This window comes from Schistocerca serialis, chromosome 5 (genome assembly GCF_023864345.2).
Source record: "Schistocerca serialis cubense isolate TAMUIC-IGC-003099 chromosome 5, iqSchSeri2.2, whole genome shotgun sequence".
NCBI classification, from domain to species: Eukaryota; Metazoa; Arthropoda; class Insecta; order Orthoptera; family Acrididae; genus Schistocerca; species Schistocerca serialis.
This window is the reverse complement of record NC_064642.1, coordinates 264,208,414-265,361,846: the sequence shown is the minus strand read 5'-3', so window position 1 is coordinate 265,361,846 and position 1,153,433 is coordinate 264,208,414. Positions and strand designations below refer to the sequence as shown.

General features: G+C 42.0%; 1 protein-coding gene, 1 non-coding gene and 1 pseudogene across 5 annotated transcripts; 1 reads left to right on the top strand and 2 right to left on the bottom strand.

Moving 5' to 3' along the window:
- Nucleotides 1-87,260: 87,260 nt before the first annotated feature.
- Nucleotides 87,261-87,378, bottom strand: LOC126482787 (5S ribosomal RNA; annotated as a pseudogene).
- Nucleotides 87,379-331,821: 244,443 nt separating this feature from the next.
- LOC126480907 (band 3 anion transport protein) lies at nt 331,822-935,728 on the bottom strand. 4 transcript variants are annotated; one of them, XM_050104308.1, is made up of 25 exons: nt 935,609-935,728; nt 882,727-882,956; nt 548,070-548,238; nt 526,767-526,894; nt 522,662-522,759; nt 522,264-522,424; nt 506,565-506,685; nt 506,165-506,331; nt 505,889-506,049; nt 496,168-496,345; nt 481,664-481,869; nt 440,669-440,800; nt 440,263-440,460; nt 438,081-438,185; nt 437,799-438,003; nt 434,082-434,300; nt 427,532-427,680; nt 417,953-418,147; nt 401,444-401,604; nt 400,312-400,477; nt 399,781-400,028; nt 382,439-382,653; nt 355,237-355,445; nt 354,954-355,124; nt 331,822-335,061 (listed from the first exon to the last, which is right to left on the bottom strand). In XM_050104308.1, the coding sequence occupies exons 2-25, from the start codon at nt 882,781-882,783 to the stop codon at nt 334,987-334,989; spliced, it is 3,894 nt and encodes a 1,297-aa protein (XP_049960265.1). In that variant the 5' UTR covers nt 882,784-882,956; nt 935,609-935,728; the 3' UTR covers nt 331,822-334,986. The 4 variants fall into 4 exon arrangements, with proteins under 4 accessions (XP_049960265.1, XP_049960267.1, XP_049960266.1 ...); XM_050104310.1 differs by having other exon boundaries at nt 522,264-522,406; XM_050104309.1 differs by lacking the exon at nt 935,609-935,728 and adding an exon at nt 926,777-926,822.
- Nucleotides 425,177-425,251, top strand: Trnal-caa (transfer RNA leucine (anticodon CAA)). The gene has a single exon. It is a non-coding gene; the product is annotated as a tRNA-Leu (tRNA).
- Nucleotides 935,729-1,153,433: the final 217,705 nt, after the last annotated feature.

Sequence of the window (1,153,433 nt, the reverse complement as noted above, 5' to 3'; positions counted from 1 at the left end):
GTTGATCAAGATATTTTTTAAAGTGAGACTCGTTTACCGGCTCAAATATTGGAATCAAGACTTAGTTTCTAACAACAAGGAAGCAAATAAGAAACTGAAGAAGTTGGCTCATTTGGGCTGCTGATTTCTTTGGTATGTATTTCATTCACTTCTGTTGTTAGTCACTTAATTTTCCTTGTGATGACATTATTCTGTCAGCACCTTGTTCACTGACAGATTGTTTGAAAATTATTCAAATATTTGGTTTTTCGTGAAATGTTGTGTAATCAGCTCATCATAATGTTTTCAGCATATTTCTCCCACTATTTGGCAGTTGCTTGTCCCACTTAAAATAATATAAAGATGAAGGTCGTACTTGTGGCAACAGGCGACAATGACAAACGCAGTAAGTCTACAGAACGATAAACGAAATGTCGATCGTTTTTGCATGTAGAGGTACATGTCTGTGGTTTTTACATGTGAATCTGTGTGTTTATATTCTTTTGATATCAACGTGGTAAGCTGCAATTCTGTCCAGTGTCACAAGTGTTTCTTCACGAATGTGTTGTAGCTTGCCACTCTATTCATGGTTTTTGTCCATATTTGCACTTATTTTAGAATCATTTTTAGAAACATATATGCCTTCTGATACTACACAAACCCTTGGAGGTACGAAAATAACTCAAATAATTCGGAAAATACGTAGGAAATGGATGCAAACAAACGTTGCGCTTACGACGCGTCTGACGTTCACCTCACCTGCCGCTTGGAGCGCTGGTGTCGCTCCATCTATCAAACGGCAACAACTTTTACTGCAGTGAGTGTCGCGACTGTTATGTTAGACTGTGCTAATACTAGGCTCGTCTTTCCTTTCTCTTCATCTTTTTGTGTCTGTACTTCCAATTTGTAACTGTAAGAACACATCTTGTTCGTTCTTAGTTTCAAAATCTTTCGTGTAATTAACTGATTCTAACAATGCACTTTTGGAAATCAATTTGAAACTTTTTTTTCTGTGTCTGAAATATATGACAATGTTTTATAAACAAGCGTCTGCATTACTATTATCATTACCAGGCTCGGTAAGCTACAATGATGTACACAAGAATATTGTGTACAACAATATGGTGAAACAAAATTAAATCCAAATTGCTCACCCGCAAGCAGGTCCTTTTTGTGTAGGTGAAACTAACTTCCCCACATGGTTTACTTGTTCCAAACCTTTAACCTTAGCACGTTTTATTGTAGCTCTCTTGTATTCTGCATCCCTTTTAATTCCTTTCCCTCTTGCTTGGTCATTATTTTCTTCATTTTCAACAACACCAATACATAAAGCACTGCTATTAGATGCCATTTTCGTTTTCAACTTACGCATCACATGTCTGCCACAAAAGTAATATAGAGATTTCACCAACTTACAGCTATACACGAATCTGTTAATAATTATCGTTACCTGACAAGCAAACCAACGTTAAGACCTGGACTAAAGCTATTTTGCAGGTAAACACGAATGTTCTGTTACAGAAAAACAATGTACAGAAGTTACAGATTGAAGTCATTTTGGTATTAGGCGCTGCGAGTTGCGTGTTGGAACATTGCTGTACCCATAACTCAAAACCATGCAAATGTGGACATAACATGTTTTGCAAATTCACGATTTCATTAAAGACTGATTTACTTGATCCAACGGTTCACGGTATAGGCTTGCATTCACAGCTTGTCCAGGTTTCGGCGCTTCAAAATGAACAACCCCGCCAATACTTCTCCGAACAAAGAAAAACGCCTTTTTGGGATGGAAATCTGGTTTAGCTGTACTTCGTGGCGATTCATTCAGAGCAAGCCACTGCCTTTTGCGTTCTGAATTATCATAGGGATCCAACCTTCATCTGCAGCGACCAAGCGATCAAAAAACGCTTCTCTAAATGTGCCACGGGGGCAATAAGTAGCATTTGGTGCAGCGATTAGTTTCGTTTCTCATTACCAATCTGCTACGACTGTTCTTGGATGGTCGATCAACATCAGCTGCATAATGGACTTGGATACATCTAAAAAGGAACATCGCATTGTACTTCAGAACAGCACAGGCACGGCAATATCGTATTTATCCGCCGACACCGGGCAAGCGATTTTAATTAAAATGTCTTCCTTGTACGGGAATATACAAAATGGATGTACGAGTACAGGGTGTAGACACGTGATTGACGACGTATGAAGGTTTGAGTATGGCGGCGAGTAGTTATCTGATAACTTAATGGTAAGGCGACTGCCCATGACAAGCGCGTCAAATCCTGGTTCGAGACCCACTCCGGCACAAATTTTCGTTGTCGTCTTTCCCTTATGCAGCTGTTGGTTGTCCATATTGGCAACTACGAATACATTCCATGAAAATGACATTATTTTCCGGTGCCCCTAATAACACCACTCAACGCAGCTTTCTTCACAATTTGTCTTGCCTGCGTCAGTACCGTTTTGCACTTGTAATGGTTCCTTATGCATCTATTACGTAAATATTGTTTTTGCATATTACATGACACGTAACATTGCTCACAGTGGAGTTAAATCAAGGACCGCCATTTGCAAAACGCACTTCAAAATCAATTTGAAAATGACGCGAGTTTCCAGTTGCCATTAGTTTGAATAATCTAATTTACAAACATAGTCCTTAATTCGTGAACTGCTAATGGTACAAAAATGACAACATGGTTCGCTATTGTCGTAGTTACATTAATTCCTCAGATAATGTTTGATAAAAATTAGTGTCTGCTACGCAACTAGAATGACAGTCACATTTTCTGAATGTTACACTTAGTTAACTAACCAGGTTTAATCTTCCAGGAAGTTTCATATCAGTGCATATTCTACAGCAGAGCGAAAATTCATTCTGGAAACAATCCTGCAGGTTGGGCTACGGAATGTCCCCACGATATCCTTTCTTGCAAGAGTGTTAGCCTCGCAAGTTACGCAGGAGAACTTCTTTGAGGTCTGGATGGTAGGAGATGAGCTACTTGCGGAAGTGAACCAGTGAGGACGTGTTGTGGGTCGTGCTTGGTTAACTCAGTTGTTATATCAGTTGATGGAGCACATGTTTGAGAAAGGCAAAGCTGCTGTGTTCGAGTCCCTGTTCGGCACCCAGTTTTGATCTGCCAGGAAGATTCACAGGTGAGATTTATTGTTACGCGAGAATACATTTTGAGCACACAGTCGAGTAAATAGCGGTAACAGATCGAGTGTTTCCTCTGCCATCCGCACCAAAGAACAAAAGTATCACCGTTACAGGTTACCCGGAAAATACCGGGTGATCAAAAAGTCAGTATAAATTTGAAAACTTAATAAACCACGGAATAATATAGATAGAGAGGTAAAAATTGACACACATGTTTGGAATGACATGGGGTTTTATTAGAACAAGAGAAATCACCCCATATTGCTAGACGCGTGAAAGATCTCTTGCGCGCGTCGTTTGGTGATGATCGTGTGCTCAGCCGCCACTTTCGTCATGCTTGGCCTCCCAGATCCCCAGACATCAGTCCGTACGATTATTGGCTTTGGGGTTACCTCAAGTCACACATGTATCGTGATCGACCGACATTTCTAGGGATGCTGAAAGACAACATCCGACGCCAATACCTCACCATAACTCCGCTTTACAGTGCTGTTCACAACATTATTCCTCGACTACAGCTATTGTTGAGAATGATGGTGGACAGATTTGAGCATTTCCTGTAAAGAACATCATCTTTGCTTTGTCTTACTTTGTTATGCTAATTATTGCTATTCTGATCAGATGAAGCGCCATCTGTCTGACAGTTTTTCAACGTTTGTATTTTTTGGTTCTAATAAAACCCCATGTCATTCCAAGAATGTGTGTCAATTTGTACCTCTCTATCTACATTATTCCGTGATTTATTCAGTTTTCAAGTTTATACTGACTTTTTGATCACCCAGTATGTCAGCCTAACATTAAATAGATGCATGACGTGGGGGAAGTGATACACAGGGCACTGGGCATATTCCCGAATGCTTTACCCCCTCTTTCACTCGATATCGACATTAGCCACGTTTGGTGGTATCACTCTGTACCTGGACTTGATAAGGCTTCCGACTCAATACACTGCTGTGGTATGGAGCAATGCTGCCTTCAGTAACATTGCATTACTCCTAAAAGTGCAGAACAGGCCACTCAGACATGCTCCACACCTCCCACGGCGCTTTCTCACAAGAGAGCTGCCGGACTCCTACAGCTTAGGGATCGTTTTAGATACACTTCACGCCAGTTTTACATAATGGGCAACAGTCGGAGAACATAAATGAAATATATTTGGAGTTGCGAATACGAACAACCATCAGCTATATAAGGGAATGACATCAATGAAAATTTCTGCTGGACTGGGATTCGAAACCGGATTTCGCGGTTTACACGAGAGGTCGCTTTAACAATTTTGGCTATCCGTGCATGACTCACGGCTGACCCAAACTTCCATATGTCGTCGTCTCTGTTTCACATCCTGTACTTAGACATACATTATGTAAATGCTGTATGAGGGAGAACGTTTTAATTGAAAGTCACTGCCTGGTATCGTCGGATATATAGGATATTGCAGTGACTGTATTGCTAAGAAGAATAATCCAATGTTCCTTTGGACATGCATGCATGTCCAAAGGAACAGGTATTGCCGTCATGAGTCATACAGGTAGTAACCAATCTGACATTGCTTGCTATATGTAGCCAACATTCAAAACCACTTCACATGTCTTCCAGATGCTGGCAGGAAACTGTTATTCATTTAGACAGGTAGGGACCATTTATAGCAGTTATGGTTGTCAGGTTAGTTGCTCTAACTACAGAATTCAGGATAGCCACTAGGTTTTCCCCACTGACATACGTCCTAAATAGCCCATTAAGGCTTTGTTTAAAATATTCCCCTCCCCCACCCCACCCCACCTCTCTGATGGCAGTTCAGTTGTGTTCACTTGAAATTCAATCCAGTTAAAATATCAGAGCTCATTTTCGTAAGTTCAAAAATTCTGCTAGCTCAGATGCTTCATGACAGATTTACCACCCCAGACAGAAAAAAATGTCTCTGCACAATTAGTTGAAAGTACTAATTCATTCCTCTCTTTCAATGTTTATTATTATTATTATTCATTATGTATGTTTTCATGGTTTTCTATTATGTCCCCGCAGTTCAACAGGCTCCTGATGCTGACATGATGATTCAGTGGCTGATACATTTTAACACCAGCAGCAACTGCAGAAATCAAGTCAGCGTGCAGACATGCTCCCCGGTGCACCTCGTGATATGTTGCAGTGAAAAGCAAATCAGCATGCAGAAATGTTTCCATGCTTTGAGTTTCCACTATATCCATCACTGGCACTATGAAGTCAGCAATGTGGACAAGCTCTCTGATGGAGCATCCAATACATCAAAGCAGAACATGGAATTGTTTAGAGACTTTGAATCCTACTGTATTATATCATATACAGGAGATTTTTTGTTTATTTATTTGCAATCTGCTCCATTACAATATTTGTAATACTACATGTATGTCTTGTGTGTGTGTGTGTGTGTGTGTGTGTGTGTGTGTGTGTGTGTGTGTGTGTGTATGTGTATGTTTGTGGAGTGGAGTGTAGTGTTTGTGATGATGATTGAATAGTGGCAGAATATAGAGGGCAGGCAAAATAAAATAATGGAAACTAATCAGTAATTGCTGCTTGAATAATTAAAAAATCTTAATTGGAAATAATAATTGAAAGAAATTGGAAGGTACACACAACTGGCGTGAACTTTAACTGGCACAAATATCAAAAGACCTTCGAAGTCAACACATTTTTTGATCAACATTCGTCATTTAAATTTACGTACTTATTTTAAAATAGTTCCAATGTGCATAGAGCTGGTTATGAAAATGCTTTTTCCGGATCGCCCCTCCGCAGCTCACGCAAATTCCTCTTGTCTGCTTCGATCCTCTTGCAGGATTCCCGGCGTGGGAGAAATGATGAACAGATGGGATTATTAATATAACGATCCATATATAAACTTCCTCTCCCTAATAACTTTTATAGCACTTCTTTAACGTACGGTTAGAACACACATTTTTGAACATTACTTACTCGGCGGAACTCGTCATATGTACACCCGCTATCGCTCATAAACAGGTGAAGATACGGAAATTAATCAACTGAAGAGCGTATCTCTACTCTTTGAAAATATTATCTTTGCCACAAAATATATGTATAAAAAAGGAAAAGAACGAGAGAAAAATAATATTCATTACATGATAAGGCAAGCAAGAGAGTGAAACCTGGTGCCAGCACATAGCCTGCTCCTCACGAGTAGCACCAATGGGACCGCCACGCTTAACATCCCCATCTGACAGATGGATTAGCATCAATGGTGTCACATGCCCTCACTTGACGAGACGCTGCAGAGAGGTTTGGTGTTTAACCCAGGACATTGGTGCAAAGTCTTGTGATCAGAAACTTATGCCAACAACTCTCCTCCCTTTGCTCGCCAAATACGGGCAATGAAAATATTTTCCACCATCAAGATTCGAACTCACTTACCCCCATGTCAAGCACCACAGCACAAGCATGCATTACTAATCTCGGCCGCAGATGGAGGAATACAGGGCGAATTACCTAAAACTTGCGCTGCAACTATTGCAGAAAAGGAAAGTGCTACTGATGGGCTGTTCTCACAGATTCGATTGGTAGTCACTGGCTCGTATTGTTAGGCAATTATCAGATTGTAATAATATTAGAAAGTGTATTTTATGCACAAACATACACTTTATTAGTGAGAGTCGTTTATGAGATATCATATTGTGAAAAGTTCCCACACTGAAACTTGTACAATACCTGTGGTCGCACACACTAAAGAACGGCACAAGTGCATACACTTGTTATGTAAATTATGAGCAGTACCGAGACAATTGACCATCAAAGGTTGTCTTCAAAATGAACAGCAGCAGCGGCAATACAGTCTGCTATGGAACCACTGCTGTAGATGTGCTAGCTTTTCAGCAGAGATGTTCCAGCAGGCTGAAGTAATGTTGTTGTTGTTGTGTTCTTCAGTCCTGAGACTGGTTTGATGCAGCTCTCCATGCTACTCTATCCTGTGCAAGCTTCTTCATCTCCCAGTACCTACTGCAACCTACATCCTTCTGAATCTGCTTAGTGTATTCATCTCTTGGTCTCCCTCTACGATTTTTACCCTCCACGGTGCCCTCCAATGCTAAATTTGTGATCCCTTGATGCCTCAAAACATATCCTACCAACCGATCCCTTCTTCTAGTCAAGTTGTGCCACAAACTTCTCTTCTCCCCAATCCTATTCAATACCTCCTCATTAGTTACGTGATCTACCCACCTTATCTTCAGCATTCTTCTGTAGCACCACATTTCGAAAGCTTCTATTCTCTTCTTGTCCAAACTACTTATCGTCCATGTTTCACTTCCATACATGGCTACACTCCATACAAATACTTTCAGAAACGACTTCCTGACACTTAAATCTATACTCGATGTTAACAAATTTCTCTTCTTGAGAAACGCTTTCCTTGCCATTGCCAGTCTACATTTTATATCCTCTCTACTTCGACCATCATTGGTTATTTTACTCCCTAAATAGCAAAACTCCTTTACTACTTTAAGTGTCTCATTTCCTAATCTAATTCCCTCAGCATCACCTGACTTAATTCGACTACATTCCATTATCCTCGTTTTGCTTTTGTTGATGTTCATCTTATATCCTCCTTTCAAGACACCATCCATTCCGTTCAACAGCTCTTCCAAGTCCTTTGCTGTATCTGACAGAATTACAATGTCATCGGCGAACCTCAAAGTTTTTATTTCTTCTCCATGAATTTTAATACCTACTCCGAATTTTTCTTTTGTTTCCTTTACTGCTTGCTCAATATACAGATTGAATAACATCGGGGAGAGGCTACAACCCTGTCTCACTCCTTTCCCAACCACTGCTTCCCTTTCATGCCCCTCGACTCTTATAACTGCCATCTGGTTTCTGTACAAATTGTAAATAGCCTTTCGCTCCCTGTATTTTACCCCTGCCACCTTCAGAATTTGAAAGAGATATTCCAGTTAACATTGTCAAAAGCTTTCTCTAAGTCTACAAATGCTAGAAACGTAGGTTTGCCTTTTCTTAATCTTTCTTCTAAGATAAGTCGTAAGGTCAGTATTGCCTCACGTGTTCCAACATTTCTACAGAATCCAAACTGATCTTCCCCGAGGTCGGCTTCTACCAGTTTTTCCATTCGTCTGTAAAGAATTCGCGTTAGTGTTTTGCAGCTGTGACTTATTAAACTCTCTACATAATTTTCACATCTGTCAACACCTGCTTTCTTTGGGATTGGAATTATTATATTCTTCTTGAAGTCTGAGGGTATTTCGCCTGTCTCATACATCGTGCTCACCAGATGGTAGAGTTTTGTCATGATTTTCTCTCCCGAGGCCATCAGTAGTTCTAATGGAATGTTGTCTACTCCCGGGGCCCTGATTCGACTCAGGTCTTTCAGTGCTCTGTCAAACTCTTCACGCAGTATCTTATCTCCCATTTCGTCTTCATCTACATCCTCTTCCATTTCCACAATATTGTCCTCAAGTACATCGCCCTTGTATAAACCCTAAATATACTCCTTCCACCTTTCTGCCTTCCCTTCTTTGCTTAAAACTGGGTTGCCATCTGAGCTCTTGATATTCATACAAGTCGTTCTCTCCTCTCCAAAGGTCTCCTTAATTTTCCTGTAGGCAGTATCTATCTTACCCCTACTGAGACAAGCCTCTACATCCTTACATTTGTCCTCTAGCCATCCCTGCTTAGCCATTTTGCACTTCCTGTCGATATCATTTTTGAGACGTTTGTATTCCTTTTTGCCTGCTTCATTTACTGCATTTTTATATTTTCTCCTTTCATCAATTAAATTCAATATTTCTTCTATTACCCAAGGATTTCTATTAGCCCTCGTCTTTTACCTACTTGATCGTCTGCTGCCTTCACTACTTCATCCCTCAGAGCTTCCCATTCTTCTTCTACTGTATTTCTTTCCCCCATTCCTGTCAATTGTTCTCTTATGCTCTCCCTGAAACTCTGTACAACCTCTGGTTCTTTCAGTTTATCCAGGTCCCATCTCCTTAAATTCCCACCTTTTTGCAGTTTCTTCAGTTTCAATCTGCAGTTCATAACCAATAGATTGTGGTCAGAATCCACATCTGCCCCTGGAAATGTCTTACAATTTAAAACCTGGTTCCTAAATCTCTGTCTTACCATTATATAATCTATCTGATACCTTTTAGTATCTCCAGGATTCTTCCAGGTATACAACCTTCTTTTATGAGTCTTGAACCTAGTGTTAGCTATGATTAAGTTATCCTCTGTGAAAATTCTACAAGGCGGCTTCCTCTTTCATTCCTTCCCCCCAATCCATATTCACCTACTATGTTTCCTTCTCTCCCTTTTCCTACTGACGAATTCCAGTCACCCATGACTATTAAATTTTCGTCTCCCTTCACTACCTGAATAATTTCTTTTATCGCGTCATACATTTCATCTATTTCTTCATCATCTGCAGAGCTAGTTGGCATATAAACTTGTACTACTGTAGTAGGCATGGGCTTGTGTCTATCTTGGCCACAATAATGCGTTCACTATGCTGTTTGTAGTAGCTAACCCGCACTCCTATTTTTTTATTCATTATTAAACCTACTCCTGCATTACCCCTATTTGATTTTGTATTTATAACCCTGTAATCACCTGACCAAAAGTCTTGTTCCTCCTGCCACAGAACTTCACTAATTCCCACTATATCTAACTTTAACCTATCCATTTCCCTTTTTAAATTTTCTAACCTACCTGCCCGATTAAGAGATCTGGCATTCCATGCTCCGATCCGGAGAACGCCAGTTTTCTTTCTCCTGATAACGACGTCCTCCTGAGTAGTCCCCGCCCGGAGATCCGAATGGAGGGACTATTTTACCTCCGGAATATTTTACCCAAGAGGACACCATCATCATTTAATTATACAGTAAAGCTGCATGTCCTCGGGAAAAATTACGGCCGTAGTTTCCCCTTGCTTTCAGCCGTTCGCAGTACCAGCACAGCAAGGCCGTTTTGGTTAATGTTACAAGGCCAGATCAGTCAATCATCCAGACTGTTGCCCCTGCAACTACTGAAAAGGCTGCTGCCCCTCTTCAGGAACCACATGTTTGTCTGGCCTCTCAACAGATACCCCTCCGTTGTGGTTGCACCTACGGTACGGCCATCTGTATCGCTGAGGCACGCAAGCCTCCCCACCAACGGCAAGGTCCATGGTTCATGGGGGGGGGGGGCTGAAGTAATAAGTCATCATATATCATCAGGTATAGTTGGTGTGACCTTGTAGACAGTGTCTTCAAGATTTCCCCACAGAAAGAAAGTCTACAGGTGTCAAGTCCAGGCAATGGGCTGGCCAAAGTGCAGGTCCTCTGCGTCCAAACCAACGATTTGGAACCAATTATTAAAGATGCACTGTAGGCTGTACAGCCATCACATTAGTACCACATGTTCCTTCTGGTCTGCAGAGCAATGTCTCTAGCATCTGTGGAAGATGGTCTGTTGAGAGGTTGCTATGCTTGTGCACATTCAGTATTCCATCAATGAGAAATGGACCTATGAGCTGGTGGCTCACTATCCGACACCACACTTTTTATGTTTCACAGACGCTGATGTTACACATGATGAAGTCAACATGGATTGTCAAAAGACGAATAATGTATGTTTCAGCGGTTTACCTGGCTGTGATTGGTAAATGTGGCTTCATCACTAACCAGGACACATGACACACCTGGAGTATCCTGTCTTAATGCCCAAGTCCACAAGTTAGCACGATTCTTATAATCATTTCTGTGATGAGAGAGATGTAATAGGGATTGAACCTATAGGGTTACAATTATTGAACTACATGAAAAAAATCGTAAATTAGTTAAAAATAACGGCGTGCACACACTTTATTCAGCATGTAAACGTCAGTACAGATATTCGGATTTAGGTTACGACAAGTTCGATATGCCTGCCATCATGGGTGGTGATGTGGCGCAGACGAATAGCGAAATTCTGCATGACCCGCTGAAGTGTCGGAACATCGATGCTGTCGATGACCTCTTGAATGGCCGCTTTCAGCTCAGTAATGGTTTTTCGGTTATTTCTGTACACCTTGTCTTTAATATAGCCCCACAAAAAGGAGTCGCATGGGTTGAGATCCGGAGAATATGGCGGCCAATCGGTCTCCAAAGTGCTCCTCCAGGACATCAAAGACTCTCCTGCTTCGATGGGGTCGAGGTCCAAGCTGCATGAACCACATCTTGTCGAAATCAGGAGATGAAATCTTCCAAAACACTCACGTACCTTATGGTAGTCACCATGTCATCAAGGAATATCGCACCGATTATTCCGTGGCTGGACACTGAACACCACACAGTCACAGTCACCGTTGAGGGTGAAGAGATTTCTCGATCGACAAATGCAGATTCTCAGTCCCCAAATGCGCAATTGTTGCTTATTGCCGAACCCATCCAAATGAAAGTGAGCTTCACCGCTAAACCAAAAGTACATGCGCATAATAATTCCCATCATGCCTCGCTGCCAACTGTGCAGTTTGAACGTCCCAGCGCAAACCGTTCAGAAGTTATGACGAATTTACTTTATATAGTTCAGTAACTTTCACCCTGTATGTTGATGGAGAATGTGCACGACACGTGCCTGACTCATGCCACTTTCTCATGTGATTGAGCAGGAACTAACGTCGGATCAGCTGCAACAGCAGCAAGAACATTAATTTTCCCCTCTTCTGCAGTCACTTGTTTTCTTCTGTTACGTTGTCTAGGTGTTATACTGCACTGTCATGCAACTGTTTGAAGAGGTTGATAAACAATTACTTACATGATTCATGCCTATTGTGATACCTTGCCACATACACCTCACAAGAGCGAACTGCATTCTTCCTGTACTCTCTGTATACCATGAGCATCTCGGCTTTTTCTGCGTAGGTAGATCTCATTGTCCGTTAACGACCAACTGCTTGGACTGTCACACACCAGCAGATTAGCAAGTCTCAATGCACTCAAGGAGCGCACCAGCCCTCTGGTAGCAAGCATAACAACTTCGTACTTAGCAGCTACACTGTTCGAATGGCACAAACAATTGTCGGTGTGGTAACTTCACAAAATATGATACGTCGTGAACGACTTGCACCACTGACATTCTAATTCACCCTACTTTTAGTTTGTGAATGTCAATAGGCACCGTTCTATTTAAAAAAGTTTATGTTTGCACTAAAAATACACTTTCTGAGTATTATTATAATCTCTTTATTGACTAACAATACGAGCCGCTGACTGCCAATCCATTCTGTGATAACTGCACATCAATACCACTTCCAGCTTCCGCAATATTTGTGCTGCAAGTTTTTGGTGATTCGTTCAGTACATGGAGGGTGTTACAAAAATACTTTCACAAACTTTGGGGTCTGGTTACTTACACCAAAACAAGTTAAATAAACGTACGACCAAAACTCGTTTGTTTTCGAGTTTAGCATTCAACTGCTTTCCAAGTACAACACAACACTTATCTTTGCACCCATTTGACTCTTTGTATCATAGAGGGCGTTGTGTTGCCAGGTAGACTTGTTTACATTCGTCATTCGATTGTTTTTGAGGTTTCATGGTGTATATGTACTGCAGGTAGTGAGTTAACCTGAACTTTGTCCGTTCAAAAACACAGACACATACAAGGTGGTCAGAAATAGTGTTGCAAGGTACGTTGATTGGCACCGAAGTTAGCCATTCACGCCACTGCACTCGAAAATTCAAGCGGCCCACCAGATACTGTTTGTTTCAGTTGTTGTCATTGCATACGAGACTGCTCAGCCTTTGGCTTGAGTTCGATTGTTACTACCATCCCATGTCAAATTTCTGTATCGATCTCTTGTTCGATTTTAGGAAACCAAACAAAGAACACATTTGGCAACACCACCTCTGTCGAAACACTTGAATTTGTGTATGTAATGCCTGATTGGTGGTATTTGATGCTAATTAACTCGGTAATGGCGCAACGTATGAGTTTTTTTCTGAACAGTCATTTCTCAGCACAACTCACCGTGGAGCACCCTTACAAGCATTTCAGACTGTTTCTGACCATCCTGTGTATACAGAGCGAATCATGTGAGACGTAACACCCCTTTAGTTTCCTGAACGGTTTCAGATATCGAAACGACGTTTTGTGCAGTTTGATAGAGTGCTGAGGGGCACGTAATGTTTTGTGTGGACGATGTTCTGAATGCTGGTATCTGCCGAGATACTTTTTTTTTCTTTTTTTTTTTTTTTAATGCTACTGTTTACTTTTCATAACTGCATCCATAGCTCTTGGAAGGATATTTACAGTGATATTGTGTTTTTAGTATTGACGTTGAAACCTTTCACAAAAGAATCGGGGAAATGTTCTAACATTGGAAAGCAGTGCAACCGCAGTCGGTTATTGCGGTGTAAAGAACGCCAAGCAGAGCTCTCATACCAGACGCTGTCGTTATAGTCCGATGCAGTAAGACAGACCTACGCTTCTAAGAAAAAACCTCATTTCCTACACGATGTAGATACAGGGTCAGCTATGATTTTTGTAAATGAAACTGCGGCATGTGCTGGCTTCTGGCGCATCGTATGCGGCTTAGAAAACGTATGTTTCCAGGTTTTTGTGGAAGCAACTAGAGTTTCGTCAGTCAGTTTTCCATTACCATTACGGAAGCATCTGTTCGACATTCGCAGTATGAAAGTAGTATTTTTAACTTCTCTTCATTGGTGTACATGTCTGCATGCTGGAAACGTCGAAGCATTAAGGACCTGACGATAAGCAACACATTTCCTGTTAGTTCCGCAGTGCGGACAAACATTCGAAAGCGTTTATACAACGACGTAGTTTGGCTGAGCGTGTTTAGCCGATTTCGGCTGACTTGCTTTTAAATTTTAGTATGTTTCTCAGATTCTTTTGCGAAGAGTTTCAGCCTCGGAGCTAACAAGCTTTAGATCACTGTGCTCGTCTTTTCAATCGCTTCCACATGCCGTTAAAAATATATATAATTGCACTAAAAAAATCGTACTTCCTGCAATATCTCTACCGATACAAGCGTTAAGATCCTTTATTACATACCAAAGTGCGTGCCCCTGCGATAAGCTCGTTTCGATATCTAAGACCATTCACGAAATGAAAGGGATGTTATGTCTTACGTGACTCACCCTGTACGTATATACCGACACAAATTTAATACGCTGTTGATATACATTTTGTACTTTGTGAACTATGGAAAATAAATCATTATCCTTGAAACACTGTCATACTTTTTTTCTTCATCACACTTCTTCATTACTCTAATATTTTCCAAATGGTTCAAATGGCTCTGAGCACTATGGGACTTAACTTCTGAGGTCATCAGTCCCCTAGAACTTAGAACTACTTAAACCTAACTAACCTACGGACAGCACACGCACCCATACCCGAGGCAGGGTTCGAACCTGCGGCCGTAGCGGTCGCGCGGTTCCAGACTGTAGCACCTAGAACCGCTCGGCTACTCCGGCCGGCAATATTTTCCAAATAAATGTTTTATATGCTTTAAATTCATTGCAAATTTCACATACGGTAAACCAATTGGAACGGTAATAGACTTAGGAATTCCACCTGTAAACTTTGCTTTTATGGAATTTCTGTTTATAGGCGCCTTACTAACATAGCTGTAGCACACATACACACACTCATGCACACATCTGACTCCACCTCATTTTGAACTTAATGTTCCAATACACGTTTGACAATATCATCGAAGAGTAGTTTAACATATATTTGCCACAGGCTGAGTTTCTCACACAGGTTGGTGACACTTGGATGCATTTAAGATACAGGCTGTGTCAACTTCCTCATATCACCTCCAAACATATCGATGGCAGATACTCTGTTGCTGCCAAAGATGGATTGTACTAAGGTGCCATGGAATCCTTCATACATTTCAGCTTGTTGCACAATTGACCCCTTTCCATATCACTGAACTGTATCTTTGTATTCCACCATATATTTTCCATTTCCACTACAACATCGAAGTTTAATCAGATGCTATACTAACAATAACATATTTTTGACCCTCTGGTGGTCAACTGATAATTAGTGTTGAACAACAACAGTCTGCAACGACTTATCTGAGGCTTGATCAGTGGTGTAGGCATTGGATATAAATGGAGTTCAAAGTCTGGAAACAATTCTGTGTCCTGCTCTGATCTATGGGGCACTCCATCTGAGAGTGCTTCTGACTTAGTGGGGTCAGTGGTGGATATAGTGTAAACTCAAAGTCTAGAAACAGTTCTGCATGCTAACTCCATTCCTACTCCAGTGTGTTGGGAGCTGCATTAGGAAGAGTGTCTGCATGCTGAGCTGATTTTTGCTGCTGCTGCTCGAGTGTATCAGGCACTGCATTGTCTTCATCAAGGAGTTGTTGAACTGAGGGAGATATATAAGAAAACCATGAAAACACATACAGTGAATAATAATAACAATAACAATAATAAACAATGGGAGGTAGGAATGAGTAAGTACTTACATCTAAGAATTTGACTCAATTTTTTCTGCCCAGAGGTAGTAGATCTCTGATGATGTCTCATACTGATGATCGAGCTTTCACTATGCTGTACAGAGCACGAGTGGAGGGTCCACTTTATGGCTAGTAAGCCTGGACACAGAGGATGAGTGATAGGGTAGATGACTGCAGCACCATGGAAAATGGAACATTTATTTTGGGTTTTCACTCTGTTCCCAGGTCCACCATCATATATCATTATCATGGGTTCTGATGTCATCCATGACATCAGGTATTGCTATATCGGATCATCGGATCACCATTTTGAACTGTAAACTTAGAGACATGCAGACTGCACCATTACCATCAGGACTGCTATCTTGTGTTAGGACTACACACATGATAATTTCGTATCTCGTCTCTTGGCACCCACTGTTGTGACCAGCAGAAAGACCTTCACATGTGCCCTTATTGGAGAGATCATTCAGCCATTCGCTAAATAATTGTTTAGAAATGCTATGACAGTGTGTAAGCTCATTAATGTCAGTCGATTGCAAAGATGTTTCACATATCGATCACATCTTCAGATTCCTCAACTGACACTACTTAAAAATTCGCTGGAAATGTTAGGTGTATTATTTGCAACGTAAACTATTTACAGTTTATCTAAGGAATCACCTAAAAGTGCATTCAATCACTTTCTGTTAATAGGAAAGATAACTGGAATTTAACGTTTCATTTGCACTGATATCAAATTTCTATCGCATCAAGGTGTACCTACACTGAAAATCAGTGTTATTTATAGAATAATACTGCCAGCCATCAAGAGAGTATGTGGTTGTTGTTGTGCAGCTAGTTGAGAATGAACTGAATTTTAGTTGAATTGAATTTAAATTCAACTGAATTGGAAAATTAATGTTAGTTAAAGAATAAAACGTCGGCCTACCCAAAAATGTGTGATCGTTGTGGTACAGCTAGTCGAGAATGAACGTACTATTGCAGCTACTACTGCCTACTATTACTACCACTCTACAGATAGTTGCAATTCATAGGATGAATCTGCTGCTACTACATTACTAAATTCGCCAGAAGGCCGAATATTTGATTTTATAGAATGAATATAGTACAGTAACAACAACCACAACTGAGCCACATCAACCACACATTGTTAAGGATTACTATAGAGCATTTTCCCATACAAGCATCTTTATAATCGAGTGTGATATAAGACTCAACCATGCTGTTGTGGTTTGATGAGCGCTCACATTAATGTCAGATTTATCTTATTTGAATGCATCTAGAATGCTATTGGATATCATCTTTACATAATGTCTTTGCCACCAAATTTATCTGATTTGGATGCATCTAGAATGCTATTGGATGTCATCATTACATCCATAATTTCTGGGTGTTGTGTGTAACCAAATGATACAATTTTGTCTGTGTTGTGAGGGTAAATGGCCTGTGTCTATACTCTGTTTACAAGTGTGCTGGCAGTGGACTAGTGGAGTACTGCTCTGCTGAATTTTACTTGGAAGTATGGATGTAAAGTCTGCCAGATGACGTTAAATTATCATCTCATGTGTGTTTTGGGTGCTGAATTCTCCTCTCGTGTATTCAGGGTGAACCACTTAAAGTTTACACCGAAAGATTTTCTCAGAGTGGATTGGTAGTCAGGGACTCGTATTGTTAGCCAATCAACAAACTGTAATAATACTGTTAAAGTGTATTTTTCGCGCAAACATACAGTTCTTAAATGGAACAAAACCTACTGACATTAACAAACAAAAAGTAACGGAAATAGGAATGTCAGTGGTTTTTGTTGCAGGATTCTAGTGTGAGTCGTTTACGAGATATCCTAGCTTGAAAAGTTCCCACACTGACAATTGTACATTACCTGTGTTAGCACACACTAAAGAACAACACAAGTGCATATACTAGTTATATGGATCCTGGCCAGTAACAGGACAATTGGCCTTTACATGTCGAGTTCAAAACGGCCACCACCAGTGGCAATACACGCTTCCAGTCTGGTATGGAATGACTGATGCAAATGTACTAGCATTTCAGCCAAGATGCCCAAGCAGGTTTCAATAATATGTCATTACATATCATCGGGTGTAGCTGGTATGTCCTTGTAGACAACATCTTCAAGTTATCCCCACAGAAAAAAGTCCACATGTACCAAACCTGGATAATGGGCCAGCCAAAGTATGGGTCCCCCATGTCCAATCTGATGATTTGGAAACAATTCGTGAAGACATGTGGCCGTACTTCATGCACTATGGGCTGGACAGCTATCATATTAGTATACAAGTTCCTTCTGGTCTGCTGAGGAACTTCTGTAGTATCCATGGTAGATGGTCTGTTAGGAAGCCATGATACTTGTGCACATTCAGTGTTCCATCTACGAAAAATGGGCCTATGAGCTGATGGTTCACTATCCCACACCATACATTTGCATTTCATGGACACTGAAATTCCGCGTGACGAAGTCAACAGTGATTGCCAGCAGCCCAATAGCGCAAGTTTTGGTGGTTTACCTGGCCATGATTGGTAAATGTGGCTTGTTCACAAAACAAGATACATGACACATCTGGAGTATCCTGCCTTAATGCCCAAGTACAGAAGTTAACATGATTCTCACAATAGTTTCCATGCAGAGAGAGATGTGAGAGAGATAGAACCTATGTTGATGGAGAATGTACAAGTCACTTGCCTGACTCATTCCATTTCCTCTTGCGACTGTGCACGAATTAACGTGCAGATCAACTGCAGCAGCAGCAAGAACATTAACGTCCCCCTCCTCTGTCATCATTTGTTTCCATCTATTACATTGTCTATGTGTTACACTATGTCTTTCAAGTAGCTTCTTGAATAGTTTGGTAAATAATTACCGAGATGGTTGACGTCTGTTGTAATATATTACTGCATGCACTGCACAAGAGCGAACTGCATTCTTCCTACACTCTCTATACACCATGAGCCATGAGCATGTCGGCTTTTTCTGCATTGGTAAATCCCAACGTCCACTAATGATGTACTGCTTGGACTTTCACACCCTAACTGACTAGCAAGTCTCAGTGCACTCAAGGAACACACAAGCACTGTGCAAGAAAATGTAATAACGTAATAATTAGAAGCTGCACTGGTTGAATGGCACAAACAAGTATCAGTGTGGACACTTTCCAAAATATAATACCTTGTAAGCGACTCACACCGCTGACATTCTAATTTACTGTACTTTTAGCTTGTTAATGCCAATAGGCGTTGTTCTATTGAAAAAAGTGTGTGTTTTCACGTAAAATATACTTTTTAAGTATTATTACTGTCTGTTTATTGGTTAACAATAGGAGCCCCAGACTACCAATCCATTCTGTGAACTTCGATAGCACTTTCCATTTTCCCAATATTTGTGGTGCAAGTTTCAGCTGATTCACCCTGTATATGTTGCATTTAACATGGAAATTTTTCATCTGAATATATTTCGGTGAAGAATCGCCTGCTAGTTTAAAAATCATACGTTTCAGTACCTTTCAATGTTTCAAAAACATTTTCTAATCCACATAACACTGAACTAACGAGGAATTGTGCATAAAAAAGGTGCTCGACACATTGTTAAATAGTCATTCTTTTTCATGAACTGCTAGTGAGCTGATACATGCAACTAAAGGCCTAGCTGTGTAATTTTTGAGTACATTTTATGCTCATGTACTATGTACTGTCTGGGAGGGGGTGCGGGGTAGAATATCAACGTGCATTCCATAAATAATGATCATATGGAAATCAGCTCACTCTATTCATCTGTCAGACTCAGAAGATGTACTGTGTTCCTCAACTGCTGGCTAGTGTTCGTTACAGTTCCGAGATGTCACTACATGCGCAAAATATGGGATATCGCACCAGATTTGTGATTCTATTGAAGAGACTTTAACAATCGACTGTTCTAAAATTAAGGCATGGTTAAGGCCTTAGCACTGCGTCTGTGTGAGTGCCTGCTAAATGAGTTCCTATGTTGAAACGCTTTACATATCACATATCCCAGCATGACCAAGGCAGACATTATGATGGTATTGTACTGAGTGAACAGTGGTGGAGATGGGAGTGCAAAGGACTGGCTGCAGTTATAATGCTAAGGAGGTCTCGTGTGCAGATTTTGCAGTAAAATAGAACATCGTATAGTTCTAAAATTAACCTCTCTTTTAGTGGGAAGCCATGTAGGTGGTATGGGCTGATACCCAGATTCCAGCAAACAGTGGGTGTTTACCCCACATTTCAAACTGCATAGACAACTGCCTACGTTTCTAATTGCATGACATGGCAATGCTAGTTTATGCATGCTGGTAAAGCAGCTTCCTTTAGCATCATGTGTGAACTATGGCAGTCAGGCACCAAGCAACATCATAAGGGGAACAGCAGTGATTCCAGGTGACACTGGCTCTAGGAACACAGAAAGTCAGCCTGGCATGAATAATATCAGCGACCCCAGCACTTCGACAAGAGATGCAGCATTATGTGGCTGATGGAACCTGGTGATGAACTTTGGGAGCATGAAAAGAGGCTATTCCCCATGTTGTGTTTGTTTAAATCCATACATAAGCCTTCGTATCCTACTACTACCACACATGAGAGTGACAAGTGTTTGAGAACCACAGATGTTGCATTATTGAGTTACAGAGTTTTGAAGAGTGGAGAAGTATCTTAGGGCTTTCCATCATTTTAAAGGGCTTTAAAGTTGTGGTAACTGGTATGGGAGAATTTGTTTAAATTGTGATGTCAGAGGGATGGGAGGAATTTGGTTAAAGTGTGTTGTAAGAGAGGTGAGGCAAATTCTTTAATCTGTAACAACAGAGTGGCAACTGTTGAAACTATGGATAGCTGATCTCACAACATTTTTAAACTTATTAAAGTGCCCTCTGATTTTTAATTGGATAGAATTGAATTTGAACTGAACTGATTTGGAAATTAATTGAACTGAATTGCTATCAGATGGGAGTTGTTTAAACACAGTGCTAATGGACTTAAGCTTAGGACAAGAGGTATATATGATGTCAAGGCAGGCTACACAATGGAAATGTTGAATTCTATACTTAGAAGGAGCGACCTGACAGTCATGACTGCTATAAATAGCCCTCGAAATCTTTACATGTGTGAGTGAGTAATAGGTTTCACCTGGTTTTTCGTGTCAGTGAAAGTAGCTGAGCTACATATAGCAAGTTCAAACTGGTTGCTATCTGTAGAATGAGAAACATTTTATACATCATAAGTAGGTTCTTTGAAATAGCCAACAGGCTCTGACTGGAAAGAGAAAAACATATTTTATCTAACAGGCAGGCTTAAACCTTTAGGAAAAACAAACACCTTTTGTCCTGACTATGAATAACATCCCACACAGGCTCGGACTGGTATGAGGGATGGGGAAACACCAGGAGTGTCCTTTATTCCAGAAATGGTAACGTCAGGAGGGGAGGGTTAGCCGCAGGGGGGAAATGGCTGTCTCCTTTGCTCCAGAACAACAGATAGGAGGCGTGACCTTGAGAACAATACCCTTTATTCCAGAATAATAGAGGACAGAACAGTGTTCTTTGTTCAAGAACAGTAGAGAGGAAGAAGGATACCCTTTATTAAAAAACAATACAGGGGGAAGGGGTTGGTGGCATCCTTTGTTGCAGAACAATAGAAGGGACTGCGAGGTGACCTTGACCTTGAGAACTATAGGTGGGAAAGGAGGATGATGGTGACTCCATCCTTTGTTCCAGAAGTCTCCTGACCTATCTACTTGCAATGTCCCAGCTAACCCTGTGTGCTTCTTTGCCCACATCAGCTGCTGAATTCTGAACTTTTCAGTGGTGCAACTGGCTGCACAGCTTGTTAGGAGGGCACTTTCATGGAGAATGGTACGACTGTTCCTCGTTGCTCATTTGTACTATGAGCATTTTATGTTTCGTGGTTATTTATTAATTGATATTTTGTGAAACTGTTCCTATCTTATCCGGAACATGGAAATGGCGAGTCTTTCCGCAACGATTCTCTGCTTTTGGTCAGAGCCATGAAGACCAAAGTATGGGAGATTACATCATAACTTGCGTTCATACATCTTTTTGGCTGTTTAGTATACTTTACAGTAAACTGAGTTCAGTACGGTTGGTTAGGTGGTTCAGTTTGATCATGTCCATATACCTTCACACAACTAATGTTCAACACTGTCAGCAGCTATATTGGATGTCAGTTCTAGGCAGACTGGTGTTTTGGTCTGAATATTTCCTCTTGTAAGTAGATTATCTCATTTCTAAGCTGAGAACTCCTAGTGCATTTTCTATAGGAATAATATTCCTTATTGGAAAACTTTCATAAATGAAACACATTACTGCTGTTGGTATCTATAATAGAATCGGTGAAAGAAGATACTTGGCAGGTTGTAGTGCTGTTGCCAGCTTTAAACTATGAATTGCAAACTGCTGCAGGAGAAAATAATAGTCGTCAATAAAGGTACGACAACACTAACGGATTGTCATAGAGATGCATACAAAATCGCTGACACAGAGATGTGAAACAGCTGCACCAAGCCCACTGTGACTTTCAGGACCTTCTTTCGGTGATTTTTCTGCAGATGTTGCTCTCGCTACTCAACCCTGAGACCGTGGAATACTCATTGATTTACGCGCATATGTAGACTCAGCAAATATTTCAACAGCAACATCCACCCACACAATGCTATTATAAAAGACTGCTTTCACTGTAGGTAGACTGTTTATTAGAAGATTGTGGTTAATTTTCCCGAATTTGAGCCATCACATTACCAAGACGAGCTATTGGTTTATATATGCCCAAATACTGAAAATGTTTTACTCACATAGACTGTTCAGTGGTAAGGCGCACTCTGCACACAGAAAGAGAACTTTAGGACAAAGGGAAGAGAACTATACACTGAACAGAGATGTGCGACATTGTCCATCCACACTCGCTCTGAGGCCTTTATATTGACTGGACAATAAAATCTTGATATCATGAAAGCTAACAGTAACTTTATAGGCCTAGTATAGCGACAAGTATAATGATGTAATATATTGCTCAGATAACATGAAGATAATCATTAGTATTAACGCCACTCTGTGAGAGCGTTTGCCTTAAGGGTAAACAGGAGCCAATAAAAATAATAAGAAAAAAATCTACCACTCTGGGCTCTGTACTCTCTACAAGTTACTCCATCTTGCAAATTTTTGGGAGATACTTTGTTGTGGTATGTGGTACAAGCTAGAGCGTGTAAGTTCAAGGTTCTCCACATAGGTGCCCTCTTGTTAATCAGTATACAGTAGATACTTTCTTCCAGTTCCGATAACCCAGAATAACTAGATGCAATATAATCTGGTATGTTACTTTATTTGACATACTAGCAACAACCAAACAACCAAGGAATAAACAACAAAAACTGTTAATCAAATATACAAGTTCCTTGACACTATAACACACTACTCTCACTTCCTTGGCTACTACTTTGCGACGTCCGCACTCCCCCCTCCCTTTTTAAGCCCAGTGCCCCAGGAATGGTGGGTTGCTTTTGCTTAACTTGACATCTGACCCTTGTAACTATGACCTGTGGAGGTTCTGGCGTGGTAGCAGTGAGTGGTACAGCAACGTCTTCTGGAGTCCCCATGGAACCCTCCCATTCACTCAGTGCTGTCAGATTGTATTGCATCTGTGCACAGTTCACAGATTGGTGTTGTGCCTGTTCTTCCATGTTTAGATGTGCTGGCTTTAATCAGTCTATGTGGATTGTTTAGTGTCTACCGTTCGGTTCAGGTTTCAAGGTGTTTGTGTGCCTCAAAAGTATCTTCTACAGCCCAGCGTGTGGTTGGAATAATGGTGGATGCACAGTATCATCTTGGAGCCAGACTTGTGATGCAGTATGTATGTCCCTCTGAACAAAAATCCGTCTTTCCAATGTCTGACTGATAGGTTTGCGCCGGTCGGTGTGGCCGTGCGGTTCTAGGCACTTCAGTCTGGAACCGCGTGACCGCTACATTTGCAGGTTCGAATCCTGCCTCGGGCATGGATGTGTGTGTTGTCCTTAGGTTAGTTAGGTTTAAGTAGTTCTAAGTTCTAGGGGACTGATGACCTCAGATGTTAAGTCCCATAGTGCTCAGAGCCATTTGAACCATTTGGTAGGTTTGCCCACAAACATCTTATGTATATCCTGAGCAGCCATTTAAACTCCGTTACTTCTCGTGTTGGGATCTGAAATGTTGTTTTGGTTGTGAACTCCCCCAGCACCCTGGAATGTTCTCTGGAGACCGCTGGAGCCGTCGAACATTGTAAATCCTCCGTGATCGCCGTGCCCAGGCCAGCAGTGCTGACAGTAGCGCCTCTATCCACGTAGATGAAGAACACATCAGTGAGGCCAATAGTGTACAATGCAGCCTTTCCACTGTCCCATGATGTTCACATGTATGTAAGAAAATCTGACTGTGGTTTTTGGAAACTGTGTAACTGCTGTAAAACTATGTTGGCGAACTTTGCTGTATTGGCACTAGAGGCACAAGCATGGTCAATTTCTGCGCTCCTTCTGTACTCAAGGCCTCACTACTTGCCCCTAATTTTGCCATAGCACGTACACCTCGGTGAGCCAAATTACGTAGTGCTTGGAAAACCCTATGTCTAAATTTCGCTGTATTACCCACAGTGTGCCGTTGCCAATCTTGTATCACCAAAGCGGGCAGGAATCCGTCCTATTTGTTGGGCTGTAGGTTCACTTGCGAGCAAGTCATTTAGTACTGTATCATCTCACTGCTTTATGACCATCTCCCCTCATAGTACTGCTCGTAGATTAGCCCAATTCCTTGATAGACAATCCAAAACGATGTTGTCCTTGCCGGAAATGGGGCACACAGTCAAAAATGGCTCTGAGCACTATGGGACTTAACTCCTGTGTTTTCATCAGTCCACTAGAACTTAGAACTACTTAAACCTAACTAACCTAAGGACATCACACACATCCATGCCCGCGGCAGGATTCGAACCTGCGACCGTAGCGGTCACGCGGTTCCAGACTGAAGCGCCTATAACCGCACGGCCACTCCGGCCGGCGCACACAGTCAGGTGTAACTATATTGTGCTATATACTCCGCCTGTCTGCACTGTGGCGGTGAGCCGAGATTTGCGGCGCGTTGCATGAACAATGATAGTGGTTTGTGATCTGTGAAAATCATGAAGTATCTGCCCTCTACTGATGACTGGGAATGTTTAACAACCACATAAATTGATAGCAATTCCAAGTCAATAGCACTCCATTTCCCTTGTTGCGGTGTGAGGCCACATGAATAAAAAGTGAGCGTTGCTGTCTGCCCTCCATCTTTTATTGCAGTTCTGCTCCTATGGCATTTTGACTTGCGTCTACCACGATATCCAATGGAGCGTTAATTCAGTGACGAGCCAGTTGTGCCACTCGTGCCAAACACTGCTTGATAGAGAGATATGCGGCTTCGCTAGGGGATATACAAGGTACTATCTGATTGTTGGCTGTGTGTTTCCTGTGAGCAATGCGGTGAATGGTTCCTGCTGCCTAGCGACCCCCAGAAGGCGTTGTTGATAGAAGTTCACCATACCGAAAAATATATATAATTCCTTGTACGTTGTAGGTATGGGCATATTCTGTACTGCCTCAATCCATTCCGGCAGCAGCACTAGCCCGGCAGAAGAGATGACATATCTAAATAAGTGCACTTCTTGTTTGCCAAATATACCCTTATCCTGATTAATTACTATGCCGAATTCTTGCAGACACTGGGAAAGCTGATGCAAATGGGATATGCGTTCTTCATCTGTTGGTGAAAATACTGTCCATGTAACAGCAGAAAAATGGCAGACCCTGTAATATATCGTGCATAAAACTCTTCCATGTCTGCAACATTCGTCAACCCGCAGGGCATGGACTTGTACTGAAAAAGCCTGGAAGGTGCTGTTACTGCGGTTTTTGGTATGTCGCTGCCATTATGGGAATTTGCAAATAGGGCGATAACACTGTTGCAGCCTGTTATGTTTCGCAGTGGGTAACGGTTGGGTATTATCCGAATATTGAGTACTCTATAGTCTCTGAATAATCGCCACGATCTGTCTTTCTTTTTCACTATGTGTGAAGGAGATATCCGCAGGCTATCCAGGCTGTCTACTACCTGCTTTCAAGAGCTCTCCAGACCCATCCTGCACCACAAATAATTTGTCCGGTGGTAGTGCTACAGTGAACAGGCCAGGTGTCACACAGATGTGTTGCCTCACAGAGTGTCTGCATCTTCTCTTGGTAGTGAATTTGTGGGTGAGTCATAGGAAGGTTTGTATTATCCGGCTGAACTGCTTATGCTCATGTGCTGTAGTATCCATTCCCAACAACCGAAACACATTCAATGGCTCTGAGCATTATGGGACTTAACGTCTGAGGTCATCAGTCACCTAGAACTTAGAACTACTTAAACCTAACTAACTTAAGGACATCACACACATCCATGCCCGAGGCAGGATTCGAACCTGCGACCGTAGCAGCAGCGAGGTTCCACACTGAAGCGCCTAGAGCCGCTCGGCCACCCCGGCTGGCAACAACCGAAAAACCTCCAATCTGTCGGACATCCTACTGTGTAGTGCAGTCAATTCATTTTTAACCTGTTGAGGAGGCGTTTCTTCATATGCCAGGATGGTTAACAGGTTCATTGGATCATAGCTGTGATTCAGTGTAATGAACTTTCTACTGGCTAGACTGGCAATAGGCGAAAATCTCACAACAAATTGGCTCAAAGTATGAGGTTAGTGACATTTGTGACTACGAACGTCCATGCAGACTCGAATGAACAATCCAAGGCCAATGTCTGCGTCCATTCTCCATAGGTTTCCATGGCCAACTCTTTTGCTGCCATGAATCTCTATTGCGTCGGTGTAATAGGTCTGACATTTAGCCATTCCAGATAGATGCTCACCTCAGAGCTATAATCCACCAAAATATTCTTACCGGAGACGCGGTTGTATACAGATAATCTGTGTGACTTCTGCCCTGCTGTTCTCGCATCCTCTTGTGGAGACGCACAGGCTGTTGGTGGCGGACGTCAGCGACACATAACGTCCGCTCATGGCATTCGGGTAACCGCGGGTAGTAGTATAGTGACATGCGACTTCCCCAAAACGTCTGTGATAGGAGCACCACTCATCCATCGGTCTGCTTCTCCAGAGTACGTTTATAATGGCGTAGTACCTTGCGCTGCTATTTCGATAATTTTAGATTCATGTGTGCCCAACTGTTCCACCCTTTATTCTTGCGTCGTCTCCTCCGTTAGGTGTCCGCATAACTCGTTGACAGTTTGTGGAACTTCCGTGCCTCTACCTGTGCAACTTCCGCGCCTCTTCCTATAAATTATTACTCTTGTTTCCGATGGCGGTGCTTCGGGAGACTTCCACCAAGCTATTCCCTATACCGCCTGCTTTTTCCGCAGCTTCTCAGAAAACAAACTTTGATGTGTTGCTATTGCTGCGCGAATGTTTACAGGCAACTTCCTCAGCTGAAGCATGCGTATTGACTGTTCAGGCAACAAATCTGACCGCATGCCCTCCATCTCCGGTCCGCACCCAGTGACGCCTGTCGGTGAGGATAACACGGCGGCCGGTCGGTTCCGTTGGGCCTTCATGACCTGTTTGGGTGGAGTTTAGTTTAGTTCATCGTTAAATGCCCTCCGAGTTCCGGTGATAAGGTGTACCGTTATGTAAGTGCCTCCTTCAATGCAGAATAACAAGACATGGTATAACCTAGTACGCTACTTTATTTGCAGCACTGGCAACAACTAAACAACGAAATAAACAACGAAAACTCTTCATCAAATAAGTTTCTTGACGCTATAACGCACTATTCTCACTTCTTTGGCTGCTACGTTGCGACGAAATACTGATGTTGCAACACACTCATCCGTGTCCACCCTCTGCCCCCTCAGTCACGATTCCTTGACTGACAAAGTAACTTAAAAGTTGACTTTCTGCCTGGCAGCATACGTATTCGCGGGCAACGTGTGGTTCAGAAACAAGGAGGACTTCGAGCCGCCGACGCAGACCCGACGACTGAAGTTGTGCCGAAGTTACAATGCACTGGCCGTCCGCGAGTTTGACATCATGATCTGCCGCCACGAGCAACCGTGGAACTTTGACAAGTACTTCGTGTCACCTGTGCAGATCTTCATGTTCACTGAGAGGTACGAAGTCCAAGGCGTTTCAATGAAAGTACAGCTTTTATTTTTTGTTTTTAGGTCTCTTTCCTGAAGTGGAAGTTTTACAAGTAACTTAGATTATATACCGTCTTTTGCGAATGTAATAAAAGCCGCATTTAGATCTTACCCGTTCCGCATTATTTTAAATCGTCTTAAATAGTCACTGTAACAATGTGGGTTTTCTTCCAAATCTCTGAATACATTAAACAGTTCTCTTGTTTTGATTTACTATTATTAAACAGTATTAAATTGTTAGTATTCGATTTTAGTAGCACACTGTGCTTCGCTGAGATAGCGTATATTTTCGTTTCCATGTTGCGTAGCTCCACATACAACTCTTGTAAATTGTTTTGATGTTGGATGTGATCACCTTTTGTTTTGTTTTTGTCGTTGTGGAAGTGTCTGCTGTTCCTCTGTCTGTGTGTGTATAATTTTCGTATTGTGTGTGTGTGTGTGTGTGTGTGTGTATGTAGGGGGGGATGATGTGTTCTAAATGCAAGTTAAAAACTTCTTCTAAACAACTGACGTTTCGGCTCCTCTGCCGAGATCTACTTCAGGATCTTGTGGTGTCCGCTGTAGACTGAACACTGTCAGAGACCAGTGTCGCGTTCTATTACAAAGGGAGCCTTCCCCGCCCTTGTGCTGGGGAAGTGGGCTTTTGGGTAAAATTCTCACTGGTGGGCCATCGTCACTGCGTAGTAAGAGAAGTATTCTCACGCTGAAGTCGAAAAATGCAATTATGCAGGAGAGGAGTTCCTCCTACTGCTATTTGTGGGCCAGTGGTGAATCATGGGCCTAAATTCTGGGGAATCCAGGAAACATAGTGGAAATTCCCCTTTCCTTTCCTGTTAATGTACGCATACCTAGCGACATACCTAGCTGGTCCTAACGACCAGCACCACTATTATTATTACTACTAAGACGACAACTACAACTACTAATGCTACTGCTAATACGAATTGTACATACCATGCGTCTCGGTTTTCAGGTATTCGCGTACTCGTTTTTCAATTGAGTTGCAAGCAAGAGCAAAGAGCTAATATGCGATCCTGGGCCATACTGCCCCTCAAATATGTTTTCACGTGTTTCAGACAACAAAAACTGCTTTGAGCTGAAGAACATATTGCAAACATGATAAAAAAAGTCAAAATATTTTGAAAGCTTCTGGAAGGATTTGGTCCGCTTTATTCTGAGTCATTTGTGTTTTATTACGTCTCCTAAACAGCCAGAGTGAAATGTTTATTTGAACTGGGAAGAAAATACGGTCTCCAGTTCGACACGCAAATGCGAGCGCCTGAAGACGTACTATACGTTTGCAGTAATGAATCCACACCGTCTACAGGGAAATACTGAGCATAATTAAAGAAAAGAGTAGCATTACCTAATTTAAGTAAGAACAGTTTATCACAAAGTAAATTTTCTTCCAGTTGTGTTACAATATTATCCAATACCTCGAAGTACACCTGTTAGTATTTTGACAGAAAAGGATTGCCAATATGTTCATCCATCATTTCAGCTCTATTTCGGTTGTGAATTAGTCAAACATTACATGGACTTAAAAAGTCGATCAATTTATCTTCATTTCCTAAATTTTTTCGTGTGAGCTGCATTCTGAGACAGCATTGTTGCAAAACTGTGCATCACTGGTTTTTTCTGAAGTGTATTCAAAAGCAGTCCAGTTTTTGAAAATATTCTTTTGAAAACAGAGAGAATAAAAACAAATTAAAAGTCTAGGAGGGTATTATTGAAACCACAGACGTCTCTTGTAGTTGTTGCACTGACACTGGACTGTCAATTATTTAATTTAAAAACATTAGTTAGCTCCGTAGAATGACAGTGTTGCACTGGTGTTACTGTTCCATCTCGTTTTAGTGTTGGAAGGAGTGCATTAACCAAAAGTACTGTCCAGAACTGCTGTCTGGTTGGAAGACCAGTGGAAGAAAGCAGGAATACCCTGAAGCGAGAAGAAAGAAAACCTTACTGGTTTTGTACAAGAACAGCTCTGCAAGACTAAATTGAAACGATGTGCTAAACAGTGAGTAGAAACAGCTTTGGAGGCAATTCCACAGACCTTAGATTTCAGGTCATTTAATTCTTCTGCCAGAACAGAAGCACCATCATAGTTTTGGACCACTAATTGGTTCTTCGTATTATTATTATTCACGTATGGTCCCAATAGGACCACGCGAGGGACAATCCATCAATGTCACTTTTGCTGGTTGGCCTTCGTTTCTGTCGAAATTTGTTTTATCCTTCCAGACAGAAGTATCTTTTTTTTCATCAGACCACGGTATTCCAGTCCATTTTCTAATTTTCTTCTGACAAACTTTCCAAGGAAATATCTTTTGCCTGAATTTTTTTCTACCTGTAACTTCTGCCTGAATTATATCGGCTACTTTAAGATCCTCCTTAATCGCAGCGATCCATTTAACTGGCCCAGTTTTGGCCTTACTTCTGTTTTCGTAGAATTCTACTATTTGTGGGTGCCATTGTTTTAATGTACCCATAAAATTTAAGTATTTGTTTTCTCTTGTCACCGTGTACGTCTGTGTATTCTTCTAGTTTCTTATTACTTCTCAGCCTATAAGTTTCTCCGTCAGTAATTTTGGGACCTAATATTTTCCTAATAATCTCTCTCTTTTTCTTTTAAATTTCTTCAATAGCCCTCTTTCTATTTAAAATTAAAGTTTCTGCTCCATAAATATAATCAGGTTTGATTACAGTGCTGTAATGCCTAAGTTTACTGAATTTAGAAAGTAGTTTTTTATTATAAATATTTTGTGTTAATCTGAATGCAATTGCTATTTTTTGACAGCGATCTTCTTTTGCAGCTTTTTCCATACAGTTTTATTGTATGATTTCCCCTCTAGTATTTAAACTGAGAAACACTTTCTATTTTTCCATATTTTGTGTGTAAAAACTTTGGTGCTTGTTTGTTGTCTGTCATATATTCCCCGTTTCCGAATGATATTTGTAGTCCTACTTTTTCCGCAATTTCTTTAAGAATTTCAATTTGTTTTTGAGCTGTGGTAATATTCCGAGTTAAAACTGCCTGATCATCTGCAAGGAAGAGCCAGTCTACTCTAATATTACTTCTGCCTAACTTGAGTGATTGATCTATGTTTTGATTCGTCTTTTGCTTTCGCTATTCTGTAATCACCTTTTCCAAAATACAGTTAACCGCTGATGTGGAGAGTCCATCTCCCTGTCTAACACTAGGCCTTATATCAAATGGTTCAGAAATTTCTCCCACGAATTTAACTTTAGAGCTAGTGTCATTTAACGTTTCTTAAACCAGTGTTAGAGTTTTATTATCTAGCCCTTGCTCCCTTAAAATTTGGAAAAGAGATTCACGTTCAACTGAGTCATAGGCCTTTTCAAAATCTACAAATGTTCACACAGTATCGTTACCACAAATCCTTTGGTGCCTAAGGATTAGTTCTAAATTAAGAATTTGATCCAAAGCCTCCTTGGTATTCGCCAATTTTCGGTTCTAACTGTTCTTGGGCTCGATCTAGTGAACAATGAGAAAGAATTTTGTATGTGACTGCGACAAGAGAGATTCTCGGTAATTACGTATTAACATCGGTACTGTCCCCTTTTGTATGCAATGGATTAATTAGGGCAGTTTTCTAGTTCTCAGACAGTTTGCCAGATGTGTCGTATCTTTCATAGTGTTTGGGTCACCTTATTTTAGTAGTTCTGGCTGGAATTATACCATTTTCTCCGGATGCTTTATTGTTTTTCAGTCTCTTAATTTGTTTAATTATTTCGATTTCGTCAGGTTCTTTAGAGTTAAGGTTCGTGTTATTAGTTTGCTGTGGTTGGAATTTATTCGTTGTTTCTGGACAGTCTTATAGTTTTTCAAAATAAGTGGAAAGTGCCTTACAATTTTCCTGGTTGTTAAGAGCCATTTTCATTTTTAAGCAACGGCTTTGAGGTTGGTAACCAGTTAGTTTTGTTTTGAATGTTTTATAAAAGTTTCTTGTATTGTTCTTTTGAAAGCCTTTTCGATTTCTAAAAAGTTGGGCATTTTCGTTGTCTGTCAGATTAATTTGGATGTCTCTTTTCTTACAATTAGAAAGGTGTACGTATTTTCAGCTTTGCCACTATTCCAATTTTTGAATGCCACATGCCTAGACTTAAGTGCTGTTTCACAATCCGCTTTCCACCAGGGGTGTTTCTGTTTCTTTCGAAGCGGAATTTAATTTTGTGCTGTTGTGATGAACTTTTCTCTTAGGCTTCGCCAACTGTTGATTTGTATTTTGTCTAGTTCGTTTGTTAGAGTTGGGGTTATTTTAGCAGTGTAAAATTTTAGTATGAAAACTTTTTGTTTTGAAAAGTTTTTGAGGTTGAAGTTTTACTTTTATTCGCATTAAATAATGATCGGAATCTATATTAGCTCCTTTCCTAACTTGGACATTTAAAATTTCTTTGTAGTTAACGGTACGAAGTATCTACATGATCTGTTTTACTGTTTTAAATTTCCCAATAAAAGTATTGGGTGACCAACAAGGTTTTGTTTTTGTTTAGAAGGGTTCTTTTGAATATGTATTAACATGATTTTAAGGTTAAAATTTTTGCACGTTTCAACAAGTCTATGGCCATTTTGGTTTGTCCATTTACGCGCAGTAAATCCACCCACCGTTTTCTTATGTTTTTTCTCTTTACCTAATTGAGCATTAAAATCACCCATTGACATTTTAACGTGGTTTGAGGGAATTTCCGAGATGATGCTTCTAATATTTCCCAAGTTTCATTAACTTATTCAGGTTTTTTACATTTATCCTCATTAACTGGCATAAAGGCATTAATTAAAGTGTGTGCCTTATTTGCGCATTTTAGAGAAATTGTCATTAGTCTAGTGTTAATGGATTTTACCTCCGTTATTGGACTTAAAATACTTTTGGAGACTGCAAAAGAAACTCCTAAATGTGGTGTATTATTAAGTATTCTTTTATCAGTTTTACTTTTTAAAAGACGATAATTACGAAATCCATAGTGTTATTGGCCGTCATTTGCGTTTCTTGAAGTGCAAAAATTTGAATCTCCTGTTCTTTTATGTATCTCCCGATTTATGAAATTTACCTGGTTGCAGAAGTGTTTGTATGTTAAGTGTTGCAAAAAATGTATTTGTTTTGGTTTTAAGCTGGCTAGAGAACTCTGACTTCCTCTGTTGAATCACACTGTATTTTAACTTGGCCGAAAGACCAGTAGCGCCATTAGTACTGGCGGTGGATTGACCACCTGGTGTAATATCGTGATTATCAAATTGATCCATGATGATTGTACCTGGAATCAGGTGAGGTTGAGTAGACTCATTGAGTGAATTCAGAGTGTTAAGATTGAAAGGATTAGTTCCAGAATATAAATTTCTGCCGCACCATTGACTGCCCACTTTTCCGCTTGCTACAATACAGACGCAAAGTGGATTTGGTTTTATTTTGCCTAGGACGGCACTGCTTATTCTTTATTCGCACTGTCCACAGTATCTGGTGGAACGTTCACTATCCACCACCTGTGACCCATCCAATACCCTAGGCAAGGTCGGCTTCTTAGACTTTTAGTTACAAAGTTTTGAAGCCTTCTAAAACACTTCACTCAGCACAGCGAATAAAACAACAGCAGTTACAGCTTGGCTAACATCACGAAAACCAAGAAAATGTTCTTGAATTTCACCGTTGCATTCCGTCAGCCTCACAACAACAGAAGATAGTGACTTGTCCAAAACAATTGTTGCTTCGTCTACAGTGCAGGCATAAAATGAGGCCAGCCGGAGTGGCCGTGCGGTTCTAGGCGCTACAGTCTGCAGCCGAGCGACCGCTACGGTCGCAGGTTCGAATCCTGCCTCGGGCATGGATGTGTGTGATGTCCTTAGGTTAGTTAGGTTTAATTAGTTCTATGTTCTAGGCGACTGATGACCTCAGAAGTTAAATCGCATAGCGCTCAGAGCCATTTGAACCATAAAATGAGGTTCTACTGAAACTTGAATATATGCATTCACAAATGGACTCATTTATACGTTCAATCAGTTTATTTGCTTATTTTTTGAAAATCCCAGATATCGCCCATTTTCTTCAAGTATACTTTTAAATATTCGTTACTGCTTGTCACAAGTTTAACAATGGCTCTGGAATTTCTGGGATTCGGGAAATTTTCTGTCTCATATGACCTCTGAAAGCTAGCTCCTTCTTACACAAAAGACTTGTACGTCAATCAGAATTTTCATGAACTCGCTGTTAGCTTTCTCTTCATTGTTGCGTCTGATTGTCATTGTTTTCTGATGTTCACTAAGCAGGTATAAAATATTAAACATCTGTTTGGATAATTCTTTAACTGGAATAAAATTACTTAGATAATCTTTAGAAGAAGCATGCCAACCTAAGCCTCTACACAGATTCTTCAGATCGTTGAAACCCTCAGCAGACCACAAGGTTTATCTCGTGTTTAAGAGCCAACATCGTGAGCAGAATAAGTTGTCTTAGGGCTAGCACATAACCTCTTGTGCTGTTTGTGCCATGAAGTTCGGAATGCACATTTTTTCAACTTATCTTTCTAAGGAAGCTGTAATGCCGGTGTTGGGACGTCCTTTCTTCAAAATTTCATGTCTTTAAGCGAAAGCTGTTCAAGGAAGTAGTGATGTCTGAAGTGTCGGCAGAAGTGCCAACACCGTGTTGTTTGAGGAAGCCGAAATGCACGCTATAAGCTCACGCAGGATGGCGTGAGGTCTGAAACAGGATACGTAATGAATGCTATAAAGAAAAGTACGTAGCTTCTGGAATATTTAACTTTAATCCACAATTGGTGAACATTGGTCTTGTTACTGTACATGCTTCATCAGATACATAGCAAAGGATAAATGGCGCCTTGCTAGGTCGTAGCAATTGACTTAGTTGAAGGCTATGCTAACTATCGTCTCGGCAAATGAGAGCGTAATTCTCAGTGAACCTTTCCTAGCAACGTCGGCTGTACAACTGGGCGAGTGCTAGTAAGTCTCTCTAGACCTGCCGTGTGGCGGCGCTCGGTCTGCAATCACTGATAGTGGTGACACGCGGGTCCGACGTATACTAATGGACCGCGGCCGATTTAAAGGCTACCACCTAGCAAGTGTGGTGTCTGGCGGTGACACCACAATGTCCTCACTCAAAATCGTTACATCAGTACTTTTAGAAGGTTGGGCTTCATCCATATTCACTGCACGTGGGACAGCTAATGTAAGGGAAATCAAGAGAGGCGGCTCCTTGGCAACTGTCCTTCCATAGCACAGAGGCGCGTGGCAGCACCGTTAAGGCAGCCTGTACCCCCTCTCTTGTTTCCAGCAGTGATATAATGGTTACTATGGCAATCAGACTTACACCCACTCTGTAATAATAATGATACGTCAAATAAGTCCGAAATACAACTACACGTCAGGACGGACAAAAAGCAACACAGCAGATGCTACCAATTGTTAATAATACGGTCGCCAGCCTAATTAGGCATTAACTGAGTTTCTTCCCTGTACTAGTTGGCAGATATTCGTGCAAAGCAACAAGTAGTAACACTGCATAATATAGTAGAATTTTAGAACCAGAAAATCTACTGAACTGATAGTTTCACGTTCTGTACTAATATGGAAAAACCATAAATACATAACACTACACTATAATGTATACTACCAAACTTCGTACTGTCTATTGATTTGATTAAAATCGGGCATAGGTTACCCTAGAAATAGTAACTTCGAGCCACAAACAAAATGTCAATTTTAATAAAGATAAAACACTGATAAATTTTGGCTTTTATATTGACTTTAACTTTTGATGGTCAAATCAGTTTAAAACACTTCAGAATTCAAATGAATAAAAAGGGGGGAGTGGACCCTGAAACTGTTATGATCACTGTATTAAAAAACATTTGATTACTGAATTCATTATGCGCTCAAGATTTCCAGTATATGAGTTACTACTCTTTTTATCTTATTTCCTGCTTATTTAAATACCTCTTTATCTGTCTCGAAATAATTAAACTTCATTACTAAATCAATATTAAAGTTATCTTCCAACTTTGTCAGACCTTCGTTATTCATTTACTGGTTTATTAACAAAACAGTTCTTTAAACACCATTCTTACATAGTTAGGTCTGCAAGTAATTATTATCAACACAAAATTTAATTTTTCATTTCGGGACACTGGATTGCACAACATTTGGAAAGGGCCCTATCTAGGTTAGTTGTGAGGATAATTAACTGATAGGAAAGCTCTGGTAAAATTTAAGTTGTTATTGAACAGTATGGAACAAAATTAACACTGGTTCATACGAATACAGTACTAAAAGTTTCAACCTGTTTGTATCGATGCCGCGGTCAGCAGGCGGCGAGATGGCGAGGCACAGAGCACACATACAACCACAGATATGGCTCTTGACGTATCGACACTTTAATTCTTCTTGGCGTCGCAATACTTTTCCATTTAGTGCCTATGGAATTTTGCCATGCTGTGTGGGTGTTGGAACGGCATTCCCGAGGCTCAATGAAACTACGTCTTCCAGGAGAGCCTCCTCGCTCCAGAAGGTGTTGCTCAGACCAATGCCAAACTCCAACTACTACTGCTGAGCCCGTTGTGCCGTGCAGCGCCCGTGCGCATTTTCCCACGCTCGCCTGCCATCCACCTTTTGCATTCTACATATCCTAACACAATGCCTACGTATGGACCAGACGCACATTTACAATTTTAAACATCTTACAACAGTCTCAACATTTGTTACATTTCAATTCTATTACAATATTACTTGACATTTGACATACACATTAATATTCACATTGGAACCTGTTTACAGTCTTCTTAACACAATGATATAAAACAAAAAAGAAATGAAATCAGAACATCGATTACACTAATTTATCGAAAAATCAGAAGGAAAAAAATATTATTTATGTGTACAATAGTACAACGTCTTTGTTGTTACACGGCGATTTCGCACTTTGTATTGCTTCTAGTGCTGGTGGTTTAGAGGAAATAACACAAGTTAATTCCTTCACACTCACTGACATTATTGCATAGAGGTTTATTGTAAAAATTATTATTGCAAATACTGCTACTAGTAGTACCTGTGGTGTCACCGCCAGACACAACACTTGCTAGGTGGTAGCCTTTAAATCAGCCGCGGTCCATTAGTATACGTCGGACCCGCGTGCCGCCACTGTCAATGATAGCAGACCGAGCGCCACCACACGGCAGGTCTAGAGAGACGTACTAGCACTCGCCCCCGTTGTACAGCCGACGTTCATAGCAATGGTTCACTGAAAAATACGCTCTCATTTGCCGAGACGATAGTTAGCATAGCCTTCAGCTACATTTGCTACGACCTAGCAAGGCGCCGTATTCAATTGATAATTAATATTATGAAGCATGTACCGTAACGAGAGATGTTCTACAATTGTGGATTAAAGTTAAGTACTCTACCAGTTACCTCCTGTTTTGCTAGTCTTATTTCTCTGACCTGTTCCAGGCCTAACGCCAGTCAGCGTGTAATTAAACGCGTGCATTTCGGCCTCCTCTAGAAAAACAGTGTTGGCTCTTCTGCCAACACTACAGTACCACTACTGATACAATAGAAAAGCGAGAGACCCAGCCTCCCATGCCTCCTTCGTTCATCCATCATAATACTGGGGCATCATCAGTGACTAGAAGCGAAATGGGCGGAGAAAGAGAGGAGCAATGTTTATCCAAAATATTATAGTCCATAGAGGTGGCTCCCAGTGAGATATTTGCGCTGTTCACACGCCGCAGCCACGTATTCACGTCCTTGATTGCGGGGAGCCATGATGCCAGAAGCCTATAAGCTGTCCTCTCTATTCATGTTAAATGCGTTCTTAGAAATTTCAGTCGGTTCTTGGACTTTTGTTCTATAAATTTTGGTTCCCTTATCCAGTACATATGTTTTTGCAGTAGACATCAAAGCCACAGTTATCATACTGTTCCTCTGCCGCTGATTTCATACTTCGTTTACACGTTCTTTAACATTCCTTCTCCTTTCGCCCACATTCACTTTGCTACAGCCACACATCTTTTCATAAAAGCTCATAGTGTGGAGATAATCAGTTGCATCCTTTTATGCCACCCTCAGAAGACAGGAGGACCTGCGCAGAGGAAGAGGTGAATTACTTAGTTATCTGGCTTTTCTCTCTCAGTGTCATGATACTGATGTTATCCCCAAATTCGCCAGAATCAGTCACCATATGCGGACAATGAAAGCGAGGAATATCTACCAAAGGGCGAGCAAAGCCCTTCTTCGAGAAAGAATCCAGCAAAGATATAGAGACTTGAATTATGTTAGCTCCATTTTAATTTCTTTTTATTTTTCACTCCGGATGTTATCCCATTTCCAATATTGGTATTGATGGAGATATTTATAGATAAGTTCTTGTACAAAACATTTTATGGCATGTTGGATTCGAAAATCGATTTGGTAGCGGAAAGGAAAGCTGCCTCATGGTGTGAGAGGTTTGGTAATATGATAAAAAAAAAGCACTCCGTCTTCAGGCCACGAGTGGCTACCGGGACCATCCGACCGTCGTGTCATCCTCTGTGGAGGATGCGGATAGGAGGGGCGTGGGGTCAGCACACCGCTCTCCCGATCGTTAGGATGGTATTCTTGACCGAAGCCGCTACTATTCGGTCGAGTAGCTCCTCAATTGGCATCACGAAGACGAGTGCTCCCCTTGGTAATATGATGAGACATTTTATTCATAACTTTGATAATCAGATTTGAATTTTTAAGGCACAATGATAAGCATTAACCTCCAAACAGATATGAGATAAAATGAGGAAGATACATGCAATAACAAATTTTAAGGGAATTTATTATGTAGATACATTAAAGTACAGAAAATCATTATGACTTTTTCTCAGGGATTATGGAACCATATATGGACAAATTATAAAAGCCATTGGTAGTGCGTAATGAAAAGTGGTATTTACTGCAGGTAGGAACTAAACATTGTCTTCAGTTTCTTAACTGTGGCAGTTTATACATTTCTTATTGTTAATTTTGAGAACACGTTACTCATTGCTAATTTTGAGAACACAATATTATTTCTACATTTGTTGAATTCCTGAGCACCATTACTCTGTATGATACGACTTTTCATTCTTATTAGATAAATTTCACATTATCCGTGACATATTTCATGAATAACATTTGTCATCATGAATTTCAGTTTCAATAGTTAAAATTGGTGCACAGAAAAAAATAAAAAAATAAAAGTCTTATGAAGTCAGATGTCTCGTATGTTTCAAAATCAGTTTATCTTAAATGTTCTTGTGAACATCTCATTATAAAATGGGGGGCACATGCGAAGATATTGTTAATTATGAGAGATAATTTTTTTCCTTTTCCTATTTCTTTTCTTCTGCTTCATTTACTCTGTACACGTACCTTTGATGGTCTACAATACTTTTTTGTTTTGTTCTGTAATATGAAACGTTACTATGTTTTGCTTTATTTGTACTGATACATGAATCTACTTTTCAATGAGTATGCAAAAATTTCAGTGCATATTACATTTTCTCTGTAATGCTAATGTGCAATGCCCTGTGTAAAACTCACCACGTTTACATGCGGCACATCATCCGAAAGGCGAATACCGGATTTCGGAAACCGTTTTTCGCTATCTTGTTTGCATGTTAAAGTCTGAAGCTGATTTGCTAGCTCAGTTACATATGGCGCCTGGGAAACAGCTGTTACAGTTTATGATGCAGTCAGCACAACTACTATTTCTCTTCAATTAGGCGATATGTAAATATCTTCAGTCTAATATTTCTACTTATCCTTCACTACATAAAAAGTCACTCCGTCCACATTAGCTAAAATTTTTTGACAACATGCCGAAACCTGACAGTCCAAACACGTTTCAAAACAGGTAAATCGATTTCGAAGTTTGAAAACGGGAAACTAGAAATGGATTTCCAGAATCGATTTTGAAGTGTTTACACGACCATCCAGAAGCGGTATTGGGAAATAGGTTTACGAAATCCGGTTTTTGGAGCCCCATGTAAACGTGGTGAGTGTGCTTGGTAATGTAGGGTACGAGAGGTTTGCGCTTTGTATTCGCGACAGACAAAAGCATACGAAAATTAAAGGCCGCGTTCTTATAATTTCGTCACGATATAAACTAAATTTCGTCGTGTACGTTATAAAACAAAATCTTAGACTGTGAATACCGTTAGTATACAGATAAGCTGCAACGCCAAACTCTATTTCTTTAAAGACTCAAGGCATTTCGTGAAGTTTTAAATAAATTTCTTTTTTTCCTGTGACAAACTCTTCTTTATATTTGCTTTCTTTAAAAAGTAATGTAATTTCAGGGAAATGTATTAAAGTCTGAGTTGACACTGTTGATCTATCAAAACTGTAGTTATTGCTATTTGCTATCTCTACCTTTCTTCTTTATTATATTGTAGCAGTTATTGCCTATGTTTTTATGTATTCTTTTGGAGGAATATGTTTTCATGCATATGTGCAGTGTTTTTATTGGCTGCATTTACGTGTTTCTTGTGCTAGGTGTTATCCCTTGTTAAGTTGCGGCATCAGCCGTTAGAATCCGATCGCCGACCAATCCTAGCCAAGCTGCTCGTTTACTATTGGTGCAAAGCACATTATAGTTGGGGACTTTGAATCTGACAGATGTCAACTAGGTGAACTGTGTTTACAGTCAATAAGAAGTCATAGTACGGCATTCTCATTACCAGCTGAGAGTTTATTTGCCTCTTACAATTATAATTTAAAAAATTACTGTCATTTATTTAATTATTTACGAGAGTTTTCGTGTTATATGTTCTTTTTGTCTTTGTTGCTAAACTCTGATATGGTTACTTCCGTTAATTTTGGAAGTAAAACTGGTTTCTTTTGAGTTTAAGTAATCGAATTTCACCTTCAAAATTACGCAATGTAGATCTCTGAGAAACTTTTTTTCATATGTGGTTCAGTTCGTGACAGGACTAGGTAACCGCATATTATGGGATAGTTTCGCTTCACTAAGGAGTCATTTTCTTCACTAGACAGTAATTTCTCTCAATCGTGCCCTGTCCGAACTCTCTCATTTCCCTCTGAGGGCTCTTTCTGGCACGACTACACTGAACGTACTATCAGGTGCTTGGTTAGACACAGCCACAGCGTGTTACGGACGGCGTCCAGAGACTTTTGATCACATAACGTTTGAGATATTTATGGCATTCAGCGGTTAAGTAGTGTGCAGTGATAAAAGCAGAACAATTCCTCTGTTTTATTTTCCAATATCGTTTATCGAACGCATAGCTTGCGCATAACACACAAGTCATCATTCATGTTCTACCACGAACTTAGGATCGCATGTGTAAGTTGATGTACCCCTTTCCTCTCATATAGTTAGCTGTAGTCCCTCTTCCTTAATACCCTGTGATAAAATACCATTTTCACATTTGCAGTTAAGTATTTTTAAACTGAAAATCTCATACACAGGCCCAAATTGTATTATTTTGTATCTTTTTTATCGATTAGAGAAAACAAGATTGAACAAACATCTGACACTGTTTGAGCATGCACTTCTACGTTCTGAAACTATGGACTGTGCTCTTCCATACTTTTTGATTGATATTGATATTAGCAATGCTGCTGGATATTACTTTATCTTTTCCTATTGGATTTTCAATTTGTGTGTGTAGTAGTCGGTAATATTTAACACCAGAAGACTGAAATGTGTGGAAAAAATTTAGAGAAGGTCCATGGCAATCTGACTTGAATTTGTCAAATTCAGATAAGGAAAAAATTCTGAAAATTGGGAATAAGATAGTGAAAATGTTGGTCAACACTATCTTCTAAGTAATTTGTAGACGGTTCATGTTATTGTGGTCTTAAATCAAAGATTGGTTTGATGCAGGTCTCTGCGCTAGTCCATCCCGTGCAAGCCTCTTCATCTCTGAGTAACTGCAACATTTTATATCATTGCTATATTGTTGCTTAGGTCCTTCTCTACAATTTTTACCCACTCTTCCCACACACTTCCCTCCATTACCATATTGACTATTCCTTCTGTAGGGTCTCTCTCTCTCTCTCTCTCTCTCTCTCTCTCTCTCTGTGTGTGTGTGTGTGTGTGTGTGTGTGTGTGTCTGTGTATCTGTAGTTTGTGCCAAGGAAAAACAGTTCCATAGGGAGAGAGAGATTGAGAAATGAACAAGTGACAAAGGCACGGCAACTACTTATCAGCTTGCTGTCCTAAGTATTTATGGGGCGCAAGCAAAAGATATATGAGGGGCATTTAATAAATAATGCAACACATGTTTTTTTCTGAAAGCAGGTTGGTTTTATTCCAGTATGATGTATTCCAATACATCATGTTGTTCCACACATTTTTGGCTATATAATCCTATTTTTCAACACAATCTCCTTTCAGTGCGATGACTTTACGTCACCTTGCTGGGACGGTCCATATGCATGCATGGTACAACTCTACTAGCAGACGGCGGAGCCAACGCCTTACTGCATCGGTAACCCCCTCCCCCATCATCCAAGTAGTGCATTCTGCACAGTGCATCCTTCACTGAGCCAAACATATGGAAGTAGGCAGGTGTGAGATATGAGCTGTAGGTTGGATCCCAGCGGGGTCACACCCTAGAGCACCCCAACTGGTGGACGAATGTACCAGCACTACCAACAGAGACATCTAATTGTGCAGCGAGTTGTTTGATTGTGATCTGTCGATCACCTCAAATGAGAGTGTCCGCACATTCCAACATTGCAGTTGGTACAGCTGTGTGCAGCTGGTCAGCACCTGGGAGATGAGACAGGTTTGCACGACCTTTCTGCGATGACGACAGACGCTTCGCCCAACGACTCACGGTGCTTTTATTTTACTGGTAAGTGTTCGTAGACATTCTGAAAACGCCCATGAATATTTACGATGCTGTGGTTTTCCTCCAAAAGAAACTCAATGACAGCTGTCTGCTTGGAATGCACCTTCGTTACAGACGTCACTTTGAAGACTACATATAGTGCCGCCAGCTATCGTAACTTCCTGAAACTATAGGCGCTGAAGCGGAAATATTCCACGATATCGCACAACAAATTTCGCGTTTCTACAACCTAAACTGGCCGAGAAAGAAAGTGTTGCATTACTTATTGAACGCCCCTCGTAATATTACAATGGCGGTATTAAAAGTTTCTTGGTACGCGTTTTTCATCATATTCAAGAAGTGAACTATCATGGTGGCGATGGCGCAAACAGAGCTATAATATTGCAGTGGAGGTATTAATGTTTTATTTTTGTTACATATTTTTTGTCGCACTCAAGAAGTGAAATATCATAACAGAGGTGGTCAGATAACAAACACAGCCATAGTATAGCAATAGAGATATTAACCACCGTTTCTTGTTACGGGTTTTTCTGCGTATTCGAGAAGTTAAATATGGGATGCTAGACAGCAAACACAGCCGTAATGTTACGATGGAAGTATCGTTTCTTGTTACATGTTTTACATCCTGTTCCAGAACTAAAATATCACAGTCTAGGTGGTCGGAAGGCAAACACAGCTGTGAATATGGATGTCGCTGTTGCAGGTTGAACCCTGCTTTCAAGCTGAGGTGCCAGGTGGCCGGCTTTGGGAGGAAGGAGACCGGCCTCGCGGTGGGCTACCTGCATGCTTACCGGCAGGTCATGGAGACCTGGAGGGCCTGCCGGGACTTTGCCAGCGAGCAGTTCATGTGTACCACAGACACTAGGAACAAGGTAGCGCTGCCAGACTCACTTCAGTCCATACATGTTTTCAGGCGTACGAGAAGAATTTTTAGGACACTAGACACTCAGAATTGGCTAGTGAGCAGGCACAGTCGCAATTGTCTAGTCTAGAGTGAAATTTTCACTTGCAAGGTTCGCAGGAGAGCTTCTGTAAAGTGTGGAAGGTAGGAGACGAGATACTGGCAGAAGTAAAGCTATGAGGACGGGGTGTGAGTCGTGCTTGGGTAGCTCAGTCGGTAGAGCACTTGCCCGCGAAAGGCAAAGGTCCCGAGTTCGAGTCTCGGTCCGGCACACAGTTTTAATCTGCCAGGAAGTTTCATATCAGCGCACACTCCGCTGTAGAGTGAAAATTTCATTCTAGAAACATCCCCCATCCTGTGGCTAAGCCATGTCTTCGCAATATCCTTTCTTTCAGGAGTGCTAGTTCTGCAAGGTTCGCAGGAGTGCTTCTGTAAAGTTTGGAAGGTAGGAGACGAGGTATTGGCAGAAGTAAAGCTGTGAGGACGAGTCGTGAGTCGTGCTTGTGTAGCTCAGTCGGTAGAGCACTTGCCCGCGAAAGGCAAAGGTCCCGAGTTTGAGTCTCGGTCCGGCACACTGTTTTAATCTGCCAGGAAGTTTCATATCAGCGCACACTCCGTTGTAGAGTGAAAATTTCATTCAAGTATATGAACGATAGGAAAGATCTGCTGGCATTCAATAACCGTGACAGAAATCTGCGATGAAAGAAAAAGCAGCTGCATCACATATGTAAGTAAAGTAAAAGCCTTGCTGGCAAACAAATGCTTGAAGAAGCCAACCTGAACGTAAGGAGACCAATGTGAGAAGCATTCACTGGATTAGGTAGTAAAATTTTGCTTTCCCATGTGACAGAAATCGTAACAAGTTTGTGACTAATGTAAAATCAATACGCAGGTCAAAATCTATATACAAAGTGTTTCAATGTCTTTACGACAAACGTCTAGGGATGACAGATCATGTCATGGGTAACGCTTTTCATAGATAAAATATTCGCTGACGTTTCCCGGCGATGCCAGTCGTCCTTTAGTATCGGTTGGCGCTGGGATGACCAGATTTCACTGAACTAGCAGGTCCCATTAAATTGATAGAGTGCTTTTCAATAAGAAAACCTTGAGACTGAGTGTCTCGAAGCCAAGACAGATATCTTAGACGTCTTTTACACTGAGCAGGTGACTGGATGACAGGCAACCACATTGCATACAATGCTACAGCGTCTGTAACCTCCAGCAAACATTTTATCTCTAATAAAAGACGCTCCTCCACATGACGTAATCTATCACCGGTAGACGTTTGTCGCCAAGACTTTAAAACACCATATATATATATATATATATATATATATATATATATATATATATATATATATATATATATATATATACTCCTAAATCACTTGAACGATTTCAGCCAAACTTGGTAAACATATCATTTACTTTCTGCAAAGATGAACTGTTGGGGTAAGAACCATTGACTTCCCATGCGGGTAGGGGTGAGAGTGAAACCTGGGTGACAAAGAAGCATAATGCAGTCGAATTGGAGTTCATACACGACAGCTGTGCTTGGCAGATTGCGTGACATCCCCTACAGCTCCAGTGTGCGCAAATTACCTGCTGCAGAATGAGACTGCGACAACTCATTTGGCTGAGAGGTTCACCTTTGTAAAGCCTGAAGCAATTTCTATCAAACTAGGCACACGTATCACTTGTAAGGTACAAAAAAATTACTGTGACGGCAAAACTCACTCCAGCTGTGGGGAGGAGGTGGGAGGTACAGAGGTGTTGACATAAAAACAGGAGCATTTTCAAGCAAACTGGGTACAAATATGATTCATTATTTGTATAAAATTATTGTGGCAGTAAGATATCCTTACTATTCCAAAGGATGATGGAGAATGGGGTGATATTTAAAAATTTTCTAAAACTATCTGTTGGTATTTGTTTCCTGTATGTAGTTCTCTTGCAATACTTTTAAAGTGTGAAATTCAATTTGTGCCTTATTCTTGCTATTCCCTGTGTTATTCAGTTTGCGAGAATGAGCACTGCAGTGAACCAATAATGATGATGATGGGTTGTAGGAGCTAAGATCATGCCGCATGCCTGAACATCACGGTGAATTTAACATTCTATCTGGAGTCATACGTTGTAAAACAGCAGAGAATCACGCAAATATGAGTGCAATATATACTAAAGTACCAAAGAAATTGGCATAGGCATTTGTATTAAAATACAGAGATATGTAAACAGGCACGGTTCTGCTGTCGGCAACGGCTGTATAAGACATGGTCTGGCGCAGTTGATAGATCGGTTACTGCTGCAATGACAGGTTATCAAGATTTACGTGTGTTTGAAAGTGGTGTTATAGTCGGCGCACGAGCGAAGGGGCACAGCATCTCCGAGGCAGCGATGAAGTGGCGATTTTTCCGTACATCATTTCACGAGTGTACTGTGAATATCAGGAATCCGGTAAAACATCAAATCTCTGGCATCGCTGTGGCCGGAAAAAGATCCCACAAGAACGTGACCAACGATGACTGAAGAGAATCGTTCAGTGTGACTGAAGTGCAAACCTTCCGCAAATTGCTGCAGATTTCAATACTGGGCCATCAACAAGTGTCAGCATGCGAACCATACAACGAAACATCGTAGATATGGGCTTTTGGAGCCGAATGCCCACTCTTGTACCCTTGATGACTTCACGACACAAAAGCTTTACACCACGGCTGAGCCCATCAACACCGACATTGAACTGTTAATGACTGGGAAAATGTTGCCTGTTCGTATTGAGTGGATTTATGTGTACAGGTATGGAGACAATCTCATGAATCCATGGTCCCTGCATATCAGCGAGGGACTGTTCAAGCTGTGGAGACTCTGTAATGGTGTGGGGCATGTGCAGTTGGAGTGATATGGGACCCCTGATACGTCCAGATACGACTCTGACAAGTGACACGTACTAAGCATCATTCCTGATCACCTGTATCCATTCGTGTCCATTGCTTATTCCGACAGACTTGGACAATGCGCCACCCCACACGTTCAGAATTGCTACAGAGTGGCTCCAGGAAAACTCTTCTGAGTTTAAACACTTCCGCTGGCCTTGCAACGTGCTGTTCAGAAGAGATCTCCACCCCCTCGTATTCTTACGGATTTAAGGGCAGCCCTGCAGGATTCATAGTGCCGATTCCCTCCAGCACTACTTCAGACATTAGTTGAGTCCATGCCGCATCGTGTTGCAGCACTTCTGCGTGTTCACAGGGTCCCTACACGATATTAGGCAGGTTTACCAGTTTCTTTGGCTCTTCAGTGTATGTTGCATGCACATACGAGGGGAAGCCTCAGATAAAGCTAGTTATCTACACAGCTGCTCAGTCTTTTGGTCTTCCAAAATGTTTTCACTGAGGACGATCAAAATATGATTTCTCCTCTCAATCACAACACGAACATTGGGATGTCAGGTGTTGAGCTAAGTGATCATGGAATAGCAAACTAATAAAAATCGTTCAACAGTAGAAAGACATGTGACTGGATGAGGCATCCTTGAGACTTTGCACTGGTTATGTGAAAGAGCTTACTCCCCTTCCATCATAAGTTGCTGGAGCACCGATGGATACCAGGCGATTGGAAAAAAAAGCGCTGATCATTCCCTACTCAAGAAGGATCAGTTGGTAGATACACAAACACTGCTCTGTCAGAACATTTTGACCACTGACCTACTATCAGTATAAACCCATCCAGGAGATAACAGCGTCACTTGGCATGGAATGAGTGTGGCCACCCCTCACTGCAGACGTCGGTTATCGTAGGGTGGGCAGACTGGTAAAACTGGACAGACTGCAAACAGTGGCGGAACTAACATCAGAATTTAATACTGAACAGAGTACAAGTGTGTCTGAACACACAGTGCATCCAACACTTCTTACGATGGACCTCTGTCGCCGATGACCCATGCATGTGCCAATGTTAATACCATGACATCGGCCACTATGAATGACATGGGCACTTGACCACTGGCACAGGATGTTGCCACAGTGGCAGAGCGTTACATGGTCTGATGAATCCCGATACCTTGCAAGCTGTGCTTTAGTCACAGATATATGTCCGAGTGATGCTAAATGTTATTATCTTTTCATAAACAAAAGTATTATCTTCTCAAGAACCTTCAAATTGTGACCTGCACCCTTAATTTTTATATACGAAATTAGTGAATTTACTCATGACACTTTTGTTGCCTATGTCTGCGATCACTTTCAGAACTCAAATTAATAATAAAGTTAAATAATTTAATAAGAGTGAACCTTGAATTGCTGATGCTCCCATGCATCACCACAATAAAATAAAAACAGTGAATAGTTGAGGGAGCATGAATGACCAATGACGTATTTAAATTTAGAAAAGTAATGACAAGCTTTTATTAATCCTTTTATAACTACAACAAGATGATAAATTGTTCAGTAAAAAAGTCAAGCACAAATCAGAAAAGGGGCTGTGCTTGACTGGAAGAGCATTCATTGGGGTGGAAGCTATACAAATTCTCTCCTGAATTAATCACTTTTACAACGCAGTCTGACTTTACTTACTTGAATCCACTTTGAGGCCCAATTATATTCACTAACTATGGTTCACGGAGAACATAGAGCTGTAAATATCATTTAACAACCCTACACAGGTGCAGTAATACTTCATCATCCCACCTTGATTCAATCGACAGCAGGAAACAGTGCGCTGCAGGCGAGGAGTGGCATGCAGCGCAGCTGTAATTCTGACGCATTCGCGAAAATTTGCGAAGTACACGGGCTGGCGTTGTGATTAGTAGAACGTGGGAAAGTTTCCTATCAGAGTCCCGAAATCTCAGCAGATTTCAGTGTGAGGTGCACCCATTAGGTGGTCTGGCCAAACCGGTTTGACTCAGAGTCACGACGGTGCTTGCTGGAAGGGCCGACTCAGGACAAATAAATTCACCCTCGTGACATGCAACATGTTCAAGATGATATGCAGTTCCACTGTTGGTACAGTTGGTAATTGCCACTTGCTCTTAGTCCACCACAAGTTACAGACCATGTGTCTCACCCACTAGGGAAACACCTAATGTTCTCCACCAGGGGAGGAACAGACGATGAAGAACACAAAGGAACACAACCACCTTCCACCAAGCCTCGGTACCATAGCTGAATCAGCAAAAACGAAACACCCTCCCCATTGTACAAACCAGTCAAACTGTCCTCTACTTACTGAATCTCCCGTCCTGACAGTTCTGTTAGGCTGGTAGGCAATCCAGACACAGCACCAGCGTTCCCACAGTGGAGGAGCAAGCCTCTGCTTTGCATATACTGAGAGGAACCATTCAGCGACCACAGTCCCTCATTTATGGAGAGATCCTAATCTTTCAAAGCCAACCGGTTCCAGCTTCCGAGAGAAGGCTGTTAAGCTTCCCAGACAGCTGTGTTCATGACGTATATGTTTTTGCCGCTCTCTAAAAGAACCTGGCTACTTCCTGGCGTCAGGGGAGCTACAGTCTTGCCTCCACTAAACATGTTCCCCAGCCCCACTGTCCGTATCACCCCCGCTTCTAACATAAGAATGCTTGGAGTTGTATGACCTGTCCACCGTTTGCACAGAATCTCGGATTACAGCAGTCTCTCTTAAATGGCTTCCTCCACCAACTTTCTGCCAACTGGCCACCTCTGTGACAGACTGTCACCTAGCGTAGATAAAATGTTAGCGAACCGGCGCCCGCCTGCTTTGACCTTAAGTGGAAACAGAGTAGTGCTTCAGCCCGATGTCCCTCTGCAGGTTACAATCCATAGAACATTGCTTCCCAGAATGACTCGTACAGCCAAGTCGCTGGACTCAGTATTTATGTCCTGCAATCAATCACTCTCCATGTTCTCTGTCGCCTTCACTATGGACCCTTGGGAACAAGTTTCTACAGGCTACACCTGCAGTTTTATGAACATTCTACCCACAATTTTCTCATGTAAAAAGTCGTATACCATACATACCAAATGTAGTACGGGGAGGACACCGAGATGATGACCTTAAATATGAATATTAATTTGACTGACAGTATTGTAGGATGCCACCTCTCAACTTTCTTCATCATACCTATGGGAGGGTGCAAATCAGTCGTCTTGCACAGGAATGGCTCCTTGATACCTATACTGTGGGACAGAGACAAGCTGGTGGCGGCTCTATAACGCTCTGGAGAACATTCACATGAGGGTCCATGGGTCCAGTGGAGCATATGCAAGGCATCGTGACGCCCAAGGAGTACCATACACTGGTTGCAGACCACGTACACCGTAACGATTATGTTTCCTGACAGCTGTGGCCTTTTATACAAGATAATGCGCTATGCCACCATGCCAACAGGATTGCGATGGAGTGGTTCAAGGAACGCAGTGGCGAGTTCCAATTGATATGCTGCTCCCCTCCCCCAATTCACCAGATCTGAACCTGGTCGAACACATCTGGGATATGATTGGGCTAGTGTCACGCTCCCATCCCCGGAATTTTCGGGAATTAGGTGACTTGTGTGTGCAGATCTGGTTCCAACTATCTCCAGCGACCTATCAAGGCCACGACGTGTCACCTCTGTTATCCATGCCAAAGTGGATATACCAGCTATTAGGCAGGCGGTCATAATGTTCTCACTGATCAGTATAATTGTGGACCTATATCACTGCTGTCAGACTGTTGTAGAATTACAGAACATATTCTACTTTCATGTCTTCCGACCTTTTGGGAGAACGAAAATCTCCACAAAAATCAACATGGACTCTTAGAAACTCTGCTCCATCTGTTTGTACATGAGATCCAATGCATTATGAACAAAGGTGTCGAAACTGATGTGTTACTCGACGCTTGGATAGTTCAGCCCTGTCTTTACGTGAACAAAATACGAGCTTACCAAGTATTGCACCATATTTCTGACTGAATTCAGGACTTATTATCAGAAACAACTCACCATGTTTCTTTCTTTCTTTCTTTTCTTTTTTACGGGTCCAAATCGACAGACTGAAATTAATGCCCAAAAGAACAACTTCGTAATGCGATCTGTCTCGAAAGCAAGTAGAAAACAGTCACGCAACACACTTTTATAAATTCAGCGCAACGAAAGAAAATTAGCCTGTATACGTAGGCTAATGGGTGTAAGTAGCAGAGCACGTTCACAAATACAATAGATTACTTTGCACATAGCGTCAAGCCGTCTCACCTTTTGTGTATACGTGACCTCAGAACGCAGAAAATACTTAATTATCAAAATAATCAATTGCTATCCTGTTTTCCTTCATACATAGTATTTTATTATAGATAAATGAGGCGACACGACACGATGTGTCGTAGCAGCAGTCAGCAGTCAAGCAAACGGTGACCTACCTTTCACCACCATGTGGAGCCTAACTACAAGAGCCAGAAATTCTACTTGTTATTATTTATAATTCTCTTTAGTTGAGTGACTGTTTATCAGAGTATCTGTGACGAACCTATTCAGCTTCCGTAAGGCAAGAATACAGCCGCCAGCAGGCGTGGGACCTTCAAATAGATTAAATACAAAAAATCATATGGTTCTCAGTAAAATGAACTCATAAGACGTGAGTTTAAAAAGCAATATGTTTGGTTTAAAGACAAGAGAAAAACTTAGGATGTTCCGACGTACAGTTCGAAGATTCCACTTTACAGCACACCAAAGCAACATGGTCCGGAATACGTCATTCACAGGTAGTGAAGGTTGCTGCAATGAATCACAAATAATGTTTGTTACAAATTTAGATTTCGGTCATCAGTGCTAAAAAGTATATAAAGAATCAGTTAGCAACAAGGTGGCACGCATGCTTTATAATGTGTAGTTGTATAAGCTATAAATGTGAGACAGTCATAAAATATATACCAGTAAGCTTAAGTTACAAGATTAAAACCACTTATATAGATAGTCTCAACTGGACTAACCATGTCAAAAGCTCAACACTGAGGCCGCTGTTTACAGCTACAAGACAGTGTACATCATACCAGTCTACAGATGTTCCACAATACCACCTAAGCCACTGGAGCGATTTCAACCAAACTTCGCACACATATCAGTTACTGTCAGGAAAGAACCACAGCACGATAACGACCACCTCCCTCTGAAAGGGGTGAGGATGAAACGTATAACAGCACACGACGCGCAAATAGCCAGAATAAATTCATCCAATATTTGAGAAGAGAGCTCTTAGTGACTTACAACAAACTTTAGACACAATTTCAAACCTTTACAAGACTTCTTCTCGCTGAATCACACAACAAAATGTTGGAAGCCGTATGAAACGTGACGTTTTAATTTATTATTTCTTCACTATTGAGTACATTCGCGCCACATTTTGCAGACAGTATTCACATATACCTCTAAATTTACCAGCAAAATTATATCATTGCACGATACATAGCTCAGGAGATACGAAGTCATAAACACTGAGATGCGTGAAAACAAACGCGCAAGGCGGAATTCGCCAGAGATACATGTGGAGTATGTGTAGAAATGTGAGTGAAATATGTGAAATATATGTGACAAGTGTGCACACCGGCAAAGCCGCCAGTAAAAAACCTCCTAAACCCTTGGATTAATTTCAACCAAACTTGGTACACATATTACTTACTATCTGGAAAGAAATACCGTGGAGGTAAGAATGAGCAACTTCCTATTGGGATGGGGATGATAATGTAGTGAAAGAAGGAGCAGGAGGAAATGAACAGAGGGAGGGAAGACGATGAACAATAGGGGGATGAAGGCGGAGATGTACAGGGAGAGGGGGAAGGCGAAGACCGACAGAGAGAGGGGGAGGGGGTCGGACTAATAGAAGGTTGGAACAAATACACAACGTGATCAAAAGTATGCGGACACCCCCAAAACATACTTTTTCATATTAGGTGAATTATGCTGCCACCTACTGCCAGGTGCTCCATATCAGCGACCTCAGTAGTCATTAGACATCGTGAGAAAGCAGAATCGAGCGCTCCGCGGAACTCACGGACTTCGAGCGTGGTCAGGTGATTGGGTGTCACTTGTGTCATACGTCTGTACGCAACATTTCCACACTCCTAAACATCCCTAGGTCCACTGTTTCCGATGTGACAGTGAACTGGTAACGTGAAGGGCCACGTACAGCACAAAAGCGTACAGACCGACCTCGTCTGTTCACTGACAGAGACCGCCGATAGTTGAAGAGGGTGGTAATGTGTAATGGGCAAACATCTATCCAGACCATCACACAGGAATTCCAAACTTCATCAGGATCCACTGCAAGTACTATGACAGGCGGGAGATGAGAAAACTTGGATTTCATGGTGGAGCGGCTGCTCATAAGCAACACATCACGTCGGCAAATGCCAACCGACGCCTCGCTTGGTGTAAGGAGCGTAAACATTGGACGATTGAACAGTGGAAAACGTTGTGTGGAGTGACGAATCAGGTATATAATGTGGCGATCCGATGGCAGGGTGGGGTATGGCTAATGTCCGGTGTATGTCATCTGCCAACGTGTGTGGTGCCAACAGTAAAATCGGAGTCAGTGGTGTTATGGTGTGGTCATGTTTTTCATGGAGGGGGCTTGCACCCCTTGTTGTTTTGCGTGGCACTATCACAGCACAGGCCTACATTGATGTTTTAAGCACCTTCTTGCTTCCCAATGTTGAAGAGCAATTCGGGATGGCGATTGCATCTTTCGACCGATCGAGCACCAGTTCATAGAGCATGGCCTGTGGCGGAGTAGTTACACGACAATAACATCCCTGTAATGGGCTGGCCTGCACAGAGTCCTGACTTGAATCCTATAGAACACCTTTGGAATGTTTTTGAACGCCGACTTCGTGCCAGGCCTCACCGACCGACATCGATACCTCTCCTCAATGCAGCAATCCGTGAAGAATGGGCTGCCATTCCCCAAGAAACCTTCCAGCACCTGATTGAACGTATGCCTGCGAGAGTAGAAGCTGGTATCAAGGCTAAGAGTGGGCCAGCACCATATTGAATACCAGCATTACCGATGGAGGGCGCCACGAACTTGTATGTCATTTTCAGCCAGGTGCCCGGATACTTTTGATCACACAGTGTACATACCAGGTCAGGAGTGGGTACTCAGATAATAGAGTATCCGTATAAACGTTGGATTTGGAACACTGTTGCGGACATGGTTGGTGGCAGTCTGTAGACTAGAATACTCTTTTTGCGTATATTTAAGTAATATAGGATGTCCAGATTAACTATTCACATTTTAACATATTTTTGTTAATTTACACATAAAACAGACAACACTATCAATCGCAGCATTCACTGTAATGGAACTCGAAATGCTAGGAATTCCAGTAACAGAGAAAATCAGAGATTTGTGTTCAGATTGTTTTATGTGTTTGTCGGCAGACGATGTGCAGCGGCGACGCGGGAGGGCCTGTGGTGTGCCTTGTCAACCGGCGTCTCCAGCTATTCGGCCTGCTGTCGGCTAGCTCTGCGCCAGAAGAGGAGTGTTGTGAGACGCCGGTAGCGTGGAACTTAGTCACCTTCCTCGGATTCTTCCGGTCAGTATGTTGTATCATTCCTGCTGTTCGGCGTGTGATAGTTTTTTATTTTGTTTCTCATTACTTACAAGTGCTTCGTTTTCGCTAATATAAAGGGCTATCAAAAAGTTTCCGTTCGAAGGCCATATATTCCAGAATCGGTAGGTCAATCTGGCTAAGTCACTGTGAGCATTTAGGTAATTATCTTACCACCAGGTTTAAGATACGCGTTTGATAAAACACGGCGTCCTGCTTCGTGGAAAAGTCTGTGACTGCCTGCTGCAATTCTTGTTCAAAGGGAATCGTCAATCCTACAAGGCCGTTTTTAAGGGACCAAAGGCGTGATAATCACATGAGGAGAAATCAGGACCATAGGGCAGGTCCTGAAATGTCTCCCACTTGAGTTGGCGTAACGTATGTGTTACAACATGTGCAATTTGGGGACGTGCATTATCATGAACTTGGCGCATCGCTCCACAGCAGTGGTTTTTAACAGACCTCCTGCACCATACACATTCATTATTCTCTGACAGATGTCTACCGGTATTTGTCCTCGGTAGTCAAGAAAGGAATAACAGCACGTAGGTCCTGTTTGGACGCATGAGATAATGACGTCGCCATAGCTGGCGTTTCCACATTTGCCACACGCACGTCGGACAGACACGAATTTCGCACTAATCCCTTGCCTACATGTCGATGCTTATATACCCGCATTGGAATCGTGCTTCGTTGCACAAATGCTGCAGTAACGCCCTCAGACGGAAACTTTCTGATCGGCCCTTGTATTATTTTTATATTATCTTAGATTATCTTTAGATTTTGGCATTACTTTTTGTTATTCTTGCACGCATGATTGATATTAAAATTAAATTCTTTCTTCTTTTTCGTTTTCTTTTTATTCTTTCTTTTTCATAATGTCTTAGGCTACGTGATAAAACTCCAGTTACGCAGTAATAATAACTCCAGGAAGTTTAAACGTTGTCTAAAGGAATGCTTATGCTATTTAATGTTACGTGACGAAACATAGGTCATGTAAACTCTCTGAACTGCAATAATGAAACTAATTCAATGAATGTCAGTTATGTACTGCTCTGAACTGTACTAAGAGTTATGAAGATGCAGTGAGCTCATCCCTAGAAAAGTTCTGAACTGCTATCGGAAATTAGTCAAATCTAAGAATGTTAGCCACTGAAAATCCTGAACGCTAGCAAAGAATTTATACATACCTAAGTCGTATCAACAGTTTAATCACTTTAAATTATGTCCTGAAAGCGGGATGACTTGCACGCTTGACACGTGACACTACCGCAACGGAATTTCTCTTTGCTCCTGCTCTGCATCGCGTGGACTCGTATAATGGGAAACCTACTTTATTATCTGTAAGAAAATACATTGATGTACCTCGTTATACGCAAATAAGCGGCTTCACATATGTGGAAGGACATGATTACGATGTTGGGAAGAACGCTGATACAACTATGGAAAGTTATGCTCGACGTGTGCAAAACATTTCTAGCAACTTTGAATGTATTGAGTGTTTCAAAAGGATGCATACAATTGAAGGAGGTGATGGAGGAGTCGAAATACAACAAATTTGGAACTGTAACTTATGGTCTTGGAAGTCATCCTGAGTAAATAAGAGCTCTGGAATTTCAGGAACAACAAGAACAGTCAATGCACAAGCAGTTTAGTTTCAACAAAAATAACAGACATTTTACTCAGCAATGTTGCACGTTGCACAAGATGTTATAAATGGCATCCACGATATTCAGTATGGGCCTAACATCTTCACAGAAAATTCTGCTGCACTCTGCCAAGGACACCAAGTATTGCACGAACCTCATCAGACGCTGTAAGTATCCTAGCATGTTGCCTAGTCAGAAAATGGGTGTCATATACACAAGACTTTTGATATGTTCCACAAACAAATAAAAAGATTCAAGAGCTGTCAGATGAGGAGAGCGAGGTGGCCATGCATTTGGAACTCCCCTTCCAATTCAGTGCTTGGGATATGTGGCACTGAGTACATAATTTTCTTCTACAGTATAGCCGGCACGGCAGCTCAGCGTGTTCGGTCAGAGAGCCGGTTGGCCTCTATAATAAAAAACTGAGTGGAAGGATCAACCCCCGAACTTGAACAGGATGTCTTGCGACGTCCGCAACGGCCAAACACAACGATCCACAACGAACAAAAAAAAAAAAAAAAAAAAAAAAAGCCGTTGTAGGCGCTTCTGTCCGGAACCGCATGGCTGCTACAATCGCAGTTTCGAATCATGCCTCGGGCATGGATGTTTTTTATGTCCTTAGGTTAGTTAGATTTAAGTAGTTCTAAGTTCTAGGGGATGATGACCTCAGATGTTAAGTCCCATAGTGCTCACAAGGGAACCTCCCCATCGCACCCCCCTCAGATTTAGTTGTAAGTTGGCGCAGTGGATAGGCCTTGAAAAACTGAACACAGATCAATCGAGAAAACAGGAAGAAGTTGTGCGGAACTATGAAAAAAATAAGAAAATATACAAACTGAGTAGTCCATGTGCATGATCAGCAACATCAAGAGGAGTGTGGGGTCAGGAGCGCCGTGGTCCCGTGGTTAGCGTGAGCAGCTGCGGAATGAGAAGTCCTTGGTTCAAGTCTTCCCTCGTGTGAAAAGTTTACTTTTTTTAATTTCGCAAAGTTATGACCTGTCCCCCCCCCCCCCCCCCCCCCCCCCCCATGAACCATGGACCTTGCCGTTGGTGGGGAGGCTTGCGTGCCTCAGCGATACAGATAGCCGTACCGTAGGTGCAACCACAACGGAGGGGTATCTGTTGAGAGGCCAGACAAACGTGTGGTTCCTGAAGAGGGGCAGCAGCCTTTTCAGTAGTTGCAGGGGCAACAGTCTGGATGATTGACTGATCTGGCCTTGTAACAATAACCAAAACGGCCTTGCTGTGCTGGTACTGCGAACGGCTGAAAGCAAGGGGAAACTACAGCCGTAATTTTTCCCGAGGGCATGCAGCTTTACTGTATGATTACATGATGATGGCGTCCTCTTGGGCAAAATATTCCGGAGGTAAAATAGTCCCCCATTCGGATCTCCGGGCGGGGACTACTCAAGAGGATGTCGTTATCAGGAGAAAGAAAACTGGCGTTCTACGGATCGGAGCGTGGAATGTCAGATCCCTTAATCGGGCAGGTAGGTTAGAAAATTTAAAAAGGGAAATGGATAGGTTGAAGTTAGATATAGTGGGAATTAGTGAAGTTCGGTGGCAGGAGGAACAAGACTTTTGGTCAGGTGACTACAGGGTTATAAACACAAAATCAAATAGGGGTAATGCAGGAGTAGGTTTAATAATGAATAGGAAAATAGGAATGCGAGTAAGCTACTACAAACAGCATAGTGAACGCATTATTGTGGCCAAGATAGATACGAAGCCCACACCTACTACAGTAGTACAAGTTTATATGCCAACTAGCTCTGCAGATGACGAAGAAATTGAAGAAATGTATGATGAAATAAAAGAAATTATTCAGATTGTGAAGGGAGACGAAAATTTAATAGTCATGGGTGACTGGAATTCGAGTGTAGGAAAAGGGAGAGAAGGAAACATAGTAAGTGAATACGGATTGGGGGACAGAAATGAAAGAGGAAGCCGCCTAGTAGAATTTTGCACAGAGCACAACATAATCATAACTAACACTTGGTTTAAGAATCATGAAAGAAGGTTGTATACATGGAAGAACCCTGGAGATACTAAAAGATATCAGATAGATTATATAATGGTAAGACAGAGATTTAGGAACCAGGTTTTAAATTGTAAGACATTTCCAGGGGCAGATGTGGACTCTGACCACAATCTATTGGTTATGACCTGTAGATTAAAACTGAAGAAACTGCAAAAAGGTGGGAATTTAAGGAGATGGGACCTGGATAAACTAAAAGAACCAGAGGTTGTACAGAGATTCAGGGAGAGCATAAGGGAGCAATTGACAGGAATGGGGGAAATAAATACAGTAGAAGAAGAATGGGTAGCTTTGAGGGATGAAGTAGTGAAGGCAGCAGAGGACCAAGTAGGTAAAAAGACGAGGGCTAGTAGAAATCCTTGGGTAACAGAAGAAATATTGAATTTAATTGATGAAAGGAGAAAATATAAAAATGCAGTAAGTGAAACAGGCAAAAAGGAATACAAACGTCTCAAAAACGAGATCGACAGGAAGTGCAAAATGGCTAAGCAGGGATGGCTAGAGGACAAATGTAAGGATGTAGAGGCCTATCTCACTAGAGGTAAGATAGATACCGCCTACAGGAAAATTAAAGAGACCTTTGGAGATAAGAGAACGACTTGTATGAATATCAAGAGCTCAGATGGAAACCCAGTTCTAAGCAAAGAAGGGAAAGCAGGAAGGTGGAAGGAGTATATAGAGGGTCTATACAAGGGCGATGAACTTGAGGACAATATTATGGAAATGGAAGAGGATGTAGATGAAGATGAAATGGGAGATATGATACTGCGTGAAGAGTTTGACAGAGCACTGAAAGACCTGAGTCGAAACAAGGCCCCCGGAGTAGACAATATTCCATTGGAACTACTGACGGCCGTGGGAGAGCCAGTCCTGACAAAACTCTACCATCTGGTGAGCAAGATGTATGAGACAGGTGAAATACCCTCAGACTTCAAGAAGAATATAATAATTCCAATCCCAAAGAAAGCAGGTGTTGACAGATGTGAAAATTACCGAACTATCAGTTTAATAAGTCACAGCTGCAAAATACTAACACGAATTCTTTACAGACGAATGGAAAAACTAGTAGAAGCCAACCTCGGGGAAGATCAGTTTGGATTCCGTAGAAACACTGGAACACGTGAGGCAATACTGACCTTACGACTTATCTTAGAAGAAAGATTAAGGAAAGGCAAACCTACGTTTCTAGCATTTGTAGACTTAGAGAAAGCTTTTGACAATGTTGACTGGAATACTCTCTTTCAAATTCTAAAGGTGGCAGGGGTAAAATACAGGGAGCGAAAGGCTATTTACAATTTGTACAGAAACCAGATGGCAGTTATAAGAGTCGAGGGACATGAAAGGGAACCAGTGGTTGGGAAGGGAGTAAGACAGGGTTGTAGCCTCTCCCCGATGTTGTTCAATCTGTATATTGAGCAAGCAGTAAAGGAAACAAAAGAAAAATTCGGACTAGGTATTAAAATTCATGGAGAAGAAATAAAAACTTTGAGGTTCGCCGATGACATTGTAATTCTGTCAGAGACAGCAAAGGACTTGGAAGAGCAGTTGAATGGAATGGACAGTGTCTTGAAAGGAGGATATAAGATGAACATCAACAAAAGCAAAACAAGGATAATGGAATGTAGTCTAATTAAGTCGGGTGATGCTGAGGGAATTAGATTAGGAAATGAGGCACTTAAAGTAGTAAAGGAGTTTTGCTATTTGGGGAGCAAAATAACTGATGATGGTCGAAGTAGAGAGGATATAAAATGTAGGCTGGCAATGGCAAGGAAAGCGTTTCTGAAGAAGAGAAATTTGTTAACATCCAGTATTCATTTAAGTGTCAGGAAGTCGTTTCTGAAAGTATTTGTATGGAGTGTAGCCATGTATGGAAGTGAAACATGGACGATAAATAGTTTGGACAAGAAGAGAATAGAAGCTTTCGAAATGTGGTGCTACAGAAGAATGCTGAAGATTAGATGGGTAGATCACATAACTAATGAGGAAGTATTGAATAGGATTGGGGAGAAGAGAAGTTTGTGGCACAATTTGACCAGAAGAAGGGATCGGTTGGTAGGACATGTTCTGAGGCATCAAGGGATCACCAATTTAGTATTGGAGTGCAGCGTGGAGGGTAAAAATCGTCGAGGGAGACCAAGAGATGAATACACTAAGCAGATTCAGAAGGATGTAGGTTGCAGTAGGTACTGGGAGATGAAGAAGCTTGCACAGGATAGAGTAGCATGGAGAGCTGCATCAAACCATTCTCAGGACTGAAGACCACAACAACAACATGACCTGTCCGTTCGTTCATTGACGTTTCTGTTCACTTTAATAAGTTTACTGTCTCTGTTTTGCGACTGCACCGCAAAACCGTGCGATTAGTAGACGAAAGGACGTGCCTTTCCAATGGGAACCGAAAACATTTGATCACAAGGTCATAGGTCAACCGATCCCTTCACAGGAAAACACGTCGGATATATTCTATACGACACTGGTGGCGGCATGTCCGTCACATGACAGGAATATGTTGTCGACCCACCGAACTTGTACACTTGGCGAATGGGTAAAAAGATTCTTCTACCTTGCCCGATTTAGGTTTTCTTGTGGATGTGATAATGACTCCCAAAAAGGCGATGAAAACATAAGAGTTTGTCAGATAATAATCGTCTGAAAATAAAAAATTAAAATTTTCACTCGAGGAAAGACTTGAATCAAGGAGCTGCTCACGCAAACCACGAGACCACGGCGCTCCTGAGCTCACATTCTCATTGATGTTGCCTATCTTACGCATGGACTACTCAGTTTGTATATTTTCTTATTTTTTTCATAGTTCCACACAACTTCTACCTGTTTCCTCGATTGATCTGTGTTCAGTTTTTCAAGGTCTATCCACTGTGCCAACGTATAACTAAATCTGAGGGGGGTGCGATGGGGAGGTTCCCTTGTCAGAGGCATTTGAACCATTTGCTATTGCGGGGGGTGCTGTGCCCCGATGTGGCTGTTACGACAATTAGAGAACCCATCTCCGGTGAGCCGTGCCTCATCTGTGAACAACACGTTGCTTATAAAGTTGGGCTCATTCTTATAGCGCCAAAGACTTAATTCATAAAACTGAACGCATTGTCGGAAATCACCCATATCTGAACCCTGAAGCACCTGTATCCCCGAGATGGTGGTGGACGGTTAGATGTTCGAGGCTGTAATTTAGGACTGCTTGGATATTGAGCACGGTACTGGTGTTAAGCTTTGTGTGCATTGCCAGTAGCTCAACCATACCCGTAATGTACGTCTCCCAGTTCTGCAGACGTGTGCTGTTCCATTTCGCAGAGTAGCCCTAGTGTACATACATCACAAACACTGCACTTACCTCGCAGTGTACACTACCAATCCACAGCAGTACTGCAATGTAAACAGCCCTATTTCAGAGCGCAAGAATCAGAAACTGATGTACGTACACAGCAAATGATACACAAGACCTTAACATCATGACGACAGACAGAATGCGCTTAAATGTCGAGCAGTTGTACGGACCGAGAAAAAGTACTTTATCTCTGCTGAACTTACGGTGCGTGTGCATTAATTTTTCCTGTTGTTCTTGACATTCCAAAGCTTTCACAGGCTCAGGGTTACTTCCAAGATCATAAGTTCCAGTGCCAAAGTTATTGTATTTCGACTCCTCTATCAACTTCTTCAATGTTGTATGCAACTTTTCTAATCTCTCTGTATTGATACTTTAAATAAAAATAGCAAAGATATAAAGTTCCAATTACAGGCATTAATAACGTAGCTAATAGCTGAAAGCTCAAAATGCATGACCCTGTGTTGCAGAGGTACAATATACACAATATTTTGCATCTGTTGGAACTACTAAAAGCACCAAGAAAACATAAGGTGGGAGGAGTATAAGACATAATGTAGACAAAGAACACGAAAAACAGGATGTTCATATTGGCCTGTTCATGTCTTGAATTATTAGTCGGCCGTTAAACACGTTACGAAGCGAATGCCTATTAATTGCAAACCCTCAATTATGATCTGCCAAGCTGTAGCTTTGGTTTCTTTCTGTAATCAGCATGAGGAATAAGGATAAATGTGGAAGATACTGATTACACGTATCATATGCTAGCTCCTCAGTATAAGCCTATGTACGTACTAGGAAGCGGCTCGAATAAATCTCGAATGGCTGGAAGATTATAACGTGAGCAGACACAATATTTGCACTCTCTTGTTAAAAGAAAAGGTTGGGTAAAGGCGTAGTAATGAATGTCCGCAGCGGCACAACGCGGCTCATCTAACGAGCTTTCCTTCCACCACAGCGATCAGTAGAGTAGTCGTTCTCACAAAGCACGTACGTGACTTTTCGACGACGGAAGATGACGTCTCCTTCCAGGTTACAACGTGAAGCGGGCCACGTGTCTAAGCTCAGGTCGAAAGACCTTTACGGTTCTAGAGAAATCGATTGTGAGAAAAGTAAAGATCGATAAATTAAAAAAAATGGCTCTGAGCAGTATGGGACTTAACTGCTGTGGTCATCAGTCCCCTAGAACTTAGAACTACTTAAACCTAACTAACCTAAGGACATCACACACATCCATGCCCGAGGCAGGATTCGAACCTGCGACCGTAGCGGTCACGCGGTTCCAGACTGAAGCGCCTTTAACCGCACGGCCACACCGGCCGGCTCGATAAATTAACTTGAGCTCTTATTAGTCTCGGATGGGGAAGTAAAAGGTTTGAAACACGACAAGCGTCGATGTCGACATGTTACTATGTCACCGTCTTGAATTCTATTTTAAACTGACATGTGGCTGGAATCATGTGGTTCATCAAGAGACGCGTGCAGTGTGTTTGAGTAAGAGGATCGCAATCCATAAATCTGTTATCACGAAACTGAATGCCACTTTCGACTGCAGTAGTACAACGCACTTAGCACGACAATGGAAGAGCATGATGTCAAATGACGAATTAGCATCAAAAGATCACGACAGTTTAAAACCGTTTCTCAAGGAATTATGAGGGCTACGAACTCTGTGAGACTGGAAGTCGGAATTGAAAGAGAATTCAGTATGACATGATGGGTCGAGGTGTGAATGATGATGGAACCTTGGGGAGAAATATCGGTGTTTTTATGAGCTTTCCACTAATAGAAGCATCGCTCCACCACCTGGTCATTTTTTTTCTTGCTCGTTCTTTTGATAAAATCGCATTCGAGTTGCTTTCACTTTAAGTTCACTTTTTAACATACTTATTCTGAAATGGCCTCTAGAATATTTTGCGGTTTTGTAGCGAATTGAAAAATTCTGTTGTATATTCAGAACATATTTCCTGCTCCCCTCGAATTTTACCTTCTCTTTCTACTGCAATGAGTTACCTTTTTCCGTATTGTGGAAAAGGCAAAAACTCTATGCCCATACGTACAAGTGCTAGTGCCAGTATGCTTTTCATTTCTCTTAACAAGCGACCAGTACGGTTTCTATCATCGTCACAACGAGTTTTCATTTGGTTCGGCCGTTAACGGTACGATCGAATTATACGTACAGGTACAAGCAGCAGTCTGAGGTGATCGTCAAGTTACAATTTTCGAAACTCATATCGGATGGGACGTTCCTCTCATGCCATTCTTCTTCCAAAGTAATGTGGAAGGGTCGCAATGGAACAATGTAAGAGCTGCAAGGAATTTAGGATTAGGTGAACGGAAATTGCACGTCAACGTCTGTAACGACAAACGTTTGTCGTGGGCGGGAACGTATCTAAAGATCCTGGCGCTCACCTGTTCCTACAACAAGGGAGATAAGATAATGTCGAAGAAAAATATACGATGGGGCAAGTCTGTATTTCGAAACCTGGCTACGAATAGGTTAAAGAAGAGCCCGGGCCGTCACAGTTTCAACCGATTCCGCTGAGTGAATGATACAGCATAAGCTGACCTTTCTTCCCGTCGTAGCAAGTTACGGCTGCGGCAGAAAAATGTCTTGGATGTCGATTTCAGACCATACATTAAAGTAGTCCTTCCATTGGCACAGCCGCTCACAAAAACTGTTTTGAAAATGAATGTGCGTAAGAAAAATAAGGGATGAACTCTAAAAGCATCAAGTCTTGGAGTTTAGTTATCCTAGCAGTTCAAATCGCAAAAGAGACAAACCATAGATTAACGAGCAATGGTTTCTGCTTCCACTGGCCAGTCTGCATACATAGCGCTCGCAGGACTTCATGGCGATCACCAACGTAAATGGGCTTCCAGAAAGCAAGCACCGATCTGTTGCGTTTTTAAGGGCACTAAATTTGAAATCAAAGAAAACACTGGATATACCATTCTTATCATCCCCTCACGAGATCCCGATGGTTTCAGTTGTGTGTCAACTGAGTGTTGTAATACATCAATGTAAAGAAAATCGCATTGATGTGACACAGGTGTTTCTCTATTGTTTCAGCCGAACAGTGACGAACTACCCGACTTTATAAAGGTGAGAATTGAACCTGCGTTCAGGTTACACACGGGAGCCAAATCCATGCAGTTGGTGCCTACTGGGCCTCTAATGGAAAAAAAAATCTGTGAAAAATTGATTAGCAAACTTCACTATCACTCCCAAAAGAGCCTAATATCCTCTTTTAATCTAGAGGGAATTTTATCCGTCATCGTTTTTTACTCAGCTCGCTGTATAAATGCCAGTAGGCACTCTTGTGGCATCAAGAAGCTTCATCGAGCCATTAAAACAAGAGAAGAGAGCGGTTGTCGATGAGGACATATTTATTGCACTATTATATACAGAGGTGACAAAAGTCACAAATATTGTGTCGGGTCTCCTCTTACGCTGCGTAGTGCAGCAACCCGACGTGGCATGGACGTAACAAATCGTTGGAAGTCCCCTGAAGAAATATTGAGCCATGCTGTCTCCATAACCGTCTATTACTGCGAAAATGTTCCCGGTGCAGTATTTTGTGCACAAACTGACGTCTTGATTATGTCCCATAAATGTTCGGTGGGATTCAAGTCGGGCGCCCGAATTGTCCAGAATGTTCTTCAAACCAGTTGTGAACAGTTGTGGCCTGGTGACATGGAGCATTGTCTTCCATAAAAATTCCATCGTTGTTTGGGAAGATGAAGTACATGAATAGCTGCTCGAAGAAGCCGAACGTAACCACTTCCAGTCAATAATCGGTTCAGTTGAACCAAAGGGCGCAACCCATTCCAAGTAAATACAGTTATGGGTCTACAACCAGCTTGTACATTGCCTTGCTGATAACTTGGGTCCATGGCTTCGTGGCGTCGACGCCACACTCGAACACTACCATCGGCGCTTACCATCTGAAATCGGTACTCAACTGACCAGGCCACGTTTTCCAGTGCCGAGGGTCCAACCTGTATGGTCACGAGCCCAACAAAGACGCTGCAGGAGACGTCGTGCTTTAAACAAAGGGACGTGATCGTGCTCTAAACAAAGGCACTCGCGTCGGTCGTCTGCTTCCACAGCCCAATTACGCCAAATTTCGCCGCGTTGTCCTAACGGATACGTTCGTCGTACGTTTCACATTGATTCCTGCGGTTATTTCACGCAGTGTTGCTTGTCTGTTAGCACTGTCAACTCTATGCAAACGCCGCCGTTCTCGGTCGTTAAGTGAAGGCCGTCGACCACTGTATTGTCCATGGTGAGAGGTAATGTTTGAAATTTGCTTTTCTCGGCACACTCTTGGCGCTATGGATCTGTGAACACTGAATTCCCTAACGATTTCCGAAATGGAATGTCCCTTGCGTCTAGCTCCAACAATTCTGCGTTCAGAGTCTGCTAATTCCCGTCATGACGCCATAATCACGTCAGAAACTTTTTCACATGCATTACCCGTGTGCAAATGGCAGCTCCACCAATGCGCTGCTCTTTTATACCTCCTGTACGCCATCTGTATCTGTGCATATCGGTATCTCATGATTTTTATCACCTCAGTGTAGTCTACTCGGCCTGACGAGGCATGCAAACGGCCGTTTCTTAAGTTCTCGTTGGTACATTCTGAAAAATACCTGCCTATATTCATGATCTCACAACAGGTTGTTTTCTTTTAATTTCACTGTTTTCAAGGATCAAGTGAGCGAAAACGTTTGTAACAAACAAGAGGTGAAGACAGTTGGCTGTGAGGGTGTGTGCCACAGAAACACAAGAATAGACGATATACAGCAGTGAGGTAGTCTTCAGTTTGGCGCAGTCACAAGTATCGTTTAGGTTTATTAATTCAAGGCGGCTGCCATGACATACTTCTCACCTACAGTCATATATATGCCCTATACATGGGCACCGTGACAATGGCCCTAGTGAAACATGCTGAAAACATCTAAGACTCCAGAAGTAGCCAAGTTTTCTGCATGAAAATTCAAGATGGTAGAAACAGATCAAATACTTTAAACAGTAACAAGGTGAGTACTTAAAAAATACACTGTCTGGCAAAAACGTGAAGCGCCCAGAGGCGGAGGAGGAAACGAAATGAAGCTTCACTGGTTGAGAGGGTGTATTGCGCCATTTCAATGATTACAAAATTGAATCAAATGTATAAAGAAGTCGACAATATGAACCCACTTATTCGTATGACACTACAGTCCCTCTGGCCTGGATGTATGAACTGCTTCGGTTAGGAGCGATGTCAAAAAGCTGTCGTATACTCTACTGAATCAAACCGACCCACATCTGTTGTAACTGGTCCTTGACATCCTGGATACTGACAGTGGGACGAAATTAACGACCGAGATGTTCCGTGGGGGGCAGATCGGGGATAGTGCTCGCCACGGGAGTGCCTTTTCATAAAGCAGATATTTCATAGAGATACGTCCCATGTGTGGACGAGCATTGTCGTGTTGGAAAATAACGCCATGGTACTGCCAAATGAGAGGTATCAGAAGAGGATGCACGATGTCTTTAACGCTCCACTGTGTCGTCAGAGATCCCTGAGTCACTACCAGTCTTGACTTAACAAAGTCACACACCACGGCTTTCCATACCATGACGCTGGGAATAACACTACTATGCTCTCCAAAACATTGTAAGTATGCGAACTCTCCCTAAGTCGCCGCCATACAATAGTCATCTGGATTAGTGAAAAGCCACAATTAATCACTGAACACAATGCGACGCCATTCATTAGCGGTCCATGCTTCCAGTCACGGCACAGGTCCAAACGCAGCCGTTTGTGTTGTGGTTCTGGCTGCAGCTAGTCTCTATCCAATGGTATGACATGACACAGAGTGTTGCAGGGAGCCCGTTACTTGTTCTTGGATGACAGGTGCAGATGCGAAGGAGTTACAGTGTGCTTGATGCACAGAACAGCGATGCTCCCTCAATGGTGGTCAAACGTCGACTGGAGCCTTGACGCCGAGTATGCCTGCCCTAAAGGTCCCTTGCAGTCCCACATCGGTCCACTTTCACATCTGAGTGTCCTAAAAATCTAGATATTGCACAGCCAGTCAAATGCAGACCCACAACGAGGCCCCCTTCGAAACTATGTCAGGTGCTGAAACGCTGCCTCACATGAGTAAGCAGTATTTCCGCGTCCTTCACAGTGATACTCAACATCTGAGACTGTTCACACTCTTTATGTACCCTACCAGCTCTGGTAACAACACTAAACCCGAAAATCACTAAGGCACACTGGTGACAGTTTTACCTGTGACAGAAAACTGCAACCTCAATCATTTATGTACCCACTGAAGATGTGTACATGAACGAAGTTACATTGACAATGGACAATGTCTTCTAGGCACTTCACTTTCTTTCTCAGGCAGTGTACATCTACGGTGGTGAGCTAAAACGGTGCGTTAGGCACAGCAAGAATTTGCTGTACTCTTTTCCCACCAGACTCCAATAAGTTTCAAGATGTTTTAGCCAATCTTCATATGCTGTAAGTTTGATCAAATGATGGCTGTAGTTGCACTGGTGAGATCCTCTTCAACCCCTCCCTATCCTTTCTAACTTCCATACTTTCGCGAGTAAGGATTCTGCCCGACAGGTTATAGAACTGGACATGGCAGTGTCATTTCTTCACAGTACTTACTAAGTATGTACTTTGTTGCGATTTTTACGCTTTTCAAGTACCTACTTACATTATGTATATCACGTCATATTTACGTATCACATCGCTGCGATCTCGCACGTCCAAGCACCAGAGATGAAACTTTTTACTAAACTTTGTTAATTTCTGAATTATCATACCTTTAAATATTGCAAAAGTATATCATTACCTCAGAAATTTCCTGTTAGAGCCTTATATTTTTTACTTGTTTATGATTTTTTCAACCCGCATGTGTGTTTTTTGGCCTACATGATCTCTGTTCAGCTCTCTGCAGTGTAACAAACCCACCCCACCGTGATCATCCCATGTTGAAAGGAACTACATTGCTTTCGACGTCTACTGCGAACATAGAAATCCTTCCGCCGATAATCAGCTTAACATGAAGCGCTGAGGTCACTCACACAGTTCCTAACCAGCAATTAGTTCACTTCAGCGCCCGCAGCCAGCTCAGTACAATACTCTGACGACTAGCTTCCGAGTTAGCAGTGGCTAAGAATTATTTGGATTTCATTGTATTACAGTTAGGTTTAGGACATCACATGCTGCATATCAAATTGTACCAAAGTTAGGTACCATTTTCTAACATCTCTAAATAAATGTTGCTTGTTTTCTCTTATCGCTTTGCCACATTTCTGCTATAGTGCCACTCTGTCAAACAAGTGTTTGACTAGCAAGGATGTAAGCAGTTAGCTTTAAGGAACTCTAGCAAGGAAACACTTTCCTACTACCTTGGATGTTTGGGTTGAATTAATAATAGCGTTCAGTTACTAAATTCACAACATTTTGGTGACAAGGAAAAACTTTAAAAATTGCTTACAATTTTTTCCAGTCAACACTTGGCAACAACGGAAAACTTTAACGACTGTTCCTTCTTTTCGCCAAGTCTCAACATTTTGGCGACGAGAAAAACTGGATTACGAATTTCGTCAATGCAAACTCACAGTATTCTCAACACTAGGAAACGAGTAAAAAAATGGTTCAAATGACTCTGAGCACTATGGGACTTAACATCTGTGGTCATCAGTCCCCTAGAACTTAGAACTACTTAAACCTAACTAACCTAAGGACATCACACACATCCATGCCCGAGGCAGGATTCGAACCTGCGACCGTAGCGGTCACGCGGTTCCAGGCTGCAGCGCCTAGAACCGCACGGCCACACCGGCCGGTGAAACGAGTAAAAAAAACAGTACTCGACAAAAAGAGAAAAATTACTAAGCAGGACAAATTTTATTTTTACTCTACTTGGAGCGCATGATTATTTTCACTGATTTTTGTGGCACCACTGCGTGGCTTAAAATATTTGTGTTCATAGTACATTCTATGGTAGCTGCCCAGTTTGATTTCCAGGAAGATTTTTTGTTTTTTTTGTTTTATAAACTGTTCTGAGCAGATTTTTCAGACATGGCCGAGCTGAAACTCGTTCTTCAGCCAACGCTAAACTTATTGGGACGACCTTAAGCGATCCAGGAGCTCACAGTAGCGGGCTTGGCCCGACTTGAAAGAAACAAATCCGAAGGCCAAACACAAGCTCCGCAGCTCAAAATACCGCTGCCACCCGTTCCAGCATTTGATCGGAAGCTGAGTGCTGGAACTATATCCAGCGTCTGGAGCAGGATAGTTCACACGTCAGACGGACAAAAGTCACATTAATGCCAATTTGCTGGCCATAACAGATCATCAGCTGTAATTCATAGAGTTCACAAAATGCCAATCAGTTTTCAAATTGACACTGGGTCAATTTCAATCGTTAATCTGCAAACTGTCCCAAAACTAAGGTATGCCAAAGTTAACAGACTTTCAAATCTCGTTGTTCGGTTCCAACAGTCTGGAGATTCCAGTGAAAGGACAATTTCGGATGTCACGTATAAACAATTTACGAAACAGGCTACATTCGTGGTTGTAAATGCCAATAAAGCAACGAATTTATTAGAACTGGATCTCTTCAACGCTTTGGGTTTCACTGTTCACGAGGGACCAAATCAGATTCAAAGTGACAATGCGAATGGAAAGTTAAATCAGCTGCTGAAAAATGTGATAAGATTTTTTCCAAAGCAAAAAGCAGTCTCAAAGGTTACAGAGTACACATTACGCTGAAGTAGAACGCGGGATCAAAACTTTACAAGGCAAGCAACATTCCTTTTGGATTAAAAGATAAAGTGAAGCAGGAACTCAACCGTCTTGAACAGATTGAGGTTGTTGAAGACATAACTAGTGGCCAGTGGGCAGGGCTGATCACAGTTGTCCGGAAACCGAACGGCTCACTTCGCATTTGCAGAGATTACAAAGCGACGGTTAATTCTAATTCCATTATTGATTCTTATCCTATTCCCAAGCCAGAAGAACGGATGTCAAGCTGGTGATGTGTACTTTTTCAAGCTGGATCTCAAAGAAGCATATTTGCAAATGTCTGTGGAGGAAGATACACTGAGATTTATGGAGATAAATACTCCATTTGGTCTCTATCATTAACAAATGATTATCCTTCGGAACAACCAGGCTGCCAAGTTGGTTCCAACGGTATTTAGAACCATTATTTCAGAAAACTCTGAACTCTGCAAATTACCTTGACGACATAATTGTCTCAAGCTCAACGTCACATGTTCTTTTACAGAATTTGGAATCTATTTTCAGAATTCTACAATCGAAAATTTGAAATGGAGCAAAGACAAGTGTATGTTGTTTCAGCGTGAAGTGCAATACCTCTGCACACGGCAGGAAGACGACGCTGCAACACTCTGAGGCCGTTGAATCCTTCCGCTCCCGAGGACGTCTAGCAATTACGTTCGATGTTAGGCCAAATAGATTATTATCGAAAGTTACTCCATCAAGTAGCTTCCATCAGTGAGCCCCGTACAAGATGTTACGTAAGAGCGCCAAATGGAACTGTAACAGTGAATGCCAACATATTAAAACTGTGTTTGCTTGACGCAATTTGTCTTACGACGTGTGATCCAAGTAAAATGCTCACATTTGCTGAAGATGCTTCAGACTGTGGTATAGGCGCCGTACTATCACATCGCCATCACGGCTTTGGGTTCAAAGCGTTCGTGTCAAATACTTTGACAGTGGCACAAAGAAATTACAATCCTGTCAAGAAGAAGACTCTCGCAGTTGTATTTCCACTCAAGAAATCCCATGATTATATTTATGGACGTAAATTCGCACTCCTCACCGACACAAACCTTTAGTGGCTATATTTGTACGGAACAATACTGTTCTTACACGGACAGCTCAAAGTTTGCAGCACTGGGCTCTTCTGTCGAACTACGACTATGAAATTGCATCCAAGTCCACAGCACATCACTCGAACCTAAATTTGCTGTCACCTCTGCCAGTAGGTCAAATCAAAAAGTTTGACACATCAGCTGATGTCTGTTTTGCAGTAGATATCAGAAGTCAAGACACTGCGGAAAATTTCCCAGTAAACACGAATTTATCTGCCAAACTTGTGCCTACAGATTCTGTTTTGTTAAGATCAAACTATATTCGCCGGTCGTTGTGACCGAGTGGTTCTAGGCGCTTCAGCCCGGAACCGCGCTGCTGCTACGGTCGCAGATTCGAATCCTGCCTCGGGCATGGATGTGTGCTGGTTAGGTTTAAGTAGTTCTAAGTCTAGGTGACTGATAACCTCAGATGTTAAGTTTCATAGTACTTAGAGCCATCTGAACCACTTGAAACTGTATATTCACACGGAGTGGCCTGTTGATAAGAAGTTACTTACTCAACAAGATATTAAATCTTAATGGCATTTGAGGGATGCACTTAGAATGTAAAAAGGTGTCGTTGTACTATATACGAAATCAGGTGCTTAAATCTGAGGGACTACAGATGCTGCATGAATGCCATTGGGGCGTAGTTCGTACCAAACGCATTGATAGAGAGAAAAGTTACTTGGAAAATATTGACAAATTCATTCAGACGCTTTGTCTAAATGCCGCTAATGTCAAAAAATACCACTCACCTACGCCTCAACAATATCTTCCGTGGCCACAGGCATTAGAACCGTGGCCACGTCTGCATATTCATTTTGCATAATCGTTTCTCGGAAGCCAATGGCTCATCCTCATCGATGTTCTCTTCAAATTTCTATTTGTGATACATATGTCAGAAATATCCTCAACAAAAGACCATTCAGGCTTTGTCTAAGGCCTTGTCTATTGAAGGACTGCCGAAATCTCATGTCACTGAAAATGATACACAATTTTCTTTTCAGATTTTAAACTATTTTGTGTACCCAATCAGCACTGCGTCGTTTCATCCTGAGGCCAATGTACTCGCTGAAAGATTCGTTCGAACTTTGAAGTCGCACACGACTGGATTGGTCCAACTATAAGAGCCACTCCTCACGATGTACAAACTGCGCTAGAGAAGCTCCATGGAAGACCGTATCCAACATTAATGTCAATTTAAAACCCACTCATGCATCCAGAAGTCGATCTTCAACAACAGTCGAAACAAATTTTTTTTCATATGAATGGTCCACTCCACATTTAAATGTACAAGACGCGTGGGGAAAAAACCATTGGTACCAGACATAGTCATAGAGCACCTTGCCAATGTTAAGTTTAGGATTAGATGTTCACATGGATTCGCAACACAGCATAAAAAGCAAATCATCCCACATCACGGTCATATGCATACAGGCAGAACTTCTAGGCTGTTTTCTTTTACAAACTCAGAAGACCTATATGCAGCCAGCCATTTGAGGGATCTTACGATGCAGTCGAAAGATGCCCCGCCAATGCCTAGAGCAAATGGCCCCGGTTGCATTCAGCCTGCGATGCGCCATTGAAAGAGGACGTCATGCCTCCCACTTCAGACCAGCTTACGGAAGTCGAAATGGCAAAAGTTTTATCGGCCACTCCTTCACCATGGTATTGTGTGGGTTTCCCACAGTACTATGGGCGAATACTGTGATGATCAGCGTTTGTGAACCTACCAAATAGGCACAACGGCGAGGAAGCATGACACTAATGAAACCAACCGGCTTCATCATCTCCCTTCCACCCACAGGGGAGGGAATGTTTTGTACCAAATAAGCGCTACACAACAAATACCACGAGAAGCCGCCACCGCACAGGCATAATCGATCGCCTGGCACCTCTCAGTTCTGTACAACACCCTCCAGACGGCACTAATAAACCTGGATTTCTTCCCGTTTCCGCAGCGCATCATATACATCTGCCGATAGTGTAGACAGCCTCAACAGTAAGAGCTGTCAAGCGTGGACTAAATTGCTTCCGACTTGCACCGACAGACACGGAAATTCTTTCGACGACAGGTACCAAATCATGACGCGCCGTGGACACTCACATAGTACTGAACCAGCAGTTAGACACTTCATTTCAGTGCCTGCAGCCAGCTCAGCACAGTACTGTGATGACTACTTTCCGACGTAAGAGTCGCTGTTTACGGAGTAACTGGACTACTAAGAGAGTCTGTGATCACTACTATCAGTTACAGTGACTGTATCACTGACTGCCAAGTGAGAGAAATATTTATTTAAATTTCATTGTATTAGGCTTAGAGCATCAAGTGCCTTGCATAAAACTGTACCAAAGTTAAGTACCATTCTTCAACATACTCATATATTATTTGTTATTTCTGATTTATTACCCCACTTCCTTTAAAGTACCGCCAGGTCAAACAAGTGTTTAAATAGCAAATGTACAATCGGTTACCCTTAAGGAATTTTAGCACTGGAACACTTTTCTGCTATTCTGAATGTTTGGGCGGAGAGACCTGAGTCGAAACAAGGCCCCGGGAGTAGACAACATTCCATTAGAACTAATGACGGCCTTGGGAGAGCCAGTCCTGACAAAACTCTACCATCTGGTGAGCAAGATGTATGAGACAGGCGAAATACCCTCAGACTTCAAAAAGAATATAATAATCCCAATCCCCAAGAAAGCAGGTGTTGACAGATGTGAAAATTACCGAACAATCAGTTTAATAAGTTACGGCTGCAAAATACTAACGCGAATTCTTTACAGACGAATGGAAAAACTAGCAGAAGCCGACCTAGGGGAAGATCAGTTTGGATTCCGTAGAAATATTGGAACACGTGAAGCAATACTAACCCTACGGTTTACCTTAGAAGCTAGACTAAGGAAAGGCAAACCTACGTTTCTAGCATTTGTAGACTTAGAGAAAGCTTTTGACAATGTTGACCGGAATACTCTCTTTCAAATTCTGAAGGTGGCAGGGGTAAAATATAGGGAGCGAAAGGCTACTTACAATTTGTATTGAAACCAAATGGCAGTTATAAGAGTCGAGGGGCATGAGAGGGAAGAAGTGGTTGGGAAGGGAGTGAGACAGGGCTGTAGCCTCTCCCCGATGTTATTCAATCTGTATATTGAGCAAGCAGTGAAGGAAACAAAAGAAAAATTCGGAGTAGGTATTAAAATCCATGGAGAAGAAATAAAAACTTTGAGGTTCGCCGATGACATTGTAATTCTGTCAGAGACAGCAAAGGACTTGGAAGAGCAGTTGAACGGAATGGATGGTGTCTTGAAAGGAGGATATAAGATGAACATCAACAAAAGCAAAACGAGGATAATGGAATGTAGTCGAATTAAGTCGGGTGATGCTGAGGGAATTAGATTAGGAAATGAGACACTTAAAGTAGTAAAGGAGTTTTGCTATTTGGGGAGCAAAATAACTGATGATGGTCGAAGTAGAGAGGATATAAAATGTAGACTGGCAATTGCAAGGAAATCGTTTCTGAAGAAGAGGAATTTGTTAACATCGAGTATAGATTTAAGTGTCAGGAAGACGTTTCTGAAAGTATTTGTATTGAGTGTAGCCATGTGTGGAAGTGAAACGTGGACGATAAATAGTGTGGACAAGAAGAGAATAGAAGCTTTCGAAATGTGGTGCTACAGAAGAATGCTGAAGATTAGATGGGTAGATCACATAACTAATGAGGAGGTGTTGAATAGGATTGGGGAGAAGAGAAGTTTGTGGCACAACTTGACTAGAAGAAGGGATCGGTTGGTAGGACATGTTTTGAGGCATCAAGGGATCACCAATTTAGTATTGGAAGGCAGCGTGGAGGGTAAAAATCGTAGAGGGAGACCAAGAGATGAATACACCAAGCAGATTCAGAAGGATGTAGTTTGCAGTAGGTACTGGGAGATGAAGAAGCTTGCACAGGATAGAAGAGTGGGATGGAGAGCTGCATCAAACCAGTCTCAGGACTGAAGACCACAATACAACATGGGCGGAGTTCATATTAGCAATCATTTACTACATTCACAGGATATTGCATTTATAAAGACGCCAAATATCATTTTTTGAACAGAGAGAGACAGTGAGGTAAAGGATTTCAGAAGAAGGAAAAATTACGTTAAAATTTATGTCTGAATAAGAATACTGCAATAAAAGGGTTTTAAATATTTTATTACTGTTTTTTTCAGGCCCAAGAAGTGAATAATTTTCCTTTTGATTTAATTTTCAATCTGAATAAATAAAAACATAGAAACAATGAAGTTCCGCACAAAAGGGAACTGTTATGCCACTTACTTTCTTTCATTTTTCTGGAAAATTATTATGTTTTTAAAACAAGATTAGCTAAAGAAAAAAAAGGGAAAAATAGTGGTCTAGGAATAGCGTCTTTGGTTATCAATCAAATGTCCAGGGTCCCAAGTTTGATCCCAGCTACTGCTTAAATTATGGATAAAAATCATCAGTGAAGACGTTCGAAGAATTCCAGTGTAAGGAGTCATTCTCTTTCACCAGCAGCTTCGATAGAAAGGGTTGAGGAGAGGGCAGAGTTTCAAAACAACCTCTTGCCCTTGAACTGGGAAACTGAAACGAAAGGAGGAAGAACCTGCAGTGATCGACGGCGTGTGGATGCAAAAGGCAGAGGAACGAAAAACACTCCATTAAAGACGCATGAGGTATATCCACAGAACATGTGGCCTCTAATTGAAAAAATAAGCATTATGATCTCTCCATTGGCAAAAGACTTCGGATTAGTCCGCCCTCCCACACACCCATCCGAAAGAGGACTGCCAAGAGGGGACAGGGCGTCACCACAAGAAAAAGATTCATAAACCAACAAAACGTTAACATTCTATGCGTCGGAGCGTTAAATATCAAAAGTTTGAACATGGTGGGGAAGCTACAAAACCTGAAAAGAGAAATGCAAAGGCTCAATATACGAGGGCTATCCACAAAGTACATTACGTATTCGTTTGTGTCCGTTAGGGGCGGAGCTAGCGCGGCCATCTCGGTGTCATGGCATTCCGCCGCTCAGTCGGCATCCTGCCGTGCAAGTGAGAGGTTCGTGCTGTACTCCGTTGAGTTACTGTGACAGTTTGAAATGTCAACGTTAATTGAAAATGCTGCGAAGTGTGAAGTGCGTGCTGTAATAAGGTTTCTGACTGCAAAAAACTGTACATCGATAGAAATCTATTGGCAGCTTTGTGAAGTGTATGGGGACAACATAATCACTGAAGGTGGAGTGCGTCAATGGGTCATAAAATTTAAAAATGGCCGAACTAACGTTCACGACGAAGAGCGAAGTGGAAGACCCAGCATAGTGACTGCCGAACTTGTCGAAAAAGTCGATGCCACGGTCCGTGAAAGCCGTAATTTCACAATAACGGAACTCTCTATGAGTTTTCCACAAATTTCACGAAGTTTGTTGCACGAAATCATTACCGAAAAGCTTGGTTACCACAAGTTTTGTGCAAGATGGATACCAAAAATCTTGACAGAGATTCACAAAAATCAGCGAATGGCTGCAGCGTTAACGTTTTTGGATGCTTACGAGAAAGATGGCGACTCATTACTCGATCGCATCGTTACTGGTGACGAAACATGGGTTAAGCATGTGAACTGCGAGACAAAATTGCAGTCAATGCAGTGGGAGCACACAAATTTCCCCCAAAAACCCAAGAAATGCATGCAGACAATGTCGGCAAGGAAGGTGATGGCGACTGTCTTTTGGGACAGAAAAGGTGTGATTTTTGTGGATTTCCTGGAAAGAGGCACTACAATAAACTCTCAAAGGTATTGCCAAACTCTGCAAAACCTCATAGAAGAGCAATACAAAACAAGAGCAGGGGAAAGTTGGGCTCAAAGATCTTGCTGATTCACGACAACACCCGGGCCCACACGGCAAATGCCACTCGTGAAGTTCTCAAATCTTTTAACTGGGAGTTGTTTCCTCATCCGCCGTACAGTCCCGACCTGGCACCGAGCGACTTCCACTTATTCCCAGCAATGAAGAAGTGGTTGGCTATGCAGCGTTTTGATGACGACGCACAGCTTCAAGAAGAGGTAACCACGTGGTTGAAGGCGCAGGTGGCCGAATTTTACGACGAAGGAATTTCCAAGCTCATCCATCGCTGCGATAAGTGCCTTAATTTAAATGGAAACTATGTAGAAAAGTAGTATTTATGTGTGGCTTTCATCTATATCTAATAAAAAAAATTTCAATACTTTATTTATTTTTAATTCCAAAACGTAATGTACTTTGTGGGTAGCCCTCGTAGATACATAGGGGGTGCAGTGAAGTGAAAGAGAAGCAGATCGTGATTTCTGGTCAGACAAATACAGGGTAATATTGACAGCAGCAATATCTCGTACTACAAGGAGAGGACTCGCTATGAATAGAAAGGTAAGGCAGAGAGAGAGGTACTGTAAACAATTCCGTGACCGAGTTGTTTTCATCAGAATCAACAACAAACCACCGCCAACAACAACAGCAAAGGTATACATACTGACGAAACAAGGGGTAGATCAAGAGTTAGAGACACTAGAATAGGATATTAGCCGTGTAATTTGCTATGTAAAGGGACATAATAATCGGACAAACACGGGAGGGAGGGAGGGGGGGTTGTAACGTGGTAGCAGGGAAAGAAACAGAAAAACGGTTGAGGGAGAATGTGGGCTTGGTAATAGGAATGAAAGAGGAGAAAGACTAAAAGAGTTCTGCAATGAATTTCAGCTAGTATTACTGAATACATTGTTCAAACATTGCAAGAGGAACAGGCATTGTTGCTAAAGGCCCTCAGATACAGAAAGATTCCAGCTGGATTACATTATGGTTAGACAGAAATTTCGAAAGCAGACATTCGATTGCAAGAGGTACTCGGGAGCAGATACAGAGGATCACCACTTAGCAATGATGAAAATGTTGACTGAAGTTGAAGAGAAGCATCCGGAAAAATCACTCTTGAAAGAAGTGGAATGCTGAAGTATTGAGCAATAACGAGGTCACTATGAAGTTGTCTAAGGCTGTAGATACAGCGACAATGAATACCACAGTAGATATTTCAGATGAAAAGAAATGGAAATCTCCAGGAACGGGAATCCTAGAAGTTGGACGGACAAACATAGTGTAGAAGGTATGTTGGATGAGGATGGAAACTGTCATGATGCGCCGTATTAAAACTCGTCCGAGTTTCCCATGTGATTTATTACTTCTAGCTACAGTGCCACTGCTCCTCTCAGTCTGCATCACCGGGTGCCACAATGCTGAGGACACCACTTCATTATCAGCGAAACGGCTTGGCATGGAATGGCTGCACCAGCGAGCAGTGCAGCACACTGCTGTGTATCGGCCTTGTACAGCCACCAAGTTGTGATGACATCAGGATGCGCCGGCAGTCGACTCAGCGGTCTTCGCCCCTGCCACCTCGGCGCCCCCACTAGGAGCTGCACGGCGACCCGTGGCGTGCTTCCTCATCAGCATGGCTAATATCGCAGAGACAACAGGCGCCCACGGATCTGGCATCCGAATCTGCGGCCTTTACCTCAGGATGCCTCCGGCGTGTGTTGGGAGCCAACAGGACTGCCCGAAGCAGCGCACCATGGTGTGGCCCGCCACTGGCTGGCTGCAGACCCAACATTGGCCTCAGAGGGTCGAACCAGTGACCTGACGTGGACTGAAATGCTGGAGCCCCATCTGCTGCTGTGTGTAGCCGGTGCTGTGACATGCCCTGCCATCCAGGAGAGCTGTCACACTTGAATGCCTTGTTAGTAAACTGGCGCCTATTTATATGCAGTTGTGTGCCTAGTTTTGCTAACGCGCTGCTCCAATTCATGTACTCATAACACATGGGTTGGTCCAGTGGGCCCCTTCTGCCTGTAACTTGCGCCATGCACACCGCTGCATTTACTCTTTTCATCGGGTCTACAGCCCCCTGGCCTCCATTCTACTTTGCAACTGCTAGTAGCGTAACTTACTGTCAATAGGCCTGTGCCTGGCTATAACTTGTGCGCTCAGAAATATTGCACAGAAGCTAACCTTTTCCCATTTTAAACAGTGGTGCCACTACATTATTCCCCCTTTGGAAGGACTCAGTCCCCGGGTTGACCTCTAACTACTCTTAAAGCTGTTTGGCACAGCACATAGTAATGACATATTTATTACAACTATTAGAAAACTTAGATGTGAGCTAGTCCTCTTAAATACATGACATGAGACAAAACGTAAAAACTTCTTACTGGATGATCACTCCACTTAATGCTCGATCAACTCCTTACCTACCCACCTTACAACCCTCAGTATCCAATCCACTGGGATTTGGACTACCGTTGGTGCCCTCTTGCAACTGACTCTCCGCCTGATCAGAATGAAAACAATACACAATAAAGTTAAGGCTCCAATGACACTTGGCACAGATGTGCTCAAAATGATCGTTAGTTGGTCGTTGCCTTTCCCTATATTGAGCAACATGCTGCATAAGCTGTTTGGCTGATATGCGCCCCTCTTGCTCTGAAATGAACTTGTTTACAGATCTCAACAGATCTGACGCCAGGGTTTGATTTAACAGGGTTAGATTCTGTCTTGGCAAAAACTCTGAAGTTGCTTCTGGCCAGTACAGCTGTGGCTGTGTTGGGAGCCAACAAGACTGTCTGCAGTAGTGCACTGTGGCGTGGCCCGCCACTGGCTGGCTGCAGACCCAACATTGGCCTCAGAGGGTCGAACCAGCAACCTGCCATGGACTGGAACGCTGGCACCCAATCTGCTGCTGCGTATAGCTTGTGGTGTGACACACCCCGCTGTCCAAGAGAGCTGTCGCACTTGAATGCCTTGTTAGTGAACTGGCGCCTATTTATACGCAGCTGTGTGCCTCTGTTTTGCTAACACGACACTCAGAGTCATGTACTCGTAACATCTGGGTTGGGCCAGAGGGCCCCTTCTACCTGTAACTTGAGCCATGCACATCACTGCGTTTACTCTTTTCAGCAGGTCTACGACCCTGTGGCCTCCATTCTATTTCGCAACCGCTGGTAGCAAAACTTGCTGTCAACAGGACCGTGCCTGGCTTTAACTTGTGCACTTGTGCATTCAGAAACGTTGCACCAAAACTAACCTTTCCTCATCTTAAACGGTGGTGCCGCTACAATAGGTACAATGATGATAACAGGAAAGAAACCTTGGGTAACAGAAGGAATACTTCAGCTGTTCAATGAAAGATGGAGGTATAAAAATGATGAAGGGAAGGTAGCAATACAGAAATATAGGTCACTTAGAAATGATATAATTAGGAAGTGCAGGTAAGCCAAGGCAAAATGGCTACAGGAAAAAATTGAAGAAACAGAAAAATAAATAGTCGTCAGAAGGTCTGATTCAGCATACAGAAAAGTTAAAACAACCTCCGGTAAAAAATGAAAAGTAAAGGCGACAACATGAAGAGTGGGATGAGAATTCCACAGTTAAACGCAGTGAAGAGAACAGATAAGTGGGAAGACTGCACTGAAGGCTTCTGCAAGGGAAAGTACTTGTTTAATAACGCGACAGAAGAAGTAATGGGAATCGGTATGGAAGATGTAGGGAATCCAATATTAGACTTTAACAGAGTTTTGGGAGACTTGCATTCAAATAATGCACAATGGATTGATAACATTGCTCCGCAGTTTCTAAAATCATGCAGGAAACGGCAGCGAAACAACTATTCAGATTGGTTTGTAAAATCTCGAGACTGGAGACATACCACCAGAGTTTCTGATAATATCGTTCACACAAATCCAAAGATAACAAGGGGAGATAAGTGTGAGAACAGTCAGCTTAACAGCTCATGCATCTGAGTTGATGAAAAGAATAACATACGGAGGAATGGAGAATCAAACTGATTATCTGTAAGATGACAATCAGTTTGGCTTCAGGAAAGATAAAGACACAAGGTAGACAATTCTGACGTTGTATTTGATAATGGAAGCAAACCTTAAGAAAAATCAACAAGATTATAGGATTTTTGGACCTGGAAACTGTCAGACAATGTAAGATGATATAAGATGCTCGAAATTCTAAGAAAAATAGGTGTCAGGTTTAGGAAAAGAGAGTTTATATCCAATACTCGTATATATAAGAATCACGAGGGAGCAATAAGAATGCAGGACAGAGAAAGTTCTCGGAGTATAGTGGGTGGAAGACAGAGGTCTTTCGCTCCTATTGTTCAATGTATACCGGAGAAGCAGAGACGAAAACAAAAGACAGACTGAATAGTGGTTTAAAAATTCACGATGATAGATTACCGGTGGTAAAATTCGCAGAGGACATTATCCTTTGTGGGGGGGGGGGAGAGTGGCAGGACGTCCAGAATGGAATGAATCGTCTAACGAACACACACTATGGCCTGAGAGAAAACCGAAGAAAGATGATAGTAGCGGAAGCGACATTAGCCATAAACTTAAGATCAAAATAGGTGACCACGAAGTGGAAGAAGTTAAGGAATTCTGCTGTCTTCTGAGTAAAATAATACATGATGGAAGAAGCAAGAAAACGATAAAAAGCAGACTAGCTCCGGCAAAGAAGGCTTTCCTGGACAAGAAAAGGCCATTGGCATCAAACACGTCTGAGAATATACATCTGGAGCACGATATTGTTGTTAGTGAATCATGGACTGTGGGAAAACATGAAAAAGAAGAGAATCTAAGTGTTTGAGACGTTGAGCAGTAGAAGGGTGTTGAAAATTAAGTGGATTGATAATATAAGGATTGAAAATATGGAAAATAATAACAAGAAAAAGGGACAATATGATAAGACGCGTGTTAAGATATCAGGTAATAACTTTCATGATTCTCGAGGAAGCCATAGAGAGTATAAACCATAAGGGAAGACAGAGACTGAAATACACGCAACAAATAATTCAGGACGTAACGTGCAAGTGCTACTTTGAGATGAAAAGAATTGCTCAAGAGAGGAATTCATGGCGGGCCACATCAAACCAGTCATAAGACTAACAATAAAAAAAAGTTTCAGATTTAAAGATTGATTCAATCAAGACATAAAAACAGTGATAAAAGCTTTGTGAAGTCTATCGAGAAAGAACTAGAATCATAGGTACAGGAAAACAGTTTTTGTCTTTCACTAAAGATACTAGAGAGTGGTAGATTGTTATAACCAGAATGTTAATCGGACGACACATCATTAAGTACTACATTTAGTGAGATATTGTTGTCCAGTGTGAACCAGTCATAAGACTAATAATAAAAAAGTTTCAGATTTAAAGATTGATCCAATCGAGACATAAAAACAGTGATAAAAGCTGTGTGAGGTCTATCGAGAAAGAACTAGAATCATAGGTACAGGAAAACCGTTTTTGTCTTTCACTAAAGATACTAGAGAGTGATAGATTTTTATAACCAGAATGTTAATCGGACGGCACATCAAATTAGAACAGAAGGTTAATTGTGATATCAATGCTCAGAATATGGATATAATCAACATTGTGTTTCACATTCGATCCTGCATTCTAACGGTAAAATACTTCAATAAAAGGAATATTTTAGAGTGTTATTTAAAAATAAAAAATAAAATAAGCATATAACACTTATTAAACTGACAGAATGAAAGTTCTACTCTGCAGCGGAGTGTGCACTGACATGGATCTCCGTGGCCGATTAAAGCTGTATGCCAGACCAAGAGACGAAGTGGGGACTTTTGGCTACGGAAAGCAAAGGTCCCGAGTTCGAGTCTCACTCTGGCACAAAATTTTAAATTTGTCAACAAGTTTTATTAATTTGTAGTTACTAGAACACGATTTAAAATAGGTCTAGGAATCAAGCAAAAGTAACAGTTGACTTTAAAGCCCAAGAGGCCACTGTCCATGTCACAGCTTTCCAGGAGGCACTGCTCTCGTTATAAGTGAGTTTTTGCATGTGTGTACATAGAAATGCGTATGTGGGTGATTATAAGTGTGTGGGATACCATCACTACATTTAGTACATTAAGTACTACATTTAGTGAGATATTGTCGTGCAGTGTGAACAGTTATTCGATGTACCTAAAAATTGTGTTTGTTCCAGGAACTGGCTTAAGTGGAATATACCAGATCTACCCTCCACAGAGCACTTCACTGACGTTCCTGTGATCATTCATCCAACAAAAAGTAGTACAGCTCACAGTCCCATCTACATTGCAGCTGCCACTCACGCTACGGCTCCCAGTCACGCTACGGCTCCCAGTCACAGTGAGACTGAGCAGCATTTCTATCCTGATACGGGGAAGGTTAGTACCAAAGTTCCATTGCCTCATACGCTTCTCCTAGTAGGAGGTATGGCATGAAAAACACCTCTATCAAACTTATTTACCTCTTGATGACATGGAGGAGATGGACGAAGCTGTGGAAGGAATAGGTTTCAAGGATGTATTGCTCCGCTAATGAAACTAATTTGTCAGCCATAGAAGTTGACATTATTTTTATTCTTTTTATTAAATGAAACAATCAGTGATGAATATGAAGTTGTTTATTGTGAACCCACAAAATATACAATTGTGTTTTACTTTTTATTATTCACCCTTCACATAACATAAATTGTATTAATGGCCATTTACATACATAATTAAAGTGTACCTAATAGCTGTAGGTATTTATTACCTGAGATAATTAGGTGAAGGCCTAGGTAACTCGTACTGCCTCCATACTATGTGTAGCTTGTGGATGTTTTATGGCTATAGCACATTTGCATATAAAACTTCTATAAAATCGTCTTTAAGTTTTACTATACAGGGTGTTACAAAAGGGTATGGCCAAACTTTCAGGAAATATTCCTCACACCCAAATAAAGAAAAGATGTTATGTGGACATGTGTCCGGAAACGCTTAATTTCCATGTTAGAGCTCATTTTAGTTTCGTCCATCTACGCTCAATGGAGCACGTTATCCTGATTTCATACAGGATACTCTACCTGTGCTGCTAGAACATGTGCCTTTACAAGTACGACACAACATGTGGTTCATACGCGATGGAGCTCCTGCACATTTCAGTCAAAGTGTTCGTACGCTTCTCAACAACACATTCGGTGAGCGTTGGATTGGTAGAGGCGGACCAATTCCATGGCCTCCACGCTCTCCTGACCTCAACCCTCTTGACTTTCATTTATGGGGGCATTTGAAAGCTCTTGTCTACGCAACCCCGGTACCAAATGTAGAGACTCTTCGTGCTCGTATTGTGGACGGCTGTGATACAATACGCTATTCTCCAGGGCTGCATCAGCACATCAGGGATTCCATGCGACAGAGGGTTGATGCGTGTATCCTCGCTAACGGAGGACATTTTGAACATTTCCTGTAACAAAGTGTTTGAAGTCACGCCGGTACGTTCTGTTGCTGTGTGTTTCCATTCCACGATTAATGTGATTTGAAGAGAAGTAATAAAATGAGCTCTAACATCGAAAGTAAGCGTTTCCGGACGCATGTCCACATAACATATTTTCTTTCTTTGTGTGTGAGGAATGTTTCCTGAAAGTTTGGCCGTACCTTTCTGTAACACCCTGTATACGCTGAATTTGAAATGTAGCTTCTTGCGGTATTTGGTGACTTTGTCAGCTTTCATTTGATACTTTCTGTGATGTAATGGCTCAAAGTGTTTAATTGTTACTAATTTCTGTCGTCCGGTGTGCCATTAACGATTAAAAAGAGTTGTAACTTTCTTAATACTTTATGTAAAGTCATACTTAAAGTTGCAAGAAGCTCGTTTCATCGCCGCAATTTTTATGGTGTAACTGGTTTTTTCGTGTCATTTTTGCAAGGGCTACAACGTAGGTTCACTGAGAACACAATATCCATCTCATATTTCGTTTACTATAGTCGCTATTGTTTCTTATTCAACCGTCTCACCCATGCCCGTGTGAACCCGCTGGGGAAAATCCCACACTCACTGCTCATTGTGGTTTGGTGGCCAGCACCGCACGGCTGCTGCATTCGCAATTAATTTTCTCCTCTGGTAATTCATGATCCACAAACCGACTACTAGTAATGTCACATGCTGCTGGCTCTATAGCTGCGCCATTCTCACGTCTGCGCCAAGCGGCTCTCCCTCTACTCAAGTGGAGGTGACCTGAAGGAAGCACCCCTTACTCTTACACTTCTCAAGCCAAGGGCAGTCACCTATTACAGTTAGCGGGATTCGGCCGTGTAGTGCTGAATGCAGCAGATGCACCTCGTGTGCAGCACCCTTGGTGTAGGGGTGCGCCAAACCCGATATTCCTCTGCCTAATGGCAAGAATTAGCTGTCGTTTTTCCGCATCAAGTGTTTCCAAGGATCTTTCCTACATATACTCCCAACATTATGTGTTGAACTGTGACACTGATGTCGCACAGGACGAAAATAGAAGTGAGGGTAATTTAATGAGGTGATTATCTGTTATGGCAATTTATTTGACTTATTAAAGCTTGATATTCACACGATAAGCTCGTGGGACAGAAGTGTGTTATTCTCCACACACAACTACCTCAAATGGTTTGCTAGTTGCGCGTGACGTAAAACGCAATTATAAACTATAGTTGATTTTTAGAAAGATACAGGTCTAATGAAACTTCCTGGCAGATTAAAACTGTGTGCCCGACCGAGACTCGAACTCGGGACCTTTGCATGGTTCTGCATGGTTCGCAGGAGAGCTTCTGTAAAGTTTGGAAGGTAGGAGACGAGGTACTGGCAGAAGTAAAGCTGTGGGTACCGGGCGTGAGTCGTGCTTCGGTAGCTCAGTTGGTAGAGCACTTGCCCGCGAAAGGCAAAGGTCCCGAGTTCGAGTCTCGGTCGGGCACACAGTTTTAATCTGCCAGGAAGTTTCATATCAGCGCACACTCCGCTGCAGAGTGAAAATCTCATTCTGGATACAGGTCTAATAATTAATAATCTACAATTTATGACAATAATTACAATAACATAAGTAAAATATGTAAATGACATGACATTTACAAGTAATTCAAAATATACGGTGATGCTCAGATAGTGTGTTTATGAACTGAGTGAAATTCTCTGAATCCGCATGTTAAGATCATAAAGATTGCCAGATCACGAATTATGGCCACCATCTACAGGTCGCATCTAATACAGATGTCACTTGATGTGTTCCAGTAGACCAGACATGTAATCGAACAGCGGACTCCACATACACGAGAAAAACAATATGCTTGAGTAGAAAACAGGCAAGATTATTACCCTTTGGTCCAGAAACAGAAGATTATAAGTTTTCCACGGTAGAGTCTTTGGCTTCTCAACGTTCCTCTAGAGGGAAAGTGCATCCTCAGTTGGCTAACATTAACATTACAAATAAACGTACGAGGAGGAATCATAAAGTTTTAATTATCACTTGGAAAAAAATAAATCTGTGACCGTAAAACTTGGTGATGATGTTGGTCCTTCAGGTATTCACCTTCACTGCGACGCATTTTCCACATCGATAGATGTCATACCAGAGACTTAGGTTCTAGGAATCTACACTATGGTTGTTTAGGAAACGCTTCGTTGTGAAAGTCACCCCGTCGTCATTCTGTAACTGCCTGACATACAGCCTCACGGGGTTTCAGTTCAGTTAGATTCAGTTTATTGCCACGAATTTTAGACCTGTTGTCTGGAGACTCTAAACAAGTCGTACGTATTCCATAATCATGATGACATACAATGTTTTATATAATGTACAGAGTGTTTCACGGTTCATGTTACTTACAGGTACTTCTAGAAGTTCTTGAGGGACTTAATAAAACAAGTTTTACATAGGAACCCCTGTCCGGAAACGTCATCCAATGATAATACAGAGCGTCAAATTTACAGGCGCCGGCGCCTGTAAATCTATGTATGTATATAAGGTGACTCCACGACGATGTTACAAACGTTCTAGGATCGTGGAGAAGGATAAGTATATCTATTTGAGGTAAAGTTTCTTGTACCGGGAATGAACAACTAAACAGTTATAAGCGAAAACCGTTCTCATATATATGACTGTGGAATGCGCTCCGTCTTCAGGCCACAAGTGCCCCATCGGGACCATCCGACCGCCGTGTCATCCTCGGCTGAGGATGCGGATAGGAGGGGCGTGTGGTCAGCACACCGCTCTCCCGGTCGTTATGATGGTTTTCTTTGACCGGAGCCGCTACTATTCGGTCGAGTAGCTCCTCAATTGGCATCGCGAGGCTGAGTGCGCCCCGAAAAATGGCAACAGTGCATGGCGGCCCGGATGGTCACCCATCCAAGTGCCGGCCATGCCCGACGCTGCTTAACTTCGGTGATCTGACGGGAACCGGTGTATCCACTGCGGCAAGGCCGTTGCCTGACTGTGGAATGGATGTACTAGTAGGCCTACTGTTGTTAAGGAGATTGTATCGTAGGTAAATTTCAGAGGTCGTAGTATGGACCAAAACAAGAAAAAATGCATACCTTAAGAGCTATGAGCACTTGTTCAATAGAGATTATGTGTTTCACGGCAGCGAAGTTAAACAAGTGCTCATCGTTTCTCAGGTATGCATTTTAGAGCCCATGTTTCCCGGACATTTTTTCCCTTGTTTTGACCTATACTACCACCTCTGAAAGTTGCCTACCCTACAGTCTTAGCAAAAACAGTGTCAGTACATATATTCCACTGTCAGAGGTATCAGAATGCTTTTCTCTTATAACTTTCGACTCGTTCGTTTCTGGTACAGGAACCCTGATCTCAAACCCATACAATTATCTTTCTCCATTACCCTAGAAAATTCGTGACACTGTCGCGGAATCATCTTGTACCTATACACACATCAAAAACAAGTTTTGCATCACCCAAGATTCCTGAAGTCCTGAAGATAGACGTTGACTGTGGATATTGTATCACAGATATAGTCCCTTTGACTGTTCAGAGGTGTCACTAAACCCGCCAAAGATGTAAACAACCATGCGTGAGCAGAGCCTATTAGACTGAGGAGGTCCACCAGCCGATCACTTCCAGTCATTCCACCAGGAAGGAGGTACACGGCTCGTGTGGTCTGCTATTCAATCATGCCTAGCTTTGTCAATCCCGCAATTCGATCGCGTCCGCATTGTTACTTTGTGCCAGGAAAGGCTCTCAACAAGGGAAGTGTCCAGGCGTCTCTGAGTGAACCAAAGCGATGTTGTTGGGACACGGAGGAGATACAGACAGACATGTCGATGACATGCCTCGCTCAGGCAGCCCATAGGCTACTACTGCAGTGCATGACCGCTACCTACGGATTATGGCTCGGCGGAACGCTGACAGCAACGCCACCATGTTGAATAATGCTTTTCCTGCAGACACAGGACGTCGTGTTACGACTCTTAGCTGTGCGCAATAGGCTGCATGATGCGCAACATCACTCCCGACGTCCATGGCGAGGTCTATTTTTGCAGGCACAACACCATGCAGCGCGGTACAGATGGGCCCAACAACATGCCGAATTTACCACTGAGGATTGGCATCACGTTCTCTTCACCGATGAGTGTCGCATATGCCTTCAGCCAGAAAATCGTGGCAGACGTGTTTGGTTGCAACTCGGTCAGGCTGAACGCCTTACACACTGTCCAGCGAGTGCAGCAGGGTGGAGGTTCCCTGCTGTTTTGGGGTGGCATTATGCCTCAGAATAACTCCAGGTTTGCTGAGTAGCTACAACTGTACGAGACGTGAATGCCATCCTCCGACCGATAGTGCAACCATATCGGCTGCGTACTGGCGCGGCATTCGTCTTCGTGAACGACAATTCGCGCCCCCATCGTGCACATCTTGTTAATGACTTTCTTCAGTATAACGACATCGCTCGACTAGTCGAAAATGCCTGGCATATATTGAAAAGTGCTGTTTACGGACGACGTGACCCGCCAACTACTATGTGGGACCTACGCCGAATCGCCGTTGAGGAGTGGGACAATCTAGACCAATAGTGCCATGATGAACTTGTGGATAGTATGATACGACGAATACAGACCTCTCGGAAACGAGGTGATGCAAAACTTTTTTTCATGTATGTACCTACATATATGGGCGCCAGTGCCTATAACTTTGACGCTCTGTAGCACCCTGTTTATAATACTAAGTTATGTTAACAGCAGCCATTGACATTGTTAATGTAGAAATAAAACAGAATATTGAAAACAAGGAATATAAAGTAAAAGGAATTACCTTAAGTCCACAGTGAATAACTTCCAGCTTATGTTACTAGGTATGTTACAGGCAGCCTCAGAATAACTCCAGGTTTGCTGAGTAGCTACAACTATTATCTATTTAAAACTACACTATTGTACTCGTACATCACTCTCATAGATACGAGCATGCTTTAGCAATCGTCGAGTCTGCACATACTCGTGTGGATGACCACAGCATTTTTGTTTCTTTTTATTTTTAATAAGTGCGCCTATCATTATTCACAATGGAGGGAACGCTTCTTGTGATCTGTTGACGGCATTTTGATATTCAGAGCGTCCACTTGATCTTATAGACCGAAAGTTAAGCAGTTGCCTTTTAGATATTCGATGTGCAATCATATTAACTGTGGTCCACAAGTTTTGGTCACTTCATAGTCTTACTGTCTGCAGTCCCTCTCTACCTGATAAGGAGGCATCTGAAAACGATATGGTCAGCGGAATCTTCCTATCCACTTTGGCAGATTGGTGTGTTACTGCATTCCATTTGACGCAAATGTTTTGGATATGAACCGTGACCTGTTAATAGGTGCATCATATCTCAAGTAAGGACAATGTCGTGCAGTTTGAGCTTGTTCCAGATGCTTCGGAATATGTTGTAAACCCACCTTGCAGTGCTCCTCGTGTCTGAGTCAGAACGCCATTCTTCTAACTTCCATGCTTGTGAATGTGTTTTATCAGTAATATGAGTTCCTGTGATCTCGTACACGCGATGACATTGTTGACGTCTTAACCAGTACAGCGTTGCCCTCTAACATGCCACGATAAACATCCGACATATCCCGAGAATCACCAGCCATCCGACGACAGGTGTAGTGCGAAAGGCACCAGTAAGCCACAGATGTACGATCTGCTGAATTCGTCACCGTATTGTTTTTTAGCTTCGTATAGTTGAGTCGATGTAAGTTAATTCCTAACAGTTGCAGTGGGCTGGGCGCGGCAACTTTGCAGGCCTACGTCAACCAATAAAGTAATGCGATTTTGTAAACGTCTCTCTAACAACGCCTCGGCGTTGTCACAACTCTGTAGATGGCTACTGCTATCGTCTGCAGCCGTCAGCACTTTGTAGTTGAAAGCTGATAACAGTGCTATGAGCTGTCAGGAATCAGCTTATGCCGTCTTAAGTGTAAACGGAGGCGATGCATCCAGATGCTATCAGCGAAGCGCACAATGGCGTTGAAGACAGCTTCGTGATACGACTGCACCACATCCAATGGTAATTTGTAGCCAGCAGTGCCAGCTTCGACAATCTTACGCGTAATTTTAACCACTTTCTGAGTGAAAAAAATTTCATGTTCTAGAAATAGCTGTGTGTCTTAAAGTGCCCAATTCTGGGAGGGGCAAACGTGTCGGCCCCAGTTCGAATCCATGAAGAGGGCCGGTGTGCAAGCCAGCATGGATGTGGTTTTTAGGCGATTTTCCACATCCCACTAGGTGAATACTGGGTTGATATCCACTTCCTGTGCCCGATACACTCTGTGGCAACATTTATAAAACTTTCTCACACTTTTCACATAGAATTTAGTCTAGGTGCCGACAGATGGATTACACTGATTCCGCTCTAGGGGGTGGGTAGGAAACTGATGTCTTCACGTGTTTGGTCTTCCTAAACCCATTAACCCATTACCAGCACCAGTAGCAGCAACAGCAGTCTCACATTCAATGATTTCTTTACCCGGGGAAAAGAGAAAAAAAGCCATTGGGTGTCATACCAGAAAAATATGGAGTATACGGAGGATGTTGTAAAGCTAGAGATTCCAAATAATCAGTGTGTGTGACTGAGCCCTGTGCAGAACCAGATAGGGAGTTGTCATGGAGCAAAAAGTATCTTCCATGACAGCTTCCTGCGGTGCTTGGGCTTGACAACCCCCGGTAATCTCGTCAGCAAATTTTGGCAGTATAATTGTGTGACGGTTGCCCCTTATGAACATAATCCGTTAGTACCATATTATGGTAGTCTCAAAAACGTCAGCGTCAACTTACTTGACAGCTGAGTCTACGCCTTTGTCAGCAGTGATAAATCAACAAGTTTCTGCTGTTTACTTTGCTCATTTGTCTCGGGCCATAGTTTAAGACTTCATCAGAACTGACCTAACACACTATTTTGTCGAAAGTCGACATGTTGAGAAACGTGGCTGTTGTACTTAAGGTTTATAATTTATATAAAAAACAGCTACCAGCCACATGTATGGTTTAAAAAGGTTTATTCTCTTCAGACCATGACCGGTTTCGGATTTTTCTTTACAAATCCATCTTCAGATGGCAGATTACAAGCATTCTTGGTTGGACCTAGTTTTGTTTGTGTTATTCGTTTGCTGCAGATCTGTGTAGTTCTGTCTGACGAAATATTCAAGCTGGCGATCGAAAACATAAACGCATGAATATTTCGTCAGACAGAACTACACAGATCTGCAGCAAACGAATAACACAAACAAAACTAGGTCCAACCAAGAATGCTTGTAATCTGCCATCTGAAGATGGATTTGTAAAGAAAAATCTGAAACCGGTCATGGTCTGAAGAGAATAAACCTTTTTAAACCACACATGTGGCTGGTAGCTGTTTTTTATATAAATTATAAACCTGACCTAACACAGTTGCAGCATTTCGCCTGCCGCCTAGGTTCGGCAGACTATTTGAATAGATGCGAGCAGTAGAGGAATTCAGTGGGCGGCGACCGTTATCATGTTCAAAATATTCTCCAAGAGGTTGAAAACTGATCCATAACTAATTTTAACTTTTTACATTGTTGTCTCCATTGTGGTACTCCAGTCTTCGAGCTCTGTGGCCCCTACTTCTCTTGCGATTCCCGGTTATTGACAGAGAAAGGTCGTACTGTAGGCGTTCGCTAACTCAGTGTGGACTGTTGCAGCGTTGTCGCCTGCAAAAAAAAAAAAAAAAAAAAAAAAAAAAAAAAAAAAAAAAAGCTTCTCAAGTGGCGGTATGCAAACAGATGCAATATTCCACCTCCCCACAGATGTCTGAGATAAACATCGACTACATTGTTGGAGAAATCCAACCTGAATTCTGAAATACATCCGCTCATATTTAATATAATCAGACGTGTGTCCATCGAAACAGTTCGTCGAAACTTACTATGAATGGAGCTTCAAAGAACTGGATCGACTTATCATTCTTGAATTTGCTCGACTACAACGTAATTGGAGCGCTGCCAGTTAGTGAGGGATGACCTTTAACAATTTGTCACTCTCCTTTTGATTAAGTACATTCATCGGTGTGTCTGACAAGAAACTTCATACAATGAACACTGTGTATCACTTACAGGAGGAAACATGGCCATGAGGGCACTGTTTTGTTATGCGGAATCCTTTAATACGAATGTCTACTGCGATTAATCTGCACTAATATTTTGTGTAGATAAGGTACTGTACATTTACATCTACTGCCCAAAGTTCTCCCTACTGTGTGTGCTGATGCATTCCTCAAATACCATTATCAACTCCAATCCTTTCCGTTCTATTCAGGAACCGTACATTTAATCTGCTATACCTAGGCTTAATACCTTTGGTGTCAGCAACTAACATCTCATCAGTGCTTTGAAGATGCCTAACACACACAGCGGTCAACTTTCTGGAAGACACATGACCATGCTCCAACCATTTATCAGGAGCTGACTTACGCACCGCTAGAAGCCGTGGGCACTATGGACCTATTCTCTTCCGCATGACATGTGATCGAAAATACCCGTAGTCCCAGCTGTAGCCTAGCACCAAGTGGCATTTAAAGCCGTGCTCAGCGAATACCAGAGCAGTTTACTCCAAGTAAGATATTCTGGGCCTAGCACCGATTGTGCAGGGATTGCATCACTCCTGATTCTCACTCAAAACCCGGCTTCACGACGTTGCTGTCGTTCACGTCTGACTTTGGCAGTTGGCACCTGTGAACTTAAGAGTGTTCTTGGCCTCTTTGCTGAAGAAGAAAGGAACTCTGTCGTTGGTTAGACTTGTGGACTTGTAAATTTATTCCCGTTTACCTTTCAAACGGCTACCTGACGGACTTAGAAAATTTTGCCCCTTATAGGACTTAAACTTTGTTAATTCAGTCCATACTGCAACATTGAGCTTCATATAGGGCTTGGAATTTTTATAAAGTGTGTGTTTAATGAACGTAGACACAGTGACAATGTAACTAGCGTTCAGCTACCAGAAGTATTATTGTTCTGTTTCAAGAAGGGACGTATTTTATGTTTTGTTTCGGTCCCCATTAAAGCAGACGTGCTATTAATCTTTGACAGTTAAATTTGTTCAATATTTGGTACCAGGATATTTTTTGTGCCACCATCAATGGACATATCAGTTGGCAGTGAGATTTTTCGTTCACATTAGGCTCACTCATGTACTCAAACAAGGTAGTCAGTACATGCATGTGTTTTTCCACTTGACAGTACACTCATTATACCATTGGTGACAGCGTGATGGAACTCATGAATCCGTCTGCCCAGGTGTAAATACTACTTCAGCAGATGCAGTGCACCCATGAATTACTGATGAATAATGTGGCGGCCATCTCTACCTGGCATCCGGAAATCTCCTCCCTACTCTCCAACATAGGTTCCACGATCAAGCGTTTCCAGTCAGCACCACTACATTTCCAACCATTCAACCGGAAGGCTGAGCCATTGGCAAACTATGTCGCATGTAGGGAGCAGCAGTTCGTCGCTCGTGGAGTTTCAGGTGACGACCATCGGCGAACTTTCTTTTTGGCATATGTAGGCCTGAACATATATCACCTATTAAGCAATTAAATCCTGAAGTGGACCCCAGTGCCCTTCCATGTGACGAGTTGAAGACCAGTTTACCTGAATACTTTAACTCTCAAGTGCATGTACAGCAACTCACCATAAGTTTTTTAGTCGTCATAAACTCCAAGGACAGTCATACTGAGAATAGATTGACACTCAGGGGTTTACTTTGTAACTTCCGTTTTCGGTGCAGTAATCCTGAGTACAAGCAATCAAATGTTGCTTCCTTGGTTATAGATATGATTTTAGTGCACGCCTTGGATAGCGGTCTTACAACTAACCTCTAGAAATTCAAGGACCCAACTCTAGAAACTTGTCTTCATATTATCAGGGCATTTGAACAGTCTCTTCAGTTTCTGACCACTCTACAGGAACCTTCCAAGTGTTTACAGCTCAGACAACATGTCATCCTCAAACTCAATTATGGATACTTGCTTAGTTGGACTTCCAAAGTTCATCAAAGTCTCCAACAGCGTCCTTGTTGCAGTCAGTGTTTTATCAGTCATCAATGACACCAGTTCCATTAGCAGTGAGCGAAGTGCAACTCCTGTGGAAAATCCCGACAGAGGCTGAAATGTGTCAGTCAGCTCTGAAGATGTCAGTAGATTACACTTCCATGGACACAACACACACAGGGATCAGACAACCTGACGTTACACCAATGGTGTTATACAAATTAATGAACAGTTCATGACCCAAGCACAATATCGGTCACACAACATCATGGCCAGGATTTTGGTAGTGGATGCCCTTTGAGCTCCGGATTAATGCATTTGGATTAGAAATTCACGACTCCACCTCCACGATCAACTCCTTGGATACAACCCCATACAACAAAGACTTTTTTTTCAAAATTCAGTTCTGTGTTTTCACAAGCCTCTTCCGATGTTGGAGAGTTTGAAGCCCATGTGGCCTTCCTCCTGTCAGCATCCCCAAAGTTTTTTAAGGCGAGGAATGTTCCTTTTGCGCTCAGGAATAAGCTTCAGGGGGAATTACAGCGCCTACAAGATAAGGGCATCCTCACTCCAGTCCCAAACAGGCTATGGGGCCACATCCATTCTCAATGGTGAGAAACCAAACGGAACCTTACATGTTTGGGGAGATTCTAAGACGACCATCAACGCCCATTCAGTCATCGATGCATACCTGATACCTAAGGTAGAGATCATCATGGCTCATTCACTGGGCAGGAAAGTGTTTGCAAAAATTGACCTAGGGCGCACATCTCTCCAACTACCATTGGACGAAGAATTGTGATGTATCCTAGTCATCAATACTCCCTTCAAGTTGTTCCAGTACAACAGACCTCCTTTTGGTACAAGCGGCGCCCTGGTGATATTTCAGTGAAATCCAGAGTGTTTCATTAGTGATGTACAGAGAACAGCAAATTATTTAGATTACATTATCATCAGAGGCAAAGATGCCCAGGACCTGGCCAACAACTAGGGCACTATGTTCGCCGTTCTCCAAGAGGTCATCTAAAAGTAATGAGGACAAGAGGACAATTGTTGTTTCTGCGTGTGTCAATTTGACCATACTGGCACCCACACAACACCTCAGTACATTGAGGCAGTACAAAGAAATGCGAGCTAGTTGAAATCAATGCTGTTGCCATAGCAAAACCTCCACATTACCTACTTCAGAAAAACGTTTTTCGGTAATGGGCCCCATGTGTGAAAAAGCTTTCAGAGACTTAAGATAGGCCCTTCTCCAGCCCTCATATCTCGCAAACTCAACCCCATCAAACCTCTTATCCTGGTAGCAGATGCATCAGACTACAGGGTGGGGGCAGTCCTATCCCAAGTGACTGATGGAACGGAATGCCTAATAGCCTTTGTGTCTATAACCCTCACCGCTGCTCAGTGAAATCATAGCCAGATTGAGAAAGAAGCATTAGTCATCAAATTTGACTTTAAAAAATCCCATGGTTATGTGTTTGGTAGGCATTTCATATTATTCATTTACCATAAACCTTTGTCTCCTCTTTTTAAGGCTTCAGCAAACATTTCCAGCCAAAACCGCATACTGTCTTCAGCAATGAGCCTGTTGCTGTCAAGTAATAATTACGATGCTCAGAATCATTCTGTCACACAGCATGCAAATGCTGAGCTCCTTTGGGTCAAGAAACGATATTCGACAAGATCCCAGAGTGTGTTTGCAGATGGACGTCGCTACGGAAGAGGCCATGAGCAACCTCCCACTGGATGTCAAGTTCATCGCACACCACACTGTGGAGAATCCATCCCTCAGTGATATACTCCACCTGGTATGTCATGGTTGGCCGCTAGACTGAAAACAGTCAGCAGCCAGAAGTCCAGGCCTGCTGGTATCATTGGAACGACCTTTCAGCACTGAACAATGTGCTGCTTCTACAAGGAGGAAACAGCCACATCTGGCTGCTGATCCCTGCATCTCTCCAGCACCATAATTTGTCGCTTCTCCACACTGAGCACCGAGGTGTGGTGTTAAACATCTGGCCCACCATCAGGTGTACTGGCATGGACAGTGCTATTACTCAAATGGTATCCTCTTGCACTACCAGCCAGAGCAAGCATGCAGCCTCTCCACGCTGTTTCTTCACTTCGGCAGAGTCTTACACTCTTTGATCAAGTTTCATTTTGATATCACAGGGTCCTTACTAGGCCGCACATGCTTCATCGCAATAGAGATGTTTAGTGGGTTCCCATATGTTTCCTGCTTGTTCACAACATCAGCTAGTCAAACTATTCCAACCTTATCTCGCAGTTTTTCCACTGAAGGACTTCCTAAAACCATCAAATAGATTAGCAATTGCGAATTAGGACTACCATCAGCTGTAGAAGGAATGGCGGCAATGAAAATTTGTACTGGACTAGGACTCAGACTCGGTTTTCCTTCTTATAGTGAGTAGTCGCCTTACCATTTGGTTATCCGTGCACAATTCATGGCCAGACCCAAACTACCATATGTCGTCAACCATGCATGCCCAAAGGAACTCTGCATCACAATTTGGATAACACAGACGCTGTAATATCGTCCTAAAACCATTGTCACAGACAATTATCACCTTTTTCATCTGCGGATTTCTGTGCTTTCTATAACAAAAATGGCATCACCTCTGTCGCCCAGCTACCTTCCACCCTGCCTCAGAAGGACTAGTGGAACGTGCTGTCCAACACTTTTAAAACCCAAATTGCTAAACTTCACTGTTGCCATTCTCTGGCCAAGGCTCTCCCCCTTTTTTTGGAATCTACAGATTTGCCCTGCAGTATGACTCGTCCCCTTCTGAGAAACTTCAAAGCTGATGTCATCTCTCTCAACTTTCTGTCCTTCACCCCAAAATTCACAGCCTCTCCTACTCAGCAGTCTAGCAGCCACCATTTTTCACTTAAATATCCAGTGTGGGTCCTTGTTTTTACTAAAGGACGCTAAAACTGATTTCCAGCAGTAATTTTCAAATTAATTGGCAGGGTCATGTCAGAGGTGACACTTCAGGATGGCACACTGTGCCTCAAACGTGTCAACCAATTATGACCTCTCCATGGTCCTTCTCCTGACACAGAGAAACTGCTACTTTCTGTTGTTCCAGACATAGAGCTACCTGTCATCTCCATCCCAGATGCTTCCAGGCCACCTCAATCACTGCCAGCAGCCAGCTCACTGGAGAAGCTTTCGACAGCTCCTCACACCACATCATGACTGACACCAATGGATGTTGGCATCATCCCCTCAATCAACAACACACCAGTGCTTTGAAGATGCCTGATACACAGGGGATAATTTTATGGAAGGCAGATGGCCATGCTCCATCTGTCAACCATGAGGCCATGGGCCACATGAACCTATTCTCTTTTGCAAAATATGTGATCAAAAATAGGCCCAACTTTATCCTCGTTCTGAGTGCTATTTAGTGTGGTACTTGGATCACACCAGACAAATTCACTCCGAGTGGGTTTCCCTGGGCCTGGCTGCACGACCTCACTGCCGTTCATGTCTGTGTCCATGACCCTGGGAGCTGCCAGCTTTGGTATTAGTGTTCATGGCCTCCTCGCTAAAGAAGACAAGGACTTCATTGTCACGGCAGAGTTGTGAGCTTGTAAATTTATTCCTGTTTAACTTTCAAGCGGTTACACGCTGGGCTTATACATTTTTGCTCCCTACAGGACTTAAAGTTTGTTCATTCAGTTTGTACTTTAGCACTGAGCATCCTACGGGACTTTGACTGTTACAAAGTGCATGTTTAATGAACTTAATTCAGTGACAATCTAATTGGGCTTCACTGCCAGAAATATTATTGTTCTATTTCAACCCATACTCCAGAAGAGGATGGACAAGTGTAGTGCAAGTAGTCTCTTTAGTAGATTTGACACAAGTTCTAAGTGTTCTGCCAATAAAACGCAGTCTTTACTTCTGCACAATATTTTGTATGTGTTGATTCTACTTTAATTTTTTTTTTTTTGTATTTGTAGTCCTTAGATGTTTCGTTCCATCTTTATTCTCTGAATTTGTTTTATTTACCATGCAACCGAAATTTTATGGATTCCTTTTAGCACTCATTTGGAGCGCCTCCCACTTTTAGTGTTTAGGGACAATTGCCATTTTATGTGCCGTACAGAAATATTGTTCAAACCATTTTGCATTTCGTTCTCATGTTCTGAAGATTTTACTAGACGATGAACCACAGCATCACCTGCAATGTAACAGAGATGCTCAGGTTCTTTCCTTAATCTTTTGTATAGGAGTGTGAGGAACAGCAGACGACCTTTAACATTTCGTTGGTGAACCTGTGCTATCACTTCGTTTAACTCGATGGCTTTCCTCAGTTACTATTAACTGTCACATTTCTGAGAGCAAATCATGAATTCAATCACACAACTATGTTACTTGTGGTGTCACCGCCAGACACCACACTTGCTAGGTGGTAGCCTTTAAATCGGCCGTGGTCCGTTAGTATACGTCGGACCCGCGTGTCGCCACTGTCGGTGATTGCAGACCGAGCGCCACCACACGGCAGGTCTAGAGAGACTTCCTAGCACTCGCCCCAGTTGTACAGCCGACGTTCATAGCAATGGTTCACTGACAAATACGCTCTCATTTGCCGAGACGATAGTTAGCATAGCCTTCAGCTACGTCATTTGCTACGACCTAGCAAGGCGCCATTACCAGTGTATATTGAAATGGAAATTATGTATCATCAAGAGCGATGTTCTACAATTGTGGATTAATGTTAAGTATTCCAAGAACTACGTTCTTTTCTTTATAGGATAATTACTTTACCTTGTTCCAGACCTCACGCCAATCTGCGTGAGCTTAAAAGCGTGCATTTCGGCCTCCTCTAGCAACACGGTTTTCGCTCTTCTGCCAAAACTTCATTACTCCATAGGCACGTAATTCTATTAGCACCCATATAAGAGGCCTGAATAGGTTTCAGAAAATATAGAAATGTGGAATCAACTAGACATCCTCTGTCGATATCAGTCGTTAATTTTTGTGATTAAGGGGTACTAGTGTTTCACAAGAACGATACTTGCTGAATCTGTGATATATGTGTGTCAACAGATCAACCTCCTCGATGTATTTCATAATATTCGGACACAGTATAATATGTTCCTAAATCTTACTATAAATCGACGTCAGTGATATAGGTATGTAACTCAGTGGATTAATTCTATTTACATTCTTGTGTATTGGGGTGACCTGTGCAACTTTCCAGTCTTTAGTGATGGATCTTCTGTCGAGCGAGTCGTTGTATATGACTACTAAAGTATGAGCTATTGCATCAGCATTCGCCGAAAGATAATTGGTATATGGAACGTCAAATTAAACACCTGTCAGCCGTCTAGTTTCCAACCTTATTTCATTCAGCAACCAGTTTCAGCGTTTTACTACGCCATCTTCAGGCCCCTGACCTCGGTTGTGATCAAAATACAAAACTAATACCTGTATTGCTGGCCCCTGGTTTGGAGCCTAAAGATGGCGTAGCAAAACGCTGAAACTGGTTGCCGAATAAAATAAGGTTGGAAAACAGCCGGCTGAAAGTTGTTTCTAAATCGAACAGCCGAGTCCTGCAAACGTCTCCAAAAGTATGGACATATAGAAACTAATTGGTAATGGTCTAAACCTGAAAACTTGCCTTTATTGGATGATTTAAGATGTTTCGCTATATCGAGGATCCTTACATCGAAATTACTCATGTTGTAGCTGTTCTTGATTCGAATTCTGGAATATTTACTGCATCTTCTTTTGTAAAGAAATTTCGGAAACAGCGTTTAGTGACTTCCCTTTAGTGAGGCTGTCATAAGTAACGATACCACTGCAGCCACACAGTGAGTCTACTGATTGTCTTGTACCTGCTATCATACAGCCAGAATCTCTTCGGACTTTCAGACAAAACAGAGTTTCACTGCGGAATTTACAGTGCCCTGCAAACCTTAATGGCTAAATGTATAAAGTAACGTAAGATATTAACAACTCTGTGGAAATGAATGACAGTGCGGGAGTATGTTCCCAGACGTCTCCCAGTCGCTCACAGAAGCTGCTCGACACATGACGTGAGGTCAGGGTGACTATAGCGCCAAAAAGGGGCAGTTGAAGGAAAATGAAACGTCACTGTGTCAGGAATGGCCCATAGGCTGATTGGTGTGTCGCCTCCTGGGAGTAGTTGGCCCCAGGTAGTAGCTGGCCCTTGTGGCACTAAGCGCAGTGAAAGTATCCCAGTGGAGTGGTGCGACTGACGTCCACAACGGCTACGAGCAGTAGGTCGCACATTCCCTACTTCTTTGTGCGCTCGTACACAGATGGGGTTTCTCGGTGGAAACCGCTAATACTGCTTTCCCAGAGATCAGCCTCAGTCCTCCAGTGTGACGTGAACTGCTTTTCAACATACAAATACAATTCTTAGTCTACATGCAAGAAAGTTATTCAAACAAGTCTTCCTTACACCCTAACTAAATTGCAAAGTTTATTTTCATAAATCTGAGTGCCCTCTCATCGGTATCTGATGCACACTTCTGCGTTTTTTACCGTTGTTATATTTCAATGATATTTCTATAAACTATTTTTCTTTTTCTTACATAGACAAAACACTTCAGACTTCTGTGTGGTGAGGCTGCAGTTACGACAAAGGAGGCTTCGCTGGAAGTTACCAGCACCAACACCATCAGCCCACTAACATGTATCTCATCACAATAGAAAATATAAAAAAATAGGACTAGCTATCGACTTTACCATCCATTATGTCTGATTTCCACTGATACATGAGTGGATCATTTTTCCCTTGTATCCTACACTCAGTGACTTCATTACCAACTGCATCATGCCTACATGGTCGTCACTACTGTTCTTCCTTCTTTACCCTCTGCCATCAGATATTCCTAAGCATACACGTTGTAGGGAAGCAGCCTACTCACGCCGTATAAAATTCACATCAGTCTTCCCATTGTGTGCCAGCCTAGTCCGCTGTAACTAGCTCTAACGACATAAATGTTGCGCAATACTTTAGAAATCAAGTAAATAACCTGAAACGTTTCTAGCATATAAGGAGTAATACTAAATCAATATGTGTTGGATATCAGTTCAATAACTTTAACCATTTTCGAAATTTGGATGTTTTTCTGTAAAAATAATTGGCACAACAGAAAAGAGCTAGAAACTTAAAAATTTATATTTAGATTCCTTTTTCATAATAATTTAGTAGAAACAGTATTCTGGATCTCACAAATTAAAATTTTAGTTGAAATTCATGATTATCTGGTTTTTGTCTTAGAAATTAAGGAAGCAAGATAGATTAAGTAGGCGAATAAATAAAGCTAGGATGTTTAAATTTAAGTAGAAGGGAGATCCGCTATAATCATAAATATGTGAGAAGTTTCAACTGAATAACCATAAAACTATAGCTATAGCGTATCTCCAAAGAGCAAGTTCAGAGCTCGTCTACTGCGTGTAGTGTAATTAAATTAATTCTCTCGCCCAAAACATTTGACTTAGCCGCGTCAGACTTTTATTATGATTACTTACCTGTGTGCTGATTGCACATTTAAATTGAGAGCTTCAAAGGCCATCAGCAAAGGAGGCAATGATTTATTCGATAACTTAAAGTGGTGCATTACTAGCCCAGCGGCTAGTTGGGAGAGCGGATTTGATCAGGCGTTAGAAGAACGCTGCGCGAGAAAGAAAGGGCCCCAGTTCTCTCCAGACGCTGATTAGCGCACCACCAGTGCCGGGAGTCGCATCGCGTCGGTATCATTGCTATAAACAGCCTCGGATGCCGTAATAAGTTACTCAGAATACGCGTAACCATGAATTCGTTTTCGAGTGAAGTGTTAATTCTGGGATGACTTTAATGATCTATCTTCAGTTTGCGTATGTCATATTTTCACGTGCCGCCGCGGAACAGACATTCTACAATTATTTAGTGTGGCGTTTGATGAACATTATCATCAAATTATGGCGAGCATTCACTTAAACATTTAATTTGAACAGTTATAGTTGCATCAGCGCATTAGACTCTGAACTGCTCTGGTAGTTGGATTGTGTGGATTCTTTTTGGTCTGTGACTTTCAGAATATAGTGAACATTTTAGAGATAATGGTTTTTGATTATGAATCCCAGACAATCTCCTAATTCCTCAGAGCTATAAGCTGTAGCTATAAATGTATTTCTCAGATGAAGTGGGCACTAGGAATTCTAATTACAGGCTTCACGTTTTGCTAATCACTTTCCGGTTGCCAATATTGTAGTTAGAGAGCCAGTGTTGAGAACGGCAAACAACAGCAAATAATTAAATAATAGGAACATTTAAATAACAATTATTCCACGCGCCGCCCCACAACGTGGCGACTCATAATCTACAAATCAACCATAAATAATGGACAACAATAAACTTTACAAGGAAAAATGTAAGAGAAAGTAAAATAATTGTATTTACCTGTCTTGTTCGATCATTCTCAAGAATCTGTGAACTCTCAGAACAAATTGCTTATATGGTTAAACATAACATAAAATGATAAATTCAATGAATAAAAAAGTCCATGCTGACCTAAAGGCAGTAACAGGTGTCCAGCTGCAGATTGCTGAAATGCCTTTCTTTCCTTAGAATCTGCCCTTTTGCATGCTGTATCTTCCTTCCTTTCCACATTCCTTCTCAGTAAATTTGTGTAGGTTTCCATTCATTAATTCTTTCATCAGCACTCCATGAAAAATTCTACTTCTTGTTTACTACATGGGTATTGCAGTTGCAGTGATCTTCCCTTGGTACCATCACACGTGGTTACTCTATCTAAAGTGCAGCAAAAGGAAAACATGAAAATTAGTCACAAACTTTCAACCTATTTTGATTTTATGATTCACCTGTGGTCCAGCAGGAAATACATCACTGCATATACACAACTCTGCTCACCTATTCATCCATTCACAGGAATTCGACCTAAAAATCAGCATGACATTCTTTTAACTACTGGCACTTAGAATCGTTTCTTCACAAACATAAATCATATCGTTGCTTCTTGGAAATCCTCCAAGAAGATATTTCAGTATATGCGTTATGCATGACAGTGTAAGTGAATCGTCTTCCCAAGCTCCTTCATTACCATTGCTACAGGAATTGATGCAGGATGATAATTAGAAAATATACTGCGGTAATTTTCCTTTGTTACAAAGGGTTTCGACCCTTTGTAGTCTGAACATAAGTCCATTGATGATATAACCTTGACTATTTTCTCCACATCTTTCAGGTAACCCTCTGCAAACGTCTCATTCGTAGTCTTAATGGTAGCACTCTGCAAAGGTCACATATTTTGATGTCAATTCAGCTGTCGCTAATACAAACTGATAAACCTGTCTCGTCTTTGAGAGAGGGCCAAGCAAATGCATGGTGGCCATTTCCTTCAGTTTCATTAGAGTAATCGGAACGAATGGACTCCCACGCATTACCATGGATGGTTTTGCAAGTTGAGAGAGCCTTCAAGTCGCGAGGAGTCCTCGGATTCTTCTTTGTATGTTATCGAAATAGCTTGAAGAAGCCTTTCTTTTCACCACACTATAAGATGGACAAACTATACCAACTTATTTATTGAATCTTATGATGTTTACAGCCGCCAGTTGTCGTCTATCAGGTTCCTCCTTCTACATAGTACACCATTTCTTAGGAGATAGCATTTTCGTATCATAACTTACTCCCTCTCTCTCCATTTCACCTTTAAATCTTTCAGTGTGTGTTCCTTATCTTGCTCCTGTGTGATATCCAACAAGGTCACCCCTACAAAATTCTCAAAGAGTACTTGCTTTATGTATCTTATTTAGAACACATTCTCACGTCGGTATCTATTGTCTTCAACTTCCTGCCTTGTGGGCACACATGACACTACATCTGCAACCACATTTTACTTTCGTGGTTTGTACGTGATTCTAAATGGAAACCTTTGGAGGCATAGCCAAGCACCAAGCGTCCATGCATCTGTTCGGTAGTCATCAAAATCTTAAGCACTGTATAATCACGGTACACTTTCATATCTGTATAGAACAGGAAGAATTGAAACCTTGTAAATCCCCATTCAATCGTGCGAGCTTTGAGCACTGTAATGGAATGGTTCTGTTTGGACTTGGACAAGAATCTACTCATGAATGTGACTGACTGTGTCACCATTACACCATCATGCTCTTCGTCCTAGAACAGATGAACACTTATCCCAGCACAGGAAGAAACCAAGACAAGGACGTCCCAATATGGGAACATTGTTTAACACTTCATTCAGCACCATGAATTCTTACTGCGCTCTTCATCCTAATTCCAAACAGTATTCTTTCTCATTACGTGACAGAGCGAATCTTTTGTAAAAAAAAAATTACAACCCCTAAAAAGACATACACTTGTCACCTAGCTTTTGGTACTGCATGATATCTAATTCTCTGGGTTGGGATGTGTCCCCTATGTTGAAATCATATGCCTGAGGAAATTGTTTTCCTTCTGTCCAAACTCAGATTAAACAAGGTCGACAGTTGCCTTGTGGTCCTCTAACGCTTGCATGAAAATTTTAGGCTCTTCCCATGATATTTCCGCGATTAGAACATCATCCACATACATTGTTACCTTCTTCACTAGTTCTTTCGAAGTCATTGTGTATAAAATTCGATTTAAGATGGCCGACGACACATTCAGTCCTAAATATAGCTTTTTTAATTGCTAGCAAAGACCGAAACAGAGGAATTCAGCATATTGGCGGCAAACCTGGTGAATTTCCACCTATCAGCAACTCACACGCAAATCCACTGAGTTGAGCACCTTCACACCATGGAAACATTGTAACAGATCTGCTAATGGTTCTGAATGACCTGTTTCTGGCTCTGTAGTCATATGATAACATGAGTCAAGTACCAAGTATACTGACCTGTCTTTTCGCGGTATGCATAATAATGGATTGTTGTAGGAACTGGCCATACTTTTAGTAATTCCCTGTGCAAGCATAGTCTGAACACCTTTTCTAACTGATTCTTATATTTTAAGGGGATCGAATCTCGATATAGTACCAAAACATCACGAAGCTTACTCAGGGTTCCTAATTTATCATCTGATAACTTATTTAAATGTTTCCTCATTGTCCATATTGTACTATATATATCCTGTTTGTGACAGATCAACGAAACCCACTGAAGAGTCGTATTCGAAAGCACAATCCTGTGAATGACTCATTCTCTGTACTTGCCATTACCAATCTCATGTCCAAATTTGTTATAATTTTACAGTGATTTATAAAGTCCACCACTACGGTAGCATATGCTGTATAACGGATGGAACGATCAGGAAGTTCTCCCAGATTGCTCATGACTGGCATAAAGAGTCGATCCTAGCTTGTCTCTTGACTTCCACTGCTTTTCCCACTACCGCTCTTCTAACCTTCGTCTTCTGCAATGGCAATTAAGACCGTGCCATCTCTCGGAGACAGTCCTTATAAACACTGTTACTCATAGTGGACATCTGATTGCAACTGTCAAAGATACAGTGAATTTCCTTACTATTAATTCTTACTGTAAGTATGAGATAACCTAGAATCACCACATCATCTTCCTCTCGTAATAGTTGTTCTCTTAACTCTTCAAAGCTAATATACAATAAGTTGTTCATTGTTTACACTCTTACATATCTACATTCGTCATGAGAGTTCCTTGTATTACTTGTTACATTCGTGCTCGGTCCATTATTTCTCGGATAGGTCGTCCACAATTCTCTGACTTCTGGTCACACATCACGCCTCTCCCCTCTCTAATACCTAGCAAAGTCACACCTATCATTGTAATGATCTCTCAGAGACCAGCAGCGGCCTGTCTTAGACCCACAGTTCCAACTATTATAGTTCCTATTCGACTGACAGCGAGAATTCCAGCTTCTCTGTACTCAGAATGATGGTTCGAAATCGAATTATTGCTAGCTTTCTGTAGCGGTACTCATACGTCATTGAATTGCTCACAGCACAGCTCCTTTAAGATCCGCTGAAACGCCTTATACCGTTCATGCATCTGCCCACTATGACTATTTCGAGTCATAGATGACGATGCAGCGTGGTTAAGCGTATCCGCACTAGCTCTGCCGAATCATATGGTGACTCAAGGTATTAGTTACACTTAACCATTTCCTTGAGATACTGCATTGAATTACTATAATTTTTTGGAAATTTGTGGTAAGGTCTTATGGGACCAAACTGCTGAGGTCATCGGTCCCTAAGCTTATTCACTACTTAATCTAACTTAAACTAACTTACGCTAAGCACAACACACACCCATGCCCGAGGGAAGACTCGAACCTCCGACGGGGCGAGCCGCCTGTACCGTAACAAGACGCCTAAGACCGCGCGGCCACCCAGCGCTGCTACTATAATTTGACTCATTATACACTTCCATCATTAGTATGCTCATTTTTGCTTGGTCTTAGGTAGTCTTAGATCAGAATTCGATAAAAATGAGCACCTGAATTCTTGGTGTGCCTTACACTCTCGTATGTCTAAATACATTTGTGCAGCTGCCGCTTCTTACAAATGCCCACAGACGAATTCTCCTTCAACAGAAGGGACGAAAACCCGCTACAGTGGGTCCATGGATTGGTTCCATTCAAAAGTAATCAGCAAATGTGTTAAGACATTTATCCCGTTAGGAGACGATATGATCAGTTCTTGTTTCGTAGAACGCGGTCGGCGGTTGACGGATCCACAACCACGCCAACTCTTGTACTTCCTCGTCTGACTGAAACCGACGTCCGCACATGTCTTTCTTCAGGTCGCCAAAGGTGTGAAAATCACACAGTGAAAGATCCAGGCTGTATGGAGAATGTTGCAGTGTTTCCCAACCAAATCACTGAAGCGTAGCCCTCGCCTGATTGGCAGCGTGGGAATGGGCGTTATCTTCCAAGAGGATGATTCCATCCGACAGTATTCTGAAAGCCCAAGTGCAAACGGCAAAGCCAACAGTGGAAACATCCAACATCTCCCCTACCAAAGAAAAACAAAGGTGTTCATAAAATTTCCAGTAAGGTTATGATGGCCCACATCTTCGACTGCAGGGGCCCTCCGCTCTTCGAGTTCCTTGAACTTGGAACCACAATCAATGCGCAACACCATGCAGATATTTGCAGATAATACGACGCAGAGTAAAGTCAAAACACCCAGGAATGCTATCCCCACAGTGCCAATCAGACAAAGGTTTCGCGTCAGCGATTTGATTGGGAAACACTGCAGCATCCTACGTGTAGCTCGGAGTTTTCACCGTGCGATTTTCACATCTTTCGCGACCTGAAGAAAGACATGCGTGGCGTTGGTTTCAATCGGACGACATAGTGCGGTTGTCGATCCGTGAATGGCCGACTGCGTTCTACGAAGCAGGAATTGATCGTCTCGTATCCCAACGGTGTAAATGTCTTAAAGCTTACGGTGATTACTTTTGAATGGCATCATCCCATGGTCCCGTTGTGGTGGATGTTCAGTTTTCATTTGACTGCCCCTCATACGTGGATTTCGTTCCGTGGTGAGGTCAGGAAATAAAGCATACTTCTGGACCGAGAGTAAATGATTTCGAGTCTTACCCCCGTAAAAACCAGTCATCTCGTCCGATTCGTGGAGCTCAATCTTCGCGAGTGACCCACCAAGCTGACATAGTCTTTCCTGTAATTTATTCGGCGCTTCCTATTTACTTCGTCTTCATTTGCTTCCTGTACTAAACCTAGAATTTGTACCATCACTTCCAACATTTTGGTTGCGGTCCAGATTTCGTTGGAGCTCATACAACGCTTCCCTGTGCTTTCCATTTATTCCCGTTTGATTCTCTCTGAATTGTAGCAGTGACTGAACTTCCGCGCTGTCACCTTTGGGACAGGACAAGTTTGATCAGGGTACTCATCTGTATAGAGAGAAAGTCACTCAATGACAGTGGCTTGAAACTCAAGCAAATCCGAAACTTTTGCTACTTCTTCTCCTCGTTCCTTTAGTACTCCATTGTGCTGCAAAACTTACTGAACACGTTCTGTAGCAATTCTGTTCTCTGGCAGTTTCGTTTACTACCTCAAATATTTGTGTTTTAGCAACCAGGGCACCAAAATTTCACGAGGCAGGTTTTTCTTCCACAATTATTGTACAGTTCTCTATACCTTCAAGTGTTTTGGCCTGATTTTCTGCTACGTCGTATACTTCGTTGCTCACTATTTCACGCCACTGATTAACTGTTTCTAACTGTATTCTGAGTTCGCATATTTCCCTACCTAATTTCTTACATGTTCCCCTTTGCTTTCACCGATATACGTATCTAGTCTGGCGTTTTGCGCCTCAGTCTTTACCCCTAAATCAGTATTATGCGCCTTTATTTTCATTTTTAGGTCTTCTAACCCAGTGTTCCGTGTTTCAAATTTCTTGTTTTTACTCTGTGCGTGGAAGCGCTGCGTAGTCAGATTCTGAAGAGCGCTGAAGTCAAATGCAGCAGTGGCGGGAGAGTTCGCTCTTTCTTTCGGGTTGGAGGAACTCGCGCTGTGACTCCCCTACAATGCCCACTGGCGTCTCTATTGAGTGCTGACCCCTGAAGCGGTCCGCAAGGGCATCGCGCCTGGTGTACCGCTTAGCTCCGTATCCGAAGCTTCCCCTCTAATTTCACTTAACTCCGCTGTGTACCCCGAGAAACTATATCTTCCTGTGAACAGGACTTGACGTCCTTTTCCTTGTCGTCCCTTTCAGCGCTTTTGGCCTGGTCAAATTCATCAGCAATCGAGTGCACCTACACATACCCGAAAATAAAACAAGACGATGACGCAACTCATATGGAATGTTTCAGTAGATTTGTTTCCCCTTAATTAACCATTGTGATACTCATAAATTGTATACCTATTTCTTTTCTCCGTGTTCACTCATTGAGTATCAAACTACACAAAAATTCACACACATACAAAACAAACCTCAAAAGTGGATAAGAAAACTGTAACAACCAACGCTGTAGTATAATGCCATATCTCCACACTTTTTTAAGGGAGACGCAACTTGTGTGGATTTTATTAAAATACTAAGTCTTCCTTTTTCCATATGCCATGGAGTTAGTGAAGCCACATTGTTTCTTATCTTGAGGAGGCAATGCCTGTCTATTTGCAAATTTCACTGCGCGCAATGTGGTCTAAAGTCATTAAGAAAATTTAAATGAATGTAGCCCAACGATTAATATGAATTGTGCATTGCAATCTGATAACATACAGCTGACCAAGGAATGAATTTCATTAATCATTTAAAAACATTTCTCAAGCAGGACAGCAATTGTGAGTAATCACAGGAGCTCGAAAGGAGTTGGGGAATGTACGCGTAACAAACTATTCGCTATGGAAAAGGACATTTATTAAAAGCGGAGTGCCCGCATCTCGTGGTCGTGCGGTAGCGTTCTCGCTTCCCACGCCCGGGTTCCCGGGTTCGATTCCCGGCGGGGTCAGGGATTTTCTCTGACTCGTGATGGCTGGGTGTTGTGTGCTGTCCTTAGGTTAGTTAGGTTTAAGTAGTTCTAAGTTCTAGGGGACTGATGACCACAGATGTTAAGTCCCATAGTGCTCAGAACCATTTGAAGCCTTTTTTTTAATTAGTTCTACTGACGAAATTTTGCTTTAAAAGTCATTGAACGCTTCTCTCATTGCTGTCCTTGCTCTAACTTCGCTCCTTTCGGCTTTTGTTTGCCACCTAGGTTTTGACTTCTCTTGAATATGTGACAAATCTCTCTTTGCTCATGTAACAGTTTTCTAACACGGCTATTAAACCACGGTGGATCTTTCCTTCTTCAGAACATACTTCTCTAAGACTTTTTCCCATTTGTGCTCCACATCTTCGTTCCCAGAACTGAATATTTGTTGTTGACTACTCAGATACTTGGCAATTTGTATCCTGTCACTCTTATTAACGAAAAATTGTTTCCTAATTTTTGCTATATTCCTTGTAATACTAATACTCATTGATGCTATCACAGCCTCATGATCACTGACACCCGCCTTTACGTTAAGTGATTCAAGAAATTCAGGTATGTTTGTTTCTAAGAGGTCTAAAACGTTACCTTCACATGTTGGATCTCTGATTGTCTGCTCGAAGTAATTTGCAAAAAAGACATTGAGAATAATGTCACACGAATCCCTGTCCCTGGCACCAGTTTTGATAGCATGGCTCTCCTCATTTATACCTGGCAAGCTGAAGACACCCCCTATTACAATAGCAAGATCAGGGAACCAATTCATGAAATTCTGCAAGTTGTCTCTGAAGCGCTCTATCACTACAGCTCCTGACACAGGTAGTCAATAAAATCATCCGATTACCGTATTTCACACACCTTTGATATTAACTTCACCTTGCTTAAATCAATTCAGAATCCGTGATGACCTAGCTACATATTATCGAATTCTTTACTATAATAATTATGCCATCACCATTTGCGACTCATCTATCCTTATGATACATATTACAATCTGAATTTAGGAGTTCATTGCCATTCACTTCCAGTTTGCACCAACTTTCTGCTCCTTATACAATCCGGACATTATAACTTCAATAAGCAATATGTACTCTGAGACATTACCAAGGATGCTCCTGCAGTTAACTACACTAAAGAGCCAAAGAAACTGGTACACCTGCCTGATATCGTGTAGGGCCCCGCGAGCATCCAGAAGTGCCGCAACATGACGTGGCGTAGACGCGACTAGTGTCTGAAGTAGTGCTGGAGGGAACTGACAACATGAATCCTGCAGGGCTGCCCATAAATCCGTAAGAGTACCAGGGGTGGAGATATCTTCTGAACAGAAAGTTGCAAAACGTCTCAGATATGCTCAATAATGTTCATGGCTGGGGAGATTGGTGGCCAGCGGAAGTGTTTAAATCCAGGAGAGTGTTCCTGGAGCCACTCTGTATCAGTTCTGGACGTGTGTGGTGTCGCACTGTTCTGCTGGAATTGCCCAAGTACGTCGGAATGCACAATGGACATGAATGGATGCAGATGATCAGACAGGATGCTTACGTACGTGTCACCTGTCAGAGTCGTGTCTAGGCGTGTCAGGGGTCCCATATAACTCCTGCACACATTCGACACTGTTACAGATTCTCCACCAGCTTCAACAGTCCCCTACTGACATGCAGGCTCCATGGATTCATGAGGTTGTCTCCATATCCGTACAAGTCCATCCACTCGATACAATATGAAACGAGACTCATCCGACCAGACAACATGTTTCCAGTCATCAGCAGTCAAATGTCGCTGTTGATGAGCTCAGTCGAGGCGTAAAGCCTTGTGTCGGGTAGTCGTCAAGGGTACACGAATGGGCCTTCGGCTCCGAAAGCACATATCGATGATGCTTCGTAGAATGGTTCGCACGCTGCCACTTGTTGATGGCCCAGCATTGAAATCTGCAGCAATTTGCGGAAGGGTTACACGTCTGTCACGCTGAACGATTCTCCTCAGTTGTCGTTGGTCCCGTTCTTGCACGATCGTTTTCCGGCCGCAGTGATGTCGGAGAGTTCATATTTTGCCGCATTCTTGATATTCACGGTACACTCGTCAAATGGTCGTACGGGAAAATCCCCACTTCATCGCCACCTCCGAGATGCTGTGTCCCATCGCTCGTGTTCCGACTATAATACAACATTCAAACTCACTTAGCCGACGGGGTAGCCGTGCGGTCTCAGGCGCCTTGCCACGTTTCGCGTGGTTCCCCCCGGCGGCGGTTCGAGTCCTCCCTCAGGCATGGGTGTGTTTCTTGTCCTTAGTGTAAGTTACTTTAAGTTAGATTAAATAGTGTGTAAGCCTAGGGACCGATGACATCGGCAGTTTGATCCCATAGAAACTTACCACAAATTTCCAAAACTCACTTAAATCTTGATAACCTGCCATTGTAGCAGCAGTAATCGATCTAACAACTGCGCCAGACTCTTGTTGACTTTTATAGGCTTTGCCGACCGCAGCGCCGTATTCTTCCTGTTTACGTATCTCTATATTTGAATACGCATGCCTATACCAGTTTCTTTGGCGCTTTAGTGTAATATCATATTAACCTTTTCTGTTTCCGATCTGTGGGAACGAGCATTGTCTGAGAACAGTGTGGCAGTTGTATCTTCGTTTTCGGCAGGAAAATCGTCTCTGATCCCAGGGGAGGATTTCTCTAACCTAAAACGAACCCAAGCGCACACCACACGTACTCTGCTTTCCTAGTAGCCGCTTCCTGTGGGTAGTATACTCCTGACTTATTCAGAGGAACCCTACAACTCTTCAGCCGATAGCGGAAGTCGATAAATTCGCATCCGACACCGTCGCATAATCGTCCGAGCTTTTGGTCTAAACCTCCCACCCTGCTCCAAACCAGAGGATCACAATCGGTACGACACTACAGATAGTGAGCATTGCCTGCACCCTACGTTCGATGTTCACCAAATCAGCTATCGGCCTATAGGAACTGAGAAGGACCTCAGAACCTAACTGGCAGGCATCATTCGTGGCGACATGAGCCACGATTTGTAGCTGGTTGCATCTAGTCCGTTTGATAGCCGCCGGCAGTATCTCCTCCACATCTTGAAAGCGAGGCCCCTGGCAAATACACCAAGTGCAAAGTGGTATCCTTTCCTGACAAGCCTGCTATTTACCTGAGGGGCTTCATTACGCATTTAATGTTGGAGCTCCCTATGACCAGCACACAAACTGTTTGCAGATGTTCGGACTGGGTAGGAAAATCGGCCACTGGCACAATAGGAGAGGCGACCCATGCTGGCTTCGAAGTACTATCAACACTGGTTAACACTTCGTATGTGTTGCTAAGACATAAGGAGCCAGCCATGCGGCCAGTTCCCACTTCCGCCCAGAGACACGAAACCTCCACTGCCCGCCACTCACTCTAGGGTGAAGACAGACCTGTTTGAAGATGCGTACCGAAAGTTGCAACGACAAACGGGTCACAAAGGGATTCCAGCAGCACCAAAAGTGTCGCACGATCTCTATTCCGGTGCTCCTATGTCGCCACAGCTTTGAACAGTAACAATAATCCGGTTGACTGCGGCTACGCAGCTTCCAACTGGTTACAGGCAGCGGCCAGTCGCCCTTGCATCCGCACACAACAAGCTCAGTCCGTATCCATAATGCATTGTGTAAAAAACTGCGTGAATTTTCAAAAAAAGAAATAAAGCCGTCTGGAATAACTGAGAAAGAACAAGCAGTCCTAAGCAAAGAGAAAATAACCAGACTGTGGCGCAACTGAAACTGGGATACACGCAAAATATAAATGAGAAGAGCAAACAAACACTAATCTCTTCTCTGTAGAGTACTCACTATAGTCTAAGAACGCAAGATCTGCAAGCCTTTAAAACTGAATTAAGTAAGACTCTGTTGACAACAATAGTATCAGTAGTTACTTGTCATTAGCCACTCGGCATTCGCGAAAGTTGCTGCAGTAAATAAATATGCAAACCTTCAATATAAAAAAACGGTAGTCAAATAGACAAAAACACAAATTATGAACACTTCTTGTCAGAAGTTCATTTAGAAAAAAGAGACATTGAATTAAAGATCTTCGAAATGGTAGATACTGAGATAATAGAAACATCTCAAATGGTTCAAATGGCACTGAGCACTATGGGACTTAACTTCTGAGGTCATCAGTCCCCTAGAACTTAGAACTACTTAAACCTAACTAACCTAAGGACATCACACACATCCATGCCCGAGGCAGGATTCGAACCTGTGACCGTAGCGGTCTCGCGGTTCCATACTGTGTCGCCTAGACCCGCACGGCCACTCCGGCCGGCTAGAAACATCTCCTAATATACTGGAGCCATAGTGGCATCGTCAAGTGCTAAACATATAATCAGCGCCGGCATCGTCAAATGTGTATAAATAATCGTATGCACAAGAGTCATCTTGTCAGCAGCACTACTGTTCAGAGAAAACTGCCGTACAATAGCCACAAAAAGTTTGTGTTGCAAGTTCACCAGATGTCGCTACTGTAATCGTACACATATTCTTCACTGACTAATTATACGAAGTGAAATGAAAAGGGGATATTAGGATAACTTTTTGTAAAACAGGTATGCCTCTTCATATTTAAAGCGCACAAATGCACATGTACATCAGTAATACTTTTCATTATGGTCTATTTTATTGTCTTGAGCTGTAGACAATCTGCTAGTGTATTTGTGTTTTCCCCATATTTTGCTGCAGTTCTGAAGATGGTCATTATAGACCGAAACTGGTAGTCTGATGACAAAAACATTTGTGAGCATAGATGTAAAGTAAAGGAAATAAATTCTATATTCTGGTCACTGTTTAATTCGCGGTTATGTCGCAGCTTGTGAAAATAAAAACGTTAGTGGTCGTTGCTCAATCCTTCCACCAGACCACCACACAAAATCTGAACGATACGTCTCTGAATTTTCCATTGCTCGCGCGTTGGTCTCCCTGGTCAATCGCAACACGTACTTTTCGAAAAGAGTAGGATTACTGTTGTCTCCAGCCCGGGCACACTATGATCCAACATTGAAAACTAAGAATTCAACGGATGATCCCATGCTTCTACAACGGAAACCATGAAAGCTATAGTGATGCTACAATCGCACATGCACTCCCAATGATCTTCAGTCCAAAACGGTATTAACCACAACCATCGCACACATCGATGAGTGGCTCTCTATCAATGGGCTGGAGATCTCGGCTCAGAAATCAGCAGTCGTTCCCTTCTCCAAGTCGACGACAGCTCGCACGGAAGATCACATTACCTGTGGCAAGTACACCTTCCAAATAAAATCTCACGTTCGATTTCTGGGGATGATTTGTGACTCTCGGTTAAGCTGGGCACCCCACATCCGATCCACCGTTACCAAGTGTGAAGAAGATTTAAATGTAATCAGATCACTCACTCGTGTCTGGTGGGGAGCGCACCAGAGTGTTTTACTCACCATGTACCGAGGGATAATTCGGTCTCGATTAGACTACGGATGTCAATTCTACCACACTGCGTCAAAGATTCATCTCTCCAAATTAGATACTCTTCAATATAGAGCCATTCGTACCTGTCTTGGAGCCAGGCGATCGACGCCCACCATCGCCCTTTTAATAGAAGCAGGGGAGATGCCCTTGAGCATTAGGCGCCAAATGTTATCGGACAAATTCTACATTCAAGGCATGGCCATTATGGACAGTTCCGTCTATCAAAGCAGAGACTGCATTTATCGACTGTGGATTGCATCCCACAGAAGGAATAAAGTGCCAGCCGTTTGTGCCAGCTTTGACACTTGGTCACCTGTCGTACATTCTATACGGTGTTCAGCGCATCTACCTGTTTTTGAATATGATCTTCAAACGCTCTGCTCCCAGATCCCAGTCCATTATTTAAGTACGACCTGGCTGGACTTTACTAATGTCAACGTTGGCTTCAATCGTCTCGTTCAAGCACAATATCCGGGTTTTCTCTGTGTGTATACCGATGGCTCCAAAATTCCGCAAGAAGAGTGTACAGGATGCGCTTTTTTCTGCCCTCAGATCCAGATCCGCAAAACCTTCAAACTGCCTACGAGCACTTCTATTTTTACGGCGGAGACAGTGGCCGTTTTGGAAGCACTTAAGTTTGTCTCTAGCACTTCCTTCCCCAAGATATTGATAGTATCTGACTCGCAAAGCGTTCTTAAAAACATTCAGTACAGTCGATGGAACAAAACAACCAACAGTTATATCTTGGACGTGATATCTGAATATATTCGCAGCACACGCACGGGCCGGACGATCCATTTGTTGTGGGTACCTTCCCACTCTGGTATCCTCTATAATGATGAAGTTGATGCATTAGCCAAACAAGCGGCAACCTTGGGCACCATCCTGGATCTGCACCTTCCTTATACAGACTACTTACGTGAAGTCAAGGATCACGCAAGACAACAATGGCAGGAAATGTGGAACGTTTCTCAACAGACAAAAGGCGGTTATTACGCAGTGCTCCAACCTCGGATTCCTTCACAGCCGTGGTTCATGAGGACACGTCTGGACCGATCCACGATTTCTACCATCATAAGACTCCGCTTCAATCATGCCTCTTTCCCACAACATCTACATCGAATCAACGTTTACAGTTCACCAGCATGTGAGTGTGATCCTGAGTCGGAAGCTGATGTCAACCACGTCTTATTTATGTACCCCAAATTTGACCGTGAACGGTTGGTCTTTCTGAAGACATTGCTGAGTATGGGCTACCATCTTCCTCAATCAGCTTCTTCTCTTTTGTGTACTAAAGACGTTCGTCTATATAAAGTGATAGTTAACTTCATCAAGAGTACTGGTTACAATCTGTAGGTTTTAATGGTGTACGTAAATTATAAATATGTCTTGCTGATGAAGATATTTCAGAATTGGTGTGAATTGTAAGCCAAGATACTTTTAATTATTTTCCAATTCAATTCAATTTTTAAAACATTATGTACAAAACTGTAACAGTTAAGCTTTTTATTCTTGTAAATATGCATTTCTGTATTTGTTTATTCAATTATGTGTACATTGTCACTATGTGTTGCCGATGGATAAATTGAGTACACACTCAAAGGCCAAATAAACAAAAAACAAAACAAAAAAAACAAAAAAAACCTTACATTCATACATCACGGAGCTCACCTTGATTATGGTAACATAGGATGCCGATATGGCAATGAAAGGAAATAAAATCAATAAAGTTGGTTCCACAAGCAGCCCTTCTCTCAGGTATGCCCACATGATACGCTAAAGGCAGATAAGCAATCTCGTGAAGCCACATTAATCATTACAAATAATAATCCCATAGAAGTGGCTGACACAGACGCACTTTCAAGTTGCGCCACAAATTTCTTTTCTCCCTAAGTCGATTCAATACGTCTTCGTTAGTTATGCAACCTATCCATATAATCCTCAGCATCCTTCTGTCCTACTATGTTTCAGAAGCTTATATTCTCTTGTAGGCACACGTGTTTCACTTATGTTCAAGGCTCTACTCCAGACAATTATTTTCAGAAAAGACTTCGTAAAACTTAAATGTATATTTAACTAGCGATCCACCATGGCTTCTGCGAATTTTCTGGCGTAGCGGTAATAATTTTTTACACAAACTTTCCCTGTGAATCAGTCTGACTGTTAGTTAAAACCGTATAAAAATCTCTATAGTAGTGTCTGAAATTAGCCTTCACATCGGGCAGAAAAATGCGTCAGGCGACTTTATATATATATATATATATATATATATATATATATATATATATATATATTAAAAATTTAGCCGTTTCCCCTTTTTCATAATTGCTGTTGACAATCAGCACTTCATATTTTTGCATTTCGATCATCGACAGTTATTTTTCTGCAGAAATAGCAAAATTCCTCCACCACTTTTAGTTCCTCATTTCCCAATCTAATTCCCACAGCAACAGTTGATTTTGTATGACTGCATTACATCACCCTAGTTTTACTTTTGTTAATATGTATCTCATAACCTCTTTTCAAGAGACTATCTATTCCGTTCAACTGATATTTCAAGTCCTTTGCGTGTCTGATAGAATTACAATGTCATTGGCAAACCTCAAAGTTTTTATTTGTTCTCCCAAAACTCTAATGCCCTTTCCAAATTGCTCCTTCCTTTCTCCGACTGCTTGCTCAACATACATGTTGAGTAATGTATCTGACAGGCTACAACCCTGTCTCACTCTTTTCTCAAACTTTACATTTGTGTTCCTGATTTCCGTACAATTTGTTGGTTACCATTCATTTACTGTATTTTATCCCTGCTACCTTCGCAATTTCAAAAAGTGTATTCCAGACAACACGTTTAAAGGCTTTCTCTACATTTTGCGAACACTATAAATAGTTTATCTTCTAAGATAAGTCAGTATCACGTCACGTGTTCCCACATTTCTCCGAAATTTCCCTGAGGTAGTCTTATACTATTTTTTTCTATTCTTCTGTAGATAATTTATGTGAATACTTTTGCAACCTAATTGATACCTGGCAACAATTGTGCCCAAATGCAGTTTCATGCTCCTACACATCAACCCCGTCAGCAAGTCATCTCGACAGCATCTGCCTCCACAAGGATCTCATGTGCACTGTGATCACACTGAAATTTTTCAAACCAAATGCTTACCGTGTCAACATTTTTGACAAATCAGTAGCGATTTATCACAGGTAGAGGTTTTGGCAACATAATTGTGAGCATCTGAGGAACATATACCAAGAACAGCGTTTGGTAGAAATTTGGAGAAAAGCTTTAAACTATCTGACAGGACTCCCACATTAGAGATCTGGTGGTCGGAACATGTCAGACCCCTTTACAATCAAATGCGTGGTCCATTGTACTACGAATGCAGTTTATTTGCAGTGTGATATATTGGAATTTTATTTTAAAACAGTGAAAGAATTGTGATCTTGTGCAGCTTCCCGATGACATCATCAGAGCACTGCCGGCCCATGGGCTTGCCCGGTCCAGCTCACTTCCTGAGCTGACGCTGCCGTACTGCCGGCCAGCAGCAAAAAAATGGTTGAAATGGCTCAAGCGCTATGGGACTTAACATCTGAGGTCATCAGTCCACTATACTTAGAACTACTTAAACCTAACTAACCTAAGGACATCACACACTCTGGTCCCTTTAACCCCCACAAACCAACCAACCAACATCACACACATCCATGCCCGAGGCAGGATTCGAACCTGCGACCGTAGCAGCAGCGTGGTTCCGGACTGAAGCGCCTAGAACCGCTCGGCCATAGCGGCCGGCGGGCAAGCAGCACTGGGCTGCTCACCCCGCCGCAGCCCACCGCTCTTGATCGGCTGCGCCGCCTATTAGATATACACTGAAGAGCCAAAGACACTGGTACACCTGCCTAACATCGTGTAGGGTCCCCGCCAGGTTCCCGCCACCACGCGGAAGAGTTGCAACACGACGTGGCATGGACTCGAATGATGTCTAAAGTAGTACTGGAGGGAATTGACACCATGAATCCTGCAGGGCTGTCCCTAAATCCGTAAGAGTGTGAGGAGGTGAAGATGTCTTCTGAACAGCACGTTGCAATACACCCCAGATATAATGTTCTTATCTGGGGAGTAGCCAGCGGAAGTGTTTAAACTGAGAAGAGTGATCCTAGAGCCACTCTGCAGCAGCTCTGAACGTGTGGGGTGTCGCACTGTCCTGCTGGAATTGCCCAAAGCCATCGGAGTGCACAATGGACGTGAATGGATGCAGGTGATCAGACAGTACGCATACGTACGTGTCACCTGTCAGAGTCGTATCTAGACGTATCAGGGGTCCCACATCACTCCAACTGCACACGCCCTTCACCGTTGGTTCCGTTCTTGGACGATCTTTTTCCGGCCGCAGCGATGTCGGAGATTTCATGTTTTACCGGATTCCTGATATTCACGGTACACTCGTGAAATGGTCGTAAGAGAAAAACCCCACTTCATCGCTACCTAGGAGATGCTGCGTCCCATCGCTCGTGTGCCGACTATAGCACCACTTTCACATTCACTTAAATCTTGATAACCGATCGAACAACTGCGTCAGACACTTGTTGTCATATACAGGCGTTGCCGACCGCAGTGCTTTATTCGGTTTGTTTACATATCTCTGTATTTGAATACGCATGCCTATACCAGTTCTTTTGGCGCTTCAGTGTACATCCCGCACTGTGTACTAAGTTCTACCACTCTAGACCTGCTGTTACCTCCTCTCAGTGAGGGATTTCCCAATTTGTCGTCAAAAGGGTTTAAAGCGAAACTGATGGGGCCGAAATATTTTTCTTTGTTTAAAGAATTTGCTTTTACACGAAGCATCCGAAATAAATGCTCAACAATATATCCAAAGCAATTTTTAGAAATTCTGTTTGCTGCTAATATGTATACGTGCAGTTGATAATAGATCTGATTAGATACGTTTGTTTAAATTTCGGATATCTTCCATTTTAAGCAAGCAAAATGATGACCACATTCAAACCGAATTCTAAAACTAACTGACTAGTAGAATAAATGAGCAGACACTGGCAATACCTGAATCTCCCCAAGAGCAGAACTGTTTATTCTGTACGGTCGAACAAATTAAACAAAAATATGATGAAAACATCTGAGTGTTAATGGACTGCTTAAAGTAAGTACTGAAAATCTGATATTCCTGACAAGCGGATTATTGACATGTCAAACCATTTTCTTTCGGGCTACAAAAAAAAAAAAAAAAAAAAAAAAAAAAAAAAAAAAAAAAAAAAAAAATTATTACGGCCGTACACCGAGTCCTTAGTACTATTTCATGTCAACGGATTATCCAAATTAAGTGTTTTCATGCTAAACGTTTGTCGCTGTACTGACTTCAAAACATGATGACTGGGTGCGATAAAACTGCAAACATAATGTCTACAATGCAGTAATAATTCACAAAGTAATAGGTTCGTTTATTTGACTGCAATAAATCAACACTAATTTGAGAATAGTTTGCATAAAGGAAAGCTACAAGACAGACATCTAAAATAATTGGCAATCGATTTAGAGAGAACATAAAACGTGGAGTGACAAAAATATTTACAACGTATTCCTTCATTCATTTTCTCTGATATTGGAGCTGCCATGAAGAAAAAGAAGAACATCAACATTGTCCGGTCCAAAAGTGATCGCTGTGCACTTAGAATGAAACCTGCAGAGATAAAATTTCTCTCTGATGGAAAGCTGGATGATTGTACACATAAAATTTTTCTAGCAATCTTCTGGAGAGTCGGAAACATTTATAGGCTTTTATTCCAATAAGAAACCACATGTTCGACCAATTTACAATTCTGGTTTAAGTATCCGTCTAACTCATCTGTTAGAGTCGAAATATTCGACCACAAAGTAAACTTCTATATTTTTGTTCATAGCGATAAAACAAATTAATATACCGTTTGGCAAAACGACAGACTGTAAAAGTATTACTGAAAACAAAATCAAATGTTCCGTTCTTGTATATATCTGAATTATTTTCCAGCATTTCAGGACGTCGCCAAAGTTGCTCTCAGATTCTACTTGGACAGTCTGAAAGACAGTTCAAGCATATTTGGTTATTCTTCAGGTGAAAACATATCTCAGATGACCGTCTTTCCTGCGGCAGAATTCAGTTTTGTTTGGCAGACGGCGCTTCTTGTGGGAGCGTCGTTTTGTGGCTGGTCAGTCGAAATTATTGATGCAGTAGTTAGTGAACCGTATGCTTCAACTCTCCCATGACTTCACGCCTCTGAGATTCAGATATCATTTTCAGAGAGCGAACTGGTATCCACAGAAAAGTAGCTAGATCATGGTGTCTTTTCCTCTACGTAATTTTTCAGACAGATTCGGAAGATTTATTTCAGAGGCTTCTCATTGAAGTGTTTCTTGAGCATCATCTTTCATGACAACATTGAGGTGCAGTGTAAGCGATTTTTCCGCTTCCAGTTCTTTTACGCTCTCCTTCAAGGGATGTAAGAAAAATCCCTGATTTACAGTTCCTGAAATAATTTACGTGCTAACTAATACAAGTTTAATATAAAAACACAACAGCGTACATACTGTCAGAACATAAATCAGTTCGTACGTCAACGTGATAACGTGATGTCAATTCCTTCTATTCCCTCTGTTTCTCATTTCTCAGAGAGCTTTTTATACGGTACCGAGGACTGCCTTTTGACCGATTTAAGTATTGTCAGTCCTGTGTTCGAGCTAGTATCGTTCGATTGCTCCAGTGTTCTCACTATGCTATGAACAAGGTTACTTTATTTTGCAAATTTCAAAAGTTCCTTCACCACAGTTAGAATAAAATGATGCTGCGGGCAATTGATGATGTATACTGCACATTAAACGCATTTCTTAGCACTGCGTTCAGCATGTGACTGGAACAAGTCAGTGTAGAATATCTAATGTTGGCATCTTGGTCAATCGTAAAAGGTACATATTTGAGACGATTCTCATGAATACCAAGAGAAGACAGATCGTCTCAACAATTCCTCCCTAATATTTTCATCTGTTTAGGCTCATCTGGGATCTGGGTCGTGAACAGGAAGCTTGACCTGAGGTGCCAGTTAAAATTGGAAGCTGTACGTGTCAGGTACAGATCTCTCCTTGCGCTATATGTCCATATATTTGTCGTCACCGAGCATTCACCTCCGTTCACGTAATAAATTGCTTCAGGCACAGTTTCCTTTCCAAGGTTTTTCGCTTTTCCTGTGATGTGTCGTGAGAGAGATTTGGAGTGAAGCGTAATAGGTTTTGCTGATACTTTTCCGAATTCGCCGAGATGTCGACTAATCTATCAGCGTGATTCAAAAATCCTTCACCTCCAATGGCTTCATAAGATTTCAAATCTCGTGCAAACATAGCCACGCATTTGTCGGTAATTTTGCCCTGAGCACATTTGGGAGACATTTTTGGTCAACACATGCCACATATTTGTTAGTGACGTACGAATTGCGTGACATATGTGAAGATGATCCTTTCGCATGCAAATAAAGTTCATTACACTCCACGCAACAAATATAGATGACAGTGTTGCCATCAACGTCTGATATAGGCTTAAACACTGACCAAATTGAACTTTCGAGATTTGGAGCAGGCTGTATGGGTCTGTGCTCACCAGCCATTAGTTTTCTTGATGTACTTTCATTTCGAACCACTTCCAATTTCCGCACTGATCTTCTATATATGACGAAAAACATGAATGTCTGATACCACTTTTATTTGAAAAGGAATAAAACAAAATGCCGTTTGCAAAAGATTACGTATTAACTTCTGTAAACTATTTCCTAGAATTTATTAACAATTCGCGTCTCATTCACTTGCCTCCATTGCAGTACTATTGATACTAATTGTGCTGCAGTAGCAGTGTTACAAACCATCTATTTTAAAAGTATAAAGACGTCACAATGTAGTAGAAGTGCTATCATCCTGGTTATAAAAATTAAAAAAGGTTAATCCGAGTGCATGAAAACATCCAAGACGATTAGTGTCATTAGGGAAGACAATAAAATAGCCGATGTGAGGAAGGATGGCAACGAACTAAGAAGCAATATGTTGCAAAATACAGAATGATAGTTCTATGACAGTTCTACAACGAGTGCTTCTGCAAAGATTAATAAAAAGAAAATGTCGTATGCTCCTTTGGATTTAATTCTAAATTGAGACTCCGATATTCCAGACATAATACATATGTTTGTGGATAAGAACACAAAGATCGCAATACGGTGAGAAAGGAAGATAGTCTGTGTCTGATAACGATCTATATTGCACGAACAATGATATGAATATACACACATCAAAAAAGTTTAGCATCACCTCGATTCCGAGAGTTCCGGAACCTGTACAGAAAATTGGAATACCGATCAACATAAACATCATTTCAGTCCTTTTTACTGCTCATGCAAAGCACATAATGCATGTTGTACCGTCATACAACGAGACCTTCGAGATTGTCGCACAGATTGCTGTACACACCGGCACCTCTAATACCCAGTAGCACGTCCCATTGCACTGATGCATGCCTGTGTTCGTCGTGGCACACTATCCACAAGTTCATCAAGGCACTGTCGGTCCAGATTGTCCCACACCTCAACGGCGATTCGGCGTAGATCACTCGGAGTGGTTGGCGGGTCACGTCGTCTATAAACAGCCCTTTTCAATTTATGCCAGGCATGTTCGATAGGCCGGCCGCGGTGGTCTAGCGGTTCAGGCGCTCAGTCCGGAACCGCGCGACTGCTACGGTCGCAGGTTCGAATCCTGCCTCGGGCTTGGATGTGTGTGATGTCCTTAGGTTAGTTAGGTTTAAGTAGTTCTAAGTTCTAGGGGACTGATGACCAGAGATGTTAAGTCCCATAGTGCTCAGAGCCAACCATATTCGATAGGTGTCATGTCTGGAGAACGTGCTGGCCACTCTAGTCGAGCGATGTCGTTATCCTGAAGGAAGTCATTCACAAGGGGCGCGAGCTGTCGTCCATGAAAACGAATGCCTCGTCAATATGCTGCCGATATGGTTGCACTATCGGTCGGAGAATGGCATTCACGTATCGTACAGCCGTTACGGCGCCTTTCATGACCACTAGAGGCGTACGTCGGCGCCACATAATGCTACCCCAAAACAGCAGGGAACCTCCACCATGCTGCATTCACTGGACAGTGTGTCTAAGGCGTTCAGCCTGACCGGTTCCAATTCAAATGGCTCTGAGCACTATGGGACTTAATATCTGAGGTCCTCAGTCGCCTAGAACTTAGAACTACTTAAACCTAACTAACCTAAGGACATCACACACATCCATGCCCAAGGCAGGATTCGAACCTGCGACCGTAGCGGTCGCACGGTTCCAGACTGAGGCGCCTAGAACCGCTCGGTCATACGACGGGCCAGCCTCACCGGGTTGCATCCAAACATGTCTCCGACGATTGTCAAGTCGGACCCCCTCTGTCCAATAGGCTCTGCTCATGCTTGGTTGTTTACATTTTTGGGCGGGTTTAGCGATATCTCTGAACAGTCAAAGGGGCTGTGTCTGTGGTATAATATCCACAGTCAACGTCTGTGTTCAGGTGTACTGGGAACCGGATGATGCAAAACTTTTTTTGATGTGTGTGTATGGAAGGGAAATAGCCCATAAAAAGTTAATGAAAATCGAGACAAAAATAGGAAATGTTTTGCTGTATGACCGTGGACGTCGAAGCAACAAGAGCAGGTAATTTATAATTGAATGACAGCTGCAGATGCATCTAATGAAATTAATAATAGTTCTAAGCTGCAGCAGGAAAATAAGTGGACACGCATCCAAATATGTTTGTCGGTGTTTTGACGCAGAGTCGTTAATAAAAATAATTTTCTTTGATAATTAACGACTCTCTATCTCCAATAATGAATTCCGTGAGGTATTTTCCTGACGGAAAGTATTTGCCTCTATTTTTTTTAAACAAAGAATTTTCAGCGTACATCGATTCGACTTCATTTAACAATACCCATGTCCTACTTTTACTATCGAAGTGACCATATTATATTTGTTTCACATTCCATGCGATATTTCGTATCTCACAGATTTGATTACACATTAACACTTCTTATGTGCTGGGTTCTACCATCTTTTCTTTTTAATTAGCCATAGTGCATACAGCATCGAGGAAATGATCTTTATTTAAAGTCTTATGTGCACGTGAAGCCAAACCAAAAACTTTCGCAAACATAAGATAATATTTTCGAGAGCACAACGTCAAAAACCAGCAATGAGAAAGTAAACTATTGTTCTGTTTTTCACCCCAAAACCAAGTAAGACGCCATATTAGGATTTCTTACAATAGACTTCGACATAGTCCAGTTTCAGATACTACAAAAACCATACATAGTTTCAGAAACATTAGTAAGCTGAATTTAATAATAAATCTAGTAGATAACCATAATACAAATTAAACTTGCATTACGACGTGGCAGCGGCGTGTAGATGCTGTAGTTACACACCGAGCTGCATGTGTTGACTGAAATGTTCATCCCAACATGTTTGTAATTATACTGCCTGAGGCCACGCCCACGGCGTTTTCATTAAAACTTCATTTATGAAATAGAAGTACATACAATAACGAGAAAATGAAGTACCTGTTCACAGTTACAGGAATGTAAGGTAAAATTATTGCACATAGCTTCAAAATAATGTGCAGAGCAGCGTAGTCCGCGCAGTGACGTCACCGTCTCGCTTTGTCCGACAATATTGCCCAGTGCGGAGCAGCGCGGCGTCAGCTCGTGAGCCGGGTCGTTTTGCAGGACTCTGGCGTAAATCCCTTAGCGGAAATCAGGTTCGTGCCTGTAACTTCATAGAGCTAGTACAAGGGACAGCTTTCTTACGTCATATTACTAAGAAACTATGGCGGGCACGCCAAAAGTAGCAGACTACATTCAGGATGAAACCGTAAATTTGTAAAGCTGTATCGATGATCTCCCAGTGGAGTAGTGGAATATTACCTACGATGTTGACACCAGTTAGAATAGGAACTTAAATTCATTTATAATAATTTGCAAACATACGACATTTCCTTGGTTTCTTTCACGAAAGATATCATCGTACTCCTCGCTGCTAGGAATAACGCCACGAAGACACAGAATTTAAGACTAATAGTGCTTTTAAATTCAGAGTTGAAAATTTTAGCGTCATATTTATACACAAGACAACTGTTACGGAGAATTTAGCGACCTTATCAGAACAGTGTCTTTACAAGCAGACTGATGATGAACATCCTTCTCAAATTCAAACTCACTTAAGCATAAAAGAAGCTATTAGCCGTCGCCTCTCTCGAACAAAACAAGCCACTGTATAGAATCGAAAGTCGATATACAACTGGCCACAATGAGCACAACAGGCTTTTGAAAACTTAATAAACCACGGAATAATGTAGATGGAGAGGTAAAAATTGACACACATGCTTGGAATGACATGGGGTTTTACTAGAACAAAAAAAAAAAAAAACACTCCATATTGCTAGACGCGTGAAAGATCTCTTGCGCGCGTCGTTTGGTGATGATCGTGTGCTCAGCTGCCACTTTCGTCATGCTTGGCCTCCTAGGTCCCCAGACCTCAGTCCGTGCGATTATTGGATGTGGAGTTACCTGAAGTCGCAAGTGTATCGTGATCGACCGACATCTCTAGGGATGCTGAAAGACAACACCCGACGTCAATGCTTTACCATAACTCCGGACATGCTTTACCGTGCTGTTCACAACATTATACCTCGACTAAAGCTATTGTTGAGGAATGATGGTGGACATATTGAGCATTTCCTGTAAGGAACATCATCTTTGCTTTGTCTTACTTTGTTATGCTAATTATTTCTATTCTGATCAGATGAAGCGCCATCTGTCGGACATTTTTTGAACGTTTGTATTTTTTTGGTTCTAATAAAACCCCGTGTGAATCCAAGCATGTGTGTCAGTTTGTACCTCTCTATCTACATTATTCCGTGATTTATTCAGTTTTCAAATTTATACTGACTTTTTGATCACCCGGTACTTGATAACGAAATGCTGAACTCAAATTCACTGCACATTTGAAGTCAACGGTTAATTAAGAGAGCTGGTTTCCTTTAGGCGATCCATACGATAGAATTAGATGCTTTCCACAACTTTTTATGCCTTTATGATTGAGCATTTGTTCAGGGATTTACATGGAACCCAGTGAGGATTTGGCGTTTTTTAGCTCAAGGACTGTCATCACAATATCATTGGCGCCATTCTGAAGATCGACGAGGACATAAAACGAGCAAGGGAAATTTCAAGAGATTATGAAAATTCAAAGAGTGCACTGGTAAACTTAGTCGAATCGGAGATTCTTCTGTTAGATTCCAAAAAGATTTATCCACCATCCTTATCTATATGAAGTAAGGATTTATAAACAGGTTGGAATGTAGCTACATCACTGAAAATCCTTAGGAATTGACACAAATTAACTGGGAACCAAAACTGCATGCTGCTCGTCCAACGTATTCTGCTTCGTCTGTAGAAGGTAATATATATCAATAATTATATTTTAATTAAGTTGGACGACGTGGAAGCAATATTGACTTTATCTAAAGAAACTGCACACACTATTTGCCCGCGACGTAATGCCGGGAGACTGGCACTCAACACTGGATTTACCACTGTTGTGTTATATACCGTGTGGGTGAGAAGTCGGTCCCTAGTTTTAAATGTCAATAAAGTTTTTATTAATGAATAGTTCATGGAACAAGTTGTAGTGGGTTCACGGGATCATGAGAATATGTGTGCTACACTAAAATTAAAGTTCCTCATATGCTCCTGTGCTGTCTATCAAATGACGTAAACGTATAGGAATGTCATCAACTGATTTCTGCAGGAAAGTCACGTGTACATTTCCGAGGACAACTGGGATCTTCTCCTCTGATTCGTCCAGAGTGCGTGAGTTTCTTCGGTGCACCTCTCGTTTGACACAACCTCACAAAAAGAAATCACAAAGGGTGACGTCTGGACTTCCCGGAGGCCGTTCATGGGGTCCTCGCCTTCCCAGCCAACGTCCTGAAAAGTCTTTGATCAGCCAGTCACTAACGATGCAGGAAAAATGACGTGGTGCTCCATCTTGCTGAAAAAGGATATCCATAACACTGTCGCACTGTGATATCAGTGGCCACACATATTCATTCAGCATCTGGCGATACCGGTCGCTGTCATGGTGTATGCAATATAAATGAACCAGTGAGAATATCCGTAGTCATAACGCACCAGACAGTCGACTCTGCGATTTTCAATTGCCATTCCTGGATTTATTTCTTCCCAATAATGGCTGTTGTGTCGACTGACGAATCTCTCAGCGTGAAACACCGCCTCATCGCTCCAAATAATGTTCTTGAACAAATCCGGCCAATCGTTATGCCTTAATAGCGTAATTTCCCCGAATTCCATCCGCCTGTCACAGTCCTCCAACGATAACTCCTGAAAATAATGGGGTTCCAGGGTTTCCAGATCAGATCTTTCTTTAGCACAACACTTATCGTGTGCCTGCTGATTCCACTCTCATGAGCTGCCTCACATGTGGATTACCAGAACTGCGCGTGATGATGTCTCTCACTACCGCTACATTTTCTAGAGATCCACAGAAGGTCGTCCTCCCCATGTTTTATCCACAACTGACCCAACTGTCATTAGCTTGATAATTCCCAATGGTTTTAGCATTAAGTGTGGCATGATGGCCATGAACAGCCTGCCAGCATCGCTGAACAAGGGCTACAGATCGCCACACTTCAAATCGCGGAGCGACCTGGTCCCGCTCTTGTAAAGACAGCTTTCCTGCTCACTCGCTGTTCACCGCAAGAAGATGCTACATACGGCCAAGGTATTCTGAGGGATCCTGTAACAAAACAGAACGATATTCGTTAATAAATATCAACAATCACAGAACTTATGGACATCTAAAACTAGAGAGCGACATCTCACACAGCCCACACTGTACATTAAGACGCACAGTGGCTAACATGAAAGTATTGCTATAAAGCGCTATGAAGCCCTCAAACTTTCAAACATAAAATCTTTAATCTACCATGTTCTAATTTGTCCCCACCTAGAAGAGGTACAGTATGATGTTCAAGGTCTTTCCCTGCGACCACACCTACGCGCATTACAGGCATGGTCTGCACGTTGCAAATGCTCCAGCTCCGCGGGAGACACTCTAATGGCAGACCCAGATGGCAACAGTACGGCTGGCACGGCATACCAACCATAGAAAGCTAGATTGTTTCCGAAACCCGCTGTTCTGTTTTGAAGTGGAACTCCAGCCGGCACCAGAGAAACGTGTGCTTCACGAGGAAACCCGCCAGCCTTGCGACCAGCAGTTCATGCACCCCGGTCAACAGCGCTTGCAAATCATTTTCCATCCAAGCATCGAGCAGATATCACTTCTCTGAACATGTATTTAGGACGGCATCCGGTCGCTCTCCACCAGTTCAGACCGCTGAGCGACTGCAAGCAATTCCAAAACAGAGTGACAACCCGGATCTATAGCATGTGGTTCCAGTAACAGCCTGATCTGAAGGATACCACACTGCAGCCAGTACGAGCAGCTAGCCGTCATCCAGGGACCTTCGCCTCCTCCAGCCTGACCTCCCTTGGACATAGTCATGCAGGAGGCAGGCGACTATTATTGTAATAATCAGTACTTCTGCACCCAGGATAAGGTAAAAGTCAGGCGCTCAGATTAATAAGCATTTTAACGCTAACCGAAGTGGGATCTTGAATGAACGGATCCGTTTCCACAAGAAACTTTTTTTGTGTGTCCATCCTTTTGACTGTAGTTCTTGGAGTCCACGGCCATTCACTATCATAGGAAAATGAAACTCCTGCGCCGTCTTTATGATCTTATTTATTGTGTTGCTACCACTTGGTTTTTCGATATTTTCGTAGATTTGCTGTAAGCGCTACTGCACACTTCAGGAAATGTGTGTTATCATTGTCTATCTAATTCTGACAAACGCTCACTCCATGTATTCTCTTAACGTAGCACTTAGTGACTTCTTTCTCTTTCCCCAGATGACTGTATCATTGTGTGGAAGGGAGATCCATAATGACACTGTTATTTTCAGGTGGAACGTTTCATGAACAGAAAAACGCAGTTTTACAAGAGAGATGTGTCTGCCGGGTCACCTGTTATTCGGAAGAATGTGTCGCATTGAAGGGTGAATATGTAGACATGAATTGAGATAATCGCGAAGCCTCATAGCCACAGATTGTCCTTTTTCTCCGAGGTGATAACTGAAACTTTATGGCAACCCTCGTGTATTTGGATAACTGGAAATTTTACTTACTATATACTCACCACCAAACATCCTGCCGGCCGCTGTAGCCGAGCGGTTCTAGGCGCTTCAGTCCGGAACTGCGCTGCTGCTATGGTCGCAGGTTCGAATCCTGCCTCGGGCATGGATGTGTGTGATGTCCTTAGGTTAGTTAGGTTTAAGTAGTTCTAAGTCTAGGGGACTGATGACCTCAGATATTAAGTCCCATATTGCTTAGAGCCATTTGATTTGAACCAAAGATCCTGCTATAAAATATCATGCATTGTACTTCGAAGAGGCACGCCTGCAGCTCAGGAAGTGGTTCAAGTTCAGATGAAGGAAGCACTTTCATAAAATTTTAAATGTCATGTCATCCACTGCATAATTTGACATATTATCTCGACTTAGGTTTCTTGCCAATGATTTGCGGAAATTTGTAATGTTTTAGAAGGTTTTTTCTTTTAAGATGAAGACATTTTAATCCCAGGTTACTATTTATGTTGAAACAACTTTACTTTTTTTACTTTACCTAACCAACAGAAACCTGTGTAATGGGAAGAAACAATTTTAGTTGTCGACATATACTGGAGGAGCAGAGTCAAAAAAGATTTAATTTTAAGCTAGAAGGACTTTAGCCGCACCAGTTTCTTGGCCATTTTAGTTATCTCAGGAAGAAAATTTGCGGTTCAGTTTTTTGAAAAGGACCAACTTCGGTCCGTCATGGATTTCAACATGTGGAAGAATACCCATTTATTTTCTTTTTAATATACTGGTGATTGTCTGCGTCCCTCTGTGTCGTCATCACAAGTCATACTAGGTGCTCCAAACTATGGGTACAAAGACACACAAATGAAGGAAACTGTAGATACCAACGTGATGTCTTTCCTCCAATGGACTACTGAAGCTGTGTTCCAACAGGACAGCGTTCCGTATCACGTTGGAAGGAACAGACTTAACTCTCAGGAAGTCATACGCTCCTTATTTCGCGGCCCCCTCATTCACCTGAGATGGTGCCCACTGATTGTCTCTAGGATTTCGTTGTTCAGGGCTCAGCCAAATGATCGCCCAATAGTCACGACGATTGAATTTTGGACACGGGTAGAATCTGTAGCAATTCCACCCATCAGGAACTCAACCATAGTCCGTTCGATTGTCACAAGGTGTAGAGGTTGAGGTCACAGAGACTCCATGCAGCATATTATTTTAGGCGTTTGTATTGTTGTATTTGCTCTGAGCATTTAACTGTTTGTTCGCATCATTATATTTAATATTTGGACTCATTCCTTTATTCTCATCCACAAATGTTTAATGTGGTATTACAAACAGCAGCGCACGTCTGTCTTACTTTGTTGTACGATGAAGAGTAAGCAAATTTTATGATACAAGAATATAAAGCCACATTTTATTCGACACATGCTATGAAGACGCTGTTCATGTTTCATAATGCGTATCTGTTCTTTGCAGGTGCAAGAGCAACTACAAATGTCAGATTCGTAACGCTCCCAGAGCATGCTCCAATGATATATTACTAACTGTATAAAGTGTGTGACAATGTTTGTGACATGTGTTTTTAAGTGCTTTGTATAATTAATGTGTTTCTCCAGTCATGTTTTTGTTGTTATTTACCTTTGTAATTATTCATTTGCTAATTAACACAGTTATTGTTGAGGAACCAATGATTAGCTTATTGACTCAAATCAGTTACACTGTCACTACTAGAGTGATCTGTACAGCCTGTAACAAGTAAATGTATGAACTGGAAATATATTGACATTATTCAGCTGTTAGTTGTAGAAATGCTATAGGGCTTCTGGAGCACTTAGACCTGAAGATCATCTTGTGTCCGTATCAGATGCATGCATGGTGTTATCAACAACTTCGAATGTGTGGCACCATCAAGATGGCAAATCAAAATGTTGGATGGTGAGAAATCTAAAAATAAATAACGCACATGGTGGTAAAGTTAAAAATGTAAGATGATGATGATGCTAAATTTAAAAATGCAAGATGGCACTGACGGGGAATTTTTTTAGCCAGTCAGATAGTAGTGGTGGGAAAATGTTTGCAGCTAATTACAGTGCAGTATAAATATACTTTGCCGAAGTCCACCATATTCAAAAGTATCCAACTATACTGTATTATTGCCACAAGTTTTTTTTGGCCCTATGTTGGAAAGTATTCCCTGCAACAGTATATTCCACATCAAAAATAAGTCAGTACCTACAGTTCTGCTTCATCAGTAAATTTCGTCTCTCCCTCTCTGTTATATAATCCACTTATGTTTCTCTCTCTCTGTGTGTGTGTGTGTGTGTGTGTGTGTGTGTGTGTATTGGTTACTTGAATGAGGCATCAACATTCTAATACCCACATCAAAAAAAGTTTTGCATCATCACAGTTCCAAGAGTTCCGGAACCTGTACAGACAACTGGAATAGAGAGCAACATAAGCATTATTTCCGCCCTTTTTATTGCTCAAGAAAACCGCACATTGCATGTTGTACCATCTTATAGCGAGACCTTCAGAGGTGGTGGTCCCACCACCTCAACGGGGATTCAGCGTAGACCCCTCATAGTAGTTGGCGGGTCACGTCGTCCATAAATAGCCCTCTTCAATCCATCCCCGGCATTTTCGGTAGGTTTCATGTCTGGAGAACGTGCTGGCCACTCTAGTCGAGCGATGTCGTTATCCTGAAGAAAGCCATTCAAAATATGTGCACGATGGGGACGCGAATTGTCTTCCATGAAGACGAATGCCTCGCCAATTTGCTGCCGATATGGTTGCACTATCGGTCGGAAGATGGCATTCATGTATTCAGCGTAGACCCCTCGTAGTAGTTGGCGGGTCACGTCGTCCATAATTAGCCCTCTTCAATCTATCCCCGGCATTTTCCGTAGGTTTCATGTCTGGAGAACGTGCTGGCCACTCTAGTCGAGCGATGATGTACACACCGGTACCTCTAATACACAGTAGCACGTCCTCTTGCATTGATGCATGCCCATATTCGTTGTGGTATACTATCCACAAGTTCATCAAGGCACTGTTGGTCCAGATTGTCCTACACCTCAACGGGGATTCAGCGCAGACCCCTCATAGTAGTTGGCGGGCCACGTCGTCCATAAATAGCCCTCTTCAATCTATCCCCGGCATTTTCGGTAGGTTTCATGTCTGGAGAACGTGCTGGCCACTCTAGTCGAGCGATGTCGTTATCCTGAAGAAAGCCATTCAAAAGATGTGCACGATGGGGACGCGAATTGTCGTCCATGAAAACGAATGCCTCGCCAATTTGCTGCCGATATGGTTGCACTATCGGTCGGAAGATGGCATTCATGTATCGTACAGTCTTTACGCCGCCTTCCATGACCACCAGAGGCGTACGTCGGCCCCTCATAATGCCACCCCAAAACAGCAGGGAACCTCCACCATGCTACACTCGCTGGACAGTGTGTCTAAGGCATTCAGCCTGGTCGGGTTGCATCCAAACACGTCTCTGACGATTGTCTTGTTGAATGCATATGCAACACTCATCGTTGAAGAGAACTTGATGCCAATCCTGAGCGGTTCGTTCGGTATGTTGCTGAGCACATCTGTACGTGTTGCATGGTGTCGTGGTTGCAAAGATGGGCCTCGCCATGAACGTCGGGAGTGAAGTTGCGCCTCATGCAGCCTACTGCGTACAGTTTGAGTCCTAAAACGACGTCCTGTGGCTCCAGAAAAAGCATTATTCAACATGGTGGCGTTGCTTTCAGGGTTCCTCCGAGCCATAATCCGTAGGAAGCGGTCATCCACTGCAGTAGCAGCCCTTGGGAGGCCTGAGCGAAGCATGTCATCGACAGTTCCGGTCTCTCTGTATCTCGTCCATGTCCGAACAACATCGCTTTGGTTCACTCCGAGACGCCTGGACACTTCCCTCGTTGGATACCCTTCCTGGCACAAAGTAACAATGCGGACGCGATCGAATCGCGGGATTGACAATCTAGGCAAGACTGAACTGCAGACAACACGAGTCGTGTACCTCTTTCCTGATGGAATGATTGGAACTGATCGGTTGTCGGACTCCCTCCGTCTAATAGACGATGCTCATGCTTGGTTGTTTACGTTTTTTGGCGGGTTTAGTGACATCTCTGAACAGTCAAAGGGACTGTGTCTGTGATACAATGTCCACAGTCAACATCTATGTTCAGGAGTTCTGGGAACCGGGGTGATGCAAACCTTTTGTTGATGTGTATATATGACAAAAGTAATGGAAAGAAAGAAAGCAAGCAAAAATATTCTAGATATAAATTTGACACAATGAATCACATTCAATATGTTTTACGTTTTCACACATACTATAAAATAATAGTTGACATTGTTTTGCAGGACAATTCATTTTATGTCTTATGGTGTCACATCACAACACATTTTATAATATCATCTGTTATAAACAATAGGTTGTTACATGACCACACGTTTATCTCCTAAGTTCTGACTTTTGTGACAACCATCTTCAAATGTAGGCACTATAATTTGGTCTTTATTTTCAATCCTCGTCCGAAATCGAATGTGATCCTATATCCCATCAGTTCCCAGATCCAACGTGTGCTGTTCAGTATGTTAAATCCCATGAAGTTAATATGCATACTGTTTCCAAATCTTCAGAATTTACGAAATACGCCTTGTGTGGATGTCTTTGAACTGATGGAATGTCCTCATATGCAATATCCCATTCTGCAATGGAATCTTTTACATTATCATAAACTTCAAGCAGTAATTGTTGCTTCTCAAAGTTCCTCTTCAGTAGGCTGCATTTTATTTATCATGTGAATTATTGCCTCCCACTTTCAAAGCTAGGAAGAAAACTAATCCCTTTACCAATACTTTCAGGTTATTCCACTGGTTATAACAGATACATGCTGGAAGTTTCTTGAACAGCATCTTTCTATCATGAATGTCACCTTCCTCATCGTAATGATCTTTATCATCATCATCCTCATCATCATCATCATTATCACCATCATAATCGTCCTTTATTCATCAGCATCTTCCTCACTGCATCCTCTTCTTCTTCTCATCCTCCATATCTCCACCTTATCCTTTCATAACTACATTGTTTTCTTTAGCTTTAGGTCGACCTGTCTTCTTCTTCTTTTAGAATAGCTGTCTTCCTTGACTCAATCTCTGAGAAACAGATACGATGAAAGTTGAATCGCATCTTCTCCTCTGACAAATTCTGGTGAGAATTTTTGTATTCAGCATTAGACTCAGATGTATTAGACTCTGAAATTGCGTTCTCTCTCATGCCAGTATGTATGACATCTTCTCTCAATAATTATCCATCAATTTTATTTAGTTCAGTCTTAATGATATACATATATTTACAGATTCTCTTGGAATATACTTTAATGTAGGAGAGATATCTTTGTTTAAGAGCATTGTTAGCCTTGAGAATTTTATCACAATTTTGAAGAACTCGTGTTGTGTTACCCTTTTACCTGTCATTCCCAGGTATTTTACACCATGAGTCATTAAATCATCTCCATTGACATCTACCAGTGAATCACTGATTATCCACACTTTTGGTATTGGTTCAAATCTGATGCTGTATACAGTATCACATGGTTAATTCTGTTACGTGGCTGTCCTTCATCTCCGCCTCCAAAATTCGGTGGGAAATTAAAAATAGCTAACAATTCTACAGGGTCCCTCCCCCACTCCTTTGATGTCACTGTGGAAGTAATGCTGTTGCCGTAAGTTTAAATTGGCAGGAAATTAAAAAAATCCAAGATGAGTCACGTCTTGCTGGCAGAAGTAGGTCACTTGTGGTGAGTATAGAATCCAAAATGGCTAACCTGGAATACGAGGACAGACTGCATTGTTGCCAGATTTCCGGGTTTTCCCCAGCTTTCATGTCAGTCTAAGCCAGGATAAAAGGTGTTCGTTTTCCCTATGGGTCAAAATCGGTATATTAAATAAAAGATGTCTTTCTCCTGAGTTTGTTGGCTACATAAATATGGTTTTCACCCTACAAAAAGTAAGGAGTCTGAACTTGGCTACTGACTTACTTTCTGTTACATGTTATCCCCAAGCTATTATTCACTGAGATGTGTACAGCTGTTTATAGCCGTTAGATCACTATAGAATTCAAGATGGCCACAGGGTTTTCCCACTGATGTCACAATACTGCTTCTCCTATGTGAAAGTCCAATTCACCACTGACATTTTCATTTAAACAATTTTCACCCTAAGTTTGGATCTGGCTTGTCCTAAGTCCTCTTATGCTATCCATAAACAACTGCTGACAAAGGATAAACAATTCCCATACTCCTCTGACATTACAGCTTAATAATTTCCCCCATCCCTATAAAGTTGCAATTTAAACAATTTAACCCACAACAGTCACCTTAAGTTCGAAGCTCAAGAGCTCACTTCTCCTATATTTTAAATGGTGGAAAAATTCAAAATTCATTTGTTCTACATTTAGAATGGTGAGAGACTAGTTACACCAAGTTTAAAATAGGGAGAAGCCCTCTTGTTGTTAAATCTAGAACACATATCCTAAGTTTTCAAAAAAGTTCAAATGTGTGTGAAATCTTATAGGACTTAACTGCTAAGGTCATCGATCCCTAAGCTTACACATTACTTAACCTAAATTATCCTAAGGACAAACACACACACCCATGCCCAAGGGAGGACTCGAACCTCCTAAGTTTTAAAACAGCTCAATGGTATAACACATACAGCAGTCAAACACTTGCCTCTTCTGTGTGTTCGTAGTAGGATAGAGTGGGGATGAGGGCAATTAAGTCTTTATCTGAACACATTCTGTACTGGACTGGAGAGAGCCACTGTTTGACAATGCCTCGCTGCCAATTAGAAAGCACATGCCAATTAACAACCACTCTGCAACATGCAGGAACACCTCCGGCCCAGAGGTCAGACGCATGATCAGTGTGTACCAATGTGATTCCAGTATGTAGCAGTGCGTCCTTCAACAGCAGCACCATATTCAGAACTTGAGGAAAACTAGTGCAGCAAGGTCCCGATGATTATAAACCCACCACAGGCACTTGTGTGCTTTAGAAGTTCATATCACTGCTTGTACCTGAATGTCAGAGCCCATAGAATGTTTGTGTTGCTCTACTGCATCATCAGTTATGAATGCAGGTAAACATCTTCTGTTTGCTATGGACAATATGTCCCATCAAAGTCAGCCACATAGTTTCGCACTTAACCCAACTGTAATATCAGAACAGGACAACAACTATGTCATACGGTTCGTGCTCACCAAAACTTCCGAAAGCCTCGCTGCCATATACCAACCTTAGTGATATGAAGCTGTTCTCGGACGACAGGGATGTGGTAACATAAAAATGCGCTAAAGCTACACCGCTGTAACATTTGTAGGAACTATTTCAGGTCTCTAGTCATCAGAAATGCGACGCTATTGATTCAAACAGAACCGACACGCCGTTATTCTTTAATTAAATTTTAAGAATAAATGATAAAGATATGTCTCCTTGATGACCTCTTTAATAAAGTGCTCCCCTCCCCTTTTGACAAAGTCGTGGCTACGTCTTGGGGTCATGAAAGACAAACACCAGTAGACATCCGTTGGACAGTGAAGAAAGTTTATGGAGCAGCACATCAGTCGATAGCCACCGTTGTGGAATGGTGTGCCAAGTTCCATGCAGCTCGTGAGTGGACACAAGATGCCAGTCGACCTGGGGGGGGGGGGGGGCAGCCTCATCCATTTCAACGAACCTGCTGTCTCCATCAGTAGGGAATTGTACTGCGCAACGCTGGAGAAATTACGGTATGCAGCTAAGGCGAAATGTGTGGGAAAACTGCAATAAGGGGCGCTGCTGCTTCGTGATAACGCACATGCCCATATTGCAAATGCCTTAATGCATAAATTACACCTACTCAAGAGGGAGACACTCGAGCAGCCGTCCTATAGTCCTGATCTCTCCCCATGCAATTATCATGCTTTTGCCCCCTTAAAAAAGGGCTTTGAAGGGTCGACGATTTCTGTTGGACGAGGATGAGCAGCAAGCAGTTGTGGACTTTTTCATGAAGCAGACACAGTGTTTTACCAAATAGGTATATTCAATCTGGTGCGTCGATGGGATGATTGCCTCAATGCTTACAACGATTTTGCCTGATTGACATACCGATTCTAAATTGTACAGCCATTGAATGGATACTTTTTGATCGTTCCCTTTAGTATCCAGGCTAGCATCGCATTTTAAGTGATTCTCAGTTGATTCCTCACGTAAACTGCTTCTTAAGTTGTACATAAGACATGCTGGAAGTAGACGAATCTGAAGATGTGAGAAATATGGTCGTAATCGATTGGTTGAGAGAAGGGCACTCACACCCCGCTAGTTTGTAGGGGGTAAGAATGGATAAACCCCGCAAACAATATCCAAGGGCAAAGACGCCTACCATTCGCGTGAAAACAGGCGGTGGACAGTTTCTATATCAACTGTCATGTAAATATAATGTGGTGGAATTTCTGACGAGAAAATCTGACGGACGGCAGACATCTGCTCAATTGAGAGGTGTATGGACGTTCTTTTCGCGCGAAATTAATGTAGTATGTCTTTGGTGGATGAAATGAAGTGTAGTTACATGACGTGTTGCTCCCTCGAGTCCGCAGCTCGTGGTCGTGCGGTAGCGTTCTCGCTTCCCGCGCCTGGGTTCCCGGGTTCGATTCCCGGCGGGGTCAGGGATTTTCTCTGCCTCGTGATGACTGGGTGTTGTGTGCTGTCCTTAGGTTAGTTAGGTTTAACTAGTTCTAAGTTCTAGGGGACTGATGACCATAGATGTTAAGTCCCATAGTGCTCAGAGCCATTTGAACCATTTTTTTGCTCCCTCGAAAGACGTAGTCAACAAATGTAGTTAGGTTTCTGTATCTGTCAGTAAAATATTTTTATGAATAGCTGGTAAAAAATATGACTTTTTACGACAATTAGACGACTCTGAGGGCATTTCAGGGATCTGTAGATCCTGCTGATTAACATGCAGTAAAGTGTAAAATGCTCACTTCAAGAGTATCGATACAGATTAATCACGTGTTGATATAGCTTTTACACCCAATACAGCAACAATTCAGCATCACACAAGCCCATGTCACGTTTCTGGAAGTATCAAACATTCAAGAAATCTCTCTCAGAGTCTGGTTTGGCAAATATAAATTTGCATTCATTCAGACAGAATGCATAGTGTCCTCGAAAAGTTGAAGAACGGGCGTCAGTGAAATGTTTTTTTCTTGGAGAGCGACATAGATATTGCACTAAACATCACGAACAGAACAGTACAAAATATTAGATCACCCCAATATCTCTGTAACAATGACCGTCAAGCACAATGTTACTGAAATGTGTCCAATACACCCTCAAACCGATGCAGCATGATTCAATCATTTTACCACCAACATCCATCTCGCTGGAAGACAGAAGACAGTCTGTTGTAGAGGACTGCAAGCGTGCCGCATCTCAGTATACATAAACGGCTGACTAAAAAAATGTTCAAGTGTGTGTGAAATCTTATGGGACTTAACTGCTAAGGTCATCAGTCCCTAAGCTTACACACTACTTGACCTAAATTATCCTAAGGACAAACACACACATCCATGCCCGAGGGAGGACTCTAACCTCCGCCGGGACCAGCCGCACAGTCCATGACTGCAGCGCCTGAGACCGCTCGGCTAATCCCGCGCGGCAAACGGCTGACTAATACCGATTTTCCAGTTCAGCACAATTCAATTCAAATTCAATTCATTCAAATTCAATGCATTTTCAGCTATCAGTATTGCAACGATCGCACACTCTTTTGATGGTAGGTATGCACTGATGTGATGAAACTTTGATGTTGATGTAGATGAAACATTAAACGCCAATCATCCGTCCTATAAACAGAAAATGTTAGTGATTGACTGGTGGGATAGTGGGACTTCTATTAGCAAACTAGTCCTCCTCCTTAGCTAAGTGGTCACCGCGTCTGACTGCTATGCACCAGGTCTGGGTTCGATTCCTGGCCAGGTATTATGTTGTCCTCATCATCGTCTCCTCATCATCGACGCACAAGTCACCCAGTATGGCGTCACCTGAAACGTCTTGCAACTGGGTGGCCGAACTGCCCCAGGTGAGGTCTCCCTGCCGGAGATGCCATACGACCATTTCTTTTTATTAATACAGTTACTCAGGCTTCCATAAGTTTTCTAAATCATCTTCCGACTAAAGCCCGTATGATTCCCCCAACAACAGCACTTCTGCCGGATGTCTGTATCTGGCTCCTACAACATGTCAGGAGCGTTGTAGTACGTTGAACTATGTTCGATTATAGTGAAATAGTTCCATCAAAGTTAGAGTTATTCAAGGTCGTACCGAGTCTTATTTTATGATGGCCACTATGAATTATTTTGAACGAAGTTTTGACTTCTAGTGCTCCATATGAAGTGGGAAAGTAAAGCCCCTCTACACCGTAACAAATTACGTTAAAACAGTAACAAAACACCACAAAACTGTAAACAAGGTTACTGACCTTTGTGCAGCTGCACGATGAGAAAGCCAAGATAGCGATTCTGACGGTACTGGCACAGTCTGCGTGGTTTTAAGTCCAGAATTCAAGATAGCGATCTGAGATGGTGATCCATGATCCAGGTTGTCAGTCCAAAATAGTTGTGCCAATTTCCAGGGCGTTGCAGTTGTCTACCCTACACCACTCATCCTCAGGGTCAACTCATCACGCGAACCTATCAGATGTCTTCAGTGCACCCTAGGGAAAGGTTAATAATCAAGAATCATCATCAGAGTTCCGCTACCCCCAGACGAAATTAACTCTTACAGTTGATTGTAAGTATTAAACCATGCCTCTCCCTCAATGTTTATTATTATTATTCGTTGCGTATATGTTTTCACGGTTTTCAGCAGCTCCCTGATAGAGCTGATGCAGTGCCTGGTACATCCGAACACCAGCATAAATCCAGTCGGCACACAGACAGACTCCACGAAGTAGGAGCTGATACTTCAGAGCAGGACACAGAATCGTTTCCAGACTTCGATTTTCCATTACATTCGACGTAAACACCGACAGTCACCGCACCAGAATTGCATAGAGGATCGATCTCAGACTTTGAGTTTCCGAAATTACCAGCCTCTGCACCGCTACCATGGTCTAGTGCAGCTATCAAATTGGTGTTATTCTCTGCAATGTACAACATGAATGCAAGTGACGGTAAAGATGTCGCTGTAAGCATGACCTCAGAACTTGAGTTCAACGTAGTGGTAATTTTTGAAAATCCATGACTTAGTGACATAAAAGTAGGGTTTGAGGTTATTAATGGTATCAATTATGTCAGAATTCAACACAGATAACAAAACTTGTGCTGAACCGGGACTCGAACCCGCATTTCCAGCGCTACACAAGTGGTTGCCTTAACCGCGTCAGCTATCAGAGCACACTTCCCGGCCGAGCCAAATTCCCATCTTATCGCACTCTACCTGTAGAGCACCAGCTGTCCACCGTACTCGTTGCTCGCCCCATCATGCAGTATTCTCGCAAGAGTTCAGGAGGAAGAGTTCTTCGCCACTGAAGTGATCTTATGGACATCAAGCCGTATGTCTTTATATGTCTGTTCTTTCGGACATGTCTGAAAAAAATGTCGACTTATTTCATGTCACCATGTATACGTATGGCTGCAGGATCTGTTCTTTCGGATATGTGTGAAAGAACAGACACCACACATATAAATATCTACGACTCGATGCACATAATTTCACTGCAGATGCATTCACTCTCTTCAACTCTTGTTTGAATCCAGCATGATGCGGCAAGCAGTGAATACGGCAGGACACGCTACATAAATAGTAGGCTACAAGATGGGAATTTGGCTAAGACAGAGAGCATGCTCAGTTAGCTGAAGTGGTTAAGACGACTGCTCATCTAAAGTGGGAAATCTGAGTTTGAGTCCTGGTCTGGAAAACTTTTTCAGTTGTCGCCATTGAATTCGTTTCTTTGACACTACGTATAAACAAATAACTGCAATTTTCAAGGCCCAAACATCTGCAGTGTTACTGTATTTTCTTTTAATATGTGTTTGGAACTACCCAAGAAAAGTAGAAAATAGCATGACGACGATATCACGCAGTACCCTCATTTTCAGGAGTCTACATTTACAGACTTGAAGTGTGCTAGCCTAGCTATTCTGTGGGTGGTGTATGAATGTCTCTGGTGGAGGGAGTAGGTGCAGGGATTTTTGAAATATATGGCATTCACTTACAAAGCTTACCACTCAGAATACTTGAGAGGAAATCTTTGTTACTAATTTCGATGCATGTAATGCTTCAGTAAGCAGTAAGTATGTAGCATCAGCATCATCACTGCCTGACATTGCTAGAGAATTACGAGAATATTTGTACTTACGAGTGGAGGAGAAACCATGTAGCACAATTGGACTATTTTGAATTTCCCAGCAATTTTGAATTTCCACCATTTTTTTAATTTACTGCTAATTTTCGTATTTCCTGCCATTTTATACATACAGCAACTGCCTTATGTCAGAGTGGTTGAGATAAAGAGGAGGGAATGTAAACCTGAGAACACTGTCTGACATAATTGGGAAAGGGAGGGGGGGGGGGAGCTGGTAACAATGCACTCTGCACTCGTTCTCCTCTCAGTCTACCTCCTCTTAGGGAGCAGGCAGGACATGTCCGCTCCAGTTTTATGGAACTTTTGTGAAATCATGACTAGACCATGGATGCACAATGTATGGATCGGCGAGGCCTTTTTTTCTTAAGATTATTGATGCTATCCACCATGAGGAGATCACTCACTGTGCTAATGCTGGTGAACCACCACTCACCATCAGGCCGCAATCATACTGTTGCTCGTCCAACTGTGGAACACCATTTTTCCAATCATACATGAGCTACAAAGCTTGGGATTCATGTGAAAAAAAGGGAATGAAGGCGTTAACCATCTCATTGACAATTATGTCATTGGATATGGAGCCTAAGCTCTGATTAGGAAATGACATCAAAGGAAATCGACCATGCCCACTCAGAGGAACCAACCCAGCATTTTCTTTAAGCCATTTAGGGAGACCTAAATCGAGCTGGCTGCATGGGGATTTGAATCATTGTCCTCCAGAACGTGAGTCCATTGTGCTAACCAATGTGTCAACTCAGTCGGTGGGATCAGCATGAAGTATATGCTTGAGTCAGTTGATGTGGGGCAAGTACAAACCTAAATCGGGGGTTTAAGCCGACTATCACCATGGTTACTGCAGAGGCCGAGTAATTTTAGATTTAGTGCAGTACAGGAGAGCCTAAACCACTAATCTGTCTTTAATACAATATTTTATGACACTCTAATGAGAACCACAACTGTATAGCTCTATTCACGCATCGATTTAAACAAGGGGATCCCATGAGTTGCTCTTTTGCTTTTCCTGTTTGTATCCGCAAGACCTGAGTGCCTCAGCACTTAGGGTCTACGATGCAGGATGATATGCGATTTTGTGGGCACTGGAGCAAATGAGATGTGTTGTAACTGCTAAATTCCTCACCTGTTTCGACTCCCTGAGTGTCCTTAACTTTCTATAAAAATTGTACCCGGTAGATAAAGTAGTCCAGAATATCCAGGATGCCCTTCTCCACCTATAAAAGCTGGGGAAGATGTTATATATCTGATGTGTCCCAGGGCACACAGGTATTAAGGGAAACAAAATGGCAGATGCAGCAGCCAGGAAGTGTGTTACAGTAATCAGATAGTTCACCGTGTCCTCTCCCTAGACGCCATTACGACACTGTCGAGGTACAGAGTCAAGTGTAAATGGGACGAAGAGTGGCTGGAAGTGACAGATAGTAAGCTGTATGTAGTAAAGTGAACAACTCTGTCAAGGCATATCCTGTTCAATCCACGCAGACGGGATGATGTCCATCTCACTTGTCTTCCCATAATACACTGCTCTATGACACATAGCTTCTTGCTGCAGCGAGAGGCCCTTTCAGAGTGTGGCATGTGTTGTGTATGGATCACAGTGTGCCACATTTCAGTAATGGTGTTTTGTATTCAGACAAGAGGGCTGCAGCTAAATTGCCTTTATTTTAACTGTGAATCAAATGAATGTGGTATGGCTTTTAAAGTTTTGTGAAATGTCTGACTTGTCCCCTAGTACTTCAGGAAGAAGTTTTTATTGAGTTATCAGGGTGATTGGCTCATCCATGTTGTTTTGTAAATGAACAGAGAGACGCTTTCCTCTGTGTTATTATTTTAGTTTTCCTCTAGCATGACACATGCTTTACTTGCCAGCTTTAGAACTTCTGATCAGTTTTTTGCTTCTTAAAGTACGTGAGATAGTGTGAATGTGTGGATAACCATGAGTGAGTTTGGGAGCGAGTCTGTGTAATTCTGTCATACTTATTCTATGAAGTTTTAGATATTTTAACCACATTCTTGCCTACTCAATTTCATAGGTGCACTGATAACCTCACTGTTGAATGCACGTAAGAAAAACACACAAGCACATACATGTGCACACACAAACACACACACACACACACACACACACACACACACACACACACACACATACACTCTTGATGAGGGCTGCTTCAGACTGTTCAGTAGTCTACATTATAGATAATGGTTGAGTCATCTACAAAGTGTGTTAAAACTGAATATGAAAGTCTACAATGAGTTTTCGTTGATTCATCTTTTAAAAATCGAATATGTGGTATTATAAAAGCCAGTCATGATGGGTTTGAAAAACACAATGTTCATTTGTTTTAACATTAGAATTGAACTCGCATTGCTGGTAATCATCAGTCTGTAACTTTTTAACAGAAGAGTGTTTCACGCCCTTTGCCCTGAGCGCTAGACATTCTAATTGAGTTTCGAGTGCGTACATTGTAATTCATAGATCGATCAGCTTTGTAATAGGCTCACCATTCAACTCATCTTTCAATAACCCACCTCCTTTTATATACGAGGGGACCATTAAATCTATTACTCATGGGGGACCTGAAGAATCACACCACCTGTCCTCATAACACAGCTTTACATGTGATACCTGAGTTGCTCCTGGTGTATATAATTTTCAAATAACATAGGAATGCAGTCAGGTGACTTCTTCGACAACTGCCGATATTTCGACTGGAGGACACTTTGCCATTTTCAAAGTATAGCTGCAGTAAGTAAGTGCTGTACAAGGGAATTTAAAGCATTGCTTTACAGAGAAACTCTGCAAAGGTAACACACACACACTCTCTAAACACTAGCGCCATCGCAAATCACAGATGATCGACGTCAGAAGTTATCGATAGTGAAATTAGTAATCAACAGGTGGGGTAGCATTAACTCTGTCGCTCTGTTTTTTGACAAGGAAAAGAGCAGGGTCCCACACAAGATCAAAAAAAGAGAAAGTATGTGTATTTAGAGATGATGATTATTGTTTAATTCTGCATGGAATCATGCTCTCTCCCTTTTCAAAAAACAGAGGAACGGAGTTAATGCTACCTCACTATCGATGACTGCTGATGTCGGTCATCTCCAGTTTGTAATGGCGCTGGTGTTTACAGCATATGTGTTTTGTTTGTGTTTGTGTTTGTGTGTGTGTGTGTGTTTTATATCTCTGGAGTTTCTCTCTAAACTGAAGTTTTAAATTCCCTTACACAACAATTACTTGCTGCAGTTATGTCTTGAAAATGGCAGGATGTGCTCCTGTGGAAGTATTGATAGTTGTTGACGAAGTCACCTATCGACATTCCTGTAGGTTATTTGAACAGATATACATGCTTTACTGGAAACATCTTAAGTATTTGTCCATACTTAAAGTCTATAATATGCACCTATGGAAATATCTAACTGGCTATTACGTTTCGTATTAGTATATCAAGCACTACATCAAGTCTATTTAATACAACACTAACTTAACTTCGTTAAAAATAATGCTCATCTGAAAATTAGGTTTTTCAGTCACTCATCTGTTCTATACCTACTTTTTCAGGATATTGCCAGTTTTATATATCTTATCCAATTTAGCAAAAGCACTTGAAATACACAACAACTACAGCGGGACGCGATTATCACAAGTTTTGTACACGCCAATTTTTGTCATGCTACAATTTAAAATATGCTCATTTATTGTACAGGGGTACCCAACAATTCGAAAACAAGTTTAAAAGCAAAACTCCTTCAGATGAACGCAAAATTAAGAGAGGTGAACTGTTCAATTACAAAAGGTAATTACTTAACTCAATAACAAATCTGCAGCTTTAGAATTCATCCTCTGATACCTCAATGGGTTTACAGAGCCGTAATCTTGCAGTCTTATTTTATTTCACACGTCATTCTTGAACACTTCCTTACAATAAATTACAAAACAAACATCATTAAATTGGCATGATAAGACCCCAAACATAAATCAGTTACCACTGGTCACACACATCCGTACAAATAATGGCCCCCACCACGGCAAACTCAATGACAATCTTGTAACATGAACAGTTAAAACAAACAAACGACCAGTCACGAAGTAGTGGAAGTAATGGCACCCCACAAGGGCAGATTCAACTACAGTGTTGCTAGACAAATAACGAAACTATACAGAAGGGCAAGCACTTAATAATAAAATTACTCAGCTTGACTTAGAGTTATCCAGCAATCGTGTGTAAATGCAACCAGGGCGCAGCGACAGTATTGTGACGGCTGTACAGACCTCCAACCGTTGCTTTAATCGCTGATCTCTTTAGGGCAACTCCAGTATTGAGCAACCCAAGCGCTCTTGCATGCAAAAGGGGAGCTCCTTTCCAAACTACAGCCTTTCAAACAACGGCTCTCAACTACAACTAGGCCGCGCTATCACTCCAGGTACGGCCAAGTGGTCTTCCGGCACATACACGGGCTGCTCCCAGCACAGCCTACCTTCCCCGTGCCACTGCTAGCTCAATGCTCTCGTCGCTGTCCGCCACACGCCACCCCGCAGACCGCATTCATGAGATTCTACACAATTAGCGATTCCACCAGAGAGGCACAAAGTCGAAAAATAGCAAGACTTCCCGGAAGTTTCGACGCACAGCACATGCCCTTAGGTTTCTATTGCTAAACAGCACTAACTACATTTATCAGCGCAAACTTTTACCACCAGATAAAGTGAAACCCTTGGCTTGAGATCTTTATCACCTGAGAAATGATGACAGAGTGTGTATGAAAATGTAAAATGTGATTTGTACTGCAAGAGAAAGTCCAATATGATTTTTGTGTCTCTATAAAAGTGTAGAAATAGTAAATGTAACTGATTTAATGTGAAAAATAAACAGACTTATAATACATCAGTTTTATTTATTTAATCTGAAAGTTCCTTCAGTTTAATTAGGGGCTGAACGTTGATCTGAAGTGTAATGGTGTTTATCATTTTAAAATATTGCGTTAACCTGTGTAAAATGATACTTCATGCACTTAAAGATTCCTACTGAAAGAGTAAAGCATAAAAGCAAGGTCGTGCAGTAGCGTTCTCGCTTCCCGCGCCCGGGTTCCCGGGTTCGATTCCCGGCGGGGTCAGGGATTTTCTCTGCCTCGTGATGGCTGGGTGTTGTGTGATGTCCTTAGGTTAGTTAGGTTTAAGTAGTTCTAAGTTCTGGGGGACTGATGACCATAGATGTTAAGTCCCATAGTGCTCAGAGCCATTTGAACCATAAAAGCAACAAAACTCACTGACGAGTATTTGGTATAAGTATTTGTGTGTGTGTGTGTGTGTGTGTTCATAAACAATCGAATAATTTTGCACATGGCATCCAAAGAAACTTATGGAAATAGTAAAGTATAAATGAATATTTTTGAGTTTGATAACCTTTGGAAAAAAAGTATACTGTACCATCATTAGCTCTGAAAATTTTCCTTCAATCCCCTCTGACATTTTTAAGTGCTATAAGTGGCTAAAAAATTTTCTTGCATATGCCATTACACATTTTTAAAGTTTATTACCATCGGAATCTTGCAGTTTATAAATTCGTTGCTATCTGTCACATAGCAACTTTTAAATTTCCTGCCAAAATCATCTAGCATATTTTCTAAAAAACGGTCAAATGGCTGTAAGCACTATGGGACTGAGGTCATCAGTCTCCTAGATTTAGAACTACTTCAACCCAACTAACCTAAGGACGTCAGACATATCCATGCCCGAGGCAGGATTCGAACTTGCGATCGTAGCAGCAGCGCTGTTCCAGACTGAAGCGCCTAGAACCGCTCGGCCACAGAGGCTGGCCATATTTTCTAATTCTACCATCCACCACCATGTTGCAATTTTTAAATTTCCTGCTGATCATCATCTTCATTTTGAAATTTCTCTCCATCCACCTTTTTTTAAATTTCCCGCATCTACATCTTCATGGATACTCTGCAAATCACATTTAAGTGGCTGGCAATGTGTTCATAGAACCACTAGAACCACCTTCGCAATTCTTTAATATTCCAATCTCGTATAGAGCGTGGAAAAAACTAACACCAACATCTTTTCGTGTGAGCTCTGATTTCCCTTATTTTATTATGGTGATCATTTCTCCCCATGTATGTCGGTGTCAACAAAATATTTTCGCATTCGGAGGAGAAAGTTGGTGATTGCAATTTAGTGAAAAGATTCCGCCGCAACGAACAACGCCTTTGTTTCAATGATGTCCAGCCCAAATCCTGTAGCTGAAACTCTCTCCCATATTTCGCGATAGTAAAAAACGTGCTGCCCTTCCTTGAACTTTTTCAATATACTCCGTCAATCCCACACTGTACAGCAGTATTCTAAAAGAGGACGGACAAGCGTAGTGTAGGCAGTCTCTTTAGTGGATCTGTTACATTTCCTTAGTGTTCTGAAATAAAACAGTCTTTTATTAGCCTTCCACGCAACATTTTCAATGTGTTACTTCCAATTTAAGTTGTTCGTAATTGTAATTCCTAGGAGTTTAGTTGAATTTACGGCCTTTAGATTTGACTGATTTATCGTGTAAGTGGCGTTTAGCGGATTCCTTTTAGCACTCAAGTGGGTGACCTTACACTTTTCGGTATTTCGGGTCAATTTCCAATCTTCTCACGGTACAGGCATCTTTTCTAAATCGTTTTCCAATTTGTTTGGTCTTCTGATGGCTTTACTAGTCGGTAAACGACAGCGTCATCTGCAAACAACCTTGGCTAACGGCAGAAATCACTTCTGTTTTATTCGATATCTTTACATCAATTACTACGAACTGTGACCTGACACGAAATCACGAATAATGTCTCATAACTGAGATGGTATTCCATAAGCACGCAATTTCACTACAAAGTGCTTGTGTGGTACAGTGACAAAAGCCTTCTGGAAATCCAGAAATACGGAATCAATTTGAAATCCCTTGTCAGTAGCATTCGACAATTCGTGCGAGTAAAGAGCTAGTTGTGTTTCACATAACGATGTTTTCTAAATCCGTGTTGACTGTGTGTAAATAGACAGTTTTCTTCGAGGAAATTCGTAATGCTGGAACACCATAACTTTTCCAAAATCCTTCTCCTTATCGACTTTCATGATGTGGGCCTTTAATTTAGTGGATTACTCCTATAACCTTTCTTGAATATTGCTGTGACCTGTGCAACTTTCCAGTCTTTGGGTACGGATCTTTCATCGAGCGAACGGTTGTACACTGAAGCGACGAAGAAACAGGTTTACGCATGCGTGTTCAAATACAGAGATACGCAAACAGGCAGAATACGGCGATGTGGTCGGCAACGCCTATGTAAGACAAGTGCCTGGCGCAGTCATTAGATCGCTTACTGCTGTTACAATGGCAGGTTATCAAGATTTGAGTTTGAACGTGGTGTTACAGTCGGCGCACGAGCGATGGGACACGGCATCTCGGAGGTGGCGATGAAGTGGGGATTTTCCCCGTACAACCATTTGACGAGTATGCCGCAAATATCAAAAGTCCGGTAAAACATGAAATCTCCGACATCACTGCGGCCGGAAAAAGATCTGCAAGAACGGGACCAACGACAACTGAAGAAAATCGTTGAACGTGACAGAAATGCAACTCTTCCGCAAACTGCTGCAGATTTCGGCTGGGCCATCAACTGTCTGCGTACGAACCATTCAACGAAACACCATCGATATGGGCTGTCGGAGCCGAAGGCCCACTCATATACACTTGATGACTGCGCGACACAAACCCTTACGCCTCGCCTGGGTCCAAAAACACCGACATTGGACTGCTGACAACTGGAAACATGTTGGCTGGTCGGATGAGTCTCGTTTCAGATTGTATTGAGTAAATTTATTTGTGTAGGTATGGAGACAATCTCATGAATCCATGGTCCCTGCATGTCAGCGAGGGGCTGTTCAAACGGTGTAGACTCTATAATGGTGTGGGGCATCTGCAGTTGGAGTGATATGGGATCCCTGATACGTCCAGATACGACTCTGGCAGGTGACACGTACGTAAGCATCCTTCCTGATCACCTGTATCCATTCGTGTCCATTGTGTATTCCGACTGACTTGGACAATTGCAATAGGACAATGTGACACCCCACACGTTCAGAATTGCTACAGAGTGGCTACAGGAACACTCTTCTGAGTTTAAACACTCCCGCTGGTCACCAAAATCCCCAGACATGAAATTCATTGAGCATATCTGAGATGCCTTGCAACGTGCTGTTCAGAAGAAATCTCCACCCCCTCGTACTCTTACGGATTTATGGACAGCCCTGTAGGATTCATGGTGTCACTTCCCTCCAGGAGTACTTCAGACATTATTCGAGTCCATGCTACGTCGTGTTGCGGTACTTCTGCGTGCTCGCGGCAGCCCTGTTCAGTATTAGGCAGGTGTACCAGTTTCTTTTGCTCTTTAGTGTTTACGATTGTTAAGTATGTAGCTATTGCATCAGCATACTCTGAAAGGAACCTAACCGGTATAGTATCTGGACCGGAAGACTTGCTTTTGTTACATGATTTAAGTTGCTTCATTAATGGTTCAGATGGCTCTGAGCACTATGGGACTGAACTTCTGAGGTCATCAGCCCCCCAGAACGTAGAACTACTTTAACCTAACTAACCTAAGGACACCAAACACAACCATGCCCGAGGCACGATTCGAATCTGCGAACGTAGCGGTCGCGCGGTTCCAGACTGAAGCGCCTAGAACCGCTTGGCCACAACGGCCAGCAGTTGCTTCATTACTCCGAGGATATCTAATTCTACGATACTCATGTGTTTTTGTTCCGGTTATGGAATATTTACTTCGTCTTCTTTGGCGAAGGAATTTCGGAAGGCTGTGTTTAGTAACTCTGCTTTGGCAGCACTGTGTTCGGTAGTAACTCCATTGCTATCGCGTAGAGAAGGCATTGATTGTTTGCTGCCGCTAACATACTTCACATACGACCAGCATCTCTTTGGATTTTCTGCCAGGTTTGGATACAAAGTTTCGTTGTGGATACTATTATAAGCATCTCGCATTGAAGTCCACGCCAAATTTCGAGCTTCTATAAAAGACCGCAAATCTTGGAGATTTTGTGTCTGTTTAAATTTAGCATATTTTTCTCGTTGTTTCTACAACAGTGTTCTGACCCGTTCTGTGTACAAAGGAGGATCAGCTCAGTCGTTTGTTAATTTATTTGGTATAAATCTCCCAATTGCTGCCGATACTATTTCTTTGAATTTAAGCAACATCTCGTCTACACTTACATTGTAAATTTGGAAGGAGTGGAGATTGTCTCTCAGGAAGGCGCCAAGTGAATTTTTATCTGCTGCCATCTTAATAACGTCACGTATTCACAGACACTGACACACTGACAACGTTATGTATGTGTGCGTGACAGACAGGTGATGATCTTCTGCAGAGGCTTGAGGGTCAAAGTGCACCAGTAGCCCTATTGCATTCCTCCAGCGGGTCTCCTTGTCATTCATATAAATGCTTGTCTGCTGAAGAATTTGAGGCAGAGATCCTGGTTTTTGTTGAAAGTCGTTTATAAGCGAAGCTAGTGCCCAAATAATCCATCAGACAGGTTGTGAATGAGTAATGAGTTTCAAAAGACATCTCTTTGTTACCAAACGAGAGTCACTGTGAACAGGCTCTGGACTCTCAGTTTGAGTCATTAGATTTTGCACCTCAGTAAAATCGCTCTGGGAGCAAACAAAGAAGAAAACCTCATCATGCCATGTGACTTTGTATCAGTAAATCCCAAAATGAAATAGTAAGAATAAATACGCATCTTTAGCAGTTAATAATGTTTTACTGTAGGAATGAGTGTCGATCATGTTACAACTAAAAGCACTATAGGTACAGAATGATGTACTGTCTTGGTATGTCCTGTGTTATTGGTGCAATGGTCTGTCGAATGTGAGACGTGAAAATGAGCATTTACTTACCGTTTGACGTAACATTTGTGCATCTTCTGAAACACAATAAGCTTCCAATATGGATTTCTACTAATGTGATAATTTTCAACACACTATAACTAATATATTGACTAAAATGACTTAAGTGTAACCCTCGATTATACTTTACAATTAAGATTAAAAACAATATGTAGATCTGAAGCATCAGGGATTCTTACACTGTAAGAACAATTGGCATTTTTGCTAAAAACTGACTTCTAGTAATGGAAACCGGTCATGATTATTAATTAATCACTATTATGTTACTACACTGCTTTTCATCTCAGCCCATTTGTTGGTGGATTTTTGAGAGGCTGTACTTCAGCGTAGTATTAATCATTTTAGTAATTACGAATCACGTAATTTTTGCTCGTTGATGTGTGCTGGGTGCTTCAAAGTTTTTTCGCTAAACATCAAGGGCTAATAGATCATGTCACAGGGAACAACTTGTGCTAGGCATCCTTTAGTATTTACCGGCCCTGGGACGATGAGATTCCAATAGAGTACCAAGGTCTACTAATCAGATGTTCCGCATACAACCAATCCAACAAACTAATAAAATGATTTTCAATTAGAACACCTTAGGAATGAATGGATATCTGTAAGCGAAGAAAGGTATTTTAGAAGCAAGTCAGAAACCTTAATTTTGCTCAGCTTACCCCCTTCATAGAGAGCAGGTAACTGGATTATAGGCAACACGCAAGACATGCGTACACCACAGGGTGCTTATTCCCTGCTGCCTCTCAGGGGCATAACCAGCACAAAAGAATACCCACTATTGCCGTGAAGTGTCAGCGAACTTTTGTCTCCAAAAATGTTGTTCTCCATGATGCTATCTGTCACCCCTAAGCGTTTGATGCAAGGGCTTTGAAATGACTTGTTCGTATACAGGATGTTTGTTTTAACTCGAGACAAGTTATCATCTCGAAAACGACGTATCGCACCAAAAAAATGTTCTAGGTGAAAAGTTAATATTAGTACAAGGGACATCTGTCTGTGGTGCAACTGGCCACCTCTTAACCACGTCTCTTGCTTGGGTGTGGTCAACTTCGTGTTTTCAAATGGGAACCCTGAATTTTTATTGCATATTCGGAATTTATGCCAAAAAAAACCTACTCAAACCATTGTTTACCTTTTGTGGTAGATGGCGCTGTACTCGACAAATATCAAGTGTCCCTGTTTTTGCAATTGACAACTGACGCATTTGATTCTACATTTCATCTACGACGTAAATGCAAACGTTTGTGTTCTCACGGTTATTTTCGATTTTTACTCTAGTGTTGGAAAGTTGACTGTACAGTACATTATGGTTATCTGTTTCAATATCTTGTTATAAACTGCGTTTAGCGGTGATCCAGCAACAATGACGTGGATGTAATAGTTTTCCGTTCCCATCAGTGAGTGCCCTCGCCTCTCAACATTGAGGTGCTTGATTTCGGTGAGTCCCCATGCCCCTCACCACTGGGGTGCTCCATTTCGGTGAGTATCCATGGTAGGTGCGCATGTCATTATTACTTCATAGACATTTTACCTTATTACAACAGTTGTGGTTTGTGTTCCACCGGTAGCTGCATAGCGGCCAGCGCAAGTTATTTCACCGGTAGCCGCGTAGCAGCCAGACCAAGAGTTACGGCGGCTTGGTGGAAACACACACTGAAATCAGTCACCCTGATGGAGGGATTCGAGAGCGGCCACCGAAATCAAGCTTCCCGATGGTTTTCGGACTCATCACTGTCAACACTGCAGGGAACAGAAAACTAAATCGCCACACAAGTAACTTATTTGCCGGAACTGTCAACCTCTAGCCGTATTATTTGTAGTGTATGTTCGCATTTGCAACTCTCAAGTAAAATTTGGACATCAGTATCAACCGTTAGAGCACAACGGTTTATATTTACGTCGTAAATGTAATGTAGGATGAAATGCGTCTGTTCTTAGGTGCAAAAACAAGCACACTTGATATTTGTCGATTACAGCGCCATCTACTACGAATGGAAAACAATGGTTTGAAATACGTTTTCCATTCCTTTTCCGGCCTGGTTCAGCAGCAGCAATTCGGTTTTCACTGGTTTGAATAAACCGTACGTGTTTTTGGCGTAGAATCCCAATAAGCAATTAAAATGGGGGAGGGCTGACAGCGTCTACACAGGAGGGATGGTTAGGAGGTGACCTGTTATAGCACAGACAGGTGCTCCGTTTACTAATAACTTATAAATTTTTCATAACTTTTTAATATTTTTTGTACGACGTGTTGTCTTGGAAATATTTGGTGGCCAAAAAAAAGTGGTCAAATGTCTGTGAAATCTTATGGGACTTAACTGCTAAGGTCATCAGTCCCTAAGCTTAAACACTACTTAACGTAAATTATCCTAAGGACAAACACACACACACACACACCCATGCCTGAGGAAGGACTCGAACCTCCGCCAGGACCAGCCGAGTTGTCTCAAGTTAAAACAAACACCCTGTATAAAGAGGAGAGTGTTGTACCTTGCAATACTTTTCAGACTTTCAACTCTAGCCAGGCATGTAATAGAAAGCTAATACATGTTCTTATTCTATTTTTCAATGATAGCATTTACTTCATGTCTGCTGCAGTCTTTTTCTGAAGTCCCAAAAATTGTTCTGGAAAAGTAAGTTTTTTACAAACAAAGGCCCTCAGAAAAAACGGGGTAAGTCCATTTAATTAGGAAATGAGTTTATGGCACATTCTGACGGACAGTCGACGGTAATACAATACAGTCACAATGACTTTAAATAATACGGCAAGTCAGCGAGATACGAAGGGTTTCATTTTTATTGATAATGGAAAGAATGTTCTAAGACGTCTCGTCTTCTCACTGAAAGAATGAGTAAGTGCAGCGTTTGCTTCCACTATTTTCATTACACTTGTTAGGTCTATTGGGTTGCGACTGCAGACATGATTGACTGACTTTATTACCCCGTGTTGTTTCCCTATGAAGTTTATTTTGAAGTGCGGTGTTAGTGTGGTGGTCTTAGGTCTGTAAATTGTGCGTAGCATCACAAGATGAAACTGAGAAGCCATCTCTTAATCAATCAGCTAGAGACAGAAAAAGTTATGGCAGAATGATTAATGTTTGTGGGGATCTTAAGGCAACGTCACATGAGTTATGCAGTGACTGCAAATGCTCATTGTTTGAATGTTTCAAACAAATCAAAGCCCACTAGAGAGAACTGCTTATCAAGAATTTTAATTCGTTAAGTAACTGGAATGATCCATTTCCTTTTTAACACCTTAATTTCTGTGACATTAATTGCTCTTGGAGGGCCTATGCATGATGATTGCAATGCCACTGATTGCTCTCTCCGATACATTATAAGAAAAAAGCGAAATTATACCATGCTTGCCAAAAGTCTTTTATTGCTTCGCATAGAATAAGAAAACGCAAATTATAGACTACATAATCGAATGTGAAGGATATTAGAATATCAGCCAAAGACGAACTCGGAAACTAACCACAGAAAAGGAGGCAGTCACTGTAAACCACATAAAAGGAGGCAACCGCTATAAACCACATAGGCACATTTAATGGAAGAAAGAGCCACAATGGCAAGCAAAAGAACTTACCTTCCAGAAGAACTATCAATTAAAAAAATACTGAGAGTTGCAAAAAGAAAAATACTTTGAACTTCCTGTTACATTAGAGACATACTGGAAAATAGGAAATTCAACTTATCATTTGGTACCTGTATTCCTCCTAAACATGTGACAAATTTCAAACAGAATTAAAAGGTTTCAGTGCAAAGCTTTCACAAAATATCTCTTAAAAAGAAAGGCTATAAATCACAAATGAAATTAAAATACTTAGTATGGAAGACCGGGGTCACGAGCTAAGGGCATTTACATTTTATTCAAGAAAGCGAAAGCAGGCAGTAAGCTACAAATATAGTAGAAAATGAAGCATATGCATGGATTATCAAGAAAACCTACCCCTGCCAAATACGAGCACTAAAGATCTTTATTGCAAGTGTCAGTTATCATTTTGCCAGTTTCAACACTTGTCAAATGTCCAACACTCATGCAATATTTTATATTTACACCGAAGACGTATGGAATAAAGGAGAGAATGAAGTTATTAGTCCTTTGAACGAATATGTAAAATCCTTCATCCCAAGGTAGTCTTATACAAAATATGCAGACCTTCAAGAAACAGTTTTACAGTCTTGACGCAAGAAGTTTCTATTCCAAGCTACCACATAACAACCAAAATCCAAGACCAGCAAAAAAACATTTCCAAAGTTAAAAAACACAAAGAACGGACGAAATCTTAACGAAAAGTGATGGACTTAACACTTTCTTTCCGTTGCAAAGGTGCACTTTCTTTGCATTTTTGTCTTTTTTATCATATAAGTTTAATTGCAATTTTTTCTAATGTACTTCCTGTACTTTCATTAAATTTGGTATCATAATTATTTCGATAACATTCGATTGAAGTGTTTTCGCTTTCTCTGTAATCCTGAAACTTTTAATTTCCTCTCCTGAAAAATATACAAAATGTGACTTAACCTGCTTTTCCTTGGGCTCTTCAAAAGCGAAAAACTGTTCCAGTATGGCTATGTACCTAAGAACAAATAATCTATACAAATTTAAAAGTGTTCAGTCGATAAAATGTTGCCAGTACTGTATATTACTCTACTACACACCAAATGTCAGTAAGTGAAATCAAACAAAGAAGAAGTATTATCACAAACCAAGTTACAAGTTAAAACATTTTCAAATAATATAAAATAATAGTCAGCTTAGTTATTTGGTTAGTTAGTTACATGCTCCATTAATCAATAGCACGGAAATACCGTTATGATGTGGAACGTGTCAAATGCACAAGAAATGTGCACAGGAAACAAGGTTTCTTTTCATTATAGTGTTATACCTAAATATTTCTGTTACCTATCCCATTCCCTTAAATGGTCCAAATGCATATATTATATCTCCAGATTTATTTACTCATATTCAAGAATTCATCTATGGTATAGAAGGAGTTGTCAAGGAGACTGATTTCAATTTGTTTTTGAAACTATTACTGCTGTCTGTCAGACATTTTATTTCATCTGGTAATTTATCAAAAAGTTTTATAGCAGTATATTTTACCCCTTTCTGTGCCAAAGATAGGTTAAGTAAAGTATAGTGTACGTCTTTCTTTTTTCTGGTATTGTAATAATGAATGTCGCTGTTGATTTTAAACTGGTTGTTGAGAAAAAATTTCATTACGAGTAAATGTACTGTGAAGCAGTTGTAAGAATTCCTAACCTTTTAAAAAGATGCCTACAAGATGTGCGACTATGAACCCCACAATTTATCTAAGTACTCTCCTTTGAGCAGTGAATATCTTTTGCCTAAGTGTTGAGTTACCCCAGAATATTATTCCGTATGACATCAGAGAGTGGAAGTATGCAAAGTATGTTAGCTTACTAATTTCTACATCCTCAAAGTTGGCAATTATTCCGATTGCAAAAGTTGCTGAACCTAGTCGCTTTAGGAGATCCAAAATATGACTTTTCCAATTAAGATTCTCATCTATATGTACACACAAAACTTTGTACGCTCTACCCTGGCTACTGACTTCTTTTCATGTGTTATGTTTATTGAAGGAATTATACTTTTTGCGGCAGAAAATTGGATGTACTGTATTTTTTCAAAGTTCAGAGCAAGCCCATTTGCAGAAAACCAATTAATAACTTTTCCAAAGACTTTATATGTATCCTTTTCTGTGGGACTTCCTTTTACTGAATTAATAATTATGCTTTTATCATCAGCAAACGGTGTCAGTTCAGCATCTAGTTTCACATAAGAAGGGAGGTCATTCACATATATCAAGAATAGGAGGGGACCTATGACCGAACCTTGTGGAACACCTAATGTAATTTCACCCCTGTTAGATGAAGTGGCGAACTCCTTTGAATCACCTGAAGCATATAAAGAGACTTCTTGCTTCCTGTTCTGTAGATATGACTTAAATCACTCATATGCTGCTCCATTTATACCATAGAATTGTAATTTCTCTGACATAATGTCATGATTCACACAATCAAATGCTTTGGATAAGTCACAGAATATTCCTACTGGTGATATTTCACTATTTAAAGACTCTATTATGCGGAGAGTGAAATTGTATATTGCTGTCTGAGTGGAACAGCATTTCTGATATCCGAACTGTGATTTACTAAGTATCCCATTACTGTTGAGATGGCTAACCACTCTTGAGTACACTACTTCCTCAAAGAGTTTTGAAAATGCTGTAAGCAAGGATACTGGCCAGTAATTATTGGCATCTGTGGTTTTCCCCTCTTTGTAGAGAGGCCTGACAATGGCATATTTAAACCTGTCTGGAAAAATACCCTGAATCAGTGATGCATTACATATATGACTCAAAACATCAGCTGTAATTGCCCCATATTGTTTTAATAACTTGTTAGAGATGTCATCTACTCCAACAGAACATTTATTTTTCAAAGATTTAATAATTTTCCTTATTTCACAAGAGGTTGTTAGATGAAACTTAATCTGACTAAAATTTTTCAAAGGTGACTCTTCCATGTACTGCCTGGCTTTTTCTTTTGAACTATTCTCACCAATTTTTTCTCCTTCACTTAAGAAGTGATTGTTAAATACATTGGCTACCTGTGTAATGTTGGTTAAGATGGTCTCATTCTCTTTAACAGTTATACTACCTACCCTGGTGGTTACTTTTCCTGTCTCCCTTCTAACAACATTCCATACTGGTTTGATTTATTGCTGGAGTTGTTACTTTCTTCTCTAACATACATATTTCTTGATTTCCTTACAACTTTCGCAGTATGTTACAATAATTTTTATAGTTAAAACTATTTCTCGATCTTTAGTAGTTTTTCCTGTCTCATACAGTTCTCTTTTTCTTTCTGAAGATAGTTTAATACCTGTAGTAATCCAAGGTTTCTTTGAGAAGTTTGTGGTTTTACATTTAGTAATTTTGTTTGGAAAACAATGTTATTGGCAACCAACACAAATTTTCATTTTCAAGACAGGAAAAACTGTTAAGACATTAAAGAAACACAATTCACTTTCAAATATCGCATACTGTGTGATATAAGACCTCCTTCCGTTTTGAGATAAAAGATTATGCATGATCAATGAAGTATGGCTTAATTATTCACATATTCTGTAACTAGTTTTCAGATACGCAGAATTTCACTCACCATAAAACTCTGTAACTGAAAAATTAAACAATATCCTCCAGATAGCTTTAATATATTATTCAGCATTTAAATATGGAGAATTTGTAACATTTACAGACGCTGCACGTAACACAGCGCCATGTCTCACGGCTACAAAAACGATAGAACATGCCAGAAAATACTTATGGTGGTTTCTAGTGCACATTCCTTCATGTAAATCTAAAATCAGTCACTATATCGGAACATTGACCAGAAAATATGTTTCCCTAGGTACACTGCCCTCTAAGTGCAACATTCCTTCTACATATAAATCACTTCTGCAGAGTGATTATAGTTATCATCTTTTTCCTTCCTGAAGTAATATTTTCAGATTTTTATATAACACACAACTGCAGATTCTTGAGTTTCATATGTTTTTGTTAAACATTCATGGAGCTATCCTTGTGTTAGTATATCAGATCTCATTCTTATAATTTTGATACTTTCAAAACTAAAATTATGATTAGCTCCGATGAAAAACCATCAAACTGTTTAAAATCTGATGGCGTCTTACACTATTTCATGCATCAATTCAATTCTTTATGTCTATAGTAGGTTTTACTTTCTCATCCATTGGAATGTCTTTTTTATGTATTTGATTCTTTTCTTTCTTCTGTAATTAGTAGCTAATATTTTTATTCTTTTATGCTCTAGATGGGATACTAGACTATTAACAGCCAGTTAATTCTGTTTTTATAGTGTTACAAGAAAATTACGTTCTTTCCCCCTTTCTGGTACAGCACAGGTGAACCATCAGCTATTATCCCCTTCCCTGTAATGTCGACTTGGTCATGAGTTTTGTTTTACCATCACAAACCACGATTTTATGTTACTAAAATTATTTCACCAATTAGCTTCCTCTTTAACCAGTTTACAACCTACATTATACAATTTATTGATGGTACCACAAACCAACAATTAAGGACGACGAAAGTGCTGTTCAAACCTTTTATCCCCTCGGCTATAACTTGTGATCTGTCTTCCATCAACCAATAATTGCGCCCCATTTTGAGCTAAAAATCAGAATGAAGGTTATTAATAGTCTCAGTATTAACGAATGTTATTACACCATTTCAATACTCTGAATCCAACTGCGCCAATACGACTTTCGTACATTTCTGAATAACACTGAAACTGTACCAGCGTTTAAGATGAGTCGTCGGATAGTTATCTCTTCAGCGGCACGTTTCACAAACGTCTTCACCGAAAGCTGTTGCTTCGTCTCACTAAATTGCAGACTGGTCCGATGAGGTCTCATCACCTAATAACCAAAACCCCATTACTTGCAAAATGAACAGCGCTTTCGTAATCATGTAACTTATTGAGAAAATTATAATAACATTAATAATAATAATAATGCGGACTCTAGGCAACTAGTTTTCCCTCTTTATTCCGAGGGCGGCAACAGCTTCTTTGTGGACCCGAGTACTGAAAATACTTTTTTTGCTTCATGGGAAGAAATCCACACAACAAAGAGGGCGACGTCCTTCCTCCCATACATTGACGTAGTAGAACAATACAGTTACCAAGTGATATTGCAGCACAGTAAATCAAGTACCCATAGCATTCTTCATTATGCACCTAAGGTAGTGCGACTCATAAACTTGCGACGTGCTCTAGAATGTTTTGGAGAATCACACTATTTATCTAATCTGAATTACGATATGAGTCATAAATATCCCTTCATTGAAAGATACCCACGATTTAGGATGTAATTCAAACAGTTGTGACCAAATATACTGCTGAAATGTGTATATGAGATGCAGATGTAGGAGTCACATGAAAGCGACACGTAACTGGTGATTAGAATATTGTTATGATATACAAATCACTTTCCCTCATGCTTGTGTCAGCACAAGACAATACAGATGAATATAACAAAATACAACAATTATGTCTGAAATAAAATTGTTTTGTGAAACTACCGTCTGAAGAGACAATCTCCTTAGATGAGCAATCAGTACACCTCATTGCCCCACAGAGAAATTGGATTCGATTTTTGAAACGGATAAGGATTTATCTTTGGATGGAGGGATGGAACGGAATTCACTAAACCTCCTTGAGGACAACTGAAGAGATACTTGGAAAAGAAGTACTGGCTCCTATTTCGAAATCCGAGAGTAACGATCAAGATACCGGTTTGCTAATAATTTTCCTTTCAATACTGCCACTGGATGAAGAGGTAGGCAAAAGAGCTGCCAATGAAACTCACATCTTGTGATTCCCTGGACCTGGCCAAGGATTTGATCATAAGCGCTGAAGAAATTGGCAAAACAAATGAAGACATCTCTTTGAATGTAACATAGTTCTCACAACGTCATAGTGTTTTAAATAACTAGATTATAATATCATGGCAATGTTGCCTTTGGGCAGTAATTTGATATAGGAGGAACAAAAGCACCCATGTTTTGTCTGAGAACTTATTACATCAGATGGAAAGCTGACCGTCTCATTCTCGAATATTGTGCTATTCCAAGTAATGATCAACTTCATGAGCTCTCTGCGGAAACACCGTTACGTTGTACACTGATCAGCCAGAACATTATGACCACCTACCTAATAGCCAGTATGTTCACCTTTGGCACGGATAACAGCGGCGGTGCATCATGGCATGGCCTTGATAGGGCGTTGGAGGAAGATGTCACCACATCTGCACACACAAGTCACCTAATTCCCGTAAATTCCAGATGTGTCCGATCGGTTTCAGATCTGACGAGTTGCGGGGCCAGCACAACAATTGGAACTCGCCACTGTGTTCCTCGAACCACTCCATTACATTCCTGGCCTTGTGACAAGGCGCATTATCTTGTTGAAAAATTCCACTGCCGTCGGGAAACATGATCGTCACGAAGGAGTGTAAATGGTCTGCAACCAATGTGTGATACTCCTTGGTCTTCATGGTGCCTTGCACGAGCTCCACAGGACCAGTGGAAGTATACATGAATGATCCCCAGAGCATAACGGAGCCACTGCCAGGTTGTCTCCGTCCCAGAGTACAGGTGTCAAGGAGCTGTTCACCTGGAAGACGACAGATTCGTTCCCTCCCATCGGCATGACGAAGGAGATATCGAGATTCATCGGACCATATAATTTTCTGTCTGGTCAGTGTATATTATCTAGTATGATCATCTAAGATGTCACTCTTCAGCCTAGGTGAAGGGGCCTAGTAGTTACGATAGTAGTTGAGAAGCATGAGGTTTAAATACTTGTCTGGAAACCCCAGTGTTAGGTTTTCCTTTTTTTTTAACCATTTCAGCCAAATACTAGGATATGTTCAAATTGAGCTCATACTCATCTCCACTGACAACATAGTCGATATGACGATATACCCGAGAGTTACTGTGTATCTCTGCTATTTCTTGATTCCACAAACAAACACACAAGTCATGGTGCGTCTTCTAAAAGACATGCAGTTCCAAACAAATATTGACGCACTTTTTGGGCCTTCATATTGCATCAGTGGTAACATACCCATCGTTCCACTTGTGTAAGCTTATGGTTTGGTTCGTTTGGTTGTCTAGTTCAAAAGTATTGTATTGTACAGTGCTAGGCGTAGGCTCCTTGTCACTCTAGTAACTGATACTGAAATGAAGATGTTGTGTTCTAAAACATTGACAGCCATTATAAGATAACATGAGTTTTTTAGCATCGAACTAATGTCACTAGAAACAGGTGGACCGGTTCTTGGCCGCTCCCAGCCGCGTTGCCAAAGTCAACACTCGCCGGAATCGTTGAATGTTGTGGGCGTACTCCGTGAAGTAGCGTTTTACTTTCGCTAACTCAGAGCAGTGGTCCTCCGCCAGCTTGCCGTCTTCACCTACTCTTGGCATCAGTTAAAGTACCAACTCTGTTGAATTCATAATATTTATACAATTTTTATCTCCTGGATCTCCATTACATTAAGGGACACTATACTTTCAGTAATGGGTTGTTCTTGATGTACAACTCAGTGCCACGGAAGACTCTAATCCCAGAGGCTGATACAAATAGAGAACATGTAACTCATAGTTGACTACGTTTTGTAACTACATTAGGAGTCTCGATGTTTCCCTACATTTACCATTTTAATTTCCACTATTGTGGCTATTCGCAACGAACTTTAATTAACGAACAAAAGTATATTATGTGTAAACAGGAACAATATTTACTGAATAAAAATCTTCTTTTAAAATCTTTGTGATTTTAGTTGTATGGTCGTTAGTACGTGGTCTAATCATGTTTCTGTTTCTTAAGTTTGGTCTCCTAATAATAGAGACTCCCTGAGAGACTGTAAAGTCTTCGTTAGCTGTTTTTCGAAATCAAACACGCTCAGCATGCCGAACTACGACGCGCAAAAATATCAGTTTTCAAAATCCCATAACTGTCTCCCATTGAGTTTGAAATTTGCCTTAAAGGTGTTTACACCCTTCGTCTGTAATGATGTGAAAGCGTGGCGCTCTGCGACGTCACCCTCGAGCTCAGCGACGATTCAAACAGCCAGGTGTCGACATAGACGAGAAAAAGGCCACAGCTCAGATGTTCGTGTGAGCTGTAAGGTGAGTTAATGATGTAACATTGGCATCAGTTCTGCCCAGCACCGTAGTGGACGTGTCACACGATGGGAAGATCGCCACACCCCTTCTTACCTACATTTCACCCCTTCTTTTGACATTTCTGCGATGGAGGTAAGAACTGCAACACCCAGCGTTGTGATCAGCCTTTGTTTTTATGGGTGGCTGAGGAAAAACATTCAGACATAGCGCTCAGAATAGACACGAAAAGCCCTAAGGAGGCGGCATAAAGGACATCGATGAAACCACACCTTCAAATGGCTCTGAGCACTATGGGACTCAACATCTTAGGTCATAAGTCCCCTAGAACTTAGAACTACTTAAACCTAACTAACCTAAGGACATCACACACACCCATGCCCGAGGCAGGATTCGAACCTGCGACCGTAGCAGTCCCGCGGTTCCGGACTGCAGCGCCAGAACCGCACGGCCACCGCGGCCAAACCACACCTTCCCGTGGGGTGTCGATTCCCACACATTTGGCGGTCGAAAACGACAGTTCATACTGCAGTGAGCAACGGGACATCGTTCTTGACAACGTTCGACACTGCTGACACTCCCTCCCCGGACAGTTTAACGCTACTCTAAGCACAGCTTTGAGTTGCAAACCCAATGGACCTAATCTGACACCTTTGGAGTGTAATACGACCGCAGGTTTTCCTCTGACATACAAAGTAGAACCACTAGGGACCGTTCAAACTAGTCGACAAAAATTGAACGTAATCCGAAGCAGCAAAGGGCTTTTATGCTTTTTCAGCCCTTCTGTTTCACGCCCTCCTGTGGCGTAATCAGAGAGGGGTGCAACACTGGCATGAGTGCGAATAAAACGACAGAGGGTCCCTCTAAGACCCCCCTCCCAGGTCGTCAACACCCTCGGTGCACACACGCAAGCAACATTGATGAACACATTGAAAATGTACGTGACAGAGACTTCGACACCCATTCAGCTGAGTGGTGGCCTGGGGGGCTGGACACCTCTCACCTTACACGAATGTCTGAGCTGCTGCTTCATTTCCACATGTATTGACATCTTGTTGTTTGAAGCGTCGCCGTGCCCGAGGTTAGCGTCGCAGGGCACCAAGCTTTTGCAACCATCACAGAGGTAGGGTATAGGTACCTTTGAGCCGAATTTCAAACTTATGCACAGCAATGGGAGACTATTACGGGGTTTCGAAAAAGTGATACTTTTTTTTTGCAGTGTATTTAAACATAATGTGGAACAGTCGGATACCACAGGCTGAGGAGTCTCTTCGTCGTGTGTTACGGAGATTGTGCTTCAGAAGAGTTGATGCAGTATGCCTTGCTGCGATTAAGGCCCACAGTCGTTTTTCTTTCTGTTTGAGTGATCAGAAAAGAAGACAACAGTAGTAAAATCCAGGGCGTATTAGAACCAGGAAGATAAAGAGAACTTCAGGGAGATCGGATAACTACTTTGCTTAGCGTAACCAAGAAGCAAATAAAGGCCTCTTAGCGTCCTCCTGTTGAAGTATCTCATTAAATCAGAAGCGTTGCCAACAAGATTCTATGGTTTGTAAAACCTGAAATTCCGTTAAGACCTAGTGTAAACGCTGTTAATTTGCCAACATATGGAATCGTCAAACACCTGACATTTCTCTTCAGACATTTGCAGATAAAACTGATGAATGTGCTGATGTCGCAGGTGGTACACATGGTATGGAAACTATTTTTAAACACTCGTATCAACTTGTTTTCAGTGGGACAATAAATTGCATAAGCAAAGTGGTGACCACGGGGAATCCATTCAACGCAATTTTAACGAATGTCTGTATGGAAAAATGTGAAGAAGCAGCCCTTCCGAAGGACAAGAAGAACCCCACTTGATGAGTTTGGTACTCTGATGACGCTTTTGTCATACGGCCTCACGTAGAAAACGAACTCTCAGATCATCTAAATTTTGTGAATGATAATAATTCTAGTATAAAGTTGACAGGTACTTAAAAAACTGATGGAACATAAGGGCACAAATGTGCTCACTCTCAAGAACAGATATCTTCACAAAAATTCAGATCACCATTCTAAACAGAAAAAGGAGTAATTAAGATATTAGATGACCAGATTAAAAGAATCTATGAGCCTCTGTACTTGAAGGAAGAACTTGGTCGTTTAAGAACTACTTTCAGAATAAATGGATACTTTGACAAAGAGATGAATAGGGCGCTGTATCCTAAAGAATCTGGAGCTTTCAGAGAAAAAGAATCACTTAAAGGGAAAGTTTTCTTCGCATTTGGAAAAACCGTCACAGATCACATAAGTACACTGCTAAGAAGAAACGATAACACTGTTGAAAGCTACGTGGAATTTTGAATAGTGTAAAGGATATACGTTCACTTCTTGCCACGGCAGCAGTATATAAAGTTCTTCCCTCGTGCGGGCAAATCCACAGATAGGCGGTGGTGAGAAACACTGCAACACTAAAAACACGACACATTACTATACCTAATTATGTGCAAGAAAACATTTGGCATTCAAAACAGCTTCCAGTCGTCTCGGAACGGAGGAATACAGGTCCTGTATGGTTTTCAAAGGAATCCTGTACTATTCTTGCTGCAAAACAGTGGCAAGATCAGGTAACGATAATGGAGGCGGATAGCGACTATGCAGCCTTCTCTTCGCCGTAGACCAGAAAGGCTCAATAATACCGAGATCTTGTAACAGTGGCCAGAGGATATGCAACAGTTCATCCTCAAACTCACAAAACTATCCCCGGGCGATGTGAGATGTGTGGAACAGAGCATCACCTTTGGAGAACAAGCACTGTACCACGGGATGGAGCTGATAAGCCGGAATGGACACATTAGCCTCGTCAGTAATGTGAACTTCCAGAACAATCAGGGGGCCCACGGAATACCACGATATGGCTCCCCAAATCATCACCGAAACTTGCCATGTTTCACTCCTGGGATGTAAACTCGGCCAGAAGTTGGCAAGAGTGTAAACAAGACACATCCGACGAAATGACCTTCTTCCATTGCTTCATTGTCCAGGTGTTATGGCTTCGGCACCACGTTTTCTTCTTACAGACATCTGCATCGCTGATGAATGATTCTGGAATTCCAGTTCGCCCTACAGCTCCCAACTTAAGGAGCTCCCTTCATATTGTTTTGATGCTGACAGAATTCGCGAGTGCGACATTTAGTTCTGCAGTGACTTTCCAGCTGTTGTCCTCTTATTTTTCGTCACAATGATCTTCAGTGATCATCTATCACAAGCACTCAACAGACGTTTTTGTCCGCGATGTGATTACGACGTTTTTCTAGTTTCCCTGTATGCGATATAAATTTTCGATACTGTGCCTGTTGAAACACCAAACATTTCGGCTGTTTTTGTTACGAAGCAGCCACCATACGAGCAAAAAACATGATTCAAATGGCTCTGAGCACTATGGGACTTAACATCTGAGGTCATCAGTCCCCTAGAACTTAGAACTACTTAAACCTAACTAACCTAAGGACAACACACACATCCATGCCCGAGGCAGGATTCGAACCTGCGACCGTAGCGGTTGCGCGGTTCCAGACTGAAGTGCCTAGAACCGCTCGGCCACATCGACCGGCCGGCCCAGACGAGCACCAACCATTTACCCACATTCGAATTAACTTAGCTCCGACATAATGCACTCACAACTACACCGAACAGTGTTCTGACCACGACTGACGAAACGTATTGACGACATCGCACAGGTGCCGTTGGTGGTCAAATACAACAGCACAACCTGAAGGCTTGGCTAGCATCTGTATTTACGTTCAAATATTTATTTCTCGCCATGTTTCCATATTTTTGTCTAACCCGTGCAAGAACGACTAAAAGAAGCATTCACGAAACGCTCAAAGAATACAAGAGCAATTGTCGTCTGGACAGCATGGATAAATCGGTGGCAACAGGTCATGTACTAGAAGTAGGGAACAATTTAATTCGATTCTCTGATACGCTGATTTTATCAAGATCCAATGTATAGAGAAGTCATAGAAATTCCAAAAGTGAAAAAAATTAAACAGAAAAAGAGAACTACCGAAATAAGACAAACTGTTTTCCTTAGTGCTAAACAAAGCAAACAGCACCAACTCTTATGCAGTAAAAGTTCTTCCAACAGACAACGACGAGACTCCGCGATGTGTGACAGATGTCGGGTGACGTTACTACCCGACAGTTGCCCGGTTACGTATAAACATTACCGTTTATTGAGTTTGTTTGGTTTCGAAAAGCAGCAACCAGAGTCTCCATAGTGCATGAGGATGTCTCCATGACTACGAGACGAAACTTCAGGCACAGGAACGTGCCTTAGATCACTACCTAACGCTTGCACAATTAAAATCACAGACGCCACTCATTTATTTGAGTAAAAAAACAATATTTTGTGAAGCCTTATGTTGACCTACCTACGGTTAGTGGCAAACTAATTTGATATATTTTATAACTTTTTTTCTTTTCAATAATATATACCGTTTTATTGCTAGGTTCAATGTTTGCTTTGACTTTTCCAGTTATAAATTTTTCGCTCCAGGACTGTAGCCATTAAGAAACCGCTCCTTCCTTAGCAGTTCAGCCTCTCGCTTTACGTGGACAACACACATACTTCACCCTATATGGCTAGTCTTGCGTCTGTATTTTTCCATCGCTTGAATGTTATAGACGGAGAAATATTCACTATACCACAGGAATTTTCCCGATGTGTGACTAGCATACAATGCAGACCTTATAGTTGGCTCCAAATCATCTTCCCCATGACGTTACGTTTCTTCGAAACCGAAGCCGACGACGTGTTCTAATGTGTGGTGATAGCCGGTTTGGACCTGCTTGATGGGTGTCTCATTCATCACCGCACTGGAATTTTGACAGCAATGCTGGTGATATGGTAGCTAACACTTCCTGATCACCAGACTGTGCGTCAGTATTCTGGTTTAAGATCAGGCCACTTCACAATACCACGTCTTACCATTCCGTTATGAAATGATGGCTTGTGACACTGCTGTTACTGACTTGCCGTCAAAAAAGTCATATAATGCAGCTGTGTTATGCGATCGGACGTGCTAATTCATAGTACTGGATTTTATTCAAATGGTTCAAATGGCTCTGAGCACTATGGGACTTAACATCTATGGTCATCAGTCCCCTAGAACTTAGAAATACTTAAAACTAACTAACCTAAGGACATCACACAACACCCAGTCATCACGAGGCAGAGAAAATTCCTGACCCCGCCGGGAATCGAACCCGGGAACCCGGGCGCGGGAAGCGAGAACGCTACTGCACGACCACGAGGTGCGGACTGGATTTTATTTTCTCCCTTCTCTCAACAACATCAAACACACTCTAAACGTAGTCATTCCAGTCGTCTACACTAAGTGATTATACTTAGATAAGCACCGAGCGAGGTGGCGCAGTGGTTAGCACACTGGACTCGCAGTCGGGAGGACGACGGTTCAATCCCGTCTCCAGCCATCCTGATTTAGGTTTTCCGTGATTTCCCTAAATCGTTTCAGGCAAATGCCGGGATGGTTCCTTTGAAAGGGCACGGCCGATTTCCTTCCCAATCCTTCCCTAACCCGAGCTTGCGCTCCGTCTCTAATGACCCCGTTGTCGACGGGACGCTAAACACTACCCACCACCACCACCACCACTTAGATAAGCTGGCCGGAGCTGCCGAGCGGTTCTAGGCGGTACAGCCTGTAACCGCGCCACCGCTACGGTCGCAGGTTCGAATCCTGCCTCTGGCATGGATGTGTGTGACGTCCTTAGGTTAGTTAGGTTTAAGTAGTTCTAAGTTCTAGGGGTCTGATGATCTCATAAGTTAAGACCCATAGTGCTCAGAGCCATTTGAGCCATTTTTACTTAGATAAAACACTTATACGTCTTAGAAAGACGTCAACGCACACAGTCAGCAGGAAAAATCCCCAATAAAGTTGCTGGTACGACTCCTATGAGTCTTCAAGAGAATAACGCTAGGGGAGCTGACTTTTTTTTTAAGTGATCTATTTTGCACGAAGTTTTTGATACTAGTTATGATTAGAGACTGTGTTCAAACTGCTGTCTGATGAACATTGTTTGAGAGCTTTTGACGAGAATGTCGTCCGCTCGCGTAAGTGCACAACTTGCGTCTGTTTCCTTACTGATTGTCTAACACATTCAACACAACCAGGTATTTCACGAATAATGGCTGTATCTTCAGCCAAAAGGGCAACCAGCTGTTCTGGATTGTCTGTCTGTGTCTGGTACACCAAGACCTCTCTGCCTTCACAAAAAGAGGTGAATGGGCGTGAGGTCCACCCGTTCCAATCCAGCACTTGGGATAGACTTTGTTCTCTTACATAAAAGGCAAAGCGTAGTGGACCCCTGTCATGCTAGAACCATAATAATTCTTCATCGCTAACGAGACATCCTCCAACATGATCCTCAGTTTATTATAATACAGCTTCTTCAAACGTAAGATTTCGCACGCTGCGAGGTCTACCAGTTTTCCGTCGGTCTGGTCTAATCGATGCTGTTACATGAAGACGTTCGTTAAGTCTTTGAAATGTGACATGATTTGGTAATCCCCTCCCTAGAAATCGTTCTGCACGCAGGTACCTTGCTACTCGACTGTTGTATCGTGCCTCCCCAAAACTTAGGTGCATGTCAGCCAGTTGAGTTAGAGTGTAATCAGCCATCAAGTACCTATGAACATCAACTGAAAATTTTACGTAAACATAACACCATAAAAAATTATGTAATTGTTTATCCAGGAACGTGGACTCTGAAACCTGTAATGAAAACTCCCCTTCCTAGCAATTAGGTGTAATTGAGAGGCAAGTGAGATTCCAGTGTCAGTCTGTTGTTTACGAAGCAGTGAAATGATCCGTGAACGTTGGTCTAAAGGAGGTCCAGCGTCAGATCCTTCAAGGAGCCCTAGCGAGGAAACGGTGCAACAATGACATGTGCGTCATAATAAAAGTATTTCGTGTTCTTTAATAACTCTAAAAATTTCTGTACAGTTGTTAAGCCCTGTATAAATAATTTTTCATTATGTGCATCTTGGTTTTAAAGATGCAAACAATCGATAGCCTTAGACAACTGGTAATATCGATTTTTTTAATTCGACATTTAGTCTCGCAACTGCACGCCACAACGTTTCGTAGGACAAATGTTTGCTTTAGGGCGCAAAAAACAACTGGGGTCATACGCGCCCAAGTCAAAGCTATAGAACACAAACACAGAGAGGAGTTAAACGACTATATGTCAGTCCCATTGGACACAATAGGAGACAGCTAAAAGCAGGCATGTGGAAAAAGGCTGAAAAAACACTATACAGAAATGGAGGTCCCAAAATAAAAATTAAATGGCCTTCGACATATTGCTTTCTGCGGATAAAAAGTAAAACGCGGTCGACAGCTCGCGCGTCATTGGCTAAAATGGCTGATAAATCAGACGGCAAACCCAAGCTGGAACTTGTTAAAAAAGGAGTATTCCAGCGGGAAGTAGTGGACAGTTAAAATTTGGGCGCAATATGTACAAAGTGGTGGGGTAGCGCCACTTAGCAAATGACGATGGCTAAAGAGGCAGTGCCCAATACGCAGCCGAGTTAAAATAACCTCCTCCCGGCGGGAGGCCCGAGAGGAGGTCGTCCAAGGCACTGGGAGAGGCTTAATAAGCCGAAGCTTATTCCCGTGAAGGGAAGACCATTGGCGATACCAAAGGGACACCACCTCCTGACAGACGGCAACGCAGAGATCATCGGAGGGAATATAGGTACTCGCGGGCTGAGGCAGGAGGGCTGCAGTGTTGGCAGCAGCGTCAACAGCCTCGTTTCGTGGCAGACCGACATGACCAGGGACCCACAGAAACATAACACTGGCGCCACGAAGAGTGAGCAAGTGACAGTTTTCCTGGACCCGCTGCACTAAGGGATGAGCAGTGTACAGCGCACATAGACTTTGGAGGGCACTGAGGGAGACTGAGCAGAAGACACAGTTGGAAAGGCTGTGTCGCCGGATGTACTCCGTGACCTGATACAAGGCTAAGAGCTCGGCTGTTAATACTGATGAGTGTGCTGGAAGCCGATATCGAAAGACACGGGTGCCAATGACGAAGGCACACCCGACCCAACGGTCAGTCCGAAAGTTATAAGTGTAGACAAAGGTACTATCGCGAAGTTCCATGCGCAGGTCGTGAAACTGGAGGCGATAGACCGAGGCTGGTACAATGTCCTTAGGAAGCTAATGAAGGCCAAGGTTAACATGGGCCGCGTCACGAAGCCAAGGTGGTGAAGGTTCACACCCACTGGGAGTGTTGCAGGTAGTATGAAGTTAAGCCACCGTAACAAGTGGAGAAAGCGGACACCAGGAGGCAACAGAGAAGAGGGACGAACCCCATGTTCATAATCATGGAATCATCAAAGAAGGAGGCATAAGAGGGTGGCCAAGCATGACAGACAAACAGCATGCATACCTGCTGAGGAGAAAGTCATGGTGGTGGGGCAGTGATAGTTCAGCATGTAACACAAAACAAACGGAGATTTCTGCACAATAGGTGTAGCACAAAGCATATGTGTGTAGATAGAAAGATCATAAAGGAAACATGTTTCTGTGTCAAAGACCAGTATATGAATTTTTCAATGAGTACAGTAGCAGAATCTTGCCGAAAGACCACTCAGAAAATCCTAGAGAAATTCTGATCGCACATAAAACCTGTGAATGGCGTCAAAGCTAATTTTCCAACGTACATGGATGACACAAGAACTGAATTTGAAAAGAACAAAAAAAAGTATAAGTCTTTATATCCGTTTTGAAATGTTCCTTAACAGAGAAAACCACCCCAATTTAAGTCTAGTACAAGTGCAAAGACGAGAGGAACACATACTCTTGTCAGTGGGATAGAGAAACTGTTGAAATCGCTAAAATTGAGCCAGGCACCGAGGCCCTAAGGAATCCCTATCATGTTTTATGAAGGATTTGCAGTTGACTTAGCCCTTCTTTTCACTATAAAAACTCGCCACGCGAACAGTCCTGAGAAGGCCCAACGATACCTCAATTAGCCTCACAAGGGCTGAATGCGTTCCATTTTTCAACAGCACTCGGCAGAACCGGATGAGCCACTAAAGTGCTGTCCAAGCCCGACAGCGCTTAACATCTGTGATCTGACCGGAACCGGTGTTAGACTTTCCACCATAATGCACCGTAAGTCACATTAACTAAATAAAACACTTTTCTGCCTTCTTTCACAAAACCTAATTATTTCAGAATAAACTAGGTTTCGGGTTGTAAGCCCATTTTCCAGCAGGTCGGTAGAGCAAAACACTTTGCCCAGCACTTGGAAGAAAGCAAACGTCATACATGTCTGTAAGAAGAGTAGGAGAAGTGATCTACAAAACTATGGTCCAGTGTGACTGACATTAATCTGTTGCCGAATTTTATAACATATTCTAAGGTCAGAAGTAATGAGGTTTCTCACACGACGTCCTGAAACCACACATCAAGGCAAATCAGGTGAATGCAGTATGTCTTTACTTCCGAAAAGCATTTAACATTTACATCGTAGGTGAGGCGGGTGGCAGATTTGATTTCACGGGTGGGATAGCAGGAAAATGCAGTTCAAAAAAAATGTGTGTGAAATCTTATGAGACTTAACTGCTAAGGTCATCAGTCCCTAAGCTTACACACTACTTAACCTAAATTATCCTAAGGACAAACACACACACCCATGCCTGAGGGAGGACTCGAACCTCCACCGGGACCAGCCGCAGGAAAATGCAGCGATTCCACCAAGGAGATTGTTTACAAAATTCTCTTATGACCCATCCTAGAATGTTGTTCAGATTTGTGGGATCTGTTCCAAGCAGGACTAATAGGAGTTACTGAACGGATACGAAGAAGAGCAGGACGAATGGTCTCAGTTTTATTTGAATCACGGGAGAACAACACGGAGACGTCGAAGAGTCTGAACTGCTAGACCTCTGGAGATAAACTTCCACTACCACACAAAAGCCTGATTAGTAATTTTCTAGTGACTGTATTAACTGAGGAAGCTGTGAATATACTACAGCCGCTCTCATACATTTTTTCCCGTGGTGACCGCGAAGACGAGATTAAACTACTACGCTCACGTAGGAATTTAAGCACTCATTCTTCCCGCACTTCACATCCGAATGGAGTGTGGAGAAAACCTAATTCATGGTAAAAGGCAAAGAGAATGTGCTGCGTCCTCCGTAGTGGTTACTCGAGTATAGATGTAGCTGCAGAAACAGCATCCATATATGGAAATGGAAATATTAACACGTAAGATGCAACGTAAAAATACCACGTTTGCATGGGATAGTGATAAAGGGCAGGAGAATTAATGACAGCAAGGGCCACGATGAGGACAGAGTCACGTAGTGCACAAATGTATTCTCCGAGCCCGCGTCAGTGATATTTGGCTTACTGGAAGATTTATCTGTGTAACAGTTTTGGTGTCAGTGGTTCGAAAAAGAGACACATGTTCGTCGTCCCAGTTCCTGTCGATGGCGACAAGCAGATTCGCTTCTGTCATCAGACCGCAACACAAATTAGAAGCAATGTTGTCCTCACAGTATCATCTACTACTGTTTTCTAGAAATTGACCTGCAAGAAAGGGTGCCAGTCTCCAAACTTCGTGCGGCTCACCTCCAGTCATGTAAGGATGTTGCGTCTATTCAGAAGAACGATTCTGCCTTGACATCACCGAGGTTCGTCTAGTAAAGTGCACCGACCAGGAAGGCAGCATCTACAAGAATGTATTAGGAAACAACACAAAAAAACCAAGTATGAACGTTATGATGCAGCCAGCCTTAGTAACAGTGAGCACACTCCACTGGTGTGTGTTGAAAGAACACTGAACGATGCAGGTCACATCCAGAACATCACGTAGCCCTTTGTATTTTTGTTACTAGAAGATTATGAGAGATAAGCTCTTCTCACGAGACAATTCCCATACACTTACACTTCTCGCATCACCTAAAGCGCCCTCCAACATGTTTTTATTGTCCTGAGGAGTCTATTCACTAGCCGAAATAAGATTATCCAATGACATTATTAATAGAGATGAAGGTTTTTTGTGTGGTTTCCTAATAAATTCTAGTAGATACTGCCTTCCTGGTCGCTGACACTTTACTAGACGAACCTCAGTGATGTCAAGGCAGAATCGATCATCTGAATAAACTCAGAATCGCACCATCTGTCCTGCCAGTTGCGTAATTTCTTACATGACTGGAGGTCAGCCGCACGAAACATGGAAATTGACACCCTTACTCGCAGGTCATTTCCTAGAAAATGGTACTAGAGAATACTCTGAGGACAACATTGGTTCTAATTTCTGCAGCAGTCTGATTGTCGCCATCGATTGGAACTGGGATGATCACTAGTTTTTCCGCAATGACAAGGAATTTTATATAATCCAGGATTCCTCAAAAACGCAACTGATTTACAAGTGTCGCTTATTGGTTCACTTGGTGGTCCAAACAGCAAAACATGAACAATTTGATGATCATCATATCCATTTTGCCTCAAAACAACCTTAAGACAATCAAATTCCCCCGTCAGATTATCAAAATGCGAGATGGCATAAGCTCTCATGTGTTGATGTTGTGCCTCACAACTAGCAGCACGTTGGTAGATCCATATGCGTAGGTTTGCAGTGTACACTGTGTCCTAAGGTCCCATTTTCTTTTTTGTATACTAAAACATCCAAAAAAGATAATTCGCTATCTTTTTCAATGCCCTTCACTGATACAATATTCAGCGACACCAGATTTTTCAGGCTGGAGCAAATATGTGTGACGTCGATGTTCCACACGTCGATCATGGACTGTAAAATAGCCTGTCCAATATAAGCGTTCCCACAATGACAGGAAATTTCATATATTACGGCTTTCTAAATTCCACATCATCTTTAACATATGCAAGAAGGGCTCTAGTTTTGGCCAAAGGCAAAAGAAAAATCTACACAATCACATGTTATCCATATTAGTGGCTACTCAAATGAGAGATGATTGTGTTGTGTTCACAATGGCACCCGATAGCGTCGAGCGAGGGGCTGGGCCCATAGCTTATGTGATGACGATGAATGCAGTCTGGCAGTGTTTGGTCTCCTCTGAGCCTACACACGCAGGTACGTCCATTGTGATAATGCACACAAAGCTGGGACTCGTTTGGAAAGATGACGGGATGCCCCTTCTGTGCCCAGTGTTGTCGTTGGTCGTACTAACGTCGGTGCGCCTTTCTCTGATCAAGTAGCGGCCATGCTGAGAATCCGTGGCGATCCAGGCGTCGTCGCATTGCCCATGTCGACACATGTTTTGCTGAATACAAGCCGATTTCCTGACCTACGGTATGTGCGGCGGCTTTATGATTTTGTGTGACCATGTGAACATTACGTCTGTCCTGTCTATTAGTAACAGGGCCTTCTAAGACCCTGCAATGCGTTGAGTGTGGCCTCCTGAACACATGGGTTCCATATTCGCACGACAGTTATGCGGTCGCGACCAACGCAAGAAGCAATAATGTGGAATGATAAACCACAGCCTCGATCGGCCACGATACTGTCACTGTCGAATTCGATATGTGCTGGCAGATGTTTCTGCTTCTTACATGAGGCGTAACACAATCTCTTTATATTCTACGAGGGTGATTCAAATGAAAACCTTAAAAGTACTATAATATTTTTAGTTGTAACAACGAACAAAAAACTTACATGCCAGTTATCGATGGAGTCTCCCTGACGTCGGATGCACATATTCCACCTTTTCGGAAGTGCATAGATGCCACGAGGAAGGAATTCTTTTGGTCGTGCGCGTAGCGAATCGTGCACCACAACTTTCACCTCTTCGTCACTTCTGAAATGTCTGCCTCTCATTGCTTCTTTAATTGCACTGAACAGATGAAAGTCACTAGGGGTGACAACTGGTAAACAAGTAGGATGTACCAGACATTCAGATTTATTTTCCTGAGTAGTCTCAACTGTCTTACAGGCTGTGTACAGTCGGGCGTTGTCATGGTGTAGCAATACTCATGAAGTCAGAAGTCCTCGTCATTTACTCCTGACTGCAGAGTGAAGTTGATTTTTCGCATGTCTGAATAAGAAATACTGGTTACTGTCACTCCTCTATCCATGTAATGCCCCAAAATTACTCTATTTTCATCCCAGGAGAGAATGAGCACGACATTTCCAGAAGATCGTTGAGTGCGGAAATTTTATTGTTTCGGTGGTGAGCTGCGGCGCCATTCCATGCCTGAACGTTTCGTTTCCGGTTGGTAATAGTGCACCCAAGTCTCATCGCCTGTAACAATTTTTCCCAATAATCTCTCAAATTCGACGTGGAAACGATGGAAAAGTTCTTCATAGACACTGATGCAGTGGTCTCTCAATTCGGCAATCATCTGACGTGACATGCATCTTGCAGACACCTTATTGAAGTGCAGTACATTGTGAACAATATTCTGCGCTGCACCAATACTAATCTTTAAACCTACGGCTATTTCGTGCAGAGTTGTCCTTTACAAGCTCCTCCATTAACGCAGTGTTCTCGTCTGTCACTCATTGGCGAACCCGTCCTCGTCTTGCGACATCCTCTACAGAAGTTATATCGCTTTTAAACTTCCTACATCACCCTTACACTTGAAACGACAAACACGAATCACCTTACTGCACTGTCATTCTGCGATGAATTTCGATTGGTTTGATACCTTCATTACACAAAAAACGCATCACAGATCGCTGCTCAATTGCAGTGCATGTTGACAGCAGGGCGGCCGCCTTGTTGTGAACGAGCTGCCTTCTCCTGAATTCTGAACCTCAAGAAACACTACTGTCACCTACTAACTCCATTACACAACTTTTCGAATCTTTGTGGAACTTAAAGGTTTTCATTTGAATCATCCTCATACGTGCAAGTGTGATACCTGCCCACTTCCATAGCTGAGGTTGCTGCTGATGCATGCTTGTGTGGTGGCTTTACACTTGGATATAAGTTGGTACGAATCCTGGTGGTATCTGAGGTTTTTGCAAGGAGAGGAGAGGCGGTGGCGTTAAGTTCCTAGCTCTCCGCAGCATCTTATGAAGAGAGAGCACGTGACACTGCTGATAGCGATCTGGCTGTTCAATCGAAGGTTAAGCTTGGCCAGGTGTTATTTGAGAGGAATAGGCTATGTGTCGGCATCAGTTTACACCCACCCCTTTCTTTCAAAATCACAACACAAACATATATACAATATACATGTAATCATTAGATTCACCTAGACATTGCTGATACACATATGACCGAACTCTCACATATCCACAAGGAAAGATACCGATGTGCTTGGAGGAATAACATCCTATGTAACAAGTGGCGGGAAGTACCATGCGGAATATCCGAGCCAACAGTGTCACCCTGTATTTATACTTTTTTAGTGCGGCATTTGAATAAGAAGCTCACTTTATAAATCTCCCTTATGCACAGATTGTTGATTGTGTTACTCCCAGGCAATTTGTGCGTTGTGTTGAAATACTAAATTTTTGCATCTGCAAGCATTTAGTACACTTCATACCAATGTGACGTTTGTTGCATTCTACCTTCATAGTGTTGCAGTTTTAAAGGCCAGCAACGTGCATGTATTACTTCTCACAATAACCCACAAAATGACCACGACAGAGAACTAAGACAAATCTGAACTCATATTGCAGGCTTACTAATAGTCGTTATTACTGCACACCATTCGTGAATGGAACAAGACATGGGAGAAATGCTAGCGGTAGATGAAATGTTCTCTGCCACAGGAAACAAACGGCATGTCCCAGGTAAACGTAAATTCAGTATGATTCAAAAGTGACTGTACACATACTACTCGAATAAAAATTTATTCATGCGAAATTATTGATTTAGGACAAAATAATCCATTTTCCTCTATCGTTCTACTAATGTACTGTAGTTGTGGGTATTAGAAAGTGCAAAGCTAAGCCAAAAGCAAATGGAATGCATTTTTAACCGAGGATCTGCATTATAACTCCAACTGAGGATGTATAGTAAATGATGGGATGATATCTGGTTCAGTCTACATGACTGGCAATATCCCTTAAGGAAGAGCCAGTGACGAATTGCACTGCTGACCATTAATGTGTGACTTAAGGAAGGGCAGTAAACAACAAAAGCCTTTTTCCAATGGTAAACAGCAAGTGAAGCCGATTGAACACTCTGTAACTCCATGTGTGCATTATAAAATACAACAAGAGGTTGAAGTCGGGTTCACAAGACATAGGGTAAAATATCTGTAAGTCCATCTTCAAACAGGATGGCTGAGGGACTTCGGCTGTTTAGCGTAAAATGTCAAATCAAGAGTACTCTCAGCCGTCTATATTTCCAATTTTATTTTATTTTTGCACCAGGTTTGGCAGTATACGGTAAAATTATCCATTTCCACTCACAAATTTTGATGACGTCAGTAATCAGGATGATAAGAGTCTGTGTATCAAGAATAATCTAGGCTCATACTTTTATCTGAACGACACGTGAGGTATTTCGGGTCTGATTTTGATACCCCACAAAATTATTTCCACTGGTCCATGGCCCTGAGACATCTCCCCATATACGGCACAAGGACGACCCAGCATTTGTTTCTGTGATTTGAGGCTTCGTGATCATACTATCTAAGTTCTCTTTCCTGGATTCAGTCAGTCTTGGACATACGAGTAGAAACTGATATTCAGCGCAATTTCGTGAAGAGAGGAACTATGGATAATCATCAGATACTCAGAACCGTTCTTTTCGACTCACAGCAATTTCAATTTGGTTTTTATGCGTCTTCTCTTGAGTCAATATGTCTTCTACAATGAGGTATGTTCAGAAATCCTAGATTTCAGTCACTGACTTGATAAACCTGTGATACGCTACCTGACCAAAAGCATCTGGACCCTATTGGTGGACATTAATATGGGGTGGGTCAACCCTTCGCCTTTATGAAGGCTTGAACTCTGCTGACGATGCGTTCAAAGAGGTGTCTGGATGTCTGTGAAGGAATGGCAGCCCATTCTTCCTCAAGAGCCGAAACCAGAGAAGGTAGTAACATTGGACACTGGAATCTGGAGTGAAGTCGATGTTTTAACTCATCCAAAATGTGTTCCATTGGGTTCAGGTTGGGAATGTGGGCAGGCCGATCCATTTCAGGAATGTTATTGCCACAAACCATTGCTTCACAGATGCAGCTTTATGACAGGTTGCATTGTAACGCTGATAAAAATAATTCGTGTTTCCGAACTGTTCCTCTATTGTACGCAGTACACAGAGCTGTAAACCGTGTTCATATCCAGCTGCATGAAGCGTTTCTTAAGTGCAATAAGGAGACCACCCTCGAACTACGAAAAACACCGACACATCGTAACACCACCTCTTCCATAGCTCATTGTTGGCGTTATACATGGTGGCAGGTGACGTTTTCTAGGCGTTCGCCAAACTCAGTCCGTTCCGTGGGATTGCCACACTGTATAGTGTGAGTCATCACTTCAGGTCACTTGTTTCCAGTGATCCACGATCCAGTAGCATTGCTGTTTACACCACCTAAAGCGTTGCTTAGCATTGGCTACAGAAATGTGTGGGGGATATGAGGAGCTGCTCGATCATCGACACCATTCTTTTTACACTACTGGCCATTAAAATTGCTACACCAAGAAGAAATGCAGATGATAAAAGGGTATTCATTGGACAAATATATTATACTAGAACTGACATGTGATTACATTTTCACGCCATTTGGGTGCATAGATCCTGAGAAATCAGTACCCAGAACAACCACCTCTGGCAGTAATAACGACCTTGATACGCCTAGGCATTGAGTCAAACAGAGCTTGGATGGCGTGTACAGGTACAAGTGCCCATGCAACTTCAACACGATACCACAGTTCATCACGAGTAATGACTGTCGTATTGTGTCGAGCCAGTTGCTCGGCCACCATTGACCAGACGTTTTCAGTTGGTGAGAGATTTGGAGAATGTGCTGGCCAGGGCAGCAGTCGAACATTTTCTGTATTCAGAAAGGCCTGTACAGGACCTGCAACATGCGGTCGTGCAATATCCTGCTGAAATGTAGGGTTTCGCAGGGATCGAATGAAGAGTAGAGCCACGGGTCGTAACACATCTGAAATGTAATGTCCACTGTTCAAAGTGCCGTCAATGCGACAAGAGGTGACCGAGACGTGTAACCAGTGGCACCCCATACCATCACACCGGGAGATACGCCAGTATGGCGATGACGAAAACAGGCTTCCAATGTGCGTTCACCGCGATGTCGCCAAACACGGATGTGACCATCGTGATGCTGCAAACAGAACCTGGATTCATCCGAAAAAATGAAGTTTTGCCATTCGTGCACCCAGGTTCGTCGTTGAGTATACCATCGCAGGCGCTCCTATCTGTGATGCAGCCATGGTCTCCGAGCTGCTAGTCCATGCTGCTGCGATCGTCGTCGAACTGTTCGTGGAGATGGTTGTTGTCTTGCAAACGTCCCCATCTGTTGACTCAGAGATCGAGACGTGGCTGCACGATCCGTTACAGCCACGCGGATAAGATGCCTGTCGTCTCGACTGCTAGTGATAGGAGGCCGTTGGATCCAGCACGGCGCTCCGTATTACCCTCCTGAACCCACCGATTCCATATTCTGCTAACAGTAATTGGATCTCGACCAACGTGACCAGCAATCTCGCGATACGATAAACCGCAATCGCGATAGGCTACGATCAGATCTCTATCAAATTCGGAAACGTAATGTTACGCATTTCTCCTCCTTACACGAGGCATCACAACAACGTTTCACCAGGCAACGCCGGTCAACTGCTGTTTGTGTATGAGAAATAGGTTGGAAACTTTCCTCATGTCAGCACGTTGTAGGTGTCGGCACCGGCACCAACCTTGTGTGAATGCTCTGAAAAAGCTAATCATTTGCATATCACAGCATCTTCTTCCTGTCGGTTAAATTTCGCGTCTGTAGCACGTCATCTTCATGATGTAGCAATTTTAATGGCCAGTAGTGTAATTCTGTAAATACGGTTATCGTGCTGCTTGGACCGCGGCTAAACTCATGCAGTTTTTAGAACCATTCTCCGCAATACTCGGCGGTCGCTTTCTGTCAGTACATGGGGTCCGCCTGGTCTTGGTGCAGCTGTTGTTGATCCTTCGAGTTTCCACTTCACACTCACATCACCGACAGCCGACTTACACGGCTTTAGGAGGGTTTAAATATCGCTGATGGAACTGTCACTTCGGTAAGATTCTGACCGATCCGTTTTGCTGTTATTTTACTGTTACCGCTTCTGTGCTGACAACACAATGATCTCCTTTTGTACTGCTTCTCGTGACATCTAGTATCCAACTCCACATTATATAGGGATGTCAGATACTATTGATCAGCCTGTGTAGCTCATTTCTTCTCTTTTCCTTTAACTTTTTTCTTGACTCTGTTGACTTTGCTTTGGGCACTAGCGTAGCCTCTCGAGTAATGTGTATTTGGTTTCCATTAAATATTGTATTTTTGTTAATGTTAACCTTGCTTTTAATAAGAAATTTGATTTTTGGAACAAATCTCGGAACATGTTTACTCAGTGCTCACATTGTCTCACAGCCGTGTCCATGCCTCTCGGGGACACCGCAGGCAGACTATGTGCGGCCCATATGTACGATGTGCCCTGCAATGCCTATACCCGTAAGAACGACGGAACCTGGCAGCGAGGTAAGCGAGAAATCTCCAGCATCTCCCATCGAAGCTTCCGTTGCCTGGGCACTGCTAGCCTCCTGCATCCAGCTGCTCCTGTAAAGCGATCAAGAAGTCCCTCCGCATCTCTACTGACAGCACGGAAATGAGAAGCAGTAAAAGCAATAAAAATTCTAGCTGAGAATGGTAAGAATTCTTTTGACAGTAGTAGGCAGCAGAAAGAGGTACACAGATATTCCATTGTTGTACGGGAGTGCATCAGAGATATTAACTCTTGCATCAATATTTCAGCCATTTCAAAGATGAGTCACTTGCAACATTTTTAAACCTCTTTAAACTGTGGAGTAAACACGCATGTGTCAAAGGCATAAGTGCTGGTAACAAGAGCGTCAGTCACAGGTAAAATTTTACACCTCTAAAAGTAAAATACAAGCAAGCGCAGAGTCAGGAAATCTACGGTGTCACTAAGTATTCCGCGATTGTCACGGATGACAAATGTTGGAATTCCAGGGCATAAAAACCTAAAACAATATTTCCTTTGAGAGCGCAGACGTGAAATAGGAGTTTCCACGATTTGCCGAGCTGGAAACCCTCTTCTCGGTTGATCAGATTATCTACTAATGGTATTTCCTCATCCCTTATTTCATGTTTGCGCTCCCAAAGGAAATATTGTTCCAGGCCTTCACGGTCTGGCATTCGAGCATATGCCATCCGTGATAATTATCCAAATATTTCTTAAGCACAATAGATTCGCTGACTGCACTTGCTTTGTTTTACTCTTAGGGGTGTAAAGTTTCAGCTGTGACTGAAGCTCTTGTTACCAACAATGCTATCATTGACGCATGCGCATTTACTCCAGAGTGTGAAGTGCTTTGAAAATCTTGCAAGTGACTTACCTTGAAAACAGCTGAAAGTATGTCAGCATAAATATCAGAACAAGAGTTAATAATATTCCGGATGCACTTCCGAAAAATGGTGGAATATTCGATCTACCAGGAAAACTTCAAGCAACACAAGTGTACAGATGTCTGGAAAGTCGTTGATGGCAGCTAACGGGTTGCAAATAGTCTTTCCAGTGCATCCCAGACATGCTCTACAAAATTTAAGTCCAAAGTCATTTCTGGTCAGCTTACGAATATCTCCACATCAGAGAAATTCACACGTTACATTCGATGAATGCGGACGTTGTTCATAAAGAACCAGAGCGAGCCAACTGTACCTTTGAAAAACTATACAAGCGACTCGAAAAATAACGTATGTACCTCTGGAGGTTAACAGTATAAGTGGTAATAAACGTTTAAAATATCACCTCGAAGAAGTCAAACCGTGACCATGAAACATGGTGATGGGTTTAGTTCTTCTCTTCATATTCACCATGAAATGCAACACATTTTCCCAAAGATGGATGATGTGGTGCAGGTCTCGGTTGTAGAAGTCTCCATTTTGGTTTTTCGGAAATGTTCCATTTCGAAAACTGCCTTGTTGTCATTTCGAACATGCATGCCATGCAGTGGTTTCTGCATCCGAGGGAAGACGAAGAAGTCACTGGTTGTTGTATCAGAGAGGGGGAGGGAGAGGGGGAGGAAGAAGAGTATGAGACGAAATTTTACAGTCCGAAGAAGCAGTGTGTGTGACTGTGCCGTGCAAAATGAGGTGGGATGTCGTTGTGTTAACCCTTTGGACAACTTCCCGCAGCGCTTTGTCTTAACAACCTCCTATGACCTTTTCACAGGATTTTGGTTGTACGTTCCTGTGACGATGCGTTATGATCGGAATCTGTTAGCACCACACCATGTGAATCCGAAAAAAATTCAGTGTCAGTGAGGATTGGATCTTCGCTTTCTTCAGCAGTGGTCAATGCAACTGCTTCCATTGCTTGCTGTGCTCCTTTCTCTCGGAGTCACAGCGGCACACCTAGCACTCGCCCATGGTGATTAGGAGACCAGAGACGTCATCTGGATTAGCCTGACACAGCTGCAACTCTCCCATTGCATCTTCGGTTCAGTAGGCTTTTTGAATGGGTGCGAGCAATCGTGAAACCCAGCGAGCAGGATGCCGAAAACGGAACCCTGACTGATTTTCAATTTTTCCGCTGAAAAGAAGTGATCGCATGGAATTATTAGCCAGGAGACCCCTCTAGTGCAAGTTTTCTTTTTCTTTTTTTTTAATTTGACACCACTTTGGCATCTTGCACACCGACAGTGATAATCAGAATACAATATCCAGTCCATGAGCAGATAAAATCACCGACCTTGTTGGAAATCGAACCTGAGACCCCCTTGATTTATAGACAGCGATGCTAACCACCAGACCATGCGCTGCAGACACTTTTTCCACTCTGACTTCTATAGTGATACTCCCGTCTTCGAGCAGCAGGGAATCCACTTGTGATTCATAGCTGCTGACAGGTAACTGTTCAGTCACTTCGATCTCGTCATTTAGACCTGTTTTCCGACAGTGGGAGCATCTTCCCTACCTAACAATTGTGCAATATGATGATGCATGTTTTCTGCACACTTCCACCAGCCCAGCATGGATTGTTGCAGCGTTATTTCTTCAAATGCAAAACACGAATTACTGCAAGATACTTCACTTTATCAATGGGCTGCACTATTTTGTTTCGGCTCTTCTAGTGGCTCGCGTCGGTACTGTGTCGTTGGCGATTTCAGTGTCTGTCAGGACTGCAGACTTGTACCTGCATTAATATAAATTAATGCCCACTGGCAGCTTGATTTCTTTAGTTCCATTGTTCCTTGATTCATAGTGGCTGCAGGATCAAAATGGTGTCTGTTCTTTTGGACATGTCCAAAATTTTCAATTTTCCTATTGATGTTAATCAATGCCCACTGACGGTTAATGTCTTTAATTGCTTTGTGTCTTGAAACAAAATCTTTGCTGCATTTTTTTTTATTTTTTTTTTGAGGTGACTATCCATAATGTTCCTTCGTCCGTCAAGCAATATGAGCAGATCTGTAGGCTCATCTAATACGTCGCTTCAGGACATGAACAACCTGCGACTACAAAATTAGCCTCTTTCTGCAATGTATCACTGAATGAACCAATTAACACTTCCTCTCAGCAGGAATGAGTAACGAGAATCATTCTGCACAATGAAGCGGAATTCACTTGAGAAGACCACGTTCCTGCATTCATTTTCGGCTCACTATCGTCGTACACAAAATAGCTCATATCTTCTCTGCCGTCTTGCGGGGCATAACTGCTGAACGACTGGAAGAGCCTCCGACATAAAGCTTTTTGGTAAACTGCATCTCTTGAGACAACTGTTAGCTGTGCGCTCAGTTGTCCTGAAGGTATCGCTAGTTTCTGCTGTTAAGAATAGAAATCGGTTCTCTCTTGGAATGATTGGTCTTGGTCTACCTTGCATAGTCCATCGACGAGCATGTTCTGTGCCTCACAATCAGAAACGCCAGCAAATCCTTAAAATAACAATGGTACAGTAGTGGCTTGAATCTATGTCTGCCCTGTTTCACGGCGCCCGAGAGTAATGCTCTTACAATAGGCAGTTCCAGCTCTGCCCCTGGGAAAGAGGCGCTCGCTAACGCCCGCAGCTAACCGACCGTGCAGGAGATGGCGATAGGCTGCTCGCCGAGTTCCTATTTCACCACGTTCACACCTTTTTCCATCGTGTACGCGAAGCCTTCTCGATGTTTCGGGCTTTTAAGTAACTTTAACATGTCACTTCAAGGGAAAGATGTAAGGAATATTAACATGTGGGCTCAAAGTAATGCATTCGTGGATAAAATCCGTCTATTGAAAAGGCCACTTGGTACAGGAAACGTAACTTTCACTGCACGTCTTTCATCGCTAATGTTGCCTCCGAAGTTTATGACAAAATATTGTGCAACTTTGTCAGAACTTTGGAACAGGATTTAAGGATCTGTGTAACCCAAAAGGAATCGAAAGCAAGTTCACTGGACGAAATACTCCCTTAAACGAGCACACTGGTCGCTTTAGAGCGTGCAGGTGAAGTAGAACTTGTACCACTTGGTCGTGTGGCCCTCCACTGCTGGCGTGAGTAATGGTAGTGATGTGGAGCTTTGTCTATGTGCCACTCGGTTGTAACGAATCAACGCTATAACGTGGGTAGACTCTGAGACGTGACAAAAATCACAGAAAAGACAAATCGTGTTTGGACGTATCCATGAGCACTCAGAAAATGAAGTTGCTCGATTTGTTACAGTGTCAACGCGAACTCCCAAGCTGTCTAGAACGAATGTTCTACCATTCTCAGCCTTGTAACAGGGCGGCCGAAATGAAGTTGTAGAAAGATCCTAACCGACGTGGACTGAAGACGAGTATCACTCCCTATCAACGACAGTCAGTTCGAGACCTGTCAGGAATTGCCACTGGCAGTGGATGCAGATCCATATCAAACAATTTCCAAGCGAACAATGTTGAGGGTACTGCACGGAATGGACGTTTGTAGTCACATACCAACAAAAAGGCCGATGCTTACAGCGACACTTGAACCTGCGAGTCTACAGTGGGCCAAGCGACGCAGAAACTGGACAGTAGCTGATTGGGGGCGTGTACTGCTGACCGGCAAGTCGCGACTTTGCCTCTTTTAGTGTTAAACAATATGAACAGGGAAATTTATTTCAACGTTCTCGCTGCGCTGACCAACTCTTGCTTTTCTTCTGCATATTCACGATGTATATGATGTTGACTTCCTCAACTTTCATGATAACAACAGCTGTGTTCACGGAGCTGCAAGCATACGTTTCACGACCACTTAGACACTTGTGGGACTGTAATTAGAATGAATACAAAATATTTAAGATTAAACAACAAATGCACTGTTTACGTTCTATTACAGTAAAACAGAAACAGTGTACTTGTTATTTAACCTTAAATATGGAAGTGTTCTACCAAGAGGTGTTCGAAGAATCCACAAATAAAAGAAAATACATAATATATTAACAGGATAGTTTATAGGATATTAATTGAAAGTAATACTTTGAAAAACATCTTTTTTAGTCTTGCAGGACAACCGACAATCAGAAAATTCAGAATGAAATTTTCAGTCTGCAGCAGAGTATGCACTGATATGAAACTTCCCAGAAGATTAAAACTGTGTGCCGGACCGAATCTCGCACTCGGGTCCTTCGCCTTTGATGGAGAAGTGCTCTATTAGCACTTGCCCGCAAAATGCAAAGGTCCAAGGTTCAAGTCTCGATCCGGCACACAGTTTTAATCTGCCAGAAAGTTTCAAATCATAGTATTATCTTAACTTCATTTCCACAGGTCTGTGTGATTTAATTCTGCTGATATGCAAGGCTAACTACACAATATCTCTCTCTCAGCACCAGCTGTCGTCCTTTGATTATTGTCTCGACACCACAATAGAAACTTTAACAAATATAGATCAGTTCGACAATGGCTCAAGGTAGTAAGCTATAAATAATAACTAATTCCTTGTTTGCCTTTTTTTATAATGATTTAGAGCTGTGTTGCCCTGACTCGACAATCCAATCGTTCCTTCATACAATAAGAGCAATTTTAGCAGCAGCCAGAATTCGTAGTGCTCTCTAGCTCTTCTCATCCAAGAACAGTAATGACAAAAGATAAAGTAACTCCTAAAAAAAGCTCTGGGACATGGACTTGCACCAGCGGCATAATCTCTTGATCGATATGGCCAAAATTTGTATACAGAGACATAAAAATTGGTCAGTAAAGAAAAACATAATTTCTGAATGTTATTTCCATAAATTTAAGCAAAATTGAATGAATACTATACACTCAATCGCACCCACTCCATCACTCTATTTTAATCCCATAGATGAAGTACGTGACTATTTGGAACGGTGGGTGAAGTATCGCAATCACTATCCACATAATCCGGTAAGTAGGGGGACAAGGCAATTTGTGGCGCATTTTGTTAGTGTGGTTTGCCTACATTAGGATCAGGTATTCACTCAGGTACTTAACCTAATGTTCTCATTTGATTGACAGGTACTTAACCTATTGTTCTGTTAAGTGATTTTCTATGTCACCCCCATTTCCTTTTGATTGACAGTCACTTATCCTATCCTCCCCCCACCCCTTCCCCCTCTCCCCTCCCCCCCTCACTGCTACAGGTACACTTTCAGGTCTGAGTTATTGGAATAGCTCCTCTCACTCTTATAAATTTGATTGACTACTTAATTGAATTGATCAATTAATTAACCTCTCATCCACTGGTAACCCCCTTCCCCCCCCCAGAAAATGGTGGTAAGTTAAAATTCCATCAGGACAATGCAACACACCATGGCTACCTCCACTAACCTAAGAAAATGGCGGGAAAAAAGGGCACTTTGGCTAACTACATTAACCTATGTCATCTGACTGCCACCTCTTCCTAGGGATTGGTGGGAAAAGGATTCTGCCTGTGCTGGAGATAAGTCTTTATTTTCAGTGCTTATTTAAACAATTAGAGGCAGTACTGCCATCAAGTGTGTTCACCCCAAGGTCCAGAGTGTAACTGACGTACACAGTACTGACTTGGGAGGTCGCTGTTGTCTCTTCCGTGACATAATCCAAGATGGCGGTATGGTGGTGGTGGAGAGGAAGGATCTCATAACAGGAAATGCAAGGGTATATTGTTTATTTATAAAAAATTCAGTCTGTGGGGTTTGATTTCTCATGTTTATCATTCTCTGCTGTTTGGAAACATGTAGGTCTTGTAAGAAGCAGTTACATGGGGCAAACGTGTTCCATAACCTAATGTACCGCACTGTACTCTGGGTGTTATAACCTAATGCTTGGGCCTTTGTTGGCACTTAACCTATTGTTCTGTTAAGTGGATTGCCATGTCACCCCTATGTCCTTAAACTATTGTACTGCCTTTGATACCAAATTAAGTAATTAGTTATGTCCTCCCACCATTTTCTGGTACACTTTTCGAATTTAACATCCTTTTGGACGCCATTTCTGGCGTATTCTTCTTTGTCACCTATTCCCTTAAACTATTGTTCTCCACTTAACCTGCTGTTCGGCTCCTTGTCAACTGCACACACACACCCTCCCCTTAACTATTGTACCGCTAACACCACATTGACATAAAAAAAATTGTGCAAATTAATTAAATCGGTATTCTTAACATGTATGGGGTAGTTTTATTATTTTTCAGCGTCCTATTGGCCAGTGAAATCGATGGAATATAGTTTAAACAAAAGATCGCTAATAGAAAACACATCTGCCCACCTGACGCCTGACGCCGATGCTGGAGCCCGGGTGCATTGGTGGAACCCCCTAAGTGGTGACACGACTGTCAGCTGCCCAGCAATGCATAGGTGTCCTTTTGGGTCCCACAAGCTTGTGGCGGAGCATCCCTTTCATACTTGACACCCGAGAAATTCCTGTCGAAATACTTGTTCACCTAGGCACTGTTGCTGGTGCGATGACACATAGCTGAGGTGTGGGTCCAGTGCCGAGAGATGTTGCAATGCTTCCCAGAATAGCACAGGATGCATTGTTCCTAGTAATCCTAAGAGGACAAACCATCTGTCACTGAATTTACCTGTCAAACTGCTGCTGCTGCCGACGTGGGAGCACCGTCCATCCTTTTTTTTTCTGCAGACGAGACTTTCAGTGGCAAAAAACTATTTTCTACACATGGCCACATTGCACTGGCTGTTAAACCCTCAAAAGTTGTCTACAGATCATCAAATACATACAAGACTCACAAGAATATTGGTAGTCAGGAACATATTTACCAGTGTTACTACAATTAAATATTACGATTGCTGCTACAGTCTGACACCGACTGATGTACAGGTAATGTCTCCTCTTGACAGATATGGTTCTGGAACGAATCTCAGTATCTATAGTGCACATAATCTTCAACATAAAAATCTCTCTCATATCCTCATGGTTATCAATGTGCTGAATCTATACATCGCTCACAATAGGCCACACACTCATTTTCTCTGATCATGCTATGACATAAGCCACCGATAGTTTGCACAGCAACACATACGCATTTCAGACAAACAGTGCAATTATCTTTTATATCTGTACAGTGCTCGAAAAACTTATGGTATGCCTACACTCACACCAGCTATGTGTCTTGATTCTCCTCAGTCCTAGGAAATTATCTGACAGAGTCTTCGAATCAGAACTTCTAGAAGGTGCTGGATCCTGCCAAGATTCTCTCAAACAAGTGTTATGAAGGACAGGCATTCGGCACTATGTGTGGCAATGAATACCGCACCCGCAGACACAATGCTTGGAAAGACATCACTGGCACGGATTGGTGAACTGTAATCAAGATCACGATCGATAGAACAACAAGGAAAATGCGAGGGTATGCTTAGGGGTGTCGATAATGTTCTCACCGCTGTGTAAAGACTCCTATATACCAGCACGAAGGATGTCTTGTGAATGTATGATTATGATTGGCTCTTATCGAATTTACCCACTGATGCCACCAATGTGGAAGCATAGTCCACACTTTTGTTTACTGCAGATGAGACTTTCAATGGCAAAACCTAACTTACACAGATCGCAATATTGGACCAACAATTAAACCTTGCAAAGTTCCCTACATATCATCAAACACGGAAAGACTCTTACTCAGTTACACTGCTCTCCCACTGAAGACTGGAAATTGAATATTAGAGCGTGAAACCGATCTCCAACCAAGCAATATATCACCGCGTACTGTGTCGATGTAGTAAACATACAATTCATATCCTGCACCACACAAAATCACCCCTGTTACATCATTCGTAGATATACCGCTCAGACAGACGACATAAGCACACTAGATATTTCCCGCGAGGTCAGGTAGTCATCCACTCCCAATGTGTGACCTGCGTGCCCTCAGTGGATCGAAGTCACTCTCAGAACTGCTGTGCAAAGATGGGCTCATTTCCCCCCTTGGCACAATGGTGTTACTGTTTCTGGTCCGGACCTGCTTGCTTGCTTTTCTACACACATCTCCAGACTCTGGGATTATAGGAACATATGTAACTTCGCCTGGTTTGCTAGAATATTATACAATTTTCACGGTACTTCTCGATATCAAGCACATAGCAATATCGCTTGCGTAGCAGTATCGCTTGCACGACATAATTCCGAAGATACTGACTGTATATTATTCCTCTAGAAACCCTAAACTTCACCTAGGTGGAGAATGCTGTAAACCATAGAATAACTAGAAACTTATCCCATCTGCGAATACCTTTACGTGAGAACTCGAAAAAAATAGAGGAAAATGATATTTCCACTCACGAATACCGATGTCAGTAATGTAACAAATTCCGGATCATCCCTATAATTTACAAAGTCAACTAAGGTGTTTCTCATGTCTAGAGAACCAGAAAACGTGTCTTCCACCTGTCTTTCACCTGCTAGATTCACGCACTACAATCGATGTCCTCTCAACTAAATAAAGTCGTGAAATGTGAAGAAGCAGTCAACCAAACAATTTACATGGTAGGGAATAATTGTCCAGCACAAACACATGTGTGTGCTGAATTTTCTCAGATTTCCACGCGATCATAAAAGCTACCCAACACATACTAAGTATTAGTTCGCTATTCGGCCGTCTAGAGGACGATACGGTTAAGTCAGCTACATTCCTACACTCCCAACAGATCTTTCCATTCGGACAGCTTCTGCCGTTAATGGGAAATGTGAATCATTACTGCTACAGGACACCGGCGCTGCACGCCAAGAGTCCCTAGATAGAATTATCCTAGGAAATCGGTCACATACATATTTGATCACTATACTTACAAATAAATGTTACGATCACGGTCTCAATTGAACGACATTCTACAATGAGCAGAAATACACCCAGCTGATGGTTGCGGCTCTGGAAGCAGAAATATCTGTACCATTGTTATGACTTGACATACTCTCCCCTTTGCTATCACAGAATTCCACCTCAAATCCATACCTTCCTTACGACTGGACATAGTCGTTAACTTTGCACATGTCGGAACACAAACACATACTTCATAAGCCTTATGCTCAAGGCGAACCTATCACACACCGTCTACTTCAAAGAGTAATACTTCGCCAATAAATGATTGCCAGCGATACGAAATAATACTGACTGAGAATCAACGATGGGTGGACATGTCTAATAAGTTTTCTTGTGAGTGGTACCACAGTGTCTTAGAAAGAGAGGCGTAATCGTCTTACCAACCGCCAGATGTTAAAAAACACAGCCATATTACCGTCACAGGCGGTCTTTGTTCTACAGGTGCATACAAGTATCCACGTTAAAAGCTACGCTTACTTTATAAATCTGCATATGGCATTACCTCTGAATGAAGTGTTTTTTCCCAGAAAATATCATGACACCCAATATAGACGGTGATCGACGGAGTGTATAGTATCAGACTAACATTTCGCTGATGGTGCAACATCGTAATAATATTACTACATTTTGAAAGCGATTCGGCTAAGGAGCATGGTATGAAACCGGTATTTGCAACTCCCTCACGCCGCTGCCGCTAGATATTTCTCCAGTATTTGTAACGCATTCTGTCTCAATACCATGTCAGAGGTTCCGTGATATATCCACTCAGTTATAGGCGATGACTGATTGAGAAGGATCACAAACAGTAGTAGATGAGGTCGTAAGAAATGTACACTAGCTTTTCAAATGTCTAGTGCTACGCCACTAGTGAATCATATTTCTGACACACTGATGTTTCGAAACGAGCCACCTTTCTCGAGCCTATCTGCTACAGTAAAATTCCAGCGTAGTTTTAGGTAGCCCCTATGCATTTTGCAACTACCCCTCAGACTCTGCACTACCGTCCCTGCAGCTTTGCACGTGTGATTATTCCAATGTAAGTCGGAACTAAGTAGAAGTCGGAGAAAGCTATATCTACCACCTTCTCCAACCCATGTACAAACAGGTGAAGGTGAGTTACTGTGACAGAACTATGTTTTGACCATTCGACGGAAATGAAGCCTGCATCTTGCAACACGAGGTAGTATAAAAGACAATACGGGAACTGGGGGAAGGCCGTCGATTTTGCTACTGCATTGTGGTGCTTCTCCAAACTACAAGCAGGTACTACAGATCCATATCCCTCTGCGCCCATTCACGTCTATCACCCCAACATTCTATCATCGTTATTCTGTACCATCCACCAGAGAAAAATTACAAACTATATAAGCTCCACTAACTTCATTAGATAGAGAACTGATAAGATTTTTACCGCATCTCTATCCTCCAATACATCGAAAACAAACCACTTTAAAGTTTCATCAGCTATACAGTAGGAGAATGACCGTATCCCACAGACTACACTGTAAGTCGCAAGATTTGGTCCCTGTGACCCCGTGTCGTTGTTTGAATATTTGCTTTGTACACTGTCATACATTTTGTACTTTCGCCACGGCTTCGAAGTCTGTGTCAAGTTCTAAACTGACATTAACACATTCTGATCCATTGCCCCTCACAGAAAACTAGACATCACACGGTGTAAATCATGTTGTTATTGCGCCTACCATAATATGCCACACACACTGGATGATTTCAAATAAAAGAAAGTTACAACATAAGGAAACTGGAAGAGTTTGGCGGCGTTGTGGAGAGTTTCCAAACTGCTGTCCGAAAGTGATTGATGATCTCTACACTTAAACTCATCTGTTACAGTGACGGAATAGCTTATCGCCCCACGTCCCATTTCGACTGATTCCTCATATCACAGTCGTACGCGATCACTGTTTCGGTGCTATCCGTCCCCAGATGGCGTTGTCCCTCCACCAGAACTATTTCTCCAACTCAAATAAGCGATGTCAGTCAATCGTTATGTGGTAACCAACAGCGCACCAGTGGACGGATGGGATGGAAAAGACACCTCCCGATGTACTGAAATAATAAGCATTACAGTAGATTGTGTGCTCAATTTTACCAATTTTACAGTACTTTCAACACCGACCAGTGATGTGACAGTACGTTTCCCAATTTCAGTATCATAGCTAAACCACCCCCCGCCCCCCATACTTTGAAAGTATCTTTGCGAATGTGGATAGATGACTGTGCAGTATGTCCACGCATTGTTAATTCTCAAACACATCCATCATCAAAGTACATCAGACAGCACTCTACATATTTCTAACACTTCGATCATAGTGCTTAATTTACGATCTATCTCTATGCTGATGGGAGTCACAGAGCATTCTCACAGCCTTAGGGTAAAATTAGAACTGAAAGACCCCCCTCGCACTGTCATTGACCAATCCGCCACGTAGCACCATTACCAATTTAATCTGCAATCGACTAGAAGTAGACTGCTACATTCCACGTCTCGTGAATGAATGGATCTTGCAGAGTCCTCGTCAATCCAAGTGCACAAGATTTCTCGAGATTCGCCAATGTCGAGGAGGTTAGCACTCCTTATCGATGTATAGTAACAGATTTGAAAGTGTTGCGATGTAATAGCAGATGGTGAAGGAGAACAAGAAATGGGTGATTCTTATGTGTGATGGAGCTCCAGATGGATGGAGTTTGAAACATTTTTACGTAAATCAACCCAGCTATCAATTTTAAAGTATTATTCCAGAGTCTAGGATCAGTACCTGGAAGTTATTGGGAAGAGAATACATAGACACACGCACTCCTAAAGCTACAATGTTCCACACTTAAAACGGGCTATAATGTTAGATCGTTTGCGTTTCCAACCTATCAGTCGTTCGGAATGTAGCGATGTTAATATTCCAATGTAAGAAATAAATTTCAGGAACATGACATACATCCTTCTTCCCGGTTTCTCTACGATAAACTATGCTATCAAATTGTAAAACGAAAAAACTACTTCCGTAAAACATTTGTTCTGTGTGATACGAGCACAATATAGCTTTCTGGAGACATATAGCGTCCACTGTTCACATCTGATCATGGATCAGAAATTATACGATGCATGCATTAGACCTATATAAAATTATGGTTAGTTATGGGGAATACGTCTTACAAGCAAAACAGATAAACGGATAGCAGCATTCTCTGACCTGTGAAAATTACAAATCATTCCGCCACTAACTCTGTAAACAGCACATCTATCACGCAAATGTATACATGGGATTGCAGTGCCTCACAAGCACCTATCGCTAATTTAGTTACGAAGCTGAAGTCTTGATTTTACACACAAGAATACATCATCAGTCAACCATTAAATGGTACCTCATTACAGTTCCATCTCAATCGATCACCCCGTCCACTCTCTGTCGTCCGTCAATCAGGACATTTTTTTATATGTAGAGAGGTTAATTTGCCAAGTTACAATCAACTCAAGGCTAGGTATTATTCAGGCACGAATATTTTGTGGTAGTAATATGACGCACACGTAGAAGAGTTTTCTAAATCCCACAGAAATGCGGTCGACATCATATCTGTCTTTTCTGCAATAAAAAGGATAAAAACTGTACAAAGATCTCAGCTTCACGATTCAACACTGAGTAACATTCTTTGGTTTGGAGCATCTCGTGGTCTTACACCAAACATTTCGTCTTGTAAATAAAATGAATTGTCGTGTTCCAGCAACACACTGTCTGGCAAAAGAAGTGAAGCACCCAGGAGGAGAGGGGGAAACGTAATGAAGGTTAATGAGCTGAAATCTACGTACTGTTATTTCAGTACCTACAAAACTGAGTCATATTTACAAAGAACTTGGAAGTATGAGTCCACTTATGCATGTGATATTGCACACCTCTAGCTTATATGCATGCTTTGGTTCGGTTGAGAAGAATGTCATAAGAACATTGTATCCTCTTCCGACGCAATCTGACCCACAACTGTTGTAACTGGCCCTTCATATCTTGGATACTGCTTCTGGGGCAAAGGTAATGTCTAGGCTGGCCTCACATATGTTCTGTCAGAGAGAGAGTTGGGAATATTTTTGACCCTAGGATTACGTTAACACGCAGACAGTTCGTAGACAGACGTGACATGTGTGGACGAGCACTGTCCTGTTGAAAAATGGCACTACAGTGATGTTGCGTGATAGGTGACAGGAGGATGCAGGATGTCCGTGGCATACTGTTGTGCAGTCAGAGTCCCCTCGATCACTACCAACGATGATATGATGTCATACCAGATGGCGCCTCACGCCATGACTCCAGGAATAGCATCGCTGTGCCTCTCCAAAACATTGAGAGAACGAGACCTGTTCCCAGGTCGCCAACATATTCGCCAAAGATGATTATCTGGGATGATACAGAACCCTGATTCGTCACTGAACACAATGCAAAGCGAAACATCAGCAATCCATGATTCCTGGCCATAGCATCACTCCAAATGCAGCCGTTTCTATTGTGCTGTTTACAGCATCCTGTGCATGGGACAGTAATTCGCTAGTCCGGCTCGTGGAGTCTCAGACCAACGGTGTGGGATAACTGAGAATGTTGCAGGGAGTCCATTACTTGCTCTCAGTTGGCAGCCACTGATGTGAAGGGGTTATTACGATGTGCATGGTGCACAATACGGCGATCCTCTCTATGGTGCTCAGACATGGTCATCGGAACCTTGATGACGAGTGTTCATGCCCTCACGTTTTGATGCAGTGCAACACCTGACCACTGTCGCATCCGAATGCCACACAGACCTGGATATAGCACGATTCGACCAGCTTGCCAAATGGAGAGCCACAATTAGTCCACTTTCAAACTCTGTTATGGGCTGATAATGCTGCCTCACACTTATACACGACATCTCCGTGTCATGCACAGTGATCACACAACATATGGCGCTGCCCTCGCCCCATGTATATCCCACCAGGCCTGGTAACAACAGTAAACGCGAAATACAATGATGCACACTTGTGACCGTTCTGCCTGTCACTAAGAAATGCAGGTCTAAATCCGCTGATGGTGCGTATGTGAGCGAAGTTGCACCAACATCCGACTATGTCGTCTGGTTGCTTCACTTTTATTGTCAGGCACTGAATAAATAATTCCTTGGTCGGAGGACTGGTACGGATGCACCCAGCCTCGTGATGCCAATTGAGGAGCTACTATACTGAGTACCAGCGGCACCACGGTCTAGGAAGTCTGCAAAACGGGCGAGAGAGCGGTCTGCTGGTCACATGTCGCTCGACGCCACAAGGCAGAAGGTGAAACAGCGATTGGAAGACATCTCTTGGTCCTTCAAACCCTGGACGAGGAGCTCGGTTTGTAGTATACAATCTTACGTTAGTATTTTTTCCTTAGGTTGGATTTTTATGTTTAAAACGTCCTATTACAGTTGTAGCATCGTCTCTAGAATATCCGGTGTTGCGAGCAAAGTGCTGACTGCCTGGGTGTGGGCTGTTTGCCAACCCCTCCCCTACGTTAACCGACTGTCTATGAGCGAACTCTTTCGTCACTCCTGTCCCCGTGCCCTAAAAAAGGGGATCCAAACACCGTCTTCATAGCATTAAATAGTGAACTTCACTACCAGATTTTAAAAAATTGAGGCTGCTCAGTAAGGAACTTCAAACACGACTGAGACATCACGAGTCAAATGAACACTTTCCGTTTCACTGTACTCTTCAGAGAAGGAACGATGGAGATATCTTGACTTCATTCACATTAATACTCGTCTCATCTCTTTCCTTTTCCCGTTTCCTCGTTTATGTCTACCTTCTGGACTCTAGTGTATAATACTCCTCTTAATTGGAGTCCACTTGCTTTACTTCAAACAAGCCTGTTATATTTTTTTGAGAAAGCCTACGTTCGGAACAAATGTTGAGCACCATTACCGAGGGCTCGTATTATCTCGCCGACGTTCACAAGCTGGTTATCAAGGCGCTGCCCGTAGGCACTTCATGTGAAGTCTCCACTGGATGAACTGGTCTTCAAGGCTTGTCCTACACTCCACACTGAGTCAAACAGGAACTGAACGAGCTGTACCGAATGCAGCGTATTCCAGCCAAGCATTCACTGCGAGAGCACTGTTAATGTCCTGCGCCTTGCTGCTTCCGTACAGTTCACAAGAAGACCTTACATCTCTACATGACAGGACATCCGAAATAGTAAAAGTAATAAAAATTCTAGCTGAGAATGGTATGAAAGTGGATCGACTGAACCCTTCATTTTTTCTTGACAATTCCGATCCTATTACGATAACCGAATATTACTTTCTATTATTTGATTTAAAGTGATAGATGTAAGCAAGAATTACAATACATACTAAAATTACGAATGAACAGATCCACAGGTCTTCATACATTTCGTAAAATTATGAAAATTATAATAACTCTGGAAACTGGAAATCAATAGGCACGGAAATCGAATCCATTGTTGTCATAGTTGTGATGCAGTTCAATTGGTTCACTTGTGCGTAGCATATGAGTACGCTGCTGACCATTAATATTGCAACATCATCAAGGCACAAAGCAAGAAACGTCAAACTGGAACGAAGTCTTATACACGGATATACAAATGATTAGCATTTTAGGGCAACCACTCAAAGCAGGTAGGAGTGTTATTTTCTACAGTTTGCTTATTTGTGTAAGTTGTGTTACGCTTCGTGTATAAAGGAGAAATGTCTACCAGCATTTGTCGGCATTCAACAACAGCAGGATCGCGCCCTATCAAGATTATGGTTTATCGTTCTGCGATACTGCTGCTCGCATTGCTGGGATCCGACAACTGTCATGACGATACTGAATCTATGGGTACAGGAGAGTCAAACTCAACGTCATGGAGGATCTCAAGTCCCCATACGACTAGCGCCCAAGAAGACAGGAAAAATTTACCCTTGACTATGCAGGATCGTACAGTCTCGTTACGTATCTTAAGTGAGAAAATGGGCTAGTTTGCAGTAAGACTAGTACAGACAGTACGACGATGTCTGAGCGTAATGGACTCTTAAGTACGTAGGCCATTGTTGTGGCTCCCCTTGACGCAAGAGCGGATAGAGACGTGCCGACAATGGTGTGCCCATCGACAACACTGGACACAAGAGTGGCACTACGCTACATTTTCAGAATAGTTCTGGTGCACAGCATCACAACGGGAATAGCTGTGTGTGGAGGCACCAAGGAGAATGAATACCGCCAGATTGCATGCGTCATCCCAATACTGATCCAAAATCTCGTATGATGGTTTGTGGTGCCATTGCATACACAACACAGTCACCTCTTGTTTAGCCAATAATTTGAACATCAGGCGTTACATTTATCACGTGCCCTATCGTCAAGGTGCCTATGATGTTATCTTTCAACAAGTAATGGAAGACTGAAGTTACCTGTGCAGTCCTGACTTAATTTGAAAGACAAAGTTTTCGATAATTGTCCTGAACAGCACATTGTCTAGGTCTCACGCCTATTAAAATATATGGTCGTAGGTTACCGAGAGACTAGCACACCACAACTAGCCAGGAGCAACATAGAATAATGTACACTATGTGATCAAAAGTGTTAGGACACCCCCAGAAACATACGTTTTTCATATTAGGTGCATTGTGCTGCCACCTACTGCCAGGTACTCTACATCAGCGATATCAGTAGTCATTATAAATCATGAGAGAACAGAATGGGGCGCTCTGGGGAACTCACGGACTTCGAATATGGTCAGGTGACTGGGAGTCACTTGTGTCATACGTCTGTACGCGAGATTTCCACACTCCTAAACATTCCTAGGTCCACCAATTCCGATGTGATAGTGAAGTGGAAACGTGAAGGGACACATACAGCACAAAAGCGTACAGGCCGACCTCGTCTGTTGACTGACAGAGACCGCCGACAGTTGAAGAGGGTCATAATGTGTAATAGGCAGAGATCCATCCAGACCACCACACTGGAATTCCAAACTGCATCAGGATCCACTGCAAGTAGTATGACAGTTAGGCGGGAGGTGAGAAAACTTGGGTTTCATGGTCGAGCGGCTGCTCATAAGCCACACATAACGCTGGTAAATGTCAAATGATGCCTTGCTTGGTGTAAGGAGCGTAAACATTGGTCGATTGAACGGTGGTAAAACATTGTGTGGAGTGACGAATCACGGTACACAATGTGGCGATCCGATGGCAGGGTGTGGGTATGGCGAATGCCCGGTGAACGTCACCTGTAAGCGTGTGTAGTGCCAACAGTAAGATTCGGAGGCGGTGGTGTTATGTTTTTCATGGATGGGGCTTGCACCCCTTGTTGTTTTGCGTGGCACTATCACAGCACAAGCCTACATTGATGTTTTAAGCACCTTCTTGCTACCCACTGTTGAAGAGCAATTCGGGGATGGTGATTGCATCTTTCAACACGATCCAGCACCTGTTCATAATGCACGGCCTGTGGCGGAGTGGTTACACGACAACGGCCTGCACAGAGTTCTGAACTACACTCCTGGAAATTGAAATAAGAACACCGTGAATTCATTGTCCCAGGAAGGGGAAACTTTATTGACACATTCCTGGGGTCAGATACATCACATGATCACACTGACAGAACCACAGGCACATAGACACAGGCAACAGAGCATGCACAATGTCGGCACTAGTACAGTGTATATCCACCTTTCGAGGCAATGCAGGCTGCTATTCTCCCATGGAGACGATCGTAGAGATGCTGGATGTAGTCCTGTGGAACGGCTTGCCATGCCATTTCCACCTGGCGCCTCAGTTGGACCAGCGTTCGTGCTGGACGTGCAGACCGCGTGAGACGACGCTTCATCCAGTCCCAAACATGCTCAATGGGGGACAGATCCGGAGATCTTGCTGGCCAGGGTAGTTGACTTACACCTTCTAGAGCACGTTGGGTGGCACGGGATACATGCGGACGTGCATTGTCCTGTTGGAACAGCAAGTTCCCTTGCCGGTCTAGGAATGGTAGAACGATGGGTTCGATGACGGTTTGGATGTACCGTGCACTATTCAGTGTCCCCTCGACGATCACCAGTGGTGTACGGCCAGTGTAGGAGATCGCTCCCCACACCATGATGCCGGGTGTTGGCCCTGTGTGTCTCGGTCGTATGCAGTCCTGATTGTGGCGCTCACCTGCACGGCGCCAAACACGCATACGACCATCATTGGCACCAAGGCAGAAGCGACTCTCATCGCTGAAGACGACACGTCTCCATTCGTCCCTCCATTCACGCCTGTCGCGACACCACTGGAGGCGGGCTGCACGATGTTGGGGCGTGAGCGGAAGACGGCCTAACGGTGTGCGGGACCGTAGCCCAGCTTCATGGAGACGGTTGCGAATGGTCCTCGCCGATACCCCAGGAGCAACAGTGTCCCTAATTTGCTGGGAAGTGGCGGTGCGGTCCCCTACGGCACTGCGTAGGATCCTACGGTCTTGGCGTGCATCCGTGCGTCGCTGCGGTCCGGTCCCAGGTCAACGGGCACGTGCACCTTCCGCCAACCACTGGCGACAACATCGATGTACTGTGGAGACCTCACGCCCCACGTGTTGAGCAATTCGGCGGTACGTCCACCCGGCCTCCCGCATGCCCACTATACGCCCTCGCTCAAAGTCCGTCAACTGCACATACGGTTCACGTCCACGCTGTCGCGGCATGCTACCAGTGTTAAAGACTGCGATGTAGCTCCGTATGCCACGGCAAACTGGCTGACACTGACGGCGGCGGTGCACAAATGCTGCGCAGCTAGCGCCATTCGACGGCCAACACCGCGGTTCCTGGTGTGTCCGCTGTGCCGTGCGTGTGATCATTGCTTGTACAGCCCTCTCGCAGTGTCCGGAGCAAGTATGGTGGGTCTGACACACCGGTGTCAATGTGTTCTTTTTTCCATTTCCAGGAGTGTAAATCCTAAAGAAAACCTTTGGGATGTTTTGCAACGCTGACTTCGTGCTAGGCCTCACTGACGCATCGATACCTCTCCTCAGTGCAGCACTCCGTGAAGAATGGGCTGTGATTTCCCAACAAACCTTGCAGCACCTGATTGAAGGTATGCCTGCGAGAGTGGAAACTGTCGTCAAGGCGCCACGGACTTGTAAGTCATTTTCAGTCAAGTGTCCGGATACTTATGATCACATAGTGTATCTGTCATCCAATATCAGTTTAGCTCAGTGCTCAGTCGCGTTATAACGTTTTTGCTGCCGGAGGTGGCAGCCCTATAAACTAAGTTTCGCATTATGTATACCCCAAATCATCTACAAATTTAAACATGTATTATTCACACTTTATTGTATATGCTCAATAAGAAAAATTTCGTTATTTATTACCCTCCTTGGAGTTGCAATTTTATTGGTCAGTAATATACTGGGTGATTCACGAAGATGTGCAAATATTTTAATATGTTATTCTACAAGTAAAACTAAAGAAAAAATCATGTAAACATAGGTCCACAAATGTTTAGTTACAGAGTTACGGCTAATAAAAGATTTTGCCTGAAATTTAGCAACTTCGCTAATATGAAGCCATCACAAAACTACATGAGGTTAAATTAGAGCACGATTTCCATTCATTTTGTTATCATTGGTCTGATGAATCTAATAAAACATGTACCAGACGTGTAGCTGCAGTATTTTTCCAGAACAGCCAGAGAAGCAAACAAGTAATTTCGTAAAATTTTTAATTTATTAACTACTTGACCCAATTTGTTTCTTAAATTCAAAACGATTTCAGAAAGTTTTCAACAGAAGTTGTAGAGACCTATGTTTATGTATACTTTTTCCTTTAGTTTTACTTGTAGAATAGCATATTAAAATCACCCTGTATAGCTTGTTCCAAAGAAACGCTGACAGCACTTTGTATGTTATGCAGGAAGGCGCACTGACTGGTTTTCGCGAAGGAACCTATAGTCGGAAGTGCATGGCTTTTTGTGCTGGAGGGTATCGAAGTCTGAATTGGGTATGCATTCCACATTACATCAATAAACACAATATGAGTAGCACATACCACTGTCTATACTAAAACAGGCTTCGAACTATGTATATCCTATGTCAACACAGAGTGTTCATCGCCGGTGCTGAGCCTCATGCGCTGCCTATGGTTGTCTTTAAAGTATTTCAGTCGCTCCATGGACTCGAGCAATAAGGTCCTCCGCTGACATTATAGATGTGTCATACACCATACCCTTCTTATTCTCAAACAACAAATAGTCGCAGGGTATCAAATCTGGCGACCTTGCTGGCCATGGAGCTAATCCACCTCTATCAGTCCATCAACTGTGATATTGGACACTGAGGTGGTTCTCCACATCAACATCAGATTGTGCTGGAGCTCCATTGTGTTGCAGCCACATGTATATCCGAACATTTAGTGGCACTACATCCAGTAGGGTAGACAAAACAATCTAATAAATATGAGGTAGATTGGTCCTGGTAGTCTGTTTGAGATTAGATATAGACCAGTGATATAGTCTCGAATTATCCCAGCCCAGATGCTAATACCACACGTGTATTGTTGATTTTCAATCATCTACGCACAAGGATTTTCGTCAGCCCAAACATGCATGTTTTGCAAGTTTAATATTCTGTCCCTACTAAACAGGCGTTCATCCGTGAATAGCATCAAGCTCGGAAATTGTAGCTGGAGTATGCATTGTTGTAAATACCATTGTGGTAACTGTACCCTTCATGGGTAATCCTCTTCCCATAATGCCTCGACTTCCTGCAGAAGCTGGATGGAGCTGGTGTTCATGGACATCACGCCACACGGCAGTTTTACCCTTGTCTAGCGCCTGTGCCACCTGCCAAGTGCTGGAGGCTGGGTTCTATCTGCATATTGTCAGCACGTCCACTTCCAACACAGTGTTCGAACCGAGGGTGGACGACACCCATAGCGTTTCACGCCCTATTTGAGGACAAAAATTACAGTTTACTGTACTACTCTACTTTACTACTTTACTGTACACTAAACACACCTCACATAGAAAATACCTACGTGCACCTTTCTGGTTTCGCTGAGGCATCGTTCAATGGCTGTGAACGTGGAATGATGTGGGGTACGTCTGTTTGGAAAACATTTTGGATACAATTATACAGCTCTCCCATTGCAATCCGCTTTGCTGTATGCAAGCACCACGTGGGGCATTTCCACAACTATGTACTGGTACATGTCGCACTGCTGTCAACCACGACACTGCACTGGCTGACTACACAAGGTCCGCAGTATGACACGCACAAGGGCTGTGTGGAGGAATGTAGTGCATGCACAAGAATGTTATTAGACTCAGGTAGTCCATCCACAGTACACAGATGGTTAAAGGACTGCATATCGTCCCTATTCAGACACCAAAACGATTCGGAACAAATCGTCACAACCGTTAGTTCTCAGATTTCAACACTATCCAGCATCCAAGCCACTTGTTTCCGGACATGGATGCCTTCTTGAAAACCAATCAGTTTACCTTCCTGCACAATATACTAAACGTTGTACGCGTTTCTTTGGGTCACGCTGTATATTTTCTGTAGCAGAATGGCAGTTGGTGCTTTGATAGACAGTGATGAAAGCTGGAACATCAGGGAAGCGTTTATTTCAAAACTAAGTGTGATGTAAAGTCATTGGCAGACTGGAGACGATGATATTAATGTGGAGGTGACGGTATAGTTAAATAGTCGTCCTTCTGATGTTTACCAACTACGGCAATAACACATTTTGTCGGGTCAGACTTGCAAAAGGTTTCAGCTGCGGATGACTAAACATAACACAAGCGCGGATTAACGGCATTTTCGGTGGAGCATTCGAAGGAATAGAAAATCGATTGTGTTTCAACTACAGTGTGATTCAATGCAATTGCTGGAACGCAGAAACATCAAATAGTGAGCGCTGAAGGCCTTATGTACGCAGCGCAACCGGCCTGATATGTAACACTTATTGTCTGCGCAGGAGAGGGTATCTGCATTAACCATAACAATATGTGGACTGGATTATGGATCAATGAATTGCTAAGTGAGTGCATTTCATCCCTGATCTGTCAAGAATAAAAACTCCATTTGAACTGAGTATACATGTCAAGGATGCCATAAGGAGAGAGTTTCTGTGTGTGTGATGAGGTGGGAGAGGAATGGTGGCGCGTATTCTGACGTGCATATATGGGTATGCAGACACTTGTGTCTTTCCACGTGTGCTGGCCGCGGTGGCCGAGCGGTTCTAGGCGCTTGTCCGGAAACGCGCGACTGCTACGGTCGGAGGTTCGAATCCTGCCTCGGATATGGATGTGTGTGATGACCTTAAGTTAGTTAGGTTTAAGTAGTTCTAAATTCTAGGGGACTGATGACCTCCGATGTTAAGTCCCATAGTGCTCAGAGCCATTTGAACCATTTTCCACGTGGTATACATAAAAAAAGAAACGGTTAAGGTTCTGCCCATGGATGGCTATCTAAAAACTGAATAACGATTGCAAACGCTAGCGATCAAACACTATTGTCACTCAGACATCTAAATAAATGAGTCGAGGCATTATTGGCTCAAAGGTCAACTAATGATCACTCAAGTGATAATTATTTTATCTCGATTATTTCGTAGTATGAGACTAACATCCGATCAAGGTCTTCTAGAAAAGAACTTAGAAATGTGATTCTAAAAATCGTTTTAGTTGGAAATGATCAGCAGACAGAGCAGACTGTACTCAACTGACCCCAATAACCTTATTTCCCCGTAACCATTCAGATGGGTTTGCACAGCCGGCTCACGCAGCCAGTCGACTCCCGATCAAAACCTCAGCTGAACTCCAAAAACCATTCTTAATTAGAGCCATAACTATAATAAACAGAGGAACAATGTTGTTAAGACTTTTATCAATAGTAAGTTTCTCAGTAGTCTCCGTCTGTGTATTATCTAGAGGCCAGCTTAGATGGCAAGGACATCCATTACCATCCAAAGTGCGTATTCCCAACTTGCTTTCTTTTCGTCTGCTTTTTCGCTACAAGATTAGCACAAAAATTTCCTTGTTAAATTAATTATATACATCAATTGATAAAAAGGATAACGATTTCACACAGCAAATAACAACAAAATTACATATTATTCCACTTAGAGACTACCTGTGTCAAAGGTGGTGCTGCTATCACTTTCTTCAAGCCATGAACACAACTTTCAGCCCGTCACTAACGTCAATCAATAAAACATTATTGATACTTGTGTGTATTCGTGAAATCATTGTACATCTAGATACACTGACAAGCCAAAACATTATGACCACTGCCCACCACGACATTGGATGCCGCCTGGTGACGTTGAGGTCACGTGACGCGTTAACAAAAGTATGTGAGCGGAGCAGATGCGGACGGGGCATCACACCATGGTACGGCTGCAGATGGTGAAATCTACTGAGATAAGCGACTCTGACAAAGAGCAGTTTATTATTATGCCCCGCCCTTGAACGAGTATCTCGAAAACAGTGAAGCTGATCGAATGCTCATGTGCTACTTTCGTTAACATCTACGGAAAGAGGAGAACGACAGTGAAACTACCACCAGGTCTTAAATGGTTGGACGTCCAAGAATTTTCACAGAGTGTGAGGTTCGGAGGCTTGTCTGCTCTGTGAAGTAGGATAGATGATAATATGTGGCATTTCTGCTGAAAGAGCACAATGCTGGTATTCGCACAAATGTTTCGGAGCACACCGTTCGTCGTACATTGTTGAACATTGAGTTCCTTAGTAGACCAGCCTTATGTGTTCACATGTTGACTCAACGGCATTATCAATTACTGTAGCAGTGGGCACGCGAGCATTGGGATTCGACAGTCAAGCTCCTCGGGTGAATCGCATTTTTGCTACACTAGGTCGCTGGTCGTCCGCACATTGAGGTGAACGGTGGCTCGAAATGTGCAGAGCGCCGTGGTCGCAGGTTGGTGGGAGCAGTATCATGCTATGGGAGACATTCTCCTGCGCTTCCTTAGAACCTGTGGTAGTAATCGAAGACACGCTGACAGCCGTAAACCATCTACACCCCTCCATGCTTGATATCTTCCCAGACGGGGATGTCATCTTTCAGCAGCATAATCTTCCGTGTCTCGGAGCCAGAACCGTGCTACAGTGGTTTGAGGAGCAATATAGTGAACTCACGTTGGTATCTCGGCTATCAAATTCGCCTTATGTAAATTTTACTGAACGCATCTGGGTTGCTGTCGGGCGGCATCATCTCGTACTCAAATCAGGGGTCCGTTATTTACGCACATTTTGCGTAGGCATCTAATGCCACATATATCCACAAACCTAACAACAAATTTTCGGATCCCTGATATGCAGGATCAATTACATATTTCGTTTCAAAGACGGACAAACGAGATATTAAGCGACTGGTTATAATGTTTTGGCCGTTCAGTGTACATACTCTGAATACCTTTGTAATTTACGTGGAAGATGGTAATTAGCAGAGATTAATTTTTTTCCCGTTCCAATCGCGTATGGAGCACGGAAAAAATGACTGTCTAAATACCTCTGTGCACATTGTAATTAGGCTAATTTTGTCTTCACGGCCTCTATGGGAGCGGTAAGTAAGGGGCAGACTAACGTATATTTCTAGAGACTACACTTAATAGTGGTTCTAGAAACTTTGTGACTAGACTTTCGTGTCACCGGATCAAATATGACGAACTCTCTGTCATGGCTCGCACAAATAGCTTCTGGGACACTGTAAATAAAGAAACCACCAAAATAAAAATTTACTGGTAGTAACCTTAACGGAAACTGCGGCCCGCATTTCAGCACGGGGTGGGATTTAAGAGTCATGAGGTTGAAGTGGATTCATGGAATGGAGAGTCAACTTACTCCCATATATGGTGATACCACGAGCACTAATGACATCACAACTGTAGCTAAGGTATGTAATGGCGTAACAGCAACTTCTCACCAGTCATTCCACTTGTCAGTGGCTAAGGAGTCCTTTATCGGCAGCTCGCGGCATTTTAAGTATGTAGTTGATGCAGTTGGTAGCACAAGAACATTTTGTTCATTTGTATTAATTACTTTAGGGTTAAGTGTGGTACTGACTGCGGTGGACTATAGAAAAATCCAGTTATAATTTTATACCCACCTTGAAACACAGCAGGCAAATTTGCATGCCAGTTTCATTGAAAGTAAGATATTATCTGTTATTGGAGGATGATATCAAACTGGGTTTCAATGGAAATGTCCTTATTCAAATATGTAGCATCATAGTGACTGTAAATTCTGAGCTCTGTTTAGCCTCTTTTCCTTTCATTTAACATAGCGCTAAACTCACGTGGTTCTGGATAATTTTGCGTGCGTGAGAAGGCACAGAGCGTTGAATTTGAGACGGGACGGACAGAGAATGCTACAAAAAAATGAATCTTAGGGATGAGAGCAGGCGCAGTGCCTCAGGTGTTAACTTCGCGGAGGCGAGGATAGACCAGAGGTCGCGGATATTTGTGTATCATTATTGCGTTACATTGCCCAGCAGCCGAAATGGGGCCGGGATTGCGACGCGAGCAGCAAGAGTGCGCAGCTTTTTCATACTTCTCTAAGGGCCTTTGCAGATGGACATCTGACGCTTTTAGGAAGGAAATACGGCCTACAGAAAGTAATGGCCTAGCCTCATGAGCATCTATAGAAATTTCAGGGGACCTCTGATCCAAGGCTAATAGCTGGTCACAAAAACGTGCCATTGGTATACGGTAATTGTCAGCGACGTCACGGAGACGCCGCTAAAGAGGCCTATTTCTAGTAACAGGAGGGCGTTTTGGGGTGTGATTGGTGTCAGATCGTGACACGTTGCCTTTGGCGGGATTCTGTGTGTAGAAGGAGCCCCGCTGTTGGATCTCTGTTGTTTTACATTGCCCTATATTGGAGAGCAGGCACAGTTCAACGGCAAAAGATAGCAGGACGACAGAATACACCAAAACAATCATAGACCTCCAATTATAGACGTGGAGCTGTGTGCATCTTGTGCATGTCAATCACCTATGTGGGAGATAGAGATAGCGCAATTTAGCAGACGAGCAGAGTTGCAGCAGTAGCAACGCGCCGCCACCTTCAATCGATAGCCATTCGCATGACGGTAGCGTTCAACAGGCGGTCACATATAATTACGATGAGCATAAGTGGCAGCACCAGCGTCATAGGTCATTCTTCCACCGCAGTTGCGGAATTTTGTATGAGTACCTGTCTCAGTTTCAACCTAGGCGTGTTGAATGTGTGCCGGCCGTCCGAGCGGTTCTAGGCGCTTCAGTCCGTCTACTACTACGGTCGCAGATTCGAATCCTGCCTCGGGCATGGATATGTGTGATGTCCTTAGGTTAGTTAGGCTTAAGTAGTTCTAAGTCTAGGGGAGTGATGACCTCAGATGTTAAGTCCCATAGTGCTCAAAGCCATTTGAACCAGTTTTGTTGAATGTGTGAGCTTTGCGATTAGTCACCAGGTTTACAGTCACTGTTTTTAATGTGGGGTTAAAAAGCTTTGCGACTGACTTACACTTTGGGATTGAAAATCATTCCACATTTTCCCATGACTCATGAATATGATTGATATTTTGGTAAATTAATTACCTTCAGATTAAATTATTCTATGAATAAGTCCACACCTTAGGATCTGTAGCTAACACCATTAAAACTAGCGCTAGCCATTTAAGTTGTACACATTAGTCTCATAGCGTAGATCTTAAAGGCGTGACTGCCCACAATTAATTTTCAGGGTTAAGGTAACTTTCTACGTGCAGAGGTTTCGTAGCCTTTGCCACTGAGATTTCCCCAAAGAAAGAGACTTCAGTTTCTATACCGGTGGATTTAAGTTTCTTTTCCACTGTGTCAAATACAACACCCCCATTTCTCATTACCCTAGCCTTCTGAAATACGCTTAAATTTGTCCCAAAAATTACACTCTCCTATTTTCAGTTTCTGTGTCTAGTATTAAATTAGCTCCACTGCCTTGTAGGATTATTTCAAAGTCCGGGACTTGGGAGTGAATGCGTCGACTAGGATTGCAGTTGTTTCACCTGTGGGCCATAGTTTTGTGTATTACACTAATACCTCAGTATCTCCTACAGCTATCAAAATCTCCTTAGCTTAGGCGACTAAGCTAAAAAAACTTTGTGTGCATTCCAGACCGTCAGCCACCTAGCTAGTAGCGTCTGATATCGAGTGAACCTCTGACCCATTTAGGGGGACCCTACAATTTCCAATTTGTCCAGGAAGTCACAGCCTAGCTTGTCAGAAAACTTTTAAGAACTCTCTTTGAAGCCTTCTGCTTGGCTTAGAATCGCCAATCACTTCTGGGAACAATGCTTCACAGTGTCAACTTCGTTGAAACTCTGTACCAGCCGCATGATTGATTTAATTACGACTTTGGATCGCAGACGACAGGCATCTTTCGTTCCAACGTGCGCCGCAATCTAAGATTGGTACCTTGCTCCCTGAGTGACTGCTTAATCGCTTCTTCAGCAAGTTAAAAGAGGTCTTCGGGCACACACAAAGTTCACAAGGTTATCTTCCCATCCCTTGCTGCCATATTGCTAAGGGGTGCCATTATTCGCCACACGTTTGAACAGCCGTCGATCAACAGACCACTACGCTTCTACACTTGCTTTCCCTGGACACGGGACACAGCAGGCTTCCCAACAGGCGATGTGTGAAGTATAACAGAGAGATACGACGAAGATAGTTGCAACATGGACATTTTTAAAGGTGGAGTCCGTGAGGGGACACAGATGAAACGATGGTTGTACTGTAATAGCGATCACAACATTATCTGTTTGCTAACAGACTTACGAGCACATTCAGGAAAGGAGGCCTAGTTGAATCACAACCTTTTGGAATATCCGTTTGATGAATAAGTAAGGAATCATAAGCAAAAAAGCTAAATAGAGTAATTTTTATTGTATCTCATGGTACACATTGTCTGTTACAATGTGTGGTGTGCGTACTGTAAGACCTTCGATACACACGTCATCATATTAGTTGACCTGTCGCTCTAGCGAAGTAGGCGAGTGTCAGCAATATTGTTTCGTGGTCTTATCGTGGCGTGTTTATCTTCTGCCGTTAGGTCAGACGATACAAATGCCACTTGCACGCTTAGAGTAGCAGATTGACGGTGACCAACTTTAAACAGAACTGGATTAATTTTCACACACATTTATTAAAATAATAAAAATCATAGATATCACGTAACTTGATTCTGCATGCTGTTTACAACTGACAATCTGAAGTTCCTTTTGTCTTGCTACGTTAATCTTATTCTCACATATCTCTGATACTTGACAAAGTGTCTATACATTTCTCTTCGTGGCTATGCACAGGAATATGATAATCTTATTAGGCACAGACTGAAACTTGACTAATGCAGACTGGCTAATCGGAGGCCTGTGCACTCGTTATAATACCTCGAGCTTTCAGGTATCACTGCGCGAGTGCGATCCGCGAGGAGAAAAGGTTCTACGTTAGCAGCAATCTCATTGGCTGCGTTACATATTAATACGCGGATCGGCGGAAGCAGAATTTGGTCCGTCTCTAAGACAGAGCCATCTCGCAGTGCGGAGACGGACGAGCGCTGCGCCTGCGCTGTTGTGCTTAGCGGGGCGCGCTCTAGTGGGAAAGTTGTGTACGCGCTGACTACGCGGAACTATGTACACAACACAATGAATAATTCCTATTTCTGAATTAGGAATCCATGAACAAAAGTTTGAGGCTCGTAGATACATATATTACTGTTGCGTATGAGTGGGACATTTGATCCTGTAGCCCTGGAATGCGGCACACAAAAAATAATTATTGATTCACTCAGGACTGCAGGGTCGCGCGGAGTGGCTGCGCTTTTAGATGCGCCATGTCACTGACTGTACGGCCCCTCCCGAGTAGATTCGAGTTCTCCCTCGGGCATGGGTGTGTATGTTGTTCTTAGTATAAGTTAGTTTATGTCAGTTTAAATAGTGCGTAAGTCTAGGGACAGATGACCTCAGCAGTTTGGTTCCTTAGAAATTCACACATATTTGAACATTTGAAGAGGAATGTAGGAGTATCCAAGCAAAAAATCATTTTCCGTTCATAACTTATTTATTTACACTTTCAATAACATAATTACATTTATGAAACATTTCTTTCAGGAGTTACAAGAAACATTATTCCGTTTTTTATAATTTACAATACTTTTGTTTGATATTCGGGACATATCACCTTTTTCCATATTTTGCACTCAGTTCAGCTTTTCCAATCACTATTACTGATACAGAATAAACATAATCCCAGAGAAGATACACTATTAGGTAGTCTTCCTGATGGTACATCAGTTTTCAGGATAGCCTTTATTAGTACACAGAGCGCAGACTTCAAATTAAGACTATCTAAATGTGACAACTTGTGTTGAATTACAAGTCCTTACGCCAGAGTGTTCTTTATGTATGATCTTCAGTCCTTTACTTTCTACTTCATGATTTCCTTGGTGAATTCAATAAAATAGAAGAACCTCTTCGAACAATGGGCAAAATGTTATAAAAGTCTGAAATGGATATGTTTTGTTTTCATAGCTCAAGATATAACGACAACATTGATTCCAAGTGTCCACATTGTCATGAGTGGTTACAGACAAGTAAGGATGATGGTTGACTGAGAACAATTACATACAGTAGATGGTGTGCTACGTGAGGAGTCACTTAAAAAATGCAACGAAAGACAGAAGTCGTAACAAATATACAAAATCCTATGACCAATACACTGGCTTTTCAGAGTTGTAGCGTTATGCTGTCTGCAATTCAGAATCAAGTCCCTCCATTCAACCACATACTAGCCTTGGATCCTATGGAGATGTCTTAATTATTACAGCCACTGTTGAATCATATTCAGGGCACTCTCATATCTCAAAACGAGTCAGTTTTTTCGAACCTACATGCTAAAGACCCAAACAGAAAAACTCCAGCACGGTTTTAGATAGTCCCTCTGCATCTTGTAACTATTCCTCAGTCTCGGCCCTGCCCTCCCTGCAGCTTTTCGATGTGATCGGTCCAGTTTAAGTCGGAAGTGAGCGGAAGTCAGAGAGTGCTATATCAAAGACCTCCTGGATCCTGTGGAGAAACAGGGAGAGCTTAGTTAATGCAGGACGAACGTGTTACGACCACTCAGTGGAAATGAGAACATGTTATAGCTCCGACAACCGTATACAGTTGTAAGGCCAGCGCCAAAAAAATATTTCTCCTGCAACGAGAGGTAGTAGAAACGATAGTATGAGCAGTTACGGTAATATTTCTTATTGGGAAAATTAGGAAGACTCCACGTCATACGGGAGATGGAATAAGGACACAGATTTTGCTAATGCATTGTGATGCATCTCCAAACTACACACACGTACTGCAGTCCAAAGGAGATCTGTGTCACTCAGGATACATTCATGTCCATCACCCAAACATTCTCTCTATCTTCATTATTTTGTACCATCCAACAGAGAAAAACTATGAACTATAAAATTCCACTAACATCACCCGGTAGAGAACTTGATAAGATATTACTATGTCTCTCTCTCTTCTGATATATCGAAAACAAATACCGTCTGTGTGCTGACATCTTGCATATGTGGCCACCCTATTAAATATACAGGTATTGGTCCATTGGAGCAGGTGACCAGTGATCGAAGTCGCTTACACGGACCAGTCTAAAGTTTTTTCGTTTGTACTGCAGAAGGACCATATCCCACACGCTATCATTCGCAAGAGAGAGTCACTGTGTTGTTCTTTCATAAGCAGTTTGACACATTGTTCTTTCTGCTGTAACATATCCAGGCAGTGTGAGATTACAGCTTTGTACACCACCATACATTTAGTTTTTCCACCATGACCTCGAGGTCTGTGTCAGATGCTAAACCGACATTAACATGTTTCGATCCATTGGCCGTGGTGCTCCCACAACACACAGGATGCTGAAATAAAAAGACAGAGGCAGTGTTTCTTATCGACAAAAATGTGGAAGAAGTCACAACCTACAGAAGCTGTAAGATTTTGCGGCATTGTGGAGCGTTTCCAAGAAGCTGGCCAAAGGTGATACCTCTACATTTAATCTCATCTTTCACCGTGACAGGGTAGCAGAGGTCTAGGTGCCCTGTTTTGAAGAGACCAAGAGCACTGATTCCGTATATTGCAGCCACATATGCGATCACTGTTTCGGTGCTGGCCATCCACAGAAGGTGTTGCTCTTGCCAAGACTCTCTCAGTCTCAAACAAGTGGTGTCAGTCAATCTTTATGTGGTAATCAGCAGTGTACCAGTGGATAGATGGGCCAGAAAAGACGCTGTCGATATGGGACAAAGCTGTAATAAGCACCACAGTTGACAATGTGATCAATTTTAGCAGTGTTGCCAGTTTTTCTGTAATTTCGCCACCGACCAATGACACAGGAGTATGCTTCCAAGTTTCTGTACGCTTGCTAAACCACCTCTCCACTACTTTGTGTGCACTATATGAGACTTCTCCTTTGAATGTAAAGAATGACTGTGCTGGTAAAACTCTTACGTTATTTGGTTTTCAAACAGCTGAGCAAAACTCGACGTACGAAAACAACAGTTTTCTCGTAACTTATTCTGATCATCACTAAACTGACACACAATATTTTAGCGCAACGCCATCTGACTTTCAATAATCCCTACAAAAGAATGGCCCTGACTAACAATAACTTATACCTTTCATGAATCACTTACCTCACAGAAATCTTCATGACTCGAACTACTGTAATACAGCGAGCGCCAATACTGCCAGCTAAATAAAAGATTCTAACTACTGAAGGCACTAACTACTGATAGGCATAGTTACCAAATGAAAGATTTTCATAGAGAACAAACAATGTATTTACCTTAATAGCGTTGAAAAATCATAATGTATATATAATTTTGTGACATCCAATTAAACAAATTTCCTTTTTCTGACGGACGCACGTCCAGATCGTCCGCTCATAGTAACCTCTCAAAACTCTGGCATCTCTCTCCCCACATCCACCACTGCTGGCGGCTCACCTCCAACTGCAGAACGCTACACGCTGTTCACATCCAACTGCCCAACGCTACACTAGCGAATATTCCGTTGAGTCCAACCACCCACAGACTGCACACAGTGCTATCAGCGTTTTTCATACAGAGCACTACGTGGCGTTACCAACATAAAAACCTGAACAGCCTACTTACATAGCCCCCATGCTCTCCACAAAACATTTTACAAATTGTTTTGGGCAGTGACCAATACTTACCTGCAAAATTTTTTTTATATTGACGATAACAAATATGTCAGATGCACACACTTACTGATACACTGTTCGTCAGAAGCAAAAATTGCCCTGTGATCATACATCACAGTGATAATGATAGTTTTATGTACAAATTCTGAGCAGTAAAAGAATACACATGGAAGTAGTGGATTTCCATGCAGTCTTGAAGAAGTAGTGTTGTCCTTCCAACGGAAAAAAACAGTGCTGACTCTTGACATGCAGACAGGTAGTGGGCCACAACAGAGCAAATCCACATCAAAGTCAGCCAAAGTTTTGAAGAACATTGGTAGGTAGGTCATCACTGAGCAGACCCCAAAATATTTCTTGTAGAGGTAATGGTATTGGTGGGCCACCAAAGGTACAGACCCACTGTAGTCCTAGTAGAGATGGCCAGCAGCCACCCATTATGACTGTGTGGGTGCACAATCACCATTGAAGAGTCTTGTGGATAACATAGCAAGTCCATCAACCACTACATGTGCACTCACAAACTTTTTGGAATGTCCCTAGAACCAGCAACGCTGTTAACCAGTCCCTTGCTGAATTATCAACACACGTCCAAACACTAGGACAGTCATTTAGCATCTGAGATTTTACACATACAGTTTGACCAACAGAAATGTGTGCAGTAAAATGAATTCCTACTATTCACTTAATTTGAAGAATGGTGTCTATACAATTACAAATTTACATCATAAGAATACAATTATAAAGGTATAGAAAACATCATTAAAGAACATAATAATACAGATAACATTTTCAGTAATGCAGGCTTTACAAAAGAATAGAAATAAGCATATCCATGAGTGTTACAGGAATTGTGACATAAGTAAATAAATAAAAAAAATGAGAATATTGAAAGATTAAATTGATATATGATCATTATAGAAAACATAACAGAATAAATAATACCTAAACATTTTTCCAAAGTATTTGAGGATAACAGTACTCCTCATCATAGTGACTGTAGCTTAGTATTAGAAGATTCTACGATATAACTCCTACCAGATAAACACATAAAGACAGGAAGAACATAAATATACAAGGGTACACATGAACACATAGAGGAATAACACAAAAGGAAAGGACAGGGTTTGTTTTCTCATTTGGTACAACAGTATTTATTCTATTTGACTTGGAAACAAGACTTTCTTTACTACTCGGAAATCTCCCTTAGTTCCTCATTATTCCCAAAACGTCCTATCTATGCCTGCTTTCTGTATTCTATTCATATCCTCTTTCAAAATAATTATTTCTCATTGTACAACGCTCATTTTTGCCCAAATCTTTTTTCATATAACTTCTCAATGTATTCTTTCCCTATTCTCCATAGTTAGTTTCTTATATAGTATCCCCCCTCTTAAGCAAACTTAAATCTATTGAGGTCAGATGGATAAACTAAGGGACGAGGCTATGCAGCAGCACGAACATTAACACAAACAAGAATGAGAAAAAAATGCAAATTGGCAAATCAAGCAGCAATTAATATAAATTAGCAATGCAAATGCAACATTACAACTAATGTCAGCCAATGTCCAGCAACAGAAAAAATAAATCAGTAGTAAAACTGGCTTAAGAGAGTAATACAAAGTGAAATTCAGTATGACAATGCCTGACAAACAGCAGCAGCCAAAAGCAATAAACTATACCTAAACATGACAAAGCTCAAGCAGAAAAAATATTACAGTTAAGATAGGAATGTCTAATACCTATGTCACATCTTAACACTAGAGTGATGCATCACAATAACTTACTCTAACAAACAAGTTACCAAGTCGTTAAAAAAATTATGCATGCAAGTCTAGTGAAGGAAAATGTCTATTTGTGCTTCCTTTTTTCTAAAAAAAAGAAAGTAGATCATAAAATTGTTATTTAATGGATCTGTAGACAGTAAATATTTACATTAGTATATCTATTAAATTTTATTTTAACCAATGGTGCAGTGCAGCTAGAAACTAGATATTAAACAAAATAGGCAAACGTATATATAAACCAAAGTATGAAACATTGTTCACTAGCCATATGGCATTTCATATGGCAGTAGAAAAATCTCTGAACTAGAAAGACAGTAGTCACAATCAGTTGCGTAGAAGTAAAATACTTCTCACGATTTCATAGGCATTTTAGTAAATATCAAAAATTACTAGCTCCAAAGTGTAATCACACGTTTTCATGTATGAGCGTGTCATATTTGTGATGCTGTCTACAAAAAATTTTAATAGCGAGGTTAATGGCCTCTTTTTTTCAACACTTGTGCCTCTGAAAGGCACACACTAATGGCTTTTTTTCCAGGTGACTGCCGCGCAGCTGGGTACCCACGACGCATTATGTCAAGATCACATACCTTCCTTACCTTAATATTTATGATAGCAGTTTCCTCTACAGTGGCAGTCTCATATATATATAAACAAAATTTCACATGTTGAAAATTTACATTACAGATGTGTAGAAACAAAATCCCATAGTTATAACAATGACCAAAAAATTTCTGTCAGCATAGTGGTGCTCACATTCATGCATGCACTCACCCTTCATAATGATCACAACCTCATCTCGACATCACAGTACACATCATTGTCGCAATAATAACATCATAATACCACAGTCAAATCTCAAAAACGTCATAGCTTTCTTCAATAATTTCAAAAACTCTAAAAAATGCTGTCATAGTATCACAGTGGTTTCTAAAGTAAATATGAACAGTTCACAAAATGCAGGCAAAATACAATCTCATAAATCTGAAGTTATCCAACTGTGTAATTACATAAGCATTTGTCACTGACGTAGTAAAAAGGATGTTTCTCTCTCTCAGTTAAATGATCAGATAGCTGTGTAATTCTGTGTTAGAGAAATATGGTACTGATGTGTAAAACTGAATAAGCAAATACCATATTAGCTAGGGCTCCTTGAATTTGTCACATGCATGGTACACAAAGTAGGCGTGTACCCCATGAGGATTAATGTAATTATACCCTCAGGTGTTACAGATTACAGCAGCAGAATGAAATGCCTCACCTACAACCTTCTTTGTCTCTTTGTAATTCAAGAATCTTTCTAAAAACAACCTTATTTGTATCTTTGTAATTCAAGAATCTTTCTAAAAATGTTTCAAGTACAGAAATTAATCACTCAAATGTGATTCCTGTAGCGCTAAACTGTGTGCCCTGCTGTAAGACAATTTCTGTCATCACTTAACGGTAAAAATGTGCCAAGTGTCGTAATTATCGTCGTCTGTAAGCAAAGTTCTGTAGAAGTCATTGTACTTACCTCATCATAAACAAAAGTGAAATGCTATGCATAATTATATCGTAGTTATTATGCTCTTTGCCGTGATCAAGAAAGTACTATATTGTAACAAATTGTTGTGCTACGGAAAAGGCTGTCTCATTGTAGCTATACCACAAAAGTTACTACTAAAACATGTTTTACTTTTCATAAGAATGTAGAAAAATTGTGCAGATATAAAACAGATACAACAAAAGCAATAATGTAAATTGTGTCACTCATTAGTAGCGTCGTGATATAATCGTGTAGCTGTCAAACAAACCAAATACTAAGTCATCTGTAATCTCTCAGAAAGTACTTTAAATAAAGAATGTCTTTTCAAGTAAACCAAACTGTTGCATTAAAGTCTCATTAGCAGTATATGTTCTAAGTATGTAAGCCTTATAGTCGTTACATAATAATGCAACTAACAAGCAAGAATGTACACACAATAACACTGTGTCGTCTGTTCACTATAACAATGCATTCGTAATTACTGTCTAAATAAGTTCCCTATGTTCTTGCCTGGATGGTTAACTTCAAAACATTGGTGCATATTAACAGTTTCTAAGTGTGACAAAGTGTATGAGTAACGTGAAGTAGAAATATTATAGCTACGACTAATTCAGAAAGCAAATTATCTCTCAATACATGGTTTTGCATGTGAAACCTGGTGTAATCCTTTACTCTTCCAAGTACATAGAGTTTCAACTTCAGCGCAGTTGTCATGTGGTATACGTAGGATTCTGTAAGGTCCATTGTAAATCAGAAAGAATTTGTGACTCAAGTGTTTCTTCTTATGCGACAATGAATGAGCTTTAATGAGAACTTTCTGACCATTATATAGTTTCTTTTCTCCTTTTGTGTGCAGCAGAATTTATATTTTAATAGCCAAATCAATTATGTCCTTGTGTCGAAGTTTACGTGTATTCGGAAAAGGTACAAGCTCCCTGATTCCGTTTGGTGTTTCTTCATTCTTCAGTACAAGAACGGATGGTAAAGCAGTGGAGTCATGAGGCATATTATTGAGCACGTTTTGAAATAAGTGTAAATATCTGTCCCAATATTGACGCTTTCTGTGACAATAAAGTCTGCAAAGCTTGTTGATTTCTTTCATAATCTGTTTAGATGGATTACAATGTGGTGAGTACAATGAAATAAAAACAGGTTTGATTTTGTGATTCTGAAGCATGTGTGACCAGACAGCAGATCTGAATTGCGGTCCGTTATCTGAAATGACTTTAGCAACGTGTCCAACGTGTAAGAAGTTTTTAAGAAAGGCATTGGATACAGACCGTCCAGTGGCTTTACGTAATGGAGTGAAAGAAACAAATTTTGAGGTAAGTTCAACAGCATCTAGAACGTACGAAAATCCATTCCATGTTCTGACAAAGGGTCCCAAGAGATCAACAGCAGCAAATTCTTTTGATTTAGAAGGAATGATAGGAAACAACGGAGCACGATGTAGATGGTAGATGGTTTAGCCTTTTGACAAAGCTTACAAATAGGCCAGACTCTCCGAATTCCCTGAAATGAATGTACCAAATGAGCTTATTAACAAAATCGTCAAGAATGCAAAGTACCCATAGATTGATATCAACAGTGCAACATTTGAAGAGACTATTATTTCTAACCAGATAATAATGCCGAATCTGCGTGTTTGTCCTTTCATGCCATTTACTTTTGATGTCTTTCCAAATCGAATACTTATCTTGTTCATAAGCAATGTCTTTTAAAGATTTAGTGATGATGTTTTCAAAGGCTACTTTCTGAATGTAAAGAATACTGAAATTTTTTCGATGTTAGCTTCTGTGTTGCTTTTCTCAAGCCCAGCCGGTGCACGTGGCAGTGCGTCCACAACAATGTTCTCCTTGCCGGTAATGTAGACTATCGTGAAGTGGAATTCTTGAAGAAACAATGCCCAACGTTTTAACTTGTCATGATTTAATTTTGACGACGTAAGAAATTGTAATGCACGATGATCACTGTATACATTTACGTGTTTACCAGAAAGAAAAAAACGGAATTTGTTAAATGCCCAAACGATAGCTAAAGCTTCTAATTCAGTTACGGAATTTTTTTTTTCAGATTTTGTTATCATGTCGCTAGCAAAAGTAATGGTTTTCTGAACAGTAGTGTCATTTTCTGTGGCTTCTTGAAATAAATGGGGACCAAGACCGACTTTAGAAGAATTCGTACTAAGGCAGAAATCTTGTGACAGATTTGGGTGAGCTAGGATTGGCCCATTAAGTAGCGCTTCTTTCAAAGAATTGAATTCCACCTGTGCCTGTTCGTTCCATTTCCAAATAGTTTTTTTCCAGTGAGAGAACAAAGTTTTGGTTTAACTAGAATTTGCATATTCAGAAAACGCCAGCAAAAATTTACGAGACCTAGAAAACTGAAGACTTGTTTTTTGTAGATGGAACTGGAATGGCTCTGATTGCTTCTAACTTTTCAGGATCTGGCTGAATGCCTTCAGAAGAAATAATGTGTCCCAAAAACTTTATCTTTGTCCTACTGAATTCAGACTTTTCCAAGTTAACTGTAATTCCAGATCCTGCAAAAATACATAACACACTGTTGAGGATGCGATAATGTTGTTTCCATGAGGCTTCTGCTATTAGAATATCGTCCACATATAAGGTGATATGACGTTTAAGAACTCAGGTAATATGGAATTTAGCCCACGAATAAATGCTGCCGAAGAAATGTCCGAACCAAAAGGAAGTTTCCGAAATTGATAACAAACGCCGAAACAAAGAAAAGCTGTGTATTTTCTACATTCTGGATGAAGTTTTATCTGATAAAAGCTGGATCTGAGATCAATAGAGAACAACACTTTTACACCATTAAAATTTTGAAGAAGTTCTTCCAACGTTTGCGGCCTGTCTGTTTCAGGAATGATGATAGTATTGATTTGTCTCGAATCTAAGACAAGCCTGATCGATCCATTTTTCTTCTCAACAACTATATGAGCTTACTGCAGGCTCAATAATGCCCACGTCAAGTATAGATTGTATTTCTGTTCTAACACGGTCCCTACAATGTGCCAGAATCACGTATGGTCTAACACAAAATTTAGTATGCTCGCGAACACGAAAATGGTATTGAAATCCCTTGATTGTTCCTGTTTTGCGAGTAAAAACTGTAGAATGTGCTTGTAAAATGTCATAAAGGTCCTGCCTATCAATGTCAATACAGTTATCAATTGTTTGAATTTTATTCTGAATTAAGTCATTAGTATCAAATACGTTGACGATATCATCCCTGTCAATACTTGCAGAGTGTTTGTTAGTGTCAAGTTCCGTCGGAAGTTCCGAACTGTTGTCTAACAAGAGAGAAAACCGATTATTTCCTCGTCATGGTTTGACAGCCTATCTTCAAATTTCAAAGCTATTGACTTACCTTCTTTTTCTAAACTTATTTCAGCATCGTGAAAGTTTAAGATTGCTTTGTGTTCATTCAAAAAGTCTACTCCCAATATAATTTCCGTCGACAGTAATGGAACAATAAGAAAGTTCATAAAGAACCTGTGGCTTTGACAAAAGAATTCTTAGTTTATTGGTGTACATCTACACTTTTTCCACAAATTGCACCTTGTAATTTAATCTTACATAAATGAAGTGTAGGGCAATCGTTAGATTTCTTGCATTTGCTAAAAGCTGTTTAACTAATTACTGAAATGGGACTGCCAGAGTCGAGTACTGCCATAAATTTTACGTCATTTACTGTAATGTGAATTAAGGGATGTGCAATGTTGTTCTGTTTTACATCGTGTTCCTGGAGTAAGATGTTCCTAATGTCTTCCATTTTTACGTAATTAATAGCCATGGTAGCTACATCGTCAGCGTCATAAGTACGTTTTGTGGCTGCCAGCGGTGTGAGTCATTGTCTGTTGTCTCTTTGTTATTGCGCATCGTTATTGGGATTTGGAGATCTAACTTCTACAATTTCAAATTGTCGAGAGGGCCCTGTTTGGATCCCGCCAGTTCTGATTAAATTCTGGCCTATTGTTAAGATTATATCGTCTGTCATCTTGTAGGTAGTTTCCACAGTTTCTTTCTTGTCGGTCACATGGTGGAGAATTTCTCCTTGAATCGTAATTGCGAGGTGGACCGTTGCATCCAAAGTCATTCTGTCTCCCTTGATAATAATTATTTTGGTTCCCATATTGTCTGCTTCTCTGATTGTCTCTGTCATAGTCATTACTGGGGAGAGGTGATCTTTCCCTGTAATTACCCTATTACTCTGCCAACGGTTGTCATACAGGTGGTGTCTGTTTTGGTCACGATTTGCGTTGTAAGAATAGCCTTGTTGTGTCCAGTTATTATTTCTGTCATCACAGAATTGTGATAGATGTGACCTGTAATTGTTGTTTTCCTGGTTTCGCGTCCCGCAATTGTCAGTGTCAATTTCCAATTCTTGCAGCAGCCTTGAAAAGTTTCGATGTCTTCTTTGCAACGTCCTGCCAAAATAATATGTCTTAAATGTTCAGGCAATTTAATTAAGCAAATGCGAATAAGTTCTGAGGGGCTGTACAGATTTGTCAAATACTGATTTTTGTGTAACATATCTTCAAAATATTTTACCAGGCTGGAAAATTCAGATTGTTCGAAATGTTTCATCATTATGATGCTATGTTTTACTCGATCTTGAGTAGCTTGAGACCAATACGCTGAGAGGAAGGAATGATAAAATTCTCCTTCACTGTGACAATCGCAAATGATCGAACGCATTCTTACAGCAGGTTCATTTTCCAAATAGCCACACATAAATTCCAATATGTGCTCTAATGAGCAGTTGGGAGGAAAACAATGAGAGAATTGATGAAGCTATGCTTGTGGATGAATGTCGTTGCTGAAATTCTCAAATGTTTTGAATTTACGTGTAGTAATGAACAGCTTACAGTCAAAATCATCATGTCGGCGAGTCACATATCGGTCATTGTTACGTCGTGTCGGTGGTTCCATCTCAAAATTCGGTGCACTTTGCCAATTTCTTACATAATTTCCAAAATACTCTGTGTTCATACTTTGTGACTTTTCCTTATTTCTGAATCCCTCTTCCCATGTCGGAGTGCGAGCCTCCTCTGAAATATGTAATTCTTGCATTACGTGTGTCAGCTGATCTTGTACTTCCCGCATTTCTCTTTTGTACTGCGTATTAATTTGATTCTGACTTTGTTTAAATTTCTTAATTTGATCTTACCCTTCTGTGTCAGTGAAGGCTAACAGTCTTGTGTCATTCAGAACATCATCTACCGTTGTAGACAAGTTAGTGAACTGATCCAAAAGTTTGGCTACTTTCTCCGATAATGATTTCCTCCGTGTGTTTTTTTGAACCAAGTTTTACAGTATCTACTGTGTCCTTTAAGTTTTCCTGAGTTTTTGCAAGTTGCGCAACCGAATCGGTAGATGCAACTGAGTCAATTTTAGCCCGCATTCGTGAGCAGCGCGGTTCCAGACTGAAGCGCGTAGAACCGCTCGGCCACGGCGGTTATGTCGTGATTTTCATGAACAGTAGTTTGCAATTCTTTTATAGCTGCTTCGTGATTCTGTAATGCATTTTTATGACGCAAAAAAATAGGTTGAAAATACTCACAAATTTGTGTGTTTACGTCATTACAAACTTTTCGACATTTTCAAATGGTCCAAATGGCTCTGAGCCCTATGGGTTGGCTCTGAGCACTATGGGACTTAACTTCTGAGGTCATCAGTCCCCTAGAACTTAGAACTACATAAACCTAACTAACCTAAGGACACCACACACATCCATGCCCGAGGCAGGATTCGAACCTGCCACCGTAGCGGCCGCGCGGTTCCACCAGACTGTAGCGCCTAGAACCGCTCGGCCACCACGGCCGGCTGAGCACTATGGGACTTAACATCTGAGGTCATCAGTCCCCTAGACTTAAAACTTTTTAAACCTAACTAACCTAAGGACATCATACACATCCGTGCCCGAGGCTGGATTCGAACCTGCGACTGTAGCAGCAGCGCGGTTCCAGACTGAAGCGCGTAGAACCGCTCGGCCACGGCGGTTATGTCGTGATTTTCATGAACAGTAGTTTGCAATTCTTTTATAGCTGCTTCGTGATTCTGTAATGCATTTTTATGACGCAAAAAAATAGGTTGAAAATACTCACAAATTTGTGTGTTTACGTCATTACAAACTTTTCGACATTTTGATTCGCTTTTATGTAACTCAGCAGTTAAACCTTCGCGTGTTTATTCAAGCGTGGTGTCTAACTTTTGAAGATTTTGTTCCATTGTGTCTAACTTTTGATGATTTTGTTTCATTGTGCCTAACTTTTGAAGCCTTTGTCCCATGTGTTGCATTAATTGTAATAATGCACTGGTGTCTGAAACATGTTCCTCTGTGCTTTCGGCAGTGCATTTCCACCGGCAACATTCGCATTTTGAAAAGCAGAAAATGTGTCTTAACTTGTTTGAGAAAAGGGTAATGACGCAAAACCTGAATCTACAGTATTTGCAAGATTTTGTCCTGTCGTTTCGGATTTCTGAGGCGAGCTATTGCCGACCGATCGATCGACAATACTACCCTGTTCACTAGCTGTTTCACTCTCTACACCATTATTTACCGCCTGGTCCATTTCCCTATGTACAGTTACCAAATTACTACTTTGAATGTCTGTTAATTCATTACACGGTGGTGCTGATAAGCTACGCTCGTCGTCACTATCATTTTTCAATTTACTTTGGAGGCTAGTGTTCTGTTTTTCACACGCCATAATTATCACGTATTTCACACGATAGCACAGAAAAGCACAATTTGAAGAGCAAAAATAAGAAAACACATTAACATATCACTGAAAATAATATCTAATTAATTGCATGCACGGTTGCGAAATATTTGGTGCAAATCTACATGCATGCCACAACTGTTTTACTGTACAACAATGAAAAACTACAACGACAGAGGAAATTCTCTTTACAATAACGCGCTAGCAATAAACAATAACTACACTAATTACTCAAACGACAAGACAAAAATCAGAAGATTCCAGTGAGGTATCCTCGGCTAAGGGTCGACATATGGAACTTCTCCTTTGAATGTAAAGAATGACTGTGCTGTTAAAACTCTTCCGTTATTTGATTTTCAAATAGCTGAGTAAAACTCAACGTCCTCAGACAGTTCTCTCTTTAATTTTTCTGATCATCACGAATCTGACTTTCAATAATCCCTACAAAAGACTGGCCCTGACTAACAATAGCTAATGCCTTTCATGAATCACTTACCTCACAAAAACTCTTCGTGACTCGAGCTACTGAAATACAGCGAGCTCCACTACTGCCAGCTAAATAAAAGATTCTAACTACTGAGGGTAGTAACCACTGATAGGCATACTTACAAAATGAAAGATTTTTATAGAGAACAAACAATGTATTTGTCTTAATAGCGTTCAAAAATCATAAAATATATATATGTATATAATTTTGTGACATCCAATTAAACAAATCTCCTTTTTCTGACGGACACATGTCCAGATCGTCCCTCATAGTAACCTCTCAAAACTCTGGCATTTCTCTCCCCACATCGACCACTGCTGGCGGCTCGCCTTCAACTGCCCAACGCTACACTAGCGAATATTCCAACAATGAGTCCAACGAGCCACAGACTGCACACAGCACTTTAAGCGATTTTCATACAGAGCACTACGTGGCGTTACCAGCATAAAAACCTAACATCCTACTTACACATACACTAGACAGATGACTATGCAGTACGTCCATTCATGATTAATTCTCGAGCATATACATCAAAGTTCACCAGAAAGTTGTTATATACACATTTTTAGCATTTTGATCATAGAGTACAATTTACATTTATGATTGCCCATTTATCCCTATGTGTATGGGAGGCACAAAGTATTCTCGCATTATTAGGCTAAAGTTGGAGATTGAAAGATCACCGCGCATTGTCCTTGACCGACCCTCCACACAACAAGGTCACCAGTTTAATTTGCAGCTGATCAGAAGTAGGAGGGTACTATAACCACTACATTCCATGTCTCATGAAGGAGCCGAGCGAGTTGAGTTCATAACTGCTACTCAGCGAAGATTGTTCCGTACCGACCTTACTCACAGCACCCATCCAGGTGCACAAGATCTCTCCCGATGTACCTTAGTTTCGGAGGTTGTTACTCCTTATCAGTGTATAGTACATATGAGAGTGCTGTGGTGATATAACAGACAGTTAAGAAGAAACGTGTGGTTTATGCATGATGGAGGTCTAGGCTGATGGAGTTTGAAGCATTTTAGGTAAATCAACTGTGCTACCTATTCTAAAGTATTGTTCTAGTATCTGGGGTCAGCAAAGAGATGGTATTGGGAAGAGGAAAATGATTGTAGAACATAAACAAATGCACTCCTAAGGTTACAAAGTTTTGCACTTAAACATGTTTTAATGTTAAAGCTATGTGGTTTCTGAAATATTAGTCAAGTGGAGTGCAATGCTCTTAATACACTAATGCAGGGCAAATATGCCAACATCTGACAAACACCCACTCTACAAGTTTTCTCTCCCATTCACTATGGTGACAAACTTTAAGATGATAAAACTACTTACTTCTACACCAAAGGAAAACATAGGTCCTTTGTGATACAGGCACAGTACAGCTTTATGGAACTGTATAGCGCCTACTGTGTACATCCAGTTACGGTTCATAAATTATACTATGCTCGTATCAGTCCTATAAAATGATCACCAGCAGCATAAAATGTCTCTTACAAGGAAACAGACTAATGCAAAGCAGCGGTGTTTGGCATGTGAAATTACATGTTATACTGCACTAACTCCATAAACGCGAAAACTGTCAAGCAAATGCATACATAGGATTTGCAGTACCTCACAAACGCCTGTCACTAACTTAAAACCACTAACAGTTACGAAACTGGAGACTTGGTTTATGTCCAAGATATTGCAGAAAAAACAGAGTACTTCGCATACATCTTTGTTCGTCTAGAGGAGGATGTTGAAATAGGTTTTCGATTGATTGACGTGAATCGTCACAAATGTGTTGGAGGCCCTCTGTTGACTATGGTATGGAGACGTTAATGACTGCAGGTAGATAGCGCTCTTAGTGACACACAGAACACACAATTGTATACAAGTCGATTGCAAGTTACACCACATAACGGATGTACCCTGTGAGAACAACAGGGAAAAAATGGTTAAATGTGTATTAAATGACCTGGAGCAACATCTCCCTCTCTCCGGAATGCATCATCAGCCTGCCATTAAATCATAACTCGTTACAACCCTTCTCAATCGATCACTCCATCTTCTTATAATTCGTTAACGCAGATCCATGTCACTTTAGAGGCAGGTGGGTCGCTTTTCCACGTAAGCATCAAAGACAGCAATCAACATGCATGTATCACTATTAACTCAGTAAACATACAATAGAATGGTGCTAAAACAAAACCATACAGCAACTGTCCTGTGAGGTATTTGTTAGCTGACACCGAAAGGTTGTGATCGATGAAGAGTACAGAGAAGCACTTTGTAAATACTGTTTATTACGGTTTAAAACACCTAAACAGTCTTGCACAGAGTCAAACATGTATCTATTCTGTAGTTTTATATTGAAGTCCTCCAGCAGGTAATACAACGCTTTTTAGCTAAGGACACTTTATAAAAATCTAGAACGTGGTTGCCAATAACTTTGAGGTCACACCTGGGCTTGTGGTGCGACATATATAAATTTATTGCTCTACATTTGGTGATCATCCACGTTAAACATTCTGTTCCAGGCGTCTTATCGCTGTATGAGATATGACTGTTTCCCTGGTTCTCGGTGCTCCCATGTCAACTTTCTCCCATTTTGCACTTGCTGTCACATACTCGTTCCCATGTGCAAGAATTTTCCTGCACCAAGCATAAGACATGCCAGTACTCCCTCATTCCCATCAATTTCCCCGCATTTTGGCGTATTTTTCCTCAGTTTAAACGATTTTCCATCAATTTTCATAATTCTATCGATTTTATGTCACTTTTGCCCACGTGATCATGATATCACTTCTCGCCACGAATTCAAAAATTGCTTGTAATTGTAGTACAGTTGTCAACACCTAACTCAAATACACCACTTTTCTGGTCAGACGGTATAGTATAACTGCAATCGAATGCATCTTGTCGCCTCCAACCATGTGCACTACAGTTGCAGTGCATTTGCCCTGTTTTCTGTATGTCTGTGTCTGTCCTCCGGACTGCAGTGCCTGTATGCAGTTCAGAGAGGCACCACAATGCACTAGCAAAATCCTCGTCCTCCTTCCAGTTCCCATATGATGTGGGGTCTTTCTAATTTTCCCATTAAGAAACACCACCGTAATCATTCGTACTGTCTTTCCTACTACCTCAGGAGAAAGCTTAGTTTAGGACTGGCCTTGCATATTGTATACGATTGGTGGAGCTATAACAACATGTTCTCATTTCTACCGAGAGGTCAAAACATGGTCCTGCCGCATTAACTCAGCTCGCCCCGTTTCTCCACAGGATGCAGGAGGTGTTAGACATAGCACTGACTTCCGCTAAGTTCCGACTTAAACAGGATCAGGCACACGGAGAAAGCTTCAGGGAGGGCAGGGCAGAGACTGAGGAACAGTTACAAGTTGCAGAGGGAGTTTTTCTGTTTGGGTCTTTAGCACGTAGGTTCGAAAAGCTGACTAACTTTGAGATGTGAAAGTGTCCCAAACATGATTCACCGGTGACTGTAATCATTAAAAGACATCTCCATAGGATCCAAGGCTAGTATGTGGGTCAACGGAGAGAATTGATTCCAAATCACAGAAAGTATTTCTACCAGAAAGCGTTAACACTACAGCTTTGAAACTCAGGTGTACTGGTCATAGGATTTTGTACATTTCTTACGACTTCTGGCTAGCGTTGCACTTTTTAAGTGCTTCCTCACATAGCACACCATCTACTCTATGTAATCATTCTCAGTCAACCATCATCCTCCCTCATCTATAATCCCGTGGATATATCGCAGAACCTCTGTTACGCTGTCTACATGGTATTGAGAAAGAATGCGTTACAAATACTGTTTATTAGCGTGGGAAATATCTATCAGCGGCAAGAGAGAATCGCAAATACTGGCTTAACACCACGTTTATCAGCCGAATCACTTTCTAAATTAGTTGATAAAGATGCTTTTATTACGAGCTTACTCCGCTGGTGACGTGCACCCACACTTTTGGTCTGTTATTACACACCCCGCAATCGCTGTCTGTATTCAATGTCGCGGTATTTGTGTGGAAGACCACTTGATTTGGAAACAATTGCATTTACAAATAATGTATAGTTTTTATCACGGATATCCTGAGCGACTCTTGTGTGTGCCTGTAGAACCAAGATCGCTCTTTATACAGGGTGACAGTTACATAGTGTCTGTGATCATTTTATTAATAGTAGTAACTCGTCAGCCTATTGTAAAGGGGAGAAACAATTTATTCAATCACAAATACGCGACTGCGGAAGCACAGGCGGCGATGAATATCAGGTCACATTCGTGTTGCCAGCTGAAATTAGTTTGACAGGAGCACGTGGAGGGACAGTTTCACGGTATGCCCCACAGATGGGATTGTCTATGGTCTATGGACTCCCACCGCCCGCTAAGGTGACTGTGTGACCGGGAAAACCCGTCCGTTTGGCAGCACAATGGCTGGTTGTTTCTCATTGCCGCCTTCCACATCCAGTACAAAATTTAAGCTTAGCCCAAAATTAATAAATATTGAACCGTATGTGTCACTCTTGAGTCAGTATGCTCATTTGAAGCGGAAAAGAAGAGCTGTTACACGTGTGAAGACGCGTCTTCGGTATCTGCATTACTTTATAAGTTATTGTAAGTGTAACGTTATTAAAAATTCCTGAACTGTAAAAGTGAGTGAATCCTGCCTCGGTCATGGATGTGTGTGATGTCCTTAGGTTAGTTGGGTTTAATTAGTTCTAAGTTCTAGGGGACTGATGACCTCAGAGGTTAAGGTGCATAGTGCTCAGAGCCATTTGAACCATTTGTAAAAGTGAGTATCTTGGGAATTCGTTATGCGATTGCAACAAACGACGTGTCTACGCATACATCTCGTAAAACTGATTGGACTATGACAGGACGATTCACGGAAATTATTCACATATTTAAATGAGAGGCCGAAAAGGTGACTTCGTGCAATTAAAAACAGCTTTTGTTACTAAATAAATGGGGAAACTGTAAACTTTAGATATATAGAGAATTATTTAATGCGTAATTTAAATTTTTGTCAATATTTACACTTATAAATCTGAAAATGGAGGAAAAAGTTAGAAAGCATTGTTTATAAATAAACTACTGTAGGTAAAAGAAAACTGATATCAGCACAATATTTCTCGGAAAATTTCCATGTGATTTGATGCCTCATGAATGTACAAAAGGTTAAAATTAAAAATTTCAGCTAATTTCACATTCACCAGTATTTGACCAATGTTCCTGGGTGAACAGCGGCAATTTGGATGAGAGTCTAGGTTCGGACACCGTTGGAGCCTGTCATACTGTGTTAGTCTCTGATAGGAGAAGTTTTACATGTGGAGCGGTGGAACAGCCGCTATTTTACCTGTGTGAATTATTCAGTTCCTACATACGGACACAGGTATTTTTCGGCATCTGATGAACTTGTTACTTTTCGAGCTGCTTGAGATGCAAGCCGCACTTATAAGGTTTCATTGTGTAGCCATTGTGGAATTTGTAATTTGATATACTGTGGAACTTCAACGGTTTCTCTAAAGACAGCTCACGCAATTAATAGTGGTTTATTCAACCACCTCCAGTATCTTTGGGAAGTCGGTCCGGCTCTGAAATTAATTGTCAACTGTGACTTTCGGTTTTTCTGTGTTCCTCTTACATATAAACTGGAATTTGCGAAACTTTAAAAAGTACGTGAGTGCTTACGTGATTTTGTATAGCAAATACTTCCTGCATTTATGTTAAGTACTTTTACAGAACATTGGGTACATTGCGACGAATGTGAGTTGACGCCCCATAGACGAAACGTAGCCAAACTTGTAAGTCCAGCCACATTTACAGGTGTCCAGTACGTTGTTTGTGCTGTGTAATGTCTGGTTAAGTACTTTCGTGCAATAATACGTGGGGGCTCCGAGCTGAAATAGACTCGTGAACACCTTAGAACTTTGATTTTCGGCGAGTTGATGATAGAGACGGTGTTTTATTTCGTCGCCCACGCCACACGCACATTCCCAAGCAAGAAATACAGTCGCAAAGAGCGGTGCTGACGCGAAACATACGTTGCCAGTGGTAGAATCCTTCTGCAGTGAGCTTAAAATGTCGGTTCTCAAAAGTGTTCCTCGAAAAGAACATCGTCTTCCCTCCAGGTATTCCCATTTGAGCTACCTGTCGAATGTAATCCGACTGCTGAAAAATAAAAATTATTCGCATGTAAAGTGACTCTCATGGTAATTAGCTTATCAATTTGATATCAATGACGTGCCGCCTGGCCGGGGGAAACGATGGCTAGGGTCCCATGGATATGATTCGTGGGTTGGAGCAGTAATCAGACGTTTCTTCGTTGCGGCGATATCTTTTAACGAAATTTCAATCTCCCACCTACACAGAGCGAGATGATCATCGTAATAAAATTAGTTATACTGTCGAATTTATGAAGTGGTTCATAGGGTAAACGTGATATTTACAACTTCTCTGTGCTGTTACCTTAAGGGACTTTGTATGTGGCGAAGCACTTGGCTACTTTAAGAGGGAGTTCGAAAGTGGGGAGGCATCCTGCGACAGCACTCTGTCATGAGCCAAAAATGAGTTAAACATTTTAGTCCTGTGCTGTAGGACGTAACAGATATTAAGCAGATTAGAACAGATTTCTTTTACCTAATGAGAGAATAGTTATAGGAAATATAGCCTATGCCATACTACTGCAGGATTTTCACAACAGGTAACAATACTTTAGCGAAGTGAAAACCCGTGTATGCCTAGATTTTTTCTTTCGTCGAAAACAACTTGTGTAAAGAGGAAAAATCTAAATTTCGTGTAAGCAGTCAGACGTATATGGTCATCAACATCATTGTCTCGAATTGAGTAAGGAATTTTTTAAACTGTAGGGTCTATTCGGGAAGGAATTGGTTGGAACTACTGTATGCATCGGAGCTGCTGGTGGCAGAAGTGGTCAAGAGGAGTTGGCGACTGGAAGGAATGGATTAGCTCAGCCTGAGACGGGCAGTTAGGTACAAGGAATATGCTAACCTTTCTGTTCTTGTCCACGGCAGCAGCGGCTAGCGAAGTGACCAGCGTGCTGGGTTAGCAGTAACAAAATGGACATATGTGTTGTGTGAGAATATTCTAAATGGTGGGTGTTTGCACTAGGTGATCGTTCTACCCATGTGAATTGATCGGTTGACTGCTTGGTGACAGTCTCTCTCTAACCTCTGAGCGTTTGGTAAAGTGTGTGTGTGGATGCCAGGTGATGGTTGTGCATCTGCCAGCATAGCTGACACATGTGCGGGTCTCTCTTCACCAGCGCTCGTGAGACGACGTGATGGCCCTGCCGATGGTGGATGGTGTGACCGTGGTTCCTGTCAGTCAGCAGATGGTGTGCTCTCGGCAGTCGTGGGTAATTGTGATTGGTAGGATTTTTTTCACCAGATATGTTTTGTGGGAACGTTGAGATGGAGGACTGTTTTTGTGTTGTCAAACGTTGGAATATATTTAATATTCTGATCTATTTGTGGCAGAAATTTCATTACTTGATCTGCAAAACGTTTGAGTGTGATATTTAAATGTTGAAAAATATGTTTTCTTGCAAAGAAGGATCATTGTAAGGTGGAAGGGAGTGTTTTTGCGATCTATTTGACTACTATAAACTCTTGAACAAAAAATTTAATAGGGTAGTACAAATGGGATATTAATATCTAAATTGTGTCAGCTTTCCCTTTCTCTCCAGCATTAGCGAATAAGAACACTGAATTCTGAGGAGAGGTGAAAACCTCCATCTGTATGTTTGGAGTCGTTGCTTCACACACACACACACACACACACACACACACACACACACACACACACACACGAACAGGAAGTAGGCTCTTGAGAGAGAGACAGAGACAGGAAGCGAGTCTAGAATTTCTCGATTAACAGAATGCCGCCACATGATTCTTTCTTTGAGGTACTAAGATCAAAGGAGACTGATATTCAGTCCGTGGCCTGTATTATTTGGTATCATGCTGTGTAATCAGGGCATTGGGTGGTTTTGACCTCTGTGGCGGCGCCCTGACGACTGAGACACGCGTGGGAGACCTCAAATGGCGGCTACTATACCACGCTTTATTCCATTGCTTGATGCTTACAGTTATTATGTCAAGAAAAGCTTGGATCGCGGATGCAGACGTGAGCTCTACTACGTTGAGTGATATTATTTTTTTCTCAAAAAACATGGTTCAAATGGCTCTGAGCACTATGGAACTTAACTTCTAAGGTCATCAGTCCGCTAGAACTTAGAACTACTTAAACCTAACTAACCTAAGGACGTCACACACATCCATGCCCGAGGCAGGATTCGAACCTGCGATCGTACAGAAGTGAAGCTGTGAGGACGGGGCGTGAGTCGTGCTTGGCTAGCTCAGAAGGTAGAGCACTTGCCCGCGAAAGGCAAAGGTTCTGAGTTCGAGTCTCGGTCCGGCACACAGTTTAAATCAGCCAGGAAGTTTCATCTAAAACAAGAAATCCGGCCGGAGTGGCCGTGCGGTTCTAGGGGCTACAGTCTGGAACCGAGCGACTTCTACGTTCGCAGGTTCGAATCCTGCCTCGGACATGGATGTGTGTGATGTCCTTAGGTTAGCTAGGTTTAATTAGTTCTAAGTTCTAGGCGACTGATGACCTCAGAAGTTAAAGTCGCATAGTGCTCAGAGCCATTTGAACCATTTTTAAAACAAGAAGCCGGCCGAAGTGGCCGTGCGGTTAAAGGCGCTGCAGTCTGGAACCGCAAGACCGCTACGGTCGCAGGTTCGAATCCTGCCTCGGACATGGATGTGTGTGATGTCCTTAGGTTAGTTAGGTTTAGTTAGTTCTAAGTTCTAGGCGACTGATGACCTCAGAAGTTAAGTCGCATAGTGATCAGAGCCATTTGAACCATTTTTAAAACAAGAAATAATTACCGACATATCCCGCAATATAAATACGTTAACGGAAAAAGTATCATCCATTGGCGATAAATATGACCAACTTTTATGTGAGTTAAAAACCTTAGTGAAGCATATTCCCAAATTCAGGAGACCCAATCCCAAGTGGATGCGCCGGTAAAAATTGTGACGGACGCAGTCAGCGAGCTGCAAGACGTAAACAAAAATTTACCTACAGAAGTACAAAAGTTAAGTCTAAGAGTAGACCAGTTACGTTTAGAGACAAAATTTGCCAGAAAACAGCGAGATAAGATATGTGCAGATGTAAAGGAAATAACTGGAAAAGCTGAAGCCGGAGTGCTGGATAATGGATGTACCCTTGCTGAAAAGGTACTGTCAGAGTGCTAAATTTATGTACATTGTGTACAAGAAGCTCTAAAGGAGAAAGAAAGTCAATTTCTAGCTATAATAGATTCAGGTGTAAAGGAAGCAGAGGAAAGGTTACGAGGCAGAATTCTAAAACTACTGACATTCTAAAACAATATTTGACAGAAAATAAACCCATGCGTTGAGAGAAGTTAGATACTTTCATGGTTACCCACAATACGTGGGTTGCCCGTTGAAGGAAAATAGCTAAGGTACCCACAATACGTGGGTTGCCCGTTGAAGGAAAATAGCTAAGGTTGCAGAATGCAGCAACACTTACCGGCATCTGACCCTGTCGAGCAAGCGCAATTGCCATGCACTACGCAACAAGCGAACATAGACACGCCTGTCACTGAAAGCGCGGCATGTTTGTCAACACTACTTGCAGGTGAAGGATTACTTAGGCATTGACAATTTCCGGTATTTACCTCCGAAGGGAAAAGAACAGACCCCGTAGTCTTTATCAGAGCATTTCGAAATGTTTTACCGCGTACCTGGACCGAAGTCCAGAAAATTACATTTGTTGTTGGATACACGCAGGGTGACGTTATGTTATGGAGTACGGACATGGCGGAACGTTACCACTACTATGAACAGTTTGAGAGAGACTTTCTGGATAAATATCTGTCTGAGGCCGTACAAGAGAGGCTCAGACGTCACGTATTCAACCCAGCTCCATTCAATAGCAAACATGGAAGCTTATGGGGATATGTTGAAATATATTTGAAGAAAACCAGATACAGGACGAACCCGGTATCTCAAGTAGACGTGTTGAAAATTTTAAAGAGCCGTCTTCCTGCCCACATTAGGGAAAAACTCATTACCATTCCGGAACACGACACCAAATACTTTCTATCTGTACTGGACTCAATAGGTTTGAAATACGAAGAGAGACTAGTGCAACCCAAGCCTGTTAATGCGCAGAGAGTGCCACAGAGATTTACGGCCCAACAAGTGAACAGCGGCTTCCTAGTACAACACAGATGGCAACCTTATCCCACACAGACCTATGGTAACGGTAATCACAACGGCAATGGAGAAAGCCGTAAATATGGGCAAAATTTTAATAGAAACAACTACAAGAGCAAGTAGCATATGGTCAGTCAGCACAATATGTACAGACGCAAGCTACCGGCAATAATCAGCCGATCGCTTGGAAAACACAAAACAATATCAGACAGCCGAATAATCCACAGACAGTGGAATTCGGCCAGCAAGGTAACGCACATATGACGAGGCGCGCAAAGGCAAAGAGAATTTCAGTCGAGAGCCTCACAGGATACTAATTGGCGTAATCAAACATCAACAGTCCATATAGTGGAAGTTACGCCTCACCCAGAGACCTATGCCACCGCGACGCCAGAAAACTTGAACCGGTCGCGGTAGGTCCCCGTTCTGTGACCTGGGAGGAGATTGGGGACACGAGCTTGATCGACACTTGCTTCATCAGATATGATCAAGGTAGTGATGTGAAAGATGATCTAAATCAAAGAAATCAGGATACACAGAAAAATTTGACAGAGAGCAAGGTACAAGCTACTATTAATGCTAAAATATTTGACCTTGATGTGCCCCTTGTGCCTGACACAGGCGCTACGACTGATTTGCTCTCACAGGGATTCATTCAAGAACTGAAGAAACGTGGGCATATACCCACACTGCCAGAGCATAATTGCAAGGTACCAACTGCCACTGGTCAGAAATCGAAAGAAAGAATACTAGCCTTAATTCCTGTCCGATTAGGACAGTTTTCTATATGATGCAATTTTTTGATAGTAGAGAAATCAATAGTAGATTGTTTAATCGGTAGGGATGCATTTAGAACATACCAAGTACAAATTGATATAGGAAAGGGCCAATGCCATTTCACAGTAAATAACCAATTATTTGCAGTAGACTAATCAGGGGAAGTATTACGTAAAATTGAAGTTACTCACGACTTTGAGGTTCGATTTTTCCATACACAACAACGAACAGTTGGCAGCAGAAGAGTAAATGTCAACGCAATAAACATAAAGGTAAGTGAATCAAAGTGCTTGTCTCAAGAATAGCAAGCGGAATGTGGGGAACTGACACTTGCTTATATACATGTATTTGAAGAAAGACCAGGTATTTTCCAGGATTTTGTGTACAAAATGAAAGTATATTCTCATTAAACTTTTTTCCACTTCATACACTATACCCTGGACAAAGAGGGAAGCAGTAAGAAAAGATATTAACATGATGCTTGAATGGGGCATAATACAACCATCATTTTCCGCTTATTGTAGTTCTGTTTTGGCCATGAGTAGGCCAGGTGACAAGGTGCGCTTGGTCCTCGACGCACGTAACATTAATAAGATTGTTGTACCGGTCCAAACACATCCAGAGAATTCTGAGGAGCAGCTTATGAAATTCCATGATGCTAAATTTCTTACTATAATCGGTCTACGGTCCTCATATTGGCAAATAAAACTACATGAAGAAAGATGGAAGTATACTGCCATCATATATGTGAGCAGGAGCTTCGAATTTCAGGTATTACCATTTGGATTGAATGTAAGTATGGGTGTATTTATCTCTGCACTTGACAAAGTGCTAGGGCCCGAACTTTTGAGTAAGGTAAGAGTATATGTGGACAACCTTTTAGTCGCTACACCCACTTGGCTAGAACACTAAAGATTAATTGAACAAGTATGGGGCCGCTTTTCCGAATTGGGAGTTAAAGCAAATCTCACGAAATCTAATTTGGGACAAGGAAAGGTAAAATTTTTAAGACATATAATCTCCTCAGAAGGCATACTGCAAGATTCAAAAAAACTTGATGCCATCTGGAACTGCCCTGTTCCTCAAAACAAGAGGCTATTGAAGGCATAATAAGACCTAGTTTCATTTTTCGCGAGATTCATCCCTAACTAACTTATGAACAGTGATACTTTACTCGATCTTGTCCAGAAAAACATACCTTGGTTACAGGACAAGCAATGTCAAACCGAATTCGAGAACATCAAGCAAACCTCATTAAATGTTAATATTTTATCTCAAACAGACGTGAAGAAGGTTTTTGTTTATGTTTTAAGGTCTGTGTGATGCCTTCTTCAAATGGTAGAAGAAGAGGGAATTCTCATCCCTAAAGTAATAAACTTCGCCAGCCGCTCCTTATCTGAGGGAATTCTCATCCCTAAAGTAATAAGCTTCACCAGCCGCTCCTTATCTGAAGCTGAACATTCACATTTAGTTATGGAGTTGGATGGTTTGGCTGTAGTTTGGTCCTTTAAAAAGTTTGAATATTTCCTTGGGGGTAAACACACAAAAGTATACTGTGACCATCAGTTCCTATGATAGGGACCCTATCATTTTTGTTAACTTGTAAATTGCTACACTGATGGATAGCCAGGTGGTGTATGTATCTTCAAGAATTTGATTTTGAAATAGTGTACATAAAAGAAAACCAAATCATAATAGCTGATGCTCTTTCTAGATTACCACAAGGCTTAGAGGGTTTCAATGATATTTTAGAGTAGGAAGGTGAAATAAGAGCTCTAGTGATGGAAGACAAAACACTCCAACCATACTATGTCCACTTGTGTCAACACATGGAGCAATTACAGCAGGAAGACAAACCCTAGAGTAAGGTAAGAGCGAAAGTTACACGAAACGGTGATGAAAAGTTGAAAAGATTTTTCGCTATTGACAAAGGTGTTCCGTTTTGAAGGAACCATCCCGAACAAGAACAATGGTGAATGTGTTTGCCAGAGCAATAGGTGAATGATTTTATCTTATACATACACAATACTTGTGGCCATTGTGGCAGTGAAAAATGCAGTGACAAAATAGGTAAATATTGTTATTTCCACAACCTTAGATGAAGAGTTCTACAGGTGGTAAGAAAATGTATTGTCTGCCTGGAAGCAAAACATTCTGATATATCCAGACAGATAGAACTACATCCCACTGTGGCTAAAAAAACATCTAGAAAAAGTATCGCTGGATGTGGCTGGACTCTATCTCAGAGTTAAGGGAGAAGTAAAGTATATAGTAGGTCTGTATGATATTTTCACCAAAGATATAGAACTGTATGCTGTACAGGACAGTACAGCCAATTCAATTATAAGATGAATCAAAGAGGATTATTTTGCAAGAGTAGGAAAAGCAGAGGTCACGTTAACAGATAATGATCATATGTTGTTGGATGTAAATGGAAAGAGTTTGTAGATTCCAAGTAAATCAAACACATTTAACATCCAAATTTCATCCCAAAGCATCCCCCATAGAAAGGGTGTTTAAGGAGTTCAACGGGTTTGTGAGGACCTATATACCTTGCAAACATACCAAGTGGATTGAATATGTCACTGCTTTCTCACAAGTAGTTAACAAACTTCCCCATACATCAACTGGATTTACACCAAATGAGCTGATGTTCAATTGCAAACAAGTAAACAAGTGGGAAAAACCTTTTCCCAAGATACTGATTCCAGAATTATCACTGGAGGATAAAATATGAGCAGCAGTAATCAATCTTAAAACCTGGGCTAAATATGGGAAAGGAATTTACGACAGTAAGCTGAAACATGCCATACAACACAAGTTTATACAGGACAGAAGGTGTTACTTAAAACACATCACAAACCCACAAAAATTGCAAAACTGAACTGTAAGTGGCGACTTCTATACACCAGACCATACATAATTACTAAAATCGCCCACCTGGGAGCATACAGATTGATACACATGAACACTGGTAAAGACAAGGGGCTTTACCCATACAAAGACTTGAGAATGTTTATATATTGAAGAATGGCTATATAACCACTAAGGTTTTTATATGTATAATAATATTAGTTTTAGGATGCAGGAAAGTCACATTCGAGAACTTATGTTGTTAGTTGATAAGGAAAATTTTTGTTTGTGTTCTTTATTATATGTCAAATGTGTAAACGATAGGATGAGAGCTTGCAGCAAGGAAGAATTTACTTATATGTATCTAGAGATGACGATACTCTAAATACAATGTTCCACCATGTGTGTAGCCCAGTTGTAAATAAGTAAATGAACTTGTGAAACACACAGTAGCGAGCTACACAATACACATCTTGCCATAACACGAGGGGTACCAGAACGAAACAATGCATGCGTGTTGGGAAGCAAGCTGGTCAACAAACCACAAGCCCATGCACGCCAGGCAGGCACAGGTGCAGGTGTTGGAAAGCCCAAAACAAACAAACATAATGAGCTACAACATACACTAGCATTTGTAAAGCCTACTGAATAAACAGGGACACAGAAAATTAAGGGAGAGTCTATGCTAAAACTACGACTATTTACACAACACACACACACACACACACACACACACACACACACACACACACACATACATACAAAGATAGGCTAAGGGGACTATATACACTGAAAAGGGACGCTTAACTACAAGATATTTACTTAAGCTATGCTACTATATACGTTATACCTATATATGTACAATATTTACAAATTTAAGTATTGAAAGTGCATGCACTAATTATACTTGCTGCAGGTAAACAAGCGAGTACAGTATAAGTGGCAAACTGAATAAGAGGTCACACCACACCTATAATATACTTTATCTTTCAGATTTATAAGGTAAGTAGAGACGCACACATGACATTAAATAAATTTTGTGACAGCATGACTGCATACTGAAATGCATGGTTGAATATATGTAAATGGTATTAGTAGCCATTGAGCCACTATACATTTATCTATGAAGAATTAGTTTCAAGTTAGTACTAAGTTTTTTTTTCCATGGAATGATACATCGATACATCCTAAAGTGAAGAAAGATAAATGCTTGTCGAGTACTAGGTACCATATAAACATAAGAAATGACCGCACCACAAGATAACTGTAGTTATGAGTTTATGATACTTATGAATGTGATAGTGTGAAAGTACATGAGGAAGAAAACAGGTGCAGTATGTCATATATTACGATGCTGAACTAAGGTTGAGCAGTACCAAATAATCAAGGGATCATAACCTAACTACTTTGAGTGTTGACTACCCATGAAAGCGTCAAACACCTGATTTACATTGAAATTTCTATTCATGTTTGTTACTTATGTAAACACTGTTTTACACTCATTGTATATAATATATTGTATTGATGATACAACTCTGTATACCCCAGCATATGAAATTGTTATCCTTAAACGACAAGCTTTGAAAATAAAGATAAAATATGGAGCGAATATGTTACAGACTGTAATGTAAATAAGCGACGATAATGGGATGGCAGCAGATGAATAGGATAAGTACATCTAGCAATTTGTAATGTGAGAACGTGCCATCTAGTGAATGCCAGGCATAGTCAAGGCGCAATGGTAGAGAAAATGGACGCTTATGCCATCTGTGAGCCAGAATCGAAGGCAAAGCGGAAGTGCTTCCACCTGGTGGCAGCTAAATTAAAGAACGCTATGCAGGAGACAGTGTCAGGCTTGTGCTGCACTCTGACAGCGAAATAACAAAAGAATTAAACTAAATAATATTGTTACGTGTAATAAAAATATAAATGTAATATTACTTTAATATATGAAAATGACTGTAATTGAATATTGTAATGCTATGGTATGTTTAATTGTAAATAGAGAACTTGGCGTAATGTAAAATAATGTTTAGGTGTTGCTGTAGCTCTGAGGCAGAAAATGTGTTAAGTGGCGTAAAAGTGACTGCCGGTGTGTGCTACGGTAACGTTGCTAACAGACCATTTAGAAGTGACCTGAAAACAGATATAGACTTCGTTTATCGTATAGCTACAAGCTGAATGGACACTAAGGCTTGTAAGACGCGGTATTTCGACGGAGATGGGCTGTGAGCGGCAAAATAGTACGGTTTCCCGCTCTGAGGTACATGGCACTGCATGGTGCAATGCTGTGTTAATTGCGACGAGTTGCTTGTGTCAACGGCGAGGTCTGAAGGGACCAGCAGCCGCATCCAACGGCGTATTGTGATCTCAATAACTGATGAGGTCCATTGGTGAGCTCACTTCAGTACCAACGAACTAGAAGTTATCTTACAAGAGTATTATTATGAACAGTCGTTACCGGGCGACTGCTACGGTCGTAGGTTCGAATCCTGCCTCGGGCATGGATGTGTGTGATGTCCTTAGGTTAATTAGGTTTAAGTAGTTCTAAGTTCTAGGGGACTGATGACCACAGCTGTTAAGTCCCATAGTGCTCAGAGCCATTTGAACCATTTGAACAGTCATTGTTATACCGGCGCCATTACCAGTACATTTATGTTTTGTGAATCAGTTTGAGTAATAGTCAAACCAAGTTCACTACAGTGTGTAAAATTTGGAGACAATAATAATTTTGTGGTTTAAATTGCATTCCCGGAGTGTAATCAATTATTTAAAGGAAATTGCTCATTATTGCTTCATATCCAGTGATTTCTATGTGCTGCAACATCAGTGAAAAGTTATGTTGCGTGAGTATCGGCGTAGCTATATTACAAGAGAAAATAGTCGGAATTAACGCCGAAATTGCCAGCAGACGCCGCTTCATGCAATGGATGGAAGATGCCAGGTACTGTGCCACCTTAATTACTATCCATCTCGATGTGGTGGTTTTTCAGTACATTGCCATAGTCAAAAATTACTCGGTTCCGTCCGAGCAACGTGATTCTCAGTGTTTTCAGTAACTATATTGACTAGCAGATCTATATTGTTCTTTAATTAAGCGTTCAAGGAAGTTGCTGCCACCACAGTACACATTGTGCCTTCAGCACAATGCAAGCTCAATAACATTAAACTCAGTAATTACAATTTGTGTAGTTTACATTAACTTAAAACAAGTTCAAGTGTTTATCATGTGTGTTTATGTATTGTGAAACGATTTCAGGCTGTGGTATTGTTTTAAATGAATAATGTCCTCCTGCTAGGCAACATCAAACATATAGAATTAAGTGCTCCCCGTTCAGCCACTTCAAAGAGATTATCAGTGCTACTAATAATCAAATATAGATGTAAAAATAAGTTTGTTACGCGCCATTATAATTATTTATTCCAAAAATTCCGCTTAGTAGTTGGATCACCACAGGGCGTCTATTCAAACCTATTACATGCGAGAGCCGCTTTTCGAAAGTCCGATGCCGCATGGTCTAATAATAATACAGTAAATTCGGGTAGTGGCATCGCAAATTGTATTTGTATACAGGGTGTTACAAAAAGGTACGGCCAAACTTTCAGGAAACATTCCTCACACACAAATAAAGAAAAGGTGTTATGTGGACAATGTGTCCGGAAACGCTTAATTTCCATGTTAGACCTCATTTTAGTTTCGTCAGTATGTACTGTACTTCCTCGATTTACCGCCAGTTGACCCAATTGAAGGAAGGTAGTGTTGACTTCGGTGCTTGTGTTGACATGCGACTCATTGCCCTGCAGTACTAGCATCACGAACGTGGTTTTGCAGTCAGTGCAATGTTTACAAATGCGCAGTTGGCAGGTGCCCATTTGATGTATGGATTAGCACGGGGCAATAGCCGTGGAGCAGTACGTTTGTATCGAGACAGATTTCCAGAACGAAGGTGTCCCTACAGGAAGACGTTCGAAGCAATTGATCGGCGTCTTAGGGAGCACGGAACATTCCAGCCTATGACTCGCGACTGGGGAAGACCTAGAACGACGAGGACACCTGCAATGGATGAGGCAATTCTGCGTGCAGTTGACGATAACCCTAATGTCAGCGTCAGAGAAGTTGCTGCTGTACAACGTAACGTTGGCCACGTCACTGTATGGAGAGTGCCACGGGAGAACCAGTTGTTTTCGTACCATGTACAACGTGTGCAGGCACTATCAGCAGCTGATTGGCCTCCACGGGTACACTTCTGCGAATGGTTCATCCAAGAATGTGTCAATCCTCATTTCAGTGCAAATGTTCTCTTTACGGATAAGGCTTCATTCCAACGTGATCAAATTGTAAATTTTCACAATCAACATGTGTGGGCTGAAGAGAATCCGCATGCAATTGTGCAATCACGTCATCAACACAGATTTTCTGTGAACGTTTGGGCAGGCATTGTTGGTGCTGTCTTGATTGGGCCCCATGTTCTTCCACCTACGCTCAATGGAGCACGTTAACATGATTTCATACGGGATACTCTACCTGTGCTGCTAGAACACGTGCCTTTACAAGTATGACACAACATGTGGTTCATGCACGATGGAGCTCCTGCACATTTCAGTCGAAGTGTTCGTACGCTTCTCAACAATAGATTCAGTGACCGATGGATTGGTAGAGGCGGACCAATTCCATGGCCTCCACGCTCTCTTGACCTCAACCCTCTTGACTTTCATTTATGGGGGCATTTGAAAGCTCTTGTCTACGCAACCCCGGTACCAAATGTAAAGACTCTTCATGCTCGTATTGTGGACGGCAGTGATACAATACGCCATTCTCCAGGGCTGCATCAGCGCATCAGGTATTCCATGTGACGGAGGGTGGATGCATGTATCCTCACTAACGGAGGACATTTTGAACATTTCCTGTAACAAAGTGTTTGAAGTCACGCTGGTACGTTCTGTTGCTGTGTGTTTCCATTCCATGATTAATGTAATTTGAAGAGAAGTAATAAAATGAGTTCTAACATGGAAAGTAAGCGTTTCCAGACACATGTCCACATAACATATTTTCTTTCTTTGTGTGTGAGGAATGTTTCCTGAAAGTTTGGCCGTACCTTTTTGTAACACCCTGTATTTTATATTATGTGCACAGTATGTGAAAAGGACACAACAGACACTTTATGAAATGCAACTGTATGAAAGACGCTCAAAAACAAAATGCAAAAATATACTAAAGATGGCTACAAAGTGTTACGTGTGCGCGTGATAAACTAAAGATGGCACTACTTCGCGTAATATGAATTTTCTGTGCTCAATAATGTCGTAAAAGCGGCCAGGAACTTACTTTGTCGACAGATGTCAGATGTAAGGCTGGTGTCCCCACTGAATAACTGAGAGCAACGAGGTGGATTAAATTCCGTGGGCCACTGATATGGAAACCAGTTACCGCCACATCGAAGATTTCACAAAGGATCACGCCGTTGAACACGAGCTTCACGAATCTGTGTAGTGAGAGCTACTTTAAATGCATGACATGGACACTCTGGCCTTGTATAAAACATCTGAGCGTGAACTAGGACGATAACGGGTGTTAAGCTCTGTGTGCATGCTTCGCAAGCTAAACACTGTGCACATGCTAACTGACAACAATGGGAATATTCAGTTCAGCAACCACTTTGTTAAAGAGACAAAAGTTATATATCTATGTGTTAAAAGAAGCTGACATGCCCATCCAAATTGATAACCATTCAGGATAACTCCAATGGCCAAAACTAAAGGCTATGCCCATACTGGCCTGTATTATTAACCCTTAAAAAGGGAAATAAGCTGAGACACTGTGCACCTCCATATGACATCAGTGCAGTGGGGGGCGGGGGACAGTTATATTGAATCATTTTGTTTTTTTCTCATTCTTTCTTTTTGTACATGTAAGCTACATGAAAACTGAATGACTTATAGACAGCGACAAAGATAAATTAATGAGTTGTTTTGTGGCAAGGATAATGTTTTGATACATCTGCACGAAAAAAGGAAGAAGAAAAACACCCTTTAATTTATTAATTCCTGTATCTTCACCTGTTCATTTCTATAACTGGTAATGGGCAGACATATGACTAGGTCTGTCATATCAGTATTGTTTAAAAATGTTTATTTCAACTGTACATTAAAAGTGTTATAAAAAGTTATTAGGAAAGCAAAGTTTATACGTACATTCATAACGACCACACCTGTCTGTTCATCATTTCACCTGTCTCTGCGATCCTGCATCAGGAGGTTCAGAGTAGACAAGAGGAATTTGCTCAAGCAAGAAGGAGTGATTCTGCATCGTCATTGTTATAATCAGGACTATGCACAATGTAGTTAATGTGAAGCAGTATGCAACTCAAATTATGGATATTGATCTTAAATGTATTTATGTTGAAGGTCTGTTGATACTGGTACCAGTTAAAGTTCACCCAGGATATGTGTTCAGATTTAGAAATTACCTTCCAATTTTTTAACTAATCTTTCCAATCAATTATTTTTTCAATTATTCAAGCAGCAATTATTAATTATTTTCTATTATTTTCCCGCCAATATATGCCACTATTCACTATCCAAGTGGAACAGCCCACAAATTGGTTAAACAACATACATCAATATATTATTGATCTTTATTTGAATTTCGTGTCATGAGTTCCTTCTTCTCCAGACAAGAGTGAGTCTTTTTCCTGTCGATTTTTTCGGAGAGGGGTGGTGGGATTATGGAGAGTGGTGGGTATGGGATGTTGTCTGGTGATGGCACTGTACACTAGCTCATTCGATCCCAACATGTCAAGGTGAGCACTCACATGAAAATTTCCCAAGAAGACAGCACCTCCTATCTACAATTGCGTAATTATGTAATTAGGACATGCAGTTGCTGGATGTGAGCTTTTCCCACCAAATAAAGAGCTTCAGCCTCTGGAAAAGGAAATTTTATAAATGAGCAGTAATTCTGTGCTATGTAATTGAATTTCCCATCGTGAGATCTTTCCTCTCCAACACAGACTGAGTACTTTCCCCACCAATTTCCAGAGTGGGTGGTGATGTTAGAGAGCTGGAGGGATTTCCCAGAAGGGGGATGGGATACTTAATTCATAGATTTATTAATTAGTCAATTTATTTCATACCAAAAGTGTGCTTGTTTCAGCGAGGGGAATGGGGCAGGGTTGGAGGTTTCCAGAGGGATGAGTGACAAAGAAAAGTGGCCCAGAAACCAAATTCAAAAGCACATGAAATTCAAAAAGTTACACAGAAAACGGAGAGGGAGGGAAGGAGGGGTGGGGGAAAACCCAGAATGTCATCAGGGGGATGGGGGTGCTGTCAATTTCCTGACAAATTCTTTGACTAAGTAAATGAACTATATTCCATACACTGCCTTGTATCCCATAAACTGTTTAAATAAACAGTATTCCGCACCTGCCTTGTCTGCCATGAATTCTGTAAACAATATACCATTACTGTAATCGATTTTGAACAAAATTATTTTTATGAATAAACTATATTCCATACACTGCCTTGTACCCCATAAATTATTTAAATAAACAATATTCCACACATTGCCTTGTCTACCATAAATTGCTTAAACAATATTCCACACATTGCATCGATTTCACACCAAAATACTATCAACTGAATCTTTTTCCCGCCAATTTCCAGTTTGGGAAGGGGAGGGGGAGGGCTGGTGGTTACTCATAGGGGGAGGGGATAATCAACTGATCGATTTAATTAATTATTCAGTCATATTGATAGAGTGGGAGGGGGATGTTCGAATAACTCAGGTTTGGATGTGTACTCTTACTGGGAAGGTTAGTTCCCAGAGGGTTGGGGGAAGAGGGGGATAGAGGGAGGGGTCGGGGTTTCTCAAAAGGTTGGACTGTCTTCAGGGGGTCATAATGCACTTAGCATAACAATAGATTTGGGACCTGTCAATCAAAAGAGAACGACAGGTTTGGCCCTGAATGTATGCTTGCTCCTGATGTAGGCAAACTGCTCTAACAAAAAGAGCCAGAACGAACTTTACCCTACTACTTCTGTACCTGAGTCTGTAAAAATGGAACCCTTATAGGATAGCTTTGGTGTCTGTCTGTCTGTCTTTGTCTGTCTGTCCGACTGTTAAGAACCCTTTTTCTCAGGAACAAGTAGACATATCAAAGTCAAATTTATGTCACATATTGAGGTAAATGTTCACATGGCTGTGTACAAATTTTAAGCTTGCAAGTCAGTTCAATGAAAAGATATGGCCAGTTATGATGCATATTCCGATATTCGAAAACTCACTCATCAGAACCTATGGGGTAATTCCCATTGACCTATAATCACGAAATTTGACCAAAAGCATCGTCTCACACAACAATTAAAGGAAAAATGTCACATACTAAGGTCTACTGTCCCTATAAGTGAGAACTGATGTATTTTTTTTTTCCTGTTCACTTCCCTTCTACATTATAGCTGGTATTTTTTTATGTGTACAAGCAAGAGACGTGTAATAAGCCGCAAAATAGTAATAAGCAAAACGGACAAAAAGTGAGTCACATCCAGCAGACATCAAGCTAATACGATGTCATACTGCCTGTTGCCTTGATAATGACCTCAGTTCGGCGAGGAAGAGAGGCTACATCTTTAGGCATGCCATATTGTGAAACGGCTCACTAATGGTTAGTTCTCATAATGCCATCAGTTTTCAGGTATGTTAATTGGTACATTTCATACAATGTTCAAAAGTCTCAGATATTCTCTGTGGGCTGAAAATCAGGTGCCTTGGTGGGCCTTTATACGCACGACAGGATGCCTAAGTTTTCGTCAAACCAGGAACGTATGCTAGTGGCCCTGAGAACGTGGCTATTGTTATCCATCAAGACGGGAATGTACACACTACATTTATGATGTAGATGTGGAAGAAAGAGCAGCATTTTGCAACTGAGGTTGTTGAATAAACATCATGACTCATTTTCACGGTAATCTGAGCGAATGGCACCACGCCTTATCTCAAAAGACACCCAAAAATAACATAGCGTTACTTCCAGTCCAAAGTACCTCCTTCGCACACTGTCGCGGTTGTTAGCTGCTGTAGACGATGGCGTGTGTAATAATGAAGGTTAATTTGCAAAAAAATGGTTCAAATGGCTCTGAGCACTATGGGACTTAACATCTATGGTCATCAGTCCCCTAGAACTTAGAACTACTTAAACCTAACTAACCTAAGGACAGCACACAACACCCAGCCATCACGAGTCAGAAAAAATCCCTGACCCCGCCGGGAATCGTACCCGGGAACCCGGGCGTGGGAAGCGAGAACGCTACCGCACGGCCACGAGATGTGGGCGTTAATTTGCAGATATGTGGCAAAATAATTACGTGTGCAGACGATTTCTCTCTATTCCCGCAAGTGGTGAGGTTTGTCATTCACCTAAATGTTGTTCCGACCATAGCTGGCTCTGAACTAATTCTCTTCTAGCAGAGGTCCAGTTGATGGTTAATTGGTATAATCAGTAGAGCAACAGAGGGAAGCTGCAGGCAAGAGAAAATGTCTGATCTGGTAAAATCTGTTATACTGTTCCTCTAACAACACATTATAAATTGGAGAGGTAGCCTGGTACACGAATACGACGGTAAATTTATGACTGAAGATCCTATTGATTCTTGCTGCTTTACCAGAATATAAAACATTCAGTCATATGAGCAGCACTGGATTAAAACGGTCCAGCTCTTGAACTACGGCAGAGTTTGAGTACAGGAAACATGGAAAACTTTGTTCACCAGTGTGAAAGGTAACGAAAGCTCAGACAAGGTACTTAAAACAACTAGTACGGTATCATCTTGAATAGCTACCGGTCTATAGTGTACTGAAAGATTTGCGGCATAACTATGAACACCACTGAATTCGAACTTGAGGACGAATTCAACTATCAGAAACCTCGCGAGCGGAACGGTCAATGGCGGCAAACTGTGCACAAAGCATGCGCACTGACGCTAAGGTGGTGGCTACTCGCGAACTCACGACCGTTGTAACCGCACACCTTCGTTCAGTTCGATCATCTAGTCACGACTGCCGCTATCACAGCGTCTCTCGACACTTTTGTTGCCGAGGAGCCCTCGACACAAGAAGCCTCAGCCGATAGCCAACATAACCAGCGCTGCAGTTGCCATTAGCTCCCCTGTACAGCTATCAGAAACCACGGCACAGGGGCTGGCTGAAGAGGTGGCAACTTCTACGAAAACGGCGGGCACTCTCGTGTTCTTCTGCAGCAAGTGTCGTGACCTGAATTTGAAACTAAAGGCTGGCTAGCCCCTGCCACTCTGCTGGTATTCTCTATCTTGCGATACTGCAAACTTAATCACATTAAGACCCAGAAAATTCGTCCGCCCCTACGAGCCCGTAATTCACTGGTTAGGCAAGCTGACGGTGCTCTCAGATCGTTAGGGAAAATTAGTGCGTTAACGAATAATTAATAATTATGACGACTTTTGAAATAACCATGTAATCAACTCAACCGTAAAACGAGAAAAGCTACTGCCTTAAAACATGCCCTACAGAAGATATCGCCGTCGTGCAAGACAGACAATATATAAAACAATTGAAGACGTTGAAATGACAACATCTGCTGCTGACAAGAAGAAGAATACTATAAAATCTGTCGCTGCACATTCACTACTAGATGGACCCGCTGTCTTCTATGGATGTAGGCTAAACTTCAGTATTGATCTGAATGATACATTTTCGCATGGTAATGGCTGGCTAACTGTCGCAATAGTACGAGGTGGTACAGGCGTACCCAATGTATCAGGATTGAAAAGCTTCGTCGACCGTGACGTCATAGCCTATCGCACATACCATGCACAATATAGCTTTCCAGAGATGTACGAGGTGCATTCAAGTTATAAGGCCTCCGATATTTTTTTCTAATTAACTACTCACCCGAAATCGATGAAACTGGCGTTACTTCTCGACGTAATCGCCCTGCAGACGTACACATTTTTCACAACGCCTACGCCATGATTCCATGGCAGCGGCGAAGGCTTCTTTAGGAGTCTGTTTTGACCACTGAAATATCGTTGAGGCAATAGCAGCACGGCTGGTGAATGTGCGGCCACGGAGAGTGTCTTTCATTGTTGGAAAAAGCCAAAAGTCACTAGGAGCCAGGTCAGGTGAGTAGGGAGCATGAGGAATCACTTCAAAGTTGTTATCACGAAGAAACTATTGCGTAACGTTAGCTCGATGTGCGGATGGGTTGTCTTGGTGAAACAGCACACACGCAGCCTTTCCCAGACGTGTTTGTTGCAGTGCAGGAAGGAATTTGTTCTTCAAAACATTTTCGTAGGATGCACCTGTTACCGTAGTGCCCTTTGGAACGCAATGGGTAAGGATTACGCCCTCGCTGTCCCATCATTTTTTCAGCACTGGCGGTTACCCGAAATTTTTTTGGTGGCGGTGAATCTGTGTGCTTCCATTGAGCTGACTGGCGCTTTGTTTCTGGGTTGAAAAATGACATCCACGTCTCATCCATTGTCACAACCGACGAAAAGAAAGTCCCATTCATGCTGTCATTGCGCGTCAACATTGCTTGGCAACATGCCACACGGGCCGCCATGTGGTCGTCCGTCAAAATTCGTGGCACCCACCTGGATGACACTTTTCGCATTTTCAGGTCGTCATGCAGGATTGTGTGCACAGAACCCACAGAAATGCTAACTCTGGAGGCGATCTGTTAAACAGTCATTCGGCAATCCCCCAAAACAATTCTCTCCACTTTCTCGATCGTGTTGTCAGACCGGCTTGTGCGAGCCCGAGGTTGTTTCGGTTTGTTGTCACACGATGTTCTGCCTTCATTAAACTGTCGCACCCACGAACGCACTTTCGACACATCCATAACTCCATCACCACATGTCTCCTTCAACTGTCGATGAATTTCAATTGGTTTCACACCACGCAAATTCAGAAAACGAATGATTGCACGCTGTTCAAGTAAGGAAAACGTCGCCATTTTAAGTATTTAAAACAGTTCTCATTCTCGCCGCTGGCGGTAAAATTCCATCTGCCGTACGGTGCTGTCATCTGTGGGACGTATTGACAATGAACGCGGCCTCATTTTACAACAATGCGCATGTTTCTATCTCTTTCCAGTCCAGAGAAAAAAAATCAGAGGCCTTAGAACTTGAATGCACCTCGTATAGCGTCCACTGTTTGCATCCAATCACGGTTCAGAAATTATACTATGCCTGCCTCAGGCCTATATAAAATGATCGTTAGTAATGGGGAATACCTCTTACAAGGAAACAGATAAACGTATAGCAGCAGTGTCCGACATGTGAAAATTAGAAAGTCATTCCGCCACTAACTCCGTAAACAGCACATCCATCAGGTAAATGTACACTTGGGGATTGCAGTGCCTCACAAGCACCTATTACTAACTTAGTTATGAAGCTGAAGTCTCGATTTTACACCCAAGGTGCAACACATGGATTGAGTACATTGCATAACTCATAGATCGTTTAGAGGAATGTGTCATGTTTCATCACACATGAGATGGAAGTCCTCTGATGAGTGACAGGTTCACCGATAGCGATCGCAGGTAGACAGTGCTTTAAATCATATAGAGAACACAGGGCTGTATACGAGTTGAAAGCAGCCTATGTCACACGACTGATACATCCTGATAGAACAGTGGAAAAATTGACCTACAGCAACTTCTCCCTCTCTAGAATGCATCATCAGTCTACCATTAAATCGTACTTTGTTACAGCTTCATCGCAATCGATTGCCCTGTCCACTCTCTGTTATCTTTTAACGCAGATGCAAGTAAGTTTAGAGGTGGATGGTTCTCTGTCTTCCTAAAAAGCATCAAATACAGTAGTCAACTCGCGTGTATCACTGGTACCTCAATAGACATACACTATAATGCTGTCTTGAGGAAGAAAAATTGACTGCTTCCCTGATTCCCTTCGCTTCCATGTCGACATTTTCTCGGATTCCTCTTGCTGTTGCATACTTGTTCCCATGTACAAATTGCTCTGTGTGAAACAGAGGATGCGCACGTATGTCCTTAACTTTGGTGTATAGTCGGTCAATTTATACCAATCCCCCCCCCCCCCAAAATCATTTTTCGCAGTTCTATCGATTTTATGTCAGATCTATCCATGCGATTCTGACATTACCTCTCGTTATGCATTCTAAAATTGCTTGTAAATGTAGCACAGCTGCCAACACCTAGCCCAAATCCACTGATTGGGAGGTGTAGTGAAGCACTGTACTTGATTGTGTCCAGTCACCTCCATATTGGAGAGCATTTGCTCTGTTTTCTGTATGTCTGTGTATATACATGTTTCCCATTAATGGTAGGAGCTGTCCGAATGGAGAGGCCTGTTGGACTGTAGGAATGTAGATGAATTAACCATTTTGTCCTCTAGACGACTGAATAGCGAACTAATACTTAGTATGTGTTGGATAGCTTCCATGATTGCATGGAAATTTGAGAAGATTGAATATGGAGGTGTGTTTTCGTTGGAAAGATTGAATATGGAGGTGTGTTTGCGCTGGACCGTTATTTCCTCCCATGTAAATTGTTCGGTTGAATGCTTCTGCACATTTCACACCTTTATTTAGTTGAGAGAAGATTGACTGTGGTGTGTGCATCTAGCATGTGGGAGACACGTTTGCCAGTTCTCTAGACATGAGAAACACCTTAGTTGAGCTTGTAAATTATAGGGATGATTTGGAATCTGCTACATCACCCACATCGGTATTTGCGAGTGGAAATATCAGTTTTCTCAGGGTTTTTTTCGAGTTTCCTCGTAAATGTCTTCGCAGACGACACAAGTTTCTGGTTAGACAGTGGTTTACAGCATGCCCCACCTAGCTAAAGTTTTGGGTTTGTAGAGAAATAATTTCCAGTCTATATCTTCAGAATTATATTGTGCAAGCGATCGTTTGGATACTACTGTGTGCTTGATATAGTGAAATACCGCGAAAATGGTATGATATTCTAGGAAACCATGCGAAATTAGATATGTTCTTGTAATCCCAGAGTCTGGAGATGGGTGTAGAAAAGCGAGCAAGCAAACAAGCAGGTCTGGACCAGAAACAGTAGTACGTTTGTGCCAAGGGGGAAACATGGCTGAATTTGTAGAACAGTTCTGAGAGTGACTTTGATCCACTGAGGGCGCTCTGGTCACACGATGGGGTTGGATGCCTGCCTGACCTCGTGGTAAATATCTAGTGAAGCGAGCATACTTGTGGTGCTGTCTGTCATCACGTTATATGTACGAATGATGTAAAAGGGCTGACTTTGTATGGTGCAGGACACGAATTGTGTGTTTACTACATCGATATGGTACACGGTGATATATTGCTGGGTTGGAGATCGGTTTCATGCTCTAATATTCAGGCTCCTTTTCTCAATGGGAGAGCAGTGTAATTGAGTAAGAGTTTTTCAGTATTTGACGATATTTAGGGGCACTTTGCAAGGTTTAATTGTCAGTACAATATGGCGATCTGTGTAAAATAGTTTTTTTTGCCATTGAAAGCCATATCTGCAGAAAGAAAAGAAAAGGTGGACAGTGCTTCCACACTGGCAGCATCAGTAATTCGATTGGTAAATTCGATAAGAGCCAATCATAAAGCACAATTCATTCACTAGTTATCGTTTGTGGTGGGATTTAGGAGTCTCTACATAGCAGTGAAAACGTTGGCGTATGTTGAAAGTAGAAAGGGTAACACTTGATGGATGGGGTGCCATGCTAGGATAGTGAGAAAGATTGCATTCGACGTTATTCAGCACTATTTTTGGGAACAGTATCTGTTAGGGCAAGAATTTCTGTGCATACAAGCCGAGACATCAAGAAAGCTCCTACAAAAGCGCACCTTAAGTATTTCTGGGACATTATACAATTTCTGAGAGTTTGATTTGGTTCTTATTTTAGATAGCCATGTGGCATCAGTATAACATTGAGAACATTGCTAGATGTGCTTACAATGGTATGTAGCTATGCACAGCGATGTGTCAGCCACACCTCATGCATGTCCTGTTAGAATTGCTAGGGAGAAAGCAGCCTGTGATATTCTGTGTGTGTGGCGCAGAGGATGACTTGGTACTTATTTAGATAGACATGTGATGTCAGTATAACACTCGAAGAACTTTAACTGTAGAGGTAACTTTGACATGATGTCAGCAGGGGCATGAGAGTGGTAGCTCTCGCTGGCTTGCATCCGGCGGTGGCTCGCAGTAGTGTCGATGCGCGCACACCCTTGAAGCATCTGTGCTCTGCAAATAGGTCTTCAGTTCCATCTGGTCACGTCAACAATGGTGCCTAGGATAACACATATTTCGAGACAAATTTCTCAGGTGTCAAGTGTGGAAGGGATGCCGCTGCCTCGTACTTGAGGGACCCGAATGGGCACCTGTGTGTGGCTTGGCAGCTGATGGCCGCAGGGGCCGTTGGTGCATCCCGACTTCTAGTAGCATTTGCGGTAGCCTCCTGTGCGGTCCAGTGGACAGGGGGTGGTAGGCAGTGCCTGTGCACGTTGTTTGCATCTCTTTTGCATTATTTTGCGAGCAGGTCTGTAGGATGTGCTATGTGTTATTTGGACAGTTTACGAGTTGATTTCGTGTCTGCACATCAGTGTTCTGAATTATTTAGGAGGAGTTTACATGTCTGAGTGTTGTGTACTGATATTATTTAGGTAATTTAGGAGTTATTTGCATGTCTCCAGAGCTTTATTTCGGTAATTTAGCAGTAGTTTACAGGTCTGTAGGCTGTGTGGTGTGACCCCTAGCATGTCAGAGTGTGTGTTTTGTATCAGTGTGATAGATACACTATCTCAAATCCATCCCTACATAAATTGTTCCAAAATAAATAAAGTGTCCTCTTTCCTCTCTCCAGCAACCCAGCACAGACTGAGTCATTTCTTCCCCTCCAGGTAGCCACCTTGTGTTACATCATGGAACAGACAACAGTGCCCTCTGGTGATAATACTATGTACTAGGTCCAGATCTTGTGGCGACCATACTGTTTCCCTCCATTTTCCCCGCCGTCTTTGGTTACATCACGGAATGCATGACAGCACCCTCTGTTGGCAGTACTGTGCAAGAGTTCAGTTGGACTCGGGACCACACGGCGAGTACAGTTGATGGTGGTACTGCCTCTAATTGTTTAAATAAGTAGCACTGGTCGAGGTGGCGGTCAGATGACTTAGGTTCGTGGAGGTAGTCCAAGTGACCTATCTTCCTGCCATTTTTTTAGGTTAGTAGAGACTGCATTGTCCTGAAGGAATTTGAACTTCCCGCCAGTGGAGCATGCCAGGGTGGGATGGCACTTTCCCGCCAAAAGCCGCCATCTTGGATAACGGTGCTTATGTCATCAGCTGACATCATGGGCACCATTTTGGATGATGTAATGTGCTGTTGCCAAGTATACAGACCACAATCTTAGATGACATCATCGCCGCCATCTTGGATACATCTGGCAACAATGGAGAGTGGGGTGGTGCCCACCTTGCTCTACTACTCACATGTAGTTACATCTGAAATTTTCATGGAATATTTTGATTGAGTGACAAAAATTTAAAAATATTGTAAAGGGTGATACTTGTAATACAGTACTGCAGTAGAACAATTTACAGTATGCTACAGAGGGTCTAGCACCAGGTTTTATGTTATTTTTATTTAGTTATTTATTATTTTTTAACCCACATATACCTTACTTCTCATTTCCTACTGTATTTACCACTGAATCAAAGTTTTCCACTTGCATAATGATATCACTTGATGCATAAAACAGAAATTCCACCATGTTTCGAAAATGCTACATGTTAGTTTCTCAAATCAACACATCAGACATGTGAATGAACTACTGTAGCCTTCAATTCAGCACACTTCGGAAGTGGGGGATGAAAAGCTGCAACTATCAATTTGGCACTACAAACAATATACCTAGGGCAGTGGAGGATACATGTGGAAGCCACGTAGGGTAATGCCCCTCCCCCCTTGCGGGGCTATCCGAATTGCCACCCGCGTCGCCCCCAGCAGTCAGCCCACACGCTATTCGTTCGTTTCTTTCGTCAGTCGACTCGACTGAATCGAGTTATCGAGTAGTTGTACTTTCCTATGTAGTACTTGTGTCTGCGTCATCGTATTTTATACGTTACTGTCTGGCACATAGATAGCTAACACATACCTACGAGAATAGTCGCGGCCATTCTAGTGATCTCGATACGTTATTCTGTCTGATATTTGTTCTTAAAAGTCTTGAATATTCTACTGTTTTCTTGTACAGAGAACCTTCGATACGTAGCGTTATAAATAAGGACAATTCGCCGAATAGGAAGCTAGTTTACATTCAGAAGCAGAAATATTAAGACTGAAGAATGAATAAGCAAAACGTCATAGTTGTAGCAAGTGCAAGTGTGAAGATTAGTCAAGAGTGAGAGAGATCAGTCGATTGTGAAGTATTAATAATAGTAATTCATAGTAATTTCTCAGTAAAATTATTGTTACAAGACTCATAACTAGCATATTAACTGCCAGGTAGTCAGTTTGAAAGCAACAATCGTCGCGATAACTTGTAAATGATAAAAAGTGAACAACTGCGGTTATTGGCTATTACCACGGGTTTCAGTCAGTGTTGTGCTTAGTGATGTTAGAAATACACGGAGTGTGACGGTGTTTGTTTTAGTGCTAAGTGTACTAGTGTTGCATTTTTCAGTGCGAATAAAGTGTTTATTCGAGAATAATAGACGTCTAATTTACCTACGTCGTAACAGTATAATAAAATGGATCGTTATGTAATAAGAAAAAGGTAAGTAGAAACATCTGAAGATTCTGGTCACCATTCAGCTGCAAAAACCACCCGATGTACAGGCACTTCGTCGAAACTTCCACAACAAAGTTCATCGACTGATTCTTTTAATCCTACATCTACATCTACATCCATACTCCGCAAGCCACCTGACGGTGTGTAGGGGAGGGTACCTTGAGTACCTCTATCGGTTCTCCCTTCTATTCCAGTCTCGTATTGTTCGTGGAAAGAAGGATTGTTGGTATGCCTCTATGTGGGCTCTAATCTCTCTGATTTTATTCTCATGGTCTCTTTGCGAGATATGCGTAGGAGGGAGCAAAATACTGCTTGACTCCTCGGCGAAGGTATGTTCTCGAAACTTCAAAAAAAGCCCGTACCGAGCTACTGAGCGTCTCTCCTGCAGAGTCATCCACTGGAGTTTGTCTACCACCTCCATAACGCTTTCGCGATTACTAAATGATCCTGTTACGAAGTGCACTGCTCTCCATTGGATCTTCTCTATCTCTTCTATCAACCCTATCTGGTACAGATCCCACACTGCTGAGCAGTATTCAAGCAGTGGGCGAACAACCGTACTGTAACCTACTTCCTTTGTTTTCGGATTGCATTTCCTTATGATTCTTCCAATGAATCTCAGTCTGGCATCTGCTTTACCGACAATCAACTTTATATGATCATTCCATTTTAAATCACTCCTAATGCGTACTCCTAGATAATTTATGGAATTAACTGTTTGCATTTGCTGACCTGCTATATTGTAGCTAAATGATATGGGATCTTTCTTTCTATGTATTCGCAGCACATTACACTTGTCTACATTGAGATTACACTTGTCTACATTGAGATTCAATTGCCATTCCCTGCACCATGCGTCAATTCGCTGCAGATCCTCCTGCATTTCAGTACAATTTTCCATTGTTACAACCTCTCGGTATACCACAGCATCATCCGCAAAAAGCCTCAGTGAACTTCCAATGTCATCCACAAGGTCATTTATGTATACTGTGAATAGCAACGGTCCTTTGACACTCCCCTGCGGCACACCTGAAATCACTCTTACTTCGGAAGACTTCTCTCCATTGAGAATGACATGCTGCGTTCTGTTATCTAGGAACTCTTCAATCCAATCACACAATTGGTCTTATAGTCCATATGCTCTCACTTTGTTCATTAAACGACTGTGGGGAACTGTATCGAACGCCTTGCGGAAGTCAAGAAACACGGCATCTACCTGTGGACCCGTATCTATGGCCCTCTGAGTCTCGTGGACGAATAGCGCGAGCTGGGTTTCACAGGATCGTCTTTTTCGAAACCCATGCTGATTCCTACAGAGTAGATTTCTAGTTTCCAGAAAAGTCATTATACTCAAACACAATACGTGTTCCAGAATTCTACAACTGATCGACGTTAGAGATATAGGTCTATAGTTCTGCACATCTGTTCAACGTCTCTTCTTGAAAACAGGGATGACCTGTGCCCTTTCCCAATCCTTTGAAACGCTACGCTCTTCTAGAGACCTACGGTACACCGCTGCAAGAAGGGGGACAAGTTCCTTCGCGTACTATGTGCAAAATCGAACTGGTATCCCGTCAGGTCCAGCGGCCTTTCCTCTTTTGAGCGACTTTAATTGTTTCTCTATCCCTCTGTCGTCTATTTCGATATCTACCATTTTGTCATCTGTGCCACAATCTAGAGAAGGAACTACAGTGCAGTCGTCCTCTGTGAAACAGCTTTGGAAAAAGGCATTTAGTATTTCGGCCTTTAGTCTGTCATCCTCTGTTTCAGTACCATTTTGATCACAGAGTGTCTGGACATTTTGTTTTGATCCACCTACCGCTTTGACATAAGACCAAAATTTCTTAGGATTTTCTGACAAGTCGGTACACAGAACTTTACTTTCGAATTCATTGAACGCCTCTCGCATGGCCCTCCTCACATTACATTTCGCTTCGCGTAATTTTTGTTTGTCTGCAAGACGTTGGCTATGTTTATGTTTGCTGTGAAGTTCTCTTTGCTTCCGCAGCAGTTTTCTAACTCGGTTGTTGTACCACGGTGGCTCTTTCCCATCTCTTACGATCTTGCTTGGCACATACTCATCTAAAGCATATTGTTCGATGGTTTTGAACTTTGTTCACTGATCCTCAACACTATCTGTACTTACAACAAAACTTTTATGTTGAGCCGTCAGGTACTCTGAAATCTGCTTTTTGACACTTTTACTAAACAGAAAAACCTTCCTACCCTTTTTAACATTACTATTTACTGTTGAAATCACCGATGCAGTAACCGCTTTATGATCGCTGATTCCCTGTCCTGCGTTAACTGTTTCAAACAGTTCGGGTCTGTTTGCACCAGAAGGTCTAATATGTTATCGCCACGAGTCGGTTCTCTGTTTCACTGCTCAAAGTAGCTTTCAGACAAAGCACTTAAAAAAATTCACTGGCTTCTTTGTCCCTGCCACCCCTTATGAACGTTTGAGTCTCCTCCAGCAAATTAAAATCTCCACCCAGAACTATAACATGGTGGGGAAATCTACTCGAAATATTTTCCAAATTATCCTTCAGGTGCTCAGCCAGGGGGCCTATAGAGACATCCAATTACCATGTCTGAGCCAGCTTTAACCGTGACCTTCACCCAAATTATTTCACATTTCGGATCTCCGTCAATTTCCTTCGATACTATTGCACTTCTTATCGCTATAAACACTCCTTCCCCTTCACTGTCCAGCCTGTCTCTGCGGTATACATTCCAATCTGAGTTTAGAATTTCATCACTGTTTACATCTGGTTCCAGCCAACTTTCTGTCCCTAGTACTATATGGGCATTGTGACCGTTTATTAATGAGAGCAGTTCTGGGACCTTTCTATAGACGCTCCTGCAGTTTACTATTAGCACATTAATATTGTTATTCCCTGTTGCATTTACCCTACTCCTACCTTGCCGCGTCTTAGGAGGCGTCTTGTCGCGCCTAGGGAGGGAATTCTCTAACCTAAAAAACCCACATGTGCACTCCACACGTTCTCCGCTACCCTTGTAGCCGCTTCCTGCGTGCAGTACACGCCTGACCTATTCAGGGGGACTCTACATTTCTCCAGCCGATAGCGGAGGTCGAGAAATTTGCATCCCAGATCTCCGGAGAATCGTCTGAGCCTCTGGTTTAAGCCTTCTACTCGGCTCCAAACCAGAGGACCGCGATCGGTTCTGGGTACGATACTACAAATAGTTAGCTCAGATTCCACCCTGCGAGCGAGGCTTTCCGCCTTCACCAACTCCGCCAACCGCCTGTACGAACCCAGACGGCAGGAGTCATTGGTGCCGACATGAACAACAATTTGCAGTCGGGTGCACCCAGTGCTCTCTATCGCCGCCAGCAGGGCCTCCTCCACATCTCGGATGAGACCCCCCGGCAAGCAGACAGACTGAACACTGGCCTTCTTCCCCAACCTTTCCGCTATTTCCCTAAGGGGCTCCATCACCCGCCTAACGTTGGAGCTCCCAGTAACTAACTAATCCCATGGTTACTGGCAATTATTAGGATACATTAGCGTCAGAAAATATTAGAGATGATATAAAACACAAGGTTTTCACAGCTCCAAGGAAACCTGAAAAAGGTTATATCTTTCCTACTTCCCAGCACAACAAGAGGGGTCGGGTTGAACACAGACAAGTGCACGATAATCACTATGAACAGTATCCATGGCCGGTGTTCTCACAATTTAAAAAGGGACTTCTTTGCATTAGCTGTTCAATTTTTGTGAATAATAAAATGGTTTTGAGGAAAGAAATCCATTATCGTCTAGAAACTTGTGACTGAACCACTAACAAAGTTTTCCAAACTTACTGGTAAAGATGGTGACCTTGAGACCCACTCTCAGCTTAGTACCACGTTGAAGCGTCAACAGACGTAAAATTATGAGACAACCGCGAACTTGAGGTCATAAATCAATTGTCAAGACAGAGAATGGAACGCATTAGGGAAAACAGAGACCTATAATGAAAACAATCATATTTCATGGAAAGCAAGATATTCCTCTTCGGGGGCGTAGATATGATGTGAGTTTATTAGAAAACGAAAATGATAGTGAAAGTATAGTGAGTAACGAGGGAAACTTCAGAGCTCTCTAAGATTTAGAATTGACGCTGGACACTTGCAACTAAAACGTCACCTTGAGACCACTATAGCGAACGCCACTTATATAAGTAAAACAACATGTAACGAACTTATTTCATGCTGTGAAACAGTGATGTTATTTAGAACACTGGACGAAATCAAAGATTCTCGTTATTACAGCATAATCTTCGATGAGACTACGGACATAGCGCACGTCACCCAATTGAGTTTAGATGTAAGATATGTTGATGGTGACAGCAAATTACACGAATGATTTTTGGGTTTCTTTGACATCCATAAAGACAATAATTGTAGTGGAAACAATGACGACGAATTTCAAGAGAGTCAAGATGAAGAGCGTGGCGTTACTGGTGAAGTATTAGTTACTACGATTCTAGGGAGATTGGAAAGCCTTTTTCTGTCACTGGAGAACTGTGTGGGTATAGGCTGTGATGGTTGCTTAGTCAATATGTTAGAATTGAAAGGAGCTGTGGCAGCAATAAAAAAGGAAGCTATCAACGCGCAAGTAGCACCGTGTCGAAGTCATCAGCTCAACCTCGCTGTGTCTCGCAGTTGCAAAGCTACAAATGTGAGAAACTCACTTGGTACTGTTGAAGAAGTAGTGTCGTCGTTTACAGCGTCTAGCAAGCGGTTCTCAACATTGAAGAGTCACCTAAAACACTCGCTACAGTCACATTGTCAAACGAGATGGGCTGAGTGACATGATGCTGTTACTCAATTCGCAGCTGATCTCGGAACAGTATGCAAAGTTCTTAAAGAAATACAGTATTGGAGGGATAGAACAAAGGCTGCCAAATCCATTATTCTCCTTCGAGCTCTCTCTAATAGCGAGTTTATTATCACTCTATTTACAGTGAGTGACATTATGAGCATAACATATCCAGTCAGCAAAATGTTACAAGACCCTCGCTTGGACAACGCCATTGCAAAATCAAAATTACATTTGACGCTCAAGGTGTACGGCTGCATGAGAGATATAGACGTGGAGATGAGTATTCCTAGTCTTACAGGCAGACAAAGACAAATAGAAAACTGCGAGTATAATGATGATGCTTTGACATATTGGAAAAGAACTGTTTTTATTCCAACACTGGGCCACGTTAAGACTGAGATGAGAGAACGTTTTGCTGAAGAAAATATTTATTATTTAAGATTCAACATACTTTTGCCCTCACAACTACTGAAACATGACGGTAATGAACTGGCACATTAATTGAATCAGTTCTTAACTGAGCTACTGTTCTTTGAAGAAGAATCACTCTTTGTGATTAAAAAGAGACTAATGGGAGAGATTCTTCAATACAAGCAAACGACCACAAACGCCCTTAATGATTGTGATTCTGTTACGCAAGCGTTGTCTGTTTGTCCTAGATCTGACTATCCTACTTTGCACACGCTCTACAAAATATTTGCTTGTCTACCTGCATCTATTGCTACAGCAGAAGGAAATTTTTCAACATTGCGGCGTACAAAGACATGGCTGAGGTCGACGATGAAGGAGGATCGACTTAGTGGCTTAGCTCTGTTGAACACTCACCCTGACATTGATTGTCCTATTGAAGATGTAATTAACCAATTTGCCAGGAAGAATAGGAGCATAGAATTCATCACTTAAAGAAGAGAACCACCATTGTAACTTTTTTATATCATACGATGGCATTGTCTTGTATATGTGTATAATCAGTTTAAATAAAACTTTGCATGTGACTTGATTGTTTTCTTATTACGGTAAATATAAAGGTAGCTCAAGATATCTTTAGCGCACACTCCTTGCGGTTTTGCTGTATCCGCCACTGACCTGCGGTAACTATTAGTTGGGCGCCACATATTACCCACACTGTTGAAGATGTACTGTTGACAGCGTAAGTATTACAAACAGAAAATCGTTTAAAGTACACCTCTTAGACATTAGGGTTATATTATTGTTTTGGTGAAAACGGAAGGTAAAGCTGTCATCAACTCAGAGTTTGGTTTGAACCCTGCAGTGCTTTACTAGGCATGGTCCTATTGGAGGTGGCATGTAGTTGCCTTCCTCATGACTTAGAACTGACTTAACCAGAATGTTTCAGGTGGCGGGGTAGGGGGGACCTACAACTTAACGTGGACTCTGAACCAAGAAGCAACTCAGCATCTCTTTATCACAAAACATTGCCGGAAGTGAGAGAAATAATTAGTGATGGATAAAAATTCCAGCTGATAGGGGTCAAACCAGCCACTTTTGGATTCGTAGTCTGTAACTTTACCGCTGAACCACAGAGCCTTAAAAACACAAAAAAGCGAGGAAAACTCAAAAGATGAAATCGAAATTCTGAGGCAACAAATATAAAACAAATCTCTGAATTTTTGTTTGAAAAAATGCAGGCTAGTAACCCTGCTTTAACCTAGTGCCAGAAGCATAGCCCACTGCATACAGCAAAAGTGAGTCATCTCATCCATGTCAAAGAAGTTAAAACGCAGCATTTTGCTAGAAAAGTTATACTGGATGCTGTCCTCAACATGCAGGAACAAATCTAATTAAGGCTAAGAGCCCAGCATAGCGACAAGTGTCCACCAGTAAAAGCCAAGTTTAATAATCTGAGTAAACCCTCAAATTCCAAATCTTGTTGTTGAACAAGGAAAAAATTGGTAGATGCTAAGAATTCCGCAATACAGTCCAAACTTGTCACTATGTGTCTTTTATCTTTTATGACCGCTGGAAAAACGCTTAACCTGCAACGTAATACAGGTATAATGGTGTTCAGCGTTAATTTGTTTACCTCTGTGAATTCCTGCATTAAAGTTTCATGTATTTTATAATACTTAACAACAGTGTACGAGAGATAGCCACATGACTTGAAACTTTTTGTGTACAGAACTGCAACTGTGAAAAGTAAATTTCTTCTGTAGCGTCTATTTATTGACATTCTGAACAGTCGATCTTCACCAAATAAGCTCATAGGGTAAAATGTTAAGGCATCCTGTTAAAAGAACCAGTTATGCGCTTTGGAGTACGGTAGTTGGTATAGTACTTTTACCATGAGTTGGCGTAAATAATAGCAGTGATGTGCTGTACATGTCCCAGTCAGTTGTATGGGTTCAGGGCATAATGATGGGTCGAAATGTAGACGTACCAGAATGGTAGAAAAGATCTATCGTGTCTGGACGCGCAAATGTTTATACCATAAAAAACCTTGCCTGGTACGGTGGTGTATAAACGTAGTTGTACAACGTGTACACTGCGAATGGTGTAGCACTCGTCGCTATGCAACGCGAAGAAAGAACAGTGAAAGCCGAAAGACCTTTACCAACAGGAACCATAGGCGACTGTCACATCTTGCCAATGTCACTTGGTTTCAGACCTGTCAGGAATTGCTGCTACCGATGAATGCAGGTCCATTTCAAAGAGTTTCCGAGCAAACATTGAGAAGGGACCTTTGTACATCGTGTATATGGAGTCGGGTACTTTGCTAAGGGCCGTTGCTTCCAGTGGCACATAAATCCGACAGCTTTTAGTGGGCTTGCCAACACACAAACCCATCAGTAGCTGACTGAAGGCTCAGTTGCCGTCCGACGCATCGCAATTTGCCTCTTTTCAAATCATACGACTTGTTGAATACATTGACATTCCAATGAAGTCGCTCTAAAGACGTATTTAATCCTTAGTGTTGTAGAGAGGAGACTTCTCTTGGACTGATGACAAGGCCCACCACCAGTCTCTTCTGCTGCATGGTCCAGCTCAGTGGCAAAGAGAGACTGCAATAAGTAAAGTAAATCAACACCTTCCACCTTTCGTTTGATATACTCGAGTTTATCGTAGAGAAACCGGAAAGACGGATGTATCTCATGCGGTTGAAATATACACCGACGGTCATAAAATAAGGATAATGTTGATACATGGTGAAACAACGCTCTGGTGGGCGGTTTGCGGGTTTCAGTCACCTTGGGGTATCACCATGTGGTGCATTTGACCTGCAGTCGTCGCACGGTGGCGCTGGCAGCAGTCCACACACACAGAGGTGTGTTGGTGCATGTCAAAAAGCACGATGCAGCGAGTAAGTGTGCAGACGTTTTCAGACGTGCTAATGGTGACTGCGTGTTGAAAAGGGCTCAAGAACACATATTGATGACGTTATGAGGGGTAGAATACTAGGGCGACTGGAGGCTGGTCAAACACAGCAGGTCGTAGCACAGGCCCTCTGTGTGCCACAAAGTGTGATCTCAAGATTATGGCAACGATTCTAGTAGACAGAAACGTGTCCAGGCGCAACGGTATGGGACGTCCACAGTGCACAACACCACAAGAAGACCGATATCTCACCATCAGTGCCAGCAGATGTCCACGGAGTACTGCAGGTAGCCTTGCTCGGGACCTTACCGCAGCCACTGGAACAGTTGTCTCCAGACACACAGTCTACAGACGACTGAACAGACATGGTTTATTCGCCCAGAGACCGGCAAGGTGCGTTCCACTGACCCTTGGTCACAGGAGAGCCCGTAAGGCCTGGTGTCAAGAACACAGTACATGGTCATTTGAACAGTGGTCCCAGGTTATATTCACAGACGAGTCCACGTATAGTCTGAACAGTAACTCTCGCTGGGTTTTCATCTGGTGTGAACCAGAAACCAATACCAATCCCTTAATGTCCTTGAAAGAGACCTGTATGGAAGTTGTGGTTTGATGGTGTGGGGTAGGATTATGATTGGTGCACGTACACCCCTGCATGTCTTTGACAGAGGAACTGTAGCAGGTCAGGTGTATTGGGAAATCATTTTGCACCAGTATGTCCGCCTCTTCAGGGGTGCAGTGGTTCGCACCTTCCTCCTGATGGATGATAACACATGGCTCCACCGAGCTGCCATCGTGGAGGAGTACCTTGAAACAGATGATATCAGGCGAATGGAGTGGCGAATGACCTAAACCCCATCGAGAACGTCTGGGATGCTCTAGGTCGACGTATTGCTGCACGTCTTCAAACCCCTAGGACACATCAGGAGCTCTGACAGGCACTGATGCAAGAATGGGAGGATATACCCCGGCAGCTGCTCGACCACCTGATCCAGAGTATGCCAACGCGTTGTGCAGCCTGTGTATGTGTGCATGGTGATCTTATCCCATATTGATGTCGGGGTACATGGGCAGGAAACAGTGGCGTTTTGTAGCACAAGTGTATCGGGATGGTTTTCTCAACTGATCACCAATACTGTGAACTTATAGATCTGTGTCATGTGTGTTCCCTATGTGCCTATGCTATTAGCGCCAGTTTTGTGTAGCGCCACATTGTGTGGCACCACATTCTGCAATTATCCTTAATTTTTGAGCATGAGTGTATTTCTTACATTGGAATATTAACAGCGCTACATTCCATATGACTGATAGGTCGGAAATGCAAGCGAATAGTATAACCTGTTTTAAGCACAGAACGTTGTAGCCTGAGGAGTGCGTGTATTTATGTTCTCTCTTGCCAATACCTTCCATGTACTGATCCTAGACTCTGGAATAATACCGTAAACTGGGGTTACTTTGGCCCAATGTTTGCTTGTCTTTTCATATGTGGTAAGAAAACAAAGGATAGTAACATTGAGAAAATTTCAAATACTTTTTTCTAGCATTGTCAAAGACTGGAGCTATCATTTAACACAAATATTAAATGAAATGCATTACATCTGTAGCTGCGGTACCATAAAAAATAGTAGGCCAGTGTTACCAGCACTTGGGGTTACTTTGACCCACTCAATCATTTCTTTAAAAAAAAGGAGTAAAACATTATTGGATCAAAGTAACCTTAATAAATATCTCTAGAGTAGACAAAGAGGAGCATGATAGACAAATAAAACAGTTAATTTTGAAGAGAAGAACAGGAAATATTGAAGTTAATTCATAATGAAATATAATAAATTTACAGTAAATGTGATGGCATACAATATTTTAGCATTTTACATTCCCTTCCAACGTTAGAAAATGTTTTCCAGTGTTTACAAAGAGATTATCATATGTTTAAGCTAACTGCAGTATGCAGTTGAGACTCATTAAATAAATAACTGAAGCTCTGGCACCTGAAAGTAACCACGTTGATTGGTCATCGTGGATTAATAATTCTCACCAAATCCTCCCAAGGATAAAATAGTTCATTTTTTGTTCTGGCCACTTGCAATATGATTTTGTCTCTTCCATGCAATTTGCATTAGCTCCTTCCTCACTCACTTCTGACACAATTCCAGGATATTCTTCATGATTGCACAAAACTATAACATATTCCCCAACTGATAATTTTCCCTTCAAAATGGTTTGTTGCTGGACGTCAGCTTCCAAATCTGATAAGGTTTCAGAATCTGCATCAGTTTCTAACGCGACTGCATCCTCATCTTCTGAAGAACCTGAGTCGAAAAGAGTCCTCCACGCTCTTCCCCTTTTTCTTTTGATGCTATCAGCTAAATCTCTGCTATGACAGGGCTGTACAATGTCTTCTGGTGTTATACTTTTCCCTGCAGTAACATCCATTTTCCTTCTGCATTTTCTTAGTGATGTGCCACCTAATACACTTTCTCGTTTGTCATCCAATGTCTTGAAAACTGCGTCTCCCACAAGAGAGTTGTCAACAGTATGAAATCCTGGTAGTCGGGACAAAAGTTGAGATTTATCTATAGGATAAAAGCCACACTTCTTAAAACCAGCTTTCAGATTTTCGCCCTGATTTTCTTCAAATGCACCCAGGAGTTTTGAAAACATAGCAGGAAACATATCTTTCAGAAGGACTGAGTAGGGATTGCTGTTGCAGGAGTCTTTCCACGACCTGAGAATCTGTCTCCATGCCCAGGCCAAAGTAACCCCAAAATCTGGAAAAACGTGCACCATTTTACGTAACATTTAATTATGTTATCTAAATTGTTTCTCATCATATTATTTAATAAAAACAGAATTTAAAATTGCACTTACCTTGTATTTAGTTTAACTGGCGTGATCTCTCCACGCAGAAGTTTTGGACATATAAAAGCCGCTAAAATTTTTACAATCGATATAAATTCCAGTGGTGTCAACACAATATCACTTTGTGAAACTCACAGCCTCCTAGATCGTTCGTTTCACATTGTGAATGCTTAATTCCATGTTAGCGATGTTACTTTTGCAGGAAAAATAAACTTTTTCTGACGAGTGGGCCAAAGTTACCTTCAAAGGGCCAAAGTAACCCCAGCTTAAGGTACTTTAAAATTGATAGCTTGGTTGATTTACATAAAAATACATCCTACTCCATCCTTCTAGAGCTCCATCATGCATGAAAATCACCCGTTTCTTGTTCTTCTTAACTGTCTGCTATTACATCACGACACTTTCAAATCTGTTAACCTCCTCGACATGGGTGCATCTCAGGAAATCTTGTGCACTTGGTTGTGTGAAGACTCGGCAAGCTCCATTCATTCACGAGATGTGGAATGTAGCGGTTTACTTCTGGCCGGTTGCAGAATAAATCGGTAATGGTGCTGCAGAGCAGGCTGGTCAATGACAGTGTGAGGGGGGGGGGGGGCTCTTTCAGTCTCTAATTTTAGCCTAAGGCTGCGAGAAAGCTCTGTGACTCGCATCAGCATAGAGATTGATCCTGAATTAAGCACTATGCTTGAGGTGTTAGAAATATATAGATCATGTATGTGTTCGAGAATTAGCAATGAATGGACGTACTGCATAGTCATCTATCCACATTCACAATGATACTCGCAACGTGGAGAAGGGGTGGTTTAGCTATGATACTGAAATTGGGAAACATGCTGTCACATCATTGGTTGGTGTTGAAATTAGTGTAAAATTGCTAAAATTGTTCAGAGTATCAGTTGTGATGCTTATTATTTCATTACATCGGTAGTGTCTTTTCCATCCCCTCCATCCACTGGCACGCTGTTGGTTATGACTTAATAATTGATTTACAATGCTTGTTTGAGTTGGAGAAAGAGTTTTGTGGAGGGGTGACACCTTCTTGGGATGGCTAGCACCGAAACAGTAATCACGTGCATGACTGCAGTATGAGGAATCAGTCGAAATGGAATGCAGAGCCATCAACTATTCCGTCAATGTGACTGATGAGTTTAAATGTAGTTTGGAAATCCACATCAACGCCGTAAAACTTTTACCAATTTCCTTATGTTGTAAATGACTTTTCCATCCAGTGTGTATGGTGTGTTATGGCAATAGCAGTAACAATTTGATTTACACTGTGCGACGTCTAGAGGTAGCCCAATTGATCTATCTTCCCTCCAAAACTCAAGCTTCCCGCCAGGGGGGCTTGGCAGAGGGGGTGTGACACTTTCCAGCCACCTTGGGTAATGGTACTCTCGTCATCGGCTATTTGATGCCAGCCATCTTGAATGATGTCAATCGCGTCATCAGCTGACGTCACAGCAGCCATCTTGAATGACAGCAATTGTATGGAGGATGCTAAGTTCACCCAACCTGGATATGATGTGACGTCATTATGACGTATCACGCTTTAGTCGATTAACGCACCTATCGACTTTTACGAACGTTCGAGATTCTAAACTGTCGTCAGCTAGTGGTTTGTTTTGACACGTGCGATTCTGAAAACAGCTCAGTGTGGCCTTGAAAACACCACGTAAAAAAGTGAAGTCTTCTTATGTCCCGACCAGATTAGATTGTGTGATTGTTGTATTGAATGCTTACGCCGAAAATAATATTTGTTTATTATCAACATTTTAGTATGGTTTCATACAATTGGTCTTGTCAGTACATATTAGATTGTAGCAGCATACTCTTGCTGACTTTTTTTCTGAATTTATATAGCTGAAAGAGAACTCGTGCAAGTTTGTTAGCTAAGTAATTTATATGTCCATTCCAAGATAGTCTTTTATCAACCATAATTCCACGTAATTTTACACTCGGACTGCAGAGACAGGTACCTTAGTGTCCAGTAATGACTGATTGAATTTCGAACTTAAAAAGAAAAATATGAGGCATTGTTGAAGAAAAATCGACGACCGGGGATGAAATACGAGGAGAAGTGGATTTCTCAATGTAATCTTAGCCAAAGGTTAGTATCTAGTACTGATTGACGTATGAAATGATTGAATGCAGTGTAAAAGCATTCCATGGTGGTAAGCTTTTCTCTCATTAGTCTCTCGAATGCTGAACACATAATTAGAGACAAGCAAACGAAAAACAACGCACAGGACACAAACACAGTACAATACACGATTTAAACGCAAGGAACGCAAAACACATTTAAACGAATGGCGCAGAGCACAGCGCTACCCTGTCACAATCTCTCGAAAGTTCACAAAAGTCGAATAGTCGATATACGGTTTCTATCGTTTTCGATGTAGCGTGTATACGTCATAATGACGTCATATCGTATCCAAGTCCGGTGAACTTAGCATCCTCCCAATTGTATCACAGTGCGACACCTTGGATAACTGTACTTTGAGTGATGTCCTTGTTGTCTGCAAGAGGCAGTGGATGAGAATGTCTTAATGTCAGTTTAGAACCTGACACAGACCTCGAAGTTGTGGCAGAAAAACAAAATGTTTGGCAGTGTACAAAGCATGTTAGAGCAGAAAGAAATAATGTTTCAAACAGTGAGACAGGGCCACAGGTGGCGTCTCTTGCGACTTATGGTATAGTCTGCGTGGTATAGTCATCCTCCTAGATTACAGATGATGGAACTTTAAACTCGTCTGTGCAGTTGATCAATACCTGTATATTTAATAGGATCATCACATGAGCTCGATGCCTGCATGCATGCGGTATTTGTTTTCGATGCATGGGAGAAGGGAGATGTGCTAAAAATCTTATCTATTTCTATATGGGATGAAGTTAGTTGAGCTTTTATAGTTCGTAATTTTTCTCTGATGGATGGTACAGAATAGCGAAGATAGCATGTTGGGTATATAGACGTGTATGGACATGGATCTGTAGTACTTGCATGTAGTTTGTGGGTGCACCACAGTGCAGTAGCAAATATCCTTGTCCTTCTCTTAGTTCCTATTTCCATCGAATGGTCAAAACATAGTCCTATTGCAGCCTTAGCCTGTTTCTACATGGTATGCAGAAGGTGGTAGATATAGTTTCCTCTGACTCTACTCAGTCCCGACTTACATTGGAATGATCACATGCGCAAATCTGCAGAGATGGTAGCGCAGAGTCTGAGAGGGCTGATGCAGAATCCATAGGGACTACCTAAAATGAGGCTGGAATTTTACTGTATCAGATAGGTTCGAGAGAGGTGGCTCGTTTCAAGATATGAGAGTGCCAGAAATATGATTCACTAGTGGTTGTAATCATTAAATGACTTCTCCATAGGATCCAATGCAGGTATGTGCTTGAATGGAGAGACTTGATTCCAAATCCCTGACAGCATTTCTAGTGGATAGCGTAGCATTAGAGATCTGAAAAGTTACTCTACCTTTCTTATGACCTCAATCAGCACACCATCTACTGTTTGTGATCCTTCTCAATCAACCATCGCCCATAGCCCCATGGATATATCACTGAACCTCTGACATGGCATCGAGGCAGAATGCATTACAGATACTGTAGAAATATCTACCTGTGGTGGCGTGATTGAGTCGCAAATACTGGTTTCATAACACATTCCTTAGCCGAATCAATTTCTAAATTGGGCCACGTGTAAGCGCATTGTTGCTCTGCTCTGCTTTAGAGCCTCTAACAGAAGTGGTAAAGGCGGTCAGTCTTGCTTGCTAAATGAAAGCAGAGCTGGCCATTAGCAGTTTAGTCGACAGGACTAATTGCGGACCTCTGATACAGAGCCGAGTGGGGGTTCTGAATCAGAAACTCAGACGGTTCTGCGACCATGTGGGCAGCAGATTACTCGACTTGCACCAAAGGGTGGTTGGGTTTCGGGTTCCATTGAATAGATCAGGAGTCCTCTATATGCAGGAGGTGGCTACATGGGTAGCAGGGGCTGTGTGGAGTGGACTGGACGGTTTTTTAAGTTAGAGGGTCTTGGGCTACAGTTGCAAAGGGTGCAGGCCAAACACAGTAGTTGTAAATTGTCGTAGCTGTGTTGGAAAAGTACTAGACCTCCAAGCGCTAAAGAAAGCACTAATGATCAAATCTTTATAGGCACTGAAAGCTGGCTAAAGATGGAGATAACCTCAGCCCAAATTTTTATGAAGAACGTGAAGGTGTTCCGAATGGATAGGCTGAACACAGTTGGTGGTGTCGTGTTTGTTGCTGTTAGAAGTAGTTTATCTTGATGCAAAATTGAAGCAGATAGTTCCTGCGAGTTATTATGGGCAGAGGTCATTGTTTGCAACCGCAATAAAATAATAATTGTATCCTTTTACCAACCTCCCAGAACACATGATACAATTGCTGAAATGTTCAAAGAAAACTTGAGTTTGATTTCAAACACGTACCAACTCATACGATTGTAGTTGCTGGTGACTTTAATTTACCCTCAGTATGTTGGCGACAATACATGTTTTATTCCGGAAGTACACATAAAACATCATCCTCAATTGTGCTAAGCGCATTCTCTGAAAATTATTTCGAGCAGTTAGTTCATGAGTCCACGCGAATAGTAAATGGATGTGAAAACACACTTGATTTCTTCGCAACAAACAATCCTGAGTAAATAAAGAGCAGCATAATACACTCCTGGAAATGGAAAAAAGAACACATTGACACCGGTGTGTCAGACCCACCATACTTGCTCCGGACACTGCGAGAGGGCTGTACAAGCAATGATCACACGCACGGCACAGCGGACACACCAGGAACCGCGGTGTTGGCCGTCGAATGGCGCTGGCTGTGCAGCATTTGTGCACCGCCGCCGTCAGTGTCAGCCAGTTTGCCGTGGCATACGGAGCTCCATCGCAGTCTTTAACACTGGTAGCATGCCGCGACAGCGTGGACATGAACCGTATGTGCAGTTGACGGACTTTGAGCGAGGGCGTATAGTGGGCATGCGGGAGGCCGGGTGGACGTACCGCCGAATTGCTCAACACGTGGGGCGTGAGGTCTCCACAGTACATCGATGTTGTCGCCAGTGGTCGGCGGAAGGTGCACGTGCCCGTCGACCTGGGACCGGACCGCAGCAACGCACGGATGCACGCCAAGACCGTAGGATCCTACGCAGTGCCGTAGGGGACCGCACCGCCGCTTCCCAGCAAATTAGGGACACTGTTGCTCCTGGGGTATCGGGGAGGACCATTCGCAACCGTCTCCATGAAGCTGGGCTACGGTCCCGCACACCGTTAGGCCGTCTTCCGCTCACGCCCCAACATCGTGCAGCCCGCCTCCAGTGGTGTCGCGACAGGCGTGAATGGAGGGACGAATGGAGACGTGTCGTCTTCAGCGATGAGAGTCGCTTCTGCCTTGGTGCCAATGATGGTTGTATGCGTGTTTGGCGCCATGCAGGTGAGCGCCACAATCAGGACTGCATACGACCGAGGCACACAGGGCCAACACCCGGCATCATGGTGTGGGGAGCGATCTCCTACACTGGCCGTACACCACTGGTGATCGTCGAGGGGACACTGAATAGTGCACGGTACATCCAAACCGTCATCGAACCCATCGTTCTGCCATTCCTAGACCGGCAAGGGAACTTGCTGTTCCAACAGGACAATGCACGTCCACATGTATCCCGTGCCACCCAACGTGCTCTAGAAGGTGTAAGTCAACTACCCTGGCCAGCAAGATCTCCGGATCTGTCCCCCATTGAGCGTGTTTGGGACTGGATGAAGCGTCGTCTCACGCGGTCTGCACGTCCAGCACGAACGCTGGTCCAACTGAGGCGCCAGGTGGAAATGGCATGGCAAGCCGTTCCACAGGACAACATCCAGCATCTCTACGATCGTCTCCATGGGAGAATAGCAGCCTGCATTGCTGCGAAAGGTGGATATACACTGTACTAGTGCCGACATTGTGCATGCTCTGTTGCCTGTGTCTATGTGCCTGTGGTTCTGTCAGTGTGATCATGTGATGTATCTGACCCCAGGAATGTGTCAATAAAGTTTCCCCTTCCTGGGACAATGAATTCACGGTGTTCTTATTTCAATTTCCAGGAGTGTAGATACAGGGATTAGTGAACACAGGGTTGTCGTAGCGAGATTGAATCTTGTAACACCAAAATCCTCCAAAAATTAACGAAAAATATACCTAATCAAAAAATCAGATAAAAATTCACTTGACGCCTTCCTAAGAGGCAATATCCACTCCTTCCAAATTAACAATATAATTGTATACCAGATGTGGCTTGAATTCAAAGAAATACTATCGGCAGCGATTGAGAGATTTATACCAAATAAATTAACAAACGACGGAGATGATCCTCCTTGGTACACAAAACGGGTCAGAAGACTGTTGCAGAAACAACGAAACAAATATGCCAAATTTAAACAGCCGCAAGATCCCCAAGATTGGCGATCTTTTATAGAAGCTCGAAATTTAGAGCGGACTTCAATGCTAGTGCTTACAATAGTTTCCTCAACGAAACTGTGTCTCGAAACCTGTCAGAAAATCCAAAGAGATTCTGATCACATGTGAAGTATGCTAGCGGCAAGACACAATCAATGCCTTCTCTGTGCGATAGCAATGGAGATACTATCGAAGACAGTGCTGTCAAAGCAGTGTTACTAAACACAACCTTCCGAAATGCCTTTACAAAAGAAGACGAAGTAAATAATCCAGAATTCGAATGAATAACAACTGCCAACATGACTAACATAGAAGTAAATATTCTCGGCGTAGTGAAGCAACTTAACTCACTTAATAAATGCAAGTCTTCTGAACCAGACTGTATACCAATTAGGATCCTTTCAGAGTATGCCGATGCAATATCTGTACTTAACAATGATATACAACCGTTGGCTCGACGAAAGATCTGTAGCCAGAGGCTGGAAAGTTGCACAGGTCATACCAATATCCAGGAAAGGGAGTAGGAGTAGTCCACCAACTTACGGACCCGTATCATTAACGTCAATATGCAGCGGGATTTTGGAACACACGAGGTTAAATCAATTATTAGTCGCAAAGCAGTTACAAAATTTTAATGTAATTAAATAGGAAACTTACAAGAACATCATTTTTCGACATAGTCTCCTTTGCGTTTCAACGCATTTGGTCCATCGTTGTACAAGCTTCCTGGTGCCCTCATAAAAGAAGGTTTTCGGTTGAGCTGCGAACCAGGAATGCACCGCTTCTTTCACTGCTTCGTACGCGGCAAATCGATGGACCTTGAATGCCTGTTTGAGTGGATCAAACAAGTGATAGTCAGAAGGGGTAAGATCGAGACTATATGGAGGATGATCCAGAACTTCAAATTCGAGTTTCTGGAGCGTTTCAGCAGTGTGGGCAGCAGTATGCGGACAGGCATTGTCGTGCAACAACACAACACCTTTTGACAGCAATCCTCGGTGTTTGCTTCGAAATGTAGGCTATAGTCTGGCAGTAAGCATATCACTGTAACGTACACTATTTATTGTTGTGCCCCTTTCCCCATAATGTTCCAGTACTGGACCTTGTGCGTCCCAAAAAACCGTAAGCATCAGTTTTCCTGAGGAGAGTTGGCTCTTGAACTTTTTCTTGCGCGGCGAATTTGGATGTTTCCATTCCATGCTCTGCTGTCTACTCTCCGGCTCGTAATGATGGATCCATGTTTCGTCACCAGTAATAATCCTGTCTAAGAAGTTGTCCCCTTCGTTACCATAGCGATCCAAATGTTTTTTGCAGATGTCCAAGCTCGTTTGTTTATTCAACTGTGTGAGTTGTTTTGGGACCCATCTTTGCACAAACCTTATGAAACCCAAGTCTGTTGTGGGTGATTTCGTAGGCAGAACCGTGACTAATTTGCAGACGATTTGCCACTTCATCAATAATTAATCGTCTGTCTAAGAATATCATTTCACGTGAATGCTCAATGGTTTCTTCATTTGTGATGGTAAACGGTCGTCCGGCTCCCTCATCATGCGACACTTGTGCGACCATTCCAGAATTTTTCAATCCACTAGTACACACTCCGTTGTGGCAAAGCACTGTTCCTGTACTGTACCGAAAGTCGTCGATGAATTTCGGCTCCTGATACGCCTTCAGACCACAGAAAACGGATCACTGAACGTTGCTCTTATTTGGTGCAAATAGACAGAGGAGCAGCCATGATGAACAGCACGGCAGAGGCAACGAAACTAACCTAGCAGCTTGAATATTGCAAAGATATAACGACAAATAAAAAAAAGGAAGTGAGCGGTTGGTGTCATTGGCTAGGAGGCCCCTTACAGGGCAGGTCCGGCCGCCTTGGTGCAGGTTTTATTACATTCGACGCCACATTTGGCGACCTGCGCTCCGGAAGGGGATGAAATAATGATAAAGACAACACAACACCCAGTCCCTGAGCGGAGAAAATCCCCGACCCAGCCAGGAATCGAACCTGGGCCCATAGAACGGCAATTCATCACGCTGATCACTCAGCTATCGGGGCGGACTTAGCAAATAAACAAAGCATGCGTCATTAACGTAAAACGACAGTACTACCTAAATAAACAAAAATATAACTAAATTGGGGATAATAATTGTGTTACCCTCGCATATTGTGTTCAAATATTATGAATTACCTCGAAGAAAACGATCTACTGACACACAGTCAACAAGGATTTAGAAAACATCATTCTTGTGGAAAACAACTAGCTCTTTACTCGCATGAAGGGCTGAGTGCTATTGACAAGTGATTTCAAATTGATTTCGTATTTCTGGGTTCCGGAAGGTTTTGGGCACTGTACCACACAAGCGCCTTGTAGTGAAATTGCGTGCTTATCGAATACCATCTCAGTTATGTGACTGTATTCGTGATTTCCTGTCAGGTCACAGTTCGTGGTAATCGACGTAAAAATATCGAATAAAACAGACGTGATTTCTGCCGCTACCCAACGTTGTTTGCAGATGGTGCTGTCGTTTATCGACTAGTAAAGTCATCAGAATACCAAACAAACTGGAAAACGATTTAGAAAAGATACATGTATAGTGAGAAAATTGGCAATTGACCAGTATCGAAAAGGGTGAGGTCACCCACATCCGCTAAACGTCATTTACACGATAAATCAGTCAAATCTAAAGGCCATAAATTCAACTAAATACCTAGGAATTACAATTAGGAACAACTTAAATTGGAAGGAACACAATGAAAATGTTGTGGGGAAGGCTAATCAAAGACTGTGTTTTATTGGCAGGACACTTAGGAAACGTAACACGTCTACTAAAGAGACTGCCTACGCTACTTTTGTCCGTCTTCTTTTAGAATACTGTTGCGCTATGTAGGATCCTTACCAGATAGGATTGACAGAGTACATCGAAAAAGTTCAAAGAGGGGCAGCACGTTTTGTATCATCGCGAAATAGGGAAGAGAGTGTCACCGAATTTTGGATAGACATCATTAAAACAAAGGCGTTTTCCGTTGCGGAGTAATGTTCTAACGAAATGTCAATCACCAACTTCCTCCTCCGACTGCAAAAATATTTTGTTGACGCCGACCTACGTAGGAAGAACCGATCACCATGATAAAATAATGGACATCAGAGATCGTACGGAAAGACATAGGTGTTCGTTCTTTCCACTTGCTATAAGAGGCTCAGATAATAGAGAATTGTGAATGTGGTTCGATGAATCCTCTACCAGGCACTTAAATGTGATTTGCAGAGTATCCATGTAAATGTAGATGTAGATGTAGATAGCCCTCAGTATGTGACCTAAATTTTAACTTGATACTTGTCTGTCCTAGAAAGAAGGAGTGTTCACAAATGGAGTGATAGAGAGATAGTCGGATAATAAATGACATTTTTTCTTGTGGTACAATTACAAAAGAGTGCAACTGGAATTCCATTGTTAAATGCAGAGGACAGGTGGGAAGAGTACATTTAAGGCCTGTAAGAGGGGGCAGATATGTCTTCTGTGATAAAAGAAGGAACAGGAGTCGATTTAGAAGAGATAGGTGATCCAATATTAGAATCAGAATTTAAGAGAGCTTTGGGGGACTGAAGATCAGATAGGGCAGAAGGGATCGATAACATTCCATCAGAATCATAAGGGGGTGTGGCAACAAAATGAATATTCGTGTTGGTGTGCAGAATGCATGAGTCTGGCAACATATCGTCTGACTTTCGGAATAGAATCATCCACACAATTCTCAAGACAGAAAGAGCTGACAAGTACATGAATTATCGTACAATCAGCTTAACAGCTCATGCATCCGAGTTACTGACAAGAATAATATACCGAAGAGTGGAAAAGAAAACTTAGGATGTGTTAGATGACGATCAGTTCGGCCTTAAGAAAGGTAAAGGCACCAGAGAGGCAATTCTGAGGTTGCAGTTGATAATGGAAGCAAGACTAAAGAAAAATCAAGACACATTCATAGGATCTGTCGACCTAGAAAAAGCGTTCGACAATGTAAAATGGTGCAAAACGTTTGAGATTCTGAGAAAAGCAGGGGTAAGCTATAGGAAGAGATGGGTAATATACAATACCTACAAGAACCAAGAGGGAATAATAAAGAGTGGACGACCAAGAAGGAAGTACTGGGATTAAAAAGGGTGTAAGACAGGGATGTAGTCTTTCGCCCCTATTGTTCAATCTGTACATCGAAGAAACAATGACGGAAATAAAAGAAAGGTTCAGGAGTGGAATTAAAATTCAAAGTGAAAGGGTGTAAATGATACAAGTCGCTGATTCTTCCTATTCTTAGTGAATGTGAATGGAATGGACAATGTAAAGTGTACAGAATTTGGATTGAGAGTAAATCGAAGAAAGAGGAAAGTAATAAGATGCAGCAGAAATGAGAACAGCGAGAAACTTAACATCAGGATTGATGGTTACGAAGTAGATGAAGTTAAGGAATTCTGCTACCTAGGTAGCAAAATAATTGATGATGGATGGAGCAAGGAGGACACCAAAAGCAGACTAGCACTGGCACAAAGGGCATTCCTGGCCAAGAGAAATCTACTAGTATCAAACATAGACCCTAATTTGAGGAAGAAATTGCTGATAATAAACGTTTGGAGCAAAGCACTGTATGGTAGTGAAACACGGGCTGCGGGAAAACCGAAACAGAAGAGAATCGAAGCATTTGGAATGTGCTACAGACGAATGGTGAAAATTAGATGGACTGATAAGGTAAGGGATGAGGAGGTACTGTGCAATATCAGGGAGGAAAGGAATATGTGAAAAACACTGATTAGGAGAAGGGACAAGATGATAGAACGTCTGTTAAGACATCAGGGACCGATTTCTATGGTACTAGAGGAAGCTGTAGAAGGAAAATGCTATACAGGAAGACAGAGACTGAATGACATACAGCAGATAATTGAGGATGTAGGTTGCAATGCTACTCTGAGATGAGGAGGTTGGCACAAGAGAGAAATTTGTGGCAGACCGCATAAAAAAATTACAAATTCACAATTTCAGATTTTTCCCTTTATGTGCCATGAAATCTTTCGTCTTCCCAAATTTCATTATTCTTGAGCACCTGTAAGTATGGTACATGTTTTGATGAGTGACTTTGTGAGTATTAAAATACGTAACATAAATGGCACATCATTTTATTGTATCAACTCAGAAGCTAACGTTTATTATGCCAACAAAGGACCATAGACGTTAGTATGTGACATAAATTTCAACTTGACACATCCACCCTTTCCTGAAATGAGGTTTCTTAATAGATGAGTGTACAGACAGAGAGTCTGATAACAAATAACAAACTTTATTTTTCATGTTACATAATTAAAAATTTACAATTTTTTTGATTTTTTTTCCTTTTGTTGGAGTGTGAAACCTGTACCCTGTAACCTTCACTAACTGAGCGTATGAGTATCAAAATATGTGGCACAAATGGCTGCTTGTATTGATTGCACTGCCTTAGAAGCTTCACTTTATTACATCATTAAGAGGGTGTAGACCTTAATGTGTGGCATCTGTTTCACTTCGACAGTGTACTCACTCATCAGAAAAAGGGTTTCAAGCAATTGGACATGTAAACAGATGGACAAAAAAGTGATCGTATAGGAGTTCCATTTTTACCGACTGAAGTACAGAACCCTTAAAATGCAATTCCACCTGCAAGAAAAAGTTATTCAATTGAACCTTCAGAACAAGAAACAGGCTCCGTTTTTGGATGTATCTAGCGACATTTCTATACATAAACACTTGCATGCTTTTATCAGCTTTTAAGTGATGGGTCAAAGGACATTTTGAGTGTATTTTCAAGTGTGTTTTGGATGAGAGGGGCCGTGAGAGAAATTACTTTCTCCTTGATTAACAAGGCAATAAACTGTAATCAGAGTCTCACCAACTACATTTGTTTTTTGTTGGACATTTCACAACATCAATTGATGCAACAACTCTGTCTGGTCGAGACTGAAACTAGTGGCTCTCTCTCTCTCTCTCACTCTCTCTTTATCTCTCTCTCTCTCTCTCTCTCTTGTGTGCAATTCACATGTGACCATCATTCACTGCCCATATAAATTCATCATGCAATGTTCAAGGTAACATCAGGTACTGTTTTTCTTTTGCTATCAGAAATATGCAGTTGGTTTTGGCATAGTGAGATGAGACAACAAGAACACCAAGAATTAATTAGTACTTATAAAGAAGTCACAGTATGTGTAAATCAGCACTGATATTCACCATTGGCTAATGACCAAGTTTTATCCACTAAACAGGTACAAAGTGTGGTACATAATGCACACAGCCACACACATATTGCAAGAAAAAAAGTGTACACAAGATCACACTTGCAACCACACATTCTGCCTCCACTGAAGAAAGATCAACACTATGCTGTGATTTACTTTTCCACACAACTGGCCCTCCATGGAACTTGAGTAGGATGGCACATGTTAATCGTCTTGTGCTTCTGTCCCCAACATGATCAGTATCACTATAAGCTTCAATACTACAGCTTTAATTCTTTTCAAACTTAATGACATCTGTAATTGTTGATTTAAGATACCTGAATATTCGCTCGAGCAATGCAAAATGTGCCTGTGTTGGTCGGTATTGAACTCTCGATTCAACATTAACAGTGTATGATAAACATAGTCTTGTACTTTGTGTTAAACACACCAAACTTACAAACATTTCTCTATCAGTTTAGTATTATTAAAAGGAGGTGACTCACCTAGTATCCTTCCTGGTTTAATGGATAAAGTTAACAGTTTGCGTACATAATACCATATTTCTCTTGTACTTTGTGTTAAACACACCAAACTTACAAACATTTATCTATCAGTTTAGTATTATTAAAAGGAAGTGACTCACCTAGTATCCTTCCTGGTTCAATGGATAACGTTAATAGTTTGCATACATAATACCATATTTCTCTAAAATTCTCTTCACTTATGCAGACCGATTTATTTGAACAAAGTTGTCAAATATCTTGATTTATAACCCCAATAAGCAATCATCCTTTTATACAGTGATCAGAAAATGTTTACCCAACTGTTTAATATACTTAATTGTTGTATTATTTGAGCCTATGGCCAATCCATCATCAACATAAAACATCAGTTCCAGAGTGTCACCATAGAACATGCATAGATCTGAACAACTGTCCCATACATTATGTTCATTATGAAATTTAAAGAAAGAGCCATACCATCATCAAGACAGAGGCTTGCTTTAAACGGTACAGAATCTTCAGCAATTAATATACACATACTGCACCATTGTCAAAGCCATCTGGTTGACACAAGTGTCATTTCATCCTTCAGAATACCATTGAGAAATGCTATCCTTACATCAAATTGACTTATACACCAATCATGTTGAATTGCAACACTCGGCACAGCTCTCATCATCTCATATCTTACAACAATGCTAAATGTTTCAACATAATCTATTCTAAAAAGTCGAGTATATCCTTTTACCACAAGTCTGGCATTATATCGAACTACTTCATTATTTACATTTAATTCTGTATCAAGGACCCAATGACCTTCAACCATCTCGTTTATTTTAGTTTTGTGAACTAGTTACCATGCTTCATTTCTTTGTAGAGCTCTCATTTCTTTCCCCACTGATTTCTTCATTCTTCAGAGTTTTCTGACTGTACTGCTTCTTTATAGTCCTTGGTTTCTCACAAAGAAGCATCACTCTTGATTACTGGGCTGAATCTTGACAGTAACATGAGGGTTTCTTTAAATTTCGTCGTTCATGTAAATTGTAGCTTCCTCTGTCTTCACCTCTTGTTCCCAAGTTGCTTCTGATTTCACTTTCAGCGTCATACAGATGATTAGAAACCTTTTCGTCACTTATTACTACGTCTTGGTTCATACGATACCATTGCTTATCCTCTTCGAAATCAACATTTTCATGTTCGTTTTGTGTAGCACATTCATTTTCATCTCCATATGATGTATCAACAACTCGTTCAGTCTCTTGAGTAGCTGGTTACTGTAAATTGCCAGCAGTTGAATTTGGCACCCTCTACATACATACACACAGACTTTTTAAGGAAAATAAGCATGGTATCCACAATCATCATAAACAAACACAGATATTTTGAAAGATTTAGGATCAAAGTAGTATATATATATAAGTTCTGGTTCAAAGAGCATATTGCATTAAAAGTTCCAAGATATAAACCAAGTTTTCACTTTCGCAGTATCCCCACTCAAAAATTAGCTATACCCACAAAACGAAATTTTCATTTAACTAAAAAATTACTTATTCACTTAAAAATTAATATTCTAAACACTAAATTTAAAACATAAATAAAAATTCAAAAATTTATTCACATACAATAACATTCATTGGATGATCTTTATTTTGTTTTTTACCTCGATAGATAAAATGTAATCTAGTAATTTTACCCACTTTATCATCGACTGGTGCAAAGATTTTACTATAACAATCTGGAAAAATTATCATCTAAAATTAAGAAAACTGTTTCACCATATTTGGTTGGTAAGATTTATGTTTTTCAGTTCTGATAATTATAATTGTTAAGTTCAGTTAATAGATTTTCAATGCTACCATTCAAGTTCACTTTGTTTTGATTTTATTTATATCAAAAAAATTTAACCTTTCAAAAATCACATTTAAACGTTTTAATTTTTTTAAATCTAAATTTTTCAGTTTTTATCCTCTATAGTTTTCTGAAAATATTTCAAAACGAAATGAAATAATGAAGTTAAAACTTCTTTAATTTTTTTCAAATTTTTTATTCATTTATATAATTAACATTTTCAGTAAGCATTCTATGTTGTGAATCATAAGTTAAATTCTTTTTACCATACATAATTACATATGCAACCGTATCAATAGGAATCTTTTCAGTAAAAAATGCACATAATTTCATTGGTGTTTTTTGAGTAATTACAACATACATTATTCTAGACATATTAATGACATAGATAAGATAATTATGAATAAAATTAAATGGACTTACATTTACATCTACATCTATGTGATTACTCTGCTGTTCACAATAAAGCTTCTGGTGGAGGCTTCAATGAACCACCTTCAAGCTGTCTCTCTACCGTTTCACTCTCAAGTGGCACACTGGAAAAACGACCTCGTAAATTTTCTGTGTGAGCCCAGATTTCTCTTATTTTCTCGTGATGATCATTTCTCCCTGTGTAGGTGGCTGCCAACAGAATGTTTCGCAATTGGAGGAGAAAACCGGTGATTGAAATTTCATGAGAAGATACCGTTGCAACGAAAAACGCCTTTGTTTTAATGACTGCCACTCCAATTCCCATATCATGTGTATTGCACTATCTCCTCTATTTTGCGACAATACAAAACGAGCTGCCCTTTTTAATACTTTTTCGATGTCAGCCATCAATCCCATCTGACGTAAATCACACACTGCATAGCAATACTCCAGAATAGTGCAGACAACTGTGGTGTAAGCAGTCTCTTTAGCAGACCTGTTGCACCTTCTAAGTGTTCTGCCAATGAATCGCAGTCTTTGGTTTGCTCTACCCACAACATTATCTATGTGATCGTTCCAATTTAAGTTACTTGTAATTGTAATACCTAAGTATTTAGTTGAATCTACAGCCTTCAGATTTGTATGACTTATCGTGTAATCGAAATTTAGTAGATTTATTTTAGCACTCATTCAAATAACTTCATACTTTTCTTTATTCAGGGTCAACTGCCACTTTCTGCACCACACAGATATCTTATCTAAATCATTTTGCAATTCGTTTTGGTCATCTGTTTACATTACAAGATGGTAAATGCCAGTATCATCTGCAAACAATCTAAGACGGTTCCTCAGATTGTCTCCTATGTCATTAATACAGATCAGGAACAATAGAGAACCTAGAACACTTCCTTGGGGAACGCCAGATATTACTTTTGTTTTACTTAATGACTTTCCATCTATTATTACGAATGGTGACCTTTCTGACAGGAAATCACGAATCCAGTCTTATAACTAATGCGATATTCCATAGGCATAGATTGGTTAGAAGACACTTGTGAGAAATGATGTCGAAAGTCTTCTGGAAATCTAAAAATATGGTATCAATTTGACATCCCCTGTCAATAGCGCTCATTACTTCATGAGTATAAAGAGCTAGTTGTGTTTCACAAGACCAATATTTTCTGAATCCTTGCTGACTATGTGTCAATAAATCGTTTTCTTCGAGGCACTTTATAATGTTCAAACACAGTATATGTCCCAAAACCCTACTGCAAATCGACGTTTGTGATATGGGCCTGTAATTCAGCGGATTACTCTTACTTCCCTTTTTCGTTATTGGGGTGACTTGAGCAATTTTCCAGTCTTTAGATACGGATCTTTCTATGAGCGAGTGGTTGTATATAATTGCTAAATATGGAGCTTTTGTATAGTCGTACTCTGAGAGGAACGTGACTAGTATACAATCTGGACTGGAGGCCTTGCCTTTATTAAGTGATTTAAGCAGCTTTGCTACAATAAGGATATCTACTTCTATGTTTCTCATTTTGGCAATTGTTCTTGATTGGAATTCAGGAATATTTACTTCCTGTTGCAGGCATTTTGGAAAACCGTCTTTAATAACTCTGCTTTAGTGGCAGGGTCATCAGAGACTTCACCGTCGTTATTGCGCAGTGAAGGTACTGATTACTTGTTGCCACTGGTGTGCTTCATGTGTGACCAGAAGCTCTTTGGGTTTTCTGCCAGATTCCGAGTCAGAGTTACATTGTGGAAATTATTAAAAGCTCCTCACATAGAAGTACACACTGTATTTCGAACTTTTGCAAAACTTTATGAATCTTGAAGATTTTACGTTCTTTTAAATTTGGCATGGTTTTTTCGTTGCTTCTGCAACAGCGATCTGACCCCTTTTGTGACCTTGGGGGATCAGTACCATCACTTATTAATTTATGTGGTATATATCTCTCAATTGCCATCGATACTATTTGAAATCATTCCACGTATTTTCTATGCTTACATTATCAGACAAAAGGAGTGAAGCATTTTTATCAGTTTTTTAAATAAATGGACTTTGCATTTCTTTTTGATGGTTGTAGGTGTTACAGTATTCAGCCTAGCAGCAACTACTTTGTGGTAGCTAGTCCCTGTATTTGTCACAATACGCCCTGTTTGACTAGGATTATTTGTTGCTAAGACATCAAGTATGCTTTCACAATCATTTACGCTACGAGTGGGCTCATGAACTAATTGCTCAAAATAATTTTCTGAGAAAACATTCACTACAATTTCGGATGACGTTTTATTCGTGCCACAGGCTTTAAATGTATAATTTTTCCAGCTTATCGAGGGTAGATTGATGTCACCACTGACTATAATTGTATAAGTGGGGTACTTACTTGAAATGAGACTCAGGTTTTCTGTGAACTGTTCGGCAACTATATCTTCTGAGTTAGGGGTTTGGTAATGTGATCCAATTAATAGTTTAGTCTGATTGTCAAGTATAACCTCTACCCATAATATTTCACAGGAACTATCTACTTCAATTTCACTACAAGGTAAACTACATCTGAAAGCAATAAGTAATCCATCACCAACTGTATTTAATCTATCCTTTCTGAACACTTTCATACCGCTTGAAAACATTTTGGCTGAACTTATTTCTGGCTTTGGCCAGCTTTCTATACCTATAACTATTTGAGCTTCAGTACTTTCTATTAGGGCTTGGAGCTCTGGTTCTTTCCCAACACAGCTACAACAATTTACAACTACAATACCGATCATTTCACAACTACCTTACTGTGTCTTACCTGCCCCCTTTTAGGTGGACGCAATTTCTATGGTTTCCTGAGACCCTCTAAACGGAAAAACCGTCCAGTCCCTTCCACACAGCCCCCGCTACCAATGTAGCCACTTCCTGTGTGTAGTGAACTCCTGATCTATTAAGCGGAATCCAGAAACCTACCACCCGATGGCGCAAGTCAAGGTGTAATACATACATTTATTCCCTCCACAAGTTTGAACCATGTATTACGCACATTCATGCGATTGGGAATGCTCAGTAGCAACCAGGCTACACGTACATTTGACAATTAATCGTCAGCAAGGAGCATTTGTGATGAAATCATAGGACGCAATGTTGTACAACCTTAGTAGGGACAAGATACGACTATTCGGGACTAGGATCTTACAATCTGAGACAGTGTTCTGAGACAAACTTCCGTCACAATGTCCGCAAACATAACGTCAGATCTGCCAAGCAGCAGCGATCTGAACGCTCATTGGCTGAAAGTTTGGATATATATATATATATATATATATATATATATATATATATATATATATATATATGTGTGTGTGTGTGTGTGTGTGTGTGTGTGTGTGTAGGAAACGAGACAAGTGTCCTTATTGGCTGAGAGAGAAAAGGGGGGCCTCTCTTGTCCTTCGGGAAGACAGGGCGAGTTAGTAGCGAGGCGCCACTCAAAAAGCATGGTCGAGTAACTGGAGGCGGCTCTGAAAGAACCGTCGCGAGTAAATATTCTAGCTGTGAAACATGAGAGAAAGTGAAGGTTAGTTATCAGTAAACGCCACGCGTCGTGGGCAGTGTGTATCACAATTATGGAAAGTCAGAAAGGTGTTAACGTGTTGTAAAGGGTTGAATAAGGGCGTAGCCAAGAGCCGCCATATTGGAAATTCTGTGAAGTGTGTATTAAAGTATTTTCTTTATTAAAACGAGCATAGTACAAAACGTTGTTGACATTTAACAACTGGCATCCCAAAACACTTCACTTTAGCAGGATCATGCACACTGAACCTGGCGCCTGAACGCTACTACTGTGTGATGAGGGATGGACTACCGAAGCAGCAAGACACCAGGTTAGTGATACAGAGACCAGAGAAGTAAGAGAGAGTCGCTTCCTTCTCGCTACAATGCCGCTGAGGGCGTTGTAAAGGAATCTGCAGTCTACACAGTCACAGAACCGCCTGAGCCTCTGATTCATGTCCTCCACTCGACTCTGCTCCAAAGGACCACAATCGGTTCTATCGACGATGCTGCAGATGGTGAGCTTCACCTTAATCTCACAAGCAGAGCTGGCAGTCTTTACCATTTCTGCTGGCCACCGAAAACCAGAGAGAATTTCCTCTGACCCAAAAGATACACATCATTGATACCAACATGAACCACCACCTGCAGTTGGGTGCACCCTGTACTATTCATGGCATCCAGAAACCCCCTTTCCACATTTGGAATGAATCCTCCAGATATGCACAAGGAGTGCACACTGTCTTCCTTCCCCTCCTTGGCAGCCATTTTCGTAAGGGGCCCACTATTCCCCTAATGGTGGTGCTTCCAACTACAAGCAAACCCACCCTCTGAAAATGCCCAGATCTTGCAGACTAAGAAGCTTCCTCTGGAACAGGTGGGCGACTGCATCAGCCACAGACAATGCCCAAAATCAGTTCGTCAAACGCGGTGGGGAGGTCCTACAATTGGCCCCTCAGAAAGTCTTTCACTGGCTGCCACACTTTGGAATGTTGTCCCACTTGACCATGGGTGTGGGGTCAACCTCAGTGCAGGCAGTAACTGGGGTGACCAGCAGTGGACCAATCAGGAGACACATGCGATGTGCTCAACATCCCTCGCATCTGTGCGTCCAACCACCCACATGATGCTCCTTGGCAGCAGCCTTAAGGTGTGTGACAGAAGCCAATGCAGCCTGGAGCTGTGAGAAAAGAGTCACCAACTCAGCTCGCATCTGTACAAACCATTCACAGTTCCTATCTATTACTGAAGGCGCTCCTGATTGAAGCCCGTAAAAATAAGTCACCAAAGAACTGCAGGAATTCAAAGTGCTCTCTCACTGTTGGTCTAACCGACACTGCGCTACACCAATCAAAACAAACAAAAGCAAATACGACGTGAAGGTCAATAACAATGGCAGTACTCTACGCTACACTGCAATTAAAATAAAAGGCTGTGCCTAGTAAGCACCTGAACAAGCAAGAAATTACAAAAATAAACTAGTAACTATACAGATAACTGAAAATAACTCTCTCCTATTTGAAGGTCGTAAAAAAATATAACAAACTCGCCTTATTAGCAACAGGAACACGATATGCCCTGTCACTGATGGTCTGACCATCGTTTTTTAACTGTGTTATTCTTTTAAATTCACTGAAGCACTGTAAGCCTTTAAAAAGTTATTTGGTGGATAAAAATTCCATAATTCTTCAGGAAAAATTAAGTAAGTCATATCAAATTCTGCAGAATTGTAATAATTAGTAATATCTGGTTCATAATTTCTTCTTCCATGTAATCCAGAAACTTCAGTTGTTTGTAGTTCAAAGAAAGACATTGGAATTTTATGATTTTTCTTTATTCTTCTAGTTCAAGCGAATACTCTGGTTTATATTTAACAATAGGAACACAAATTTCCATACTTTTTACAACAATTTTACCTTCTTTTCGAAGCATTACCAGTAGTCCAATGAAAAATAAAATCTTCTTGATCTTCTCTCGACCTCCAAGTAAAAATTACAATTAAAAAACACTCCCACATAATTTCTTTATAATGTTTAAAAAATTCACCAAATAACTCTAATGGATAAAGATTGGTTTTAATTTTACCATTCTTAAGATTATGTTCTTCCATATTTAATGCCTTTGAGAGGGATACACTTAACAGAATAAGAATTGGTGAAGAAATAAGTGGATGTTCTATTCTAAATAAAATATTTTTCGTTTTTCGTTGTAATAACATCAATTTTAATACATAGTTGTCAATTAGATTAATATTCGATTTACCATCCTATGCTGAAAAATCTGTTCCATCTGTGTGAATAACATCAAAGGTCATATATGGTTGTGTGAAATTATGATGCATTTCTGTTCCTTTTTAGAAACATTTAAATTGTTTTTTATTTTCTTATAAATGGGAAATGAGCAAAATTGATATTGTTTGTGATTTTTAAGAGAAAAAATGTATTAATTCAATTCTAAAGCAACTCTTGCATAAGCACCACTGAAGTCAATCAAATTATAATTTTCATCAGTTATAGTTATTTCCAAATTCTGAATAGTATCAAAAATTGTAATATTTATTGTATGATGTACTTCATAAATTATTGCACCAAAAAATTCAGTATTAAGATTGAATGAAGCAATATTATTAGATTCTCAGTGAAAATGATCATTATGTTTAACAAACATTAAAACAGTTACATTAAAATTTATACATATTAATTCAAATGGAACAATTTTATGAACATTTTTGCACCATATTTTTCGTTAGCTTCAATTATTTGATTATTAAATCCTACAAATTGCCCAAAACTATCTTCTTTATCCACAAATAATTTAACATCAATTTCAATAACTCTATTTAAAATTTTATGTTCTATAATGCTTTTATTAGGTTTTTTCTATTGAATAAATTTTTATAAATTTTTCAAATTATATCCATCTTTTTGATTTGCAGCTCCTCGTATTGCCCGTGTTCCCATCCAACAATTTTCAAATTATATTAATCAACAGGATTTCCTATCCATTTTGTCAGTATACAATTTATTATTTATCAATAAATTTGTTATGTGTGTTTCACAGAAAACTGTTATTTTTCGTTGTAATAGTTGGAGTTAAAAAAGTTAAAAAAGTGAAAAGCTTTTATAAGTTTCTCTTATTGGAACAGATAATCACTTTTTCAGAACACATGATTTATCACTGAATTGAAATAATCTACTCAATTATATTAATAAAAATTATGTAAATAAATGGCTGAGGTGGAACCAAAAATAAGAATTCCAGAAAACAAATCAAAAATACATGGGAAACTTTTGCCAAATTATATTTGATGTGTCATCTTAGGACCAAGTGGTTGTGGAAAAACTACATTAATGATTGGTAAATATATTCTACCTCCAGGATAGCTAAACTGGAAAAAATTTGCAATTTCATTATAAAAGCTAAGATCAACCAAACCATCAAATTTATAAAAAGAAGAGAAAAAATTTAACATAATAATTAATGAAAAATCAATATTTTTATTGAAAAGAAGGACAAAATTATTCCTTTATGTGAATGTGAAGATAATTCAGTAGTAAATTTGCTAACTTTATCTGTAGTAAAGAACACAGAACAAGGTGCAGCACTTTCAGTGCAGCTTACGTATGGCTTTGGTGATATCCCCAAAGAACCAATTATGTTATGAAAAGTCTAATTTCTATGCACCATACAGAGGAGACATTGAGTTGCAGAGTGGCATTATGAAAAGAGAGAGGGAGAGCCACCTGTGAAACAACATATCATACACCAGCTGTTACGTAAACACTGTTTGGGCTTTTATAACTGAATGTCCACCACTAAGATGTCAGTTAGAATAAATGGGTGTATGCAAAGGGTGTATACTGGCAATTAGAGAATATTTTACTAGAGGTAGATGTAAAGGAACAGATTGTTTTCATTAAAGTCAAATTTATTTAAAAAATACCAAAGCAATTAGTTAGAGACAATTTTTTAATATTTTTAAAAAGATAATACAAATTTTATTTATATTTATCTTGATATTGTTGGTGCAGATTTAAAGTTTCGCGAATTTAGAGAAATATGTAGCACATGTTGGAATAAAGATAACTTTTTATGATAGATATGACCAGTAACATTAATGATGGTAAACATAGAGAAAAGATATAGAACTATTTAATCATTGAACATAAATGTTCAATGTAAAATAAAAATTATTAATGTATTTTTATCATAAATAAAGGTTTGTAAAATATGATCCAGAAGTTGTTAAAAAAGCCAAACGTAATAGAAGAGTAAAGGAACAATTAAAAGAAGTGTTTACAAATGGAAGAATCAGCCAAGAAAAAAGAAGATCAACCAGTTATCGATGCAACTGACCAAGTTAACCAATCAAAGGATTGAGTGATAAATTTTTAAAGTGGTTGAAGAAAATAGGAAAGTTGAAAAAAACTGGAACTTTATAATCAACATTATAAAGAACAATTTATGATATTCCAACAATTAAAAAATATGATAGTGATTAAAGAGCTTATAAAATAAGTTAGTCAGAAATAATTAATTTGTTAGAGAATTATGAAAAGAAAATACAAAATTAAAAGAGAAAAATATAAAAAAAATATAAGTGAAAGGATATTAGAATTTATCAATAATACTGAAGATATCGCTTGTCGATTAACGTGTTTTCTGGCATTTAAATGTGTTTGTAAATTACTAGTAGAATTCAGTGGCTATAAAATTTAAAATTGGTGGAAAATAATATTAAAACACAGACTGATTAATTAATCTTTTAACTGAAAAACAAATAACTATGGATGATTTAGGTACAGAATTAAATTCTATTGATATACAAAATCATGCTATAGTTTTATTCGACTCAAATGCTGTAAGTAATGAAAATAATTCAAATAATTTGATAAAAACAATTGTTGAAAACTAATTTTCGAGTTTTTCAGAAAGGAATCTTAACGATTCACGTGAAAAAGTTGTTGAACGTTTACAAAAAAAATATTCAGAAAAACCAGTTGAATATATTTGGATGAATGATGTTTATCAATTAATTGACAGATTAGCAGTAATCCATGGAGAAGAATTAGCTGCAAATAAAAATCATCATAATGAAAAAGTAGGAATAATACAAATGTTAACAAACACATTTAGTGATTTTATTATTAATAATCCCAAAAGAATTCCATATTTGATTAGATTTTTTAAAGACCTTTCTCGCTGTTTTGGAAAAATGAAAAACATTGTAAAGGATTAGTAAATTGGGCTTTCAATAATTTACCAGTGCCAGAGATGCATCTATCAGTATATAATTACAGCAGGCCATTTATCAAGCTAGAAGAAAGACTACCATGAGGCGATCCAGGAATAAGTAAGTTAGATGAAGAATGTAAAAAACGCTATACTGTGAATGGAAATAATCAAGATTTAGAAAAAGGACACAAAACAGATAAAGAGTGTCAACTAGAAATGCAGGAGGAACTGCAGCGAATTGAAGCATGGTGCAGGGAATGGCAATTGAATCTCAATGTAGACAAGTGTATTGTGCTGCGAATACATAGAAAGATAGATCCCTTATCATTTAGCTACAAAATAGCAGGTCAGCAAGTGGAAGCAGTTAATTCCGTAAATTATCTGGGAGTACGCATTAGGAGTGATTTAAAATGGAATGATCATATAAAATTGATCGTCGGTAAAGCAGATGCCAGACTGAGATTCATTGGAGGAATCCTAAGGAAATGCAATCCGAAAACAAAGGAAGTATGTTACAGTACGGTTGTTCGCCCACTGCTTGAATACTGCTCAGCAGTGTGGGATCCGTACCAGATAGGGTTGATAGAAGAGATGGAGAAGATCCAACAGAGAGCAGTGCGCTTTGTTACAGGATCATTTAGTAATCGCGAAAGTGTTACGGAGATGATAGATAAACTCCAGTCGAAGACTCTGCTGGAGAGACGCTCAGTAGCTCAGTACAGGCTTATGTTAAAGTTTCGAGAACATACCTTCACCGAGGAGTCAAGCAGTATGTTGCTCCCTCCTATGTATATCTCGCGAAGAGACCATGAGGATAAAATCATAGAGATCAGAGCCCACACAGAAGCATAAAGACAATCCTTCTTTCCACGAACAATACGAGACTGGAATAGAAGGGAGAACCAATAGAGGTACTCAGGGTACTCTCCGCCACACACAGTCAGGTGGCTTACGGAGTATGGATGTAGATGTAGATGTAGATGTTGATGCAAAGTAAAGACACATGCTTCTGATGCTGTTAGGAGAAAAATTAGCTGTAACTGCAGTTAGAGGAAAACGTATGGACAACAAAATTAGGATTGGGAATTGAAATCGGGTTGACAAAAAAATTGTTTGTTAAGTTTTAATCTATATAAATGAATAATTTTAGAACTGACTGTACTTTGCTACTAATGGCAAAAATAAAGCACAACAAATTTAAATGAAGGAAAATAATGATCACCTACAAAGCATTGATCAATTTTTAATTGATGCTCAAAAAAGAAAGAGAGATAAGAAAACTGACGGAAATTTACCCATAACATTACCCATCCTGTTGTGAAAAAAAAAGTTGAGCATCTTACGAAAAAGAAAGAAATGAAAGAGGAACATGGATTTTTTCCATTACTATTGGCGGCTTTACCACATTAAAATACTATTGGATGACTAGCGAGAGGATCTACAGAAGAACAAAAAAGACATAATGTAGTAATGGAAAAGAAAGGAAGTGTATGCAAAAACAAATTTCAGTGAAATAATCAAGAAATTTAATAATCCTTTATAATTTTTATATAGAAGCAATAGTTAAACATTTAATAATTAAATACTTTAGTGATGTTTTTATGATTGATGAATTACCTAAAGAGCCAAAAAACGTGGAATAGTAAATTTAGATACTTTTGATCCTGTTGGTACTCATTGAATTTCTTGTTGTAAATCAAAAAGTTTTAAGTATGTTTTTGATTCACATGGAGGTAATATATCAAAACAACTAGTACATTAAACAGGAAGAAATTATTTTTATTATAACACTGAATGAGTACAAAATTTTGATGAAGTATTGTGCGGAAACTAGCGTTTATTTGCTTTAAAACAATTATTTATGAGTTATAAGTTTAACGAAATTTTAAATTTAATAAATGGACATATTTGGAAACATGTTATATGCTAAACTGAATAACAATTTAGAAAAAAAAGTTTTTCAATCATTACATCGAACAATTAAAGAATGAGAGCAGTTTTTCATTACCCTTTCAAAATTTGTACAATTTAATCGAAAATCAAAAATATGCAGTCATCAGTAGACTAAAAAATATTTAATGTAAATAAACAACTCCAACTACAGTTAAATGGCATTTTTAAAGTTCCTAAAGTTGTTTTAGAGGTAGAAGAATTGTGAATGTAAATGATCCAATCAATGTAAAAGATGTAGTGAACAAACAACATGTACAGAATGAGTTATCAAATCATGCAACAAATTCTGAATACAGCAAAATTCTCACACACTTAAAGCAAAGAAATGTTATTTATGGTGGTACTATGGAACACCTTACTAAAGAAATAAATAACATGAAAACAAGTCTGCATCATGTACTAGACAAAACAGTTTTACTAGAATGTGAACTTCAGTCATTAGCTTCAAAAATTAATGATTTATACAAGAAAGATTTAGAAGTACAGAAGTCTTTCGTATCAAACAACGAAAAGGAAACTATTTATTTTTTATTCTATTTAAATGAAGAATGGTAATCACATTTACTGCTTGAAGAGCAAAACGTTTACTGAAAGACATAATCCTCATAGGTTAACGACAACTGGAGCACAAAGAATCAAAGGTTGTTGTCCAGTTCGTAAAAGTGAAAAGAGTAAATTTGTTTAATGAGTTTTGTAGGTGAAGGTATAAACATTCATGTGCAAATTATTAATGAATTACATAAACCAATGAGAGAAATTTTTAAAGAAAAAACGTAATTCCTTTTGGAATAAATAATTCATGGCAAGCCAATTTCGTTGAAATGGATTCTATGTTCTAGACTCAAATTTGACGAAAATGTTCCTCCAAAACTCAAGAGATATGCAACTGCTAAATCAAAATTCACACAGAAAACAGTCAAAGTAAAGAGCTGGTATACCTCTAGATAACCAAAATAAAATGCATTGCACAACTACTACATGATAAAAGTCAAAGCCACTGACTATATTGACATTAAAGACAGACTATACTGTTTTACTTACAGGCTAAAAAGGATGTACAGAATAGAAGTAGAGAAAGCAAAGATGGAAAACAATGCCAGATTTGTTGAAGAAGCTCACAATCCTTGCTAGATGGTGTGGTATCTGTTTAATGAACGTAGGCAAAAAGCACCCTTTGCTCGAATTCTTGCAGTCCAGGTGAATTTAATGAATACATTATAAACGTAGTGCAAAGCACAGTAGGTGAAATTCCAGACTTCAGAACAGATGCTGCAGTTGTCGTGAAATGTAGAAATAAATGCTGCATGGTAATGTGGAAGAGAGTCTGTTCAAAAGACATAATAAACATAGTAAAAGACTACAAACACTCAGGAACCCCTGATATCTGTGGCATGTCTTGTACCTCATTGAAAGATATAATCTGTGAAATTGGTCAACCACTGTCAGTTATAATAAATAAACGCCTCCTGTTGGGAATTTACAGACTTTCTGAAAGTAGAAAACACAGTAACAGTTTACAAAAAAGGTAATCCACATGATGTGTCAAGCTACAGCCCTGTCTGCAACTACAATACCAGTGTTAGCGAAGGTGGTGGAGTTCATAATGATAGATTAGCTATTAAGTTATTTTGAAGGAAATAACCTCTTTTATGATACACAGCACAGGTTTCAGAAGGACAAGTCAACTACAACAGCAGTACCTGATTTAGTTAAAAAATATAAGGATTTTGAAGACAAGGAGTCTATAGCACTGGTACACTAGTAGCAGTAGTAGTAGTTTATTCATCCAGTGACAATGTACATTGTATGGATTTCGTCAAAGAACATAGTATAACAAAAATAAGATAATGGTATATATTTTCCAACATAATACAATGGTTCATTGTACCCATCACAATATTTTTGGGCAATACAACTTTGATTACTGTAATAATATAAAAGTATGAGAAGGATCTTTTACATGAAATACATTACAAATAAATTAATGATTTAAGACTTTTGTTCAGGGCCTTTTACATGAAATATGTTACAAGTAAATAATTTATTTAACACTTTTTTCAGAAAAATTAACATTGAGTCTGTGGCAAGCATTTGATTTATGGTACTATTAACATGTAACAAATGAATGTAGTTACTTGCTACAAGGTTACTGCAGATATTCATTTATACTATAACAGCAGTTGGTCATTAAGAATCTAAATATTGCTTCCTTGACTGGAGTTAATGTTTTTATTTCTTTTAGCTGAGTTGGAAGTTTATTGTACAAAATAGTACCCTGAATGTTGGTTTGTTTTTGTGTTTATGCCTTGTTTACTCTTTTTATGTGGATGTCATTGCACATTCTTGTATTCTATGAGTGAAGATCTGAGTTGGTTTTATAATTACCAATGTGCATTTTTATATTAACAACACTTTTTTATATATAGAGATATGGTAAGGGTAGAATATTTAGTTGTTGAAATAACTGTTTGGAAGGTCTTAGCCTTTTACTGTTTGAAATTATTCTAACAGCTCGTTTCTGTAAGGTGAAGATGGTTTTCGTGTTTGCCTTATTATGACCCCAGAGGGTTATGCCGTAGGTGATAGCAGAATGGATGTAAGCAAAGTAGACAGTTCTGCTACACTCTCTACTACACTCAGTACTAGTTATGCATAATGCAAAGCAAGCAGAGATTAACTTGTTAGTGAAGTAGAAAATGTGGGATTTCCAGTCTAAATTTCCATCAATTTGCACAACTAAGAATTACGTGGCAGTTACCCTTTCAGTTTGTTTATTTTGAATTTTGGGGTTCACATCATGGTGAGACTTTGTTTTCCTGTAATATGAATAATTAGTTTTTGAAATATTTGAGGTTAGCCTGTTCTGTTCAAACCAGTTTTGTATGTATTCCAAAACTCTAGTTGCAGATGTTGTCAATAACCTATTTATGTCTGTTACAGCAATATTTGTGACAGCAGAAAACAAAGTTATGTGCGTACCACTGATTTGGACCTTGATATCATAAAAATAATAATAAGAAAAATTTTATTATCATTCAGCTAATTACAGCAATAGACAAAGTCAAGAAAAAATATATTTCTATATGAACTATTATATCGATGTAAACTGGTTTACACAAAATAGGTACACGTTAGAATACAGTATTTTCATCTTCAAAAAATTCGTCAATGGTTTAAAACGGATTGTTCACTAGTAGCTTGTATAATTTTGCTTTAAAAATATTTCCAGGCAGTTCTTTAAAGTCAGCACTTAGTCTATTAAACATCCTTAGTCCAAGAACTAGGAAGGAGATCTGCGATTTTGATAATGTATGATATGGCACATCTACAGATGTTCTGTTTCTAGTGTTATGGCTATGAATATCACTTCTCAACACAAAATTAGAGACATTGTTTCTAATGTACTATAAAACATTGTAGATGAGTACGTTTACTACTGTAAGACATTGAAATTTAATAAACAGAGGTTTACAATGTTCTGTTTTATCATAATCCGTTATTATTCTTATTACTTCCTTCTGTAAAAGTAAAATGTCATTTACATGACAGCTACTACCCCATAGTAAGATTCCATAAGAGATGATGCTTTGGAAAAATACAAAATACGCTTATCTCACATAGTCATTGGGAAAATGTCTTTTGAAATTTCTAATTAGATAAATAACTCTTGAAAACCTAGCCAATATATTTTTAATGTGTGGTTCCCATGTCAATTTATTGTCAATAGTAACACCTAAAAATTTTACATTTCTAATTTGTGGTAGTTAGGAATCTCTTTGAAGCTAAAGTAAAGTGTCTGGGTTTCGTTTTCATTTAGTAAGAAGCCATTACCTTTGAACCATAATAAGGACTGAGCAAAGGTATTTTCGGTCAGTGTTTTCAGTGTACCTAGATCAGAGCTTTCATGCTGAAAAGTTGTCATCAGCATACAATATTTTGTGAGAATTTATGAATGAGGGCAGGTAATGAATCATTAGTATAGACAGTAAAGCTCCAAGCACCGACCCTTGAGGCACTCTGTACCTAACATTAACCAAATTTGATTTCTCCCTACCACCGCACACAACTTGTTGACGGTTCTCTAGAAAAGTCCTGAACATATTTAGACTGTTGTCATCAAAACCATAGTAAACTAGCTTATTCAGCACAGCGTCATGCTCTACACAGTCAAAGGCTCTGCTCAGGTCACAAAATGAAGCCTGGGCATAGTCCCTCGCCTCAAACACATCTAGGACTAATTTTATGAGGGAGTCCATTGCATCCATTGTGGATTTACCTTTCCTAAATCCAAACTGTTTATCACTAATTATATTTAGTTTACCCAAGTAAAGTAACTGGGGTTATGGATATAGGGCTGTAACTAGTGGGACAGTTCTTTTCCCCTTTTTTTATATATGGGCACAACTCTGGAAATTTTTAGTATTTTGGGGAACTTACTCTCAACTAGGCATTTATTAACACAAAAAGTTAAAGGATAACACACATAATCAATAACATCTTTCAACAAATTACATGACATATCTTAGTATACTAAGAAGGTTTGTTTATTGTACTACTAATTTCTTCAATGGACTGAATGCAATATTTATTAAATTCCTCTGGGGTAATGGCGATTTCCTCTTTGTGTTTAGTGTGTGCAATGGAGTTTATTACACTCCAGGCCTTTTTGCGTTTATTGTTAGATTTATCAATGTTTACTATGTTATGCAGTTTCTTTGGTTTATTTATTGGCTTCCTATAATTGTGTTTAGCTTTATCATGCATTTCTTTATACAGTTCTGATTTACTGGTTTTGTATAGACTAGAATATAGCATAACAGTATTTCTCAGTTGCACTAACTGTGGAGTATACCATTCCTTTGTTTTCCTTTTCTTGTAATTACTACTAATATTCACTGTACATTTTTTCAGAGAGATGTTATTTTCAAATATATTTAAAAATATGGAGAAAAACTTGGTGAAAATAATGTCAGCTGAACAGTGTTGAAGCCTAATAAAAGCGTGTGTCCCAACTGAAATAGGTGAGGACATGTCTAAACCTAACATCCTCTCTCTGCTCACTGGTCTAGTAATCACAATTTTAGATTCTTGCTTGGTGCAGTCTGAAGTTACATTATCAAGACTAAGATATCCTGCATCATGGTCTGAGTAAGGGAAACTAATTACATCAGTGGACATACAAGTTCTTTTAATATTTGTAAATATATTGTCTAGACAGGATGAGCCTCTGGTAGGTTTGCAGTTAACATAGTACAGGTTAAATTGTCGAAGCACATTCCTGAGCTCTGTCACAGTTTTTCTGTCCTGCAGGACATCAAAACTTCAATTGATATCCCCTCCAATGACAATGCTGTATTTTTTCTATTTCAGTATACATATGTACATTAAGAGTTCCTCAAGTTTCTCCAGAAAGATATGGGGGTCACCACTAGGTGGCCTGTACACTACTACTGCCATTAGCTTAAGGCTCTCTAAGACTAGACTTGATATTTCAAAATGCATTTCATCACAAAGGGCATTGAGATCTATCCAGCCACAATTTGGTGCAAGAGGTGTTTTTGCATATATTGCTACCCCACCACGTAAGTGCTGCTTCCTGCAATAGCAACTAAGTAGTGTGTAATCATCCAATACTTTGTACCCAAGCTCATCCTCTTTACACCAATGTTCACTTAAACGTAGAATATCTACCACAGTTTCATTTGAAAATACGTTGACTATTAAGCTTTTTTCTGCCATACCTTGAATACTGAGGTAGCATATTTTAAACTCCCTTCCCCATGAACCATGGACCTTGCCGTTGGTGGGGAGGCTTGCGTGCCTCAGCGATACAGATGGCCGTACCGTAGGTGCAACCACAATGGAGGGGTATCTGTCGAGAGGCCAGACAAATGTTGGGTCTTCAAGAGGGGCAGCAGCCTTTTCAGTAGTTGCAGGGGCAACAGTCTGGATGATTGACTGACCTGGCCTTGCAACATTAACCAAAACGGCTTTGCTGTGCTGGTACTGCGAATGGCTGAAAGCAAGGGGAAACTACGATCGTAATTTTTCCCTAGGGCATGTAGCTTTACTGTATGGATAAATGATGATGGCGTCCTCTTGGGTAAAATATTCCGGAGGTAAAATAGTCCCCCATTCAGATCTCCGGGTGGGGACTACTCAAGAGGACGTCGTTATCAGGAAAAAGAAAACTGGCGTTCTACAGATCGGAGCGTGGAATGTCAGATCCCTTAACCAGGCAGGTAGATTAGAAAATTTCAAAAGGGAAATGGATAGGTTAAAGTTAGATATAGTGGGAATTAGTGAAGTTCGGTGGCAGGAGGAACAAGACTTTTGGTCAGGTGAATACAGGGTTATAAACACAAAATCAAATAGGGGTAATGCAGGAGTAGGTTTAATAATGAATAAAAAATAGGAGTGCAGGTAAGCTACTACAAACAGCATAGTGAACGCATTATTGTGGCCAAGATAGACATGAAGCCCACGCCTACTACAGTAGTAGAAGTTTATATGCCAACTAGCTCTGCAGATGACGAAGAAACTGAAGAAATGTATGATGAGATAAAAGAAATTATTCAGGTGGTGAAGGGAGACGAAAATTTAATAGTCATGGGTGACTGGAATTCGTCAGTAGGAAAAGGGAGAGAAGGAAACATAGTAGGTGAATATGGATTGGGGCTAAGAAATGAAAGAGGCAGCCACCTGGTAGAGTTTTGCACAGAGCATAACTTAATCATAGCTAACACTTGGTTCAAGAATCATGAAAGAAGGTTGTATACATGGAAGAACCATGGAGATCTGGAAGGCATCAGATAGATTATATAATAGTAAGACAGAGATACAGGAACCAGATTTTAAATTGTAAGACATTTCCAGGGGCAGATGTGGACTCTGACCACAAGTTGGGAATTTAAGGAGATGGGACCTGGATAAACTGACTAAACCAGAGGCTGTACAGAGTTTCAGGGAGAGCATAAAGGAACAATTGACAGGAATGGGGGAAAGAAGTACAGTAGAAGAAGAATGGGGAGCCCTGAGGGATGAAGTAGTGAAGGCAGCGGAGGATCAAGTAGCTAAAAAGACGAGGGCTAGTAGATCTCCTTGGGTAACAGAAGAAATATTGAACTTAATTGACGAAATGAGAAAATATAAAAATGCAGTAAATGAAGCAGGCAGAAAGGAATAGAGACGTCTCAAAAATGAGATCGACAGGAAGTGCAAAATGGCTAAGCAGGGATGGTTAGATGACAAATGTAAGGATGTAGAGGCTTATCTCACTAGGGGTAAGATAGATATTGCCTACAGGAAAATTAGAAAGACCTTTGGAGAAAAGAAAACCATTTGTATGAATATCAAGAGCTCAGATGGAAACCCAGTTCTAAGCAAAGAAGGGAAAGCAGAAAGGTGGAAGGAGTATATCAGGGTCTATACAAGGGCGATGTACTTGAGGACAGTATTATGGAAATGGAAGAGGATGTAGATGAAGATGAAATGGGAGATATGATACTGCATGAAGAGTTTGACAGAGCACTGAAAGACCTGAGTCGAAACAAGGCCCCGGGAGTAGACAACATTCCATTAGAACTACTGATGGCCTTGGGAGAGCCAGTCCTGACAAAACTCTACCGTCTGGTGAGCAAGATGTATGAGACAGGCGAAATACCCTCAGACTTCAAGAAGAATATAATAATTCCAATCCCAAAGAAAACAGGTGTTGACAGATGTGAAAATTACCGAACTATCAGTTTAATAAGTCACAGCTGCAAAATGAATGGAAAATCTAGTAGAAGCCGACCTCAGGGAAGATCAGTTTGGATTCCATAGAAATATTGGAACACGTGAGGCAATACTGACCTTACGACTTATCTTAGAAGAAAGATTAAGGAAAGGCAAACCTACGTTTCTAGCATTTGTAGACTTAGAGAAAGCTTTTGACAATGTTGACTGGAATACTATCTTTCAAATTCTAAAGGTGACAGGGGTAAAATACAGGGAGCAAAAGGCTATTTACAATTTGTACAGAAACCAGATGGCAGTTACAAGAGTCGAGGGACATGAAAGGGAGGCAGTGGTTGGGTAGGGAGTGAGACAGGGTTGTAGCCTCTCCCCGATGTTATTCAATCTGTATATTGAGCAAGCAGTAAAGGAAACAAAAGAAAAATTCGGAGTAGGTATTAAAATCCATGGAGAAGAAATAAAAACTTTGAGGTTCGCTGATGACATTGTAATTCTGTCAGAGACAGCAAAGGACTTGGAAGAGCAGTTGAATGGAATAGATAGTGTCTTGAAAGGAGGATATAAGATGAACATCAACAAAAGCAAAACGAGGATAATGGAATTTAGTCAAACTAAGTCGGGTGATGCTGAGGGAATTAGATTAGGGAATGGGGCACTTAAAGTAATAAAGGAGTTTTGCTATTTGGGGAGCAAAATAACTGATGATGGTCGAAGTAGAGAAGATATAAAATGTAGACTGGCAATGGCAAGGAAAGTGTTTCTGAAGAAGAGAAATTTGTTAACATCGAGTATAGATTTAAGTGTCAGGAAGTCGTTCCTGAAAGTATTTGTATGGACTGTAGCCATGTATGGAAGAGAAACATGGACGATAAATAGTTTGGACAAGAAGAGAATAGAAGCTTTCGAAATGTGGTGCTACTGAAGAATGCTGAAGATTAGAGGGGATGGATCACATAACTAATGATGAAGTATTGAATAGAATTGGGGAGAAGAGGAGTTTGTGGCACAACTTGACAAAAAGAAGGGACCGGTTAGTAGGACATGTTCTGAGGCATCAAGGGATCACAAATTTAGCATTGGAGGGCAGCGTGGAGGATAAAAATCGTAGAGGGAGACCGAGAGATGAATACACTAAGCAGATTCAGAAGGATGTGGGTTGCAGTAAGTACTGGGAGATGAAGAGGCTTGCACAGGATAGGGTAGCATGGAGAGCTGCATCAAACAAGTCTCAGGACTGAAGACCACAACAACAACAACAACACATTTTAAACTCTACTTTGGGCATTTCTTTTTTTACATATTCTCTTAGTTGACATGACTTAATGTTACCGCATGAAAGTTGACCAGGTTGTGTCCTTATGTTATTAGGTCAATCAACCTGGTCTATGCATACAATTTTTTTGTCACCTCAGTTGAAACGTAATCTAAACACAGTACTGGTCTTTTCTTCTTCTCTTGCTTATTCAGTACTATTCCGAGAATTGTTTCTCTTAAAACACGTTTACCTAGAATATTGAAATGCAACCTTGCTTGTATGCCATTCTCTGCTGCAACTACTGGTGTTAATTAAGGAAACATTCTTAAAGTGCTTACGGATATCTTTGTACTCCTCGTTGGTCTGCTCCACTTCCTTATTCAGACATGACCACTGGGGCAAATCATGTCGATGAGGCACACTAACGACAATCACGTTGGTGTGGGTTAGGACTCCGAAAATCTTCTTCAGTGTCGAATTAGCTATCTTCTTTTCGTTTCCGCTGACGTCGTTTGCTCCAGCCATCACGAGGGCAGTGCTTTCTTTCTCGATTGATGTTGAAACGTCTCGTAAACCAGCTCCTGATTTAACGGAACCTTCTATTTCAAACTCTTTAATCACACAAGGTCCACTTTCCGTTAACACAGCTGCTAATCCTCTGGCGTAACTGTCTGAATAAATCTTGATTTTACGTCTTTTCTTATATCTTACTCGGCTGTTCGCTAAGTTTTGAGTGACCTACACCACCTTTTCAGATGAGTATGGTGATACAGTTTCTATATCATCCGTGTTTTGAAGCGAATTGTATTTTTTGTTTAATGATAACACAAAGTCCTGCCTATGTTTAATGTTAATATGTTTGTAAGACCTCCTCTTCGATTTTACAGTTACCTATCTACTGCTAGGCCTGTTGTTTGCCGTTTTAGTCGTAGCTTCACTTTCTGGCAATCCTTCCAAAGGTTTGGAGATATTAAGACATACCTGATGATCACTCTCTTCCAATTTAAGCTTGAATTTTCTGTTTTCATCACTCAGAATTTTTGTGTCCTATCGTAGCTCAGCAATAATTAACAACATATCATTTTTGCAGGATGAAGCACCGATTTTCACATCTTTGATCGTTGTTTTACCACGCCATTGCTCCGACTTGCGTGGATTTAATTCATATTTCTCGTACAGTTTTTTTTAATTCGTCCAATAATTGTGATATACGATAGGTTTTCCTTTTTGGTACTGTCGGTGTTCCTTGCTGCATCACAAGTACACATTTCTTGATCATTAAGGGATGCAGCCTTTTGTTTATAATCCGCACAGTTCCACATAGTTGCACAGTTATCGTCGCTTCTCAGGGAAAGGTCAACCTGTACACAACGAAAATGAAATTTATGGTTAGACTGGACACAGACGAGGTCACTTTTAACAGGTTTCGCGCAATTTTTGCAACATTGACACTGTATAACATTATTTTCGCGAACTTCTATATTCGAAACTTCCGCACTGACGCCATCTTGAATCACAGTCGAGAAATAAGAGAGGTCCTAGAATGCTGCCCTGAGGCAGTCTGATTGGTACAGTCTGCATGTCCGATCTGTACACAATGCTTTGGTTTTTATTGCTTGCTGTGGTAAATTCTACTACCTCTTTTCTAGTGGAAATATGACTGAAACCATTTTAATGCAACTCCTCGTATACCTGTAACTTCTAGTTTGTCTAGCAAGATATCATGATCAACAGTATCGAATGCCTTTGATAAGTCCAAGTTTATTCCTACTGTACTGTTATTTCTGTCAAGCCTTTTACAATTTTTTCGATGAATTGTGTAATTGCCGTTTCTGTACTCATGCCTTTATGAAAACCATTTTGGTTTACAGACAAGAGATTGAATTTTTCGAGATAATTTGTAATTATATTTCTCATGACAGTCTTTATTATTTTTGAAAATATATATTACAAAACTATTGGTCTATAGTTTCTCACTTCATATGTATTTTTGAAATTTTTAATCTTTGTTTTAATCTATGTTTATCATATGTGAGTGATTTTGCTATGACACTAGCACATTTAATTATGACTGAACCTGGTACCTTGTCAGTTCCAGGGGACATTTCATTCTTCATTGTTTTTGTTATCTTAAGAACTTCTAATTTATTTGTGGGACATAGTAATGTTGAATTACCACTTTGCTCTCTTTGAACTGTGGTACTACTAGTACTTGCAAAATTTTTACCTAGATTGACTGAAGTGTTTGTGAAATAGTCATTTATGTAATTTGCTAGAGTACCATTCCTGAGTAACACACCACAATCATCTTTTAATACAATATCATCTTGCTTTTTAACACTACCATATTGCTTTCGACTTGTTTGCTGTCCCTATGATTACTTTGTCATTGTGCAGCGTCTTGACTGTGTTAATTACTTCCTTATAGATTTTCTTATATGTGTGGGTTTTATGGCTATAGTGACGGACCACGCACCGAAAACTCCAACTTATTACGATAAGACACTTTCATTAAGGTTCGTATATTTACAGAAATGCAAGAAAAACAATGCACAATTTCACGACACGTGTATCACTAGTCAGGTCGCAGACGGGACTGCCAAAGAAGCTCAAGTCTCCAAAGGCCCCCTTGGGAGTGCGGAGCTCTGGGGGAAGGACGTGGGTGTCTTCCTGTGTAGTGGCGTTGTGGGATGCTCGCTGGTTGATAGCAGCATGTGCTAAGTGTCCATACTGTCTGTGCAGGGTGGACTAGCGCTCGTATAGTCCCCGATCCAGTGGGGGGGGGGGGCCGACTGGTCGACCTGCGCACGTGAACTGGACGGGCACAGGAGATGTTGTCGTTGCAGTACTGGTGGAGAGGGGGATGCGAATCTTGAGCATCCTATTGGTGCTGAACGTTGCAGCTATGGCAGCTGTACCCACCCCATTTGGGATAGGGACTGCGCGCAGGATGGTGATGTGTTACGTGGGTGTGGACCCACGTGAAGTGTCCCGTATGCGTAGGACAAAGATGGATCCCTCGTGGAGCTGCAAGGAAAGCTCGTCGCGTTGGCACTCAGAGGCGTTGATTGCGATGAAAATTTCGTCGACAGTGGATGTAGGATGCACTAGGCGGGGTGGGGGAGAAAAGTAACGTAGTTCAGGAGAAACATTGGAACACTCTGTGGAGGTATTGGGTACCTACACTTGGGACGGTGTAATGTCACATGCAACATGAGGTTGAGCCTGAGGTTGTGGATTGTCACACGCAGTGACTGTTTGAAACGAGGGTAGAGTATCATCGTACGCAACCGCCACAGGTGTAGGCTCGGTGCACATACGATCATCGTGGGGTGCAGGCAGGGGAGTGGGTGGCCTGTGTGGGAACGGGGCGTCACCATCTGATGAAAGAACACTCAACTCGCGGGGGGGGGGGGGGGTGAGGGGGGGGGGGGGGTGTTACAGATTCTTCGATCGTCCAGGCTGGTTTCACGCATAGGAGGGAAACTGTCTGCCGGCGACCACTGACGAGAATGTCCATAGTATTGTCCATGCGAGCCACTACTTGATGTGGGCCAGAGCAAGGTGGCTGTAATGCCGGTTTGACTGTGTCATCCCATAACATAACGAACTCACAAGAGTCCAGTGGCGCATGCATGAACTCCCGAGGACAGGTATGTGGTCGTGGAGGAGGCGTGCGGATCGTGGCTATGTTTGTCTGGACCCATTCAACTAGTATGGGGAGGTGGGATAGGTCGGCGATTGCTTCGTCGTTGACAAACTCTGCGGGGAGGACTAGGGTCTCGCCATACAGGAGCTCTGCGAGTGAAGCCTGGAGGTCTGTCTTGTAAGCCGTGTGTATTCCTAGCATAACCCAGGGAAGGGCATCGCACCACTCACCACCGTGGCACATGAGTGCCGCTTTCAGCGTCCTGTGCCACCGCTCGACCAGTCCATTGCTCTGGGGGTGGTAAGCCGTAGTGCAGAATCTATCCACCCCACAGAGGACGCAGAGTTTGTTAAACAGCAGGGATTCAAACTGTCTTTCCTGGTCAGTGGTGATGGATGTGGGACAGCCAAATCGAGCTATCCAGGAGGATACACATGTGCGTGCTACAGAATCTGCTGTGATGTCCTGCAGGGGGATTGCCTCCACCCATCGTGTAACGCGATCAATGACGAACAGGATGTACCTGAAACCATCAGACATGGGTAATGGTCCTACGAGATCCACATGTACATGACGGAAGCGGCCTTTCAGGATGCTGAATTTACCTAGACTGGGTTGTGTGTTCCTGCTGACTTTGCTGCGCTGGCACTGTACACAAGCACGAGCCCAAGTACGACAATCCCTCTTCACACCTGGCCACACAGAGCATTCTATAACCAGGCGCGTAGTAGCCTTAGCGCCAGGATGTGCCAGGTTATGTAAAGTAGTGAACACATGGCGACGCAGTGCAGGGGGAACAATAGGCCGAGCGGTGCCCATGGATGTATCACACCACAGTGGCTTGGCCGAGCCCGGTAGGTTGCACGAAACGATCTGAAGGGGAGTATCTGGGTCCTGTCGGAGGTTGTGCAATTCGGTCTCACTGTCCTGTAAGTGGGCCAATTCATCAAAATTAATGGGGGATGAAATTGCAGTGATACGTGATAGGTAGTCAGCCACCACACATTTTCTGACCCTCGAATGTAACCGATGTCTGTTGCGTATTGGTAAATTAAGTCCATTTGCCAGAACCTACACGGGGGAAGGTCAGTAGCGGGGTTACGGATAGCCTCTGCGAGGGGGCGGTGGTCCATGAAAATTGTTATATTCCTTCCTTCAATGTCTGTGCAGAAATATTTTACAGCTTCATAAACTGCAAGCAATTCTCTGTCGAATGCTGACCATTTACATTGAGCTGTAGATAATTTTTTGGAAAAAAACTGGAGTGGTTGAGTTGTGTCATTGACATGCAGTTGAAGGACTGCACCGATTGTGAAATCACTTGCATCTGCTGTAATCGAGATGCAGGCATCTGGCAAAGGGTGGGCGAGAGTGACACCACGTGCTAACGCTGATTTAAGGTCTTCAAAAGCTCTCACCATGTTGTCAGACCACAGTACTCGGCGACTGCCTGAGGTTTGTTTCCCGGCGAATGCATCAGTCAAAGGGGCTTGAATTGCTGCCACCATCGGCAGGTTATGACGGTAGAAATTGACAGTTCCCAAAAACCGGCGTAATTCGTGGAACGACACTGGGAGGGGTAGCTCGCAAATGCAGTCAACCCGCTCCTGCGGGGGGCATATACCATCCGAGGAGATGGTGTACTCCAGAAAAGTGACAGCGGTGCAGCGGAGTTGTGACTTGTCATTATTGGTCTCAACTCAGTTATGTGACAATAAGTCCTGTATCATGGCCATGTGGAGTTCATGTTCCCTGTCAGAGGTGGAGAGAATTAGTATGTCATCGAGGTATGCGTAGCAATATGTGCAGTTAAAAAGAAGTGAGTCTATAAAACGCTGCCAAGTTTGAGCCCCCGTTTTTGAGACCGTAAGGCATGTAACAAAATTTGTGCAGGCCAAAAGGTGTGATCACTGCTGTCTTTGGTATGTCACTCTGTTCCATTGGTATCTGTAAATATGCCTTGCGGCAGTCCAACACACTGAAGATGCGTGCTCCGCTAAGTACTTGCGCCAAGTCTTGTATGTGAGGTATCGGGTAATTGTCTAATACCATCCACGCGTTGAGGCGACGATAGTCGCCGCAGAGAAGCACAGTGTTGTCCTTTTTGGGGGCTAAATGTATGGGGGAGGACCAGTTACTGTCCGATGGGCAAACAATACCTGCCTGTAGAAGTTCCTCCACTGCGGCTTTAGCAAGGCGTAGTTTATGTGGTGACAGTCGGCGCGCTTTATGGCGCACTGGAGGCCCATCTGTCATGACAATTTTGTGTGTCGTGCCATTTGTGATAGCGTTCAGCTTGGCTGGCGAACTCATTCGGGGGCCGTCGTGAATGGGAATCGGTAGCACACAAGAGTCACTAACCTGATGTGCCGGGGAAGCTGTCTATTTCGGTGGTGACAAAGTTCCACGAGGTGCATCTATGGTGTCAGATGGTGGCGGCGTTGACAGGCATTGTACGAAGCATCGTGCCTCAGTGAGGACTTGCGTAGCCGATGATCTGGCATGGTTCCGTTCGGCGTTGTGAGCACGGAGATCGTCGACTGCAGGGTGTTCGGGCTGTAGATGGGCAGTGGAAGTTGTGAGGCTGACTGCCAATGACGAGCACATGATCGGAGCTGTGTCCAGGTCGTCGGGCAGCTGAGGGGGAGGTGGGGCCAAAGAGGCAACCGAACATGCAATGTGCGTGGATGAGGGGTGGTGCAATAATGTGGCTGACTGAAGGTCTGGAGACAGTTCGAAGTGGAAGAGGAAGTCAATGCCTAATACTGGATCTTCGACCTCAGCCATGTACAAGGACCAAGTGAACTGTTTACCAAGTGTGTGAGTTCAATAGGTAACTAGGCAAAACCCTCGACACGAAGTGTCGACTTATTTGCTGCTCAAAGGGACAGTTCGGTTGGTGTCGTGTCCTTTACAGAAAATGTGGGAGGTATGACACTAACGTCTTCTCCGGTATCGCCGAGAAAATACCGGCGTGAACCTACATCCAAGGTGTACAGACGCCCTCGTGAGGTGGGGGATCTGACAGAATGCAATGTCTGTGGACACCCCTGCATGTATCTGCAGGCCATGGCGCCTACTGCAGCACGCGTGCGGCATTTGGGAATGTGCAGGGCGGACAGCAGTTGCGAGCGATGCATGAGTCAGCTGTACTTGTCCCGGCAGCTGAAGCGTCATGTGGGGGGAAGGCAGGGCGGGCAGGCGCTAGCCCGGTTGGGGTGGGGAGGGACTGTTGCCGACCCGCTGGCAGTTCCCAGTCTTGGCCGCGAGATGGCTGCTGTTCCAAGTGCTGTCCGCGATACGCACGTGCCTGGCCTCTACCGCCCGATGGTGGAAGTATACCCACAGGATTACCAACCTCGGCGGTGTTAGGCACTGTGCTGCACGGGGGAAGGTGGCTGTGTCGAATAATGGCGTATGCCTGGTCCGCCAGCCATAGTTTATACTCGAGTGACGCTGCGATATGTGGAAGCAAATGTAACTGCATCACAGCTGTGATGGTGTTCTGTCGCATAAAGTCTTGTCATAAATTATGTTGTGAATAGTATCAGCTGGTGACGAGAGAGGCGTTCGATAAGTAATGCGCGAACAGAGGCATATTTGTTGCTCTTAGGTGGGTTCAGCAATAAGTCACTGATGAGATTGGGGTGGTCATGCAGGTGGTTCACTAAACACACGAAACGAGTGCTGTCGTCCGCAATACCGTGTATATCCAACATGTTGTCTACCAAGGTAAACCATGTCACTGGGTTGTCCGGTTGTAACGGCGGCAGCTTCGGAAAATAGCCGGGGGCCAGTGCTTGCGGGGCTGTAGGAGAGGCACGAACCGCACGGGGATTCTGCACGGTGTTCACTGGTGCGAAATGTGCCTCAGTGGCAGGCGATGTGTTGCGTTGAACGTCCGTTAGCTGTGTAGGTGAGATATGGTATCCAGTCCTTGTAGGCACGGAATCTGTATGGCCACACGACGAGCACGGCGTGGCAGGCGCGGGCGGATCAACTGCCGGTGCAGCCGAAATCTCGAGCAGAGGCGTGAGAACGCGATTGAGCGCCGAGTGACGGGGCGGAACCACGGCAGGTGCGTCGCCCGAGATGTGCGCAGGGTGGCAGGACAGGTAGTGTATAAATGGTCCGGTGCGATTGGCGGGAGTGTCCCTTTGACCGGCGCGAAGGGGGACTCGTTAAACGGCGGCCGTGCCTGTGGACCTAGAAACTGGACAGCTGCGTGGTCCATGTTGTGCGGTAGAAACTCAGGGTTTCCGATGTCCTGTGCTGGAAGAGTATTCTGTCAAGCATAGAATGCCGTAGAAGGTGTCCGCGATGATGTGTACAGCGCCCGGTGTGGTATGCCGGCAGAGGTTAGAGTCGTCCAGCCAGGTGAAGCAAACATGGGAGATATGAACATTCCCGGTGTATTAGTGGCACATGGGGTGAAGCGTTGCGCTTCACAGTCGAATGTCCATTCTGCGGTCACGGCATCGTGCACTGCCGGAAAAACTGGAGGCTGCAACATTGTCTATTGGTGCGAAACCGGTGATACACAGTGAGCAACTGCAACATATTTTCGCGACTCGGGGTCACCGATGTGGGTTTTATGGCTATAGTGATGGACCACGCACCAAAAACTCCAACTTATTACAATAAGACACTTTTATTAAGGTTCGTATATTTACAGAAACGCAAGAAAAACAATGCACATTTTCACGACACGTGTATCACTAGTCAAGTCCCAGACAGGACAGCCAAAGAAGCTTGAGTCTCCAAAGACTGTTTACTCTGCGCTTCACAGGTGAAGTTACTGGCGGTTGACTGTCGCCACATATGTCTTAACACATTCTGCAAAGTGTTCATCTTGGTTGTCTTTTCTCAGTTGATTGAGAAGTTTTAGCTTTTGAATGGATACTCTGATAGCAGGTGTTATCCACTGCCTGCTGTTTCTTGGCATGACAATTCTTGTCAGTTTTTTTGGAAAACACATCTCAAATATGGACATGAAAGCATTATAAAATGCATTGAATTATTCATCAGTTGATGATTTTGAGTACACATCTTCCCAGGTTTCATTCGCTAACGACTGGATAAAAATATTAGCCTTTTCTGGGTGGAAGCATCTTTTATATTCCCACTTGTATTTAACCATCTCAGGTACAGAAGAATTTATACATATTACTAGTGTGTTGTGGTCTGAAATACCTAAGTTTACGTTTTGTGCCTCAGTAACATCATTTTCGATATTTGTAAAGATATCCCCCCTAATAGGGACAAAGATGACTCTGTTATTCTAGTGGGGTCTGTGAAGAGTGGTTTCATGTGAAAGATGTTTAGGATACTCAAAAGCTGTCTTTTTTCTTCATTTTCAATTAATAGAGGTTGATTTTAAAATCCCCACGTAGTAATAAGGCCACTTCATTGCTATACAAAATGTTTAGCACTCGTTCCAAATTTTTAAAATATATGTTTTTGTCACCTAGTGGTTACCTGCTTCTCCTCAGATTTTAGCTCTATGATGATTGTTTTGCAGGTATTTGCTATTTTGTCAATACCTGGTGAAGTGCTGCTTTGTTGCTGATTTTTGACACTTATCTGCAATTTTTCAGGCTGATTTGTCACATCTCTTGCTTTTCTTCATTTGGTGCCATAAAAATTCATCACTAAGTGAAGCAGCTGTACCTAGCCTTTGGCTCCTCCTCAGGCAGTGTTGATCGGCTGCTATTGTTGTTGGAAGTTCAGTGGCCGCTGCTGTTGCTGCTGTTGGTGACATGCTTTCTCGTAGAGTGGCTGTGTTTCCTGTTTTTTACTGACACTGGTTCTGTTGGAGGTGGGGCTGCTGCTGTGAATGATGTTGGTTTTTCCTCAGCTACTGATGGTTCTTCTGCTGTTGATGTAGGTTTAGTTGTTATTGCTGTTTCTGGTGGAGGTGGGGCTGCTGCTGTAACTGATGTTGGTTTTCCCTCAGCTACTGATGGTTCTTCTGCTGCTGATGTAGGTTTAGTTGCTATTGCTGTTTCTTCTGTTGTTGTCATTGTTTTTGTTGATGTTGTCAGTGGTGGTGGAAGTGGTACTGTTGCTGCTGTCATTCGTGTTGTACTTGCTGCAACTGGCTTTGGTGATTTTACTGATACTGCTGTTTGTGTTGCAGATATTTGCAGGTGGCTCTTGATTTTTCCCAGTAATTTCTGGGTAACAGTTTCCTTCCATAGACTGTTCAAGTGAAGGCCATGTGATGTGTGAATCCTGCACCCAATGTCACTAACATCAACATCAATGCTTTGGAATTGCTTGCATATATCAGAAAGGAGGTCATTGGCAGCTCTGATCTCCTTGTTTACACAAGACCAATATGGCAAATTGTAGCGGTGGGGAATGGTCACAAAGAGAACATATGTGTGCAACATATGAACCAGTCGTTTCCTTAATTCTGAGGAAGCTGTGGATGTTTCGTTTCTGTATGTATCGTTTGAGCCACCAGAGCTATAAAGTCAACTGTGACTGACCTTAGTAAGGTGTTTGGTTGTATCCCACATAAGGCTCCACTCAGCAAGCTAAAGTCATATGGTTTGGGAGAGCTGATCTACAAACTCTTGAATTCTGCCTAAATAACAGGTGACAGATTGTATTTTTGCAAATAGCAGAATCAGATGAAATGAAGTTAAAACATAGTGTGAATACAGGGATCCATAATAGGGCCACTGTTGTTCATAATTTTCCTTAATGGTACAGGCTCCAATGGACACACCTTGCAGTTCTCACATGACACAGCTTTGTTCTCAAAAGAGAAGAATGTATTTCAAGCTGTTGAATGAGCAGAAGTCCTATTCAATGACACCAAGGCTTGGTTTATCATGAACAAGGTGAAAATTAATAAAGACAAAACGCAGCAGCTGTTAAGCTTCTGAGCTTTTCAATTGATGCAATGCTAACCTGGCAGCAGCACACTAAACATGTATGTTCCAAACTCTCATGGGTTCTATACTTCTTCAGGAAACCAAAAAGTGTTATATCAAAACAGTGTCTGCTAACCAAATACGATCCAATGTTCCACAGCCACATCGCCTATGGGCTGTTACTGTGGGGCCATTCTGCAGACTGCAAGAATGTGCTTTTATTGCAAAGGAAAGCAATGAGGCTCATTAACTCATGCAAGAAAACTGACCATGCAAACCAATTTTTCTAGATTAGGAGTTCAGACTATTTTCAATCGATATGTTTTTTCATGAGACCTACAGAAAGAGAAATAAATTTTATCAACACAGCACTCACTATGAAGACAGTATAGACAGGCCAAGATGTTGATCAACGAAGACCCCGAACATCTTCCAAATGGTGGACCTAAAATTATTTAATGCTCTACCCAAGGATATTCTGTCATTACCAGCAGAACAATTTAGAGCTAAAATTTTGTGTATACTAAAAGCGCAACCTTTGTTCAATATAGGACAATATTTCTCTGGTGACAGAGCAGTGGCTATCTGATTTGCAACTAAGTGCTAATGAAAACAACAGCAACTCTGCTATTTTACTACATGATTGTCTTATTATTGTAATGTATATTGTAATCTAGTTCCTAAATTTATGCTTTATCATGCCCACTTTAGTACTGCAATTTAAATTGCAATATTTTACTAATTTTATTGTGGTGACATTATTGTAAACTTGATACTGTCTGTCCATCCATGGCTGATGAATGACATGGAACTGGTAATAGAGGTAATAAAATAATACTTCAAAATTTCCATGCTGGCAGGCAACATAAGTAATGATGATATTCTGTGAAATATTTGGCTTTTGTGCTTACCTGCAGCAGCATGAAAATTGCTCACAGTTTGCACTTGTCACCTCGACACTCTTGCACAAACTGCTGACAGAATAGTCAAAATGTATCCATTGATGGTCATCACAACTGTCTCCATCAAGACAGAGACTTCTCTGAAAACACTGCAAGCACAAGTTGCTGAACTGTGTAAACAAGTTGTGGCTCTACAAATATGGCGATTCACACATGCGTCATGACAGCTACGCTCTTCCAGCAGAAACAAGCATTTTCCCAACCAGGAAGGATATCTGCTGGTATCACAAAAAATTTGGAGCTGAAGCACCACCCTATAATAAAGGAAAAACCACTACTGGGAATCATTAGTGATGGTGATTGAGTTCAAACTGGATAGCTGTGGACTGTTTATAACAAAGCTCTCTATTAAGCTGTGGATAGCTATGGACTGTTTATAACAAAGCACTGTACTAAGCTGCAGTTTCTCACTGACATAGGTGCTGGTCTCTTGGTTTACCCTCCTTCTCTCTTCCACGGAGGAATACCAATGACAGTCATCTGTATATTGTGAATGGATCTTTCACTGAGACTTAGGTTACAATAATTTACACTTAAACTTCGATCATCAGCAAGAATTCATATGGAGAGACATTGTTACTGATGTGATTGTTGGAGGACTTCTTATCTTTTCACAGTCTGTTCCCAGATCTTCAGAGTCGATGCCTCCTTTATTCTAAAACACTGTTCTCTAGTCATGAGCACCTACACCATGCCAACCATGCTGGCATCAAAGTAATTACAGTTGGTTCAGAATACAATGACCTGCTTTGTCAGTTCCCTGAAATTACCTGTCCATCACCTACTCCTGCACTGATAAGACACTCAGCAGTACATTACATTTTTAATGCACAGAAACACTAAAGACTGCAAAGCAAGAGTTCTCTTTTATGTTAGCAAGAGGTATCTGTTACCCTTTAAATAGTAGCTGAGCCTCTCCACTCCATATAGTTCCTAAGAAGAATAATGGGTGGTGCTCATGTGGTGAAATTGTCAGCTGAAGACCAGAATAAAATGTAGACTTCATCCTGTGCCACATATCAAATACTTTGCTAAGCACATTCAGGGTAAGACTGTTTTCTCCATGAGTGACCTCATCCGTAACTTTTACCACACACCAAATGTACTGGAAGATATACCCAAAACTGCTGGTTTCCATTCATTCTGACTTTGCAAATTTGTGTGAATGCCATTCGGAGTGTGCAACACTGTCCAGACTTTCCAGCCCTGCATGGATGACGTAACTATAAATTTAGATTTTTATTACATATACATTGAAGACCTGCATGTAATATTCTCTATTGAGCAGAGCATGTAACATATGTACAGCAACTGCTGACTAGACTATAAGAACAAGACTTACTGACTTACCTGCAAAAATATGTCTTCAGAGCACTGGATGTCAAATTCTTGAGGTACCTTACCAATGGACAAGTAATACTGCCACCTCAAGATAGAGTGCAACTTAGTTCCCAGTTTCCCCACCCCACAATAATATGAGAATCATGTCATTTTTGAGTTAACAAACTTTTTAATATGTTTTGTGTGCAGTCATGCAGCGTCAACAGCACCTCTCAATGAAATGGTAAAATGTTCACTTAAAACTGTGGATTAAGAAAAAGAAAGCATCCTTACTCAAAGTAAAAATTGCTATTGCAAGGCGGCATTTTTAGCTCATCCTCTATTTGATGCACTTCTCATAGTTATGGAAGACACAGCAACAACAGCAACTGCTGCCATATTACAGCAACATGTGTAAAACTGCCAACCTCTAGTTTGTTCAGCAAGAAATTTTCATCTTCTGAAGCAAATTGGTCAACATATGACTGTGAACTCTATGTAACTTATACCGCTATCAAAAAATTTAGGCACATGCTTGAAGTAAACGCTTTACACCTCAAACTGTAAGCCATTTGTATTCATTTTGTGTCAGAAGCCATACAAGCCATCACCATACCAGTTATGATATCTGGTCTCCATTGTGCAATTTACTATGGACATCCAGCAGCATGGTGGTGGTAATCAGGACGGGCCAGCAAATGCACAATCTTGCATTGATGCCACCACAAAAGAACTTGACTTCTTAGTGCTTACCAGTGCCCGGGAAGGAGACAAGTGAGCTGAAGGTATGCTTTGAAGCATTGTCAGGCTTACTGCTTTGATGCATCGTATTTCAATGTCTCTTGTACATTAAAAAGAATTTGTCTAGCTTTGATCTGAATTCTGATGTACATAGTTATAACACACAACACTGTAATGATGTAAGAAAAGACTACTGCTCATATACCAAAACTCGAAACAGCTTCAAACACACATCTGTAAAGCTATTTAATAAAACTACCAGAGTCAGTTAAGAGTCTGGAGCTGAAAAAATTTAAGATATTTGTAAGAATTTTATTAATTCAAAATTGTTTTTATACAATGGAAGATTTCTGTGAGCATAATTTCTAACATAGATTAATTATTTGTGTATTTATTGTTATTGTTGTTTGTACATTTATTGAAGTTGCTTATACAAGCTTTACATCCCTGTAAATGTTTTGTTTTTGGGCAATAAAAATCAGTCAATCAATCAATCAATACCAAGTTTCAAGTAGCTCTTTACTGCTACGTATCAATGCCACAAGTGTGACCATTTGTTATGGCTGGTTTTTGCAACCAAACAATTTCATTTTTGCAACCAAGCAATTTCATCTCTCCACAGCCTCTCTCATCCGGAAATAAGGGATACTGTATGACTGATGAAGAAGACACTTTTTTCTCTTGTAAGGCATTTGTTCACCAGTGCAGTGTTTGTCAGTGCAACAAAGTAACACAGCATGCAACAACTGCACTCAGCTACTTTGCCCCATCGAGTCAATGGTTTGAACATGTCCACGTTGACATCATTGGACCTTTTCCACTGTCAGAAGGCTACCAATATTGCCTGACAGCAATTGACCATTTCTTTCATTGGCCTGAAGTCTATCCTATGAAAGACACATTGGCAGCAAAGCTAGCCTGACCATCTTCCGTGAGTGTATCCCATGCTTTGGCATTCCTCCCCGTGTTGCTACTGATCAGGGCAAGCAATTTGAGTCATATCTCTTTAAAGCATTCTCTCAGACTTGCACCCACCACACCATTGCTAAGGTTATTGTGGAATGGCTTCAACATCAATGAAAAGCCTCCCTCAGATGCCATGCCATAGAGCATTGATATGACAGCCTACCTATTGTTCTACTAGGCATCTGGGCAGCCTTCAAAGAAGATCTCAATGGCTGATTTAGTGAATGGGCAGACACAGACTACCAGGGCAGTTCTTTACCAGTGGATCAAACAGTGTTATTGAAGCCTCAAATTTTTGCAACATCTTCACCCACAGATCTGTAAGGTCTGTCCTCAGATTTCCAAAGAACATTATACCCACAAGCATTCCTTTTCTGTGTAAACTGGTTTTCATTTGATGCTATTCGAAAAACTCTCCAACCACCATATGATGGTGCATACACAGTATTAGAATGCCATGACAAAGCCTTTGATGTCGATATCAATGGCTCTTCTGTCACAATATCCACTGACAGACTCATGCTAACCTTCATCCGAGCTAATACTGAGATGCTACCTATGCGTAGTTATGTGAAGACACTGGACACACCTAGTCTTCCAGCACCAGTTCCCATGCTTCCAAGTGTGTATTTCAACCCAAAGTACCACTGAAACTTGGGGAGGGGAGTGGGGTGAGTAATGTGAACAGTGAAACATCTGCTATGTAGTTCATGTATGCAAGTTTAAACTCTTCATTGCTCCGCTTGCCTCTGAGCTATAAACAAAGTGTTGATATAGAAATTCTTAGCAGCGTTATCATTAAAATTACTCATTTTAATTGACTGTTATGTTGTGTGCTTAAGTAAATTATATTTTCACATGACAGTTCATAGTGTCACTTGTGTGGAAAAATGAAGGGGAGAGGTAGGGACACCAAATGACACATTGCTTGTCAGGAAAAATGTTCTCAAACTGACCCTGGCTATGGAGGAGAGTTTCTGGCCTGAAAAGTTTACATTACAGTATGTGAGCATAGAATGTGTTTCCTGTTCTACAAAATATCAATGTCAGTAATATAGGCCTACAGTTAAGAGCATCGGCCTGAGATCCTTTTTGAAAATGGGAATAATCTGTGATTTTTGTTGCTGATATAGAAACCTAAGATAAACTATATATAAGAAGGGAGTATGTCCTCGCATAATAGTATTGGATCAAGTCCAGTCATAATTTTCTTGTGTGATTTTAGTTGATTTTATGTTCCATGACAATTTATCTTAATATCTATCAGTTTAGCTACCATGTGATGATTGAAAGGAGGAACTGTACTATGAGCTGCAGCAAAAAATTTTGAAAGATGGAATCTTTTTATCAAATCTGTAGAAATATTGTTATTTTAGAATGAAATGAATATTTCTCAAACTGTGTTTCACTCTTCCTTCGTTTTGATAGACAGTGGATGGAACATTCCATGAAATACGTCTATGAGGAGTTCAGTAGAGCTTTGTGGCAACTAGATCAGTCACACACTGAAGTGCTTGATGAAATGCCAATAAGTCAGCATCACTGCAAACACCATGGCATGTATTTAAGTAAAACAAGGGAGAACCTTATTACTGATATTATCACAAATAGCATTGGATACAAGCAAGACAACATCCACCTAATCCCAATGCTTTCGAACATCCACTGTAGACCACTTTTAGGATACGATAAAAAAGAAGACACCCTGTAAAAATAGTTATAGTTGATAATAATCTGACAGATATCAGAATTAGAAGTAAGGTCTCAGATAATCATCATAGCTTAAAAATATTCCATCAGAATACAAGAAGTCTGCTACTTAAAAAGGGGGGCTGCTGCTTTCAATTCAAGGTGCAGCAGGTTTAGATGAACCAGATGTTGCAGTACTTTGCTCAGAGCTACAGAAAAAGAGCAGATAAACTTAGAAAATTACAAAATTAGATCTAAGGATTCTAGAACCAACTCAAGAAAAGAAGTGTTGCAATTTTCTATTCACAATACCCTTAGGTCACAGGCTGCAGATGTAAGTCAATATTGCCTTGCACATGATTTTCTGTGTAGTCAAACTAGAAAGCAGTTCATCATAATTATAACTATCTACAGGGCTCCTGTAGGAATATGCCAAAGTTTCTTGCTCGGCTAGAAACTGTCCTTTACAAGAGCAACAGTAAAATTATTCTATCTGAGGATTTTAACACTGACTTTCTATCAACCAATAACAACCACAGACAACTCAAGGTCCCATTCCCAACACAGGTAGATGACTGCAGCAAGGCTGCCATTAACAATGCTTTTGTGGACCCAACACAGTATTATGATGTAAAATTACAGGCTGTAGTAAATGCACTATCTGAATGTGATGGTCAAACAGCATTCCCAAAACTTAGCAACAGAAAAACAGTTAGTCATGTTAGAATACTAAACACTGAATCCACTAATATGTTTAGAAATAGCCTACAGCAGGAACTTACGGAAAGAAGTCCACCATGAAAAATAAATATAACTCGTTTTTAAATCTATTTCTCAAACACTTCCCCCAAAGACAAACCAAAACTAAATCAAAAGACTGAATAACAGCTGGGATTATAACATCCTGTCCCAGAAAAAAGCTAGCCTCAGCGGCCACACAGGGTCATGTGTGTGTGTGTGTGTGTGTGTGTGTGTGTGTGTGTGTGTGTGTGTGTGCGTGTGTGTGTGTGTGTGTGGTGTGTGTGTGTGTGTGTGTGTGTGTGCTTTTACTTTAGGCTTTTGGCTGATAGCTTAAACATATAGCAGACTTGTTTTGTGACTGTCTGTCACCTCTATATGGTGAGTAGCAGTCTATCTTTTTCATAATATTGTAGTTAGTGATATTTATACTCAACAACAAAAAACTTTTCCACCCTAACTATGATATTCAAAATCGTGACACAAGACAGAAACAAAACCTTCACAAAGAGTCAGTAATCCTCAATATAGTGCAAAAAGGAAGTTATACAGGCTGGAATAAGAATTTACAATAAGCTCCCACTGAATATAAAAAAGGACATTAACAATCATCATGTATTCAAGAGGAAACAGGAATAATTCCTCCATACTGCCAGACAGTGGTCATATGTGCATGACGTGTGCTTGTTTGTGTGAGTAAATGTGTGTGTGTGTTTCCTTTTCTAATGAAGGCTGTGGCTGAAATCTACAGTGTGTCATTTAGTTGACCTGTCTGCAACTTAATGTGTCATCTTTACAGTAAGTAGTAACCTATCTTTTTCTTACAGTGTTGTACCTTTTTAGTTATATTGATGTATATGTTCGTTTTCACAATATCATAAATCTCCTAAAGTTCTTTCTCAATTTCTTTGAATTTTTGACACAATATTGCATTTGAATACACATATTTTTATACACCTACTGGCACATAAAAACACATGCATATTTAAATGCAACATTGTGTCAAAATTTCAAAGCAATCAGGGAAGAACTTTTGTAGATGTACAATTTTGTACAAATGAACATATACATTTTTACTGATTTACTCTGGAATTATTACATATATTACCTGTGGAACTGTATTAGGTATATAAAAATGCACATATTCAAATGCAATATTGTGTCAAAATTTGGAAGCAATCGGTGAAGAACTTTCGGAGATTTACGATTTTCGACAAATGAACATTAACATTTTTATTTATATGGATGACAATTTTTAGTGCAGTGAATGTAATATTGTATACCTTTTATGTATTTTCTCCACAGTACTGTTAGTTTTTTGAGACCTTGAATGTAATATATATCTTGTATTTATTTTTTTAGCATTACTGTTTGTTTTGCTGCTCTTTTTGCTCATGTTATATTGTATTTTGATTTGTCCTACATTACAGTGCAATCTTTGTACAAAATGTAATTTAAGAGGACCAAATAAAAATCAAATCAAATTATGCTTTGCAAACTCTCACCGCTTCACTTGATACATATATGTCCAAAGTGCGTGGTACAATACTCTTAAATTTTCGTCACTGGTACTCCACATTTTCATCCCAAAGATGATAATGACTGCTCAGATCTGTCTCCTTTTACACTTGTGCTCAGATCTGTCTCCTTTTACACTTGCTACAGTCAAATATTTTACTGTCTTTCTTAACATTCCCTTTAAGATTTGTTGTTATTCATAACAGCATATCTATTTTCTAAGTAATTGCTCCAGGCCATCTTCAGAAAGCTGTTCAGTGAAGTCTCACACAAACTGTGTTTTTAAGTGTTTATATGTATATATAGAAATGGCTGGTATGTTGACTCAGATGCTAATGTGCATCTCACAGCAAATACATATTGGATGAAGAATACGTGAACAATGTTAGCATGTTGTGACAATGAATCAGACTAACATTCCAGTGTTGTGGTCTGGAAAAGTTGATTTAACAACAAAAGTTGGAAAGACTTTCTATGATATCATAGTAAAAAATGTTGTATGTCCTCCACAACACTAGTACTTTCTGGAAGATTTACCACTTCCCAAGAATCATGGTCTGCATCTCTTCATCCATTGCAGTGGAAAAGGGTGTTCAAGAAAAAGTGCAATATCATGTTGGGATATTAACAAGAAGATTCATTCAGACTCTGGGATTGATTAGGATGAAACCTTTTATCCTGTGATAATGCATTCTACTTGTAAGGGCTTTATTTATTGAACTAGATTAAACGCACTTCTTGATGTGAAGACACCCTTTTTAAACGGTATTCCCAAACAGGAAATTTTTCTAATGCAACCTGAAAGTTTTAATTTTTGTAATGAAAAAAGAAAATTTTTGAAGTAAAAAAGGGTTATGTAAGGGGTGAAACTGTTATCCAGAGTGTAGAATCTAAGAATAAAGATGTTTTACATTGCTTAGATTGCAAAAGATGTAGAGTAGAACATTGCTTGTTTTCAAAACGTAAGGATAAAGTCATGTTTACTATGATTGCTTTATATGTTGATGATTTCTATATTTTTTTCAAATGGCACAAGTGAGACTGAATTCTTGAAACATGAGCTAAGTTTGGACTTCAAAGTAGAGGGCTTAGGAAGGGCTAAAAATTGTTTGGTGCTGGAAAATCAAATATGACAACTTTAATGGAGTGTTAACTTTACATCAAGAGAAGTATATTGATCAGCTGTTGGAAAGGTTCACTTTGACCATTTGTAAAACTGTAAAATCTCCTATTGAAAATTAACTTGATTTTCTGTGTGGAAAAGAAAACAAGGTAGATGATGTTCCTTATCAAGCCATAACAGGTACCTTAAAGTGTTTGTCAAGTACTTACAAGGTCAGATACTTGTTTCAGTGTGAGTCACTTCAACCAGTTTAATAATTCATGTTCTGACAAATAATGGAAATGTGTTAATAGAATTTTGAGATATGCGAAGGAAATTAAGACTTAATGTCTAAATTTTACAAAAGGAGATATAGAATAAATTGGTTGTTCCTTAGACAGAAAATTATACACAAGTTTTATTTTTAAATCGTGTGGCTATCTAGTTTCATGGCAAAGTGCTTAGCAGAAAGCTGTTGCTCTTTCTAGCACAGAGACTGAATACATGGCTTCTTCTAAGCCTTATCGAGAAGCCATTTATTTGAGTTACTGCATGAACTGATAAGTTATAATAAGTGTGTAACTTTATTTAATGATAATCAGAGTGCATTAAATTTATCTGTTGAGCCTTAAAATTACATAACGTCAATGAATATTGATGTTTGACATGATTATACAGTGTGTTTGTAAATTACCATTACAAACTTCTAGGACTTTTAGAGGGCAGTGAGTTTTGAGATGGAACCCAAGTCCAGAAACATACCATTTCTAAGCTAAAACCATTTGAAAACATGTTGGTAAAGCAACGGCTTTTACAAGCATCTCATTAGGCATGACCTACTACAACATTTGGTTTGCAATCCCACTCATTAATAACCAAAGAATGTGCTCATGTACTCGGTGATAGGTTCTCTTCTATGTGATGCAATATGACCTCTTCCAATTCAGGTGTACAGTGTCTCCTTGTAGCACAACAGTCACACCTGTTGATGGTGAAGGTATCCTTTCTTGAAGTCACTGCACAATTGTGGAGAAATGCGCATGACATTGTGGAGAATGATCTTGACAAGTAGCTCTTCCATTACCTTGAGCTTCACCATTCAAAAAGATTATGCTGGTGTATTCTGCAAACATGTACTCAACCATGTTAATCTAATACTCATATACACATGAATGAGGGTTGAGCCACGTCAGAGAGGTAGGACAGACGTCAAATGGTATCAGCCAACTCAATGCAACCACTCGCCATGATCGCTGCCCTATTAAAACATTTTACTTACAGACAAATGATAAACAAAGTAGACATAATGACAAAAGGATTACGAAATGAAAAACATAATGAGTTTGAGGACTGTAAGGGCCGAGGTGTACGTAAGAAGATAATTTGAGTGTTTTGGAATGGGGGCATTGAGCTTAATCAAAGCATTCGGATGAATATCTGTGGTCTCTATGAGCCATCATCTTTTGTATGTCTTTCTTTTATATATAACAATGAAAATAATAGATTTTTGACAATATAACTGGACAGATGAAAAATCTATTCACGAAGTGGCAGCAGAACACACATATACAAGATGGTTTTACGTATGCAAACTTTAGGACCCAGTGGCCTCTGGTAAAAGGGTTGAAGACGAAGGAAGAGGGTGAAGGGAAAGAACTGGAGAGGTTTAGGAAAAGAGGTAGAGTTCAGAAAAGTCGCCAGAACCCTAGACCGGATGGGATGTCTTTCCTTCTCATCCCGTCTGATAAGTCTCCCCTGACCTGGGGTTCTGGGTGACTTTTCTGAAATCTGCCCCTTTTCCTATGTGGGTAACACATTAGTTGAAAGACAGGCAAATGGAAAAGTGCAAAAACACGTGAGATTTTGCTTCCACAAAAGGAAATCTTTTTGCATTGTATAGTTACAGGGGATGAAAAGTGGATATATTTTGAGAATGCCAAGAGCAAAAATTGTGGGTATATCCAGCACACCACCCACATTGACCATCAGATCGAATCACTTTGGCAGAAAGATGATGCTCTGTGTTTGGTGGGGCCAGAGGGGTGTGGTCTATTATGAGCTGTTAAAACCTGGGCATCTTAATACTAAAATGCTACAAACAACAATTTGAACCATTCGCTGGTTGGACCACAATACTAAAAGAGGCAACCCAACGTTACTTTTCTTCATGACAATATGCCTCCACAGGTGGCAAAACAAGTTTGCAGCATATTGGAAGCATTTGGCTGGGTAGTTCTACCCCATGCAGCTTTTTCACCAGAGTTGGCTCCTGATTGCCACCTGTTTGCATCAATGGGTCACACACCTGCCCAGCAGAATTGAAAAGATGTCTCGATGAATGGTTTGCAGCCAAAGGAGAAATTTTTTACTGGCATGATATTCACAAATTGTCCAAAACATGGGAAAAATGTATAACAAACAATGGAGCACATACTATTTATCATTCTTCTGAATTTAACATGTTATTTTAGACAAAAAATCTGCATTTCATACGTGAACACCTGGTATCAACTTAACACTAAGTGCAGTAGAATGTGTGAGTTTCTTTAACATGAAGTGATCTAATAAAGTGTTCTGTAATATGTCCACTAATGTCCTCAATACAAGTAGAAAATCAGTGGAATCCACACGTGACAGAATTGTCAATAGAAGTTAATGTGATGTCGTTTTTTACTGTGACATTTTACCATTTCCAAGTAAATGAGATGTGAAGAAAAGAAATCAAAAGAAAAACATGCAGCAACATGTATCTTTTCATACTGCCTAGGACATAACGATAAGTAATCTGTTACCTCAATAGTTGGTACTGAAATCCGTTTCTCTTTCCCAAAAGCAGTAAAAGTACTAAATTAGCAATACATGTGCTAGAAGAGTGCATAGTAAATATGAACATTTGCCAACTGGCATATTCCAGCAGAAGTTTATCATTGTTCTGGTAAAAGTGAAGATGGTGGTATCAGGTGGGGCACTAGCAATCTACACAGAAGTGAAAACATTCACAGGATTACAAATAATAAAAAGTTTGCAGAGTGTAGTCAACAGACAATGGGCACAATTTTTTACAATGGACTAACAACTAATTTTAAAGTAAGTACCTTAAAGAATCTGCAGACTAGGTTTAGGAGGATGATGCCTGCCTCTGAAGGCCTTGATGAACCAGCACACTGGGCAAGAGAGTTTTCACCCACAGGTGGCAAGGCTGTATTGGAAGTAGTGTTGATGGATAGTAAGTTTAATGTGGACAAATGTGTGGATGGAGTCATCAGCTTGAGGAGCAGATGGGAGAGAAGGTGTTGAGATTGTGAAGGAACAGTATAAGGTGACTTGGCCCTGAGGGCAGGTCATGAAAATATCATCAATGAACCTAGATCAGACTATTGGGATACTAGGACAGTTTCCACTGTGTGGCCCATAAACAGATTGGCAAAGGAGCCACAGCCTGGCCACCCATGGATGACTTATCTGCAATGACAAGAACAATTGGGTAACAATATGCTGAAGGTCTAATTACGGCCTTTAAAGGTACACAATACTCCCCAAATCTTGTCCGTAAATAGATTTCCTGTGCCATATCATCCCCCCCCCCCAAAAAAAAAAAACTACAAAGGAGTGTCCCCTCTTCACGTAACATCACCCTCGACTGGAACAACTGAACCATATCCTTTATCAGGGTCTTTTGATGATATATCACCATACTCTGAAATGAGGGATAGCCTACACAAGATCCTTCCCATCCTTCCTAAAGTGGTGTTGTGCTGTCCACCCAACTTACACAACATCCTAGTCCATCTCTACACTGCTCCCACTCTCATCCTTTGCCACTGGGATCATAGCCCTATGGAAGACCCAGGTGCAAGACCTGCCAAATTCAGCCATCGAGTTCATCCTATTTCACTTCTGTCACACGCTTATCCTGCCCCATAAAAGGCCAGGCCACCTGTGAAAGCAGCCATGTCTTATACCAGCTCTGCTCAAACACTGCACAGCTTTTTATGTTGGTATGACTACCAAGAGTCGAGGGACATGAAAGGGAAGCAGTGGTAGGGAAGGGAGTGGGACAGGGTTGTAGCCTCTCCCCGATGTTATTCAATCTCTATATTGAGCAAGCAGTGAAGGAAACAAAAGAAAAATTCGGAGTAGGTATTAAAATCCATGGAGAAGTAATAAAAACTTTGAGGTTCGCTGATGACATTGTAATTCTGTCAGAAACAGCAAAGGACTTGGAAGATCAGTTGAACGGAATGGATAGTGTCTTGAAAGGAGGATATAAGATGAACATCAACAAAAGCAAAACAAGGATAATGGAATGTAGTCTAATTAAATTGGGTGATGCTGAGGGAATTAGATTAGGAAATGAGACACTTAAAGTAGTAAAGGAGTTTTGCTATTTGGGGAGCAAAATAACTGATGATGGTCGAAGTAGAGAGGATATAAAATGTAGACTGGCAATGGCAAGGAAAGCATTTCTGAAGAAGAGAAATTTGTTAACATCGAGTATAGATTTAAGTGTCAGGAAGTCGTTTCTGAAAGTATTTGTATGGAAGTGAAACATGGACGATAAATAGTTTGGACAAGAAGAGAATAGAAGCTTTTGAAATGTGGTGCTACAGAAGAATGGTGAAGATTAGATGGGTAGATCACATAACTACTGAGTAAGTATTGAATAGGATTGGGGAGAAGAGAAGTTTGTGGCACAACTTGACTAGAAGAAGGGATCGGTTGGTAGGACATGTTCTGAGGCATCAAGGGATCACCAGTTTAGTATTGGAGGGCAGCGTGGAGGGTAAAAATCGTAGAGGGAGACCAAGAGATGAATACACTAAGCAGATTCAGAAGGATGTAGGTTGCAGTAGGTACTGGGAGATGAAGAAGCTTGCACAGGGTAGAGTAGCACGGAGAGCTGCATCAAACCAGTCTCAGGACTGAAGACCACAACAACAACAACATGACTATCAACCAGCTGTCCACCAGGATGAATGGCCATTGCCAAACTGCTGTCAAGAAGAAAATTAATGACCCAGTGACACATCATGCAGCTAAGCACAACAAGCTTGATTTCAATGGCTGCTTCACAACCTGAGCCATGTGGATCCTTCCCTCTACAACCACCTTCTCTGAACTGCAGAGACTGGACTTATCATTGCAACGCATTCTCTGCTGGCCTCAATCTCCGGTAAACCATTGCCCCACATATTCCACCCAACAATTCCTCCCTCTGAATTCACATCTCTACATCACCTACAATGTGTGCCCCTGCCCTCAGGCTCCAACACCATGGATCCTAAGTCACCTGCTTCCTGGCCAGCAAACCGGCTGCCTGCCACTGAGCTGCTTGCTATCCACCAGCAACTCCTCCCTCTGCCTCTCTCTACCTCTCCCCATCCCATATAACACAGACAGCAGTGTTACTCTTGGCATCATGGTGGGGAGAGCTATCAGGTATGACATCAAGTCATGGCTGTTAGTGATTGAGAGAACTCTGATGGCACAAAAGTACATCATGGACATACTGCATCCTCTAGTGTGATCTCTCATGCAACAGTATTTTGGTACCTCTTTTCAACAGGAAAATGGGTTGGGTCTCTACGAACTACCTGCATGATGGGTACTCCCATGGCCAGCAAAAGCCTCACAGCTCTCCCTGATAGAACATGTGTGGGATCAGCTTGGACATCATCTCTATCCCAGCACCAGTATATCAGGGATGAGATACAACTTATGTGGGCCACTTCGCTGCAGGAGGGGATACAATGGCATTATGACATACTTCCCAACTGAATCAGTGATATATATTCAGGCCAGAGAGGCTGTAATGAAATACTGATAAGTGGGCTCACACTGTTAAATTACTTGTAAATTTGACTCTCTTTTGTAATCACATACTCTCTCAACCTGTGAAGTCATGTTTTGTTTCCTCCTCCCTTTCTCGGTGTTTCAGTAGTTTTGTCAGGGTGTGAATGTGTCTCATGTAGATACAACAAAATTTCCCTACAGAAGGAGGCAGGATGACGATTCAGGGGGTGAAAGTTCAAACCTTACCAACAGAAACCCTTAAAAAGTAGAAAAAAAACGATACCTATCTTCCAGAACTGGTAGTTCCTTCCTCTGCAAGTAAAGAGGGATATATTCATAAAGGCTGATAGGATGGATAGTTTACTCATACTCCACGGCGAGAAGGATTCATCTGTTGTGAGGAAGCTATCTAATAAAAAGTGAGTCACTGTAAACTTAGTGTGTGAGTGGGTGGCCCCTCCTTTCCAACTATCCCTCAGTACAGTACTTTTAACAAAACATTATCAAGTTTACTTTTTTTAAAGAAGAATCTGTTCCTTTCCCTTTCTTTTCAGTATATCAATATTCAACCTAGGTTATTCATATTTAAAGGTGCAGTATTGTTGCATAAAATGCTTAAATTTTGAGCAACTCTTTACAGGACAAAGGCAGGAAGTAAGTTGTATTGTATTCTAATGAAACAAAATTAATATTGTACCAATGTTTATTATTAAAATTAAGGAGCCAGGCTGAGTAGAAGTGGCAATTAACAGAGTACTACTGAGAGGCTAGAGTATTGAGGCGATGCTCAGGAGGTGTTGCAGAGAAATAAAAGCAGTTTTTATTGCACAACAATAAATAGTTGATGGTTGTATGGAGCACATTTTGCAATAAAACATCAAATATAAAAAAGTAATGCATGTTTGAAACAATGTTTGAAGTTTTTTGAAATTATTATTTTTTATACAAATAAAAAAGGAATATTATTTAATGAATTTTGATTTTATTCAGAGAATGAATGGGTTTGCACATATTTCTGCTATAGTTTACATTCTGTGATAAATTTCTAGGAGAGTTTCCAAGACCAATTTTTATTTTAGACTACTGGAATTTAAGACAAGAGGCGAAATGTATAATGGATCTGTTTTACTTGTGACTTTGGCATTTTTTATTTAATATTAGAGTTATTTCAATTAACATAACTGAAATTTGGAAATAACTGGGTGATTACCCATTTTAGTCCTTACAGTGTGTGAATATGCATAACACACGTTAGGAATTGGAAGACAGCACGGCAGTTAATGCATTTTCTTTTGAGTATCTATGGCAAAATTAATTATTTGTGATTAAATGCATGAGTTCCTACTTCATTTATGATTAACACATTTATGTACGCACACTCCAGTATCCAAGTGTGGATAGAGTTCTCTTGAATTACGGACACGTTTAACATCATAACAATAAAATAACAAGAAGACTTCCAGGTATTTATTTTGAATATGTTCCAAATAATGTATGTTGTATACATTTTATCTCATGGGATACATGAGTAGTTTTAAGTGTTACAATTAATTTAGGAAAAAGATACATGATAAGACTTTCACCATTCTGAGATAACAGAAAATATCAGATCTGCTGCTACAATAACTCTTTCAGTGTAAAGTAATCATAAAGAAGCATTTTTCTTAATGATTACTTTCCATGATTCATATTTGTGTGTGAATAAGTACAATGTTTAATACTGTATGTTAGCACTACGTACATTTTCTATCACAGAATGTTTTGTGACATGGTTATTTAGGCTAATGTCACCCAAAACCATGATTCACATGAAAGAAATACAAAAAATATATCCAGGATAATATCCCATGTTTAAGATGAATGTTTTAAAAATATATTACTCTTCCATATAAAATATGGCTATAAGAAAGTCATCTGCTTAAGGGTAACCACAAATCAGACATTTTGAAAGCTTGGCAGTCCACAAATCTAAAATTCATAAATTTCAGTAGACAGAAGATAGTAGTTCTTTAATCACAGACGAGCAGCTGATTACATCTCAAGACAGGCTGGAACTACTTAATCTGCCAAAATTGCTCCACTGTATAATGGCAAATTTTCATAAAGTCCATATTCTACACATCTGCTCTTTTAAGCACAGTAACAATCTGTTAATGAAACCAGTTATTTAAATAAATTTAATGGAATAATGTAACATTATCTTAGACAAAGTCATGAAGCTCAGGTAGATTCCTAAGAGTATCACTTGAGATAGTGAGGAGAAAATTAATAGTTGCAATTATATTCTAATGTCCTACATAAAAATTTAAAATTACAGCTTGAGATAAAGCAAAAAACACTGTAGAGAAACAGTCTTTGTCAATTACTGAGTTATTTATGGAGCTAAGTATTACCACTATATCACATTCTTTGCCAGTGAGTGTACAAGTATAATAAATAGTCCTAAATTCCAGATAGACAGTGTGTTGAAGATCGACAAGAATTATACAGTTTATTATTTTGAAAGAAATGACTGTTACAGTGCAAAACATTTCAGTCTATATGACTTTCTATTGAAATGAACTACTTAACTCAACATATATATACTTCATGTGGTCCCTACAGATATTTAGTGCTTAACAAATTCCTTACTCTTTGCTGAATGCTTTACCTATTACAGACATTTACTGTAGTGGCAGCATGATGTGAGTACTACCTACTCAAATTGATATAGTAAGTCACACATTCCATTTTTTCCAGCTGAAGTAATGGATTTCAACAACAGCTTATGAAACATATCGTGTTATATTTTCTTCATTTTTTTTATTCACTTAAGTAGCTTATATTTATCAATGTTTATTAGTTTTCCCCACTCAAATTTTGTTTTGCTTCTCAGCATTTTTCTGTTCACTCAAGTTAATTACCGTAAGTCCCTAGCAGAGCACCAGTTTTATATTGCAGGTACTTTACAATGATTCTTTTAACTCTCGTATAAATCTGTACATAACTGTACATTGTTTACAATGGAAGAAGGTTAACATCATAAATAAGAAATGATGGGAGATTACTTCATACACATCGCACCTTCAGTTGTAGTGAAGTGAAATTGTGGAAATCAATATCATACTGAAAATAAAACCAGATTATACAAGGTTATTCACATTTGTCTGATACTGCAAATGTAGTTTACTGGATACTGCAAATGTAGCTTACTGGTTACTTAGACTCAGAGTGCTTTTAAACAAGAGTCATGATAAGGTTTATTTGTATACAGCATGTATAATTTCCTCAGAGATACTAAGACTAAAGTTTTGCTGGATAGTATCATATGTGAACCAGTCAATGAAACTAAACACATCATAAAAGAAATATCATCATGTTAGTGCCACAGGCCATTAAGTCAGTATCAGTAACCACAAAACTAATTAGAGGCCGGAAGAACTTGAAAGAAGTAGCACCATGTCCATTACAATTGGTGTTTAAGCAATACATCTGTGTAAATTTCTAAAAATATATTTATTACGTTATTTCACAACTTTCACACAATATCCAAGACAATAAGATAAGTTAATAATCTATATCTCTCCTCCATACCTCCTTAATTTCTCACTTTCATTTCACGTCATTTGCATTATTGTGCGCTAACTCATGCCTCTCTCTCTCTCTCTCTCTACACACACACACACACACACACACACACACACACACACACACAACACAAAAGTACATGTGATCACGTATATACATATAAGGATGCTTCACAGTGAATGACATAGTACTCATCTTCCAACATTATTACCTACAATATAATCAATGTGGGAAGAGTCATTGTACCATCTTAACACCAACTACATTGATTTCCACAAACATAAACCTTAAATACACTATCTTGAAAAAGGACAGGTACTGATAGTAATGGACACCTGATGTAAATAAAATTGTTGCCTTGTAGAGAAAACATAATTGAATCATTTTAGATGACAAAATGAAATGTTTAATTATTCCATAAATAATGTCAGACTGCTTGGAAGTCATCAGAAAATGATTCTCAAGCAATAAAATTTTTATACTATATGAAAGCCAGATAGAGGCAAACAGCTTCTATAACACTTTTCTTGCAAAATAGCTGTATGCACATTCTCATATTGTAGACAATATATATTACTTTCCTTTTATGTCTCTTGCAGTATTCTACTGAGGACAATGAATGTACACATAAGGTAAAGTAATAATAGCTCATTTGTTTTACCAATAAGAAAGAGAGCTAGTAGATGTAGATGAAAGACTCATTTTAAAGAAATTATCATATCTGCTTAACTGTTACATTATCAATTAATTACATACATACAGGAAAATTTTTTTAGAAATCTTTTTTTTTTTTACAAGGCACTTGGAAAGAGAAGATCACACACACTTTTCAAAGTTTTGGTTTTCAGAGAGCCAACTTTATGGAACTGTTTAAATGCTGTTTGTTCAGAAGAACACATCACCACTCATAAATGAGTCAAATGATTATTGCTTTTAATTTTATGTCCATCTAGATTCTGCATGACACATTACAGTTACGGATGTAGCTCTCCCCTGCAGCTACAAAATAATGGGAAATGTACATGCAGTGCAGAAGATGAGATTTTTTTTCTATCCTGGTAATGGTGCCTCAGTGTAGAAATCTAACTCATCTTCTTTGTCACCATCTGCTTCTTTACTGTCAAGCTGAAATAATAATGTACAATGGTTTAGAAACAACATACATGTCACCAATTTTCTGATTTTTTTTTTTTTTTTTTTTTGGTTCTCTTAGTTGAATGTTTATATTCAATATTTGTTTGTAATGTATAATATCTTTCTTCTAATAATGTACACTTGTGAATTTGGTCTGTTATCTTTGTTCATAAGCAGAGCTCTCTCCTCAGAGATTAAAGACGCACCCAAAACACATTTACAGGATAAGAGTCACTAATTTGTCATATTTTTCATTTTGCTATATGGACTGCAAATGTTTTTCATGAAACATCTGTGATAAGATGTGGAAGAGTGAGATTACAAGTGGAAGAGTGACTATCCATACCTCTAGAGACTACATCCTCAATGCTTATTGTGATGCAATAGATAATGATTTTGTCCTATCATATAAAAACTTCATATCGCAAAAGGCCAGATTTTCAGTAGCAAACAGTTCAAAATATGAAGTGGGCTATAGCATCTTCAGGGTTATTACATTTCTCTAACCAACACCTTTAATGTGCCAGGAGCAATCTTTCAACAATGCCTTTGTTTCTAGAATAATAATGAAGTGGGTCACACATTAAAAGATTTGATGTATTATTGTACACAGGTGACTATTTTAACAGTGAGAGTTTTAGATTGCTTTATTTCCTGCACATTTATTTGACATGATAAGCAATTTTCAGTTCTTTTTTATTCAAAATAAATTGTCTTGATTTCATAGGATGGAGTTATAACTGTTTTACCAGATATGACTCTTATAACTCATTGTCAGAAGAACTAACAAATACAGACAAAACAAAATGCAAGGCACTACTAAATATAAAAAATTAAACACTTGCAAGATAAAGAGAAAAATAAATGTATACCCAGTATCTTGTCACAAAAGATATACGTCAAACAGTCAGCTAAAACACACTTTAAGCACTTGATAACAATGCTGTGCCTGCTCACCTACCAATCTTATAAAGTGGAATGCTTAGCTTACAAGTGCAGGAAGTACAATTTAAAAAAAAAATACATGTTTAACAACTATAATGTAATCATTATTTATTGCAAGAATATGTGAGGCAGTTGATGTCAAGTGACCCAAATGGGTATTAGCTGACTGTTTGACATTTTAAACTTTTGTAACAAGATACTATGTATATTTTTAGTTTTCTCTTTATCTTTACCTTCTTAATTCTTAATATTCATTAGTAGTTTTGCATTTCATCATACCAGTATCTTTACATGTGATGCCAACTCATAAGATGCAAAGCAGGTAAACTATTTTAAGTCTATCCAGTGCAACCACGACAATTGTGAATAAATACACTACTGGCCATTAAAATTGCTACACCAAGAAGAAATGCAGATGATAAATGGGTATTCATTGAACAACTATATTATACTAGAACTGACATGTGATTACATTTTCACACAATTTGGGTGCATAGATCCTGAGAAATCAGTACCCAGAACAACCACCTCTGGCCATAATAACGGCCTTGATATGCCTAGGCATTGAGTCAAACAGAGATTGGATGGCGTGTACAGGTACAGCTGCCCATGCAGCTTCAACATGATACCACAGTTCATAAAGAGTAGTGACTGGTGTATTGTGATGAGCCAGTTGCTCGGCCACCATTGACCAGACGTTTTCAATTGGTGAGAGATCTGGAGAATGTGCTGGCCAGGGCAGCAATCGAACATTTTCTGTATCCAGAAAAGCCCGTACAGGACCTGCAACATGCGGTCGTGCATTATCCTGCTGAAATGTAGAGTTTCGCAGGAATCAAATGAAGGGTAGAGCCACGGGTCGTAATACATCTGAAATGTAATGTCCACTGTTCAAAGTGCCGTCAATGCGATCAAGAGGTGACCGAGACGTGTAACCAATTGCACCCCATACCATCACGCCGGGTGATACGCCAGTATGGCGATGACGAATACACGCTTCCAATGTGTGTTCACCACGATGTCGCCAAACACGGATGTGACCATCATGATGTTGTTGAGTACACCATTGCAGGCGCTCCTGTCTGTGATGCAGCGGCAAGGGTAACCACAGCCGTGGTCTCCGAGCTTATAGTCCATGCTGCTGCAAACATTGCCAAACTGTTCATGCAGATGGTTGTTGTCTTGCAAACATCTCCATCTGTTGACTCAGGGATCAAGACGTGGCTGCATGATCCGTTACAGCCATGCGAATTAGATGCCTGTCATCTCAACCGCTAGTGATACGAGGCTGTTGGGATCCAGCACGGCATTCCGTATTACCCTCCTGAACCCACCGATTCCATATTCTGCTAACAGTTATTGGATCTCGACCAACACGAGCAGCAATGTCGCGATACGATAAACCGCAATTGCGATAGGTCCGGCCTTTATCAAAGTTGGAAATGTGATGGTACACATTTATCCTCTTTACATGAGGCATCACAACAATGTTTCACCAGGCAACGCTGGTCAACTGCTGTTTGTGTATGAGAAATCGGTTGGAAACTTTCCTCATGTCAGCACGTTGTAGGTGTTGCCACCGGTGCCAACGTTGTGTGAATGCTCTGAAAAGCTAATCATTTGCATATCACAGCACCTTCTTCCTGTTGGTTAAATTTCGCGTCTGTAGCATGTCATCTTCATGGTTAGCAATTTTAAAGTCCAGTAGTGTATTTTCCACAATAGATTGCATGCTCCAATGCAAAATTTCAATGAATTTTCAGTTATCAGCATTGTTGTTGTCTTCAGTCCTGAGACTGGTTTGATGCAGCTCTCCATGCTACTCTATCCTGTGCAAGCTGCTTCATCTCCCAGTACCTACTGCAACCTACATCCTTCTGAATCTGCTTAGTGTATTCATCTCTTGGTCTCCCTCTACGACTTCACCCTCCACACTGCCCTCCAACGCTAAATTTGTGATCCCTTGATGCCTCAGAACATGTCCTACCAACCGGTCCCTTCTTCTTGTCAAGGTGTGCCACAAACTCCTCTTCTCCCCAATTCTATTCAATACCTCCTCATTAGTTATGTGATCTACCCATCTAATCTTCAGCATTCTTCTGTAGCACCACATTTCAAAAGCTTCTATTCTCTTCTTGTCCAAACTATTTATCATCCATGTTTCACTTCCACACATGGCTACACTCCATACAAATACTTTCAGAAACGACTTCCTGACACTTAAATCTATACTTGATGTTAACAAATTTCTCTTCTTCAGAAATGCTTTCCTTGCCATTGTCAGTCTACATTTTATATCCTCTCTACTTCGACAATCATCAGCTATTTTGCTCCCCAAATAGCAAAACTCCTTTACTACTTTAAGTGTCTCATTTCCTAATCTAATTCCCTCAGCATCACCCGACTTAATTCGACTACATTCCATTATCCTAGTTTTGCTTTTGGTGATGTTCGTCTTATATCCTCCTTTCAAGACACTGTCCATTCCGTTCAACTGCTCTTCCAAGTCCTTTGCTGTCTCTGACAGAATTACAATGTCATCGGCGAACCTCAAAGTTTTTATTTCTTCTCCATGGACTTTAATACCTACTCCACATTTTCCTTTTGTTTCCTTATCAGCATTAGTGAAGCTCAATTTGGAAAGAGAATGCCAGTAATAATGCATTTGAAGAATGAAGAGCACACCTGTGCATTAACGAGTCACTGTACACTTGCATTCATATGCTATGCTCTGGTGGTACATAAAGTGCTGAGCAGCTGAAAAATCTTTACAACACCATCTAGAATTGTGGAACAATAAAACACAGTTTCAATTTATGTATGGTTTTGTCTAGTATTGTTCACATAGCTGTGAACACACATGAAAGGGCTTAACAATATGCTAGTCAAAGTTGACAGATACAGATTTGAAAATAATGTTGTGCAGATTGTCTAATTGTTGAATTTGGTGGGAACAGATTTGTTGAATTTGAGAAGAAATGGCAGACTATACACTATGTGGTCAAAAGTATCCAGACACCTGGCTGAAAATGACTTACAAGTTTGTGACATCTCCATCAGTAATGCTGGAATTTAATATGGTGTTGGCCTACCCTTAGCCTTGATGACAGCTTGCACTCTTGCAGGCATACATTCAATCAGGTGCTGCAAGGTTTCTTGGGGAATGGCAGTCTATTCTTCACGGAGTGCTGCACTGAGGAGAGGTATCGATGTCGTTTGGTGAGGCCTGGCATGAAGTTGGCATTCCAAAACATCCCAAAGATGTTCTTTAGGATTCAGGTCAGGACTCTGTGCAGGCCAGTCCATTACATGGATGTTATTTTCGTGTAACCACTCTGCCTCAGGCCGTGCATTATGAACTGGTGCTTGATCATGTTCAAAGATGCAATTGCAATCCCAAAATTGCTCTTCAACAGTAGGAAGCACGAAGATGCTTAAAACATCAATGTAGGCCTGTGCTGTGGTAGTGCCATGCAAAACAACAAGGGGTGCAAGCCCCCTCCTTGAAAAACACAACTACACCTTAACACCACTGCCTCCAAATTTTACTGTTGACGCTACACACGCTGGCAGATGATGTTCACCAGGCACTCACCATATCCACACCCTGCCATTGGATTGTCACATTGTGTACCATGATTCGTCACTCCCACAACACTTTTCCACTGTTCAATCGTCCAATGTTTACGCTCCTTACACGAAGCGAGGTGTCATTTGGTATTTACCAGTGTGGTGTGTCGCTTATGAGCAGCTGCTCAACCATGAAATCCAAGTTTTCTCACCTCCTGCCTAACTGCAATAGTACTTGCAGTGGATCTTGATGCAGTTTGGAATTCCTGTGTGATGGTCTGAATAGATATCTGCCTATTACACATTACGACCCTCTTCAACTGTCGGTGGTCTCTGTCAGTCAACAGAAGAGGTCTCCCTGTACGCTTTTGTTCTGTACATGTCCCTTCACATTTACACTTCACTACCACATCAGAAACAGTGGACCTAGGGATGTTTAGGAGTGTGGAAATCTCGTGTACAGACGTATGACACAAGTGACACACAATCACCTGACCACGTTTGAAGTCCATGAGTTCCACAGAGCACCCCATTCCGCTCTCTCACGATGTCTAATGACTACTAAGGTCACTGATATGGAGTACGTGGCAGTAGGTGGCAGCACAATGCACCTAATATGAAAAATGTATGTTTTCGGGTGTGTGTGGATACTTTTGATCGGATAGTGTATTAAGAAACACCTTAAATTAGAAAAGCACTCTGTTCATCGGCAGAAAAAAATTCTGCTGGTTCTTAACAGAAACATTTATCAGCGGCAGAAAGATGCAAGAATGCCAAAACAAGAAATCAAAACAAAGATCATCTCAGAAAAAGAACTGTTGAAAGTTTCGCTAAGGCAAAAATTCCACTTCGAAAGCTGCAAAATTGTGCTGAGGGTGTGGACTGATGAAATCCTAAATAAAGGTCAATCTTACATTTGGACCTAGATACAGATATATTCAACAGGTTAGTAATTATTTTTTGAGACTGATGATTAAGACATGTGTTAGAAAAAACAGGGAGAACAGCCTTCAGGTCTTGTATATACACTATCTCTTACCTATAGAGTCAGTTTTTCTTCCACACCATAACAACATCACAGAGGGCTCATCAAACTTCCTTCAGACTATTTCTCTGCCATTCCCCTCTCGAAGAGTGTGTGGGAAAAATGACCACTTAACTCTTTCAGTGTGAGCTCTGATTTCACTTATTTTATTTTGATGATCATTTCTCTCCCATGTAGATGGGTGTCAACAAAACATTTTCAAATTTGGAAGAGAAAATTTGTGATCAAAATTTTGTGAAAAGGTCTCACCTCAAGAAAAATCACCTTTGTTTAAATAATTGCCACCCCAACTCACAAATCATATCCATGACACTCTCTCCCCTACTTCATGATAATAAAAAAATGGACTGATCTTCTCTGAAACTTTTTGATGTCTTTCTGTCAATACTATCTGGTAAGGAACCCACATTTGTGGAGTATTACTCCAGAAGAGAATGGACAAGTGTTGTGCAAGTAGTCCCTTTGGTAGATCTGCTGCATGTTCTAAGTATCCTGCCAATAAACTACAGTCTTTGGTTTGCTTTCCCAATAACATTACCTACGTGATCATTACAATTTAAGTTATTCATAACCATAATCCCTAAGTATTTTGAATTGGCAGCCTTCAGATTTGTGTGAATTATAGTGTAACCAATATTTATCAGATTCCTTTTAGTACTCATGTGGCTGACTTCAAACTTTTTATTATTTAGAGCCAATTGCTGCTTTTTACACCATACGTGTATCTTGCCTAAATCATTTTGTAAATGGTTTTGATTTTATGATGACTTTACGAGATGGTAAATGACATCATCTTCTGCACGGGATCTAAGAGAACTGCTTAGATTATTTTGTAAATCCTCTATATAGATTAGGAACAGCAGCGGATCTATGACATTTCCTTGGGGAACACTAGATATCACTTCTGGTTTACTTGATGACTTTCCATCAATTACTATGAACTGTGACCTTTCTGACAGAAAAACACGAAATCGAGTCACGCAATCTGATTAGAAGTTGCTGTCACAAGCTGTGTCAAAAGCCTTCTGGAAACATAGAAATGTGGAGTCAATTTGAGATCCCCTGCGAATAGCACTCATTATTTAGTGTGAATAAAGAGCTGGTTGTATTTCACAATAATGCTGTTTTCGGAATCCATGTTGACTGTGTGTCAATAGATGGTTTTCTTTAGGACAATTCATTATGTTTGAACATAGCAAAAGCTCCAAAATTTTCCAGCAAATCGATGTCAGTGATATGGGTCTGTAATTCAGTGGATTATTCTCATTTCATTCCGAGAGTAGTGAAGTGACCAGTGCAGCTTATCAGTCTTTAACGACAGACCTTTGTCGAAAAAGCAGTTTATATGATTGCTAAGTAAGGAACTAGTATACTCTAAAAGGAATCTAATTGGTATACAATATGGACCAAAAGAGTTGTGTTTCCAATTCTTGCAATATGAGGGTACTTACAGTGCATTACCTATCAGGTCACATCCACCCTTGTGGTATAGGAAGAACTGACATGATCAAACAACTGATTGTTACACACTAGCTTGAGTCATCTGAATTTTCACTGTTCATTCCATCCAAACAACCTCACAGCATAGATTTAGCTGGATTAAGGACTGGATTAATTTTCATTTTACTTTAGATGGAAACACTTTTCTGAGCTTTTGGATCACATTTAAGTAAAAGAGAGATTTCCTGTGTGCTATAATAGTTTGTTCTGCCCAATATAATTCCTCTTCCAAGATTATGCCAAGGTATTCCACTGTTCTTGACAGGGTAGTTGGTACCATCATGGAATATATGAAAAAAAATTTCATGAAAATATTTGGCGATCAACTTGTGATATATGGGGGTGAAATGTTTTGTGCCCATTATGATGCTGAGCTGCATCAAACCAGTCTCTAGACTGGAGACCACCACAACAACAACATGATGCTGAGCAAAGATCATCATTCACACCTGGTATGACAGCGGAAATATTCTCAGGGCTCATGCTTTGATACAACAGGCTGCTGTCAGCACGTAAGGAGTAGTTACAAGTATTCAGAACAGATGAATATTACAAACACACAATGAAAAAAAAAAACAGCAAACTTAAGAACTGGACATTCAGGACTCTTGAGAGGACATGTCTCTATGATGACTTCTCTGAACCACGGGCCACCTGTCAATATCTATTTTTGAGGTAGCTGTCAAACCACAATGTCATTCTGTCTGAGAAAGCCAGTTTTTCAATTTCATAAATAATAGAGCTAAATTAACGCTACCAAAAACTTTGCTGAATTAAAGCGCTGTTAAAATGGTTCCCTTACCCCTGCCTATAGTATGTTTGGTGCCATCAGTCATTTGATTAATGCAGCTGCTGGGCTATGATGTTTTCAAAGCCTGATTGATATCTATTGTAAGTTTTAAAGCAGCCTATCAGTTGTTTATGTCCATATACTCTAAAGCTTTCAATGCTGCATATAATATTCTGAGCAGCCTGTAATTGCCTGATGGCAAATTACAATGCTCTGATTCTGTGGGATCAGTGGAATGTGTGCCACTAGTTAGAGAGAAATTGAAGATGTATGTAAGGACTAGAAAATAGTATTAACCATGTTTTTAAGCAAACGTATGCTCACCCAGTCATTATCTACGGCTACAAAAAAGATTGTCATGATTGTTTTCTGTACTGCACACTTAGAAACATGTTTTATGGAAAATGCAGCTGTCATGAAAGTGCTACTTTATGGTCGATAATTTAGTGCAGCTTGAAAGCTGGCTGCTGTTGAGAAAAAGACATGAAAGTGCTACTTTATGGTCGATAATTTAGTGCAGCTTGAAAGCTGGCTGCTGTTGAGAAAAAGACATTTAATTCATCTGGAAAGAGGCTTGAAAATACAGCAACAGATTTTGCCTTTCTGATGCAATCCCCATGTTGCAGGATTTGACTTGCTGTATACAACAAAACAGGCTCTCTGATATTGGTGTTGCACATTTTTTGCTTCACTCCATTTTACAACTTCCTATATACTTCATAATAATCAGTAGTTTGATTTTGCTTGACTCTTCTAAGTGCAGTGCCTTGTTTATTCATTACGTGAGACAGTTCTATGGTTGTACAAGTATCAGGAGCTCTCTATACTTTTGAATGAATATTGTTATAAAGTGTATTAGGCTTCAGTTGAATTTCCAGAATTTACAATCTAACTTTGGATCATTATTTACATCTTATCATGGGATTTCTAAACAGTCCTTTTGAAGGGTATCATGCATTCTTGACAGGTTTTAATTTCTGAATGTTGTAAGGTGCGATTTTTCTCCAGTGGGCTGTATAGGGATGATTAAGAATATTAAAATATTGGCAGAAAAGCCAACAGAGAAAATATGACAAGCACAAATTGCTTTATCTGTACTCTCCACTGCCATTGTATCTATTAGGTTATGGTGGTGTGGGGTGTGATGAGATGGATTCAGAGGTATAATACTTAAATTGTTAGTTTGAAAATCTTCTTCAATTCCTCACAGATAGAGATTTCAGATGCAGTTACATATTTGTGTCTCCTATTACAATTACATGATTGGACTGTGACACCACAATGGTTAAGGGCCTCACATACAGCAGACATCACATTTAAGAAGTCACAACACAGAAAGAAAAAAATACTTGATCATGTGAATTATTTTCCCAAACAACTCATGAATAGTATAAATTAAATAAAATGCATGGCTGCCAAAATGAACCAAATGCTCTTTCTAGGCTACAGATCAAGTATGCCAGCTGTGTGTCTAGAACATGTTTTTTTTTTGTACCGTGTACAACTACAACATTATTTCACAGATTTTACATTGTGAATTGCAGTGCTGACTGTGACAAGTATTGGATGAAAATTCTGTAAAATTAAGGTACTGTACAGTAATTACAGTTTGTAAGTTTTTCATGTACTAATGATTCTGAACCTTTATAGTGCAAATATTTCCAATTTGCAGGGCCTAAAGTGCCTGCTAATTGTACCTTCATACAGTGATGACCGAAAATATTGTGGCAAGCTGCTTAATAGCATGTTGGTACACATTTAGAGTGCAATACAGCAGAAATTCTGCATCGCATGGATTCAACAAGTCCTTGATAGGTTTCAAGATATATGTACCACCATATGTCTACAAACATGACACAAGTCACACAATACCCATTAATAAATTGTGGACTGGTCGTTTGTAAGTGGGCAGCTAGCCCCAATAGCATAATAGCATAATTCAACTGTATCCCAATCACCAATTTTGGTGGCCATGACTTCAATGTGAATTCTCTATAATGCTCCTTATACCACTGTAGAATAATTCAGGTTCTGTGAAGTTTTCCTACTGCAAGATGCCATAACTGTTGCGGAAGTCATCAAGCATGAAGGTATGGAGGTAGTCTGCAATAATGTTCTCACAGCCTACAGCCATCATGGTGTTTTTGATTACTAACAAAGATTGAGTGCAAGTCCTGCTGAAAGTTGACCACAACATAGTATTATCCCCATCAGTCTCTGTCTGTGGCACAGTACAAGTTTCAAGCAGTCACTTGTCTCAATGATGGCATATCTGACCGTCGACCTGGTGCAACAAGAAATGTGATTCATCCGACACGGTGACATGTTTCCAGTGATCCACATTTCAATCTTGATGATCCCATGCAATTGCTACTGTAGTTGAAAATGTTGTTGGGTCAACAAGGGAACATGTGGGGGTTATCTGCTATGAAGCAACATGTTCAATAACTTGCACTTAACTGTGTGCTCTGAAACACTTGTGCCTGCACCAGCATTGTACAAAGTGATCAGATCTGCCACTGATTGCTATCTGACCTACATTACAGAAAGAGCAAGCCCTTGACCTCCACATTCTGTGATTAGGCATGGGAGTCCAGCACCTTAATGCCTGCTCGTGGTTTCACGATACTCATGACAGTAATACATGGATAGCCAACCAGCACTGCCATTTAAGAGGTACATGTTCCCAGATGCTGGGCCATAACAATTTTTCCTTTATCAAAGTCACATGCGCCTGTATTTCCCAATTTGTGGTCCATATTGTCATTAGAATGATTGCCCATTCAGTTCTGTTCCACTTATGTACTTTCTTTACCACTCATCACGTGCCCACAATGCTACCTGGTGGCATTCAATACTGTGATAGGCTGTGGTCATAATGTTTTCACTCATCAGTGTATATTTGTATTTGGGGAGAACATATTTTGAATGACAATTTGATTTCACGTAAGAATGGCAGTGTTCATTTCTTTATGGAAACTGAAATTTTCTTAGTAGTTTTCCCACAGACTTATGCCCATTAAAATGCCCTGTATTTTTTTTTTTAAGTAAAGACTTTACAGAACATGCATAATTTTTAGATAGCTCAGCTTGTGTTCTAAGTAAAATTGGGGTAGTATTGTGAAGTGTATGCTTCTGCTTAATAAAAGTCAGAGAGCTAGGCAATATCGCATGACTCACGTTTCACTGATATGAACAAAGCTTTTAATGTAGTCTATGAAATAGAATAAAATGAAGACAAACCTGTTACGCAGCCTGATAAAGAAAGTGAAGCACCCAGGTGAGATGGTTGGATGGCAATGTAACTTTGTACATTCACACACCATCAACAAGTATGTAAATGATTAGTACTGCTATCCTCTGTGGCAGGCTGAACAGCCACAAGAATGCGTTATTTCTGCCCATGTTACAAGCAAGCCTGGCTAGGTATCAGCATATAATGGCTGTGAACAGCATCAGACATTGAGTGATCATTTTGGAGGACATGGAGATCTGTGTACTCATGTGAGACAATGATATCAGCACCAGACAGTATTTGAAAGGGACCTCATTCTGGATATCCATTTGGCCGGCTGGTCAGATCGTGCAATGTCCAGATTTGTGGGACATTCAGAAGTGACACTGGTTTGATGTTGGGCTGCACAGGAACATGAGGGCAGGCGTACTCATCATCAAGATTCCAGTCAACCATGTCTGACCACCACAATGGAGGGTCACCATATTGTGCACCAAGCACATCTAGCCTGCCATCTGAGAAAAAGTAATGGGCTCCCTGCAACATATTGCATCATCCCGCACCGAAGATTAGCAGCAGCTGGACTAGGGAATTACAATCCCATGTTTAAGCTGCTGTTACCACTTCACCACAAATGGTTTGCATTTGGAATGGTGCCACGACCGGGAAGCACAGACTGCTGATGAACAGTATCAAAATTGTTTCCAGACACGGATTGTGATGCTGCATTACCACAGATGACCATAATCGGTGAGTATTGCGGGGACCTTGGGAGAAGCTCCACCCTTCCAATGTTTTGGAGAGGCACTGTAGTGTTATTGCTGCTGTCATTATGTGAGGAGCAAGTGAACATGACTTCAGGTCACAGCTGCTAGTGACTGAGGGAAATATGATGGCACAACAGTGCGTCACAGATATCCTGTGTCCTCAACTGTTACCTCTCATGTGACAGTATCATGGAGTCATTTTTCAACAGAGAATCCTCGTCCACACATGGCACGTGTCTCTATAAACTACCTGCATTATTTTGAGGTGCTCTCATGACTAGCAAGATGCCCGGATCTGTGCTCGATAGAATATATGTAGAACACACTCAGACATAAACTCTGTCCCACAGCCAGTATCCAGGACATCAATGACTAGTTACAACAGTCATGTGCCAACTTTCCTCAGGAGAGAATACAACTTTATAACACCTTTCTCAACTGAATCAGAGGAGGTGCAACATCATACTGACAAGTGGGCTCATGGTGCCAAGTTCATTGTAAATTTGTCTTGATTTTTGTAATCACTGAAATAAAGACACATATCCTCCCAACCTGTGAAGTGCCATTTTGTTTCCTCCTCCCCATCTGGGTGCTTCACTTTTTTGTCACACAGTGTACATCGTACTATTTTATAATTACATCAACAAACTATTAGGATATGAAGGGCACAGGATAATGATGTATGGCCACTGGGATTGATAATGGTGAATTTTCAACTGGAGGTAACCAAGTTTAGGCACTGTATGGAAGTGGTGTCTCACACAAACAAAGTCTACAACATGAGCCTAGAGTTAGACTTCCTGCATGAGTGTCATGCTATAAATGACTTTTGAAGATGTATTTTGGAACTTGGTGAGGAGATATTCCAACTACAGGAAGTTGTCACAAATGTTGATCTGATGCGAGGAGCAGCTATTGCACAACGCAATCCAGTTAAGGCTTAATTCGCATGACTGTGTGTCGAGTGGCACTGGGAAGTCATTGAGTGTGAATGTGGAACTGGCCTCACCAGACGGTATGTTGCGTATAGCGGAACCGCTGGAGGACAGTGACATATTGCATGCAGCATATTGTTTGGTAAGACGAAGTACTGTACGCATACAGAAAAGGGATGGAGGCCAGGTAATACCTGTCAGTGCAGATAATTTTGGTGCTGAGAAGATTAAGTTTTTAAAGGGAATGTTAGTGGTAATGTTAGAAATTCTGGAAGATGAAGATTTGATGCTCTTCAGGGGAATGTGGCCAGATTTAATTGTCCTGATGACACAATAATTCAACAGTTCAACTAGCTGCCATCTTCATGACATTGCAGTTGCACAATCATGCCAGAACTGAGGTAACATCAGAGACAGCAGCCATATCTCATGTTACCTCAGTTCTGGCGTGATTGTGCACCTGCAATCTCACCTGAAGATGGTGGCCAGCTGGACTGTTGAAATATCGTGTTGTTAGTACGATGAAATTCAGCTGCATACCCATGAAGAGCATCAACATTTATCATGCCAGAAAAATCAACATAATCACATGAGGAGAAAAGGAAATTGCTCCACAGGAGGTGTAAGCTGTGAAAAGGCACAGGATGCAACTAAGAATGCATTGCATGAGAAAGTTAAGCATTTGAGGGGAACAGAGAGGGCACCAATGGAAGAACTGTTGTTACGAGTTTCAAGACTTGTTTCTTTCCGTGGGGGCCACTGCCTGCAATGATCGTGATGCAAGACAGGATTCCTACAGCTAATGAAGCTTCAGCGTGCCGGAGGCCATAAAGAACACCACAGTCTCTGCAGCCAATTTTTAAAGAATTTATCAATCAGCAGTCAGCTAGCAGTGTAATATAAGAGAGTAGTAGTCTCTGAGAGCAGGAACTGTAATCATACTGAAAAACTCTATAGTTGGTTCAATGAATTATCAGTTCTGTTGCAACTATTTCTATTTGAATAGTAAGACAACAATAGATGCCCAACTCATTCCAAACATCACAGAAGTCATGATAATCTTGTGTGGTGCCTGTATTTCTCGACAATGGACCTGAGGAGTGAGTTCCATCAGCTAAACGTGACTCCAGAACATACATGAAAAACTGCATTTTCAGTACCTAGGGGAAATTATCATTATAGGAGAATGCTATATCATTTAAGAGTCCACCAGCAACAATTCAGCGATTGTTAGATGGGGTGTTAAAAGGACTAAACATCATCAATGTTTAGTGTATTTGGGAGACATAATTCTTTTTCCAAGGGATATGCAGGAACTTAGCCAGACACTGAGAGAAATGTTCAAGAGCTTACAGGCAGCACATTTGACACTGAGTACTTAGAAGTGCCATTTTGCATTGGAAGAAGTAAGTTACTTGGGTCATGTAATTAGTTAAGTACGGTGTGAGGAATTATCGATGGTTAATACAGATGGTGTGAAAATTTTCAGTACCAGGGACAAGTAAAAAGATACAATCATTCCTGGGCCTTGAAAATTATTGTAGACAATTGGTGAGAGGATTCATGGATGCAGCATGACCACTTACACAATTACTGAAAAAGGGTATCAAATTTGTGTGGTCTAAGAAGTGTCAAGTAGCAACTGAGGAATTAAAGGAAGTACTTATTTTGAGCCCAATGCTGGCATTTCTGGATTTTCAGTAAGAATTTATATTACCAAGTGATGGGTTGAACCATGCTCTCAGATGGATTTTGAGCCAGGAGGTCAATGGAGAGGAACACCTTATTGCTTTTGCATCAAAACAATTGAGTGGAGCTGAGAGGAATTATTCTACAATTCAGAGGAAGATGCTTAGCCAGGTCTATGGAGTACCATACTTCTGATATTGCCTGTACAGGAGGAAGTTTAAAGTAGTGACAATGCTGCTTTGAATGCCAACAAACTAAGTAGGAAGGTAGTGGCAATACAAGCACTAGGTCAAGAAGTTGCTGAGTGGCAAGCAGCACAGTGTAAGCAGGACAGCAAGCAGTAACAGTTCACTGTGTGTGTGGTGGGTTGTTATGTAAGGAGACTAGATTAGGAATGCAAGTGGCTTTACCATCCAAGCTAAGGGAACTTACTGTCAGACTTTATGAAAGAACTGTGTCAGTTGTTGAGAGGGAAAAAAATTTAAAAATAGTCCACTTCATCCTCAGTCAAGTGGAAGGATGTTAACTCCCACCATGTCGATTAGGACATGAACACATCAGCACAGATTGTGACCATTTGTAGTGGTGTATGGTAAAAAGATGCCACCATCATACGTTATGATGAAACAGAAAGGAAACAGGAGCAGAAAGTCAGTCCGAGTGTGTATGAGAATTGTGACGGAGGTTTGCTAACGGGTTCAACAAATGAACACTATGGCACTGCCTCCAAGAGGAGGCAGTAAATTTTACAGGAACATTATCTCAATACAAGGTGGGCCTGTGGGTGATGTTGTCAAGTCTATATACTCATAAATGGAAGACAAAAACGTTTGTGACATGGTACAAGGGCCCATACCAAATGATTGAATCCACATCACGTGTGTTTTGAAGATGCAGTTGCCAACAAGGTTGATGACTGTACACGCTGAATGCTTACAATCATTCAAGGATGTGCTGGGTCAATCCCAGGGGGAATACAATTAGAACCAAAGAGAAGAGCAAAACATAAGGAGTAGAAGGAAAAGCAACAGGAGAAGGAGAACCTTGGACCTCACATACCTTATTTGTTTAGGCTGAGGAGGCAGCCAAAATATTTTGTTTCTTAAAGATTCTTGCAATCCCATTTTTCCTGTGTTGTATAGATTATACAGTAATTATGGGTAGTATTGTACGTTTATGTCAGGGTAAGGATTATCTCTAATATTTGTGTGAGATATGCTGATTGGAGAGAGTGGGTTTCTGGAGGCAGGGGAGATGATAGTAGTCCCCACCTTAGGTTGCTGTTCGGCGAGGGCAAGAAAGGAAGAATGCTAGTCTCGATGGTGCTGTACCTTCTTTCCTGAGGCAGAGTAGGGATGCTGCAAGATCATAATCTGGACAGAGGAGTTTTGTTTCCCAGGCAGTAGGTTGTGATGCTGTTTGGTTAGGAGTGGACATTAAGTTTGGTGTTTAATGTTTGGGAACTACATAATTATATAAGGAGGTTGGAAGAGGTATTTTTGGGTTGTCAAGAATTAGCAACTAGAAATGGAGTACTCTGGGGAGCACAAGACACTGCTCATGGTGTATGCATGGTTGAAGGAGCAGAAGCAGGAAGTATAGGAGTAGTAGTACAGCATGAATTGCAGAGGAGAAAAAAAGAGGATAGCCAGATGCAGGAAAAAGGATGCTAAACACAGTGTTTGGGACACTGGATGCAAACAAAATGACAAAACACCAGAAGCCACAAGAGAACTGATAGAAGGAAATCTGGCATTTCCCATGGATTGTAAGTTTGGAGAGCAGCATGCTGAACAACACGTGCATGCTTCCATAACTAAGTAAAGAGGTAACAGATTATGCTAGAGTGTCAGCTAGCACTCTAAACCAGGATTTAAAGGTCATTCAAGGACATATGAAGGTATTAGATCAAGAATAATGCTAATAAGACTGTTGCAGTCACTTGGAGATAGTGCCTGAGATGAAAGAGTAGAGCTAGCAAGCTTGCAGGAAGCCTTTCATCAGGCACTACACGAGTAACTGAGTCTCATCCTAGTGTCACCTGAGCAATATCTGAAGAGGCTGAAGAAAGTGCAGAAAGAATTACTGCCAGAACTACAATTAGTAGCAGAGCCTAACAGTCAGAACCTGCCTTCTTACTACCATGGTGCAATGATGGAAGTAAAAACATATAGTGCACACTTGTATTTGTCAGTGCAGTTGTTAGTGGTGGACAAGCATGCATTATTTAGATATTACACAGTGCACACCTATACAGTACGGCTTGTGCAGATAAAAGAGGATGGTGTGTTGCTGATAGCAGAAGATGGGGATCGGTGTATGGTAATGATCAAGAGTGAGGTACAGCAATGCTAAAACAGGGTGGTCACCATATCTCCTACTCGTGAGATCCAGTTGGGAGGAAATGCATGTGCCATACAATTGTTCAGCTGCAAGATGGACAGTCAATGATGTGAAAGGACATGATGTAATCCAAGCCCTACTTCCAGATAGTGGATCTACATTTGGTATAGCAATGTACAACAATATAATAGTGGTGGCAAGTTGCTGTGGACAAGGAAAACTCATGGGTACAAGGCAGTTAGATTTTAGAGGCAATGGATTGTCGATTAATGGAAGTATGTGTCCTATTATGGGACCCACGTTTCATTTACCAGCAGCAATGGAAGGAGTTAATCTTTTAAATATAACCCAACCAGAGCTCTATTGGCCAGATGAACTCTTAGAGATGTTGCCTACGCAAAACCTTACTCTCTTCAATAATTCCAGAGAACCAAGTCCAGTTCATCCTCTTAGTCGGATGGTAGGGGCACAGGAGGGGTGGATTACTGCAGAGCAACTAATGCAGCACATTGAACATATCGAGATGGTACATGACAGATAACTGTAACCTCGAGTGTTGTAATTCCTAGCATGAGAGTGACTCTGATTTTGCTTTGTAAAGCTTTTATTTATCCAAGATGATGAGCAGCTCAGAAATGCAGTGCATGGGTAATCCAGGTTCCAGCAAACTGGATCCCCTAAGCAAGATGGAGAATGAATTTGCATAGCTTAAGGAAGATGGGAAGCAGCTGTAAAATGTAATGTAGTAAATGTATAGTGTTTAAAGGGACAGTCTAGTATAATCTGAGTGAGTGTCACTTACATTAAAATCAATGGTGCAAGTAGCCGCAGAGGGGAACTAATCCTGGGCAATACCCCAAGGGATGGGCCAGCTGTACTCAGAAAAACCTGCACCACACAGCAGTAATAGTCAAAGTAGGCAGAGCAGTGTCACCGTACCACAGAAAGAACCATGTTATGACCTAAATGACCAAGGATTGGGTAATAGTACAAAAAATTCACCCCAGAGCCATACAAATAGCTGTGAATTTTGAGGCAGGTTCATTCAGAGTCCAGCAGCATCCCAACACTAGGGCCGTGCTAGATGACAAGATGACTGGGCACAATCAGCTGTAGCCATGGGTTTGAGACTGGGCTGGGCTAGCTGCCTCCTGCACTGTCTCCCCAGTGGGTCTCAGTGCCACAGCACTGCTGACCTGCAGTACATGCATGCCACCACTAGACTCCTTCGAGGGGGCAGCAGGTCATGTACAAGGCACAGTAGTCGTCCCTTGTCTCCACAGTGAACGCAAGCTGGGTGAGAGCTGCCTGGGTTCAGGTGCTCAACGGTAGAATGCATTCACAGAAAGAAGAAGGAATGTGGTGTTGATGTCGGGGCCTTGGCTCACTGACAGACCATTGACCACTACTTGGCATGATGTCACAAATGTTGGGCACTGATGTGTTACCTCTTTCTGGGGTAGAAGCCAAGCTGCCAGCTGCCCATCACCAGTCTACTGCAGCAGAGTGGGGCATGATTGCCTCCCATTGTCAATGATGAGATGTGTAACTGAAGTCTATAAAATATTTCTCTTGATCACCAGTTTGTCACTGGGCCTCACCAGCCTATCACTGCACCGCTCACCCTACAGAGTGGTACCACAAATTGGTCTTGCCCCTTTGGTAGTCATAAAGTTTTAATTATCATCTTGAACAAATAAAGTACTGCAGTCAATTTTTTGTTTGTTGCAGGTTCTGGAACACCCAGAAACACATAAAAACCAGCACAAGTGACAAAATTGCAACATTTTTGCTGCTGCTGAAAATTAATTACCACATGATACTCTACTTTATCAAGACAGTGGCACCATTTTGTTTTGGCATCTCTAGCAGTTTGCTATGGTACTGCCAAATGGGGATTTCAATGTTTATTGGAAATGAATACATGTACCTACAAACAATCAAAAAATTAATTAAGGTGAGGTGATATTAAAACTTTGTGACTTGCCTTCCCTGAACATCTAGGAACCAACTGCTTCTGTTCCAGTACTTTGTCAGTAACAGATTATTAATGCAATTATGGCACTGCCTGTTTCTATGACCTGCTGGCATTTATTATATGCTGAAATGTAGATAAAGTTACCGCACATACTGTATAAATGTTTGCCATGATACAGAATGATTTGATACAGAATGTAAGAGTGAAGACAAAGTGATGGTAATGTGACAGTGTGAATCATATGTTATCTGGAATTCCAGAAATTGCTGTGTATGCATTATGTGGAAATATCATATGTGCCACACTACGGCACACAATTAGAAGCATTGAATTGCATACTGGAAGAACAAAAGTTGTAATGGTTTGGATTACCACTGGGCATTGTTGGCAAGCTTGGACCCTGGAAGTTCCAGGTATTTTTGATATTCATAGGAGCTGCAAAAGATGAAATCATACCATATCTACAGCAGATACTTCTACTGAATTTCATTACAACAATACTCAAAACAACAGGTGATAAAATGCTGACAATTATAGGAGATATTTCTTACACTAAACTAAACTCTGCATGAAATGGCGGGCCATGAAGGCCCAACGGTACCACCCAGCCACTGTGTCGTCCTCAACCCAGAGGCATCACTGGATGTGGATACAGAGGAGCATGTGGTCAGCACACTGCTCTCCCGGTCATATGTCAGTTTACAAGACCAGAGCCAGTGCTTCTCAATCAAGTAGCTCCTCAGTTTGCCTCACAAGGACTGAGTTAACCCCGCTTGCCAACAGTGTTCGGCAGACTGGACGGTCACCCATCCAAGTGCTAGCCCAGCCCGACAGTGCTTAAGTTCTGTAATCTGACGGGAACCAGTGTTACCACTGCGACAAGACCATTGGCAAGATACTTCTTATGCATTGGTGAATGCTTCTCGGCTACAACATCAATGTCTGTATGTGTCTGTTATGCATGAGTAGCAGTTATAGTGTCACATATTAAGATTTCTTTAAACAAATTCTAACTGTACCTGACATATTCATGCCTCATTTATATAATTACACACTGTAAGTAGAAATATCCACAAAATTACTTACAGCTCTCAGCTCAGCTGGTGAAAACAGAAACCTAAGCTGTGCCCTCAGAGGAACCATAAGTATGAGGAAAAATGGAAACGCCAATGAGGCTTCAGTTGACTTGACAATCCACAGTACTGCTAAGCACAATAGCTGGATGATTGTGAATAAGTGCATTTTCATGGTGCGAACCTGAAACAAATTACAAGCTGACATCAATGTGTTAATAATGCAAAACATACTCTTCTTAAAAAGAAGATACAGTCAATAAATGAATCTAGACATTTAAAATTTCATATCTCACCCTTCGCACGTATGCCACTTGTGGGTGGTGTTTGACTGGCATGAAGAACAGTTTAAGTCGCTCAAAAAACTGAATACCACTTGTAGATGAGATTCCCATGTACAGAAATACTCCAAAAAGAACTGACATAGGCACCAACCTAAGAAGTGGCGCCATTAAAACTGACATACCCACCATTACAGCAACAAGAAGTGCACTCAGTCGTTGCTCTGGAAAAAATAAAGAAAGATTTCAGAATATTTTTTTATTATTATTAAAATGTTTGTGATCTCTACATCTCATAACCAAAACTCTTTTTTGGTTCACTGAAACTGAATAGTAAAAATTGCACTAAAAAAAAAAAAAACGCATGCTAAATAGGTAGCCTAACTATGTCATGTTAAAATACATAAAATTTTCAAAGACATTTTTCATTACTGAGTTGCCCAAAAGGTTTTTCTAATACAATGTTAACGCAATGAAGAAAAGAAAATTTGCTGTGAACAGTTATTTAAATTATAAGTTGTTAATGTTTCTTAATGTTAGTTTTTGTTTTCTGTATCTAAATTGACATGTCTGCAATTGTGTTTTTCTTCCTTGAGGATTTTCATTATCATTATCTAGAACAACACCTTAACAGGGTGGTCAATTCGTAAGTTAAAAGATCATATCATGCTGCAACAGCTACCCATGAAGTATGTGAAATTATTTTGTTATTCACCATCTTCTTGACACTGAATAAATCTATAGCCATTTTGTGGTAGCCATGTGAAATGTTTACACTCCATTAAATGTCATTGAATAAATCATTCCTTTAGAGTAATCCAAATTTGCAAGCAGCCTCATTCATTCATTTTATTCTGAAGAAGAAACTTCATGGATGCGGAAAAAGTCAAAGTATACATCGCCATAGTAAAATTTTCTGGATGTTTGATCTTTGAAAGAAGCTGGTGCTTCCTCAAGTATCTTAAAATCTGTTCTTCTCTACTGTTAACACCTGCCTTGATACCAACTGTAATTTATGATACATAATAATAGAGCCCAGCCTGCAATTAATACAGCTACTAGTCATGTAGCTTTTAATTATTGAGTCTAGATAATAAAAAAAAATTGTTCGGGAGTGGAATGCTAGAGAGATAGTATGATTGTGGTTCGATGAACCCTCTGCCAAGCACTTAAATGTGAATTGCAGAGTAATCATGTAGATGTAGATGTAGATGTAGATGTGATAGACTGTGTAGAAGTTGCAGCACAGCTGGAAAATGATCCCACTACATTCACAGTTAGGCTTGCCTTCAATGAAGTAGCAACACCTGTCTATTAGCTTAGACCAAAAGATTCAGTCATTCCTCCAATGGGTGGATAATTTCTTTATTTTACTTATTTAGATGCCAAGAAGGTAACCAGAGGGTGAGTTACTGTGAACAGTTTAGTGATATGATTGTTCTCATCAGAAGCAACAGCAAACCAACACCAACATCAATAGTTCAGGTATGCTGATGTCACAAGTACAGGATGAAGAGATAGACAAAGTATATGAAGATACTCAACAGCTAATTTAGTGTGGAAAGAGAGATGAAAATCTAATAGTCATGGGGGAATGGAATGTGTTTGTATGGGAGGGAGTAGAAAAGCGTTACAAGAGTATATGGGCTTGGTAGTAGGAATGAGAGTGGAGTTCTGCAATAAATATCAGTTAGATGTAACATATACTCTGTCCAAGAATCACGAGAGGAGGGGGTATACTTGGAAAAGGCTAGGAGATATAGGAAGATTTTAGTTGGATTACATCATGGCCAGCCAGAGATTTCGAAATCAGATACTGTATTGTAAGACTTACCCAGATCAAAATTTAGTAGTCATGAAGAGTGGGCTAAAACCTAAGAGACTAGTCAGGAAGATTCAATATGCAAGGAAGTAGGATACAAAAGTTTCAAGGAAAGAAGACACATTTGGAATTCTCTGATGCTGTAAATACTGAGAAATTAACAGCTCAGCAGACAATTCAGTTAAAGAGGAATGGACATTTCTTAAAGGGGCAATCACAGAAAATGGAAAGAACTGTAACTGTAAAGAAACCATGGATAATAAAAGAAATACTTCAGTTGATCAACGAAAGAAGTAAATAGAAAAAGATTCAAGGAAGTTCAGGAATACCGAAATACATACCACTTAGGAACAAAATAAATAGAAACTGCAGAGAAGCTACAATGAAATGGCCGCAAACAACCTTCGGTGAAATTAAAAGCAAGGGCAGTAACATTAGGAGTGCAATGAGAATTCCACTGTCAAAGGCAGAGGAGAGAGTAGATACATGAAAAGAGCATACTGAAGGCATCTACGTGGGAGAATACTTATCTAATGACATGACAGAAGAATAAAAAGGAATCAATGGAGAAGAGAGAGTGGATTCAGTACTAGAATCAGAATTTAAAAGAGCTTTGGACAACTTAAGATCAAATAATGTTCCATTTCAATTTCTAAAATCATTGGGGGAAGTGACATTGCTGTATGGAATGTATGAGACTGGCGACATATTATCAAGAGTTTCAAGATAGCAAGAGCCAACAAGTGTGAGAATTATCATGTGATCAGCTTAACAGCTCAAGCTTCCAAATTGCTGAAAAGAACGATATACAGAAGAATGGGGGAAAAACTGAGGATTAAAAGACGATGATCAGTTTGGCTTTCAGAAAGATAAAGGCTACAGAGATGTACTTCTGATGTTGCAGTTGATAATGGCAGCAAGACTGGAAAAGAAAAAAGAAAATAAAATTAAAAAAAAAAACTAGACATGTTCATTGGATTTGTCGAACTGGTAAAAGTGTTTGATAATGTAAAATGGTGCAAGATGTTTGAAATTCTGAGAAAATCAGTTACAGACAAAGATGGATAATACACAATATGTACAAGAACCAAGAGGGAACAATAAGACCGGAAGACCAAGAACGAAGTGCTCAGATTAAAAAGGGTGCAAGGTAGGGGTATAGTCGTTCATCCTTATGTTCAATCTATACACTGAAGAAGCAATTACAGAAATAAAAGAAACCTTCGAGAGTGGGATTAAAATTCAGGGTTAGTCTATCAATGAAATGAAATGTTCATATGGCACTGTTGGCCAGGAGGCCCCATCCGAGGAAGTTCGGTCACCAAGAGCAAGTCTTATTACAGAAGAACGCCACACTGGGCAACTTGCGTGTCGGTGATGAGGATGAAATGATGAGGAGGACAACACAACACCCAGTCCATGAGTGGAGAAAATCTCAGACCCAGCTGGGAATCCAACCCAGGCCCGCTGCATGAGAGGCAAGCACATTACCACTCAGCTAAGCAGGTGGACAGATTCTATCAATGATAAGATTCACTGATGACCTTATTATCCTCAGTGAAACTGAAGAAGTATTACAGGAGAAACTTAACATCCGAAATAGATGAAATTAAGGGGTTCTGCAATGTAGGCAGCAAAATAACCCACGATGGAGAGAGCAAGGAGGGCATAAAAAGCAGACTAACACTGGCAAATGGGATATTCCTGGTCAAGAGAAGTTTGCTGGCATCAAACATATGTCTCAATTTGAAGAGCAAATTTCTGAGAATGTACATTTGGAGCACAGCATTTTACAGTAGTGAGACATGAAATGGGAAAATTGCAACAGAAGTGATGTGGGATGTAGTGCTATAAAAGAATGTTGAAAGGTAGGTGGACTGATAAGGTAAGGAATAAGGATGTTCTCCACAGAATTGCCAAGGAAAGGAACATATGGAAAACACTGACATTGCCACCTTTAATCTATCTCATATTTCAGTAAGTCTAAGTAAGACATTAATATCAAATTTAATCCATAGGTAACAAATCAACACAAGCTGTTAGCACTCCACACAATAAAGCTTGTTGTTGTTGTTGTTGTGGTCTTCAGTCCTGAGACTGGTTTGATGCAGCTCTCCATGCTACTCTATCCTGTGCAAGCTTTTTCATCTCCCAGTACCTACTGCAACCTACATCCTTCTGAATCTGCTTAGTGTATTCATCTCTTGGTCTCCCTCTACGATTTTTACCCTCCATGCTGCCCTCCAATACTAAATTGGTGATCCCTTGATGCCTCAGAACATGTCCTACCAACCGATCCCTTCTTCTGGTCAAGTTGTGCCACAAACTTCTCTTCTCCCCAATCCTATTCAATACTTCCTCATTAGTTATGTGATCTACCCATCTAATCTTCAGCATTCTTCTGTAGCACCACATTTTGAAAGCTTCTATTCTCTTCTTGTCCAAACTATTTATCGTCCATGTTTCACTTCCATACATGGCTACACTCCATACGAATACTTTCAGAAATGACTTCCTGACACTTGAATCAACTCTGGATGTTAACAGATTTCTCTTCTTTAGAAACGCTTTCCTTGCCATTGCCAGCCTACATTTTATATCCTCTCTACTTCGACCATCATCAGTTATTTTGCTCCCCAAATAGCAAAACTCCTTTACTACTTTAAGTGCCTCATTTCCTAATCTAATTCCCTCAGCATCACCCGACTTAATTAGACTACATTCCATTATCCTTGTTTTGCTTTTGTTGATGTTCATCTTATATCCTCCTTTCAAGACACTGTCCATTCCATTCAACTGCTCTTCCAAGTCCTTTGCTGTCTCTGACAGAATTACAATGTCATCGGCGAACCTCAAAGTTTTTATTTCTTCTCCATGAATTTTAATACCTACTCCTAATTTTTCTTTTGTTTCCTTTACTGCTTGCTCAATATACAGATTGAACAACATCGGGGAGAGGCTACAACCCTGTCTCACTCCTTTCCCAGCCACTGCTTCCCTTTCATGTCCCTCGACTCTTATAACTGCCATCTGGTTTCTGTACAAATTGTAAATAGCCTTTCGCTCCCTGTATTTTACCCCTGCCACCTTCAGAATTTGAAAGAGAGTATTCCAATCAACATTGTCAAAAGCTTTCTCTAAGTCTACAAATGCTAGAAACGTAGGTTTGCCTTTCCTTAATCTTTCTTCTAAGATAAGTCGTAAGGTCAGTATTGTGTGTGTTAGACTTAAGATTGTTTTTTGTCATATTTTGCTTCGCAGTAACAGCAATTAAGATAACAGTGCAAGGACACCTTACAATGAACTGAGAGAAGTGCCAAAGTGCACGAAAGACACTGAAAGACTATTTGTTTTCATAACTGTACTGGAAGCATAAAATAACTAGATGACAAACTTATTCCAATGGCTAAGCAGGGATGGCTAGAGGACAAATGTAAGGATGTAGAGGCCTATCTCACTAGGGGTAAGATAGATACCGCCTACAGGAAAATTAAAGAGACCTTTGGAGATAAGAGAATGACTTGTATGAATATCAAGAGCTCAGATGGAAACCCAGTTCTAAGCAAAGAAGGGAAAGCAGAAAGGTGGAAGGAGCAAAACACAATAAAGCTTAATACACCAAAAGGATGCTGTTGTTTAGCAACTGAATAATTTTTGTGATTACTTTACTTACTGAGACTTCCTCGCAGGTTAAAATGGTTTGTCAGACCAGGACTTTAACCTAGGACTTCTGCCTTTCACAGGCCATTAGTCTACAGACTGAGTTGCCCAAGCATGACTCACAACCCACCCACCTAGCTCTACACCTGTCAGTAGCTCATCGCCTACCTTCTTACCCTCACAGAAGTTCTCATGCATACCTGGTGGGAGAAGCACTCCTGCAGAGATATGGCTTAGTCAGAGGCTGTAGGTGTTTCCAGAATGAATTCATTCCACTTTACTTGTTGGTTACTTGAAGAGACACCAGCATACATTGCTGGCAGACCTTTTTGAAGGTTATGGGGACTCTGGTATGATGTTGTCAGCTGCAGATGTTTTGAATTTAGTGTTTTGTGAAAATAACGTTATGAAAATAATGTTACAAAAAGTGCACAAAAACTGTTAAATGCAGCTTAGTCTGTGTTCAGTGTAATCAAAAATGTCAGTGCAGAAAGATGGATCTTTCAGTGAGAAGTGACAATAACTATGCGACAGTATGGAACTGTGTAGATTGTAAACAAAAAGCAGCAACCATAGTCAAGAAATGTGTACTTGTGAGGCAGCTAAGATGATCGATAGTACAATAAAGGAAAACCTAGACATTATTTCCATTATAAGAATCTTGCAGGATGAACTAAAAAAACTACATGAGAAATAAGAAATAAATCCACGTCAATCAGCCACTCGTGAGTCTCATATTGTACGAGCAGAAAATCTAATAATCTCTGTCAGTAATTCTGAATGATCTATGCAGCAATGATGAGGTAAAACAATGCGCAAACATGTGAAAAGAAACATAAGTAAAGTGAGCAGAAAGAAAAGAGGAATCACTGGTGATAGTCACAGTAAGTGACTAACTCTAGAATTACTGAAAATAAATTTGACACACTATGTAATGGGCATCGTAAAACCTGGTGTGCATGTCATGTATGTATGTAACTGGACGTTTCGTGAGTAAGAAACATGATAAACATGATACAATTGTATTTGTGGTGAGTCTACAACATGTATTGCAATAATGCAATTACATTGTTACAGAATGTTCTACGACAATTTGTTCTTCTAATCAGCACAAATATTATTGTAATTAATCATAGCAAGAGACATGATTTACCAGAGTGATCATGTGTGAACAAGGAAATTGATAGAAAAATAATAATCTTAAAAGGTTTTGTATAAGCATATTTGACAGGTCATGTTTTACTACCTTAGGTAATTTTTTTACTACCCATGACCTTCACATGCCCAAAAAGGGAAGATCCAAGCTAGTACACATAATAAATAAACAAATTAGCCCTCAGTCTTTCACACCAACCGAAGAACTAGGGTAGAACAAAAGTATTAATATGTTTATTAGTGTAAACAAGGTTTTCTGCAAGAGCCAAGTTCATCTGAACAGTTCTGTAATATATCAGATAGGAAACAAGTCCTGAAACAAATGTACATAAATATTCAGTACCTCAGAAATAAACTAGATCTCTTGTCACCTTTTGTGACTGAACATGGCTCCTATGTCATTGTGATTACTCAACATCATCTTAAACCTGAGGAATTAACATTTTATAAATTAAAAGGTTATATTCTTGCTAATAGGTACTGTAGATAGTGGGTGGTTATATTTGTTCAAGAAGCACTGATCACTTTGAAAACGTCATTACTGGACAAACACTGTGGCGAAATAAATCTAGAAATTACTGCCGTTACTCTTTAACTAAAGGAAAAGGGTAGAAGTTACACAAAGCTCAAGGTAATAGGAATTTTAATAATCTCTGCTCAGCAGCTAGCCTGAGTGGCCCAGTAATCTCAGTATACTTGGGGCCCTGAAGATTAATGCAAACTCAAACAACATGACTAACTTGAGGCTGTCAGAAATATTGATTTTATACAACCTTGTAAACATAGTGCACACTGATACAAGAGTGACCGACTACACATTCAGCAGCATAGATTATTTCATAATCAGTAAACATGCCGCTAAGCACAGCAATGACCACTATTGTGACTGTTTAGTACATAGGTATAAACACTGCAGAAGCAACAAATGTTACTGAACAGAAACAAGTCCTGAATGATCATAATGCAAACTGCCTCAAATGTAAACTAACCCAGGAGGAATGGAATAGTGTTTATAAGGCAGAAGGCTCAAACAATAGATGGGATGAATGCTATGAAACAATTCTGAGACATTATAATCATTGTTGCCCAGTGAAAGATGTCAAAAGGAACTCTAATACACAGAATGAATCCAAGGCTGAAATTACCCAGTAGTCTGATTAAACTCAAGCAGAATGTTCATGGCCTCTTCTTACTTTATAAATATAAAAAGGTTATCAATCTCAAGGAAAAGTAATGCAAAGTCATTGAAAATGTTTAAGGTAGACATTTAGAATTTCAGGGAAAAGGTTCACAGTGATTCAGTCATTAAATCTGACAATGTGAGCTCATTAATCAATACCAGAAAGCATCATCAAATGTGAATACGAAACAAATAAGCATATTGCACGAGGGAAAATTTATAGAACAGCCAAGAACAATCTGGCACATTTTTAATAAATATTTCATCACTACATGTGTTATTCCAATTCAACCTGTTGACCAAAATAGTCAGATAAACATTTGCTCATCCCAAAGTGACGATGATGATGATGAAGTCGCATACTCTTTGACAGAGGGTAGGGGAACAATGCAGGAGACCTGCACTGCCGTACTATACAAGGTCCTAGTAGAAGTGGTTTGCCATTGCCTTCCTCTGATTGTAATGTGGATGAATGATGATGAAGACGACACAACACCCAGTCATCTCGAAGCAGGTGAAAATCCCTGACCCCGCCGGGAATCGAACCCAGGACCCCGTGCTCAGGAAGGGAGAATGCTACCGTGAGACCATGAGCTGCAGACAATCTCAAAGTATTTCTTTGATTTAATTCACTTTTACTTACAGTTTTGAATTTAAAGTTCATCCCTAAGTATAAACTTTAAATTCAGAAATGTGAGTAAACTTGAATTAAATCAAAGAATCAACACATTAAAGACCAGACTCTCAGCCTCCTGGAATGAGATATCAGACGCACAAGTTATGAAGTGTCACAAAGAATTACTTAACTTACCTCATTAACTGCTGTATTAGGGAAAACACCTACCTACACTCATTCAAAATGAGCTTAGTTAAATTAGTATATAAGAACGAATCCAAAAAACAGGTTGAAAACTAAGGCCAATTTCATTAATCCTGTATTTAGGGAAATTTTTGAATACTTTTTGCTGTGACAAGTCAGTGATTATTTCGAAAAAAATAATCTATTCATTGAAACACAACATGGTTTCAGAAAAACCATAGCACAATCATAGCAATAGATGAAGGAAATTTGGCAACAGGCATATTCCTTGATCTTACTAAAGAATTTGATTCAGTTAAACATGACCTACTAGTAAAGAAACTTCAGACATATAGCTTAAAATATTCAGCAGCACTACTGCTAACCTGGTACCTGTTGAACCAGAAGCAGTGCACGAAGCTAACCTATCACATTAATGACTGAATTATAATCCCCCAAACTTCTAGTGAAACAATAAAACAAGAAGTACTCCAGGGCTCAATTCTTGGCCCCTTTCTCCTCTTAGTCTATGTGAATATGTCACCCAGTCACAAAACTACAAAATAATGAGTTATGAAGATGACACATCTCTGCTGTTTTTTGGTAAAAATACCTATGAACTTACATCTTCTGCAATGGATGCAGTGATAAATATAGTTAAGTATTTTCAAGAACAAGATCTAAAGATGTAAATATTAATGAATCACAATTATTATCATTCAAGACTGTTAACTCTAACCATACCTCTATAAAAAATATATGTGGGACTGAAGAAAGAGACACTGAGAGCTGCAAATTCTTACACCTACACTTAGATGGAAACTTGTGATGGTCAAATAATATTAATTTTGTATGTGAGATGATTAATAGTGGATTATATATCCTCAGACACCTAGCAAAAATAGTTACAAACCCTACTATCAAAACTGTTTGCTATGGAACAATACATCAATTAACAAATTATGGTACTGAATTATAAGACTCTGCTGCAGATACGCACCTCAATAGATTAATGTTGTTGCAGAAGAAGGCAATTAGAATAATCCATGGTTTAGATCCTCATGATTCTTGCACAGATGTTTTTGTGCAACATAAGTAATCCTTGTAACCGCCCCCGGTGTAAAACCTGTCCCATGCACGCTCCCACCACCACCTACTCCAGTCCTGTAACCCGGAAGGTGTACACGATCAAAGGCAGAGCCACATGTGAAAGCACCCACGTGATTTACCAACTGACCTGCCTACACTGTGATGCATTCTATGTGGGAATGACCAGCAACAAACTCTCCATTCGCATGAATGGACACAGGCAGACAGTGTTTGTTGGTAATGAGCATCACCCTGTGGCTAAACATGCCTTGATGGACGGCCAGCACATCTTGGCACAGTGTTACACCGTCCGGGTTATCTGGATACTTCCTACCAACACCAACCTATCCAAACTCCGGAGATGGGAACTTGCTCTTCAATATATCCTCTCTTCCCGTTAGCCACCAGGCCTCAATCTCCGCTAATTTCAAGTTGCCGCCACTCATACCTTACCTGTCATTCAACATCATCTTTGCCTCTGCACTTCCGCCTCGACTGACATCTCTGCCCAAACTCTTTGTCTTTAAATATGTCTGCTTGTGTCTGTATATGTGTGTGGATGGATATGTGTGTGTGCACGAGTGTATACCCGTCCTTTTTTCCCCCTAAGGTAAGTCTTTCCGCTCCCGGGATTGGAATGACTCCTTACCCTCTCCCTTAAAACCCACTTCCTTTCGTCTTTCCCTCTCCTTCCCTCTTTCCTGATGAGGCAACAGTTTGTTGCGAAAGCTTGAATTTTGTGTGTATGTATGTGTCTGTTTGTGTTTCTATCGACCTGCCAGCGCTTTCGTATGGTAAGTCACATCATCTTTGTTTTTAAATATATTTTTCCCGCGTGGAATGTTTCCCTCTATTATATTGATATCATTAATTTGAACCCAACAATTACGTTTGTTATTGTCACTGTTGCATTTTGAAATCTTTTCTGTCGTCTTATTTTCTTTTTCTGTTTTTGCCAGTAGTTTCACTTTGTATTCACCTTCTCCTTTTTACCGTAATCTGCTATACAATTTTATCCCGTCTATATATACTCAATAATATGTAACCCACTTCCAAACCACAACCCAAAAAATTTTTTTGCCGCTTTCAACAGTACCGCCGCTATAAAATCCACCATTTCTAGTTCACAAACAGTTCCTTTCACCTTTTAAACAACCATTTCGGCTAGTTCTAATAACTTTCGCTTTATTTCCATTTCCGTTTTTCCCACATCACTGATAATTTTTAGCCGCTTCCCACAGGTTTTAACGTCATTATTTCTTCGTCAGACAATTGTTAGCCTCATTTTCATAATCTGCCACCACAAACCCATTCCTTTTAATATATTACACGCAGTTTTTTCGAAATTTTCCCGAATTTCTCAATCCTCTTAACGTGTTTTGGCGGCAACACAACCACCTAACCTTTGTGCACATCGTTGTCTACCAACCCAAGTCCAACATAGCCCAGCTGTAACCAACACCTTTTCGCCTTTTTTCACACCAGATCTCCAGTTACTTTCCAGTCCACCTTTATCCCTCCCCATATATTTTTATTTTCATTTTCATTTCCTCATGTTACACTTTCCACCTTCTAATACCATGTCACCCTCACAACACCCCCACAACGACCCCATTAAGTTTTATTTACATTCCCTCCGCAAACATGCCTTCGCCCTAGCCAGATTACGCTCCCATATTCTATTTTCTCAGGCTTGTCTGACATTTGGCATTACCCCCAAAGGGCTCACACTTAAAGTTCCCATCTCTGGCTGCAACCCTTCTTTCCATCAGTCCCTATACCAGTTCCAAACTGAACAATCCATTGCCCTCACCCACCTAATCCTTCACCTACACATCAACTCAGTCAATGAACACACCCATCAACTCCTATCCTTAATAAAAGTCCTTAATATTTCCGCTCCCACATCCACACCGGCTGTTCAGAGCATCCTCCTGCAGGCCAACCGTAAATTAGAACAGCATGCCACCCTCCACCTAAAAAAACTATCCAATCCCCTGGTTTCCCACCTCCGGAAAGGCAACTCACTCACCCTTCACAAGCTTTCCAGCTAACCTCAACCCCCTCTCATTGCACACAAACCCAGTCTCTCCCATCTACTCAATCTCCCACTTCCAGCTCCACTCCCTCCAAAACCTCAAAATTCCAATCAACACAATCTGGAACCACAACACCCTAATTCAGTAGTTAACCTTTCCTCCAAACCTCTCTCCCAATCCGAAACCTCTGTCCTATCCAAAGGCCTCACCTTCAGCCCCACTCCCAGATTCAACCAAACAGCCCTCGTCAAAGATTTACTGTCCTACACTCGTACTCTCTGCTGGAAATATCACTTTGCCACGAAGAAAAATGATCCTAATCCTACTCCTAATGATCCAACTCCCCAAGACACCATCAAAATTGAACCCTGCCGGGAACAGTTCCGTCCTCCGTCGCAGCGGGACCCACCTCCTCTTCCTCAAAATCACCCTCTCCAAACCTTCCAGGAATTTCTGACTTCCAGCCTTGCATCTCAATCCTCCTTAAAAAACCTTAATCCTACTCCCAACATCACCACTGCTGAAGCCCAGGCTATCCGTGATCTGAAGGCTGACCGATCCATCGTCATTCTTCCAGCGGACAAGGGTTCCACAACCGTGGTACTTGATCGTCGGGAGTATGTGGCTGAGGGACTGCGTCAGCTTTCAGACAACACCACATACAAAGTTTGTCAAGGTAACCCCATTCTCGATGTCCAGGCAGAGCTTCAAGGAATCGTCAGAACCTTAGGCCCCCTGCAAAACCTTTCACCTGAGTCCATCAACCTCCTGACCCCACCGACACCCCGCACCCCTACCTTCTACCTTCTTCCTAAAATCCACAAACCCAATCATCCCGGCCGCCCCATTGTAGTTGGTTACCAAGCCCCCACAGAACATATCACTGCCTACGTAGATCAACACCTAATACCTATTACATGCAGTCTCCCATCCTTCATCAAAGACACCAAACACTTTCTCGAACGCCTGGAATCCTTACCCAATGTGTTACCCCCGGAAACCATCCTTGTAACCATTGATGCCACTTCCTTATACACAAATATTCCGCACGTCCAGGGCCTCGCTGTGATGGAGCATTTCCTTTCACGCCGATCACCTGCCACCCTACCTAAAACCTCTTTCCTCATCACCTTAGCCAGCTTCATCCTGACCCACAACTTCTTCACTTTTGAAGGCCAGACATACCAACAACTAAAGGGAACAGCCATGGGTACCAGGATGGCCCCCTCGTACGCCAACCTATTCATGGGTCGCTTAGAGGAAGCCTTCTTGGTTACCCAGGCCTGCCAACCCAAAGTTTGGTAAGGATTTATTGATGACATCTTCATGATCTGGACTCACAGTGAAGAAGAACTCCAGAATTTCCTCTCCAACCTCAACTCCTTTGGTTCCATCAGATTCACCTGGTCCTACTCCAAATCCCATGCCACTTTCCTTGACGTTGACCTCCACCTGTCCAATGGCCAGCTTCACACGTCCGTCCACATCAAACCCACCAACAAGCAACAGTACCTCCATTATGACAGCTGCCACCCATTCCACATCAAACGGTCCCTTCCCTACAGCCTAGGTCTTCGTGGCAAACGAATCTGCTCCAGTCCGGAATCCCTGAACCATTACACCAACAACTTGACAACAGCTTTCGCATCCCGCAACTACCCTCCCGACCTGGTACAGAAGCAAATAACCAGAGCCACTTCCTCATCCCCTCAAACCCAGAATCCCCCACAGAAGAACCACAAAAGTGCCCCACTTGTGACAGGATACTTTCCGGGACTGGACCAGACTCTGAATGTGGCTCTCCAGCAGGGATACGACTTCCTCAAATCCTGCCCTGAAATGAGATCCATCCTTCATGAAATCCTCCCCACTCCACCAAGAGGGTCTTTCCGCCGTCCACCTAACCTTCGTAACCTGTTAGTTTATCCCTATGAAATCCCCAAACCACCTTCCCTACCCTCTGGCTCCTATCCTTGTAACCGCCCCCGGTGTAAAACCTGTCCCATGCACGCTCCCACCACCACCTACTCCAGTCCTGTAACCCGGAAGGTGTACACGATCAAAGGCAGAGCCACATGTGAAAGCACCCACGTGATTTACCAACTGACCTGCCTACACTGTGATGCATTCTATGTGGGAATGACCAGCAACAAACTGTCCATTCGCATGAATGGACACAGGCAGACAGTGTTTGTTGGTAATGAGCATCACCCTGTGGCTAAACATGCCTTGGTGCACGGCCAGCACATATTGGCACAGTGTTACACCGTCCGGGTTACCTGGATACTTCCCACCAACACCAACCTATCCGAACTCCGGAGATGGGAACTTGCTCTTCAATATATCCTCTCTTCCCGTTAGCCACCAGGCCTCAATCTCCACTAATTTCAAGTTGCCGCCACTCATACCTCACCTGTCATTCAACATCATCTTTGCCTCTGCACTTCCGCCTCGACTGACATCTCTGCCCAAACTCTTTGTCTTTAAATATGTCTGATTGTGTCTGTATATGTGTGGATGGATATGAGTGTGTGTGCGCGAGTGTATACCCGTCCTTTTTTCCCCCTAAGGTAAGTCTTTCCGCTCCCAGGATTGGAATGACTCCATACCCTCTCCCTTAAAACCCACATCCTTTCGTCTTTCCCTCTCCTTCCCTCTTTCCTGATGAGGCAACAGTTTGTTGCGAAAGCTTGAATTTTGTTTGTATGTTTGTGTTTGTTTGTGTGTCTATCGACGTGCCAGCACTTTCGTTTGCCAAGTCACATCATCTTTGTTTTTAGGTATATTTTTCCCATGTGGAATGTTTCCCTCTATATATATATATATATATATATATATATATATATATATATATATATATATATATATATATATATATATATATATTATTCACGTTTGGGCCCTACTGGACCACGCGAAGTACAATCACGGGGCATTCAGTTATTTTCTTTTAGACTTTCTCTCTGCCCAAATTGTTTTCATTCTCTCGGAATGAGCTCTTTTCCTTTCATCAGACCATGTGGTTCCAGTTTTCTTTGGTTTTTCAGCTTGACCAACTACCCAGTCATGAATTTCTTGCCTAAATAATTTTCTGTCTTGAATTTCATCTTGTTTTATATCTGCCTCTTTCATGTCCTCTTTTATAGCAGCAATCCATTTTATTGTCTCAAATTTAGCTTTACTTCGATTTTCGTAGAATTCTACTACTTGTTTAGTTAGTCTGGTAGCATCCATTCTTTTAATATGCCCATAAAATTTTAATCTGCGTTTTTTCATATCCGAATATATGCTGGTGTATTGTTGAATTTCACTATTTGCTCTTAGCCTGTATGTTCCTTCTTCAGTATATTTTGGACCTAGAATTTTTCTGATTACTTTTCTTTCTCTTTTTTGGATTTCTTGAATGTCCTTTTTTCTGTTTAAAATTAGCGTTTCAGCCCCATAAAGGCACTCTGGTTTTATGACCGTGTTGTAATGTCTCAATTTAGAGTACCTCGAGAGAGATTTTTTGTTGTAGATGTCTTTTGTAAGTCTAAAAGCTGTCTCCATCTTTTGACAACGAATTTCATTTCCAATTTTTTCTAGACCAGTCTCTGAGATTGTCTCACCTAAATATTTGAATTGCGAAACTCTTTTGATTTTTCCATACTTAGTTTCCAAAAGTTTGGGTGCCAGTTTGTTGCCAGTCATATACTGTGTTTTTTCAAATGAGATTTGGAGACCTACTCTTCCTGCTGTTTCTTTAAGAATTTCTATTTGTTTCTGAGCAATTTGGATGTCCTGCGTTAGAATAACCAAGTCGTCTGCAAAGGCCAAACAGTCTATTCGAATATTTGTTCGTCCTAATTTCACTGGTTGGTCAATTTTGAACTCCAATTTTCGTTCGCGCCACTCTTGTATTACTTTTTCTAGAACGCAGTTAAATAGCAACGGAGAGAGTCCATCACCTTGCCTCACGCCTGTTTTTATTTCAAAGGATTCTGAAATTTCTCCTCTGAACTTTACTTTTGATTTTGTACCAGTTAGCGTGTCTCTGATAATTGCCGTGGTTTTAGGATCCAGGCCTTGTTCTTTCACAATTTGGAAAAGAGATTCACGATCCACTGAGTCATAAGCCTTTCTAAAATCTACAAAGGTACAAACTAGTTTTTTATTGTAAATTTTTTTGATGTCTGAGAATTAGTTTGAGGACTAAAATCTGTTCTGGGCAAGATCTATTTGGCCTGAAACCTGCTTGATATTCGCCAATTTTCCATTCAAGTTGTTGTTGTGCTCGGTTCAGAAGACATTGAGAGAGGATTTTGTATGTGACTGGAAGAAGAGAAATTCCTCTGTAATTATTAACATCAGTTTTGTCTCCCTTCTTATGAAGTGGGTGAATCAAGGCGGTTTTCCATTCATCAGGAATTTTTTCAGTTTGCCAAATGTTTTGCATGATTGAAGTAATTTCTTTAACGGTTTTTGGACCAGCTGCCTTTAAAAGTTCTGCAACAATTCCATCTTCACCAGATGCTTTGTTGTTTTTCAACCTATGAATTTCTTTAATGATTTCCTCTTCATTTGGTGCAAGTGAAACTGGATTGCATTGTTGGGGAGTTTTTGGTGGAAATCTTTCTGTGGGCTCGGGGCAATTTAGAAGATTCTTAAAATATTTAGAAAGTTCTTTGCAATTTTCTTGGTTGTTAAGAGCCAAATGTCCATTTTCCTTCTTGAAGCAAAGATTCTGGGGTTGGTACCCCTTTATTTTGGTTTTAAAAGTTTTATAAAAATTTCTGGTATTGTATTTCTGAAAATCTTCTTCAATTTCTAAGAGTTGACTATTCTCATATTGTCTTTTTGTTTGTCTAATTAGTTTTGAAGTGTCTTTTCCAGTTGTCAGGAATGTATCATATGTGTCTTCTGTCTTGTTGCTATTCCATGCTTTAAATGTCTCTTGTCTGGCTTTGATTGCATGATCACAGTTTTCATTCCACCAAGCATGTTTCTTGTGTTTTCGTAAAGGAATTTGATCTTGAGCTGTTTTGATAATCTTGTGTTTGAGTTGTTCCCAATTTTGTGCACTGCTTGTGTCTGTATGTGTGGATGTATATGTGCGTGTGTGCGAGTGTATACCTGTCCTTTTTTCCCCCTAAGGTAAGTCTTTCCGCTCCCGGGATTGGAATGACTCCTTACCCTCTCCTTTAAAACCCACTTCCTTTCGTCTTCCCCTCTCCTTCCCTCTTTCCTGATGAGGCAACAGTTTGTTGCGAAAGCTTGAATTTTGTGTGTATGTTTGTGTTTGTTTGTGTGTCTATCGACCTGCCAGCGCTTTTGTTCGGTAAGTCACCTCATCTTTGTTTTTATATATAATTTTTCCCACGTGGAATGTTTCCTTCCATTATATATATATATATATATATATATATATATATATATATATATATATATATATATATATATATATATATATATATATCTAAAAAGAAAGATGATGAAACTTACCAAACAAAAGCGCTGGCAGGTCGATAGACACACAAACAAACACAAACATACACACAAAATTCTAGCTTTCGCAACCAATGGTTGCCTCGTCAGGAAAGAGGGAAGGAGAAGGAAAGACAAAAGGATATGGGTTTTAAGGGAGAGGGTAAGGAGTCATTCCAATCCCGGGAGCGGAAAGACTTACCTTAGGGGGAAAAAAGGACAGGTATACACTCGCACACACACACATATCCATCCACACATACACAGACACAAGCAGACATTTGTAAAGGCAAAGAGTTTGGGCAGAGATGTCAGTCGGGGCGGATGTACAGAGGCAAAGATGAAGTTGAAAGACAGGTGAGGTATGAGCGGCGGCAAATTGAAATTAGAAATTAGCGGAGATTGAGGCCTGGCGGATAGCGAGAAGAAAGGATATGCTGAAGGGCAAGTTCCCATCTCCGGAGTTCTGACAGGTTGGTGTTAGTGGGAAGTATCCAGATAACCCGGACGGTGTAACACTGTGCCAAGATGTGCTGGCCGTGCACCAAGGCATGTTTAGCCACAGGGTGATCCTCATTACCAACAAACACTGTCTGCCTGTGTCCATTCATGCGAATGGACAGTTTGTTGCTGGTCATTCCCACATAGAACGCTTCACAGTGTAGGCAGGTCAGTTGGTAAATCACGTGAGTGCTTTCACACGTGGCTCTGCCTTTGATCGTGTACACCTTCCGGGTTACAGGACTGGAATAGGTGGTGGTGGGAGGGTGCATGGGACAGGTTTTACACCGGGGGCGGTTACAGGGGTAGGAGCCAGAGGGTAGGGAAGGTGGTTTGGGGATTTCATAGGGATGAACTAAGAGGTTGCGAAGGTTAGGTGGACGGCGGAAAGACACTCTTGGTGGAGTGGGGAGGATTTCATGAAGGATGGATCTCATTTCAGGGCAGGATTTGAGGAAGTCGTATCCCTGCTGGAGAGCCACATTCAGAATCTGATCCAGTCCCGGAAAGTATCCTGTCACAAGTGGGGCACTTTTGGGGTTCTTCTGTGGAAGGTTCCGGGTTTGAGGAGATGAGGATGTGGCTCTGGTTATTTGCTTCTGTACCAGGTCGGGAGGGTAGTTACGGGATGCAAAAGCTGTTTTCAGGTTGTTGGTGTAATGGTTCAAGGATTCCGGACTGGAGCAGATTCGTTTGCCACGAAGACCTAGGCTGTAGGGAAGGGACCGTTTGATGTGGAATGGGTGGCAGCTGTCATAATGGAGGTACTGTTGCTTGTTGGTGGGTTTAATGTGGACGGACGTGTGAAGCTGGCCATTGGACAGGTGGAGGTCAACGTCAAGGAAAGTGGCATGGGATTTGGAGTAGGACCAGGTGAATCTGATGGAACCAAAGGAGTTGAGGTTGGTGAGGAAATTCTGGAGTTCTTCTTCACTGTGAGTCCAGATCACGAAAATGTCATCAATAAATCTGTACCAAACTTCGGGTTGGCAGGCCTGGGTAACCAGGAAGGCTTCCTCTAAGCGACCCATGAATAGGTTGGCATACGAGGGGGCCATCCTGGTACCCATGGCTGTTCCCTTTAATTGTTGGTATGTCTGGCCTTCAAATGTGAAGAAGTTGTGGGTCAGGATGAAGCTGGCTAAGGTAATGAGGAAAGAGGTTTTAGGTAGGGCGGCAGGTGATCGGCGTGAAAGGAGGTGCTCCATCGCAGCGAGGCCCTGGACATGCGGAATATTTGTGTATAAGGAAGTGGCATCAATGGTTACAAGGATGGTTTCCGGGGGTAACAGACTGGGTAGGGATTCCAGGCGTTTGAGAAAGTGGTTGGTGTCTTTGATGAAGGATGGGAGACTGCATGTAATGGGTTGAAGGTGTTGATCTACGTAGGCAGAGATGCGTTCGGTGGGGGCTTGGTAACCAGCTACAATGGGACGGCCGGGATGATTGGGTTTGTGAATTTTGGGAAGAAGGTAGAAGGTAGGGGTGCGGGGTGTTGGTGGGGTCAGGAGGTTGATGGAGTCGGGTGAAAGGTTTTGTAGGGGGCCTAAGGTTCTGAGGATTCCTTGAAGTTCCGCCTGGACATCAGGAATGGGATTGCCTTGGCAAACTTTGTAAGTAGTGTTGTCTGAAAGCTGACGCAGTCCCTCAGCCACATACTCCCGACGATCAAGTACCACAGTTGTGGAACCCTTGTCCGCCGGAAGAATGACGATGGATCGGTCAGCCTTCAGATCACGGATAGCCTGGGCTTCAGCAGTGGTGATGTTGGGAGTAGGATTAAGGTTTTTTAAGAAGGATTGAGAGGCAAGGCTGGAAGTCAGAAATTCCTGGAAGGTTAGGAGAGGGTGATTTTGAGGAAGAGGAGGTGGGTCCCGCTGTGACGGAGGACGGAACTGTTCCAGGCATGGTTCAATTTGGATAGTGTCTTGGGGAGTTGGATCATTAGGAGTAGGATTAGGATCATTTTTCTTCGTGGCAAAGTGATATTTCCAGCAGAGAGTACGGGTGTAGGACAGTAAATCTTTGACGAGGGCTGTTTGGTTAAATCTGGGAGTGGGGCTGAAGGTGAGGCCTTTGGATAGGACAGAGGTTTCGGATTGGGAGAGAGGTTTGGAGGAAAGGTTAACTACTGAATTGGGGTGTTGTGGTTCCAGATTGCGTTGATTGGAATTTTGAGGTTTTGGAGGGAGTGGAGCTGGAAGTGGGAGATTGAGTAGATGGGAGAGACTGGGTTTGTGTGCAATGAGAGGAGGTTGAGGTTTGCTGGAAAGGTTGTGAAGGGTGAGTGAGTTGCCTTTCCGGAGGTGGGAAACCAGGAGATTGGATAGTTTTTTAAGGTGGAGGGTGGCATGCTGCTCTAATTTGCGGTTGGCCTGTAGGAGGATGCTCTGAACAACAGGTGTAGATGTGGGAGAGGAAAGATTGAGGATTTTTATAAAGGATAGGAGTTGATGGGCGTGTTGATTGGCTGAGTGGATGTGTAGGTGAAGGATTAGGTGGGTGAGGGCAATGGATTGTTTGGTTTGGAACTGGTATAGGGACTGATGGAAAGAAGGGTTGCAGCCAGAGATGGGAACTTTAAGTGTGAGGCCTTTGGGGGTGATGCCAAATGTCAGACAAGCCTGAGAAAATAAAATATGGGAGATGAGATGAGATCCATCCTTCATGAAATCCTCCCCACTCCACCAAGAGTGTCTTTCCGCCGTCCACCTAACCTTCGCAACCTCTTAGTTCATCCCTATGAAATCCCCAAACCACCTTCCCTACCCTCTGGCTCCTACCCCTGTAACCGCCCCCGGTGTAAAACCTGTCCCATGCACCCTCCCACCACCACCTATTCCAGTCCTGTAACCCGGAAGGTGTACACGATCAAAGGCAGAGCCACGTGTGAAAGCACTCACGTGATTTACCAACTGACCTGCCTACACTGTGAAGCGTTCTATGTGGGAATGACCAGCAACAAACTGTCCATTCGCATGAATGGACACAGGCAGACAGTGTTTGTTGGTAATGAGGATCACCCTGTGGCTAAACATGCCTTGGTGCACGGCCAGCACATCTTGGCACAGTGTTACACCGTCCGGGTTATCTGGATACTTCCCACTAACACCAACCTGTCAGAACTCCGGAGATGGGAACTTGCCCTTCAGCATATCCTTTCTTCTCGCTATCCGCCAGGCCTCAATCTCCGCTAATTTCTAATTTCAATTTGCCGCCGCTCATACCTCACCTGTCTTTCAACTTCATCTTTGCCTCTGTACATCCGCCCCGACTGACATCTCTGCCCAAACTCTTTGCCTTTACAAATGTCTGCTTGTGTCTGTGTATGTGTGGATGGATATGTGTGTGTGTGCGAGTGTATACCTGTCCTTTTTTCCCCCTAAGGTAAGTCTTTCCGCTCCCGGGATTGGAATGACTCCTTACCCTCTCCCTTAAAACCCATATCCTTTTGTCTTTCCTTCTCCTTCCCTCTTTCCTGACGAGGCAACCATTGGTTGCGAAAGCTAGAATTTTGTGTGTATGTTTGTGTTTGTTTGTGTGTCTATCGACCTGCCAGCGCTTTTGTTTGGTAAGTTTCATCATCTTTCTTTTTAGATATATTTTTCCCACGTGGAATGTTTCCCTCTATTATATTCATATATATATATATATATATATATATATATATATATATATATATAAAAAAATCAAAAAATTCTAGAAAATGCAATGAATACATGACTGCAATACTATAAATAAAAACAACTACTTTAGGCAAAGAACTAATCTGAAAATAACAGACCACAGTCCATACGCCAGTGGTCAAATCTGGTTTAACAAACTGCCAAAAGACTTATGTGTACATGATGGAAATATCTTCAAAAGGCGACCAAAATTTTCATACTCACTATCTGAATTTTCAGTTGAAACATGTGATCTTACAATTTTTATCACTAAATAGACATATTTTAACTGTATACCTACTTTTGTGGCCTTACATTCTCATTTGTGTGCTTGCATTGTAGCTTTGTTACCTTATATCAACAACTCAAAATAATATAGAACAACAATGACATTTGAATCATAATCTTTGATGCCTATGCAAATAAATAAACATGAGTATTTTAGAGGTACTTGCACATCTGACTAACAGGCTCTAACCCCTCTTTATTTAACTCTTTCTTTACAGTTACTTTACTACAGTTTGGAATAATTTATTGAGTTTGTTGATCATTTCTTTGGCATCAGCTGTCTCACTGCAAGTATCAGGAAGCTGTAATTTATTGTGCATTGAGAGTTTCACCTCTTCAATCTCTTGTGACTATATTGGTTTATGATCTTTAGTTTCTGTAATGTACCATGCTCAGAAGTAAATTGTTTGGTGCAAATAAAATTTTGTACTGGCATCTGAAAGACATGATCAGATCTCTACATCTCACGGGTACACAACATTGGTGAGTATGTTAATGAATAGAGCTGCAATACTCTGCGACAGGTAGAATGACCACAGGTGTGCATAACTGTTTCTCATATTTAACATTGCTACCACACCTGATAAGGTGTATAAAGGGAAACTACATTAGCTGTTGAATTATCACTGTGTGTTTGTGTGTGTGTGTGTGTGTGTGTGTGTGTGTGTGTGTGTGTGTGTGTGTGTGTGTGTTGCTATGTGAGAAATCATTACCAGTGACACAGTTTGAAAGGAGCTTTACTGTGGGTTTCCATTTGGGTGGCAGATCAAATTGTGCATCAGAGAAGGCATTCAGATGTAAGTGTGACCTGATGTTTGATTGCTTGGGAATGTAAGGGCAGGCATACTCAATCTCAATGTTCCAGTCAACCCCATCTGACCACCACAAGGGAGGATCACCATATTGTGCACCAAGCACACTGTAACTGCTTCACATCTGTGTCTGCCATACAAGGGCAAGCAGTGGACTCTGTGCAACATTCTGTGTGATCTCACCATTGGTCGCAGACTAGCAGCAGCCACACTTGGGACTTAAGTGTCCCGTGCATAGGCTGCTGCTAACACCACAACACAAATAGCTGAATTTACAGTGGTGTCATGGCTAGGAAGCACTGACTGCTCAAGAATTGTGCTGCATTATGTTCAGTGATGAGCTGTGGTTCCATAGTATAACAGATGACCACTGTCAGTGAGTATGATGGTGAACTGGGGAGGTCCCATTCTTCTAATGTTTCGGAGAGGTGCAACAGTGTTACTCCTGGTGTCATGGTGAGGCAAGCCATCTAGTAGACTTCAGGTCATGGCTGGTAGAGATTGAGGGAATGCTGACTCTGCAATAGTACATCATGTACATCTTGCGTCCCCAATTGGTACCCCTACTGCAGCAATATCATGATGTCATTTTTCAACAGTACAATACCCATCCTCACATAGCATGCATCTCTGAAGTGTCTGCATGATACTGAGGTATTCCAGTGACCAACAGGACCCCCAGAGCTGTCTCCGATAGAGTGTGCACGGAACCAGCTCGGACATCAGTTCCATCCAAGAGCTAGCACCCAGGATTTCAACAACCATTTATAACAGTTGTGGTCAGAATGCCTCAGAAGAGGACACAAAGGTTCTGTGACACCCTTACTCATGGTATACATCTCAGGCATAAAGGGTCAAAGTCATACTGATTAAGTGGGCCCATATTGCAAAGTTCTTTGTAAATTTTACTCAATTTTGTAATAATTGTAACAGCATCAACATATACTCTCAATCCTCACTTTCTAAATGCTTCTCTTTTTTTGGTCAGGCATTATATGTGTATTTTAGCTCAAAAAAGGATTCATTCCAAAAACCAGCTACTTTGTAGTTTAAACTCTAAGACTCATTCAATATGTAATGCCCCATATTTTTTTCTCGGGACATACTTATTGTTAACATGTCTTGTCCATGTCATATTTTTCTACATAGTCTCAGCCGTGTTCTATGGCCGTATGCCAACATTATGGAAGAGCATATATTCCCTGCTGGTAAAAGCCCTTGTCCTGTAGGCACAGACATGTTTTCACTGCATGATTGACCGTCTAATCATCTTCAAAGTGTGTTCCCCATTGAGAATCTTTAATCGGCCCAAAGAGATGGAAGTCCGAAGGTGCACGATTCAGCATGTCTGGAGCAGTGGCTGTGACAGGATGCCCTGAGCGTGGCTGATAGTGGAGCTCTATTTCTGCATTTCCTGAGGTTGTAACTTCCTTTATCCATCACCCAACTGTATCTCTATCAACTGTAGCATCGCCATACACTACACACAAACATTTGAGGATGTTCACCATGGTTTCTTTTTCTGTTCACAAGAATTCAATAACAGCACATTCCTTGTAACGTGAGTTGTATGTAGACGCCACTCTAACACTGTATTATGACTGTGCGTCTGCCAGAATGGTTCAAAACTTTACCGGCGCACAGAACAAACATCAAATGTGAAGCACCAACAAGGACGTCTGTCTATGTATAGTAATGGCTTTTTTTAAACAAATGTGGGGCACTACTTATTGAATGACCCTTGTATATTTTTAGATAATCAATTGAATAAATTTCTATTTGTGCCCTTATAAATGCAGGCATTATTTTGACTAAATTTTGTTTTCTGTGTGACAATGTGGAATAATTTGTTAATATGCCCTAAGTATTGTTTTTTTATGAGTGCTAGTGTAGTTGTTATTTCCCCAAAGATTTTTTAAAATCTGTTTTAAAGTAAATATTTTTCTCTTTCCAATGATACTGGCCAGAATATTGAGACACTGTAACAACAGTCAGCACACAGCAGTACGTAATCTAAATTGTGGACATTTAAAAGAAAGTAATAGTTATATTTTGAAGGCTCAAATGACCCTTTATTATGTGATTACAACAAATCTGATCCTGAAGACAATTTTACATAAGAGTAGTAATTTCAAATCTTGCCTACTTCAATTTTAGGAGAAATTAAATGAATTTAAAATTATTTATTGAATATTTGACAGCAGCAGATGAATTTTTTTTAGTATTTTAGGCTGGTAATCTGGCTGCTATCATTCTGGATCACTTTAAAATAGAGGTATGAAATTTTAAACCAGCCACAGTGTATCTAAATAAACCATTTGTACCAAATTTCATGGAAATTGACATTGATGAGATGCATTTTGCCATTTTTCTAGTTCATTTTACGTGGATGAACCATATTTATTCCAAATGGCTACCACTTCCTCGATCCTTATTTCTGTCATTTCGGTATTCACCATTAAGTTTTCTCTGAGAGTTAGCTTAAAGTCTAAAACAAAAATTTCCATGTAAGATATTTTGTGATCTGATTCTGTCCTGCATGTAACAGTATTCCTAGCCCAAGAGCTTAGGCAACCCATTTCACAATAACGTATTTCTTTAAATATAGAAGGAAGCTACCTTGATAATAAATATTTGTATTTTTTGGCTGTTTGTCTGTGATATTCTGACTGTAACAATGAAAAAGTTTGCATAATTGTCAAAAATCATTCTGCAATAAACGACTGACAAATTGTTAAATACAAACTTACACTTATTATTCAATAACTGTTGCGAAGTGATATTGAAGTGTTACAAATAAAATGTGCTGCTTTCGAACACAGATGCAAAATTCTAGGGAACAGTAATACTATTAAAAGTCAATGAAAATAGCTGTTTCAATACTTTAAGATCAGATGCAATTAAGAAATGCGCTACATCTAAAAGGGTAGGAAAGGACAATTTAGAAAAAAAGAACTGTGTAATGATAGTACACAAGGAACAACAGTCAATACATATTAAAAATGTAACCAGTAAAAAGTCTGCATCCAGAAGAGTAGAAAACAGCACTGCTGTGTTAAAAATCACGTGCAAAAGTGGATCCTCAAAAACAGATAGGCCCATGAAATCTGCAAAGAATAGTTCTGCAGCAATACAAAAACAAATGCATCATGGAGTAAACATCCAAATATTCAGGGACAGCCATGCATGCAATGTTTCAAACTTTGAATCAAACTCTGTTAAAGACATGATGAGTGTATTAGCTGTTCTCAAGCCTAGAGTGAAAATCAAAAACATGATTAGCAAAGTTAAAAAAGAATCTGCCAATTCTAAAAAAAGTGATTGCCTTGTTCTCACAGCGGAATCAATGTTAACAGCAATGTGGTTAGTGTGTTTCTAAAAAAAAATTGGTCATTATTTTGCAACTGCTGTTGATTACAAATGTGATATTGGTGAACCACATACGAGATTTGATATGGCAGACTGGTCTTGTGTAAATAGTGAAATTCGATGAACTAATGAATAACTTCAATATTTTTGTTCAAAGTTCAAAAACATAAGACGTCTCAATGACATCAGTTATGACAAATGCATGGCCAACACCTGCATCAATCTGGGAAGAAGAAACTCAGATATAAATAAGGCTGATGGCAAAATAATACAAGTAAGCAGCTGCAAAACAAACTGAGTGCGCACATGTAAGAAAACTAATGAAAAGGGGCAAATTCGAAGCAGATTTGGCCCAACATTAACAATACTGAACAAGTATTCATTGCACAGGTGGACTACATTCACCTAGCATTTGAGACTGACAGTAGCTAATGATTTCCAACAAACCCAACAAACTTTGCATATAATTTAAACCCTTACAAAACTTCTTTCTCGCTGCCCCCCCCCCCCCCCCCCCCTGAAATTATGAGAAAAAAAAGTTTATCACTTACTATATTTCCGTTGTCAATGCAGTAAAACTTTAGCATTGGGCATGACATTTTAATTTATTACTTATTTACTATTAACACTGCAACACATTTTGCAGACAGTATCTGCATATAGCACTGAATGTACCTGCAAAATTGTATCATTTTTTGACACACAGTTCAGGCGATATGACGTCATAAACACTGAGATGTGTGAACAACTAGCTTTGCATAAAATAGAGAGAAAGTTACTCACCCAATACTCATCAAGTGTTTGAAACAAGAGTACTTGGTGATTTCCAACAGACTTCAAACATAATTTCAGATCTTTTCTCACTTACATGTTTAAAAAATTAACTCCTTTTAAAGTAGGTGTTTGAAGCTGTTTTATGCATAGGAGTTTGACTCTTGCCTCAAACAATCATATCATATCAAAAATAAAAATAAAGGTTGATGGCCATGAACAATTAAAAATGTCACAGTAACAGCAGCAGACTGAGGCAGAACTGGTAACTAATATTGAGACATCAGAGCTTCTGTGAATCTTACAAAGTAAGAGATACCAGTAAAGGTGAAGCTGAGTGAGAAAGTCACGAGCCATGCCTGGATAACTCAGTAAGTAAGAGTATTGCCCTTGAAAGGCTAAGCCCTGGGTTTGAATCCATGACCAGCATACATTTTTAATCTACCAGGAAGTGGCAAAGTAAAAAGTTCATACCAAAAACCAAATTTGTGGTTTTGAAAGCTAACATCTGTTCACAGATTGTTGCTGCCAGTTCACTTGCCAGCAGTCAGTGAATAAGTTTCTTATCTCACTGCCATGATGTAATGCAGTGATGATCACTTACCTTTGACTTCAATTATGTGTGGTTTTTCTCCAGGTGCGTGTGTTCGAGACATTATAGTCACTGCCGAAACATGGGTAAGTGAACGTACAGTTGCAGCACACATCCAAGGTGCACCAATTAATCCACAAAAGGTGTTTGATAAACAAACAAGAAGAATATCTAAGTGAAAACCAGAACCTTTCTTCAATTTACGGTCCTTCTTATCTATTATGAGCCTGGAATAAAATGACAATCAATAATTCTTTTCTTGTATAACTGAAGTTTGTACTTTTTGTTTATGATAACATTTTTGCTCTTTATTTCAAAAAGCTTTATAGGTTACATGAAATACATTTATAAAATTATAAGACAATATTGCTTGCCAGTACTTACCTTTGGGAGGTGAATTATTCAGTACTGTCGACGGACACATGAAACAACACTGCTGTGCAAAACGTACAGATGAAAGTAACTTTTTCATGATTTGTCACTGCCAAGTAAGATAGCTTGATGGAACTTGGACCATATATAGAAAGAACTACTACTGTATAGTAGAAAAGGTAAGTGAAAGAATATGTAATGAAGCAAGCAAAAACTTATGCTTTTATTCAGTCACCTGGACATTACAAAAGGTACAAGATGGGTCTCACTAGAGTGTGTTATCACCAAAGCATGCTCTGCAACATGCTCCCATGCAGCCACAAGGTTAATATGAAATTTTTCTGGTATGGCATTCCATTCCTCCACTAGCACAATTGACAGCTGCTGGATGATTGTAGGTGCATTTGGATGTGCTACGATATATCTCCCCAACATATCCTCAAAGAGATTTAAGTTTTGGGGGGGTGGGGGGGGGGGGGGGGGGGGGGGGGGGAGGAGAGGCAGACCAGTCCATTCACCAGATATCCTCTTGTTCCAAGAGCTCTCCCACCTGCTCTGTTCAATACAGTCATGCACTGTCATCCATAAAGGTGAAGTCAGAGGTGAATGCATTCATGAAAAATGGGATTATAGCATCGCAATAACACCGACTGGTGAGTGTAATGTGCTACTGTGTTCAAAGATGCAGTAAAAATTACATATTACCACCACTCACCAAATGAGGATACATCCAGCATTGTCAAATGTGACTGCATTGGTGGTACAGGGTTATGGTGTAGCAAGGCATAGTATCACATGGGTATACTGACCTTTCAGCCTTTGATCACAGCAGCACGCCACACTCACCAATCAACATTATTGTCATTTTGCAATTCTTCCTCACATTTTTCTTAACAAGAGTGCGTTCAGCTCTGACTTCAATTTTATGGACAATGTCGTCAAACAGCACGGATGAAGGAACTCTTGTAATGTGAGGATATCCAGTCAATGGCCTGCCCTGCCTGTTCACCTGACTTACATCTTATCAAGCACGTGTGCAATGCATTGGCAAGACATACTGCACCATGTCCAAATACATCACAGTGGAGGAATGGAATGAAGAACTCCTTAACAACATTGTGGCCTGCATGGGAGCACATTACACAGCCCACATGTGGTGATCACATACCCTAGTCAGACAAAATGTCCAAGCGGTAATCCTGAATCATGCGACTTCAGTGTAGTTATTGTCTTTGAAAAGCCACACCTGTTTATCTCGTTGTGTATTTCTTTCAGTTACCTTCTGTACTATGCTGTAGCAGTTCACTTGAGCAATGTCCCTTGACCGTGACATCATGCAAAAGTTACAAGTTTCGCACAGCGAAATTCATGACACTATCCTAGTTTTTGGAATATTAGTTACTTCCTGAGGAATGAGGCAGGGATATCTTGGGGAGGACTGAAAAGGATGAGAGGAATCTGCCTATTGCTTACTGGGGTCATTCTCATCCTGGGGTCTGAGGACCTGTACCATCTTTTGAACCTTCCACATCCTATTCCTCTCCTCCCTTTTTGGCAGTCATAGATATTACACTTCCTGAAGGTAAAAACTGACCAGCAATATTGTCACAAATGTTATGGTTTTCATAGGCAAATTTTCATCCTTTTGATACTAAAAACGTATCTGAAATGTAAATTCTGTGATCTTTATACTATCTGTGTGAAACTTTTCATTAGCTCTTATTAAATTATTAATCTGTATAATGATGACCACACAGGTAAAAAATATCCAAAAGCAGTGTATCCATACTGTCAGCTACATATATGTTAACCTCCAATTAACACAGTGGAAAGCCCAGGATGGAATAACAACAATATGGGAAGAATAGATTGCTACTCACTACATAGTAGAGATTTCTGCTAGCATATCTATTTCAGAAGGACATTATCAAACAACACAAATATTTTAGCACTCTTTTTTCATTGTGTCTGTCTGCAACTCAATGCCCTCTCTACATGGGGGAGAGAGAGAGAGAGAGAGAGAGAGAGAGAGAGAGAGAGAGAGTACACAAATCTGGCATAGTGTTACATAATGAGTTCTCTCTATTGTGACATATTTAATTCAGTTTTGTGGAAAAATATCCTAGACAATTACAGTTTTTAATTAGTTAACAGTGAGTGACTACATTAAGCAGGATGATCTCCATCTGCCAAACATCTGTGAAGTGCACTGTGGCCTCAACCCCAAAGACTTCCGCGGTGCCACAGAAATCATCTTTACCACTGCCATCCAGGTCAGCATTTGCCAATTTCTGCTGGACACTTTGGACGCAGGTTAACTCCTGCAACTTCCTCTGAGCCTTGTCCTGCCCCAGCCTTCCACAGTACTTAGTAATTCAAGCAACATAGTCCAGGGACAAAATTATGACTGGGGAGAACTCATGTATGGGATTCTCCAAGGATCAATCTTAGGTCCACTACTGTTCCTCATACACTATGTGATCAAAAGTAGCTGGACGCCTGGCTGAAAATGAATTACAAGTTCGTGGCACCCTCCATTGGTAATATTGGAATTCAGTATGGTGTTGGGCCACTGTTAGCCTTGATGACAGCTTCCACTCTTGCAGGCATACGTTCAATTAGGTGCTGGAAGGTTTCTTGGAGAATGGCAGCCCAACTTCCATGGACTGCTCCACTGAGGAGAGGTATCGATGTCAATCGGTGAGGCCTGGCACAAAGTTGGTGTTCCAAAACATCCCAAAGGTGTTCTATAGGATTCAGGTCAGGACTTTGTGCAGCCCAGTCCATTACAGGGATAGTATCGTGGTGGAACTACTCCGCCTCAGGCCATGCATTATGAACAGGTGCCCAATCATACTGAATGAAGCAACTGCCATTCCCGAACTGCTCTTCAACAGTGGGAAGCAAGAAGGTGCTTAAACATCAGTGTAGGCCTGTGCTGTGATAGTGCCACGTAAAACAATAAGGGGTGCAAGCCCCCTCCACGAAATACACAACTACATCACAACACCACCGCCTCCAAATTTTACTGTTGGCACTACACGCGCTGGCAAATGACAGACACCAGGCATTCGCCATACCCACACCCTGCCATCGGATCACCACATTGTGTACTGTGATTAGTCCTTCCACACAACGTTTTTGCACTGTTCAAAAAATGGCTCTAAGCACTATGGGACTTAATTTCTGAGGTCATCAGTCCCCTAGACTTAGAACTACTTAAACCTAACTAACCTAAGGACATCACACACATCCATGCCCGAGGCAGGATTCGAACTTGCGACCGTAGCAGCAGCGCGGTTCCGGACTGAAGCGTCTAGAAACGCTCGGCCACAGCGGCCGGCTGCACTGTTCAATAGTCCAATGTTTACACTCCTTACGCCAAGTGAGGCATCGTTTGGCATTTACCGGCATGATGTGTCACTTATGAGCAGCCGCTCGACCATGAAACCCAAGTTTTCTCACCTCCCGCCTAACTGTCACGGTACTTGAAGTGGATCCTGATGCAGTTTGGAATCCCTGTATGATGGTCTGGATAGATGTCTGCCTATTACACATTACGACCCTCTTCAATTGTCGGCTGTCTCTGTCAGCCAGCAGATGAGGTCGGCCTGTACGCTTTTATGCTGTACATGTCCCTTCACGTTTCCACTTCACTATCACATCGGAAACAGTGGACAGAGGGATGTTTAGGAATGTGGAAATCTCATGTACAGATGTATGACACAAGTGACACCCAATCACCTGACCATGTTCGAAGTCCATGAGTTCCATGGAGCACCCCATTCTGCTCTCTCATGATGTCTGGCAGAAATTTCAAAATTTTTGGGGTTCATATTGATGAGAATTTAAATAGAAAAAAATACATTTTGGAACTCCTAAAACAACTTAGCTCAGCCACATTTGTGCTTAGACTCATTGCAAATCTTGGGGAGAGATAAATCAGTAAATTGACAGGTTTTGCATATTTTCATTCATGATGTCATATGGACAATGTTCTGGGGTAACTCATCTTTAAGAAAACTCTTCATTGTGCAAACAAATGTTGTAAGAATAATATGTGGTGCTCGCCTCTGATCATATTGCAGACATTTGTTTAGGAGTTGGGTTTTCTGACTACTGCTTCACAACATATTTTTCCCAAATGAAGTATGTTTTAAGTAATCCACTGCAGTTCAAAAGTAACAATGAGGTACATAATTACAATATCAGAAAGAAAAATGGCATGCATTACTCCATATCATGGCTATCTTTAGCATAAAAAGGGGTGCACAATGCTGGAACAAAAATTTTTAATCACTTAACCACTGATATAAAATGTACACAACAACAACAGCAACAACAGCAACAACAACAATAACAACAACTGTGGTGTACGAGAATTTTGGGGTAAATTCTAGAGACACTCGTATTTCCACTGTCTTGAACATGTGTTATTTTAAAGATGAGTGTGTGAAAGTGGAACTTTGTCTACTGCACCACAATCATGTGTGTGCACAACTGGTGTGAATCGGACGGTTGACTGGTTTGGGCAGGGAGTTTCAGCGCTCACCTCAGAAGTCAGAAGTTACACGCCCAGCACAAAGAGCAAATGCGACGTACGCCATGATGGTGCTACATCAGTCATCATTGAGAACAGTTGAATGTTGTTAAAGAAAAGAAAAGATACTTACTTATTCACCTACTTTCGTGAGGTCCAGATGGTGGACTTGCTAGAGCTTGGTTTAAAAGTAACTGAGTGTGCGGACTTATTTTAAGAGTATAAAAAATTTCTCCAAAACAGCATCTTATCTTCAGAGAAGATGTTCAGAATGTAGCCATATGTACAGCTTAATTTACAATGTGAATGTAAAATGACCCACTCCACATTATTATGACCGACTATGCAAAATGATCCAGGGAACATGTAAATAACTAACAGCAGCACCTATGGGCTTTGATCCACTGTCCCTTGAGCCTCCCAATGGTGGTTACATCAGAATATGTTCCATCCCCATTTCTCTCCGCTGGTGGCTGCTACTGGGGGAAGAGGCAGGATGTAGTGGCACTAGCCAACATTGCTAAGGAAACTGAGTGGCTGGTCCAACATTGCAGTTAACTGCTGTAGCACTGCTACCCATATGGGAGTTCCCTCTGACAAGACCACACCAAAACTCCTACATATAAGCCAGCCCAGGAACCGTATGAGTTTGTTGTAAGGCAATTTGTGAGGTGTGCACCGATTTGCATCTATGTTTTATTGGCAGAACACAGATACTGCTTGAAATGGACCTAGACTGGATTGCTTACTTCAATACAGTTTCGAGTACTGCTCTAATAGTTTTCTTCAACAGATCACAAACTGTCTAATAAATCTAGGAGAGTCCCCAACAGTTCAGTGTATAACTCACATTTACAAAACATATAGTTCAGGGATGCAGTGTTTTCATCTGCCCATGACAGGAACTGGTAACTAGCAGGGACATGGTGGGGACAGAACAGTGTTGCTAAATGCAGCATTGGTAGTCAGAGCTGGTTGGGGGGAGTGGATAGCAGAGGAATGAGAAGAGGAAAGGACTATGCATGTTTGTCAGTGGAACAGAAGGCATGTGAATGTTTGGAATAGGAGTAGGGAAAGTGACAGACAGATGGATGACAGGGACTAGCAAAGATTGATGCCAGAGGTGCTTACGGGAACAAAGGGAATGTTGTAGGGACAGTTCTTCATGTTGGATACAGCAAGTGATATAATTTGTATATATCTGTCACATGACGGAAAGATCAAATGGCTCATTGGATGTATCATGTGATCCTTGGTTTTTCCACCCAAATTCATCTTCAGTTGAGCTATCATGATGGTGATTATAATTGATGTCGAGGTCATGCCATTAACATATACATTAAGCATGCACAGTTGAACCATGTACCACCTGAGAATGGGCAGGACTTACAACAACTGTGAAATAAGTAAAGAAGCTGCACAATTCTGATGACATTATGATATTAACATTTTCAGTTTTTGGGGAAAACACTGAAAGCCTGGCCCTCTTATGTTGCCAGGGATGCAGTTACTGTTGCTTAAGATGTTGTTACTCCTTACAACATCATCTGCAGAGTGACTGGAAAGACTGCAATGTCATTATTGTTAAAAACCAAGCTTCTAGGAACTCACTTCAACTGCAACTGTGAAGCTAGAAGACACCACCTCAGCTTTAGCCACAGTCAACTTTCTCAATACAGACAGCAATATCTCTTATTTGCCTTGACGCTGTGACAGTTAAATTGCTGATGATGAGCAAGTACTAATATCGTTGAACAAAGGTCTTGGAAAGGATGGACTGTGATTTCTGCTGTCACTTCTGTTTAAACAGTAATCTCTGACTGCATATTACCCTGTCTTCCATCTTTAAGCTCTGAGGTTTTCAAATCTCATCTGATGCAGTCCCCAACAATCACTCTTTCCTTCTCATCCTGTGCAGTGTCTCCCCTGACCCATGGTTCTGGGTGACTTTCCCAAAATCCCTTTTTCTAGACCTCTCCAGTCCTTTTCCTTCACCCCTCTTCCTTCCCTTTCAACGTTTCTGCGTGAAGAAGGAGCCACTGGCTCCATAAGCTTGCCATTTACAATCATTTCCTTCACCCCTCTTCCTTCCCTTTCAACCTTTCTGCATGAAGAAGGAGCCACTGGCTCCAAAAGCTTGCCATTTACAACCGTCTTTTATGTGTGTGTTCTGCTGCCGCTTGGTGAGTAGATTTTTATCTATCCAGTTAAATTATTTAGTCAAAAATAGATTTTTTTGTTGTTATATTACTTTTACTGTCTAATTTCCTAATCTAAGCATCACCTGATTTAATCTGACTACATTCCATTACACCTACTTCACTTTTGCTAATATTCATCTTATATCACCCTTTCAGGATGCTGTCCATTCCATTCAAAATCCTTTACTATCTCTACTATCTCTGACAGAATTATATTGTCATCAGAAAATCTCAAAGTTTTCTTCTCCCTGTTTCTCCTAATTTTTTTCTGGCTTCATTTACTGCTTGCTCGGTGTACCAACTGGAAAACTTTGGGGATAGGCTACAACACTGTCTCAAACCTGTATCCACCCTTTCATGACCTTGAATTCTGTATAAATGCCATCTGGTTTCTACACAATACTAAATAACCTTTCACTCTCTGTATTTTAGCCCTAACTTTCAAAATTTCAAAGAGTTATTCCAGTGAACATCACTGAAAACTATCTCCAAGTGTACAAGTGCTATAACTGTAAGTTTGCCTTTCCTTAACTACCTTCTTCTAAGATAAGTCATAGGGCTAGTACTGCCTTGTATGTTCCAACATTTCTCTGGAACCCAACTGATCCCCCAGAGAAGAGCTTCTACCTGTTTTTCTTGTGTAAATAATTTGTGCCACTATTTTTCAACCATGACTAATCAAACTTAGTTCAATAATATTCACACATGTCAGCACCTTTTTCTTTGGAAGTGGAGTTTCTACATTCTCTTGGAGTCTGAGGGTATTTCCCTTCTCTCATGCATCTTGCAGACCACAAGGAATAGTTTAATCATGGTTGGCTCTTCCAACGATATCAGCAGTTCTGAGGGAATGTCTTCTATTGCATGGGGCTTGTTTTGACCACGGTCTTTCAGTGCTATGTCAAATTCCTCTTGCAGTCTCACATCCCCCATCTCATCTTCATCTACTTCCTCATCTCTCTGTACAATACTGCCTTCAAGTTAATTTCCCTTGTATAACTGCTCTACACACTCCTTCCACCTTTCAGTTTTCCCTTGTTTGCTTAGTACTGGTTTTCCACCTGAGCCCTTGATATTCATACAGCTGTGTCTTTTCCTGTAGGTGACATCTATGTTTCCTTTATTCCTACATGTTCCTATAGACATACATTTGTGTTCTAGCAGTTCCTGCTTAGCCGTTTTGCACTTTCTGTCAATCACATTTTTAGAAGTTTTTATACACTTCGTTCCAGCGGAGGTTCGAGTCCTCCCTCGGGCATGGAGCCGGCCGAAGTGGCCGTGCGGTTAAAGGCGCTGCAGTCTGGAACCGCAAGACTGCTACGGTCGCAGGTTCGAATCCTGCCTCAGGCATGGATGTTTGTGATGTCCTTAGGTTAGTTAGGTTTAACTCGTTCTAAGTTCTAGGGGACTAATGACCTCAGCAGTTGAGTCCCATAGTGCTCAGAGCCATTTTTTCGGGCATGGATGTGTGTGTTTGTCCTTAGGATAATTTAGGTTAAGTAGTGTGTAAGCTTAGGGACTGATGACCTTAACGGTTAAGTCCCATAAGATTTCACACAAATTTGAACATTTCTTTTTTTTTTTTTTTTTTTTTTTGTATACCCTTTTTCCTGCTTCATACACTGTATTTTTATTTTTTCTCCTTTCAGAAATAAAATTCAATATCCCCTGCGATATTGAAGGATTTCTACTACATCTAATCTTTTTACATTTTTCATCCCCACTCAAAGCTACCCAATTGTCTTCTACTGTATCCTTTCCCCTGTTTCAGTCAATTATTGTCTAATGTTCACTTTGAAATTTTGACAACCTCTGGTTGTTCCAACTCATTCAGATCCCATCTCCTTGATTTCCTACCTTTTCGCAAATTTTTCATTTTAATGAACCGTTCTTAACCAACAAATGTGGTCGGCTCCACTTCTGCTCCTGGAAATGTCTTACAGTTTAAAACCTAGTTCTAAGATCTCTGATTTATCAGTGTACAATCAATCTGAAATCTCCCAATGTCTCCATGCCTCTCTAATGTGAACAGGCTTCTTTTGTGAATGTTAAACTAAGTGTTAGCAATGATTAAATTGTGCTCTGTGCAAAACTCTACCTGGTAGAGTTTCCCCCAGTTCACATTCTCTTACTATTTTTCCTTCCCTTTCTCTTCATACTAAAGAAATCCAGTCACCCACCACAATATAATTTTCATCTCCTTTTTATGAATAATTTATTTTTATTAATTTCATCATATATTCTTTCAATCTCTTTATCAACTGCAAAGTTAGTTAGTACATAAACTTGTACTATTGTGGTGGGTGTTGGCTTTGTGTCTATCTTGGCTACAATAATGCATTTGCTATGCTGCTCCCACATTCCTATTTTTACAATTATTATTAGACTTTTATTTGATTTTGTATTTATAACCCTGCACTTACCTGACCAGAAGCCTGTAATATTGCAGCCAAACTTCACTGATCCCCATATATCTAACTTCAAACTATCCATTTTCCTTTTTAAATTTTTGAACTTACCCACCCCATTAAGGGATCTAACATTCCATGCTCCTGTCTATAGGATGCCCATTTTGTTTTTCCGAATAACAGCATCCTCCTGAGAAGTCCTCACCTGGAAATCTGAATGGAGGATTACTTTGCCTCAGGAATATTTTAACCAAGAGGATACATACACACATATCCAGTGATCACAGGCCTTACAGACCATGCACTGCTTCCATAAACAATCTTCATTCCTTCCTGTTTTGTACTCGGTTCCTCCAGGTGTCTCCAGTCCCCAGGGCTACCAGGTATTTTGTCAGATCATTCAACGAGCATTACCTTGGTTGTCCTATGGGCCCTCTGATGTTTGGTTCCTCTCAATGAATATCATGGAAAGAATAGCAAGGGGAATGAAATGCATTTATTCCCTCAGGGAGACGCTCAGCTCAAAATTAGCAAACACTAAGATGAGAATATGTAGCTGCGATACACCCAGCAGTCATGTATGGTGTGGAAACCTAGAGCGTAACTACATGAGAAAAGGAAAAATCATTAATAGTTGAAAGAAGAGTAATGAGAAAGTTATGGGGACCAATCTTACATAAAGGAAAATGGAGGAGGAGGAGGAAGAACGAAGAAATCTACCTCTTGATACAACGACCAACAATCTTACAGAAGACGAAGAGTAAAAGAATCCTGGGGGCAGTTCATGTAGCCAGTATTCCAGAAGAAAGATAGTTGAACAAAACATTTGAGGGGAAACCCAAGAGGATGCAGTCATTATTTAACCATACTGCAAAGCTGCATGTCCATGAGAAAAGTGAGAGCTGTAGTTCTCCCTTTCTTTCAATCATCCAGACTGTTGCCCCTGCGACTACTGAAAAGAATACTGCTGACCCTTAGGAATCATGTCTATCTGGCCTCTGCACAGGTACCCCTCCTGTGTGGTGCACCAACAGCACAGCTATCTGTATCACTGAGGTACACAAGCCAATGTCTGTGGTTTATGGAGCATTTTCTTATAGTCACATAATTGTTTAAGAATCCATTTTGCCCACAATTGCAACTTGTGTACCATCAGGTGTCAAGCTCAGCCTTTCATTAATGGTATGTTTTACTTGGAAAAACTGATCACAAACCACATCCTGCTCATATTATCTGTTCCATGGTGAACTCTTCCAGCATCTAATATTATCTACACTGCAGTGTATCTTACAGCACCCCTTCTCCCCTCTGGCCTTTCCTATGGGGTTAGCAAGCAACAGAATGTTCTTGTTTGGTTTATTATAAATTTTCATTTCATATATTGCAAGCTGAAAATACAATTTCAATCAAGGAGCATGAAGCATATCTTGTGTTACATGAATGATCAAGCTTTTGACAATGTTGACTGGAATACTCTCTTTCAAATTCAAACTGTGGTAGGGATAAAATACATACAAAAACAGTGAATTAGATTAGGAAATGAGACACTTAAAGTAGTAGATGAGTTTTGCTATTTGGGAGGCAAAATATTTGATGATAGTCAAAGTAGGGAGGATATAAAATGTACACTGGCAATGGTAACAAAAGCATTTGTCAAGAAGAGAAATCTATTAACATCGAGTATAGACTCAAGCGTCAGGAAGTCCTTCCTGAAAGTATTTGTATCGAGTGCAGCCATGTATGGAAGTGAAACATTGATGATAAACAATTTGGACAAAAAGAGAATACTAGCTTTTGAGATGTGGTGCTGCAGAAGAATGCTGAAGATTAAATGGGTTGATCACATAACTAATAATGAGGAGGTACTGAATATAATTGCGTAGAAGAGAAATTTGTGGTACAACCTGACTGAAAGAAGGGATCGGTTGGTAGGACACATTCTGAGGCATCAGGGGATCACCAATTTAGTACTGGAGGGAAGTGGGGGAGGGGGGTAAAAATCATAGAGGGCGAACAAGAGATGAATACAGTAAGCAAATTCAGAAGGTATGTAGGTTGCAGTAGTTACTCAGAAATGAAGAAGCTTGCACAGGATAGGGTAGCAAGGAGAGCTACATCAAACCAGTCTTTGCACTGAATACCAACACAACAACAACATGAATGATGAAAATTATTTTTCTTCAACAGTTGTGGTCTCCTGTATAAAAAGTTTATAATTTTATAGGTTATAAGGAGATTACAGCAAAAGACTATAAATTTTTACACAATACTCAACGTGATTTCCTTGGAAATTAGGTACTCATGTTTCTAATTATACTTTTCTGAAACTTTATTACATTACTTAGGGTTTCTAAAAACAACATTATTGCATCAAACAATTGAATTTAAATACAGTACATGATTTTTCACGTTTACTTGTTAATAGTGCTACATAATACTTGCACTGCTTATGTGAAGCTCTTTTCTATGTATTCAAAATGTGCACTTCAGTTAAAATTCTTACTCAGAATAAGTACTACACATTTTACAAAGTTTACTTCCAGTACTTCTTGATTTCTTTTTATTATACCTTTCAGTTTAATGGAATTATCTTTCTTATGAATGGGCTGATTTCTGTTCTCCTTCAATCAACTAGTGTCTCTCCCTCCACAAGAAATATATGATAATGGATAACAGATAATACAACAGACAATGCTAATGTATCCTCAGTCCAAAACCTAACATGAACCTACTGACCCTAAAGGCCCATCGATCTGTTCACAAATTTAAGTCACTTTTTAGCACCTGATGGGTACATTTCAGTTTCCTTCCTCACTTCTCTGCATTCATATGATGTTTCAAGTAAGGACAAGGATTTCTTGTGTAACTATTACAAAAATGTAACAATATATTGGAGGTGCTGAGGCACAACAAAAAGACTGTCACAAATAAAGCTTTCAGCCATTAACGCCTTCATCAACAATAGATGTCAGACAAATATAAACACACACACAACTGCAGTCTCAGACAACTGAACCCACACTGTGAGCTGCAGCACCAGTGCATGATGGTGGTGGTGACTGGGTGGGTATAAGGAAAAGGTTGGGGTGGGGAGAGGGAGGGATAGTTTGTTGGGGTGGTGGACAGTGAAGTGCTGCAGGTTAGATGGAGGGTAGGGGAGAGATGGTGGTGGTGGGGGGGGGGGGGGGGGGGAGGGGAGTAGTGGAAAACGAGAGAAGTAAAAAGACTGCGTGTGATGGTAAATGATGGCTGTGTAGCGCTGGAATGGAAACAGGGATGGGGCTGGATGGGTGAGGACAGTGACTAACGAAGGTTGAGGCCAGGAGGGTTACGGGAACATAGGATGTATTGCAGGGAAAGTTACCACCTGCGCAATTTAGAAAAGCTGGTGTTGGTGGGAAGGATCCATATGGCACAGGCTGTGAATGAATCACTGAAATGAGGATGTCATGTTTGGCAGTGTGTTCAGCAACTGGGTAGTCCACATGTTTCTTAGCCACAGTTTGGTTGTTATGTTCCATCCTGGATTTTCCATCGTTTGATTATTACAAAAATATAGTTTTTTTTTTAATCACCACCACAGGAAATTCTTTCAAGGTGCAATAATCTCCTCTATTAATTGTACTTGATCCATGTCTAATTAACAATGCTCAATCAGTCAAACAAGAGTAGAGCAAGCTACCTCCTGTTTTGACAAATTGTATGAAACTCATAAAACTGCAATGAACCACTTTAAAATCAATAGAGATAGTTTATCTTTCTGTTATAATATTTGGCACAATATACGAGAGTTGGAACTTAAATAGTGGCAACTATTTATTCACAACCGATACAAAAGAGTTATATGTTTGCACCTGTTATTGTTCTTCAAAGTAGTCACCAGCATTGCGTAGAACCTGTTGCTAGTGATGTGGAAGGCATAGTATACCGTTAGCAGAGCCTGTTCTGTTGATGGTGCGAATGGAGTGGTCTACTGCCTGTTGAATCTCTGGAACAGTTCTGAAGCGAATGCCACGAAGTAGTTCCTTCATCTTCGGAATCAAATCAAAGCCACAAGTACTTAAGTCGGGAAGTATGGTGAATGGTACAGTATGTCCCAGTCCCATTGACCGAACAGAGCAGCCACAGCTTGCGCTGTATGCGGCCGCGCATTGTCGTGAAAAATGATGGGTGGGTTGCGCAGTAAGTGTTGCCGCTTCTTTCGCAAAGCTGGTCGCAGGTGATGCTCCAAAAATGAACAGTAATACTGTGCATTGACGGTCTGCCGTGGAGGAATGTAATGCATTAGGATAACACCATCACAGCCGTACACGAGAATCACCATAACTTTAGACCGCTCCATTCGAACCATAACAGAACAGGCTCTGCTAATGGTATACTACGCCTCCCACATCGCTGGCAATGGGGTCTACACAATGCTGGTGACTACTCTGAAGCACAGTAACAGGTGCAAACATGCAACTCTTTTGTATCGGTTGTGAATGAATAGTTGCCACTATTTAAGTTCCTACCCTCGTATATCATAAAATTAAACATATGCTTGGAAGCTCTGAGAGGAAGTTTCATTACTCTCCAGTCTCAATAGTATCACAAACTAGCAAACCTTTGGACTAGTGAAGGAAAAAAAAATCTGTGGGTGCGGTGTCAGAGAGCTTGTGCACAATGGATGTGAGGGGATGTAAACTCCTATCTGCACAGTTCAGGAAAGTTGGTGGTGGAGGGGAGGATCTAGATGGCTCAGGATGTAGAGCAGCCATTGAAATCAAGCATGCTATGTTCAGCTGCATTTTATGCCACCAGGTGGTCTACTCTGATCTTGGCCCCAGTTTGATGGTGACCATTCATCCTGGTGGACAGCTGGTTGGTAGTCATACCAATATAAAAAGTTGTGAAATGATTGCAGCACAGCTGGTACATGATGCAATGGCTGTCACAAATGCTTTGGCCTCTATTGGGGTTGGATAACCATAAGCCTCTGATAGGACTGGATTAGGAAGTTCTGGGTAGGTAGATTTGGCAGGTCTTGTACCTGGATCTTCCACAAAGATATGATCCCTGTGGCTTGTAGATGGGATTGGAAGTGGCATGAGGATGGACTAGGATGTTTTGGAGGTTGTGTGGGTGATGGAGCACCACTTCAGGAGGTGTGGAAACGATCATGGGTAGTATGTCCCCTTTAGCAATCAAAGCCCAGACAAAGGATGTAGTTCAGTTGTTCTAGTCTGGGATGTAAAGGTCTCTGTGAGATTCCCAGCATATTGGGCAAGGAAGTTCTTGCCACTGCAGATATGCCGTCCATGGGTGGCCAGGCTGTGACTCGCACACCAATCTGTTTATGAGCCATATACAGGAAATTTCAAAGTTTTAAACATGGCTCCAGCAGCAACTGTTGAAAATCTTTATGGTAAATGGTACAGCCAAACAGTTGCAGGATAAACATTTATTGAAATCCTTGACCACAGTTTTGGTATATCTAAATATACCTTCATCAGAAGCAAAAATACACCTGAACTATTGAAATCCTTGACCACACTTTCGCTATACCTAAATGTACCTTCATCAGAAGCAAAAATACACCTGAACAGGAAGACGCCTTCATAGCACAACAACACTTGCAGCTTTCAGTAACCAAAAAAATTAACAATGTAATTACAAGCATAAAAAACATTACAGTCACTTACAAAAATCACATCCTGCAGTGGAGATGCATAAAACAACCATGCCAAAGCACATCGTCGGTAGTTAAAAATAAAATATCACCTCCATCTGTACAGCATAATTATGAAGAGATGGTCGATGTGGACACGGCATGTTATCAATACTCTGAACTAGCATGAAGAGGGTGTGGAAACACTAGGGCAGGCAGTTTCACCGAGAGGAGGCACTTGTGGTATGTGCGAGACACTCCTGCACATTAAAACCCAGCGATACATACTCATTCACGTCAAGATTTTAAAGGTTGTACTAATTCAAACCTTCTGTCTTAATAAATAAAACATATAAGAACCATTTAAAACATCTACATACAATAGAAAATATGAACACCTATTGTTCAGGTGTATTTTTGCTTCTGATGAAGGTATATTCAGATATACCGAAACTGTGGTCAAGGATTTCAATAAATCTTTATCCTGAAACTGATGGCTGTTATCATTTACTGTGAATATACAGGAAACCTTCCTAGCCTCCCAAAAGTCCTGACCCCTTGTCTGGTTTAGGTTCATTTATGATATCTTCATTACCTGCACTCTGGACCACGTCACCCTGTCCTCATTCATTCACAACCTCAACACCATCTCCCCCATTTGCTTCATGTGGTCATCCTCAAGCCCAAAGTAAGTAACTTTAAATCTCTATGTAGATTATTCTTATTTCCAGTTCTGATTCCATGAACTGATTTTTTGGTCTGAAGATGGCACATATTACTTGTGACAAAAATATTAAGGAATAAATATATTTGGGGGGAAAGGTCAGTATTCTAAATTCCTTGAATAGGCATCTATAGGACGTTCTTAAGTTCACACCACAAATAATTTGTAGTACATGGTTTTGGATTTGGAAAACTTTGGCTTACTTGACATTATGAAATAACAGTAAGTCAAGGTTTCTAGAATGTGAGGACACAATGCCACAGTTTGGCAGAAAATGCAGCATGATTTCATCAATAAAATTCACTGTCTGATAACACTGCATTCCAGTGGCAAGATTTGTTTAATAATTCTACAGTATGCTCTTCCCAACTGAATATATTATCAACTTGTAATCCTAAGAATTTAACACTGTGAACCTCTTTACCAGCTTCTCATAATATTTTATATTTGTACTGAGATGGAACTGCAATACGTGGTGCTGATTACATTAAAATAAACATTTATTTTACACAATGTATGACTGGTAACTTTGTCTCATACAATGGGTCTAAACTTTTATTAGGTTTAAAAAACAAAGATGATGTGACTTACCAAATGAAAGTGCTGGCAGGTCGACAGACACACAAACAAACACAAACATACACACAAAATTCAAGCTTTCGCAACAAACTGTTGCCTCATCAGGAAAGAGGGAAGGAGAGGGAAAGACGAAAGGATGTGGGTTTTAAGGGAGAGGGTAAGGAGTCATTCCAATCCCGGGAGCGGAAAGACTTACCTTAGGGGGAAAAAAGGACGGGTATACACTCACACACACACTCATATCCATCCACACATATACAGACACAAGCAGACATATTTAAATATGGTCTTTAAATATGTCTGCTTGTGTCTGTATATGTGTGGATGGATATGTGTGTGTGTGTGTGCGCAAGTGTATACCCGTCCTTTTTTCCCCCTAAGGTAAGTCTTTCCGCTCCCGGGATTGGAATGACTCCTTACCCTCTCCCTTAAAACCCACATCCTTTCGTCTTTCCCTCTCCTTCCCTCTTTCCTGATGAGGCAACAGTTTGTTGCGAAAGCTTGAATTTTGTGTGTATGTTTGTGTTTGTTTGTGTGTCTGTCGACCTGCCAGCACTTTCATTTGGTAAGTCACATCATCTTTGTTTTTAGATATATTTTTTCTAGGTGGAATGTTTCCCTCTATTATAACCGTATCTTTTATTAGGTTTACTAGACACAGATAAGTCAACATTAGTTAAAAAGCCTCATCTCTGCAGTTAAGAGTACATCCCCACACTAACAATAATACTAATAATAATAGCAGTTATAATGAATGTTAGCATATTACGAGCCTTAGATGCTGATGAACTGAAAATAATAATAATAATAATAATAATAATAATAATGCAAGCAGGTGTAAGGATCTAATCAGAGAAGTTAAGAAGTTTAATAATGAACTTACTCAGTTATGTGTGTCTCCATGAAGAGTAGTATGTACACGAGCAATGCAGGAGCACATGCTGCAAATCCAACCCACACATAGACTAAGTTAGCAGGGGAAATTATCCACCCTCTAACATCAGGGTTACTTGGTGATAGTCCTTCGGGGACTTTTAACTTTTCAGTGTATGTTGCTGGTACAAAATAATCTAGTATTACCATACTTATAATCGCTATTGGCACACCAAAGTCTCCCAATGCACGCCTTGCCTGAAATAATGACAATAATGATGAGGATGATGATGATGATAACAATAATAATAATAATAATGACAGAGTAATAACATCAATGTCTTTTGTTTGCAGACAAAGAGTTTTATACAAAGTACTTCAAAGGCACTGAAAAGTCCAGAACTCTTATGAGAGAACAAACAGCTATGAGAAAGTCAAAATTGCCCGATAAAATTAAACACATTCTTGAATTTTTGGAACCACATGAAGCTACACTGGCAAGGAGAGAAATAGAGCAATAGAATAAAACTGAGAAACTTACACTTCTTCCAAGAAACTTGCTGTTTCTGAACTGTCTCAGATAATAAGCTATAAAGAATGTTCCCAAGGACAAAATCAAACATAAGAGTGCTGTATTTGGTTGATCAACTTTGTCTTCTGTTCCAACAAATGCAAGTACACTGCTGTTGCCATTTGCTGCAAGTGACCTGAAAGCATAATGAATAAAGCTGTCAATGCATAAATTTATATCATGCAATCATGTTAATTCCTTTTTGGGTACTGTTTAGCAAAGTACAGTGAGACAGACACCTAAGCAGGAGATGGAGTGAGATTGGGTGAGCTATATGAAACCCCTGCCCTTTATCAACATAAAAACTCTTGACCACAAACTGACAAAAGAGTCCAGCATTTGAATTTACTTTCGGTATTCTTCAATGCATATCCAACAAAGTGATTATAGCAGGAAGTGCCCCTTATATCTTATTACTAATGATCTTCCCTTAAATGTGGCAGTTTACTCAGAGTGAACAGGTTTCAACAGTCATCCATGGCCATTTAGATGACTGGACACCTAACCCATCATTAAAAAGAACATGTCAAAACAAAATAAATACCATCTGAACAGGCCTTGAAGGCTTAATGGTACCGCCACTGTGTCATCCTGAGCCCTTAGGCGTCACTGGATGCGACTATGGAGGGGCATGTGACCGACACTGCTCTCTGGTCCATTTTCAGTTTTCGTGACCAGTGCTGTTACCTCTCAATCAAGTAGCTCCTCAACTGGCCTAACAAGGGATAATGAATGTAATTACAATAGTAGTAAATATATGGACAATAGTATTTAGAATAAAAAATCATCTGGTGAACCCCACTCAAAGTAAGAATGTCGTGCCACGATACTGTTATTATTAGGTTAACTGAAAACAAGGAACTTCTTAAAGAAAGATTAATATAATGTTAACATTTATGAGGTAAGAGTAATCACAGTTCTCAGTGGCAGAATTGTTGTTTTGCAATGGTCATACATGTATTATCATCCTTGTACAGCTCTGCATGAAGAACATATTTAGCATAAAGTGCCCAAGAATACAGTCTTTTAGTAAATTCGTCTCACTTGTATTCTAAACATACATGATCAATCAATTACACATGACCAGAAAATTGGTACTCACCCAAGATTTGTTGTATTTTCAACATAGCTTGGTTCGCTTACAGTGGTTGTATTTGTACTATTATTAGAACTCGATGAATTCTCATACCAAGAAGCAGCAAACAGGGAGAATTCATCCTGTTCTGCACAATAATCAGCTGTTAAGGGATGTTTCTGGAAAACCTGTGACAAATTAAGGGTTTGATACAGCAATGCTAATGGAAATGCTTTCATGTTATGCTTTCTACATTTTCAATTCTTTCCCTGATGTAGTATCTTAAATCACTAACAACGGTACCTGACAAATGCAATTTAACTATAACTTCAAGCAGCAAATAACTCAACAATAATAATATTGTTAGTAGACCTGCAATATAGCGGGGTGCAGACATCTCAGAAGAAAGTAGTAACATGCAGCCAGAAAAGTAAAAAATTTTATATTCTTACTACAGTTAGCAACTGCATTTTCTGTAGAGTTGGCAGCATCAGCTTTGTCTCACACATCAGCAAATTACTGTTGACACAATGCATCCTTCAGTCTGTGCTCTTCATTCTTAACTCAATGTTACCTGTTGTGCTATGTAGGGGTAGTAAATAGTAGTTTTATTGGTTTTGTTGAATGAGTGAAAATGACTGCTAAAAGATTTTATGTTGAAGAATATATTGAGTATGGATTCATGTTGCCACTGTGTTGTGTGTTGTAACAGACAACCATAAAAGTAAAAGTAATGATGTGTATCCTAACTAAGCTAAACTTCACCAAAACAGGTCTTGGGAGCCCAATGGTACCGACTGACCGACTCCTGTGTTGTCCTCAGGTGAGAGGCATCACTGGATGCAGATATGGAGGGACATGAAATCCGTTCACTGGTCCCCCAGCTGTTGTCGGTTTTTGTGGCCAGAGCCACTACTTTTCAATTAAGAGCTCCTTGCCATCACAAGGGCTGCGTACACCTTGTTTTCCAACAGAGCTCGGTAGACCTGGGCAGTATCACAGGTTTCAGATAATTTAGTGCCTTCAGGCAGAGAAATATCGAGGGGGAAGGTTAAAAAGCAAAGGCAGTTCACTCAGCCTTAAGGTGAGAGGGGCCCACTTGTTGTGAGGTCAGTCCCATCTGTTGCCATCGGATCTCATATATTTCAGTCATGAGCAGCCTTCCAAATTACCTGTTATAAGTAGTTTTCTGGAAAATCATTTAGTATTGTTTCACATGATATTTTTTCACATCTACCACTTAAAAAACACTAATTATTGCACTTGATTGTGGAATGATCAAACTCTCAACCAATGATGACAGTATGATTGAGGAACGTAAATCTTAGCAAGCTGAGATTTTCTCTACACCTTTTACTGCATATGGGGTGAATTCAATGGTCAATAGAAAGACCCAATTATGAGCTTATGTCCACCCTTGGTACTGATCCTTGCCCAAACTATTTTACATGCAGCTTCAATTTCTGTTTCAGTAGATTTAAGTTTCAAAAAATACGGATGTTTGGGTACCACATACTCTAAGTCATAAATCACAAAAATCAGTGGGTGACCATATGTGCATCTCTGCTTGCACATTGTCAATTGGTTCATGAGCAACACCAACCATTCCTATCCTGCGTCATTACTGGTAACGAGAAATGTTGTCTTTATGCTAACAAGGAGAGGAAAGGAATGGTTGAGCCCAGACAAAGCAGCGACTCCTCATAAAAAGACCTGTATGCATCCATGAAAGGTAATACTATGCATCTTGTGGAAGAGAAATAGTGTGGTATACTATGAATTGCTTCCCCAAGGTGTAACTATCACTGTTGACATTTATTGTCAACAACTGTTGCAATCCAAGAACAATGACCAGCAAGACTGCATGAAGTGATGCTGCTGCGCAACAACACATGCCTACTTCCCGCTATACTGGCGAAAAACACTACACAGGACTTTAGTTGGAAAATCTTTCTGCACCCATCCCATTCACCTAAACCTGCACCCACTGCTTTTCACTTTTCCCACCCTCTAGGAAACAACCTTCAAGGAACTTCCTTCCCAGATCAAAATGCGCTGTGAACATAGCTTGATCAATTCCTCTCTGCAACTCCAAGTGATTTTTACAGATGCAGAATTGAAAAGTTACCTCAGCATTGGCAGACTATTGTGAAGGAGAATACATTACTGGTGAATAATGTTATGAAAAGGAAAGCTGCTACTTACCACATTGTGGAAATGCTGAGTTGCAGATAGGCACAACAAAAAGACTGTCACAATATAAGCTTTCAGCCAACAAGGCCTTCATCAAAACTAGACGACAGATACATACAAACACTCATGCAAACGCAACTCACATACACACGGCTGCAGCTTCTGGCAGCTGAAGCCAGAGGCTGCAGTCATGTGTGTGGCTTCAGCTGCCAGAGGCTGCAGTCAAGTGTATGACTTGTGTTTGCACACGTGCATGCAGATCTCTGCTATATGGTGAGTAGAAACTTTCCTTTTCATGACATGTTGTAGTCCATCCTGGATTTTCCATTGTTTGATTATTGAGGAATAAACTTTCTCATATGTGTATCTGTTGTGTTTATTAAACTTATGGAAGAATGCTATGAAAGTATGTACCATCCCAATAACTTAAGGAATGCAGTCACATCACATTGTGGACAACTGCTGGTATTTTGACTGGTTCACACACTGTCATTTTCGAGGCAAAACTGAAAATGACAGGGTGTGCACCAGTTGAAATACCAGCAGTTCTTGATTATGACACCCAGCTGTATTCCCGTAAGTTATTTGAGCATTGTATCTGCTAAGAGAAACTCAGCTCTTTGACAGTTGATCATAAGGAATCCAACAGTCTCATCTGTATGTGTGTTTAGGGAGGGGGATTTCTTTGGGTGCTTGGGGTCTCTTGCAACTACCAATATCTGGGCTAGATTGAGATCCAGATAATTTAAAAAATCACTGTATGCACTGTGTCACCTACCTTAGCAGCGACCTCTGAAATGTAGTGCAATCCAGAGCCATTTGTGTTGAACCCACACTGCTCAGCTTTATAGTTCAAGTCTAAGAAGCTACAGACCAGCTTGTCAAATAATATTTGAAATCTTGGGTTCAAGCCATCCACTTACTTCTGAACTAAGAGGTGTGATCAGTACTGAGGATAATGATGCAGGTTCTGAGCTTTATTGAATTTTCCTGAGAAAGGCTGATCTTCTCAACTTCCTCTGCCAGTTTGTCAGAGATCCAAGTCTGAATTCAGCAAGCATTGTCTATTCCAATGTGTACCACTATCTGCACCTTGTACCTCCACAGGCTGCCAGAGTGTCTTCCCCACAATGTTAAATGAGGCCTCCTGGCATGTGCATAGAGTGCAAGAGGTAATCATTCTTATTCCTTGCTGCCATTTCATGAAGGCGTACAACTATGGAAGACCCATTCTAGTTGACAATCATTAACAAAATGCCTATCCTTTTGCACTTGCTTCCCCCTGACATGGAACACCTGAGGTGACAATAAGCATAAACTTGTTGTTTGGGGGGTGTATTACCCTGAGTTCTTCCTGGTCCTTGTCTCCTCTGTTCTGGGCTTTTAGACCTATCAGTGACACATGATTCACAGTTGACAACTGGTGATAGCTAACATTTTAATGAGGAGACTCAATACAGCTGTCATGAATTTGAAGAATTACATATTTGCCATCAGCTGTACAAATTTGTTTTCTAACAGTTTTGGTTACAGTGATCATCTTCACAGGAAGAAAAAAATCTGTACATTAGATGGATACCCACAATGGATAAACTGTAAACCACATGAGTCATAAATGTTTAAAGAACCATGAATCAAACAATGGAAAAATCCAGGAAGGAATGTAACAACAATATTATGAGAAGGAAAGTTGCCTGAGACTGCAGTCGTGTGTGTGTGTGTGTGTGTGTGTGTGTGTGTGTGTGTGTGTGTGTGTGTTGTTGTTGTTGACGAAGGCCAATGGCTGAAAGCTTTAATTGTGAAAATCTTTTTTGTTGTGTCTATCTGTGACTCAGCATCTCTGCTATATGGTGGGTGGCAACTTTCCTTCTCATAATGTTGTTAAAGAACCATGATTTTGATACAAGCCCAAAATGACTTCACTATGATTAAACAAAATGATCATTAAGATGGTAAAATGAGGACCATCATCTGTACAGTGCAGATAGTTGAATTTTTGAGAGTAAGATAGCAATTGGTGGAGTAAAAGTGCAAGAATACATCTGGTACAACCAAATGGGAATGTAGGGCTTTTGACAGGCAAAAAGCAAATAGAACTCAGAAGGAGGTGGCCAAGAAATGAAATGTATGTCCTTCTGTTTCCAATAGATAGTGGAAACCATTTCCAATACAAAAATCTTCTCGGCTGTCCAGCTACATTAAGTGGTCATCCATCCGCAAGCTTTCAACTGAGTGCTCCTCAGCCACTGTCAAGTGGCGACTACTCTGTGATTACTAACTTTGACTTATATAGCCATTGTATTGGCTGCGATATCACTGTTGTTCAGTCCATCACTATATGTGAGCTGTTCAAAAAGTATACGACCTAATTTTTTTTTTATTGTTAAAACCAACAATGTCGGGGCACGTACACACTGGGCATATGTTGTGCACGTGCTTGATTTTTTCATCATTCTGGAAACCACTGGTGACTGGATAGCTGTTGATAAATAAACATGTGTACCACATTTTATGGACTATAAAACAGACTTTTTTCCTTGAAAAATTGCCTTCAAAATTCAGATGGAGTCTTAAACTCAAAATTAATACAAAAATTTGCAGTGTTTGATTTAAACTTCCTGCCAATCTTAAAAATGGTCATATATTTCATGCCACGAGAAACCTATCTCTATCTGGTAACATTGGATTCAAATGACAGCAGCAGTGCATCGATGTGATGAGCATGAGTTGCAGGGATTCATAAGCCTGCTAACACTCTCTCCCTCCCACTCCGCCATCACAAACCCAGGACACTGTCTAGCCTATGATGCGTCATTGCAGCCTACAGTGCCAGTTAACTTGAATTGAAAATGATCTGTGGTATCAGTAAAGTACAATATTTTTTTAGTGACTAGTTTCATAATGGAGAAAATAAAAGGTTTTCTTATGACGTGGGCTATAAATTGAAAGTAATAAGGTACGCAGAAGAACATGGAAACAGAGTAGCTAAGTGGCATTTTGAACCTAGAAAAAAAAAGTAATAATAATAATTATTATTATTATTTTATTGGCGAGCTAGGAAAGAAGAACTGAAAGAAATGAGGAAGACTAAAAGTGCAAATAGAGGACGGAATTCAAAATGGCATATCTAGAAGATAATGTAACGAAATTGATTCAAGGACACCATCAAAGTGGTATTGAAAATAATTCAAACACATACTCGTAAGCTAGCACTACAGTGGAACTTAACAGACTTCAATGGTGGAGTTGGCTGGTGCCACAGGTTTATGAAGTGTCATGGTGCCATGGACTAAGCATGCAAATCAAAACCAAAATATCTGAGAAAATGCCATTAGAATATGAGGAGATAATGTTTTTCCATCGCTTTATTATTTAGCATTGAAAGAGAACCAGTGTGGAACTATGCCAAATAGTGAATATGGATGAAACTGCTCTGCCATTTGATGTAATATAACGGTTGGCTTCAAATGTGCCAAAACTGTAACTATAAAAATACTTGGACAGGCAAAAATATACTATATTGTTGTCCTTTCATGGCGTGCTGACAGTACTAAACACAATCCAATCATCATTTTTAAGAGCAAAACGATGGCAAAACCTTCTGAAATACCACCAAGAGTTGTTGCTCATGTACATGATAAGTGTTAGATGGACAAGGCTGGTATGAAATTATGGATTAACAAATTGTCGGAGAGTAGGAAAGATGTGTTACTGAAGAAGAGTTCTCTTCTTGCGTTGGATCAGTTTAGTAGTCATTTGAAAAATTCTGTGAAAGAGAAATTGAGACAGGGAAATACAAAGTTTGCTCTTATTCTGAGAAGACTTACTCGACAACTGCAACCTCTTGATGTCTCAATACACAAACCATTTAAAGTGTATATGAGAGAGAAATGGAACAAACAGATGATGGATGAAACCCAACATGAATTCGTGCTAAGGGGTGCTTAAAAATGACCTAGAATCAAACAAGGGTGTCAGTGGATAAAACAGTTGTGGTCTACAGTGAGAGACAACATAATCATTAAATCTTTCAAGAAGTGCAGCATAAGTAATGCACTCAATGGCAGTGAAAATTGTCTTATATATGAAGAGAACAATAATGACAACAAAGAAAAAGAAGAAGAAGAAGAGAAAAGTTCTGATCAAGATTTTCAGGAATTTTAAAGGTCATTTTGGTTTTATAAACTGAAATTTTTTTTTAGTCTGACATTGCAATCTAATAATAAAAATGGTAAAAATGTAATTAAAAAAACCGCTCAAAAATTAAGTACATAGCATCTTATAGTCCATAAAATATGGTAAGTGTTAGTCATCGGACTTCGTGTTGTGGTCAAATTGCGGAAAAAGTGGGCCAAATCATTGCATCAAATTTTGTTTTAGGTTGAACGATTCTCAAGTTGAAACAATCTGCAAGAATCGACAACTGTTTTGGGATGAAGCAATGGGTACAACTGCTTTGGAGATGGCTGCTCATCAGTAAGTTCAGGTAGGCCATCAACATTTGCAAATGAAGTTGTTAACTGATCTCACAAGGACACTGGTGATGCAGGCTAGATGAATCATGACTAGAGAACTTGCAGCTGACATTAAAATTAAAGTGAGGTCAATTCATTCCATTTTAATGGAACAATTGGACCTAAAGAGGATCTCACTAAAATTTGTGCCAAAGCTGTCAACAAGGGAACAGAAGCAATTTCATTCGGAAATCGCATAGGACATGATGGATACTGTGAGCAGTAATCCCGACTGACTTAACACAGTGATAACAGCTGACAAGTGCTGGGTTCATGGGTATGACCCAGAAATGAAGTATGAGTCATTGCAATGGAAGTGTTCATCCTCCCTGAGACCAAAACAAGTAAGGCATGTCCACAGCAATGTGAAAGCCATGCTGAAAATCTTTTTTTACTCCAATGGCATGGTCCAACACAACTATGCCCCACATGATACTAACGTCAATTCGAAGTGCTAACAACAGGTTCTACATCACCTTTGTGAAGCAGTGAGACATAAATGGCCAGAATTGTGTTCAGCAGGCAGTTGGCACTTTCACCATGATAATGCACCCACTCACCATTCTCAATTAATTCAGAGTTTTTTGGGCAAACACAACATAGCTGTGATTTGTCATTCTCCTTATTCTCCTGACCTGGCACTGAGTGGCTTCTGGCTTTCACTAAACTGAAAAAGACTATGGAAGAAAACAGATTTCAGAACACGGAAGACATTATGCCGTATTTGACGGAGCAGCTGTGCACCATATGAAAAGAGGCTTTCCAGAGATGCTTCCAGCAGTGGCAGCAGCATTGGGAGAGGTGATAGAAACTGAAGGGGATTTCTTTGAATGTGGCTAGTGTCAAACAACTGTATATGAATAAAGAGTAGTTTCATAAATAAAAGTCAGATGCTTTTTGCACAGCCCTTGAATAAGACAATGTCTCCGACCTGAGTCTGCCACATTGTCTGCTTTACCCTCATGATCACCAGCTCAGCTGCAATTGCTGTCTTTATTGATGTGTTGTCAGAGTTGTGATCTCTATAAATCCTGTAATTATGCCCTTTAGAAAACATTAGGTTACCTGTTGAGAGAGGTGTCACTAATGCAATGTTATGTCCATTTTCCAATGCCTGTTCAGCTACTGCTGATTTCTCTACATAGTCATAAAAGGATGAGCACAGAGACCACACAGCAGTCAGTTTATAATGGCCAGAGAGCATCTCAGTGAAAAGCTCCTGGATGTATAACCACTTGAGATGGCTACAAGACCACATATTCGGACATTTCTAGCACATGTTCGAGTTTCAGCCTCTTCAACTGAGGACTACAGTCCACATCATGGAGCAATGACTGACATTTACTGTTACACACACAAAACAACATGACTGTTATCCCAGCACAATTATGGTCTGCTTTGCTGCAGCCACCTTAGTGTAATATTGTCAAATACCATTTTTGAAGGCAACCAGCCAAACTGTACTGTTCACTGCAAAAGGAAGCATCTGCAATGGGATTTTCAGAATGTATCTATATTTGTAGAAATATAAAAGCAGTGCACCAGAAAGTTTCAAGTCTTATGCTACACAAAAAAACTACAGCAAAAAACCATCTGGTACAAAATGTAAGCGTGTAATGTGTGATGCGCCATGAAAAATCCAAACTTGTTGAAACTATTAACACACTGCAAGAAACTGTGTGCAGATCAATGGAGGAAAACAAAGTAGTAGCTGAGAGGATCAAAAAGACTGGAAGTGAATGTAATAGACTAAAGACCACCAAGCAGGCTGAAAGTGAAAGTAACGAAGGAGAAGCGCATATAGTGGCCGAAGATAACATTACTAATACTAGTACTCCAATGCATGCTGCTCACTACTCAAATACAGCATATACAGGGTGAGTCACTAACTATTTCCACCAAGAATAACTCCAAAAGTATGATAGGAGCTGAAAAGTTTGTGGGACAAAAGTTGCATGGGATGACAGAGGCCACAATATGACATTGGTTTTTTGTTCTATGTGGGGTTGCTTCAGATATATGAAGGTCAACTTTGTTTTTTTAAATGGGATGCTACAGTTTGGTACTTATTTTCTGATAGCTGCTATTGAGGCAAATCCAATGATGTGTTACAGTAAGGTCTTAGAAGGTCAACGAAAGTCACAAAGGTGGCATGAACGTCCATTTACAGAAGGTGTTTGAAGTGATGACCATTGGTATCAATGCAGTGATGCAATCTTCTTATCATGGATTGAGTGGTATTCCTTATCACTTTGGCACTTATCAAAGCACATGCTCTGACAATTCTCTCTTGCATATCTTCAGGTGTAGTTGGAACGTTTTTAATTCCTACAAGAAAAAATCTAGAGGCGTTTCAAGTCCGGCAAACAATCCGGCCATGACACATCTCCTCTACATCCAATCCAGTGATATGAGAATTGTTTCTACACCTCATTTTAAGCCATCAGCAAAAAATGTGTCAGACACCCATTGTATTAATAACACATTCTGTTCCTTGTTCCTAAAGGTATTTTTTCCAATAACATATCTAATATTTCTTGCAGAAATGTGGTGTACTTCCTACCATTAAGTTTTCTTTCAATCAAGTAGGGGCCCATAATTCTGTCCTCCAGAATCACACACCAAACATTCACTGACCACGGCTTTTGGTGTGCAACTTGCCAAAGCCAACATGGATTTTCAGTTGCCCAATAAGGCTTGTCATACAAATTAACATTTACATGGTTTGTGAATGTAGCCTCATCAGTAAATAAAATCAAATTAATAAATGTGTCATCCCTCTGAATCTGAAGTTGAGCCCATCAGCAGAATTCAGTGTGACACATGCAATCCATACCAGTTAATTCTTGGTGGAGACTGATAATGCCAGATTCCCTTGCAATTTGACATGAACTAATACAAGGATCTCGAAGCACAGTGACAAGAGTACCAAATTCCGTTTGCTGGTTAGTAATCGGATGCGTTAAAGATCCAGTTGTTCTCAATTTATCATACACATATTTAAATGTACAACGAGTAAGGTGAATACATTGAAGATATCTTTCAGTTTGTAAGTAGCTAGCTCTCACTGAATTTCATTGGCATTCTCCATAAATGAGAAGCATATCGACTTGTTCTTCAAAGGAATACACCATTCACATTCACTTGATTCGATGATTCTAGTCTTACTGTTCCTGTTAGTGTTGTATTGTGAAACCATCGAATGGTGTTTGCATGTCCATGGCATGTTAGGTGGATACGCCATATTCAGCGAATATTTACTATTAGCACAATATACGAGAGAGAACTGTCAGAGCATGTGCTTCTATAAGTGCCAAAGTGATAAGGAATACCACTCAATCCATGATAAGAAGATTGCAGCACCGCATTGATAATACCAATGGTCATCACTTCAAACACCTAAATGGACATTCATACAACCTTTTTGACCTCTTTGACCTTCAAAGACCTTACTGTTACACATCAATGGATTCATCTCGATAGCTGCTGTCAGAAAATAAGTACCAAACTAAAGCATCCCATTTAAAAAACAAAGTTGACCTTCATATCTCTGATGCGACCTCACCCAGCAACAAAAAACCAACATCATATTATGGCCTCCATTGTCCCATGCAACATTTGTTCCACAAACTTTTCAGCTACCATCACACTTTTGGAGTTATTCTAGGTGGCAATAGTTAGAAACTCACCCGGTATATTATGTCCTCTACAGTAAAAAATTTTTGTGCGCTGCATCAAAAAACTTCATCAAAAATGATCAAATTATATTCCAGGAGGAAAAGGATGCAAAAATTACACAAACCGTATATCCACATCTGCCAAAATCATCACTTGAAAATGAAATATGGTCACCCTAGAGGTGATGCGCATGAAATAAAAAGAGCTATCAATAAGATGGGCATCTTAGCTCATATTACACTGACCAAGGACTATCAACAGTAACCAATATTTCTCAAATCTGCAACAGTTTGGAGAATATTCATAGGATCAAAGTATACAGATCTGGTAGAGAACTTTACACAATTAAGGCCTTCACCTCAACTAGCATGGAAAAATCATCTACTAACTATAATTTGTGACTTCATCGCATATGCAATGAACAATGTGACCTCGGTACACTCGGAGTTGAACAAAGGGTGTACCACAACAGAAGAAAATTGTAGGAATCGGTGTAGACAGAATACACTGGGCAATTGGGTGGTGGAATAACATGAAAAAAATGCATCTTCCCAGGCTTTCAGTGTGTGGAAACAGACCAACTTGAAGAATTGGGTAGTGAAAAGTACTTTGTTCAGATCTTCAACTGAAATGTATTTTTTACAGAAGACTGTGTAACTGCAAAACAAAAACTGCCAATTTATTAACAAAACATTAGAGCCCTCTGCAGCAAGATATAAGAACTCATAACCAAAGTCTATGAGCCACAAGGTATAGATTATGCCTATGTTCTGTCCTTTAGTGAACACTATATTAATTCTGGTATTGAAAAACTTGTGATAAATAATTACTACTTAGCTAGATCAATCTGTAGAAAATATAAAGGAAAAGGTGGTGCTGGCATCTGAGTAAAAAACAATGTGAAATGCAGAGCATATGATGTGCAGAATTATTGTTTGGAACAACATTTGGAAGTGTGCCGTAGAAATGTCTTAAATTAATTCTCTTGTACAGTAGCAACAGATGGAACCTAAAAAATCTGATGTCCACATTTAACATTGTTTCTATAGTTACACTAATTACTAGAATAACCTCATCTACAAGCACACTAATTCATAGACCAGACCAAAATTGGTGATACAATTACCAGACAAGTTCTGAATGGTCTCCCTGATGGGCAAATACTCACTATTAACAGTTAAGTATGTATGAGAATGAAAGTGACCCCGACTAGAAATTAGCTAGGATAATTCATGATGAAACTATCCAGACTTTTAAATCATATCTCCAAGGCATAGAGTGGAGATCTGTTTATAATTTAAATAATGCTAAGTTCAAGCACAATCTTTTCAGTAATGAGGTGACACTGATATTTGAAAGCATCTTCCCAAAAAGGATATGTAAGACCGAAACCAAAAAACTCACCAGAAAGCCCTAGACAACCACTGCTATTAAGATTTCATGCAAAAGAAAACAAAAGCTGTATGTCACCTCAAAAAATTCAGACAACCTTAGTTGGTGTGATGAATGGCAGTTAGCCCTAAATGTGGAAAAATGTAAGTTGACACAGATGAGTAACAATATCAAACCTGTAAAGCTCGGATACAGTATGTTCAACTTGATACAGTCAAGTGGTTTAAATATCTGGGTGTAATGCTGCAAAGCAATATGAGATGGAATGAGCATGTGAAAACTGTTGTAGGGAAGGCAAATGGTTGACTTTGCTTCATTGGGAGAACTTTAGGAAAGTGGTTTACCTGCAAAGAAAACCTCATATAGGTTGCTAGTGTGACCTACTCTTGAGTACTGCTTAAGTGTTTGGGATCCATAACAGGTCAGATTGAAGGAAGACATCAAATCAACTCAGAGGCAGGCTGCTAGACTTGCTACCGGTAGGTTCAAACAACACGTAAGTGCTATGGAGATGCTTTGGAAACTCAAATGGGAATTACTGGAGGGAAGACGATGCACTTTTTGAGAAACACTATTCAGAAACTTTAGAGAACCAGCATTTGAAGCTGACTACCAAACTATTCTGCTGCCACCAACATACAATGCGCATAAGGACCCTGAAGATAATACGAGAAATCAGGGCTCTTATAGAGGCATATAGACAGTCATTTTTCCCTCACTCTGTTTGCGAGTGGAACAGGACAGGAAATGACAATTGGTGGTACAGGGTACCCTCTGCCACACACCATATGGTGGCTTGCGGCCCTCCACCACACACCATTTGGTGGCTTGCAGAGTTACCTATGTAGATGAAGTTAAATCACTATAAGAAATATTCTAAAATAATAAGTAAGGTTATTCAGAAGTAAAAAAAATTGTAAATAGGTTCCAAAATTAATAAATATAGTAACAAAATCAAAACTGTAGGGGTGTGGTAAGGAGTGAGACTGGTGAAAATTTCCCCAGTAGGACTCAAAACACTGTTCTCTGAAGGTAGACTAGTTCGTAATCAAGAGAGTGTGGCAAATTTTTTTATGGGCTCTTTTTAAATATTGTTGGGGAAACAGAACATAGTAACTCCTTACAAAAGGCCATAAAAATAGTGAAAGACCATTTCCCTAATTATTTAGAGCAGATAGGTATAGCCTCTATAACCATACAGGAAGTAAGGAACTTCAATTTCTTTAAGAAGTGAAAATTCTGCTGGTGGCAACAATATTTCCAGCAAACTGCTAAATACTACAGCAATACATTCAGTAAAGTCCCAGTTCACCTATCCAATGTCTTTATACAAGGATAGTCAATCATCTAAAAACTTTCCAGTAATCAGCAAAAACCATTTTGGATTCAGAGAAGGTATCTCCACAACCAAAGCCATATTTTCATTTACCAATAACATTCTGGAATGCCCTGACTAGAAGACATTGTCTGTTGGCATATTTTGTGACCTGTCTGGGGCCTTTGACTGTGTCAATCACAGAATACTTATAGAAAAAGCATGCCACTATGGAATCTGAGGACAAATGGGCAACTGGCTCAAATCCTATCCATGGTACAGACAACAGAAAATAGTGTTAGATGGTAGCAATATGCAGATAGAAGAGGTAGAGTTCCACTGGGGGACAGAACATAAAGAGTTCCACAAGGTTTTGTCCTGGGTTCCCTGCTATTTCTCATGTACAGTAAAACCCTATACTTACATTCCTCTATTTTATGTTTTCCCACTTTTAATGATCATTTTCGTCAGTCCCAACAGAAGTCCTATTCTCTAAATACACTACTTTCCCATGTTACAAATTTCCCACATATTAAGTTTTCTTTGATATTATCATGACCTTTAACATTGAATTTCACACAGAGCTCTGCAAGAAATGCATCATATTCCTGCTCAAAATCAGCCTTGGAGCAAAGCAGTAAACACACTGTATATGCAAAGTTACTAATCACATAATGTAGCATTAGCATGGTAAGCAAGATTTTCATTGTCAGTGTGTTTGGTCATGGCCACCTGTATTAAAGGTTTGCAATGTATGGAATGGTGGGAAGGTATATTGAGTCACTGCCTCAATGATAAGCACAGATCTGATGAGAGTGACTCTAATAGCAACCTTCCTTCCACTCACTATGGTGTATTACAACAGCTTTAATTTAACTTCATAGTCATTTGTATGAATAAACACTGCTTTTGAAAATGGCTTTCATGAATCATTGTTACTGCTGTGTGAAATACACTATTCCATACTAGGTGTATAGTATTTGGCTGGTACAACCTAATGGCAGACATGAGCATTCCTCCTCAAGATGCTAAGTAATATGAAGACAGTTTCCACCCTCTGTATCACCCAGTACGTCCCAGAACTGAGTGACCTCCTAGTAAGCAACAAGATGTAGATTTCGTGGCTATTGTTCTCTGCCTGTAAAGATTGCCAGTTTTGTCGTTTAAATCACAATTGTGTTGCAACTTTCATTTACTACAATTTTATAATGATTATCAGTAAGAAGTCTGACATTGGAACATGAATATCTTTTTAACGTGGTTTCATGGAAGACTTTTGCTTTCGTGTTTTGTTTACACTACCAAGCATGATTGATATGTGCGTGTTTGTGTGTGCCAGTACACAGACACTGCCTTTCTGATTATCACGAAGGCACTGGCCGAGTGCTCACACCCACACAAATATGCGTTTCCATCATTTACATTGTTTTAATTTCATAATTTGAACAATATAAAGAGACTGAAAATAAGAGGAATTTATTCATTTTCACTCCATTTTCACTCACTGTGTTTCCTGTGCCCTCCTTTATCTTACACTTTCCTGCACTTTACACTTTTTTGGGTCAGTCCACTGAAAAGTGTAAAAAGGAGAGTTTTACTGTATATTAATGACCCACTTCTGTTCCCAAACAAAGCAAGTATTGCGACAGACAGTTAAAACATCCACCAACCTAAATGCCAATCAAATACTCGCAGATGTTCTGAATTGGTTCACAGCAAATTCTCAGTCAAAAAACCTCTGAAAAACTAATTACATTTATTTCCATTCTGATCACGAAAGCCCACAGGAAATAAACTTTGCACATGAGAGCGAGCATATACAGAGGGTACACTGTTCAAAATTCTTAGGCATCCATATAGACAACAAGCTCAAGTGGAAACACCACATGCACCAAACCATGAAAAGGCTAAGCTCAGCAACATTTGCTATCCAGATAATTGCCAAAACTGGGGACATCAATGACTCAAAATCTACCAAATTTGGCTACTTTCATTCAAACACTTATGTGTCATGGAATAATCTTTGGGCCAATTCACCACTGTAGAAAAAAGTTTTTGCACCTCAGAAAACGGTCATCCAAATTTTGTGTGGAGTGTTTCCAAGAACATCATGTCATAATGTTTTCAAGCAAATAGGGATACAAACCACTACCCCACAATATCTCTTTCAATCACGAGATGAGATGCTTCCAGTCCTTCTCAGTATGAAATGAACAAGTCATACCATCATCGTAACACAAGAGGGAAATGTTACATACACTGTGACTTGATAAATTTGTCTAGGGTGCAAAAAGGTGTAAAGTACACAAGCACAAAAAGCATAAATGCACTGCCAAGTAATATTAAATGTCTATGAGGTAACAATATATTATTTAAAAGTAAGGTAAAGGAGTTCTTGCTTCAAAAAAAGTTTATATTCTCTAGATGCATTCTTTAGCAAAGATATTTAACATTATTTTCCCTGTAATTCTGTGTATACCTTCTGTAATGTATCTTGCTGCTTTAATTACATTAATTTGTGTTCTGCAAGTTAGGAGATGGCCTTTTTTCACTTAATAAAGAACTGTTTAGATAATATCTGGAAATTGTATCTTAATCTCTGTTTGTGAGTATAATTAGAACTTAATGATTGTGCTTTTCTATTACTATTATTTTCTAATTTTTATTCTAAATCTTTGTTTGTGTTCCTTAATGATACAAACATAATAATGAATTACATTTTTTAATTCTTGAGATGGTTTGTCTAAGATGAATTAATTGTTTAATTTTTTCTTTATTTTTTTTCTCAACTGGCTGAACAGTTGGTTATTATTTTCATTTGTTTTATTATTCAAAATCCTGTAAAAATTATTTTTATTCATGATTTTCTTTTGATGATAAGTACTTTCTCAACATCTATGTGTTACTACGCAGAAATAGATCCATGGAAACATACCGCAATAAATAAAAGACAGCTTATGTGTTTTGATTTTGGTAGAAAGAGGAACCCATAATTTTCTGCCAAAAATATGAAAGGAATGCCTTTGGATAAGGCACAACAGTTACTTAGTTATAGCTTTTAAGTGGATTATCAAGCCCTCATGTCTTTCCATGCAATTTATAGAGATTACAACCTTAAATAAACGAATATAATTTTAATGGTTGCTGGGATAGATACAGCATATTTCAAATTTCCACATACCTGTTAACATAAAATGAAAAAGCAAACTGATGCTGCACAGTGTAACTACTCTGTCTAACTACCAGTTACACAAAAAAATTATATATGAAAATTAGCGAATGGGATTTAAAATCTTGAAATCATTTGAATAAGAATATCATAACAGTGGTTTTGGGTACATCATTTTCTGTCCTCCGATCTAGTTTTCTGAATAATGAGTTACCAATATCTTAGTTTGCTGAATAATGAGTTACCAATATCTTATACTGTGACTGCATACTAACCTTAATCAGTTTCATTACACTTTCAACTATATACAGTGCTGATATTAGAGCTGCAAATATTTCCTCGGTGAATCTTGTGAAGAGCTTTACCATAACACTTCCTTCAAAGGCAACAACGACCAATGCAATGACTGTTAGCCAGAATCCAATATATACCCTCACTGTGAGGAATTCAAGGCCATTTGTCTCACAGAACTGTTGAAAAATTAATAATGTATTATTCAAAAATGAATTATTTGAATGTGAAGAAAACAATTTTGATAATAAATACCATTTTTGTGGAAAAGATGAAAGATTATTACATTTCAATGCACAGATGACAGTTACATCAAAATGACTTGCACAGTGGAAGAAATTGTACTTTTAGGGTAAATTGTTTTAGAATATTGCGTCTTTCAGAACACTATTGTAAACTTCAACTTATTTCCATATATTAATATTTACTGTATAAAAAGGAAAATAGTATGTAGAAAATTATTAATTTCACAAAGAGACAAACCACTTGTGTAGGACTTGGCTTCAGCAGGTGCAACTCATGGTACAGTTCATACAAAAAACATAAAAATAAATAACAGCACTCCTGGCTTACAGAATAATAGTCTCCCTCCTCATGGAAAAAAAGAGTAAATGCGTCGAGTAGTTTGGGCAGAGAAGAGAAGAGGAGGAAATATCACAAAGGATAAGCAAATGAAGCAGAGGCATCGGATGTCACTCAGTAAGACAGCAGGCAAGAGGATACTCCTACAAAATCCCTCTTAAACAAGGATCTAAATGACTTTCCACACTCTCCCCTCTTTCCAAATAAATTCCTCTTTTCTCTCCATGAAGACAGACTTAACAGTTCTGCAAACTATGACAGCCAAATTTAACTCAATTGTAATGGGAATTGCATCTCTCAAAGATGAGTACTAGCCAGCCTGTCTGTCTCTTTGAGAATTTAATTACTGATGTTTACTGTATGGTTTCCCGAAGTTCTTCCCAAAACATATGACTGCTCTGGTACTTCCGCCTTGGTGTCTCCCACCACTCTCAAATCATCAACAAACAACACTGCTGTCATCCTCTCTCCTATTTCACTTACCACTTGTAGCCACCCTGTATTATCTTCTCTCATTCTTAGTGCCATATGCTTTCTCTCATTCCAGTACATTTCTCCCATGCTCATGGTGATGTTCCAGAAAGCTGTTTTGCTGCAAGTATGAAATCTACTGTGCATCTGACTGGCCTGAAACCATGCTATTCTTCTCTCAGCTGCTTTTCCACCATTCTCCAGCACATTTTCAAACGTTTTCACTCAGTGTCACATAAGAGTAATGACCCTAAAGTTTTTTAAAAAATTCTTTGAGCTTTCCATTTCCCAGCCATGCAGAGTCCTCATTACCATACAATCAATACATCCTTGCCTCTTCTGCTGCTCTGGCGATTTCTACATTTAGTTCATCCAACTACAGTGCCGCTCCTCCTTTCATGTTCTTTAATGCCTCCATCCACTTCTATCTATATTAGATCATTTGCCATTTTTGGTTCACCTTTTCTCTCTTTCATATTTTTGCCTTCTTCCAATACTCAGCAAATCATCAAAATATGCACTCCACAGTTCTCTGAGGTCATACTCCTCCTCTACTTCTTTCCTGTAAACTATTCTTACATTCTCTGAAATTCTTTATTTATTTCTGATTGTTCCATGGAATATTTTCTTATTTCCTTTGGTATTCTGTTCCACCATTAACGGCCATTTTTCCACCCACTCTCTCTTTTACTCACTTACCACTTTTAGTGACTTCTTCTTTCCCACTTTATGTTGCTCCTTTGCCTCTATTGTCCTATGTTGAATCCATACTCAAAATGACATACTTTTACTTAAATATACTTCTTTAGCTTCAGAATTCCAGAAATAAGGTGTTTCCTTGTACCTCATCCTTTACCACTTCTTCCACACACTCCTTTACCATGAGCTCTTAGAACTCCACAATTCTTCCGTAGTTTGTAGCTCACCCAGCAGGAATTTGTTTCTTATCTTCCGCTCATATTGTTCTCCTAACTATGCTTCTTTTACTTTCCAGGCTCTTAGTCACCTCTATTGATCCTCTGTTTCTTTTCTCTCCTTCATGTCTCTGATATACATAGGGTAACATCCAATATGCATTACCAAGTCGTTGGTGGTATTACATTCATATATGCTATGTTTCTCATCATTACCTCTCTTGCTAACATAAAAGCGACTATCAACTTCTCAAGCTGTGCAAGAGTATAGCCTAAAATGTAATGGAAAGAAGTGTGAACAGGTGGACACAACATGGAAAAAGGACGGACATGTAGTAAACATGAGACTGGGCGGGGAGCTGCTGGAAATGAGGAAGGTTCCAGATGCCTGTGTAGCATAATGCATGAAAATAGGAGAAATGACAAATAGATAAGTAAAAGTGCAAGGCAAGTTAACAGCTTTAAGAAGAATTTGGGAGGAATGATATGGAATACAGAAGTTACCCAGAAAAGTAAAAGGTGGTATACAAGACATATCACCAAGAATTGCGACTCTAAGCTTTAAAGCAAAGAATAAAACCTATGCAATAATAAATTCTCATGCCCCAACAAATGAAAAAAATTGTCTAACAAAAACAAAGGAAGAGGTAGATAAATTTTGGGACCTTCTAGAACAAACTGTGAACAGAGTAAATAAAAAGAATGTAAAAATCTTATTGGGAGATTTCAATGCTCAGTTGGGAAAAGAAAGGAAATATAAAGATATAATCGGAAAATGGAGTCCACATAAATTTACAAACAAAAACAGTCAAAGACTTGTAGAACTCTGCAGAGAACACAACCTTATATCTAAATCAACATACTTTAAGAGGAAGCAAAGTAAACTTAAAACATGGAAACATCCAGACTGGAGGAAGGGCGAGTGGCAGCTAGACCATGTCTGTATGGACAAAAATTTTCATAAGGAGATCCACAATGTTAAAGTACTGAGAGGAGTAGACACAGGCTCAGACCATTATATGGTTAAAATTAAAATCAAATTCACACCGTTAAAGAAGAGGACCGGAAAATCTAATAAAATAAAAAGGAGGTTTGACCCACATCAGCTAATTAAAAATAATAAGTACCAACAAATAACACAAACCATCAAATTAACAGATTATCTAGAACAACTAGTGCCTAATCTTAAAAAAGAAGCAGAGAATCTAGCTCCCTTGAACCCACGAAGGAAACATGCATGGTGGACATCAGAATGTGACAAATTCCATGAAGATAGACACCAAGCATGGCTAAAATTTCAAACACATAAAACTGAAGAAAATGCCATCAACCTAAAAAATGAAAGAAAAAAATTCACTCAAAATATTAGAAGAATCAAGAGAGGATTTCATAAAGATATTATAAAGTCTATAGAAGGTAATTATCATAAAACCAACTCCAGAAACTACTACAAAATCTTTGGGAAACAACTACAACAATATGAGGCCCCTACACTAGTACTGAAAGATGAAGATGGAAGAATGACACACAGTAACAAGGAAAATGCAGAAATCATGGCAAAAGCATTTTACAAACTTCTGAATTGCGAGGAACCCAAAGAAACCTTACAAATCAACATAAATACCCCAATAAAAACCAAACCTAACAAACTAGACCCTCCAACTTTCCAAGAAGTAGAAGAAATTCTTAAAGAACAAAAAAATTATAAGGCATGTGGAGAAGATCAGGTTTTTGTTGAAATGTGGAAATATGCAAGTGACACAGTCTAGACCTCCTTACACATGGCTCTAACAAAAATTTGGGTAACAGAACAATTTCCCGAACATTGGACCACAGCTATCATCCACCCACTATACAAAAAGGGAGATAAGAGCAACCCAGACAACTACAGAGGAATCTCTCTCCTAGATTGCACATATAAAATTCTATCCAAGATCTTATATGAAAGAATCAAGGAGCAATTAGAACAGGAGCTAGGGGAATATCAGGGAGGTTTCAGACCATGGAGAAGCTGTGCAGAGCAGATAATTAGTTTAAAATTGATTATGGCATACTACAAAAAACGGAACAAACCTCTGGCAATAACATTTGTAGATTTTAAGAAGGCATATGAGTGTCTCCACAGACCTTCAGTATTAAAATTTTTAAGAAATCTAGGACTCCATCCAAAACTAATTAAAATAATACAACTCACTCTAACCAACACCAAATCAAAAGTGAACTTTAGAGGAGAAATTTCGGAACCATTCCTCATAAAAACAGGCTTAAGACAAGGTGACTGCCTATCACCATTACTTTTCAACTGTGCACTGGAATACATAATGAGAGAATGGTACAAGGACAATCCAAAGAGGATAAGAATTGGAAGTGCAAAAGATGATATTAGCTTAAACTGCTTGGGATTCGCTGATGATCTTGCTCTCCTAGCCAACACCTTTCAAGAAGCCAGGCAACAAGTGAAATCACTACAAGAAATAGCAGAGAAAGTAGGCCTTAGAATATCATTTGAAAAAACGGAGATTATGCTAGCTGATCCACCACTTGCAAACAAAATTACAATAGGAGAACAGGAAATCAAAATTGTTGATAAATTTAAATATTTAGGCAAAATAATAACATACAATCTAAATGAGAAGCCATCATGGCAAAATAGAATAAAAAAACTGAACTATGCAAATTACATTACCAAAACTACATACAACAAAAAAAGCCTATCTAAAGATGCAAAATTAAAACACTATAAAACAGTTACACAACCAGAAATAACGTATGCAGCTGAAACTATCTTCAAAACAACTAATACAGCAGAAATTGACAGAATACTAAAAATAGAAAGAAGAATAATTAGGACATGTATAAATAAACAGTATAAAATAAATGGACATTGGAGAATAGCATCAAATGAAACAGTATATAAGAAAATAGAACCAGTCATGAGCACAATCAGGAAGAAACGCATCTCATTCTTTGGACATCTGATGAGAACTCCAGAAAACAGAGTTAGTAAAAAAATAATACAAAAATTGTGGAATAGCAAGAGCGACATTAAATGGATCACAGAAATTAAGGAAGATATAAAAGAACTTCAAATTACAGTAGATGACCTAAAAAACAAGACAGAGAAAACCAGAATACTGCAAGACCCGCAAACCAGACTACAAATGAAAATCAATAAAAGGAGTACAGGAAGAGTTGTCTCCGATGAAGAAAGAAAGAAAATATCTGAAAGAATGAAGAAATATTGGGCAGACAGAAGAGCAAAACACCTTTCATATAAGAATAGCCTCTAATAATTATATTACCTAAATATATTAAGTTATTGTCGAACCAAATTGTATCCATGTGTAACAACTTGTTTAGAAATTTGTATTTTTGACTACAGTGGTCCAATGAAGGCCATAAAATAAATAATAAATAATAATAATAATAATAATAATACAAGACATATTATGTGGCAACTGTCTTATTTGCAGCAGAAACCTGGATCATGAAAACAAGAGGAAAAAGTAAGATAGAAGCAAACGAAATAAAGCTCTTGACAAGTTTAACAGATGTAACAAAAACAGAAAAGATGAGAAATAAAAGTGTTAGGGAGATAAAACATATGACACCCATGCAAGATAAGATCGGGATATGGGCATGTGAAGAGAATGGACGAAAGGAGGGTACCCAACTATGAAGTCACAAGAGATGGTGGTAGAAGGCATGATACCAATGGGAAGGTCAAGAGACAAGCTGCTAAAAGGAGCTGAAGAAAGCATTCGGTAGAGAGGAGAAGATTTGGCATGAATAATGACAGAAAAGTGGTGAGAAAGCTAAAGAAGATGGTGAGATTTGTACTCCATGCAGACCTTACTAGTGACAGGAAACTGTACAACAGGACAATGACTGTATCAACAGAAGACACTAGGAGAACTTGTATGTCAATTAGAACTTGTTACTGGCGGGAAACTGTAAACGATGAAAGTGACTGTATGCCTTCATAATCAAGGGATGATCAAAAAGTTTCCATTCAAAGGCCGTACAGTCCATAATCAGTATGCCAATCAGGCAAAATGACCTTGAGCATTGAAGCAATCATCTCACCGACACACCAGGTTGAGATACCTGTTTGGTAAAACACCGTGTCCTACTGCGTGAAGAACTCCATAGCTGTCTGTTGCACATCCTCACCTAACAGGAATTGTTAGCTCTTCAAGGCCCCTTTAAGGGACTGAAGGTGTGATAATTACATGGGGAGTGCATGGTACTACAGGGTGGTGCTTCAGCGTCTCCCAGTTGAGTTGGCATAACTTCTGTGTTATAATGTTTGCAATATGGGGATGTGCATTACCAGGAAGCAGCAGCACCCCTTTTGGGGTCGAAGGAGGGGGAGGGGGGGGGTTTCAACAGACATGCTGCCCCCTAGACATTCTTCATTCTCCAATGGATGCCTACCAGTGAAACTTCCTGGCAGATTAAAACTGTGTGCCGGACCGAGACTCGAACTCGGGACCTTTGCCTTTCGCGGGCAAGTGCTCTACCAACTGAGCTACCCAAGCACAACTCACGCCCCGTCCTCACAGCTTTACTTCTGCCAGTACCTCTTCTCCTACCTTCCAAACTTTACAGAAGCTCTCCTGTGAACCTTGCAGAACTAGCACTCCTAAAAGAAAGAATATCCTTTCTTCCAGGAGTGCTAGTTCTGCAAGGTTCATAGGAGAGCTTCTGTAAAGTTTGGAAGGTGGGAGAAGAGGTACTGGCAGAAGTAAAGCTGTGAGGACAGGGCGTGAGTTGTGCTTGGGTATCTCAGTTGGTAGAGCACTTGCCTGCGAAAGGCAAAGATCCTTTCTTTCAGGAGTGCTAGTTCTGCAAGGTTCACAGGAGAGCTTCTGTAAAGTTTGGAAGGTAGGAGACAAGGTACTGACAGAAGTAAAGCTGTGAGGACGGGGCGTGAGTCGTGCTTGGGTAGCTCAGTTGGTAGAGCACTTGCCCGCGAAAGGCAAAGGTCCCGAGTTCGAGTCTCGGTACGGCACACAGTTTTAATCCACCAGGAAGTTTCATATCAGCGTACACTCCGCTGCAGAGTGAAAATCTCATTCTGGCAACATCCCCCAGGCTGTAGCTAAGCCATGTCTCCGCAATATCCTTTCTTTCAGGAGTGTTAGTTCTGCAAGGTTCACAGGAGAGCTTTTGTACAGTTTGGAAGGTAGGAGACGAGGTACTGGCAGAAGTAAAGCTGTGAGGACGGGGCGTGAGTTGTGCTTGGGTAGCTCAGTTGGTAGAGCACTTGCCCGCAAAAGGCAAAGGTCCCGAGTTCGAGTCTCGGTCCGGCACACAGTTTTAATCTGCCAGGAAGTTTCATATCAGCGCACACTCCGCTGCAGGGTGAAAATCTCATTCTGGATGCCTACCAGTGTTTGCCCTTCAGCAGCCAAGAAGAGAAGAATAGCACATTGGTCATATTTGGACGCATATGGCAATAACATCAACATACACTCCTGGAAATGGAAAAAAGAACACACTGACACCGGTGTGTCAGACCCACCATACTTGCTCCGGACACTGCGAGAGGGCTGTACAAGCAACGATCACACGCACGGCACAGCGGACACACCAGGAACCGCGGTGTTGGCCGTCGAATGGCGCTAGCTGCGCACCATTTGTGCACTGCCGCCGTCAGTGTCAGCCAGTTTGCCGTGGCATACGGAGCTCCATCGCAGTCTTTAACACTGGTAGCATGCCGCGGCAGCGTGGACGTGAACCGTATGTGCAGTTGACGGACTTTGAGTGAGGGCGTATAGTGGGCATGCGGGAGGCCGGGTGGACGTACCGCCGAATTGCTCAACACGTGGGGCGTGAGGTCTCCACAGTACATCGATGTTGTCGCCAGTGGTCGGCGGAAGGTGCACGTGCCCGTCGACCTGGGACCGGACCGCAGCGACGCACGGATGCACGCCAAGACCGTAGGATCCTACGCAGTGCCGTAGGGGACCGCACCGCCACTTCCCAGCAAATTAGGGACACTGTTGCTCCTGGGGTATCGGCGAGGACCATTTGCAACCGTCTCCATGAAGCTGGGCTACGGTCCCGCACACCGTTAGGCCGTCTTCCGCTCACGCCCCAACATCGTGCAGCCCTCCTCCAGTGGTGTCGCGACAGGCGTGAATGGAGGGACGAATGGAGACGTGTCGTCTTCAGCGATGAGAGTCACTTCTGCTTTGGTGCCAATGATGGTCGTATGCGTGTTTGGCGCCGTGCACGTGAGCGCCACAATCAGGACTGCATACGACCGAGGCACACAGGGCCAACACCCGGCATCATGGTGTGGGGAGCGATCTCCTACACTGGCCGTACACCACTGGTGATCGTCGAGGGGACACTGAATAGTGCACGGTACATCCAAACCGTCATCGAACCCATCGTTCTACCATTCCTAGACCGGCAAGGGAACTTGCTGTTCCAACAGGACAATGCACGTCCGCATGTATCCCGTGCCACCCAACGTGCTCTAGAAGGTGTAAGTCAACTACCCTGGCCAGCAAGATCTCCGGATCTGTCCCCCATTGAGCATGTTTGGGACTGGATGAAGCGTCGTCTCACGCGGTCTGCACGTCCAGCACGAACGCTGGTCCAACTGAGGTGCCAGGTGGAAATGGCATGGCAAGCCGTTCCACAGGACTACATCCAGCATCTCTACGATCGTCTCCATGGGAGAATAGCAGCCTGCATTGCTGCGAAAGGTGGATATACACTGTACTAGTGCCGACATTGTGCATGCTCTGTTGCCTGTGTCTATGTGCCTGTGGTTCTGTCAGTGTGATCATGTGATGTATCTGACCCCAGGAATGTGTCAATAAAGTTTCCCCTTCCTGGGACAATGAATTCACGGTGTTCTTATTTCAATTTCCAGGAGTGTAGTTTACATTTCCACATTGTAAAGACATGAATGCCACACTAATCCCTTACCTACATGTTGGTGGGTGGTTATATAGCCACATCAGAGTCACACTAAGTTAGTCCCATGCATGCATACAGGAATAAATCAAAAGTGTAATAAGTGAATATTCTCTCTCCACAGAATGACCACAGCACATGTACTTTCGTTAAATGTTTTTTTATTGCCACTATAACTTGCAATGAGGTTTATATCTCGAAATATGTTGCATCATTAAGTAATTCACATAGTTAACAAATTTTGTGATTCATAGTGGTGTCTGAAAAATCTTTTAATGTTTTTGAAACAGTCACAGTCAATTAACAGTCAATGTGGCTTTAAATGGTAACTCCAGGTTGTAATATAAAAAATATCAGGAAAACGATAGATTTCTACTCACCGTAGAGATGACATGTTGAGTTGTAAACAGGCACAACAAAAAGACTGTTACACATTTAGCAAATGAAAACACTCAAGAAAACACACCTCATGCACACACAACTGCCACCTCTTACAGTTTGAACTGGTCTGAGCTGCCAGAGATGGCAGTAGCGTGTGTGAGATGTGACTGCTGTGTGAATTATTCAAGTACAATTTCAAGTATCACTAGTTAATTTTTTATGTAAAAAATATGTATGTAATATTCTGGTACATAAAACTATTTGGATACAGTAACTTACACTGTATAAACTCTCATCAAACAACAGCAGAGGTCCAGTTGTTCCTACAATTATAAGTGGCTGGCCTGATAGCAAGGCAAAAAATATTCCTGCAGCTGATGTTGCTATTAAAGTTTCAGAAATCCCAATCAAATTATTTGTTTTATCAGCTGCAACAGAAGATAAAGATCGAGTAGTATAGTTTACACACCAATATAGTGGCACATTAATTATATAAATTATTTGATTACCACTAGTGTCCATTTTCTAAATAAAAAAGTCCACAAAATAATATAATACGCTGACCACTACAAGACCAATGTTATGACTTTGAATTGAAAGTAAAATCTTAACATATTCATCCAAATAAAAAATTTTTTGCTGGATTATGTAATCTTGTAGTAAATTACTTAGAATTTGCTATGGATATGCATGAGAATGTGTGATTAGGAACATGTAGTGACATCACATAAGGATAACGAACTGTAGTGACAGACACACTTGGTGAAGTTGTAATGTTAGCGACATAATGTGAACTAAAAAGAAATATATTAAAGTTACGACGTTTTTTTACAAGCAGAGACTATAAATTCTAATCGGATGAGGATGTAATAATAATAATAATAATAATAATAATAATAACAAATCATATTTGTAGAATAAAATTTTTTTGGGAGCTAGATGGAAGAGGAGTGATATGTATCAGCCATGATACATAGCTATCGAAAACAGCAGGGCAATGAACAGTGTTTAAATTAAGGAACACAGCCCTCTGCATTCATATGCCACCCACAGAGTAGTGAGACATTACTATCATAATGTTTTATTTTGCGAATAGACTTCAGATAAACAAAGGTCTTGGCAGGGTCACAGAAAATACTAATAGCAGTACTCAACTACTTTAATAGTACTTCACAGAAGTCAACTAAGAGTTGTAAGAGACAGGAAGAATTTTCTCAGTCATATACAAAGACGCTTGCATATCAGGAACTATGAAAACTCAGCAACAGCCAATCATCTGCATGAAACAGGTCACCTGTTAAATGTTATAGACGATGAGTTGGAAATCCTGCACATGGAAAAGACAGAAAAAAAACTAGACTTGTTGAGAGAGTTAGAATCCTTCATTCACGAGAAAAAATTCAATAATATTTTTAATACACCAGAACGATACTTTTAACACCTCTTGGATTAATATTAATGCAAATAAACAGTTATAAGTATTTTGTATTATGTGGAAATATAGCTAGAGGTTGGCCAAATAACAGCTTTGTCAACATAAACACAAGTTGTGCATACACATTGGTACCTTGTGCATAACAACTTACAGCAACCTCCAGACACCAGGAGAATTGTCAAGTGGATATTTTTGGTACCTACACTTGTAGAAGAGAACATGGCCTTATGGCCTACTGCATTGTTGTGGTGTCTGAAGTAGACAATTGTATGTGAGACATGGAGCTATATTTTGTTTGGTGAATGCCGCAAACTGAGTGTCAACAACTTGATGATGAAAGTATTTTTTTCTTGAAACACTTACAATACTTGAAATGTATCAAGTACTATTAAAGTGGTTGCATGCAAATAATTATTACTGATAAAGTCTAATAAGTGCTGCTTGACATAACAGAAATTGATAAATTTAATCTACTAACAGGTTATTGTTCTAACCTTGAACACAATAAAGATCCACTCATGAGAGACTAACTATTTATAAAGTCATAGTGTGACAATGAAAGTACAATACAGTTTAGAGTACGTACACAAGACTGCAGTCTGCAGCTGGTATATGACTGTATGAGAAGCATTTGACTACCAGGAGCTGCCTACTATTGGCTGTAGGAAATAGAGGTGCCAGGTCAAGATTGGTGGGCCAGAGAAGCCGAACTCTGCACACTACTCAAATGTGCGTGCGTATCAACAAGTGTCATGGCAGTGGTGGCAAAGGGACAGTAATGTGTAGGTTACTACCCACATCATCCATCTTCACCAACATCACAGCCTTCTCTAGGTGCTGTGACCTAGGGATCTGCAGTGCAAAGGCAGGTGGCACCTGAGTCACAGTAAGGGGTGCCTGCATTGGCATAAGAGTTACCTGCAGGTGCACTGATGCAGCCCCTGGGTCCCCTCCCACAAGAGCGAGCACCATATGGGCATCAAGAGGCCAGGCTGTATCGTCTTTGTGGGGCTGGTCAACTGGCAGAGCAACCGAAGACCACATCGGGTGGGTGTGTGGGCATGGCCCTGGCAGAATGGCCAGGATAGAAATGAATCTTGGAATTGTATCTCAACAAAAATAAGCCCCAATGTGAAAGGGAGTGACTGGCTTTGTCAGATAAAGTAGCTGAAGATTAAACAGAGAAACTAAAGGTTTATGATCTATAACCAAGCAGAATTTGTATGGTATAAAAATACATCAATTTATTTTAAGGCATAAACGATCACAATGGCTTATTTTTTCACTTGTGAGTAGTGCTGCTGTGCTGTGTTGACCATTCTGGACACAAAAGCAATAGGACACTCACAGTCATCTGCATTACTATGGGTCAGAACTGGCCCCACCCCATACTGGGACACATCTGTGGCCTAGGCTAAATTTTACCTGTTTGGCAGGCTGTATGGCAAGGTACAGAACATAATTTTATAATATGAGGTGCCACAAACATGCTCACAGGACGATGACCACTCGAAAGGATCAGTTTTATGAAGCAACTTGTGCAGACTGTGAGCCAGAGAGGACGCACATAGAGTGAACCTGTGATAGTACGCTATTTTAGCAAGAACAGCTGTAGTTCCTGCAAACTGGCTGGACAAGGGAAAGCCGTAATAGCCATGACATGTTGTTTCAGGGGTCAAAAACCTCCCTGTAAATGACTGGGATACACAACAGAGGGTTAAAAAATTGTGAATTAGTAAGATTGAACTTAATGTCAGCAGTTTGCAAAGCAGTTAAGAGAGAACGGAGGCTACTTAAGTGTTCTTTCATCATAGTGCTGCTAGTACAACATGATCAAGATAATTGATCCAGCTAGGAAAATCTGCTGTAAGTTGCTCCACAAAGTGTTGGAAGATAGCCAGAGCACTAGCCACTCCAAACATTAAATGTAGATGCTGATAAAGACTGAAAGGGGCGTTCACTACAAGCAAATGTTTCACTGCATTGCCTAATAGAACCTGCAGGCAGGCATCAACGAAGTCAGTTTTGGAAAAGAATTGTCCCTCGGCCAATACTGCAAGTAATTCATCAGCACGAGGCAGAGGGTATGTGTAAATAACAGAAGTGTATTTAAAGTAACTTTAAAGTCTCCAAAAAGTTGCGGCTGACCTGTTAGTTTTTTTTACAAGCACTAATGGCATAATGTAGCCCACTTACTTGTTGAGATCAATTGAATGATGCCTAGTGATGTCAATCGATCCTCTTCAGGCTTAACTTGCTCATGCATGAGCTGTGGCATGCCCAAGAAAAACATGGTCAAGCCAAAGGTTTAAGTGTGATACAGGTATGCACTGTGATCTCATTCTCACACCCTAATCCCTCAGAAAACACAATGAATCTATTATTTTATAAGTTGGACTACTGTAGCCAGAATTCCACTAGGTGAATAAAATCTTGCACACTGGCAGTAAAAATACTTTTATTAAGAAGTCACTACAAATTTGGCATAAACAGAGATGCATCTTTAGGTGGTCTGTACAAAAATTAAAACATTACAGATTTACAATTGTTTTAAAATAGATGTGTACTACCACAAAGCACCATACATCAATGAGAGCTGAGTACTCACAGGTTTCTTGAACAGTAGTAACATGGGAAAGTGATTGCTTAGAGCATAAGTATAATAAACCCTTGAATGTCTTACCATGCCATAGACAGCATAAAAGTGTGCATGGTGCCAGCATAAACTGTACTGATGGGTCAGTATTAAGAGCCACATGTACGGGGTGGTACTAGCACTTTTTAATAAAAGTATTTCAACAGCTAATGTGGAAGATTTTAATACAAGTATTGTTACAGCCAGTGTAGGAGATTTTATTCTCAATGTATCTAGGATATGATAAAGAACCTCGTCTGATACAAGATGCACAGTGTCACTAATAGAAAATTCGAAAGCAACAAAAGTGTCTAACCCAAACAAATTTTCAGTCTGTGGATCATTAACAACCGAATGTGTAACAGGGCGGACTACAAATTTGAAAGCCGTAGTGACAGTAAATTGACAAAAAAAAAAGGGATATGCCATTTATTGTTCAGGGGATAGGCCAAATAATATGAACATCTGTACTTACTTGGGAATGGTTTATTAATAAGGGGTTGGATCCCCATTTGCCCGTGATACAGCTCTGATTCTTCTTGGAATACTGGCACCAATTGTTTAGTCTCCAGTGGAATGTTATATCACTCTTCAATCAGAACCTCTTCTAACTCCTGTAGTGATGAGAGAGGCAGAACTCTGCACCAGAGTCAGTGCTCCAATAATGCCGACAAGGGTTTGATAATGTTCAAGTGCGGGAACTGTGCTGACCAGGGAAGATGCTGTAATTCAGTTGCTTGCTCCTCATACTGTGATTGTACTGTCCTGGCTGTGTGAATGAGTGCATTATCGTCCTGAACAATATTTGAATCATGGTGTGCACCTGATCACCTAAAATGTTCACATAATTGTTGGCCGTAGCACGGCCTTTGAGAGTAATGATGGGAACAGCAGAATACCATGATATGACTGCCCACACCATTGCATTTCCACCTCCATGCTCAAATGCTGGAATCAAGCAATCAGGATTGTAGGTTTCTTTTGGTGTTCTCCAGATGTAAACCTGGCCCAATGTTGGAAAAACGAAAATGACTCGTCAGAGCATATGACGCTTTTTCACTGATCAGCCATCCAAGATTTATGCTCCTGACACCATGTTTTACAATTCTTTGTGTCGATTGTAATCCCTAAAGGTTTCTGCGTAGCAGCTCGTCCATGAATATTCATTTTATGGAGTTCTTGGCAGACAGTGTTGATAGGAACAGGATCTCAAAGATGGCTGCTGAGCTCTGCAGTCACTTTAGACACTGTAGTTTTGTGTTGTTCTGACACAATTCATGTGAGCATATGACAATCTCTTCATTTAGTTTCAATTTGCACCCACTATTACGTTTACATGATAATGTCCTTCCTTGTTTTGTGTAGGCTGTCATGACTGTTGAAACACTTGATCTTGAAACATTCAGTAAGTGGGCTGTCTTGGTTACTGAAGCTCCAGCTAATTCGGTCCCCACAATCTGCCCTCTTTGGAACTCTGATACTTCTTTCATTGGGCTTTGACCTTGGCCTCTGAAGGCAAATACAAAGTGTGTACTACTCATAAACAACCTGCACTGATGCCTAGTCTGTACAGAACATGCACAGTCGAACACGACACGTGCCTTACCTGCATTGTTGACCATCAAACATAACTATCCCATTACTACCACTGTTCAGATTATTTTGCATATCCCCTGTACCTTACCAGATGACATTTGAAGGGATTCAATGGCGGGATGCCTAGCCACGCGTATGTTTGAGAGCTTAGGAGTGAAACAGACACTTTGGTGTCCACTTGTATCGATAACAGTTTTTTCAGCACAGACACTAAAATAAAGAGCTTATTCAGACCTGCAGAAATGATGAAATAGAGTGAATATCAATGTCCACTTGCTCTGAAGAAGGCTAGAACAACAAACTGATGCAATGTGGCCTTTCTTGTGACACTTGTAGCACGTCACTGCCTAGGGCATACACCTCTCTCATGTTGCACGATAACTTGTGTGACCACATTCTCTTTGGTATGAAACCACACTGGTGCTATGCAACATCAAATGGTGTGCACACATCGGTCTCTCTACTAATAGGTGGCGCCACCATACCTGCAGTTACATAGTGCCACATTACGTGTAAGGCGAACATAGGTTTCAGGTTTCATTTGAGTTAACCTCATATGTTTAAAAATGAGTTAAATCTTGCATCTGCATAGTCTGCTGCTCTCAAAGATTCCACAATGAGGGAATAGATGTAGATGATTAATTTCACTAAGAATGATGTGCAGGCATATAAGATAAATGCAGTTATTGATAGGAAATTGTAAATAGAGCTCCTTCCCATAAACACTGTCCAGCAAAATACCAAACAGCATTCATAAGAATGGTGACAATGTGTTTAAAAAATTATGCAGTAGGGTACCTTATGAGGAGATAAAACAATTCAATAAGTTGTTAAATATGTAAGAAATATTTATGTTCAACAGCAGTGCCATACAGAAAGTATGGAAAACTTTGCTCATCGCCATACAGATTAGTCTTTGACAACAGAATTTAATATATTCAGCTATCAGGTTGTTGGTTGATAAAACTGAGTACCTGTAGCATAGAAATGGCTGTAGTTTCAAGATAAAGAATAAATAATAAATTGTTGTGAAGCATGGAAGTAGTGAGCAGAAAACTGTAACTGTTAGACACTTTTGCCACATTATTAAACTTAATAAACTTAATATTTTCTACAATCATATGAAAACAGGCTATTAAAGGGATTTAACCAGCAAAACTTACCAATAAGTCCTCCAAATGTTATAGCTGCTGACAGAGCAGCAAAATATATGAAGATGGCTGCAGCCAAACAAGTCAAGTTCAATCCATCTATGATATCTGACACATAATGTGGAAATCTTCTCTTGCAGTCATTGATCATACCCCCAAATGGTTTTCTGGTTCTTTGCAAAGGATCATCATATGGTGGTTTCCCTCCATCTCCCTCTACTTCCAACAATACTGCAGCAGAAGAAAGTATATACATAAATGTATATATAAACTGATATTAATTTTAGTGTAATGAATAGAACATTAAAATGTACTTGAAAACATTGTGTTGAAGCTTATGATATGCTTGATAAAACAGTCAAGTGTCAGGGCACTTCCTCGGTTTTTGTTCTGTGTATTAGTCAAATATGGGAGAAGGATAAAGAGTGGGTGACTGTTCGAGAGAGAGAGAGAGAGAGAGAGAGAGAGAGAGAGAGAGAGAGAGAGAGCAGTGATATGTGCAGTGAACTCTGTAGGAACAGGGAAAAATCTGAGATTTGGACAATACACTATAAAACTCTGTTGAATGGTTACATTGTCATTAAATGTGGACAGCACTCAAATTTTGTTCTTGCAGAACATTATATACATGGCTGATACTAAAGAAAAGCTGATGATAAAATTTCTGCAACCTCTCATATAGTTATGAATATCATGAAAGGATAAATATGCACACTTTTTAGTCTGGATATTAGATACAAGACTTGAGCAATTTAATTTTTATGTACTAAGCAAAATGAAGAAACATTTATGTAGTCATGAAGTTTAATTATTACCTCAAAAAGTAGAGTTACATGATTAAATTTTTATTTATTTGCAGATACATATCAGCAGTCCTGGTAAACATTGAAATCCCCATGCCATCGTACTGCAACACATCCTTAAGAGGAACCAAAACAAAATGACACAGCCTACCAACAACGTGGAGTATTGTGTAGTAATTCGTTTTCTGTATTTGAAAGGGAACAATGTTGCAAAAATCCATGCTGAGTTGGTGGAAATGTTCAGCAACAATCCAGCATCATATGGCACAGTGATTAGTTGGTGCAGACCCCTGCAGTGTGGTTAAACAAGTATGAATGATTAAGAATGAAGTGGGTGACCATCTCTCTGTGAAGAGCCAGGAATTGCAAGAAAAGTAGAAACCCTATTGGTCAAAGAGCAGCACACCAAAATCAAGGGGACTTTTCCTCGATCACAACAATCATTCTGCTCAAGGCACGATCACACATGCTCTTCATCAGATGAAGAACCCATTGCATGTCAAGCTGCCAAATGTTGAGACTGCAAACTCCCAGACATGAACCAAGAATGGGGAGTTAGACTGTGAATGTATGGGACGAAGGACTAGGTTAATATTAATGGTGAAAGCCTATGTGACATTGTGAAGTGTACCACACAGGAATATTCTCAGAGATGTTGAGAAGCATGTTAATGCAATGGCAATGACAAGTGAGTAAGTTAAGAAATGCAGAGTCAACTAAGCAGGGAACAATTATTATGGTGTATGTATTTCAGTAATGTGCTAGTTATCAGTATCTGCTATCATAAAGGTTACATGTGTTATAGGCATAAAACATATGTTATAGGCATAAACTGCCCACAAATTGACAATACACTTTTAATTAAGATGCTTACAGCTACAAATTGCAATGCACTTTCACTATTAAGATTTCAAATTTGCTGTGTGTAATGACACATAGAAGACAGAGAAGCCAACGTGGTAAGGAATGTAAAATGAAAACACTTCAAGGGTAGATCTGACTTGTTAGCACAAGATTTTTGTACTCTGCAAGAAACACATTCACAGCTATCAGAGAGACCTGAGGAGTAATCTCCTCAGGGTTTGTAATTTTGAAACTAATGTCTGTCAGTAGTTCATGCAGCATTTGTCTAAGAAAATCTGATGCAACTGTATTTAGGTGTTCACTGCTAGGTGTCATGTCACAATTAAATTTAGTGACCAACAATTCCAGTTTGTTCCCACTGCTGCCCTACATATTTTCTGGGGACTCACATTTGTACCACTTTTTAAAATGTTCCAATGGAAACATTACAAACTGCAAATAGTTTTCACTTTTTCTAGGAGAGTGCAGAAATTAAAATCACACACAAGTGATCAAAGTCCTATTGTGATGGGCTGAAAAAATTGGCAGGTGCTATTTTTAGTAATAAACAAGATTTTGCAATAATGGTGGTGACAGGGTTTTCACTCTTGAATTATGTAGAACTCTCTCTCTCTCTCTCTCTCTCTCTCTCTCTCTCTCTCTCTCTCTCTTCCTAGTGCAAAATATCCTTATTTCTATACAATTTTAACCTTGTTTGCTTTAAGAGAAAAAAGACTCAAATTTCTTTAGGAATATGTTTAAAAAAGAATTAAATATTCCATTTACTTTGTCTGCAATATAAATGTCTTTCCAGTGTTTTATCCATGTTTTCTCTCTCAACACTGTGTTTGAGTCATTTTTTATGATTCTTTGATACATTATCTTTTTTCTATGATCTGAGTGAAAGTGGTACCCATCTTATACTGTTAACATTTGCATAATGCCTGCATACCTTTATTAAAACTGTCAACAGCTGCTTTATGAATCTGAAGATATTTTTCCACAGATTGCCAGCAAATTGTCAGTATTCATAGTCTGTGTGTTTCCTAATCAACAGCTCTTGCACAACATTCAAAGACACTTATGTTCCATTTTTAAGATATATACAGCAATTCATCACTTCCTCTTACTGGTTCTACAGTAATGTAATAGTAGAAATTGCACAAGCAAAGATATACCCTGATAAAGTTCACAGTTCTACAGTTCTGCAGGCTATAAATGAAAATAACGTAATTAACGGTAAAAAGACTACATCAAAAAGACCTTTCTTTCCTTGAGTTACACCACATTCCTGTATTTATCCACTATTTGTTGCTTAAATTTACACAACTACACTGATAATTGTGGGAGAGTAACAATTACCTATATCACACAGTGTAAGTTTTCATGGACAGTATTTACATTCATAGTGGCTTTAGTTGTATGGGGATTAGGCTGCTGTTTCTGTGTCTGGCATTTTGTCTCCTATTGCTAACGATATCCTCAGAAACCATAAGAAAGTGCTCTATATATTCCAATAACAGAGACCTACTTACAATGAATATTTTTACTTGTCTTACTGGTAACAGGAATTTTCAATATTCGAATCCTTGTACTAGGAAATATCTAGAAGGAATATTTAATAAGCTTTTATTTTCAGCTTACAGAGGTTGCCAGTTACTTTCTTTATGTTTGATGTTTATGTTTGTTATGTTTATCAGACAACATTCAGAATTTACATACAGAGACTAAATATATACAGATATTATTTTTATTTCTTGTCTGCGGTTGTATACACCACAATTCATCTTAAGTTGTATTGTTACGTTTGCTGAACAAATATTAGTTGCTTTACCCAACAAAATTAGCGCATGGGATAGCAGGAAATAAAAATATGCCAAGTGAGTGAGTGCCACAGTGTTCAAAGCTAACTAGAGGGGAAATACATATAAATGAAAACAATATGAACTGAGCTTCATGACTAGTTTATCAATGTGTTCGCCCCATTTTAGCTTGTTATCAAGCTGCATGCCATGTCACAGAAAGTTATTGTGTTTCACATCAAGTATGGTCACTAATGTTCATTTCTGTAAAACAGGTATACCTTTCTTTGCTTCATCTTGACCAAGTAATCGTGTTGTTTTCCTTCGTCGAATTTTCTCGCTTTTTGCTCTGAGTTCTGCCACTTCAAGTAATGCATTTCTCTCCCAGTCACCAGGTGGTAGAACAATACTATCATCAAGAAATTCATTAATTGCTGACAATAACTCTTTCCGTTCTGTAGCTTTGTAGGCTATTTTATGAAATTGCTGTAAATAAGAACAAAAGTATGGTCAGTTTGTTTCATAACTTGACACTCATCATATATATGATGAAATGTACTCACCGCATTTGACATTAGTGTTGATATGGATCGTCCTATCTCATGATAATCCAAATCTGCTGTTGATGGACCCAAAAGTATAAACAAGAAACGAACAGGGATGTTCACCTAAAATTTACATACAATAAAAAAGTAAGAAAATAAATAAATAGAAAAAATAAACTTGTTATTTATACAGAGAATCACTGCCTCTATCTCCTTACTTACGTGCTAACTGTCATGACAAAGACCAAACAATTATGAACAAGGAATCTTACTGACAGATTAAAACTGTATGTTGGACTTGTCAAGGAAAGACCTTTGCATTTCACAAAAAATATTGTGTGGATAGAGAGATCTATCCATGCTTTGTGAACTGACAATAATATTTGAAAGAACAGCAGTTCAACTTCCAGTCTGACCGCGCTCATTTAGGTTTTTCATGGTTTTCCTAAATCTCTTCAGGCAACTTCAACTTTTATAGTCCTATCTTCCTCAGTTGCGTATCATAAGAAGAAGAACAACACCAAAAATGCAACAGGAGCGTAATATGTAAGAAATTGTCCACGCAACCTGCCACTGATGATGCCTTGCAGAAAATAAAGGCAAAACGCGTATGGCACTAAAATTGTGTTTTATTCAGTTGCTGTCAGACGGTCCATAAGTAAAAATTTATCAATATACCGTAACTCTTCAGGCAAATTTCAGAATGATTTCTTTGAAAATGACATGGCTGTTTCCTTCCTAACTCTGCTTGCATCTGAGATTATGCTCCACTTCTACTAGTGTTGTCATACAAGATGCTGAAATCCTAATCATCCTTCTTTCTCTTGACACAGAGTTTCAGTCTGCCAGTATATTTATTCTACTTTTATGTTTCAGAGTTATTTCACATACTGAAAGACCAAAAAAATATTTTGTTCACATTACTTGTTAATAAACATCAAACATAGCAAAGTAAATGTTTTGTTTCTCTATTAAAAAATATAGTGTTAATAATGATGATAAACTTGATTAATATAATCAAAAAGTTACAAAATATTTTAAAGAAAATGTCAGTTTTTTTCCAGTCTGCATAACATATTAGCACCTTAACAGCTCTTACTGATTTCTTCAGCAAGGCAGCTTTAGATCTATTAATGTGTATCAAATGAAAATGTGTCTTCACGTACCTAGTTTTTGAGCAAGCACATGTTCATTCTTACCTTAAAAATATTTTATTTGCTCAGTTTTGCTGTCTCTCAGCAGATGGTTGCATTTAAATGTTCCAAAAGCAAGTTTCTCCATAGAGTATTTGGCCAAATCTTACATTATTTCTGTTGTTTCTTTATAATTTGAAAGAATGGTTTTCTGTGTTATCATCGTAAATATGCAACTGCCAATTTTTTCAATCCATCATCACAGAACCTCAATCACTTGTGTCTGATCTGAAATTCCTGCCCTCTGAGTTTCTTTCAGACAGTAAAAATATTCTACGATTTTGTACTTTATATTACTCAGATTTTCACATAATAATAGAGAAACACCATTTTTTTCTAAACTTAAAAATGTCTGAAACATCCTGACAGATTAAAAATGTGTGCCACACTAGGACAAGCCCCTAACCTTATCTTTCATGGACCTTTCAGTATCACCTGTTGAGCTATCTAGACACAACTCATGAACTTCCGTGACAGGTCCAATTTTGCTGGTATTTCTCTTCTATTTTCCAAGCTTTTCTACAGAAAGGCTTCCAATCGACAAACGGGAAGAAAACTGACAGTTCTGTACCTGTTAGAAATAACTCAGCTCTTTGGACATAAAAAGCTAACAACCCCACCTACTAAAGCATAGGACTCCATACTGCTATAAACTGACACATGACTGCTACAAGACTGGTAAAATATTCCACTGGAAGCTCATAAGGGCTTGTCAGAGGTAAACTGTTGGTAATGAGGCTTATGATTCAGTCGGTGGAGTAGTTAGTATCAGTGAGAATTCCCTATGCTTACAAAGAGTGCCATCATCCTCTGTGGTAGCGTCATGCTGACTTCGTAACCGCCATCATGTGTAAGTGATCAATGACAAGGAAGCTAGCACTCTACACCTGCGAACTTCTGCTGAGAAAGGGGCCTGCAAGTGAGTAGCTGCAGATTTAGATTCTTTTTTGTATAAAACCTGTGCTGCAAATATAATTTTCTCTGAGAAAATATTGTGTATAGCTTACCTCAGTAATTGATGGCATTAAAATACCCTCTGCTAACCTAACAAATGCTATAGTTGGTTGATCCAAAAAATCAACAGCACCAACTAACACAGTGGTTGCCTCAGCTCCTATAGGTATTCTTCTCAGTATGCTCTCCTTCTGAGCTTTCTTAAGATCCTCTGCTGATGAAGTAAAAGTTAATTCTTCTTTGAAATCAATCTGAAAGAACCAGAGGAATGAATGAGGGACCATTAATTTTTTTTTAAAAAAAAAGGAGGTCAGACTACTATGTCACTACAAAATTTTTGCTTTCACACTGGCATGTACTAAGAACAAATGTTGAAACATATATAATTGCAGATCTTATCTAACAAACAAACTTATTAGATAGTAAAAAAGTAAGTTATTAAAAGTAAGATGCACTTACTGTATGGTTATCTTGTTTTCTGTTCTCTTCTCCAGGAACACTGAGATTGTTGCCCAACTTATTTAATGACATTGTGTCCATGCTGACTATAGAAGGGACAATTTTAGGTTTCCCTTTTTCTTCATTTAAGTTCTGAAACAATCACAAAATTGAAAATCATGAGACTATTGCTGCAAGTTCTGCTAATAGAACATTTATAAATTTTAGTAACCCTTTTTTGGATTAATAACAAATTATCAAGACTTGACTACTGCATAACATGTTATTTTCAGCTGCAACAGACACATTACACATACAGAGAAAGTATAAAATGAGGATGAAAAACTAGTTACCCAGTTCAATATGAGGAAAAAAATTAAAGTCTGATGAAAAATGAAACAATGTTAAGTGTAACAAAGGAAAGTCCTTGGTGGAATATAAATAATAGGAATGTTTAATGTAGCAACATCAAATTTTTCACAAAAAAATTCAAGATCTATAGTTTACTTGGGTCAGTTTTAATTACATAAACTGTGTTTTTTACAGCGCCACTAGCATAAGTTAGAGTTACCATTGCATAAATAGCCCCTTGTGTAAGTTATTAATTTCACACTCTATATAATTGCAAGATTACAAATAGGTACACATTACAACATGATACAAATACAGTTGACATTACCGTAACCCTAACCGTATATTTCATCAAAAGGCCAACAGCAACATATAAAAACAGACCCAGCTATCCTAGGTTTCAAAACTGTTAGATCCTTCCTCAGGCGGTGGTATTTAGCGGAAGGTTAGAAAGGAGGGGCTGGTCAGTCAGGCACTGTCTCAGACAGATTCATGTGGTGGACGTCACCATTACTTGGAATTGAGCCTCCTTAAATTGAGTGCTCACCAGTCATCATGTCTCCTTGCAATTTCACAATTTTCTCATGTGAATTTTCCTTTTGACACAGGATTCATTAAAATTAGAACTGTACCATCAGAAAATGGAATTTGTGCATTATAGTTTCCAAAAATAATACACAGGGAATCATCACAAACATATTTTATTTTTACTTTCATTTTTCAAAGTTTCTTGTTAATTTTTACACTTTTAGGAACACCAAAAACATTGAGCACAAAATTACATGCTTTCCAAAAATATTCACCTAAATCTGAAAATTAATGTGACCCTGTTTCTGAAGATCAGTATCACCCATTCAACAATGAGACATTTTTCTGATATTTTCAGTGTTCCACTGTACTGTGAATAAAATAATTTTTTCGTCATGATTCAACTGAACTTCAGAAGAAAATGATCACCTGGAGACTTTTCAAATGGTAGGGCATTCATAAACGTCCGTACTGCAAAGAACTAATGAAACGTCTTTATTCATGTGAAAGTTAATTTTCTTGTAATATTGCTTAACTATAGAAAAAAGTATTAAATTACAAATTTATACATCATAAAATAGTTGTAATTCAATACCATTCATGTATAATTATGATCCTTAAAGACAATGAACAAATATAAGGGCAATTTGTCCCTTTGTAAGTAGAATTTATCTTTTGGAAGGTAGTATTATGAAATGAGGATCTGATTAATGTGTATAAAATTATGCATTGAGTTACTGTAATGCACTATGGAAAACAGGATATAAAACTATTTATAAAATACAAAGGAAATGGAAGAAACCCATATAGAGAATTGATAAATCATTTTGTAGAGTCTGATGAAATGCTATGGTACTAATGCTGATCTGTAATCACCCAAACATTTATGTTTACAATGTAGGAAAAGACAAATTGCTATTTACTGTAAAGGAGACACATCAAGTTACATACAAGCACAATTAAAAGACACTTACATGTAGCTTTCAGCCACATCCTTCATCAGTGAAAGAGAGACACACACAACATTCATACACACAAGCAAGCACACCCTATGCACACATGACTGCCAACTCCAGCATCTTGGGGAAGGGGAAGAGATAGTGTACGGGTGGGGAGAGAGATGAATGCTGTCTGGTGGAGTGTGCAGGGACGAGAATGTCCACAAGCAGTGTCAGGAGGTTGGGGAGGGGGGTGGGGGGGTGGGGGTGGGGGGGGGGGGGGAATGAGGAGCAAAAAAGGAGAGGAACAGGGTAAGATACACAGATGCAGTGGCAAAGTACTGTAAATAAATGGGGTGAGAGATGAGGACGAGGATGGACAGGGTGGAAACTATTGGGTGGAGGGTGTGGGAACAGTATGTTACCATACGTTGAGGCCGGGATAGTTATGGGAGCGGAGAATGTGTCGTAAGGATAACTTTCATCTGCATTGTTCAGTCAGCTGGTGGTGGAGGGAAAGATCCAGACGGCTCGGGCAGTGAAGCAGCCATAGAAATCAAGTGTGTTGCACTCAGCTGCATGTTGTGCCAGAGGATGGTCTACTTTGCTCTTGGCCACAGTCTGGCAGTGGCCATTCATCCTGGTGGACAGCTGGTTGGTAGTCATACCAATGCAAAAAGCTGTGCAATGATTGCAACAGAGCGGGTAAATAACGTGGCTGCTGTCACAGATGGCCTGGCCCCTGATGGGGTAGGATAAACCTGTGGCAGGACTGGAATAGGAAGTACTGGGTGGGTGGATTGGGCAGGTTTTGCACCTGGGTCTTCCACAAGGATTTGATCCTTGTGGCAAAGGGTTGGGATTGGGAGTAGCATAGGTATGGACTAGGATGTTGTGGTTGGTTGGGCGATAGAACACTGTCTTTAGCAGGGGTGGGAAGTATTTCGGGTAGTATGTGCCTCATTTTAGGGCATGATGGATAGGTAATCAAAGCCCTGGTGAAGGATGCTGCGCAGTTCTTCCAATCCGTGGTGGTACTGACTGATGGCGGGGACACTCCTTTGTAGCTGGTTCTTGGGGGCAGTGGGAAGCTTGGGGGTGTGAGGGGAAATGGCATGGGAGACCTGTTTACGGACTAAGTCTGTGGGACAGTGCCTGTCTGTGAAGACCTTGATACTGAGCAAGGGAGTTTCTGTCACTACAGATACGCTGTACCCGGGTGGCCAGGCTGTATGGCACAGATTTTTTTATGTGAAAGGGATGACAGCTGTCAAAATGCAAGTACTGTTAGTGATTGGTGAGTTTAAAGTGGACAGTGGTGCAGATGGACCCATCACAGAGGAGGTGGTCAACATTTACAAAAGTTGAAGAGGACCACGTGAAGTGGATTGGAGAGAAGGTGTTGAAGTTGTGAATGAACGAAGAGAGGATGTCTTGGCCCTGAATCCAGATCGTGTAGATATTGTCAATCACTATGAACCAGACTAGGGATTTGTTGCTTTGGGACGCTAGAAAGGTCTCCTCTAGATGGCCCACAAAAGGATGACATAGGAGGGTGCCATGCGGGTGCCCATGACTGTGCCACCAATTTGTTTATGTACCTTCCCTTCACATGAAAAGCAGTTATGCATTAGGATAAAGTTAGTAAGGTGTATGAAGAATGAGGTAGTGGGTTTGGAGTTTGAAGGACGTTGGGAAAGATAGTGTTCAATATCAATATGACCATGGGCATGTGGGATGTTGGTATATAAGAGGTGGTGTCAACAGTGAAAAGTAGGGATCCAGGATGTAAAGGGGCAGGGATGGTGGAGTGTCGGTGAAGGAAGAGGTTGTGTCTTTGACGAGGGAGGCTAGATTATAGACAACTGGTTGGAGATATTCGTCAACGAGGGCCGAATGTCTTTCATTGAGGGGTACAATAACATGCCACGATGGGGTGTCCAGGATTGTTGGGTTTGTGGATTTTGGGGAGCATGTAGAAGGTGAGTTGCGGGGTGTCATAGGGGTGATGAGGGAAATGTATTCAGGGGCGATGTTCTGGGAAAGGCCAAAGGCTTTAAGCAGGGATTGGAGTTTGTGTTGGACTTCTGGGATGGGATCACTCTGGCAAAGTGGTGGAGGAATCTGATAACTGACAGAGGCCTTCTGTCAGGTAGTCACTGTGATTCATAACAACAGTGATGAAACTTTTGTCTGCATGTAGGATGATTATATTAGGATTCGTTTTGAGGTTGTGTATGGCTTACGGCTGTTCTTTCTTCTGCTGAAAGGTTGGTGTTCTGAGAAGGGAACCTGGGGTAGGATAGTGAAGCTACGTTGGAGGTACAGAATTCCTGGAAGGTGACCAGCGGGTAGTTAGGTGGGGGGTTGGCAATCACAGTTGAATGGTGGTAAGCACTGGAAGAGGCAGGGTTCAATGTTGGAATTATGGTGGCTTTGGCTGGAGGAATTGGCACCAAAGATGTGCTTCATTGCACTTATCAGGAGAAGCACGACGGCCCTTGACAAGTCCAGTGTGGTTAAATTTGGGTATAGGGCTAAAGGTGAGGGCTTTGGATAGGACTGAAACTTCTGTGGAATTGAGTGTTTTGGTGGAATAACAACAGTGTTTCGAGAACGTTTTAGCTCTAGATCTAGTGGAGAGTTGGTAGAGAGTTTGGGTGATGTGGCAAGTTGAACAGGTCAGCTATGAGAGGTAGATAAGGAGGGACACTGTGGGTATGATAGGGGATGGATAGTGGTGCCCTGAGGTGGCATTAGGACGTCAGCAAATTGGATAAATTATGGAGGTGGTGTCTAGAATGCTCCTCCAGATTCTGGAGAGCAATGGATTCAATTTTAGAGATGTGATGTACGGAGCAGGGATTACAGAGTAGTAGTATCATGTGGAGGAAGCAGAGGTGGTTCTGCGATGCCTGTGCCATGGAGACGCGTTTTTGTAATACCAAGTTTGTGAGGGTCAGGGATTGGCAGACTCTGAAAAAGTGTGGGTCACTGTGAAGGGAGGGGTGGGATCCAGACAAAGGAATCTTTGCAGTTAGACAATTTGAGGGATTCCATGGTTTATGCAAGATTTGGGACTGGGTTTTAGCCATGATAATGGATACTTTTCTGAACTGGTGCAGAAAGATGGAGCAAGGGTCCATTGTGGCAGGTATGGTGTAAACGAAATGGGAATGATGCAGAATTGGGAAAAATGGGTTTGATGGTTATGAGAGGAGCTGGGTGCATGAAAAGAGCTAAAAGATGCATAAAAAAATGTAAAGACATGCAGAAACACACACAGATACGCAAAGATAGATAAAAATATGCACAAATATGTGAAACTTCTTGAAATCACAAAAATGCACAAGTACATTAAAAACATACAGAAACATGGATGAAAAGGAATGGTGTGGTATGGGAGTGTGTGTGTGTGTTATGATAAGCGACGAGAGATGGAGGGGTATGGGTTATGTCGAGAATCAAAAGTTCGTGTGGCACAGGTAGGTGTGGAAACAAATGCTAAAGTACGTCAGGATGAGTGTTGAAGAGTGATCAATGGAATAAATATGATTATAACTATCACAGGAAAGAATCTGGGGCATTAGATGCTGCCTCAACAATCTGCATGATCACAGAGTCTGTGTTGTGTGTGGATGATCATTGATACACTGTGGTTTGGAAGTAGATGTGGTTTGGAAGGCCCAGGTGCAAAACCTGACCAAGCCACCCATCCAGTAGTTCATATTCCAGTACTTTCACAGGTTTATCCTACCCCATCAGGAGCTGGGCCACCTGTGAAAGCAGTCATGTTATTTACCAGCTCTGCTGCAGTCATTGCACAGCTTTTTATATTGGTATGATTACCAACCAGCTGTCCATCAGGATAAACGGCCACTGCCACACTGTGGCCAAGAACAAAGTAGACCACCCTGTAGCACAACATGCAGCTGAACACAACATACTTGATTTCAATGACTGTTTTGCTATCCGAGCCACTTAGATCCTTCCCTTCATCACCATCTTTTCTGAATTGTTCAGATGGGAGTTATCCTTATAACACATTCTCCAGTCCCATCACAGCCTCAACCTACAGTAACATACTGACCCCACAGCCTCCAGCCAACAGCTTGCATCCCCTCTGTCCCCATTCTCATCGCCCAGCCCATTTATCTGCAGCTCTCTGTCAATGCATCCATCTGTCTTTTCCGGCTTCTCTCCTTTTCCCCACCTCCCTGTCCCACAAGCTCCTCACACTGCACATGTTAACTTTCTAGCCACTGCACACTCCACCAGACAGCATTCATCTCTCTCCCCACCCGTACACCATCCATTCCCTTTCCCCTTTCCCTCCAGATTGCTGCTTGCATCTCACGTCATGTTGCATTCTGGCCCGAGATGCTGGAGCTGATGGTCATGTGTGTGTGAGGTGTGCTTACTTGTGTGTGTGAATGACATGTGTGTGTGGCTCTTTTTACCAATGATGGACGTGGCTGAAAGCTACATGTAAATGTCTTTTAATTGTGCCTGTATGCAACTTGACTTTTTTATGGTAAGTAGCAATCTGTCTTTCCTGGCATTACTGGCATTCCTGTCTGGAGCTTCCATTATTCAAAACATTTATATCTTGCTCAAATCTGTAGTTGAGATTTATACTTCTCAACTGAAGGCTAACAAAGGGATCTTCTTGTTTTAACAGTTTAACATATACTACTGGTTAAGTCTTTTACAAATGTTGTTGCTGCTGTGGTCTTCAGTCCAAAGACTGGTTTGATGTAGCTCTCCATGCTAGTCTATCCTGTGAGAGCTGCTTCATCTCCAAATAACTACAGCAAACTACATCCTTCTGAATCTGTTTAATGTATTCATTTCTTAGTCTCCCTCTATGATTTTTATCCCCCACACTTCCATCCAATACTAAACTGTCGATCCCTTGATGTCTCAGAATGTGTCCTACCAACCAATCCCTTCTTTTGATCAAGTTGCGAAACAAATTAATTTTCTCCCCAATTTTATTCAGTACCTCGTCATTAGTTACAGGATCGACCCATCTAATACTCAGCCTTCTTCTACAGCATCACATTCTGAAAGCTTCTATTCTCTTCTTGTCTAAACTGTTTAGCGTCCATGTTTCACTTCCACGCATGGCTACACTCCATACAAATTCTTTTATTAAAAACTTTCTAACAGTTACATCTATGAGGGTAATCCCAAAAGTAAGGTCTCCTATTTTTTTATAAGTGGTATGCCCAGGTTTCGTCAGCCATGAAATTGAGTCCAGAAAGTTGTCCTGCTCGACTGCAAGGTGGTGAAGAAATGTGCGGGAAGCATCAACTCGTTGCCGCATGTGGTCCTCAGTCAGCATGCGTCGCACCCATCTTGCACACACCTTCTGGTAGTTCAATGTTTCCATTAAAGTTGTGTGAGCGGTGCTTCAGAAAACCTCAGGAACCAACGTGCGCAGAGATCATCCAGGGTGATCCGTCGATTTTGACACATGCTTTGCTAAAACTTCAACACTGTCTCCTCAGAAATTGATGGTCTCCCACTCCTTTGTTTGTCATGAATTTCAGTATGACCAGCTGCAAACTCTCTACACCACTTACGAACAGTTTTGACATCCATGCACGGCTCACCATACACCTCTGTCAATTGGCAATGGATTTCAATCAGCACAGTGCCCTTTGCATTCAAAAACCAAATAACTGCGCGCAACCCGCACTTGGCCGTAACATCCAACGGGAGCTCCATTCTCAATGGCTGCCAAGCCAAGACTGAGCGCCTCAGTGCTCAGTGTGGCGTGCGCATGTTTACACACAGATCGTGAAGCACTCTTCATAACAGTGTGACCAACTGCCACACAGACAGAGTTCAGTACTTATAAAAAAATAGGAGACCTTACTTTTGGGATTACCCTCGTATATTTGATGTTAACAAATTTCTCTTATTCACAAATGCTTTTCTTGCCATTGTGAGTCTACATTTTATATCTTCTCTACTTCAGCCATCATCAGTTATTTTGCTGTTCAAATAGCAAAACTCATCTACTACATTGTCTCATATGCTAATTGAAATCCCTTAGCATCACCTGGTTTAATTGGTTTACATTCTATTATCCTTATCTTGCTTATCTTGCTTTTGTTGATGTTCATCTTATATCCTCCTTTCATGACACTGCCCATTCTGTTCAAGTGCTCTTCCAAATCCTTTGTTGTCTCTGACAGAATTACAATGTCATCAGCAAACCTCAAAAATTTTTATTTCTTCTCCCTGAACTTTAAAGTCTACTCCAAATTTTTCTTTGGTTTCCTTTAATGCTTTTTCAATGCACATATCAAGTAAAATCAGGGATAAACATCAGGGATAGGCTACAACCCTGTCTCGCTCCCTTTTCAACCACAGCCTACCTTTCATGTCTTTTGACTCTTTATAACTGCTGACTGGCTTCTGTACAAGTTGTAAATAGCTTTTCGCTCCCTGCATTTTACTCCTGCTACCTCCAGAATTTCAAAGAGAGTACTCCAGTCAACAATATTTAAAAAGCTTTCTCTAAGTCTACAAATTTTATAAATGTAGGTTTGTCTTTCCTTAACCTATCCCTTAATATAAGTCATAGGATCTTTACTACCTCACATGTTCTTATATTTCTCTGGAATCCAAAATTACCTTCCCAAAGGGCAGCTTCTACCATTTTTTCCATTCTTCTAAAAAGAAATCATTTTGGTATTTTGCAACCATGACTGATAGTTCTGTAATTTTCACACCTGTCAGCTACTGTTTTCTTTGGGATTGGAATTACTACAGTTTTCTTGAAGTCTTAGAGTATCTCATCTGTCTCATACATCTTGCACACAAAATCAAAGAGTTTTGTCATGGTTGGCCCTCCCAAGACTATCAATAGTTCTGATGGAATATCGTCTACTCCAGGAGTCTTGTTTTGACTTAGACATTTCAGAGCTCTGTCAAATTCTTCTTCCAGTATCATACCTCCCATCTTGTCTTCATCTACACCCACTTTTCTTTCTATAATATTTTCTTCAAGTTCATCTCCCTTGTATAGACCCTGTATATACTCCTTCCATCTTTCAGCTTTTTCTTCTTTGCTTTTTACAAATATGGTTATATGCAATGTTGTGGTGATTGAAATAGTGAATAGTTTCCAAGTGATATCGATAATAGTGAGTCTTGGAAGAGACAAATTGAAAGTGATGGCTCTTTATTTCTGTTACGGGGAAATTGAATGTTCCTTCACATCTGAGATTTTTAAGTCTTGTTTGCTCCTAAATTTCACTGTTGTTTTCCATGTTACCCTGTCCCATTGTGTCTTCCTTGAATATACGGTGGAGAAACTTGGACAACTAGTTTACATAGTTTACACTGCAGCTGACTGACTGTAACTTTATGTTCACATACTGCACTTCTGGCAACCAATCATGTTTCTTTCAGCATATCTCTATATGTAATTCAATGCTTTGTTTTACACCTATTTCATAGTAGTTGCAGTTCCTCTTTACAGAAACTATATGTCATGTATAACATGGATGGACTCTTCCATCACGTACTGTTCTACTATACCCATATTTACCCAGTGCTTGTTCGCTTATTCTTCTAAATGTGAGCCACAGTTCTCCAAAATGCCTCTGCCTAGAGATAAATGCTTCAAGTTATGTCTCGATACATGATACTACTGCCTCTTTATATAGTTTACTGAACATGTAAATCGTTCTAATTGTTTTAGTTGCACTCTGCAGTTTGGTGATCATCTCCCTCATGATCACAGATACTATTTCTCAAGGAGTTCTTTGTGCAGTGGGGGAGTGGTCATGTACGTAAGAAACAGTATGCCATTTTGAGTCCACAGAACATATCATAGTGTTGCACTGAACAGGTATTTGAATGTTCAGCATGGGCAGTTGAATTAAGTGAAACTAAACTTCTAATTGTTGTTGTTTGTAGGTCCCCTAACTCTGACTTCAGAGCATTTCTGCTCAAGCTGGAAACGGTTCTTTTTTCATGTATAGAAAGTGCCAAAAATTAGTTATATATGGTGACTTCAATATTAGTTTTGTTTGTGATTGTGCAAGAAAAAGCAAGTTGGAAGATATCCTAAATTTGTATGACCTGATGCAGACTGTGTTTTCCAACCAGGTTGCAGGGGAACAGTAGCACAGCCACAGACAATATTTCTATTCATTCTTCATTACTAGAAGGGTATTGTGCTTGTAAAAGGGTGAACAGTCTTCTCAGACCATGGTGAAGGTTTTTGTACTCAAACAAATGTTATGTATAATTACAAAATATGTAGAAAAGCTAATCCAATGGCAATAGAGAGTTTTTAAATGTAATTAAGGAACAAGAGTGGCAGGATGTTTATGGTGCCAATAACATAGATGACAAATATAATGTTTTCCTTAACACATTTCTCATGCTCTTTCTTAAAATGTTCTAAATAAGGTACTACCAGTAAAAGGAAGCTGACTAGTGGGAGAAGGATATCATGTAGAACATAGTGGGAATTATATCAAAATGTTAGAATTGATCACAATCAAGCTATAGTAGTCCATTACAAACGGTATTGTTAAGTTGCTTAAAAGTGTTATTAGGAGGCAAAGAGTATGTGCTACACAAATAGATCAGCTAATTTACTGGATAAAATTAAAACCGTATGTGCAGTCAGCAGGAGGAGGTTGACAATATAAAGTCAGTTCGTAGTAAAAATATTTCTGTTACTGATAAATAAGATATATGTACAGTATTTAACAATCACTTTCTGAGCATTACTGGTGAATAAAAAAAATCTTAGGTTCTGCAGAGAATCATATAACTCTCTTGGAAAACGCCTTTTCGAGATTGGTGTCTGAAGTACTCCTCTGTGATACCGACAAGGGGGAGCAACACTAAGAACTCTCATGGATATTATGCCTTACCTACCAGAATATTTAAGTACCGTGCTGCACACAATAGCCCCATATTTAGCCATATTTATAATTCTTCCTTTAGGAATGGTCAGTTTTCTGAACAATTGAAGTACTCAGTAGTAAAGCTGCTTTATAAAAAGGGAGAAAGAGATAATGTAGACCATTTTAGACCTATTTCTTTGCCATCAGTATTTGCTAACATTACTGAAAAAGCTGTGTATATAAGGATAACTGACCATTTTATATCATATAATTTGCTGTCAAATGTACAATTCAGTTTTAGAACTGGTTTAACAATTGAAAATGCGCATTCTCTTTTCTCTGTGAGGTACTGAATGGATTAAACAAAAGATTTCAAAAGCTAGTTATCTTTTTCAATCTAACTAAGCTATTTGATTGCTTTGATTACAAAATATTGGTCCAAAAGTTGGACCATTATGGAATGCAGGGAGTATATCGCAGTTGCTTCACCTCTTACTTTAACAACCGACAGCAGAAGATCATTGTCCACAGTGTGCAGGATGGCTATGATGTGGGGTCTGAGTGGGGCACGATCAAATGGGGGGTGCCCCAGGGGTCAGTGCTACGGCCACTCCTATTCCTTATTTATACAAATGATATTCCCTCTAGTATTATAGGTGATTCTAAAATATTTAAGTTTACTGATGACACTAGCTTCGTAGTTAAGGACGTTGTGTGCAACACTGCTACTGTTTCAAACAGTGCAGTTCATGACATAAAAAAGTTCAAGGCTTGTAGAAAATAAACAAACGCTAAATCATAGTAAGACTCAGTTTATCACACAATTCAACAAAACCCAATGTTTTAATTTCACAGAAGGGGGATATGATTAGTGAAACTGAACAGCTAAAATTTGTAGATGTTCAGATAGATAGTAAACTGTCGTGGAAAGCCCACATTCAGGATCTTGTTCAAATACTTAATGCTGTCAATTTTATTATCCGAATGGTATCTGAAGTAAGTGATAGTCTGACAGCAGAAGTAGTCTACTTTGCTTATTTTCATTCACTTATGATGTATGGTATATATTTTTATATGGTATATATTTTTGGCTAACTCTTCCCATTCTCAAAGGATATTTTTGGCTCAGAAACAGGCGGTTCAGGAAATAAATGGTGTAAGTTCACAAATCCCTTGTCGACCCCTGTTCAGTGGTCTGGGTATTCTGACATTGGCCTCTCAATATATATATTCTTTACTGTTGTTTCTTGTTAAAAATATCAGCTTATTCCCATGAACTGGCAGCTTTCACTCAGTTAGTACTAGGTAGAAATCCAGTCTGCATTTGGATCGCACTTCCTTGACTCTTGTGCAGAAAGGTCTGCAGTATACTGCTGCATCCATTTTCAATGAGCTGCCACAAGAATTTGAAGATCTTAGCAGTAATCCACATGCTTTCAAATTGAAACTGAAAAGTTTCCTCATAGATGATTAATGTTAGTATAAGTTTCCTCATAGGTCACTCCTATTAATCTGTTGAGTTTCTTGAAAAATTAAGCTGATTCCTGTGTTATATTCTTGATTTGTGTTTATATAACTTATGACCTGTCTTTTCCTGGGTTCATAAACATATTATTTTATCTGTTATTACCTTTATGTTCTAATTTCATGTATTGACACATTTCATGACCCTGGAAATTTGCTTCTCAGTTTGGTCCTATGGAACTAGACATGTAAAATAAAAATATAAATAAAACTAGTTTCTATGTGGACATCCTCAGAGCTGTAAGGTCTATCTGTTGCTGTTGGATATTTAGTACTAACATAAAAGTTTTCTAGGTATATTATCATAGCATATTATATATAAGAAAAAAACTTACTGGTAAAACAGTTTCAACCACAGTAACATGTCTTCTTCTAATTCTACTCCTGTATTTTTGGTGTCCAGAGTTACACATATTTTGTAATGACTGCTCACTTAGCGTTACATTACATCATAATTTTAAAAAAATTATGTTGATATAATTGGTGAAATGAGGCAGAAAGCATGGGAACTTTATTGTAATAGATTATTGCGGTTGAGCGAGTGGGGATATTCTGTTGCTTCTTACAGTGTGTGCTACAAATGGTTCTCATCAATGGATGAAGTGTACAATCCTGTTTTCCTCTTGCTGGACTCTTTGTAGCAGTTGATAGCTTTAGTGTCAGTAGCAAGCACCATTCTACAGTGTGTGTAAAGACGAGTGTACTCTAGTTCAGTAATGACTGGCAAAGAGCTGTTTGTATCAGATAACCACTCACACATTCATGCATATTTGAAACTGAATAATAGTTTTAGTGTTGAAAACTTTAGCAATAAACTACTATGGATGTTTGTACGTATAAGTGGCACATTTGATGTGCAAGTTTGAAAGTCTAGAAGAAACAGCCTATTTTGCTGTACTAAAAATGACCAGTAACCAATAACAAATTGGCCAATGGCAAATATTTGCCAGTAACAATCGTGTTTCATGTTATTAGTGTGGCCTGTTGGGCTCTGATGGCCAGAAGCCAGGAAAGGTCAGGCTGAGTCCATCCTCTTTATTCATGTTGTTAGGGTTTTTTAGTATTTCGATCGCTTCTCTGATCTTACATTTCATCATCCACTGCTGCTTGCCAAGTACACAGGTTTTGTTAAATTTTATCTCCTTGACACAGATTTACTGTGCTGCCCAAGGCACATGTTGTGCTCATGCCTTGTACTTGCGTTGCTATTGTCCACAGACGTGACGAACAGGACTTTGATGTGAGTATGGTTTGGTTTAGCGATGGAGCCCATTTTCATTTGGAGGGTTTGTCAATAAGGAAAACTGGTGCATTTGGGGGACTGAGAATCTGCATTGTACAATTGAGAAGTCTCTTCATCCTTGAAGAGTAATTCTATGGTGTGCAGAGGCCATTCATGGAATAATCGGTGCAATATTCCTTGATGGCATAGTGATTGGCGAATGATATGTGAAGGTTTTGGAAGAAGATTTCATTACCACTATCCACAGTGGCCCTGATTTCGACAAGGTCCAGTTTATGCAAGATAGAGCTCGATTCCATCAAAGCAGGAAAGTGTTTGATGACCTGGAGGAGCACTTTGGGGACCGCATTCTGGCTCTGGGGTACCCTGAGGTCGCTGGCATGGGCCTCAATTGGCCGTTCTCCAGGTCTGAACACGTGTGAATCCTTTTTGTGGGGCTATATTAAGAACAAGGTGTACAGCAATAACCCCAAAACCATTGCTTGGTTAAAACAGCCATTCAGGACATCATCGACAGCATCAATATTCCATTTCGGCAGGTCAGCAAAATTTCACTATTCTTCTCCGCTACATCATTGCCAATGGTAGCAGGCATACTGAATTTGTCATAACCTAAAACTGAATATCTGTAGTGATGTTTACATGTTGAATAAAGTGTGTGCTTTACAGAGAGATTAAAATTATGATGGACGATCAAAATAACTTTTCTAAACAGCCAACAACAACACATTTTTTCAGCATCTACACTGTGTGATCAAAAGCATCCAGACACAGGGCTGAAAATGGCTTACAAGTTCGTGGTACCCTCCATCGGTAATGCTGAAATTCAATATGGTGTCGACCCACCCTTAGCCTTGATGACAGCTTTCACTCTCGCATACGCTCAATTAGGTGCTGGAAGGTTTCTTGGGGAATGGGAGCCCATTCTTCATGGAGTGCGGCACTGAGGAGAGGTATCGATTTTGGTCAGTGAGGCCTGGCATGAAGTCGGCGCTCCAAAACATCCCAAAAATGTTCTATAGGATTCAGGTCAGGACTCTGTGCAAGCCAGTACATTACAAGGATATTATTGTTGTGTAACCACTCCGCCACAGGCCATGCATTATGAACAGGTGCTCGATCATTTAAAAGATGCAATAGCCATCCCTGAATTGCTCTTCAACAGTGGGAAGCAAGAAGATGCTTAAAACATTAATGTAGGCCTGTGCTGTCATTGTGTCATGCAAAACACCAAGAGGTGCAAGCCCCCTCCATCGACCACACCATAACACCACCACCTCCAAATTTTACTGTTGGCACTTGACACGCTGGCAGATGATGTTCACCGGGCATTCGCCATACCCACACCCTGCCATTGGACTGACACATTGTGTACCATGATTCGTCATTCCAAACAACATTTTTGCAGCATTTTTTCAATCGTCTAATGTTTAAGCTCCTTACACCAAGTGAGGTGTCGTTTGGCGTTTACCGGCATGATGTGTGGCTTATGAGCAGCTGCTTGATCATGAAATCCAAGTTTTCTCACCTCCTGCCTGTCATAGTACTTGCAGTGCATTCTGATGCAGTCTGGAATTCCTATGTGATGGTCTGGATAGATGTATGCCTACTAGACATTACAACCCTCTTCATCTATTAGCGATCTCTGTCAGTCAACAGATGAGGTCAGCCTGTACACTTTTGTGCTGTGCATGTCCCTTCACATTTCCACTTCACTGTCACATCGGAAAGAGTGGACCTAGGGATGTTTGGCACAAGTGAGACCCAATCACCTGACCACATTCGAAGTCCATGAGTTCCATGGAGCACCCCATTCTGCTCTCTCACAATGTCTAATGACTACTGAGGTCGCCGATATGGAGTACCTGGCAGTAGGTGGCAGCACAACGCACCTAATATGAAAAACATATGTGTCTGGGGGTGTCTAGAAACTTTTGCTCACACAGTGTACATAAAAGACCCCGTCAGAGCTTGGAAACAAAGTATCACGTAATGCACAAAGATCAACAGGGAGAAATGTTTTAATACCCTGTTATAAGCAGATGACCAAATAATAATCCAAGGAAATGAAGATAATCTTCATAGAGCTGTCTACAATTTTAATTTGTTTGGCTTCCAAATGAAACATGAAAACACCACTAATAAAACACAAGTTATTGCATTCAAGGGAAAAATCACATGTCACATCTAGAATTGTAATAAATAATTAGTACTGGAACAGGCAACCCATTTTCAGTATTTTGGCTATGTCATAGAGTGAAATTTCGACAATGAAATTTATAAAAAGATCCTAAAGTTCAACTGTCTTAGAAGAGATGGTTAGTGCTTGTTAACCAGAACAGGTGCAATTAACTAACCCATGAAGGGAGAACAAGAAGAAGAAGAAGAAGAAGAAGAAGGAGGAGGAGGAGGAGGAAGAGAAGAACTGATTTATGTAGCCTCAAAATCACTTACACATTAAACAAATAATAAATCATGCTTGCAGCCAGAGGCTATTTTATTTATAACTGCTAGTACAAAATGTGTTTTTCACTGTTCCCAAAGTTTGATAATATACAATACATCCTAATAAATACTTGATTTTTTATTCAATAAAACCAAAAATACATGTTTAAATTTTACACAAAATATTAGATGCTCTCACTAACACACAAAGAATATGCCGTCAGAATTTGGCTTTTAAATATACAAATTTTTCACTTGTCTAGTTGTGTGACAGATTCTTATAACAGCATGTCAAAGATAAACATTGTAGCATCAATTTAACCCACTAAAATAGTGAAAATTGTAGACCATAACAAAGTATTTCTTCCAAATGAGGCAACAAACATGGTTGATTCCCACTGAATTATTCACATTAATTCTGTCTTCTTTATCGCCATGAGTCCAGCTACTTTTGCAGGTTTGCATTAGAGTAACAATTCAGTCTTTGAATGGATGGAAGCAGTTTCCTAGATTTTCTCTTTCAAGTTGATAGGCACAAGTGGTCATTAAATGCTAGCTTTACAAATCATGGAAATATAAATGTGGTAGAAGACAGGAAACAATTTAGTGGAACAAGACTGCTGTTATTGTTTTTTTCCAGTCCAATGACTGTGACTGGTTTGATGCAGGTCTCCATACTAGTCTATTCTATGTGAGCCTCATCTCTGTATAGCTACACATGAATTAAATTGGAATATTCACCAAGTCCCTTAGGACAAGGAAAACAATAAGACAGGTTGAGAGGGAAACAAATGCTACGTGAAACCCTGAGTATATAGATCGGAGGGGGGGTATGGGGGTAAGGGGGGTAGGGGATTGGGGGAGGGAGGGGGGGAATGGGTGTCTGGTCTATCATGATTCAAAACTAATCACTATTTCACATAGTTTTCACAGCCTTGCCAGCAGAGATGTTGCTCATTGAATACTGTTACTGGTGTTCTGAAAGACAGATTCTTCTTTAGTGGACAATTGTAGTTTGGTGTAAAAGATGTATGTTAAAGAGTTCCAAAACTCTTTAATGGAACTTTTCACATCCACAATTCACTGACTAGCAGCTTACCATTCAACCAAAATTATTATTATGAACATTAACTTTCTGAAAAACAGTGTAAAAGTAGTGTTTGCAATATATTTTGATTATTATTCTGTTTAATTCAATAAATGTAGTCAGCCAGGAATTCAGCTTAATTATACTGAACACACATACATGTACATATTCTGACAGATATTCTCATAACTGTAGTATATGCTTCACAACAGATAAAATTTCGACTGGTAATTTCAATAACAGCTTCATAAAAGGAAACTTTACTTCTTGTACACTTACTCTGTAAGTGGATTGACTGATTAGAATATGATATTCTGACAAAAGCTTAGAGTGGCAGCAGTTAAATACACCTAGAACCATAGTAATTACCTGATCTTGAATTGCACCACCTGACAAAGTTATTTTGCAACTGTCATTTCTTAATTTACACCAAATAAAAAACTGCTGTTAAACTTCCTTCTCCTTCTTGTCAGTATGGATAGTGGTTTGTCTGTTGAGACTGTTCCATATGGATTCTTATGATACAACCCTTTTGTCTCTGGTAATCTAAATGTCTTCCATGATATAATATCTCTCTCTGCAAATGCTTCTACACTTTCAAAATCTGTGTGACGCCCTGTCATTATTTCCACAGTTATTCAAGTACTTCCCCTAAAAACTGATCTTACAAGAACAGAAAAATCAGAATGATAGTCTCTAAGTACACTGGGACTTCCAATACTTTGTTACTCATTTGGGTACCAGCAGCTTCAATAATAACAGCCTTCAAGCTCCTGTAAAGAAGAAAGTAAACTCAGTGAAGTGTTTGTCTTCTTGGCTTTCTAGAGGTCTGCTAATCTCTGTAATGCCAAGGTGACGAACATATAACCAACCCTATTTTCCTGTTAAATATGTTATTTATTAATTATAATTTATCATAATTAATATAGTTTTTCATTTAATATAAAAAGTGTAATGACCTGTTTGTCACCTTGGCAGTGTAGAGGTTAGCCGACCTCTACAATGCTATGGTGATGAACATACTTTCATGTTTACACACATTTGTTCATCTCCTTGACATTGCAAAGATGTTAACCTCTAGAATACCAAAGAGGCAACCTCATCATTGACTTTATTTTTATGCTTGCAGGCTACTGCTACTGTAGTTGCTGGTGTACCAAATAAACAATAAATTATTGAAGGTCCCAAAGTATTTAGAGGATTCCTTTTTGATTTTTCTGTTCTTGTAAGTGTAGTTTTTGAGGAAGTACTTGGAAAATTGTAGTGATGGTGATTGGGAATCACACATATTTTGGAGGTTATTATGATCACAAAGTTAAATAAATAACATACATGACTAATTCTCACCATGCATCTGGTCCTATCTAGTGCTAATAGTTCCTGACACTGTCAATATTATGTTTACCTTCCACTTGTAATATAATCAAGCCTATCAAACTGTTCATTACAAGACATTGGATATAAGCTAATAAAGGTGCTGATGTTCTGAAAAACTATACAGGCAGTTAAAATTAGAGGAAGCATAAAATTTTTTAGTCAACTCTTATTCAATACAAATAAACTAGTTTGTTTCCTGATATCAATCATTTAATAAGAACCTTTGCAGCTGTTATACTGGAATTCAAATAGTAGATAAGACCTTCCTGTAATAGGTACAGCCAAATTATGTTACGTGAAAAACACAACCATAAACATTTGTTATAAAGCAGTAAACTAAAAATTAATCATTTAAATCAATATTAAATATCTGTTAAAAGTTTGCAGTGTAAAATTTTTTTGGCACTTTTTAATCGGTAAAAATGAACTAGTTTGATTCTTAATACCAATCATTTAATTATAACCTTTGCAACTGTTATACTGGAATTCAAAATAACAAATAAGACCTTGCTGTAATAGGTACAACCCAATTATACTAGGGGAACACAACCATAAATATTTGTTGTAAAGCGGTAAACTAAAAATTAATTGTATGAAGCAGAATTACATGTTTGTTAAAAGTTTGTGATCTGCAGTATTATATTGAACCACTCATCTGAATCCATTTAATTTGTTGTGGTACTAATATCACTAGTCACTTGTTTGAAAGTAATATGAGTTCAGTGAGACTGCATGGAGAGTTGTTAACTGATATGGGATATTAAGAGATAGTAGGCATGAGTTATTTGAATTGAAAATGTATCAGCCTTCTTCAAGTAAAATACATTGTAATAAATTATTTATATGTAACAGACAGTGTGGTGATAAATGTAATAAATGGAACAAATGTATACAACTTGAACTCTGGTTTTTAGTGTGAGAGAATGAAACTGATTATGTGCATTTTCCTGTTTCCTTTTTTGTTTCCGAGACTGAGGAGAAGAGATTTTGATGTAGACTACAAAACTGCAGCTAAAGTACATAAATACACATTTTCAAGTTCATCTGATAAACAGTGTTTATCAATGAAGCGACTGTTGATGAAAAGTAAAGGCAAGTTACACATTCCCCCCATTATTGAAATAATTTTCCATTTATTCCTTATTATCTTTCTTACGTGTATTTTATCTGCTTGGCAGTTTTGCCTCCAATATCTGTTACCTTTCATTCGTTTTCTTGACACTTACACTTTTCTCCTATTTATGCTTATATTCTCAACCTGTATTTTCTTTATCTCTTAAGTCTGTACTACCCTTTATGATATATCTTATTTCTCAGGCTTTTAAATCTTGTTTTACTATCAAAATTTCACTGCTGACTTCACTTTTCACACTACTTTAACATGTCTTCCCTGACAAAGATCTTCAACAACTATTCATATTTAATTCCTGCTTTGTCCTGTTTCCTCTGCCCATTTCCTCATTTTTTCTATATGAACTAATGCCTGGTTCCAAAATTTAGTTTTTGTTACCATCTGTATGTTCAGGTTTTTGTTGTCCCTCGTCAATTAGAGTACCCCTCTCCCCAACTCTTTGGGGAACAGCAACAATACTGAAGCTGCTAATAAATGCAGTTACTAAGTTTCTGTTCAAATATATTCAACCTGTCAGTAGAGTGCATGCAGAATACTGTGGCCGTGAGACGCGCAGACAGCAGGGCACGCGTGGGTAGAGTGGTAGTTGTGGGGAGTTGCAGGAAGGTGCTGTAGGGGAAATGCCAAGCACTGGAGAGAAGTGCCATTCTAAACTGAAACTTGCATTTACATTTTTTGTAGGTATTTAGTGTAGCCCCTTCATGCCCACACTTGCATGGTGACCATTCAAAAGGATCTTTCACCTCTACTTTGGTTAGTATCTACAAACAATTCCACTGAAAAAGCAGCAATTCATTTTCACCTGGCTTGTTAACAATTTGTGCCTTTCACAGAAGTGTCATGAGTGGTGAATTTTGAGTAAAACCTACACTTTTCTCTTGTTGCCATGTTAAAATTAAGGAACTAAGGAAAGGTAAGTTCAGTATCTTATGAAAAAGCACATCCTCAGTACAAAATAAGTGTTTAATGTATTCACTTACGTTGTTCCAAAACCCATAGCATTTCTCACTTCATCAGCTATTGACGGCGCTTAAAAATTACATTCTTCCATCAAAAAAGTCTCTAGTTAGAAGGGTAACATAGTAGATAATGAAGTTTTGCATAATAACCATATGGTAAAGTACTCTCCTGTTTGTCTGCTATCATTTGCCAAAATCTCATTTTGATATCTCAAACCATTCGTGAAATATGAGGAATGTTGTGGATATTTCACTCTGGCTTTATCACTGGCACAGCATGTTTACAAATGAGTGTGCTACATGAGATCAATTTTCTCGAGATTGGTGACAGATAGAGGCCCCCACCAAAGTGAACAGAAAATTCAGTATGTTAGCTCAATGTTATATGCAGCAACATATTATGTAACATGAACCAAACACAAAACCACAGCAACCCCTATTGTTCACTGACAACTTTTTCGAATTTAGTGCAGTGTCTTACTTCCATGTAAATATCACAATAATTACGAGCATTAACAAAATGATGGGCACATCTTTGCAGTGTGTGTACCTTGACTCTGTCACGCTGACCATCTGAAAGGTGGCAGACATTGTTGGCCTCCCCTTCCAAACAAATGAATGAACGTGCCCAGCACTTTGGATGATAACTCGTCACTGTGCATTGCCCACCTTATCCTGCTTGGCCTCTACTAGTAACCCCATTCCCAATTCTTTATAAAAGAACTGAGCTCTCATGTGCAATGCACACATGTGTGGATGGATATGTGTGTGTGTGTGTGCGCGAGTGTATACCTGTGCCTTTTTCCCCCTAAGGTAAGTCTTTCCGCTCCCGGGATTGGAATGACTCCTTACCCTCTCCCTTAAAACCCACATCTTTACGTCTTTCCCTCAGAGAAGCAGTAGGAAGGATAGAATAGGGAGGGGGCACAAAACACCCAGCAGCTGCTTGGCTGTGTCCAGCTTGTGACAACGTGTGGGTTCTTCATAAACAAACCATTTCATCTGTTGAGCCAAAAATGAGATTTCCAAGCGTTTTTTTGTTTTTCCCCAAATTTTCTGACATATCCCTGATTTTCCTGACAAGTTTGAAATTCCCTGATATTCTCTGATTTCCAGAACATGGGGCAATTCTGGGTAAACACTAGGGACACAAAATTTTCTGGGTAAAACATTGGATCTTAATATCACAATCTATAATAACTTTTTGTTTCCTTTTTTCAACTAAGCCACCAACAATGATTAATATGACACCCCACTACAACAATGTACAGTGACTGAATTCGTCTAAAGATACATGTGCAGAGATAACTTTGAAACATCAGTTCCCAAAGAACTTTTTAGAGCATATGGTCAAAGGAATGTTGCTTTAAAAACAATATGAAAAGCATAGAATGATACTCATCACATAGAGGAGGTGTTGAGCTGCAGACGGGTACAATTAAAAAAACTGCTAAATGTTTGAGTACTGGGCAAAAAGACACCTCTTTTGAAATAGAGAACACACACACACACACACACACACATACACACACACACACACACACACACACACACACACACACACACATATATAGCATCTCTCTCTCTCTCTCTATTACACTTTTTCCATTTTGCCTGTTTGTGACTCAACATCTCCATTAAGTGGTGAGTAGCAATCTAGCAGTCTTTGCTTTTCATATTTTTGTTATTTCATCTTGGACTTTACCTTTTGGAAAGTAATATGTTTTGATGGCTATACAGGTTTTGTCATCATGATTGCAGCAAGACCATTCACAGTTAGAAAACTTGGCTATGCAGGTTTTGTCATCATGATTGCAGCAAGACCAGTCACAGTTAGATAACTATTAACTGGTATAATCAATCAATACACAACATTCATCTAGAAAATCATCAAAACCAGCAAGGATATTTTAATTAATGCTAAATAATAATGTTATGTGGATCCCAGTCATGTTAAATCTTTAAAACTGATGCTACTTTGACAGCTTGCATGTCTCTCCAAACAGCTTACCATTTAGTCTAAGAATGGAAACTGCAAGTAGGAATATCAACAATGTATGTAAAGATAGCTTGCTAATTACCACAGAGACAACACATTAAATTGCAGACAGGCACAACTAAAAGACACTTGTGTAAAGATTTCAGCCACAGCCTTGATCAGCAAAAGAAAAACACACACCATTCATACACACAAGCAAGCTCACCTCATGCACACATGACCGTGGACTCCAGCATCTTGGGCCACAATACCTAAATGCCAGCATTCTGGCACAAAATGCTGCAGTTGGCAGTCATGAATGAATGAGGTATGCTTTTTGTGTGTATGAATGGATGTCTCTCTCTTTTGCTGATGAAGCCTGTGGCCGAAAGCTTTACATGTCTTTTAATTGTGCCTGCCTGCAACTTAATGTGTCTTATTTGTGGTAAGTAGCAATTTATCTTTCCCTGCATTGTTATTATTTAGTCTCACATGGTTGGGTGGAACCCATTCCAGATATTTTAACCACATAAAAATCTGAGATGGTCCTGGAAAACAAACTCAAGACCCTTGCATCAGTACGTAGCACTACTAAGTACTGAAGTACTGTGCCATGGGAGGTAGACGTGTTAAACTTATGTAACTCAATGGCATATAGAAAATACATTTCTGGATTCCCTGGGTCTTTTCAAGACTGATGATGCATGTCGGTCTTGACACAGTACTTTTAGATTTCTACTTCTCTGGGTGATTAAAGATTCATATGCATATTACAGATGTTGAGGTTCAGGATGCCAACCAGCTCATTGCATATTCCAAAACATTGGCACAATATGCACCCTCATGAATTACATCATGTACATTTGAGTCAGGGAAAGAAATATGACTGCAATGCAGAGAATCAAATAGATTATCTGGAATAACATTTCTAGAGGACCAACACTTCCCTCATGCTTATCATTAGCCAGCAGCTCAAGCAGATACATCTACACTGTCACAACACAGCAGTGCAGTGCAACTGGTGTGAGTAGGTTTTAGATGTAGTAGGTAAATTGAATTAAGTGGCCTGAGAGGAAAGAAAGAGAAAAGGCTAGGGAGATGAGTGTACAGCATGAAGACAGGATAGGAGCATGAGATCAGAGAAAGCTCTGTCTTGTTTAGGCAGAACTAGTTATATATTGTAGGTACAGATACAATGGAAGCTTTTTTGCTTGGGGTGTAAAGCTACAGGAAATGGCGTCAGAAACACAAGGAGTTAAGTGTACAACGTGAACTAATAAAGACTGAATCCAAGGTAGCTGACAGTCCAGATCTGCTGGACAGACATTTATCAGCAATGCAATTTAGAGAATCCAGTGTCTGAAGGAGCAATATGTCACAGGTTCTGTAGCTATTCCCTAGCCTCTCTAGACCTGTATTCACAAGTACCAAATACAACAAATGACCCCTCTTTGCTGACTGTGTAAGGGAGGGTTTATTCTTGCCTTGTATTCTTGTATTGTACTCCTGACAACGGTTTCCTTCTTTTTACGCAGCTCTGCATCTAGTTAACAATTCTTCTATATTCATGCCCTTGAGACTAACTATTTACTTCTCTTAGACTGTCGTCAGGGGACAATACTGGTATGTGTGAACATATGTAAGCAAAGATTGCTAAATAACTATACTAAGATGTGGTCCTTGTGACATGTGTATGCTGGTGAACTAATTGTACTGATGAGTGGTTCAGGATTGATCTGTTATAAGAGAGTAGTTCAATAAGTAATGCCTCACTTTTTTTTTCTCTCAGAATGTATTTATTGTTAAAAGACAGAATTTGGTGACAATATATACAACATGTCTTGTCCATATCCTATTTTTCTACATAGTCTCCTTCACGTTCTACGGCCATACACCAATGTTCTGAAAGAGCATGTACTCCCTGCTCATAAAAGCTCTTGTCCTGTCACTGCATGACTGACTCTCTCGTCATCTCTTCAAAGTGTGTTCCCTGTAGAGAATCTTTAAGTAGATGAAAGAGATAGAAGTCTGAGAGTGCCAGGTCTGGACTGTAGGGTGGATGAAAAAGATGTCCTACCCAATTTGGCAACGTGTTCCCGAGTTCTCAGACTTGTGTGTGGCCGTGCATTATATCATGTTGGGGCAAGATTTCTGCTGGATTCTTGTCTGATCAAATACATCAGAAACAGATCTTGATTTTATTCAGTCTTCATGTATGCCTCTGAATTGATGGTTAACCCTCTTGGCATCACATCCATGAGAATGATGCCATCACAACCCCAGATGACTGTCACCATTACTTTTCCACCAAAGGGGGTTGTCTTGAATTTCTTCTTTTGTGGTGAATGAGGATGCTGCCACTCCATGGACTGCCTTTTTGTTTCCAGCACAAAGTGGTGCACCCAGCTTTCATCCCCCGTAATGATCCATGACAGAATGGTCTGTCTGTTGGTCTCAAAATGCTCCAGCAATTCAGATGAAATGGCATTTCTTTGAATCTTGTGGTCTGCTGTGAGCATTTTTGGAACCCATCATGAGCACCTATTTGAATATCCAAGAGTTTCGATTATTGCAAACACCCTTCTAATGCTGACTGATGACTGTAGAGCCAACTGTCACATTGTGATGTGCTGGTCAGTACGAATAATGGCATCCGCACAATTCAGCATGTCTGGAGCAGTGGCTGTGACAGGACATCCTGAGCGTGACTGATCACGGAGCTCTGTTTCTGCATTTCCTGAGGCTGTAACTTTCTTTATCCATTAACCAACTGTACTCCTATCAACTGCAGCATTGCCATACACTGCACCCAAACATTTATGGATGTTCACCATTGTTCCTTTTTATGAACACAAGAATTCAATAACAGCATGCAGCTTGTAATAGTCATATGTAGACACCATTTTGACACTGTACTATGGCTCTGTCATCTGCCAGAACAGTTCAAAACTTCTCCAGCATACAGAACCGAACATCAAATGTGAAGCACCAACAAGGAGGTTTTCTATGTATATTAATGGCTTTTTTAAAAAAACACTGATTCAGTCTGTGTTAGTATATTGAAGACTGTATCCGTTAATTATACACTTCCATTGCACATCAGAAAAGTGAGGAATTCCTGAATGAAGGAGAAGTCAGGTAAGAAGATTCCAGACAACCAAAAATATTCTCAGCAATCTTAGAGGAAGTTTTTAAATCCTTAAACTGGAAACGTCAAGAAGCAATGCATGTTAATGGAAGACATCTGAACCACTTTTGTTTTCCTGATGACATTGTACTATTTTCCTCTATTGCTCACAAACTTCAACAATCAATTTAAAAACGAAACACAACAAATTTGAAAAAAGCTTGAAAATTAATTATAATAAGAATAAAAGATGCAGAATCAACGCATTAAAAAGAATACAAGTTAACAAGGAAGGCATAGAACCAACTGAGAAGGTTTTGTATTTAGGGCAGTAAAAGCCAACGATTTTATGGGCAGAAAACAAGAAAAAAGAGGCCAACAGTACTGTTGATAAACTAATAAGTGTTTTCAAAACTAACTTTCCAATTTGGAAAATTTTACTACCAGTTTTGACTTATGACAGTACGACATATATTTTTAAAGCAAAAATAGTTTAAAAACTGAGGATTGCTCAGTAATCAATACAGGAATGCTGATGGGGAATACTAGGAGAGACAGGAAAATAAATAAATGGGTTAGGAAACTGACTTGGGTGGAGGACATAGTTGGCACTGTTACAAAGACTATTATGGAAATGGGTAGGGCATGTATCCTTGTGAAAGGGTGGCAAATGCATTATTTGAGTTCTTTGTTGGACTTCAAGGGCAAACTAAATACTAAGACAACAAGTTAATGGATGACAGGTATATGAAAACTGAAAATACAGAATGAGATTTTCACTCTGCAGCGGAGTGTGCGCTGATATGAAACTTCCTGGCAGATTAAAACTGTGTGCCTGACCGAGACTCGAACTCGGGACCTTTGCCTTTCGCGGGCAAGTGCTCTACCATCTGAGCTACTGAAGCACAACTCACGCCCGGTATTCACAGCTTTACTTCTGCCAGTATCTCGTCTCCTACCTTCCAAACTTTACACAAGCTCTCCTGCGAACCTTGCAGAACTAGCACGCCTGAAAGAAAGGATATTGCGGATACATGGCTTAGCCACAGCCTGGGGGATGTTTCCAGAATGAGATTTTCACTCTGCAGCGGAGTGTGCGCTGATATGAAACTTCCTGGCAGATTAAAACTGTGTGCCCGACCGAGACTCGAACTCGGGACCTTTGCCTTTCGCGGACAAGTGCTCTACCATCTGAGCTACCGAAGCACGGCTCACGCCCGGTACTCACAGCTTTACTTCTGCCAGTATCTTGTCTCCTACCTTCCAAACTTTACAGAAGCTCTCCTGTGAACCTTGCAGAACTAGCACTCCTGAAAGAAAGGATATAGCGGAGACATGGCTTAGCCACAGCCTGGGGGATGTTTCCAGAATGAGATTTTCACTCTGCAGCAGAGTGTGTGCTGATATGAAACTTCCTGGCAGATTAAAACTGTGTGCCTGACCGAGACTCGAACTCGGGACCTTTGCCTTTCGCGGGCAAGTGCTCTACCATCTGAGCTACCGAAGCACGACTCACACTCGGTACTCACAGCTTTACTTCTGCCAGTATCTCGTCTCCTACCTTCCAAACTTTACAGAAGCTCTCCTGCGAGAGAAATTCTAAGGGTATGTTATCTATGCTTCTGTCTTATTTGATCGTAAGTCTGCCAAAGTTCTGTCAAGCTCTTATTCTAATACTGGAATCACCATGGACATAAGATATTAGTACTTAATCTCTAAGCCAAATCATTTCTTAATCAATGAGAAGTTTTTGGCATTTTATTATTATTATATCATTATCTACACCAAGAGTCAATTTCAAACTCTAGCATATTGTATGTGGAAGTCACCTTCATGAACCTTTTTTTTTTTTTTTTTTTTTTTTTTTTTTTGCAATGCTGTTTCACTCTCATCTTCCTGCACTATGTGCTAATTTTTCAGTTATAAATAAGGATTCAACATTTTCTAGGATGTTTTACATGAAACTCACACAAATTCTTCAATAGTAACAACAAAATAATGACAAGGTAATCACAACAGTTTTAAAACCATATTAAATCTTACAGTATTTGCATTTTTATGAAACAGTTTGTAGCAATGCACAATTGCAGAGGACAAAAATTATTACATGCAGATGCCCTAATAGCAGATGTGCTAGGACTCCATAACTAGTCTCGATAGTAGGTGTTCCACACTTATATACGAGGGTAATCCCAAAAGTAAGGTAAGTAAAGTAAGTGCAGTACTCTGTTTGTGTGGCAGTTGGTCACACTGTTATGAAGAGTGCTTCACGCGCTGTGTGTTATCATGTGCACACCGCACTGAGGCGCTCAGTCTTGGCTTGGCAGCTGTTGAGAATGGAGCTCCCGTTGGATGTTACCGTTAAGTGCAAATTCCACACAGTTATTCAGTTTTTGACCGCAAAGGGCACTGTGCCAATTGAAATACATCTCTAATTGATGGAAGTGTATGGCGAGTCATGCTTGGATGTCAAAAATGTTCGTAAGTGGAGTAGAGAGTTTGCAACTGGTCGGACCGAAATTCACGACGAACAAAGGAGCAGGAGACCATCAATTTCTGAGGAGACGGTGTTGAAGGTTGAGCAAAGCATGCATGAAAATCAGTGGATCACCCTGGATGATCTCTGCATGTTGGTTCCTGAGGTTTCTCGAAACACCGCTCAGAATTTTAACGAAAGGTGTGCGCAAGATGGGTGCCATGCATGCTGACTGAAGACCACAAGTGGCAATGAGTTGATACTTCCCGCGCATTTCTTCACCACCTTGCAGCCGAGCAGGATAACTTTCTGGACTCAGTTGTCACGGGTGATAAAACCTGGGCATAGCACTTTACACTTGAGACCAAGCAACAATCACACCAGAGGCGGCATCCTTCTTCGCCAAAGCCGCGCAGCTGACAGCGAGCTGGTATGACATGGGCATACAAAAACTGCCACAGCATCTACAAAAATGCATCGACAGAAATGGTGATGATGTCAAAAAATAGCTAAATGTTCAAGCTGTAAACTGATGTAAACCATTGTAGAAATAAGTAGATCTATGTACTCAAAAAAAAGTAGGATACCTTACTTTTGGGATAACCCTCGTAAGTCCCATTTGTTCAGTGTTTTGCCAAATCCTACACAAAAAAGTCAATTGGTGGATAGGTAAATCGAGCACATAAATTACATAATTATATTTATTCTCCAAAGAATAACTGTATTTCTGTTAATGCATACTTTATGACTTCATTTACCAGGTGAGTGGCGCCCTATTCCACTAAAATATGACTTAGCATACATCCGTTAAAGTATCATTCCACAGGAGATTTAATTTATGAGTTATTTTGATAACTACACCGTGTATTTAGAACATTATGACAACCTCTACTTTGTAAGTACTTTAATGTATAAACAACTGAATCCTAGTTCATAAATAATATTTATAAAGTGTATAGTTAAGATGAAAAGTACATTAAAAATACAGAAACAGCCAAGAGGAAAAGCTTCACGCTACTTCATTGACTTTATTACTGTGGATTTTTGTGTTTTAAATGAGATGCTTGTAATTTTATTGCATTTTATAACACTGAATGCAGATAGCATAACATCCCAACTTTCTATGATAGGTACGATACAACTACAGAGCTTCAAACTTTGCTTAAGCTGTTTGTGTCTGCCAAAGTTAACTATCATAAAGTGATACAAATTCAACAGAAACTACGTAATATCATAAATCTTGCTGCTTTGTTACTGTATAACATAGAAGCTAATCAGTAAGATATTATTCAACATTTGCTATAAATTGTATGAGTACTAAAATCCTGTAGCATTCTCATCATGCTTGTAACAATATAGCATAAGAATTTAACAATTTGTTTTGCATATTATTCAAAGACTACTAGGATCTGCAGAAGCTATTGGGCATACAATGACTAAGGCAAAGAATAATCCAATTACATGGTTCAATTGTTTAAAGTCCCCTTCAGCGTCAACTCGGACACACATGCTCCCATCTTCATCCTCCATCAACGAAAATGACTGCCATCATGATAATTCACAAAAAAAGAAATGAGACAATGTACTGAGGCAGAATACAAGAGATCAGAATACTTTCTATTAAAATAGGTAACAAGTGATTCAAGTAACATACTTGAGTTGCAGATACCCAAATTTTTCAATTACAACAAGTATTATTGTGAATGGCCATTCCGCTGGTTTTGTCTACTTCAAGAATTTTGTGGCTTTTGTTCCATGTAGCATTCAAAAGACTGTATGTGTAGTTTGTCTTAATGTGGTTTTCTGTAGTTCTGTGGATGATTAAAAGTCATTTCAAAATGTACACTGCTGACCCTTAAAACTGCAACACCATGTAGACAGCATGCATCAAGCATCAAATTAGCATGAAGTGTTCTACATGCTTTGATACGTAAGTTATAAGCATTACAGTGGACTGACACAGAGTAAGTGGAGTAACACGATTTATAAATGGAACTTTGATTTTACATTCGCCAGTTTTATGTTTCTCGTGATCAATACTAAAAATTACCCAATTTTACATTTCTTCCTTGTAATGTTTGCCACTATTCTGCATTCTTACTCAGTGTCTTGCTTGACTTCATCCTGTTTTCTTCCTATTGACCTTTGATGTGACTGAACGAGATAAATGACTCAAAAGACTGGAATTAAATATTCTATGCCATTGCGGAGAGCAGAGACTTGAGAGAGGAAACACTGACATAATCCATGATTGGCTTTGCCAACACAGCTTGCAACATTTAGCTTAAATGCACAATTATGATAGAACTACTGCTAGCTTGGGGCTGCAATGGTAAAACATGACAGTAAAGCAAAATGTTCCAGACCAAGCCAATACGTGACGAAGGGGCTCAGCTGCCACCTTTTCTTGTGCCATTTATAAGTCAGTCTCATCTTTTTGCATTTACTTCCAATGTACTATATTCAGCAACAATATAGATAATCAACATTTGAAATTCAAACACTGAGTCTCAAAAAATATGCTTGATCAGAATCAAGGAAACATCAGCCAGGCTAGTGAGCTCTTATCGTCTGATGACTTGTTACATCGCCCAACAGCCAGCACAGCCACTACACCATACTAACACATTTCGTTTACTCATAAATAATAAGGTTACAGACCTTAGCCTATAAAACATTCGAAATTTCTGAAGTACTGGATTATGAAGTATAAAACAGGCAAAGAAGCTGTAAATCAAAGTTGGTGAATAAAAATTTTAGTCTCCTCCTAGGTAAGAATTTTATCAACTCTCATCATGCCAACTGACATAACCTAATTGCAAATCCATCAACAAACAAGAAAGAAATGCCAAAATTTTATATCATATAATATACCCATTAGATAAAAGTGGGTTTTGCCACTAGTAATACTGTAGGGTACGTAATTGAAAAACCTATCACTTTTGCTAATGATGTACGAAGTAATTGAGCCATTTTCCAACACACTACTGCCGTACATTATACCTCAAAACATGCCATTTTGAGGGATCTTTCGTTTTATGTTCACCTCAAAAATAGCAAAAATTTATAGCCTACATGGTGAAATAAGCTGAAAACTGTGAAACATAGTGAAAACTGCCAGATTGCAACATCTCAGATATTTGTGACATCTAGGATGTTTGTTTTCCATGTGCAGCCAAAACCTGTAGAGCATGGGGATGACACATTAACACATTGGCTTCTAGCATACAGTGAGATGAACAGCAAGCTACTCGGTGGGTTGTTCCAAAGTATGGCTGATGTGATCACTGTATAGCAAATGGAGTGACTGCAGCTTCCACTTAGGTTTTATTTAAACCGTTATATCTCATACACCCTTCACTACTATGCATTAATTTTACTTATAGTAGTACTGGTCAGAGCCTGTCAACAGAAACCAACACATGTCATGCCTCTATCAAATGCAGCCAATGAAGGCTACTACTCCATTTGCTATGTGTGACACCACAATTAACAGGACGTGTTCAGTCAACATTTGTGCAATGGCTTCATCATCTTTGTTGCAGTCCTCAATGGTGTTTAATACATTGTGATGGCAGACAGAGTGTTATAAATGTAACAGATTTCTGGGATAGAGAAACACCTTAATCACAGCAGACATAACTTTATTTCATATTTATTGGTATAAATAAGTACCATATGTGAAGGGAAACTTGTGTGTGTATATGTGCTTTTGCAAAACTGTTTTTACACTACAGCAAGAAATAAGCTCGAAGTGCAAACAGCACACATATGCAATACTGCAGAACGCTCCACTTTGACCACCAAGCACAATGAACAAGGAAAAGTTTACAAGCAGTATACTAGAGAGCACTGCACTCATGTCACCAGAGTACTATGCACTGCCATTGGCTAGGAAGGAAAACACACACCCTCACATGTTAGATTCTGACTTTCAACGGCTTCACAGTTTTTGTTTCAATTCACCATGATCACCAATTTCTGCTTTTTTCTGGGTGAGTACAAAGGAAAAATGTCTAAAAAATGTGTGTTTTGACGATGCTGAGGTGCTTTTCCATAACATGGCGAGCCTTGGCAATTCTGTTTTTGTGAAAGGGGAGTTTAAAGAGGACTGGGGCAGCACTGATAATTTGGATTGAGGAGGGAGGAATGCCAGAGTAATAGGTGCAGTTGTGTGAACCACTGTGCCAGTGTAGCTCAGTGGCTAACACACCTGCCTAGTAAGCGAGAGACCTGGTTTCAATTTGCGGCGTTGGTATACAAATTTTCACTTGTCGCTTCAGTCTATACACATAAAAAAATGTAGTTATGTGGTCATACCATGTCAGAAAAGAGCTTGATTACCTTTCACCCAGATATCAATTTAAATTTTTTGACAAGTTTTTACTTGCTGTTACACATCTATGATTTTTTAAGAACTGATGAAATTCATTACCACAAATTATTATATAAACATTGTACTGTACATTTCATTTCCTTCACTTATACAGATTTTATTGGAGAGGATTATGATTGTTATTTGTTTATGTCAATTAAATATGTTTTTGCTTGTATTTTAGGGGTTTTAACTTTTTCTTGATTCTGAATTTTCATCAATTTGAGTCTGGACCACACAATAATGTGAAATAGGGGTTTCACTGTAGTCGGAAAATAAGGAATGATTACACATTGGATTTCTCCTTCAGAAATCACCATGAAATGTTGGTTGTTTGAAGGTCATGTAATGTCTTGTGTAAGAAAAAGAAACATCTATCAACACTTTTATGAATTCTACAGTGGGATGATCTAGAAATATCAAGACTGGTTTATCAATCTACATATTGCTGCTTGCAATGCTATGGATCCCATGACTGTCAAGCAAATATGGAACCAATGGCCTCATGAAAGCAATACTCAGCACCATGCCTGATCTCAGTGACACATATTGTTCACTTGACTGTGCAGAATCATTTGGTCATCTCACGTACCACGAGTCAAGAAATGAGTTTGTTTGTAGCAAGATAAGTATCCACATGGTTAGTGTGGTGACATTTGGAGTATCATCAGCTGTCAGCGTAGCGACCATTTTTTCAGCTTCCCTTGACACAGCAGAAAAGGTAGGTATGTTGCTAGTCCTGTGTCCAACAGCAACAATGGACAGAGAAGTGGCACCATGTTGTCTTTTCAGATGAGTCCCAGTTATGTGAACTTGCCAGATTGCATCCGTCACCATCAGCACCTGTCACAGGCCCAGCAGCTAGCTTGATAGTCTGGAGGGCAACAACATAATCACCTTAGGCTCCAATCTGGACAGCTGTCATTACATTTTGTTAAGGCCAGTGGCTGTTCCCTGTCTTTTAGGTCTCTGTGATGTAATTTTTAAACTAGATAACACAAGGTCACACATTTCCCATGGTATCCAGATTTACCTTGATACAGAGGATGTCAGACTGTTACCTTGACCAGCATGATCTCCAGATATTTTACACATTGAAAACTTCTGGTCACAAGATCAATTCAACTTGATGCCCAGCTGGGTTAGAACCACAGCTGATGCCAGAGACGGCAGGTCTTTGTACAAAATTTTGCATCCTGGTCATTCCAAAATCACTCCTGTATTCTTCCCGTCATACTATATATTCATAATAAGAAAAGTTTCATTAATTTCTCTCTTTTCTGGTGTTACTATTTTAATGGCCAGCAGAGTATATATTGTGCACATTTATGGATAGATTTTGAAAAGGAACCAGTTGTTATTTAGGCTGTCAGGGTAGTAACATATGAATCACTAGTGATTTGTAGGTGTTTCGTGGAGAGAGAAATGATGTTCTTGCAATTTTTTATTTACTTGGATTCTAATCATCAGATACTTTCTCTTTTTTTATAAGTTCCACGCCAAAAGCTTTATGACTGTCAAAACTGAAATTACTACAGTAAGAGAATTGTTGTAATATACAAGAACATTCAAGGTAATACCAGAAATCACACTGACAATAAGTAAGGTATTCCAAGAGCAACAATGGGAAACATGTAAAAGCATCAGCTGCTAAGAAACCATATAAGATGAAGGAGCATCTTGGAGTGTTTTGGTGGAGGGCACTAAACATACAGAGAGAAATACACATTCTGGTTATCTGATAGACTTACTTGAAACTGAGTCAAGCATTATCAGTAGCACTAGAAGTTATAAACTACATTTATCATGTGAAAAGATCTTACAAAATTACCTGAACATTGCTTTCATGAACCCGTTTTTAAATATGTATCTTTGTTGATGATTATGACAACTCTTCTACATATTCAGAAGTTGGACAAAAATATGGAAAAACTGTGAGAGAAATACATGTTTTAACATAAATGCAGCCTACAGGTTGCATTGTTGTATTTGACCAAGAACAACACAATGCCCCCACCGCATTGTAAGTGCCAGTCGCAGTCAGAAGTGCTACGTTGGGGAAATTTGTCTTCTCCGATAGCAACCAGTCAAACTTCAGAGTCAAGCGGTGAACTATACAGCAGAGCACCAGGGGTCACTCTGGTAGATGACAGCCAGAAGGTAAACATGTCCACCGAGCCAGCACGTGGCAACAATATCATCACAAGAGATCACTGGCCCCACAAACCTACTGCCTCTGCAGGGTCATGTGGCCTCAAATAGACTCAGCTGTACCTTGCTGCTTTACTGGTATTTAGGCTGGTGCCCAGGCTAGGCTGAAGAGCTTATTTCTAAATGAGCTTTCTGGGCCAGGCACCAACCACAGTGGCAGTTCTTCAATCACTCTTGCGAAGCAACCAGGAGGATCTTCGGTGCTCTCCATGGAGCACTCAATGCTGTGACCAGGCTTTGCCAAGACATGGTGTCTGCACTGTGGACATTTGGATTAGTTTATCCACATCCCTCTGCCGGCTTCACAGGATTTGAGGCACAAGTCATGCTCCTCCCCTTGGCTATGCCCTGCTTTTTCAAAGCACTCCATGTTCCTTTTGCACTCCAGGATAAGTTTCAGAGTGAGCTCCAAAGCCTGCAGGATGAGGGCAACTTGACCCCAGTCCTCAACAGTTAGTGGGCCACTCCCATCATCATTATGGCAAAACGGAAGGTTCGCTAAAGATTTGTAGAGACTTCAAAATCCCTGATTAATGGTTAGTCCTTAATTGATGTCTACTGTGTACCTAGAATAGAAGACATTATGGTGCCCCTCATGGGCAGTGAGATCTTTGCAAAAATTTATTTGCACGACACATATTTCCAACTCCCACTGCGTCAAAAAAGTCTTGTTCGTCAATGCTCCATTTTGATTTCTCGGGTGTAATTGGTTCCCCTTTAGCATTGCTATTGCACTGGCTACCTATCAACACTATTTAGAACACACATTAGAGCTGCTGAGGATTGCCAATCACTTAGATGAAGTTACAGTGTCTGGTAAAAATGCTCAATATTTAGCCGCCAACCTTGACTCATTATCTGATGTGCTCAAGTGGCAATCTCAAGTGTAATGTGGACAAATGCTACAAATACTGTTTCTTGTACCACAAGTAGAATATTTCAGACATATGTTCAATGCATCAGGGTGCGGCCCCCATCACACTACATCCAGGCCGTCCGGGCCCTCCCAGTCCCCAATGACACTAAACAACTAAAATCTGTTCTTGGACAATTCAACTACTATAAAAATTCATTTCTTACACGGCAGCCGTCACAGAACTTTTCCATCAGCTACTGCAAAAAAAGTACAATTAGACTTCTTCATGTAACGAAGTTGTCCAGGACCTCAAACAAGCTCTTCCTCATTCAGTATGTTGCACTGCCTATGGCTCTTCCAGTCCCTTAACTGTGGTGGCAGATGCATTGTACTATGGTTTGGGAGTGGTGCTGTTCCAAGAGGTTGATATGGTGGAATGCTCTACTGAGGATTCTCCAAGGCACTGACACAAGCACAACATAATTACAGCTAAATAGAGAAGGAAGTCTTGGCTATTGCAATATTCGAAACCAGAACAGCACGTCATATCTAGCAGTCAGCATTGTCCTAGTAAGGGTATATCTACAACATTCAGTATAGGTTCATGGTGCAGCACATCAATGCTGATCTCCTCTCAAGACTGCTCCTTGGACAAGACCTGGAGTTCATCTTGGTGCCAGAGGTGTGCTCCCAACAAAGATACTAAAGCATAAATAGTGGTGATGAACTTATGTCTGGATTTGGTAGTCATTGTCCACCAATATTTAGATGGCCCAGTCATTCAGAAAGTAATTTGATTAGTGGACCATGGTTGGTCAGTGAATCACAAATGAGTGGACCACCCGCAAGAGCAAGCATACTGGTATTATAAAAACTATCAGCTCTCAATGGCATTCTATTGCTTCAGGGGGACAATGGTTGCACCTGAGTAGTGATGCCAAAAACCCTCAGACAACACATCTTGACACTCTTCCAAGAAGGTCACTGACTCACCAAATGTATATGGGAAAGGTATTGACAATTACACTGCTAAAATGGCTGCAGCATGCACCACATGTCGGAACAAACAGGCAGCCAGTGCAGTGATATTCTCCCTGGCTGGACACATTATCACCACGGTCTCTCCTCCACTTAGACTTTGCTGGCACTTTTTAGCATTATCCTCGTTAAGTGTCACTGATGCAAGCAGTGATTTCCGTAAGTGTTTTGAATGTCCTCAACATTCTTGGCGAAAACAATGCAAGTACTGGCTCACATTTTTTCCATCACAATATTTCCAGAAACTATGGTGACAGATAATGCTTCCCTGTTTATACACTCACTTAATTTGGCACTTTTTGTTTGGACATGGCACTGCCTGGATGCATACAATACCCTTCCATCCAGCATTCAGTGGCCTTGTGGAGACATTCATCCTCATATTCCAGACACAAATAGCAAAGCTGCATGAGCATCTTGCGTTGGATGAGGCAGTCACATTGTTCTTACTCTCCTACTGCTCATCTCCACAAGATGGGACTAGTCCACATGAAGACTGCATGGTAGGCCCAATCAATCACAGCTCTTGATTATTCACCCAACTGCCCTTCAATTACCTTCCTGGTAATGGAACTGCCACTGATACTCCTTACAGGATGAGGGCTGGGTACTCGTCTTCTCCAAGGGCCACCAGCAATGGGTGCTGGCAGTTGTAACACATATCAACTAGATGCGTTCTTGCAGTGTATCGATCCCCCGACTGGAAATATTTCACAAAGTTTTTTGTTGCAGTGTCAAGACACCTCAGCACCAAGGACCATTGACAGCAACCTCAAGCCACCACTACAACAGGCTATGCAGCCTCCAGGTGCCAATGACATCAGCCCTCCCACAATCTAGGTGTCCACATTAATTGACACTGACTCCTGGGACATTGAGATATGCCACACCCTTTCATTCACCAGGGGGGAGGGATGGGGTGTATGCTTTGTCAGGACCATTCGCACTCTTGCAAAGTAACCAGTGTCAAGCAGGTGGCCACACAGCAAAGCTGAAAGGAACACTACAGCAGGCAAATGTGTCCACTGGGCCAGCAGGTGGCATCGTGATCACCACAAAAGATCACTGGCCCCATGGACCTACTTGTCTCTGCGGCAGGGTCACATGGCCTCAAACAGATCTGGCTGTATTCTGGCACCTTCATGGTATTTAGGCTGGCATCCAGACTGTACCATTGTACCATGCAGTTCATTCCTAATGAGCTCTCTGGTCCATAGGCTGACCACAGTAGTGGTTCATCAATCACAGTCTTGCTAAGGAACCAGCAGGTTCTTCAGTTCCTTATTTCAGCCAGGAATCTCCTCTACATGAGGCAACCAGTGCTGTCACCAGGCTTGGCAAGATGTGATCTCTGTGCCAGGGACATGTGTGGACTATGGTACTGGTGGTCATAATATCTTCACCAGGGACATGTGTGGACTATGGTACTGGCCGTCATAATGCTTGGTGTCATTAACTTTTTCATTCCAAAGTGAATTCAGGAATAAACTTTGACACTTCTTGGATCATCAGTAACAAACAGTTACTGTGCCATTCAAGTCCAACTCTCTGACTTAACCACATACTGTCAATGTAAAACCTTATTCCAAGGAGGAGATCTGAATTCAGGGAAAGCGGAAAGCCATCATCCACTAAGTCAAAATACAGACGAAATTGTGTGTTGACTGATCATGACATATGGTCATTGATAAGAGCTGTGATGAAAAAGAAGAGGACAACGGCTGCAAAAGTCGTTGTAGAACTGAATGTCACACTCACAAAACCTATCAGCACCAAAACAACATGAAGAGAGCTCCATAAGCATGGAATTGCAGGGTGAGCTAGACTTTCAAAACCACACAACAGTGATGCAAATCTCCATAACAGGAATACATGGTACTGAAGCGACAAAACCTGGGCTATGGAAAGTGTCATTTGGGTGAATGTGCCAAGGATTATGTGACCATTTTTTGCTGATCAAGTCGATCCTGTGGTACAATGTTTGTTCCCCAATGATGACCCTGTGTTCCAAGATGACAGGGCACCTGATCACACAACGTGTGTTACCCAGGCATTGTTTTGTGAGCGTGAGGATGAGCTGCCACATCTCCCCTGGTCACCAAAGTCACCATATCTCAATGTTAGTCAGCCTTCGTGGTCTACTTGGAAGTGATGGGTGCATAATCACTATCCATCTGCATCATTGTTACTTGAATTTGCCACTATTTTTCAGGAAGAATGGTGTAAGATACCATACAAAACCTGTATTTATCTGTTACAACATGACTAGAATGCCAACAGGTTTCCGACACCATATTTGGCATGGTAAAGTCTTGTGTTTTTGGTGTTCCCATATTTTTGTCCAACCCCTGTATTTGCTGTTTGTTAGAGAAGATAAAGTTAAAGAATATGAACAATAATCCAGTGAAATCATTATAGACCTGTAAGTAGAAAGGACAGTCTTCTACAGAACAAATTGTTGTAGGGAAGAATCTTTTCAATTGCATTGAATTAAGGAATATTAAAAACATTCATTGTGAGGTGAAATAATGTATCTTTGAGAAGGAAATGACAAATATCTCCCAATATAAGAAAAGAAATCTCAGTGTTTTAGTTGGCAGGAAATGCACACAATAAACACATAAATTACTTAAGTTTTTCTGATAACAAGTTGTAAAATTCTAGCAAAAGTTCTCCAAAGCTAAAAATCAATCTTATGATTTAGTCACTGAAGTAGAAGACTTTAGTTACTGAAGTAGAAGAGTATGGGAGCTATAGAAATCAATACACATGTTAATGATTTATTTCATCGTGTCCTATAACTTGTATTTAACAAAGTAGCCTGGAATTTAAAAAAAAAAATTGAAGTTAATCCTGTAGTCAGTTTAATAATGAATAAACATATTGTTGCTATACAATTTAACAATTAACTCGAATAACATGAATATAACACAACTGTCCAGAAAAATGTATGTTTTATTTCTCTCTGATCTGCTGTGTAAATAAAACAGTGTGAAATACTTAGGGTTGTTTGACATGGTTTTGGAATGTCACTGCCAATGAAGGACTGGTATACAGGTTCAGGTCTTAAGCAAACACACAATTTCTGCTTTTTACAAACGTTCATCGTGGCATATATACTACTAAAGAGCAAAAATGTGTCAACTTAGTAAAATTCCTAAGGCTACGATTAAGTTGATCTCTCTGTTACAGCCTTTCAGCCAAGAACTTGGAAGAATATCCAAGGTTTGTAAGATATAGAGAGGAAGCTTTGAGATGGTCCATGAGATGTGCTCACACACTAAAATCGGCAGTACACTGCCTGTGACAGAGAAAATAACATCACTGAATCTCAGTGTTGTGCACCGTGTTAACTTAAAACAAATTTTCATTCTGCTGAGTGTGTAACTTTCTTAGGCCACAATGCTAGAATACTTTGGCTCCCTTAACTGTAGTCATTATTGGGGGTTAGTATCAACTCTATGCAACTGAATAATGTAGCCTATTTTTATTTAATTTGGATATCTGCCTTTAGAGACAAATTTATGAGGCTGCAGGTGGTGTACAATTCAGCTGCTGTTTTAGGTAAATATAAAAAGCTATTTAGCGGTTGTGGTGTAGTACATAATCTTATATAACTAGTCACACTTGAACCACATACAAGTATGGCTTTGTCAGGTATCAAGGAACACTTTGATGTATGTTTTGATTATGCTAACTAATTATAGCTTCATCCAGATAACAAATCTTTGTCAACCTCACTCTCAAAACTTATATTTTATCTCTACTATTATTTCACTTTGCTCAAATGAAGTTTATATTTACAGTCTTCAGTTACATCATCATACAACTTTCTGACATCACCACACTAAATAAGAAAGTAGCTCTTTTAATCTCTGCAATAACAAAAGTTTTTGATTCTGTGATAAATATTATTATTACAATATACTTTATCAATTGTCTTCAATTGATCATTGGTATTAACAACATTATATTTACTACAAAACAGTTTCACTCTGTACAAGACACTTCTCTCCTGATTATATGGAGACAATCAACAAAAATTGTATTATAGAACACATTCCCACTTTCCTTTCACAGATCTGTCTTGCCGGCTGCATAAACACAACTCTCTTACTTCTTTATACTCTGCTGGACAGAAGTGATGGAATTGCCACTACAAAGTAAGTCACTACAAAGATATTTTGCCCTTTGGAACAATCTGTCCATCTAATTAACTACTTACAACTCTTCAGTGATTTGAAAGTAGGTGTTTGTGAAACTCAACAGAATTATCTCATTTATGACACAGGATGAAAATGAGATGTGAGCATTTTTATACACTAATAATATGGTATCTCGGTTTCTCAGTTAAACTGACTGATGATGTCAAAGATTTGAGAGACACGCATTAAAAGTGTGGCTACAAAATGATTCATGGAGCAAATAGATACATTGTACAGCAAGAAGAGACATTTACAAAGGAAATTAAGGAAACAAGGAAACTCACCTGTAAACTTGTGTAACTGGAGAAAGTCCTCTTCATCCCAAAACGAAACTTGTCATGATCATTCACATGGCGATGCCTTAGCAGCAGCGCACGCATCACAGTTGGCTTATCCTCTGCTTCTATCAGTTCATCAATCACCATTTGTTCAACAACTCTGTAAGCTACTCCAGGGAGATCTCTCTCCTCAAGATCAAGTAGCACAACACCTGTGGAATGATAAATAGATGTGGCAGTCTTGTCCATCACCGTTCTTAATGCAAGCATGGCTTATCCTCTGCTTCTCTCAGTTCATCAAGCACTTCACATGTTCAACATTTGCCATCCACTTTTGGAGTATTTCCTGACATTTGTGACATCACGTGTCTTATATTAAATTACTTGTCTCAGCTTCATCTACTTCACTTCAGAGGTGTTTAAATGTTAAAAATTACTTGTCTTGGCTTCATCTACTTCACTTCAGAGGTGTTTAAACATTAATAAGAATCACCCTGTATATTTTTAACATTCAGTATAATACTGAGATACATCACACATTTTTGTACACCAAACAATGGAAAGTCCAGGATGAAATAACAACAGTATTATGAAAAGGATAGATTTCCACCCAGCAAACAGAGGAGATGCTGAGTCGCAGACAGGCACAAAGAAAAGACTGCAATATCATTAAGCTTTCACTCAAAACACCTTCTTTGGAAATACAGACATACATTCACACAAGCACAACTCACATATACGTGACCACAGACTTTGGTTGCTGTGGCCAGACTGTGGACAGCAACAGTCTTTTTTCAAAAAGGATGGAATGGATGAAGTATGATGGAGTAGGGCCAATAGTGTCAGGTAAAACCAACTAAAATTCATGTGAAAACACAGTGACATAAAAGAGGAAAATAAATAAATAGATGATAATAGTGGGATGCAGGTCAGTGGGTGGATATATATGAAAAGGGGAGCAGGGGCAGCAGATGTAAATGGATTGGATAAGGTTAGTGTGTGGTGCTACAATAAGGGAAGAGAGAGAGAGAGAGAGAGAGAGAGAGAGAGAGAGAGAGAGAGAGAGAGAGAGAGAGGAGAGAGGTTGATAAGGTCGAGATTCAACAAGTTTTCATGGCCATGGATGGTACAGAAAATAACGAGTGAAGGTGGGGGCAGCAGATGTAAATGGACTGGATAAGGTTAGTGTGTGGTGCTACAATAAGGGAAGAGAGAGAGAGAGAGAGAGAGAGAGAGAGAGAGAGAGGAGAGGTTGATAAGGTCGAGATTCAACAAGTTTTCATGGTCATGGAAGGTACAGAAAATAACGAGTGAAGGTATGTGACAGTGAGGGAGGAAGTGTGATCAATCTGAAAGTCTAGATTCAACAATTCTGTGTGGCACTGGAAGGTATGGAAAATAACAAGCAAAAATACATGACAGTAAGGGACAAAGTGTGATGAATATGAAGGCCAAGAACAATTATATCAGTGGAAATAATGTAGGATATGAGATGCTGCACCAGTTTGGAAGGTGACAGATAAAACACAGAAAAGAAGAGAAAGAAAAGGACAGACACAGAAGCGAGTAATGCTTTAGAGAATAGCAACAAAGGAAAGCAGCACTGATTTGGAGGATGGAAGAAAATCTGTGGAGCAAAATCAAACAATGGAAAGTCCAGGACAGAACAACAAAAATATTATGACAATACAATAACAAATCCTGTGTTCAAACTGTCAAACATTTGTAACTTTTAATTATAAATTAAAAATGCATCATTTAAACAATACTGTGAAATGCGCTAATTTTTGTATGTTATTTATACTGCTGTGGCAGCACCCACCATGGGAGTATAGGTTTAGCCATGGTTAGGCAGGTAGTCTGTATAGGTTGTTGCCAGAAATATGTAAAATAATATTTTTCTTTGTCTGATGAAATTCGGAGCAATACATGAAAAGTGACTTAAAATGGCGTTTGAATTCATTACCATTACTAATATTCAGGCAGAGCTACCCTTTTCATTTTTTTAAGATAATTTTTTGCAATCATTACAATGTTTATTATTTCATGAATTTTGAATGGAAAATCTTACAAGTGATCATGTGTATGTGAGCTGTGCTTGTGTGAATGTGTTTGTGTTTCCCATTCTCAAAGAAGGTCTTTTGGCTGAGTGCTTAAATTTTGTTGTGCCTGTCTGCAACTCTGTGTCTCCTCTATATGATGAGTAGTGACCTGTCCTTTCTGTATTTTTTTTATGTAATCAATTTTTGTATAAAAGTATAAGTCAGCTTTTGACACCATTTACAACAAGAATTTGAGTTGTACAAAACTCATGTTTTCATTGCAGCTGTATTTGTAGAAATGTAATAAAATGCATCATTTGGCTCAATAATGAATTGCTCAAGATAATAAAATTACCTTGTAGAAAAAGAAGGGAAACTATCTGTCTTTGAAGAACAGCCCTAATGTTGAAACTGTACCTTATTAAAAGGAATATTGTAGATTTTTGTAGAAAGTAATCCAAAAAGCAGATTACACACTTTATGAGAAGAGCACAGCCACAAAGGTAATAAAATAAAGATAATGTGGAATACAACACAGAAGCTGGGTGGCAGAATTAGAGATGAATAGGAGCAGTGATCATTTGGTAGCAGATGTCCATAAGTTTGTAGTGTTTCACAGCTCTTTAATAGGCACTTTATATTGGTAACCCATAAGACAACATTGACAGGCTCAGTAAATGTTGTCCTGGAATACCTGAGACCAAACTTCACAAAAAACTTTAGTGACATTAATATGGTCTTCACTACACCACAAGAACTAATGACTACCACAAAATCTTAGCTATAAATTTTAAAAAATGTTGCGGTTACAATAAAATATCATTAACATTATTCAAGAGAGTTGTTCTGAGTTTACTAGCTTCTTAGGTTATTTTTGTAAACTTTCATTTATCAATCAAATTTTCAGAATGGGTGCAGTATATGAATAAGGAAATCCCCTCAAACCTACAGCCAGTTTCACTTCTGCCAGCATTCTTAAAACTTTAGAAAAGTTAATACATATACATCTTCTTAGCCATCTGGCTACAGATAACAAATTGTTGAAATCACAATTTGGATTTCTAAACAGTTCTGGTACTCATGAAACTATTTACATATACACTGAAAGAGTACTTAATTGGCTACACAATACAATACCAGATGCTAGTATATTCTTTGATGTAGAAAATGCACTGAACTGAGTATACTGCAACATACTTTTAAGTAAACTAGAATGTTACAGTATCTCATGAAATTCTGTGAAATTATTGAAGTCATACTCATGTAAAAGAAGACAAAGGGTGTCAATATATAAAAGTCCTATACTACAGTCTCCATCTGAATGGTATCAAATTACAAGTAACATTCCACAAGGTTCAAGCTTGCAGCCCTTTTCTTCCTTGTATGTATTAGTGACCATTCAACAGGAATATCACCAGGTACTAAGTTTGTTTTATTTGCATATGGTACTAACATTGTGATAAATAGCAAATCAAATGTAGTTTTAAAAATAGCTCTCCATACTAGTCTAGCTTGTGTAAGCCTCTTCATCTTTTTATCTTTTTTTCTGGTGCCATGTACTCCTGAGTATTTCCCAATGGAGATTGGAGTGGGTGACTGTATTACCTCTGGAATATTTCACTGAAGTGTACACCATCATCATTAAATTGTACAGCAGAGTTGCAATCGGGAAACAGTTAAGAACCTACATATAAGGTATGTTCAAAAAATTCTGGACCTTTGCCCACGAAATTTTTCTACATTTACCTTTTACTTATTCTGCATGGTATCCTTCAACCTCCACAATTGATACACTGCTCCCAATGCTATTTCCATTTCCAGAAGCAGTCTTGGTATGCCTCTTGCTGGATCGCGTGAAGCACTGTCTGTCTTTTATCTCCCAACCCATTGTGAAGACAGAACCATGGTCTCAACATCATAACCATAGACCCATGCGTCATCACCAGGCATGATTCTCTTAAGGAACATCCCAATCTCATTTATGTGATCCAGAAGCTCACAGATTGTGTGGCCAAGGTCTTTCTGGTCTTGACTCATGAGCCGTGGGGCAAACTTGGCAACAACACAATGCATTATAAATGTTGTGTCAGGATTTCATGACATGAAACAACTGAAATGTCGGTTAGTCTTCAACTGCATGCACAATTTCGTTGACATTACAGACATGAGCATTGTCGGTAGGTGTCGAAGGGCATCCTGAATGAGGGTAATCTTTATCTTCTGTCCTGCCATTTTTAAACTGTGTGAACTATTCATAATAGCAAGTACAGCTTAAGCACTCATCTCCATAGGCTTCTTGGATCATTCGGTGTGTCTCTATAAAGATTTTCTTGAGTTTCATGCAAAATGTAATGCAAGTGCTTAGCTCCTGTCACAAAATTCGCAAACTATGTGACACTATGTTCTACTCAATACAGCACTGAACATTAACTAACAGACATACAACAACGAAACTTCCAGCAGTTACACATAAAACACAGATGTGAGCAGGATGCCAACTGCAATTCGCTCCGACACACCACTGGTGCAAAATTATGAATATTCTGGAATTTTTTGAGCAGACCTCATACAAATGATTTGAAGTAAATTATTCTCTTCTTTTGTACCTAACATGATTTCCATTTATCTAAGTTCCTTCTATACCAATCATATTTACAGAAGGAGATGATCTGATTCTTAAGTAAAGCACTGTATATATTTTTTGTACTTATAAATTCATTAATTCATTTACACACCATGCCTCACAAATTGCAACAAAGAAAAGAGGATTCAGTAACATGCAACAAGTCAAGTTATGTATTTTTGTAAGCTCCTGTCACCAGTGTAAGTTTAAATAAATCATTCTGGGGATTAGCTACATCATTATGAGATGCTAAAACAAGTTATACATTAACAGGCAGAAGCAACCACTGCTGGCTACTTCTGAAAAGTATACTAACAACAAATTATTATAAGCGGTAATCTGCTAAAACTGATAATTATGGTAACTACTTCTAGATTACCTTACATATGTTTGAAGAAAAACAGCTTCTTTGGGGGTGGGGGTGGGGGTGGGGGGGGAGGGGGAACAACACTTCCTCTTTCTATATCATTTAGCTGTTGTTGTTCTCAGAACTTCAAGCAGAGTGTTTACGTAACTTCTCTGAAAACTACCAAGCGAGGTGGCGCAGTGGTAGCACACTGGACTCGTATTCAGGAGGACGACGGTTCAATCCCACGTCCGGCCATCCTGATTTAGGTTTTCCGTGATTTCCCTAAATCGCTCCAGGCAAATGCTGGGATGGTTCCTTTGAAAGGGCATGGCCGACTTCCTTCCCCATCCTTCCCTAATCCGATGAGACCGATGACCTTGCTGTTTGGTCTCTTCCCCCAAACAATTCAATCCTTCCTCGTAATCTCCACTTCACTCCACTCCACTCTCTGAAAACTACCTACAACAGGTAGTTCAGAACCCCACTGATGATAGAAATATATTAAATCCAATAGCAACAAATAGACCTGAACTATTTGAGGATGTCTATGTCAAAACTAGTGTCAGTGATCATGACACAGTTGTGGCAAATCTGATTACAAAAGTACAAAGCACAACTAAAACAAGCAGAAAGATAAATATGTTTAGTTAACTAGATAAAAATGCAGTGGAGTCATATCCCAATGAGGAACTTGAAATTTTCAGCGCGGGACAGGAACATATAGAAGACCTATGGCTCAAGTTTAAAAGAATAGTTGACCCTGCACTGTATAAAATGTACCCAGTACAACAATTCGTAATAGAAGGGACCATCCATGGTATAGAGTCACTGTAAAGAAACTTCTAAAGAAACAGGGACTATTGTATAACAGGTATAAAACAAAGCATAGGTCTAAAGATAGAGAGATAATGAATGAAATGCATCCAGCTGTCAAGGGAGCAATGCATTAAGCCTTCAATAAGCACCAGAGCAAAATGTTGTCAAAAACTCTTTCACAAAACCCAGTGTATGAGTACAGGTTGTAGACAAAGGGTTGACAATATATGGAAGTTTGGGTCTGTTTGTGAGTAGTGCTCAGATAGCCTAATGGTAAGGCGACCACACACAATAAGCAAGAAATTCTGGTTTGAGTATCGGTCCAGCACAAATTTTCGTTGCTGTCCTTTCATTATGCAGCTGCTGGTGGTCCATATTAGCAATTGCGAATACATTTCAAAGAAATTCAGGTCATATGTAAAGGCTGGCAGCAAAATTAGTGTCCAGTCACTCGAGAACAAGACAGTAACTGAAATTGAGGGTAGTAAACCAAAAGCTGGAATTCTGAACCCTACTTTCAAATGTTCTTTAACAAAGGGACCCAAGAGAATTGTCTCAATTCAATCCTTTTACCACTGAAAATATGAGTGAAATGTGTGTTAGTGTTGTCAAAAAACAGCTGAAATCTTCAAAATTGAACAAAGCATCATGGCCTGATGGGATTCTATACTGAATTTGCAGCTGAGTTAGGTCCTCTTTTAATTACAATCTATCTGAGATCCCTTAAACAAAAACCCTTACCCATTACTTGGAGGAAAGCACAGGTTACACCCATTTATGAGAAGAGTAGTAGAAGTGATCCACAAAACTGCCCTCTAGTATGCTTGACACCGAAAGCTCTGGATCAAGGCAGTCATTCCAAACAGCATTTGACTCAGTACCAAACCTACGCATGTTATCGAAAGTACAATCATGTAGGATATCAAGTGAAATTTGTCACTGGATTGAGGATTTTTTGGTAGGGATTATGCAGAATATTATTTTGTACAGAAAGTCATTGACAGCTGTAGAAATAACTTGAGGTGTGCCCCAGGGAAGTGTGTTGAAGATACTGTTGTTCATGATGTATAATGCAGACATTATTAATAGTAACCTCACACTTCTTGCAAATGATGCAGTTATCTATAATGACATACTGTCTGAAAGAAGCTGCATAAATATTCAATCAGATCTTGATAAGATTTCAAAGTAGTGCAAAGATTGGCAACTTACTTAAAATGTTCAGAAATGTAAAACTGTCCATTGTCGACAATTAAAATGCAGAGTATCCTGTGACTCTAATATCAGTGTAGGTAAAGCAGGCGGCAAACTTTAGTTTACTGGTAGAATACTGGAGAAGTCCAATCAGTCTACAAAGGAGATTACTTAAAAAATCACTCTTGCAAGCCACTCTAGAATATTGTTCAAGTGTGTGAAACCCATACCAAACACAACTAACAGGAGATATTGAATGTGTACAGAGAAGGGCAGTATGAAATCACGTTTGTTTGTCCGTCCCTGGTAGCTGAGTGATCAGCATGACAGGCTGTCAATCCTGAGGGCCCGGGTTCGATTCCTGGCTGGGTCGGAGATTTTCTCCACTCAGGGACTGGATGTTGTGTTGTCCTAATCATCATCATTTCATCCCCATCATCATGCAAGTCACTGAAGCGGCGTCAAATCGAAAGACTTGCACCAGTCGGGCGGTCTACCCGACGGGAGGCCCTCGTCACACGCCATTTTTTTACTGGTAGAATACTGGAGAAGTCCAATCAGTCTACAAAGGAGATTGCTTAAAGAATCACTCTTGCAAGCCATTCTAGAATATTGCTCAAGTGTGTGGAACCCATACCAAACACGGTTAACAGGAGATATTGAATGTGTACAGAGAAGGGCAGTATGGAATCACATGTTTGTTTGTCCGCCCCCGGTAGCTGAGTGGTCAATTTGCTGCTCGGCCACCGAGCTGGACGGACATGTGGCAGCAGCACTAGGAGGGCTGGCGTAAACAGCGGCTGTGTGGCTGTTACGAAGGTCAGTAGAGCGCTTTGTTTACTTTGCATCTTTCAGTGATTTAAAATGACAAAATGAACAAACTTCCTGGCAGATTAAAACTGTGTGCCCAACTGGCAGAAGTAAAGCTGTGAGTACCGGGCATGAGTCGTGCTTCGGTAGCTCAGATGGTAGAGCACTTGCCCACGAAAGGCAAAGGTCCCGAGTTCGAGTCTCGGTCGGGCACATAGTTTTAATCTGCCAGACGTTTCATATCAGCGCACACTCCGCTGCAGAGTGAAAATCTCATTCTGGAAAATGAACAAAATTAACTGTGAAAGAAGAGATACAGTTAGATTCACTTCTGATTGGACCTGTAAAAGACCAAAGGCTTTTAAGATCAAAGAGTGGCTTTCAGTAACAGTTAAGATCACAGGAGACGAAATTATTGGCGTTCATCTTTCTTTTGTTTCCAATTCTGTCTTTTTGAAATTGATTTCCTCTAATTTGTGCTCCTCGATAGTTGACAAGTGTGGTAACAAAATTAAATTTAATCATGCAGGCAGAACCGTTAGTGACATTCTTGTTTCCCATGCTGGGCTAGGCATTCGAACAGTGAGAGTTTTCGAACTGCCGTTCGAGGTCACTGCCGGAACAATCAATGCTGCTCTTCAGCCCTATGGTAGGGTTATATCTAATATTGCAGAAAAATGGTCGGAGCAATATATGTTTCCGGTTTTGAATGGAGTTAGACAGATTAAGATTGAGCTCTTACGACATATCCCTTCTTACTTGAATATCTGTGGCCATCGCGCTCTCATAATTTATGATGGGCAGCCACGGACTTGTGCGTTATGTAACACCACAGGGCACGTCAGTAGTGAGTACAGTAGAAGGCATGTTCCTCAGTTACCAACTAACGAGGCGGCTGCCCCGAGACAAGTTGTTAGCATGCAAGAGACGTATGCTGCCGCGGCAGCTAGCCGGACCCCCTATCAACAGAATATGGCCAAGCAGGTGGGACCTTCCGATGTACACACGGAAATGGGAAGCATCGCAGAGTTGACTAACAATGACAATCAGAATCTGGCCAGTAATGACATCACTGAGGGCGCACCACGCTTGCCCTCTGAGTCGGACAACTCTTCCAACAAGCGACAAGCTTCATCGATAATACCTGATGTAGACATGGTAGAGTACGAAACGGTAGTTAGACATGAAAGGGCCAACATTCCAGAGGGAACTATAGTGGATGGACATAAAGAGGAAGTGATGCAACAAATAACTGACAACCACACAGATGACAGGCCACCACAGACAGGTTTAGGAAATGTCAAAGGAAAAGGGGGGGGGCGCAAGAAGACGAACCAATGACGCCACCCATCTCACGTGTCGTAGAAACAGCAGCAATTGCCGGCACCGAAATTAACGGAGCTCAAAAATCTTCCGCTACGAAGGCGGGACAGGTGACTTCTCCTTGACCTTCCATGGAGTCGCCAGGACGCTCACCAAAGGTTTCACTGATGATTTCACCAAAATCATCAAAAAATAAAAAGAGACGAAGAGCACATCAAGCTGCAGAGAGCTTGGTCCCTCCTTTAAGAGAGGGGCTGAGGAAGGTACAGGAGACCGAAAAGAAGGATGAAGATACACAAAAGGAAGTGGTCGTCGAGTGTTCAGATCGGAACTAGAGACAAGAATGGGCTGAAACGCCACACACAACATTTGAACCCTTGCATGACAATACGACATCAGATATGCACAATGAAACCCGACTTGGACAAGGACAGGGATACATCACCACGTCATGATTTAACTGGGAGGACGAAAAGGAGGATCAGACCGATGCAATGGGGGCGGAAGGGGCTTTTGAGGAATAATTTTCTTATTAAAAATTGTCACACTGAACTCTAAGAAGAAAGAAAAAAAGAAAAAAGAAGGAAAACCGTCAATGGAATAAAAGTAAAATAAAATAACACTATATACATCCAAACAGAAGTTATTGTACGCGGCTCCAATAACGTGTCCTCTATTTACTGTCTTGTAGCGTCTCACAGTGGAACATACATATAACGTGACCGCCCTAAAGATAAACATAATTCAGAGTCAAGCAAAGGTAGCTGCACTGAAGGACTTTCTGTATCAGTCAGATACAGATATAGTTTTCCTGCAGGAAGTTAATGTCAAAGAATTGTATGTTTCAGGGTACAAAGAGGTGTTGAATGTGGCTCCAGAAAACGCATGTGGAACAGCCACCCTTGCTAAAGAAGGGATCGAGAGGCAGAAAACACCTCCATCTACCACTTGATACAAAACACAAAAAACAGAAGAAGAAATTTTGTTGCCAGCCTCAGAACGGAAGATAACAGAGTCCTGACAGAACAAAGGGATATCTTAAATGAAGCACACAGATTTTTTCAGCAATTATATTCTGGAAATGCTACTGACGACAACTCGGTACAAGAGTTTTTACAGAACTTTGGAATAGAGGCAGTTGTTACAGAGGAGTAGAACAGAGGTTTAACGTTAAAAATTACGAATGATGAGGTTTTTGATATACTCAAGTCTTCACCTTCACGGAAGTCTCCTGGCCCAGACGGCCTGCCTGTGGAGTTTTATAGGACCTTTTGGCACCTAATAGGTTCCCAATTCACGGAAGTAGTTAATGACGTCTTGAGGGGAGAGGAAATTCCTGCTGCTTTCAAGGAAAGTGTAACGGTACTACCTCCAAAGGGAAGGAGTATGGACACGAAAGATATTACTAAAATGAGGCTGAGCAGTCTAATGAACTCAGATTACAAGGTAGTTGCATGTGTAATTAAAGAACGAATGGGACCGATTTTAGAAAAAGTCATTGGATGCCACCAGATGTGTCTCCCTCAACGTACCATTTTTAAGACTGTATGTGAATATCGAGACATTATTTCTGTTTTCTCATCATCGTCAGCGAATGGAGGCATTACCTTCATTGATTTTACTAAAGCGTTTGACAGAGTCAACTATGGATATCTGTTCAGTAGGTTTCAATGATGGCAACTTAGCGGTTTTAATGAACATCGTCAGAGGCATACGAACGAAAATCTCGATCAATGGACAATATACTAATGAGTATTGATATCTAGTGGAGTTCCTCAGGGAAGTCCCCTGTCCACGTTGTTTTATGTGGTTTCTCTGGAACCCCTTTTACGGCTTTTGAACACAACCTTAGAAGGCATAACAATAGCTGGGCTGAAGACAGTTACAAATGCATATGCTGGCGATGTGGGAGTTCTAGTAAGGAGCGATGATGACTGTGCCCAGCTAACGGACAAGTTATTGCTTTATAGCAGGGTAACTGGTGCGAGGATAAATGAAATGAAAAGTTCCTTTTTAAATTTACAGGGTATTGACAATGTGCAGCTACCATGGGCAAACAGGGTGGACCGTCACATTGCTTTGGGCATAACTTTTTACAGTTGCCCATTAAGAACAACGGCTGCTAATTGGAAACAGGTGTTAGGGAAAATCAGAGGCAGCTTAATACTGCATGAATCGAGAGACTGAAATATCAAGCAAAGAATTAAACTAATAAACTGTGCAGTTCTTTTGAAAGCTGCATATGTCACTCAGATTTTACCAACACCTCCAGACATAGCGATCTGTCGATACGTATGAAAAGGCAATATTTTTAGACTAGCAGTAGGAACGACTACATTGAGACCCAAAAACGGAGGCCTAGGGCTGACAGACCTTCAGAGGAAAAACACTGCCCTCTTCATTAAAAGAACACTAAAACTTATAGAGACGCAGCCAAACAGCATAACTGCTGCTCTATTTGACCTTTTTAAACCAGGAAGCATGCAGCCGCCAGTAGATGTTCACAACATAAATTACAACCTAAAGCATATTAAGGATTTTTATGTAGAATTAAGCTACTTGGCATGCATTTTAACAGACAAAAATAAGAGGACAAGTAAATGTATAGTAGAGAAGTTACAATCAGGCGAAAACCAAAATAAAATGGAGCTGAAGTATCCCAACAAAAACTGGGAAAAATATGGGCTAATGTAAATAACAAAACACTGACTACGGAAGTGCAAGCGTCATGGTACAGAGTTGTCAACAACATAATTAGCACCAATGAAAAACTGTATTCAATAAGACTACATGCAACCAATGTGTGCCAAAAATGTCACAATTTGGACTCCTTAAAGCATCGCTTCATCCGTAATGGATACAAGAATATTTGGAATGACATTGTATTGCAAGTCGCTATTCTCAAATGGACCGATGGAAGAGAAATCACAGTACACGATATACTCTTCTCAGAAGAAGTTTCCTTTCCACCACAAAAAAAAACAATGTCATCTTGTGGCTATTTGGAAATTTTGTCAATGATGTTGTCAACAACAAAGGCAATGACAATCTACAAGAATATTGAGAATATATGAAAGACGAATACTTCAAAATATACCGGAACAAAGACCATAAAAAGAAGTTCGGGAATATGATGCAAATATTGTTTCAGAAACAAGGTATCGGTTAGTACCTAAATAATATGAAATCAACGAAACAAGACAGACTGCCAAAGTAGGGGATTGCTGTTGAGGGTGCAGTATGGTGGGGTCTTCATGTACCCCGGGGCGGATACAGTAGCCGTGAAGGCCTCAACAGAACCCCGAAAAAGCATGTTTTCCCAAAAAGTAACAGGAATCATGCCACAGCACAAGAATAGTAGGGAAAAACTATTCTAATGCATAAGACGTGTATCACTGAAGAAGTTTAATTTCCTGTCTTAATTTTTACTTTTGCTTCTCTCTCATTTTTGTTTAAATTCTAATGAAAGAATATTTTGCATTCCATTAATGCAGTCAACAGTAATATAGAGAGACTTATTTTCACGGTAATATATTTGGATTACAATTTTCTACCATTGTCTTCAAGATGCAATTCAGTTTCATAACCCATTAAAAAAAAAAGTGTGGCATTGAAGCTCGCCGAAGAAGGCGCATGAAGGAGAGCGAATGGAAGGGCTAGAAGGGGAGATGGGAGGCCCTAAAACAAAAAAAAAAAAAATGGTCAGCGCGACACACTGTCAATCCTAAGGGCCCTGGTTCGATTCCCGGCTGGGTCGAAGATTTTCTCAGCTCAGGGACTGGGTGTTGTGTTGTCCTAATCATCATTTCATCCCCTTCAATGCGCAAGTCACCAAAGTGGCGTCAAATCAAAAGACTTTCACCAGGCGAGCGGTCTACCCGACGGGAGGCCCTCGTCACACGCCATTATTATTATTACATGTTCGTTTGCCCTGTGGGAGAGTGTGACACAGATGCTGAAGAAACTGAGCTGGCAGATTCTTGAAGACAGATATAAACTAACCACAGCAAGGCTGCTTGCTAAGTTTCATGCACCAGCCGTAAATGATGGCTCTAGAATATTTTACAACCCCTTACATATTGATCCCATAGGGATCATGAGGACAATATCAGATTAACTATTGCACACAAAGAGGAATTTAAACAATCATTCTTTCCATGTTCAGTATGTGAATTGAACAGGAAGAAACCTTAACAACTGATACAATGGGACATACCCTCTTCCATGCACTTCACAGTGGTTTGCACAGTATAGATGTAGATATTTTTAAATATTTGATGATGTTCAGTTTTCTGCCTTCTGTAGCAACCAGTTATAGAGTTTTGCACCAGAATAAAAACTTCATTCTTAATCCTACATAGGGAAGTAATTATTTCTCCTTCTGGTGCTGTAGTTGTGAATTGCTGAATTCATCTTAAATTCACTCTTGTTATTAACCAAAAATACCATTAGTGAGTACATGTTCTGGCACATAAATGTAAGAATCCTTGGTCCATCAAGAAGCTTCAGCATGATGTTTGGTTATCAGTTTTATATAATATACTTATTGTACACTTCTGTAGAATAAACACTTGTTTCACTTTAGCTACAATGCTCCAGAAGATTACACCACAGGACAGAACTGAGTGAAAGTGGGCACAGTGTACGAGGAATCTAGTCTGCATGTCAACACAGTGACGGAGATTTTTGAGCACAAAACAGACAGAAGTGAGCTTTCTGGTTAACTTATCCACAAGCTGGTGCTCTCTGAGTTTTTTATTCATCTGTATGCTCAGGAACTTCTCACAAGGAGCCTCATACAACAATAGGCTTTATACCTGCATCAACCACATGTGAAACAGGGAAGGATATGAGTTTCACGAAATGATTACCTTGGTACTCACTGTTCCTCTCCCATCAGACAAACATTAAAAATGTCATAGGAAAGTTTTTACAGAACACTGGTAACATGTAGGGGCATATGCAGATGTATGCAAGTTAGTGAGTGTGTGGGTGTGTTTATGCACTGTATCTTGACAAAGGAGGAGTCCAAATGCTAACATGTTTTCCTTCTGTTTTGTGTGCCTATTGATGACTAAACACTTCTGCTTTTCAGTGAGTGGTGACAAAGGAGGAGTCCAAATGCTAACATGTTTTCCTTCTGTTTTGTGTGCCTATTGATGACTAAACACTTCTGCTTTTCAGTGAGTGGTCTCCTTTTATCCTAAAGTATACAGAAACAATAAAAAATTATTTAATATCACTTGCTATTACGTAAATGAAAATTACCTTAACAGGAGAACTGATTGTAACATATTGTTTTTCTTTGAAATCATGAATAATTCACAAATTAAGTCAGGCACAGTCCTCTCACCTGTTTCCAGGCATCTCCTGAGATTCAGAAGAGAATGAAAACTTAATGAAGCAACATGAGGTCTACCCCAACGATCCGCCCCTTCTTCTACATCTTCTTCATATTTGATCCAGCGGGCAGTTTCTTTCCATTCCCTGTCTTCTCCTTCTCCATACAATTCATCCAGTTGAACAAAAACCTAGAAGTATCAAATAGAGAACTTTACCAACAAAATGTTTTATTAATTTGGTGTTGCAGTCACAGTGACAATTTATAACCAAAAGCTTCCATATTCAGGCTTATATTAAATATGTTTTAACTATCCATAAATATCCTGGATAAAATGAAAAATATATATGAGAGCAGGGCGTTACCCATCAAAAAGAAGAGCTGTTTACCATCAGACATGCAGATGTGTGAGTGAGTGAGTGTGTGTGTGTGTGTGTGTGTGTGTGTGTGTGTGTTTTCTACACACATGTCCATTGGTCAGCATCTCTTTTAGTTTGTGTAGTGGTCTATTCTCATTGGTAATATACTACCCATTAAAGACACTATTTAAATGCTATACATATATTAAGCAGACTATAAAAAAACAATTGCACTATTTTTTGTCTCTTAAAGGATTATAACTCCTTTTAGTAAAGAAAGGCATTTCAGTCATACTGGAGACAGCCATTATTGTTGAAATTATTGGTTGGAAAGTTATTTATTCTCCAGCACAGTCACAACAATTCTGAAAGGAAATAAATGATTTTCAAAATGATTGTAATTCCCTCATGCATGAGCTTTAACACATAACTTCAATGTTCACATTAAATGATGGTTACATGTTAACAGTGTATAGTACATCAATTGTTTGTTTGGGACTTCCACTTGCACTTCATCATACATCAAGACAGCTATTGTTCCACATTTGTTACTTGCATCTACCCGCCACAAGTCAAAGGTTTGTGTGTAGAAGGACTTTTTTATAATCATATATTAAGATTGAATGGCTTGCCAGTCACTGATAAAGTGTGGGATGAAAGCACGTCTTAATGTTGCTGCCTGAGCTGTTGTTTGTGTGATCTTATCTTCATAATGCCAAAAGAACTTTACTTTACTGAGAAGATTGAAGAAAGTTTTTTAAACTGCATCATGAAAACATTTTATTGAAACCTTCCAAGAAGCATGTTGAGAGATTGTAGACACCTTTCTTCAATGTCTGTCAGTTCAGATGTTTGATCATTTCTGTGGCACTGTTTTATGACTCAAATTAGCCTGCACTAATTCTGTTTGTGTATGGTCACTGCCCCCTTTCACACACTTAAGCAATATTAAATCAGAATTCCAAATGTCCCAGCAATGAGACATATCTACCACAGCTTAATTCCTCACTGATACTGTGATTTTTCTATTTTATGTGCAATCACATTGTTACTTCTAGACATCTGTGTTATATGAGTGACCTCAGTCATAAAACTTTAAATTTGTAGACAAGGGCTTCATCATTTTTTATGTTTTGTCAAATATACATTTTTCAGTTTCTTTGCAAACAAAGCTTCATGCACCAGGGTGACATCTTGGCAAAATTAGGTAACATTTGAAAAATAAATTGGCAAGATTCCTTCATAGATAATTGCATTGTCTAATAAATGTCTGAATTTACAACTCTTGCAGTCTGCTGATTAACTGAAATATAGTGTGAACATTAATGATCTTATTGTACTTCTATAGACATACTAAAATTACTTCCATTTTTGTGAAAACATCTCCCAGTCTCAGGTTTTCACAGCACCACTGATTAATAGTATGCTTCCAGGAGCTCTGTTGAGTTTCTGTTTTCATTTTATGCACAATATTTCAATGAGAGATACAGCCACCGTCTTGAGAAGCTGTAAGTTTTGCTGTCACTTGTACATTCTAGTTGGAGTACAGGCAGTGAGTATATATAACAGCAAAACTGAGGAACATGGCTGGCTCGGTCATCAAAATATTGTGTATAAAATGAAAACAGCAACTTGGCGCAACAACTGGAAGAACATTATTAATCACTCATTCTATCTGTTAAAATGTCTGCAAAGTAGTTACAAATCTGGCTGCAGCAGTTGTTAAGTAGTTGAATCCAAGACCCTAGATGAATAAAACTAGGATTTATTCACTAAACACAGCCAACAACAATAACAACAACAGCAACCCTACTATCTCTGGTTCTAACACAAGTGTTCATTCCTCAGAACAATGCCAATGAGCACAGGAAACATAAATGTGAGGATATATCAAATAAGCACTTAACCATAATATGGATTCGTCATGACACTAACTGTATAATCTACTGTGATACACTTAGCCAGATGAGTATGAGCTCCAGCATTGCTACCAATCCACACTAGAAGGAGGTTTAAGATCTTGATGACCATCATTATCATATCATCTATGTCATATCATTGGCCATTTGCTAGTGACAGCCACTAACGACATACGAGTTGGAATCCAAAATTTTCAGGACTGGTGCTGCCATCTGGAAAGTAGGAGTAGTAGATCTTTGCACCGCTAGGTGGTGAGAGCTGCACATCTGATAAGTCAGTGTGTGGAGTGGCATTCAGCTGGGAGGACATGTTGCATGTCCACAGTGATTTCTGTAATACTCTGTGTATGGTGTGTGGTGATTTTACGATGGATTCGCAAACAGAACAGCCCGGGTGTATCAAATTCTGTGCAAATCTCGGGAAAAGTGCTACGGAGACCCTTGCAATGATTCAACAAGTGTTTGGGGGACAGAGCATGAGCCGTACACATGTGCTTGAGTGGCATGCTCAGTTCAGGGCCAGCTGTACAGAGGTCGAAGATAATGCTCACACTGGAAGGCCCATTAGCCGCACAACGCCAGACACTGTTCACAAATTGACGTCGAACCATTCAAGATCTTGTGGATGAAGTGGGTATTGGTTATGGAACATGTCAACGAATGCTGACTGGTGAATTGGGCATGCATCGTGTCGCTGCAAAATTTGTGCCAAGGATCTTGACTGCTGATCAGAAGGCACAGCATGTTGAAGTGTGCACGGACCTTCGTCAAACCACATCTGATGATCCAACCTTCTTGTCAGAGGTTATCATTGGCAACGAGAGCTGGATTTATGGTTATGACCCAGAGACAAAGTAACAAATTTCCCAGTGGAAGAGCCCAGGCTCTCCAAGACCAAAAAAAGGGAGACAGGTGAAGAGCAAAGTGAAGAGCATGATCATCGTTTTCTTTGATACCAAGGGAATTGTGCACAAAGAATTTGTCCCACCCAACCAAACAGTGAATTCTGCGTACTGCTGTGACGTTTTGTGACGGCTCTGTGAAAATGAGCAGTGACAACGGCCCGAACCTTGGTGTCAAGGGAACTGGCTCCTGCATCATGACATCACACCCTGTCACACGTCCTTGCTCACCAGGACCTTTTCGACAAAAAACAACATGGCTGTTGTACCCCACCCACCATACTTGCCAGATTTGGCACCTTGCAACTTCGCGCTATTCCCAAAACTGAAACTCAAGTTGAAAGGCCATCAGTTCAACACACTAGAGAGGATTCAAGAAGCATCGCTCAAAGGACAGGACTTGCAGAAAATGTTTGACCAATGGCAGAAGCGCTGGGACTGGCATGTACATGTGGATGGGAAATACTTCGAGGGTGATGATGAACATTAGTCCAAAGGTAAGATTTTCAACAGGTGGAAGCACCAGTTCTGAAAATTTTGGATAGCACCTCGTAAAGTATATGTATCCATGTTGTCTCAGCCTGTTTTCTAACGTCATCTTCCAGTATACCTTCTTAGTCTCTTATTATCTCTTGGAATTCAATAAAAACCGCCCTTTAAGTTTTTACCATCCATTTTAATGTGATACTCTTCAGTATAGTAACTTACAGTGTATCAGTGACTTGTTTCTCAAAGACTGTTAATGCATATTTTGCTGAAATTGGGTCAAAAGTTATCTCAAAATCTATGAATCTCAGGTAAAATAGTAGCTTATATTACTTTTTATGTTCTAAAATTTCATTCAAACCTTGCAAATGGTCCAGTGTACTACATCCAGTTCTCAAGCCTGTTTCTTCCTTTGCTTTACCTAAATCCATTGTTTTTTTTGTTTTTTTTTTTCTGTGCTGTTCATCATATTTCAGTCAATATTTTGTGTGTTGTGAAGAGGGGCTAACAGGTCTACAATTATTTTTATGCCTTCCCTTGTCTCTAATCTTATAAAACATGCTTTTATTAGTGGTACGGAATTGTCATTCCACAAAATATCTTATCGATTTCTTTGATTTCCTCCAGAATTTGTGACTCTGTCCCCATTTATTTAATTCTCCAATGGATGAAAATAAATAGCTTTCTTTTAACTAGAGTGTACTGTTTGTCTGACCACATGTTAAATTACAACACAGAGCATGCAAAGCATTTTTATTTTTTTTATTTTTGCATGATAAGACAAATCACCAGTCTTCACTGAAGCCAGTAACGTGTTGCATAATGGATGTTGTGAAACTTGTAGAGTTAACAAATGGAAAACAATTAGAGATTAAATTACCAAAAAATAATAATACAGGATTAATAGCATTTATTTACAACACAAAAATCAACATTTGTTAAGATGTATAGAGAAGACTTAGATTTCCCAGACATTAGTTTGCAGCTCTAAAACCAAAGAAATTATATTGATCTAGGAATTTGTATGGTACTAATTGGTATAATGAAAGTGTCCACTTCAGCTGGTGTCAGTAGTGGAATCCTTCATACCTGGTCATCGACTTCAGTTGGTGACAGAAGAGGGATCGACACTACCTACAACTGACATGGATGAAAAAGATGATCTGACTACTGCAGGGTTGCAGTTTCTTCAATACATGTTGGGGTGAGTACAGTCTCTTTCTTTATGTTTTTGTTTGACTGCACATATCATAAAGTGCTGATGGGTGTTTGGCGATCCGTTTTTGCCAGAGGTTACAATATACTCACAATTTTAGTATGTGATGGGTTACCACAGACAGTGTTCTGCAAGTATACAAATAAGAATGGTAGTTTTGTAATAAGTGTTGTCATGAGCAAGAGGTATTGCTCATTGTCTATGAGTATACCAAATCTTACACACATGTAGCGATTCAGGAGGCGGAGCAATTCAGGAGGGGAAGCTGAGTGCTATCAAGAAGAATTCACTGTTTTCAATGCATAAAGTAATAGGTATGAGCAGCTCTCAGGCAGAGTAATTAAGTTACAGTAAGAAATCTTATGATAGTGTTACAGTTAAGTATGCTTTTCATAATCTGATTTTGCTTTGCTGTGTTGCTGTATTTATTAAGCATAGCTTCTATGAAGCCAGAGCTTGAGAATTGTACAAAATTTTCATTGGTCTGTGCCACTTGGAATGGTAATGGTGCCGAGCAAGGAATATGGCTAGTATGTCAGTATGTAAAATAGTGAGAAGTGTTGGGATAATGGTATGCATAAGTGTATTTGTCATCTGTGTGTTTATGATTGATAGGGAGTAATCATGTCATGGTTAGTACCACAGGGAGCAGGCTTTCCAATACTGCAAGGGGCTACCATAGGAGGTTTTAAAAACTGTAGCAGCCAAAATAAAAGAGATGCAAGTGTACAATTCAAAGTTGTATATGAGACTGGAAGCGTTTTGGGTTACAAAAAAGGAAGTAGCTTTTCTCCAGAGTATGCAGAGGAGGTGCAGAGAGGACCTGATGACTGGTGGATTAAAAACAGACCTCAGAGTGTGAGAACAGGGAGATTTTGGAGAGGATAGAGAGGAAGCAGACAGAAGGGAGGAGAAGAAAAATGAAAGGGAGAGGAACATCCTCGTGACTAGTTTATCTGTTCCTGTCAAACATCCAACTACCATTAATTTAGTTAAGGCTGTCAATCCTGTGAATATTAGGATGAAATTTGACAACTGGGAGGACGATCTAATTATTGGGAAAATGAAAACATTTAGTGAAGAGGATGATGATGATGTTGTGCGGAGTTGGTTCAATGTGCAGAGCAGTAACAGTGTGGACATTAAGGAGAATAATGTAGAAGTATCAGCTGTGATATCACATGGAACTGTGGAGTCTGAAGTAGCTGCAGTGCTAGACAAGAGTGAGAGTGGGCTATACGAAAGTGAGTAAGTCTGTGTGTTGTAACATGGGCAATTTTGGGTGTTGTTCAGACCACTGAGCCTGTTCCAAATACATAGGGAGTACACATGCCACTGACATTTGGGTCATGCAAGTGGAACTGACAATGATGATGTTATTGTAGATACTACAGGAAATGCACAAGAAGCTGTTGATATTGATAAGTGTGTTGCAGATGTCATGGAAGAAGCTGTACTGGTGCACACATTTCCTCAGAAGCAGGATGAGTGTAGGAAAAGTAAGATGCAGCTTGTTTATAACATCAGCGATCATGTCAACAATGCAAAATCTGTTGCATATATGCTAGAAGTTTGCAATGTAACAGTAGTACGAGTATTAGGTCGCAGCCTTGCAGAGCCAGCTGCTGATTGACACAGTGATCTGTATATAAGAGAAATCAGAGCTCGAACAGAAAAGGTTTAGGTGTTCGTTTTTCCTGCGCGCTGTTCGGGATTAGAATGGTAGAGAGATGGTATGATTGTGGTTCGATGAACCCTCTGCCAGGCACTTAAATGTGAATTGTAGAGTAGTCATGTAGATGTAGATGTAGATATAGCGCAGCTGCAGTTTGAGCTTTGCAACAGGCATAAAGTTAAGTGAAGGATATAAGGTGAACCTGAGAATAAACTTTCTGTCCTAACATTATGACAAAATTAATCTTCAGCTATGCATGGTGGAACTTATTCCAGCCAGAGGAAATGTCATCAGTTGACTGCTGTCAGAATGTTCGCCCATCTTAAGGGGTAAGCTGGTTAAATTGCAAACAAACTCTATATGGCTTAATTTGTATGATAAAGTGTTGCTAGGAACCAGGAAGTTGCTTTGGAACAGCAGGAGTATCAGAAAGCTGAGCATTTGGGGGAGAATATTGTTGCCGTATTGTGAGTGGCCGAACAAAATGCGATTCGTGTGTGAGGATAGGTTGGGAATACGTTTTCCAGGAAAGCATAAGGGGAACTGTTGTCACATATATTAAGTTCTGAATGAAGTTCCCAAACAATGGGTTAAAAAAAAAAACACCAGACAGACAAGAAAAATGTCAACTACATGAGTTTAATGGAGCCAGATCATGTGATATTAAAGAAGGTTTCTTAAAAATAATTTATTAAGGGAGTTTTGCACATTATTTTAGTTGTAAGTGGAGATTGAGAAGTAAAAGATAAATGTTGTATGTACAATAATGTGATGTGCGTGGTAGTAAGAAATGTATTTCCTAGCATTTAAGAAGTATATGGCAGTTGAGCAGGTCATGAGGGCCTTGAAAGTGAGATGAGACATTCAGTCATACACAAAGAATTGTCACAATGACACGGCTAGTGGGAGGTTAGTTGCTGTACATTGCATTGTACATTCACATGAGAACTAATGGGCTGTTAATTATAGTAACACAGATCAAATCTTGCAGTGATAAGTAAGGAAGTAGTGAGCTACCCGCTGTAGGGTGAATTTGCAGCCACTGAACATTGTGACTCAAACTGCCCAGCTCTTTCAGAACATAATTTGAGTAAATATTATACAGTGTTGTCCATGCAGGTTGAGTTCTGTTGCAGAACAGTCCAGGGTAGAAACCCAGAGAGGAGAGTTGTAGTGTACTGCTGCCACTATTTTCTGGCAATTTTGTGTGCAGCACTGCAGAAGCTACATGCAGCCAGTGGGCACAAGATGTCAGCATAACAATTACAGCAACAGAGCTGTTTTTACTCTGTGACACAGATCAGACCTGGCAATGCGAACCAACCAGTTCAGTGGCAAGGCAAGGGTATTACAGAAAGAGGCAAGTAGTTTCCTCATTGACAGACTGCAGGAATGTTGTTAGGAAAATGACTAGAAGTGGTGCCTCGACACAGCAGATGAGACACATCCTGTATAAGTAGCTGTGACATTTTAGCAGAGATATTCATAGCTTGGCAAATTGACTATGATGAGGGGGCTATACTGGGCACCAGTACACCATGGCAGTCACCCAAAAGCATATACTGGTGCCAAGTCTGCCTTCTGGGACTTGGTGCCCCTTCACTGGTGGGCTACTACAGACTTACTCAGCAGCAGCTTGACTCTTGCCTGCGGGGCAGTGAGTTGTGATCAGGATGGCACAGCTGCCTCCATCCTATGTGGATGCAGACACCATGGCACCTCATGCCACTACTCATGGGGACGTGACTGGAAGCTGGCATCCTCTGCAAGTGATCCAGCCATCTCCTGCACTGCTGACAGTGCATGAAAAGTATGGCATGTGTATCTGGGTTGCATGCTCCTAGCCAGCCACTCGTCAGCATTCCAAGGCACATACGTCAGTGCCTGCCAGCTGGATGCCAGCCAACATTGCATCCACCTCACCACATGGTACAAGGGGTATGACAGCATCTCAGTGCAGCTTCATGGTTTGGGATAAAGTGACTGACTTGTTCATACTGTTTCAATGAGCTGCCAATGGCCCACTTCCTAGGCACAAGCCTACATTGCCACCCAGTCCTGCATAGAACTGGCTCACCAACTCCATGTCAGCTTCAAGTATAATATGTCATTTTTTTGGTAAAGTTTTCTATGATAATGTTAAGTAACACCATACAACATTATTGGCTGGAAAACAACAATCACTAGGTTTAACTTCTCATATGGAATTTCCAGTTGTCTTCTAGTAATTACACCATGCCTTTGTGAATTGTATAGATGTTCTTTTTTTAAGTGCAACTGTTTAGTCTAGCTAGTAAACTTATGTTTGTATTATTGATAAAAATAAGGGAGAAGGTTTTTTGTGTAGTTCGATGCTGGTACATAGGCTATCCCCCTTGAGTAACAAAGACAGTGAGTTTAATACCCCCATCCAATGGACATATCAAGACCAAAGCCATCTCATGCTCTCACTCAATAAGCCTTGGAATTTAAGCAATGAGACTGCTTCGCAATTTTAGTGATCATTCAGTGTGTATTTACATCACTTTTCTCCAGTGCCAACTAGAATCCCACATCAAGGTGGAGCATCAGCAATTGAAGCTGCAGAGGCAGTAGTTTAAGTGTAATTGATTAATATAGACACTGATGTCAACTGTGGAGGAAAGCAATTTCTAGACTGGGATGGCTATTTTTTAATTCTTTGTCAATTATATACTGTGTTGTTAAGAGCATGATGATTGCAGCAAAAAGTTGTAACTTGTCACACATAATTAATTAACAACTTTCTCAATATAGAGCTCATAGGCTTTTTAAATTTTATTTTTATATTAACTGTGACAGAGAGACTGTTGCTCTCTTGATATGATTGTGTGCTACTAAAGAGGAAAGTACATTAGTGTATTTTTGAGAGGTACTAAGAGCACCATATTTAGGCTCATTAATACAATACACCAACCTACAAATAGAAAATTTAAGTTTCTTGTAGGGAAAAATATGTCATCACTACTAATGTTAATGTTGATGACATTGTAAATGAAACTCATAACAGGAAAATTATCTTCAATCAGTTACTGTGTAGATCACTATTCCTCAAGACTATAAGCAGCTGCGTCATTCAAATGGAGAAGGAAACTACAATGCTTCAAAAAAACAGTAACTTTTAAACTATGTCAAGCATAATTAGAGATAACAATCACCTCATGAGGGCTGTGGTCAAACATTTTCTTGTATGCTTGCAGAGGAAGTACACTCTGTAATTGTTCTGAACCATCTTTCCTGCCAATATGAACAAGACCTGATGAAGGAGTCTTCTGAAGCTTGTACCGCCGCAACCCTCTTGCATCGTCAAAACGATGACCTAAACATAGCATGAATCATTCTGTAATGAGCAATGCACTTAATATTAATCTATCTCTGTCTCTTTCCTTAAACAAACTACATGGCAGAGTATAATATTACCAATTAATACTTACTGGCTAAATCATCTATGTCTTGCTCCTGCAAATTAATAGCTTCCTCTGGTTGTATACTGACTCTCCTTCCCTCTACTCCACTAAATTCTGCACCAGATCGTAAACGAGATTGTGGGTCTTCTTGCAAGCTATGCTTTCGAGACCGATGATGATGGTAATGATGCCGACTAAAATAGGGAAAGAGTGCAAAAAGGTGAATTAGGAAATACTAGGCACGTAAGTTTCCAACAATGCATTGCTACATAATGAAAAATTAGAACTATATAATACAAAGTATGTTACATCATTCTTCTTATTGTGTAATTTAAAACATTCATATAGATTTGTAAGGAATAAAATAAAAAATGAACAAAATACAGTTCATGGGAAACAAATAATAGGTCTAACGAGTAAACTTCACCTGTGTCGCCGTTTTGGTTTCTTATCCACTTCCTTTGAAGGCTCCTCTGGCTGCAATAATTCTTTTGTTTGCTGGTCAGCATCTTCTAAGGAACCTTCTTCTGGTTTCTCAGCTATTTCTCCTATGAAATTTTGCATAAGTGAATAACATTATTTGGAAGTGGCATCAGTTTCTCAAATTTATTACTTTAGTATGCAGTCTGACAAACACACGACACTAAAAAAAGCAATGGATATTCCTGGATGGAATAACAAGTAAAATATAAGAAAGGCACAACTAACCTATAGCTCACTGATGTGCAGTACATGAGCACATGCAACAGAAAATAGTAATCACACTAGCTATCAAGCTTCTCTAGCATAAGGACACACATTCACACATAAACACACAGACACACAAATGAAACGCACACACCAACAGTTGCAGCAAAACTGGCTGTTGATTATCAATTACTGAGAGCAGTTGCCTGGTTAGATGAAGGTGGGGATTGGGGAAGAGATGGATGCACAAGGTGGTGAGGGTGTAGGGGAGCATGCACAAGATGAGGAGGGTGTTGTGGGATAATGTGAAACAATTTTTTGACAGATGCCTAGGTGGTTGCACAACAAGACAAAAGGAGTTCACAGAGTAGAGCATATACGGGGTAGAGAAAGGGAGAGGAGAGGGGAAAAGGAGGGGAGGGAAGGAGAAAGGGTGTAAATGAAGAGGGTAGAGAGAAAGGGAGAGTGGTGGGAAACAGATCAGGTGAGACATTGTGAAACATTCATTCATTGTGAAACGGCTTAGCACAGGTTTAGGCCAGGAGAATTGCAAGATCACAAGATATGCTGGGGAACCAATTCTCACTTGGGTAATTTAGAGAAACTAGTACTGGAAGGGAGTATGTGAAAGGTTTGCGTAGTGAAGCAGCTGTCGAAACATGTTCAGCAACTGGATGGTAAAGTCTGTGGTTTGTCACAGCTGGCAATGGCCATTCATATATAAACAACATATCTGCTTTCACACATAGGCCTTTTTTGGAGCAGGAGAATGTCTGTGACTGGACTGCATTAGGAGGTGGTGTGTGAGTGTATGGGTCAGGTCTTCCATCTGGGTCAATCACCAAGGAAAGATCTATGGTGTGTAGGAGACATTGGAGTAGGGATGAACAATAAATAATATTCTGTAGATTGGGTGGATGGTGGAATACTGTTTTCATTGATGTGGGTAGGAGTTTTGAGTTGGATATCCCTCATTTCAGAGCATGGCAAGAGACAGTCACACACCTAGTGAAGGATTGTGGTTGAGCATTTCAAGGCCAGCATGACACTGGGTGATCAGAGGAGAGCTGATCTGTGGCTGGTTAACATGTTTATTGGTGTCAGAGAAGGAGAGGCTCAGGAGATCTGTTTATGGATGAGCTGAATAAGATACTGTCTGTCAATAAAGACTCTGGTAAGGTTATAGGTACATTTCAGCAACTCTGCTTTCCACTGTAGATATGGTGTCCACAGCTGGTGAAGCTGTATGGAAGAGAATTTTTGACATGGATGGGTGACAGCAATCAAAATGGATATATCATTGGTGGTTGGTGCACTTGATATTAACACATGTGTTTATGGATCCATCTGAGAGGTGAAGATTGACTTCTAGGAAGGTGGCTCATTGAGTTGAGAAGGACCAGATGAAATGGATTTGGGAGTAGGTGGTGAGGTTATGGAGGAAAGAGCAGATATTTTCCCTGCAATGAGTCCATGTTATGAAAATGTTATCAATGAATCTGAAGGGTTTTTAAATATTGAATAGATAGGAAGCATTCCTCCAGAAGGCCCATCAATAAGTTGACATGGGATGTTGCCATGTGAGTACCCATGGAAGTACCACAGATTTGTTTACAGATTTGCCTTTGAAAGTGAAATAATTGTGCGTCAGGGTGCAGTTGGCTAGGACGATTAGGAAAGAGGTGGTGTGTTTGATATCAGGAGGGCATTTGGAAAGATAATGATCCATAGCCACAAGGAATGTTGATGTACCAGATGTCACATCCACAATGACCAACGAGGGGTCTGGATGTAACAGGACAGGAACTGTGAATGATGGTAAGGATGTGAGTAGTGTTTTGAATTTACAGTGGTTTGGAGGTGCTCATCAAGAAAGGCAGAGGTTCGATATTACAGTGAAATCCTGACCTTTTGTAGCTGCTTGCAGGGGTTGACAAATATCAACAGAGACAGTTGGAAATGTGTGGCCCAACCGGGATTTGAACCCGGGATCTCCTGTCTACCATGGGGGATCAGTACCATTTCTTATTAATTTATTTGGTATATATAATTAAAATTAGTTGAAGAGTTTTTGTATTTGGGGCAGATGAAAACAATAACTAAGTTGACAGGAAAAGAAATAAGCAGAAGAGTAAAAATTGTATGTAATGCCTTTGATAAACTTAACTTATGATGTGACTGAAACAGAAAATCTGCACCCGATGCAAGTTACTACTTTTGGGGGCATGGACTATCAAAATGTAGAAACTTTTCAAAAACTGGTAGATATTCAGTGGGAAACAAAAAACCATCTACTATGCATTAATAGGAACAGCAGGGAAACAGTTTCTATTGGAGGATACAATTATAAATGTAACAAAAATAAAATGAAGAGGGGCAGGATATATAATGTTGTGAACTGATGGTAGAGGGATCAAGAAAATTCTTTACTGAATTCTAAGAGATAAGAAAATACCACCAAGTTAACATACCAGAATGCATGTATATGTGATTAGAAATCACACATGAGCAACATGGGTACATATAGCTCTGCGCTGTAATTTATAAATAAGTCTATAGGAGACCTATAACCAACAGTGGGATATATCCTCTTAGAATTGTCATTATCTAATTTCTTTTACATTAACAACAATGTTACAAAAAGGACAGATAGCTACACACTATACAGAAGAGACATGAGTCACGGACAGGCACAATCAAAAGACTGCTACACATTTTAGTTTTTGGTCAAAAGGCCTTCTTTTAAAGTAGAAAACAGACACATTCACACAAGCACAACTCACATACACATGACCAGTGTCTCTGGTCCCTGTGGCCAGAATGAGTTGTAACTGTGACTGATGGGAGTAGCTATCTTGTGGTGGAGGTAAGGAGGCGGCTTGTGCTGAGGAGGGGGGAAATAGGGTGGGGTGGGGGATGGCGTAGTGGTGTGTATGGGAGCGTGCAAGGCCATTCTGGGGATGGGACAGGGCTGCTATGTGCAGTCAAAACGTTTTGGTGGGCTGCTAGGTTTAGTCGGGAGGCTCCTCGATAAAAAATTATTTTATTAACATTTTCTGACTAATCAAAATTACAAACTTTCCCTGCCTAAACATTTAACACACACCTATTCTAAACTTATGCCATTTATTGAGTGTCTACATTTTGATAAGGCAAGGAGAAATAAAATAAACAAAAATAAACTGTTTACATTCATTTTCATCTTCATTGCCTTTTTTGTTTACTTAGACTGTCATCTGTGGTATCATTTTTTCATCATCATCATCATCATCATCCTGACAGAACAGCTATGAGACTTATATTTTCATTGTCACACATATTTGGCTGTTTCATATGAATATGTTGCAAATTCTGAGGTTGTGATTCCGATTGGATCTGAGAACACAGCTGTCCCTTTTCCTGAAGATATAGCAAATTTCACTTCTATACTCATATGATAATGTTACAATGTCTCTTGCTTCAAAACATATCTGGCCACTGCTGCTCATGGGTTGTGTAGAACCAGCAGCTAACGTACCCCCAACTGTTCCCGTTATACCTCACAGCGATCAACAACAACACTGCTGCACGAAACACATAAATACGCCACTGGTCCCGACTACGTTTTTCACATACATTGCAGAAATGTATGCTATTGTAGAATATTTGTCCAATTTCAAGGTTAATACAATTCCAAATGCAAATGGATTCAGGCAAACTGCAATTTAAACATGGCATATTTTCATAAAAAGCCAAAGTATGCAGTATATATTCCCATGGTTGACAACACAATGTAATTTCTGCTCACTCACAGCCAAGCTTGTTTCATTGTGCCCCACCCAATGTTCCATAGTGCTATTCTTGAGCACCAGTGAAACGTGGATGGCAATATCTTACAGGGTGCAGGTCATATGTAACAACAGCAACTAATACCTAAATAAAAGGTTGCAATCATGATTCAGTCCAATTCTCGAGCCCGTGATGTAGTTACATCTATTAATACTATATCCAAAATGGGTCTTTCTGTTGTAATTTATTCTTGCAATAACAACTGCGATCAGTTTAATGTGATTTATTTCATTCTTTAGACATTTAATTCTGGATTAATTTTCTTTCTCGTTTCATCTGAATGTCATTAGTTTTCACCAAAGCTGATTAAAAGCCAGTAAAGTTTTTCTGCAGTGTTCTAATACATGAACAGTGACCAAATTTCTCATTTGCAACCAAAGTGGCAAATCATTAAGTTTCTCATAAAAAAATAAAATATTGACTTGGGAACAGAATCAAGTAATGGTTTTTGAAGAAGAAGATTTCTGCCTTTGAATGTCATCTTTACCTAAAATGTAGCATAAATGTATGTAAACAGAACACATATGTATGAGAACTTTTATTAAAAACCTATTCAAATACAACAACAATTTGTAAGTTGATAGAATTTAATGTTATTTCCTCTGAAGTTTCATAAAATTGTCAATTTTAAAGTATATAGTTTCTCACATATCCCTTGTCCTAGTGCGGTGAGTCAAATGTCATGTGATTGGTGGTGCAAGATCAATACTGAATCAAGTGCTTGGGTGTACTAGGAAATTTTGAGCTTATTTGACATATGCATTGACTGTCTTGGGCCTATTTGAACACATGCATTGATTGCTTTACCGTACCACTTGGGATAGCTAAAAAAAAAAAAAAAAATGTGAAACATCAAAAGCCAAAGATCATCTGTAAGTGAAAGACGATTCCTATATTAATCTATTTAACAATAAAACCACATTGACTTAACCAGCAATTGCATAATCTGCAAATATAAAATGACCCCTTACGTTTCAAATGATGAATCTGGGAAACAAATCTCATCTTATAATCGGGTAAATATGGCATTGCAGGGAGAGTTCCCACCTGTGCAGTTCAAAAAAGGTAGACAGGATACAGATGACTCAGGCTGTGAAGCAGTCATTTAAGTGAAGCACACTGTGTTGTACAGTATGTACGGCAACTGGATGGTCCAGCTGTCTTTTTGTCGCAGTTTGTTGGTGAACATTCATGTGGACAGAAAACTTGTAACTTACAAAGCCCACGTAGTAGTAGTAGTAGCTGTGTCACTTCAGTGGTTAAAGTATAGTTTGTAGATCACATGATTGCTTTCACAGGCAACCCTGCCTTGAATGGGACGGGAGATGCCTGCGGCTGGACTGCAGTAGATGGTGGTGAGATGATGTGTGGGAAGCATCTTGCATCTAGTTCTATTGCAGGGATGTGAGCCATGAGTCAAGGGGTTGGGAGGAGGAGTGGAGTAAGGATGAATATTCATAGTGTGTGTGTGTTTGATGGGTAGTGGAATACCACTGTTGGAGTGTGGGAAAGATAGTGGGTAGGGCATTTCTCATTTCAGGGCATAATGAGAAGTAGTCAAAACCCTCTCGGATAATGTGATTCAGTTACTCCAGTCCTGGGTGGTACTGAGTCATGAGTGGTGTGCTTCTTTGTGTCCATATGCTGGGCATTTGGGAGGTGCTATGTGACTTGAGCAAAAAAACACAGGATATCTGTTTCTGTACAAGGTCAGATAGGCATCTGTGGTCTGTGAAGGCCTCAGTGAGACACTTGGTACATTTGGAGAGGCACTGCTTGTCACTACAGATGCGTTGATCACAGGTGGCTAGGCTGCATGGAAGAGACTTCTTGGAATGGAATGGTTGGCAGCTGGTGAAGTGGAGGTAGTACTGGTGGTTGATAGGTTTATTACGGACAGAGGTACTGAATTAGTCATCCTTGATGTGGAGGTCTACATAAAGGAAGGTGGTTTTTTTTGGCTGAGGAGGACCAGGCAAAGTGAAAGGGGGAGAACGTGTCAAGGTTCTGGAGGAATGTGGGTAGGATGTGCTCATCATCCAGATCACGAAGACCATCATCAGTAAGCCTAAACCAGATGAGGCATTTGGGATTCTGGATGGTTAGGAAGGATTTCTCCAAATGGCCGATGAATTGGTTAGCAGACCCAAATCAAAGTATGAGCCTTTCCTTCAAAACCACTAACCCCACATAAGTATTAGTCATTTCCAAAGGCCTTACCTTTTGCACCATTCCCACATTCAGTCATGCTGGACTCATTAAAATCTCTCTCTCCTTCTCCTAGTCCCTACAGTGGAAACACTTTTTCACCACCAATCCTATCAATCACACTCAACCTAAAACCAATACTGAATCCTGCCTGAATCAGTTCACTCCTTCATCCAACAGTAAAGAACCCCCACTGGCCACTAATTACCCAGTTAACATTATAAAACTTCCTAACCTCAAACTTTGCCTCATTACCATTCCCCAAATACCACAATGTGGAAAATAACCTTACCGCAGTCCACCTTCTAAAAATTGATCCCAACCTTACAATCCTACTTGCTGACAAAGGCTCGATCACCACCACTGCGGTTTTGAAATGCAAGGATTATCTGGCTAAGGAACTCCACCAGCTGACAGATATATGCATCTACAAACCCTGCCACAGTGACCCCATTCCAGGAATTGAACAGGACTTCCAGTCCCTCCTCAAATCCTTAGGGCCATCCCAGAACCTCTCCCTTGTGTCTATCTCTCTTCTCACACCTACCCTTTCCGGCATTCCTGTTTTCTACATGCTTCCTAAGTCCGTAGCTCCAACCATCCAGGATGCCCCATTGTATCCAGTTATATGCCCCCACTGAGAACTTATCTTCTCCTGGACCAACACCTCCAGCCTATTTCCCATACGCTACCCTCCTACAAAAAAGATAGCAACCATTTCCTCCACTGACTCACCACAGCTCCTGTTTCTTTACCAAACAGCACCCTGCTCATCACTGTTGATGTCACTTCCCTCTACACTAATACCCCCCATGTCCATAACCTTGTTGCTATTGAACACTAACTTTCACAATGCCTGACTGCCTCCAAATCTAAAATCTCCTTTCTGGTCACCAAGCCACGCTTTATCTTCACTCACAATTATTTCTCCTTTGAAGGCATCACCTACAAACAAATCCATGGTACAGCAATGAACACCTGTGTGGCACTATTATATGCTAACCTATTCTAGGGCCATCTAGAGGACTCCTTCCTAACCTTACAGAATCCCAAACTTCTCAACTGGCTCAGCTTCACTGATGACATGTTTGTGATCTGGAGTGAGGATGAGCACACCCAATCCAAATTCCACCAGAACTTCAAAACCTTTTCCCCCATTCACTTTACCTGGTCCTCCTCAACTCAACGAGTCACCTTCACCAATGTTGACGTTGACTTCAATGATGGCTATGTCAGTACCTCTGTCCATGTTAAACCTACCAACCACCAGTACTACCTCCACCTCAACCACTGCCACCCATTCCATACCAAGAAGTCACTTCCACACAGCCTAGCCATCTGTAAGTGTCACATCTGCAGTGACAAGCAATCCCTCTCCAAATATACCTAGAGTGCCACTAAGGACTTCACAGACCATAATTACACACATGACCTCGTACAGAAGCAGATCTCCTGTGCCTTGTCTATCCAGTCACCTAGCACCTTCCATAGACTCACCACCCAGCCACAAAAGAACACTTGCCTCATGACTCAGTACCTCCCAGGTCTGGCATAAGTGAATCACATTCTCCTACAGGGTTTTGACTATCTCTCACCATGCCCTGAAATGAGGAGTATTCTACCCACTATCCCTTCCACAGTTTTACTCTGCTACCCAGCAAACCTACGTAATACCCTTGTCCCATCCCCACTTGACCCCTTCCCCTCAACTCCTTGCCTCATGCCTCATATCCGTGCAATAGACTTAGATGCAAGACCAGTCCCATATCTCCTCCGACCACCACCTACTCCAGTCCAGTCACAGGCGCCTCCTATCCCATCAAAGGCAAAGGCAGTGATAATTGTGAAAGCAGTCATGTGATCTGCAAACTAATCTGCAACCACTGTGCTGCCTTCAATGTGGGCATGACACTAACAAACTGTCTGTCCACATGAATGGTCCACAACAAACTGTGGCCAAGAGACAGCTTGACTACCCAGTTGCTGAACACACTGCCCAACACAATGCACTTCATTTCAATGACTGCTTCATAGCCTGTGTCATCTACATCCTTCCAAAAAAACACCAGCTTTTCTGAACTGCACAGGTGGGAACTCCCCCTACAACATATCCTACATTTCCATAACCACCCTGGGCTCAACCTTCTCTAGTCCCTGTCCTCCATTTACCTATCTCCCTCCCTGCTCCAATTTCAGCACAAAACACTTACATCACAACTAGTCCTATTCCCCTTCTTCACTGCTCTCCTTTTACACTCCTTTTCCCCAATCTCCCACAAACCACCCAATTGCACTTAGCAGCACTACCCTGTCCCCATCAAGCCCCTGTACACACCTACATGCAGCACTACATCCTCCACCTCACCCTGCTATCCCCCCCCCCTCCCCCCCTGTTGCCCCATGCCTCATCCTTACCCCCAATACCAGGTTGATGCTCTCAACAAGTGCAGATCCAACTCAGTCCAGCAGCAGCAGCCAATGTGTGTGTGAGTTGTGCTTGTGTGAATGAGTGTGTGGTTTCTACTTCAGAAGGTCTTCCGGCTGAAAGCTAAAATTTATAGCAGTCTTTTTCTTCTACCTGTCTGCAACTCAACATCTCTGTATTGTCAGTAGCAATCTGTCCTTTTCATATTACTGTTGTTATTCCATCTTGGACTTTCTTTTATTTTAATGACTGGAATATTATGTGACATAATTCACACAGATCCAAATACCTCCAATATTTTATTCATGTCCACTTACCTTTTCACTTTTCCTCAACTGCTTATGAGCTTAACATTATGTTCCTTCAAGGTGGCTACTCAAATTTGGAAAAAAAAAAATCCCTTGAGAATTCCAGGTGTAAAGAGGAAGATGGTGTCCATGAGCTCCTGATAAATTAATGGTGGCAGGGGACAGAGGGGCACCATTCCAAATAATGACTTTTCTTTCCTCTCATCTGAGGTACATACCAGCCATAACGAGTAGTTTAACTGTTGTTTTTAAACATCAATAACACTAGTATGCATAACAAAAGAAAAATTCGGTGTAGGTATTAAAATCCATGGAGAAGAAATAAAAACTTTGAGGTTTGCCGATGACATTGTAATTCTGTCAGAGACAGCAAAGGACTTGGAAGAGCAGTTGAACGAAATGGACGAGGATAATGGAATGTAGTTGAATTAAGTCGGATGATGCTGAGGGAATTAGATTAGGAAATGAGACCCTTAAAGTAGTAAAGGAGTTTTGCTATTTGGGGTGCAAAATAACTGATGATGGTCGAAGTAGAGAGGATATAAAATGTAGACTGGCAATGGCAAGGAAAGCGTTTCTGAAGAAGAGACATTTGTTAACATCGATTATAGATTTAAGTGTCAGGAAGTCGTTTCTGAAAGTATTTGTATGGAGTGTAGCCACGTATGGAAGTGAAACGTGGACGATAAATAGTTTAGACAAAAAGAGAATAGAAGCTTTCGAAATGTGGTGCTACAGAAGAATGCTGAAGATTGGATGGGTAGATCACATAACTAATGAGGAGGTACTGAATAGGATTGGGGAGAAGAGAAGTTTGTGGCACAACTTGACTAGAAGAAGGGATCGGTTGGTAGGACATGCTCTGAGGCATCAAGGGATCACAAATTTAGCGTTGGAGGGCAGTGTGGAGGGTGAAAATCGTAGAGGGAGACCAAGAGATGAATACACTAAGCAGATTCAGAAGGATGTAGGTTGCAGTAGGTACTGGGAGATGAAGAAGCTTGCACAGGATACAGTAGCATGGAGAGCTGCATCAAACCAGTCTCAGGACTGAAGACCACAACAACAAGAACATGCATGGTATCAGATGACTGAAAACTAATATATGATACTACTTCAATTTTTTACTCTGATTCCAAACCTGTTTTCAATTTTTTTGCTATCATGTACAGTTTCACTGCAATTTGACTTCAAAGATATATTGCTGTCTCAGTAGGTTATGTGTATTGTTTTAGGGAAATTTCTCCGTTCGGCCCTGTATACTTTTAGGTTGTTACACCTGCTGATGGTAGTTGTTGTTGTGTGACCCTGAAAGTGTTGCTTGTCTCACAGGCATGGCTTACCAAGTGCTATATTGTGATTATTCTGTATATTTAAGACAGCAATTCACCTACTGTTGATAGTTACTACAATGTCAACATGCAAATGTGTGAAGAACCTAAATATTTTCTGTTACATTTTGGGACTTATGCAGAGGCTAACCAAACTTCGTGTAAAAAGCTTACCATGCTTATTTTAAAATGAAACTTGGTGATCAGCACAAGGAATGGGTGACAGAGACAGTTTGCCACTATTGTGTGGAAAGGTTAAGATTGTGGACAAAAGGAAAGAAAACATGCATCCCATTTGTGATTCCAACGGAGTAGAGGGAGCCTAAAAATCACCTTAATGACTGTTATCTCTGCTTAGTTCATGTTCAGGGGTACAGTTCGAAAAATAAGAGGCAAAGTGTGTATCCAAGCATTGATTCAGCCATTAGGTCAGTTTGCACATGAAGATACGGTTGCTCCTCTTCCTCCAACTATTGAACAGAATATGGCATAAAATGATGAAGAATATGAAGTTGATGCAATTATCAAAGACAATAATGATGTTCAGCAGCCTGCATGTGACTACTCCATAACTGTTCTCTCAAGAGTGAATTTACTGCTCTTGTATTAGTTTTGAATTTGCCTAAGGAATCTGTGGAACTACTTGACTCCCGTCTTCTGGAACCAACAACACATTACTCATGATACAGACATAGAGAGAAAGAATTAGTTCATTTATTCTCACAGAAAGAGTCCTTGGTTTACTGCAATAACATAAATGAGATAATGTACTTCTGTGGCATTAAACATGATTCTACACAGTTGAGATTTTTCTAGATTCATCAATGACGAGCCTGAAAGGTATGTTACTGCATAATGAAAAAGTGTATGGGTCCATTCTTGTGGCCCATTCAGTTCAAATGAAAGGAACATATGAGAACATGGAGATTCTCTTAACTAGTATCCAGTATGAGGAACACACTTAGCTTATCTGTGGTGGCTTCAAAGTTATCAAAATACTATTAGGACAACAAATTGCGAACACAAAAATGCTGTGCTTGCTGTGTGAAGGGACAGTCGGACAAGGCAAAGAAATTGGGGTGCAAGAGTTTGGCCAGAGCGGAGAAATTTTTTGCCTGTAATTAAAAATATCCTGCATGAACCATTTGTAGAAAGAAAAAAAAAGTCTTGCTTCCACCTCTTCAAATAAAATTGGGCTTGATAAAGTAATTTGTAAAGGCTCTACCACAGAATGGACTCAGTATCAAGTACCTTTCCAAGAAATTTCCCTTCACCACAAGAGACAAATTGAAAGCTGGAATTCTTTTTCAGTCCTCAAAATAAAGAAACTAATGAAGGATGAAAATTCTGAGAAGATAATGAAGAAAAGAGAAATATGTCCATGACTGCCTTCCAATCAGTTACTGAGAACTTTCTATGGAATAAAAAAGATCCTAATTACAAGGCCATTGCTGAAAAAAAAGTTGCTAAGTTTAAAGAAGATGGGCTGTTAAATGAGTGTGAAAGTCAACTTTCTACACTCACATATTGACTACTTCCCTGAAATTTGGGACATTATATTGAAGACCAGAGTGAACATTTTCACCAAGATATTAAGAGGAGGTACCAGTGTCACTGGACAGCAGCTATGGTGGCCGACTACTGTTGGATGCTGAATAGGGACAGTCATCATATACAAGGATCTACAAAGAAGTCAAAGAAGAGAAATTTTAAAAATCTGTGGAGTACTACTGACTTCTTATTTTTCTACAAGGAAGTCACTAAACAAATTAGAGGAGTTCTGAGGAGTATTTTTTAAATGTATTTCATTTTTTAAATGTGTGAAATGGTATTAGAATATATCTGTGAGCTCAGAAGTGAAAATCATCAAAATATTACTTCTTCTTTTGTGTAAAAACCTGCTGTGATAGACAAAAATGGTACTTATTTCTAGATTCAGCACACAAAATTGACTCAAGGACACTTACTTTCAACAAATCATCTGACAAGACATTTTAAAATGCAGACTAGTGTAATTTATATGGAAAAATGAAAAATGTCCTGCCCACTATCCCCCCCCCCCCCCCCCTCCAACAGAGGTATTCCACTGTCCACCGAACCTACACAATATACTTGTCCATCCTTACATAACCCCTGCTCCCAATCCCTTACCTCATGGCTCATGTAAGACATGTCCCATACATCCTCCCAATACCACCTACTCCCGTACAGTCACTAACATCACCTATCGCATCACAGTCACAGCCACTTGTGAAACCAGTCATGTGGTCTACAAGCTAAGCTGCAACCACTGTGCTGCATTCTAGGTAGGCATGACAACCAACAAGCTGTCTGTCTGCATGAATGGCCACTGACAAGCCATGGTCAAGAAACAAGTGGACCACCCTGTTGCTGAACACGCTGCCAAACATGATATCCTTCATTTCAGAGACTGCTTCATAGCCTGTGCCACATGGATCCTTCCCACCAACACCAGTTTTTCTGAACTGTGCAGATGGGAACTTTCCCTGCAATACATCCCACGTTCCCGTAACCCTCCTGATCTCAATCTTCGTTTGTCACTGTCCACACCCATCTTCCAGCCCCTTCCCTGTTCCCATTCCAGCACTACACAGCCGTCATTCCACCACCACACCCAATCCTTTTACTTCTCTCCTTTTTCTGCTACCCCCTCCCCCCTCCCCTGCCCTCCATCTAACCTGTAGCACTTCGCTGTCCGCCACCCCCACCGTACAATCCCTCCCCATCCCCACCCCAGCCTCCTCCTTACCTTCACCCAGTCGCCACTCGCATCATGCTTTGGTGCTGCTGGTCACAGTGTGGTTTCAGTTGCCTGAGACTGCAGTCATGTGTGCAAGTTGCATTTTCGTGAGTATGTATGAGTGTGCATATGTGTGCCTATTGTTGATGAAGGCCTTAATGGCCAAAAGCTATAATTGTGAGTCTTTTTGTTGTGCCTATCTGCGACTCAGTATCTCCACCATATGGTGAGTAGCAATTTTCCTTCTTGTAACATTGTTACATTCCATCGCGGATTTTTCATTGTTTGAATTTTATAAGGAAAAATCTTCATGTAATTAACACACTTTGAAATATTAAGTATTTTAAAATTTGTGATTTATAACACTCAATAAAATTCAAATTCAATGCTAGCTTAACCTGTCAGTTTTTAACATTTGCTACTTAGTGCTTGATCATCACGTCAACTGTAGAATATTTAAATCAACACTCAACATTCATTGGAGATAAGTGAAAAAAGTCCCTGTACTCCACAGCATATGCATTTAAAAATACACTCCTGGAAATGGAAAAAAGAACACATTGACACCGGTGTGTCAGACCCACCATACTTGCTCCGGACACTGCGAGAGGGCTGTACAACCAATGATCACACGCACGGCACAGCGGACACACCAGGAACCGCGGTGTTGGCCGTCAAATGGCGCTAGCTGCACAGCATTTGTGCACCGCCGCCGTCAGTGTCAGCCAGTTTGCCGTGGCATACGGAGCTCCATTGCAGTCTTTAACACTGGTAGCATGCCGCGACAGCGTGGACGTGAACCGTATGTGCAGTTGACGGACTTTGAGCGAGGGCGTATAGTGGGCATGCGGGAGGCCGGGTGACGTACCGCCGAATTGCTCAACACGTGGGGCGTGAGGTCTCCACAGTACATCGATGTTGTCGCCAGTGGTCGGTGGAAGGTGCACGTGCCCGTCGACCTGGGACCAGACCGCAGCGATGCACGGATGCTCGCCAAGACCGTAGGATCCTACGCAGTGCCGTAGGGGACCGCACCGCCACTTCCCAGCAAATTAGGGACACTGTTGCTCCTGGGGTATCGGCGAGGACCATTCGCAACCGTCTCCATGAAGCTGGGCTACGGTCCCGCACACCGTTAGGCCGTCTTCCGCTCACGCCCCAACATCGTGCAGCCCTCCTCCAGTGGTGTCGCGACAGGCATGAATGGAGGGACGAATGGAGACGTGTCGTCTTCAGCGATGAGAGTTGCTTCTGCCTTGGTGCCAATGATGGTCGTATGCGTGTTTGGCGCCGTGCAGGTGAGCGCCACAATCAGGACTGCATACGACCGAGGCACACAGGGCCAACACCCAGCATCATGGTGTGGGGAGCGATCTCCTACACTGGCCGTACCCCCCTGGTGATCCTCGAAGGGACACTGAATAGTGCACGGTACATCCAAACCGTCATCGAACCCATCGTTCTACCATTCCTAGACCGGCAAGGGAACTTGCTGTTCCAATAGGACAATGCACGTCCGCATGTATCCCGTGCCACCCAACGTGCTCTAGAAGGTGTAAGTCAACTACCCTGGCCAGCAAGATCTCCGGATCTGTCCCCATTGAGCATGTTTGGGAGTGGATGAAGCGTCGTCTCACGCGGTCTGCACGTCCAGCACGAACGCTGGTCCAACTGAGGCGCCAGGTGGAAATGGCATGGCAAGCCGTTCCACAGGACTACATCCAGCATCTCTACGATCGTCTCCATGGGAGAATAGCAGCCTGCATTGCTGCGAAAGGTGGATATACACTGTACTAGTGCCGACATTGTGCATGCTCTGTTGCCTGTGTCTATGTGCCTGTGGTTCTGTCAGTGTGATCATGTGATGTATCTGACCCCAGGAATGTGTCAATAAAGTATCCCCTTCCTGGGACAATGAATTCACGGTGTTCTTATTTCAATTTCCAGGAGTGTAGTTCCCACCTCAGCTTGTGTTATAACCAGATATATGTCACAGTCTAATTTATTACTGTCACGATTTCTATAGCTTAATAAATATTTCCATAATTACTGTGATTTAACAATATTTAACTAGCACCCAGTTTAGGGGAATACAATCAATTACTTTTGAGGAAATGAAACAGTAATGCTCCCATCTCTTAAACATTCATAAACACTAAGTACAAAAATACTCAGCAAATTTCATTCATTCATACTCAAGTCGTAAGCAGAACTGAACCACATATGTTTATATATAACTTGTATGATGATGATAATGATGATGATGACGACGATGATGTTTGGTTTGTGGGGCACTCAACTGCACAGTCATCAGCGCCCGTACAAAGTACCAATGTTTACACAGTCCATTTCCTTTTCACAATCCAATCTAGACACTCTCACAAATGATGATGATGATGAAATGATGAGGACAACACAAACACCCATTCCCCAGGCAGAGAAAATCAGCAACCTGGTCAGGAATCAAACCCGGGACCTCGCGATCCAGAGGCATCAATGCTAGTCCCTAGACCACACTTTGTATGAAATAAAACTGTAGTTTCATATGTGCTTTCATGTATATACTATTTGTATTTACCTATCTGAAACTGAACTCTTCTCAGTGCATCCGTGGGAGAGCCAAATATGGGGCTGTCTCCAAATGATGCTGCCCTCTCTGACACTTGAGGTTCAGATTCACTGCTAAGAATTGTTTCATCTCGTTCTTCTTCTGGACTTGCACTGCCGGACAGAATTAACCTTAAATAAAAGGATTCCTGTGGTTAATCAATATTTATACATAGATTTATTTGTTGTTGAAATGTGTGCACTACTTTAAATCTTTTTTACTGATTCTATCCTTCATTATAAAGTTTTCATTAGGAGCAGCTTTAAACAGTGTGTCAGTAAACTACTTAGTATGTCATATATTGACAGTTTGATAAGAAAAAGACCATGCTTAAACTAAGGTGATAAATTTGCTACCAAAACGTATACCTGGGAAGTTCTTCTGCAGCTGTTGGTGATCTGGTTGAGGGACTCTGGGCAGTGTCAGAATCTGTTCCTGCACGAGATGCTTTCCGCATCTCACGACCCTACACAGTAGTAATGAAATAATTATTTGTTTGTAATTGGTATCAACTAAATTGAGCTATGTTATAAATAAACCAACTTTAGCAGAAAGTTAGCCATTATTTTCTATTATGTTATAAGAACAGAGCAACTGGAGATAGCGGTGAAGTGAGGCTGAGGTGTGCTTGTTTGAGTGGATGTGTGTGTTTTCTTTTCTGAAGAAGGGTTTGGCCATATGCTAAATGGGTGACAGTCTTTTTATTGTGTGTGTCAGCAACTCAATATGTCATCTTTACAGTAAAAAGCAATCTATACTTTTCATAAAATGAGTAACTACATATTACTTGTTAAACATACACATAGACATTGCATACAGATATGTAAACTCAATATCTTTGATAATCATAGCATAGTGTTCAAGATAAAATATGTGTTTATCAAAACCTTAACTTAAAAGGTATTGTTTCCTTTAGTCATTATTAATTTCTTCTTTACATGTGTGATTTATATCAGAGCAAATGAAACAAAAAAAAAAGTTGTTTTATTCAACAAATTGCAAACAAACAACTGTATTTAAAATTAGGAATACCGGTACTTAAAAACTGAAAGTTTGGCTCTTTAAAATATTTTAAAATTAGATTTCCTTGAAAGTTCGTGCTTGTACAGTAAAAAAAGTCTGTTTCTTTATTTTGCAACACTTTGTTTGTTCTCTACAGTGATTACTTTGCATTTTGATCCTCATGCTAGCTTCTGCAGAGTAATTCTGTGCTTTATGCACAACATTCTGTGATCAGCTTTTCAGACAGAAAAAACTTACACATTTGGACATCAGTAAGGCAAATTTATTCTGATAAGGTCTTTCTGCAAGATCACCCTGTAGTTTCTGTGCTGGAATAGCTATGAATACATACATGAACAGTGACTTATTACAGCCTCTACATCCACATTTATACTCTGCCTAACACTTTGAAATGCATAGTAGAGGGTACATTACATTATAACAATTATTAGGGTTTCTTCCTGTTCCATTCACATTTGGTGTGTGGGAAGAATGACTATTTGAATACCTCTGTGCATGCTGTAATTTATTCTAATCTTGTCCTCACAATTTCTGTGTAAGCAATATGTTAGGGAGTTGTAGGAATACAACAATGTAGAAAAAGACAGACTGCTACTTAACATAAAGAAAACACACTAAGTTGTGGACAGGCACAATTAAAAGACACTTACATAAAGCTTTCAGCCACAGCCTTCACATATGATCCATACACACAAGCAAGCAAACCTTATGCACCCATGACAGCTAGCTACAGTATCTTGGGTAAGAATGCTGGAGTTGGCAGTAATGTGTGCATTAATTGTGCTTGCTTGTGTGTGTGAATGGTGTGTGTTTCTGCTTTACATATGAAGCCTGAGGCCGAAAGCTGTATGTAAGTGTCTTTTAATTCTGCCTGTCTGCAACATAACGTTTTTTCTTTATCGTAAATAGCAATCTGTGTTTTCTTATATTGTTGTAGGGGGTCGTAGTGTACTGAGTCATCATTTAAGGCCGGTTCTTGAAACTTTGTTAGTAGACTTTCTCAGGATGGTTTACATCTATCTTCAACAGTCTTCAGTTCAGTTCTTTCAACATCTTAGTGTCACTCCCCATGGGTCAAACAAACCTGTGACAATTTGTACTGCTTTTCATTATACATATTTAATATCCCCTGTTAGTCCTATCTGATAAAGGTCCCACACACTTGAGCAATATTCTAGAACTGGTCACACAAACGATTTTTAAGCAATCTCCTTTGTAGACTGGTTGCACTTCCCCCATATTCTACTAATAAACCAAAGTCTACCACCTGCTTTACCCATGACTGAGTTTATATATCTAAATGTCTTTTATGTATGTCTAATGTTTGTAAGTGTCTTTTAATTGTGTCTGTCTGCAGCTTAATGTGTCTTCTTTTTTTCCTACATTGTTGCTCATCTGATCATTTCATTTCATACCCCTACAAAGTGTTACACCCACATATTTGTATAAATTGGCCAATTCTAAAAGTGACTCATCGATATTATAGTCATGGGATACTATTTTTTTTTTCTTTTTGTGAAGTGCGCAGTTTTACATTTTTGAACATTCAAATCAAGCTGCCAATCTTTGCACCGTGTTGGAATCTTACCAAGATCTGACTGAATATTTATGCAGCTTTTTAGATAGGACGTCATTATAGATAACTGTATCATCTGCAAAAAGGATGATTTTACTGTTAATATTGTCTACAAGGTCATTAATAAATAACATGGACAGCAAGGCTCCCAACACACTTCCCTGGGGCACACCCAAAGTTATTTCTAAATCTGATGATGACTCTCAATCCAAGATAACGTGCTGTGTCCTTCCTACCAAAAAGCACTCAATCCAGTCACACTTCGGGAGGACGACGGTTCAATCCCAGGTCCGGCCATCCTGATTTAGGTTTTCCGTGATTTCCCTAAATCACTCCAGGCAAATGCCGGGATGGTTCCTCTGAAAGGGCACGGCCGACTTCCTTCCCCGTCCTTCCCTAATCCGATGAGACCGATGACCACGCTGTCTGGTCTCCTTCCCCAAACAACCAACCAATCCAGTCACAAATTTCACTTCATATCCCATAGGGCTGTACTTTTGACAATAAGAGTAGGTGCAGTACTGAGTCAAATGCTTTTCGGAAATCAAGAAATATTGCATCTATTTGCCTACCTAGACACAAAGGTTTCGTTATGTTATGTGCGAAAAGTGCAAGTTCGGGTTCACATGATTGGTGTTTTCAGAATTTATGTTGATTTGCGTAGAGTAGGTTGTTCTGTTCAAGATACCTCATTATGTTTGAGGTCAAAATATGTTTTAAGATTGTGCAACAAATCAATGTCAAGGATACTGGGTGGTAGCTTTGTGGATCACTTCTACTACCCTTCTTGTAGATGGTTCTGACCTCTGCTTTTTCTTCAAGAACTGGGCATGGTTTTTTTTTGTTCAAGTGTTCTACAACAGATGATACTTAGAAGAGGGGCAAACTCATCTACAAATTCAGCATAGAATCAATCAGAGATTGCATCAGGCCCAGGGACTGTGTTCAATTTTAACGATTTCAGCTGTTTCTCAACACCGCTGACATTAATACAAGACTTCACTCATCTTTCCAGTGTAACAAGCTTAAATTGAGCAGTTCTTCTGGGTTTCCTTTGAATAAGAGATTTGAAAATGGATTTAAGCATTTCAGCTTTTGCTTGCTACCATCAATTTCAGTTCCTGTCTCATTTGCTAGGTTTTTGCACCTATTCTGCATTAATACAGTGACTATGTATCAAAGGAGTGTGTAGGTGTGTGTATGTGTGTGTGGGGGGGGGGGGGGGGGGCATCACTCCCATTATGAACTTTTATACTGTGAACATACCTATCCAGTGTAAGGTCAATAACTGTTTTAAACTTTGAGCGCTAGTTCCTCTATGTGCTTCTCCCCTGTGCTGAAAGTTTCAAATTCCTCACTGAGATATGACACTACTGACTTTTTATCTGATTTACTGAACATGTATATCATTTTTGCTTATTTTAGCTGTCCTTTGAACTTTGGTAATCATTGGTGCCACAACCACATCATAGTCATTGATACCAATCTCAATACATCCTCAAAGAGGTCAGGTCTATTTGTTGTCATTAGATCCATAATTTCCATCATGACTGCATTTCCACACTATCTGTTCTTGATAGTTTTCTGAGACGGTATTAAGTGGCATCTTTTGTTCTTAATAGGGTATTCTCTTCCATAATAATTAAAACACAAAAAGTAATGCTATTTTAATTATCTATTGCAAGTGAAAGATTGAAAGTAACACTTTTGCTTAAAAACACACCACTGTTTATTTACATTTAATAAACAGGTTTATGTGAGTATATATGTCTGTTGATAATAAGAGGATTGGTATCATTCTCAACATTACTATGCCACTCAATTAATAAACAGTATTACAATTTTAAGTTTCTTAAAATACATTTTTATGTTACCTCTCCTCCAGCACCTGGTATGTTGATTCCTTCTGCACCTTCTGGGGAAGACATCTTTCTCCTCAGTGAGTGAGAATGCAGGTGTTTCAGGGGTGGATGCATATGCTGATAGCTCTTCTTCCTGTGCACTGAAGCAGAATAATTTTTTATAGGTACTTCATATTATTTCACGATAATTTAATTTCAGTTTTGCATTCTTAGTTTCCTGTAATGTGTTTCTAGCCAACTTAAGTATAACAATATGCCCAGTTTAATTCGATAATATCACCACATTAGGATAATTAAATTAATTGCTGCTCCAGTACAGTACTCATACTAATATAACTAGCAGCAAGAGTCACCTGAAAGGAACTTTGTATTGTCATATGTAATTCATTGATTGAAAAGGCAAATTTTGACACTGAAAGTTAACAATCTTGTGAATTTTAACATATATTGCAACAGTTATATGTCATGTGTTGCTTTTGAGTCCACATGATAGTAACAATTCAGCAGGAAGAGTGAGTTACTATAATATTGCAGAAAGTGGTGAATCTCATCAGAATTAAAAGTGGTGTAGACTTTGCTTGACACAACCCATAAAAAGAAAAGATGATGAAATATTATATAAGTATTTTAAAGAACACCATATGCTGCAGTTGTATGGAATACATGAACACAAACTGCAAAGAAGGAAGAGTAAAATGAAATAAAAATGCATAAAAAAGTAGGAGGGAATCTGTTACCAGTTTAAGAGATGTTTCACAGAAAGTGGCATCATACAAAATTATGCTGAAAATATTAAATCAAAATCTGGCATGTCAAGTATTACATTACAAAGAGCTCCACGAAAGTATGGGCACTGCATGGTAGTTCAAAACGTTTACAAAGAAGTCTGGTGGTACACATGCAAATTATGATTGAGTGTCAGAATGTGACTGGGGTGACAATTCACTCTTTCATAGGACTCTTGTGACTATAACCTATTTGGAGACTCTTTCCCTCATCACTCACAATTTGTATCTCCTCCACACCTATTTCCACTTACTTACCAAATTGCTACATTCACTTACACTGAAGAGCCAAAGAAACTAGTATACCTGCCTAATATCATGTAGGGCCCCTGTCAACATGCAGAAGTGCCACAACACGATGTGGCATAGACGTGACTAATGTCCAAAGCAGTGCTGGAGGGAACCGACACCATAAATCCTGCAGGGTTGTCCACAAATCCATAAGAGTACGAGGGGGTGGAGGTCTCTTCTGAACAGCATGTTGCAAAACATCCCAGATATGCTCAATAATGTTCATGTCTGACGTGATTGGTGACCAACGGAAGTGTTTAAACTAAGAAGAGTGTCCCTGGAGCCACTCTGTAGAAATTCTGGACATGTGGGGTGTCACAATGTCCTGCTGGAATTGCAGAAGTCTATTGGAATGCACATTAGACAGAGCAGGTTATCAGACAGGATGCTTTCTTATATGTCACCTTCAAAGTTGTATCTAGATGTATCAGTGGTCCCATATCACTAGAACTGCACACACCCCACACCATTACAGAGCCTCCACCACCTTGAACAGTCCCCTGCTGATGTGCAGGGTCCATGAATTCACGAGTTTGTCTCCATACCTGTACACATCCATCCACTAAATACAATTTGAAATGAGACTCGGATGGCCAGGCAACATGTTTCCAGTCATCAACAGTCCAATGTCGACATTGATGGGCCCAGGCAAGGCGTAAAGCTTTGTGTCACTAAAGGAAAAAAAAGTGGTAATACCTTCATGGACTTCACAAAAGTTTACGACTGTATCAACAGACACTTGGAAGAATCCTGATGAACACTAGGGTAAATGTCACTACACGAGAACTGATGGAATACCATTGAAAGAGCTTAATTTCAAGATTGAGTTAAAAAGGAGAATGAACTGTCACCAGTTTTATTCAACATAACTTGGAGAGGAGTAAACAACAAAATATGAATACCAAAGAAACACATGGAGGGCAAAAAGGACGACAGGGCCTAAGTGGACTGCCTAGCCTTTATGGATGACATATGATAGTCAGATGAAAGATGGCACAAAGAAACAACCTGACAACCTAAGCAAAATATCCCCAAGGATAGGACTTGGTGTCATCTACAACAAGACAAAGACAATGAATATCACTGGTGACAAAAACATCAGATGATATCATACAAAAGGTGAGAAAAATTATATACTTGCAAGAAAATACAACAGAAAGAGACAGGTGCAGAAGCGGAGTGCTAAAGAAGGTGCAGAAGATGAGGGCAGGTTTCTTTATAACAAGAGAAGTATTCATGATTAGATTAGATGTTCTTTTTGTTCCAGAGACCCATGGTGAGCAGATCTTCGAGGATGTGGAACACGTCATAAAACAAGAATATATAATACATACTCACAAAAAAAAGGTATATGCTTATGTCCCCTCCACAACCCTAACTGAAATGGTCCTCATATGTATGGCTTAAGTAAAAAAAAAAAAAAAAAAAAAAAAAAAAAAAAAAAAAAAAAAAAAAAACATACTGGGAGGGGAGTGGAAGGCTTCTTACAAATTCTGAACTGAATTTAATTTGTTTTTTCAAACTCTAGTGTCAAAGGACCAGCTAGAAATCTCATTAAGTAACAACACTGTACTCAGTTTGCTGTTCATTGCAACATTTATGTCATCAGCAGACAAAACAAACTTGGTATGTGGCAATGTTACTGACAATAGAGATTAATATACACAAGAAAAAGTTAAGGTCCTAAGGTGGAAACTTCATTAACTATCTTTCAAAAACTGTACTTAATTTGCTATTTATTGCATCATTTGTACCATTGGCAAATAAAACAAACTTGACATCTGGTAATGCTATTGATGAGAGGTCATTGACATATACACAAGAAAAAGTAAAGGTTAGGTGGAATCTTGTGGGACACCACACATAATTACTTCCCAGTTGGATGATGACTGACAGCTTAATTCATTACTCTTTCCTTCTGATACGCTTTGTTTCCTCTCAAAGAGATAGAAAATGAACTATTTTGCAGTATTTTGTTACACTAATACTTTATGAGAATCCTTTAGAAGTCCACATTGCAACTCTGACAATATATTTTTTGTAGTCAGATAGTTAAGAATCCATATAGGTCATTCCATGTGGAATCAACCAATAAAATAAATTTGCACCTTGATGATTTAGAATTTTGTAATTTTTTGTCATTTTAGTCTACCTAACAAAATGAGATAAAATTCAGAATTAAAGATTTTTTTTTGGGCATTTCATTTTCAGTTATTAATTTTTAAAGTTTCTCAAATTGTATGATTTTCACAATATTTTGCAAGCTTAAAATGGCCATAACTCAAAAATGATTGACAAACAGACCAGAAATTTATACAATTTTATTCAGTTTGTTATAGGCTTTAAAAATATATGCTACTTGACCAAGTTCATTAAAATGCTATATTTTTCCAAATCAAAACTTTTCAAAATTTTGGAAATTTCAAAATCAGAAATTTTTGGTTTGAAATAAAAAAAAAGTATGTTAGTTGTGCCGTACACTATTTGTTGACGTCTGTCCCAAATTTCATGATGTGTGTGTGTGTGAGTGTGTGTGTGTGTGTGTGTGTGTGTGTGTGTGTGTGTATACTGCTGTTCTTCCTACAAATATGAACTAGGACCAGGTTGTTGCACTCACCTGTAATTTATTAAGCACATGGGCTAAGGGGATAAAGTGACAGAAACGTGCAGGTGCCATGACTTAAAATGCATAATCACCTGATAGAACGTTGACAGACACATGTTGGAATACAGAGCCAACAAAGTGGAATATTGTATTTGTTGTATTCCAAAATATGCAGTACTATTTTTTTATTGGGAAATTAAGCATTTTAAATCATGAAACTGGCACATTTGTGCCACTTTGTCAGTAACTTTTTCTATGTGACAAATGATGAGCATGCAACACAAAAAAGGAGCTCGGTTAAAATATCTGAATTGTGACTGACAATACACACTGATGGAAAAAACTGCTACGCCAAGGAGGAGTTGTGTAACATAAATGAAATTTGGTAGACATGTTACTAAAAGATGATGTCCATCCAAATTTCACACCAGTTGATTAAGAGTGCCGCAGGTAGCTCCACTCTGAGGATGTAAATCAGGTTTGCTTTTATTACATGATGTAACGGTCATAAGCATTAGTTACCTTTGAGACGGCATGATGAGTTGATGTTAGTCAAGAATGCCTTTAAGTTGACAAAGCCACCATTTGCTGGCAGTGTTGGGCATGAGAATGTATGGCTGCAAGAAGACCGCGCTCCAGACAACCACATGGCACTACCAAGAGGGAAGACCACTGTGGTCAGCATATGGCTCTGGCACACCGTACTGCATCTGTAGCAGCAATTTGGGTAGCATCTCGCACCAAAGTGACACAATGAACTGTTACAAATTGGTTGCTTCAAGGACAGTTTTGAGCTAGCTGCTCTGTAGCATGCAATCCACTGACCCCAAACCACCATCATTTACGACCTCAGAGGTGTCAAGCGAGAGCTGTTTGGAGGGCAGGGTGCAAGTCCATTGTGTTTTCTGTTGAAAGCTGGTTCTACCTCAGTGATGGCTACGTGTTTGTTAGAAGGAGGTTAGGTGAGCACCTGCAAACAATCTGTCTGTGGCCTAGACACACAGGACCTACATATGGAATTGTGGTCTGGGACGCAATTTCCTATAATGCGGGAGTGCTCTCATAGTTATCCCACACACTCTTAACTGCAAATTTTGCATGTCAGTCTGGTAATTTGACCTGTTGTGCTGCCATTCATGAATGCATTCAATGGTGTGTTTTCCAACAGGATAATGCTTGCCCACATACCACTGTTCTAACCCTACACACTATGTTGCCTTCGGCCACTCAATTCTCCAGTTGAGCACATATGGGACATCATTGGGTGACAAATACAATAGCATCTACAAATAGCATTAACTTTCCTTGTATTAATTGATCAAGTGCAACGGATACAGAACTCCATCCCACAAACTGAAGTCCAGCATCTGTACAACATAATGCATGCACTTCTGCACGTCTGCATTCAGCACTAGTGGTTACACAGGTTATTAGTGTCCCAGCATTTCAAACTTGCAGTGGCTTACCTTATGCTTCCTGTGATTGTGCAATGTTAATCACTTAAGTATGTTACCTAGACAAACATATTCCGAAATTTCATTACTCTGCATTAATTATTTTTTGTGTTGTGATTTTTTATCTGTCAGTGCATTGTTCATAGTCAGATAGTTCAGAAGCCATGTTTGTACATTAATTTTTCTAAAAGTCTGATGGTATTTTCTTGTCTTCCTTTTTATACAGAAACGCAACTTCAACACCTTTCAGCTGAATGAGAGATGTTTCAGTAATAAATGACTAGCTACACAAATAACATATCATGTCACTATACTCAGAAGAACAGTTCTTGATTAACTATGCTGCTATTTTCTCATAACTTTTTTTTTTTGTTACTTTAAAGTTTTAAGGTGGACATATCCATATTACCATATTACTGAAGCTATTTGTAATGGCTGATGTGGGATATTCCATAGCAGCATCTACTGAACCCAACAACCCCATCATTTTGATAACTGAGCTATTTTGATTCACGTCATTCTCCTATATTCAAATTTCAGCAGCTTTGGAAAGTTGCAGCTATGGCCTTGTTAGTAAAAATTTGATCCCATTGTTAACAATATTCTCATATAAGATCCAAATAATACATGTAGTTTTTAATAAGCAATTGTTATAAAACAATTACGTGTTGCGTCATAGGCATTTATGCCATTATATTTGGATAAATATGAACCATGGACCTTGCCGTTGGTGGGGAGGCTTGCGTGCCTTAGCGATACAGATAGCCGTACCGTAGGTGCAACCACAACGGAAGGGTATCTTTTGAGAGGCCAGACAAATGTGTGGTTCCTGAAGAGGGGCAGCAGCCTTTTCAGTAGTTGCAGGGGCAAAAGTCTGGATGATTGACTGATCTGGCCTTGTAACACTAACCAAAACGGCCTTGCTGTGCTGGTACTGCGAACGGTTGAAAGCAAGGGGAAACTACAGCCGTAATTTTTCCCGAGGGCATGCAGTTTTACTGTATGGTTAATGACGATGGCGTCCTCTTGGGTAAAATATTCCAGAGGTAGAATAGTCCCCCATTCAGATCTCCGGGCGGGGACTACTCAAGAGGACGTCGTTATCAGGAGAAAGAAAACTGGCGTTCTACGGATCGGAGCATGGAATGTCAGATTCCTTAATCGGGCAGGTAGGTTAGAAAATCTAAAAAGGGAATTTGATAGGTTAAAGTTAAATATAGTGGGAATTAGTGAAGTTCGGTTGCAGGAGGAACAAGACTTTTGGTCAGGCGAATACAGGGTTATAAATACAAAGTCAAATAGGGGTAATGCAGGAGTAGGTTTAATAATGAATAAAAAAATAGGAATGTGGGTAAGCTACTACAAACAGCATAGTGAACACATTACTGTGGCCAAGATAGACATGAAGCCCACGCCTACTACAGTAGTACAAGTTTATATGCCAACCAGCTCTGCTGACGACGAAGAAATTGAAGAAATGTATGATGAAATAAAAGAAATTATTCAGATAGTGAAGGGAGACGAAAATTTAACAGTCATGGGTGACTGGAATTCGGTAGTAGGAAAAGGGAAAGAAGGAAACGTAGTAGGTGAATATGGATTGAGGGTAAGAAATGAAAGAGGAAGCTGCCTGGTAGAATTTTGCACAGAGCACAACTTAATCATAGCTAACACTTGGTCCAAGAATCATAAAAGAAGGCTGTATACATGGAAGAAGCCTGGAGATACTAACAGGTTTCAGATAGATTATATAATGGTAAGACAGAGATTTAGGAACCAGGTTTTAAATTGTAAGACATTTCCAGGGGCAGATGTGGACTCTGGCCACAATCTACTGGTTATGAACTGTAGATTAAGACTGAAGAAACTCCAAAAAGGTGGGAATTTGAGGAGATGGGACCTGAATAAATTGAAAGAAACAGAGGTTGTACAGAGTTTCAGGGAGAGCATAAGGGAACAATTGACAGGAATGGGGGAAAGAAATACAGTAGAAGAAGAATGGGTAGCTTTGACGGATGAAATAGTGAAGGCAGCAGAGGACCAAATAGGTAAAAAGACGAGGGCTAGTAGAAACCCTTGGGTAACAGAAGAAATATTGAATTTAATTGATGAAAGGAGAAAGTATAAAAATGCAGTAAATGAAGCAGGCAAAAAGGAATGCAAAAATCTCAAAAATGAGATCAACAGGAAGCGCAAAATGGCTAAGCAGGGATGGCTAGAGGACAAATGTAAGGATGTAGAGGCTTATCTCACTAGGGGTAAGATAGATACTGCCTACGGGAAAATTAAAGAGTCCTTTGGAGAAAAGAGAACCACTTGTATGAATATCAAGAGCTCAGATGGAAACCCAGTTCTAAGCAAAGAAGGAAAAGCAGAAAGGTGGAAGGAGTATATAGAGGGCCTATACAAGGGCGATGTACTTGAGGACAATATTATGGAAATGGAAGAGGATGTGGACGAAGATGAAATGGGAGATACGATACTGTATGAAGAATTTGACAGAGCACTGAAAGACCTGAGTCGAAACAAGACCCCGGGAGTAGACAACATTCCATTAGAACTACTGATAGCCTTAGGAGAGCTAGTCCTGACAAAACTCTACCATATGGTGAGCAAGATGTATGAGACAGACTTCAAGAAGAATATAATAATTCCAATCCCAAAGAAAGCAGGTGTTGACAGATGTGAAAATTACTGAACTATCAGTTTAATAAGTCACGGATGCAAAATACTAATGCGGATCCTTTACAGACGAATGGAAAAACTAGTAGAAGCCAACCTCGAGGAAGAACAGTTTGGATTTCATAGAAATATTGGAACACGTGAGGCAATACTGACCCTACAACTTATCTTAGAAGCTAGATTAAGGAAAGGCAAACCTATGTTTCTAGCATTTGTAGACTTAGAGAAAGTTTTTGACAATGTTGACTGGAATACTCTCTTTCAAATTCTGAAGGTGGCAGGGGCAAAATACAGGGAGCGAAAGCCTATTTACAATTTGTATAGAAACCAAATAGCAGTTATAAGAGTTGAGGGACATGAAAGGGAAGCAGTGGTTGGGAAGGGAGTGAGACAGGGTTGTAGCCTCTCCCCGATGTTATTCAATCTGTATATTGAGCCAGCAGTGAAGAAAACAAAAGAAAAATTCGGAGTAGGTATTAAAATCCATGGAAAAGAAATAAAAACTTTGAGGTTCGCCGATGGCATTTTAATTCTGTCAGAGACAGCAAAGGACTTGGAAGAGCAGTTGAACGGAATGGATAGTGTCTTGAAAGGAGGATATAACATGAACATCAACAAAAGCAAAACGAGGATAATGGAATGTAGTCGAATTAAGTCGGGAGATGCTGAGGGTATTAGATTAGGAAATGAGACACTTAAAGTAGTAAAGGAGTTTTGCTATTTGGGGAGCAAAATAACTGATGATGGTCGAAGTAGAGAGGATATAAAATGTAGACTGGCAATGGCAAGGAAAGCGTTTCTGAAGAAGAGAAATTTGTTAACTTCGAGTATAGATTTAAATGTCAGGAAGTCGTTTCGGGAAGCATTTGTATGGAGTGTAGCCATGTATGGAAGTGAAACATGGACAATAAATAGTTTAGACAAGAAGAGAATAGAAGCTTTTGAAATGTGGTGCTACAGAAGAATGCTGAAGATTGGTTGGGTAGATCACATAACTAATGAGGAGGTATTGAATAGGATTGGGGAGAAGAGAAGTTTGTGGCACAACTTGACTAGAAGAAGGGATCGATTGGTAGGACATGGTCTGAGGCATCAAGGGATCACCAATTTAGTATTGGAGGGCAGCGTTGGGGGTAAAAATCGTAGAGGGAGACCAAGAGATGAATACACCAAGCAGATTCAGAAGGATGTAGGTTGCAGTAGGTACTGGGAGATGAAGAAGCTTGCACAGGATAGAGTAGCATGGAGAGCTGCATCAAACCAGTCTCAGGACTGAAGACCACAACAACAACATTTGGATAAATGGCAGAATTGTTCATAAATATTGAATCCTTTATTTTACATATTGATTTTGGTCACAGTGTGACCATCTCCAGTGCAAACCATATGGACCTTGTAGGTCCATATCATAATAACACAACAATTTCCATGGGGTTTAACATGTACTGTGGTGATTACTTCCAACAGATAACTTCACTTTTACTGCATATAATAATTTCAAATTACAGGTGACCCCAGCAGTTAACAATGAAACATGTTGTTGGGCTGAGAAAAAGACTCTTGTTTTGTGCCTTTGGAAAACATTGTTGGTATACCTGAATCAATCACACTAGGAAGAATGCATTAATTTAATGAAAACAATATGAGGAATCTAATTTGTCACAGTGGAATCAAAACAGAGAAGCTATTAAAACTTGCACTCCAGAACTCCAAGGATCTTAACTGTTAAACATGTATTTTTTACATTTAAGCATTTGTCCACATAGAATAACTGTCATTTAAATTTGCTCACTTGAATATGCCCAAATCAACTTCAATTAGTAATCAAAATATTTCAATTAAAATTATAACTTTTGGTTCTGTATTTTTATTGTTGTGTTGTTGTTGTCTTCAGTCCTGAGACTGGTTTGATGCAGCTCTCCATGCTACTCTATCCTGTGCAAGCTTTTTCATCTCCCAGTACCTACTGCAACCTACATCCTTCTGAATCTGCTTAGTGTATTCATCTCTTGGTCTCCCTCTACGATTTTTACCCTCCACGCTGCCCTCCAATACTAAATTGGTGATCCCTTGATGCCTCAGAACATGTCCTACCAACCGATCCCTTCTTCTGGTCAAGTTGTGCCACAAACTTCTCTTCTCCCCAATCCTATTCAATACCTCCTCATTAGTTACGTGATCTACCCACCTTATCTTCAGCATTCTTCTGTAGCACCACATTTCGAAAGCTTCTATTCTCTTCTTGTCCAAACTATTTATCGTCCATGTTTCACTTCCATACATGGCTACACTCCATACGAATACTTTCAGAAATGACTTCCTGACACTTAAATCAATACTGGATGTTAACAAATTTCTCTTCTTCAGAAACGCTTTCCTTGCCATTGCCAGCCTACATTTTATATCCTCTCTACTTCGACCATCATCAGTTATTTTGCTCCCCAAATAGCAAAACTCCTTTACTACTTTAAGTGCCTCATTTCCTAATCTAATTCCCTCAGCATCACCCGACTTAATTAGACTACATTCCATTATCCTTGTTTTGCTTTTGTTGATGTTCATCTTATATCCTCCTTTCAAGACACTGTCCATTCCATTCAACTGCTCTTCCAAGTCCTTTGCTGTCTCTGACAGAATTACAATGTCATCGGCAAACCTCAAAGTTTTTACTTCTTCTCCATGAATTTTAATACCTACTCCGAATTTTTCTTTTGTTTCCTTTACTGCTTGCTCAATATACAGATTGAATAACATCGGGGAGAGGCCACAACCCTGTCTCACTCCTTTCCCAACCACTGCTTCCCTTTCATGCCCCTCGACTCTTATAACTGCCATCTGGTTTCTGTACAAATTGTAAATAGCCTTTCGCTCCCTGTATTTTACCCCTGCCACCTTTAGAATTTGAAAGAGAGTATTCCAGTCAACATTGTCAAAAGCTTTCTCTAAGTCTACAAATGCTAGAAACGTAGGTTTGCCTTTCCTTAATCTTTCTTCTAAGATAAGTCGTAAGGTCAGTATTGCCTCACGTGTTCCAGTGTTTCTACGGAATCCAAACTGATCTTCCCCGAGGTTGGCTTCTACTAGTTTTTCCATTCGTCTGTAAAGAATTCGTGTTAGTATTTTGCAGCTGTGACTTATTAAGCTGATAGTTCGGTAATTTTCACATCTGTCAACACCTGCTTTCTTTGGGATTGGAATTATTATATTCTTCTTGAAGTCTGATATGTCTTCTTGAAGTATTTTTATTATTTTAACAAAACATGAGACGTGTACTAAAGCTTAGCAGTCTACATAATGTGCTTTAAAAGAGTTTCGGAACAATGTTACAAATACTTTAATATATAAATGAAAATCCTATGTCTGTCAAAACTCATGCTGTTTTTAGTTTTTAATCCCATCAGGTGGCACAGTGACTTACTTTTGGTGGGTGTGGTGTCAGACTTACCTGTCAATGTGTTGTGTGTAATAGAACTGCTGGAGAGGAATGACATGTTGGTACCAGTTAATATGGACAATTTTGGTGCCAAAGAGGTGAAGTTGACAAGGACATTAGTAACAAATTTGGACAGTCCACATGAGGATGATTGTTGCACAGAGGTTGTGAACCACGGGCAACCACAGGCTGCTGCTAAAACTAAATTATGAAAGAAGGCAGAGCATTTAAATTAAGTACGAAGAGTGTGAATGGAGAAGTTGTTGCTGGAGTTTGAAGACTTGTTTTTCCTCTGGCTCCATTGCCAGTGACCCACTTTACACAGCATTGAGTTCAGATGATAACTGAAGTACCAATGTATTAGAAACCTTATCAGGTACATCAATAATTACACTGATTATGGAGCAATTCATCAACCAACAATTAGATAATGGGATAATAGAAGAGAGCACTTATCCATTGTGGTTTTGATTAAGAAGTTTATGGTCTGTTCTAAGAAGTAAAAGTTCTGTTGTGACTGCCATTATGTTAATAGTAAGTCAGTGATGGATGCCTACCCTATACCCAACATCACAGAAACTACTGGTAACTTGGGTCAGAGCCAGTATTTCTCTACCATAGATTTAAGGAATGGGTGCCCCAGTGGGAGGTGGTTCGAAAGGACCAACTGAAAACAGCATTCTGGTTACCATGCAGTCAGTAGCGAAGGATGCCTTTTGGCTGAAGTATGCTCAGACTGAAACATTTCACCAATTGCCGGATGGAGTACTCAGGGGATTGAGGCCTGACAGTTATCTAGTCTACCTGGATGATACAACTGTGTTCTTGAAAAACGTGGAGGAACATGGGCAACGACTGAGGGAAGTACATAAGAGGTTGTGAGCTAGGCATCTGACATGAAGCAAGGAACACTACCATTTTGGTTCAGAACAAGTAGGTTACTTACAGCATGTAATTAGCAAAGATGAGATGAAAACAGATACAAGACTTGTATGAGTGGTACGAGATTACCCAGTTCCTCAGTCAGGTAAGGAGGTACAATCGTTTTTGGGATTCTCAAATTACTTAGAAAACTTCTAAGGGGATTTATTAAACAATGGAAAAAAATCCAAGGGGATTTACTGACATAGCATGACACTTACACATCTGTTGAAGAAAGGGGTAAAATTTGTTTGGACAGATGATTGTCAGGCTGTGTTTGAAGGTTGAAGAAATTTTAACGTCAAGTAAAGGTTTAGTTTTTTCCAAATTTTCAAAAGGAATTTATATTATCATGTCATGCATCTAACCACACTTTGAGTTGTTTCCTGAACCAAGAGGTCAATGTTGGGGAGCATCTTGCAGCTTAACCTGTCGGCACATAAACCAAGCATTCAAATGTTGAGCATGCCAAGTTTCTGAACATGCAGAGCAGTGTTTAGCATATCAGATATCCTGAATGTGCATTTGAAATAGACCAATGAGATGGAAGAACGTCACCTGCATCACATAACACCATCTCTATTCAGAAGTCGTGAGACGCTGTATTGGCTTTCAGTTGAAGCCGATATGTATATGTGCTGTTTGTAAGCACAAAAAATTGAGGATCTCTTGGAAACACATCGCTAATTATACAATTATCTGTAAGAAAATGATGGGAATTATTGGAGGTTTCATACTATGAAATTATGCCACATTATGGTACATTGAGGATCCATCTAAAACACATTGTTCTTGGTACAGTTCGTTCTAATTAAATGTCAGTTAATAACATATCTATTAGTAAAGCTTTCAGGAGACAGTAAGGTGCAAAGTAACGTCGTAACTCACTCATGGCCAGTGTAGCGTAATGAGTAGGGAAGCAGATTTGTAAGGTTACAGTTGATGTTGTCAGTTCACATCTCACTGGATTGAAACATTTTTTTTATTAACCTTCATATTTGCTAATAAACTCTAATACTTCTTCATTAGTTTAATGGAAGTATATTCTATAATATTCACTCTTATTTGAATATGAGTGAGCTCTTTCTGAGGAGGGAATTTGTTTGATTGGCTTTATCTACAAGACTGCTTGCTTTACTCGCAGTAAGATATTTTGCACTTTCTTGTTTCAAGTTTTTTATTTCACATCTTGTGAAGACTCTGTCACTGAATAGGAACTGTGAAGAATGAACAAAGAGTTTTACTAAAAAGGGAGAATGATGAAATAATTTTTATCTTACTTGGAGAACTGTAAATTTGTATTGGACTGTTTGATATGGAACATTTATAAGCTGATGTCCTTAGTGATTGGACACGTTGCTTTCCTTTCAGGTTTACAACATGTTCAGGGATACTGAAATTTTTATTTGCATATATTACAGACAGAACAACATGATTGTCATATGGACAAGGGAGAAAATGTGTGTTTTACTACAGCTAATATAGGAATTTTACACCTGTTCATTTCATAAATAGTGTGAACTGCAAGCCAGATATAGGCAACAACCACTACTGAAGCACACTGTGATATTGTATACCACGTTGAGGCGGACATACAGTATGCATGAGGTGCATTGTTTCAGAGCATATAGCAGTACATTGAACTTGGCATGCTGAACGTTGATGTTCAAAGGCATGTCCATACGCCAACTGCTTTATGCACCACTTTATGCATTGAGACAACATTAAAGACCAGAGAAAAACTATTCTATTTTGGAAAAAGAGATGTTTAGCCTTATGTATGAAGTCACATATTGTCCGTGTTACTTGCATGGAAAGAAATTTAAATTAGTGATTGATTGTGCTGCTCTGAAATGGTTACTGGGGTTAAAGGACCCATGCAGCAGATTAACAAAATGAGTGTTAAGATTCTGTGAGTTCGATTATGAAGTAGTGCATACGACTGGGAAGAAACACGGAAATGCAGAGGCTTTGAGCAGGAAGGTAATGGTAGTACAAATAGTGGTCATGGCCTTGCTAAATGGCAAGCAGCACTGAATTCTGACAATGACTGCAAGCTATACAAGATGCTACCTCAGTTCAGAATGTGTGACAGTTTGTTACATAAGGTAATTAGGTTAGAGCCATGGATTGTGGTGTCAGGTAAGTTGAAGGAGGCAGTACTGAGAGAGATGCATGATCACATACTGTGTGGTCATGGAGGGTGCATAGCAACAAATTAAAGGGTGGCTGAAAGGTATTGGTGGAATGGAAGAAAAGGAAACATGGAACAGTATGTGAGAAATTCTGTGCAATGTGCACACCACATGGACTTTAATCATAAATGAATACTATTACAGAGACTACCAGAAACGTCAACAAGTTGTTTGAATTGACTGCGGGTGAATGTGTTAGAATCACTTAATCCGGGAGGGAATCATCTTTTGTTAACAATAATAGGTCACTTTTCGCAGTGTGTGGAGACAACTGCTATGTTGAACCAGCAAGCAGCTAAGGTTGAACAAGTAATGGTTGCCAGTTACATCCTTCAGTATGGTGTGCTGGAGATGATGATTACAGATCAAGGGACAAATTTTATGATGAACTTAGTACAAGTTTTATATCACTTGTTATGTGTAAAGGAGCTGAGAACTAGTCCACTTCACTCACACACAAATGGCAGAATGGAATCAGTGTACTGATTAGTCAGAAGGATGTTAAATTACTATGTACATGCTCATCATAATGAATGGGAACCAAATCTCTCATTTGTCATGGCAGCATACAATCTGAAGGTCGACACTAATATGGGATCATCACATGATGTGGTGTATGACAGGAAAACGCCACCACCATTTGGCTTGATTAAGGAAGAAGAGACAAGGGCCATTAGTCGGTCCATAATTTTGCTAGAATAGTGAGAGAAGTATGGAAACAGGTGGAGAAAGCATTGGGAGGCAGAAGGTAGAAGTGAAACACATGTGGAGTTTACTACATTATAGGGCAGGGCAGTAGGTAATGTTATCTCACATATATAAGTCAAAGGGTAAGACTAAGAAATTTATCATAAGGCACCTGGGACCTCACCAAGTGACTGAGACAACAAAACCAGTCAACATTAGGCTGCAGCTGCCATTGAGGTTGATAACAGTGCATGCTGGACGCCTGTGGGTTCTGAGGCACTCCAGTTTCAGTCTCAGAAATGTTAGGACCAAAGCCAGAGAAGGACATGAAGAGGAGGAAACAGAGGAGTGGACATGAAAAATGGATGGATTGATGGATCCATGTACGAGGTGCCCTACACACTTAGGCGGAGGAAGGGAAAGAGGCTTTTGTTGTGTTTATTGATAACTATTTAGGATATTACGTGCAGGTTGCCAGATTGCAATACATTATCGGTAAGCAGTAAGTTTTGTGTTAGAGTAAGAATTCTTTTAATTTTCTTCATATGGAAGTGCTGGCTGGTGCCAGCAGTTCTTTTTGAGAGGGGAGGGAGGATGATAGTATGATAGTCATCTGTGTCCTCAGGTTGTTGTACACCGAGGGCAAGGATGGAAAGGAGCAGAGCAAAGTGAAAGGGAGGGGGGGGGGGGGCTGCAGCAGCTCAAGGGAGAACTTCTTACAACCAAACAAGATAATGTGATGGTCGCTAGCCATCAACGGAAGTTAATTTTAGTTTTTAATGCGTAGGAGGTTAGGAATGAAGGGAGGAGGCTAGAGGACATGTTTTCTGGGTTTCAACTAAGAACCAAGACCAATAGTGTGCTTGGAAAAGTTTCCAGGAAATGTGAGAAGTCTATTAAGTCTTACGAATGACAAAGGGAGCAGATATAGCAAGCAGCACAAGTTGTGCCGCATTCACTACGTTGACAGAGGAGGGATTGGATAAATGCTAGAAGGAGAGTTTTGAAGACAGCATTCAGAACACAGATGCCCCTGACATCAGGGAGTTGAATGGGACTGTAGAGGTGGTGAAGAATTTGCAGAGGATACCAAGTTGGTGGTGGAGTGGAGTACCATGCAGATAGTAAGCTTGGAGAGCAAAGTGTTCATCAATACACATATGCCATGGAAACTAATGAGTGAGATGATGAAACATGAGAAGGCAGCAAAGAATACTGTAAATCAAGATCTGGGAATCATGCAAGCATGGGTGGATTGTGTCAGATGCAAGAGTCACCACGAGAAGGCTGTTACAAATGCTATATACAACAATGTGGTTGTAGTGGCATGCTGCTACAAGCAGTAAAGGCTCATAGAGGCAAGGGAGTGGAGCTAAGAGGTAGTGGATTGTGGTTCAGGTGTTAATAATAATAATTAATGTTAACCTTTTGCTCCGTCGATCAGCCTAAATTTGCTGCTGCATACCGAAGACAAGATATTTAATAACATCTTTGGATGTTAGTAATTACTAATACACCTGTAATTATGGACATCACTTTAGTTTTTTATTAACATCAATAATAATTAATGATTAAATGATTCTGCTTTGTATAGAGGGAAAAGGAGGGTTGATCCTACAATTACTCTCCACATTTACGGCGACTAAAATGTCCGTGATTTTTATAGTTCATCACTCAAAGATATTATAGCACGGATTATGGACCATTACTATACATCGATACGGTCATTCAAACTTCATTCACTTTTACTTTCACAAACCTGAGTGTGCAGTTCTGCTCTTATATTCAATTTAACGTCCCTTTGTACAGTCCACAGATCCGATTACCAGTTATTCGGCATGTAACAGAATTTAATACTGATCGCTACTTTTTCTCATGCACACAAATTTTCAGATATTCTTAGTCCATGGCCTTACAGAAAAGGTCTGTCCTGTAAAAATTAACTATAGCCAATTTTCTTCCAGTTTAACAAAAGTGTCCTGATCCCTTCCATAGCATATCACATGGAAATGCCCGCTGTATCGCATGCCACAGCTACATAGACTTATTCAGAGTGCAGAAAACAAGACACGAGAGCTAACAATACTCACACTTGGTTTATACAGTAGGATTTAGACACAAAAGTAGCCACATTAAACCCACTTTGATTTCCCTGAAGCACTACTTTGTTACAAGTATCATTCTGTTGAGAGATTATATATAAATAATTTTAATTACAACTTTTTCAATGCTATTAATTATTACCAATATTATCAATCACCTCTCCTCTATATGAAAATAAGCCTGATAATATTGTTCTTAAGTAAAAGAGTAGTTATAAGAGGGTAAGTCAATTATAATCCGCAATTTAGTTATATTTTTGTTTATTTTGGTGGTACTGTCGTTTTACATTGATGACACATGCTTTGTTTATTTGTTGTTATATCTTTTCAATTTTCAACCTGCTAGGTTAGTTTCATTATCGCTGCTGTGTTGTTAGTCATGGCTGCTCCGCTGTCTATTTGCACCAAAAAACAGCAACATTCAGTGATCCATTTCTTGCAGTCGGAAAGTGTATCGAAGACTTTTGGTACAGTATGGGAACAGTGTTTTGTCACAATGGAGTGTCTGCGAATGGACAGAAACATTCCAAAATGATCACACAAGTGTTACGCACGATGAAGGAGCCAGACGACCGTTTACCGCCACAAATGAAGAAACCATTGAGCATTCATGTGAAATGATTCTCTTAGAAAGACGATTAACAACTGACAAAGTGGCTCATTGTCTGCAAATTAGCCATGGTTCTGCCTGCGAAATCATCCACAACAGACCTGGGTTTCATAAAGTTTGTGCAAGATGAATCCCAAAACAACTCAGACAGTTGCATAAACAAATGCACTTGGACATCTGCAAAAAACATTTGGATTGCTATGGCAACAAAGGGGACAACTTCTTAGACAGGATCATTGCTGGTGACGAAACATGGATCCACCATTACGAGATGGAGAATAAAAGGCAGAGTATGGAATGGAAACATCCAAATTCGCTGTGCAAGAAAAAGTTCAAGACCCATCGTCCGCAGGAAAACTGATGCTTACAGTTTTTTGGGACCCACAAGGTCCAGTACTGGAACATTATGGGGAAAGGAGCACAACAATAAACAGTCGACATTACAGTGAGATGCTTACTGTCAGGCTACAGCCTGCACTTCGAAGCAAACGACGAGGATTGCTGTCAAAAGGTGTTGTGTTGTTGCATGACAATGCCCATCTGCATACTGGTGCCCACACTGCTGAAATGCTCCAGAAACTCAAATTTGAAGTATTGGATCATCCTCCATCCAATATTGCCCCTTGTGACTATCAGTTGTTTGGTGCACTCAAACAGGCATTAAGGGGCCATCGATTTGCCTCAGTCGAAGCAGTGAAAGAAGCGGTCCATTCCTGGCCCGTACCTCAACTGAGAACCTTCTTTTATGAGGGCATCAGGAAGCTTTTACAATGATGAACCAAGTGCGTTTCAACGACTATATCGAAAAATGATGTTCTTGTAAGTTTCCTATTTGATTACAATAAAATTTTATAACTACGTAGCAGATAATAATTGACTTACCCTTGTACATAACAGGTTCAACCTTCCATCTACCAGCCACAGTCGCAGTAACTACAAAATTGCGTGCAACACATTCACAGTTGTACTAGCTAGATGAACCACTAGAGGCACTCCCAAAGCAGAATCTAACCTTCCTAAATAATACACTGAAACCATACCTAATCAATTCCTTGAACCAAGTAACAGCTACACAAGTTGGATGGATTTCAGTGGAGCAATTGATGCAGCAGTATAGAGAAGGGCAACAGAGTGTGACCATGACTTTGAGTTCACAATACCTAGCACTGCTGTGCACAGCTTTCATCTATCTTAAGAGGAGAGCTAACCTTCAACTGAATCCACTGGTCATGCAAATTCCAGTATACTGGATCTGTACAGCATGAAAATGAGTATATGCAGAATTCTGTAGCACTTATGAATATTGGTGATAGATGTACTCTTTCTAGTTGAAGAGGATATAAGGGCAAGGAACAAGCCCTGAGAGTATGCAGAGACAATTACCAAGAGTATATGATTAGTGTAACGAAAAAGTATAAGGCATGATGTGATGTGTGTTCCAAGGGAGTTAATGAACTATTAAGTGGCATAGTAATAAGTAATTTAGTTGCGTAAGAGAAAGTCTTGTTAATAAACTTAGTATATTAGATGCTGTCTCTAAACTTTGTGGGTTAAGCTGCCAGATATTTTTGTGGTGAAAACTTGTTCTGAAAACTTGGTGTGATATTCACTGGACTTAGTAATCTATGTTGCAGATTAGTCTCAAGTGGTGACCTGGGTGGCCGAGTCTTCTGAGGGAGAAGGCTAGTGTAGGACCACTACTATTTTATGGGCAAGTTTGTGGATATATGGTGATGAAGTATTGAAGCAACTGCTGGCATATGGTGAGCGTGGGGTGTTGGTATTCTGATAAAAATAAGGGAGCCCAGCTTGGCTTTGTGAAACTTGCCATGGTCCTTGCAGTATAGGGAAAAAGATTTCTCAAATGGTTCAAATGGCTCTGAGCACTATGCGACTTAACTTCTCAGGTCATCAGTCACCTATAACTTAGAACTAATTAAACCTAACTAACCTAAGTACATCGCACACATCCATGCCTGAGGCAGGATTCGAACCTGCGACCGTAGCGGTCGCTCGGTTCCAGACTGTAGCGCCTAGAACCGCACGGCCACTCCGACCGGCCAAAGATTTCTCAAAGGGCAGATTTCAGTAGTGTTGTTAAAAATGTGACTAGAAGTGCAGGAATTGCATAACAGGTGTGGTGCTACGCCACGTAAATAATTGTCATTTTGGTGCCAGATTCATTCACAGCCCAGCAGTGCTATCAGAATATGGGGACAATGTGGTGCCACCAGCAGCAATCATGAGTTCATGTCTCTGATGCAGTACTTGCCTCCTGCAATAAGCCCACCTTATAGATAGTGCCATGGTGTAACAGGGCCATGCCAGGCCCATTCCATCATCAAGTGGTACTCCTGTCCAGGGGGTAGGGGTTGGTATACTGGGTATGACAGCTGCCTTCTGCCATTATGGAGTGGACTCTTCCACACCACATGCCACTGGTAGAGGTGGTGCAATCATTCTCCACTGTCCTGGCTAATGGTGCAGGAATACTGTGAATAGTCACTAGGCATAGAACTTTCCACGGGAGAAAACTATGCTGAACCACAGATGTGAGAATAAAATCTCACTGTTTCCTAAATGCAGACACAGTATTTATGCACAAATTAAATAAGGTATTGATGACAAATGATTAAGTTGAAAGTGAACATTTAAGACACTGACCTGTCAGTGCCTGAATTCCATGACAAACCTCAGCTGACACTTTTAATAATTATTTCAACTGATGCCCTTTTGATGGGACCTAGTTAGTGTTTGCTCGGCCAGTATATATTCGGCAATGCCCACTCTGGTGATTCATTATTTTCATGGCACTGTTACACTATACGATCGATTGCATCAATATTGTACTTAAAAAGGGGTTTAGTGTATTCATGCCAACTGCTGTCCCCATTTCGGTGTTGTGAATAATTGCAGCATCTATAAACTGAGACAGTTACATTAACAATTCTGGTTTCATAGGGCTAATGCAATTACACATGTGGCAGTGCGGTCTCCAAATAATTACAGTTAAGCCAGTCACAAGAACTTGCATGTCTGAACAGAGTACATGAACAGAGCTTGAAGACCAGACCAGTAATAACATACACTCACACATTAATTATGTGGGAAACTGCCCGAAAACACAGTCTCAAACCTATCTACCAAACATACTGAGTTAAATTATTTTTAATGTACAACATGTATTATCTGGAAATATAAATGCATCAATTTGCCTCTAAAAAATCGTATACACATGAAGAATTTCATTAACACATGCAAATTAATTATGTTTCATCATGAGTGAGTTATGTCAGAGTCATGATTGGGCCCTGCATACCAGCCTGAGAAACTGTGTTTAATTCTTTATCCACAATAAGAAAATAAAGAACCCTATGTGTTGCTTGAAAATGAAGTATTCCCAGTTCCATAAATGTTGGTTGTACACAATACATCATTGTATGTTATTACAAAGGAATCTGTTTTTGCAGGGGACAAAGTACTAAGAATGTCGTGGCTCCTTGGGCGTCAACAACTCAGTGAGCATCTAGAAAGAAGTTAGAGAACTCACAGGCATAGTCCTTCTCGCCATAGCTGCGTTTGCTGGCGGCGGTGCTGCTGGAGTCTGGAGAGGCAGCAAGGCGTGCCACATCAAAGCGATCTTCATCAGCCATCGCGAAGACCTTCTCCATCTCCTCATCCAGGTCGGCAACTGCTGCGTCCGCACCACGGCCATCGTGCTGCAACAAACGGACAACAGATCAGTCAGCTTACAAATGAATGCAATGTATCTCCCCACTGATCACCTCCAATTCTGTTCCAACTGCAGTATGTGTGCAAAATCATGTCTATTACCTGAAGAAAAAAGTGACCTTCACATTCTTTGTCAACATAGAGAATTTTTTCTAGTATCCCATAAATCTTACTCCAAATTTCTCGTTAACTATGAGCATGCATCACACTGATCAGACAATCAAAATACACAAACACTTAATCTGTCAAGTCGTATTGCTGTGACCAGTTGCTTGTATCAGAGTAACAGCCATTTACAGAGCATACAACAGCTAGAGACATCTGGATTAACATGTAGGAAATTTTAATGTGAGAGAAGTTGGCTTTTAAGTATTTACCAAGCTCTACCGATTCAGAAGGATGTAGGTTGCAGCAGGTACTGGGAGATGAAGAAGCTTGCACAGGATAGAGTAGCATGGAGAGCTGCATCAAACCAGTCTCAGGACTGAAGACCACAACAACAACAACAACCAACAACTTCTAGCTGTGTGCCGAAGTCTATATTACCTGGTGGAAAATACTTTCCTTCTCTGGGAACATGGTCACCACATACAGATGAACATGATCTCTTTGCAAGAAATAGGCTACTTGTCACACTGTCAGTCAATAACATCATTTTTATAGATTAATGATACCCCTACTCCACAGTGCCACAAAAACAATTAATTTGACCAAACTGTTGTCAGTGTCATCCTGTGTCCATACAAGGACGGTTGAGATGTGTTTCTACTCCATTGTTTTTGTCGCCAGCCACGCCAACGTGCATTCGTATCATGAAGCAGAGAATATGATTCATTAAAGAAGACTACAGATTTTCAGTCAGCAACGCTTTAGTTTTGTTGCTGCCAAATAATTTATTTTCCATTAACACACAGTCTTTAACATGAGTGCAGACATTGTCAATCTGCTTATGAGACTCATACGTAGCAGAGTTTACGACTATTGCGGTGGACAGAAGTCAAGTGACACTCTGGGTTATTTCGAAGTCAAGCTGTTCCACTGAGATACATGAGCTGCCCTTGATGAACCAGTGTAATCGACATTCACTTCCGATGTCCGTTACATTTGAGGTTTCCCCTGTTCTTAGACGGTTTATTGATAATGGTACGCACAAACTTTGCCATTCATGTTGCAAGAAAGCCAGAGATCATTCCCAGTGGCACTTAATAAATTTCTCCCTTTTATCAAAGTGTCAATGTGCAAAACTGATTGACAGCTAGACAGTTCCCTTGGATATGTGTATTGTTGTGCAGTTTCTTTGATGTACGTCATGAGTTATACGCCGTAAGCCGTGCCTCTAGGATGCTATCCTAATAATGTAAGCCGGTAGTTCCTTTTAACAAGAAAACATTTACACGAGTTTATGGTATTGGTCAGTCTTGTATTGCGTCTGTTGTTCATTATTGCAACGAAGAATTTTTTATATAGCAATTTTGTAGTAGCCGATGTTAGATATTCATGACTGTACACCACCAAAAAACGGTAAATAAAACTATTGGTCCTTCTGGTGTCGTCAGCTGGACCAAATGCGGCGAAGACAGCAGCGACTCTAAGCGGCCAACACGTAAAAAAAAATTACATCAATTTAGAAGAGGTATTTAGTCATTTCCTCATCTTCCTTTTACTCATGCCACACCTACCCTTCCTCGCACTCTTCTTCTGTTGAAGAAGGGGAACCACGCACATACTCTAAAGTTATTATGACCCAAAACTGCTGTACTCTCTAGATGTTTACGATCAGATTTAAGTTGTGGTAGCGACCGTGGCTTGTTCATTATAATAGTACCTAACAAAGACACGTGAGTTTTCGTTAACGTTTCACATGACACCGACGTCAACCAATTGCCGACAATAATATTTACACTGAAGCCTACAATGGAAACAAGAAGCTTTAGGGCACCACTGATAGGAACAGACTGTGAATAACATGTACACCAAAATCATTCGGGGCACTCGTAAAGAAAGTATGTGACTTAAACAAGCACATTTTTTATGTTGCATTTCGGCGTTTATGACTTTTTTTCCTGACGTGTAATAAAAATTTTAGTTTAAATCTCATAATTAAATGAACAAAAATCGTGAGATGCTGACAGAACGCTCCTATCATCACCGTCTGACGTAACTAATACTGTAATACGTAGTTTCATGTAGGTCTTTCGTTTTATTAAACCCTTTCGTTTAATAAGATAGGCGTGGTTCCTTGAATGGTGCTCTTATCATTCTATGGAACAATATAGCATCGACATGTAACCTCATCAAAAACAAACGATTCACATACTTCCAGTTTCAATGATGATAGCAACACTTTTAAGTCCAGGAAGATGAACAATACTACATCCAGCTAGAGTACATGGCACACACATTTCATATGGTATCGAAATAACTCTTTCCCAGAGAAAATTTGTTTGGCTATTAATTTCTATCTTCTTTGCTTTTGATAAATCAGTCTGTGCACTCGTCAGACTCGCATTCATGTGAACTGGTTCATTTAAATTAGCATCACTTTCATCGTCCGAATCGAAAAATCCTTTTGATTTATGTACCTCTGAAGCCTTACATGCGGTTCACGCTGTTGCGTTATTGCTGTAATGTACACAGGTATCCTTATTCTATGATATACCGTAAGAACAATAACCAATCGCGGCTTTTAGAAAAAATATAGGAATACACTTACACGGTGAGGTGAGAGTGCTAAATCTTGTTCTGTTACAGTTTTGAGTATCAATAATGTATTCCACTTCACTCAACAGTACTACAACAATTCTACCATTACAGAGTCTCAATGTATTCTTTGGTATAGTTTATGAAGTATGAATGGAAAGTGCATGGGATCACAGACTCTACTATAGCACGGTTCATAATTGGAAATCACCGTTTATGAATACTTAAAGCTTACGGATGATAAACTATGAATAAAAGAAATATTGGATCAAATTGTTGTCACAGAATTAAACTCAAAATTGACTATAACAGTAATTCGTTATCTTGAGATGGTTAATGATATCACCTAAACAACAGATGTACACTGACGTGACAAAGGTCGGGGGATAATAATATACACATATATAGATGGCGGGAGTATCGCGTACACAAGGTGTAAAACGGCAGTACACTGCCCGAGCTATCATCTGTTATCAGGTGATTCCTGTGAAAAGGATTCCGACGCAAAATATGGTCGCACGACGGGAATTAACATACTTTAAATACGGAATGGTAGTTGGAGCTAGATGCGCTCTCTTTCTTTCGGGACACAGCTCTGTCGCTACCGGCGAGAGTCATAAACTGGGTTGTGACTTGTTCCTCCTCTTTTTAAAAAGAAGAAGAAGAAGAGCAAGCGAGTCCTACAACTTTGTAACGTAGCAAACTTATGTTCAGGAAGTCTCCTCGGCTTTGCGTGAGTACCAGGCGGTGGCATGGCTTCTTCCTTAGTTATTATTCAAAGCTGATGTTCGATAACTCGCTTAATAGTGCTTGGGAGTATATGCAAGAGGACAAAAGAAACAGCGCGAGTTTATTTTGCACTCCTGTTAATCTTTAAATGAAATATCAGCGAGGGTAATATATTTACCTGTGTTCGAGGTCGTGCGAAACTTGAAAAAAACCCTGGTCGGATCTACCAAGTTAACACAAGAGTCTCTTCCGTTAAACCTGTGCGCGGCAGGATTTTCCCGACGTTCTGACGTAAAATTTAATAGTGCCTCTTTTTGTGGCGATAAGGGAAATTAACACATATCAAAAATATTCGGTTGTAAGAAGAACTGCAAGCTCATTGCGAAGACAAACGTGTTCACATCAGCTTCAGAAATTTCCGTTTATTGATATCGTCTATGAGTTTTAAACAGTGCTGCTGGTTTGCAGAAGTGACTTATTCCCTGCACTAGCTATGATTACTGTGTTATTTGAGAATAAATAGTTTACTTTCGAAATGTGTGTTTTACTCTTCAAGTTACAGCCTTGCTGAGAAGTGGTATCTAACAATATCGTGGCTGCTGTATGTACACGTTGTTAACTGATTAACAGGGGAAATGAGTACTAACTAGTTCTTGAGTTGATAAGAGAAACCGTGACAAAAGGTCTGTTTACTGGTTTGATGGACAAGAATCTTCAAGTAGCGAGATTATAAGATAAGATGAACGCGAAGGTATAATCAAGAAAACATTTTTCAAAAGGACAGCCGAGTGGCAAGCAGATCCGAACCCTATACAGTTTTACAAATGACAAAACAATCCGATGTACTAGCACAGTAAGGAAAGCGGTAATTCTCCTACTTAAATGGGCTGTGTTACTAGCTTAGTACACTTCGTAATACTGGATAAAATGAAATTGTTCCTCTTGTGTTTATAGTGAATTCGAATTTGTTTGACAACCTCAAGCTTTTATAATAAATAACATTGTTGACCAGCTATACTTATAAAGGTGACCATATGTAGCTTCTCGTCCGATGTAGAAGAAGCCCACAAGATTTTAAAAAGCGTTGGTATAAGAATAAAAAAAATGAACGATTAAATGTTGCTTCATCAGGATTTAGAAGCTATTCTGGAGCCGTCAGCTGAATAAATATTGTTAACTGGCTCTAGACCTTAGGGGGCATATATATCGATCAACAAAAACAGCAGGGCTGAAATCTATTCTAGAGTCGATTTCGCGAAACAAAGGAGAAACGCAGGTCCAATCATCGGCCTTTAATGGAACCCATTCTGTGTAAACGCGAATTCATTAACTTTCTCGACAGCAAATCAAACGAATGGATTGTCTTTGCCTCTCTGTACCAGGCAGCTAACGAATATCATGCACGCGTAACCGCGTTTCGTTGAAACGTCCATAGACGAGCGGAAAAAAAATCTGTACAACAAAAACATCGCACATATACAGCTTCGGTTAGTTAAAATAAAAACACCATCAAGCGGGTAAGATGTTTTTACGCAAATATGGGCATTAGAGGCAGATCTATAGGAATCTACCACTTAACTTGGAATCCAAACAATTGTGCAACTTGAAAATTCTCATGAACATAAAGCATGACAGGTTAACTTCGGTTATGCATCACGAAACATCGTAGAACAAACTGGATACCGAGTCTGAAAGACTGAATTTATAGTCCGTCACTTCCGCGCGGAGGGAATGACGGGTCAGGAACTCCCAACCGACGCACTGGACTGAAGAGAACTGTTTGTTAAAACAGTGTCCTGCTGCGTGAAGAAGTCCGTTAAGTGTCTGCTACACATCCGCGTCCGATAGGAATCACCGACCCATCGAGGTCTTTTATAAGCGACCTAAGGCGTGATAATCTCATCGGGGAGAGATTACAACTATAGGACGAGTGCTCGAGTCTCTCATTTGAGCTGGCATAACTTCTGCCTTACATTTGCGATAGGACGCGTATATTATCATGAACATTCTTCATTTTTCAATGGATGTCTACCGGTATTTGTCCTTCAGCAACCAAGAAAAGAATAACAGCACGTTGGTCCTGTTTGGACGCATTTGGTAATAGTTCACGTTTCCGCATTGCCGGCCGAAGTGGCCGTGCGGTTAAAGGCGCTGCAGTCTGGAACCGCAAGACCGCTACGGTCGCAGGTTCGAATCCTGCCTCGGGCATGGATGTTTGTGATGTCCTTAGGTTAGTTAGGTTTAACTAGTTCTAAGTTCTAGCGGACTAATGACTTCAGCAGTTGAGTCCCATAGTGCTCCGAGCCATTTGAACCATTTTTTGTTTCCGCATTTACCGCACGTATGCAGGAAAGACAAGAATGCCGCAAAAATTCCTTTCTTACGTGTCGGTGCTTGTGTACTCGAATCGTAATCGCGCTACGTTGCATATACGCTATAGTCACGCCCTCAACCGGAAGCTTTTTGATCGCCCCTTACATTTACTGGAAGTAGCGAAAACATATTTTCTCATTTAGCGGACGTTCATTACCCTACACCAGCTCCAGGATGTCCATTAAACAGAAGAATATCATCGAATGATGTTAAAAGAAAAGTGGAAGATTTGGCTGACATGTCTCAAAAAGCTTGTTTGTAAAGAAGTAGGTAACAATCAGAAACGAAGAACACATTGACTATGAAGGATGTAAAGAGTACACAGAACAATACTACTCACGTTCATTTAAACAGTATCATTATGCTCGTTCAGTCGCCCCTGTAGTGCAGGGATAGTCAACGTATTTCTCTCACCGCCTACTTTTGTATCTGTGTTAGTAGCAAAAGTCTTCTAACAGCCCACCGGTTCCTCAATAATGGTGATTTGTAAAACAGATACGTCATTTTACTTTACAAAATTTAAAAATCATATAATAATAAGTTAAAACATATAATACTAATTACTTACCAAATACTTTATGTCAAAATTTTATGAAAATCTAACGAAAATGTTTTTAAAACCCCTACTGTCTACTGCCCACCATAAAAGTTGGAACGCTCAACTGTGGGCGGTAGGAACCAGGTTAACTCTGGTGTAACAGCTAGTTACGAACTATAACAGAGAACTCTAGAACTATAGCATTTCTATCAAGAACTCTGAAACAAATGTATATTTTGGGGTAGTTGGGTACCAACCTCACCCGAATGCTTAGCCCCAGCCTAAGGCGCCACCAGCAAAAGTGAAGCTATGAATTGTTCCTTGAGGTCAGTCGGTAGCAGCATTTCTCGGAGAAACCAAGGTTCCATTTTCGAGTCCCCCTCCGGCACACAGTATTATCTGTCAGTATGTTTCAGTTTAGTGTATCGTTCAACGTGATGGCTGGGCGTCAATCAAACAGCTTGGATGACAGATACGGTTACGTCACTTGGACCAAATGCCACTGCGCAAACTTTCATTTGCGTATTGTGTCTTGCCATCAGTGCAACATGCTAGTAATGCCTCAGATGCAAGTCTCTGGTAGACAGATACTGTCCTGACCACTTTGGCAGCAGTCAAGTGCGCTACGTCCCCTTGCGCAGTGCCCGTTCGAAATACTTCTTAGTCGTACTTGTAATTCGAATACAGACAAATCGTTCTGCGATCTAAGAGGAAACATTTCAAAGATATGAAATAGCCATTTACATTTTTTTTAGAAAAATGAAGTTTTAGGGTTGAGTCTCTCCTTAACGCGTCAGAAATGCAACTCCTCTTGTCGGTATTATCAGAATGGTAGCAAATAAAAAATAAATAAAATATCGGAATGCGCGCCAGAGGTGATCGTACTCAGTGGCAACCCATACCACGCTTTTAGGCATTCGCGAACTGAAGTGTTCCGCATTCGTTCTGACTTAGTAAATCTACCTATTCATACTACTAAAACACTGTACAGTGAATGGTGGGGAGTATATTAGCAATATTATCGATATTCTGTCCTACTCCGCTCTCATAATGACTGTCGGTAGGCACCCTAATTTCTCTTATTACCATGATTCTACGCGAGACTGGCTATGGTGGGAACGTCATGGACAACCGCCTCCGTAGCTGAGTGGTCAGTGCGGTTGACTGGCATGCGGAGGAGACGGGTTCGATTTCCCGGTACTGCCAGGGATTTTTTCCGTAATGGGAGCGCTGGACCGCGATGTACTCGGCCTCATAATGTCAACTGAGGGGCTATTTGACCTAGTAGTAGCAGCAGCTCCAGGTCACGAAAACTGACAACGGCCGGGAGGGCGGTGGGCCTGTGGACGGAGTTCGTATTACCAGCGTAATGGGTGTCCAGTGTCATTCGAATACGGTTTCTCTAAAGTTACGTAACAGGGGTTCGCTATGACTACGTGGTTTTCCTTGCAAGTATTCTCGTGTAAGTTCTGCGAGTATTTATGTTAAATTTTCGTACTTGCTATATCAACGCGTAACAGTCATAGCAAAGCGTCTCTGAATTCGATCGACATTTGTTGTCACGCCTGTCTGATAAGGCACTGCGACGATATAGTTGAATTTGCCGCACTAGCGTCTTGTATGCCTTTTATTTTACAGATACGTTGCATTTTCTCGCAACCCTTCCAACAAATTTGTCTTCCATTCGCCTTACCTCACACTGATTTTACACGACCACCCATTTCATATCACTTCTTACTGCTACTCCAAAATATTTATACGACGTGACGTGTTCAAGAAGTTCTTGTAATCAGATACTATCCGCTTCTTTCCCTTTGTTATGGAAATTACGTTACATTTATCCATATTTAAAGAGAGCTGTCATTCATTACACCAAGTGAACATTCTGCCCAAGTCTTTCTACAATTCGTTACGATCCTACTTTCCTACGTAAGCCGGCCGGTGTGGCCGAGCGGTTCTAGGCACTTCAGTCTTGAACCGCGCGACCGCTCCGGTCGCAGGTTCGAATCCTGCCTTGGGCATGGATGTGTGTGATGTCCTTAGGTTAGTTAGGTTTAAGTAGTCCTAAGTTCTAGGGGACTGATGACCCCAGATGTTAGAAAAGGGGAAAGGCAACGATGGGATGGAAGGAAGCTAATTCAGCACTCATGTAACCAAGGCGGGTTGCATAACGGCGCTCCGACAGGCGCTGACCCACTGGGCAGGTGCTGTGGAAGTTGAGATTTGTCCTCGTTGCATGGAGTCCTGTCAGATGCCGAATAGTGAGCATTCTTCAGTACCACGTGCTCACTGCAGACAGTACGCTTCCTGGACTTTAAATAATATCACGTCTGTCTGTTTTTCCTATTTTGTCGGAAGGAGTTCTGTAGGTGCACAAGACTACGAGGAATCAGCCTAGCACCTTTCTGCCTCCATAGTATCATCTTCAGTCTGTAATCAGTTGGCTTATTTCGTTTCATATGTCAACAAAGGAATAACGCACTTAAAAGCAGTCGAAAAATCAGGAAACGCATCAATTCTAAACTGATTATCAAATCTGAGCCACTTGCAGAGAGAAATTACACATAAAGCCATTCAGAACATTAAACATTAAGGTCAAATACAGGCGAATTCTTCCAAAAATATTGCATGGGGTACCGTAATTCCAGGCTAGGCAATTGCTTATTTTTTTCTACTGTAACATCGTAGTCAGTCTTTGCCTACAAAACGGTACTAACAGCTTTACTACACTCATACAAGCACCATCATTATAGAAGAAACAGTCGCAATTAATATCAAGGAAGAAAACCTTTGTGGCTTATTCCATCAAATTAATTTTTATGTTGTGTTTATATACAGGATGTTTCAAAATAAATACACCGGTTTTAAGGCTTGGTAGCATTTATTGCATTAAACTTATAATTATAAATAACACATCAAATGAAAGAGCAACTCAAACAGATTTGTTTGTATACCCTTGCGCAAACGGAAGAATATGGAACGACCAAGAATGAATAAAAAACATCTCGAACGAGTGAGAGTCTATCACGTGTAATCCCAACAAATCAGTTCGTCCTTGTCGTTCGCAGTTGTTACAAGCTCTAAAGCATACATACTACGGTTTACGTGGCAGCTTCGCAAATGAAATTTTGCTGCATGAGATGAAGATTTCCTGGATCATGTCGTCTTCAGGAGTGAACTGAAATTTCACCTAAATGGAAATGTGAACACACGTAATGTGTGTATCTGGGGGTAATCAAATGCCCACGAGATGGTACAGTTACAACGAGACTCCTCTCGACTTTTTCGGTGAAGCAACTGTAACTGGTGTTTCTGAGCAGCAAAATGGTGCGCCATCTCACTGGCATTACTCAGCGCGCGACTGGTTAGACGACGTTGTACCCGACAGCTGGATTGGCCGCAAGACGCTGGATGACAGAGCTCGTTTTATATGATCTTCATGTTCACACACGATCTGCCCCTACGCGATTTTTGTCTTTGGGGGTTCATAAATGATGATGCGTATATGCCTCCGCTACCAGGTGATCTATCCGACTTCAGAAGCAGCACTGTTGCAACAATTACTGTGGACATAGTGATCAAGGTTTTGGAAAAACTCGCCTATCGACTCTATGTGTGACGATGGTGCTCACACTGAACACTTTTAAGAAAAACTGTTACAGTTTCTCTTTCATTTGATGTTTGATTTACAATTGTAAGTTAAGTGTAATAAATGCTACAAAGCCTTAAAACTCGTACATTGATTTTGAAACACCCTGTATATTTGTATTAGTGCTTGCTACTATGTCACACAATGTGAAAATCGCTAGTAGCTTTTACGATCACTTTTTCGTTATCTTCTGCCCTCAGTGAAACCACTTACAGACATCATACACCATTTAAACATTAAGATATATATTTACAAAACAGACATACTGTTACTGAAGACAGCCCGTGTGACGGTTGTGAAACATAGTTACAGAAACACAAACATGTATTCTACCTGTGCGGATAAGGACAATTTATCTGCCACAACCGCAGGGGATTAGCCGAACGGTCTAGGCCGCTGCAGTCGTGGACTATGCGGCTGGTCCCGGCGAAGGTTCGAGTCCTCTCTCGGGCATGGGTGTGTGTGTTTGTCCTTAGGATAATTTAGGTTAAGTAGTGTGTAACCTTAGGGACTGATGATCTTAGCAGTTAAGTCCCATAAGATTTCACACACATTTGAACATGTTTTTATTGCCACAATCCTCTCCCCACTGGAGGTTTTAGGAGCGCTCGAGAGGTCTATAGTTAGCGCACTGATTACACATTCCGTTATCCTACTTCGATGGACTATGACCTACAAATGGTCACCACAACAGGAGCCACGACAGTCCGTTATTTCTCACTAAGATTATGGAGCATGTCGTCAAAATCTCGAGATATCACCTAGATTTGATGCGACAAGTACAACGAAAATGTTTTTTACAGGGATATCGCGAGAAACTCCGAAGTCATACCTGGATTTTGAGTCTCCGGCTATTTCCGGAGATCTTTTAACTCCAGCTGCTTGTTTGATAACGTAAAGATTACGAGTGGCCATTTAGCACATGTTAAAAGCCAACTAGTCGTTTGAGACTGACGGTTACCTTGCATCTGACCTTTCACGGTCTCGCAGAAGTAAACGCCAACGAAGTCTTTTCTACATGTGGGACCTATTACTTCAAAAACATTTTCCAGCTCATCGCGGGTATGGCTCAGCAACCAGTAATATTCGATGAAGAAACAGTTTCGGTTGCAGGGTTGTAATTATTATTTATTTACGAATAACGCGTTTCGTCTAATTCAGGCATCTTGAGATTGGTTAATATTAGGTGTGTTAGACACATGGGATACCGAGCATGCAAAACGTCGAGGGCAGTTATTTACTGGGACGTTTTGCATTCATGGCATCTCACGTGCCTGACACCATCTAATATTGGCCAGTCTGAAGAAACGAAATGCGTCATTTGCAAATGAATAATAATTACAAACCGGCAATTAAAATTATTTGTTTTTTCGTCTGTTACTTCAAGTCCAACTAACTACAATAAATACAGTGTTTGTTACTGATTTAATTTTTTTGGTCTCGAACATTAGCCGGTTAATAATACTGATTGCAGTAACGTTTCACATGAACTTCGGTTCTTCGCATGCTTTCTTCGCGGCGTCGAGACACTTTATCTCTTTTTCAGCGACGGGATGGCGATGTGGTGTTAAGAAAAGGTGTCAGGGGCCGGTGGGCGCCGTCAGGCTGCGTCTGCGAGACGGCGCGCGGACGGGCGGAAAATTACTCGTTGGCACCGGCCGTGAGGGGGTGCGAGCTAAGTGGAGGGGTCTTTTCTTCTGGCCGCACCCCAAATCCAGCTCTCTCCAGCGGTTTACGTCCATATGTCCCACAGACTATTAGCAAACCGTGTTTCAAATAAGTTCAAAATTCGGTGCAAGTTCAGCAGAGTCCGCAAATTGAAATTAATTCTGATCCTTCGGGATTCGTCGACGAAACTGATGGTTTACACGTTTTTGAGTTCTTAGAGGAGTCGTTATTTTTCTCTTCACAGTATAATTCGACAAATTTCGACAATTGTAGCATTTAGAAAGAAAATGAGGATACTCTAGCATAAAAATACCGGAATAGTGCGAGTATGACTCACGCTCTGAAGGTTGCTTACAAATTTAATTACGTATATAGACATTTAATCTATAGCTTTGATGAGTGAGTTTCCGAGTACCAAAATATGTGATATAAATGGCCATTTCTTTTAATTCCAGTGACTAAGAAGTTTAAATTTTTTACACGTCCAAGGGACCGCAGACCTTAGTATTTGACATTAATTTCAATTTGATAACGCTACCCATTCCCCAGAAAAAGGGATTTTGTCAGACGAACAGATCTACAGACGAATGGATAAAAAGAGACCTCACAAAGGTCCCGTTTCCACCGACTAAGGTATGAAACTTAGAACATTCAACAGGTCTGCTAAAGAGGCTGCCTACATTACGCTCTTTCGTCCTCTGCTAGACTGTATGGGACGCTTACCAGATATGACTGACAGGGGACACCGAAAAAGTTCAAAGACGGCAGCGCGTTTTGTATTATCGCGAAATATGAGAAAGAGCGTCACGGATATGATGGTATGGCAATCATTGAAACAAGGGTACTTTTCGTTGCGGCGATATCTTGTCACGAAATTTCAATCACCAACTTTCTTCTCGGAATGTGGAAATATTCTATTGTCCCCAACCTAGGGAGAAATGATCGTCATAATAAAATAACAGAAGTTAGAGATTGTACAGAAAGATTTAAGTGTTTATTTTTACCACCCGCTGTTAAAGAATGGCGTAATTTGAAGGTGGCTCAAAGAACCCTCTGCCGGCAATGGCGTTCAGAAATATCTTCCCACATTAAGCTGCTGAGGAGCTGTAGTTTTTCGCAAGAAGTGGAGTGTTAACTAAACTTGGGAGACGGGTGCTACGATTCGAAACACGCCTCTGATTTTCAGAAGAAAGATCTGCATGATATGGTCGCTCCGAGTAGCTTCGTCTAGAGTTCGCCAGAATAATGTATAAACTTTCTCTCAAGCTATATCGATATTGTCGTTCGATTTCAGTTACGAGTGTGTTGTAGTATTCGGTATTGAGAAAACAAGATAGCTGGAGCACGCTTGACAGCCGAGCAACGAAAATGTATTGTGAAGTGGTTTTTCAAGTTTGATAACGCCGTTGAAGTGCAACGTCAATGGAAGCGGGAGCTTGAAACAGAACCGCCAACCTGCCTAACAATTAAACGCATCATTGACAAGTTTCAATTGCAAAGAACGATTTGTGATATTCACAAAGGAAGATCAGGAAGACAGCATACTGCTACAAGTCCTGCTTCGTCGGCACTACTGTTGGGAAAGTTGGTTAATTCTCCACAGAAGTCTGGTACGCAATGTGTCCGTGACGTGGGGGTTAGCAGTACAAGTGTACGAAGAATTCTAAAAGCTGAGAAGTGGAAAGTTTACAGTCCACGGTTACTGCACTCGATTAATGGTGACGATTCTGATCGCCGAATGCAATTTTGCGAGTGGTATCAGCAAATGGTAACTGATAACGAACAATTTCCGACAAAGGTAGTGTGGAGTGACGAGGCACAATTTAAACTTAATGGAACCGTGAATCGGCATAACAGTGTGTACTGGGCACCGGAAAATCCGCATGTTGATGTGGATAAAGCGATGGATCTCCCAGGGGTCCATGTGTGGTGTGAACTGTCATCTAGGGGCTTAGTATGACACTTTTTCTTTAATGCTAGTGTCACTGAAGAAGTGTTCCTGGAAATGTTACGCACATCAATTTTGCCAGGCATACGTGCGCTTTATGGAGCCGATGAGGAGGTCTTCTACCAACAGGATGGTGCGCCACCACACTACCACCTAGCCGTGTACGAGCTTTCCTGGATGACAATTTTCCGGGGCATAGGATTGGCCGAAGAGGGCCCATTGAGTTCCCTCCAAGGTCGCCAGATCTTGCACCTATGGACTTTTACTTGTGGGGAACTGCGGAAGATAACGTCTATCGACGTAAGCCGCGCACGCTGGAGGAACTTCACCAGGAGATTACAGTGACATACGCAGCGATCTACACTGTAACATTGACCGACATAGTTCTGTTATGTGTATAGCCGCCAACGGTGAACATTTTGAACATTTAAAGTAACCACGTGCTAAACTGAATGTTGTACAACATGTGTGATCAATTATTAAATGTAAAATAAACACATAAGTAATACTTTCCGTTCTTTAAAGTGTGTATACTGTTTTCTGGCGGACTCTGTAAATGGCGTATTAGAGTAAACACACTACCCCAATCGAAGACATTTCAACAGTGACCTGATACACTGCACAACACAACTAAAGCACTTTCTCGAAATCCTGTGTCTTCCATTGCGACGCAGAAGTTTGAAATTTGGCTCATATGTGTATACAACCTCCCTCTGTAATTGTGAAAAAGTGTGCCGCCCTGCGACGTCACCCTCGGGATCGACGACGCCTCAAACAGCAAGATGTCACCACGTACAAAAAAGGCCAAAGACCAAAGCGCAGAAGTTCATGCGACGTGTAAGATGGGTTAACAGTGTCCAGTCGGCACCAAGTTTCACCACAGTTCCACTCAGCCTCACCATGGGTGTGTCACACGATGGGTGGGTCGCCACACCCCTCTTACCCAATTTCACCCCTTCTTTCCACATCTGTGCGATGGAGGGCAGAACCGCGACACCCAGAGTTGAAAACAGGCGATTTTCTTATGGGTGGCCGAGAAAAAATTTCACCCACACCGCCGTTCAGAATCGACGCGAAAAGGCGTGAGGAGGTGGTGTAAATGGGTCAATGAAACGACACCTTTAGTTGGGGCGCTGATTCCCAAATATTTCGGGGGTGAAAGGACAGTAAGCAGTGTGATGAGTAACAGGATGACGTTCTTCTCGATCTTGACTCTCTTGACACCCCAGACCTTTCAACCCTGCTCTAAGGACGTTGCGGTACTGCATCCCCACTGAACGCGATCACACTCCTTTGGAGTGCAATCCAACTACAATTTTTGCTCTCGTGTGCTGTCGGAGCCACTAGGGACCGATCAAAGCCATTTTCCGAAATTTGACTGTGATCCAAAGCAGCAAAGGTTGCTGACGCGTTCTCGGCCCTCCTGTATCGCGCTCTGCCGTGATGTGACCACAGAGTGGTGCAACATTGACACATGCACGAATAAAACTACAAAGAGTGTTCTAAGACAGCCCAGATGGGCAACATGCTCAGTGGCACCCACTTTCTTTACTGGGAATTTAAAAAATGTACTTGTGCAGTCACAACCTATGGAGTAGTTCTAGGCACCTGTAGTCAGGCAACCCCTTGACACCCCTCTGATTTCAAATGTCCGCCTGCAGGCGTTTAGGTCTGCCTCACAGTTTGTCTTTGTAGAGGTACATTTTTTAAAATTCTCAATAAAGAGGGGCAGGTGGTACCGAGGGTGTTGCCGATCTGGGGTTTTAGAGGAATCGTTTGTCGTTTTATCCATGCATGTGTCAATGTCGCACCACCCCGTAATCACGTCACCAGAAGGCGCGAAACAGGAGAGCTGAAAATGCATAAACATCGTTTGTTGCTTCAGATCACGCTCAAATTTCGTCGAATGGTTTTGAACAGTCCCTAGTGATTCCGACCTATACACAAGATCAAAAATTGCGGTCAGGCTGCACTCCAAAGGAGTGCGATGGTGTTCAGTGGGGATGCAGCACCTCAAAGTTCTTACAGAAAGTTTGGAACGTCTACGGGTGTCAAGAGTGTCTTTGTCGTGGAGAACGTCATCGCACTGCAAATTGTCATTTTCGTCCTCGAAATGTTTGGGAATCAACGTTCCAAGGTAAGGTGTGGTTTCGTTGACGCCCTTGATGCCGCCCCTTAGCGCTCTTTCCCGTCTATTCTGAGCGGTGGTGTGTCTGCCATGTTTTCCTCGGCCACCCGTAAGAAAACTGCATGATTTCAACACTGGAGGTCGCGGTTCAGAACTTCATCGCACAGGCGTGAAAAGAAGGGCTGAAATGTTGGTAAGATGGAGTGTTACGACCTTCTCATCGTGTAACACATCCGCAATGACGCAGGGCAGAACTGTAGTGAAATTTGGTGCGAATATGACGTCATTAATTCACTTACGTCGTCACATGAATCTCTGAGCTTCTTTCTCCGCACGTGTCGACACCTTGCTGTCTGAACGTCGTCGAGCCGAAAGTGACACTGCAGAGCGTCACACTTTTGCACCATTACAGAGGTATGTTGTAGGCACCTCTAAACTAAATTTCTGCATCGCAGTGGAAGACAATTAAGGAGCCTCGAAAAAGTGATTCTTCAATTGTGCTGCGCACTGTAATTGCTCATTATCAGAATATGACTACGTGATCGTGCACCCCAAGATTTACATTCAAACTGATAATGGCCATGGAAGTATAAGCTCATATAGTAAACTATCACGATTTTTCATTACGAATGTCCTCCCCTGGTAGCTGAGTGGTCAGCGCGACGGAATGTCATACCTAACGGTCCGGATTCGATTCCCCGCTGGGTCGGAGAGTTTTCCGCTTAGGGACTTGGTGTTGTGTTGTCCTTCATTTCATCCCCATCGACACACAAGTCGCCAAAGTGGCGTCAGCTCGAAAGACTTGCACCAGATGAACGGTCTACCCGACGGGAGGCCCTAGCCACACGGCATTTCCATTATTACAAATGTGTAAAATAACGATTGAGCATTAATTCGTTTTGTTACAAAATTAGGCATCATCATACGTACTGTGCCTCAAACAATGATTTCCGTTTTGTGACTAGGTGGACTATCGTAGACGAGATCGTTTAGTCGGGATGGTATTGATTTGGAGATTAACCACGTTGGAAGACTTTTATCGCCAGTATTTATGTGATGCGGAACAGTGCGACATAGTTCCTCAGCAAGCAACTCATCGCACAATACAGCGTCTTGGATCCCAAACTTCTCTGTGACAGTTAAGGAGAGGAAAGAGCAGCCTATCACCTCCCAGTAGGGTCGTTTCATATTCTATAAACTTAACTATTACTCACCTCAGTGCAATGTGTCCACAGAGTAATCTGAAATGGCGTTTAATTTTTGTTACATACATTGTTTGTCTCTCTAGTGACTTTGACAAATAGTTTTTGATAGTCTATGAGTAGGCAGTCGATGGAATATCGAATAAGTTATGTATTAATTGCTTTCTCTAAAGGAAATGAATATCATACGCACACTTGTAAATTTAAAAACGTCTTTCAAGACACTGTTCTTTGTAATTATAGATTGGCCCTCTCCTCCCCCATACGTCGCTGCTTAGTTCAAAATGACTGCTCTTTCCATTGCTCATTTCAGTCACGCTTGTTGCAAGTTTACTCCGAAGTAGTTAACTGAAGATACTGAAAAAGAATGGGAGAGAAGAACATGGTGCTCTATGATAGCGGCTGACCCTACTTCTAATGTAATGGTGCCTTTTAATCTTATGTTATCAGAATCAGTTTCAGAATCACTTAAATAAACTGGACGGTCCTCTTCCGTCTGGAAATCAGACAGGTTCTGAATGATGTGTGGAAGACAACGAATCTTTAATAACATTTTATCTAAAGAACGAGCATTATTTAAATAGCGAGGGTATCAGATTCGCCTTGTGTTTGCGTGCGCAGTTAAGTGGCCAAGTCACGAAGCAACTTAGCTACATTTGAGCTCTAAATTACGAAGAGGAACCGATACCAAAATATTACAGCATGGCAGTGCCTGTTACATCAGGCGATTAGCCGAGATATTCTGTGACTGTAATAGACTCGTGCTGGTACGACTTTGCGCCGCACCAAGTTCTCTCCAATAAATCGTGCGCTAGCAGCGCGAGGCAATGGCTTTAGCGGTATAGACAGCAAAACTTCTGGGGTATATTTTCTGTGACAATTCCATAACGAGATAGCATGTAACGATAACAGACTACCTATAATTAAATGCCAACTCCCGCTGAAGGGAAGTCAAAATGAAATTATACGATAACGTGGACGTAGGAAATTTCATCAGTCAAAAAACTGACAACGTAATCGTTGAGGAAAGTACATTGCATCCACTTTTGTGCCCCATTCCGCAGCGCTGTGCTCCACGTAGAGAGCATTTGTATTGTCACAGTCTCCACCCCGCAGCATTTCCGAGGCTGCTAAGTAATATGGCAGCAGTTGAATAACGAATGCGTATAATAACAGGTGCGGTAGCGAAATGGGCGATTTTGAAACCTCCACCAGCGATATGAATTTATTAAGAGCGATCTAAAAGAAATACAAAAAGAATTTATAATACTTGCAATTTAAAAGGCCTATCACTTGAAAATGACATCGCATGTGTGGCCGCCATTTTCCCTCACACTAATTTCAAGTCTTTTACGGAAGTTAGACATCACATCTTGCAGCAGTGGCACTGAATTCGATTAACTTCCTCCCAAATTTGATCCATCAGCTCCTGAATGGTGTGTGGTGGGTCGCACCTCAAGATCTGAGATTCTAGATGACAAAAAAAACACTGGAATCTCAGTGGATGTTGCAACGAGGAAGTGTCTCCGTTCTTGGAGATGAGACGACCAGCGTGTTAAGGGAATGTCGCGAGATACTACATGTGGCCCTATCTCGTTGGATATGGATTTTCAGTTACCGGAAGATCAGGAGGCTGTCGCACTAAGAAATTTTTCAACATATGAACATAACGTTCTGTATTCACATTAAGAGCATTGCCACAAACGTTTTAAAAAAAAGAAAGAAACAAGGCCCTATGGTTGCAAACTACGATATGGCGCAGCGCTCTACCACTTTCTGACTATGAAGTACGTTTCATGATTTCAGGATTTTCACGTGACCAATTTCTGAAGTCTTGCTAATTAGCAAAGCTTGACACACAAAAATAGTCCTTATCGCTCATGATCAGATTGTCGCAGAGGCCTGGCCTGTCATTTGTAAGTTCCAACAGTTCTTGGTAAAAGCGTGATCTCTTTGAGAGGTCATCTGCGTTCAGTTTTTGCACTATCTGAATTTGGTTCGGGCGGTATTTCAGTTCCTTGCGCAATATTCGCCGTACACTGCGATCCGATGTGTCAAGTTGCAGTGCAGGCTTTCGTTCAGAACGCCCATGACATCGGCTGAAGTCTTCTCCCACTCCTGCAGCAGTCTCTGGTGTGCATACATATTTTGCACTTCCACCCCTCTTCCGCACCATATCAACCGTTTACTCAAAGTTCTGTACCTACACTTTAACAGCGTATGCGGACGGGACTGGGACATGATGTGCCACGTTCTAATGAGCACGAAATACACACTGCGCGGTCACTTTGCTGTTACTGATTTTGTGAAATGCCTTCACGTCAACAGCGCGTTGTTCATCGGCCCTCGACGGCATCTCGACTGAACATCGGTATCAAATCAATGGAGAAGGTTTGTTGTCCAGATGGCACCACTTCTGCTTTCTGATTTCTAATGTAATGTGCTATTTCTAGGGCTGCCAAATAGCCCGTTTCACTGCCAGAGCTATTAGTTTTATCGTTCCTGCAACTGCGCAGTTGCTTTATGTCTCAGGAATCACGTTTTTTTCTTTAAGATAAATGACCACTGCAACGAATTATTTACCCCTGCGCTGTCAGTTAAAATTTTTCACCGGTGTTGTGAAGTCTCCAATAAATTAATTGAAAAGTTTTTGGAATGGTAAATAGACTATTTTCGTATTAGTTTTCCACTCGGATGTGTTTATTGTTTATCTTATTTGCATCACATTTCGAAGCTTCTTATGGCTTCGTCTTCAGGCACGGATGGACCCCATGGCTTGATGAGGCAAAACAACAAGATTATCAGTGCCTCACCAGGACATGGGGACCATGACCGTAAAAGACTTCGAAATATGGCCCAAATAAAATAAACAACAAAGACAGCCGAGCGAAAAAATGGTATACAAATAATCTGTGTGCTCTGAAACAAAATAATTTACAGCTGGATTCCCCATTATCCAGCGTCGTGGAATTAACAAGTTTGGAAATGATCTCTTTTGATTAGAATAAACTGAAGAGCCAAAACATTATGATCACCTCCTCAATAGCGTGTGTTCCACCTTCGGAACGCAATACAACTGAGATTCTGCGCGGCACGGACTGGACAAGTCCTTGATAGGTTCATGGAGGTATGTGACACCAAATCTCCACTGAGGGGTCACGCAGTTCCCATAAATTACGGGCCGGTAATACGAGTCCACCACCATCCTCCTCAAGCTATTATAGTTGTGACAAGGACAGCCATATTGCTGGAAGATGCCATCGCCATCGGGGAAGATATCAAGCATGAAGGGATACAAGTTTTCCGCAGTAATGTTCACGCAGTCCACGGCTATCACGGTAGCTTAGGTTCCTGCCAAAGATCCTATGGACGACCAGCTGAGAGCCCCGCGTAGCTTAATACTCCCTGCGCCTTGTGTCCGTCATACAGTGCAGGTTTCGAGCAACTGTTCGTCTGCGTGATTGGATATCTGGCCACGATCACCGACTTAGTGCGATATGTAATTCATCCGAACAAGTAAAACGTTTCCATTGACCCATGGACCAATGGTGATGAATCCGTGCCTACTACAATTCTAACTGACGATGTCGTTGGGTCAACATGGGAACATGTCTGCTGCGAAGTCCGATTTTGAATTATGTGCGCCGAACAGCATCCCTGCACCAGCATTGTTTTTTGTCGTCAGCTCTGCCGCGGATCGCCGCATATTCTACCCTGCTTTACAGAACGGTCAACCCTCCAATCTCCTCGTTTTATAATGAGGTGTGGTCTTGCAAAATCTTGCTGGCTCCCCATGGTGTCACCGTCATTCATTTACTTTCCATGTATGCTCACGACATTATCACGCGAACAGCCAACCAGCTCTGCAGTTTCCGAGATTTTCTTTCACAGGTGCCAGATGTAAAAACCTGCTCTTTGTCAAAGTAGTATATGTCAGTGGAGTTCCCCAGTTTCCCCATTTACGGCCCTTATAGTCGCTAGAATGATTCCCCATTCGTCTTTGCTCTGATCATAAACTTCCTTAACCGCGTCACATGCCCGCAACGCCGCCAGGTGGCATTTACTTTCGCGAAAGGTAACTATCACAACGTTTCGACTCATCAGTGTACGCACAAAAAATAACCATAATGAACCAGACAGTGCCTCGTTTGACATCTCTCTCTCTCTCTCTCTCTCTCTCTCTCTCTCTCTGTGTGTGTATGTGTGTGTGTGTGTGTGTGTGTCTTTCATCTGTTGAAACATTTGTGCAGCACTGAAGGCTGCTCTTAAAAAAGAAGAGCTTGATGTGAATTTTACGAAGGTCCCTCTCCCAGATTCCTTGGCACTAATCGACACAAAGTTTCACGTGGACGTTACTACTTTGTTTCCACAGGCTCTACCCTCAACGTTTTTTCATGTTCAAGAAAGAATATTTTGAGCATACTGACGGCATCGTCAAGCATTCGAATCAACCATCCTTAGACTAACTGTATTTTGGAGGTATGATAACGATATTTTTATAGTGTAGCTTCATGGAAACGATAAATTGATGGAAATAGAGACGGATGGTGGTCTGCCTTTCTTGGATGTCATGGTTAGACGAAAGAATGACGGCTACCTGGGTTATTCAGTTTATCGTAAGCCCACTCATACTGATTTGTATTTGGAAACGTCAAGTTGTCATCACCCATCGCAAACTATGAGCGTGCTTAAAGCATTTTTACAGAGAGCCCACACTGTCTCAGACCTAGATAGTTTGCCTAAGAGCTCATTCACTTCAAGGCAGTGTTCAGAAATAATGGATAATCCACACAACATATTAACATGCCACTATCATTTAAAACCAAGAATCATAAAGTAGATACAGAGGAGAAAACGCCGGCAAAATCTTTAGCTTTTCTTCCTTTTGTGGGTACCATTTCGTTAAATAGCTTGATTCCTCTGTAAATTTCAGATGAAAACTATTTTCCGTCCACCGCCTAAGACTGTGGACCTTTAGGGATCAATGAAGGATGAGTTGTTATTGTGGAAGACTGGTGTCAAAGTGATGTGACTTGCATATAACAGATCCCAGGCACTGTGAAAGAACGCTGCACTGAACATCAACGTTGTACTCGCCTTTTGCAATCAAGAAAGTCCGATATTGCCGAAATCTATATTTACAATGGACATTCAATGGAGTATGATAAAACTATGATTCTGACCACAGCAACACTTTTCTGTGACTCCATTATTAAAGAATCCGTGGACATACGCCTAGCGGAAAAGCTGATGAACCATAACAGCGGCTACCAGCTGGACGATGGACGGAACGTCATCTCCACGATTCGTTCTAATCGGAGACGACGGAGTGCGCTAACGACTGTGGTGAGCGGTAGTGCAGAGCCCAAGTCGTCATAAAGACGAAGGATGGACGGATCCCATACTTACGTCAACTAATAGCGGTACAGATACTTTTGATCACATATTGTAAGTAAAATTCGCTTCTTTGCTACATACCTTTTGTAATTCTGGATTTGCCTAGTAAACGTTTCCGCTTATAGTTACAGTACGTTGTTTTTAAAACATAGTCACTATTTTTTGCATGGACATGAATAGAGACCGGATTAAATATTATGCATGTTGCATGTGCATTTGCATATTTGGCTCCTTTTTACCGGTTATTGCACATTTTAACTAGAAACTAGTGACGATGCATATTTTCGCTCCATGTTTATAAATTTAGACAGGTGGTCTCTAGCTCGATCTAGTTTTGATGTCTCACAGTTTGACAGCGACCTAGAACTGCGTGCAATCGCTAACCGAGATGCCACTGCCTAGCGACACCATTACAGAAGAGGACAGGAACGGGCAGACAGTCAATGCTGCTGCGCCCGCGTCCTCGGCTTATCCCCATCGCTGTCATACAGTACGCGTCGGCAACAATTAAATTAAACCACGCAAGCGTTTAGTCGCACGTCCATTGTTTGCGTTTACCTTTCTATTTACTTGTACACAATTGAACGAGTTTACGATGTGTAGTGTGTAACGTGATGGGCGCCATGCCGCCCGAAAAAAGAAACATCGCTCTCTGGATAGCTGAGCATTTTTTTTTTTTTATGGGACTTAACATCTTAGGTCATCAGTCCCCTAGAACTTAGAACTACTTAAACCTAACTAACCTAAGGACATCACACACATCCATGCCCGAGGCAGGATTCGAACCTGCGACCGTAGCAGTCCCGCGGTTCCGGACTGCAGCGCCTAGAACCGCACGGCCACCGCGGCCGGCATAGCTGAGCATCCTGGAACATTTACATACGACGGAATTGTTTTATATTATCGAGTTTGCGAGAAAAATGTTTCGTGCAGAAAAAAAGTTTCAAATATACCAGCTCGTCAAGACGAGTCTTCATATCGCAGGAATGCAGAAGAAAGGACCGCAACAACAACTTCTGACAACAGCAAGTTGCAATAGCAGAGATTTGTCCAAAGGTAACCAAGAAAGTCGGTTTAACACGGATATATGTGAAGCATTCATTCCAAGTAATAATCCTCTTCACAAACTTACAAATCCTCTCCTCAAACGCTTCCCGCGCAATTATTGCTTAAATCAAAATATACCAGATGAATAAACATTGCGTAATAATTACATACCGCAAATTTACGTAAATGTTCTGGAAGAAATACGCAATGAACTCAAGGAAAGTATTATCTGGATTTCAGCTGACGAAACTACAGACACTTCTGGTCGTTACATTGCAAATTTAATTGTTGGTGCTTTAAAAGAAGAGCCTTCTTTTTCCTATTTAGCGACCTACAAAGAACTTGAAAACGTAAATCATTCTACAATCGCCAGATTTGTGAATGAGGGTATTAGAAAAATATTTCCAGGATCTTCTGCAGATGAAAGGCTGTTTGTGTTTATTTCAGATGCTGCTCCCTATATGATAAAAGCACGAAAAGCCCTTCGAGTATTTTATCCTAATTTGATTCATGTGACGTGCTTTCCTCATGGAGTACATCGCCTTGCTGACGAAGTACGTTCCACGTTTGTGAATGTAAATAAACTGATTTCATCCACAAAGAGTTTCTAAAGGTTCCTGCTCGCAAGTCCTACAAAGAAAAACTAGCAAATGTGCCTTTACCTCCAGAATCAGTGGTAACTCGTTGGGTACGTAGGTCGAAGCTGTGCTGTTGTACAATGAACATTACGAGGCCACTAGAGGGGTGGTAAACGACTTCGATAGTGCAGAGGCTTTGGCAGTTTGCCAGTGCAAGGACGGTATTAAAAATGACGTTGCTATGATTGGCACTCATTCTTCCCTTATACCTGCAAGTATTAAAAAGCTTGAAATTCAAGGTTTGGCGTTGTATGAATCTATTCAGCTAATGAATAAAATTATTCTAGTGAACTCCTCATTTCCGGAGGTATTCCCAAGAAAACATAAAGAAAAGCTTGAAAACATTTTAAACAATAACCCAAGCTTTGAACCTTTTTGCCAAATTGATAGTTTTATTAATGGGACAGGTGAACTTTTACCAGAAACAATAAGTGCCAACATAGCACCCAAATTCAAATACTGCCCAGTTACCTCGGTTGATGTAGAACGGTCCTTTTCTGCTTATAAAAATGTTTTGAGTGGTCGAAGACACAATCTTACTACCGAACATTTGGAACAGTACTTGGTCGTTTATGTTTACAATAGTAGAAAAAATGTAAAATAAATTGTAAATGATGCTTTGGTCCAATAGTATTAATTAAAAGTTAGTACTATTCAAAAAATTCATGGTTGTATGTTGTTTTTTAAATAAAATATCAACGAGTTTTTGAGCATGCCCCTCTGCACGCGATGTATCCCGTTGTTAGTCCTGTACATATCAATTGTTTCGCTGCGACTTACTCGCATCGTATCCGCTTGCTAGTGACAACAATAGCAAAGAAGGGACAATTCTTGTAACACGGTTTGCGTCCTCATTTTGCAAATTTTTAGAAAATAATCCCAGGAAGGTCCCCTTCCTAACCTCTACCAGAAAGTATTCAGAAAATGATATCAGCGTTTTGAATGCGATTTTTCGCGTGGCCGGCGCTCTTCTTCGTAACTGATATGCACAGGTTTGACTTCGAGATATAACGCACTCAGTAACTATTACGTTTTTTAATATTTGATCTTGCATATTTCAACACTTTTCATGCATTTTTAAGCATATTTCATGCACATTTCATGCATATTTTAAGGTTTTTATGATGCGTATAATCCGGTCTCTAGACTTGTGTCTCAGCATCATTTTTAGGGTCCGTACCTTAATCGACAAAAAACGGGACACTTTTAAGATCGCTTTGTTATCTGTCTGTCCGCCTATTAAAAAACCTGTTTTCTCAGTAACTTTTAGGCGTATCATGTTGAAATCTATGTCACATAATAATGTCTACGGTGCCATGGTGGTAAAAAAGTTGAAGCTTCTAAGTCAATGCAATCAAAAGATACGGCCATTTATGTCACATACTTTGATACTCGCAAACTCACTCACTCACCTATAGGGTACTTCGTATAGACCTAGAATCATGAAATTTGGCAACAAGCAACGTTTTACAGTGCACTCACAGGAAAAATACGAAAATTGGTTATTAATAATTATATCACACACATTTACACTCATGCTCATAAATTAAGGATAACTGCAGCATGTGGTGCCACACAACGTGGCACTACAGAGAACTGGCGCTGATAACATAGGCACATAGGGAACATACATGACACAGATCCGTAAGTCCACGGTACTGGTGATGAGTTGAGAAAACCGTCCCGAAACACATGTGCTACAAAACGCCATTGTTTCCTGCGCACTTACCCCGACATCAATATGGGATATGATCACCATGCACACGTACACAAGCCACACAATGGGTTGGCATACTCTGGATCAGGTGGTCGAGCAGCTGCTGGGGTATAGCCTCCCATTCTTGCACCAGTGCCTGTCGGAGCTCCTGAAGTGTCGTAGGGGTTTGAAGACGTGCAGCGATACGTCGACCGAGAGCATCCCAGACGTGCTCGATGGTGTTTACGTCTGGAGAACAGGCAGGCCACTCCATTCGCCTGATATGTTTCAAGGTACTCCTCCACGATGGCAGCTCGGCGGGGCCGTGCGTTATCATCCATCAGGAGGAACGTGGGACCCACTGCACCCTTGAAAAGGCGGACATACTGGTGCAAAATGACGTCCCGATACACCTGACCTGTTACAGTTCGTCTGTCAAAGACATGCAAGGGTGTAATCCCACCCCACACCATCAAACCACGACCTCCATACATGTCCCTTTCATGGACATTAAGGGGTTGGTATCTGGTTCCTGGTTCACGCCAGATGAAAACCCGGCGAGAATCACTGTTCAGACTATACCTGGATTCGTCCGTGAACATAAGCTGGGACCACTGTTTCAATGACCACTGTGTTCCTGACACCAGGCTTTACGGGCTCTCCTGTGACCAGGCGTCAGTGGAATGCACCTTACAGGTCTCCGGACGAATAAACCATGTCTATTCAGTCGTCTGTAGACTGCGTGTCTGGAGACAACTGTTCCAGTGGCTGTGGTAAGGCCCCGAGCAAGGCTACCTGCAGTGCTCCGTGGCCGTCTGCGGCCACTGATGGTGCGATATCGGTCTTGTTGTGGTGTCGTACACTGTGGACGTGCCGTACTGCAGCTCCTGCACACGTTCCCTGTCTGCTGGAATCGTTGGCATAATCTTGAGATCACACTTTGTGGCACACGGAAGGCCCGTGCTATGACCTGCTGTGTTTGACCAGCCTCCAGTCACCCTAGTATTCTATCCCTCATAACGTCATCAATATGAGATCTTTGAGCCATTTTCAACACACAGTCACCATTAACATGTCTGAAAACGACTGCACACTTACTCGCTGCACCGTACTTTGACATGCACCAACACACCTCTGCGTATGTGGACTGCTGCCAGCGCCACCGTGCGACGACCGCAGGTCAAATGCACCGCATGGCCATACCCTGAGGTGATTTAAACCCGTAAACCGCCCACCAGAGCGTTTTTTCACGAGGTATCAGCAGTATCCTTAATTTATTAGCATGAGAGTATTATCTGGTTGTCCGCCGGTCTGTTAAGCTCCCTTTTTCTCAAGAACGGTATAATGCATATGGATTTGAAATTAATGTCACATACTAACGTCTATAGTCTCTTAGACGTGTAATGAATGTAAGCTTCTAAGTCAATCCAACCAAAAGATACGGCGATTTATGCCACGTATTTTGAAACTCGCAAACTTACTCATTAAAACCTATAGCGTACTTACCGTTGGCCTAGAAACATGAAACTGCGCAAGAAGCAAGATTTGACAGTATACGTAAAGGAAAGAATTCGGAAAGTGTTAATTTGTAATTATATCATACGAAAAAATACTTCTTTTGTTCTTTGTTATCCGACTGCAAAGTTGAAATTAAGACATTCTCGAAAGTCTTTGGTTCCTGAGCTCAATATAATCCCAGTATCAAACGCAGAAAAGGAGATTCTCGATTCCCAGAGCGGATGTACTGTTTGCATATATAATTAAGTTTGTATGGAACCCTCAGAACGCAAGTTGGCATGGCACACGGCGAATTTAATTTTTCAGTATTGTTGTTCATAGAAGATGTTAATAAATCGCATTGAATACAGTAAAGAGTTCAGTCCTTTTCGTTTTTTAATGTCGTCAAATCAGTAAAAAAAAAGTGCGGTAACATTTTATAAAATAAAATAAGGTTTCAGATACATTATATAATGATAAGACAGAGATTTAGGAGCCAGGTTTTAAATTGTAAGACATTTCCAGAGGCAGATGTTGACTCTGACCACAATACATTGGTTATGAACTGTAGATTAAAACTAAAGAAACTGCAAAAAGGTGGGAATTAAAGGAGATGGGACCTGGATAAACTGACAGAATCAGAGGTTGTATAGAGTTTCAAGGAGAGCATAAGGGAGCAATTGACAGGAATGGGGGAAAGAAATACAGTAGTAGAAGAATGGGTAGCTTTGAGGGATGAAATAGTAAAGCCAGCAGAGGATAAAGTAGGTAAAAAGACGAGGGCTAGTAGAAATCCTTGGGTAACAGAAGAAATACTGAATTTAACTGATGAAAGGAGAAAATATAAAAATGCAGTAAATGAAGCAGGCAAAAAGGAATACAAACTTGGCATAAATGAGATTGACAGGAAGTGCAAAATGGCTAAGCAGGTATGGCTAGAGCACAAATGTAAGGATTAGAGGCTTATCTCACTAGGGGTAAGATAGATACTGCCTACAGGAAAATAAAAGAGGCCTTTGGAGAAAAGAGATCCACTTGTATGAATATCAAGAGCTCAGATGGAAACCCAGTTCTAAGCAAAGAAGGGAAAGCAGAAAGGTGGAAGGAGTATATAAAGGGTCTACACAAGGGCGATGTTCTTGAGGATAATATTATGGAAACGGAAGCGAATGTAGATGAATATGAAATGTGAGACATGATACTGCGTGAAGAGTTTGGTTCAAAAGGGCTCTGAGCACTATGGGACTCAACTGCTGAGGTCATTAGTCCCCTAGAACTTAGAACTAGTTAAACCTAACTAACCTAAGGACATCACAAACATCCATGCCCGAGGCAGGATTCGAACCTGCGACCGTAGCGGTCTTGCGGTTCCAGACTGGAGCGCCTTTAACCGCACGGCGTGAAGAGTTTGACAGAGCACTAAAAGACCTAAGTCGAAACAAGGCCCCGGGAGTAGACAACATTCCATTAGAACTACTGATAGCCTTGGGAGAGCCAGTCCTGACAAAACTCTACCATCTGGTGAGCAAGATGTATGAGACAGGCGAAATTTCCTCAGACTTCAAAAAGAATATAATAATTCAAATCCCAAAAAAAGCAGGTGTTGATAGATGTGAAAATTACCGAACTATCAGTTTAATAAGCCACTGCTGCAAAATACTAATACGAATTCTTTACAGACGAATGGAAGAACTAGTAGAAGCCGACTTTGGGGAAGATCAGTTTGAATTCCGTAGAAATATTGGAACACGCGATACAATACTGACCCTTCGACTTATCCTAGAAAATAGATTAAGGAAAGGCAAACCTATGTTTCTAGCATTTGTAGACTTAGAGAAAGCTTTTGACAATGTTGACTGGAATACTCTCTTTCAAATTCTGAAGGTGGCAAGGGTAAAATACAGGGAGCGAAAGGCCATTTACAATATGTACAGAAACCAAATGGCAGTTATAAGAGTCGAGGGGCAGGAAAGGGAAGCAGTGGTTGGGAAGGGATTGAGACAGGGTTGTAGCCTATCCCCGATGTTATTCAATCTGTATATTGAGCAAGCAGTAAAGGAAACAAAAGAAAAATTCGGAGTAGGAATTAAAATCCATAGAGAGAAATAAAAACTTTGAGGTTCGCCGATGACATTGTAATTCTGTCAGAGACAGCAAAGGACCTAGAAGAGCAGCTGAACGGAATGGACAGTGTCTTGAAAGGAGGATATAAGATGAACATCAAAGAAAGCAAAACGAGGATAATGGAATGTAGTCGAATTAAATCGGGTGATTCTGAGGGTATTAGATTAGGAAATGGGACGCTTAAAGTAGTAAATGAGTTTTGCTATTTGGGGAGCAAAATAACTAATGGTGGTCGAAGTAGAGAGGACATAAAATGTAGAGTGGCAATGGCAAGGAAAGCGTTTCTGAAGAAGAGAAATTTGTTGACATCGAGTATAGATTTAAGTGCCAGGAAGTCTTTTCTGAAAGTATTTGTATGGAATGTAGCCATGTATGGAAGTGAAACGTGAACGATAAATAGTTTAGACAAAAAGAGAATAGAAACTTTCGAAATGTGGTGCTACAGAAGAATGCTGAAGATTAGATGGGTAGATCACATAACTAATGAAGAGGTACTAAATAGGACTAGGGTGGAGTTTGTGGCACAACTTGAGAAGGAGAAGGGATCGGTTGGTAGGACATATTCTGAGGCTTCAAGGGATTATAAGTTTAGCATTGGAGGGCAGCGTGGAGGGTAAAAATCGTAGAGGGAGACCGAGAGATGAATACACTAAGCAGATTCAGAAGGATGTAGGATGCAGTAAGTACTGGGAGTTGAAGAAGCTTGCATAGGATAGAGCATGGAGAGCTGCATCAAACCAGTCTCTGGTTTGAAGACCACAACAACGGCAATAATCCTCAGATGCTACAGTACAGGTTGCTCTATCGGAAACGAGGCAGCCGGGGCAGCCTGTGGCACGGCGCGGCTATCCTGTCCTGTCCTGTCCTATAGGCTCGCTGGCTGCCGCCTGGGCGCGCCGCCCCGACAGCGGGCCAGCCCGAGGATCGATGCGGTGTCCCCAGCCCGCCGGCACACCGACAGATGCTCAGGGACAGGAGGCTCCCCGAGACGGACCACCAGCGGTGGGCACACACCTGCCCTACCTCTCAACCGACAGGGCGGAATTCTGGCGGCTCCTTTGCCTTCGACAAAATACAGAGTAGTAACCGACGTTGGTTGTAAACTGGTACGATATATAGCTCAAAAGTCAGCATACGTCACTATATAAAAGCTTCCTTTGCATGGAGACTTATTTAAACCCAGTGAAAATAACCACATCGCTGTTTGAATACAGGCATCACGTTCCCCATGTTGGTCGCAAAAGTCTGTGACTGCCCAGGCCTTGCAACCGTTCCGTTTTCCGATGTGTGAGCGTGCTCTTGAGCCAAAGACATTTTCTTTGGGTACAGAAAATGACGAAATAGATTAGACGTTACATGATACATAAAACCTTACGTTTTTTTACAATCTTCACCCCCTTTCCCTCCACCTTCCACTCTATTCGTTCACCTTTCCAATAAGCTCATCGGATCAAATACGAGGGGGTGCTGAAAAAGTAATGCTTCCGAATTTTTAAAGTGAAAACTCTTCAAGATTTTTGAATAAAACAAACTTCATTGACATTCTGCTTATTTATCCCTCGTGTCTGCGCATTTATTTCTCAACATAGTCACCCTGGGGACGAACAAATTTCTCCCAACGAGTGATCAGTTTGTTGATATCGTTACTGTAGAATACTCATTTTATTAAGATTTGAAGCTCCTCTTGATGTTCTTCCGTGTTTGCGATTTAAAAGTTGGGTTGTTTTGAAAGTCCACCTTATGCAAACACAATTAGTTTATTTTTTATATTTACCCAGACATATTTCGACACATACGTGTCACCTTCTGTGGGTCAAATTTTTATTTCTTAAAATTACGTCGCTAAATGTATTGGATTATTGTACACCGGTTTTTGTGCTCTTTTTCGTCGTTTTTTTTTGACAGCATGTTATTTGCAAAATTTTCCATCCTGTTTCGTGCCTCTGGTTGGTGTCTCGATCAACTGCTGTTCAGTGCACTGTTTCCATTCAGTGCACTGTTTCCAAGAATTTTTTCACAAAATTTGCGCTCTCTTGTTCACCTTCCATGCACTTTCACAAAATGTGGCGAAACGGGATCTGAGCATCCACTGTAGAATGTTTGATTTTGTTGACGGAGTCGCAGCATCACCTCTGCTCACAACGCTTCATCACTATCAAAATGGATTCCTCGAAGTTTTGGAAACATATGGAAATCGAATGGGGCTGAGTCGGGAGGATGATCGACGACATTGCACCCAAGACGTCGGGTTGCTGCAGATGTCGCAGCACTCGCGAGTGGTCGGGCATTGGCATGGTCCTCTACGTCTATGATCTCAGCATAAATGATTGTGGGTAGGAAGGAAGGAAGCTAAGCGTTCAACGTCCAGTCGACGGGAAGGTTATTAGACTGCGAGCACAAGTTCGGGATGGGATACGAAATCGGCCGAGCTCTCTCACAGGAACAATCTAGGTATTTTCCTAAGTGAGTTAGGGTAATTCTGGGCGGCCGAACGAGGATTTGAACTGCCGTTCCCCTGAATATGAGCCTATGTGTTAGCACTACCTCACTCTGCTCGGTAGCTTCCTGAAATGAGAGAGATACTCAACAACTGAAGCCGAACAACTATGTCTGCATCAGCATCTACGTCCAGCAAACCACCTTAAGGTGTCTGACGGAGGGTACTTCGTGTACCTCTGTCAATTTTACCCTTTCCTGCAGAGGGAAGAATGGCTGATGGTGTCCCTCAGTATGAGCTGGAATCTCTCTACTTATACCGTCATGATTACGTATGGCGTAAGATGTTTACTACACGTCAGCAAAAATATATCCTAAACGAGGATATACAAGTATATCGAGGAGCAGTTGTCGCTAAAGTTATAGAAGACAATGTGGCGATTTTTTGACGTTCCCATGTAATTTTCATGATCAATAGTTGCCGAATCATGACACCGACATTTTTTAATGGAAGTACACACTTTTCTACGCTATTGGAATCAGTCTTAAAGGGAAGTTTCAACGATACAACATAATACGTAGAACTTGATCAAATAGTGGCACAAAATCAGCACAGTAAACCATTGTCCCGTCACCAGTAAAATAGGTCTCACAACCGTCCGTCATACTGTATCAAATTACTAATTACTAAACGAATCCATGATCAAACGTACTGTCGTTCTTCGGGTCTTCTCTACTCCCTCTATCAATCCTATCTGCTTACCATTCTAGACCGAGGAGTAATACTCCACAATGGGTCGAACGACGGTTTTGAGGTACCTTCTTCCAGGGTGGACTACTCAAGGATTATTCAAATTAATGTTTGGCATATTCACTGTCTGGACAACTATTAGTGAACAGTAATATGTGGTACCTCCACCCTTCGCCTTTATTACGTCTTGGCCGAACGCTGCTGGTGTAGATTATCTCTCTAATTTTATTTGAAACGCCCTGATATTATAATTTAAAGTATTTGCATAAAAGGTATTATCCGGAGTATATTTTTGGTAGGAGAGTAACTTTTCATATCTGTTATTAGCATAGGTATTACGAAACTCGAGCTTTGTTCCGGCGAAGTATCTGAAATGACTAAGATTCGTTACATTACAACGTTACTACGCTGAATTAGAAAAGTTATGCAATAAATGGTTCCCACGTTTATAGGCAGCGGGGAGTTCACATGCGTGCTAGTGTAGCGCTTTAATTGGAGGATGGATGGTAACTGTAGTACTGTACAGATACTGAAATTCAGCGAAATGATAAATTTCCCAAGCAGGGCAACGACCGTGATGCAGGTTCGCGCTGGACACCCATCCTACACCTATCCCTACGGTCCATAAGATGCCGATAACAACGCATAATAATAATTACTAAAAGATGACCACTAAAGTACCTTGATAAAATAATTATAATCTCCAAGAATTATTACATCTTTCCCTATCTTTCTATGTCAATCGCAATTTAATTCTCGTCCACATATGGACGTAACTTTTACTTATAAATCAATTTCTTTAATTTCGACTACAACAGTTAGCGTTATACACAAAAGTACACGCAACCGTTCTCATCGAAGACTACAACAACGGAGAGCTCAACCATTCCGTCTTGATGAAATCATCAGTTAATGAAATAACGCCATGGCAATCCAGACAGCGCCTAGCCCCCTCCCTGCCGTAGTCGATGCATACTCACTGACGGGAAAAGAATCGCAACACGAAGGTGTTGTCAAAAATAAACGAAAGTTGATAGGCTTGTTTATACATCCGAAAGAAGAGATATATTGAAATATGGCGACAATCGAATAAGAGTGGTGCTAGTGGCGCCACTATGAGAACGCAAATCGGGTTGGCTTTAGATTCGTGCTGTAACTGTTATGAGCATATATTACGTTCGAGATTGGGCTAGTGAGTTGATGTTAGTGAAGAATGTCTTTGAGACAACAACTATGCCATTATCAGCAGTTCACTGTGTTTGAACGATGTCGTGTAACAGCGCTACAAAAAGCTGGACGTGCGTTCCACGATATCGCAGAAAGACATGGCAGGAATGTAGCCATTGTACATGATTGCTGGCATCGGCGGTCACGGGAAGGTACGGTGGCAAGAAGCCCAGGCTACGCACGGCGAAGTGGCACTACCGGCAGGGAATAACGTCGTGTTCATCGTACGGCTCTGGTGCATCGTACTGCATCTGCCGCAGCAATTTGAGCAGCAGCTGGCACCGCAGTGACACAATGAACTGTTACAAACCGGTTACTTCAAGGACAGCTCCGAGCCAGACGCTCTGTAGCGTGCATTACACTGACCCGACACCACCACAGTTTGCATCTTCAGTGGTGTCACGCAAGAGCTCACTGGAGAAAGGAGTGGAGGCCTGTTGTGTTTTCCGATGGCAGTTGGTTCTGCTTCGGTGCCATTAATGGCCTGTGTTGGTTAGGAGAAAGCCAGCTGAGCACCTGCGAGCACCAAGTCCGTGGCCTGGAAACACTAGACTTTAACCTGGAGTTATGGTCTGGATTGTGATTTCGTATGTCAGTAGGAGCACTCTCGTGATTATCCCACGCACCCTGACTACAAATTTGTACGTCAGTGTGTGATTCGACATGTTTTGCTGCCGTTCATGAACAGCATTCGAGGGGTGTTTTCCAGCAGGATATCTCTCACGCACATACCGCTGTTGTAACGCAACATGCTCTACAGGAGGGCTTCCCAACCTTTTCAGCTGGCGGACCTCTCCTTCAGTCGAAAATCCATGGCGGAACCCTAGTCAGTCAAGAGTACAGTTACTTTAAATTTCAGAGCGAAAGCCATGGGAACTGAAAGCTTCTTAATGCAAGTGCCATGTTCGCAGTTCGCAATGACCCCCCTCCCCCCCCCCCCCCACCCGAAGTATCAATAGTCTTTGGTTTAGAGATGAATGAAAACAACTTGAAGGTCAAAAATCGACTTATGAAATAGGTAGTGCACTGGCAAAGCAAGTTTAACATTTAATGATGCTTGGGGCTGCATACGTGCCAGCGAGTGCTGTGATTGGTCGACAAAGCTCGCTCCGCTCACGTGTAAAAGGTTACAGCGCATCTAGCGCCGTGAGTCGGCTCACAAATGACCCCATATTGTTGCGAAACAATCAGAGAAGCCGCATTCTCCGGCACTAAACTGTGCATGCGTTCTCACTTAGGAACCGCAAAGGCTGCTTGGGAATACAACCTGAAGTAAAAGTACACGTTTTTCACACGAAAAAAGGTGATGAATTTGATTTTCACATTTTTATTCAATAATTTTACTCATTATTTTACACGATTTGATGAAACGTGGCCGCGGACCACCTAGAAAGAGCCGGCGCGGACCACGCGTTGGGAAACCCTGCTCTACTGAGTGCCGTCGTGATGCCCGGCCTGCTCGATTACCAGACCTGTCTCCAGTCGAGCACGTGTGCAGCATCGTCGGACAACAACTCCGGCGTCATCCACAACCAGCATTAACTGTCCCTGTATTGACCTACCAAGTGCAACAGGCATGGGGCTCCATGTCACAAACTGATATCCCACACCTGTACAACACAATGCACGCTCGTTTGCACGTTTGCATTCAACGTTTTGGCAGTTACGTCGGTTGTTAACGTACCGGCATTACACATTTGTAATGCCATAACTCGCGCTTACGTTAACCTGTGATCTTGCAAGGTTAAGCACTTAAATATGTTACCTTGACATAGTTATTCCTGAAATTTCACTACTATGCATTACTTTTTCCTTAGGGTTTCGACTTTTCTCCATCGGTGTACGTAATATCTTTTGTGCGAATTTCACGCTTGGAACAACATTAACAAACAATAATCATATTTGCAATACAACAATGGATGGTACAGAAAGGGACAGTACAAAAAGGAATAATACACTGGGGACATTTCCAGTGAGATGTCTGAAAGTTTGTTGAGGACTGACAGCCCCTTCATCCTCAAGAGCCGACACAAGGAAAGATAGCTGTGTTGGAGCGAAATCGACGTTCTAACTCGTCCCAGAGGTGTTGCACTGGGCACAGGTCGTGGCTCTGGGCAGGCCAGTCTATTCCAGCAAAGTTATTATTAACAAACCATTGCCTCACAGAGGCTGTCTTATACAGTCATCGTCTCCAATCTATTTCTCTACTGTACTCAGTACACAATTTTGCGGAATGCGTTCAGATCCTTCCGAATTTAGCGTTTTCTTAAGCTTAATAAGAGAACCACACCCAAACAACTAAAAACTCCCTCTCATCATGATTTTAACCATGCTGGTAATTGGCCCTAGAGTGTGTAAATTCTTCTCTGAGAGAAAGAGTGCACCATGGAAGGGCAGCTTGCGTGATGCTGACAGCCCTTCACGATCCAGTTAAGTGCATGTGTTAGTTGCTGTTAGGCGTGCTAATTATGCAAATGCAATTAACCGATAACGAATCTCCAACACAAACTGGCAATTTTATTGTACTGTATTAACTTCCCTTAGTAAAAAGCTTCATCTGCAGAAACTTATTCGGATTGCGTAGGTCTGCTATACTTTCGCACGGAAATCTGGAAGCAACTTAATGGCGTGCAGGTTGATACCGTGTACCCAGTTTTTCTAATGTGCTTGCTTTCTGTTGGGTAGAAAAACAAATCAGGTGCTATTCTCAAAAATACGTGGCCAGAATTAAAAAGAGTTTTTCATATACAGAACACAAGTGCTGTGTGCCTGCGCACAACACAGAAGTAAGCAGCTTCACTTTTGGTATTGCCTGCAGAGAATGCTATCTGTTTTTAATGTCTAGTCCACCGACAGTAACTCTGTTGGGGATGTAACATAGATACCACTGGACAAAGAACAAAAATTTGGCTTGAATGACATATAAACAGCATAAAAGTGTAATTTAGTATACTTTCCCACTGAACCACCTCGCTCTACGTTAAAAGAAGAATCATCCAGATTGACTCATTAATAATTTTAAGTTGTGCGGTGAAGGACACTGTGCTTAAACACAGAGTAGGTCTCCCTAATGACCATTAACATTTCGATTCTCTGCAACAGCATCGTTAATTTCGTACTGCAAGCTGACATACCCTTGATATGTGTAGACGTTACTATGCAAACCGGTACAAAGTGGACCAACACCTTGTGACAGTTCGAAAATTGATTTATAGATGCAGTTCGAGAAACCAGCTTGATAATTCAACCACAATTGCAAAGGGAATAACTATAAACGTCTCGTGCGATGGATCCTTCAATACCGTTGTAATACACCAGCTGTTACCGGTTCACACTGGATAGTGAAACCGAGTGGAGCAAGCATACCGTGCTGGAAGCCTGCCTCCAGTGTTTCCACAGCCCGCAATGCTGGCTGGCTGGCGTGGCGCTGCTCTTTCAGGCTCCTCAAAACGTTGTCACGCCTACGTAGTCGTCCTATAAGAGAAAATGTGGGAAGTAATGCGCCATTCACACCTCCCATTCTCCTCTAATCAGTCGGGGGAAAGTCGCTGTGATTATTGGCAAATGTCCTCTTCATGAAAAAAAGGCCCCTCAAAATGTGAATTCCGTTACATGTACTTGAAGTTTAAATACATTATGTTCATTTGTTACTGAAAAGGGGTGGCAGAAACTGACGAAAAACCATACATCTGTAAAAAGTTCCTAAAAGGAAGAAAGGTTTTCTAAGTAATATGCTAACATTGCAACGGAATATACTGCACCAAACAAACTTTATTAAGTGTATTTATTACTTAATTAATTTTTTTAAACAGTATACCGCATTTTCCAGCGATCAGCAGAGTTCACTGATTGATTACTAGAAATAGGAGTACAGACTGGTATCATGGAATCATCAAGAGCTGTTGTAAAGGATATTTATTGATAGATAACTAGTTCCGATCAAACGCCAATCTTCAAGTCACGAATCAATAGATGGGCCGTTCGCGACAAATACGTAACTACTTTTAAGTGCAGCATCTATAGCATACTCCTTTTTCATTATCTTACGCATTGCCGATCGGTCCTCAAGTGCAAAAATCGACAGTCCATTGTTGTGCCAAATCAAGGACATCACACACATCCATGCCCGAGGCAGGATACGAACCTGCGACCGTACCAGCAGCGCGGTTCCGTACTGAAGCGCCTAGAACCGCTCGGTCACAACAGCCGGCTAGAAATAAGAAGAAACTTCGTTAAGACTTATGAAGGCTCTTACTTTGGTCAAAAATGTGTCCTTTGGTCAGAAATACAATTTTTAATATTTTTCTAGCAACTATCAAAAGATCAGGTAAGAGTAAAATTGAGTTTAAGAGGGGCGTGAAAGAGTTAATTATAGCCATCACGCACATTAAAATGTATACGTTTACATGTTTCTCAAAATTATTATCTTAATTTTTATATGAAAGAGTGATCCATTTCTTCGCCTTGTTCCACAACCTTGGTGACCACTTTATTAGGATCTGTAGAATGAAATTAACCATAGCAGTTGTTGTGTAAAATGTGTGTTCGGTATTTTGTTTTCATGAAGTGTTCCACGTCCACAACCACCTCACTATGGACCTGCGAACGAAAAATGAGTCTAATGTAATCTAATCCAAGTATACTGAATCACCGGAATGCAATGCTGATAAAGAACTTTCTCGTTAATGGTATGTGTTCTCCGTAACTAGTGCAGGAACTTATCAGTGAGGAAGAGAGATTATAGGTTGATGTTTCATCGATAGCTCAGTTGGACGAGCACAGTTAACGGAATAGTAAGTGTTGTTATGTAAGGAGCTACGTCATCATTCGCCACATGTAGTAGAAACCACAGGAAACCCTGTCCTATCAAACGTGAGTGAATTATCAGAACGACTGTGTCGTCTCACTTTATCTGCATACATTTCCGTTTCCGCGGCGAATTCGAACGCAGGATCAGTTTATCGTTCTCAGAATTACATGAACAAAAGGTGCACCGTTAAACACAGTTATAAACGGCACAAAGAAATTACACAGGAGAAATTCAGTCTTCGAAGAGAGTTCTATAAATAGAAACTTGTCCATAGCTTTACGTGTAGGTCTGTGATAAGACCTGCATGTATATTCATTTTTGTACTTGCAGTCCGAGATGACTAATGTGGCCGATAAGACGGGTAACTCGTACCTTCCGCTGACAAGCGAGTCGCCTGCAGTCAGTGATATCTGGATCAACACTTCCGCCTTATCGCTTGCATTCTGCAGCACTTGAGATTAGTGCCCGCCAGTGCCTTGGCTATTCATACAACTTACTCTGCACTATGATGAAGATAAGGGGCGTAAAGCTGAACGAAGCCTTTTCTTTCCCGGGCTATGAACGCCGACTACTGCTCTCTTTGTGAGGTTTCTAACCACATTGTTCATTTTAGTCTTCATTTAATTCCGTGGTGAAGGAAGCGCTTGACGAGTTCAGAGAAGTTGGTTTTCACTGCTGGTTGCCCATCAGTTGCTCCCCTGAGACTCACTCCACCCAAAGCTCGGAGTTAGAAGAAGTTATAAAATCAAGCCTCAGATTCCTCGAAACCCACTAAAAGCCGATCAGCAGATGTCCATAACCCTATGTTGGGTCCGTGAGTACACAGACGATGTGCAGTTTTCAAATTTTCTTTGTTTTAATCGTCTTCTTGTGTTTATTTGGTACAAATTAAGTAATTTAACTGTGACCTTTTCTTAAACACGAAATCATCTCACGCTATGAGCAGTGTGTCTATCGAATAACTCAATACGTCTTGAAGAAATCGCTAGAAGCACTGGACAGCGCTTATTTTCAGTCTGTTAACGGGGCTGTACGTTTTCTACGCACACGCTGTACATGCTATGTGGTTCACTCCAGCGTCACCTTAAGTACGTATCACTGACAAGCCACGCAAGTATTTCATTTGTTTGGGTTTGCATTAGCCTGAATATCAATAGGACAGAATTCTATTAACGAAGTAAAACAGGCCGGCCCGAGTGGCCGAGCGGTTCTAGGCGCTATAGTCTGGAACCATGCCCCCGCTACGGTCGCAGGTTCGAAACCTGCCTCGGTCATGGATGTGTGTGATGTCCTTAGGTTAGTTAGGTTTAAGTAGTTCTAAGTTCTAGGGAACTGATGACCTCAGAAGTTAAGTCCCATAGTGCTCAGAGCCTTTTTGAAGTAAAACATACAGAAATGACATTTTTTAATGTGTTATCTTCTATTACATACCATCCGTCAAGTTCCAAGAGTTGCCCAGAACTACTCAATATTTTGTACCGAATACTACTAATATTTGCTCTCCGTAAAAATTTAACCTTCTGTTATTCTCCCTGTTAAGATGTTATCTAATTTTGGAAATCAGAACAGATATCCAATTAACCAATCTCTCGCTGTGCTTTTAGTATTCCATAGAACTCTCTCCACTTCCGATCCTTCAAATGCCTGTTGAAGTGTCTTTCATTGAGTCTGCTATCAAACGTTTTCCACAATGCTAACCGATTTTCATCAGTTACAGGACAGTTACGGAGCAATTACTGTTTCAGGTGCTGACGCAACATTCGAGCATCCTTAAGTTAATAACGTGCCTTGTATGACTAATGTGGCTTATGGACACTATGTCAAGACTCTGAAACTTACTGGTTGCTCAGTAACTAGTATTGAACTGAAAATGTTCTACATCTGAAAGGAACAGGATGTTGTCGTGGAAAAATTGGGGTAGCAGACTACAATTAAAAAGTTTATAAGCCTTCAATTATTGTGCGATTTTCTCTCCTTGAGCCGGCCGAAGTGGCCGTGCGGTTAAAGGCGCTGCAGTCTGGAACCGCAAGACCGCTACGGTCGCAGGTTCGAATCCTGCCTCGGGCATGGATATTTGTGATGTCCTTAGGTTAGTTAGGTTTAACTAGTTCTAAGTTCTAGGGGACTGATGACCACAGCAGTTAAGTCCCATAGCGCTCAGAGCCATTTGAACCATTTTGAATCTCTCCTTGATAGAGTTTTCATAAATGCTTGCTGATTTGGTTTTTGTTTTGTCTGTTCTTTTCTCATAATCGTACTACCGTAACACATTTCAAGAGCTTTAATTTTTGTTGGCCTGCCAGTGTGACCGAGCGTTTCTAGGCACTTCAGTCTGGAGCCACGCGACCACTACGGTCGCAGGTTCGAATCCTGTCTCGGGCATGGATGTGTGTGATGTCCTTAGGTTAGTTAGGTTTAAGTAGTTCTAAGTTCTAGTGGACTGATGACCTCAGATGTTAAGTCCCATAGTGCTCAGAGCCATTTGAACCATTTTTTAATTTTTGTTATTTATTTTTTGTCTACTTTTCACTTTTGTACAGTAAAGAGCTTCGATATGCAGCTCCACAACTTTTCCTTCATTCTAGGCCAACCGCTGATCCGCCAACAAAAACTTTGACGTAACGTGCAGTGTCACTACAGCCCTCTACGCGTACAGTGACGAACTCCATAAGCTCGCATTGCAGAAAGTTGAAAATTTCGGAATTGCTCAGTCGTGTTATTGTCTTCACGTAAGAGTTGAAGCGTGATAAATAAAACAGACAGGGAAGAAGGTCAAAATGGCTCTGAGCACTACGGGACTTAACAGCTATGGTCATCAGTCCCCTAGAACTACTTAAACCTAACTAACCTAAGGACATCACACAACACCCAGTCATCACGAGGCAGAGAAAATCCCTGACCCCGCCGGGAATCGAACCCGGGAACCCGGGCGCGGGAAGCGAGAACGCTACCGCACGACCACGAGCTGCGGACGAAGAATGTCAATAGTCGGCTAAAAAAGTTAATTGTCCTAGCCAACAGTGAGTGTCGTACGCAGCCAGGAATTTTTACGTAAAAAGTAATTCTATCGGTGCGCTTACGAGAAGTGGGGCAGGCGGTTATGGAGAATTAGGGTTCCCACGTCCATTCTTAGACACGTAAGCAGCCCAGCAAACACGAAGACAGAAGGCAGAGACAGCGGAACGCAAACATCCGACAAGAGTAAGTGCTGTCAGCGGCTGACACAGGGAACAAAGACGTTGACAGTCTTCGGAGCCGCAGTGGCAGCCAGCACCTGCGTGCAGGTGCATTACGTGGGCGCCCGCCTCACAAGCGGACACAAAGAGCCAGCCGGGCCTTCTGGAACTAAACAGACCGTGTCCGTAGGCACGCGATCCGCGTGACGCGAGAGCACTTCTAACTCAGCGACGATCCCGCTTCTTCCATCTACGTTGCTAGCTAAATCATAGCAAATAACGGAATTTTACTTTTTGCCCGCATACAAAACAGTAGGATGAATACATTACTAAATATTTAGACGATTTTGGCGCCAGAGGTTGCTAAATAGAGTACACAGAGCTGCCACAACTGGCGGCAACAGTAGCTTTAAACAGGCTGGATACCGAGTCGCACCGATTTCCGCACTGTCGCCTGATAAAATAAGTAAGAGCCTACGGGATATCAGACCAGCTGTGTGGCTGGATTGAAGAGTTTTTAGAAAACAGAACACAGCATGTTGTTCTCAATGGAGCGACGTCTACAGACGTTAAAGTAACCTATGGCGTGCCACAGGGGAGTGTTATGGGACCATTACTTTTCACAATATATATAAATGACCTAGTAGATAGTGTCGGAAGTTCCATGCGGCTTTTCCCGGATGATGCTGTAGTATACAGAGAAGTTGCAGCATCAGAAAATTGCACCGAAATGCAGGAAGATCTGCAGCGGATAGGCACTTGGTGCAGGGAGTGGCAACTGACCCTTAACATAGACAAATGTAATGTATTACGAATAAGTAGAAAGAAGAATCCTTTATTGTATGATTATATGATAGCGGAACGAACACTGGTAGCAGTTACTTCTGTAAAATATCTGGGAGTATGCGTACGAAACGATTTGAAGTGGAATGATCATATAAAATTAATTGTTGGTAAGGCGGATACCAGGTTGAGATTCATTGGGAGAGTCCTTAGAAAACGTTGTCCATCAACAAAGGAGGTGGCTTACAAAACACTCGTTCGACCTATACTTGAGTATTGCTCATCAGTGTGGGATCCGTACCAGGCCGGGTTGACAGAGGAGATAGAGAAGATCCAAAGAAGAGCGGCGCGTTTCGTCACAGGGTTATTTGGTAAGCGTGATAGCGTTACCGAGATATTTAGCAAACTCAAGTGGCAGACTCTGCATGACAGGTTTCGAGAGGGTGCGTTTCTGGATGAGGCTTCCCCCTACTTTTACCTCCCGAGGAGATCACGAATGTAAAATTAGAGAGATTCGAGCACGCACGGAGGATTTCCGGCAGTCGTTCTTCCCGCGAACCATACGCGGCTGGAACAGGAAAGGGAGGTAATGAAAGTGGCACGTAAAGTGCCCTCTGCCACACACCGTTGGGTGGCTTGCGGAGTGTAAATGTAGATGTAGATGTAGAATGACAAGTACAGCCATGTCAGTTCATGCAGCCATCAACTCTGTACCAAAGCTACGACTGCTGTGGCTGGTGAGGTATGGTGTCCGTCTCCTGGCAAGCTATGACCAGAAAATCGAACATCCTCTGTGTTGAGAAAGGTCAGGACGGCACAGGCAACAAGCCGCCTTGCAATCTCTCACTGGAAAATAACGTGACGGAGACCTTGAAGAGAGGTCGAAGTCTCCGGCGTTAGCACAACAGGCATGTAAAACCTGCTGTTCGGATTATGGGATATACAAGCCAGCGGTAATCGTTTTGTGTATCTAACGGCTCCCCTTATCATCAGGCCAGGTGCTGGGCCCATACGATGATAAAGAATGGAGTGTGGCGCCCTTTTTCTCATCGGAGCCACCGCAAAAGAATATGCCCTTCGTGATGCCATACGCAGAGCCAGGACGTGTGAAAAGAAGACGTGCCGCCATTCCTATGTCCATGTCGTAATTGGGCCCACCACTATCTGGGCACTTCTGCTGCCGCGTCAGTGGTCGCCATGCGATCGATGGTGCTTCAGATGCTATCCCTCTGTCCGCGTAGATACCTGCCTTGCTGCAAACAGACCAATTTTCTGACTCATGTACGTGACGTACGTACGTGATGTATGGTCCTGCACGGCCGAACGAAAAAAGTAGTTCTGCCCTCTCGAGGCTAGTCGCGTGGGGCCGTCGAGGTCCTAATTGGAGTTATGGCCCTTCTGAACCTACTTATTCTGTATTCGCCTGACCATCGTGGTGTTTTGACCAGCAGTCGTCCAGGACAACGTAGTGTGTTACATTACTTTAGAAGTCATCGAGCGACTCACATACCTCGCGACGTATTCCGTATGCTCGGACCTTCGTTAGCAATCTGCAGTGGGGCACCAACCGCTTTCCGAAAATCTCGGAATATGAAATTTGCCTGTTGTCCTTCATCTATAGTATGCAGGATACCCTGTGAAAAAGGGCAAGCTGAGTTTCCCACGAACGATTTTTTTCTAAATCTATGCTGATTTGCAGACAGAAGCTTCTCTGTTTCAGGGAAATTTATTATGTTTGAACTTAGAGTATGATGAAGAGTTCTGCAGGAAACAAACACGAAATCAGCTTTCCTTTTGCTGCCTTCTATTGTCAGGTCAGATTGATCATCGAGTGGATAGAAGTCATCGAGCCATTTAGTGATTTTAAGTAGGACCGGAATTTTATCGGATTCTCAGCAAGAACTTTTGCTAAGTATGACGGTGGAAGTTGTTGTATGCTTCACGTATCGATCTTTATACAGACGCATGAATTTCTGCTAACTTTTATCTGTCGTCGTTTGCGCCTTTTCTTTTTTGCACCTAGAGCGCAACAGTCTCTGCTTCATTGGCATTTTCCGACTTTTATTGTTAAATCAGGGTAGGTCTTTTCCGTCCTTAATACACCTACCCGACACATACTTCCGAGACGCAGACTTTGAGATTTGCGCCCGTCATTCTTACTGCGCCCAGTGCGGCACTTTTGCTGTACTAAGCAGGCAGCTGTAGCGAGCGCTAGGGCTCCCATTGCGCCCGTGACAGCTGCGGTCGCGCCTGCTGCCCAGTTCCTGGGCTGTGTTTGCGCAACGGCAGAGCTTTCCGCGGCGCCGAACGACAGGCAGCTGGCACGTTTTGCGCAACGCCGCTACCCGAACTTAACGGCATACAAGCCGGGAACGCCCTTAATTAGGCGGCGCGATGCCTGCCCAAAGGCAGTGACGTAGGCACCGCTGATGTCACTGCATTAACAAACGGTTTGCTGCAATCGGTGTGCTGCTGAAGAAAACGTTCAAGCAACCAGCACTTTTCATTGATTACCGAGGCTAGACTCGCAAGCCTGTTTGTTACCTCACCGAACTCCCATTCGTACATTAACATCAACGTCCGCCGCGCGTCACAAGCTTTTGTATGGTGTGTGAATTGTTGGCTAAGTATGTAGCTGTGTGCGACTGTTGTTTTTTCCCCCCAAGTCATCGGTCTTCTAACTTGTTTGGGCCGCCACGAATGTCTCTCCTGCGCTAATCTTTTCATCTCAGAGTAGCACTTGCACCCTGCGTCCTCAATTTTTTTTGAGTGAATCAAATTTCTGTCTTCAAATGGTTCAAATGGCTCTGAGCACTGTGAGACTTAACATCCGAGGTCATCAGTCCCCTAGACTCAGAACTGCTTAAACCTAACTAACCTAAGGACACCACACACATCCATGCCCGAGGCAGGATTCGAACCTGCGACCGTAGCAGTAACGCGGTTTCGGACTGAAGCGCCTAGAACCGCTCGGCCACAACGGCCGGCTTTCTGTCTTCCCCTACAGATTTCAACCTCTACAGCTCCCTCTAGTGCCATGTAAGTTAACCTCTGATGTCTGTAGTAGGGAATGTGCGTATGTCTGGGAATTTCTTCTCTCGAACTTGTTCACCTTGTGGCCACCAACCTTCACAAACATTCCTGTCCTTTGGCTGATGCATGACATAGCCGGCCGGAGTGGCCGTGTGGTTCTGGGCGCTACAGTCTGGAGCCGAGTGACCGCTACGGTCGCAGGTTCGAATCCTGCCTCGGGCATGGATGTGTTTGATGTCCTTAGGTTAGTTAGGTTTAATTAGTTCTAAGTTCTAGGCGACTGATGACCTCAGAAGTTAAGTCGTATAGTGCTCAGAGACATTTTTGATGCATGACATAATGTTCAATGTTCACTCGCTAGGAACGTGCGATAGTCTTTGTTATACAACTACCTCCATATTCTTCTTGTGGCGTAGAAAGATCGCAGACAAACAGTTGTCTACGTGAATATTTTCTTTTGGAGGATTACGTAAGCGCGGATGTTCCGGTGAAGTGTGCTTGCTGCTCACAAATGGTTCAAATGGCTCTGAGCACTATGGGACTTAACATCTGTGGTCATCAGTCCCCTAGAACTTAGAACTACTTAAACCTAACTAACCTAAGGACATCACACACATCCATGCCGAGGCAGGATTCGAACCTGCGACCGTGGCGGTCACGCGGTTCCAAACTGAAGCGCTTAGAACCGCACGGCCACACCGGCCGGCTGCTGCTCACACACATCAGGAAATATAAATAATAACTCAACTGTCATTGGTTATTATTGATTACTGCTGAATTTGCAGTTCTCACGGATTAAGTTCCTGAGCGAATGCACGCAGTCTCCCAGCTGAAAATAGTCTCAGGGAGATCCGTTGATTTTGATGGAGTCATGTCGTTGTCGTCACGTACGCAGTCATTTAGTTAGGCACGAGTTAATGGCATGGAAATATAGCGTTTTGCCAAGTGGAACGAGTAGCGTCTGTGATAGACTGCTCATATGAGAAAACTCAGGAAGAGTTTAAAGTATCCAGAATGTATTTAAATTAGATTAACTATAAGGCAAATATAAGAACAGACAAACCTATAAATGGAACCTTGACAATTCCAGGACTTAGTCGTCCATGACATTTCAGCACTTAATTACAAGCATGTCACGAAAATCAATTCAGAAGCTGGATCAGACGGCTGGAGAACGACAAACGATGTCTCGGCATGTGATGAACTCTCTGTAGCTAAAGCCATATCGAATAACATGTGTTCATTGACTGAAACTCGCGTTGCAGGTTCTAAATATTAGATCCATTCTGTACTTTATGAAGGACGATACTTGATTTCATGTAACTCTACCAGTCAGTTTTTAGAGACCCGCAAGTGATTCATGAAAATTGATTGCACGATAAAAAAACTGATATTTAGTGCCTAATATCACGAACATAGCACTTTTCTTTGTATCAGAAATGACTACAGAGATTTGTGTGTACAACCATGAGATAGTTTGACGAACACCATGGGTGTCAGAGGAAACAGTTTGTGGTTTCTTCCACCAGGACGTGTATCTTGTATTGTGTCCCGCGCCTCTTTTCCATCAGTTGAAGAGCAGTTCAGTGGAAAAGAAACAGCAAAAAGCTTTAGCTGCCAATTTTTCCGAACATGAATTTCTACGCTATTTATCTTCAGGAAGAGCAAGTGTACTTAACTATTTGACATAATTCAGATGAGGTAAGGCTAATATTACCAAAACTATCTGCAGTATAGCTGCGGATAGTTACCTGCATTTTGAAATTTTCTCTGGTGTTCAGTCGGTCATCCACGGCGGTTGCGCGTTTCGAAGAACAGAAAATTAGTCTTCAGCGTTTTTTCGACATTTAAATATCTAGACAGTCCACAAGCTCCATTGTGTAAGGATAGGACAGGAATCGGCGAAACTCCTTCAAGAAACAATTAAATAATACATGGAAGCCAATAAAAAGATAGACTACTGTCACCGCTGCCTCCTGACCGCTGTTGCCAAAGTTGTAATAGGACAGCAGTATTGGGATGTTCTGTGGTTAACTCACAGCTCTCCAGATAACCCTTTCTAAACCTGAGCCGCTACATATTCAAATAGTTCAGTCATCCATAGAAGGCTAAGTGGACACTCTCTCACTACTCACTTTCGTGATAATTTTTAACAGTCCTGCAGATCGGATGTAGGTGACATTGAGACTCGCCAGCTGAACTGTGAACTATAGAAACCACAGAAAGACTGTCCTTGTGCCCGGTCGGGTATTCAAAAAACCAACTCTTCACGAATTTGAGACGAGTGTCTTATTTATTTAATCAGAGACAACTATTGTCAGATTTCTCTTAGTATCGAAATGGCATAAGTTTAAGATTTCTCAGCAGCCCATCGATGCGTAAAAAAAAAAAAAATAATGCAGTGAGCTATTTATTAATGAAGATGACACTACTGAAAACAAATTACTTGAATTATCGCAGTTGGCCAGTGGTAATATTACCTACAACGGACAGCTGGTGGGATGGAGTTCTACATGCTAGTCCATCCTGAGCATGTCTAACGTCTTTGAAAAACTTTATCTACAATTTTACTCCCCCCCCGTCACATGCACACTTCACTACATTACCACCAAACTAACTATTAACTGTTCCTTAATGCTTCACTATTTGTCGTGTCTACTAATTGCACTTTTTGTCAGACTGTGCCCCAAAGCCGGCCGTAGTGGTCGAGCGGTTCTAGGCGCTACAGTGTGGAACTGCGCGACCGCTACGGTTGCAGGTTCGAATCCTGCCTCGGGTATGGATGTGTCCTTAGGTTAGTTAGGTTTAAGTAGTTCTAAGTTCTAGGGAACTGATGACCTTAGAAGTTAAGTCCCATAGTGCTCAGAGCCATTTGAACGATTTGTGCCCCAAAATTATTGTCTTAGCAATTCAGTTCAAGAGCTCTTCACAGGTTACTCGATCTACCCATCTGCGGCGTTCTCCTGTAGCAGCACATTTCAAAAAGTTCTGTTCTCTTCTTGTGCTGTTTAGGGAACGCCCTTTAATTACGTGAGGAGTTTTCTTTAAAATCTGGACCCCCCCCCTCTTCCAGTTAGTGATATCTGGTGAGGTGAGATGTGGTTAGTGCCCCCCCCCCCCCCCTCTTGAAATTAATCCCGTAGCCAGGTAAAAACACATAGAAATGGAAGTTTCAAAATTTGTTTTAAACATTGATTAAAACACTTCTCAAACCATGTTTTACCGGTAAAGTTCACTGAACAGTGTTTTCAACAAATGATTAAAAATACTTCATTTTAAACATGCCAACACTGAGTAGTGGTCAGACAGAACAGAGGCATGTGGACAAAATGGCTCCACTGTAATAGTACTAACTGTTTTGATGAATTACTAAAGACTGACCTTTTCGTGCATGAAATGTTACTGAACCTTTTCTTACTTTGCAGATGAAAGACAACATTATTTGTAGCTTCCTTTGAACCGTATGGTTATGTAGCTGTTTCACTTCTTGCTCGAATGTGTGTTTCAACTTGTTGGCATGCCGCTTAACACACGCATTGTAAAAGTTTTGATGCAAATTCATGTAAAACACAATAACATCAGCTTTAATAAGCGTTGCAGATTATCAAAACTGACTCGGGAACACACAGTTCAAATGGTTCAATGGCTCTGAGCACTATGGGACTTAACATCTATGGTCATCAGTCCCCTAGAACGTAGAACTACTTAAACCTAAGTAACCTAAGGACATCACACAACACCCAGTCATCACGAGGCAGAGAAAATCCCTGACCCCGCCGGGAATCGAACCCGGGAACCCGGGCGCGGGAAGCGAGAACGCTACCGCACGACCACGAGCTGCGGACGGGGGAACACACAGTGTTGTAGGTCATCGTGACAGACAATTCCCCAAATGAAATCAAACATCAGTGCGGCGCTTGTTTGAAATCGCAGAATTCTGGGGTTGCGCACTTGTAAAGCTTTCAGTTCTGTTCAAAGAGGCCATAAAGATTAGTGAATACTGTAGTATTGTCTATGTTCAGATTAATCACATCAAACAAGATGTTATCTGTTACGATAATGTAGATTCTCTGAATTACAATGTTGAAGTGAGACTTTCATTGACCCCGCCCCCCCCCCCCCCCCCCCAAATACCTTGAATGAGATTTGGTGAGATTTTGCCGGACCCCTCGTCTTCCTCCCCCTATTTCGAGCTTAGGTAATTAATGAATGTTCCCTTATCGTCCACGTTTCACTCCCGCATACCGCTACACTCCAAAAAAGCCATTTTTTTTAACACTGCTACCGTTGGAGGATACGTGGTTTTGAAGCACAGTACGAGTAAACAGGTCTATGTACAAATTACCATTCTACAACACATTTTGTAAACTCAGGTCAAAATAAGTCAAAGAATTAGAAATGTGATTAAATATTGTTTTCTTTAGAAAACATAAACTTTTAAAATTTCAGAAAATTTAAAAGTTTAATATGTTCTCCGTGGAGAACCTGGAGGAGCGTTGTTTAGCAGACACTTCTTCTTAGGGTCGTTTTAAAACAACATACATAGAGACCTATGCGGGTCATCGAGACCACTTCTTCTCGAGACTTCTACACGGGTCACCGTGTCTTCAGGGGGCGTCTTCGCTAGGCTTCTACATAGACTCTTGCGCTGGAGCTCTTGCATGAAACTTCAACTTCGGCTTTGCGGCTGCTTACGTTGCCGTCCACCCCCTGGTAACGCAGTATTACGGTAAATTCACGCTGTCTAGGGGAATGCGGGATGGGAGTGACGAGACGCTGGCAGGCGCTTTTGTTTCTAAGGTTAAGGGGACCTAGTAAGGGGGACGTTGTGCTCTATGGCGCATTCATGATTCAGGTGCTTGCGGTTCCTACATGTGTTTTCCCTCACACTACAAAGATCGATGCATTCATCATGCCCGATACGGAACCGAGAGATTGGGTTATTTCGTTGGAGCGCAGGTTAGTCATCAGATCCTTTTCCTTACCCCATTCCCGTAGACTTTACCACTCAGTAGTTGTTTTTAATTGTATTCATTACAAGGCTTTAATGCTTCAATTTTCTCCTATCTTTGTTGGTTTGGAGCAGTTATTATTTCATTTATAAATCATGTTTTTGTTTCCCTTTACATTTTTGTAACGATAAATTATAGTTAAAGTAGACCTATCTTAGATTTCAGTACATAGATGCACGTCATTACTCCATTCATTAGCGCTGTTTTCCACAAGACCATACCCACGAGTCATTTGTCAGGCATCAGTTTCCAAACCCTTTCTGTTGCGCATAGTTTGTCACATCACATCTGAGCCGGGGGTGGGGGGTTGGGTGGGGGGCGACATGCATGGCAGAGGCACTGTTTGTATTTATCCATAGCCCAGTGGCGTCTTGCAACAACAATCGTAGCTGCCCTTGTAGCCAAGAGAAAATACGTTTTATCTTAGCAGCAATGGGCTATCATCTCGCTGCATGTAACGAGGAAATCCGGCATGAGAACCCCAATTGGTGGAGTTGAAACCGAAATAGCCGATACAACCGCACTTCCTTTTGACAGTAGCACATTTCTCCCATACTTCCGGTAAAAGTTTCAACGTCAAAATTCACGAGCATTGTATAATGGTACTCAGCTTTTAGAGAGCTTTCGAATGTCGTTTAAAATATATTGTTCGGTTAAAAAAGAATTATACTTGCTTCAACATTTATAATAGAGTTAAGAGTCTTATCCACGCAATAAAATTTCGCGCTCTCTGCTCAGTATCATTTGGCGGGAATCTCGTTTGATATCTTATTCACGAAATTAAAGCGAGTGATTGGGTGAGTGATTGACCCTGTAAGGAAACCAAGCATAAATTTGAAAAAGATATAATATTCTGTAATAAGGAATAACAACTATGTTTGCAGATGCCGTAATTTTGGCAGAGATTGCAAAAGGACTTGAAATATTATTTGAATGAAATGGATAGTGTTTTGAAAAGAGGTTATAAGATGAACAACAAAATAATTACAGATAATGAAGCGCAATCGGATTAAATTAGCTGATGGATGTAACGAGATATCCTCCCCTAGCATTACCTTTCCTCAACAGTAGTTGTCGATACCAGTATTATTTTGGGCAGGTCAATATTATCTCAGTTTCTTTTATGAACATTTTCATATAATCTTATACACAGTATGTTATATTTCACGCTAAAATTTATGAAAAGGAATTAATTTTTAAAAATTTTTAGTTTCCATGTTATAATTGATAAGTACTAGTGATGAATGTACAGTAAATTTTTTTAGAAACATTTTAAATTAAGAATTATTTGCACAATTAAAATTTTTATTATTGATTACGAAATCCTGTACTGTTTACTATGTTTATTTCTGGATTCATTTATGAAATAATAATCGAAATTAATAATGTAGCTAAAACTAATGAGAATTCATTTGCTAAGAAAAATTGTAAACCCTTTAGAATATTGATACTTCCGCAGAATGTGGGAGTCATAAGCTTGCCTCTGATGTGATCGGACGTATTTTTGTATAATAGTTGCGAACAATATAATTTCGTCTTTGTTGCTGAGAAAAATCAAAATACTGTGTGATATACTAAAATGTGGGAAAACCAGTGGAAAATATACTTACGTAAAAAATTGTGCAACATCAATCTTCCAATCTATTTAGTTCAAACCAAACGTGAGGAACTGATCTTAGATTTTCACCTTCAGGGATCAGATCCATAGGCAAGAAGAACTGGAGCCGTCTCAGCATAACAAGCTAAGTAAACTTGAAAGCTCATTGCAATCTTCGCTCCTCTCAAATCTTCATAAAAGACTTTGCTTATTAATTACTTGGACTGAGCTTTGTTTAATATGGACAATAGATGGGAGAAGGAAGGAGGGGGAAGGCTACATGAAGAGAGAATTAGATTAGGAATGATACACTAAGCGTAGTAGATGAATTTCGCGACTTGGGAAGAAAATTAATTGACAAAATATAAAATGCAAACTAGCAGTAGCAAGAAGGGCATTAATGAAAATGAAGAAAATATTATAGTACGTATTATGAACATGAGTGGAGGGAAGCCTTTTCTGAATGTATTTTTTTGCGACTTAACTTCTGAGGGCATCAGCCGCCTAGAACTTAGAACTAATTAAACCTAACTAACCTAAGGACATCACAAACATCCATTCCCGAGGCAGGATTCGAACCTGCGACCGTAGCGGTCGCTCGGCTCCAGATTGTAGCGCCTAGAACCTCACGGCCACCCCGGCTGGCGGAAGCAGTGTTATTTTTCGATTTATGTTAGTTTTGTAAACTTATATTCACGAAGTGGCGCGTTGTAATATGCCATTGTAGTCTTACCAGGCGTAGAATTAACCCAAATCTGTAAGGAAACCTTGTCACTGTCAAAGCCCCGAGAGTTCGAAATGTGCCGTGCACTGAAATAAGATCACGATTATGACTGAAGGTGGTTGTTCTTTATTTTACAAAAGTAATACTGACAGCAAAGCGTAAAATTACCTCATACGGTCCACTCCCGTTAATTGAGTGGTCAGCGCGGCGGAATGCCACGCCAAGGGGCCCGGGTTCGATTCTCGGCTGGGGCAGGCGATTTTCTCCACTCAGGGACATTTATCCCCATCTCCGACGGGCAAATCTCCCAATGTGGCGTCGAGTGGAGTAAGTACTTGCCCTCGGGGCCCGAACTTCCACGAATGGGGGACTCCCAGCCCACAATGTCGTACGCTCATTTGCATTACGTGATACGAAGTTTTTTTGCTTCAAATGAGCGATCGTGTCGTTATTCCCTCATTATTGGCCTCCTGGGACACCTTGTATATAACTGTGTGGACTCTCTGTGGTGGTTACACAGCAATATGCTGGTTTCATGTGACGACCAATTTCACTTCACAATTTTGTTACTATAAACCATCTGGTACATTGCAACGTGCAACAAGAGCGGTTTCGGAATGAAAAGGCGGACGGCTCGAGAGAAGCAGCGCTGCACGCTTTTGCGCTGCACCGGGCGTGCGGAAGGCCGGGCTGACGCCGACAGCAGCAGCAGGTAATTAATCCGGCAGAGCACGTAACGCACCGACACCGCAGGACGGGCTGCGCTGCGCTGCGGAACTGCCGCACTGCAGGAGGCGCAGAGCCGGCCGCGGCGGAGTGCCGGGCGGCCGCGCTCACCCTCGCTCTCCCCATCCCACTACACACAGCGTGATCTTTAAAATCGCAACACTGGAATGAGAGTGAGTACGAAACATTACTTACTATGCGTGGACAGTGTAGGGGGGACAATACGTGACTAAACTTGTACGTGATTGGGAGGTCGAAATTTACGAGGCGCAACGATTTTTTTTACTCAGGAATGGAGATAGAAATACGAGTGCACAATACGTGACAGAGATGACACCGTTGTATGTTCCACAGAACTTAAGCGGTGGTGGCGAGAGTGAGGACTGTTTTTGATACTTAAGATGGCGACGTTTTCATTACAAGGACAGCGCGTAAACGTTCGTTTGAGTGAAGACACACCGTCCAAAATTCTTCGCCATTTGAGTGAGACATGTGGTGATGGTGTATTGGACGTTCAAAGAAGGTGTAATGTTGTTTGACAACAAGCCAAGACACTCTCGGCCTCGCACCAACTGGTCTGACGACATGACTGAGAGAATGGAAAGAGCTGTTTTGGACAATCGCCGAATGAGTGCGGAACACATCGCTTCCAAAATTGGCATTTCCGAGGGATCTGTGCACACGATCTCGCATGAAGACCTGAAAATGCGAAAAATGTCTTTCAGGTGGTTGGCAAGAATGCTGGCGGACGACCACCAGGCTGCGCGTATGGCATGTTCAAAAAAATGTTCAAATGTGTATGATTTTTATGGGACGTAACCGCTAAGGTCATCAGTCCCTAAGCTTATACACTACTTAACCCAAATCACCCTAAGGACAAACACACACACCCATGCCCGAGGGAGGACTCGAACCTCCGCCGGGACCAGCCGCACAGTGCATGACTGCAGTGCTTAAGACCGCTCGGCTAATCCCGCGCGGCTATGTTGCCAGGCAATATTGGCGGGTGATGACGGCATGAATGGAACTTTCTTTTCGTTGCCCGTAACAGTAGGTCAGACGTGGATGCCTTTTTTTTTCAATCCTGAAACGAAGCGCCAGTCAGCTCAATGGAAGCGCACACACACGCCACTACCTATAAAAAATTATGGTGGCCATGTTCTCCGACAATCTGTAATCCTTATTAATTACTTTCCAAGGGCATCACGGTGACAGGTGAATTCTACAAGATGTTCCGGAGAATAAACTGCTTCCAGCATTGCGTGGGAACGACGAGAAAAGGCTACACGTTTCACCAAGACGACGCCCCAGAGCAACGGGCGAATGTGACACTGCAGTTCCTTCATGACAACAACTTCTAGGTTCCTTCTCCCGATCCTTACTCACATGATCAGGCTCCTAGCGATTTTGCGCTGTTTTCATCCATGAAAGACACTCTCCGTGGTTGCAGTCACAAACAGTGCCGCTATCGCATCAGCGACTTCCCAATGGTCAAACCAGATTTCTAAAGGAGTTTTCGCAGCGGCCGTGAATGATGGCGTCGACATTGTGAATAATGTGTACGGCTGCAGGGAGTGTGCGTCGAGAAGTGACACAAAAATGGTTCAAATAGCTCTAAGCATTATGGGACGTAACATCGGAGGTCATCAGTCCCCTAGAATTAGTACTACTTAAACCTAACTAACCTAAGGACATCACATACATCCATGCCCGAGGCAGGATTCGAAACTGCGACCGTAGCAGCAGCGCGGTTCCGGACTGAAGCGCCTAGAACCGCTAGGTCACAGCGGCCGGCAAGTGACACAAGTTTGGCAATTTTCGTGTCATTAGTTTGTGATATAAAAATTCGGAGATCTTATAATTTGAAAGCATCTCACAGTACACAGAGCTGCCATCTCGGATAGTTAGTGTGGCTCTAATCCAACTGGGCATCCAGTCGAACTGAGCATTACTGGCAGATACGGATACGCTATTAGTGCTGCTTCAGCTCTGTGCCTAATGGTCAGTTCTAGTCGTTGGCGAGTGGTGGCGTGTAGTCTCTCAGCACCCCATCACCGGATGTTTCTAACGGGTGGGAGATCTGGTGTTCGTTCTGGCCAGGACAACTGCCGAACACTCGCTGTATCACAGCGCAGCCAACAAAAGTTCCTGCGTTGTCTTCTTGAAAGATGCCACGGACATCTCACAGACAGGGCACGGCTAACGGCCTTAACACGTCAGACACATAACACTTGCAGTCCAAATTACTGAGTAAGCGACCCGCAGGTGATCATCTTGTGCAAGGAGAACGTTGTACTATGCGACACTTCTTCAGACTTTCACCCTGTAACACAGGTTTAATATATTTTCTTAATCCATTTTGAAGTGATAGCATTCATACTTTTGTTTGCTGCCGGCCTTTTTCAAATTACAAACGTCACTCGAGAAAAGTAGGGTTTTTTTCCAAGTGTGAAAAACTGTTTCAAAGCCACGTACCATGAAAGAACTACTCGACTGAAATTTAAAAGTTTTGCAATCGAGAAAATCTTGTCAATATTGTATCTGAAATATTTATACCATTACGTGTGGAAAGAAAAAGTGGCTTTCCTCAGTGGGAAGACTAACTTTATAAGGAAATAAAATAAATTTTTAAAATTGTCTTTAAAGCTGGATTTAACACTCTTTACTGTATTTTCACACGTCGCATAGCCGGAATTATAACTGGCGTCAATAAATATCACCTTTCGAATCTTCCTTTTTTTTTCCGCTGGAGGTGGTAGATTTTGCCGTTTTTCCGATAATGATTTTCTGCCCTGTGTAATTCTAATGGAAGGCGATTGGAACTTTTAGCTGTGCTTTCGTCTCTTCCGTTGTTAATATTTTCGTACTGGTTCTTAAGTAACTGAAAGAGACAATATTTCAAACTTTCTTTAAGTTTATTCCAATCAAAAGTAAAAATTTTGTCATGAGTTGTTCATACAGGCACATTTTAACGTGCAGCTCATGCGAAAACACGGAACAGCTAACAGCAGGTAAAAGAAGATCGTAAACGTTCATTTTAATTAAGATCCCTTTGACCTCTTCAGCGATATTACATCTTAACTTTCCTGTTCATTTTTATACGACTCAATTACAGATTGTCAATAAAAACTTGTTTTCATCATCAGTCGTTGTACCGTTTGTGATTAAAAATTATCAACTCATTTTTCCCGTACATAGTTACATCACATATTTAATAGTACATCTGATGTATTATTGCTCTACTATATACCAATAGTCAGTAAGTAAAATCTAACAACACAGAGGTATTATCAGAAACCAGTTACAACTCAGATACATTTTGAAATACAAGTTATTGGCAAGTATCACAAATTTCCCTTTTGAAGACAAAAGAAAGTGGTTAATACATTAAATAAACTCAGTTCGTTTGCAAGTATCACTAACGGCATGGTACGTCTTCAGATTCAAGGTACCAGATAACGCACGGCTGACTAAGTACGGCTTAACCATCCACATGTTGTGTAACTAGCATTAAAAGTAGACATAGTTTTACATCACCATTAGACTCCGTAACTGATGAATTAACAGTAACTTGCGAACAACTTAATACATTGGCTCAAATGGTTCAAATGGCTCTGAGCACTTTGCGACTTAACTTCTGAGGTCATTAGTCGCCTAGATCTAAGAACTAATTAAACCTAACTAACCTAAGGACATCACACACATCCATGCCCGAGGCAGGATTCGAACCTGCGACCGTAGCGGTCGCCCGGTTCCAGGCTGTAGCGCCTAGAACCGCACGGCCACTCCGGCCGGCCTTAATACATTATACAGCGCTTAAATCTATGGAAATCGCAACATATGCACAGGCTGCGGAAAACACACCCCCATGTCTCACGACAACAAAAAAAGTTTAAAATGCCAGAAACTATCTATGGCGATCTCTACTGTGCGTTTCTTCATTTAATTCTAAAATCGGTCACTATTTTGACACACCAGACTGGCAACTTCATGTATTGCTAGGTACACGATCATCCAAGTACAACACTCTCCCCTACTCACTGGGTCCGCATAACACCTATTCGTAATGACAGTCGTGGCGTCCTGACCAACGCAAGCAGCAATTAGAAGGAACGATATACCGCAGTCTCGATAGGTCACGAAAATGTCGAATACCAACTCATCCTTGTAGACGTTTGTCTTTCTTACACGAGGCTTAATACTATTTTCTCATAAACTGACGTATCCACACAGAAACAGGGCCAAGTCTTGTGAAGAAAAAGTAAATCACAGCGCAGTAGCGGGAATCGGCAGGGTGCCAGGCGGGTACACAGCCGGCGCCGGGATGGTGGCTACCACCGGATGGGATGTGAACACAGCAGTATTACACTGTATCCTTGGCAAGAATGCTCAATACACATCTAGATCAAAACGAAGGAACGGAAAGTTTTCCGAAGTAATAGCGAGCACAGGGCTAGAAGAGGACAGCGAAACGAGTTCTGGAAAGGGAACCTATATGTCAAGCGAACCTAGTATCAGGCTAGAAACGTAGTTATGGACAGACACCTCTCCTTTTCTACCCACTCTATAGAAAGTTTCTAGGGACGAGTGAAAATTAGACTCCATGGGAAGACAACACGCCTTCGACATCAAGTCTTGTCAGAGACTGACAGAGATGAAGGAGAAATACTGAACAAAACTAGGGAGCACAGCGCTCCTTGAGAGTGTCTGAGAGAAATAGAGAATTAAGGTCAGAGAGTCAGAGTTGCCGGAAGTTCTAAAAGGGCTACTATTAAGGGACTCTGTTACCACAGAATGAGTATTGTAGCAGTTAACAGTGATATTCAGTATAGACGGAACGGTGCCATTAGATCACCGTCTCTGTGTAAAGACTTAGTCTCTTTGTGGATACGAAACCCAACCCGTAAGAGGAGCAAAAAAGAACCCAGCTTAGGGAATAAACTAGGAATTGTAACGCACTTCTTATTGAAATCATTTCAAGCTAACTTCCAGTCCTTAGCCTATTTTTCAAGGAGGCATGGCTAGGTCAAGAGTCCCTCCCACACAGGTCAACCGGCTAATTTCCTCCCAGCGATCCCCTGTCGCTCAATCCCCGATAGTATTCACGTTTCGGATGCAACAAAACGACCCACATTTAGACGCGATTTCCAAGTGAAAAATCTGCTCACTTCTACTATTTCGTGCGTTTGCACTGAAAAAAAAATCATTCGCATTTTCATGAATTTAGTACACTTTTTTTCCGATTTGACTGCTGCGTGCTGCATTCATGGCCAGCAGTTAGATTTTAAGATAAGAAATAAGGCCTAATTTCAGCGTTAAGTTACTTCACTTTTGTGCATCTTGAAGACCTTAGTAAATCAGCAATCGTATAATGAGTATGTCGAATGGTACCTTCGTAAATGCGTAGAATGGCACTGAGTACGCAGCACGATCACTTCTGGTTCGCACACCCGGTAATTTGGACAGCGGTCGTGATATTTATATGTGTTAATACTGCTGGCTGTGCTCTTGCTGCGAGGTCTCCGGGATGCTATCTTTCAACAAAATAACCCAAGTCCACATGTTCTCCTGTGTCCTGACCTACCTCAATACAGAGTGTGTGTGATTGTTGCCCTAGGTAGCAAGTTCTGCAGATCTCACACCCATTAAATGTATCTGTTCACAGGTTGCAGGAAGACTGCAACTCCACCACCCGCCAGCTACTGTGATTTATGAACTCCAACAAAGAGTTGAAGCAGCGTGACGTACTCTTTATCTGCCATCCAACATCAGATCGTCTTTTTGCACAACTGGTTTACAGTCACTGGTGCTGCTGGATGTTGTAGCTTAGTGCAATAAATATTGCACACTGTATAGCCCCAAATCACGTACAGGTTTCCTCACTATGCTTCTGGACTGGTGTCTACAGAGTTAGAGACAGGGCTGCATAAGAGGAGAGACCTGGCGAAGGAGGGGTGGAAGTGATTCTTTGCAAAGAGTCCAGACGCACGATACATGGTAACCAACTGCTAAACGTAAGAATATTACATGTACAACTGGACACAAAACCGAACAAGAGAGGCCGGCCGAAGTGGCCGTGCGGTTAAAGGCGCTACAGTCTGGAACCGCAAGACCGCTACGGTCGCAGGTTCGAATCCTGCCTCGCGCACGGATGTTTGTGATGTCCTTAGGTTAGTTAGGTTTAACTAGTTCTAAGTTCTAGGGGACTAATTACCTCAGCAGTTGAGTCCCATAGTGCTCAGAGCCATTTGAACCATTTTTTGAACCGAACAAGAGATAATGGTTCAAGCGTACATCCCGACATCTGCCTATGATGAAGAAGAAGTGGAAAGATTGTACAGTGAGTTAAAAGTCATCATTATCGGAGACCGGAACGTGCCAGTTCGAGAAGGAAGAGATGGCGCTATAGCGAGACGTTTTGGGTTGGGAGGTAGATATGAACGGGGAGATAGGTTAGTAAAATTTTGTGCAGAACATCAACAGGTAATAACAGTTTCAATACCATCCACGGAGAAGGTATTAAAGTACCTTGTGATAGGAGGAGATACCAAATCGACTTCATTCTAGCTAGACGTATTGTCCGGAATAAAATTGCAGCCCCAGACATCAATAGTGACCATAATATAGTGCGGGGATAATGTGATCTGAAATTTTAAAAAACTAAAGAAAAGAATTTGTGAGAAATGGAATCTAAATGGATTAAGGAATGATAGGGTTAGGGCGGTGTACAAGGAAAAATAAACATGGCAACAGTCACAAAAAACTAAAGAAAAGAATTTGTGAGAAATGGAATCTAAATGGATTAAGGAATGATAGGGTTAGGGCGGTGTACAAGGAAAAATAAACATGGCAACAGTCACAAACGAAACCAGAAATGTTCAGGAAAGATGGACGTCCTTGAAGAATAATATCTTACTAGCAGCAAATGAAGTAGTTGGGAGACAGAAGGCAAAGCATTAAAATGAATGCATTAGGGAAGGCATAATAACAAAAATAAATTTAATGCCTAAGCAGCAACAAGGCAACTCTAAAGAAAGACAAAAGCAACACAGAGTATTGACGAATGAAGTCAACCGAGAGTCAAAAAAGTAATCATCGTGTATTAATCATTTACTAGCTATGGAGGCCAATTTTCTTTGGTGTGCAGGTTTATGAAAGTATGAAAGTTCATGTGCGTGCGTGCGTGTGTGTGTGTGTGTGTGTGTGTGTGTGTGTGTGTGTGTGTGTGTGTGTGTGTGTGTGTGACTAGTTCTATTAAACTTCACGAGTCTGAGAGCATTTCTTAATTATTTAATGGACCATAAGAATTACGCTTTTTGCATAGCTTGGAGATTTCAGGGCTTAACTACCTGTACTTGAGGGAGTAGTCATTGCTTCTTCTATCACCACACACGTCATTCAAAATCCTGAACTGCAGCCTCCTGTTTTCAGGGCTACATACTTCATCAGTTTTATCGCATGCACCTCTGTACCTCGCCTCATGTATCATACATATCATATACCAAGGTATTGTATCCCATCTCACATTTCTGTATGTTTATCTTTTTTCCCGTCACGTCTATTGCTGCCGCAGTCCACAGCATGAACCTGTCTACGTGTATGATTCCTCTTCACAAACAAATCTCAACTGTGATTACTTCCATTGCAACTTTCACTAGACACGCCTTCGGAAGGACGGGCTAGAAATACAATTCCGGCCATCCAGATCCAGGATTCCCGGACTTTTCCAAAATCAATTATCTATACGTGAGACGGCCGGAGTGGCCGAGTGGTTCTAGGGGCTACAGTCTGGAACCGCGCGAGGTGCCGCTACGGTCACAGGTTCGAATCCTGCACCGGGCATGGATGTGTGTGATGTCCCTAGGTTAGTTAGGTTAAAGTAGTTCTAAGTTCTAGGGGACTGATGACCTCAGATGTTAAGTCCCATAGTGCTCAGAGCCATTTGAAACATTTCTATACGTGAAATTATGTTCCGTCTCTACAGACATCGTCGCCAATGGGACTTTAAAACATAAATGACCTTACCTTGTGTACCGTTCACTACTATTATACTCCCTCATTATCACATTTCTTACAAAACATGAGATGATGTAACACAGGTTTGAGGTGTTACGTAATTAAAGCCCTGGTGAAATATGAAGACCGTAAGAAATATGAGATTTATGACTCAAATCTCAAACAAACAATATTCATCCCCTACGGAGTTTTGAATATGAAGTCCTTGGAGCAGGATCTGTTTTCATGGAACAATCAGGACTGACCTAGAGAACGCTCCGTGACGAAACAGAGCTAACGCTCTGGGCAGCAAAGAGTATCAGAAACATAGAACATTACACGTGCCTCATCTGTCTCTCAATAACGGATAGTATGGTTACTGTGGACCCCGTATGGAGACAAGGAATGGCCATAGAGTACCTCCAGTAACGAGGTTGTGTGAACGAAACTCAGTGCTCACTATCTCCTGCCAGGAGACCGTCCATAGGTCTTACGTCGAATTCTGAACAACATCCGTAATACAGTTTTATGTCGTAACTGTGTTCTGTTCTAATAACGGATACAGAATGTGAGCAAAAACCTAGAATCTACCTACAGCCCATTAGAACATAACGCAGCAAATGTGTATTACTGTTTCACTTCAACTATTCTCTTCTGTTTCAGCCATTTCAAATACGATTTTAAAAAGCGCACCTCGTATTTTAATAACAGCAGCGGTTTCGGATATATTTAAATAAGTAGTAATGCTGCAGGAGATCACCGTATGGTAAAGCTTCTAAGTCGCCCTTCGGTTTCAGGTCTATGTTCAGAGAAAACACTAGCAAACAGCGAGGTTGCTTAGAGTACATGAGTCGCTACAGCGGAATATAAACGGAATCTTCCAGTACAAGAAAGCCGGATGACGTTGGGCAACACATCGTGATGACACGATCCGCGCGAGCAGCTATTCTTCATCACCGGCACTAAACGCTGTGAGTCATGGCTCCTCTAGCAGACCTTATACTAGCTATAAAGAAGTCAATGGCGTCGTGGCCACATTTTCTAAATGAGCTTACTTCTTTGTGAAGCAAGACTCTTTGCTAGGAGTCAGAACGTCGCATTTTAACCCTTTCGCTACAAACACAGGCCGTCTCATTTGATTGCTCACAGCCTTCTACCTGCCGAAAAAAAACGACGTCGAGTTTAAACCGATGACGGTTTAGTAGATGCATTGATAATGGTTCCAACGTCATCCGCCCACATATAGCGAAGTGGCATAGCTACCAAAGCGCCATCTTTGTCTACCTTTTAACAGGGAATGCTCAAGGCAAAAGGAATGGAGAAGCACTCGTGCTTCCTCGAGCCAACTGAACGAGCTTGAAAGGGATCAGATTGTGACCTTCCGAATGCCGGGATGGTCCTTTCGTATTATCACCTCGCAAGCTGTATGCGCTGCGTCAATTGTGCAACGATGCTGCTATCATTGGTGACGTGAACATTATGACCAGTTTCTGGACGTCCACGCAGCACAGACACCCGCCAGGATCGTCTTATTGTAAGGGCACCAGTGGCAGGGCGGTACAGTTACCACAGCACAGAAGAGAGGGCTTGTGAGCCCAGACGTGTCAACACGAACTGTTGCGAGCTGGTTATTAGCAGTGGGACTACAGACATGCACGCCTGTAGCCCATCCTCCACTCACGCTACAGCATCGGCGTGTACGGCTCGAATGGTGCCGTCAGAGGACCATGTGGAAGATGGAATGGCGCACCGTGGTCTTCAGTGACGAAAGCAGATCCTGCCTGCATGCCAGTGATGGTCCTCTGCATGTACGATATAGACTTGGTGAGCAGTGTCTCCTAGACTGCATTCATCCAAGACGCTCTCGCCCCATCCCACGCCTTATGGTCTGGGATGCGATAAGTTACAACTCCTGTTCATCTTAGCTGTTTCTGAAGTGGAAGCTAACCAGCACTCGGCTCGTGCAGAACGTTGTAAGACTCATTCTTTTGCCATTCTTGCAACAGGATAATGGTCGCCCACACAATTCCCATGAAACTCAACGTGCTGAGCAATACGTACAGCAGCCTCCCTGGCCAGCACGATCTACGTACTTGTCTCAAATCGAGCACATGTGGGATATGATGGGACGGGAGTGAGTCGTGCGATTCGTTTGAGAACAACTCTCACAGAACTACATGAATAGGTTGAGCATGCATGGCACAACGTATCCCAGCACAATATGCGCCATCTGTACGATCGACTGGATGTCAGAGTCAGGTCCTGCCTTGTTTCCCACTGAGGCTACACCACGACTGATACAGGTGTTCCACCATTAGTCGGTACCTGATACCTCAGAACCGCTTGTGCTAAGACCTGTCAGTAAATGTAGTCATTTCTTGTACTTCATATGCACTGTAGCAACAAAAAATCTTGAGTGAATTGGAAATCTCTAAAAGGGTATACCATTTTTTTTCCGGCAGTTTATATATGCACCCCATTGTCCATAGTATTTTTCTGCAAATTCCGGAAGCATCTCGCTACATGCTAGCATTAGACAGAGGTACGATACAGACGTCTCAATGCTCTAAACTACGTATTGCTTTAGTGAGTGATATGTACCCCATCCAACACGAAATAGTTAAAGCGGTAAAGTTGTCGAAACAAAACTGAGCATTAAAAGGTAGCATAGTCCTACTGTATCCCACTAAAATAAGAACAAGAAGAGAGGCAATTATGTAATAAACAACAGAAAGTAAGGGGCAATTATAAAGAATCTAAAGATGTTTCTCCATGGTCTGTAGCGAAACAGCAGTTAATTCTAGCTCCAACGCCAGATGTCATCACAAAAATTTTCAGTCTAGGATTCGCAGTGGGAAATTTCTCATTAGAGTCAGGGCCTGCTTTGTCTTCCATTGAGGCTACACCACGACTGATAAAGGTGTTCCAGCATTAGTATCGTACGTTTTTCTTGCGTATTTAAAGACTTAAGTAACTAGGAGGAAATTTTAATGGGTCGCACAGTCTTAGGTGCATTCTAAAAGCTGTGCTGCTTTTACGACATTTTGAAATGGTCTGTTTTGTGACTCACTTTGAGCATCGAGTACGTAGTGCGTATATATATATATATATATATATATATATATATATATATATATATATATATATATATATATATACTAATAATGCCGACAGCAAGATGACATTACTCACACTAAATTGTTTGTCGGATGCGGAAGTATCTTTCGGCGCGGACACATTCGAGTTCGCAAGAGTTATCTCTAACTTTGCAGCGGAGTGTGAGCAGTATTGAAATTTCATCAGGTTAAAACTGTATACACTTTCCGGCTGGGCTATCCAGGGAATCACAGTTCCAGTTCTGTCAGCACTCTTTCTTACGCTCCAAAATTGTCAGAAGCTGTTCTACATATCTCGCTGGCCTAGCCTTCCCCATAGAGGTACTGGAAGATTTGAAGGTGTGAGCGTGGGTCCTGGGTCGTATCTGGACACTTTACTGGGGATGAGCAATGGCGGGTTTGTGACTTCCTGTCAGAGAGGTCACAGTTTGTAGTAATCGACGGAAAGTCATCGAGTAAAAACAGAAGTGATTTCTGGCGTTCCCCAACGTTGTGCTATAGGCCCTTTGTTGTTCTTATGTTGTTTTTATCTGTGTCTATTTCTTGGTATGGCATGTTCTGAGGCATCAAGGGATCACCAATTTAGTATTGGAGGGCAGCGTGGAGTGTAAAAATCGTAGAGGGAGACCAAGAGATGAATACACTAAGCATATTCAGAAGGCTGTAGGCTGCAGTAGGTACTGGGAGATGAAGAAGCTTGCACAGGACAGAGTAGCATGGAGAGCTGCATCAAACCAGTCTCAGGACTGAAGACCAACACAACAACAACAAAAACAACACCTATATAAACGATTTAGGAGACAACCTGAGCAGCCGTCTTATGTTGTTTGCTGATGACGCTGTCGTTTATCGACTAATAAAGTCGTCAGAAGATCAAAACAAACTGCAAAACGATTTAGAAAAGATATTTGAATGGTTCAAAAATTGGCAGTTGACCCTAAATAACGAATAGTGTGACGTCATCCACATGAGTGCTAAAAGGATACACGATAAATCAGTCAAATATAAAGGCCGTAAATTCAACTAAATACCTAGGAATTACAATTACGAACAACTTAAATTGGAAGGAACACATAGAAAATGTTGTGGGGAAGGCTAACCAAAGACTGCGTTTTATTGACAGGACACTTAGAAAATGTAACAGATCTACTGATTGTCTACACTACACTTGTCCGTCCTCTTTTAGAATACTGCTGTGCGGTGTGGGATCCTTACCAGATAGGACTGACGGAGTACATCGATAAAGTTCAAAGAAGGGCAGCACGTTTTGTATTATCGCGAAACATGGGAGAGAGTGTCACTGAAATGATACAGGATTTGGGCTGGACATCATCAAAAGAAAGGCGTTTTCATTGCGACGGAATCTTCTCACGAAATTCCACTCACCAACTTGATCCTACGAATGCGAAAATATTTAGTTGACACCGACCTACATAGTGAGAAACGACCACCACGATAAATTAGGGGGAATCAGAGCTCGTACGGAAAGATATGGGTGTTCGTTCTTTCCGCGCGCTATACGCAATTGGAATAATAGAGAATTGTGAAGGTGGTTCGATGAACCCAGTGCAAAGCACTTAAATGTGATTTGCAGAGTATCCATGTAGATGTAGATGGTACATTAATGATTGATGCAACCGCCAGAATGTTGAATGCAAGCATGCAAACATGCGTTGTATTATATAGGTGCCGTATGTCAATATGTGGACTGGAGTTCCATGCCTGCTGCACTTGGTCGGTCAGTACAGGGACTGTTAATGCTGTTTGTGGATGGTGGATGAGGCTGGAATTATAGTCCGATAGTGTCCCATGTGTGCTCGATTGGAGACAGATCTGGTGATCGAGCAGGCCAAGGTAACATGTCGACTCTGTGTAGAGCATGTTGGGGTACAATAGTTGTGTATGGGCGCGAGTGTTATCCAGTTGGAAAACATCAACTGGAATGCTGTTCATGAGAGGCAGCACAACGGGTCTAATTACCAGACTGACGTACTGATTCGCAGTCAGGGTGCGTGGGGTAACTATAACAGTGCTCTTGCTGTCACACGAAAATCGCATCCCAGACCATAGCTCAAGATGCAGGCCCAGTGAGTCTAGCACGCAGAATGATTGGTTATAGGTCCTTAACTGGCCTCCTTCTAATCAACATAAGGCTATCACTGACACTGAGACAGAACAAGCTTTCATCAGAAAACACAAGAAGCCTCCAGCCTGCCCTCCAGTGAACTCTCGCTTGACAGCACCGAAGTCGCAAACTGTGATGGCTTGCTGTCAGTGGAATGCTTCTAACAGTCACTATGATGCCAACTGCTGCTGACGCAGTACGATGCACCACAGCCGTACGCCAAACATGACAGTCTTCCCTTTCGGTAGTGCTAAGTGGCCGCCCGGAGCCCGGCCAACAGTGATGAACAGTGGCTACATTCCTGCTGTCTTTCTGCAATATCGGAGAAGGAACGTCCAGCTTCTCATAACCCTATTCCACAACCTCTTTTAAACTCAGAGGGGTGTTTATAATGGCGTCTTTGTCGCCTTAAAGGCATTCTTGACTAACATCAACTCACCAAGTTCAGTCTCAAAAGTAATTAACACTCATGACCGTTACAGCGAGTACTTAACGGAAACCTGATTTGCACCCTCATAGTGGGGCTATTAGCGCCACTCCTTTGCGACTGGCACGACATTTGAACAGACATCTTTCAGATGTAGAAACACGCCTAAACACTTTCGTTTATGTCGCCCAACTCGTTCCTGATGTGATGTTTTTCCGTCGGTGTGTTTACGAAAAAACTGTTGACAGTATTAACTGGAATACATTATATGGAATCCTCCAGTATTAACTAGAATACATTATTTGGACTCCTAAAGTTACCAGACATAAAATATAAGACGCGAAAGGTTCTCCGACATTTGCAAAGAAACCAGATTACAGTTGAGAGTTGAACAACATGAAAAGAAGAAAATAGTTGAGAAGGGAGTGAGAGAGGGTTGTAGTCTTCTGATTTTATTCATTCTGAACGCAGAGCAAGCAGTTAAGGAAACCAAGGAGAAATTTGGGAATGGTATCAATATTCAGAGGGAAGAAGTAAAAGTTTTAAAAACTGGTGACACTCGTACACACATCGATGGTACGACGAAAACTAACATGCCTTTGGGGAGACACCTTTTCGAGAACTCTTCTCTATAAATGTGTTGCGTGGCACTGTTAGACAATCAGTTGATTGGGCTTGTTGAGTTTCTGCGCCCTCTTACAGCGCCCCACGAGCTAGAATTGTTTGAGAACGAGCTTCCATCATTATTGGAAGAGGTTAATTTAGCTACGCGGACGGAGATGTTCTTCCAGTATGAAGGCGGTCTTGCACATTTTAGCCATTGGCGACACATCATCTATACCTAACAATGCATAAAAGCTTAATCAGAAGTGGCGGCCATTCTGCACTTATAATAAATCTGTCATCTTGACCACAAATATTTATTTTATTTTTTTCATTATTGCGCGTTTCAGCATTGCTCCATTTTCAAAAAGACATAGTGCCGGCCGGTGTGGCCGAGCGGTTCTAGGCGCTTCAGTCTGGAACCGCACGACCGCTACGGTCGCAGGTTCAAATCCTGCCTCGGGCATGGATGTGTGTGATGTCCTTAGGTTAGTTAGGTTTAAGTAGTTCTAAGTTCTAGGGGACTGATGACCTCAGATGTTAAGACCCATAGTGCTCAGAGCCATTTGAACCATCAAAGAAACAAAATCCAGTTGTGAAGAAGACAGTTTTATTATAAACACAAGAGACGAATTGATCATTAGGATTATGAACAGTGAAACAAAATCCAGTTGTGAAGAAGACAGTTTTATTATAAACATAAGAGCCGAATTGATCATTACGATTATGAACAGTCCTATTTTATTATAAACATAAGAGACGAATTGATCATTACGATTATGAACAGTACTGTTCCCCCCCAAAAGAACATCAAGACGACCTCAGAAGAGTTACGCATAGTCCTGTCAAGAGGATTCGAAAGTACACTAAAGTGGGGAGTGAGATTTATGAAAATCAAGTTTGAACTTAATCGTTTGCTTTTGCTTAACACCTGTGAGTATTTGTTTGGACCACATACTAAAATCTGTATTTTCTGGAACCGATAAACATTGGACAAATATTAGAGGCAATGCTTTATTCGAATTAATCTATGTTATTTCCTAAAATATTTACTATTCCTCCTAAAATACCATGTATTCAGTTTCGTGTGCATATATCTATTTTTAAATCTAATAGGTCAGAAGAATATCTCTTAGCCTATCAGTTAGTAAATAAACTTTTTTCGCGACTGCTGCTTTCAGTTTTTTTAACAGACCATCTTAAGATCTTCTACTACGATAGTGGCGAATCCATTCAATGAATATGTTTTTGAAAGTCTAAAGTTATCAAGGATAAAATATAGGGAGCAAGATGATATATAGAACTGTTGCAGGAACCAAATAGCTGTTCCACAAATCGAAAGACATGAAAGAAAGGATGTAGTTGACAAGGGAGTGAGGCACAGCTATCCTTATCCCAATGTTCTTCATATTGTATACAGAGAAAGCTGTGTTTTCTGGAGTGTAATCTTGTACGAATATGAAACATGGACAATAAACCGTTCGGACAAGAAGAAAATAGAACATACAAACTGTTGTGTACAGGAGAAAGCTGAAGGTTAGATGGGTAGATCGAATAACTAATGAGTAGGCACTGAATTGAATTGGCAAGGAAAGAGCTTAACGACAGAACTGGACGAGAGGCAGAAATGGGTTAACAGGAAACATTCGGAGGCACCAAGGAATAATTAAACTAGTAAAGGAGACAAGTGTGGGTACCAAAAGCTGTAAAGGGAGACCAACGCCTGGTTACAGTAAAAAGGTCAGATGGATGCAGGTTGCAGTACTTAAGCCGAGATGAAGTGCCCGGCACAGGATGGACTAACGTGAAAAGCTGCAAGGAACGAAGGAAGGTTAGAGTGAGGTTATTAGAGACGGAACAGAAGCTGGGAGTAGGAAACGGTGGCGCGGGAAATCGACTACCGTATCCTATTCAAAGAACCATCCGGGCATTCGCCTTGAGCGATTTTTAGAAATTATGGAAAACTTGAATCTGGATGGCCGGACGGGAATCTGAACCACCACTTTCCCCAATGTGAGTCCAGTGTTGTACCTCTGTGCTCTCTGGACTGAAGACTGCGCAGTTACATTATTATTATGGGGAGACCAGACGGCAACCCGATTTTTTATTTTTCATATTTAAAAAATGTACCAAATCACATCAATGCAACTCCCAATATTCTCGAGAAAATCGACTTTGAAGTTTTCCGAGAGTCTTTAACAATTTACAACAAAATCAATTTTTCGACTGGCCATGTGGATCTGTGACAGAATGCACACTTACCAAGTGGTGCAATGGGTTCGATTTCTGGCCCTTGTTAATTTTTAAACAAAGTTGCATGTTCTGCGATCATTTTCGGGAAGAGTAAAATATCAGTTTGATGCATAAGATTGTAGCGTTTTATTTTGTATGTTGGTATGACTGTTGCTATGGGTTTATTTATCGATTGCCATTTTTTATTTGGAGTTCACAGTTGCGAATTATTGTCATTTTGTAATGTGGAGATAGTGAGTGAGCTGTGGACGCTAGAAAATAGAGTCCAAGTGTAGAAATCTGAACTTTTCCGACATATGTTTAAGTTCAATAGAAGGATGGCAGCAGCGGAGGCAGCCAGAAACATTTGGGCCGTGGATGGAGATAATGGAGATGGACAGAGCGAGGCAGGAAAATGGTTTTCACACTTTAAGGAGAGTAGTTTTGACATTAGCAACTCTTCACGTTCAGGAAGACCTGTGGGGTTTGACAAATAGCTCTGGGACGCATTAATCCATAATGATCCATATCAGTGCACTCGAGAATTGGCAACTGTGATGAATTGTGATCATTCGACCATCGTGCGACATTTTCATGCACTGCAGAAGGTTCAAAAATCAGGAGTATGATTACCACCTGCTCTAAGTGAAAATCACAAAAACCAGCGGGTGACCGTATAAGTGTCTCTGCTTGCTCATCGTCAGTTGCGTCATGAACAACACCGACGATTCCCATCCTGTATAGTTACTGATGACGAGAAATGGTGTCTTTATGCTAACATAAGAAAAATAAAGGAATGGTTGAACCCAGAAAAAGTTGCAACTTCCAGTACAAAGACCTGCACGTATCCACAAAAGACAATGTTATGCATCTGGTGGAACAGCAACAGCGTGTTGTACTACGAATTGCTTCCTTGAGGTATAACCATCATTGGTGACATTATTTGTGAACAATTGAGAGTCTTGCAGACGCAACCCAAGAACAATGACCAGGAAGACTGCGTGAAGTGATGCTACTCCACGATAAGACCCACCCCCATTTGTTATACTGACGAAAAACAATATACTGGAGCTGGTTTTGGGGAAGTCATTCCGTATCCACCGTATTCACTTGATCTTGGGCCCTTAGATTTTCTGCTTTTCCGCTCTCTATCGAACAACGTTCAAGAAACTTCCCTTCCGGATGAAAATGTGCTCCGAACATAGCATGACCAATTCCTTGCCTCAAAACCACGTGATTTCTACCGTCAAGCAATCGAAAACTTACCCCAGCGTTGGCAGGCTGTTATAAATGGTGAAAGAGACTGTATTACTGATGACTAAAGTCTCTGTTATATGTATCTATTGCGTTTCTTACACTTATGGAAGAACGCTACGAACTTATGCACCAACTCAATACATAAAGATGAAAAAATATTTTTTTTAATTTAAAGAATCATCATTAAGAACTTCTTTTATAAAAGATCGGTAATTGATAATTTATATTCGCAATAAAACTTTATTTTTGTATGCAAAAAAGACTGGTATGAGACTCGAATAAGCGATTAGCAGTCTTGAGTGATACTGATTTTACGCTTCGTGGAAATGCTCGTAGAACATTTTCCTTTGTTTAAAAATTTGGGTCAGTCGAGAATCGAATACAGGACGCCTACATAGCTGGTGAGCACTCTACCGGAAATCCACAATGCCTGGCGAAAAACTGACCTTACGCTAGGATATTAAAGACATTCGGAAAACTTCAAAGTCGATGATTTTCACATGAATTTTTTGGGACTTGCATCGATGTGCTTTGGGAGTCTTGACACGTACCATGGATACACTGCCAGAAAAAATTATTACATCCTTTTACGGGTTTCCAATTCACTCAATATTTATTATTGTAACAGTGCTTGTGGAGCACATGAAATGATTACATTTACAGATTAATAGGACAAGCGGTTCTGAGGTATCAGGAATCGACTCATGCTGATCACCCTGACTCTGACATCCAGTCGATCGTACGCATGTTGCATATTGTCCTGGGATCCGTTATGCCATGCAAGCTCGACCCGTTCACGTAGTTCTGTAAGAGTTGGCTGACGAGTCGCACGGGTCATTCTTGTCCCATCATAACCCGCATGTGCTCGACTGGAGACAAGTGCGAAGATCGTGCTGGCCAGGGAAGTTGCTGCACGTATTGCTCAGCACGTTGATTTTCATGGAAATTGTATGGGCGGCCATTATCCTGTTGCAAGGATGGCAAAAGAACGAGTCTTACAACATTCTGCACGAGTCGAGCGCTGGTTAGCGTCCACTTCAGGAACAGCTAAGATGAACAGGAGTTGTAGCCTATCGCATCCCAGACCATAAGGCGTGGGATGGGACGGGAGCGTCATGGATGAATGCACTCTAGGAGACAGTGCTCACCAAGTTTATATCGTACATGCAAACAACCATCACTGGCAAGCAGGCAGAATCTGCTTTCGTCACTGAAGACTACGGCGCGCCATTCCATCTTGCATGTGATCCTCTGACGGCACCAGTCGCGCCGTACACGCCAATGCTGTAGCGTGAGTGGAGGATGGGCTACAGGCGTGCATGCCCGTAGTCCCACTGCTAATAACCAGTTCGCAACAGTTCGTGTTGACACGTCTGGGTTCACAAGCCCTCTCATTTGTGTTGTGGTAACTGTACCGCCCTGCCACTGGTGCCCTTACAATAAGACGATCTGTGCCGCGTGGGCGTCCAGAACCGCGTCAGAATGTTCGCGTGACCAATGATAGCAGCATCGTTGCACAACTGACGCGGCACGTACAACTTGCGTGGTAATTACCCAAACGGATCATCCATCCATTCGGAAGACCACAACCTGACCTCTTTCAAGCTCGCTCAATTGGCTCTTGGAAGCGCGGGTGCGTCTCAGTGTCATGGTTTCCTGCTTCCTTCACACGTTTGCATCACAATGAGCCTTCCGGGGTTGTGAATTCCCTATAAAGCGAAGATACAGATGGCGCTCTGGTAGTTATGCCACTACGCTATCAGCTGGTGGACGACGTCGAAACCATTATAAGCACATCTACTATCCTCCAGGTGGCATATGCCGTCATCGGTGAAAATCCTACAGGCGTACTAATCTTTTTCCGGCATTGTATAAAAAAATTACAAAAATCGTATTACTATGTGGTCTCCTTGTTAGCGTATTTGAAGTTAGTCATCATTGTAAAGGTGAGTTGCATGATCTCGAGGCACTGTTCCAGTGGTACTTGGGAGCATTAATACCATTGCTTCGCCGAGTGCAGAGCGGAGGGCTTGTTGGCTCTCGAGTTACGGCCAGGGCCGGTCATCTGCTTTGGGTCGGTACTTGGCCGCGAGTGCGCGCGTGGGATGAATGGGCGGCAGCCGCCTTATCGATTCCCGGCGACGGACACGGCGGGACACGGCCAGCGACCGAGAGCCGAACGGGCGCCTGGATGGTCCTCTCCTCCTGCTGTTGTGCCGGCGGCGACACTCCACTCACCGCCCGCGACAACGGGCCGGCGTGGGCGGCGCCGGTCGATCCGCCCACAACGGGCCCTCTCATCAGCCTAAGTCTATTACGGCCTACTAATGCCCTACTGGCTGCCCTGCAGTGGCTCTCATTCTCCGATGCAGAAGTACTGCCCAACTCTCCCAGTAGCAAGGAAACTGTCGCCGCCAGTTCTGAAAACTAAAGGAGCGTCAAATGTATTCGCCGTCGGGAGTTGAACACAGCTATAAATAGTCGCGCGAGACTAACAACAGTTCACAGACCTGTTGCGAGTTCAAGTAACGAGTACACGTAACAGCCTGACTGGCAGCCCCTGAAGAAGTATGCATAAAATGGGAAATACTTGACTTAACACCCGGAAGCACACCATTAATCAACCACGGCGAGTGGACGTCACAGGCCAAAAGTCCCACATATGAAATACTGAAACCAGGACCTCCAGTTGTAAGTTTCTTATAAAGGATGAGGCAACTATGAGAGATCACCCTAAATGTATCCAGAAGAACGTAATATGTTTGATTATCGCCAAGCTGGAGTTGGCACTGTGCCGAATTTTCTGACATACTAAAGTAATCTTTAACTTTTGTATATGCCAAATTATCGAATTTGTGTTCTGTAATGTAACCACCGCCTATGTTCAACGTCAATTTGCAGTAACCACCCACATACGGCAGGTGGCAGCATTTGCGGTGGAGGGTATATAAACCATGCCGAGGAGACGTGAGAAATAGCTTAGTAGTTGTCGTATTGTGGAAACGAGGCAATTTATTTGGCGTACAAAAGGGAATGGTTCAGAATGGTTCAAATGGCTCTGAGCACTATGGAACTTAACATCTGAGGTCATCAGTCGCCTAGAACTTAGAACTACTTAAACATAACTAACCTAAGGACATCACACACATCCATGCCCGAGGCAGAATTCGAACCTGCGATCGTAGCGATCGCGCGGTTCCGGACTGAAGCGCCTAGAACCGCTCGGCCACACCGGCCGGCAAAAGGGAATGATCATCGGCTTTCGGGCCTAGGATGGAAGCATTCCCGAAACGGGTAAATTTCGAAACTGTTCGCGTGCCACAATGGTAAAAGTATACCGTGCATGGAAAAACGCCGAGGGGAAGTCACAGGTCAAAAGTCCCACATTTGAAATACTGAAACCAGAACCTACAGCTGTAAGTTTCTTATAAAGGATGAAGCAACTACGAGAGGCCACCCTAAATGTACCCAGAAGAACGTAATATGTTCGATTATCGCCCAAACCGGTGCCGAGACTATGGTGCACCACAAGCCATAGACGACAAGGGTGAAAGACGGCTGTGGAGATGTGTGCGGGCGAGTAGACGTGCAGCTGTTGAGAAACTGACAGCCCACATACAAAACGTGGCTACCGACAGCGTCTCCTCAACGGCGGGCGGTCGCAGCAGGCGACTGGTTCACACACCCAAGCTGACTGCCGATCAACCGCGACGCAGGCTGGAATGTGCAAACCATTACCGAAATTGGACGTCCATTGAGTCGCGACAAGGGGCCTTTTAAGATGAACAATGGTTTAGACTCAATCCGGCAAATGGCCGTTGGTGCGTATAGCGTGAAACGTCTGAAACAAAACACAGTGCAACAATCTTCGGAAGTGTCCAGGCCAAACGGTATTATTCCCGGGGTGATCTCGTCATTCTGGAAGTAACAATGAATCAAGACAAGTATACATCATGTATCCTTGGGGACCATGTCCACTCCTATATGCAGTTTGTTTTTCTTCGGCACGATGTGCATCACCCAGCAGGACAATGCAACGTGTCACACAGCTCACAGTGTACGTACGTGATTCGAAGAGCACCCAGATGGGTTTACCGTAGTCCCCTGGCCCCCTGGCCACCAGACTCCCAAGGCTTAAGCTCGATGGAGAACCTGTGGGACAACCTCTATCGAGCTGTTCGCGCCATAGCTCCTCAACCGAGAAAAATAGCGCAGGCTTCTCATCGTCGTCGGTACCTTCCACAACTCGTTGATTTTCTTCCTGCACGTCTCGCAGCAGTCCACCCTGTAAAAGGTGGTTATTCAGGTTTTTGACACGTGATCACATTAATGTGATTGGACAGTGTATACGCCTTTTTCTGTGTCACTGGAGAGAGCCTTCGAAAAGGACTTCAACGCTTAACGTATGTGTAATTTGATCAGATAGTACAACAACGCCGTCAACCGATGTTAGGTCGTCGGGGGGGGGGGGGGGGGGGACAGATCCCAAAAAGCGTCCTCCCTAGTATATTAAGTGTAAACAAATACTTAGCTCAGTTACGGTATGTGTGCTTGCGTGTGGGTTTGAAGACATCCAATTCCTCCTCCTACCCGCTTCCGTAGCCGAGGTCGCTGACGCACGCCTAGTTGGTGGTGCTCGACTCGGGCTTAAGCCAGTTCGAATCCTGTTGGTGGACGTAATTTTCAGTGCCGGCAGGGGGAGGAGAGGTCACCGGTCTTGACCACCAGTCTTTGCACCAGTGTCCTGGATTAAATCCCAAACTTCTACGCAGTGTCATGAAGTGAAGTGACACTGTTGACGGTGATCTGTCCGTCGGATAAGACGTTACGCTTTGCCCCCCCTCCTCCCCCTCTTTTATGCTATTCGAAAGGAGTAGGCCACGGGCACCGACTTTCACCCTCTCCCTTTTCTCTCTTCATCATCATGGTGCAATACAAGTGTAATGCTACACTAAACACGCATTCATTACATTCAGCCGTATACTACACATACGCGCACGACACAGTTCCCACATATCCGAAAGGAAAGCAACCAGTGTGCACGGAGGTTAATAAATCAGATAATTAGAGAACCGTTCATTAGCGGCGTTTGTTAGTGGACTGGAAATCCCAGTGGACCTGACTGCATCAACGGTGACGCTAGAAATGGAGTGCTCGCGGTTTCGATTCATCGTGGAGCTTCAAATAAAAGGATCATAAAAAGGAACATGTCACTTCGACTAGGATATTACGTAGAATAAAAGTGCAGTTTTGCGGAGTGGATAATGATTTGGACATTTTCCACAAGAATTTGCTCCCTAAAATGTCCTAGTGATTTCTCTCTGCATAAAGAGTATTCCACATTTTGAACGGTAGTAGTATGGAAAAAATAAGACAAAACTGTCCACTAAACATGAACTCGAAAATGCGCGCCTTAAGAGCTATGAGCGCTTGATCATCTTCGTTAAGGCATGGGCAGGAATTATTGGCAGTAGATAAATAGGACGTTGCATATTACCAAAGAGGTTGACTGATGAGAGGTACGTTCAGTTCCTACCAAACGACTTGCTTGTCTGCTAGAGGAGGTACCACACCAACGTCTGGAGATGTAGTTTATGCATGATGGAGCACCAGCCCATTTTCTTCGAAATGTCCGAGAACGCAGATATGTAATGGGCAATGGATTGGTCGGAGACGTCCAGTACGATGGCCAGCTCGTTCCCCCATTAATGATGAACAAACACTACAGGAATGCTTCAGCAATGCCTGTCAACCTGGAGTTTTCCAGGGTGTTGTGACTCCCTAACACGTTAGACAGAAAGATGCCTCACTATGAACGGACACTTTATTGAGTACCTCCTTTAGCGATAGCTCACAAGTGCGGGTTGTATGTAATAGTAAGCAGATTACATTAGAAACTCTGCTGTTTCAGAGCAACACAATTATGTATTCCCATTTGTCTACTGTATTGACAGTAGTAAAGAGCTTGTAGCAGAAGAGATACATTTTACAGAGGCGAAGATAAACAAGTGTTCATACGTCGTAACGTATGCTTTTTGGAGACCATGTTTACTTTTTCTTGTTTTAGTCCATACTACCGCCTCTCAAAATATGGTATACGTTTTTCAACATCCTGCATATCATACGAACCGACGTTAAACTAATATTTTTCACTGTTTACAGCTTCTGGTGAGATTGGGAAATGATAATGTGTACGGGAGGCAGCCACAACAAATTGCAATTGACAAGCAAGTATCTTCTCTGTTTGTTCCTATCTGGGACATGGAACTCTACAATTTACCGTGGGTAACAGACTTCCGACAGTTATTAGAATGTCATTTGTAGTTCAGTTGTAAATTTAATGGATATGTTTGCTAAATTTATGAAAAACCAAGATATATTACGATTCCGCCAACTGAGTTTCTATCATGTTCTTTGCTTAACCGTAACAAAAACTTGCGTAACAATTGAAGAGTAGAGCAAGAGTAACATGCAGTAATTCATCGATAAGAGTGTTTGTGAATTCTTCGTCGTGCAGAAATCAATAGGGCGTTGTTACCGGAAAGTGCTTCGTTATTTGTGTATAGCTGTTCCAATTAATTCTACAAAATGCGTTAGTGAACTCTAAAGGAGGAACACACGTAGTACTTGGGTGTAACTTCCTACAATTCAACAAAAAAATAAGTGGTCATTCCTGAATCTTCGGAGATTTTCCCGCTTCTCCTCATCGTGTTTTCCTGTCGTTTGCTGCAACTCACTGCAGGATAAACGCTGTAAGGGAACCGGTTCCGCAGATGCCCAGCTGTGGTGCGTGGAACAACCTTCACGCTTTTTGAACACAACTGCCCGCAGAAAAAGCTGAGTTAACGCTTCATGAATCATAAGTAAGTTGACATCGATTTAGGTGTTTCGATCACATCAAAGTAAATCAGAGGGGTTTGTGTACAAAAGATTAATCTGTGTAAGATTATGAAACTTTCTGGCAGATTAAAACTGTGTGCCGGACCGAGACTCGAACTCGGGACCTTTGCCTTTCGCGGACAAGTGTTCTACCATCTGAGCTATCCAAGCACGACTCACGCCCCGTCCTCACAGTTTTACTTCAGCCAGTACCTCGTCTCCTACTTTCTGCCAGAAAGTTTCATGTCAGCGCACACTCCGCTGCAGAGTGAAAAATCTCATTCTGTGTAAGATTATGTTCTTTAAAATGCATAAAATGTTAATAAGTCGTTGCGTTTACGTTTTCGTATGATGTGCAAATCAAATTCTCACAATATTTATTAAACACCTGACAAAGCGTAATATGAGTTCAGAAAACATAAAAATTACGTGAAAGTAATCAGAAGAAACAGCCACAACTAGAACCCACTAATAAAGAAAGGGAAACAGCGAGTGCAGAAGGAATTCGACACGCAAGTAAAATGTAATAAATGATCTGACAAATGTCTGTGAACATTGTGTTGCTACACTTCAAAAGTAGAATTAGGTTTTTTGCTAATAGAATGTATATGATTCCGTAACACTGAAAATGTACTTTCACAGAAGATCGTAAGTTACAACGAAAGCTGTCGGGCAAATTAGCCAGGCAAAAGATTTAGTACCTCAGCGAGATTACAACTCCAGACAGTAGACAATGTAAAAACAGTACATAGCAAATTTACTGCTGTAGTGCTTTTCAGACTACTTCTGACTACTTCTGACAGAAACCAAAAAGAGAAACACATACAATCATCTAAATTTCGACGTACACGTAAAAGTCGTATATGTAGTGGCTACTAAACAGGACCACAAATATTAAAAACGCATAACACTTGAATTCTTATCTGAAACGCATTTGAAACTAAGAAAATTACAGTCCTCTCTCTCTCTCTCTCTGTCTCTCTCTCTCTCTCTCTCTCTCCCTCCCTCTCTATACCCCCCTCCCCCTCTTGTTGCTGTTTTTCCTCTTTGAAAAACTGGAAATGATTGACGATGGAGGCATTAAAATTAGAGAGCGTTCGTGACAGACCAATATTTCGGACGCGGAGAGCAGACGCAATCCTTATTGAAAAATACCTTTCTCCATCGTAGCGCTTACCGGTATACTGTGAATTTTCGTCCTAAGGAAAATAGTTTCCACGGAAATGAAAGCTACATGCACATTCCCCAGTTTGACTACAGCTCGACCGTTCATTGTCTCTAGTTTTTCAGCTGAACTTTTTTTCTGAGCTCTAATGCAAACCTTCTATACGAAACTAGGCTTTAAGAGTGTTCAGTAAGGAACCCAGATTAAAATATAGACTGAGAATGTTCCCACTAGAGCAACCTCACCAAGGAATACTCAGCGATTGTAAGTCCAAGGCTGGTATGAAATAGAGAATGGGGAAAGAAATGGAGGGCATGGGTAGGAATTCGTCACTTCCAGTCGTACAGGGCATTGTGGTAGTGCAGTCGTGAAAGTTGAAAATTTGTACCGGACAGGGACTCAAACCCGGATTTACCGCTTCTCAAGAGCGGTTGCCTTAACAGCTTCGGCCATCAGAACACGGTCACTGACCAACACAAATTTTCAACTGCAGTGCAGCGTCCCTCGTACTTTAACCGCCTGCTAGCAAATTATTGATTCCCGTGGGAGTTCGGACGATATTAGTGCATCCGCATTAAAACAAACGCCAAGCAGCCGTAGGACTCTTACAGAAATGTATATATTTGAATGGTGCCTGTTCTGTCGGACATGTCGGATGCGCTAATATCGTCCGATCTCCTGTGGGAATCAATAAATTGTGAGTATGGGATTAATGGATGAGGGACACTGCACTGCAGGATACGCTAAGTTGGAAATTTGAATATGTCAGGGGCCATACCCGGGTGGCCAAAGCGGTTGAGGCAACTGCTCACGAGAAGCGGTAAATCCGGGTTCGGGTCCAGGTCCGGCACAAATTTTCAACTTTCGTCTTTCCATTGCCACAATGCCCTGTGTGGATGGTAGTCACGAATTCCCACCCAACCCTTTCCTTTCTTTCCTCGTCCTCTACTTCATATAAATGTATTCACGAACCGCATCATCACGAGTGGTGTCTACTGTGTGGGACAGGCCTGACAGAACAAACAAAAGACACCACTCAAATATATACAAGTCCAGAGTTATCAAGTAATTGACTCAGCAAAGCATGGGTCAGATGAATGTCGTTGGATTGACTACAAGCGTTTAGGTATGCTCGCCACAGTACACTCTTGAAAAGAGAAGCGAGGGTACGTAAGACCGCCGTTCACCAAGAATTAGTATGACCAGTACGTTGAGACTTGACAGACTAGCGAGATAGAGCGAAAGGCTAGCCGGCGGCTACGGCAGGCAGGCAGCTGATAAAAGAGGCCGCACAACTTCCTAATTAAAGGCATAACGATTTCCGATTTAATGGAGTCGTCTGTGAGCAGCTCGCCCGTCCTTTTAAAAAAATAGCAGGCTGAAGTTCCTCTCCCCCCGATCACCTTACCACTCATGCAAACACCCATTACCACCTACCCACCTAAACATACACACACACACACACACACACACACACACACACACACAGACACACACACACAGAGAGAGAGAGAGAGAGAGAGAGAGAGAGAGAGAGTGAGAGAGGGGGGCAGAGGATGGGGGGAGGGAGAGTAACTTACTTAAAGAGCTTCTTCTTCAATGCTCTTTTGCAATGCTCACGTCTTTCGTGATGTGCGAATTATCCTTTTGTCCAACCGAGCAGGTGGCACAGTGATAAGACACTGGAACGAAGGACATGGTCCAAATACCTGCTCGCCACCCAGATTTCGGTTTTAACTTATTTTCCTAAGTCGTTTAAGGCGAATGCCGGGGTAGTTTCTCTGAGAAGTCACGACCTATTTCCTTCCTCACCTTTTCCCAATCTCAGCATGTGCTCCACCTCTAATGACCTCGTCGTTGACACACTAATCTTGCATTCTTCCTTATTCCCCTAATTATTTTGTGACTGGTTACATGGGACTGAAGATGGGAGAAAAAAGTGTGACATATGGTTTTATCCTAACCCTCTGCTGAAGAATGAAAAGTTCTTATTGCTTCTTACACGATGTGCGATGGGGACGCTAAAGTAACGAGAACTGTTTTACAAAAAAATCGTGTATTGACGGAACGCTTTCAGAACTTAAACATTTTCAAAATACTGTTAATCAGACACAATACACTTGTCCCAACGTTTTTTTTTCCATTGGTACAAACAGTTTTTAATCTCGTCTCAAGTTATGCTGTTTAGTGCCTCCAATGACTTTTTCTTTCACCTCTTTCACATCTTGAAAATGCTTCCCTTTCTGGCTTCTTTTCGTTCTTGGGCATAAGAAAAAGTCACAGGAGGCCAGGTCGGGTGAGTATGGTGGATGAGAAAGCGATGTCTTTTAGTTTTTGGCCAAAAACTTCCTGACACTCAATGGTGCTGAATGGGGGGGGGGGGGGGGGCCAATTTCCTGATTGACACAATGCGGATCGTTTTTTCTCACTACTTCACGTAATCGCTTTGGGGCTTGAAGGTAGTAATGTTAGTTAACTGGGGTACCCTGCGGAACAAATTCATCGTGGACGATTCCCTTGATGTCGAAAAAATAAACCACCTGCTTTCCTTTCTTTGGCCTTGGCGATGAAGGAGTCTTCCACTGGCTGGATTATTGCTTCGTTTCTGGGTCGTATCCATAACAGTACGATTCATCGCCCGTGCTGACTTTTGCGTTGAAATCTCGATCAGTTTCTGACCGTACTTTCAATTCCCGACACATGGGCAAACGATTGGTTCTTTTGTCATCAGAAGACACTTGAGGAGCTATTTTTGCTTTCATATTCAGTCAAAATTCGTTGTTGTGAACTCCAGGATATTCCTTCATGACAAGGATTTTTCCAATGTTTCAGATGGACGTTCCCGTCGTGATTCGTCTCCAACTGACAATTGACTTCTTTTAAAACATGAAAACTACATGTAAAACTTGTCTGACTCAGAACTTCCTCCCCATAAGCCGTCCGAAGCATTGCGACAGTTTCTGCTGCTTATTTCCCTAAAAGGAAGTAGAATCTGATGTTATCGCGTTGGCATTTAATGTCTGCCATCGGAAAATCGCAGAGTACGTGTAACGGTGCTTAAAAGAGCATCTGATAAAAATGGTGTCAAGTAAAGGCACCTTGCGGGGGAATTCGGTAACTAGTGTTATGCCAACTGCCAGAGGAAAATTCTCGTAACTTTTGGATCTCCCCTCTATATCAGAAACTAAATCTGAACCCATTACTGAAAAACACGTTGCTGTTAGTAGCGGAGACGAGCACAGTAATGGCATCAGAAAAGCATTTCGCCTGAAATCCCCTATAATATGGATTAATCCTTAAAGTGAAATTTTGAAACACATACCTCGAGGAAGAAAAATTTTTCTCATAACTATATTGGGATTTTTTTGTTACTACTAATAAGCACTCCAGGCAAAAAATTTTCACCACGCAGAGAGACCATGATAATATCGTGTAAGCCGTGCTAGCTTTCATAATGGCTTCATTAAGACGAGCAGGAGTGTCCACAGTTTCTGCAGGTATGCTGAATCCGACTGAAGCCACTCGTTGATTATTAGGTACTATAGAGCTACCACATTGTGGGAATGTTGATTGATACGTTTCATATGCTGTTACAAACAATCTCAGACTTTTTGTGTAGGTCTGAGATGGGATGGTTTAACGGGCCAGTAACGAGCCATAGGATGCCTGAGTGCTCCTCTATCAGGAAAGAACGCGTCCAGCCTTTTGAACGTGGTTGCTATTACCTTGAAAGACGGCAGTTTCGACATAATAATCACAAAGATGTGTAAGAAAGGACAATATTTCGTCACCAAATATGTTGGAATAAACGGCTCTGAGGATATAACAGTCCAAATAAAATGGACAAATTGTTATTGGCTCTGAGGATGATGCCGTTTTCTTTGACGTCGGGAAGACATTTGACACGATCCCGCTCTGCAGTTTAGTAAATAAAAAAAAAAAAAATTCTGTCTCACCGAGTATTGGGCCAGATTTGCGACTGAATTCGAGACTTCTTTGCAGACAGGACTCAACACCTCGCTCTTAACGATACAAAGTCGACAGATAAAAAGCAAATTTCCGGAGAACCTCAAGGAAATGTGATAGAACCGTTACTGTTTACAGTGTATATAAATGATATAGCGGAAAGCGTCGGAATCTCTGTAAGGTCGTTCGCAGATGATACGATTCTCTATGAGAAAGGAGCAACGCCAGAAGACAGTATCGATTTGCAGAATGACCTGCAGAGTACCGATGAGTGGTACAGTATCTGGCAGTTGACCTTCAACGAAAATAAATGTAAGCTATTGTGCATACACAGGAAAAGAAATCCGCAACTGTACAGCTAAACTATTGGTGACAAATTGCTGGAAACAGTATCTTCCGTAAAATATCTAGGAGTAACTATCAAGGACGGCCTTAAGTGGAATGACCACATAAAGCGAATGCAAGGAAAAGCAGATGCAAGACTGAGATTCATAGGAAGACTCTAGAGGATATGTAATTCATTTACGAAGAAAGTGGCTTGCAAGGTCGTCCGACTTTTGAGTGTTGTTCATCATCCTGGGAGCCTTACCAGGTGTGACTGATAAATGAGACAGAGAAGATCCAACGAAGAGTGGTGTGTTTCGTCACAGGATCATCTATTTAGCGCGAGAGCGTTAAAGATATGCTCGACGAACTCCAGTGTGGACGTTACAAGAAAGGTGTTGTGCACCACGCGGTGGTTTACTATTGAAATTTCCAGAGAGTACTCTCCGCGAAGAGTCGGACAACTTATTAGTTCCTCGCACATACATCTCGCGAAATGACTACGAAAATTCGAGAAATTAGAGCTAATCTTCCTACGCGCCATTAGCGAGTAGAACAGGGAGGGGGCAGGGGGAGGGGGGGGGGAATCAGATAGTGGCTCCAGAGATACCATGCGCCACACACCGTTAGGTAGCTTTTGGAGTACGCTGTAGGTTTAGATCCAGAGATCCAGATAATGTTTACCGTACCTGAATTAGTGGCATCAACACACGATACGAAAAACACGCCGAAAACATTACAGGACCACCTCCAGCCAGATTTACGCCCTCTCTTCATCGAGGGTTAAACAGCTCACTAGGACATGGGTGCGCTCGACGGCGCGTATCAACTGAAAAGAAGCTAAATCGCGATTCGTCGGACCATAATAATAATAATGGCATGCCTTGTGCAAGTCTTTCGATTTGACGCCACTTCAGCGACTTGCGCGTCGATGGGGATGAAATGATGATGATAAACACACAACACCCAGTCATCACGAGGTAGAGAAAATCCCTGACCCCGCCGGGAATCGAACCCGGGACCCCGTGCGCAGGAAGCGAGAACGCTACCGCAAGACCACGAGCTACGGACCATAGGCGCCCAGGTAGCAAGTGTGCACTTACTATGATGTTTGGCCCATCAGTTTCTACAAATTTTAGAGACGACGTGAGAAATAGTCTTTTGCGAGGTTTTGCATTTCAGTTGTGCACTGCATGCAGTTCCCTTCGCAGTGTTCAGTCGGAAATTGAGATGGATCTGCATTTATTGACAGCAGCAATTCCTATCGGGCTTTCAAGTGACTTTCACTGAAAAGGTGTGACACTTGTCTCCAGTCTCTGTTGGTTACAATCATTTTACGACCACTGTGTTACGTGGCTGCAAGTGGGCACCAAGCCTTGTGTAAATATTAGGTAGTCCGCGTTGATCTACCAACAAATAGGGCAACTTCATTGACAGTGTGGTCACATGCTAGCACAGTAGCTCCTCTGCCATTCTTTCACGCCCTGACTCTGACCCATCTCATTGTACTGATTACATAAAACCGACTGGGACACATACACTACTTCACCGTCATGACTTATGACAGTGGTAGAGGGTCACATGCCCATCCGATACCAGTTCCGCGCTCCAAAACGATCAACGTACTGTTTCAGGGGTGCGACTAACATATTCTACGCTGTTCAGCCAGAACATAATGACACCGACCTACTATCTATAGCAGCGCCACCTGGCGAGAGCTGTGTCACCTGGCGAGGAATGACTGCTTGTCAGACACACGCACGGTGCATATAGTATCAGCGAGCGTGTTGTTGGTGTCGGACGTTGTAGGCTGGGTAGACTGGTAAAACGGGAGAGGCATCGAACTGTGGTGGAACTAATATCAGACTTTAATTCTGGGCAGAGTACAAGTGTGTCTGAACACACAGTGCACCGAACACTCCTAACGATGGGCCTCTGTAACCGAAGACCCACGCATGTGCCAATGTTAACACCGTGACATCCGCAACTACTACTGAAATGGGCAATGGACGTTGGTGCTGATGAAATCCGATAACTTCTTCATCACACCGATGGGAAGTCGCGAATCCGTCGTCTTCCAAGGGAACATCTGCTTGACATCGACACTGCGGGACTGAGAAGAGCTAGTGGTGGCTCCGTTATGCTTTAGGGAACATTCACATGGACATCCATGGGTCCAGTGGAGATCGTGCAAGCTACCATGACGGCTAAGGAGTAGGGTACACTGGTTGCAGGCTATGTGCTTACCTTCAAGATGATCATGTTGCCCGACAGCAATAGCATTTTTCAACAAGATAATGCACCATGCCACGAGTTTTGAGACCACGGTTTGAGGTATACAGAGGTGAGTTCCAACTAATGTGCTGCCCCCCCCCCCCCTCCCCTTCCCTTCTCCCCGACCAACCGCCAGATCTGAACCCGATCGAGCACATCTGGGATGTGATTGAGCGTGGCAACGGAGCTCATCTCCCTCCTCTCCGTAATTTACGGGAATTAAGTGGCTTGTGTGAGCAGATGTGGTGCCAACTCCCTCCAACGATCTACGAGGTCTCATTGCTTCCCAGCCATGACACGTCACCGCTGTTATCCGTACCAAAGGTGGACATACCGGGTGTTAGGTAAGTGGTGACAATGTTCTGGCTGATCAGTGTAGATGATTTATGTATACAGACTGAAGCGACAAATGAAAATTTGTGTCAAGGCCGGGACTCGAACCCGGGTATACAGCTACCCTTTCGCAGTGGCTTTGCATTACCCCAGCATGCCTCCCTCCACAATCCAAATTCTCATTGATGTCTCAGCCCATTTGGTATTTCCCCTAAATTCGGAACAGCACTGCAGAGGCTCTCCAACTGTATGGGAATAGCTCTTCAGCTTCTAACGAAATAGGGGACCGTTCTTGAAACTCAGGCCTAGGTGCTTTAATCAAATGAAACTACATGGTTCCAAAGACCTTTACAAGTCTCAACATCTGTTATGTATACATGCAAAGGGAGGCGAACTAGAGTGGTCCGTGCAGTTGGGCAAAGCCATTGAGCCAGGGAGTCTGCCTAGTGAGCAGCCTGGCCTTGATAACAATTTTCATTCATCACTTCAGTCTGCAAACATACATCATAAATGTTTGAGACTAGAAAACGTCCCTGGAAGAGTCGTTTCATTTGATTATAACATATAATTGAAGCGATTTCACAGATTTGTTGTAGCTATATTATTTGACATATTGTCACACGGCTTTGCACATACACATAGAAAAAAATACAGAAATTAAGAAACATCTTTGACATATTACAAGCGCTCCTTGTGTTCCCACTACTGGTTCTTCAGATATAAAGACAATAATCAAGTCATTCTATTGTTCAGCGGAGCGTGTCCCTATCAGTCTGTTCAAAAACACTGTTGATGCGAGCTCTTAGTTCTTGTAGGTTTGTCTGTGTAGGAAGCGTAAACACTGAACCTTCCACATAACCCCACACAAAAAAATTCTCACAGGCTTTGCATGGGTACCACGCTGAGTATCAACCCCACCACGATCGATTCATCGGTTTCTTAATTTCGTAATTAAGAACTCACGAACAGCACGGTGGAAGCGGGAAGCAGCACGATTCTATTGGTAGATGAAGTCCACACTGTCGATCTCCAGTTGTGGCAGGAGCCAATATTTCTTCATGTCCAAACACACATGTTATGTAATTCTCTTTCTGCAGCAGAAAAAGGGATCGTAAACTTTAAACCGCGAGATTGATCATGACATAATTATCTTTTGGTGAATCTCGAATGCGCTGCACGCGATAGCGTGAGGATTGTCTGCCTCCAGATTCGCACACTGTGCCTCTTCACTGTGCCATTCGGAAAAAATGTTGCTTCATCACTGAAGATGAGTTTCTCAAAAAACTTAGCCTCTTCTATAAGCTATTGCAACTGGGGCGAAAATTTAAAGCGTCTATCTTTGTCATCAGGAGTCAGAGCCTGAAGTAATTCCAGGCGGTAAGGTTTCAGTTTCAGTCGTTTCCTTCAGATCTTCCTAAAGGTCGGTTGTGGTGTGTTCAGCTCTCTGCTTGCTCTATTCCTAGACTTCTGTGGGCTACGTGCGAAACTCGCGCATCGCTGTCAACCTATCTTCACTCACAGCAGGCACTGACATCTCCTGTGCTGCCCAAATGACGTTACTTCGAAAAAGAGTTTCATACGTGCTGTACTTTTTCGATAAACATGCTCATTACCCTAAATCTACAGAATTTTACCTATCAACTATTATTAATACAGAAAGTCATCTTATCACTGATTCACTAGCGTCAATTACTACAAATTTGCTTTTGAAACTTGAAATAGTATTTATGGACTCAATATTTTTAATGACTGAAAATTTATTCCAACACCCAATTCTTACATTACTGTATTCACAAAAGACTCAATATTTTCAAATCAACAATCACTTTCTAATAAGTTCTCGCTAGAAATGAATATGAGAAGCAGCGTGTTAATGTATAACATTATCCAACACATTTAAATAATGCTGGCACGTGATATTTCTCTCGGGATTTTTCTCCTGCTGCTTAGGTATATGTGATTCGTGGAATAAACATTACTGCAAGTATTATTTGTTAGTTTAATGAACTACCCGATTGAAACTTGCAGAATAAATATAATAATGAAGAAGACATTCAGGTAGCATCCCTTTTAACAGACACACTGTTTGTTTAACCCCCAAATTCTTTAGAGTCAGTTAATATATCTGTTTATTTCGTTATGAAGCCCCTTTGTAGCTGCTACCATCAGTTACTTCTTTTATATAAGTTTTGGTGAGCGAGTCATGACAAGATATTCATTCGTCGCTCAAGATGAATTTTGGCGTAGCCGGCCGGTGTGGCCGAGCGGTTCAGGCGCTTCAGTCTGGAACCGCGCGACCGCTACGGTCGCAAGGTTCGACTCCTGCGTCGGGCATGGATGTGTGTCATGTCCTTAGGTTAGTTAGGTTTAAGTACTTCTAAGTTCTAGGAGACTGATGACCTCAGATGTTAAGTCCCATAGTGGTCAGAGCCATTTGAACCATTTTGAATTTGAATTTTGGCGTAAACAATTTGGAATTGATCATTTTTGGCAAACAGATAAAATAATGGTCATTTTTGACAAACAGAGAAAATAATGGCCATTTAGTGACGTTTTTGCTGTATGGAATTCATGTCGATTGCATATGTTTCTTACATAGACAGCCAGATTTGGTGTACTACATACGTTAATGTTGCGATTTCGAAATGATGAAACTGTAAAAAGAGGGAGAAAATCTAAGGGAGGGAGGGGAGAACAAACGGGTGGAGGGGGGAGAAGAATATTTTAGCGAGAAATATTAAGTACGTCCCGGAGAGGTGACTCGGTGGGAACAGATGAATCTCACTGACTGGAATGAACTCCATGAAAGTTAAGTGAGCGCTTCGCCACGCAAGAATCTAATTACGCCTTAAACGTCCCTCTGGAACATTCCTGGCTACCGGCGCCGGGTGTACTCTGCAGAAACTCTGGCATCTTAACTTCTGCAGGAGGAGAGAACTTTGAAGACCGAATCGGAGCGGATCCCCTCTGCAAAATACTTCCAACAGTAAACGGAACTCACTCGTCAGCCACTGCCTCAAAGGCTGCTTAACTGAAACACGGTGCCTAAGTCGAAAACAGTTTTACGACGTAACATACTCATGGTAGAGACGACTCAGCGACTCTGGTTACAAAACTGAAAATTATGTACCTATACGCCAATAGTGTCGTCCGGTGATATCAAAGGTAAAGAGAACAAAGTTGTCGCGTTTGAATCCCAGTTAATCTCAGGATTTTTGAGTGTCTCTCATCAGTTATTTCCCCTCTGGCAATGTCTGCTAATGTGAACAATATCGAGCTGCAATATGGTGCGGAGTTCACTTTCAACTGTAGGTTCTCCTACAACTAATAAGGTAAGTCAGTTCAAAGGTCACAGGAAGGCAATGAATAGCCCCATCAATAGAACCATGCTTAGTAAAGCTCTGGGGTGTTCAAAACAATGAGAGCTTTATTTTACCTTTCTTTTTTAAGTGACTCACATGTGATAGTCACAATGGAAGAGATAGAAAATACCCTTATCGTTACCGCCACTAGCCTGACTTAAGTCCGAGATTTCTCATCAATGTCACCGATGCACAGTAGTATGCAGCCCTACTGCGACAACCGTCCCATCGTTGAAGACACATTTTAAAATTCTGTGCGTTTCGACAAAAATATACTACGTACTTTGCCGGCCGGTGTGGCCGAGCGGTTCTAGGTGCTTCTGTCTGGAACCGCGCGACCGCTACGGTCACAGGTTCGAATCCTGCCTCGGACATGGATGTGTGTGATGTCCTTAGGTTAAGTAGTTCTAAGTTCTAGGGGACTGATGACCTGAGATGTTAAGTCCCGTAGTGCTCAGAGCCATTTGAACCATTTTTGAACTACGATTTCGCTTCTGGCTGTTGGATATTCTTCGTTGATTTGCCATAAAACATAACATGCATCAAGATTTCTCTGTATTTCTGGTGTATATACGTACACATATACGAGGGACATTTAATAATTGGTTCAAATGGCTCTGAGCACTATGGGGCTTAACATCTGAGGTCATCGGTCCCCTAGAACTTAGAACTACTTGAACTTAACTAACCTAGGGACATCACACACATCCATGCCCGAGGCAGGATTCGAACCTGCGACTGTAACAGTCGCGCGGTTCCGGACTGAAGCGCCTAGAACCGCTAGGCCACCGCGGCCGGCTGACATTCAATAATTAAAAGAGACAAACTGATATAAGGGAAATTTGTATTTTTACGAAATAAGACTTTCACTCCTTCTCTGCACAATCCCTGCCAATATTAACCCTGCGGTGCAGTTGCTCACTGCGGTGGACAGCCGTTAATGTCGCCTCTTTGGGTTTTTAATCAGTACCGAGTCCACTACAATGGATAATTCCTACTGGTGCTGTGGCCCGCGTGAATTTGTAATCTCAGAACTGATTAAAAATGCCAAAGAAGCGGTGGACAACTGCACCACAGGGTTAATATACTTGTCCTAACGACGAAACAGCTTCGCCACAAATTCTTAGAGCTGCTCATTGTTACTAAACTCTTTCCATGTAATGCCTGCTTGAGTTGACCGAACGAATGAATATACGGGGGAGCCAAATCTGGACTGTAGTGAGGATGAGGCAGTATCTCTCAACCCATTTTTTCAATGGTTTCTTGGGTCAAGTAGGCGTTTTGAGGGTAGACATTGTAGTGTAACAATATTACGCCTTTTCTTTGAGAACCGTGATGTTTTTCTGTCATTGCTGGCTTTGCTTTGTTCATCAGCATGTCTTGGTAGTAAGCACTGATCATTGTACGCCGATCCTCCAAAATCGACATCTTGGTCATTCCAAAAGACAGTCAACATTACTTTTCTTCCCGCTGATGCTTGCGTTCTGAATTTCTTTCGGACAGGTTAGTAGGTGTGCTTACATTCCATGGTTCGTCTTTTGGGGTCTGGTTCAAAATGGTGAGCCCAGCTTTCAACACATGTTAAAATCTACTTTATAAAGGGGTCATCTTCTCTTTCGTAGCGTTCTTTCAAGTCTGTACACAGTCTGAATCTTGTTTCCTTGTGTTATCTCTTTCTAGATCCACCTTGCAGTTGCTTTGCTGTACTTGAGCTTGTTACCCATAACTTTATGAACCGTGCCAACGCCTACGTCTACAGTTTATGCTAGATGTGCAACTGTAACATGTCTCGGTCTTCACGGATAATGACGTCAACGCAGATTTCAAGCTGGACAGCCAGGACGTTGGTCGTCATTCACTGAGGTTCGACCATTTATATCCATTTATAAACTTTTGCGGTTCATACTGCTTTAACCACACTGTTAAATAATTAGAGAAAAGATTTTAGCCGGTACTTCACCTTCAGAAAGCAAAAAACAGGTCATCAAACGTTGTGGAACTAATGTGGAAACTTCAAGTGCGTACGCCATCGTTATAATAAAAACAGTTTTTATTCGTCAGCTGTTCTCAGCACATCCCTGTGATGCCAACCAAAAGTCATGAAAGTGCAAAACTCCTCGTATAAACTGTTTCGTTTCTAAATCAGTTCGACTCTTTAATTACTGAAAGTCGTCCCCTTACACATGTTTAACAGCTTTCTACCTGATGTAATTGCAGTATGCACCACAAAGGATTTAGATTTGGCCTAGCGTCAATACTGTGAGCGTGTCTGAAATTCTATTTTTTTGTTCGGTTTTTTCCTATTAAAAGCGCCTTTGTGCGTCTCGTATTTGAGACGACGTTCTAACCGTCCCTTTTTCCTCTAGGAACTTGGAAAACACAGTCGCATGTAGTTTGCTACAAAGGATAGTGCCTCAGGAATCGAAGAAGTTGGAGAACAATTGCGTCACGAGAGCTATTTGTTCATCATTTATTTCTACAGAGAATATCAAAAAATGGAAGAACCACAGTGAATACGACATTACGCACGAAAACACACGCTACGGTTTGAAGAACAGAAGCTATTTGAGGTTATTAGATACGACGCCCTGCTCTTCTGACAGCGAAGAAATTTACTGACAGCCAAATCTGAGCCACGGTAAGCGCTTCCGATAAGTGCTGATATTGCCTAAATGTCAACACTGACTTTTCTGTTTTGCGCCAGATCCTACACCTAATTGGAAGAGAACCCTTGAGCAATAACACGTCTACAATGCTAGCATATTGCAGAACATGCATTACCGTCCGTCTATTAAGAATCGAGTACCGCCTTTTGTAATGTCCATGGGATCATCGTATATAGCGAGAATAGTAGGTTACAGTACACTTGTTCGTCCACTGCTTGAATACTGCTCAGTAGTGTGGGATCCGTGCCAGATAGGGTTGATAGAATAGATAGAGAAGATCCAACGGAGAGCAGCACGCTTCGTTACAGGATCATTTAGTAATCGCGAAAGCGTTGCGGAGATGATAGATAAACTCCAGTGGAAGACTCTGCAGGAGAGACGCCCAGTAGCTCGGTACAGGCTTTTGTTAAAGTTTCGAGAACATACCTTCACTGAAGATCAAGCAGTATATTGCTTCCTCCTATGTATATCTCGCGAAGAGACCATGAGGATAAAATCAGAGAGATTAGAGCCCACACAGAGGCATACCGACAATCTTTCTTCCCAGGAACAATACGAGACTGGATTAGAAGAGAGAACCGATAGAGGTACTCAAGGTACCCTCTGCCGCACACCGTCAGGTGGCTTGCGGAGTATGGATGTAGATGTAGAATAAATGTGTCATTCTGTTCGACTCATTGCGTATTTCTTTCATAGTTTTTATCACTTTACTGTGCACGTCTACAACGCTAGAAACAAATAACATTCACATTCAAAATTCTTCATCGTGTCTAGTTCTTAATAATTAGTCACAAGCCACTGCTAAATACATAATTCCATGTCACTACAGAATAAACTTATCTTCTGCGACTTTCTTATAATTAACTGCAGATGTGTATATTTTTCACTGAAAGTCGACTGGAGTCTGTTAAAAGGACTATTTTCTCATCTTTGTGTTGTGCAAAATGCTGATTATACACTTGCGTGCAAAACTTAAGCAATAAAATTACTTTCACTTGATTTTTCACCGCCAAATAACACAGCTCGATGAAATTTGGACCATACGTAGAAATAACTGGTAGAGAATAGTACAAAAGGCTATGAAACAAATGCAGAAATACGCAATGAGACGAACAGAAATGACACCTTTGTTCAAAGACAGTACTTACAGTGAAGTCACCGCGATCTACGATGGTCCCCTGTACATTACAAAAGACGCGACTAGATTCTTAATAGAATGTGTGATCACCTTGGACGGCAATGCATTTCCTCCAATGTGCCCCGACGCAGGCCACAAGACTAGCAAGAGTTCTTGAGGTAGGATGTTTTATTCCTCCACCTGCGCAGTTGAAAACTGCTGGATGGCCGCAGTCATGCAGGTGCTCGAAGGGATTTAAATCGAGAGAATGGGCAGACCAGTCCTCTCTTTCCAAGAGATCCTCCGCACCTGCGTAGCTCGATGCGATCGCACATTGTCGGGGCCGAATGCACCAGTGAAAAGACGCCCTTGAGGAAGGAACACAGGGTCACAATAACGCTGAACCGTGAGTGCACCGTGTTCAAAGGTTTGGAAGTCAGTCCACCTATAAACATTATACCTCACCACACCATACCTCCTGGACCACCAAAACGATCATGTCCTACAATGTTCCTGGGTGCATTAAGCATTTCCTCTTCTCACCATATGAGAGCGCGTGAAGTACTATCGAACTTAATTGTTTTAGTTATCCAGTTGCTATGGTGTGGGTAGGCATGACAGTTGCTATGGTGTGGGTAGGCATGACGCTACATGGGCGTACTGACCCCAAACATTTGAGCACGGTACAGTCACTGCTCAAAGTTATTGACACGGTACTCCTTCCCCGTGTATATCTTTTCAAGGGTTCATTCAGTCTTGACCATATTTGCGGATGACAATACGCTACCTCACCAAGTAGCGCACGTGGAGGGGCTTTTGGATCGAGAGAATATTCGGCGAATTCACTGGCCAGCCCCACCCCCACTCCCCGAACATGTGTGGGATGTGATGGGGGCGGGTATTGGAGGACGTGTACTGGGGTGTCCTGCCACAAGGGCACTTCACCAACCTTGTGATCAGCATGGGAGCATATTGCATAACATGCATTGCCGTCCGTCTATTAAGAATCGAGTCCCACCTTTTGTAATGTCCATGTGACCATAGCGAGAATTAATGTGTCATTTCTGTTCATCTCATTGCGTATTTCATTCATAACCTTTTGCACTTTAGTGTAGCACTTGGCCGGCCGCGGTGGCCGAGCGGTTCTTGGCGCTTCAGTCCGGAAGCGCGTGACTGGTACGGTCGCAGGTTCGAATCCTGCCTCGGGTATGGGTGTGTCTGATGCCCTTAGGTTAGTTAGGTTTAAATAGTTCTAAGTTCTAGGGGACTGATGACGTCAGACGTTAAGTCCCATAGTGCTCAGAGCCATTTGAACCATTTTTTTCAGACAGATGTTGCCCTTTTCCTCTGTATCTGCACGGTGATAATGCTGCCAAAACACTCCGACTGACCCGCTACGTCACCCAAAAGCAAAGGTCTTGATTTAGAACAGCGGGTGAAAATTAGCAATCAACATCCTCGCTGATAAACTTCCTGGCAGATTAAAACTGTGTGCCGGACCGAGACTCGAACTCGGGCACACTTCGCTGCAGAGTGAAAATCTCATTCTGGAAACATCCTCGCTATTTGGCATCTACTAGAAATCTGATCATAAATTTGCGACTTCAGCGAGATACTTCAGATTGACGAAACCCCTGGTCTTTCTTCCTCGCAGAGCTAACGCGATTATGAAAACCGCAGACTGTGTTACACCGTTAGCGTGGTGTAGCAGTTCTTTTTATGTGTGGTCCAAGTTTCATCGAGCTATGTTATATGGCAGTCACACATCAGGCGAAAGTTAGTTTCGGCATTAAGTTTCGCACTACAGATTAAGTAAGTGACTCCCGCAAAAAAAAAAAAAAAAAAAAAAAAGTTCAACCGGTATATCAGTACGCAAGTTGAGCGGGAAATCTGCACGCCACCTTTGGAAAAGAACGATTGAAAAGCTGTTCGCCACGTAAACATTTGATTAAAACCCTGTCGAGATGTCTCTCACCACCAGGAAAGGACTGCAGCCTCTCACGTAGTATCGACCGCACGAGAGCGACTCCGTCTTCTTTCAGGCCAATGAAATTTCGTTTCGCAAAATAGAATTAGTGCGTGCTGGAAGGCGACGGTTACGAATTTACCGCCTAATTTCCTGCGTAACTTTCTCCAAGAAGAAACCGACGAAGTGTGATGAAGTATTGTAGTGGGTTCCCAAGTTGCCGTATAGAAACCTTTAAACGTGAGTTAGGTCATTCTGCGTTTCCGCTTGTTCAATAAACTACGGAGGAAGATAAAGACGGGCGAGAGTCAGAAGTGTATGAACAGAATACAGAAACTTTATTGCTAAAATCCTAGTATTCAGTAATTACATTTGGAGCTATAATAAGATCTTTAACATCGGATCAGGTATAACCTGCTACATTGGGTTAGAGTTCGTGGTTAATTCCTATTGTTTCCTGAAGGCCATTTGTAGGCCTGGTGGAAAATGCTCTTCATAATAAAAAGCAATAACTTCGCAGGTACGTACCAAGTAGACAACACGTATTATCAGCGTCTCCTTTCCGTAAATTACCGCTTTGAAGGACATGTTGCAGATGTCTCTCTCCACGTCTGGTTCAGCAAAATTATCTTCAAAATTAACCAGTAATAAAACAACTATTATTGTAGATGTGGATCAAAGCAACATGATAAGCAGAACCTTTTATTTTAGTTAATGACAGCTTAAGAAGATACTGATTATGTGGCAAATAGTTTGTGTGGTGCGAAACTTCACCTGCTTAAATGCGCTGTGGGTCATTTGTACTGTCATTCTCACATCGCACAAGCTTTACTTAAAGAAAGTGGTACACAATATATTACAACATTTTAATTCCAAAGAAGATGTACTATTAATCACGTTTGTGACCTCGTTGCGCTACTATTAAAAATTATATTCTCCGGAGAATGTTTCTCCTCGACGTACCGATACATTATATGAGGAATTTTATTTATTATCTTCCTGAAATATATAGAGTGCGATGCCATATCGTAGTTCCGCCGGAGGTCGCGATTGGCGGACATGAAAGCCATAGACATCGAGTAAACAGTCAGAACCTCAAAATGGCCGAGATGTTACGGAAAAGTGCTGAATACAACCGAAGAGCCGCGATTATCGAAAGTCTGCACGCTCGGCGTTAGCCCACTGAAATAGTTCAATTCTTCGGGTACCCGAGATCAACTGTTCACGATATTGTGGCCAAGTATAACGCTTCGGAGAAGTCTGTTGAAAGCTCCGCTAACCCGGCGAGGAAACCTCATTCGAGGAAACGTGTGTCACGACCTGCGGCAGTTATCGAAAAGGTTCAGGTGCTGATTTCGGAGGACTCGGGACAATCGCTGAAGAAACTGGCGTCAATACTGAATCTCAGAGAGATAAAAATGTGTCGGATGGCAGAGGAGGACATGATACGACTCATTTCGACCAAAACTGGCTCTCGGATATCGTTGGCACATGTTCTGGTCAAAGGAGTTCTGCCCCTCACTCTCCCACCCCCCTCTCCCCCCAAGTAGCCCCCACGACTACTATGTTTGGAGGGTAGTCGAAAGAGTTACCAATAAGAAGAGGTACCCAAATGTCGCATCTCTAAGCATCGCTACCGAAGCAGTATTCGCGAATATGGACAGCGCCGTTTTAAAGAGTGCGTGCGATCGCTTCATGACGAGACTGGAGGCCGTCATTGTGGCTCCCTGTAGTAAACAGTTGTTTCCCAGCTTTCAGCTGAATGACGTACCAAACATTATCTACGACCTGATACAGAGAAGGGCCAATTTCAAATTGTTGCCATAGCAAAGGAAGATTTCACTACAAAACAGTTTTGTCACGCTCCCTGTAAGTATATGACACAGACTGCATAATCAGATCTATTTTAAGATATAGAAAGATAGCCATTTGCTTCTGATTTCGATTCAACACAATTCTGACATCGATGAAAATAACTGAGTAGAAAAAGAAATGTCACGGATTGCGCGGTTCCTCCCGCCGGACCGGCTGGAGTGGCATAGCGGTTCTAGGCGCTACGGTCTGGAACTACGCGACCGTTACGGTCGCAGGTTCGAATCCTGCCTCGGACATGGATGTGTGTGACGTCCTTAGATTAGTTAGGTTTAAGTAGTTCTAAGTTCTAGGGGACTGATGACCTCAGAAGTTAAGTCCCATAGTGCACTGAGCCATTTGAACCTCCCGCCGGAGGTTCGAGTCCTCTCTCGGGGTTGGGTGTGTGTGTGTTGTTCTTAGCATAAGTTAGTTTAAGTAGTGTGTAAGTCTCGGGACCGATGACCTCAGCAGCTTGGTCCCTTAGAAATTCACACACATTTGAATATACAATATTGTGCATTGTTGTTGTTAATTAAATGATTAATTGTATCCAATGGAAAGTCGACATCAGGTTCAACAGTATAATGAAAAGAGCTACAAGAAATGAAAGAGAAGTAGTATCACTTCTGTTAGAAAAAGCGTTGTTTGTACACCTGCATCATTCACAACACCGTCATTGATTAGACGTCATCAGTATTTACGGCGACAGGCGGAGACATACTATCTTCCATATTGCAAAAGTCTGACAGGGTGCAGCCGATTTCCGGAAGGAGGTCTCAGCAAGAAGTACCGAGACGTCGGATTGGAAGATTCTTGTAAGAATGGCGCGGGTGTCTGACGAAGATCATCATTAAGGGCAATATGCGTCTCTTGTCTGAAAGTTATACTCTGTATATAATGCGTTGATGCAGAACATGATACGATAGCCTCATGTATCTAATCTGCACTATCATGTCAATTACGTTTACATGAAAGTGCTACTGACGTTTACAAGTTTTTGATGGTTGATTACCCCACAACTAAAATAGGGGATAGGCAGTTCATTTATGAGGAGTTTGGTGCAACCGTGTACCGAACGACTCGCAGGGAGGAGGTTGCCAAATCATGTCACGCTTCAAGGACTTGACGGCCTTCTTCATGAGACAGGGTCCCTTTGATGAGACCGATGGGACACTGGCAAACCTCGCAGTATGCGAAATGTTCAGTTTGTTCAGTTTGAGGAAGCTGTGTTACAGCAAACTGAGCATCAGCTCACGGTCCATAGCCAACAAACTAAATACCTCCAGCGCCAGTGTGTGAAACATCCTGAACGAGACAGGCATGTATCCATTCAAGTATCAGATGAAGACTTGCTTCAGCGAGCGGAATTCTGCCAATGGTATTTACACCAAATGGTAAACATCCTTGACTTCCAAACGTGTATTTTGTTTATTTACGACTCTGCTTTAACAAGGGAAGGAATACTCATATCATGGATACTAGGAACTGCTATTCATACATTCATTCAACTACTCAACTACTCAACTACTACCTTTACAGTCCAGTAAGTGGATAATCAAAACTTTTCACAAACAACGTTGTCCATCCGTCCTGCTCTCTTCTCAGGACACGTATCCATTGCCATTCGCGGACACTTAGTCTCATGACAAACTGCCTATTGGCTTCTGTCTCGGGTTCTTCGGCCGTCGTTCATCTAATGATTTTTCTGACGTTTCGCCAGCACGAGTGGCTGGCATTGTCAAAGCTTCACCCTCCATTGCCGGTGGTGAACTGGAGGGTGAAGCTTTGACAATGCCAGCCACTCGTGCTGGCGAAACGTCAGAAAAATCATTAGATGAACGTCGGCCGAAGAACCCGAGACAGAAGCCAACAGGCAGTTTGTCAACAAGTGGCCACGAAAGCATTAACAATTTTGTACTTAGTCTCATAATTAGCGACAAGGTTCTCTAAGTTTCCAATATGGTCCAAGATATTTAACTGTTAAGAGCCCTGCCCGCGTATATCCAACGTAAAATATGCAGTTATTCACTGCTTTCAACGAATTAAAATCAGTATAACGACCACACATAGTCCAATGGTAATAATTCTTCATTGGAGCTCTTAGTCTGAAGAAATGTTAGCTGTGCTCTGAATGTGTTCAAACAACTCATTTCCTTTATCACTACTGCAATGCTCCGATTAGACACGGTACGGGCTGCGGATCCCGATTCTGTCACTGTGGAAAAGTTCAGGTTTACGATTTCATTTCTACTCTCCTCCATTCTGTCAGTGTGACTGCCTATAACTTTGGAAGCGGGATGTAATTAAGGAACATCTTTCTGAAAATTTAGTTTCTTCATCCATACTCTCAAGTCATCCTGCTACTCAGTGACCAAAAAGGACAATGTAGGAGGCACAGCTTTGGCAGAAATGTTTGTGAAATTAGTTAACAGAATTTTACGAGTACCAAAACGTTTCTCTTCATGAATCGGCTACGTGAAGGACGGAAATTGTCTAACAGTTGATATCACTTCTGACATTAGTCCTGAAGGTTCTCGTTTACCGACACTATATCCTGATGACGTGGCCAGGAATTTTAATGGACATAGAACGTAATCGGAACAGCTACAATTTTAGCTGACACATTTTCGCTGACGGCTACGCACACTGTAAAGCGAACTGTGTGTTATCTGCGTTGCGTGGTCGTATGGTTCTGAAGTTACGCTGATACACAGGGCGCACTGTGCTGGCTGGGTTTTATGGCAGCAAGGCTTTTGTAGAGCAGCAAAAGAGTTGCTGAAACGGCCTCTTGATAGTATTCATGACGCGAAGAAAGAATGTGTTTACTCTGAACAGTTTTCTGTTTGCTAGAAACAAAAAAAAGCTCGTTACAAAGTAATAGGAAAAGATATTGCCGGAAACAGCAACACTTCGTCGCTGATGGCTAATCATTGACTACATTTTCTCCAAATATATTTATACAGCGATTACAAACCACTATTAATCTCTTAGAAGCTCGCAGAACACTGTAATGTTTTCTTATTTGATCTGTCAATTTATCGAATTTTGTACGTCCGTGTATAGTGTCCGTGTAAATGAAAGCCCCGAAAGAGCAAAGATTCTATCGAAATAGTTATAGATAACCGTTTGATACAGTACGAACACTGCCTAGCGCTCGAAGTCTCTGGTGATTCTAACAGAATCGCTTCGCGAAGCAAACACGTGAGATATTAACTCGTTGCAACCGTGGGCATACACATTGAAATGTTACCGGTATAATATTCAGCAAAAGCGGAAAGGAGATGACGCACATTTCTGAAGTAAAGCAGTCCATTTTTATACAAGAATTCGTTGTTTGCGTTGTTCAAACACACACAAAATAGAAGTGCGACTGCTTGGAGCACCCTGTGAACGTTGTGTACATTATAGACCTACTTTTTATTTATTGCCCGAAATGTCTGAATAAAATATTTACTTACATCTGACCACAGTTAATGGAAACTACACAAAGTAAATGCATTTCATTAATTTCGATCTAATAAAACTGAAAAGTAAAACAAAATGGGGAAACAGCGACGCAAGACGTACTATGACTGGGAATTGAATCATCGGTTTTGTTCTTTAAGTCTGACTGTTTTAACCTCTGCTCCATAACTTTTCTGTTGTGGAGCTTCGACAGCATAGAAGATCTAAGAATGGATAAACAGGCGTAAAACCAAAGAAATAACTACCACTTTCGATTCTTTCAACTATTTGGGCTTCAAGATCCATATGAAACTGAAATCTCAAAATTTCGAGAGACTGCTAAATGTTTAACTATATACCTGTTTGTGCGAACGCTCTTGTAAACGATTCCAAAATTTAAATTTAATTTTAGAAGTTAACAAGCAGATTAGTTTAATTACACAGGCGTTCAGGAGAGCGGTTGTTAACGTAGCTTCAAGTCAGGTATAATTGACTAACTGGTCATCTGGGAGCAACTAATCATGTGCATGAATGACTTGGGTTGATAATTATAATTTTGCTGTCTTCAAGAAGATGTGGTGTATGAGTAAGTCTTCTTTTTGATAGTTAACACTTTTTTAAGTATATTAAACTGGATTGATGCGGAAATTTTTCGTGGTTGTTTTCCCTTTTCCGTTCTTATTAACGAGCATGCGCTACTTCAGACAACGGAAGTCAATGGTAACTGACCCCGGAACACGAGAGGTCGTCTTTCTCCGTGAGTCGTCATGCTTAGGTAACCGCTTTTGTTGAATACATGCAACGGTAACCATTAGAACAATTCTGGAAGAGTTTCTAGTAGCGTAATTGCAGCTTTTAGACACTTTCCTTTAAGTAACTAAGGACACACGTCAGGAAGCACTTCCATTGTGTCTTGAAGAAAGGAAAGGTCTTCACAAACATGGGAACAATTATGTGAACGTCCTGGAAAATCTTCCTGTTTGCTTATGCAATATCTTTGGGAACAAATTCATTTTGCCGGCAAAACTTCCGTAGCATTGCTTCTATGCTGTCTTGAAAACAATTTCTACCTTTTGTTTTGTCTTTATTATTCTCTAACGCAACCTCATCTTACATGCTTCCTTAATAAAAACAACTTAGTTTTCAGTTTACGTTTTCTTTCATTTAAATGGGAAACGAACACATCTTAAAACACTGCCTGTTTATCAAGTACTTTAATCAATACATGGCCGGGTTACAGACGCTATTCAAACGCTACATGTGGAACATCACACGAAACTACATAGATGGGTTTCTACTGGGAAAGCTATTGTGTTCGAATTTCCGATCGGTCGGCATGTCTTTTGTCTTTCTGCTTCACTTTCACGGCTGGGTGCGTGCTTAACGAAACGTCATGGCAATTTCCGGTTCAGTCCGACCGGACGAAAAGCATGCCCTCTAATTAGCTGCGACGTGCACTAGATTTCAAATTAGCACGCAGCTGTTACCTACAGCTGACAACCAATCATGCTGTGACATGCGTAGCTACGAGACCTGTCAGCTATTACAACAACAAAACTGGTAACAGCCACACCCGTGTCAGCAAGTATACTTTAATTGTTCCGTGTATGATATGGCTTCACAATTTAACTGTCGAATATCTCCCATTAAGCAGAGAAGTACTGTATATTACTTGAAATATATTACTTCGGTGTACTAGCTATTATGGTACGGATTCAGCCACACTTTTAGTCCATATTAGCTTATTGCCCGCGGGTACGCCCGCGCACGCATATGTAAATACGTTTCGCACTGGTAACTATCTGATTCTCAGTAGTTTTATACCATGTTACTCTAGAGGGAACGTACGTGTACCTGTGGTATGTAGGCTACTGGGATGATCTTTGGCCCGAAACACGCTGACAAAATTACTGCTCTGCTGCAGAGCACATAAGAGACAGATTGCGCTTCATACTTTTAGAGTATTCCAAATCAACCAAGTACAGTAAAGATATACCAACAGGTCGTTTTAGAACACTCCATCACTTCTCACCCCCTCCCGCCAAACCTAGGGGTAGTAGGGGTTTCTTACTCCCACAGCACTTTTGTACAAATAATGACTCATGTATGCACCACATGGGGTTGAAACTGCTCAAGGCGTTCCTGAGTTGTGCTTTATGTCAGCCTTTCCCACCCCTTTCCTTACTGGTAGGGCTGTCTTACAGTCACAGTAATTTTTTTCCAGACAACGAGTGATGTGTGTGTCAAGTTTGGTAGAAACTGCTTCAGGCATTACTGAAATATGGCTGTATGTCACTGTTTTTTTTCCCTCTCCCACCCTATCCCCCTCCCACCCTTAGGGGTGCAACGTCATCAAGGCTGTGACGAATGAGCTTAGCGACCCCAAAGACTATAGATTCCGTACTAATACGGATCGGTACTAATACGAGTCATTATCGAATTTTTTTCATGTCACGGCTTCTCTCCCTCACCCCTAGGGGTGACGGGGGCACTTTTATACAAATATTGAACCATGTATATAAAAAATTTGGCTGAAATTGTTCCAGAAATTTCTGAGTTATGCTTCTATTTCACCACGTTTTACTCCCACTCCACCCCTATGGCTGGTAGGTGATACCTACACAGTGCTTCTTTCTGTATAGCAAATGATATGTGCACCAAGTTTGGTTGAAACTGATCCAGTGATCTGGGAGATGTTTAATATACACACGTCCATTTTTGTAATATATAATTCAAGAAATATGTGATGGCTGTGGACGCTACCGCAACTGAAATATTTTCCATAATTCAGTGTATCACTAGTCTTCATCGCCGCACAAAATATAAATCGTCTGCTTTCTTTTGTTGATACTGTTCGATAGAGTTTCTATTGGCTATATAGCAATTAATACTGAGTTTTGTTAGGAAACAAGGTACACGACAGCAATGAGGATAGTAAGCAATCGTCACATATGTCAACTGACTGCATTTGGAGGATCACGGAACACTTGTTTTAGTGTGGCTACAGCCGAATAATAACCCGTTTAAAACATTTCCCGAATCCGACTGGCTAACAGTAGTCAGAGAGCAATTAAATATAGTTAACCAATTAATTACGAGTTTTTTACGAAATATTCTCAGCATTCAGACTTTTAGCAGAAATATTCTCGGAACGGTCTTCATTCTTCTCATACTTTCTCAATAATTTAAAGAGAATTTTCTCCGCACACGCACCTTGTATTTCGCAACAAATATAAATTTTTTCTGTGAACTCTGCCTGTGGCTTTAAATTTAATGCTACATAAGACGTCGGGGTCTGCGGATGTAAAATATGTGAGGCAGGTTTCCACAGCCGTAGTCCATGAAAATTCTTCTGGGCATAAGACAGGTTTGCAGCTGACCTTCGTCGCAGTAGTAACACAAACATCGTCGTTCTGACGAGTGAGAACTGTTGAATTGTTCGAAACAACTTAGTACAAGGCAACACACACCAGAGTTAACACTCAGTGCAAAAATTTAGTTGCTGAGCCAGGACTGAAGTAAGTGTAGCTTAATGGGACTGAACAAGAGAAACGTCACAATGTATATTTTACGTAGGTGGTGCATATCTTCGATGAATACTGTTTGGATGGTTGTGAATCCGACTGACTGGAAATCTGTACTGGAACCAAAGTGTGCGTGTCGAGTGTCATCTGTCAGCACATGTATCGATTATGAAACGAGTTCGCCAAGGCTGCATTCTGTCCCCATTATTTCTCAACATCTGTTCTGAAACGATTTTCCGAGATTCTCTTCATGAAATGTATCAATGAGTGGTGCTTGATGGAACTAACATCAGTGACGTCAGATATGCTGACGACAGTCTTACTTGCAACCTGTCCAGGAGATCTGCAAGAACTATTAAACACTGTCACTGAAGAGAGCAGTACCGTGGGATTACGTTTAAACGTCAAGAAGACAGAATGGATGGTTGTCAGCAGAAACAGAGATGAAATTCAAGGCACTCTTGCACTCTATAATGATAAGATGGAAAGGGTTTCGTCATATAAATATCTGTGGTTTCATATCAACGATAACTGGGACTTTTCTCAAGAAATTCGTTGGGGAATCGAAAATGTCAGAAGTTTTTACAGAAAATGAAGAAAGCTCTGACTAGCCTTGACCTAAGTATCACACTTTGCATTCGACTACGTGTCCAGTATCCTTCTCTATGGAGTTGACTCATGGACACTCATGGACACTTACCACAGTATTAGACATTTGAAATGTGGGCGTATTGAAGGGTATTAAGGACACATGGTCACGAAAAATTACAAACGTGTCAGTAGTGCAGCATATGAAATGAGATTTAGATATTCTCAATACCATTAGAGGAAGAAAATTCGGAAACTATGACCATATAACGCGCAACAACAAATAAGACACACTCTGTTGCAACTAATACTTCAAGAAAAGATTTATGACAGACATGGTCCAGGACGCAGAAGATTGTCCTAGCTACAGAACTTGAGTCAGTGGTCTCGACCGAGAACAAATGACTATTCAGAAAAGTCATGGTCAAACAACAGATCATGCTACTGATGCTAATGTACCTGGTGGACTAAACACGGGAAGTGTGAAGAAGATGATGAACAGCTGTAATAAGGCAACATACAATAGTCAACTGTACTTATTTTTATTTTGACAATTTACTGCAGCAGACAAAGCACTAGGGTTGTTCCAAGCGTGCTGATAGTTTACTTTGGAAGACTTAAGTACATGATTAATTATAGCGCGACTTATACCAAAATGAAGCATTCCAAGATATTGATTTATTATTGCAACTGCGAACGCACAGTTAAATACGTCTCATATGGCTCGAAGATGGTCAGATTATGACCGAAATAGATTGTCAAAATAAAAATAACCACAGCTGTGTACTGCACGATGAAGTGCCTAACTGTTACAATTTATTGTTATTGCGTCAAGAAGGACAGTTATATCATCAATCGGCCACAATGAGCAATTATTTTGTGATGTCATTCTGAAATGATTTACGATGTAACGATGACGTAAATCTAGCAACAGAGAACTCTCATCTCATACTAACTTTATGGAGAGGAAGAACTGGAAAAGAAAGAAAGGAGAATACTCAGAAAAATTTTAGTATCACAAAATAACAAAGATAACAAATGGACGAAGAGGAGAAATGAAGATTTAATAGAAACACAGGAATAATCGCAGACACAATAATGAAGACGCGATTAAAGTTTTGCTGTCATATACGTAGAATAAATGAAAATAGGCTAACCAAGAAGATTTTCACTTTCATATCCAAATCACAGGATTGCTGGAAGGGGCAAGAAGGATTTTGTGCAGACTTAACATCACAGAAGACGTCTTACAGAATACGGATAGTTTTAGGCTACTGTTCAATACTGAAAAATTTTCTGTCCTACAACAAAAACTACAACCTAGGAGAGTGCTGTCAAATGAACAGCAACAGGCATCAGCTAACACAAGAAGGAGTTCTGAGAAGATAAAAAGAAAAAGATTGTACCATTGTCTCGGGTTCTAAACGGTTCAGATTCGGCTAAACTCTATAAGAGAATTCTGTCTCCCTAATCAGATGTCATAACCAAATTTGCTAGCCTGAACCCTCTTCTTTCTCGGGCAATACAACTACCGGCCGAGCTATCCAAGCGCTAGTAAGAGCCGCCCTCACAGATTCACTTCCGCCAGTAGCGTTCTCTATGTTGGCGGAAGATTAGTTTCCGAGTTCGAGGCCGGATGAGGCGACACTGGACTCGCATTCGGGAGGACGACGGTTCAACCCCGCGTCCGGCCATCCTCATTTAGGTTTTCCGTGATTTCCCTAAATCGTTCCAGGCAAATGCCGGGATGGTTCCTTTGAAAGGGCACGGCCGACTTCCTTCCCCGTCCTTCCCCAATCCAATGAGACCGATGACCTCGCTGTTTGGTCTCCTTCCTCAAACAACCCAACCCAACAAAATTCCAAAAAATTCCGGATGAGGCGCACCGCTTTAGGCTGCCAGGAAGTTTCGAAACAGCGCGCACTCCACAGCAGAAAGGAAGATTCATTGTGGAACCCAACACACAATTTCCGGTAAGAGATAAGGGAAGCGTTATGTATCGCTAAAGGGCTACCTCTTAAACATTAAAGAACCTGCGTTCCAAACATCTCTAAACGAACGTACACACTTTTTACGAAAATCGCAGTACCGCGAAAGAAGCATGCTACGACATGAAACGTGTAAGGCAATCAATATTTTACAAGATTCTTTCACAGTTGGTTTTATGAAGGGCAGATAATTTTCTGAAGAAATATTTAAAGTAAAGTTAGTCATTCGCCACATATTACTGATTCCAAAAGATGTTGTAGTAATAGTTATTTCTCTGGGAGAAAATCAGCGGTCTAGCTAAAACGCCTTAAAAACGGATTAAAACAGTCTGAACCGCAATAAAATATTTATTTTTAACCGAAAACCGTTTCCGTCAGAATGTGACCTTCAGACTATTTATACCATGATGGTAGGTAGCGGCCGTGAATGGAGCAGGTGGTGTGGTTTCACGAACGTCAACTGCGCTGAAGTCAAAGTTTTAAGTATTTGACTTTCGTGAAACCACCACACCTGGTCCGTTCACCGACACAATCTACTTTCGAGGTATAAGTGGTCTGGAGATGATCACATTCTGATCGAAACTGGTTACCATTACAAATAAATATTTTACTGCGCTCAAGACAGTTTTTAATCCATTTTGCTGTAGTAATGTTTGTTAATTTCAGAGAGGCTTCAATTCCGTTGACAAAGAAACTATAGGTAAAGTAATCCGAGAATTTGGTGTAAAGTCTAAGTTAGCATATATCTAACTGGTGAAACTCTCCCAGACACAGTATCTAAAATGATATTTGTGGGAGAAACACCTCAGTCCTTCGAAATAAACACTAGTGTACAGAAAGGTGGTGGCCTATCACTAATTATTTTTTAACTGTGTTCTAGAAACAACAGGAAGAATTTTGAATGAAAAACTCAATGAATATAAGTTTTTGGCAATATTATTGCGAAGAGGGAACAAAAATATCAGAATAAACAAAAATACTGGGATAAACTGTCTCAAATAGGCAGATGACTTTGCTCTACTTCTTGAAAATGTGATATTTTCAGTAATCTTTTAGAAGCAACAGCCAGTAGGACCGGCTTCAAAATTTCTATAGAAAACACAAAATTTTTAACAAACATTAAAAATGGACCAAGATTTATGAAAATAGATACTGGCCAAACAGAGAAAGTTAAAAAATTATCTTTGGAGGGTAACCCAAGTAAATTATTTGGAAAAAGCTGCTTTAGAACAAAGGATACACAAAATGGGAAGGGCGTATGATACCACTGAAGACCTTTACAAACAAAATTGTCTGACAAAAGGGCAAAAACCAGGCACTGCAATAAAGTAGTGAGGTTAGAATGCCTGTATAAAATCGCGTGTGTAGCATTAAACTATAATTTAGATACATTGGAAATACTAGAAACCCAAATAATTACGAAAATATTAGGACTATTAAAGACTAATGAAAGGTTGGAAATTACAAGGTAACTATGAAATTTATCGAAACATAGGAAACATATCAGAAGTAATGAGTATAAGAATACTGGTGTTTTTAGGAAATTTATATCGCATATAAGACAATGGATTAAACGAAACGACATTCAAATGTGTGTGGGATAAGAAGTCGAGATTTACCTGTGAAGTAAAAAATAATTTAGAGAAAAATAATATAAAAGTTTAAGAAATAACTGTCAAAAGTATTTAGAGAAAAAGTATGACATATTGAAGGATTCCAAGACACGACAGTGAAAGAAACAGCTCGGAAAATAGACTAGAAGGAAAGAAAAGAAGAATTATTAAGAAACTGAAATTCGCACGTGGTCCTTCGTTAACACGTCCGAGAAAAAGGTCTTAATAGTGTTATACACCGTTGTCCGCCGACGGCAGAAACCGAATGAGAAATCATTCACAGCATCGATTAATAAGTGTACAATACAAACAAAATGCTGTATTGAAGGGGAACCGATGACTTGTCTTTCGAGAACTTCGTACCTCGTACTTCGTACTTTGGAGTTGCTGTCCCGTACGGGTCGTGGTGGTACTGGTGTGAAACGCGCGTGGGAGAAGACAGCTGAATAGAAACGGGCTAGTCGTTAGATGGGCAGTAAACCAACCCGAATGTGGCGTCAGATAGTGTTCACAACGAATTCCTCTCGTTGGTAGTAACTGGCTTTGGGAGTTCTGTCTCTCGAATACGACAGTTTGGGCGATGATTCAAGTATGCCATCATCAGTTGCCACAGTTCGCCAGTATCTGCTGCGCCACGGACTGCACATGGATATTCTCATCGATGATCGAGTATGCGGGAGACGCTACAGATGTGAACACCATCTCTCGGAATGCGCTCTATCAGGCAGAAACTTACCGTGACTATCTTAGGCACTGTAGGGTACCAGCTACTCGAAACTCAAGGTACTCTCAACAGCGACCGCTGTTTTCAGAAGAGTTGCAGAACCCACTGCGTTTTAATTCCTTCATTGCATTCGTTCTGTGCAGTCCTGGAGGTTTTCCCTTCCTCTACTGTCTTCGTAGAGCTGTATTCTAACAAAGCAGTCAATCTACTTTCACGTCATTAATGTGAAAATTTTTTTAAAAGTTTGGGTCCAGCAAAAATGCAGGAACGCATGAGGCAATGCTGACCATACGCCTTATCTCAGAAGACAGGCTGAAGAAATGCAACTTGTGTTTACAGCATTTGTAGATTTAGAAAAACCTCTGGACAATGTTTCCTGGGAAATAACGCTTTGAAATTCAGAAAGCAGCAAGGATAAAATACAGGGAACGAAAGTTTATTTACAACTTGCACAGAAACCAGACTGCATTTATAAGAGTCGAAGGATGTGACAGAGAAGCAGTTCTTGAAATTGAAGGGATACAGAATTACTCAATCGATAGATTAAGCAACCCGCGGAGAAAACCAAGGTAAAATTTAGAAATGGAATTAAAATTCAGAGAGAATAAATAAAAACTTTGACGTTTGCAGATGACGCCGTAATTCTGTAAGAGAGTCAGCCTACGTGGCGCAGCGGTAGCGTAACCGTAGGAGACTGGGTGTTGTGTGCCCTTTATCATCATTTTCATCCTCATTGACACACAAGTCGCCGAAGTGGCGTCAACTAAAAATACTTGCAATACGGCGGCCGAACCCCGAAGGGGATATCCTGGCCAATAAATGTCATAGGATCATTTCATTTTCTGTCAGAGAGGGAAAAGTATTTGGAAGAGCAATTGAATGGAAAAGATATTGCCTTGAATATAAGTTGTAAGATGAACGTCAACAAAAAGAAAGCGGTTAAATGCGAGCGATGTTGGGAAAACTGCAACACTACAAAGAAAACAATAAAAATGCACCAGTGACCAACAGTGGTAGAAAAATTCAATCTTCACAGTGATACTACTACATCACAAGCTCAAATTCAAAATTTGGTGAGGTCATCAAGCGATGCTGTAAGAGCTTCAACGCGTTGGGTCGCCAAATGAAACAACGATGAAAACTTTCTGGGTTTTGAGACAATCTGAAAGCAAAATTTGCTTGTGTAGTCCAGAGGAAGAGCGGCTTAGTGTGATACTGACCGATGATATTCGACATTAAACAAGACCGGTGAGCAGGTATAAATAAAAAACAGCTGCGTAGACTGTATCAAGATTTGTTTTTCGATGATATTCTAATACCACTAAATTAAGTGCGCGGTATTTCACGTAAATGTTCTAGCCAGAAATACAGAGATATCTGTCATGTTAATAATAACGCTTACGTTTTTAACGTCTCAGTTCGCTGCTTCAAACCAATATAAACCCTTTTACCATTTCTTAGTAGTGACAGGAAGTTAAAAGGTCTGTAGAAAACAATGGCAACTGCAAATCCTCAGATACAGATAATTGTTTAGTAAAATCCCATTGGAACGGCCGCGCCAGCTTCATAACTTACCAAAATCATTTTTTTCTCGCAAAATCATTTTTGCATATATGCACTTACATGGAACAGAATTGAGTGGTTTCTTTTTTTAATTTTTAAGGATAGAACATATTTTATGATCTCTGGCAAGAGTAAGATACAAAGGAAAAAGCAATAGAACTTCCTAGCCGACTGAAACTGCAAAAAGAGTGCAATGTTGTTGTTGTAATCGTTGTTGTTGTAATCGTTGTTGTTGTTGTGTTATCTTCAGTTTGAAGACTACTTATATGTAGCTCCCTATTCCAATCTAAGCACTGCAAGCCTTCACATCTCTCTCCCTCTAAAATCTTCAGTGTTTTTCGTTATACAGGATAAAAATAAAATGGAGTTGGAAACCCATGTCCGAAACTGACGTCCACTGATGCAACAAGGCATTGCATTCATAGGAAACAAGGCCTTTCTGCACAGCAGTTAACACCATCCTCTCCACAGTTGATTGCGGCAATCAATCGCGATCATTGAATAACAAAAAATATTGCAAGACGTTCCGCCTATGATCCGTCAGCGTAAAAAGTCACGTTTGCTGCTGAAGGGGTGGCCTAGTGAAGGGCGGCAGCGCCTGTAACTTGGACGCCTTGTTGCGTTGTTGGATGATGTTTCCCGAGATTGGTTCCTATCCGCGGTTTGTTCCTCAAGACACCCTCTACAACCTTTCAAAGTTGATTGCAACATTTCTGGGACACAAATCGTATGGTCAGTGTTCCTACATTTCTCTGGAACCTAAACTGATCTTCTATGAGGTCAGTTTCTATCAATTCTTGCATTAAAGGCGTGAAACTAGACCGATTGCCATGCGTCCTCATCAGGATGATAATATTGCGGTGTTCCTTGTGATGTTTACAGATCAACATTTTCATAAATTTTCTTCCTGTGAGAGGGTTGAAGCGAAATTACTTGAGAAAATCACACTATCAGGTAGTGCCGTAGTTCATTCTAAGTAGGTGCATTCCCGTAGCGGCAATGTGCACTGCACTATGTATGGATGAAGAGGACGTGAGCCACGATCCAGGCAAGAAATCTCCTGGTGGTTGACAGATCTGATTTAAAGAGAGCAGTGACGGCCAAAAGCACTGTGTCTTAACAAAGGTCTGAAGCTCTGTCTTTATGAATACAGGTCCGATGTCATAACCGCTCTTCCACATTGCTATGGCGATTCTTGAGTGTTGCTCATCTGTCTGGGACCCTTACCAAATGGAGAAGAGTGACACGTTTCGTCACAGGTTCGTTAACTCAGGGTGAGGGCATCACGGAGATGCTCGTCAAAGTCCAATGGCAGGCATTGCTGTTCATCGCGGGAAGACTTACTGTTAACATATTGTGAACGTGGGGTCCTAGAAGAGATTAACTTCCTCCAACATACGTCTCGAGTAACAACGACAAGATAAACAAAGAAAATCAAGCTCATCTGGAGGCTCACCGACAGCAGTTCTCGTTGCACACCATTTGCGACTGGAACAGAAAAAAGGGTAAATCGTGGAGATTCCAGAAGTAACCTCCAACCTGCCAAGTGTATATGCGGTCTTTCAACAGTTGCCTCCAGTGATTCCCTGAACATGATAAGCCGGACTCGTATTCTGAACTGAACAGACGCCAACACTTAGCTGAAGCATCCTAATACCTGTTTCTCCCCGTGTCACTGATGACAAAAGGATTCACGGGCGAACGTACAAATCTCAGCGTAGAATACGCACAGTATCTCGGCAAACGACCACTATGTCATCATCAGGTGCGCGTTGCACACCGAAATCCGGCCGTTTCCTCGTCAATCATTTTGTCAGCCTTACTAATTTCTCTTTATGTTAGTCTGTAGGCTCTCCTCGACGCCGTCATTGCAAGTAAAATCTTACAGGTCGTCAGGCTGTGTCACGTTTCTTCTACACGATCGACGTTTCGATCCCACCGCTGCGAGTCTCTTCAGGATCTTGTGTCGTTCACAGTTAGAAAAACCTGAATACCCCAACAGAAAGGTCGAAACGTCGGTAGTGTAGAAGAGAAATGATGTGGCCTAATTACCTATAAGATTTTATCTTTAATTTCTCCGTTTTTTTTTTTTCGAGTAACATCAGATGAGCGTTGGAATGCTTTGTTCAATAACATCAAGAGCTATAACTTCCCAGCCTTGTCGATCTCAGGTGCTGCCATCCCTTTTACAGCCTCATTATTGAAGAGATGAAAAAAAATAGATGAAGCACGATAATGCACCATATCACTGATAGCAGCGTCAGAGCACAGCAATAATCTTATGTCATACAATATTCTTGACCATGTTACCCTATAAGTGAGTTAGTTACTCCATGCTTGAGTAGGCAGTGTCAATGGCAACTGACAGGAAAGTCCCATGGAACAACTAGGAATTTTCTTGAGTGGGAAGATCTGGAACTCTGGCCATTCAGCCTCGTCGTGGCAAAAGAGAAGCTACTCTACCACACAAACAGAGGCATTGGCACGCAAGTCCTCGAGGTGACGCCATAATGGAAGACTTGCACCAGGCTGGCAGGTAGGCACATTTATTTTGGTATGAATGAATGCAGTGAAGAAAATGTCGATTATGCTCTCCTTGCTTACTATAAGCAGAATATCACTACACGCTTCAAGTGCACTATTGGAGACAGATCACTGGCAACATAAATTACGGTATAATACCTAGGAGTAATCACACGGAGCGACCTAAAGTGGAATGACCACATAAAACGAACTCGGAATAGCAGGTGTCAGGCTGAGAATCATTTGGGGTTATCTTGAGGAAATGTTATTCATCCAGGAAGACAAGGTTTGCAAAAGACTTGTATGGCCGATTCATGAGCATTGCTCGTAAGGTAAACCCATTTACCGTAGTCTTGCATTACAACCACCTCGAGCGCTACCGTATCACAGTAGACAATGCAAGAACGAAAACAGAGTAGCCTAACGGAACACAGTCCCATACCGGTGAGGGTGGGATCGACAAGCCCAACCGCTACACGTTCGGCGAGGTACATCTTCTGGTGACGTCACATGTTCAGCATTTATCAGCCACTTTTGGTGTATTTCCCGACATTTGAGGCCCCATGTGTCTTATATTGAATTATTTGTCTCAGCGTCTTTTACATCGCTTTGGGAGTTTTTAAACGTTAATAATCGTCGTTTAATCGGTGCGGGAACTTTATGGAGATGCTCAAGAAACTCCAATGGCAGGCGCTGTGGTGTTATGCATCACGGGCATGTTTAATATTTAAACTCAGAGAGCGTGCGTTCCAGAATGCTTTCCAGAAAGAGTCAGACAACATATTATCTCCCTCTCCACAAACGTCTTTCGAAACGATGAGATCTCTCGGACCTTAGAGGTTAATGGTGTGCTTCCAGGTATGCAGCCGAACTGTTGTTTCCGCTTTACGTACGACCGACGCGGTCGTGTTCTTCAGGTGCTGCGAATTGTGCTGCTTAGACACCAACCAGACAACTATTATTTGGTATCGACGATAACTCGCCTTTTTTTGTTTTTCAGAGTCCGTACTAATAAGCCCTGAAACGCACTCTTTCTTAGCTCTGGTGGATGTCTGTGAAGTGTTGGCAGAAGACCCAACACCGTGTTGCTAGAGGAGGCCGAAATACACGCGTTAAGCTCACGCTGACTGGCGTGAGGTCTGGAATATTATAAGGAAATGAGAACTTAGAAAAACGGACGCAGTTGCTGTAATACTTAACTTTAATCCATAATTGTGAAACATCGCTCTTGATTGTACATGCTTCTTAAGATAAATATCAAATGCTATGGCGCCTTGCTAGGTCGTAGCAAATGACGTAGCTGAAGGCTATGCTAACTATCGTCTCGGGAAATGAGAGCGTATTGGTCAGTGTAGCATCGCTAGCAAAGTCGGCTGTACAACTGGGGCGAGTGCTAGTACGTCTCTCTAGACCTGTCGTGCGGCGGCGCTCGGTCTGCAATCACTGACAGTGGTGACACGCGGGTCCGACGTATACTAACGGACCGCGGCAGATTTAAAGGCTACCACCTAGCAAGTGTGGTGTCTGGCGGTGACACCACAGTCTGGATGGCTAGAGTTTAATAAATTGATTGCATGAACCCTACCTTTATTTAAATTTAAACATCAGTTGCTGTCAACTGAATTTACCATAGTCTTTAGTGATGGGTAGTCCGTTATCGCCTGTCATGTCGAACCTGTACATGGAACACTTTGCGCCAAAGTCACTAGAATCCGCCAACGTCAAACCGACGTGTTTCTGTAGACAAGTGAACGACACGTTTTGGTTGTAGCCACATGGAACGAAGCAGCTTGAGGAGTTCCTGAAACGTTAAAATTCCATCCACCCTGATACAAATCACCGTGGAACATGAAAAGTGTACGTGTCTTCCATGAAAAAAGGTAAAGAGGTTTCTTTGCTATGTTGCAGACGATCTAAGTCTCCGAAAGCCGCATTCGATGCGGTGCATGTCTTACGTGGGACAGATTTTAACACAGTCGACAGGTGATGTAAGGAATATCAGCGATACACCCGACTAAAACAACCAAGAATATCAGCTGTCGCCAAACATTGTATCGAATGTAATCATTAAATGAGATAGTAGGGACCGGTATCTTGCTGTAAACGCCAAGTTCCTGGGACAGTGAAATTACCAAAAAAAAAAAAAAAAAAAAAAAAGGTTCAGATTGCTCTGAGGACTATGGGGCTCAACAGCTGAGGTCATCAGTCCTCTAGAACTTAGAACTACTTCAACCTAACTAACCTAAGGACATCACACACATCCATGCCCGAGGCAGGATTCGAACCTGCGACCGTAGCAGTCGCGTGGTTCCCGACTGAAGCGCCTAGAACAGCTCGGCCACCGGGGCCAGCAATGAAATTAACTTTATCGAAATAAATATGTTGGAAAAGCTAATAAATAGAGATGAAGGTTTTAGTTTAAACAATACTTGTGCTCTGACATCCAGTTTATTAAGATCTAGCAGGTCGATGATGACATTACTATCCTCAGTGAAAGTGAAGAAGAATTACTGGATCTGCTGAATGGAATGAGCAGTTTAATAAGTGCAGAATACTGACTGGGAGTAAATCGAAGAAAAACGAAAGTAATGAGATGTAGCAGAAATGATAACAGCGAGAAACTTAACATCAAAATTGGGAATCACCAAGCAGACAAAGCTAAGGAATTTTACTACCTGGGCAGCAAAATAATCCATTACGGACGGAGCAAGGAGGACATACCCAGCAGTTTTGCGCTGGCAAAAAGGGCATTCCTGACCAACAGAAATCTACTAGTGTCAAACATAGCCTTTAATTCACGGAAGAAATTTTTGAGAATGTATGTTTGGAGCACAGCATTGTACGGTAGTGGAACACGGGCTGGACTGCGGCAAAACCGCAACAGAAGAGATTCGAAGCATTTGACATGTGATGCTACATAAGAATGCGGAGGTTTTCCGAAGAATTGGCGAGGAAAGAAATAAACAGAAAACACTGAGCAGAAGAAGCTACAGGATGATAGGACATCTGTTAAGACATCAGGTGATAACTTCCATGGTAGAAGAGGGAGCTGTAGAGAGAAGAAATTGTAGAGGAAGACAGAGATGGAATACATGCAGCAACGAATTGAGGACGTAGGTTGCAGGTGCTACTCTAAGATGAATAGGTTGGCACAGGAGAGGAATTCGTGGCGGGCCACATTAAACCAATTGGAAAACTGATAACGCCCCCCTCCCTCCAAAGAGAAGCCGGCCATCACATCCGTCAGAGCCGAGAATGCCAGTATAGGCTCTGAAAAACAAAGGAGCATCAAAGAATATAGTGAGGGTCGGGAGTAGAGCTCCGCTATAAATAACGGCACGAGAGCAGCACCACAGTCTAGTTGGAGTGCAGGCAGCGAGGAGACGTAGCAGCACAACTCGCAGCACCTAAGGAATACGACTAGGTCGGCGTCGAAGGATCGTGCGTAAAATGGGAACAACTCGGCTGCGTGCTGGGAAGTATAATCACGCGAGAAGACCACAACGAGAAAAACAAGGAAGTTAGAGCTCATGTGTAAGTTTACCGACATTCATTATTCCAAATGTCATTCGGGATGGGGGGGGGAGGGGGGCAGGGAAGCGGGGAAATAATTGTTGTAACAGAAGTACCCTCCGGCACACACCGTAAGGTGGCTTTTGAAGTGGACGTGGATGTGCTAGGCTAGTGGTACGAGCGATAGCCTCTCACTCGCAGAGTAAGGCGGATTGCAGACCACAGATGAAGTAAACAAAGCCGGTAGGTGGACAAGGGCAGTGACCGAGGCCTCCAGAACGCCTGGGGAGTACCTGCGAAGGAGGGAGCTGGTGTCCCAGAGAGCGGCGCAGCCAGCGGATGACCTTGCCCCTGGCGCGGTGCAGCAGCGACGAGGACGGGACGGCTCCGGAGGCGGCGGCGGCGGTGGCTGCGGAGGCGGCGGCGGCCGCAGCGAGGGCGGCGATGGCCGGCGGGGGCGGACCCGGCGTGGGCGGCGCGTGCAGCGACGACGGTGGAAGCGAACGCGCCCGCATCGCGCCCCCCAGACCCAAACCCAGACCCACCTCACGGCGCGTCGCCTCGCCCTGCCCTGCCCTGCCGTGGCTCGCCGCTGCGCACAGCGTCTCGCGCCCGTCTGCCGGTAGCGCCGCCGCCGCCGCCACCGCCGCGGGCGGTCGATATGTGCGCCGGCGACGGTGCGCCGCGCCTCCAGCTGGACCAGCTCAGCTGTGGACAGCTGCGCCGCCAAGCCACGACCTCCCGCACGCGGCGCCCCACAGCCCGCGGCCCTGTGCGCGCTATTAGGTCATTCAGAGAGACGAGCTGGGGTCTGTGAAATGGACGCCAACGACGGGATCGCACTGCCGTTGCCTGCGAAAGGAGTGGTCCCTTTAAGAGCGCTGCGGCCCCAAATTCGCCGTTGGGGGCACACGTACGTGACGACAGACCGAAAACGTGCAAGGGTCGACCGTCCACTGCAATTAGTCGCGATGAAAACAGAGAAATGGCGGTTTTATAACAAGAGCGAAGGGGAGTAGTGCTTTTCCTGGCTGTGAAAGGTGTACGGGGAAGTATGGCGCAAGTGTACGAGGAGCAGCGCAAGGGTGAAGGTAATCTGGGAAGGGCGGATGTCGTTGGCCGATTACCCACGATCTGGAACGCCACACCGCATTACTAGTACCATTCACCAGCAGGTGGACGCCCTCATTATTTAAGAGTGGTGAGTTACTGTGGCAGCCAGTGCCCCAGAGATCGGATTGAGCGTCAGATTTGCAACAGACATTCAGTGCTCTCCTTACACAATTCTTCGACGAATTTCCGTTCCTCACACGTCTTCCGCTACTAGGAAACGTACTACAGCCTTTTACTATTCTTTTGAAGGTTCCATTTCCCATTTTCAGCACTACTGCGTGCAGTGGGCGCCGACGCATACATGTACTCGCACTGTCGTCGCCTATGTGTACGTTGATGAGCCTCTAACGAGTTTGGGGCCTCAGCGCTCCTCCTATAGGGACGACTCCTTGTTCCATAGGCAATGGCGTTAAGATCCCTTCGGCGATTTTCATTTTACAGCCACTAGCTCGTTTCCTTTTCAATTAGAGTAATACATTATCCTTGTTAGCAGCATCCAAAACGACCGACTAGCGGCCCGCTTTATCACGAATCTCGCTACGCCGGCGGACAATCCCAAACGTTGCCCGTTTGCGTACAGTTTACCATGCGCAGTCGATCAATCTCGATGCCTCAGTAGCACCCAGCATGAAACAAAGGACCAGCTTTTATAGGGGAAAGAGCCGGTTGCAGTTACATGATCTGGCGGTAATTCATTAAAGTTTCTCCACCTACTTGGAGAAACAAGAGCTGCATTTTTCCATTTTAAGGGCTTATGCTCCACTTCCAAATACGAGAAAATCGAGGGCGTGAAAGAAAGGTCATTTCGTTTACACCAGTGGAAATCTTTTCTAGTCGCGCGACGTCTTAAATTACATTGTAAATGAAATCTACTGGAACGTTTCTTTCGTTCGTCCTCGGAGCTTCCATGCATCGCGCGAAATGCAAAAACGGCAGCGACCAGAACCTACACACACACACACACACACACACACACACACACACACACATACATGTGCGACGTACGGAACAAATTACGTGTCTTATTCATCTGCAATGAATTTGCAGTCCTTAGTGAGAAAGCCAGGACCGTGGTTTCTGAAATGACTAACGTGTACAAGAGCCATCATCTCTCAGTCGAAACAGAATTGAGTTTTTCACGTTGCCACGGATTTGGTTCAAATGGCTCTGAGCACTATGGGACTTAACATCTGTGGTCATCAGTCCCCTAGAACTTAGAACTACTTAAACCTAACTAACCTAAGGAGATCACACACATCCATGCCCGAGGCAGGATTCGAATCTGCGATCGTAGCGGTCACGCGGTTCCAGACTGAAGCGCCTAGAACCGCACGGCAACAACGGCCGGCCTGCCACGTATTTCCTATTCTCTTCCACGGAGATAAGACGTGGACTTTATTCGAGGTGAGAGGCAAACGACTTCAGGCATTTGAGTTGCGGCTGTACAGGAGAATGTTTAGAGTGTCATGGCCACATAAAATTACTAAAAATGAAGAACGTAAAATTTAGTAAATAACAATATATTGGCCGTATAATGAGGAAAAGTAACAGGCATTAAGTGCTGTAGAACATCCTTCAACGAAAGATACCAGGTAAAAGTATAGCATGGCAATCTAGTAGCAAAGCCCTGGAAACCGAGAGGTCGTGGGATCGAATCCCGGCCAGACCTCAGATGCCAGTCTGCGTTTTAACCTAGCTTTCACCTCTAAACGATGTGGGGAGTCGCATTAATGAAACCTGGTTCGGATTCCTCGGTAAACCGTAGGTCACCTTTCCCCCGTTTGATAGCAAATGGGATAGGTAGGGACACACAAGGCACCGAAGTGATGTCCAATTGAAAGACTGCACCAGATTGCTTAGCCACGCAAAACTGTTGTTATTACCTGGGAAAAGAGGACGAGGAATAACAAAAACATCATGTCTCAGTAATTTAAGGACATGGGCTTAATGCTAGTGGGAAACGCTTTTTAAACAGGGAAAACTGATCTGGCTGTGACTGTCACCAAAATGTGAAAGGGATAGGTACTAGAAGAAGTGATTCGATAAGCAGCCATCTACAGATCATACTTTCACTGTAATTTGTACCTGAGACAACAGAGAGTGTGAACCACCACAAAATCGTTACTATGAGAAATTCGGCAAAATATCTAAAATATGAACAGGTTCAACATGGGCGTATAAGTATCCTTCTGATTTTATACACCGACAGACGTGCATCAAAAAGGCCACAGCTTACCCTGTACAGTCGTTGTTGTCCAAGCCGCGGTAGAGTGTGCTCAAAAAGGCCTGACCCTGTAGCTGCACGGCAGACTCGGTAGGAGGGGACAGTGGTAGTAGTGGGGGAGGGGGCTGTGAACGGTCACTGAGCTGTAGCCCGTATACAAACAACTAGCGAGTCTGCTGACGATCGCATTCGGTACGATCAGTACTCAACAGAGTACTGAAAAAGAAATAGTTGCGTATACAAAGAATCAAACAAAGCAAAACAAGATGGACCACATACTGAGAAAAACTTACAACAAAAAAAGGGCTAAAAACGTAGCACAGGATACAATGTTGCTAGCTACAACACTGACAACGTATCACGTGCCAATGGGTCACACTGAACGTTATGTGTCAGTTGCCTGACAATCTGCTCGGCTATATTATCTAAACATAAAAATATCTTCTTGTTCTGCCACATCTTTCTAAATTAGTGAAGCCTTCGAAAGTACTTATAATTATCTTTTCCCCTTCTTGTTTATTCTCTTTATTGAGCAACTGGAATAGCTAGTAACGCTGGAGCCCTCTCAAGCACAGGTTTTAATGAGATTTCCTCATTTGCCTATCCTGATAACAAGTTGCACATAATCGCTCAACTCTCATTTTGAAGAACGTTCCGTACGACTATGGCACGTGAAGACTGTGACATCATACTCTGTAGTAAAGGGACAGCAACGACAATGCTCAAAATGTACGTGTCAGCAGGTGACAGTCCACAGAGGAGGCCCTTCCTTCGGAATAACTTTTTTTTCACTTGCTACTTGCATTAGACTAGTCGCCTTATGGGATATGCAGGCTCTGCTTCCAACCTGGCTTCTTAGCCAGGGCCAGGGCCCAGATCTGAGTTGTCCTCATTGATTTGCATGAGGCTCTCTTGATTCGGGGGGGGGGGGGGGGTGCCCTGTCACGTGAAGCAGGGCCATATATTATCTTTCGGGTATTATACTATTTTCTTTTCCTCTACAGTTTGGTCTACTTCACTCTGAAACAAAATGCAAATTATAGTTATTAAGCTGTTTACCTACTTCTATTTTACAGATTTCACATGAATCTAACTGTAGTAACCTGTGACAGTTTACAGACTAGATGATTTTAATCAATGTCGTCACCAACATCTGTATTGTTGCTTCGGTCAGTTTCGTCGTCTTCCTCTGAGGTGACTGTCACGTAGTTTGTTCGTTGTGTTCTGTGTCTCATATCAGAATATTTTGTTGTTCATTTGTGTACTGAGGGTGCAGGGTCTTGGAGATCGAATCCACAATACTGTTGATGTCTTTCGTCTTTGGTCGCATTGTCCAGGTCCTCGCATGGTGTTCCAGCCGTCTCGCCCGTGTGAGAAGAGTGCACTGTCTTTCAACGTGCTCTGTGGAACCTCTCTGCCCGCAAGTACTTTTTTCCCCTTTGGCTGAGGCGCGCGAGATGTAAATTCATTGGATACGGGCCGGTCCAGTCAGAAGACCGACCGTATCTCGACCGGGAAGGAGATGTCGTATTCCTAACCACTCACTTACGTTCCGGAATAAAGTGTAATCTCGCCGGCCCTTATCATTGCTGTCTCATTACCGTTGCCAGTCACCTAACCTGCACCTCTTCAAGTGGCACTCGTCTGCTATTTCTTATACAGTTACGGTAGCCATCTTGTCTAATCTTCCCCTCTTGAGCCAGTACGCTCCAGCCTTATATCTGTGGGGTAGTCCATTAGTCCATCGGGCAGATTCCCAAGATGACAAAGAACGCTTCACGTGATGTGTTCTCTGGTCTGGAAAGCCCCACACAACCTGAACACCACACATCTTTCCTGTGTTTAACAGTTGTCTGTTACTAACTAAGGTCAGACAGTGTGCCCTGTACTGGCCCCGCGAAGCATGCAGTCGACGCAAAGATCGCGGAACAGTGGGACTTAATCGCCCAGTGCTCACGACGAGAATGTGTTTATGCCCTAGCGCCACGTTATCTTGCGGGAGCTCAGACGTCGTCGCCGATGAGACGGTAAACTCAAAATTCCATCGTTACCTTTTCCCTTACCGTTCGAAATTTTGAGAATCATCGAGATCTGCACCTGAGTAAGACCGTGTGATAAATATCTTGTTAAATCTCGGGACTGGACGGCACGTGGTAGGGCAGGGGGGGCAGCGGCCGAGGTCAAGGGCAAAGCCGTGGCAGGGGCGCCTGCGCGCACTGCGGCTCCGCAGAACGCGCGTGCCAAGTGTTGCTTGGCACCACCACTCTCACCCCCCACCCCCACCCCCGTCCCCCCATACATCACGCCCGCTACACCGAAACCTCAGTCCCTCTCCAGAGCACAGCTTCAGAGCCTACGAGGATCTGCCGATGCTAACAACAAATGATGTTAGTTTCATTTCCTTTCTCTAGCCAGCGGCAGACTCCACATACGACAGATAGGTCCGGGCCTAAGAGCGCCGACAGGATGGGGGCGCCAAGAGACCTCGGTCAGCGCTTGTACTTGCGATGGTTTTTCTAAAAAAATGTTATTTGAAAACAGTTTAAATCCCTAATGACTGAAACAGGACAGATTGTTGCAACAGACACCTGTCTTATAGTACCGGTACCGCATTCTTTAGATGTATGGATGGATGGAGAGGGTTTTAAGGGCGCACGACGGCAAGGTCTTCAGCGCCCGCTCAGTAACAGATTGATGCGGGTGTCAAGAAAAGACTCAGAACAATAAGATAAAACAGAACGTAAGGCACAGGAAACAAGCTTGGAAAAATATGTGCCTACCCACACCGAAGCATGGGACGAAGCATGCCGTCACAGTAAAACATAGACAACCCAGAAAGAAAGTGGTAGAGGGAGCTAAAAAAATGTTGCAGATGGAGGTGGCTGGCTGACCGCAAGGAAAAAAGGGAGGAGCCAGCCACTCTGCAATACACTAAAACCTCCAGCCTAAAAGTTTTGGCCAGAGTCCAGACACATCACAAAACTTTAAAACCCTAGACGCACACGTCTCATCATTAATTAAAACACAGGACAGATCCCCATCAACTTGTGCTTCTGCCCTTGCATCACGGTATAAAATGCAGTCTGTTAAAATGTGCCGGAAAGAGATGTGCACACCACAAGCATCACAAAACGTGGGATCCTCCCACCGTAATAGAAAGCTATGTGTGAGAGGACAGTGCTCATTCCGAAGACACGTGAGGGTCACTTCTTCCCGCCTGAGTACCTGGCAGGAGGTACGCCACGGCCGAGTTGTTGACTTCACCAACCGCATTTTATTGGCCGTCACCGCCAGCCATTCTTCCTCCCACAACTCCATGCACTTCTTGTGGAGTGCAGAAATGACATATTGCAAGGGAATAGGACATTGGACCACATCCTGCTCTCTGCCGGCCTCCTTGGCAACCCGATCGGCCTGTTCATTGCCCCATATGACCAGGCACCCAGGCATCCAGCAGAAAGACACCTCCTTACCCCGCCGTTGGAGCAAGTACAGTTGGTCATATATCAGCTGGACCATCTCATCAGTTGGGTACGGATTCTGAAATGATTGTAAGGCACTAAGAAATTCGGAGCAGAGGAGAAATCGATTGCCCCGAACACGATTCATCCGCTCCAGTGCCTTCGGGATCGCGTGGAGCTCCGCTGCGAAAACGGTATATTCATCAGGGAGGCGAATCCGGGTAACATGATCAGGGAACACTACAGAACAGCCAAGGAAATTCGAAGAGCTGAAAAATGGACTGCTTGGAGGAAATGGAAATATTAATCCACCGCCAAAAGTGAAAAAACAGATCCTAAACGAAATCACATTTCTTCAGCATCTTCAATATAATACTATTAAAACAGAAAATATGTAACGCTTAAGAATATTTATATGAAGTAGCTTTGTAATTCTTCAAAATAATTTTTATACCGTCGGTATTAACATTTATGTCTCTCTTATAGTAATATACACTCTAAGGAATGGAAAAAAGGCGCACCACGAAAGAATCATCCAAATGGGATGAAAATCAGTACATGTGATGTACACATAAAGAAAAATAAAGGATTACAATTTCAGAAAAAATTGATGATTTGTTCAAGAGAAACAGCTTCACAAATCTATCATATCAATAGCGCAATGGTCCACCACTGGCCTTTATGCAAACAGTTATTCGGCGTGGCACTGCTTGAAAGAGCTGTTCCATGTCTTCCTGAGGGATATCGTGGCAAATTATGTCCAACTAGCGCGTTAGATAGTCAAAACCCCGAGTTCGTTGGAAGGCGCTGCCCCTAATACTCCAAACGTTCTCAGTTGGGAAGAAATCCAGAGACCATGATGGCCAAGGTAGGGTTAGCCAAGCACAAAGAAAAATATTAGAAACTCTCTCCGAGTGCGGATTGGAATTATCTTACTGATAATGAAGGGCAATAAAACGTCGACGTACCACTGTGCTGTAAGGGTGTCGCGGTTGACAAACAAAATGGTCCCTATAGAAAGAAATGGCAACCCATACTGTTAACCTTGGTTGTCGGGCCGTATGGCGGGCGACCGCTGTCTGGGGGTCTCCAGACACATCTGCGCTTGTAATCGGGGCTCAGTTTGAAGCGGGACTCATTAGTGGAGACAGTTCTACTCCAATAAATGAGATTCCAGGCTGAAGATGTGTCTGGAGGCGTCCCATATAGTGGTGGGATAGCAACCTAAGCCGAATAAATGCTTGCGTAAGGGCCGAAGGTGGATCAACGCGTTATTGATTTTCTCAATTTCTGAAGCTCTTTGTCTTGAATTAATTATCCAGTTTTTCTAACATTGTAATCAGTTCTTTGTCTGTAGATGCTTATCACATCTACTGATTCCCGTCCCTTTCGAATAATTTCTTCCTGGTGTGTCGTTTTTTCTTTATCTTAGAGATGCGATATCAAGATTTGCAGAAGACACCAGCATCGACACATCAATAGTAGAAACGAAACAAGCTTTGTTCTACCGCTATGTTGTTACTAGTGCGCAGTAGTGTTTGTTACGATGATATATTTTAGGTGTCAGCGAGTTCATGAACAGTGGGCCCATAGCATTGGAGGTAACAGCACACACAGCAAGAAAACAGCCAATTCATACGAACAATGTGAGAAATTATTGAAAATATTTTCATATGAACATCAGACCAATAAATGAAGCGACCACAGCACATGAGAAGACTGTAAAGGACAACTTTAATACGTTTGTGAGCTTTTGCTAAATGTATTTTGTATTGCCACTGTAGCCTGAAGATAAGGCTTGCATCCCCAAACATTTTGCTTCATTAAATAATTTAAGTAAATCAACAAAATTTTGTGAATAAAACGTTCTCGGTTTTCAAGCCGCGTCAATTCGAATAAAATCCTCGAGCTTTCGATGACCATCTCCGCCATTGTCATCAGGAGTTCACCGACCGCCGGGGCTGCTACGGTTTCTCGTTTATATAGGCATGATGACATCATCAGCAGCCAATCAGATAGACCCAATGTGACGCGCGCGCGTTAAGTCGACCCGGCCAGCTAGCGGAGCTATTGCCCGTGGCAGTACCTGTGGTGTCAGGTGGCGCCAGGGGCAGGCGCCACGTTTGAAACTGCCGCTCCCGCGTCGCGCATCTGTCTTTGTTTCCTTTCGATGTCCAACGCCCGCCCCCATGCCCCACTGAATGTGTATCCCTGGTCTCTGTTGAAACTGTTGTTGCTCAAACGAATCTCTGCCGCTTCCTTTATAAAGGAGTCCCAATACGTAGATGCATGAGCCAACATTTTTGTATTTTCGAACTGTATTTTATGTCCATTTTCTAGGCAATGCTCCGCTATGGCCGACTTGTAAAGCTCCCTTTGTTCTATATGGCGTTTGTGCTCAGTACAACTCTCCGCAACCGTGCGAATTGTTTGTCCGATATACATGCTGCCATATTCACAGGGTACACCACACACGCCGGACACTTGAAGAACTATGTCGTCGTTTTAAAGAAAACTTTACCAATAGATGGCGCTGTAAGTGTCTTAACGCAATTGGGGTCGGATACAAATGACAGATGAATTGCTATACAATGGCTATGGTTTGAGTGCCTCTGATGGGGCAGCCACAACTGTACAAATCCATTCTTAAAAATGAAGAAAACCGCAGGACAGTTGCTTAGTTCACAATCTCTTATTGATACACTACCAGTTTCGGAACAGTTACAGTTCCAGCATCCAGTGTAAACTGCAATAGTAAAAATATTCTGTTACACGCGAAAGGGAGGGGATTTTCAAGCCTGAAATACCAGATAACGAACTATGTGTCTAAAAATTTCTAAAATAAAACAAATTAAAAAAGAACAGGACGTTACTTACAAATAAAATCATTTAATCATCTGAGGTCATTCTCACCCCGATGTTGTCATGGAACTGAATGTTTCATATCATGGATATATATATGAGAGGTTTGGAAAGAAACTGATGTCACCCAGCATAGTTCTGGCATTTTTCATACAAAAAAAAAAAAGAAAAAAAAAGAAGGGCATTAGATAAAGGAATCGTGAAGTCTTCAAACAGGTTCCTTCCTCCTTTGTCGGAGTGCATCGTACTGAGTGCTATAAAAGCCAGTTGAAAAAGAGCAAATAGATTGGCCAGCCACGCAGGAATTTTTATGCGAAATTTAAAGATCACAAAGACCTGGCCAATTCCATGCCAGCTCTGACTCTGCATTTGATTGACAACAAGCATCAGCTGCAACAGATTAGCAATAACTTAATTGCCTTACACACTGGAGAGAAAGGTCGGATATTGTACGTTCTAGAAGAAATTGAAGTTTTAAGAAGTCTTCATTCCCATCCTCTCGATACGATTAACGAACGAAAAGACTTCCATCAAAACAGTATTTTTAGTTAACTACGACATTATACAGGCAGATTAAGATGTCTATACAACGTAAAATTGTTTTCCTTTTTTTTTTTTGTTTTTAAATGTACAGGTCTTCTTCTCTCTTAATGTTGTGAAGTTTTCGTCTCCCTTCTGTTGTTACTTCCCGCTTTTTCACTTTAAACAGTTCACCAATATCGTGTCTGTTTCGTATCGCACCTGCGTTTGGGTCGTGTGTGGCTTTGGAACTCACGGCTAGTATGTACTGTTACATAGTTTTCCTGTTTGTGTTCCCGGTCGCGCACAACGGGGGAACGGTTGATAGGAACTTTTATAAGTAATTCCACGCAACATGTCTCCCCCCTCGCATTTTTAATGCATTTTACACGTTTCATTGGTTTGATAACTTTTGGTGTCTGGTCGTGATGTCTTTTTTTCGGTTTGATTTAGACCTCTTTTACCCTTTTAACGGGGAATTTTTGGTTCCATGACAACACTGGGACGCGGATAACCTCAGATGATTAAATGATTTTATTTGTCCTGTTCTATCTTTTAATTTGCTTTAATTTAGAAATTTCAGTCGCATAACTTGTTATCAGATATTTCAGACTTGAGGATCCCCTTCCTTACGTAATAGAATATTTTTACTATTGCTGGTTACATCAAATGATGGATTTGCAAACTGCTCCGAAACCGGTCGTGTGCTCAATAGAAGATTGTCGACTGAGCAGTTTTTCTGCGGTTTTCCTCATTTTTTTAAAATGGCTGTGGTTTGAGTTGCAGATTACACCAGCCCGTACTTTCAATGTACTTGAGAGCACAAGCTTAGAAGTCAACAGTTGTCTACCTCGGCAAGATCGTACCACACTGGACGAGAAAAACGGTTTTTAATTTTCCTGAGGCCAAAACCCGTATAAAAAGCAAAATGAGTTTCTAACTGTCCTGGGGCTAAAAATGACATATAAAGCCAAGTGACATAGGTTTCTAACTGTCGTGAGGCTGGTGCAAGACATGAAACAGTACGTTTCACAACAGATCGGAGTGTCTCGGGGTCACGTTCAGAATGCGTTGCGCGAGGCATGCCTTCAATTCAACTACATTCGTTGTTGCAACACTGAACACAACATCCTTCAGATAATACCACAGTCAGAAGTCACACGGATGATCAGGTGAAATGGACGATCAGCCTGCAGGAAAATGGCTGATAAATCTAGCATTTCCGAAATGCCTCTGCTGCAGCCGCTTCAATGGCTGTGGAATGTGCGAAGGAGCGCCATCTTGCACAAAAATGATCCCACCTGCATATCCACACTGTTGAAGAGTTGGAATGACGTTGGTGCGCAAAAGACTCTCATAGCGTTTGCCAGTGACGTTACAGGTACCAGTACCCGCAGGACTGATCTCCTAAAAAAAAATACGGCCCTACGAAAAACGATGCCGTCAACCCGCATCACACACGCACCTTTGCAGAATGAAGTGGTACCGGTTGATGTGCGTGTGGATTTTCCATTAGGCATATTCTGCAATTCTGCGTATCGACATGCTCTTGGAGATGCGAATGAGCTTTGTCTGTTCACAGAATGTTCCATGGCCGTTCATTGTCCACTTCAATGTGAGTAAGAAATTGCAGAGCGAACGTTTGTCTTGCTGACGGGTCACCAGGAAGCAACTCTTGAACGTGGTTGATTTTGTATGAGTAACAATGGAGAGTGTTTCATAGGATTTTATGGACCGTGCGCCCAGGCGTGTCCAATATTTGGGCAATTCTCCCTGCACTACATGTTTGCTCATCACCGTTCGACCCCTCCTACAATACTGTGGCCATATATTTGACAATCGTTTGACTGCTTTCTTCCCTCTGCCACACTGCACTTCAAAAGAACTCGTCTTTTCGAGTTTTGAATCATTTCCTCCAGGATCTCAGTAGATATCGGACCATTTTCTTTTTTCATACCCTTGAGTGTCCGGACTTCTGTAAAGAGCTTTATCAGCAGCATGTGATCCTTCATGGAAATAATGATGTTGGGCATCTCGGACGGAAAGAGAGGAACAGCCGTGTCTGTTGGTGTGCATATTCTGACGCTTACAGTCCCATCTATTGGCCAAATTTCCGTTTTTTTTTCTGCATGGCGTTTCCGCTGAGCCAGTAATATGCTGTTCAAATTTGACGTCATTCTCAGCAGTGGTTCTCTTTCTACAGCCTGCTGAAATTCGAATTTTAATTATGGACACCCCGCGGCTAGTTTAAGCGCTGGCACTCACTGGTACTGATTCATATTTATTTAAGGTAGAGATTAATTTATTCCGACTTTTTCTTTTTAAAATTCAGTCTTGATCACACCACGTATGTTAGGAGAACATAGGTGACCGGTTTCGGTCATATCACATGACCATCATCAGACCCATGGCATCCTTCGAAGATGGTAGGTGGAGCACTTGACATGACAGCAGCTGAGAAGAGTGCTCCACCTACCATCTTCGAAGGATGCCATGGGTCTGATGATGGTCATGTGATATGACCGAAACCGGTCACCTATGTTCTTGTAACATACGTGGTGTGATCAATACTGAATTTAAAAAAAATTTTTTTTTTAATTTTTTTATCACTGTTCCAAAAATCTTTATTAAAATTATTCCAACTTTATTCGATTTTTTCATGCGGGTTTTACGTTAGTTATGAGACTGTTCGGTTGCGTGACCCAAGCTTGCTGCATCAGAGTGATCTCTATGGACAACAAGGTAAACTAATAGCTTCAATCCGTAAGTTAAAATTTACCTCAAGTTTCTATCTTCAGATATGTTGTGAAATCAGATGAAGTTTTTAGAAGCACCATGTATTTTTTGACCGGCAACAGCTTTAACACATTACAGTTTCTAAAATCGGGCATAGTGGTGATGGATTTCGTTTCATTTAGTAACAGACGTACGAGTATATAGCGGACAATCGCAGCAGCGTTGGAGGTGGGCGCTGAGAGTGGGAGGAGCCGCGCGGGGGCGGGCGGTGACCGCAGGTGTGCCCGCGGGGGCGGCAGACGGCGCGGCTGGCAGTGGGTCAGGGCAGGGCGGCTCAGGAAGCGAGGCAGCGCTGGCGGTGGTGGAGGAGGCGGAGGCGGACGCGGCAGCACCACAGCCCGGCGTGCCACCGGCTCCGGGATCAATAGGACCGGCCTAGCCCCACCGCTGGCTCCCGGGGGCGCACAACGCACGCCACGCCACTAGTATCCCCCTACTCTAGCTGCCCGAAAAACAGGGACACCTTCCCAGGCATTTTCCTACCGGAGACCTGCACCGCATCGCCGACGTCCTGCCACTCCGACGGCACATCGAGAAATGTGCAACGAAATGTTACGAGAAGACCGAGACGTCGGGAAAGCCGCTGATCGGCGGTCTCGCAACCTGTTCGCAGTGGCACGCACCACTGCAGTGGCCAGACCATTCCAATAGAACAACACTAAAGTTTTAATCGATATAAAATCCTACAAATAGGAAGAGCCACACAGACGAATGACTACCTAAGAAACACAAACGATATGGAAGGAAGGAACAACAGCAAGCTTTGTTAGCACTTCCAGGAAAGCGGAAACGTACAGGAAGGTTCCAAACTTCGCAGAACGAGAGACACCTTCACTACCTCCTAACCCACTGGCTCCCTGTTCAAATGGTTCAAATGGCTCTGAGCACTATGGGACTCAACTGCTGAGGTTATTAGTCCCCTAGAACTTAGAACTAGTTAAACCTAACTAACCTAAGGATATCACAAACATCCATGCCCGAGGCAGGATTGGAACCTGCGACCGTAGCGGTCTTGCGGTTCCAGACTGCAGCGCCTTTAACCGCACGGCCACTTCGGCCGGCGGCTCCCTGTCTGGGGTTAAGTTTCAAGTAGTGAAATTCCAGCGCTGTGCCTTTAATCATTCAAAAATCGCATTGAATGGTAGATTTCTGTGAGAAGATCGTGTGACGCCTCGCGTAAGAAAGACAAATGTATGCCAGCAGCTGTCGGAGTTCGACAGCCGCAGTCTCGTGGTCTGTCGAGACTGCGGTAATTGTTTCTCGAAACTCCTGGTTCAAATGGCTCTGAGGTCATCAGTCCCCTACAACTAAGAGCTACTTAAACCTAACTAACCTAAGGACATCACACACCCATGCCCGAGGCAGGATTCGAACCTGCGACCGTAGCGGTCACGTGGGTCCAGACTGTAGCGCCTAGAACCAAAAAAATGGTTCTGAGCACTATGGGACTTAACATCTGTGGTCATCAGTGCCCTAGAACTTAGAACTACTTAAACCTAACTAACCTAAGGACATCACACACATCCATGCGCAGTCGCGCGGTTCTAGGCGCTCAGTCCGGAACCGCGCGACTGCTACGGTCGCAGGTTCGAATCCTGCCTCGGGCATGGATGTGTGTGATGTCCTTAGGTTAGTTAGGTTTAAGTAGTTCTAAGTTATAGGGGACTGATGACCTCAGATGTTAAGTCCCATAGTGCTCAGAGCCACATCACACACACCCATGCCCGAGGCAGGATTCCAACCTGCGACCGCAGCGGTCGCGCAGTTCCAGACTGTAGCGCCTAGAACCGCTCGGCCACCCCGGCCGGCTCGAAACTCCTGTTAACGTTGGATGGGATCCTACGATTTTCATGCTGATATGGAATCTGTTGTTTCAGGAAGACAGTTCACCAACGTCAAGCAAGGTAACAGCGACCCCACTAGTCTAGTGCCCGACAGAACAAACATATTATTCGCTTGGCCAGCAGGGGTGTCGTTGAGTACACAACGCCTTGATGTGCCTTCCTGACCTGCCACAGTTCAGAGGACATCGACTGTTGCCTTGCCCAACACCTCCTCCATATCTCTCAACCACTGGAAACATCTGGCCATGAGATGCCGAAAGAATGGAAGGGCACGATTCACCAGCGACTACGTTTGACGAACTCTGACAAAGAGTTGAAGCAACGTGGAAGGACGTTCCTGTGTCTGTCAAACAAATTTAAGTCGCCTCGATGACCAACTGAGCTAAAGCCATTGTTATGCCAGAGATGGCAGTTATTTGTACTAAATTTCGCATCGTTAACACCTACAAATCACCTACAAGTTTAACAACTTTTACTACTGTCCTATACTCTACACGCACAACAAATGAAATCTCTGATTTATTATCCTTCTTGGTCTTGCAGTTTTAAAGTCCAGCAGAAGACATACATTTTTAAACTGTTTTATGTTCTCAATATTTCGTCAGCCTCAGTTTGATCATTATCAGTTCATTTGACATCTACTTCTAGTTAAAAGCGTTACGCCATTACACCTAATCATGTTGTTCCTACACGTTTTGTAATTTTATCTACCGAGCTCCCGTGCTGTCTTCTCTTACAAATAGTATAAGAATCCAGAAGGGAACTGACTTGGATAAGCAAGCATCAGTTCAAAAATGGTTCAAATGGTTCTGAGCACTAAGCGACTTGACTTCTGAGGTCATCAGTCGCCTAGAACTTAGAACTAATTAAACCTAACTGACCTAAGGACATCACACACATCCATGCCCGAGGCAGGATTCGAACCTGCGACCGTAGCGGTCGCTCAGTTCCAGACTGTAGCGCCTAGAACCGCACGGCCATTCCGGCCAGCAGCATCAGTTCGCCTGGTTACTTGGGCCTGTCCAACTCAGTTTCATTTTCATTACAGCCATAATCAAATCGTTCATTCAAATCAGTTCCCTGAGCCGTCTGCGTGTTTCCCTGTCTCTCGTAGTAATTCCCACCGTGAATCTCTCCACTGCCCGGAGCAAAGGTCCTTGTCCGTTGCTATAAGTCAAATTGACTGAAAATTGTCATTTTAATGTATACAGAGGCGTAATTCTGAAAACATAATTTAGTTTACTAAAAGCACTGTATACTTTTTCAGTCGTAGTTAACCTGTCATAGTAATGAACTAGCAGCTAGTTGCATGACTGGAAAATCAACAAATGCCAGACTGGATTCTGAGATGATTTCAGTGAATGGAGAAATATTTTGAGATAGTGAAACTCCAGCTAAACTACCATTTATTTGAGGCCGTGAAGACGACAGAAAACAGATTTTCGTAAAACAAAGCTGGCAAAATTTTATCGAAAGATTCGTAACGATCCTCCATTACTAACGGAAGATTCCTTGTGAATAAGAATTCCATTCACCACAACGTCCTGGCGTGTGATGGAGCACAGCAATCGGTTGTCCTCTTCTTTCAGGTTTTATTAAAACAAATCTAGATTTCGGCTAGTGCCTAGCCATTATCAAAGCACTATTTCATAGTTTCAGTACATGTCCTAGTTAGTCAGTCCCCTGTTGTTTGGGCTTCTGTCTCAGTCCATTCAAGACTACTGGGTGATCTAGATTTGCTTTAATAAAACCTGAAAGAAAAGGATGACTGATTGTTGTGCTCTGTCACTTTGAACGAGGTAACGTATGTTTAGGTAAACCGGACTGCAACGAGAATTAATTTGGGGTGGGGGGGGGGGAGGGGGAAGGGGGGGGACGATATTTGCTAGGCACATTTGTACTACTGTACGTCAGGTTTAGAAAGTCTGTGGATCGGAGTGTGATTTTTGAGATTACCTCGACGTTCTTGACTGATGATATACACTCCTGGAAATGGAAAAAAGAACACATTGACACCGGTGTGTCAGACCCACCATACTTGCTCCGGACACTGCGAGAGGGCTGTACAAGCAATGATCAGACGCACGGCACAGCGGACACACCAGGAACCGCGGTGTTGGCCGTCGAATGGCGCTAGCTGCGCAGCATTTGTGCACCGCCGCCGTCAGTGTCAGCCAGTTTGCCGTGGCATACGGAGCTCCATCGCAGTCTTTAACACTGGTAGCATGCCGCGACAGCGTGGACGTGAACCGTATGTGCAGTTGACGGACTTTGAGCGAGGGCGTATAGTGGGCATGCGGGAGGCCGGGTGGACGTACCGCCGAATTGCTCAACACGTGGGGCGTGAGGTCTCCACAGTACATCGATGTTGTCGCCAGTGGTCGGCGGAAGGTGCACGTGCCCGTCGACCTGGGACCGGACCGCAGCGACGCACGGATGCACGCCAAGACCGTAGGATCCTACGCAGTGCCGTAGGGGACCGCACCGCCACTTCCCAGCAAATTAGGGACACTGTTGCTCCTGGGGTATCGGCGAGGACCATTCGCAACCGTCTCCATGAAGCTGGGCTACGGTCCCGCACACCGTTAGGCCGTCTTCCGCTCACGCCCCAACATCGTGCAGCCCGCCTCCAGTGGTGTCGCGACAGGCGTGAATGGAGGGACGAATGGAGACGTGTCGTCTTCGGCGATGAGAGTCGCCTCTGCCTTGGTGCCAATGATGGTCGTATGCGTGTTTGTCGCCGTGCAGGTGAGCGCCACAATCAGGACTGCATACGACCGAGGCACACAGGGCCAACACCCGGCATCATGGTGTGGAGAGCGATCTCCTACACTGGCCGTACACCACTGGTGATCGTCGAGGGGACACTGAATAGTGCACGGTACATCCAAACCGTCATCGAACCCATCGTTCTACCATTCCTAGACCGGCAAGGGAACTTGCTGTTCCAACAGGACAATGCACGTCCGCATGTATCCCGTGCCACCCAACGTGCTCTAGAAGGTGTAAGTCAACTACCCTGGCCAGCAAGATCTCCGGATCTGTCCCCCATTGAGCATGTTTGGGACTAGATGAAGCGTCGTCTCACGCGGTCTGCACGTCCAGCACGAACGCTTGTCCAACTGAGGCGCCAGGTGGAAAGGGCATGGCAAGCCGTTCCACAGGACTACATCCAGCATCTCTACGATCGTCTCCATGGGAGAATAGCAGCCTGCATTGCTGCGAAAGGTGGATATACACTGTACTAGTGCCGACATTGTGCATGCTCTGTTGCCTGTGTCTATGTGCCTGTGATTCTGTCAGTTTGATCATGTGATGTATCTGACCCCAGGAATGTGTCAATAAAGTTTCCCCTTCCTGGGACAATGAATTCACGGTGGTCTTATTTCAATTTCCAGGAGTGTATTTACAAAATTTCAGCCTGAATGACGTTATCGTTCAGGGATCGATATTTCCACGGCTGACCTGATCTAGTTGTTTTCTTCATATGCTGCGATCCATGCTCCTGTGTGCTCTTGTATGCCCCAATGTGCTCATTGGCTTAAGTGAGACACAGTGTTTCGAAAGTGTAACTGACCACTAACGTGCTTTTGAACGCTAATGGAATGCGCGTAATCTGTATCAGATTGATCTGTCTTTCCGCAGACAGTATTCCACAGCTCTCAATTAAGGAATGGCATCTTCTACCCGCTAATATCTGCTATATCATTTCCTTTTATTGACTACGAGTTTCTATTTCAAAGTATCAGGCTGACATAAATACATCATTGAGGGGCAATTCAGTGACATCACACATACAAGCAAGATATAAGAACACACTGTACTGATCATCACGGGTCTACAGATACAGTTTATGTTCGAAATGGTAATGATGCTCAATAAAACAGGCTTTTATATCTCGTGTGTTTGATGTCAACGAACTGTCCCTTCACACTGTATTTATAATAATATATCGACCTGTAATGATTCCTGAAACTAGTCATCACTTTTAAAAAAATCTGATGTGGTAGCTTTCGGCGTTTGAAGAGAGACGGAAGCATTTTAAGAGTATAAATAATCTGCGCTATATTATTTCCAAACAGTTTGGTATGTTGTGTTCGAATCATTTTTTCCCGTCAGAGCTGCATTTGAATCATACTGGACAAACCTGACTGGACAGTTGGTGGCAGAAACATACGTTGACTGTGATCCTTGGCGTTCCATTGAATGGTGAAATCTCCTACGTAGCCTACATGGCCCACGTTACGGTGCCTTCCGCCGGACTTCGTTACTTCAAATAAAACATATTTAGGACTTTTTAGCACCTCTCCCAAGTTCTGTTTGTTGAACTAGTGACGTGGCGGGGAATAACAAGCGGTGAAGAAACGCGAGGAACTGTTCTTCCTGAGCGTCGGCTCATACGTGCTAATGGAAAGGATGGCACACGCTATTCTCTGAAGAACCCTACCGTATTTGTATAGTGACAATGACAGAAACTTTTCGCAGGGCAATTTTTCTCAGAAAGGGAAGTCGAAATGTTTATCCTCCTCTAATTAGCCTTCATGGCCTGCGGAGAGCATTGTCTCAGTGCCTCGCTCTACTACTTTGTTCGTCATTGGAACAAAGATGTGTGTTATATATATATATATATATATATATATATATATATATATATATATATATATATATATAACCCCCCCCCCATTTCCCCAATACCACCATTGATACTACGAACTACTTAGGAAATCAACTGTGTGTCCTTGTCTTCAAATGACTTTATTCCAAACCTCCCGCTCCCCTCCCCGATACATTTGCACCACATAAATCAGTATTTTTCTGTCGTACAATAGACTTTGAAAGCACTGCATGTTATCAATACGTAATTGCATAGTACTGCATACCACAATGGTACTGTGTACAGATGCAATACCGATGCTATACAAGAAAACTAGCTTGTTCGTTCCTATTTATGCACATTAACTTCCGTTCAGCAGGCTCGAGAATAAGTAGATTTACGCTCCAGTTTGCACACCACAAATATTACACATCGTTGTTTCACACTATGCATCTCTTCAAATTTAGTGTTAGAAGCAACTTTTAATGAGCAACATGGAAAACATTGGCATTCATGTCTAAATTTGTCCATCTATCACATTAAAGAAGAAAGAACTATGATAAGAAGACCAGTGTTAAGGAAATTCCTACTGCACTGTGAACTAATTCTTGTGTGACCAGTTTTTTTCTAAACATACGTTTTTCTTCTCTCTTTCTATTTTTTGTCGTTAGCGCGAAACAACTAGACATTAGAACAACGCAACAAATAATAGTTTTTTTAACTAGATTCCAGATAATATCATGGAGTTATTCATTTTCTAGAGCGAGTGCAGCTGAGGAATACTCAGTTCATAATACGCAGTATTATATCCTTGAGGAGTGTCGCATACGTGCATGCATAGAAATGACCTCAGGTGTGCGTCAGCGAAGTACGATCGCTGCTCTTCACGATCCATTATTTACGATCTGCGTGGTTGGCGACTGTGCTCAGAATTTTACTTGCAGGCGCTTAAGAAACTACGCCGGAGTAGATTTCTGTGGGATCGCCAGTTTCAAGAAAAAGTGTATGCATTCTCTTTTGACAGCTTTCACGGAAAGGTTTTGAAGGCACGTGGATTCTGAGGTCATGACGACGGTGGAAGCAGTGAATGAGATGCAGCAGTCGCGAAACACTGTAAAAAAATTTTATTTTGTGCTCCAGCGTGGATTTTAACAAAACTTACATGTATCAATGGCAAAACAATCGCACATACTTTCTATGGTGTATGTTATAGTGACACTGTATTACAGGCTTTAAGACGTAGAAATGATATGTAAACCAATTGGCCTATGTAAACCAACTGAACGAACGTACTACTTCGAGGTCGATATCACAATACAAAAATTCTTAGATGCTGTACGTAATATGCGAGTTTGTCTTACCATTAATTCTGTTCAAAGGAAAGAATATTACGATTCAGCGTCACGTCTACGAGGAGTTAATTGGAGACAATTTTTCTTCGGCTAATTCAAACAAAATAATTTTAGTGACAAAAATTAGTCATCCCAATTCTCAGACATAAATCAGGTAAGAAGATACTTCGTCACTAGGTAGAAGAAGTTTGCTCCTTCAAACCGGGCAATATCAGTTGTTCAAAATGGGTTGAGAAATTTTGACGAGTGTGATGTGTTGCAAAGGCGTTAAAGTGAAATGCGATAACAGTAACTACTCACTGCAAGAGTACTACAAATTTTTCATATATATGATGAAAGTTATCTGAATGCCGAAGCAGACACCGAAATATTGAACAATTCTTCTATCTTCCGACATTGTTTCACCGAAGAAGATCGCCCTATTGCCAAACAGACAGATACTGAGAAAAGTTTATGGAGAATAGGAAATCAATTGATTGGAAGATAGGCGATTGGACCTTTTAAAAAAGCAAGTGGATTTTCACCGCTTTCCAAGAGTTTATTTTTAGTTCGATTTTTTCCGAGTGTCTTAGCTACGATTATTTATATAGAATGTGCACAATACATACAAATCTTGAATAGGTAACGTAGGGATTATCCAACTTACTTAAATTATCTGTTACAATCCCTTGGGTTATCAGGAGATAATGAGCCAGTTACTTTGCTTAAAAACTATGCTAACTACTATTTCCATTAATTTTAAAACTTCTTTATCAGTGTTCTTACGTAAACATATACCCAATTCCTCACGTAGAGGTAAAAAATATATGTAAGAAAGTGAAGCATTTATACTGTTGATGTCGGAGACACGTTCGCAACTTTTGCACTCATTTAATTCTGGAGTAATTAGTCTTCTTAAGTAAAACATTGTTACTGAAATAAGATACCATATTTTGGCAAATTAGACATCGTAATTCGACAAAAATTGTTTCGGTATCCAGAAAGTTCGTTTTAAGACGAGTCTCCCTGTACTATTGAGATACTTAGGAATATAAATCTTTAATTGTAACTCACGGCAAACAACAACAGCTAACTTCAGTTTTAATTATTGGGACTCATAGAAGAGACGCTGCTAAAGGCCATTTTAAGTCGATCTGTGGAAAGTTATTAATCGAATAAGATCTCTGTCCAAAAATGTACCACAAGTTACAAGTCGTGAACTGTGTCGTCGTTTATCTAAATTCTGTGTCCGAAAGTACATTCAGTGACTGATGTTAATGACTGACTGTGAACTGGTAATTAATCTAATGAACTCTGTTAATGTTTAATGACGTCTTCTGCTAACTGTGATAAACGGGTTAAACTGTGAATTGTGTTGTGATCTCCGATAGTTATTCACTGTCCACAAAATGTTTCGTATCGATATGACTGTTAGACTTCGGGGATGGTGATTCTTTGACTGTGTTAAATATCTGTTTGCCACAAATGAACTTTTGTGTCGCTTTAGTATTAGGTTATCGCACTGGAATAATCTTATCATAGGAAATCTATCCAAGTGTGTATGTGGCTAGCCGTTTTATTTGTACTACAGTTAAAGCAAAGAAGACTCGATCTGGTCATAAACCGTAGGTTACTCAACTTCTAAGTGCAAGTAAACAACAAACCTGGGGTAGCCTACATCATTGACAATAGCCTACTTCTGACAATCACTTTACAGCGGATTCGACGGAGACACGTCTACCGATGGCAGATTGTACAAGTAAACACGGTTACATTACAACCTGATACATAGACTATGCGAGAAACGTTCTCCCCTCCTAGCAATAATTTATCTCTGGAGAAACGAAGCGTTCCAATTGATTGGAGGAAAGCGAGAAACTTTATTGCTCTTGAAGAATGATGAACAAATTATTACATCCTAAACTAAATTATATTTTCATTTGCTGCAAACATGAATTTCGTCAGTGGTCTCTGACACGAGATAAGTTGAGTTAGATGCGACGTATACTGCTCCACTTTCACTTCAGCATCGAATACGTCGCCCGTTGGGGTCATTATGAGAAACAGGTCGCTGGGTTTATAATTAATCTGTGATTGTCGCGTAACAAATTACAACTCCCGCAATCATAAGTAATGAAAATAAACGAAATTACAGTGAAAGATCACACAGGCTAGAAAGCTGCCTGAAACTGAAGCGTAGTGTCAATGGTGGTGGTTGTTTGATTGGGGGTATGGGTTTGGCGACCGCGTGTGGTTGTTGTGGCTACGGGTCTCGCGGAATTGACTGTATATGTGTTGGGCGTCCTGAGTGACTTCACTCCCCTGCTTCCTTTGTAGCTGCCAAAGTGATTTTGAATGGAGTGTGAGAAGGGTCCCAGAGGGCTAAAACCCAAGCCTAGGTCGCATGGACGTTTTATAAGCGACTGTCTTTAAGTACAAATTGCTGTTGTGGTCTTCAGTCCTAGGACTAGATTAATGCATTTGTCCATGCTACTCTGTTCTGTGCGAGCCTCTGCATCTCTGAATAACTATTGCAACAGACATTCTTCTGAATCTGCTTGCTATATTCGTCTCTTGGTCTTCCTCTACAATTTTTAACCCACATTCCCTCCGAATACTAAACTGGTAATCTCTTGATGTCTCAGAATGTGTCCTATCAATCTATCCCTTCTTTTGTTCAAGTTGTGCCACAAATTTCTTGTCTTCTCAATTCTATTCAGTACCTCCTCACTACTTAGTGATCTACTCATCTAATTTTCAACATTTTTCTGTGGCACTACATTTCGAAACCTTCTACTCTTTTTTCGTCTAAACTGTTTATCGTTCGTATTTCACTTCCATACATGGCTACAGCCCGGACAAATACTATCAGAAAGGACTTCCTAACATTTAAATTCAAATGGTAGGAATGGCTCTAAGCACTATGGGACTTAACATCTGAGGTCATCAGTCTCCTAGACTTAGAACTAATTAAACCTAACTAACCTAAGGACATCACACACATCCACGCCCGAGGCAGGATTCGAACCTGCGACCGTAGCAGCAGCGCGGTTCCGGACTTAAGCGCCTAGAATCTCTCGGCCACAGTGGCCGGCTTTTACTTACAACTGAGCCTATGTGGTCGTTCCATTTTATGGCTCTACAAAACGTTGCACCCAAGATATTCGTATGAGTTGACTAATTTCGCTGTTAATCGTTGATTGAAATCGTAGCATTCTATATTTTCTCATTTTTTGAAGTGCACAGTTTTTCATTTTTGAACATTCAAAGCAATTTGCCAGTTTTTCGTCACTTAGAATTGATATTTAAGAACCGACTGATATTATGCGGGTATTTTATACAGGATTTCATCATAGATAATTGGATCATCTGAGAAAAGTCTGAGATTCCCAGTTATACTATCTATACGGTCGTCAAATACAACATGAACAGCAAGGACACCAAAACACTTTCTTGTGACAGACCTGAAGTTACCTCTACACGTGTCGATGGCTCTCATTAACACGATACCCTCAACCCAGTCACAAATTTCAGTTGATACGTCTTGCGATCGAATTTTTGATAATAAGCATAGATGTGCTTTTCGGAAATCGAAAACCCTGGCTCTGCCTGACTGCCTTCATCCATGGTTTTCAGGACGTCATGTGAGGAAAGGTTGAGTTGGTTTCGCTTTAATTCGTACAGGCTGGCATAGAAGAGACGCCCTGTTCGAGATATCTCATGATGTTTGAGCTCAGAATATGCTCTAAGATTCTACAGCAAATGGAATGGGTATCAAGGATACTGGACGGTAGTTTTTTTTGGATCACTTCCGCTACCATCTTTGTAGACGGGTGTGAACAGTGTTTTTTCCAAATATTGGACACGGTTTCTTTGTTCGAGGGATCTACGGTACATTGCAGCTGGAGGAGGGCCTGACGCAGTATAGAGTCTGACAGAGATTTCATCATGCCCTGGAGATTTGCTCAGTTTTACCGATTTCAGATGTTTCTCAACACCGTTGGCATTAATATCTATGACGATCGTCTTTGCAATGTTACGAGAATTAAATTGGGGCAGTACCCTTGGATTTTAATTTGTAAAGGAAACTTTGAAAACGGAGTTCAGCGTTTCTGCTTTTGCTTTGCTATCCTCAATTTAAGTCCCTGTCTCGTCCATGAGCATCTGTACACTAGCTTTGGTACCACTAACAGCCTTTACATATGACTTTATTTGGGTTTTCAGGAAGATCTTTCGATAATATTCTGTGACGGTAATCGTTGAAGGCTTCACGAATTGCTCTCTGGGCAGCCAGACGCGCTTCGGTCGTTCCTCGTTAAATAGCTCCTGATGGATGCATTCAGACTGGAGACGGTTGTAGATGATTCCACTGATTATTCGGCGATGGTACAGCCAATACCGAGTATTACCGTCTACCAGTGCAGAAACGCTCCTATCGGCGCACCAAAAAGGTAAATATGCTCCTGTTTAAAAGACTCTGGCTGAAAAGTGTGGTACCAACTGCTTCATTCTACCTTCTTCAACAAATTTAAAAATTTCCCAAAAATTCTGGCAAGCGAACGTATTCGCGATTTGCTTAATATGCAACTCACCTCTCACTTCCACAGGCTCCCCTAACTGTAACACGCTCTCACACACTGGTCATCGATGCAAGTCGTTCATACCCATCCACACCCACTTCCACAGTCTCACTCACTCATTAAGCCCAACTCATTGTCATTATCTCTGTGTCTCTGTCACTGCCTCACGTCTTACGGTCACGGTCTCCTTCATAGTGTCCTACTATTGCTGTCTCCTCTCACTTTCGCTGTCCCCCACTTGCTCTCTCTTACTGCCACTATCACATTCTTTTCTTCCCACTACTGCTGTCTTTGCTCACTATCGCTATCTCCATCTTCCTCGTTGTCATTGCCGTAGACTGTCTCTCATTATCACTGGCTCTCACCCGCTTCCACTTTCTCCTTCTTTCTCTCCCGCTGCCACTGTCTTCTTGTCTGTATGCATAAAAAAGCGCGAGTATGTTCGTATGCCAAAATTTTTGGGATAATTTTTAAAGGTGCTAAGGAATGTACAGTGAGGTAGTTGGAACCCCGCTTTTCATCCAGAATCCTTTAAACAGGAGCGTATTCGCCTTTTTTTTCTTTTGCTCCGATGGGATCATTTTTCCGTTGATTCCCGTCTTTTCTCTGCTACAACAGGATATGTCACTCATATAAAAAGAACGTTATGGTTTAATAAAATTATGATAGTTTATTTATGTGAAACCGATATAACGCAAAACTAATTTTACACCTCAGACCGGATTTTACGTGCACAAAATTTTGCAATTGCTTCAGCACTACAACATACGATTCCCATAGCCCTAATGATGATAAAGGAGACACTTTACAGCTTATGTCTTCGTACTATGTCACTTTATCAACTGCGTTTTCATCTCTTACTGGATTTTAAGTGCGTGTTTTACGTGTACAAATAGGGTAAATCTGAACCTCTGTATCTCAGACGCGGCGAAAGATGTCAAGAAGGTTATCAAGGTTGTTCGGTATCGGGGTCTTAGTAATATATCGTAAGAATGCCAGCCATTTGCTGTATATAACCGTTTTGCAATCCGTGGCTCGGATCTCGTACCAAAAAACCATGTTTTTTAGGGTGTCCACCAACTAAACGGTGCATCCATATGGCGCGCCATAGACCATATCTAATACAAAAAGAACTAAGTGACTTGTTCCATTTGCTTAAGATGGAAGAATTGCATAATATTCAAACTATGACAGTGTACTTCAGGATAGTTGCAGTAATAATAATAATAATGACGTGTGACGACTGCCTTCCGTCGGGTAAACCGTTCGTCTGGTGCAAGTCTTTCGATTTGACGCCACTTCGGCGACTTGCGCGTCGATGGGTATGAAATGATGATGATTAGGACAACACAACACCCAGTCCCTGAGCGGAGAAAATCTCCGACCCAGCCCGGAATCGAACCTGGGCCCTTAGGATTGACATTCTGTCGCGCTGATCACTTTTTTTTTAAAATCTCATTTTGTTCGTTTTCGATCGTTGTATCTGCTCGGGGCGGACGTCGCAAGACATTCGTTTCAGTTCGTCGTTGATACATTAACTCAGTTTTTTTTATTACAGAGGGCAGCTACCACTCTGACCGGACACGCTGTGTTACCGTGCCGGCTCCACTCAGCTACCGGGGGCGGACAGTTGCAGTAAGCAACTGTTGAGTTTACAAATGGTCCCTAGCTCAAGGGCTATCCAAAAACGCTTGAGCTACCTTTCTGTCATCAATAGACCCGACGTATGTGCTCCTGCCGGCCGGGGTGGCCGAGCGGTTCTAGGCGTTACAGTTTGGAACCGCGCGACCGCTACAGTCGCAGGTTCGAATCCTGCCTCGGGCATGGATGTGTGTGATGTCCTTAGGTTAGTTAGGTTTAAGTAGTTCTAAGTTCTAGGGGACTGATGACCTTAGAAGTTAAGTCCCATAGTGCTCAGAGCCATTTTTATGTGCTCCGGAAATGTCCCGGTTTTATGCACGCCTTTTGGAATATTTCGGTAGCGCATGCCGTCGCATGAGTATCGATTTGCGGTCATAATGTCACATTTGCACGCGCGCTCCGGCACCAGCGGTGGACGGTGGGTGGTGGCAGTTCTTGGCGGAAGGCAGGGAGGCCTGCGTGCCGACCGCAACAAGTTGCCCACTAGCAATCGATGCGCGGCGCGGTCGGCGCGACCTTGACCTCGCGCTCCAACCCGCAGGAAGCCCGCCTGGCCGCCGGCAGCCGGCAGCCGGCACGCCCGTCCATTGTCTGCTGCGCCGTGACGTCACGCAGCGAGCTGGTGGAGCGCCGCCGCTGGGCGCGCTCGCCAATCACGGTGGTGGCACGGAAGGTATCGCCCCCTTTCTCGACAGCTCCTAGTCCACATTACGAAGTCTCAGACAGACGCTCGAATGGAATGGGCATAACAAAACAAAGTCAATATGTGTGCCCCAAGGAAGTGTAAGAGAACCACTCTTGATCTCTATACATATGAACGTTCTGACGGATAGGGTACACAGCAGTGTTCGACTGTTCGTTGACGACGCTGCTTTCTATTGAAAATTGTCGTTTTTGACCGGTCGTAGGAGGATACAGAATGACTCGGATAGAATTTCTGTTTGGTGTGACAACTGGCAGCTTGCTCTAAATCTGGGAAAATGTCATTTAACGAGTAATGAGTACGAAAAAGATCCCTAATCGAATACGATATTAATGATGTGCTCCTTGACACAGTCGCGTTGATTAGATATCTAGGTGTAACGTTGCAAAACGGGAACGACTACGTTAAGATCAGTTGCAGCAAAGGCATATGGTGGACTTCGATTTATTGGTAGAGGGGGCGAGGGGGGAGAATTCTAGCATAGAGTAGCCCATCAATAAAGGACACCTTCCCGCCCAGATAGCCGAGCGCTTAGCACACCGTTTTCAGGATTCTGGGAGGTGCACCAGCCCCAGATCGATTGGTTGGTTGGTTGGCTTAAAAGAGGGGGGTAGGGACCAAACTGCTAGGTCATCAGTCCCTCATTCCGATTAAAATAATCCCACAAGGGTGGGAGTAAAATAAATGAGACATACAAAACGCAGCTGGAAGAAAGGAGAAAACCACAAGAATGACAGAAGAACAACAAACACTAAAATGGAAAAAATCGGACAAGAAAACCACAGAGAGACACAAAAAAACATGAAGAAGAGATGAAAACAAGAGAGCAGATTACCATGGCTGGCTGACCATGAGAATAAAAAGGAGAAGCCAACCAATCTGCAGTACATTAAAACCTACACCCTAAAAGCACTAGGATGGAGGACACAGAGGGACAAAGGATATGCGCTAAATGTTAGATCAAATGATACAACCCAACCTCACGAATAAAACTTAAAACTAAAGCTGCTGTCAGACATTGTCGCCCAACACCGAAGGTAGTGTGCTGGAAAAATTAATAGTCCGCTGCAGAGCAGCTAAAAGTGGGCAGTCCAGCAAGAGGTGGACGACCGTCATTTTTGAGCCACAGCGACACCGAGGTAGTTCCTCGCGACGGAAGAGGTAATCATACGTTAGCCATGTATGGCCAATGCAGAGCCGGCACAGGACAACTGATTCGCTGCGAGAGGACTGCATTGAAGACTTCCACACTCGTAGTCTCTTTAATGACATGCAGCTTGTTGTGTGTACTGTTATGCCATACCGTCACCCAAAGCCGAAAAACCCAGCAGCGTAAGACAAAACGCAGGTCAGTTTTGGAGATGCCCGTCTCCAGAAGCGGTTTCCGCACAGCCTGAATGACCAGCCTGTTGGCAAGTTTGTTGCCTGGGATTCTGATGTGTCCTGGGGTCCACAAACACCTCTGAATGATGGGACAATTCCAGGGCACAGATGGACTCCTGAATAGACGCTATCAAAGGATGGCGAGGGTACCACTGGTCGATAGCTTGTAGGCTGCTCAAGGAGTCAGTACACAGGAGAAATGACTCGCCAGAGCTTGAGCGGACGTGATCAAGAGCATGAGATATGGCCGCCAGCGCTGCAGTGAAAACACTGCAGCCATTTGGCAAGGAGTGCTGTTCAATATGTGCTCCATGAACAAACGAAAAGCCTACGTGACCATCAGCCTTCGAGCCGTCAGTGTAAATCACTTCATGGTTCTGGTACATGTCGAGAATCGAGAGGATGTGATAGCGGAGAGCCGCAGGGTTAACGGAGTCCTTATGGCCATGTGAAAGGTCCAGAAGAATCTGCGGCCTACGTGTACACCATGGAGGTGTACCTGAATGGACCTCCAGGGGAGGTGGTAACGGGAAGGACTCCAGTTAAGACAGAAGAGACCAGACGCAGACCGCAATTGTAGGTCCTGACCAGGGCCGCCGATGCGAGAGATGGACTGCCATGGTTGGGAAAGGAGACAGTAATTCAGATGCGCAGGAGAACTACGAATGTGTGCAACTTAACTGGTGAGCAGTTGTGCACGCCTAACCTTCAATGGAGGGACTCCGGCCTCCACCAGGACACTGGTCACCAGACTCATTCTAAAAGCTCCCGTCACTAGGCGAACGCCACAGTGGTGCACTGGGTCGAGTAAACGCAACGCTGAGGGCGCCGCCGAACTGTAAACCAGACTCCCATAGTCAAGCCGTGATTGAACAAAGGCTCTGTACTGCTGCAGCAGCGTAGAGCGATCTGCACCCCAGTTGGTGTTGCTCAGGCATCGGAGGGCATTGAGGTGCTGCCGGCTCTTCCGCTTAAGCTGATGAAGGTGAGGAAACCAAGTCAATTGGGCGTCGAAAACCAGTCCTAAGAATCGATAAGTTTCTACTACCGTGAGTGGATCGTCATTAAGATAAAGTTCTAGTTCTGGACGAATGATGTGATGCCGACAGAAATGCGTGACACACGACTTCGCAGCTGAAAACTGGAAGCCATGGGCCACATCCCATGACTGCACCTTGTGAGTGGCTCCCCGTAAGCGTCGTTCAGCAACACCAGTACTGGAGGAACAGTACGAAATGCAGAAGTCATCCACATACAGAGAAGGTGTGAAAGACGGCCCTACAGCTGTTGCTAGACGGTTAATAGCCACCACAAGTAGAGAGACACTCAATATGGAGCCCTGCAGAATACCATTCTCCTGAATACGAGGGGAACTATGGGAGGCACTGACTTGGACACAGAAAGTACAGAGCGACAGGAAGTTTTGGATAAAAATCGGGAGCGGGCCCTGGAGACTCCACTCATACAATGTGGGTGGTAAGGATATGATGCCGCCAGGTCGTGTTGTTGCTTTATGTAAGTCATAACCCAACCACTGACACACCATACGCTCCAGAAACTTACAAAGAAAGTTGGTGAGGCTGATGGGTCAGTAGCTATCCACATCAAGCGGGTTTTGACCGGGTTTGAGCACTGGAATGATGGTGCTCTCCCGCCATTGCGATGGAAAGACGCCATCACGCCAGATCCGGTTGAAGATGATGAGAAGCTGTCGCTTGTAGTCAGACGGGAGATGTTTAATGATCTGACTGTGGATCCGATCTGACCCAGGAGCTGTGTTGGGGCAATGTGCAATGGCGCTGAGGAGCTCCCACTCTGTAAAAGGGGCGTTATAGGGTTCACTGTGGCGTGTAGTGAACGAGAGGACTTTTCTTTTCATCCTCTGTTTGAGGATGCGAAAGGCTGGGGTGTAGTTCTCCGACGCAAAGGCCCAAGCAAAGTGCTTGGCAAACGCGTTTGCGTCGGTACATAACATGCCATTGATGTTAATGCCAGGGACATCTGTTGGGGTCTAGTACCCAAAAAGACTTCTTCTTCCAGACTTGGGAAGATGACATATGGCACCCAATGGTCGACACATACCTCTGTCACTGAGCGCTTTGGGATTTAGGAGAAAAGAAGCAGCACAGTATACGCAATAAATATGCCATCAATGATATGGAGGGAACTACTATTAGACACTTAATAATACATCGAAATACCAACTTCGTGACTACATCGACATGGATAGTTAGCAAATCAAGCTTAAGTGCCTGGCACATGGTGCATGGGACCACCTTCACAATAGTTCTCTACTATTCCACTCTCGAATAGCACGCAGAAAAAACAAACACCTATATCTTTCCGTGTGAACTATGATTTTTCTTATTTTATTATATGCCGGCCGAAGTGGCCGTGCGGTTAAAGGCGCTGCAGTCTGGAACCGCAAGACCGCTACGGTCGCAGGCTCGAATCCTGCCTCGGGCATGGATGTTTGTGATGTCCTTAGGTTAGTTAGGTTTAATTAGTTCTACGTTCTAGGGGACTAATGACCTCAGCAGTTGAGTCCCATAGTGCTCAGACCATTTGAACGATTTTTTTATTTTATTATGATGATCGTTTCTCCATATGTATGTCGGGGTCAACAAAATATTTTCACAGGTCCTATCTCTCAGAATAGTATGTCAAAGTTAGCAAGATAAACTCTGAAAATAATTGTTCTGTCGATGGGTTGCAGTTTGAAAAGATGCCAACTAATCATAATGTGCGAGCAGGGCTACATAGTTTCAAAGAAGTTATAGTACATTCTCTTTCAACGAGCTAATGAAGCAACAGTATTAAAGAGGTGGTGGACGCGTGCATATTATAACGTGAACAAATGTTGTCGCAATGATAGAGTAAGAGAAATATTGTCAATCAAGAGGGCTGGTAAATGTCTGACTGTTGTTAAGTTCACTGGCACACAGGCTGCGCTCCATTGTAAGGATAGTGGAGTGTACACTGTTGCTGTCTCGCCTTCCTGTTTCTCAGGCTTAAAAGCGAGGGTGCTGCTGCTGCGCTTTGTCCGGTTGTAACTACAGATGCCCGACGAGTAAAAACGTAGTGTCAGCGTCCGCAGACAGAAATGTTACCAGAAGACCGTCAATGCAGGCAGGCTGTGTAACAGTTCGGATCCATTCGGTCTGTAAAGAATAACGACAGCTGTTAGAGAATCACTACGATTCACATTAAGCAAATATTCAAAAATCAATATTGCCGTTTCGCGTACATGGCACTCGTCCACGAACTTAGGACCCCCGACTGACCAAGACTCCATTCACGACTGATGTCAGCTGCAGCGACACGAGTACTGTTATGTGCCCTTGGAGGGGTGGTCTGTTGTCCATTGTCCTTTAGGTACAAATAATTCCAGACTGAGAGGGCAGCACTCGATCGAATGTAGCGTCCGAACAGATATGGTGCAGACGAACATATTAAATGTTAGTAACACACAGCTTATAGAAAAGAAATATGTTTGTGATTGCACTTGAGAAGAAGCAGAAAATGTGATTAGCGCTGGCGGGAAACCTTAATTCAACAAAATAAAGTTGTGACCTGGAATCAAAACGGTTGTGTCTTTCGAACACAACACCATACGGAAAACATCCTATGAAACTCGAAAAAGGTAATAAAAGTATTCGTGTCTGAAAAGTTATATCACAGAAAGATTATTTTCTTACGTGGGTGATAAATTGGAACTAATGAAATGTTAAAATCGGACACGAGTCAATTCTTCTTGATGCGATAGTTTACCAACAGCCGTATGTATTGTAGAAATTTATTTTATTTTATGAACTTCTATGTGCTACCAGTTTCGGCATTATATTGAAGATTCAAGTCTGGTGGAAAACTACGAAGCAGCAAGGAAACAAGGGTCGGCTTTAACGTCCTGTCGAAGTCGGCAGAGGCTGAAAAATACTGAATTGGCAGACGCTTGAAGACAGTCCAGAACCATTCTGTGTAGTCCTAGTTATAAAGTTCCAACAAACAACATTAAGTGATGAATGTAGGAGTAAACCACAACCCACTGTCTACCGCTCCCGTAGGTATCACGAAGACAAAATTAATTACGGCTAGCACACAGGCGTTTATGTGCTCACCAGTAAACCCCTGATTCTTTAAAGAACCGAATCCCCAAGTATAAAACAGCTCCAAATGTCTGATTACTTTAAAAATGAGTTACAGTGTTAAATATTTGACGTAAAGCACGTAGACGTAAAGTTTGTTGAAAGTCGCTAAGTGCTCTAATTATGATGCACTAGATGAATATAAAAAGGGTAATTTCCGCTCCATTTTAAGCAAAAGCTACTTTTTCGCGAATATAAATGTCTGTGACGTCGTATCTCCTGTCCTATGTGTCATACAATGATATAACTGTGCATGAATAATCATTGGTATATGTGGATTCTGTCTGTAAACCGTGTTGCGAATAGAGTGGTAGTAACGAAATAATGAATTATAACGGCATGTCTCATGCTGAAGTTTTACTGGGTGAACAGAAAATATAGTAAGCAATAAACTTTTTCCTTTCATCATTTTGCGGGGGATGTCAGCGAGCAGAAATTCCGTAAAGGTTGGAAATTATGTGCAAAGTTTGATGGGAGTCGCAAAGTGCGAACTGGATGAAGAAAGTCCTTGTATCTGCGCCGAAGTTCCACTGCCTTAGGACAAACACACTGTTTCTAACTGTAGTATTTTTCTTGTTATGTTACATCTGTGACATAAGATTGTACCTCTCAGTGAGTAGATTATGGTAGCATCTCAAAATTTTTCACTCCGTCAACATCTACGCAAAGTATTGAATATCACTTTTTTTTTGTTCATGAAAGCTGTGTCATAGGCAACCTGCAACTTGTTCTGGGTCCAGGGATAGTCCTTTACCAAAATAAATTCTTGTTGTACTCCGTACGTGAATAGAACGGGAAGCAGCCCTAATAACAGGTACAATAGGAAGTACTGTCTGCCAATTCTTCGGCCTAGAATCTCATTGATTGGAGTAGAATTATCTTCTCTGATCAGACCCGCTTCGAACTGATCAGCGAAGACGTGTCTGGGGACGCCTCGGAGAAGAGGTGGGATGCCACACTGACTGTCGCGCGGCGTACGGTCCGACAGCCGGAAGTTATTATCTGGGCTGCCATTGCTTTTCATAGAATGATCCCTTTGGTTGTCGTCTGCAGCACTCTTACAGCACAACGCTACGCTGACGATATTCTACGCTCCGTTTTGATGCCCTTAATGGCAAGCCATCCTGGTCTTACACTGCAGCAAGATAGTGCCACCCGCCACGGCGAGAGTTCTTATTGCTTGTTTTCGTATTTGCTAAACCGCACCTTGACTAGTGAGGTCACCGGATCTCTTCCCAATTGAGAAGATTTCGAACAGTATGGGCAGGGCCCTCCAACCAGCTTCAGATTTTGACGATCCAATGTGCCAATTGGACAGAATTTGACACGAGATTCCTCAGGAGGACATCCAACAACTCTATCAGTCAATGCCAAGCAAAATAACTGCTTTCACAAGGGTCAGAGGTGGACCGACGCGTTATTGACTTGCTCAGTTTATGAAGCCCTTTCTGTTGTATAAATCGTCCAGTCATTAGTTGCTCATTCCTACAGTCTGAGAGAAAACAGGTTTGTTAGGCTGCAAAGAACAGTTAACGATATTGTTTCATGCCATGAAGACGTGCGTCATGTCAGGCACCTATCGCAGAATCATACACTGCTGGCCACCGTAAATGCAACACCAAGAAAGACAAGAGGTAGCACAACAAAATTTTTTTTGTAGATAACATGTTGACCAAGTATCAAATGATTACGTTTACAGACGTCTGTGACATGTGGTTCCTGCCAGAATCAGTAGCCAGAGTAGCCGCCATTGTTGGAGATCACCGCTGCCACACGTCTCGGCATTGAGTCAAAGAGACGTTGGATGTGTTCCTGGGGTACAGCAGCCCAAGGAGCTTCCACACGTTGCCAAAGATCATGTGGTGTGGCAGCTGGGGATGTAATCTGGGTCACTCGTTGAGCAACCATGGACCACATGTTTTCTATCGGCGAAAGATCCGGAGAGCGAGCCGGCCAGGGAAGCACTTCAATCTTGTTATTGACGAAGAACCTTTGGACAATGCGTGCCACGTGTGGTCGCGCATTATCCTGTTGAAATATGGCTGTGGCCGAGCCCTGAAGGTAAGGAAGGACAACTGGCTCCAGCACCTCGGATATGTAGCGCCGGCTATTTAAAGTACCGGCAATGCGTACTAGAGGCGTGCGAGAGTAATATCCAATACCGCCCCATACCATAATACCCGGTGCAAGACCAGTGTGGCTGTGCATAATGCAGCTGTCCTGCATCCTCTCTCCACGGTGTCTCCACACTCGAATCCGACCATCGTGGTGCTGCAGACAGAAGCGTGCCTCGTCAGTAAAGACAACGTCATTCCATTCTGCCGTCCAGATCCGTCTGTCATCACACCATTGGCGACGGAGACGTCTGTGGTTCTGCGTCAATGGTAGACGAAGCAATGGACGTCTTGCGGACAGACCACTCTGCTGTAAACGGCGTCGAATGGTACGCGCAGACACTGGATGATGCGTTACAGACGCAATGTGCTGTGCTATGGTTCGGGATGTCACTGAGCGATCCGTCACTGCCATGCGCACAATTTGCCTATCAGCACGTGCAGTGGTGCACCGAGGTGAATGCGATCGACCACGTCGGTCCGTCGTACCCTCCTGCATCCAACAGTCACATATCCGCATTACAGTTGTTTGGTTTCGTCCAACACGACTAGCGATTTCTCTGTATGATAATCCACAATCTCGGTAAGCCACTATCCTTCCTCTGTCGAACTCGGATACTTGATCAAACGATGTTCGCTGTTGTCTACGAGGCATAACTGATCGTCTTGTGAAACAACCACAAGGTAAACACACGTGCCGAACGTACACTCGTCGAAATCGCCAAGCCTTAAATGGCGCTATGAGGTGGCGCCACGGGCGCGCGTGATGTGCGTCTGCGCTGAAATTCTAATCAGTTGCATATCTCATCGCTGCAAACCCATGGTGTAAATTTCACTTGATTCGGATGCTTCCTTCAGGGTGTTGCATTTACGGTGGCCAGCAGTGTAAATAATTTATGAAGTATCGCTAATAACGTTCCTAGTGTTCTCATAGTTGCGATAATTAGTGCAAAAGCTAAATATTTGTCGCTTGTAATAGCACATATGAGGATATATTGTAGATACACGACATCCAGGAGTTTCCTCGCCTGAAATGTGGTTTCATTGCGACGTGGATGTTTCCAATGATCACAGATTCAAAGCTACTGAAGGCTTGTATACATTATTGCTTTTAAATTACGTAAATAGTGTGCATGCTTAAAGTCAGGGTCGTCGGTTGTGGGGAACGTCACGTGCATTGGAAATACCAAGACAAGGCGCGTTTCAGGTTTTGGTAACACTACAGAGCGTCGATGTCAGTTGATAAACGCTGAGAAATGTACGGAAGGGATCATAGTGCAGCCTCAGAGGCAAAGGAGTCAGTTTTATTTGGGAGGAAAGCAATAGTTTGCTGAAATATGAAAGACACATTAGTACAAGGAAAAGTCACATTACGGCAAGGGTATAAATTAAAATTAATTTATGAGTACTCTCTTTTAAATTTTGTTTAGTGCATCGTTACATCTCTTAGCGGAATTTAACGTGTCATTCAAAGTAGGTAGCATATAGGCCGAATATTTCCGTGTCATTTGTTTGTGTTTCCATCATACTAGTTTTTTTAGCTAAAATTGGATAATCTTGGGATACCGTTGCCGCAAGTAAGATAATTTGCAGATGGGATGTATCAGTCTGTTGCAATTCACTGCCCGCTTAATTATACTGACGACCACATGTCTTCTAAATAGTTTCTTTACAAATTCAATTGCTCATTATAATTGTTCGTTTTCAAGATTTGCTGCTGACTTTCATGCGTTACATGGGTTTTATCGTATAAATTCTGTGTGCGAATTAAAAGACGTGATCCAATGGCCGTATAAAAAATTCCTACAGAACATGCTTTCTTTTGTATCGTTCATTCAAGCCGTTCCAAAGAATCTGAAATATAGTTAATGACGAAGAAAATTTAGTATTTTATCCATCTTCAGCACTGGTACTAGTTTTATGCAGATACTGTGTGCCGTATGCACTTTATTATTGACACTAGCGAATAATCCGATAGGTATAACCTTCTGAAGAAGGGCACTAAGTGCCCGGAAAAGGTAAAGAAGCGAAGTAAATGTTAACAGTTACGGCAGCTAACTTCACTGCATTAAGAAACTGCTGTAGTGGCGTGATTATCTTTGGAGGTAAGCGGTATCTTTAAGAGCGGTGGATCGATGAAATTCGCAATAATCTCCTATAGATTTTACTGAAGCGACTGCTAGTCAACATACAAATTATTCAGTCGTTCGTTAGAGCCTAATGGGATTAATTATTGATTTATCGATTGCGCTAGCACAGTCAGTAGACGCTTTCCGTTATAGGTACACTTTAGGAATGCTTCAAATGTTTGTGTCAAGCAACGAAATATCTCAATGACAAGGCTTTTTAATTTTGTTCCAGCCTTCTTTCCCTTGTCAGTGCAATGTTCTTAAGAAATTTCTAGTTTGCACGGTGACAAGAAAACTTAGTCTTCTATCTTATTATCCTTTAAATGATCGTGCCTTCTGTCAAATTTTCCTTTCTTAACCGGTTAAATAGGCCGTCAGTAATGAAATGATTGTATATTTAACGCGAACAGGGAGGGAAGGGCAGGTGGAAGGTTCTGTCAATCAGTTATCAACACTCTCGTTTGTATAAGGAACAATTTCCAAAATTGTTCGAAGGTGCTTTACTATGTTAAAGTAACAGAAATCATAGACAAGTTTCTATTTCGAAGATGTAAGGACTTCCACTGTAATGGCTAGATGCGAACAGCAGAGCAAAAGCTAATTTATAAATTTTGATTATCATGGAACATGGAACACGTCGTCGTGTGTCGGTCAAAGCTATTGCTTTGCACAGTTAATGGGCAAACCAAACCAAAGTCACTCAAATATCGTTTTGGACTTCCTGTTCCGTTTTCAACAACAAGTAAGGAATGGACGGCTGAATTCAGATATTTACGACTGCACATTTTACGAAAATGAACGTCCCGAAATTGCAAACACAAAAATAATGAAACTATTGAAAACGTTCACAATACTTTGTCGGGCGATACTAATTTTTAATAGGCCGTTTTAAATAGTTGACACCATTTTAAATCACGTGGAGATATTTGCTTCTATATTTGAGTCTTTCTGTCAGTACACAGCTACAACATCGATAGCAAATTAGATGCTGCAGCTGCCCTGTGAAAAATTACAATTTTGTTCAGCTATCACACTTCGAGAGTCGCATATTTACGATATAATGCTCTTTAACTATGCTTACTTTCCATTTTGGTTGTTGTTATTCCGATTTGCAAGTTCATAGACGTGGCACTTTTTTTTAGTTCTGTTTTGATGAAAAACAACCCAGTTTCCGCCATGTTGCCGACTGACATCTCCGTATGCGCCCGAAAAATACATCTATGGCCAAAGATTATATTTTACTTACAGTTTCTGCTATGGTAAAGGTTATATTTTTCTTATAGGTTCTAAATGGCACTGAGTGCATTAGCGACAGCAGCACCCAGTTTGCTGCCAACGTTGTAATTAAGTACTGACTGAAGACTCAAATATGTATTACGCTAACTGAATATGTATGAAAGCCCGAAGCACACAGCTGCTTAATTAAAAAATACTTAAAACGCAGCTGGCGCTGTGTTCATTAAAATAGTAAGCCTAATTTTTACCTAAAAGCCAGGATATTTCACTAGCAGGCACATTTGATAAGCAAAGCGTCGTAAACATTGGTCACCGCGAGGAGACACAGTGCTAATAACATATGAGACCTCTTACAGCACTGATACTGCCGCGGCTCGGTGCGGAAGAGAATCTGCAAGTTTTAACCAACAGACAAATACACTCAACTTCACTGACCTGACTTACGTCAGCTGTATAGCGTCAAATGGCCGCCTGATACCAGTTCTACACCGCCTGCAGCGCCCGAATGGGAGGGAATTCGGTAGATATGATGTACATGTACAGACAAACAAATGATTACAGTTTCAGAAAAGTTGCCCGATTTATGGCCATATCTGACCCTTATGTAAGCAGTTATTCGGCTTGGCTTTGATGTGCTGCTGAGAGATGTCATGCTAAATTATGTCCAATTGGTGCGTTAGATCGTCAAAATTCCGAACTGGTTGAGGGGCCCTACCGATAATGCTCCAAAAATTCTCAATTGCTGTGGAGCCGTATGGTGGGCGATACTCATGTTGGTATTCCGCTGCTGTCCAGGGCGTCTTCAGACTCGTCTTCGGCCAGGAATCTCACTGACTGGAGTAGAATTGTCTTCAGTAACGAGTACAGCTTCGAACAGAGCCCCGATGACCAGTGAAGACGTATCTGGGGACTCTATGGACAGCTGTGGAATCAGGAGTGATGGTCTGGTGTATCATTTCTTTTCACAGCAGGGCCCCCTGGATGTCATCTGCAGCATCCTCACAGCACAGCGGTACGTTGGCGTTATTTTACGCCCCAGTTTCTTGCCCTTCATGTCCACCCACACACGGAGAAAGTTTCTACTGCTTGTCTTCGCGTTTGTTAAACCCTACCTTGGTCAGTAGGATCGCCGGATATCTTCCCTTGGGCTTTTGACGATATAACGATACAATATCCCTCAGGAGGACATCTAACACATCTGTCCATCAATGCCAAGCCGAATAACTGCTTGCACAAGGGCCACAGGAGGAACAACGCTTTATTGAATTACTCAAGTTGTGAAGCTGTTTCTCTTGAAGAAATTCTCTATTTTTTTCTGAAATTATAATGATCTGTTTGTCTGTACATGTACATCACATCTACCAATCTCCATCTAATTGGGATAATTCTTCGTAGTGCTTAAACTGAAAAATACGTGTTTTTTAACCTATTTGCTTGCATCGGACCCATCGTCTTGTTATTTAAGGTGAATCGTATCTTTACCGCGGCTTTAGGAATTCGAAGTACGCGGTCACTGGATTAAAAAGGGGGGAGGGACACGCGTTACGTAACACACTGCCAGATGAACTCCCACTTATTCTTCCTGCAAATCTGTCGGTGGCTGCCTAATGGACACGCAGCTTCGCGAGAAATCACCAACACGCCTGCTTTCCAGATACACAAGTGGCTCAGCACGTGACGCGGAAATTCGCATTCCGCAGACAGGTGCACACTTGTGGAATGGCGCTAATCCAGCAGTTGGTCGTGCGTCGTCAGCATCTGCGCTCACCCCGGCTGACGAGACGCGTCGTCTTTCCCACGGTTAGCGCTACTAGAGAAGCCCGCCGTCCATTGGTGACAGTTAACCTCGCGCCTCCTTGACACGGCGCGCCGCTCTGTAATAGAGACCAGATCTGCGATCGCAGATCTTCGCCCAGTCCGGCGGCGCCGTGACGCGAGGAGCGCCCTTGCCTTTCTATTTTTGGTGCGCGCCGGCCACGCCTGCTGCAGTTGGTCGCCGGACGCCAGTGCAGCCAGCAGCACGCCGCTGCATCTCGGCAATCAGGGAGGTGCCCGGCTGGTTAGTAACTGCAGCAGACGGCACCCCTACCTCTCAATGTACGCGGACAGAGAAAGGGGAAGGGGCGATTATGTGATCCGTTATAACTGCAGAGATCGTATTGCAGACGAAAGCCAACATTTCTTGAACAGGCAATCGGGTGTACAAGGATCGTGAAACATGTACAGTAAAAGAGGAAATCATTTGGATTAACCCAACTTGAAGACTTTGATGTACGAAGGCATGCTGAAACGTAACGCCTCCCAGTTTTCTTCGAACATTGTTAAAGATGTTTACATAAAAAACGCGTTATTAACATTCTAAATCTTTATTCTTAATGTCTGCAGATTTATTTCTCTACATAGTCATCCTGGCTACGAACAAATTTCTCCCATCGAGAGACCATTTTGTTGGTTACGTCACTTTAGAAGGTTTGAGTTTGCTGACGGAGCCACAACCTCACCTCTCCTTGCGCAGCTTCATCGTTAACCAAGTGAATTCCTAGAATGTGTTTAAGTTTTGGGAACTGATGACAACCGGATGGGACAAAGACGGGACTGTATGGAGGATGATCGATGGCAGCGAATCCAAGGTCTCAGATTGCTGCAGATATCGGAGCACTCCTATGTTGTCTGATAGTGTCATGCCGTAGGAGAGGGTGCTCCACGTGTGAACGAACTCTTCGAATTCGATTACAGCCCTCTGTTTTTCACGCACCGACACAGTTACGTTACACACTGCCAATTTACATGCTATAGTCCGGAGCCGTCTAGCGGCAGAGGGCTGCAAATACGTGGTCGTGAAGAATAAAGCTGTAGAATGTTAATAACGTCTATTTTACTTAAAAAGCTAGTTTTCATATAAAAAAATTCGGAGGCAATACTTTTCAGTACGCATTCGTACAATAGAAATTAAATTTTGAATTCAAGCCTCGTCCATGTCTTCTAGATATTTATAGATACAGCTCTAGCTCAAGTGTCGAATGGCTTAACCACGACACCACCTCATTCGAACACACATGCAGGACGATATCCTGTGTTTTCACAAAACAAGGTCCACGTCAGCTTTCTTCTGGTAAAACAAAAAAGATGAGGGTGTGTAAAGGAGTGAAAAAACTAGTAAAATAGAATTGAGCCTAAGAAATATCCGGAGACAGCAAAACCGTGGCTTAGTGACTGAGATAGCTTATCTGAAGGTAAATAGCACCCTTACTGGTAACACATGTGCTGTACGTTCCAACTGAATCTGTTTATATGAAGACAGTTGATTATAAGAAAGCCCAGTAGCCCGGACGCATTAATAGAAACACGTTAGATACAATACGACGCAACATGGTTTCTGTTAACGATATTAACCACCTGTTTGTAGAAGAGATTACTATGTTAAGTGTAGTATTTTTTCGTATTAGCTTATATTTGCAATTACTGTTAGACAACTATGTAGACAGTATGTGGTGCGTAGAAGTTTATTCTTTTCCAAAAGTGGAAGCTCCATATACGTATGTTGGACACACAAGATCTACAAGAAGTTGTGGTTTAATAGCAGAAAGTTGTGTTCCTTGAATACTTTCTTTCACTGGGTTCGAATGAAGTTCCATCGACGTACAATTATTAAACCTGCAGTTAGCTCAATGTTCGTCAAGGAATATTGTTGTATTGAGTCCAGGCACTAGCATCTGTAATAGATTAATATTACTCTCGACTGAACTGCGCGTTCGTCGACGAAAATTATGCAAAATTGAAGTATTTCAAATGGTTCAAATGGCTCTGAGCACTATGGGACTTAACATCTATGGTCATCAGTCCCCTAGAATTTAGAACCACCTAAACCTAACTAACCTAAGGACATCACACAACACCCAGTCAGCACGAAGCAGAGAAAATTCCTGACCCCGCCGGGAGTTGAAGAATTTGTTAAGCTCTAAATGACTCATGAATGTGTAATGTAGTGCTATCAATAGAGAGAAAATGTGCTTCGACTTTTTTTTTCATCTCACTTTTCTCCAACTGGGAAAACGTTTACAACCACGTTAACGTCCTTACCGCGTTTAGAAAATGATTCAGATAATCGTTATGGAAATAAAACAGGAATGAATAGGAGACAAATCGATACAAGAAAAGAAATACCCACAATATAGTAAAATGGCCAGGAACTAAATTCATTCTTGATAAACGAAACGTGTCTGTCAATCAAATAACTATCGTTATTCCATATAATCGAATATCGCCGTACTAAATGTCGATACAGAAGCGAATCGAGGGGAGGAGCTATGGGGCCAGTGACCCGCGCCCGTCCACCCGCCCCCCAGAACTACACTTGTTTCTTATAAGTCTCTCCTCTTCTCTCTCTCTCTGTAAAAAAAATTAAAATATTATTTGCAGCATAGTTTTTAGCCTTAAAAGTCTAGAAAAATTTCTCACTATTGAAGCTGGTATTATACGTAACAGATTGAGAAAATAGCTTTGTTTACTCTAGAGAATTTGGAAACAAAATTAAATTTCTCTGAGCTCAGACCGCCTCCTCGCTGGACCAAAATGCTTGATTCACACTGTGTCGATATAATCAATTAATAGAATGGAAAATGTCGGTATTTCGATATATGGGAATCAAAAATTTAAAGTTCAAGTGGATATTTTATGTAAAACTATGAGGAGTGAGTTTAGCAATCAATAAAAAAACAGCAAAACCAAATTTAATTATACATTATTTTACATATAAATAAAGGAATCTGCGATTGCAAAATTCAAGCTCGGAGTACCTTCCCACAATAACTCCACTCCACACCCTTAGTATCGTTTGATTTAAAATGCTTCTGCACATCACTATTGAGAAGCATTTTTTTTTTTTTTTGTCTTCGCATTGCCGAAGTGGCCGTGCGGTTCTAGGCGCTACAGTCTGGAGCCGAGCGACCGCTACGGTCGCAGGTTCGAATCCTGCCTCGGGCATTGATGTGTGTGATGTCCTTAGGTTAGTTAGGTTTAATTAGTTCTAATTTCTAGGTGACTGATGACCTCAGAAGTTAAGTCGCATAGTGCTCAGGGCCATTTTTGCAATATCGTAATATAAACAAAGTCAGTAAACTACACTAACAGATGAGGTTTCGGGAATTATATTTCAAACATTTCTACCAATCTTACTTTCAAGTGGGAGGAGGTTACGAAAACACACATCTGACCACATTCAAAATTTCTCTAAATACATGAAATTAAAAAAAAAGAAGAAAAATCGTGTAGATACTGTTCTTACGTTGTAAATATTTCCAGTATTAAGAAATAGTAAAGTTTTCTCTGTTATGAGTTAGATGATGATGATGATGATGATGATGGTGATGATGACAGTAATATTGTCGGGTTATGTCGCATAAAATATCGATATTATCGATTCGGAATGTCTCCTGACTGATACATCAATATCGATATTTCGATATATTGTCGTCCCATGTCCCAACCCTAGTCTGAATCAACTGTCTGTGGGCGTATTTGGTGAAGTATTAGATGCAAGACAAGACAGGGTTTGTTTACACCAGGCCAGAGAATCGACAAAAACGGTAACCTTTACTTCTAGTCACCTTTAAAGTGCGCTCTGCCTTTCGATTCTAAGGAAGAGACAGAACGAAGGCGAGCCTTCAAATGTTTCTCTTATGTCGAAAAAAATTTTTGGCGTGGTTCAGGCTACGTTAAAGCATCGTAGGACTCTGTGGCGTGAGATTAGTCGACACGTTGTTGATTAGGGTATCATGTAACCCGCAGGCAGTCGCTAGACGCCGGGCACTGTGCGCCGGATAGGTACTCACGTGGGCGGCGGTCCTGGGCTCGGTGTGAACAGACATGCCGGCCACGGCGTCGGCTCTATCCGGTGTCGGCGAGGCAGCTCCCAGACCACGGGCAGCAGAAGGCGCACGGACCCATCCCGGGAGCGAGTGCAGGCAGTACGGAAGGACGGACGGACGAAGCGGAATGCGAGCGCGACGGCCGTGCAGCGGGCAGCGGGAAGCGGGCGCACTGGCGACTACCGGACTACTGGCCTAGCGCCGGCCGCAGGAACGCGCCGCGCTGGCCCGGCTTGCCTAGCGCAGCAGTGATAAGGAGGCGCAGCGGCAGCGGAGGCCAGCCTTCCTTCCTGGAAGGCTGTGGGTTCCGCCGGCCCGCGCAGCGCCGCAGCCCGGAATGTGTCGTGCAGCCGCGCGGTTCGCGCGACGCGTGGACTTCGCGCGCACGATCGTTAAACCGTCCTCACACGGGACGTGTTTCTCATTGCGAAGCACGCCAGAGGTGGTGTCCGCCGCTGTATCTGCCGCTCTGAAACGACCTACCACATCTCACGGAACGCGATCCTCGACGTGATTTGCGATCTCAGCGCGCTCCAGCGGCGGTCTGCGGAGAATGGCGCAGCCGCATTTTCTTTACGAAAATGGACGCGCGTAAAATGGCTGCATTAACTCTGCTAACGACTGTCGAAGAAAAGCGGAGGAAATCGCGATGACATAAACAACGAATAATGCTGTAAATCGATCTGACATACGTACTACCACAAATTAGTCCTTAACTCAGTTGAATCTTCATCCCATCATCATTTTAAATTGAATACAAAGTGTCTAATATCGGTTTGAGCATATGTAGTTTCCATATTCTCAATTTTGCATTGACAACCATCACTCTGAACAACGTATTTAATCACATACATTTCCAGATTCGTTTCGTAATTTTATTTCAATAGAATAATAATTGTTTTCGAAGCCGCTCGCGATAACTGAAAATGATATTTTCCAACAAGATAAAAACATGAGGCAGTCCATAAAACCAAGAGACAGGTATACATATTTTGCACAAAGTTTTTCATAAGGGTAGAAACTTCCACTATGTAACTTGTGTTTACTTTCTGACACAGACTTGCAGTTCTCAAAATGGTTCAAATGGCTCTAAGCACTATGGGACTTAACATCTGAGTTCATCAGTCCCCTAGACTTACAACTAATTAAACTTAACTATCCGAAGGACATCACACACATCCAAGCCCGAGGCAGCATTCGATCCTGCGACCGTAGCAGCAGCGCAGTTCCGGACTGAAGCGCCTAGAACCACTCGGCCACAGTGGCCGGCCTTGCAGTTCTGTTTAGATTTCGGGCTACTGGGGAAACATTCCAGTCGTTATTCTTTGCAACAAGAAGTACAGCAGATACATTATTTACAATAAATAAAATCGACTACTGTAGGTAATAATTTTATTAAATTATTGAGAAGGACCCAGAATCCTTTAGACAACAAGCTGCTACATTGCGCTTCACAGCATAGGATGCTATCAACCGAGCCAAGACTTCAGCACTGCAGGGTGGCCTCACTATACACTGTCTACATACAGTATCTGCAGATATTTGATATTTGACCATGACAAAATATATCAAAACGGTGCGCTTTTGATAGATTATCATTGTCCCGTATCTCTGAAACAATATATTTTCATAGCATACAAGTTGTAACAATAAAAACGTTAAGTACAGAAAGCCTATATCAACGGATCTCTAGTTACTTGCCATTTTATTATAACAAATCGTAGCTAAAATAATGTGTATTCTAGAGACCCTCAATTTGCTGATGCTTTGAAACACTTTATATTCATACCATGCACTCTGTGATAAAGGGGACCCACCAAATACGTCGTTTATCTCTTTTTCAGTACACTATGACGGCTCGTAAGTTCTGCTCTTGCGGTAAAACGATGTCGCATCTCATTGGCCACGTTCTTCTCCTCGAGGCAAAATCTGAGATGTCAGAATCGTCATTTCACGGTCCGCAGTGTAATGGAACGCGGAATCCCACGCTGTGACGTCACCAGTTCCTCGACCACGTGCGTTTACACTCCCGTGAGAGGACAGCTTTACTCCGTGAATTTTGGGTGGGCTGTCATGGATGTCATGACCTCCCCCCCGAAAGAATCTTTCATCGAAAGTGTTTATGTTTCTACATACACTCCCTGATAGAAAAACTGAAGCACCGTAGACGTGATTGGATATCAATGTAACTTCGCACATGTTGCTACACACCATCGTTGGGAGTGTAAATGATTGGAGCTGCAGCTCTCTGTGACAGATAGAATGGCTGCCAGAGTGTACTAGTGTTGCCCGTCTTTAGTGTTGTTATTGCCTAGGGCATGAAAGAGGCTTGAACAGCGGTAGAAGTTGAGTGATAACTATTAAGGACACAGAGGGGCACCTGACAGAGTTTGAGAGGGACTTCACTATGGTCTTCATTTGACCAGATGGTCGAGTCGCGCAACAGCCAGATTAATGGGGCGTTCGGATGTGACAATGACTCTATGTAGTACTGCATGGGAAAGTGATGTGATATTCCTGGTTCCTGGCTGTGGCCGCCAGTATTTTATCTTGCTAGAAGCTCGCCTTGATGCAGCTTGATACCCGTGAAGTAGCATATGGTACAGAAGTGGAGTGAGGTACAAGTAGCAGATGGTACAGAATGTACTATTCCCGTGGGAGAGTCCGCCAGTTGTTCTGAACTTGCTTCTGCTTGGTCGGCACATTCGGGTGCTAGGCTCCAAAACGCCCAACACCTTCGTGTCTCTTTGGCGCGCTTGGGAGGCGAAGTACTTCGGCTGCGGTAGTCAGACTGTTTCGGGCGTTCTGAAGGTCCGGTCACGCAACTCTGCTTCGGGTGTTCTTCAGAGCCGGGCGTGTATCTCTGTTTCGGACGGACATGTCGTACCCTATATGGGAAGTTGTCAGAAAAGTTACCGTCCTATTAAGAAAGCTATGCCGAGTGTTGTAGAAGGCAGTGTAAAAAGAGATACTTCAAAATATAAACAAATGTGATACATTAATGAGAGGGGTCATGTCACTTACCATCATTGTCAGTACTACAGATCGTGCCCTCTGTAGATACAGAGGCTAACCTGGGCAAGTGGCGTGCCCCAAAAAGAAGCACAGGTTCAAGGTCGAGATGACAGCATAGCAGCCTCCACCAAAGAAGATCCCACGACTGACGAGCTCTCTTCTGCACTGGGAATATAACTTTAGAAGACGACTGGTTGGTGGAAAGAACGGTTAGGGACTCTTACTCAATCTCTACAGATCTCTCCAGCTTCCAGATCTGACTTCCAACTTGACAACGCGTAATTTTATAGTCAGGGCAGGTTTACCCATCGTCAAGTTTCCGGTCGACCACGTCTGACCACCACAAGGGAGAATCACCGCATCCCGCAACAGGGACATCGTAACCCCTCCACAGCTGCACCTGCCATCCGAGAACAAGGAATGGCCTACCTGAAACACTGTGTGACATCTCGCACCATTGGTCGGAGACTAGCAGCAGTCGGACTAGGGGATCATCGTCCCACGCTTAGGCTGCCGTTAAAGCCACAACACAAACTGATGTGTCTGGAGTAGTTCAGTGGTCAGGACGGATCGACTGCTGGAGAATTGCGTTGCATTCTGTTCAGCGATAAATCGCGGCAAGTATTGCGACGACGTGCGCAGATGTTCCATTCTTTTAATGTTTTGGGGAGACACAGCGGTGCAACTCCTTGCATATAAAGCATGACTTCGGGTCACCGTTGGAAGTGACCGAGAGAGAGAAAGAGAGAGAGAGAGAGAGAGAAAACTCTGATGTCACAACGATACGTCACAGACATCCTGCGTCCTCGTGTGTCATTTCGTGTGTTACCGCGCACGCGACTGTATCGTGGTGCTATTTTTCAACAGTACAATTCTCGTCCAAACATGACACGTGTCTCTATGAACTGTGTGCGTGATGTTGAGGTACTCCTGCGGCCAGCAAGATGCCCAAACGTATCGCCTAAAATACATCTTTGAGCCAGCTCGGACGTCAATTATGTCCCAGTGCCAGAGTTCACGATATCAAGGACGTCAGAACAGTTGTGAGCCAGCTTGCCTCATGAGACGATACAATGACTTTATAATATTTTTCCCAACGGAATCAGTGCGTGCATTCAGGAAAGAGAGGGTGCAACGCCTTCCTGGTAGGCACTCTAATACTGTCACGTTCTTTGCCAATTTGACTCGATTTTGTAATCACTGAAATAACATCGGATGCCCTCTCAAAACGTGAAGTTTGATTTCATTACCTCCTCCCTTTCTGGTTGTGTCACTTTATTTGTCAGGCAGTGTACTTTTCACCATACTTTCGAGGAATAAAGTAACATGCAAATTTAGAGTCTCGAAGACGCTAAGGCATTTTTAATATTACAAGCTATGTTTAACACTGAATACTGTTCTGTTGTTAGCCTGTCTCCAGAGCTGAGTGGTCAGCGCGGCAGAATGCCATTCGAAAGGACTGGGTTCAGTTCTCGGCCGGGTCGGAGATTTTCTCCGCTCGGGGACTGGATGTTCTGTTGTATTCATAATTATTTCATCCTCATCAACAAGCAAATTGTTCAAGTGGCGTCAACTAAAGAGACTTGTACCAGGCGAGTGATCTGTCCGACGGGAGGCCCTAGCCGCACGCACCTTTCATTTTCTGTTTTCCTGAGCGTTTGCCCGCGTGGATGGGCTTGACAGGCAGCGTAGAATATTCCAGCCAGGCAAAGGAAACAATTCACAGGATGTCCGTACCTGCTCCCAACAGCAAATCAGACAAATTTCTTGCGTCCACAAGTAATCGAGAAGGAATGAAAGAAACACTATTCCTCCTATTTATACACCATAGCTCCGAGACTAGTCTTTACAGTTTTAGCGCCTACTGAAATACTGCTAATGATGACTGCAGACTTCCATTTAATTTCGTGTAAATTATGACACTGTCAAAGTTGTGAGAGCTTGTTGCTACTACTGTTCGTAAATTAATTCCACGACAAGATACTTCTAAAGTTTTCAGACCAATGCTTTAAAAATGATGTATTTCACAGAACTGCAATTTATTGCTTGTTTTGCTAAAGCGTTGCACTAAGTACTGTTATAAGTTATAAACAAATTATTATATGACTATGACTCCCCTCAATCCCTCCCTGCAGATCAGCATCCTGGATCCGCACCTGCGGCTACCAGCGTAAATACTGAAAGGTATGGAATTAAAATTCAAGGTGAAAGGATATCAACGATAAGATTCGCTGATGACGTTGCTATCCTCAGTGAAAGCGAAGGAGAAATACACGATTTTCTGAATTCAATGAACAGTCTAATGGGTACAGAATATGGTTTGAAAGTAAAGACGAAAGTAATGAAAAGTAGCAGAAATGAGAACAGCGAGAAACTTGGTGATCACGAAGTAGGTGAAGTTAAGGAATTCTGCTACCTAGGCAGAAAAATCTCATAACGGACGGAACAAGCATGACATAAAAGTCAGACTACTACTGGCAAGGAGGGTATTCCTGGAAAAGAGAAGTCTATTAGTATCAAACGTAGGCCTTAATTTAAGGAAGAAATTTCTGAGAATGTGGGTTTAAAGCACAGCATTGTATGCTAGTGAAACATGGACTGTGGGGAAACAGGCTAAGAAAAGAATCGAAGCATTTGTGGTGCTACAGAAGGATGTTGAAACTTACGTGGACTGGTAAGGTAAGGACTGAAGAAGTTGTCCGGAGAGTTGGCGAGAAAAGGAACATATCGAAAACACTGACAAGAAGAAGAGACAGGATGGGAGGACATCTGCTACGAAATTACTTCCATGCTACTAGACCGTAAAAACTGTAGAAGAAGACAGAGATTGGAATACACCCAGCAAATAATTTAGGGCGTACGTTGCAAGTGCTACTCTGAGATGAAGAGGGTGGCAAAGGAAAGGAATTCGTTGCGGACCGCATCAAACCGGCGAAAAGATTGACGACTCAAGAAAAAAATAGAAAGGAAAAAAGAAAGGAGGATGGTTATCAGCGCTTGGTGAAGGTTGTTGATACACATTTCAGCTATAAGTGTGCTGCATATATAACGTCTTTCTTAAGGTATGCATAACTACTCTAGAAGCTAAAACTTTTCCGATATTGAGTGAAATAGTTCACCTCGTTTCCTTCGCGCAGCACATACACAGGCCGGATTCCGACCAAACTGTAGCAGTGTGCATCAACTTACATAGAAGCTGGCTTCCAAAATCAACTAAATACTTCTTCTGTATTTATTGACCTGGCTGCAGCTTATGATACCGTGTGTAGGCAGGGCGTTGTCTTGAACCTTTATCCACTTCTGAATAGGTCGCTGAAGTAATTATTCACTTTGCTGCTTACAAGTGATTTACTGACGCGTTTCGGGCTCCGTCCACCATCAGAAAAATTATGGTAACAACAGTCTTCATACAAAGTATGGAGTCATATGCATCACTTAACAGTACCAAACACTTAAGTACTGGTAGTGACGGGTGATGCATATGAGTCCATACTCTTTAGGCAGACTTTGTTCTTATTTTGATTCTTCTGATGATGGATAGAACCAGAAACACGTCAATAATTCACTTACGAACAGCAAAGTGAATAATTAGCGATCTGTTCAGCAGTGGATAAAGATTCAGGTTTACGTAATTGTCGCATGGCTTCTACGCTGCTGCATGTCTCATCTTAAGGGTGTTGTCTTTCAGTCGCTCCGTGTAATATCCTGCAGAAGAATGGCACAACTTCTTAACAATACACTGGTTAACGGACCACTTCAGGTAATTATAGGCAACACCGCTAGTGATCAGAAGACCCTCAGCAATGGTCTTCCTCAAAGCTCAGTCCAAGCTCTGCTACTATTCAGCTTGTATATTGCAAATTGCCAACCATTCTGTCCAGAACTTTGTTTATGCTGCTGACTGGGTGATAGCAACACAGCACAAACAAAACGGAGTTACCGAAGATATGTTAACAAAACACCTGAATAAAATGGGATAATACTTTCGTAAACAGGGACTTCAACAGAACCCTAACAAAACTGAATCCACTAGCCAACTGAGAACTGGACATATTTTTCAACGGTAATCGCCTAGCCCATAGCAAATATCGACGGCACCTTGTAGTTATACTTGGCTGAACGGTGTCAATTAAACAGCTTCTGACAAAGGCTGAGGTCAAGAAACAATATTCTGAAAACATTATGTGGTGCAATATGGGGTTCAGCAGCTTTGACTTTACAATTATACGCCCTCAGCCTTGTCTACTCAGTGCCAGAATATTGCATCCCTGTCTCGATAAACAGCAGCCACATGAAACTGGTAGATATACAGTTAAATCAAACAGTGCAGACTGTTACAGACAGAGTCAAGTCAAATACAGTATTCTGAGTACCTGCTCTGAACCGCATTCCACCACCTAACAATCTTCTCAGGGAATGTAAGAAAATCTGCACTAGCCAGCAGCTTCCAATCCTTGATGACGTACCTGCTATCCATATCAACAGACTCCGTTTCAGGCATCCCCCACTCAGAACAGCTACCAACATGACGGACCATAACTTCTATCTCCACGAAGCTTGGAGACAAGAGTGGTATAATAACATTCCATCAGAGCTCGAGAGCTTTCTCCACGTCAACAACAAATCATGGGAGCCTGACCCATCCCAGAGGGGTAGAGTACACTTAACAGGATCCAGACCAACCATGAGAGATGCGGTGATCTACTATACAGGTGGGAAAAGACTACCACTGCAGAGTGCACTGTGGCTATCCAATACAGACTGTCAGGCATATTGTGGAAGAGCGCCCTCAAAATTCGTATACTGGAAATCTCTCGGACTTCTTCGACACTACAACAGATGTGGTAAATTATATAAATTATGTGCATATTGTTTTATATTGTATTTGTATTTCAAAAGTGATGTGTAATTGCCATACGACTAATAATAACAACAATATCTACAGCAAAGGTCGCACTGGACATAACGCGGATGATAATATCGCAAAACCAATATATCAGAACAGCAAAGGATATATGTGTTTACCACAACCAGTCACAATAATTAAGGTTTATTATCTTGTTGTACAAGGGCGATGTACTTGAGGACAATATTATGGAAATGGAAGAGGATGTAGATGAAGATGAAATGGGAGATATCATACTGCGTGAAGAGTTTGACAGAGCACTGAAAGACCTGAGTCGAAACAAGGCACCGGGAGTAGATAACATTCCATTAGAACTACTGCCAGCCTTGGGAGAGCCAGTCCTGACAAACCTCTACCATCTGGTGAGCAAGATGCATGCGACAGGCGAAATACCCTCAGACTTCAAGAAGAATATAATAATTCCAATCCCATAGAAAGCAGGTGTTGACAGATGTGAAAATTTCCGAACTATCAGTTTAATAAGTCACGGCTGCAAAATACTAACGCGAATTTTTGACAGACGAATGGAAAAACTAGCAGAAGCCGACCTCGGGGAAGATCACTTTGGATTCCGTAGAAATATTGGAACACGTGAGGCAATACTGACCCTACGACTTGTCTTAGAAAATAGATTAAGAAAAGGCAAACCTACGTTCCTAGCATTTGTAGACATAGAGAAAGCTTTTGACAATGTTGACTGGAATACTCTCTTTCAAATTCTGAAGGTGGCAGGGGTAAAATACAGGGAGCGAAATGCTATTTACAATTTGTATAGAAACCAAATGGCAGTTATAAGAGTTGAGGGGCATGAAAGGGAAGCAGTGGTTAGGAAGAGAGTGAGACAGGGTTGTAGCCTCTCCCAGATGTTATTCAATCTGTATTTTGAGCAAGAAGTGAAGAAAACAAAATAAAATTTTGGAGTGGGTATTAAAATCCATGGAGAAGAAATAAAAACTTTGAGGTTCGCCGATGACATTGTAATTCTGTCAGAGACAGCGAAGGACTTGGAAGAGCAGTTGTGCGGAATTGATAGTGTCTTGAAAGGAGGATATATGATGAACATCAACAAAAGTAAAACGAAGATAATAGAATGTAGTCGAATTAAGTCGGGTGATACTGAGGGTATTAGATTAGGAAATGAGACACTTAAAGTAGTAAAGGAGTTTTGCTATTTGGGGAGCAAAATAACTGATGATAGTCGAAGTAGAGAGGATATAAAATGTAGACTGTCAATGGCAAGGAAAGGGTTTCTGAAGAAGGGAAATTTGTTAACATCAAGTATAGATTTAAGTGTCAAGAAGTCGTTTCTGAAAGTATTTGTATGAAGTGTAGCCATGTACGGAAGTGAAACATGGACGATAACCAGTTTGGACAAGAAGAGAATAGAAGCTTTCGAAATGTGGTGCTACAGAAGAATGCTGAAGATTACATGGATAGATCACATAACTAATGAGGAGGTATTGAATAGAATTGGGGAGAAGAGGAGTTTGTGGCACAACTTGACTAGAAGAAGGGATCGGTTGGTAGGACATGTTCTGAGGCATCAAGGGATCACCAATTTAGTACTGGAGGGCAGCGTGGAGGGTAAAAATCGTAGAGGGAGACCAAGAGATGAATACACTAAGCAGATTCAGAAGGATGTAGGGTGCAGTAGGTACTGGGAGATGAAGAAGGTTGCACAGGATAGAGTAGCATGGAGAGCTGCATCAAACCAGTCTCAGGACTGAAGACCACAACAACAACAACAACAACAACAACATCTTGTTGTTGTGGTCCTCAGTTCGAAGACTCGTTTTGGTGGGGTACTCTGCGCTAGTCTATAGTGTGGAAGCCTCTTTATCTCTGCGTGACTACTGCAACCTACATCCATCTGAACCTGCTGCAGACAAGCTTTGGTCTCCCTCTATAAGTTCTGTGCCCAACACTTCCCTCCATTACCAAATTAAGTATTCCTTGATGTTTCAGAGTGTATTCTAGCAACTTAATCTTCCTGTTAGTCAACGTTTTACTTTCTCTCCCTGAAATTTAATCGCCTTTCTAAATTTCTCCATGTCTTTAGTTACAACTTGTCCGAAGTACAGATTCGATAACAATGAGGAGAAGCTACAAACTTACTTCCTACCCAGCTGCTGATCCCCTTTTCACTATCTTGACTCTCATAACTGCAGTCTGACTTCTGAATAAGTTGTAGATAATCTCTCATTCCCTCTATTTTATCCATGCTACGTTCAGAATGCCGAAGAAAATGTTGCAGTCAGCACTATTAAAAGCTTTGTCTAAATCTACAAATACTGTAGAACTTGGTTTGCCTTTCTTCAGCTTATCTTCTAAGATAAGTTGTAAGGTCAGTATTGTTTCGTGTGTTCCCAGATTTCTTTAAAGTCCATATTAATCTTCTCCGAGGTCGGCTCTACCAGTCGTTCCATTCAACTCTAAATAATTTGTGTAGTATTTTGCAACAATGACTTATTAAACTGACGTAATACATTGTCAGTGACAGCCATTTTGTCAAACAGAATTTTGTGACATTGGTAGCGATACATTTCTAGCCACTAGTGTTCATTGTCAGGCATCAACGCATACAAATCACTGCAATATTACGAGTATTTACACTACTAGATCTACTAACCAGATTATCGTTACTGTACTGAGTTTCTAGGACTCTCATTAGGTTGAAACATGTGCCTCCCTGCACGAAACTGGGAAAAATAAATCGTAAATTTTTCCAGAGCTGTGTAGGATGGCCTATGTTCTGGACATAATTCAACAAATTAGCGACCGAGCGAGATAGCGCAGTGGTTAGCAGACTGGACTCGCATTCGGGAGGACGACTGTTCAATCCCGCGTCCGGCCATCCTGATTTAGGTTTTCCGTGATTTCCCTAAATCGCTCCAGGCAAATGCCGGGATGGTTCCTTTGAAAGGGCATGGCCGATTTCCCTCCCCGTCCTTCCCTAATCCGATGAGACTGATGACCTCGCTGTTTGGTCTCTCCCCCCAACCAAACCCAACAAATTAGCAATAATCTTATTAACAGTAATAATGTTTAACTTACTTGTATGCCTTGTTCATTGATCATAACCGCTATTGTCGAAACCGGTCGCCCAGTAAAATGCTTATTAGCAATTTTGGCTTGTGTAGTTTTCTTCAATTATTATACATTGCAGAACATCCAATACTGACCATGTCAGGAATATGTTCTATTTTTCCGTTGCAATGGGGCCAGACGTGTAAAGAATTTTTATGTCTACTACCATCTTACTTGTGATTATATTTGGCTTTTCACTGGCTGTCTTATCATTTCAGCCACAGATATATAATTAATGCAGGATGTCATCTCCAACACAGGTATGCTCGGGTAATGCCTCTGTCTAAAATAAGACCTAAATTGAGGCATCAGAAAAACACTGAGCAAGAAATGTTAGCATATGTCAACGTTGGCACTTTCTGCTGTCGTGAGGTGAGGTGGATTTTACTAGCTCTTTGACTGTGTTATTGCGCCTTTTTTTCTTTTTTTTTTTTTGTAACGAACTGAAAATACGCAGTTGGGTAACGCCGAAAGAAAAGGTTAGCCGAATCACGAAGCCTTAAAAAATTCACCCCACGAGACTCATTATAGGCCCAACACAACAACAGTAACAGATGAAATTTGTTCATGAAATTCAACTTAATTGCAATAGGTATAGATGTACTATCTAAATCGACATATGAAAATATGTGCCAGGCGGGACTCGAACCCGGCTTTCCCTTTAACTCGAGCGGTTACCACTTAGGCTATCCGAGCATATTCCCGGGATCGACCCAAACTTCTGTATGTTACACAGCTATCTATTTCTTCTCGTAGATCATTAATTCATTTAGCCACACTCGCACATCTCGTGATTCCCGTGCAGGTTTTTAGAATCAAGACAACGAGAAGTCACAGATTATTGTTGTAATTTTCGTGCCAGCGTCGACATATAGTACCGATTCTTGGCCCAATATATGTCTTTCTTTTCATCCGAGATATTATCTGAGCATACCTGTCGTGCAGACAGCATGTTGCATTAATTATAAATCTTTGGACGAAATAGGTTGACCATCACAGCAAACCGAAATGTAATACACAGGCAAGGTAGAATTGGATGTAAACGTTTTGTTACACTACAATAATCCAATGTTCACGTATCCCAAATACACAGATTTTTATCAGTGATATTTCTAGGGGATATAATGCTCGCTGAGAGTGCTACAACTGTAATAAAACATGTTTTGGTAAACACAAACACGCAACTGTATTTTGGTGGGAGGGGAACACTGTTAATCATATTTTATGCAAGCAAAAGAACAAAATTTAAAAAGGCCAAATGTAGGCCTACTTATTACAGGATAACAAATTCAATGTCACACGTTCGCAAGGAAGGTAGGTTAGGATTCATCAATGGCGAGGGCAGTAAGGACGGAGCACTCGTTGAGGCTGGGGAAGAGTAATAAGAATGGAATCGGACGTGTCCTCTTCGAAGGATGAATCTCTGATTTGCCTAAAGCGATTTACGGAAAAGTCTAAAGTTGAATTTCCTGGCGGGGATTTGAATTGCCGTCCTCCGGAATGTGAGCCTAATAAATTAACGCTGCCCGAGTAGAGGACTTGAGTGCGGTGGAATCCGTGAGAATGTTCCTCTAAAACAATTTCGTAGGCAGCGTACTCACGTATGCCGACATTCTTTGCCTTCTCTCCATTACCACTAGCATAAGTCGCTCTCTGGCATACTAGCAGTAGTAGCGACTTCAAAGGGGACGCCTGAGCGGCCGCCAGGTGTTCCCACGCGGAGCACCGGAAGTGCTGTCTGGCAGCCTGTCTACAGGCGCATCAAGTGGCGCCTGCTCCGCGCGTGCTCACTCAGCCGAGTCTTATATTCCCAAGAGGCGTGGCCCACAGCCTGATTTGACGTTACCGTAGCTAAATCATTCGCGCTCAAGCATTGTCACTACCAGTTGCTCTCTTTCTCTTGACCACCCGAACTGTTCAACAGTCTATGTCGACGGCACATTAAACCCAAAATTTATATATTTAGGGGACACTTGTTGTCCAGAGAGATCAGTAACATTTGGAATTTAATACACCACTGGCCATTAAAATTGCTACACCACGAAGATGACATGCTAGAGACGCGAAATTTAACCGACAGGAAGAAGATGTTGTGATATGCAAATGATTAGCTTTTCGGAGCATTCACACAAGGTTGGCGCCAGTGGCGACATCTACAACGCGCTAACATGAGGAAAGTTTCCACCCGATTTCTCATACGCAAACAGCAGTTGACCGGCGTTGCCTGGTGAAACGTTGTTGTGATGCCTCGTGTAAGGAGGAGAAATGCGTACCATCACGTTTCCGACTTTCATAAAGGTTGGATTGTAGCCTATCGCGATTGCGGTTTATCGTATCGCGACTTTGCTGTTCGCGTTGGTCGAGATCCAATGGCTGTTAGCAGAATATGGAATCGGTGGGTTCAAGAGGGTAATACGGAACGCCGTGCTGGATCCCAACGGCCTCGTATCACTAACTGCCAAGATGATAGGCATCTTATCCGCATGGCTGTAACGGATCGTGCAGCCACGTCTCGATCCCTGAGTCAACAGATGGGGACCTTTGCAAGACAACAACCATCTGCATGAACAGTTCGACGACGTTTGCACCAGCTCGGAAACCATGGCTGCGGTTACCCTTGACGCTGCATCACAGGCAGGAGCGCCTGCGATGGTGTACTCAACGACGAACCTGGGTGCACGAATGGCAAAACGTCATTTTTTCGGATGAATCCTGGTTGTGTTTGCAGCATCATGACGGTCGCGTCCGTGTTTGGTGACACCGCGGTAAACACACATTGGAAGCGTGTATTCGTCATCACCATACTGGTGTATCACCCGGCGCGATGGTATGGGGTGCCACTGGTTACACGCCTCAGACACCTCTTGTTCGCATTGACGGCACTTTGAACAGTGGACGTTACATTTCAGACGTGTTACGACCCGTGGCTCTGCCCTTCATTCGATCCCTGCGAAACCCTACATTTCAGCAGGATAATGCACGACCGCATGTTGCAGGTCCTGTACGGGTCTTTTTGGATACAGAAAATGTTCGACTGCTGCCCTGGCCAGCACATTCTCCAGATCTCTGACCAATTGAAAACGTCTGGTCAATGGTGGCCGAGCAACTGACCCATCACAATACGCCAGTCACTACTCTTGATGAACAGTGGTATCGTGTAGAAGCTGCATGGGCAGCTGTACCTGCACATGCCATCCAAGCTCTGTTTGACTCAATACCTAGGCGTATCAAGGCCGTTGTTACGGCCAGAGGTGGTTGTTCTGGATACTGATTTTTCAGCATCTTTGCACCCAAATTGCGTGAAAATGTAATCACATGTCATTTCTAGTATAATACATTTGTCCAATGAATACCCGTTTATCATCTGCATTTCTTGTTGGTGTAGCAATTTTAATTGCCAGTAGTGTAGTAGTTTATTTGTAGTTTACAAAGTGATACAGCCCGGAGAAATATGGTGTAAAATGTCTCTGCTATCATCAGAATATTTCTGGGAAACTCATGTTGTTGTAGTATTGAAGCACATGCTAAATATTTTTGCCCATAATATCCGGTCTGAGGTGTAAAATTATATAGTTTTACATTATTTCAATTTCACATAAGAAAATTATCACAACTATACTGACCAATGAAGTTCTATATGAGTGACAAGCCCTGCTATACCAGAGAAAAGAAGGGAACCAGCATAAAAATTTAGCTATCGGAGCACAAAAAAGATGAATATGCTCCAGTTTAAAAGACTGACTAAAAGTGGGTGCCAGCTGCCTCTTTGTCCTTTCATCAGCACCTTCAAAAACTTTCCAAAAAATTTTAGGATATGGGCATATTGAAGCTTTTTTTTGTTGAAAGAGAAAGAGACAGTGGCAGTGGGAAAGAGATTGAAAAGTGATAAATACTGGAAGACAGTGGTTGTGGTATAGGAAGACTACAAAAGACAATCACAGCGTGAGAGAAAAATAGGGACATAGTGTCAGTGGAACATAGTTGGCAGTGACAGACCAGTGCCAGGAAAAGTGTAAAGCAGACAGTGCCAATGGGAGAGGAATAAAGAGAAGGAGAAAGTGGAAGTGTGTGAGAGCCAGTGATAATGAGAGACAGTCTATGGCAATAACAATAAGGAAGAGAGACGTAGTGACAGTGGGAAGAGACAGCAGCAGTGGGAATGATGAATAAATTGTTGGCAGTAAGACAGAGCAAGGGAGACAGTGACAGCGAGAAGGGACGGTAGTAGTAGGACAGAACGAAGGAGACCGGCTGGGCAGAAGGCAATGACAGAGACACAAAGAGACAATGACAAGGAGTTGGGCTGAATGAGTTAGTGAAATGGGCAAGTAGGAGCGGATGGGTATGAGCGACTTACAGCGATGGACTGGAGGGTGTGAGCTAATCACAGTTAGTGGAGCTTGTGAGAGTGAGAGCTGAGTTGAGTGGTGAAAAGGTTGTGAGGAAAGTAAATTAAGGCAATTGGTACTCCACTTTTCCGTCATAATCTTTTAATACGCGAATAGGAGCATATCTGCCTTTTTATGCTCCGATAGGAGCATTTTTCGCTGTCCTGTTACTAGCAATGTCGGGATGATTCCTTTGAGAAGAACACGGCCGATTTCCTTCCCCAAACGGAGCTTATGCTTGTTCACTGACTTCGAGCCTTTGAATCCAAGATAACTGCTTCATTTCTGAAAAACGCCATTTATTTTTATGAAACTTTTTCGCAAATTGCAAACTCATTTGGCATGAGATGTACTAGGTTTTATACAGGCGACAAGCGAAACTTTTTGCCGGACCGAAACTCGAACCCGGATTCCCAGATATGTCTCAAAGGAGTAAGTCAGATTCAATAAAATGTGTTAAAGTGTATTTGACTGATATATATGGATTAATAGTCAGTACTTTCGTATATACCTTCTTCATGCCAGCTTGATTGTGTCTTGTAATGTCAAACACAGCATGGAGGAGATTAGTGTTTAACGTTCCATCGATAACGAGGTCATTGCAGACCTAACAGAAGCTCGGATTTGGGAAGGTTGGGGAAGGAAATCGGTTGTTCCATTTCAAAGGAACCTGAAGTGATTTAAGGAAATCGCAGAATGCCTAAATCAGGATGGCCGGACGCGGGTGTGAACCATCGTCCTCCCGAACGCGAGTCTGGTGTGCTAATCACTGCACCACCCCGCTCGGTGACATAGCATGCCGTATGATGTTGCAATCTACAATCCAAAGAATGGTTTTGATGCAGCTCTTTAGGCTAGTTTGTCGCGAGTAGATATCTTCAGCTCTGAATAAATTTTAAATCTATGAGGGCATGCTCAAAAGTAATGCCTCTTACAGATTTTTAAATAAAACAATTGTTATTAACAATCCACATGTTTATTCTTCATGTTTACATTATTGCAGCCCTCTGCCACTAGAGGGCTCCTAGCTGTAGCCTGTAACACGGCGGTTTGTAACGTAAGGATGTTGGTGGGTGATAGACAGCGTGCTGTAATCAAGTTTCAAATTCGAAGAATTCGTCCACGCATTGAACACACTCTCCTTCAGCATGATAAATGCCAGTCCACACACGAGCACTGCGCATCTGCAACAATCCGGAGCCTTCGTTTCATTGTTATCGATCCATACAGTCCCGACTTGGCCCCATCCGATTTTCATCGGTTTTCAAAACTTAAAGAACGCCTGCGAAGACTTCACTTTGATAGGGATTAAGCGGTGCAAGCAAAAACTTTTTCTTTTGACCCGTTCTGATAATAAATATCAGGGGACCCGAGCGTAACGTTCGCATTATTATAATTTTAAATAATGGCAGTATTTCGAATAAATATAATCGCTAGGGTTAAGGGTAGCTGTGGAATTGAAGAGAACACATCTTTAAAATGCACTGAACGACGTGAAATAATAATAAGAATATATGAACATCCTTGTACATATATTTTCAAGCACATAATTTTGAACAAAATTCTGATACATTGAGCACGTTACGCCATAGTAGCAATAGGTAGATCAAAATTCAAGGCGACAATGACAAATATGTTTGTCGTTCTGGAAAATATATTCGTTTGGAAATGTCAGCTTGCACGACGGACAGGAATAATGAACTACCGCAGTGGTCACGGTTGTTATCTATGACAATTCTTTTTACAAATTATCGAGTTAGTAAGTTCTTCAAAACAAATAAAATGATATTTTGTAACATGGTAATACGAAAAGGAAGTCTCTTATTTGTGATTGATAATTTAGCTTCGTAAAATATGGGTATGACGCCTTTTGCCTATGATGATTAAAGGTCTCTTATGTTAAAACTTTCCACAAATAGTAAGTTTTTGCACAAAATCCATATGCAATGTCAGCAGGTGGTCACAAAAATTTTCTAACGATACCTCATTCAGCCCTATACGATTAGCATGTGTTGAGAAAAAGGGATATTGACTTGAGAAATAACAGCCAATATATGATTATTGTGACTGATTACATTTAAAAATAAGTGTACATAAATGAGCTTGAATATAGCCCCACCGAAGAAAGCACAGTTCTGTCACTACATTGCACCTGCATCTGGCACAACAGCGCTACTGCGACTGTATTTCCATTTAGCTGTCTGTGTGATGGTTTGCACATTTGTTACTACAGATGTGTGCAGGTATATTTTCTGCACTCCTTTGGCATTTACTTACATCGAATAACTTGTTCATCAGAAATCTTAAGCAAATTAAGCGACCTCTACGTCTTTTGGTGTCGTGTCAATGTAGTAATAACACATGATTTTTATGCAAGAAAGTAACAGGCAGCTTTTTTTTTCAGCCAGGAGGAGGCGTCTGTGGAAACCCTGCGGCAGCAGCTCACCTGCCGTTGCCTGCCTTTCACGACAGCCGTAAATCTGGAAGAGGTCAGCCGGTCACTGGTAGCAGCTGGTCGGCGGCACTGAGATAGCTCCTGCGGCTACGCCGAGCATACTCATTTCTGTATGCCTTCTTTCCTGCTTTTTTTTATATACAAAGTGACTACCCAATTTTTCAAAATATTGATTCCTATAATGGAACACTGCACCAGCTACGTGATTTTCATGCTTAGCAGCACTGACAAGTGCAAATATTTGCTTAAGTACTTTTTGCGATCTTCGCATGTGTATTGTTCTGCCGTTCTTCTACGGTGGTCATCTTTTTGAGGCTGTACTGCAATTCGAAAATCGGACAAAATAAATTTAGAGATGCTTTTTACATGCTGATGTTAGAAATAGTGTTTTTGTCTGTCTGATTACACCACAGATGAGTGTGAGTAGCAGTGTAATGATTGTTTTTTACTGCTTCGCTTACTCATGAAGTAGTCCAATCGATATCTTGTCGTTACTCCCAGTCTTTCTCAATTACCCTCTTTTGACGACTGATTTTAAAAGAAGATGATTACAACAACCAAATGTAGCTTACCGAACAAATCTATAAGCGTTCCCCTTCTCATCCTTTCCTTTCGCTATCCCGCAGTTATTTCCTATTGCAGCGCTCCAGTCCTAGACGATAGTAAAATTTACATTGCTCTTCACTTTTTAGATCAATTACTGCCTTCTTCATTTACTGTGTCTGTTCTGTCTTAATAAGCTTGTATCTTGGTTATTGTGTTTGGATGATTTCTTTGGATTCTCAAAAGTCTAATCCGCTCACTGCGTTGCTCACAGTAGTCTATACTGTTAACGGCTTTCCTGTTCTTAATGTTGCCTGAATATTTTACAGTTTTTGCCCATTGTAATCTTGTTATTACCGTACGGCCAAAAATCCTCTTTCCATTTCGGCTCATTAATCGACACAAAATCTAATTTTAACTCAAAGAAGGTACGGTAATGTTAATCTGAAATGCGTATTAATATCGGTCCACGTGTCGGCAATGTAATCATAAAGACAATACGGCTCATAATACAGTGCAATGTACTCGCGTCCATGAAAAATACCTATTAATTAGAGAGGGCAGTACCAATCGCAGGTTGGTGGGTGTTCTTGAGTATTATGTAAGTCTGCAGGCTTTCGTGGCCGTTGTCACTGAAGTTAAAATCTTCTGGGTTATTAGGCCGCATCATGTTTCTTCTAAAATGTTCTAGCAGTAGTGGACACCAAAAGATCCTGAGGAAGATCCCAGCAGAGGGGTCGAAACGTCGAACATTTTAGAAGAGACATGACGCAACCTAATAACCCAGACGATTTTAGCTTCTTGAGTATTGTTCATCAGTACTCGACCCATAACAAGCAGGTTTAACAGAAGATGGTTCAAATGGCTCTGAGCACTATGGGACTTAACATCTGTGGTCATCAGTCCCCTAGAACTTAGAACTACTTAAACCTAACTAACCTAAGGACATCACACACATCCATGCCCGAGGCAGGATTCGAACCTGTGACCGTAGCCCCAGACCATCACGCCTGGTTCTCGGGCCCTATAGCGGAAGACTGCCAGGTTCGTATCCCATCGCTGTTTCGGGAGTCTCTGGACACATGCTCGCTGGTCGTCGGGACTCAGTTCCACGCGGGACTCGTCACTGTTGACGATTCTACTCTATTCAATGAGATTCCAGGCCGAAGACGTGTCTGGAGACACCCTGGACAGCGGTGGGACACCAACCTGACAGTCTTCCGCTATAGGGCCCGAGAACCAGGCGTGATGGTCTGGGGCATTTCTTTTCAAAGCAGCACTCCTTTAGTTGCTATCAGCGGCATCCTTACAGCACAGCGGTACGTCGCCGATATTCTAAGCCCCATTTTGTTGCCATTAATGGAAAGGAATCCAGGACTTATATTTCAGCTAGATGATGACCGCCCGCGCACGGTGAGAATTTCTGTTGGTTGTCCTCGTGATTGCCAAACCTTACCGTGAGGAGAAAAGTCGCCGGATCTCTCGCCATTTGAGAATGTTTGGAGCATTACGTACAGGGCCCTCCGACCAGCTCGAGAGTTTAACGATCTAACAAACCACTTGGACGGAATTTGGCCCGTTATCGCTTAGGAGGACAGCCAACAACTCTATCAATCAATGCCAAACCGAATAAATATTTCCGTATGGGCCAGAGGTGGGCTAACGCGTTATGTACTTGCTCAATTTGTAAAGCTCTTTCTCTTGAACAAATGATACAATTTTTCTGAAATTGTAACCACCTGTTTGTACGTACATGTACATCACAGCTACCAGATTTCCATTCGATTTGGATAATTCTCCGTGGTGCATTTTTTTTTAGCTTGTCTATTGCTCCTCACATGTATGTTCCGGGAGATGAAGAAGACTACAAATTAATCAGAGAAATCGGAGCTTATACAGAAGTGTACCGGCAGTCGTTCTTTCCACGCAACATTCCGGAATGGAATAGAGAGTGGGGTAAATAATAGTGGTACAAAAGCTAACCTCCGTCAGGTTTACGAATTATACACTCCTGGAAATGGAAAAAAGAACACATTGACACCGGTGTGTCAGACCCACCATACTTGCTCCGGACACTGCGAGAGGGCTGTACAAGCAATGATCACACGCACGGCACAGCGGACACACCAGGAACCGCGGTGTTGGCCCTCGAATGGCGCTAGCTGCGCAGCATTTGTGCACCGCCGCCGTCAGTGTCAGCCAGTTTGCCGTGGCATACGGAGCTCCATCGCAGTCTTTAACACTGGTAGCATGCCGCGACAGCGTGGACGTGAACCGTATGTGCAGTTGACGGACTTTGAGCGAGGGCGTATAGTGGCCATGCGGGAGGCCGGGTGGACGTACCGCCGAATTGCTCAACACGTGGGGCGTGAGGTCTCCACAGTACATCGATGTTGTCGCCAGTAGTCGGCGGAAGGTGCACGTGCCCGTCGACCTGGGACCGGACCGCAGCGACGCACGGATGCACGCCAAGACCGTAGGATCCTACGCAGTGCCGTAGGGGACCGCACCGCCACTTCCCAGCAAATTAGGGACACTGTTGCTCCTGGGGTATCGGCGAGGACCATTCGCAACCATCTCCATGAAGCTGGGCTACGGTCCCGCACACCGTTAGGCCGTCTTCCGCTCACGTCCCAACATCGTGCAGCCCGCCTCCAGTGGTGTCGCGACAGGCGTGAATGGAGGGACGAATGGAGACGTGTCGTCTTCAGCGATGAGAGTCGCTTCTGCCTTGGTGCCAATGATGGTCGTATGCGTGTTTGGCGCCGTGCAGGTGAGCGCCACAATCAGGACTGCATACGACCGAGGCACACAGGGCCAACACCCGGCATCATGGTGTGGGGAGCGATCTCCTACACTGGCCGTACACCACTGGTGATCGTCGAGGGGACACTGAATAGTGCACGGTACATCCAAACCGTCATCGAACCCATCGTTCTACCATTCCTAGACCGGCAAGGGAACTTGCTGTTCCAACAGGACAATGCACGTCCGCATGTATCCCGTGCCATCCAACGTGCTCTAGAAGGTGTAAGTCAACTACCCTGGCCAGCAAGATCTCCGGATCTGTCCCCCATTGAGCATGTTTGGGACTGGATGAAGCGTCGTCTCACGCGGTCTGCACGTCCAGCACGAACGCTGGTCCAACTGAGGCGCCAGGTGGAAATGGCATGGCAAGCCGTTCCACAGGACTACATCCAGCATCTCTACGATCGTCTCCATGGGAGAATAGCAGCCTGCATTGCTGCGAAATGTGGATATACACTGTACTAGTGCCGACATTGTGCATGCTCTGTTGCCTGTGTCTATGTGCCTGTGGTTCTGTCAGTGTGATCATGTGATGTATATGACCCCAGGAATGTGTCAATAAAGTTTCCCCTTCCTGGGACAATGAATTCACGGTGTTCTTATTTCAATTTCCAGGAGTGTAGATGTAGCTGAAACAAAAATTTTCATCCCAAGTCCTTACCCAGCACGGTGGAAGATGTCTTGGGTTATATTTGGATAATCCTTCGTGGTGCGTTTTTTTAGCTTGTATATTGTTCCTTCCATTTATCTACCGGAGAATGAAGACAACTACAAATTAATCAGAGAAATCGGAACAGATACAGAAGTTTACCGGCAGTCGTTCTTCCCACGCAACATTCAGGAATGGAATAGAGAGTGGGGTAAATAATATTTGTACAAGAGCTAACCTTCGTCAGGCTTACGGAGTATAGATGTAGCTGTAACAAAAATTTTCATCCCAAGTCTTAGCGTGGTGGCAGATGTCTTGGGTTATATTTGGAATCTCTCCAAAGAGGCTTACGAAGTAAGAATAACGAGTGTCCGAGGAAGATTTATCAGTATTCAGGGATATGACAGGAATTATCATTTGAAGTAAAACCCGTTGTGGCCGAGCGGTTCTAGGCGCTTCAATCCGGAACCGCGCTGCTGCTACGGTCGCAGGTTCGAATCCTACCTCGGGCATCGATGTGTGTGATGTCCTTAGGTTAGTTAGGTTTAAGTAGTTCTAAGTCTAGGAGACTGATGACCTCAGATGTTAAGTCCCATAGAGCTTAGAGCCATTTGAACCATTTTTTAAGTAAAAAAACTTCATTAACATTTGCCTTTTCCGAATGTTTTCTGAGATAGAACACATTTATTGTACATTACTATTTATTTTCTGTATTTTTCAATAGATTGTCAGGCTACACATGTGCACGTGTACAACAGTCAGCAAACATTACAACATGCGTTTTGCAATGCGTCAGTTGAAAACTACATACTTTTAACACATTCACGTCTAAGCATTATCGTATACATCACATTACAGCTGTTGTACTGTTCAGAATAAAAGTTCGATTATCCCACCGTCAACTTCAATGCATTTGTGGACTGGTGTGCACTAGTGGGAGATCATTTTCTGTCGCTTGTCTGAGTACCTCTGCACGTTCCCTTATGAGGGCAGCAGCCTTCACGATACGACCAAACAGTTCATCTGTGCCCGCCGGAGTGGCCGAGCGGTTCTAGGCGCTTCAGTCTGCAACTGAGCGACCGCTACGGTCGCAGGTTCGAATCCTGCCTAAGGGCATGGATGTGTGCGATGTCCTTAGGTTAGTTAGGTTTAAGTAGTTCTAAGTTCTAGGGGACTGATGACCTCAGATGTTAAGTCCCATAGTGCTCAGAGCCATTTGAGTCATTTTGACAGTTCATCTGTTCCAAGTTTCGCAGGAGAGCTTCATGAAGTTTGGGAGGTATGAGACGAGGCATTGGTGGAAGTAAAGCTGTGGAGTCGGGTCGTGAGTCGTGCTTGGATAGCTCAGTTCGCAGAGCACTTGCCCGCGAAAGGCAAAGGTCCCGATCTCGAGTCTCACTCCGGCTCACAGTTGTAATCTGCCTCGAATTTTCATATCAGTGCACACTCCGCTGCGGAGTGTAAATTTCAAAAAATGGTTCAAATGGCTCTGAGCACTCTGCGACTTAACTTCTGAGGTCATCAGTCGTCTAGAACTTAGAACTAATTAAACCTAACTAACCTAAGGACATCACACACATCCCTTCCCGAGGCAGGATTCGAATCTGCGACCGTAGCTGTCGCTCGGCTCCAGACTGCAGCGCCTACAACCGCACGGCCACTCCGGCCGGCTTGAAAATTTCATCTCTGGTATTCACCGACCGGTCCAAGTGAGACATAATCATTAGCGACTCCCAGAACCGATGGATACATATTTTGTGGATACGCGGCTTTCAAGTCTGCAATGACGAGAACTTCTGTTACAGGTGTAATTCTGGAGGAGAGGGAAGTCTCTGAGCACCATGGGACTTAACTTCTCTACGGTCGCAGGTTCGAATCTTGCCTCGGGCATGGATGTGTGTGATGTCCTTAGTTTAGTTAGGTTTAAGTAGTTCCAAGTTCTTGGGGACTGATGACCTCAGATGTTAAGTCCCATAGTGCTCAGAGCCATTTGAATCATTTTGAACTTAACTTCTGAGGTCTTCAGTCCCCTAGACCTTAGAACTACTTAAACCTAAGTAACCGAAGGGCATAACACACATCCATGCCCGAGGCAGGATTCGAACCTGCGGTCTCGCGGTTCCAGACTATAGCGCCTAGAACTGCTCGGCCACCCTGCCGGCTGGAGGAGAGGGATACAACTGTGTTAAACACTGAAGCACTACGCCGGAACAAAGGCATGCTTTCACAACAACAAGGTGTTCCTTGTCTGTGTGTGTCCACTAACACACAAACACCGTTGCTGCAGAGAAAGAAGGTGTCAGACTAGCCGCTGCCCGTCGCGTCGCCTGCGAGACAAGACTCGCAGTATGAGCAGAGGCGGACACCGCGCGAGTTTTTGAAGAGCTCACGTGCGGCCGCAAATAGCAGCTCGTAACGGCCGAGTGCCGTGCAACATAAACAGGGCAGTGCGGCGCAGCGCTGGCCTTTAAAACGAGCCGCAGACAGCCGCCGGCTGGCAGCAGTGTTTGTATTTGGTCTGCGGCGTGGGGCGGGGCGGGCCGCCCGGCGCACGCCGGAGCACCGCCGCTGCCTGCTCGATTACGCGCAGCTCTCTGCGCTCAAAGTACGGACTGCTGCTTCGACTGGATCTGCAATACTTATAGTTATTACACACGCCGATGAGACAAAGCATGTTAACCAATTGCGTAACAGTGTGTTGGTCCACCTCTGGAACCCAATACAGCAACGATTCTGCATGGCAGGAATTCGACAAGTCCTTCGTAGGTTTCTAGAAATATGTGGCAATAGATGCCTACTCAGTTCCCGAAAACTGAAGGCCAGTGGCTTGTGGGCACAGAACTGGCACGATAGTCCCAGATGTGTTCCACTGAGTTCGGGAAAATTTAGTAGCCAACGTTCACTAGAATGCTCCTCAATCCGCTGTAGCACGATTTTGGCCTTGTGAAGCGGACAGTTATGCTTCTGGAAATTGCCATCGCCATCGAGCGATTTATCGAACGTAAAGAGATGCAGATGGGCCGCAATAATGTTCACATAGTCCACAACTGCCATGGTGCCTTCGATTACTACCACAGGTACCTTGTAAGCCCGGGTCAAAGTCGCCAATAACGTAACACTTCCTCCAACTATCCAACGTTCGTGGCTATTTATACGTTTCAAACAGATGGATGACGGCATAACTGGATACGACCTGGTATAACAAGAACCATGATTGATCCAACCACGCGACAGGTTTCCATTGACCTATTGTCCTATCTCGACGGCCACGTGCCCATTATAATCGCAATTACTGATATCATTGGGTAGACATGGCAACACGTATCGGTCGTGTGCCGCGAAGCCCCATGTTTAACAACGTGCCCGACGGTGTGCTCCGAAGCACTTCTGTCTGTACCAGCATTGTACCCCGTCGTCGGATATGCCACAGATCGCCGCCTATCATGCCTTACAGAGTGGGAAAGCCTATCTCCATATTCTGTCAAGAATCGTGCATTTCCAATACCATGTCACCTACACGTGGGTTCACCGTCCTTCATCTGCATTCTGTATGTGCTCACAACAGTAGCACGTCAACAGCCACCAACTTCGCCAAAGCCGGGCCGTAACAATGTGCCGTTTGTCACAGTCTCTTATGTCACTGTATTTCACCCATATCCAATCCGTATTTTCATTAGAACGAGTCACCATTCGTCTTTGGACCGATTGTATACGAGATGCATTCAATAAGTAATGCAACAGATGTTTTTTCTGAAAGCAGGCTGGTTTTATTCGGGTCCCAATACACTTAGCTCTACTCTTTTGCCTACAAACTCTTATTTTTCAATACAATCTCCGTTCAATGTGAGGGCGTTACGCCACCTTACTAGGAGTGCCTGTAGGCCCCTATGGTATCACTCTAATGGTTAACGTTGAAACCGACGTCTTACTGCATAAACAACCTCCCCTTCATTCACTTACTGCTTCCCGCTTAGCGCTTCCTTCATTGGGCCAAACACGTGGAAGTCGGAAGGTGCTAGATACGGGCATGGATGGATGACGAAGAACAGTCCGAGATTCATGAGCTCCTCTCGGTGCGCAGATTTGTGTGAAGCCTTGTATTGTCATGGAGGGCGAGAAGTTCGTTTGCTTTTTTGTGACAATGAACACCTCGAAGTCGTTTCTTCAATTTCTTGAGGGTATCACAATAAACTTCCGAGTTTATCGTGGCACCATGTGGGAGGACATCAAAAAGAAATAGCCCTTTTAGGCTCCCAGAAGACTGTCGTCTTTTTACCGGCCGAGGGTGCGGCTTTGAACGTTTTCTTCGGAGGACAGGTGGTGCGGCGTCACTCCATGGATTGCCGTTTTGTTTCCAGTTCGAAGTGATGAACACATGTTTCATCACCCGTGGCTATCTTCGACAAAGAAATTGTCACGATCAGCTTCGTAATGTGTAGATGGGCCTTCGTTCCTCTCTGTGGTCTTCTATGGACGAGGAGCCCAGCGGAACACAACTTTGAGTAACTCAACTGTTGGACGAGAGTGTCACCTCTACCAACACAGACGTCCAGCTGTGCAGTGATGTGCTTGTGATCCGTCGATCACCTCGAGTAAGAGTGTCCGCACGTTCCTGCATTTCAGGAGTCACAGCAATGTGCATCCGGCCGGCATGCGGGAGGTCGGACAGGTTTGAGCGACCTTGTTGCGACGATGACATACACCTCGCCAAACGATTCATCGTGCTTTTGTTCACTGATAGGTCTCCGTAGACATTCAACAACCGTCTACGAATCTCCTAATTCCTATTGTTCTGCGCCAAAAGAAATTCAATGTCAGCTCTGCTTAAAACACACCTCCGTTACAGACACCATTTTCAAGGTTACTTACAGCGCCGCCATCTATTGGAACTTCATAAGACTACAGTGGCTGAAGCGGAACATTCCACGACGTCGCAGAAAAGTACCGCATTTTTTCCAACCGAAACTGGACGAGAGAAAAAAATGTGTTGCATTACTTATTGAATGCCTTCGTACTTTCCTCACGGCGTCACATGCTCATCGTGATGCCAGGCGGCATTCTGTCTCGCGATGGGCAGTGGTCACATTGTTTTGTCACATCAGTGTATTTCCGACAAAAAATTTTTTATTTTCAAATGACGACCGGTTTCGGCACAAAGTACCATCATCAGGCCATCCTACACGCAAAAAAATTACAGTGCACAGTTAAAATACTCTATTAAAAACATTCATAAAATATTATTCTATACGGTATCTAACGTATGGGACATAGGGCAGCCTTAAAATACGAGGCCTATTCGGAAAGCAAGGCCCGATCGGTAGCAAAATGGAAACCAGTGTCAAAATCAAAAATATTTTATTGGCAACAGTTAGCTACACATTCCAGCTACTCCTCTACACAACCGCCGCTCCGATTTAGACATTTGTCGTAACGTTGTACTAACTTTCAAATACCCTCGTCATAGAAGGCAGCCGCCCACACTTCCTGCCAATTGTCTGCACTGGTCTTCATCTCGTTGTCTGTGCCAGAACATTATCTTCATAGCCAGCGGTACATGTGAGCAGAGATGAAACTCAGAGAGAGTCAATTACGGGCTCTATTGTGGGTGATCAAACACTTCCCATCGAAAACGTTGCAGGAGCATCTTCATTGCCCCTGCAGAGTGCGGCCGAGAATTGTCATGCAGAATGAAACGCATGACAGCTATGCTATGTGGGCTGCATGACATCAGGCGAAATCTCACACCAGGCTCTCATACTTGGCGGGAGACACTATTGTTCTAAGCATCCTTAAGTGCTCACTGTGTGCTCAGAACGGAAAACAGCGACGTGACGCGATCGACAGGCATACCAGAGGTACTGCCCAACGCATCTATGCAAAGCTTCATCGTATTTTAACTGTGGTTTCCATTTCGCTCCCCATCGATCCTTACTTTCCTAACAGCCCTCTTATATGCAGCCTATTATACCTGACCCCCCCATGAACCATAGACCTTGCCGTTGGTGGGGAGGCTTGTGTGCCTCAGCGATACAGATAGCCGTACCGTAGGTGCAACCACAACGGAGGGGTATCTGTTGAGAGGCGAGACAAACGTATGGTTCCTGAAGAGGGGCAGCAGCCTTTTCAGTAGTTGCAGGGGCAACAGTCTGGATGATTGACTGATCTGGCCTTGTAACACTAACCAAAACGGCCTTGCTGTGCTGGTACTGCGAACGGCTGAAAGCAAGGGGAAACTACGGCCGTAATTTTTTCCCGAGGGCATGCAGCTTTACTGTATGGATAAATGATGATGGCGTCCTCTTGGGTAAAATATTCCGGAGGTAAAATAGGCCCCCATTCGGATCTCCGGGTGGGGACTACTCAAGAGGACGTCGTTATCAGGAGAAAGAAAACTGGCGTTCTACAGATCGGAGTGTGGAATGTCAGATCCCTTAATTGGGCATGTAGGTTAGAAAATTTAAAAAGGGAAAAGGATAGGTTAAAGTTAGATGTAGTGGGAATTAGTGAAGTTCGCTGGCAGGAGGAACAAGACTTTTGGTCAGGTGAATACAAGGTTATAAATACAAAATCAAATAGGGGTAATGCAGGAGTAGGTTTAATAATGAATAAAAAAATAGGAATGCGGGTAAGCTACTACAAACAGCATAGTGAACCCATTGTTGTGGCCAAGATACACACGAAGCCCACGCCTACGACAGTAGTACAAGTCTATATGCCTACTAGCTCTGCACATGACGAAGAAATTGAAGAAATCTATGATGACATAAAAGAAATTATTCAGATAGTAAAGGGAGACGAAAATTTAATAGTCATGGGTGACTGGAATTCGACAGTAGGAAAAGGAAGAGAAGGAAACGTAGTAGGTGAATATGGATTGGGGCTAAGAAATGAAAGAGGAAGCCGCCTGAAAGAATTTTGCACAGAGAACAACTTAATCATAGCTAACACTTGGTTCAAGAATCATGAAAGAAGGTTTTATACATGGAAGAACCCTGGAGATACTAAAAGGTTTGAGATAGATTATATAATGGTAAGACAGAGATTTAGGAACCAGGTTTTAAATTGTAAGACATTTCCAGGGGCAGATGTGGACTCTGACCACAATCTATTGGTTATGAACTGCAGATTAAAACTGAAGAAACTGCAAAAAGGTGGGAATTTAAGGAGATGGGACCTGGATAAACTGAAAGAACCAGAGGTTGTACAGAGTTTCAGGGAGAGCATAAGGGAACAATTGACAAGAATGGGGGAAAGAAATACAGTAGAAGAAGAATGGGTAGCTTTGAGGGATGAAGTAGTGAAGGGAACAGAGGATCAAGTAGGTAAAAAGACGAGGGCTAGTAGAAATCCTTGGGTGAAAGAAGAAATATTCAGTTTAATTGACGAAAGGAGAAAATATAAAAATACAGTAAATGAAGCAGGCAAAAAGGAATACAAACGTCTCAAAAATGAGATCGACAGGAAGTGCAAAATGGCTAAACAGGCATGTCTAGAGGACAAATGTAAGGATGTAGAGGCTTATCTCACTAGGGGTAAGATAGATACTGCCTACAGGAAAATTAAAGAGACCTTTGGAGAAAGGAGAACCACTTGTATGAATATCAAGAGCTCAGATGGAAACCCAGTTCTAGGCAATGAAGGGAAAACAGAAAGGTGGAAGGAGTATATAGAGGGTCTATACAAGGGCGATGTACTTGAGGGCAATGTTATAGAAATGGAAGAGGATTTAGATGAAGATGAAATGGGAGATATCATACTGCGTGATGAGTTTGATAGAGCACTGAAAGACCTAAGTCGAAACAAGACCCCTGGAGTAGACAACATTCCATTAGAACAACTGACAGCCTTAGGACAGCCAGTCCTGACAAAACTCCATCTGGTGAGCAAAATGTATGAGACAGGCGAAATACCCTCAGACTTCAAGAAGAATGTAATAATTCCAATTCCAAAGAAAGCAGGCGTTGACAGATGGGAAAATTACCGAACTATCAGTTTAATAAGTCACGGCTACAAAATACTAACGCGAATTCTTTACAGACGAATGGAAAATCTGGTAGAAGCCGACCTCGGGGAAGATCAGTTTGGATTGCGTAGAAATATGGGAACACGTGAGGCAATACTGACCCTACGACTTATTTTAGAAGCTAGATTAAGAAAAGGCAAACCTACGTTTCTAGCATTTGTAGACTTGGAGAAAGCTTTTGACAATGTTGACTGGAATACTCTCTTTCAAATTCTGAAAGTGGCAGGTGTAAAATACAGGGAGCGAAAGGCTATTTACAATTTGTACAGAAACCAGATGGCAGTTATAAGAGTCGAGGGACATGAAAGGGAAGCAGTGGTTGGGAAGTGAGTGAGACAGGGTTGTAGCCTCTCCCCGATGTTGTTCAATCTGTATATTGAACAAGCAGTAAAAGAAACAAAAGAGAAATTCCGAGTAGGTATTAAAATACATGGAGAAGAAATAAAAACTTTGAGATTCGCCGATGACATTGTAATTCTGTCAGAGACAGCAAAGGACTTAGAAGAGCAGCTGAACGGAAAGGACAGTGTCTTGAAAGGAGGATATAAGATGAACCTCAACAAAAGCAAAACGAGGATCATGGAATGTAGTCGAATTAAGTCGGGTGATGCTGAGGGAATTAGATTAGGAAATGAGACACTTAAAGTAGTAAAGGAGTTTTGCTATTTGGGGAGCAAACTAACTGATGATGGTCGAAGTAGAGAGGATATAAAATGTAGACTGGCAATGGCAAGGAAAGCGTTTCTGAAGAAGAGAAATTTGTTAACATCAAGTATAGATTTAAGTGTCAAGAAGTCGTTTCTGAAAGTATTTGTATGGAGTGTAGCCATGTACGGAAGTGAAACATGGACGATAAATAGTTTGGACAAGAAGAGAATAGAAGCTTTCGAAATGTGGTGCTACAGAAGAATGCTGAAGATTAGATGGATAGATCACATAACTAATGAGGAGGTATTGAATAGAATTGGGGAGAAGAGGAGTTTGTGGCACAACTCACAACTTGACTAGAAGAAGGGATCGGTTGGTAGGACATGTTCTGAGGCATCAAGGGATCACCAATTTAGTACTGGAGGGCAGAGTGGAGGGTAAAAATCGTAGAGGGAGACCTAGAGATGAATACACTAAGCAGATTCAGAAGGATGTAGGCTGCAGTAGGTACTGGGAGATGAAGAAGCTTGCACAGGATAGAGTAGCATGGAGAGCTGCATCAAACCAGTCTCAGGACTGAAGACCACAACAACAATTATACCTGAAGCGCAGCTGCCAGAATCCCTTACCCAAGGAAGGGTGTCATTGTAAATGACAGTGCTATCGACACGTTATGGTAGTAGCGCGATATGGCGACGCTGAGAGGTTCGTCAGGACACTTCTGAGATGAGCAGGAAACTGGAAATGAGGCGATCGGCAAATGACAACTGCAGAGTAGTGTACAGCCACATTGCTCCACGTCCTGGTTCGACCGATCAATATAAACGTTCGATGAAATATTAAGCCTTTTGTTCTACCGTTAATACTTTATTACAGTGGGGATTGCTTAGATCATCGTGTTTTATCTTATATTTTGTTACATTCCGTGTTTTATGTGATGTTTTATTTTACATTGACTCCTTTGAAAACGTTTGACATACGGGCTCCTTTGCCACTTCTGGCGGCATTTTTCGTGTATTTAAAGCATAGCATTGACCTGTACTTATTTGGATGATAATTTACTTGGGTAGAGGGCTGCCTATATTTTAATGCTGCATTTATACCACACTTTAGATATAACACAGAAATATATTTAGTAAAGTTTTTCTATAAGTTATTTCTATTGAAGACTTGCGTGTTTTTGAACTTGCTTGATGATGGTACTTGATAGCAAAACTGGTGGTCATTTGACAAAATAAAACTGCTACTGTACACTAAATAAGATAATTATTTTCTGTAATCTTGTCAGATAAAGAGATGACTGGAGACCGTGGCTCTTACATGACACGAAAGTGGTTGACAATGCCGTGCAAAGTTTGTGACTGAAAATACAAACATCCTTCAGAATGCATTTCGTTGTAAGAAGACTGCAAAAACAAATGCGCCAAATGGACATTTCATGTAAGCTGCACTCCAACACAAATATGTTGCGCATCTATTTGGTTACACATTCGTAATTTGAGTTATGGTTTATCCTAGCTCACAGGAATACAATGTATAATTTGTTTTGATGAAAGCATGAAAAAAACCGTCTGATGATGAATTGCGAAAAATTCGAAACCGATAACGGTGCTTTTTACATAAAATAACCTAAAACCAGTTTGTGACTGGTTGCTGTACAACATCAACAGTTTATTTTACTGTTTTCTGATTATAGATACGGTTATCAAATGAAGTATTTCTGTTGTGTGTGCCATATATACGATATAAGAAACTCCCATATTCATCAGCTGAACATGGAATTCAGAGAGGGATTATATGGGAACAAACGGTTTTGTTTTCTTTTTTTCTTTTGTTGTTGCAGTAATACTTTTACATTATTTACGGAGATGTTGAATATTTTAACATATTTGCACCAAATTAATGTTCTGTACAAGTCTCTGTGCAACGTGTGGTGGATGATGCTTCGTGTCAATGTTGGCGATTTTCTGTCCTATCGATTTTCATACTGAACGACGGAAAGATAACTGTTTGCATGTTTCTGCACGAGCCTCGCGATTTTTACGGTTTATGTACAGTGGCACATAGTCTTTGTTGAATACTGATTCTATAAATTTAAGTCGAGTATAGTGTCTTCCTTCTTCCAAAGATTCCCATTTAAGTTCTATTGCCTCTCTTAACATTTTCGTACGACATTTTTGGAAGATTACTGTCAACAGACGTTAACTAATGTATAAAATGCTTATTCGAACCATCAACCATTTTTTTAATTTTACAGCCAAACATCTAGCGGATTCGGTCTTGGAACATCTTCAGAATGAAGGGGTAAAATGGTTTCCACCACCACACTGATTTTAAAACGTGTAGTGCATGCCATAAATGTAAATATAAGGCACAGGACTTTAAAAGCAAACATACGAATACTAAATGTGTGCAACTGCTGTTTGCTTTTAAAGTCCTTTGTCGTATATTTGCATTATGGCTTGCACTACACGTTTCAAATGGAATATGATGACTTATACCATTTTAACCCTTCATCCGTGAAGAAGGTTCAATACCAAACCGGGTAGATGTTTGGGTGTAAAATGAAAGCAGCTGGTGGTTCAAATATACATTTTGTGCATTTTCATATGGATTGTATTTAGCGATTATTGCAGCGGGTCTGTGAATTATTTCGATGCCTGTCGTCATTGCTATTCGACAAATACTTAAAAGCCTGTAGCAGCAATCTAGAATGGTCGCACTAGCGTCTTGTTCGTAATTTCGTCTACGGATGGACTGCGCTTTATCAGAACCCCTCCAACAAATCTAAGTCTTCCATTCGCATTCTACACTACTCAAATTAATTTTTGGTACCATTTCATTTTGCTTCTTAGTATTACCCTTAAACAATTAAAGGATGTATCGTGCTCCAGATTTTCACAACTAAACCTTCAGTCTGAAACTATCGAGTGCTGTGTCTTTATTATGGGCATTACTTTGCATTTATCCACATTTGCAAAAGCTGACATGCTTTGTAACAGGTGAAAAATTGTTGTTCATGGCTTTCTGTATTTATTTGCGTTTGCCCTATAGGTAGCAGCACTGTCGGCGAACAATTTCGTAGTGCCACTGACCTTGTCAAATCATTTACGTGTTTAGATCATTAGACGATCTGTCACGCTTCTTCGAGGCACAATCGAGTCTGCTTTCGTTTCTGTTGAACATTTCCATTCAGTATAACAATATACTTCCCCGGATTTAATTGTAAAACTCTTGCAGTAATGTGTACTCTGATATAACTTTTGCAAACGCGTGCAGTGAAGATTTATGCAATGTAACTTCGTACACGTACACACAGCAGGAAGGTATGTAAAAGAGCAACTTTGCGCTTCTCTGCGACAGGCAGAAGAGCCACCAGAGTTCATTAGTGTTATTGGCGTTTAGTGTTGTTACCAGGTCTGGTTAAGAGCATAAAGTGCGTGAACAGCATCAGATGTTGAGCGATCACTGTGAAGGACACACACTGGTGTGAGACAGCGTTATCAGCATCTGAAAGAATTTGAAAGGAGCTTAATCGTGGATCTGGTCGAATAGTGCAATATCCAGCTTTGTGGGGCGTTCGGATGTGACAGTGACCCATTATTAGACTGCATGATAACGTGAGGGCAGGAATACTCGCCGTCAAGATTCCTGTCGACCGCGTCTGACCACTATAAAGGAGGATCGCCGTGTCGTGCACCATTACATCTGCACCTCCCTGAAACACTCTGAGTCATACCGTAGCGTTGGTCGGGGACTACGGGCAGTATAGCTGGTAGTCCCGTGCGTAGGGTGCTGTCAACACCACAACACAAACTACTGAGTTTGGAGTGTTCCGCGAGTGGAGAGCATGGTGGCTGATATATGTCGTCACATTGTATCCAGAAACGAATCGCGATTCAACATTACGCCCGAATGATCATCGTCGGCGAGTATGGCGGCAACCTGGAGAGATTTTTTGTGCTGCCGTAAGCTGGCGCCAGCACACCATGCGTCACAGAAGTTGCGCGAGGATCGACAGAGACCAAAAACGGACTCGCAGGAAATGCGCCGCCAACACCCTCTCGGCCGCCAGTACTTAGACAGCCGCCAGCCGGTGTGGCCGAGCGGTTCTAGGCGCTTCAGTTTGGAACCGCATGACCGCTACGATCGCAGGTTCGAATCCTGCCTCGGGCATGGATGTGTGTGATGTCCTTAGGTTAGTTAGATTTAAGTAGTTCTAAGTTCTAGGGGACTGATGACCACAGATGTTAAGTCCCATAGTGCTCAGAGCCACCTAGACAGCCGCCGCAGACCGGAGGGCTAGTTAGTTCGAGTCTTTCGAAGTCTGTTCGAGTCTGTTACACCGAGGAGGTTCCAGTCATCAGTCGCAGCCCAGCTCCGCCGATAATTCAGAGGCAGGCAGCACATAGCAATCGTAAATGTGGACATAGCGGACTTTTTACTTCACCAGCACTGAGGCTAACGTGGACTATACAGAAGAGCTTGTACCAACGCGACCATCTTGAGATAAGTAATTTTTCCATGCTTGTGAGTAAAGAACCCAGTTAATATACGCGTGCAGTTTGCGTTATAGAAAGAGGATACAACATCATCCTCTCCTTGTTTCCCATGGTACAGCTCTACAGAGACAACGAGACGACATGAAGCGTTCCCTTGTTCCATTGTTGTGGAGAGACACAACAGTCTTACGCTTCTGTCGTGACGTTGGGAGCATGTCACGACTGGTAATGACAGAGAACTCTGACGGTACAATGGTAGGACACGGACATCCTTTGTACTCATGTTACCTCTGATGCGACAATATGGTGGTGCTATTTTTCAACAGCACAGTGCTCGTCCACAAGGGACACACGTCTCTATGTGCTGCCTGTATGGTGTGGAGATACTCCTGTCTCCAGAAAAATTCCCAGATCTCTTCCCAATAGGACACGTGTGTAACCAGCTCGGACGTCAACTCAATCCCAACGCCAGTGCCATCACTATATAATAATTTCTTTCTCTCTAAAAACATAAGTAGCTGTATTTTTTGATAAGTATATGATTCATACCCCAGAAAATCAAGGATCAATTACAACAGCTGTGGGCCAGATTTCCGCAGGAGATAATGCAATCGATGTGTTACATCTATCCCAATCGAATCAGTGCATGGATTCAGGCTAGATGAGATGCAACACGGTAGTGGTAAGTGAGTTCATACACCCAAGTTCTTGGTAAACTTAATTCGAGTTTGTAATCATTGAAATAACATCACATACTCTCTCAACCCGTGAAGTTTCGTTTCCTCCACCCTTCTTGGTCGGTTAGTGTATTTATAAGACCGGCGTCTATGTCTCACACTTCCCTTATTATTGTGTGAAAAATTTCACTGTAACCATTTATCAGAATGATATCGTTGCAGCTTTTCTTTCACCAAGAGGTCTCGAATGCTATTCAGGAAAGTGAACCCTTTAATTAAAACACAACCATATATTCAACATATCGGTAGATGAATATCGAGTTTGTATAGCAAACGACTTGCTTCCTTCCGTACTGTCACTTTCCTAAACGTTGTTTCAGTACCGGGAATAGTTCATGAAACATTTGAAGTGTGTCCACATTACGATGTCAGTTTGAGTATTGCATGCCTCGTTAACATCTATAAGAAAAATCGACTTTTATAGAGCTGCAGGCAGTTCAGAAAAGTGTTCATAAACAGAAACCAACTGGCAAGCTGGAATGAATGTCGAATCATGTCAAAGCATCAAGATAGCCATCTGATCGACAGAAATGGACAAAGGGCATGGTCGATCTTTATGTTAGTGCCGATATGCCAACGGTACATTTTCCTGAATTTATAAAGACGGCTGTCGCAATGAATCTCACCAGTGTAATTGTGAGCTTAATAAGGCTAATCTCAACCCTAACTCAGACAGACACCTGACAGCTTTTACTCACTGGAACTAACTTGTACTACGTGAGGTACTCGAAGAGCCGAGAATTTTGTTATACGAATGACACTCGCCACTTTTTCAGCTGCCGAAATACGGAGTCGAGTTTTTTGATTTTTTAAAAATTTATTTTTAATGGCATGCTGTAGTGTTGTATTTGCGCTCGACAGCTCACAAAAATAGGAGTACAATAACATCTGCAGTGAAACATATCCTACATGTAACCGGAAGATGTTCCAAATTAGGACTGAGATCGTTTGTCACAGCGCAGTTTCTGCTTTGTTTATTCGACGTTTTCGTCTCAATGGCTGGGAAACAGTACTGTGCAGGCGGCACTGCAAACAATGGCGTGGTTCATCTAGTGATAATTTTCAAGAGCTCACGAACGCAGATAAAGAGCACCATATGCAGTTCAAAAAAATAGTTGATCCCTTATCTCGGTGCACGAAAAAGATTCGAGAGTTAAGTATAAAAGAAAACTCCATTACTGCTTGTCGAAAACCTTGTTTCGACATTTTGAATTTTCTATGGAATATAAATTGTCCAACTATCGTGGGCCACCTCCATGTGAACTTGACGGTAAATGTTTTTTAAGGGGCTCCGGAACGCCCTATACTTGCAATGTTAAAATAACGGTTATAAATTACATCTTTCCTCACAAAGTATTTGAGGTAGGAAGTTGAACTTTTTACAGATTATTTATTGGAATATGGGCTACAACTTAACACAGGGATTTTACAAAATTTTAGTTCAGTTATTAAAGATGATTTTTTTTTCAATTGTAGTGAAAATTCACAACATTTTTTTGCAATTTTTTACTTATATATTCAAAAATATACAGTTTTTTGGAAAAAGGCTGTGTTAAATTATGCAGAAGGTAATGTGTAACATTTACTGAAAGTTTGAAACAAATTTGTTTGGAAGATCCTTAGAAAACATGTAATTAGTATGAGAAAATAAAAGTTTTGGGAATCGAGCGACAAAGATTGGATTAACTTTTTAGTGCATTCCAGGTCCATAGGATGGATTATCTTCATCCTCTGCAAACTCCTCCTCCAGCTTCCTCTTGTTCCTCCTCCTGTTTACTCTTGCTTGTATTTCTAGACTCTTTACAGCCCTGTCTGCTGCCCGAAGGCGTTCCTTGTCTAAAGCAAGCATCGCTCGTTGTTGTGTTCGTAGATTTTGCTACCATTTTCTTCAGTTGCAGTTACTGCAACACTATTCCAAAAGGTGGTCATGTATGAACACTTATCCCATTTCAGTTGTATTTCACTAGCAAGTCCTACGTGCTTTATTATGGAGAGTTCCAGACCAACTTCACTACAATGAATACATCTTACACAGTTTGAAAAAATTCCTTTGAGAACCGACATATCAAATATTTCATTCACATCCGATTCGCCCATAAAACATTCATAGTTTTCACTCATTGAACCAAGCTTCCTCTGTGAAGTATTTTCTTTCCCACTTTGACTGCTATGGGCAGGTGTACTTGAGAGGTTAGGTTCACTCACTTGGTTATCGTCTTTATTGTTTACAGTAATGACACATACCTTTGGCTTTCCAACATTTCTCCTTTTCTTAAAAGCCTTCAGAGGATTTCTAATAACTTTACTTTTACTCATTATTATACTTCATCAAAACAGAGACTCAAGAAACAGAATTAATTACAAATATTTTCGAGATAACGACAGAGTAAATAAACATGAAACAATCGACAATCACACCAGCGATATATATTGAACCATCACAGGTTAGCCACAACACATACTTTATCTCACATCACTAAAATGTACCTGATGAACACGGACGTTAATAATGACACCATTTGACAGCAGTTTAACAGCGCCACAGTGGGTCACGCCCATGTAGTACACATTTCAAAAAAAAATTTAAAAATAGTTGTAGTCTTAGGAATTGAATAAATTATATATCTATTAAAAGGTGATAGTCTGCAGATTCAGAAAACGCAAAAAAATAAAAATTGAACTTTTCATGATTTTGAGCCTTTCCGGAGCCCCTTAAGCAACTGAGGATATCAAATTTTAGTATTGTGAAAAAAGAGAACCCTGCCAAGGTTTCACGAGTCGTTGTTACACCTTTTGGAGTTGTTAAACACAGAGGACACAGTAAAGAGCTCGTCTCATTTCCTCTACTGAGGCCGTTTCTGTTGACTGTATTTTATATTTATTACCTGGATCGTTGGACAGATATTAAGATAGAGAAGGCATAACTTATTTTATGATATTCTCTTAATTAGTCCGGTATGTTGCTCCATTTATACAACATTTCTTCATCAGTCTCTTCCTTGACAGTCCACTTTCAGCTTTATGTACGAGCGCTAGATCACTGAAGACGAGTTCTCCAGGCCTGACCTCATTATGTTACTTGAAAAATTATTGTGAAAAGTTGTGTGTGGGTGTAAGTTATCGAGCGGGTTTGTGAGAAGGGTTAAGACATTAGCGGCGGGGCTATGAACGTCTGATTTACGACGGTGCTTTCTCCCTCAGGCAACATGGAGTGCAAGTTGTTTTTCACGTTGCAATAATACCAGGTTGCACATACGGATTCTCATTCCGACAGAACGAACGTGTTGTGAACTCCATTACAGGATCGACTTCATAGTGGGCGCCAGAGGCCCAATAAATTTGCAGTAGGATGTCTTTTGCTTTATTAAGCACTACTGGTTTCGAGCTGCTCATTCTCAGGTCGATCTACAAAAAAAAAAAAAAAAAAAAAAAAAAATAACACACCATATTTAAATGACAGTAGAAATATAAATTCCTATAGAGCTACATTGGATGCAGTGTTTTTCAAAGACAGTTATTACCTACAACAGATTTGGGTGTATCATCATCGTCGTCTAATAAAACTCGCATGCCACGCGTAGTTGTGCACGGAAAGGTTGTAAAAGATCACAGTACAAAATACAAAATACACGGTTTGAACTGGTAGCGTCAACTAGAGCAGCGGCACATGATTAAAAGGCCATTTACAACCAGTAGCAGCGGGAAGACAAACTGGTTAAAAGTGGTTTTTTATTGTGTGTCATTGCCATACTTATGGCATCTAATATCACCCCATGCATTTTCTATTTTAGGCAGTGCACTTTGACGACCGTGCTATGCACAATTGCTCTTGGCTCACAATTTTTGTTTGATGAAGGTGATGCACCAGCTCTGTTGTAGGTAATCACTCTTTCAGAAAACATTACATTCGACGCCGTATAATGGGCTTTTATATTTTGAATTCCATTTAATTGTGTTGCGCTGTTGTGGTTTTAGATGCACTTCAGAATGAGCAACGCCCGAAACAATTATATTTTAAGGCTTGGTGGAACGACGTCTTTCTGCACAGTTACAGGAACTGTATTCCTACACGCTATTGAAAAGGTAAAATAATTAAATTGCGCTCACTTCCAGCTATACTGAATTTATAGAACGGCTATCAGTTTTATTAATTATGTTCGCCATTAGTCCGTGCCTTCCTGCTGTTTATAATCGCGTGCCTGTCGCTTACCAGACTTGTCCGTCTGTTGCTTTGCCTCTCTGAGAAACCAATTTAGGCATTCGCGTAAGTGCCTGTAACTAATAAGACGTCGCACATCAGGCTACATGATTACTCTCGTTGATCGATGATATGCTACCTCTCAGTGTAGCGTTGAGTTCTTAAGAACATATGAAAATGAAAATGTATGCGATCAATATCGTCAGTTGCGTATTTCGGGTCCAACATTTATCGTAAGCTGGTAAAATGACAATGTCATGCACGAAGATAACCCTCAGTGACCGCTAAGGTCTTTTTTAATATATTTCCATGAACAATGGAGTGAATTATTCCTTATTCGATGTACTATACTGTATGAAGTGTAATTTTCTAATGAGAGTACATTCAGTATGCACAATCACAGTTTCACTTTAAGCCTCACTCCATCATAAAATGTGACCAAGACAGCTTGAAGGATAGACTTAATACTTCTCATTCTTCGGTTAGCGGTGACTCAGCGTAGAAAAGGAATCAGTAATCAGTAGGCTATTATTGAAAATATTGAGCACAAATGGGAAAAGTTCAAGAATATTGTACAACAAGCGTTATGCATGTGCCGACCATTGTGCTCCGAAAGCAAAGAGTGATTCTCTGAAAAATTAAATGTAACCAAAAACTCACAGAAGACAAAAATATTAATCGTAGCGAAAGAATGACAGACAAACAAAAACCGAAAGAAGTCAATATAGTGTAAGGAAAGCCATGCATGAAGGGTCCAACAAATTCGAAAGTAAAATTATATCTAGCGATCTGACAGAAAATCCATAGAGTAAATATCTCTGGAGTGAGCATTGCGTTCTGCGCATGTTGTCTACATTAAACCAGGATTGTTTGGGACTTCACTGTGCGTGTGTGCTTTCCGCAGCGTTTGAAGTTTATAATATCAAGAGTTTTTGTTGTGTTTCACCGTTTGTTGATAGTGTAATAGCGATGGTGAATTACTGTTGTTGCAACGGATGCAAAGCAAAATATGTGAAAGGAGGGATAATAACTTTTCATGGGTACATACCATGTAGCTCTAATTATACTTATCATATTAGTAAGAGACACTGTATGTGTTTAAAAATTTCGAGACGCATTATAATTAAGGCCTGATTCTGTAGACCTATGTTTCTACGATTTTATGACTATATAATAGATATTACGGCTGGTTCAAAAGCTTACAAACAATCGCTTCCTCTCGTAAATTTGCTAGTGGAACAGGAAAGGGAACGGTTAGTTGTTTCAGCAAATTCTATCCCCCATGCATATATCACTGACTTGTCGATTATGTATAAAGATTACTCAGTCTATTATTTATTTAATAATCTGGGAGCAAGTACGTAAAATGCGTTAAATAAATACTTCAAAGTGTCACCAGTAAGAAAAATTGTGCTTTAGGTCGCAAAGACGAGAAAATAAATACGCAGAAATAGCAGAAAAAAAGGACGAATTAGCAGGGATATAATCGCTAATGTGTGGCAAATTCGGTGCTTTTCGGACACTTCCAAAAGTACTAGCGTACTGTCAAGTCGTTATGCAAGACTATCACTGCAAAAATGTACATCAGGCTCTGTAATACTATAAGTGCCGTATCATACCGAAAACTATCAAAAATCGAGTGCATCTGAACTGTGACACCTTTCGCAAAGAAGCAGAATGCAATATCACTTGCCCTTAAAAGTTACGTAGCTGGTTTTTTCCCGGTATCAAATGGATACTGTTAAAATGTCAGCGCAACATATATAAATAATCTACGATCTACGACACGTACGAAGTAGTGACATTCGAAATATACAGGGCGCTATGCGGACAAACACACGACGTCCCGAGAACACGTGACCAGGCCGGTAATGTATGTTGACAACACAAAATCTGTTCTGCACATGTGAATGCTCACTCCAGAGATATTTACTCTATGAGAAAATCCTAAAAAGTTTTCTCCTCATGTTAATTCAATCAACGGATCGAAGCTATCTGTCGAGACACTCTGACCATTGTAGCATTTAAACCGGAAGACTGAAATATTAAACTCGTTTTTTTTATAAAACTCTTCCACTGAGGAAGATCGTACTACGGTTCCTTCTGCACATCGTCGTACGAACTTCAAATTAATGAGTATCGAAACAAGTGAATCTGGAATAGAAAAACAACTGAAATCGCTCAAAAGGGGAAAAGTCACTGGACCAGACGGAATACCAATACCATTCTACACAGAATATGCGGAAGACCTTGCTCCTCTTGTTAGCCGTGTTTTCTGGTTCGTTGGAGGAGTGAAGTGTTCCTAATAATTGGAAATAAAGCACATGCCTTTCCCGTGTTCGAGAAGGGTTGTCTGACAGACGCACAAGCTATAGGCCTACCTGTATATCTCTGATATCGGTCTGTTGTAGAACTTTGGAACATGTTTACTGCTCCTGGACTATGAAATTCCTGGAGATCGAAACTACCCTCTGGAGGAATCAACATGAGTTCCAAAAACAGTGATCATACGACACCCAGCTCGCTCTGTTCGTCCACGAGAGACAGAAAACAGTAGATGATACACGTGCACAGATAGATGCCGCGATCCTTGGCGTTCCGATACAGTTATGGACTGCCATCAAATGAAAAAAAAATAACATGTAAGGAATATCAGACCTCCTTTGCGATTACAGTGAAGAGTTTCTAACAAACAGAACACAGCACGTCATTCTTTACGAAGAGACACCTTCATATGTGCAAGCAACTTCGGGCGCACGAGGAGGGAGTGCTATAGGACTATTAATTTTAACATTGATATACCTTATGAATGATCTAGTGGATAGCGTCAAAAGTTTCTTGCGGCTTTTCGCGGCTGATGCTGTTGTATACAGAGAAGTCACAACGCTAGACAACTGTAGTGAAATGGAAGAAGACTTGCAGAAGATAAACGCTTTGTTCAGGGATTGGCAGTTCTATAAACAGGCAGAAAGACCCATTTTTGTCTGGTTACCCTATTGCAGGACAATCGCTGGAAGTAGCTACATCCATTAATTACTCTACAGTAGATGCTGACGTTCCTAATGAACGTAATCGGTGGTTGTGGTGACAGGAGTTAGTGAAAAGGTCAAGAGTATCGTTCCTGGTTTCATCAGTCAACAGAGTGCGTCACGCAAATGTCGGACTATACGAAAGGTCAAGATCTGAGAGAGGCTTGTTAAGCTTTGAAAATGTAACATCACGCTTCAATGAGAATTCTGTGAGCATCCTGCGTATTCCACTTGATATATATCAGTGTGTCACTACATGAAAAAAATCACAAATGATAGGTAGATATAATGTGCAAGTAGCATGCTTTGAAAGACCACTGTGCTCTGAGGGAGAAATGTTTATCTTTTTACCTTTCGCTTATCGGTTGTGTATAGAGTGCCCCATTGGAGAAAAATGTACCACGTTTTATCAAAATCTGACAAGTTATTATTTATTACAAATTTGAATAGTACAATCCAATATTAACCAGACAACCGATTTCTGCCAATAGCACGTATTTTCTCGCAGTCGCCTACATCGTGACACTTAAAAACTCACGTGACTTATACGTAATTTTTTGCATCATCCGCCCACCTTTCCCTCTCCATCCCGTCTCCGTCCCCCTTCGGCCGCGCGGGATTAGCCGAGCGGTCACAGGCGCTGCAGTTACAAACATTGTGCCTTGCAGTGCATTCATAATTTAGTCTGGGCGCTAATGACCACTGTAGTTGTCCGCCCTAAAACCACAAAAAAAACCAGACTGTGCGGCTGGTCCCGGCGGAGGTTAGAGTCCTCCCTCGGGCATGGATGTGTGTGTTTGTCCTTAGGATAATTTAGGTTAAGTAGTGTGTAAGCTTAGGGACTGATGACCTTAGCAGTTAAATCGCATAAGATTTCACACACATTTATCCGTCCCCCCTCCCCTCTCTTAGATACACACGTGCCCAAGCAAACGTTAAGCCTTTGCATATTCGTCACTACTTCCATTATATTCCTGAAACGACTCACGTTTTACATTTAAATGAGGCAACCGAAGAGAGTGTTTTAGGATACAGGCCTGTGTCAACAACGATGAGACAAAAATGTCCGAATTCACTATTGCTGCAGTATGTGTTAATAAGTCGAATTCCGTTTTCCAGGTAACGTTATCGTCTGCTCTTTCTATATATCTCCGCCTACTGTCCGATTATTATCCTCCGGCATGCGACTCGCTACCTGCAAATTCAGATGTAATTTTACCGGTGCTAATCGAGAGAATTATATTGTCTTTCAACGCGTGGTGACATTTACTTCGAAACCAGCATCCCGAAGACAGCGAGTCGTTGTTACCTCATTCAGACACATCTGACGCACAACACCCATTAAAGAAGTGAATTATTACTTTAGAATTTCAGCGCCCTTGAAAATAGGTCACAAAGTTCCGATACGAGCGGCTAACTGACAGAGGTGTAGCTATGACGATGGTGATTTTGTTCTGCCATTCGGAAGGATGGCGCTTCACAGCCTCATCCGGCCATCAAGATTTAGATTATCGTTGTTTTCCTGACTCATTAAAGACAAATGCCACGATGGTTTTTGGAAAGTACACGACCGTTCCCAATACGACTTTGTAATCCGTCTCTGATAGGGGTGGGCAAGAAATCACGTTTGTTACGAATCACAAGTTATAGAAAAGTCACAACATGTTTTTAGTATCTCTCTGTGATTTTAGTCACAAGCAGAAGTCAAAAGTACCAACTAAAATTAGCGTTTAAGGTCTTGTGTCATCTGCTGGCCAAAGTTCGTACGTATTTCTAAGAATCTTGTGTCACGCTATCGAGTGCCGACTGTTATGTATTTCGACCTCAAGAACGGCATAAGTTGGAAGTAACAGCTAAAAGTAGCATTTAATGCCGTGTGCCAGCTGTTGGCCTAAGTTCGTACTTCTCTCTAAGAACCTTGTGTCTCAACTCTTTCGATGCATACCCTCTCTATGGTCGAAGAAATGAACCAAGAATCTAATTTCCTTTTACATTTGATACTTCACGTATCAGCAGCACTGAAATGTTCGACTAGAGCGTGGTGTTGGACCCTGTCCTGATATCTTGGTTGTAGTTTTTCACCGTAAAAACTAAGACCGAAACATAAATTCATAAAAATATTAGATAATGGACAAGGATTCGATGAGTATTTTGATGTGCATTATGCACATACATCCTACATAAACTACGAAAATGCAAAGCGGTAGGGGGTGCTTGTAATATTCCACGATCATTAAAAATTTCTCTCGATTAAGGAACATTACGATACCACTTAGTTTTTATCTATGTTCAGATCTAGTATCGATTGTCAAATACCTTATTTATGTTACTGGATATTTACAAAGTTCATTTGAATTCCAGTGAAGCTTTGGTTTTTATATGTTTTGCCAATTACATATCGATAGTTTTATTTGCTCACACGTTACACGATGGAAATTAGTGTTTCTATTAATGTCAGTAAGAACACGTAAAACGCAACCTGAATTTTATTCGTTTTGTAAAATCATTTTAAAATCATTCATGAGAAATGTCAACTTTTTTTGATAATTTATCAATCGATATTATAAATACCATGTCAAATTAATGACGTGGCATAACCATAATTTTGAAATTTGTGTTATTGATCTTGTTTTTGTCAAAAATACCCTATAGTTTGATAGTAACTGCAGAGATTTTCTATTTTCAATATACACTACTGGCCATTAAAATTGCTACACCAAGAAGAAATGTAGATGATAAACGGGTATTAACTGGACAAATGTATTATACTAGAACTGACAAGTGATTACATTTTCACGCAATTTGGGTGCATAGATCCTGCGAAATCACTACCCAGAACAACCACCTCTGACGTAATAACGGCCTTGATACGATTAGGCATTCAGACACATCAAACAGAGCTTGGATGGCGTGAACAGGTACAGCTGCCCAAGCAGCTTCAACACGATACCACAGCTCATGACGAGTAGTGACTGGTGTATTGTGACGAGCCACTTGCTCGGCCACCATTGACCAGACGTTTTCAATTGGTGAGAGATCTGGAAAATGTGCTGGCCAGGGCAGCAGTCAAACATTTTCTGTATCCCGAAAGTCCCGTACAGGACCTGCAACATGCGGTCGTGCGTTATCCTGCTGAAATGTAGGGTTTCACAGGGATCGAATGAAGGGCAAGGCCACGGGTCGTAATACATCTGAAATGTAACGTCCACTGTTCAAAGTGCCGTCAATGCGAACAAGAGGTGACCGAGACGTGTAACCAATGGCACCCCATACCATCACTCCGGGTGATACGCCAGTATGGCGATGACGAATACACGCTTCCAAAGTGCGTTCACCGCGATGTCGCCAAACACGGATCGACCATCATGATGCTGTAAACAGAACCTGGATTCATCTGAAAATATGACGTTTTGCTATTCGTGCACCCAGGTTCGACGTTGAGTACACAATCGTAGGCGCTCCTGCCTGTGATGCAGCGTCAAGGATAACCGCAGCCATGGTCTCCGAGCCGATAGTCCATGCTGTTGCAAACGTCGTCGAATTGTTCGTGCATATGGTTGTTGTCTTGCAAACGTCCCCATCTGTTGACTCAGCCATGCGCATAAGATGGCTGTCATCTCGACTGCTAGTGATATGAGGTGGTTGGGATCCAGCACGGCGTTCCGTATTACCCTCCTGAACCCACCGATTCCATATTCTGCTAACACTCACTGGATCTCGACCAACGCGAGCAGCAATGTCGAGATACGGTAAACCGCAATCGCGATAGGCTACAATCCGAACTTTATCAAAGTCGGAAACGTGATGGTACGCATATCTCCTCCTTACACGAGGCATCACAACAACGTTTCACCAGGCAACGTCGGTCAACTGCTGTTTGTGTATGACAAATCGGTTGGAAACTTTCCTCATGTCAGCACGTTGTAGGTGTCGCCACCGGCGCCAACCTGTCTGAATGCTCTGAAAAGCTAATAATTTACATATCACGGCATCTTCTTCCTGTCGGTTAAATTTCGCGTCTGTAGGACGTCATCTTCGTGGTGTAGCAATTTTAATGGCCAGTGGTGTACATATAATATTTTGGAAGTATATGAAATGTAAAAAAACTGGAGTTGATAAATTATTAATTTGAGGCATTGATTGCTCTAGAAGCTTTCAGAACACAGCATTACTAATGTACGTTGTAGTTTTGGTGGCATTAGTATTCCAACCTTGCTCGGTAACTGTTCGTGACTCTTTGCTATCATGACTGTTAACAAACAGATATTAAGCGTGAAGTTTAGTTTGCAGTCTTTAACATTATTTTTGGTGAAAAAATCTGTGATTTTTGGCATGTTAACTAAACTTGAAGAACTGCTAATAGAAGCAAATATCTGAAAAGTAACCACCGACACGTCAGCCATTCCTTTTTAGAGACCTGGGACCTATTTCTTTTATTATCGCAGACATTGCAACTGCTGGATGCTGACGCCAGCTTCAAGAAAAAAGTTTCAATTCGTCATAAAGTTTCCCCTTTAACTATTTACTATATATATTGCTTTAAGAATGGTAGACACTTAAAAGCAATATACATTTCGTATAATATACACCGTCACAGTGTTAACGCGACCTTTATATGCTCCACTACGTAACTTTTACCAACTTTTTAACGGTAGTATATTCAAAAGACGGACGTCTTTTTCAACAATAAAATATATAGGTAAACTTTGGTGTGTATCTTTACGTATTGCATTTAAACTATTCCAGATATAAACATTTAACTGGTAGGTCGGTACTTCCCATTCTTTTCACTCCATATCATCAACCGTAAAAGTACATACCAAATGTTTTTTAATAGCTACATGGCAAAACCTTTTGGCTTGTAGGACGCCTTTGACAAGGGGAGAATGGAATTTTCGTTAATCACTCACAGTGTATTTCACATTTATTTATAGTCCCTTTCAAATCGTATAACGACTTCAGTGGCATACTGTTGAAATACTCAGTTCGCACACTTCACATACGAGAATATTTCACTTCCGTTACACTTCACCTGGCCAGATATAACATAGCATAGGCTTACCATGTTCTGAAATCCAAAGCGCAGATACCCTCAACAGGATTCATCAGCACTTTTTTAGAACCATTCTAGCCCGTATCTCGATAAGGTGATAGAATTACGTAAACACTGCTGACGTCATGTCATACACACCGGTGCTGGAATCTTTTTGTTTTAAATAAAAAGTATGATTCCCATGCCACACGAAATTTTTGATAATGTGGATGAGTCAGGGAAAATTTCTCTCAATGGTCCAGGGGTACAATTCATACGTTTATAAATGCTATGGTGTGACACAGCATGATAAGCAGGAGTGCCTTCAACAGTACTTACTTAAGTTTCCAGTTAAGTTTTGGGTTTTTTGAACAAATTAGTCACTTTATTTGATGAAGATGCGCCCCTAACACACTTAATGTGATTCTTCGTTTTCAAGTGGAGTACTAAGTCGGTGGCGCCAATACCGAAGCATACGCCCCTGGGCTACAAACCACACATTTTGCTTCTCACTACACTCTTCTGGGACGGAAGCTTGGATATTTTTGTCGGAGCTTATCCGTAAAAGTGCATTTCCTCTTCGGCATGATGAGAAATTATCAAATTATCTTAAACAGAAGTGAAACAAAGAATGTTCAAAACCCACTGTTTAGCTACAGAAAAAAAACTTATAAAACAACGTTTTTGTGTCGTAGGCTTATTTTGAAAATATTGAAGATGTTGTTTCAGTTTACCTATGAAGATGAGTTACTGGGAGAGGAATATGTAATTTAAAGAAGATGCAGCTGGCTGAATACACTAGTTCGCTAAAAATACGTGCATCGAACAGAAACAAACTCTGAAGCGAAAACCAGAGGGAAAAGGGACTATCAAAGCCAAGGAACGTAGGCATCACAACTACCCCTATGCTAAAACGATCGAAACACCGGTTTTAAGCAATATGAATCGATGTTTTCGTTTTTACTAGCGTAAGAGATCAATTGTAAGCAAATAACAAATGATGTAATTCAAAAACCAAAGTTAAAGGTATACACATTGTTGACGATACGAGATGAGAATAAAAATCAAAAGATAATAATTCCCAAAACTAAAAAATTGCGGACATTATTAAAAATAGTAAAACTATATATGGACGCTGCATTAAACGTCGAAAATTTTGACATGTCCACATAAATGCGGACGTATGGCAACTCTTAAGTTAGCAGATGTTAGTTGTTACTTGCGAATAACCACAATGCAACAGTTAAATTGATAAATAACAGAAGTATCATTTTAAAATTGATGGAGTGGAGGGATACAAGTTGTGAATTCGTAAAATGTTATTTTAAGCCGTGACAATTTGCTACCAAAAACAGTTACCGAAAAGTAGCAATCACAAAAATCACTGATTTAGGGAAGTCATAGTTTAGTCTGTTCCTATACGAGTGACTAAAAATTGAAGAACATCTGGCACTCGGCTGAAATCGGAAAGGGATCGCGTGACATCCCTCGCTCGCTACTTTTGAGCCGCCATATTGGATTCATCGTATTTCGGTTGTTTCCGTATTATAGCTTGCGTGTTATGACAGTATGCTGTTTCAAGGCAAAGGCACAATTAATATGTATCACTCTAATAGCGACTTATTTTAGTTAAATACCAGTTAATAAAAAATGGCGTGTAAAAGTATAAGGAATTCACTATGATCAGTTTTAAAGCGCTATCTTCAATGTGTATTCCGTGCTCACCTGATAAAGCCTTGCAGTTGGTTCGAACCTAGGAGCATGCCTTGAAAAAAACAAAAAATAATAATAATAAATAAAATTAGTGTAACAGAAGCATGTTCTGCAAAATTCAATGTCATTTATGTATAAGAGTTTGCTCTCTGAGTAATGAGTTCCTTCCATTTTGTGATTTCATTCTGATTAAAAAACGAAAGCTGAAATTGCTGCTAATGAATCACCAATGACATGTTATCCCTTCTTGTCGCAAACGTTTGACCGTTTTTATCGAATATGTCGCAATTCCTGCGAGTGTGGTTAGACGGGAATCTAGGAGCACAGGTTGAATTGTTGCAAGTAAAACGGGCAGCAATGATACTTGTATTTTTGCCTTATGCAAATATTTGGGTGTTTATTATTGATATGTCACAATTACCGATGGTATGGTTAGGCAGGAACCTAAGAGAACAGCTAAAACTGCTGCGGGTACAACGAGGGTCAGTCGCGTTAAGTCTTGCTTGTTACCAATACGTTACCCAAATTCAAATGGCTCTGAGCACTATGGGACTTAACATATGAGGTCATCAGTCCCCTAGAACTTAGAACTACTTAAACCTAAATAACCCAAGGACATCACACACATCCATGCCCGAGGCAGGATTCGAACCTGCGACCGTAGCGGTCGCGCGGTTCCAGACTGAAGCGCCTAGAACCGCTCGGCCACACCGGCCGGCCAATACTTTCCTATTTATTCGTAATATGTCAGGATTTTCGAAGGTGTGATAAAGTAGGAACCTAAGAGCAGAACTTATACGGCTGCGGATGAAACGAGCAGCAATCATATTTATTTATATTCTTGCTTGTCACAAATATTTCGCTGCATTCGAATCCTTTACAACGTTTTGGCAAATTTGTCGTCAAGACAAATATTGCGCTACACGAGAGAGGAACGCCACGTGACTGCTTTCCGATTTCGGGCGAGTGCCATACGTACTTCCGATTTTTAGTCACTCGTGTCTCCGGACTCCGACGGCTTGTGAGTTCACGAGTCTGGCTGGTTCCTAGCGGGGGCTGAAAGTCCAACACCGAGGTGAGGTGGATTTTGGTATGCCTGGCCAGAGCAACGCGCTTAGTACAAAGGCGAAGGGATGCATGTAACAGCCGTAAATCCCTGAGAGGGTTCCGGAGCTCCCGCCCTCTCGAGCTAGAGCCGGCTCTGGATGCATGACCGACTGGCGAGATGTCACTTTCCTGCTACAAAAGATTACAAATGTTACGTAGGAAAGTATTAAAACTGAATCCATCCAAACTAACGTAACAAATGAAGATATTACGAGTCAAATGCACCATTGCATGGTCTTTTGTAGACAGAAGCTGCTATTACTAAGGCAAATGCACAGCAGTATATATCCCACCTCTATTACTGCAGAGCCATACTTTGTTGTCCGGGTTGTTCACTTGGTTGAATCCCAATAAAAGTTACAACACTCTGAGAACATCGGCGCTACCACATCATGAATAGTTTCCTCAACTATAGGGATCAGTTTGGAGGTCTTTTCTTTTCGAGCTATTGACTGCCTAGCGGTATAGTGCTCGAACGGATGATTAAGATTAATTTGAAGAAGTTTTAGCAGGAACTAAGTTCCCATGGTTAGCCCACTATTGTGCTGACCCTTTGGGAAGTCAGTCGCCTTAACTCGATTCGCATTTGTGATTGTCGTCTACGTGGAAAGGCTATAATGACTGTTACTATGAGAAATGAGTATCCAGCAAATGATACTGGCAGTATTATCTGACAGCTCTAGTAGCGACGGAAGCTAAGATGTCACACTCCACCCCCAACATACACACAGTCACGCGTTGCCTCGTGCTGTCACCCCCTCGCACCCTACAGACTCCAGAGGGGTCGTCTGTCGTGGCTTCTGACGCCACCATCACTGCCAGACATGCCTCTTCTCTCTCAAAACTCTCTGCATGTAAACAAACGCTTGTCGTGGTGCGGCGAAAGCCTGTGCTGGACCAGCAGGAAAGATCAGGACATATAATGAGATTTCAGCGTTCTGTGTCGAAGCTTTTAGTCATCTGCGTAAGATACTGAGGGTCTTGTGCCTTTAAGTCGGTTGTCTACCAGTCTCTACATCATAGTGTCTGTAACGTTACCGATACTTATTGAGATCAGCCTACGCCTATTTACTGGCATTTAATCGATACCCAAACCCACAGCCGGCCGGGGTGGCCGAGCGGTTCTAGGCGCTACAGTCTGGAACCGCGCGGCCGCTACGGTAGCAGGTTCGAATCCTGCCTCGGGCATGGATGTGTGTGATGTCCTTAGGTTAGTTAGGTTTAAGTAGTTCTAATTTCTAGGGGACTGATGACCTCAGAAGTTAAGTCCCATAGTGCTCAGAGCCATTTGAACCAAATCCACAGCTCACATTCATATACTAAGTTCCGTGGTTTCATTTGATGTCTGAGGTGATACAGAGGTTTGTATAATAAACAAAAGCTTCTACACTATGTTTGTTTGTCCTTAATTTCCAGTGCAAACAAAAACACATGAAAGTATCTGTCTAATATGACTGCTGCCATGGTTGCAACCATACCAGTATTCAAAACGGCAAGACAGAGTCATCTGAAGTGACAAACAGCATGCATTAACCTTCCGTGCTGATATCAGGCCAGTCACTACCTGTCATCACCTGTCGCTGCCGATACTTTTCCTACCTTCAGCTCGGGCAATATCTTTTGTAATGGTGGCTAGTCACGTCATTATTATGGCGTCGACCAAGCCATACGTCGTAATCATGTTACTTTTAACTCTTAATTTTTTACGTAATTCCAAATTACGCTGATGTGCACTTTTATGCAAGGTTTAGCGCATCGTGATACGAATCTGGTCTCCTCACAGACTGACGGTTCTGATCGCAAGCAAATCGATATTGACGGAACCAGGCTGACATGGGGATTCACAGAAAAACAACAATCACTACAAATGTGCCAAAAAAATGAACAGAATTTTGTTACCTGTATCTGAAGATTTCATTTGGTTACGACAGTAGAAATATGAAATCAGATTTTCTCAAGTAAAATACATTGAAAGTAATCGAGATATTTTTTTAGATGCCTTAGTTTGTTAAGAATGATTAAAGCATTCTCTCTTCAGTTACATTAGCTATTTAGTCCTCGTATTTCGACTGAGATACTTAAGCATTAGCCGGCCGCGGTGGCCGAGCGGTTCTAGGCGCTACAGTCTGGAACCGCGCGACCGCTACCGTCGCAGGTTCGAACCCTGCCTCGGGAATGGATGTGCGTGATGTCCTTAGGTTAGTTAGGTTGAAGTAGTTCTAAGTTCTAGGGGACTGATGACCCCAGAAGTTAAGTCCCATAGTGCTCAGAGCCGTTTGATCCATTTGAACTTAAGCATATTTAAACAAATTGTCAATAAATGTCTAGCGCGGTGTTCTTGTATCAGATTTGGTGGAATTAGTTATCAAAATCTGTGGATACAGTCAGCACGAAATCTGCGGGTAAAATAAAAAAGCTTGCAAAATAAGATATGGTTTTAACTTTCAATAAACGTTAGCAATGTTACACATCATTTCAAAGAAGCAAACCAAAAGCAAAAGCTTGAATCGTACAATGAGCGCTAATAGACTAAATATAAGTAAAATCTAATATAAAATTTATTTCCGCCTCGATCGAAATTTTTTATTTATCACCAGACTGCTGTTTTTGATACTGTAGTCAGGCAACAGACACGCCATCGTGGAGGAGGTACGACGGGACCTGATTTCAGATCCAGATATTCAAGTGCTTAAAGCATCTCTCGGCCCCTCTACAGTGATTTCGGTCCCATCTTTATAATACGTGAATATTTAGAATCAAGCTTCACTATAGATAATCCCATCTATCGTACGCAGATGGGCGGGCAAACATGTCCAGTACATTATCACAATCGTCCTATGCATCCATCTCTTTGAACAAATCTACTCACTCCATCAAATCATATTAATTCCACATTCCATACTTAAGTTAAACGTCTAGACCTCATATAAAGAAAATCAAATCTAACTCATATTCAAGCACTTAGAAACTTTTCTTAAACCTTTCAGCAATTTCTCCGTTCTTAGCTACCAGACAAAGGCGCCAGAGCAACCTACATCAGTTTCCAACGACAGACTCATCGACACCACCCTTTCCTTAGATTACGGCATTCCTACCTCACACGACTAATCTCTAACTTTCTTGATAACCACCTCTAGGCCCCCCACCTCTTATCCAACAATCACAACAGAAAATTCCTTCTCCCACTCACATATCATCTCCTGTATTCGTTTCACGCACCAAAATCTACCAGCAGCTGGTATTCATCCGTTCGAGACATCGCTGGCACACACAGCACCAGGTGAACCGCCTTCAGTTGTGTTACCCCCTCTACTACGTCATCCTCAACTACATACACATCAAGAACAGCTCGTCGTCAGCAGCCATTCCCACACTGGCCTCGCCACGTTATCAGTAAGTCAGTCGTAAAGAATTGTGACACGTTGTAAAATATGTTATTGCCTCTTATCAAACAATTTATCTTCACAGCTGCATCTGTCCTGTGACGTGTTCATGGCAGTTATTAAATACAGTAAACTCAAATCCACCCGTGCTCCAACGTGCCTCATTAATACTGCGCCGAGCGTGCAGCACGACGCTGCTAAATCTAACATGTTGTATCGGCTTCGCAAATCTAGAACTCTACATGCCATCAGTGTATGAGCTCAGGAAGCCAAGCTAAGCTAATTAAAATGGGAGGCTCGTAGCTTATATTTATTGACGTCCATCTTATCCTATCCTTTGACACGTGGATGTTACTGTACATTGTATGCCTGACGATGGATTCATCCTCCGAAACTAACAACAGTATCTACAAATGACACTATGGTAGGGATGGAATTTTATTGACAGAAAATTTGAATTTTATGCAATGTGTGCTGTACATGAAACGTTGTAACTCTGAAGAGCAGCTATCTACCCAGCTACAAGATGGTGCATGAATTACTGAATAATAAAATCAAGATCAGTTTTGTTAATGTAATACGTCAAATATCACAGATTTCCCCACGCTGCATTTCACTGGTATTTACTCAAACAGCATACATGATCGATCTCCTGATGCACATTCCATCACCAGATCTATGTGGGAAACCAATAATACCTACGTCGGTGCAGTGGAATACGTCGATCCATGGTTACTTTGTGCTAGCTAACTCCAAACTTAGAAAAATGTAAGTTAATGCAGACGAGTAGGAAAAACAATCTATAGCCGGCCGCGGTGGCCGAGCGGTTCTAGGCGCTTCAGTCCGGAACCGCGCGGCTGCTACGGTCGCAGGTTCGAATCCTGCCTCGGGCATGGATGTGTGTGATGTCCTTAGGTTAGTTAGGTTTAAGTAGTTCTAAGTTATAGAGGACTGATGACCTCAGATTTTAAGTCCCATAGTACTCAGAGTCCGCCCCCAGTAGCTGAGTGGTCAGCGCGACAGAATGTCAATCTCCGGCTCAGGGACTGGGTGTTGTGTTGTACTAATCATCATCATTTCATCCCCATCGACGCGCAAGTCGCCGAAGTGGCGTCAAATCGAAAGACTTGCAACCGGCGAACGGTCTACCCGGCGGGAGGCCCTAGTCACACGACATTTATTATTTACAGTGCTCAGAGCCATTTGAACCATTTTTGAAAAACAATCCTGTAATATTCGAATACAGCGTTAGTAGTGTGCTACGTGACACTGTGAGGTCGATTACATATTTAGGTGTAACGTTATAAAGCGATATGAAGTGGTACGCCGGCCGAAGTGGCCGCGCGGTTAAAGGCGCTGCAGTCTGGAACCGCAAGCCCGCTACGGTCGCAGGTTCGAATCCTGCCTCGGGCATGGATGTTTGTGATGTCCTTAGGTTAGTTAGGTTTAACTAGTTCTAAGTTATAGGGGACTAATAACCTCAGCAGTTGAGTCCCATAGTGCTCAGAGCCATTTGAACCATTTGAAGTGGTACGAACGTGTAAGAATTGTAGCGAGGAAATGGAATGATCGACTTTGGTTAATTGGGAGAGTTTTACAAAAGAGTGGTTCATCTGTAAAGGAGACCGCATGTAGAACACTACTGCGATCCATTCTTGAGTACTGCTCGAATCTTTTGGATCCTCACCGGGTCTATTTAAAGGAAGACATCGAAGCAGTTCAGAGGCGCATTGCTAGATTTGTTGCGAGTAGAATCAACACCAAAGTATTACGGAGATCTTCGGGAACTCAGATGGGAATCCCTAGAGGGAGGACGATATTCTTTTCGAGGAACGGAGAAAACTTAGAGAACTGGCATTTGAAGCTGACTGTAGAACGATCTATTGATGCTAGCATACATTTCGCATAATGGCGAGATAAGCTAAGAGAAATTGGGGCTCTTACAGAGGCATGTAGATAGACGCTTTTCTCTCGCTGTATTTGCGAAAAGAACAGGAAAGGAAATTAATAGGTGTGGTACAGGGTACTCTCCGCCATGTACCGTACAGTGACTCACATAGTATGTATGTAAATGTAGATGTATATAGCCGATAATCATTGGTATCCTGTAATATCACTTTATCGAAAACTTGTTTTGTTTTTGGCTTAAAACACACACGAAACCCAAGCTGACCGTGAAGCGTACTGAGACAGTTTTGGTCGGTACAATCCACGGCCAGATTTCTTGAAAATGTACGTTGAAATCGCTGTAACCTAAAATCTTACCAGGCACTGATATGTGCTTAAAAAACGGAATTTCCGTTCGGAAGACATCCTGATTAGCGGACCATACTCATGAGAAAACGAAATTTCTTAATTTTTGTCGGTTCAGTTGCTCATAGTTGTCGAGTCGCTTTCCGCTATATCTGTAAATTGTGACTTATATAATGAATTGGTGCCACAGCAATTCGATGGCAGCTGTTTTAGTTTTATGGCTTGCTAAACTTCAGATGAGCTGGCAGTAATCTGTGCCATACGGCATCTCATAAAGAGGTGTGGGCGTGGCGTTTGTGTGTATGTATGTATGTCGTAAAGGGTCGTTCACAGGGAGCGGTTGTCTTTTGCGCAACACAACTTGCAGAACGGAGGTGGCCCACTTTCTACGGCGTGACAGCAGTGTGACTGGATAGGCGTAGGCCTGCCGAGGCCTCAAGGAGCGGGCGAGAGAGAGGAAGGGATGCGATGCGACGGGACGGGTCGGCGCGTCCGGCGCACAGGCACGGACGGCGGGCAGCAGGCGGCCCACAGGCGTTCCCAGCTCCCGCGCCGCCTCGGGGGGATGCCTCTCTGGAGTCTTTGCAGTTTATTGCCATAAAATCCAATATGGTCTTGCTTCCACGTTGCTCCACTCTCTAACCCTTAACCCCGTTCACACGGTCGAATTCGTCTCAGTCGACCTTTCTTGCCCTACTGCAGCACCCCTCGCTGATGACCACGCTGTTTAGCGCCCGAAAACCTCAACCCCCCCCCCCCCCCCCCCCTCTGCAGCACCCCTTGCGTATCCTACAGTCTCGCCAGCTATGAGTAGTTGTTTTCGTTTACAATTCGGTGCGAAAATTATGTGTAGTGTGACAGTTATCTGCTATGCAGTTTGGCACCCGAGCGATGAGAGAAAGGTTACAAAAGTCTAAAAATAATCACAGAAATAACGAACTACCAATGACAATAGATTTGTCCAAAAGGGCTTCATTCAAAATGGCAAGAATTCATTAATGATCTCTACATCTTAATCGTACTCCGCAAAACACCTAATGCTTTGTGGGGCGGAGGGTACTCCTGCTACCAGTAACTGATGGTCCATTCGTGAAAGGCTCGCGGGAAGAATGATTGTTGGTAAGCCTATGTATTGGCGTTTTCTTTTCGTGGTCATTACGCGAGATGTACGTGAAAGGAAGTAATATGTTGTCCGACCCTTCCTCGAAAGTGCTCTCTCGAACTTTGTTTAGGAGACTTCTCCGTGACGCACAATGCCTGAAAATTGGAAATTTGCGGTAAGGTCTTATGGAACCAAACTGCTGAGGTCATTGGTCCCTAAGCTTACCAATGCCCGAGGGAGGATTCGAACCTCCAACGCGGGGAGCCGCGCGGACCGTGACAACACGTCATTTTTTAGACCGCGCGGCTAAGCCGCACGGGTGCACAATGCCTCTCTTGTAACGACTGCCAATGAAGTTTTTGAGCGTCTCTGTAGCGCTCTCGCGGCGACTAAACGATCCCGTAACGAAAGGTGCTTCTCTTTGTTGGATCTTTTCTATCTCGTCTATCAGTCCTACTGGTAAGGATCCCATATGATTACCAACACTCAAGAATCCATCGAACAAGCACCTTTGTGAATTTTGTGAAGATTTGCTGACAGCCTTGTAGGTAGTCTCGGTCCGGCACACAGTTTGAATCTGCCAGGAAGTTTCATATCAGCGCACACTCCGCTGCAGAGTGCAAATCTCATTCTGGAAACATCCCCCAGGCTGTGGCTAAGCCATGACTCTGCAATATCCTTTCTTTTAGGAGTGCTAGTTCTGCAAGATTCGCTGGAGAGCTTCTGTGAAGTTTGGAAGGTAGGAGACGAGGTACTGGCAGAAGTACAGCTGTGAGGACGGCGTGTGAGTCGTGCTTGGGTAGCTCAGTTTGTAGAACACTTGCCCGCGAAAGGCAAAGGTTCCGAGTTCGAGTCTCGGTCCGCACCATATTTTTAATCTGCCACGAAGTTTCATATCAGCGCACACTCCGCTGCAGAGTGAAAATCTCATTCTGGATATAACTAAAACTTAAGAGCTGAAGACGTGGCTTTTAGCGCCACGAAACCGGCAGTGAGCTAAAGTACTGAATTCAGCTAAGCGGTTTATTAATACCCAAGATTTGTATAGATAACTGTTTCACCATCCCGTTAGTAAATTGGAAATTTGTGGTAAAGTCTTGTGGGACCAAACTCCTGAGGTCATCGGTCCCTAAGCTTACGCACTACTTAAACTAACTTACACTAAGGACAACACACACACCTACGCCCGAGGGAGGATTCGAACCTCCGACGGGGGTAGCCGCCCGGGCCGTGACAAGACACCTAGACCTTCGCGGCTACACCGCGCGGCGCCCCGTTAGTAAAGATTTATTTTGTAATCGTGTCTTTCCGCAGTGCACTTAGCGGAACACAGTTGCTCAAAGCTTAAGGTATGATGTGTTAAGCGTAGCTGCTTTTCTTCGAATGCACTTGGGCAAGGTTTCATTTAGCTGATTTGCTGATGTGTTGCATTTTAACCTTCACCACTTATGAGCAGTGCCGCAATTGAACTAATGGTAACTATTACGACGTTTCTGTAAGTGCGCTTCCAGTAACCAAACGAATCTATCTCACTAATGTAAAACATAAATGTACACTCCTGGAAATTGAAATAAGAACACAGTGAATTCATTGTCCCAGGAAGGGGAAACTTTATTGACACATTCCTGGGGTCAGATACATCACATGATCGCACTGACAGAACCACAGGCACATAGACACAGGAAACAGCATGCACAATGTCGGCACTAGTACAGTGTATATCCACCTTTCGCAGCAATGCAGGCTGCTATTCTCCCATGGAGACGATCGTAGAGATGCTGGATGTAGTCCTGTGGAACGGCTTGCCATGCCATTTCCACCTGGCGCCTCAGTTGGACCAGCGTTCGTGCTGGACGTGCAGACCGCGTGACACGACGCTTCATCCAGTCCCAAACATGCTCAATGGGGGACAGATCCGGAGATCTTGCTGGCCAGGGTAGTTGACTTACACCTTCTAGAGCACGTTGGGTGGCACGGGATACATGCGGACGTGCATTGTCCTGTTAGAACAGCAAGTTCCCTTGCCGGTCTAGGAATGGTAGAACGATGGGTTCGATGACGGTTTGGATGTACCGTGCACTATTCAGTGTCCCCTCGACGATCACCAGTGGTGTACGGCCAGTGTAGGAGATCGCTCCCCACACCATGATGCCGGGTGTTGGCCCTGTGTGCCTCGGTCGTACGCAGTCCTGATTGTGGCGCTCACCTGCACGGCGCCAAACACGCATACGACCATCATTGGCACCAAGGCAGAAGCGACTCTCATCGCTGAAGACGACACGTCTCCATTCGTCCCTCCATTCACGCCTGTCGCGACACCACTGGAGGCGGGCTGCACGATGTTGGGGCGTGAGCGGAAGACGGCCTAACGGTGTGCGGGACCGTAGCCCAGCTTCATGGAGACGGTTGCGAATGGTCCTCGCCGATACCCCAGGAGCAACAGTGTCCCTAATTTGCTGGGAAGTGGCGGTGCGGTCCCCTACGGCACTGCGTAGGATCCTACGGTCTTGGCGTGCATCCGTGCGTCGCTGCGGTCCGGTCCCAGTTCGACGGGCACGTGCACCTTCCGCCGACCACTGGCGACAACATTGATGTACTGTGGAGACCTCACGCCCCACGTGTTGAGCAATTCGGCGGTACGTCCACCCGGCCTCCCGCATGCCCACTATACGCCCTCGCTCAAAGTCCGTCAACTGCACATACGGTTCACGTCCACGCTGTCGCGGCATGCTACCAGTGTTAAAGACTGCGATGGAGCTCCGTATGCCACGGCAAACTGGTTGACACTGACGGCGGCGGTGCACAAATGCTGCGCAGCTAGCGCCATTCGACGGCCAACACCGCGGTTCCTGGTGTGTCCGCTGTGCCGTGCGTGTGATCATTGCTTGTACAGCCCTCTCGCAGTGTCCGGAGCAAGTATGGTGGGTCTGACACACCGGTGTCAATGTGTTCTTTTTTCCATTTCCAGGAGTGTATTTTAAAAGATTCAGCTGCAATTTAATATAGTACATATTCTGATTAGCTCAAAGAACTGAAGTTTTTTTTAGAAGTTCCAAGCACAAAACTCTTTCTACGTACTCTAATAAAGGAATCGCACAATAGTAGTTCAAAAAATAAAACTATGATTAACTCTAGAGAAAAAATAAGGAGTGGAATTCGTGTTATACGGCTTTGACAATACATGGTAATTGATTTTGAGAAAAAAATTGATGAGTAACATTCCAATCTTAGGTCGTATAGAAATGCTGTGTTCTAGTGTCCTCAAGATTATACTTTCATACAACATTTTTGTCTAACAAGATAACAGAAAGTGGTCTGTGAGTTTAAAATTTTGAGCCACACAAACATGTTTGCAAACAGCGTGCTTAACAAAAGCTTGCAGAAAGCAGTGACTATAGCTGTGGGGACAAGTCCGATGGCTGTGAGGAGCTCTGGGTTGTGTAGCCAGCAGCCGCGGTGGCTGTTTTCGACGAGTGCGATGGCAGGTCGGTACTGCCGCAGGACTTGCATCACGTGCGGATGTTGCATAGGTACACCGCTGGTGTTTCTTCATGCTGGGCCATCGTCTCCCTCGTTGTTCCGGCGACTGAGCGATACGCTCGTCATCAAATGCCCTATGGAAATCAGTCGCATTGTTCTTGGGAGGCTAAATCACTCGGGCTGTTGCGCTATGTTGCTGAATCTAATGGAGAAAAAAGTACATGCGATGACTGACGTTCCGTGTGTCTGATATGAACGCAGAATTCGACGACGGTAAATATTATAACCGAATAATATAACTGCATCAGCTCCGCAGCTTCTAGAATGTAACGTTGACGCTCTAAGAACAGCTCTTTTCAGCCTTGATATGACGTGCAAAACAGGAAACTCATTCCATTCATTGCGTACTACAACATGGCTTTTCAGTACTCTAATCAACAAGTTAAGAAAGACGACTGTTTACATGAAGCGACAGAAGTCACTTTTTACGTGGTAGAAATGGGGGACCAATGTGTTTGTCAGATGCCAAACTTATTTTCAAAAAGGCATATCCTACATGTTTTAACGCAAAGTGGCTGCAAGAAAGCAATTTCTTTATGCAGTGTCTCACTAATTTTGAAGGATCCACATTTTCCAACATATAAACAAAGTAATTGTTAATTTAGGTTTATATTAGAGCGGACGAGACCTGGAAATATTCTGCTTATAAAGACAGAAACTGCGTTCTTATTGATGAACTGGCCGCTGTACGAGGTCGTCACACACTAATGATTGCCGCAGATGGAAACTGTCTTACAACAATTATAATGTGGGAGTCGCAATTTACCGTAGATCCACCGCTTCTGCACTTCGGGCTGTTGTCGACGTAATGCGGGCAATTGCAGAGGCAATAGATGTATGAAATTCACAACTTGTGCTAGTTCTTGCATAAGGTAGATGCACGAGTTTCGGAAAGCCAGCAACGACAAACGCAAAGGGAATATACCTGTTTTCATTTTCGCAGTTATTTTTCTTCAAGTATATTCATATTAAAATTAAGAGATGTGGTGAATTGCATAATATTTTACTCGCAATGAGAAAATATTGTTCGAAACAGGGACCGAAACGAAAGCAGGAATATCACATGTTGCTTAAATAAAAGAGGAAATAATTATAGTAGTACATATTACAGTAGTACAATGTAACACGTGTTCCATGAGAACAGATGCTGATTCTGCCACTTGAATGGCAACTCGCGCAGTAAATTGAGTGAAACTACAATATTGATAACGGATTTTGGTATTATAGGTTAGACCATTCTGATCTTGAAAGCACATATCTTCTAGAAGATTTATGTAAATACCGAATAAATTAATGCATAACACTTGATGAAGAATGTAATACTATTTACTTAAACTACGCTACTAGCCATTAAAATTGCTACACGACGAAGATGACATGCTACAGAGGCGAAATTAAACCCACAGGAAAAACATGATGTGATATGCAAATGATTAGCTTTTCAGAACATTCACGCAAGGTTGAACCACTTGAAATAGTAATTTTGCTTTTGGAAATGAATTTAACGATGTAACAAATGGTTCAAATGGCTCTGAGCACTATGGGACTCAACATCTGAGGTCATCAGTCCTCTTGAACTTAGAACTACTTAAACCTAACTAACCTAAGGACATCACACACATCCATGCCCGAGGCAGGATTCGAACCTGCGACCTTAGCGGTCGCGCGGTTCCTGACCGAAGCGCCTAGATCCGCTCGTCCACCGAGGCCGGCTAACGATGTAACAACTTGCACATTCTTGTCATCGGAAAATGAAATAATATTTTCGTGTTGCGTCACGTTGTTTTCCTCGCACCTTCCCATTTGCTCCAAGAGAACAGCAGTTGGTTTAGACCTGATAACCGTCTTAACAGTGGCATATCGATAGTTTATGTCCCTCCGGACCACAGACAGGAGAGGTAACCACTTTGCATTCCTCTGTACACAAAATCAGCGTGATTTGAATTTTGCTATGAAAATATTTGTCTTAAATTATTAATGATGCTGCAAACAACAAGGGGTTAGTTGATCTCAATAAAATAGTTTCCACTTGGGAGGTGGCGACGTGTTGATACGTACGCTGTCACGGGACGGGAGAACCCAGCAGGGTCCCCTGGCCTGAACGCCAGTGCGTCCACCTGGGACGGCCCGCTCTGCCGCTTTGCTCAATACTCGGCCGGCCAGTCCGGCGTTCCATTTCCGTACGCGAATGGCCGCGGCTGCGCCCCTATTACGCCAACTCGTTAGGTTAGGCGGCGGGGCCAGTTGATTGCGTCCACCGACAGCAGCACTCGCGTCGGCTCCAGGCACCAAGTGTCTTGAGGATCACAGATAGGCGCGGACGTAAGTGGGGGGAGGCGATTTAATGGAGGGATCTGAGTCTGCTATCCCTTCCCCCCCTCCCCCAGAGAACATTTCACTAAAAGCATTCGTATTTTACGTGTATCGATTTCCAAATTTTCTGAAAATCAAGAGAATGAAAACAGTCTACAGTTGTGAACCAATTCTAGTAAGTTACAAGCTACGTTTAACATAGTACACTGTTAGTTGCTCGTTTGAGGGCCCGCTCCTTAGCTGTGGGTTTGCATACTGATCGATTGAAGAGACCATTTCAGGCAGGTAGGGGTACCCATGCCTTGTATGAACAACAACAAAATGGCTCTGAGCACTATGGGACTTAATTTCTGAGGTCATCAGTCCCCGACAACTTAGAACTACTTAAACCTAACTGACCTAAGGACATCACACACATCCATGCCGAGGCAGGATTCGAACCTGCGACCGTAGCGGTCGCGCGGTTCCAGGCTGTAGCACCTAGAACCGCTCGGCCACTCCGGCCGGCTGTATCAACAACAGATCGGACAGATAGAAACAGAAACGACGAAGCACAGGAAGCTGAGTAATTCAAGGGAGATGTCCTCTGCTACGGTAAAAAGTGACAGAAACACTGACTTTCGCCTCAGAAGGGTGGAAACGACTGAAAGCAACAGTATTTCTCACATCGACACGTTCTCGCAACCATAGTCCCCAGACCTGTTTTCATAATCGCAATGCTAAGTGAGATGCTGGTTATAGTGAGCGCAAGTTTTGATCTTACAGCGTGTAAATTATTATTCTTGAAAGGGATGTTGAACTGATGTACTAATCATTTATGTAAGCAAAATATTATTATTGTTTGAAACATTATACTATTATTAACATTAAATTTTAGATAACTGTGACAGATTAAATGGGGGGAGTAATAAACTGTGACACCCTAGCTCTTCCAATCCTACATTGGATCAGTGCCTGATGATAGAGGGCGAACCATCCTACTCCACGTGACGATGTGCGGCCAAATGTCAGCTGTGAGTGGCGTATAAAACTAAACAGTTTTTATTCCATCTGTGCAAATAATAATTTTCCATATTTTTTTCTATAATATCAGATGATGAAAATAGATCTTATGTAATTTCTACTGTAATGTTTGTAATACAATGTTTAGACTGAAGAGAAAAACCAGTTTGTGACCTTTCTTTCATTTGATGATTGCTTTCAGATGATGTTTACGACAAAAATTATATTTGTTGTTGTGCTCTGGAGACGACAGACAGACGGACAGTGACTGTGAATGACACTGACCACGGTGCACTGATTTCTGGATGGTGGTAGGGATGCCGCATAGTAATATCGTCCTACTTTGATGGAGGAAGCTACTTTTTTGTTCGATGTACTTTTTAATCTCTAGGCAGAGTGGGCTGTTTCAGCAACAACCCGTGCAGAGTAGGCGAACTGATAGTGCGACACACGATGTCCCAAGTTGCGAAAATTTCGGAAGTGATTTCGTTTCAACATTCTTTCTTTCTTTGTATGAACCTTGTCCCGCAATTACGCAGGGTCGGCCAAGGTTAATTGGACGTGTCATGGTAAGTTTAAGGGGTGGCCGGATGCCCTTCCTGCCGCCACCCCGTACCCGCCGGGAAGCAATTAGTGCACCCCAGCTGTCTGTGTCTAAATGGTTCAAATGGCTCTGAGCACTATGCGACTTAACTTCTGAGGTCACCAGTCGCCTAGAACTTAGAACTAATTAAACCTAACTAACCTAAGGACATCACACATATCCATGCCCGAGGCAGGATTCGAACCTGCGACCGTAGCAGTCACGCGGTTCCAGACTGAAGCGCCTTTAACCGCACGGCCACACCGGCCGGCTGTCTGTGTCTAATGTAAGCCATGGAATAGTGCGAATGTGTTGCAAATGTCTGCAAGTCGTGTAACTGAGGCGGTACGTGGGGACCAGCCCGGTATTCACCTAGGGGGATGTGGAAAACCGCCTAAAACCACATCCAGGCTGGCCGGCACACCGGTCCTTCGTCGTTAATATGCCGGTCGGATTCGATCCGGGGCCGGCGCGCCTACCCGAGTCCAGGAAGCAGCGCATTAGCGCTCTCGGCTACCCTGGCGGGTCATTTCGTTTCAACATTTGCACTGAAACAACAAAAATTACTGTCAATCATAAAATAATAAGGCAACTGAAACCTTTTCAGGCTTTGACACAACTATCTTAAGACTTAGAAGGAAAGTACTTTCTATCAGCAACATTTTCAAATTTTTTCAGTAATCGGCGTAATTACATAATCAGAGAGATGACACTGTGTTAAATCACGACGTGACCAAGTCCATCACATGAAACAATACGTAGTTGTCTGCGATACAGCTTCTTTTCCAGTACCAGTAAACCACAATTCGGCAGTTTTTCTCTCTGGATTGACCTCTGCCATGAGGTTACCACGCACACTACATTCAACTGTCTCTTTGCGGCCAAGTCCAAGGGTCAGATGAGTGGCCAAACATAATCCTGTACTTACTGAACACTAAAATTTTTGTCCATTATGGATGAGGAACAATGCGACTGTGATGAATACAGGTTTCTTGAAATTGCTGCAACCAATCGCCCTTTTTTTCTCTTCAATTTTTTTAATTATTCTATTACCGGTTTCAAACCACCTAGCGATTCATTATCAGATGGTACATATATTATTGTCTGCAGCAGTCTGGGAGTCATGTAGGTGTGTCAAGACGTATAAACTAAACATGTAAGCACTGAGTGCGGCGAGATTCATTCACGTATGACATAGATTTTGTTGCTTTACTTACAGTGATTAGCAACCAAAGAATACAGCTGCATGACTCCGAGCGAGGTGGCGCAGTGGTTAGCACACTGGACTCGCATTCGGGAGGACGACGGTTCAATCCCGTCTCCAGCCATCCTGATTTAGGTTTTCCGTGATTTCCCTAAATCGTTTCAGGCAAATGCCGGGATGGTTCCTTTGAAAGGGCACGGCCGACTTCCTTCCCAATCCTTCCCTAACCCGAGCTTGCGCTCCGTCTCTAATGACCTCGTTGTCGACGGGACGTTAAACACTAACCACCACCACCACCACCTGCATGACTCCAACACTGCTGCAGACAATTAATATATGCATCATCTGATGATGAATCGCTAGGCGCTTCGAAATCAGCGATGGAATAATAACAAAATTGAAGAACAAAACAAAAGGCAACTGGTTGCGGTAATTTGAAGAAATCTTTACTGAATTCTATTGTGCCTTTCTAAATGAGGTCGATATCGTCCTGTAGAGCAGTGGTCTACGATTTGGAAGTAGTTTGTTAGTTTTTTTATAATGTCGGCGGTAGAACAAATTTTCATCGCCAGCATTTGGGCAACAAAGGACGGATAGATGGTGGCGTGAAGTTCCTGATCACCAGACCTTGCGCAGTACCCTTGTTTACACTCCAATCCTCTCCTCAAAGTCTCATGGAGAGAGAGTATGTGGCATTGTTAATGTTGATCCACTCGTCATATGCAACGTTAAGCTCAACGACCTCTTTGGATATCAGAGTGGATCAGGCTACTTGACTGCACTGAGTCCCATCTGCCATCTCTGTCGTCCTCATCAACGAAACGAACGGAATACCCTCTTAATGACAGTCACATATACTCAATAGATAGGCTCAAGACAACGCCAACTATCAGGGAAAAGAAATACCATTGAGCCCGAAGAACGAAAAATCCTTTTAATTAGGCTACTGAACCTATCAATAAGGTTGTAGCTGTTCTCTTCAGTTTTTCTGTTTTATACCAAATTCTATCTTTCGTTGCCGTTTATGTTTTGAACAGTCTTTTGGTACTTTAGGAATTATCAGTCCAACATAATTATTGCTACCTATAGAACCAAAACAGATAAGGGTAGATACTTTAAATCCAAGACAATGCTTTATAAGACGCAAAGTGTTTCTCAATTTCTTGGCCGATTGAACAATGTTTCTGATCCCCTGTATGCCCATAACGCGATCTAATTTACTTGATATTGCCTATCAGGTGACAACAGTGTTGCAAGATTGTTATACGGAGTAGATTGGATGGCCTTACGTTTTCATTTTTTGGGAAATGCAGAACTAATTTCGTGCGCTCGATAGTCAATTATTCTGAACACGGTCGCCAGTTGGCTCATTTCAGAGCCAATGTGATCATTATCCGCTATCGGTTTGGTATTGCAACCTATCCTTCATTCAAAGAGGACGAAAGCAACATTTTTCTTCGGTGATATATTAACAAAAATTATCGTTTGACCGCTATGACATTTGGACAGGTGTAAAAGAAAAAGTGTGGAATTCTCACTGAGACACTGGAAAACGTTCTTAGTTTTTTTTAGGTTTAGCTCCATCCTCTTTGGCAGGAGAAGAATACCACTGCCGCTGCTGAGCATACCTCTCTTAAAACGGAATGAAAATAAAAAAAAGCAAGCTAGCTTGAAAGAACTTTGTACTGGTTGACTTTAATCTTCTGAAAAGTCTTAAATGGCGTATAGAGAATCTTACTTAAAGTTCTTTTCATAAAAAGTTCAACTGTATTCAAAGACGTAATAAATCTTGGAAAAATCTGTGTGCTTGAGCAAGCGTAATAACGTTTCCTTGTTGAGAGCAGTATATAGAAGGGCGTAAAATTCTCTACGATACTTTGAATAATGCAGCGGCTGCAGAACTTGATGGAAAATGTAGTTGGCTGCTCGTCGTTAAGCTGCCACTCCTCGGCGAAAGCTGAAACCTCGTGTAAAGTCATTACTATCTCGATATAGATCGATCGGAATCCATCGACGTGCTATGACGATGTATTTAACGAAAAATAGATGGTAAGGTCAGTAAGTAGATTTCGTTAATTACGTTAGAAAAGAACAATACTCTTCTTCCAAATAAAATTTACCGTGAAACTTCCTGGCAGATTAAAACTGTGTGCCGGACCGGTCCGGCACACTGTTTTAATGTGCCAGGAAGTTTCGTATCAGCGCACACTCCGCTGCAGAGTGAAAATCTCATATTGGAAAATTTACCGTGTCTGCAGGTTCATACCAACAATCCAGTTTGCATTAATCCGAACGATCTATGAGACACCTTAGTACGTCCTAATAAGGAATCCGGGTTTCTATGAAAATGCAAGTAATAACCAACACGTATGGTTTCTACTTGTAAATCAGCTTGTGTTCTTCACGCAACACTTTCGCTATGTAAATCTGAGCATATTCTAGTAACGATCCTTTAGTATTAATGACTCAAACTTTTTTTAATGCGAGGGCGAGTCACGCCGGCCGGTTTGGCCGAGCGGTTCTAGGCGCTACAGTCTGGAACCGCGCGACCGCTAAGGTTGCAGGTTCGAATCCTGCCTCGGGCATGGGTGTGTGTGCTGTTCTTAGGTTAGTTATGTTTAAGTAGTTGTAATTTCTAGGGGACTGATGACCTCAGAAGTTAAGTCCCATCGTGCTCAGAGCCATTTGAACCATTTTTGAGGGCGAGTCAAATGAAAACCTTAAATTTGTAATAACAAATCGAAATTTCGCGCCGTTATCCTGTAATTTGGAAAGCGTGCTACAAACAGCGTGCAGAATGGCCTGTAGGTGGCAGCGTAGTGCAGATGCGCACATACCGTCGCAGTATCAGTACAAAGATGGCCGCCCCACTTGCGACTTGCACCAGGGAAGCACAGCGTTCTGTTATTCGGTTTTTGCCTAGTGAAGGAGTGAAACCTATTGAAATTGATCGACGAATGAAGGTTCAGTACGGTGATGCATGTTTGTCACAGCAGCAAGTCTACGAATGGAGTAGGAAGTTCGCAAATGGTGTGACTACAGTGGAAGACGCTCCTCGTCCAGGTCGGGCACATCAAGTTGTGACTCCACAGAACATTGCAGCAGTTGAACCCATAGTGAAGGAAAACCGCCGAGTGACACTGAATGACATTGCAGCATGTTTACAAATTAGTCTTGGGTCAGCACACCACATTGTGCATGATGTGCTCCAGTTTCACAAAGTGTCTGCAAGAAGTGTGCCACGGCAGCTGACTCCTGAAATGAGAGAACGACGTGTTGATGCTTGTGAAGAACTTCTTCGGCGCATTGAACGAGAAGGTGATGGCTTCCTTGCATGAATCGTTATTGGGGACGAAACCTGGGTTCACTTCCACCAACCGGAAACGATGAGAGCGAGCAACCGAGACCTTGCCCCAAGTGATTTCCACATGTTTGGAGCACTCAAAGATTCAATGGGAGGAAAGAAGTTCCGTTCTGATGAAGAGGTACGCCACGCGGTGCATGAGTGGTTGCGCGGACTACCAAAAGAATTTTTTTCTAAGGGAATTTATGCACTTTGTAAGCGCTGGAGGACTTGCATTGAGCGTTTAAAAAAAATGGTTCAAATGGCTCTGAGCACTATGGGACTAAACATCTGTGGTCATCAGTCCCCTAGAACTTAGAACTACTTAAACCTAACTAACCTAAGGACATCACACACATCCATGCCCAAGGCAGGATTCGAACCTGCGACCGCAGCAGTCGCGCGGTTCCGGACTGAGCGCCTAGAACCGCTAGACCACCGCGGCCGGCTGCATTGAGCGTGGGGGAGATTATGTTGAAAAGTGATACAGCTTTGTACCACTTCTGCACAATAAATAATATTAAAAAATATTTAAGGTTTTTATTTGACTCACCCTCGTATTAAACCTTCCGCAATAGCTGCTTACAAAAATGCTTCGATTTTACAAATCGACACAGTTCTCCGCCTTCTCAAACTGAAGTCACCGCTGTACTCGAGTGTGCTATTAACGTTGATAATTAACAGAATAATACTGCGAATCAAAGAGCGCTGAGGGTACTCGCAGGCGTTTTTCTTGGATTATAGAAAAAATAATTTTAATTTCTCGATTACCTAGACAGACATCTATTCGAAAGAAATATGTTAAAGTTTTCATTACAATTAAAGGTCTTTGACATTTCTCGGCTTAATAAAAATGGCTAACGGGCACACGAGCTACTATACTCCTTAATTATACAGACAACATATTAACTGGCGCTAAGCGATGACGCCTGAATGTCACATGAAGAGTATAAGGTTACCAGAAACTTCCCGGTGCAAAGAACCATAAAGGTAATACAGTATTTTTATGTCTCTGGGATAACTCAAGCACACAGATTTTTCCAAGATTTTTTACGTCTTTGAATATAGTTGAATTCTAAGCTTTAGATCTGCGTATTGGTAGTAGGCCTCCGGAAGTACCTCCATCTTCTGGAAATAAAGCGAAAAGGGTCACCTTTGTGTTGTGTCCTTTGCAGATTGTTGCGCACGTAGGCAAGGCCGCAACCGTTAACCCAGCTGCATCTATCTGGAATAAGTTCCGAATTAGGTTTGAAAACACGTTGTTCTCCCTGCTCTTTGAGACTATTAACGTCAACTTAGTCACTGTCGCAGCTGGTCCAAAGTACGCTCGACCATAAAAACACGCCGCCTTACGTGTTGCGCGATCCGCTCTGCTGCCAGCACCGGGACAGGCGGTCACCAAGGTCGCTCCCCACTTGACTCCACTTTAGCTTGTGACACACAAACATTCCGAAAGCCATTGGCGTGTCGAGTGATTGGAACAACGTACAGTCGTAAATATTGTAAGGATTGTATGAGTGAACTCAACTGTCATTCACCAGACAGTTGAATCTGGTGTGGGCGCTATATCATCAGAAATTTAGATTTCCCCTAGATGGATACTCTCGTCACAGGAATAGTCGATTGTTTAACGAAGGTTAGAGTAGGGAAGCTTCGTTTCAACCACACATCGCGAGATGTAAATGTATAGATGTAGCAGACCAACATTGCTGGTCGCTAAATTTCAACACCAGGAAGGATGGCAAACAACGAACTGTTGTTTATTATGCGAATACAGTATAGCAGGATTCAATTTGGAGATGATTTGGGTATACAGGATGGGAAACTTTTTACATAGTTCTGTCGACAAAAGTAGGCTTTATCCCGGCTGGCTGTCGAAACTAACTGAGCTTCATTGCCAAATACGATAACGTACGCTGCTTGCACTGTGTGACACAGTTCATAATTTATTGTCCCTGGCGACTTGCGATATATCAGTTTAAACACAAGGTGTCCACAAATTACCTTTACTTAAGATTTTAATAACCTTAAAATTTTACTAGATATTAACAAACGGTTTTCAACATGTGGTAAGATTACTCATAAAGTTTTCTTTATCTCCCAGGTGACGCAATTTTGACCCAAAATTGAACTTGAAAACCTGATAAAATGTGGACGTCACAGGAGAAATCTCAGTGTGTTCATACAGACAATGTCCGATACCCAAGTGCAACAAAACTTTTAAACACGGTATGGAAGGCAACAACCGTCCCGACCAACTATTCGGGCTCGGCATAAGTCAGTTAGGAAACAGGTACTGTTCTCCATAAAAAGGGGGCGGGTCATCCATCTGTTTCAGACGCCATTGTGAACAAGGTACGGCAGGCGTTTTCAAGGAAGCCGACAAAATCAGTGCGTATGGCAGCCAGAGAGTTGGAAATGAGACGATCAACGGTGAGTAATGTCCTGCATAAGAGATTACGGCTGTGTGCCTATAAAGTACAGCTGCTTCAGGCATTAAAGCATGCGGACAAACGTCAGCGCGAACAGCTTGCAGCTGACATGCTATGCAAGATTGACACAAACAATGACTTTTTTGGAAAAGATTTAGTCCTCCGATGAGGCAAAGTTTCTTGTATCCAGCAAACGGAATCGTTATAACGTTCGTTTAAGGGATTCGCAGCATCCTGATGTTTCTCGTGAAATGGAAAGTGACAGTCCCAAGGCAATGTCTGATGCGGATTGATGCACGCTTGCATCATTCATTCTTTTTCATCGAGTCTACCGTTTACCTGGACATGTTACAAAAGTTTGGTGTGCCACAGTGGAACACATGCAACATGATGTCATATTCCAGTAGGATGGGGTACCACCCTACTGGTCCCTAAATGTCCACCGATTACTAGATGAAAAATTTCCGAATAGGTGGCCGCAACGATCCCGTGACCTCATGTGGGATTTTGTGACGAATATGGTGTACTAAAAGGTATCAGATAGATTATATAATGGTAAGACAGAGATTTAGGAACCAGGTTTTAAATTGTAAGACATTTCCAGGGGCAGATGTGGACTCTGACCACAATCTATTGGTTATGACCTGTAGATTAAAACTGAAGAAACTGCAAAAAGGTGGGAATTTAAGGAGATGGGACCTGGATAAACTAAAAGAACCAGAGGTTGTACAGAGATTCAGGGAGAGCATAAGGGAGCAATTGACAGGAATGGGGGAAATAAATACAGTAGAAGAAGAATGGGTAGCTTTGAGGGATGAAGTAGTGAAGGCAGCAGAGGATCAAGTAGGTAAAAAGACGAGGGCTAGTAGAAATCCTTGGGTAACAGAAGAAATATTGAATTTAATTGATGAAAGGAGAAAATATAAAAATGCAGTAAGTGAAACAGGCAAAAAGGAATACAAACGTCTCAAAAATGAGATCGACAGGAAGTGCAAAATGGCTAAGCAGGGATGGCTAGAGGACAAATGTAAGGATGTAGAGGCCTATCTCACTAGGGGTAAGATAGATACCGCCTACAGGAAAATTAAAGAGACCTTTGGAGATAAGAGAACGACTTGTATGAATATCAAGAGCTCAGATGGAAACCCAGTTCTAAGCAAAGAAGGGAAAGCAGAAAGGTGGAAGGAGTATATAGAGGGTCTATACAAGGGCGATGTACTTGAGGACAATATTATGGAAATGGAAGAGGATGTAGATGAAGATGAAATGGGAGATATGATACTGCGTGAAGAGTTTGACAGAGCACTGAAAGATCTGAGTCGAAACAAGGCTCCCGGAGTAGACAATATTCCATTGGAACTACTGACGGCCGTGGGAGAGCCAGTCCTGACAAAACTCTACCATCTGGTGAGCAAGATGTATGAAACAGGCGAAATACCCTCAGGCTTCAAGAAGAATATAATAATTCCAATCCCAAAGAAAGCAGGTGTTGACAGATGTGAAAATTACCGAACTATCAGCTTAATAAGTCACAGCTGCAAAATACTAACACGAATTCTTTACAGACGAATGGAAAAACCAGTAGAAGCCAACCTCGGGGAAGATCAGTTTGGATTCCGTAGAAACACTGGAACACGTGAGGCAATACTGACCTTACGACTTATCTTAGAAGAAAGATTAAGGAAAGGCAAACCTACGTTTCTAGCATTTGTAGACTTAGAGAAAGCTTTTGACAATGTTGACTGGAATACTCTCTTTCAAATTCTAAAGGTGGCAGGGGTAAAATACAGGGAGCGAAAGGCTATTTACAATTTGTACAGAAACCAGATGGCAGTTATAAGAGTCGAGGGACATGAAAGGGAAGCAGTGGTTGGGAAGGGAGTAAGACAGGGTTGTAGCCTCTCCCCGATGTTGTTCAATCTGTATATTGAGCAAGCAGTAAAGGAAACAAAAGAAAAATTCGGAGTAGGTATTAAAATTCATGGAGAAGAAATAAAAACTTTGAGGTTCGCCGATGACATTGTAATTCTGTCAGAGACAGCAAAGGACTTGGAAGAGCAGTTGAATGGAATGGACAGTGTCTTGAAAGGAGGATATAAGATGAACATCAACAAAAGCAAAACAAGGATAATGGAATGTAGTCTAATTAATTCGGGTGATGCTGAGGGAATTAGATTAGGAAATGAGGCACTTAAAGTAGTAAAGGAGTTTTGCTATTTGGGGAGCAAAATAACTGATGATGGTCGAAGTAGAGAGGATATAAAATGTAGGCTGGCAATGGCAAGGAAAGCGTTTCTGAAGAAGAGAAATTTGTTAACATCCAGTATAGATTTAAGTGTCAGGAAGTCATTTCTGAAAGTATTCGTATGGAGTGTAGCCATGTATGGAAGTGAAACATGGACGATAAATAGTTTGGACAAGAAGAGAATAGAAGCTTTCGAAATGTGGTGCTACAGAAGAATGCTGAAGATTAGATGGGTAGATCACATAACTAATGAGGAAGTATTGAATAGGATTGGGGAGAAGAGAAGTTTGTGGCACAACTTGACCAGAAGAAGGGATCGGTTGGTAGGACATGTTCTGAGGCATCAAGGGATCACCAATTTAGTATTGGAGGGCAGCGTGGAGGGTAAAAATCGTAGAGGGAGACCAAGAGATGAATACACTAAGCAGATTCAGAAGGATGTAGGTTGCAGTAGGTACTGGGAGATGAAAAAGCTTGCACAGGATAGAGTAGCATGGAGAGCTGCATCAAACCAGTCTCAGGACTGAAGACCACAACAACAACATGGTGTACTGAACCAAGTTTGAGACGTACAATACTTGAAGGCACATATTTGTGATACATTTGAACAAGCCATTATGGAGAATATTAATCGTATGTGGAGAGAAATGAAATTCCGACTAGACATTATCCCTGCCACTAAGGGTGCACACATTGATGTTGCCGGGCGGGGTGGCCGAGCGGTTCTAGGCGCTACAGTCTGGAACCGCGCGACCTCTACGGTCGCAGGTTCGAATCCTGCCTCGGGCATGGGTGTGTGTGATGTCCTTAGGTTAGTTAGGTTTAAGTAGTTCTAAGTTCTAGGGGACTGATACTGATGACCTCAGAAGTTAAGTCCAATAGTGCTCAGAGCCATTTTTTGAACATTTATGTGTATGAATGAGGAAACAAACCCTTATGACTTATCACGTGTTGAAACTCATTTGTTAATATGTACTATAGTTTTAAAGGTATTAAAGTCTTAAATTTTAAAGATAATTTATTGACACCCTCATGTGAAGCAGGGCATTACATGAAACGTTTGAAGGGCTAAATGTATATGCGCGTATAATGGCGTTCTAAGACAGGAAAAAATTGCGACGCATTGTTTTCTTCAGAATACCGTAGGCAGGCTAGAATTTTTTCTTTATTTTTGCCATCGACTGAAACAGGAAACAGTCGAAGTTTCTGTGAGACATCTGTTTCTGGCTTCAGCTATGAAGGAAAACAGGGTGGCGTGATAGCAAATGAACAGCTTTTTGGCAGAAACTGGAGGTGGGGCAGTGGCTAGCACATTGGACTCGTGGACGACGGTTCAAATCCGCGATCGGCCATCCTGTTTTAGGTTTCCTGTGATTTCCCTAAATTGCTCAAGGCAAATGCCGAGATTGTTCCTTTGAAAGGGCACGGCCATTTCCTAATCCATCCTTGAAACAATCCGAGCTTTTGCTCCGGTTCCAATGACTTCGATCTCGATGAGATGTTACACACTAAGCTTCCTTCCGTCCTTCCCCTGTTCCCGTCAATTGTTGCCTAGTGTTCACTACGAGCATGTCAACAATTCGTGGCTCTTTCAGTCTATCAAGGTCGGATCTCCATAATGTCATATCTTCCTACAGTTTTTTTGTTTTAATCTACAGTACACAACCAGCACGAAGGTTTGTAGGTATGATTTACGTAAGTTATCAATGTTCTCCTTGTACTCATATAAAGATTCCAAGCCCGCATCTCGTGGTCGTGCGGTAGCGTTCTCGCTTCCCACGCACGGGTTCCCGGGTTCGATTCCCGGCGGGGTCAGGGATTTTCTCTGCCTCGTGATGGCTGGGTGTTGTGTGCTGTCCTTAGGTTAGTTAGGTTTAAGTAGTTCTAAGTTCTAGGGGACTAATGACCACAGCAGTTGAGTCCCATAGTGCTCAGAGCCATTTTTTTAAAGATTCCAATGTGCTGTTGTTTCCTGAAAGCTATCGGTCAAATGCAGAGATGGTGGTAACTTTGTAAGATATCGCTTATCGGGCACGAATGGTTTCGTCGGATGTACAGTGCATCCAGGAGGAATCCATCTGTAGATGTGGAGACGATTTCGAGAGGAAGAAAAGAGGAAGTGGGGTGAGGTACAGCGCTGACAATAGACTGAAAGGCTGGGCAGAATACAGCACAGCGTTTCTGATGGATGCGCATCCATCGAACAACAAAGCGACAGGAGCATATCGTCTGATCATTCAAGCCACCCCCCCCCCTCCCACCCTACCCCCTGTCCCTTACCTCTGTCAAAATGCAGCCGTACGCACTCGCGAACAGCGCGAGAATTTCTGTGTTTCCCCTGCACGGGTTCCCGGAGAAACTAACAGCTAGATGCTATGCGTTGGAGATGGTTTCAAACACTATCGTCGCATGAGTTGCATGCTACAAACGAAATTACACGTGAGATATTCACCTATTACATAAATAGCTTTCACACCAGTGTTTTACGAGGAGTGGGCTCTCTTTGTCTAAACCAAGCAAGCTTGCAACGACAGAGTAACATGGAACACACCCATTCTGAGATGTGAGAATTTCTTTAAGCGGGTAGCGCTTTATTTGGGATGAATGTTTAGTCATTAATGAAGTACATAAAATTGGCCAAAAATGTTGAAATTTTCTGCCACCATGTATTTTTGTGGCATTTTAGAAAAAATGTCTCCATTCTTCAGAGGTTAATTCGTGCTAAAAATGATGTAAAAGGCATCTTATTTCAACCGAAAGATAGTGCCACGCTCCCTTTTCTACAGGACTCTGTCCAGGTTTGCAGTATTTTATTATTTCCTGCCTGTGAGCCCATTTACGATGTGATTAATTACGATTTATTCAATAAATGCATACGCGGTAGCGTACAAACCCGGACGACAGCTTTGCCTCGTTTAGAAGAGGCGCCCAAAGGCAACATTTCCCTCATCTACTATTGTTGAAATTTCCTCTCATGAAGTATGTCTGGTGTTCAGTGATGGTAATACTGGAATAATCAGTATCCTTATCAGACTACGATTCGATGAAGTTTGCTGCATTGAAAACATGTCGAAGAAGACCGATGACGTGCGTATTGCTAGCACTAACATGTCAGTGAAGGATATTGTCAAAATGGCTCGCCAGGAGAATCAGACTAGAAGAAAAGGGCTACATGAACACCAAAAACGCCAAATATACGGTTACGGCCAACATTAAGCTACTTGTTTCTGGAGTAAATGCCAATAAAATATTTATTTTGCATTGCCCGCAGCTTTCATTTTTCAGTGTATAAGGAACATTTTCTGCTGAATCATACCTGAAAGAAAAACCGAGACATTTGTTAAAGATTTTGTACGTACTACAAGGCAACTTCATGTGGTGCAAATTTTTTCAAAGTGCGTTTCTGACAAATTTATTTAAATTTCTTTGAAATAAAAATTGCTATATATCTCACAAACCAATTCAAAAATTTTTGCGAGAGTTCTGAGAATACGTAGGTTGGAACTTAAATAGTGGCATCACTGCTGTGGAGACGCTATGCAATGGAATCTACTATAGTCGCTGATAGCACACGGTGTTGACATACCTACCTTACCTCCGAACAAATGAACTCGCCCGTCTCAAGTCACCGGCGTACGCACAATCGAGGGAAAAACAGTCACTTATGAGCGAGCGGTCTAAGGTGACAGTGTCACTATGTTTTTGAAACAGGAAAAACGGACCACGGCAGACCGTCAATGCAGAGTATAACCGTTGGTTTTTGGAGCACCACCCGCGACCAGCTTTGCGAAAGAAGAGCTTGACGTCCAGGAAGAGGGAGTATAGAGCAACTGTACCTCTGGCAATTCGTATATGTGACTGCTATAGTTCACCTGTGCACTTCTTGGCGTTAGCAATACTACTCCAATCGCAAACGAACACGTAAAGCACCGTACGCTCACCCAAAACTGTCTCACCAGACTTGAGGCACACTACCACGAAACTGGTCAATTTCAACGACATAGTTGTCGTTATTAGAGGAATTTGAAGTTAAAGACTTGATTAACGTTTACCAACATTTCTTTTTAACGAACGTATCTGATTGATAAAATGATCAAAGGAAACTGTAGAAGCGAATGAAGGACGCTGTTAAGGCAGACGTGCAGTAGTTTGTGTGTGCTGTAGCTGATTCTCGAATGAGTTCATATGAATGAGAAACTTAATGTTTCATGGACTGTGCGGCTGGTCCCGGCGGAGGTTCGAGTCCTCCCTCGGGCATGGGTGTGTGTGTTTGTCCTTAGGATAATTTAGGTTAAGTAGTGTGTAAGCTTAGGGACTGATGACCTTAGCAGTTAAGTCCTATAAGATTTCACACACATTTGAACACTTTTTTGAAACTTACTGTTAATTTTCTAAGCTATAATGCATAGGGGAGTGAAGCAAATGGCTGAAAACTGCGGCAGATATTTTAGAAGGCCTCTGTCACAGCTCGGCGAAATGTTGCATAACGAAGTATGTGATTCAGTGTCACGCAGTTTCCCATCATGTACGACGCTGCCGAGGCTGGCCGGCCCGAGTGACCGTGCGGTTCTAGGCGCTACAGTCTGGAACCGCGCGACCACTACGGTCGCAGGTTCGAATCCTGCCTCGGGCATGGATGTGTGAGATGTCCTTAGGTTAGTTAGGTTTCAGTAGTTCTAAGTTCTAGGGGACTAATGACCTCAGAAGCTAAGTCCCATAGTGCTCAGAGCCATTTGAAGTTGCAAAACGCGTTACAGTCGACGACGGACTTTTTGAACATCTTTTGCGAGGATCTGTGCACAATTAAACAAAAAATTAGATTACGACGTTTCATTCGTTATCACCCATTATTTTCTTTAGTTTCCTCGAAAACTGTTAAGAACAGGACATACGTTCATATGACGTTTTTTCTCCAGAATCACTAGTATTATCACCTCTCCAAGTTTCTACCTCTGCTCCTGACTGACCCTGTATGTAGCTTTACATACGACTTTTAACTAAGAAATATACTGTGACCGAACACTGGTTCGTAATGAGCAGTTGAAAAGTAAGAATTAAGTTGGCTTTGTAGAAGCGACTCGGACACTTTCGACTAATCAGGAAGTTCACGGATACGATGCCCTGTACTTTCATATCAGCAAAAATTATTGTGTTAATTAAAGTACCAGTCTTAAAATAAAGACCCCAACGATTCAATACCAAGCCTCCTGTTAAAAATTTCGTACTTGTAGTGCCGAAATTTTCGTGTCAGGAGTAAAACAAATTTCATCAGGAGACAAACTAGGAAAAGCTCTTGCCGTAGACGATTATAACAGAACAGCAGAATGCTGCAATGTACGTACATAGGCCGGCCGCGGTGGTCTAGCGGTTCTGGCGCTGCAGTCCGGAACCGCGGGACTGCTACGGTCGCAGGTTCGAATCCTGCCTCGGGCATGGGTGTGTGTGATGTCCTTAGGTTAGTTAGGTTTAAGTAGTTCTACGTTCTAGGGGACTTATGACCTAAGATGTTGAGTCCCATAGTGCTCAGAGCCATTTGAACCATTTTTGTACGTACATAACAAGCAGCAATCCATCATTCTCTAAAATTACATTGCATCTTCAAGTAATCCGCGTCAGTTCCTCAACCCCTGGGCGTTTGCATACGCGCCACCTTCAACTGCTCCGGAAGGCAGCTTTACGCACACAATATGAAGCGGCGTTTGTGGTAAACAGACAGCGCGGCGAAGTAGGCTGTCAGTGTAGTATCGACCAGGGTGACAGTCGCAGGGCCGCAGAGGTGTGCCGGCAGACACTGCCAGCACGAACACCGTGCTCAAAGGCGCCGCTGTCTCTGATAGTGCCTCCACAAATATGACAGCTGGAGAGGAGCACTGGGTCAAGCAGAAAATAGAGCCGTCACCTCAGCGATTCGATTTTTAGTCCTAGAGCATTAAAGGGAGCAAAATCTTGCACTGCTTCTAAACCACCGTATATTTCAATACACCAGATTTTATTCGAAGGAAGTCATAATTTATGAGCTATGCAGTACTTAATTACAGTTATCAGTTCTTCAATGGTATATAACATACAAAACAGGTACAAAGTGTTCCGTTTTATACCATATAATGACAATTTTAGTTCTTGAAACGTTAGTCGAAAAGAAGTCGTAATTTATGTTATGCACTAGTTACAAAAAGTTATCTTAGCTCCAATGATATTTTATATACAAAATGAGTAACAGTCTTCTGATTTAGATACTATTATTACAATCTTAGCAAGACATATGTATGCATGTACGTACTAAACCGGGGACCTAGAAACGACAGAGAGGCTTCGTCCCGCCGTAGCCCTCAGTGGTTCATAAGCCCACAAAAGACACAGCAGTCCACCCACCCCACCACTGTCCCACACGGAAGGCTATTTTTTTGCGGTTCGTGCGGTTCGGCCCCAAGTTGTGGAACCTCCCCCCGCACCCCCCCCCCCCCCCAGCCCATCAGGGTGGCCGGACGCGGGTTTGCACCGCCGTCCTCCCTAACGCGACGCCAGTGTGCTAACCACTGCGCTACCTCGCTCGGTCGTGACACTCGCCTCCGGTCCCTGTGGACCAGAATCTTTTTACAATCACTGTTCTTAAGCGAGTGATACCATTCCACGACTACGCACTGGACGGTAGGTGCTGATACACCAACGAATCAGGCAACTTTATTCCACAGTGTGATCATAGGCACGCCAAGACACCATAGCTCCTTTCTGGGACTGTGTTACGGCCCTGAGTTCACTTACCTCCACTCCACAAAACCGACTGGCAAATACATTCCAGTTAACTTACATGAGATACATCAGCGGTGGAGGGCCACATAACCGCCTGTTTCCAGTTCTACTCCAGCTGTAGCGCTCCTGTGTTCAGTTAGGGCACGACTAGTATACGGGTGATCAAAAACTTTCCGTTCGAAGGTCATACACTCCAAAATCGGCGTGCCTATCAGGCAGAATCACCGGGAGCATTGAAGCAATCATCCCACCGACGCACCAGGCTGAATACACTCGCGTGGTAAAACAATGAATCCTGCTGCGTGAAGTCCGTTATTGTCTGGGGATACCGATATGCACACATAAAGATGGCGGTGGTATCGCGTACACAAGGTACAAAAGGTGCATTGGCGGAACTGTCATTTGTTCTCTTGGAATGGTTCAAATGGCTCTGAGCGCTATGGGACTTAACATCGGAGGTCATCAGTCCCCTAGAACTTAGAAATACTTAAACCTAACTAACCTAAGGACATCACACACATCCATGCCCGAGGCAGGATTCGAACCTGCAACCATAGCGGTCGCGCGGTTCCAGACTGAAGCGCTTAGAACCGCTCGGCCACAACGGCCGGCTCTCATGGAATTCATGGAAAAGGTTTCCGATGTGATTATAGCCGCTGGGCGGTGTGCACGTCACCATCCGACAGGAACCGTAGTCGTTTCAAGGCCTTTTTTAAGGGAGCGAAGGCATGATAATCGCACAGGGAAAGATCAGCACTATAGAGCGCGTGATCGAGTGTCTCCCACTTGAGTTACCCGTAATGGATGAGGCTGGCATCCCAGATCGACCGCCGTCTTCTGTCGAATCGCGACCAGCACGGAACTCGGCGCACCAGTCCTCAGCGATGGTTTTCAACATATATCCTACCTCACACACATTCTTCATTCTCCGATGGATGTCTACCGGTGTTTGTCCCTTTGGCAGCAAAGAAAGAAATAACAGCACGTTGGTCCTGTTTGGACACATTTGGTAATAACGTCGCCATAGTACACGTTTCCGCATTTACCGCACAAACATCGGAAAGACACGAATGCACCCTGATCCCTTGCCTGCCTGTTGGTGCTTATGTACCTGCATCGGAGTCGCGCTACGTTCCATACACGCTGCAGCAACGTCCTGAGACGGAAAAGTTTTGTCGTGCCTTTTATTTAATCCACTGAATTTATTGAAAAGAGGAGTAGATGGAGGTCGGAGGGTTAATATTTTAGTAAAACAGGAAGTTCGATGTCTCATACATCTCATTTATTTTGTGATTATCTGTACCCAAAGCAAACGCCTCCGAGTCGAGAGTATGAGTATATACCGGAAGACGCACTGGTTCCAAGGTCTGGGAACGATGCCACAAAAGAACCGCATGATAAGGTGCAAACTCTAAAAGTATACGAGGAAAAGCAATTATAAATATTTCTTTACATAAACAGTAATTACTTGCATTTTCGTAATACTTTTCGTACCTAGAATGTGTGTTAACCATTAAATAGGACAATCATAAAAAAGTTTTCTATGCAACCTATACACATAGCATATTTTATCACAAAGTAAGTAGCGAAACTGTTGTACAAATCATGTATTTTTCTGAAAACTGTATGTTCTAACAACCCTACCACAACAAAGGTCAAAATTTTAATAACGATTGTGGTGTTGCTGACGCTGCTAAATACTGCATTATCGCAGCAATAAGCACTTCTCTTTCCTTTCCTTTTCTTGCTTTCGGATATCTCATGTTTTTCTCCGGTTACTTTATGACGTTATTCTGACTTCTTTTTATCTGTGAGTGGTTAGTACTGGGGCCATTAGAATGCATCAATGTGAGACTATCTTCCCTATCCATAAGATGCTCTTACCGTTTGTTGTAGTGTTTACTTATTTGTAACACTGAAGTATGGAATCAATGCATATTTCGTTTACATATAACATATAAACAGTATACCATCTTTACCTAGTTAAAAATAACAACTCTATTTTATTTGGTTTTTATAGATCTGTAGATGGCTGATAACGGATTTTGTGTCAAAAATTTTACGATTGATGATGGTGTACAGAAGCATCCAGCGACAAATTGTCCGCAGCTTGTGGCCTAGTGGCTAGCATTGCTACCTCTGGATCACGGGGTCCCGGGTTAGATTCCCTGCCGGGTTGGGGGTTTTCTCTGCCCGAGGACTGGGTGTTTGTGTTTCATCATCATCCTAATCATTCGTGACAGGGGCTACAATTGACTGTGACATAAATTGGACTGTACATAAATTGGGACTTGGTACGGGCGCTAATGACCGCGTAGTTGAGCGCTCCACAAACTAAACATCATTATCATCATATTCGCCCTTTTTGTGATACTAAAGGAGCATTTTTCATTCTGTTTAGCATATATTTGACGAATTTCACATTTAAATGGTGAGGTATTCGAATTGAAAAAAAATGAAATGAAATAAAAGATCATTCCGAGATTCGAACCAACAGTTCTTCGATTACCATTCTCCAGCGCTACCAAATGAATCACACAGCCGTTGGTGAATGTCGCCTTGTTTTCGATGAGTTTAGGGTACACGGGAAGCTTCAAAATCAGTTTTCTCGAGAAAGTTGCAACAAACTGCTTTGGAGGATTGATATTTGAATTCTTAACTTTATGTACCATAGTTATAAAAAAGACAGAAATCCGTCTGAGTTATTACAAGTGAATGCCGGTGTCGTTTATTACCGAGTACGGCTGATCCGATGATTTTTTCTTCGGACTTGTGATAACTACGGTATGTCGTCTAAAATTTGGGACGCTGGTGACAGTCTCAAGACACAACAAGTGAGCGCTGCCGCCACCATGTTTCCAAGCTAGGTACTTTCAGGAGAGTCGTAAAAGTTCTGGAAAACTGTTATGTCCGTGGAATTCCGCCAGTGGGCGCTGCTGGACGTGCCTACTAGCTTGTTAACAGCAGGGACTTTGAAGAGCAATAAAGTTGCTCGTACGTGTCGCTAGCCCGTGAACTGCAGTAGCCTTATGGCCTGCTTGCCTAACAACCCATTTCTAAACCAGATGGTGGAGCTTTTATCCAGTCAGCACTTGTCGGCTGCAAATGTGTGGCAAGAACGGGACACAATAAGGCATGATTCAGAGGCGACGTATTTTTACTCTTATCGGAGTACGCGATATGACGAACACTTGTGAAAAAGCCTTATTACCCAGTACGACTGATTCATCCCTACTCGCGCCTTTACGATCAGTACCCTCCCACTGCACTCCCAGCGCACGCCTCACGGAACAACTTAAAGCTCGTACGTTCCGCTAATTGCTCTCCATTCCTTTAGAATTCCGCACTAGTGACGATTTGAAGCTTTCAGTCGGCCTGAGAGCGGTATTCGCACATATGTAGTGCGTGCACGCGGAAGGCAGGGTTCTGGGACGTAGTCTCGGGCAGGCATACTGTCTTGTTACGTATGTTCAGGCATGATTCAGCAACTGAAATGTTCCAGTCAGAACTTTTATAAGAACGCCACTTGATTTAGGGGGGGAAAATACATTTCAAACGACTGCTTCTAGAAGTGCTAAAAATGTCAGTGCTAAGTTTAGGGTAACAGGCGAAATTTCCTCAATAAATCCAATTGCAATACATGGTTCAAAGACATCGTGTTATTAACGAACCAGAGCGTTTATTTAAACTCGTGAAGAAAATCAAAAAATATGCAGAGCTGACAGAATCAATACAGAGGAAATGGAATGTTACATGGAACTGTACGATACATATAACAATTCTTATAACACACAGATTGCAATAATATAAGAGAAAACTGTGCGCAATAACGGAACTGATCGGTTGATCGAGGATGTGAAAGTTATATAAAAAAAAGTGGATATTAGAGGACAGATGCACAATACATTTGACTAACTTGCAAACTGTTTTCAGAAATAAAAATTATGCTGTTACATTCTTTATCTTCCCCCCAAGAACCATGGACCTTGCCGTTGGTGGGAAGGCTTGCGTGCCTCAGCGATACAGATAGCCGTACCGTAGGTGCAACCACAACGGAGGGGTATCTGTTGAGAGGCCAGACAAACGTGTGGTTCCTGAAGAGGGGCAGCAGCCTTTTCAGTAGTTGCAGGGGCAACAGTCTGGATGATTGACTGATCTGGCCTTGTAACACTAACCAAAACGGCCTTGCTGTGCTGGTACTGCGAACGGCTGAAAGCAAGGGGAAACTACAGCCGTAATATTTCCCGAGGGCATGCAGCTTTACTGTATGGTTAACTGATGATGGCGTCCTCTTGGGTAAAATATTCCGGAGGTATAATAGTCCCCCATTCGGATCTCCGGGCGGGGACTACTCAGGAGGACGTCGTTATCAGGAGAAAGAAAACAGGAGAAAGAAAACTGGCGTTCTACGGATCGGAGCGTGGAATGTCAGATCCCTTAACCGGGCAGGTAGGTTAGAAAATTTAAAAAGGGAAATAGATAGGTTAATGTTAGATATAGTGGGAATTAGTGAAGTTCGCTGGCAGGAGGAACAAGACTTTTGGTCAGGCGAATACAGGGTTATAAATACAAAATCAAATAGGGGTAATGCAGGAGTAGGTTTAATAATGAATAAAAAAATAGGAGTGCGGGTAAGCTACTACAAACAGCATAGCGAACGCATTATTGTGGCCAAGGTAGACAAAGAGCCCACGCCTACTACAGTAGTACAAGTATATATGCCAACTAGCTCTGCAGATGACGAACAAATTGAAGAAATGTATGATGAAATAAAAGAAATTATTCAGATAGTGAAGGGAGACGAAAATTTAATAGTCATGGGTGACTGGAATTCGGTAGTAGGAAAAGGGAGAGAAAGAAACGTAGTAGGTGAATATGGATTGGGGCTAAGAAATGAAAGAGGAAGCCGCCTGGTAGAATTTTGCACAGAGCACAACTTAATCATAGCTAACACTTGGTTCAAGAATCATAAAAGAAAGTTGTATACATGGGAGAAGCCTGGAGATACTGCCAGGTTTCAGATAGATTATATAATGGTAAGACAGAGATTTAGGAACCAGGTCTTAAATTGTAAGACATTTCCAGGGGCAGATATGGACTCTGACCACAATCTATTAGTTATGAACTGTAGATTAAAACTGAAGAAACTCCAAAAACGTAGGAATTTAAGGAGATGGGACCTGGATAAACTTACTAAACCAGAGGTTGTACAGAGTTTCAGAGAGAGCATAAGGGAACAATTGACAGGAATGGGGGAAAGAAATACAGTAGAAGAAGATTGGGTAGCTTTGAGGAATGAAATAGTGAAGGCAGCAGAGGACCAAATAGGTAAAATGACGAGGGCTAGTAGAAACCCTCGGGTAACAGAAGAAATATTGAATTTAATTGATGAAAGGAGAAAATATAAAAATGCAGTAAATGAAGCAGGCAAAAAGGAATACAGGCCTATTACAAATGATTGAAGCGATTTCATAAATTCACTGTAGCTCCATTCATTGACATATGGTCACGACACACTACTGATACGTAGAAAAACTCATAAAGTTTTGTTCGGTTGAAGCCGCACTTCAGGTTTCTGCTGCCAGAGCGCTCGAGAGCGCAGTGAGACAAAATGGCGACAGGAGCCGAGAAAGCGTATGTCGTGCTTGAAATGCACTCACATCAGTCAGTCATAACAGTGCAACGACACTTCAGGACGAAGTTCAACAAAGATCCACCAACTGCTAACTCCATTCGGCGATGGTATGCGCAGTTTAAAGCTTCTGGATGCCTCTGTAAGGGGAAATCAACGGGTCGGCCTGCAGTGAGCGAAGAAACGGTTGAACGCGTGCGGGCAAGTTTCACGCGTAGCCCGCGGAGGTCGACGAATAAAGCAAGCAGGGAGCTAAACGTACCACAGCCGACGGTTTGGAAAATCTTACGGAAAAGGCTAAAGCAGAAGCCTTACCGTTTACAATTGCTACAAGCCCTGACACCCGATGACAAAGTCAAACGCTTTGAATTTTCGGCGCGGTTGCAACAGCTCAAGGAAGAGGATGCGTTCAGCGCGAAACTTGTTTTCAGTGATGAAGCAACATTTTTTCTTAATGGTGAAGTGAACAGACACAATGTGCGAATCTGGGCGGTAGGGAATCCTCACGCATTCGTGCAGCAAATTAGCAATTCACCAAAAGTTAACGTGTTTTGTGCAATCTCACGGTTTAAAGTTTACGGCTCCTTTTTCTTCTGCGAAAAAAACCTTACAGGACACGTGTATCTGGACATGCTGGAAAATTGGCACATGCAACAACTGGAGACCGACAGCGCCGACTTCATCTTTCGACAGGATGGTGCTCCACCGCACTTCCATCATGATGTTCGGCATTTCTTAAACAGGAGATTGGAAAACCGATGGATCGGTCGTGGTGGAGATCATGATCAGCAATTCATGTCATGGCCTCCACGCTCTCCCGACTTAACCCCATGCGATTTCTTTCTGTGGGGTTATGTGAAATATTCAGTGTTTAAACCTCCTCTACGAAGAAACGTGCCAGAACTGCGAGCTCGCATCAACGATGCTTTCGAACTTGGGGACATGCTGCGCCGAGTGTGGGAGGAACTTGATTATCGGCTTGATGTCTGCCGAATCACTAAAGGGGCACATATCGAACATTTGTGAATGCCTAAAAGAACTTTATGAGTTTTTGTATGTGTGTACAAAGCATTGTGAAAATATCTCAAATAATAAAATTATTGTAGAGGTGTGAAATCGCTTCAATCATTTGTAATAACCCTGTACAAACGTCTCAAAAATGAGATCCACAGGAAGTGCAAAACGGCTAAGCAGGGATGGCTAGAGGACAAATGTAAGGATGTAGAGGCTTATCTTACTAGGGGTAAGATAGATACTGCCTACAGGAAAATTAAAGAGACCTTTGGAGAAAAGAGAACCACTTGTATGAATATCAAGAGCTCAGATGGAAACCCAGTTCTAAGCAAAGAAGGGAAAGCAGAAAGGTGGAAGGAGTATATAGAGGGTCTATACAAGGGCGATGTACTTGAGGACAATATTATGGAAATGGAAGAGGATGCAGATGAAGATGAAATGTGAGATACGATACTGCGTGAAGTGTTTGACAGAGTACTGAAAGACCTGAGTCGGAACAAGGCCCCGGGAGTAGACAACATTCCATTAGAACTACTGACGGCCTTGGGAGAGCCAGTCCTGACAAAACTCTGCCATCTGGTGAGCAAGATGTATGAGACAGGCGAAATACCCTCAGACTTCAAGAAGAATGTGAAAATTACCGAACTATCAGTTTAATAAGTCACGAATGCAAAATACTAACGCGAATTCTTTACAGACGAATGGAAAAATTGGTAGAAGCCGACCTCGGGGAAGATCAGTTTGGATTTCGTAGAAATATTGGAACACCTGAGGCAATACTCACCCTACGACTTATCTTAGATGCTAGATTAAGGAAAGGCAAACCTACGTTTCTAGCATTTGTAGACTTAGAGAAAGCTTTTGACAATGTTGACTGGAATACTCTCTTTCAAATTCTAAAGGTGGCAAGGGTAAAATACAGGGAGCGAAAGGCTATTTACAACTTGTACAGAAAGCAGATGGCAGTTATTAGCATCGAGGGGCATGAAAGGGAAGCAGTGGTTGGGAATGGAGTGAGACAGGGTTGTAGGCTCTCCCCGATGCTATTCAATCTGTATATTGGGCAAGCAGTAAAGGAAAAAAAAAGAAAAATTCGGAGTAGATATTAAAATCCATGGAGAAGAAATAAAAGCTTAGAGGTTCGCCGATGACATTGTAATTCTGTCAGAGACAGCAAAGGACTTGGAAGAGCAGTTGAACGGAATGGACAGTGTCTTGAAAGGAGGATATAAGATGAACATCAACAAAAGCAAAACGAGAGTAATGTAATGTAGTCGAGTTAACTCGGGTCATGCTGAGGCAATTAGATTAGGAAATGAAACACGTAAAGTAGTAAAGGAGTTTTACTATTTGGGTAGCGAAATAACTGATGATGGTCGAAGTAGAGAGGATATGAAATGTAGACTGGCAATGGCAAGGAAAGCGTTTCTGAAGAAGAGAAATTTGTTAACATCGGGTATAGATTTAAGTGTCAGGAAGTCGTTTCTGAAAGTATTTGTATGGAGTGTAGCCATGTATGGAAGTGATACATGGACGATAAATTGTTTGGACAAGAAGAGAATAGAAGCTTTCGAAATGTGATGCTACAGAAGAGTGCTGAAGATTAGATGGGTAGATCACATAACTAATGAGGAGGTGTTGAATAGAATTGGAGAGAAGAGGAGTTTGTGGCACAACTTGACAAGAAGAAGGGACCGGTTGGTAGGACATGTTCTGAGGCGTCAAGGGATTACAAATTTAGCATTGGAGGGCAGCGTGGAGGGTAAAAAACATATCGGGAGACCAATAGATGAATACACTAACCAGATTCAGAAGGATGTAGGTTGCAGTAGGTACTGGGAGATGAAGAAGCTTGCACAGGATAGAGTAGCATGGAAAGCTGCATCAAACCAGTCTCAGGACTGAAGACCACAACAACAACAACATTCTTGATCAGTTTTTCCTTTGTTTTCAAACAGGATATGTGAGTCAGTGCAGATTACTGAAGCAATGACAGGAAATGCTCCTGGTCGCAGCAGTCTCCTACAGTTGCTTCGAATTTTACATGAGACCTATATCAGTCAGCAGATCAATCTTTGATGCTGGACCTGTGAACTAAAACTAGTCACTCACATCTGCCAGTGCATCTGAAAAAATCACCCATATTCACCGTAACAGGAAAAGGAAGAAAAAAACAATATGAGATGTATTTATCTTGCTTTTATTCGCATGTTCATGTAAGAGTAACTATTTGAAAACATTATAGACGGCCGTATATTGATACTGATATACACACACAGGGATTCAAAAATGGCTCTGAGCAGTATGGGACTTAACTTCTGAGGTCATTAGTCCCCTAGAACGTAGAACTACTTAAACCTAATCTAAAGACATCACACACATCCATGCCCGAGGCAGGATTTGAACCTGCGACCGTAGCGGTTGCGTCGTTCCAGACTGTAGCGCCTAGAACCGCTCGGCCACCTCGGCCGGCACAGTGGTTCATTTAGGTACAAAAAAATTGGTCATCCGAAGTAACACTGCTGGTTCACCCAAATAATGTTGCAAATAATTATAAAACGTCACAAATCAACCATCATCAAGCAGTACCATTGAAACGGGATTACGATAGGACGAAAAGACCGAGCGATAGGTTTGATGGTTAAGACACTGAGCTCACTTGGGGGAGCAGGTCATAGAAATTTGGGTTTCCCGTGGTCTCGCTAACTCACTTACGGCATGTGCTGGGATAGTTCATTTGATAGCGACTCGGCGATATCTTCCATTATTCTGCAATCCGAGCTTGTCTTTGCCGTCAACGGGACAATAAACCTCTATCCTCGTTAACTTTATAGGATCTGTAGTCATCGCTATGACACGCGCAGTGGAGTGAACACATATTGGTCAAATGCCACGTTGACTGATACCTCTCTTCTTGTTCCCGCCATGAAATCGAGACAGGAACTACCAACGCGGAACATGCAAACAGATCCTGTGGAAAAGGAGCTGAATTTTCACGTCTACTCACAAATCACGAAGTGCAATTTGCAAGAGCGTGAAATGCCTCTCAATTTCAACCGTTCGACATCGTTTGGTGCATCAAAAGTAGACTGAAGAACGGTGAAAGTTGACAGAAATATCGCTGTATTTCTCCTTCGAAATAACTCTGCTTATCATTTCTCTGATTGATTAACCAGTGATCTGCATCCTACCGTATTCTACCGCAAAAAGTTGTACCACTCTTTCTCTGTCTCTTTATCCAGCCAAGAAGGTGCTCTCCTGGCCACCGCCCAGTTTTCCTTCTAACTTAGAATTAATTTACATTAGACAATACCGGCAGGATTTACATCGAGTAAATACTGCTTTCTTTGCAAAGCTAAAGCGTTTGGCAGGTTCTCACATTTTCAAAGGTCTAGGATAGGGCATCTCCTATTTGTCATTTAGATTTTTATGTTTATTTTTCTGGAGAAGCTGCCATCTTTCTACATCTCTCAAAAAGGTCCGTGGTCACTAGAAAAGACGGATCTCCTCGCTCCATTTCATGGTCCTGGATGTAGAATGGTTTCACCAGGCTTTTTCGTTGCGGGAAATGCTATCTGTGTGTCTACACAATGGTCTGATGTCTCTTCTGCACAATAAAAGTTGGGCGGTGACCTATGACCCTCGACCCTCCCTGTCTGATGCTGAGGCTGGCCCACTCTTATGGCTTCTAACGGGTCCACATCCTTTCTCATCACCCAGGGTGCTTCCGGCATTTTTTCACAGCTACAATGCATGCAAATATGAATTAAGAATGAAAGAATAGCAAGGCTACACCAGTTATTTTCCAATAAGCACTAGCGATCTGGCGTATCATTTTTATAGATATAAATTAAGCGCTCGAATGAAATGGGCATTTCATTATTGATCTGCATAGGTTGCGAGACAAAAACTGCCCCATAACACATTTTTCACGCATTTCACCTTTATGAAACATTCCATATATGTAAATACACTCCTGGAAATGGAAAAAAGAACACATTGATACCGGTGTGTCAGACCCACCATACTTGCTCCGGACACTGCGAGAGGGCTGTACAAGCAATGATCACACGCACGGCACAGCGGACACACCAGGAACCGCGGTGTTGGCCGTCGAATGGCGCTAGCTGCGCAGCATTTGTGCACCGCCGCCGTCAGTGTCAGCCAGTTTGCCGTGGCATACGGAGCTCCATCGCAGTCTTTAACACTGGTAGCATGCCGCGACAGCGTGGACGTGAACCGTATGTGAGGTTGACGGACTTTGAGCGAGGGCGTATAGTGGGCATGCGGGAGGCCGGGTGGACGTACCACCGAATTGCTCAACACGTGGGGCGTGAGGTCTCCACAGTACATCGATGTTGTCGCCAGTGGTCGGCGGAAGGTGCACGTGCCCGTCGACCTGGGACCGGACCGCAGCGACGCACGGATGCACGCCAAGACCGTAGGATCCTACGCAGTGCCGTAGGGGACCGCTCCGCCACTTCCCAGCAAATTAGGGACACTGTTGCTCCTGGGGTATCGGCGAGGACCATTTGCAACCGTCTCCATGAAGCTGGGCTACGGTCCCGCACACCGTTAGGCCGTCTTCCGCTCACGCTCCAACATCGTGCAGCCCGCCTCCAGTGGTGTCGCGACAGGCGTGAATGGAGGGACGAATGGAGACGTGTCGTCTTCAGCGATGAGAGTCGCTTCTGCCTTGGTGCCAATGATGGTCGTATGCGTGTTTGGCGCCGTGCAGGTGAGCGCCACAATCAGGACTGCATACGACCGAGGCACACAGGGCCAACACCCGGCATCATGGTGTGGGGAGCGATCTCCTACACTGGCCGTACACCACTGGTGATCGTCGATGGGACACTGAATAGTGCACGGTACATCCAAACCGTCATCGAACCCATCGTTCTACCATTCCTAGACCGGCAAGGGAACTTGCTGTTCCAACAGGACAATGCACGTCCGTATGTATCCCGTGCCACCCAATGTGCTCTAGAAGGTGTAAGTCCACTACCCTGGCCAGCAAGATCTCCGAATCTGTCCCCCATTGAGCATGTTTGGGACTGGATGAAGCGTCGTCTCACGCGGTCTGCACGTCCAGCACGACCGCTGGTCCAACTGAGGCGCCAGGTGGAAATGGCATGGCAAGCCGTTCCACAGGACTACATCCAGCATCTCTACGATCGTCTCCATGGGAGAATAGCAGCCTGCATTGCTGCGAAAGGTGGATATACACTGTACTAGTGCCGACATTGTGCATGCTCTGTTGCCTGTGTCTATGTGCCTGTGGTTCTGTCAGTGTGATCATGTGATGTATCTGACCCCAGGAATGTGTCAATAAAGTTTCCCCTTCCTGGGACAATGAATTCACGGTGTTCTTATTTCAATTTCCAGGAGTGTACATCGAATCATACTGAGATTCAGATTCCGCAGTAAACTGAGGTCTCCTAGTTTATTGGTCAAGCTTGTTCTAAGAAAGTCAAGAGCAGAGCGGTTATCTTTTCTTTTTTCTTCCAAGTGTCCATCTATTAGCGGATGTCTGGGGTTAACATGGGCTGGAGGGTGGTCCTGACGTAACAGAGACGCGAAGAAGTCTCACGCTAAAACTTGCCGCTGGGGTGTGGCCCTTTTTGTGTTATCGTAAGATCTATACTGTTCTTCTGGAGGGCTCTGGATTTTAACATGGGCTGGGGGGTGATCCTGACGTAACAAAGACGCGAAAAAGTCTCACGCTAAAACTTGCGACTGGGGTGGTCCTAGCGGTTAGCTGGAGACGTGGGTGTCCGTCCCTTATCGTAGGGCCTTCCAGCTTAACACGGTTCTGCTCTCGGCTTCTGTTCTCGTTTCTCCCATCGGAACTGCGTCTGTCTCACGGTGGGAAGGTATGACATGCATTTAGGCATTCTTGTGTTAGTCTGTGGTATTCCATTTGCTCACTCGTTACTCGTATTACTTTGGTTAATTTAATGTCACGATTTATTCGGAGCTAAGTGACATACTACTGGATTTGCTTATCATGTCAGGGTTTTCATGGAAGGTGTTGGATTTGCCTGGCACCTTACAAGGATGCGTGTCGAATTGTATATTTCTCGAATGTTGGGCGGTGAAACACTACACGTGCCAAACAACACACCGTATTTTAAGTATACTGGGGCATGCTGAAAAGTAATTCGTCCGAACTTTTTATGTGAAACTCCTAAAGCTTCTTAAATAAAACAAACATTATTAACATTCCATATCTTTATTCTTCGCGTCTAAATATTTTTAGTTCTCTACCGCTGGAGGGCTCCGAATTGTAGCGTGTAACACGATGATGTATAACGTTAACTCTGTCTCAGCGTGAGAAACATGGTACTGTAATCGAGTTCATTCGCATGACAATGCCAGACCACACACGAGCGCTGCGACATCTTGCAACAATCCGACGCCTTGGGTTCGCTGCCATTAATCGTCCTCCACACAGTCCCAACTTGGTTCCATCCGATTTTGATCCGTTAAGAAAAAGTTAGAGGACTTCACTTTGGTAGCGACGGTAGCGGTGAAAGCTGAGGTGAGGTTATAGCTCCGTGAAACAAAGTCAAACATTCTCCAGTGATGGTATCAACAAGCTGGCAGCTAGCTGGGAGCAATGTGTTCTTCGTCGGGGTGACTACGTTGACAAAATAAACATTTAGACTTGAAGACTAAAGATGTAGAAAGTTAATAACGTTTGCTGCGTTTAAAAAGCTTTAAGAGTTTTCACATAAAAAATTCGAAGACATTATTTTCCAGCACCGCCTTCCAACATTCGTCGTACAACAACGTTTTTCATCCAACAACATTAAGGGCACAAACTTTTCTATACTATTACGTTTCGCGGTAGTAACAAACAAATGTTTCGAAGCATTCAGTTCGGAGGTGCCGGCCGGAGTGGCCGAGCGGTTCTAGGCGCTACAGTCTGGAACCGCGCGACCGCTACGGTCGCAGGTTCGAATCCTGCCTAGGGCATGGATGTGTGTGATGTCCTTAGGTTAGTTAGGTTTAAGTAATTCCAAGTTCTAGGGGACTGAAGACCTCAGCAGTTAAGCCCCATAGTGCTCAGAGCCATTTGAACCATTTTGTTCGGAAGTTCAAGGACTATGAGAATGTTGTGACGCGGTAGCACACAGTAGTGGCCTTTTCCGCGGACATACTCTCTGCGAACTTCTTTATTTACCTTTGTGTTGTTATCTCGAAGTAGACAACACGCTATTCGAGGCGAACAATTGCCGCGGCGGCGGTGTGGACGACGGCAGCGGCGCAGCGGAGAGAGATTTTCAGCGGGGACATCTCGCGCACGGGCTATGCTGATCTCTTTCAGCGACGCCCGCTGGGCGCGAGTGGCGGACATAAATTTCCTTTAATGGAAGCTGCCCGGGGTTTTTTCACGCTCTCTTCAGTAGCCTTTAGTCCTCCATTTCTGGCACAGTCTACTGTGGCCTTGCGAGGGAAAATACTTGCTGCAACCGACTTCAGTGACGACAGAGACTCTCGGTATGTAAGCACTGCCACATATCACATATCAGACACACCGCCCCCCCCCCTCCCAAACACACCGCCCCCCCCTCCCTCTCCACCACACTGACACCGTGGTATGTCATTTACAAGACTCGTTGATGTGTCACCTGCAGTATTTCGGAGAGCTCTGCTTGACACTTTAATACACGCATTTGCCAAAAGACTGTGTTCTGACGGTACGCTTTTCTGACACACAGTTAATCCTACATTGAAATGAAAGCTCTTTAGACAACTAGCCACCTGTTTCCTCTTCTAACAACCCTACCACAACAAAGGTAAAAAATTAATTATGATTGTGGTGTTGCTCACGCTGCTGAATACTGCATTTTCGGGCAACAACAAAGTTATATTATGTGGCAGGTGTCATTAGAGCACAGTTAATAAAGTCATTTCTTGAAATAATGGATAAACTAGGCACTCATCTTTTCGTGTTTCGCCCGCATCTCGTGGTCGTGCGGTAGCGTTCTCGCTTCCCACGCCCGGGTTCCCGGGTTCGATTCCCGGCGGGGTCAGGGATTTTCTCTGCCTCGTGATGGCTGGGTGTTGTGTGCTGTCCTTAGGTTAGTTAGGTTTAAGTAGTTCTAAGTTCTAGGGGACTTATGACCACAGCAGTTGAGTCCCATAGTGCTCAGAGCCATTTTTTTTTTTTTCGTGTTTCCCACGCTGCTCTCGTTGTGAACTCATGGCTCAATCGTCGAAAATCTAGGTAGTGATGATTCCAAGCTCGGATGCAAAGACGCCTAGGTGTTATTCTGCGATATTCAAAAGTTTTATAAATGTCTTTCATAAACCATTCTTGAAGATTAAACTTTTGCAAGTTTTAACAATGGTGATGTAAAAAAGTAATCAGCACTCCGAATTTAAGTTACACTTCTTTTTTATTACTTTTGTTGCAACATCACTTCACAATATCAAACATAATTGAAAATATCTTCCTCACTGTTAAAGTTCAAATTTCATAAACTGACTACAATTTCCGTCTTTTCAACATGACGACCAAGATTTGACTCTCTAATAACCGCTTACGCGCCCAATAATCAGAGTTACAAGTACGTCAAAGGTCATAGTGACAAAAGAGAGAATACACATAAGAATAATATCATTGCAATATAAACATATCGATGTATCAAAGGACCTCTACATTAATGAAAGCAAATCTGAATGTTGTCACAGAAATATGTTAACTATTTTACAGAAAAACAGTAGAATATTGCTGGTATCGAGAGGTTGAGGTGAGGTGCTGCAATGGTTACGTAACTCAAGTACCATTACACTCTTCATGAAAGTACATCTGTCGGTGTCTTGAATGTAGGCCTTCACCCGAAAAAGAAGGAAGCGCGAGCACCAACTTGCAAAATAAATAAATCAGAATTCTCATTCGATAGAACCCACGTTCACATATACTCTGCCAAAAAAAAAGAAAAGAAAAAATAAACTTCACCTGGAAAGACGACGTCGTTTTTGATCCGACGACGGCATATGCCACCTGGGGGACAGTAGACGTACTGATAATGGTTTCAACGCCACCCGCCAACAGATAGCGTAGTGTCATAGCTACGAGCGCTGACTTTGTCTACCCGTTAATATGAAATTCTCGCAGCCAGAAGGCTCAGTGTGGTGCAAACATTGAAGTCAGCGCGCACTCGATCTTCCACTGCCAACTGAGCGAGTTGTGTCAATTTTTGGTCCTGCGAGTGGCAGAATGGTCCTTTTGAAGAACTGCCACACAAGTTGGACGTGCTGCGTCAGTTGCGCAATGATGCTTATATCAGAAGTCACACCAGTAGACAAGATTCTGGACGTCCACGCATCACAGATGCCCGACAAGATCGTCGTATTGTAAGAGCAGCAGTGGCAGATGGTACAGCTACCACAGCACAGATAAGAGGCCTTGTGAACCCGGCCGCTTCAGCACGAACTGATGCGAATCAGTTATTAGCAAAGGGACTACGGGCACGCACACTTCTAGCGACGTGCCCACGGCTCGACTGCGCCATCAGAGGGTCACTTGGAAGAAGGAATGGCGCGCCGCGGTTTTCAGCGATTAGAGCAGATTACGCCTGCACGCAAGTGATGGTCGTTTGTTCGTACGACGTAGACCTGGTGTGCACTGTCCCGTAGATTGCATTCGTCCAAGATACGCTCCGCCCCCCCCTCCCCCCCCCGGCCTAACGGTCTCCGGTGCGATAAGCTACAACTCTCTTTCAGCTTCGGTGTTTCTAGAGTGGACGCTAAACAGCGCTCCATACAGGGTGAAAAGTATTTAAACCGACAAACTCTGGGAGGTTGTAGGGGACATCAAAACAAAAACTTTTCCCTAATGTCATTTTTTCCTATGAGGAGTATTTAAACTGGTAGAGGAAGATTTCTCTGGCGGCAAATTAATTAAACCAACAAACACTTTTCCATTTTTTATGAGCAACACATTAACACAACCCAACTTCAATTACAGTAGATTTTCAAAAATGCCGAACCATCGGTCCAGGAATCGACGCACTGAAATGTGCCGGCGCCCCGTCATGTTGGAACCACATGCGTTGTCTTATAGAGAGCGGGAGCCTTCCAGCAATTCTAGCAATGCTCTGGCGAGGATATTGTAATAGTGCCTGCCATTTAGTGGCCTAGGTAGCAGATACGGCCCAATTAAACAGTCCCCAACAACACCGACCCACACATTAATGAAGAACCGCACTTGATGAGCGTTAGTAACCGTGGCATGTTGGTTATCCTCACTCCAAACACGCGAATTGTGCATGTTGAAGACTCCATCACGCCCGAACGTTGCTTCATCGGTAAACAACACAGATGACGGAAATGTAGGATGCATTTCACCTGTTCCAGGTACCACTGCGAAAACTGTGCTCTGGGTGAATAATCAACTGGTTCCAGGTTGTGGACACGCTGTAAATGAAATGGACGTAACAATTGCTCTCGAAGGACTGTTCGTACATTCGTCTTATTCGTCCCCATGTTACGTTCAATTGCACAAGTGCCGATTGAAGGATCCCGCTCCACATGCTGCAAGATAGCTCCCCCAAATTGCAGCGTTCTTACGGTGCGATGGCGTCCCTGTCCAGGTAACCTGCTAAATGACCCGGTCTCACGCAAACGTTGGAACACAGCAGGAAAGGTCGTATGAAGTGGGATATGGTGATTAGGATATTGTTGTTGATAAACCCGCTGTGCAGCACGTCCGTTGTGGTGCGCTACGTAGTACGCACCAACCATATCAGTGTACTCACTCCAGTTGTATCGCTCCATTCGTAAACAGAGACAATGCACTACTACACCGGTGGACAGCAGTTGCCTACAGCTAAAGATCGTAATACGGCCTCTAACAAATGAAGAGCGTAATACGGCCTCCACCGGTTTAAATACTCCTCATAGGAAAAAATTACATTAGGAAAAAATATTTGTTTTGATGTCCCCTACAACCTCCCAGAGTTTGTCGGTTTAAATACTTTTCACCCTGTTGACTGGAATACTCTCTTTCAAATTCTAAAGGTGGCAGGGGTAAAATACAGGGAGCGAAAGGCTATTTACAATTTGTACAGAAACCAGATGGCAGTTATAAGAATCGAGGGGCATGAAAGGGAAGCAGTGGTTGGGAAGGGAGTGAGACAGGGTTGTAGCCTCTCCCCGATGCTATTCAATCTGTATATTGAGCAAGCAGTAAAGGAAACAAAAGGAAAATTCGGAATAGGTATTAAAATTAATGGAGAAGAAATAAAAACTTTGAGGTTCGCCGATGACATTGTAATTCTATCAGAGACAGCAAAGGACTTGGAAGAGCAGTTGAACGGAATGGAAAGTGTCTTGAAAGGAGGATACAAGATGAACATCAACAAAAGCAAAACGAGGATAATGGAATGTAGTCGAATTAAGTCGGGTGATGCTGAGGGAATTATATTAGGAAATGAGACACTTAAAGTAGTAAAGGAGTTTTGCTATTTGGGGAGCAAACTAACTGATGATGGTCGAAGTAGATAGGATATAAAATGTAGACTGGCAATGGCAAGGAAAGCGTTTCTGAAGAAGAGAAATTTGTTAACATCGGGTATAGATTTAAGTGTCAGGAAGTCGTTTCTGAAAGTATTTGTATGGAGTGTAGCCATGTATGGAAGTGAAACATGGACAATAAATAGTTTGGCCAAGAAGAGAATAGAAGCTTTTGAAATGTGGTACTACAGAAGAATGTTGAAGATTAGGTGGGTAGATCACGTAACTTATGAGGAGGTATTGAATAGGATTGGGGAGAAGAGAAGTTTGTGGCACAACTTGACTAGAAGAAGGGATCGGTTGGTAGGACAAGTCCTGAGGCATCAAGGGATCACAAGTTTAGCGTTGGAGGGCAGTGTGGAGGGTAAAAATCGTAGAGGGAGACCAAGAGATACACTAAGCAGATTCAGAAGGATGTAGATTGCAGTAGGTACTGGGAGATGAAGGAGCTTGCACAGGATAGATTAGCATGGAGAGCTGCATCAAACCAGTCTCAGGACTGAAGACCACAACAACGACAACCCTGTATGTGCAGAATGTATTTACATCAGTTCTCTCGCCGTTCTTGAAATAGGAAGGCGATGTGTTGCTCCACACACTGCTCGACAAGACGTGCAACATCTTCCCTTGCCTTCATGATCTCCGGACATGTCTCCAATCAAGCGCGTGTGGGATATGGAGCGACGAGAAATGTCTCGTACGACTCGTCAACCAATAACTCTTACAAAACTGTGTGCACATGTCGAGCAGGCGTGGCGTAACGTATCCTAGGACAATATTCGCCATCTGTATGATCGACTGCATGCCAAAGTCAGCGCTGCATTGCCGCCTGTGGAGTCTACACTACATACAGATGTTTCAGCGTACCTGATACCTTAGAACCGCTTGTGCTATTGATCTGCAAATGTAATCATTTCATGCACTCCGTAATCACTGTTGCAACAGTACACCCTATAAAAGGGTGAACTAATTTTTTTTCAGGCAGTGTATGTAAAAATCTTCACTATTCGATGGTACCCCTACCTCAAGATAGTGCCAAATATTTGGTCAAATACATGAACTTAAACGTGCCACGTCAATCGAATCAAAAGATCGCGATCAATTTCCTGAGTCTTCTTGAAATAATGTGAGGTAGAGTCCCACTACTTCTCTCGTCGTAATCAGCTGCGTATTTGCAAGGCGTGCTTGTGTAGTAAAATATATTTACATTATTATGGACAGTTATGGAAAAGAAAGGTGGGGAGACTCTAAAATCCGACAATATAAAATAGTCCAGGTGGATAGTCCAGCTTAATCTCTCGTCTAGCTGAAAGATCATTATCGTTTCACAAGCCTCCTACCATCAAACTTCACGGAGAGCGCAGGATGTTACTTCGAATAGTCTAGGCAGTCTTGGACACAAGCACTAATAGCAAACATAGGCTTTAATTTGAGGGAGGAATTTCTGAGAATGTACGTTCGGAGTACAGCTTTGTATGGTAATTAATCATACACTATGGGGAGACCGGGAAAGAGTAGAATCGAAGCGTTTGAGATATGGTGATATAGAAGAATGCTGAAAATTAGGTGCACTGCTAAATTAAGAAAAGAGGAGATTCTTCCCAGAATCAGTGAAGAAAGGAACATATGAAAAATGCTGACAAGAAGAGAGACAGAATCCTAGAACATCTGTTAAGACATCAAGGAATAACTCCCATGGTATTTGGAGATGTAGAGGGTTAAAGGGGAAGACAGAGATGGGAATATATCTATCAAATAATTGAAGACTTAGGGTGCGAATACTAATGCAAGACGTTGAGGTTGACACAAAAGAGAAATCCTTTGTGGGCGGCATCAAACCGCTCAGAAGACTGATGACTCGAAAAGAATACAGTCTTCTCATTAGCTTGATGCGGGTCGTCACGGCTTCCTCCTGTGCAAACCTCTTCGTCTCAAGGTAACTATTTTTAATATATTTTAGCTCATCTGAAATCAAAACGCTATAACGAATTTTTTATCCAGTCTCAGAATCGGTCATGTATAGATCTAAACTATTAGCAACATAATAAAGTTTTTGGCAGCTGCTGGTGGTGTAACTATATGTCTTTCATGAAATTAAGAATTTCTTTCTCTTTACCTTGCAACTTTGCTGCCTTGCCGTTAAAAACTCACCTGCTAGGAATCTGATCGATATTTGCTTTCTTAATACTGATTTTGGTTTTTCGCTTTATTATTTAATATGAGATGGTCGCCAGTTGCTAACATAACATTTTTTTGTGACATCGCTTTTAGTGAATGGGTACACCTTGTCTAGAGATTCTGTACAGCAAGAAGAGACAAATGTCCCAACTTTTCACTTTATTGCGTATGAAAGAAGCTGAAAGCCTACCAGTGGCAATGCTTCTGGAAAATACGCCTGTTGTATCGCACTCTTCTAATTGTCAGCAGCATTCTTAGAGCCTGAAGAGATGTAAGGTATCACCGCGATCTATTCTTCTCTCATTCTAATTCTATAAGTGATGTTGCTACCTTCTCGGTACAGTCACTTCGTGTCTCAACGTAGTCTGTGGGTCTCACGCCGCCATAAACGGTCATCGCGATTCGCGTTCTTAGGCTCTAAATAAAAAAGAAAAGATAAATTGCTGTTACTTGAGAGCCTTTCGTTTTTTAACATAATTAACCACGGTTTTAAAAGACGCTTCCTGCTGGTCACATATCAACTTTCACACAGCAAACACGGCCAAGTAACGGGACGCTTGCTGTCACCTCTTGCAGGAGACAAGTGTACCTCTCACTACCTATAACGACTATTCAATACTTACCCAAGTCTGTAGGCAGCATGGGAATTAGTATTTTGAATATACTTAATATTTATCAAAATATGGTGGTGACAATTGACTCACTCGATCACATTTGTGTGTGTGTGTTTTTTAATTTTATATTCATGCTCTGTAAACAACATTAATTATATTTTTATCTTAATGATTAATTAAGTTGGTATTTCGACGCTGTATCATGACCCTGTGCTGTGTTCGTATCTCCAAATTGTATTGAAATCTTGTTTCAGAAGAATTGCGTTGTTGTACCTACTACTTGTGCGTCTCTAACCGGTAATATGCTTTTTAAGTGAAGGGGTTACTGCATTTGTTATTACGAGGTGCATTCAAGTTCTAAGGCTTCCGATTTTTTTTTTCTAATTAACTACTCACCCGAAATCGATGAAACTGGCGTTACTTCTCGGCGTAATCGCCCTGCAGACGTACACATTTTTCACAATGCTGACGCCATGATTCCATGGCAGCGGCGAAGGCTTCTTTAGGAGTCCCGGACGTTTTTGTTGCAGTACAGGAAGGAATTTGTTCTTCAAAACATTTTCGTAGGATGCACCTGTTACTGTAGTGCCCTTTGGAAAGCAATGGGTAAGGATTACGCCCTCGCTGTCCCAGAACATGGACACCATAATTTTTTCAGCACTGGCGGTTACCCGAAATTTTTTTGGTGGCGGTGAATCTGTGTGCTTCCATTGAGCTGACTGGCGCTTTGTTTCTGGATTGAAAAATGGCATCCACGTCTCATCCATTGTCACAACTGACGAAAAGAAAGTCCCATTCATGCTGTCGTTGTGCGTCAACATTGCTTGGCAACATGCCACACGGGCAGCCATGTGGTCGTCCGTCAGCATTCGTGGCACCCACCTGGATGACACTCTTCGCATTTTCAGGTCGTCATGCAGGATTGTGTGCACAGAACCCACAGAAATGCCAACTCTGGAGGCGATCTGTTCAACAGTCATTCAGCGATCCCCCAAAACAATTCTCTCCACTTTCTCGATCATGTCATCAGACCGGCTTGTGCGAGCTCGAGGTTGTTTCGGTTTGTTGTCACACGATGTTCTGCCTTCATTAAACTGTCGCACCCACGAACGCACTTTCGACACATCCATAACTCCAGCACCACATGTCTCCTTCAACTGTCGATGAATTTCAATTGGTTTCACACCACGCAAATTCAGAAAACGAATGATTGCACGCTGTTCAAGTAAGGAAAACGTCGCCACTTTAAGTATTTAAAACAGTTCTCATTCTCGCCGCTGGCAGTAAAATTCCATTTGCCGTACGCTGCCATCTCTGGGATGTATTGACAATGAACGCGGCCTCATTTTAAAACAATGCGTATGTTTCTATCTCTTTCCAGTCCGGAGAAAAAAAATCGGAGGCCTTAAAACTTGAATGCACCTCGTAGATTGCTGATGCTAGTACCAAGACAATCACAGGGATAGCTGATGACTTTAGACTTTATTTCCACTCCTTTGGTGGATCAGACTGGTCCACCGACGATAGAGAGGATCACCACAATAATTTGAGATTATGGAACACTACAGATACATAAATTATAGCTGATGAAAATTAACGTGACACAAATTGCAGATGGAAGAGCAGCAGAAAAAGAGAACCAAACAGTCAGAACATACACCAGATGTTTAAGGTGTTAAGAAAACCACTGGTAATACAACAATTTTTATACATTCACCTTACTCGCCCGAAAAAGACATCTCCACGAAACAGTAAGACCAACGCAATTGTTGCGAGGAGCACCATTTCAAAAAGATTTATATTGTCTGACGTTCGAAAATGTCTCAATGGAAGACTCAAAGACCCAGTGCGATGCGAAGGAGAGCGAAGAAGCCGAGAGGGTGCTGGAATGCGGCTTCGTATCGTACTGGTGAAGACGTTTTGTTTGCGGTGACTCTAGGAATTTCCAGACGATGGGCAGCAGGCTAATGGTGTACATTCTTTGAAATATGTTAAATGACTTCATGATGTTCAAAGTGTCTAACTACATTTGTTTATATATCTGTACGAAACTTTTTAGTGGATTAAGCACACCTGTAGATAGCAACTACTTTCGAAACCAATAATATGAAATTTTTTTACATAACTAAACGAAAGGGAAGTAATAAATTATTGTACAAACATTTACAAAGGTCACATACTTCCAACTGGCAAAATGTTAATTTCTAAGTAACAGAGTATGCTCTATTGAAATGCGACCATGATTTACCTCTACGTTCTTAGTCTATGGAATGTAAATTACGAGGTCCGAGTTCAGCAGAAGAAAATGGTCTAGGTGCAAACTTAGCGTCAAAGCTTCAAGATACCAAACGCGTTAAAGTGACACACAATGTTTAAATATCCACAGATGCAGATAAAAGGCTTGTGGGTATGGATAAGCAGCTTGCGAATACGCTGCAGGTGCGGATAACATTTTTCTTACGTGTCAGACCTCTAATGAGGGCTGAGAAACCCTGCCAGTGGCACAAGAGCCTCGGTAGCTGCGCGTTCGGCGCAACGGATTGCAAAGTGAACGGGAATGGGTTCGATTCCCGGTGCAGTCAGATTTTCTCTGCTCAGGGACTGTTTGTTATGTTGTACTTACTTTCGTATCGCCGTAACTGACACTACTCTTTAGGTGGCTGAATGTGCTAGACCCGAAAGCCGATAAATTGCAAAAAAGGAGAGAAAAGGACTTCCTATAATGACATTCCATGCAGCATGGATGCATGCATGGCTGCTGACTCATGCAGCAGACGCCCAACCGTCCTTGTTTCCTTCTCGAAGACACTATCGTCATGAAAACTTACATCGATACTATTCTGGCAACTCTTAAATGTGCGTTACCTCCGCAGTATATTTAATTTTTATTCCTTCCTGATTTGCAGGTGAGAGTGTATTGGAAGTATAGAGTTATATGAGCTCTGCATCTAAATTTTAGGCTCGTGTTTCCACAAGTATCATAACTTAACACAGCGACAAGAGACGTTTCAAAAAATAGATTTCTCGATAAGCCCAGGAGTGGACAATGAATACACGAAAAAACCTTACGTGCAGTTTCAAACAGAAGGATATGATCATGTCAAAAGACATATCAAAAGCCAACGTGATATTGAAGAACAAAGTTTTCAGTTTCCGGAAATTCACGACGAAATATATGAGTTTGATAGTGTCTAACTTTCCAATGACGAAGGATTTAGTTGGAGACGTAAGACTGTGCGCATTTGGAACGTACAATAGCAGGAACTGAGAATTGTACATGTGAGGAATGTATACTGAAGTGCCTATTCATGAATACTGCTTCGGAAAAAACTTACTCTGCTTCCATAGCGTCTGCCTCCTGATCCCCTTGAATAGAAGTTGTCATCCTGTGTCATATTGTCACTCTTAATCGAGATTGGTGGCGATGTGTGAAACAACGAATCTACGTTTGTGAGGAGTGGGCCATCTACATTTAGGTTTTTCTAAACTGAATTATGTGTGCCCAGATGGTTATCACGAACAGAAGAGGGACCTAATTTCAGCATCTTTTTACGATGTGATGCGTAAGGTGTATTTTATTGTCATACTGGCTAAAAACCCGGTATTGTCTAGGTATTCATTTTGTCAATTTTCTATTATAAACGAAAACAAAGAATGGACTGTGCGTGTAGTGAAGTATCGAAAAAATTTCATTTACATGTATTAGAGAAAACATCTTTGAAACTATGAAATAGTCGCACAAAGAAATACGCATAATATACTGTTGTGTAAGTACGGTATCCAGATCGAGAAACATGATCACAGACAGTTTCTCTGCGCTGCGGGCAGCTGCTCCGCATGTCTACAACGCGATTTTGTAGACGCCTCTTCATAACTGTATAGATGTATCTGTCCACAGCCGCTTGCGCTTCGCAGCTGAAAGCTGTCAAAAGCGCTGCCAGGTGCCAGGGATTTGCTTAATTTGACTCGCCTTTACGAGTGTCCTAGTAGTAAAGATTAAGTGTATTAAAACTGCATGCATGATTCGGCAATTTTTCACGCATCTCACTCTTCAGACTTTGTATTTCTTGATCTAAGTGTTATACGACGGTGTATTTGTGTTAGACACATTCAGCGATATATGTGGATATTGTCTGCGAAGTATGTTGCGTATAGAGTTAGTAAAAAAGGAGTAATAAATTTAAACGCCAAGCGTGATACGGCAGTTTTTCATGCATGTCACTGTTTATGACGTCATATTTTTTTATTTATGTGATATACAATGGTATAATTGTGTAGGTAGATTCAGAGGCATATGTAGACACTGTATGCAAAATTTGTTGAGAACAGAGTTCGCAGAAAAAAGTAATAAATGTAAACGTCATACGTAATGAGACAGTTTTTCACGCATCTCATTGTTTATGACGCCATAACTCCTGAACAACGTTAGGTAGGTGGTCCTTACACCCGCATCGATTGTTGCCTGACAGTGAAGGAAACGTGTACTCAGCGCCTGACAGTAAAGGATATGTGTTTTACGTTTAGTGGATATCACTCCAGTGGTTTAGGATGACATGTAGAACACACACACACACACACTTTTATAATATGTGTGGATTTTATACCATTTAATGATGTTCAGAATGTATACAACTTAGTTTAGAAATTATGAAGAAACTGTGGATTAATTATCACACGTGAGATGAAAATAAATTTCCGAAACCAGTAATGTGGAAATTTGTAGCAGTTAGACTATCTTGACATAACTTATTATTTAAAAATTTGTAAGATCATACCTCCGTTTGACAAAATGTCAGTTTTTACGACAGGGACAATTCCTTTCCGAATGTTGTTCTATCCGGACATTTGCCTTGCTGACGTACAACTGAGGAATTTATCTACACATGGTGGTTATCGCGAGCTTTCCTCGGCAGCAGGTGGTGGCGACAGGACGTGCTTGTGGCCTGGCAGCGGGAAGAGCCGCGCCAAGCACCGCCAGTGATTAAGGACCTCCACGGAGTGCGGTCCGGCTGCTCGCAAAAGCGAAGCGTCGTTTGTGTGGTCCGATTGTGGTACATTCTTCGCGGCTGTACTCGTATGGGCAACAAGACTTACCGAACTGTGAGGCCTAGTGTAGGACTCCACGTCCTGTGGAGTATCGTCCATGGGGCTGTACATACTACAGTATGTGCGCAATGCTCACCTGCACTGGCGATATACGTCTCAATTGGCAATTGCTAAAAGCAGTCACCTAGTAATTATTTCATGTGGGAAAATGTTAGTATTCGTCCATATTAATCCAATAAATGTACACTCCTGGAAATTGAAATAAGAACACCGTGAATTCATTGTCCCAGGAAGGGGAAACTTTATTGACACATTCCAGGGGTCAGATACATCACATGATCACACTGACAGAACCACAGGCACATAGACACAGGCAACAGAGCATGCACAATGTCGGCACTAGTACAGTGTATATCCACCTTTCGCAGCACTGCAGGCTGCTATTCTCCCATGGAGACGATCGTAGAGATGCTGGATGTAGTCCTGTGGAACGGCTTGCCATGCCATTTCCACCTGGCGCCTCAGTTGGACCAGCGTTCGTGCTGGACGTGCAGACCGCGTGAGACGACGCTTCATCCAGTCCCAAACATGCTCAATGGGGGACAGATCCGGAGATCTTGCTGGCCAGGGTAGTTGACTTACACCTTCTAGAGCACGTTGGGTGGCACGGGATACATGCGGACGTGCATTGTCCTGTTGGAACAGCAAGTTCCCTTGCCGGTCTAGGAATGGTAGAACGATGGGTTCGATGACGGTTTGGATGTACCGTGCACTATTCAGTGTCCCCTCGACGATCACCAGTGGTGTACGGCCAGTGTAGGAGATCGCTCCCCACACCATGATGCCGGGTGTTGGCCCTGTGCCCGCATCTCGTGGTCGTGCGGTAGCGTTCTCGCTTCCCACGCCCGGGTTCCCGGGTTCGATTCCCGGCGGGGTCAGGGATTTTCTCTGCCTCGTGATGGCTGGGTGTTGTGTGCTGTCCTTAGGTTAGTTAGGTTTAAGTAGTTCTAAGTTCTAGGGGACTTATGACCACAGCAGTTGAGTCCCATAGTGCTCAGAGCCATTTGAACCCTTTTGTTGGCCCTGTGTGCCTCGGTCGTATGCAGTCCTGATTGTGGCGCTCACCTGCACGGCGCCAAACACGCATACGACCATCATTGGCACCAAGGCAGAAGCGACTCTCATCGCTGAATACGACACGTCTCCATTCGTCCCTCCATTCACGCCTGTCGCGACACCACTGGAGGCGGGCTGCACGATGTTGGGGCGTGAGCGGAAGACGGCCTAACGGTGTGCGGGACCGTAGCCCAGCTTCATGGAGACGGTTGCGAATGGTCCTCGCCGATAACCCAGGAGCAACAGTGTCCCTAATTTGCTGGGAAGTGGCGGTGCGGTCCCCTACGGCACTGCGTAGGATCCTACGGTCTTGGCGTGCATTCGTGCGTCGCTGCGGTCCGGTCCCAGGTCGACGGGCACGTGCACCTTCCGCCGACCACTGGCGACAACATCGATGTACTGTGGAGACCTCACGCCCCACGTGTTGAGCAATTCGGCGGTACGTCCACCCGGCCTCCCGCATGCCCACTATACGCCCTCGCTCAAAGTCCGTCAACTGCACATACGGTTCACGTCCACGCTGTCGCGGCATGCTACCAGTGTTAAAGACTGCGATGGAGCTCCGTATGCCACGGCAAACTGGCTGACACTGACGGCGGCGGTGCACAAATGCTGCGCAGCTAGCGCCATTCGACGGCCAACACCGCGGTTCCTGGTGTGTCCGCTGTGCCGTGCGTGTGATCATTGCTTGTACAGCCCTCTCGCAGTGTCCGGAGCAAGTATGGTGGGTCTGACACACCGGTGTCAATGTGTTCTTTTTTCCATTTCCAGGAGTGTATATTCTTCACTTTATCCGTCGTCGAGGTCGTAACCTGCGAATGTGCAAATGCGAAGTTACTCCCCATTCCGAGTACACCATTTCTGCAGCCAGTGGCTGATAGCAGAAATTAACTATTGTTTACTAGGAGTGATCTAATTGCTGGCACATACACGACTGCTTCCCCTCCGGATCTGTATGTTCGTCCGACATGTTGCACACTCAACAGATGTTGGCTGTGACAGGTAATTAGGACTGATGGAAAGCTTTCTTAGAAAGATCATCAGTTTTGGTTCCACGGGACTAACTGTGCTACACGGCCGCGATGTAATCCAAGACAGAAAGAGGTCAGCATCGGTCGTAACAGCATCTGTATTTTATTGCAGACCTAGGTTTCAGCTAACAGTGTAGCTATCATCAGCCCGATATAGGTAAACGTGTAGACTGGCCATGGTTATAACGACACAGATTACAAAATAACTTTGGCATGTACAAGCATGAATCAAACTTTATTGATGCTTGTACATGTCAAAGTTACGTTGTTATATACGTCGTTGTAACTACGCTGAGTCTACATGACTACCTATGACAGACTGATCACAACTGCACTGTTAGCTGAAATCTAGATCTGCAATGAAATACGGATGCTATTAGGATCGATGCTGACCTTTTTTCTGTCCTGGTTTCTTACAACCGTGACTTTCAAGAGCATGTGCACAAACTGAATGTAGGCGCGCAGTCCGGAACCGTATGACTGCTACGGTCGCAGGTTCGAATCCTGCCTCGGGCATGGATGTGTGTGATGTCCTTAGGTTAGTTAGGTTTAAGTAGTCCTAAGTTCTAGGGGACTGATAACCACAGGAGTTGAGTCCCATAGTGCTCAGAGCCATTTGAACCATTTTTGAACAAACTGAATGTGTCTTTGACATTGAAACACAGAGGATTGTTTACTCTGCTCACTGCCAACCTATTATATGCTTGGTCTCCTATTTTGGGGCAGCAATGTGCACTCATCAAGAGCATTGTTTGGCCAGAACAGGATTTCCAGGCAGATCTGCAGTATTAGTTGGCGAACTTCGTGTAGGCCGTTCTTCAGGAGCCTCGGAATTCTAACTTTACCATCTCCTACATACAGGGTGACTAAGCTGCCCCTACCCAAGCGTTTTATGCAACCCGCATCGCCTTCAAATACCACGTGTTAAATTTCCATATTTTCTCACTCGTTACATACAAAAGATTTGACCTACAGCAAAAATGAATATCTTTTTGTGGGGAATTTAATGTAGCTACATTTTGTACTGGGATACGTTTTCGGCGAAAGTCACTCATTTAAAGGTCACTTTGTATGTTTTTCTAGAATGATTCGAGAACTACTACATCTACATTTATACTCCGAAAGCCACCCAACGGTGTGTGACGGAGGGCACTTTACGTGCCACTGTCATTACCTTCCTTTCCTGTTCCAGTCGCGTATGGTTCGCGGGAAGAACGACTGCCGGAAAGCCTCCGTGCGCGCTCGAATCTCTCTAATTTTACATTCGTGATCTCCCTGGGAGGTATAAGTAGGGGGAAGCAATATATTCGATACCTCATCCAGAAACGCACCCTCTCGAAACCTGGACAGCGAGCTACAACGCGATGCAGAGCGTCTCTCTTGCAGAGTCTGCCACTTGAGTTTGCTAAACGCTGTCACGACTACCAAATAACCGTGTGACGAAACGCGCCGCTCTTCTTTGGATCTTCTATATCTCCTCCGTCAACCCGATCTGGTACCGATCCCACACTGATGAGCAATACTCAAGTATAGGTCGAACGAGTGTTCTGTAAGCCACCTCCTTTGTTGATGGACTACATTTTCTAAGGACTCTCCGAATGAATCTCAACCTGATACCCGCCTTACCAACAATTAATTTTATATGATCATTCCACTTCACATCGCTCCGTAAGCACACTCCCAGATATTTTACAGAAGTAACTGCTACCAGTGTTTGTTCCGCTATCATATACTCATACAATAAAGGATCCTTCTTTCTATGTATTCGCAATACATTACCCTTGATAAAAAAAAATTACGTGGTTGACAAATTCGGGAACTCTACGAGGCTGTTCGTGGATGGTGCTGTTCCAAATTGATTAGTCGCGACGACAGGAGACTGTACGGGGTAGATATATTGTGCAGGTATTGGTGGTAGACTCTCAAACAAATGTTCTTACATACGAGGAAATAGCCATCATTATTTCATTGTACCATTGCCGATAAGTCACTAGATTCAGCGAAAACGGTAAAATATCAAGATTTAAACTTTCGAATTAATGGTGGATGACAAGATAAAATTAACTGTAGGAAATGAAGAAAGACGCGACGGTAGAATCCAATGAACATGTAACTCATGCCAGGCAATAATCTAGTTCGACCAGTTCTTGAATACTGATCCCCGTTTTGGGAGTATCACCTATTAGGATTAACAAGGAAGATTGAAAGACCAATTATGCATTTCGTCTCGCATTCGTTTAGTTACCATTGGAGCCTCATAGAAGGGTTCATAAAACCCCAGTAGTAGACGGTACAAGAGAGGCATTGCGCGGAGAGGCTGGTTGTTATCAAGAGCACATGTTCCATAAGAGTGAATATTACTTCTTCCCATGCTCTTGATAACTGAGCTAGCATCAAGTCGCGTTATAAGAGAATTAATTCGTGGTTACTTCTATCCTGAATTTTGCGAAAGGTACGGCTCTCGTAAAGTGGGTGTCGTGGTGTAGCACAGGGTTTTCTACAGAACAGTGTCTGACTACTAGGTTCCTTACCCTCACGTGAGTTGATTAATTCCTCAAGCCATCAATCCTTATGGCTGCGAAAAATTTTCACGGTGCTCAGATGCCCAACCCAATTTAAACAGTCCAAGCGAATTATTTTCTCTAGCTCTATAACGGAACGATTCAAGTGGAAGGCACGTATATCTGAAAGACAGTCAAGTGTCCAATAAGCTGTCAGATAAGCTTGTAGCTCCTGCACTTATCTTAGCTCCACGATAGTGTAGATAATGGACTTTGTAAGATAATTCCTGCAGTCGTCTTTAATTAGGGACAAGAAGCAGTCGTTGTGGATCGCTGTACCGTATACGTAATGTTCACGATCCAAACGTGGCTCCTATGATAGACCGGTCTAAACGTCTCCTCTGCTAAGTTGACGGAGTACAGTCTCTATTCCCGCATCAGTTTGAGCAAACAATAGGAACTGCATATGTTCACACAGTCTTGCCAAAATTGGTCCAGCTTTTCTTTAGCGATTACAGCGAAAAATTTTCCTGCATTTTCATAAGGCATAGAAGTTTAAATCCTTTCTCTTGTAATGTGGCTGTCGCATAGTATGTAGCCATTCGGAAGTTCTGTAATGCTCAGGGCTAAATGAGGTCGCTTCGTCGTTGCGCAAACGTATCGAGATAACCAGCGTCATGGAGTCGCATTGGCTTCAGCAATGAATTCAACAAATGTCTCACTGCTACATACACCTGCACCCAGATGACAACAAAGATGAATGCCAGTCAGTTGCTGGGAGCAGAACTGCGACTGGTCATGTGGGAGTCTCTCGAGGTACGAAACAGTTACGAGGTCAGTGGGCAGCGAGTCGAGCGTCTGCGATGTAGGGAAGCACCATAATGTGCGATTTTCTGGTAGAAGAAGGCAGCCTTGCACCGTTACGAACAGCTGTGGAAGGCGAGGAGGCTGGACGGCAGATTTTGATATAAGTAATTCCAGTAGACTGTCAGTCGGTATGTTTGACATCCTGTCTCTCCAGCTTATGTAATTAGTATTCCTGAATTCATCTCATAACAACATCAAACGCCAGAGTCCCTGTGAAATCTTGAAGGTTACCTCTCTTGAACATCGCCATGGCTGGAAACTGCACAATTTGCTCGTCGCTGTACGTCACCATTAAGTAAAGTAATAACTGCGTTGGTTCAACGGACTGGTGGATGTCTTTCAACTGGACATCACTTAGTAAAATTGCGTTTCTGTAATCTACATCAGTTAGCCAACTGGAGAAAGACGACGTACAGCTTAACGTGGAAGCCGAACCAAGTGTTGTTCCTGGCGACTCCCCACGTCACTGAGAGGTGACGATTAAACTAAAGGCAGACTGAAAATTTCCGTGGGCCGGCCAGGATTCGATCCTGCGACCTCTTGGTTTCGAGGGACGCGTTTTACCGCTAGACCACCAGGCCCGACATTGCGTCTAAGTGGAGCAGGTTGAAAACCGGTTAGCGGAGACGTACGTGACCAACAAAAAGGCAAAATTGTTTCTTTTAATTTTGATTGGGGTAAAATTCATATACAGTAAGAAACTAACGAACTGGTGATGCTCCAAATAAATATAGCTATGCAAATGCTTTAAGGCGTCAAGCAGATCCTACGAAATGTTGCGCCAGAGTTGCAAAATGGCTCTAACGCAAAGAGCGGGTAGTTCCTCTTACCATGTAGACACTAATTACATGCCGAATCCTTGTATTGCTGAAGTAGGTAAAACACGAGACTCGTTCAAGAAACAGGATATATGCGATGGCTTAAATATAAACCTGTGTCAGAGTTCATACCATGTAGCCAGTACAACTGTTATCAGTTGACTAAAGGGTAGCATTACCTTGGCGTAATATTACCATCGTTCTTCAGAATAACTGTTTCGTAACAATATTTTCGGATTTCCGTGCCAGTTTATCGTGCAGTACCCCGTTTATACTAAAAAATAAATAGGTATTTTCCAAATAAATAAAGTCTTCCTTCAATACCAACAAATGATGAAATCGCTTTCTGGTAGGAGAAAAATAACTCCACACAGGGCTATGAAAACTGCAGGAGATGCAGTGCATGTATGGAGGTCATCATGCGATTCTTTGAGATGTTAATCGGTAACAGCGCTACTAAGTGCTTTCTTTCTTAGAAATGTGGAAGACTGCATGACAGTACACATGATTAGAGCTGAAATACTAAGAGGCGAACTACAAATATAGAGCCGTAACGAAAGAGTGAACAGAAAATTTTAAGCTGGAATAACAATCTGGAAAAATGAATAGTGACAGATTACTTGGTTCAAATGGCTCTGAGCACTATGGGACTTAACATCTGTGGCCATCAGTCCCCTAGAGCTTAGAATTACTTAAACCTAACTAACCTAAAGACATCACACACATCCATGCCCGAGGCAGGATTCGAACCTGCGACCGTAGCGGACAGATTACTCCAGAAACTTACAAAATATAATTGTAATGCTGAAGAAAAAGAACTGTCCGTAGATCAAACAACAAAACAGACGTATGTCGCAAAACTCTATATTGCTTAATAACTGAAGAAACCTTAAGTACTGTCAATCATGTGTACTACATGCGTCACCTATTTTCATTGTTGAGCCGCTGTGCATTGACTCCTGCAACATCTTTCGTGATCTGAATGTTTTCAATTTTCTTAGAATTAAATTGTCTGCAGTCGAAGTTGGTTGATTTTCAAAACTACGCACGAACCTACGCCTGAAAGACTTCATCATTGTGTAAGAAAAGACACTGCAGTGTGACACATGAACACTTCATTCAAAAGATATGTTGTCAGTTGTTCACCTGTTTCTCATACTTTGAATTTTTGTTCCTATGGGCCATATAGGGTCATCCAGTGTTTGCCTTCAGCCAACCTTTGATAATACTCAATACGTATTGTATCAGTACAGGATACTTACAGTAAATTTTGAAATTTGTTCCCTAAATTCAACAGAAAGCTGGCTTAAGCCAGAGATAAATTCTGCCGAAATTTTTACAAAGGTACAGACGGTGTTTAGAAAGGATAGATTGCATGCAACCGGTGGTGGAGTGTTCGTCGCTGTTAGTAGTAGTTTATCCTGTAGTGAAGTAGAAGTGGATAGTTCCTGTGAATTATTATGGGTGGACGTTACACTAAACAACCGAACTAGGTTAATAATTGGCTCCTTTTACCGACCTCCCGACTCAGCAGCATTAGTGGCAGAACAACTGAGAGAAAATTTGGAATACATTTCACATAAATTTTCTCAGCATGTTATAGTCTTAGGTGGAGATTTCAATTTACCAGATATAGACTGGGACACTCAGATGTTTAGGACGGGTGGTAGGGACAGAGCATCGAGTGACATTATACTGAGTGCACTATCCGAAAATTACCTCGAGCAATTAAACAGAGAACCGACTCGTGGAGATAACATCTTGGACCTACTGATAACAAACAGACCCGAACTTTTCGACTCTGTATGTACAGAACAGGGAATCAGTGATCATAAGGCCGTTGCAGCATCCCTGAATATGGAAGTTAATAGGAATATAAAAAAAGGGAGGAAGGTTTATCTGTTTAGCAAGAGTAATAGAAGGCAGATTTCAGACTACCTAACAGATCAAAACGAAAATTTCTGTTCCGACACTGACAATGTTGAGTGTTTATGGAAAAAGTTCAAGGCAATCGTAAAATGCGTTTTAGACAGGTACGTGCCGGGTAAAACTGTGAGGGACGGGAAAAACCCACCGTGGTACAACAACAAAGTTAGGAAACTACTGCGAAAGCAAAGAGAGCTCCACTCCAAGTTTAAACGCAGCCAAAACCTCTCAGACAAACAGAAGCTAAACGATGTCAAAGTTAGCGTAAGGAGGGCTATGCGTGAAGCGTTCATTGAATTCGAAAGTAAAATTCTATGTACCGACTTGACAGAAAATCCTAGGAAGTTCTGGTCTTACGTTAAATCAGTAAGTGGCTCGAAACAGCATATCCAGACACTACGGGATGATGATGGCATTGAAACAGAGGATGACACGCGTAAAGCTGAAATACTAAACACCTTTTTCCAAAGCTGTTTCACAGAGGAAGACCGCACTGCAGTTCCTTCTCTAAATCCTCGCACAAACGAAAAAATGGCTGACATCGAAATAAGGGTCCAAGGAATAGAAAAGCAACTGGAATCACTCAATACAGGAAAGTCCACTGGACCTGACGGGATACCAGTTCGATTCTACACAGAGTACGCGAAAGAACTTGCCCCCCTTCTAACAGCCGTGTACCGCAAGTCTCTAGAGGAACGGAGGGTTCCAAATGATTGGAAAAGAGCACAGATAGTCCCAGTCTTCAAGAAGGGTCGTCGAGCAGATGCGCAAAACTATAGACCTATATCTCTTACGTCGATCTCTTGTAGAATTTTAGAACATGTTTTTTGCTCGCGTATCATGTCATTTCTGGAAACCCAGAATCTACTATGTAGGAATCAACATGAATTCCGGAAACAGCGATCGTGTGAGACCCAACTCGCCTTATTTGTTCATGAGACCCAGAAAATATTAGATACAGGCTCCCAGGTAGATGCTATTTTTCTTGACTTCCGGAAGGCGTTCGATACAGTTCCGCACTGTCGCATGATAAACAAAGTAAGAGCCTACGGAATATCAGACCAGCTGTGTGGCTGGATTGAAGAGTTTTTAGCAAACAGAACACAGCATGTTGTTATCAATGGAGAGACGTCTACAGACGTTAAAGTAACCTCTGGCGTGCCACAGGGGAGTGTTATGGGACCATTGCTTTTCACAATATATATAAATGACTTAGTAGATAGTGTCGGAAGTTCCATGCGGCTTTTCGCGGATGATGCTGTAGTATACAGAGAAGTTGCAGCATTAGAAAATTGCAGCGAAATGCAGGAAGATCTGCAGCGGATAGGCACTTGGTGCAGGGAGTGGCAACTGACCCTTAACATAGACAAATGTAATGTATTGCGAATACATAGAAAGAAGGATCCTTTATTGTATGATTATATGATAGCGGAACAAACACTGGTAGCAGTTACTTCTGTAAAATATCTGGGAGTGTGCTTACGGAGCGATGTGAAGTGGAATGATCATATAAAATTAATTGTTGGTAAGGCGGGTACCAGGTTGAGATTCATTGGGAGAGTGCTTAGAAAATGTAGTCCATCAACAAAGGAGGTGGCTTACAAAACACTCGTTCGACCTATACTTGAGCATTGCTCATCAGTGTGGGATCCGTACCAGATCGGTCTGACGGAGGAGATAGAGAAGATCCAAAGAGGAGCGGCGCGTTTCGTCACAGGGTTATTTGGTAACCGTGATAGCGTTACGGAGATGTTTAATAAACTCAAGTGGCAGACTCTGCAAGAGAGGCGCTCTGCATCGCGGTGTGGCTTGTTCGCCAGGTTTCGAGAGGGTGCGTTTCTGGATGAGGTATCGAATATATTGCTTCCCCCTACTTATACCTCCCGAGGAGATCACGAATGTAAAATTAGAGAGATTAGAGCGCGCACGGAGGCTTTCAGACAGTCGTTCTTCCCGCGAACCATACGCGACTGGAACACGAAAGGGAGGTAATGACAGTGGCACATAAAGTGCCCTCCGCCACACACCGTTGGGTGGCTTGCGGAGTATCAATGTAGATGTAGATGTAGATGAACTGTAATAGATATAGACGTACTACCTAAGGAGACATATGAAAATGTGTGCCAGACAGGGACTCGAATCCTAATTTCCAGTTTATCGCGGACGGTCGCCTTACCACTTAGGCTATCTGAGCACACTCCCTGGAATGACCCAAACTTTTATATGTTGTACGCCTTTCTATGAGAACAAACAAATAGGTGTGTGACATATGGAAGCTGGCTTAGTCCGGGGAGCGTGCTCGGATAGCCTATATGCTAAGCCGATTGCTCACCATAAGCGGGAAATTGGGGTTCAAGTCCCGGTCCGGCACGAATTTTACGTGTCGCTTTAGGTGGTTCACGTACTTATTACAGTTAAGTTGAATGTCAGGAATAAATTTCAATATTTGAAATTTACAGAAAAGATATATGAAAAACCTCAGTACCCATGCCCCGGGTGGGATCCGGACTCCCAAGTAATGACGCTCACAGAGGCAACATTAGCCGTCTGGCCTTCAAAGCACTACTACAATGGAGTACACAGCAGATTACACAGCAGATTTAACGCAGCGTATGAGATGCACAAAGTTCGTGAAGGGAAATCAGTGTTTTAAGCTCCTTGGGAAAACCGTTAAAAGACAGGCTTGCTCGCTTGATTGATTTTGGATTTCTCCATTTGGCACATAATATTTTGTCGACTCTGAAGCTCAGATATTGGTTTCTGTGTGCTCGTTGCATGGTTTACAGCCTGAAGAACAGGATTGTTGTGTATAAAATGGAAACACCGTCTCGGCCAAAAACCCGAACAATACGCTGGGTCTGACTAAAATCTATCTGGGTATTTCGTGACGCCATCACAAACCACTAGAAGAGCTGTTAAAACCGACGTTTCGATCTTCGCAACGGTTCTCGTTTATTCTGCAGTTGTCTTATATCTTCTTAATGGCGCGTCTCAGTATCCAAAAGAATTTTTATTTAAACTGGCACTAATATGAAACTTCCTGGCAGATTAAAACTGTGTGCCCGACCGAGACTCGAACTCGGGATCTTTGCCTTTGATGGTAGAGCACTTGCCCGCGAAAGGCAAAGGTCCCGAGTTCGAGTCTCGGTCGGGCACACAGTTTTAATCTGCCAGGAAGTTTCATATCAGCGCACACTCCGCTGCAGAGTGAAAATCTCATTCTGGAAACTGGCACTAGTTTGAAGAATACGCATAGAATACGCCGAATGAAGATTGTGTATCAACAACATACATAACCGTTTAATATTCCGACAAAATTATGAACTCTGCGAGCACGGATCCGATATCACATTTTCATATCGTAAGCCTTCTCGAATGGGATTATATCATCAGATTGTCGGGGGTTTAGGAGTTCACGACAGCAGAGATTTGCCATTTTGTACGCCTTTGTTTGTACTGCGCCGAGCGCGTGCTAATCTCTTAATGGAGGTCTGAAGGAGCTGCCTCGAAGAGGTCCATCGTGCTTGATGGAGTGGAGGATACCATCGGTGAGCCGCAAGCGGCCCTAGAAGACATAAAGCTTTGTACGGCTCTGATAAATCCCACAGGGACAGCACGACTCCGATCAATCACTCTACGGTCGGCTCAAATTATCTGTCAGAGAGAGCCGTATCGCGGATCTCTGCTGTGTCAACATAAAGTAACTGACGAACATACGCTAGACATTTCATCTCCTGCTCTCCGCAGTTCCGTACACGCCGCGTAGTTATAATTAAAGTGCGGGCTGTAATTATCGTATCACAGCGAAACGTGGTAGATCTTCTAATGCGTTAATGCGGAACCGATTTACACTGGAACAAATATCAGTTCGAATTTTGGCCACCAGGTGCAATGCTGGCGCTGTGAGTGCAAGAAAGATCGATATCCATATGTAATGGATTAGGAAAGGGACGTGGGGAAAAAAAGGTCAGACAAGTGAGAAAGGCATAATGTTGATTTTATTATTAACAGCCGCGTACACAATTTGTTCAATATGAGCACTGGAGACGTCGACGTAAATCTGTTTCGCGTTAACTCATTAGTATATCTACCGTACTACAATTGCAGCCCATACTGGGCCTCGGTATTGTTTTTTCCTATTTCGGCATAAGTGGTATGACGAGATGTGTCTTAATCACCGGCAGGTTTAAGAACTTGATTCGCCACAGTGCAGCAAAGCTTCAGTTCACTACGCTGCTCTCAAATTTGTGAGAAACGTCTTTTGCAATGAAGTCGCTGTCGATGTGATTCCTCGTAGCTCTATAATTTATGGCTTTCCAACTGTTACAGTAAATATGACGTTTACTGGCGAGGAACGACCATGAGTAATAATAGCTCCAAGTACAAAGTTCTTGAGGGTTCATGTAATAGCAAAGTAAGATAACCAACATAATTTCCCAGTAACTGTTTTCTGCACACTTCACTGAAGCTTAAAATCAGATGAAGAACGAGAGTTAAATCGATCAGGAAGAATCCCGTCCTCTCTGCTATAAAATAAACCTTCCCCTCTCTGAATTTTGCCGTGTGAGCATACCTATGACGTACTAAAAAATGAAATGAAAATAAAAAAATGTGTGTGCTTGACTTGTAGCTATTTATTCCGAGGACAAGTCCTTTGAGGACTATGCCCTGTGTAACTGTGCAAGGTATGTGACATTCGTTATACTGGGGTGAGGTGCTAAATTTTTCCCCTCAAATTGCTTTTGACCCGACAATGATATTTGCAATCTGTTTTCACGGAGACGAACAATGGCCAGTACTCACGAAACATTCTTAAATGCATTCTTGTAGTTTCGTTAATAACCGAGGCTCAGGCATCAACTTCGTTTGCATAAATGAAACGAAGCTCTTTACTTCGCGCTAGAGCAGCAGACTTTGATGAGACAAATTAAGTAATATGATCCTTTTGTATTTACAAAAAGAAATCACGTAGTTAAAATACATTGAGTATAGGGATTTCGTGCCGTTACTGAGGCCTTTGAATGGCCCACCACCCGGAAATGTACGCCACTTCCCAAGGAAACTTTCGCCGCCGAGTTAAGAAGCAATGTCATGCTTCTGTGTTACATCTTACATGTTTCAAACCGAAGAAAAAGTTATATTCAGCTGTCATTAAGATCAGACAATTAATTTCTAACTTCCAACGATGTTGAACAAATAGTAAGATATGCATGACTATCACAGAGCAATTTTTGTTAGCAACAAAATTATTAGAATTTGAAGAGTGAAATTTATTATTTTTACATGAAAATCGAACTATTTCTTCCCTTTCTTTACACATCCTGTGTCATTTGCGCAGCCGGCCAGGGTGGCCGAGCGGTTCTAGACGCTACAGTCTGGAATCGCGCAACCGCAACGGTCACAGGTACGAATCCTACTTCGGGCATGGATGTGTGTGATGCCCTTAGGTTAGTTAGGTTTAAGTAGTTCTATGTTCGAGGGGACTGATGACCTCAGAAGTTAAGTCCCATAGTGCTCAGAGCCATTTGAACCATTTTTTTAAATTTGCGCACAGGTGAAAAATCGTACATTAAAATAATATATTAAATAAATAAAAACAAAGATAGTAAACAAAAAACAAAGAAGAATGTGCTGTCATATTCTGTTCGCGAATTTCGTAAAATGAGGACCATTCGCACTGACACTTTTGAATATGCTGTTTCACTAAAGAGCTCGCTGCTGTCAACATACCTAGAGTAATCGCTTTAGGCACAGCAGTAATTGGCTATCATGTCCTCAAGCGGTGCCACCTCCTTGTAGACCACATGAATCGAGAAAAACACCTGTTTTGCAAATAGGCTGTTTAACGTACCTCTTGCTGCTGAACAATTATAGGTAGGACATCCATCATGTTGGAGCCACATTGTTTGACAAGTTCTCAGTGGCACATTTCCTAATAACATGGGTAAAGTATTTATCAAGAAAAGATGTACTTCTCCCCGTTCGACGTACCGTCAATGAAATATGGGCCAATTACGTGCTGTCCGATTCTGCCATAGTACACATTTACACTCCACTGTCATTTTTTGTGCACCTGACGGCCGGCCGGTGTGGCCGAGTGTTTCTAGGCGCTTCAGTCTGGAACCGCGCGACCGCTACGGTCGCAGGTACGAACCCTGCCTCGGGCATGGATGTGTGTGATGTCCTTAGGTTAGTTAGGTTTAAATAGTTCTAAGTTCTAGGGGACTGATGACCTCCGATGTTAAGTCCCATAGCGCTCAGAGCCATTTCAACCATTTTTTTTGCACCTGACGAAACCAGTGTGTGCTTTCCGTCGACCAGTAATGTATGTTTCTCTGATTTACTTTCCCGTGATTTGTGGACGTTGGCTCATCAGTAAACAATACTTCTCCACAAAATTATTGTTTTGCTGGAGAAACCACTGACAGTATTGAAAACAATGTTGATAATCTCTGTTATGGAGTTCTTGATGTAGAGAAATAAGGGATAGATGGTATTTATTCCTATGGAAAATATGCAGAAAGCTTCTTTGGCTGATACCAATCTGTCTTTGTGCTTAACGAGAAACGGCATGCGTATTCATTACTGCAGTTACGAGTACTTTGGTAACAGTCTTCCTTCGTGTACAAATACTTCCGACAAAAAAGACATTTGTAGTATTGTCCCCTAGACGACCAGTGACTCGTGGCCTATGAAACATGAATAATGCGTTCTCGCAACTTCTTCATTAATAATCCGAAACATCGGCCTCTGTTTTTTACAGGGATGTTACGTTAGATGTCAAGTAGAAAAATTTTGTAACTCTACGAAGAAATGTGTTGAATATAGGGATTTTTGTGCTGTTGTTGTAATCGTTTTGTGGCCCGCCATCTGAAAACTTGCGCTGCTGAGGCAGAAGATGGTGTCGTCAGTTCTGTATTGCTCTTCAGAAGAGTTAACCGGAGTGCAGTGGAATCATTGTCTACGTGGATGAGGTTTCTTATGAAGAATTCTGCATTTAATTTGCGAAGTGTTGCTTGTGAAACGCAGCTGTCGAGTAATAAATACAGCTTAACTAATAAATACAAAACTATAATAATGGTTCAAATAGCTCTGAGCACTATGGTACTCAACTGCTGAGGTCATTAGTCCCCTAGAACTTAGAACTAGTTAAACCTAACTAACCTAAGGACATCACAAACATCCATGCCCGAGGCAGGATTCGAACCTGCGACCGTAGCGGTCACGCGGTTCCAGACTGAAGCGCCTTTAACCGCACGGCCACTTCGGCCGGCACTATAATAATATTTACTCTTTGGCAGAACTTATTAATTCTCGCTAAAGTTCGGCAAGAATCTACAAACACATTCGCATTCGAAAAGTCAACAACCTCCCACATCATTCATTACACGGTAATTATGCCGACTACCACTTGATGTCACTCCAATCGTTCACTGCTTGTACAAATACAACAATTTTTTACAGTTAACCTAACTCCTTCCCGATGTTACTGAAGGAGACTGCAGCCATACAGTATTTGTGGCTTATTGCGGTCTACCTTAACCATGTTTTATTGAATAATAGCCAAGGATATTTGCAAGATCCATTACAGAAAAAAGTTAAACACTTTTGATTTCCTCTTCTGTTACGACCTAGCAGAATAGATTAGTAAAAAGAATTATTGTACACTATTTTAGGATGCTTTACTGCATAAACTTTACAGAGGAACCTCCAACTGCCAAAATTTAAATTCACCAGCATTAATATTTTATCCATTGTTCTTATTTTCATGGCAGAGCACGTTAAGTATCTGACACAGTAACTTGGAAGGCTAAACTTTTTTCTTATTGTTGATGAAAAAGCAGTGTTAGTATCCACAGCATTGTCGGTAACTGGATTGCAAAAATTATTTAAGTATTATTTAAGTACGTAAGAAAATATTTTACTGAGTTGAAATAAGTGTGGAACTTCGCACAGAAATGTTTACTCGGAAGACATTATCACCTGGGGACTGAGGCACGGTACAGATAAACTTGGATTGAAATAGGGGTGACCTGCAAGGGACTCGAGATTTCTCAGGCAATTCTCTTAGCGACTTAGCTATTCATGCATGGCTCAGAATCCGCTCTCACGGCTTTACTTCCCCCAGAACCTCCTTCCTTCCTTCCAAGCTACACAGAAGCGTTCCGTTATATCTTGCTTCACTAGGCACTCCACGACGAAATACTGTCGAGGAATTGCTTAGCCACAGCCTTGAGGGGGGGGGGGGAGGGTTGTTTCCAGAATGAATTTTTCCCCCTGCAGTCAAGTGTACACTGTTTTAAAATTTTATGGCAGATTAAAGCTGTGTGCCTAGAACCTTGCCTTACCGGCTGAACTATCCAGTAACGACAGCTGAGCGTGCAGGAGAACTGCGAAGTTTGGAAAACAGAAGAGAGGTACTGGCGGGTCATGAGTCATGTCTAAATAGGTCAGTCGGTAAAGCAGATCCCAGAATCGAGTCGGGGTCCAACGCAAGGATTTAGTCTGCCAGCGCACACGTGAATATTCATTCTGACCTCAACAATCTGGATAAATCAACTGTAAGCTAGGAGATGAAAATATGGTATTTGATCTAGAAGGTGTTAAGCAGCTTGCAGCGCTGTGCTGTAGTCACACCTCCGTCAGGTTACCTGGATAGGCACCAATGCACAGGTGGACCAGTCGGCCGAAGCGTCCGCTCACGAGACTACCCTACCGCGTCAGCCTACGTGCGGGGGGAGATCATGTGGTCCGGGTGGGGTGTGTCGGTTCGACCAATGAACCTCTATCTGGTAGCCCCGACCACAACCTGTCAGCGCACATTTCATCAATGTAGGTGGGTAGCGTCGGTGCCCACACACAGTCGGACGGGTCGGCGAGCAGATTAGCGGACCAGTCGGGCCGTGAATGGGCGGCTTAAGAGCCTGCTGGCACAGGCACGTGTGTGGGTGAAGCCGGCAGCGAAAATTGCATTACTTACATGTGTTGTTCTGCGCGACATTTGAAACGGCCAATGTAAGTGAAGACACGCGAGACAGCGTTTACAGCCTAGGAAGCGGCGTCGGCGCGCGCGCTGGTCGCACTTGCCTGTCGGCTGTCCATCGCGGCATCACGGGCCAGCGTCAGTGAGTCCCCGCCGAGCGTGAGCGGCGTTTTAACCGCGCCGCCGCGCACGCCCGCTTAACACCTGCTGCGTGCTCCACGCTCAGTACCGGCACCTCGCAGCCTATCCGTGTTCTGTCACGCTTGTCAAGTCCGCCGCACCAACCGAAACGATCATTCCTCGATGTCGGCCGAACATTAAAATCAAAGCCTCAAGTTTTTAATCACACTCTTTTCCATACACTCATTAAAGTTCTGAAGGTATCAGGGATTAAACATAGGCAGCAAAAGGTTATTACCACGTTTTAATAGGTTGTTTTCTTGTCTGTCTGTCCGTTTGGTACAAATCTTGCAATTCATTTTGAACTAACTTCCAACTGAACTAGAGATCTGAAATTTTAAACATACTTCAGAACTGGATGAGAATTCAATATTAACTCGTTTTCTTGTCGGTATTTTCGGTAGGGTATCGGGTGGGGGGTTAGGGGATGGGGGGGGGGGGCTAGAGGTTGGTAACACCCGACATCTCGACTGCCCTGCATGAGTGGCATGGTATCCATGTAGTACTGGAATGTGTTCCAGGCAGTATCTGAGCGGATATACACAGCTGGGCGGAGAGATGGGCTGTATATAGCTTTATTGTCTATCTGTCTTTCCTGTACAAATTTTGGAATTGATTTTAAACTAACTTCCGAGTGAGCAAGAGCAGGGATGCACTGACTGCATCCCATGGGCCACATGCAACCTGCCAATGATTTGATGGTAGTCCACCTCTCACCGTTCATTCTTGTAATTTTTTTTTTTTTTTAGTCATGTTTGATTTCCTGCCGGAAAGGACCGGGAGGCCCTAGTAGAACTTAGTTCTTTTTAGAATGCCGTGATGCTAGCAAGACTGTACACCCTTGTCCGTCTGCTTAGCTGAGTGGTGCCGGCGCGGTAGCTCAGCGTGTTTGGTCAGAGGGCTGCTTGCCCTCTGTAATAATAAAAATAAAAAAAACTGAGTAAAGGAGTCAATGATCGACTTGAATGGATGTCATATCAGGTCCGCCTAGACCAAACGCAACGAACAATACCGACCAAAATGGTGAGGAGGAAGGGAAAAGATAGTGGTAAAGTGCTTGCCTCCTATGCAGCGGGCCCGGGTTCGATTCCCAACCGGATTGGAGATTTTTCTCCGCTCGTGGACTGGGTCTTGTGTTTTCCTCATCATAATGTAATCCTCATCACCGGCACGCAAGTCGTTCATTGTGGCATCGATTGAAATAAGACTTGCACTCGGCGGCCAAACTTCCCCGGATGGGTTCTTCAACTCGTTCAAATGGCTCTGAGCACTATGCGACTTAACTTCTGAGGTCATCAGTCGCCTAGAACTTAGAACTAATTAAACCTAACCAACCTAAGGACATCACACACATCCATGCCCGAGGCAGGATTCGAACCTGCGACCGTAGCGGTCACGCGGTTCCAGACTGAAGCGCCTTTAACCGCACGGCCACACCGACCGGCGGATGGGTTCTCCCGGCCAGCAATGTCACACGCTCGTTTCATTTTTTGTACACCCTGGAACTAGAGACTTGAAATCTTAAACATAGCTCAGGACTGGATGACAATACATTATTAACTCGTTTTCATATTTGGTGTGTGGTGGAGTGTACTTTGTTTACCGTTGTCATTTCCTGAGGAGCTAGAGCCTTGAAACTTTCAACACAGCTCAGAACTGGATGGCAGTGCAATATTAACTCGCTCTCTCGTCTGGTGTGTGGCAGAGGGTACACTTTACACAACTGCCATTTTTCCTTTTTTCCAGTTCCAGTTGTGAGTGGTTCATGAGAAGAACGATTGATGGTAAGCCTCTGTGTGAGCTTGAATCTCTTTAATTTTTACTTTCACGGTCTTTTCGTGAGATGTGTGTAGGTGGAAGCAATAGATTGGTTCAGTCAGGCGAAGAGAAACTGAAATAATCCTGAAATTTACAACCTGTTCCTGTTGAAATCTCGCCAAAATGTTTGAAATCTATTGAAGAATCTCACACATACAAGACTAAAAAGCAGAAAATTAATCATTTACATAAAATAATTTTTTATATACCACGTTTTTAAATGAGACTAAAAAACTTACAATAAATTCTCCTAGCCACATACAGCATCGTAACTCCCTCCCGGATAATATTCAAAATTCGTGATTGTGAAATTTTAACAGCTGTGAAAACACTTGTTAACTGATGCAAGATATTTAACTTCATTCCTATCACACTATTAAGTGATGAATGAGTAATTCACATCCTTAGTATTACAAGGGTGCTCATAGCTATAAAAATTTTTAGGCCTAATCTGTATTAAAAGAAATTGCTACGTCGACTGATGAGAGATCTTCATGAAATTAGTATTATCCACTCAGTGGTTATCAAAAATTTTAATCATATTTCATTTGTGTGTTTCAGACACCCTATTGATGGATGAGGTACTGTGAAACAAAGTGCATAAAAACGACTACACCTTTATAGAAAGAACAGAATTTATCATGGTTCACCGAAAAATAATCGGACATACAGAACGTGAATCTTCAGAAGGATGAAAGCATCCATGGCCACCCCATCAATTCGTGCATGTCACAAGAAATTTGTGGAGGCAGGTGCAGTATTTGATAAAGGGGCGAGTCGACGGCGAAGAATATTTGAGGATAACATCGATCGCGTAAGACAGAAGTATATCTGTAATGCTGCCCGAGAGTTACAGCTGTGGCGCATAAACTTTTATACCAAAATTTGCGAATGTATGCCTACAAGGCGCAATTGTTACAGGCACTGGAGTCAAATGATTAACCAAGACGAAAAGAATTTGCAGTTAACATGTTGGAATGTATGTCTCCAGATGAAACATTCCTCGCCCGAGTTTCAGTGATGAGCCAACCATCCATCTATCACTGACACTGAACAAATGCAGTGTGAGAATCTGGGGATGAGGAAACTCCATGTAACTGGTAGCTTAAGCGAGACAGCCCAAAGGTGCGTATGTGATATGGAATCATATATAATTGTATCATTGTTCCCTTTTTCTGCAGTTTGACATCAATAGTGTAGATATTTATCTTGATCTTTTAACGGAGTACGCAGCATCAAAACTACATCTATGCCAATTGTTGTTTTCCAACAAGACAGTGCACCACCACATTAGGGAATACATGTTCACGAGTTAGTAAACGAAATATTTTCAGATTGGGCGAATGCAAGGGTGGTCCAGATCCCTAGTTACCTCGATCACCAGATATCATTCCCTTCTTTCTATGCGGTTATGTTAAAGATATCGTGTATCGAACTATTGATACCATTGCCACCGTTGATGAGGGTCTGCTATATCGAGCACTGAAAAAGATCATCGTCTTGATGAGTGTAGTGCAACTAATGGTGCACATATATAGATATATTAATTGGGGAAGAAACTTAGTAACACACAAAAGAAAAGCTGCTTCGGCTCTCGTCATTTGTCTTGCTGTCGAAATAGTAAGCTTATCATTTGCTCTGAAAAAGATAAAAAATAAGAACCAATAATCTAAAAGAAGATCAAGACATAATTCTATTTAATGATCTCAACTCACCTACCAAACTTAACGACGGAGGAGCAGCCATATTTGATGATCTTAAAAGAAATCACCACAAAGCCATTCTTTTCCTAATCTAATTTCCTCAGAAAGGCCTGATGTAACTGGACAGCACTCCATTACTCCCATTTTATTTTTGTTAATGTCCACCTTATAACCTCTTTTCAAGACAGTATCTGTTCCGTTCAACAGATCTTCCAAGCCTCTCGGGGTAGCCGCGCGGTCTATGGGCGTCTTGTCACGGTCCGCGCGGCTCCTCCCGTCGGAGGTTCGAGTCCTCCCTCGGGCATGGGTGTGTCTGTCGTCCTTAGTGTAAGTTAAAGTTAGATTAAGTAGTGCGCAAGCTTACGGACTGATGACCTCAGCATAAAAAATAAAATAAAATAAAATAAAAAAGATCTTTCAAGTTCTGACAGAATTACAATGTCATCGTCAAAAATTAAAGTTTTTACTTTTCTCCTTGAACTATAATTTCTTTTCTAAATTTTTCCTTGGTTTCCTTTACTACTTGCTCAACGTACAGACTGAATAAAAGCAGAGATAAGTTAAAACTCATTCTCACTCGCTTGTCAACTACTGCTTCCATTTCATGCCCTCTACTCATAACTACAGCCTGAGTCCTGTCAAATTGTATATGACCTTTTGTTTGCCGTATTTTTTCCCTGCTGCATTTAGAATTCCGAATAGTGTGTTAAAGTTAACAACGTCAAAAGTGTTCTCTGTTTGTATAAATGCTATAAACATAAGTTTACCATTCTTCGACTTATCCTCTAAGATACCTCAGGGAGCCAGTATTGTCTTGTGTGTTCCAACATATTACCGGAACGCAAAATGACATACTCTAACATTGGCTTCTACCAGGCTTTCCCGTTTCTGTAAATAATACGTGTTGGTATTATGGAAACTTGATGTGTGAAACAGATGTTTTTATAATCACGGTCCATTCACATTAATGTGACCATCGTCTATGTTATACATCAGACACCAATAACCCATCACAGACGGCAGGTGGGAACACTAGCAGTGGAGGATACGTAAAGCGTGTCAGGAGGGGTGGACGCAGAAAATAGTGGAGTCGTTGTCGTAATGCGGAAACGGAGGGATTTACACTACTGGCCATTAAAATTGTTACACCACGAAGATGAAGTGCTACAGACGTGAAATTTAGCCGACAGGAAGAAGATGCTGTGATATGCAAATGATTAGCTTTTCAGAGCATTCACAAAAGGTTGGCGCCGGTGGCGACACGTACAACGTGCTGACATGAGGAAAGTTTCCAACCGATTTCTCATACACAAACAGCAGTTGACCGGCGTTACCTGGTGAAACGTTGTTGCGATGCCTCGAGTAAAGAGGAGCAATGCGTACCATCACGTTTCCGACTTTGATAAAGGTCGGATTGTAGCCTGTCGCGATTGCGGTTTATCGTATCGCGACATTGCTGCTCGCGTTGGTCGAGATCCAATGACTGTTAGCAGAATATGGAATCGGTGGGTTCAGGAGGGTAATACGGAATGCCGTGGTGGATACCAACGGCCTCGTATCACTAGCAGTCTATATGACAGGTGTGACAGGCATCTTATCCGCATGGCTATCACGGATCGTGCAGCCACATCTCGATCCCTGAGTCAACAGATGGGGTCGTTTGCAAGACAACAAGCATCTGCACGAACAGTTTGACTACGTTTGCAGCAGCATGGATTATCAACTCAGAGACCATGGCTGCGGTTACCTTTGACGCTGCATCACAGACAGGAGCGCCTGCGATGGTGTACTCAACGACGAACCTGGGTGCACGAATGGCAAAACGTCATTTTTTGGGATGAATCCAGGTTCTGTTTACAGCATCATGATGGTCGCGTCCGTGTTTGGCGACATCGCGGTGAACGTACATTGGAAGCGTGTATTCTTCATCGCCATACTGGCGTATCACACAGAGTGATGGTACAGGGTGCCACTGGTTACACGTCTCGGTCACCTCTTGTTCACATTGACGGCACTTTGAATAGTGGACGTTACATTTGAGATGTGTTACGACCCGTGGCTCTACCCTTCATTCGATCCCTGCGAAACCTACATTTCAGCAGGATAATGCACGACCGCATGTTTCAGGTCCTGTACGGGCCTTTCTGGATACAGAAAATATTCGACTGCTGCCCTGGCCAGCACATTCTCCAGATCTCCCACCAATTGAAAACGTCTGGTCAATGGTGGCCGAACAAGTGGCTCGTCACAATATGGCAGCCACTACTCTTGATGAACTGTGGTATCGTGTTGAAGCTGCATGGGCAGCTGTACCCGCTCACGCCATCGAACCTCTGTTTGACTCAATGCCCATGCGTATCAAGGCCGTTATTACGGACATAGGTGATTGTTCTGGGTTCTGACTTCTCAGGATCTTTGCACTCAAATTGCATGAAAATGTAATCACATGTCAGTTCTAGTATAATATATTTGTGCAATGAATACCCGTTTATCATCTGCATTTCTTCTTGGTGTAGCAATTTTCATGGCCAGTAATGTATATGACGTCCAGAAGGACATGATCGTTGGCTTTCGGGACAAGGGTGAAAGCACTTCCGAAACGGCTAAGTTTGTAAACTGTTCGCGTGCCGCCATGGTTAAAGTACTCGTATACCATGCACGGCAAAATGGTGCTATCCAAAAGAGGTGCCGAGGCAATCGTTTTACGCCACGGGCTATAGGTGACAGGACGAACGACAGCTGCGGAGATGTGTACGGGTGAATACAAGTGCAACTGTTGAGCAACTGACAGACCGGATGAGGCAAGAGGCAATCAACAACGACCAGTCAGCGAACGCCTTGTTCATGCATCCACGCTGACTGATGTTCATCGGCGACGAAGGCTGGAATCTGCATGCCTGTAATGCTACTGGACGTCCACTGAGTGGCGACAGCTGGACTTTTTTGATGAATCATGTTCTATGCTTCATCGAACAGATGGTCGTTGGCTTGTAAAGCGTGAAACCTTTGAAAGCAGACACCCTGCAACGATCGTCGGAAGGGCCCAGGCCGGAGGAGGGAGCGTTGAGGTCTGGGGAAAGTTTTCATAGCACTCGCTGGGTGATCTCGTCATTATAGAACGCACAGTGGATCAACACAAACATGCATCTATTCTTCGGGGCCACTACATGCAGTTTGTTTTTTCTCGGGACGACGGGATATACCAGCAGGGCAATGCAACTTGTCACACAGCTTGCAGCGTACTTTGCGTGGTTCGAAGACCAATAGGACGAATTTGCCGTACTCCTCTGGCTACCAAACTCCTCGAATTTAATCTCAATCGAAAGTCTGTGGGACCACCTCGATCGAGCTGTTCGCTTCATGGACCCTCAACAGAGAAACCCGGCGCAGCTGGCTACGACACTGGAGTCGGTAGGACTCATCCTTGTCGGTGCTTTCCAAAACCTCAGTGACTCCCTTCCCGCACGTCTCGCATCGGTCCGCGGTGTAAACGGTATTGACAAGTTGTCACATTAATGTGACTGGACACGACATAATCATTGGTAAGCACCTCCCTTTTTTGGCACTGGAACTTATTGCTATACTCTTCTTAAGCCTGATGGTATTTCGCCTGACGCCTGTGTCTTGCACACCAAGCCGATTAGTTTCGTCGTAGTATGTCCTAAGAAGACTCTCAATAATTTTGATGCGATGTCTTCTACCTCAGGGGCTTTGTTTCCACTAAGGTCTTTTATCTATGCACTAAGAAGTGACAATCTCGTAGAAAACAGGATGGCTCGACGGAAAGTTGAACCGCGGCCATTCCGAATGTCAGTCTAGTGTCTCAACAACTGTACCAACTCGCTCTCTAAGAAGCTTAGACGTAACGATTCACTGACGTCGGGGTCGTCGGAGACGGTGTACTGCTTTATCGGGCAAGTTTATGGAAAGGAAATCCTTCAGCATTGGCCTGTCATAATTTATGAAAGCCCAGGGGGAATCTGATGTGATCTTCTAGATAGGAATTTACGACTCCCAACATGATTCTAGAATTGCAAGCATGTTTTCGTATTTACGTTTTTGACACATTGCTGAACATGAAAAATAGATTGTAAGTACGTCAGCCTTTTTTTTCATCAATGTTAAGAACAATGGAACAATTCAGTCTGGTTGTTAATTTAACTAGGTTTCACTTGCTACAGAGCTTTTTCGACCTCTTATGCTGCAAAACGAATTTCATCAGGTTCTTTATCCCTTCTGTCACATAAAGCCAGTTTCTTTCCTTTACTCTTTAGTGACTCATCATATCAGATTCACGGATCAGGGATGTGGTGGACTTCATTTTATAAGAATACATTAAATGTTAAATTTTAACAAAATGAAAACATTTTTGTCATTTCAGTTGCAAAGTTACATCATAATTTCCAACGTCTCTTTCGAAGTTGTACCCCGTGCTTATGAGCAACGCTTCCAGCGATTTTACCATTATTGGAAGCAGTACTGGAAGTCTGCTGGTTGAATCGTATTCAGAATTAATTGTGATTCCGCTTGAATCTCTTTTATGGTGTCAAAACTCGGGCCTTTCAACTTCGGAAAGAGGAAGAAATTGCAATGGGCTTGATCAGACGAGTATGTTAATTAGGGGACATTTATGTTGTTTTTTTCCAGGAATTCTCCCACAGTGAGCGAAGTGTACACAGGTGCATTATGATGTAGCAAACAGTATCTATTCTCTCATGCCGTCTACATGTTACATCTTCCCTCCCGTCTCCGCAAAAGATCAGTGTAGAACTTCCCTGTGTCTTACCAGATCGCAGAAATTCCTTATGGGCAACATCATGAACGTCGAAACAAATCATTAAATTGTTGTTACAAACAGGACACGCGCGGAGATTGCAGTTTTGTTTCCGGATTATACCCGTAGACCCATGATTCACCGGCAGCTATGATTCTGGACAAGAAATTTGGATCATCTCGAACTTCTGTTTTCAGTTCAGTGCGCACCTGTTCCCGATGGTCTCGTTCGTTGGTGTTCAAAAGACAAGGCATGAATTTCGTTGGAATTCGTCTGATGTTCAGCTCATAAATAAGAATGCGTCGACATGTCGCGTTTGAAATTCAAAAGATTTCGCAAACAGCATGGATTCTGGCGTTGTGGATTTCGTTATCATTTCCGTCGTTGTGCATGATGACGGGCGGCTTGAGACTTTGTCATCCCCCATAGAAGCCCGGCCATCTTTAAACCGCTTAAACCATTCAAATCCTTTTGCTTGACTCAAACCTTGCTCACCAACAGCGTCCTTCAGTTGCAGTGGTTTCAGCTGCAGCTCTGCGATCCTTCGTTCCTTCAAGTGAGTCAATTCGAAATTCGCAGGCACACTAGAACACGATGTAAAGGAATTAGCAACAACGTTCACATCGACGCACTCATAATGACGCGACGTGGCAGTGATAGATGGAAGACACAATTGGATATTCCTAGCAGTAGTGTACTGTCGTTTGTTTGGGTGCAATGTTCAAATTCACTTAAATTTTTGGTGACGTCTAGTACTCGTACAATAAATATTTGGTAGTGGAACGTTACGAGTTCCAGACAGACAAAGTTTCCAAAGAAATTAAGTTCAGAACAGGAGCGGGTGTATGAACGTGTTGAGTGACATCTTGAAGAACCAGTAGGTGCGGCGTATTGCGAGAACGGCTAGGAAACGTTGCGTGAGCTACAACTGGTGGGCCGACTTGTACCTGCCAGCTAGCGAACAAAGGACGCACGGCTGCGAAATGAGGCCGCAGCTCACAAGAGGTGTAGCTTGCGAACAGCAAAGACTTACAGCTACTTGCACCTTCATGTTTACTTTCGAGCTTACCTTGGTTTTAGACACCAGACGTTTATGCTTCCAATTTTTGGAAACGTACGACTGTTAGTTTTAGTTATTCACCTTGAGATTGAAGCTCGTATTTTCTCTGTTTACTTTCAAATAAATAGGTTTTGAAAAGGATTCTGCACTGAGCAAACACAATCGTCTTCTTTTCCAGAATACAGGTCTCACCATCATTAGCTGGGTTTATTTATTCTGTGTCGAATAACAGGTACAAATTGCACGGTAATATATACAGGTTTCTGACTATGGTCATTACATTCATAACAGTTTAACAAAATTTACTAGCAACAGCCTCTGCCCACGGATTTCATGTCAGCAGCCACGTCTTCAAAAACAGCGTGCGAGATTTTCATATATCTCTCGCTCTGTACGTGCAAGCTGTTTAGTCCTGCAGAAAAAATTAACAGAACGTTTTTGTAGGAAATTTAATGTACTTAAATTTTGCACTGGGATGCGTTCTCGCTGGAGGGCACTGTTTTCGAGTTATCCAAGAAAAACGCATTTGAAGGTCACTTTTGTTCTTTTCTCTTGAATAATTCGTAAACTATTGCCTATAGCGAGAAAGTACCCAAGTACAAAATTTAACTGAACTAAATTTACTACAAAAAGATCCTGTTCATTCTTAATGTAGGACTAATACTTTGTGCGTAACGAGCGAGAGAATATGGAAATCTTGCACATGGTATTTTAAGGCGTTGCACGTTGCATAAAACGCAGGGGTAGGGGCAACTGAATCATACTGTGTACCTTAAAACTAAATACTGAAGTTTCCTATAGCTGTTATCAAATTCGTCCACGATCCATTCCTTATCTTGAACAAACATGTTAGCCCTACTGTTATATTATCTTACTGCAGTTGTTTAAACGTTAAATACTGCTGTCAAGACTGTTATGTCAATTATCTTTTAACAGTTGTTTGTTGGGTTATTGTATTTGTTTTCGAAAATATTTCTGCTCATTGGCTCTGAGGATTTGCTACTTGTGATGGTCTTTGTAAATTAGTGAGTGAGAGGATGAGAGTGTATGTAAGTTGCTTTACTTACTTTTTCGTGGTTTCCACATTGTCATGGCTTTATGAAAACAGTATTCGCAAACATACAATGACACAGTATCGAAATATTGTAGTCATTTTCTCTCAAGTATACTGGACAGGAATTTAAAATTGTGTTTTGACAACTGACCTTGAAGAGTGTGTGTGTGCGTGTGCGTGTATGTGTGTGTTTGTGTGTGTGCGGGTCCAACATTTTCGATCAATATAACTAAGGTGGCAAAGAGAAATATTTGTTCGTTATAGATGAAAAACTGTACCAAAATATCGGTTATACCACAGGCGAAAGACGGTTACGTAAGTATAAGTATGTGCTATCAAGGTGTCCATTTTATTAAAATGTTATGAATATGACAACAATTCCAAATCTGTGTATATAATCATGTAATTTTTAACTATTATTTAACAGAGAGTAAAATTAATCCGTTGACGTTGGCTAAACTTCATCGAAACATGTAGGCCTGGGAAAGAACATAGTGTTTGCACTTGGCAAAATTCTTTTCAAAACCTATTTGTCAGTTTTAGTGCTGAGCCCTCCAAACGTAGAAGGTACAGAAATCATCATTCGTTAAAGCACATAACATCAACGTCTTCGATTCCCTATTACCTGTTCAGTTATCATAGCTACGATGGTACCTTTCCACAAGTAGAATCATCCGATAGCTTCCGGGATTGGATACCCTATAAAGTATCATATTATTATTATTATTATTATTTTATTTTATTTTCTCCCTCGTTCTTCTCCCCCTCTCTCTCTCTCTCTTGTAATTATTTTATTTTATTTTCTCCCTCGTTCTTCTCCCTATCTCTCTCTCTCTTGTACCGTAGATAATATTGGCATTGAAACAAAACAAGTAGAGATACCCTCTTCAACTGATGAATTTTTATATATTCACCATTTTGTGTCAATAAGTGATAGCGGGCGGACGTATTACGAGTTACGCTGAGTTAATCTTGTTAAAAAATGTGTATTTCAATCGTACATTAAAAAGTGTTATAGAAAGTTATCAGGATGGTTTTCGTAGTTAACAAGAAGAATTTACGTGAGCAGAGGAGGAGCCATCCGGATCCGGTATTTTCATACCAATCTCCATGCACAGTAGCGGTAACAAGAAAAGGATGTACGTTAATTTTGCGAACGTTAATCTAATAATGTATTGAATATTGAAGGTCTGCTGATATCAATGCCAGCTAAAGTTCACTCAGAATATGAGTTTTTTCCAGTTTTTTTCAATTATTTTTTCAAAATTCCATTTTTAATTATTTAAGGAGCAATTTTTTAATCAGTTTCCATTATATATTAAATTTTATGCACCCCCCCCCTCCCGCCTCACTATTCTCCTATTCCCCTCAACGACTATTCAACCCCTGCATTCATATCGGCACAGCACACGACAGTAAAGGGTGGAAATTGTGGAAAACGTGGATGCATACAAGAAACTTCCGTTCTCGTACACTATCTATGGAGGTGAAAGTCGATTGGACATTAATACTGCTACAAATCGTACTGTCAGCCACAAACCGTAATGTGGCGTGAGAAATGACGAACAGCATGTGCATCACATCAAACTTTCCACTAAAAAGTGAGACCACCGTTCTGTCATACTCTGCTATGGTGGACACACAGCATTTTCGAAAAATCAACGAATATCTCGTGCATATTATTCTAGCACTTAAAAAAGAGGATAGAGAATAAAGAAAGTGTCCCATTTTTGTAGCACCACAGAGTACCAACCAATTTCTATTACTTGTTCACGCTGAAATTATTTTGCAGACATTTTTTCGACGTTAACTACGAGAATCACTGGTTAAGAGTGTTTTTAGCACGAGTGTTGTGATACATCTATCAGAAAAAGGAGAAACAATGTATATTTCTTCATCTGTCTGTCGATTAGGCTCCCTTTCCTCAGAAAGTAAATCAGTGGCACGTCTCGAGAAAAGGTATGCTACGGTTTGGCCTGGCTGAGATACAGGGAAATAAAGGGAACAGTTTTCTCTCAACGCTCTAAGCAAGCCTAATGAAAGCCAGTGGCAGTCAGTGATTATCAGCCCGTCAGCACTTCCACGTTTGAGGCAGACATCTCTAAACAAATCTAACACGGCTCGGAAAACGACTCACTCATCGTTTTGACTAAGGAGAGATCACTGCTCTCGATGGGTGATTTTTAAGTTGCGATCTCCGATTTTTCTAGGTATTATTCACAATCTAACATACCAGTTCTAAAGATTAAAGTTTAACTTTTTGTGCATATGAAGACACGCAAACATTACGCTCATATAGATTTCGATCCCAATAGCACTTCAGTATTGGAACAAGTGCCTGAACACTTCGTGCTTTTCACAAAAAGTCGAAACTGGAGAACCAATTTTCTTCTTTGAACTAAGGAAGTGCTGAGATTCAAGGAAATTCTAGATAAAATTACCTAGTTTCTTTTCAGATTGGTATAAGATCATCAGGAGATGCTGGCTCATCTGTTGCTTGAAATCACTGCATAGGCCCACGTGACTTACCAGCCACTTTATTGAAATGAGTACTTAGTATCTGCCAGTCGTGTCATCAGTTGCACATTATTTTCAAGACAGTCTACAAAAAGTGTAAAGACAGCAGAAGATGACTCCACTGCCGTTCTGCACATATTGCTGCTATCATTCCTGCATAATTTCTGTTGTCTCTCACTATCATTTTTATCGAGCTTTGCTATTCAGCAGTGTAAACATCGTATACGTATAGTATCTCTGACGACGATCAGTCCCAAACATCGTCTTCCGAAACGCTAGAAGCGACTTAACTGGCTTTAGGAATCGCAGTCTTGTGTTCAAGCTATCGTGTGCTCCCGTGCGGATTCACTGCATCATAAGTCAGACCGGTAACTTCGGTGGTTTCATCTGTGCGAGTTTTGCGACAATTGCGTAGCTCTGAGTTGGAAATTCTGTTCCCCGAAGCTTCACAACAATACGAGTAAACATCAGCCCGGAAGATAAATTCTTGTCAGGAGATCGCTCTCTGCGGATTTCATGTGCCTGACTGGCATTGCACCTAACTTCAACGACAAGAAAAGATGATAAGCTTTCTTCTTCTTCTTCTTCTGCTTCCAGGAACTGCCTTCACTATACATAACATATGGTTTAAAAGTACTACACTGTTGTACTATATCAACAAGAATTGCAATTAAGAAAACATTACCGCATTTTCTGGTCTGGTAACTTACGTACGGCATAGATAAATAACATTTCTACCCTCTCTTCGTCGATGTATAGAGTGATTATAAAACGAGAGGTCATACATAGGACAATGAAACATTGTGGGAAGGATATGCGAAAGAGGAATAACGAATAAACCATTGAAAGGAACACATTTTAATTTCCACACGAGAGGGCAATGTTTATTAATTGCGTACCAGGTTATGAACATTGCTCAATGCGACGACCATCTGCATCCATGACAACCTGCAACCACACTAGAGATTGCTCTACTGCTGCCTGAAACGTCTCAGGTGGGATGTTGGCTACCTGCCTCTATATGCCCGTCTTCAACCTCCAACGTGCGTTAGTTTACCGCTGATAACCCCTGTTCTTTAGGTAACTCCATAGCCAGAAATCACACGTATTCAGATCTAGTGACCTTGGTGGCCACGAAGTTTGGAACGATAGGCCGATGATTCATTTTTCTCCAAATGTGTTACGGAGTGACCAAGTAACCTCACGAGCGATATGAGATGGAGCTTCATCGTGCATCAGAACAACTCAGTCCAAAGAACCCCGCAGAGAAAGGATCACATATTGGCGAAGCAGATCACAGTAACGTGTACCGGTCACGCTGCATGTCCTTGGTCCTTACGGTCAGACTTCCGTACCAGTTCCGGCGTCTGACGGTAAGTCATGACATTAACACAACTAACAACGTCAATACTGCAGCGCACAGTCTGAACATCATTCCTATAAAGTTTGGTGCCCGTAAGGTAAATAGTTTTCCGTCTACATAGGCTCAAGTAGCGCACGTTTAATTAAAACCACTCTGTGCATTGAACTCGCAGAAGCCTTCAACTGAAGGCGGTTGACTGAATAACCGGTGAGCATTTTCCTTGTGTCTGTATTTACGCTCCTTGAAATTGAAATAAGAACACCGTGAATTCATTGTCCCAGGAAGGGGAAACTTTATTGACACATTCCTGGGGTCAGATACATCACATGATCACACTGACAGAACCACAGGCACATAGACACAGGCAACAGAGCATGCACAATGTCGGCACTAGTACAGTGTATATCCACCTTTCGCAGCAATGCAGGCTGCTGTTCTCCCATGGAGACGATCGTAGAGATGCTGGATGTAGTCCTGTGGAACGGCTTGCCATGCCATTTCCACCTGGCGCCTCAGTTGGACCAGCGTTCGTGCTGCACGTGCAGACCGCGTGAGACGACGCTTCATCCAGTCCCAAACATGCTCAATGGGGGACAGATCCGGAGATCTTGCTGGCCAGGGTAGTTGACTTACACCTTCTAGAGCACGTTGGGTGGCACGGGATACATGCGGACGTGCATTGTCCTGTTGGAACAGCAAGTTCCCTTGCCGGTCTAGGAACGGTAGAACGATGGGTTCGATGACGGTTTGGATGTACCGTGCACTATTCAAAAATGGCTCTGAGCACTATGGGACTCAACTGCTGAGGTTATTAGTCCCCTAGAACTTAGAACTAGTTAAACCTAACTAACCTAAGGACATCACAAACATCCATGCCCGAGGCAGGATTCGAACCTGCGACCGTAGCGGTCTTGCGGTTCCAGACTGCAGCGCCTTTAACCGCACGGCCACTTCGGCCGGCTACCGTGCACTATTCAGTGTCCCCTCGACGATCACCAGTGGTGTACGGCCAGTGTAGGAGATCGCTCCCCACACCATGATGCCGGGTGTTGGCCCTGTGTGCCTCGGTCGTATGCAGTCCTGATTGTGGCGCTCACCTGCACGGCGCCAAACACGCATACGACCATCATTGGCACCAAGGCAGAAGCGACTCTCATCGCTGAAGACGACACGTCTCCATTCGTCCCTCCATTCACGCCTGTCGCGACACCACTGGAGGCGGGCTGCACGATGTTGGGGCGTGAGCGGAAGACGGCCTAACGGTGTGCGGGACCGTAGCCCAGCTTCATGGAGACGGTTGCGAATGGTCCTCGCCGATACCCCAGGAGCAACAGTGTCCCTAATTTACTGGGAAGTTGCGGTGCGGTCCCCTACGGCACTGCGTAGGATCCTACGGTCTTGGCGTGCATCCGTGCGTCGCTGCGGTCCGGTCCCAGGTCGACGGGCACGTGCACCTTCCGCCGACCACTGACGACAACATCGATGTACTGTGGAGACCTCACGCCCCACGTGTTGAGCAATTCGGCGGTACGTCCACCCGGCCTCCCGCATGCCCACTATACGCCCTCGCTCAAAGTCCGTCAACTGCACATACGGTTCACGTCCACGCTGTCGCGGCATGCTACCAGTGTTAAAGACTGCGATGGAGCTCCGTATGCCACGGCAAACTGGCTGACACTGACGGCGGCGGTGCACAAATGCTGCGCAGCTAGCGCCATTCGACGGCCAACACCGCGGTTCCTGGTGTGTCCGCTGTGCCGTGCGTGTGATCATTGCTTGTACAGCCCTCTCGCAGTGTCCGGAGCAAGTATGGTGGGTCTGACACACCGGTGTCAATGTGTTCTTTTTTCCATTTCCAGGAGTGTATTTCCCGTCAACACCTCATATATTACCCCTGGTACCTGTGCTACATGTTAGTACAGGAGACTCGGTCAATTTCGAGTAACATTTTTAATAACGTCATCTTTACGTGAATGGTACAATGTGATACGTTTTTTTGAACAGCTCTTCAAGTAAGGAAGTGGAGAACCGAATAAAAAGAAAATGTGGAGTGTGTTTAAAAAAGATGTACTGCTGCTCATATCGTCGTAACGAACAAACTTAGAAAGAAGGAAATCATGTTGGTTAATGTCACCCTGGTAGCTACATAATATTTGATACATTTTTATTTTGCTTCTGGACAAAAAGCTATTTCTTAAAGTCAACGCAGAAGATTGGCGGACAACGTTACTCAGTAGCATCAATAACAGGTGAAGTATGAAACAATCAACCGGCAACGGTAATGGCATGCGAGGAAATCGGAAGGAAAGATCTTACATACGTTCCACATTTTCCCGCAGTGAAGAATGAGTTAATAATTACTGACGGCGACGGTCCTGGCAATTATCTCGACTACGAGAGTATTTGTCATGACAGCCGAATAACCACATATCTCTGAAATGTCCGATAGCGACCTCAAGTCGCGGCTTATATCAACGACTGAAGTAACCTTAGAAACTATAGCTCTTCAAAGTGTCTATCATGAGACCGTTCACCCGATAACAGTGACAAACAATACGCTATCGAAGAAGATAAGGATCTGTCAATTAATTATAACTGATAGTTATTGACAACGCAGGTGTGTAGCCCAGTAATATCTAGTCAGAAGACATGGAATTCCTTCTGCCTCATCGGTGTCTGATAAGACGGTTCGTCAGCTCCAGAGAAAACAAAATTCGTCAGCCAAGATTAAAATTTCGTCATCCAAGATTGTACATATTAATTTAGTCTACGAACAAGCGAATATGTTGTGGATATATGTCACAGTTTTGTTCCTGCGTGAAATGCTAGTTTCAGCTATTCATTTCCTGCGCTCTCTACATTCAACAGAATAGGTTTTCAGAAATTACCACAGCCAGTCGCCTCTCTAAACATGTATTTCTGTAAACCATGACCGGTTTCGAGCTGCCTAGCAATTCGTCAGATGATACATATATACATTCAGCACTTTTTTGTTATAGCTTCGTGAGGCTTGTTGTGTATAGTTAATAGCTTCTGCAGAGATATATTTGTTATGTGTAGCTCTTTGGAAAACATTATTCACGTTTTCGAATTGCTTTCACACACTACAAAGGTTATTACGTTTTCGAATTGCTTTCAGACATTACAATTGTAATGTGTGAAAGCAACTCGAAAACGTGAATAATGTTTTCCAAAGAGCTACACATAACAAATATATCTCTGCAGAAGCTATCAACTATACACAACAAGCCTCACAAAGCTACAACAAAAGAGCGCTGAATGTATATATGTACCATTTGATGATGAACTGCGACCAGCTCGAAACCGGTCATGATTTACTGAAATACGTATATTTAGAAAGGCGACTGACTGTGGTAATTTTGAAAACCTTTTCATATTACAGTCACAGTGTTCCACACCCGCAGTGAATAAAAGTTTTATTCAGCAGAAAAGCATTTGCAAGCAACTAAGCTGAAGCAGTCTCATACTCTTCAGCAGTTACAACCGCATATAAAAAATTCTCAGAATTCCATCCATCTCAAATGGAAATCAACGTTTCGAGGACAACGTCCACATTATTAAAGAGAATAGATTTATTCACCACGAAGAGCATGGAGACTAAGCTTGCAATGTTGAACGGGGTCCAGCAATATACCCTGATAGAATACCGATGATATTTTTTGCAACAAAACTGAAGAGTCATACTTTGGGATGTTGAAACTCGACGCTTATTCTCTACAAATTTACTTTAAAGACTATGAAGAGCAAAATTATTAGTTATGGGTAATTCTGAAACCACTAGCGTCTTTCATAGTTCCTACTAGCAAACGAAGACTACTCGACAGCTGACTGCAACGTCCTCTAAAGGATCGCAAAATTTCACAAGAATTCACTGACGGAATTACGAGCAGTAGCGCTGCCACTATCTCTCTAGTATTTGTGAAGCAACAGTAGAAGAATGAGTACTTTCCCTCTAAAGAATTACTTACCATTTTCCTCCAACAAAGTGAGTAGTGTGCCTCTAAAGATTAGGTGTAGTGTGGCCCGCAGAAAACGCTCGTCTCCTTGACGTACTTACATTGGTCTGCAGGCGGCGGGAAGTCGAAAAGGGAGGAGGAGGTTGAGAATTCGGAGGTTCTGCACTCGTCTGCGAAAGTGATGGGCGGAAACAACAAGGCGGGTGCGTGATGCGTTCTGCGTCGCTATTGTTCTCTGCAGAGGGGTAGTTCTCTGTGTCTGTCCCACGATTCAAATTCCATCCCTTGCCTATTCTAATAACTGGCAGTACTGATGTATGCGCGACAATGGACCAGTGTGTCTGTTTCTTATCTTCGCTGGATCAATTTAAACGTCCGGAAAACTACTCCCGTCGCTTTTTAACGTAATAATTACTTTTACTTTATGCCAGCCTAAATGAATACTTTGGTGGCTAAGTACCTCAACTGTACCTCCGTTGAAATAAAAATCAGTGCTAATAGGGGTGTCCAGAAAGTAAGTTCCGATTGGTTGCGAAATGGATACCACAGTGAAAATCTGATGAAGCTTTGCACAGTCTTTGCAGCGTCACATTACGCTTTGCAGTTCTGATAGCAAAGTAAGCAAGTAAAGACGCCCAGAAAATAGTGTGTCCCGCCAAGTATGGATGCCCGGCGGTAGATTTCGCCTCATTGCATGCAGTCTCACATAACGTAACCGTCGTGCATTTCCTTCTTCATGACGATTCTCTGCCGAAAACTGCAGGGTCAATGAAGACACTCCTGCAGCGTTTTCGATGGGAGGTGTTCGATCACCCACCATACAGCCCGGAGGTTGCTCCCTCTGATTGTCATCCGTGCCCACATGAACCGCTGGCTATAAAGACAACATTCTGGCAAAGACAACAAGCTTCAGACCAGCGTAGAGAAATCGCGGAAAGCACAAGCGGATGTTCTATGACGTGGGAAGTTGGTACAACGCTATGACGACAAATGTCAAAGACGGAGCGGTGACTATGTAGAGAAGTAGTCGGAAGTTGTAGCTAACTGTTGCAAATAAAACAATTCTGATTTTAACTGTGGTTTCCATTTCGTGACCGATCGGAACTTACTTTCTGAACAACCCTCGTAAATGTTCTGCTCGCACCTCGAAGCGCACGCTAGAGAGGTGAATGACGCTATTAGCTGGAGTGTACGTAGTACATTGCCCCTTGCTATTGCCCATCGCCCAACCCTCTGCTTTCTTATGTGTAAACCACTGTAGTATATCTCCGGATCTTGTGCAGCCAGCAAACTTTATCAGTGGAATCAGTTGTGGTAACTGAGCTGCATTATTCTCATCTGCGTGGGACAACGTCAGTTCACAATTCTGCAGTCAGTTCGTGTACCGAGAAAGTAATTACGAATAAAAATCAATATTAAAAAAAACGAGGTACCCCGACCCGCCGACAGTGCGATCGCTGAAACTGGAAAAGTAGATTGTTCACTTCTCTCGCCATTCGCATGAAGCACAACAAAGTTGTATGGCGTTGTTAGTCGTGCGCATGGACAATGGTTCAGCTACCTCATTTGAAAGAATATATTTTCAGGCATTGTATTTGAAAAATGTCATGTTACCGCCTTGAGCTACTGGCCAAATGTTTATACAACCAGTTGCAGTCGTCTGGCCATCATCAGGTTCATAAAAGTATTCACAATATACAGGGAGTGTACTCATTAATGTTAAGACTTAGTATAAATGAGTACAGTCCGTACAACAGTTTTTGTAGATTGGCGATGTAATTTATATTACGGTATGGTAACACTGTATTATTCATGGTCTCATCATCCGACGATAACGTTTCTGTACTTCGCTTGACATGATGCTGTGAATACTTTTATGAACTTGATGATGGTCAGACGATTGAAACTCGTTGTGTAATATTTTACAGCCGCTAAAGGAGTAATACGACATTTTCCTACTTTGAACATTTGATTTCTTCCGGGAGAATCCATATCGTAGGACTAAATGGCCTCGTATTTTTCTCCCGCGAACGTGTGGTTGAAATGGGGAACTCTGCTTCCCTTTATCCCACGTAAGTGCGCAACTTACTGTCAGAAACAAAGTTGGTATCTTATTTTACCCGCAGAAATGATCATAGTCACGATCTGATAAAGATGGCGTGGTATTAACAGAAGCAGCAATAGTGCCGCCCTCCCTGCTGTCCATAGCTGTACTAGAAGTTTGTTTATGCAGTTTAATCGCACCTCCAATTGACGTTCACCAACAGCATTACTGTAGGGCGTCATTCGTAAGATATTGCAGAATGGTTTGGATTGCACAGCATGTACCAACTTTGGTTAGGTACTCATAGATTTGGTGACTGTTCGCCACTTCATGTCAGCTAAATTTTGTGATAAAAATGTCTTTGTGAACTTGGCTTCCAAAAAGCTGTCATAGAATCGAGCATTGCCGCATTTCAGACAGTAGCGAACAAGGCCGTAGAGGATTATAGTCACCTGAAGGAACTAGTGGACTATCATTTAAAACCAATTGCGGTACAATAAAGATGTCTGTCGTCAGTATGAAGGGAAGTGCAGTCATAGACGCATTGCTACAACACAGTCTGAAAAATGGTTCAAATTGCTCTGAGCACTATGGGACCTAACATCTGAGGTCATCAGTCCCCCAGATTTTAGAACTACTTAAACCTAACTAACCTAAGGACATCACACACATCCATGCCCGAGGCAGGATTCGAACCTGCTACCGTAGTAAAACACGGTCTCTCAACAAAAATGTTGCTCAAAAGCTAAACTTGGAAGAGATGTTTTAACACACTAACGTGATGCATTCCTGGGACTGCTAACCACTGAATTTAAATTTCACAAAACTGAACCCATTTTGATATTAATAATGTTACAGGACGTATCAGTTGTCTCAGATATCGGTGCAAAGTCGAAGCAAAGGAGCTGGAGTAGACGACATTCCCTCAAAATTAATGAGGTCCTTGAGAGAGCCAACCACTGCAAAACTATGTCTTCTGCTGTGCAAAGTATATAAGACCCCCGGTCTCCAAGAAGAAGGGAATAATTCCAATTCCAAAGTAGGAAAATGCTGAAAGGCGTGAATGTCACGAGGTTGTCATGCTTGTAAAATACTGACAGGAATTATATACAGAAAAATGGAAATGTTGTCAGAAGCCAACCTTGGAGAATATCAGTTTGGATTCCAGAGAAATGTTGGAAGAAGCGAGGCAACTCTAACCCTCCAAATTATCTTAGAAAGTAGGTCGAAGAACAGAAAAACTATGTTTATAGCATAAATATAGAGAACGCTTTTGACAATCTTGGATGGAATACAATGAAATTCTGAAGATAGAAGAGATAAAATACAGAGAGTAATATGTTATTTACCACTTTTACAGCAGATATAAGAGTCGAAGGACATGAAAGGGAAGAGCGTCTGAAAAGAGAGTGAGGCACGGTTGTAGCCTACCCCAGATGTTATTCAAAAATGGTTCAAATGGCTCTGAGCACTATGCGACTTAACTTCTGAGGTCATCAGTCGCCTAGAACTTAGAACTAATTAACCCTAACTAACCTAAGGACGTCACACACATCCATACCCGAGGCAGGATTCGAACCTGCGACCTTAGCGGTCGCTCGGCTCCAGACTGTAGCGCCTAGAACCGCTCGGTCACTACGGCCGGCCCAGATGTTATTCAATCTGTACATTGTGCAAACAGTAAAGGAAACCAACGAGAAATTTGGAGAAGGAATTAAAGTTACGGAAAATGTGAGGTCACCCAATGAAGTAATTCCGTCAGAGACAGCAAAGGACTAGGAAGAGCAGTTACATGGAATGGGTAGTGTCTCGAAAAGATAATATAAGACCAACATCAACAAAAGTAAAACAAAGGTAACTGAATGTAGTCGAATTATATCAGACGATGTTGAAGGTATCAGATTAGGAAATGAGACACTAAACGTAGTAGATTAATTTTGCTATTTAGGCAGTAAAACAGTTGATGGCGGCCGAAGCAGAGAGGATGTAAAATGCCGACTGACTACAGCACGAAAAGCGTTTCTGAAAAAGAGAAATTTGTTAACATACAACGCACATTTAAGTGTTGGTAACTCTTTTCTAAAGGTACGAGGAGCGTTCAGTAAGTAATGCAACACATTTTTCGACCAGTTTCGGTTGAGAAAAGTGCGGAAGTTTTTATGGGATATCGTGGAATATTCCTGCTTCAGTTCCTATAGTTTCGCGAAGTTCCGATTGCAGGTGGCGCTATATGTCGCCTTCAAAATGCCACCTGTAACGGAGGTGCGCTCAAGCAGAAAGTTGTCATTCAGTTTCTTTTCGCGGAAAACCAGAGAATCACAAATATTCATAGGCGCTTGCAGAGGTTTACGGGAACGCGAACAAAAGCACGGTGAGTTGTTGGGCAAGAAGTCTGTCATCATCGCAACAAGGCTGCGCAAACCTGTCCGATGCCCCGCGTGTCGGCCGGCCGCATACTTCTGCCACTCGCCCACCAATTGGGGTACTCAAAGCTGTGTATCCGCTGGGTTCTTTACCGCCTAACAGAAGCCAATTAAGGGAAACGGAACCAATCTGCAGAAAGCGGTACATGGATGATGATGAGGTTATTGGTGCTGCAAGACGTTGGCCCCGACGTCAGCAGTCTGGTACCATGCGAGGATACAGCTCCTACCAGGAAGGTGGCGAAAGGCCGCCGTTTTGAACGGAGGTTATTTTGAAAACAGGGTTTTGTAGTCAAAAGAGTGGGAAATAATACGGTACATAGGAATCCTGAATAAAACCAACCTACTATCATAAAATGTGTTACATTAGTTATTAAACGCCCCTTGTACGGAGGAGAAACGAGGACATTAAGGAGGTCAGACAAGAAGAGAACAGAATGTTTCGTAATGTGGTGTTACAGGAGAACGCTGAAAAAATTAGATGTGTAGATAGATTAACTGATGATGAGGTACTGAATGTAACTGGAGAAAAAATATTTACGGCACGACTAAAAGAAGGGATTGTTTGACAGGACACATACTGAGGCATCAGCGAATCGTCTGTTTGGTAATAAAGTGTGAGTAGGACGGGGAATTGTAGAAGAGAAAAGCAAGGGATGAAAACAATAAGCAGGTTCAGACGAATGAACGTTTGAACGATCATTCGGAGGTGAAATGCTCGTACGTAGCACTGAGAGCTACATCAAACCAGTCTTCGAACAGAGGACAAAATGGCATGAAATACTGTCGTTGAAACGGCTGCTGCTACTGCTCACAGAGACGCGAGGCCTGCGACCTGCGATGCAGGTGCAACAAACAGCCCCGAGGGAGGAGCGTCGCTGGACTAGCGATAGCCACGGCACGCCGTGGAGTGCCCCCCACTGGGTGAGGTCGTCACGCTTCAGCGCTTCATTACTCTGGCGGTCTGGCGTGTGTACGTGTGCGCGCAACCGGGCAGCTGATTTACGGTTGCTGTCCTGCACGACGGCCGAACCGGGGGCGTCTGCTCAGGCCACATCACCTTCTGCCGCACTAGCCGCTTACCACCGACCGGTGCGCTGGAGCGGAACACAGCCTGTCGGCGTTTTCCGCAAATACAACAACCACATACGACGTGATCTCCCAGTATCCCTGACAATTCAGTACTCTGCGCATCATCAGGGGAAACAGAGAGGCAAAGAAGGCTGAGTTTCCACCGAACTGTCAAACAACAATACAAAGGAATGTTGCACCAAACAAGAGTAGCTGCTTGATTGAGAAGGAGCGGCCTCGGTCTCGTAAATTGACGTACGGCCGGGAGAGCGGTGTGCTGACCACATGCCCCTCCGTATCCATTTCCAGTGAACGCCTGTGAGCTGAGGGTGACACGGCGCCCGGTCGATACCGTTGGGCCTCCATGGTCTGTTCGGGTGGACATTAGTTGGTTTTTTTTTTCTAGACATCGGCGCAATACCATAGTTCAAATGGCTCTGAGCACTACACGACTTAACATCTGAGGTCGTCAGTCTCCTAGGCATAGAACTAATTAATCCTAACTAACCTAAGGACGTCACACAGATCCTTGCCCGAGGCAGGATTCGAACCTGCGACCGTAGCAGCAGCGCGGTTCCGGACTGAAGCGCTCGGCGACAAACGGCTGGCCCGCGCAATACCTACTGTGAAGTGTGAACACTGTTGCGTGACGATATGGCGATAGAAGACAGAGTACCACTGGTATCTTCGCTCTGAATTACTAGAGCAACATGTGAAAGAGAACAGATTCCATTCGCACAGGAGGAACTAGGCTAGCAATAAAGAAGTTAAAGAAGAAGAAAACACCTAAACCCTAGACAGTTATGGCAAGTGTGCTGTATTAGATACTTAGACCAAATAATTCAATACATACCGGTACGGTCCGGTCGCACTAATGTGACCACCGCCTTTATTGAACGTCAACGTGCAATATCTACTCACAGACGGCAGGCGGGAGCAATGGCAGTGGAAGGTATATAAAGCGTGTCGGCGGGACGCGGAAAATAGTGCAGTCGTTGTCGTAATGCGGAGATGGAGCGATTTGTCTGACGTTCAAAAAGGCATGATCACTGGTTTTCTGGCCCATGGGGGAAACATTTCCGAAACGGCTGCTTTTAAACTGTTCGCGTGCCACCGTCGTTTAAGTATAGCGTGCAGAGAAAAATGGGGCTATCCAAAGCGATGCCGAGGCAACTGTGGTTCGCCACGGCCATAGATGACAGAGGTTAACGACTGCTGCAGAGATGTGTGCAGGCGAAGAGACATGCATCTGTTGAACAACTGACCGCCCATATGAACCAAGGGCCTACCAACAGCGTCTCCTCAATGAACGTTCAGCGAACGTTGCTGCATATGGGTCTCCACAACAGGTGCGTGGTTCAGGCATCCACGCTGACTACTGTTCATCGGCAATGAAGCCTGGAATCGGCTTTAGAATAAGTACATAAAGCGACAGTCGGAATCTAAAGGTCTCACGAATTCTTATATTGCCATTCTGTCGTTTAGCCTGTGTTCTTGCATAAAAATAATAAATTAAGCTGCAACTGAAAAACTTCATATGAACATCTGTATAGACGACTGAACTTGAAGTTTTTATATACAGCTAGTCAGTATCTGTATCTTAAATAGTGACGAAATAATATATACACACTCAAACCGAATAAAATCATGGACGACGTAAACAAGACACGAATTAATATTGTAACAGACCATAATAGGTCAAGAATATAAATTTGAATCACTCAATATGCTGAAATGAAGAACTAAAAAAAAAAAATTGTTATTACAAAGATTATTCCCAGTTCCCACAAAAACTACAATGGCTGAAAAAAAGAAAGAAACTAAGCATGTAGAAGAAATGAGTTTTATGTAGACGAAATTTTGGACACACACATTCCATCAACGCTTATGTGAACGAATAGGCTATGACGGCTAGGACGGACTCCGAGGTGCATTAGTTTTGGCACCGTGTGACCATGTTACTCAGCGTCTTATAGTGCCCAGCGAACGTGCTCAGGTGCTCGTTGTAAAAATTGAGCAATGTTGAGTACTGCGTATTCTTACGGGACAAAATTGCCAACAAAACTATCAGCGCTTGACAAAGTTTAAGGATGCGTCACTGTGGTTTGCATGTGGCAGCAGACTAGTCTAAGCATGCAATGTGCAGGTATGTGTGGCGTTCGGCTGTGAGAGTGGGCAGGTATTGGACTGAATCGGAACACTCATTCAGCATCTAGCCGCCGAGGTCAGACCGCACCATCAGACGATTCCCATATTATGCGCAAGCACATCGCGGTCCATAAACATCTGCGTCTACCATAAGAGCAAAAAAACGTTCAAATGAGTGTGAAATCTTATGGGACTCAACTGCTAAGGTCATCAGTCCCTAAGCTTACATACTACCTAACCTAAACTATCCTAAGGACAAACACACACACCCATGCCCGAGGGAGGACTCGAACCTCCGCCGGGACCAGCCGCACAGGCCATGACTGTAGCGCCTTAGACCGCTCGGCTGATCCCACGCCCATACGAGCACAAGTAAAGAACTTACTTCAGTACCCCATGTAAACGACTACAGGCTAGAGACTAGTAAAAGACGGGCTACTGAATCTCAGTTCCACGCGTAGACTGCTGTGAAAACCTCAGCCCGACTACTTTTCTCATGATGCTGCAATCGGGAAAGCTACCGACAAGAAACGTCGCATCATTTTCAGCGATGAGTCTCGGTACTGCACTATCTCGTATGACTGTCGTTTGCAAGTATGGCAACTCCAAGAGGAGAGACCGCATTCTGCCAGTGTTTTGGAGATGCACACCGATGTTGACACTAGCGTCACATTTTGGGGAACCGTACAGTGTGACTTCAGCTCATCTCTGAAAGAGATTCGGTGAACTCTGGCGGCACAGCAGTACGTCTCATACATCCTGCGTCTTGAAATGTTGCCTCTTATGAGACAGTATCCCCAAACAACTTAACGACACAACAACGATCGTCCAAACGCGTCAAGATTTTCCACATTCTGCCTGCAGGTTGTTGCAATAATCTCTTAGCTAGCTGGATTCCCAGTAGAACAGATGTGGGACGAATGTAAGACTCTTTCCCTGTGCCAAATATTTAGGATATAGAGGGGCACTTGCAACAGTTGCGGGTCAACGTACCTGGGACAGTATACAACAGCTATACGAACCGATACCAACCAAAAAATTACGCACGTCCAGGCCCAAGCGGATGCAGTACCCTACTGACGAGGAACCAGCAGACGATCGTGCTGTCGATTTCTTTGTTCAGTTAACTTGATTTCGTAATTACTGCATTATCACCACATACCCTATCAACTTCTAGTTGCTTAACATTTTTGTCAGTGAGCGAAGAATAAAGCAACAGAGAAAGTTTGGGTCAAGTATCCAAAAAACCGCCATGCCAAATGTGGGAACTGGTTCTCTAAGGCCTATGAAGAACAAATGATGAAGAATAAGCTTTGATATGCTTCATGATGATAGTGTCCTATCGTTTGTAAGTATGCTGTTTAGGTTTTTTATTGGTAACGCCACCTCTGTATGAAAATCACTGGCTGTGCTGTGTGCAGTCTGTGGGTAGTTTGCATTGTTGTCTGCCATTGTAGTGTTGGGCAGAGGCAGCTGGCTGTGAACAGCGCGTAGCGTTGCGCAGTTGGAGGTGAGCCGCCAGCAGTGGTGGATGTGGGGAGAGAGATGGCGGAGTTTTGTAATTTGTCATGAACTGATATATATATTATGGCTTGTGATGATATTAAGGTAAATACATTGTTTGTTCTCTATTAATATCTTTCATTTGCTAACTATCCCTATCAGTAGTTAGTGCCTTCCATAGTTTGAATCGTTTATTTAGCTGGCAGTAGTGGCGCTCGCTGTATTGCAGTAGCTTGAGCAGCGAAGATTTTTGTGAGGTAAGTGATTTGTGAAAGGTATAGTTTAATGTTAGTCAGGGCCATTCTTTTGTAGGGAATTTTGAAAGTCAGATTGCGTTGCGCTAACAAAATATTGTGTGTCAGGTTAAGCACAGTTATGTAGAATTGTTCAAAGGGGACGTTTCATATGGCGACCCTTAGCCTAGGATACCTCACTGGAATCTTCTGATTTTTGTTGTAGTTTGTGTAATTAGTGTAGATTTTGTTTATTGGTAGCGCGTAATCATAGAGAGAATTTCCTTTGTAGTTGTAGTTTTTCATTGTTGTACAGTAAAACAGTTGTGGCATGCATGTAGATTTGCACCAAGTATTTCGCAGCTGCGCTTGCAATTAACTAGATATTATTTTCAGTGCTATGTTAATGTGTTCTCTTATTTTTGATCTTCAAATTGTGTTTTTCTGTGTTGTCGTGTGAAATACTGTGACAATAATGGCGTGTGAAAAACGTAATACTAGGCTCCAAAGTAAACTGAGAAATGACAGTGAAAATGAAAGCAGTGTGTTAGCGCCACCGAGTAATGAATTAACTGATGTTCAAAGTAGTAATTTGGTAACTGTTCATAGGGAAATGGAGCAGGCGGCAAACAATGGCGTGGACAGTGAAACAATTAGTGAAGAGGGACGCATTATCGATCGATCGGTCGGCAACAGCTCGCCTCAGGAATCCGAAATGACAGGACACAATTTCGCAAATACTGTAGATTCAGGTTTTGGGTCATCACCGTTTTCTCAAATAAGTCAAGACACATTTTCTGCTTGTCAATGTTGGCGGTGCAAATGCACTGCCGAAAAGCGTAGAGAAACAGATTCCAAACACTAATACATTATTATTGCAATTAATGCAACAAATGGAACAAAATCAGAGACAAACACAGCAACAGTTAGACACAGTGGAACAAAATCTCAAAAAGTTAGACACAGTGGAACAAAATCTTAAAAAGTTAGACTCATTGGAACAAACACTTGAACAAACACGTGAAGATTTAACTACTGAGTTACATAACATTGAATCGAAATGTCAAAAAGTCTGTAATGACGTAAAAACACAAATTTGTGAGCATTTTCAACCTATTTTTTCGCGGCATGAAAATGCATTACAGAATCACGAAGCAGCCATAAAAGAACTGCAAATTATTGTTCATCAAAATCATGAGACCTTGCAAGCTAAATTTGACTCAGTTGCATCTACCGATTCGGTTACGCAACTTGCAAAAACTCAGGAAAACTTTAAGGACACAGTAGATACTCTGAAACTTGGTTCAGAAAAACACACTGAAGAAATAAGTACACTATCGGAGAAAGTAGCCGAACTTTCGGATCAGGTCACTAACTTATCTACAAAGGTAGATGATGATCTGAATGACACAAGACCCGTAGCCTTCACTGACACAGAAGAGTATGAACAAATAAGAAAATTCAAACAAAATCAGAATCAAATTAATACACAACACCAAAGAGAAATCCGGGAAGTACAAGATCAGCTGACACAGGTAATACAAGAATTACGTATTTCAGAGGACACTCGCGCTCCAACACGGGAAGAGGGACTTAGAAACACGGAAAAGACGCAAAATAATAACACAGGGCATTTCGTAAGTTATGAAAGAAACTGGCAATGTGCACCGAATTTCGATATGGAACCGCCGACACGACGTAACAATGACCGATATGCTACTCGCCGACATGATGATTTTGACTATAAGCTGTTCATTACTACACGTAAATTCAAAACATTTAAGAATTCTGGCAACGACATTCATCCACAAGCATGGCTCCATCAATTCTCTCATTGTTTTCCTCCCAACTGGTCGTTGGAACACAGATTAGAATTTATGTGTGGCTACTTGGAGAATGAACCAGCTGTAAGAATGCGATCGGTAATTCACGATTGCCACAGTGAAGGAGAGTTTTACCATGCCTTCCTCTCAGCATATTGGTCTCAAGCCACACAAGACCGTGTAAAACATAGCATCATAATGATGAAACGTTTCGAACAATCTGAATTTTCCAGTCTTATGAAATATTTTGAAGACATGTTGCATAAGAATCAGTATCTTTCAAACCCATACAGCCCCTCAGAACTCATCCGCATTTGCTTAATCAAACTGCCTGAACATTTACGACATATTATTTTGGCAGGACGTTGCAAAGACGACATTGAAGCATTTCAGGGACTGTTACAAGAATTAGAAATTGACACTGACAATCGCGGAACGCGAAACCAGGAACACAACAATTACAGGTCACATCCGTCGCAATTCCGCGATGAAAGAAGTAATAACTTGACACGACAAGGCTATTCTCACAACACAAATCGTGACCAAAACAGACACCACCCGTATGACAACCGTTGGCAGAGTAGTAATAACTACAGGGAAAGATCACCTCTCCGTGGTAATGACTATCACAGAGACAATAAGAGAAACAGACAATATGGGAACCAAAATAAATACTATCAAGGGAGACAGAATAACTTTAGACGCAACGGACCAGCGCGCAGTTACGATTCAGGGAGAAATTCTCCACCATGTGACCGACAAGAAAGAAACTATGGAATCTACCGACATGACGACAGACGATATGATCGTAACGACAGACCTGAATTGCATCAGAACTGGCGGGATTCAAACAGAGCAGGGCCCTCTCGTCACGGTGAATTTGTAGAAGTTAGGTCTCCAAACCCCAATAACGACGCGCGCCAACAAAGAGACAATAGGCAATGACTCACACCGCTGGCAGCCACAAAACGTTCTTATGACACTAACGACGCAGCTGCCGTAGCTAGTAATTACGTAAAAATGGAAGATATTAGGGACATCTTACTCCAAGAACACAACGTAAAACATAACAACGTTGCATATCCTGTGATTTGCATTACAGTAAATGACGTAAAATTTACGGCAGTACTTGACTCTGGCAGTCCCATTTCAGTAATCAGTGAAACAGCCTTTAGCAAATGCAACAAATCGAACGATTGCCCCACACTTCCGTTACGTAAGATTAAATTACAAGGTGCAATCTTTGGAAAAAGTGTAGATGTACGCCAACAAACCAACCTAGAATTCTTTTGTCAAAGCCACAGCTTCTCTACGAACTTCCTTATTGTTCCATTATTGTCGACGGAAATTATACTGGGAGTAGACTTTTTGAATGAATACAAAGCAATCTTAAACTTTCACGATGCTGAAATAACTTTAGAAAAAGAAGGTAAGTCAATAGCTTTGAAATTTGAAGATTGGCTCTCAAACCATGATGAGGAAATTAATCGGCTTTACGTTCTGTTAGACAACAGTTCGGAATTTTCTACGGAACTAGACACTAACAATCACTCTGCAAGTACTGACAGGGATGATATCGACGGCGCATTTGACACTAATAAGTTAATTCAGAATAAAATTCAAACAATTGAGAATTGTAATGACACTGATAGGCAGGACCTTTTTGAGATTTTACAAGCACATTCCACAGTTTTTACTCATAAAACAGGAACAATCAAGGGATTTCAATACCAATTTCGTGTTCGTGAGCATACTAAATTTTGTGTTAGACCATATGTAATTCCAGCACATTATAGGGACCGTGTTAGAACAGAAATACAATCTATGCTCGATGAGGGCATTATTGAGCCTGCAGTAAGCTCATACAACAATCCATTACATGTTGTTGAGAAGAAAAATGGATCGATCAGGCTTGTCTTAGATTCGAGACAAATCAATACGATCATTATTCCTGAAACAGACAGGCCGCAAACGTTAGAAGAACTTCTTCAAAATTTTAATGGTGTAAAAGTGTTGTCTTCCATTGATCTCAGATCCAGCTTTTATCAGATCGAACTTCATCCAGAATGTAGAAAATACACAGCTTTCCTTTGTTTCGGCGTTTGTTATCAGTTTCGGAAACTTCCTTTTGGTTTGAACATTTCTTCGGCAGCATTCATTCGTGGGTTAAATTCCATATTACCTGAGTTCTTAAAACGTCACATCACCTTGTATGTGGACGATATTCTGATAGCAGAAGCTTCATGGGAACAACATAATCGCATCCTCAACAGTTTGTTACGTATTTTTGCAGAATCTGGAATTACAGTTAACTTGGAAAAGTCTGAATTCGGTAGGACAAAGGTGAAGTTTTTGGGACATATTATTTCTTCTGAAGGGATTCAGCCGGATCCTGAAAAGTTAGAAGCAATCAGAGCCATTCCAGTTCCATCCACAAAAAGACAAGTCCGCAGTTTTCTAGGTCTCGTAAATTTTTACCGTCATTTTCTGAATATGCAAATTCTTGTTACACCAAAACTTTGTTCTCTCACTGGAAAAAATACTATTTGGAACTGGGACGAACAAGCACAATTGGAATTCAATTCTTTGAAAGAAGCGTTACTTCACGCGCCAATCTTAGCTCATCCAGATCTGTCACAAGATTTCTGCCTTAGCACGGATTCTTCTAAAGTCGGTCTTGGTGCCCATTTATTTCAAGAAGCCATAGAAAATGACTCTACCATTCAGAAAACCATTGCTTTTGCTAGCCGAGTGCTAACCAAATCTGAAAAAAATTATTCCGTTACTGAATTAGAAGCTTTAGCTATCGTTTGGGCATTTAACAAATTCCGTTTCTTTCTTTCTGGTAAGCACGTAAAAGTATACAGTGATCATCGTGCATTACAATTTCTTATGTCTTCAAAATTAAATCATGACAGGTTAAAACGTTGGGCATTGTTTCTGCAAGAATTCCGCTTCACAATAGTCTACATTCCCGGCAAGGAGAACATTGTTGCGGACGCACTGTCACGCGCACCGGCTGGGCTTGAGAAAAGTACCACAGAAGGCAACCTCGAGAAAAATTTCAGTATTCTTTACATTCAGAAAGTCGCCTTTGAAAACTTCATCACCACATCTTTAAAGGACATTGCTCATGAACAAGATAAAGATCCGATTTGGAAAGACATCAAGAGCAAATGGCATGAAAGGACACACACAAAGATTCGGCATTATTATCTGGTTAGAAACAACATACTGTTCAAACGCTGCACTGTTGATGACAAGCTATGGGTACTTTGCATTCCTGACGATTTTGTTAATAAGCTCATTTGGTACATTCATTTCAGCTACGCACATTTTGGTCCACGAAAATGTTATCATATTCTTCGAACGACTTGTTATTTTAACAATATGGAAAAGCGAATTCGAAGAGTCTTGTCTATTTGTAAACTTTGTCAAAAGGCGAAACCATCTACTGTGTCACATCGTGCTCCGTTGTTTCCTATCATTCCTTCTAAATTAAAAGAATTTGCTGCTGTTGATCTCTTGGAACCGCTTGTCAGAACATCTAATGGATTTTCGTACGTTCTAGTCGCTGTTGAACTTACTTCAAAATTTGTTTCTTTCACACCGTTACGTAAAGCCACTGGACGGTCTGTATCCAACGCCTTTGTTAAAAATTTCTTACGTGAAGTTGGACACGTTAGTAAAGTCATTTCAGATAACGGACCGCAATTCAGATCTGCTGTTTGGTCACGCATGCTTCGCAACCATAAAATCAAACCTGTTTTTATTTCATTGTACTCACCACATTGTAACCCGTCTGAACGGATTATGAAAGAAATCAATAAGCTTTGCAGACTTTATTGTCACAGAAAGCATCAGCATTGGGACAGATATTTACACTTATTTCAAAATGTGCTGAATGAAATGCCTCATGATTCCACTGCTTTACCACCTACTCTTGTACTAAAGAATGAAGAACCACCGAACAGAATCAGAGAGCTTGTACCTTTCCCAAATACACGTAAACTTCGACACAAAGACATAATTGATTTGGCTCTTAAAAATATAAAATCTGCAGCAGACAAAAGGAGAAAACTACACGGTAAAGCAAATACAAAGAAATTGTATATTGGTCAGAAAGTTCTCATTAAAGCTCATTCATTGTCACATAAGAAGAAACACTTGAGTCACAAATTGTTTCTAGTTTACAATGGACCTTACAGAATCCGACGTATACCACATGATAATTGCGTTGAAGTTGAAACTCTGCGTACTAGGAAGAGTAAAGGTTTACACCACATTTCACATGTAAAACCGTTTATTGAAAGATAATCTGCTTTTTAACTTTGTCTTTGCCATAAAACTTTTCACTTCACATTACTAGTATGCTTTGTCAGACTTAAGAAACTGTTAACATGCAACAATGTTTGAAGTTAAATATCCAGTCTAGAACCTAGGGAACATTTTTAAACAGGAATTACGATTGCATTGTTATAGTGAACAGACGTCACAGTGTTATTGTATTTGTACATTCTTGCTTGTTAGTTGCACGATTACGTAACGACTATCAGGCTTACATACTAAGAACCTATACCAGTACTGCTAATGAGATTTTAATGCAACATTTTGGTTTACTTGAAAATACATTCTGGGTTTAATGTACTTTCTGTGAGATACCAGACGGCACAGTGGTTAGTTTAAGTGACAACTACACGGTTTTATCACGACGCTACTAATGAGTGACAATTTACAATGTTGCTTTTGCGGTGTATCTGTTTTATATCTGCACAGTTTTTCTGAATTCTTCTGGAAAGTAAAACAGGTTTTAGTAGTAACTTTTGTGGTATAGCAACAATGAGACAGCCTTTTTTTGTGGCACAACAATACGTTACTGTACAGTACTTTCTTCATCACGCCAATAACCATAATAACTATGATATCTATACGCAAAGCATTTCACTTTTGTTTATCATGAGGTAAGTACATTGACTTCTGCAGAACTTAGCTTTCGGAGGACGATAACTACGACACTTCCACAGAGATTATGTTACAAGACGCACAGTTTAGCGCTACAGTACACGTATTTGAGTGATCAATTTTATACTTAAAACATTTATTTTTAAAGATTTTTGAATTACAAAGAAAGTTTTGCGTGATACATTTCATTCCATTGCTGTAATCTGTAACACCTGAGGGTATAATTACATTAATCCTCAGGGGGGTACACGCTTACTTTGTGTACCATGTGTGTGGCAACCACAAGGAACCCTAGCTAATATGGTATTTGCTTATACAACTTTACACATCGGTACCATATTTCTCTAACACAGAATTACACAGCTATCTGATTATTTGACAGAGAAACAAACATTCTTTTTACTACATCAGTGACACATGTTTACGCAATACACAGTTGGGTAACTTCACACTTATGAAACTGTATTTTGTCTGTACTTTGAGAAACGCTCATATTTTTAGGAATCATTGTGATACTATGAGAGCTTTGAATGACGTATTTCGTAAGGGAGCATGATTTTAAAGTACGTTTGAGGTAGATGACACTATTGAAATGAGCAGAGAATTTTTTTAGGCTCAGAAATTATTGGAGGAAGTTACGACGATTTTGAGATTTGACTGAGGTGTTATGATGTTATTATTACGACGACGATGTGTATTATGTTGTTGAGGAATGTTTATTATGCTACGTATTTCTCACGATGAAATATTGAAGAAGTGTCGACGAATATGTATATGTATAATGAGGTAAGGAATAATGAGTAGTGTTTAGGGACTCTGATTTATGAAAAGGATGTTGGAAACCAAGAAACGTACTTTAAGAGTTATGAAATGTGTGACTGTATCACAATGCTGACGAATATTTTTTTTTTGACACTTATATTTATAGGATTTTGTTTCTACAGATTTGCAACGCTAATTCTTGACCTGTGAAATATTTTTAAATGAGACTGCAATGGTAGCAGAATCTCCTGTCGTAAATATTTCCGTACGAAAGTTAAGTGACCACCTGCACGTAATGCGTCGCGGGCACCCAGCTGTGTCAGACGCCTGGAGAAAAAGCCATTATTGCGAGCCCTTTTCAGCGGCACAGGTAGAAAAAAAAAAAAGGGGACGTGGGACGTGTCAAACACCTGGAGAACAAGCCATTAGGGTGTGCCTTTCATCGCTAATGCGACACCCTCGTTACTTGAAAACATATGATTACTCGCACTTTGTGCTAATTACTGAAATGCTTATGAATTGATGGGAAATATTCGTACATCTGCACACCTGATTATGACAAGCGTCTTTCTATGAGAGTTGAGAGAATTTCTACTAACTTATGAAATGTCACATGACTACTGAATGATATTTTTATGCTTTGCTTTTCATAGTTGCTTATTTCATTTGATATCTGGTTTCCAGCTGTGTTGCAGCATTGCTTTTATAAAATGAAATGCATTTGCTAATGTGAACACTTTCTGTCAACAGATCTATTAAATAATTATTTTATGATCCACATTCTTTAAAAAAGGAGCACTTGGAATGGAGAGAACAATAAGAAGGGACTAATACCAGTAACTGCATCTATAATTTTCTTTTCAAGTACTTGGTAATTTCTTTTGTAGAATAAATTGTGATGCATCACTCTAATGTTAAGATGTGACATAGGTATTAGACATGGCCATTTTAGTGTAATATTTTTTCTGCTTGCGCTATGTCATGTTTAGGTATAAGTTGCTGCTGTTTGCCAGGCATAGTGTTATTGAATTTGACTTTTGCTCATTTATGCTGCTAGCTTTGCCAATCTGTATTTTTTGTCATTGCTGCTTGTGTTAATTGTTTTGTGCTGCTGCATTGCCTCGTCCCTTAGTTTAGCATCTGAGCTCAGTAGATTTAAGTTAGCTTAAGAGGGGGTAGACTATGTGAGAAACTGACTATGGAGAATAGGTAAAGAAATGCATTGAGAAAACAGGTTTAGGTAGGATTTTCTTGGAAATAAATGTTGAGGTAAGAAATGTATGAACATATAAATACAGAAAGCATGCTTAGATAGAATTTTTTGGGTGGAAACAAAGGATGAAATAAGAGGAAAGATATATGAAGTTTTGGGTTGGACTGCAGTACCACATGTTACACTGAAAATGAACCCTGTCCTTTCCCTTTTGTGTTATCCCACTATATGTTTGTGTACCCTTGTGTATTTGTTTTCTTCCTGTCTCTGTGTACAGTTTCATAGAATTTTTTTCTCTTTTAATATTAAGCTACATTCACTATGATGAGGAATACTGTTATCCTCGAATAATTGGCATTAATAATATGTTATTTACTTTGTAAAGATGTTAGATATTGTTAATTCCGTTCTGTTTAATGCTCATGTGTGAAGTTGATGTTTCGAAAGTTATTGTGATCCTTTATGTATGTACTCATGTCATAATTCCACTGATGTATATGTTTATTTCTATTCTTTTGTAAAGCCTGTACTACAAATGTTATCTGTATTATTATGTTCTTTAATGATGTATTTTGTACCTTTGTAATTGTATTTTCATGTTGTAAATTTATAAAATTGTAATTGACACCAGATCATCTTATTATTAACTTGTAAGTTACATTTCACTGCACACGTTTCTGTTGGTCATAGTATATGGACAATATGTGAGAAGTTGGGACTGTTAGTGTTTGCACGTGTGTTTATAATTCAGCAAGGGACTGGATAACAGCATTGCTGGTTCTAAGGACAATTCCAGAAACTTTGTGAGTGCACAAGTGGTGGTTTATGGACTTGCTATATTATCTGCAAGACTCTTCAATGGTGATTGTGCACCTGCACAGTCACAACAGATGGCTGCTGGCTATTTCTACAAGGACTGCAGTGGGTCTGCACCTCTGGTGGCCCACCAATACCATTATCTCTACAAGGACTGCAGTGGGTCTGCACCTCTGGTGGCCCACCAATATCGTAATCTCTACCAGGACTACGGTGGGTCTGCTCTGTGATGACCTACCTACCAATATTCATCAAAACTTCGACTGACTCTGCAGTGGGTTTGCTCTGTTGTGGCCCACTACCTGTCAGCATGTCGAGAGTCAGCACTGTCTTTCCGTTGGAAGGACAACACTACTTCTTCAAGACAGCATGGAAATCCACTACTTCTGTGTGCATTTTCTTTTACTGCTCAGACTTTGAGAAAAACACTGCTATTTTACTGTGATGAATCAGGACTATCTTTATGGACTGTGAGAAAATTTTAGCTTTTGACCAACATTGTATCAATAAGTGTGTGCATTTGATTTCTTTGTTATTGTAATTATGAAAAAAAATTTTTTCAAATCTGTATTGGCCACTGCCCAATCCAATATGTAAAAATTTTTGTGGGGAGCATGGGGGCTATGTAAGTATGCTGTTTAGGTTTTTTATTGGTAACGCCACCTCTGTATGAAAATCACTGGCTGTGCTGTGTGCAGTCTGTGGGTAGTTTGCATTGTTGTCTGCCATTGTAGTGTTGGGCAGAGGCAGCTGGCTGTGAACAGCGCGTAGCGTTGCGCAGTTGGAGGTGAGCCGCCAGCAGTGGTGGATGTGGGGAGAGAGATGGCGGAGTTTTGTAATTTGTCATGAACTGATATATATATTATGGCTTGTGATGATATTAAGGTAAATACATTGTTTGTTCTCTATTAATATCTTTCATTTGCTAACTATCCCTATCAGTAGTTAGTGCCTTCCATAGTTTGAATCGTTTATTTAGCTGGCAGTAGTGGCGCTCGCTGTATTGCAGTAGCTTGAGCAGCGAAGATTTTTGTGAGGTAAGTGATTTGTGAAAGGTATAGTTTAATGTTAGTCAGGGCCATTCTTTTGTAGGGAATTTTGAAAGTCAGATTGCGTTGCGCTAACAAAATATTGTGTGTCAGGTTAAGCACAGTTATGTAGAATTGTTCAAAGGGGGCGTTTCACGTTGAACAAAATGGTATTCAACTGAAATCTATGAAAAATTACCATTTCCAAGTAATTAGAAAATCAACAACTAAAAGAATAAGAAATACCAAGAGAAATTCAACGAGGAACAATTTACAGTTCAAATAACCACAGACTTCCACAAAACATCAAAGATGAAAACAAAACTTAGGAACATACCCCGCACAAAACTCAACAGAGAAGGAATCGATGATATGTTAGTGTTTCAGAGTACTGAAATTTGGCACCTCGCCAGATATTATACAAGAAGCAAAAAATAAAAAAAAAATACGAAATAACTCGAGAAGTTACAATAGTAACAGGTGGGTTTAATCTTGCTGGACATGTCCAACCAACTCGTAAGAAGCTAGGAAACAGTTTTAATATCAGAAGATTGGAAATGTAAACCACTCCAGTCCTTTCACAAAAATGAAGACAAAACGGGTGCCAAGAATTTCAGGAGAATATAATTTCTGAGAGGAATGATATTCCTCCACATACCTGGCAAAATTATAGTACTATTAGAAAACTAAGTGGATACACAGATAGCAGAAAGGTATCCGGACCATATCTGAAAAGAAAGGACATGCGTCAAACAAATCTTCAACTTGTTAATAGAGACACACATGACGAAGCAAAACCCTGTAGTCATGCTTGCATTCAAATCTACAGACATACCAGTCCCGCTATCAACTTTGCCTGAGTTCAACGTAGCTAACGAACTGTTGAACTCAATCAAACAGCTCTCATAAACATTAAACTCATATTCAAGATCCTCACCAGAATATTGCACCAGTGTGAAATTCATTAGTATCGTATTTTATTTAATAATTCCTGAAGTAACCGAGCGTCTCATTGTACTAGCATGTGATGTGGTGCATTTTTATGAAAGTGACACGTAAATTGTATGAAAGTATTGAATATGGCACATCCTCTAATCTAACATAACACCGTTTGTTGTTCATTTTGATCTAGGAAGGCAACTTCTAGTCCACTATTTCGCAGAGAACGACGTACGCTGGGAGAAAGTCGTCTTAAATTGTTATATGTTTCCATTTCATTTCTTTTATCTTGTATCTCATGTGACTATTGTAAAACTGTTCTAAAATTAACAGTACGGCAAAGTATGAAGACTGGAACGTAACTACTGCGAAGTCCCATCTAACGTAATGCGTCACTGTTTATTGGTTTTCACTCTCGTGCTAGGCCGGGCCGGTATTTATAAAGACGATAAACAGATGCCATCTGGCGCGAAGGATATTTTCAGCCGAAAGGCTTTAATGCTGTCTGTTCCTTAGCGGGTTGGTTGGCAACGAGCAGCTGACGACTGGTGGTGTCAGTCAAGGGACCCAAACTTTCAAATGTGCTCCAGCTATGATGCTATCAGATTAATAACTAGATGGGTGCTGTTCTTTCTGATACTGAAATCTCGATTCCACTACGCATCTCGTTTAAAAAAAGTAGTTGATTATTCGTCACCCCATCTTCCCGGGCCCGTGATCTTGTTTACACCTCTCAAGCACTGCAGTCGTTACCCCACGCCAAGGGCACAGCGCTGTAGATTAAAAAGAAAATAACGAAGTCATCAATGTCTGACATTTTTAAAATATTTTTCTAAGGAGCTACTACATCGAATTCGCGGATATGCACGTGCAACGACTTCAGTAGCACAACGAATTTTTAGTACCTTTCGTTGCACATAAACTATTTTTAAGCCTGAGTACAGATCGTGGTGCATCAAGGCCAATAATAAACATGGGTTATTTTGACCTGGTAATCATCTTAAAGTTTTCTTTGTTTCCAAGCATTATCATCAGTGCCAAATGTAATTGTTTTCATACGCTATGCAAGACATATATGTGAGGTAAACCTGTATTTTCCAAAATATGCATCTTTTGTATTACAATATGCGATGTATTTTTAGGCTATTTACGTATCAACCTTAACTCTTCAGAGTAGTTCGCTCGTGGGGATGAACTCAACTAATACAAAAAGTTCACGCGTTAAACACTGAAATGCACGAATAACGAATTACGAAAGAGGAGATGAAAAGGACAAGGAGGAAGGTAGGGGACTGATTGACAATAACATCGAACAACACGAAGCATTGCATTTAATTATTTCGGCTCTGAGGGTAAAGTTGTGCCACGTGAGCAACAATGATATTGGATTCTGTTGCTATGGTTAATGAATCAAGAGATATTACTCATAAGCTACGGTAGACGGTTGCTGTTTGTTTTAGTTTTATTAAACCAAAGAATTTTTAAGTATGTTAGATAAGGCTACGTCGTCTTCGACTAGAGATCTGGTTTTTATTACTCTGATCACAGAATGGTTGCGTATTTCGTTTAATAATGATGCATAAGCATTGACTGGCGGTGACGACTTTTATTTATTTCACATAACATTTGTAACCAGAACTAAAACAATATTACCGCGTGACAGAAGCAGCACTGAAACACTGAACAGGGGCAGTGACACTTCACCCTAGTACAGGGACAAAACAAAAGACGAAACTTGATTTGTCTTTAAAGGTAAGACGTATCGGTCAATAGCACTCAAAACGAAAGAGCTAAATAACTGTTCAATATAACAATGATAGAAAAAACGTACTATTGTAGAACAATATATTTTAGAAACATGAGACAGAGGGACTCTTCCTAGAAATATAAGCGCCTTTTGCCTCGATTCAAATGTACGACAGAGAGGGCTGTGCCATGTGATTCAAGTTCAGTGCCGATTTTCCTCACCAAGTGAAACAGTTAAGTAGCTGTGTATCCCTCTTGCGTCAGTAATATGCATCCGTTTCCAGTAGCACTGAGAGTGGCGAAAGTGCGGCCTTAATTACAGTGGTAGTAATGACGACGCGACGTACCATGCGTGGTAAGGCGGGGGCGGGGGCTACGGGGTGGGGGGAGATGGAGGGGGTGGGAGGCGGTTTCAAGTGGGTCCTCCTGCTCTGATTACGTGGTAGGAAATGCATCACTGTTTGCAAATCGTGCCTCTGGTTGAGATGCACCGGGGTTGCTCCAACTCAGATATGTGTTTCGTTACTCTGTGGAACGTAATCCAGCCTACCCATGCTAAATATTATAGTCACTGCAATGTATGTCAGTATGTATATCTACATTTCTCGAAATTTATGAAGAGACGGCAGTTGGTAATGACTGCTACATTTCGTTGGTTGCAAACTATATGACCTCTGAGATATCATCAGCATATACCTATGAGATAGGCGAAATAACCTCAGACTTCAGGAGAAACGTAATAATTCCAATTACAAAGAAAGTATGTGGTGACAGGTGTGAATATTACCCAATTATCAGTTTAATAAATGAGTTTAAAAAACCACGGTTGCAAAATACTAACACGAATTCTTTACAGAAGAATGAAAAAAAACTGTTAGAAGCCGATTTGGGGGAAGATCAGTTTTGTTTTCGGAGAAATATAGCAACACGCGAGACAGTACTGACCCTAGGACTTATCCTAGAAGATATGTTAAGGAAAGGCAAACCTACGGTTACAGCATTTGTAGACTTAGAGAACGCTTTAGACACTGTAGACTAGAATACTCTCTTTGATATTCTGGAGGTACCTGGTGTAAAATGGGAGAGAAAGACGCCAGACGGCAATTATAAGGGAGTCGAGGGGTATGAACGGGAAGCAATGGTCGAGCAGGCAGTGAGACAGCTTTGTAACCTATCGCCGATCTTATTCAGTCTGTACACTGAGCAAGTACTAAAGGGAAACAAAGAAAAATTTTGGAGTAGGAATTAAAGCAGTTGTTACGAAAAATCGGAAATTAGTAACTCTTCATGCCTTTACATTTTGTATGCTTTGCAGACTTTTTATTGCAAAACACTGCTTTATACTCTGCGTTAACCATAGTTTTTCTTCTATACAGGGTGTAACAAAAAGGTACGGCCAAACTTTCAGGAAACATTCCTCACACACAAAGAAAGAAAATATGTTATGTGGACATATGTGCGGAAACGCTTACTTTCCATGTTAGAGCTCATTTTATTACTTCTCTTCAAATCACATTAATCATGGAATGGAAACACACAGCAACAGAACGTACCAGCGTGAATTCAAACACTTTGTTACAGGAAATGTTCAAAATGTCCTCCGTTAGCGAGGATACATGCATCCACCCTCCGTCGCATGGAATCCCTGATGCGTTGATGCAGCCCTGGAGAATGGTGTATTGTATCACAGCCGCCCACAATACGAGCACGAAGAGTCTCTACATTTGGTCCCGGGGTTGCGTAGACAAGAGCTTTCAAATGCCCCCATAAATGAAAGTCAAGAGGACTGAGGTCAGGAGAGCGTGGAGGCCATGGAATTGGTCCGCCTCTAGCAATCCATCGGTCACCGAATCTGTTGTTGAGAAGCGTACGAATACTTCGACTGAAATGTGCAAGAGCTCCATCGTGCATGAACCACATGTTGTGTCGTACTTGTAAAGGCACATGTTCTAGCAGCACAGGTAGAGTATCCCATATGAAATCATGATAAGTACAGTACATACTGACGAAACTAAAATGAGCTCTAACATGGAAATTAAGCGTTTCCGGACACATGTCCACTTAACATCTTTTCTTTATTTGTGTGTGAGGAATGTTTCCTGAAAGTTTGGCCGTACCTTTTTGTAACACTCTGTATATCGTCAGAAATGCCATGTTTTTTCAGATGCAAGCTCTTCGCTGAAACAGATGAAAAGTAGCTGTAGTTAACCGAGCACCGCTTAATATGATAAGAAGTTGAAGAAAAAAAAAAGCACAGACTTCTTCGCAGCAATACCAGCATAGGCCTAAATTCACACTGAAACAATGTAACTTTCGTCGACGCTTAAGTAAAAAAAAAACCATCTTTGGAGAACTCTCTAATGATGGCCCAGAGCTGCAAAAACATGTTTAGATTAAAATATAGAAAATAGTGTTTTCCGAAACAAAATTTGGATGGTGTGGGAACCCATTATCAATACCATGTATTAACATCGAAAAAGAAAGTATGTGACTTATTATATGAGTATTACGATACTTCTTATTTATTTAGAATGTGGTCCAACAATGCCAGAGTTTACTTTTTTGCCGTATTGTTTCATTAAAACCTCTTAAATCAATTGCCTTGCGTTCTTAAATCTATTGATAATTTGGAAACAAACTTCAACGAGAGGAAAATTTAGGGTTAACATTTTATTATAATTTTACCGCACATTCGCACTGTGAGAGAGATAATATCTTTTCTTGGTAGTGCCAATTACTGTAATAAGCAGGGAACACCTCTAGATAGTGTAACTGCTGTGAGCCAGCTAAGATAGCGCCTGTTAACACTCGAGAAGACGAAGGTCAGATAAACTGGTGTCGACGCACGGTGAAGTGACTCCCATGGTGGCAGCGTCGATCACTAAGCTGTTACACCGCCGCACGGTGGCGGCGATGAGATAGATTCGAACAGGAGTGATAAACGGCAACAAAAATTGCTGATATCTTGTCTCTAAAAAGCCAGGAATCCGTCCAAATACGCCAGCTGAAAAGTAATGAGTACCTTCAGTATGCCTGTGCGAGTGTGCAATACAGATAGTTCTCAATGGGGGCGGGGAGATGGTACAATGTGTTCACATATTGTTACGTACTAACCTCCGCTTCCCTCACTAGGAGAACCGGTACAGTGCTTATACCCATGTACGACCTGTTTAATTAATCTCATCTTGTATACAAGCAGATTTCCAGCTTTTCTGTGCAAGAATAGTAAGCTATCTCAGGTTTCTTTTTTTAAATATGATTTGTACACTGAAAACAGTATAATAATGAGAATTAACTCAAACCAGTGACTGTGTAGAGTGTCCAAATGCTGAAAATTGGCGTCGCATATGGAACAGCAGCTACAGAAAGATTCGAGGTTTACATCAGTGGTATCTTACTTTTTACACTAGCTAATATGTCTGAAATTGAAAGATAATCATTCCAAAATATGAAACAACCCTTTTCGAGATATAATACATGTATATTAATCCAGATACATTGATTAAATTAAAAAAAGTATGCATTTAGCATCTATCAGTTTTATCAGAGTTCATGGGCACACAGACAGATCGCATTTTTTTCGTCCTTCACAGTGAAATTAAAATCATGACTCGTTGCAGTTTTTTGTATTTATATTGAACAAATTCTTAAGCATCCGTGTTGGAAAAGCTTAACAGCGAAATTTATGTTATTTAAGTATCATGTTGAATAAAAACATCGCTGCAACTGTATGATTACTTTATATAGAAGCACGACCGTTTCGTAACTTTAATTACGCCATCAGTGAAGTCCATTACAAAATACATAGTACATTTGATATTAAACTTTTCCCCGATTCCTAGAAATTTGTGTTCAGTTTTGGTTCAATTCCGCATCAGTTTTCATTGACCGAAGAGTAAAAAATGTTAAAAGAACTGCGATTCGAACCCGCGTGCACAGAGAGTTGACTGTGATCTGAACACAGGCCTTACCACACTTGGGCAACGTTCCCAGTAAAACACATTTGCAACGCATCTAAATCACTGTCTTCGATTTCTCGAAACTCTTAAGTTGCGCGGCAGATATTTTCCTTGTTTTCGAGTGTTTTAACGATTCCACCTGGACCCAAATTGATTCTGTGTATGACATTCAAACTGGATGGTTTCGAAAATGGATACCCAGTGATCTAAGCTTGTTTACATGAGTTATTTTTGAGCGTCCCCCAACTAAGTTCAAAGCCGGCCGCGGTGGCCGTGCGGTTCTAGGCGCTTCAGTCCGAAACCGCGTGACTGCTACGGTCGCAGGTTCGAATCCTGCCTCGGGCATGGATGTGTGTGATGTCCTTAGGTTAGTTAGGTTTAAGTAGTTCTAAGTTCTAGGGGACTGATGACCTCAGTTGTTGAGTCCCATAGTGCTCAGAGCCATTTGAACCATTTTGAACTAAGTTCAACGAAATCGATAGCTCACAGTTTCTGGGCTCTTCCCGTAAAATCTGTTTCAATCTTTGCTCTTTTTTTTGTTTCAGATGTTCCATTTGCTTTTCATATTGTCATCAAGAAACGTTCAATACATTTAATACATTTACAGTACTGGAAATTAACATGAATCATTACTTTTGTCGTATCCCAGGGACATTAATGTCCCAGGAACCATCACAGGAAGTATTTAAGTACCTTTCATGCGGATTAAAAATGTAAAATGAGGCATTATTTTGATTCATCGCAGAACTAAATGAGCAGCCATACATGTAGTACAAGATGCCCGAAAAACTGAAATACTCCAACTTCTTTTTTTTTTTTTTTTGTATGCATACGTGACGTGCGATCTTTGCTTCAGAATTTTGTTTAATTCTAAGCTGATGAAATTATGTACATGCTTGTTCTGTGACAGGTACAGTAATTTCTGCAGTCTGATGTAAGCAATGATGACTCCTTTATCTTCAACGTGATATAGTCTCAGTTTTCTCCACGACCGTAACGAATTCATTAACGATTTCGTCATTCTGAAACACCGCTGCCGTGTCTGGCAGAGCTTTTCTTGTCCATATATGCATATCGTCAGTAATGTAAGGAAAACACGAACCAGTAAATTAGCGATCGTTGCTGACTGCAAGCATTATGTTTTACTTCTCACTTCCTTTGACACAGAAATTAATAATCACGTTTTTAAATTATGTAATGCATCATTACTTTTAAAAGATAAAATAGAATCTCCAAAATTGGATAAAGTTTTTGGAAATACGAATACCTTAGTTTCTCTCCCGTGCACTTTACAAGAAAGACGTCGTTACTAACGAAACAGAACCTGGAAGCTACAGGGAAACAAGGGAAGTTTCTGTCGTACAGATAAGCTAATAGAGGATCACTAAATGTAGAATAGTAGCTTCTCATTCATTAGAAAGGTAATATCTGCTTCAGGCTTCTGTCTCTTAACAGGGTAATTATAACAAAATTATACTTCTTTTTTATCGAGGCATTTTTCATGACTCATTAAGCGGAGTGTAAAAATTGGAAATATATCTTACACGGTCCCCTGGAGGATTTTCGGAGAACACGAGCGGCTAGAAATGATTAGATACGTGTCGACAAGAGGGTGACGCCAGTAGATCAATAACGAAAAATATTGGCAGCTGTAACAGCTTTTATCAGCATATCATTCCCAGGCAGTGTTACATCATGTTTTGTCACATTGTGACACCTAATACACACACTCCCGGCATGAGTACGCTTATTGATAATCAAGAACGTTGAAACAATACATTATTAGTATTAAATTTTACTGCTTCATTACCTGATTGCCTAGACGATTTAAATAAATTACAAATCTTCTGCTTTTCTCTTTCCATGTAAATCTGCAGCTAGCTGAAATTAGTGTCACCTTTTAGTCAGTAATAGCTTTCGAGAATATAAATTGTAATTATTGGATACGGGCGCGAAACACTCGAACAAGAATGTGATGTTCATGAAGCGTTTATTAACAAATCTGTCTCAACTGACGTACACTTATTTGACAACCAGTTTTGAACCAGGTGGTTCATTCTCAAGCCTCACCTACTGAGGCTACAAAAAAATTTACAAAGTTGTCAATGAACAGTGAATACAAAGTGTAGAATTACAATACGAACAGTTCAAGTGTATCAGAAATTAATTATTTACATTTAAATATGCTAGTACTGACAGTGTCCGATCTTAAAAACGATCATCAAAGTGCCAATACATGCTTTACAAAGTAACCATAGATGGCTGTTTCAATCAACATGAGGCTACTTTGCACGTCAGAATCAAACTGGAGGCCAATACAGCCCCTGTTTAAAGACTTGCTAAGTAGGTTCATTGATTGTGACAGTCATCTACGATTACTTTGTAAAGCATGTATCGGCACTTTTTTATGATCGTTCTTAAGATCAGACACTGTCAGTGCTAGTACATCTGAATTCAAATAATTAATTTCTGTTACAATTGAACCGTACATATTGTAATTCTACATTTGTATTCACTATTCGCTGACAGCTTTGTACTGCGTTTTGTAGCCTCAGTAGATTAGGCCTGGGCATGAATCACTTGGTTCTAATACAGTCGTCAAACGTATGTACTGCAACTTGGACAGATTTGTTAAAAAACGCTTCAGGAAATATTACAAAAGGTTACTGATCGTGTATCAACAAAATGTTGAAACTGGAAATAAAAATGTGAAGATATACCGGGTGACCAAAAATTCAGTATAAATTTGAAAACTTAATAAACCACGGAATAATGTAGATAGAGAGCTAAAAATTGACGCACTTGCTTGGAATGACATGGGGTTTTATTAGAACCAAAAAAAAAAAAAAAAAACAGAGTATTGCTACACGCGTGAAAGATCTCTTGCGCGCGTCGTTTAGTGATGATCGTGTGCTCAGCCGACACTTTCGTCATGCTTGGCCTCCGAGGTCCCCAGACCTCAGTCCCTGCGATTATGGGCTTTGGGGTTACCTGAATTCGCAAGTGTATCGTGATCGACCGACATCTCTAGGGATGCTGAAAGACAACATCCGACGCCAACACCTCACCATAACTCCGGACATGCTTTACAGTGCTGTTGACAACATTATTCCTCAACTACAGCTATTGTTGAGGGATGATGGTTGACATATTGAGCATTTCCTGTAAAGAACATCATCTTTGCTTTGTTTTACTTTGTTATGCTAATTATTGCTATTCCGATCAGATGAAGCGCCATCTGTCGGACATGTTTTGAACGTTTGTATTTTTTTGGTTCTAATAAAACCCCATGTCATTCCAAGCATGTGTGTCAATTTGTACCTCTCTATCTACATTATTTCGTGATTTATTCAGTTTTCAAATTTATACTGACTTTTTGATCACCCGGTACGTTCATAGGCTCCCAAAATCGAAGTCAATTTTTATAAAATCTTTTTGGGTGTTAAGCCACGTTTCGACTATCTTTATCAGTGGCTTTGTGGGATTGTAGAGGACCGCTGCAAACACGGTGGAAACGTCGCTGTCAAAGTGTTGTTTTTAGTTTCAAAATGACGGCGCCTAACACCCAGCAGTATTGTATTCAGGTATTTAGAAACGATGTGGTGGCTGTTTCGTTGAACTTGTACTGTTGAAAGGCAAACGTTAATGGAACTACCGTGTGCACTACGGTATCGTGCTTCCTCAAATCGGCGATGATGGTGCGCTGCTGCCTGTGAGGAGTACAGCAGCTCTCCTGTTAGAACACACACACACACACGCACATACACGTACGCTCGCTGGCTCACACACCAGATACAGAGCAGACGAGAGAGCGGTACTCACGATGCTGGCCTTGCGCAGCGGCACCATGAGCGACAGCTTCCTGCGTCCGTCAGCCATCTCAGGGCAGCGGTGGGCACGTGGCGAGACGCGGAAGGGGGCGCGGGGGGCTGGTGGTCTTCTTTTTGCGGGGTGCTCTGCCTATCCTGTGCAGCTGCAGCGATGTCCGCATGGGGAGCGGGCGGCGGGCGGGGGCGGGTCGGCACGCGCCCGTGGTTCACAGCGGCTCACACCTGCAACACGCCGCACAGTGCCACACTGTAACGCAGGCTCACCTCACAGAAATTCACTCACTCCTTTAACAGCATCAGTAAGTGAATATCTGGCGAAATAACGATACTTTTTATTGTATCAAGTTACACTCCACTCCCTCCTGATCAAGAACGTGTATGACCATACAGTGAAGGCTTGACCACCGGATGTCGTAGTTGCTAATGAGTCGTCCGGGCTATATGGCCGTGCTCGAGGAAACTTTTCGGTTCCTGACATTTAGTCCAGATCTGCGCTGGACATCGGAGATGATCCTCTTGACGCTGAATCTTGCCTCATTCCTGTCCTCGGTAAGACTCGGTCGTCAGGACCACCTCCGAAGATGCCCAGCGCAGTTCTGGACGAAACGTTAGGGACCGAAAAGTTTCCTCGGCCACGGCCATACAGCTCGGAAACCTCATCAGCAACTAAGAACATGTATGGAAATTGTATGTTTAGCGCATATCGACAGGAAAGAGAGAGCATTCTCTAGACAACGACACACTCCCTCCCGTCAGTTCAGCTGTGTTTATCTCGGCTGCAACAGACTTTGTTTCATATATTCCTCAGCTATTGCTTTTGAAGTTGGTTACCACAGTGAAAAGCAAGTGTAGGTAACAGCTAGAGTTTTAAAACTACTGTAGGCTACCGTAGACTATCATAACTAAATCGTATTTATAACAAAATTTAAACTGTCAATGTTAAATTATAGTTTTACTCGAAAATTGTTGGTTTGTAACGTGAAACAGAGGGATTGTGTAATAAAAAAAATACAGATTTATCATATAGTGCAAGAAAAAGCAGTTTCCTCAACAGAAAGGTTAAAAAAGTAAAACAAAAGTACAGGGTGTTTAAAAAAGAATATTCGTATTACAAAGTATTATTTTGTCCAAACTATCGATCGCTGCACCTCGGCTCGGCTATTGGAGAAACAAATACATAATCTAGTTTATGTTAATAGCCGATAGATGTCAGTTTTCTTCTGTTTTGCTTGGTAACCGTCATATGTTTAAAATGGCTACTCCGCAACAGAAATCATTTTATGCTCTCGAGTTTGCGAAGTGAAATTCCGTGATTACAGTGCAAAGATGTTTCAGGTTGAGGTACCAAACTGATCCTCCCAGTGGGTGGAACATTCGCTGATGGTATCGACAGTTTCTAGATACTGGATGTGTATTTAAGGGAAAGAGTCCTACCCGCCCTCGTGTTCCTGAAGAAAATGTTGCGCGAATTCAAACTGCTTTCCAACGTAGTTCTTCGTGTCGCTGATGGAGGACATATTGAACATCTGTAATCGGAACTCGAGAGGTTCGTAAATATGTGTGTAATGTTTCATATTCGTATGTCTTAAAGTTTAATAAATATATACATTCAAAATACGTATATTCTTTTTGAAACGCCCTGTTTATCAAACATTGTTTCAGTACATCGTCAAAGTTATATAAAACATGTTTCTGTTATTCGTAAACAACTTTCACCTTTATCAGTAGTAACTGGAAACTCATGCCTTTCATCATGATGCAGAACGTTCTATTGAATACAAAATAACAACAACAGTTATATGTATTTATGTATTTTTTTATGTTATTGCATGTAAACTGTACTTGTATCAGAAGTAATTGCTTTGGTTATATAAAAACGCAAAAGTTACGTGATCAATAATTTTTATTACTTAAAGGATATAAAATACACAGTGGACTAACATTGAATGATGAGCGTTTCTAGTTATGTCCAAAAAAAAAAAAAAAAAAAAAAAAAAGATGTCTTCGACTCCCAATTTCTCTCTTAAAGATTTATTTATGTTCCTTTCCCTTCCAATGCTACCAAACTTATTATTTAATACGTCATTTATGTAGTGTACCAAAACTAAGAACCTTAGACGCTTACATTTGTTAAAGTATAACACTAGTAGCAACTGAACACCAATTCACTTTACGTTTTACTCGTGGTAGTGATTTGAAGCAGATGCTTAATTTCAAAACGTAACATTGTCGTTGTAGTTATATTTTATCCGTGCCGATCACAAGTAAGGCCAGAAAATTTAATGATTTAGAGGAACTGAGAAATGCTCCGTGGGTCATCATCTTTCACAGGATTGCTACAGATCAGGACCCCTGTCGTTGTCTCTGCCCAAAGGACCTCGAATTATGGTGTAAATATCTGGTGATGTATAGGGCCACAACCATCTCCCATCAACGTCAACAGCAGATGCTGTAAGACCTGTCTGTGGAGACTCACAGGTTGGCAAATACTGAACTGTATGAAAAAAACGTAAATAACTTACAAACTACGGTGGGCACGGACTTTATTCAACACGTAAACGTCACTACAGATATTCAGATTTAGGTTATGACATGCTCTGTATGCCTACCATCATTGCCAATTATGTGGCGCAGAAGAATAGCGATATTCTGAATGACTACTGAAGTGTCAGAGGACCGACGCTGTCGATGACCTCCGGAATGGCCGTTTTCAGCTCAGGAATGGTTCTGGGGTTATGCTGTACAGCTTGTCTTTAATAAAGCCCCACAAAAAGGAGTTGCATGAGTTCAGATCTGGAGAGTATGGCGGCCAATCGAGGCCCAAGCCTGTGGCCTCTGGCTATCTCAGAGACACAATGCAGTCCCCAAAGAGCTCCTCCAGGACATTACGCACTCTCCTCCCTCGATGGGGTCGAGGTCCGTCTTGCATGAACCACATCTTGTCGAAATCAAGCTCACTTTGGATAATGGGCATGAAATCATCTACCAAAACCTTCAGGTACCGTTCGGTAGTCACCGTACCATCAAGCAATACCGCACTGATCATTCCGTGACTGGATATTGCACACCATGCAGTCACCTGTTGAGGTTGAGGAAACTTCTCGATCGAGAAATTCGTATTCTCAGTCCCCAAAATGCGTCAGTTTGCTTATTGACGAACACATCCAAGTGAAAGTGGGTTTCGTCGCTAAACCAAACCATGCATGCGCATACTAATTCCCATCGTGCCCTGCTCAGGAGTTGTGACGGTTCTATTTCATATAGTTCAATAACTGTCACCGGAAACTTGTATGCTAAATACGCCCATGAGAAAACTCAAAATCAAAACGGAAGTTTCAATAAATGTGTGTGGGGACTATTTTCTGAAACAGTATTTGTGGGCCTCAAAATCATGAAAACGTGTGTCATGGACGCAGTGTTGTGTTTCAATGAAGGGTCAGTCACCAGGCTGAGAGTTTTCAGTGATATGAGCATAGAACCCGGGCTGCGGGAAAGGGAGGCTGAGAAAAGTGCCCAACAAGTGACGAAAGAGGCCAGAATTCAAAATAGCGCGTCCAAACGTAAGCTGAAGCACAGAAACCCGCAGAGTAGACAACTACGGACCTGAGGTGTTTTAACTTTGGTTGTAGACTGAACAGATCGTATCAAAAACATTAACTGCGTTTTCCTGAAAGTATGAAATTTTTAGATGTAGATACAATTTTCTCTCAAAACAATACATCTGTCCCAATAAAACTTGGTGCAGAATTTTATTACATCTCTTTTATTAAAATGTAGTAGAATTATGGCAATAAAATAAAAGGTGTGTCATATATTTAGGAATTATTATTTTTAATTACCAATTTTTATGTCACATTCTTTTCTGTGAATTTCTACTTTGATAAAAATGCTATTGCCATATAAGTAATACATTTCGAAGAAGATATGACGTCTTACGTATATTTCAAATATGCTTTGATTTCAGCTAATAGTGAACGAGAAATGGTTCAAATGGCTCTAAGCACTATGGGACTTGACATCTGAGGTCATCAGTCGCCTAGACTCAGAACTACGTAAACCTAACTAACCTAAGGACATCACACACATCCATGCCCAAGGCAGGATTCGAACCTGCGACCGCAGCGGTCGTGCGGTTCCAGACTGAACGAGAAATGATTACCAACCATAGGAAATACAGTCACAATCGGTTCCCCTTAAAAAGGGAATATTTCTCATTTTGAAGAGTTATAGATGGTCGTGTGGTCCTCGACCGCTAATATGCTATGGAGTAGGTCGGTGGGTATGTGCCGGTCGGTTGTATGAAATCAGGGAAATATGACTGGTCGACGTCGACACGTGAGAGAACGGCAGAACGGAGCTTCGTGTTGGGACGTGCCCGCGACCACGCCGTGTAACAACGTGAATCGTCCTGTGCGTGTGCGAGGAATGATGCCCCACTCACAGTGGCGTAGCACGGGCTGAGAACACTGATCGTAAAAAGATCCAAACCGACAGCAGCCGTAACGGGTGTCACTCCCTGTCAATAGCAATAAGTTTGTGACCCGTCAGAAACTGCTGCTGTCAGTGAGCTCCACTTTCCGAGAGAACACTGCAAAGGGAAACGCATACCAGGGACGTTTCGAGTCTGGCATCTCGCAAAAGGCCTTTGCTCTCAGCGGCACACAAAACTGTACGCCTTTAATGGAACAAACATCGAGGAACTGAACAATAGCTGACTGTAGGTATGTGGTGTACTCTGACGAGTCGCAGTTTTTCCTCTTTTCACACGATGCAAAGCATCGAGTTAAGTGACAGTGGAATAAGGCACTTGACCTGCATTATGTGGAGGATGTAGTTGAAGCCAGAGATGTTTTGTTAGAGTGCCGGCTCTACTCACTCAGGCTGCCGTGAACTTGTCCCTTGATGTTCATTTCATCACTCTCGTGTATGAAGAATTACCCATTCTTTTACATGTTCATGTTTATGCTGCTAACACACGTAAGATAACCGCAGATCATTTACGACGGTCCGAGGATACCAAATAGGTTCCCAGATATGCGAGTGGCTCGAAGTCCTCTTAAATAATAGAAACCAGTACCTTGTTCTCGGTGGCGAGAGGTGTGGCCGAGCGGTTCTAGGCGCTTCAGTCTGTAACCGCGCGACCGCTACGGTCGCAGGTCCGAATCCTGCCTCAGGCATGGATGTATGTGATGTCTTTTGTTAGGTTTAAGTAGTTCTAAGTTCTAGGGGACTGATGACCTCAGATGTTATTCCCATAGTGCTCAGAGCCATTTGAACCATTTTTTCGCTGGCCAGAGTTTGTCAAATACAAGCATGTCGTCAAGAGTGCCCCACAGAAGGAGTGCCCTATGGGAATGTGATAGGGACACTCTTGTTCTCTTTATGTACAGTGATATGAAGACTAGGATGAGCACCAATCTGCGACTGTTTGCTGATGACCCTGAAGTATACGTGAAGGTGTCGTAGTTGTGACACCTTAGACAACGTCTTAGAGTGTTTATTTGGCGTGAAGAATGGCAGTTTGCTCTACATGTAAGCAAATTTAAGGTGAGTAGGTTCCTCAAATGGCTCTAAGCACTATGGGACTTAATATCTGAATTCGTCAGTCCCCTAGACTTAGAACTACTTAAACCTAACTAACCTAAGGACATCAAACACATCCATGCCCGAGGCAGGATTCGAACCTGCGACCGTAGCAGCCGCGTGGTTTCGGACTGAAGTGCCTAAAACCACTCGGCCACAGCGGCCGGCTAAGATGAGTAGGAAGAACAGTCTTCTAATGTTCGAAAACAGTTTTGATGGTGTGCTGTATGACAGTCACGCCCATTAAATGTCTAGGCGTAACGTTCCAAAGCGGTATGAAATAGAACGAGCATGTAAAGACAGTAGTAGAGAAGCTGAATGATCGAATTCGTTTTATTGGACATCTTTTAAAAAAGTGAAGCTCACCTATAAAGGAGACTGCGTACAGAACACTAGTGCGACTCTTTCTTGAATAATACTCGAGTATTTGGGATCCCCACAAGGTCGAATTAAAGGAAGTCATCAAAGCAATTCAGAGGGGTGCTGCTACATTTGCTACCGGTAGGTTCGATGGGTGGATGGTGGTAAGGTGCTATAGGTGCTATGGGACCAAACTGCTGACGTCATCGGTCCCTAGGCTTACACACTACTGAATCTAACAAACGGTAAGGACAGCACACACACACACACACACACACACACACACACACACATGCCCGATGGAGGACTCGAACCTCCGACGGTGTGAGCCGCGCTAACCATGGCCAGGCGCCCTATACCACGCAGCTAGGTCCGATCAACGTGAGAGTATTACGGAGATGCTTTGTGACCTCAAATGGGAATCCCTAGAGGGAAGACGACGTTCTTCTAACAGAGCATTATTCAGAAAATTTAGAGAACCGGCATTTGGAGCTGACTGCAGAAAGATTCTGCTGCCACCATCGTATATTTAACGTAGAAAACGCGATGGCATGAGAAATTAGGCTCGCAACACTTGTGGCTGGTCTGGGATAGGAAATGACTGGTAGTGGTAAAACGTGAGTATGTAGATGTAGATGTATATGAAGATTTGGCGTCCACAGAGAAGCAAATAAACGTTCCTGGTCTGACGAACACTCACGCACCCCATTGTATCACGATTGCCTGTTAAGACTTTCGATATTTTTCTCATATGAATTATCAGCAACTATTGGAAACAGCGAGCGATGCGGAACTGTTAGCATCTGCTCTGCTGGGTTACTCTTCGTGGTCCAATCAGCAGTGCCGGCTCTTGCTGGATACGGCATACCTGAAGAACCTCGTGGACTCTCTTCCTCACCAAATTAAGGCTGTACCGTGCCTAGAAGCGGTGTTACATGGGACTAGCGTGCTGTCACCTGGGGGTGAGCAATTTTTTAACCCGTGTGCTTTTCATGCACCCAAAGTATCTATTCTTCATATTAATTTGTAGCGCTGTTACAAGAAGTAGCTCGGCATTATCTAAACTAAGCACTTCTGAACAAAATTTTTAACAACAGAAGTATGAAATGAAATCGCACTGCATAATCAGGCCAGATTGCTCACATTTGGATATCGCTCCCTGTGTCACGCATCCAAACCTTTTACCGCCAAACAACAGCTCAACACATGCAAACCGCTAATGAAGCGTTTTGACCGCTTCCACTATGAGGCAGCTGCCGCGGCACCGACTAAACGTCGCGGAACTCCGTGTGGGCCTGGACGCGTTATGTCAGTACAGGCCTTAAAAGCGTTGCACGTACTTTGAATTTATCGAAATTCAACATATTGTGCGAAAGGCTGAACATATCCTTTGTTATTTCAGAAAAAGTTATTTTTCCCTGTAATTTTCAGTCCACAGCTCGTGGTCGTGCGGTAGCGTTCTCGCTTCCCGCGCCCGGGTTCCCGGGTTCGATTCCCAGCGGGGTTAGGGATTTTCTCTGCCTCGTGATGACTGGGTGTTGTGTGATGTCCTTAGGTTAGTTAGGTTGAAGTAGTTCTAAGTTCTAGGGGACTGATGACCATAGATGTTAAGTCCCATAGTGCTCAGAGCCAGCCTGTAATTTTCATTGCATTTACATGAATTATAATCATTTTAATGATACAGAGGAGACACGTACAATTGCAGGAGAAATGTATGCTGCTATCTGAAGATATCTTTATAAACTACCAGATGCCTACAATTAAAATGCAGCTACTCACAGAGAAACAGTGTGGGCTGTAATTATCATATGGCAGTGAAACTTGGTAGGTATTCTAAAGCGTTAATGCGGAGCCGATTTACATTGGGAAAAAGTCAGTTCCATTTTTGGCCACCGGGTGCAAATCTGGCGCTGTACAGCCTATTGTCGATGTTCCCGATACTCACATTGAACAAACTGTGTACGCACAGGTTAATAATTACATCAACATTGTTCTCTAATCACTTGTTTCACCATTTCTCTCCATGTCTCGTTCATAATCCATTACATATGGAAATATTTCTATAGGTCTTTCTTGCGTTCACAGTGCCAGATTTGCACCTGTTGGCCGGAAATGGAACTAATTTTTTACAGTTACGTTTTTTTGGTTCCGCATTAACACGTCAGAATTTCTACGAAGTTTCACTGCCATACGATAATTACGGCCCACCTCTGTGAGAAGCTGCACTTTAATAGTAACCACCTGGTAGCCACGTTAGGGTGTATAGGCGTGGGTACTTGTGTTACTATTATTCTTTCCCTCCTTTGCTCTTCCATTCAAGAATGACGAGTCAGAAGAATGGTTCTGGGCCAAGATGGGTATGTTTTATTTCTTCTGATTTTCTCGTCGTGATCATTCCGCGAGACGTCTGTCGGAGGAAGTAATACGTCGTCGGACTCTCAGGCGAACGCTCTCGAAATGTTAACAGCAAATTTCTCCACAAAGTACAACGCCACTCCTTTAGCGCCTATCACTGCTATTTGCTCAGCATCTCCATAATGCGCCTGCGTCTAGCAAACGACCACGTGGTGAAACGCGCCGCTCTTCTTTGGATCTTCTCTCTCTTCCATTAATTCAACATAGTAAGGGTCCCAAGACTGATGAGCAATACTTAAAAATCGGTCGTACGAGTATTTTGTAAGCCACTTCTTTCGTGGATGAATTATATTTCCTTCAATTTCTCCCAGTGAGTCTCACTCTGTATCTGCTTTTTCCTGCTGTTTGGTTTGTGTGATCGTTCCATTTTAGGTCACTTCGAATGGTTACTCAAAGGTATTTTACGGCAGTTACGGTTTCCAGTGATTTGTCGTCAATAGCGTAATCGTACAGTAGTGACCTTCTGTTATGTATCCGCAATACGCTACACTAATTTACGTTCAGGGCCAGCTGCCAGTCCCTGAACCAACCTTCGACCCTCTGCGGGTCTTCCTGCATTTCGCCAACTTCTGGTGTTGCAATCTGTCTGTAGACAATAGCAGCGTCCACGAATTGTCTTGTGGAGCTTCCAACGTTATCCAGTAGACAATTAATACGAATCGGAAATACGAGGGTTGTCCTGAAAGTAAGTTCCGATCGGTCGCAGTATGGAAACCACAGTGAAAACCAGCAACGTTTTATTTTCAACAGTTAGGTACACCTTCCACCTGCTTCTCTACATAGTCGCCGCTCCAGCTTAGAGTTTTGTCATAGTGTTGTATGAACTTTCCAATATCTCCATCATATAAAGCAGCCGCCTATGCTTTCGGCCAGTTATCTGCACTGTTCTGCAGCTCGTTGTATGTGGGAAAATTATGTCTTCATAGCCAGCGGGTCTTGTGAGCAGAGATGAGAAACAGGGGGAACCAATTACGGACTGCCGGCCGAAGTGGCCGTGCGGTTAAAGGCGCTGCAGTCTGGAACCGCAAGACCGCTACGGTCGCAAGTTCGAATCCTGCCTCGGGCATGGATGTGTGTGATGTCCTTAGGTTAGTTAGGTTTAACTAGTTCTAAGTTCTAGGGGACTAATGACCTCAGCAGTTGAGTCCCATAGTGCTCAGAGCCATTTGAGCCAATTACGGACTGTATTGTGGGTGATCAAACACTTCTCATCGGAAATATTGCAGGAGCGTCTTCATTGCCCCTGCAGAGGACGGCCGAGAATTGGCATGAAGCCGGCCGGAGTGGCCGAGCGGTTCTAGGCGCTTCAGTCTGGAACCGCGCGACCGATACGGTCGCAGGTTCGAATCCTGCCTCGGGCATGGATGTGTGTGATGTCCTTAGGTTAGTTAGGTTTAAGTAGTTCTAAATTCTAGGGGACTCATGACCTCAGTAGTTAAGTCCAATAGTGCTCAGGGCCATTTGAACCATTGGCATGAAGAAGGAACTGCTCGGCAGTTGTATTATGTGGGCTGCAAGACACAGGCGAAATCTCTTACCAGGCCCTCATACTTGGCGGGACACGCTATTCCCTACGCATCTTTACGTGCTCAGGTGTTCACTTAAAACTGAAAAGAGCGACGCGACACGATCGACGGGCCGAACACATCTGTGCAAAACTTTACCAGATTTTCCCAGTAGTTTCCATTTCGCGACCGATCGGAACTTACTTTCTGGACAACCCTCGAAGTACCAGTCCTTTCACACTCTGTTACTCTTGAAACTACCTGTACATCCGTCGATTTTGTTGCGTTGTAAATGACGTGTTGAGCTCTACGGCGCTCTGGATCTGTTGGGCGTACGGAATGACCTCAGCTTCGCAAGATCTCTGCGGATTCCATGTCGATTTTCATAGAGCAGATTTTCGTTCTGCAAAAAACGTCATGATGCGTGACCACCAAACATATTTCATAATTGTAGAACAGATTGATGTCATCGACATAAATCTTCGAGTATAATTTTCCGGCTCAAATGACATCTCTTGAAAACTGAAATGACTTATTTTTTTCCAATTCTAGGTATTCTTCGTCACTCCAGTGACGTGCGATAACTACTGCTAAAAGGGGAATAAGTTGTTTCGCATCATCGCTGTAGAAGCTCACGGGTATCTTATTCTGTCCAGTTGCATTTCCACTATTGCGCAGTTGTAGTTGATTTTCAATCCCGCGATAGCTTTCTCAATATCTGCCGTTTCGGCATTCGATCGATGATTGAAAGGAGGAACCGTGTTACTGTCTACCGCGGTGAAACAGTTTCGGAGGACCTAATTCAGCATTTCGATCTTCTCTTTGTCACCTTCCGTTTGTGAACGACTGAAAAGACGATTTCGATCCGTTTACAGACTTTACATACGACCAAAAGTTCGTAAGATTTTCAGCAAGATCAGTTGGCAGTATTTTAGTTTGCAATTCATTGAATGCCCCCGGAATCGCTCTCCTCAGGCTAGTTTTGTTTCATTCAGCTTTTGTTTGTCTACTGTCAGGAGATGAAGCTCTATGTGCTTTTATAGCGATTTTTAACACATCGATTGGCCTACGGTGTGTCTGTTCCATCGCACACAATTTTGCTTGCTTATAAGACATATTGCACAAAGCTTTTTAGTTTTACGTCCACAGAAATAACATTGCATGCAGTACCCACAATCAGAGATAAATAAATCTTCCATTCGACGAACCAGTGACGGGTTACACAGATTATCTCATTGTCATCAACATGTGGTTGTTATGGATTACGTTACTGCGACGGAACAATAGGCATTGTGCGAGGTTGGGAACGGTTATACTAAGAAAGGTCACAGGCGATGTGGGGCTCGCAGCGTGATGACTGCGGTCTGAGCAGTCGTCACGTGCGACAGTATTGTGATCAGTATTAAAATTTGCTTCGCTTATAGTTATCTATAGGCAGAGTGTATAACTCACTTTTTTTTCATTCTCTCTGACTCCACAGTGCACAGCTGTCACCTTTTTTTGGTACTGTATATTTTTCAGAAAAGTGACAACAGGGCACGTTTCACGATTCTAATGTTTTAATTTTTCCTGTCCAGTCTGTAATTGAAGTGCACACGCCTTTCACTAATATGTATAGTATTGAGATGTGCAAACACGCATAGCTAAGGTAATGCTGTTACTCCACTCCTGCTGTATGAAACGTGACGTGTGATTGGCATTTATAACTACGATTAACTGAATGTAATATAGTTCAGGATGATCATCACATGAATGAGGGATGTGCTACCTTTCTTTGGCTACCATGACTTCTTCTCCTCCAGTGATAACTGACATAGCTAATACTCCGTTATGGACGCTGCACCGCTCTGACGATGCCAGTAGGATATTCTGAATTCCGTGGCGACAGCGTGGGAGGCCGCAGGACATTCACGGCGGCAGTGGCTCTCGTGCCGAGAGGGTAGAGAATATCAGTGACCGGGTGGCCGAACCCATGACTGCTGCTGGGACAAGATGCTGGGGCCCACAATCATGTCAACAGGAATCCCGATATCTACTTGCTACTTGTGGGGAACTTTGACAAGTTTTTAATAGACTGCTGAAGGCAATCTCTAAGTTTTATTGTAAATTGAAGAAATCGATTTGAGAGGTTTTAATTGAATTCCATTTTAAATATTCGTAACCGGCGGCAACGCCTTTGCTTATTGCGTTTAAGTTAGGGAGTGGTACCTCAGAATTACTTTGCTAAGTGTTTTCTTTTTCTAATAAATATTGATAAGAGTAACACCTTTAATCAAGTAATCCTTCCATTCTTCTGCTGCTGCGCAACACCTGGGTAGAGGTACAGTCTGTGGCACGTGGCCGTGACCAGGCTGTCGACTTCAGTGCATGTGGAAGGAAGAAAGGAAAGAAAAAAGAAGGGAAGGAACATCAGATTTTGATGTCCGGTCGAGAGTGCGGTCATAGGATACGGAGCACACACTCGGGTTACGAAAAGATGGGGAAGGAAACTTTCAAAGGAACCCTACCGGCACTGGCCTGGAGAGTTTTAGAGAACTCACGGAAAACCTGAACCTGGATGGTCGTACAGGGATTTGAACTGTCTTCCTCCGGAATGCGGGTGTAGCGGGCAACCCTTCTAATCGCTGCAGGATTAGGCGGGGGTGTGGTGGTGTGTCGCTCACCCTGGCCGTCTTTTACCCTGCCCCCCCCCCCCATCCCTCCCAAACCTTCTGGGAATTTTGACAGCAGGCTGAGTGGACCTGGGTCTGTCCTGGAGGCAACGGAATGAGGAAAAAATTCTGAATTTGAAGCGAGGAACTGCGGGTCCCGTTAGTGTTCTTCCCGCCAAACCACCACGATCTTGTTCATTTCTTGCATAGGACTAATAGTCTGCTTATAGCGAAGGAGAGACTATGAAAATCTTGGGTGTGGTATTTGAAGGCATTGCGCATTGCATAAAACCCATGGGTAGGAGAAGCTGACTCACCCTGTATATATACTAGGAGAGAAGCTGGGTGTTGCCCGGGTATTTATTTGTAGCCGTGCGTCCATAGCCACACTACGCAGAGTCTGGCCTTGTGCTTAACGTTTATGACATGATATCTCCTGACCCATGCGTCATACAGTGAAATAATTTTGTAGGTGCATTTAGCGAGGTGTGTGGATATCGTCTGCGAAATTTATTGCACATAGTGTTAGTAGCAAGGAAATAAATTTAAACGTCATGCATGAAGCGGCAGGTTCCAGCAAATCATTGCTTATGACGTCATATCTCCTGAACTATGCGGCATACAATGATACTGTATTGGGTGTGACGTCATAAGCGAGTGACTGCGTGTGAGATCGCTCTCCAAGTTTTTATACATTTTTTAGTTTCAGATACATATTATAACGGTTTTTGTGATAATATTTACTATATAAGTGACTTATTAGTGGTTTCTTCATTCACCTCTGCCTTTCCTGTGTTGTGACCTGATATTTGTGAGTGCTTCGTATCGAGCAACGTAACCTCTTACCTGTGTTTACATTCCGCGCTGACCAGTTGCAGCTGTAGCGGCGCATCGAAAGCTAAGTACTAATTAATTGTTTGTGTATAGTGGTTTATTTACGAACTTTAGTAGTCTTCAACCGGAGTTTTTTTGTGTTTTCTGGTGAAATAATTTCAGAAGAACCTTTTGGGAACTGTTTTCAGCTTCGTTACTGTCTCATTAGACGTTTGATTCTCTTTCTGTATTAGTCTTTTGTTTTATTCACATTTGTTGTTTATTAATACTGTTAATAATAGTAGTTACTTCCCTTGTAGAGTAAGTTTGTGTTTATTGTAGTCAGGTTTCTAACATCTTTTTATTGTAGTAGCGGGACTTAGAAAAAGTAAAATTTTACCGTGAGTGAGAAATGTGGGCTTTGCCGTAGGTTCGTGAGTAGTGGATTGCGGTGTGAGACTTGTTCGAAGTATTTTCTCTGGGTGGAATGCAGTGGGGAAGCCAGTGGGCATTCTGGTGAGATCCTCTCCTGGAACTGCAGGTTATGTAGCAAGAGTAAGTTGATAGAGGAGCAGGAGCGTAAGATCTGTGCCCTTCAGTTGCAGTTGAAAAACGCACAGGAGGAGCTAGATAGGACGAGGAGGGAGAAGGGGGTTGGGGAATGGGAGCTGGCTGTTGGCAAGGGATCTGCTAGGAGAAGAAGATTTTTAGATAGTTTTACTATTGGTGTTTACAATAGATATGACCAACTGTCAGAGCCTAGTGTAGAGGAATCTCTAGTAGCTGTAGATGTAGGAAGTATGCACCGGACCTCAGTAGTTACGGTGGCTTGAACAGTTGCAAAGTGGAAGAGGAAGAAGAAGGTTCTGCTGTTAGGTAGTTCTCATGGCGAAAGTGTAGGCCAGCAGTTGCAGGAAGTGCTGGGGAGTGAGTACCAGGTCACCAGCATTATGAAGCCTAATGCAGGATTGGCTCAGGTGACTGTTAACATAGGGGGGGTTATGTAGGGATTTTACTAAAGAGGATCAGGTAGTGATTGTGGGTGGGGCTGGTAATAGTATTGATAGGGATGGGGAGTATGACATAGATGGTGACCTGGAAAAGATAGCCACTCAGACTGGCAACACGAATGTGCATTTCGTGGAACTGTTTCAGCGTCACGATCGGCCTCATCTTAATACAGCCGTCAGGCGTAATAACATGAGACTTGGGGGTGCGCTGATGACAGAAAGCGTGGGTCACATTTCAGTGGTGTCGGTGGAGTCTATCAGCAGGACGGGTTTCACTAGACATGGCCTGCACCTCAACAGGTATGGGAAGGGGAGGTTGGCAAAGCTTATAGGTGACAGCATAGGTGGGGTTGGTGGGATCACTCATGGGAAAATTCCTGCAGCAGTGGGTGCTAGAGCTGCACCTTTTTTAGATAGAAGTCAGCTGATAGGTATTCCTGCTTAAGGGAAGTCTCTATAACAAAGGAACCACTTTTGACAAAGCTTAGGTATCCGAGTAATGAGGGAATTAGTATATTTCATCAAAACATACAAGGTATTAGAGATAAAGTTAGTGAACTGCTTGTAGATGTTGACTCTGAAATTATTGGTATATCTGAACACTTCTTAAATAAGGAGATAATTCAGAGGCTTCCTTTACCAGGATACAGGTTGGCTGGCAGCTTTTCGGGGAGCTCTTTGCGTTGTGGGGGAGTAGCCATGTATTTGAAAAACGGCATCCCATTTGAGTCAATTGATGTTTCAAAGTACTGCACTGAAAAGGTGTTTGAATGTTGTGCAGATGTGGATAAATTTAACGGATCTAAACTTCTAACTGTTGTTATTTATAGATCCCCAGACTCCGATTTCACAACATTTTTGCTAAAGCTAGAGGAGGTTCTTGGTTCACTTTACAGGAAATACAAAAAGTTAGTTACATGTGGTGACTTCAATATTAATTGTGTAAGTGATTGTGCAAGGAAGAGGATTCTGGTAGACCTCCTTAATTCATATAATCTTATGCAAACCGTATTCTTTCCAACGAGAGTGCAAGGGAACAGTAGAACAACCATAGACAACATTTTTGTTCATTCCTCGTTACTAGAAGGGCATTCTGTTAGCAAAAAGGTGAATGGCCTTTCAGATCATGATGCACAAATTTTAACTCTAAAAGATTTTTGTGCTGCAACACGTGTTAAATATAGTCATCAGCTCTTTAGGAAAGCTGATCCAGTTACTGTAGAGACCTTTGTAAACCCTATCAAGGAACAAGAGTGGCAAGATGTTTATAGCGCTGATACAGTAGACGATAAATATAATGCTTTTCTCAAGACTTTTCTCGTGCTCTTTGAAAGTTGCTTTCCGTTAGAACGTTCAAAACAGGGTACTAGCACAAACAGGCAGCCTGGGTGGCTGACTAGAGGGATAAGAATATCTTGTAGAACAAAGTGGCAATTATATCAAAACGTTAGAAACAGTCACAATCTAAATGCAGCAGCCCATTACAAACAGTATTGTAAGGTGCTTAAAAACGTTATTAGGAAGACAAAAAGTATGTGGTATGCAGATAGAATAGCTACGTCTCAGGATAAAATTAAAACCATATGGTCAGTCGTAAAGGAAGTGGCTGGTCTGCAGAGACAGGTCGAGGATATAGAATCAGTGCGTAGTGGGAATGTCCGTGTTACTGATAAGTCGCATATATGTACAGTATTTAATAATCACTTTCTGAATATAGCAGGTAAACTAAATAGAAACCTAGTCCCAACAGGGAATCATACGAGAAAAAAGTGTTCCGAGACTGTTACCTGAAATGCTCCTCCATGATACTGACAAGAGGGAGATTGAGCTAGTAATTAAATCACTAAAGACCAAGAACTCTCATGGATATGACGGGGTATCTAGCAGTACTGTATGTTAGCCCAGTACTTAGCCATATCTGTAACTTTTCCTTTAGGAGTGGTCGGTTTCCTGACCGATTAAAGTACTCGGTAGTGAAGCCACTTTATAAAAAGGGAGACATGGACAATGTTGACAGTTATACACCTATTTCTATGCCATCGGTGTTTGCTAAAGTTATCGAGAAGGTTGTATATACAAGGTTACTGGAGCATTTAAATTCACGTAATTTGCTGTCAAATGTTCAGTTTGGTTTTAGAAATGGTTTAACAACTGAAAATGCTATATTCTCCTTTCTCTGTGCGGTTTTGGACGGATTAAATAAAAGGTTGCGAACGCTAGGTGTTTTCTTTGATTTAACGAAGGCTTTTGACTGTGTTGACCACAAAATATTACTGCAGAAGTTCGACCATTATGGAGTAAGGGGAGTAGCTTACAATTGGTTCGCCTCTAACTTTAAGAACAGAAAGCAGAAGGTAATTCTCCGCAATATTGAGAGTGGTAGTGATGTTCAGTCCCAATGGGGCACTGTTAAGTGGGGCGTTCCCCAAGGGTCGGTGCTGGGGCCACTGCTGTTTCTTATTTATATAAATGATATGTCTTCTAGTATTACAGGTGATTCAAAAATATTTCTGTTTGCTGATGACACCAGCTTGATAGTGAAGGATCTTGTGTGTAATACTGAAACAGCATCAAATTACGTAGTTCATGAAATAAGTTCGTGGCTTGCGGAAAATAATTTGATGCTAAATCACAGTAAGACTCAGTTTTTACAGTTTCTAACTCACAATTCAACAAGAACGAATATTTAGATCAGACAGAATGAGCATATTATAAGCGAGACGGAACAGTTCAAGTTCCTAGGCGTTCGGATAGATAGTAAGCTGTTGTGGAAAGCCCTTGTTCAGGATCTTGTTCAGAACCTAAATGCTGCTTTATTTACTATTAGAACAGTATCTGAAATAAGTGACACTTCAACACGAAAAGTAGTCTACTTAGCATATTTTCATATGCTTATGTCGTATGGTATTATTTTTTGGGGTAATTCTTCTGATTCAAACAGGGTATTTTTGGCTCAGAAACGGGCTGTTCGAGCTATATGTGGTGTAAGTTCGAGAACCTCTTGTCGACCCCTATTCAATAGTCTGGGAATTCTGACATTGCCCTCACAATATATATTTTCTTTAATGTCGTTTGTTGTTAGCTATATTGGCCTATTCCCAAGAGAGATCGATAAAAAGAATGTATCAATAGACAAATTTAGGACCGCCCATCCTAACGGGCCCGTAAAATTCCGCTCTCAAAATCATTTTGCTCGTAACGAGAAACAAACCGACGGTTTCTCTCGGTACTGGGTGTCACGTGAAAGACTTGATGAGCAATATTTGTTCGGGCTGACTCCAGCTACAGATGTCAAAAATTAAACTGCAAATATCTGCGTAAACACCAGAGAAAATGCGCCTGACGACCCATAGAAAGGCCTCTATTTATATATATAGGGTGTTATGGGTATAGGTACAAATATTGTGATCATTGGCACCTTAATATGTACCCACTTGCGTTTGTTGGTTGTTTTTTTCTCTGTGTCCAACAGTGTTCCCATAAACACATCACAAAATTTACTAACTCATGTTTTCTGCTAGGTCGTTAATGTGCCGCGAAATGGACCACGCCTGTCAGTACAGACTAACCGTTTTGCATCCATGTATCTACACTTCAATATTCGCCCTGCTGTCCAGGGGAAAATAAACATTAATGACTCACTTTGCCATGAGTACTTGGAGATACTGACCAATCTAAAACATACTACTCAAATGGTTATAATTATTAGTTTGAAAATGAATACTGATGTAATGTTGTTCAGCAGACTGTCCTCAGACATCAATAGAAATATTTGCACTTCTACACCAAACACAACATATATTTATAATGAGATGCTGAAATTGCCCCTTCGAAAGGCAATAAGATCATGTGCTGGAAAGTAGTACCATTTTCACTTCAGTTGGCGGCGCTAAATTTGTAAGCTGTCGACAGTATTCGAGACACGAATACAGCCCGCTTGCGTATTAGATGTAGCATTAGTTTCGCATCCCGAGAGGTTAGAAGTAGCAGAGAATGATAACGTGAGTTCCCATAATGTCTTGGAGACGATTCAGATTCCTTCACAGCACACAGAACTTTCCATTCAATATTTCACTTTTCACTTATTTTTTTATTTATTTATTTGCACGTCAATTTCCGTAGGACGAAATTGAGGAGCAAATATCCAAGGTCATGGAACATGTCAGTACATGAAACTTCAATATAAAAGTAATAAAACAGAAAAAAATAAGATGTTTATGAACCCGAAAAAAAGTCAAACCATAAGTTTAAGTAAACGCAATCAACAATATAACATACGAATCAGATTAATTTTTCAAGGAACTCCTCAACAGAATAGGAGTGACCCAGCAGGAAACTCTTCAGTTTCGATTTGAAAGCGCGTGGATTTCTGGTAAGATTTTTGAATTCTGGTGGTAGCTTATTGAAAATGGATGCAGCAGTATACTGAACACCTTTCTGCCCAGGAGTTAAGGAAGTCCGATCCAAATGCAGGTTGGATTTCTGCCGAGTGTTAACTGAGTGGAAGCTGCTTATTCTTGGGAATAACTTGATATTGTTAACAAGAAACGACAGTAAAGAGTATATACAGGGTGTTTGGGGGAAAAAAGTCAATATTTCACACAGTGGTAGTAAAAACAATTCTGAACAAAAATGTTATATGAACATAGGTCCGCAACTGCTACGTCAGGGAGATATGGGTACTGAAAGGAACTTCAATTCTGCAAAATTGATGTGCACAACGTGAACGTATACGCAATATAACTGGACCGAAACGTGATTTTCTTGCAAACAATGCACGGGTACATGCCATGTTTACGCTATGCAACCTACCACGTATTATGGTTATGTGACCTACGTAGTATGTAGTACAATCACACGTTGTTTGCGCAGTTGTGCCGTGTAAGCTGCATTGTGTAGTGTATCAGCGACAGATCGGCTATCTGTGTAGTGTATGGTGTTAACTGTGTACATACAAGCGCTGCTAACAATGCCACACGTCAACAGTAATGAGGAATACACAGATATGGCGTTTGGTTATGGCTTCTGCGAAGGTACTGCTACCGCTGCAAGAGAAGAATACCACAGGCGCTTTCCGACTCGACGATTGCCTGATCGCTGGATGTTTACCGAAGTGTTTATCACTTTGCATGCAACAGACTCTTCGTCCGAGAGTGCACGTCAACAAACTTTGCAAGAACAGGTAGAAATTATCGCAAGTGTTGAGCGAAGTCCCGGTACGAACAAACGAAGAATTTCCCTGCGTATGAATGTTCCACAGACACGTGTATGGGAAACATTACATGCGGAAAACCTGTATTCATTTCACATACAGCGTGTCCAAAATCTCCACGTCGGCGACAATGCCCAGCGACTTCAATTCTGTCACTGGGTAATTGAGAATACTCATTTGCTTCCATACGTACTATTCACTGACGAAGCCCAATTTTCACGACATGGAATAAACAGCGCACGCAATAATCATCGATGGTCAGGGGAAAATACTCACGCTTTAGTAGGTACAAATTTCCAAGTTCGTTTTGCAATAAGTGTTTGGTGCGGCATGATCGGTAACCTTTTGATAGGTCCATTTATTATCAATCAGCGACTGACGGGAGAGAGGTACCTGCATTTTTTGGAAAATTTATTTGTGGATCTATTGGAAGACGTTCCTTTAGCCAAGCGAACTGAAATGTACTTTCAACATGACGGTGCCCCTCCACATGCTGCCTTACGTGTGAGAGACCATCTTAACAGGACCTACCCTAATCGCTGGATTGGCCGTGGCGGTGCTATTAACTGGCCTCCAAGATCTCCTGACCTTACACCTTCAGATTTCTGTTCATGGCTTTGGATGAAATCAGAGATGCACACAGTGAAGGTAAATACTCGAGATGTGCTCCTTCGTCGCATCATGGAAGCTGCTGAATTGATTAGGAATCAACCACAGGCAAGTGAACAAGCAACAAAACATGTTATCGCTAGAACTCAAAAGTGCATTGAAGTTCATGATGGGATATTCAAACCTGTTCTGTGAACTGTACAACATCTGTACGATAAGTGTTAGAGCCGTTTGTAAAAGAGGTGTTACGTCTTTTTCAACTGAATACATGTAACACGCATATTGTAATGCATTATGCACTAAGTGCAAAGTAAATAAACATTATGTAAAAATGTATAACATAACTGTACTTCTGCGTAACATTGTTTCCGAGAAAATCACGCTACGGTCCAGTTGTATTGCGTATACGTTCATGTTGTGCAGATCAATTTTGCAGCATTAATGTGCATTTCAATACCCATATCTCCCTAACGAAGCACTTGCGGACCTATGTTCATACAACATTTTTTGTTCAGAATTTCTTATATTACCACTGTGTAAAATATTGACCTCCCCCCCCCCCCCCCCCACCAGATACCCTGTATATTGAGAGGCCAGTGTCAAAATATCCAGACTAGTAACAGGGGTCGAAAACCGCTCGCGAACTTACACCACTTATTGCCCGAACCGTCCGTTTCTGAGCCAAAAATACCCTTTTGGAATGGGAAGGGTTACCCCAAAATACACTACTGGCCATTACAATTGCTACACCACGAAGATGACGTGCTACAGACGAGAAATATAACCGACAGGAAGAAGATGTGATATGCAAATGATTAGCTTTTCAGAGCATTCACACAAGGTTGGCGCCGGTGGCGACACCTACAACGTGCTGACATGAGGAAAGTTTCCAACCGATTTCTCATACACAAACAGCAGTTGACCGGCGTTGCCTTGTGAAATGATGTCGTGATGCCTCATGTAAGGAGGAGAAATGCGTACCATCACGTTTCCCACTTTGATATAGGTCGGATTGTAGCCTATCGCGATTGCCGTTTATCTTATCGCGACATTGCTGCTCGCGCTGGTCGAGATCCAATGACTGTTAGCAGAATATGGAATCGGTGGGTTCAGGAGGGTAATACGGAATGCCGTGGTGAACACCAACGGCCTCGTATCACTAGCAATCTATATGACAGGTATGACAGGCATCTTATCCGCATGGCTATCACGGATCGTGCAGCCACGTCTCGATCCCTGAGTCAACAGATTGGGGACGTTTGCAAGACAACAAGCATCAGCACGAACTGTTTGACGACGTTTGCAGCAACATGGACTATCACCTCGGGGCCATAGCTGCGGTTACCCTTGATGCTGCATCACAGACAGGAGCGTCTGCGATGGTGTACTCAACGTCTAACCTGGGTTCACGAATGGCAAAACGCCATTTTTTCGGATGAATCCAGGTGCCCTGGCCTGCACATTCTCCAGAACTTGCCTCCCTTCTAACAGCCGTGTACCGCAAGTCTCTAGAGGAACGGAAGGTTCCAAATGATTGGAAAAGAGCACAGGTAGTCCCAGTCTCCAAGAAGGGTCGTCGAGCAGATGCGCAAAACTATAGACCTATATCTCTGACGTCGATCTGTTGTAGAATTTTAGAACATGTTTTTTGATCGAGTATCATGTCGTTTTTGGAAACCCAGAATCTACTATGTAGGAATCAACATGGATTCCGGAAACAGCGATCGTGTGAGACCCAACTCGCTTTATTTGTTCATGAGACCCAGAAAATATTAGATACAGGCTCCCAGGTAGATGCTGTTTTTCTTGACTTCCGGAAGGCGTTCGATACAGTTCCGCACTGTCGCCTGATAAACAAAGTAAGAGCCTACGGAATATCAGACCAGCTGTGTGGCTGGATTGAAGAGTTTTTAGCAAACAGAACACAGCATGTTGTTATCAATGGAGAGACGTCTACAGACGTTAAAGTAACCTCTGGCCTGCCACAGGGGAGTGTTATGGGACCATTGCTTTTCACAATATATATAAATGACCTAGTAGATAGTGTCGGAAGTTCCATGCGGCTTTTCGCGGATGATGCTGTAGTATACAGAGAAGTTGCAGCATTAGAAAATTGTAGCGAAATGCAGGAAGATCTGCAGCGGATAGGCACTTGGTGCAGGGAGTGGCAACTGACCCTTAACATAGACAAATGTAATGTATTGCGAATACATAGAAAGAAGGATCCTTTATTGTATGATTATATGATAGCGGAACAAACACTGGTAGCAGTTACTTCTGTAAAATATCTGGGAGTATGCGTGCGGAACGATTTGAAGTGGAATGATCATATAAAATTAATTGTTGGTAAGGCGGGTACCAGGTTGAGATTCATTGGGAGAGTGCTTAGAAAATGTAGTCCATCAACAAAGGAGGTGGCTTACAAAACACTCGTTCGACCTATACTTGAGTATCGCTCATCAGTGTGGGATCCGTACCAGATCGGGTTGACGGAGGAAATAGAGAAGATCCAAAGAAGAGCGGCGCGTTTCGTCACAGGGTTATTTGGTAACCGTGATAGCGTTACGGAGATGTTTAACAAACTCAAGTGGCAGACTCTGCAAGAGAGGCGCTCTGCTGCGTTTCTGGATGAGGTATCGAATATATTGCTTCCCCCTACTTATACCTCCCGAGGAGATCACGAATGTAAAATTAGAGAGATTAGAGCGCGCACGGAGGCTTTCAGACAGTCGTTCTTCCCACGAACCATACGCGACTGGAACAGGAAAGGGAGGTAATGACAGTGGCACGTAAAGTGCCCTCCGCCACACACCGTTGGGTGGCTTGCGGAGTATAAATGTAGATGTAGATGTAGATGTTCTGTTTACAGCATCATCCGGTCACCTCTTGTTCGCATGGACGGCACTTTGACCAATGGACGCTACATTTCAGATGTGTTACGATCCTTGGCTGTACCCTTCATTCGATCCCTGATAAAACCTACATTTCAGCAGAATAATGCACGACCGCATGTTGCAGGTCCTGTACGGGCCTTACTGGATACAGAAAATGTTCGACTGCTGCCCTGGCCTGCACATTCTCCAGATCTCTCACCAATTGAAAACGTCTGGTCAATGGTGGCCGAGCAACTGGCTCGTTACATTAGCCAGTCACTACTGTAGCTGAACTGTGGTATCGTGGTATCTTGTTGAAGCTGCATGGGCAGCTGTACCTGTACACGTCATCCAAGCTCTGTTTGACTCGATGCCCAGGCGTATCAAGGCCGCTATTACGGCCAGAGGTGGTTGTCCTGGGTACTGATTTCTCAGGATCTATGCACCCAAATTGCGTGAAAATGTTATCACATGCCAGTTCTAGTATAATATATTTGTCCAATGAATACCCGTTTATCATCTGCATTTCTTCTTGTTGCAGCAATTTTAATGGCCAGTAGCGTAAAATACCATACGACATAAGCGAATGACAATAAGCAAAATATATTAATTTTTGTGTCGAACGATCACTCACTCCAGATACCGTTCGAACAGTAAAAATGGCAGCATTAAGACTTTTAACAAGATCCTGAAAGTTTGTTTTCCACGACAGTTTACTACCTGTCTGAACACCTAGATATTTGAACTGTTCAGTTTCACTAATCACATGCCCATTATTTCGGCAACAGTTCCCAGAAAGTGCAATTTAAACTGAACTTCGCCTTTTGGATGTTGATGCAGCACTTGCAATTGCACATACACTAGGCGTGCCCCACTTCCTTAATTACCGACTGGTGCCGACTATGGCCTGGCGATGTATGTTAGGTCGGGGAATAGTTACGCAACGGCGAAGACCGCGGAGAAACTGTGGTGACGAACGGTAGGTCGCAGAAACGAGTAGGCAGGCGCTCGGCGCTCCATTAGAGCCGGTTCGTGCACTGGGGGTGTACGCCTGCAGAGGTAATTACCAGGAGTGGCGCAACGAATGGTGACAGCTGCGTGCGGTGTAGCACGTGTTCGGCGCCACTGCTTTTTGGTACAGGCGACGCCTGTCACTGCGATTCACAAATAAGAAACAGGTAAGTTTTTAATCGTCAGTCGTAAGTCTAGCACATGTAGCAGTGAAACACTTAATAAAAGCTGATAATGGCTAGAGGCTGCGTTTGGCGCTGCCACAGCATATAACCCCATCCTGTTGTCTGGTGAAATGTTTCCGCCTGTGCGTGAAGAAAAAAGGCACTGAATGTTTTATTCCGTTCCAAGTATTCATACGTGATATTATTTAGCGCCATCGCTTATTTGCGCACTGGTTAGCCATTGATGGATCAAGTAGTACGGTTTGAATCGCAACCTTGTTTTAAGTATGCTGTAAAAGGTCCACGACACACTATTCACCAATTAAATCGAAATGTTAATCTGGTATTACTTCGTATCACTTTAAAACTGAGCGATGTTGTGCAGCGATTGAAGAATGGACATGCATGGATTCAGACCTGTGTGAGACATAAACATTTGGGTTTTGTGAAAATTCTTCCGAATTTATTTCCATTTTCTTTCTCTGCAAGCACAGAAATGCCAGGAAATACAATATCCAAATTATGATTTATGAAAACAGTTATTTCATAATTTCTTATCTTAATAGTGTCCGCCCCCGGTCGCTGGGTGGTCAGCGCAACGGGATGTCCTACCAACGGGCCCGGGTTCGATTCCCGGCTGGGTCGGAGATTTTCTCTGCTCATGGACTGGGTGTTGTGTTGTCCTAATCATCATCATCTCATCCCCATCGACACGCAAGTCGCCGAAAGTGACATCAACTCAAAATACTTGCACAAGGCGAACGGTCTACCCGACGGGAGGCCCTAGCCACACGACATTTATTTTATCTTAACAGTATCTCACTTTCTTTTCCAAAGCCACGAATATTCTACAAATCACTGAGAGATGGGTGGCACTGAACTCTCATTGGGCATATATTAAGGCTTATCTCTGTTCCACAAGCCAAATGGGGAGCAGCCAGAAATAAGTTCCTTTATACTACTGTGTCAGAATTAGTCTAACCTTAACAATTAATTGGGAAATGGCATTCTTACGTTTGTTTCTTAAAACTAGCACCTGGAAATTTCCTGTGTAAGTTTCACAAGCAGACATACTTCTTCGAGTGATAGCCTGATAACACGAGTATTACTCAAATGTTTTCCAGCAGGTAGCAAAGTCTGCTACTACTCGTGCTGCTCCACTTTTGCACTTTTAGTATCCGTGTTATCAATTTCTTATCTTAACCAACGGCAGAATCCTCGAACATTACCCTAAAGGTCATATGAGCGTGTTACGATAAGTCTTTTGTAGGCAAACTCCGCATCATGTCAACGAGCCGCAGTCTTATACTTGCTTCTACATCTTCAGCTACATCTACGTGATTACTCTGCTATTCACAATTAAGTACTTGGCAGAGGTTTCAATGAACCACCTTCATGCTGTCTCTTTATCGTTCCACTCTTGGAACGGCGCGCGGGAAAAACGAGTACTTAAATTTTTCTGTGCGAGCCCTGATTTCTCTTATTTTTTCGTCATGATCATTTCTCCGTATGTAAGTGGGTGCCAACAGAATGTTTTCGCAATCGGAGGATTGGTGATTGAAATTTCATGAGAAGATCCCGTCGCAACGGAAAACGCCTTTGTTTTAATGATTGCCACTCCAATTCATGCATCATGTCTGTGACACTATCTCCCCTATTTCACGGTAATACAAAACGAGCTGCCCTTCTCTGTACTTTTTCGACGTCATCCGTCAGTCCCACCTGATGCGGACCCCACACCCACACTCCAGAATAGGGCGGACAAGCGTAGTGTAAGCAGTCTCTTTAGTAGACCTGTTGCACCTTCTAAGTGTTCTGCCACTGAATCGCAGTCTTCGGTCTGCTCCACCCACAATATTATCTATGTGATAGTTCCAATTTAGGTTATTTGTAATTGTAATCCCTAAGTATTTAGTTGAATTTACGGCCCTCAGAGTTGTGTGACTTACCGCGTAATCGAAATTTAGAGGATTTCTTTTAGTACTCATGTGAATAACTTCACACTTTTCCTTATTCAGGGTCAATTGCCATTTTTCGCACCATACAGATATCTTATCTAAATCATTTTACAATTCGTTTTGGTCATCTAATGACTTTACAAGACGGTAAATGACAGCATCATCTGCAAACAATCTAAGACGGCTACTAAGATTGTCTCCTATGTCGTTAATATAGATCAGGAACAATAGAGGGCCTAGAACACTTCCTTGGAGAACGCCAGATATTGCTTCTGTTCTACTCTATGACTTTCCGTCTATTACTACGAACTGTGACCTTTCTGACAGGAAATCACGAATCTAGTCGCACAACTGAGGCGATACTCCGTAGGCACGCAGTTTGGTTAGAAGACGCCTGTGAGGAACGGTGTCGAAAGCTTCCTGGGAATCTGAGAATGTGGAATCAATTTGACATCCCCTGTCGATAGAACTCATTACTTCATGAGTATAAGGAGCTAGTTGTGTTTCGCAAGAACGAAGTTTTCTGAATCCGTGCTGACTATGTGTCAATAAATCGTTTCTTCGAGGTACTTCATAATGATCGAATACAGTATATGTTCCAAAACCCTATTGCAAATCGACGTTAGTGATATGGGCCTGTAATTCAGCGGATTACCCCTACTTCCCTTTTTGAGTATTGGTGTGACTTGAGCAGTTTACTAATCTTTCTGTGAGCGAGCGGTTGTATATAATTGCTAAATATGGAGCTATTGTATCAGCATACTCTGAGAGGAACCTGACTCGTATTCAATATGGACCGGAGGCCTTGGCTTTATTAAGTGATTTAAGATGCTTTATCTATTTGTCACTGTTTTCCAACCACAAGTTTGCTTAATAACGTATGGTCAGTCAATATTTGCCAGCGCTTAAATCCTTTCTGCAGTTACGTCATATTACAGAGAAAGACTGACCATTCTGTTCTTTGTGTTCTTATACTTAAAGTCCATATGCAAGGTGGAAGGGGTATAGGCATAGATATTGTGATCATTGTTACCTTAATATGTACCAACTTCAGTGTGTAAGTTGTCTGCCTGTAAGTTGTTTGTCTAACAATCATAGCGCAAATACATCACTTAATTTACTACCTGATGTTTCTGCACAGTCATAATTGCACGCCGCGCGGGATTAGCCGAGCGGTCTAGGGCGCTACAGTCATGGACTGTGCGGCTGGTCCCGGCGGAGGTTCGAGTCCTCCCTCGGGCATGGGTGTGTGTGTTTGTCCTTAGAATAATTTAGGTTAAGTAGTGTGTAGGCTTAGGGACCAATGACCTTAGCAGTTAAGTCCCATAAGATTTCACACACATTTGAACATTTTGAACATAATTGCACCGCGAAGTGGAATATGCCTGTTCGTGTAGATTATCCTGTTGCCTCCTCGCATCCACATTCCAATACCTGACCTGCTGCCCACGGAAAGGTGTGTGTGTGGGGGGGGGGGGGGGGGGGGGAGAGGGGGGAGGGGGAGGGAGAGGGGGAGGGAGAAAGAAAAGGATAGGGAAGGAATTCGTGATGTCAGCTGCATTGTGACTTCATCGGGAGTCAGCAGCGACGAGTAAAAATGTGTGCCGAACCAGGATTCGAACCCGGGATCTCCTACTTACCAAGGAGTTGGGTTAACTACTGCACCACCTGGACACAACGTTTTTATCGCAATTGGGCAGACTGTCTCGGTATTCCCCTCAGCTGACCCTTATTACCACCTATCGCCACCTATTCACAGTCCCCGTTCGTGCACCTCTTCCTCGCTACTTTGAGATTCCGCACGTCGGACGTGTACGGTGGATTCCTAGCCCATCGATTCAACTCAGTTATCTGAATGCGTGGTATATCTTCTGTCGGACATCTACGAAAGTACTGACACCACGCATTCGAATAATTTAATACCTTGCTTGTGCCACTCGTAATGCCTGCAATTATTAGCGTGCAGATGACGTAAATACTGATGTAATGTTGTTCAATACACTGTCTTCAGACATCACTAGAAATATCTGCACTTATACTATAACACTTTGTATAAAACGTATGGAGACAGAAATGCGAACGTAATCATGCATTCTCCTAAACACGTTGAGTCTTAAAGGTGCAGTTACTTTGCCAAACTGATCACCGTCAGTCCAACTCTCTCTCTCACTCTATATCTGGAAACTCACTTATTCGAGAAGTGAACCTACCATAGCACATGGAAGTGCTTGTTCACTTAAAACTCTTGTCGAACCATTTTGCCGCATAAGAAACGTTAGCGATTTATTTACTTAAACTCATTTATTTTTCTCAAATTTTACTACGAACTGTTGACCTAAGGCAGTAGTTGCGAGAATCGATTTGCGTTCAGAAGGAGTGAGCTACGAATCCACGTCCAGAAATCCTTTTGTTTATTTTGTGTAGGTTCTGTAGATAATTTCATGTGCATACGGCAGTGATCTTTTCAAAGAGGTTACAACGACTCCCTGTCTCATTCTTATTTAGTCGACATTCCGCCCTGTTGCTAATTACATACATATGGAACGTTACTCATTAACCTCTCTTCTCTCCTCACATGCCTCGCATTGTGAGTTGTGCAAAGTTATTCACTGTGCGCTATCCATAAACCCTGCAACGAGACCTTAGATAATTAATATTTTCTTATGAACAAAACTGATAAAATGCAGTGTCATATATGCGCCACTCGACTGGCAATGCTATCTTAACGTCGAAGTTTTAATTGAGACACACGATCAACAAGTTAATGCGACATGAACATATTAAAGACTTCGGAAACTGAAGGACGGAAGGTATCTCCTGTTGGTTACATAGGCTTTATCTCGTGCGACTCATTTCAATGACAAGAAAATACGCAGCAGACTGGTCGTCAACAAAGCATATGGAACTCTACACAGAACTGTTGACGTATCAGCGCGGATTCCGAAAGGATCGGGGAGGAACTCGGCGGTGCCCTTTTCAAAGGAACCATCCTAGCATTTGCCTGGAACGATTAAGGGAAATTACGGAAAACCTGAACTGGATTGTAGGACAGGGATTTGAACCGCCGTCCTCTTGAATGTGAGTCCACTGTGCTAACGACTGCTCCACTTCGCTCGGTGCAGTAGTGTACTACGGATTTCTTGTAGCTAATACTGATATCTTTCCTTTTTTCAAAACAATCTCTATTACACTCAGTATCTCCATAACCCCCCGCCCCCCATAAACCATGGATCTTGCCGTTGGTGGGGAGGCTTGCGTGCCTCAGCGATACAGATGGCCGTACCGTAGGTGCAACCACAACGGAGGGGTATCTGTTGAGAGGCCAGACAAACGTGTGGTTCCTGAAGAGGGGCAGCAGCCTTTTCAGTAGTTGCAGGGGCAACAGTCTGGATGATTGACTGATCTGGCCTTGTAACACTAACCAAAACGGCCTTGCTGTTGTGGTACTGCGAACGGCTGAAAGCAAGGGGAAACTACAGCCGTAATTTTTCCCGAGGGCATGCAGCTTTACTGTATGATTAAATGATGATGGCGTCCTCTTGGGTAAAATATTCCGGAGGTAAAATAGTCCCCCATTCGGATCTCCGGGCGGGGACTACTCAAGAGGACGTCGTTATCAACAGAAAGAAAACTGGCGTTATACGGATCGGAGCGTGGAATGTCAGATCCCTTAATCGGGCAGGTAGGTTAGAAAATTTAAAAAGGGAACCAAGGTTCGGTGGCAGGAGGAACAAGACTTTTCGTCAGGTGAATACAGGGTTATAAATACAAAATCAAATAGGGGTAATGTAGGAGTAGGTTTCATAATGAACAAAAAAAATAGGAATGCGGGTAAGCTACTACAAACAGCATAGTGAACGCATTATTGTGACCAAGACAGACACGAAGCCCACGCCTACTACATTACTACAAGTTTATATGCCAACTAGCTCTGCAGATGATGAAGAAATTGATGAAATGTATGATGAGATAAAAGAAATTATTCAGGTAGTGAAGGGAGACGAAAATTTAATAGTCATGGGTGACTGGAATTCGACAGTAGGAAAAGGGAGAGAAGGAAACACAGTGGGTGAATATGGTTTGGGGGACAGAAATGAAAGAGGAAGCCGTCTGGTAGAATTTTGCACAGAGCATAACTTAATCATAGCTAACACTTGGTTCAAGAATCATAAAAGAAGGTTGTATACATGGAAGAAGCCTGGAGATACTGACAGGTTTCAGATAGATTATATAATGGTAAGACAGAGATTTAGGAACCAGGTCTTAAATTGTAAGACATTTCCAGGGGCAGATGTGGACTCTGACCACAATCTATTGGTTATGAACTGTAGATTAAAACTGAAGAAACTGAAAAAAGGTGGGAATTTAAGGAGATGGGACCTGGATAAACTGACTAAACCAGAGGTTGTACAGAAAAAAGGTGGGAATTTAAGGAGATGGGACCTGGATAAACTGACTAAACCAGAGGTTGTACAGAGTTTCATGGAGAGCATAAGGGAACAATTGAAAGGAATGGGGGAAAGAAATGCAGTAGAAGAAGAATGAGTAGCTTTGGGGAATGAAATAGTGAAGGCACCAGAGGATCAAGTAGATAAAAAGACGAGGCCTAGTAGAAATCCTTGGATAACAGAAGAAATACTGAATTTAATTGATGAAAGGAGAAAATACAAAAATGCAGTAAATGAAGCAGGCAAAAGGGAATACAAACGTCTCAAAAATGAGATTGACAGGAAGTGCAAAATGGCTAAGCAGGGATGGCTAGAGGACAAATGTAAGGATGTAGAGGCTTATCTGACTAGGGGTAAGATAGATACTGCCTACAGGAAAATTAAAGAGACCTTTGGAGAAAAGAGAGCCACTTGTATGAATATCAAGAGCTCAGATGGAAACCCAGTGCTAAGCCAAGAATGGAAAGCAGAAAGGTGGAAGGAGTATATAGAGGGTCTATACAAGGGCGATGTACTTGAGGACAATATTATGGAAATGGAAGAGGATGTAGATGAAGATGAAATGGGAGATACAATATTGCGTGAAGAGTTTGACAGAGCACTGAAAGACCTGAGTCGAAACAAGGCCCCGGGAGTAAACAACATTCCATTAGAACTACTGACGGCCTTGGGAGAGCCAGTCCTGACAAAACTCTACCATCTGGTGAGGAAGATGTATGAGACAGGCGAAATACTCTCAGACTTCAAGAAGAATATAATAATCCCAATCCCAAAGAAAGCAGGTGTTGACAGATGTGAAAATTACCGGACTATCAGTTTAATAAGTCACAGCTGCAAAATACTAACCCGAATTCTTTAGAGACGAATGGAAAACTGGTAGAAGCCGACCTCGGCGAAGATCAGTTTGGATTCTGCAGAAATGTTGGAACACGTGAGGCAATACTGACCCTACGACTTATCTTAGAAAATAGATTAAGGAAAGGCAAACCTACATTTCTAGCATTTGTGGACTTAGAGAAAGCTTTTGACAATGTTGACTGGAATACTCTGTTTCAAATTCTAAAGGTGGCAGGGGTAAAATACAGGGAGCGAAAGGCTATTTACAATTTGTACAGAAACCAGATGGCAGTTATAAGAGTTGAGGGGCATGAAAGGGAAGCAGTGGTTGGGAAGGGAGTGAGACAGGGTTGTAACCTATCCCCGATGTTACTCAATCTGTATACTGAGCAAGCAGTAAAGGAAACAAAAGAAAAATTCGGAGTAGATATTAAAGTCCATGGAGAAGAAATAAAAACGTTGAGGGTCGCCGATGACATAGTAATTCTGTCAGAGTCAGCAAAGGACTTGGAAGAGCAGTTGAACGGAATGGACAGTGTCTTGAAAGGAGGATATAAGATGAACATCAACAAAAGTAAAACGAGGATAATGGAATGTATCCGAATTAAATCGGGTGATGCTGAGGGAATTAGATTAGGAAATGAGACACTCAAAGTAGTAAAGGAGATTTGCTATTTGGGGAGCAAAATAACTGATGATGGTCGAAGTAGAGAGGATATAAAATATAGACTGGCAATGGCAAGGAAAGCGTTTCTGAAGAAGAGAAATTTGTTAACATCAAATATGGATTTAAGTGTCAGGAAGTAGTTTCTGAAAGTATTTGTATGGAGTGTAGCCATGTATGGAAGTGAAACATGGACGATAAATAGTTTGAACAAGAAGAGAATAGAAGCTTTCGAAATGTGGTGCTACAGAAGAATGCTGAAGATTAGATGGGTAGATCACATAACTAATGAGGAGGTACTGAATAGGACTGGAGAGAAGAGGAGTTTGTGGCACAACCAGACAAGAAGAAGGGACCGGTTGGTAGGACATGTTCTGAGGCATCAAGGGATCACAAATTTAGCATTGGAGGGCAGCGCGGAGGGTAAATATCGTAGAGGGAGACCGAGAGATGAATACACTAAGCAGATTCAGAAGGATGTAGGTTGCAGTAAGTACTGGGAGATGAAGAAGCTTGCACAGGATAGAGTAGCATGGAGAGCTGCATCAAACCAGTCTCAGGACTGAAGACAACAACAACAACAATCTCCATAATGCGGAATGAATTATCTCTCTGCAGTGGGGTGTGCTCTAGTTTATAACTTCCTGGCAGACTAAAACTGGTTGCCGGGCCGGGACACGAAACTGAGACCTTCGCGTTTCGTGAATAAATGCTCAAACGAATGGGCTATTCCAGCACAAATCACGAATTTGAGGTATGAGATGTACTGGCGGAAGTAGACCCGTGTGGGTCGGCTGTGGATTGTGCTTCGATAGCTCAGTTTGTAGAGCCTTGCCCAAGAAAGGCAAAGGTCCCAGGTTCGTGCACCGGTCCTACATACTGTTTTAATCTGCCACAAAACTTCAAAAACTTATTCCGAAGGACGGAGCTGTTAAATACCACCAGTTTTACAATAATGTACTGGAGTTAAATGACGAGAAAGAGAAGGGCTGGCTGTCGGACTCGGAAGGCTGGTTTAAGCTGCTTTCCCACTAACTCGAAGAGGAAAAGTGTGATATACGATTTGCTCACCATACCAACTGATGCAAAAATATCTACATCCCACATAGGCTGTGGCGTCAGAAATAATAAACAATGAGACACAGGTGCATACCAGCAGAAGTCATCACTGGGCATCAGTTTCTGGCCAACCGCTGCTCCACAAACCCCCTTCAAACACCCCAAGAGCCTCATCGGTAGCGAACAACAAACACATAGTTCTCCATTAATTTCGTTTCAGACATTTTATTTTTAAGTAACAATTTTCTGTACGTATAAATGCCAGAAGATGTGCAGAACATGCTCTGAATGCAGTAAAAATGTTAAATTAAACATAAAACAAAAAAGTGACAGTCAGACAGCCAGCAGAAAATGCAAATAAATAATTGTTCCACACAGTCACGGTTTCCAACTAGTAACCTGAAGACGAGTGGTATGCACAGAATGGAGGTATTGCACCCCTTGCTGTAATCTTGCTCTATCTCAACCCAGTTCCAATAATTATATAGCTCGACTTCTTTTCTTTTAAATCGGCGGTCAACTTTTACATTAACGTGTGCGCTATATGTTGTAATGTAATCAAGCTCGTGATACATTAGGAATCCTACTTTTTTTTTTTTTTTTTCTTTATTGAATTTCAATTCCCCCCAAAGGGGGCGGGCTGGCAGCAGCTTAGGACGCCGCTCTGCAGCCTACAGATTTTCTGACAAAGAGCAGGAGAATAAATAATAATAAAAAACAGGCGATAAAATCGGGGACTTAGTGAGTAACAAGGTGAAAAGAAAATGGGGAAATTAAAAACAAGCAACAGAGGGATGATGAAGCGAATAAAAATACATACGGAGCAGACAGGGAAAACAAGAGACAGTTAAAAAAACACGGCGACAGTCTGGATTCTGTTCGCAAAGTATATAAAATTCACACCCAGCGACAGCATGGTTTCTGTTCGCAACACAACACTGAATAGGCACTAGAACACAGCACGAAAAAGTCGGCAAAGGTGACACCACAGTCGAGAGCAGGTGGGGGGTGGAATCCTACGAGATAATCAGCTAAATAAAACTATATTTTCACGCTCTGAAGCGCCAAAGAAACTGGTACAGGCGTGCGTATTCAAATACAGAGATATGTAAACGGGCAAAATACGGCGCTGCGGTCTGCACCGCCTATACAGGGTGGTCCATTGATAGTGACCGGGACAAATATCTCACGAAATAAGCATCAAACGAAAAAAACGAAACTCGTCTAGCTTGAAGGGGGAAACCAGATGGCGCTATGGTTGGCCCGCTAGATAGCCCTGCCATAGTCAAACGGATATCAGCTGCGTTTTTTAAAAATAGGAACCCCTATTTTTATTACATATTCATGTAGTACGTAGAGAAATATGTATGTTTTAGTAGGACCACTTTTTTCGCTTTGTGATAGATGACACTGTAATAGTCACAAACGTATAAGTACTTGGTGTCACTTAACTTCCCCCAGTGAGGACGCTATTTCCTTCGTGATACATTACCCGTGTTAAAATGGACCGTTTACCCATTGCGGAAAAGGTCGATATCGATGTATGGCTATTGTGATCAAAATACCCAACGGGCGTGTGCTACGTATGCTGCTCGGTATCCTGGACGACATCATCCAAGTGTACGGACCGTTCGCCGGATAGAAACAGAAAGTGTTCAGCCACGTGTGAAACGTCAACCACGATCTGCAACAAATGATGATGCCCAAGTAAGTGTTTTAGCTGCTGTCGCGGCTAATCTGCACATCAGTAGCAGACAAATTGCGCGAGAATCGGGAATCTCAAAAACGTCGGTGTTGAGAATGCTACATCAACATCGATTGCACCCGTACCATATTTCTATGCACCAGGAATTGCACGGCGAAGACTTTGAACGTCGTGTACAGTGCTGCCACCGGGCACAACAGAAATTACGGGATGATGACAGATTTTTTGCACGCGTTCTATTTAGCGACGAAGCGTCATTCACCAACAGCGGTAACGTAAACCGGCATAATATGCACTGTTGGGCAACGGAAAATCCACGATGGCTGGGACATGTAGAACATCAGCGACCTTGGCGGGTTAATGTATGGTGCGGCATTATGGGAGGAAGGGTAATTGGCCCCCATTTTATCGATGGAAATCTAAATGGTGCAATGTATGCTGATTTCCTACGTAATGTCCTATCGATGTTACTACAAGATGTTTCACTGCATGACAACGGCGATATACTTCCAACATGATGGATGTCCAGCAGATAGCTCGCGTGCAGTTGAAGCGGTATCGAATAGCATATTTCATGACAGGTGGATTGGTCGTTGAAGCACCATACAATGGCTCGCAAGTTCACCGGATCTGACGTCCCCGGATTTCTTTGTGAGGGGAAACTTGAAGGATATTTGCTATCGTGATCCACCGACAACGCCTGACAACATGAGTCAGCGCACTGTCAATGCATGTGCCAACATTACGGAAGGCGAACTACTCGCTGTTGAGAGGAATGTCGCTACACGTATTGCCAAATGCACTGAGGTTGACGGGCATCATTTTGAGCATTTATTGTATTAATGTGGTAATTACAGGTAATCACACTGTAACAGCATGCGTTCTCAGAAATGATAAGTTCACAAAGGTACATGTGTCACATTGGAACAACCGAAATCAATGGAGAGACGTCTACAGACGTTAAAGTAACCTCTGGCGTGCCACAGGGGAGTGTTATGGGACCATTGCTTTTCACAATATATATAAATGACTTAGTAGATAGTGTCGGAAGTTCCATGCGGCTTTTCGCGGATGGTGCTGTAGTATACAGAGAAGTTGCAGCATTAGAAAATTGTAGCGAAATGCAGGACGATCTGCAGCGGATAGGCACTTGGTGCAGGGAGTGGCAACTGACCCTTAACATAGACAAATGTAATGTATTGCGAATACATAGAAAGAAGGATCCTTTATTGTATGATTATATGATAGCGGAACAAACACTGGTAGCAGTTACTTCTGTAAAATATCTGGGAGTATGCGTGCGGAACGATTTGAAGTGGAATGATCATATAAAATTAATTGTTGGTAAGGCGGGTACCAGGTTGAGATTCATTGGGAGAGTGCTTAGAAAATGTAGTCCATCAACAAAGGAGGTGGCTTACAAAACACTCGTTCGACCTATACTTGAGTATTGCTCATCAGTGTGGGATCCGTACCAGATCGGTCTGACGGAGGAGATAGAGAAGATCCAAAGAAGAGCGGCGCGTTTCGTCACAGGGTTATTTGGTAACCGTGATAGCGTTACGGAGATGTTTAATAAACTCAAGTGGCAGACTCTGCAAGAGAGGCGCTCTGCATCGCGATGTAGCTTGCTCGCCAGGTATCGATAGGGTGCGTTTCGGGATGAGGTATCGAATATATTGCTTCCCCCTACTTATACCTCCCGAGGAGATCACGAATGTAAAATTAGAGAGATTAGAGCGCGCACGGAGGCTTTCAGACAGTCGTTCTTCCCGCGAACCATACGCGACTGGAACAGGAAAGGGAGGTAATGACAGTGGCACGTAAAGTGCCCTCCGCCACACACCGTTGGGTGGCTTGCGGAGTATCAATGTAGATGTAGATGTAGATGTAAATAAAATTTTCAAATGTACCTACGTTCTGTATTTTAATTTTAAAAACCTACCTTTTACCAACTTTTCGTCTAAAATTGTGAGCCATATGTTTGTGACTATTACAGCGCTGTCTATCACAAAGCGAAAAAAGTGGTCCAACTAAAACATTCATATTTCTTAACGTACTACACGAATATGTATTAAAGAATGGGGGTTCCTATTTTTAAAAAACGCAGTTGATATCCGTTTGACATATGGCAGCGCCATCTAGCGGGCCAACCATAGCGCCATCTGGTTTCCCCCTTCAAGCTAGACAAGTTTCTTCCTTTGTAGTTTTTTCATTCGGCGCTTATTTCGTGAGATATTTGGCCCGGTCACGATCAGTGGACCACCCTGTAAAAGACAACAAGTGTCTGACGCACTTGTTAGCTCGCTTACTGCTGCTACAACGGCACATTGTCAAGATTTAAGTGAATTTGAACGTGGTATAGTCGGCGCGCGAGCGATGGGGCACATCTCCGAGGTAGCGATGACGTGGGGATTTTCCCGTTCGATCATTTCACGAGTGTACCTTGAATATAAGGAATCCAGTATAACATGAAATATCCGACTTCACTGCGGCCGGAAAATGATCCTGCAAGAGCGGGACCAACGACGCCTGAAGAGAATCGTTCAACGTGACAGAAGTGCAACCCTTCCGCAAACTACTGCAGATTTTAACGCTGAACCATCAAAAAGTGTCAGCGTGTGAATCATTCAACGAAACATCAGCGATATGGGCTTTCGGAGTCGAAGGCAATTGCGAATTCATCTGATGTATTTAACGTCTGTTGTCGTCGCAGTGCGACATCATCAATATAGTAACGACACTGCAATATCGTATTTATCTGCGATACCGGGCATGCGACTTTGAAACACGACGTCTGATGTGTACGGCAATACACATAGTGGATGTGCGAGTACAGATCGTAGACGTATGGTTGATGACTTGTGGAAGTTTGGGTCTGGCCGTGAGTCATGCACGGATAGCCAAACTGTATGGGGACCGCTCGCGATAAGCGGGAAATCTGGGTTCGAGTCCCGATCCGGCACAAATTTTCATTGTCATCATTCCATTCTACAACTAATGGCAGTCATTATTCGCAATTGCGAATTCATCTGATATGCAGAATATCTCTGGAGACTGATTCGGCCGGCCGGGGTCGCCGAGCGGTTCTAGGCGCTACAGTCTGGAACCGCGCGACCGCTACGGTCGCAGGTTCGAATCCTGCCTCGGGCATGGATGTGTGTGATGTCCTTAGGTTAGTTAGGTTTAAGTAGTTCTAAGTTCTAGGGGACTGATGACCTTAGAAGTTAAGTCCCATAGTGCTCAGAGCCATTTGAACCATTTTTTAGACTGATTCGTTGCTTCCAAGATTAGAAATTACACGAAGAGCAAAAGTAACTCAATTGTTTGAACATCTCAGTAATATGCTTCTTCCAATTCAAATTTTCATCAGTGTGAACACCTGAAATTTGGACCTTGCTGCCCGGTTTAATGTCTCCTGTTCATGCGCCAGTATGACTCTATTTGTTGTACCAAACTGAATATAGCGCATTTTCCCAAAATTAATTGTTGCTCGTTTTCAAAGCGTGTTGTGGTCTTCAGTCCGAAGACTAGTTTGGTGCAGCTCTCCATACTACTCTATCCTGTGCGAGCCTCTTTATCCCCGAATAATTACTGCAACCTATATCCTTCTGAATCTGCTTTCTTCATTCATCTCTTGGTCTACCTCTATGATTTTTACCCCCTCCCCCCCCCCCCCCATACACAAACATACTAACTTGATGATCCCTTCATGTCTTATTAGCCGATGCCTTCCATGTGCTACAAACTTCGTGCCTCTCTATTTCTGTTCAGTACCTTCTCATTAGTTACTTGATATACTCATCCAATCTTTCACAGTCTTCTGTAGCACCACATTTCGAAAGCTTCTATTCTCATTTTGTCTAAACTGTTTTACGTCTATGTTTCACTCCCGCACGCGGCTACACTTCAGACAAATACCTTCAGAAAAGACTTCCTAACACTTAAATCTATATTCGATATCTAAAAATTTCTTTCCTTCAAAAACCAACATTGTACAAAATGCTATTTCAGTGAGTTTTAGCAACATTTATGTTACATTTAATTATTGTTATTGTTGTTGTTGTGACTGTCTCAATTCCGAAGACTAGTGTGATGCAGATCTCAACGCTATTCTGTCCCATGTAAGCCTCTTCATCTCTGCATAACTACTACAACCTAAAGCCATTTAAACTATTTAACTGTAGTCGAGCCTTGGTCCTTCTCTATAATTTTTACCGCAACACATTTCCATCCACTGTTAAACTGACTATTTCTTGACGCCTCAGGATGTGTCTTACGAACCAATTCCTTCTTTTAGTCGTGTTGTGCAATCAGTATCTTTAATCCTCAATCGTTTCGGTAACTCTTTATTTGTTATCATATCCGCTTCTCTAATCCCCCTCATTGTTCTGTAGCTCAGAATTTCAAAAGCTTCTATTATTGCCTAAACTGTTTATCGTCTACATTTCACTTCCGTAAGGGGCTGCACTAACTATAATAATTCCAGAAAATACTTGATAACACTCGACGTTATATTAGACGTTAATGCATTCAATTTTTCCAGAAACATTTTTCTTGCTATTGTCTGTATATTGCATCCTCTCAGCTTTGGTAAACTTCAGTTATTTTGTTGCCCACATACAAAATCTCATCTACCTTTCGTCTCATTTCCTAATCTCATTCCCAAATTGGCATTCATTTAAGAGTAAATAACCAATTTGTTTGTATTAATGGAGGTTGAATGCCGTGTCCGTTCACTGAATAAATGCAGCAACTATCCATTTTTTTATACAGCTTTATTTATACCAAGACGCGTTTAATAGTTTTAACAATTCTCAGTTGGCGAAACACATTTACATCTTCGTCAGTATTATGCGTTTGCGGAGTGCATTTTAAACGCTGCAGCTGCATTTTGTTCTGTAATTTGTAGCTTCATATCTCCATTTATTTACATAGCACAAACACTTTTAAGTTCACTCTCACTGATTCTATACGGCGAATATTGCGCTGCAGCAGTGTATTGGTGAACAAAAAAGCGTTAGTTCTTTGTATCTGGATAAAGGAGCTCCAAATTACGTAACAAACGGCAGCTACAGCATATAAAATACAATAAATAAAAATGTTATACTGAAGAAGACTGAAGATGAATGAGACCCTGGCAGGCGCCTTGGCGTAAATGATGCTGTTAGAAAACAATCTCGTTACTGATTTTCTTCAAGTATAGCAATTTAGTCCTAAAGTACCGCGTTAACTACTAAACTGTCAAGTGGATATCAACATCTCGAGCATAACTACGTTTAAGCAGCTAAAAAAAGTAAATATAGAGGAAAAATCACACAAGTAACGATAGTTTGGGAAGACACATGTCGGCGCAACAGTTTTCTTGACAGGATTCAGGCTGGAGATCCAGCTGGCTGCTCCGCACGGTGAACGTTTGAAGTTGAACATATTGAGCATTGTCATCTAGTTGAAGCCATCATCTGTCACACTGACCTAATCACATGGAATAGAAATACCGATTTCAGCACTGCATAGACCTACGCAATCGGAGTTGCATGTAGAACGAATCGATGTGTGTTTGTTTACCTGACAATGCATCATCACAGACACTGACATTGTTGGAAATCGTTCTGTACCATACATTTATTATTGTCATCAGTTTACACCGTTACAAATCATCATCAGGAACACGAAGCCACTTTTTCGATATTTATTATTATATACTGATGTTTTTATGTAACCTGATCAAATTAGGGCATTCAGGACCTCTCTTACACCGGAACTGGGATTTCACACATGCAGTACCTTTTCTTACATTATAGTTACCTAATAAATAACAATTTCAAAATGAGAAACAGTAATTAAACGATTTGAGTGTGTGTGCATAGAGAATGTGAATAAGTAGTACTGACTAAGAGTTAATGAAGTTAATACTGGCAGTACTTCTTCTGCTGCTGCTGCTACTGATAATAATAATAGTAATAATAATAATAATAATAATAATAATAACAGAAGCAGTAGTATTAGTAGCAATAGTAGTAGTAGTGGCAGATATAAAAGCATTTATAGGTGTAAAAAATTGATATTTTCTGATATAGCGAGTTCCAGGGAATGAAGATTTTAGGAGACAGCACCAACTAAGAACATTGGAAAATGAGGAAGATCTGGTTGGTCAGAAGGATGTAGAGGGGTAACAAGAGCGTATAGGGGCAATGGTAGTCATTATTATTGCTTCGGTATATATGTTATTAACTATCCCTTTAAATTGTAGATGTTATTCAGTTCTCCAATATAATGGAGGAGGTTACTCCGGAATCAGTTCCTTGCTACTGAAAAGGACTTCGAGAAAGTGGGTGAGCGGTGAAGCAGGACAAAGGTTTTTGCTCTGATGGTAACTGGTGTTTCTGCCACGTTGCACGTTGTCATGTTGTTCAGATAATGGACACGACATTCCATCCTGCTCTTCACAACGTCAACATATAAAAAAAAATGTTTCGCGAATCCATTGAGCCAACAACAAGCACTGGATCTGACGAACGACGTTCACTTTATGTACTGAGTTCTGATATTTAATGATGTTTGGCACCATATTATGTGGAATGGAACGTTATGTAGGTATCGATATATACTGTGATTGGAAAAGATGTAATGCCTGGTGGTGGTTTGCAGTAATCGAAACTGCTGGCAATAATAAAAGATTCCAGAGCAGCTGATAGTGGTTCAATATGGATTTATATAATTATCTGCAAAATGTAGGGTATAGCGAAAACAGTGTCTGAAGGTATTACTTTCATGACTGTTAGAAGGATTGGCATCTCGTTCCCAAAATGCATATCTATTGTTACTTTCCAGGCTAAATTGGAAATCATCAACCGATACTCAATTATGTGTTTGTAATGCATCTCGAAATGGCATCCTGAGCCTGTTCCTTCCGTTTGATAACGTACATTGGTCAACAGGGTGCGTTATGGTGCCTCACAATGAGCCAACTCGCTTCAAAACCTGGACATAATAGAAGAATGGACAGAAAATGCTACAGAAATGTGTTCTTATAAAGCTCTTTGGGTCACTGATTAGGAATACGGATCGGAATTACAAAGTTCAAAATGGCGGATCAAAAAATTACAATTTTAGCCAAGCCTAGTAAAACTTCGGGAATAAAGTATTTTGAGGTCGCTGATAACGAATCAGAATTCAAAATTGCCGCGCTGAAATGTTTTATTCGATGTTTTGCATTTTTCAAACGAAATCGTAGCCACAGTCGTCGCTTCTGTTATTATCGCTTTCAGAAGGATCGCTGTCGGTTTGTCCACTGGGAGACAGTTATAACAGAAAATCTCTTACCCCAGGTGGCATCTGCTTATCTTCTTCAATTGTCATTTTCTACGTTTTGGAGATATGTGGATCCGAAGCTGTCAGAAGCGAATGAAATAAGTCATGCTCGTTTCCTCGCAGAAATATCTGCGTGTAAAATCGTCTCGGGAACACCGGATATGCTTACTCCGAGCTTCCTGACATCTTTAGATAGCCGACGAATCGGCAACAGAGCAGCTTCGATTATGGCTTATCCTTGCATCAAAAGTATGCGGACTGATGTCGACATCAAACTTCATTGAAGAACATTGAGAGTCTGGGGAAGTTGGCACTCGACTTTCTAGAAATATACATTTTTCCAGAGTTATTGATAGATATACTTTAGTTGTAGAGTTCTCTGTACCAAATTTGAATAGTTCTGCAGAACTTCGCGAAAGAAACATAAGTACTCGGAAAAATTTTAATCTTGTAAAAAAATTATTTGCCAAACTGCGAAAAAAATTATGATAATTTTTAACATTTTATGCAGCGACAGAAACTGATATTGTTTATATAAGAATATACAGCCTACAGTTGCAGGTTAACTTTATCGTTTACCTAGGTTTCAACGTTAGTAATAACGTCTTCTTCAGAACCTGCAAAAAGTTAATATTGTAATGTGCTAGTAAATTATATTAGATATGGTCATCCTACAGGATGCAACGTGTAGTACTTACATAAAATATTATTTAAATGTTTTCCTAAAACAAGCCATGACCTAAATCAAGTTGAGTTAGGACATGACTTGTTTTAGGCAAACATTTAAATAATATTTTATGTAAGTACTACACGTTGCATCCTGTAGGATGACCATATCTAATATAATTTACTAGCACATTACAATATTAACTTTTTGCAGGTTCTGAAGAAGACGTTATTACTAACGTTGAAACCTAGACAAACGATAAAGTTAACCTGCGACTGTAGGTTGTATATTCTTATATAAAAATTATGATCCTTATTCTGAATAACTCCCCAAGAGTTCCAAAGAAAACCCAAATGACATTTTTTGAGCAGGTAATAGTTTCAGATAATTGTAATAATAAGAGACCCATTTTTACAGAGTGACGCTGTCGCGGGATAGAAAGATGAGCGTCCAGTAAAAACAGCAAATATGGACAAGCAAGTACAATTGAACTCCCTAACTGTAGTAGATTGTTAAGGGGGTAGGAGAAAGTGGAGCCACGCAGGGGAAATTTTGTAGCCAACACGTCAGATAGTAGCGGAAGTAGTCTAGTGTGAACTCAATATACGTCCCTACATCGTTTAAAAATGTCGTGAAAGTTTCTGGAGTGCTACCCATCTTATTTTATGCCGAAAAGAGGGCAACATCGCTGTCATATATTAAACAGCCCACACAAACAGTATCTGAAAAATCTGTCGTTGTCCGACTCCCTGTTTACTGGCAACTGTCACGACGTATGTCATGTCAACTTGCGACTTGAATGCCATCGCAGCACTGGACACACATGCACCAGTGCAATCTACACAAGATTTCGCAGGACTGGAGCTGGAACGTGCACCTTTTTCTATTCTGTCTCCTGTGTGTCTGTACATTTGCCGATCCGGATGATGCATTTTGTGCGGTAAGCGTATCGACGCTGTTCGTCCAAGTCGGCTACCCTATCATCTCCCTTTCATAGTACCAACTGTCCAACATGCAGCTGTCTCTCGCGTACAACTGACGTAAGTGGACTGCCGTGTCCTTTATTTCCAGGTGTTAGTTTTGTGGAAAACTAGCACGCTCAGCTTTTACGCCGCTTGTTTTATAACCTTTGTATTGCGGTGCAGTGGAGTCGCATCTCAGAACTTGCCCGCCCGGCTACTTACGTGGACAGACGCGGTGCAGGTGCGGCGGCGGCTGGCTGTGACATGCGCGCGGCTGGACACGTCGGCTGCCGCGTGGGCGCGCGCTCTACTGACTGTGCCACGGCGCGGCGTACTATCTGGCGTCCCGCGCGGCGCTTCGCGGCCGGCGCTGCCCGCTCGCCGATAATGCGCGCTTATCTGCCGAACCCAAACACCTGGGAGGGTCGCGTGCCGCCGTCCACCGCACTCGGCCGCAAACACGTACGGAGGCAGTGCAGCCGCCCTAGTCCTGTTACCTCCACTCCCGCGTCTCTACAGGCCCGTCCACACGCAACGACCTGTCGACGCAAATGTCCGTGCGTGCAATAGATCGTTGCAAATGTGGTACGTTCACACGAAACGAGTTCCGATCTACTGCTTGTCTACCATTTGTCGGTGTAGAAAAGAAATTTCAGTTGTAAGCGACTGTACTTCTGTACAGTAATCTCAATGTTAGTTTAGATAAGATATCTGTATGGTGCGAAAAGTGGCAATTGACCCTGAATAAAGGAAAGTGCGAAGTTATTCACATGAATACTAAAAGAAATCCGCTAAATTTCGATTACGCGATAAGTCACACAAATCTGAGGGCTGTAAATTCAACTAAATACTTGTTGTTGTTGTTGTGGTCTTCAGTCCTGAGACTGGTTTGATGCAGCTCTCCATGATAATCTATCCTGTGCAAGTTCCTTCATCTCCCAGTACCTACTGCAACCTACATTCTTCTGAATCTGCTTAGTGTATTCATCTCTTGGTCTCCCTCTACGATTATTATCCTCCACGCTGCCCTCCAATGCTAAATTTGTGATCCCTTGATGCCTCAGGACATGTCCTACCAACCGATCCCTTCTTCTAGTCAAGTTGTGCCACAAACTTCTCTTCTCCCCAATTCGGTTCAATACTTCCTCATTGGTGCTAAATTTCGATTACGCGATAAGTCACACAAATCTGAGGGCTGTAAATTCAACTAAATACTTGTTGTTGTTGTTGTTGTGGTCTTCAGTCCTGAGACTGGTTTGATGCAGCTCTCCATGATAATCTATCCTGTGCAAGTTCCTTCATCAATCAAATTGCAATGACTCAGCTTTATCATTTAATGTACGTCTTCGTAGATGGGCAGAACGCACCAATTACATTGATTACACAGATTCATTTTTAGTTAATAACTGGTCACGTGTGAGGTTTATAGAAAAATATTTTGAATCGTTTCAGGGAGTGTCATTTGAAGTACAATGGTTGGGCGGGGCGTGTGGTCCGGTGGTACAATGAAGCCTTTCGGTCCCAAATGGTTCGTAAAAAACAGCTGTATTTATATGGAGACACAAATATAGGCAAGTCAACTCTTGTTGAAAAGATTTTGTCAAGGAAGCAACATGTCTATCTTCCATTTTGCTCAGAATTTGGTTTCGGTGGTTACGATCCCCGTGTTCATAATGTCATTGTGTTCGAGGAGTTTGAGTGGTTAAGGTGGCGTCCGTATGCGTCTATTTTGAAACGCATTGTCGAAGGACGTCCAGTAACTGTGAATGTAAAAAAATAAGCCAGGAATGGTTATAAAACACAGAGGGTTGGTTATATTTGTGTCTAAAGAATTTACTATTGGTGATGAGGCATTAATATCACGTTTGAATGTTGTTCATGCTGACTGCCACATAATTCATTGTTTACAAATGAAGGAGGAGGTGGCGTCGGACACGTCGGACTTGGAGGCCGAGAAGGAGGTTGTATGCATTTCGTCGGACGAGGATGATGACCCGGGCTCGCCGTGCACGCCCGAGGCGTTGGACACGCCGACGGAACATTCTGACTAGGCCATATTTCGGCAGGATGTGTAAATGGCGTACCGAGTATACGCAGTCCGACGGTTTACGATTTGAATATGGGAAGATGGGGGCAACAGAGAAATATGACGAGAATGCGCAGAACTTTAGTACACCTGAGCATTATGACATTACGGACGAGTTTAACTTCTTTGCAAATAAATATGCTTCTGTAATTATTAACAAAATCGTAACATATGTGTATAGGATTAATGTAAGAGTAGAAAGACTAACACTAGATGACAGAGCGAATAAAAAAATATTTGAGGATCAAATCTTCAACATTCTTCTGTAGCACCACATTTCGAAAGCTTCTATTCTCTTCTTGTCCAAACTAGTTATCGTTCATGTTTCACTTCCATACATGGCTACGCTCCATACAAATACTTTCAGAAACGACTTCCTGACACTTAAATCTATACTCGATGTTAACAAATTTCTCTTCTTCAGAGACGCTTTCCTTGCCATCAGGGCTCGCTCGTTTTTCCCGCGTGCCGTTCGAGTGTGGAAAGGTAGAGAGACAGCATGAAGGTGGTACATTGAACTTTCTGCCAGGCACTTTATTGTGAATAGCAGAGTAATCACGTAGATGCATATGTAGATGTAGATGTAGAAATTTATTCAGAAATGGGGGAAATTATATTACGGTCTGCGTTTCACAACTTTTGCAACAAAAAACGAAAAGCAAACAAAATGCCACAAGCGGGAAGACAGAGCAAAATCGTCTACACAGTGGCTGCTTGAGCAGAGGCATTTCCCACATATAAATTCGCTTCATGAGCTGAAGGGCGAACTCTATGACTGGCGCAATTATTTGAAGGTGGATTTAAAAATGTACACTGTATATTGATGTTCATAACTCCTAGTATATCGCGGAAAAAACTTGTAAGAAGAGAGCAATTTCTCTTTATGAGTGGCTAACGGTGACGTTAAGACACCTGGTAATAGATGCTAGAATGATTCAGAATTTGCTATTGCAATTTCGTAACAAGCATTGAGTGAAATCATACCCAACACACGTAAGCTATTTGCGCTGTCCTAAAGGATGATTTTATAGAGCCAAGTAAAGTACTGTAGCTCTGTTCTGACAAGATAGAGGTCATCTTTTTACACTTCACCTCTAAATTACTCTTGTTACAACACTGATCAGCCTGAAATTATGACTATCTATCTAATGGCGGATGTGTCCATCTTTGGCATAGAATAACAGCGGCGACATGTCGTGGCATGGAAGGAACCAGGCCTGGAGGGTTTTGGCACCAAATATGCACACACTAGACACCTAATTCTCGAAAATTCAAGGGAGGTGGGCGATGAGCTTTGACGCCACGTTCAATATCATCCCAGATGTATTCGATCGGGTTCAGATCTGGAGAGTTGGGGGGCCACCACATCAACTGGAACTCGCCACTGTGTTCCTCGAACCATTCCATCACGCTCCTAGCCTTGTGACATGGCGCATTATCTCGTTGAAAAATTCCACTGCCTTTGGGAAACATGATCGTCACGAAAGGGGGGCGTGGTCTGCAATCAGTGTACCTTACAAAAATCAAATGGCTCTAAGCACTATGGGACTTAACATCTGAGGTCATCAGTCACCTAGACTTAGAACTACTTAAACCTAATTAACCTAAGGACATCACACACATCCTTGCCCGAGGCAGGATTCGAACCTGCGACCGCAGCAGCAGCGCGGTTCCGGACTAAAGCGCCTAGAACCGCTCGGCCACTGGGTGTCATGGTACCTACACGACATCCACTGGAGCCGTGGACGCCCTTGAGGATGTTCCCCAGAGCATAATGGAGCAGCCACCAGCTTATCTCCGTTCTGCAGTACAGGTGCGGAAGAGCTGCTGTCCTGGAAGACGACGGATTCGCATCCTCCCGTCGACATGATGATGAAGGTAACGATATTCATCAAACCATGCAAAACACTGTCACTGCGCCAACGTGCAGTGCCGATGGTCATGCGCCCATTTTAGTCGTAGCTGCCGATGTCGTGGTGTTAACACTGGCACACATGTATAGGTCGTCGGCTGCAGAGGCCCATCGTTAGGAGTGTGTCGGTGCACTGTGTGTTGAGACACAGTTGTGCTCTGCCCAGTATTAAAGACTGATGTTAGTTCCAACACACTTCGCCGCCTGTCTTGTTTCACCAATCTGTCCAGCCCACGACGTCCGAAATCTGTAATGAGAGGTGGCCGCCCAATCCCACGATGTCTGGACGTGGTTCCATCTTGGTTTCGCCACGTGCTGAGGGCACTCACCACAGCACTCCTCGACTATCCGACTTGCCCTTGGTCAAACTCAGGTAGATGGTTCGCCTTCCCCATTCTACACGCTCACTGATACTACATGCATCGTGCGTGTGTTCGACTATGTCATTCTTCACCGAGGCGCACGAGAAAGACACACCATGGCGCGTACGTCACAGCAAGTGACACTGCAGCTCTTACGAGTTCCAGCAGCTGTCTCCAGTGGGGAGCAAGTAACTATTTCAGACCAGTGTAATAACTGTTTGCCGGCCGGTTAAAGGCGCTGCAGTCTGGAACCGCAAGACCGCTACGGTCGCAGGTTCGAATCCTGCCTCGGGCATGGATGTTTGTGATGTCCTTAGGTTAGTTAGGTTTAACTAGTTCTAAGTTCTAGGGGACTAATGACCTCAGCAGTTGAGTCCCATAGTGCTCAGAGCCATTTCAACCATTTTTTGTAATAACTGTTGACTGCGCGTTTAACCGCATGCAAGTTCTCAATAGCACACGGAAAAGTGAGAATCTTTCTTTCTTTTTCTTGTGCCTTTATCCCGCAGTTTCGCAGGGTCGGCATGGTTAGGTTCGGATTTGGTCAGGTTAATGTTAAGGGGTGGCCGGATGCCTTTCCTGCCACCACTCTGTACCACCTGGGATGGAATTAGTGCACCCCAGCAGTCTGCGTCTAGTGTAATCCATGGAATAGTGTGAACGTGTTCAGATGTCTGCGAGTCGTGTAACTGAGGCGGACGTGGGGACCAGCACAGTATTCACCTAGTGGGATGTGGAAAACCGCCTAAAAATCACATCCAGGCTGGCCGGCACACCGACTCTCGTCGTTAATCCGCAGGGCGAATTCGATCCGGGTCCGGCGCGTCTACCCGAGTCCAGGAAGCAGCGCATTAGCGCTATCGGCTAACCTGGCGGGTCGGCGGCTAACCTGGCGGGTCGGCAAAGTGAGTATCTTTCCAGTTAAATATTGATTTGCCGTGTGTCCTGCACGGAGCCGAGTGTACGCGAAGTGTAGTGGACAAGCCGACTATTGTGACGTCAAAATTTCATTGCAGGGCCCTTATATCGCGTTGGCCCCGATTCTTAGCCAGGTGACGCCGCTGTGGCGTAGACGGGTTTATATCGATAGGAGGTCGATGGTCATAATGTTCCTGCTGATCAGTGTATTATACTAGTAAGTGAAAGAAGTGTAACAACAACTATGTCCCTGAAAGCAGTGTCCCAAGGTCTTCAACTATCAGTTCGACACAATATCTTGACTGCCGCCTTCTTTAGAACAAGTAGGGACTACTTTTTTTTCTACGTTGTCACAACTCACGTTGGATACTGGTATAGGACAATATTTAGTGAAAGTATGCTAACAATCCCCCAACACCAGATCGAATAGATTTCGTTATTTTGGTTAGCTCTTTGTGGTAAACAGCAACGAAATTTTTCTTTTTTTTATTATGTGCCATTTCCCTTTCCGCCATAGGGTCATCCGCTCGTAATTTCTCAGTTAAAAACCTCTAAGCAGCTGCCTTCTTATCCCTATCGCTGTATTCCCTGCTTTTAATTTTCAATAAACATGTATGACTCCTTTACATTTCGGTGAATTCGGCAGTAAACTGTCTAGGACACTGACGTGTATCTGCCGTTTAAAATTCGTTCTGCACACACAAACGAGAAACACCTGACTGAACAAATAGCTGACTCTACACATTTTAGTGTCAGATTTGCGGCGAACTCGTCTCCACACGCTCCAACTTGTCTACGCGGATGTGATTTGAACCTACAGATTTGAGCGGTGTCGCTCAAATCTCCAAATCCAATATCCACGTTTGCGTACATCTCATGTCTGAGCAAATCTCCTGTTGACATGCAGCGATCGGTCTGCGCAGATGCATGTGCGTAGACAATTACGCACACAGATCGTTGCCTGGGAACGGACCTTGACGCCAGCGGTCTAACACAGTGGTTAACAATTGCGCATCGCGGCTCCCAGGGGTGTGGCGACCTTACGGTAGGGACGTCGCGATGGTTTCATAAAAATAATAATTTTATTTGCTTGCTGAAAAGTTGAACACACGGCAATCGTATTCTTGCAATTATTTATGGCATATGAAGTTTAGAACTAAAATATAGAATCAACCAAAGCAGTTCACTGCGACTCTCCAAAATTATCTATAAAATCGACTTTGAAGTTTTCCGAAAGTCGTTAATACCGTAAAACAAGTTCGATATCTTCGACAGGCACTATGACGCTGTGGCTGAATCAAGGCCCCACAGTCCCGTAAGTGGTCCGTGGTGAGCGAATATCGGTCATTATCGTGGTAAACTTACGCGCGAGATCTCCTCTTGCTTGCCCATCATTGTCCTTAAAGTTCTCTAATTAAAATAAAATATGACAAGTCCTATGCTTTACAAAAATAATTTACATTCTGCTGTATATGGTGCGCCAACGGCTTTGCCGTTGTGGTAATATCGGCTCCTGGCAGATCACAGAAGTTAACCGCTGTCGGGCCTGGCCAGCACTTGGAGGGCTGGCCGTCCGAGCTGCCGAGCGCTGTTGGCAAGCGGAGTGCACTCAGCACTTGTGAGGTCAATTGAGCAACTCCCTGACTGGCAGAAGCGACTCTGGCCACGAAAACTGACAACAGCTGGGAGAGAGGTGTGCTGACCACATGCCTGACGTCTCTCGGCTGAGGGTGACACGGCGGTCGGTTGGTGCCTTGGGCATTCCATGGCCTCTTGGGACCGAGTGTATATGTTTAGGAAACCGAAAAACAGATAGAACAGCACCATCTTTCAGCCTTCTGCTATTTACACTGTTCGCAAGGAAACAACTTCCCTTGAAATTTTTCGAATATAGAAAATGGTTTCCTGTTGGTCGGAAACCTTGCCTCCTGACAGAATTTAACCGTTTTTCTAAACAGGGAACTGCAATTAAATGCATGTTGATTATATGATCACGTTGTAGAGATATTTATCAGGCAACTGCATTAACATACAAAAGTCTAAAAACATACACGAACCTATGAAAGGTTGGATTGGTCTCTTTATGGAATTTATTTGTGCAATTAAACGCTGCGCAACTCTTCACCAGTTTTCACATAAACTGGAATGTACAGGCAGTACAATTACGACCAACAAATTCAGTGTACAAGGTCTTACACAATTTATGTTGCACACTTCTAGAGTTTGTCGGGGAGACTTAGTGGATCAAGTTATGCATAGGAACCCATGTCGGAAACATCATCCAGCGACGCTATAGGACGTCAAAATTCCAACCACTGGCTCCCGTAAATGTATATACAGACAGTGTGATTCCATGATGATGTTACAAACTTTCTAGAATGATGGAGAAGGATAAATTATCAATTTGAGGTAAGGATCCCCGTACTGTAAAAAAACGAGTCGAAAATTATAAGCGAAAACTGTTTTGATACCTCTGGCAGTCGTATACATGTACTGACACTGCTGTTGCTAAGATAGTAGGATAGGCAATTTTCAGAGGTAATAATATGGACCAAGAAAAAGGAAAAAATGTCCAATAAACATCGAGTCAAATGCATACCTTATGAGCTTTGAGCATTTGTTCAATTGAGATGTGTTTCAGAGTACAGAAGAAGTGCTCATAGTTCTTCAGGTATGCATTTTGGAGTCCATGTTTACTAGACATTTTTTCTTGGTTTTAGTCCATACTACCACCTTTCACAGCTTTAGCTACAACAGTGCTAGTACGTGTATTCCACTGTCAGAGATATTCGAAGTCGATTTCCTCGAGAACTTTTTGGAATTCCATCGAACTGAGTAAAATTTACGTATTGGACCCCACCTTCCACTTTTCATTATGGCGCGGATGTAAATACTAGGTTTCGCTATTGGTCGATTTGTTACCACAACGCCGGGCGGAGTGGGCGTGCGGTTTCAGGCCCCATGTCACGGATTTCGCGGCCTCTTCCGCCCGGCCGGCCGCTGTGGCCGAGCAGTTCTAGGCGCTTCAGTACGGAACCGCGCGACCGTTACGGTCGCAGGCTCGAATCCTGCCTCGGGCTTGGATGTGTGTGATGTCCTTAGGTTAGTTAGGTTTAAGTACTTCTACGTCTAGAGGACTGATGACCTCAGATGTTAAGTCCCATAGTGCTTAGAGCCATTTGAACCATTTGACCACACCACATTACGTTATGTAGATATAAATGCTATGGTGCGGGAATCGGAGGATCTGTTGTGGGAAAGCGGCGTTTGAGTTAAATCGGAGAGTGGCATAAAGACTCGTCGCTCCCAAAAGCCATACTTCAACGAAATCCTTGAAAACCAAACACACACACACACACACACACACACACACACACGCACACCATCGTACGCATTGCAGTACATAAACTAGTAGTTTTTAATATTCATCATCACGTGCGTGTCTCTCACAAACTGGTACGACAATTCACACTCTCTGCTTGAAATATCTTTCGTACTTAAAAGAAATTCAGCACAACACTATCATTATTTTGTCGATTACGGGCAGACGATTTCTCGATCCGCGTTTAGAGGTTCTACAGAGTATCGTGTAACCATGATAAATCACTCCCAAGACTATCATTAAGGGGTTGTTTTTGTACTAAGTACGAACACTAACATACAATGCTGCGTGTGCTTCACTAATTCAGAGTTCTGCGTGTAGTATCAAAGTAGAGGCGTAAGTGTTAGGTGCTATAAATGAGAAAAGCTGCACGCTAAATTCCTGTAGCCCTTACCATAGAAGTTGATGCCTGTGGCGCACAGTGTTCACCTCGTCACCTGATCGCTACAACTGAGCGCAGGGCTGCGCGCGCGCGTTGCCGAGCGTGCTTCCAGCGAAGACCGATTCCCTTCTGATTGCTCCGGTGCACGCGAGGGCTGTGCGTAAGGCGCAGACGACAGGTGGGCCGCATATGCTCCATTGTGCTCGTAATCTTACGCAAACTCTGCTCGAAACACAAACACGGAGGTGCGTCTCCACACCACTCCTTGTTTATTTACGACACTGTTTATATCGCTATTCAACAGTTTGCCTTTGCGATTATTGAAACAATACGCTGACATCAGCAACAGACGAAGGATATGTAAACATTCGCTCGGCATTGATAATGCTATTCTGCACGCTGGTGATACAGTGACGACGTTGCGTCACAAAAACCAGTAAATGTTTTTCTGTAAAGGCCTCGATCTTATGCAACAATGCGAGATATAAAGCCCGTTCTCTGCAAACCATTCACAGAGAGCGCAGTTGAGTGACGTTAAATTCAACGCGCACAGAGTTCAGGACATCATGATCACCGAGAGAAGAGACGTGATTGATTCGACAGAAGTTCTCTGTCTTCTTCTCCCCTTCGTTTTTGAATCATGCTCTCCCCTTGTTTCCTGAGTCATATGGCAACTTGAAGAAAAATCGAAAAAGAGAATGGAAGGGTTTGTGATGTACTATTACATATGGATCCTGAACACTGGGTGGACTGGTAAGACAAGAGAAGATTCTCTATAGAATCGACGATGAATAGAAAAATGTGGAAAACGCAGCTACAGCAAGATATAGTATGCAGGACACGTGTTAAGAACTGAGATAATAGTTTCCATGGACCTAGAGGGAGCCGCAGATGACCAAAGTTGCAAATGAAAACAGAGATTGGAATATATCCAACAATGAATTGAAGATATTGAGAGTAAGTTCTACTCTGAGAGCAATAGACTGGTACTGCAGAGGGAATCATAGCAGGTTTCATTAAACCAGTCAAAAGACTGATGACCCAAAGAAATGTTAGCTTTGCGCATATGTTTTTGAAATTTGCCAGCAACATGTTGGGTTCGTACCGGTTACGTACTGTTCTTCTTCTTTCAGGGGTTTGATTTTGAATCTTGCAATTTCAAATGGCATGGCAATTTATTACACAAATGTGGCATGACTGTCGATAACATTGAAGAAAGCTATAGATTTCCCTTAGGTGTGTAGAGGATACGTTAAAGACAATTTTTATTTTGCACGAAAATTGAGGTGAAACTACCAACGATATTACTACCGTCTCAACTCTTTATCACCATAAAGTAAGAACCTACGCCATGGTACCATGTATACTTAACAGATGTTCATTTTTTCTTTGATTCACTTAAAGAAACACATTCATACACCAATTATCATCCTTCGCTGCCTTTTTCATGACAATATTAAGATATAGCAGATTAAGCACTTTTATGTGCATTCTAGCATTACCTACGTTTGTTTCAGTGCTGTATAATTTCATCTCGGCATTAGACTAATTTTTCAAATCTTGTTAACAAACTGTGAGACGTATTTGTGGAATCAGAAACAACTGGAATGAGGAAACTTCGCATTGAAACATACAGGGCGAGTGAATGGCAATGACACCTTCTACGATGAAAATGAAATAAAGTCACTCGAAATTTCCATTTCTAGTTAGTTAGTTACATGTTCTGTAGCCCATTTGAACGATTCGTTTATCGAAATGATGTGGAACGAGTCAGTTTACAGGATATGTATACATTATTAGTGTTAATGCAACTACACTTTTATTTACCTTTTATTTTTGGCTTTTTCAAGTCAAAATATCTTACTCGACTTCCTAGAAACTAACTTTCCTACGCAATAGACCCTCAGTTTAATTATTACTTACTTCACGATTTGACACAGTCCACTTCACAATTTTGTGTTTCTGGCATTATTTCGTGAAGGTAATAACTCTCATAAGTTTCTCACTTTTACATGTGTTTACTCCATACAGTCTCTTTTGCCTAGCTCATGAAAAAAGAAAAAAAAAACATAGCAAGACCCGGAAGATGGTTGGTAAGCGTTGCCTCCCAGGCCGATTCATCGTCTGAGAAATATTAGCTACCTCGTGGCTAAAAACAGAAAAAGAATCTCATTGTACAGGAAGTCAACATCCTCACTACAAAACAATGAACAAACCTGGGGAACACCTGGTCATCCTTCACAATGAACGAGAAACATTAATAAATAGGAATAAGTGTGGTGTCACCGCCAGACACCACACTTGCTAGGTGGTAGCTTTTAAATCGGCCGCGGTCCGCTAGTATACGTCGGACCCGCGTGTCGCCACTACCAGTGATTGCAGACCGAGCGCCACCACACGGCAGGTCTAGAGAGACTTACTAGCACTCGCCCCAGTTGTACAGCCGACGTTGCTAGGAAAGGTTCACTGAGAATTACGCTCTCATTTGCCAAGACGATAGTTAGCATAGCCTTCAGCTAAGTCAATTGCTACGACCTAGCAAGGCGCCATTTATCCTTTGCTATGTATCTAATGACGCATATACTGTATCAACAAGACCAATGTTCACCAATTGTGGATTAAAGTTAAGTATTCCAGCAGCTACGTACTTTTCTTTATAGCATTCATTACGTATCCTGTTTCAGACCTCACGCCAGCCTGCGTGAGTTTAAGCGCGTGCCTTTCGGTTACCCGTCACTGTGGACTGGCTGTCTTGTCAGTCCACAACATTTTTGGCGACACGCGGGTCCGACGTATACTAGCGGACCGCGGCCGATTTAAAAGCTACCACCTAGCAAGTGTGGTGTCTGGCGGTGACAACACAATAAGTCTTAAAGCATCTGAGTAAATGGAATTTATATTTCGCGATATGCATTGCCCCTCCGTTAAGAAATATCCTCAGTGGTCTAAACACACACTTACACTTCCATGCAAGTCCTTTCATTTACAGAATGTGGGATTAGACTTGCTGGTTCTGCCATTAGCTGGTGCAAAATATAGCCTAAAAGAGCGTTCTCAGAATCTGTAAATGAAACGTGCTTCGCAAATGTAAATATATGTTCAGGACACTAGAAATGTCTTTTAATGAAGAGAAGAAAAACGCACATGGCAAGATACAAATAGCATTTATTTCGCTGCACACAGATATAACTCAAAGTCGTTTAGGCATTGTTATTTTCTGAGCACCGTATGTCAACATTAAAAATGTTGACAGTAAGTTAAAACCATTAAGGAGTTTTGTGTTTAATTGGATGACCGAGTAACTTGCTTTACGGATCCTGTCAAGGGTGAAAACTGATTCACGTGTGAAAAATAGAATAGAAACAATCGGCGATTAAATTATTGGCACACATATCGCAGGGGATATGTGATAAGCTCGAACTTCGCGTGCGGCGTTACCCCAATCGCATGCGCGACGCGAGATTACAACACTGCCCAGTGAACCTCTACCATAAGTCCAAACGAAAAGGAAGAACGAGCATTATAACATCCCAAGCATTACTACGAATGCTGAACTTCGGCCTCCGTACATCCTCCTTATGACACTACCATGAGCAATAACATACGTAACACATATTCATTTATTGCCTCCTGTGTGCACATTTTGTAAGTCGATTTACAAGTAACATGTTATCAAGAAATACCCAGTCATACTAACTTAAGTGTCTTACCATACATATACGGACAATGCAATCCAATGGATACAAAACATCAAAACATTGCTATCTAATAATACTCGTAAATAAGATACTTCTTTCTTATCAGAATGCTACTGAGTTGTCCGAGAACTAAAGGAATCGAGCACTGCAAGAGATATTTTCTGTAACCCACTCGCGGCGCGAAGCTGCATATGTCTCGTACAGTAGCTCCATTGTTACGTAGCCAACTTTTTTGTACTACCTGTTTTTAGGTCGTGAGTCTTCCTAGGGAAAGAGAAGCTTGATGGCAAATCCTGGAGCTTTCGGGTGGGGCTTGCACGATGAGCCAGCTCACCTTCCACAGAAAAGCAACAGCCAGCTATAAAATACCCAGTAATAAGCCTCGGTGTTCGGATGGTTCTAATGGAATTCGACAACGGCAACGAAAATGGACATTGCGCTTTGGTATATGGACTATACGGTGCATCCAGAATAAGCAAAAAGAATCGTTAACAGATAGACAGCACAATATTTTGTTTCCGTGTTTTGTGAAACAAAAAAGGAAGGCATGGATGGTAAGTGATGGAGTTTGCCCATTATTTTAGCGAAGTGGACAAAAACTGTAGGGCGAGAGCAGGTGTATCCACTACTCTAAATAAACGGTGATCAAAATGTGTAGCCTCGCGGAAAGCGGTTATGAAAGGTTGATAAAGTTCGGCCTGAGAGGTGTGGAGTCATGAGTATAGTGATAGTGGGAGTGTACACCCCTACTGAAGATGTGTCCTTGAACGTAATAGATGCTGACACAGACTATAAACGTCGTTTCAACTAGCCATGAACTGATACCGGCGGAAGATATTAGTGGCACGGTAGGGAAAGAGAGGAATAGTAAGCCTATTGGGATGTGTGGAGAGGATGCTATGAACGAGAATGGAAAAATGTTGATGGATTTATTGGAGCAATACGAATTACGAGTGGAAAACACATTCTTTGCTCCCAAGAATATTCGTAAATTTACTTGATATTGCCATCCAAGAGAGCTGAAATCAAGTATTGATTATCTCATCTTGAGGCAAAAGGCTAATTTGAAAATTGGGGATTCAGATTCGAAGAGGGGCAGCTTGTGGAAGTGATCATCATGTAGTGGAATATAAGATTTATATCCCCTAAACTTTCGAGAGTATTGGCGAACAGGAGAGGACGCAGCGTGCTGTCCAACTTGAGATCACAAATGGACAGTCTGAGGAAAGACAGTACTAAATACGTATACCAACAGCGACTGTCAAAAAACTGGAGAGTGTAGAGAGAACAGGAGAAGAGGAATATGAGCGTATAAAGAAGGCCGTGAACGAAGCAGCAAAAGACGCCCTTCGAGAATATGAAAAATGAAGAAATCAGTATCTTGGGATGTAGAAATACCAGGGATGTTTGGAAGGGAGAAAGAAGCTTATTTGACGTTCCTAATTAAGAATGACAATCAAAGTAGACACAGATATAGGATCCTAAATAGAGAAATAAAAAGGGACGCTTTAAAAATGGAAAACCAGGTATGGGAAGAAAGATGTGAATATGTAGAGAGGATGACTGGTAGAGCACGGAGTGCTGAGGCGTGGAGAACAATCAAGTCAATGGAAAGTCAAGTAGTGACAAGTTACATCTAATGTTAATCATGGTCAATGGATATAGTATTAAGTAAAATCGGCATGAATTGTCACGTAAATGCGAGGGAAAGAGGAGGAGTTATAGCCATTACATACAGAAATTCTTCAACAGGCTGTAAGGAGCTGTAAGATAAAGAAGGCACTAGGATATGAATCAGTATATCCAGAGCTGCTGAGGCTGGGAAAGCGTACTACATGGAGAAGACGTTCCATTGAAATGGACAACATGTTACATAACACAAGTGCATAAGAAACGATCATGTAATGACCCATATAATTATAGGGGATAGGCAGTGATCCTTTTCGTTGGAAAACTGTACTCGAAGATACTTAAAATCTGTTGGAGATGAAGCAAGTCACAAGCAGCAAGTAGAGCAAGCAGGATTCCGAACAGGAAGGTCGGTAGTGGACAGCATTATCACCTTACAACTAATATGCGAAAAACGATCAAAAGTTGGACTAGAGAAGCGTGTTGCATTGATTGACCTGGAAAGGGAATATGATAATATTCCCACCAACAGGCTATAAGAAAAAAATGGCTTAACCACTATAATGAAAAAATTCAGTCTTGCGGACACTTCTTACCACTGTGATACGGTCTTCACGTAATATTGTTTACGATCTCATTCTTCCTTTTATTCAGATTTGCACCTGATGATGTAATTTAAATTACGAAACGTGTCGTGCTTTTAATAAATGATTTGCAGCAGACAGAGTTGGATTAAAGCCTACTAAAGGTTGCTATCAAATTGTGTGAAAATAGCACAGCGACAGTAAGGATTGGGAATTGTTGTAGAGAAAAACTGGAGGTGCAAGAAGGTCTGCCACAGGGAAGTAGGCTGTCACTGACCCTCTGTAAGCTGTGTCTAGGAGCAATTCTGTAGACGTGGCATAGGAAGTGCCAGGTTATGGGAATGATAGTAGAGGACAGCAAGATATTTAGCTTATATTTTGCAAATGACCAGATTGTATTATCAGAAGAAGAATACTACCGGTATCTGAATTATGTGATAAGAAAGTTTAAAGAGGATGGCTGGTCTGAAGATGAACGTGAAGAAGTGTGAGTACTTGGTCTTGCAACGGGAATGGTAAATAAGTTGGAGGTAACTGGAGGTGCGGAAAAGGCAAAATACATAAGGTGTTATTAAACAAACACGGCACAAATAATGATGCAAAAAAATGTTCAAATGTGTGTGAAATATTATGGGACTTAACTGGTAAGGTCATCAGTCCCTAAGCGTACACACTACTTAACCTAAATTATCCTAAGGACAAACACACACACCCATTCCCGAGAGAGGACTCGAACCTCCGCCGGGACCAGCCGCACGGTCCATGACTGCAGCGCCTTAGACCGCTCCGCTAATCCCGCGCTGCAATAATGATGCAATCACTAGTAGTATTAATAAAGGATGGACAGTAACAAGGGCAGTGAACTCTGTTTTTTGGAACAAAAAGATAAGAACAACAACGATGAGGATAATGAATAACGTTATAGTCCAGAGTGTAGTTTTCAACGGAGCAGAAGCCTGGGACGTTAGCAATGAAAGACTGGCCAGGCGCGAGTTGGACTCACGCACTGAGGGTTCCATAGAAACTTAATTATGTACACTATGTGATCAAAATTATCCGGACACCTGGCTGAAAATGACTTATAAGTTCTTTTTTCGCGCCCTCCATCGGTAATGCTGGAATTCAGTATGATGTTAGCCCACCCTTAGCCTTGATGACAGTTTCCACTCTCGCAGACTTACGTTCAGTCAGGTGCTGGAAGGTTACTTGGCGAATGGCAGCCCATTCTTCACGGATTGCTGAACTGTGGAGAGGTATCGATATCGGTGAGGCCTGGAACGAAGTCTGCGTTCCAAAACATCCCAAAGGTGTTCTTTAGGATTCAGGTCAGGACTCTGTGCAGGCCAGTCCATTACAGGGATGTTATTGTCGTGTAACCACTCCGCCACAGGTGCTCGATCGTGTTGAAAGATGCAATCGCCATCACCGAACTGCTCTTCAACAGTGGGATCAAGAAGGTACTTAAAACATCGATGTAGGCTTGTGCTGTGATAGAGCCACGCAAAGAAAAAATGGTTTAAATGGCTCTGAGCACCATGGGACTCAACTGCTGAGGTCATTAGTCCCCTAGAACTTAGAACTAGTTAAACCTAACTAACCTACGGACATCACACACATCCATGCCCGAGGCAGGATTCGAACCTGCGACCGTAGCGGTCTCGCGGTTCCAGCCTGCAGCGCCAGAACCGCGCGGCCACTTCGGCCGGCCACGCAAAGAAACAAGGGGTGCAAGCCCCCTCCATGAAAAACATGACCACACCATAATGCCACGGCCTCCGAATTTTATTGTTGGCACTACACACGCTGGCAGATGTTCATAGGGCATTCGCCACACCCACACCCTGCTATAGGGTCGCCACATTCGTCACTCCACACAAAGTTTTTCCATTGTTCAATCGTCCAATTTTTACGCTCTTTACACCAAGCGAGGAGTCGTTTGGCATTTACCGGCGGGATGTGCGGCTTATGAGCAGCCGCTCGACCATGAAATACAAGTTTTCTCATCCTCCCACCTGACTGTCATGGCACTTGCAGTGGATCCTGATGTAATTTAGAATTTCTGTGTGATGGTTTGGATAGATGTCTGCCTATTACACATTACCACCCTCTTCAACTGTAGGCGGTCTCTGTCAGTCAACAGACGAGGTCTGTCTCTACGCTTTTGTGCTGTAGGTGGTCCTTCACGTTATCAGTTCACTATCACATCGGTACCGTGGACCTAGGGATCTTTAGGAGTGTGGAAATCTCGCGTACAGACGTATGACACAAGTGACATTCAGTCACCTGACCACGTTCGAAGTCTGTGAGTTCCGTGAAGCGCCCCATTCTGCTCTCTCACCATGTCTAATGATACAAGGTCGCTGATATGGAATACCTGGCAGTAGGTGGCAGCACAATGCACCTAATTTGAAAAACGTATGTTTTTGGGGGTGTCCGGATACTTTTGATAGCATAGTGTATATAGACAGTTCATATATTCCGGAAATCGAGAAGCTTATCACTTTGTATGTAATCGACATTGATACTGGGAAGATTCCAGAGATATTCAAGAATGTGTTAATTTCAATAATACAAATGACATAGTCATGCAGGAGGCAAGCGACCACTATTGTACTAATCAGCAGTTCTCCATTAAGTCTGCTTGGGTCGCAATGATAAAAGACAAACATCAGGCAAGGAATGACCTTACTGCTCATACAACGCGTTTTGGAATTTACCCATCGTCAGACAACCAGGAGTGATTACTACACTTAGATATGGCGCTGGATATCTGATGATAGATAAATTCAGTAACACGTCATATGAGCAATGAAGTCATTCCTGGCCTGATGTTTGACTTTTACCACTGCAACCGAGTCAGCCAGAATGCAAAACTACTAGCCGGCCGCTGTGTCCGAGCAGTTCTAGGCGCTTCAGTCCGGAAATGCGCTGCTGCTACAGTCGCAGGTTCGATTCCTATCTCGTGCATAGATGTGTGTGATGTCCTTAGGTTAGTTAGGTTTAAGTAGTTCTAAGTTGAGGAGACTGATGAACTCAGATGTGAAGTCCCATAGTGTTCAGAGCCATTATTTTTTTTTTTTAAAAAAACAACTTCTTGTTTTAATTTCAAGTTAGATGTGGGATGATAAATGACAAAAGAAATATGTTCGTGCGATATGATTAAAAATTAACGATTTACAGATTTTTTCCTTTTTTGTTGTACTGTGAAACCTGGCTTCTTGACAAATTTCATGATTCTAGGTCAAGTGAAAGATGAATGAGACTGCATCAAAATGTGCCCTAAATTGCCGTGTCTTTGGGTTGCATTGAATTAAAAGCTCACGTTTACTACAGCGCCAAGGTATCATAGACCTCAGTATGTGGCATAAATTTCAACTTAATACGTCTGCCCGTTCCGGAGACGCACGAACAGTCAGGTAAGAAATGACAAATTTGTTTCGTGTGGTGTTATTTCATAGTTACAGTTTTTGGATCTTTTTTCCTTTAGTTGTACTGTTAACCTTTCTTTTTTCCAAGTTTCGTGATTCTAGGCCAGAGGGTAGTACCTCATAGGCTTTGATGAGTGAGTTTGCGAGTATCAAAATCTGTGACATAAATGGCCGTGTCTTTGGACTGCATTGACTTCAAATTTTTCATATAAGGGACTATAAACCTTAGTATGTTACAAATTGCAGCGTGATACGTTTACCCCTCTTCCTCAGAAAAAGGATTTTTTGACTGTCGGACAAACAGATAGACGGACGGACGGGGTGGATAACAAAGAGATCCTATAACGGTTCCGTTTTTACCGATTGGGGTACGGAACCCTAAAAAAAGATTACACTGTTTGTCAGTGAGATGGTTTACTTAAAACGAAGCTCAACTTGTACTAGGGTGGATCGGATAAAAAAAATGACATAATCCGACAATGAATAAAAATGGATAGGGCTATCTATGACGACATCGAACAAAAACTGCTGATTGTGTTTTGGCCATGTGTATAGAACGACTGCAGACACGATGTCGTATACGATACTACGATGAATATCATCCCAGCGGAAGAAAAGTGGTCACCCGCGACGCAGCTGGCAAGCTGAGATGGAGGAGGCAGTGGAAGCAAGGAATATGAACAATGAGGAATTAAAAATAGAAGAAGACAACTGGGGACGGAGAAGTGACGAGAGCTATAGGTAATCTGCAAGAAGAAGAAGAAGAAGAAGAAGCAGAAGAATTTTTTTGCAGCGCCATCCTTGTATAAAATCTTCCCGGTGTTTAGACTGTGTCAAGTTGGAGTTAAAACTCGACGTTTTGGAAGATTATCACCATCTTATTCGCTAGGAATAACTGTCTGCTGTGAGAGTGGTGTTCGCAAGTCGTTCATAAGCTGATCGTGTCCTCCATGTTGTGTTAATCTATACCCAACATTCTCTACAATACATTTGAAACTTCTAATCTTTGTCTGCATTACTATTTTTCCTCTCTGTTGCTTTTTCTAGCGCCAGTTTAACTATTCCTGGCTGCCGTAGTGTATGCTCTACTAACCAGTCCCTTCATTTGCTAATTGTTTTCCACAGAATTATTTCCTTTCCAATTATTTTCAGTACTTCTTCACAGTTCGTACTTTATCTGTCCTCGTCATTTTCAACATTCTTCGATAGCACCACAGTTCAAATGCTTCTAGTTTCTTCTTCGTTGGGCTTGCAATGATCCTCATTTCACTTCCATTCAGTTCTATGTACCAGATGTTCAGCTCCAGGAACTTCTTCGTCATTTCCACATCATGTCTTCGCTGTGTCTTTACCTGTGCCAGTCCGCTTTGGTATCATCCTTACCTCAGCCATACTGTACAATCCTGGCTCCTAGATGACAGAATTCTTTCATTCTTTCCATTACCTTATCGTTCCAGATTTTGATGTTAACAAGTCGGTACTCTCTTTTCTATTATTCTTCATTACCTTCATCTTTGCTTCGTTACTACTTAATCCATATTCTGTGCTAAACATGCTATGCGTTCCTTTCCAAAGGTCGTTTATGATTTTCTTATATACGGTCAGAAGAGCTACTGTATGTCTTCTGCAAACCTTAGCACCGGTATCTGTTTCCTATGCTCTTTTATGTCTCTTCTGAAATTTCCTTTCACTTCCTTCGTATTGTTCCATCGATGTGCAAGTAATAGTCGCTTTATGTGGCAAGGGGCATGCTATGACGCCCTCTAACCAGATATTTCTAAAGTCAGCTAAAATGCTGAAACGTTCCACGAAGCATCTGAAGCCGAATAGTGGTCGAAATATCGAACTGTTGTTCGCGGAACAAGCGTCACCAATGATAATTTACGACCACGATTACCAACGACAACAACAACGCTTTCAAAAGTAATGATTTATTAAGCGAAAAAATTTAAATATGTTTAATTTCAAACCACTACAACAGTACCACGTTACAGAGCTACTGAATTGCAACAAATATCTATAACTTCCTAACTGCCAGTTTGCGAAACATATCAATAGAATCGATCTTACTTAGCGTGAATATTTCACGCTGTTTTTCGTTTTGGTGAGATTGATATGTTTATCTCTTTATCGTACAGGAGAAAGGCAGCCTCGATTTCATGAGTAATGAATTGTCGACGGCTGCTGATCTTTGCTATCTGATCGTCACATGGTCAATTACATGTTATTCGATACATGACAAACCTTGATAGATATGGCCGATCGGACACTACTTGAAACGAGTGAAGTAATGATTATAAATAGGTGAATCCTCGTAAACGAGACTGAACACGTGAAAACGTTTTACAATCACCGCTACCAGTCAAAAAATTTGTCACCTATTTAATTGCTTAGCAACATGTTTCGAGGTTAGACCTCATCATCAGGCTGCAATGGCAATACAAAAAACATTCAACACAAGTGAACATAGATATTAAAATTCCTTTGTACAGTCTTGGTATATGCTGTAACTATCCTGTGGAGAAAAGAGAGATAAACTATTAAGAGGCGATATCAATTTGTATGTTTGTCTGTTGTTCACATCAAAATTTTTTAAATAATCACTCACTTTGTTCTTGTGGTGTGGCAGTCTTGTTGTGATTTGTTGAGGTACTTCCATTACTATGGCTCTTTTGAGCCTGTTAACCATTGTTCCCAAACTTCTAAGAATAACTTGAATCAAGGTATCAAAAATAAGTCAACAGTGCAGAAAATAAGATGACAGCCAAAACAAAGCTTATTTCAATTTGACTATCGATATGCCGATCATGCTGTTGTCAGTCACTTGCAATGACTTCTGCGCGTCTTGTTGTCGCGTCATTGATGTGGTTGGCGAAATATATTACAAAATCAGATACTGTGACAATTTCATAATAAAAGCGACGCTATAAATTTTTTATTTAAAAATTATAAAGATATTGCTGGGACCTAAACTCATATACAATCTTGGTGTACTGTATTTTCTGTCCTAAGAGCACTGAATTGAAACTGGTGAACAAATGACAATTCTTAAGCCCTGGCCATTTAATTTATAATCTCTTTTTCCACTTTTGGCCCTGGGTGAATATTTCCATTTCCTTCAAGATGTCCATTGTCCAGCTCTTTTCTAAAGTATTCAGTTCTTTTAAGGTCGTTGTCTATTGCAATACTGTGTCTTGCTTTGTTTATGTGTTTCGGTATACCCCATTTGTTATAAGTCTGAAACAGTCAATGTGTTATTTAAAATTCGTTTTATATTTTTTCCTGTTTGGCCAATTTTAGTATTTATTGTAATAACTGCATGTGATTTTATAAATCCCTGATTTGCTCAGTTTCTTTGTTGGTTGTGAGATTTCATGGACCTATTTCAGTATTAAATTGTTCTCTTTGGCAGAAGGAGTCTGTATTTTTAAGCAGTTTGGCTATTTTGTCTGAATGACTCCTAAGCATGCTATAGTTACATACTTGGGTTTTTCTGTGTTGCAGGAGATGGTTGTGTCAGTTTATTTGCTTTTGTTCTTTGTTAAGTGTTTTAAAAGTGTATCTATTTCATGTTAGTGATAACCATTGTTGTGGGCAATGTATTTGATAGTGTTTATTTCTGTCTTGTAGTTGACAGCGTTAAGAGGGAATTTTGGTGCTATGTTCAAGAAGGATCTGAATGCACCTTGGTGTTGGTTGGTTTACTGTGCACACTAATGTTCAGGGTCTGGTTTGTATTGCTTATTATCATGTGTAAGATTTTTTGTATTTTTCTGGTGTTCTCTGGTAAAGTGGATGTTTTTGTGCAAGTTACTGAATATGGTTAGCAATGTTACTATTTCTTTTTTAGTTCCACTGTATACCGTGAATGTGTCATTAATATAATTAAAGTAGTGTACAGTTTTCTGGGTGATGTTCTTGTTGGTCAGAAGTTAATTTCAAGAAATTAATGAAAATTTCTGCTATAATCCCAATGAGTGAGCTAACCCATGGTTAGGCCTACGTCCTGTTTGTACTTTTTGGCACTGAATGTAAAATAGTGGTGGGGCTGAACAGGATCGAGTGTTTCTACTGGGACAGCTATTTCAGCTGTGGATATAGTTCGACATTTTAATAAATTACACTCCTGGAAATTGAAATAAGAACACCGTGAATTCATTGTCCCAGGAATGGGAAACTTTATTGACACATTCCTGGGGTCAGATACATCACATGATCACACTGACAGAACCACAGGCACATAGACACAGGCAACAGAGCATGCACAATGTCGGCACTAGTACAGTGTATATCCACCTTTCGCAGCAATGCAGGCTGCTATTCTCCCATGGAGACGATCGTAGAGACGCTGGATGTAGTCCTGTGGAACGGCTTGCCATGCCATTTCCACCTGGCGCCTCAGTTGGACCAGCGTTCGTGCTGGACGTGCAGACCGCGTGAGACGACGCTTCATCCAGTCCCAAACATGCTCAATGGGGGACAGATCCGGAGATCTTGCTGGCCAGGGTAGTTGACTTACACCTTCTAGAGCACGTTGGGTGGCACGGGATACATGCGGACGTGCATTGTCCTGTTGGAACAGCAAGTTCCCCTGCCGGTCTGCCGGCCGAAGTGGCCGTGCGGTTAAAGGCGCTGACGTCTGGAACCGCGAGACCGCTACGGTCGCAGGTTCGAATCCTGCCTCGGGCATGGATGTTTGTGATGTCCTTAGGTTAGTTAGGTTTAACTAGTTCTAAGTTCTAGGGGACTAATGACCTCAGCAGTTGAGTCCCATAGTGCTCAGAGCCATTTGAACCATTTTTTGAACCTTGCCGGTCTAGGAATGGTAGAACGATGGGTTCGATGACGGTTTGGATGTACCGTGCACTATTCAGTGTCCCCTCGACGATCACCAGTGGTGTACGGCCAGTGTGGGAGATCGCTCCCCACACCATGATGCCGGGTGTTGGCCCTGTGTGCCTCGGTCGTATGCAGTCCTGATTGTGGCGCTCACCTGCACGGCGCCAAACACGCATACGACCATCATTGGCACCAAGGCAGAAACGACTCTCATCGCTGAAGACGACACGTCTCCATTCGTCCCTCCATTCACGCCTGTCGCGACACCACTGGAGGCGGGCTGCACGATGTTGGGGCGTGAGCGGAAGACGGCCTAACGGTGTGCGGGACCGTAGCCCAGCTTCATGGAGACGGTTGCGAATGGTCCTCGCCGATACCCCAGGAGCAACAGTGTCCCTAATTTGCTGGGAAGTGGCGGTGCGGTCCCCTACGCACTGCGTAGGATCCTACGGTCTTGGCGTGCATCCGTGCGTCGCTGCGGTCCGGTCCCAGGTCGACGGGCACGTGCACCTTCCGCCGACCACTGGCGACAACATCGATGTACTGTGGAGACCTCACGCCCCACGTGTTGAGCAATTCGGCGGTACGTCCACCCGGCCTCCCGCATGCCCACTATACGCCCTCGCTCAAAGTCCGTCAACTGCACATACGGTTCACGTCCACGCTGTCGCGGCATGCTACCAGTGTTAAAGACTGCGATGGAGCTCCGTATGCCACGGCAAACTGGCTGACACTGACGGCGGCGGTGCACAAATGCTGCGCAGCTAGCGCCATTCGACGGCCAACACCGCGGTTCCTGGTGTGTCCGCTGTGCCGTGCGTGTGATCATTGCTTGTACAGCCCTCTCGCAGTGTCCGGAGCAAGTATGGTGGGTCTGACACACCGGTGTCAATGTGTTCTTTTTTCCATTTCCAGGAGTGTATATTAATTACATCTATGGATTCTTTGGTGGGTATGCTGCTGCCCCAGTTTATTATGTCTAGGATAATAAACTTGGTGTGGAGTAGGGTTTGAAGTTCTTTGATACATTGAATTGCTTGGTAACTATTTTTCACTGAAAACTGGTTTTGTAATATTAAGTGTAGCTTTCTCATAACTTTGCAGCCTGCCCATTGTTAGGCCTATGTCCTGTTTTTTTCATTTGGGCACTGAATGTAAAACAGTTGTGGGACAGAACAAGATCTAGTAATTCTTTGGGTTAGCTATTTCAGCCGTGAACATAGTCTGATATTTATAATAAACTTAAGGTGGAGAGGGGTTTGAAGTTCTTTGATACCTTGAATTGCTTGGTAACTATTTTTCACTGAAAACTGGTGTTGTAAAATTAAGTGTAGCTTTCTCATAGCTTCTGCAGTCTGGAACCGCAAGACCGCTACGGTCGCAGGTTCGAATCCTGCCTCGGGCATGGACGTTTGTGATGTCCTTGGGTTAGTTAGGTTTAACTAGTTCTAAGTTCTAGGGGACTAATGACCTCAGCAGTTGAACCATTTTTTTTTTTTCTCATAGCTTTACAGCCTGGATGATTTATAGCATTAACAGTCAGTGTGACAGGCACATTATCTTTATAAGTTTTTGGTTGGGCACTTAACTTGGGAGTTTTTGGCTTCATTACATGACTGAGTTTCTTCCCTTGTTCATAAGAAACATAATTTATGCAAATGCTTTCTTAGTTTAATGTTGAACTTCTGTGTGAGATTTCTTGTATGTGACTTTACTGAAAGAAGCTCAAGTGTATTATTTACTTATTCACATTTGTCTTAATCGCTATTATAGAACCATTATCAGATTTCACTACCAGTGCATTGCCCTCATTAAACTTTCTGTTGATGTTTCTAAGCAACTGGTCCTCTTCTTTAGCTGCTGTTATTGGATTTTTGTTTAGTTGTTTCGCTATTAATTTATTGTTCTGTGACCTATTACTGTTTGTTCATTTTTATTTAGTTTGGCTGCATTGGTTAACATTTTTACTGTGCAGATGATGCCCTTGATGTTCTTCTCATTAAGTTCTGGTTTTAAATTAAGTTTAAAGTTTGCAGAGAAAGTTCACTATTATTGAAAGGAATATTTGTGGAATTAACAACTCTTGGGAAAAATCTGTGAGAGCTCTGACCCTGGATGCTAGATCTAAGATCATCATTTGACTGTCTGAGTTGATCTAGTTTCTTCATTTTGCTGTGTTGCTTCAGTCTTGTTATAACTGTCTTTTAGAGCTTCATTCATGACATCTTGGAGAAAAAGTATTTGACATGGATGGGTGAGGAGTAATATTAACATCTATATCGATATTCTGCAAATCACATTCAAATGCCTGGCACAGGGTTCATCGACCCACCTTCACAATAATTCTCTGTTATTCAAATCTCAAACAGCACATGGAAGAAACGAACACATATATCTAGCTTTCCGCTCAAGCTTTGATTTCCCATATTATTGTGATCGTTTCTCCCTATGTAGGTCGGCCCCAACAAAATATTTTCGCGTTCAAATGGCTCTGAGCACTATAAGACTTAACATCTGAGGTCATCAGTTCCCAAGAACTTCGAATTACTTAAACCTAACTAACCTAAGGACGTCACACACATCCATGCCCGAGGCAGGATTCGAACCTTCGACTGTAGCAGTCGCGCGGTTCCAGACTGAAGCGCCTAGAACCGCTTGGCCACCGCGGCCGGCTTTTCGCATTCAGAGGAGAAAGTTTCTGATTGAAATTTCGAAAGGAAAATTCCGTCGCAACGAAAAACGCCTTTGTTTTAATTATGTCCACCCAAAATTGTGTATCGCGTCAGTCACACTCGCTCCCCTATTTCTCGATAACACAAAACGTTTTGCTCTTCTTTGAACTTTCTCGATGTACTCCTATAGCCCTATCTGATAAGAATCCCAGACCGTGTAGCAGTACTCCAAAACAGGATGCACAGGCGTAGTCTAGACAGTCTCTTTAGTGGATCTGTTGCGTCTTCTGAATGTTCTCCCAATAAAACACAGTCTTCGGTTCGCCCTTCCCACAACATTTTCTGTGCGTTATGTCCAATTTACTTTGTTTGTAACTGTAATTTTTGGGTATTTAGTTGAAATTACGGTCTTTAGATTTGACTGATTTATCACGTAACCGAAATTTAACGGATTCCTTTTAGCACTCACATGGATGACCTCACATTTTTCATTATTTAGAGTCAACAACCAATTTTCGCATTATACAGATATCTTTTCTAAATCGTTGTGAAATTTGTTTTGGTCATCTGATGACTTTACTAAACGATAAACGACAGCAGCATCTGCAAACAATCTAAGACGGTGGCTCAGATTGTCTCCTAAATCGTTTAAATAGACAAGAAACAGTAGAGGCTCTATAACACTACCTTGGGGAGCGCCAGAAATCATTTCTGTTTTACTCGATGGCTTTCCTTCATTTATTACGAACTGCGATCTCTCTGACAGAAAATCACGAATCTAGTCCAATAACTGAGACGATTTCCCAAGCGCGCAATTTGACTAGAAGCCACTTGTGAGGTACAGTGTCAAAAGCCTCCTGCAAATCTAGAAACACGGAATCGATTTGAAATCTCTTGTCAATAGCACTCAGCACTTCGTGTGAGTAAAATGCTAGATGTGTTTCGCAAGAACGATGTTTTCTAAATCCTTTCTCATCAAGATAATTCATTATGCTTGATCACAATATATGTTCCAAAATCCTGCTGCATATCAACGTTAATGACACGGGCCTGTAATTTAGTGGATTACTCATATTGCCTTTCTTGAATATTGGTGTGTCTTTCCAGTCTTTGGGTACGGATCTTTCATCGAACAAGCGGTTGTATATGATTGTTAAGTATGGAGCTATTGCACCAGCATACTCTGAAAGGAACCTAATTGTCGTACAGTGTGGACTGGAAGACTTGCTTTTATTAAGTGATTTAAGTTGCTTCACTACTCCGGGGTATCTACATCTAAGTAGCTCATGTTGGCAGGTGTTCTTGAATCAAATTCTGGAATATTTACTTCGTCTTCTTTGAAGAAGGAATTTCTGAAGGCTTTGTTTAGTAACGCTGCTTTAGCAGCATAGTCATCGATAGTATTTCCATTGCTATCATGCAGAGATGGCATTAATTGTGTCTTGGTGCCAGTATAATTTATATATGATCAGAATCTCTTTGGATTTTCTGACAGGTCTTAAGACAGTTTCGTTGTGGAAGCTGATATAAACATGTCGCATTGAAGTTCACGGTAAATTTCGAGCTTTTGCAAAAGATGGCCAATCTTGGGAGTTCCACCTTCGTTTAAATTTGACAAGCTTTTTTTGGTGTTTCTGCAACAGTGTTCTGACATGTTTTGAGTATTATGGGGGATCAGCTCCGTCATTTGTTGATTTATTTGGTATGAATCAATTGCTGTCAATACTATTTCTTTGAATACAAGCCACACCTGGTCTACACTTACCGGTATATTGTTAATTTGGAGTGAGTGGAGATTTACTCTCAGGGAGGCGTCAATAGGTATATATTTTTCCTTTATAGTTTGAGGATTTGGGGATTGCAATGTTCAGTCTCGCTACGACAGCCCTGTGTTCACTAATTCCTGTATCCATTTTTATGCTCGTTATTAGTTCAGGATTATTTGTTACTAAGAGGTAAAGTGTGTTTTCACAACCGTTTACTATTAAGGTAGGCCCATGAACTAACTCCTCAAAATAATTTTCAGAGAATGGTTTTAGTACAATTTTGGATTATGTTTTACGCATACCTTCAGATTTAAACGCTATCTTCGCCAACATATCAAGGGCAAATTTAAGTCACCATCAACTACAATTGTATGAGTCGGGTATTTGTTTAAAATTAGCCTCAAGCCTTCCACCAATTGTCTCATATGAGTTGGGAGGTCAATAAAAGGATCCTATTATTATTTTATTCCGGTTGCCAAGAATGTCCTCAACCCATACTAACTCATAGGAACTATCTACTTCAATTTCGCTACAACATAAACTACTTCAGCAACAAACACGCCACTGCCAATTGTGTTTAGCCAATTCTCTCTTAACACCGTTAGGTTCTTCGCAGAAATTTCGGCTGAACTTATCTCCGGCGCTAGCTAGCTTTCAGCGCCCATAACGATATGAGCATTTGAGCGTAGAGTTCTTTCTATTAGCTCTTGCAGCTCTGGCACTACAATGCTTCCTAGATCTACGTTCTTCCTGTGTTCAACCTGCACCCTTTGTAGCCCTTTTTGTGTTTCTCCGAGACCTTCTTACCTAAAAAACCTCCCAGTCCACGCCACATAGTCCCTACTACCCTTGTAGCCGTCTCCTGCGTGTAGCGGACTCCTGACCTATTTAACGGAACGTGAAACCCAACGACACTACGGCACAAGTAGAGGAATTTGCAGTTTACATGGTCGCAGAACCGACTGAGCCTCTGACTGAGACCCTCTGCTGGACTTTGTATCAGAGATACGCAATCGGTCCCGTCGACTATGCTGAAAAATGGTTAGCTCTGCTTTCATCTCACAAGCAGAACAGGCAGCCTTTACCATTTCTGATAGCAGCTCGAAACCAGAGATAATCTCTTTCAATCCAAAGCGACACGAATCACTCGTAATTACGTGAGCCACCACCTGCAGCTGGCTGCACCCTGTGCTCTTCACAGCATCCGTAAGGACCCGTTCCACGTCTGGAATGGCTCCACCCAGTATGCACATGAAGCACACATTGGCTTTCTTGCCCTCCTTGGCAGTTAAGTCCCTAAAGCGCTCCATAAAGCCCCTAACATCGGAGCTCCCAACTACTAATAATCCCACCATCTGTGATTGTCCAGATCTTGCAGGCTGATTGGTTTACTCTGAAACAGGGCAAGGGACTGTACCTGGCTGAGAAGCTGGGAAGTATTTCGCCACCTGCCTCGCTCCAAGGCGTCCTTCCACTCGACCACAGGTGAGGAGCAAACCTCAGTGCGAGCAGTAACTGGGCTGGCCACCGTTGCGGACCGACTGGCGGACTCAAGACTGTTGGACGTCCGTCAGATCCCCACGACCGGCCCACAACAGTGATGCTCATCCACTGCTGCTTCAAGCTGTGTAACCGAAGCCTGGAGCTGAGAGCAAAGCCTCAACAACTCGGCCCGCATCCGCACACAGCAGTCACAGTCCCTATCCGTACTAAATACAGTGGGAAACTACACTACACAGACCAACAAAGGACTATCGACACGCTCTACAGAATTATGGAGACTGACGAAAACGTAAGAAGCGTGTCTAATAAACTAGTTTAACCTGCAGAGATTCAAAAACCGAAGGAGCAAAGCACTCAGGTGAGACTAATAATTCACTCCCGATCAGGACCTTGTAATATGTCACAAAATCGGTTTTGAAGCTGTATTGACTGTTAATCGACCATCATTGTTTAAGAATAAGAAATATGGAGAGTTTACGAATACTGCTGCCAGTCACACTGTTTGTTGACAAGTTCAGTTATTTAATTAGCAACATGTTTCAACGTTAGACCTCATTGTCAGGCAACAGTGATACTACAAAAAACATTTAACATAAATGCACATAGATATTAGAGTTTCATTTTATAGTCTTGGTATGTGCTGAGGTCAAGACTGAACAAATCGTAAATTAGACTCGTTGGGTTGAATATACCGAGCAGGAAAACAGTATTACATGACATAAATCTGTTTGTTACCTCTCTTGGTTTTCCTTACAGGTGACTGTCTGGCCAAAGTCGCCCTAGACGATGCCATTTAGCTGGCGTGTGTGCTAGATATCTTAAACGTAAGCGTTCGGTGCGCCAATGACTAATTAATTGCGGGACAGTGCACTATCGTGTTTGTGGCGTTAACAATGAGAGACAAAAAAGAAGATGCAGCCTGATGTCGGTACTTGGCCTTAACATCTGAAATAGCAGAAGAGGACAGCCAAGATTATCGTCCAAATACGATGGGCGGTTCACTAACAGCGTCACACGCCATCTTTCGACGAAAAACTGCATAAAGGTTTGGAAAGTTTCTCACGACTCTGACGCACACTCGGGCGTTCAGGAACCTTATACCTTCACCTCACCTGCGTTTGCCGGTTTAATAATGGAGACGGAAGTTTCTTCCATCTTCCGAATTTAAAGAGGCTACCTCCCGAGTAAGGAAGGATACATTGACGACCCATCGTCAACGGGGTGTTAGGCACGTAACATAAGTTCGGATAGGAGAACGGGGAATGAGATGGTGGTATCATAATTAAAGGACACATCACTTTAACCGAGTTCAGTATAGATGTTTGAATGTCCCACGGATTGTAATTGCGACGTCTCGATGTGGATGTAGATCTTATTAATTTTACAATTATACTACACTTTCTCAATGCATAACGTAGCAACTACACGACTGACCTAAGCCACGTTTTTCCCATCAGATATTCAGAAATTCTTCTATGATGTCGGAGCAGTAGTCAAGTACATGTTATGTTAATCTGAATTTGTACTTTTATTATTTTATTATCTGTTAAATTCTTTATATCACCGGATAGATGGTCAACGATTTTCTGGCTCAATACTTCACTCCCTTCTGTCCCCCACTAAGGCTGTGTGAAGGAGAGTGTAAGACATTTCTCCTTCTGTAGTTGTATATATGGATGTTATTATCGTTAACAAACTGTTGTTGATTGTTGACGATGAACTTCATAATGGAGTATATGTACTGTAAGGCTACTGTCAGTAGGCACAACTGAAGAGGTGTCTCCAAGAGGTTTTAGAATGGACACCACACGTTATCCTTATTCCGAGCAACAAATACTTTCTTCCTCAATGATGAGCTACCTCAGAACATGATAACACCAGCACTTCTTGTAATAGAACCCAGTACGTTGTCCTCGATGATGAGTGTTCATCGGAGGTGAGGGTATCATCTGGTCATCTGGAGTGCCCCAGGAAAGTGTGGTAGGTCCGCTGTTGTTTTCTATCTACATAAATGATCTTTTGGATAGGGTGGATAGCAATGTGCGGCTATTTGCTGATGATGCTATGGTGTACGGGAAGGTGTCGTCGTTGAGTGACTGTAGGAGCATACAAGATGACTTGGACAGGATTTGTGATTGGTGTAAAGAATGGCAGCTAACTCTCAATATAGATAAATGTAAATTAATGCAGATGAATAGGAAAAAGAATCCCGTAATGCTTGAATACTCCGTTAGTACTGTAGCGCTTGACACAGTCACGTCGATTAAATATTTAGGCGTAAGATTACAGAGTGATATGAAGTGGGACAAGCATGTAATGACAGTTGTGGAGAAGGCGCATAGTCATCTTCGGTTCATTGGTAGAATTTTGGGAAGATGTGGTTCATGTGTAAAGGAGACCGCTTATAAAACACTAATACGACCTATTCTTGAGTACTGCTCGAGCGTTTGGGATCCCTATCAGGTCGGATTGAGGGAGGACATAGAAGCAATTCAGAGACGGGCTGCTAGATTTGTTACTGGTAGGTTTGATCATCACGCGAGTGTTACGGAAATGCTTCAGGAACTCGCGTGGGAGTCTCTAGAGGAAAGGAGGCGTTCTTTTCGTGAATCGCTACTGAGGAAATTTAGAGAACCAGCATTTGAGGCTGACTGCAGTACAATTTTACTGCCGCCAACTTACATTTCGCGGAAAGAACACAAAGATAAGAGAGATTAGGGCTCGTAAGAGGCATATAGGCAGTCATTTTTCCCTCGTTCTGTTTGGGAGTGGAACAGGGAGAGAAGATGTTAGTTGTGGTACGAGGTACCCTCCGCCACGCACCGTATGGTGGATTGCGGAGTATGTACAGGGTGTTTCAAAAATGACCGGTATATTTGAAACGGCAATAAAAACTAAACGAACAGCGATAGAAATACACCGTTTGTTGCAATATGCTTGGGACAACAGTACATTTTCAGGCAGACAAACTTTCGAAATTACAGTAGTTACAATTTTCAACAACAGATGGCGCTGCGGTCTGGGAAACTCTATAGTACGATATTTTCCACGTATCCACCATGCGTAGCAATAATATGGCGTAGTCTCTGAATGAAATTACCCGAAACCTTTGACAACGTGTCTGGCGGAATGGCTTCACATGCAGATGAGATGTACTGCTTCAGCTGTTCAATTGTTTCTGGATTCTGGCGGTACACCTGGTCTTTCAAGTGTCCCCGCAGAAAGAAGTCACAGGGGTTCATGTCTGGCGAATAGGGAGGCCAATCCACGCCGCCTCCTGTATGTTTCGGATAGCCCAAAGCAATCACACGATCATCGAAATATTCATTCAGGAAATTAAAGACGTCGGCCGTGCGATGTGGCCGGGCACCATCTTGCATAAACCACGAGGTGTTCGCAGTGTCGTCTAAGGCAGTTTGTACCGCCACAAATTCACGAAGAATATCCAGATAGCGTGATGCAGTAATCGTTTCGGATCTGAAAAATGGGCCAATGATTCCTTTGGAAGAAATGGCGGCCCAGACCAGTACTTTTTGAGGATGCAGGGACGATGGGACTGCAACATGGGGCTTTTCGGTTCCCCATATGCGACAGTTCTGTTTATTGACGAAGCCATCCAGGTAAAAATAAGCTTCGTCAGTAAACCAAATGCTGCCCACATGCATATCGCCGTCATCAATCCTGTGCACTATATCGTTAGCGAATGTCTCTCGTGCAGCAATGGTAGCGGCGCTGAGGGGTTGCCGCGTTTGAATTTTGTATGGATCGAGGTGTAAACTCTGGCGCATGAGACGATACGTGGACGTTGGCGTCATTTGGACCGCAGCTGCAACACGGCGAACGGAAACCCGAGGCCGCTGTTGGATCACCTGCTGCACTAGCTGCGCGTTGCCCTCTGTGGTTGCCGTACGCTGTCGCCCTACCTTTCCAGCACGTTCATCCGTCACGTTCCCAGTCCGTTGAAATTTTTCAAACAGATCCTTTATTGTATCGGTTTTCGGTCCTTTGGTTACATTAAACCTCCGTTGAAAACTTCGTCTTGTTGCAACAACACTGTGTTCTAGGCGGTGGAATTCCAACACCAGAAAAATCCTCTGTTCTAAGGAATAAAGCATGTTGTCTACAGCACACTTGCACGTTGTGAACAGCACACGCTTACAGCAGAAAGACGACGTACAGAATGGCGCACCCACAGACTGCGTTGTCTTCTATATCTTTCACATCACTTGCAGCGCCATCTGTTGTTGAAAATTGTAACCACTGTAATTTCGAAAGTTTGTCTGCCTGAAAATGTACTGTTGTCCCAAGCATATTGCAACAAACGGTGTATTTCTATCGCTGCTCGTTTAGTTTTTATTGCCGTTTCAAATATACCGGTCATTTTTGAAACACCCTGTATGTAGACGTAGATGTAGATATAAAGAATCGTACCCTCACAGACAAAACAGCTTCATACGTCTGATCATAAACGAATTAACGTGTTGAATATTTGGCTCTAAGCATTAAGAGGTGACGGGCGTGTTGTGGCGCCCTGGAAGTATTATATGTTCCGCGTTGGGGCGGCCGCACAGGACGCTCGGCGGGCGCGGCCAACACGTGGTGCCGGACATTGGTCGAAGCAAGATGTGTCCAGCGGCCGCGTGACTGGGACTTCCATGTTGACACTGTGACGAAGACGGTGCTTTGTGTCGATGAAGGAGATTTCATGTCGGGAGTGCCAAAGATGCTGGACTTTGTGAAACCTTAATGGCAGACATTTCACAGTTCATATAGAAATTAATAGTAGCCAGAGGAATCATGATACCTCAAAAAGAAACATGTACATTACCATTATTTGCACGACGATTCTGATGGTGTAATCAGATTTTCAATATCTTTATTAGTTTAAAGTTTAGTATCTGACTGTAAATTAGACAAGTAACACCCAGCAACGAATTTCCAAAATGTAAACGCTTCATCCGATTTCGTCTATCGACGTGTCTTCAGAAAGCTGTTAGTGTAAACATAAATTGATACACATTACAGGCATGTAATTCGAATAGTACATGAGTTGTAGGAGGTCAAAGTAGCCGATTACTATCGATCGCGTCAGGCCATAAGTACTCCACAGTTACACGAAAAAACGGTAGCAGCATGCTTATAAATATACTTATTCATCTATGTCTTTGTTTATATCTGATATATACTATTCATGAAGAAAGCACAGAGACATTAGGCTACTGGCCTACCTTTTGTTCTATTCTTTGATATATGTTTATTTAATTTGTTTATGTGTCTAATAATGTGTGTTAGAGCGTGTTTATGGTGCAGCGGTAGGAATATTTATTTAATTTCAAGTTATTTAAATGTAACTCCAGTATTTCGTATGTTTCATTATGTTTGTGAATCGGCGTTGGCTTGAAGACAGGGCGGGTGCGCTCTAGCCAGTCACAGCGATCGTCTCCGTGGACGACACAAGGTAGTTACGAGCAGTGCGGCAGTTCTGGGGAGAACGGCACAGGACACGGGAGTGCTGGACGTGTTGGCGCGACGGACGCTCGGTCGCGGCAGAGACTTGGAGAGTGTGGAGCAGTTTGCGCGTGGTCGTGGCAGTTCAAAATGGTTCAAATGGCTCTGAGCACTATGGGACTTAACATCTATGCTCATCAGTCCCCTAGAACTTAGAACTACTTAAACCTAACTAGCCTAAGGACATCACACACATCCATGCCCGAGGCAGGATTCGAACCTGCGACCGTAGCAGTCGCGCGGCTCCGGACTGAGCGCCTAGATGTGGCAGTTAGAAATACTTTGGAGTGCCGACTTGTGCACTTGTGAGATTTCCGTGGCTTCTACAGTGAAGACATAGTGTTCGTTTAGAAGTGAATATCTCGCGAGCTGTGATGTTGTTCATAACTAATTACGTGCTGTAGGAATCTATTGTTTCCCTGTTATTCAACTTATATTTTATTTAATTGCTGGACCATCGACACCAATAAGTGTTTTGCAGAAATATACCGCATTCTCAAAAGTACTTCTACTATTGTACTCATCATTTAAAGTCGTTAAAAATAGTACCTGCAGATTTTATTTAATTGCAATCTTTCATTTGTAAACGTCTATCCTACGATCAAAATTCGCAATTGCTGAGTGATAAGAACCTTCGACCATTCGATTCATGTGTGTATTCGTATTGTATACTGTAGACTCAGCAATATTTCGCCTGTAATGCGGCACGTACGTATCCCAGCCCCTAGACAAAGAAACCAGCCAAAACCTTCAATATTGCAACTCTGAGTAAGAAGATACGCAGTTGGTGGCCACCACACCACCTCATCACATTTTATTTGAAATCCCGCAGCATGTAAGCGGGAGAAAGTTTAAGAAAGGTTTGAAATTATGCTTACGATTTGTTAGAAGTCGCTAAGTGATCTCATTATGAATCACCGGGTGTCTATAGTTCAAATAATTTGGGCTCCATTTTAAGCAAAAGCTGGTTTTTCACGCATCTCAATGTTTATGTCGTAATATCTCATGAACTCTGTGTTGTACAAGATATACCTTTGCAGGTACAATCAATAATATACGAGTGCAAAGTGAGTTGCGAATAGAGTTAGTAGAGAGGAAGTGATAAATTAAAAAGTTCTGTGTGATGCTGAAGTCTTACTGCCCGCCCAAAACTAGTTTTCTCGGATGTTCAGGACGTCACGTGCCTTAGGTATCTGTCACATAATGATGCAATTTTTCGGGTAAAATAAATGGTATTTATGGATACTGTCTGCAAAACTTTGTTACGAATAGAGTTTGTTGGAAACCTCTAAGTGTTCTTATTCACTAATACTACGCCACCTCAAGCCAAACACAGTTTCCCACACGAATGCATGTCTTGCTGCGTTAAACTTTTAAGATAAGATTATACCTGGTAATGAATAGATTAAGACAGTATTTTGAATTCTATCAATTACTATGCGAATATTGAAAATCAAGTTATGTTGCCCCTGGAAACTGTTTTATAGGCAGCTGCTATCGAGTTTCAGGTTAGCAGTTTATCTCCGTAAATGAGATATTTGTGAGTATAAATAGGAAAATTATGTCAACTTCTTGAGATTTCCATCTACATAATCTGTAATTATACATAATCAAAAGCTACAGCGCCGAGATGTTCAGGAATATCTGTAACATGTGCCTTCCAATTGATGTTCTTATAAATATAAACGCGTAAGAAATTACAATATTCTGTTTCATTTAATGATTTACCTCATTCGTTATTGGTGATGGGATAGTCAGACCTTGCGTAGGACAGAAATGAATATACTGTGTTTTATCTAAGTTCAGTGGCAGAGTTATTCATTTTCAAGAAAGTTCTATTTACATTTTCAAGAACTGAATTTTCTCCTATTGGCTTGAGTATAATACTTGATTAATCAGCAAAGCCAACTATTCTGGTTTTTGGGTATATAATGTCACATAAATTATACACAATAAGAACTAAACTAGTCGTAATAACGATCCCTGTGGCACAATCATCGTTATTATTCCACATTCTGGAGATGCTGTTGCGTTGTGTAACCTCTCTGGGTTTCTTAATGACACACTGCACCTGTTTAGTTAGACAGGATGAAAACCAGTTTCCAGCAAGATCTCTGACATAAGCGATCGCTTCTGGCACACTGGATCATTCAGTATTTCGAAAGCACACTCATACAGACCTGTATTTACGAACTACTAGTAAAACAATGACCGTTCTGAATACACTGACCCACCGAGCGCTTGCCATCTCACAAGCCGATACCTGCAAGCGATCCTGCAACACCTACGAACTGTGTGCCTCAACAGTGAATATTCGTCTCCGCGAGTATAGAGAGAGAATGCTACGACGTACAAATACAAATGACAAACCAGAGAAGAGGATGGACTATGCCTTGAAAGCGACACTTATCTACCGTATACTGGAAATCTTCCCGCGAAAAAAGGCAGATTATTATGAGAAAATAGGGTTAAAGTGATATTTCGTCTCACTACAAAAACTCGGTGCTGTCACACTCTACCAAAGACTGCATAGAGTTACGGAAGGGAGGTGCTTATATGATTGTGTGCGAGTGAGGCAGATCTTGCGCAGGGTGGTCAGAAACAGTCTGAAAAGCTTGTAAGGCTGTTGCAGCGGAGGTTGTACTGAGAAATGACTGTTCAGAAAAAAGTTCTATACATTGCTCCATTTCCGAGAGAAATACTATTGAAGACAGCCAGTAAGGCTGTTGCGCGTGCAAATTTAAGTAGACACATTAGTGTAAGTAGTTCTCATAGCGTAGATTTCACACACATTTGAACATTTTTGAGTTTCATCAGAAAAGATTGTGGTGCAGCATCCTACTGGATGTAGCATTGAATCTCCGGTAGCAGACATATTGTACAAAGGAACACTGCACCTCATAGTCAACAACGCAGCAAACGCTTATGGAGTGGTTGGTTTGTTGATTCGTGGAATGGGACCAGACAGCGAGGTCATTGGTCCCATCGGATTAGGGAAGGATGGAGGAGGAAGTCGGCCGCGGCCTTTCAATTCAACGATCCCAGCATTTGCCTGAAGCGATTTAGGGAAATCATGGAAAATCTAAATCAGGATGGCGGACGGGGGTTTGAACCATCGTCCTGCCGATTGCGGGTCCAGTGTGCGAACCACTGCGCAACCTCGCTCGGTGCTTATGGAGTGCGGCATTTAAGTTCATACTTGTGGAAATGATAGAAAGTCGAGCCCACACTAAACGGGCCTGTTTAAGACGCCGCTCTCACTTTCACGCGAAAAGGCGCCTGCCGTCTGTTGACGTCACATTTCGTGGTCCCTGTCAAGTTTACCGTCTTTGGAGTTCGTCTTCCATATATGCGTCACTGAAGATGCAGTAAAACACACCTCCCTCCGCAAAGAACAAAATGAACACTTACGACGATAAAATTAAGTTTTACTCTAGCCTCTAGCCTTCTCTATTTCTTAACACCGATTTTAAACATAGCTTTTGCCACACCAACCTAGGAACCCCTAATCTGAAAAGACATATACGCACGTTCTGTTACTTAGTCTGATATCAAGAGAACGAGCAGTTCATTTTAAAATATAAAACTCTAGGCTTCTTTTGCGTCAGTGTCACTTTATGTTCCTCTGGCCACTCTCGCCCTTCTCCACCAAGCGGCCTCCCAACTCTGAGCTCTCGCTGCGGTTCACCAACTGTTCAAGTGGCCGAAGAATCTACACAAAACTCTTTCCCTACACTGTCACGAATTCGCAACCCGAGACTATGTAAGTCGCTCCCTTCAAAAAAATCAGGAGTCACAGTGGCGAAAAAAGAAAAGAAGGAAGATTAAAAGTTTAATGACCTGTCTTTAGAACTGGAGTCTGCCTCCGTAGCTGAGTGATCAGCGTATGTGGTTGCCGTGCAGAGGACCCGGGTTCGATTCCCGGGCTGCCACAGAATTTTTCCTTGGTGGGAGGATTGGTACTGGGTGCACTTAGCTTCGTGATGGCAACGGAGCAGCTACCTTGCCGAGCAGTAGCGGTTTCACGGTCTCTGAAGCCTGCAAAACGGCCAGGCGACTGGTGTACTGACCATATGCCCCTCCATACTGCGTCCGTATGACGCCGCAAGTCAGAGGAGCACAGGTTAGGATTTGAGAAGAACGGAGTAGAAAACTGGCCGCGCGCATTTGAAGGAACCATCTTGGTATTCACGTTAAGTAATTTTGAAAAATCATGCGAAACCTAAATCTGGATGGTATGACATGGACTAGAACTGCCGTCTTCCCGAGCTCGTGTCCTTTGCATTACTACTATACCACTTCTCTCGGCTGCAACAGTAGCAGCATGTTCTTTGACATCGACGAGGCGTAATGACATCTCTTGGTAGCTGCTATTGGAAAACATTTATGCCAATGTTCTGAGCACCCTCAGCAAGTCCTTCATCTCTGTGTAAGTACTGCAACCTACATCCATTTGAATCTGCTTACAGTACTCATACTTTAGTCTACCTCTATAATTTTTACTCCCCCCCCCCTCCCCGCAGACTTCCTTCCTTTACCAAATAAATGATTTTTTGATGCCTCATGATGTGCCCTATCAACCACATCCTCTTTTAGTCAAGTTGTACCAAAAATTTCTTTTTTCCCCAGTTCGGTTCAGTACCTGCTCATTAATTACTTGTCATACCCATCTAATCTTCATCATTCTTCTGTACCGCCACGTTTCACAACAGTCTGTTCTCTTATTGTCTGAACTACTATCGTCCACGTTTCACTTCCGTGCAGCGTTCCACTTCAGATAAATAGCCACACAGAAGTCTTCCTAATACTTAATTTAGATTAGATATCAATAAATTCCTTTTTTTTTGGAAATGATTTTCGTGAGACAGCCAGTCTGCATTTTATATCATCTCTACTTCGGTAATCATCAGTTTTTTGCTGCGCAAACAGCAAAACTCATCCACCCTATCTCCTAACCTAATTCCCCCAACATTGGCTGATTTAATTTGACAACATCCCATTACCGCTGAAAATGAAGTCTTCCGCGACGACACTGTTGTACAACACATTCCTCTAGCGATATGTTACGATGACCACCTACTTTTCGTCTGGCGGTAAATTTTATGAAATGACGGACGGAATGGTTATTCTGGGTTGTCCCCAACAATGGCGAACTTTAAGGAACACTTTGATGGTCGTTCATTAAGTTTGGCTCTCCTTCATTTTATCGTCATGTTGACGACACGTTTATGGTCTGGCCACAGTGTGTACACGCTCTTGTGCACTTCCGTGAACGTATGAACAATATGCAACCAAACAATCAGTTCACTGTCGAGACAGAGAGAGAAAGAAGACTGTCATTTTTAGATGTCCTGGTTCAACGAAAGTCAAATGGCGTCTTGGCCTCTCAGTGAACCACAAGCCGACGCACACTGATTTATACCTTAGAGTTTTCACCATCCAGTTCAGAAGAGAGCAGTTTTAAGTGTAATGATACACAGAGCAAAAACTGTTTCTGACGAGGAGCACTTGGATTCCAAAATTAATCGTCTGAAGTACGATTAACCAGAAAGAAGTACTACGGGTGATGATGTCAGCGTTCTCCAGGAAAAGGAAACGTGAAAATGTTGAACATTCGCGTGATTGGCCACCGATTGCATTCCTTCCTCTCTGCGGCGCTACATCCAGCAAAATAGGCAGAGTCCTGGGAAGACGAGGTATAAGATCTATTTTCCGACCTCCTAAGGAGATCTTACGACCCGTTAAGGACAGTCTCGGTCTCAGGATCCCTGAGATTTACAACACCCTTCGTTAGTGCGAAAGCAATTACATCGGTCAGTCCACCCATAACGTTTCCGACCGCTGTGCAAACATCAACGGCATATTAAAAATCGAGATCTGGAGAAATCTGTAGTTGTTGAGCACAGCCTCACAAACAAACACAAAATAATGTTTAACGAAACAAGTTTTTTCCCACGCTGGGATTCTGAAAGTAAAGAGGCTGTAGAAATAAGAAGGTGTGAGAAGAACTTCAACCATGGCAGTGGATATAATTAGCGGTGCATGGAGGTGAGTTCTCGATGCAGCGAAGAGCCAGAGGTATTCGTTGCAGTGTTTACGCTACGCCGGGAGCGGTGGCACCATCACCGCAGACGTTGACACTATCTGCGACAGCACTGTGTACTTGACGACCATTCGGAAGCCGTCTATGAGTTATATAAGGCCATCACGGCACCAGTTTTGACATTTAGTCGCTTCTGACGAAGACGATGGAGGTAACCGTCGAAAGCTCGAGGTTTTATACTGAATTGACGCGGCAAGAACTCTGAGAATGTTTTATATATTCAGTAACAGTTGTTTTACTTCTTTTAAACGTTCAACTAATTTTTCAAGTGCTTTGCTGTCACCGACAGAATTTCAAAATAGTCAAAATTTTTATTCTTCTGTGCCTGAACTTTAATTCCCTTTCCAAATTTCCCCTTTGTTTCCTTTATTTCTTGCTCAATGTACGGGTTTAATTACTTCTCGGGCAGGCTATGGCCATTTACAGACACGCCTTTCACTGAACAATGTTCAGTTCACTCCTTATTTCTCTATAATTCTAACCATTTACTGTTATTCTGCCCTTTCGAATGTCAGCTAGGCTTCACATTTGCGTCCTTGTCGTTGCCGCTTGATGATCCCATTTCCTTTAAAGATACAGTGTATTTAAAAGGTTGTTGCATTCCTAAGGAAACGAAAACTAGAATTTCATGTCCCAGCAATAGCTACTAGATCCCGAGAGATCGGGTAACAGTTCATTCGGAATTGGGAAAGAAGACAATGAAATTTAAGCATCTGCCTCATCCCTCATTTTAAGTGAGGTCAGTATCATAACTGCAGCGTTTACTCTCTCCATAGTTCAATTTTTCTTTCAACTAAAGAAAAAAAAAATTGTCACATGTTGTTACAAAATTTCGTGTGTGTCAACCGGTTACTGGGAACTTAGTGAGAATATTCACAGGGTCAAATAGCTAAATTCGCTAGAGCGTATGTGACAAATAGTATTTTCGAACATTTGAGAGGAGTCACAATGCCCATCTACACTTACAGTTGATATTTCTCGCCTTGATTTCCTTTTCAAAAAGATAGTGCAAATGGCTTTGAGCACTATGGGACTCAACATCTGAGGTCGTCAGTCCCCTAGAATTTAGAACTACTTAAACCTAACTAACCTAAGGATATCACACACATCCATGCCCGAGGCAGGATTCGAACCTGCGACCGTAGCGGTCACGCGGTTCTTGACCGAAGGCCACACCGGCCGGCTTTCCTTTTCATCAGAACTTTATACATCATAATATTGTAGAAGAAGAGTCCAGTAAATCTTCATTACTCCTTTATTGGTTACGAGAAACTGAAACGCAGCTTTAATATTTGAGCTACAGACACTAACACATATTTGTAATTCGCCGCATCAGTTCAGATCACAAAGCCCAAGTTGCTTTCTGCTTACTACGCACGTAAAACCACAGAAAAAATAGCTTGTAACAAGGACTATATTATACTATGAGATGTGATGCAACAGAATAAAAAGTTTTCCACAGTAAAAATTTATTGTTGAAGTACAACAATGTTTATTACAGCGTACTCTTTCCAACGTAGAATCACTCGTTCAGGAGCTTTAAATTGAATGTTTGATACGTTCTTGCCTATTTGTCGAGCTGTTACCCTATGCATAGAAATGTTTCATGAGTACTACAATATGAGCTCGCTCTACATATACGCGCTTTTCCTCAGCTTCAGCCGATTGTTCGTTCCAGCAGAATCATATTCCATCCGAGTGGTTGTTCAATAGCAATATCAGGGTGCATTTTTCGTGTCGTTCGAAGAGGTAACCTCTCGGTTGAATTTTGAAATTCCCTGTATGACTTAAACGGTATAAAAGTTTTCCACCAACACCACGGCTGATGGAACGATTGAGTTTTGGTTATCTAGGTGAGGGACCACACAAAGATGCCATTTCTTCCACTCAAGTTCAAAGTCTCTGCTTCTAACACCAGTGATTATTAAAATATAGGAAGTGAATAATTAGAACGTCTAGGTGACATATCAGAATTCGTCTGATGTTCCATTAAATAAATAGAATTCGGAAAAAAGTATCTGCACAGTGTGCCCGTGAGTTTCTAGTCCTTTCAGATTTAAGTCGCATTTTTTTGCCGTGTAATTCTGCAGATTTTAATATTTTAAACTAAGGTGAAGACTACTGCCAGTAAAATTCAGAGTTCAGACTGTTCACTGAATCGCTGGAGTTCGGTGTCACTGCAGGACAATTCTAAGTTCAACTTGGTATCTCACACGAATAATTCAGAGTTCCGCGCTACAGCACGTCGATTTGTACTGAGTCCATAACTTACGCTTCCGCACCGAAGTGCATAAAGTTCAACATTGCGGCGATCCAGCCGTCTAGAATCTCTCCGTAACATCCACTAAACTTGCCGGTTCAAATAACACGCGAATCCCACGCAGGTAACTCCTGGTTCACACAATGCCCCTCATTGTGCACGTCAAGTGCCTATACACCCGCGATCCTACCACCTTCAAACCCCAAATTTTTGCTGCCAAAATACAGAAAAGTAATGATGAGAAGTTCATGCTATAACCTACGTCACATCTATTGGCTCTACAGTGTGCCACTTTCGAAGTCACAACCACCGACATCGGACACAGCAGTGTTTGCATTTATCGTTCGACATTAGAAATCATTTATTATTATCGTAAGTTACTATGGTTAATTTAAAAGATTTCATTAAAAAGAGGCATGAGACTATTCATTTTCAAAGGATTTTTCCTTATCTTTCTACTGACAATAACTACATGTCTGTAACTTCCCTACCTCTTGCTGAAATACATATTAATTATAGTAACGCGTAAAAAATAATTAATTGTTGGAAATAATCATATCCCAGTTTTTTGGTGAATACTCAGTGGTTAACACTACTATGTTTTAGGCACTCAATATTTTTCTCCGAGATTTCTTGTTAATTCATTCTAAAATAAGTTACTTAAATGGAATTACAGTACAATTATGTCAAACGCTCGTTCTTTAAATATGAATCAGAGTTTTTCTGTATCATTCGCGGCATCCTATGACGTCTCGATTACATCAGTGACAGTTTTCCTATGAAAGTTATTAATTTTCATAATACCTGTTAAAATGTCTTGCTTACTTTTGTCGTGACTCGGTCATTTATTATGTAATGGAAGGCGCTCCTGTTTTAAATAATTTGTATATTTTTTTTAGTAGAGCTGTGTTTACGGCTTTGGAATGCTACATATAGTGAGGAGGAATGCTACATATAGTGATGAATGAATCGCAGCTTTATAATGATGTTGAAATGGCGATGTCTCTGGCTGCACTCCATGGCAGCCATCGGGTATAGTCTTAGACGACAAACTTCTGGAATTGCACGGGACGCGCTGGCCTGGCGCACACTTTTGCCATGGTCCCTGGCCGGCAACATAGGTTTACTGTCATCTCGCCCACCCACCTTCAATCAGCACTCAACTACTGCTAATTGACGACGCGCACTATTGCCTCACCTGAACATCGAGCTACTGGACGTATAACGAAAAATCCACGGAATTAAGCCGCGAAGATCATTGGACTCGCGTGTTCAGACTGAGGACTTTTTGATGCCCTTAGCACAGACATGTTGCACGGGATTTGGAGGAGCATCCCACACAAGTTACTGAATTAGCGATGTATGACGATGTGTGTTGATAAACGGGTAATATCTTTATTCTGTATTATCAAGGCAGTTAGAACGGCTAGGATAATGAAGCTTCTGCTACGCTGTCGATGGTGAATCACAGCATCTTCTCGTACAATTTATGGGGGACTACCTTGCGTTTTCTAAGTTTCGTAAATCGAGTACCGCCTCCCCATGATCCCGTACACGCTCCGCTCAGCATAATTTTTGTGTTATTATGAAATACCGAGATTTTATCACAGATTTTGAACAAGCGAATCAGATGAGTCTGTGATCCGTGAATTGTTGAAATGTGAGCACTTTTAGAATCATCCCAACCTTAGGATTATGGAGTTATTTTTATCCTATACCATGCACCTAAATTACGATTTGTCTAGATCAATGAATCTTATGAAGGTGTCTTGATTTTTCCTCAGTTTTGCTTCCATTACGAAATGCCCATGTCAGCTCGCAGAAAATTGACTTGTGCAGCTACTCTTGCAATGACACAAAAGTAAACCCGCACACTGAATGCAGTTCAGTAGCTCGCACTGTGCCTGCAACCACAAACGGGACAATAGACCATACGTACTAAGCGAATCTGTCAACATCCTTCGAAGGTTCATTTCACGCCTAGACAGTAAGCGGTGTGTCCTTTCACGTCAAGTAAGGCTGTCAGCATGGTAAGTTGCCCACCGACTTAGTGTACTCCACATCGACTTCATTCGAACATGCAGGTGTTGTCGTGAGACGCAAAGTACAAGTACATTGCCTGACAGAAGAAAGTGAAGTACTTAGAAGGGACGGGGAAACGAAATGAAACTTCACGGGTTGAGAGGGCATGTGATGTTATTTCCCGTCGTTTCAGTTACTACAAAATAGAATGAAATATACACTACTGGCCATTAAAATTGCTACACCAAGAAGAAATGCAGATGATAAGTGGGTGTTCGTTGGACAAATATATTATACTAGAACTGACATGTCATTACATATTCACGCTATTTGGGTGCATAGATCCTGAGAAAACAGTACCCAGAACAATCACCTCTGGCCGTAATAACGGCCTTGATACACCTGGGCATTGAGTCAAACAGAGCTTGGATGGCGTGTACACGTACAGCTCCCCATGCAGCTTCAACACGATACCACAGTTCATCAAGAGTAGTGACTGGCGTATTGTGACGAGCCAGTTGCTCGGCCACCATTGACCAGGCGTTTTCAGTTGGTGAGAGATCTGGAGAATGAGCTGGCCAGGGCAACAATCGTGCATTTTCTGTATCCAGAAAGGCCCGTACAGGACCTGCAACATGCGGTCGCGCACTATCTTGCTGAAATGTATGGTTTCGCAGGGATCGAATGAAGGGTGGAGCCACGGGTCGTAACTCATCTGAAATGTAACGTCCACTGTTCAATGTGCCGTCAATGCGAACAAGAGGTGACCCATAAGAGTAATCAATGACACCCCATACCATTACGTCGGGTGATACGCCAGTATGGCGATGACGAATACACGCTTCCAATGTGCGTAAACCGCGATGTCGCCAAACACGGATGCGACCATCATAATGCTGTAAACAGAACCTGGATTCATCCGAAAAATGACGTTTTGCCATTCGTGCGCCCAGGTTCGTCGTTGAGTACGCCATTGCAGGCGCTCCTGTCTGTAATGCAGCGTCAAGGGTAACTGCAGCCATAATCTCCGAGCTGATAGTCCATGCTGCGGCAAACGTCGTCGAACTATTCGTGCAGATGGTTGTTGTCTTGCAAACGTCCGCATCTATTGACTCAGGTATCGAGACATGGCTGCACAATCCGTTACAGCCATGCAGATAAGATGCCTGTCATCTCGACTGCTAGTGATACGAAGCCGTTGGGATCCAGCACGGCGATCCGATTTACTCTCCTGAACCCACCGATTCCATATTCTGCTAACAGTCATTCGATCTCGACCAACGCGAGCAGCAATGTCGCGATACGATAAACCGCAATCGCGATAGGTTACAATCCGACGTTTATCAAAGTCGGAAACGTGATGATACGCATTTCTCCACCTTTCACGAGGCATCACAAGTTTCACCAGGCAACGCCGGTCAACTGCTGTTTGTGTGTGAGAAATCGGTTGGAAACTTTCCTCATGTCAGCACGTTGTAGATGTCGCCACCGGTTCCAACCTTGTGTGAATGCTCTGAAAAGCTAATAATTTGCATATCACAGCATCTTCTTACTGTCGGTTAAATTTCGCGTCTGTAGCACGTCATCTTCGTGGTGTAGCAATTTTAATGGCCAGTAGTGTAGAAAGGACTTCGCAAGTATGAGACCACTTATTAAGACGTTGCACTCCCTCTGGCCTAGATGCATACACGGAATGGATTGGGAAGGGTGCCGCAAGACCGTTGTAGCCTCTCTTGGGACAAGTTGCCTCACAGCTGTCGCAACTGATTCTTGATATCCTGGAAACTGGAACAGGCAAACAGATGACGTCCGAGCTATTCCCACACAAGTTCTACCGAGGACAGATCTGGGGATCTTGCTGGCCATCGGAGTACCTCAGCATGAGACAATTCATGGAGACACATACCATGTGTGTATGAGTATTGTCCTCTTAAAAGACACCAAGATACTGTCGCATGGAAGGTGGCACATGAGGACACAGGATGTCCACGACGTACCGTTGTGCCGCCAGAGCTCCCAAGTACCGTTCGCGACCTCAAGTCACACTCCTTGGCTCCCCATATGGTGGCCCTCAAAACATTGGAAGGATCCCTCATCAGGTCGTCGCCATACTCGCCGAGGATAGTGCAGAACAACAATTCATCGCTGAACACTATGTGACGCATTCATTAGTAATTCATACTTCCTGAGCACCACTCCAAACGTAGTCATTTAGATGATGATGGTTAGTGTTTTAGGGCGCACAACAACGAGGTTATCAGCGCCCGGAGTCATTTAGACTATAGTGTTCGGCAGCCTATGGACGGGACAATAATTTCCTAATCCGCAAGTGTGAGGTGACACAGAATGTTGCTGGGAGTACATTACATTTATTCAGATAGCAGGTGTAGATATGAAGGAACTATGACGTGGTTGGTGCACAATGCGCAGATACTCCCTTGTGATGGTCAGACACGATCGGCCGGCACTTTCATGAGTATGCCTGCTCTCACGTTCCCAAGAAGTCAATCACCAGACCACTGTCATACCCGAACGCCCCACAAATCTAGATATTCCACGATTCGATCAGCAGGCCAAATGGAGATCCAGCTGAGTCACATGCTGATAACGCTGTCTTTCACAACGATTTCTCAACATCTGAGTCTGTTAACACCCCATATATACCCTACCAGAACTGGTAATAACTCTAACCACGAACAACACTAATGCAGTATAGTGGCCGCTCTATGTCTCACAAGGAACTACAACTCTAATCATTTACATACCCGCCGATGGTATGTATGTGTACGTAGTTAGATTGATATCCGGCCATATATTCTGGGGGCTACACTTTTTTGGTCTGTCAGTGCATCTTATATGTGAGATCTGCTTTTCTGGTGATCGTGTATTGATGATCGAGAGCTACAAACTGTGGCATTTAGGTACGCCAAGAGGAATGTAACAGAACTGCACGCTACCTTTTTGGAATCTACTAGGAGAGCTTTGTGGATCCAGACAGCACGCAACGACATGATTTACTTGGACTCTAGGTATCCATTGCAAGCAACATTTCAAATGCCCTAGCACTACGGTGCACGAAGAAGATGGCAAGGTGGCGAAGGGAACATGCGAAAGTAACCTCCCGTAATGGCATATTATAACTGCGTCATTTGCAGATTTTGCAGTTATCAGCCAATGAAACGAAGCTAGAGAAGTTTTCAATGGTAAGTTGTGGCTTATAGTGTTTCGCGTAAAACAAAACCATGTTTGTTAGCTCCATTTCAACGAGTTAAGAGACAGAAGAGGTTGGCTTTGGCAGTGCGTTCTTAACGATTTATGGCTCTGAGCACTATGGGACTAAACATCTGAGGTCACCAGTCCCCTAGAACTTAGAACTACTTAAACCTAACTAACCTAAGGACATCACACACAACCATGCCCGAGGCAGGATTCGAACCTGCCACCGTAGCGGTCGCGCGGTTCCAGAATGAAGCGCCTAGAACCGCTCGGCCACCATGGCCGGCAACGACTTATTGCCCTAGGAAAGTATGATAGCGCCTCTACTGTAATGATGGGAAAAAAGCGACCAGGTAAAACCAATATCAGTATTCTACTATTGAATGAATGGTATTTTTCGGTATTTGCTTGGTCTCGGTTATAACAGGTGTTTTCTTTATTTTTTACTGATAGAGGTAAGAAAAACGGAAATATCATTTGTCCATAGCAGCAGTGCTATAAATTTTGGCCTCTGAATAATAAGCTGAACTCCGCTCAAACAGCTCTTGCAAGGCCCAACGGTACCGACCGGCCGCCGTGTCATCCTCCGTCCACAGGCGTCACTGGATGCGGATATTGAGGGGCATGTGGTCAGCACACCGCTCTTACGGCCGTATGTCAGTTTACGAGATCGGAGCTGCTACTTCTCAATCAAGTAGCTCCTCAGTTTGCCTCACAAGGGCTGAGTGCACCCCGCTTGCCAACAGCGCTCGGCAGACCGAATGGTCACCCACCCAAGTGCTAGCACAGCCCGACAGCGGGTTTTTAAATACCTTTTAAAAAATGAGTAACTTTTATACGTAAATGTCCATTGCTTTGGAATACTGAGTTATTATAGAAAATGGGAGAAGCGATCAGTGCCCTGTTAATAACAATGCCGACAGAAATTAGTAACAAACAAATGGCATAGCAACTGGTACAGCATTGCTGAGACAATACTGTAGTTTCACTATGTGTCGTAGCCTGTCGGATGGTAGGAGTGTACACAGAGTGAGACTTGCCCCATCTGGTCTGTATGGTGGTTTCTCGCAGCTGTTGTCGAGCCTTAGTTGTATTAAAAAATGGCACCATCAAACCTTCATCATCACTTAAGGGGAACACTTTAAACTTAGAAATTCGTTCATGGTTAATATTAAAGAAGAATGTAGCTGATCTGTTCCCTTTATCTGCTTGTAGTTTTAGAAAACAGACAAATTAGCTTGAAAAATAGCGTTCTTCACCCTCAGTTTTCAACATTTAGCGCTGACTATTCGCAATACCCTAATACTGGTACAATCCTCGATTACAACATGATTTTTGGGCAGAGTTAAAAATATTTGGATAAGTAGGAGACTACCGGCGATTTTTTTTTTTTTTTCTTTTTGTAGTGTTCAATCACTTTTCACGAAAAGCACCGAACAGTGGACGGATTAAGTTTTCTTTTATTTGTAAAGTTAATTTAATGTATTGGTTCTAAGTATTTTGAAGCTGCGGGAGTCCAAATTTTTCCAATCTTTGTGCGACCTCTACGTTTATTACAAGATGATGAGGTCCCATACTCCGAGGAGCGTAGGGAACGATGCGGCAGACCCACACCGCCGACTAGGCAAGGTCGTAGCGGAGGTGGTTTGCCATTGCCTTCCTCCTACCGTAATGGGGATGAATGATGATGATAACACAACATCTCGAGGCAGGGAAAATTCCTGACCCCGCCGGGGATCGAACCCGGAACCCCGTGCGTGGGAACGCTCCCACAAGACCACGAGCTGCAGACTTTATTATAAGAAACGACTGGAATAAAAAATCGAAACTCGGTTATTTCAGAAACTGGTTACTTTGAGCGATTTTGACGTCGGGTTGAACCGGCGTTGAAAAAACCGACAGAACCTGGAAACAGGTTGTTTCCCTACTCTACTGTGCACTAATGACTTGGTAGATTACATCACCTGCAATGTCAGGGTTTCTGGTCACGAAATGATTAGGTCTTATGTGCTCTTACAGAAAAAAAATGGAATGAAAAATGCTGAAAGAATATCACATGATATCACTTTTTCATCATCCTCCTTAAGAAATTGGCAGGCAATCTTAATGTTGAGAAATGAGAAATAATAGACGTCAAATGCAGGAGTATTTCAGTGAGTCAGCACAAATGGAGGCATACGAGTCACACGCAATAAGAGAGATCAAGCTGTGGCTAAGGTGCTAGACTTGTATTAGGAAGGACAGTGCTCGGCTCATCGTCCGCCCATCCAGGTGTAAGTTATCCGTGGTTTTCTCAAATCGCTCCAGCAAATGCTATTTGTCTGCGAAAGAATCTTTTATAATGTTGCCGAACTAAGTATTTTGGGATGTTAATGGAATAACAAGATTTCCGATGTGAAGGAACAGCACACCAGCTGCGTTAAAAATAATTTTCAACGCAACTAGTGTGCTATTTCTTCACATCGATATTCTTCAGAAACAGTTGCTGAAAATGATGAACAAAAATCTGCTGAATGACAAGATTGATCTATACTGTCGACGGGGACGTGTTGAGAGGAAATGCTGACGTAAACGGCACTCAGCACTACCAACAGGAAACCGCAATTTTTAGCTTCATCACGCAATTTTGACACTATAATTGCTAGTCGCTGGCATTGGCATAAATGAAAAAACAGGAAAGTCGACAAGGAATGTTCCGGACAAATCCGATATGTGACGAAACCGAACGACTGACCCATCGGACACCTTTTATCGTGCCACTTCCCCGAAGTTTCCGTTGTTAGTAAAGTGGTTATCACCAAGCTCGAACGTGTATCGTTTTCCTTTCAATTATTGTTCTAAGGAGGATAGGCAGGCTGTAGCTTGTTGATATAAAGAATATCTAATAATAAATAAATATTTAAATGTACAGTTCTAAAACCGGCAGATATTTTTATAGACATGTACGTCGATATTTGTTCCGTCGATATATCGAAACTTTTCTTTTATATATCGAAAGACGAAAATAATATATTTAAAAACAGCGATTTATCGAATGCCCGATATTTTTAAAAATATCAACAGTCCTAGTCCTGAACTCTCCTCATGCAATTACGACGCCTGTGGTCCCTTAAAAAAGACCTTGAAGGAATGACGATTGCTATCGGACGAGAATGTGCAACGGGCAATTAAGAACTTCACGCAGCAGGGTACGGTGTTCTACAAACGGGTATCTTCAACATGGAGCATTGGTGGGATGATTGCCTCAGTGCTCACGGCGAATTTGCCTGGTTGGCATACCCATTCTAGACTGTACGGCCGTAAACTTTTTGATCGCCCCTTATACACCGCAAGTGTACTAAGACGACGTCGATTTTGATCCGATGACGGGACATGACACCTAGGGGGTAGTAGATGCACGGATAATGGTTTCAACGTCGTCTGCCAACAGAGAGCGGAGTGGCTAATCTACCAGAGAGCCATCTCTGAATATCCTTTAATAAAGGATGTTCACAACAGAAGGCTCAGTGTGATGCGAACCTGTGAAAGAAACAGGCAATCGTGTCACGGAGACACACTCGCGCTTCCTATAGTCAACTAAGTGAATCAGAAAGTGGTCAAATTGTGATCTTCCGTGTGGCGGGATGGTGTCTTTGGAAAAGTGCATCACAATTAGACGCAGTGCGCCATTTGTGCAACGATGCTGCTATCAGTGGTTACGTCAACATTCCTACACCCGTAGACGAGATTCTGAACGTCCACGCAGCACAGGCGCCTGACAGAATAGTCGTACTGTAAGGGCAGCAGTGGGAGATCGCACAACTACCACAGCACATATAACACGGCTTGTGAGCTCAGACGTGTCAACACGAACTGTTGCGAACCGGTTATTAGCAGTGAGACAATGGGCATGCACAACTCTAGCTCTCGTTCCACTCACGCCACAGCGTCGACTTGCACGGCACTACTGATGCCGTCAGAGGTACACTTGGAGAATGAAATGGCGTGCCGTGGTCTGCAGCAATGAAAGCAGACTCTGCCTGCAAGCAGGTGATCGTCTTTTGCTAGTGCGTCTTATACTTGGTGAGGGCCGTCTCGTATAGTGCATGAATCGTTTGTGTTATTGAGCTGTAAACGTAATTATTTCATGTATTCCATATGCACAGTTGCAACAATAAATCTTGAGTGAATTGGAAACATCTAAAACGGTGTACTAATGTTCTTTTCCGGCATTGTCTTAAGGTTGATAGGTATTCTCCATACTGGAGATCTCTGTGACGCTGTCTTTCAGTACAACACAAGACTCCATGCTGCCCTTGCTGCTCTGGCCTACCTCGATGCAGAGAAGTTCGACTTTTCCTCTGGCAAGCACGTTCTCCAGATCCCTCACACACTGAAAACATCTGATCATGGGTTGCCGTGTGATAGGCACGGCACCACCCGTCAGAAACTACAGTTCATTTACCCTGCCATACAACTTAAGCAATAAGGAATGACGTACACATATCTGCCATCCTAGCGCAGGTCGACTCGGTGGCCAGTCGGGGTAGAGCCATTGTTGCTGCCATAGAGGGCAGCTCTTAGTACTACATTTGCACCATTCATACCTGCCAATCACCTACATACACTCCTGGAAATGGAAAAAAGAACACATTGACACCGGTGTGTCAGACCCACCATACTTGCTCCGGACACTGCGAGAGGGCTGTACAAGCAATGATCACACGCACGGCACAGCGCACACACCAGGAACCGCGGTGTTGGCCGTCGAATGGCGCTAGCTGCGCAGCATTTGTGCACCGCCGCCGTCAGTGTCAGCCAGTTTGCCGTGGCATATGGAGCTCCATCGCAGTCTTTAACACTGGTAGCATGCCGCGACAGCGTGGACGTGAACCGTATGTGCAGTTGACGGACTTTGAGCGAGGGCGTATAGTGGGCATGCGGGAGGCCGGGTGGACGTACCGCCGAATTGCTCAACACGTGGGGCGTGTGGTCTCCACAGTACATCGATGTAGTCGCCAGTGGTCGGCGGAAGGTGCACGTGCCCGTCGACCTGGGACCGGACCGCAGCGACGCACGGATGCACGCCAAGACCGTAGGATCCTACGCAGTGCCGTAGGGGACCGCACCGCCACTTCCCAGCAAATTAGGGACACTGTTGCTCCTGGGGTATCGGCGAGGACCATTCGCAACCGTCTCCATGAAGCTGGGCTACGGTCCCGCACACCGTTAGGCCGTCTTCCGCTCACGCCCCAACATCGTGCAGCCCGCCTCCAGTGGTGTCGCGACAGGCGTGAATGGAGGGACGAATGGAGACGTGTCGTCTTCAGCGATGAGAGTCGCTTCTGCCTTGGTGCCAATGATGGTCGTATGCGTGTTTGGCGCCGTGCAGGTGAGCGCCACAATCAGGACTGCATACGACCGAGGCACACAGGGCCAACACCCGGCATCATGGTGTGGGGAGCGATCTCCTACACTGGCCGTACACCACTGGTGATCGTCGAGGGGACACTGAATAGTGCACGGTACATCCAAACCGTCATCGAACCCATCGTTCTACCATTCCTAGACCGGCAAGGGAACTTGCTGTTCCAACAGGACAATGCACGTCCGCATGTATCCCGTGCCACCCAACGTGCTCTAGAAGGCGTAAGTCAACTACCCTGGCCAGCAAGATCTCCGGATCTGTCCCCCATTGAGCATGTTTGGGACTGGATGAAGCGTCGTCTCACGCGGTCTGCACGTCCAGCACGAACGCTGGTCCAACTGAGGCGCCAGGTGGAAATGGCATGGCAAGCCGTTCCACAGGACTACATCCAGCATCTCTACGATCGTCTCCATGGGAGAATGGCAGCCTGCATTGCTGCGAAAGGTGGATATACACTGTACTAGTGCCGACATTGTGCATGCTCTGTTGCCTGTGTCTATGTGCCTGTGGTTCTGTCAGTGTGATCATGTGATGTATCTGACCCCAGGAATGTGTCAATAAAGTTTCCCCTTCCTGGGACAATGAATTCACGGTGTTCTTATTTCAATTTCCCGGAGTGTATTTAGTCAAGCGTTCTTCTTATGATAGTGTATAGGTACAAATAATTTGCTATCCTTCCTGGTTTCGTGATTTTTAATGACCAGATGACGATATTTTCTCCCCGCGCTATATAGGGTGGACCCGGACTCAACCGACAAAATTTCAGAAGTTGGTTGGGGACAATTTTTGGTTATTTTGTTGTAAGGGACTCGTGGTATCTGGTGACTCGTTACATAGTAATGCAGTTTTATTACCCTTGTTGCTGTGGAAATACCTTCGCAAAGGCCTGTAATCTGCAATCAAGGAAGGTTTCGATTTCTCGTAGGCGCTTATGTATAAATGCGGAAGTACTCCGATGTGCTTGAACAGCTCAGCATGTAATTGTGCCGACCACTGCTTTCAGTGTATCCATCAAACCTTCCTCGGTCAAGTTGTACAGTCTGCCGTATATCACTATTAACGTACAACTAAGACTACAAGCTGGAGGACGAAGAGTAAAGTGGACTACTATTTTCAGCAGCAAAAGTGAATGGAAAACGTCTGTTTCCGAAAAAGATAAACTGCGCATACCGTTGACATTTACACTGTTGTCTAGATCTTTTCAGTGAAATACAGACACGAAGATGAATGAGGGTAAGAAATCAAACGAAATACAAGTATTCTGAAACAAGCCACTGGAGACCTCGACTTCCCTACTATACCACTCACGATTTTTTTATTTGTATTTTACGCGGTGCGGTCCGGGAAATAAATCCCATTTTCAGGACCGTTTTTCTCCGTGTACTATGCCAGGTTTTCATAATGTTTCTGATGTGTTTAGTTGTTTATAGGTTTTTAGATATAGTTGGTGGCGAAACTTGGAAGAACTTTCACTTACAGGTTTTTTGTGGTCCATTTGTGCAGTCTCTCATACATGTTAAATGTAACAGACAATTTTCTGTGCACAGTATACATCGAGAATTACAAACTGACACAAACAGACAGTTACGGTTTCTTTTTTTAGATGTCGTCAACAGAGAAAATGCTACAGATCTTCCACAGAATGTGATGTACTTTGTTCTGAAAATATTTATCGTAACAATCACACTCAGACTCTAAAATATACAAAGTAACATGCCAGGAATGCTCCATGTTCTGCCTGGGACAAACAGCCGGCATTTCAACACCAGGTATACAGAGCACATTAAAGCCTACACACACACACACACACACACACCCACGCACGCACGCACACACACACACACACACACACACACACACACACACACACCAGACACACAACATCAGTAATAGCCATACATATACGCAATAGCGGACACCCACCTGGAGAAGTGGAGCAGAATGTTAAAGCACTCCACCGGCTAAGTAATGGGCACAAAATGGATCTGTCAGAAGAACTGGAGATACATTAGACGAAAATTTGAAACAGAACGAGTGAATTTCTTCAGATGCTTCTACAGCATAGTCAAAAATAGTAAAAACAAAAATAAGCACAATTGTAAATTGATACAAGCAAATTATGATTCAGATTGTTAAGATAAACACCTTCTGTACAAAAGTATATCATACTGTGTAGAAGACGTGTAGCATTATCTTAGTTGACTATATCTAAAAACATCTTTGTAACTGTTTATGTAAGTTTAAAAATAAATGGCTCTGAGCACTATGGGACTCAACTGCTGAGGTCATTAGTCCCCTAGAACTTAGAACTAGTTAAACCTAACTAACCTAAGGACATCACAAACAGCCATGCCCGAGGCAGGATTCGAACCTGCGACCGTAGCGGTCTTGCGGTTCCAGACTGCAGCGCCTTTAACCGCACGGCCACTTCGGCCGGCTATGTAAGTTTGTTAGTCTCGATGTATACTGTGTACAGGAAATTGTGTGTGATTTTTTAACACGTGTAAGACTCAGCACAAATGGGCCACACGAAAATTGTAAGGGCGCGTTCTTCCAAACGTCGTTACTATATATATGAGACCTGTTCAAAAATTTCCGTAACATTCGTAATTTTGCGCCAATGGTGTGTTGGAGCGAAATGTGGTTGGCATCCCTGTACGTGCCTGTGCTTAATGTGTAGCTGCCGGAGGTTTCATTGTTTTGTATCTGTCAGTTGTTGTTCAGTGCTGTAAGGAGTAGAACTTTGTGGCGCACAGATTGCGAATTTCGATATGGCATTATGAGAGGAGCAAAGCGTCTGCATTAAATTTTGTCCGAAACTCAAGAAAACCTTTACAGAGACGCACCAAATGATGCAGGAAGCTTACGGTGGTGAGAGCTTAAACTGTACTCGGTGTTACGAATGTTCGCACGGTTTAAAAATGGCCGGACGGAAGTTAGAGATCCTCGTTCAGGACGCCCTTTGACATCTATCGACGACGCGCAAGTCAGGAACATCAACGAAATTGTGCGTGCCAATAGAAGACTGAGAGACTGCAGAAGAATGTAACATTTCAGTTGGATCATGTCATGAAAACCTGACGCAGCATCTTGGTATGCATCGTGTTGTCGCCAAGTTCGTCCCACAGCTCATGAGTCAAGACCAGAAAGACCTTCGCCTCGCTAACTGTGAGGAGCTTTTGGATCACTCAAATGCGAAAGAGGTGTTCCTTAAGAAAATCAGAACTGCTGATGAGACGTGCGTCTACGGTTATGATGTTGAGACCAAGATTCAGTCTTCACAGTGGGCCAGGAAAGGTTCTCCAAGACCAATAAAAGCTCGTCAGATCAGGCCAAATATCAAATCCATGCTGAAAGTTTTCTTTGGTTTCGAAGGATTAGTTCATCATGAATTCGTGACACAGGGACAAACTGTTAATCAATGGTACTATGGGGATGTGTTGCGACGCCTGTGAGAAAATATGATAAGGAAACGGCCTGAAATGTGGCGAGAAAATTCATGGCTCTTGCTTCACGATCACGCATCCGCACATTTCATCCCTGCTGGTGCGTGACTATTGCACAAAAAACTAAATCACTGCGCTGCCTCATCCCCCGTACTCTCCAGGCTTGGCCTCTGCGGACTTTCATTTATTTCTGAAGCTGAAACGCCCTTTTGAGGACGAAGATATGCAACAATAAACGACATAAGTGGAAACGGCGTTGGGAGCGGTGTATCAATTGTGGAGGAGAGCGTTTCGAAGGAGGCTATGCACAGTAAGTAAAAGGTAAGCGTAGAAAAAATTTGTGAACAAAGTTCCGGAATTTTTAGAACGGACCTCGTAAATCAGTAATCGACTAAATATTGCAGTAAAGGCAACAGAAAAATACAGAACCCACACATCAGAAACATTAAGAAAATATGGCATTGTATACAGAGAAAAATGCACTTGAAAATGGGAATCATTCCCTGAAAAGGGTCGTATAAAATATAAATAAAAGGAAATCGTGGATGGTAGTAGAAAAATTATTTGTAAACAAATCCGTTGTTTTCATAGCCACGGGCTTCCACAAACCACTTCTTACAGATCAGATCAGATGTACTCTGTAAATATTCCTGGACCACCTTTTTTTCCCGTGGTGTACGGGTTCATCTTGTTTATGTGAACGTGACGAATAGTGTCCACAATATTTCACGAAAGGCACCGTCTGGTAACAAATCTACAAAAATTTGCAGGAAAAAGACATGAAACTACCTTAACAACGCGCACGTACGTGGAAGAATGAGTGTCCGAAGATGGTGTGTGTGTGTGTGTGTGTGTGTGTGTGTGTGTGTGTGTGTGTGTGTGTTAGTATGCGTAAGATACACGAGTTCTAAAGAATAACAGTATCAGTAAATTCGCGTTATCGGTTGTAGCCGGTAACGCTCAGGTCTGTCAAGAGCCCTACTGGCCCTTCTGCCAATACAGCCGGCTCTGTGTTATTGCCTCGCGCAACTTTATTACTCATAATCCACCTTGCGCGGCTATTTGCTATCAGTCTGCATTATTTACGGAAAGAATTTACGGTTTAATCCTCCGTTTAGTAGCTCGTCTCCTCTTTCTTTGTTCCAGCCGATAGTGATGCCGATCATAGCGTACCCATGCTAATCAGCACGTAATGAACTCAAATAAATTTGTCCTTTTCTTGGAAGTCAGTTTGAAAATTCGATTTTTATTACTTTAACGTAACATTTTAATGTACTCAGTACTTCAGAGACGAAATAACAGCGATTTTTTTTGGATTAGACATTTTTAAAGAAAGATCTGTGATACAAATGAAGCTCTGCACTGATTTTCGGGGATGAAATCAGAGGATTTTATATGCTTCTTATAATTATCCTATATTTTCCTTCCTGAGCAAAGGATAATATCATAGCTACATTTCATTCGCTCCGCGTAACAAAGTCATGTACTCTGACGTTATTTGCAACGTTTCACAATCAATTTGTTAAGTTATATGTCTTCTATCAATCAAATAGTTCCGCAGTAGACATGGGCTAAAGATTTTTTTTTTTGTATCAATTGTAGTAGTATAGGTTACTTTTGAACTGTAGTTTTGGATACGTTGTTGGATATTCACCACCCCCTCCCATGTCTCTCCGTCCATCTCCTCCTCTCCCCTCTCTACATCCATTTCCTCCCTCTCCTCACACCCTCTCTGCTTTCTTAAGGATACAGGGAGGGTACTTGTAAATGGTGGAAGAAACGAAATTTTTATGACTTTATTAAATTCTATAGTCTTTCCTGATTACATTGATATATACATTATAGGGTTTCAAGTGAAAAATTACCTATATATACCAAATTTTAAAGTTACGGTCATGTATGCCACCACACCCCCTTTATTTCTGTCACAGAAACCAGAATTATTTCGAAACGAACTGTGAATGCATTACACGTATGATGTATTGTATATGTTGGTAACAGTGCTGGTTTCTAGTGTCTGTAAATGATTATCTTTGCTAGTATTTACTTTTGTTTCGCTGAAGCAGTTTGTTCACGTATTAGTGAATGTTTTTTGCCCAAGTGCTACCTATATTTGCCCGCATCTCGTGGTCGTGCGGTAGCGTTCTCGCTTCCCACGCCCGGGTTCCCGGGTTCGATTCCCGGCGGGGTCAGGGATTTTCTCTGCCTCGTGATGGCTGGGTGTTGTGAGCTGTCCTTAGGTTAGTTAGGTTTAAGTAGTTCTAAGTTCTAGGGGACTGATGACCATAGATGTTAAGTCCCATAGTGCTCAGAGCCATACACACGCTACCTATATTTGTGGAAGTACATATCCTTTAGTGCGCAATAAATACGAACTATGCCACGCATCAGGAAACTCAATAAAAGGAAATACCGTGCTAACCAGTTCACGAACAAAGCAAGCCACACTGTTGAAAGTAACCTATGTTCAGCTCTTGAGGGAAGAACTCCCACATGGCAAGCATCGTGGTGATTCAAATGTTTGTGTTAACAGTGATGGTGTTTGTGGTGGATTTGTTGTTGTTGATGTAGGCAACCTATCTTCTTTGATAAAGGAAGTGGCGAAATGTAAACAATGTGATGATGCAGGCTGTCTGGAAATAACTGCACAACAAAGTAGCAGGAAGGGTTTAGCGTCAAAATTAGTTGTTCTGTGTAGATCCTGCAATAAATCTACCTCGAAAATGAGTTCGAACATTGGGCGTAATTCATATGATGTGAATTTGAATTTGATGTATGCGATGAGTGTAATAGGAAAAGGAAAAAAGGCCGCTCAAACGTTTTGTGGTTTGGTGGACCTTCCTCCTCATCCCAGTAGGTTCCGCAACTAAATAAAAATACATTTAGGTGCCTTGACGGTTGTGTCTAAAGCATCTATGAAATGTGCAGTAGAAGAAACTGTAAATATTAGTGGAACCAGGGACTTTGCTATTGCACCTGATGGGACAAGGCAACGTCGAGGACATCGTTCCTTAAATGTTGTTGTAAGTGATACTTCTTTGGACAATGGAAAAGTTGTTGATGCTGAGTGCTTATCTAAGTACTGTCACACCTGCCATGGTAGCACTGAACGACATATTGAACATCAATGTTCTAAGAATTATGATGGTTACAGTGGAGGAAGGAGTGTGATGGAGGTCTAAAAATATTTCAGAGGTCGGTGCCTGTTTATAACGTTAGATATACGAAGTACTTAGGCGATGGGGACTCTAAAGCTTTCAGTAAAATTAATGAGTTCAATGTTTATGGTGATACCTTCGTAACAAAACTGGAGTGTTGTGGACATGTGCAAAAGAGGATGGGTGCTAGATTGAGGAAACTACGAAGAGAAATGAAAAATCTCTGTCTGACCGCAGCAGATTGACAGAAACTGAAATAGTTCAAATGGCTCTAAGCACTATGGGACTTAATATCTGAGGTCATCAGTCCCCTAGACTTAGAACTACTTAAACCTAAGTAATCTAAGGACAGCACACACATCCATGACCGAGGCAGGATTCGAACCTGCAACCGTAGGAGCAGAGGGGTTCCGGACTGAAGCGCCTGGAACCGCTCGGTCACAAAGGTCGGCGAGATAAACTGAAATAGACCTTCTTCAGAGTTATTATGGAATGGTCATTAGAAGAACAGCACTTCTGAATGATGTTACAGCAATGAGAAAAGCTGTATGAGCCACCTGCTTTCCTAAGTTGTCCATAGATGATCACACTGTTCACGGACTTTGCCCTAAAGGAGCAGATTCTTGCTGTAGTTACCAAAAAGCAAAAGAAAGTGGTGAAATATACCGTCATAAGCATTCTCTTCCTGAGCCTGCTATGAATGAAATAAAACCAATTTTTAGAGACCTGAGTGACCCTGTTTTGCTTAGTAAATGTCTTCATGGGGGCACTAAGAATACAAATGAAAGTTTCAACCATTGCATATGCGAAAGATTACCGAAGAATGTTTTTGTGGGACTAAATACATTATAAGTTGTACTAGATGCAGTGATATGTTTCAGTGATGGAGTGATAGGAAGGTTGGAAGTCCTGAGAAATTTGGGCACAAAATGTGGCTCTCATACGGAAGATCAATTGCTTGCGTGTGACTGACAATGGGTGGATGAAGATGAAAGATTCGCTCTTCAAGTTACTAAATAAGCAAGAAGTGCTAAAAGGAATGCCTAGAGGAAGCTTGAATATGAAGAAATGCTGCAGGATGAAGACTATGCTTCAGGAATGTTCTGAGGCGCAGTTTAATTGGACTCTTATTTTCATTCGCAATTTCCAGCAAGTTGTATTTTTCGGAATTCAGGTATAAATATTTCTTAAAGTTTATAAAGCATTGCTCTATTTTTTCTGAAACTTGCAATAATCCATACTTATGTAGTAGACCCAAGCTTTATGGCAGAACCAACTAAATTATAGAAAAAATAACATTTTTGTTAGGAAAAAAATTAAAAAAATTAAAATGTAAGATGTGATATTTTTTGTCCTTGTAATATACATAATAGGTGGAATTAAATAGGTCTAGTACCTCAGCCATCATGTTATGCATATCTGGTAAAAATTTGGTCTCCTTCAAATGTATAACAATGGATTAAGTGTTTTCAAACAACTTACGGGAATTCAGTCAGGTAGTGTTAACAGCGACCGCCGATATTTCGACGGGAGCACACCCCGCCATTTTCAAGGCAAACTGAAGCGGACAGGCGATGTAGAGGCATATTTAAAACCTCGGGTCTCGGTCTAATGCAGGAAAGATAACACACACACTGAACACTAGTACCAGCAAAGATGACCAAAGTCAGAGATTTCGATAGTGAGACTACGAACTAGCAGGTGAGGTAACATTGACTGTTTTTTGACAAGGGAGAGAGCAGGATTCCAGACAGAGTTTAAACAGAAACCTCCGTCCCTGTTTACAAGGTTGCTCGCTAATTTAATCTCAACTGCCTCCTTAATAACATTTTTCCAATAGCTGGACGTTCATGCCAATTCTCGGTGTTGTTGTGTAACATAGAGTGACCTGTATGCAAGCAATGTTCGGCAGTAGCAGATCTACTTGGCTGCTGTAATCGTGTGTGCCGTTTATGCTCAGTACATCGGTCCTCCACGGTCCTGATAGTTTCACCAATATATGCCATGCCACAGCTACAAGATTTGCCACCCGCCTTACACGAACCAATATCATCCTTAATGGAACCCAAAAGCACTCTAATTTTAGGTGGAGGTCGGAAACACATTTCACATCGCATATCCGTAAAATACGACCGATCTTGTTAGAAGTGCTTCCTAAGTAAGGCAAAAAGGCAGTAAACTTAGGTGCCGACTCAGTATTTTCATCAATTACCCGATGCACAGTTAGTTGATAGCGCAACGCACGTTCAATCTGTCTTTCACTATAACCATTTTGACGAAATATAGCTTCAAGATTGGACAGCTCAGGTGGTAAAGTCTCAGAGTCGGAAATGACATGTGCCCTGTGTACCAACGTACGAAAGTACCCCTCCACGCTGAGCCGGATGGTGACAACTATTAGCCTGTAAATACGAGTCGGTGTGGTTACGTTTCCTGTAAACTGCATGTCCCAATGATCCATCATCCTTCCTCCTAACCAAAACGTCAAGAAAAGGAAGGCAACCATCCTCTTCCACCTCCATTGTAAAACGAATGTTCCGGTGGATCAGGTTCAGATGTTCCAGAAAGGCATTCAAATTCTCCCTACCATGAGGCCAAACAACAAAGGTATCATCAACATATCTGAAGAAAAAGGTGGGTTTCAAAGGCACCGTTTCAAATGCACGTTCCTCAAAGTCTTCCATAAACAAATTTGCGATCACAGGAGACAACTGGTCATTGAATAAAAAATAGGTGGATGTCAACACATGCCGAAAGAGATTAGTTAATTCGGTACCAAACCTAACCTCAATTAACCGCAACGAATCAGACAGAGGAACACGTGTGAAGAGAGAGACCACATCAAAACTTACTAAAAGTGTTGAGAAAAAGCCCAACAGCCTCCTGAAGAAAAGTGGTTTGTTGCAGGACATAATCAAGAGTCTTAATACGTATAGTGCTGTTCCCCCTAGGTTATATGGCCTTCCGAGGGGAAGGGGTTCCTTTCCATCCTATAGTGAGTGATATCGGCGCGCCGACATATCGTGTAGCCAAGCATCTTGTTTCTTTGTTGAGTCCACAAGTTGCTCGGTCTGAACATCATATCAGGAACTCAACTGATTTCTTACGTCGTTTGGAGCGACTGCGGTTGATTGACTCTGATATTTTAGTAAGTGTATTAAGGAGGCATTTGAGATTAAAGCAGCGAGCAACTTTGTAAACAGGGATGGAGGTTTTTGTTTAAATTCTGTTTGGAATTCTGCTCTCTCCCTTGTCAAAAAAACAGAGGGACAGAATCAATGTAGGCTCACTTGCTAGTTTGTAGTCTCATTATCGAAATCTCTGACTTTGGTCATCTTTGGTGGCACTAGTGTTCAGTGTGTGTGTTATCTTTCCTGCATTAGTCCGAGAACCGAGGTTTTAAATATGTCTGTACATCACCTGTCCGTTGCAGTTTGCCTTAAAAATGGCCCGGTGTGCTCCCGCCGAAATGTCGTATACGCCTGGAGAAACTCGGGTCTCTCAGGGATTAAATGATACCTCGATTTAAGGAAGCATTTTGGGAAAAAAGTGCATCAATTTCTTTGTAATTTTTTTAATAGCCCTAAGCAGGTTCCAAATTATTCAAAATACTTCTGATTTGTCTAGAAAGCGTGCTGTATTACCTGATACCAACAAAAAATCTGTAAAACACATACGTTGTAAACAGTGCATGAAAGAAGTGGGTATTGATTTTTACATAATATTAAGCCGGTAAAGTACCCTGTATCCTTAACCCCGTCTCTGACCATTAAAGGGCCTGCACTGTAGCAACAAAGCTTTAATGTAATCGTATATGGGAGAAACAATTTGTCCAATGGTTTACATGTCCTCTTATCGTAGTGAAAATAACTGCGAGAAAGAAATCGAACCTGCACTTCTTCGCAGCGTAGTACAGCATTTTCTTTCTCGCAGTCGGCTTTAACAGAAAACCTAGGCATTGTCGTTAAAAAACACTGGTAGCCTATGCCCGTCCGAATGTTCATCAGGGAAATGTGCAAAAGACACAAGAGAAATAAAGACATTAGCTATCTGTCGGCGTTGATTTATATCAGTGGGGCAAGCTGAAAATTTGTGCCGGACTGGGATTCGAACCCTTCTTGCTAAGCAGATGCACTGGCTGTGCTCGTCGGGGTGGCACGGACTGTCCTAGCACGTCTCCCGCCATTCCGAATTTATATCACACACTACGGATGTAGTGCCCCAGCTCATTAGCCGCATTACTCGTTTCATCTCGCCGATTCCCAAAATTTCGAGCCTGTTATGCATCTACACTGAAGGAATCATTGGCCGTCATTGCCTTAATTATGTATCTGATATCTGTTCTTTCGGACATGTCTGCAAGAACAGACACCACATACAGGGTGTTACAAAAAGGTACGGCCAAACTTTCTGGAAACATTCCTCACACACAAAGAAAGAAAATATGTTACGTGGACATGTGTCCGGAAACGCTTACGTTCCATGTTAGAGCTCATTTTATTACTTCAAATGGTTCAAATGGCTCTGAGCACTATGGGACTCAACTTCTGAGGTCCTTAGTCCCCTAGAACTTAGAACTAGTTAAACCTACCTAACCTAAGGACATCACAAACATCCATGCCCGAGGCAGGATTCGAACCTGCGACCATAGCGGTCTTGCGGTTCCAGACTGCAGCGCCTTTAACCGCACGGCCACTTCGGCTGGCTTTATTACTTCTCTTCAAATTACATTAATCATGGAATGGAAACACACAGCAACAGAACGAACCAGCGTGACTTCAAACACTTTGGTACAGGAAATGTTCAAAATGTCCTCCGTTAGCGAGGATACATGCATCCACTCCCCGTCGCATGGAATTCCTGATGCGCTAGTGCAGCCCTGGAGAATGGCGTATTGTATCATAGCCGTCCACAATACGAGCACGAAGAGTCTCTACATTTGGTACCAGGGTTGCGTAGACAAGAGCTTTCAAATGCCCCCATAAATGAAAGTCAAGAGGGTTGAGGTCAGGAGAGCGTGGAGGCCATAGAATTGGTCCGCCTCTACCAATCCATCGGTCACCGAGTCTGTTGTTGAGAAGCGTACGAACACTTCGACTGAAATGTGCAGGAGCTCCATCGTGCATGAACCACATGTTGTGTCGTACTTGTAAAGGCACATGTTCTAGCAGCACAGGTAGAGTATCCCGTATGAAATCATGATAACGTGCTCCATTGAGCGTAGGTAGAAGAACATGGGGCCCAATCAAGACATCACCAACAATGCCTGCCCAAACGTTCAGAAAATCTGTGTTGATGACGTGATTGTACAATTGCGTGCGGATTCTCGTCAGCCCACACATGTTGATTGTGAAAATTTACAATTTGATCACGTTGGAATGAAGCCTCATCCGTAAAGAGAACATTTGCACTGAAATGAGGATTGACACATTGTTGGATGAACCATTCGCAGAAGTGTACCCGTGGAGGCCAATCAGCTGCTGATAGTGCCTGCACACACTGTACATGGTACGGAAACAACTGGTTCTCCCGTAGCACGTGTGAACGTGTACCTCACCCCTCATGGTAATGTACATGTGCGTCAGTGAAAAAGACCAATAAAAAGGTATTAGCATGTGGACGTAATGAGCTGTTCCAGTCTCTTCTGTACCTAAGGTCCACCACCGTTCCCTTTGGATCCCTACGTAATTCGGTGCTCTACGATACACACGATCGAACAGCAGAGGAGTGGTACTCAAGCGTCAACTTTAGGTTACAATATCTCCAGATGTAATTAACATTTTACAATGCAACAAACGGCACTGATTACGTATTTGTTTATATGTTCAGATGTGCTAACAAAACTAACGTGGTTCCATTTAAAAAAAACGTAGGTTTGTGTTAAACAACATACTTCCGTGCATTTTTGTATGGTTTGTATTAAACAATTACACTAGCCCCTCTCCTCACGTTCGATCTGTGGAATCGGTTCGTCAGTATTTGATGCGGTTTACGAAATATATCCAGCGGTAACGTTAGGTGACTCACCCTGTATATAATGCGTAAAAATTTGAAGTAAAGAGGTCACGAAGTTATAAATCCCCACTTTACGTTTCTGTATGAAATTTAGCCCAACTTTACCTCCCACTCTATAAAAAATCCACATACTACCAAAACAACGTACCGACAAACTGTTATGCAACTTAAACTCGTACGCTAACCTTTGATTAAATAGAACATAATTTGAACTGAACTGTAACTGGTCTGAATATAACTTGTTTTTATATTAAATGCGGAACTGGAGTAAAACAATTATCTGGCCCTAATCAAAATTTCCACTTACCTCGCGTCTTGACATCAGTGTTGCAGATTTATCGAAAGCACAACAGCAAACAGCAAGCAGGCAGCGGCTAAGTTAGATTTCTATTTTTCAATATTCGGTTGTATACCACATGGTGCAATGTGACAGTGAGTAATGATAAACCTTCTTCAAACAGTGGAATGAGGAGCGTAACTACTCCTATGAAATGATATTCCAAGACAACGATTTTAGAATGAAGCATATATTCAAAAAATCAAAGTAAAATTTCGGGTGATTTTCACATATAACAATGGTCTGATCAAAACTACGCGTAACAAAGTGAACAATGATTTGAAAAGGGTACAACGTTAACAGAGAATTTCGATAAAAACCAAACAGCTTAATCAGTTGATATCTTAATGCATGACTCAGGGAAATGGGGTGGTCTTTTCTCAGCTCTGTGCAAGTTAACTAGCTGACAATACTTATGGTAACAAAGTAGCTGCGCAGTGCTGCAGTCTCACGTCAGACTCTCTTCAAATAATAACATTATTCAAAATTTATATTCTTGTCGCCTTCCAATATGTATATCATATTCATCCACGCTGCCCTTTGCAATATGCCATTTTCATCGAACAGATACAATCACAAGTCAACACAACACTACTGAATATGTCAAACACCTACTATACTTCAACTAAAAGTGTATCAGACTGCGCAGAGGAAAAGACTGTGCCACAAGAAGGCCAAAGTTTGTTTAACAGTAACATGACTTGCTCTCTCTTTGACGTGCACATCGATAACTTACAAAAGTCAAAATCACATGCCCACCTTACACAGTTTTCGAGAGTTTTGGTAGCAACGTATCACTTTATACATTACATATGCATATTTATGTATTACAAAAATATATCTAGCATATGTTACTACTAATGCTTATTAGAATAACGTGTAAAAATTTGAAGTGTGTTGCTGAAGAACTTTTCGATATTTTTTGATAACAACTACTCCCCCTTATATATTACGTATATATTTACATAATATATACACTGAAAAAGTATGTAGATTATGTCTGTCCGAACGCTCATTAGAATATCGTGTAACAATTTGAAGTAAATTAGCCAAAATAACTTTTCGAAATTTTTTGGTAACAACGTTTTCCCTTTATTTACACATAGATATTTATATATTGTAGTCATTAAAAATATATAGTCTATATCCATCGAAAAGTTCATTAGAATATCATGTAAAAATTTGAAGTAAATAGGTCAAGCATTTTCGAGATTTTTAGTGACAACGTTTCCCCCTTAACATATTAGACATATGTGTACACATTATACGATGGCGCTCCAGCAGATATGCAACGTTGTATCAAAATTTCAAAGCAATCGTTAAAGAAGTTTTAGAGATTTATGAACAAACGAACATTTACAGTTTTGTTTACACGCACGTCAGTTTTCTGGATTAACTGATGGAGAACGGATCGAGCAGACACCATTAAATTACCTGAATTTTACGTTTTGAGGCTAATGTGCCATATTTTACGGTTTTTGTATTAGAATTTACGTGCCACGAAAATATGCTGTTTCTAGCCTTCGACCCATTAAGGGGATACGGAATCACCTATCCCCGCAATGTTAATATATGCCTACTATAGGGAACATTTTCTCACAAACTACTGGAGACAGAGAGGTAAAAATTTTACTGTATGTGCATTCATATGTTACAAAAATACTGAAACAACAGTTTATTGTCAAAGTATTTTCTTACAGAGATATTGTACATTTATTTTTAAGTAAATTTTTTCCATCGATTTTTACTAGACTATCACCCCTAAGTCTTTTGTAAATCAAGTAATTAAAAAATCGTTGTTTCAGTATGTAATAGGGACCTATGTCACTACGTCATAAAAATTTCAGACTTCTAGGTTGACCAGTACCTGAGATAATGTTCCTAGATGAAGTAAAAAGTAAACTTACGGGAAACGGAGAAAGAAGATTAAAACATTCCTGATCCGTAGCTAATACCCCCTTCACAGTCTTCATAATCATCTTCAAGTCTTCTTTTGGCACCCCTCTGCACCTGTCTTGCTTTTTTCACTAATGTCTTGATTATATTATCAGCATGCCTTAGTCTGTGCTGATCTAAAAAGAACATAGCACGTACCGTACGGGAACCAACACACATACCCAACTTTTGAAGGACCTGGCATTTAGTTATATTTCCAAGATTGAAGGTTGCCACAGCATCATACACACCAAAATGTAGTGTATTAATTCCGACAAACACTGTTTTTGGGAGACGATGCCATATCACACTATTCAAGCACTCGTTGGGGTTCTGCGTTTTTCCGTGAAGACATTTCATCAGAAGACTTCTGTCAGCCAGATCTCTGAAAATGGGCTTTATTTCTGCCATGATGGCTGATGGTAGACTGTGGTGGTGAATGTATTTCTCTCCTGTTGTTAGTCCCCTATTGTATTTACACCAGCTGTTTTCACCTTTGGGGCACAAACCATGTTGTGGATGCTCATCCGTGGATGCGGTGTGGAAATATAAAGCCCATATAGCTCTCCTCATTTCTTCAAGATTGCCTGTATTTTGCCTGATTGCAAGGCCATAGCAGTTCTGAATGTGGTCTATTATGGAATCAGTCAATCTTCCTCTGCCATCCAAGGTTTTCCCATCATCTAGTTTTTTCCCTTTCATAACTGATTTTAACCTTCTCAGCCTGGCACCCATTCTCTTCTGCACATGTCCTATACATTCAAGTTTGCTTATATTTACACTGTTCCCATATGGTTTGCTTTCCAAAACTTCTTTGAATGCTTTAGAGTCACCATCTCCCAGATATTTGACATAGCGAACATTATACCACTGTGAAGAGCGATGAAAAATTTTCTTTACCCCAGCAACCTCCATGCCACCACTACTACCATAATAATTAGCAATACAGTCATCACTGTGTTCATTTTTCAGCCTGCCTGTGCACCTACAGTATTTAGACATTATTGCAACATCAATAACCTTGCCAGTATCAACACTAGTTGCTGTTACAACACCATTGTTGGAGGTGTGGCCCCTTTTCTGCCACGTGCCATCAAACGCCACTGTGAGGTCACGACTGCCGTCATTTTCTTCCACTGCTTCTTCCACAGCAACCTGCATTGACTTCTGTGCTACATCTTCAACTGCAGATCCTAGTACATAATTGTAAGCTTCAAACTTTGAAGGTGCACTTGGAAGATTTAGAACACCACATAGCATATCACCAGCTGCTTTGCCCTTACCAATTGCTTGCAATCCATAAACTAACCTAATATTTACACTATAAAGTTCAGTTTTCTTGTATCCATTATTTACAGTTACTGAAACCGAACTTGGAAACTTACAGCTGTATTTACAAACACTGCATATTAAATTAAACTGGGCAGCCAGGCCTACATGGGATTCTACTTTCAGAGAAACGTTTCCATGACATGTTTTGCAGCACAAACTGTTTTCAAGAGCTTCACACAATATATTCGTATCAATGAGTTCAAAAACTTCATTCCCTCTATCAAGTAAATTATATTTCTCTTCCAAATCTCTTAGTTTTTTATGAGAAGCACTGTTTTCATTTGGTGTAAGTTCGTTCGGCAAATCAGTAATAAGTGGATTCACATTTTCCAACAGTGATGATGATGAACTGCTTTGCTTTGCTAATGAATCATTATTTCTTTTCTTTTGCCAGTTCACACGCTTTTTAAATACTTTTGCTTTAGCTCTAGGAATTTTCACTGCGAAAAATAAAGCACTAAATACGAAATAACTCAACAACAACTACTTTCTTATATCACACTGTTTACAAAACAGTCCCGCCACAAAGTCAAAGAGTAACTTGAGGAAACCAGAGAGAAACATTTTCGGGCAACTAGTGTATAAATAGTCGCTGGAAACCGGGATATTTGAATTCATGTCACTTTAAAGGTACTGCCAAAAAGTTCATGGTCAGCCACGAGAGACGTGTATAACTAAAGCGCAATACCCGATCTCACAAATATATAAAAATAAAATAGTTATAATTGTAGTAGAGCTATGTATGATACGTCATTTTAAAGAGGAAACATGGCAGAATATAATACGCCAATAAAAAAAAATTCGATTTTTTAACCCAAAATCCGATTCCGTATCCCCTTAAATATCCGCCAAATTTCTTAATATTAAACGGTATGAAGCCGTACATTTTCGTATTGTTTCTAACGAATGCATCATTAGCTCAGTGTAATAACCGTATTACTGTCCTTCAACGTGTGTGACAAAATAATTATTAAAAGTAACAGGAATTTTCTATAAATTTCCAACTCTTATTCTTTCTTGACAGTCTTCTGCATCTCATCTACAGCCTATGGCGTATTTGCGATAAGAAAGCAAGATTTTTCAGGAGTAAAATTATTTCACAGTGTTGACGATCAAGCATCGTACAGAAGCTTCGAAAGAGCCTTAATCTCGCTGTTTGCGCTCTTTCGTATTTTATTACTTACGTTCCTCCTATTCAAGGAATGAAAAAGAGTGTGGCATGTATTTGTGTATAGTAACCGATTGCTGTTAGGTGAGTAATGTTTCAATTAGCACCTGTCGCAGTCCCAGGTAATCAAACATAGAAAGTGAGGCTCCACTGTAAGACATGGTGGAACACATTTTATGTAAAAACGTATCTGTGTGCGCAGTGAATTTTCCGCAAGCGAAAGTAATGTACGTATTTTTTATTTCCCGGCGAACTACTGTCGCAGTCACAATTGATGGAATCCAACAAATGAATTCTGTTGAGATAGGTTGACAAGGTAAGTCTTTGAAACTTCCTGACAGATTAAAACTGCCAGGAAGTTTCTTATCAGTGCACACTCCGCTGCAGAGTGAAAATCTCATTCTGGAAACATCCCCCAGTCTGTGGCTAACCAAGTCTGCGCAATATCCTTTCTTCCAGGAGTGCTGGTTCTGCAAGGTATGCAGGAGAGCTTCTGTGAAGTTTGGAAGGTAGGAGACGAGGTACTGGTGGAATTAAAGCTCCGAGGGCGAGTCGGGAGTCGTCCTTGGGTAGCTCAGCTGGTAGAGCATTTGCCTGCTAAAGGCAAACTCCAGAGTTCGAATCTCGGTCCGACACACATTTTTAATCTACCAGGAAGTTTCATATCAGCGCACACTCCGCTGCAGAGTGAAAATCTCATTCAAGGTAAGTCTTTGTCCGAGTTACATGTGTATTTTTATTTGTATACATTTTGTGGGACAGTACGTAAGAGAAAGAAGAAAACTCCGTGTATTTACATTTAGACTGAGAGCAAAGAGTACTTTTTGCTGCTCAGACTTTTAATAAACAATGGATATTATTAATAATTTTTACCGGACAGCGAACCTGAAAGTATAACGTCATGCTGCAGCACTACAGTGCCACCTGTAGTTACAAAGTGTAACTATTCCGGCAATAAATTCCTCCGTTATTGAACTTGCAAATGCCATCACTGTTAGTGCCTTTTCGTAAAAAATCACGTGACAGTACAGGCTATACTTCGCTAATAACGGATTTTTTTATTATTTATTTATTTATTTATTTCATATCAATACGCTAAGAGGTCTACTGTTTTTGTACATTCGCTGAAATCTTCGCTGTAGCACGACCTCAGGGCGGAGCTTTTAGTTAGAAAGGCGGCGGGTGGAAGTCATGTTTTTAATGAGACATTTAAGAGCGGACGGCCTGGCGGCAGTAAACAAGCCCAAAACAGAAAGCGATACGCCGCGGCCTCAGTAGCTTTCACAAGCGCCGCGTGGAGCGGCCAGCAGTTACCTCAGCGCTGGCCGGCTCGCTTCCCGCTGCCTTCACGCATCGCCAGACTGCCCAGGGTTCAAAGATGTGGCAGATGAACGTAGCACAGGGAGCAAGTGCGTAAAACTGCTGAAAGTACACTGACTATTCCCGTGCACACACACAATGCCGTTACTAAATGTGACGAAGATAATTGTCTCTCTCAGATGAAATGGGACATTCGAGACAATCTACACCAGTAGACTGATAACTTAGATAAGTTCATTTCCTTGGTGTCGATTGTTAACATTGTGAGCGTTGTACATTTCTTTCTTTGTTGCTGTCTGCAGCAATGGGTACCACAGCCATTTCCACCAGGTTGTTAGGTAGAATTGCGAGTTACAATTACAGTTAAAAAAACATTATCTCATATCTTGTTTTGGTTGTAGGGCACCACCGCTCCAAAGAAATTACATCATTTGGGAAAACAAAAAGTGAAAGCTAATGTAAAATTCATCTTTACGTGAACTAGCCCTCCGAAGATGAACCTGTAATGTTCGAAAAGGCAACGGCGACATTTAAATAAATAGCATTGTGAAAAGTAGCTGGCTGCTGTCATCTTCTGTGTAAGAGTCGATCTATATTTTGCACACAGCCATGGTCTTAAAATGTAAAACACCAGAGAGGCAATTCTGACGTAGAGCTTAACAATGGAAGCAAGACTTAAGAAAAATCCAGACACGTTTTAGGATTTGTCGACCTAAAACAAGCTTTCGACAATGTAAAATAGTGCAAAATGCTCGAAATTCTGAGGAAAACAGAAGCACGCATGGAAAGACGGCTGATATAGAACGTATACAAGAATCAAGAGGGAACAAAAAGAATGGATGGCCAAGAACGAAGTGTTCGCATTAAAAAGGGTCCTTGATGTTCATGTTACACATCGAAAAAGCAATGACAGCAGTAAAAGAAAGGTTTCAGAATGGGATTAAAATTCAGGGCGAAAGGATATCAATGATAACACTTCTGTCATCAGTGAAAGTGAGAATGAACATCAGGTCGTGTTTGTGGGGTGAACATCCTAATCACCACGTAATATAGACTGAGAGTAAGCCGAAGAAAGACGAAATTAATGAGGAGCAGCAGAAATGAGATTAGCGATAAACTTGTTACAGTTGGAGCCACGAAGTAGTCGAAGTTACGGATTTCTTCCATCTTCGAAGCAAAACAATATACTTAACGGACGAAACTAGCACAGTCAAATAGAACATGGGAAAATCGGGAAAGAGAAAATCGAAGAATTTGAGATGTGGCGCTGTAAAATGAAGTTTAAAATTAGTGGGACTGATAACGAATGAGGAGTTCTCCGCACAATCCTCAAAGAAAGGAAGATATGAAAACATTGACAAGAAGGAGAATGGTAATAGGACATGTCTTAAGACATCAAGGAGTAGCTTCCATGCTACTAGAGGGAACTATAGAGGGTAAAAACTGTAAGGGAACACAGAGACTGGAATATATCTAACAAATAAGTGAGGACGTAGAGTGTAATTGTCTCTCTGGGATGCAGATGTTGGCACAAGCGAGGAATTCGCGGAGGGATGCAACAAACCAGTTAGGAGACATGGTTAAAAGAAAAATAGTACACCATGGGATCTATATCTCCTCTTTGACTTACGGGCAGTAGAAAGAAGCTCTGACGTGGGCGAGTGAGCTGTACAGCTAGTATCCGGCCCGTCTTTGTTAGTGGCGAAAACTCTTCGAATTTTCTCGAGTACAGTGGTTAGGCTGAGGCCACTATAGAACTGCTCGGTGGACGCGGTAAACTGCTCAGCGAGTCGCAAATTCCGACTACCTCATTCCCTCCGGTTATCACCAGGATTACTGTAGCAGGCGCAGAGCAAATTTCTGGCCGGTCAGAGGAAATGCGATCGTTTGGCCGAAGTGGAGATTGTCTGCAGATGTTATCAGCTGGTGAATAGCTCAGAACGTTCGACTGGTGCTTTTCCTTGGCCATCTCCGATGCTGCTACACGAGACGATGAGGAAATGGAAGAGGCTTTTACACGAAAGAGAACATTAAGGGGCGATCCTCGCTGTGTGTCCAGAAATACAGGGTGATTCAGCTGCCCATACCTACGGGTTTTATGCAACCCACGGAGCCTTCAAATACCACGAGCAAGATTTTCATATTCTCTCCCTTGCTAAGTAAAAATGATTAATCCTATAGAAAAAACGAACAAGACCTTTTTCTAGGAACTCTAATGCACTGTATTGATTGTATGTTACCGGGGACCTAGAAACGACGGAGAGGCTCCGTCCCCACCGCAGCCGCAGTGGCCCACAACCCCACGACGACTACCGCAGTCCACTTCACCCCTCCACCGCCCCACACCGAACCCATGGTTATTGTGCGGATCGGCTCCCGGTGGACTCCCCCAGGGAACGTCTCACACCAGACGAGTGTAACCCCTATGTTTGTGTGGTAGAGTAATGGTGGTGCACGCGTACGTGGAAAACTTGTTTGCGCAGCAATCGCCGACATAGTGTAACTGAGGCGGAATAAGGGGAACCAGCCCGTATTCACCGAGGCAGATGGAAAACCGCCTAAAAACAGGTTCACCGGACCTCGACACAAATCCGCCGGGCGGATTCGTTCCGGGGACCGGGCGCTCCTTCCCGCCTAGAAGGCCGTGCGTTAGCCCGCACAGCCAACCGGGCGGGCAACTCTAATGTAGTTAAATGTTGTACTGCGATACGTTTTCACTAGCAGCCGCAGTTTTCGAATTATTCAAACAAACTTACGAAATTTACCTTCAGACGCGTTTTTCTTGAATAACGCGAGAACTGTGGCCTTCAGTGAAAACGTATCCTAGTACAAAATTTAACTACATTAATTTCCCAAAGCACTGCGACTAGCCTAAAGCCCATAGGTAGAGGCAGGCGAATCACCCTGTGTATCATGTTCGTCGAGTTTTATACACTACTGGCCATTAAAATTGCTATACCAAGAAGAAATGCAGATAAACGGGTATTCATTGGACAAACATATTATACTATAACTGACATGTGATTACATTTTCACCTAATTTTGGTGCATAGATCCTGAGAAATCAGTACCCAGAACAACCACCTCTGGCCTTGATACGCCTCGGCGTTGAGTCAAACAGAGCTTGGATGGCGTGTACAGGTACAGTTGCCCATGCAGCTTCAACACGATACCACAGTTCATCAAGAGTAGTGACTGGCGGATTGTAACGAGCCAGTTGCTCGGCCATCATTGACCAGACGTTTTCAATTGGTGAGAGGTCTGGATAATGTGCTGGCCAGGGCAGCAGTCGAACATTTTCTGTATCCAGAAAGGCCCGTACAGGACCTGCAACATGCGGTCGTGCATTATCCTGCTGAAATGTAGGGTTTCGCAGGGATCGAATGAGGCGTAGAGCCACGGGTCGTAACACATCTGAAATGTAACGTCCACTGTTCAAAGTGCCGTCAATGCGAACAAGAGGTGGCCGAGACGTGTAACCAATGCACCCCATCACGCCGGGTGATAGGACAGTATGGCGATGACGAATACACGCTTCCAATGTGCTTCCACCACGATGTCGCCAATACGGATGCGACCATCATGATGCTGTAAACAGAACCTGGATTCATCCGAAAAGAACGACGTTTTGCATTTGTGCTTCCAGGTTCGTCGTTGAGTACACCATCGCAGGCGCTCCTGTCTGTGATGCAGCGTCAAGGGTAACCGTAGCCATGGTCTCCGAGCTGATAGTTCATGCTCCTGCAAACGTCGTCGAACTGTTCGTGCAGATGGTTGTTGTCTTGCAAACGTCCCCATCTGTTGACTCATGGATCGAGACGTGGCTGCACGATCCGTTATAGCCAGGCGGACAAGATGCCTGTCATCTCGACTGCTAGTGATACGAGGCCGTTGGAATCCAGCACGGCGTTCCGTATTACCCTCCTGAACCCACCGATTCCATATTCTGCTAACAGTCATTGGATCTCGACCAACGCGAGCAGCAATGTCGCGATACGATAAACCGCGATAGGCTACAATCCGACCTTTATCAAAGTCAGAAACGTGATGGTACGCATTTCTCCTCCTTACACGAGGCATCACAACAACGTTTCACCAGGCAACGCCGGTCAGCTGCTGTTTGTATATGAGAAATTGGTTGGAAACTTTCCTCATGTCAGCACGTTGTAGGTGTCGCCACCGGCGCCAACTTTGTGTGAATGCTCTGAAAAGCTAATCATTTTCATATTACAGCATCTTCTTCCTGTCGGTTAAATATCGCGTCTGTAGGACGTCATCTTCGTGGTGTAGTAATTTTAATGGCCAGTAGTGTACCAAACTGTTTTGAAGTGCATTTGTTTTGCGTTGGTAATCGGTCAGTAAATTCTTCTACTTTTGGATAGTTACTCTGCGTTCTTCAAAGAATCGTGGATTTGTTGTTGTAGCTCACAGACAGTCGCAATAGGGTCCGCCGAGATGCGTTAGGACTATTTATATAGTCTTGCTGCCGCCCTTTTTTTGTGTCATCAGTCTTCTGACTGGTTTGATACAGACCACCACAAACATCTCTCCTGTGCCAACCTCTTCATCTCAGAGAAGCACATGCAAACCTACATCCTCAATTATTTGCTTGATGTATTCTAATCTCTGTCTTCCTCTACAGTTTTGGTCCTCTACAACTCCCTCTAGGATCAGGGAATTCATTCCCTCATGTCTTGACTGGTGTCCTATCATCATGTCCCTTCGCCTTATCAGTGTTTTCCACGTATTTATTTCCTCTCCGATTCTGCGTGGAACCTCCTCATTCATTAGATGCTACCTACTCAACGACAAACGCTGCGCCTTACTTGAAGAGGTGCAAAGGGTGCTGTCACCGGTTTGCGTTGCGGTGGAAGAGCATGTGCTACTGAGGCGGGCCTTAATGAAGTTGGAGGCGCCTGGCGACGGTGTTCACCCGAGCGTGTTGTGGCGACTGAGGAATTCCGCGTAAAATGTGTGACGGAAATGCCGTGCGGCTAGGGCCGCCCGTCGGGTAGACCGTTCGCCTGGTGCAAGTCTTTCGAGATGAAGCCACTTCGGCGACTTGCGTGTCGATGGGGATGAAATGCTGAAGATAAGGACAACACAACACCCAGTACCTGAGTGGAGAAAATCTCCGACCCAACCGGGAATCGAACCCGGGCCGTTAGGTATGACATTCCGTCGCGCTGACCACTGAGCTACCAGGGGCGGAGAATGTGTGATGGTATGGGACTGTTTTGTTCGGCATGGGTTTCTACCATTCGCTTTCGTCAATGACAAATTTGCCGTAGGTATTTAAAGAAACACTTTATTGTACCGATACGCGGTACGAAATATTAAATCGTGCGACGACAAGTCGGACACAAAACGATGTAAAATGAAAAATTCTAAAACCTTAAATATTGAAAATATCATGCGGAGACTCTGAAAATGAACATGTAATTAACTGTCAGAATGGTAATTTGTAATGAAACGAAATAATAACGGTACAAACAGACTTTATAAGCTAACTGTATAGAATCTATGTAGCAATGTAATTGTTCTTTTACTCAATGGTGCAAGAAACCAAAAAGACCAGCGTTATTACACTCACTCTCTGTTCTAGCCTTGAAAAAAACGCACGCTACGGCGGCCATTTCGTATTGTAAGTTTTGAATTTTAAATAATATATTGTAATTAATGCTAATTGTGCATTTTTCTTTCGTGTATATAGTGACATGCAGAAGTAAAAATAAGGCTTGTTTTCAAGGTTTTCAGTACGCTGGATAAACTACAAGAACGGTCGAACAATCGACATTCTTGGCAGACATTTTGCATAAGAATAATTTCATTGCTTTCCGTCACCAACGGACGCTTTAAAAGACTTACATCATAATTCGTAGAAAAAAGAATGTGCATCAATTACTTTTATTTTGTATTAAAGTAAAAACTAAAAAATTTCATGAAACCTCCTGGCAGATTAAAATTATGTGCCCGACCGAGACTCGAACTCGGGACCTTGTCTTTCGCGGGCAAGTGCTCTACCATCTTTTTTTTTTTTTTTTTATTCACTAGAAACAGTAACAAAAATGACTACAATGAAATGACATAAATAAGGTGACAGATAATTGCAGTCATGAATTACAGCATTCAAAAAATGAGTCTTTAGTAGTAGCACAATTTAGCACCTTCACTGTCACCTTCAACTGGTGGCAGTTCAGCACGCACATTTTCTTCTTCTGCAGCCGGTTCCTCATCATCATTTCCCAGACCCAAATTAATCATTCAGTAAATCCTTGATATGTGTTCTTTCCAGGGTAAATTACATGGACAGAAGAGAAGTCCCGAACAGCGACATCGCAAAATATTTCACTGCCTTGTTATTTTTGTCAGTTCCAGCCTTCTAAACGCATCTATAGGGAGTTCAAGATCTTCCTTTATATCAGACACCAGATGTTTCTCGCCATATTCTTGTATCTGCTGTACTGCTGATTTATTTTTCATGTGTGACTTGCAGGTGAGGTTAGGGTCGGGAACGTGACCCAAACCATTCCCTCTACTAGGAATCCAGTTCCTAACCTATACCCATTCGGTTGAAGACAATTCGGAGCATGTTACCATATTTCTTATTGTGATTCTGATATTTGAGTATTTTCTCGAATTCATTTTCCATATACATCTTGTATTCAATATGTTCATCGCTCCCAATATTGTTAAAAACATAACTTTTATATTTGCCCATTAACCAAATCACTGCGTTATTTTTTGCCTGAGGGTAGTAACTTTCCTCTGGTCTGAAGAAAATGTTAGTCGGTACATTGTTTGCTGAAGTTCTTGTTATTTGAGCAATTTTCTCCCTGGTCCACCTCCAGTTGATAATCCGATCTCCACAAGTGTAACGATGAGGGACACTATCAACGAGGTTGCATTTGCTGCAGAGGTTTGTGTCACTTAAACCGACGGCAAAGAGGCGCTCATTAGTGCTGATGATGTTATTGACTACCTTGTACCACGCTGTTCTCACGTCAGACGAAAGAACATCACTACTGATGTGTTTCCAGACCACATTCCATGCTATTCCAGCATATTTGGTTTCTATGTTATTTTTCCTTTCATGTTTCCGCCTTTCAGCTAAAATCGCCTTTGCTGTAACGTTTTTGGAGTTTAAAATCTTTTTGCTGAGATAACTTAGTTCAAGTGCTACCGAAGCACGACTCATGCCCAGTCCTCACAGCTTTACTTCTGCCAGTATCTCGTCTCCTACCTTCCAAACTTTACAGAAGCTCTCCTGCGAAACTTGCAGAACTAGCACTCCTGAAAGAAAGGATACTGCGGAGACATGGCTTAGCCACAGCCTGGGGGATGTTTCCAGAATGAGATTTTCACTTTGCAGCGGAGTGTGCGCTGATATGAAACTTCCTGGCAGATTAAAACTTTCAGTTCAGTGCAGACATTGGCTGCTTCTCGGCAAAACAAGGATTATTCCGTTTAAAGAAAGGAAATTCTTTCTTTAATTCAAAGGTTTCTTTTAATTAAATTTCGCTATGGTAAAGATATCCTGTAGCAATATTTTAATGTGATAACACGAAATATGATCCCTGAGATTACGATTACGTTTTTGTCTCTATGAACGCTCCACGTAGACAACAGTTCCAACAGATTCTAAAAGCGTCTCACGCAACCCTATATTAACAAGGCGGTGAGTCGCATGCTGTTAAATAATCAGAGATCAGAGAACTATTTTACAAAAGTATGGATTCCCTTCCCCCGTATTATCATCATTCTTTCTTGTGTCCGCTGTGTCAAGTAAATGCTCTATTCACGCTCTTGCCGGGCGTAAATATCAATACAGTTAGGCGTTAAGATTTTCTTACACTCTTTTCGTCACAGCCGTCGAGGACACCGTAAGTATACTTGAGACGGTGTCCGGACCTGAGTGGTAGCGGTACACTATCACAAAGTATGTACAACTTAGAGTAGGATTGGCACGAAAAGACATACACATGCCACATCCTGCCGCTTCGTGGTGTAATCCCATGTTGACTGCGATAAAGAGTTATCACGAACTGGCAAGATGTGGCATTTGTCTCTCTTGTTCGTATCATTCGCATTCCAAGTTTTACATACTTTATGTTAGTGCACCTGGCATGCCATTGTAATGTCTCGACTTAATGCGTACTGTGTAGTACTCATGTGACAGAAGGAGTACTGTAAGCATTCCATGATGTAATTACCACTGTCCGGATTTATGGCGCTTAGGAGGGCAATACACATTGCTGAACCAAGCAGTCCAGTAATTATGTGGACATAACGATCTTGGCTAATACACTGGTTTTTAAAAGAAGACTACAGTATATATTAACATCTATTAAAATAAATTCCACTGGCAGGTACTGTGACTAAACTACGAAACCTATTGAACTCGAGGAAATTCCACTGAACAAAGATTCTAATACGTGTACAAGAAAGAAAGAAATGTAAATTTCTTCTCCCTTATTCATAGTAGACACAGCGATTTTCATAATAGACACAGAGAAATGAACACAAGGCTCATAAAACAATTCGTTCTCACTACTGAGAATTGGGTTTAGGTCAGAGTAATTCGCTGTGGTCGCTACCTGCGGTTGATGCCGACAATTCACCGAGGCAAGAAGGCGTTCATGACGAGATTTTCCGGCGCTGCAGCGGCAAGAACTGCATTTCGTTGTCCTTCAGCGAATGCTGCTGGCCTACATTCCCATTCAGCAAAATCGGAAGCTCTCGTAATGTCTAGTGGAATTAGCACTAACGTAATGTCGACTAGAATTTTTCTCTGACAACATTAAACTCGGACAGAAGGTGAAAAAAAAAATGTTTTACGAGAACATGAAAAGTCTATGGGTGAAAAATGCCCACTTCAGATCCTGATAATGCTTTTGGGAAAACACGAAAAAAAAAAAACTTCTACGTTGAATACACAGAATCATCTTTAGTAGTTGCTGGGACTTGTTTAGTGAACTACAACAGATTTTGATGGAGGAAAGCTGAGTAGCTATCCAAGCCGTCATGTCTGTATTACCTTCAAAATTCCATATTAACCATCTTGTATGAACAGATGTAAATTCCAATGGACTTCATAACAAAGAATTCGAAGCGGGTACTCACACTTAGAAACACATATGAAATATCAACAATCATCCATCAAACTAGCTTCAAGGAAAGTTGGACATGAAAATACCCGTTGCAGCAAACATCCACACTGATCGTATTCGCTTGGCGTGGGATCTTGCAATTTTCTTCTCTCTTTGAAAGGGAAATTCCGTTCATTCGTTCCTGTATAAAGCCTTCTTATAGATTTTTGCAGGTAGTACGATCTCTAGAACAACGTAATCAAAAATTTCCTTATGTTGGCTGCCCATTTTCTGTTGGGTCGTCGTTTTTTATCACAAGACACCCAGTAAAGAATGTTCTCCGTGCGTTCGACTTCATTTCGTCTGGCTGCAAGCCCTAATCATTTTGATTTCAGTCCTACAAGTAACAATGAAATCCTCAACTCGTGTATTTTTTCTTACACATTTAACATCTTTCTTTTCTTTGTGGTCATTTTGGACACGCTTCTTTATATTTCTTACTGAATGCCTCAATCTTCGGACGGCTTGCGTATTAATGTTCCATATTCCACTGCCATAACTTGTAAAGGGCAATACATACACTTCATTGTCTCTTTTTGAGGCGGGTTGGGAATTTGTATTTGAACTGAGTTTTCGGTTTCCGAAACGAACTCAAGTCCCTTCATATTCTCCTGCCTCTTGCTTTCAACGTGTGTCAACGGGCCACTTACATTTGAATTAAGTAGTCAAATTCGTCAGCTGCCCCAATGATACTATTATTAATCTTCACCAATACCCCTTTCAGCATACTGATTATGCGTCATTTTGGTATTAGCCTAATGTAAGCTATCTTAAGTCCCGCTGCCACACTTGCTCTACTAATTAATACTCTGTTGCAGCTTTTCGGCGTTCTAAAAAAACGAAACAACGTCATCCATCGTTAAAGATGGTCTGATAAGTTCCAGTGTTGCGTACTCATTCACGGTGTCGAGCTAGGTTACGCAGCGGTTAAGACATTACATTCATGTTCGGGAAGAATTGACTTCAAACCACCAGCTGACTGAGCTACTTTTACCTAAACTCCTACAGTGCAATACTGGAATGGTTTTCTTACGGACATGGTCGATTACTTACCTATTTCACAATAACGCGAGCAAATGCTCCTCTAATGACTGGGCTGTCTACGAGACATTAAGCCTTGTCCTCATTTCTTCAGATAACTGCAAATCTCCCCCAATGCAGCGTAAAATACACTGGTGACCAAAATTAAATAACAAACGGAAATTTTGCAAGGTTGCGCTTCTTTTGCAACAAAACAGTGTAAACACGTGATAGTAAAATAGAAAGAAATAGGGAGAACACATAACGTAATCAGCTGCAACATGCATAACGGTGACAAAAATGTTCTTCGTTTTTTTTTTCAACTTAACGGGTTTGCACCATATTCTGACAAGTCTTTAATGTGCTCAGTATAGGATGTGACCGCCTCTGGCACCAACGCAGGCCGGACAACGACGGGACACGCTGTGAGTGATGTCATCAATCTCATGGTGAGGCCCATTCTTCCTGAAGAGTTGCTCGAAAGTCTTGGCGAGTGGTTGCTGGATTCGAAGTGATGCAGCCCGTCTCCCTAATGCATCTCAGACGTGCTCTATGGGATTCAAAACGGGAGAGCGAACAGGCCACGCCATGCGTGCAATATCTTCCGTTTCCAAAACAACATCAACCACCCGTACTCGGTAAGGTCGAGCACTATCGTCCATCGATCCAGGCCCACATCACCTCGCAACAACCGCGCATGAGAACCCAAGATCCCGTCACGGTACCTGAGAGCAGTTAAATCTTGCTGATTCACCCATATAGTTTCATGAAGAGGTGTTCGAGTGGTCAACATAATCCCTGCCCACACCATTAGGAATACTTCTCGATATCGGTCTCTTTTCACAATGTTTGGGTCCAAAATCGTGTTCCACGAGCCCTTCAGATGCGAATCCGTCGAGAACCACTCTCCTGACCAAATCGGGACTCGTCTGTGAAAAGAACATTGGTCCATCGTTCGAGCGTCCAGATGGCATACTGATGGCTCCACTCTAGACGTTCTCTTATGTGAAGACACGCCAGAGGCAAACTGACACCAGGTCTCCAACAATAAAGGCTACTCTGCTGAAGCCTTCTGCGTAACGTTTGCCTCGATACAACACGTCCAGGAGATACTATGAAGTCAGATACCAGTTGCAGTCCAGTATTAAGGTGGTACCGTTGTGCCCTTACAGCCAAATAAAGGTCCATTCTTTCTGACGTCCCACGTGGTCGTCTTCTCTGTGTCTTACTACACCGTCTGTGACTGTACACGGTGATTGTAGATGTGGGACTACCTACAAAAACTACCCCGCTTGATAGGCGCCCTGACGTCCTGCCGACGTAGTTGTCCGTTGATCGGAATGCCGCCTTCTGTGCAGAACACTAGCATAACGACATCTCTTAGCAGTTTGTATGATTGTATCGTGAGTTAGACACAGGACGGAGTAATAAGAGTTTGTTGGTTTAATTTTGGACACCAGTGTAGTTTTGGTTAAATAGGCTTACCTTACCTTACTCTCTTCCATTCGGCATTTGCAATTCTCTCTATATAATCACACCAATTTATCGATTCGAGTTTCCATTGACTTAACGTTAAGAGAGCACTGCGGAAATAACATGTCCCAGCGGTCTAAGGCGCTGCAGTCACGGACTGTGCGGCTGGTCCCGGCGGAGGTTCGAGTCCTACCTCGGGAATGGGTGTGTGTGTCTGTCCTTAGGATAATTTAGGTTAAATAGTGTGTAAGCTTAGGGACTGATGACCTTAGCAGTTAAGTCCCATAAGATTTCACACACATTTGAACATTTCAAATAACATGTCATTTGGTTTTAGGGTGGCTACGACCAAGAGAATCGAGTAGTTTCTATGTTGAGAATATGGATGCATCGGATAGTACGGAACCCAACTCGTTTCTTCCTAAATGAACATTAAAAGACAAAGCCTGAAAAATGAATAACACTTTCGACTTACTCGCATGGCACTAGCTTACTCCAGTGGAAACTGGTGGGAAACAGTACAACTTGTGACATATTAGGAAATACAGAAGGCACGTAAGGATGCTAGACTCTGTACAGGAACACGAACCAGAAGTGCTCACCTTTCCCATGTTAAGGTAATGACAGCCACATGAAGACTGTGTCGCCATGGTACGTGTAAGATCACCACAGTCACTACCTTTGACAAGTGACAAATGAAAAGTTATTCAAGCTCATAGGGCTGCGTCTGCTACGTACAATCCTGATACTCGCAGTTGGTAAATTCTGACACTACTGACCATTAAAATTGCTGCGCCATGAAGAAGGCATGCAACAAATACCACACTGACATGCGGTTCACTACATGCTTGCATATCGAAACGATAAACATTTCAGGACACTTGCATAAAGTGTGGTGTCACGCACCGATACCACTCCGTGGATGTAAAGTTGGCAAAGGAGTGCAAGTTTCCGTCTGAGCCGACAGCAGTCGCGCAGGACCCGGCGGACCCAATGCGCACGGCCGCTGAGCCACGCCACTAGCGGTTCCATACCAGGAGTGCCCTCTGCCGCCGCGGTAAGGGCGGCCGGCGGCAACCAGCCACTCGCACTTGGAACCTCTTCACTATGTGACGCTATCCAGACGCCACCAATTCGCAGCTCCGACACCATCGTTTGTGCTTTAGTTAGAGACTCTCATACTTGACATTGAAAGCTGGACTCTATTTCTTTCTGCATTATTTGTAAAGACTTTTTGCACGCCAGAATGAGATTTTCACTCTGCAGCGGAGTGTGCGCTGGTATGAAACTTCCTGGCAGATTAAAACTGTGTGCCGGACCGAGACTCGAAGCTTTCATTCTGCCAGTAGAGCACTTGCCCGCGAAAGGCAAAGGTCCCAAGTTCTAGTCTCGGTCCGGCACACAGTTTTAATCTGCCAGAAAGTTTCATATCAGCGCACGCTCCGCTGCAGAGTGAAAATCTCGTTTTGGATCATCCACTAGGCTGTGGCTAAGCCATCTTCGCATTATCCTTTCTTCCAGGAGTGCTAGTTCCGCAAGGTACGCAGGAGGGCTTCTGTGAAGTTCGGAAGGCAGGAGACGATGTAATGGCAGAATTGAACTGTGAGGACGAGGCGTGAGTCGTGCTTGGGTTGGTCAGTTGGTAGAGCACTTGCCCACGAAAGGCAAAGGTCCCGAGCTCGAATCTCGGTCCGGCACACAGTTTTAATCTGCCAGGAAGCTTAATAGAGTCTCCTGTCAGGTATGAACCGTGTGATGTCACTCAATTTTTTCATGCTAAGGTGTCAGCCTGATTTCACGGAGACCACATAATGTAATTGTCATGCGAACAGCAAAGTGCAGCAATTTTGCAGGAACTTTGAACCAAGACGTACAGACGTTCATGTTGCAGGAGTTCTGGAAAGGAAGCGAGTGGATCTTGCTCAGCAAGTGGATCAGGCGATTCGAGAAAAATCGTCTGTGAAGAGCAACTCATAACAAGCAAAAAAGAATGTTGTCACCAGGCATTGTTCTTCTTCATGACATTGGTCGTCCGCACTCTGCAGCTGCACAAAGGCGCTTCTGTATGTATGGGTCTTTGTGTTTGATCACCCACCATACAGCCAGGACCTGGCTATCATTGATTTTCATCTCTTTGCTCACTTGAACCTCTGGATATGAGGACAGCATTTTAGTACAGACAGCGAACTGCAAACCACCGTAGAGAATTGGCTGAAAGTACTGACTGTGTGACGATCGTATTGGGAAGTTGGTGCAACGCTACGACAAATGTTTAAGTCGTAGCGTCTGCTATGTATGGAAATAGCTAAGTGTTGCAAATAAAACATTTTTAATTTTCTCTGTGGTTCCCATTTCGCAACTGATCGTACCTTAACAAAATAGTCCTCGTACACTCCGTGTAGAAGGAAAGATTACGGAGCGGGTTATACACTCATAAATCGGAACTGAAAATTCTTTATTTCGGAGAGGATATGCGCTGTGCTCTGTGATACGTCTACGATGATGTTATAGCCCCAACCCATGGCGCTTCCGCTTTTCTAGTGAGCCAGCCTATATGTTGGCGAGCCATTGCAGCAACAGGTCAGTAAGCACCTGAAGATGACGAGCAGCTGCCTCGTCGAAATATTGTGCAGCTTCCACAACATTATCAGATGCAATGCCCGTGAACCAATGAAGCAGGGAAAAAGCATTTACCAGCACGTGTCGAGATCAAACAGTAGCAGCATAGTGGCCTACCGAGACAGTTGTTAGATCCGCGATGTTGCTGTTTGCGACGGTTCGGGATCCTGCGACTGTCGTGCGAATATGGAATCAACGGCTTCAAGGAGGCCATAATCAACATCATGCCGGGTGTCCTTGGGTCCGCAGGAGGGTATTTGTTTGCTCGGTCGTCCAGTATTCAATAGCTGCCTCGTCGAAATATTGTGCAGCTTCCACAACATTATCAGATGCAATGCCCGTGAACCAATGAAGCAGGGAAAAAGCATTTACCAGCACGTGTCGAGATCAAACAGTAGCAGCATAGTGGCCTACCGAGACAGTTGTTAGATCCGCGATGTTGCTGTTTGCGACGGTTCGGGATCCTGCGACTGTCGTGCGAATATGGAATCAACGGCTTCAAGGAGGCCATAATCAACATCATGCCGGGTGTCCTTGGGTCCGCAGGAGGGTATTTGTTTGCTCGGTCGTCCAGTATTCAATAGCTGCCTCGTCGAAATATTGTGCAGCTTCCACAACATTATCAGATGCAATGCCCGTGAACCAATGAAGCAGGGAAAAAGCATTTACCAGCACGTGTCGAGATCAAACAGTAGCAGCATAGTGGCCTACCGAGACAGTTGTTAGATCCGCGATGTTGCTGTTTGCGACGGTTCGGGATCCTGCGACTGTCGTGCGAATATGGAATCAACGGCTTCAAGGAGGCCATAATCAACATCATGCCGGGTGTCCTTGGGTCCGCAGGAGGGTATTTGTTTGCTCGGTCGTCCAGTATTCAATAGCTGCCTCGTCGAAATATTGTGCAGCTTCCACAACATTATCAGATGCAATGCCCGTGAACCAATGAAGCAGGGAAAAAGCATTTACCAGCACGTGTCGAGATCAAACAGTAGCAGCATAGTGGCCTACCGAGACAGTTGTTAGATCCGCGATGTTGCTGTTTGCGACGGTTCGGGATCCTGCGACTGTCGTGCGAATATGGAATCAACGGCTTCAAGGAGGCCATAATCAACATCATGCCGGGTGTCCTTGGGTCCGCAGGAGGGTATTTGTTTGCTCGGTCGTCCAGTATTCAATAGCCACGTCACGTTCCTTGAGTCACGAAATGGACTTGTTTGCAGCAAGGCAGCTATCCACGCTGACAGTGCGACGAGGTATCGAGCCCGGCGGACCGTCAACTGGCGATCTCAGTTGCGGCTTCCCTTGACGGGGCAGCGGAGAGAGTGCACCGGCATTCGTCGAGCAAGAGTACGGGAGAGGCACCACGTCGTCTCCTCACACGCGTCCTGTTTCTGCCTGCGGCAGTGCAATGGGCTTATACATGTGTGTAGCTTCCGACGAGAAAAATATGGGTACAGCACTTGGCGATATGCTATGAGGTTCGACTGTGCACACAACACGATCACCTCTGGTTCGCATAGGCGATAAATTGGACAGCAGCCGTTCTGGCATGGTAAGGTCTATAGTTGTGCACTATCTTCGAGGTCTCCGTGGCGTTATCTTTCAACACGATAGTGAAAGACCGGTTGTCGTCTGGGACGACTGGGCGTGCCCATAACGCATATCTCATACTGCATGAGACCTTTCCCTGGGAACGCAACTAGGGACAGTTTTACAGGTAACTAGCCGAGTACCCAGCATTGTCCAGGTATGTACTTAGTCATTCTATTAGTCCACCTCCTCTTCCCCTGCTCTCTGACCGTCTCATCCCATACCCGCTCTCCGTCCATCTTCTCCTGCCCCTTCCGTCTATCTTCTCCTCGCCCTTCTCCCTGGTCATCTCCTTATCTTTCCTTTCTCTGTCCATCTCCCCCTCAACTCTCTCTCTGTCCATCTCCTCCTCGACCGCTGTCTGCCCATCTTTTCCTCCCCCTGTCTCTGTCCATCCCTTCCTCTTTTCTTTCTCTGTTCATCTCCTCCTCACCCTCTATCTGGTTATCAAACTGGACTCGCATTCGGGAGCACGACGATTCAAACCCTGTTCGGCCTTTCGGCCTTCTTGACTTAGGTTTTCCGTAATTTCCTTGAATGCTTCAGGAAAATGCTGGGATAGTTCGTATGAAAGGGCACCACCGACTTCCTTCCCATCCTTCCCTAACCTTATGGGACCGGTGACCTCGCTGTTTGACCCCCTCCTCCAAATCAACCAACGCACCAACGTATTTGCGTACATATTTCACTTGTACCTCTAGCGAGTTTCCTCCGGCAGTTTCATTTCCATGCAGCTTAATGTTTATGGCACTGTATGTCCTGAACTATGTCTGGTACCACGATATAATTTTACACGTACATCCATTGTTATATACGGTAACTGTCTGCGAAATGTGTTGTCAGTAGGATTAGTAGTGAAGAATAAGTATATTAAAGCGTCATGCATGACGCGGCGATTTTGACGCATCTCAGTTCTTATGACGTCGTACAACCACATAATTCTGGTGGTACGTTCAGTGGTGTATGTGAATACTATCAGCAGACTGTGGCGCGTATAAAGTTGGTAGTAAAGAAGTAATAAATTAAAATTTCATGCTTCATGCGGCAGTTTTACGGGATGAACATCGAAAATGTAGTAAGCAATAAAATTCTTTCCTTTAATAATTTTGTGGGGGTTGTGAGCGGAAAAATTTTCTTAAAGGTCTGAAATTATATATGACGTTTGTTCCAAGTCACCAATTGCTCTCATTCCCAAAAACTGGATGACTAAAGAACGATTATTCGCGCGTCGAGGGCTATACTTGTTTTTCACCCCCTCCTGTTTGATAGGTCGGTGGTTCTTTGCAGACAGTAAGCGATGTGTGTGCTAAGTTTGCTTGAAATCAGTCCAGAGGTTTAGAAGGAGGTTTAGTACATGCATACGTACATACATGAATACGTACACTGATGAGCCAAAACGTTATGACTACCTACTTAAAAGCGTTTTGATCCACCTCTGGAAAGCAATTCAGTAGGGACTCTGCGTGGCATGTATTCTACCAGTACTTGATAGGTTTGCAGAGGTTTGTGGCACCAGATTCCTCCGCGCAGGTCACACACTTCCCGTAATTTACGGGAGGTTGATTTGTGGGCGCGGAGCTGCCGCCCGATAGAGTCCCAGTCGCATGTCATCGGATTTAGATGACCCGAATTTAATGGCCAAAGCATAAACGTGAGTTCACCGCAATGCTCCTCAAACCAGCATCATGATTCTGGGCTTGTGACAGGACAGTTATCCTACTGGAAGATAGAACCGCTGTTGGGGAAGACTTCAAACATAAGGAGTTACAGGTAGCCCCTAATAATGTTCACGTAACCCAGAGAGGGGTTACAGTTAGACACTAATAATGTTCACGTAGTCCACAGCTGTCATGGTGCCCTCAATTACTACCGTAGGTCCCATGAAAGTCCAGGTGAATGTCCCACGTAAGATAATACAGCCCCCACCGGTCTAGGTCCATGGTGCGAAGCATGTTTCGAGCAGGCGTTCACCGGGATGACGGCATATCTGGACATGACCATCGACCTTTGTTTAACAATAAACGGAATTGTCCGAACAGGCGATACGATTCCATTGATCCGTGGTCCTATGTCGATGATCCTGTACTCTCTGTAATCATAACTGGTGATGTTGTTGGGTGAACACGGGAACACGTACGGGTACTTTGCTGCAAAACACCTTGTTCAACATTGTGTGCTGAACGGTGTGCTCCAAAACACCTGTGCCTGCTCCAGTACTGGGTCGTCATATCTGCCACAGATTGCCTCCTATCCTGTTTTAGAGAGTGGACAAGCCTCCGATCCCTATTTTCTATGATGAGGTATGGACGACCAACTTCTTGTCTACACATGATTTCAGCACTCTTCAACCACTTTCAATTGACGCTCACGACAGTAGCAAGTGAACAACCGACCAACTTCGCTGTTCCCGAGATGCTCCTCACAGGCACTGGGCTAGAAAAATTTGCCTTCTGTCAAAGTCGCTTAAGTCGGTGGATTTCTACATCTACATCTACATACGTACTCCGCAATCCACCACACGGTGCGTGGCGGAGGGTACCTCGTACCACAACTAGCATCTTCTCTCCCTGTTCCACTCCCAAACAGAACGAGGGAAAAATGACTGCCTATATGCCTCTGTACGAGCCCTAGTCTCTCTTATCTTATCTTTGTGGTCTTTCGCGAAATGTAAGTTGTCGGCAGTAAAATTGTACTGCGGTCAGCCAAAAATGCTGGTTCTCTAAATTTCCTCAGTAGCGATTCACGAAAAGAACGTCTCCTTTCCTCTAGAGACTCCCACCCGAGTTCCTGAAGCATTTCCGTAACACTCGCGTGATGATCAAACCTACCAGTAAGAAATCTAGAAGCCCGCCTCTGAATTGCTTCTATGTCCTCCCTCAATCCGACCTGATAGGGATCCCAAACGCTCGAGCAGTTCAAATGGTTCAAATGGCTCTGAGCACTATGGGACTTAACTGCTGAGGTCATCAGTCCCCTAGAACTTAGAACTACTTAAACCTAACTAACCTAAGGACATCACACACATCCATGCCCGAGGCAGGATTCGAACCTGCGACCGTAGCGGTCGCGCGGTTCCAGACTGTAGCGCCTAGAACCGCTCGGCCACTCCGGCCGGCCGCTCGAGCAGTACTCAAGAATAGGTCGTATTAGTGTTTTATAAGTGGTCTCCTTTACAGATGAACCACATCTTCCCAAAATTCTACCTGTGAACTGAAGACGACTATTCGCCTTCCCCACAACTGCCATTACATGCTTGTCCCACTTCATATCGCTCTGCAATGTTACGCCCAAATATTTAATCGACGTGACTGTGTCAAGCGCTACAGTACTAATGGAGTATTCAAACATTACGGAATTCTTTTTCCTATTCATCTGCATTAATTTACATTTATCTATATTTAGAGTTACCTGCCATTCTTTACACCAATCACAAATCCTGTCCAAGTCATCTTGTATCCTCCTACAGTCACTCAACGACGACACCTTCCCGTACACCACAGCATCATCAGCAAACAACCGCACATTGCTATCCACCCTATCCAAAAGATCATTTATGTAGATAGAAGACAACAGCGGACCTACCACACTTCCCTGGGGCACTCCCGATTATACCCTCACCTCCGATGAACACTCACCATCAAGGACAACGTACTGGGTTCTATTACTAAAGAAGTCTTCGAGCCACTCACATATTTGGGAACCAATCCCATGTGCTCGTATCTTAGTCAGGAGTCTGCAGTGGGGTACCGAGTCAAACGCTTTCCGGAAGTCAAGGAATATGGTATCCGTCTGATACCCTTCATCCATGGTTCGCAAGATACCTATTTCCGCGTTTGCACCACTTATCGTCGCTAGAATGATTCCCCATTCGTCTCTGCTCCGCTCATATACTCCTCTTACGGAGTTACGTGGGCTCAGCGCCACCAGCAGCATACAACTTCGCGTTGGACAGTGGTCGTAATGTTTCGGCTTATCAGTGTATATCCATTTTTATAATATGTATGGACTTATGGATTGCTGTGCTGTCTGGCAGAGAGGCTGAAATCGTGCTCCGAAGGGAGCTCAGATGCTTGCGATTTTCACGCGTGGCTCAATGAGTTAGCCCACTTCTCCGTTATACAAAAGGTAATTGTGTCGGTAAGAGCACTCTGACCGTATTAGACGAGACACTGCTATAACGAAAGGGGACGTCGCGGAGCTGTTGCGTATCTTACTACTGCTGAAGGGTATACAACTTCGGCTTAACGTAAATGTCGGTTGGCACAAAGGGGAGTTCCCGGCGAAATCACGGGAGCTGCGAACCTCTCTGGCAGCCACGGGGCACAGCAGGTGCGGCCGGACGCACGCTGGTGCTGCTATTCTGCTGGATCGGTGGCGCCGCTCACTGGCCGGCACTGTGCGGTGCTGCAGCGCAATATCTGCTGCGCCGCTATTTGCATGCGCAGTGAGTGACAGCCCTTATGAAAGAGCTCCGATATATGACTGCTGCGGCCATTGATCGCACGGCCAGAGAACAGCGTGCTCCGGGGACACCCTAAACATTTTTACCCACAATAACGCTCAGCTGCGTGTCGAAGGTCGCCCTCCGATATTGCTGTCGATACCGCTAGTGCAGAGAAATGAAAAAGAAAATGACATTATAGATAGCTGCATAGAGTGTACGTCGATAATCTCATAACGACTACGTAGTTTTTCAGTTTTTAATGTCGTCTGTTTCGTCAATGCAGGGAGCATCATAAGGTAAAAAGGGGATAGGTGGCCATGATCAAATCCTAATACACAAACAACATATATTGATTTATACAGGGTGTTAGAAAAAGGTACGGCCAAACTTTCAGGAAACATTCCTCACGCACAAATAAAGAAAAGATGTTATGTTGACATGTGTCCGGAAACGCTTAATTTCCATGTTAGAGCTCATTTTAGTTTCGTCAGTATGTATACTTCCTCGATTCACCGCCAGTTGGCCCAATTGAAGGAAGGTAATGTTGACTTCGGTGCTTGTGTTGACATGCGACTCATTGCTCTACAGTACTAGCATCAAGCACATCAGTACGTAACATCAACAGGTTAGTGTTTATCACGAACGTGGTTTTGCAGTCAGTGCAATGTTTACAAATGTGGAGTTGGCAGATGCCCATTTGATGTATGGATTAGCACGGGGCAATAGCCGTGGAAGGTACGTTTGTATCGAGACAGATTTCCAGAACGAAGGTGTCCCGACAGGAAGACGTTCGAAGCAATTGATCGGCGTCTTGGGGAGCACGGAACATTCCAGCCTATGACTCGCGACTGGGGAAGACCTAGAACGACGAGGACACCTGCAATGGACGAGGCAATTCTTCGTGCAGTTGGCGATAACCCTAATGTCAGCGTCAGAGAAGTTGCTGCTGTACAAGGTAACGTTGACCACGTCACTGTATGGAGAGTGCTACGGGAGAACCAGTTGTTTCCGTACCATGTACAGTGTGTGCAGGCACTATCAGCAGCTGATTGGCCTCCACGGGTACACTTCTGCGAATGGTTCATCCAACAACGTGTCAATCCTCATTTCAGTGCAAATGTTCTCTTTACGGATGAGGCTTCATTCCAACGTGATCAAATTGTAAATTTTCACAATCAACATGTGTGGGCTGACGAGAATCCGCACGCAATTGTGCAATCACGTCATCAACACAGGTTTTTTGTAACACCCTGTATAGTCATAAAAAAATTAGACTTCGTTCAAGAAGTTACAGCAGATATCGAACTAACAACATTTTTTTTTCTTTCAGTTGTGTAACACTTGGCCGTCTCAACCGTGTATCACGGTTAGATGATGATGATGTTTAGTTTTTGCGGCGCTGAACTGCGCGGTTATCAGCGTCCGTAACGGTTATCAGCGCCCGTACAATTCCCAACCTCTGGTCAGCCCAGTATCGCCACTCTCATGAATGATGATGAAATGATGAGGACAACACAAACACCCAGTCATCTCAAGGCAGATGAAAGTCCTAGACCGGGAATCGAACCCGGGACCCCGTGCTTGGGAAGCGAGAACTCGACCACGAGACCATGAGTTGCGGACACGGTTAGATGGCCAAACACGCAAGGGATAGATGCCTGCCTGGCAAAACACTTTGAAAACAAAGAGGAAATCGTATTAAAAGAGTAGCCAGTAATCTTATCATGCTTCTATTGAACTACTTGTTGCAGATAAGTTTTGCAGGGAAAATTATAAGAAATCCTCATTGGCTTAACCAAAACAGGAACTAGCCCCACTACAATTTTTGCATCACAGTACGTTTCTATTTTTGGCTCTACGGTTTTCGTTGGAATATTAAACTGTATATAACCTTTTCTGACTGAATAACTGTTATATCCTAGCCAGTAATGCCACCCGAGCCCGCTGCCAAAAGGTTGGCAGCATCAAAGTCCGGACGCCGTCCGCATAAGCAGCGCCAGCGAGACAGGAAATCGCCGCAAGTCTGCGCGCGCCACCGCTGGCTTCTGGCTTCTTAAGCGCTGGAGTCGCGAGCGCTAGGACAGTTCTGTATTCGCCGCTCAGTTGTATACTCGCCACCGAATTGTGTACTTGCTAGTCAGTTGTGTGTTCATCGCAGCAGAGTTGTTGTTTGTCGTCAGCCGACGCTGACCTAGCCGCTCCGACTCGAACTAGACAGATTTCTGTATCTTCGTTAATAAAGATAAGTACCGACTTTTATTTAATCAGAGTGTTTGGGTTTTCATCTTTCTGTTCACTGTTCCAGCGGACCGGTCGGCCCGCTATTAAAAGTGTGGCGGTGACTTCGTAAGCCGTTTCTACAGCGAATTGTTTGTCGCTACGACCGCCGCCACAAAAATAACTATAATTTTTACTTTATTAATAGCAATTCTAAGGTCTTCTCCTCCTCATCTGCCTTTAGTAGAACCAATCGTGGGATCTGCCTTAGTTACCATTTGTAAAAAAAAGAAAATTCCCGTCAAAACTAAAAAATAAACAAGATTTTATAGGGTGACTAACTATCCCTGCGATGGTATGGCCGCCTCTCCCTGCCGATTGGGAGAGATGACCATCTCTCCCATTCGGCAGGGAAATAGCCATGGCGCGTCATCAGGCATGATGGACGACAGCAGAAAAGAAACAATATGACGGTATGCAGCAAGACCCATACAGCCCTGAAATGTAAGTTTCCGTAACTTGTCACTGTCTATCTTACGGAAAAATGTAAAAGCACTGACATGTCATATAATCTTAATGTTCATTAAAAATTAAAATAATGAAAAAAATTACCTTTGTTGAAATAAAGAGGCAAGGGACACATCAACGTTTCACTCGCGAGTAAGACTCACTATCACTTGACAGGCAGTGCTGTAAAGTGGGTAGCTGGAAGATCACAGCCGTTGATCATCCCCCAGTATGGTTGTCTATCCCTGCTTTACCCTAATTTATTTTGTAAGTTAATTGTGGATGTATAGTTACGAGCTGCTACAGATTCGTTGTGAAATATTGTTGTAGTTTGTTGAAGCGGATTTGAAACTTAAACTACACTGGTATCCAAAATTAAATAAACAAATGGAAATTTTGCAAAGTTGCATTTATTCTGCCACAAAACAGTATAAACAGGTTTCAGTAAAGGAGAAAGAATGTAAGGAGTATAGAACGTAATCAGCTGCAACATGCATAACGGAAGATAAAAAGCCGGCCCGTGTGGACGAGCGGTTCTAGGCGCTACAGTCTGGAACCGCGCGACCTCGGGCATGGATGTGTGTGATGTCCTTAGGTTAGTTAGGTTTAAGTAGTTCTAAGTTCTAGGGGACTGATGACCTCACAAGTTAAGTCTCATAATGCTCAGAGCCATTTGAAGACAAAAATGTTTTTCGTTTTTTTCCAATTTAACGGATTTGCACCACTTTCTGACAAGTGGTTAATGTGCTCAGTGTGGGGAGTGGCCACCTCTGGCACCAACATAGGCCTGACAACGACGGGAATGATGTGAATGATGTCATCAGTCTCATGTTGACGCAATAAGGCCTGTTCTTCCTGCAGAGCTGCTCGAAAGTCTTGGAAGGTGGGTGGTGGATGCTGACGTGATACAATCCGTCTCCCTAATGCATCCCAGACATGCTCTGTGGCCGCGCGGGATTACCCGAGTGGTCTAAGGCGCTGCAGTCATGGACTGTGCGGTTGGTCCCAGCGGAGGTTCGAGTCCTCCCTCGGGCATGGGAGTGTGTGTTTGTCTGTAGGATAATTTAGGTTAAGTAGTGTGTAAGCTTAGGGACTGATGACCTTAGTAGTTAAGTCCCATAAGATTTCACACACATTTTTTTGAGCATGCTCTGTGGGATTCAAATCCGGAGTGCGAGCAGGCCACGCCATGTGTGCAATATCTTTCATTTCCAAAAAAAACATCAACCACCCGTACTCCATGAGGTCGAGCATTGTCGTCCATCAGTACCAAGTCTGGGCCCACATCACCTCGCAACAACCGCGTATGAGATCTCAAGATGTCCTCACGGTACCTGACAGTAATTAAATCTTGATGATTCACCATTACAATTTCATAAAGAGGTGTTCGAGTGATCAACTTAATCCCTGCCCACATCCTTAGGGATCCTGCCCAATATCGGTCTCTTTCTACAATGTTTGGGTCCCTAAATCGTGTTCCACGTGCTCTCCAGATGCGAATCTGTCGAGACTCACTCTCCAGACCAAATTGTGACTCATCTGTGAAAGGAACATTGGCCCATCGTTCGACCGTCCAGATGGCATGTTGATGGCTCCACTTAGACGTTCCCTTCTGTGAAGACACGCCAGAGGCAAACAAACAGCAGGTCTCCAACAATAAAGGCCACTTCACTCTGCTGAAGCTTTCTGCATACCGTTTGCCTCGGTACAACACGTCCAGGGGATACTATGAGGTCAGATGCCAGTTGCAGCACAGTACTAAGGCGGTACCGTCGTGCCCTTACAGCCAAATAACGGTCCACTTTTCCTGATGTCACACATGGTCGGCTCTGACCTGGTATCCGGTATACGGTTTCGGTCTATATAAACTGGCGCCTCATCCGAGAAACAACAGAACGATTCACATAAAGCCATCGTGCCACAGCAGTTTGCGACTCTCCTGCTTCCATTCTTCCTATGGCCCTCCACAGCGGAGAGTCTGTAGACCTCTGTGCCCCACTGCACTGTCTGATGTGGGACTACCCTGCAAACACTATTCCGCTTGATATGTGCTCTGACGTCATTGCTGGCGTGGTTTTCTGTTGATTGGAATGTTGTCTTACGTGCAGAACACGATCTTAACGACATCTGTTTGCAGTTTGTATGATTATATCGCGAATTAGACACAGGACGGGGATGCTGCTTTAATTTTGGACACCAGTGTAATTTCACTCAAATTACATCCGTGGCCTACTTAAACAACAAATAAAAAGCTGTTTCATCACGTTTTACATTCGCGCCTGTTGAAGGAGGTGTTTCAAGTGAGTTATAAATTCTTTCAGATACCCCTTAATCATCTCGTAAATCTACACAAGTCGGTAGAATTAGTTGTTGCAGTTCTCAACTTCATCAACGGGAGTGCTGTGCACTTCACCTTTGAGGGGATCTTTGCCAACAAAATTTAGAGGAGTCGCATCAGATGATACTGACCAGAGTGGAGACCTTGATCATATTGGCGCGTTATATACGGTGTCCGAGCATGCATCTACGACTTTCCCCATTCATGTACCGCGGCTGAAATTTGAGTCTAATTACATGAGGCTTAATCGAAAAGTTTACATTTCAAACACATTTATACTGACTGGAACAATACTTCATACTGAAGTCAAAGGCGACTTGTACCAACACTTTCACAACTGTATAGCAAACGACTGGATTACGAACCATGTTTAGTGAAACGTTTCTGCTCCTACTGTCGTACAGTTTTCGCATTTAATCCATACACCTTGTACAACAGCCATTTCCGTAGTTTGGAGGGAACAGGTCATGTGGACATAAAGAAACCCTAAATCATTCCCTGACTGTGAAATATGAACTATAGAGGGTATAATTTAAAATACAAAGACGCGTCTCTACCGTCACGAATTGTCCATAGTCCTATACCCGCTAGAGAAAGCAAAAGAAACATTAAACGCTGATGAAGATATATTCACATAGCACACTTTGAAGGCTGCAGATGTTATTGGAACCGAATTCAGTTACGGAAAAATCTGAATTCAGTTACAGGAAAATCTGCGAGCAAATCGGCAGACGGTCGTCGAATTCAAATGGTTCAAATGGCTCTGAGCACTATGGGACTTAACATCTGAGGTCATCAGTCCCCTAGAACTTAGAACTACTTAAACCTAACTAACCTAAGGACAGCACACACATCCATACCCGAGGCAGGATTCGAACCTGCGACCGTAGCAGTCGCGCAGTTCCGGACTGAAGCGCCTAGAACCGCTCGGCCACCGCGGCCGGCCGTCGAATTCAGTTCCGAGAATTGAGGACGATATTGTCAGTAGTTAACAGAGCATCGCACGCTATTGAAGTCACGTATTTTGGAAATGTGCAAACTACAAGGTAATTTATATACCCAGTTCAGACGTCGTTGTTCCAGAGGAAGTCTACAATCTGAGAAAGAAACGAATGTTCCATAATATAAGCGTATGGATTAGCTGAACAATTCCTACGTGGCTATCAGAATCTACTTTCTGTTTGTGATCACACCGGAAGTCCGCCGAAAGGCGACAACAAATAACTGCTCGACATAAACCTATTGGAAGCACCCTGTGGTGGAGACACCGAACTTGCAAAGCAAGGAGCAGAGCTTAGATCCCCATCTGGCCGACCTGATTTAAGATTACCATTGTTTTTCTAAACCATTTAAGGCGATTTCTAGGCTGATTCGTCTGAAAAAGAGGACTCGACAATTTTCCTTTCCCATCCTTGCCATTTCTGAAATAGATCTTTGATTCTAATGAACTCTTCGTCGATAGGACCTTAAACCGAAATCTTACTTTTTTATTTTATAAGCACTCTGTCCTGAAATGAGCAGTTTCTAGCTTTGTAGTATCTGCTTAAAATGATCTAAGTTGTGTAGTAGCTGTCTGATCGCTATCAAATGTGCCATAGCGACCGATGTCTCAGCGCAAGAAACGTAAGTCTGTCACGTGATCTGTCACGGAACGTGGATTGCGTAATCATAGTTATATGCTTGTGAGGATGTGCTAGAAGAAGCTCTTCACGTACCATCATCAAAGATGTCGCCTTCATACAATCATCAGCAGCGGAAGAATGAAAAAGAAGGCGAAGACACAGGCTGCAATTGTCAGTGGTGAGAAGGACCAGTGAGAAGGCGTACAACCAGGCCCTTCCACCTGTTCACATCATTGCAGATTCGCCTGGATGGGAAGGACATTGCCAATCATTCAACCGTCTATTGAAATATTTTCCATTGCAACTTCTTCGCAGCAAATTAACAACTTTTCCTGAGCCTAGCCTTTATTGTTAAAGCAAAGAGAAAAGTAGAAACCATGCATAACTCTCAGTTGCTAATTAAAGAAGGAAATAAGAGAATGCAAAAATTGGAATGAGAAAACAGCTGAATAGGTCAGTTAGAAATCAACGGTAACAGCAAAGAAGAAAAGACCTGATGAAAGACAGACACGTGCACAAAAATTTTTAAAAGAGTATTGTAGGAAACAATTATCCTCTATGCAAGAGTGCATTTAGTTTTCCAAGCGGTTGCAAGTAAAATGCTATTGGGAAGTTTTTCTTAAAAATAAAGGAAAAACAGATGAAGAACATCAACAGTCTGCACGACACAGTGTGGGGCGGCGGGTGGAATAATTATGTATATAAAATGAATGTAGAATGTAATGTAGAAAAGATGCATTTCCCGGACGATTAGCAACATACGTGGGGCGGCGGGTGGAATAATTGTTATGAATGTTCCTGTTATTTATTTAATGCTGTTGTTTGCCGTTCTCAACACTGGCTCTCTAACTACAATATTGGCAACCAGAAAGTGATTAGCAAAACGTGAAGCCTGTAATTAGAATTCGTAGTGCCCACTTCATCTGAGAAATACATTTATAGCTACAGCTTATAGCTCTGAGGAATTAGGAGATTGTCTGGGATTCATAATAAAAAAAACGATTCTCTCTAAAATGTTCACTATATTCTGAAAGTCACAGACCAAAAAAGAATCCACACAATCAAACTACCAGAGCAGTTCAGAGTCTAATGCGCTGATGCAACTATAACTGTTCACATTAAATGTTTAAATGAATGGTCGCCATAATTTGATGATAATGTTCATCAAACGCTACGCTAAATAATGGTAGAATGTCTGTCCCGCGGCGGCGCGTGGAAATACGACATACGCAAACTGAAGATAGATCATTAAAGTCATCCCAGAATTAACACTTCACTCGAAAACGATTTCATGGTTACGCGTATCCCGAGTAACTTATTAAGGCATCTGAGGCTGTTTATAGCAATGATACCGACGCGACGCGACTCCCGGCACAGGTGGTGCATTAATCAGCATCTGGAGAGAACTGGGGCCGTTTTCCTCTGTTTTTTTTTTTTTTCGTTATTGATTTTCAATTCTCCCCCGAAGGGGGCGGGCTGGCAGCAGCTTACTACGCTGCTCTACAGCCTACAGACTTTTTTTAAATAAAGGAAGAAGAAAGAAACAAGGAAAAACAGGCGATAAAATGGTGATTTAAAGTGTAAAATGGCGTAAAATTGCGGAAAGTTAAAACAGAAAGCAAAAGGGGTTGGCAATGTAGATAAAATACACAGGAATCAGACAAGTAACACAGTAGACACACAATTAAAAAACATGGCGACAGTCTGGTTTCTGTTCACAAGAGATAAAAGGCACACCCAGCGACAGTATGATGGCCGTTCGCAACAAGTCCCAAAAAACACAACACGGAACACTCACTGTAAAACACGCACTGGAGAACACTCACTGTAGAACGCTGCACGAAAGTGGCAGCACAAAGACGACACTCCCGAGCCAAAGGCAGATGGGGGGGGGGGGGACCTGCAGGAGGGGGAAAAACAAGGAGGGAGGAGAGGAAAAAACGAAAAGGGGGGGGGGAAGCAAGGAGGGAGAGGACTAATAAAGGGGGAGAAGGGCAGACGCGAGAGGGAATGAGAGGAGGCAGAGGAGGGAAATGTAAAAGGATGCGGGGGAGAGAAGGGGGCAAAGAGAGGGTAGGTGGGGAAGAAAGAGGATGGCAGGGAGGGGGGGGGGGAGGGACCTTTTTCCTCGCGCAGCGTTCTTATATATAAAGCCGCGGTGCGGACGGCTAAGGGAACGCCTGATCAAATCCGCTCTCCCGACTGGCTGCTGGGCTAGTAATGCACCACTTTAAGTTATCGAATAAATCATTGCTTCCTTTGCTGATGGCCGATGAAGCTCTTAATTTAAATGTGCAATCAGCACACAAGTAAGTAATCGTAATAAAAGTCTGACGTGGCTAAGTCAAATATTTTGGGCGAGAGAATTAATTTAATTACACTACACGCAGTAGACGAGCTCTGAACTTGCCCTTTGGAGATACGCTATCGCTATAGTTTTATAGTTATTCAGTTGAAACTTCTCACATCTTTATGATTATAGCGGATCTCCCTTCTACTTAAATTTAAACATCCTAGCCTTATTTATTCGCCTACTTAATCTATGATGCTCCCTTAATTTTTAAGACAAAAACCAGAAAATCATGAATTTCAACTAAAATTTTAATTTGAGAGATCCAGAATACTGTTTCTACTAAATTATTATGAAAAAGGAATCCAAATATAAATTTTTAAGTTTCTAGCTCTTTTCTGTTGCGCCAATGATTTTTACAGAAAAACGTCCAAATTTCGAAAATGGTTGAAGTTATTGAACTGATATTCAACACATGTTGATTTAGTATTACTCCTGACATGCTAGAAACGTTTCAGGTTATTTACTTGATTTTAAAGTATTGTGCAACATTTATGACGTCAGATCTAGTTACAGCGGACTAGGCTGGCACACAATGGAAAGACTGATGTGAATTTTATAAGGCGTGAGTATGCTGCTTCCCTACAACAGGTACGAGTATTATAAACTGACAGAACAGCTGATCCAGCACTGAATGAGCCCTGCTTAACCAAGTCAGTAGTATGCTATAAAATACCTTCAGTGTATTTAAAGAAGTTGGAGACATAGAAACCAAGTCTTTTTTTTCAATTGCAATAATCTGCAAAACGAGACATTCCAGATCATCTCCAGAAGCGCATTATGATTACAATATCGAAGAAGCAGCAAGTGGATGAAAGTGAGAATGATCAACAATCAGTCTGCTATGTAATGCTAATATACAGGGTGATTCAAAAAGAATACCACAACTTTAAAAATGTGTATTTAATGAAAGAAACATAATATAACCTTCTGTTATACATCATTACAAAGAGTATTTAAAAAGGTTTTTTTTTCACTCAAAAACATGTTCAGAGATGTTCAATATGGCCCCCTCCAGACACACGAGCAATATCAACCCGATACTCCAACTCGTTCCACACTCTCTGTAGCATATCAGGCGTAACAGTTCGGATAGCTACTGTTATTTCTCGTTTCAAATCATCAATGGTGGCTGGGAGAGGTGGCCGAAACACCATATCCTTAACATACACCCATAAGAAAAAATCGCAGGGGGTAAGATCAGGGCTTCTTGGAGGCCAGTGATGAAGTGCTCTGTCACGGGCTGCCTGGCGGCCGATCCATCGCCTCGGGTAGTTGACGTTCAGGTAGTTATGGACCTATCAGGAGGTTTAACACCATACTTCGTTCGAAATGCACGCTGAACAACTGTCGTCGATTCACTTCTGCCGTACTCAATAACACAAAAAGCTTTCTGTTGAGCGGTCGCCATCTTAGCATCAACTGACGCTGACGCCTAGTCAACAGCGCCTCAAGCGAACAAATGTACAACTAAATGAAACTTTATAGCTCCCTTAATTCGCCGACAGATAGTGCTTAGCTCTGCCTTTTGTCGTTGCAGAGTTTTAAATTCCTAAAGTTGTGGTATTCTTTTTGAATCACCCTGTATTACTGACCAAGGTGAGATTGATTTCAGAAGGGATAACAGTGAAAGAAAAACAATTTCATTTTGTGCATAGCAGTGGGAGGAAGAACAACCAATTGGAACGGCCTATTCAATCAGTCCAACGCTGCAGTTGTACATCGCGGACATTGAGAATATGCTGGGAACACAGCAACGACATCGTGCTTTTACTTAAACTGTTCTTAGTCCTTCCATTGACTGCCACCCCGGAGATCACTATTTAAAGAGTTTGTTCGGGCTGATTCAAGCAGAATGGCTAGCATGTTCACAAGTGCGATCAAAAGCACGACAATAGCCCAGAAGGCTGCCAGTGACCGCAAGAAATGACTACGGGAGGCTGCGGCAGCACCACCACAAGGTCTGCAAACGCCGACCGATTATCTCGGTGAATAAGAGCCAAAGAGACGCAGCAGTAGAAGACTTACGTGGATTCACCCACACCACCGACAACTGTTTTATTAAATCTGCCTCATGACTGAAACGTCATTCTCTACTTCAGTGACTAGCATTTCCTCGAGTTTCTGAAGAGTGCATCACTAAAATCCACTTTTAAGCGTACAAGGGGAACCCTAATTTCTATCGAGCCCAACTAGAGTTGGAGCCATGAACGACAGCGGTAGAGCTTAGGCTTGTTCTGCGCACATACGTCACGCATACTCGGACGGCCAATGAGCGTTCAGTAGTGTTCTGAGTGCTCTGCTCTGAATTCAGGCGCTAATGCGGGCGTTTAAAGTGGTCGTAGCGAGTTGTTTAGTGAATTTCTATTTCGTTTGTTGCGAGTTTTCATTGCTGATGGTGGTGGTCGGTGGTAAATTCTGCATAAGCAAGCGAGAGACGTAATTGCAGGATATACGCTTCCTTCAAGCGGAAAGCACTCGCATTCGCGTACCAGAACTGTTGCTTGGAATCGTCAACAATGCCGTCCGTGCCTAGACACGTGGATCGGACTACGATATAAGAGCGGTATAGCAATCCAAAACTTAAACCCCGATCTCAGCATCTCATCGAAACATTATCTCTCTCGATACACAGCAGCGCACGCAACAGGGGGCTTTTCTGTCGTTTGTGAACCTTGATATAGCCTTCGTGTTGGATGAATGTAACTCATGTACAAACACAGATGAGATTCAGAAGCCATGTGCAAAATCAGTGGAACCAAAGGTATTAAAATGCAGCCCATCCTCGGAACAAAAGCGTCGTGTGATGTCCGTTTCGTGTCGTGTAGCGCGCGAGACAAACCACTCACTGTTTCACTCTGTTGCAGCAGTTCTCATTTTTGTTCAAGAACCAATATAGGCACTTTGGGCCGGCACCTGACTCGCATATGTAATTGGTAACCTACATAAATAAACACTTCTTGAATCCCCAATAAACAAGCTATAGGCACACAATAAGTTCGGGTGTCTAGTACTGGTCGTTGATGTGATATCGATAGCAACGATGCCACCGCGTAAATACAAGTTCTAAAGTTGGCACTACGACAGACACCGACGACAGCGCACTCTAGCCGGAGCGGGAGAGATCAACGAGCTCCGCCCCTGATTCTGCCCATTTGATCAAGAGCAGACGGCCTTGACACTTCGCTTCAGCTTCGCACCTCAGGGCAAAGTTATGTATTACTCTTGTTGCTAAAGTAAAGGTGATTTTAATTCACACTGCAATACCGAGAGACTTTCACCTTTTCCTGCTCCTACCCACGCGCCGCCTTCCAGGCGGGATACGAAAGTTGAATGTCAGCACCATTTGGAACACCTCGTGTCGACTGTTCTCTTTTTTCAGTTTGCTGCAACCCTCAGCGATCCCAGAGCTGTGACTCTGTAATACCTGGACGAAGTGTTATTGTGTTGTCTGTGTGTGCCGGCCGGAGTGGCCGAGCGGTTTTAGGCGCTACAGTCTGGAACCGCGCGACCGCTACGGTCGCAGGTTCGAATCTTGCCTCGGGCATGGATGTGTGTGATGTCCTTAGGTTAGTTAGGTTTAAGTAGTTCTAAGTTCTAGGGGACTGATGACCTCAGAAGCTAAGTCCCATAGTGCTCAGAGCCATTTGTCTCTGTGTGTTGATGATTAACTGATCATGTGTTGTGCTCATATTTAAATTCATTGCGCAAAAGAGGCACGGTTATTAATGTTTACTAAGTATTTTTAATGTAATTTTTCTTCTGCTACATTCCTTTGCATTACAGCATCTTTAATTTCATATTCCTCGTTACAAATATGTATCGCATCCATGTTACTTCCCAGGACAGCGAGATCACCCACGGAATGCCACGAAAACATTCCCCAGATTATACCGCTCTCTCCTCCGTCCTGGGCTCTTCTAACGATTGTTGGTAGGTGTTGGCTTTCAGGCGTTTCACGCAGTACACACCAATGACCATCTGACCGATGAAGCATAAAACGTGATTCATCTGAAAAGGCCACCTGTCTCCACTCGGTAGATGCTCAGTTTTGGTAAAGGAGTGCAAATTGCAGCCTTCGTCACAGGTGAACAGTAGTCAGCATCGGTGCACGAACCAGGCGCCTAAAGAGGCCCACACGCAGCAGCATTCTCTGATCAGTGGTTGAGGAGACAACTTTTGTAGCCCCTTGGTTCATCTGGGCCGTCAGTTGCCCAACAGTTGCATGTCTGTTCGCCGGTACGTATCTCCGCAGCTGTCATTCAACCCTGTCATCTATGCGCATGGTGTTCAACAGTTTCCTCGGCGCTGGTTTTGGATAGCTAGTTTTCGATGCACAGTATATTTTAATCACGACGGCATGCGAACAGTTTACAAACTCAGCCGTTTCGGAAATGCTTCCACTCTTCGTCCAAAACCCAATGGTCATGCTTTTTGGACATCAGATAAACCACTCCTTTAGAGCATTATTACAATGGCTGCACTGTTTTCCGCGTCCCCTCGACACGGTTTATATACCCGCCGCTACTACTGTTGCTACCTGCCGTCTGTTACTGGTTATTGGTCGTTGACGTCGAACACAGGCTGTGGTCACATCAATGTAACAGGTGCAACACAAAAGAATCGAGACTACTCGCACTACTACATAAATATTTATCGTGACGGATATTTTTCGATCTTGAACTATGTCCTTAATGTGAGACGATTTCTGCCAAAATCGATTTGCTTAGGGCGGTGGACGAACAGTTTCCCACAGATGCCTTCTCCCACTCTGTTGGAATATGTCGTGAATGAGGTGTTCCGCAAAAGAAACGAGAGTGATGGTACAGATCAGTGTGCTTACCAAATGTGTTCAAAAATGGCTCTGAGTACTATGGGACTTAACATCTGTGGTCATCAGTCCCCTAGAACTTAGAACTGCTTAAACCTAACTAACCTAAGGACATCACACACATCCATGCCCGAGGCAGGATTCGAACCTGCTACCGTAGCAGTCGCGCGGTTCCGGACTGAGCGCCTAGAACCGCTAGACCACCGCGGCCGGCAAATGTGTTCAGTAAGTGGTTTTCGCCTACAAAGCAGAATCCATTTGAGTCCTCACACGTCTGGATTTATTTTTCCACTGCACGAAATGTTGCATAGCTGTTTCCGTAAAGCTGCACAAGAGGTAAGTTTTTGCTTGCTTCCCGAGGAATGCATGTATATATCTATCGTAAACAGTTTGACTACTGCCAGCCGCACAATTAAATGCATGACAAATTGTTCCTTAGTAGTGCAAGAAGTCGCGTTTCTTCTTTATCAAGGTAATACAGTGCAGGGAAAGCAAGGAAGAAATAAGAAACAACCTACTTCACAAAAGTGATTCTACTATCAAATGAGAACAAAGAATTAACTAAAAGTTTCTGAAACTGTGTTTGGAGCGCAACACTACGTGGAAAATAAATCTGACTGATGGGAAACTGGAAAAGAAGAAAATAGAAACTTTTGAACCCAGATGGAATGGAATGATGTTAGAACGTAAGTGTGCCGACAAACATAAAATAAACAAATGCTGACAGACACAGACAGGGAAACGAGTCTGCTGTACACCCTTATGTCAGTCAGGGACAGGTCAGTGCGCAGCATCCTGACGCATCAAGAAGTAAACTTGGGGCTGAAAGGGTAACAGGTCAACAGATGAAGAATACAGCAAGGCGACTGACTAACAGCTACCGACAAAGAAGTCTGAAAACGTTAATTACGGAAACAATAGTGTTAAACATGTGACCATTTCCATTTTCTTTTTTTTCTAGAAGGTGTCTTGCTCAGTACCTACTTTTCACAAATAATACCTTTCTAGTACCACAGAGAATGCAGCTGCTCTTCTAGTAACATTTCGGAAACAAGATATGTGTCTCATATGACAGGTATGTCGTTGGAAAAAGCAATATTGAAATGATGGTCGAACAAGAATTTTGTGAGCTTGCTCCTTTGTGTATGGACTACATTTCCTGAGGAAGCTTGCAATGAATCTCAGTGCAACATCTGCCTTACCTGTGATTAATTTTATGAGGTCACTCCACTTTAAAATGCTACGTACACATGCTTCTAGATATTTTATGGAGTCGACTGCTTCCAGTAATTGTTCACACAGTAATGGGCCTGTCTTCGTATTTACGTCCAGTGCCTTACATTTGGTTATGTAGAGGGTCAAGTACACTTCTTCCACCAAGTGTCGACCCTCTGGAGGTCTTCCTGCACTTCGCTACAATTTTAGAGCGTTGCGACCTCTCTGTATACAACAGTGTCATCTGCGAAAAGCCACATGGACCTTCCGGCGCTATCCGCCAGGTCTTTTATATATACGGGGTGCTCCAAAAAGAATGACCTGATTTCATGGGATAAATTGCGACATACTCAAAAATCTTGAAGTTTTGGCAATATTAACACAAATGCTCTATGTGTCCACCAGTAGCACAAACGATATCGTCATAAACTGCAGACAATGTATATGCTTTCACAGAAGATATGGCAGCTGTTATTCTGCTCTTCACTTCTTCTATGTCACGAGATAAAGGGGATATGAGCACACTTTACTTCACGTATCGCACTAGAAAAAAAATCTCATGGGTCGTAACTGGCGATCTTTGAGTTTAAAACTGCAGGGCAGCGTCTCGGGGTCCCGTGCGCCCTATTTAGCATTGCGGCAGAGTGTCATTGAGAAACTGATGTACGTTGTTGTGGCAGTGTTGTGGAGCTCCATCCTGTTGGAAAATGAAATCATCGGAGTCTTTCTGAAGTTGTAGGAAAAGGCATTTCGGCAGCATTTGAAGATATCTCAGTCCAGTCACTGCGTTTACGTGAGTTTCTTTCGAACTCAGTAATGTCGTGATGGTTCTTGAGTCCGAATACACCGACGTTATGTCCGTTTACTTTATCGCAAACGGGAGATGTTTCATCACTGAAAATTAAACGTGGTAAAAATTATCGTCTTCCATGTCCTCGAGCAGAGCAGTGGCGAAGTCAACCAATTTCCTTTTATCACCAACCCGAAGAGATCGCACTAATTGTAGTTTGAGTGGTTTATGGATGAAACTAAGCCTCAACATTCACCAGACAGTCGTGTGGGGCATTTCCAACTCTCTCCTTGAGCGGCGAGTGTATTTTCGTAGATTCCGTTCAAGAGTTTTCCGAATTCTTTCCATCGTTTCATCAGAAGTGCGAGGCTGACCTGTACTCTTATCTTTGCACATGCATTCTGTCTCTTCAAGTTGGCGATTCCAATGACGAATGTTTTTGGGTGCAGGCAGATCAATTCCAAAACGCCGACGAAAAGCACGCTGGACCGAAAAAGCCGACTCACTCTTTGCAAACAGCAGCGTACAAAAAGACATCTGTTAAGGGGACTCCATCTTAGTTCTGACTGACTGCAAACTGAGGAGACGCATTGACAGACATCCAACTGCGATTTTCTGAAACTCTAGGCCACGCCCATTGCAACAACAAACATTTCCTTGTCGGCCCGTCCCATGTTTCGTAATTCTTAACGTCCAAAATCAGGTCATTCTTTTTAAAACACCCTGTATTATGAAAAGTAATCGTCCAATAACATTCTCTTGGCATCCGCCCTAAGTTACTACTACCTTAGAAAATTTCTTTCGGCTGAGAATGACACCTCGTATTCAGCTTGCTAGAAACTCTTCAATCCAGTCACGGAGCTGGTATCGTTTTCAGCACGTTCGCATTTTGTTCGTTACGCAGCGGAGAGGAACTGTATCGAACGCCTCCCGAAAGTCAAGGAACACGATGATGATGACTATGTTTGGTTTGTGGGGCGCTCAACTGCAAGGTCATCAGCGCCCGTACAAAGTCCCAGCTTTTACACAGTCCAATTTTTACACCGTCCATTCTAGCCATTGTCACGAATGATGATGATGATGATGATGATGATGAAATGATGAGAACAAAACAAACACCCAGTCCCCGGGCAGAGAAAATCCGCAACACAGCCGGGAATCGAAGCCAGGACCCCGTGATCCAGAGACAGCAATGCTAGCCACTAGATCACGAGCTGCAGACAAGGAGAAAGACGGCTGTGTCTCCTGCTTTCTGGGTCTCTGGGACGAGTAGAAGCTAGCTAGGTTTCATACGGTCCTTGTTTTCGGAACTCACATTCATTGTTAAAGAGCAGATTTTCTGTCTCAAGAAATGTCATAATACGCGAACATAAAATATATCCCAAAATTAAACAACAGAAGACGCATTGACCAGAGATATAGGCCTATAGCTTGCTCTAACCAGCCCAGAAGAATGCTGAAATTGTGTCGTTTCCTCAAAACTCTACAAGTGGGCTGACGTTGCTACCCTAACGTCCTGATTTGAACTTGACTTGTTTCTCCTTTTGCGACAGTGTTGTAGAGACATTTACTAACTGTTTGAAATGTCATATTGGAGTATTTAGCTCAGCTCCTGTGCTTGCAGAAAAACGATAATGTTAATGTACCAGCAAAAGGGCGGCCCCATCCTTAATTCATTATTTGAAATGTTCTTCCTTGCGGTAAAATACCAGTGTTTGGCCTTCCTTTGGAACTGTGCGATCTAAAAACTCCACATTCATTTTACGGTCACGCCGTGTAGCGAAGAAGAGGTGTTTTCTGCGGCAGTGAGCGAGGAGTAGCGCGCTGCGCTATCTCGGTAGGTGGCTGTTCTTGTTGGCTGGCTGCTTACGCCGCTACAGCAGAAGGAAACGTCGCGCACAAAATTTAAAGTCGTCCGCTGTCGGGTATTGTGTGGTCAACGGTCCCCGGAGCCGGGCAATGAGCCGAGATAATTGAAATGCTGTAGAGCGAGCCCGAGGAAACTGCGTCCGGCTGTGCACGGGGGCTGAGAGCGGCGCGGCGCAGCAGGCAGAGGCAGAGGCAGAGGCAGAGGGCGGAGGCGACCCGCGGCCGGCCCGGCAGCGAGACCCTCCACACGGCCCTCTCATCTTGAGAGAGTGACCACCACGACACCGAGCGAGGTGGCGTAGTGGTTAAACACTGGACTCGCATTCGGGAGGACGACGGTTCAATCCCGCGTCCGGCCATCCTGATTTAGGTTTTCCGTGATTTCCCTAAATCGCTCCAGGCAAATGCCGGGATGGTTCCTTTGAAAGGGCACGGCCGACTTCCTTCCCAGTCCTTCCCCAATCCGATGAGACCGATGACCTCGCTGTCTGGTCTCCTTGCCAAACAACCCCAACCACCACGACGACCAACACACCGTGCACAACGTAATATATAATTGGATTATCTACTATCTTAGGTGAGTTTCAAATCACTTAACTCGAACTAGATCCTGTCTTGTGTATAACAGGATGTGCTATTCCACGTGTGATCCCTGCCGCCGTTGGATAAGCAGCTGCAGCAACAAGTCGTATACTCCTAGCTCACTCATTTGTTACATAGTTTAATTCTTAATTTCTTTGCGTGTTTTTGGCACTTGCATTGTCTAATTCATAAATTTCTGGCGTATTATAGTATTTGAGAGTTGTAGCATCGCGTTTTAGTACCTGAATAGTGTAAATTCGCGTAGTCGTCTGTCTTCTGTTTTTGTTTTGAACGGCCAGTGTCGGTTGGTCACAGTCAGTGTGCTCCCTGCCGCCGTTGGATAAGCAGCTGCAGCAGCAAGTCGTATACTCCTAGCTTACTCATTTGTTACATAGTTTAATTTTTAATTTCTTTGCGTGTTTTTGGTACTTGCATTGTTTAATTCATAAATTTCGGGCGTATTATAGTATTTGAGAGTTGTAGCATCGCGTTTTAGTACCTGAATAGTGTAAAATCGCGTAGTCTCCTTCCGCCGCCGAGCAATGTGTCAGCAGTGCGCAAGTAGCAGCATTACTGCATTTACTAGGCAATCTTGTATTTTAATAACCGTTTAAATTTTGTGTCGATTTGTTTGCGCTCTCTGTAGATTAGTTCAGACGTTCTTTGCACAACAGTTTTTAGCATGGATAGGGACTGCAACTGCTGTGTTCGGATGCAGGCCGAGTTGGCATCCCTTCGCTCCCAGTTTCAGGCAGTGTTGGCTTCGGTCACACAGCTTGAGGCTGTTGCCAATGGGCATCACTGTGGGGTTCCGGATGGGGGTTTGTCGGGGACGGCCAGCTCGTCCCACGCATCCCCCGATCGCACTACGACTGTGGTTGCCCGGGATACTGCCCGCATTGAGGCTGATCCCTCACCTGTGGTAGAGTGGGAGGCCGTCTCAAGGTGTGGCAGGGGGCGAAAGACATTCCGGAGGGCTGAACGGAAGGCATCTCCAGTGCGTCTGACGAACCGGTTTCAGGCTCTGTCTCAGGCTGATACTGATCTCCGGCCTGACATGGCTGCTTGTCCTGTTCCAGAGATTGCCCCTCAGTCTGCAAGATCCGGGCGGTCGCAGAGGGTGGGCTTACTGGTAGTTGGGAGCTCCAACGTCAGGCGCGTAATGGGGCCCCTTACGGATATGGCAGCAAGATAGGGGAAGAAAACCAATGTGTACTCCGTGCGCATACCGGGGGGAGTCATCCCAGATGTGGAAAGGGTCCTTCCGGATGCCATGAAGGGTACAGGGTGCACCCATCTGCAGGTGGTCGCTCATGTCGGCACCAATGATGTGTGTCGCTATGGATCCGAGGAAATCCTCTCTGGCTCCCGGCGGCTATCTGATTTGGTGAAGACTGCCAGTCTCGCTAGCGGGATGAAAGCAGAGCTCACCATCTGCGGCATCGTCGACAGGACTGACTGCGGACCTTTGGTACAGAGCCGAGTGGAGGGTCTGAATCAGAGGCTGAGACGGTTCTGCGACCGTGTGGGCTGCAGATTCCTCGACTTGCGCCATAGGGTGGTGGGGTTTCGGGTTCCGCTGGATAGGTCAGGAGTCCACTACACGCAACAAGCGGCTACACGGGTAGCAGGGGTTGTGTGGCGTGGACTGGGCGTTTTTTTAGGTTAGATGGCCTTGGGCAAGTACAGAAAGGGCAACAGCCTCAACGGGTGCAGGGCAAAGTCAGGACATGCGGGGACCAAGCAGCAATCGGTATTGTAATTGTAAACTGTCGAAGCTGCGTTGGTAAAGTATCGGAACTTCAAGTGCTGATAGAAAGCACCGAAGCTGAAATCGTTATAGGTACAGAAAGCTGGCTGAAGCCAGAGATAAATTCTGCCGAAATTTTTACGAAGGTACAGACGGTGTTTAGAAAGGATAGATTGCATGCAACCGGTGGTGGAGTGTTCGTCGCTGTTAGTAGTAGTTTATCCTGTAGTGAAGTAGAAGTGGATAGTTCCTGTGAATCATTATGGGTGGAGGTTACACTCAACAACCGAGCTAGGTTAATAATTGGCTCCTTTTACCGACCTCCCGACTCAGCAGCATTAGTGGCAGAACAACTGAGAGAAAATTTGGAATACATTTCACATAAATTTTCTCAGCATGTTATACTCTTAGGTGGAGATATAGTCTAGGACACTCAGATGTTTAGGACGGGTGGTAGGGACAGAGCATCGAGTGACATTATACTGAGTGCACTATCCGAAAATTACCTCGAGCAGTTAAACAGAGAACCGACTCGTGGAGATAACATCTTGGACCTACTGATAACAAACAGACCCGAACTTTTCGACTCTGTATGTACAGAACAGGGAATCAGTGATCATAAGGCCGTTGCAGCATCCCTGAATATGGAAGTTAGTAGGAATATAAAAAAAGGGAGGAAGGTTTATCTGTTTAGCAAGAGTAATAGAAGGCAGATTTCAGACTACCTAACAGATCAAAACGAAAATTTCTGTTCCGACACTGACAACGTTGAGTGTTTATGGAAAAAGTTCAAGGCAATCGTAAAATGCGTTTTAGACAGGTACGTGCGCGAGTAAAACTGTGAGGGACGGGAAAAACCCACCGTGGTACAACAACAAAGTTAGGAAACTACTGCGAAAGCAAAGAGAGCTTCACTCTAAGTTTAAACGCAGCCAAAACCTCTCAGACAAACAGAAGCTAAACGATGTCAAAGTTAGCGTAAGGAGGGCTATGTGTGAAGCGTTCAGTGAATTCGAAAGTAAAATTCTATGTACCGACTTGACAGAAAATCCTAGGAAGTTCTGATCTTACGTTAAATCAGTAAGTGGCTCGAAACAGCATGTCCAGACACTCCGGGATGATGATGGCATTGAAACAGAGGATGACACGCGTAAAGCTGAAATACTAAACACCTTTTTCCAAAGCTGTTTCACAGAGGAAGACCGCACTGCAGTTCCTTCTCTAAGTCCTCGCACAAACGAAAAAATGGCTGACATCGAAATAAGTGTCCAAGGAATAGAAAAGCAACTGGAATCACTCAACAGAGGAAAGTCCACTGGACCTGACGGGATACCAATTCGATTCTACACAGAGTACGCGAAAGAACTTGCCCCCCTTCTAACAGCCGTGTACCGCAAGTCTCTAGAGGAACGGAAGGTTCCAAATGATTGGAAAAGAGCACAGGTAGTCCCAGTCTTCAAGAAGGGTCGTCGAGCAGATGCGCAAAACTATAGACCTATATCTCTGACGTCGATCTGTTGTAGAATTTTAGAACATGTTTTTTGCTCGAGTATCATGTCGTTTTTGGAAACCCAGAATCTACTATGTAGGAATCAACATGGATTCCGCAAACAGCCATCGTGTGAGACCCAACTCGCTTTATTTGTTCATGAGACCCAGAAAATATTAGATACAGGCTCTCAGGGAGATGCTACTTTTCTTGACTTCCGGAAGGCGTTCGATACAGTTCCGCACTGTCGCCTGATAAACAAAGTAAGAGCCTACGGAATATCAGACCAGCTGTGTGGCTGGATTGAAGAGTTTTTAGCAAACAGAACACAGCATGTTGTTATCAATGGAGAGACGTCTACAGACGTTAAAGAAACCTCTGGCGTGCCACAGGGGAGTGTTATGGGACCATTGCTTTTCACAATATATATAAATGACCTAGTAGATAGTGTCGGAAGTCGCATGCGGCTTTTCGCGGATGATGCTGTAGTATACAGAGAAGTTGCAGCATTAGAAAATTGTAGCGAAATGCAGGAAGATCTGCAGCGGATAGGCACTTGGTGCAGGGAGTGGCAACTGACCCTTAACATAGACAAATGTAATGTATTGCGAATACATAGAAAGAAGGATCCTTTATTGTATGATTATATGATAGCGGAACAAACACTGGTAGCAGTTACTTCTGTAAAATACACTCCTGGAAATGGAAAAAAGAACACATTGACACCGGTGTGTCAGAGCCACCATACTTGCTCCGGACACTGCGAGAGGGCTGTACAAGCAATGATCACACGCAAGGCACAGCGGACACACCAGGAACCGCGGTGTTGGCCGTCGAATGGCACTAGCTGCGCAGCATTCGTGCACCGCCGCCGTCAGTGTCAGCCAGTTTGCCGTGGCATACGGCGCTCCATCGCAGTCTTTAACACTGGTAGCATGCCGCGACAGCGTGGACGTGAACCGTATGTGCAGTTGACGGACTTTGAGCGAGGGCTTATAGTGGGCATGCGGGAGGCCGGTTGGACGTACCGCCGAATTGCTCAACACGTGGGGCGTGAGGTCTCCACAGTACATCGATGTTGTCGCCAGTGGTCGGCGGAAGGTGCACGTGCCCGTCGACCTGGGACCGGACCGCAGCGACGCACGGATGCACGCCAAGACCGTAGGATCTTACGTAGTGCCGTAGGGGACCGCACCGCCACTTCCCAGCAAATTAGGGACACTGTTGCTCCTGGGGTACCGGCGAGGACCATTCGCAACCGTCTCCATGAAGCTGGGCTACGGTTCCGCACACCGTTAGGCCGTCTTCCGCTCACGCCCCAACATCGTGCAGCCCGCCTCCAGTGGTGTCGCGACAGGCGTGAATGGAGGGACGAATGGAGACGTGTCGTCTTCAGCGATGAGAGTCGCTTCTGCCTTGATGCCAATGATGGTCGTATGCGTGTTTGGCGCCGTGCAGGTGAGCGCCACTATCAGGACTGCATACGACCGAGGCACACAGGGCCAACACCCGGCATCATGGTGTGGGGAGCGATCTCCTACACTGGCCGTACACCACTGGTGATCGTCGAGGGGACACTGAATAGTGCACGGTACATCCAAACCGTCATCGAACCCATCGTTCTACCATTCCTAGACCGGCAAGGGAACTTGCTGTTCCAACAGGACAATGCACGTCCGCATGTATCCCGTGCCACCCAACGTGCTCTAGAAGGTGTAAGTCAACTACCCTGGCCAGCAAGATCTCCGGATCTGTCCCCCATTGAGCATGTTTGGGACTGGATGAAGCGTCGTCTCACGCGGTCTGCACGTCCAGCACGAACGCTGGTCCAACTGAGGCGCCAGGTGGAAATGGCATGGCAAGCCGTTCCACAGGACTACATCCAGCATCTCTACGATCGTCTCCATGGGAGAATAGCAGCCTGCATTGCTGCGAAAGGTGGATATACACTGTACTAGTGCCGACATTGTGCATGCTCTGTTGCCTGTGTCCATGTGCCTGTGGTTCTGTGAGTGTGATCATGTGATGTATCTGACCCCAGGAATGTGTCAATAAAGTTTCCCCTTCCTGGGACAATGAATTCACGGTGTTCTTATTTCAATTTCCAGGAGTGTATCTGGGAGTATGCGTGCGGAACGATTTGAAGTGGAATGATCATATAAAATTAATTGTTGGTAAGGCGGTTACCAGGTTGAGATTCATTGGGAGAGTCCTTAGAAAATGTAGTCCATCAACAAAGGAGGTGGCTCACAAAACACTCGTTCGACCTATACTTGAGTATTGCTCATCAGTGTGGGATGCGTACCAGATCGGGTTGACGGAGGAGGTAGAGAAGATCCAAAGAAGAGCGGCGCGTTTCGTCACAGGGTTATTTGGTGACCGTGATAGCGTTACGGAGATGTTTAACAAACTCAAGTGGCAGACTCTGCAAGAGAGGCGCTCTGCATCGTGGTGTAGCTTGCTCGCCAGGTTTCGAGAGGGTGGGTTTCTGGATGAGGTATCGAATGCATTGCTTCCCCCTACTTATACCTCCCGAGGAGATCACGAATGTAAAATTAGAGAGATTAGAGCGCGCACGGAGGCTTTCAGACAGTCGTTCTTCCCGCGAACCATACGTGACTGGAACAGGAAAGGGAGGTAATGACAGTGGCACGTAAAGTGCCCTCCGCCACACACCGTTGGGTGGCTTGCGGAGTATAAATGTAGATGTAGATGTAGATGTATTACCACTCTGTTGCTGCTTTTTGTCTGCTTGTGTACGACGGGTTGTCCTAAGTTTTATCAGATCGAAAGAATATAAGGCAACTGATTTTTCTTTCTTTGCAGGTACGTATCAGTAGTCCTGGTATAGACTGAAATTTATGCGTCCCAATACTGTAGTTCGCTGCAAGAAAATCACATCACTCAGTTTTTAAAGAGAACACACGCATTACAACGTTTCATAGCGAAAGTTGACAGTAGTATGGTCGGATTGATATGTTTCAAAATACAGCAATTAATTGTATTAATAAGTGGAAAACACCCAACAAAGTGAGATGGTTTTATGAATGCGTAACTTCTATTTTCCTGAACATATGCGAAAGAACAGACACAATGCGGAATCAAAAATGGCTCTGAGCACTATGGGACTCAACTTCTGTGGTCATCAGTCCCCTAGAACTTAGAACTACTAAAACCTAACTAACCTAAGGACATCACACACATCCATGCCCGAGGCAGGATTCGAACTTGCGACCGTAGCAGTCCCGCGGTTCCGGACTGCGCGCCTAGAACCACTAGACCACCGCGGCCGGCCAATGCGGAATCCACTGCTGTGATACACATTATGCAAATTGAAGGTGGAGGGGGGGGGGGGGGGAAGGAAAGGGAGGAGACTATCGATGTGAGCTGCAACGGAACTCTATTCCTTTTTCTCCCTCCACCTTCAATTTACGTAATAATGAGAGGATGTAGAAGTGTGTATCCCGTGACGCCGACAGCACAAGATAAAACCCAGTTTTAAACCCATTGAAGAAACATATAATATACTAAAATATATGTTTCAAATAAATATAGATTAATAGCGAATTGCACAAGGTAGACTTCTGCAATAGTAAAATAACAGGTCAGCATAAGACATAAGAGTGAACATGGCAATGCAGACATTGCTATTTCCTCTGAATGTAAGGAAGACTTAGAAGAACTAGAAAGCTGGCCGCTGTAGCCGAGCGGTTCTAGGCGCTTCAGACCGGAACCACGCGGCTGCTACGGTAGCAGGTTCGAATCCTGCCTTGGGTATGGATGTGTGTGATGTCTTTAGGTTAGTTAGGTTTAAGTAGTTCTAAGTCTAGGGGACTGATGACCTCAGATGTTAAGTTGCATAGTACTTAGAACCATTTGATTTGAAGAACTAGAAAATGAGAAGGAAGAACATTAGCCGATAATCCACAGCTTCCTACTCAGATGAAACACATTTCCACCAAATGCTTTTTGTCATCCGCCTCCGTAACCAAAGGCTGCTAACTTTTCTTTAAATGACATTATAACATATGTGTTCTCCATAACAGAAAAGAAAAGAACAGTGAGATGAAAACATTATAACATACGTGTTCTCCATAACAGAAAAGAAAAGAACACTGAGATGAAAATTTTGGCCATCAATGAGAGGAAAGATTGTGGTGTAAATTTCCTGAAACCCACACTCTATGTCCATGTCCTGAATTCAAACCGAAAGTTCTCCGAAATGCAGCATGAGTGAGGCCATCTGATACTGTTCACGGTGACCCGTTCATCTCCCATGAAGATTAACGATGGCACAGGATTTGTATTAATAAAGAGAAGTACGCGTTTCAACCGCGCTTCACCTGCTTCCCCTCTCATCACTATCGCTAAAGTTGAACACACAGGTATGAGTAACTACACTGTTCAGATACATTAATGTGAGCACCTGTCGAAAGCCTGAATAACCACATTTTGCAGCGCGGACTGCTGCGAGACGTGTAAGAAGACAGTCAATAAGGTGGTTAAAACTACCGACGCAGATACGGAGCTGTGACGACTCCAAGCTGCGGTAGGATCCATGACAAGAACAGTCCTATAGAGGTGGTCATAGATATTCTCGATCGGACTTAAATCCGGGGATTTTGGTGGCCAGGGGAGTACGGTAAGCTCATCACGGTACTGCTCAAACCACGTACGTACACTACGAGCTATATGAAACGGTGCATTGTTGTGCTGGTAGATGCAATCGCACCTAGGTAAAACAAATTGAATTTAAAGGTGGACATGGTTTCCAAGGATAGATCGTATTTTTGTTGATCCACTGTACCTTCCAGATGACGAGATCATCCAGGAAATGTCCACCGGTCCGCACCTTCCCGGAGATTGTTGCAGGGTGTTTACTTTCATACGTTTCACAGCTTACACGTCAAAGGCCATCTGCCCGACACTGCATGAAACGTGATTTATCTAAAACAATAAAAAAAACACCTGAATACGCTCTCTGGACGTCCAGTTACCGTAATGGAGTGCAAATTGCAGCCTTCGTCCCCGATGAACAGCAGCTAGCATTGGTGCATGAACCAGGCGCCTGAGGAGGCCCAAAGGCAGCAATGTTCGCTGAACAATCGTTGAGGAGACACTGTTGGGAGCCCCTTGGTTCACCTGGGCGGTCAGTTGCTCAACACCTACACGTCTACTCGCCCGTGCACATCTGCGCAGATGTCGTTAACCCCTGTTAAAGGCTTCAACCCTTGGCCTGAAAGACAATGATCATGCCCTTTCGGACCTCACATGTTTCGCTCCGTTCCCCCATTACTACAAGAACTGCACTATTTTCCGCTTCGCCCTCCCCTATGCTCGGAATAAAAAAGGATGTAAGACAGGCATGTAGTCTTTCACCCCTTCTGTTCAATCTGTACACCGAAGAAGCAATTATGGAAAAAGGTCCAGGAGTGAAATTAAAGTTCAGGATGGAAGGATATGAATGATACGATTCGCTGATGACATTACTATCCTGAGTGAAAGTGAAGAAGAATTACATGATCTGCTGAATATAATGGACAGTCTAAACAGTACAGAATATGGGCTGTGAGTATATTAAAGAAATTAATGAGAGTTAGTAGAAATGAAAACGGTGAGAAACTTAACATCGGGATTGATGGTCACGAAGTAGATGAAGTTAAGGAATTCTGCTACCTAGGCAGCAAAACAACCAATGACGGACGGAGCAAGGAGGACATCAAAAGCAGACTAGCACTGGCAAAAAGGGCGTTCCTGGCCAAGAGAAGTCTACTAGCAACAAACATAGGCCTTAATTTGAAGAAGAAGTTTCTGAGAATATAAGTTTGGAGCACAGCATTGTATGGTAGTGAAATATGGACCTTGGGAAATCCGGAACAAAAGAGAATCGAAGCATTTGAGATGTGGTGCTACAGATGAATGTTGAAAATTAGGTAGACTGATAAGGTAAGGAATGAGGAGGTTCTATGCAGAATCTTAGAGGAACGGAATGTGTGGAATAAACTGGCGAGGAGACGGGACAGGATGATGGGACATCTGTTACGACATCAGGGACTAACTTCCATTGTACTAGAGAGAGCTGTTGAGGGCAAGACATAGATTGGAATACATCCAGCAGATAACTGAGGACGTAGGTTGCAAGCGCTACTCTGAGAGGTCGGCACAGGAGAGATATTTGTGGTGGGCCACATTAAACCAGTCAACCAGTCAAACGACTAATGATGTGTAACGTCTGGTGCTCTGCCACATGACTGTTTCCTCGATCTCCACTTCTGTTTCTTGAGTGGGGGGGGGGGGGGGGACGGAGGGAGGGGCGCGGACAGCTGTCGGAACACAGGACCATTGGAGCCACTCCTGGTGGCGCGGACGGAGCAGCCCACCACGCGGCGCGGACCGGTTACGGAGGGCCGAGCACTATCCAGACGCAAATACTGGACTCGATCCACCCAAGGACCATTCTCTGGTAGCACCTGAAGGAGACAGCGAGTTGCGCCTTCGAAATATCGTGCGAGAACGACGCGAAACTCCGGCAGAGATCCCTATTATTCAACATGTCATATCCGTAATACCTGCATGTTGATCGAACCTAGCGGTAACAAATCTAGCAGTATCCCTTTGAATTGCTTGGTTGTCTTTCTTTATCCAATCCGGTGGTGATGCCAAACACTCGAGCGGTACTCAAGAATGGGTCACACTAGTTTTCTATCGACGAGCGGTTCTAGGCGCTTCAGTGCGGAACCGGCTTGCTGCTACGGTCGCAGGTCTGCCTCGGGCATGGATGTGTGTGATGTCCTTAGGTTAGATAGGTTTAAGTAGTTCTAAGTCTAACGGACTGATGGCCTCAGATGTTAAGTCCCAAAGTGCTCAGAGCCATTTGAACCATTTTGAACCAGTGTTCTATGCGCAGTTTCCTTTAGAAATGAGCTTCACTTTCCTAAAATTTTCCCAATAAACTGAAGTCAATCATTCACCTTCTCTACTACGTCCTTACGTGCTTGTTCCATTGAATATCTCTTTGCAACGTTACGCACAGACTTTTAATTGACGAGGTTGTACCAAGTAGCACACTACTAATGTGTATTCGAACATTACTGGGTTGTTTATCACACTCATCCGCATTAAATAACATTTTCTGCTTTTGGAGCAAGCTGCCTTTCATCACACCAATTAGAATTTTTTCTAAGTCATCCTGTATCCTCCAACCGTCACACAACGACGACAACTTCTCGTACACTACAAAGTCATCACCAAACATTCACAGATCGCTGCTCACCCCGTCCGCCGCATCTATTAATAAATTTAAACCATTTCAGATTAAAAAGCATGTAATGTTTCTGTGAACTTTAACTGCGTGTCTGCTTTTGTTTGCTAGTAAATAGCTGAAGTTGACTAAATAATTATCATTTATTTGCGTCAGATTGGAAACCATTTTGATTTTTATGACAAAGGGTAAGATTTCACTTGACTGATCGGTTTTACACATTTTTCCATTTTTTCGTTTTCCATCATCCTCGGGGGCCCCAGAGCAATGGCCCGATTGCCCCAGCCTAGTTAATCCCTTGGTCTGCTGGTCAGTACAAAAGAGCAGTACCAGGCACCGTGGCGTAGTCACTCGTAACCTCGCACTGAACAGAACACCAGCAGGTGTGAGAATATTAGATCATTCCACGTCAGTATTACTGTCAATCTTCGTAACATTCGATCGCAGATTTATCGATCTGCTTCATCGCAGAGTGTATAATACATGAATGCCTGGCTTAGCCAAATACATAATTCCAAATAATCGCTGCCCGCTGGCAGTGCTTTGAGTACTGTGTAGTTGTTGCTTGGCCCGAGAACGCGATGTGCCAGTTAGCGATCCGCGGTCGAGACGAGTGGCGTTCAAACAATGTGTGTGCTGGCATTACTCGGATTTACTTGCCGCTTCTGATGTCACAATGGGTGGCGCGTTTTTTTCGGTTGAAGGATTCAGTGTGAAACGAATATCGTAAGACGAATGCGGAGAACTCGTAGTAAAGTGAGTGTACTTAAAGGTGTTTAAGATGAATAATCTTTCAGTAATAAACATTACAGTTCATGATCTGCTGAAATCACTATACTCTGTCGAGCGCGTCATTATCGGCTTCCTCAGACGACCAGTAATTGAAATAAAAATATCGTACTTATTTTATTGGAGAGACGTAACGTAACACACCAGATCGTCGTGATATAAAACGGCTGTAAAATATTCACTCTAACCTCCTGAGCTGTGTCGAATAGAATGGGTTCCACAACGATGGTAGATTCAGCAAACATCGGTCATGCCAAACCCAACTTGCACTTTTCTCAGCTGACGTCCTGAAAGCGTGGAATTAAGGCAATTAGGGAGATGCAGTATTTCTTGACATGCCAAAAACGTTGGCTTTGACTCAGTACCACCAACACCTATTCACGAAAATGAAATCAAATGCGGTATCAAGCGAAATTTGTGATTACATCTACAACTTTATCTACAGCTATACTCCGCAAACCATCTTGTAGTGTGTGGCGGAGGGTACTTAGTGTACCACTGCTACTTTCCGGCTCAAGTCGCGAATGGTTCGTGGGAGGACGATTACCAGTAAGGCACCGTGTGGGCTCGAATCTTATAAAAACCACGTTTCACCGGCGGGGAATCGAATCCCGGTCTCTCGCGTGATAGGCGGGGATACTACACACTGTACTACCGAGGATTTCTTGGCAGATACGATGAAGGATGTCATCTTGGTTGAAGAGATTTCGACAGTTGTAGAAGTAACTTCGGGTGTGCCACTGGGAAATGTGGTGCTGTTCATTTCGTATATCAATAACCTTGCAGACAATATATACGCAAACCTCAAAATTTTTGCAGGTAATGCAGGTACGTATAATTAGTCTGGGAAAAGTTGCAAAAATATTCTGTCATAAATTTATAATATTTCAAAATCATATAAAGATTTGCAATTTGCTTTAAATTTTTGGTAACGTAAAATTGTGGACTAAACGAAAAAAATCATTCATCAGTAGAGCAGGTTGCTGGCTTCGGTTCAATGATAGGATTGAAAAATGCACTCAGCCTACAAACGAGATCGCATATAAAACACTCGTGCAGTCATTATAGAATATATAGAATAGTTCCTTACAAACGTGAAAAAGTATACTCTGTACATACGAAGAAGGACACCCCGAATGGTCACAAATTTGTCTGACTCATTAAAAGCTTGACGATGATGCTGCAACTCCTACTCTGGAGACCGAAAATTTCCTCTGCAGCAGTCAGCATGGGATCCGAAAACTGCGATCACGTGAAGCACAGCTCGCTCTGTTCGTCCACGAGACCCAGGAAGCATTAGACTCAGGCTACGAGGTGGATACCGCGTTGCTTGACTTCCGGAAGGCGTTCGATACACTCCCACAATGCCGCCTAATCAAAAACTACGAGCGTGCGGAAAACCACATCAGCTGTGTGACTAGATTAAAGAGTTTATAGCAAACAGAACATCACATGTGTTTTTCAGGTATAAAAGTAACTTCGGGCGTTCCCCAAGGGAGTGTTATAACAATCACTTTTTACAATAGATCGGACAACGTCGAAAGTTCCACAAGTCATTTATTGTGACATACAGAGAAGACATGCTCGAAAATTGAAGCGCGTCCGCAGCTCGTGATCGTGCGGTAGCGTTCTCGCTTCCCGCGCCCGGGTTCCCGGGTTCGATTCCCGGCGGGGTCAGGGATTTTCTCTGCCTCGTGATGACTGGGTGTTGTGTGATGTCCTTAGGTTAGTTACGTTTAAGTAGTTCTAAGTTCTAGGGGACTGATGACCATAGATGTTAAGTCCCATAGTGCTCAGAACCATCTTGAAAATTGAAGCGCAATCCAGGAAGACGCGCAGAGGCTTTACGCTTTGTGCAGCAATTGGCAACTTACCCTCGACAAAAAGAAATATAACGTATTGCATATAAATAGACAGAAATACCCATCGTTATGTGATTACACGATTGCAGAACAATCCCTAAGAGCAACCACATCCAAAAAACATTTAGGACTATGCGTACGAAGCGATTTAAAGTAGAACGACCATATAAAAGTAATCTCAGGTAAGACAGATGCCATACTGAGATACATTGGAAGAATCCTCAGAAAATGTGGTCAATCCACGAAGGAGGTAGCTTAGAAAACCCTCAGTCGACCAATAATTGAATATCAATGGTGTGCTTCCGGGTGTTCTGCCAAGTTACTGTTTCCATTTCCTGCAATATGCAGAACACCCCGAAGCAAACATTAATCACGCCGAGAAAACCTTAGAAATCACAACACTTGAATATTGTTCGTCAGTCTGGGATCAATACCAGATGGGACACAGCAAGTGGGGAAGATCCAAAGAAGAGCAGCGCTTTTCTTTAAAGATACATTTAGTAAGCACGAAAGCATTTCGAACATGCTCAACGATCTTCACCGGCAGACGCTGCAAGAGAGCCATTCTGCAGCACGGTGTGTTTGCTAAAACCCTCCGCCACAGAGCATAAGATGGCTTGCGGGATATAGACGTAGGTGTAGATGCAGAAAGCCTAACTATAAAGTTTTATGAACCACTGCTAAGTGAGGACACCATGTTTGTTGACTTTGTCAGCGTTGGAGACGAGCGGTCTGTCGTAATTTTTTGTACTGAGGACTAAAAATTCTCGAAGTCAAGAGCGCAAACAAATGTGATTGTAATTATTAGTTTCAGCAGCACTTGAGCCATCTTTATACCATAAAAACACTCCTAGTTAATGTAACTCCCGTTACGGCTAATTACATCGACATAAAACTTGAATAACAACATTCACACAGAGTGCACAGGTGGAATAATTTGGTATATCGTTCATAAACAGTCAATTAGAACGTAGGTCATAAAGCAGAAAAAACTAAGGCGTTATATGAAGGTAGTACTGCAGTTGTCGAACAAATCAGCGAACAAGTATTACATGACGTATATTACAAATTTTATACTTGTATTATTCGTTCGCTGTATTGGTAGTCACCTACAATACTTTCTTCATAAAATAATTGAAAAGCCACGATGGCTTCAATCGTTTATTAGATGACCGGTTTCAGCACTCTGAAGATGCCATCATCAGATCTCTGAAGGTATAACATAACAGGTTTGAGGGACGGCTTACATGAGTTAACTATATGCATTACAATTATTACAGAACCACATACCTGAAACGTGTATTAACATTTATAAAACCATATGGACATCATGGCATATGAAGCAGACCATCTGATAAAGATGGTGCATCTTGGTCCGCATGTCATTTCCCCCCTGTTCTTGTGCCCTTCGGTTTGCTTCTGACCTGGCATTCCTTAATTGCATGTGCCTATGCAGGTTTTCGTAGTTGATTCGTACATTGTTCATAACGAATGTATAGATGGTGAGAGACTTTATAGCAAGTGAATATGTTCTTTTTTAGCGCTTACAATATCTAAGACCATAGTGCCTAGACAGGTAAAGCCCAGCATACAGGTTTTTATCGTTCGTCACGTTGTAGCTAAGTCGTGTTATGAACATCTTTCTGTGTGCATATTCCTGACGTTCTTGTATGAATAAAGGTAAATTATAATACGTAGTTTTGTAAGGCGCTAATGGATAATGTCTGGGCCTCAGATGCTTTTACTTTGTAATTGACGTACTTTATAGTGATTTAGGATGTACAGGAAATGTATGCGCGTATGTGGGCTTTGCATGGGTATGTGACAAGCAGTTATAGGAAAGGTGTGTTTTAGTAGTATTGAGTGGTTATACAGTGGGACTGTGTATGCGCTGCTTGGACAGCGCTATCTGGTGGCCGGTTGTGAACCGCCAGAATCACAGCAGGTAAGCCTGCGCGGAATAGGGCAGTGATGATGCCAACCGCTGTTAGGCGAGCAGTGGTAGTTTTATCTGGTGACTTCAGTCTTATATTTTATGGAAAGAACGACCATGAGAGCAGTTTTTTATTATTTTTTATTGGTTGTGACAATGATTTTATCAGATGGTCTGCCTCATATGCCATGATGTCCATATGGTTTTATAAATGTCAATCCACGTTTCAGGTATGTGGTTCTGCAGTAATTGTAATGTATATAGTTAACTCATGTAAGCCTTCCCTCAAACCTGTTATGTTATACCTTCACAGATCTGATGATGGCACATTCAGAGTGCTGAAACCGGTCATCTAATAAACGATTGAAGCGACCGCGGCTTTTCAGTTATTTTAAAAACAGTGATCGCCCCGCGACACACCATGTGTTCACTGCAAAACTTCCTTCATATATCGCGTTCTAATAATGCACTGACAGTGATCTTTGCTAGAAAATGACACAAATGTGTCAGTTACTAAGCTATAATGATATGTGTAGCTGAAAGTAGTAATCACAATGATGTTTGTTTGCAACCTTGACTTCAAGGATTTTTAATCTATAATGTAAAAAATTAAATGCATAATCTAGGAATATACAGTCTCCTATGTAACGCTCCGTAGGGACCGCGAAGACGAGAAGCAAAGAAGCATTTAAGCTGCCGTACTTCCAACGGTCCAGACATGAATGGAACGGGGAGAAACGGTAATACGTTAGTATCGCCTGCTGTGCGTTTCACAGTGATTTGGAGAGTAGAGGTGTAGATGTAGACAACACAGTATAGCATGAATAGCGTAACACGGTCCTCTGTGGTAATCAGTCGGCACCTCCAAACCTGTTTATGACTCGGCTCGAGCGCTCCTGCCCAAGGCATTGCCCCACTGGTGGCTGGTGCGCCGTGTAGCTGTTCCGCCCACGGGCGCAGGTAACTGGTCGCTAGTCGCCGCCTGTGGTACTGCCTAGCCGCCAGCCGGCCGGCCTGGTTTCCTTCTGGCCGGCGTTGCGTCAGCCTGAGCCCTTTCACCGCCTGCTCAAGCCTCCAGCTCCAGACTCCAGACTCCAGCCTTGAACCAGTGAGGGGGCGCCGCCCCACTCGACCAAGGGCGGCCGTCGCACCCTGCCGCACCTGGCCTGGCTTCGCCTCACGTTACTTCCCTTACTCACTGCTACACGTGTTTCGTCAGTCACAGCCTCGCCTCAGGTGAAAGATAATGAGCAGTTCCACAGCCGAGAAACTATCCAGAGCTGTTTGGACTCAAGTTGTGCTCACAAACTATCTAAATCGTATCTTGTGTACACTATATTCGTATGTAATATAATAAAGTATCTCAGGAAGAAGTGTGGAAATTTAAAAGGTCCAGTAACTGAAGTTATAAAAATGAGATACATGACTGAAAAGCAACTCTTAAGTTCTCGGAGACTCCAGTATCAAACTTAACTGCCCGGAGTTTGGGAGTTGTACGCATACAACAGGAATAAGATAAGAAAAAAGGCAATGTAAACTCTTTAGACGCACCTCGATGTGATAAAATATGCATATCTATGCATTAGGAAACTACGTTGGCTGCAAAGTAGTATACCGAGAGAGTAGATATTTTAGAGAAACACGATAATTTACATAGACTTAAGACTACTAGAAATGTTATATACTCTACACCACACGCTAAAAGCGATTAAATGAAAAATAGAAAAAGAACAGAGAAAAACTCCACAAAATATTGAGGAACGACTGCGTCTCAGAAATAAATTACAGGACTCCAGAAGTTTCCATGAAAAACCCAGGAATAAGACTGCAGTTACTTGGACAGGAGACAGAAGAGAGATACTTCGAGAAATGATTAGAGAAATGCGGAAGAAAAAAAAGGAGAAACAATTGAAATAACCGCAGTCCATAGCGCCTCATACATAAAAATAAAGAGTTGCGCTCTATCAAAACTACAGTCCGGTGCTTTTGGTACACTACATACATGACATAGTAGATGGTAGGATTACCAGCAGTATTCGTAGCGTTGGTAGGGCAAAAAAAAAAAAAAAAAAAAAAAAAAAAAAAAAAAAAAAAAAAAAAAAAAAAAACATAAATGAATGCATAAGAGAGAAATTGGGATCTGACAACTTCTCTTTCTTTTGCACATAATTAGAATTGCAGTGTTGATCCATTATGTATTTTATACCCTTACAAAATATAAACTACATTTTATAAGTAGTTAAAAATTTGTTGAGTGGGCAACTTCTGAGTTTTTATGTAGCCGGAGCAATTATTTTTGATGCAAGGGCAGTTTACAACCACAAACATAAAAATTATATATAATTATTGCTGTTATTTTATGCGGAAGTTGTGGACGAATATTAGAAACATGTTTTATGTAAGCTCGACGAAGTATTGGAGCGATGTTTTACATATTTTTTTTAATTATACTATTTTTCAGAAAATTGCATTTTCTAAAGCTATATGATAAATCTATATTGTTTTTGATTTTTACTGCAACATCCCTCTGTTTCAAGTTACAAATCAACAATTTCCTAATAAACCCTGAATTAAACATTGGCAATTAAAATTTTTCTATGAATACCGTTCATTTTTAAGTAACAGACTCGAGGATAACAACGCAAAGCAAAAATGTTCCGTTGTGGCGTTTATATATACTCACTCAGTTACGGAACGGTTCACCGCTTACGAATTCTAGGGAAATCTAGTAAGACACTGATCGCAAACGCGAACAGAAGCGATCGAAGTGAGGTAACGTCCGATATGTCTGCAACTCACCTAACGTACAGGTAACGCGATTACGCTCTTAACTGACCAAGGCTACTACGGAAACTGCCGTAGCATACACTTACTCTTATGTTAGTCTACAGTAGCCTACAGGTAGTAAAAACAGAAGAAGAATATATATTCTACGAAGAGAAGAATGACAGGTTGCGACGATCCTGGACCTTTCAGGTCTTCATGTTAAACATACAAGGAAGAGATATTGGGTTCAACAACGATACATATTTCACTAGTAATCGAATTTTCAATCGGTGCTTGACACAACATTACAACAATGTTAAACAGGAAACACTTTACTGATGTTCTGAAAAATAATATTTGTTTGATAACCAAGCGGCATATTGCTTCTTAGACCATCGTCAGTTGAAGAAATAAATCTTTTACAGAACATCAAGAAAGCGGTCCCTATTTAGTATTGATATACATTTTGTTTACACATTTATAGTTTATAGACAAAAGCATTTGTCAAAGTTACAAAAAAAACTGTGGAAAACACTTTTCTCCGTTTCCAATGAATTTCAGTGTACAAGGCTGTATGCACTTCGTAAACTAATTTCTCTTCTTTGACTTTAGACTATGCTATCAGAGGATAGCAGAGAAAACTAAAATTCTGAAACCATAATACAAAAATTAAAAATCAATCTTAAACTCAGCAGCCAAAAATATCTTCAAATGTCTCTCGCCAGTACCAAGCCCGATGGACCAAGTACGACGGACCATGCAACAATTAACATCGGACAGATTAATCATATCAGATCTGTGGATACGTCAGTCAATCAGTAAGTGAAACTCCGTCATAAAATGTTAATTTCCAGCTATATCAGCAGCACTATTGGAGTACTTTGAGACGAAGAGCTATAGAAGACAGACTAATAAAATTTTATTAATCTGTTGCTGTTAGATCTTTGCATGCAATGACTCACCAGTAGTAAAAGAAATAGAAATATGTAGAAACCAAACCATAGGAATAAAGTTTATGATATCGGTTTAAGGCGTCACTAGATGAGTCACTGAGCATTTGACAGCAGCTGATGACCTTGGAGTTTTGAAGAAAAAATTATATCTCCAGAATCAAACGTTGAAGTTAACTGGATGAATTTTCCGTCATAATTCTTGAGCGAAAAGAGAAAATTGTAGACCAAACTGGAGATCGATTTAACAGGTATAAAACTGAACCACTACGTAGCAGGAACAGGAGAAGGCGATGATTCCAAGAATATTTTATTTAGGCAGTGAACTGTGACCTGTACTAGAATCAGTTCAGAAATGAATGTGCTAATACCATCCCTCACCTAAAATTGCACTCGAAAATATTCGAGGGAACGATGTGGAATGCATTGATAAGGAAAATGTATATTCAAAAATGGAGTTTCGGGGAAACAGTGAGATAGGAGGATAACTTACTCGCGTAAGTAGCAAACTGTACAATTTTTTCTTCGCTTTGATCTTTTGGAGTGCTACTTAGAAAATTAGTCATATCTTGACGGTGCGACATATCAATTCAAAACCCTTTTCTTTGTTAGCACGCACATGTTATCGTTTCTTGTTAGTTTAGAACGACTTTTTAAAAAAGGGTCTGATGCCATTGTCTCCATAATTAACACAATTTGTATTAGCGTTGAAAGTAGACAGTAATGTCTCAATACTGCTGTTACAGGATACAGGTAGACATATAGAAGTTCTAGTCTCTGATACGTGTGAGATACTTAAATCATTCGTTGGAAAAGAGAATTCTTGTTTCAAATCTTAGAGAAAGAAGGAACAGAGGACATCTGCATTTGAAGGAAACTTTTATGATTTTTCTGTAAATTTTACTGTCCACCTAGATGGATGTATTATTGTAATGTTATGATCGATCTAACCATCCTTACTGCTGAGTGTGTGAACTACCACAGTAACCTGTGAATTTCTATAAGCAGTATGCGTACTATATCGTAAAAAAATATCGTCTACGACATAGCATGCAAATTGCTTTCAAAAATTGATAGATTACAGTTGTAGCTGACATACAACTGAAGACAATTCAGTAGAAGAAAAACCGCTCATAAGTTCAGAAACATATGTAATCTAAACAGGCGATAAAGTTTGTTGTACAATCATCGATTGCGGATTTTGTCCAGAAAGGACAAAATGTAAATTTTTGCAAAAGTATGATTTTCGTTTATTACTAATGCAGCTAGTAGGCTAGTCAGTATGATTCTATGTTAGCAGACAAGTTCATTTTGTATTCGGAACGCCATCGCTTCCATACGAGTGCATCCAGATCAATGTCACATTTCAGTCATGGATGATGGGCAATAACTCTGCAGCAAATTATTTTTTCACTTCGATAACAAACAGGTTTGGATATTGGGTCCTCAAGAGAGCATTTGAATCTGTCCACGGTTCATTAGATCATACCTGGACAGAAGTAGCAGTGTGTCAAATGTATCTACGTAGATGGCACACTTACGAAAAACGAAAATAATAGCAATCTTTATTAATTTTGTTTGCCTCTAATGTAAGCAAATATCGACAGCGATACTCTGAACGGTGTAGCACAGGTCAAATGACCCAGGGGCGGAAAGAAAAATTATATTAATAATAGAATAATCTGTACTGGTGATTTGGGAAACCGTAGATAATTTTGATTGATGTGACTGGAACAGGAACTCCGGCACAACCTGAGATAGATACAGCTCGTATCATGTAGCATATCGCTCACTAAACCCACAAATTATCCGTGAAGCTGGAGGCGGACTTCCTTTAGAAACGGCTACGTGTAAAAGAACGTGATCTCCATTCAAACTTGTCTTTAAACACGTAGCGTCCAGACCGGTTTTCCGCTATCGGGTATCAAGACCGCTATAGACGTTGCGTAAATGGAAGCAGCGCAAACATTCGCGTTGCGGTAGTACCGGACTGCAATTAGCACGAGACTGGTTAAGCCAATCTCGTGCGAAGCAATTCACGCAGCCTAGAATTCAATCTATTCAGGCTCAATCCTTGACCGAAACATGGGACAGAGTAGTTAGTTGAGCTCTCTTTCAGCAGAGAACGCAGAACCAAGTTCCACCACTGGAATGAGAGTCGCAGAAAGCAGTGTCGGACCGCTTTTGTCACAGGTCAGGGCAATTTAGAATTCCTGTGACTGTTACATCCAACAGCAATAGTAGCTCCGAACGACTGTTGTAGCTTCCTTCAAGATAATTTGCAACGTGAAAGTGTAAGACAGATTCCCACTAAATTAGCGAGACTGGCTACGAGTCTGTACACGGTTTTCAGAAACTGTCATAGTTGCGCCTGATTTAGTCATTGTGTATCTACGGTCACATACAAATTTTTCAAGGCAAATGAAAATCCTTTAATCCATCGACTACCAATTTTTTTCAAAGATGTTAAAGTATTGTTATTTTAATTAATATCGCAGTCAGAGGTAACAACATGAAAAGAATATTTCACGTCGTTTCATTTTCCAGCTGATTGGGGGGGGGGGGGGGGGGGGGAATTCAGAAGACGGCTGAGCAAAAACTGCAAGAAGCACGGAAAATAGACATACATCAGTGGACAAAGCAGCACTCCAAGTTTTCAACAAGTGCACAATACGGGCTTCGTTTGTGATGTGTCAAACATCAATACGTGCGTGCAGTTCGCTGACACGATGTGTCGTGGAAGGTGCAGCTGCAGCCCGCTTTGCAAATCTGCTGATTGGGTTGCCTATCTGCAGGCGCAAATTAATTCGGTGCGACAATATGGAGAGAGGGATAGCAACGAAACTTGAGGACAGCACAACCTACAGGCTTCTTGTTACCAGTGGGACACATACATAGCAGTCAAATGCAGCAAATCCGCGCTGGTTCTCTGATAACCTGTCATGGGACACATGCATCCCGATGGCAGTCAGAGGGTTAAAAAGGTAGAATAGGTGATTAGCGCAGCTCTAGCATTTATTGGTGAATACTTTTCTGCTGTTTGTCATATTCCTGAAAGGAGACAAATAATGTGGTTGACATCGAAGGCTCGGCTCAACTTACCACAAATCAATTGAAACACAGATGCTACTTAATGGCATAAGGATTATGGAGTACCTGCAGATCGTCACTAAAATGCAGTCCGTGTCCGTAAGTGTGTCCTCTCAAAAGTTCTTCAGAGAACACTCTGCAAATTGCCAGAGTGTCCTAATCTAAGTCACGAGTATGACATAGGAATTGAAAATCTGTGGAAACCCGGGACTCGAACTGGAATTTCCTGTTTATCGCGGGAGTGAGTAGTCGTCCTAACCCTTAGGCTGCCTGAGCACACCTCCGAGCCTGACTCACACTTTTATTCTCGCTGATGTTCCCACCACTGTCTTCCGATCGCTGTACTTAAAGAAGTCTCATTCGGGCTTCGTGGGATTAGCGCTACGTAACGCAACATATTCATTACACCTACGGCTGTATCTATATTTTGAAAAACACTGCTAACTGTACGGCAGACTATACTTCTCACTGGACCACATACCAGTGTGTTTTTTCCATTCCCTTCGCCTATGGACCATTATCGAATAACTGTGTATCTTACCCGCTCTTGAAAAACTTTTCGGGCAGTAGTCCCTCTCACTTAAAACAAGATAAGGAGTAGAAGTGTGAAGCCAGCAGATACTGTAGCGGAGACGCGATGGAAACTCATCTCTCAGAACTGAAAGTAAGAAAGGTGAAGGCAGTCGAAAAGACATTTCCACTTTTCACACATATGGCGCAAGAAATCCCACTCCGACTGCGCAACATTTGACCCGCCTCCCGAGGCAGCACTGCTCACAGCCGAGTCCACAGTAAGTTAGAAGACACTGAGCTGCGCAGAAGACTGCAGAAACACTGCAGTTGCAATAACGACTGTGTGGACGATGTGGCCTATTCTACACCTTATTTTAGATGTATGTGACGATGCTGTGCTGATTATATATTTTGACGATGCCATTATGGCCTTATCACTTTAGGACATGGTGTAAAAAATATCTGAGGAGGGTAATTACGGATTGAAACCGGTGATCGTCTAAAGAATTGATATTGTGATCAAAGACTGGAATAAAAAATATTAAACACTTAATACGTTGACTGGCGCTCGCATAACGATTGGTGTTTCACCACCAGGTCAGGCCGGACACGAGGCGCTAGGCGCGAAGCCCTGCTGTGGCCGCCGCCACACAGTTAACACCGATACTGGTAAATCATGTAAATAACTCAAACAACTATGTAATGAGACTCATTTTTGAGCTAATAAACGAACTACGTCATCTGAACAAAACTACAATACGGAATGCGGACTGTGTGAAGAAGTTGACACCCCAGCCACGAAACTGTCCATGGGGACAAAGTAAGACGACTCCTTACCAGTTCACGATTTACGACGACTAGACCAAAAAATTAAAATATTATGGAATGGAAGCCAACTGGAATAACACAAATACCAGAGAAATGTCTGCAAAGCATAAATTTATTTTACAAGTAGAATTACCATAAATATAGCTGTCACGTATCTGCCTATCGCTAGGACGCATAACAGTTTTAGCTCGAAGCTTCCAAGTAAACTGTATGTGGCGAATAGTGACAAGCAATTTTAAACCGTATGGCCCACCCAGCATAAATGTTCTTTTGCTGAATCCCCGAATTTGCCTCAATACAAGCATGTGTATTTCGATAGACAACATATTTCTACAGATATACATAGAATCAGAACAGTTTACCAGCGTATTCACAAATTCTGTCTGAATAGCATTCTCTATTTCTTGCTGTAGCTAACAGTCTGAAACTTAACGTTCTTGACAGCAGCTTTCCTCCATCACTCAACTAATTCTCAAAACAGGAGCTGCAGAGGAAATCTGTTTTGCTGCTACAGTGGGTCGACTAACGAGAGAAACATGGACCTCAAAGTGAAAGGGGTTGGACAAACTTTGTAAGAGTTTAACGTGGGAGCACCAAAAACATTAGTAAGAAGTAATTAATGCTGCGTTTGGGTTATGACAACGACATTCTATCACAGAAACGCAATGATATCACAGGCAGACTTTGACGATAAGAGATAAATAAGTATATGGGATTACGTGGAGCTTCTGAGGGATTACCGTTCTTATAAAAGGTACTTCAAACGTCATGGCGATGAGAAGAAGTCTTACAATTTCGTCACTCCACAAGACCTGTAACTGTTTTATCCACATATCTATAAACACAAAAATAAATGACTTTCGACAAGGACTGTTACACGCCACAGATGGCGACATATACAGCTCATTGAAGTTTCGCATGCATCACGTCTGTAAGTCAAGCGTTCCTGAACAACATACGCTATGCTAGGAAGCTGTTATCTTGAAAGGAATTGGGACGGCGATGTTGTTAAACGTGAAGTGGGATACGTGACTTTTTACGTTAAATTAGTCAGACCGTATAAATAAAAATGCTAACAAGAGGAAAACAGAAAAGAGAACCATAATGTTGCATTTACAAGATGTATAACTTCGGTTGTATTGCTTACGTTGAGATACCAGTGAAACGTAGACATCTAAAGACTTCATCTCCCTACTAGTATCGTTGCAGTTTGGTTATAATCACTGAAAACACGAGATGCTAATTTTCAAGCTGGAACTTCAGACATGTTAAATCAATAGTGCATCGAATCATTTAGCCTTGATTAAGAAGAGTGAATCTCAGCTATATCTACGAAACTACAAAATCACAAATTTACACACATATTTATTGTACAAAATAGGTAAATGGTTTAGTAGCGGAGGAGTTTTTACGAAATTTTCTATTTTTATAAGGAACGGAACTGTTTAGCAACTTAGTAATTCACGTAGTGACGCAATATTTGAGAAGAATTAAAGTACTGTCGACAGCCGATTTACATTTTACAAAATCTTACGAAAAAGAGTTATGATCAGGCATTAAAATTCGTTAATTTATTAATTCACACATTATTTTTCACGGAGCCCATCAAGAAGAAAAGCCTTCAGACACAATAATCAATTCCTGAAATCCGTTATTCAAAACAAGTTATCACTACAAGCTGTTTTTTTTTTGGGCAGAATAACCACAGCTGTTGCAATTGTCAAGGAAAAGCAGCTCTCCTCTTTAGTTTAATAATGATGAGCTTCTCTTGGCTAAAATACTCTGGGAGTAAAATGTTTGTTGTTGTTGTTGTTGTGGTCTTCAGTCCTGAGACTGGTTTGATGCAGCTCTCCATGCTATTCTATCCTGTGCAAGCTTCTTCCTCTCCCAGTACCTACTGCAGCTTACATCCTTCTGAATCTGTTTAGTGTATTCATCTCTTGGTCTCCCTCTACGATTTTTACCCTCCACGCTGCCCTCCAGTACTAAATTGGTGATCCCTTGATGCCTCAGAACATGTCCTACCAACCGATCCCTTCTTCTACTCAAGTTGTGCCACAAACTCCTCTTCTCCCCAATTCTATTCAATACCTCCTCATTAGTTATGTGATCTACCCATCTAATCTTCAGCATTCTTCTGTAGCACCACATTTCGAAAGCTTCTATTCTCTTCTTGCCCAAACTATTTATCGTCCATGTTTCACTTCCGTACATGGATACACTCCATACAAATACTTTCAGAAATAACTTCCTGACACATAAATCAGTACTCTATGTTAACAAATTTCTCTTCTTCAGAAACGCTTTCCTTGCATTGCCAGTCAACATTTTATATCCTCTCTACTTCGACCATCATCAGTTATTTTGCTCCCCAAATAGCAAATCTCCCTTAATATTTTAAGTGTCTCATTTCCTAATCTAATTCCCTCAGCATCACCCGACTTAATTCGACTACATTTCATTATCCTCGTTTTGATTTTGTTGATGTTCATCTTATACCCTCCTTTCAAGACACTGTCCATTCCGTTCAACTGCTCTTCCAAGTCCTTTGCTGTCTCTGACAGAATTACAATGTCATCGGCGAACCTCAAAGTGTTTATTTTTTCTCCATGGTTTTTAATACCTACTACGAATTTTTCTTTTGTTTCCTTTATTGCTTGCTCAATATACAGATTGAATAACATCGGGGAGAGACTACAACCCTCTCTCACTTCCTTCCCAACCACTGCTTCCCTTCAGAATTTGAAAGAGAGTATTGCAGTCAACATTGTCAAAAGCTTTCTCTAAGTCTACAAATGCTAGAAACGTAAGTTTGCCTTTCCTTAATCTTTCTTCTAAGATACGTCGTAGGGTCAGTATTGCCTCACGTGTTCCAACATTTCTACGGAATCCAAACTGATCTTCCCCGAGGACTGCTTCTACCAGTTTTTCCATTCGTCTGTAAAGAATTCACGTTAGTATTTTGCAGCTGTGACTTATTAAACTGATAGTTCGGTAATTTTCACATCTGTCAACACTTGCTTTCTTTGGGATTGGATTTATTATATTCTTCTTGAAGTCTGAGGGAATTTCGCCTGTCTCATACATCTTGCCCACCAGATGGTAGAGTTTTGCCAGGACTGGCTCTCCCAAGGCTGTCAGTAGTTCTAATGGAATGTTGTCTACTCCCGGGTCCCTCTTTCGACTTAGGTCTTTCAGTGCTCTGTCAAACTCTTCACGCAGTATCATATCTCCCATTTCATCTTCATCTACATCCTCTTCCATTTCCGTAATATTGTCATCAAGAACAACGCCCTTGTATAGACCGTCTACATACTCCTTCCACGTTTCTGCTTTCCCTTCTTTGCTAAGAACTGGGTTTCCATCTGAGCTCTTGATATTCATGCAAGTGGTTCTCTTTTCTCCAAAGATCTCTTTAATTTTCCTGTAGGCAGTATCTATCTTACCCCTAGTGAGATAAGCCTCTACATCCTTACATTTGTCCTCTAACCATCCCTGCTTAGCCATTTTGCACTTCCTGTCCGTCTCATTTTTGAGACGTTTGTATTCCTTTTTGCCTGCTTCATTTCCTGCATTTTTGTATTTTCTCCTTTCATCAATTAAATTCAGTATCTCTTTTGTTACCCAAGGATCTCTACTAGCCCTCGTCTTTGTACCTACTCGATCCACTGCTGGCTTCACTATTTCATCCCTCAAAGCTACTCAGTCTTCTTCTACTGTACTTCTTTCCTCCACTCCTGTCAATTGTGCCCTTACGCTCTTCCTGAAACTCTGTACAACCACTGGTTCCTTCAGTTTATCCAGGTCCCATCTCCTTAAATTCCCACCTTTTTGCAGTTTCTTCAGTTTTAATCTACAGTTCATAACCAACAGTGTGTGGTCAGAGTCCACATCTGCCCCTGGAAATGTCTTACAATTTAAAACCTGGTTCCTAAATCTCTGTCTTACCATTATATAATCTATCTGAAACCTTCTAGTATCTCCAGGGTTCTTCCATGTATACAACCTTCTTTCATGATTCTTGAACCAAGTGTTAGCTATGATTAAGTTATGCTCTGTGCAAAATTCTACCAGACGACTTCCTCTTTCATTTCTTAACCCCAATCCATATTCACCTACTACGTTTCCTTCTCTTCCTTTTCCTATTGTCGAATTCCAGTCACCCATGACTATTAAATTTTCGTCTCCCTTCACTACCTGAATAATTTCTTTTATTTCATCATACATTTCATCAATTTCTTCATAATCTGCAGAGCTAGTTGGCATATAAACTTTTACTACTGTAGTAGGCGTGGGCTTCGTGTCTGTCTTGGCCACACTAATGCGTTCACTATGCTGTTTGTAGTAGCTTACCCGCACTCCTATTTTCCTATTCATTATTAAAGCTACTCCTGCATTACCCCTATTTGATTTTGTATTTATAACCCTGTATTCACCTGTCCAAAAGCCTTGTTCCTCCTGCCACCGAACTTCACTAATTCCCACTTTATCTAACTTTAACCTATCCATTTCCCTTTTTAAATTATCTAACTTACCTGCCCCATTAAGGGATCTGACATTCCACGCTCCGATCCGTAGAACGCCAGTTTTCTTTCTCCTGATAACGAGGTTCTCTTGAGTAGTCCCCGCCCGGAGATCCGAATGGAGGACTATTTTACCTCCGGAATATTTTACCCAAGAGGACGCCATCATCATTTAATCATGCAGTAAAGCTGCATGCCCTCGTGAAAAATTACGGCTGTAGTTTCCCCTTACTTTCAGCCGTTCGCAGTACCACAACAGCAAGGCCGTTTTGGTTAGTGTACAAGGCCAGATCGGTCAATCATCCAGACTGTTGCCCCTGCAACTACTGAAAAGGCTGCTGCCCCTCTTCAGGAACCACACGTTTGTCTGGCCTCTCAACAGATACCCCTCCGTTGTGGTTGCACCTACGGTACAGCTATCTGTATCGTTGAGGCACGCAAGCCTCCCCACCAACGGCAAGGTCCATGGTTCATGGGAGGGGGGAGTAAAATAAGTCTCTCATTTAGATCTCCGGGGCGGGGGTGAGAGGGGGTGGAGAATGTGGGCAACTCAGGAGTATGTGTGTGTGTGTGTGTGTGTGTGTGTGTGTGTGTGTGTTTTGAGTTTACAGGTGGTCAACGGCGAGGTTATCAGCGACCTTACACATATAAAAAGAAACGAATATGGGGAAAAATGAGTAAAATTGTTGTCACACAGTCAGGAGGAAACCTATAAATTGACATCCATTTCTTCGCTCTCACCTCACTCGCGTTAACCCATACAATCATTATATCTCACACACCTTACGACAATGGAGAATGGGTGTCAGGTGCTATACCTGGGATTAAAACATAAGTAAAACGAAAGAAGAGCCAAAATAACGCACAAGAAAATGTGACTGGCTGACCACTTACGAAAATATGGTTGTACCAATTACTCTGTTAACATAGAGGATATTGTTTTAAAAAAGAATCTGGCCTTCTACGTAATCGAGTAGGTATGTTCGAGAATTTGAAAGGAGAAATAGATAGGTTGAGGCTAGATATAATGGGAATTAGTGACGTGCAGTGGCAGGAAGAATACTGTTCTCGCCAGGTGAGTATAGGGATACCAACACATTATCAAATATCAGTAAAGCACGAGTAATACTAATAATGAGTAACAAAATAGTAATGTGGTTAAACTACTGAACCAGTGAATGCATTTTCGTGGCGAAGATATACATAAAGCTGAGGTTTGGAAGATTAGTTAACTGCAATGGGTGATCTTGAAAAGAAGGTACGAGATAAACATTGGAAAATGAAAAAAAGAGAGAAATGCAATTCAATTGAATTAATCACGTGACACTGAAGGAATTAGATTAGCATCTGAAACACGCAATGTAGTAGATTAGGTTTCTTAATTGGGGGTGCAAATAACTGGCACTGGCAGATATAAAGAGAACATGAAATGCAGATTGAATTTGTCGTTTTGGAGGTATTTGTTCGAAGTGTAGCCTTCTACGGAAGTGAAACGAAGATGAGAAACAGTACAGAGAAAGAATGTTTTGGAATGGTGTGCTACTGAAGAACGCTGAAAACGGATTGATCGGATAATTAATACAGAGGTTATGCACATTTTTGTTAAAGTAACATGGAGTCTGTGCATCTATAGTATTCTTTTGTTTTCTCATTGTATTGGGTGAAGTATGGAGTATAAATTTGGAAGAAACTGTTAAAATTTATCATTTTTATCGTACATATGCGTGTAGGTTTTTATTATGATAGTGTGTAATGTATGGAAACGGCCTTGCTTGCAGTGGCAACACCGATTTTCATCACATCACAAGTTAAGCGCTGTCGGACTTAGCCAGCATTTGGATGGGTGACCGTCGGGCACTGAGGCCAGTTGAAGAACTACTTAACTGAGGAATAGCGGCTCCGGGAGAGCGGTGTGCTGACCACATGCCGTTCCATATCCGCATGCAGTGACGCCTATGGCCGGCCGAAGTGGCCGTGCGGTTAAAGGCGCTGTAGTCTGGAACCGCAAGTCCGCTACGGTCGCAGGTTCGAATCCTGCCTCGGGCATGGATGTTTGTGATGTCCTTAGGTTAGTTAGGCTTAACTAGTTCTAAGTTCTAGGGGACTAATGACCTCAGCAGTTGAGTCCCATAGTGCTCAGAGCCATTTGAACCATTTTGACGCCTATGGGCCGAGGATGACACGGCGGCCGGTCGCTACCGCTCGACCTCCAAGGCTTATTCGGACAAAGTTTAGTTTTTCTTAGTACCTAATGTATGATGAAAAAATTGTAATTAATGTAATCAGATGGCCAGGTTAAGCATATTAATATCTGTAAAACGTTTATTAAAGACGAAACATTACAGTGTTAAGAAAAGAAAAACAAGACACTATAAATAGCCGTGCTAGAGAGAAAGACGCGAAAGAGGAATGGGGATAAGAATTTTGACTCAAAACTTTATTTGAGCTGTGAGTTATCTTGAAAGACATGAACTAGAGCAGTTGGGTACTGTTTTTGCTGAAATGAGACAACTTGGAGACTGGCAGCATAATTTGATATGCAAATGGCGTAATGTTTCGTTGTTTAAAGACAATCACTATAAAACTGTAAATGCTGACCTGGGCTGTAAATGAAGAAGAGGGTTAACTAGTGGAAGGTCAAAATGAAAAGTGAGAACGATATTGTAAGAACGCTGAAAGGTATCCAACAGTAAGCTGTGTTCTTCAGAAATGTGCTACGTGAGAACGTGGAGTTCAGTTGAATAATGTTTATATGGAAGGCAGTGGGAGAGCACTATAAATAAAGGGGTATTCACGAGTTTTGCGCGTAACCAGTTAAAAAACATGACCATGCTCCGTAGTAACAAACTTGAAATGGACGTGTAGCCTGGGCTCATATACGTAGAGTTTTACCTGGCTTACTACATAACTGCTCTGCAGTTCTCTCGTAAGTGCGTGGCAGAGTGTTTTTCGAACCACTTTCAGACTTTTTCTCTACCGCTCTATTCTCAAAGCGCATGGTGGAAAAGTAACAGTTAAGTCTTTCCGTACGGGCTCTGATTTCTCTCATTTTATTACGACAATCATTTCCCCCTGTGTATGTTCGCGGCTAAAATACTTTCTCGTTTAGAGGAGAAAGTTAGTGAATCAAATTTCGGGAAGGACTTCGCCGCAATGAGAAACGTCTTCCTTTTAATGATTAGCACCCGAATTCACTTAGCATATCCGTGACACTCTATCCCCTATTTCGCGATAGATCAAACAATTTGTCCTTCATGGGACTTTTTTGATGTCCTCCGTCAATCTTGTTTGGTAAGAATCCCATGCCGCACAGCAATAACCTAGCAAAGGACAGACAAGCATAGAGTAGGCAGTGTCTTTAGTAGACCTATTGCATCTTCAAAGCATTCTGCCAATAACACGCAGTCTTCGGTTTGCCTTCCCCACACAGTTCTCTAAGTGGTGGTTTGAATATACATTATTCGAGTCTCGGTCCGGCACACAGTTTTAATCTGCCCGGAAGTTTCATATCGGCGCACACTCCGCCGCAGAGTAAAAATCTCATTCTACGCTGTTCGTAATTCTAATACGTAGGTATGCAGTTGAACTGAGAGCCTTTAAATATGCGTGACTCACCATGTAAACGAAAGTCAACAGATTTCTTTTAGTATTCATGTGGATGACCACATTTTTCCCTATTCAGAGTCAGTTGCACTTTTCGCACCACACAGGAATCTGATATAATAATTTTGCAGTTGGTTTTGATCACAGTATATGTTCCAAAATCCTAATGCAAATCGCCATCAGTGATATGGATCTGTAATTCATCCTATTACTCCTATGTCGTGTCATGAGTATTGATATGACTTGTGAAACTTCCCAGTCTTTAGGTACGAATCTTTCGTCGAATGAGCGGATGTATATGATTGTTAAGTATGGAACTGTTGGACTCTAAAAGGAACCTAATTAGTATACAGACTGGACCGGAAGAGTTGCCCTTATTAAGTGGTTTAAGGTGCTTCGCTACACTGAGAATAGCTAATCCTAAGCCACTTATGTTGGTAGCTGAACTTCCAGAATCATCGGTGGCATTACCAATGGTATCATGAAGTGATGGTATTGGTTGTGTCTTGCTGATGGTGTACTTTATATAAAACCAGAATCTCTTTGGATTTTCTGCCAGATTTCGAGACAGAGTTTGGTAGTGGACGCTATTAAAACACTCTCGCATTGAAGTTCGAACTAAGTTTCACCAGTCTTGGAGATTTTGTGTCATTTAAATTTGGCATCCTTTTTTCGTTGCTTCTGCAAAAACATTCTGCCCTTTTTGTGCATCATGGACGATCGGTACCATCTTTTATTAATTTATTCGGAATAAAGGTCTCAATTGCCGCCGATACTATTTCTATGAATTTAAATTACGTCTGGTCCACACTTACATTGTTAGTTTGGAAGGTGTGAAGACTCTCTCTTAGGAAGGCGTCAAGCTAATTTTATCTGCTTTTTTAAATCGATATATCTCGCATTTATTTTTGGTGGAATTGGATGTTGCAGTGGTCAGTTTCGCTACAACTACCTTGTGATCACAAATCACTGTAGCCGTCAGGATGCTACCTATTCGCTCCATATTATTAGTTATTAAGAGGTCAAGTATGTTTTCGCAATTATTTACACTTTGAGTGGGTTTCTGAAAGAAATGCTCAAAATAATTTTTGGATAAAGTATTTAGTACAATTTCTGACCATGCTTTGTATCCACCACTAGTTTTGAGCACACATTTTCGCCAACATATTGAGGGTGAGGGTAGACTAAAGTCACCACCAACTATTACTGTATGAGAGGGGTGTCCGTTTGATATTATATTCAAGTTTTCTTTGAACTATTCAGCAATTGAACCTTCTGCCTTGGGGGTCGTTAAAAGAAACCAATTATTAATTTATTCCGGTTGTCAAGTACAACCTGTACTCATAGCATCAATCTACTTCAATTTTTCTACAAGATACAGTACTTCTAACAGCGCTAAACACGCCTCCATCAGCTGTATTTAACCTGTTCTTTCAGAACACCTTTAAGTTCGGCTGAAGTTATCTCCGGCTTTAGCTAACTTTAGATATCGAAAATGATATGAGCTTCAGTGCTTTCTTTTAGCGCTTGCATGCTCTGGTTCTTTCCCAACACAGCAACGACGATTTATAACTACAATACTGATGGTTGCTATGTCTATCATCGTCCTGTGTTTGCCCTTCGCCCTTTGAGACTGAACTCGTTCCTGTACTTTCCCGAGGACCCCTAAATTAAAAACAAATTTCCCAGCCCATTCCACACAGCCCCTCCTACCATGTAACCGCTTCTTGTATGTAGTGGACACCGGACTTATTAAGCGGAATCCAAAACCCCACCACTCTCTGGAGCAAGACACGGTTGGAAAAACGTCTGAGATGTTGATCCAGATCGTCCACTTGACGCCATAACAAAGACCCGCAACCGGTCCTGAGTTCTGCGTTCATCTAGCAAGCAAGACTGGCATTCTTTACCAATTCAATTAGCCGCTGAAAGGCACAGAGATCTCTTCCGATCCAAAGAGGCAGACATCGTTAGTACAGACATGAGCCACAGCCTGCAGTTGGCTGCACTCTGTGCTCCTCATGGCAACCAGCAGCAGCAGTTCCACATTCGATATTACTCCTCCCGGTATGTACTCAGAAGGCACGCCGAATCTCTTCCCCTCCTTGGCAGCCATACCCCTGCAGGGCCCCATTTCGTGCCTAATATTGGAGCTCCCGACTACCAGTAATCTTACTCTCTGTGACTGCCCAGGCCTTGCAGTCCGAGAGGCTTCCTCCGGGAGAGGGCAAGCGGCTGCATCTGGCTCAGGATCTCATCAGCTACAGACAGCGTCCAAAATCCGAATGTCAGACGAAATGGGAAGACCTGTCCTCGATCGGTCACCTGGAAAGTCTTTCGCTACCTGCCACACCTCGAGAAGACCTCCCACTCGACCACAGGTGGTAGGTTACCATAAATGCGGGCAGTGGCCGGCGCCGTCACACTAGCTGGTTAATCGGGGGTACATGGGACGTGCTGGGCGTACCCCCACCCCCACAATGAGGCAACGGCGTCAAACTGCGCGACCGAGGCCAGTACTGCGTGGAGCTGTGAACGAATGTTTAGTAACTCAGTTCACATCTGAACGCAGCTATCACAGTCTCTAGGCATAATAAAGTCTGCAGAACTATAGACAGTTATTGAAGCAAAGAATTGTGGGTACATACTTACTGCTACTGCAGAGGCGGGAGCTGCCACCCAACTAAAGTATTCTACTAGTGTAATTGGATGCTCACACGAAAACAAACGCGTATCGCGATAGAAACATCAGAAATATAAGCAACCTATTTATTAAAACGCGGAACTGTGGCTACATAAATTTGAAAATTTAAACTAAAATGCAGACAGTAAATCGTAATACGACGCTTCTAGTTATTACGAGAAGCTCGTTACAACTTATAAACGAAACGCTGTGCTCTGGTGTGTTGATGCAGAGAAGGGAACTGCGGTCCACCGGAATTCAGAGCTAAAAATCATGTGGTCACAGAAGCCTTAAACATGTTAGGAGAAGATTCATTATCAGATTCCTTTTTTGAGACAATAGTCTACCGACAAGTTTGATACGACCGTACCAACATCTTCGTCCCAGGGTAGCACTTACAACACCCTACATCCCCAATTATTTGTTGGATGTATTTCAACTTCTGTCTTCCCCTACAGTTTTTACCTTCTAGGGCTCCCCATGATAACATGAAAATTGTTCCCTGAGTTCTAAACACATGTCCTATTATCTTATCCCAGTGTTTTCCGTGTTTCCCTTTCTTCACCGGTTCTTTGTATAAATACTCATTCCATATCTCATCAATCCACCTAACTCTTCTACAGCACACATCTCAAACGCTTCGCCCCTTTTCTTTTCTGTTGTAACAGCAGTCCATAATTCACCACCACACAAGCCTCTACTCCAGACTTATTCTCAGAAATTTCTTCCTGAATTTAACGCCGATTTTTGATAGCAGCAGACTTCTATTGGCCAAGAATCTCTTCTTTGCCTGTATTAGTCTGCTTTTTATGTCTTCTTCCAGCTTTTCAGAACTGATTTAGTGTAAACTGATTGTACAAGTAATTAAATTTATATGTTATTTTATGCACGCTGGTAGTCGTGAATTCCGTGAATGTTAAGAATTTTTGGTAAAGAACGCAACCCGCCACAAATACTTTCTAAAAAATATTTGATTTCTATGCCACAACATCCTCATCTCCAATTAATTACTGTTTTCGTCAGCGGCATTGCATCCACTCCTGCATTGCATAAGGATATTTAAATATTTGGCGCCACTTTACATGTTGTCTCGATATCGAAACATGTCAATGGGCCTGAATTTGATTAAATGTAAGGTGAATCGGTTGTAAAGACTCACAGATGGGCGGATTGGCTGCCAAGTGGTGTATTTCGAAAAGTCGACTTTTTCAGGAGAACAAATTTGAAGTTTGCAGCTCACTGTAAATTCATAGTTATTGCACCTGTTGAGTAAATTACGGCACGGCAGTAACTTGTAAATGTAAACTTGCAGTACAATGCATAAATGTATTGTTGAAACGCTGTAAATGAAAACACACTTTACGACCCGTGCAGTCTACATTACGGAACATTTTGGGCGGTATGAGTCTACCTGAACGATTCTCGTATAATTTGCCATTGTTTTGCAATCTTTTTGTGATATTACGTTGATATCCGTCACATATCCTAACGTTATCCGACCGCGGAATGGCAGCAGCCATAACCGTATTTTTACAGTCTTTAACACAAAGACCATGTTACTTTTGTCTCGATCAACAAAAACCTAACAATACATATGTTTCACACACAACAGAAATCGGAGCACACAATTTATCAAGGTTGTCAGGCGGCGGTAGCAGACCTGACAGCTCGAAGTATGCTACAGAGCTCACTTCGAAAAATAGAGAATGTTCTCCGCTTGTGAGAGGCTCCCATAGGTTTATTCATACGAAATCGGAAAATGTTCTTTATTTTGAGGAACTTCCCCACTCTTTTACTCACGGTGAGAACATTCTCACACGAAGTATATTCTCAGACTCGCTTTATCCATGCAGACCTGAGAATGTTCTCCGAAATTTTGAATATAAAGTATATTCTCTGTTTTATTCATACGACCCCTGGTAACCTACAGCCAATATGTTCCAGTGAGCAGCGATTTGTCTTGCTTTTGTTCTTATGCTTTTTCAGGACGATGCACAAACTGTTGTAGTATAAACATCACACATCACATATATTTTAAATAATCACTGTGGAACACAAACGATTCATAATATTCTTCATGTGAGTTTCAGCCTCCGGTATGTATTTTACATTTGATATTTACAATACGAAGACCACCCACTAAGCCACGATATCATTCACATCCTATTAATCCTATTAATCAAAATCTAAATCAAGCGAAGAAAATGTGAGAGGTGCAATATGTTAATATTAGAAAAATAGGGGACATGGCAACAGTTCTGCTCACTAAGAGAGTTGAGATTTTATTAACTTTCTCAACAGATTATTTCCAAAATAAATTTACGCAATTACAAATATAGCATATTTTAGTAAAAGTTAAAAGACATCTGTTATTAGGCTATGTTAAGTGTTTATCTAGTGTGTTAATTTTTGTTTCTGTTCCTTATCTTCTATAGTAGTTGCTAGGATGTTACATAGTGCACGTGTTTTTCTAGTGCAGTGAGGATATACTTTTTCAGAGTTCTGGCTGTTGGGGCTTCATGAAGTGTTTAAGTTGTGCGAACAATCCAGGGACAACCTGTAGAAATTGGTTATTAGCTAGCTTCAGTTGCTCATTTTGAATGTAACAGTAAACCTCGATTCTTTTAACAAGTGAACTCTCACGTTTAAAAAAGCTTCGAACGTCCGATTACTTTACAAATGAGTTAATGGGTTTAATATTTGACGTTGCTTCATGCGAGAAAAAGTTAAAAATTATGTTTAAAGCTTGTTGGAGGTCGCTAAGTGCTCTCATTATCAAACAGTGGATGAATATAGTCTGTGTAATTTGCGCTCTGTTTTACACAAAAGCTAGTTTTTCACGCACCCCAATATTCATGTCGTCGTATCTCCGGAAATATATCTTACAATAATATAATTTTGCAGGTATATTTAGTGGGACACCGTCTGCAAAGTGTTGTAAACAAAGTTAGTAATAAAACGTCATGCAGGCGTTTTACTGCATGAACAGCGAAAACGTAGATGAACGTTTTATAGGTTGTCTTCTTTGTTTTGCGACTTCTTTTTCCGCAGCAGCAGATATACACTGTAACAATGTTCATGATCTCAGTAAACAAAATTGTAAGAGAAAAAAACCATATTGTTACAGTGACCACTGAAGATGATTCAAAGCTGGTTCAAATGGCTCTGAGCACTATGGGACTTAACATCTATGGTCATCAGTCCCCTAGAACTTAGAACTACTTAAACCTAACTAACCTAAGGACATCACACAACACCCTGTCATCACGAGGCAGAGAAAATCCCTGACCCCACCGGGAATCGAACCCGGAAACCCGGGCTCGGGAAGCGATAACGCTACGCACGACCACGAGCTGCGGACACCACTGAAGATGCTTTGGAATAAAATGAAATGCGTCTGGTCTTATTAAGACTTTCATTACAGTTTGCAAAAGAGAATTAACCCATAAAACTTGAACCTTTTCCCTTTCATCATTTTGCGAGGTTTGCGGGGGAGGGGTTCACTGAGAAATTTTTTTATAAAAGTTTGAAATTATGTGGAAATTTGGTTGGACGTCGCATAAGTGCTGTCATTCTCAAATACAGGATGAGTATGATCAGGGTAATTTGCGCGTCGTGAGCTCCTCTGCCTCAAGACATACACACAATTCTAACTATAACACTTGTCTCATAGCATTAAATCCTTAACATATGATTATATCTCTCAATGAGTGGGTTATGACAGCATTTTAAATTTTTAAATTCCTTTAATAATTGTGTGAAAATCAAAATTTTGTTACCCCTGGAAGACCTGCAACTGGGACCGGGTGACGGTGCACCGGGTTAGTCGTCTAGTGATATAGACTGAGGTGAGAGGTATGCAACACACCTAACGTTCACGTAACACGGTTACGATCTTAAATAACCAAGGCTACTAGGAAAACTACCGTACACTTATTTGTGGCAGTTTACGGTAGCTACGGTAGTTTTACAGCTCTAAAGCAAGGAAGTGAAATAACTGCATTATAACCAGCGGTCGTTAAGGTGGTTGTAACTGACGCCGTATTTCAGCGACGAGAAAGGCTTTCGATATGAACAGAAGACAGCCGAGTTGGAAACGCGCCGGATTAAACGGCCATTGGGACAGGCAGCAGTGCTCGTGTGCCACGCAGCCCTACAAATCTGCTGAGTCCGCAGTCAGCACGAAAAACTCAGCAACGAGCAGACAGCGCTGCGAATTCTGCTAGGCTGGCTAGTTGGCTTCCCGAGCATTCCGGGCTCGATTCCTGCCTACCTCGGCTTGATAACTTAGTGGCTCCCTCAGCAGCCAGCTATACAACTGAGTCGGGCAGTCTGTTGCATCTGGGGTGGTACGACGTTAATAACAGTACCTCATTGCATCAGTCCTGCTAGCAGACCCTCGCAGGTCACAGAACATTCATTTCATTCATTGTACGGTTATGCGGTGTCCACGTAACAGTAAACAAGATGGCGTCTACTGTTCATTGTTCTGCAGGCTCCTAAACTAGGCTGCTGTTAGCTCGTTTTAGCCTCTCTGTGTATGATATTGAACAGATATTACGAGAGTTGTAAAACGACCACAAGCAACCGTGAACTACCATAAGTGAGTGCAGACTACGGTACTTTTAGGAGTAGCTTTGGTCATTTAAGGTCGTACGTGTGTTACCTGTACGTTAGCTGTGTTGCCTACTTTCGGGCTTTACCTCATAACGATCGCTTTCTTTACGCATACAATCAGCATCTTACTAGATTTCTCTAAAAACCGGAAGCAGTGAACGGTCTAGAAACTGAGTGAGGATATATAAAGGGCCACATAATCTACGGAACATTTTTGTTCTACGCAGATACCCTGCTGAATAATAAATAGGATTTATAGCAAAACTGGAATTGTCAATGTTTCATTCAGCTTTTATTCGAAACTTGTTGATCTGTAACGTGAAACAGAAGGATGTTGTAGCAAAAGTAAAGAAAACAATACAGGTTTATCACTTAGCATTAGCAAACCCAATGTTCTCAACAAAAAGGAAAAGCTAAAAGAAAAGCACAAAACAAAATTATATCAAACATCGATTCAATACTTCGTCGAACTTCTATTAAACACGTTTTTGTTACTCATAAACTACTTTCACATTTATCAGTAATAACATGAAACTCTTGCCTTTAATGATGATGAAGAACGTTCTGCACAAAAATGGTTCAAATGGCTCTGAGCACTATGGGACTTAACATCTGAGGTCATCAGTCCCCTAGAACTTAGAACTACTTAAACCTAACTAACCTAAGGACATCACACACATCCATGCCCGAGGCAGGATTCGAACCTGCGACCGTAACAGTCGCGCTGTTCCGGACTGCAGCGCCTAGAACCGCTCGGCCACCGCGGCCGGCGAACGTTCTGCAAATTAACAACAATAATTATACTTTTTGTATTTGTGGATGTGCACTGTACCTGCATTAAATTAATTGCTTTAGTTACATAAAACCGTAGAACTTACTCTATCGCCTAATATTTATTACTGATAAAATGCAATTTATATTCTGTAAGGATACATAATACACAATGGACTAGCACTGAATGATGTGCGGTTCTGTACAAAACAAACAACCAAACAAACAAAAAACAAAGAGAAGTCGTCTGCTCCTATTTTCTCTCTTACACATTCATTTAGGTTTGTTTCCCTACCAATTCTACAAATACTACTGGTAATCCTCCCATTTACTACGTCATTTATGCAGTGTACCAAAACTACCGAACCGTAGTGTTCTTAGAGCGCAACTCTAGACACTTTTGTTTGACCGATGCAGTATAGTGAACTGTAGAGTTGGTTTCAGGTATGCGGATTTGCCTCAACAGCTTATACCAAAGCGCTGCATAGTGGCATTTATTTTGCCTCTGAAGTACATTTTTTAGTAATTAAAGTTGTATCTACCTTCATGAAATACTTCTGGCTTGCCGGCCGCGGTGGTCTAGCGGTTCTAGGCGCTCAGTCCGGAACAGCGCGACTGCTACGGTCGTAGATTCGAATCCTGCCTCGGGCATGGATGTGTGTGATGTCCTTAGGTTAGTTAGGTTTAAGTAGTTCTAAGTTCTAGGGGACTGATGACCAGAGATGTTAAGTCCCATAGTGCTCAGAGCCATTTGAACCATTTGAACTTCTGGCTTCCTAGCTGCTTGACAATACAAAAGATGACGCTGCAACTGATGTTGCAATGGATGTTTTTGTAATTATTTTGTTCTGTTCCAAGCCCTCAGTATACGTCATTTCTCTTGATTTGCGTGTAGATACGGTAACTGAGGAATTTTAGGAACACAACAATACTGGGAAAACAAGTTCCTGACGGACGCTAGTGATTTGTGCTACGGGATGATTCGGCAAGAAAACTGAGTAATGTGTTAATGAGTGAAATTGGGTTCTAACATAATACAATACATAAGTAAATACTAGTATGTAACAAAATAAAAAATACAAGGACAAAAGAATTTTAACTGTCTGAAAACTTCAAACCTCAAATAACTTAAATTTTTGTCTATTGACGTTAGACCAAATTCTTTAGTAAAGCTCTAACTTTAAAAAAGAAGAAAAAATAAATAATAGTGATCTTACATAGCATATTCAATTTTCCTTACTGTAAAAAACATAAAATATAAGAGGAATATATTTATTTAAAAAAATTATTTCAGGACATTAGATGATCTCAAGTACTAATTTGTAAGACGTGGAGAACTTGCGAAAGCTTAAGTGCTGATGAACCTTACCAACACAACGTGTTCTTGCGTCGAATGGCATACACGGAGAGTTCAGTGTCGAGCAGAATTCGAGAAGACAGCTCACACTGTCGTTCTTATGTGTGAAGATTACCTTGCAGCTGAAAGAAAATAAAGATCATATCATACCAATTGCCATTTGCAAAACAGAAACGTCAGCACTCAGTTGTAATATAGCACAAATTATCATGGGAAAACTGAAGCTGCAACACTTACAAGTAATTTTTGAGGGTATTTTTGTTTTGTCGTTGCAACTACAAAAATGCACGATTTTTTTCACCAGACGCTTTTCGCTTTATTGAGGTGAAGCGTCATCGGTAATAGGGATTTCGCTTGATTTTTCGCTTACATCGGAAAATGCCGTCTGCTAGCACATCGTTGATGTTTTTCTGCATTAGACACTGATAATTATGGTCTAACTGTTAGTTGTTCTGCAGCTCTATACATTTCCCTATGTAGGCGAGAAATCAAGCGAAAATCACCATCACTGATGATGCATTACCTCAATAAAGCGAAATGCGTCTAGTGAAAAAAATCACGTATGATTGTAATTGGAACGACAGAATAAAAATAGCCTGAAGAATTGTTAAGCAACAATGGACATTATGGCCACACAAATGAAGAATTCAAAGAAGTAATGGACATATTGGCAATCAATAGGGTTTTAGGTACTGACGAATTCCACAGAATAACAACAGGATACATACTGTCAAGCAGAGATAGTATTCTGAAATTCCTCTTGCTTTCATTACCGTACCAGCGGAAAATGCTCCTACTGGAGCACAAAAAGGTGGAAAACTTCTTCAACACCTTTAAAAATTTTCCCAAAAATTTTGTCATGCGAACAACCAACTAGTCCTTCGCTAAAGTCGCTGATACCCATTTGCTCTTGCTCTCTCTTACTGTTAGTTTCTCTTTCATTCGTTCCCACTGCTGTTGTCTCTTCTCACTGTCACTATCTCTCTCTACCACGTAATCAATGTCATAGGCTCTGCCTCTCATTGTCACTGGCTTTCACCCACTTCCACTTTCTCCTTCTCTTTATTCCTCTCCCATTGGTTAATTAAATAACACAAAATTAATTTTACACCTCATACCGGATTTTACGTGCACAAAAATTTTGCATGTGCTTCAGTACCACAGCATGGGGTTACCAGAATCCGTCTGACGATACCGAAGATACTTTCCAGCATATCTCTTTGTGCAAACGTCACTTTATAAACTATGTTTTCGCCTCACATCACAATTTACATGCGTATTTCACGTGTACAAGTGGGGAAACTTTGAACATTTGTCTCTCGTAAATGGATAAAGATACCAACAAAATTTCAGTGTTGTTTGAAATCGAAACGTTAAGAATATACTGTAAAAATTTCAGCCATTTGCTGAACAACAGGATACATACTGTCAAGCAGAGATAGTATTCTGAAATTCCTCTTGCTTTCACTACCGTACCAGCGGAAAAATGCTCCTACTGGAGCTACTACTGCGACTTGGTTTCCGGGTGTTTCTCTATAACGTACAGAGATATTTGAAAATAGGAAGAGGCACTTTAAATTCCTAAAGAATATATCGTTAAAATTTGAACAATTTGTTGTGGTTAGTTATTTAGATATCGGCTGATGACGGCGAAAAAATGGTGTAAAAAGGTTTTTCACTTTTCTCAGGAACCGGCCGTGAACTAAATGTTGCCTCTGTAAGCCCTTAAGGCGCGCCATAGACCACGTATAACGTCTAATGCAAAAAAAAAAAAAAGAACCAATTTGCTCCGTTTGCCTGGCTGGAAGAAATGTGTAACATTCAAATTTTGACCCTGCACTGTACGATAGTTACAGTAAATCGATCATTCTGTCTGGTATACAAATGATCCCTAGCCCAAGGACTGTCCAAAACACTTGGCTCTACCTTTCTATCTCAAACAGAACCCGAGGAATGAGCCCCGGAAAAATCCCGTTACTGTGGTTGACCTTTTGGAAACTATTTATTTGTGCATACTGTTGCATGTATACCGACAGGGTGAGAACGCAATGCACCACGCTTAATACATCTCACTCGAATATTCAACACATTGAATTGTTACGGCTTCGGATTATTTGTATATATATTTATCGGTTTAAGAAATTTTCTCTTCGTCGCACAGAAGAAAAACTCCATACGATAGCATCTTCACAGTTAATTAAGAATTGGTCATATATTGACTTTATAAATTATTTTGTTCTGGGATTGCGTATTACACGTAAGTGCTAGACGTTTTTTTTATTGGGTACAGGTTCCAGGACGGGTAAGAATGTAAACAAAATGGGAACGGCTAGTGCTAATTTGTCGGCTCAGAAATTCTCTTTTTTCAGCTATTAATAACTGTCCAAATTCCTTGCCGGCGCTACGGTCGCAGGTTCGAATCCTGCCTCGGGCATGGATGTGTGTGATGTCCTTAGGTTGGTTAGGTTTAAGTAGTTCTAAGTTCTAGGGGACTGATGACCACAGATGTTAAGTCCCATGGTGCTCAGACCCATTTGAACCATCCTTGCCGGCTACGCTTCAAAATGGTTCAAATGGCTCTGAGCACTATGGGACTTAACTGCTAAGGTCATCAGTCCCCTAGAACTTAGAACTACTTAAACCTAACTAACCTAAGGACATCACACACATCCATGCCCGAGGCAGGATTCGAACCTGCGACCGTTGCGGCCACGCGGTTCCAGACTGTAGCGCCTTTAACCGCTTGGCCACACCGGCCGGCGGCTACGCTTCCCGGAAATGCAGACGACCGACTCATTTTAAGCTGAATTATGTAGATTTAATCTTCAGTGCAGCTTTACTAGTTAGTGGTATCCATTGAGGATGACACGTGAGTATACTGAAATTTCATGAATCTACGTAACTCTTCGTGATAAAATAGGCAAGCTTGTCGCAATAAATCGAAGAAAATCCAAGCAGCTACGTGCTTCTTGCCTACCAAGGGTCTACAGACGACCCTGACAAACGATAGTTGATGAATCATTTTTTTGTTTTCACGTCAGACTACCAGATCTTGCTAAGATGCTGTTGTTACAATGTTCTTCGGTCCAAGGACTGGCTTGATGCAGCTCTCCACGCTAGTCGCCTTATCTCTGAATAACTACTGCAACCTACATCAATTTCAACCTGCTCATTTTATTCATACCTAAGACTTCCTCTCCAATTTTTTTCCCTCTCACACTTCCTCTATCACCAAATTAACAATTCCTTGATGTCTCAGGATGTGTTCTATCACCCGACCCCATCTCTTGGTCAAGTTATGCCATAAATTTCTTTTTTCTCCAATTCGATTCAGTGCCTCCTCATTAGTTATTCGATCTACCCATCCGATCTACAGAATTCCATTGCAGCACCAGATGTCAAAAGCATCTATCCTCTTCTTGTTTAAAATACTTATCGCCCACGATTCACACCCGTACGTGCCTACAATCCACTTAAATAGTTTCGTAAATATTTAATTTTATATTAGACGTTATCAAATTTCTTTTTTACTGATGTACTTTCTTCCAGTTGCCAGTCTGCATTTTACATCCTCTCAACTTCGGCCATCATTAATTTTTCTCCCCAAATAACAAAACCCATCTTCTCCTTGTAGTGTCTCATTTCCTAATCTAATACCCTCAGCATCGCCTGATTTAATTCGACTACGTTCCATTACAAACGTTTTACTTTTGTTGGTGTTCATTTTATAATCTCTTTTCAAGACGCTATCCATTTCGCTCATCTTCTCTTCCAAGTCATTTGACTGCACATAAAGTTTTTATTTACTGTCCCTAAACATTAATTAATTCCCTTTCCAAATCTTTCCTTGATTTACTTCACAGCTTGGTCAGTCGGGGATAGACTACAAGCTTGCCTCACTCGCTTTTCAAGTACGGCTTCCCTTTCATGTCCTTCGACTGTTATAACTGAAATCTGGTTTCCGTACAAGCTGTAAAAAACCTTTCGTTCCCAATATATAAAATATCAAAGAGTGTAATCTGATCAACACTGACAAAAACTTTCTCTGAATGCACTAAACGTAGATTTGCATTTCTCAATCCATCCTTTAGGATAGATAGGGTCAATATTACTTCGCGTGTTCCTACATGTCCCCGGAACCCAAACTGATCTTCCCAATCGGCTTCTACCAGTTTTAACATTCTTCTCTAAACAATTCGTGTCAGTGTTCTGCACCAATGACTTATGAAGCTGATAGTTCGATAGCATTCACACTTGTCAGCACCTGCGTGTTTTGGAATTGGGATTATTATATTCTTCTTGAAGACTGAGGGTATTCCACCTGTCTTCAATATCTTGTACACCAGTTGGAATACTTAGTCATGGCTGGCTCACCCACTGATCTCTTTATTTCCAAGGGAACTCCAGGGGCCTTGTTACGACTTCGCTCTTTCAATGCTAGTCAAATTCATGAAGTATCATAGCTCCCACAGCATCTTCATCTACATCCTCTTCTATTTCTGCAATATTGTTTTCAAGTTTATTTTCCTTGTATAGCCCTTCTGTATGATTCCTCCACTTTTCAGTTTTCGTTTCTTTGCTAGGACTGGCTTGCCATTTAAGCTCCTTGTGTTCATTTAGCTGCTTCTCGTTTCTCCAAAGATTGTTTTAAACTTTCCTATTGGTGGCATCAATCTTTCCCTCGCGTACGAATGCTTCTACATCCTTGCATTTGTCGGCTAACCGTTCCAGTTTCGCCATTTTGCACTTTCCGTCAATCTCATTTATTGGGTTCTGTATTCCGTTATGACTGCTTTGTTTGCTGCATTTTCTATTTTCTCCTTTCGTTAGTTAAATTCAGTATCATCTGTGTTATCTAGATACGTGATTGCAACATGATTTTATATGGCTGGAATGAAACACATGAACTCCAAGAATTCACATTCTTTTTCTGGTAAAATAATGGAGAAGTAAAACAAACTTGCCGTTAGTTAAAAATCAAAAGAAGGTCATAAGTTATTGTGAAGACACGAACAGTGTCAAAACTCTTGGATATGTGAATCGTTTTAGCAGAACCCTTGTTTGCGAGATTACGGTTTTGGTAGCTGAAGTTTGTCCATAATGAAATGTGTGTTCCGTTAACAATTGAAAAATTAGAGTTTGTTTTCTGTCCTGTTTATTATCCAATTTATCTCGTGTCCTAACGTAAGGGCTATTTCGCTTTGTGTGGATAACAACAAGAAAGTTTTACATGGAAGTGTCGCCCAAGAATATTTATTACCTCTGAAGAACTGTAACGTATTTTAAAAGAGGATCGTCCCCCTTAATTGTTCAAACATACGACGCATGGCATTTATTGATAGGACAGAACGATATTGCAAAACTGTTGAAGTTACAAGTAACTGAGGAACACATGAAAGCTAAGTCATTCACTTGGACTCTCTGCGTCTCTAATTTAGCGGCGGTGTTTAAATTTTTTTAATAACTCAGTTTTGAAATGGGAAAAGGTACCTAACAAAATGTTATTCTTACAGAAACGTTGCAAATTGAAAAGGTGATTTCGTTATTTTATTATGGTTTATTTCCCCATTATTTCTTCAGACAACAGGCATTCATTAGTGCTATCACTCCAAATAACATCTCTCAGCTTCAACTCTGCAAGCCATCGCAAGTTTTGTGTGTGTGGGGGGGCGGGGGGGGGGGCGTGCGTTTTGTACTACAGTCTTCCTCACTTTCTTGCTCTAGTTGCAAATGCTTCGCGGGAAGAACTACTGTTGGAAAGCGTCCGTGTACGTTCGAATCTCTGTAATATTACCTTCATGGTGTTTTCTCGAGATATGCGTAAGAGCAGATAATATATTGGCTGACTCTTCTAGGAACGTACGCTGTCGGTACTTTAACTGCAAACCACAAGGCGGTCCACAACGACACTCTTACAGCGTTTGTCACTAGAGTTGGCTGAGCATGTCCCTGACGCTTTAGCTCTCGCTAAATCAATTTGTTAATAAATGCGCTGGTGTTCCCTGGTTCTTCTGTAATTCCTCTGTCAACCCTCTCTGGTGTGGATATCAGACTGACGAGCAATGTTCAAATAATATCGGCTGAACGAGGGCTTTGGTAGGTACCTCCTTTGTGCGTCTTCTACTCTTCCTGAGGATTCTTCCAATAAATCTCAGTCTCTCATCCCCCTTACCAGTTATTAGCTTTATGCGCTCGTTGCCCTTTAAATCGCTCCGTACACACACTCCCACTGAGTAAAATAAAACACGTAACAATTTTTTTGTTTATATTCTTCGATCAGGTGTTTCTCAGCCATTGTCAAGCAAAGTTCATTTTTATATAATCTGATTTAGTGTCCTCAGTCCTGTATGTTATAGTCAACTCATTTTTCATTATATCCACAAACAACAACGGAGAAACTTCGAAATTTGTTTTATACTGTAAATATTTTGAAGCATGCAGGTACAAACCAACACTTTCTCTGCTAGTCAGAGGGATACGAAAATAAAGCGCAATCGATACTCTTCGCACACAGACAAAATGAAAACCTGTGGATAGTGTGATTATGGCTGCTCAGCAAATACCGTAGTACATTATTACAAGTGCAGTATTAGCTTAGTTCCATTTAACAGAGTGAATTTTCCAGTCTACGAGATTTGTTGTATAAAGAATAAATCCAACTCGGTTTTAATGATTTCACAGATCACTGTAACGAACATGAAATATAAAAATAGGAAATTCCGAAATAAATCAAGAAATTTATTTTTATGAGTTTATACAGCGGAATTCTGTGCAAGCACTGACGCAGGTAATGTATACCCACACACTTCCTCGCCGACACTATTCACTGTGTGAGAGAGATGAATACAGATATAAGTTTAGAGCGCGGCTGGTCCCGGCGGAGGTTCGAGTCCTCCCTTGGGCATGGGTGTGTGTGTTTGTCGTTAGGATAATTTACGTTAAGTAATGTGTAAGCTTAGGAACTGATGACCTTAACAGTTAAGTCCCATAAGATTTCACACACCTTTGAACATTTTTTGGTGACACGCAGTATTTTATTTCCATTCAGTTTGGTCTCTCGTCAGTAAGTTCTATTTTTGAATCACCAGTCTTCCTTTATGTACAAGTATACTCTGCATTCCACCTTGCGGTGTGTGTCGGAGGGTACTTTGTTTACCACCATCATTCGCGCTCTTTCCTGTTGCAGCCGCGAACGGTTCGCAAGAAGAATGACTATCTCCGTGTGGCTCGAATCTCTGATTGTATGAACGTGGCCTTTTCGCGAGGTACTCTGGGCATTTGTTGTCTCTTCTCGGGACATAGCTGTCAGAACTTTAACAGTAAGTCTCAATGTGATGCAGAACGCCTCTCTTGCAGCGTCTGCACTGGAGTTGATCATCTCAGTGAAGCTTTCGCACTTACTAAATTAAACTCCCGACTGCTCTGATCCTGTCTTCAATCTCATCTTGTGCTAATGTTTTCATCTCTATATGTGCTTTGTTTTAAGTCACCAGTCTTCTGACTAGTTTGATGCTGTCCGCCACGAATTCCTCTCCTGTGTCAGCCTCTTCATCACAGAGTGGCATTTGCAACCTACGTCCTCAATTTTTTGCTGGGTACATTCCAATCTCTGTCTTTTCTACCTTTTTTGCCCTCTACAGCTCCCTCTAGTATCATGGAAGTCATTCCCTGATATCTTAACAGATGTCTTATTATCCTGTCACTTTTCCTTGTCAGCGTTTTCCACATATTCCCTTACCTTAGCAGTCCACCTAATTTTGAATATTCGTCTATAACACCACACCTCAAATGCTTCAATTCTGTTCTGTTCCGGTATTCCAACAGTCCATGTTTCACTACCATACAATGCTCCGCTCCAAATGTACGTTCTCAGAAATTCCTTCCACAAATTAAGGCGTTTGTTTGATACAAGTAGATTTTTCTTGGCCAGGAATGCCCCTTTTGCCAGTGGTAGTCTGCCTTTGATATCCTCCTTGCTCCGTCCTTCGTTGGTTAGTTTGCTGCCTAGGTAGTAGAATTCCTTAATTTCATCTACTTCGTGAGCATCAATCCTGATATTTACTCACAGTCCATATTCTGTACTCATTAGACTGTTCATTCCATTCAGTGTCGTGTAATTTTTCTTCACCTTCACTCAGGATAGCAATGTCATCAGCGAATTGTATCATTGATATCTTTTAACTTGAATTGTAATTCCACTCCCGAACTTTGCTTTTATTTCCAGCATTGCTTCTTCAATGTGCAGATTGAAGAATAGGGGGAAAGACTACATCTCTGTCTTACACCCTTTTTAATCCGAGCACTTCGTTCTTGGTCGTCCATACCTATTATTCTCTCTTGGCTCTTGTACACATTGTATTTTACCCGTCTTTTTCTATAGTTACCCTATTTTTCTCAGAATTTCGAACATTTTGCACCATTTCACATCGTTGGATGCTTTTTCCATGTCGACAAATCCTATGAACGTGCCTTTACTTTTCCTTAAGCCAAACTGATCGTCTTCTAACACATCCTCAATTTTCTATTCCATTCTGCTGTATATTGCTGTTGCAAGCACCTTGTATGCATGAAGTATTAAGTCGACTGTGCGATAATTCTGACGCACCCTGTTAGGAACAGGGTATGTGCGTGAGTGGGCCCAGCGTTCTGCCTTATGATCATGGACAGCGCCGTATGGCTGGAAAGCCGCTATGACGTCCTCTGCGGGTACCTCGAATGGCAGTTCGAACACGCGAGGGGTTCTACCGCCTGATCCCCATGTTCGACTTCGACCACGTGATGGGAACGTCAGCGTGACGGAAACGGAGTCCCTGTTTCGTCGCTTTCAAAACGAGCTCGCACGTGCTGTCATTGACCATTTTAACGAAAACGGTGTTGCTGAGAATCGGGAGGTGAATACCTAGAAGATTGTAATGTCGATTTTGTGAACTTATTTGCCATGATCTCAGTGTGCAAAGCCCGCGCACAGGTTACGTCGCAATGCAAACAAGCACGAGTTTACACGATCCGCAGACCGAAGCACGACACGTCCACTCGGGGCGACCGCTAAAGCCAGACTGGGGTTTAATTTTTTTTCTTTTTGTTGATCTTATTTTGTTCCGACGCCCATTACGCTCGTTCAAGTTCATCGCTGACCTATTCACTCCGTTTTTTTTATTTTTATTTTTTTTTATTACAGAGAGCCGCTAATGCTCGGACCGAACATGCTGAGCTACCGTGCCGGGTAGCCATTGACCACGGGAGCTCTATATATGCTGCAATCAAAGTCTTCCTATTTTAAATCTTCTAATCTTTTATGTAACTACATTTTTTCTTCTTCTGCCCCTTTTATTGTCAAGTTAATTATTGCTGAACGCGTCGAAAGATGTTTCTTCGTTTAGTAATAGCTTTCCATGTTGTCTTTCCCTGTCTGTTCTTTCTAGTATACGTTGATGTAACGCTTGTTATTTAACTTCGTTACATAGAACGATACTTCAGTTGATTTCAGGTCCTCCTTCGGTTTTTCCACTGTCCACGTAACACTTGCTTACAGCGCTTGCGTGGAAACGTGGACACGGCTTTCAAATTGCATAAAAGGGCCATTAGGATAGTGAGTAACAGTACTACTGAACTCTCTGTAAAGACCTGTTTAAATATTATCTGATAATAAAGAACTGTCATTTTTTAATTAATCTTAGTGCAAAATCCTATGCCTAGGATCTGTGACGAACAATTCTAGCCACTTTCCGTTTTCTTGAGCACTACATCTCATTCATCGTGGTGAGGTACTGACTCAGCTTTTCCAGACGGGCCAAGGAGACAACACAAAAGAGTTCTATAGAATGGTGAAAGAATTGTCAACGTCCTGAAGCCAGCCTGAGAGAGAGAGAGAGAGAGAGAGTGCGGGTAATGCCCAGTGATGTGATACAAATGAATAATGCATTTAGACAGCGCACATGAGATAATATCACCATATGAATTTTTTTTTTAATGTCTCCTTCATCAGTTAAGACAACATGTCTGATAGTTGGTAAATGATCTGTGGATGAACAAACAACTATCGAACTAATAATAACAAAAAAAGTTGACCCTTTTTCCCGTATGACTCTTTCGAATCTTTCCCGTGGCTGCTAAACAAGTTTGTATGGCAGTAGCAGGCCGGCAGTAGTGCAGAGACGTCTCAGACACGCACGCTGTGTTCCCGCGGCGAGCGCAGCCACATCTCCGCTGGCGCCTGCGGGCTGCGCTGCGCTTTCTGCACCTCTCGGCACGTGACGCACTGCGTGAATGAGGACGTGGCGCGCCGCCCGGTTTAACGCGAAGCATGCAGCGTGGAACTCACACACCTCCACTTATGACGGACGGCGTCTTCTCCACGTCCTAGAGCAAGCCGACGCGCACGCCTGTGGTCCAGATGAACCGACATGCTATCCTTCCAGAGGCAATCCAGACGTCCTAGACATCGCAATCACAAAGGGATTGAACCAGTTCATGACGGCAGAAGTGCGACGTGCCCTCAACTCAAACCATCTGCCTGTTATATTCCGGTTGAACGTCCATTATCCCCCGCAGACGCCACGGTGGAATCGACGACGTACTAACTGGGATGGCTACCGGGATCGGCTCACCCGTTTGCTGGAATCTACTCAACCAGATGCACCCGTCGATGACGCCACGGTGGAGTTCACAGCTGCTGTTACCACAGCCCTCCGGCAGTCCACACCACAAGCCCTACAGCAACCGCTACCTCGACCGGGATTACCACAAGACGTCCTGGATCTCATACGCCTCCGCAATAGTCACTGTAAAGACTGGCGAGTAACCAGAGATGCAGACCTCAAGAGGCACGTCAACCAACTTCGGCGCGACATCAAGGCCGCCCTCATTGCCCACAGGAACCAGCATTGGGCCACGAAACTCGAGGCCTTTACACCGGATGCCTCTCACTGGAACACGGTTCGATTCTTCACGAAACGTCGGACGACCATTCCTCCGTTGGAAGCCCCGGCAGGAATCGTCTACACACCTGAGGACAAGGCCAACGCCATCGCTGATGTCTTTGAAGCCAACTTCGTCCCCGTGAACGACCCGATTGATGAAGCTCACGTTCAGCGCGTGGAAGCGGAAGTCCAACAATATTTGGACCAACCTGCTGCTGCAGACGAGGATCCGATTCCGCCCGTCACGACGGACGAAGTTCGGACGTGCATCGCTGGTCTGAACACCACTAAGGCACCAGGGGCAGACGATATTCCTAATAAAGCCTTGAAGGAACTTCCTCCGGCGGCCTAAATCTGGCTGGCTGCAGTCTTCAATACCATCTTCCGGACGCTGACGTATTCCGTGGAATGGAAAAGAGCCACGGTTATCCCCATTCCCAAACCGGGGAAGAACAGAAAGGAACCGGCCAACTATCGGCCGATTAGCCTGCTCCCAGCAAAGTGTTTGAAAGGCTGCTGCTCCAAAGACTCCGCACCATCATGGACCAACGGAGGAAACCCCCGCCAGAGCAATTCGGGTTCAGACGAGGCCACTCCACCGAACAACAGGTGATCCGCGTCGTTGAAGAAATTACACTTGCCTTCAACAACAGGGAATACTGTGGAGCAGTATTCCTTGATATTTCCAAGGCGTTCGATAGCGTCTGGCACCAGGGGCCCCTGTGGAAACTGAAGCAACACGGTTTTCCGCGTTCCATGGTTCAGCTGCTCGCATCCTATCTCCGAGGGAGAACATTCGCTGTTCGAGTTGCCAACACCTACTCGACTGTCCGGCACATCGGCGCTGGAGTACCTCAAGGATCCGTCCTTGGGCCGATCCTATACTCTCTCTTCACGTCGGACATCCCCACCTCCCCCAGGGTGGGAAAAGCTATGTATGCTGATGACACCGCCATCTACACGCGCAGCCGATGGCCTCAGGCCATGCATCGCCGACTTCAGGATGCCTGCTCTGACCTTGAAGAATGGTCCCGCAAGTGGAGGATACGTTTCAACGCTCAAAAGAGCCAAGCAGTTATTTTTACAAGACGACGACCGCCTCAAGTGCCGCAAGTTCGATTATTTGGGGAAGACATCGCGTGGCTGCCTTCCGAAACTTATCTTAGAGTAGTGCTGGATCGCCAGTTGATCTGGCAACAGCACGTCACGGCCACTCGCAGGAAAGTGGACCAGCGCCTGGGAGCACTATATCCGCTGCTGAACGAAGGCTCCTCACTATCAGTTGCCAACGGCCTCCTCATCTACAGGCTCTTCGTCCGACCGATCATGGACTATGCCTGCGTCGCCTGGGGCAATGCTGCCAACAGACATATTCAACGTTTACAAGCGTGGAAAACAAGGCCTTACGACGAGTTCTACACGTGCATCCGCAGTTCCCATCACAGTACGTCCACGACGCTCTGCAAGAACCTGAAGTCCTTCGCCGCTTTCAACACAAAGCCAGAAGATTGTATCAAAAAGCAGGGGTCTCAGAAAACCCTCTCATTCGGAACATTGGAGTCCCGTCTGACGTCCAGGACACGTACCAAAGACCTGTAGCACTGCTCAACAGGTAATGCACCTGGCAGTGCCCCACCCACAGAAGACCAAATCAATTTGACTCAAAAGCCGCAAATAAAGATGACCATTTCCACCACCTGAAGTTCCTTCCCTCGCTCACCTGACTTAGTGGTAAATGCCTTAGGATAAACACTACCTTTCCTCAACCCAAGAAAGTAGTTTAGAAGATGCGGATCGGTGCTGCCTCCTCTGTGCAAAGGCCCGCAGCAGAGAGAGGCTGGCTGGCACGGGCGCTTATGGAGCGTTCGCTAGAACCGGGAGTGACAACCGCATACGCTATCCGCTCGTACTTATTATCGATGGGTGTTCATGTGTGTAAGTGGAAGGACAAGTGATGCGGTTGTCTGCCGCTCAACAGCGTAGTCAAGCCAATACAAAAACATTTCGATTGATTGTTAGTTACAGAAGACGTCATAACAAATCGTAATGTCTCTGAAACACTGCTATGAAATGGTTCAAATGGCTCTGAGCACTATGGGACTTAACATCTGTGGTCATCAGTCCCCTAGAACTTAGAACTACTTAAACCTAACTAACCTAAGGACATCACACACATCCATGCCCGAGGCAGGATTCGAACCTGCGACCGTAGCAGTCGCGCGGTTCCGGACTGCGCGCCTAGAACCGCTAGACCACCGCGGCCGGCCCACTGCTATGAGGGGACTTAAAAAACTAAGTTGCACATGCCGTCCCACGCTACTGCCACGGGTAGCATTCATCTCACGCTAGGTGAGGAGAACCCTACGTCATAATGACGTAACGCTACGTCATTGTGACGTAAATAACCTAAATCGCCTAAATGAGTACGTATATCGATCTTTGCAGTTGTACCGATAACGTCAAAGCTAAATGTAAATACATGTGTACAAACGAAGTGGCAGGAGTTGTGTGATATGCTCATCCCAGCTGAATGAATTGTTAAATGCAATCCCAACAATTTGCGATGTTATTGTATATTTCATGAACATAATTAATGTCTGAGCGAAGGAGCCATAACGAAATTAAAAAAAAGCTTGTCATTCTTTTTAAATCCGATGAATCGTGGATAAATCGTGTGGACAGAAAAGTGAAGTAATTAATTATTAAGCTGCAATCCAAAGAATGTGGGATGTTATTGTGTGTTTCGTGAACGTAACGAATATCTGAATGAAGGAATCATAACCATAACGAAAGTTAAAAAAGCGTCTAGTCATGTTTTCAATCCGATTAATATTGAAAAAATCATGTGGGTAATAACGTGAAATAGGATGAAATTAAAGTGTTTCGTATTTTTATAAAATCCAATGAATTGTACATAATTCATGTGGGCAGAAACGTTAAACTGAGAAATTGAAGTGGTTCTGAAGATAATTCCGAATGTTCCTAGAAACATTAAACCATCTAGTTCCATTTAATTTTGCCTTCGCGTTGTAAATCAACTAAGAAAGATAATGAAATCTTTCAGACTATCTTCGTGGATCTGCTCGAAAGTTCTCTCATTTCCGTTAGATTCCATGTTCAGAACGACGTACACGCTAGCAACACCGGACAATAGGACAATGAAACCACGTAAACAAATAACAATCCAGATTCAAGACGCACACAACAGTCGATATATACAGAATGCACACAACAGTCGATAGGACAACTCGTGAAACTCATGATGACGCGTGCCTACGTCACTATGACATAGGGCTCTCCTCACCTAGCGTGAGATGAATGCTACCCTACTACCACTGGGCAACTACACTGGCACATTCTCAGAGAGAGTACACGTTCTCGGTTTCATGTAGATACAGTTCTGCTGTGGTACGGCTAACATACGCATCACACTGCGGGAGTGAAATTCCGTGGCAACTGGGAACGTACTCCAAAGCTGAAGTACTTAGGACAGTACGATTCTTGTGGGCAGAAAGTCTAACTTGCATGCAGATTCACAGAGTAGTTGTGGCAGTATATGCACCGAGTGCAATGTCGCATGAAGGCAAAGAAAAATGTTGCCAACTACTTTATGAAAGCCGCACACACATGGGTGACGCTGATCGGGAAGGGAGACTGTCGACATCGACCGCAGAGGACAAACTGATTCCCAGCAATCGCCGGGTTTCCAACTCAATCACGTGCGGCTAACACAGGAACTACTTGAGTGACAAGTCGCGGCTCAAGTGTTTGGGAAGCTGACAACGACCAGCACAGTGGTGTGCTGACCGCGTGCGAATGCAGCCGGCCGCCGGTCGATATAGCGTTCTTCCTTTTTTGATAAACAATCTGAAAAACGCAAGAAACCATACTGCGAATTCATGAACGATTTTGGAGACATGAAAAGGCAAAAACTTTCAGTTCAACTAAGAAAAATAAGCGTATTCTTTGAATAGCTAAACTGGAGGAAAGGGAAAAACTGAAAAAAAAACATGATAACATCGTTTTAAATAAGTCTCATTTCCACAAATCCCATTCTCATTCATCATCTTGTAATAGCTTCAAGATAATGTACACTACTGGCCATTAAAATTGCTACACCAAGGAGAAATGCAGATGATAAACGGGTATTCATTGGACAAATATAATATACTAGAACTGATATGTGATTACATTTTCACGCAATTTGGGTGCATAAGTCCTGAGAAATCAGTACCCAGAACAACCAACTCTGGCCGTAATAACGGCCTTGATACGCTTGGGCATTGAGTCAAACAGAGCTTGGATGGCGTGTACAGGTACAGCTGCCCATGCAGCTTCAACATGATACTACAGTTCATCAAGAGTAGTGACTGCTGTGTTGTGACGAGCCAGTTGCTCGGCCACCATTGACCAGACGTTTTCAATTGGTGAGAGATCTGGAGAATCTGCTGGCCAGGGCAGCAGTCTAACATTTTCTGTATCCAGAAAGGCCTGTACAGGACCTTCAAGATGCGGTCGTGCATTATCCTGCTGAAATGTAGGGTTTCGCAAGGATCGAAAGAAGGGTAGAGCCACGGGTCGTAACACATCTGAAATGTAACGTCCACTGTTCATTGTGCCGTCAATGCGAACAAGAGGTGACCGAGACGTGTAACCAATGGCACCCCATACCATCACGCTGGCTGGCACGCCAGTATGGCGATGACGAATACACGCTTCCAGTGAGCGTTCACCGCGATGTCGCTAAATACGGATGCAACCATCATGATGCTGTAAACAGAACCTGGATTCATCCGAAAAAATGACTTTTGCCATTCGTGCACCCAGGTTCGTCGTTGAGTACACCATCGCATGCGCTCCTGTCTGTGATGTAGCGTCAAGGGTAACCGCAGCCATGGTCTCGGAGCTGATAGTCCATGCTGCTGCAAACGTCGTCGAACTGTTCGTGCAGATGGTTGTTGTCTTGCAAACGTCCCCATCTGTTGACTCAGGGATCGAGACGTGGCTGTACGATCCGTTACAGCCATGTGGATAAGATGCCTGTCATCTCGACTGCTAGTGATACGAGGCCGTTGGGACCCAGCACGGCGTTCCGTATTACCCTCCTGGTAGGCTATAACCCGACCTTTATCAAAGTCGGAAACGTGATGGTACAAGATAATAAAATTCGATAAAGATGAATCAGCCATTCTGAGTGCACATTTTTTTCGCAACTGAGAGAAGTGATTGACCAGTGGACAAAACGTTAAAAACTCAAGCTACACGCTTCATTTAACTTTTTAAAATTTTGGCAACCGCTGGTAATCTGAGGGCGGTCATAGTGTCTACGAATGAAGCATGATGCATTCCTGGCTGTCCCCTCGTGTTTGGTGCCGGACCCTAAAATCATCGTGACTCGTATTTTCCACCGGCTTCAGGAGACGCACTGCTGCTGCTACGGAGCCTGTACAGGATGGCGGTTTCCAGTCACGGCATCAGTTTTCAGCGGGACTCAACAGCAGTAGGAGCAGCAGTGTCTCTTCTGAAGATGATGGACAGATTGATAGCCGAAACTTCGATTTATGGTGATTTTAGGACCCGGCAGAAAACCCGAGGAAGAGTACCAAGAATCATTACGCCGGAAATGTCTACGCAGTCACATCATGCATTTATGTTCATACAAACGATTAGCTTTCTTGTATAGCAGCAATAGAAAGATTTATGAAGTCCACTCAAACGACGTCAGAGTCATAAAGCAGCTGTTTTTGTCAAAGAGTAAGTGACCCACAAACAAAAGTAGTAGTAGTAGGTTCGTATAAAGTGGCTGCATGCTCGGCGTATTGAATTCTGTAGGTGGAAATAATCGCAGACTTCAACTTTCAGATACGACTAGCGCAGGGTTATAGTCAATCGATAATACTGCATTCTAAACTACATTTCAGTGGATCTCATACACAGTTTCTCCGAAAGTACTCGTCGTTCAGTAACAGTATCGGTAGGTTTTACTACCTTGCAGTATTCGTAAGTTCTGAACAATGTGCCACACAGAAATGGTAATTTCCCAAAAAGGTTGTTTTTTTCTTATAAATATTAAATATTAGCCGAACTTAGAAGTTTGAAATGTTGATGGAAAATACTATCATTATATTGACTCCAGTCTCCCACTCACGGTAAGTTAGACAGCCAAATTTTGCTTGACGTTCTCGTGATCTTGTTGAATTCTTTTATCACGTTACTATCAGTTCGTAGCTGACGTAGGATAAACAAAGAGCTGTTCTAGTTCTACTGGCATTTAGTGAGTATTTGTACATCACTCCGATGTCAATAACACCAGTTTCGTAACAGGATATGCATTAGCCGTCAATGATAAGCAAGCGAAATAGACAAGGCATAAGTTAGGATACATTGAAAAGTGCTTGGAAGTTTTCTACCTTGCTACCGTACACAGCGCATTCGTTGCGGAGAACAAAACAACACTTGCAGTGAACCTACACAAGTTACAATTAGTTCAAAGGCTGAGGCCTACTGATACCATAGATATGTAGAATTTTTTTAGACGATTTTAGCCATTACCAGACTGTTCCAAGGTTTACGGGAACGTATCATTTATAGCGATAAACCACCATTTCAGTCATATGGATTAGACAGCAGGCAAAATACTTCCACCCGGGAACCTGAGAATTCCCGCACTATGACTGAAGTGATACGTCATGGAACAAAAGTAACACTATTTTGAGCCTATTTTGTAAACCACGCGCAGCACAGCCAGTACTCTACTAAGAGAAATCACAGGACACATCTGCCTGGATGTACTGAAACACTGCTTACTGTCACAAGAAGAGGAAGAAAAGAAGGTTTAATTTCTATTAAACAGACCTGCACGAGACTGGCATTTTATTATTATTATTATTATCGTAGCTTTAAAATTTTTTTAACATAACGATATATTTTTCAAATATTTTCATCCCCTAATATCTCCTTTAGGGGTTGCATTCCCAAAAATATTGAATCATATTTTTTATTTCCAACTGAACGTCAATACCAATTTTTATATATGTAGCTTTAAAAATACTTTATTGTTCTTTGATAATGTTTTTTTTTTTTTAAAATCACGCATTATTATACCCCTTAGGTGGTTGAATTTCCCAAAATGTTGAAACACGTTCTTCTTACTTCTGACTGAGACACCTAATAACCATTATCGTAATTCTACCTTCAATACTGCCTTAATAGCAACAAATTTACAATAGCGTTTCATCCCCTTACGAGTGGAATCCCTTCTTAGACGATGGCTACGGTATAATACCGACACCCTCTCAGATTTCCAAACCCTAGAGGTTTGGGCTGGGCGATGATAAATCAGTGAATAAATCAGGCCCTATTTAACTCCCTTAGGGCTTGAATTTCCCAAAAAGGTAAAACAACCATTTTTTTATTTCTAACCGAGAAGCCATATACTTGTTTCCATAGATTTCGCTTCATCAATGCTTTCACAATGAAATCTTTTGATAAAACTTTTCAACCGCTGTTTCATTTACTTAGGGACAAAATTTCCAAATACAATGAAGCACGTACTTATTATCTAACTGAGAAGCGAGACACAAAGTTTCATGATTTTTAGCTTTAAAAATGTTTTAATACAACGAAATATTTGCTTAAAAGCACTCATCCTCTGTTTCATCCCTGTAGCGGTCAAATTTTAAAAAAATACTGGAACACGGATTTCTTTATTTCTGACTGAGAAACCAAATACCAATTTTTGCAGTTCTAGCTTCAAAATTGCCTTAATATCAAAATATTTTCAAAAAACGTTTCATCCCCATTTCACCCCGTTAGGGGTGGAGTTTCGGAAAATGCTTTCTGAAACTGTGTCTACAGTATAAGGTCAACATCCTCTGCAAATTTCAACGCTAGCGGTTTCGGTTGGGCGATGATCATTCAGTCAATCAGCCGGTCACGACATTTCCTTTTATAAGTAGAGGTTTATTCTTTCACCAAGAAATTGGTTTGCTTGCTATCGCACCTCACTGCATAATACACGAACATGTAGACACACATGTTATCTAATTGCTTACGTTAGTGTTACTTGCAAAACATAATACTTAGTGCTCGCCCCACGTTCTAGTAATTCACTTGCTGTTTAGATCAGACACACGTCGCCATTTCCAGCGATATTCCTAGAATTGATAAGACGCATAATCAATAAGACGCATTTTCACAGCCAATAAGACGACCATATCAAACATGCTGAAATACCAGGTAGTTCCACAACTCTCCAATGAGTCGGGAATGACATCTTCACAACTACCAAAATTTGCTATATCAACATTCTTCCTTTACAATTAATTTCACTACAACCTGATTAAAATTACTTGATAGTTGATACTTCATGCATTGGAGCTCTCTTCCCCCAATCAGAGCGATCAATGCCATACCCAAATTGTTCGTCTTTACCAAGCTGCTACAACAAATGGGCAGCTCATTTCCAGTTTTTTTTTCTTGGTGGCCTTTCCGGTTTCATCATACACACCAAAAACACCACAAACAAAACGGTAGCCACGAAACACGCACGTTTCTTAAACAGCTTAGCAAAGTGCTATTGGAGCCTTTCGCACAAGATGCGATCCGGAGCAACATATTCAGTTATTATCATCACAGAGATCAGCCAACAGTAGGTAAGCTTCATTTCACTTTGGATGAGGCCGAACTTTTTGAAGACAGCAAATCATCGTTGCAATTTGTTGTTTATAAAACAGTCATGGGAAAGCTTGCTGTAGCCCTGTGGCTTAGTAACAGTCCGCAGGTGCAGAAAGGAGTGGGAACTAATATTTTCAGGTGATACAAATTTTTATTTGTAAATCTTTGTCGAAATGATTCTGATTATTATTATTTTCAATTAATTGGTGTAAATGTATTTTTTTTTGTTTTTAACCTTTTTATATTAGCTCTTATTCTTTCTTGCTGTCAGTCTTTTTTCGTTTGGAATCTGTGTCGTCTACAACTGTAGCGGAGTGCCAACCAGGGCTGCTCATCGGCTGGAATCTGGTATAGCCAGTGCGAGGGTAATTTCAGGCAACCGATGAAAGTGAGAACTTACAGCTCGGTTTTAGTGCTGAACAGAAATATTTCCGTCTTGAATTTGCTCGTTGAGGCCAGCTTTAATCGCTATGAACAAAGCGAGAGCGATTAATAGGTCTGCCGTAGTTTGCTGACTGTCGTTTTCTCGAATACATTTCACATCACGAGGTTGTGGTTAGGCTAGGACACGAGTATAAGTTCGGGGCTGCAAAACTCGTCGTCTGCCGCAGTTCCGTCGTTGATCACTTAAAATCAACTGTGGACAGAGCGTCCCGCGTTCCCACCACAGTCGACGGCAGCCGCTTCCAACACTGCTTCGCGTTACACGGACACCACTCCTGAAGCGACCCGCCGTGTCGCCTGTAACCGAGCGGCAGCCTCTGTGACAACACTGTAGCGGCAAGTGACAGATGTCATCTGTCAAATAATTTTAATCAGGTAATAATAATACTTCGTTTAAGTCGAGATTACAGACGGTGTTCTGAGTGCTGCAGTGCGGGCTGTATGCATTGCAGAGCGCTGAAACATTGTAGGTATGTTCATTAACTGCTGCTGAAAAAATGATAGTTCCACTTTCTACCACTAGGTGAAAATATGGTGCTATAAGCTGTCAGAATGTGGTATGCGTGCAGGAAAATGGGAGGAACGATCAAACAGGTGATAACGGTGGTTGTAGCACGTTTATTAGGATATGGTCACAAGTTACAACATGGTATCTCGAATTAGTAACATGCTGCATCAATAACAAGACATGATCGACAGCTGCTCACAGCATATGCAGTATAATCAAAGCGATAAGTCACCACATGCTGTGCTTGAGTGACACCAGTTTTTTGTGGTCTAGGGGTAATGTCTTTGATTAGCAATCAAAACGTCCTCGGTCCTGGGTTCTAACCCACCATGGCTTAATTTTTGTTTAATAATCAGCATTGTTGGCCGAAGACTTTTGACATAAAAAGTCACCCTCATTCTGCCAATGGCCTTGTCAACGGGGGCGGAGGAGCGGACAGATGTTCAGGGCACTCTCTTATCCTTGAGGTGGGAAACTATCCCTAAAGGCGGAAGAATCAGCAACGGTCAACCGCATGAGGATGCAGAAGGCAATGGAAACTACTGCATTAAAGAAACATAACGTGTATCCACAGGCCCATAACTGAAAAAGTGTCATGATGATCTTCACATTGGCAAAATATTCCGGAATAGTCCCCCAGTCGGATCTCTGGGAGAGGACTGCCAAAGGTGAGATGACCATGAGAAAAAGATTTAATTACCAACGAAAGGATAATGTTCTACGAGTCGGGGCGTGGAATGTCAGAAACCTGAATGTGGTAGGAAAGCTGGAAAACCTGAAAAGGGAAATGCAAGGGCTCAATCTAGATATAGTACACATCAGTGAAGCGAGATGGAAAGAAGACAAGGAATTCTGGTCAGAAGAGTATAGGGTAATAGCAACACCAACAGAAAATGGTATAATGGAAGTACGATTCGTTGTCAATAGGAAGGTAGGGCAGAAAGGTTCAGTAGTAGGGAAATTCTTATCAGAATCGACAGCAAACCAACATCGACAACGATAGATCAGGAATACATGCCGACTTTGAAATCTGTAGATGAAGACAGAGAAAGTATATGAAAGGGTAATACAACACATAAAAGGAGATAAAAATCTACTAGTCATGGGGGAATGGAATGCAGTTGTAGTGGAAGGAGTAGAAGAAACAGTTACAGGAGACTAGAGGCCTGGGACAATAAATGAGAGACGAGAAAGACTAATTGAGTTCTGTAATAAATTTCAGCTAGTAATAGCGAATACTCTGTTCAAGAATCACAAGATGAGGAGGCATAATTGGAAAAAGTCGGTTGATACAGAAATATTTAGTATATTACTTCACGGTCAGGCAGAGATTCCGAAATCATATACTAGTCTGTAGGCCTTACCCAGGAGCAGATATAGACTCAGATCACAATTTAGTAGTGATGAAGAGAAGTCTGAAGTTTAAGAGATTAGTCACGAAGAATCAGTACACAAAGAAGTGGAACAATAAGGCAGAAGGGATAGATAACGTTCCACCAGAATTTCTCAAATTATTGGGGGAAGTGGCAATAAAATGACTATTCACGTTGGTGTGTAGACTGTAAGAGCCTGGCGACATACCATCTGACTTTCGGAAAAATATCATCCACACAATTCCGACGACTGCAAGAGATGATAAGCGCGAGAATTTCCGCACAATCAGCTTAACAGCTCATGCATCCAAGTTGCTTACAAGAATATTATACAGAAGAGTGGAAAAGAAAATTGAGGGTGTGTTAGGTGACGATCAGTTTGTCTTTAGGAAAGGTAAAGGCACCAGAGAGGCAATTCTGACGTTGCGGTTGATAATGGAAGCAAGACTAAAAAAAGTCAAAACACGTTCATAGGATTTATCGAGCAGGAAAACGCGTTCGACAGTGTAAAACGGTGCAAGATGTTCGGAATTTTGGGAAAAACAGGGGTAAGCTCTAAGAAGAGAGGGGAATATACAATATGTACAAGAGCCAAGGGGGAATAATAAAAGTGGACGACCAAGAACGAAGTGCACAGTTTAAAAAACGTGTGAGACAGGGATGTAGTCTTTTGCCCCTATTGTTCAATCTGTATATCGAAGAAGCAATGATGGAAATGAAAGAAAGTTTCAGGAGTAGGATTAAAACACAACGTGAAAGGATATTAATGATACAATTCGCTGATGATATTACTATCCTGAGTGAAAGTGAAGAAGAATTACATGATCTGCTGAATGAAATGTATAGTCTAATGACTACAGAATATGGATTGAGAGTAAACTGCAGAAAGGCGAAGGTAATGGGAAGTAGCAGAAACGAAAACAACGAGAAACTTAATATAAGGATTGATGGTCACAAGGTAGATGAAGTTCAGGAATTCTGCTACCTAGGCAGCAAAATAACCATTGATGGACGGAGCAGGGAGAACATCAAAAGCAGGCTAGCACGGGTAAAAAGGCATTCCTGGACAAGAGAAGTCTACTACCAAATATAGGCTTAATTTGAGGTTCAAAAAAATGGCTCTGAGCACTATGGGACTTAACATCTATGGTCATCAGTCCCCTAGAACTTAGAACTACTTAAACCTACCTAACCTAAGGACAGCACACAACACCCAGCCATCACGAGGCAGAGAAAATCCCTGACCCCGCCGGGAATCGAACCCGGGAACCCGCGCGTGGGAAGCGAGAACGCTACCGCACGAGCACGAGATGCGGGCTTAATTTGAGGAAGAAATATCTGCGACTCTACGTTTGAAGCACATCATTGTATGGTAGCGAAACGTGGATCGTGGGAATACCGGAACAGAAGAGAATGTAGGCATTTGAGATGTGGTGCTACAGATGAATGTTGAAAATTAGGTGGATTGATAAGGCAAGGAACAGGGAGGTTCTGCACACAATCGGAGAGCTAAGATATGACTGGAAAACACTGACAAGGAGAAGGGACAGGATGATGGGACATCTGTTAAGACATCAGGAAATGACTTCCATAGTACTAAAGGGAGCTGTAGAGAGCAAACACGGTAGAGAAAGACAGAGATTGGAATACATCCAGCAAATAATTGAGGACATAGGTTGGAAGTGCTATTCTGAGACGAAGAGGTTGGCACTGAAAAGGAATCAAACCACTCAGAAGACTGATGACTTAAAAAAAAAAAAAAAAAAGAAATGAGGAAGAGTCAGGATACAACCCTGATAGACACGATGTTTCAGATATCCCCACAATCAGATGTCACATGGATTGCCTAGAGATGATGTGGCCGTTACTGAAGGTTTCTCGAACATATCTTTCACCTGGTAGGCGACATGTGGTGTCGTCCCATCTTGCATGAACATAGTGGTGGTGACACATTGCACCCTTGCAAAGCTGGAATCAAATGCACAGTGAGGTCCTTACAGTGTCCAGATGGCTTTGTACACCCAACAGTCAAACGAGGTGTCACTCCTCGAAGAAAACCAGACCGAGAATGAAGGGGCTTCTGCAACCAAGCCACACAATCACATAAATTGAGTGTAGTGGGTATTCCTGTGCAACATGTGGCGGAGTAAAACACCATATACGACAGTTCTGTGCATTCACAGGACCATGTGGATTAAAATGTGCCTCGCCGGCCGGAGTGGCCGCGCGGTTAAAGGCGCTACAGTCTGGAACCGCACGACCGCTACGGTCGCAGGTTCGAATCCTGCCTCGGGCATGGATGTGTGTGATGTCCTTAGGTTGGTTAGGTTTAAGTAGTTCTAAGTTCTAGGGGACTTATGACCACAGCAGTTGAGTCCCATAGTGCTCAGAGCCATTTTTTTGAAAATGTGCCTCGGCCGTCCAGAGAATTTTCCCAATGTCATCCATTCCCAAGCGTGCCAAAAAACTAAAGGCAAGTTCAGAGCGTTGTAGCCTATGTTGGGGTCGATTTGGTGCACATTTTGAATCTTGTAGGGATATCAATGTAAAATGTGCCGTAAAATGTTTTTAACTGTTGACCAGGGAAGAGACAATTCCCGTGACACAGATCGAACACAGGCTACAAAATTTGGGGATGGGCCGCCTCCTACTCCCTGCTGCCTGCAGCACCAACTAATTCACGTGTTTCTTCATAATCATCACTTTCTTCAACCCATTTATTGACATGGGACATCTCTGCCCCTGTTTCTGTAGGAAATTTTCCCACAATGCGGCGCAGCTATTATTGCCGCTCTATTAAAATAATTTTACCAACATTGTACGGTCTTTCTAGCCATTGTGTTTTATAAGAAAAACTTCAACCTTCTTCGACCAATAGTCACTTCACAAAAGAAATGAACATACGTCGGCATTACATTGATGACAAAACGGGAAAAATTTCGCGTTTGGATTGCTTACAGCATCAAATTTTCACCTGTTGGTAGAAAGTGGAATTATTGTTTTTTTCAGCGCACTCCGCGAGCGCTTTGATTAATTAACATACCTACGATGTTCCAGCGTTCTGCGATGTATACACTTCACACTGCAACACTCGGAACACCGTCAGTTTAATTACAATCACTCAGTAAATGTCTTATCTCTAATGTCGTGACTGCATTTGGTGTATTTATGACAATTAACCAATTTCAACTCTAATGAGTCATCGTCAGAATCAGTATCTTGTTACGAAAGTGACTTGTCAAGTCGTCATCAAACATACATCATGGTGAATTAAACCAAGAGATACACCTCTCAGTGTCAAATTTCATTGACAGCCTGGAAAGGTGGGTTGACAAAATCATAAAAACAAGAGACATACAAAACGACACTGTACTGAGCATCATGTTTGAAGTCATGATGTTCGAGACAGTGGGCTTTCATACTTCACTTGTATTTCTGATACCAGAAAACTACCCCTCCACGCTATATTTGTGAGAGTGTGTCGGCTTAACGGTGACATATGATAAAAAATATTCGTAAAAACTGATATAGCTGCTATTGGCAGACTGAAGACCTCATCCCAAAACTTACTTGATATCGCTTTTCAAAAACGAGATATCTGTTACTTATGACATATCAGAACAAAGTTCACAAGAGTAATTTCATAACTGGCTAAGTCATTTTATATTTTAGCACACGGATAAAGCAATGATGCAGTGGACATAAGGGGAATGCAGAGTTTAAAATTTCATCGACAGCTAGGTCTTTAGACTAGTGCTAATGAGAATGCACCAATAATAACATTGATTTAAGTCAGTTGTTCGAAAATATGGTTATCAATGTTTTATTTCGTTCACAATAGTAACAGTAACAGGACTTATTCATTGCATACAGCAATAGTGAGCGCGAATGTAATCAGTAAAATGTAAATGTGGGTCATTTGGTGAACACGATGTTGTGCTCAGGTGTGGCTAGGCGGCTCACACGACTTACGAAGCCATACAAGTGCGATGCGACCGTCCGCCATCATGGCACTCTGCCTACTGCTGCCTCACTCCCTATTGGGAAATTCTTTGTTGCCGTAACCATCGAGTACTAACATTGCAGCAAACATTCTACTTAGTTTCCTGGGCATTTTTAGTTTCATCAATTAAACGGCAGAGGACAGCTGGTGCCAGATAACTCCTGACTGGCTGTGTGCCAATATCTTGAGTTACATAGACTGATGAGCCAGAACATTATGGCCACCTGTTTAACAGCGTGTTTGGTGCACCTATGGAATGCGATTTTTCGTGGTGTGTATTTGACAACTTCTTGGTAGTTTTCCGGTGAGCTATGGCACGCAATTCCTGTAAAATGCGGGTGGTGGTTTGTGGGCGCGGAGATGGTACAACAGAGCGTTGCTGATGTGTTTTGTCAGTTTAGGATCAGACAAAGTTGCTGGCCAAGATATCAATTTGAGTTTACTATCATGCTCTTCAAACCACTGTAGCATGGATCTGGCCTTGAGACACGGGCGGTTATGCTGCTAGAAACTGCCATCGCATCAGGGTATGTATCAAGCCTGAATAGATGTATGTGGAACCAGTACTTTTAAATGAATTTTATCCATAGTGAATACACCAGTAATTTTCATGTGGTCCACACCAGTGTCTTCGATTACTACCACAGATGCCATGGAAGCCTAGGTGAATGTCCCCAATAGGATAAAACTTCCCCCCACCGGCCTGTGCCTGTGGTGCAGTGTTTCGAACAGCTGTTCGCCTGGCTGACAGCATGCCTGGAAACGACCATCGACTTGTTGTAACAAAAAAAAACTTGATTCATCCAACCACTGTAATCGTAACTGACGATGTCTTTGGGTGAAGACACACAGTCCACTCACGTTAATATGATCACCGCATATGTACGACGTCAACGTGCAGTAACCATTCACAAACGGCAGGTGGCAGCGCTGTCAGTGGAGGGTACATAAAAAGTGTTGGGGGACGGAGAAAACAGTGCAGTAATCGTCGTAATCCGGAAACGGAACGATTGATCTGGCTCCAAATGGGCATGATCTTTGGCTCTCGGGCAAAGGCTGGAAGCATTTCCGAAACTCCTTAAGTTGTAAGCTGTTCGCGTGCCACCGTGGTTAAAGTATACCACGCATGGCAAAACTGCTCTTTCCAAAACTGGCACCGAGGCAACTGTGATACACCGCGGCCAAGGGATGACAGTGGTGAACGACGGCTGCGGAGATGTGTACGGACGAATGAACGGGAAACTGTTGAGCAGCTGACTGCCAAGGTGAACCAAGAGGCTACCAACAGTCTCTCCCCAACCAATGTTCAGCAAACGTTGCTGCGTACGGGCCTCCGGAACAGCAGCGGGGTTCATGCTGACTGCATTTATCGGCGACGAAGGTTGGAATTTCCACGCCAATAACGCAACTGGAGGTCCACTACTAAGTGGCGACTGGTGGTCTTTTCAGATAAATCACGTTTCATGTTCCAGTGGACAGACGGCCGTTGGCGAGTACAGCGTGAAACGTCTGAAAGCAAACACCCTGCAGCAATCGTCAGAAGGGTTCAAGCCGGAGGGCATTCAGTGGGCGATCTCGTCATCTGGAAAGCGCCATGGATCAACACAAGTATACATCTGTCCTTGGGGACCACGTCCACCCCTACATGAAGTTGTTTTTTCTCGGCACGATGACATCTACAAGCAGGACACAGGAACGTGTCACACAGCTTGCAGTACATGTGCATGGTTAGAAGAGCACTAGGATGAGTTTACTTTACTCGTCTGGCCACCAAACTACCCGTATGTAAACCCCATAGAGAATCTGTAGAGCCACCTCGATGGGGCTGTTCGCGCCATGGATCCTCAACCGAGAAACCTATGGTACTGACCACTGCACTAGCATCGGCTGGCCCCACATCCCTGTAGTTGCTTTCCAGAAACTCATTGACTCTCTTCCTGCACGCCTCGCAGCGGTCCACGTTGCCAACGGTGGTTATTCAGACTTTTGAGGCGCGCCAGTGTAGCAACATATAGAGTCGTTTGCTGCGGAGCTCCGTAGTAAATGATGTGCGTTGAATGATGTGCTCCGAAACACTTATGCCTGCACCAGCATTGTACTCTGTCGTTAGATCTACCACAAATCGCTGCCTATCGTACTTTACAGAGTGGCCAAGTCTCTGACCTCTCTATAATATAACGTGGATATCCAACACTTTGTCGTCAGATCGTGCTTTCATCGTCCTTTAACCACTTTCCATAGATGCTCAAGACAGTAACACACGGGCAGATGACCAGCTTCGTCGTCTCCGAGATGCTTGTACTCAGGCACCGGGTCATAACAATTCACCCTTTGTCAAAGTCAGTTATGTCAATGGATTTCCCAATTTTCGATCCGTATCGTCGCGACAATGATTCCTCGCTCGTCTCTACTCCGCTTATACACCTTCCTTACCGAATCATTTGCCAATAACGCCAACAGGCGGAATTCATTCTCGTAGTGGTAGTCGCCATGACGTTTTGACTCATCTGTGTATCATATCTTTCCAGTTTCATGCAACAAGGGCATGTGACGACGGTGATTAGTCCTCTGAACAGGTATGTTAAACCTGGTGGAACTTTCCTCTGGAAAATACATGTATGTGACTGCACCGTGTTTCACCATCTCTCTTCCTTTTGTTTTCCACAATCGTCCATTCATAATACGCTAGTCGACAGGCTCTCATCCTTGCTCGTCATTCATAAATTGCAGAAACTCAATTTTAATTCACGGGCCCCAGGACCTTGTCAAGAGAACGACGTCTGGTTTGCCACCAGCTTCTTGTCAGTCATAATGTATGAAAATTAGCATGTTTCTAGACGATCCTCCTATAATCAGATGGAAATGGAGAGTGTTAAGGCATGAGCTCCTAGAACGAACCCCACCAAACGGATACTCTAGCGCTTCCATCATTAAAATTTCATCCTTATGAGAGCTTATTTTCAACGCAGAAAGAAGCGATTCCTACAGATGGAGAATGATGTAAGTACATGATGTCCATTGCGTTTGTATAACGTTGCTGCATCCTGTCGGGGGGGGGGGGGGGGGGATGGTACTGCAATACAGCAGGATCAGAAGGCGAGCATGTGCAGTTTGTCGCCATCTTTCGGACTTTGGGAATAATCGAGTCATTGGCATGAAGGATACGAGAGCATCGTCCCTACACATCGCAGAGGCAGTTGACTATAGTGCAATGGCTGCAGAACAAAGAACAAATGGTGACGAGATGGACTCAGGACAACAGTGTGGTCAGAAGAGCCACAAGTATTTCTAGGACGAGAAGATCATATGATCGACTGCCTCTGACAAACACACGGATGGCAACAGCTGAAATAAAAGTAGCGGTTCAGGCAGAATGTCGCTACGAACCGTCGGGGACAGGCTACTGAACGCTGGGTTGAGAACTTGAACTGCCATTCTTCATTTGCTGTTGATACTTTACCGTAGACACTTGGACGGTGTAGCAGCGAAGTCTTCTGCGATACTAAGTGGAGTCCTGTGTTGTTCAGTGATGAGTTATTCTTGGTTGTTGCTGTTACGTCACAGGAAACAAAGATTCTCGAGATGCTTATCTCTCCAGTTACTGTGATCATGGTGTGACAAGGTGCTGGATATGGCAACTAGGACTGATTTGGTATTAATATATGCTCACCAGTATGTGTCAAGAATGGTAAACACTGCTGTCATTCCCTTCGTGATTCAGCTACAAAATTTGCATATCCAGCAGGATAATGCAAGAACAGAGACTGCAGTTCAAAGAAACCTTCATGAATGTACGGGTCCCTGACTGGACTGCCCAATCTCCTGATATTTGTCCCGTAGAGCATTTCAAGGAAAATGATGTATACTTTCATACCAGCCTCCAGTCAACTATCTTCATGAATTGACGCAGCATGTCTTTCAGGCATGGCAAGAAATTCCTCAAGATGATACTCAGAGGATTTTTGTTTTCATTCAGACGATGTCTGCTTTCAAGTCACAACAAGTGTGTTGGTGCCTTCGGATCATAACTGGTATTGATGTTGATGACGGACATCAGTTCCAAACGAAATGAAAGTGTAATGATTTAATACTCGGCAAGTGATCACTGTCTCCACAAAGTTTGACAGGTATCGGACTGGTGCTTCTCGATGTAACACTTTCAATTCCCTCCATGTTCTCTGCTTTCTTGGCCTTATGATAGCTGTACAGGTATGGGATTCTTGACTTTTGGGAAGATTTTCACTCAGAACTATGGGATACGTAACTGGATTTGTTATCAAATAACCATTTTTGAATAATACTGTAGGCTGAAGCAATGAATTAAAATTTGTACCACGTCATGATTCAAACTTCGGTCACCTGCTTAGTAGGCAGATGTGTTAACCGCTGTGCCACACTGGCACTGGTTACACATTAGGAGGTATTTAAGTTCTGCCATTCAAGTTAATGCCATAAACATGTTTTCTATTAGAATGACTCACAAAGAGAACAGAATGATTTAATACTCGGCAAGTGATCACTGTCTCCACAAAGTTTGACAGGTATCGGACTGGTGCTTCTCGATGTAACACTTTCCATTCCCTCCATGTTCTCTGCTTTCTTGGCCTTATGATAGCTGTACAGGTATGGGATTCTTGACTTTTGGGAAGATTTTCACTCAGAACTATGGGATACGTAACTGGATTTGTTATCAAATAACCATTTTTGAATAATACTGTAGGCTGAAGCAATGAATTAAAATTTGTACCACGTCATGATTCAAACTTCGGTCACCTGCTTAGTAGGCAGATGTGTTAACCGCTGTGCCACACTGGCACTGGTTACACATTAGGAGGTATTTAAGTTCTGCCATTCAAGTTAATGCCATAAACATGTTTTCTATTAGAATGACTCACAAAGAGAACAGAATGAGTTTGAATGAAGTACAATTGTAGCATCCATGCATTCAGTCAGATTGATTCTACAGGAGATTTTTGCTGACAGACCCTCAATTAGAAACGTCGGCTTGATGGACAGCCTTTAGGGAATTTCTGAATCCTCATTAATTGACTAAAAACACCAACCAAACTGTAAAACGTATTTGCGAACAAGGCGCCAGACATCTGAGTCAATTATCGCAGACTAATCCACTTCATTGCAGGTACAGAGATTAATGACATAACTATGGTACTTAGCTTTGATGGTTATGTTGTACTGCGGTCCATAAGCCACTAACCACAAGGCTGAAAAAGCCGAAAGTCTGACACTGCTTAGAGTGATACAAGCATCATTATCATTGCCCCGTGGAGCAGTGCAAAATGGTTCAAATGGCTCTGAGCACTATGGGACTTAACTTCTGAGGTCATCAGTCCCCTAGAACTTAGAACTATTTAAACCTAACTGACCTAAGGACATCACACACATCCTTGCCCCAGGCAGCATTCGAACCTGCGACCGTAGCGGTCACGCGGTTCCAGACTGTAGCCCCTAGAACCGCTCGGCGGAGCGGTGCAAGAAGGTCTCATAAAATGAAGAGTCACTGAACATGACGCAGCAGTCGTGTGCGTATGAGGATACGGTGACTGCCTGCTGAACGATCTTTGCCGGAGATTGTGGTGGCAGAGGTGTGGGGGATCATTTTTCTAGTCTGCAGTTAGGTATGATCAGTGGCAAAATGAACACGGATGTTAATGTAATAATGTTATACACACAAGCACGGCCCCCACGCCGTTTTGGAACCGTAGGCGCTGCAGTCATGGACTGTGCAGCTAGTCCCGGTGGAGGTTCGAGTCCTCCCTCGGGCATGGGTGTGTGTGTTTGTCCTTAGGATAATTTAGGTTAAGTAGTGTGTAAGCTTAGGGACTGATGACCTTAGCAGTTAAGTCCCATAAGATTTCGCACACATTTTTTTGGAACCGTAGGTATGCTGTAGCCGCATGATAATGCTTCGCTCAACAAAGACCTCTGCGTCATTCCTGCCTATACCTCAGCTGATGTCTTTGGGATGGACTAGACTGTAAAAAAATGCGCCCAAAAACCGAACAACAGCTGTTCCAAACTATCTTCAATGTATCATAACTTAGTTGATACCCGCCTCCAAATATTAATCACTGTAACAGCAGCAAATGGACGTTCTAAGTTATACCAGTTACATGGTTAACGTTACGTCATTAAAATGAACAGCAAGGTCACATTTAGTTAAATATTGTAGGTATAGTTGGAGGGAAATATAAAATTAGTGTTCAGTCCATTAAACATAAAAATGGAGTAGCATTTATCGGCAGTACCAAGGCATTACTACTGCAGTAACTCTTGCCTTACAAATAATCTTCCTGACTATCGTTAATAACGTAGTTATAAGTATATATTAACTACTTATTTCATACATGTACAGACTAATGCCTAGATAAAATTATGTAATTGGTGTTGTAAGTTCAAATTATAAACCTGAAGCCTGAAAGGAACAATGTGAAATGCAGCCACAATACGACGGAATACTGTATTTTAATTGTTCTCTAGACAACTGTGTTAAAGAACTCTAACGCTCCTCCGAAAACAAGAGCTTTTTAAGGTGGTAATAATTCACCAAAAGGTATTAAATGCATCAATAAAACACACTATTTAAGTTGTTGAAAGTATTCCTCCACAGAGACTTCCTAAAGCAGCAAATCATTATAAATCATAGCAAATGACGTATGGGAAGACCATAGAAGAGATGGTGAGGCCGGAACAGACCCTTGACCTAAACCTGAGATGGCAGGAGGAGAAGAAGAAGTGGAAGAAGAAAGGTAATTAAGAATAACTTAAGAAAAAACGTAAGTAGCTGGCGTAATGATTTATAGCCATAACTAACATTAAGAGGTGTCTATCTGGCTTTTTTCTGTTATAAATAATCAAAATAATAAATTTAGACCCTCGCCACAGTACTATTTGTATGTTCGGGCTAATCTCAGTAACTACCGTAGAGATTTTGATACAGTTTACTCGAGTAGATAGACTGATTTACGAGGAACGTTTGTGTACAAAATTTACAAATATTTCACGTAAATATTCTGCACTATCTGAATTAAAGTTCTCCATAGTTGTTAAAACGATGCCATTGCCATTTATCAGAAAATAGCAGAACTGACTGGAATCAAGGTAATTCGTGTATCCTGGTGCTGTGGTTGGGCAGTTGATCTGGAGGTTGTTCTGCTGCGTGTGCTTCATAACAGTGTTACGTGGTAGAGGGTATTTCGTACCAACGTTGTGTAACATGGGGTACTTCTTACTGAGGTTGCGTGGCAGAGGGTGCTTAACGTCAACGTTGTGTGGCAGAGACTGCATCTTAATGATGTTGGATGGCAGAGGGTGCTTCGTAGTGATATTTTGTGGCAGAAGGAACCTCGCACCAACGCTGCGTGGCACACAGTGTTCTGTACCAATGTCGTGTGGCTAAGAATACTTTGTACCATAGTTCCATAGCAGAGGGTGGTTCGTACCATTTTGCATGGCTAAGGGTGCTGTGTACCAACTGCGCGTGGCAGAAGGTGCTTCGTACTAGTACTGCATGGCAGAAGGTTCTTAACACCAATGGTATGTGGCAGAGCGTGAACCCTAGTGATGTTACATAGCAGAGGGTGCTTCGTACCAATGTCACATGGCAGAGATTGCTTTGTAGCGACGTTTCGTGGCAGAGGATTCGTCCTACGAACGTTATGTGGCAGAGTGTGCTTCGTACTAATTTTGCATGGAAGAGGGTGCTTCTTACCAACTTCATGTGGCGGAGTGTGCTTCATAATGATGCTTTGTGTCAGAGGGTGCTTCGTAGCATGCTGCACTCCGGAAGGTGCTCTGTGCTAATCGAACGTGGCAGAAGATGCTTCGTACTGACAATAAGTTGCGAAATGCAGGAAAAGATCACGCAGGAAATGTAGCTTGTACCGTTCTGGATATGAATTTGGGCGGCTAGCGAGTGGCCATAGCTCGCGCCAACTCGCACTGCAGTTGGGCGGAAGAATGGTGTGGTAGCTCGCAGGTCTCATCATTGCCTTGAGATGTCTCTCCGAATGCCAATTAAATAGGTAACAAATAACATTCGCGTTTCCTGAGAACTTTCCTGGCGTGCGCTGTTTATGTCTTTTAAATTATTCAGAAGTGATGGTATTCAACTACCTAACGTTGTTCTGTGAATCTTAATTATAATTCTTGAACAAAATGACAACTATGCCAGACAAGTCGCCTGGCCATGGGTACTTAGTACTACTCTTGCTTAGCCGGGGTGGGTGGCTAGTTTATTAATAAGACATAACGAGATTACATGAATATTTGCAATGCTAGAAAATTGCAGTGAAATGCAGGAAGACGCGCAGAAGATCGATGCTTGATGCAGGGAGTGCAAATTGACCCTCAACATAAACAAATGTAATGTGTTGCGTGTACACAGACAGAAACACGAATTGTTGTTTTATTACACGTTTGCAGAACAATTTCTGGAAGCAATTACTTCCATAAAATATCTAGAAGTATGTGTACAGAGTTGTGTACGTAGCTGTTAAACCGTGAAGATAACCAAGAGGAACAGCTGAGGCATGTTCCAGAGGAAGTCGAAGCAGATCAAGACATAAATCTGCAGTGCCCCACAATGGACGAAATTAGGAGTGCTTCGAGAAGCCTTAAAAATATATAAAGGCTCCAGGGCTAGACAACATAGCACTGGAGCTGTCAAAAGCCGATGTCGAAAGTACTGTCAAAATGCTGAACCCCTTACTGAAGCATATTTGGCTCGAAGAGAAATCCGTAAAGGAATGGAAAAATGGACTGGTTCTATAGCTTCCCCCAAAATAGGTAAATTTGTAGGATTGTAACAACCGGTACTACATTGCTCTCTGTGCCCAGTAAGGTAATCACCGAGTTATTTTAAACAGGATTACAGATTCAGTTGAAAATTTACTGTGTAAGGAACAGGCCGATTTTCGGGTACGGTGCAGTTGTGTTGGTCCTATTAATACTCTTAGGGTCAAGTTAGAGCAAAGCAAAAAATTCCAGGCAAACATGTACCTGGCATTCATTGATATTGAAAAGGCCTTCGATTTGGTGAAAGCGCTGTGACAGATGTTTGCGGAAGTGGAGCATACACAGAAGATTCTAAACATTATGAAAGATCTGTATGATGGCTACAAATGTGTACTCCACAAGGGAAATCTCACAGATCCAATAGATGTAATACGCGGAGTCCGGCAGGATTGTATTTTGTCACTCACGCACTTCCTATTCGACCTTGACTCAGTCATGTGAAGAATCACAGCGGACAGGAGACGAAGAACCCAATGGGAGATCCTTGAACGCCTGGAGGATTTGGATTTCGCAGATTTGAATTTTAGGTCAAAAGCTGATAAATATGAAAACTCACTGAAAAAAGAAGTAGAGATTGGTGGGCTCAAGATAAACATAGATAAAACAAAGGAAATGAGAATAAATTCTGGGAACACTGAAATGCCGCTGCTTGTAGGGGACCTGCAAGTGGAGATTGTCGATTCATTCCTGTATCTGGGCAGTGTGGCTACAGAAGGTGATGATGATCCCAGAGAAGATGTGAAGGACCGCATAAAGAAGGCAAATGCTCACTTCATAACACTGTATCCAATATGGAGAAACATAAACACAACATGCAAAACAAATTCGAATTTTTAATACAAATGCGAAGGCTATCCTTCTGTATGTCAATCAAAGTTGAAAAATAGATAAAAAAAATAACATCACGTTACAGAGCTTCATAAATAAGGTGTTCCGGCGCATTATCAATATCTAGTGGCCATAAAAAATAAGTAATGAGGATCTCTGCAGAAAAACAAACCAAACACCTATAGAACGTGAGACATGAGGGGAAGTGGGGATGATTAGGCATACACTGAGAAAGCCAGTTGAAAAGAAGGCGCTGGAATGGAATTGAATCCCCAAGGAACAAGAAAGAGAGGCAAGCCAAGAGGTACATGGAAGAGGACGGTGGAAGGGGAAGCAAGGAGAGTTGGCAAGATCTGGGAGGAATTGAGGGAAATGGCCAAAGACAGACGTGGACGTCGAGTTCTCTTGGATGCCCTATGCCTCCATAGGGGCCAAAAGCATTACGTTTTATAAATCAAGTCATATGTACAGAGCGATTTATTAGTAACGATAAAACTAATCGCAAGAATGAGAGGTGCCAGAACAACATTCACTGGAAGAATTCTCAGAAACGGTAGTCCGTCAACAAAGAAGATAGCTTACAAAACCCTCGTTCGACCAGTACTTGAATATTGATCGTCAGAGATTCAAGCCCACATGTAGGCTTGTCGTCAATTGATCTTCCATGGGACCGATCGCTACTGGAACGGAAAGGAGGGGAATGAACAGCGGTACTCAAAGCATCCTCCGCTATGTTTATGTAACAGGAAGAAATGTTTGCTTGTCTTTTTGTTAAAAAAAATAATTAACTCCTGTACGTAAGTGTTGAAGACACACATACAGTGTTCTAGGACTAAAGATCCATACGTCATATTAAAACAAAGCATTATCTAGCGTCAAGATGACTGTATTCGGATGTAGTTCCATGTGAATTCAAATACTGAACTCGCGGAGGCGCGGAGGAGCAGCAAGCCCAGGGAACCTTCTCGCCCTTTTGGGCCTTGGGATGGGAAACTGCCCTTAAAAAGCTAGAGAATCAACAGTGACCCAGACAGTGGAAACCACTGACTTAAAGTCGCTTAATATCGGGTCTGCAGGACATGTCGCCTGTAAGTGATCTTTCCTTTGGGAAAAGATTGCAGGTTGCTCCCTATTATGGATCGCTGGGTGGGGACTGCCAAGGTGGCAGTGATAGAGAGAAAAAGGAGGGTAGTATGCTAAGAGTCGGGGCGTGGAATGTCAGAAGTCTAAAAGTGATGGGGTGGCTAGAAAATTTCAAAAGGGAAATGCAAATGTAGTAGAGGTCAGTGAAGTGAAATGGAAAGAAGATAAGATTTTCTGGTCAGATGAATATAGGGCGAGTAACAGAAAATGATATAACGGGAGTAATGCAAGTACCAAGGAGGAACAATAAGAGTGGAAGAAGGAGAACGAAGTGCTCTTACTGAAAAGGACGTCAGGCAGAGATGTAGTCTTTCTCCAGTACCGTTCAGTCTGTACATCGAAGAAGAAATGACGGAAATAAAAGATAGGTTCATGACTGGGATTAAAATTCACAGTGTAATAAAATCGACGATAACATTCGCTGATGACTTTGCTATACTCAGTGAAGGCGAGGAAGAACGACAGGAGATGCTGAATGTGATGAACAGTCTGCTGAGCCCATGCTCTGGAGTGAACTGAAGGGAAGCGAAAGTAATGAGGAGTAGCAGATATTATATTAGTGATAAATTTAACATAAAATTGCGAACTCCAAGTAGAAGAATTGATGGGATTCTGATACACTGGAATCAAAATAACGCATGACAGACGAAGCAGAGGAGACATATAATGTAGACTAGCAAAGAAAAGAGGGCAGCACTGTCCAAAAGAGATCTGCTAGTATCAAAGACTGGCCTCTATCTAAGGAAGAAATTTCTGAGACTGTACGTGTGGAGCACAGCATTCTATGGTGAAACATGGGCGTTGGGGAAACCGAAAAGAAGAGACTCGAAGCAGCTGAGATGTTGTGCTGAGGAAGGATGCTAAAAATTAGCTGGACAGATAAAGTAACAAGTTAGGAGAGCCTCTGCTAAATCGACGAGGACGGAAACATGTGGAAAAGGTCGACAAGAAGAAGAGACAGGATGGCATCTGTTAAGACATCAGCAAGTAACTACTATGGTACTAGAGGGAGCTGTAGAGGAAGGCGGAGATTGGAATGAACCCAAGAAATAGTTGAGGACATTTGGTGAAGAGGTTGGCACAGGAGAGGAACTCGTAGCGGGTCACTTCAAACCAGTCAGTAGATTTATGACCCAAAAATAAGGGAAGACGCAACTCTTAAGTTCCATCTACACATTTGCCAGTTCCGAAAGTGTGAATAAATTCATGTAGCGAAGCCAAATGCCACGTCGACAACAATGAACTAACTAGATTAAACGTATGTGCAACTTCTCTGAGTGCTAATTGTTCTCGACTTTCACGAAGCACCAAGAATCACATTTTGAATAATCTGTTAGAGAAATAGCACATGTGAAAAGTTTTGTATTTTGTTGTCAGCCCAACTGTTTTCATCGTTTTCGCCGGTCGTTGTTTATTGTAATCCTATTCCCAACTATCCTTGCAGAATTTCACAACTTAACTTTTTCCTGTCGCGTAGAAGAGTCTGCAATAACGCTGTTACTAAGAGGTAACAAGTTCCATATACTAGCCTACAATCAATAATAATAATAATAATAATAATAATAATATAAAAGTCTGTAAGAGTTTAATCAATCATGTTACAGGCATTTTCATTCTGAACTTTCAGATGTGACTCTCATGGTGTCATGATATTGTATGTGTTTATCTAAGGCGCCATAGTCATTATATTTACAAATGCATTACGAGCTTTATTGTGTTTTAGTATGAAAACGAATCCCGCACTACAGATGATTGGGAGTTTGAAAACTAATAACTTACGAATTCTGCAAGCAGATCTGTAACGCCTTCTTGGAAGATAACGATTGTTGACAGATTCTATGTTATATGAAAAGTCCTCATCACATCTCTGGCACTATCCTGAAGCAGTTCAAAGGACTCGTCTGTGGCTCAAGAAAATCAATGCGACGGACACAAGACCCAGGGGGCTGGCATGCCACAAACGACGGGCGGCCTGTTTACGTAAACATGCTCACCGCAAAAAGCTTAAATATTGAACGGTAAATCAAATTAACCATCTAGAGGTACTTAACCTCTAGATGTAATTTTGGTTGCAACGAGAGATACCGATATTTGTAGATCACAAAATCAGCAATGAGACTAAATGCTTTTGCAGTCAGATAATGTGCAATGCAAGAGTTATTTTTCGTGTGATTTGTCAGCAATGTGAAGTATCTCAAACACATCATATACGTAGTAACCCTTGTCTATATCCACACGTATGACTAAATGAATGTACTCCACCGCTTTTTTCTGACTGTATACGAAGGAACTATTGTCAGGATTTTGTTACTTTCATTAATAGACTGAATCACCAGGAAGGTTTGTGTAAACAACTTTTAATTATAGTTAGAATGAATGTGTAATATATGTGTAGATATCTGTTCCTTATTTAAATGAAGTTTGGAGGGACATCTCCTGCAATGGTGGGAGTTATGAGCTGGTCAGCTACAACTGCCTCAATTTCAGAGGACAGCGAATCTTGAACAGAATATATATTATAGAGGGTGATCGTCTTCTCTACCTCTGTGTTTTGTGCAACCTGCAACGCCTTCAAATACCGTGCGCAAGGTCTTCATATTCTCTTGCTCGCTAAGTGCAAGCTATTAGTCTTAGAGAAAAATTGAAAACAGCCGTGTGTGTAGGGAATTTAATGCAGTTAAAGACTGTACAGGGGCATTTTCGCTAGAGGCCGTAGCTTTCGAATTATTCAAGAAAAACACAGAAAAATGACTTTTCAAACGCGTTTTTCTTGAATAACTGGAAAACAGTGGCCCCCAGTGAAAACGTATCCAAATGCAAAATTTAAATGAATTAATTTTCCTACAATAAGGTCTTTTTTCTATAGGACTAACAGTTCGTGCGGCAACGGCCTTCGCGTCATATCACCGAAGTTAAGCGCTGTCGGGCCTGGCCGGTGCTTGGATGGGCGACCATCCGGGCCGTCATGTGCTGTTGCCATTTTTCGGGGTGCACTCAGCCTCGTGATGCCAATTGAGGAGCTACTCGACCGAATAGTGTCGGCTCCGGTCAAAGAAAACCATCATAACGACTGGGAGAGCGGTATGCTGACCACACGCCCCTCCTATCCGCATCCTCAGCTGAGGATGACATGGCGGTCGAATGGTCCCGATGGGCCACTTGTGGCCTGAAGACGGAGTGCAAAAAAAAAAAAAAAATAGTTCGTGCAGAGCGAGCGAGAGACTATGGAAACCTTGCACGTGGTACTTGAAAGTGTTACAAGCAGCATAAAACCCAGCAGTAGAGGCAGCTGAATCACCCTGTATAAGTCCCTCACCGCGTGTTTCTGTGTGTGTGTATGAAGGCTAATCTCAGGAACTACTGTACGGATACTGATACCTTTTAATTAATAAACTGATTCATGGGGAAGGTTTGTGTGCATAATTTATAGCTCTTAAGCCAGACAACTCGTCTGGCCACAGATACTTCATTGTTAGCCATGTGAGGTTGAGGCAGGTCGCTAGTCTTTTTTTATAACACATCTGCATCTACATACATATTCCACTAGCCACCGTATGTGCGTGGCGGAAAGTACCTTACACCTCTACTAATCATTTCCTCTCCTATTCCAGCGGAGTGAGGAAAAGACTGTTCATGTGTCTCCGTAAGAACCCCAACTTCTCTTATCTTAATGGCCCTTACGTTAAATGTACGTTGGCAGGAGTAGGATTGTTCTCCAGTCAGCTTCAAATGCTGGTTCTCCAAATGTTCTCAACATTCTGCGAAAATAACGTCGTCTACTCTCCAGGGATTCCAACCTGAGTTCACGAAGAATCTCCGCAACACTCGCGTGTTGTTGGAACCTAGGGTGTCTCCTTTGCAGACGAACCACATTTTCCTACAATTCACCCAATAAACTGAAGTCGACCATTCGTTGTCTCTACTAGCATCCTCACGAACTCATTTCATTCCATCTCGCTTTTCAACGTTACGCCTAGATATTTAATCGATGTGACTGTGTCAAGCAATAAGCTACTTACGCCATATTCGTACATTATGGGCTTGTTTCTCCTATTCTTCTGCATTAACTTACATTTTTCTACATTTAGAGCAAGCTGCCATTCCTCACATCAACTAAAAATTTTGACTGTTCGGTTCGGGTAGGTTCAGTTCAGTTTTCAGCTTCCCATGGCTTCGTTGTGATAATTCCACTATCCTGTCACTGACGTATTGCCACAGTTAAAATGATAACGGATCGTATGACCGCAGATCCAGTTCAGAGAGTGAGTTTTGGTCGTGGGGTAAAAAGTCCCCTCCGGGAATAAGGAACGCCAAAAAAACGCCGCGCAAGCGTCCAGACATCGGGCGCTGGACTCGTATTAGGTTTTGTTACTTAAGAAGTCTTCGAGCAACTCACATACGTGGAAACAGTTCCATGCACTCGTACCTTCATCGATAATCTGCAGTTGGACACCATGTCAAAGGTTTTTCAGAAAATTGGGAATATGGAATCTGCTCGTTGCCCTTCATCCATAGTTCGCAGGATATTACACAAGAAGAGAGCAAGCCGTGTTTCGCATGGGCCATGCTCCCTAAACCCATGCTGATTTGTGGACAGGAGCCTTTCCGTCTCACGGAAATTAATTATATTCGTAATGATATGTTCGGCAGCAAACCGACGTTAAGATCATTGGTCTGTAATTTTGGTAATCCGCTCTTCTGCTCTTCCTATTACAGGAGTAACCGAGGTTTTTTCTCCCGTTGCTTGGATCCTGGCATAGGGCGAGAGATTCGCGATAAATGTAAACTAAGTAAGGTGCCAATGCCCTAGAGTTCTCTCTTTAAAACCGAATTCGGTTTCCATCCGCATCTAGCGACTTATTTGTTTTCAACTCTTTCTCTTGCTTCTCTACGCCAGGAATGCCTGTTATTTAAGTTTTCCACACGGGAGTCTGTGCGACGGCCAAACGACGGTAAGTTTATACGATTCTCCTGCGTGAATGACTTCTTAAACGTAAAATCATCTTTCCTTTTTCCGTTTTCCGTTGCCTCACCAGACTTGTCAACAGACCAGATAGAATCCTTCGACCAACTCAGCGATTTTACGCGGTGTCAGAATTTTCTCGGGTTCTGAGCAAGATCTTTTGCTAAGGTATGACGGTGATGGTTGTTGTTTATTTCGCTCATCGATCTTTTTACCAACGCACGTATTTCGACTAACTTTTGCATGTCGTTATTTGCGCTTTCTTTTTTTGACTGAGAGTGCAATGGTCTCAGCTTCCTCAGTAATTTCCTAGCAAATAGTTTTCACAAACGGTGGGGGATATAAAACTTTTGTTCTCTTCCAGACTCAGCAGAATACTGCATGTGTAATAAAAGTATTACACAGATCCAGTTTGACATACCGTTGGCTTGTCACAAATTTTCATCACAGAGTATACTCCAATGAATAGTAAACATGCATATCATTTTTGTCGTCACATTAACCACTAAACCACTAGCAAGATATAGCAGGACCTCTGTCCCTCATAAGGCAGAAATGTCACGAAATACGATTTACAACCGAATACCGATGGTCATGCACTGTCAAGATGGCCATTAGTCCTACTTGTTTCCGCCTGACGCTCCTATGACTTTTCCATAGTCGATATTTTCTGACGGTGTTGTTCATAAGGCACTGAAGATGAAGAACACAAGAGCAGAGAAAGCTGTGAGACGACGTCAGCCTATAGCCCCTGACTAGGACCGCACCACGACAGGAGCGGCCTCTACAAGAAGAAAATATAAGCGCCGCTCCAGCCAGCTTCGGCCACACAGTACTAGACCCGGCCTAGCAGAGAGCGCTACGATAGCAGTTATTAGTGATCCATATCCATTGCTTGTATCTACATTGTCTATAGCAAAAGAAATTGACTATTTGCTCGTCCCCCATCGCTTGCGACACCGTTGTAAATTCAAAGTTAAGTATTGTCAATCTTCTTCATTGTAATAAAAACTATTAATGTTATTTTCCTGAATAGTTGAATAGCCATCCGAGAACGCAGCATCCTTTAGGCACCCTACAAGCGATGAGTGGGCAGTACCCTACAGGTGGGGATATAAAATTGATCCAGTCGCTAGTCGTCCTTCAAGGATGTTGGGAAACTATTTTTCTCCGAAAGATACTTCCTGTGGACGTTGCTGATACAAAATTGGTCTATACGGGGTCCAGAATATAGAATCATGAGCAGCAATAGTATGAGCAATGCAGACAGAATTTCGCTAGTAATGAATTGTTAAGATACATAACATCAGATCTTCTTTTCCTTCTCTCTTTCTATACACCGAACGAAAGGAGTAGCCATGCCACTTATAACAATTAACAGTTGTTAATAGACTTCAGCTAAATGTCTATCGATCACACTGCTACAACCGACTGAATGTTTCATCTGTAACTTGATATCGTTTGTTTCGAAAGAAATCCTGGTCCGTCCATTTTTCTGTGTTTTAGTAGTTGCCAGTTGCATGCTTCTTGTAGATTAAGATTTTATTGATGGCTAGTGTAGGAAGATCATCAATGGCAGTTCCATGAAACATGTGTGCTTAAGGGAATGTAAAAGTAAATACCTAGAACTAAGGCTCACATTGTGTATCACCGAAACCGGCAATTAAACACGGATAGCGACAGTGCAGCTTCATTGCGATGCTATATACCGGGTAAGTTCGTGAATGCGGTTATGTACTGCCCGACAAATTATCAACTGCGACCTCGCAGTGGTTACAGAGCAACTACCAGTTCGTAGCGGAAACGCGGTCAGGCACTGCTGCCTTCATCAGGCTGTGGTGACTAGCAGTAGTCATATACAAGTTGACTTTAATGTCAGTGAAAACCGCAATGTTAATTTCACACCAACGTGTTGCTGCTCATCAAGAAGAGCCCGCTAGTAAAATGTTCTTGAGGTAGGAACAATGTCCATAATATTCCACACTGAATGTGCAGCCAAAAACGACGTTTGGAAAACACTGTTTCACCTCAGGGACACTCTCACACAGAAAAACCACTTTTTAACTGGAACTGGAATGCAAGCTCTCAGTGGCAGGGCCGGTTTAATGCCACACGGGGCTTGAAGCACTGATTAACTGCAGGGCCCCGTCCAGCAACTTGTGCTTACATTTTGATGTTTTACTTTCGCATGATATGTGAAGGCAATGTCTAATAAAATTTTATTTCATTAATTTAAGCTCTGACAGATCACAGATCACATTCTGGAACCATTATATTGGCCAACGTTATTACACATTGGTCAAGGCAGTAAAATGACCTGTCACAGTTGACTTTTACGATCCGCAGTCACATAGCAAGGAAAATCTATTGCTTAGACTAGAAAATAGCTAAATTTACCCCCTTTTTGTGCCTCTTCACAATAAGAAAACTGAAAACACGCTGAGATTTCTATTCATTCCGTCCCATTTCTATTCAGACGGTCCGACTGTGTAGGCGAGCATAGCCACGATGTGACCACAGGTCATTTACGTATCGTTTCTGAACGTCAGCACCAATGTGGTTTTCAGGGCGTTGTCCGAAGTCATCCCTGCATTGGTGGGATGGAAAAAACGTTTTCGCTTCGGTAGCCCTTTACAAACACAGTAATAATTCCAAAGAAACAGGATTACATTAGAACACTAACACACAGATAGGTTTCAACGGCCATATATGCACATGTAGATTTAACTACCCTGTTTCGATAAATAATAGCAGGAGGCCTCTTATACAAAAAGTGCTCACATTGTAATCATACGATAAATGTTCAGCACAGTATTTATAAAGTAGAGTCTGTCTCTGTAAATGTTTACGGGAATCAACATGTTCTCCTACATTAACTGTAGATGGATCATCATTGCCTCATATCCGAAATAGTTATTCAGCTTTCCTTTCACGAATAATAAGTGTCTCCATTATACACAGTCCGTTCCACAGGAAAGGTAACTGATTTTTATGTTCGTTTAATTACTAACGCCATTTGTGAACGGGTGAATGAATCAACTAGCGTATTATTTCGACTCCTTCCGTTCTAAATTTAATAGCGCTTGTATCACAGACTGCTTGTAAATTGAAATTTTAACAGTATGTTTTGAATATAAGTTGTGAAAGGAGCAATGGTGCAACGTGCGAACATTAAGTTTTGTTTTAACTTTGGTAAAAGTACCACAGATACTTTTGAAACGACGAAATGCAATGAATTCTAGTAACGTTTATAAATGGTATGCACTGTTTAGTGGTGGCAGAGAGAGCATTGCATATGTCCCACGTTCAGGATTATCGTCGACAGTTGGAGGCGAAGAAAATGTTCAAAAAGTGGCAGAAATTCTTCGAAATTATGGACGAGTATCAACCAGGTTAACTGAGAAGCTCACTGGAATTCCTGAAACAGCGGCGCATCGCATTATGACTGAAAATTTGGATTAAAAGAATCTCGCTTTGCACTCCGCTCAGTCGCTAACGATCAAAAAGATTGCAGAGTAGGACACGGCAGGCACATGAAAAGAACCCAGACTTCATGTCTTGCATCGTCACAGACGATGAAATGTGGTGTTTTCAGTACGAGTCACTTATAAAGCGCCAAAGGTCGTAATGGATAGGTCCAGAATGATCGCGATCGAAAAAAGTGCGCGTGCAGAAAAGCTGTGTGAAGACACTGCTCGTTGTTTTCTTTGATTCAAAAGGAATTATTCATAAATAATTCGCTCCAGAAGCTCAAATGGTAAACACAGATTACTTCTTCAGAGTTTCAAATTGTTTAAAGGATCGTTCGGGCTCGACCTGAATACAGGAATCAAGGGACATGGGGTTTGTTGCACCGGCGCACAAAAGCAAGACCGCACACGGTTTCTTGCCTCAAAAATGTGTCATGGTGCTTGAACACCCGCCTTACATGCCTGATTTGTCTCCGAGCGACTTCTGCTTATTTCCAGAACTGAAAGTGACGATCTTACGACGAGTCCAGATAACCAGAAGGCTACGACCATGGCACTTCAGACAGTTTCAAAGATTAATTATCAGTTTTTTTCGTACAATTTTTACAACGTTCACAGTTGTGTATTGACTGACAAGAAGCTTGTTTTCAACAAAAAGTTATGTAAACCAAAACTAAAAAAGTTTTGTATTTTTGATTTGATCCATTATAAATGTTTTTCGAAATCCTGCGACTGTGAAAACAATAGGTTTGTTTACAAATAAATCTTCTGCTACCAGTCACGATTTCTCTTTATTTACTTTTCGCACGACGCGTTTCAGGAAATGATTCCCATTTCCAAGTTCGTTTTTTGTGTGTATTAAGCCATTTCTGTTGATGTCGTCAATGTGTGAGAGTGTGCTTCATTTCCTTGACTTTTATTGCAATATATAAAAAACACGCGATTTTTGTAGTTGGTTATCGATTCTTTTTAGCAGCGAAATTTAGAAGAATTTGTACTTACAGTTTTCTAATGGCCCATTTGTACAGACTCTGTTTACCGTTACGATTATTAAAGTTATGTCAAATTCATGTGAAAGTCGACGAAATGCAATGGCCCTGAAAATTTTTTTTTCTATACAAATGATCTGCAGATGGGGACTTAACTTCTCTGAAGCTAGTCATCATTGCGCGGTTGTATGCGACCTGAGCGAATAAACATCTGCAATAGAAGAACAGCTTTCACTTGTGCTATTGGCTCTTTGGGTGCATGCGTTTGATTTCCGTCTACCTTTCCGGGCTGTGCTATTGTTCCCATTGGTCTGTAGCTCACTGAACACAATTGCTATTATTCTCCTTTTCGCCTACTTTTTTCTTTGTGTTTGTTATCCAGTTCTGATGAAAGCGTTTGACCCACTAAAGTTTTCTACCTTTCGTTAATGTAAGGATGTCATTTGTCACTGTCCATCGTTTTTATTCAATAAAGGCCTTCACTTGAAAGAATGCACCTCCAGCATGTTTTCACGAGGACAGTTGCCTGTAAACGGTCAGCGTGTACCTTCGTAACTGCTGGCGACTGAACACTCGTTTGACAGGTGTTCACCGCCTCATAACGCGTGCCCTGCGGCCGGCGGCTCTAGCTGGGAGAGAGGGGCCGCCTTGTAGTACACCGCTGAAATGGCCATGGCCCGCGGGGATCAGCAACCTGTTTATTCGCGCAGCACCGCTCGTCACACCTGATCAGTCCCTTGTTTTTGAATGAACTGCGTTACACTTTAAATTACGCCACTGGCGAGCGACATGATTCAGCACGAGTTGGGAACTTCATACAGGATGAATGACAGTAGTCACATCGAACCTCACCCATTACCCAGGGACGCCACGGTTGTAAGCAGTAGCATGGATTCTCATTGATCTTCGCTAGCTGTGAAAGGCTATGCATACTCTTCGTAATGTGAAAAACTTCTTGCCACACATTTGATGCTAACTGGGCAACTAGGTCGCTATTGTCACTCAGAAGATAGAACAAAAATAACTTGGCTGGTAATTAAAATGGTTCAAATGGCTCTGAGCACTATGGGACTCAACTGCTGAGGTCATTAGTCCCCTAGAACTTAGAACTAGTTAAACGTAACTAACCTAAGGACATCACAAACATCCATGCCCGAGGCAGGATTCGAACCTGCGACCGTAGCGGTCTTGCGATTCCAGACTGCAGCGCCTTTAACCGCACGGCCACTTCGGCCGGCGGCTGGTAATTAGCACCCCGAGTAATATACAAGTAAAATGCAGATAACGCAAATGAAATAAATCCTATGATATAGTGATATGAGTGTAAGGGGGTTCTATCAGTTTTACTGAGCAAAGTGAGCTTAATACTACAAATATTTGAAATGATAGACGATACAACTCTGCCAATACCAATATAGCTATGTAGCCGAAAATCCAATCGAGCGGTGACAGGTTCATCGGAATTTGACTTAGATGGAAAATAACTCAAAAACAACGCGAGTAAATGTCATATGAATGAGAAACGTACAAGGGACATAGCCGAAGTTTCGATGGGGCGAGGTTCTATGTTAAGTGGTTAGAATATTTGGAAGTAACTTACCAATCGAGAAAGGAACGGTCGACACGTTGATAGAAGATGAGAAACGAAAGGAGGGGCATACAATTGTAAATGAAGTGGAATTGTAAAAGACGTAGACATCTAAATTAGACATTCAATGCCCTGTGATCTGATGCATCGAGTACATTATCTTGCAGTCCTACAACTGCTCGTAGAATAGTTGCTAAGTGAGACGAAACAAGAGAATTGTTCTGTTATTGACTGGCTATAGAAAGTAAATATCTGAACTGAATATATCAAAGACGTTATGATATTACAATTACGTTTAAAAAATCGAGAAAGATCACGCGGAACATTTGCAAAATCGAAATTTTTCCTTGTTGGAGATCATGGTGTGATCAGTCACCAAAAGAAATACGTTGTCATCCGTGGATGTGCAGAATAAACAGCTAATTACCATCCAGCAGCAGGCGAATGCTTCTTCTGACTACAAACAGTGGCTCGCAGATTATCTTGCGAAAGGTACTAAATTTCAGCTTACGAATTTTGAACGTCCGAAACAACGGAAATGTATACGAATGCCGGTCGACAGCAGATCTGAGTATCGTTCACGTCAACAGCAGATATTTAGGTGCAGTCGCCCTACTCTTGGATACTACACTCATGCTCATAAATTAAGGATAATGCTGATACATGGTGAAACAACACTCTGGTGGGCAGTTTGCGGGTTTAAATCACCTCAAGGTATGACCATGCGGTGCATTTGACTTGCGGTCGTCGCACGGTGGCGCTGGCAGCAGTCCATATACGCAGAGGTGTGTTGGTGCACGTCAGAGTACGGTGCAGCGAGTAAGTGTGCTAATAGTGACTGTGTGTTGAAAATGGCTCAAAGAACACATACTGATGACGTTAAGAGAGGTAGAACACTAGGGCGACTGGAGGCTGGTCAAACACAGCAGGTCGTAGCACGGGCCTCCGTGTGACACAAAGTGTAATCTCAAGATTATGGCAACGATTCCAGCAGACAGGAAACGTATCCAGGCGCTACAGTACTGGACGTCCACAGTGTACAACACCACAAGAAGACCGATATCTCACCATCAGTGCCCGCAGACGGCCACGGAGTACTGCAGGTAGCCTTGCTCGGGACCTTACCACAGCCACTGGAACAGTTGTCTCCAGACACACAGTCTACAGACGACTGAACAGACATGGTCTATTCGCCCGGAGACCTGCAAGGTGCATTCCACTGATCCCTGGTCACAGGAGAGCCCGTAAAGCCTGATGTCAATAACACAGTACATGGCCATTGGAACAGTGGTCTTAGGTTATGTTCACGGACGAGTCCAGATATAGTCTGAACAGTGATCCTCGCCGGGTTTTCATCTGGCGTGAACCAGGAACCAGATACCAACGCCTTAATGTCCTTGAAAGGGACCTGTATGGAGGTCGTGGTTTGATGGTGTGGGATGGGATTATGATTGGTGCACGTACGCCCCTGCATGTCTTTGACAGAGGAACTGTAACAGGTCAGGTGTATCGAGACGTCATTTTGCACCAGTATGTCCGCCTTTTCAGGGGTGCAGTGGGTCCCACCTTCCTCCTGATGGATGAAACGCACGGCCCCACCGAGTTGCCATAGTGGAGGAGTACCTTGAAACAGAAGATATCAGGCGAATGGAGTGGCCTGCCGGTTCTCCAGACCTAAACCCCATCGAGCACGTCTGGGATGCTCGCGGTCGACGTATAGCTGCACGTCTTCACACTCCTAGAACACTTCAGGAGCTCCGCAGGCCTTGGTGCAAGAATGGGAGGCTATACCCCAGCAGCTGCTCGACCACCTGATCCAGAGTATGCCAACCCATTGTGTGGCCTGTGTACGTGTGCATCGTGATCATATCCCATATTGATGTCAGGGTACGTGCGCAGGAAACAGTGGCGTTTTGTAGCATATGTGTTTCGGAACGGTTTTCTCAACTTATCACCAATACCGTGAACTTACAGATCTGTGTCGTGTGTGTTCTCTATGTGCCTAAGCTATTAGCGCCAGTTTTGTCTAGTGCCACGTTGTGTGGCACCACATTCTGCAATTATCTTTAATTTATGAGCATGAGTGTATTATATTGCTTGCGAACGACTGTTTAATGGAACAGTGAAATTGCATTGGGGAGTGTAAGTGTTTAAGGCGAGAGTGAATGCTCAAATTAAGAGCGAAACAGGAAAAGATTGTATGAAGTAAAGTTTTATAGAGGCGATAACCTTATACATATAGCAATGATGGAGAATCGACCAATTATATTGGAAATGGGTGCTCAGTGAATTAATATAACTTGTGAACATGCAAGGATAAAGACTGCTGTTTGAAAGCTGTAAATATTAGAAGGACCACAGTAGCAATTACCTTTAGCACAAGTTTTGTTTACACCCACAGCCCTCAGTTAATAGCAGACTGACTGTAGAATTATCACAGCGGTATTGGGTGGCCGGTAAAAACATCCAATAACTAACTTGGTTTCACGTACACCTGTTAGACGAGACGAGATGACTTCACTGTCACACTCAACTTCGACCTCAATAGAGACAATATTTTTGTCGACCGCAGTGAACACTCCCCCTCCTACGGCCTCTAATCTGTCTTTCCGATATACGTTCCTTGCCTCGCTAAATATGTCAGAGATTTTCACCTCGGGTTTCAGCCAGCTCTAGATCCTAAGAATAATTTGAGCGTGAAAACTTTCCTGGATGGCAGTAAATACGGAAACTTTACTGCGAATACTTCGACAGTTTACTGATAAAATTTTGACAAGTATCTTTATTCTGAATGCCGCCTGACTTCCCTTGCTGCACATCAGCTGGCGAGTGTTCAGCAGAGCGCCTCAAACTAGAGTCTAGCCTAAAAAGCCCTCATGTGCACTCCACAAGTACTCTGCCACCAGAGTAGTTGCTTCCTAGTGCACCGCTGACCTATCAAGGGGAGTCCTACAAATCCTCACACGATAACGCAGGTCTAGAAATCTGCAGCGAAGACTGTCACAGAGTCGACGAAGCCATTGGTTGGCACCCTCCACTAGGTTCCAAACCAAAGGACCCCGATCAACTCTGGAAACAATGCTGCAAATTGTGAGCTCTGTTTGACCCCACGCGCAAGACCAGCTGTCTTCACTAGCTCCGCAAGCCGGCTGTATGAACTGAGGATAGTCTCAGAACCCATGCGACATGCGTCGTTGGTGCAGACGACAGCGCCTTGCAGGCTCGATAGCCGATAAAAGACCGCCTCCATATCTCGGGTGAAGCATACCGAGTGAACTTTGGCTTTCTTTCCAGTCCTGAACGCTATCACCCTAAGCGGCTCCATAACGGGCCTAATGTTGAAGCTCTGGCTAGTAAACACATCCTCCTGTGTGCCTCCTCGGGCACTGCTGAAGGAGCAGCCACTTGTCCACTCACAGGGTGAGTGGGAGAGACCAGGCGGCCAGTCTTCACGTTGGACCTCCGCTTTGAGTGAGAGACGCGAACACGATACCACCCGCCACTAACCCAGCTGTGAACGCGAATCCATCGCGTTAGGTGCACTAGGAGGTGGTTCGGAAGCGGAGTCCGTGGGCAAAACAAGCAACACTTGAGGTGTCACATGCGATGCGCCAGATTCTCAGCCACCGCTACACCCCGATACAGCAGCCTGAAGGTGACTGACCGTAGCTAAAAGCGCATTCAGCTGTTCGCGAACTGTGGCCGGCTCTTCCTGCATCCGCACATCCTAACCATCCTAGCAAAACTGATTGAAGAAGTAAACAATAATAGCAGACAGAATCCTATATACGCAATTTGCTACCTTCTGCTGTGTCTCTAATGGACGGTGATGCGTTAATGAGCTGTGTAGCTGGCTGTTCAGGGAGCAACTGCTGCGCTACGGAGTGAATGAATTTACGTTTACAAAACAACGAGGTAAAAGTCTTAAACAGAAAAACACTCACGAAATTTAATTAATCTAGTACGAGGAAAATACAGAAAACATAAACACTTAACTTGTCGGTCTTTAGACGTATATCAGCCCAGAAATGGAGCCTTACGTCACAAACTTCTTGCACTTACAGGGGAGAGTGAGTACATAATCATTTTAGTAGGAACCAATGTCCGGAAACGCACTGTCTCCGCTCTACGACGGTTTCACTTCAGATGTGTAACGCCTCCACGTCCACTGAGGAAAGAGGAACGTCTGATTTGCTTGTACCGGTATGTAATGGGGTAGACAGATTCACGTGTACTACCTCAGACGGTCACCTGATGTCACTTAACGTCTGCCTTGCTACGAGACTCCTGTAGAGACAGAGGAAGCTGTGCTGGCACGAGTTCTGGCCGCCGTCCTAGAAACTGAAGAGAAGGTAGATGGGACGGAGAGTGTGTAGCAGAACGTGTTTCATAGGTAGAATGCCTGTAACAACGTTGGCAGTCGCCACATCGGGTAGGTGTTTTAAAGCATTAGTACTGTTATGTACATACGGTATGCTGGGTTCTTTTCTATCTTGGAATAATGAAATCACGTGATGTTTAAGCGTTAATACAAACAAACGGATGTCTCGTTATGTTTCCCTTGGAATCGGTACGTAATGATTGTACTGCGTCACGCCTAATTCCATTTCTCGAGCAGACGCATGAGTTAAACATCTGAATTGAAACCGTCGTAGAATGGACGAGGTACGTTTCTTGTCATGAGTTCGTATTCAAAGTATTGTGTACTCCCCTCTGCAAGTCCCAGAAACTTGCAACGTCAATTTCCGAACACTTTGTATATCTCGCAGAAGGTGCTTTGTGGCAATTTTAGAGGCTTTCGGTCAGCACCATTCGTATAATCGCGTCAGGTACTAAGCAGCAGACCAGAAAAAAAGAGCAAATTCGCCAAACAACATTATCGAAGTTCAGTACAAAGTTTATCACAAAACATGCAAGCATAAGAAAACGGTTACACTTACTTCAGCAACAACAAAAAATTACCCAAATCTCGTCTGCTCTGTAGACGACGAATACTTGACCCAGACAAAAAAAATGGCTCTGAGCACTATGGGACTTAACATCTGAGGTCATCAGTCCCCTAGAACTTAGAACTACTTAAACCTAAGGACATCACATACATCCATGCCCGAGGCAGGATTCGAACCTGCGACCGGAGCGGTTGCGCAGTTCCAGACTGAAGCGCCTAGAACCGCTCGGCCACTCCGGCCGGCTTGACCCAGACAGTCGGCTGCTTAAATTTCATAGAATGAAATTTGCAGGAAGGGAGCACGATCACGATTTAACGTTCCGACGGCAGCAACAACATTAGAAAAGTGGCTTCAGCACAACTGGTAAATATAAGAGAGGAAATTGGCTTGGCCCCGTCCAAGGAATGATTCTGGCTTTCGCCTAAAGACATACGTCGACATGGAGGGTATTTCAACTCCGCCCCATCAGAAAAGTGTACCAATGTCTTAACGACTGTCTGGAGTCACTGTGAAGATGTAAATGGGGCTGTATTATTAGTTGGTACCAAGAAGCCTTAAGTCAAAAGTAAATTAGTGACTCGGAAGAGCCCATTACATCTTCATTATCTACTTCGTTTCCAAAATCCAACCACAAACGTTATTTATTTCCAAGAAGCATGCCTTTATACAGGAGCTAGGCAACATTACTGTGATCAACGAGAGCTGAATGCAGAGCGTCCTGTCAGTAACCAGGAAACAACCACCAGATCACGGAGACGCTGGACTGTGTTCTGAAGAGCCACCTTGAAATTCCTACACTGCCATCCTGGTTTGTGCTTTCTGTGTTTGCAGTACGTCACTTCAGGAGGATGTCAGACTCACTCTTTCAACAAATCACGTACGAGTTTCCCGCCCCCTCCCCCCACTTCCATCCTAAATATACCCCTCACCGAGCGTCACCTTCCTTCCACCCATCCTCACATTTCAGCTCTTTAATAATGCTTTCAAGAAGACTAGACGGTATTGCTCTCCCCTAGTGTCCCTTTATTAGAACAACTGAAGAAACTTTTCCATATTTTTTTCGTGAATGGATGATTGCTGTAGACCAAAGTATACCAAATGGTTCTTTCAAAAGGCTTGTGCTAATTAACCACTACGATATCCCAAACTGCTTATACTAGTAAGGAACTGAGTGAAACACACCTACCTAGTAACTTCAGCATCCATTTTCACCCTGATGACTGTGGCAACGGACCATGTAATGGATGCCACGAGGCAACGAAATAATTTGGAATGCCTGATCAATCAACTGTCACACACAACTCGCGCAGATTTGCCGGAGCTCTCGGAACTATGAAGTGCTAATAAAAATCACTCAGAAGCAAAGGAGCGGCGCAATGTCTTGATGGAGGCACAGTTCTTCAGCAAATGTAGGAAGACAAACAACGTCCAGGATTCTACGTTAGTTTCCTATATCGTTCGCCAGTAACAGACAGTGGCAAATGTATCATGTAAACACCCTCCAGACGAGAGAACCTGCGCCTTTTGTATTGTTGACAAGCGAGAGGCATCACCAGATGTAGTTTTCGACGTACCCGGACAACGCCATCTTCTTGTACAAAAGGGAACTGTGACTCACCAGCCTAGACAACCTTGTTCCATGTTCCACACGTCAGATCGCGGTGTTCCCGCTATCTACAACGTGCGACGAACAGAATCACATTTCTGGGGCCACAGCCGCTTAACGAGGAGATACTCCTGGACAGTGTGGACGCTCAACAGTGCTGTTGCGCAGCTTTGAATTGGTGATCTACTGCATTGTGGTTCGTTTTTCTGCTGTCTCATCTACATCTATGCACTGCAAGCCACCTTTCGGTGTGTGGTGGAGGGTAATTTCCGTACTACTGTTACTCCCCCTCCCTCGTTTCCTCCTCTAGTAGTGGACTGAACGTGGAAAGAATGATCGTTGGTAAGCCTCTCTTATTTCACCTTCACGCTTTTTTCACGAAATATACGTAAAAGCGAGCGATATGTTGGTTGACTCTTTCAGGTACGTTCTCGCAATTTTCACAGTCAGCCATCCCCTGATGCACAACGCCTCTCTTGTAGTGTCTACCAGTGTACATGGATGAGCATCCCCGTGACGCTTTCGCGATTACTAAATAAACTTGTGAAATAATGCGCCGTTGTTGTTTGGGTCTTCCCTTTTTCCTCTATCAATCATATCTGGTAGGGGTCCCGGACTGGCGTCCGACACTCAAGTAGCGCTAAAAAGGAAGGTTCCGTAAGTTGCCTTCTTCATGGGCACAGCTCAAAATGCGCCCTCAAAGCGTCATTTCTGGCGGAAGCCCGTCTTTTTTCTGAGCTATTAGGTTATTGAGAAGGGAATGAAATCGAATAGTTCGAAACAAATTAGCATAGCAGTTCATGTTCAGAGAATATATTCTGATTAATATATACTAAGACAACATTTGTAACCTATCTCACGACTTTTACTTATCCTAACATCATTAAAAATATGCCAGGGATAATTATGACAAGCGAACAGTGTTAAAATTACATATTAAGATACAGTGTTGCGTATCACAACATTACTCCGCTGTTTAGTCTTACGTAGTAGTAATTACTTCGTACAAAATGTAACCTATTGAATCAAATTTATTATATCACACTACAATACAATAATATTATTCATACACAAGTAATCATCGTGATTCTGCCACTATAGGTATTCCAAACAAAACAAGACATCCAATTGAGCTATTACCGTGAACTAGTTCTCGATTTTAGGACGTATTTTTACTCCGGAAAGAGCTCTTCTAATGTACTGCTGCCGCTGTTTACCGACCCACTAATGGATATATGTTTACTTCTTCCCCCGGTTTCCCTTTCACTTCTGTTTGACTTTTACTTCCCATTGGCATCAAGCTCGTTAGAGACGAAGTAATTGCTAATGAAATCTGACAAGAACCGTGGAACAATGATGACTTTGTGAAGACAATCAACAAATCAACGGGTTGGGAAGATATGAAATCTATGTGGAAAGGCGAGTAAAGTTAACTCCCGGCGTGTAGCCATAAGCACGTCGGTAACCTTTCCACATGAATCACTTGAGCACCAATGAGAGCTCCGTCAATGCAACTCTCTTTTATACTTTATGCAAACAATAGTGCCGCCATCTGTATGCGTGCACATCGCTATTCCATGACTTTCATACTCTCAGCGTACGCAATTAAATTTTAAGAGTAATAATATAAAGCAGTGTCTCCAAAATCAGTATAAAGTAAAGCTAATAGGTGATGCAGCAACGATCTTGTGTGGGTCACGGTATTTAATCAAATAGGTTCTGAAGTCGTAATGTCCACGCACATAGTGCAATTCTATTGAAGACGTGCAATTTTATGTGTCGCTGTGAGCAATAGCCTGCTGTGAGCTACCAAATTGCCCAAATGAACTTTGGACGCAGTTTCGTCGGAAACTGGTTGACCTGTACCTCCACTCAATGAGCGCAGCAGTTCCTGTAGGGTTTGAAAGCGGTTGTCCTTGACAAGGCGAGACACTCTTCACCGGCCTCTACCGGCTAGGATCTTTTTGTGGACGGTTTTCTTATTCCGTGTTACAGAGCTGCGAGTGGTGCGCCATTCTTTGCGAACACGATGATACACCAAAAAACCGGGCAACTTCATTCCCGATGTGCTCATGGTCACGTCCAAATACCACAGCTCTGTGCCTCTGTGCAGTCATTCTCTTAAATATCCGTGAAGACCCATCTTACTGCACTGATTCCATAAAACCTACTATGACATATGCACCACGTAACTGTCACCACTTGAGGGTAACATAACCAACAGCGCTACAAAACAACCTTTGACAGGTTGACTAATATGTTCTAAAATGAGCTCAACTGTTTAATGTCATGAAACTTTAATAATAAACAAATGATCAACATAAAACCCTCCATAGCACTTGCCTTTCTTCTTCTTCTTCTTTTTCTTCTTCTTCTTCTTCTGCGTATCCAATAATGACTGGTGGCAACCACACCATGCGTCTTCCTTCTGTGAACCGTACTATTTATTTCTGCACTTTGCATTCCTTTCTATTGCTTTTTGTTGTCTAACCAAGATATTCCACTTCGCCCTTTTCTCTTTTTATTGTGGATCTTCCCTTTTACAAGAGGCATTCAATAGGTAACGCAAAACATTTTTTTCTCGGCCAATTTCGGCTGAAAAAATCCAGAATTTGTTGTGGAACATCATAGAATATCCCCGCTTCAGCCCATATAGTTTCATGAAGTTCGGATAAATGTAGCCTTCAAAATGGCCTCTGTAACGGAGGTGTGCTCCGAGCAGACAACTGTCGTTGAGTTAATTTTCCCGGAAAACCAGAGCATAGCAGATGTTCACAGACACTTGCAGAATGTCTTCGGAGAGCTGGCAGGGAACAAAAGGACAGTGCTACTCGTGTAGGAATCCATGGTGTCTGTTCAATAAAAATTTAAGGGGGAAGGAGAAGAAAGGAAAGGAAGGTACTATTAATATAAATTGCATCAGGACTTTAAGCGGACTCAGCAACGACGAGTAAAAATGTGTGACAAAAAAATGTGTGTGAAATCTTATGGGACTTACTGCTAAGGACATCAGTCCCTAAGTTTACTCACTACTTAACCTAAATTATCCTAAGGACAAACACACATACCCATGCCCGAGGGAGGACTCGAACCTCCGCCGGGACCAGCTACACAGTCCATGACTGCAGTGCACAAGACCGCTCGGCTAATCCCGCGCGGCAAAATGTGTGACACACTGCGACTCGAACCCGGTATCTTCTGCTTACTAGCCAATTCCGTTAACCACTGCACCACTCTAACACAATATTATTGAAAGTGCGTGAACTACCTCGGCACGGTCCCCGGATGACCTCACACTCCCTCTAGCGCCACCTGTCCTCAGTCCCTATCCATGTCCTCCATGGTCGCTAATTTCAGATTCCCGCTGGAGGTCGAACGTAAATGTGCATCTGCGCTGAATGTTGTGAATTCATCACCCATTGAGATGAATCAGTTAAATGAACGGATGGTGGCTTCTCTTTCGGAAAACCTGTATTATAGATGCTCATTTACGTTCGACCTCCAGTGGGAATCTAAAATTAGCGGGCGTGGAGGACATGAAGGGGACTATGGATAGATGACGCCAGGAGGGAATGTGATTCGGCCAGAGAGCGTGGCAAGATAGTCCGCGCGTTTCTGATAGACACTGTGGCCGAGTGGCGCTCCGAATTTATTTTTTTTCTTTCTTGAAAAATATATGGCTTCCTTACAGATACCATATGCATCCAGTGCATAATAACTTAAATTGTGAAAATGTGTTTGAATGAATGTTTGTTATGGATTTTTCCGTCACCTACTTGCCTGTTATGAGTTATGTCCCACAAGGAACTCACGCCATTGGAAGTGGAAATCTGTTATTGATTTTACCTTTATTACTACTTCAGTTTTGTTCTACAGTTTAAGGAATATATGGGAATACATGGGAACAATGGAGCAACTCAGTGACAGGTAGGGGGAGGCGCTGTGGCCAGGCCTCGGAACTTCAACTCCCGCCCTCTTTTCCTGCGCCTGCCTGGTGCTGAGAGTCTTCTCAAAGCCAATAAAAACAAAACAAAAAACCCAGATATATTACAAAAAATGTGAGTGGGTGACAGGTATGGAGGCGGCATCGTGGCCAGGCCTCAGAACTCTTGATCCCGCCCTCTTTGCCGCCACCTGCCTGGCACCCACTCGCACAAATAAAGAAAAAAAAAAGTGCAATGGTCAGTGCCAAAAAAAAAAAAAAAATTGGCAGAACGCTTCGAAGGTGCAACGGGTGTGCTAAAAATAAAAAAAAGGCGCAATTCGTTAGCGCACGAAAGAAAAGTGGCCCAGAGATTAATGCAACAGCCTAGTGAGCCGAAGATACCGAGTTCGAGTCCTAGTTCGGCACATATTTTCACTAGTCGCTGCTGATTCCGCATAAAGTCCCAATGCAACTGATATCATTAATTCTTTCCGTTTCCTTTCCTTTCTCCCCTCTCCACCTTCAATTTACAAAAAAGCACAATGAGTCGTTGGGCGAGGCGTCTGTAATCATCGTAATGAAGCCACGCAAACTTGTCTGATTTGCCATGTGCCCGCTGGCCGCACACAGCTGCGACTCTCGCAGCGTTGGAACATGCTGACACTCTCATTCGAGGTGATCGACAGATCGCAGTCACACATCTCGCTGCACAACTACAAGGCCTCAGACAAGTCTGCACACCAACAGAAGCTGAAAAAACGTCACTGGGATGTTCTCCTCATCCACCATTCAGTCCGGATCTCCGACTTCCATCTGTTTGGCCCAATTAAGCATGCACTCGCCAGGAAGCAGTACATGGATGACTGGGAGGTCATTCATGCAGCAAGACGTTGGCTCCGAAATCGTCCAGTATAGTGGTACCGTGCGGGCATTCAAGTCCTCCCAGTAAGTTGGAGTGAGGCTGTCGCACTGAACGGAGATTGCGTTAATATTAGCGATTTGTAGCCAAAAGAGTGGGGAATAATATGTTGTATTGGAATTCTGAATAAAACCAACCTGCTTTCAGAAAAAATATGTTGCATTACTTATTGAATGCCCCTCGTTTTATCAACAGTAGAAGTATATAATTCATTCAGTGTTCCATAAGATATGTCATAGGTATGCAGATTTCTGAGAGCACGATCGCCTTTACTGCTGCAGACTTGCATACATTTTCTGAGTGTCTTAGTCTTGTCAAGATGCCGTGTAATAACAATTTGCATCTTAAAAGTCTATTGTGAATTACAGCTGCGCAGAGTGGCCGCGCGGTTTGAGGCACCATGTCACGGACTGCGTAGCCCCTCCCGCTGGAGGTTCGAGTCCTCCCTCGGGCATGGATGTGTGTATTGTTCTTAGCATAAGTTAGTTTAAGTAGTGTGTAAGTCTAGGAACCGATGACCTCAGCAGTTTGGTCCCTTAGGAATTCACACATATTTTGTGAATTACAGTTAAGGAGCTATTACTGATGTTGTCCACATATTCCAACTCCAGTCGTTTAATAGTGCAAAGTCACCTGGACCAGACGAGATTATTCGAAGAACTAGCTCCTCTTGCAGCAGTAGTTTATCGTAGGTCGTTGCAGCTACGAAGAGTACCTAGCGACTCGCGACTCGGGAGTAAACGCCGGTCACGTTCGTTTTCAAGAGGGGCCGTTGGACAGATGCATATAATTATAGGCCTGCATCGCTGAAGTCAATCTCTTGCAGAATTCTGGAACGGGTTTTTGCTCACACATTATGATATTTTCGGATAATGAAAATCTTCTCTCTAAAAGTCAATATGGATTTAGTCAACACAGATCTTGCGAAACTCAGCTCGCTCTCTTCCTCAGAGAGATCCCAGATGGTAGGGACGACCGAAAACTGAGACCGCAGAGGATTAATGATTGGTGCACGGTCTGGCAGTAGACCCTAAACGTAAATTAATGTAACACTACTGAGATTATGCTATCGGCAAATCATTGGAAACAGAGATTATTGTAAAATACGTAGGAGTATCCACCCGGAGCTACCTTCAGTGGAATACGCGCATAAAACAAATACTATAATAGGAAAAACAGACGCCAGGCTGAGATTCATTGGAAGAATCTTAAGGAAATGTAATTCACCCACGAATGAAATGACTTACAATACATTTGTTAGACCGATTCTTCAGTATCGCTCATCAGAATGGGACCCTTACCAGGCTGGATTAATACGGGAGAAAGAAAAGATCCAACGATGATTGGTGCGTTTCGTCACGGGATCGTTAAGCTGGCGCGAAAGCGTTACCGAGATGCTCAACGAATTTCATTGGCAGACGATACGAGAGAGGCGCTGTGCATCACGGGCAGGTATACCGTGGACATTCCGAGAGAGTGCATTCCAGGAAAAATCGGGAAACTTATTACATCCTCCGACATACACCTCGCGAAATAACAAGAAACGGAAAATTCGAGAAATTAGAGGAAATACGGAGGTTTACCGACAATCATTTTGCCCCGTGCCATTCTCAAATCGAACCGGAAAGGGGGGAACAGATAGTTGTACCAGAAGCATTCTCCGCGACCTACCGTAAGATGGTTTGAAGAGTATAGACGTAGATATGCATGTAAAGGGTTCATTGGTTTTATTGTGTCTAAACAGTAACACATCTGACGCAACGTTGTGAAACAGAGACCGGAAAATGAACCAGCGGAACAGAAAACCGGAACCTGTGATTGCGGATCGGTTCCTGTCCCCAATCAACCGCATCATCGAGCGAAAGTAAGGCACGGGTTGCTAGGTAGGTGGCTCAGCAATCAGTCCCGTCCTTTTACGCAACGTTTTGCTTTCAGTGAATCAGGAGGGCTCGGCTGACTGCCAGGGATATCCGCGAACAGAATGCATCCGCGAAGGTTACGTCAGCAGTGTTTTCAGTCCTTGAATGTATCCGTTGTTTCACACATTCTCACCGAGTGAAGACCGTCTGTCTCAAAAGACAGGCAGTTCATACGCCCCATCCTGATGCGATTCTGGCCAATGTGTCACCCAGACCACGCATTCCTTACAGCTTACTTTCTGCGTTCATCTAGACCATGGAAATGTGTATGCCACTGTTGCGCTTAATCCAGTTTGCCCAGAATAGATTTCAAGAGATCTTTCATTATCAATCTTTTTAGCACTGTAGGTTTTAATGTTACTCAGTTACTCTCCGCCACTAACTGTATTACTAGATCTCTCAGCGTCAGAAATATACGTATGCAACATTTCGGACCACTCCTCTACTTTTCAACTTGTTCAGACTTATCCAGCTTCGTCTCTGCTATAAGGGAGAAATAAAACGGAGTGATAAGTAACGCAAATGTAGTTTGAGAAATAGTTTTGACAATATTCGCAGTAAAATGTAACAGGCTTGAAACATGGAATTTGTAAAAAATGTTGGTACAAGACTTGAATTCTCCATTAAGTATTCGTCTTTTATGATGTCACGGTTGATGGGACATTAAACCTTAATATTATTTCTTTCTTCTGCAAGGAACATTCGCTCCGAGCAAATTGGTTCCCTTTTTAAGACACTGAAATGTTTATTGAATTCCGCTACTGATATTCCTCGGTTTTTTTTTTTTTTTTTTTTTTACACTGAACGATTCAGTCCTAAAGGTATTCAATGAGAAGATCTTGTTATCATGAATAGCTAAGGAAATAAATCAGGGGTAATCTGTCCAAATGTCACGAAGTAAAAATAGACTCTACAGCTTTCAAGGCCATGAAAAGTCAGCCATTCCTTTCATATAATCCACAGAATCCTAGTGCAAAAGAAAGCACAGTTGTGATGTGCAGAGGGGTAGGAATCTTCTCTCGGACTGTTAAGAATACGCCCATTTCTCCAGTTGAAGACTGTAGTCATTTGCGCAACTGCATATTTTTGTGATACTGGTCAACGATATACTTTGCACAATAACTTTTAGCTAAGAAAATAACGTGTGTCTCGTACGCATTTTATGACCTGCACCAATGCAACAACGCTTAGAATGTCTTACAATATTTCAGATGCCGAATGGAAGACCATCCACGAGACTGTACCCACAGTTCATGGCGATGGAGAAAAGGAGCAAACAAATAAAGTATCGGCTAAGATGTAAATTTTATTTTCCTAAGCGGCCAAAATTTTCAAAAAACTTTGATACAAGTAACATTTACACCAGCGTTATACAATACCATTGAGAAATAACGAAACGCCGTTGTTTCGTCTGAGCCCCGCTTGGCATCACGACATTCGTGAGCTGCCGTTTAGCTCTCCAGAATTTATGACGGAACTCCAAAGAGCTACGACTATTGTCGTGCAGTGCAGGCGTAAACAACTCCACACGAATGTCGAAGTGTTAGACCGATGACGAAACTAAAGGACAATATATGACCTGTCAACCGGAAATTAACTTCCGTAGTCGACGTCCCCATTGCGTGCATGGGCGATGGCAGTCGACACGGAGGCAGATGGTTCAAATCATGTTCGGCAAATACATTTTCATTTTAAGTACATGTCCAGCAAAACGGAAGAGAGGTACCGCTTTAAATGTTCTAATTGCCGATTCTGCGACGTTATCTTTGGTTACATTCTGCAGTAGCTCTTGGAGTAAAGGGTCGTAACATTGTTGATGGTAATCCGTCAGGTGGATGGCGATGTTAATTCAGTGGAATCCTTTCCTGGATATGGGACTGACCTTGACTTCGAATAAAACAAGTACATTATGGCAATCATTATCTGCTTGCATCAAGGAAAGGATAAACACTGCGAAGGACACACGTTGTTTTTATGTGATTGTAAATGCACCGAAGCAGAATCGAAACTGTCGCCTGTTATTAGAACCTGGAAGAATTTCATTTTCTGAATACAGGAAACCTGACATCAGCAAACATTTACCATCATATCTCATAATCTTGTGAGTACATAGCGTTGACTAAATCACTGCTACAGTAGGTTCTAATGGTCAGCTGAAGACGTGACAGTGTTTAAGATGAAGGGGAAGCGGCAAATTTCAGAAGTGACGAAGTATTTTGCACATATTGTTGACGCAAATATTTGAGGGAACAAACTTTTCTCACCGACAACACTGTCACAGCAGTTTCCATAAATGTTGCGAATCAGTCGTCTCCACCTGAATATCACTACGAGAGAAAATGTTTTCGACGTGGGTATACAACAGATTAGTAAAGGAGTAAATGACTACGAAAAGAAATAATTATCTCTCTACAACGAAAAATATTAGCTCCACTGCCAGATACGACGATATCTGCAGGGAAGACAGCTGATGAAGTAATGGAGTAATAACATAAATACGACTTACTGTAAATGGAAAGCTTATTAGTAGCAGAGAACTCGAAAGATAGCGATAAATCTAAGAAAGTGATAGGATTATTTGCGCGCAAAGTGCTATGAATATTCCGACAAATAAAATCGTTTTTTAAAATTCTGCCATCCCCCAAACAGTGCGTTTTTCCCTTTTCTTTACCTGAAATGAATCGACGTCCATGTGTCACCTCCACTGGATTTCGTTTTATTTCAGAAAACTGCACTGATTTTAAAGACAAAATTTACGGACTGGTCTGCTTTTATGTGTTTTATGACTTGACAGCGTGACTTATTTTCCGTCGTACTGTACATCTTTGGTGTCTTTCTTTGAGGGCTGCAGTTGCACACATCGTTTTTCGCACATTTTTCACTTCGCTATCACCAAGCTCCGCAAGTTAGAACAGCAGTTCAAGCAAGAAGCACATGATATATTAGTAGGACTTTTAGCAGGAGCGAACGATAAACAGAGACCACTGCTTTTAGATGAAGTCGCACTGTATAATTTCCAAGTCAGTATGACACACCAAATGTTTATACAGAAACTGATCAACATAATCGTTCCGGTTCTAACGCGCTTCTGTCTAGATCATGAGGTTGCAGGAACACTAGATTATTTGTTCGATGTTTTATGCATATGAGGACTCGGAAAGTTACTGACAGAATAAAAATAGCTTGTACTACAAGAAAAGCCTCGTATAAAAGTTAAGATAGCATTTAAGAATAAAAGCGTCTGATACTCATTGGCCACCATAGTTAACACTCTTCTCCATAGTCAGGAACAATGGTCATTTAATAAACTGCTCATTTCTAAACTTTCTGTGATCAGCACAGCATATGAATTCTTACTTCTCTTCGTGATGCAAGCACACTAACTCTTTGTATTAATGTAGACTACCCCCGCTTATTACTGTTCACGAGAAGCTCTGAACGGAATATGGCGCTATCACCTGAGTTCGGTAAGGAACCCCAAATCAGAGCCATGTACGCCGAGCACACGCGGCAGCGGGCAGCTTGTGAGGCGAATCTACAAGAGTTTCCACGCCAAGATTCGAACACTGCCTCCAACACCAGCCCAGGGTCTCGTCTCAGCCCTGCCACCTATCCATCATCGACGTCCCGATCGAAGGCCACTCAAGACCGCAACACTTCCACCCAGGGATGCAGGGACTGCCACCCATACCTAGTTAATAAAAGAGAGGACATCCGCAAAATCTCAACACTTCACCGGAACATGTAGAGGACACCAATCGTCAATACATCGGGTATTTCAGTCCTTCCACCCGGAATTGAATCTCGAGAAGTTTTCATTTCTTTATCTATTTCATGAACAGTGAAACGGTGTGGAAACTAGCATTTAACTGTTGGCCTAGATATACACTAAAAGCTAGACTTCGCCCGAACTGTCCATGAAATCGCAAAGGTAACGACCGACCGCCGTGTCATCCTCAGCCCACAGGCATCACTGGGCGTGAATATGGAGTGGGAAGTGCTCAGCACACCGCTCTCCCTGCCATATGTCAGTTTACGAGATCGGAACCGCTACTTCTCAATCAAGTAGTTCCTCAGTTTGCCTCACAAGGGCTGAGTGCACCCCGCTTGCCAACAGCGCTCGCCAGACTGGATGGTCACCCATCCGCATGATAGCCCAGCCCGACACCGCTGAAATTCGTAGATCTGACGGGAATCGGTTTTACCACTGCGGCAAGGCTATTGGCCTAGGTATACAATGGTCGGCTGTCCATGTAACTTCGTACACCTACACTCCATTGGCGGGTATGTAAATAGAGTTGGAATCATCTGTGACAGACAGAACGCCCACCAGAGTGGAGTGCATTACGGCGTTGTTGTTCGTATTTAGTATTGTTACCAGTCCTGGTAGGATATATAAAGGGCGTGAACAGTATCAGGTGCTGTGTGATTACTGTGGAAGACACGAACATACTACGTACTCGCGTGAAACAGCACTTGAAAGAGTGCTCATTGTGGGTCTCCATTTACCTGTTGGTCGAACAGTGCAATATTCAGATTTGTGGTGCATTCAGCTCAGACAGTGCCCGATGTTGGACTGCATGGGAACGTGAGGGTAGGAACACTCTTCAGTGTTCCAGACGACACGTTCGGCCATCACAAAGGAGTATCACCGTACTGCGCGTCAAGTGCATCGTAACCCCTTCCCATCTGCGCCTGTCAATGAGAACATGTAATGGACTCCCTGGAACATTTTGTTATCCTCGCGCTATTGGTCGGAGACTAGCAGCAGTTGGACCAGAGAATTACCGTCCCATGCGTAGGTTACCTGTAACACCACGACATAAGCCGGCCGGTGTGGCCGTGCGGTTCTAGGCGCTTCAGTCTGGAACCGCGTGACCACTGCGGTCGCAGGTTCGAATCCTGCCTCGGGCATGGATGTGTGTGATGTCCTAAGGTTAGTTAGGTTTAAGTAGTTCTAAGTTCTAGGGGACTGATGACCACAGATGTTAAGTCCCATAGTGCTCAGAGCCATTTGAACCATTTGAACCACGACATAAAATCTGCATTTGGAGCGGTGCCTTGACCGGGAAGCATCGACTTCTGATGAATGACGTCATATTGTCTGCAGCGGTTGATCGTAGTTCTCCCCTACTCTGGATGATCACTGTCAACGAGTATGACGACGACCTGGGGAGAGGAGCTACTCTTCCTTTATTTTGGATAGGCACAACGTCATGGCGCGAGTAGCCATTGAGTATGGCTACAGGTCATGACTGCTAGTGATTGAGGGAACTCTCATGGCACAACGGTACATCCCGGACATCCTGCGTCGTCATGTCATACCCATGTGACTTAATCGTGGTGGGATTTTTCCGCAGGAGAATACTCGTCCACATATGGCACGTGTCTACGAACTGTCTGCGCTATGCTGATGAACATGTGTGTCCAGCAAGGCCCGCAAGTCGGTCCCAGATTGAACATGTGTGGAACCAGCTCGGAAGTCATTGTCGCCTCTGTGTTCGTATAAAGGATATCGAGGACCACTTACAATAGCTGCGAATCAGCTCAACTCAAAAGAGGATACAACGGCTTTATGGCACCATTCACAGCCGAATTAACGCGTGCATCCAGGACGTCATATTGATAACTAGGCTCATACTGCCAAGTTCTTTGTAAATTTGGTTCGACTCAGTAATCACTCGAATAACATGACATGCCCTCTTAACCCGTGCAGTTTCATTTACTTTTCTGCTCCCCTTCCGGGTGCTTCACTTTTTTTTTTATTGGGCCTGTTAACGTAAGGAACGAAGACGACGTTATGTCCGAGCCACTTATTGCTCGCTAGGCAAGGTGTCATTCGGCGTCCGATGTTTTTATGTGAAACGGTTAATTGGCAACGATTTTCGACCCTCTCTCTGCGGAGGAGGTTTTCACTGGTCCGTTTATGAACTCTATCGCTCTGTTCCTCACATTACAAGCAAAAATATTCTATGTCAGCGACTTTAGATTTGCTCTGATATGACAAAACACATTCGTCGGCCAAGTATTGCCTTTCGAACCTGTGACGAAGCTTATGCAAGACTGTGGTTTTTAGACGTCTCCAAACATTCGAGATGATGGTATCCTCTGAACGACATACCCCTTAGACTCTTAGGGGATCTCACATTTGATCTACACGTCATTCAACTTCCTCCACTTAGTAGGTCTCTGCGTTTGCGCTTCATCTCATTTTTCAGCATCTCCGTGAAATGTGCACTTCTATCAGGCATCCTATGCCTTCGCTAAAATTGCCTTCAGAGCCCTCTCACCAAGAAGAAGTAAAAAATATCCTCTTACGTCTGAGTGCAAAATATTTTCCAGCAATCGATCCTGCAACGAAGATAATGAACTGGTGTTGTACGACCGGCGGTGATACAAGTCGAAACCATGAGTCAGTGTCCACTGCGACTGAGACGTCCCAATATATTTGGGCTCGATAATGTGCTAGTCGTTCTGCGCTTATCAGCTGGTGTGAATGATCACTCTTTGCAATGAACCACAATTCATATGAGCACATAATGCCGACCAACTGCCGGTAATCCTCATCACAATGTTCAATACACTACTGCAAAATGGCATGCCAGTGGCTGTGAGTCATTTGGTTTGACCACAAGGGCTTCAGAGTACAATTCAAGAAAGACCCGCTGCGGTCATCATCAAAAGGTCTTGAATGAAACATGAATTTCTTAACTACTAACAAAATCGTAAACAACAGATGGACAAAAAAAACTGCTCGCACTAAGAAGAAACTATTTGTCGCGGCCTATTAGTGCACTATCGTTTTCCGACCTTCACGTTTCTCCGTAAGCTGTCATCAAAATCGATCCGCTTATTGGCGGCGGACTAGGAGCCTATTATATACGTGTCCCTTGCACTCCGCAGGAAAGCAAATGCCGTGCAGTCCTTGCTGAACTGGTCTGGACAGTCAAGGTACGAATGCAGACCTGGGTGGAGTCAGTGAGTCCTAATGCTTATTTATCCCTTCTAAAGCTTGTCTTTCATGGAGTTTGGCATTTCATTACCATTTGAGTGTATAATTAAAATTTTTGAAAGGTTTTGCTTTTGTTTGCAATTATTTTTCGTAATTTATTAAGTTGTGGCCAAGGTGGTTTAGAGGCTAGGACATTAGACCCTGACCTTGAAGGTTCCGAGTAATGGCGGGGATTTTTGAACGTTGCAGACCGTCCAGGACAACCCCAGGTCTCCTGAGCGTGCTATTAAATGAGTACAGGGGATATTTCTCGGGGGTAAAAAGCAGCCGGGAGACGGGCACTCACATTCCCTGTCTTAGTGCCACTGCGAAGAGAGGCTGTACTCTAGATTCTAGACTACTCTAGACTATAGCCCGTTCACGGGCTTGCGCCACAGAAACTATATAAGTTAATAGGGCGGGATAAAAATACGCAGGTGCTAAGTACTTCATTGTACACTGCTTGAATATTTTTCACGTGTAACAAAACTTTTCGAATGTAGCACAGTTGTATATTTAACGTAATATTGAAAAACCTATAAAATCATTTTTGCAGGTTTCACAGCGTTTTAAAAGCTTAAAATCAGTCCGTTAAATATAACCTGACTCAGAAACAGAAAACATATTTTTATGTAAAATTGAAACAAATGAGCCCTCGGTCACAATTTTTTAGTTTTATTAACCAGGGTTCAACACTTCTAAGAGTGCCTTCATCAGGATTTAGACATTTAAAGTGGTCTATAACATAATTACAAATTTATGCGAAGAAAAAATGGTTTTATATAAAAAAATCTTAAGTCCTGACTAACAATACAAGACAGAGACAGTACTTACATGTCACATATAAAAGAAATAACAGGCCAGAAGGGCTTTAGTCATAAAATATTCCTTTTAGATATTTTGTGACTAAAGCCCTTCTGGCCTGTTATTTTATTTTATACGTGACACGTAAGTACTGTCTCTGTCTTGTACTGTTAGTCAGTATTTAAGACTTTTTTATGTAAAACAATTTTCTTCTTCCCATAAATTTGCAATTATGTTATAGACCACTTTAAATGTCTAAATGCTGATGAAGGCACTCTTAGAAGCGTTGAACCCTGGTTAATAAGACTAAAAAATTGTCACTGAGGGCTCATTTTTTCAATTTTAATTTATGAACGGTCACTGAACCAACCAGCCATGTTCAAAACTTTGCGATATTTTTATGTTACTAGAGAGGAAACATTATAAAAATGGCTCTGAGCACTATGGGACTTCACTGCTGAGGTCATGAGTCCCCTAGAACTTAGAACTATTTAAACCTAACTAACCTAAGGACGTCACACACATCCATGCCCGAGGCAGGATTCGAACCTGCGACCGTAGCGTTCGCACGGTTCCAGACTGTAGTGCCTAGAACCGCTCGGCCACTCCGGCCGGCAGGAAACATTATAACAGATCACGATGTTATTAATTTTTGACCAGAATACAGAATAATTTATTTCGTGAAAACTGTTGTATTATTGTCTCTGTATGATAAACTTAACTGTAACTGAATTTACAACAAAGAGTAAAAATATTATGACTGTTGAAACATATAAGTCTGCTTGCTTCAATTTTGGATCAGTCATGCTTTGCCTCAATCTGGGTTTGTATCAAGCTCTATTTCAGAGTTATGATTGGCTGCATATATACAAATATGGTATGTGTATTATCACACAGATTTCTAATGCATAAAATAAACCTGTGGACCATCGATACAATTTGTTAATGATAAGTTCTATACACTGTCCAGTCACATTACTGCGGCAGCATAAGCCTGAATAACCATTTCTTTCAGCGAGGACCGGTGCCAGACGAGCAGAAAGCCAGACAGTGAGGTTCGGCGAGGTACCGACAGGAATGTAGAGCTTCGCCGGCTCCAGCGCCGTGGCCGGCTGTAGTACGTTTCTCGGTAGAGGATCCATGGCGCGAGCAGCCCCATCGAGGTGGCTCTACAGATTCTCGATTGGATTTCAATGTTCAAATGTGTGTGAAATCTTATGGGATTGACTGCTAAGGTCGTCAGTCCCCAAGCTTACACACTATTTAATCTAAATTATCCTAAGGACAAACACACATACCCATGCCCGAGGGAGTACTCGAACCTCCACCGGGACCAACCGCAGTCCATGACTGCAGCGCGTATGACCGCTCGGCTAATCCCACGCGGCTGGATTTTAATCCAGGTGGTTTAGTGGCCAGGGGAGTAAGGTAAACTCGTCCTGGGGCTCTTCGAACCAAGCAAGCACACTGCGGACCGTGTGACACGTTGCATTGTCCTGCTGACAGGTGCCATCGTGCCGAAGGAAACCAAACTGCATGTAGCGGTGAACATGGCCCCGAAGGATAGGCGGATACTTGTGCTGATCCATTGTGCCTTCCCGTGATGAGATCATCCAGGGAATGCCACGAAAATATTCCGCAGACGAGAACGCTCCCTCCTCTGGCCTGGATCCCTCGAAGATTGTTACAGGGTTTTTGGCTTCAGACATTTCATGCTCCGATGGAGCATAAAATTTGGTTCACCTGGAAAGACCACCTGTCGCCACCCAGTGAACGTCCAGTTGCAGTAATGGCGTGTAAGTTCCAGCATTCATCGCCAATGAACAGCAGTCAGCTTGGGTGTACGAATCAGGCGCCTGCTGCGGAGCCTGATACGCAGCAACGTTCGCAGAACAGTTGTTGACAACACGGCGCTGGTAGCCCCTTGGTTCATCTGGGCGGTCAGTTGCTCAGAAACTGCACGTCTATTTGCCCGTACACATCTCCGCAACCGTCATGTATGGCCCGTGGTGCACCACAGTTGCTTCGGCGCTGGTTTTGGATAGCCCATTTTGCCATGCGCAGTGTACTTTAAACACTGCGACACGCCAACGGTTTACAAACTTAGCCATTTCGGAAATGCTTCCACCTTTGGCCCAAAATCCAAAGGTCATGCCCTTTTGGATGTCAGATAATTCGCTGCGTTTCCGCATTACAACAACGGCTGCACCGTTTTCCACGTCCCCCAACAAACTTTATAGACCCTCTACTGCTAGTGCTGCACCTGCTGCCTGTGAGTGGTCATTACACCTTGTCGTCGAAATTAAGAGTTGGTGAATGTGTCTGGACGGTGTAATTTTAAAATCATTTCTCAAAAATGGTTCAAATGGCTCTGAGCACTATGGGACTCAACTGCTGAGGTCATTAGTCCCCTAGAACTTAGAACTAGTTAAACCTAACTAACCTAAGGACATCACAAACATCCATGCCCGAGGCAGGATTCGAACCTGCGACCGTAGCGGTCTTGCGGTTCCAGACTGCAGCGCCTTTAACCGCACGGCCACTTCGGCCGGCCAATAATTTCTCGTATAATGAGATACACTTCCATTTATGCATGTGGAGTAAATAACTTTTTGGAACAGCGGCGAAATAAAAGAAACAAGCTAAATAATACTGAGTTTCGCCGACATACTGCGTGATTAGTTTTTGGTTTGCAAATACAGGTGGACTTTTCAACATATTTGGAAAATATGGAACTTTGCAGTATCAGTCTAGTGCTAGACTCTGCACACGTTACTTCCCAACGGAGTTATAAAACACGTCAGTTTTGTCAGTTTTGAACTTCTCAGTCATCTTTACTGACAAGATGACCGTACCTAGCGGTCATTACCGATTTCGGCCTAACCTACGGCATATGCAAGGTTTTGCCAGAAATAAAAGTGACAGGGGTGGGAGATTCAGATGGCGAACCGTGTAGAAAAAATAGCATTTTTGGTGTGGTTCGGGTAAGGTATCAGTCATTTACATTAGTGAAGTTTTCAGGCAGCTGTTGGCTCAGCGCCGGCTTGAGTGGCCGAGCGGTTCTAGGCGCAACAGTCTGGAACCGCGCGACCGCTACGGTCGCAGGTTCGAATCCTGCCTCGGGCATGGATGTGTGTGATGTCCTTAGGTTAGTTAGGTTTAAGTAGTTCTAAATTCTGGGGGACTGATGATCACAGCAGTTAAGTCCCATAGTGCTCAGAGCCATTTCTGTTGGCTCAGCGGGTGGAGTGCAGAACGGTAAACAGAGGGTCGTTGGGATCGAGCTCCTAGACGGAAACTTCTTTAATTTTCAGTTTTTTATATTGCTTACATTGCAAATAAACCGAAATAATTCTAGGTTAGTTAGGTTTAAGTAGTTCTAAATTCTGGGGGACTGATGATCACAGCAGTTAAGTCCCATAGTGCTCAGAGCCATTTCTGTTGGCTCAGCGGGTGGAGTGCAGAACGGTAAACAGAGGGTCGTTGGGATCGAGCTCCTAGACGGAAACTTCTTTAATTTTCAGTTTTTTATATTGCTTACATTGCAAATAAACCGTAATAATTCTCAGTATATTGTATTTATTAATATTTTCGTAAAACACATGAAAAGGAAAGTCAAAGGAAAGTTTCGGGTTGCAAATAAATTTCCTGGAAAGAATGTTCCAAGAAGGGATTGTAATTAATACCTACAGTTAGTTTCATTTTCGAGCAACTCTCAGCAGCTGCACGCCAACAATAGATTCCGGGTGCAGGTAAAATTACACGTTGGCGACAACGGCTACGGCGACGGAGATCAATCGCTTGCTAGCTGTCGACCGGATAATGTTAAATTTTTAGAATACTGTAAGAACACAGTCAGAATACTATTTTTATAGAAATTTAGAACAACCATGTAATTGTAAAAATGTGGCATTTATAATGTGTGAAAGATGGCGAGATAATTATTATTTCTGGGGAAAAATCATGCACTAATATGCCATAGTAAGTAATTATTTAGTAACGTTCTCTTCTTTTTTGTCTTTTCACAGCGATGGTACATATGGCCTTTTTGGGGATTTCGTCTATATACCATTCCTTCCATCTGTTACGTATTTCTCTCTGACACCCACCCACACACACACAGCTGTTCCTCGGGTATAGGCAGCTTTCGTTAAGCATGACTAAACTCTTTTTGCCATTACTACAGCACCCTGCACTTGGCGAGTCCTCGTTCAACCCAAGGGAACAAGTTGCAGCTACCTATCAACTCCCTTATTCACTGTACGCGGTACTGTAGCAATTAAGCTGGTCAGTTTCGCCTTCCGTCTTCTGGGATCGCGGCCTACAAAGGCTTCCTGACAAAGAATTTCGCTGGTAGGACATCGCTCAGACTGTTTCGTGTACCACTGCGACAGGCAGGTTGTCACTGCTTTCATCTAATAAATTCGTGCTAATATTTTGGTGTAATGGCTCAATGCGTATCGGAATCGTACTCTTTCGAACCATTTTCAAGCAGTGTATATTTATTATGTAAATTGAAGGTGGAGGGGGAAAAAAGGGCAAGAAAGGGAAGGAACTAATGGTATCTGGTCCATCGGTACTATATGCGGAATCAGCAGTGACGAGTGAAAGTGTGTGCCAGACCGAGACTCGAACCCGGGATCTCCTGCTTACTGGGCTGCTGCGTTAACCACTGCACCCCCCGGTTGCAGCGTTTATCACAACAGCGCGGTATATCTCGGCACAGTCCCTAGCCGATTCATATTCCCACCTAGTTCCCGTCCATGTCCTCCACACTCACTAATTTTTAGGTTCTCGGTGGAAGTCGTACGTAAATGTTCATCCCCACTCAAGGTTGTGGATTCATTGCCCATCAATGTGGGTCAATTTTAAGAATACGTGGTGCTGTTCTTTCGGACATTTTTAGATTCCCATTGGATGTCGAACGTAAATGGGCAGTTGTTGTGGATTCATTGCCCATTGAGGCGAATCATTTATATGAATGCGTGGTGTTTGTTCTTTCAGACATGCCTGAAAGAACAGACAACACACATTTATATAACTGTTCATCTCGATGGGCAATTACACCACGAAATGCAATGCAGATGCACGTCTATATTCGACCTCCAGTGGAAATCTAAAATTAGCGTGCATCGTGGACTGCAGATAGGTGGCATCGGAGTAAGAGTGGTCCGGGGATCATGCCGAGACAGTCCGCGCATTAGCGATAAACACTGTGTCCGGGTGGCACAAAAGTTAACGCAATTGCTTAGTAAGCTGAAGTTCCTGATCATGAAATCTCATTACAGAAGACATCATTAGTTCCTTCCCTTCCCTTTCTCTCCCCTCCACCTTCAGTTTACGTAATGCATATCACAGCTGCGGATTTTGTGTGGTGTCTGTTCTTTCGGACATGTCCGAAGGAACAGACACAACACATTTGTATTTCTAAGTGGTGATTGTAACCGATATGCAGTCCAGCTTTCGCACATGTAATGGTGTAATGTCCAATCGACTGCGGGGTTATCAGAGACGGAACACAAGCTTGTATTGGAGAAAGATGGTAAGAAAAGTCGGTCATTCTCGTTTAAAAGAAATCAATTAGGCATTTGCTATACGGGTAAAAGATTTAGCGAAATCTCGGGGAACCTACATATGGATAACTGGACGATGTTTTGAACCCCAAGTGTGAAGTCTTTCTATTATACGCCACTTTGGCAGCTTGAGAATCCCTAACCTACCCTAATTATCCAACCGGAGAAAGGTGACCAACAGGTTAACGCGAAATCTGAACCACATGCTGCTTCTGGCGATTCCCCACAACGCTGAGAGGTGAAGGCCAGGGTAAAAAGGAGTCTGAAAAATCCGTGGTCCGACCGAGATCCAACCCCGTGACCTGTCTGTAACACGCATGCACCTTTTTTCGTGAAGACTACATCCGAGAAAGGAGGTAAGTCCCCTTTTTCGTCAAAGCTATTTTATGGTTTGTTCGTATAGCTTGAAGTCTGTATACTACAGTGCACAAATGCGTTAGTGTAGACAGAGGTGAGTAACAGAAATATTGCCGGTTGTAGTGCATGTGTACGGGAGGAAAAGGAGCAAGTACTGACAATGGAATTTCTTTTATTTCGCCAACTTACTTAAACATACAGTTGTTTTCGTCACCACTTTTGTTGTACCTTTGGATAAAAGTATTATAATTAATGAGTCTTGATGACTGGTGATCGATTTTCTTTTAATTTGTATTGCCCTGCAAGACTGTGAGGGACCACGGTTTATC

Excerpts from the sequence above, each read along its gene's own strand:
- LOC126480907 (XM_050104308.1), bottom strand. The coding sequence starts at position 882,783 with ATGGCTGACGGACGCAGGAAGCTGTCGCTCATGGTGCCGCTGCGCAAG. Across the intron at positions 440,801-481,663 it reads CCAGTTACACAAGTTTACAG|AACTTAAATGAAGAAAAAGG; the intron begins GTGAGTTTCCTT and ends TGATTGTTTCAG. Across the intron at positions 355,125-355,236 it reads AAGTGGCATACGTGCGAAGG|GTTCGCACCATGAAAATGCA; the intron begins GTGAGATATGAA and ends AATTTGTTTCAG.